This window comes from Gopherus evgoodei, chromosome 7 (genome assembly GCF_007399415.2).
Source record: "Gopherus evgoodei ecotype Sinaloan lineage chromosome 7, rGopEvg1_v1.p, whole genome shotgun sequence".
Taxonomy (NCBI): domain Eukaryota; kingdom Metazoa; phylum Chordata; order Testudines; family Testudinidae; genus Gopherus; species Gopherus evgoodei.
The window spans coordinates 104,348,511-105,404,205 of NC_044328.1; the positions used below are offsets into that span (position 1 = coordinate 104,348,511).

General features: G+C 39.9%; 3 protein-coding genes across 8 annotated transcripts; 1 reads left to right on the forward strand and 2 right to left on the reverse strand.

The window, feature by feature from the left end:
• Window positions 1–926: 926 nt before the first annotated feature.
• On the reverse strand, window positions 927–841,733 carry ERC2 (ELKS/RAB6-interacting/CAST family member 2). Of its 5 annotated transcripts, XM_030570314.1 has the most exons (21): window positions 841,540–841,733; window positions 813,085–813,876; window positions 713,166–713,582; window positions 637,805–637,879; window positions 617,603–617,758; window positions 608,506–608,673; window positions 526,121–526,288; window positions 479,688–479,825; window positions 466,692–466,832; window positions 464,320–464,460; window positions 460,376–460,411; window positions 453,972–454,001; window positions 453,000–453,193; window positions 443,093–443,104; window positions 414,112–414,247; window positions 357,105–357,265; window positions 226,971–227,118; window positions 199,336–199,470; window positions 180,548–180,613; window positions 73,426–73,612; window positions 927–3,777 (listed from the first exon to the last, which is right to left on the reverse strand). In XM_030570314.1, exons 2-19 carry the CDS (start codon window positions 813,739–813,741, stop codon window positions 180,587–180,589), a joined length of 2,940 nt encoding a protein of 979 aa, XP_030426174.1. In that variant the 5' UTR covers window positions 813,742–813,876; window positions 841,540–841,733; the 3' UTR covers window positions 927–3,777; window positions 73,426–73,612; window positions 180,548–180,586. The 5 variants fall into 5 exon arrangements, with proteins under 5 accessions (XP_030426174.1, XP_030426176.1, XP_030426175.1 ...); XM_030570316.1 differs by lacking the exon at window positions 453,972–454,001; XM_030570315.1 differs by lacking the exon at window positions 443,093–443,104.
• Window positions 841,734–913,311: 71,578 nt separating this feature from the next.
• On the forward strand, window positions 913,312–999,879 carry CCDC66 (coiled-coil domain containing 66). 2 transcript variants are annotated; one of them, XM_030568680.1, is made up of 24 exons: window positions 913,312–913,460; window positions 915,046–915,110; window positions 919,538–919,560; window positions 921,765–922,209; window positions 925,556–925,724; window positions 925,910–926,013; window positions 927,487–927,626; window positions 928,944–929,120; window positions 929,721–929,852; window positions 931,658–931,911; window positions 933,284–933,368; window positions 934,257–934,418; window positions 936,220–936,382; window positions 936,885–937,022; window positions 946,871–947,370; window positions 949,838–949,875; window positions 951,373–951,659; window positions 953,370–953,497; window positions 957,275–957,363; window positions 970,664–970,827; window positions 979,818–980,179; window positions 981,169–981,914; window positions 988,620–988,623; window positions 995,266–999,879. In XM_030568680.1, the coding sequence occupies exons 1-19, from the start codon at window positions 913,450–913,452 to the stop codon at window positions 957,356–957,358; spliced, it is 3,105 nt and encodes a 1,034-aa protein (XP_030424540.1). In that variant the 5' UTR covers window positions 913,312–913,449; the 3' UTR covers window positions 957,359–957,363; window positions 970,664–970,827; window positions 979,818–980,179; window positions 981,169–981,914; window positions 988,620–988,623; window positions 995,266–999,879. The 2 variants fall into 2 exon arrangements, with proteins under 2 accessions (XP_030424540.1, XP_030424539.1); XM_030568679.1 differs by lacking the exons at window positions 970,664–970,827; window positions 979,818–980,179; window positions 981,169–981,914; window positions 988,620–988,623; window positions 995,266–999,879 and adding an exon at window positions 971,015–971,035 and having other exon boundaries at window positions 936,220–936,384; window positions 936,884–937,022.
• Window positions 962,944–1,024,370, reverse strand: TASOR (transcription activation suppressor). The gene is given in 30 exon segments (XM_030568686.1): window positions 962,944–963,082; window positions 963,483–963,641; window positions 963,730–963,908; window positions 964,068–964,176; window positions 965,137–965,296; window positions 970,072–970,194; window positions 971,383–972,212; window positions 976,343–976,399; window positions 977,969–978,113; window positions 982,208–982,632; window positions 984,836–984,887; window positions 984,889–984,956; window positions 984,959–985,064; window positions 985,066–985,472; window positions 985,475–985,525; window positions 990,254–990,328; window positions 990,421–990,493; window positions 990,715–990,818; window positions 990,910–991,013; window positions 991,477–991,582; window positions 993,092–993,123; window positions 994,641–994,669; window positions 994,672–994,767; window positions 1,003,832–1,003,990; window positions 1,004,397–1,004,442; window positions 1,004,444–1,004,486; window positions 1,005,690–1,005,762; window positions 1,007,247–1,007,339; window positions 1,014,147–1,014,292; window positions 1,023,824–1,024,370. Coding segments are annotated over 30 exon segments (4,482 nt in total). The 5' UTR covers window positions 1,024,200–1,024,370; the 3' UTR covers window positions 962,944–963,026.
• Window positions 1,024,371–1,055,695: the final 31,325 nt, after the last annotated feature.

Sequence of the window (1,055,695 nt, forward strand, 5' to 3'; positions counted from 1 at the left end):
GGCTGAATTCTAATACACCATATGTGTTGTCCGAATAAAGAGCCAAGCAATCATGAATGATTACAGTTGGTTCAGAAAGAAAATGTTATGAGCAATCAATACTCAATTTATAGTGTTCCAACTCCAGGACAGATAGGCATAAGTAAAATATATAATAAATGTGCATTTAGATGTAGTTAATAGTGCAACTTAATATATCCCATATAAGTACAGTATTATATAGCCTTATATTGCTCTTACCATGAGGAATAATTTATAGGTAAAGAAACAGAGCTTAAAACTAAGAGACTGTTTTTAAATAACCTACCTGAAATGCATACTTACTTACCTTTTATTCTCCTGCTATGCGTCACTGAGTTGGTCCAGGGAGTTCGATGAGGTCAGAAATTCCTGTGCAACAAAAGTTCCTTTTCTAAAAAAATGAACATAATGGAAAAGGCGAACCACTTACCAGGCAGCTGAAAAAGGAGCTGACTGTGTAGAGAATTTCACACCTAATGGCTTTTGGTTAGTAAAGCATATAAACAAAATGTAATTTTCTATGCAATTATAAAGGGTCACACAAAATATTATGTTTTAGAAAACCATGCAAAGAGTATATTGCTCACTACATCCTTAAATCTGAAAATACTTCCTAGCATGAGTAACTTTACTTACCTTACATAAGTAAAGTTACTCTGGTGCGTAAGTATTTGTGGGATTGGGGCCTAAGAGACAGTTTCCTTCTTGAAACAGTTTGTGTAACAGTAACAAGAGGAAGATAAATTACTTTGAATGGCAGCAATTAGAGAAAAGAAGAGTGTGATGAATTTACCATGTGGAAAACATCTTATATTTGTTTATAGTCATTAAACTTAGCTTTAATGACACTATACTGATTTCAGAAAGAAACAGTTTATTTGATGAATAGAAACAAGCTGATCAACAGTAAGTACTTCCCATACACATGATAATAATGTTATGTTCTCTAAATACCTTGATACTTCACACTTTTACTAGACATTAAATTACAATGACTGTCTAATACATGCCCACTGGTAATTTCTAAGGATGCCTTAGTTTCATATCAATGTCCTTAACCACATATCAATATCACAATCCAGAACATGCCACTCACTTGAGGAAATTATTACATGAAGCACTATCAAATGAGGGGTTAAGGTAAATAGAGAATACTGACCCATTGTTGCAGAACATCACATTCAAACATCACTCTACACAAAAAAAAGAAAAAACAACCCTCCCCCCACACACATTGCAGATATAGTTTGTGCCAACACATCTGAGGTCTTTTCATAAACACTGTTGAAAAAGGAAATTTAAACCCACTTTCAAATGAAAGTCAATGTGCAGTTACGTGCATACTAGATACACAAAATTCATTAAATACAAAATTCATACTGTACATTTAAATGAAAGAAAGAATGTGCAGTACAAGCCTGATTCCACACTAAAATAATAATTATTTATCTTAAATGTTAGCCAAAAGTTGGTTTAATTTCTTACATTTAGAAGGAGGGGAGGAACTACCAAACATTGCTGAAATAAAATATTTTCCCAACATCACAGTGTTTATTGTAAACCCCGAGAGTCTATTTCAGTATATGAAAAGATTTTTCTCCAAACATCATAGATATCACATGAAATGAAAAAAACGAAATGTTAGACAATTTTTTTTCTTTAGGGGCTAACTCATAACCCCTGATAAAAGTTTAGATTAATACTCTTACAATACGAATGGAGCAAAAAGTGCTCCTAAAATAATGTCTGTGACAAAATTGGCACATACATATAAATATCTAACTATACAGTTTTGTTTTTATGACCCTATTTTCACCTAATGTATTTCCTACTTCAAGTATTCAGTTGCAGAGTTAAGGTAAAGACCTGATTGTAAGAGACACAGACAGTTGCCCCTTACTATGACAACAAGTTCACCACAAGAAACAAGTTCTGTTGTCTGAGTTTGCAAGTGCAACATTTGTCATATGTGCTAAATAAATTCCCAAGAGCTTTGCTGTTTTGAAAACAAAGATCTAAAATTCCATTGATAGTTAAAGGACAAACTTTTTAAACATGAATGAATTTGGATCACCTATGCTATACTAATTCTATACATTTTATTCTATTTACTGAGATGAAATATCAAGAAGGATTCCTGCTTGACTTAGTTGCTCTTTATTTGCACCAAAAATGATGGTACAATAAAATACGGTTTTCTACACAGCAATCATTTTAAAGGGGTTAATATAGGTATGGCTCACATAGGATGTTACTTTAGGGATAATTGCACCAATGATTTCAAAAAATAATATTTTTCTAAATTCAGTGCAAGACTTTCAGAATAACCATTTTAGAATACTTTTTTTTTTACAGCAGCAAAGAAAAATCACTAAGAAGGCCACTCATGCTTAAATTTATTGTTTGTCCTTTAATAATGCAAATATTCAATTGCCACTCACATCAGTAGAGAAGTACTTCTTCCACTGACAAAAAGAGAGATGCATCAGTAAAACAGCTGAACATTTGCACGTTTGCCAGACTGGCTGAAAATGGTTATGAAGTTGTAAGGATCCTCTCTTTGAGGAAGTGGTAGAAATTTAACTCTCATTTGTGTCTCATCACTACATTAGAATGATTTCAGATTTTTTCTTTTTCCTGGCATGTGCTTTAAATTATTCATCTTTATGTGAAATTCGTTGTTGATACAGACAGCTTTTATTTTCTCCTCATTCATTAATATTTTCTTGTTTAACATTGAAAATTCATTGGGATCCATGATGGAGGCTGTTTGTTCACTACAGACAACAGTGACAAATGGTCCATCATTTATAGGAGGCCTAATGCATATACTGTATTCACAGCATTCTTATCTTGATATATTTATGAGTCCCAGCTTTTATTAATACATACCTGTATGCATTCGGATGTTAAAAGGTTGATCCACTCCTGTATACGTGTGCATGTATACACATATGTACATATACATACCTCAAGCTTTTACCATCCGCTAATATATATATTTGGTATGTAAATTATTGATGATCAATTTAGATGTCCCATGCATTGTCAGAGACACACACCATATTTTCATAAGGCTAATCCTTGCCAACAGCAAGTAGTACCAAAAATTGATTTCATTTCCAACCTGGCCCAGAGCTTAATACTCGTCACGTTATCAAAATGTGATTATTTGAGTAACAGTAGATATAAGAAAACAGAGGAGGGTAAAGGCTTAGTTTTTACTTTTCTGAAAAGCCCACTTCTAACTGGGGGTAAGATTAATGCAGACTCCATTATATAATAGTGTACTAATACCTCTTTGACAATCTCGTCCACTTTAGAAGTGTTACTGTAGAATACGCTAGGCAGAATCAGCAGATGAAGATACTGCACCTAACACAACCTGAAATATACATTAAAAATCAATACCAATTTATCAAAATTGGTTAAAAGAATTCATTTAACTGAACGTCATTAAATAATAATATTCTGAACACAAGACCCATTAAAGGCGGAAATGAAGTTTTTGTAATTTCTGATTGAGTCCCCTTCATTATTTTCCAGAGCATCTGACTTCATAATGACTACAAGAAATAATGGAGTAGACACCAATTCATGCAGCATTTCATCTGGTAACAACCTCAGCATTCATCTTCTGTTTCTATGATCTGCTCCAGGATGTCATGGTTATGTTTGGAGATCGACTGCAATAGATTATCAGCTTAATTCTGCAGTGCTGCATTTTTCCTCCTCTTTCTCCAGCTCCTCTGACAACTGTAACAACACAATAAACCATTCCAATTATTAAAATGCTTGACAGGTACAAATAGTGCCAGTTCTTACCCAATCAAAGCTCTTATGGAAGTAAGAAGAAATTTTGCCTATGTAGGGGAAGAGTCAGAACTTAAAGATTTCCAGATTTGAACCTATTATATTTATAGAGTGCCAGTCATCCTAGTACCTAGGCCCATGTTTATTTCTTCTACAGTTTACTTGTACAGCAAGCTCTAAAAGAATAGGGCTGCTTTTAAATTCCAATGATGTTAGATACCACTAGATATTGTGATTTTTTTCCATGTTAAACATATTTGCGTGTCTTACGCAAATAGACAGGATCTTAGGAGTGGAAATGCTGCAGTTGCTGACAAACCTAAAGGTCTTTATTTTGAAAGAAGGCATCTCCTTTCATTTGTCTGCAAGTAAAAAAGCAATTACTATCTGAAATAAGAGCCTGCTGCTGCTGCCCCCTCCCAAGAGGTGCTGAGGGCTCTTAATTTCCAATTAATTCCATGGCAGGTGAGAGTATTCAGTACCTCTCAGGACCTTCCAGGATTGAAAGTACTGAAAACAACAAAACATTTTACTAGTATATTTTAAGGTAAGTCCATTTCAAATTTCTAGAAAGTAGATTGAGGTATTTTAGAAATGCAAATCTCCGATTTATAAAAGGTTAAAATATACAAATGTTCACGATGACTATTTTTGTCTGTAGCCACTTACGCACAAGCATTGTATTTACTAGTATGAGCAGTGTTATTGAAGTCAATGGGATTTCTCAAAATAGTAAGCACTATGGGCCAGAGTCACAATCCTAGGAAGTTAGTGGAAAGACTCCTACTGCCTTCAATGGGCTTTGGACCAGGCACAAAATCTGGTAGTAAGTATACTCAGGGTCAGACCCAACTCGCTATAATGGCAACAGAACTCAAGTAACAATAAAATGCCTAACAGCCTTGAATATAGTGCAGTCAAACAGTCTTATTCAATACATGTATATGTCAGATGGGGGGTGGGCGGATTAAACACTTCCCTTGCAATACATGTGCACATTAGTTTATTGAGTGTGTGAATAAAAAAGGACAAATGCATTTATCTGCTAGGATTCTCAGTTGTTGGTCTCACATTCATGTAACTGACAAGTTTCCAAAATGTTTGTTTAAAAATGGCATAAAATATATTATTGCATTAAACAAATCATCTTTGTGCTCTTGGTACTGTTAAAAGACTATGATGAAGTTATTTTGTAAATAGAATTATTTGGCTAAAATGGCTTTTTATTTTTAAAAGATAACACTTTCTCAGTGTGGTTATTCTGAAAGTGCAGCTCCACACTGTTTAAGAATTTGAAATCTGTATTTACAGGTACAAGTCTGTGTGGTGGCTGCATAGATTTATAGTCAGATGAACTATCAATCTTCCTACAAGAACTTGTTGCAATTCTTTTGCTTAAACACTTATGACCTGGTCCAAAATCCATCTAAGTCAGAGGAAAGATTCCCATTGACTTAGATGGGCTTTGGATCAGGCCATTGAATAGGACAAAAATGACTTCTGCAGAGCTGGAAAGCAAGGGAGTTCCTAAAGTAGATCATGTTACTACTTCTGGCACATAAAATCTTTGCAAACTTTTTATGAAAACTGTAAGTCAGAGCACGTGATACATTTTGTGAACTGTGCATAGTTTCCATTCTTTTGGGTACTGAGGATTTTTTAATCATCCAAAGAGATATATAGATACAGGAAAAACCCATGGAAATTAATGAGAAGTGTACATTCCTGCAAGTATTAGAACAAAAAATGTCTACACCATTTTTTTAACAGGTTGGGAAACGAATAAAACCATCAGAATGATTGTTTTATCACAATCTTCTATATATCTTGATATTTTACAAGCTAAAGCACCTTTGTAATTAACACTCATTTATGCTGTTAAAAGTAAAGAACTCAGATCAAACAATGCTAGTCTGAGGAAGAGCAATAACATGCAAAATACAATCTCTCTGAAGTCCATTTTCCTACTTTTCATTTAGGGTTTGATGTACAATAAGAGAACTCCTGGATAAAACTCCACCCACTTAATCAACCAATCCATTCTTCAGGAAATTATATTATTGGAAGTATATGAAAAACCTGTTCACCACAAGTGGGAAATGCACACTATTTTTCAAATAAATCAAATATGTATATATAAAAGGATGTTGCTGTCAAACAGCTACAAAGTCTGAGTAAATATAATATATATTTCTGTTTCTTCAGTGCAGTACACAGCCTTAGTCACTCAAAAAAATACAAATCCAAGAATTGGCTAGATATATTGGACCCAATATTCAGAAGCGCTGAGCACCCACAACTCCAAGTGATGTCAATGGAAGCTACAGGTGCTCAGCACCTCTGAATGTCAATTAGATATCACTGAATGAAAATTACACAGGGATCTGAAGATATAAAAAGTGTGATTGCTCATAATGTATTTTCAGATTATTTCTCTTTTGGATAAAGACACCTGCCTGATTACTAGTTTCTGCCTCCAGTCCTTTCCTTTCAGTGGTTATTTGCAGAAACAAGCTGGGGGAGAGAGAGGGCAAACACAAAGGGGTTAAAGGGGAAACTGTTTAATAACGGTAGTAAAATGCTGGCTATTTTTGACATCTGGGTTAATGTCCATTATGTTCCATATGCTTTCCAAATGTTTGCAACAAGCACCCACATACAAAACCAGATACTCATTCACATAGCCTTAAATTGCCCTCTTCTAACCTATTACACATTGTACCAGCATAAAAGGCCAACAACTGATATGGTCATTAGTGTGTGTGAGAGAGAGAGAGAAAATAGCCAGTTACTGTTAGGAAATTGGTATCTAACCAAATGTTGGTACTACAAAGCTATCATTAATGAAAAGCCAGTAGGGCCATTTCTGCTCCTTAACAATCTATTAGAAGACATCTGCATTATGACTTATCTTTAAAAGTGTTGTCAGAATGAATTTCTTTTATTCCTAGTGAAGATTTATTTATTATGATCAAAGTACTAACAAATTATGTTAAATAATTTAATTTGCTTGGTCTAAACAACTAGCCAAAACAGTAATAATTCAAAAATAGGATTAGAGACCATTGATACTAGCAGTTTTAAAACTGTGCTATGGAATGCCACATTATAATCTGAATGCAATTGCAATCCAAATGCATTCTTAAGTATTTGTGGTCAACCCTAATTATGAAATATTGAGATGCGTTATGAAAAGTGGCACGGAATTCTCTTCCTGATTCTGCCACTGACTCTGTCTGACCTTGGGGCTTTCTAGGCTTTCTATGCCTTAAATCAGAAGGTAAATAACACAGAACTACCTCACAAGGAGTTGTAAGGCTTAATATCTGAAATGTGCTTCGAGATTCTTGGATGGGTGTTAAATATTATTATTTTTCAGTCTCTGTATTTGATTAAAACTATACACCATAAAAAAGATTACTTTCATATATTGAATTACAAGTAAAAAGGGAGCATGTGGTTTGTTCAGATACTTGTAACTGTCAGTATTAGCATGTATTACAGAATAGGTGATTCCCAAAGTCTTCAGTGACAAGTACCATGTAGGCATAACAGAAAGACTGCAGTTGGATTCAGCTGCTGGATTCAGCTAAGAATCTGTTCATGACTTCAGTGCAATCTTGCAGCTTAGATCAATGAGAATCTTGTGGACTGTTTTTCCCCTTCCACTCAAGTGCAGATGCAAACATGCTCAAAATTTAGAAACTTGAAATTCAACACTAGGGACAACACTGAGTGCTTTTTAAATGCAAATCTAATAAAAATGTGTTCCACTATAATTTTTGTTATATTAATACATTATTGAACACAATAGGCAACCTACAATTTGAACTCCTCTGTCAATGCAACCTGAGGACTTGTATTGTTCATGTAACTTTTTGACTGCCAAATTCTTGGGAGGGGACAGATCCACAAAGAAGATTTTGAATGAATAAAGATCTGCCTGTTTCGAAATGAGTATAGCATTCTGTCAAACACTGCTATATGGATTTAAAAGTCTCTAGCAAAGAGGGCCAAACCCAGAGAAATAATTAAAATATAAATTTTTATCCAACCTGAAATAGAAAACTTGCAATACTGAGATGCCAAAGACACCTAAGACACTTGCTGAGTTAAATGAAAAGGTAAAATCTAGTTTGAATTTATAGCATTCCTTCAGTGTCCCTCTAGGAGTTTGGCTTTATGCCAGCGTTCCTTGTTAAAAATTTGTTAAACGTGTTTGGCATTAATGCAAACACAAAGTACTCATTTGTTACAAATTCTATTGGAATGCATTCATTTAAGGCAATGAAGTAGTTACCAGAAAAGAAAAAATGTTCATTAAGTACATTTTAAAAATACAATGATGTATGCAGTGCATAACTATGGCGCCCCAGCGGCTATATAAATATCTGACAGAATAACCACAAGTTGTGTTTGGTTTGAAATTGGACTCTTTTAAACACAACTGATAGAACAAAAACAGGTTTTGTTTGTTGTCAAAACTCATGTTAGTTTTTCTTGTTTAGAACTAGTTACAATAACCAAAGTTTTGGCATACAATTTCTTACATTTCAAATCAATAAAACATACAGGTTAAAATAATGCAGAAGGAAGTCTCTCGCATCAAATTGTAAACTGAGCACTGCATATTCTATCCAGAAAACACTGAATCCAGAAAACAAAACACTCTGCTTTTAGGAGAGCAAATTTTAGTCATTCTTAAAAATTCCACTTAGAGGAAATCACACCTGTTAGTTTTGCAATTGTCTGTCAACATTTGGGTACATGTAGGCAAAAAGTCACTGCTTAATCATAGTACAGCAAGAATAAAACAAACATCCCAAACCCTGTTTAAACAATTTAAATCTTAATAACTTATCCTCTTCTTCACGGTAACATGAAATATTCCTGAATAATGATAATTTCTTAGAAGAGACCATTTAGAAGTTTGTTTCCTAGGCGTTAGAGGACTATCATTAAATTGTTAAAACAGAATAATTCTTCCTCTTACTATACATTGCTTTACAGATTTTCACAGTACATCTTAAAATATTAAAAATATGAGATTAAACTATCCTTTTTTGAAGATTCCAAATAAAAGTAGATAGAGTGAAGTAAGACAATGCAGGTATAATTATTTTGTGACTCACAATAATCATCTATAAAACAAATATTTTAAAGAAAGGACTTTATTGATTTTCTGGAAGGGTAATTCAAAAATGATCACATTTTGTTATTTATGTTTTAAATTCTTTACACAATAAAGTTAATCTGCACACAAAGATCTAGAGGTGGTTGAATTCCTGCATGGATATGATGAATTTTCCAGATTTCTATAATGCCAGCATTGTCAAACTACCCTAATAGCTTTCTTTGACAGAGTTGTGGATGGAGAGAAGTGGTAGGTGTGGCATATCTTGACTTTAGTAAGGCTTTTGATACTGACCTTCTCACAAACAAACTAGGGACATACAACCTAGATGGAGCTACTATAAAGTGGTTGCATAACTGGTTGGAAAACAGTTTTGAGAAAATAGTTCTCAGTGGTTAACAGTCAAGCTTGAAGAGCATATCAAGTGAGGTCCTGCAGGGACCAGTTGTGCTCAATATCTTCATCAATGATTTAGATAATGGCATAGAGAGTACACTTAGAAAGTTTGTGGACAATACCAAGCTGGGTGGGGTTGCAAGTGCTTTGGTAGATAGGATTAAAATTTAAAATGATCTGCACAAACTGGAGAAATGGTCTGAAGTAAATATGATGAAATTCAATAAGGACAAATGCACAGTGCTCCACTTAGGAAGGAACAATCAGTTGCACACATACAAAATGGGAAATGACTGCCTAGGAAGGAGTACTGCAGAAAGGGATCTGGGCGTCATAGTGGATCACAAGCTAAATATGAGTCAAATATGTTTAGTTTGGAGAAGAGAAGACTAAGGGGAGACATAACTGTTTTCAAGTACATAAAAGGTTGTTACAAGGAGGATGGAGAAAAATTGTTCTCTTTAACCTCTGAGGGTAGGACAAGAGGCAATAGTCTTAAACTGCAGCAAGGGTGGTTTAGGTTGGACAATAAGAAAAACTCCCTGTCAAGGTAGTTAAGCACTGGAATAAATTGCCTAGGGAGGTTGCAGAATCTCCGTCATTGGAGATTTTTAAGAGAAGTTTAGACAAACACCTGTCATGGATGGTCTAGATAATACTTAGTCCTGCCTTGATGCAGGGGACTAGACTAGAATTTCTCTTGAGGTCCCTGCCAATTTTAAAATTCTATTCTATAAATTGCTAATCTGAGTTACGAATAACAGCAGATACTATAGGAATGAATAAAATCAAATTGTGCCAAATCATCTGGGCAATGACAGTCCTTGAAAACTACTGTACCATTATATGATAGAACTAGATGAAGTTTGTGAGCCTTGAGACTATTTAGACAAGGATGCTTTCTCTACTAGGAATGTTTATAAATCAAAGTTAGGACATCAAAGTTTCTTGATAGATTTTTTTAATAGATATTTTTTTATAAAAACAAGTCTAGTGCAAAAACAATGCTAATCAGAACTATGCCAAAATTTAAAACATATTCTTCAGTGTGCAATTTCTACACTGAAATAAAAAGGAGATCACAGAAGCTCCATTAAGAATCACTTCAAAATATTGTTCTCACAGGGCCTGAATCAAAGCCTAGTGAAGTCAGTGCACAAACTGCCTTTGATGTCAATGGGCTTTGGATCAGGATCAGAGAGGGCAGAAAGGAGCAGTCACTAGGGCACAAAGCTATTTGTTAGGATGCTAATGTTTCCCCCACGGTGCAGAGTTTGAAACAGGACATTTGCTAATATTTTAAATGAGCAGAAATATTGAATCATGAAGTGGCTCAAACAACAAAAGTTCCCAACATGATCCTAAAAACTGGCATTAGTAGAGATCACCTAATGAAATTGGAAGAAGCCTTTTTCATCCTTGCTGATGTGGAATGCCATTTATTCTCCTGCTAGGGACTAATTAGGGGCCTTGTCTGAAGATCAAGGTTTTGCAGTCTCTGCTTCTTAATAACATGGTCTGCCTGTCCGCCACCTGGGACAAGGCAAGGTACTCTCTTTTACTCCAAACAGCAGGCACTGCCTTAGGCCTGTGCAGGCAGGAAACTGTTCCGGCACTTTCAGTAATTTAACCACTTCCCTATTGGCCTCCTATAACCGTACTCAAAGTCCCGAATAAGCAGTGACCCGTCCACCAGGAGTGCACCTATTTAATATAAATTACTATGTGATTGGATATCAGATAGTAAGGGAAAACTTTATTATTATGATAATAAATGATATCAGAACTGTACGATCTGTTTATTTATAGATGAAGCGGAGGACACAAATCAACAAACCATTTGTTTTGTTTCAGAGTTAGAGACAATTCAAACTTTCGGTGGCTGACAAATGAAGTGGTTAAATAAAAGCTGTGTCAAGCCCCCAATCTAATAAGTCATCTTAATAGGAAGTTGTGATGCCCTGCTTGCCCTGGCTTGTCTGCTCTACTGAAAGATCTCCTGCTGGGACCTTTGTGGCATTACACGAGGTAGAGAGGCTGCTGCAATATATGAGCCTTGATTCTGTACAGCCAAAACAGCAGGAGAACTAAGCTGCAAAGAATTAAACATATAACAACTCTACAGCACAGACAGTGATTGAGGTTGGCCCTTTTGCTGTTGACACATTCTGGCCCCTGTAGGTTGTGGTCACTAAGCCCATTAGAGTTGCAGTGTGGCAACAGTTAGTTCAGCAAGTTCAATGTGTTTCTGTTTTATTTCTAAACGCAGGGCGAAAGCTCGCAGTGATAGCAGAAGGAAGTAAGGCAACAGAACCATGCTATAAACACAGTCATCATTGTCAGGGATGTGAAACTTGTTTTCAAAAACTGTTTATTTTTGGCAGATGGAGCTTGGATGGATTTTTGCATTTTGTTAACTTTATTTTAATTTCAACTTACTGCATGCTTAAAAAAAAAAAAGCCCAGAGTGATGTTGTTTCCTTTTAAAAGAGAAAATTGTCACTAGTTAGAGTGATCTCTTTGTTACTAGGAATTCATGGAAAAAATGAAAACAGATGGCATGAACCCACTAAAATCTCATTTGAGGTCAATCCCATTCGTTGGCACTCACTATAATTAAATCCATGCTCCTCAGAAGTTTGGTAAAAAGATATGCAAAATACCTCTCATTCAGAGAAAAACCCAGAGAATGTGAAATGAGCTCTAAATGCTGAATGCACTTAAACAAATGAGATATCTATATGATCAAGACAGATTTAGGGAAAGATTTAAAAGAAAAAAAATCCTAGGCAAGTAATTTAAGCTAAGCGGTATGTATAACATACTCATTTTAAAATGATGATTCCTCCCTCCACAGGATTAGGCTTTTCTGTGCACTCTGGGATTGGTGAAAGGTTGCCAGTTAGGGTGACCGTGCGTTCCTGAATACTGGGAGCGTTCTCAAAAATGACTGTTTGATCCCAGTTTTTCTAAACTCCTGCAGGCTTGTCACCTGAAGGAGCCATTGGTCAGCGCAGATGGTGCAAATGACAGCTGGCTGAGTGCATGTGTCCCTCAAAGACTTCCTTGCCCTCTAAACCTGTTGTAAATAGCCAGCCTGCTTTCGCCCCTACCGCAAGGCCTCTTGGAGACTGTCGACCCCCACTGCATGAGTCCTTGAGCCAAACACTCCCCATAGTTAGACTTAAATCCACAGGGCAGCGGGGAAGGAGGAGGAGAAGGGAGTTTCTTGGCTGAGCAGGAGTAGGCAATTTCTCTTGGTCTATGCATATTTCCCTGACACCCTCATCCCATCCCTGGACAGGTGAGGTGACAGGCTTTTCAGTTTAAAATATGGTCACTTAACTGCCAATACATCATTTAGCTGCTGGTGAATATGCAACCCCATGCCAGCTACCTTTTTCAGACAGACACAAAGCTGCTGGCAAAAGCAAAGCACATTATTTGTCAGCCATCACTGAAGAAGGAATAGCTTTCCCTCCCATCCCCCATTTTGTGTTCTTAGTAGTTGGCCTGATCTGGTTTAGGCAGTAGCTATGGAAATCCATTGGTTGATGGTCTCTGGAATCTCCAGTTTTGTGGGATTTACCTTTTCTGTCATGCCTAGATTTGCTGAGAGCAAGTTAGGGATTAGAAGGGAATACTACCATGTATATTGGCCTGGCACTGAGAAGTTTGTTTTAATTTCCCCCTGTCAGCTGATAGTTAACCGTGAAAACTGTCTGGAGTTGTGTTTAGCTAACTCAGGTTACTGTTTCATTGTGCCTTGCTCCTGGAAGCATATTAGTCACTATATTTTTGTTGTGCTTGAGTGCCTTTTGCTAGTGGTTGACACGGGTGGCAAGTTTGTAGAAATTTTGGTGGTGCCCAGAACCCACCCCCCAACTCCGCACCCACCTGCCTCAGGCTCTGGACGGGGTTTCGGGGGGGAGGACTGGGGTACAGGTCCTGGGCTGCGGATTAGGGTGCAGGAGGGGTGCAGGCTTTGGGATGGAGTTTGGGTGCTGGGTGCAGACTCCGGGCTGGGGCGGGGGGTGGGTGTGCAGGAGGGGATGAGAGGTGCAGGCTTTGGGATGGAGTTTGGGTGCAGGCTCTGGACTGGGGGTGAGGGTGTAGGAAGGGGGAGGTGGTGCACGCTCTGGGAGGAAGTTTGGGGATAGGAGGGAGTGCAGGGGTGAAGATTGGGGGGCTGAGGATGAGGGTTTCATGATGTGGGGGGGCTCAGGGCTAGGGAAGAGGGTTGGGTTGTGGGGTGAGGGCTGTGGGACTGAGGATGAGGGGTTCATGCTACAGAGGGGGGCTCAGAGCTGGGGAAGAGGATCAGGGTGCAGGGGAATGAGGGCTGGGGCTGAGGGGTTCATGCTGCGGGGGGGTCAAGGCTGGGGCAGAAGATTAGGGTGTGGAAGGATGAGGGCTGTGGCCAGGTTTGAGGAGTTCACGCTGCAGGGGGCTCAGAGCTGGGGCAGAGGATCAGAGTGCAGAGGGATGAGGACTGGGGCTGAGGATGAGGGGTTCATGCTGCGGGGGGCGGTCAGGGCTGGGGCAGAGGATTAGGGCTATGGCTGGGGATGAGGGGTTTGGAGCTTTGGAAGGGCTCAGGGCTAGGGCAGAAGGGCAGGGTAAGGGCAGCCTGCCCTGCCATTAGTAGATGGCAGGCACTAGGACCCTGGGGCAGCAGACAGCAGTTCTGCCGGCAGCACGAGGGACGCAGCGGGGGGCACACACAGGGGATGGTGGCAGGCGGAGGCTAGGACCCGCTCCAGGCAGAGACGCGGCAGCGCGGGGGGAGATCCGTAGGGCCGGGGCCCTATCCAGACAGGGCCGGAGGAGAGACCCAGCTCCAAATATTGCTGGAGCAGGGCACCCGGCCCTGAATATTCCTGGTGCCTGGGCACCGCAAATGTATATACCCAATGTAGACCCTGCTGGCATGCTCTGAAAGGTAACTAGTTCACATTAAGATACAGGGCCACGTTAATGCAAAATAGATACCTTTTAAAACACACCAGTAAGGTCTGTATAGAGCAATTAGAGAGCATCATATTAGTGCACTTTACAAATCACACCCCTCACAGTTTGCCACTCAGTGTAGACAAGACCTTGTTGGTTTTTTTTGTGATTTAAACAAATTATTAGCACACTGTTTTACTAGTGCATTGTGTCAGCTATTAATCATGTACTGCTTAAAGGGAAGTTATTAGAATCTGAAACCACCACCTGATTGTTGTAGTGTGTTGCAATTAGGGCTGTCTCGTGATTTAAAAAAATGGCAACTAATTGCATGATAAAAAAAATTGTGATTAATTGCACTGTTAAACAATAATAGAATACCATTTAAATATTTTAGATGTTTTCTACATTTTCCAATATAATGATTTCAACTACACAGAATACAAAGTGTACAGTGCTCACTTAATATTTATTTTTGATTACAAGTATTTGCACTGTAAAAAAAAGAAATTGTATTTTTCAATTCACCTAATAACAGTACTGTAGTGCAATCTCTATCATGAAAGTTGAACTTACAAATGTAGAATTATATACAAAAAAACTTGCATTAAAAAATAAAACAAAGTAAAATTTTAGAGCCTGCAAGTCACTCAGTCCTACTGCTTGTTCAGCCAATTGCTCAAACGAACAAGTTTGTTTACATTTGCAGGAGCTAATGCTACCTGCTTCTTGTTTACAATGTCACCTGAAAGTGAGAACCAGTATTCTCATAGCACTGTTGTAGCCGGCATCACAAGACATTTACGTGCCAGATGCCCTAAACATTCATATGTCCCTTCATGCTTCAGCCACCATTCCAGAAGACATGCGCCCATGCTGATGACGGGTTCTGCTCAATAACAATCCAAAGCAGTGAGGACCAACGCATGTTTATTTTCATTATCTGAGTCAGATGGCACCAGTAGAAGGTGCATTTTCTTTTTTGGTGGTTAGGTTCTGTAGTTTCCACACTGCAGTGTTGCCCTTTTAAGACTTCTGAAAGTAAGCTCTATATCTCGTCCCTCTCATATTTTGGAAGACACTTCAGATTCTTAAACCTTGGCTCAAGTGCTGTAGCTATCTTTAGAAATCTCACATTGGTACCTTCTTTGCATTTTGTGAAATCTCCAGTGAAAACGTTCTTAAAATGAACATGTGCTGGGTCATCATCCAAGACTGCTATAATAGGAAATATATGGCAGAATGCGGGTGATACAGAGCAGGGGACATACAATTTTCTCCCAAGGCATTCAGTCAGTAATTTAATTAATGCTTATTTTTTTAATGAGCATCATCAGCATGGAAGTATGTCCTCTGGAATGGTGGTCAAAGCATGAAGAAGCATGTGAATGTTTACCATATCTGGCACATAAATACCTTGCAATGCTGGCTACAAAAGTGCGATGCGAACCAACGCCTGTTCTCACTTTCAGGTGACATTGTAAATAAGAAGAGGGCAGCATTATCTCCCTTAAATGTAAACAAACCTGTTTGTCTTAGCAATTGGCTTACCAAGAAGTAGGACTGAGAGGACTTGTAGGCTCTAAAGTTTTACATTGTTTTGTTTCTGAGTGCAGTCATGTAACAAAAAAAATAAATCTACATTCGTAAGTTGCACTTTCATGACAAAGATTGCACTACAGTACCTGTATGAGGTGAATTGAAAAATACTATTTCTTTTGTTTATCATTTTTACAGTGCAAATATTTGTATGCAAAAATAATATACACTTTGATTTCAATTGCAATATAGAATACAATATACATGAAAATGCAGAAAAACATCCAAAATATTTAATAAATTTCTTCAAGTGGTATTCTATTGTTTAACAGTGTGATTAAAACTGCGATTAATCACGATTAATTTTTTTATTCGCGATTAATTTTTTTGAATTAATTGCGTGTGCTAACTGTGATTAATCAACAGCTCTAGTTTCAATATATGCTTATTTTATTGCAAGATAAATAATTCTAATTATGAAGCAAATGAAGACACCTTTGGAATAATTTAGAGATTATTACATATGGTAAGCCTGTTCTTGCTTTAACAAAATATAGTTTCACCTTCTTCTCCTTCAGACAATTCTTAAATAATATATTTTTTCACATGGCTCATCACAGGAACCTGTTCATATATGCCTAAAGCTTGATAGTTAAAGTTATATCTTATTTTAATTTCTAGAGGAAAGATGCAATTCTTTGAAATACCAACATGATTCATCTTTTTGAAGCTGGACCAGCTCGCTGTACTTGCTCTTAGAACTGATAGAACATTACCATGATGCCTGAACGTGACCTTGTAGACATAGCTACTTCTTATTTTTCAAATACCGATCCAAACAGCACTCAACAATTTGAAATCTAACCCTTCTTAACCCATGTGGGCCAATTATGCTCCACTCTTAGGGTCTGCCCATGCAGTTTTCCGTTCAGGATCAGGAAGACTTAAGGCCCAATTCAGGTGAACACTTATGAACATGCTTTAATGTTTTGACTTCAACAGGATTTAAACATGCACTTAAACAAAAAAATATGCTTACGTGCCCTTTCTGAATAGTGACGCTTTCCTGAATTAGGGCCATAGAGACTATCTTTCTATGATGGGGCACTTACAGAGCATGTGTAAAGCTACATCATCGAGTTACTGACAAGTCTTTACAATAAGTATCGATGCAATAAGGAAGGAAAAAATAAAAGAGACAACCAATTTTTTTAACAAGACCTTAGGCCACGATCCTGCAAAGATTTACATGTGTTCTTAACCTAAAGCATGTGAATAGTCCTACTGAGGTTTACAGGACTATTCATTTACCATGAATACTTAACGGTAAGCATCTGTGTAAGAGTATACAGGCTCAGAGCCTTAGACTATAAGTTCTCAAAGGCAGGTAACAAGGTTTGCTATGTGACTGCAAGCACCATGTAAATTTACAGCACTATATCCATGAATTTCAATGTTTAAATAGTAATAACAAAGTGTAACAAAGGGCACTATTAAAAAGCAAACCAGTTTTACTTGGCATGTTACTGCACATTTGGTATATTACAAATGAAACTAATCTAAAAACTGCACTTACTCTGTGGTTTTGACCTCACAAATAAAAAAAAAATAACCAGAACAACCCATCACACAATTGCACTGATTAGTATTTTTATCCCACAACCCCTTCTCTCCCCTCTTACTCATTTTCTTTGTCCCTGTTGTTCCCCCATTCCATCTGTGGCTGGAGCCTGGAGCTAACCACCCCTATTTTCCCTTTTGTTTCAGTTGTGCTCCTTTCCAAGCACCTTTCTTTTTTCCTCCCTTCCCCTTAGTAGTGCTTTTACTGCTGTATCCATCTTGGTTGCCAGCCTATGAAGAGCTCGTTTTCTGAGTGGTGGCATTGTGACATAAGTGGCAACTCAGAATTACCATTACCATCTACTTTACTTGCATACTACAGGCCTATTGATTGGAATGAGGAGAATCCCCATGGCATTTTTGAGATCGGCAGAGTGTTAGTTTAAATAAAAGAGTAAGAAGAGAGAGACCTTTATATTGCATCCACAGGACACTAAATTTTAAATGGCGAAACTTCAGTGGAAGTTAATTCCTGAAGACAAACTTGTGAAATGATAATAGAGATAATACAGTCCACACTTTGCTACTTCTTCTGTTAGCTTCACAGGGACTCCCAGGAAAGTCAATGGGACTTATGCTTCTATTTCCCTTGGCTGCTTTTGAATCTCTTTCCCACAGAGACTAATTCTGACACAGGTTGCATGAAAGGTTGGTTGACTCAACCAAAGTTCAATATCTTGTGCATGCTGGTCCCTTTGATTCGAAGAAGGCAACAAGATTTTATAATATTAGAATGTTTATCAGCCTTCTTCCCTTTCTCTGAACTGAGCCAGAAACTTAAATGCTGGGGACTACTGTAGGTAAAAAGCTCTAACCTCTACCAGCACCCAGCTCTGACCTTCCAAGACTGTTTTTTTTAATACCTAGATGACTGGCTTGTTTCCCCAGCTCTCATATGCAGCAGCCTATCTTCTACAGCAGGGAATAGCATAACTGAAAGAAAAGGGAGCAGGAATCAGAGAAATAGCTGGAGCATGCAATTAATTTCTGAGGTTATGTGGCGAGGTTATGTGGTCTAGAACATAAGGTGTGTGGAAGAAGGCTGCACTGCAGATGTAGATGGGAAGACATTTTTGGTGCAGATGCTTATCTGTTCCAAACCAAACCAACTCCAGTCTTGCTGAGGTTCCCCAAAGCTATTTGTGATTTTGGAACCAGTCACCATTTGTTCTTTACACACTTAGCCACAGCTTATCCATTGCTCAATAGGCAGAAGCATTTGACTGAATCAGAAGTAGTTTCTTAGCAGCTCAACAACCGAAGATAAGGCTGGTCTACACTATGGGGGAAAATCGATCTTAGATACGCAACTTCAGCTACGTGAATAACGTAGCTGAAGTCGAAGTATCTAAGATCGAATTACTCACTGTCCTCATGGCGCAGAATCGATGTCCGCGGCTCCCCCTGTCGATTCCGCAACTTCGTTCGAGTTGATGGAGTTACGGAATCGATATAAGCGCGTTCGGGGATCGATATATCGCGTCTAGATGAGACGCGATATATCGATCCCTGAGCAATCGATTGCTACCCGCCGATACAGCAGGTAGTGAAGACGTACCCATAGTGTAGGTAAGTAGCTGTATTTTAAACCCACAGAATCACAAAAATGAGAGATGGGAAAGAGGTAGCAATAGTCCAGCCCTCTCACTGCCTCTGCAGGATTGTTTCCCACAAAATGCTTTCTAATGGTTTGTTTGTACAGTTTTATTTTAAATACCTCAAGGGATGGATCTTACAGTGTTGCAAAGTGACACTATAATCAACATAAATTGTTTAATAGGGTCCATAGAAAATGTAACCAGTTAAAACAATTAAATTATTTTCCAGTTAAGAAAACCATTTAGCACCTGATCTCTCTCAGGACTGGAAGAGAGGAGAGGAGCAGCAACTCACAAGCCAATTGAAACCTCCCTCCTATCCTCCTGGGAAGCCACTCAAGACCGAATTTCCCCTTCTGGCTTCTTGGGGATCTGCCGTAGCCAGAGACCACAGCTGATTATGTGTTTATAGGAAAACTTCCCCAATTAGAGCCTTATTTAAATTATTTAACAAGATAAGGAATTGGAATTATTCACAAAGGAACATTTTTATGAAAATGAATTTAAATATACTGAAATGAAACAATAATTCTAACTAATATTAAAGCAGTTTGTGCATCATTATTTAGAATATTCAGTTATGCACCAGTGTCTGTGTTTGTGGAATGCAATTTCTAATGGTGGCTGACACGATCTACATTTGTTGATATTATGACCATATCAGCCTATGTTGGGATTTTGTAAATATACTGAATAAAACAGTGCACTTTTCCCAACTTTATTCCATCCTGCTATGAGCACTTCCTTTTGGCAGAAGTTAAACTGCTTTGCTTACTTTCAATGGACTTGCTTGGTGCTCCTGCTGTTAGATAAACTTTCAAGGATATTTTTGTGACAGGTACAAACCTAGACAGGAAAGCTTGTGAAGAAATCCTAAATTAATTATATGTCAACATTCAAGCCTCAAGAAGGAGCAATTGTCATAAATTTTTTTAAGGTTAGAATCCAATTTTAGTTGAAAATGTAAAAAAGTTCACTGACTCACTTGTAAGTCAGTGCCAATAAAATGATACATTTTACATTCTTTAATGGCTTGTTTTAGCTAAACATAGGGGAAAAGAAGCTATGATTTTATTTTCTTGAAAATTGAATTGTTAAATCATGTAAAATGATTACAGTTATGAGCCAATACCAAACAGTGTTGAATTTACAAATTGAAATTCAGCATTCCTTAATCCTCTCTGTTTTATTTGTTTTTCAAAAAGGTATATAAAGGGATAAAAAAAATTGTGCTAAATAAAAATATCTTCACCACTTGTAATGCAGTCATTCCATGCTCATACCAACAAAACCTTTATCCTATACCACACAGCATATATTCTATCCAACCACACACTGAGCCCGGCGGAAGAGTCTGTCCTATCTCGGGGACTCATTCTGCCCCGCCATCCCCACGAACATGATACAGTTTTATGGTGATCTGGAAGCCTACTTTCGTCATCTCCAACTCAAGGAATATTTTCAACACACTACTGAACAGTGCACTGACCTACAGGAACCCTCCTACCAACACTACAAGAAGAAGAATTCTGCGTGGACAACTCCTGACGGTCGAAATGACAGACTGGACTTCTACATAAAGTGCTTCCGCAGATGTGCACAGGCTGAAATTGTGAACAAACAGCATCACTTGCCCCATAACCTCAGCTGTACAGAACGCAATGCCACTCATAGCCTCAGTAAAAACTCTGACATTATAATCAAAGGGGCTGACAAAGGAGGTTCTGTAGTCATAATGAACAGGTTGGATTATGAATGGGATGCTGCCAGGCAACTCTCCAGCACCACATTCTACAGGCCACTATCCTCTGATCCCAAAAGAAACTACATCATCTGCTCAAGAAACTCCCTGCAATAGCACAGGAACAAATCTACATGGACACACCCCCCAGAGCCTCGACCAGGTGTATTCTATCTGCTACCCAACATCCATAAATCTGGAAACCCTAGATGCCTCCTCATCTCAGGCATTGGCACCCTTTACAGCAGGATTATCTGGCTATTTGGACTCTCTCCTCAGACTCTACAGTACCAGCTCTCCTAGCTATCTTCGAGACACCACTGACTTCCTGAGGAAACTACAATGTGTTGGTGATCTTCCTGAAAACACCATCCTGGCCACCATGGATGTAAAAGCTCTTTACACCAATATTCCACATGAGGATGGACTACAAGCTGTCAAGAACAGTATCCCTGAAGAGGCCATGGCACACCTGGTGGCTGAGCTTTGTGACTTTGTCCTCACCCACAAACATTTCAGATTTGGGCACAACTTATACCTTCAAATCAGTGGCACTACATGGACCCACAGTATGCCAACATTTTTATGGCTGACTTAGAACAACGCTTCCTCAGGTCTCATCCTGTAGTGCCCCTCCTCTGCTTGTGCTACACTGATGACATCTTCATCATATGGACCCACAGGAAGGAGGTCCTTGAAGAATTCCACTTCGATTTCAACAATTTCCATCCTACCATCAACCTCAGCCTGGATCAGTCCACACAAGAGATCCACTTCCTGGACACTACAATGCAAATAAGTGATGGTCACATAAACACCACCCTATACCGGAAACCTTCTAATGCTATACTTACCTACATGCCTCCAGCTTCCATCCAGGACACATCACATGATCCATTGTCTACAGCCAAGCCCTAAGATACAACAGAATTTGCTGCAATCCTTCAGACAGATACAAACACCTACAAGATCTTTATCAAGCATTCTTAAAACTACAATACCCACCTGGGGAAGTGAGGAAACAGACTGACAGAGCGAGAGGGGTACTCAGAAGCCACCTACTACAGGACAGGCCCAACAAGGAAAATAACAGAACACCACTGGTAATCACGTACAGCCCCCAGCTAAAACCTCTCCAGTACATCATCAGCAATCTACAACCTGTCCTGGAAAACGATCCCTCACTCTCACAGACCTTGGGAGGAAGGCCAGTCCTCGCTTACAGACAGTGCCACAACCTGAAGCAAATATTCACCAGCAAGTACACATCACACCACAGAAACACTAACCCAGGAACCAATCCCTGTAACAAACCTTGTTGCCTATTCTGTCCCCATATTTATTCTAACACCACCGTCAGAGAATCCAACCACATCAGCCACACCATCAGGGATTCATTCAGCTGTACATCTACTAATGTTATATATGCCATCATGTGTCAGCAATGCCCCTTTGCCATGTACATTGGCCAAACCAGACAATCTCCATGTAAAAAAATAAATGCATACAAATCGGACATCAGGAATGGTAACATACAAAAGCCAGTAAGCAAGCACTTCAATCTCCCTGGACATACTATAACAGATTTAAAAGTAGCCATACTTGAACAAAAAAAGTCAGAAACAGACTTCAAAGAGAAATTGCAGAACTAAAATTCATTTGCAAATTTAACACCATTAATTTGGGCTTGAATAGGGACTGGGGGTGGCTGGGTCATTTCAAAAGCAACTTTGCCTCTCCTGGAATTGACACCTCCTCATCAATAATTGAGAGCGGACTACATCTGCCCTGATTGAATTGGCCCTGCCAACACTAGTTCTCCCCTTGTGAGGTAACTCCCTTCTCTTCCTGTGTCAGTATAATAATGCCTGAATCTGTAATTCTCACTTCATACATCTGAAGAAGTGGGTTTTTTACCCATGAAAGCTTATACCCAAATAAATCCGTTAGTCTTTAAGGTGCCACCGGACTCCTTGTTCTTACATATTCCCTTTGTCTACATACACACAGTATATAATTGGTTTTATGCATGCTATTAATATTTGAGCACAAGAGGTGTTAGGAGAGAAAAGAGCGAGAGTATGAAAACAATACTGGTCCACTGAGAGTTGTTATGCTTAGAAATATTTGCTGTAGTTTTAGTGCTGCTACAGATTTCTTGAGAACTTTTCAGTTTACGCTTTTCAGTCAGTGACGTTGACATGTCTTGGAGAAAATTCTGAACACTGAAAACAAGAATGAATATGTTGTTAGAATGCTCTATGGACACTACTAGGAAAAACTATAAGGATGGTGGAGCTACACTCTAATCTACCTGTTCCCTTCCCTCTTTGGGGGGAGGGATAGTTCAGTGGTTTGAGCATTAGCCTGCTAAACTCAGGGTTCTGAGTTCAGTCCTTGAGGGGGTCATTTAGGGGTCTAGGTTAAAAATCTGTCAGGGAATTCATCCTGTTTTGAGCAGGGGGTTGGACTAGATGACCTCCTGAGGTCTCTTCCTATCCTAATCTTCTATGATTCCACCTCTAAATTCCTTTTAAAGGAACATGGCACAGTACTATAACTCTAGCTGTGCCATTACCTGGCAGTGTTTCCTCACTACAGCACAGACCACAGTTCCAGTCTTCATTCTGTGCCTCAGCTAGAAGTGGTATTGTCATCCATGCTAAAATGAGAACAGCTAAAAAAGCTGACCATGGTGTGTCAAGGAAGGTACTAGTACAATGTCTTTGTGCTTTATCCTGGTAGGGGAACACTTCAAACCAGTCTAGGGAGGAAAGACTCTAGGTTAATTGTAGCCTTAGCAGCAGGAGTGATTGGAATGGGGGAGGAGAAGAGAAGGGAAAGGATTTTGGGCCACATTTTGGATGAAGCTGTAGGCAGTATATAGGAGCCTGCTATGGCCCCCAATTCTGGGGGCAATTCTATGATGACCCTGGCATACATTAGACTAGCCAAGGGGCTGCTCTAAATCTGGAACACTGGAAATGGACCTCAGGGAGAGAGATAGTCAGGTGGGTATATACCTGTAGTAAAGTGTGCACTGGCCACAACCATTCCCTACTTTTATGCAGGGGACTGTAGTGAAGGTGGCTGGCTACACTGGCTCTGTACCTACCTGACATTCCTCACGTAGAAAAATACCAAGCAGGGAGATCCAGCAATTCTCATGGTGCAAAGGGAATGGAGAAGTTTAGAGGATGCAGCCCATAGCACTGAGCATGAGTAAGAGTGATGAAAAAGTAGCCTGGGCTGTTGAGTAGAGCAGAGGGTATGAAAGAGTCCTATTACTAACTTGGTGTAAGAACCTGACTCCACCCATTTTTCTCAGTATAACCATTTGTAAAACATGGATAATACCTACCTGGCTTTGCAAAGTGCTTTGACTGCTCTATAGATCTCAACCAAAGCTCACTGATGTCAAAGAAAGTCTTTCCAATGATTTCAGCAGGCTTTAGGCCAAGCGTTATACATATAAAGCATTACTGTTATAGTCTCAAAATGCCAACACTCAACACACACATGCAAACTGTTTTCACCAAATTCTGGCGTACATATGTATACACCAGAAATCCTGCAGGCAGCAGCATGAACACATTGCAGTTAGCTGGCCACCCTGACTGCTTCTTCTGAAAAGTTGTGGATAAATCACTCCACATGTCCTCCATGGGGAAGAGGAATAAGTGATATGGATATCTGGCCACCTGGATATTTTATATGAAAAAATGCTTACATTATTTGTCCTTATAAAAAGCCAGCCATGCAAATTATTCCTACTCTTCTCCGAAAAAAACAACAACCCAATTAAACAAAATCCATAGACCCCAAGGGACTGGGCATAGGGGCTAGTCTCAAGAAAACCAGAGTGTATATTCAGGCCAGTTTTGTGGTGTATACATGTGTCTATGTGTTGATATGGTGTTGGATGGGGTTTGTGTTGCTTTCTCCACAAGCCATTCTCACAAAAAATTGATTCTATAAGGTGGAAACCTAAAGAGACCACACAATCTTGCAAGATTTTAATTATTTTAGGCCAAAATCTGTTCTCAGGACTTTCTGGCTGCATCTGAATCAGAAACAGAAAGTAGACCCCTTATAAATTTGGATCTGACATGAAACCAGAACTAAAGAGCTGGAGATTTGAATTCGAATCCCTTGACATTTGAAGGGGATTGGTTCTGAAGTTTTTGCTTTGGTACATCTTTAACATGTCTACATTTGTATGTAAATCATGTCTGGATTATCTGTCAAACTAGTGCTAATTCTGTATATTTGATATGTGTAAAAATTAAAAATAAGCTGTATCGTTTTTTGCTGTAGTTGGATACTGACCATTTTACCTGTACAAGGAGACATATTAGCAGCATATCCTTCACTGTTAAACATCCCACATGGCTGATGGTTACATTTGGACATTAGCAATTTGTTTATTTATCAGAATAACTGTGGATAATAGAATGGCTTGAAGTAGTTTCACTTCCTCCAAAATGATAATAAATTGGCAGCGTGAGTGCTGACTTGCTGCAAAGCAGTTTCATTACTTCAGAGGTTAACGGAGCAACTTCTTTCTGTTGATCTTCCTGTCACCATAGGCTACAAAAGACTGTCTGACAGAGTCCAGTTTTCAGGAGAGGTGTAAGTATAACAGAGATTATCAACATTAAAAGGAAAACTGTCCTCCTCCATTACATTCTGCAGAACTAGCATGAAAATGATGAAAGGATTGCAAAACTCAGCAATATGATTTGACTGCCGCTAAAATAAAATTAGAACCTTACAAGGGTTATGATGCAACATTAATGAAAAAATGGCTTCCTGGCTTATAAATAAACAATGAAGAGATAAAACAAAATGGGAATGCTTTAATTGTGAGGTAAAACATCAGTGGCTACAGATCTTAAGCTACTTTTTACAGTGGGTCAATAGAACTCCCTTTTACTGGGAGTGTCTTTCAAGTAACCATCAATGATTTTTGTCAAGCTATGTCGACTCCACATTCTTTTGAATGCTGAATTTATATTTTTTGTAGGAGATGAAGAGTGACAGGGAAAAGGTGGCCTCTGAGAATCAGAGAATTAAATTTATTGCTGATTAAGTGAGTAACCTGCTTAATATGCCTCTCCTTGTTATGTGTTGCTGGGCTGAAATGCCTTTAAGCTTTGATAATTCTGCACAATTCAGGATTCCTGTTGATCACTAACAACACTTGGAAAGAAAGTATAACCCATGCTATTTGTGAGCAGACAGCATTGCCAAAACAAGCAGAATGCTTCAGACATCTTGTAAAAAAAGAATTGGGAGTAACTTCCAGGGAAAAGGAAAAGTATTCCTCCGACACAAAGCACATTAACGTGCTTGCACAAAGTATTCAGTCTATCTAGCATGTTAGTTTACTTGGTGTAGATATGTTAAAACTGCCATTCTATAGGGAGGAAATAAATTTTGCTTTTAGGGCCCAATTTTTCTCTGAAATATGTTTACATGGTTATATGTACCAAAATGTGAGTTTAATTTGTGTTTGCAGTTACCATAAATACCTGCACAAATCAAGTAATTGTACCTGCAAATGGCCAAATATGTTTCTGATCATTTGTGCACACAATTACCCAATTTGCACATGCAATTACTGTAATGTCATGTACAAACAAGGCAAAGAATTGCACATACGTTTTTGTGCATGAAGTTGGCCATTCATAGGTTAGAAAATTGGAACCTAAATGTCTTGAAATTAGGCCACTCTGGATAGAGCCATATTTGCAGTTGACAAGGACAATGAGGCTTTGAGGTTTTTGAGGCTTTGAGTTTAATTCACCACTAAAATTCATAGCTTTTCTTTTTAAATTTGTATCCTTTCAAAAAACTTCAAAAATGTGTCCGGGTTCCTATAGAATTTTACAACTTTTCTTTTATTTCCTTTGCTTTTTATAAAACCCTGCAAATAAATGTTCTTATTTATTATGTAGAATTACATTGTTCGACTGTGTAAACATTTTCTTTTGATCTCTGATGCATTAATATATTTTCAAGTAGTAAAACAATGAAGCTGAACTGCCCCCACTAATTTTTTTAAAAGACTATGACATTTCAAAGTCATTAATCCCTTAAGCAATAGGGTTGGGTGAACAGAATATGAAACAGAATTGGCCTCAACTTCAGGCTCTTTCATTACTCCCTTTTCCTTCCTGCAACAGGCCTTCTGATCCAGCACTTGACCTGAAAAAGACACTCCTTTCACTCTGTTTGATTTCAGGCAGTCCAATCACTTTCCCCTTCTCCTAATTTTGCTATGGAGTTCACTAGGTTTGACAGTGTATCTCCTGGGCACAAGCATGAGTTCTCTATTCAGATCGTATTTTGTGGATGCCATATTTAGAAGTGAGTGTTCCTGAGTGGGGAAAACCCCAACCTGAGTAAAAGTGCAGATCCTACCAACATAGTGCCAAGGCCTCTAGACTTTCCAGTAAAAGGGACCATCAAAAGTAAGAGGGGAGGAAGGAACTTTTGGAGATGATGAAGAGGGGGGAAGACAGAGAGCCTTTGCTGAAGAGGTGATGGAATGGAACAGGAGCATATTGACAGTCCAGAAAGGAGCAGGGCTCTGGGGAACATAGCAACCAAAACTCAATGCCCTTACACACATGTGGTCTAGTAGTTTGAAATGAGACAGGTAATCTGAGTTACTGGCTCATTCTACGATGCTGATCAAGTCACTTAACCGCTTGGTGCCTCAGTTTCCCCACCTGTAAAATGGGGATAACAATATGTACCAAACATGGTAAAGTGTTTTCAGATTTATAGAAGAAAGTGTGATGTAAGTGCAAAGTATTATTTTGTCTTATTGTATGTGGTAGTAATTTTAATGCTTTAATATATAAAATATATGCAATGTGATTAAGTTATGACTGATTTCAGAACTATGGCCTAAAGTTTTAAAAGTGAGTAGTGATTTTGAGTGCCTAACTTGAGACACATGAAAGGGTCCTGATTTTCACAGAGTAGGTGTTCAGCGCTTGTCAAGACTCAGGCCCCTTTAAGGTATCTCAGGTTGGGCATCCAAAAGTCAGTAGTCAGTTTTGAAAATTTAGGCCCATAGTTTTGAACTTCTTGACTGTTGTGCATTTAAATAACTACTATCATTTTGCCTTAATATCTAATTTTGTGCTTAATTTCCCTTAATAAATAAGAACAAAAATTAATAGGAAAATAAATGTGTATTAGAATGCTCATCTGCAATAGCAATCATGTGTTTTCTTGAAGCTTGGGATGAGCATTCTGAGGATCACTGAATTGCAGACAACTTGAAAAATTTTAAATTTCAAGTATTGGAATTCAGTGGGAAGAATGCTTGATCTGTTTGGCCCTTTTCGATGTCATGTCTACAGGCAGTTGGGGGAGATTTAGTAAATTAATATGGGGAGGGAATCATTTCTCAGCGTAGGTGATGTTCTCTATGCAAATAATTGGTGTTTATACTGGGCACATAGTGAAATCAGGAAAGTACAGTCTTGAGTGCATCAGCATTATGTTAATTCACACAGTATTTCTTAAATTTCCCCCTCGCCTTCTTTGTTTTAAATTAAGGAAACACACATCCATGCATGGAAGTCTACACACTGGACAAACCTGGAATAATCAGTTCAAATAATCAATAAATTATCTGAGGATGGGGAAGCACAGAACAGTGCCTGAGTTTACTTTTTTATTGTGAAAAAACACAATTTTTCCACTCACACAGATAATTCAGTACTTTAAAAAAATCAGCTTTCCATGCATGAGAAATTTCAGTGCCAAGAGTACATTTCTGAGACATTATAAACACCATAAAGTGGAGACTGATGACAAGAACAACTGTTTAACCACGGGAAAATTTCTGTCTCCCAAACTTAAATAATTGCAGAATGAATACAATGTATGTTCATCAAAGCAACATTCTTGTGAATCTCTATTTTGACCAGTAATAGCCACAGCCCTCTTAGTAAGACAATTTTTCCTTGAAGAAGGAATCAACTCCAAGGGGAGGCGGATGAGAGATGTAGTAATGGTTGTCAGGTAAAAAGATGTCTGAGCACAAAGACCATGCCTCCTGGCACCAGAATGCCTCTCTACGGCTCCTGTAATAAAACACCTATGAAGTGCCTTGTCCATAGGTTAAAGAGGGGAGCCAGAACTGAGGTGGAAAACTTCCATCCCACATTTTCCCCATGAGCTTTTTGGCATGCACCCATGGACAATCGGACTGCCAAAATCTGACTGTTTAGTAAAGTATTGCTACTACAATGCCAGAGCACTTTTCAGATGCATAATATTTATATAATCTAGTTAAGACTTGTATTATCATGAATACTATTAATAGATTAATTTATATTAGAATGCTTTGTTTCACAAAACATAGAGGAATTTTTTTTGAACTGTAGAGGTTATTCGATAATTAATTCTAACACAGTGTGTTTGATTATAGGTGGTCAGATCAGGCAATGGTTATAGTAAGTGAATATGAACAATGGGGAATCCCAAGATAGCAGAGTAAGTCTTTCACTCCCTGGTCTGGTTCTATACTCTTAGTCTGATATCAGGCACCTGATTTGTTTAATTTTTTTGGTATATATTTATTTATAGGTGCTTATCACTGTATAATCTTATCACAGCTACAAACTCTGAAAAACTGAGTCAACAGATCTCACCCACTGAGTTCAATTGAGTGAATCAAGCAATCTGATTATGATAAACAATGACTGAGCATAGATAGTTGCTTTTTAAATGCAACTATCTCAGTGCTAACACAAAGAATGTTTTTCACAAATGTATTTGTACCAGATAATGTGGAAAAACGTGGAAGATTAAAATCCATAAACATTCACAATAGAGAAGAAACACTTTGGAGTTTATTTCTTAATTGATTTTGGTCTTTACATACCTATCACTTTTTTATTTAAAAACTCATTAAATTTGATTATGCTGACTTCTTAGCTCTAAAATTGGGACAGAAAAAAACAAGAATACCTGTAAAAATCTGTATTTTGGATGAAGCATCAAGTATTGAAATGGGTTTTTAGTGTTGAATAGCTGATATTAAGAAGAGCACACTAAAGTTTATGTCTATACTTTTTTCATTTGCTTGGTAGAAGTAATTAACGGGATGAAGTATTACTGTCATGAATGACAGACTAGACTCTCCAGTGTAATAAACACAAAGATTATCCATCAGAAATAAAACAAAACAAAAGGCCTGGAAACATTCTGTAATCTCTCTTTTTCTTGAGATAAACTTTTATATTGGCTATAATGCTAGCAAAACAGAATTTTTCATTTCACCTTTTTCCCCCTATTGAAAAGTGACACTCTCTTTATGTAACCTTTTCAAAACCACCATTGAAAATTGTATTTTCTGATTCAAACAAAACATTGTTTTTCTTTCTGCCTCATACGGGTAATAATAAAGACTTGAGGTAAATCTCCCTACAGCTGCTTTCAGTTCATTTTAAGTCAATGAAACCTATATAATCCTGAAATACAGTCAATTGTTTCTTTTCCACTAGGCCTGAAGGGCTGCAAGCTCAGAATGGGAAGAATGACTGTTTTGCTTTTAAGCACCTATTAATATTTAGCCCCTCCAGTGGTTCTTTTTCCCCCCCTTTGAAGCCTTTCCCCTACTAAATTAATGTTTAACAATTAAGTCAAGCTGAAGGAGATTTTAAGAGATCTAGACAATTACTGATTGGATAGAAGAACAGGCTTTAATTTAAATGGGAAACATCTCTGAAATGAAGGTATGAGACCTCACAACTAATTACATAATTTTCTGCATCTGAAAAAACATAAGCTGAGAGAATGCAAATAGAGCCACACATGTAATATTAGGAAGAAAAGCTGGAACTATAACATCTACCTATTATCTTTGAAAATAGAGCAACTTGTAGAAAAACAAGCTTTGTGCTACTAGATCTACAGAGAGAAAATACAACTTTGCAAAGAATGAGAAAACCCAAGTGATGGTGTCTCTTTTCTGATATACCTGGAATGATATAACTAAACTTTCTATACAAACATTACAAGCAGGCCTCAGAGCTCTTTTGAAACAGTATATTCTTAGTATACATAATATGCTTTGCTATACTTGCAGGATACAAGTGTTCTAAGTTTATACTTTCTTCTAAAGTAATGAGTATTTTAACACAAGAAAATATGGGGCTGAATAACAGAATTATGGTGGCATTTTTGCCTTATGTAACTAGAGATTGTCTTGAACCAACCCCCACACCCAAACTTCGAAGCTGGTTTAGTGGATACCTCATCTGTCAGAGTGCCATGTCAAGCCATTGTCTACACCAGTCTCCTCTGACTTGGATGGCTCCTTTGATGCTGAGCCACTGTCAGATCCATGCCCCTTATTGTTTCTTTGGATCTGATTGGAACCTTGTTAAACACTCAGATCTACAGTACTACTACTTCTGCTTCCTAATCAAGGGAAACTCTATCTGTTTCAAGCTGATCAAAACAGTGGAGCAACACAAACAACCTGGGTTTCTTAACACATCTTAGATCCAGCTCTGTCTTGAATCCAAGACTGAGTGATCATTTGAGTTGTTGGAACACTTGGCATCCAGACCACAGAGCAATTCAATGACTTTGTCACAGTCTAACCAGACCCATATGTGGAATCAGCTGAGGGAACTCAGAGCATCTTCTAAGAAGAAGCGTTTCAAAAAGCACTCTTGAAATCAAAGACAAGGGGTGAAAACTGCAGAAATGGAACATGCTTCTGGAGATGGCTCTTTGCACAAGCACTTAGGGCCCAATTTTGAAAGGTATTTAGGCACCTAAAGCAGCAGATAGGCACCTAATGAAATTTATACAGGCACCTTAGTAGGTTAGGTGCCTAATTCCCATTGTGCATTTTCTAAGAAAATAAAAGGAACCTCAGAGGGTTTAGAGCATCTATTCTGTTGGGATAATCATGCCAACAGTTTGGATGCTTCCCCAAACCTTCTCTTTTCCTCTCGATATTTCAAAAACTCTCACAGCAACTCTCAAAGGGGTAAGATTTCTGGTACTTCCTGCCATTGGACAGGCCAGAAATTCCAAGACCCGTGGTACTTTGGCATTCATATTTCTGTCTGGAACAAGACAATGCAGAGGTAGATGAAAATAATAATAGTAATGATAAATAAAAATTTGAAAAGGACCATTAATAGACCTGAAAGGTCTGGTTTGAATTTTGAGTGTGGTTTCTTTTAATTCAAATAGGTTTAACACATTCCTAAATCAAATCAAAACATCTGAGCAAAAACATTAGCATTCAGATCTATGAGACATTGAGTCTTTTTGACACACTAAACAGCTAAGCCCACAATCTGTTATATAACCTCAACACAAGTAAAAATTACTACATTTTTAAAAAAAGATGAGAGACTACTATATAGGCAATATGCAGCAAACTAAAAATTGTCTGGCACTTCCAGGAATTAAGTCCCTTACTCTGATAACACCACTGACATAAGAAGGTCATGTCCTTTCCATGGTTTCAACAGTTTTTTCATCAAGTCTATCAATTTATCTGCACTTTCTCTGTATTATTCACAAAGTAAATTCAACCAGAACATTAAACAGTGAGGATAAATTTCTCTATACAGAAATGAAACTGATTTCATTTGCACATATGCATGGGATTGTATCCCTCTCCAGATTCCTTTTGTTTAACCCCAAAAGGGATGAATGGGTAATGATCCCATGTTTGTTTAATTTATCCAATAATCTGTACAAACAGTGGAGCTGGGCAGCCAATATATTTTGTGTATGAAACCTGGATATTTTATAGTAAAAGTGTATATATTTTCAAGAAGGCATTAGATATTTTTTAGGAAATATATTAACATAAGCTAGTGTATCAAAGTGCAATTCATCCTTGTGCAGAGGGCTAGCATTGGACTTATTCATCAGTTAAGATCCACTTGAACCTTGCTTTGAATATCATCTCTAACTTGGTAACCAATAAATAGCAAACAAAGGTACATACCCAGTGACAACAGTCAGCATTAAAAATAAATTGGGAAGCCTGGAACGTGTAAAAAGTACTTATGTTGCTAGGCACAGGCAGTGAAACAAATTCAAAAGTAGCATTGTGTGTCAAGCAGAATTCTGTGAAGAAGAATTTGAGAAAAGAGGAAACTGAATTGTTATTTAAATTTCTGGATTTGGATTCTTTCCATAACCTGACAATGAGAAATAATAGAAAATTCATGCCATCTGTGACAGGGAAAGAAGAGAGTGATACTCAGTTCTCAGATATCATTAGCTAACAGGCAAAGGGAGGTTTAAAACTATCACCATTCATAATGGTGATGATGAGTGAAAAGTGACATGGGGAACTTACTGACTGTTTTTAATCACCCTTGGGTAGCTGTAGACACACAATAAAATGGAAAACAGGACATTATAAAGAGAGCCAGCATGAGTGCCTTCTGTGACAAGGAGAATTGTTACAGGCTCCTTTACTCAGACAGGTTGGCTTAAGTATTCAATCTATCATCTTCCACAATTGGTTAAGGGCTTTGCCCAGTTTTAGAGATATCTAAACTTGTCCAAATTGGTTTGGTCCATCTCAGGTTCAATATAAAAGGAAGAGAGACTTACAGGCTAGTTAGTTAAAAAAATATTTAAAAGACTTTTTTACAAAAAAGTGTTTCACAATTTTTTACCAAAAGATAACAAAGTTGGTTTCAAAAACTTTTGATATATTTAAAAACATGTTTAAACAAACTGGGATACTTGGCAGGGAAGTACTTTTGCAGAAAAGGCATCAGTTACACTGGGTTAGGCAGTAGGTTGGGTTTGATTTTCTTGAGTGTTGAACTTCATGGACTTTTCTGGCTGTGTCAGAACTGAGTTTTGAACGTCTGTCTGCAAAACACTCAGCAAACAGCATTGCACAACACTGTGCTTTGGTCTGTTTTTCAGTGATGCTTTGTACCTGCAGCTCCCACTAAAGTCAACTACACACAACTAATGGAAAGGTACTTGAGCACCTCTGTCAATCGGAAGTATTGGTCCTCAGCACTTTTGAAAATCCATCTATTTATTCTCTGAATACAGCAGGCAGCATTTTAAATTCCAGACATCACTCACAAGTTACTGTGGTGTTTCCAGTAATCTGGTCATAAACCTAAAACAATGTAAACACAAATATCATTATTTCTGTTGCTTTTGGATAGTCGAGTTTGGAAACAAGGCAAGGACTTTATTTTATTGCAGCATGCAAGTTGTAATACTGACAGTAAAGTAAATAACCCTTTACAACAGGCAAAGAACAATTTTAACTCTGTTTTGGGCATATTTTATTTAGTTATTACATTAGAAGAGTGGGTGCATGCACATATTTATTTTGCTTTGGACTTCGAGCATGCAAGGCAAATACATTGGGTTTAAAACCAGTTCCTCTCTGTGAACTACATAAGGGTCTCTACTTCTGAACGCAGCCTAACAATATTTGTATTTTCTAAATATATTCATTCAATGGCATTTTATTCCACTGCGTTACAAGAAGTTACCTCAACATACAGAACACAACTCACATACAGGAACTTCAATGCCTAAGTCACTTTAAGTCCTTACTCATCTTCCTTTATCTATATATGTATTCCGTGTTTGGCTAAAATCACTTGTCAGTCTCAGAAATGTAAAATATAATGAAAAAAACTCTCCAGAGAGAAAGCTAACTTCCCACAAGGCTTACTGTCACGGAGGACTAAAGTATTCAGAGGGGAGAGTTTACATTTTCTGTAGTGCTCAAAAATGAACAGGTGTTCACAAGACCTGAGCTTTAGCACATTTTTACCCTTCCTTCTCTCCCCAAACAGAGCCGAATATCAGCACTTCTGATACAATGAAGTGTTCTGTATCTGTGTGTGTGTGCATGCGGGTGACCAGCCTGAATAAAAACGAAACAAAGACAGAAAGAACAAATTAGAATCTTGAAAGGAAACTGAATTGTAAAGAAATAAGAGACTAGATAATTCTACATTCTGATAAGACTTGTTCTGAAGTGTTCACTGCATACATGCTGTGTTCCTGGGCTCATAACTTGAAGCAGTATTACAGAGTTTTTCCTTCCCCCGAGCATCTAATTAATAGCATGGATGAGATATGTCTCTGTGCATGGTGAGATCTACAAAGTTTGTATAGAGAGAATACATAACCCTTTGTTATCACAGGTTATTTGCATGAGTTGGGGGGAAACAAGAAGTGCATCCACAAGTCAGTTACACTAAACCTTTAAAATGGTTTTCATTATATTGTTCTTGAGTGAAGTAAAATGGAAATGAACATGGAAGGAGTGGCAACATTTCAAAGCACCCGTGCAGAAACAATAAGGCATAAAAACAAATGGCCCCACAACAGAACAAAAAACAAACCTTTGAAACCAGTAGAATTGTAATCTCCATTGCTGAAGTCATGTTACTGACTTCAAGAAGTGACGTACATTTGTTATGGCATATTGAATGTGTGGCATACTCAGCATAACTTTGCCTTTTGAGTTGAGACTGTTTTTAAAGTCTTTTCTCTTACAAAATATATCATTATAATTGAGCTCATGCTGAAATAATTTAAGATTGCTCAATGTGAACCTAGAATGGAAATTTCATAACCCTGAGAAATATTGCCCCTCTCCCCCTTTCAGTCATAAGAATATTGCAACCATCAACTTAAAGATGTCATAGGCAAATGGAGGGAAACATCTGCAAGGTCTTTCTGTCATCAGTTCACCCCTTCTGTGCTCACATCACTTGAAAGTGGGTATGATCCATGCTCTGGCTCCATCTCAAGAACCCTGAGGGAAGAGAGAAAGGACCAAAAACTAAAAATGAAGATGAAAGTGGTAATAGTTGAAAGAGAATTGGATAATAGGAAGGGAAACATGGAGATAAAAATTAAAAGCTGAAGACAAGAAAAAGAAGTGGAGAAAGACCAAAACAGGACAGAACATGTTGAGGTAAATAAAGAGAGAAGGTTTTATGTGAAGGAAAAGCAGATTTAAAATTGGCTTCTTTTAATAATTTCAGGGATTAATACTAGCATAGAGGAAAATTGCACCACAAGACTTGTGCATGATGGAGCTGGTGTGTGTGCTTGTGTGTCACAGCCATATCCAGACCTGCAAAGACCTAAAATGAGGAGGGGGCAGGTAGTGACATGAGAGATACCCATCAACCCCACCAAACTCCATGGGAAATCAGCCAATAGGTTAATGCAGCTCAGCATTTAATTAAACTATGAGCAACTTACCATGGCACTGTGCCAATCTTTCCTTCCTCCCCACATGTAAGGAGCTGGGGGGAAGAGAAAATGGGGTACCAAGAGCTAGTGCAGAGGCACAGGACCTCCCTACAGATGGCTTGGTGCTGCTAGAGGATCCCCTGAGGCTCACGTAGGACTTGCTGCCCATTCCACAAAGGAAAATCACATTGCCCCCTTCTCACCCTCCACTACTGAGAAAATAATGTGTGGAAATCTACACATTTGCATTTGGAAAATAATGTGTGGAACCTTGTGGAGTTTTCCTCCTTTCCCTTCTTGAGGGTATGTCCATGGGAGTGGGCAATCTAGCGCTCAGATATAGACTTTTAAAAAAAAAGTCTGTGAATTTAACCTAACAGTATCCCCCTAAGGAAAGGGTTTTTTAATTGTTCTTTTAAAAGCGTATTTATGAAATCATTCCTTATCAATGGAACACATTTTCTTTCTTTGCTTGACAGTAGGTACACATATCAGTGTAAAACAATAGCTTGATTACTTGAGCATTTACATAGTTTTAATGAATAGTTACTAAAATGCTCCAGCAATTCCACACACAAATATTTAACCCCAGGCTGCAGTAATTTATGGACCTTCCATTTATGGAAAGTATTCTATTTTTTTTTCATAACCATATGTTGCTTTTGCATAGCACTTGGCCTGTTCCTTTTATTGCCAACTCCATATCCTCTTGTACTCTTACCCTATTTTCTGGAGCTGTAAACTACTGTTACACATAATGGAAAGGGAGCCAGGTAAACAAAGTATAAGGAATCATGGAAAAGTTCACTTTCTGTGGAAAAGTTGATTACATAATTTTTTGTTTTTCTATAAATACTGAGTGGAAAGGACCCCAAACTTAAAACTAGGGTCCTTAATTTAGATTCAGTGTGATGTCAAGCACATTTACCCCTAATTAAAAGTCAAAATCCTACCCTTCCAAAGATATGTCAATAACTACTGTAAATGTTAATGAGAGGAAAAAATTGAAATTCTCATTTAATTCAAACCATACTAGAAATGTGTTTGTAGTGTCTAAATGGGTATAGATACTATATCAACCATAACCAGAGCATATTAGAATTTTAATTAAAAATTATTATTCATTTATAAACAAAGTACTGGATGTTTCCTTATGAAGTTCAAATTAAGTAATATATTCCAGTGCTAAACATCCCATGACTGCAACATTAAAAAGGGACTGGGGAGGAAAGGAAGACACCCAAAAGTAACATCAATCCAATTAATAAATATTTTTCCAAATACCAGAAATGGCTATCAAAACATAATTTGGATGTGAAAGAAAAGCTTTGGGGCTGAATTACGTAACAGAGACAATGAACATTTTAAAGTAAAAAAACCAAAAGACTCAAGGACTTCTGTTGAGCTTTAATATTCACATCCCCTTCCCCAAAGAGAGCTTCACAACACACAGAGGATGTGAAACTGATAACAAAGAAAAGATGCCAAGAATGTACAAAATAGGAGGAATTTCTGCATTCCTGCTCTGAAGATGGAAATCCTCCCTCTGAAACAATTAATCTTGGCGGAGGGATAAGTGAAGTGGGGTGCCCAAGACAAACCTGTCAGACAAAGATATATTTGTTTGCTTTCTATTTATCTTAAAGTCAAAGTACAATACACAGCAGTGCTAATAGGAATGTTTCCAAAAAGATCTTCACTGTTCAGTGGGATATGGTGGGAGAGGAATATTTTGTTCTCAAGGGAGGATGGATCTGTTACAAACTGTTTTTATCATAATCAGTTTTGTAGCACCCGAGGCCCCAGTCTCAGTTGCAGCCTCATTGTGCTAGTCCCTGTATAAATTTATAGTCAGAGGCAGTCCCAGCCATGAAGAATTTACAGTCTAAATAGACAAGATTAAGGATAAGAAGAGAAACAAAGACAGAGTGTTGAAGTGATTTGCTCAAGGTCATACAGTAGATTATTAGCAGAGCTGTTTACAGAACCTAGGACTCCTGACTCAGTCCAGTGTTCTAGTCACTAGACTACACTGCCTGACCTATGCTAATCTCTCACATCCAGGAAAGAACATAGTTCCCAAAATTAACATAACAGTCATTTTAGGCTATCCTGTTGGTTCTAAGGAAGATAGAAGGTGACATGAAGATCCTTTTTTTACATTTTTCATTCCAGTTGGCACTGAACAGCTGCTTTTGAAGACAAGTTACTATATAATAAATAAAATATCTGCAGTAACATAATACAAGAAAATGTACTTAAAGGAATAATTCTGCAGTGGCAGAGAGATGGACTTGATGAACTGATAGGTCTTTTCTATTTCTAATGTCTACAATTTCCTAAATGGACAACAGCTGTATTTGAAAGCTAACCCCTGAGTAAGAGTCAGTCAGAGAGAATAAGCTTGGCACTTAGAAGAAATGGCCAGACAAACAAAGCTTTACTATAAAGAATTATAAGAAATTGTATTCTGATCATAAAAAGTCAGAATGTAATATCAGAGGATCTCTATTTATCCATTGTGCCATTTCTGCCAGGGCATCATTTCCTAGAGGCACAGAGGGAAGTTCTCCCTCCTGCAACTTTTCATAGGTCTATATCAGGGGTTCTCACACTTGGGGTCAGGACCCCTCAGGGACTCACAAGGTTATTACATGGGGGGTCATGAGCTGCCAGCCTCCATCCCAAACCCTGCTTTGCCTCCAGCATTTATAATGGTGTTAAATATATAAAATAGTGTTTTTAATTTATAAGGGGGGGTCACACTCAGAGGCTTGCTGTGTGAAAGGAGTCACCATTAAAAAATTTGAGAGCCACAGGTCTATATGCTCCATTATGCCTTCCACTTCCCAACTTTGCAGGATATAATATAATCACATATAATGTTCTATATGCTGACACAACTTTGTCCTCCCCCCAATTTTATGTAACGATGCCCCCACTTTTCAGGTGGCAATACAAGAATTCCATCATGAGGAATTTCTATAGATTAACGCAATGACTGGTCATTGGTGGAAATGATTGGTTCAACCAATTCATTTGACACTTAGGTTAATCAATCATACATTATATTATATCCCTTAGATAATTTTTCTTATCAATGTTAACAATAGTTTTTGAAAAAATGATGGGTGTAACATTTAAATAAATGAAGACTATTTTAAAGTTTCAGACTGTTAATGTATAGACTATTGAAAAAAGTCACAGAATGGTTAGAACATTAAAGTATAGAGGAAAAATTCTAGTATAGTTGGCTGTTACATGTTCCTTTGGGTCTTTGGTAACAAGAATAGAAAATGGCACAACTCTAACCTTTTTCTTGACTAAACTTGATCAATTCTTGTTAAAATCTTAAGAAGTATAATCTTATGAATCCTTTGGGCTTTCTGTGTTTGGGCAGTGCTAATTAAACTGTATTATTTTATGCAATGAAACCTGATGCAATCTGACATCATGCATGTACCATTCTGCTGCAAAACGGTGACAAAGCCCTGATTTTGCTGTTCTGAAAGGGTGAAAATCCTGGACTGATTTCAGTGGGAAAGGAGGGTTCTCAGCATCTTGAAGGATCAGAACTTATTAAAGGGATAATAATAAGCTGTTATCCAATACTTAGTAGTTGTATGGTGTACTAAAACACATGATGCAGCAAATACTCCTAACTTGAACTTGTCTTCATATTCCTAAAGCAACCTAAAACAATGTTATTTATTTACAAAATTGCTTTGAAAACAGAAGATATCTGTTGCAGTTCAATAGTTTCTGGTAAAGAACTATAGACTAGATTGTGTATAGTATAGTTATGTATTTCACACTACAAAGGGAAACGTAAATTAAGCAAAGCATCAAAATAAGGAGGGAAAAAACTGCAGAAAACAAATGAACAACAAATTTCAATTTTCATTTTTCCCCCCCTGTTGCACTCAAATCTATTCAACCTTATGCTGCAAATGGGGTGCATTTTATAATCTAAGCAGGATTGGGTTGGGTCACTGGATGAGAAATCTCCAAGGAAGATCTAAATGCTGCAAGGAAAGGTTATAGTGATTCAGTAGGTGTTACTCCTCCTAAGCCAGCGTGAGAGGTTGAGTCTGTGTTGGCATCTTAGTAGGGGGGCTTATGTGGCTGGAAATATTGCCTTTCTAAAGTCCAACTCCTGACCACTTATGGTCATTACAGATCCTAGGGAACCATTTCTAATAGGAGTGTCTTAGCCAAATTTCAAACTGACCAATTAAATATGTCTACTTAAATCATAAACACCCCCCCAGCCATTTCCTGTTTCAATTGGATGTAGTATCTTTTCTTTCTTTTACACAGAACCGCTGTTCCTTGATTAACAGATGCCATGATTGACCTCAAAGATGGCTGCATTTCAATGGTTGGGGAAAATGATCCCTATGTATAGTTCGACTATTAGCTTAAGTTCCCTTGGCATCTTTTGGGATGAATAATAGGGTATTACTACTAAATTACATCTGTATAGTTTGTTTTAGATTATTTAATATTTTCCTCAGTTGTGTGTTTCATAATAAGCTACCATATCAACAGAAACACCTTTGGTAATTATCAATTCAGAACAATCTCAGAAAGCAAACTTTAATCCTCTAATTGTTTCTTTCTGACACGCTACTAATCTCTGCCTTAAACAGGCTTTTCACCAGTTCTGGTTCACATGTCATTGCAACTTAAAGGGTTAAGCTACGCAAGATCACACAGGAGAAATCTCCATAGAACAGCAAAATGTGGAGTGGAACTTTCAGTATGTAACACATTCTCACTCATGGATCAACATCTGACATTTACTTTATAAACAGTCAGTGACTAAACTGCAAGAAACAAATGTCAATACCTAGCCAAACCTAGCAACAGCCTGCAATGTGTACACACTTGAGAAATCTGCCATCCTCAGTAAGAAACTGGGCCAACAATCTAAATCTTGAACAGAGTGGAGTGTAGCATGTTGTGTTTTCTACAGATTTTAGCTCTGAAGTACAGAAATCCTGGAAAATTATCCCCTTCCAAAAAAAGATTCATATAAAATGCAAACCATCTAAGCACATGAGCTTGAGCTCCTTGGAATACAGTGCTATAAGTGTAACAAGCTTTCAGTTTAAATGCTCTGCTGTTTGTCCCGTAGAACTGTGCCTCTTCAACTTTATACAGTTACAAATAGGATTCTTTTGTTCTAGTCTTCTGTATTCTCTTACTACTATAAACAGACTTGTTCATTCATTTTCTTTCAAGCATGTCTATTTCTTATAGTTTGTATTTATATAGGTATTCATGATGTGCAAACCTCACATGGTTTTGCCCCATAAAGTTTGGCAAGTAACTGAAGGTTACTTGACACCTTTGAGGTAATCTTTCCCTTTTCCCATTTCCCCATATTATATCTTTCAACTCTAACTAGAATCTTTCCCCTCCATCCTCTCAAATCCAAGATGATCCTTCTTCCTCTCTGTCACCACTTCCCCCTTCCAGATATGGGGCGGTGGTTAGCATCAGGTGCTATCTTGTGTTTTCTGTCCTCCACTCTGCAAACTTCTGCGTCCAGCTCCACTAAGTCTCTGATTACCAACAAGTCCTTTAACTTTTCTGATATATAGAACTATGTGAAAGGTTCCCATTGAACTAAGGACACACCTGAACTCAGGTGGATTTGAGTTCTGTTTCTTCTGTCATCCTCAGCCTAGGTTTAGGAAAGGGTCTCAAACCTGGATGGTTATGGTTTATATAGAACGTCTTCTGTCTGCCCGACAGTTACATAATTCCAATTAAATACTGCTGCTGAAAAATGAGAGAATGAATTTATACCACATTAATTTGGATTAGTGCTTACTGATACAGCTCTGGACCCTGCACTGTAAGATCAGTGTTAATGTTCTGTCTTCAGATATTTATATCTTCTGCTTCATGTACAGGCAAGATGGGATCATTTGTCCACGTCTCACTGAGGAAACTTCTCATTTGAAAATTTTCACTGACCAAGGCCCTGATTCTACAAGTGACAGACCTCTGTGCCCGTGCCCAGCCCATTTGACAGGAACAGGGATCTGTGTGGATTCAACACTACTCCCAAGCAGAGTAACTTGCAGGATCACGGCTCAAGGTGATTCTTTCCTCGAGTGGAGCTGTCAACTCAGTACAGGCCCTCAATTTAGGTTTTGTTGTTTAAAAAAATTACAAAAGCTAATAGGAACATGAATGTTTTGACATCTTTACAAGTAATTTAAATGAATAACTTTGTTTTGTACTGAAAGTCACCTACAGTGTTGTGAACCCAAATGCAACAGCACAGTGTATGCAAACAAGGAAGTGAAACTAACTATAAACAAAAGCGAAACTGACCAACCTTGTTTCAATTCTTTCATCTGAGTGAAATGAAAAAGTAGTCAAAGAGAATAAAAGTTACAAAACTAAATACTAGTTTTACATTTCCTTCATTATTTAAGAGGATGAGACTTACAGATTCAGTGCCAAACTCCTTTATTGGACCTTTACCTACACACATTACTCAGGTAACTGTCTAATGCGGGTCAAACGTAGTTTTGGAAGCATCATTGCTGTGATTAAATAAACTTTTTAAAGTTCTTTCTAGCTATATCTTCCTTACAGGTGCAGCTTTCTCCCCAAAAGGGATCATTAAGTATTGTTTGCCTTCTAAGATATGTTTACCTATTTTAGTACCTGCATTGTAAATTATTTAAAGTAAAACATGAGGGTGATATAATAGCAAATGAATGTTGGCAAAATGTCAGATGACAGGCATAAAATTTTATGAACATGCACATTCCAATGTAATGTGGACATAAACCATCCACTGTAGTCCATTTTGGCAGAAATATTACAAAAATATAAGTTTGGCATATATTATAATTCATTTAAGGATGCTTAAAAACACATCCATCAACCTCTCAGGGAAGGTCAAAGAAACACATGAATACACCACATTAAACAGTAACTGATGGAAAAGACAGCCTGAAACTCAGCCTTAGAAACTGGATTGAACAGATGTTTGAAGTCTGTTTTATTGGTTTCTTAATGCTGGTTGGGGCTAGATGTTAAATACAGAGCTAGAACCTGAGCTGGTGTAAATCAGTACAGCTACATTGACTTCAGTGGACCTACCTGATTTACTCCAACTGACAATTGGACCTATAATATAAAAAAAAATTAAAATCTTTTAGAATGAAGGTAAAATGTAAGGCGTTCACATTTTTTGCCTGTACATATTTTGGGCCAAATTTTTAGTCATCCGGAAGTTGGTTTCCAAGTGTTCATGCACAAACCTAATGGTGCAATTTACACATAAAAATGACTGGGTGCGCAAAGAAAATGCAATTAGTTGCAGGCACAAAACTGTAAAGACAGGCTGGAAATCTGGCCCTCTAAATCTTCCACATGTCACCACTTAACAGAATAGCATCTGAGATGGCTATTCTGATTACCAGCCAAATCCTTCACCATTCACCAATCTGTAGCAGCAAGCAGGGAGAATTGGGGATGGAGGCTGTGAATCTGCAACTATGAAAATCTAGAAGCCAAAAATCACCAACACATCAAAAGCCTATTGAAGTAAATTGGATTTTTTCCATTGACTTCAGTAGATTTTGGAAACAGGCCCAGCGTATGCAGTGATCATAGCTATTGGATTTAGTAGGGACCATGAGGTAGCTATGCTGATTGTGTGTGACCTGCCACCAGATTGGGTTGCAGTCTGTCACTTCCAAACCTCTGTGTGGGTCCAATGAATAAAGATTGTTTGTATATTGCTCAACCATGACTGGAAAAAAAGGTTTCTTTGTAAATCCATTTAAGCCTACTATGGATATATAGCCAACATTTGGTAGTAACTCACTTCATAGCAAAATGAGTATGAGTGAATTACAGTGTTGAAAACTTGGTTAAATCATTTGTCACTCCTAAGTTTTGCAAATAAAATATGTGTTTATACATATGAAATCGAGTAATTTAAATACTGACTCCTTGGGAATTAGAAGCTTTCAGGATGGATGCAAATAATTATATATATATATATATCTGTCTCTCTCTATATATATTTAAATAACCAATTCAGATTCATTAAGAAAAAAATGATAACATCTGCCTCTTTGGGCCTAATCCTGTGATGTACAGTCAGCGGTGGCTCCAGGCACTAGCACGCCAAGCGCGTGCTTGGGGCGGCAAGCCACAGGGGGCGCTCTGCTGGTCGCCGTGAGCGTGGCAGGAAGGCTGCCTTCAGCGGCTTGCCTGCGGAAGGTCCGTAGGTCCTGCGGCTTCGGCGGACCTCCTGCAGACATGCCGCTGAATCCCCAGGATTGGGGACCTCCCGCAGGCATGCTGCTGAAGGCAGCCTGCCTGCCATGCTTGGGGCAGCAAAATACCTAGAACTGCCCCTGAGTACAGTATACCCTTAACTTCTAGTGAGCTAATTCAGCCACTTGCAAGAGGGGGTCAGCACCTTGCAGAATTGGTCCCTTTAGATCTTTATCCACTGTTCCATTATTATTAGATTTATTTAAAAATAAAAGGGGCACCTATCCAAGTTCTAAAGACCCAATTATAAATTATTAAACTATATTAGATCTCCTATAGATTACCAAACTCCCCTCACCAGAAAACAGCTGATTTCCCTCAAAAGCCCACCTCCCGTGCAGCCTGTGTCTTGCAGACGGATAGACTTAGGCTATTTCAGACCAGTGGTGAACATCTCTTCCAGAGCTGAGCCTCACTAGCAATAGGTGATGAAGCAAGTAGGCAGAACCCTCTACCCCAATATAATGCTGTCCTCGGGAGCCAAAAAATCTTACTGCATTATAGGTGAAACTATGTTATATTGAACTTGCTTTGATCCACCGGAGTGCGCGCAGCCCCCACCCCCCGGAGCACTGCTTTACCGCCTTATATCTGAATTCGGGTTATATCGAGTGGCGTTATATCGTGGTAGAGGTGTAGTTCAAAAGAGATCTTTATGGAGCATGCACAGAGGCCAGTGTTGTATGCGGAGAGGCCTGCATTTGCCTGCTGACAGCGGAGCCCTGGCTTGCATTCCTGACCCACTCATGTCTTACCAAACCGGGTCCTTTCTGAAAACTGATCATATTTCTCCAGTTCCACTCATACTACACACACTAACAAATATTATTTCTTTTGGTATCACCCAGTGATACCAATTATGACTGGGGATCCACTGTGCTGGGCACTGTACAATCGGTGATAAAGAGGCAATCCCTACCATGGAGAGTTTATAGGCCAAAAGACACTAATTGGATGAAAGGTTTGGATGGACACATAGCATACAAGAAAATGAATATGGTGATGAACTGGCACAGTTTTCTTGGGTATGTAGCTTTTTTCATTGGATTTTATAAAAGGGCATAGAGGTAGGATGAAAGGAAATGCCAGAAATGAGGGAGTTAATAAGAATAGGGGAATAGAAATGGGTAGGGAAGGGGAAGAGGGACACAGTCACATCTAAATCACCTGCTATTTTTGTCATTCCTCAATCCTTAATTATTTTGATTTTTAGTGATACTACAGACATTTGGCTGGTGTCTATTTCCTGAGACATAAACACAGGCAACCTGAGAAGCCATTACTGCTCAATAAATAGACATACTGTATCTGAAGAACAAACTGACCAGAATGAGCTTCCCAACCTGTCTGATTAAACAAATAAAGGAGAAAGACAGACCTGGTAAAACTAAAGGATTTTAAAACCCTCCATGATTACCATTATCTGAGCAGGATCTAAAGAGCATATCTGAACACACTCTGCTAATGTGATAAAACTAAGTGGTTAAAGAAGATATTCACAGAACAAGAAGGGACCCTAAGCTAAGGAATAGGAAGCTTCAAGGAAGAAGAAACTTTAATGAGGGCATGATAAAGCCCAGACATGTGGAAATATTTCTCTTTGAGGATATTCTTTATACCCATTACCCTTCAAAGATACCATATTAACTTTTTTGGCATAAGATGACAATTAAATTAGATTAATAGTTTCCAATGTTTTTGCATCTGATGTGCTCAAAAATGTTCTTTTGCTAACATTTTTAGGCCATCACCCTCATCTTTTACTTTGGCAATTTCTATAAACACTGACTTCAATTAAGTCAAGAATTTAAAAACATTTCAGCCTATTCATCTTTTTTATGACATGACAAATAATGAACTGGCTTTCATTATTGTTTCTTGTTTTCCAAAGCGATTGCATAGGGAGAAAAATTGCCAATAATTTTCAATGTCTCTCTTACGTCTTCCAAATTGGCTTATTTTCCCATTTTTATTACAAACTTTTTCCTCTCAAGGATTAACAATGTCTTGAACTATCCAACCCTGTCCAATTTCATGCTAAAAAATTTCCTTTGTCTTGATGTGCTTCTGGTATTGGCACAGTACAGAAAAACAGTACAGTAATTCCCTGATTAAACTAAACACTGGGACACACAGAGGGAACCTTTTCTAAGTAGCAGGTACAAGACGAAGTGGCACATATACATCTGAGTATTTGCCAGTGGGATTTATATCTCTAACTTCCTCACACCCTTTTTAGAAAAAATTAACCCTGTATCTCAAAGACAATGTTTCAAACCTAGTCCTGGCAAACTGTAATAATAGCAATGGTCCACTTCCTTTTTTGTTATAAAAATCTCTTTTCTCTGAATACCTGCAGGAAGCTTATCCATTCTATATGAGTTTTGTGAGGCTCCTGCGCTCCTCATTCTTTGGCCATATTTTTCAAACTGTCTTTATATGATGACCATAGCCCACACTTCCTTGCTTCCTGAGACCCTTGGAAAGTTACCCTGAGCCCTACCTTTTCTTCCCATGACCATAGTGATTTCTTCTCTTTTTCTGCATCCCTCCAGTAGGTCTTTCACTCCTTTCCTGCATCAATCCAAAGGTCCTGGCTCCTTCCCAGGTTCCCCATAAGTCCCTTTTCTTCACAAAGCCCTGTCTTTGAAGATCCTTCTGCAGGGCTTTTCTAGCCTCTGTTACTGGATTCCCATTTCTCAAGTTCTGGGACTATACTTGTTCCAGATAAGTGACGACTGTGAAATGAACTAAGCAGAACAAGAACAACTGGGGCACATGTTATCTTTAAAGCATTGTGAGGAAGTCCATGGGAGTTGTGGCCAGTTGGGAGCGTATGGAGAGGAAGTTAGCCAGGGTTTACTGGAAAATAGCAGAAGAGAAGGAAGAAAATTGCTGATTGAATGGAGAGCCATTGGGAGGGAAATGTGCAAGGGAGCAAGGACTACTCTTTTGCTCTTTTGGAGATGGGTCAAGCAAATGTTTCCTAAACTAGTTCATCCATCCTTTATTTCCATACAGTTTAGCTCAACAAGTCATTAGTCACGCATTGGAATGCATATTGCCCTCTGCATCTTATCAGGACCTTGAGATAACAACCTTAGACAAGTGACACTAAATTGCTGTAACTTTTATAAATCAGGTTTGCAGTAAACTTAGATTGGCAATGCCTTTGACTTTTACATTTTCAAACAGGTGCAAAGCTCATCTCTTTAAGTTTTTATTTTTCAAAAAGAATAGAAAGCACAATAAATAAAAAATTAACACATATATTAAGAGGATGCCAATGTGGCAAAATGGGTACTGCAGGCATCAATGCCTTTCTGGATTTGTACCTCAGTGCATGTGTCCCAGTTCCTTTTGGATTATGGATCACAAAGTCAAATCTGGTTCTTATCTATTCATATTTTTCCCCTTTCACTACTTAATGCAGTATTTTAGGTTTTTTTATTAGATCAACTCTATTACAGTATACTATTTAATATCATATTCATTTTCATTAAAATGAAATCTTAGCATCCTCAGAGTTTCATGCCCATGTTTCATTCTGTTTTACACTTTAATTGATCAACATTTTAGGAGCTTTTGTATTAATGAAGACCAACAGGATCTAGGTGATGACAGACTATACATTCCCTACATTGCCTAATGCTATAGGGAACATTTCCAGGTGTGTTCAGGACTTTGTCAGTATTTTTTTTGTATGAAATAATAGCTCATGAGCATTAAAAACTCCTCAAATCATAAAAAGAAAGGAGATATTCTATGCCTGTTACTAATGAAAATAAATACAATTTTGTACCTCTAAGTCAAGAATATAACTATGTTTTTTTAAATTAGGAAAACAAGATGGATGTGAGAGGAAACTATGTAATTGTTGTACTCGTAGACAGAGTCATAAATCTGACCTGACTTAAGTGCTTTGCTCAAAATTAGTATATGAGGCAGGAAACATTTACCGTAGTTCTCCTAGTCTTCCTCTTTTTCCACAGCACAGTTTTCACACCAATGAACCAGCTAGCATTCATACTAGATCTTTATCCTCAGTCAAAATAGGTTGGTTTTGCACCAGACACACCTGGTATTTTGACATGGTTCATCTTCCTACCTATTAAATGAGCTGCTTCTTTCTGCAGGCAGCCAAGCAATGGCATGCACTATAAATGCTGGTGAAGGAAATATGAATGGAGACAGTATTTGTACAGCAAGGTGTTTTAGCTTGCAGACTATAATTATGGAACATTCCAGTCAGCATATGGAACAAAGCAGTCAGCAACTAGCATATAGCCTTTTATGGTGAGACACAGGTCTACCAGTAGTGACAGCAGTGAAAGATGACGACACAGAATACCTTTTATAACACAGTTAATTCACTACAGAACACATCAGCTGCAAGAGAGAAATGCTGCATATATTACAATCAACTCTTGCATAAAATATAGTCAAGTAATTTTAAAATGGGTACTTTGATAAAAGACACTGTAGACATTCCAGCCAACCACACTGGACAGTTAACTTGGAATTATAATGCTGTTAATTATGAAGAAAAGTCTGAAAAAAGTTATTGGGTGAAAAATATATAAACTTTCATTTATGGCAAATAAATTTTAGAGGTCTCTTCATCAATGTGTTTTTGCTTTATTTCTTTCCTGAATGCTGTGTATTTCTGGCTTCCTAGGATACTACTTTGGAACCCAGTGGTGTGCTTGTTCAGGATTAAAAATCCTCTTAAATGAAGTGTCCAAAATTTGTCCAACTGTAGGCTGAATCTAATCAGCATTAGGTCACTGATGACCTTATCTTTAACACAGAAGTTTCACCTGTGGAAACCACAGGAGTTCCAAATGTGTTTCTGGGACCTGTAGTCTCCAGAAGCCACAACTGTGTGAGCCACATTCGGTTCAGAGGTTCACTTTAATTGTTTTCCATAAGTGTGTGATTTGGCATTTTAGTCCTAACTTCTTTGGTGCCAAACCGAAAGTTTTCAAAATATGTAGGAGCTGATCAGTTGGACTGAATGAAGAACAATGTCCTCCCAGATATTATTGTATAAAACACTGTGTAAGAGTGTGACTCGGCAGGTAGCACACCCTCTTCTGGCTGGGTGCAGTGCACCAAGCTCTCCTCCTTTTGCTGACAGCTACTCCAACCCTGTGGTGTTGTGCTTCTTCTTGCGACTTGGCCCTCTGGCTGGGTCACATACTGTCCCAGCCATTCTGGTAGAAACTGATAGTCTATTGACCTAACATTGGTCCTTTGGTCTGTCTCCAGATTCACAAGTCCTTTCCCCTTATATCAGGGGGTTTCAATAGTCCAAACCCTTTGTGCCCAGAAGTTTTCGCCCCACCTTCCAATGGGAGAATTGAGGCCCTTCCTATTCTCTGGGTTCCAGCCCAGGGTCCCTTTAATAAGAAATCAAGGCCTGGAGAGATTTCTCAACTTCCGTGGCAGAAAAGCCTCTGTAGGAATCTTCGTGCTCCCTGCAAGCCTCTGCCAGCATGGAGAACCCTGGGAAAACACCCCTCCCCCAGTTATCCTTTACAACTACCTTACACATATTGTTGCAGGCCTACCTTTCTTCAGGGAGGCTCTGTCTGCCAGCAGTCCAACTCAGCTCTCTACCTCCAGCCAGGCTTCTCTCACTGCACATTTCTCTCACTGAGTGATAGCTGGCTTCTGCTCTCCTTCCAGTCAGGCCTCACCTGAGCCAGCTTCAGTCCTTTTAACTCCACTCAGCAGACAATTACTGCAGGTGTAGCAAAGTGGGGCTGATTGAGCCCACAGATCCTTCAGGTTCAGAGTTGGATTTTTACTGCTAATTTTTATCTTTCAAAATTATATTTTATTCTAAAAATGATTAAGAACATAATAAATCAGGTTAAATCTTCTCTGAAGTGGAAAATCCTTACTTTGCTGCATTCAGGCAAGGTTTTCACCAGCTCTTTGGAAATGCCTAGTCCTGCAAGATTTCTGTAGGATTGCACATAAGCCCCACAATCTGCCTGCACAGTTCTTCCTGAAGGACTGGGGTCTAAATGGCTGTAAACAAGGCTTTATCTGTGTTAGGTAAAAGATGTTGAACCCAGAAATGAAGCACTGAGGATGTTTTTTAAAAAAAAGTACACGGGGATTGGTTTTCAGGAAGACAGCCTGCTTTTTGCAGGGGTAATTTGTGATAGCAGTTGAATTGCAGGTACCATTTTCAATATTTACAATTCTACCTGACTGTGGGTTCAAATAAAAACATGTACCTGTCCATTCTCTACACTTCAAAAAGAGAAAAGGAAAATCTAGCCATTAGAATGACTGTATGTTTTCAGTTCTGAGAGTGCTTGGATGACACTATTATGGATAGAGAGACCTTTTGTCTGTTATAAGGTAATCTTTACAGAATTCACAGAACCATAGAGAAACTTTATAAGTTTTTCATTCAGATCCCATTGGTTCTCTGTGTGTGTTTCTTTTCGCAAAATCCCACAAATCTAACAAAAATGCCAAATTTCCTTTAGGGGAAAGAGAATTTTCCTCCACTATCATATTTCCTATTCTAGTAATATGTAAGTAAGAGAATGAGTGTGAAAATGTCAGATGTACAGATCATCTGTGACCCAGACTTGGGACCATGCTACATGAAGATTGTCTGGAAATACAGTTTTACATGTCCTGGTATTTGTCAATAAAATATATATGTCCTATCTCAATTTACACAACATAGACACTCTCTTCTGCCAGTTCTTTTCCCTATCCATCTGCTGAGTTTAGACTTCATATAAAGAAGAATAAGGAATACCTGTCAAAATAAAATGCTATAATAATGAAATATACAGCACATGCTGTGGGAAAGTACTCAGTTTACTTACATATGCTGCAGCTGGTGAGTGCTATTGAAAAATGATTAACTCCATCACACAGAAAAATAAGAATGTTTACAGAATATTTTAAACAGAATACATCTTCATCTTTTCACATGCTCAGTGTTCAGTTTTTGATTTAATATTAATGCTCTTCACTGCAAAATACCAGCTCTTATGCTGAAAAGATTAATTCCTATATTTCTTGACAGTCCAGTGCAATATATTCTTACACGGTGAAGAAATCAAAATGTCTTTTAAATCTTGTTTCAAGTACCCACACATTCCATGTTAAGCTGCTATGCTTAATTTAATATCTGTATGGCAGTGGTAAGGGTTTTAAACAATAGACTGTGTGTAGCCTAAGGGACATAGGAACAGAATTCAGAAGGTGATATAATAGGTTTGAAAGATGATTGTACATTTGAGATGAGGCAGAAAAACCAAAAGCAAGGAACACTTTACCACAATTGCCAGAAAATAATGCAGTCACTATGTGAGCACACCCCGAGGCACTCCTCTGTCAAAAAGGGAGAGAAGTCCACAGTACTGTCATGGTCCAAAGGCTACAAATGTTCCCAATGTAGTTGGGTATTCAAAGCTTTCTGACATAAAAGCTCAACAGCTGTGGTTCACTGGAAGTCTGGGGGCAATAATTCTGTATTTTAATGACATAAATGACAATAGTTTTTCAACAAGAGAAAGAACAGGAGAGGGAGAGAGAATGGAAAATAAAATTAGTCTTATTTCATTTCCTTTCTAAATTACTTCTTGGAATCAAGTGCAAAATATCATTCCAAATTCCCTCAAGTGCTTGAAATCTTTGTTCAAAATGAAAGGCGTTAATTACCTGCAGCAGTGGTGTTCATCAAAATTCAGTTCCAGATTTCATTTAGCCTGTCATCCTGTTCTCCTCATAGCCATTCTTGGTCTTTTCTTTGAGGTGGTGAGAAGAGTCTGTATTTGTTATTACAAGATTCAATCCCAAACTCTCCTCTAAAGATCTCCCCCAAAACTAAACAACCCACCCAAATCTCTCCTTAGATGCTTGCATTTGTAATCTTTTGAATACATAGTGGTACTATATGTATATTTGTATCATTAGTAAGATGCAAAACAAGTACTGTACATAGAACAATCTGTAACACTATGAAATGATGAAACAAAACAGATTGGGGGAAAATAATAAATGTCCTAGATCATGATAAACAGAGTATTTAGGATGAGCTAAACTATATTCTACTCAAGGCTGATTTCAACAGCTTGGATACACCAGTCACACAACATTTACTGGACTCAAATGTAAAGCATTTTTAAAAATACTGATAATCTTACTTTGCACATTGTGTGTAAAATTCTGACTATTTCATGATCTGCTTTTGATTTGTGATGGGGGAACCTTGCAAGATTCAGTCCAGATAAGATGCGCAATAGATTGGTCTTCAGCTCCGTTGGGTCTCCATAACCTGTCTTTAGTCTCCACAGTATGTCCTTCCTTCCATTGATCATATATGGCAGCTTCATCATCCTTCCTTCCTTCAATGACTTCCTAACAGCCCAGTTCCCAGACTCTCTCTTCTCTATCATCTCCATGGGCTAATCTTCAGGTCCTTAGTCAGTTTTTACTCTTTCCATACTCAGGCAAACTCACAATAAAGTTAATAGGTATTTGCCTAATAAGGAATGATTAAAAATTGAGGAAACAGTCTTAAAAAATGTACGCCTATAATTGTCTTTACACACGAGTAGTCCCATTGACTTCAAAAGGATGACACACGTGCATAAAGTTAAGCATGAGTGTAACTAATTGCAGGCTCATGACCTGGATGAGGACCTCTAGATCTGCCTCCAGCAGCACAGCCCCGAGTAGCATGTGCTGATAAGTCTTACTTTAATATTAATCAATTGGGTAAGGCACAAAATTCTGTAAGTTAAAAGGTTTAAAATACACATGTATTTTATTTAAATAATGTTGAATTTCTGGGCATTCTCCCCAAATTCCTTTAGTTTCCTTAACAATTAGAGTCAGCTTTGTCATATTTTTGTAACAATGCAGTGAAGGATTAAACAACAAACCATATGTATATGAAATGTATATAAATGAAGCATTCAGTGAAAGAGAAAAATAAAGGCAGGCACAAATGAGACAGTGGGTTTTATTCTCACTAAGGCTCAATTTTAAGGTAGAAAACTAGCAACTTTATTAAATAAATTTATCCTGTCTTGATTTCTACAGAGAACTGAAACAAAAGGTGTACAGCATGCCTCAGAGCACACAAACTCCCACTATGGGGCCACCCTATCACTGATGTACAGTACTTCTGAGGCATTTGAGGAAAAAGATAGGAAAGTAGCACACAGAAGATTATCACTGGTAGAAGTATGGACATGTTGCCCTGTGTGAGGGGACTCAGATAGAGATCATTTTTAAAAAGAGTAAGATTGTTTAAACCCAAATTGACAATATATCTCTCATCCTTTAAGAGAAAAGGGACAAGATTCTCATTTCTGCCTGCCTAGTTACTTTGCTATTGTTTGCAAGCTCCAGAACATGATGTAAAGATACAGAGGGGCGATTAGCTATCTAAGCCACACAAAATCAGGAGGTATTGCTAAGCTACAAATGACATAGCCATAGTTTCCTGTTTATCTTGTTTGCCAGAGGTTTACCTTTATATAAAGGATGTGTGATCCCGTCACTTGTGGTACGCTACAAGCATTCTAACACCTCAAGCATTCATGAAAGCCATTCCAAAGCAAGATTCAGAAGTACTTGAAAATGGAATGCTTTGCTTTCTACAATTTTAACGGTATTTTTTCTTAGTATATTTGTGGCTTCTTTGGCCTTTTTGAGTTGGTGTGATCACAATTGCCATGTAAATTCCCATGAGCAACGGGCTTCTTAAGAAAGCACTGATACTTAGGACACCCCGCATGGGTGCACAAGGGGGACATAGGGTTCAAAGAACTTTCATCATCTTCCCGTTGTTCCTCTGTGCAAAAGTCAGTTACAGTGGTGTTCCTGTTACCTTTGAACACAAGAACTTGGTGAGTCTAACACTGTTGGTGATGCTAAAGACACCTTGAAAGGAGTGCAGAGGATTGCCTCTCATAGAGCTGAGATACTGTGCAGTGAGTAAGTGGCAGCATGTGCTGCACCCAGTTAAGGACATAGCAATGGCCAATGGTCTCTGCACGGTGTTGTGCCCACCTCAAGTAAAAGGCCTTCAATGACTTTGTGCCTCAGAAACCTTGTCCACTGGAGGATGTGGGTTAAAAACCACATTAGAAACATTGGAGCAGGTAGCAGGCCATTCTTCCATATGGGTAAATGTTTTTAGAAATGAGAGATACCACTATACTTGCACTACCTCGTCTCTAAATCAACTTTTAAAATAAGCAAGTAATAAAAAATTCCATTGTCACCTAAAGTTGTTTTCAGTCATTTTGAATTAGAGAAGGCATTATAAGCAGAGCCAAAGTTAGAAAGTTAAAGTGCAATCTGAGAGATATCCCAGACAGAATCCAACACTCATTGCAGCTAAACAGATGAGTAGATTTTAGAAACCTTTTCCGTAACCTTCCACATATACAATAAATAGTGTCCAACAATTTAGATCAAACTTTCAATAGACTTTCTAGGCCACGGTCACAGTAGTTTGAGTGAGTTATTATAGATTGATCATGTACTAAAAGGAATTCTACCTCTTAAAATGCCAACAGTTCAAAAAACTGAAATCCAGAATAATAGGATGGTAAAAAACAAAAATGTTAAAATGAAGCCTGCCTCTCACCCATCTGATTTATAAACCAATTAAGAAAAGCAGTTGATGTGGTTCATGATCCAGCTATAAATACTTAACACAATAATGTTTTTATGTACATAATTACAGGAAGTTTACTAAAATTGTTGTTGCCATACAGTTTCAAGTTACCTTAACAATAGGAAGTCAAGTATTCTGTCTGACAACAGGTGGCCAGACATTAATGAAGACTGAACCTACTGATAAAGTCCATCCTGATGTTTGTGGACTGTTCTAATAAATGAGCCAAAGGAATCCTCCACGAGATTAGCAAGTAGGAACTAAAATAATCATATTGTCTCATATTGAATTTGCTCTTTCCATATCTTATATTTCCCCTCATCTTTTGAGAGCTGATCCAAGTCTCATTTCCAACTGTGATTCCCAACTGGTGGTCAAAAATGGAAGCAGACTTCTGAAATTAGCGAAGCTCCCTTTCAGGAAACTGGACTTGCTGTATGTGCATCTAACACATTAGACTTGACCTGGAGCCTTGTGTTCTGCAGGCAGCAATTCTTTTAGGTCAGCTGCCCTACACGGAAGCTCTCTCAGGTTGATTCACAAAGAGTTAATTAAGCTTGTCTCTTTGCACATACTGCATAAACAATTCCACCCCCACCCTCTGCCGCAAAAGATGTCTACTGGTATTATGTCTCCCTACCCCCATCATTCTCAGTTGTCTAGGGACCAGGACACACACACACTTCCCATTCTGGGTTGGGCACCATATCAGTTATGTACGCTGCTCTGGAGGCACGGGGAAAAAGATAGGAAAGGAGCACATAGAAAACAATCACAGGTATATTGTATTATACACAATATACTATATCAGTTGTAAACTGTGTATATGTAATATATATACAAATTATATATATAAAATACCTGACTTGGTCTCACCTTGAGACCCATTTACACTGTGAACTGATAATGCAAAACATTCCATTTAAATTAAAGGTGCACAATGCACCTGAAACAAACAAACAAACAAACAAACAAACAAACAAACAAACAAACAAACAAACAAACCAAAAACTTCTACTCCTATGTAAGCAATTGCATTAGGAATCAAATAACTTTTCCATGAGTGATTTTGTAACAGAATCAATATATAGAATCAATGCCATGGATTCACATGATTGCTCTAAAATTCTAATGAAGGCATCTGTTCATCACAGATATGCACCAGCATGCATACATCAGCCTGTTAGTGGCATCTGATACTTTCTATGCAGCTGTTTGTGTTATTAACTAGATATTCCATGGCAGTGCTGAGTTAAATGCTTTCAATGGTATGTTTAGCTAAACTACTGACTGTTCATTGGCTTGGATTTACAGTAGTATTATAAACATATTGCTACTATTGACATTTTGCACTTATAGAAAGTCATTAGTCACTGAGCTTTGATACTTATATACTGCAGTTTTACCCACAAATAAACAATGTAACACATGTACCAGTTAATTCCCTCTGTGATATAATTTAGATATATTGTTACTTGCTGGTTTTGCAGCATATACAATATTCATTATTATTGCTAATTGGTTTATGATGAGCTGAAAATAGTTTTTGCCAATTTCAGGGAATGAAATGAGACAAAAGTAAGGAAGGATTTGGATGACTATGATTGACTTTGTTTCAGAAATTCAATAATTCACTTCTTTTTTAGTACAGAATTTAAACTGCATTGTGACAGTTCACATGCTATTTTCTGTACTACAGGATATTTGGTGAATTTTGTAACTACTATATTTCTAAATCTTGGTCCCCTTGAATGGATTTAATCTACATGAATGGATTTAATATCTAAGGGTAAATCTAAATTATTTTGACAGCCTCTGAAAAATGTAATTAAATTATCTCTGGTCAAACAGAAACATTATTATCCTCTGAATTACTTCTGAATCTGAGAATTCAGAATTCACACTTCTGCAAATAAATTTAGACAAATTCAGCATGAATATGGCACAAATGTTTTGTATCATAGACATCTATACATCTTCATTAATACTTATTCTTCTGAAAGTAAGTTTTTTCACAGTTGATATAGTCTGTGGCAAATTGCCGGCACTATTATGATGGGTCCCAAGCTTTCTCCTCTGGTGGGGGGTTCAGGGTGCCTTTTCTCACCCCTGAACTGGGATATCAACTGTCCCACTAGTGTCCCAGAAAAGGGAATTGGAGAGGGAAGGACCTGGGCCCACCCTCTACTCCGGATCCCAGCCCAGGGGCCCTAGGGCTAGCAGCAAACCACTTAAACTAGCAATTCCTTCCCCTGGGGTACTTCCCTCTCTGGCCCTTCAGCTTGTGGGGCTTCCTGCCTTCTCTCCGCTTGGGCCAAGTTTCTCCCAACCCCTTGTGTCTGTAGAGTCCCTCTGCTCTGCACATGCCGGGTTTCCCTTTACCTAGTGTCTTGGTCTTCTGGACCGCCTCAGCACTTCTCCAAACTGCTCTCCTCCAAACTGTTCTTCTCTCCGACACCAAACCATTCTGCTTCAACTCCTTCAAACTGCTCTCATCCAAACTTCTCTCTGCTCCAACACCAATCCACTGTGCTTCAACTCCTCCAACTGTCTGATTGAAGCAGGGGGTGGGGTTATCAGGTGACTGGCTTCAGGTGCTCTAATTAATCTGTAGCAGCCTCTCTTCCCTCTACAGGGAATAAGGCTCTCATCATCCTGGGGCTTACATATCTCCCATCTATCACTCTCCTGCTGCCCTCTGGCCATGCTATATCACAGGTCCAATTGATTGATTGTAGAAGTTACAGTACAGCCTTTTAAAATTCCATTCATTCTGTTTCTAAGAAAAGATATGCAGTCCCTGGATCTCTGTTATAGGCATATCAACACCATTAGATGTAATGGAAGACACCAAAGCCTTGCAGCAAAAAAAGTTGTGAATATTCTTATCATTGGTCATTTTTGATTTACCTTTAAATAATGCAACTAAGCAGACTAAGGGTCTGGTTAACAAAATTCTTTGTGTGCTTCTTGTATTATTTATTAATTAATTATTATTATTATTGTTGAAATTATGTAGGAAAGATTGAGTTGTTGAAATAATAAGAGCACCCATCAACCGACACTGAGGGAAAATATTTAGTCACCCTTGCTGCTCTTACTTCCTTACCAACAGGATAGTCTTTCCCAAGATTATTAAACACATTAATAATAATAACACAGATACTGACTCCATAGGACTGTTGAAGCACATAACTCAGCTGCTCACATGCACCGAGATAGTATCATTCGTATAAATACCTTATAGCACTTTTCAGTTACTACACTCAAATCAAATAATGTTCAGCAATTTAAAGCTTGATTTCAAACTCAGGCTACAGTATGCCAAATAATTTTAAAGACATGCAAGCTTTCTTAAATGTGTGCAGAGAAGATCCCACATACTGGGGAATGATGAAAATTTACTTATGAAGGATTAGTAAATCTTTCGGTACAAGACTAAGGTCAGCAGACATTTTGGCAGCCAAGTTTTGAAAAAAGTAAAAACCACAATTTTTTTTAAAGGTAAGAGAAGTGGCACAAAAACCAAGAAAAAGAGAACTATACTAATCCTAACAAGAGATGAAAAGAAACATGCATATTAATCTGGATAGCCTTTACAAGGGCACATATATAGAGACAATGGCAAAGATCTAGATCATAGTTAGAGAGACTGCAATAAAAAGGAACAGTTGCCACACTGTTGTAGCTCAAATATTAAATCTGAGGGCTGGTCTACACTAGTGGGGGGGGGGATCGATCTAAGATATGCAACTTCAGCTATGTGAGTAGCGTAGCTGAAGTCGAAGTATCTTAGATCAAGTTACCTACCGTCCTCCCAGCACGGGATCGATGACCGCGGCTCCCCCTGTCGACTCCGCTACCGCCGTTTGCATTGGTGGAGTTCCGGAGTCGACAGGAGCGCGTTCGGGGATCGATATATCACGTCTAGATGAGACGCGATATATCAATCCCCGAGAAATTGATTGCTACCCGCCGATACGGCTGGGTAGTGAAGACGTACCCTGAGAGACCAGCATTATTTCCTATTCTAAGCATACTATGGCAGTAACTTCAGTATATCAGACAATACAGTGTGATAGGTGTTGTTAAATACTGATTTTCTAATGGAGACCAATATTTTTTACTATTTTATTGTTTGTATTATAGTAGTGCCCACAGGCCTCATTCAGGAATGGACTTATTGATCAGGCACCACTATATAAAAACATTTCTTGTGTTGCACTAATTACAATAGCTTAGTAAGCAAAGCTCTTCAGGGCAGAGACCATCTTTTTGTTATGTACAGTATTTGTATTGTATCAAGCACAACTGGACCCCGATCCATGACAGTGGCTCCTAGGAACTACTGCAATATAAATAATGAATGAATGAAAAAGAAAATATCATTTTACTCTGCTACAACAAGAGCAACTGGCATAGTTAATTTATTAAACATTATGGGTTGGAGTCACTCCTAGGGGAGGGCTGGTGCAGGGCCGCCCAGAGGATTCAGGGGGCCTGGGGCAAAGCATTTTTGGGGGCCCTTACATAAAAAAGTTGCAATACTGTAGAATACTATATTTTCATGGGGGCCCCTCTGTTTGCATCTGGGCTTTATAGGCGTCTCGATGGAGGAAGCTAAAGATCACTGCATCACCAGGCTACCTGGGTTTCTCTCTAGGCTGCCTGGGTTTCTCCCTAGCCAGCACTTGTTTTGAGTTGCACTGGCTCCCTACAGTTGCTCCAGTAAAGAAGACATCTGGCAGATTTACAGCTACTGGTGGCTGCAGATCTTGGTTTACACCAATAGAAGACAGCATGTACCAGGTTGGGGTGACTCTAGCCCATGTGTAATGTTCAATCTGCTGGCACATTCTTTTAAAAAACATATTCTAACACAAGACCATCTGAGATTTCATATTTGCAGTCAAAGTCCATTATAGCAACCAGAAATGTAAGTTACTCATGAAAATGTTTTAATACATATAGCATTTACTATTTTTTTCTTCTATCTCTCTCCCATTTAAGAAATTCATTAAACAGTAAAGAGAAAGGCACAGAGATAGTATCTATTTACTGAACATCTGACGTGTGTGCACTGATTGTGGGATGAGGTAGCTATCTTTTTTGCCATTTTCTCATCTTTGTGGAGTGCACTAAATTAGGGGCTGCTACTTGAGGATACTGGTATTAAATTGACCAGTCATCCAGTGAGTGGGATTTTTCCTATAAAAATCATATTACCTCAGTCACATGTGGCTTGCCTCGCAGCTCTGTTCAGCTTACAACAAGTGAGATTGCTATACATCCCTGCACAAAAGCTTCACACTAGACTAGCTGGGTATCGTAATACAGTCAAATGTAAAGAAGAAAGGCTGGTCTTGTGGCTAAATCATAGGAACAGCACTCAGAAATCCTGGGTCTAGTTCCAGATTGGGCATTTTGTCAGTGTCCACAGTCTGATTTTGAGGGGTGGAGGATATGTTGTAATTCAGCCTCCATTTTGAGTGTAGTCTTTCACTCTATATGCTTGTTATGTTGGCATCATCCCCCTTGTTTTTTGGGGTTTTTTTTGGGAGGTGGGGAGGAAGGTAGATGGGCTGGTTCCTAGGTGTCTGATCTTGAATGAAATCAACAATTAAATAGCCTTACGGTGGCAGGATAATGGGAGTTACCAACCCTTTGCCCAGCAGAGCACCCAAAGGGTTGGAAAATGGAAATACTCTAGGGCAAGGATAGAAGGAGAAAAGGTGTCAGACTGCTTTAAAAAAGACACACTCACTGTCAAGGGGGGTGGTGTCGTCACACTATTACCAGAATGAGAAGACTGGGCAGGAGGAGCCTGGACCAAGACCCAAAAGACTTTCACAAGTGGTGAGGGAAATGGAGGGAGGGAATTGTGTACAGGTGTTTGTTGTTTTCCACAGATCTGTAAAACTCTTGTGCTTTCTCCTGGCAAAGTCTGCATTTGTTTAACAAGCTTTTCTGCAAAGACTGAATGTTCCTTGCTGTAAATGTCATGTGGTCCCTGAAGGGTTAAACTGTAAATCAGAGCGCCCATGGGGGGCACCTCTGGGGACAACATGCATAAGCTACTGAGGAGACTTGCAGGGTTCAGAACTGGTCTTGAGGCTAGCACAGTTGGACCATGGAGTCCTATATCCCAAAGAAGGGGTACCAGAGAGGGAGTCTGCACCCCAGGAATCTGTCTGAGAGGCTGCACTTAGAGACAGCGTCTGGATGCTGCCCAGACCAGGCAGTTTGGAAGCTTGTGGAATCCAAAGGCTGGGTACAACACAGCAGCCTGATGATGGTCCACAAGGGGGAACTCAGCCAGGACTGTAACACAGTTCTACCACAGACTCCCTTTCAACTTTGGGCAAAACACAGACAAATATTCAAAAGGGGCCACTGATTTAGTGTGCCAACTCGAGACACATATGGTTGGATTTTCAGAGGTGCTGAGCATTGACCCCAAATGGAGTTTAAAGATTTCATCTTCATGCAGGAAGTGTAGGCTGTGATGGGGTTTTTGTTTCCATTTCCTGGTTGTACAAGAACCATGAAAAATAAACCTGTAACCACAGAGAGGTTTCTTTCTACCCTCTAAATCTGGCTCTTCTGCAAAGTTTCTCTCCAGCTGCCCTATACCCTGGTCCTGCCACACTTGCCCTTGTGCCAGCATATTAAACTTTCATATTAACCAGCCATGTTTATTTGTAAAACATACTTTGCAATATACTTAATGAAAACAATTAAAGCAGGGCCAAAACCAGAGACCCTTGCTAAGTTTTTAAATAGTCTTACTCATGAAAGCTCTCCCTAATTTCAACAAGAGCCTTTAAAAATAAACAGGACCTTATTCTTTTTTCTTATACAGAAAAATTTAAGACTGAGATGTAGGCACAGGCCAAAGTACAGTTTTGGTGTAAGTGGGAACAATTCCCATTAACTTCAATGGCAACTACATCTGCTTATATCAAGACTGAATTTGTTCTACAGGGTCTGCAGCATTTTCTTATAATTTTTAATTAAGATTATACTGTTGATAGTTCTGGTTATATCTGAAATGTACAGCCTTTTGATTATATTTCAATATTAAGTTATATTATCTTTTTCTCTTTCTATTCTATTATCTTTTGCTCCTCCATTATTCCATGCAGTACATATTTGGACTATTAGAACTGTGAATATGAATACTTTAAATAAGTTCACATAGTACTTTTTTATTTACTGAGAAAGAGCTAACAGGAGAAGGGGGTTAAAATGTTCTCTTGGTAAAGTATCTAAAAGGACATTTATCCAAATATCTAGATATCTGTTTAATGTAGACAGAAAGAAAGAGATCAAAAAGGGACAGATTTTAGTTGCTTATCTAGAACAGGATGCATTTAAACTAAATAGTTGTTTAATAGCATCTCTCCAATACGGGATCTCTTACTTAGGCCTTGGCTTATTTTACACTGAAGAGGAATTCTGTCCCACATCAAAGACCTCTGTTAAAGAAAAAAAAATAAATTCCTTTAAAAAAAATTTGGCTGAAGAAATAATTTTCAATTTAGGAGCAGGTGACAGTAAGATATCTCCCAAGGGCAGAGTATTTAGACTTTACATAGAACTAAACAACTCTGTTATGATGAAAGTCGGACATTCCTCAGCACTGGGATCTAATGAAAAGTCAACATTTTATGCAGTTTTGAAGCTGACAATTTAACAGTTTTACATGATCCTTTGAACATTTATCATCAGTTTCTTAAATCTAGACAAGAGGAATAGTTACATAAAGCTAACAATATTTGCATATACTAAAAAACTGCACAAGTTCTTTAAGAAAGCAAATGTGTATTTAACTATTTTGTATCTCTGTGGAAAAAAACTGTCAGTATTATGGATTCCCATACACAGGAAATCAAATGTTAAAAAAGAAGAATAAATGATTCTCGTGTTAGGCACTATATGCTCTCTCTCTTTCTCTGGAATATATGTTGATAACTGCCACCAATCCTAAAGTCTATTATGTACATGATTGACGTCTATGCAGACAAGGGAACCAAGGTCAGGATAACCAGTATAAATTATGGTGGCCCAATCTTTCAAAAACTTCTTAGTCACTCTGAGTAGGAGGGGAAGAGGTGGAGGTGGTAAGATTCAGCCCCAACCTGCAAGTGCAGAATTTCAGTTTTGGAAACAATGGATTTGAGGTGATGGCGACACATCAGTGAGGAAAGGTCTGTAAACACTTTGAGATAAGACAGATGAGAATGGGGAGAATGTGGAGGTACATTTGGGAATCATTTGTATAAAGTTAATAGTTGAAACTATGGGAGTGGCTTTGGTCACCAGCAACTGTACAGAGGGAGAAGAAGAAAAGACTGAGGATACAGCATTAAGATTAATGATGAAATAGGGCCAAAGAGGAGGATCAAGAGTCACTAGAGAACACAGTGAAGGAAATACTGCGAGACTGGATGAGAACGAAGAGAGAAAAGGAGTTGCAGAACCTAACAGAAGAGAGGAAGCGGACGCAGGCAAATAAAAAAAAATGAGGATTAAGTGTCACTTTAGATTACCTAGCCAGGGGTCATTACTAAGTAGAACTGTGCAAATAATGGAAAATTACTAACTGAATACATTATTCAAAAATGTAGAATTTGTCAAAAAATTATCCAATTAATATTATTTACCTGACTCTTATTAGTAACCTGGGGCAGGATGGCTTTGGTGGAATGTAGAATAGAAGCCAGATTGGAGGGAATTAAGATCAGAGTTTATGTTGGTAGAGAGCACACTTGAGGATTTTTTAGATAAAGTGGGACCCAAAGAGTCAAGGGGGTTGAGGGAAGGTTTTTTGAAGATGGAAGATACAATGCAAACAGACTATGGGCTTGTAACACATGAAACAAAGGAAGCCTTCATACTTCAGCACTGTGCTTTAAATATTGTACAGGTATACAATGGCATGGCACTTAGTTAAAACAGATAGAAAAATTACTTCAAGAGAGTTTTAGAAATATATGCTAATTCACCAACTGATATTCCTGCTGCTCCTCATGCATTTTGTTTTTAATACTCCTTTGATTGAGAACATTAATTTAATGTATGACTCATTGCATACAAGAAGCCAGCTTTCCACAAGCCTGTTTGCAAAACATTATTTCCAGAAGTGTAGCTTGCTGTCATTAAGCATATTTAAATGTTTGTGCCTAGATCATGAATTCATGAATGTGTAATTCACTTCCCTTTTCTAAGCATTCGTTATTTTAGAGTTCTGCTTCTGTGAGAAAAAACATATCTGTATAGAGATTTACCGGTATACCATTTAATTAGTATAGAAAAAAACTAAAACTTCTGGAAATACACAATGGTAGTTCAAGCTTGCCTGAATGTCAGCATGATGACCACACCTGGTACCTAGAAAGCCTACATCTAATGGGTAGTGAAATATAGATTACAGAAATGGATTCCTTATAGCAAAAGTAGAATGACAATACATATGTGAGATATAATTCCTTTACACTAAGTGTCCTATTTACTGTTTATTTCCCATCAAATAAATTTATTAGAGACTCTTTATGGAGTAACTGAGAAAGTATTTACATGCACCAGTCAACTGTGGAACAATTCTATCAGGTGAAGTATCTTTTCATGTGTACCCTGAACCATTTATTCATTGTTAGCTTTTTTTTTTGAAGGTTGCCCAATTTAAAAAAAAATATTTAAAAATATCACACATTTTAAATGTATTTATCTGCAATTAACATTTAGTTTACTTCTCCCTGTTCCCCTCCCCAAATAGCTGAATGCTATATAATTAATACTTCTGACCCAAGAATAAAGCAAATTATTGTTTTCTGGTAACTAAAGGGGTAAGATACAACTAAAAAGAAATAAAAGTAATGTTTCATTAGCACACACAAGAGTTAAGATGTATACATGCTGAAATGATGTTTTAGCTTCATATAAAAATCATAATTGGAGCTCAAAGTCCAAAATTTACCTAAGTACATTATTAAGTTCTCACAGCACCTTCAAGCCACCGTGGGTTAAGTAGGAATGCACTCAGTACTTAACTGAATTGAGTTGTTAATTCACTGCAACTTGAGGCCAGTTTCCAGTGCATTTAAAAGGATAAAATAAAGGGTTCCCAAAGTTAAAAGGCCTGCAGTTTGGTGATGGGCCTCAGGTTCATGAGATACGGTGAGGCCTTCGTGGGCCAGGGTCAAATCTTGTGGCCATTACAAGTCAAGGTCCCAACATTTCTGCATTCTCTGTCCCCCTCACAGGAGAGAGGGTGCTTGGACTCATAGAGAGCTGAGTCCAGTGGGGAAGGCTAAGAAGAACATACCCCGAGTTATGGGTTACATGGTAAGGAGCCCTGTAATCCCTGCACTGAAACCAATTAAATGCCTGGCACAGGAGAGTATGGGTAAGTAGTGCCCCTAAAGTTTAAAAAAAGTTACAGCCTGCCGCTTAATTCCATGCACGTGTCTGTCCTCAATTTGCTGCTGTGTCTGCATCAAATGGCTCCGGCTAGGAATGTCAAACTTTGTTTTGCAGATCTCATTGAAAAAGTCTGCTTGAAGAAAACTTTGAAGAAAATCAGTTCAGTCACTTTAAAGTTGAGTGTTACAAACTAAGATTTTGTGCATAACTTTTCTTGTAATTTTCTAGCTCTTTTAAAATACATGTATTAAGGATTCACTACCGCATTACCAAAACCAGCAGGCTGAAAGTGTATCTACAGACCAAGGAACTTATAAGAGCTTTAGGCCAAAAAGCTCTGTGTATTAAAGAATTTAAAGGATTAATTAAGGATTGGTCTATCTGCTGGGGTCAGGAACTGGGGAGCTCGATAGGCTTTGCAGAGGAGAGAGTTATTGGGCTATGGAGCCTTTAGTGTAGATATTTTACTAAAGTGTTTTAAACAGGTTGATTTACATAATATATTTCAGCATAGGGATAGTTCCAAAGTTTAGGTGTAAACTGAATAGTTCAGTTTCAAACAACTTTCAAACTCTACAAACTGATTGCACTGGATCATGGTATACACAAATTCTGTGAGCAAAGCATTTCTTTTTTTCATATTTCTTTTTCAAAAACAAGAAAGTTTAAAACCAAACCAAATAAATTAATCCAGTGTTAAGGTTCAGAAATCAAGTCCTCAAAAGTCAGGAAATTCCCAGCATGCTTAAAATTAATCTGATAGCAGTAACTTGACCACACTATCAGTATGTCACATTTTGCAGTTTTATTTTCCTTGTTAAGTGAAAACCCAAATTAACATTGTCTGTTACTAATGTATACCATAAAATAAGTAGGATGTGCTCTGTGTCTAAATTAATGTTGTCAAAGCAATCTTAGCTTTCAGAAATTCCCAGTTTTTGAGATTTAAACTTCACATGCCATTAGCATAAGTTCATTATTTTTAGTGATGTATGTTTTTATTTATATTGTACAACACATACATGTGGCTTTATGCATTTAGGCTATGGTCTTGAACTACTAAAGTCAATGGGAGTTTTGCCATTGACTTCCATGAGCATATAATCAAACATTTAAGGAGCTGAAAGTAATCACTGAACCTTGCTGAAGATATGCTGTTATTCTCTCATCCTCTGAAAAGGGTGGCTACCTCTAGCTGTGCATGTTTTCCCCCTTTTATGTTGCAGAACCCCACAAAGGAGCAGGTATGTCCAAATTCAGTAGAATTAACAGAGTATCCCATTAATTCCTATATTACCATGTGAAACAGAAATAGCTGAAAGAAAAATTTAGAGTTTAAGTTATAATTAACTTTGCTAAAGCAGCATGTATTTTGAGTCTCCTTAGGTATTCAGTCAATAGATATAACCATCATCAAAATAAAGGGTGGACACTGTAATGTAATGTAAATTACTTTTAATGTAAATTATTTGGTTTTGTAAAGTTACATGGAGGAGATTCACATTAATTAATTAATTGTGTAATGCACAGTAATGTTGTTTCTATACATTACATTTTTATTTTGTTTCTTGTATTGTATGATTTTGCCTTGTAAACAGTGGCCATATGTGCTATATTTATAATTGTCTTTGTTTTAAAAGACTCTTTTATAATTAAATGTATTCTATGTTTGATCATATTTAAAAGGCATATTACACACAAGAGGATCAAGAGATTACAGGGGCTGATCTAACCACATTAAGTGCGTATGCAGAGAATCATTTTAACCAGACTCCAAAACATAACAAAAACCTTGTCTCATTCCAAGACAAGCCTGGATGGACTGAACTACTGATTATAAACTAGATTGTCCCTCAGAATTTCAAATCATATATATCTTACAGATATGCTCTGAACAGACAAAGTATTGAGGCATCTGCGAGAGGGTGACAGCAACAAATGTCCATGTGACAAAATCATGCAAACTTTCATTCATAATTTTGCAATGCATAAAGGTCAGGTATATACCACCATTGGGCTATACATATAAATTTATATAAGTATAATTTTAATCAAAATTTTACAATATGCAACATGTTTGGTATATTTTTTGCAACTACTCATCACAGAACTATCTTTCACATTATGCATGTTTTGTTTTAGCACAGTCATAAACGTATGTCCAATTCATGCTATTACCAGTTAGGAATAAAACCATTGTGCTTTCAAGTAAGAAAATTACTACGAAGTCTGTTCTGTATTTGTAAGCAAAAATGAGGCACCTTGACTGAAGAAGGAGAATTAAACTAGCCTGAGATATGGCTGAACGCTGGCCATGTGTTTCTGAAGAGGGTATCCGCAAAACCCTCCTCACAGATTCTTTATAGCCAGATCTGTAGACATATAAATGTGAAAATCAATACATAATCTGGTCAAGAATTTGCTGCTATACAGCACATGGAAATCCATCCATTTTTTTAGCTTAATTATTTTTTTTTCTAAAGGGCAGCATTTGGTCTTTGAATAAAATATTTTAAAAGACACTCCCAGCCCCCAATTTATACTGAAAGCTTGTTCCATGTTTGAGATCTTGTATTTACTTTGTTCAAATATTTATGGGTGCGATGTATATACAGTATTGAACAAAACAGAAACCAGATTCATTCCTTAATGAGCGAGAAGGAATAGAGTTTGTATGGGAGTGGCTAAATATAGTGTTAAAAAATTGCCAGTTGTTCTTTAAACCAGCAACTCCAAGAAATTTTAAGTTTTCCCAGTTACTCAACAGAATAACAAAAACAAAAGAAAGTGGTATTAGTTTTTCTTCTATATTATTCAATTTTTAAGACAAAGGTTAGAATATTCAAAAATGTGTCTGAATTTATTCAGCTGTTCTCATAGTTTCATATTTCATGAGGGACTGCTACACTGTATACGTTCCTACATGAGTGGGTTAAAGCTGTCTCACAGGCTGGTTAAAGTATTAGTCCAGCATTTGAATGCTTGTTCAAATCCTCAATCATCATTTATTGACAAGCTGCTAAATTCAGATTGGCATCTCCATTTTTTTTAACACAAGCATGGCTGGTATTTTAAAGGCCAATACATGAACAGATTGAAAAGACTGAAAAGATATGGTGGATTCAATCTGTTTTCTAGTGGACAAATGACCACATCAAAACCACCATCACATCTGACACCCTCACTGGTCATCTCCGTAGAATGACTAAGTACTGAAAGGGCATAGAGATAAGCCTGACTACAGCAGCTTCATACATCACTTCAATCATCAGTGCCACATATTCAACTTAATTCTTTTGTAGAAGTTTGTCATCTTCAGGTGTATAAAGAACAGGTTAGAAAATAATATGGAAAATATTACAATATCATTAAATAAATTGATGATATACCTCAAGTGGAATATTGAGTTCAGTTCTGGTTACCTCACCTAAAAAAGATACAGCAGAAACAGAAGAGGTCCAGAGAGAGTCAACAAAAATGATCGGAAGCATGGAAAGACTTCCATATGAAAAGACTGTTTAGTTTACAGGAGATACGAATAAGAATGTCCTGGAAGAGGTATATAAAATGATGAATGTTATGAATTGTGGGTTCTTAACCTAGGGCTTGTGACCTCAAAGAACAGTTGCAAACAGGTTCCAGAGGGTTGTGAATATCCTCCTTTCCTTTATAGCTAAATTAAAGGAAATAAGGCAATGTGGGGGTCCTGAAACCTTTTTCTGTTATAACAAGGGGTCAAGGCATGGAAAATTTGAGAATCACTGGTTTAGAATGCTGTTATTTAATCTCTCTTTATAGAAGAACAAGGGCATATCCAATGAAATTGAAAGGCAACACATTTTGAACTGGTAAAAGGAAATACATGTAAACATCAGACTCTATATTAACATTCTTTCACAGTGCTATAACTGCAAGCCTGCCTAGCATTTCAACAACAGAGCCTCCCATTGGCTACGCACTCTGGTTGCTCATTCATCACATCATAGAAGAATTATAGAAGATTAGGGTTGGAAGAGACCTCAGGAGGTCATCTAGTCCAACCCCCTGCTCAAAGCAGGACCAACCCCACTAAATCATCCCAGCCAGGGCTTTGTCAAGCCAGGCCTTAAAAACCTCTAAGGATGGAGATTCCACCACCTCCCTAGGTAACCCATTCCAGTGCTTCACCACCCTCCTAGTGAATAGTTTTTCCTAATATCCAACCTAGACCTCCCCCACTGCATCTTGAAACCATTGCTCCTTGTTCTGTCATCTCCCACCACTGAGAGCAGCCGAGCTCCATCCTCTTTGGAACCCCCTTCAGGTAGTTAAAGGCTGCTATCAAATCCCCTTCTCTCGTCTCTTCTGCGGACTAAATAAGTGCAGTTCCCTCAGCCTGTCCTCACAAGTCATGTGCCCCAGCCCCCTAATCATTTTAGTTGATTACTGTACCTCCCTTCCTCTATGGTTTCCCAAAGTCATGCATATCCGACCACCAGTCTTTCTAGAACATTGTAATAAGCGTGATCACTCATAGGTTAAAACACAACCATAATACACCCATCCTAAAAGACTTCCATTGGCCATTGGCTTGCCAACTACAGAACCAGTTTCCCCTCTCTTGGTTTTCACACCTCAACTGCTAGAACAGGGCCTCATCCTCCCTGATTGAACTGACCTCGTTATCTCTAGCTTGCTTGCTAGCATATATATACCTGCCCCTGGATATTTCCACTACTGAGGAAGTGGGTATTCACCCACGAAAGCTCATGCTCCAAAACGTCTGTTAGTCTATAAGGTGCCACAGGATTCTTTGCTGCTTTTACAGATCCAGACTAACACGACTACCCCTCTGATAATTGGCCTCCAAATAATCCCTCATCCATTAAGAAATTGCTCTCATCTTCAAGAATTTTCATAGCTATGGTCCTACCAATTTCTCTCTAAACTCCCAATTACTCTGTCAGCTCAATCATCCTTTCAAACTCCCAATCTCTATCTTCCTGTTGGAAGTCAATTCTTTTCTACCACTGCACTAGCTGTCAGAAACAATGTATTCACTATCTAGCTATTTATATCATATTCATAACCTTGGTACCTCTCTCTACTTCATGGACATAATTGTTTTTGACATGCAGCTCAAAACCTACCTCTTCTTTGCAGTGTTCAACAATCATCCTGCTAGTTAGTTCCATGTACTGGCATGTGTTTCCATCAATTCATTACTCTTCCTATGTACTGCCCCTACTATGCAAACTAATTATAGTACTGACTTATATCACTTGTTGTTGTATCTGCTGTGCATTATGAAATACATTGTTTATGAAAGATATTTAGCAATATTACTCTATAGTTATTGTAAAAAGATAGTCCTTCCAATGAAGATTTAAGGCAGAGTGGCAGAAATGTGTGAGGAACCATGCACTGCTGTCAAATGTTCTGTATCTACCTTGTGGACAAATAAAGGACCTCAGTTTCAACAGTGATTACATTATCATCTATCCCAAGTATTATCTACTTTTGCACAGATTCTGCCACCCCTGCTCATACTGAGTGCTTCCTTACTCTGTGAATAACCTGGCTGCAATCAATAGGGATACTTGTGGAGTAAGTATGAGTGGAAGAAACTGACCCTTTTTAAAAAAAGGCTCTTTCTGTATATTTAATTTTCTATTTCTGTTTTGTATTTTACCAGTTTATGTGACATTTAAAGTGCCAATTCTCAATATAGCAATTTCAGATACCAAATTAAGTGGTATATCTACTGGATCCAAAGTAACAAAAATATTGCACATCACTTGTTTTCTTGAAGTACTTGGAGCAGACATACAAAAATAACAAAAGGACTGCCAAGCAAATCTACAATTCTAGTCTTATACCAGCTACAGCCCTCAAGAGACTTTAAAAGTATTTCTCAGCTGTCATTATGAAAACTAACATTTTAGTGCACCCAAAAAAAAGTAAAATAAAAATCTAGCCTGATATTGCAGACCGTTACTCACATGAGTGCACTCATGTAAGTCAGTAAGCTACTTGCCTACGTCAGAACTACATGTGTGATTAAGCATCTGCATAATGAAAACATATTATCTAATCAGAAATATTGATAAAAATTCAAATTAATTTGATAATGCTAGTGATCTAGTCAAGGGTTCTAGGTTCATACTTAATGCTTACTGATCTATGAAGTTGTATCAAAAACATTAACGTTTAAATAGATTGAACTGCCTTCAGAGCTGGGCACCCAGCCAGCAGACACCACTCTCTAGCTGCCCGGCTCTGAAGGCAGTGCTGTTGCCAGCAGCCATGCCTAAGTAAGGATGACAATACCACTACTTCCCTACAATAACCCTGTGACCCCCCTTTTGTGTCAGGACCTCAGTTTGAGAAATGCTGGTCTCTCCCATGAAATCTGTGGGCAAAAGTACACAAAAGACCAGATTTCACAGGGGAGACCAGATTTTCACGGTCCGTGAATTTGGTAGGGCCCTAGTAATAACCATGATTAATAACAACAGCAAATTAATGAGAATTATCTAAAATCTCATACACCTTTTATTTATTTTTTACTACTAAATTGGAAATGGAGAACATTAATAAAGTAGAAATAAGCCAGAAACCTTAAGGCTTCATCTAGGATAATTTTATCTTATATCTGAACAATACAAGAACATACAATAAAGAGATACTCTCAGGTTAAAAATAATATTAAAAAACAAACAAATTTATTTACCTGTGTTACTAATGTTGCCTTGGATTGTTATATTTGAAATAATTTTTAAATCTAACCTTTCAAGATTTATATTTGTTTAGTCTTTGCATTTCATTTAACAAACATAATAAAAATTGACTCAACATTTTCAGTACTGGTTCTTGGTTACAAGTATGTTTACTTTCAGGTTCTCATTCACTAGCACACCATTGCAATTTGTGGGTTGCAAATCTTGAAGGAAAATGTTTAAATCCAAACAAAAAATTGTTTACATTGAAATTTCCACTCTAACAATTTCATGAAAACATTCTGTTTTTGCTAAACCTTCTTGGTACAATATCTACACTCTGGGCCTAAACCTATATATCAGTGTCACTTTCAATAATATCTCATGAATGGAAATGTACTACAAAAACTGTTATATCAAGACAGTTCAGTTACACAACAGATCTAAAATGGCTTCAGCATATTTACTCTATCACATCATATGTGAGGCTGTGGTCTCTACAACAAAACCTTTACACACTGAAGTCATTATCTCTATGAAGTCTGCAACTGGCATTTAAAACTTATTGATGGCCTGGGTATTGGTGGCTCAGTAGGCAGCCCTCTTGCCTGAGGCCCACAAGGTCACAGGTTCACATTCTGCTTAGGAAAAAAGCTGGACATATTCCAGAATTGTGTGTGGGCTGTGCTAGACTCCTGGAGGGGCAGTCCTTAGGATAGTAAGTGAAACCCTGTCTGTTTTGCGCATATCAAGGTTCTCATGGTAATGCAGGAGGAAGAATGGGTAAGAAATGTAAGTTTAATATGCCTGGAGCAAATGAGTGTACTTGTTGAAGATCCTGCATTCAACTATGTAAGCACAGGATGGTAGAAGTATAACATAACCTCCACATTTTTGGACTTCTTAACAAATCATTTCTGACTTTGTATTAGGCATGTTTGCAAAAGACCTGTTCAAAGACACCATTAAACATGATCATCATTAACTGATTTCTTTATACTTTCTGGACTGACCTGAGTTTCAGTTTCACACTTTGGGTCTGTGAAAAATGTATGCATAATTTTGGTAAGTAGGAAGTTTAATCAAGAAATTTTTAAGATGGTAAAAACTTGTCACATGCTGCAATCTGTCTGATGACATTACAATATGCATCAAGGAAAAATCTTCATCAAATATTTAAATTAGTACTGGCAACTGATTTAGAAAACAATATGAAATTAAGATGCAACCTGCTCTGGTGTTAATCTTTGAAGTGTGGTTATCCCAGATGTCTCTCTCCTCCTCCTCTCTATGGACAGGTAAAGATGGAACTCTTGAAGGAACTGGGGATCACACTCTAGGCAAAGGTTGGACAGGTGATCAATGTACAGCGTGAGATTTGCCATGGCTATGTGCCTCCAACAGTGACTGGATCATCTAGTTTAAAAAGACAACACATTCAAAATTGTAATATAAGGGAAAAACAAGTATGAGGGAGAAATAGTGTATTTGAACAACCAGAAATATATTTGGATGACTAAATTTGTCATATTGTAATTAGCCCATTTCATTCAGTTGTTCTTGTCATCTTTAGTTTCCTGCTTGCATCTCTTCAACGACATCTGATGCAACTCTACAAAACTGGCATGCATCACCAGTACTATGAAAAATCAGGGCCTGATTCATTGAGTTAAATGGGCTTTGCATCAGGCCTTTAGTAAATAAAATGAGATTTCACTCAGCAATGCCCAAGAAGGCAACTCTAAATCCACTCTCATAAAAGTGCAAACATTGCTTCTGTCGGCTGACTACTCTAACTCTGGTATAGTAAATAACTGCCTTTTTTTTTTTTAACATGGAAAACCCAAATAACCATTAATAACCTGGATCCTTAGGTTTAGCTTTGGCCTATGTACATTTTCTAGATGGAAAAACTGACTATGATGTATTTAAGCAACAGTTCTTGCACAATTAAAAGGGATCATGAATGACCAGCATCACAAAATCTTTAGGTTATCACCAAATTCCTGTGTAAGTGATAAGATTCACAAAAAAAACCAAAAAAAAAACCAATAAAAAAACCCCTTAGTACTTATATTTTAGAAAAAAAGAACTTAATATAATCCTGCTGCAAATCAGCAAATGTTCTAAGGTAAAACAAATTCATTTTGTCTCTAATATATAACAAAAAGCTGTTTCATAGAGGAGCGAAGGATATCCTCTTAACCTGTGATAACAAATTTGTTTGTTTTTTTCTCTTCTTAGTAAGAAAGCAATTAGATTTTCCCAATAAAAATATCCTTGTGCATATATAAACACTACTGGTAATCACGTAATTACCTTACCCAATCAAATTAAATTGCTGTCAGTTGAGTTCCCACCGCTGATTAACTTTAGTATACTTTAAATCTAAATGAAGTCTTTGGTAAAGTGCACTTAGCCATTTACAAAGGTGTCTCTATGATTCTACAAGGCATAACAGCAATATATTATTTGCCATAATCATCCAATGTTCAATGTCAAGGATAGCTCATACTGAACCCCTTTTAGAAAACCTTAAAGAAACACAGAATTAAACTATGTTGCTTATTTTTGTGTTCTTTGCCATAACTTCTAAATGTAATAGTAACCTTCGACCCCCACACATTAAACACTGTAATTATGTAATTAAAACTAATTATGTAATTTATCTTGCATTTTTGTATCTTACAGGAGGCAGGTCAATTACTTCACTCATTGACCTTAGAGGATTTCACAATTTGAAGCATAACAACAAGGGTTTAAATTAATCTTAAAGTACAAGTGGAAAAGAACAGTAGATCTGCAAAACTTATAAAATAAATATTATGGAAGAAGCACTCACAAATCTTATTCTTTATATTTTGTAAAATAAATCTCTTGATGATTATTCCATTCCTTTATGTATCTTCTATAATTAGAAATATTAACATATTATTTATGGACAAATCTTACATACAGTACCTGTCAACTGTAATTGCCTAGGGCCAAACTATGTAAGTTTTTTTCCCCCATATTTCCCTTTCTTCTAATCTGTCCTGATTTCCTCTCTTCTCATACTCTCTTCTCTCCCTACCATTTACCTTTAGTCTGCTCTGCATTTCTTTCTCTTCTCTCTTTTCCACATATACTCTCATGCCTTTTTCTTTTCCTTTTTGTCTTCTTTCTTCTAACTTCTGTATCCCATCATCATCAGCAAAACCTGTTAGTACTTTAAATAGTCTCTCAGTTCAGTAGCTGTTGGTACTATTGGTCTGTTCTCATCCCCACCCCCAGTGCTGAATTGGCATTTCAGAAGATGGTGTTTCACATCAGCTAATGACCACTCTGCACCTTTAAGGGGCGGGGGGTGGGATTTGGCTGGATAGCTGAATGAAGGGAACTGTGCTTTATGGCTTGGGGGGGAGAAGATAAAAACTGCTGCAAAATGGTCAGTGTGGTTGCTGACTCATCCCCTGGGAATGAGGGGCTTAAAAGGGGCAGCCCTGTATCTTAACCCTCCCTTTTGCATGGAGCAGGCTGAGGCGGTACCCACCCTCCCTCCTGTTTAGGTGGTAAAATATCAGGTTTGATCTTGACCCCATGTGGGCATTATGCTAGCCGCTGCTCTGTTGAGGGGGGATGGGAAGGAATTTTTCCCTTGCTATCATATTGGCCTAGGTGGAGTTGGGTTTTTTTTTTGCCTTCCCCACAGTGGGTTCAGATGGGCTCTGTTCATGCATGGCATGATAGGAGGTAGGCAATATGTCACAACTCATTATTTGAGTGTAGGGCAGATGTCCAGTGCATGTACTCCATAGGAAAAGGCAACCAGTGACCGGATAAATGGCTTGGAAAAGGACTTAAAAGAGGTGTTTGGTAAAGGAGCAAATAGGGGGTGGCTGGGGACTCCTATGGCAGGGAGTCAACCCCCACTATTAGCGCCTACCTTAACTCTCCTATGAAGGTGGATGGTAAGGTCCCAGCAATGGATTTGCTGGAGGTACTTGGATGGAAAAAGAGAGGAAGCCGGTGGAAGATCCTGGGTATGATAAGGTCCCAGCAATGGATTTGTTGGAAGGACCTGGATGGAAAAACAGGGGGAGCTGGTAAAAGCCCCCCAGGTAATTATGGAGTAAACATTGGGGTCACCTGCACTGTACACTTTTATCTGACGGGTAGTCCCAGACATCTAATAATAAAGTTGCAGCCTGATTAAACCCATGTCAAATGTCTCCTGTCCCTCTTTTGGTATAGCCAGACAATGGTTGGAGTGGCTTCTGGCGGTAATGAGTCAGCAACAGGAAGGAGTAGTGGATTAGAGGCAATCACAGTGAAAGCAAGAAAACATGGTACAGTTTTAAAGTGGCCCTTGCAAATGTACCATATTTGGTACAACCAAAATACACACTACTAAATTATTCAGTGTGTCATTTCTTTAATACTATTTTTAACCTTTATTTGAGAAGTACACACAGGTAAAGTTAAACACACAGCATTATAAGTATTTAAAAAAAATACATTTAAGGCACATACAGTAGCTCTTGATGAGGAAATTCCCATTTTTGTGGTATGGTAAAATGATCATCATCATAAATCAACCATTTTTAACTTTTCAGTAAACTAATTCCTATGTAATTTTGGTCAAAACTGTCTCTCAACAGAGAAAGCCCAATTGACAAAGTGAGCAGGCATGTATGCCTGTGTGCTCTAGCTCATTAAGGGCCAGACTGTGATTCCCTTACTCGTGGAATAGTACCTTACACCACCAGTGGTCTCTCTGAATTCAATAGAGTTAATTGTAGAGCAAAGCACTAAACAATCTGTCCCTAAGTTTGCTCTGTCTACATTTTGCTAAGTATGGGGATCAATTTATACTTTTACAGAAACGTTACTGGCAAATTCAAGGTAGCTGTAAGTCTTCACCATACGCCAAAAAGTAAAGAAAAGATGGCTAAAACTGATTTCTTTACAGAAACATCTTTGGGCATGCATCAGCTATATCAGACACACCATCTTCCTGTGTATTCTCACCTTAGAAGAGGCTGACCACAGTGAAAGAACTAATGAAGGCTGCGTACAGACAGGTTGGACGGATATCAGTTAACCTTTGACATAATAGGAACCAGGGTCAGTGAACTCAGAATAGAGAGTTATAATAGGAAAAAACAACTTAAGAAGATGGCAAACCTGACTGCAGCAGGAAATCATGCACTGTAGCTGATTTATATAATATTAAAGTACAATAAAACTTCTGGACAACAGATCAAAGGAGAATACATTTATATAGATATATAGATATAGATATATAGATATAGATATAGATATTCTACCCAGGGGAATTGAGGAGACTCAACCATTTTGAAAAAGAACATTAAAACTCTGATATAAATATATGTTGTCCCAGCTTAGAGAACCTCACATGGAAGAAAAAGAATTTGCACAAGTCCAAATATGGTTCTATTTAAAAATACTAGATTAGAGGAATTGGGACAGAATCCTACAAATAGCCAAATAACAGCAGGAGATCAGCTTCTAAAACAGCAGGATTCAGTTCTTTCCAGATGTGAGTGACATAATACAGGCAAAACAAAGGCACTTTTAGCTGATAGATGTATGCTTTGGAAAAATAAACTGATCTAGAACTTAGGGATTTCTCTAAAGCCAATATACATTTTGGAAGATTATGTTTTATATGGATAACACGGCATTGCATTTTTAAGATAGGAACAAAGAAGAAGAATCTCAATGTGGGATACATATGACTATATTCTGAAACTGCTGCATCAGAGGGATAAAGCCAAACACATTTGTGATACCTTGGCTGCTGCAGAAGCATGTCATCAGTCTTTTGCTGGACAATTCCCTATATATTAATTTGAATATATATGCAAATATTAGCCCAAAATGACTGAGTTATCTGGAATGAATCAGTAACAGAGTGTCTATATAACTTTTACTGATTATTCATGGATTTTGTACTATAGTATTCATGGCAATGAACATTTACAGTTTCTGCAGGGAACAATTTTGCGTTTGCAGAAAGATGAACTGGATAATCTTACAGCTCTTAGATACCACAATAAAAGGTGTTATATGAAAAAAGAAGATCAATAGACAGATCTTCTCTATTTCCAACTTCTCTATGATTCTATAAAATGTTACTTTTCTTATAAACTCCTATTTTTACTCACTCAGAACATTCTCAGAATGTTCCATTTGGGGGCTGAGATTCCTCATGCTTTGTCTCATGCCAAATGTAATATTTTTGGGAAAAGCTTGAAGAAAATCCATTTAGATGTTTTTGAGCTTAGGTAAGTGAGAAAATTCTGCTTACAAGTTTCAAATGGCTACCCCCACTCACAAATAACTCAAAAGTGGCTATATTAAAGTATTTTACAACTTGAAATAAATGTCTCTAGTTCTCAAGTAATAGATACTTAGGTAAATTTGGAAAAATTATCATTCCCTCCATAGGCAGAAGGATCCCAGGGATCCCAGCACAGGCCACAGCCACTTCTGCATCATCATCCACCCCTTCTCTGGTTGTCTGGAACACTGCAGGATGCAAGATTTCAAGAATAAATAAATAAATTTGTTAATCTCTAAAGTGCCACAAGTACTCATTTCTTTTTGCAAGATGAGAGGGTTGGTGGAAAAGCTACAGAGATAGCATCACCTGTGGTTCTGTTTAATCCTTCTTAGCATTAATCTACCCAATTTTCTTCTCCACAGTTTGGAAACCACCCTTAAGTAGTTCCCATGGTAAATGGATCCAACATGAGCCACGCTAAAAGGGGGCAGGAGCCACGCAGAGAAGAACCAAATCCCAGTGCAAAGGCATAGGTTATCTATGTAAATTGCAGGTTTAGAGCGTTGGAACTCTGGGCAGAGCCAGGAATAACAGTCAAGTGCTTAGTCTCTTGCTCCCTCCACTAGTTAATATGGCTTTCCTGTCAACTACAGTATTGAGTAGTTGCATAAATAAGTAGCCATCTTGTTTTCATCATTACAGGGAGTGTGACTACTTAAGTATGTGAATGTATTGTACATTTATAACATGTACGGTTCAAAGCAATTCTGTAAAAGCTGATTAAGACATTATACTCTGCTAAAAATTGGATGTTCTGTGAATGTTTGCTTTTTGGCCTTTTCCCAACCCTTTTCCCTACCAAGTGATGGAGGACAGCTGGAACGGACTAACATTCTAGAGGCAAGAGATTTTTTCCCTTTTACCCTTTTGAAGGTATTACTTGCACGTTATTACATTTACATAAAGGATTCTAATTTTTCCCATATATAGTATTGTTCTACAGTATGTGAATGCTCTATGGCCACCCCCTCCCTCAAAATGCAAAACTGAATTATGCTCACTGTCATTCAATTTTTTTCTAAACAAACAGCTGATGCAAATCCATTTTTGTTTGGTCTGCTTTATGCTGACAGCAATTAATTCTGCATGTAGCCTAAAACATAAAGACATAAAAGTATCACACATGCTTTTAATCTGCAAGCAAGTTATCCAATTATTTTAGGTAAACTTTAAGATCACAGCCATTCTTACCAACTTTCATATGATAGGTTATTTTCTTCTTAATGGCTTAAGACTCATATACTTAGCCATGAGGAATCTACTCTGAGTGCTGCTCATGTTTTACTTCCTGATCTTGAAATAATATATTGAATGTGCACACTTTGTTTATACGTATTAGTAAAAAGATACTAAAAGCATGCTGAGAAATAATGTTCCATGCCTTAGGACTAAAATAAGTTCTCCTTATAAATACAGCTTGTGTAAATCATGGACAAAGTTGACAAATTTCATGGATTAGTCATGGTGAAAATATCAGATTTCATGGTTTAAAACAGTTTAATAGGAAAGTCATATTAGAACTCCTGATTAACAAAACTTCTGCATATTTCTGAAGAATAAAATGTCTGTTAACTTTTTTACACTCGTGCAATGTCAGTTTAGTATAAGACATTCTCATCTATCATATGCATTCTAAGGCTCAGAAATCTACACTCAGTTACATTACGCATGATACAGTAGAATTTCAAAATTTCTATAACTCAAATTATAAGAAACGTTACATTAATGTTATTATGGTCCATTCCTCTACTCAATCAGCTTTTGTTGCCATTTAATGAGAAAATACTTAGTCATACAGGAAAGACATATCCCTCAGCATCAACACAATTACAGTAGGAAACACAAACTTAAAATTAAAATAGTTGATCTTGCAAAGTAATAGGTTATATCTAGTGTATTTCATTAAAGAAAGAGCTAAGGGGGGGGGGAAATCTCCTCCAGAAGTGCCACTTTAACAGAACATCTTGTTACTATGCTAAAGAAATAAAATTCATATAAGTGAAGCATCACTTGGAGTAAAGAAAATCAATCATTTTTTCATGTAAAACTTTTAAGTCCTTCCTGATGATGTAACTTAAAATGAGGCCTTATTTAACAGAGACGTTACATGAGAGCATGTGATTCAAACAAATTTGTTGACTGTATCATTATTTGGCCTGAAGCCTGCATCTCCTCTTTCTGGTGAGCCAGACAGACCACTTGTCATGTTTGCATATAAAGACAGCCAATTTGTCAGACATTTGCTTTAATCCTCTTTCTTTGTCTTCTTAACAATAACCTCCATATACATCATGATCATCAATATCATATATCTGACTGGAGAATGGAAATTCATTTGTGTCTACGTCTTATTTCCTTTGCATGCAATCCTCTAGGGTCTTATAGGATGTACTTAATAAGAACCACATTATTCTGCTAGAGGAAGTCCTTGAGCAGACTCTGAGAAGCAGTATGGCAAATTACTTTCAGAACACGGAAGGCCAGGTTGGAAATAAAAGCTGCAGTTATCTATAGTACTTTTTGCGGTTGACTTTCTAATAGAAAGTAAGAAAGGGGGGTTAAACTTCCAAGAAAGGATTTGTTGTCTCTTTGTGAAGGCTATGCTTATTTACTCCAAATACAATAATGCCTTAAACGTTCACTGTAATAAATTCAAACTACATTTTTCAGTTAAACTGCATGTTTTGAACACACAAAATAGAACTATTTTTTCCAAACATGTTTAAATACCTTTGTTACCACAAACCTAGGAGATCCAGGCTACGTCTACCCTTGGACCTACAGGTGTAATTCTCAGCTCACACAGACATGCTTGCACTCACTCTCATCGAGCTAGCATGCTGAAAATATTGATGTGGTCATAGTAGCATGGGAAGCGGCAACAAAGGCTAGCTACTCCAAGGACAAACCTCCTTGAACTCCATGGGAACAGGGCCGTAGCAACAAAGAACGTGGCCCCCTCTGAACATATGTCCAGGGCCCCTTACAATGCAGAAACTGGAATGCAGTATTTATTTTATACAATATACAGGGTTCATATTATGTATACATAGGCCTACAGTGTACATGTATTCCGTATTTACGCAAAGCGCTTCTTTCGAGCCTTGTTCTCTGCAAATTGGTTAATCAATGCATCATATCCAGAGATCTGGCAATCTTGTTTTCGACTGAGATAACTGCAAGCGCAGAAAGCCTGTCATCTGTCATGGTTGAGCGCAGGATATTCTTGATCAGTTTCACTCTGCTGAAGCTCCTTTCAGCACCAGCGACAGTAACTGGTGTGGTCAGAAGAATTCTGATGCAAATGCAAAGATTCGGATATATCTCCTGAAGGCTGTTCTTGTATATGTACGTTAAAAAATTGTTTGCCGTGACAAGTCCTCTCTCTTTCTCGATGACATAAATAAAATGATTCAATTCCATTATGAGTTCGTTGGCATCAATGTCTCCCATTTTTCTTTCAAAATTTTTGCTGTGATTCTCCAGTTCATTTTCTCTGTGACACTGTTTCAGGCTGTTAGCGTTGTACAGAAATCCAAACAACTTATACCACTCCATGAGTTGGTCAAATCACGACGAAACAGAAGATATGGCCTGATCAGTGAGAACAAGAACGAACTGCGATTTGAATTTTTCTTCGGCAGAAAGACAACTCGAATCATCAGCACATTCGTAATCAAACATTCTCTTCTTATGTCGCACCCTGGTTTCTGGAAACACCTGCTCAGTACCCATATGCTCTGCTATTTCACGTGCATTTGTGACCACAGAGTTATATCCTGTATTTCGATAGTCTTCCAAAAACTTTATTGCAGCACCGACTTCTGCCTGCAGTACGTCAATTGACATATCTGGTGACTGAATTAATTTGCTGGTTTTATTGACGTGAAATAGTATATCGTACAACGTGTACACAGTCAGAACAAAAGGCCACGTAGTAACATGGTCTAAAGCGCACCAGCTTCTGTTGCTGTATTGCCATCTTTCTTTTCGAGCGCATATTCTCGCAAAGATGACAAAGCATTGCACAATTCTTCAAGGTGATAACGCAATGGCTTCACAGCATCAATTCTCGACTCCCAACAAGTGTCCGATAACCCTTTAACAGATATTGGCATATGTTCTTGAAGTATATCCCAACGTGAAGGTGAAGAAGAAAAGATAACGCATATTCCGTTAATCAGACCGAAAAAGTCAACGGCATATTTCGATGACTTTGCCGCATCTGAGTTCACAAGATTCCAAGTGTGAGCTCCACATGGTACATACAAGGCACGGTCATTTATTTCTAGCATGCGGGCTTGAACTCCTTTATTCTTTCCTCTCATCTTTGCGCCGTTATCATAAGCTTGGCCTCTCATGTCAGCAATATCTATTCCTAAGTTGTTTGCCTTTTCAAGAAACTCTTCCAATAAGTCCTCGCCAGTTGTATCATGAACATTAAGAAAACCAACAAACGCTTCACGAATATTGACACCATCTTCACCGCTGCATTCAACAAAGCGTAACACCACAGACATCTGTTCTTCATGTGACATGTCGGGAGTACAGTCCAAAATAACTGAATAATATTTTGCTTTTTTAAGCTGCACTATGTTGGCCTCTTGAATGTTACTGGCAACAAGTTGAATCAGCTCGTTTTGGATCTGTGGACTGAGGTACTGAACATGTGTCTCTGCCTTCTTAATCCTCTGTAAAAGTTCGCTGAGGACAGTATCATACTTTGCAAGCAATTCAAACAGTCCCAAAAAGTTGCCATTCGAAGGATCGCTGAGCTTTTCATTACTTCCTCGAAATGCCAAGTTTCTTTCGGACAAGAAAATAACGACATCAACCATGCGTTTGACAACATTTCTCCAGAAATCTCTTTCTTTCAGAAAAGCCTGCAATTCAAGTTGGTCAATAGATGTACGGTTTACTATGCTTGACAGAAGGTCAAACCATTTCACCATACAGTCTTGATGACCTTTGCCTGTTTCATGCTGCTGAAGTCTTTTTGACAGTGCTTTCCATGCAGATGTTCCACGACGTAGCGGTATGTCGCCAGTGCCAAATAATTTACAACAAAAACAAAAAATGGCATCTTTCTGAACTGAGTACATTAACCATGAACGTCTTATTTTCTCGCCATTTGCTATGGTTCGATAGAAATGAGTACTTGTGAACCTCCGTCTTTCCTCGTTAAATGGAAATTCGTAACTTTCATTCTGCTGCGGTGGGCCATGTGCAACAATGTCACACACTTGCCTGTCCGATATTGTAGACGGCCAGTCTCCTGGATCATCAGTCAGTGGTTCAGATTCAGATACTTTTTTCCCGGCAGCAGCTGGAATATCTGTCACAATTTGTTTGGTAGAACAACTGGCTTCACCTTCGACCTCACTTGAAGCACTTCTGGATACTTCTGGATATGATTCGTCGCTGCTAGCGCTGTCCGTTTCATGTGCCTGTACCTGTACGTTGGATTGCAGCGCAAAATACGTTGACAACTTTGGAATTTTCTCAAGTTCCTTCTCGGCATCTTTTGCTGCCTTTCGTTTACTAGCTCCACTCTTATACATTCTCTTAGACATCACGAAGCATGCTTCTGCATTGGAAATGAGAAAAAACTAAACAACTAAATTAATAACATTTATCCACCGACTGCCATTACGAACGCAAATACACATTCTTTGAGTGGGTCCAACTAAAATTCGAAACTGACTGACAGACAACTGATGTAGCCAATAGCATTATGATGTATCATAATGACTTCAAGGTTTTGTCAGTAAAACCGACATGGATTGTGCAATAGCGTCAATAAATGTCACTTACCTAGTTATACCTTACATTTTTTTTGCCACTTTTAGGGGCCCCCTTCCTTTGCGAGGCCCCCTCCGGTTGGAGGGTACAGAGGGCGCTCGCTACGCCTCTGCATGGGAATGTACTTGAGACAGCTAGCCTGTGCTGCCGCTCACTGCTGTCCATGCTACTGGGGCTACACTATGATTTTTAGCATTCTATCTCAATGAAAGGTAGCACGAATATATCTATGTGAGCTGGGAATTACACCCCTAGCTCCAAGTGGAGACATAGCCCCAGCATCACATACATTAAAAGCATGTTAAAAGAAAAATATTTAGGTTGCAAAGTCAAGCACTTGAAATTTATGCAATGCCGGGTTTAAGCTTGCCCGTGCAACCTTAATTCTGCTCCCTTGGGTATATGCATTCTGATAGTCCTTAACTATATGATAACATGCTATTATCTACACAGGATCCGTGACTCATTCAATGCACAGACTGGACAGTGCTAAGGGAATAGGGCATCTGTTCGATCTATCTATAAAATGTTTCTTATTAACCTATCCTTTTAATGTGTGTCCCTATACTTTATCTGCACACCATCCAAATCCAGCCTTTATTTATTATGAATTGCTTCACAGACTTTTCAGTGCTGCTTATCATCACAATATCTGAGCACCTCATGACCGTAAATGAACTGACCTGAATATTTCCCCTGTAATGTGGAGAACATGTTTATCCTCATTTCACAGTTGGAAAATAAAGATACAGGGCCAATAAGACCAAAATATGCAAAAGTGTCTACAAATTTAGGGTTCCTCAGTGACTGGCCCCCAACTTGAGATATCGCTGGCTTGATTTTTCAGAGTATGCCACATTTTTATAGAATTTCATATGTTCAAAGCAGTATAGACAGAATGACTGATTTATCCTGAAAACGTCGTGGTGAGAAAGGTATGTAAATATTATCTTAATTTTATAGGTGGGGAAACTTAGATAAAATGACAAAGTGATTTGCCCAAGGTCACACAATGAATCATTAGGAGAGAAAGGATGAGAATTCAAGACTTTCTGACTTGCAACACTGTGCTCATTCGTCCAAGCCACACTGTCTTACTGTCAGAATGGTTAAACATCCACATTTTCCGTTGACTTGATGTTCAGTCATCAGAGTTCAGGACTTCTAAAAATCAGGCTCAGGTGTCTCAAGTTGGGCACCGAGAAAATAAGGGTCACACAATGCAAACATTTTGGCTTAAGTGACTTGCTAATCGTCACATGAGAAATCCAGGGCAGAGACATGGATAGAACAAATTCTCATGTTTGGCATTCCCCTGCCTTAAACTCAAGACGATCCTCTCTCTCCTCTATCTTATTCACTATGCAATCCTGACTCATTCCCTTAGCACCATTCATGCTGTAAACTGAAACACAAAAGGGCTCAGTGGAAAAAAATAGTAAGAGATCATGTAATTGAAGACTATCACATTGCATATGTACAGGGTGAAAGAATAAAGGTTGCACAAGCAAGCTTAAATCAGGCATTTCTTGATTTTCACGTGCTTGATTTGCTCCCTAAATATTTATTTACATTTTCTGGCATGCAGTTTGCAAAGTATTTTTTTTAAAAGGCAAAAAATAATTCTATTATTTGCAACTATAACAATGACCCCTCATGAATCAACAGCAGGGTATAAGACCTTAACATGCAGTGTTGCAGCACAGATATCTACCACTTTAGATAAAGTCCCATTAATATTGTGCTTATGGCACTCACTTCCAATTGTAGCACTGCTAACTGAAAGAAAAGACTACTAGTTTGAAACTGGGTAACAATGTTGTTTTTGTTTACTTTGCTTCTTGTTAAAATAAACTAAACATTAAGCCTTACTTATTCTCTATGTGTAAACTTGGGAATCTGTCCTGAGAGGCTAATCTAACAAAAGTGGGGGATAAGACCTCTGAGTTCTCTGAACCCAAAGACTCTCCCGCTGACTCACTATGGTCTGCAGCAAAGGCTACTGAAGCCAATTTGAGTCTTTCCATTGACTTAAGTGGACATTGGTTTAGGCCTACATGACCTCAGGCAAGTTACTTAAATAGATGGTTGTTTAAAAATAATGGGCCTATTTCTGTCCTCTCTTGCATCTGTTTTTCACTGATGATAGTCCATTGACCTCAGTGGAGTTCCTCCTTGTTTACATTAGTGTCAATGAGATCAGAATCAGCTTCAAAGTTATAATCAAACACATTTGTTCACATAAGTAACTAATATATATTTAGTGGCCCGATTATGCTTCCATTGATGAAAATGGGAGTTCTGTTGTATACTTCATTGGGAGCATGGGATTATTAAACCTGAAATAGTTTTAAAACTCCACTTTATTTCTCACTATTTCTACTAGTACTTCTTCTCACTATTTATTTCTCTCTCTCTTCTTGGTTTACGAGTAACAATGGAGCTAGTTTCACTTTTAGGTTTTCAAGAACTGGGACTGTAAATACTTCAAAGGGAATGTTTATTTGTTTAAAAACAAATGTTAATATTGAAATTAAAAATAAATCTGAAAATATTTCCATTTGCCTTCTTATAAACAAAAATCAATACAAAATCTAAATTTCGGGACAAATTTTGAGTTAAGGGTGTCTTTTTCAAACTCTCGGCTTCAGTGTTGTTATATGGATCTAGCAATGCCTACCTTACTGGGACATTGAAAGGTTCAAGTAACCTATGTTTTAACGTACTCTGAAATCCTCAGATGAAAACTACAGCAATGTAAAATGTGATCATTGTTACTATGAAGAAAATGTCTAGTTCTGCCCACTACCCTCACTGCCTTAAGTAACACAGTGGGTACCCTGTTATTAGTAAAGGAATAAACTTTTCATCAAACACGCCTTATAAAAATATTTCCCTGGAAATGTAACACAGCATGTAGCAAGACTACTACAATTTTCCATCAACTATGAGTATATGGAGCACAGGTACTGTATTTAAATTATTTTACTCGAGATTTTTGGCAACAGTTCCTCTTAAGGAAACTTAAATTAACCTGAAATTTAGAGTCTGTTATCCCCAGGCTAGCTTTGCTGGAATTTTTAATATGGCACTGTCTATTCAACAGTTGTGTGTAAAATGCCAATAAACTGGCCAGAAAAGAGCTGAAGGGCTAATTGCCTTTTAACTCCACTGTGATGATAAAGTCACGTAGAAAGAAAGGAAAAACTCCCACTGCTTTAACAAGTTTATCTGACTGCCACTTTAACATTCTCTGTCTGCATGCACTTTAGTGCATTCACCAATAAAAGGATAAAAGCATTCAGAATCCTATACCCTCAATAACTAAGAAACCCCAGATTCAAAACGTATGCTCTGTTGGAACCAGCCCATTAGCTCAACTAACTTTTTGTATGGTATTTGACTTCAGCTATACAGTATCTGCACAGAGAAGCCACTAAGCAAATTTTTCAGAAAAATTCCAGTTTTCCTTTTGCTTTATAAATATTATAAATTTGTACAAAATGTAAGAAAAGAGTAGCATAAAAAAACATTTCAGCCTATTACCTACAAACCAAAGAAGAAATCTTGGCTCCACTCAAATCAATGGCAAAATTCCCATTGACATTAATGACGCCAGGATTTTACCCCAAAAGAACAGAATTTGTGCTAACTATAATTTAAGAAAATATAGTAACCTTTATTATAAAAGTTGAATGAAGACTTATGTGAAAGTAAATGTTTTCCAATCATTTTCATTCAATGAATCATATATTTACACCATTTTTCTCCAGTCACAGCTCTCTGTTTAAAAGTTCAGTTTTTCTGATTTTTCCTATATGCTAAAGTATCTTTTACCTTAATTGTCATTGTAGATAAATGAGGAATAGTAGGCATGTAAATGGAGAAGAGTAAAATCAAAATAATACATGAAATAAAAAATCAAAATTAAACCATATTCTAATTTTTTTTAAATAAAACATATTCTCCATTCCCATTTAAGTAGCAACATTTCTTCTTTTCCTAAATGAATATACAAATGACATGGATCTTAAATGACACTACACAAAATATTTTAAAAAAAGAGAGGTGATGGATCGCTCAAATTCTACAAGTTCTTTATTTTATTTTCACCAGGGAAGGAATATATCCAGCTCTTCTATTAAATTGACCTGTTCCACTTAATAAAATAAAAGCAGCACTGAAGGCATTGTGATTGTTAGCTGCAAAACTGAGCGTTGTTTTTGTATTAGAATCTCTTCCATGTTTTTCTCAATGTAACCTGGAAAGAGTACGAATTCTAAAATTCAAATGGATTTCTGTAGAAAAGAATACGGTTAACACCAACAGTTCTTCAAGTACTAAACAAAACAAATGCTATATCATATTACAATGAAATTTTAAAGCAGAAGTTCAAACTAAAAATAATGTGTCCTTCATAACAGACATCATATGCATCACAGCCTGTCCATTCATGTGCTTATTTCCATACATTTCTGCATTTTCCTGTTCCATAATTTCATAATTTGTTCCAGATTTTGTTATTTCTTCCACATTTGAGGACATACTGTTCCACATTTGGGTGATGAAAGGTTGAACTGGATGGAAGTAAAGTGAAAAGTAGGATAAAATGAAAACAAAAATGAAGTTTTGTTTTCAACTTACAAAGTAGTAACAAATCTAAAGAAAATATAATATTCAATGATTCCCTGACTGGCGTTATGGAAGGATAAAGACATATATGGTCACAATGCAAAATGAACTACTGTGCTAGCAGCCCTCCAACTTCTAAATGACCATAGCTAAGGGAAGTGATGAACTTGATCTAACAACATATTAGACTTAGCCTGGTTTTTCACTGCAGCATAGGGGTACTAGAAGTTTAGATCTTTGTTACTAGGTTACAAAACAGGGTAAACTAAATGATCAAGGTAATCTAGGATAAAGTTCTTCTCCATAGTTCAAAGACATTGGCCTTTCCCCAAGTTCAATTGCAAGTTTCTTTGAAGACTTGCCCTCATGTTCATTAAAGAAATTTTACTGACTTGAACAGATTTCAACATTAAAAAGATAATGTGAGCACTTCACCATCAGAAAAAAATGACAATCTGACTTTGAAGCTTTATTATGCAACATTAGATTATTTTTCTTTCTTACGCGCAAAGACATTTTATTCAAATGTACCTTCGTGTTTAAAATAAATCATTAAGTGATTACTCACTTGGTTAATTCTTTCTGAGGAATCTGAACTACTGATTTTTCTATTTACTTTATTTCTAATTTGACAATGTTTAAAGATGGCAGTAGCACATAATAAATTATTTATTGTTCCTGCAGCACTGTAGCTGTCCATGAGGCTTTGCAAAGAAATACAGAACGATCAAGAAGGTCCCTGCCCCCAACAATTTGTGATTTGACTAGATTTACACCAGGATGTATATTAAGGGTACACACTTGTCTCCCTAACAGTGGCCCAAAAATCTGCAATAGCCGTAATTTCAGGTAGGAAGTTCTGTTTAAAATCAATCCAACTTCCATTGACTTATTATCTGGGTATATCTCATTTAAACATTTCTCTGCCATTGCATTGGTGCACCTTCTATTTTCTGCCTGTGACACACAACAGTCTAGTCTTCTATGGGTGTCATTTCCATTCCTGGGTTTAGTGTGGGGGTGCTGGTGATATACGGGAGGTCAGACTAGATGATCCAGTGGTCCCTTCTGACTTAATGAGGGTTATATCTAGCCCTTCACATATAACTTTGATTTTCATGTTGGCCTCAAGGCTGAACTCCTTAACCAGTCAAGATTCCATTGTCTATATAGGATATTCAGGATGAACACTATTATTTGTACTGCAAATAAGAGGATACACAGAGAGAGAGATTCATAAAGTGTCATACTTTCCAAAGTTTTTGAGGAAATATTTGCAAAACATTCATGTAACAATGTTTTTAAAAGATTTCACTTTTCCTAAACCAACATCAAACATATTAGTGCCAGTCTATGGAAAAAACCTCCCCCCACCAACCCACCAATCTTCTAGCTATACAATCTGCAATTTAAAATGTTTTATTCTTTGCATCAGGACATGCGTATTCTACTTAGGGATTTTGGAAATTTAAATTTTTACAATGCAAATAATGCAAAAACTGTTTGCAAATTATAGGAGTTGTGAATTTGCAACAGAGTGACTCTTTGTTATTCTGGAACTCTGCCTCCAGTTCCTAACCAAAATCATGAAATTTAATTCTTAAATTTCATTCAGTTTTGCACATGTTATAAAGCACAAATTTGCTAACCAGTTCCCATCAAATAAAACTCCTACATGGAATCTGACAACTATCACTTTGTAAACAGGGCTGATGCATGGTATTTTGCTTTCTCAGGCCATAAATTCTATATATTTATACCTGGACTGTTGTCATTTAGATCAATTAAGATACTTTATTGGCTCAAAATAACTAGCTACAGGACATGTCAAATATTTTGACAGCACTTTATTACCCTTTTAACTATTTTATCTCATAAGGGCACAAGAAACTTCTGGACAGGAAAAGGCCATTTGTACCAACAAGCTTTCCCCTTTAAGTTTATTTGAACCCCACATCCCTGTCACCGTATCCTTCGATGCTCTCTCTCTTCATAAAAATGTCTAGCTGTCTTTTAAACCAATTTATTCTATTTACTTTGATTGCTTTTCTGCTTCAATGACCTTATAACAGCTAGAAGACAATGTTTACAAATTTAGTTCTTATAATAAATAAGAAATCTATAAATTGCTTGACCTTTAAGTGTATAGATAAAGTTCACTTAAGGAAGTTGTGTTTTATCAAAAGAATGAAACTGATCAAAAATTCTAATTATAATTATAAGTGAAATGACAGAAGAAAGGCTGCTATAAAACTATTTGTTTAAGATATAGCATTGAAATTTAAATTGCAGATTTAATCTTTTCACCAAATCTGTCATCATACATTCAACCTCACATACCTATCACAATTACAATTTGCTGATTACAAAGGCATCAGGAAACTGATCCCCCTTCCTGTCACCCAGATTTAATATATTTCACTATGATTAAAGGCCAACTGTCAGTAAAACACAGATTTTTTTCCTTTAAGTATACAATACTAATTTGTACCAGTATCCCACATAGTCTCCTGAACATGTTTATTACATACAAAAATTAACATTATTTTAAAATGCCAGAATTAAGGTTGCCTGTGTAACCTTAATGTAGCCCCTTTGTATGTATGTATGCTACTGTCTTCAATTACATGAACAAACTATTTCCCACAGGACCCATGCTTCATTCAGTGAACAAAACGGACAAAGTTCTACTGAATATTGTTTTCTCGTAGTTGTTCAGTTGTGGCTTCATGCTTTATTTACTATCCAATATTCCAACTCTGCTCTGAAGACAAAATTATTAATTTCCTCTTGAGTTTTCCTATGGTGCTCATCACTATTGTATGTGAATGCTACACAAATATTAATGCATTTATTTTCACAACACCTCTATGAGATAAGAGAGGTATTTCCCCCACTTTACAGTTGGGGAACTAGGCACTGAAAGATTAAGCTCAAAAGTATTTACTAATTTGGGGTGCTCAATCTGAAACACCTAGAACTGATTTTTCAGGAACTTTAGCATTACATAGCATTTCACATATTTAACACAGATGCCATTAACTTCAGCTGGAATTGTGAGCGCTTAGCACCTCTGCAAATCAAGCTCTAGAGTCTCAAGTTAGGCACCCAGAAATTGAGACTCACACAATGTGTGAACACGTACCGCATGAAAAGTTTGGTTTAAGTGACTTGACTAACATCACAAAGGAAAAAGAGTTATTTACAGTACTGTACAGTAACTGATGTTCTTTGAGATGTGTAGTCCATATACATATTCCAGTTGGTGAGTGTATGTCAAGCCCTACCCTCATCTCATGCACTTTGTGAGTGTATAAAGGGCAGAGCCACCCTACCATACCCATTTCCTTCACCTCCAACAAGAGCCCAGGGCATCAAGACTCTGAAGTAGTGAAGATGGGGAGTAGGACACAGAATATGTATATGGACTACACATCTTAGTTACTGTACAGTGACCTCTTCTTCTTCAGTACTAGTCTGTATACATACTCCACAGTTGGTGACTTCCTCCTTGGGGCCGAATATGAGGAGTCTCTGTAAATATGGTCTGAAACATGGATCTTTCAAATCTTGTATCGTCCCTGGTCACTTGCACCAATGTGTAGTGCTTTGTGAACGTGTGTACACATGTGAAAATATCCCAGATTGACAGGTTTGCCAGAGGGGCCACAGAGGTGGATTATGTCCTGATGGAGTCGGATCATATTCTGTTAGGTGGCTGCCAACCCTCTAACTGGTAGCATGTCCTGATGCACTGGGCAATCCAGTTCGATGTCCTGTGTGTAGATATAGCCTGTCCATTGATTCTCTCCATGAAAGCCAGGAATAGCCTGAAAGATTTCTGGAAGAGTTTTGTCCTGTCCAGGTAGAACTATATACCTCTGTGCACATCCAGCATCTGGAGCCTTTACTTCACTCTCCCACAGTAAGGCTTGGGGAAGAAAAGAGGTAGGTGGATGGCCTCATTGATGTGGAATTTTGACACCACCTGAAGTAGTAATCTGGGTTGAGATCCAATGGATATTTGGTGCTTGTGGATGACTATGTATGATGGTTCTACCATCAGAACCTGTAGCTTCCCAATTCTTCGGCCAGATGTGATTGCCCAGATAAAAGCCTCTTTCATGGATAGATAGGGTCATGACCATGTAGCTATAGGTTTAAAGGGAGCAGTTACCAGTTTTGAGAGGACCAGGCTAAGGTCCCATATTAGGGTCAGATCCCTGACAAGCATGTATAGATTCAATATATCCTTCAGGAACCTCTTTGCCACGAGCTGGGAGAAGACTTGGGTTTGGTCAATCAGTGGGTGAATCACTGAAATGGCCACCTGATGGACCCTCAGTGAGAGGCTGAAATGCTTCAGGTGCAACAGGTACTGAAGGGGATATCCAGTGTTGTTTTTCCCACCTTGTGAAACTTGTCTGTTTAGAGATGCAGTAGACCTAGTGGAGTCTTTCCTGTTACTAACAAGAATCTGACAGATGTCTCATGAATAAGCCCTCTCTGCTGGTGTTGGCCAGTGAGCATCCATGCTGCCAAGTGGAGGGAGCTCAGGCTCAGGTGCAAGGCTGAGCCTGTTCTGAACTAGAAGGTTGGAGATAAAGGATAGATTGATTGGCGGTGCTAAAGAGAGATCATGGGACTCTCTGAACCATGTTTGCCTTGGCTCTGCTGGGGACAATGAGGATTATTTTGGCTTTCCCCTGCCTGATTTTCTGTAGCACCAAAGCAGGGGAATGGGAGGGAACACATAGACTAGCCCATCTGTCCAGAGAAGGAGAAATGCTTTTGGAAGAGCCCAGACTGTGACCTTCTCCTACAAACAGAAGCGGTGAGACTTCTTGTCCTCCACTGTCACAAAAAAGTCAATATACGGAATCCCTCATCGTTGGAAGATGTCCTGGAGGACCTGCTGGATGCATCAACTGTTCATGATTGCTGATTACTCAGGCTGTCTGCCTTCACCTTGTCCACCCACAGGAGGTGGAACACTAATAGAATAATGTTGTGTCGTATGGTAAATTCCTATAGGCAGATGGCCTCCTGACACAAGGACTACACCCTGTCGGTTTAGGTAGCAGACTGCTGCCATACTGTCTGACATTGCCATGATTGTCCAGCCATAAATGTCTGGAAGGAAGGCCTTACTGAGTTGTAAGGCTCTCTGTGTCAGTAACCACAAATCCTGCACCCTGAGATCCCTCTATGTTAGCCCCTTTTCCATGAACTGGAACAGAACTGGAACTTCCTTGTGAACGGGGGTTGTATGGAACCCCCTTGTGAATGTTGCAGGGTCCTTTAATCAATCTAGTGACTGGAGAACTACTAGAGGGAGATGCACCACCCTGTCTAGGTGGTATTTTGTCAAATGGTAGACTGAAGTCACCAGAAAGAGAGTCTTTCACGTGACGTAACAAACACATGCACATCCTGCCATAAGACCCAGAAGCTGGACCTCAAAGTATAAGACCCAGAAGCCCATAAGAGGCAGGAACTAAATTGTGTCATCGGGTGGAATCTATTGAGTGGTAGGTAGGCAGTCGCCGCTTCTGTGTTGAGTACAGCCTCAATCAATGCTATCTTCCTCACAGGCATTAATGTGGATTTCTTCTTGTTCAGCAGCAGGCCCAGTGGAAAGTGGCTAGAGACCTGAGATTCTGAGGCATCCCCGACCAGCCATTCATCCAAGTATGGGAATACCTGGGTGCCCGTCCTTCTGAGGTAGGCCACCACCACCGCAAGGCACTTTAAAATAAGCGGGATGCCAAAGAGACCCCAAAGAGGAAAACCTGATACTAGTAGTGATTAGTAGTGATTGTTGTCTAATACAAACCTCAGGAAGCACATGTGCACTGAGTGTATCATGATGTGAAAGTATGCCGCCTATAATGTGAGGGCTGCATGCCAGTCTTTCTGGCCTATGGAGGGGATGATGGATGCAAGGAAGACTATCTTGAACTTGAGCTTGTTGACACAGATGATCAGCTTCTGAGATCTAGTATTGGCTAAAAGCCCCTGTCTTCTTGGGGATAATATGGGACCTCAAATGGAACCCCGTTTCTCTTTGCTGAGGGAAAACATCCTCGATAGTGCCCAGAGCATGAAGGAACTGAATTTCTTATCAAAGCACACACTCATGGGAAGAGTCCTTGAACAGAGATGGGGAGGGAGGTTGGTTGCAAGAGTAGAGAGAGGAACTGGATGGTGTAGACTCTCTGGACCATCTTCAATACCTCGCACTCTGAGATGATGTTCAGCCAGGCTTGTTGGAAGCGACCTAGACAGTTGTTGAAAAGGGGAAAGGAAGGACTGTAGAATGAATGGTATGTTGTCCGCAGGCACGGAGTCAAATCTGCTCCCTGACTGATGCTGAAGCAGAGTGGTGTGACTCAGAGGTAGATGACCTCCACCTCCCGCCATGAGCTTTTTTCTTGAGGATCTCTGCCCGTGGCCTGAGGATTCAGGCAGCCTGCACTGGAAGAACAGTTGCAGCTGCTGTGATAAGATGCTTCATCTTCTTGTCTTTGGAAGTAAACTTCTGGTGACCCTGATTTGTTTTCTCATTGGCCAACATCACCATGAGGGACCCTGGTACTGGATGTAAATAAAATAGTTCATATCCAGTAGCCAGGAGTTGGTACTGCCTCTATTTGTCCATTTTTACATATGTGCCAATGATGCCATTGTCTGCCAAAGGCTTTTGTGGGCTCCAACAGCTCTTGTTGATCAGGATTGCTGTGTCCTGGTACTCACAAGTGTAGGATACGGAGGAGTTAGTATTGTACATCCCACACCACATCAGTAAGTATCCTCAAGACCACAATTACCTACCTCCTGAGGTCTTTGAACATGTTATAGCCTTGTGGGATGTAAACTGACTAATCAAGTGCCAGGTTATTGTCCGGAGACGAGGAGGTTGTGGTTGGTAACATCTGATCATCGCCCCGGGCCTGTTGAACTGGACCTAAACACTCCTGCTTCTGATCCTGAGGATGCAGCAAGGATGGGTCCAGTGTCTGGCGCACAGGTGACAGTCTGTGCCTTAAGTATACTGGGATGCCATTTTCAGTCTCCTTTCCACCAGGCTCCTTGACCCAATCTACTCCTCTCCTGCAGATCTGACCCTTGTGCTCCCTGCATTCAGATCAGGCACCTTCCTCCTCCACCTTGCCTGGACCAAGCTGGGGTGTCACTGAAAGCACAGGAGAGATAATGTTCCTGCTCTCATTTCCTGTGCCTGGATCTGGCCTGCAGCAGCCCAGAGCTATCATTGCAAAGAAAGTCCTGCTCTCTCCTGGGCTGGACCATGCTCAGGGTAGAAGGACTCTGGAGGGAATGTAGCTGATAAAAATCTAAGTCTCTACTGAGTATATATAAATTAAAATTTTTCACAAGTTTATAATTTAGCCAAATAGCAGATTTTCACAGGAATGCCAAAAGAAATCTCTCTGATACTAAGACTATCCTGTTGCCAAATTTTAAACTTCTGTGCTAAAGGATAGAGGTGCTAAATATTTTTCAAATAAAAGCTCTCCAGAATATTTTATATTGGGCAAGACAATGTATTTTTCCTTAACCTTGTTCTTGGAAATGGCTATACTGTTTTGGCTGAAGTTTTCCAAAGTCAATCAGGCTGAGGCAGATACCTGGTAAGAAAAGCTTCAGCCAAAGTGTTTTAAAGATAAGTGGGAAAGATATAAGTAACTGAAATGGGGTCTGATAATGGGAAAGCGTCAGACAACCTTAATAATAGGCAGTTTTACCACAGCTGGCTATAATATTCATAATAATTAGAAAAGTTCATGGAGCATATGTCCATCAATGGCTATTAGCCAAGATGGTCAGGGATGCAAACCCATGCTCTGAATGTGTCTCAATCTCCAACTGCTAGAAGTTGGTACTGGATGACAGGGGGATGAATCGCTTGAAATTCTATTGTTCCATTTCCTCTGAAGCATCTGGTACTGACCACTGTCAGAAGACAGAATGCTAGGCCGGATGAACCCTAGATCTGACCCAGTTTATGGCTGTTCTTATGTAAAATACACATAGACACACACTTTATAGTAACATTCTCAAGTACCTTCAGTTGTTTCCCCTTTAATGTTAAAATCAGGAAGGGAAGTCTGTACTGCTGTATTTATAAAGTAAAAAATGAAGATGTGACAGCTGAAAATCTTCTACTTGGAAAAATGTGACAAACAATATTATACAAACTGTAATAACCCAATGTCAAAATGTCTTATTAACTTTTCTGATAGTCAAAATCTACAAATTCCAATTATTCTATCTGAGAAATCAATAATGACATCCAAACAACAAAACTGGTGCAACTAAAAATATTCCATAAAAATCTGAAAAATATATAATACACTTTCAAATGTCATTTTTATCAGGGAGAAAATTTAAGACACCTAGACTTGGCCAAATAATACATAAATTGAGTCACAATTATTTTGTGCATTAAACCAGAGATACTTCATGTCACTATTATCTGCAGACTCATATTATTAGCTTGTGAGTAATCACTTGGTCAATAGCCATATATGAAACTATTGGCAAATCTCAATAGTTTAATAGATTTTACATACATTAATACTGGTCTGAAAATTCATTTTAAATGTTTCAATCATCCAATCACAGAGAAGAGACAATAACATGACACTTAGGTTACCAATCAGACATTAGAAATAGCAAACAGTCCAAGTCAATATTTCAAAAGCAACTGAAGGTTTGCCAATGATTCGTGAACAAAAAAGGGCTCCTGATTTCATTGCTCCTTTCTAGTTTCTCTCTCTCATAAACACCATGGCAAGGCCTGCTGCTGGCAGGGCCAGATTAACTTTTTGTGGGCCCAGCGCCAAACATATTTGTGGGAACCCCTCGGGAATGATTGTAAAAGGGGCAGGGGGTAAAAGCACAGTGGGGTAGGAGCTAGAGTTGGTCTCTGGAGCAAAGGAGGGATCGGGGTAAACTGCAAGCGCAGCAGGGCTGGGAAGGAGGTAAACAGGATCCCCCCTGCCCACACAGAGCGGGTACCTACCTGGTTCTAGCCCGTTCTTTTTGTCTCTCCCTGCACTGAGCAGCCCCTCCTCCCACAGCAGCAGGACAGGTTCCCTTCCAGCCCTCTAGGGTGGATGTTGGGAGTGGGAGGAACACAGGTGAATGTGGTTACTCCTATAACCGGACTTTTAGTTTCCAGTCAGCACTGCTAACCAGACACTCAGGTCCTGTTTTCTACTGGAGTTTCCAGTCTAAAACCGGATACTTGGCAACATGGCTGCCAGAAAAGCCTGAGGGGGCGAGGGGCAAGCAATCATTTTTAAAAAGTGAGAGGGCTAAGCCTTAAGCAGAGGTGGAAGGGGGGAAGCAAGTGGTGGGTGAGCTAGGGAATGGAGAGGAGCTAGTGGGCAGGGCCATGACTGCTGTACTGCCCAGGTAGGTTGGAGACTGTGGGGATCAGCTGACACAGTACCCCCAGCCCAGGTGATGTGACAGCCAGTGGTGGATTTATAGTGGGCCCCCCTGGCTCTATGCTCAGCTTCATTTTGGGGCCCCTCCTTGGGACCCAGCCAAGAAAAAGAACATTCTCTCATCTCCCCCTACCACTGTTTTTCATTCTTTTTTTCTTCATCCTCCTCCTATAAGTAATAGCAAATAAATGAAAATAAAGTGAGGTACCTTGATTGTTCTTATTTTTCCACAGACCCACTTGAAAATCGCGGAGGGTCTCAACAGAACACTTGATGATCTTTCCAAATATTGTAAAAAAAATTGGTGTGCAGGGTCTGGACAGATGAGGGAGCAGGCTCAGGGATGGGGCAGCACTTACCTGGGGCAGTTCCTGTTTGGTGTGAGGAGTGCAGGTGGGAATAGGGTGGTGGTGCAGAAGCTCCCTTTGGTGCTCAGGATGGGGGTGGGGATGTGGGGGCGTTCAGGCGTCAGGGCACGGGGGGGCTGGATATGTGTCGGGGGTGCATGGGTCAGGACAGGGGACTGGGGAGGTGTGAGGGGGTGCAGGGGTCAGAGCAGGGGACTGGGGATGTGTGAGGGCGGTCCGGGGGCTGGGTGTGTGTGAGGGGGTGTAGGAGTCAGGGCAGGGGGCTACGGGTGTGTGAGGGGGGAATGCAGGAGTCAGGGCAGGGTATGTGTGTAGGGAGTGCAGGGGTCAGGACAGGGGGCTAGAGGTATGTGAGGAGATGCAGGGGTCAGGGCAGGCAGAGGGCTGGGGGTATGGGCTGGGGTCATGGGAGTGCTCATGCAGGGGGCTGTAGGGAGTATGCCCAATTCCAGCCCCCTTCCCAAGGCTCCACCCCCGCCTCTTCTCCTCCTCCTTTCCGAAGCAGCGAGCACGCTGAGGCTTCGCTCTTCCCCCTCCCTCCTGCTGGCAAACAGCTGATCAGCGGCAGGGAGAGGGGAAGGGGAAGGAAGTAGCACCCTCCAGGGAAGAGGCAGGGAAGGAGCTTGGCTGCCAGCAGAGCCTGTCCTGCTACAGCAGGAGCCCCAGGAGCCAGCAGCATCAAGCTTCTGCCCCCATGGGAGGGGAGGAGCAGAGAAGAGCGGGCAGGGGCCCCTTTGGACCACGGGCCAGGCGCCATGGTAAATCCAGTACTGGCTGCTGGATCCTTATAAGCTTTCCAGTAGTCCCAGCTTCCTGCTGCACCACCAAACTTTGGCACCCCAGAACAATCCTTGAAACCTGTTGATCCTTACTTGCTATTCCACCTCTGAAAACGCTCACATTACAATCTCAGTTAAACAGCTTTCTTTAGATGGTCTCATGGTGAAGGCATCAGAGTGGAACTCATAAGGTCTGAATCCTATTCCTTGATCTGCCACTACTTCCCACATGATCTGCGTAGGTTACTTAATCTCTTTTTACCTTAGTTCCCCAAAATGGGAATAAAACTTCCCTGCATCAAAGGGGTATAGTGAAGATAAAATTCCTTAATTTTTGAGGCACTCAAATACCACTTAAATGAGAATCATACAAAAGCTTATAAATAAAAAAGATAATGGTGCCTGAGCAACCCTCTAGTAGTATGGCAGTGAAGATATCTTAACTTTTAGGACTTGATCTAATACCTATTAAAGTTAATAGCAGATTTTCAATTGACTTCAGAGGGTACCATCTCAGATCCTTGTTCCTGATTGGATGAATTCTGATTTTCATAGATGTGATATTACAACCATGAATACTGTTGGTGGAGTCTAACTAACTATTCACCAGAGTGATATAACATTCAAAAAATATGTTATTATATTTATTTGTATATGGGCCACCATATGTTTAATACTGCAATCCATGTACTTGGAGGGCACTGAAAGCATTTCCTTTTATTTTTTTTTCCCTTTTGGGTAAGGTATTACCTCTATTAGATCTGTTTCTCATTCTAAGTATAAAAAATACCTGCTTATACCAATAACACCATACTTAATTGTAAAAGTTAAAAGGAAACCTTTTGGGGTGCCCATTCTACTATACTATATAAATGTATTGACTTTTTAAGCACATAAAAGTGAAAAACTGATAGTTAGATAGCTGTGCCGAGGACAGTGCTGCCAGTGCATTTTGGCTCCTTCTAAGTCACACCCACCACTGGTGTTTATTTGTATCCAAACTCTACAGAAGTGAGCAATGGGTGTATTTGCGCAGTGGACAATGTAGCTCCTCCTCCAGTAGATGGTGTCTGTAGCAACCAAATGAAATCATGATTCCATTGAAGTCAATGGCCGCCCACCATTGTTTAGTTTAATAAATGGGAGTGCTTATTGTGATGGGACACCTCCCCCCCAAAAAACCCCCCAAAATCTATTACAAGGGGAATGCTTGAGTTAGGATCACACTAATTTGGCATAAAAGTTATCCAGCACTATCTGATGACAAAGAAAATGCTGATTTTTTACAAATTGCCTCCATGCTGAGCTCAGCTATCAAGATGCTTAAACTTTAACCTAAAACTCATTTATAAGAATGCAAACACACTTCATCTTCCTCAGGCTCTCAGGAATGATGTTTTTGCTAATTTAAAGCTACTGTATTTTCCTTTGTAGGGAACCTTATTAAAACACAGCCTCATTAAATTAATACCTCATATACAATTCAAAATGGCTGGCTCCCAAGAATGATGCTATATGCAGAATAGATTTATTAGCTTATTGCATTTCCTTTTATCTTCAGCCAATCCACTTCCACAACAGAAACCAATTTTTTTCCAATAAAATTAGAGTGCAGAAAAATGTTGATTAACTCTATGGTTGAAGTGAAATTACTAAATCAACAAATGACAAGTCCTTTGTATTCTATTTCAAAAGGAAAAAAATATGACATTTTGAACCAGTGATTTACCTGCCCATTTAAGCCCTGTCAGCAACATAAAGGCTCAAACTGAGTTAAATCCAGAATACATTAACCCATTAACCAGCTACTGTATTGATTCAGCAGTTTGAAAGGTGCACCTGTATTTCTACAAGGAGTTACTTTTAAAGAACACCCCTATTGTTTAGTCCTATTTAGAGTTGTAAAGAACTTTCCTTTTGTCTCTTATTGGAATTTGTAGAACCATATACACATGAAAGCACTTTATTTATTGAAGAGTTGAGTCATCTCATGTTTGGTTGGTTTTCTTGTACAATATAAACACATAATATTAAATGTATTCATGTCTGAAAATGAAAGGCAATGAAGTATAAGCCAGAGTGAAATTCTTTATAGGCATTAATTCCACCCCTCTTTCCCTCACCATGCATTCTTGCCCCTTCTAAAATAGTCCTTGATGTTTAGCAGCTTGAAATCATATGTCTGTCTGTTAAGCTGCTAGGTATGTGGAAAAAAGTTTTTAGCAGACCCATAAAATCAAACAAGATCAGATTAAATTATCTGCTGCTGATCTGCACAGATACACTACAACTAGTCACTAAGCCAGTCAGTTTAGGTTCTAAGAGAAATCAAGGGTAGTGAACCATGATATGCAACTTCATTGAGAGCTAGTTAAGCACATTATCTGACAGAATAAGTAGTTCAGACCTTCATAGTCGTCAACCTGGAAAATAAAAAGACTGATAATTACTCTACATCTTTGGCACTAACAGAGACCAAAAGCAGTATTACAGTATGATTAATCTTATTACATCCTCTGATTTCCTTTTGATTAAGAATGTATGCAGTTAATGTTAATTTTGGGTGAAGAAATTATTGTGCAGGGAACTCTTTAAGAAAACCACCTCATCTCACAGCCTAATTAATTTTATGGCATAAAGACTACAACTTTGATCACTCTCTCCAGCTCCTGGCCCTTCCAGAGACCTGGATCACTTTAGCTGACACTGCCTCTGCAGTTACCCTCTCTTTCTCACTCCCCATCCCGAATCAGGTTGAAGCCAGAGTATTGGGCTTCACCTCTTCTATTTCTAACACTTCCAAATCCTCCCTCCTTTTTCCATTTCTTCTTCTCTTTTGTACACACCGCAGCAGACTTTTCTCCCTCTGTGTTGCTGTCCTCTTCATCCCCCTTCTCTCTGACTGGCTCCCATGTCTCTCTCTCTAATAGACTCACAGATTTTAAGGCAAAAAGAACCGTTGTGACAATCTAATCCAATGCTTCTAAACCTTTTCAAGCTGGTGACCCTTTATTCTAAATTAAAATGTGTTACAATCCCGCTACATTTACTATAAAAGTAAGAGTAAAAATGTACCAAATGAGAACAATGATAAGCTTATATAATTTATTTGCATGTGTATTTTGAGAGCGTGACAGAGAATACTTGACTTGGAAGGATAAGACTGGGAAGGGAGTGAGGAGCAAGATTTTCTTTGCTTTAGATTATAACAACATTTTCAGTGCCTCATAAGCCACCTGATTGCTTTGCATGACTCCCCTCGGAGTCAGGACCCACTAGACGAGAAATACTGATGTACTCTGATCTCCTGCATAATACATAGGCCACAGAATTTTCCTATGAGGATCCTGCATCAAGCTCATCATTTCTGATTTAGCTAGAGCATATCTTTCAGAAAGGGTCCATCTTGATTTAAAGACTTCAAGTAAAGGAGAATCCACCACATCCCTAGGCTAGTTATTCTAATAGTTAATTACCTACACTATTTAAAGTCTGCAACTTATTTCTACCATGAATTTGTCTAGCTTCAGCCACTGGATCTTGTTAAAATCCATTCCATCACAATCTCCCACACTGTCCTTGATGCCTTCAACTTCCCATCTGACTCCATAAGCTGTTTTACTCCATGCTCACATCTCCCCATTTGACCTGCCCTCTCACTCACCAAAACATGTACTAATTTGATCCTATCTTCACCAAGCACAGCTCTCGCTCTGATCTCTCCATCACTGAGTTTCCTCTACTTAGGCACTACCTGCCCATCAATCCTTTCCCCTGCCCTGCCAAGACATCAACGTTAATGTCTTCTCTTCTATCTCAGTTCTCTCCTTTCTGCTCTCTTTTTCTTTTCTTACATTGATATTGTTGTTGATTCTCTCCATTCTACACTCTCCTTCACCTCTCTCCCATTGCAGGATCTACCCAGCCAACCTCAGCTCATCCCCAGCTCCACTTTCTTCATTCTTGCTCTCATGCAGTGGACTGTTTCTGGTAGAAGTCCCGTGAACATGCTGATTTCCTCCACCACATATTTGTTTTCTTCTCCTCAATTCTACCATTTGCCTAGCAAAGCAATGCTGCTTTCCCACCTTGATTAATTCCAGCATCCACAATCCCAACTGCCTATTTGCTACCTTTGACTCCCTCCACAAACCATTCCATCTTTCTAACCTCTCTGTACGAGATCTTGCTGACTTTTTCGTACTATCTTAACTGATATCTGACAAATGCAGATATTAGAAATTAGATATGGAGAAGGCCTGTTTGACTGATAATTCTATTCATATGCAAATGAAGGATATAGGTCCTACATAGGGTATGAAATATTAAACTGATACAACAGGATAACAACCAAAAGACAGAGGATGATGACTTGGTAAGTGTATTTATCTAGGAATTTCTAGTGTTGGTTTGGTCTCACCAATATTTGTAATTGTTTCTTTGCTTCACAATTAATTTTGACTATTTACTTAATTTAGCTAGGATTAAATGCAAAAGAAACTCAAACCTCAACAATTCTGTTCTATTATGACAACTGATAGACTAAATGCAGCTTTTGGTAGCCATTTTAAATATAAGACATCAACTGAATACAAAGAGTCATTCATCAACAAGCAACAGTTACTGTATTTTAAACAGCTAATATGAAGTAGACAAAAATAAAACTAGCCTGAAGAATTCAAAACAACTCTAAAGTTAGAAATAATGTGGAAGTAATATGTATGAGTGACGTGATGCAACATAGTACAGATATGTAGGGTGTAGAGGGAATGATCAATGCTCATAAAGCAAAAACAAAGAACATTAAACAGTAGTTATCAGCTGACTATGTTCTGCCTTTCATTCTCAGTAGTACTTTGTTGTCTCCAGATTCTGCATTTTGCAACTAACCTGGTCACAGCTTCTTCTGAGTCAAAACACAAAGTCTGTTTTGCCTTTTGAAGTGACTAATTATATTTGTTACTTTAACCCTTATGTAATATATAATCAGTAGTTCCTTTTACTACACAAAAAAGAAATTCCTCCCTAAAAAGACAAGCAACCTCATAGCTAACGAGCCCCAAAATTTAAGCATGCAAAGATGTTGTTCCCCAGCACACAAACAGTAAACTGGCATACAGCAGACAATGATCGTTTGTCTTTCAGATGAGACATTAAAGCAAAGTACCTTCTGTCTCTAGTGAGAAGACAATGTATAAGTTTAATATTTAATGGAATTTTTTGATAACAGTAGGAAATTATCTTGGTATAGTAATCAACAATCCCTTTCTCAGTAAAATAAGACTGAATGAGTCCAAGTGTTTTTATATAACATTTAGACCTGGCTACAGTGCGAGATCTTTGGTTTGTTAGAAATTTTAATATTTCAAAATTTGATTTCATTCTAATCCAGAATGAAACCAAATTTTTCAAGATTTCTTGCAAAGCAGAACTCCTGAAAAAAAATTGTTTAGTAAAACTGACACATGGTGTTTCTAAAATGAAATATGCTGACTGAAACTGACTTCTTGCTGCTCAGCATAGTCAGCCCAGTCAGCAACTGCTAGGTCTCCCAAGGTCAGTGGACTCTGGAGGAGTCCACTGCTAGGGCTGCCCCGGAGTCATGGACCCTGGAATCCTGGGCTCCCTCTCGACCAGGGCACCAGGCAAGCTTTAATTGAACCTGGTTCACTTTTCCAAGACACTGATGAACCAGTATTTTTGAGAAATCTCTATTTTCTCAAAAAATTCCCAGCAAGCTCTACTAGTGTTGCTAACCCCGTACAAACTACATCAGGTTATTCCCAAATTCTGGGGCAAATATCCTTTGTCCCACATTGATCTTATGAAGAATGATCAAATGTTCCTAATTTATGGAAAGCTACTATTTTTGTCTTCTGGATATGCACACAACTCCTAATCTGTAAAGTGATTTGAGAAATCTTGAATATAAAGATCTCTATATGAAGTCACATCCTATGCTGTATTTATTATTATTTATTTCAATTACAGTAGCACTTAAATTCTCCAAATAAAAAACCAGGTCCCATTGTGCTGTACAAACAAGTAAAGAAGACATTCCTGTCCCAGAATACTCACAGACGAGGATAATGACAAAATTTTTACAAATAGAACAGAAAAAAGGGATGGGGAGGGGAATAACAATGACATAACAGTAAAATGAGCCTGTTTTTCATAGTAACCGATTGTCTGAGCTTAGCCATTGTCACATTGCCGTGGTTTTAGTAATCACGGAGGATGGATTTAAGGAGGAATTTAACAATATGCTTTATTACATACGACCACACCATTAACATCAAGATGGCCTAGTGCTTGGATGAGATCAGTTCATCGATGAAAAATAGGTGGTTGAAGCTGAACTGAACAAGATAGATATGACACTGGTGGGCAGAGGGAAGCACTGTGAAGCATTCACAACCGTGGTGCAGTTTCCTATGGCTGAAGATCAGGGGTGAAAGTAACATAAAAGTCTTACCAGTACAGTGGCCCAGCTCCAGGCCCCTGGAGGGGGTGGGGTCTCAGGCACAAGGGGTGAGGCTGAGAATCAGCCTCCCCCAACCAGTCCTTCAGCACTGCCTGGCCCACGTCACCTGGGGCTCTGGCAGTGATTTAAAGGGCCCGGGGCTCTGGCCACTGCTGCAGTAGTGGCAGCCAGGAGCCCCAGGCCCTTTTAAATTGCCAGCCTCTGGGGCAGCTGACCCTTTTGCCTCCCCCTCGGGTGGCCTTGGGGCTGGGGCAAGAGAGGCAGCGATGTTAAAGCACTGCCACGGCAGCGCCTTAATGTCAGCTTTGTACAGGCCCGTATCGGTGGCCACTTCTTACCAGTACAGCATACCTGCCCGTACCAGCCCACTTTCATGTCTGCTGAAGATACACACCCACAATTAGTCAATTCAGTCCATAATTTAGCTGCACTTTTGGATTCCTTGGTAATGATAAGCTCTCACATAACAGTGTCCAGTAGTAATGCTTTCTATGATTTCTGATTAGCAGGAGACTCCATCCGGGAGAATTATACTCATTTTTTTTTGTCTCTCTCTTAACTGGGTGACAATATGTCTGCACCTGAAACCTTATATACTTAAGAAATTCCAACTAGTACAAAACACTTCAGCATCTCTTCTCAGCAACATAACAATGTGACAAGCACATCAAACCCATCCTCTGCTCTCTTCACTGGCTTCCCAGAGAATTTCAAATCAAATTCAAGGTTTCAGTCCTTCTCCTCAAAGTGGCTTGGGCCAGGATCACTTATAAAGCTCTGGGATGAAGACTGTGGTAGACAACTACTTTATTCTAACAAAATGGACATCATAACACAATTTTCAGAATTCTTCTTGATCCATTGTTCAATTTGCAAACTAAGCAGCTGACCTCTCAGTGATCTACCGAACACTGTATATCCATCTCCTCCATCCAAGGCCAGTGCAAGGAAGTTTCGCGCCCTAGGTGAAACTTCCACCCCCCCACCCAGCTAACCCCACCCCCCCGGCAGCTAACTCAGCCCCCCACCTGGAGAGCCCCCCTGCAGCAGACACCCCCACACCGTGACAGCTAACCTCTCTCCCCCCTGCCCCCCACGGCAAATAACCCCACCCAGGGAGACTCCTCCTGTCCCACCACGGCAGCTAACCCCACCTGGGGAGACTCCTCTCCCCCCAGCCACGGCAGCTAACCCTGCCTGGGGAGATTTCCCCCCTCCCCTCCCCACCACAGCAGCTAACTCTGCCTGGGGAGACCTCCCTCTGCGGAAGCTAGCCCTGCCTGGGTAGCCCGCCCCAGCTCACCTCGGCTCTGCCTCCTCCACTGAGCACATTGGTGCTGCTCTAATTCTCCTCCCCGCCCAGGCTTGCGGCGCTGATTGGAGGAGACTTAGAGCTGGGCTATGTGCTCAGCGGAGGAGGCAGAGTGGAGGTGAGCTGGGGCGGGGAGCTGTTCCCCTGTGCGCCCTCCATGTTGCTGCGGGTAGCCCTCCCGCACCCCCCCCCACCCAGCTTACCTCCACTCCACCTCCTCGCCTGAGGGAACCTTTGGCGCCCCCAATCACTAGGCACCCTAGGGGGCCGCCTAGTTTGCCTAAATGGTTGCACTGGCCCTGCCTCCTTCCTCTATTAAAATGACCCACCACCATTCCTTCTATAATAACTTCATAGATTGTAGGGCTCGAAGGGACCTTGAGAGGTCATCGAGTCCAGTACCCTGCCCTCATGGCAGGACCAAATACTGTCTAGACCATCCCTGATAGACTTTTATCTAACCTATCCTTAAATATCTCCAGAGATGGAGATTCCGCAACCTCCCTAGGCAGTTTCTTCCAGTGTTTAACCACCCAGACAGTTAGGAACTTTTTCCTAATGTCCAACCTAAACCTCCCTTGCTCTAATTTAAGCCAATTGCTTCTCATTCTATCCTTAGATAGATGAACACATTTTCTTCTCCCTTCCCCTTATGACACCCTTTTAGATACCTGAAAACTGCTATCATGTCCCCTCTTAGTCTTCTCTTTTCCAAACTAAACAAACCCAATTCTTTCAGCTTTCCTTCATAGGTCATGTTCTCTAGACTTTTAATCATTCTTGTTGCTCTTCTCTGGACCCTCTCCAATTTCTCCACATCTTTCTTGAAATGCGGTGCCCAGAACTAGACACAATATTCCAGTTGAGGCCTAACCAACGCAGAGTAGAGTAGAAGAATAACTTCTCGTTTCTTGTTCACCACACACCTGTTAATGCATCCCAGAATCATGTTTGCTTTTTTTGCAACAGCATCACGCTGTTGACTCATTTTTAGCTTGTGATCCACTATAACCCGTAGATCCCTTTCTGCCGTACTCCTTCCTAGACAGTCTCTTCCCATTCTGTGTGTGTGAAACTGATTGTTCCTTCCTAAGTGGAGCACTTTGCATTTGTTTTTATTGAACTTCATCCTGTTTACCTCAGACCATTTCTCCAATTTGTCCAGATCATTTTGAATTATGACCCTGTCCTCCAAAGCAGTTGCAATCCCTCCCAGTTTAGTATCATCTGGAAACGTAACAAGTGTACTTTCTAGGCCAATATCTAAGTCGTTGATGAAGTGCTCCAGGTTATTTTCATCTCAATGCCTGATGTCACCAAAGTATGTGTTTGAATAGCAAAATGTACATGAATTTTAAAAACAAAACAACAATAACCCTCCTCACAAAATCCCACCAAAATAAGATACTACATTGCACATACTTCTCCTTTTGGGAGGGAATGAGAGAACAAACTCATGACAGTTTTTAGTCATGTTGCTTAATGAACTACTGGAAGTTGCTCAGATACTAAAGTGATGAGCACAGCATAAGAATCTGAATAGAACAGAACAGAATCAGGATAAGGTGATGGTTTTACAGATTTTGACCGGAAGTTTCCCCATGCCTAAGGGGTGGCCTGAGAGAAAGTGCAAAGTTGTTTGAGAAGAGGTGGACTACCTAGCAGTAAAGATTGGAGTTGTCGATGGAGCAAAGGCAGGAGTTGACACTCTGATAAAATAGTAGATACTAGAGTACGGGCTATTAGGAAGGGCAGAGCTAGATGATGAAAGGTCCAAAGGATAAATTTCTTATTAAAAACTAAAATAAAAATCCTAAAAGTCTCCAATTTATTGCATAAGCTTTCCTGAACAGCCAAAATGCCTTTCTTAATACTGACTGATTATCATCCTGATACCAGAGACCCTTCATCTTTCCTCCTACTCACACTCCACAGATCACAAGCTGATTCTTCCACAGGTGAATCAAGTAAGAAAAGAAGGAACCCTTGGAAAAAGTATATCTGATTGCATTTTTGAACCCACTAAATTACTAAAAGAGCTGCTTTTCCTAATAGTTCTATTATTTCCTGTATAGGAATCTAATTATTTGAACGGTAATGATAAAAGTTACAGTCTGCTTTAGACTGACTTTGCTAGGAGCTCGGTGCCAAAATTATTTATGCAACATCTATAACCTGTAGCTGCAGCCCATGTCCACGCTAACTTTTGTAAAGGGCTTTGAGATCTTCCTATGGAAATTGCTATACAAGTTTAAAATATTATTATAGAATTCAGCAGCACACAATATTCCTCACTTATCTGAGTGGAAGACTCATTGGAATAAATTAGAACATTACATGCCAAGAGTCTGTTTGTGTTACACTTCCATATTAAGGATGAGATAGGCCACTGACACTACCATGGAACTCTGTGTAGTATATCTGGGCAGCACTCTGAACTCTCCGCTTTATACAAAAAGGATTTTTTTTCTGAATTTCTTCACTTACTTAAACTTTTATATTAAGCCAGACACACTTGCTCCTATCAACAACTATTTAGAAAGTGACTGAGTGACCACATAACAAACATTTAAAAGTATAACAGTTGAAATTGTCCAGCACTCAGTTGTAACTGTGCAGCTTGTTTTTGGCATCTCTTTTAAATGCAAAACTTTCTCTCACATAGATGAAATTATGAGTTTTACACACCTGCATGCCAGTATATGGGAGGGATTTAGGATTTACATGTGGAAATCAACTGTGGAGGAGCAGAAACGTCACTTTCATGATATACAAAAGCTGGTGGTGTGGTCAAAAGATGGAATGTAGCCAGATGCTCATTACAGCAGTGCCATTTACACTGGTACAGTTAAGATAGAGTCAGTGTTTCCACTGTAAACTCCTATTTGCAAGAGCTTATAAATTGTCTTTAAAAATTCACTCCAGGCAAAACCTTAACACACAAGGTCCGAGGATCACAGTACATTATATATATATTATTATTGGTGTATAGTCAGGTTACTTAGTAGTGCTAAACAAGTTTCCTATTCTTGTTTTGGATAGTCTCTGCACTCCTTTCACTCAGAAAGACTAACTTTTAAGTAAGTAAAATAATGGAATTTTCCATTCTAAGTCTAATTTTCCATAGTGGATAGCAGTTTTATTTTTTATTTTATTATTTTTTAAAATACTCTAATTTATTAACCAGTTTTCAAATGTTATTATTAAAATATTATTTCAAAAGATAATGTGTAACAGATACATCATAGCCATTTAACACAAAAGTAAGTATAGCTCTACATAATGGATATCTTGGTTGAAAAACACTCACTATTACTTTTCAGCATATTAAAAATTACTAGCATAATAAAAGACAGGCTTCAGTTACCAAAGTGCCCAGTCCTCTATTCCTGAAATCAGTTAAAAAAAACTTCAATAGGAGCAGGATCAGACCCAAGTTTTCCAAATGAATGGGTATGCAGTACTATAATTAATTAATCATTTATTAATTCTCCTGCTTGCATGCACACTTCAAATTACCATGTCTAGGAAGTCCGGTCTCTTGTCAATGTTGCTCCTTACTCTACATTAAGGCTGAGGTCAGTGACGTCAGAAGCTGTGTTATCCTTCCAGCATGTAAGAGGTTGTCCATGAGGTCTTCTCTATCCAGCTTTTGTTGGATCAGCTGGTGGGCTGGTATGGTCTCTGATATACAGAAGAGATGGCCAAGCCACCTGAGCCAGTGTTGAGTCACTTGGGAGGACATTGGAGGCTGGTTGGTCTGACACCTGACATCCTCATTCATAATGTGATAAAACCACCATATGCCTTCAACATGTCATTGCTGTTTCATGTTGAAAGTGTCCAGCTGGTGCATTTGTGTTTCTGTGGTGGGATACATGGTGTTGATGTCAAAGAGACTTCCAAAAAGCATGTATAACACCCATTGCCTTGCTGATTTCATGTTTCATGCCAGCAAGTCAACCTCTCTCCTTGATGACAAAGGAGCCAAGACACTCAAATGAGCTGACAAATTCAATTTTTTGTCCATCAGTTATGATGGTTAGGGGTAGAAACCCATCAGCCACTTTCATGAGTTTGTCTTCTTCCAGCTGACTTGCAGACCAAGCTTCCTTACTTATTCCATAAATATATACAGAGCACTGATTAGATATATTTCACAAGGATGCGTATATAGCCATGTTCAAAATATGTTGTGCAGAAGTCATGAAGCACCACTGCCAGTATGTGGCTAGTGATGGCTTCCATTATTCTGTCAATAATAGTATTGAACAGATCAGGGGCAGCCACACATTCTTGAGGGACACGACTGTTGAACATAATCCAACTGGAGTTCCTACTACTTAAGCAAATACAGTTCTCACTTTGGTGGTGCATTTCTGTGAGAAGGTGGAGGAGCTCGCCAGTCACTCCAACAGCTTGCAGTCAGCGCCAGAGGGAGCAATGATTAACAGAGTCAAAGGCAGATTTTAAATCAGTAAAGGCTATAAGACACTTCATCTTTACTGTGCCGAACTCTTGGGCTTTCTCAATAATTTGCCTAAGGCACATACCCACTTTGCTGCAGATGGGTTGATTTATTATGGCAGGCTTAACATGCTTAAGAAGAACCAACGTGAACTATTTGCTTGGAATGGAAAGCAAAGTGATGCTCTGGTGACTGAAACACATCGGAGCATCACCTTTTCCTTTCCAAAATGGGAGAATAATCCCATGGTGCCAATCATCGAATAGTTTCTCATGAATCCATACTTTGTTGATGTTATGGATCAGCCACTCCAAGATGGAATCCCTACCACACTTGTTCAGCTGAGGAGCTATATACCACAGATGCCAGCAGCATGATCATTCTTGAGATTACAGACTGCATTTTGAATGTTTTTGACATTAACATCCTCTATATAACACAAAGGGGCAGTCATTGGACTCATCCACTTGGAGCTGTGGATCTGCAATACTGGTGGGGTAATTAAGAAGCCCCTGAAAGTGTTCTTTCCATCTATTCACACATTCGGTGTTCAGTATGTTAATACGTCCATCTTTGCCAAGTGAGGATTTGTTCTGTGGACTGGCTTTTAGGGTGCGCATTTCTCTATAGACAGCACCATAGCCATTTCTGGCCAGCGCCGCTTCCATCAATTGAGACTTTGTTGCCCAACACTTCTCACAGTCCTGGTTTAAAGCTGTGTTACCAGGCATTGAAGTGTGGTATCCTTGGTTGTTCCTGTTTAAGGAAGTCACATATCATTTGTCTATGGTATCCAAGGTCTGTTGACTGATCAATTGATGCTCAGGGTTGGGAGCGCCTTATAACAGAAGACTGGAAACAGTTCTGCAAATTGTTGATTTGTTTATGTTCAGGCCTTGCATCTGCAAGGGCTAGAGTGTCAAATCATTTTTGGAGGTCAGCCTGATATTCCATTTTGACAGAGTAAGTTTCTGTAAAGCTAAACGAGTAATGGATGGCTTGGTTTGAGTTGCCTTCAACTTCAATTTTACCATGAACATGAGCAACCTCTGGTTGATATTGCCAACTCCGGTACCCCTGAACACTTGATGTGATGTACACAGCTTTTCCACTGACTGGATATGAGAATATGATCTAGTGCAGGGGTGGCCAACATGAGCCTGAGAAGGAGCCAGAATTTACCAATGTACACTGCCAAAGAGCCACAGTAATATGCCAGCAGTCTCCCATCAGCTCCCCCACCCCCTAGCGCCTCCCACCCGCTGGCATCCCCACTGATTAGCACTTCTGATCAGCTGTTTCGTGGAGTGCAGGAGGCTCTTTAGAGGGAAGTGGAGGAGCGAGGGCATGGCAGGCTCAGGAGAGGGAGCGAGAAGGAGTGGAGTGGGGGAAAGGCCTGTGGCAGAACCAGAGGTTGAGCAGTGAGCACCCCCCTGCACACTGGAAAGTTGGCGACTGTAGGTCCACCACCGGAGTTGGTGCCTATACAAGGAGCCATATATTAACTTCTGAAGAGCCACATGTGGCTCTGGAGTGACAGGTTGTCCACCCCGATCTAATTTGCTTTGTGGATTCATCCATCATTCAAGTACCAAGTCTACATGTGTACATCTTTCCTCTGAAAATCAGTGTCAAAAACATGGAGTGTGGCTGTAGCACAAAGCTTGAACAGTTGCTCACTGTTATTCTTCATGGTCACATCCACAACAATGCTCTATACTTTCCAGTGAATGGATACTCTGCTGATGATATCATACATGGCTATATCATACTTAACTACTATCATTACTTAATATTCATTGAGAGTTGACAGTGGGCTCAGTGCTGGACAAACCATAGAAGACACAGTCCCTGCCCCTTGGAGTTTACAATCAAAAGACAATTGATACATAAAACACCAGGCAGTGGGTGTAGCACAGCAGTGCACTGACATGTTCTCTTGTAACTAAAGTAGAACTTCATTGGGGCAGATAGTCTTCACAGACATGTGTTTTAAGGAGAGTTTGAAAAAATAGGGATAGCATACTTCTAGCACTAAGGCCCTCACAGTCCCAGTCATAATGGACAGTGCAGCATTGAAGAAAAAAATAAACATCCATGGACTCAGTAGCCAATTGTTAGAGAAAAATGTGTAGCTATCACTTTCAAGAAGCTGAAGTTATATTTAGTACCTATATTGCTCAAGGGGTTTAAGGCACATGGTCTTTGGACATCCCAATACATGTACTCCCATGCATAAGAATACCTCATGTAATTGCATGCCTAGTTATGCATTAGTACTCTGACTGGTGAGGAGAGATATATTTAAAATATTTTTTTTAAGTGTAGGTGAAGTCTACACACCTTTGTGGTGGTGGTGGTGGTGGTGGTGGTGAAACAGATAGGTAAGCGTAAAGAAAGTTCTTGTCTTTTTAAGGGCCAAACATAAATATAACGGATGTCCCTCATTCAACTCAAAGAAAGGCTCTGAAGTGAGGCTTCAGCCAAGTTCTGGAGACAGGGAAACTGGCATGATTCTCGTTTGATCTTCCTAGAGATTTTTCTTGTTGGTTGGTTTGTTGTGGTCTCAAAGTAAGCTGAGTGTCTTTTTTTAAAAATAAGTTAGTTGAGTGCAATAATGATTGCTTTGTAAAAGAAATAGAAAAAAACTTCCAATGGGACTGATACATTATATATTGAGTGTGAAGAGAGACACTCAGATCCTGCATGGCACCCTAAAACCTTGCTGCATTGTTCCCCTTTGGAGATCCTAGAACAAGGCCCTGCCCAGCCAGACACTAGCCTGAGTTTTTGGGGGTTAACTGCCAATTCAGGTTCAGTGTCAGCTTAGGGAGGACTGAGCCTATCAGCTACTTAAAGATACTATGGATTGACTAGAACTAAAAGCAGGGTATTCTGAGGAAACATAACAGTCACTTTCTTTGTAGATTTGTTTTGGAGTTTATTGGCTGTAAAACTGCATGGAAGATATTTTGCCATAAACTTTCATCAAACTTTGTGTTATTTCAGTTTATGCTTAGATACAACTCTCAAGAGAGGATGATGGGGAAGTGCAACACCCTAGCAGGAACTCCTGGAGGCACCGTAACTTAAATAGGAACAATGGGCCAAAAGCTCATATTTTCCCCCCAGGCATTTGAAAATGGTGGGGAATTATAATTGTCAGGGTGGGCCATAGTGTGAAAAGAAAGGATTTTATGGTGAGCTATCTTAAGCATGCTATGCCAAAGTAGTCTAGTGAACTAGCATTTCTATAAACTGAAACCAGTAAACAGTGTAATTAATTGACTTCAGTTGACTTACACTAGTGATAAATTTAACCCAATGCCTGCAGGAGTACTGGGGTTGAGGAGGGACATTGGAGAATGTGAGGCAAAAGCAGTGATTTTTAACATCACTAAGGTGATGCAACAGACTCCCTTCAATCTACTTACTACTATGTAATGGAATTTAAGTTAGTGTTACTTCCAAACAAAGAGTTAGAAGGAAGTGCAAGTTAAAATAACCCCACATTTTTTATTTTAAAAAACATTTCTGTTATTTTTTCTTGCTACATTGCGCTCTTCTAGCCTCAATATATAGGTTAAACCAATTTACTCTATTAAAGACACCCTTACACTCTATTAAACTCAGTAGACAAAATTCAGAGGTTACGTGTAATTTACATGTTGGTAACTAGCTGTAAGTCAAAGAGAGGCTAGAGGACATAAAAGCCGGTATGTTGCGGATATGGAAGGAAATTCATGTTAAACCTCACTGGATTCCGTCCAGATTAACTGCTCACCTCTGAATTGAGTCTTGGACCACCAGCTCCCATGTAGGTGCTTGCAACTATTACACAGTTTATCTTTATCTTGCAACTATTACATAGTTCTCAAATAGTTTGAAGAGTGAAGCATAGATAGTGAACAAAGAAAGAATTGAAGTTAATAAATGAGTGAGTATGATGAGAGAGAGTCTTTTTTCAAATATCCCTGGTGTAATAGCTTAGAATTTCAAAACACTTTAAAGTTGGATGCAACCCTGATAAGATGTTTTTCCACCTATTAGTGTAATAGAATGTTGGATGTCAGGTCAGTGGATGCGGTTCTGCAGACAGCACAGAGACATTTATGTTTTCATTCACATCTCTAAAAGTCTCTGTATAGTTGTCCATAAAACTCTGTTAAAACATACCTCAGGTGGTATATTCTAATCTATTTATTGCAAAGCCTAAAGATCTCTGAGGATGGAATTTCATCACTTCTGAGAGATTAAATAAGGACTTTAAATGGGTTACCTTTGCATATTTTAAGGTCTATGGCAAGATTGCTTTAGTTAAAGGTGGGCGTCCATTTATATTACCATAACTATTTGTGCATGTATTCTAGTAAGGGCTGGTTGTGAAAATTTTTGACAAAACAATTTTTTTGTCAAAAATGTTGAAAGGTTTTTGTAGGTCAAGGATCGCATTTCTGGTCAAAATGAGAGAGAGAAAGCCCACCCCAGAATAGCCAATAATCTTACAGTCAGGACACTCATCTGGAAGATGAGGTTAAAGTCTCTGGTCAGCGTTATCAGGCAAAGGAGGAACTTGAATCTGAATATCTCATGTTCCAGGTAAGTGCCCTAACTACCAAGCACAAGCAATTGACTATTCTGGGCTGAGGGTTTCTCTTGTTTTTGGTCAAATGTTTGCAGTTTTATCCTGAGGTGGAACAGGAAACATTTTTTGGGACGGGAAATCAATTTTCCATCCAACTTTAGTTATAATCCCGTTATTCTGATTTGAATAAGACTGAAACTGGACATAGCCCAAATGAAAGTTTTAAATAAACCCTAATGCCATAAATAAATCTCTATATCCACTGTCTTAGAAACAGCATGATAAAAAAATGGTGGAATGTGGGAGGTAGGAATTCTATTTATCAATCATCTTCCCTAAGTAAAAAAGGCACTTTAAAAACTAAAATATCTAAAGGATCTGAAATAATGTATATTAAAGCTACTAATGAACTATATTTTTACTTTACAAAAATCTCAGGAGCACTAATGCAATGACAATACATAATATGTTATGCATTGAAGGAAAATATGTTCCATTTCTAGTGGACCAAATTCTGTCTGGTACTAGAAAAAAGAAAACAATGTAACAGAAAACAAAGAAGAGGTAGAAGTGATTTTCCTCCATTTTGGCTTCCACTGACAGGGCCCATTGAAGGTCTTCCACAGGTACACTGTCAGGGCAGATATATATGGGCATGAGAAAATAGTTTGTGCTTTTTTAAGCATATTCTCCCTGATGTGGTTGTGGTCTAACTTAACCCCATTCCACACTGATTGCTCCTGATCCTGACAGGAATCTTCTCCATAGTTCGGGGAAGGTGCGTATGCAGGTATTGGATTGAAGCCAATCAAAATACAAGCACACATGCAGAGCTGTCAGGAGACTCCCTTCAGACAATCTACCCTTCCTGCTGGTGGCTACTGACTTAATGCAGAGACTACTTTCCCCTTGCCATCGAATGATGTCTTTTACTTCCAGTTGACCCTTCCCACTGCAATTCACTCCTTGCAGACCTTGTCTCTGCTGCCCTTATTCTCTCAGCCTGGCCCTGTATCCAAAGTTTTGTTCTTTATTTAACTTGTTAACGATACATACAATTTTAATTTAATCATACACATGATGTTGGGATGTAGCATTACACAGGGCAGTGCCCTAATCAAGTGACTCCAGAAGGGCTCTGTATGGACTCAAACTGGCCCTGACTCCTGTGAGACTCCAGGGGTAAACTTCAGTGTGGTGTAATATGGTATAGTAGCCTTAAGTCTATGTCTTGTTACCAGTAACAATATAATTTAATTTTAAATGTTGCCATTTGTGTTTATTTAGCAGCTGAATGGAATAGCAGCTACCTTTTGCAGATCATCCATTACAGCAAAATTAAAGATACATACAAAAATTACATAAAATCAACAAAAAAGAAAAATATGCAAAACCTATTTTGGGTATTCCTTAATATTTATAGTCAAGCATGTTTTTAATAGAATAAAATTAAAATAATCATACCATGAAAACAAAACTCACCTACACAGGTTTAACAACTTTGAACACACTTTTACTTGAACACCTATTTCATTAATTGTGCAATCTTTAAAACTGCATGATACACTGAAATGTTTCTCAAGTTGCTGTCCCAGAAGAAGTGTTGCGCCAGTTGATGGTAGGTGACTGTCATGCTAAAGTATAGGTTTTTTCTTTTTTATTAAGCACCAGAGGAAATAGGCTTTAAAACCTGTCACCTCTTCACACATAAATTACAAGTTCCCCAAGGCTGTTACAGCTTCCACAGGTTGTGGGGTTTTTTTTTTTAAGTTTACAGTTCTTTTTTCTTATTTTTAGTATTGCCTATGTTAGAACTAATTATAGCTCCATCAACTGGCTACACCCATTCTGGAGCTCAGCTCTTATTCAGAAAGCTGTGCACATTTATGCCTATATAAATTTGAAAGAGGGAGAAGTCAAGGAAATTTCAGACACATATTTCTGATGTAATAAAAATAGTTTATATTTAAAAATAAATGAATTGCAATTAATTTATTTTAATTTTAGTTAATTAAAAATATTTATTCGTAGACAAAGAAGACAACCATTGGCTGTGAATATTTAGTAACTGAACCAATTATCTGATGAACCTTATATTAAAAAAAATCATCTTAACCACTAGAAACAGCATGTATATCTCCCCTACTTGGCGCATGGTGGGGTACACTGCAGGGAGGGGGAATAAGGAAATCTTATGTTTTCTTAAAAAAGGCTATTGCAGATATCCTTGGTGATAGCCAGGAAATATCACAGGGAAATGAATGGGTACGTTGTCACAGAAGTTCAACCTCTGGTTAGAAATTATTTTGTGAGTGAAACAGTATGGAAATGACATCTGAAATCTATCAAAAGAGAACATGCTTTATGATTTATGGTCTGCGATAATGGGAAAGTTCTCTTCCCATTGTGCTGAATCAGTAAAGATGTCACTGGGTGAATCTGTTTGAACTGTAAAAGAACTGCATAAGTAAGTGAAATGCAAAGAACTTAGGTCAGAGAACTACACTGGACCACAGGAAAAAGAAAAACTGTATTGGTTGAGTGAAACAGAATCAAAAACCCAGTATCATCTGGTTCTGTTTAAAATAACCTCTTGATGAAAGCTACAACCCATGAATATTAAAAATGTTAGTTTGCATACTCTAGACCACCAGTTCTCAAACCGTGGGTGGGGACTCCTACGTGAGTCACGGCCCTGTTTTAATGGGGTCACCAGGGGTGGCATTAGACTTGCGGGGATGGAAGCTGAAGCCTGAGTCTCACTGCCCAGGGCTGAAGCCAAAGCTCAAGGGTCACAGCCCTGAGTGATGGGGCTCAGATTAGAGCCCCCCACACACACCTGAGGCTGAAGCTCTTGGGCTTTAGCTTTGTCTCCCTGCCAGAATTGGTGGGGTGTGGGCTTTGGCGGGGCTCAGGCGGATTCTGGGTCTGGTCCCACCTCTTGGGGTCATCTAGTAATTTTTGTTGTCAGAGGGAGGTCACGGAGCAATGAAGTTTAAGAACCCCTGCTCTAGACTTCCTATATATATATTTTATTCTGCCTATTTTGTTCTTTTTAAATATTGCTGCTCTCTTCTGAGATGTACATTTTAGTGAATCACATTACATGAGTATAAAAATGACAGTGAATACGAGTTTACTAGAAGACTATGACATCTAATGAAGGTTAAACTAGACAATTAATAGAATGTTTATTTGATTTCTATTTCTCTCTCTAGAAAGCTGGGTTAATGGATGGCTCAGGGGATTAGTAGTACAAATTAAAACTTGTCATCTCTAGCCAGGTGTCCTCAAAGCTGATGGGCAATCACCTATCATTCTTTGGCAGACAAGGAGGCAGGAATAAACAGATCTGCATCTTAGCAAACAACAGCATGGAATCTCTTTCACCACAAGACTCCATGGCTCCAACCTCACAGCAGGAATGAACTTTATCTAGGGGTCACCTTCAGGAAAATTAATTTCAAAGGGGAATTGGACTATAAAGTTAGGCGCAAAAACACCCCAAGGTATCTCTTCCTATCCATCTCCTTCTTTCATCTAAGACGACAAAAGAAACAGCCTCTGGGAGCAGATCATGGCCTGAGAATTTGATCAGCAATGTTACTGGGGACATGTATTAAGGGATTTCACCTTGAATCAAGTATACTTTGTTAAGCTTTAGTCCTAGGAAGCCTTTTACCTTTATTTCTCTTGTAACCATTTCTGAATTGAATGCCTTATACGTCTACTCACTTAAAACCTCTCTCTTTGTAGTTAAATAATCTTGTTTTATTCTTTAATCAAAACTAATCCAGTGTTGTGTTTAAACTGAATTGTGTGGATAGCTCCATTTAAAGTAGCAAACTGTTGTATATTGATTCCCTTAGAGAGGCAACAGACCTAAAATATCTGTACTGTTCAAGAAAGCGCTGGACAGTGCAGGACAAAAGCTTCTTGGTGGAAAATTCAAGACTGGGAGTGTGTTGGGGTCACCCTGCAAATAGTAACCCAGGCTGCTGGAAGCCAGAGTATGGCTGGCATTTGCTGAGAGGCTGCTGGGGTCAGAGTTGCTGAACTAAGGCTGTGACTATACACAGACACAGGTGTGACCTGCATGCTGGCAGGTGGTTTGTGAATGGCCCAGGTGGAAGCTACAGCAGCAAAGCATTGTGAAGCATCCCAGGTTGCAGGGCAAGGGTGACACAGACTCTCACTGGTCTGGATTGCCCAGAATGTCCTAACATTCCTTCCTTTCTTCTTCTAGGACTTGTGTGTATTCCCATCAGTGGGAGATTAGTGAATAGTGCCCCTCCTCCTGACAACATATGGATGGTGGGCAAGGAGTTCTTAGGAAAATATGGACTGTAACACTGCTCTCCCAAATTGGATAACAGAGATCAAAGCTGAGTTCCAAAACAGTGCTTGGTGAAGATACACACTGAACAGCCTGGCATCTTTCCCCAGAGGCTACAGATAGCCTGTTTGACTTTCTCAAAGGTTCTGCTTTCTCTAGATTGAAATAACAGGGTTCTTTTAAAGTCTAAAGTATGTAGACATACTTCCCCAGGGTGTGAATGAGGTGAGGGAACAGCACAGGGAAGGAAATGCTCTGAGAAAGTGCAAGTCAGATACTATTTGGGTAATGAAGCTACGGTGTGGTCTCATGACTTCATATTTGTTGGTCAGTGTGTACTATTAATTGGATATCTGAAATTGCAGCTTAATCACTCTTCTTGCCAAGGTAATGGCAATGTAGAAGGCTTCAAGGAAAAGTGTTCTAGGGATCTCTCTCAAAGAGGATTGAGGCTAGTTAAGACTAAGTTATAACTGAGCTTTACTCCAAGGAAGGAGGAGCAGAGAAGGTATTAACAAACCCTTTTAAGAATCTGACAAATGCAGAGTGTGAGAAAACTGTTCTTACTTTAACTTGCTGATGATATGCTGATCTATCTGCTAGGTGGACTTTCGGGGAAGACAGAGATTTCTTGGGATTTTAGGTGGAGCAGATAGTTTAGAGTCACAGGTATCTCAACTTGTATGAGACCAACTGCTTGCTCAAAGGCCAAGAAGAGAATTTTTATTTTTAGCATAACATTTAAGTCTAGAAGATTTCCAGGACTGAAAGAATGTAGTTTTCACCCTCTCTGAACATGACCTGCCTGTGGTGGTCCACAAACAATTATCCACCCATTCTGCTGGTTGGAATATCTCTGAATAAGGATGGGGTACTAGTCTGGTTCCTCGATAAGAGGTCAGAAGTCAATGGCATAGAGAGAGATGGTTCTCTGAACAGACTAAAAGGTCTATGTACCAGTGTTGTCTTGGCCATACTGGGGCTACCAGAATGCCATGTCCTTTGTCTCTTTTGATCTTTCACAGTATTCTTGGACTAAAAGGAACAGGAAGAAAGGCATATAGAACATCTTTGCTCCAATCAGAAAGCCATCTGTAAGAGATGTAATAGACATTCATGTCTATTTGTTCTCATGCAGAATAGTGGACATTTGATGTTCTCCTGAGAGGCAACTAGGTCAAAATTTGGATGTCCCAGTTTCCTGAATAGCTGAGTAAATATTACCTTTAGGGACAATTCACTTTGGTCCTGAGTCCTTCTGCTGAGGTTCACATGCAAATGAAAAGCTATTTGAGATATCTAGTGCTTTATGTGCCATTTCCACAGCTTTATTGCCCATGTGCAATGGATCCCAGGACACTGTTCTTCCTCATTTGTTTATGTAGCACATGGCTGGGGCATTATCTGTCAGAACTTATACTATTTGATATTGCAAATACAGAAGAAAAGCCTTGAGGGCCCAAGTGTACTGCTCTGAGCTGTAGCATGTTAATGTGGTGCAGGAATTCCCATCTGTTCCAATGCCCCTGCACTTTGAGGTTTTAATAACCAATATCCAGGCATAGACTGGAGGCATATAAAGAGATTAAGTTGGTGGGAACAGGAGGAGTGAAAGAGACTCTGAAGAACATGTTCCCTGGACTCCAATCTGCTTAGTTGCTCCAATGCCAGTGCTGAGATAGCCTACAAAGGAGGATAGTTATCTACTTTTGGGGTATGCTTTTGAGATACCTAATGCTGTATAGATCTCATGTCACAGGCAGGCATGAGGAGAGATGATGCTGAGGATGCCATCAAGGCCCATGAATCTCAGAAAATAGTGAGTGGTGTGCTCTGGAAATGCTCTTAACTAGATGCTGAGAAACCTGTCCTCCAAAAATTGGTACTTTGAGCATGTGATTAATAGAGTTGGTAAAAAATGTTGATTAAAATTTTTTTTATTGAAAAATATAGATTCTGGTTGTCTAAAATACTTTGTGAATTTGTTATGAGTTAATTGAATTGTTTTGGATGAAACTCTCCCTCCCCACCCCAACCCCCAAAAATCAGAAAACAATGTGCTTGTTTCCTTTTAATGTATTCTAAATTAAACTGTTTGATTTTTTGATTTTACATGTCCAACAGGCATGAGTAGAATCCACGTAGATAGAACCCAGGGATAAAGATCAGTATTTTTAGAAAGGGATTAGATTTTCATCAAAAGTGGGAGAATTAATACAATATGGTGCAGAGATTAAAAACCACAACCAAATACTATACCTAAGAGAACTGGGTTTTGAAATGTTTCCACATTTTTTTTAAATGTAAGTCTGGAACTCTTGGGTCATCTACTTGCAGAATCTGAGTGACCGGCTAAAGCATAAATTTATTTAAAAGATTTTTCTTCTTTCAAATACTTCAAATTATCTTCTTTTTCTCCCTAGCAATTACAAGAGTTCCATAAGAAAGACAGGTCCAAGGAGGGGAGATCCCATATGGACACCAAACAATTTTTGCTTTGGTCAAAAAGCCACTTCATGTAAAAAAAAAGTTTGGATAAACAACTGCAATCAGTTCTAAGCTTAATCTAGGCTACCATATATTTGAACAAGTGGTCTAAAATGAAAGGCTTCTGATTACCAATCCCCTTGATAAAGAGTTTCTATAGACTAGGAATTACCAGTCAAAATTCAATATCAACATATGAGTTTAACACAATCATAAAAGCATAAGACTATAGATGATATATGGTATGATACTACCAGTTTACATGTTATTTTTACTTTTAATCATATTTATTAAAGAGATTGGGATAGATATATGTATTAAAAATAGACAATCTTTCTTTAGAAGGTTTCCTCCACAACTATTTGTACTTGTTGGTTTTAAATAAAATTTGTTATGTAAATTCCAGAAGTATTTGTACCTTTTATGTCATCACTCCAGCCTGTGCATCACAAGTTTCACCTTGACTGAATGTCTAGACTTAAAATGAAGCAGAAAGTTTAAACAACACTTGAGATCGTAAGCTTTGCTTTATATTAAGTTTAGATTCAAATCCAAAGAAACAGATACCTTAATGGAGTTATGTTAACTATGGTGAGTTTGTCAGCACTTATCAACCCTCACAGAATATTGTGCATTAGTCAGGTTTAACATGGAAAGCAGTGGTTCCCTTGTCCTCCAAAGAACATGATTTTACAACTGATCTGAGTGGCTGCTTGGAATTAAGGTCATTAAGTGCTACAGACATGAGGATGGCTTATATACATCTGCGTATTCTATATGTAATAACATAGCCATAAGTAATTTATTTTCTTTGGATATTACATTTTATGTGCACATGCATTCTTCAAGTACATTATTCACAAGATTGTCTTAAAGCTACTTGCTATATACGCATATATATATTAGCTTGTTCCATTTATTAGGACCAGCTTGTTCTCTTTCTGCAGTGCTGTCTGAACCATAGCTATTAAATATTGTCAGTCTTTTCAGTAACATAATCCCAACTGAAATTCACATGCAAGATGTAATCTCAACAAGCCATTTGGAATCATTTCTAAAAAATGTAAAAGCCAGCATTCTTCTAAAGGAATGAACCAGCACGATAAAAATGTCTAAGGTGGAAGTCTAATCTGTTCATATGAGAACCTGTCAGTATACCATTCACTTACACTGTAAGATTAACCCATCTTCATAAATCGTCATTATAAGGAAGAGTGAGTGATCCATTCGGTTAAGGTACTTCTCTCAAATTTCCAGTTAAAACCTTTGTTTCACATTTATAGTATGTTTACATTGAAAAAAGCATGCCTAGAGCAAAAATTAATATATTCAAAAAATCTAATGTTCCGAAATCCCGAATAATTTTATTCCTAAAAATAAAGGCACCCTCCACCCAAATTCTCCATCTTAAGTATATAAACATTGACTATTAAAACATTTCAAAGCAGCTCTCAGTTGTGAACATCTAGTAGTTCTTTTTAACATGTATTCATTTTTCAGTTAAACCTTCAAAGATATATTTAAAATGCCAATTAAATCAGTTGTATAGATTTTAATGTAGATCATGTGCCTAATTCATAATGATGAGAGAAAGACAGAAAATGAGTTCTATTTCTGAGTCAAGGTTTAAATAATGAGGAATCCAGATATCAACTTAATAAATTACTTTAAATGCAAGCAAATCTAAGATGCCACAGGAAACAGGATTTTACATAAAACAATCAAAAGACCAATGATGTCTTTAATCACTAAAAAACAAACCTTTCCAAGATAAATATGTATGGCATCTAATGACTGAAAACATTATTTGGTGATGTCTCTGTAATGGAAAAACTTATATTTTACTTTATAAAATAATTTCTGTTGACATTTTTCTCATTACAATTCTGCCTGGGTAAAAACTACAGGTCTGTCTCATCTTACTCGGGGGTTCCGTTCCGCGGTTAATGCGTGAAGTGAAAACCACATATAGTCAATATTACATTGAGTTGCATGGCGGGCAGAATCGCTCGCACTACAGAAACAGTATTTTAACTGTCATTTTTCTCTTTTTTTTTTTTGCCAATCGCAAAAAGCTGAAATCGCACATGTTAAATGCGCATAAGATGCGACAGACCTGTATACACACTTCAAAAACTACTCCTCCAGAAAGCTAACACCTCTACCACAGTCTGCACATTGATTCAGTAACAAGGGGCTGCAATGTTAGATTTAAAAACAGTCAGTGGTAGAAGAGGAAACATCTAGATTAGGAAACATAAGATGAGTAGGAAGCAAACTCTGACAAGCCTACCAATTACATGGCAAACTATCTCAATAGAGAATTGGGAATATAACGACGACTTACATTTTTATAATGCCTTTCATCCAGAATACTATCACATGGCTTATAAACTATATATACTGGAATCATTTCACACAGCACAGCCACCTTTGGGATGAAAGACAGCTACTAAACTATTAAAAAACGCAAAGCAACACAAGAGCATGCTTTAGAATGGAAATTGAAGAATATGAGTCTCCAACTAAAAATGCAAAAGAAATTTTTAAGGGACAGATGTTATCACAAAAATGATAACTTGATTAGCACTTCCTTACCTCATTAAAGATTAATGAGATGCTCAGGTATCATGGTAATAGAGGGTCAAATATGAACCTAAGCTAGATAGATGTCTACAATATACTGTCCCCTAAACTCACGCTGGGGCACTGGTTTAGCCATCACTCAGGAGAAGTGTGCTACCATGGCATACCAACTTGCAATTTATTTGGTGAAGTCTCATTCAAATTGTGACTAGGCCAGACTTTGTTTGGCTTGTGCAATCTCACAAGAACACAGCCCAAATTAGTGACATAATAAAAACTGATAATATAAAATATCAGCTCACAAACATAGATACTGGTGTAATTTTGATGACAGAGTTAATGGTTAATATTTATGCTGACATTTGTTTGCCTTTAATTTCTATGTATTCATATCTGGAATTAGCATTTACATTTACAATTTCACAAAATCAATTACAATAACAAGCTAGTAAATATTGTGCTATGGGATGTGAAAGTTGTATTGTTATTATAATTATCATTATTTACTAGGGCTATCAAGTGATTAAAGAAATCAATCATGCGATTAAAAAAAATAATCACGATTAATCATGCTGTTAATAATAGAATACCATTTAAAAAAATATTTTTGGATGTCTTCTACATTTTAAAATATATTGATTTCAATTCCACACAGAACACAAAGAGTACAGTGCTCACTTTATTTTTATTACAAATATTTGCACCTAATACAAGTACTGTAGTGCAATTCGTTTATCATGAAAGTTGAACTTACAAATGTAGTTTTATGAACAAAAAAAGTGATTTAAAAAAACCAATGTAAAACTTTAGCATCTACAAGTCTACCCAGTCCTATTTCTTGTTCAGCAAATCGCTCAGACGAACAAGTTTGGTTACAATTTGCTGGAGATAATGCTGCCCTCTTCTTGTTTACAATGTCACATGGAAGTGAGAACAGGAGTTTGCATGGCACTGTTGTAGCTGGTGTCGCAAGATATTTACGTGCCAGATACACTAAAGAGTCATATGTCCCTTCATGCTTCAACCACCATTCCAGAGGACATGAGTCCATGCTGATGACGGATTCTGCTTGATAACGATCCAAAGCAGAGCGAACTAATGCATGTTCATCATCATCATCTGAGTTAGATGCCACCAGCAGAAGGTTGATTTTCTTTTTTGGTGGTTTGGATTCTGTAATTTCTGCATCTGAGTATTGCTCTTTTAAGCCTTTGAAAGGGTAACAAGCCTTGTGGATGGGGGGAAGCAGTAGATGTAGTATATTTTGACTTTAGTAAAGCTTTTGATACCTGACCTTCTCATAAACAAACTAGGGAAATGCAACCTAGATGGAGCCACTCTAAGGTGGGTGCATAACTGGCTGGAAAACAGTTCCCGGAGAGTAGTTATCAGTGGTATAATGGCATATAAAGGACACTTATAAAGTTTCCAGACAATGCAAAACTGGGGGGGGGTTGCAAGTGCTTTGAGGATAGGATTAAAATTCAAAATGATTAGCACAAACTGGAGAAATGGTCTCAAGTATGAAATTAAACTAGAGCAAGGGAGGTTTAGGTAGGACATTAGGAAAAAGGATGAAATTCAATAAGAACAAATTCAAAGTACTTCACTTAGGAAGGAACAATCAGCTGCACACATAATAAATGGGAAAGTACTGCAGAAAAGGATCTGAGGGTCATAGTGGATCACAAGCTACATATGAGTCAACAGTGTAACATTGTTGCAAAAAAAGCAAACATCTTTCTGGGATGTATTAGTTGAAGTGTTTTAAGCAAGACACGAGAAGTAATTCTTCCGCTCTACTCCATGCTGATTAGGCCTCAACTGGAGTATTGCGTCCAGTTCTGGGCACCACATTTCAGGAAAGATGTGGACAAATTGGAGAAAGTCCAGAGAAAAGCAACAAAATGATTCAAGGTCTAGAAAACATGACCTATGAGGGAAGATTGAAAAAACTGGGTTTGTTTAGTCTGGAAAAGAGAAGACCGAGAGGGGACGTGATAACAGCTTTGAAGTACATAAAAGGTTGTTACAAGGAGGAGGGAGAGCAATTGTTCTTCTTAACCTCTGAGGATAGGGGAAGAAGCAATGGTCTTAAATTAGAGCAAGGGAGGTTTAGGTAGGACATTAGGAAAAACTTCCTAACTGTTAGGGTGGCTAAGCGCTGGAATAAATTGCCTAGGGAAGTTGTAGTATCTCCATCACTGGAGATTTTTAAGAGCAGGTTAAACAAATACCTGTCAGGAATGGTCTAGATCAGTGGTTCTCAAAGCCGGTCCACCACTTGTTCAGGGAAAGCCCCTAGCAGGCCAGGCCAGTTTGCACACCTACCATGTCTGCAGAATCAGCCGCTGGGGCTGCAGGAAGTGGCCCAGGCTGATGGATGTGTTGGCTGTTCTTCCCACAGCCCCCATTGGCCTGGAGCGGCAAACTGGGGCCAGTGGGAGCCGTGATTGGCCAAACCTGTGGACGCGGCAGATAAACAAACTGGCCCAGCCCGCCAGGGGCTTTCCCTGAAAAAGCAGCAGATTATCTTAGAGAACCACTGGTCTAGATAATACTTAGTCCTGCCATGAGTAGAGGGGACCGGACAAGATGAGCTCTCGAAGTCCCTTCCAGTCCTATGATTCTATGCTCCACACCTCATCCCTTTCAGATTTTAGACTGCATTTCAACTTCTTAAATATTTGATCAAGTGTCATAGTTATTTTTAGAAATCTCACATTGGTACCCTTCTTTGTGTTTTGTCAAATCTGCTGTGAAAGTGTTCTTAAAACAAATATGTGCTGGGTCATCATCCAAGACTGGTATAACATGAAATATATGGCAGAATGTGGCTAAAACAGAACAGGAGACATAATTCTCCCCCAAGAAGTTCAATCACAAATTTAATTAACATATTTTTTTAATGAGCATAATCAGCATGGAAGTATGTTCTCTGGAATGGTAGCCGAAGCATGAAGGGACATACGAATGTTTAGCATATCTAGCACATCCAGCACCTTGCAACGCCGGCTACAAAAGCCTGCTCTCACTTTCAGGTGACATTGTAAATAAGAAGCAGGCAGTAGTATCTCCCGTAAATGTAAACAAACTTGTTTGTCTTAGCAAATTGGCTGAACAAGAAGTAGTTCTGAATGGATTTGTAGGCTCCAAAGTTTTACATTGTTTTGTTTTTGAGTGCAGTTATGTAACAAAAAAATCTACATTTTTAACTTACACTTTCATGATAAAGAGATTGCTTTATGGTACTTCTATGAGGTGAATTGAAAGATACTATTTCTTTTGTTTATCATTTTTACAAATATTTGTAATATAAATAAAAATATAAAGTGAGCATTGTACATTTTGTATTCTGTCTTGTAACTTAAATCAATATATTTGAAAATGTAGAAAAACATCCAAAATATTTAATAAATTTCAATTGCTATTCTATTGTTTAACAGTGCGATGAATCCCAATTAATTTTTTTAATGCAATTAATTTTTGAGTTAATTGCGTGAGTTAACTGTGATTAATTGACAGCCCTATTAATTACTTTATACTAGTGTCTAGAATCAAGTTTAGGGTCCCATTATACTAGGCCACGTGCAAACACATATAAGAGACATTCCTTACCCCCAAAAAATTTATTAAATAGTCAATGGAACATCTATTTATATTCCATTAAGGCTGACCCTAATAGGATTGTCCATGACCTATAAGTACATATAAACACAGAGCCTGGTGATCAATGCAGAGTCCACCTGGGAAGTGAGCGGGTGTGTAATACCTAAATAAGTGCTACATATGCCTAAGAATAGGGACCAGCTCACAGAACCTGCATATGCCTGCAGCTATACAGGTTTATTTTGGTCAGATCAGGCCCTGGGAATATCATATACACCAGAATATGCTATTTCTAACCTTTAGAATCAACAGTATACCACCACAGTATATCTCAAAGGATTCCTGTTAATAGCTAATCCACAATATATAAGGCTACTTGTATTTTGACTCCTATATGCTTTTAAGTCCTCTACACACTGTGCACTCTATTAAACCATCAAAAATCCTTGACTCAGAATCAACTTTTCATAGCAAATTTAAAAATAATGTTACAACAAAAGGATTGCCTTTCAAAGGATAAATGCCACCCTACAAGAATATGTTTGAAGGAAATGTAAATAAACTTAAAATGTGATGGTTTTAATTCTTATATTGGAAATGGCTATTTTCATATTTAAAACTGCAATTTGCACACCTTTGCACTTGAGATAGAGGGGATCAAACATTTGTAAATTGCTGTATTTTAACATGAAATATGTACTTCTTGTATATTGTCTTGTGAATGGGTTTATAAATCTGTGGGAACATTATAGATGCCAGGGGTTTAAGGTTAGAACAGTGACAATAACAGGAAGGAAACAGCAGATTGATGGAATACTTTCTGAGAATAAAATAAATGTATTAACAGCCTTTAAGCACAGAGAGAGAGAGAGAGAGACAGACAGAGACAGAGAGAGAGAGAGAGCATGCATGCTGAGAAGGCAGTGGTGGAATCCGGATTAGAGTTATAGATGGGTTTCAGAATTGAATCTGTCTAAACATAGTGATTAGGATTTTGAAACTCAGCTTGAATCTTGTAAGCTATTCTCATGAAATTTAGGGTATATTTTCGCTGCCGCTGGGAGCGACCCTCCCAGACCGGGTAGACAGACTCATGTTAATGAGGCTTCATGTAGTGTGCTAAAAATAACAAGAAGGATGTTGCAACTTGGGCGGCAGCTTGGCTCTTAAGCCCACCCCACTCCTTGGTTTTGAGCTTGGATGGCTAGCCTGATCTGTATCAGAGCTGCAACATCCACACTGCTGTTTTTAGCATGCTAGTTTGAGCACTGCTAGCACAAGTCTGTCTACCCAGGCTGGGAGGGTACAGACATACCCCAAATTACAAGGACTTTGCAAGACAAATTTACTTACAAGAATTCCATGCTCAAATCTCATTAGGACAGTTATTGCTATGAAATTTAAACTGAATCCAAAACCAGGAATGGAAAACTGCCTCATTTTAGGTTTTAATCTGACATGAAACTGAATCAGTAGGGATGGGCCTGAATCTGGGAAATGGACTCAAAGCCCATCACTCACAACTCAAAGGGTTTTGACTTGGAGTTCTACTTTTGGGTCCACTCTAGTACTATTAATCAAAATATGAAAATATTGCACTTCTGCAATCAGAGACGGATACTGACAATTGAGAGTGATCTTTTATTTTTGTGCACCAAAAGGGTGGCCTATAATGTAAAAATAAAATATAAAGGTTCTTCCCTCCAGGAGATGAGTTATACAACTGACCATCATTAGACTTTTTTTTTTTTTACATTGCATCAAATTTAAGATACTGAAGTTAGTACTTCCCTTTTTAATGTTTTTATTATTATTATAATTTAATTCAATCAAAAGGTTGGTCAGGAATGACCTATCACTTCAGAAGAATTCCCTAAAGAGTCAGGCTAGAACAATTTTTTTGTGTTTTTTTTTAAAGAAACCTATAAAAACAAGCACTTGCTCCCCTGACCCCCCCAATAAATAAATACATTAATAAATAGATGTTATTAAAATATTTTTATGTTTGTGGCTCGTTGCCAAAGCTTCAATTGGCCTCCTTGAGAGGCTGATAAAGCTGTTTTAAGCACTACCACTTGGTTTGGAAAAAAATGAATGAAAACCAGGGAAGTTAAAAATGTCTTGGTTTACATTCACTAATATATATATACAAGAGGGCAGAGAGTGATAACGGATACAGTAAGTATAGCTGAGCCAATATTCTGCAAAGAAGAAAAGCAACAAAAGACATTTGAAAATATCTTTCTCTGGAAAGTTTATTGTTCTAATTGTTTTCTATTAGGGTCTGGCTAACTGGTTAGACCTGAAACTCAGCCCTTTTTCAGACCTGAAATCAAATCTTGTTAAAGCTGTACAGAATTTTAAGTAAAAATATTCATAATTTGCCTTCATCCTGGACATTCATTCTAATCCTCCTTTTCTGGGATGACCCCAAAGGCCAATTATTCCCTGCTCTTAACACTCTGACAAGATCCTTACTTCCTCCTAACAGCTCACCACCAGGAGGATTCTAGTCTGCTCCATCTTTTCCTCCACCCCCAAAGGTGCTTGATGTTATACACATTTCTTAAAGATAATAGGGCATGAGGAACCTGGTTCCTGTTTGGAGGATTGCAAAGAGATTAGCCTCAAAAGGTTTGAACAAGAAAAAGATAAGGTATTCTAGATGCAACCACTATAAACCTTCAATCTTTTCTAAAATTTACACATCAGAAGAGGTAAGAGGAAATTTCAGAAACAATTGTAAAACTCTGTTGACAATGTGGATATTTTCTCCAATTTTTCAGCTATTTATAGGAATTTACCAAATTTATGACAGCATTATTGTTACAGTTTTGCAATGCACTGTGATGATCAGTCACATATTTTCTCACAAGGAGTTGTAGCATGCATGTTCTTTTAAGATAGTATAATCAGGTATATTCCAGAAGAAAGTACTGTAACTAGGCAAACCAAAAAGTAGCTTGAAGTCAAAAATAATATTACACATAAGCTTCATAGATAAAACTTAACAGAAGATGAGCTTCTGCTATTCGATCTTTAAGACTCTCCCTTGAGTGTCTGCTTTCCTCCACAAATACAGGCAGAGCTTCTGAGGTTGAAGAGTCTTTGAGTTCTGCTATCTCCCTATTATGAAACAAACACTTAATCCTGCAAGGTGCTGGGTATCCTCAGCTCCCATTGACCTAAATGGGAGCTCAGGGCATTCAGCTGAGGCACTCAGCAGCTTATAGGATCAGGCCCAAAGTTTATAATTTGGTGTAAATTATTTTTTTAAAAAAGTGACCGATTGTTCCATTTTAACCAATGTCTGCTTGGGCAGAAATGTCTGAATCCTCCAGAACAGACAAAAAATTCCTGCAGGAAAGTTAACACTCATCATCTCTGTGTTATTATTTTTGCAACATCAGGAAAACCTAGAATTTTGTAAGCTTCCCTATCCCCCCAAGGTACCACATAGGCTAGGTGTGTAGGCAAGGCATGATGTACAGTCTAAGTCCTAGATACAAGTAGTGTCTTTCAGTTTTATCTCAATGACTTGCGCTTATGTGAATGTCAATCCTCCATGGTTTATAACTGAATTAGCGAAGTGCCAAACCAGACATTTTGTTATGATCTTTTCAATATCTAAATTTCCAAGTAGTAAAAAGTCTGTTTATGGGAAACAGTTGAGAGAAATTTCAAAATTTCAGCTGAATGCAGTTCAAACAACTAAAGCACACGTTTGCTTTTCAAATCAAGTAGAGGGTAAAGTTTACCAACTCCAAATTGGAATACTAAGAGCATTCCCCTGATGTTCCATTTGTCTTTTTTAGTTGGATAATCTTCCACCTAATGGTTTTCTCTGAGCTTGTAAAGTACTGAGCCTTTGTGAATTGCTCCCTTATTGCTTTTTTTCCCCAGTAAAAGAGAACAATCCTTTTGTTTCAGAGTGTGTCTGTGCTACAGCTGGAGGTGTGATTGCAGCTTGTCTAGATATATCCGAGCTAGCTTAAATCTAGATAGAGAAGTGGCTAAAAATAGCAATGGAGATGCGGTGGCCACATAGACCTGGTGCAGGCTAGGAACACGAGAACATACCTAGAGTCCCTAGTGGGCTTGTACAGCCCACAGTAAAACCTGTGCTACTGCATCTCCACTGCTATTTTTAACCATACTAGCTTGATTAAAGCTAGTGTGGGTATGCCAGCCGATGCTGCAATCATATCTCCACTTGCAATGTAGACATACCCTCAGTCTCTATCAGCTTAATTTTTTATTCTTCTCACCAAACCCTGAAACATCCAATATTATTCCATGATCTGAAGGGCTGAGTGTACTGAATTTATATTGCTTTCCAACTGTGGGCTTGTTACAGTAATGTGAAATTCCAATAATAAATCATGCCTGCAGAAGCCTGTGTGTTTCAGTATCTCCCACTGGTGAAATCTTTATTTCCAGGTATCCAAACAGCCCATGACTCCAAACACTTAACAGAAATCCTAAGATGTGTGGGTGCTATCTATGGTGGGAGTCTACTATTTGACAAGGTAATGAATCAAAAGAGCTACTTGAATTGCTCAACAAGCCAGAGAAACTTTATATGTCTCCCTCCATCTTTCAAAAGCATCTAGTAATCAGCTTAAAGTTCTTCTTCACTGCTTGTTATTGTGGTTGGTTGTTGTCCCACAGTTGTTGCCAGATGATCTTTTTATTCTACTGACCAGGAAATGTTTTTTTCACCACACATTCCAAATCCTACCCCACGGAGGTCAATGGAAGTTTTGTCACAGATTCCAATGGGAGCAGGATCAGGCCCCATATGAGCCAGAGATGCAGAGCAGTCCTCCATGAGGGTCCCTTGCTTCTGGAATTCACTTCCCCCTTGGTCCAAAATTGCCTGAATTTGTTGACTCTATTTAACAGGACCTTGGGAGAGAGCTGAGTGTAGAGTGGAATGGGGTTGCCGTGCTTTGTGTATTGACTGAAGTGTTAACTTTTCTTATTGTATTGGTCTGCTGTGTGTTACTTTTACTGACTGCAAGCTTAATTGCTGGCAGGGTGCCAAGACTTCATGTATATACATTTGTATATTTTTTAAATTAAAGAACAAATAAGGGAGACAATCAAAGACACAAACAACAGCTAGGCACATAATCCTCATACATTGCCTCTGAATGAGAATTTTGATTCAGTGCCATTGAAAATCTCCTCCGAAATAAAACAATATATATCCATTTGGAAAAAAGCCCCAGGGAGGAAAAAAAACATTCAAGCCCTTGTTGCCCAAAATTATGCACTGAGTGAATAATAGCATGAGAACTGTAGTACACCATGTCATCTAAACAGACGAGGTTACACAATGCCCGCATCCCAGTCTATGTAACAGCTTGCCTGTGTTGCTGCCACCACCACATTTATAGATCTGATTTTCCCTAGTGTAAACAAGGCCTGTGTTTAGCCATCCATTAACTTTTCATCAAATTGTTCTGTTTCTTCCACCTCCCATTGATTTTCTAAGAGCATATCATAGTGTTCTTTAATCTAAACTGTCATAACCCTTTTACACATTCCTTCCTGCATTGTTCTAGCCTATCATGTGCACCAATGAATCACTTGGTATTTAGCTTTTTTTCCCCTAAACCCATTCACGAATCAATGTTACCAATTAAAGAATTTTCCATACTATTATGTACTATTAATATTATCAGTTTGGACAATTCAGTCACATTGAGGTGAAATAAAATCTGCAGCATTTAAATGTTAATTCTACCTTAAAGTTAAATTGAAATAATCTGGAGCAATGTGAATATCTAAGAGCATGGGATTACCCAGAAGGTATTCTGGCTCCCCCACCTACATAAAAATATCCCAAACATCTTGTTTTTTCAGGAAAGAGTCCCAGAATTGGAGAGTAGTGTAGTGTACTGAAATCTTTCTTAGTAGTACTGTACCACCTTCTGGAAGAGGTAAAGAACTTTAGGTAATAATGCCAAAAGAGATGTCCTCTCCAATTTGAGCAGTTTCAGAAGGAAGGTGGGTGTATTCAATGGTAACCTAAAATACACACTTTTCAAGATCCTCTGCTGACTATATGCAAGTCACTTGGCCATTTCGTGTCTCAGTTTCCCCATCAATAAATTGGGGATTGTCATGAACAGATAGTCAAGGGTTAATAGAACAGAAGTATTTCATGTCTCTTTTGCCTGTAAAGGGTTAAGTTCAGTGAGTCTGGCTGTCACCTGACCAGAGGACCAATCAGGGGACAGGATACTTTCAAATCTTGAGGGAGGGAAGTTTTTGTGAGCGCTGTTAGTTTTTGGTGGTTGTTCACTCTGGGGGCTCAGAGGGACCAGATGTGCAACCAGGTTTCTCTCCAATCTCTCTGATACAGGCTCTTATAAGGTCAGAATAGTGAGTACTAGGTAGATAAAGCGAGTTAGGCTTATGGTTGTTTTCTTTATTTGCAAATGTGTATTTGGTTGGAAGGAGTTCAAATGTGTATTTGGCTGAAAGGAGTTCAAATTGGTATTTTGCTGAAAAGATTTTAATTTGTACTTGTATACTTAGGCTGGGAGGGTATTCCCAGTGTCTATAGCTGAAAGACCCTGTACCTATTCCATTTTAAATTTACAAAGATAATTTTTACTGTTTTTCTCTCTTTACTTAAAAGTTTCGTGTTTAAGAACCTGATTTTTTTTTATTCTGGTGAGACCTCAGGGAACTGGGTCTGGATCCACCAGGGAATTGGTGGGGAGAAAGGAGGGAAGGGGAAGAGAGAGGCTAATTTCTCTCTGTGTTAGGATTACTGTCTCTCTCAGGGAGAATCTGGGAGGGGAAGAGAGAAGGAGGGGGGAAAGTGCATTTTCCTCTCTGTTTAAGATTCAAGGAGTTTGAATCACAGTGACCTTCCAGGGTAACCCAGGGAGGGGAAGCCTGGGAAAAGCAACGGTGAGGGAAAGGGTTTACTTTCCTTGTGTTAAGATCCAGAGGGTCTGGGTCTTGGGGGTTCCCGGGCAAGGTTTTGGGGGGACCAGAATGTACCAGGCACTGGAATTCCTGGTTGGTGGCAGCGCTACAGGTTCTAAGCTGGTAATTGAGCTTAGAGGAATTCATGCTGCTACCCCATCTTTTGGATGCTAAGGTTCAGAGTGGGAAATTATACCATGACAGGGATAATTATATTTCAGTATCTCACAGAGATGTGAGAATCAAAATGCTTGTTCTCTGCTTTGAAGCTGTAAAGTGCTATATGTACTATGATATTCGGAATAATAATAAATGTAGCCTTAAGGTTAAAATTGTATACTACACTGTATAGCATTCCAAGGACCTTGATGAGAGGAAGTGCATGATGTATAAATAAAATCATTATTTAAAAAATCCACACTTAGATGTTTTCCCAAATGTATATAGTTTTGTGACTGAATTTTACTTTCGTGCTGAATCCTTAAGCTGTGAAAAGGGCCCAGAATACACCAGAGAATCTGGCCCAGTATTTCCAAAACAGTCTAACTGCTGCAAAATAAGACCCCACTTCTGAAGAGACTTATGCACATGCTTAACTCTATGCACTGTGAGGAGTTGTCCAGTGAAGTTGACAGGCCTGCTCACAGGCCGTGAACCAAAGCCCACTGAAAATAACTGGAGTCTTTTTACAGACTTCCAAGGGCTTTGGATTAGACCCATAGTGCATAAAGATAAGCACATGCATGTCTTTGCAAGATCAGGGCCTGTGAATTTGAACGGAAGTTTAGACATTTTTTTAAATAACATATCAAGAGGAAATACACATTGTTCCAACTACTTGCGTTGGTAATAATTTACTGCCAACTTCCGAATGTGTAATATTTAACAACCGTAAGTGCTTCTAAATATACCTGGTACATAGGGCAACACACATCGGGTGCTGCTAAATGTATAGCATTTGGAAGCAATGGAGTTTCAAGGGACCACAGAAGCTACAGTGAAATCCAGCAATAAAGGAGTTAATGAACATGCATAAGCCAAATAATCTGAATTTCAGAACATGTTTATTTGATTCTACTGGACATTTAGAACAGCAAAGTAATACAAATATAATTTAAGGGCCAAAGATGAACAAATATGTTAAATTCCTTTGTTAGTGTGACACTTCTCATACGATACCAGTGAGTTAAAAGATGGGAGACTAGAATCTCCTTCACCAGGCTTATTTGCTAATATATCATTATGATGGGATCCTGGCGTGCAACTTAGTACTGTGGGACTGCTGTGCCCCCTTAACCCTCCGACCTGGGCTGTCTCTCACAATGCTTTACTAATGACAAGCAGCAAGCCCCTCCAGGTGCTGTTATCACTCAGCACAACCACATGTGGAGCCCAACACCTGCTAGATTGCATGAATGCTCCCAGAGCCACTCATGAATTACACACAAAAAGACACCAGCCAAATCCAACCCAGCTCCCAGCTTTGTACCTCAGGAATATACCTTCTTGCAGTGCAAATTTATTAATAGGTTCACCACTTTGTCAATGGAAAGTGGATATCCAGCAGCCTTTGCTAACCTGAGCAGATTCACCAGACACTTCAGGCTGACTCACTGGTAAAGATAAACAGTTAAATAAGTTTATTGACTACAAAAGACAGATTTCAAGTGATTATAAGTGATAGACAAAAAATCAGAGTTAGTCACCAAAATAAAATATAAGCACACAGTCTAAACTCTCAACCCTATTAGACTGGGCAACATGATTAAGCAGTTTTTCTCACCCCACTGGATATTGCAGTCCTTAATATACAGGTTTGTTCCTTACACCTGGGCCAGTCTCCTCTGTTGGAGTCTTTAGTCTTCTGAGTGTTTTTGTTGCTTGCAGCATAGGTGGGGGAAGGAGAAAGGCCAAGCATGGGGCCCCATATTCTGTTTTATACCCTTAGTCCATTTGCTTGGAGAACACAAGTCCAAGCATGTGTGGTGGACAATGCTGAGTCCCCAGGCAAGATTGAGCGATTCCCCTGGTGTGGCCTTATGCAGGTGAGTCATTGAATTGTAACTCCCTTGCTGGACAATGGCTGTTTGATACCCGCCTGGGCGTTGGTTACTTTCCTTGCTGTTGTCTCTGGGGCGCTAATATCTGGCCCATTCCCCAACTTACAGCATGTTTTACTGACAACCATACAAAACAATCTCATAACTTAATATGCACTAACGATATATATATTTAGATAGAACAGTGATTTTCACCAGATCAGAACCTTGCCCCGATACTTTACATGGCATGCTTTATATGCAAGATCACAATTATAAATAAATGAGGATAAATGGGGGTTACAGAGTACTCCCCTAAGGTACAGAATGTCACAGTCATATCAGGCCAAGTTTATTCCTGTTTTAATTCTACTGACATCAACAGAGTTTCAGCAAAGGTAAAACTAGTGCACCATTTTATATAATATATTCATAGTTGTATGTTACCAACAATCAAACAAGAACAGAAGAAACTGAAGGTGACCATTTCTTTAGACCTACTTAGCTTCTGGCAACCCTCACTGTCTGCCAAAGCATTTGGGTTCATTTCCTAAATAGATTATTTCTCACCATTAAAAAAAATTCCTTATAAGTTCTCATGTTGATAATTCTCACTAGTATTTTGTGTCAATAAGGGCCCACATTTTATTCTGTGAAATGCAGAAAGAGCATTGCTATGGGTAATTGTTAATTATAACCGCCACAAAGTATAAAATGGCCTGTGAAAGAAGGCCTATTTGGCAGCAGCTGTGAAAGCTGAACCAAGCTATTTGGGGATTAATCTGCTGCTGAATGTAGTCTTACAAGTGCAGCTTTGGAAAAGAAGATAAAAGAAACTAATGCCGTTCAGCCACAAATCACTTCAGATAAAAAAAAAGTCTCATAAGCCATCAAAAAGGCAAATCATCATCATACAGGTTGACAAGGAGAAATCTTACAGAACTACTATCAAAGGTCAGCCAATGTCTTCCTGTTCTATGCTTTTTAGTTTACAGTGTTATACATGTATTTTTGACCCGAGAAGAACAGAAACAAAACCAAAATATCTTTAGGCAGATTTAAATATATCTTGCAAGATTATAATTCAAATCATGCACAATGCTCAATTTCAGCATTCCTTAACTGCTAGTAATATTACAAAGGCAAGCAAATTGGGAGGTAAAGCTGCTTTGGAAGTGATGCTTATCTGATTCCAACACATCTTTCTTCATGTTTCAATCAGAGAACAGCTGCTATCATCCTACTGAGAAATTAATGACAGCACAAAACATAACAAGCCTTAAAAACTACTGATACAGGAGCCCTATTATTGTGGGAATAACTCATCTGCAGTTAAACTGCCCTTACAGAAAATAATTTGTAGCTAAGGTGAAAGGATTTATTTTAGCTGCAACATTCTTTCGAAAATATCACTACTCCCTTTTAAGCAATGACTTAACCTCTACAGTGCCTGAGGATATACAGCATTTATTGTGAGAAAGATAATTTAGTTATAGCCCTGAGATTGTACTCTCCATGTCCAAAGTGGTCATTAGTCCTTGTGCCCTGCCACTGAGTAGGCATCAAGGCTGGGGTGCCATCCCAAATGAGTACTTGCTATGGGCAGGAGTTTCACAAGCTTTTTCTGCACTGTGCTTGCTTGGTTTAAATCAGCTTGATCACAGTTATTGGGGTAGTGGGAGGGACAATCATTATGGGCTCCTATGCTTGGAGAGCAGCTTGTGGATGGTTCCTAGTTCTGCCACAAAAGAAGTAACTCAGAGGTGGTAGGGATCCCCGGCATTAAGCAACACCAGGTAACCAATGGTTGAGGCAGCAGGTGTGGGCTGGGGTAAGTCTCTCTCCTGCAGGTGGTGTGCCCACATAACCATCCCTTCTGGAGGGTAGCAGAAGCATTTGTTCCACAGTTGGAGCGAGCCAGGCCCCAGTGGCATTTCCCATCCCTTTCCGCCTTGGAACAGCAGCAGAAACTAGCAGCAGGGCAATGACAGCCATCAGAGCAGCATTATTCTTCTTATCTCTGAGATCATTGTGCCACAGGGGTTATGTTAGGGTAGTGGAGATCAATAGGTCAATACAGGTTTACTGTTCCTACACACACACGCTTGCAGCCACAAATGGGATGAATACAACCCAGGGTACCACCAGCCTTTCAGCAACACCCAAGTGACAATGGTGAGTGAAACCAATGTGTTTGGATGAAAGAGCCTTCCTTTTTCACACTGACTACCTTGGTAACCATTGGGAATAAAGGCAACCAGTTTGTGTCAGCAGCTTCTGCTCCATCCCTGGCATCCAGTGCCTCTCTCTTCATCAGTGGCCATTGGTTTGGGATTTCCAGGCTGCCCCCACTTGGCACAAAGGCAGCACTAACCAACATCTTGGAAGGTATGAGGGCTGCCACCCTCTCTTCACCAAGAGGTAACAAACTATCTGGTTCTACTGGCTCAGAAGCAGAGTTGACTCATGTTTTGCCCTCAGATGTCCCTGACATCTCTGTTCCTACAATGATACATATGCCTAGATGATTTGGCACTTTGGGTGCCAACAGGCCTTCAAAGACTTACATGATAGAGAACTACAAGGACTGATAGCTGTCAGGTAACTGTTGGTTAATCAGAATGGTTATTAATTATCATTATTATTTAGTATTTCTATTGTTGTATCAACCAGAAACCTTAATCAACATCAGTCAGGGACCACAGGTCTTGAGTGCTCCTCCACAGGGCTCTTAGAAGCTAACAAGTTCCAATCTGTCACCCAGTGACCTGCTAACAGTTGCCAGAATAGAAGCTGAATCCTGACAGAGGACTCCAATCCTGGAATCTGATTGGTAGAATGCTGGGAGTCCTGATTGATTCACAGCTTCTATATAGACCAAGGACAGGAACAGAAGTTGTCCATGCTATTGGGTTCTCCCTGCTTAGGGCTGCTTCCCCTGCAATACCCACGCCTACTGCAGGTCTCTTGGTAACCCGATCTGCCTGTCTCCTGACACATGGCTTGCCCTCTGGCCTGCCTCGGACTCTGACCTTCTGGTCTCTGACCCAGCCTGACTCCTACTCTGACCATTAATGAGGGATTTGAAGACAGAGGGTTCCTGAAATTTTTGTATGGAGCGTGCTGCATGTAGGAGCTGGTATGGGATAAAGCAAGGAGGTACTTGCAGGAGAAGTGGACTAATGAATGGACTGTAAAGGCTGACAACAGTATTGGAGCAAAAGCAGCAGTCGACAGTATGTTGAGGTTTTATATAAGTAAATAATATAATACAGTTTCAGGCAGAGGTCTTAAACAAAACAAGGTGCCATGAATTTTAATGGCACCACTTGCAGGTGACTCCAGCAATGCATAGCATTTCACATGCAACAAGAAGTTATTTTAAAACTATTTAATTGTTGTGCTGTCTGGACTGTTATGTGGACAGTGCACAGCATTACAGTTTTTCATTTGTTTTTGGATTAGATTACAGTAGACTTCTCCAACAGGAATACTAAATATTCTTGACATATTCTTCATTACAGCTCAGGTGAAAATCATGTTCCAAAGGGATCGCAACAAGGACAAGGAATCAAGTGGTAAGGGTTAGTGTACTAGCCTGTAGAGAAATCATCCACAAGGGAAATGCCCCAATAACACTATAGTTTAAATACAAGTATTATCAGTGGTTCTTAACCAGGGGTACACATACTCCTGGGGTACGCATGCCCCTGGGAGTACGCACACGTCTTCCAGGGGGTACATCAACTCATCTAGCTATTTGCCTAGTTTTACAACAGGCTACATAAAAAAACTAGCAAAGTCAGTACAAACTAAAATTTCATATAGACAATGACTTGTTTACATGGCTCTATATACTATACACTGAAAAGTAAGTACAATATTTATATTCCAATTGATTTATGTTATAACTATATGGGAAAAATGAGAAAGGACGCCATTTTTCAGTAATAGTGTGCTGTGACACGTTTGTATTTTTATGTCTGATTTTGTAAGCAAGTAGCTTGTAAGTGAGGTAAAACTTGGGGGTACACAAGATAAATCAGACTACAGAAAGGGGTACAGTTGTCTTGAAAGGTTGAGAACCACTGATCTAATCTACAGGTGTGGAGCAGGGAGTCTAAGAGAACAGTGTGAAATTTTTGCAAACAAAATTCATGTTTTAATTGCTCTAACAGGATACTGGCATTATAGCAATAACCTCCATATAAAGATACATAAATAAATTTTAAAACAACCCTCATATATATTTAGCACTTACATATAACTTTAAATCTTCAAAAATCTATCTGAACATTAATCAATCGGTATTATCAAAGGACAGACTTTCTCACTTTGAGCTGGATAGGTGACTTCCTCTAAAAGGTAGAAAAAAACACTGTGGTGGTGTGGAACCACTTTTTGAAATTAGCATCATGGCTGTCACTTCCAGGGTACACACAATGTAGTTGTAGCTGTGTCAGTTCCAGGATATTAGAGAGACAAGGAGGGTGAGGTAATAACTTTTATTGGACCAACTTCTGTTGGTGAGAAAGACAAGCTTTTCGAGTTACACAGCGCTCTTCTTTGGGTTTGGGAAAGGAACTCCCAGGGTCACAGTGGTCCCCAGGTGGAACAGATTATTTAATGTAAGTAGTTAGCACATATTGTAGGGGACCTTCAAGGTAGAGTGGAATGTTAACTCTGCAGGCATAGGACAAAAAGGGTAGTCACTAACTTTTAAAATCTCAAAAGACTAAAGGTATGGCTACATTTGGAATTTCAAAGCGCTGCCCTGGCAGCGCTGCGGGAGCGTTGCCGTGGCAGCACTTTGAAGTGTGAGTGTAGTCAGAGCGGCAGCGCTGGGAGAGAGCTCTCCCAGCGCTGCATGTAAACCACATCCCTTACAGGTGTAGCGTGCAGCGCTCGGAGCCGCGCTCCCAGCACTGCTGCCCTGATTACACTGACGCTTTACAGTGCTGTATCTTGCAGCGCTCAGGGGGGTGTTTTTTCACACCCCAGTTGCAGCGCTGTAAAGTGTGAGTGTAGCCAAGGCCTAAAACAACAAACCACAAGCACCAACATATTGAAATTCTAATGGAAATAAGGTCTTTTACTGTTTTGACCTTGCAATTACAGTTGTTGTGCTGCCTTAATAAACAAAACAGCAGATTAGTAATGTGCTACAATCCCACAATTCCCTCGTTAACATAAGAAATTCCCATGTAGAAAAGTGTGTAAAGGATACTTTAGATCTGGATGTGCTCTCTTTGCCAGTTACTAACCACTCTGATAAGTAAAACTTCCTGCCAATATGAGCAACTAGATCCTTTGGGAAAGAAAACTGGCATGCTCCACCTCATCATGCTGGCTCTCTCACCACACAGCTAGTTAAAGAGACATTCACTAATTCACACAGAGATTCCAGCATGCATATGTACAGCTCAAACACTAAACTAGACATAGCAGACTGCAGATGAACAGCAGACTGTGTCATTCTTTCTAAGCATTTCTCATTACCCCTTTTCATGCAGAATCCTAGAGGACCACATTTTTCAGACACAATGGGCTAAGCTGCACTTACAAACAAATATATGCATTGTTTGATTGTCTCCACCTAAAAGTACTCACAAAACAGATAACTACATATGAAAATTACCCGAACGGGCAAATGCCCAGTGGATATGCATGAATTTTCTGTGGCTTCAGTTAAGGTGCCAATGTGGGAAATAACTGGCTCTGACAAATAAGGATTAATTATAAACCTTTGGTCCATCTAGTCCATTCACTTGACTGTTGGCAAAAAATCAAATGGGCAGATCAAAGGAATTTAGACTTTCATGACTGTGCTAGAATGATCAACTACTACTTAAAGGCCTTATTCACTAAACACAGATACACATTACTTATTCTCTCCGTCCAAATCATCGATATATTTATGTTTGTACAGTGTGTAAAATTTTCATACATTCAGGAGATTTCATAACGACAAAATCCTTAACCCAAACAGCACAATTGATTTATTCTGCTTTTAAGTCTTGCAGTGTGATGGCTAAGGTTAAAAGGAACGGACTAGATGTAGCAAATACAGCAAGGGGCAATTGGTGTGATTCACCTGCAGTGGATACTGACACATTGACTAGGTAATAGATCCCACAGACTAGGAAAATCATACCTGATAGTCCCTGTATTCATTATTGCACTCTTTTAAATAAGGAGTCGCTGGTTGGTGGACTAATCTACAATGATGGCACTGTAATGATCACAATTCTGCCTCTCCAGCAATACAGTAATTGATTGGGTGCTAGATAATTATGTGGTGTGATTCCTACCTGAGAACAGCATTGTCATAACTACCAAACCAAAAAAGACGGTTACTCATCTTTGCAACTGTTGTTCTTCAAGATGTGTTGCTCATATCCATTCCAGTTAGGTGTGCGCGCACCGTGTGCACATTCGTCAGAAGATTTTTACCCTAGCAACACTCGGTGGGTTGGCTGGGTGCCCCCTGGAGTGGCGCCGCCATGGCACTCGATATATACCCCTGCCGACCCAACCGCCCCATAGTTCCTTCTTGCCGACTACTCTGACAGTGGGGAAGGAGGGCAGGTTTGGAATGGATATGAGCAACACATCTCGAAGAACAACAGTTACCAAGGTGAGTTACCGTCTTTTCTTCTTTGAGTGCTTGCTCATATCGATTCCAATTAGGTGATTCCCAAGCCTTACCTAGACGGTGGGGTCGGAGTGAGATGTTGCAAAACGTAAAACTGCTGAGCCAAAGGCTGCATCATCTCTGGACTGGTGAACCAGAGCATAATGTGAAGCAAAGGTGTGGACCGAAGACCAGGTAGCTGCGTGACATATCTCCTGGATAGGTACACGAGCCAGGAAGGTGGCAGATGAAGTCTGAGCCCTGGTAGAATGCACAGTGATGTGGCATGGGGAAATATGAGCCAAATCATAACAAGTGCGGATGCATGCCGTCACCCAAGATGAGATCCTCTGAGAGGAAACAGGTAGGCTTTTCATTCGGTCTGTTATCGCAACAAAGAGTTGGGGCGTTTTCCAAAAGGGTTTTGTCCACTCAATATAAAATGCAAGTGCTCTACGGACGTCCAGGGAGTGCAATTGTTGCTCCCATCGAGTTGAGTGTGGCTTCGGGAAGAAGACCGGGAGAAAGATGTCCTGGTTAACATGAAAGGCCGATGCCACCGTAGGGAGGAATGCCGGGTGTGGTCGCAACTGCACCTTGTCCTTGTGGAACACAGTGTATGGCGGATCCACCGTAAGAGCCCTAAGCTCGGAGACTGGCTGATGTAATGGCTACGAGGAAAGCTGTCTTCCAAGACAGGTACAGTAGCGAGTAGGTTGCTAATGGCTCGAACGGGGGAGATATAGGTCTGGTTAAAACCAGGTTGAGGTCCCAGGTCGGGGCTGGGTGGCGTACTTGGGGGTATAAGTGCTCCAAGCCCTTGAGGAACCTCGAAACAATAGGGTGTGAGAACACGGAATGGCCAGCTTCTCCGGGGTGGAAGATAGAGATGGCTGCCAAGTGTATTCTCAGTGATGATACTGCTAGGCCCTGCTGTTTGAGAGACCATAAGTAGTCCAAAATAGAGGGGATCGAGACCTCAGTGGGAGTAAGATTATGCGTTTCGCACCAGCAGGAGAAACGCTTCCACTTGGCCAGATACGTTGATCGGGTGGAAGGTTTCCTGCTACCCAGGAGAACTTGTCATACTGATGCAGAGCAACGTAACTCTGACTGGCTTAGCCACACAGCAGCCATGACATGAGGTGAAGGGCCTGCAGGTCCAGGTGGCGAAGTCTGCCGTGGTCGTGAGTTATGAGGTCTGGGTGGAGTGGCAGGGTAATTGGGTTGGCTATCAACAGGTCGAGCAACGTGGTGTACCAGTGCTGCCTGGGCCATGCTGGAGCGTTCATGATGAGGTGTGCTCTGTTCCTGGGAGTTTTAGCAGGACCTTGTGAACCAGCGGGAATGGTGGGAAGGCATAAAGGAGCTGGCTCTTCCACGGCATCAGGAAACCATCCGAGATCGATCCCAGGGAGAGACCTTGGAAGGAGCAGAACATCTGGAATTTCCTGTTTGCACGGGAAGTGAACAGGTCTATGTGGGGAAATCCCCACTTCTGGAAAACAGAATGAATAATGCCCGGGTGGGTCGACCACTCGTGAGACAGAAAGGACCTGCTGAGTCGATCCGCCAGAGTGTTCCGAACCCCTGGGAGAAAGGACGCTACCAGATCTATCGAGTGGGCTATGCAAAAGTCCCAGAGCTGGATGGCCTCCTGACAAAGGGGGGAGGATCGTGTCCCTCCCTGTTTGTTTATGTAGTACATGGCCGTTGTGTTGTCTGTAAACACTGAGACACAATGGCCCTGTAACTGATGCTGGAACGCCTGGCACGCCAGGCGGACTGCTCTCAGTTCTCGGACATTTATGTGTAATGTCAGCTCCTGAGATGACCAGAGGCCTTGAGTACGAAGGTGTCCGAGGTGAGCACCCCAGCCGAGAGATGATGCGTCCGTCGTCAGGGACATTGAGGGCTGGGGCAGATGGAACGGTAGCCCTGTACACACCAGGGAGGGAGTTAGCCACCAGTCTAGGGAGCCTAGGGTGCTCGGGGGAATGGTGACTATCATGTCTATTGGGTCCCTGCCCAGGCGGTATACAGAGTTGAGCCAAACTTGGAGAGGACGGAGGTGGAGACTGGCGTATTTGGTTATGAACATGCAGGCAGCCATATGACCGATGAGACCGAGACAAGTGCGAGCCGAGGTCGTCGGGAAATTCTGTAGACCTCGGATAATTGTTGCCATCGCCTGAAATCGCAGCTGTGGTAAGCAGGCTCTGGCTAGATTGGAGTCCAGGATAGCTCCTATGAAGTCTAACCTCTGCGTGGGAACCAGAGCCGATTTTTCTATATTGATTATCAGGCCTAGGCATGTGAATAGGTCCTTGACGATGCCCACATGCTGAGTGACTTGTGTCTCGGAGGACCCTCGGATGAGCCAATCATCCAGATATGGAAAAACGTGTTTCCGACGTCGGCGGAGGTAGGCGGCGGCTATGGCCATACATTTTGTAAATACCCTTGTGGCTGCAGAAAGGCCAAACGGCAGGACCATAAACTGGAAGTGCTGACGGTTGGCTACAAAGCGGAGGAATCTCCTATGCGGAGGAAAAATGGAGATGTGAAAGTACGTGTCCTTCATATCGAGGGCGGCATACCAGTCTCCAGGATCCAAGGACGGGATAATGGTTCCCAGGGATACCTGTGGAACTTCAACTTTATCATAAACTGGTTGAGTCCTTGCAGGTCTAGGATAGGTCTGAGACTTCCCTTCGACTTGGGGATTAGGAAATAACGGGAGTAAAACCCCTTGTCTCTTTTGTCCATTGGTACCTCCTCTATAGCTCCCATGGCGAGGAGCGTCCGCACTTCTTGTAAGAGGAATTGCTCGTGAGAGGGGTCCCTGAAGAGGGACGGGGTTGGAGGGTGGGAGGGCGAGGTTGAAATAAATTGGAGATGGTACCCATACTCCACCGTGCGCAGGACCCAGCGATCTGAAGTTAATTGGGACCACGCCGGCAGGAAGTAGGAGAGACGGTTGGAGAAGGGAGGAGAGGGATCCTGGCCTGTAACTGGTACGCCGCTCTTGGGTGCACCTTCAAAAGTTCGTCTTTGGTCCCGGTGGTGGTTTCGAGGGACCTTGATTTTGGTCCCCTTGGGATCCTGCTGGTCGTCTGCAACCACCTCGGCCACACTGCCTGCCAAAGTCCTGTCTTTGTCTAGGCGCGGAGTATGGTCAGTGAGCTGGGGATGGAAAGGCCTGCGTTGGGTCACCGGCGTATGCATGCCTAGAGAGCGCATTATGACCCTGTTGTCCTTCAGGCTTTGCAGCCTGGGGTCAGTCTTTTCCGAAAAGAGGCCTTTACCATCAAATGGCAAGTCCTAGATGGTATACTGCAGCTCCGGTGGGAGGCTTGAAGCCTGAAGCCATGACAACACCCGAGGCCAGAATCCTGGCTGCTGAGTCGGCTGCATCCAATGAGGCCTGGAGGGAAGTTCTGGTCACCTTTTTCCCTTCTTCCATGAGGGCAGCAAACTCTTGGCGGGAGTCTTGAGGGAGAAGCTTCGTAAAATTACCCACCACAGCCCAGGTGTTATAATTATAGCAGCTATGCAGGGCTTGTTGATTTGCCACCCGGAGCTGTAGGGCACCTGCCGAGTACACTTTGTAGCCGAGTAAGTCCATTCGCCTAGCCTCCTTCGATTTTGGGGCTGGCGCCTGCTGGCCATGGCATTCCCTCTGATTAACAGACTGGACGACTAGTGAGCAGGGAGAAGGATGGTCATACAAGTACTCGTACCCTTTAGAGGGCACCATATATTTACGCTCAACTCCCCTGGCCACAGGAGGGACAGAGGCTGGAGACTGCCATATAGTATCGGCATTGGCCTGGATGGTCCGAATAAACGGTAGGGCCACTCTAGTGGGGACATTCGCCGACGGAATGTCCTCTACTGGGTCCTCTACCTCCGGGACCTCCTCCACCTGGAGGTTCATATTGAGTGCTACCCTCCTCAGGAGGTCCTGATGGGCTCTCAGGTCGATTGGAGGAGGGCCTGAGGAAGATGTTCCTGCCACCGCCTCATCTGGAGAAGAGGAAGAGGAGATGCCGGGGACGAGCGGGTCCTGTGTGGCCTCTTGCTCTTGGGTGACCCCTTGCTCCAGGGGAACCTGGGAGTCTGGTGGGTGAACTGGGGCTTCCTCCGTAGCAGCCGGAGGGGGATGGCTAACTGTCGCCTCTGGCACTCGGTGCTCTGATGGGACAGAGCAGGACGGAACTACTGGCATGCCTTGGGCCTGGTGGTATGCCCAAGGTGTCCAGAATGACCACTGATGGGGGCCTTGGTCCTGGGCCTGGGTCTCTTGGAAGACTCTGGTGGGCACATCAGAATCGCGGTCCTGTGCATAAGAGCTGTCCACATGGGAGGACACTGATGCGTGTCTGGATGGCCATGAAGGGGCTGAAAAGCCCTGCGCAGAGTCTTTGTCTCTAGTGGACCTTGCTCTACTCGGCATCGGGGACCGGTACCTGGAGGCATACTGGTACCAGGAACGAGATCTGGACCTGCGACCTGAGCGGTGCCAGGAGGTCAACTGAGATCTCAAGGCTCGACGTCGGGAGCGGCTACGGGAGTCACGGAGCCTGGAGCAGTGCTGGGAGCTGGAGTGGTGCTGAGAGTAGTGGGGCAGCGAACGGGATACTGAACAGTGCTGCGAGTGCGACCTACCGATGAGAACAGTGCCAGGACTGCAAGTGGCGTCGGGAGCGGGAGCGCCGACGGGACCTAGAATGTCTGCAGAACAGTGATCGTGAACGGTGCCGCTCTGCTGTGCCGATAGAGAATGGTCTTATCAAGGCAGGCTTGCCGATAGACTGAATTACCCGCACTGGCGGTGCCGGGGGATGAGGCAGCATCGACTCTGTCATGGCAATCAGATCCTTCGCCATTGAGAATGTCTCCGGCGTGGATGGGATAGTAAGCTCAACCACGGCTCGTGCCGAGGAGCTGACGGGCACCGGACTTGATGGCCCTTGTGGGACCGGAATCGATGGTGCCGACGTTGTCGGTGCCGCAGCAGGTGTCGGTGCTGGGTGATCCGACTTAGGTCGAGCTCTCTGGCTGCAGTGCAGGTGGCACGGAAGCAGCAGAAGTCTTAGGCTCTCTCAACCTCGGGGAGAGGGAGCGGTGCCGAGTCAACTTTGGTGCTGGCGACGGCGGGTGCCGAGAGGCCTTGGCAGTAGCGGCGTGGTCCGGTGCCAAGGAGGCGCTTCTGCCCGCCAATTCTTCAGTGTTCAGTGCCGAGGCTGAGGGGTAAGAGCCGCCTCCATGAGGAGCTGTTTTAGCCGGGAGTCCCATTCCTTTTTTGTTCTAGGCTTAAAGGCCTTGCAAATGAGACACTTATCTGCTAGGTGAGATTCCCCGAGGCACTTAAGACAGGAGTCGTGTGGATCTCCTGTCAGCATTGGCTTGCGACAGGCCGAGCACGGTTTGAAACCTGGTGAACCGGGCATGGGCCCTGGCACCGGATGCAGGGAAGGGGCTAATCCCCAAACCCCTCTTAACTATAACACTAACTATGAACGATGATAATTAACTATAACTATACACTTTGAACTATATACACAAAAATAACTAGAGAACTACGAGTAGCTAGGGAGGTGGAGGTCAGTAAAACCACACTCCACAGTTCCAACGACCGACACGGGCAGTAAGAAGGAACTGAGGGGCGGTTGGGTCGGTAGGGGTATATATCCGGTGCCATGGTGGCGCCACTCCAGGGGGTGCCCAGCCGACCCACCGAGTGTTGCTAGGGTAAAAATCTTCCGATGAACGTGCACGTGGCGCACGCACACCTAATTGGAATCGATATGAGCAAGCACTCGAAGAAGAACAGAGGAGTTTCAACTAAGGCTGTCGAGCAATTAAAAAAAATAATCGCGATTAATCATGCAATTAAAAAAAATCACGATTAATCGTACTGTTAAATAACAATAAAATACCATTTACTTACACATCTTTGGATGTTTTCTACATTTTCAAATATCTTGATTTCAGTTACAACATAGAATACAAAGTGTACAGTGCTCACTTTATATTTATTTTTTATTTCAAATATTTGTGCTGTAAAAAACAGAAGAAATAGTATTTTTCAATTCACCTCATACAAGTACTGTAATGCAATCTCTTTATCATGTAAAGTGAACTTACAAATGTAGAATTATGTACAAAAATGCATTAAAAATAAAATAATGTAAAACTTTAGAGTCTACAACTCCACTCCGTCCTACTTCTTGTTAAGCCAGTCACTCAGTCAATCACAAACACGTTTGTTTACATTTGCAGGCGATAATGCTGCCCACTTCTTGTTTACAAGTGAGAGTGAAAACAGGAGTTGGCATGGCACTTTTGAATCCGGTATCGCAAGATATTTATGTGATAGATGCGCTAAAGATTCATATGTTCTTTCTTCTTCAACCACCATTTCAGAGGACGTGCGTCCATGCTGATGATGGATTCTGCTCAATAACAGTCCAAAGCAGTGTGGACGGATGCATGTTTATTTTCATTATCTGAGTCAGATGCCACTAATGGAAGGTTAATTTTCTTTTTTGATGGTTTGGATTCTGTAGTTTCCGTATCAGAGTGTTGCTCTTTTAAGACTTCTGAAAGCATGCTCCACGCCTCGTCTCTATCAGATTTTGGAAGGCATTTCAGATTCTTAAACCTTGGGTCAAGTGCGGTAGCTAGCTTTAGAAATCTCACATTGGTACCTTCTTTGCGTTTTGTCAAATCTGCTGTGAAAGTGTTCTTAAAATTAACAACATGTGGTGGGTCATCATCCGAGACTGGTATAATATGAATACCTGGCAGAATGTGGTAAAACAGAGCAGGAAACATACTATACTCCCCCAAAGAGTTCAGTCAAAATTTAATTAACTCATTATTTTTTAAATGAGCATCATCAGCATGGAAGCATGTCCTCTGGAATGGTAGCCAAAGCATGAAGGGACATACAAATGTTTAGCATATCTAGCATGTAAATACTTCGCAATGCCAGCTACAAAAGTGCCATGTGAATGCCTGTTCTCACTTTCAGGTGACATTGCAAATAAGAAGTGGGCAACATTATCTCTCGTAAATGTAAACAAACTTGTTTGTCTCAGCGATTGGCTCAATAAGATGTAGGACTGAGTGGACTTGCAGGCTCTAAAGTTTTACATTGTTTTATTTTTGAGTAGTTATGTAACAAAAAAAATCTACATTTGTAACTTTCACTTTCATGATAAAGATATCGTATTATGGTACTTGTATGAGAAGAATTAAAAATACTTTCTCTTTTATCAATCTTACAGTTCAAATATTTGTAATAAATATAATAATATAAAGTGAGAACTGTACACTTTGTATTCTGTGTTGTAATTTAAATCAAGATATTTTGAAATGTAGAAAAACATCCAAAAATAGTTAAACAATAGAATACCAATTGAAATTTATTAACAGTGAGATCAAAATTGCAATTATTTTTTTGAGTTAATAGCGTGAGTTAACTGTGATTAATTTACAGCCCTAGTTTCAACTTTTAAGACTTCTGAATAACAAGCCTTAAGGGTCTCTATTAAGAATGGGGAAACAGTAAGGTCCTGATGTGGGATCTCTTAAGTTTGTTTTCGGGCAGTCCTCTCACACAAATCAGGCCTTCTCACATATTACCACAGCACTATTAAATTCTCTGGTGACGTAGTGGTTTTCTGGCCTGACACTGGAGCAGTGCAAAGGGTTTGTATTGGAAGGCATCGTCTATCCTAGAAAATGAAAACTTCCTTTGGCTAAAATGAAGAAATTGTAGCTATCCAAGAGGTATATTTTCTCTTCAGATATGTAAACAGCTGACTAATAATAGGGTTGAATTCTGGAGTTGGTGGAATTTCATTAGATGTAATGAATGTAAATACATTTAAGAAGTCATAGCAATTTCAGACAAACCACGATTTTCAAACCCATGTGCATGATTGACTTGTACTTGATGCAATACCCCAATTAGTATGTGCAAATTGGGATTTGTGTACACAAAAGGTGCACAGAAGGGTTTGAAAATCTGAGCCTTGGCATGTTATATCATATTGCATGCTAGTCTTATATTCTGAAATGTATTAGTTCTCCTATTTGTGAAAAGCCCTTGATCACTGACTGTGAAAGTGAGTAGATGTTCATATCATTAAGTTATTTAAAGTACGAACATGACCTGCAGATTAATATGTGCCAAATTCTCCCATTGTTTTCAAATGGTTGCCTTGCTTAGCTGTCCTAAACAATAGAAGACTACCTCTGCCAGCAACTCTGCTGAAGTGAGGACAAGTATTCAAGATTGCCTTCAGGAGTTGCCTTGGAAATTGGCACTGGGGAACCTAAATTCTTTCTCTGCCACCCAGCAGAGGTCTCTTCATCCATTCCTGATTTCCCTATACTCAACTTAAGGGGAACAAAATTTTACTGTGCATAATACACTATGTGCTTCTTAATACAATCTCTCCTTCAAATAATACAGCCAAACAATAGTAGGAGTTCTGATGATTTTGGGGGGGAGGGGAGTGGTATAACACAAGATTCCTGTTTAATTATCATTTGAAAGTTTAGACCTCAAAAACAGTTTAAGGACAAAGTTCTGGTGGGGACAGAGTGGATGGCAATGACCTCATAGTCAGGCAATTACTCTCCCTGCCTCTTAGGGCTAAATTAACCCTTTATACATTTCTAGATTATTGTGTGCATACAAATAAACCAGCAATAACTATATGCTGGAAAACACAGAACACTCCATTTTAAAGATTACTGATGGATGCAACTATTTCTAAAATTCAAAGCTTATTTCTTGTTAAAGCTGTAGTTACTTCAACCTGATGTCAAGATAAGTTATGAGGCAAATGGTACAGTCATAGTTTGAATGATTATTTCAAAACATTTGTCAATAAGATCTACTTAAAATAGATGCTATTCCTGCAACTTTACAAACGGGAATCACTGGCAATCCCATGTTGGACAAGTCAAATGAAAAATGTTGGCAGTCTAAATGTGCTCATTGATCCTGCTTGATCTAGACATTTTTGACAAGAAATATGTAATTTCTCATCCAATGTAAGTTCAATTTGTTTTGGAGGAGAACAACAACTCTGACCAAATGCTCTTCCTTTTACTCATGGCTATTTGAGAACTAGCTTAAAAAATGGGATAGAAAGAGAATCACATCTTTACTGTGCATAAGCCACTTCTTTATCCTCTGTGGCAAATAATAGTATCTGAAATAATTAAATGTACTTATAGTATTGGAGTCTTAAAATCCCACCTATCCATTAGATAGTGAGTGTCTGTTTTACAAGAATTCAGTGTTATTCAATAGAATTCATCCTGCAAAGCAGAAAATCCCTTGCAGGACATGAGGAATTATAAGGTTTAAAAGACTGTAATTGAAGAGCTAAACTGTTACATTATTCAACACCTGTGTAATTTCTGTATCAGTAGTCTATAATTTAGTCTGAGATCACTCCTCCCAAAGGGCCTGATTGTACATCCCTTTCTCACACTGATAAGTACTTGCTTACTTGAGTAGTTCACTGAAGTCAGTATGATTACTCAGGTGAATAAATGCTCACTAACATGAATAAGAGTGGTGCACTCTAACCCAAAGCACAGAGAGAAGAAAGAAGGCCTGACATGCTTGAATAGGTGGGGATTGAGGATAGTATCCCTAGACACCAGGAGTGGGATTTTCAAGAGTGCTGAAATGGCACAAGCGCACAAGTTGGAAGCTTTGAAGCTTGTCTAGATGGGGAAACTGACCAGCACAGCTAGAGTGGAATAATTATTCCACTATAGCTACACTGATCAATTTCCCCATGAAGACCAGCCCTTAGATGAGAGCAAATAAAACTTAATGGGCCAACTACGGCTATGCCTTCACTGCAGAAATGGTGGAATTTTTATGGCAGGATAACGATTATCTATCCTGCTGTATAATCCTAGTGGAGACAAGGCACCTGTAATTTTTAACCACAAAGGAGCTCATTGAGGTCAATACTGTACCCATGGTTGACCTGGCCTAGTTTACCTTGTGGTAAAACTACAGTGCCTTGTCTCCACTCAATTAGAATTGGAAAAGATATACTGGAATTGGACAAGAGAGAAGGGCAACAAAAATTATTAAGGATTATTAAGGATATGGAACAGCTTCCATATGAGGAGAGATTAAAAAGACAGGGATTTTTTCAGCTTGGAAAAGAGACTACTAAGGCGGGATATGATAAAGATCCATAAAATCATGAATGGTGTGGAGAAAGTGAATAAAGAAGCATTATTTACTCCACCTAACACAAGAACAAGGGGTCACCCAACGAAATTAATATGCAGCAGGTTTAAAACAAAGAAAAGGAAGTACTTTTTCACACAACACACAGTCAACCTATGACCATCATAGCCAGGTGGTGTTATGAAGGGTCAAACTATAAGAGTTAGATAATTTCAGGGGGAATAGGTCCAACAACAACTATTAGTCAAGATGGTCTGGGATGCAACCTCATGCTCAGGGTGTCCCTAGCCTCAGATTGCCAGAAGCTGGGAGTGGACAACAGGGGACAGATCACTTGCTGACTGCCTGTTCTGTTCATTCCCTCTGGATACTGGGCTAGATGGACCATTGCTCTGACCCAGTATGGCCATTCTAATGTTCTTACATTTATGTTCTTATGCAATAGCTAACCCACAGTAAAAACACTTTGGGGCGGGGGGTGAAGACAAAGCCAGTATCCTGATCTTTAAGGCTGAAACAAAGATCCTAAAGGGATTCCCACACCCATAGCCTGAAGCATGTGTTATAAAACGTGTCTTGGTCTAGCTAAACCCAAGGGAGGGAAGGGAAAAAATACTAATTTTAGCTCCACACCTCTTTCTCCCTCCCAACTCAATACCTGCTCTTTGGGGATGCTTATTGCCACTGAGGCTCACATACATTCCTTTGCCAGTCATCTGCAGACTGACTTAGTCTTGTTAGCATTGCATCTGGTTGGTGGGTTGCCTAGGCAATGGGTTGTAGTTTGTGGGTCCTTCACACCATCACAATAATTAATTTTTTTTCTTTTAACTGGCAGTTGCAGCGGCCCAAAATAAATGGTGGAGCAGCAGGGAGCAATCTCCCCGTTCCCTTGCTCCTAGTTGAGAAAGAGGAAGATAATAAGATAGCTATTGCAGACATTTTTCTGGGAGCTCCTGACAAGTGTGAGGGGCAGCATGGGAGAAAGCACAAAGATCCTTGTTTGAGAATTTAACAACTGGGCAATGAAAGCTGGCATGCTAGGTCAGTGGGAGGCAGCAGATGACATTTCATTAGCGAATGAGAGATGATCAATCGGAGCAGAGGGATAGACTGTTAAGGGCCTTTAAAGTGAAGACAAGCAATGGAGAGACACATGCGAAGACCAAAGTGTGATGGGTGAATGCAATCTGCTAGGAAAATGATCTTTGCAGCAGCATTCTGAACAAATATGAGCCGGGCAAGATTACAATTTTCCAAGGCTAGAGAGAAAGAGATGCAGTAATCAAGATGCAAAATGTTGAGAACCTGGATGAGAATTTTAGCTGTGTGGATGGGGTAGGAAAGACTGTATCTTACACTTTGCCTACACTTGTGATGGTGTAGTTATGCATCACAGTGAAAAGCAAATTGCATCCACAGTCACTGAAGTGTGTGGCTACATGGGACAGTGAAAGGTTCTGGCATGGGGAGGCAACTCGGAAAGGTTCCAGCAGTGGGAGCTGTCAGGGCCTTTCTCCACTGCCTCCCACTGCTCCAGCTTTTCCACACTCCCAGAGGCTTTCAATGGGGTGGGGGAAAGGCTCCAGCAGCAGGGAGGTAGCAGGACGATACACTGCTAAAAATAGCAGTGTGGATGAGGGAGGCACTTGGCAAGACAAGAGCCATGTGGTCTATATGCCCTAGGGTTCATGTGTGTTGGGCACTGTACTTGCCTAAGCAGTGCCTCATCATCTACACAGATATTGATACCTGTGCTATCTGGGTGTGCATTGTCTGTACTCTACAAGCTACCATAACCATAGACCTATACTTAGAGATCATATGCAGAAAAAATTGGAAAGATTTAGCCATAGCCTGGATGTGAGGACCTAGAGAGAGGTCCAACTCAAAGATAATGCCATGGGACAGAGTGACAGGCAGCATGGTGACGTCATTCACAGTGATTGAGAAAGGAGGTAGTATGGAGGGTTTGAGGAGTGAAGATCAAGAACTCTCTTTTACCCATGTTGAATATGAGCTGATGGCTAAACATCCATAAGGAAGTGTCAAGTGAGATGGGTTGAGATTTTAATTTGGACAGGAGGAGACAGGCCTCGAGTAGAGGTAGATCTATGAGTTGTTAGCATGGAGATGGTAGCTGAATGTGTGTCTGGGGATGAGATTACTCAGAAAAAAATTATAGAGGGAGAAGAGAAAGGGATCAAGGACAGAACCTTGTGGAACTCCTCCAGAAAGTTGAAGTGAGGATGAGGAGGGTTTTACAAAGGACACACTGACGGTGCGATTAAAGAATTAGGAGAAGAACCATACTTCTTCTCTCAATGCTTGAATGTCCTCTCCTAGTCCCAACCTCTCATCCTAGAGTCAATCCATACCATTTATCCCATCAGCATCACCACACACAACCATTTCATGCACTGACTGACTCCATTCCCTAGTTTGTTCATACCTACTGTCAAGGGTTTTCCCCCACTTTGAACTTTAGCATCCAAAAAGTGGGGACCTGCATGGACCCTTCTAAACTTAATTCCTAGCTTAGATCTGATAACGCTGCCACCAGCCAAAAATATAGCATTTGGCACACTTCCTCTTCCCCCAAAACCTTCCCTGGGGAACCCAAGACCCAAACCCCTTGGATCTGAACACAAGGAGAAATTAGCCTTCCCCCTCTTTTTCCTCCCAGACTTTCCCCTCCCTGGGTTACCCTGAGAGGCTACACTGATCCATACTCCTTGGGTCTTAAATCAAAGAGGAATTACCCTTGCCCCCCTTCTTTCCCCCCACCAATCCCTGGTGAGTTCAGATCCAATCCCCTTGGGTCTTAAAACAAGGGAAAAAATCAATCAGGTTCTTAAAAAAGAAAGCTTTTAATTAAAGAAAGAAAAAGTAAAAATTATCTCTGTAAAATCAGGATGGAAAATGCTTACAGGGTTCTCAGATTCATATAGCCTAGAGGGACTCCCCCCCACCCACCAGCCTGAGATTCAAAGTTACAGCAAACAGAGGTAAAAATCCTTCCAGCAAAAGGAAAAGCATTCACAAGTTGAAAGAAAACAAACATAAGACTAATCCGCCTTGCCTGGCTACTTACAAGTTTGAAACATGAAAGACCGATTCAGAAAGATTTGGAGAATCTGGTTGTACGTCTGGTCCCTCTTTTTCCCAAGAGCGAACAACCCCCAAAACAAAAAGCACAAACAAAGACTTCCCTCCACCGAGATTTGAAAGTATCTTGTCTCCTGATTGGTCCTCTGGTCAGGTGTCAGCCAGGTTTACCGAGCTTCTTAACCCTTTACAGGTAAAAGAGACATTAACCCTTAACTATCTGTTTATGACACCTACCCAAACCAAATCCTTTCCCTCTGGTGCCAAAACTCCCCACGTCCCTTCACCTCCTTCCATCTCTACCCCACCCACTTGGAAATACTGATACACACACCAGCCCAAGAACCCTTGCTATTTTTGTCTAGCTTCTCCACAGCTCAGAACCAAGCTAGTCAGCTCTGACCTCTCTCCTACTTGGCACTTTCAGGTTTGGAGTATCCCCTCCCACCCAGCTTTCCAGGCTCAGAAAACCAATCCCTCAGTTCAAAACTATTCCCATTCCTTACCAACATGCATCATCACTAGGTTTGTGACCATGATGGTAAAGAGAACCAAGAGGCATTCAACCCAGCTAGAAGCATTGAATCATTAGAAGATATGCAGCAAGTCAGATAATGAGGAACCTGTCTCTAGAGAAATGGAATGAAAAGCTATAGGGAATACAATTTATGGACTGCCTTGTGGTATGAAGCAAGTCACTAACAAAAGACGTTTTACAACTACCCTAAGATGGCAAGCAAATATTATCACAGTAACTTCATATTAAGATAAGTGAATAGAGAAGTTGGCAAGGGACACAAGGACAACAGGACAGTTTACTATCTCCCTGAAGTAAAAATACAAGATGTAATTGCAAAATTCGATGGGATTATGAAGTCATCTGGCAATTCTCCATTGGTGACCAATACACACTGGAACCAATTGAAAGGCATCATGTGGAATTACACAGTTTTTCCTTTACTTAACTCTCAAGATCCAATTTGAATGGTCGGTGTTTGGTCTACAATTGCTGGAGACACCACAACCATCACTCCCTGATGCCATCAACTGTAGTAGGAGAAACCCAGAATTCAAGAATAGATTCAATGAAAGATGGATTAATTGCCATTTTATTAATTATTGTTATTAGTAGTATTTATTTATTTATTTGCAGTGCAATAGAGCTAGAGACCCCAATCATAGATCAGGAATCCATTACACTGGGGCCTAGACAAATACATAACAAAGAGACAGTCCCTGCCTTAAGGACCATCTAAATATAAGACACAGAAAACAGGTGGATAAAACAGACAGAAAGGGGGGAACACAAGGAAATAATGAGACAGAACTAGTCAGTATTTAAAGCACAGTTGCCATTTCTTAAGTCTTCACATATGTTCTGCTCTTACAGTGGGATCTTAACACAATTTAAAATTGTTCTTTAAAAAGCTTTTCAGTTCACAGTAACAATGGAATATCTAACCCTAAGTAAGTCTTCTGGTTATCACTTTGTTATAAACATGCAAGAGTGAATTCTCCTTTTTTCCTTTCCCCACACCCCATTATATTACTGGGAAAGTCAAGTTCTGCTGGAATGATTTTGAATCAAGAGAGGCTCTAGGGTACAAACTATGATGCAGTTACAGCTGGTCAAATAGTATTAATTAAATAATTTGAAAGATTTCACATACTTTTTTAAATTTTTAATATTTTGTTATTAGATTAATATGTTTCCATTAACCACCCATCTCTAGCTGAAACAAAGGAAACAATTACTAAAATTTTGTGGATCCACAACCCACCACATAGTAGTCCATTTGTTTTGGTTACCCAGACAAACCATAAAGTACAGACAAAATGTAACTTAACATACTATTGATTTCAAAATGTACATTTAATATTCTATGTACTCAGCAGTACATGTTTTCATGTATCAGCTGTAGGAAGGCACCTGCCAATCAAATGGCTTTTCCATGTAACATTTCTCATGAGTTTCATGTTTGTGGTTTAAAGCTAACTTTTATGTTTGAATCCAGTATTTCAAAGCAGCATCTGGGCAAAATATGCCTTTAATAGACTCCAGTGATTTATTTGTTTATTGCTTGCGACACCGTATTTGGCAGCTGAGACATATATAACAACTCCATGCAAAACAGCTGCAATCAAACACATGCAGTAAAGAGGGCTGTATATACCTTAAAACAATTATTTTTATAAGGAAAAAAGCAATCAATCATATGCATTTTAACTGAATGATACATCCAAGTTTAAAAAGAAATTTCCAGAGGACATTTACATTTGTGAATCCCTTTGCTTGTTCTTTTTATTATTAATTAATTATTATTATTATTATGCTCTAGATGATAGGTGGTAGTGCATGACAAATGCATCTAATTTCAGTGGGCTTGATGTCAGTTTGTCTGTTTTTAAAAAAACTTGATTGTGCATTAGGTGAGAGGTCAGTGACACTGAACACTGGCAGGTGTAATAACAACTATAGGTTCTTTGTAAAGGAAATGCAAACAAGAATTTACCCTGAAGACAGTCATGACAGTGCCTGCCTCCTTATGGTACCAAATGATTGACAGTTGTGACACCACATCAAGGGCAAGAGTCAGGACACTTGGTTGTGCTTCACAAAGCCATATAATAAAAGAGGCTTTAGCAGTGTCTCAGTGGAACTGATCCTTGCAGTTGATGCCACAAAGCAACATAAACAATACATTGGATAGGAAAGAGGCTTTCCTATTAGCACAAAAACAACCTAAACTACACAGAATAAACCATTCTGACTGCATCTCAACACATGTTTTGTTAAGGTCCCCCCCCCTTCTTCTTATCTGTCATTACATAAAGCACCTTTATTGAAGCTACCTGATCATTAATCACTGAGACACCTGCTAAGATAATTTTAGATTGTTTGGAAATCTTTAAGCCCATATGTGGAGAAAATGTAGACAATGCAAAAACTTGCTTAAGGTATTCTTATTTAACCATATTTTCACAAACTTTGCATTAATTTCTCAAATATTTCCCTCTCTCAAATTTAGTGGTTTCATATTACAACTCTTATTTTTCTTATAGAAAGTGACTGACAAACAATATTTGTTTTTCTTAAGATTGCAATGGCCTAAGTTTGCAATATAATATCAAAAAAAAGACATGTACTGCAGAGAGATTGTGCTGCACGTTTGCTAATCTACATGCAAAAGATTAACTACGAAGGAAGTCTCCATTCGAATTTTAAAGCTCTGTGTGTGTGTGTGTGTGTGTGTGTGTGTGTGTGTACCATCCATATTCTATTCTTACTTTGTATGATTTTAGATTTTAGATTTTGACAATACAGCTTTGTTATATAGGCACCTAAATAAAAGAGGCCTGATTTTCAGATTTAAGAGGCAAATGCTCACTGCCACTGAAAATCAGGCCACTTTTATTTAGAATATAAATATGGATTTAGGTACTTAGCTATTGGCACCCACATTTAAAAATGTTGGCTTTTAACTTTTGCAGTCTATAAAGCTTCTGCAGTGTATACAAATAGTTTGCAAAGCACTTTAATGACTTTTGGTATAATATGATATTAATATAAATATGATATAAGATATTATTCATTAGTTCATCTTCTCTTGCAGTCATATGTACTTAATATATTTCAGTGTGCTATACATTGAAATAAATTGATTTAATATTATGTCCCCTGAGATATAATGCTACAACTGCTTCGGTAACTCAAAAAAATCTTTACTTTACTTACTGAAATTCTTCCCTGAAATTAAATATTCCAAATAGCGGTGTGTGACTGATTCGAAAATGAAAGTCTGAGATGGCATGATTATGTTTTGCACCTGGTTGAAAAGTGTTAGAGATCTTTAGCATTTATTAAGATTATTGTCTACAGAGATTGCAAATGATAAGATTTCTATCATGATCCCACTATCAAAACAATGAGAGGTTTATTGAATTTCTGAAGTCATATTCTGAAATGTACTGGAAGTCAATCCATAACAACAGAAGTAAGGACAATATTGCTCAAGACAGATCTTTTTTAGAGTCGTGGTGTGAAATTTTGTCCCCAGTGAAGTCAATGGCAAGACTCCCATGACTTCAATAGAACCAGTATTTCACCCATAGTGTTTCAAAAAGGGGAAAGGTAGAAGGAAAAATACTCATTAAAAAAGGTGCTAAGTGACAAATTATTAAGGTGGTAAATTTGCCTTTGAAATTTCCAAATACAGTAGAGCAAACATAGGCCTTTGGACACACTGCAGTCCTAAACTGAAAGGTGATAGTGAGAATTGTTTAAAGTATATTAGTCACTATAGAATTTTGCTTTTTATTTTCATTTTTGCTGAAATAGTTATTTTCAGACACAAAACCATTAATTTGTGTGTTTTCAATGTGCATCCTGCCCTGTTTGCGCAACTTGGCCAAAACTACATAGTTTATACTTAAAGGCAAACCACTTTGTAGAATGTAACTAATTTTTTACGTTATGATTATTTCATATATTATGCGGGAAGTCAGCTATGGATAAAGACAATGTAACAAAAAATAGTTTTAGCTACATTGTCACTTGAAGACCTATTGACTTAGGGTTTAGATGTATTTGACAATTTATAAAAATTGTTAGTTCCTTTTGGCAGTGACAGTGTTTTGCTCTTCCCCATCAGCAAGCACACATTTGGCACTTAATAAATAAAATATCCGTGGTGATTCCATGGGAAAACACAAAGCAGTACTTTATTTCCTGGAGAAACAAGGCAGAACGCCCTTTGTCATTAACTTTGAAGTAAAAACAATCTGTGGTTTACAAACCTTCCAGTTGGTTAAGTCTGTTTCTGAATTGCCGTTATATATAAAATTGAGGCCCACCACACCCTCTCTTATTGTTTTTACCATGCTTTTATGTTCCCAAAATTTTATCACCCCGATGGGTATTAATGAGTGTTTTGTCCAAATGCAGAAGGTATACATGACTGGAAAATATGCAGCATCTATTTGTGCAAATGGCTCATTTGCTGAAAGCAAAAACACAGCTTCAAGAATTAGTCAGCTGCTGGAGCCAACTGCCTGGTTTTCCTTCCTTTACAAACTTGCACATTCTCAGATAACTGAATAGACAAACTATATAGTGGCAAACTTACTTTCCTGACAATCGTTTTAGAACACATAATCTCATTTACAAACTTGAACTTGCAAAGAGTTTTAAAAATATTCCTGACACCAGTTTACCTAATGTTTGCTTTGGGGGCGCTAAGCAGATATTTAGTTTTGTCCAATCAATGCCACTTAGAAGAGAATGTACTTATGTGTTAATCACCTGCTGGGTGGTGGTGGGAATCTATCCTTTGATCAAAGGAAGAAATACTGGTTTTACTTTACATCCTGTCTCTCTCACTCTCAACTGGCCCATAGCTGGAGGGATACATTTCAGGTCTTTTCTTTATTCCTAGTATTTTGTTACTTATTGCAAACCACCACCAAAGACATCAGGACTAAAACCAAACACTCTTTGTGGTGCACCCGCATGACAGACTTCAAAATGGAAACAATATTTAAGTTAAACCTGCAAGATCAAGTTTGCTGAAATCTTCCAACACAGACAGCTTTTGAAAACTTCAACATCAGATCAAAGTTTAACAGACAGACTGAAGTAGCTATGAGGGAAATGGGTATTTTTAAAACCTATGAATCTCTAAGTAAATTGGAGTGTAGAAGTAAAAACATAGTATGGCATAGTGATTATTTTGCCTTGGTGCTTACAGCTGTTAAATTTCAGTACAGATTTCAGCTTTCTGTTTGAGTAGTATCTTTTTGTATATGAAAGAGTGGGCTCTCTCGCACCTTGGGTTAAAATGTATATTTGGAAGCTACAGCCCATCAATACAGGAAGGGGAGGGGCTTTTCTTCCAGCTTAATTATTCTGGGACACCATTTTTAGTGAAAACACCCGCAAACTCTTTTTTCTAATAAGTAAAACTGTGTCTGCTGAGGATTTACATACAACTTTAGGAGGAGGATTACTATTAGTGTTCAACCCCTCTTTCTTACCCTTTACCAAAAGTCAAGGTATTCCAAAACATTACGATCACTGAGCAAACAGGCTTCATCTCATCTGAAATCTTTTTCTTTTAATCACACTGAAGATGAGCCCTTCCCTCTCTTCATATTAGTTGCAATCTGATCAGCTGACAAATTCAGTTCTAAGAAAACCCATTACCATTGGAAGATTATTTATTTTGTGCTTAAAATAAATTGAAAAACTAAATTTCTTAAATATTTTTCTAACACACACACACCCTTAATGGATTATCAGTTGTATAGCAAACAGTTGGGCAACTTCCCAATGGTAGGACTGCTAGCCAGAAGTTGGTCCAATAAAATATATTACATCACCCATGTTGTGCCTCTAATATCTTGGGACCAACACAGCTACAACACCACTGAAAACAACCAATAGCAGACTGTCAGGCTGTTCAGTTTTTCCATCCTCTTTCCTTTTAACTAATATTGGTGCGCTTGCCAGAAAGTAGGACAATAGGATATCCATTATATTATAAGGCTTCTTCCAATGACTCTAGAAACATCTTAAACAAATCTCCAAACAACAAACCTAACACCAGAAAATGATAAACTGCAACCCTCAAGAAAGGTGGAAGAGAAACTGGGTCTGAACTGCTAATGAAATTAGGGAGGAAATAGTAAACAAACATTTAAAAATTTTCTAATGCTGAAAAAGGCCACATATTGCTGAGAAATGATAATTTCTGCCCCAATATCCCGCAGACTGAGTTTATGGGTGCTGAAGGAACACATCTTACCTACTAGACAATTTGGTCTGTCTAAAGAGAAGCAAACTAAAACTAAAGAAGGTGGAATGATGTCTAGATGAGGAATGAAGAGTGGTGTTGTCCAGCTATAGCCAAAGGAGGACAAGAGACACTGGATATGGTTTAATCAGGCTGCAACTTTATTATTAGAAGTCTGGGACTACTCGGCAGATAAAAGTGTACACCGCAGGTAAGTCCATGGTCATTTCAATAGCTACCTGGGGCTTATGCCAGCCCCCTCTTTTTTCCATCCTGCTCCCCAGCTAACCTATGCTGGGACTTTACCACCACCCCCATATGAGGGTTACGGTGGGAGTATAAAGGAAGGGGGTACAAAGATTGGCTCCCTGTTGTGCCAGTGCCTTCCTCCCTCTGCCACATTCTGTTCCTTTAAGTCCTTTCCAAGCCATTTATCTGGTCACTGTATTCCTTCCCTATGGAGTACCTGCACTGGACAGCCACCCCATACTTACATAATGAGCTGCGACATTATACCCTAACTACTTTCTCTATGCACCATAACAAAGCCCCTTCAACCTGCCGTGGGTGAGGTGAAATCACCTTGGCCAATCTGGTAGTGAGGGAAAAATTCCTACCCAGCCCTCCAAGAAAGGAGTGACTAGTACAATTCCCACGGCGGGTCCTGACCAAACTTGGTATTTTGCCACTTCCAAATTGTCTTGGTTCTGACACTCAGAGAAGAAAATGGTAACATAAATACAATTTGTATTTGGGTACTTGACTGTTAGACTCCAAAAAAAAATAAATCTTCAGAAATAAGTGTCTGTACCAACAGCTATGGACGAAGTTCTGCACATACTACGAAGTGAGAGTATTTTAATGATGTGGTAAATAAGAGCTATCATTTCTCTTTGGGAAAAGATGCAATAGAACAGAGGAAAGGGTGATATCTATTGAGAGGCATGCTATTCCTGTGTTGGACAACCAGAGGGCCACATGGGGACCAACCAAGATATTTTTGTGAGTCATCAATTTCTGAAGACTTTCTGCAGAATTTAAGCTTCCCCTGCAAAAAGATCGCCAAAGGTGAAGCAATGCATTGCTGTCATATTGAGTGTGCAGATTCAAGAGTCCAAAATATTAGCTGTAAGAGAGCTTCAATCTGTCACACTTTATCAAATGTTATGTTAACTCTGAAGTCTGATGATAATACTGCTGGTATTTACAATGTCAAATATTTTACTGATGATCATTTTAGCAGAAATATTCAATTAATGTTCTTTTCAAGTATGACTGAGTCTCAGAAAAATTAGATGCAGATCAGACCTTTCAGGCATATAGATCAGGTTATACCTGACTCCAATCTCTCTTTGTAGGAGGAGTACTGGCTAGAAATGGCATGGGGAAAAGAAAGGAGAACTCCAATGTACGTAAGACAGGTTGAGTAGGTCCAGGGCACAATTAATCTAGTACATTCGCATGTCTGAAACCACTTCTTGACCATCAATGATTGACCAAATATTATTTTCAAGTACCTACAATTATTAAACTTTGAAGTGGGGACTTCATTTGCAGGTGAGGGAGGGCCAAACGACTTTGCTGGCAACCGGCCGTACAGGAGAGGCCTCTGAGTGAGACTGAGGTAGAACACAAAGGATAGGGAGTCTGAGCTTTCTGTGTTACGGGAGAGTGAATTAATGGGAATAACAGGCTAGCTTAGGTAACCAGCAAATTGTCTGAGGGAGGGTTAGTAAAAATTGGTGTTTCTGCAGCAAGACCCATCTCCATCAACATAATATTGAAGTGGGGGACTGCAGAAGGAATTCTTCTAAAGTTGTTGGCATCGTAGCAGAGAGAGTACTTCATCAATAGTGTGAACAAAGTGGGACACAGTATCACTCATCACCCATCTGGATGATTTTGAAGAAAGATTAATTCGGTACATTATAAAATCTTCATAGGAAAGAGGCTTCAATGATGTCATGACTGTAGTGCTTACTATGTTGAACTTGACAAGATCACATGGCCTAAATTGGTCTATCCATCTATCCTACATTTCAATATTGTGCTTATCACTACAGTATTGTATGTAACTTATCATCAGTGTAAAGTTATCCTTGAAGAAATCAGTGATGAATAAGATGATCTGCTGCACAAGACTGTTGAGGAGAAGGAAGGTTTTTTTTTTTTTAAGAGATAAAGGCATTTTAACTGGCAGGGAGTAGTTGAATTTATTTATTTATTCCAATTTATAAAACTCTCTCTATACTTGCTTGCAAATTATAAATGGTCCTGGGATATTCCATTTCTGATAGAATTACTTACAGCAAGGTGAATAATTTGTCAAATTTCAACTTTATTCCGGTCACAAATTGTCCATAAATAGTTTGCAATTTACACAAATGTATCAGTTATTCAAAATATACTGAATAATTTTTGGTCTGTGTGTAGAATGTAGATTTTGAGCACTTTGTTGTGTTTTTTTAAGTGTTTGAAATTCAAGAAAGTGTTACTTTTGATGGAGATGTAGATCACACAGTTTGGTTTCTGTTCCCTAATTGGATTAATATAACCCTTAGACTCAAGCTTCCAGTATAAATATTTATGCTTCAAGTTCCAAATTCACTTGTATATATTCACTAACAGTTGCTTAAAATTCACTTTCCAGGAATGTTAATGCTATTGAACATGTTCACAAGTAGATCTGTGGAAAGAAATCACAAAAAGTGCAGAAATGCAACCACAACAAATATGTATTTGAACAAATATTCCACTATTTTGTTAAGATATTTGATCTGCTTTAGAGATGATATCGCATCTAAATGATTTGATTTTCTCAATTCAAGATAAAAATCAATTATTTTCTGATATTGTTTGTAAGCTTCCCAAACAAGGGTTTTTCATAGGTTAAATATAATGCCCTTTTCCACTTTCTGACCTAACAACAATTTATAAAAAATATTATTAATTTGCATTACATAGCATATACAGGTCTCAAACAGGGATTGGGGCCCACTGTGCTAGGCATTATGATTGTTGTTTCTATGCTGAATGGATTGAGAACCTTCAAGGTTTATTTCATCAAACAAATTTTCAGGTTGTTTGCAGACACATTTTCATCTACAGCAGAAGAAGCTGAGACCAAAGTTCAGACACAATTTACTGACTTACATTGCTATGATACAAGTTTCAAGAAAGAAACTTATTGAATTTATATAATAAAAATTCCACACCTAGATACTAGGGTGACTGCTGTAATATAAATACCAAAGATAAGATAAGGATTAGATAACATAAATGCCTGCCTAATGACAGCCAGAGTAAGGTTATAGACCTGCTATTTGTGCAAATCTCTTTGGAAATACTTATATTTGTGAACAGATCTTTTTTGTACTACGAACAAATCAAAAGACTGCAATTGCCTAACAGATGCTGGGTGAAATCCTGACCCCACTGAAGTCAATGGCAAAACTCCAATTTTACTGTCTGACCTTAATACTGTAATATATTTTGCCACATCAGAGCTAAAACCAAATATCAAGAAACTGGTTTCTTTCCAGTCTTCCTATTGATTCTCCTTCTTCTGGTGATCACATAGCATATATTTTGTGTTTGTAGGAAGTATTGTAAAGTGCTGCATTCACTTACAGCACAATACAATTTTTTTTTGGAATGTGCATTTAGCTAATTGAAGGGCTATGTACATTTAATGAAAATTAGCTCTGCCTTGTCCACTCCAGAGAAGAATTGACATAAAAATACTAGTGATGACATTCTACAGACAAGGATGAAAGTAACTTCACACTTACTTTGAAAATTGCACATTAAAACTATAGATATTTCTAATAAAAATAGAAATACTATCACAAAACAGAGAAAGAGTTCTCTTAAGTCCCTATCCAGCTTGCAAAGGAAAGTTCCAGGAAGGATTTTCCTTTTGTTCAGTAAAAACAAGTTCCAGGAAAATAGTCGAACAAGAAGCACACCTAAAAAGTCACAAATCCAAATGGCCCTTGGGCTCCAGACTACATAGCAACATCTGTCTAGCTAATTAAACATAGAGCTAGCATTCATACACTCAAGCTCCTTCTTTTTTTCCACTGCTTTTGCCTGATATGGGCACTCATTTCAAAGTGAACACGTTTTTCTAAAGCACCGCCTCAACAGAATATTCAAACACGAAACCATTTATTTACAAACCATTTGATATACTGAAATAAAAAGTAAACAATGGCTATTAGTTACTTTCCTCCAACATATCCTTATTTGCATAATTTTTGTGATACTTCAAAGTGCTCCTAGGAAAGAACTTTTAAAAAGGAGATTTAAATTAACATGAACATCTCTGTATATGCAGTCACATTAGATTCAATGTTGTATTGTATTTAATTTGAAAAACAGCCCTTTTCCTTCTCTTCCCTTGTAGGACGCATCAGAGACACTGAATAGCTACCAGGTACCAGTAAACAAACATTAAAACTATATTGCCTTAATCTTGTTAATAGCTTAGAAGCTGTAAAATTACACCCATACTGCAAATAATTCCTACCTTGAAGGATGGTTCCATTATATAACTCTAAGGTCTCTCTAGAGAAGATATTCCCTTACCACAGTTATTTCCTGGCCAAGATTTTAAAAATGAGTACCTGAAGTTGAGTCCTAAATCTATATTTAGAAGCTTAACTTTAGATTTCTGTTTTTGAAAGTGTTGGCCTTAGCTTGAAGTTGACACTACCTAATGGTGAAATTCGTCCCTGTGCATGATTTAAATCCTGTTTAGCCTTAGGGATGACTAAAATGGCACATGGGCCTTCTACTTGCCTTAATCCCAGGAGTGAATTTCACCCTGTTCTCAAGATAAAAAAAATTGTACAAACTATCCCTACACACCACCATGTTTGATTCATGTCACAGCTGCCAAAGAATAAAATCTACAGTACTGGCTGCCAATCTGTTTTGTGTCTATTTGGATTATAGACACACATGGATGAGTAGGTGGCAAAGTCCCAACTATCTTTCCATGTCTGCTGCACATTACTGGTAAACAATAGAAAAGGAAAAGTGAGCAGTTATATTATGACTGCATACCTCAGGTGTGTCATGAGTTATGCTCTTTGAAAGCCAGGTGGTTTCAGTCACCCATAATAGACGCTATATAGCCTAAATTCTTAAAACATGTTCTTGCCTTTATGGTTTAAAAAAAGAAAAGTAAAGATCTTGTTTCTAACAAGCCTCAACCAGTACAGTTGCATGTACTGTCAAATTTCTTGGCCAATCAGATTTTCTCATATAGCCAATCTGTTTCTTAATGAGTGATGAGCGCTCTGTGACCCTACCATACATTCCTATCCAGTCAGTCTTTTATTCCCCCATCTCTCTCTCTCTCTTTCACAGGTTGTCAGCACCAAAGCAGTAAAGTTAAAAATTACATTAGAGGACCATATTCTACCACTTCTACTCATGCAAAGAAGTACCTTACTAAGGAAGTAGGCCTGTTGATTTCAATGAGACTACTTGTGTGGAAAGGTTCAAATCAACACGAGTAAGGTTGGTACAATCTGATCCAAAAAAGGTAAATAATGAACATAAGGCAAAATTGGAATCTAGAACACAAACTCTCTCAAATTTCAGGGGCTTCTGGATTTAAACTCTCAGATCAGAACCTATTCCTACAGTTGTTATTGCAGTTAGATCCACAAATAGAATGTGTCTATTTGCCCATTTAGATGTAGCCAAATCTCAGCACAATCTCAGAAGACCTAACTCTCATGCAGTTTCAAACAAAAGCCATAGTCTAAACCTAATGTCAATTCAGTCCTTGAAAACGAGAATCATAGTTGCTACATAAAGCCCACAGATAGATACATCTAGATTCAAATACTGACTCCTGATTCCATCTTTTAAAAACACTGCTCCTAATTCCCTGCCACACACAACTACTAGTTTGACTTAAAATTAATAACCATTCATGCTAACATTTTGCTTAGTTATGCAAGGTACTGAGGGGGTACCCAAAAGAGGTGTTCAGCACCCCACAAAATCAGGCCCATTATTGACCAATTACATGAAATTATTCACAAATCAGTATTTCTTCCACTTCTAAATCTCACTCTATTTTCTGCAACAAAAAAATGAATAAGTGAACTCTGAACTAGATCTTCAGAGATTCTTCAGAGCATCACTTACTGTAGATTTGTGCCAAAAGCAAACAACATATGGCAAGAGGGAAACACCCTTTTTTAATCACAAAGGTTTTACATAGCAGGGATTTATACTGAAGTTTTTCTCAAACATGCAATTACATCAGAGTTGAAGGTGAATGAAAGAAGAAAAGCAGCAGTTAATTCCACCACATTCTGACTCAAGACATTCCCAGAGGCGTTTCAACACTGCTATTGCAGCTACCTCTGTATCAAAATAAGGAAATAGAATAGCACTAACAGAAAAATATAACATTTAAATTTGCAATTCTAATCCCTATTCTGTGAATAGAGAGAAAATCAGCAGCGTAATCTGCAACTTTGTTTAAAAACAGTTTTGTGCACAGAATAGCAAAGAATTTTGAAAGCTAGAAGAGTTCAAAAGACATGAACAGAAAAAAATTTATAAGGCAATGAGCATCAGAAAAAGTTTGATGGCAAATGAGTTAGCTGATTATAAAAATCCCCCATCCTTTGATTATTCATTCAATATACTAAGATGGATCAGTGAAAACAGAAAGTTATTACTTTTAACACTGAAGGCTGCAATTTCATTCTTTGAAGTAAAAAAGAACTATGTAAAAAAGAAAACTGTGTCTGTTGACCGTTCCAGTAGAGGAAAATGCACCACCAGAGCTCATGTGGAGGAAAGCTAGTCTATGGAAAAATTCGTCTTGTGGTTAAGGAACTGAACGTGGACTCTGAAGATGGGGGTTCAATTCCTATCTTCAGTACAAAGGTGCCCATGAGCTCCTGGGTAAATCAATTAACCTCTCTGTGCCTCAATTTCCAATTTGTAAAATCAGAGCTATTAATACTTCCTGCCAAACAGGGATGTAGTGAAGATAAGTTAGTCCATTTTTGTGAAGTGCTCAGACATTACAGTGATAGAGGTCAGAGAGAAAGATATCTGCAAGGGAGAGCAAACCATGGACACAAATGGAAGAATCTGGAGGAAAGTCTACAAGGAGAACTATACAGCTTTCCTCCTTACCACCTGGGAAATTTCACAGGATTTGGTCCAGTCAGAAGCACACATATCTTTCCCAACTCTGACAGTGCAATTATCTCGGATTTTTTTTTTGAAGTGGTGAATGCCTATTAACTGGCATTGCAGTCTTAGAAGAAGATGCCTTGCTTTGCCTTGCCATCTGTTTATGGAACATCCTATTTTCAGGGTATGTCTTCACTACCCGCCGTATCGGTGGGTAGCAATCGATTGCTCGGGGATTGATATATCGCCTCTCATCTAGACACGATATATCGATACCCGAACACACTTATATCGATTCTGTAACTCCACCAACCCGAACGGAGTTGCAGAATCGACAGGGGGAGCCGCGGACATCGATCCCGTGCCGTGAGGACGGTAATTCGATCTTAGATACTTCGACTTCAGCTACGTTATTCACGTAGCTGAAGTTGTGTATCTAAGATCCATTTTCCCCCGTAGTGTAAACCAGCCCTCACACTTGCTCAAAAATGAGTGTTCACTAACACTGTTTTTAAATTTGCCCACAAAAACAATCCAGGAGCAGTTTTTGTCCTTTCCATTTAAAGAATTTACTGAAACTACTTTTATATTACAGACTTATATAAAAACAGAACTTCATGTATTTTGGATATCTGCTAACTTTAAAAAAGGGTTTCTTAAATATAATTATTTGGCTTTTCAATCCAAAGTGTTTCCCCAGTTTTAGACTTGTCTTTTCAGCTGAAAAGAAATGAATGTTTCCACTGAGCTACATATTAAGGAAGATTCCATGAGAAGAAAATGTTGCCAGTGCCTCAGCTTCCAAGAATATAGACTTGGCTGCAACATTCAGTTATAAGCAGCTGGCACTGTGACCCTACTAAAAAGATGGAGAATTAAAACTGGAAACATTTTGAACAACGTTAAGAATTGAAATTTTGGAACATATTCTCTTGAGGTTTATTTCTCAGAGCTGTTGATTTTTTTTTTAACCTTTAATTTGAATTAAGAGTCCAACTGAAATAAGAGTACATATACAGCTTACATACCCTTTATAGGGACTCCACATTCAAAAAGTGTGGCATTGGCTTGTTCTAAGAACTGCAATTTTCAGTTCATGAAGTTCTAACACTTAATACTGCAATTGGTACATGTGCAAAAAACAACAAATAAGGGTGTATATTCAGAGAGACGCGATGGATTCACAGTTCAACTGAAATGAGTCTATTATTAGTGTTGAGCAAAATTTTTTGTCTGAAATTTTTTCAGCAAAATATATGGAAACACCAAAACATTTTGTGAATTCATGTCAGTTTTGCTGAATTGTTTAGTTTGGAATAAAAAAACCTACACAAATTTTGAAAGGGTAAAAACATTTCATTTTGATATTTTTGAAATCAGGCATTTTGATTTTTTTTAACCAAAATTACTTGTTGCTTCTAAATTTCCTTTAATTTTATTTTTAAAAATCCCAAACCTTTCAAAATGGTCAAAATTAAAAACAAATCATTTAGTTTCAGGTCAAATGAAACACTTAGTTCAACCTGATTTATTTATTTATTTTAGGGTTTTGGTTTGACAAAAATTCTGGGAGGCAGAAAAGAGACTTTTTTGGAGTTGACCCAAAATTATTCCCCCTTAGCCCTAATTTTCAAAATTGTCAGCTAACGGAAAAATCCACTATTTGCCCAGCTCTATTATAGTGCAGTAGGCCTCTTCTGTGCCTCTGTTTTGTTACAGCTTTTGATTTGCAGCAACATTTTGTTAAATTCTTTAAAAAAGGATGCAGTAAATTTGGGGGTCCTGATTCTCCAGCTGCAGAATCTGAGTAATTCCCATTGAATAAAAAGAGAGTTATGCATATACATTAGCCCTTCTATGAAAATCAAGCTAAACTAAGAATGGAGGAGTTGATGGCCACAATTGTCTGGCTATACTGAAAGAAAGACAGGAGACATTTGACATGGGTTTAATCAGGCCGCAACTTTATTATTAGATGTCTGGGACTACCCAGCAGATAAGTGTACAGTGCAGGTAACCCCCATGTTTATTCCATAATTACCCGGGGGGCTTTTACTAGCTCTCCCTCTTTTTCCATCAAAGTCCCTCTAGCAAATCCATTGACAGGACCTTACCATCCATCCCCACCTCACAGGAGTGTTAAGGTGGGCTATAAAATGGGGAGTTGGCTCCCTGCTGTACCAATCATAGGAGTCCCCAACTGACCCCCATTCGTTCCTTTAATGAACACCTCTTTTTAAGTCCTTTTCCAAGTCATTTATCCTGTCACTGTATACCTTTTCTATGAAGTACCTGCAGTGCACATCGGCCCTACACTTAAATAATGAGTAGTGACACATGGCCTACCGCCCGTCATACCATGCATGAACAGAGCCCTTCTGGAAACCTTCTGGGGGGAAGGCAAAAAACCCCCAACTGGACTGAAGCCAATATGGTGGTAAGGGAAAAATTCCTTCCCAGCCCCCCTAAAAAACGGATGACTAGCATAATACCCACAGCAGGTGTTGACCAAACCTGGTTTTACCACCTAAAAGGGAGGAAGGGTAGGCCCTGCCTCAGCATTGGTCTGCGTAAAAAGGAAGGCTCCCAGCACCATGCTGCTCCTTGTCAAATCCTGCATTCCCAGGGGAAAGTCAGTGACCACTCTGCCCCTTTTGCAGCAGTTTTCATCTCTGTCCCTCTGCCTCCCCCCAGCCATAAAGCACTGTTCCCTTTACTCGTCCAGACTAGCCAAAAAAACCCACAAACAATGTGCTTAAAGCTGCAGGGCGGTCGTTCTCCCAGTTAAATAAAGTTGGGGGAAGGCAGAGAGAGTTCCCTTTTACAAATATTGACCTTTCAAGCTGTTGATCCATGGACTAAACAGATTACCATTCCCATATTTGATTTTCATTTACAACTATTCAGTTACTGATACCTTGCCATTATACAGGTACATATTCATAATTTTTCATTTTGATTTGAGCATGGATCCTGCTGTAAAGGGGACCTGATCCTCAGCTAGTGTAAATCTGCATAGTTCAGCTGGAGTCAATGGAATTACACTGATTTATACCAGCTGAGGATATGGCCCAGGATCTCTGCCAAAACATATTAATGTCCACATCTGTATTTTTTTATGAATCGGATCCTAAAAATTGCATATGTTTCCAATTTTAAAAGATGTATTCTACTCTAGTGCTTTTAGAAAATAAAAATGTTCTTGTATTGCATGAAACCAATTCTGCCCACAGTTATGCTGGTGTAAATCTGGAATAAATCCATTGAGTCTGATTGAGTGACTCATATTTACACTTACATAATTTAGAGCAAATTTGGTCCCATGGCTTTAGTATTATGAAAATTCAGTGATTAAATCGTCACTGCAAATTGCCATTCTTGTGAAAAACTCAAATTTAATTCTGACTCCAACATGCATAACAATGTACTTGTAGCTCCTATTATGCCACATAAGCAACCTTTTAATTTTAGTAGGAAAAGAAATGCCTCTCATTTAACAAACATCCCTCTGAACTCAAAGGCTGTTTGTTTATTCTCTATTACAGCTATAAGAATTAAATTATGTCTTTAGGCTCCTGAGAAAAGAGTTTTCAACAGCAATATATACTTTGTATGTAAGTTTCTGAAATCAAAATTAATGTGACTCTAAAAGATCATTATTAAGATGTTGTTCATGCACAAAAATATGTAGTAGAATAGAGTTGTTACAACCATAACTTACAGTTTGAAATGTATAACTAAGTAGTATTGTGAAAAAAACAACAACCCTCATGAACTACCAGAACTAAGGTGAAAGATTTTTCCTAGAAATCTACATATTTGTGGTCCAAGTGTTTTCAAGTTAAACTGTTGCATGCTAACTTCAATTTTCCTCTGACATACTAATATCCCTCTCATTCATTCCTGCTAGTCTCGTGTTTCTCTCTTATGTTCACAATTAGCTTTTGATATAAGTTTGAAGCTAAAAAAAATGTCCTACAGGGAACATAAACTGAATTAAATTATACTGAATCTGAGGTTTAACATTACCTCAGCTGACTGAAAAAAATGGTATCTATGTATCATACTCTTTGCTTTGGAAAGGGGGAGTCTGTTTAAGATAAGTCTTGTCCCATGTATTGATGAGTCTCCCGGGAGCTCTTAAATTCTGGAGGCTGAAACCATCTGTTCACTCTAATACTGGGTACAGTGTAAACTTCCCTTCACTCTCAGTTATCATCAGCTTCATTGACCACTGACATAGTCACGTCTTCCCTAAGGGTTTATCACCACTGGCACTACTTCTGAGCAACATTTTAAAAACTGTAGTAAAATTCTTCACAGCAATTCTAAAAGATTAGATTTTTTTTTACAATTAGACAAGTATCTAATTCTGAATCTAAATAAATGTGAAGGGATAACTAATATTTTCTGCTTACCCCCAGTTCATTTTACTTATCTTTTGATCTACTTTATCTATATAATGAGATGCTATGGACCATACTCACTGGACCACTCTGCTCCAGAGTGCATAAAGATACAGCTGAAACCACCCATATCTTCTCATTTAGTTCTATATTACCACTACCCAGAGGAGGTGGCTGGACTGAAATGTGCCTTGGTTATGCTCAGTTGGTGGATAGTCCCTTGGGAATCATTGTTACCCAGCCTACGTTAGGATAGCTCCCAGGTTGCTCTCAAGTACACTGAGAAAGAGCTCAGTAGAGAATATTGGAGTGGAATAATGCTGCAACAGAGAATCTTTGCCTTATAACTTCAGAAGCCTGGACAGAAATATTAATTATTGCCACGAATGCTATTCCCATTACAGCCACTTAAAAATGCACCAATGAACCAACTTAGCAGACATCAAGACATCATCCTCACTTCGAGGGATTGCCAAAGAAGACCCGTTATAATATTGCTTTGTAACAAAACATATTTATTATTTCTATTTTTAATAGCAATAAGACATTCCACAGCGTTCATTTTCACTTGGATTATTACTCTTAATTATTAAATTCACTTAACCTTAGGCCTTATCCATCACACAAGGGCCAAGACACGCTCTTATTGCCCAGTGCTTTTGCCCAGTGTGATTCAAAATTTGAAAAGCTAAATCTTGGACAGTATTCATTCCAGTTTATCTCTATAACATCTTAAATGAATTCTAACAAGAATATTACTTTAAAATCTTGCAGTACAGCTCAACAATCGTGCTAAATGCCAATCTCTTTTTATGCAAAATAAATTTATACAAATTACTGGTTTTGCAAATACTATGCTTCCTGAATGGTACACTCAAGCTGGTCAGTAGTCTCGTAAAATATAGTTTCTTTCAGAAACTTATCACTGTCCAGGTATAACATCCAATATCCACAACTTCAATATCACGATTAATATAAAATCTATATCTAAATAGAAACCGAAGAGAAGCCATTTCTCATAAACTAGATCATCAGGGGCCTGATTCATCTACCTTACAGAATACAGGCTGCAGGCCACTTGGCAAAATGTTCCCTGCAGTCAAACCACTGTCAACTCCTGTTCTGCTAGTATATCAGGATCTATCTGGCACACCCTACACAGTGAGTGGAGCTAGTCAGGGAGACAGTGGGGCCAAGCTAAGCCATCTAGGGTAACACCGGCTAACAGAGCTCCTATGAAGAACCAGTGAGAATTTAAAACAGTCTTCCCCCATTCTAATCCCCAAGGGAGGAAGATGGCAATGCCTCCTACACTACCTGATGTGAACACCCCTGCAGGCAGAAAGCGGTCAAACTGCATACTCTTGTGATCATATGGGTGAATCAAGCTCTTTGCTTTCTTCTTTCCTATGGCCATGGTACATTATTATAATGTTTATTTATTTTTGTTTTGTTTGGACTCAGTTTGTGGATTAAATAAAACACGCACATTCTTACAAAATGAACATAAAATGCCTTATTATTACTCATATTTACTTTCAAAAGCCTATTATCAAATGAATACTCAATAAGTTATTTTTCCCTTAGGAAGTGGTCTATGTCATGAGGTTTTCACTTTATGATAACCTATCCCAAAGGTCCCACACTAAAACCATTATTCTTCTGCATCGGGAGGCCTGAATGGGATTAACTTTGTAATCACTTTGTATGTGAGACAGTCTTCCACCAGGGGTATGATTTGCTACATTTGCAGCACTCCCAGCCTATGCTGACTTGGAAGGAAAGATCATATATGATATTTATCACTGCTCTGGAATATAACAATATGATATAAATTACACTGGCAACCGAACAAAAAAATCCAAGACTAAAACTTTGTTAAAACTGGAAATACATGTGTGCCTGAAAAGTAAATAAAAATCTGCTTTACATATTAAGAACAGAAGAAAAGAATCTGACAAACAGTTGAGAACTGTGCTACTTGTAAATATCACACAAAAAACTTATTGAAATAACATGCAACTTTAGCTGAACAGCACTTGCTAATTACTCACAGCACAACATGAAAACATCAAAAACCCAGACCTCTACTAAATTTTCATGTGAAACAGAACTAAAGTTTTTTGGTTTTTTTTTAAAAAAGAACCCTTATTAGCAGAACAGAGGAAACTGGGACCAGAAGTAGTTAGAATATGTATGCTAGGTGCTGTTGCATTGTTACTATACTGTGTGTGTGTGTGTGCGCGTGTGTACACATTATACACACGTATATTATATAAACATATGATGTAACATTTTAAGTTGAATCAGAAAAAAAGTGATTTTAATTGTATTTTGATAAACAAGTTTGGTTTTGTTCAGCTGTTGACTGGTACCACACTCTTCAGAATAATCATTTTATTTTACTACTCGGGGGTGTTAAATTTCGCTATGTGACGTGGAGTTTTAACATTTTCTTTTTTAAAAAAACACAAACCATTAAATAGGAATATCACTAATTCAGTATCACCTTACAATCATTATGTACAATGAATACATACTTTCAATTAACAAGAAATTATGCTCATGAGGAAAATGTTTATTCTGGAGATGAGTGTCTCATCAAGTCAAGTCACTAAATCTTATACATCCATTTATAAAATTACAATTCATTCATGTATTTTTCCATTTTTTTGATGACAGATACCAGAAAAATAATGTAGGCAACTTCAACAAGGGCTTGATCCTGCAAATCATTACTCATGTGAGTAGTCCTTGCACCGATAAACACTCCCACTGAAGTTAACAGAACTGTTCCAGTGAGTAAAGCGTCACTTACATTATAAATGTTTTGTACAGTTAAACCCTGGGGCCTGATTTTCATGTACATTAATGCCGCTTTATACTACCAGAGTGGTGTAAAATGCCCTTAGTTTAAATGAGAATCAAGCCCTATCTCATAATCATAGGGCCACTGCCCTATTTTGTTAAATATAACTTACAAGGCAAGAACCTACAAGTGGCTATGCACTGAACACATAATTGACAAGTAATGACAATATAATACTCATAGCTGAAAATAGTTAGCATAATAAGCTATATTTTTCTATTCTTAAACTTCATGGACACAGCCTAGGACGTCGCCTGTCATATTATTTGAGTCAGAATGGAATTGGTGTATTAGAAGATTGCAACTTTCCTTACCAAGCATGTATTTCTCAATTTAAATTTTCACAAAAATATAATGTTTCATTTATTAGCATCACTTTTTCATGCACATGAACATATCAGATTCCTATGGGATGCAATATCTAAACTGTGCCAAGTATTTTAAACAATGGATATTCATTTTTAATCTGAAAAAAATTCTGAGTTCTTAGATTGGCTTTCCCAGCTGACGTAACATGGCAGGTTAACTCCAGTTTAAAGTTTACTGCTAGAGGACGTCATTCTTATCTACTAGTGACAGGAATCCATTATTCACAGGAAATCCACAAGAGTGGATGCAAATTACTTGGAAAAGAGCACTTTGGACCTAAAAAATTAAATTGCTAGAAATTGAAAAAAACAAAAACTTATATTGGGCGAATCATCATGATTTCAAAAAATTGCACATTATTCTAATCCCCTATGGCACGTAAGAAAACATCAGATTGTTACATAGGCAAATTTCAACACACGTCTCTGAATACAGTTTAAAATTAAAACATTAGACTACAACTTGAAATAGATATAAAAGATGGTTTCTCACCCCTCAGAATAAAACTGGAACTTTCGTTTATAGGAATGGCTATGCCCATATACCCTCCTCATCATCCTGCGTGCCAGATATTAGGAGATGCACAGAGTAGATGTTAGCATTGGAATGAAAGAAGAAAAGGTTAGTTACCTTGGAGCATGTCAAGGTACAGTGATCTTGGCTATTAAAAGCATGAGTTACAAAGAAAAAATTTTGCACTTTTAAGCAGCAAAAACAACTGAACAATAGTTTTCTGTATATCAGAGAATCTGCATCTATAGCAACCAGTAAGAACAATGAAGTAAAACATTCTTCCCACCCAGTTAGAACTTTGTGTCAAAAGTGGATTATAAGATTAAATATTAAAAGATTATATATTTTATAAGAGCTGATTGTTTCCACGCGATGTGAATCCACGCTTACTGCAGAAACAGTTTAAACCGTGTAAGCAAGCAAAGAAGTAATTACTATAATCAAACAGCTTCACATTCTGTAAGGTTAAAGGATACAATAAAAACTGCTGAGGAATCAAAAATTTCTTTTCAGTGAAGTATACTTTTCTAACATATAATCAATCAAATATATTATTTAACCAAGCCTTAAATACCATATATTGCTAAAATACTATAAGCCAGTTTCTTTGCTCTTTTACAGGTTATTATGGTAGGGTTTTTTGCTAGTCTCAGTAATAGTTGCTCATGAAATTTTCATAAACTCATATTTAAAAAAAATCATTATTTGGGATACTGCTCTAACAAAAAAGAGTGTTCTTTCCATTTATTATAGGCTTGAGGTAAAATGTGCACCAGAAGAATGAAATGTTCTTCCCCTGAGTATGTTTATTTGCAGATTACAGTTTTTAGTATGTTCCTTCATCTCTCTATTCAGAGATTCATGTATATGAACACAGGCTACACTTATTTCTGTGGACTTCTGTCCTGAATGCAGGAGTTAGATATGTATCAATACTAGGAGGAAGATAAAACAAAAAATAATATATAATTTTACCTGGCCTTTTTTCTTATATGATACTCAGATACCTAGATAGACAGATAAACATATACCATGTACATGTAATATGTGTTTCATTTAATTTAACATTTCAGAACAAATAAAATCTTATAAGTTCTTATATTTTAAATCCACCCATTTATATTTAAAAAAATATGAATTTTTTTAATTTTCTAACATTTAAAGCTAGCTGGTGTAATGTAAATTGCTGGCACTTGATTCAATCAAAAAATAAATGAAATGAGTGGCAATTAATTATGATTGAAACAGACAGGAACTTTAGCATGAAAATATACACTGCCAATATCACTACTGTTCCTAGTCCATTCTAGGAATTAAAAAAAGAGCTCCCAGATGTCAACTGTTATTAAAAACCAGATGTTAAGAAAGATGTCTTCCATGTTGCTGAATTAAGTAAAGAAATCTGACAGTCAAATATAAACTTAGCTATCATTTAACACAGAAGAAATGTGGGCAAATTCCTTTAAAGTTAACTTGGAATATTTCTCAGTTTTAAGGTTTGCACAGCTATAATAGGCAGTAAAGAAAGTGTAATGTCTGAATATTATTATTCTCAGTGAAGGGCCAAATCTTGCACAACTCCCATTTGGCTTGATTCTCCTAGGTGACAAGATATGAATAGCTCCCATTGAATTCTGTAGGAGTTACTCTTACTCAGGCCATTGACTTTCACTGAATAACTTAGAAGTCTTCAGGAGTTTTGCTAGATTAAGGGTTGAGGAAAGACTACATGATTTCACTCACATAGAGTAGTTTGATCCCATTTCATTCACCCAGGAAACACAAGTTATGTTAATCTTTGTTGGTATATTAAAAAAATAACTACACAACTCAACAAAAATAGGGAACTCCATGTTTACAAAGAACCTTCCCTAACCACATGCAGCTATTCTACTGTCTAATCCAGGGGTGGGCAACGCAGGCTGCACGTGGCCCGTCACGGTAATCTGCTGGTGGGCCGTGAAACACTTTGTTTACATTGACCGTCCGCAGGCATGGCCACCTGCCACTCCCAGTGGCCGCAGTTTGCCATTCCCAGCCACTGGGAGCAGCGGGCAGCCAGACCTGCAGATGGTAAATGTAGACAGACTGTGTCGCGGCCTGCCTTCAGATTACTCTCATGGGCTGTGTGCGGCCTGCGGCCCGCAGGTTGCCCACCGCTGGTCTAGCCCATTGTTAATTTTTCAATAGGCAAATATTAATTTCTTCTTTAACTATTACACCTCTCAAAATTAAGAATTATGGCCCAAATTCTGTTCTGAGAATGCTGATGGACTTCAAAGGGCAATGTACCCATGTAACTAAGAACAAAATTTGGGACTTTCAATAAAGAAAAGAAAAGGGATACAAACATGGAAAATGTTCACTCCTTACCTCCATAACATGGAATTAAACTCCCATATTCTGCTCTCTCTATATGTGTCTCTCTCTTTTTGAAGTAGAGAAAGCAAAATATCAAAATTTGGAGAATGACCTCACTCAGAGTCAGCGCTAGACATAAGCAGACTAAGTAATTGATTAGGGCCCTGAGCAGCTCCAGGGCCCACCTACTAATTAATAGTATAGGGGAGGGATATTCCTGTGGGGCTCCCAAATGGGCTAGTCCTGAAACACACCTCACTACACATTAAGCTGTGGGGGCCATTTTCTGGTTTGTTGGAAAATGTGTGCGCCCCTTTAAGGGCTAGAGAAATAAGCAGTGACTTTTTGCTGAAGCTGCAGACCAGCTGGGGGTCAGCATGGGGATGCTGAGCCATCCCTGCAGGTTCATTCTGGAGCAGAAAAAGCCCTCTTTTACCTCAACCAGGCATAGCAGCACGCACCCTCCCACCCCTGGGTTTTGTCAGAATTTGCTGTGGGCATTGTGCTAATCGCTCCTTTCTTGGGAGCCTGGGAAGGAACTTTTCTTTCACTGCCAGATTGGCCAAGACAAAGTGTGTATAGGGGGGTTGCCTTCCCCACAGCAGACTCATCTTAGATTGGAATGGAATGGAATGGAAGTTAGGCTATGATGTTGCAACTTATTATGTACATATGGGGCAGATGTCCAGTGCAGGTACTCCATAGGGAAGGGCTACAGTGATGAGATAAAATGGACTGGTAAAGGATCTAAAGGAAGTATTATTTAAAGAAGAGGAAATGGGGGAAAGGGAGTTTCAGAACTCCTATGACTGGTATGGCAGGGAGCCAACTCCTCATATTTATAGCCTCCCCTTAATCCACATTCAAGGGGAGAGATGGTGAGATTGCAGCAGGGCCGAATTAATCTTTTGTGGGCCTAAGCACCTGGACCATGGCCATGACCCCTGCTCTCCCCTAAGACTCCACCCCCATTCAGCCTCTTTCCCCAGAAGCCCCACTCATGCTCCACCCTGAGACCCCACTTCCGCTTGGCCTTCCCCTCCCCCCTAAGGCCTTGCCTGCCACTCACATAGGGGTCAGGGGATGGAGAGGAGTGAGCAACCTCAAAGGGAAGAGGCCAAGTGGAGATGGGGCCTCAGGGCAGAGCACAGGCAGACAATGACGGAGTTTGTGGTTTTATGAGACACTATAGTTGAACTATTTCTTCATATGAAAATTCCTTTCTCAGTGCTAAGGTAGCATTGCAAAACTAAAACTACTGTATTGAGCTATTGTACAAAGGTATCATGTATATTACACTTGCTCATTATGCATATTCCTTTCAACAGTATTGCATACACATGAATAGGAGAATAGGTCCAGGGTGTAAACTATGTAAGAAATACCTGCGGATTAAGAAACTCCACAAGATTCCACCTGTGTATTTTCCACTGCATAATATGATTGGTAAAATACATTTTTAGTGTGGTTATAGAATGATTTCTATGGGCCAAATTTTACTCTTGGATTTATTCACGACTATCACTGACTGCATTACAGAACCCTTTGTACATGGTCTTATGTTAATAAAACCATATGTAGTTAAATTGAAACAGAAGTTTATTGTTACTGTATTCATTTGCCTTTTATGATTGTTTTCAAAATTATGCTATTCAACTTTTCTATTGAATTCACCATTATGTTTGTATCTTCCCCTTTTTGAAAATTTTGGTTCTTTTCACAAGCTTTGTCTATCTGTTCAGTTTTAATATTAAAAAATATGGAAAAACTCAGATTATCAACTGATTATCATGATCCTTTTAAAGAGTAAATTTATCCAAATCGTTTGGGGGATTTCAATCTGGGAGACATTTGACGAAGGTCTCATGCTGCCATTAGTAAAGAAGTGACTTCAGAACTATTAAAAATCTTTTCCTTTTGTAGATACTTGTAGCGCATGATCATGTTTTTTAATCTAACAGAAAATGGCATAACAAGATCCAATGACTGGAAGTTGAAGCTAGACAAATTTATACTAAATATACGGCACCTTTTTTTAAAAACAGTGAGGACAATTAAACAGCAGAACAATTTACTATACCTAAGAATGTGGGTGGATTCTCCATCATTTGCAGTCTTTAGATCAGAACTGAGTATTTTTCTAAAAGATTGGCGTAAACTGAAACACAAATTATGGTCTTAATACACCTGGATGAGGTACATTGCTCTGCGTTATACTGGAGATCAGACCAGTTGATCACAATGGCCCCTTCTGGATTTCAAATCTATGAATCTAGCAATATTAATAAAATTCCTCTTTCATCTTTTTCTTTTTCCTGCATCTATTTTGTTGTGAGAACTCCTGTAAGAAGATCTTATTTTGTACATGTATTAATCATCTTGGGAAAGTTAATTTAGTTGACACTATAATCTATTATGATGCACAAATGAGTCAAAAACTTTAGCTGGATTTTTATTTTTCTACCATTAAAAACATCAGACAAGTGTCAATTTACCTTATCTAAAAATCTACAATGACATTATTGTGACTTGATTTACAGCTTCTCTAGAAAATAAATTGTATACTACATCTCTACTTCCTACCCCACACCCAGATTATGTATCGAAAACCACCAGTATTTAATGATCAAAGACATATGCCTACCATAATTGGGGCTCAAGGTCCCCAGTATCAACATCTCTGAAAAAACTATCTTCATTTATACATTATATTGATTTTTGTGTTAATACTCATATTAAATTATGGCTTCTATGGATAATAGTGATTGACTGACCTAAAAACATTTGGTGCTAGAATGTGGTTCAGACAAGAGCTGAAAATATTTGTCCATTATCTGTCTCAGTGGAGCCTCCTCCCTATGGTACCTTAATCTATCTCCAATATCCTGATGGTTTAAGATCTAAAATTTTTGCCTTTGCTCTTGTGCACTCTTTTTATCAGTTTCTTAGGATTACACTAAAGTGACAATCACATTGTTAAAATAATTGTAAATCTTGGCTGTGGTAAATTTAACACAACTACATAGAGGATAGGGCTCATTAAGGGATATTAAAAGGACCTATTCACCATTGTCCACACAAATTATATGCAAGATGTTATTTTTCACATCCTTGTAATACCTAATCACAATGGTTTGTGTTAAAAATGTGAGGACTGATTCTGTACTATATTACACCTTCTGTAATCATTTATGCTTGTGCAAAGTGGTGTAAAATGGTACCAAATCAAAACAGTAGCACTTTACACTCATCTTGTAATTCCTTTGCTTAGATATAAATGATTACCCAAAGTTCAAGATATTGAAGAATCAGGATGACAGTGTTCATTGATTTTGAAAAAAAAATATTCTACCATAAACTACAGTTTGATAATTCAATGAAGACAGATAAGTCAGTGCAAAAATGAGTCTGTGATTCTTTGAAGCACACTGAGGTATATTGCCAGTCAACACATTCTTGATGTATTATGTTGCAAATTGAAATTTTAAAATGCCCAACAGTCATTACTATCAGAGACTTGCACCAGAAAAAGTGTTAGTCTCTCTTGTCAGTGTGTACCATAGAGAGTCATTAATCTATGGGTCTTTCAAACAATAAACCATAATCAAACAATTTTTGACTAATGTATGTGTATACATTAGCTGCTTTTCAAACCTTGATATTTCAGTTGGTTTATACATTTTAAAATGCTGAAAATATACCAGCTCGTATTACAGATTAATGGCATCCAAATCCAACATATATCTTTATTTTTGAAGTGTTATTTACTAAAAATGGCTAATGATTGCATGCCAAGTATGTTTTGATAATCTATGTATAAATCATTTAACTTGGCTTTATCACAACACTGCTGGCCGTTGAGATCTGTCTAATGCTGTTATGATGGCCTAATGATTCTGATCTAGTACCTACTGAAATTAATGGCAAAACTTCAAAACTGACTTCAGTGTTCCCTGGTTAGGCCCTTAACTTGTTATGCTTGATGAGCTTGTACAAAATATATCTGTTATAATATTGAAGTGTATCTAAAAATAGATTTCACAACCATATCTCTCAGCTTCCAGATTTTTAAGGTCTATCTATCAACAGTAAAACTGTGGTAGTTGAATCTTAGATGAATGGAACTCTACTGAAAAAGGGATTAGAAAAGGGGTATCATGTTAGTCATGGCTAAAGTAATATGTATGTGAATTTTGTAACACATCAGGTGACTGAAAATTATGAGCCCAAATGACTGTTGCCGTGCACATTGGGTACTCCTGAACACAAGGGAGCGCACATTGAATGTAAAACATTCTCATTATGATATGGTAGCATTTTTCACTCGCTCCATAGTTCATTGGTATAAACAGCTACAAAAAAAAGGCAGAGCAAGAGTAAATCAGGCCTTAGGTGTCCCTTTCAAAAGAGAGCCAAGAAATCCCTTCATGAAGCTATAAAAGTGCAAACAAGGTTGTCAAAACCTAGTCCCAGATTTAGACCTTAGCATCCAAAATATGGGGGTTAGCATGAAAACCTCCAAGCTTAGTTACCAGCTTGGACCTGGTAAAGCTGCCACCACCCAAAAATTTAGAGTGTTTTGGGGCACTCTGGTCCCCCCAAACCTTCCCTGGGGACCCCAAGACCCAACTCCCTTGAGTCTCACAACAAAGGGAAATAAACCTTTTCCCTTCCCCCCTCGAGGTGCGCCTGGTGAGAGAGACAGAAGCAAGCTCCGTGAATCTAAACAGAGGGACTCCACCCTCCCCGTTCCCAGTCCTGGAGAACAAAATTACCCCGAGCTAATTTCTCTTTCCCCCTCACCCAGAGGGAATGCAAAGTCAGGCTAGTAAATCTAACACACACAGATTTTCCCCTGACTTCTTCCTCCCACCAATTCCCTGGTGAGTACAGACTCAATTCCCTGGGGTTTCCCACTAAAGAAAAACTCCAACAGGTCTTAAAAAGAAAGCTTTATATAAAAAGAAAGAAAAATACATAAAAATGGTCTCTCTGTATTAAGGTGACAAATACAGGGTCAATTGCTTAAAAGAAATATGAATAAACAGCCTTATTCAAAAAGAATACAATTTAAAGCACTCCAGCAACTATACCTATGTAAATACAAAAAAAATATATAGAAATCACTATCTGATCTTTGTACTCACAACTTGGAAACAGAAGATTAGAAAGCAGGAAATAGAAATCACTCCTATAGCTGAGAGAGCATACAGGCAGACAGAAGAACCAAGAACAAAGGACTCACACACAAACTTCCCTCCACCCAGAGTTGAAAAAATCCTGTTTCCTGATTGGTCCTCTGTTGCTGCTTCAGGTTACTTTTTTTTCAGGTGAAAGAGACATTAACCCTTAGCTATCTGTTTATGACAAAGGTATTTTTTTCATTAACAACATTCTAGTATCTTTACAAGATTCTTTATCTAAAATAAAACAATTCTAAAATACTAGCAGGGATAAAATCTCATTTTAGATAAATGCTTTCACAACACAGATAACAGAAGAACCCAGATGAGTTAAAGCAGCAAAGAGTCTTGTGGCACCTTATAGACTAACAGACGTTTTGGAGCATGAGCTTTCGTGGGTGAATACCCACTTCGTCAGATGCATGTAGTGGAAATTTCCAGGGGCAGGTATATATATGCAGGCAAGCTAGAGATAATGAGGTAGTTCAGTCAGGGAGGATGAGGCCCTGTTCTAGCAGTTGAGATGTGAAAACCAAGGGAGGAGAAACTGGTTTTGTAATTGGCAAGCCATTCACAGTCTTTGTTTAATCCTGAGCTGATGGTGTCAAATTTGCAGATGAACTGAAGCTCAGCAGATGAGTTAAGCTGTTCTGACTTTCTTACTACAACAGAAGATCCTACTTGCAAAGGCTCATCACAGCTCCCTTTCATGTTGCATGCATGCAAAGAATTAACGTTGTAATGTGAGATAAGTGAATGTGGTGATAACCCGCTCATCTCTCGAACTAGCTTTCTAAAGGCTGATTTACAGTCATATCTCCTTATTGTGTGTGGCTAGTGATGGTTCATTAAACATGTAACTACAAGCCTTGAGACATTGCAAACAACGATACTTACATATATTAATTCCCTCAAAGCTATTTCTATTTCCTTTGATGTACACATTTACTTGCTTTTTAATAAAAGGTCTTTAAATTACACCTTTTAAACTCAGGAAATCTTAAATATTTATAACAGCTCTGAGAATGTTTTATCTGTTAGTCACTTATAAGAAACTTGTAAGGTCAAATATATCTTAGAGCCCAATCCCACAAGCTTTCCGCATATAGAACGGCAGTTGATTTAAGTGAGAGTTCTGTGCACGAATGACATGCAGGACTGAGCCTGTAACTAGAAAATAGGAAGAGACTGGCTGTGAAGATTCATTTGCATCTCTGGTGAATAGAGCTTTGTGAGCTTCATATTATGGGGGTCTTTTTTATACTCAGAAAGTTGAATACATCTTAAAAATTCCTTTAGCTTTACCTACTGGACTCACAGATATATTTTCAAATCTGTTCATGACAAAAGTTGTCACAATTAATAATGAGTCAGCAAGTTATAAGGAGGACCTTAAAATAAGTCCCATAATTTGCCTATTTGTATATACTTAAGATGTACCTAAATACAATAAGTACAATGTGACCACTGACTTTATCACTCCCTTACTAACAATAATATGAATAAGATGTTTCACCATGTACTTATGTGTTTTAAAGCTTTGTCACTAGATGAAGCAGAAATCCAAAGCTTCCTAAAAGTGGTCCATGAAATCAGATTTGCAGTGCAAGAATATATGAACTCCTTTTTAATGAAAGCCTATGACATGCTATCTCATGTAAATAACCAACATTAAAAGTATCAGATATGCAATTTTTGTTATCAAGTTACTGTAAATTACAGAATGGAATTTTTTTTTGCCTCTTTCAGCTGCTTTAGGCTGTGATGGTGGCAGTTAATTCTTCTACTAAGCAATGTAAGATAAATGTAAACCTCTATATATAAGTACTGTATATCCTAATACACACACTCCTGGGAAGTGATGGGGAGAAGTTTCTACAGCTAAACATGATCTCAAGAAATTCTTCCATATGTGGAAAAGACTCCACAAAGTTGACATATAAATATAGATATATATAAATATACATGCAGGACATTATGTATACATTTATATCACATTCATTAAACCTCAAAACATAAAATAAATTTATTTTTCTAAGCAAAGGATGGGTATAACATTTCAATATACAGAATCCATCTTCTGGAGGTAACAGACAGTAAAACCTAACCTCTGCACTCCAATTTATCTGCCAGAAAAAGTGCAACTTTAATATGATTAAAAGGCATGTGAAAATTCATATTGCTGTAATGATTATAAATATAAGGCTAGGGATAACAACAGTAATACATATTTCCCATTTACATAGGGTTTTACTTGATTGAAGAGCTTACTAGACACTGTGATATGAATATAAATGCAGCATTGTCAAATTAGAATAAACAAGGGATGAGCCTGAGCTTCAAAACAGAGATCCAGATCAGAAAGTTCACGGCTTTTTGGATATAGGGTTTTCATCTGGGCTATTACAATATATAAAAGATGTACTGTGAAACTTCAGTATGAAACCAAATCCAAACTTCCTCAAAGTCCAAAGAAGTTTGGATGAACGGTCGGTCCAGTCCCCTTTTTGGAATTAAGTAGGTATTAGTGGCTATGTAAATATTAAAGGCAAGAATAGTTCTCTGCAGGTTCTCTGATCTGCAGTATGAAGTCATCATTAAGACCTTGAGTCAGGAAGGCATGTAAGCACATGTTTAATTTTAAGCACATGACTAATCTCATTGACTTCAGTTAGTTACTCAGTCAATGCTTAAGTTTTGACTTTTGACTGTATAAAGAAAATGAGAAATACAATGGCTGCCACCAAAAGGTCAGCATTAGCTAACAGCTGCCACATAGTGATTTTCCAGTTTTCCTCCATGCCTGGAACAAAAAATAACCATGACAACTGTGTACTACATGCTGCTGACCATGATAAAAGTTTTAATTGTATTTATCTTAATTAGGGTAAAATATATTTTAAAAATCATAATATTTTTAAAATAAAATATTTGTAAAATAGATAGGATTGACTGCTTCATCTGAGCAATGTTCTATTTTCCTCGCTACTATGACCACATGAACTGGAAGTTATTCACACCATAATGGCCCTAAAGTGCATGTGCCCAGCAACTTGTGAAAGTAAGGGGAAATACTGTAAAATCTGAAATTATTTTTACCATCACTTTGCACTTCACTCTAGCACCTTTCATCTTTGCATCTCAAAGTGCATTTCGGCATTAATTAATTAACACCAGCACTGTGTGGTATTAATTTATTATTACTATTATTATTATACAGAATCCATGTTAAAGTTGTATCAATGGTTTAGATGTACTGTAGTTTAATGTTTTCTCAAAGTCAAACAATGTGTCAGTGTCTGGAGCCCCTTGACACTGGCTCCCAAGGCTATGCACTAAACTGCTATACCACAGTAGCTCCTTCTTATATTAGAAGTTGAGTTGGTGCTTTCCTTATCAGCCCAATTTCTATTGTTTTTGTGATATGTAAAAAATTTAGTTTTACACACTGATGAGTTTAGAAAGTTTTGGTTTTGATTGTGGCAAACTCTCGATCATGTTTTTATTTTACAGTCACAAACCAAAACCAGACCTAATTTAATTTGGGTTTTTGATTCACAGCTTCTATTTTATACTTTTCAAATTACCATACTCACTTGATACATTAAAAAGCTAAAACAATGTCTAAAATAAGACTCTTGGCTAACCTCCTGTTTTTCCATAAATTTGCAATATTGAACCTGGTTTTTTTACATCTCCATCCATATACTTAGAAGAAGGGTAAGAGTTAGGTAAGAGAAAAGCACCTCTCACCATATTTGGTGGTTTGTTTTCTTTTTAAAGCCCTAGCTCCTCGAATCCTGTGATTATGAGAGGATCTCAGATTTCCTTTTAATAAGGTACATTTGTAATCCTCGTGGCTGCAGAGAAAATCATGAAAACATGGCCAATGTATATCCTAAAGGCCCTAAAACCAGAAGGCAAAGAAAAAACACCCAAAATATTACTTTTTTAAATCTCATGATTTTGTGTGGGTCAGAGTAATAATTTTTTAATGCTTGGTATTAGCAACACTAACAAAGAACAGATTTTTTAGGTTTTGTTCCTGGCTCTGGGAGCAGACTATCAGTAGAGAAAGAATATCACATTCCTTCTGAAAGGCAATGTGGCAGAGTGGATGAAAATTGGGTCTGTAATGATAGAAACCTGTGTTCTATTCCCAGTTTAGCTTGAAATGAGCTGGTACAGTCCCTCTATTACATTAACTGTAAAATTGATGAATGACAGTTGCCTCCCTCTAAGGCAGGGATGTGATGCCTTAGTTAATGAGGGTTGTGAAGCAGACAGAAATATTATCAGCACCCAATGGAAGATCTAGGACTAGACCTCGGTCTGCTGGTCTAAAGCACCTTCCTCTAGACTACCAAGTGTTGGGAGGAGGAGAGTCTCTCAAGAAAAAGCTTCCTGGAGGTCTGTAATGCACTGTACATGGGGCTACCTATGTTACAGCCACTTGGAAACTGAAGCTAGCTCTGAATGCTTATTAAGGAGAATTTCACTTTGGGAGCAGATTACGTCAATGCTCCAGGATCTGCACTGACTGCCAATAAGTTTCCAGGTGGAATTCAAGTAAGTTGCCAACTCTCAAGTACAAGCTGAAGGGAAAGAATCAAAGAATCTAAACACAAAGTTGCAGATTTAATTTGTTGGTTAACAGCCAATTCTGGATGAAAGACCTGAAAATTACAAATGTGGTTCTGAGGTGTATTTATTTTACTTTATTGAACTTACTCAATACCAATAAATATGAGAGAGTTTATATAAAAACCAGAGGTACAACAATCATGTATGTACATATTGTGTCTGACACACACACTCACACAGGGGAGTATGGGAGAGTAAGAATATCCCTATTCCCTATGCAGACATATGAGGCTAAACTGGGCTGTGTGCCTTTACTTCCTTCTCTCCCAAACAGATAGGCAGAAGGTGAGGGGAAGAGGGGCAGGGAGCAGGTAGAGTCTTAGCTATTCTCCCTTAACACCTCAGTCAGTGGATTTGATCAGGCTGAAGAGGAGGAGTATGCTACACCCAGTAAAGAAGTCATCTCCTTTTCCAGGAGTCACAATTCCTACCCGGAGTTACTTCTGGGGCAGCACACCCACATGCTGCTCCTTACTCAGGGTGAGCTGAAAAGTCTCAATCTTGCCCTGACATAGCATCTATAATGTAAATATAATATGTAAAGTATAGCCTTAGCAAACAGCATCATGTGAAAAATATGAGCGTGTTTATTCGTCTCCAAGGTGTGTATATATGTTATCTACATATAGATTGATAACACACCCTCTCTCTGTATAGTAAGTATATGCACACACAGACATACATAAAGGGTGGAGAGGGCCTTGCTCTCCCAAATCTATGCTGAGGGGTAGAAAATCTTACTCTCTCATGCAAGCGCAAGCACACACTTTTTCATATATGCCATATATAATAATATCAAAGTTTTCCAGAAAGATATGTCTATATATAAAAATACATGTATAAAACTAGCAACATTCAAAATCATCAATATCAACTCAATACAACATAGACAAACATATTTTTCAAAGTTAATGCTGTGTGTATTTCAAATATCTTTTTTTCTGTCTAGAAGTTATGCCTTATCTTTTGGAATTTCTGCTTAGTCTTCAAAATTGATAGACAACCTTGAAAGGGTAACTAGCAGTCCCCGTTAAGTGGCACATGTGATACATTGTGCACCATCTTTTTTTTCTCATAAAATTAAAAGTATCCCCTGACCATTTGCATGTTTATTTTTCCAGTTTATTCTGTGGTTTCACACCACTACCAGCATGTTGGATCATGGTCACCAAAAACCACATATCCTGAATTTTGTATGCAATATACTGTTGTGAATGGGAAATAAAGGTTTGCATAATAAAACCACATGACAATCAAACTGTAATAACAAAGAGTACTGCATGGAATGGCAAACAATAACAGATCACAGACAGAGAAAATGATTCATAATTCGAAAAATGTAAGCATGGGCTATGATTAGTTCTCTCACATTCATAGCTAGCATGATGTTCTGTTGGAGATTCTTTTGACAATGATTAGCTTATGTATCTATTCATTTGCTTGATGCATAATTAACCAACTGCCGTGGTTTAACTGATGTACCATCAGTTTGTTTTCTTACTGGTCTGTTGATATATTCACCCTCCATTTTATTGTTACCTCCTGTTCTTCTGCTCCTTGACTGCATAATCTTCTCTCATTAGAGTCCTACCATTCTCATCATACCTTTTTTCTGACTCAGTCCTCCCCCTTACTTCCTGTCATCTCTACCACACATCCCTTCTTCACTTCCCTTTTACTGCTCCAAGTTCACCCACTCTACCCTAATCTCTGTCCCCTGCTCACACACAACTGCAAGTCCATATCTCACTTCTGCATCCTCTGTCAATTCCCCTCCTTCCCTCTGACATAATTTGCCCGGACACCAGCTTCTCAAATCCCACAATCATCCCTGACACCATCTCTATTCCAGTGGCTGCCCCTTCAAACTTTATACCCATCTGCACCTTCATTACCTTCCTGTGCTCCTTCTCTTGCTCACTGTGATATACGTCTCACCCAAAGAGAGATGACTGCTATGCACAACCTCCTCATCTTGCCTTCCTTCCATCTCTTCCTATCCACAGAAACCAGAATTTCTATTTCTATGCCACAGTTCTGCCTCAGCAGCTGCTCTTTTTTGGCCTCTCCTTCTCGTACCTTTCATTCCAAATATCAGATAGTGGCATCAGGCTACTACTCTCCTGTTCCTGCTGTTTACAACTCCCTCCATTCTCACTCATTCTCTCCCTCTGCATGCAGCTGTCATCACCTACTCTCCATCCACCTGCTTTGATTTTGACCCTGGCTTTCCCTCTTCTTCATCTAACATCCCGCAACTTTCACCTTGGGTGATTTCACCTTCCACTCTGATGCTTCAGTCAATGAATTTTACTCTTACTGTTACTTCCTCTTGACATAGAACTCTGGATCAACTCTCCCATTCACTCAAATGGCCACTTCCTCAATCTTCTCTTCACCAAATATGGCTTATTTTTCTCACCTCTCACTGTCCAAGTTCTCTATGACCAACTCTTGATTTCCTTCATCATCACCTACCTGCCACCTATTTCTCCTTCTCAGTCCTTCTCCAGCCTCCACTATACCAACATAATGACTTTTTTTACTGCTCATACGCTCTCTTCTCTGTTCCTTCTTCCCGCTTCTCTAATGACTCATCTGTAAATCCTCTTCAGTTTCTCATTCTCTTTGGGTTCATTCCTCTCACAAACATGTTCTGCTCTATCCTCAAACACCTCAGCCCCACCTGGCTCTCCAATAAAGCCCAGTTTCCCTTCATATCCAAAGTCAATCAATGTGTCATCTACCATCACTGACCTAAGTTCCATTTGGACACCGCTCCATTCTGGTTTTCACTCTCTGAACTGAAATCTCTCACATTAAGGCTCCAAGTACTTTCTTCTCAGCCAAATCTTAAGGCTTCTACTCCAGGTTCATCCTCATGGACTTCTCTGCTTTCTTTACATTGCTGATCAATGTACTTCATGATATCTTATTCTCTTCCCCGGGCTTTCATTCTTCCAGTCTCTGCTAGTTCTCCTATCTCTCTCTGGCTGTTTCTTCAGCATCTCTCATCTCCATGGGAGGACCGTAGGGTTCCATCCTTGCCTTCTCCTCTTCTTCTTTTACATCCTTTCTTTGTGCAAACTCTTCTGCTCATATGGCTTCAATTACTGTCTCCATATATGTCTCACAAATCTACCTTTCTATATCTGATCAGAATCCCTCAGTCCAATACTGCATCTCAGCCTCTCTCTTCCGATATGTTTCACTATTGACTTAAGCTTAACATGGTCCAAACTGAACTCCTTACCTTTCCTCTCACCTCTTCCCCTTCATTGTCTGTCACTATTGACAATACTACCATCCACACTGACTGAAAATGCTCAATTTCTTAACATTTGTATATTTCATGGTTGTTTTTACAAACCACACAATTTTTTCATACAATTATTTAATTTGCCTGCCAAAACAAATGAACTACGAAATGTTCTTGGAATAGATTTTGCATTCTCATACACTAGTGTAAATCAGGCGTAACACCATATTGTCAATAAAATTGTGAGATCAGAATCAGGCTCTCTTCCTCCTCCTGCTATAGAGACCCTGTGCCCTTCTCCTATGAATTTTCTTCTGTGCTCTTCTGTCTAGCTGTTCCCAGACCCTTCCTCCTGTTGCTGATGACTTCATCATGCTCTTCAACTCCTACCCGCTTCTTCCTAGTCTGAACATACTATTGCTTTGCCCACCTCCTCCTCTGAGCAGCACCTGCGTCCTTCTTTCATACCAACTGAGCCATTACACACATTGAATCTATTTCCCCATGTTAAGTATCCTCACACCTTCTTGTCAAACTGTCTGAAATGGGCTGTCTTGATTATCACTACAAAAAGCTTTTTTTCTTAATTAATTAGCCTCTTAGAGTTGGTAGGGCAACTCCCACCTTTTCATGTTCTCTGTATATGTGTGTGTGTATATATATGGAACATATAGTAAGGAGATATATATATATATATATATATATATATTATATATATATATATATATATATATATATATATATATATATATATATATATATATATATATATATATATATATATATATATATATATATATATATATGTTCCATTCTATGCATCCGGTGAAGTGAGCTGTAGCCCACAAAAGCTTATGCTCAAATAAATTCTGTTAGTCTCTAAGGTGCCACATGAACTCCTGTTCTTTTTTTCTAATAAGTATGTCACTGTTTTGGTGTTCTGCAGAAGGGAATCAATGAAAGCGTTCAGGCTCTTATCAGACTCCCCAAAATGTAGCATTGAAATAACATTTTGGTAGGGACATGTTAATTCTTTAGCACCAGTGTGTCTGTAGAAAAATCTTACAAAATCTTTGTCTCCAATTTTAAATATTTATTTTTAAAGACCTCATATTTTTTACTGAATATAAAGTGTGTGAGACTTCTTTATAATGCAGCTTTTGACCTGCAGTCATATTGTGCAACCTACAAAATTGCAGCACTACCAGTGTGGGCTGTGCTCTTATCAAGTCTTATTGTGACTAAGCACTGTCCTGAGCAAAGGTTGGTGTCCTGTGTAAGCTGCCACCAACAGAGATGTAACCGGGTGGCACTGTGAGTCACAATTCCTCCCTCCCCTGCTTCCTTCTTGCTCCCTTGGAGGTAGCAATATTTATTTACTGCTTGGTAAATGGTTTGGAAAACTAGTCCCTGAGTATGTCACATAATCACTTAGGAGCAACTGTCTGGTGCAGGAGTAGTGAAATAACCATCCTACGAGCAGACAAGAGGGCACTATCATATGTGAAGATATTGCATCAAAAATATCCTAATCAATTCATCCTACTTCTAAGTATAGTCTCATCAGGGGAAGACAGAGGGCCATCAAGTGTCTAAAATATAATAGAACAAAGTGTTGTATTATTCTTTTCCAACATACTGAATATTTCACAAACCATCTCATCTAAAAACTGACATCCAGAAGCACAATAAGAGATGCTGCTGAGTTTTGCCGTGTTGGTTCTCTGGCTCTCATCAATCCCACCCCACTGAGGTAGCTTTTCTAATTAGAGGTGAGGAAAGGAGAAAAGGGGGGAGGAAGGGAACCAGAGGTAAAAGAAAATAAGAAAGAAAAGATTTTGCAGATAGCAAAAAAGAAAAAAAAATATTTCAATAACACAATATAAAGGGAAAGAAATAAAACTTGTAATCCTTATAGTTTCACATAGTTAGGGTAAAATATAATTTGGTAATAATACTGTAATATAAAAACAGGGGCTAAAATAGACAAGTGATTTTAAACCCAAGTATTCTGCAAACTGTTTAGAACTTTTCAATAAATTTCTCAGAAGTTCACTTCAAAGTCCCAAATCCTGCAAAGACTTTAGCATGTACATAACTTTATGCACATGCATAGTCCTATTAATTCCAATGGAAGTATTCATATACAGAAAGTGATACATTAGATTGAGTCTTTGCAGGATCAAGGCCTTAGCATTTCAGAAAACAAAAAGCTCTTAGTTTCTGTTTGAAAACACATCCATCTTAAACACAACAAAATCATAAAGTTTAATGTCATAGTATCCACTTTATGCAGATTGCTAAAATCCAAGATTACGGAGGCTGAACATTTGACACTTACCAATTATTTGCCTATTTATAGCAACATTAATTGCAGAAGCAGCATAAAAAAAACCCTCCTAAAGATAAATTTTTGCGGTGACAATAAAATCACATTATATTATGTATTAAAATTATAGGCAAGGTGAGGCACACTGTCCTAGAAATTGTGCTAATGTAAAATTAAAATGGAATCACATGTGAGTAATTTTGATTTACATTATTTTTTCACCTTTTGTAAAAATATTAACATTTTAATATCATTTTTAAATAAAAATATGCAAGTTTTGTTTATAATGAACAAGTTCTGATATTTGGAGAAGTGATTAGTGATTTAGGTGTTGGCTCAGTTTTGGGGTATGCAAACTGACACACACTAATGGGTCCCAATTGTCAGAGGATAGTTACTCTGAAACAAAGGTCTCTTGAAGATGTTTCAAGCTGGGCACTCAGTGATTGAGGCTCTCCGGAATCACTAGTCATTTTTGAAAATCACTCTAAAGTATATCCCAAAACATTTACATTTTGTTTACTAAAGACAACCAAAACTGAGTTAATGCAATATTTGCCAATGAATGGTTTAAATTCAAAGATATTTTCATGGCCAGTTTAGGAACAACTAAACACAAGCTCATAATGGAAATGTTGACCAAGTCTTTGAATAGCAGTTATTCCAAAAAGCAAGTACCTAATAGTGAAGTTACAGTAATTAAACAGCTCTTCAGCAACTTTCTATTTAAACAGTTGAATCGTGACTCTGCTTAAAAGCTTAAAGCAAAAGAAAAAGGAAGAGAGGGAAGAAAAATATTATAAGACAAACAGAAAGAGAAAGGAAAATATTTAGATTTCCTGAGTGATGAAAATAAATTCCAAAGCTATTAGTTTCAGTTCAAAAAGTGTATCACTTATATTGTTTATTATTTCTTTGGAAGATTTATTTTATCTTGAAATTTCAGAATGGTAAAAGGGTAAGTGTGAAGGTAAGAAAGGAGGTGACTGACCTGATCTGGAGACGGTCGGTGATTCGAGTGCTGGGTCCTCCCAGGAGACCGGTGATGGTGGTGGTGGTGGTGGTGGTGGAAGTGATGATGGTCATCATCATAGTTGTCTGCCATCAGTTTCATTCTGTTCTGTGTCTGAACAGAGAAAGGGAGACAATTCCATTGATTGCCTAGTCTGTTCATTCCCTTTGAAGCACCTGGCATTGGCTATTTCAAAAGACAAGATACTCGGCTAGATGGACCTTTGGTCTAACCCAGTATGGCCACTCTTATGTTGTTAAGTGCTGGAACATATCGATCAAATACAGTTGCGGCAGGATCTACAGTATGGAACCTACAGTTCTCCTTTCATTCCAAAATCTAAAAATGTAATCATAAGTCAAATTCTAAGCGCTCAAGCCAAGGGTCTGCCAGCAGAAGACAAATGCAGGACTGGGGCCTAATTAAGGAAAGAAAGAAAATACAGTGGGACAGTCTTTGTTTCTACTGATACCTCTCCAACCCCACTAAAGTCACTGAGCCAAATATGGTGCCAATTAATGCCCCATGCAATCACACTAATTTCTACACAAATGGGATCACAGAGTGCGGAATCTGGCCCAGTAAATTCATTGGGTTTTAGGAGTGTAACAGAGAGCAAAATTTTGCCCAATACTTTTGTGTTTACTATTGTAAAATATGAGTTCCTGGCTATTTCTTTTTCAATGTGTTAAGTTTTACTGAATAATTGCAAGATCAGATTAAAAGGAATATAAGTTTTCATGCATACTAGCAATTACATTAGCATTCACAGTAACAATGATGAGCGGTTATGGTGAAAGCCTATTTTCGCTTATTTTCAGGGTTTAATTGTGAAGTTGTTTCTGTTAAAACAATGAGGCATAAGAATCTGAAGATTGTATAATACACATACAGGCACAGCATGTTAATCAGTGAGAATAAGTTTTAACCAGATTCAGGTTAAGAAAACAACTGAAAAGATTTGACATTTCAGTTATTGACTTCTAGAGGTAATAAAATATAGTCGCCGCCAGGTGGTAATAAATAAGACGCTGCCTATGATCGCTATTACATTTTTTTCATATCATGTGACACTCAGAGCTCAGCAATCCAGACCTTGCTGGGTCACACTAAAATATTTGTATTATGTAATTTCCCAATCATGCAAACACTTATAACTGGACAGAATACATACTACTGTCAGTAGTCATTATTTAAAATAATTTCAGCGATGCTTGATACGTTGTAATCGAGAAAAAAACAACCAGGAGTCCTTGTGGCACCTTAGAGACTAACAAATTTTTTGGGCATAAGCTTTTGTGGGCTAGAACCAAAAGATTACCTACCTGCACCTGACAAACCCATGAACAAAATTCAGTTGTTTTCAAAGTCCTTACGCAGAGTTTGTTGGAGCAATTAGATGAGGTTGCAATTAATATAATTTAGATGTCAGAATAGTATAATAGGAATCTGCACCCATGTAGTTTTAGTATTAAACAATCCAATACAAACTTGAGTTGAAATACTGTTTGGAACCCTGACAGCAGGACTGTCTGGCTATGTAGACTCCCTCCTCAGGCCCTACACTACCAGCACTCCTAGCTGTCTTTGAGACACCACTGACTTCCTGAGGAAACTACAATCCATTGGTGATCTTCCTGAAAACACCATCCTAGCCACTATGGATGTAGAAGCTCTCTACACCAACATTCCACACAAAGATGGACTACAAGCCATCAGGAATAGTATCTCTAATAATGTCATGGCAAACCTGGTGGAAGAACTTTGTGACTTCGTCCTCACCCATAACTATTGCACATTTGGGGACAATATATACCTTCAAATCAGTGGCACTGCTATGGGACATGCATGGTCCCACAGTATGACAACATTTTTATGGCTGACTTAGAACAACATTTCCTCAGCTCTCATCCCCTAATGCCCCTGCTCTACTTGTGCTACACTGATGACATCTTCATCATCTGGACCCATGGAAAAGAATTCCTTGAGGAATTCCACTATGATTTCAACAATTTCCACCCCACCATCAACCTCAGCCTGGACAAATCCACAGAAGAGATCCACTTCTTGGACACTACAGCGCTAATAAGCAATGGTCACATAAACGCCACCTTATATAGGAAACTTACTGACCACTGTACTTACCCACATGCTTCCAGCTTTCATCCAGACCACACCACATCATCCGTTGTCTACAGCCAAGCTCTACAATACAATTGCATTTGCTCCAATCCCTCAGACAGAGACAAACGCCTACAAGGTCTCTATCAAGTGTTCTTACAACTACAATATTCACCTTCTGAAGTGAAGAAACAGATTGACAGAGCCAGAAGAGTACCCAGAAGTCACCTACTACAGGACAGACCCGACAAAGAAAATAACAGAATGCCACTAGCCGTTACCTTCAGCCTCCAACTAAAACCTCTCCAGTGCATCATCAAGGATCTACAACCTATCCTGAAGGAAGATCCATTACTCTCCCAGATCTTGGGAGACATACCAGTCCTTGCTTACAGACCTGAAGCAAATACTCACCAGACCACACAACAAAAACACTAACCCAAGAACCATCCTTGCAACAAAGCCCATTGCCAACTCTCTCCACATATCTATTCAGGGGACACCATCATAGGACCTAATCACATGAGCCACACTATCAGAGGCTCATTGACCTGCACATCTACCAATGTGATACATGCCATCATGTGCCAGCAATGTCCTTCTGCCATGTACATTGGCCAAACGGGACAGTCTCTATATAAAAGAACAAATGGACACAAATCAGACGTCAAGAATTATAACATTCAAAAAACAGTCAGAGAACACTTTAATCTCCCTGGTCATTCAATTACAGACCTAAAAGTCACAATATTATAACAAAAGAATTTTAAAAACAGACTCCAACGAGAGACTGTTGAATTGGAATTAAAATTTGCAAAATGAACACCATTAAATTAGGCTTGAATAAAGACTGGGAGTGGATGGGTCATTACACAAAGTAAAATTATTTCCCCATGTTTATTTCCCCCACACACACTGTTCCTCACAGTTTCTTGTCAACTGCTGCAAATGGACCATTTTGATTACCACTACAAAAAGTTTTTTTCTCTCCTGCTGGGAATAGCTCACCTTAATTGATCACTCTCATTAGAGTATGTATGGTAACACCCATTGTTTCATGTTCTCTGTGTGTGTGTATATATCTATATCTTCCAACTGTATTGCATCTGATGAAGTGACTGTAGCCCACAAAGCTTATGCTCAAATAAATTTGTTAGTCTCTAAGGTGCCACAAGTACTACTCTTCTTTTTGTTTGGAAACATTTCATTCTTAAATATGAAAATTAATGCCATTAAATTGACCAAATTTTGCAATTTTTTTAAGCTAGAAAAGCAAGAGGTTTGTAAAATAAATAATTATTTTGCTGTAGAAAGGCACAGTATGGGGACATTGTGAATTACAGGGATCATTGAAAAAAGAGATGTCATACCTGCACTTACTATAAAAACATATACTACAGCAGAGCTCCCCAGTAGGATTGTGTTCACTGGGTTGTGATAAGGGGGAGAGGAGATAGGTCCCCCTGTAGATGAACTCTGTTACCTCAAGTGAAATACCACAAAACATCCACAGGCAGCCAGGAGCAGCCAGAGGTAAGATGCATAATACCTATTGGAAAACACTTGGCAAATATTTAGCCACTATCAATATTTTTATAGTATTTCAGGAGCAACAAAATGTTCAAAAAAGGATCATCTCAGTGTTTCACATAATTAATTCCTCCAAAGGACAGGTGGAAGAGTAATTGGAACAATGCCCCATCCTTGTAATCAAATACATTGCTACATGCTAAGTCCCTGACAAAGCCGTATTTTCCATTTTGTTTCAAAAGAGATGATCTTCCATTTCCTTTTAAAACAATGGAAGAATGAACAGCAAAAATGACTGAATACCAGAGCTGGTTGGGAATCAAAGTTTCAATTTTGTGCGAAACTATGTGATTTCTAAATTGGTTTTGTACTTAATAGAACAAATGTCAAATGCAGAAATTCCCCATAAGAATTTTTTTATGCAAAATTTTGTTTTGGATCAATCAAAACATTTTGTTTTAATTTTGACTTTTAAAATGTTAATATTTTATTTTGTATTTTTATTTTATTTTATATTTTAAATTCATTTTATAAATATAAAAATTGTATAACATAAAAAAAATAATAAAAACCCCATAAAAAAAAATTTCAACATGAAATGTTGAAATCAACATGTTTTCACAGAATGGGTTTGTTTATTTTGGAAAAGAGAAGACTGAGAGGGGACATGATAGCAGTTTTCAGGTATCTAAAAGGGTGTCATCAGGAGGAGGGAGAAAACTTGTTCACCTTAGCCTCCACTGATAGAACAAGAAGCAATGGGCTTAAACTGCAGCAAGGGAGATTTAGGTTGGACATTAGGAAAAAGTTCCAAACTGTCAGGGTAGTTAAACACTGGAATAGATTGCCTAGGGAAGTTGTGGAATCTCCATCTCTGGAGCTATTTAAGAGTAGGTTAGATAAATGTCTATTAGGGATGGTCTAGACAGTATTTGGTCTTGCCATGAGGGCAGGGGACTGGACTCGATGACCTCTCGAGGTCCCTTCCAGTCCTAGAGTCTATGAGTCTATAATGTTTTGACTTCAACATATCAGTATTTTTAGATCAAAAACATTCCAATGGAAAATGTTTGATCAGCTATACTGAAAATCAGTATAAGTAATGCAAAGGGAGCAGGTGAGATGGAGGAAGAGTGAGGTGGCCTGTTGTTTAGGAGAAAATATGAAGTAATGGAGGGTGGCAAAAGGGAGCAACAGTTGAACATGCACCCATTGGCTTCACAAGAGCAGCCACTCAAGGCTACAAAGAACAGAGCACTTATGAAGGTGGAAAATGTGAAAGCTACTACCAGCAAACTTATCTCAAAGAAAAATCTATGGAGTGGCCCAGCGGTACCCAAAATTTAGACAGGTTTTGTGGTAAAGCTTCTGTGAATGTCAGAAATGGGAGTACAATTAATTTTCTGTCTTTTGCCCCTCCTTTTGTGCACTAAAATAAATACCTAAAAACTGAAATTGAACAAAATACTAATTAAAAACATATCCTTGATATTTGTTGCATCTTTAAGTTAATTACTGCAATAAATGAACCTACATCCAGACTCTTGTTTCAAGAGGAAGAGGTATAGGAAAGGAAACCTCTAAATACGACAGTGGTCTAAGGCCTGTAGAGGGTCTTCATTTACAACTGCTCTTGCATTTGGATTAGACTTCCTGCTAAATAATGGAAATGGGTTCCAGTCTTATCTTTGGGCCTTCTCTGTATCTGAAGCAATGGCAGCATGACTTGCACAGGTGCCATACTGATATTTGATGGTGCTCCATGCCTGATACTCACCCGAGCCACCTTGTAAGGTGTGTAAAGCTGCAGAGAGGATGTTATATCCTGTTATTCTACACTGACAAAAGCTTGTCTCTCTCACCAACAGATGTTAGTCCAATACAATATATTACCTCAACCATCTGCTTTCTCTAATATCCTGGGCTGCAACAACACTGTATACCTCGAAAAAAGACATTTAATAACTGAGTTACAACTTACTACTATGATGTATATTTGGAATAGGAAATAGTGTTGTTATCTCCAGTAGTGCAGTGTGGAAACTAGGAGTCAATTTTTGTGTGTGTGTGTGTGTCAGTCAACAAGGATAACAATGTAGGCACAAGACAACAGGTAGAGAAAGGAGAGTGAACAGCTGACATTTTAAACCAAGACAAGCAGCTCTAGATTATACCTGTGCTACAAGTGTTAGATGGTTCCCGCTATAAAGCATACACAATGGACATGTAAAACAAATTCACATACCAGAGACATATTGAGCAGGCTTTCTTGGATGATGAAGTTGAAAGTTCAGCACTGCTAAGACAGGTGGGTGAGATACATTTGTGACAGAACTTTTCCATCCTAAAACTATCTCCATCATTGGTGTCAGAAAATATTTTCATACCTGCTTATTCCATACTGGCACCTGACTCTTTTTAGACCTCTATTTTCCCTATCAACATTCTACTTCCAGTGCATCACAAAACATTCAATGTGAGTTGACACCTCTCAATCATTATCCTGTGCTAAGAAAGGATTTGCAGTAGTGTACCCACATTTTCTGCCTAACAAAAGTGTAATAGAACATTCCTAATACATGGAAGGAAAAGATTATATGTATTTTCATTAAATGTCCGGAATCATTTAATAACTTGGAATGGCTGCAGGTATCTTAAATCTGTGTGTTTACTAGAAACAGAATATAGAAAGATTTTGTGCTGACCTGTAGCTGTGCACTCATTTGTTTATGTTCTAAACTTAATAAGAAGAGGGGAAGAGATTGTGTGTCAGTATCTTTCTCATCAGCATAGCACTGAATGTTTTCTGTACAATTAGAGCCATTCCGCTTCCTCCACACTGGATAAGGGGAGAGAATAATATGACTGTGTGTACTTATGCAGGAGTTTCTTCTAATTTTACCAGAGGATCAACTCTCTCTGAATTATTGGTAGATTATTTGCATTTATACTCAAGAAGGCAGGCCTTTTTCATGAGGGTGAAAAAGTTGGAGAACAAACGGACAAATAATAACCCAGTTACTGTAAATACTGTAATATCTTTCCCCTTTGGGGAAGCTCCTAAGATTTTATTAGTTTATTTTCTTATCGATGAACAGCCTTAAATTTCCTACCTTTCAACTGTATCCCATAAAAGAATGCAAAAGCTAAACAAGATGATATATGCAATCCTAAAAGTGTCTCCTATAATGAGGTGCTGGGGATTAGAAGTGTCCTGGGATAAGAACTGTAAATGAATGATGTAATCTTTCTAATTTGGTGCTGAAATATAAATAAACCACTTCTAATGTTTCTTTTTTGTGAATGCCGTATTGCAGTAAAAATATGCACAAAGCAACTGTGAATGCTAAAGGAAGTTTCCTTTAATTTGTCTACACTGGGAGCAAAGTAGTAAGAAGTGTGAAACAGAGATGAAAAAATATCATGTTTTGATCAGACACCCTAAACCTTTTTTAAAAAACCTTGCTTTTAACTGGCCTCTTAAAAATGGCACCAAATTCTGGTAAAATATGTTTTGGTTGGTTAGTCCTCTGCAGTAATAAGTTAATATGAACACTTAAAGATTAAATTTTTGTTTCACTTGAGCTACCATTAAAAAATACAGTGCTTCTGTACTAAACTCTATTTTCCTTAGGATATTTCTTACAATTTAAGAATGAGATCTTTTTGGATCTTTAAAACATTTTATAAATAGAAGTCCTTTTTGGGAAAAAGTAAACAGTCAGGAAATATAGTAGAGGGATATAACAATCTTTTCCAGCCATTTCTAAAAAGCACAATACTCTGTACCCCTTGCATCTGACGAAGTGGGTATTCACCCATGAAAGCTTATGCTCCAATAATCTGTTAGTCTATAAGGTACCACAGAACTCTTTGTTGCTTAATACTCTGTATGTTACTGCTGGCTGTTTCACTTGCAAACTCTTTTAATGTTTGGTAAGCTTTGAAATGTCAGGTATATTTTTATTCCACAAAGAAATTCATTAATCAGATTGCAATTTATGCAGATACCTCAGGGCTTCATACCTACACTTGCAAAAAATACTACTGGATTTTTATTGACCACGTGTTTAGGGCCTAGGTTTAGCTGAAAGACAGCACCTCCAACAGCACAGTGTCCCAAGACAACATGCTGGAACATTGGTTAAGTACTGACTTAGAGGGAAGAGTGCCACCTACTGACTTGGCAGTACCATCACATCCTGCAGCATCTAAAATTTACTTGAAGATTTCCCATCCAAGCGATTGCTAAATGTTTTCTATTTAGCTTGTGACACTATAGTACATCAGAATCTGCAGTTTTAGTTTAAAAAATTGGAGTATCTTAATCTTAGAACCTGTATAGTTCAGTACATGTGGGTGTTTAAAATGTGTCAACTTCAAGTCTGCACCACTTGTGGCTTTGTAACTATTATTTCATAGCTATTAAAGGCCAGTTTTTGAATATGTAATATTTAAATTCTCCTCTCAAACTGTTTTAAATAGAGCAGGATAGGGTCTTAACACACAATTACAACTGCCAATTATTCCAGTAGCCAAAAGCTAGTATGTTTTGTGTCTAATATATCTTTACATACTTGCTCTATATATTTTGTAAATGATGCCACAGTATCAAATATTGTCCTATCTTCATTTTACTAACTCCCACTTTATTCTATAATTCCACAAATAAAAAACTAGTCCAACACATGCAGTCTTTAAGTCAAGACTGGATATCTTTTTAGAAGATAAACAATAGCTCAAACAGAAGTTATGGGTTTATTGCAAAAAATTACTGGGTGAGGTTCTTTGGTGTGTTCTATTCCATAGTTCAGACTAGATGAAGATAATGGTCCCTTCTGACCATTAAATCTATGACAACTCCAAGAGAGTGTTTTCTCAAATGCAAAATCCTGGATATCTAGGTATCATTTTAGTAATGTATATTATATCTTCAAATTCTAAAACAAAAAAGGATTGATCTAAATTTCTAAATGTGCAGCTTCATTTAAAATTATATGTGATATTATGGCAACAAAGAAAGGAACACAATAAGCCTTGCTTCTTAGACATAGTTAATAATAATAAAATAACAAATAAGCCAATACATCATTCCACCTCGGGCCTTATCCCACCCCACCTGTTATAATCGCAGCCTCTCCAGAAGACTAAGAAAATAGATGAGCCTTACAATTTTCCCTGAAGATCAATATATTTGCATTGTTTTCAATCAAGAGTGAGGGAATAAATTCCAAAGTTGAGAGGCGAGAATGTAGACTGCCCTTTTGACCACTACCTCTCTTTTATTCTGAAGTAGCTCCAGTATCAACATCTCCACTTACCACACCTGTAGCAGTGTGGCACAGGGAAAGAGAGAATCTTTCAAGTAGCCAGAACCCATGCCAATTAGGGCTTTACAGATGAAAAACACCACCATATATCCTATCTGGAAACCCAATGGTGCCTTTGGCTCCTAGTAAGACTCACAAAGTGGGCAGCAGCATCCGATGCTAGTTTCAGCTTCTCAGTGACTTGCACCCCAGAACAAGGTGCTATAGAAGTGCAAAACATAATTATTGTTACATTTTCATTGCATAGTGTATTGCTGATCCTATACTATCCACATCAAATCATTTACTTATATTAATTCTATTTTCTTATGTTAAAAGTGTTACCTACTGATATTACTCACACTAGCTTTATACAATTGAATATTTTCTTATTATGGTATTGTTTAGAGTATTTATATTTATAATGAAAATAGATGAAAAGCCTGAACATACAAAATGCAATATATTAATTAAATGTATCTCCTATAAAGATAACTAGTTTTAGCCTGAACAATATAAACTTGGCAAAATAGTTTACTCTTACGAAGTTAATTATTTATTGAGTAAATACAGTGGTGAGTGCATCCCTTCTGTGATATGGTTATGTAATAAATGAATGAAAGAGAAATTAAAAGCAGCTAACATCAAGATACATAAGTATAATAATCTTTAAGGCTTGAAGCAATTATCTTTGATCATTCAACATTGCTATTTGCTGAGTTTCCAAAGTCACATATGGTGGGGGTAACTGAAATTTCACCCATTTACTAAAGAATTTATGAGTAGCCTCTAAAGGAAAACTGACAGATATTTCATATCCTCCCAAGATTCAGTGCCATTTAAGCAAGGACCTACTGAAACGAAATGAAAGTCTTTGATTGACTGGTAATAGACTCAATAGCTTAACAGCAATCTGTAGCTGTAAAACTGTAATATTAAAACTGTCTTTAAAAAAATATTTTAGCAAAGTAGCAATAGGGAACTATGCTTTCATCAGTCATCTGGATCAAGTTAACAACAAAACTCTCACAAGTGTGGTTTAAATGAAGAAAAAATAGCAAGATTTGTTGCTAAGGGATATATAGAGATAATATAGTTCAATAGCTATTACTTACCTTTGGATTTTCTCCCCCATCTCTCCTCACCAAATGGAATTTGAAATATTTTCAGAATATTCCCCTACTATAGCTTATTTCCTTTATGTAAAGTGGTGAGGAGATAGATGTAAAGTCTACTGCTACATTGCAGGCTGACAATTAAAACAAGGAGTTGGAAATCTCAATACACGCATTCTAGTTCCGACGGACTTGTGTGACTTTGGGCAAGTTACAAAATCTTTGTTCTGTGGATGCTAATACAGACAGGGATCCTGATATTTTCATAAAGTACTTTGAGAACTTTACATGACAAGTGCTATAAAAGTGCACAGTATTATTCTTATTGATTTATTATTAGTAATTTAGTTCTTTTTATTTAAGAAATTAATTTTGGAAAACAAGTGACATCTCATTTAGCTTTGAAATCCCCTATATAAGAACTGAAACAAGATACTTAACAGTACATAGCTCAAATAAAGAATCAAAATATTTCCAGAATTTGTATAGATCAATGGGACCAGTTTAGACCTAGTGTATGTAAATGCAACACCAATTGCTTTTTCAGTAGTACTTGCACTGAGAACTCCAGGACTAAATTTGGTTGGATAACCATTAAAAAGTTTTCCTAAACAAGTCAATTAAATCCAACGCGTCATCTCCAAATAAAATCAAGTATTTTGTCTTAGAACAGCATTTTTACACATACACTGTAAACTGCTATCAACTGCAGACAACTGAAGAACCTCAAATGCTTTGTGCAAGACACAGAAAACCTTAACTGCCTATTGGAAGATACTGCTGTAACTGATTTGTAGCCTGACAAAGTTACATTTAATTAAATACTGGACAATACACACTTTACTTAGCTTTAAACACTTGTAAAGTCCACTAAATCAATTTATCTTACTTGTCAACTGACAACCTCTTCAAGGATTTTAACAGTTTGCATGAAATGAAGACGCCTATGTAAACAGTATGTATTTATAAGCTAAGGAATCCAGACTGTGCTCCAACATGTAGACTGAATATAAATGTCCATTACTCCTGAATTAAAACTATGAAAATACTTTGTGATATAGTTATAACTTTTTAAATGAACATTATGGTGACTTCTAAAGATTAGTGAAGTGACAATAGCAGGCATTTAAAATGGTTTCTGCAGAGACTGAGCTTCCAAACATTTGGCAAAACAGAAGTCCAAATTCTTATTTTTATTTTACTTTTTGGCAAGTTTATTTGTTTTTTATTTGTTTCACTTTGCTGCTTGCTCACCATTTAGTCTTGTGAGTTTCTGGAATTGGTAACTTCAAACTTCAGTTGATAGGCCCTGCAAACATGTTCAACCTAACTGCCATTTATCTTCAGATCCTGAACCATTTAATTTTGAATATATTATCACTGATTAGAGAGCTCCGTCTCCCCAGATAAGTGCTCTGTCACTGAGACGATCAAATACTAGGTTCAATTTACCAGCTAGATATGACACTTAAGCAGGATCCCTTCTGCATGAGTTAAGCTGAGTCTTGTGGCTTTGGTAATTTTTTTGTTTAACCTTCCAATTGTAGTTATGGATTCTTTGAGTGTAGATTCATTGGCTGTGAATGCACCTTGGCTAAAGCAACACAGATATCCTTGAAAAGCTATGAAAATTCTTTTGAGACATCTTTCAATTCTAAACTGTTGATTTTTTTCCTGTTTATAACAACATACTCCTTGGATCAACAGATGACTCAGAATAAAACCTTAATCCCTAAAAAGCCATCAGCAGTACCCCTTCAGAAAATAACTCAGCCAAAGGGACTTTCTTGAACTGAACATGGCAATTCCTCCCTTGTCAAGGGAAAGGATTACCTAATGGTATGGGCTATGAATTTTATGATATCCATGGAATCAAGCAACTGAATTCCACTAAGAAAATTTTTCACAGGAGCCAAAAATGAACACTAGCCCCAAAACACCAGGATTGAGATTTGCAAGGTTAGGAGATTTGGAAATAAAAAAAGGTGATGGAAATTAATGAGTGATACGTGTCCAAATCTTCTAGTTAGCTTTAAAAATCTCGACGCAGATCTATGAAAGGCATCATGAAATTCAAAAGGACGAAGAACTGACATTTAGGGGAGATAACCTATATAGTACCTTTACTGACATGGTAAACATCTTTACAGTTCCCTCATACTTTTATCTACTTATTACAGAAGTGCTAGTAATTAAATCAGGGATCCCAACCTCTTTTCTATATATGAACAATAAAGTGTGTCCTCCCCAAAGTTACAGCACCTACTCTTTGAGTATAAACTGAATTTTCTGAGAATTTACAAGCAAATCTAGTAACAGTTTATAACTTAAACATTTTTTAAAAGAGTCTTTTATGAAATGTAGCATCTGTCAGTCTTTCCTTTCTCCCGAATGACAGAGACCCTTCAAATCTCCATATAATTAACATTCATTCCAATCTTATGTATTAGCTTAATTCCAACTATATATTTAAAAACAGCCAACTTATTAATGTTTATTGTTAATTATTGTTCTATTTAACTGTCATACTTATACAGGCTACAGACCTCAGGTCACCTCACATAACTCAAGTGGTGCCATTGTAACAGAAGTAATTCAACCAATCACCCTCCTTCATCTGTAGCTAATTTACATGCAACAATTCTATAGGGTTGTAATGAGATGGACTGGTCACATGTCAAGACTTCTCACTGGTAGTTTATTTGGTCCATTTGTCACTGTTCTTTCAAGGTTCTGTAGCTGTATATTTACTTGGATATCAGTGCTTGAAAGGCCCTCAATGGCACACTGAGGCAGATGTGTCAGGAAAACTGAGACAATAATATAAAGGAAGCCACTATATTTCAGAGACATTGAGCTGCAGGGGCTACGATCCCCCACTCTCCTGTAGAGCTTGCTGGTCTCTATATAAGATGTAAGGCTCATACTACGTATCTTGATATAATTAGAAGTATTATTCTCTGGGTTTCTTATTTATTGCTCATGTATTATATTTTTAATATTTTTTTTAAAAGAAGAAAATTCCAAGATTAAAGCTATGTTAAGATGAAGATAACGTAGTGAATACAGCTCAACAGTAGAAGGACAAATAGAAGATGTCAGGGATGCTGTAATTATTATGGGAGGGAATATTTAAACATCTTTGAAAATCAGTTTTATTTAGTCTGGGATCACAAATGCTAAAATGCCTTAATCATGATCTTATGGTTAGTGGATGGCATCACAACAGGGCAGAGTTAAGTTTGTCTGGGTGACTTAACTGTGTATTTCCACACTTTAACATATCTGGATTTTTTTTAAATGCATCTGAATTTCCTGGGTTTGTAATTAATGGTTTGGGATAATTATAACATCTCTGTAATGTTTTCTTAGCTTTAAGTCACTGATATGTACCCTCAACCTTAACTGCATTTTAACATAGTTTTTAAATCTTGGAATATAGCATAAAGCACTGCAGGTATAAAAATTTGAGAGGTTTTTTTGTTTTCAGAGTTCTAATTCCAGACTGAATAATAAGGGTGCTGTTTCGCTCACTCAAACAATAGATGATTTCTGATGAGAAGTGTGCGGGTCAAGATAGATGCAGGTTTGGCTATCCTTCTACTTCCAATTCCTGTGTAGTGATTTGAGAAACAATTAACTTTGACTGCAGTTGGCAAAGTATTCTGAGCATGGATATAAAAATTAGAAATGCTCTTTTACCAAGGTAAAGTGTAGGAATCCATAGTACTTTTGGTCTATGGGAACAGACAAATTCTGTGTTCTTTTCCTTCCATCTATATCCCAGTCTATATTAAACAGAGCCTGCATGATATCTACTAACACGGACAATTGGTAGAAAACTTAGGAGAGTGTAAGGTGACCAGATATCCCAATTTTATAGGGGCAGTCCCGATATTTGGGACTTTTTCTTATATAGGTACCTATTACCCCACACCCCTATCCCGATTTTTCACACTTGCTATCTGGTCAGCCTAGTAGAGTCCAATCATTGGAGGATGTGTTCTTGAGCAGAAATTTCTGTCATCAAGGTCCAAAGTGCCTGACAATAGGAGTAAGGAGTAATTGTGAGGAATACCTTAGTTCTCTTAAAGGCCAACCTTCATCCAAGGTCTCACACAGCTGCAAATCAGATCCAAATTAGATCCCTGATTAACTGTGTAGTAATATTTTAGGAGAGAAAAATGTTGACAGATTATGTACCAGAAATGGAAGTACAATTTATCATGCAAGAAAAATTCTAGGAAATATAAGCAGAATGAGACCATAATAATTAGCTGTTTTAAAAGTGATGGAACAGTTCGCAGATTTTTTTTTAAAGTTAACTGCTAATTTGAAAGCTAAACCAAGACGTCATGGGGTAGAGATAAAAGAGTAAGTATGTGAAGCAGAAAGGATCCTAGGGGAAGTACATGGCATGAGCCAAAAGAGGCCTGGATGGCATAAATAAACCTTCCAGCAAAGCAGTCTGTCTGCCTAACCACCTGAAAGCAGGTTAGGCACAATCTTACCATTCAAGATCGCTAGAAATGATGATTGGAAAGTAGGTGAGACTGGTTTCCTCTCTTCCTCTGCCCTCTGTCAGAGACTTTGATTTGATCATTTAAATAGCTGAACAGTGGCAGATAAGCTTTGCATAAAATACTATTTAACTGATATTAACAGCTGTGACACCTGTCGCCATGCAATATGCCAAAATGTGACTGACTTATCCTGAGACAAGACAGAAAGCCTAATAAGTCTCTCTCTTTTAAATGCTGAAGGGTAATAGTCCTGTCACAAACACCAGCTGGGATATTAGAAACTTGGCAGACTGAGACAGACTGCGATTCCAAGTGCCAGGCAAATACTTATCTGAAGTACTGAGGCCAAATTTCAACTTTCATGACACTTGTGATTGAATAAAGTTATTCTGATCTGAATATGGGTCCATTTGATTTTTCTGTTGTGGTTCACTACATTTGAAGCTTGCATCTTCTAAACCTTCTCAAGTTCCGTGAATTAACAGCATGATTCAAAGCACAGGAAATATCTTGTAATAATACAGCATAGTCAGTAATGTATAGGTTAAAGTCATGCTAAAAGTATTTGTCTGAGTCCCACTACTAAACTTGGTAATTACAAAGAGGTATGTAAGAACACAGACACAAAGAAGTAGGTTAAAAAGCATAATTAAAGCTCTAGAATAGAAGCTGCCTGTGGACATTTCAGGCCAGGCCCTACTAAAAGCAGACTAGCAATATAAGACGGTAGGTCTCTTTTTGATATTTTACAATGACAGGAAATAGCTCATTAAAAGGATAATTCTCCACAATAATCATTTAAAAACAGACATGAATCGGAAGCTACAGTAGCAAACCAAGACCTTTAATGCATCTATATGGCTAACAGTACCAATTGTCTTTCCATGGCTTGTAAAATCTGTACGATACATTTGATTTTTGCTGTTTTGTTTTTGGGTTCAGCTCTCCTACTTGCACCATGTAAAGTATACAACTCAAGTGGAAAGTACTGGATTTTTTCCTTAGTAGGCAAGAAACAATTGAGAAAGGAAATGTCAATTTCAACCCATTGTGGGCTTATTAGAATAGAGATGGGTAGCAGAGAGAGAGCAAAGAGACATCACAACACTGTGCTTGGCTTTTTTTGTTAAGGCACTCTATCTATTACCAGTTTTTTTGGCAGATGTGATAGTTTGGTCCAATATCACGGGAACATTTAAAAACTAAATGTATAATAGGGGTAGCTAAATTTGAGACCCATTAATTTACAATGTACTTGGAATTACTAGTAATCAGTTCTGTGTATAAGATCAAATAGACACTACCTAAAGTACAGCCTGCCTTCATTAAGCTTTATCATAGTTGAAAACTTGATAATAGACCTGAATTAATTTCTCCATTTATACTTCATAAATGCCTTGTGGAGAAAAATATATTTTAATGGAGATTCATGATTTTTTTTAATATAATGCAAATGTTTTCCATTTTCAGGGCAAAAATGGTAAGACTTGGGACTTGGAACATCCTTTCCCAATCCTTCCAGCCAAACCAAAAGCTACATCTCCTCAGTTTCAGTCGACTGCCTAAACAGCAGCCTTTTGGCAAGCCCAGAGAACCATACGTTAAACCTCAATTTACTTTGAAATACTTGCTTGAACAAAGTTAATTGCGGCTTCTGTGGCTTTACAGAAGTTATAGCACAAGTTTGAACTCAGAAGATCATCAATGAAAGAGAGTCTCTTAGACATCTATATGGCTCATCAAGAATTTAGGACCCTCAGTAAGGACAATGCTGAGAAGTAGGTGGTGATCCGTTTTAAAGGAGAACTGCCTAGAAACAGTGTGTGTTGGCTTGCATACCAGGTCCACGTTTCCTACACGGCTCACCCATCACAGTTTATATGACAGGCAAGAAAAAAAGAGAAAAAAAAAGCTTTTCTTCATCTCAGTGGAACATTTGGTAAAAAGGCTCAGTTATGACTCCTGAGCCTACGTGGATCAGAAGAGGGAAAGAGGTACAACACCCAAGCAGGTGCATCAGGAGCTATTATGCCTTTTAAAACATAAAACTTCCAAAGGTGCTGGGGAGATTGTGAGGAGGGCTAGTCCTTGCTACATCTTTTGAGTAGATGTAGCATAATATTCTATCAACACAGCCCTGTCCCTAAAAACCTCTTCTGGAGTAACGAGCATTACCAGGAAACATGATCTAACCATGAACTGGTATTCTAGGATTGATTTACATGATGGACTAATATATTACAAAGATTTGCACATCATTTAAAACAAGCCTATAATAATAAAACAAAGTAAAATATAGTGCACACTGGAATGTGAATAACATTAGTGACAAGTAAACTTCATGACTGAGAAAAATAAAAAATATTAGAAAGTAAGTTTGTGGGAGTACTCATGTGCTTAAAGGCTTAAAGACTGCTGAATTAAGGCCATTATTATGAAAGATAGTAACAAACACAAGTGGAAGGGAGAATAAAGGTTACAACAATAACATCAAGTAGTTGCTTCACTTAGTAATACACATCTTGAGGTTTTCATAATATAAGATACTGCAACTATGACGAAGACTAGAGACGTTAGAGTAAATAATGCAAATACTGATTTCCACATTCAGTTCTTGTTTTCTAGCACAGTGAACAGATATGCCTGCAACTTGGGAGGCTGGCTGCAAATATGGACTTTGATCCTTAACTTTCAGCATTGGCATTACAAAGGTCTCAGATGTGTATGTAATTATGACCAAGAATACCAGTTCACTTGGAAACCCCTCCTGTCCCAACAGAATGGAGTCAGCAGCCAAACATCCACTGACTGTGGTGAGAGTAGAATTGGACAATATAACTCCCAGTGAAGTTATCGGTTGGTTAAATCCACACACCATACGCTGCTCTGAACATTCGCCCCAGGGTATTGCTAAATGTCTTTGATTTTGTTAGTTTGTGTCATAACTAATGTTATTTAAACGTTTTTGTGAGAAAAATACTGAAAAAAGAGTCAGTTTCTTTCAGGAAATATGTTTAGTTGAGGCAAGGAAAAGTTGGCCATCGTTCACAAAAATTTCAACCACTTTAAAATAAGAATTACATCACTTTCAAAAGAAATTAAAGATTATAGCCTATATATGCATTTCTTTACAAGCCCTTGATGAAAAATGATGGAGAATAGGGTCCAGCAGTCTGCCAAGTCCTTCTCTAATAAAGATCTGGGAGGATGATAATAATAGTAGTAATACTTTTCATTTCTAAAACATCTTCCACCTGAGGAACTTAAAGAACTTTACACACCTGAATTTAATTTATCAACAACTCTGTGGCATAATTAAATCTTGCTGTCTCCATTTGACTGTTGAGGAAACTGAGGCAAAAAGTCATTAAGAGCCAGATTTTAAAGCGAGTACACAAAAGTGCATTCTGCTTGAAAGTAATAAAGACAAGATTTCAGCTGGTGATCTCTGCAGAGGATGTAAGAAAGGAACACAAGATATTTTGTCCCCTCATTCCCTAAAAATTAGGAAAATTAAATCCAATAAAGTAGCATTAATTTACCATCAAAGTTGCAAAATGCAGAACCCAGTAGTCTGAAATTCCAAAAGTTTATGTTTTGAGCTGCAACACTAACTTGGTCACATCACACATATGTAGCAATTTCTATTCCTGTTTTCCTTGTTAAATATAAATATACTATTACTATTTATATTTCTAATACATATAATAAAATATACAGGATGTATGCAATATAGCTGAATGAATTGTGTAAGAAAAACCCTAATTTATGGAATTTCCTGACTTGAGTGCTTGATTTCACCCCCTTAACGTCACATTAACACTATTTTTATGTATTTAAGCTGTATAATGCAATATATTTCTTTCATTTTCATTTTTCTCTGGTGTTGCTGTAAGCGCTATTTGCACATATACCAGCTCTAGCTCATAGTAAGAAATACTTCCATGGATTGCTTGAAAGAGAAAACATTGCTAGCGGTTAATGTTGTTGCAATATTACAAGTTCCTTGATTGGTTCTCACATTGTTCCATCAGCAATATGTTCATGTGCTGAAATATGAAGCAATGAACTAATAGGTTAGAGAACACTGCCAAACACCAGTTTTGCCTCTGGCCAGAATATCCCGTACACCTGCAGTCTCAAAAATGTTGGAAAAGTTTCTAATTTCTTGTTTGGAGAAGAAGAATAAAACTCTAAAGGAGTTGGAAAACCTCTCAATTTGGCCAATTCCACTTATGCTTTTGACTGAACATCCCAAAAGTGTAAAGAGACAACTGGGAAATTTACTCTCAGCATCTGAGTTCAGGACAAACCAGGAACATTGAATATCTTCTGTTCTTAAAAAAAAAATCCCTTGAGATTTTTTTAATAATGGGCCTTAGGTTAATTATTTCACGAAGGATTGCATCATTGTACAAATGTCACTAACAATAACTATCTCTGAATACTCAAAAGGAATACTTGCTAGGATCATTAAACATATTATACAATCAGTCAACCACAGCCCTAGTGGTGGGTTAATACTTTATTTCTGTATGAGCTTTCGTGAGCTACAGCTCACTTCTTCGGATGCACAGAATGGAACACATAGACAGGAGATATTTATACATACAGAGAACATGAAAGGGTGGAAGTATGCATATCAACAGGAAGAGACTAATCAATTGAGATGAGCTATCATCAGCAGGAGAAAAAAAACTTTTGAAGTGATAATTAAGATGACCCAGAGAAGGTGTGAGGATAACTTAACATAGGGAAATAGATTTAATTAGTGTAATAACCCAACCATTCCCAGTCTCTGTTTAGGCCTGAGTTAATTGTATCTAATGTGCATATTAATTCGAGTTCAGCAGTCTCTCTTTGGAGTCTGTTTTTGAAGTTTTTTTGTTGCAAAATTGCCACCTTCAAGTCTGTCACTGAGTGGTTAGACTCCAAAGAGAGACTGCTGAACTCAAATTAATATGGAGTACTTTGACTAGTCAGAGAGACAGCCCACTATATGGCTCTAAGAGTCATAATTTAGCCCAATGAAGTCCTCTAAACATAAATATTCTATACCTTGTTTTATTTACTTTTAGTTTAGCCTGCACTTATGATTTGCTTTGTCAACTGCCAGACACTTTCATAGCAAATTAGTAAATTTGTCAATTAAAAAAAATATTATCCAACAGATAGAGATATTTAAAAAGACAACACACATCTTTCTTTTAAAATGTGACCTTTATTTTATCATTTGATTTTAAAGCATGGTTATCACCTAACAAGTGAGTGCGGAAAAATAGACTTTGCAAGTTCAGTGTCTATTGGCTTTCAACAGTTTCCAAAGCAAATTTACTCAATTTACGAACAATAATAGGTTTTTCTAATTGCAAAATAAAACTGGAATCTGAAAGTCAAACTGAGTTCTTTCTGACATAATTCAGGTATAATTCAGAAAGTGTACAGGAATCCATTTTAGCAAGGTTGCTTTATTTGTTTATTTAATGTAACTGTGCTAGAATTTTAATGGGTTTTAATCTCTTCCTACTAGCCAGGATGATGATAAATAATAATAATAATCCCACAAACTTAAATAAATCATTTTAAAATTAAATATTAGAACAGACATTAAAGAGGATGTTATGCACATAAGGCCCATCTATTTCACATACATAATTAGAGTGACAGTACATGTATGGGGAGGAGGTGAGCAGCCCTCAGTGGTGAAAGAACAGGTTAAGGACTATTTAGAAAAGTTGGCCATCCACATGTCCATGGGGCTGGATGCTCTGCATCTGAGGGTTCTGAGGGAGTTGGCTTTTGTGATTGCAGAGCCATTGGCCATTATCTTGAAAACTCATGGCAATCAGGGGAGGTCCCAGATGATTCAAAAGGGTCAAAAATAGTGCCCATCTTTAAAAAAGGGAAGGAGAAGCTGGAGAACTACAGACCAGTCAGCCTCAACTCAGTCCCTGGAAAAAATCATAGAGCAGGTCTTCAAGGAATCAATTTTTAAGCATTTGAAGGAGAGGAAGGTGATCAGGAACAGTCAGCATGGATTTACCAAGGGAAAGTCATGCCTGACCAAACTGATTGCCTTCTAGGATGAGTAACTGGCTCTGTGGATATGGGGAAAGCGGTGGCTGTGAAATATGTTGACGTTAGCAAAGTTTTTGATATCGTCTCCCTTAGTATTCTTGCTAGCAAGTTAAAAAAGTATGGATTGGATGAATGGACTATAGTGGATAGAAAGCTGTCTAGATTGTCTGGCTCAACGGGTACTGATCAATGGCTCGATGTTTAGTTGGCAGCTGGTGTCAAGGGGAGTGCCCCAGGGATCGGTTCAACATCTTCATTAATGATCTGGATGATGGGATGGATTGCACCCTCAGCAAGTTCGCAGATAACATTAAGTTGGAGGGAGATGTAGATACGCTGGAGTGTAGGGATAGGGTCCAGAGTGACCTAGACAAATTGGAGGATTAGGCCAAAAGAAATCTGATGAGGTTCAACAGGGACAAGTGCAGAGTCCTGCACTTAGCATGGAAGAATCCCATGCACTGCTACAGGCTGGGGACTGACTGGCTAAACAGCAGTTCTGCATAAAAGGACCTGGGGATTATAGTGGACGAGAAGCTGGATATGAGTTAACACTGTGCCCTTTTTGCCAAGAAGGCTAACGGAATATTGGGCTGCATTAGTAGGAGCATCGCCAGCAGATGGAGAAAAGTGATTATTCCCCTCTATTCGGCACTGGTGAGGCCACATCTGGACTATTGTGTCCAGTTTTGGACTCCTCACTACAGAAAGGATATGGACAAATTGGAGAGAGTCCAATGGAGGGCAACAAAAATGATTATGAGGTTGGGACACATGAATTATGAGAAGAGGCTAAGGGAACTGGGCTTATTTAGTCTTCAGAAGAGAATGAGAGGGGATTTGATAGTAGCCTTCAACTACCTGAAGGGGGGTTCCAAAGAGGATGGAGCTAGGCTGTTCTCAGTAGTGGGAGATGACAGAACAAGGAGCAATGGTCTCAAGCTGCAGCGGGAGAGTTCGGGTTGGATATTAGGAAAAACTCTTTCACCGGGAGGGTGGTGAAGAACTGGAATGGGTTACATAGGGAGGTGGTGGAATCTCTATCCATAGAGGTTTTTATGGCCCAGCTTGACAAAGCCCTGGCTGGGATGATCTAGTTGAGGTTGGTTCTTCTTTGAGAAGAGGGTTGGTCTAGATGACCTTCTGAGGTCTCTTCTAACCCTAATCTTCTATGATTCTTCTATGATTCTACAAGCAAATAGTGAAGTTGTACATGCAAATTACCATAATCAATCTGCTTGCACAATTATCTGTTGTTTTTTCTTGGTTTTGTTTTCTAATTATGTTTGCAAATAGTATGTAAAATTTTGAAAGCATATTTTGTGTGCAACTATATATCTTAAAAAAAAACTGGACCTAATTAGCAGTTATATAGAAATTTACTTTTCTAAAGTATTGCAAACAGACAAATACATGCACTGAAGACAACATAAGGATGAAACTTCAATAAAAGGAAAGGGTGCAGCTGGCTAACCTGTCATACATGGGAAGTAGATGTTTTTCTCCAATTTTTTTTTTTTTACTAAAAATTGACTTTGTTATAACACAATTCACATTGAAAATAAAAGCCATTAAATAACATTAAGGTTATGACACAGACTGACAAAAGGAAGGAAATTCATCGTTAAGGTGGAAGCATAACATATGGCCTCCTAGGCACAATGGAGCTGATTAAGAAAGCTGTTCAGGTGCTGCTCTGTTATGCCTAGCTATTGAAAAACATATGGTACTTTTCTCCGTCACATGGGAATTTCTGTGCTTTCATCAGTTTGTGGTACACCCTTAAGTTCTTTTGAAACTATCTTATGGAAGTGTTGTGGAGAGCCAATCTGCTTCCATCTGAAGTACAAAATACACCATGATGCTTTAGGACTCTATCAGAGCAATTAGAGCAGTTTATCACAGGGTAAGCCTGTGGTAAATCCAGACACATTTGCATTTAGGCAATTCAGTCTCAGTGTAAATCTGTGATGCATTACAGCACTGTGATAGAATCTGTATTTTGGCGTTAATCCAATCACAATAAAACTCTATGAGAATGCTCAATACATTGGGTTACTCCACTGAGTTTAATAGAGTTGACCTCTTGAACTGTTAAAACACAATAATAAAAATCTACTACATACAGTCCCATATCTCTTTAAATATGAAGCAGATCTTGGATGCCTATATGAATACACACTCTGGGAGTTACCGGATCCTGCTGTATAGTGTTTTCGGCAGCAGTATGTGAATTTGCAAATGGTTACATGTTCCTGCCAGATAAGCACCTAGACATTTTAAATAAATGTTAGGAGACCTTAAATATTTTGAGGTCTCCCCAACAAAGTTCTATGACCCTTCCCTTCATACCTTACCTCCACAGGCCTAACCCAGATCAGAACATATTGGGGAAACTCCTTGGCCCTCTCTCCTGCTGGCAGAGGTATTAGGAGGGAGGCTTCAGCATTTTCTCCTTATCGGAGAATCTAGGGATCTGATTCCCATTAACAGGACTGTCCCCTGTCCCCCCACCAAAAACTTGAGATTTCAGGAGGATATTCCAGGGCTCCTCATAACAATTATTAAGATTCCTTGGAAAGGCAGGGGGAATTACAGTCCTTCTTCCTATCACCCTCTATGGTTTTCTCCTCTCCTAGGGCAGATTTCTTTGATGGAAGTTTAGGATCTTTGTGGCCCATCAAAATCAGGAATTTCCTAAACGAGACACTTCAACTTCCCATCTCCATTAAAAGCAACAGGAGTTTCCAGAGAGATGTTACTGTGGCCTTCACTACCAGTAGCATCAGGACTTTCTGAGACACTGCAATCATTCTTCAGTAACAATATAGCAGACTGTCAGGCCAGGTTCCACATCTCCCAGTGCACAATGTTGTTCACTTTGGAGCTTCACACTTGAGTTTCTCTGGTGTGTTATGCATTCTGGGATGCCACCGGAGAAGACAACAGCAGGGCCAGTGAGACAGAAAGAAAGAGACCCCCCCAACCTTAGAATATGGCAATGAAAGCAAAAAACTAATGAAACAGGTTTGAGATATATAATGGTGCATCTTGAACTTTGAGTAAAATTTCAGGACAGTTTTTGTTTAGGCTGAGCTGATTTGCCTATATTTGATACTTTCAAAATAACAGCTGATTCAAACAGTATTTTCTTAATTCAGCCATAAAAAGGCCAAATACATTTCTATAGTTTTAAAAGATAAACCACCTCCTGACAGAGAACCAACATATCTAATTTCAAGCACGAAATTATTTGCTTACTAAAGTTACTAATCTTTGAAAACAGAGATGTAAATGGAAGTGCTAACACAACCTAACCCGAACTGTAATATCATTTTGGAATCATTACAAATCAGCTATTCTATTTAAACAGGAGATTGGTAATCATCCCCTGGTACCTGATTCATATCACATGTCTGTATCTAGAAGTGATATGGGAGGGATTCTGTTTTTATTACATGACTATTGTTTTCTCTTTTGGAGCAGTACTATTAAAATATGTCTAACAGGAAGGTAAAATGAGAGAAAAAGAAAAGAGTAAAAAGTTAGTGTTCATTAGACCAAAATCTGAAGAGCAGCACAAAGGTTCCTATCGGAAGGTATACAAAAGAAGAGAAAAAAGAAACGTTACTACTTATACTGGCGCACAGTAGAAAGTACCAGTATGGCATGAGTGTTATGAAGAAATCTCCTGCAAAAGAATTGATCTAACCAGAACATTATAGATCATGCAGCAATCCAAGTGGAGATAAATCTGTTTCATGCATATTCTTTGCTAACTGAGCTATGGCTGAATTCTTGTACAGGAATTGAACACAGTATCATAAAAGGCAGTAGCTGAAAATTCCCTATGAGCAAAGACAGTCTAGGCACTGGAACCAGTAAATTACCTATTTCTAACCTCATTTGCTATCACCTACTGATGTCGCTTTGTGATACAAAAAAAGTCTACTCTTTGTTCTGCTAAAGAGATTCTCAGCGACACCTCTTCAGTCCATTGATAGTAGGTCTCCATGCAAACCTGTCCCCCCATTACCACTCTCACTGCAGCCTCACTCATGAGGAGGCTTTCTCTGATCCAGTATTGGGGGGGGGGAAGTTGGCCACTTCAAGGACTTACCTCCTCTCTGTCCCCCATGGGCACCCAGCCTTCTTGTGGGCTTGAGAAGGTGTGCTCCTTGGCTGATTGGCTAGACAGAGGAGTATAGCGTAAGCCTATTCGCCTGCCTTACAGGCCTGTCCCCCTGCCTGAGATGCCATCCTGTGCCTTGGAGGAAATATCTCCCTCACTTGGAAATAGAATAAGACTGGGTTTTGTAGCCTTGCTATTTGGCCTAATCTAGTCACCTTTCTACACTGGAAAGGAGTATTTTCTCCTTCACTGCCAGATTGGTCTGGGCAGGATGTTTTGGTTTTATTTTTTGTTTGGCTGGGTTTTTTGTTTTGTTTTGTTTTGCCATCCTCTCTCCTCTCAGCCACCCAGGGACCTGACGGATAGGTTAGGTTACAAAATTAATGTTGTCATAACTTGGCAGATGCCCATCATAGTTAATTGTTCAACAGGGTCTGGTTCCCCTGATAAATCAGAAGCAGAAGCAGATTACGCATCTCCTAAAAAAGGTGGGGAACAAGGTCAGGGTTTCTAATGTCTGATATAGCAAGGAGACAAACTCTTTTCCCTATACCCTTAACTCTTGCATGAGGAGAGTGTAGTAGTGACCTGCAATGAGGACAGATATCAGCCCTCCCCCAGACTGCATAGATTACAGAAGGAAGGATGACCTACACAGAGGATTCCCAGATGTTTTACTTAATAAAGTTGCAGCCTAGTTAAACCATATTCACCGTGTTTTGTCTTTCTTCTTGAGATCTCCAGGACAATAAAACGAGGTAATTTTGGCATCAATTTAATGTGTATAAAAGCTATAAATAATGAAGTAGCATGTAATACTTGGTTTCTAATTTAAACTATCCAAAATAATCAGAGGGGTAGCAGTGTTAGTCTGGATCTGTAAAAGCAGCAAAGAGTTCTGTGGTACCTTATAGACTAACAGACGTATTGGAGCATGAGCTTTGTGGGTGAATGCATCCATGGATGCATCCGAAGAAGTGGGTATTCACCCATGAAAGCTCATGCTCCAATGCATCTGTTAGTCTGTAAGGTGCCACAGAACTCTTTGCTGCTTGTCCAAAATAATGATTATCTAGCTACTCTCTTCTCTTTCTTCTTGCTTCTATCTGTTTCTACACTGTGGCTGAAGGAAATTATGGATGTTTTGCAAGCTTTCACAGAAATCAGTTGAAGAGATATACACCAATATGTATATAGGTATCTAGAGTGTATTTCAAAAATATCGTTGACAGCCAGTGTAAAAGTAAGGTGCTCTATTCTTTCACTCCTCAGTCAGGAAAGATGAAGGAGAAGGAAAGAAGGGACTTATCTGAAGTGGTCACAGGAAACATCTGCTATCATCTAACAAAAAGAAAGAAAATAAAAAGAACCTATCATTGTTTGAATCCATGCTGCTTCACTGCAGCATGGAAAATCCTGGGATCAATAAGTAAAAAAAATGAAAAAGTACAAATGTTGATGTATCTACTGGGTATATAGTATTGGCTGAAATGTCTCCTAAATAGCTGACTGACCTGAGACATATGTGCATCATGGCTCGAACCCAGGTACTTGGCAGCAATGTCTGTGATGAAGTCAGCATCACAAATGGATGATATGTTCATGCTCAGGGGCTGTTTCCTATTTCTATAGACCTGTGGGAAAAAGCTATAATGATTAGGTAAATGAGTTCAGAGCTATAGGGAACTTAGCTAAGAAGCAAGGGTTTTCCTTAATTTTCTGTTGCTGAGTGAATGAAAACCTATAGTATGCAATGTATGGTTCAGAATAAAGAATCATAGCATTGTCTAACTACAGTAATAACATGGCATGCTCACCCGTGAAATGACCCATTGACTGATTACTTTGAGAGGCTGAAGGGACTAGCATGACTTTGCCTCATGATATTTTCCTGCTTCTCAGGTAACAATCGCAAAACTCAATGATGACACTACCAAACAAAGGAAAACACCAAATACAACACTATCTACCAGTCACGGTCTGAAAACAGCCTTCTCATCTCTTTGCTCAGCATTACTAAAGGAGAGAAGGCGTTTGACAACATGCTCATATGACACACGACATAGACCGTTACTATTTAGGTTATCTGAGCATCCTTCCCTCACTTGCTTGCTATTGAGCCTACGGTACCTACAAGTGCTATGATGAAATCAGAGAGTAGTCAGTGTACAATGTGTGTTCACATTATTGAAATTAACCAGTGGAGATGTCCATAGATACTGTATGCTGCTTACTATGGTAATTTTCCTCATTTGTAAGGTAGAAAATAAAATGACATTTACAGAGTTTTTCATGTAGCAAATTTTATTTCTAGAGCCTGTAACTAAGCACTCATCTGCTACAGTGTATTTATAATAACAAAGATAAAAATATTTTTATTAATTTTGGGGTTTGTTTTAATCACAGTGATGATTTCCAGATAACCTCTCAGAAAATACAGAACCTTCTGAACAAATAACTACTTACTACAAATGTACACATATCTAAACAGGTTCGAAGTGATGCAACTGCTCTTTGCTGTCTTTTGTGATGAAGAAGGTGGCAGCTTTTATGGAAGAGGGAAAACGGAAAGTGTGTTGGCTGCATATAACATGAGCCAAGCAAACATGCATCTAAATACTAAACAGCCATCAATTAAGTAATAGTACAGCAACATTTACACTGTTTTTACCCTACCTCGCACAGCTGCTGGTACAAGGTAGGCTTGGCGTGAAGGCTTTCAATATGAGGTTATAATAAAAAGTGAAAATGAAAATACCACCAAGCCGCAGCCCCCAATAGAAGAGTAAAATGAATGTTCTCCCACCTGCTGTTTTAACTGATGCACTAATCTGTCTTTCTCTCGTTTGAGAGCCATTACTTCCTCTTGAGTCTTCTTCTTCTTTGAAGCAGACAGTTCAAGCAAGGCAATGTTTGCATCTTTTTCACTGATTGCAGCAAGCAGTGCTTCCTGCCTGATAAAATAAAATACAAAAACACTATTGTTTCAAATAAATCAGAAAACACTTAGGAATATTTCTTGTAAGTGATATTTGAAAAATCATTTACACTTTGAACAGTCATCCAGTTGTAAATTGTGGCAGGTGTCATAAAATCATGAAAAGACTATGTGCCAACAAATTAACAGAACAGCCTCTCTCTTGATCCAAATATTTCATGACATTTAGCTGAATACATGTATTACATTATATAATGTAATTTTTAGCAATGTTTCTTCGAATTCTGTCATGTTAGAAACAGTCTTGGACATTTAGTTTTAAAACACGCTTTGCTTAATCCAAGTAAGCTTGTCACTAAAAAATTCATATTAGAAATACCTAACAAGAAAGACTTAAATGCTACAAATTAAATATATTTTCCAATCAGTTCTTTATCTCTGCCTCCTGGAGATTTAACCATACAAATGACAGATCTCTGGAACTTCCTCTCATTTACTCAACATTTTCCTATTATTTATAAGCACCACACAGGATCTGTTTTAAAATTATCAGTGAGTACCATAATACAAGAGTAATTTTCTGGCAGAAAGTGAAAATGATGAAACATGGACTTCACGGTTACTCCTTCTCTTTCTCTCTCTCTCTCCTCTTTCCTCTTAATCCATGCTTTGGAGCCATTTGCATGTGCCAACCATGGCATTAATTAAAATAATCCTGCAGTGGAGGGAGTCATGAAGGGATGTGGAAGGGTCTTACTCCCCCTTACATTCCTAAGCATCCTTGAAGTCAAGACAGCAATCTTTCCCTTAGTTTCTTAAATAAGAAGAAGAATTTTTTAGATTTGTGAGAGAGAAACAAAATATTCCAGTTCAGAAAAAACACATAGTATATAAAAGCTTTTAGAATAGAATATGTTATGGCCTATGCTTTCCTCCAGAAATACGTAAGCTCATGAGAAAAAATAAAGATGGATAATGAGTCATAAATTAACCCTAAGCTCCACCTGTTAATAGCTGTAAGAATATGGCTCATGAACTTCATACAAGGTAAGGTAAGAGGCTGGAAATTTTATAGCCTCCAAGCTTACCAGCAAAAATGTCAAGGAAGCTATATCACTTTTATTTCAAAGTTTCTAATGTATTAATGTAAATATTTAGAGAACAATATTTCTGATGGAGCCAAAGAAAAACAACCCATATATTCTGCTCTCAAAGTTATGAGATATGGATTAATTTTAGATAAACAATTTCATTTTATACATAGACTTAAAATTCTCATTTATTATTCTGCCTGTTCATTATAATCAAAGTTTCTTTGATTTTTAATTCTATTTTTTATAAATGGTGCATAGAAGGATGCCATATTTTCCAACAGTCTTTGTTTAAGTACAAAGTGACATTAGAAAAGCTAGTTTTAAAATTATTATTTTTTTAACACAAAGATATCATGCAAAAGCATTGTGTATCCAGATTTTTCAATAAGCTTTTAATGGGCTTATAATAATTATTATTATTTTACTGTGCTATTTGTACTTAAATAATGTAATTATTTTAATATGCTTAATTCCCTTAGATGATCCCAAACTTTAAGTGCATTGGAACAGAAAAAAACTGATTTGCAGCAGCTCATCTTCCCATCCTGGCCTAAATAGAGAATATACACACAAAAGTCCAAATTTTCCTCCTTCTTGGTGGTTGGTTTTATTGGTAACTCAAACAACATGAGAAAAAACAACCCACCCTACAGCCTCAGGTTTCTGCAAGACTTTCTTATTTCAGCTCCTACTTTCCTCAGAATGACACCAGGACTCCCTCAAGTAACTTTGCTGGAGATAACAAGAACCACCCAACATCAAGAGACAGCAATAAGCATTCTGCATCTTTAAAGGCACAGAAAAATTTATTCTATTATTGCAGAATATATTCCCCTTCTAAAGTTAAATTGGACAAAATATGTGATTACATGAAATCAGCTAAGCTTAATGATTTGATTGTTCAGTTGATAACAGACATTTTTATTACCATATATATAAAATGGTTACTCACCCTTTTTGTAACTGTTGTTCTTCGAGATGTGTTGCTCATATCTATTCCAGTTAGGTGTGTGCGCAAGCCATGTGCACGGCTGTTGGAAACTTTTCCCTAGCAGCTACTCAGGCCAGCTGTGGAGCCCCCTGGTTTGGCACAGGTATGGCACTCTATATATGACCCCGCTGGCCTGACACTCTTCAGTTCCTTCTTGCTGGCTACTCCGACAGAGGGGAAGGCGGTGGGGGGGAATGAAATAGATATGAGCAACACATCTCGAAGAACAACAGTTACAAAAAGGGCGAGTAACTGCTTTTTCTTCTTCGAGTGCTTGCTCATATCAATTCCAGTTAGGTGACTTCCAAGCTGTACCTCGGAAGTGGGGTCAGAGTCAAGGTATTGCAGATTGAAGAACCACTCTGCCGAAGGCCGCATCATTCCGAGATTGGTGGACGATGGCATAGTGCACCATAAAGGTGTACACTGAAGACCACGTGGCAGTCCTGCAGATCTCCCGAAGAGGTACGTGGGCCAGGAAGGCTGTCAACGAGATCTGCGCCTTCATGGAGTGAGACGTAATGACAGGTGGAGGAACCTTTGCCAAGTCATAACAAGCGTGAATACATGCTGTGATCCAGGATGAGATCAGCAGAAGGTCGAACACTTCCTGTTAGCCCGTGTGGTGAACAGGTCGATTCAGGGAAATCCCCAACTGTGGAAGATTGAGTGGATGATGTCCAGATGAATCGACCACTTGTGCATAAGGAACTGTCTGCTCAGGCTGTCCATCAGCATGTTCTGAATGCCCGGCAGGTATGAAGCTTGGAGAAGGATGGAGTGGGCTAGACAAAATTCCCACAGTAGGAGGGCTTCCTGACAGAGAGTTGACGATCAGGCTCCGGCTTGCCTGTTTATACAAAACATAGCCGGGGTATTGTCCATGAGCACCGCTACACAGTGACCCTGAAAGCGGGGCAGAAACACTTGGCACGCAAGGTGGACCGCCCTGAGCTCTTTTGATATGCAGAGCCAATTCCTCTAGTTGCCATAAGCTCTGAGTTGTCAGGCTTGCAAGATGCGCTCCCCAACCCAGTGCCGATGCGTCTATTACCAGAGTCAAGGTGGGCTGGGGAAGGTGGAAAGGGACCCTGGTGCTCACCATGCAGGGGTCGAGCCACCATCATAGGAAATTGAGGGTAGGCCTTTGAACGGTCAGCACCATGTCCAGACTGTCATGGCCCGGGTGATACATGGACGCGAGCCATGCTTGCAGAGGCCTGAGTTGCAATTCGGCATGCTGCACCACACTGGTGCAGGATGCAATGTGGCCCAGCAGTCTGAGGCACTGCCTCACATTGGTGATAGGAAAACTGCAAAGGCTGCTGATTATCTGTGAGAGGGCAAGATGCCATACCTCTGGGAGGAATGCTCTCGCTTGATTGGCATTGAGAACTGCCCGAAGAACTCTATTCTTTGAGTCGGAGTGAGGACGGATTTGCTGACATTGAGAATGATGCCTAAGTGTTTGAACGTGTCTCTGACCATTTGCATCTGTGATTCTAACTGCTAACGAGAGTGGCCTCAGAGGAGCCAGTCATCCAGGTAAAGGTAGACATGCACGTGATGGCCGTGAAGGAAGGCTGCCACGACTGCCGTGCTTTTGGTGAAGACAAGGGAGTCGTGTATAGACTGAATGGGAGAGCTGTGAATTGATAATGTACCTTACCACAAAGCAGAGGAACTGTCTGTGAGATGGGGTGATAGATATTTGAAAATAGGTATCCTTCAAATCGAGGGTGGCGTACCAGACTCCTGGATCCAGAGAAGGGATGACTGTGCTCAAAGAGACTATGCGGAACTTCAGGCTGACAATGAACTTGTTGAGTTCCCTCAGGTCCAGAATTGGCCTTAGGCCTCCCTTTGCTTTGGGGATGAGGAAGTAACGGGAGTAGAAACCCTTGCCTTTGAGCTCCTGGGGCAACTCTTCCACTGCTCCTAGAGCGAGGAGGGTTTGAACTTCCTGGATGAGAAATTGCTTGAGAGAGGGGTCCCTGAAGAGGGACGGGCAAGGGGGATGGGATGGTGGGAAGGAGCAGAAGTGGATAGAATATTCTGCCTCTACCATGCGGAGCACCCGCCGGTCCAATGTAATAAGGGACCATGCATGGTAGAAGCGGGATAGATGGTTCAGGAAGGGAGGATAACTGTCCGGGTTGTGGACTGGTAATCCGTCCTTGTGTGCACCTTCAAAAGTGGCGCTTAGGGCCTGGAAGCTGGCTTGGACTGACCCTGGTCCTGCCCAGGATGCGGTGCGATGGCCTATGCCGACTATATCCACTCCTCCTGCTGGAGAAGTCCTGCCTGATCCTTGCAGGGAAAGACCGCTGCTGGGTGGCCTGTGGTTTGAAAGATTTCCTTTGGGTCGCCGGGGTATGCATGCCAGGGACTTAATGGTGTTACGAGAGTCCTTCAGGCTATGAAGTCTAGAGTTTGTCTGTTCAGAAAACAGGCTCCGTCCATAGAACGGGAGGTCCTGAATTGTTTGTTGAACTTCCAGGGGGAGACCTGAGAACTGGAGCCAGGCATTGCGTCTCATTGCAATACCCGATGCCAGGATATGCACTGCAGAGTCCACAGCATCCAAAGAACCCTGGAGGGAAGTCTGTGCTACGATTCTTCCCTCCTCAGCGATGGCCCCCAGTTCAGCCCTTGATGCAGACAGGAGAAGCTCTTTGAACTTTTGAACTGCAGACCACGAGTTACAACTGTACCGGCTCAGGATCTCAAGCTGGTTAGCAATCCGTTGATTCTCCCAAACAAATCAAGGCATTTAGCATCTCTTGATTTGGGCATGGACTCCTGCTGACTCTGCCTCTTTTTGTTCACCGCCTCCACAACAAAGGAACATGAAGGAGGGTGAGTGAAAAGATATTCGTAACCTTTAGTAGGGACAAAGGACTTCCGTTCGGCCCCTTCAGCTGTAGAGGGAATTGAGGAAGGTGTTTGCCAAATAGTTTTGGCATTAGACTGGATAGTCATTAGCATGGGTAAGGACACCCTAGACGGACCCTCTGGTGCCAGGATGTCCACCACAGGGTCCTCGTCCTCTACCCCCTCCTCCACCTGGAGGTTCATATTTAGGGCCACCCTTCACAGGAGTTCCTGCAGGGCCCTGTAGTCCATGGGTGGTGGACCAGATGTGGAGGTACCCACCACTGCCTCGTCAGGAGGGGACGAGGAAGACGCCACTGGCAGGACTGGTTCCGTGGTGGCCTCTAGATCCTCTCAGATGGGTTCCTCCCGAGCGCCGGGTGTAGCTTCTAATGGGAGTGGGGTTGGATCTGGGTTTTGTGAGGGATCCTGAGGCAGGCAGCTGATGGTTGCCTCAGAGAGGCGAGACCCCAAACGGAATGGTGGGGGAGCACCGGGTGGGCAACCTGGGCCTGATGGTACACCCACGGGGTCTAGAATTGCTACTGAGGTTGCCAGTGGGGCACTGAAGCGTCCTGTCTAAGACTTCCCAGCCTGGATCTGGGCACTTCCAATGCCCCGATGCTCTGCCTGACCTGAAGAGGCTGACCTCGAGTGGGAAAGCCAAGGGGGGCAGTGTGGGACTTCTCCACAGAGGCCTCCTCCTTCTCAAATGGACGGGATGAGTGCCGTGGGGAATAATGAGGGCAGGATGATGACCAGCGGTATTGCTGTGGGGAACTGCGGTGAGGTGTGGAGCGGTGCCGGGAGGTCCATTGGTGCTGCGAGGTGGGGGTCCGCCTTGGTGGAGAGCAGTGCCATGATGTAGAGTGGTACTGCAATCGAGTCCCTTGCAAAAACAGGGGCTGTTGTCCAGAACAAGATCTGGAATGGTGCCAGGAACAGGACCGGTGCCGTCCTGGAGAGCGGTGCCGAGATGAGGTGTGGTGCCATGATGTCAAGCTGTATCGCCGTGTAGAGCAGTGCCGGTCGGTTGAGCAACAACTGGGAAGTACAGTCCAAGGTAGACGCGAGCGATGCCATTAGGTCACAGATTGGGATCTGGACCTCGAGCAGGACCATGACCTATCAGCCGACGACCACCTTGAGCGGGAATGGCTCAGAGGGTTGGGGCTGCGAGACCAGTGCTGTGAGTTGGACCGGTGCTGTGAGTCAGACCGGTGCGGGGCATATGTACGGTGCCAGGACTCAGAGCGGCACTGGGACTCAGAGTGGTGTCGAGACTCCGAGCGACGCAGAAATCCTAGTCATGGGGCAGATGGCCCGAACATAGCCAGTTTACCTCTTGAAGATGTCATGTCTCGGGGTAGTGGAGGCCTCTAGACTGGAGACTTGGGTGCTGTCATTTCGATAAGCCCCCTTGTGGCCTCAAAAGTGTCTAATGCGCAGGGTAACGTGACCTCCTTCACCTTCAGCTGCAGGGAGTCCAGGAGCATGGGGCTTCCTGGAAAGATGCAGAGGTTGAGCCTGACCGGAGGTTCGGTCAGCCATAGGCCCATGCTCTGCAGCATGCCCTGCTGAGGCTGTGGTTTCTGAATCAGGCTGTTGTGGAAGCTTGTCCTTGGCCTGCTTCTTACGAGCAGCTGGTGAATGGGAGCAGTGCTGAGAGGAATGCTTCTGAGCCCCGGTAGACTGCCGACCCCTGGGAGGGCATACCGAGTCTTTTTTCAGTGCCATGGATGGCACCATCAGAGGAGTGCTCCGCACCGAGGAGCTCGGGGCCGGGTCTTGCTGCAGACAGAGAGCAGACTCCATGAGGAGTTGTTTTAAATGAATGTCCCTCTCCTTTCTAGTGCGAGGCTTGAAGGCTTTGCAGATCTTGCACTTATCTGCTTGATGGGCTTCTCCCAGACACCGGAGACAGGAGTCATGGGGGGTCGCCCGTGGGCATAGGCTTGGTGCAGAAGCTACAGGGTTTGAAGCCCTAGGACGGCATGCCCTGAGCCCTGTGGGGCACTTGTTGAAGGGGAAAAAAACCCAACCACTAAAGACTACAATTAACAACTAGAGGAGAACAATTAACTAACAATGGGTAACTATATAGAAAGATAAGCAGAAGAGCTAGGGATTAGTGGTGCACTTGCAAGCAAGAGACCACTGTTCCAACAACCATCACTGAAGGTAAGAAGGAACTGAAGGGGAGTCGGGCCAGCAGGGTCATATATAGAGCGCCATACCGGTGCCAATCCAGCAGGCTCCACAGCCAGCCCGAAGGGGAGCTGCTAGGGAAAAGTTTCTGACAGTCATGCACGTGGCATGTGCACATACCTAACTGGAATTGATATGAGCAAGCATTCGAAGAAGAACTAAAATTACAAACGAAAATTGGTCATACGTTTCCATAACGTCCAATGGTTTATGTTAACTAAAAGAATATTTCTGAAATAGTCAGGTTTTTTTGTTAGCTTCCATTGAGCAACCAATTTTTATCAGTATCTTGAATAGTCCTTTAAGACTGTATTAGTCTTGCTTTCAGGATATCTAGAATAAAAATTTGCATTGTTTACTACATTAATGCTAATAGGCTCAAACCCTATTGTTTTATTATTTGTTGCTATTACAGTAGATACATCAGATGAATATCAAGGTATAAACTGAATTGTACTAAAACAAAAAAGAAATAATTTATAATTTCGGCTTGATGCCGAAAGATGAATTCTGCAATCACATATTTAGTTCAAATGGTTCCATGTTAGAATTATGAATCTGCTAATAATTGAGTTCCCATACCTAGAACTTCTAATAGAAAGCACAATATATAATCACTGTTGGGACATGCAATTGACAAAGTTGACAGAATGGTCAGAATAGAAACCTAATAAACTCAGGCTCACTATGGACTAGGTGGTAATATCTCAGATTTCCCAGTGGTTCTTAAATCTGGTTAAATTAGAAGTTAAGGTATGTAGATACAGTTACATATTCTCTAGTAGGCTTCACTTTAAATATTTGCCAGCCCGTGGGTTTCAAATTTTCAGTTGCTGCATTGTCATATTTTACTAAGTGTAATGCAGAGTTTACCCAGCTGTAAAAGAAGAGAATTCTCTCAAAGAATCATGTGGAGAATGAAAATGTTAGGTCAACATCAAGGGATAATTTTTTTGGTCAACTGCTAAGGAAACCAAATAAGCTGCTGTACTGAATCTTTATATTTCCTCCAGAATTTAACTGGCAGTGAGGCCCCAAATCTGGAAAGGGAGCAAGGGCAGTCACAGGTCTTGGTAAATTTGGTAGCATTCAGACAACTGACAGTTAGATTTACTCATATTTTTCTTTATTTTTTCACCTGCTAAAAATGTCATATGTACTTGCGACCAAAGAAGTGTGTGGGTTTGTAACACTATACATCCCCACTTTCAACAAGCAAATGGATATATACACACACACACACAGGAAAAGAAAAGAAAAGAAAATCTTCTGAATATCAAGGGAGCAATCCAACAAACATTGCCAAGTCTGCACTCTGGGTCCTCCAACTCAGTTGATGCCCAGACATGCAGACCTACAGCAGTGATTCATAACCAGTGGGTTCTGTCTACCCTCCGCCCCCACACGGGGGTATGAAAGGCAATCTAAGGGGGTTGCAAGGCATTGACAATTTTTTTACAATCTAAAAACCCCAAAATCTTGATTTCCCAATTTCCTTTGCTCTCAACGTCAACTATTTTCTGTCAATCTCTCAAAACACGCACAAAAAAAATAGGGTTAACACTGTTATCCTTGACACATTTTTACACTAAACATTAGAGGATCGTGAACATTTTTGACTTTGAATAAAAGGTCACCAACCTGAAAAGGCTGAAAGAGCATAAACTCTGCTGATGCCTTTTCACTGGGACTAAGAGACATAGATCATGCATGATTTGAATAGTGACACAGTAACGATCCCAAGGTGTAAAATCCAACTGCATTTGACCAGGAGTTTTGGCTAACCAGAGATTAGTTAATCAAATTGGACTATATATTCTACCAAAGATAACATTTGATTACTCTCTTGACTACTTAAATCAACAAGCAAGCAGTAGCTCAAAACAATATGCATTATCGTGACATATATCACTACAATCAGTGAGGTTAAAAAAAAACAAGACCCAGACCATGACAGACCTTTATACAGGCATATATAGGGACACTAGAAACTTTCCCCATCTTTGTGTGGCCCATGCCGTGAGGTCCTAATGCCACTGCAGTCCCTGCACTCAGACTCCATTAAATTCCAAGAAGAAACATCTTAAAAAAAAAGGATATTGGCTGTTTTACTCATTTATTTTAAGTGAAGTGAACTGAGTGTTCATGGGAGAGGCCAGATGGACAGCCTTGGAGCCTAAAGTTCTTTGTTGTTTCATAGAACACGTGAAGCTCCGACAGCAGCTGTGAAAAATTCACCACACCACCTTGCCAAAGAGCTGAAACCTCCTCTGAAGGGAACTCTGAGACTGAGAGGGCAGTTCAGCCTATTAAACCTGGCCTCTCTGCGAAAAAGTGTCAGTAAGGATGGTAACTACTGTCACTGTAGCTGGGGGATTTTAAAGCCATGAAACAAGGAATTAAGCTGCAATTCATTTTGTATTCACTATCAAAACAGCCATTAGATGGTAATGACTTCCTCATTAACCAACATGGACTAAATTTGATTCAGTGACCTAAAAAGATGGGAAGCTCCATATATAAATCTCCCAAGTCAGAGATGTACTGTACTAGAAATTGAAGCCTACAGTGTACGACCTCTGAACATATAATTTGAAAATTAGGGCTAGAATGGCACTGAGTACAACATACAGTCTGATACACTCTCCTGCTCACAAAGTTAAAAGCATCAGCATCATTTGTCATTCTTAATTACATCCCAAGTCAGCAAAAGTAGTAAATATCATAATATAGTTCTACAGAGATGTTATCACTTATTGCAGCTAAAATGTCTCCTTAGTGTTTAAATAAACAATAGTAATAAAAATACATTTTAAAATAATTTATTAGAGCAGTGCATTTAAAAACATTCTCCAGCATTAATATTTAAAGAGAGCAATCCTTTTTGCTAATAGTAGCTTGTCCCCGTGCCCCCAAACTAATCCATGACATAAATATTGGAGTAGTATTTCTAACATCAAGAAAAGTTAATCCAGCCTTACATGGTCAAATTAGAAAAATCTCTAAATTAACAAAATAGTCCCTAAATCCATCAACATTTTCTTCCAATTTTAATAATAATTCTTACTTATTAGTATTGCACTTTGAATCCCTTTTACCCATGTAAGGAATTCATTCTTGCCATTCCTTCAAAAAACAAAACAAAAAATAAAACAAAATAACCAAAATGCAGATGGCTACTAGAGAAAAATACTGCTGAAGATGCAGCTAAAATATCAAAATCTGGGTGTACATTACAGTTACATGATGGCGGTGAGGAGGGAGGGCATTGACATCCTGAGACTTCACACTCCCTTTGACAGGGTGACTGCAAAGTTCTATGGAGTCTTGCAGCTGATCAGCTCCCAAGCCAGCCAACTGGGTAAAAAGACAGTGAATGCAACGGTGTCTTCATTATTGCACTTGCCTGACGGATTCACTAAGCCTATCTGACAATGAGAATTATAGGACACTGGGGAGAGTTGTTTGTTGATTTGGGAAGTTTTGTGGAGGTTTGTCTACTTTAACTTATTTTTGTTTTCTATATTACAGTTTAGGGTCTAATTGTGCAACCTTTGCTCATGCTGAATAGTAATTATTCAAGCATGTAGTCGCACTGAAGTCAGTGTCTTCCGACACTACTTCTTTGAGTAAATATTACTCAGTGTAAGGGTTGCAGAATCAGGCCCCTAGAAGGAGGAGGTAGTTTATGTGTTTAAAACTAATTTCCTATCTGTGCATCTACAGTTCATTTTTTGTCACATATTCATGAGCTATTTGAAACATTTTGCCATTCAAGAACAAGGTAAGTTTTGAGGATATGCAAGTTTTTATGCAAATTATGGTCAGAGTAATTAGAGAGGGAAATGACTTAGAGCATAAAGTTCATTCCTCAGAAATGGCAGTATGCAGTGCTCCACTCAGAGAAATGTATCAGTTATTAAAATTATAATACAATGGATTTTACACAAAAGGCACAGTACTTTAAAAAGTTGTACAACCTGCCTTTTTTGTGTAACTGATCAAAAAACATTCTTAGCAATGGATGAACTGACTTAGATACTAAAATCAAGCTGAATTTTTACTGAAAGCCTAAACTAAAACTTTTGAGGGTCAAAAAGTTTACTTTTAATTTTGGGGCACCTCTGTGCTCTGGTTCCATCCTGGATCAGAAATGGAAGTACCCAAATACTATGAGCATTGCAAAGCTTGTTTTATTTCCAGCATGGTTGGCAGCAGATTCTGAAATCTCATGTATCAGTCTTGTTTCCACTCCTATTTTACAGATCAAAAAAATTTCATATCTATTCGGAACCTGCAAAGTTTCTGAGATGTGTTGACTCCCTACTGAAATTCAACAAAAGATATATGGTATCTAACCACTACTCTCTACTCAGTTTGAATATAGGTTACTATTGATAGAAAGATAATATATAACATGAATAATTCATCTTGACAGTTATCTAATATGCACAGAAGACTAGGATTGCTAACTCTCATGTCTGAAATCTACTTAAGTAAAAGTTTGTATAGCATTTGGCAATACATTCACTCCAGTCATATACTTCTGTATATAGTCACAAACTACATTCAGAGGACATGTATTTTGGGCTATGGAAAGAAATGATAAGCAGTACATGATTACTTAAATGTTACTTAAAGGTTTAACATCAACAATGAAGCACAGTATTTGTTAACCTTATTAATATTGATAATATCTTACATTAATATATCAGCTTACTTTCCAAATCATCCCAATGCGGTTTACAAATATTGGCCAAATTCAGAACTAGCATATGAGGTGCAACTCTAATAACTGGTTTGTAGGAATGCAACTGATTTCTGCTGTTCTCCAAGTACTGTTGCATCCCAAGGGTGCAACTTGTGGGAGTGTGTGTGTGTGATGACATTCTTCCACTTCAGTAAAATTATTAAAACATTAACACCCAATGCTAATTAGTACACTACAATTTTAAAAACAGCTTCAGACAGATGATATCGTTTAGATGAGGGACAGTTGGCTTAATCTCAACCTGTACAGAAACAATGTTGTGCTTCAGTATCAACAGTAACATGCAGAGGGTTTGTTGATAGTCCACTTGGACCCACAGTTTTGGTTAATACAGAGTATTTAGGCTCTCACGTGCCCTTTTTAAGTGACAGACCCTCAATAAATTATCTTAATAGCTAAATCAGGCAATGATTTTGGTGTTACCTAATGAAAACACCTGACTATGCCCAGTTTATTTAGGCCCAGATTCAGATACTCTTACTAATGTCTGACCTTACTCTGCAAGCGGTCCCACTGATTTCATTGGGACTTCTTGTTGAGTAAGTTACTACTCAATGTGAGTGAGGGTGGCAGAATCTAGCCCTTAATTTGATGTCTCCGGGAGCATGTTCGTGCACCGTTTCTAGAACTAATAAACAAGGATCCAGTTCAGCAACATATTTAATCCGAACTACTTGTGTGCTTAACGTTGTGCATGTGCTTAATTATTTTGCTCACAGGGACAATAAACTACTGAATAGCTCCACTACTCAAAGGGCTAAAACCTGTAGTCCTTATTCACGCAAAACTCCCACTGAAGGCACTGGGAGGAGCTTTAAAGAATATTAACCATTTTTATTTACCCAAAAATATTGGCTACGGGACTTCAGAAAGTACAAGATATGCAAAGCTGCACATATTTAAGTGTGAGCATAAAATTCAAAAAACACAATCCCTAGATGATCTTTAAGCAACAATATAGGCATATTCTCTATGTTTGTGAAACAGGCTGTCTTGGACTGGAAAAAAATTACTTAATATAAAAAGGAAGCCCAAGTATGCTAGAAAGGAAGATAAGATAATGCAAAGAGAAATAAATCCATGAAATAGTCTGCTGAATGCCAAACTGGAAAAGTATACTGTACATAGTATTTTATCAAACTGCAGCCTAAACAAATGTCAAAAGGAATAATTTCTTTAACAAATATGGGCAACAACTGAGAAAAAAGGGTTGTTCACTAACATATATTTGGTCAAGATTAACAATGGATAAAAGAATGTACTAAGAACAGATTTAATAACCCTAAGCTGTCATTCAGCTTGTAGGAGGTATTCAAGATACAGCTAATAAAACACAAAAAAATGGTTTTAACCACCAGGAAAAAAATTCTCAGGAGACTAAAACACTAAAGGATGACCACTAAGATAAATGCTCTCTTCTGAGTGCTGCCTTGTGGTTAACTTTCATAAAGAGTCTCACAGAAACCTACAACCGTAATACATTGCATTGCCACTTTTCACAGTCAATTTAAAAGGGAACTTCGTAAACACTTTTATTTTACTCCCCAACTGTGTTAGTCTATCAATAATTTTCTCAGCTCTAATAACAGAACCCATGACAATTTTTACGGGTGGTTGCTGGAGACAGTACAATTGCCACATAAAATAAAATGCCAACCTTAAGATTGATAGAAACAAGATTTTCTAACAAGAACCTTTAAAGTCTTGATTACTTGAGCCATTCTGCATAAAATACAAAAATGCAATTTAAAATGTAGCCATTAAAATAATTCAAGTCAGAAATGTTTGAACTAATAATATACACAGAGTACACAGCCCACTTCTAATGTGCTAATCATACCGAGAAAGAAAAGAAACCAGCTCAATCAACTTTTCCCCTTTAATTATTGTTTTCTTTCCCTCATGACCCTGAGTATTCAACCTTAAGTTCAGTAGGAGGTGGCTTGAGATAGACAGTGATGAGAGATCCTGTTTGAAACAGCTTCTCTCTGTCACCCTAAAAAAAAACCACTATATGTTAAAACATGCTGTTAATCCATTATAGATGCACATGCATCTTTAGAAAATAAACAATGGAACATTATCTGTATTTTTAAATAGAAAATATGTTGATTGCCTGCATCAATTTAAAATCTGAACATTTTACAACAGAGCCACTGGTCTAAATCTGCATTCAGTTACGGAGGTGTGAATCCAGAGTCTCTACTGACTTCAAAGGGATTATTCTGGAACTACCTTTCTGGAGCTAAAAGCAGAATATGCAGATTACATATTATCATATAATCTGTGAGGGCTCCGTTTATACACTATTCCACTTAAAAGCTAAACTATTTTAAAACTGTTTTCAAACAACAACTCTCTTTAGTGTAAGCTATTTTCAGAAAAAATAAACAATAATATGAAATAGCAATGCTGGGGAAACTGACTATCTCTGTGCCAAGCCATAAGCATATCAAGGGCTCTAAACAGCACAGAGTCACTGGGGAGCAAAGACAGCAATGTCAAAAAGGCTCTTGAAACACTAATGTCTTGGCATTAAGGCACTGGGTTCCTCTGGCTCCAACATATTCATATGCCCCCAGTTCCACCAATCTAATCACTCTCCTCCACATCATCCTCTTTCCTTCAGAGCTGGGGGACACCTGCACCCTCGGCACCACTCTGTTCATACCCTCTCACCCACCATGGGATTTGAGGGGAGGCTGAGTGCCCATGTAGACAGGGCACAAGGATAAGAAGGGAAGCAGAGTGAACTTGAGGTTGGGAGCAGGATGGCAGCGTTGTGTAGAGAAGCACAGAGAAGTTACACTTGATGTGGAAGTTCAGAGTGCAAGAAATGGAGGAGAGAGATTCATCAAAATGCAGTTCTCTTTCCATCCTCCCCTTGCCTCCTGCATTTATCTCAGAGCAATCTTTTCCTCCCTCATTTCTCACTATGTCTCCGCTCCCCATTTAATATCTGTTTTTTACATTGGCAGCATTGAATAATTCTTTTTTTCCCCAGCAGCCTAATATAATGATTTGCATATAAAAAATCATTAAGAAAAAAAATTTAGGTGCAATTTCAAAGGCACAAATGGGAGCAAGGTATCCAGTGAACTCCCACTGACTTTCCATTAGGGCTAGGCATACAATTCCCCTGTGTGCCTTTCAAAACCATCCCCTTAGTCCCTGTCATAATGCATTTTTTACTTATTAACTTGAATTTTGTTTCATTAATGACAGATAAGGAAAACAGATCCCTTGGAGAGGAGATATATCTATCCATGAAACTAGTTACATCACGGTCTCACAGACCATGTCTTTCCAATAACTGCCATATTATCATTTGGTACAAATTGATAGGAATGCCCACACAAGTAGGCAATACCCATGTTCAGACTGTGTAAGGAATATCTTAATGATGACCTTTGGTAAATCAGAATCGAGTACTAAATATACCCAATGCCAAAGCTATTTCAATGCATAATTAAAAACAATAGAACACATACATCTGTGAAAAAATGATGTTAAGATATTATCATTATTTCTGGTTATTACGATTCTTAATTACAATTTGTTATTTGTCCATTTTGCCCCAGTGCTCTGCAAACCAACACAAGCTTGCTTGTTTAAAATACCTCTGCTTGTAGTAAGATGTACAACCATACAACACAGAGGATTAAGAATGTTTAGGAATAATAAAACCAATGACATCTGAATACAGGGACACAGCACTGCACAAAGTCTATCTAAGTTAAACAGGAAAACAAAACCATAGGTAATCTGTCACTGTCAAACTACTCGTCTTTCAACATTGCTCCTGGTGTTTATAATGGACAAAGATAAAAGTAGTTTGCAGGATGAATGGTTTGATCCCAAGAGTATAATTTTCAGCCAATTTTTTAAACTACCAAAATGATAGTGTGCTTTTGAAAAAAACGTTACTATTGTTTTGTTTGCTTTACTGAAATTTTATAGCACTTGAAATATCTATTTTATAAAGATTTATCTCATAAGTTAGAAAACAACTTTTTGTTTATTTTTTTATTTTATTTTTATTATTATAGTTGACCAAATATTCCAAATTGCCAATGTTTAGTACAACCCAAAAGACAATTACTCTCATTAGTGGGTGGGGCCTACGTCAAATTTTTCATAGCATTTTGACAATGGAACTATGACTATGATCCTTTGAGCAGATAATTAACAACACATTTGATGACTTCTTGGGGTTTCTGTGCATAGGAAATTTAAATAGAAGTATGGAGAACATTTTTGATACAGTTACACGAGCGCTTCCTCCCTAATTTCCATACAGTTAAAGCAACAGAATTTTCAAGAGTAGGAATTTCAAATCTAATAAGCCTCAAAGACTGGCAGGCTAAACTTTTAAGAGGCCCATCAACAGAATAATTAGCTCCATTCTGAACGAATAAATAGAAACCCATATTTATTTGCGATAAAAAATGTGCTTCAAACTTTATGACACCTAGTAAGCACTGGGCAGAGAGAGGACTCTGTTTGAATAGATACGTTTACCAGAATGCACTTTTTCTGGGGGTACATGACTAATATCATGGCTGGGGTGGTTGAATCCCTTCCTCCTATGCAAGAGGAAGATTTACTCTATGCAAGGGAAATGGAACTGGGCAAGGTCATAAAGAACTCGGTCTGTACAGGGAACATGGGCTGCCTTTGAAAGGGATAAAGGGCAGGCTGGGAAATCCAGGTGGAAACTCCTTTCCCCGAGTAGCAGGGGTCACTTGGAAGCAAACCCTGCCAGGGCAGAACAACAAGCATTAAGGATTGAGGGGAGGCCAAAACTCAATTGAAATGATGCATGCTGTTGTAGAAAAAGTTATTTCAGCATCAATTCAAGAGTTACAGGGTGCTACAGGACAAGCAAAGTCAGACCAGTGGGATGAGCTACCTCTAAGACCCAAGAGGGAGAACACAAGAATGGCAAGAGACACAGACACTGATGGCAGGGGTGGAACAACACCAAGGAGGGGTTGAGGGGCAGGACATTTCAGGAGAGAGAAGTGTAATGGACACGGTTTGGGAGAGCACAGTGCTGCAGCCAAGGAGATCGTTGCATCAGTACAGGCACAGGATAGTTGATACACGGTTCTCTTAGACGTCAACAGCTTTTCACAACTGTTACAGGTTAACTTACAATTGTTTCAGAGGCTGGGTGCTTACCTCACCGGGGAGTCCTGGTCACCATGCATGGGTTCAGCTTTGGGATAAAGGAATAACTGGACACTGCAGTCCCTAGACAATGGGATCATTAATACAAGAAAGAAAAATGGGAGACAAAAATTCAGGGATAGGATTGCCTCGGTACTTTGAGGGATTCATGGAGATTAGTTAGGAATATGGTAATACAGAAGCATTGGACCAAACGGGAGTTTACCTTTTCTCCAATATTAAAGATGAGATATTGAGAGGTGAATACACAGACATTTATCGCTGCTTGACAAGGAAGCTATGAAAGACAATAAAAAGGGATAGGACAAGCAAACCATTCATAGAATCATAGGGTTAGAAGGGACAACAAAGGTCATCTAATATAGCCCCTTGCCAAGATGCAGGATTTTTTGTGTCTAAAACAAGCAAGACAGATGGCTATCCAGCCTCCTTTTGAAAACCTCCAGCAAGGGAACTTTCATGACCTCCATACTGTTTTTACGGTTAAGAAGTTTTTCCTGGGATTTAATCTAAATCTGCCAATGTCAAACAATCAAGGATAGCTGGAATCTGAGAAAACCGGGAAGCAGCTTTTTTGATCTACAATGTGTTATTTTGGAGCAATACCCCGAAATAAGCCCAGCATTATTCAAATATATGGACATTATATGGCAGGCATTTAATACATTTGCGGGCATGGCTTGGTTTAATTGCGTTGAGAAGTTTAGACTGAGGGCTGCAACACAGGCTGAAATTCAACAGGGCATCCCGCATCACATGTTCTGGTTGGGGTGGATGACACTATGGGGGACAAGTGTTCATACTGACAGCAGCCTATCTATTACTCAGCAAGCCCAACAGAGAGCCCATGCTCTGAATGACATTTGCTGGACTTTTAACAAGAGCAGGTGTTTGCTTTGGGGCCCATGCGTCCCACAACTGCTACAGCTTTTGGGGAAGGCCGAAATGTGGTAGAACACTGGGGTAAATCCACTCCCCTTCCTGCTTGCTCTGGAGTAAGGGGCAGAGGAGCTGACAGCCAGGATATTGGCAGAAGCTTCTAAATCGGATTAAGCGCAAAGTGTTGTGGTTATTCCTTTGGGATTACTCCCAGCAAGACAGATGGGTTGCACGTATGGGAAGGGTTTACAACAGGTTTTAGGATTCCCTATATGAGGGTAAGAAGTCATGTAATGTCCACAAATCTGAGGTCCATAGAAGGGTTGGAGCACATTGTAAAGAAAAAGATAGCACAGGAAATAAATGCTAACAGAGTTGCAGGGCCATTCAATCATTTCCTTATGAAGAACATCTGAGTTTCTCCCTCTAGTCTTGGTTCCTACGAAGGCAGCTGGAGCTTGATCCACCACTTGTCCTACCCACACAATAGTTCAGTTGATGATGCAACAGACCCTAAATTATGTTCAGAACATTATTCTTCCTTCAGTGAGCCTGTGTGCATGGTTAAGACCTGTGGCCTGGGGGCACTGCTGGCAAAATGTGACATCAGGTTGGCTTTTCTGTTATTGCCAGTGCATTCTTCCGATTTTAACCTTCAGGATTTCTGTTTCAAGGGTCAGATTGTCTGTCTCTGGCTCAGCAAAAATTCAGGACAATGCTGGAATGCGCAGTGGCATGGGCATCTGGTTTATACTATGAAGTACGCTATTTGGATACTTCTTGTTTGCAGACAGGGCAGATTCTGAGGAGTGTTCTAGATTACTGGCCACATTGCAAGGCCTGCCTGGTACTTCTGTGGAAAAAAGAGAAGAGCACTCTTTAAAGCCAACCTACCTGGGAATTGAGTGAGATATATAAGCTGTTATATCTAGAACCCCCCCTGGATAAACTGGGTGAACCTCTGGGATTGATCATCAAGACTAGAGCAGCAAAGAAGGTTACACTGTGGGAGCTACAATCTATTATTGGGCATCTATATTTTGAATGCCAAGTGGCATTTTGCATCAAACTGTCATCTGCCACACAGAAATAGCAACGTTCAACCATTTTATAAAGCCTAATAAAGAGATAAAGGAGGATTTAGGAGTTTGGGGACAGTTTCTGAATCAAGTTAATGGAGCATCTTTTTGGAGGGAGGAATGGATGATAGAAGCAGATTTTACAGTTCATTCAGCTGTCATAACTCTAGTCCCAGATTTGGACATTATCGTCCAAAATATGGGGGTTAGCATGAAAACCTCCAAGCTTAGTTACCAGCTTGGACCTGGTACTTGCTGCCACCACCCAAAAAATTAGAGTGTTTTGGGGAACTCTGGTCCCCCCGAAACCCTTCCCTGGGGACCCCAAGACCCAAACCCTTGAGTCTCACAACAAAGGGAAATAAATCTTTTCCCTTCCCCCCTCCAGGTGCTCCTGGAGAGATACACAGACACAAGCTCTGTGAATCTAAACAGAGGGAGTCCACCCTCTGTAATTCCAATCCTGGAAACAAAAGCACTTTCCTCTTCACCCAGAGGGAATGAAAAATCAGACTAGTAAATCTAACACACACAGACCTCCCCCTGACTTCTTCCTCCCACCAATTCCCTGGTGAGCTGCAGACCCAATTCCCTGAAGTTCCCCACTAAAGAAAAACTCCAACAGGTCTTAAAAGAAAGCTTTATATAAAAAGAAAGAAAATACATACAAATGGTCTCTCTGTATTAAGGTGACAAATACAGGGTCAATTGCTTAAAAGAAATATGAATAAACAGCCTTATTAAAAAAAAAATACAATTCAAAGCACTCCAGCAACTATAGACATGTAAATACCAAAGAAAAGAAATCATATAACTCACTATTTGATCTCTTTGTCCTTACAAGTTGGAAACAGAATATTAGAAAACAGAAATCACCTCTCAAAGCTGAGAGAAAAGCAGGCAGACAGACAAAGACTCAGACACAAACTTCCCTCCACCCAGAGTTGAAAAAAAATCCTGTTTCCTGATTGGTCCTCTGGTCAGGTGCTTCAGGTGAAAGAGACATTAACCCTTAGCTATCTGTTTATGACACAGCTGTATCGGGAAGAGTAGGTTTTGGAGTATTTTACCAAGGCGGGTGGTGTAGCCAGAAATAGCCCTGAGATTGTACAGTAAAGAATATCACATTCCAAGAATTCCTTCCAATTTTGGCAGCAGTAACTATTTGGAAAATGGATTTTTTAAACAAAAGTGTGTTTTTGAAATGACAGCATGCCAGTGGTACATGTTATGAATCACCAGTCCTTCAGATCACTCAGGATTATGAAGTTGGTAACAACATTTGTATTACAGTGTTTAAATCTTAACATGTTTCTCTGCCAAGCATATGCCCAGGACATATGAATTGCTGAGGCCACACCTGAAGCCCTCTGGCAGGGGCTCCAACTCATTGCCAAATATGCTGCAGAATGGACTGGTAAAGATTGCATTTCAAGGAAAGCATACCTGACGGGAGCTGAGTCAGGGAGTGTTGGGGCTCTTACATCTTGTACATCTGGAAGCTGATCCGCTCCTTTTTTCTAACCCCCTTTAGTGGAGCTGAGGAACGGGGGTTGGTGCTCCATCTGGAACAGCAGGACAGCAACCCCCTGATTTATTCATCTCCTTTCACCTTATATGAAGGGAGGATGGTGAGGTCCAGGTAGCAGGATAGCTGGGATGTGGTTGGGGATTATATGGAAATGTTCAAGGAAAAGATGAAGACCTGCACTGTACAATTTGTTGCCTGGCACTCCCAGATATTTTAAGTGGATAACGTTGCAGCCACATGAAATCATATCCATTGCCTTCTGTCTTTCTTCTGATGTGGCCAGACAACATGACTGCGAACTTATTAAGTACAGTGTCTCTCAGAAATTACGTAACACCAATGCTCCATAATTTCCACAATCTAACAATACATGTCCAAATGGAATTCTAGTTGCTGGTTTTCATCTACAAAACCCCTCATGATTTGGGACCAGTTTGCCTGACATGTTGCCACTCTCTGTGCCACAATAGAACAAGTGAGACCAATTAAGTCACTCATACAAGAGCTTCTAGATTTAAGATACTCAGGGCTGCTGGCAGAGTTTTCTCTGAGAGTCCTTAACTTTGGAATGTGCTCCCCATTATTGTCTGTCAGACTCTGAATTTACTAACCTCCTGGGCATGATGCAAAGTCCATCTTTTTTCTTGACTGTTTGGGTTGGTGAGAGAGATGCTGGCTTTGATCTGTTGTAGTCATTATTATAATCAAGTGGTGGTTTATTGTTTAGCATTGATATGTGTGTAAATTCTGTAAGAAAGTGAATATTAACTTTATTTTAAAACTATAAGCAATTTTACCAATAATTGCAACAATTTATTGCAATATACTAATTTTTGTTTTTTAAAATACAATGATCTTGTCAAATTTATTTATTTGATAGGGGACTGCCGTGTTAGAGGATGAACTATCTTTCACCTCCCACAGCATTTTGTCTCTGAGGATTTTCTTACATATAAAAAAAAATCTCTTTCCTCATTAACAAACCACAGCAAACTTGTTATCATAATAATATTCAAAGACATTTGTCATATGCCATTTATTTAATTTTATTTTTACTTTTTGCAATTAAGTATATTCTGAGTATGAATAAAGGGTAACCAAATATTTCAATCTTTATTTGCCTTCTATGGAATACAAATAAATTTTGATTTTGTGAAGCACCTAGAGAAGTACAGGGTTAGATTGTAAACCCTGTACTTCAACTGGTGTGCAGTTACTAAAATAAGCACTATAAAGTCTAAATAAACAAACAGACTCTTGTTCATTTTTCAGCAGTAAATGAACATCTTAACTTCTTGAGGCCAACTGTCCTGTCTAGATCAACCAATCTACTCCAGCCCTAACTATAGCATACAAAATGAATGCTTTCAAAATGCAACACATCAAGAGGGAGAGTAATGTTGGGAGGTGAAGAGAACATGGAACGGCTCCAAGTATTTCAGAAGGAAAAAGAGAGGACAACAGACAACAGTACACAAATATTTCCCTAATTAGTATCTTAAAAGACTAGTCATGAAAAAAGAGATAGGATTCTAGAGTCATGTTGACTAATTATGACTTCCTTGTTAAGGGAGTTACTGCAGGCAGTGCCAGAAGCATGCATATCATCATATGATTCAAATTTGTATATGACAGCTTACTCATTGATCTTCTTTGGTGGGTAAACGGTTTCAAAATTTGTTTTAGGCTAAAGAACCAATTTTAAAAAAGACAGATTTACAATTTTAGGGAAGAGGACATGCACTGATCAAGAACTGGAAGACAGATTATACTAGCTTTCTCAAACATAGTCAAAACAGACACAGCAAATATCACTGAACTGTAGCAAAAAGACATTTTGCCCAGTAAGATCTATGTCTGCATAGTAGTCAAGAGTCATTTGTTTGGGCCACACAATAGGAACCCGATAGTGAGACATTTATTTCAGGCACTTCCAAAGACAGGTGTTATAAAGGCAAGTTTTAAATAGGACATGCTAAAAAAACAAACCAAAAAAGGTGCTGAAGTAGGAAATAATAATTCAAAACATAAAACATCTACGAAAAGTAAAAATAATTGTCAGTCATCAAATGGAACAAAGGAGCTGATGTGACCATGAAAGAGAAAAGATTTAGAACTAAATTCTGCTGTCTGTCACAACAGTGCAACTCCAATTAAAGTTAATGAAATTCCATTGGTGTACATGAAAATAAAATTTCCTAATTTCTAAGTGACATTATCTTTCAGAAATACAGCATATAAAAGACTCATGTCACAGCTATAGTAAACTACGAGAATGTCTGGAGTACAGCATTTATAAAACATATTTCTATGTGAAAAAATTAAGTGCTTGTTGGACAGTTGGCAGATGGACAGTATGGAAACTGAAGTTCTCCACTGATCCACAGGACTGCAGACAGTATTCTAAGCAACTGCTTGTAAATGCACTCCAATATGAGGGGGCTTTTCTAGGAGTAAGGAAGCAGTTCAGTCTCCAATAACTATTTGTTCCTGGGCTTCCACATGAGACTGCCAACAGGGAGTGTGCATTACACTAGCAGTATTGATGACTGTTTCTATGATATGGGCACCTGACCTCACAAATCAGACTGGAACTACCAAATTCATTTCACATACAGCCAGCCACTAAAAAGTTGGTTGATGGTAATGACTTGGAGGTAAAATGCCTTATATACTACTAGCAATATCCTGAGTGTGATAACCATGCAGCCAGGCTTCTCCTCCATTATCTCAAAGCACAGTGTTTTAAATATCAAGGTTCTTGCCTATTTACATCTTGCTCTTTCTTAGATGTCAGCTAAGAGGCATTAACTTGCAGATACTTATGTCTGTAATCATTCAATCACATTTTAGGGAACCAAAGCATGCAAGATTCATCCATATGGCACACAGCTGGGGTGTGCTGGCAATGGATGTAATGCTATATTGTAATAACCTTCAAAGAGATGGTGAGGTGTAGGGCTATGTTTGGCAGCTAATATCTATATATGTTTTCAGATTTTTTTGCCCCAGTTTAGAATGCAAATATCCACCACCAAGGCCTTTCCTCTTTCTCCTGCTGTATAACATGAGGTAACCTCTGGAAGCTTGGAAATGTTCATCTCCTGGCCTGCACCTGAAAAAATATACAGGGCTCGAGAGCCTTGTGCCTCACTTATTGTAAATCATCAACTGGGATTAGGCAGATGGTATTTCTATTTGAATTACAATATGAATTTGTCCAATGAATACTCGTATGAGTGAAGCTGATAAACAACAGCATTTCTTTTTACAATTCCCTAATAATACACCATAGATAAATTTATAACACTTTCACACCAATAACTGAAAAATGCCAAACGGAAGTTATGTTACAAAAAATGATGTAAGTAGTGTGACTTTTGTTGAGGAACATAGTGTGAAAGTTACTGTTTAATTCTCTGTTTGAGTGTCAGAAGACAGATGGGTGGGTCTCAGAGAAAACCTTCTAAGGATAGCCCTCTGGATTATATGCTGAATAAATGGCCTTTACCCGGTGTTCAGAAAGGAATGCTAAAGAGGAAAGTTCTTGGTGTCTTTAAAATGTTTGTAAATAAATTCTGGTACAGTTAATTATGTCCCTTTTAAGGTAAGAATCTTTAAGCTGTGGATAGCTTTGGATCCAGAAGCAAGCCAGAAAGTATCTGTATTAATGCAAATTATCTAACTGATAAGGTAGAAGTCACTGAAACCTGGGCTGCCTAGGAAACAAATACAAGAAAATATGGGGTAATTCCTCTGTTTTGCCTGAAATCAACAAGGGTATTTGTATATTTTAAGTGATGATTGACTGCCCAAAAGGGGTAGATCTGTTTTTTTCGTCTTTCAGATAATCAGAGAAAACTGATGCCAGCTGAACAGCATTCAACTTATCATGCTTTTACTGGCACAACAGGAATTATGTTTTGTGTTCTATGTCCTGTCTTGTGGTATTCGTCTCATGGCCAGAATTGTTGTGTTTAATATTATCATAGAATAGTCTAGTTTAAAATCAAACAGAAGGGTTAAATTAAAATGCAGATACTTGTTTTATTCAACTTGGAATACAAAGTGTTTGAATAAATCAGGAAAATGTGATATACTAAAGTCCAATACATTTCCTTAAGTAAGAAAAGAAACTTCATTGGCCAAATCTTTTAATTGAAAAATGTTATTAAAATTTGCATACCAACAGTCTTTGGAAGCAAGGACATGAAAAGTTAACCCACTCCCCATATTGTACATGGGATCCTTCTGGCTACCGCAGATTTCTAGCCAGAGGGTTTGGGATGGTAGGAAGCTATGGGACACCAGAGGTTGTATTGAGTGAACTCCTCAAAGTGGGTGTCCTTATCCTGGCTTGTTGCTCCAAAGCTCTGTAATAAAGTTATTTAAGTGGAAGTTTCCTTTGTAGGTTAAAAGAAGCCAAGAAGGGAAGAAGGAAAAAGAACAGAATGAATTAACTGGAAAAAAAATAGCTAGCAAGCTCAGGCTAAAGATAAGACACTGGCCCCATTCAAGGACACTGCTTACAGCTAAGACTTGGCTGACAACTAAGAAAAGGGGGGGCTTGAATGTGCCCAAACAGCTATGAGATCTGCAAAGCACTGCCAGGCACTAATTAAATGTGTTAGGTTTCTTTTCTCACAGGTAAAGAAGCGCTACCCAAAGACCCTAGCAGCCCTGCCACTCCTTGGAACCAGGAGACTGGATCTATGTAAAGGTCCACCAACTGGACTGCTTTGGCTCCATGCTGGAAAGGTCCTTATTAAGTCCTGTTGACTACCAACACCACTGTGAAGTGCCAAAGATGGACTGCTTGGACCCATGATTCTCACTGCAAAAAGACCCCTCCACCTTGGGAGGATTCTCCCACTGATGACACTGGTCTATAATTTTTGAGAAGTCTTCTGCTTCAGAGATAAAATGTGATATTTATTATGTATTTTGATGTGCTGAATTCAAATATGACAGTTAAAACAACTGATTGGCTACTGTTTCTAAGATATTGAAGTTTTTACATGTTATGTCTATGTATATTGGGTAGATAGTAGAGTTTTAATCATAAATTGTAAACCTAGGTCTTTTCATGTGTTTATGGTTGCTTTACACGATAAGATTTCATCTGTCCTGTTTATGTAACACTTTAAAAATCAGCAAAAGAGTTATATAAATAAAATTTATTATGAAACAAAAGGCAAAAAACTATTATGTACATAGTTTAGTCCTATTCGGTGTCTATTCGGCGCTTCTTGGCTTGTGTCTTGTATTCATTAAATGGAGCATCTCTTGTCACGGTCCAGCAATAGTCTGCAAGCATTGATGGGCTCCATTTGCCCTGATAGCCTGCCAGGAGATTCCACTGCTGTAGTCTGGAGACCAACAGCTCTGCCTTACTCTTGGGTAGTTCCAAATCCCTGACAAAGTCATTCAGTTCACCTTGTGTTATGAGGTGTGGTTCAGAGGAGGAGGATGGGAGAAAATGTGGGTCCTGTGACATTGATGGTTCAGGACCAGAAGTTTCATCCTCTTCCTCTTCTGACTCAAGTGAGAATGATTCTGGTGCATCAGGAACCGGCAGTCGTTCTCTGTGGGGTACTGGGCGTATAGCTGATGGAGTGTTTGGATATTGCACAGTCCACTTTTTCTTCTTTGACACATCTTTCCCAACTGGAGGCACCATGCAGAAGTAACAATTGCTGGTATGATCTGTTGGCTCTCTCCGAAATCATTGGCACTGCAAAAGGCATAGATTTCCTTTTCCTGTTCAACCACTGGCGAAGATTTGTTGCACAAGTGTTGCAGCATATGTGTGGGGTCCACCTCTTGTCCTGATATCCAATTTTGCAGCCAAAAGAAAGGTGATAGGCTTTCTTAACCATAGTGGTTAGACTGCGCTTTTTTGATGCAAAAGTCACTTCACTACAAACATAGCAGCAGTTATCTGCACTGTTCATGCAAGTACGAGGCATCTCTGCTCACTTTGGCTAAACAGAAATGTGTCCCTTTGCAAAATCAAACACTCACAAATAAGAGAGCACGATATTGTATGATTTCTAGAGCTGATATAGGGCAATTTGTTCAGCAGAGTGACGTAAGCTTCGTTATGATTGCATCATCCATGACTTCTAGGAATAACATGATGCAATTCATATCACGTATGACGCAATACCAGCTTCAGATTGCATCATTCATTGTTTTGCCTAAAAAGCAAGTACTGTCCAAACCCAGTCATAGATTTATTCATAGATCCAGTCAAAAATGTATTTTAGTCATTTCTGGTTTAAATTGAGATCCCTTCCCTTTATAACTCACTTATCCTCCGCCATTCCCAAGTCAAGGGTCGTACATACTGACCCAATAGCATATCTTGAAAACTAGAGCCAATCAACAATTTTAAGCATCATTTTCGTTCTCAGTGACCCAGAATTAGTAAAGTTGGACTACATTTATTTCAGAAGCATTTTGGCTGTAGAGCAGTATGATTAGCCTATTTCTCCTTCTAGCTATGCTGTGCCTTCTGGACAGCAGGGAAAAAGGACTAGGTGGAGTGCTAGTAACCTCTCCCTTGTCCACTAACAGACCTACTGTGCCTTTGACTTTTTCTAGAAGAAGCAAAACCATTACAGGGTGATGTGCTGGTAACCTCTCCCCTGTAGGATGCTGAACCACGACTGTTTTGGGAAAGAAGAAGGAACACTCACTCCACTGAAATTGCCAAAGTCCAGGAATTCCTGGCTAGAAAGGACATTAAGAACTGACCCTGGTGAAGAAACAAAGAATTATACACTGGCAGGAAGAAATATGTGGGACCTAGGCTTGAGAATGTGGTATTGATTGGATTTTGGGGTTTATTCTACAGGCTGCACCCTGTGTTCTGGATAAATCCTTCAGTATGTATTGCTCTCCCTAATTGGATTTTAAATGACAAGTACCAAAGGCACCTTGTTGCCACTGCCCCTGCCATCTCCTCCATTACACTATTACCCCTGTAATACACTCGAATACAGGCTGGAGTTGGTGAGTTACATATTATTTCCACCCTTAGTTCTATGACCCAGAAGTTACTGACAGAGATGGTACTGAATATCACTGAGGCTGGGAAGGCATTGCAGTGGGGTCTAGTATGTTTAGAAATTCAGGATTTCCTGAATGATCAGCTGATGGCCATTCGGAGTGATCTTGAGCACCAGACTTGGCCCACTGCCCTTACAGACACATCAGGAGTACCATCTGATCTGTGGTCATGGACACATACTGGAGACTTTCTGGGTGGAAGTGTGGACATTCACGGTACTTCTTCCAAGCATATGGACCGGTTAGGGGGGTGTGGGCTCCCACATATCGAATCCTGATGGGTCCATGGGGAGGATGCATGTGGGACTGGATTATTCACCGAGACATCTGGGAAATTAGACCACTTGTTATACCTAACTAATTTATAGTCAGTGCCCCTAGAATAACACCTTACATTTTGGATAGGAATAGGGAGTCAATGGACATTTTGGCTGTTAGAACCTGTATAGCTTCAGTGTATCCATAAACTGAAGCCAGGGGAAGTTGTCACTGTTCATGATAAAGTTTACTGGGAGGGTAGAGGACAAGGAACTATCCTGACAGGACACCTACTTTTTCAAGCGAATGATAGCTGTGTGTATGTTAAAACCACCACACTGGAAGAGATATACCCTTTAATTGAACCCGCTTAGTACCTAAATGGTTTCAAAATTTGCTTTCATTGTTACCAGAGGTTCAAAGAATCTCAGAAATACAAAGGCAAATTCACATGCTTCAAAATATATATCAAGTTGAAAAGTATGCCTTTCATACAGCTTATACAATGTTCACTTTATGTACTAAGCATGATGTATTGTGCTTTGTGACTAAAACTGTACAACAACCTCATCATATTATTGTTATGGAAATGTTATTGCTTATATTGCTATTAGTTAGCTTAGGATTATGTTGTTGTTGTAGTAGTAGTAAAGGATGTACTAAAAGTAATAACTTTCATGTCCATGCTAATCATGCATTGTCATTACATCCAGTCAAAACCCCTAAGGTTGAAACATCTAATGTAAAATCTGAAATCCATGGCTTAATGCAAATAGAGATTTGAAAATATCTGTTGTACTAGAAGTACAAAAAGGGGAAGTGTGGAAGTACAGAAAGAACTGACAGGAATTTGTAGGGGATCTTAATGCATGACAGTCTCTGTTAGCCAGAGTTAGGCTAGCTGTAACCCTAATAATGCGAGATTTGTAGAAGCAAGGATTGTGTGAGGTGAGCAGAAAAAAATGTGTGAGAAGTTGTTTTGACCTTGTGTAGATAATGTGTAGATAGACTGACGTCTCTCAGAAGTGAGAAAAACAAGAGATCAGGATGACCTATGTATAAACAAAATGCAGCTGTTGTTTTCCACGCTGTATCTCTTGATCATACCCTTAATTCTGAGGAACTCCTCCCAGACCTTGGGTCATGGTTTACTGGCCTTTTCCATACAATTGTCAAATGGATTATTTTCCTTCTTTTCCTTTTATGTATTATTTGGGTAATGATTCAATGTGCAAAATGTTCGTGCAATGCTGTGATCAGAGGCTTTGCTGTCCAGGAAAAAACCCCCAGCATCTGTCCCTCCAGCTTGATCGCAAATTGCGTAACGGGCCTGACAATTTGGGTTTGTCAGGCCCAAAGGGGGGACTGTGAAAGTTACTAGCGACCCCCCTTAACAGCTAGCAGGCAACCATTAGAGGGAAGCAGAAGCCTTAATGTACACAGTAACCTGAACTTTTGAATTATTTTCTCTTCTCTGCCTTGAGGCAAAGGAATCGGCTCTAAACCAGTTTTCACTGACCAGATAGCAGAAGTACGGGGTCTGGCAACCACCAATCAAGTGTTAACACAGCAAGGGTCTTTGTCTGAATGTGTATAAAAGATTTGTGAAACTTGTATGAGACAGAGTCTTTGTACCAAGGTGCAAGGCTCTCCTTTTTTCTGCAGAATAAAGCATCTTTTCCTTATTCCTGTCAGGCTGTTATTAGCTCTCAGCTAGGCAGATCCGACATTTTGGTAACAATAGCAACAAGGAGACACTTGTGGACTCATTTTTTGATGTGTTTAATACTAGAGCCCCAGCAGCACCCAAGAAAGTCAGTAGGATTTGTGGGTGCTTAGTACCTCTGAAAATCAAGCCACTTAAACTTCATACACATCTTAGATTATATTATGGCATTGGATAATTCACAAGCAAATAATATTTTTGTTTAATGACAGAAACCAAATCAGAGGAAGATGCTAATAAATAGCTCTGAATCTTAACTGAAGGTTGATGATGCTTTTTTTTTTGCCAAACCCATGATATACAGTAGCACAGTTCACTATAAAAACATTAATTGCTGGAACAAACATTATAAGAGTAGTTGGTGAAAGTAGCAGATTGAAAAGATTAATAAAGAATTATAGGATGGAAAAATAAATAAATCCAGAACTTAAGAACATTAAACAAAGCAGCAAATCATTTAAACTTTAAATGCTCTGATTCAAAGCTGCAAGTCGAAAGAGTGATAACACAATTTAAAAAATAGTTTTTTTTTCAAACTGTAAGCTTGTTAGAATAAAGGAAGACAGTGCTGATGATGATGTAAAAACACTAATCTGTGCAATATAGTCACACTAAAGAGATGACCAAGTATGCATTGTAACAAGCAAAAAAGTGGCAGCTCTACTAGAGGTGAATGAATCATAACCTATAAATTACATGCAGTTGCAGAAGCATATTCAATAACCATAAATTACTTTCAGAGAACCTAAAATTCAGATCAAAGTCATAAATTTAAGGAAGAAATGCTGCCTGTGGTATATAATGGCCAAGCAAATGAAATAAAAGGAGAGTGTAGAGTGAACGTGACCACAAAAGGAAAAAGCACACTTCACTGTTAGTTGTAATACCAAACAGAAGATATTTTCAATTAGATGAATGGGCCTGTATATGTTTGAATTTATTAAAATAACGTACAAAATTACAGGTCATGATGACCTTAAACAAACTATAGACTCCAAAACATAGGAGAGAGAAAAGGTTTCTAAGAATCATTTCAAATACTACTTGAATCAACAACACATCTGGAAAGAATTGTGACAGAAACAGTAAGAATTAGCTACTACGGAAAACGCTCTCAAACTTAAAAGTATGGGTGGCCTAGTGGGTCACACAAGTGATGCTTTCCATTCTGGGATGAACTCCCACTAAAAAGGAGGAATACTATTTAAAGCAAATGGCATCATAATTACTATTTCTATGTGAAATGAAATCCTTGAGAGACTTTAGAGGCATCTATTTACTTGCCACACATGAAAAAACACATTGAACAGGTGATAGGAAATAGCCGTTTATGTCTTAAACATCAGTACTACTGTTCAAAGGATCCAGTGCTGATAGAAACAGTGCCTGCATATCCATGGGAAAAGGTAGGCTCTAGCTTTTCTCATTGTCATATAAAGGACTATATGTTAATTATTGTAGATGGCTGTCCTGTCAAGCATATCCAGTGTTGCAATTATTAAATCCACGCATCTACAATCCAAATCCAAATGCAAATGAAACTCATATTCTCTAGGCATATAATCCTTGTAACAATGGTCCACTATATTCTGGTAATGAATTTAAAACATTTGCCTCAAACTCTGAGTTACATTGCAAACAAGTCTACTTGTTCCCCAAAGAAAATGGCCATGCAGAAACTAGGGAAAGAGATATTGAAAAAAGAATCAGAAGGGAACACAAATAGATATTTCTATTTTTCTGGATTATGAGATGGACCCTCGCTCAGTGCTGTGCAAACTGGGGGTGCACAAGAGGTCCTCGGGGGAGGAAGGGGGGGGGGAAAGAAACTTCGGCCTTTCATTTTTAAAAAGCAAACATACAAATAAAAGCACAGGCTGACTTATTTTCAACAATTTGTTTAATTTCATAACTACAGTAGGCCTAGTATGCCTTTAAATTAATTTTAATTCTCATTAATTTTAATTCATTTAATGATTAATAATTGATATTATAATACATAAACCAGCAACATATATAATAATAGCTGAGAGCCCAGGACCTCTTGAATGAGTCATATGCTCTAACACTAAACCAAATGAATGAATAGTCTCATCTCTGTGTTTTCCCTCCACCTTCTGAAGTGAAAAAGAGTTTCAGATTACAAGTAATACAAAAAAAAGTTTCCGATTCAGTTTATTACATAAAAACTTCAGTCTAGCAATCAAAGAAATGGTTACTTACTGTAACTGTGGTTCTTCGAGATACGATGCAGACGTGTATTCTACTTAGGTGGCTCACAAGCAATACCCCGTCCAGGGGTGGGGGCTCAGAGTCTACTGAAATTTCAGCTCTTCTCTTCATTCAGCCATGCAGCAGTTGTGTTGCAAGGTGCAGAGAGCTGAGCATAAGACGGAAGGTGAGACCATGGATCCAAGTGAGCAGGTTGGGATGGAGAAGAAGCATATGGGAGGCTGAACTGACAGAGCCAGAAGATCTGAGAACTAGCACTGTCTCACTCACACCGGAGCAATGAGGATGAGCTTGGCCTGAGCTGCCTTGAGCTTCAGGATTACCTGAGGAATGATCAGAATGGGGGGAAAGGCATTTGGAAGAGTCAACTGCCAGCTGCAGTGGAAGGCATCACAGAGGGAACCCAAGTTGAGCCCCTCCACTCCCCTGAGAGCAGAATAGGCAACACTTTCTGTTTTCTTTCATCACAAACAGATTGATCATAAGGATGCCCCACGTTGTGAAGATGACCCAGAGGACACTCAGCATCAGGGACCACTCATGGCTCAGAAAGAAAACCCTGCTGAGATGATCCATGAGACAATTCTGCATCACCAGCAAGTAGACTGCTACTGGAGCAATGTCTTTTCTGATGGAGAATTGCCACAGGTTGATCGCCTCTAGGCAGAGTAACCTGAATGTGCTCCCCCTCGTTTGTTCACATAGTACATCACAATGTTATTGTCGGTGAGTATGTAAACCACCGAGTGTCTGATATGGTCTCAGAAAGCATGACATGCACTGTAGATGGCCTGAAGTTCCAGCATGTTGAGATGGAGTGAGGGTTCCTGTTCTGACCGCAGGCCCTACACTCAGTGAGCCCAGATGTACCCTCACAACCCAGAAAGGAAGCATCAGTAACCACTGACTTGGTTGGAAAGGGCTGAGTGAAGGGGATTTCCTGGCAAACATTGCATGGGGATGCTCACCAGCAGAAGAAGTATAGGTCTAGTGGAGGAAGGTCTATCCAGAGAACATAGAGCAGGGCAGTAGACCTGAAGCAGTCTAAGGTGCAATCTACCAAACTGGACCACCTGCGTACAAGTGGACATGTATCCCAACAGGCTAAGACGCATCTGAACTGTCACGAAGGGCTTGCAGACTGAGGCAGAGCTGATTGAAGACTGAGGCAAAGCTGTTGAATTCCCTGGAAGAGGTTGGTCAGCAGAAGTGCTCTTGACTTCGTGGAATCTAACAGGGCACCAATTAACTTGATTTTTTGCATGGGAGCCAAGAATGACTTTCTGATGGTTGAGCAAATGCAACGTGAAGTTGATGGAGAAAGAACCTCCTCTCTGGAAATGCCCCTCAGTAACCAGTCATCAAGGTCCAGGAAAATATGGATTTCTTTCCTCCTGACAAATGCCATAACCACAGCCATGCATTTGGTGCAAACTTGAGGGGCAGAAGACAGGCCAAATGGGAGAACTGCATCCTGAAATTGGCATCCTCCTACCACACAATGAAGACATTTTCTGGCTTGGCAGAACTGCATGGAAGCAGGTGTCCTGAATGTCCAGAACAGTGATTCAGTCATTCTGAGACAGCTCTGGGAGGATAACAATAAAGTGATCATGCAAAACTTCATGTATTTGATTGATTTGTTGAGCTCACGTAGGTCAAGAATGAATCTCATCCCTCCCTTGGGTATTGGTATCAGGAATTATTAGGGAGCAGAAGTTGTGGCCCCACGTTCCAGCAGAACTTCCTCCACTGCTTCCAAAATCAGCAGAGAGCTGACCTGACCTGCTTCATGAGCAGTGTCTTGTGAGAGGAGTCCCTGAAGAGGGACCATGAGGGGTGGGTAAGGAAAGGAACTGGATGACGTAACTCAATCTGACTAGGACCCAACTGTTGGAGGTGATCAAGCTCCAAGAATTGTAGAAACAGGCCACGCTGTCTCCAAAGGGAAAGGGGAATGAAGAGGGCAGCACAATGACTGGAACAGTGCTCTGGAGCAAGGTGTCAATGTGGATACTTAGCAGGCACTGGAGGAGGGCGTGAGTACTGATCAAAGCCCAAGCCCAACTGCTTCCTCTTGTGAGATCTAGCCCTCTTTCTGGATTAGTTCCAATGCTTCAGGAGGAAAGGCTCTGCAAAGGAGTGCTGTGAGCAGCATTCCTGCATGTACACTCCCATAGACCGCAAGGTAGCCCTTGAATCCTTAGCGTCAAAGTATCATCAGTCTTTTCCAAGAACAAGATCCACCCATCAAAGGGCAAGTCCTCAGTAGCTTGCTGGACATCCAAAGCAATCCCAGAGTTTTGCAGCCAGGAAGCCCTCCTCGTAGTAACCACAGGGGCCATGACTTTGGCTAAAGTGTCTGCAACATCAAGGGCAGATTGCAGGGATGTTCTGGATCAGCCTTCTGTGATAAATGCCCCAAGCTCCTCACGCAAGGCCTCAGGCAACTGGTTCAAGAAAAATCATATTTGGACAGCAAAACTTGTTGATTTGTGATCCTCATCTGTAGGGACGATGAAGTATAGATCCAGAAGGTCCAACTGCTTGGAGTCTCTGTCCGTGGGGGTGGACATGAACTTATCCTGCTGGGCCCTAACAATCACTGCCATTACAACCAGGGAATTCAGGACTGGATGGGAATGGAACCCTTCAAATCCATGCATAGGAATGAAGAAGCACTTCTCCATGTGCTTAGCCACCAGTAGTACCAAGGCCAGTATACTCCAGAGGGCTACAACGACTCAAGGAGTGCATTATTAATTGGGAGGAGCACTCTCCCAAGAACAAAGGGCTATAAAATGTCCACCAGTCACGGATGTTCTCCTGGAGAAATTCTATCAGGATGCCAACGGAAGTGACTATGTGGCATAAAAAGTTCTGGTACACCTTAAAGTCATTTGGTATAGAAGGGGAGAATGAAGCAGGCAATATGGCATCATCTGGAGATGAAGACAAGGCTCTTGGTTGAGCCAAAGCCAGCTCTTACTCCCAGGATGACATAGCCAGACAGGAGGACCATGCTCGCTCTGCAGGGAGGAAAACCGATGATGCCTGGGCTTGCGGCTGATCTATCATTGATTTGGTGGGTGATCTTGCCTTTGAACAAGAGATGAGGAGCGGGATCTCCATGAGCAAGGAGTGTCCCACTGAGTCCAAAGAGGCTACTAATATGGGTAGGGCATTGGTGGCCATTAGGGGCCAAGTCACAGGTCCTCCATTCCGGCTATGGGTTGCATGCCAACCCTGGGAGCCATGCTAGTCCATTGGCAACCCTCAGACCCTCAGAGCAGAGCAGGAGGATGACTACATTAACTTGGAAGCAGAAGAGCCTCAGGATCTTGGAGACATGGTGGGATTGACTCCCAAAGGAGCCAATAGGCAGTCTGATTCACCCATCACCCAGAACAAATCAGGAATTGGTGCCCCCAATGAGTTTGGTACTCAGTCAGTGCTGCAGGCAGGGTTAGTTCTGGCTCAAAAAGCCATAATGGAGCACCCAAGTGCATCAATGTTGAGGGTAGTGAAAGTCCCCATGGAAGCATCTGCAGCATTGACTGTAGTGGGGCCATCAAGGGTCTCAGTACCGAGATCCCACATACTGATTCCGGTACTGGTTCCATCTGAACCACTGGAAGGGGAGGATCTGGTTGTGGTACTGAGGGGCTTGACAATTCAGTGGCAGGCTCCATTGGAGGGGTTGTCAAAAGTGCAAAGTCCCAGAAAGTCCTGGATCGGTGATGAGGATGGAAAAGGCTGAGCAGGTCCACTGCAAGCTGGTACACTGACACCGTGGATACAATTGGTGCTGGCATCGTCCTTGTTGGTACTGGACTCAACAGATGCCTGGAGGCCAGAAGTGGAGTCAACAGTATGGGGTTTCTGACCTCCCTCCATCCCTCCTCATTTCCAGGGAAGGGTCAGAGGTTCCTGCTACATCCTACATGCCAGAGCAGACCCTGTTCAAGTCCACACTTTTCCCGGGGGAGGCAGAGGAGCCACCCTGAGACCTGGAGTGGTCTCAGTCTTATGAGACATTTTCCTCCGCACTAACAATGGAGAACAGTTCCTGTTTCTCTTCGGAGAGGTGCCTGCCTCAGAACGGGAGACAGCAGCGCTCTCCAAGTCCAAGGGTGATCTTTGGCCCATGGAAGAACATGATACTAGATTAGGCCGCATGGCCTGCTTAAACAAGTGCTACTTGAGGCAACAATCCCATGCCGCCTGAGTCCACTTCTTGAATGATCTACAGACTGAACAACGCTATTTAAGCTGCCCTGAGAGTAGTTTGACTACACTCCCATTGAGAACAATGTGACGCGGCAGCCATTTTGAAAGAAGGCATTTTGCTAATGACATCGTGGATTGTATAAACCAGGGGTTGGCAATCTTTCAGAATTGGCATGCCAAGTCTTCATTTATTCACTCTAATTTAAGGCTTCACGTGCCAGTAATAAATTTTAACGTTTTTAGAAGGTCTCTTTCTATAAGTCTATAATATATAACTAAACTATTGTTGTATGTAAAGTATATAAGGTTTTTAAAATGTTTAAGAAGTTTCATTTAAAATTAAACTAAAATGCAGAGCCCCCCAGACCAGTCGCCAGGACCTGGGCAATGTGAGTGCCACTGAAAATCAGCTTGCGTGCCACAGGTTGTCTACCCCTGGTATACACTATTATGCACTAATAACAACTCTATAGTTATTGTATAGTATCACTAATAGGTGGAATAAAGGGTGTTTGGATGTCTTAACTGAGCATTTTCATATCTTAACATGTCTGGATTAATTTTAAATTTTTACACTAATTATGAATTTTCTGGGTTTGTAATCCTTGTATTTGGGATGATTACATCCCTGTAATATTTCTACTCTTAAATTATTGATGTGTGCTTGACCTTAATGCTAGTTTAACATAATTTTCATCTGGGAATAAATAGACTCAGAGACTGAGATAGAAAATAGTATATTCCTGAGTAGAACAATAGTGGTTGATAAAAAATGCATTCAGTATAGGGAAAACATCAGCAGATTATAATACCATCTAAATATCTAAATATTTAATACTCTAAAAGGCCCAGGAGCCCTAGTTAGAAGTTTTCAGTAAGTTGGGAGGTTTTTTTCCATGTTTCTCTCTGCATATGGAAGTTGTGAGCAGATCCTGAGGGCCACACCATAAAAGATATGACAGACAAGGCTGTGGAATATCCTGGGTTGTGTACAGAAATCTGTATATGGAAACGGAAGCAGTCACAGGCAGGAAGATGATGGGGAAGAAAATGGCATTTCAAATGGGGAATGGAGGACTTAGCATCTGCTGAACTGGGAAACAGTGAAAGTTTGGAAGTATGCTCTTGCTAATAAACAGAGATATGGACACATAGAAAATGGAGAAAAAGTACAAACTACAATCAAAGTTAATTCCTTTCCAGGACTTACTGCTAGCCTACAAGTTGGCCCTCAAGTCCTCTCTGGTGCTTGAGCACAAGTTCTTCAAAATATAAGTGTAACTGTGTGACAGAATGCTGTTGACCTATTCTGTTATCATCTTGGAACCTTTCAGTGAAATACTGATTCTTGCTCATTCACTGTAATTGGGCAGCATACAAGTGTAGTGGGCATGGATCTGTGGGCATACGAAACAGCCATATTTAAGCTTACATTTTTGTTGAAGTTTACATTTTTAAATAAGATCACTCACTTTGTTGTCCAGTCTAATTTGGAGAGAAGCCAAACAGGAAAAGCAAATGGCCAGATTAATGGAAAAGTAAAAGAGGTAGTTCCATGTTAATGAATGTTTGTAGAAGTCACGCAGATAAACACAAATATCTCCAATTGTTTGGGCTGAATGGAATGTACTTGACTCTTATGAAGGGTAATATATTCAGTTCACATTTATAGGGTATTACTGAAGCTTCCATGAAGTCAGAGGAGATTAAGCAAACTTCAGAAAATCATGGAAGATTGAGTATCAGTGCTTACCCCCAAAGGAAAGTTGTAGTTGATAAACAGAAGCCTTTAGTGACTGGGAAAGGTACACTCAGGTTTGTTGACAGCTTACCTTGTTTTCTAAGAGGAGGTTGTCTGGTATGCCTGTATTTTAAAGGAGAAAGGTCTACCTTGCAATTACTGCAATGTCTGATAAATGCACATTTTATGGTGAAAGAAGATAAACTGCTAATTAATGTTTGTGCAGGACTTTTGATATGTAAATATGACATGTAATAGTTATGGCCAGATCCACTGTTATAGCAAAGGAGTCCTTAGTGCATCTAGTGGGATGGGAAAGGGAAACAGCTTTTAAATCCCTTTCATTCTGGGCCAACCAGTTGATGATCTAGTATTGCATAAATCAGAGCAGCTACAGGGCTGTTGTAATTTGTACTAGCTGCAAACAATGTCCACCAGCCATTATGGTAGCTGAAAATCAGCTCTACCTCCTGCCCACATGAAAGAGGGGTGGCATAAGAATCACTACAGTGGGTCTCTGTCCACAAAGAAGTCCTCTGTGCTGCAAGCAGCTCTAATGTATCAAAGGATTGAGGCCTATGTATTTATTAATTACTTTGATTGTATTGTGTGAGGCTTAGTTTTGCAAGTGAAACTTAATGCCACAGCTAAAAATGGCAGAGTAGAAAAACAGTCAGCAGCTATGATCCTTCCCTAGTCAGTAACAAAAGGATCCCTAGAAATCAGTGTTATGTTGCTGATGTGCTAAAACTGTTAATGATGAAACATTATTGCTATAAAGTTGTGCCCTTCATTTTCTGAAGATAGTTCTGTCACTGGTTGTCTTAAGGTAAGATCCCACTGATGGAATAAATTCTTAGTTTCTATAGTCAAGAAGGCACCACATGGATGCTAATTACCTAAACAACTAATGAGATTAAATTTACCATCTCCAGACACTACAATTCTAGCATTCTCCCTGATGGTGATTTGGACAAATTTTTTTTTCTGCATGAAAATAAAAAGTATTGAATTACAAATAAATTATCATTGTACATATGTTAATACCCTATTCCCGACTTTACTCTGTTTGTGATCACTTACAAGGAACAAAAATTATGTCAGTCTCAAAAGCACAACTATTTTACAGAAAGATTCCAAAGAGGTTCACCATTCTTTCATTGATCTTCTACAAATCTCTTTAGAAGGTTATATTCCATTTATTTACATGGCTATTAAGATTAAGCCTATCCATAGCTGGATGAACTGTTTCAATCACACTAAGTCTGAGCTTGTTTGTAGATTTGAATTTTGTGTGTGTGTGTTACCTTATATGCTAAAGAATTTGACATGAATCCTACAGTTCCTTCCAGAAACTAAACCCTTTTAGCTTCCTGGTAAAAGAAAGCTGAACTGTATGGTAAAGATTGTCCACACCATTGCAATATGGGAAAGGGACACTCTACATGCAGATATCCTCTTTCAACATGGTTCAGTTGCCTCTGTGGCACAACCATCTCTCAGTCTAGAGGATTCAGACTGGGCCAGCCATTTCTGGCCCTACTCTGGCTGTGAAGAACTTGGACAAAAAAACAACATAGCCCAATATGGGGTTGTATTTGCATGGAGCATGGGGGGTGGTTTTAGAGGCTACTGTGGCAAGTGGGAGCAGAATGGACACCGGAGGCCAGGGCTGGGGTGCTGATCAAAGTACGCCCTACAAGTGAACAATCAGGGAATAACATCAAGTGGGGATGATCCAGAAGATTACCTCCTTCCAGAGCCCCTCTATAGGGCTTTTTCTGCAGGATGGGATGATCTGATCACAGCTGCAATAGTACGATAATAGTCATAACTTCTATACTATATTCACAGGAAACAAGTGCGGTTTATACCAGAAGAGAGAAACTACAATTATTGCTAATATGAACTGCTAATAAAGTGTGTTAATATATACAGTGAAACGAGAATGTTTCAGTCCAGCTGATATTACCTTTACCTTATAAATACTACTACTAAGTAAATAAGTTGTCTGCTTTATATATTGATCAATTAAAATGGCAAAGATTAAGAGAAGCAACTTTCAAAATTGGTCCCTTTTCTTGTTGTGTAAGTCAGGTCTAATTTTCCTCCAGAGGCTTTGTTATTAATATCTTTCTTTACTTTTTAAAATTACTTTGTATATTTCTAGGCCTATGTTAAATAAAATCAGGATTTTTATTTATCAGTGATTATTGATTATCCAAATACTCAGAACAACACAGAAAAATAGAATCTATTAAACAATTGGGGTGGGTTCTATAACCATTATTGTAAGAGCACGAATTATATTCCAAATCAGAACTATGGCAGACCAAAAATTAACAGTGCTTTACTAACTAGAAATGATGTGACTGCCAAATGCAGTAGTTAAGATATTATTGCTTCTGTAAACTCTAAACTTAAGTATAAAGTAGACATGTAATCTTCAACTCCCTAAACACTCCAATTTGGCCACTAAAGATGCTGTTTTACATTTCCAAACATTTTCCCCTGTCACTACTTTTTATACTTCAGTTCTCAGGTTGTAAGTATTTGTTACTTGCAAAGCAACTCCTTTTGAACACAGAATCATGGGAGGCATTTGTTACTAACTGCTAATGCAGCCTGCCAAACAACAACTCCCTGCTGGTGACATGACCACCTAGTGACCTCTAAAAATGTTTTAACAATGTGAAAAATATCTCCCTCTTGTAGAAAACAGCAATTTTTTAAATTAAACGTACATTGAATGTTCGCTCACATACAGATAAATGGTATTCAGAGTCACCTTCTCTGTTTCCAATTTCATCTTTTGAAACCCAGCCCAAACCTAAATAAATAAACATTGATACTAAGAGGAAACTAAGAGCTCAAGAGTCTGGTGATTTCACAAACAGCTTTTTTCCATTTTCTAAAATCTAAACTTCAAGCCAGACATAGAACAGGTAATGAAAAGAAACAAGTTTGGCAGCCACTATATGGGTCTAAGCTGAAAGTATGTCAGGCAAAAGTAAGTGGCTATAATTTGGCAGACTTAACGTATTTAAAAGTTTGCAGCTTGCTAGAAAGATTTTTTTTTTTTTTAGCATATAAAATTTACAAATTGAAACACTATCACTGTGTTGAAAAGGCACCATGACGCAATGTCATCAATATTAATCTTTTAAACATAATTTTATCATTATGTGCTGTTTAAGTACTAGCACAGCACAATGAACAAATAAATTATATCTCTATTTGTGATGGTGAACATCTTATGTGAAAATAGATTATATTGTTTTAATATTGTTAGAGAATTTTGTTTGTCATTAATGAATGTTACCAGGCCATTAGCAGCCTTCAAGTCCAATGTAATATTGGCTAACTACAACAGATTTGATATAGACCTAATTTTCTTATGCAAACTGGATCCAGAAGAAACAACAACAACATTTATGTGAAAGCGTTACTTGTTTTTGTAAAATGTAGGAATTATTGTAATAATTCCTTTCTGGGCTATTATTAGTTATTTTTGAGATAGTATTCATAAAAAGCCTAAATTTACAATACTCATTCCATCAATATTTCATTATTTCACTGGCTACTAATGGTCAAAAGGATTTAATCCATGGTCTTAATGTTGACATACAAAGCTTTTAATAAGATAGGTCCTAAGTACCTTGAACAATTTCCTCTCATCCTATTTCCCTGCCCATTAGATACTGTTACTTAGGTGAGCTTAGATCTAGTTCCTAGCTGTAATCAGAAGAATTTTAGACCAAGGCTTTCTCAGTTCTAGGCCTCTCTCACTGAGGATGTCCAGCATAGTCCCTCACAGACACTAAGGTATATGTATCCAGGCATTTCATGGCATGGAGCAGACAGAGTGTCTAGGCTGATTACACATTTGAGAATACAACTGATGAAATAAGAAAAATATTAACATGGTTCCCATGTGTTACAACTGTTTTACACTCATATAGCTCCACTGACTTTAGTTAAGTTACTCCTGATTTACACTCATATAAAGTGAGAGGAGATTCTCACTTGCACACAGATCAGATTTTCACCCACAATCTGTGCATTTAGAACATCTTCATCTGATGTGAATTCCATTGAAACGAATGTATCAACACCAGTCAACATCAGCTAAAGATCTGGTCCAAGGAGACTTGCCATGGACCCAACTACCATACATTCAGAAGTGAAATTAGTTACCTCTGTTTGCAATGCCTTTTCTTAATGTAATCCAAAACAAATGTCAAAGTAAAAATAAGGCAATGTGCTTTATTACTCTCTCAGATATTTACTATTATATTATAGTTCTTTTCTATATCACAGGTAAAAATGCCAGGTTTCCAGTATGTCTGAAAACTAGAACTAGCAAATACACCTCTATCCCAATATAACACGAATTCTGATATAACAGGGTAAAGCAGCGCTCCGGGGGAGCGGGGCTGCGCACTCTGGTGGATCAAAGCAAGTTCAATATAATGCGGTTTCACCTACAACGCAGTTAGATTTTTTGGCTCCCGAGGACAGCATTATATCGGGGGAGAGGTGTATAACATATAACAATATTATGCATTTTGGGCTCTGCTATTAGGGTTTTACTCACTACTCAAAGATTTTTCTTTCTTTTTTTTTTTCTGTTCACAACAGCAGGAGACATGCCAGCTGGAATATTTTAACTCTCTTTCATTAAAAAAAAAAAAAAGGTTAAGGTCAAAATAAGTATGATAAACATGGTAGTTTCTATTCTGAATACTCAAGGATGAAAGACTAAACAGAAAAGAATTTCTAAACCTCACTAACTGTAAAATCAAGTTTTTCTGTGCAACACAATTAGAAGTAAAACTTGAGAAAACAACAAAGTTTTTACAATAAAATTCTTGTCTTTTAAATGTCCAGTTAATTTAGCAGCTGTACATTCCTTAAATTTATTATATGTTTTCAATTATCTCAATGATTGACACTTTCAAGTTTTATGGTAGATTATGAAGAGCAATGCACTTAAGAAGAGATGAAGTATATTTTCCCTCTGTAAAAAAAAGAATTCAATTTGTGTTTTGGTTAAATGAGCTCTTGTCTAAAAATTCCTCAGTGCTAGATCTTGGATTTTCTTGCCTGCAGGTTTAAAATACAGTAAATCCCATCACTTTGATTTTTTACAATAAAATACTTAGTTACAAGAACAATAAAATATGTTTCCAATAATTTGCCTAAAGGAAAAACAGTCTAAAGGTTATCACGCTAGTGGGAACAATAGATTAACTTGCAAAGAACTATAGTCTGTTTCTTCTAAAGGGAAAGTAAATTTACAACACAACAAACTTTTACTCCCAAGTGGTTAAAATAACTGGAATGCTGAGGTCTAAAACAAGTAACAAGTAGAGCTGTACAAAACATTTGTAATGAGACCTGAAACTTGGCAAAGTTACTCAGAGGGTAGGGGAGATAGGGTAGGAAGCTGGGAAGGTAGACCTGTTCTCTCTGAAATCCACAGCAAAAATCTTCTCAGTGGAGTAAAGCAGGCAGCAACCCCCAATTCTGTAGCAAAAGGTTCTGGGCAGGTCTTACTGTAATGTGCTGCTCTTACACTGCCACATCAGTCTACAACTAGCAGCCATTCCAGATGGTACCCTACAATATCTAGCAATAAAAGTACCCTGCAGTAAGGGAATCTCTCTAAGGCTTAGAGCTCTGTTATGTGGAATCTAGAGTGACCTGGTGGAACATATTAGGTCCCGTTGGCACAAACCAGGGAGGCAGATAGGCTGCTTTCACCCCGCTGATCTTTCCTGGAGATTTTGGTGAACGGAGAATAGTCCTAATTTTGCTATATACATCCATTCCTTCCTAAAGACTGAAAATGTTGGAGTGGGCCAGTCAGTTGTGCATAATTAGCTAGGGAGAGTCAAAAGGACCAATTAGCCTCAACCCCAAGGACATCAGAATTAAATATCAGTTTACCCCAGCAAATTAATGCTGAACCCTGTGCAAATAAACTATTGAGATCGCTAGTAATTACCTTTCAACAGAATGCATATACAGTACAGCATCCATATGTATGATGGCAGAAAGTGCCCCAGATATATATCTCATTGGAGGAGGAGAAACTTCCTAGTAAGTAAGAAAGTAAAAGCAGCTGGAAATGGAGCAGAGTGTTGACAGCTAACAGCCAAATTCTGTCTTGATTTAAGTACTGTGCAACCTCACTGGGATCAATGGAGTTGCATGGAGAGTAAATCCAGGCAGAATTTAACCTTACATGCCCTTCTTGGACCAATTATTGTGATGCTAGATTACTGCATTTAACTCAATATGAGGATACTTTTAATAGCTAGTGCAAAGAGAGAAGTTCAAGCTGATGCAGAGGGTAGCAATCCTAAGCAGTATATTTTAGCAAAATAACTTGACACCAGTGCTCCATGACCTGCACTGACTGCCAGTTTCTGGGTGAAATTTAAATTTTTGCTTTTGATCTACAAAATCCTACATGGCTTGGTACCTACTTGAATGACTCTCTCCTGTATGTGCCTTTGTGGTGGTCAACAGAGGCACTCAATATTGGAGCCACTTGATTTTAATAGAGAGGGCTATTGCTCTAGCTTCTTCCACTAGGGCCACTCAGCTGTGGAACAAGCTTCTTCTCTTGGTCTGACACAGCCAAGGATTATTGGCTTTCAGGGCATGCTACAAGGACCATCTTTTTGCTTGGATATTTGAAAAGCATAGAATGTCAGTGTTGGAAGGGACCTCAGGAGGTCATCTAGTCCAATCCCCTGCTTAAAGCAGGAGCAAACCCTAGACAGATTTTTGTCCCAGATCCCTAAATGGCCCCCTCAAGAATTGAACTCACAACCACCCTGGGTTTAGTAAGCCAATGTTCAAACCACTAAGCTATCCCTCCCCCCCACAAACAGTGACTATCTCTTCACTGTGTTAGTGATGAGGATTTTCTGAGTCTTTGCTGCTGATTTGTTAATGGTGTCCAAAATAAAAGATGGGTGTTACGTGTCATTATCAATCTCAAAAAATAAAATAATCATCCTTTAATTTAATTTAATCTTTCACATGATGCCCAGATACCATGGTGAAGGGTACTGTCTGTTAATCATCAACATTTTTATCAGTACTGTACATGATACAAAAGAGGAAACAGACACCAGCCTAAGTTGTTTGCAGTCCTTGTTTTCAATGGGGCTATTTTAAAATTACAGCAAGGTTTTTACTGAGGGCAGAATCTTGCCTTAAATATAAAGACAGATGTTGAGATCACTGGAAATAAAATTCTGTAGAAAAACTTTCCAGATAAATACCCTCTCCACAACAGTAATAAATAAGATTTAGAGATTTATAATTGAATCTTCTTGAATGATCGATGTAAAAGACATTGTTTCTATGACCATTTAAAGAACACTTTCACTACTCATTATACGCTGTCTTTTGTGTACACTTGGCAACACATTTTTACTTTAGCAGAGAAACAGTTAAAATGTGCTGAATCAGAGAATAAGAAAAAGAAGTCATAAAATCCAGTTGTTATTCAATATATTATTGCAGTATTTTTACATACGCCCTGGAGGAAATGATAGAAGAAACAGGCTGCACAGTTAATACATGGTTCAGCTATGAGACTACTGTATTCAAACAGTAGATAAAGTCTTGGAGATCTCCCATAGGATATCCCTATTAAATACTCATCTGTAATTAAATCTAGTTAACCACAGGGTGTCAACACTGGTCCACACAGAAACAGTTCATTGAACATGTATTTGCCAATTTAAAAACAATTCTGAAACAAAACTATCTAGAAATAACAGTTTGAATAATTTGACACATACAATAAACATATGGAATAACTTACTACGGAAGGGGATTGAGGCAATAGAGAAAAACTGAGTTCAAGAGAAATTTCTACTTTTTTCTGGAGAAGGAAGCGAAAGACAGACACTGAATCAAATCCTGTTCAATTAACACTGAAGCCAGTAGGATGGTAAATGTGACTAAGGCAAACAGAATTTAGGCATTAGTGAAAAAGCAGGAGGTTAAGATTAGGATAAACTGAAAAATGGCCAAGTATGTTGTTCTGCATGATATTTTCCTGTTCCCAAAATTTCTTTCTCAAAAGACAATCTCATTCCCATTTACTCTTCCAAAATTGATCATACTTTAGAAAATCTTTGTATAATCAGATAGCAAAATAATAGCATAGGATATACTATGTAAAATCCACTGGAAACAAACCCCATCCTACCAATATTGTCAATGCTAAATCAGTTTTTTCTCTTTCCAACACATTGCCAGATTTAAAAAAAATCAGTCTGATTAAATGAATTAAACCAGCAGGCCCAATCCAAAGCCAACTGAAATCAAAGCCAATTGAAAAAGCCTGAGGGTTTGTCTACACTGCACACTAAGCCAGGGCTCTGACTCAGGTTTGAGCCCAAAACCCCCTTTCTGACCACACACAAATCAGTCTGACTTGGTTCAGCAAGCACTCAGAGTGTGGGTCAAAGCCTGCGTCCTGCTAAGATGCAGGTTTACAAGGCAGTGTGAATACTCAAGCATGGGCTTGGAAACACCAAGTCCTACAGACATATCCTCACTGATTTTAACAGATTTTGGATAAGGTGCAGTATTTTTAAATCTCTGTACAAATCATAGGCCAATGGGGGCTGTGGGAAGTGGCACGGGCCAAGGGATGTGCTGGCTGCCCTTCCCGCAGCCCTTATTGGCCTGGAGCAGCAAACCATGGCCAGTGGGAGCCGCGATCACCCAAACCTGCAGACATGGCAGGTAAACAAACCGACCCGGCCCATCAGGGGCTTTCCCTGAACAAGCAGCGGATGGGCTTTGAGAACCACTGGTCTAGATAATACTCAGTCCTGCCATTAGTGCAGGGGACTGGACTACATGACCTCTCGAGGTCCCTTCCAGTCCTATGATGCTATGATCATTATCTCCAATTCACAGATGCTGAAGGGCATCTTGGGTTATCGACAGCTCCTACATACCACACACCACTCATGTCATTGTGTGCACCCTGAAGGGGTAATTTGCTACATCTCTCAGCACTCTCTTGTGACCTATGGAAGAATTCTGACTGGCCACTAAAATCATGCACACCACTGTTCATGCAGAGTTTGTGAGGGGGGGACGGCTCCATGGCAGAAACAGGGTCAGACTTTCATGTCTGTACAGATCTCATAAAAATATAAAGTGCTATGTACTTGCTAATTATCCTTATTAAAGAAGAGCAGTGGCATTCTTATTAAACTAAAATATTTTCAGAATTCTACAACTAGTGGAAGGAAGGATGCTAAAGGCACAGGACTATGACTTAGGGCTTTTCTGTGCTAGCCTATCATGTCTTATGTCATTGTTTGGACACTACCACACACTAAAGGTTCTGTAGTGAGCTGTGCACTTTGACCCACTATAAGTCTTCATACAGACAAGCCCTAAGAAAACTTAGGCTCACATTTTAAAAACATTTATGTGAGTAGTCCCTTTGACTTCCTGTGCCACCTTCTGTACACCACGGCCTTTCTATACCTCGGTCAATTCAACTATAAAATAACACTTAGATACCTTATGGTGTAGAAAACTAATTTTATTAATATCTGCAAAACATTTTGATGGCCTCAGATGGATGGCACTATAAACATGCAAATTATATTTATTACTATAAGAAAGAAAAGATAATTTAAAATGTAATACTATATAATCAATGTTGTGTCTTTTTAACAGAATTAAAATACTCCAATAATTGCAGTGCCATATTTTGCACTAATAAAACATATTCTGCAATAGTCTGCTAAGTAGGAAAATAAGCGAGACTAAAATGTACTGTACATTTTCTTACTGCTGAGAAAGTTGCATATACTGGCCTATCCAGCATTATTCTACTTTTTTGTTTTGTTTTGTTTTCAACAGCATACATCTCTCCATCAAAACCTGATGAGTGTGTGCTGTGAGCATTAAGATACATGCCAGCTGCTGATATTTTGCGTTGGTCATTTTTCACTATCGTGACCTATGGACTTTGAGCACAGCTGCCAAAACCTGCAAAGCTATTTTGCTTTGGCAAACCCTGAACATTTTTTAAAGTATTTCCTTATTCAAAATTTCTGAAAGCAAGTTGTATCATTATGTAATAAATTTTGGATATTTCAATTAATTCAGACTTTTCTCAAAGGAGGATCCTCCTCCCTCCCGCAAAGAAATACAAGCTTCTCACATGCAATGACAGCAGCTTCCTGAAAAATGCCTGGTTTTGCTCTACACCACTACTTTGTAACTATCAGTGAAATGAGGATCTTCATCTATGCTACTATTAATCAAATGTAATATTTTTTTAAAGTGAATGAATGAATTTTATGTTCATAAGTCAAGAACAATTAGCAGTACTAATATTAAGGTGCTGTAAATATGCACAGGTCATAACACAAATGCACATGTGACTCTTGCATGTTGGGGAGTCCAAGTGTGGAAAAAGAGCTCTGCAACCACCAAAACCTCACTTTGGTGTAAGAGACTATTTTCCAAGACAATGAAATCAACCTAGGATGACTTCCCTTGACTGATTCAAGGATTGATCCTGTAAAGTGCTGAGTACTCTGGCCTCAGTCCAGTAAAGCACTTAAGCATATGCTTGGTTGTAAGCACATAATAGTCCTATTGAAGCCAGTGAGATTGCTCATGTACTTACAGCTAAGCATGTGTTTAAACATGTCGCTGGATGGAGCCACAATGCTCAGCATCTTGCAGGATCCAGCCTTAAATCCCCATCCATCTGTGATTGTAGGGGCTGGTACAGAGTAGTGTATTAATTCTGGAACAGTTCACCTTGACATTCCCAGAATTTTATTTAATCTTTAGTTAAAGACAGCCATCAATCTTTTCAGCATTCAAATATTTTCAAGCCATCAAAAAAGCTGTCAAACACCAATCACTGCAGAGGACAGATTTCTGTCAGTTTGCTCTTTTAAAAATTATTTTAATGTTTCATTTTCAGAGAAAAACAAAATTATCAAACAATGTTATATTAGAACGATCTCCTAAAAGGAATATAAGGATAGGGACAAGTGAGTCCAACACAAGAAAAAGAGGATAGAAGGAAATGAGCTAGGCCATGTTTATGGAGAAATACAAAATATCTTTTGTAGTCCACAGTTATCAATTTCACAAGTTCAAGGACCTTTTATTATTTTGTATTGGGCCGGTGTTGGCACATGCTACTGCTCCACATCATTTTCTCAGATTAACAACCTCTAAAAGATTGTCTGTGACACTTTTGGTTTTAGCTCTTCAAGGGAGTCTGGACTCACTACATTAGCAACTTAATATCTTTAGGATACAGTGCCTTTAAAGAAAACAAAAGTACTTGCTGTTTTGAGCTGGTATACATGTGATCCTCTGGTCTCTCCTATTACACATCTCACATAAGAGAGGACATGATATATGGGTACTTCTGTATCCCCCATGACAGTTTGTTCATTTCTTTGTTATCTATCTCTTTTGGTTCGTGGTGGCTTCACTAGATAAAATAGTCACAACCAATTTTTCAAAAATGACCACTGATCTTGAGTGCATCACATCAGGCTAGTGTTTTAACTTAAACAGAGGTAATGAGTACCCAGAGTTGCCACTGATAGCATAGTTGTGGGTGCTCAGCACTTCTGAAAATCAGGCTCATGTGTTTAAAGATGAGTACTCAAAAATTGAAGTATTCAATTAATGGCCACAGTCAACGATTAAGCCACCATTTTATATCAATTATGTCATACGATTCCTCACCTGAACTTCCTTTTGAAGCTTCTAATTACCAATGTAAACTGTAATTCTAATAACTTCTCTAGGTTACAACTCATGATATCTCATGTTGATATAGCCATTTAATTTAATGAGCCATTATACAGTATAAACCATTATTTCTTGACTGGACTAATCCAGTTCATTACATGAGGGTGTCATCTTGTTATTTTCTTCAGGCAGCTGTAGTTTGTGCAAAGCTTTCATGCCAGAATTCTTTATCCAGTTCTAGACCTCAGAGATCATTACTTCTCTGCTGAGAGAATTTACAGAGAAGCAGTGAATCAATTTTAAGATTCTTTTGCTAACAGATAGTGCTCTGCATGACCTTGCACTTTGCTCTATCATGTTTACATTCCCTACTACAGTATGTCTCTAATCCCCAAAGTGTCCCCAAGGGAACTTGGCTGTTTCTTAAGTTAGAAGAGACTGCTGAACTTTGCAAAATATACCCAGTGCAAACAGAAGGCACTTGAGCTGTCCATGAATCCCTCTTCCTATCATCTTACTTTTCCATTAAGTATTAATGAGGAGTTTTTTGTCTTCATATTAGAAAGATCGTCTAGAGCTCTGGTGTTCCCACTCACCTTTTACTTTCCTCCTAGAGTGATTTGTATTATCTTAATGATTAATATTTACAAATATTTACAAATCATCCATTACCCTAATACCCAGAAACAATTTGCATGGGTAAAATGGGGTAATATTTTCAATTCAGAGGAGCAAAATCCAATGCTTTCCTGCAGCCCAGAGCTTTTAAAATAGAGAAAAGAAAAAGATCTGGCCAGCTGGCTATGTACTCAGGATTCCACTAACTATATTTAAGGGCAAACTGCTGTGGAGATATCTTCTCTCATTAAATTTCAGCTAGTCTGTCTGTTCTCCATTTTAAAAGTATGTAGTGTGGAGGGAGGTAAATAGCAATGTTATAGCTCTTCTCTTTAAAAAGATCCAGTATTATAGCTACTAAAAGCTTATGCATGGCTGTGTGTGCTTACTGCACATATAAAAACAGAGAAAGACAACAAAATCGTTGAACTGTGAAAACAAACAAACAAAAACTTTGGCCTTTTCTCAGCAGGAAGAGAGAAGGAAGGGGGAAAGAGAGAAAAATGCCTGTTTTCCATTGTAAAAACCTGTGATCATTTTTGAACAGCCAAAACAGGTGGCAGTTGAAAGCTGACATGAAAAGAACCCTCAATGAAGAACAGTGAACAACTCTGTGTGCGAATAGTAACTTAACTGTACAATGAATTGTGTATCCAAATAAACTGCTGCAAATTGGAAGGGAGGATTGAAGGAATCCAGTGGTTTTTGTACGGTGTTCATGGACTAAGACAAAGGGTTCTGAGGAAGTCCTTGCCTGAACCTCTGTAGAGAGGGGTTGAGGAAGGTATCCTCTGGACTTGGTAAGATGCAAAGGGACTGAGAAATAACACCTGTATGATGCTTTACTGATAGTATCATATTTCTACCTAGTTAGAACCTCTACTGGAGGGGCATTGGATTAAAAATAACAAATGGGAGAGATCATTCCAGTCAATTTTAAAAAACCTTAAAAATCTAGTTATGTACTGTGCTCAGCTAGTAGTTAATATTTTATCATCAAACTTTGGTTTTGGTAGAATGATAATTTGCAGAGGTTGAAGACCTTAAACATGTCACTGTGTAGTCAGTGGTTGCTGTGTACAAATTAAAATTCAAAACATCCTTCTGAAAAGAATGTACAAAGCCTATGGCTCCTCATCTCTTAAGTGCTGTGGACATATTAACATGAAGTTTGGACATTTTGTTGTCATTGTGAAGTTCTTGTAACAACAGGGAATCTTGATTGGCTTGTGAGGAACTTGTTTTCCTTAAAAGGAACACCTGTACAAATTATCCATATTAAATATATTGTATACCAAATCTGACAAAACATAAGTAAATTTATTTATTATTAATAAGTATCAATGGGCATAAACTCTTAAGACATGAGCAGGCCCTTCTGTTTCCCATACAGATGCCCGAACCACTCTGCTTTGTGGTTCTTCCACCCTTCCCACTCACAAAATGCCTTTTTCCATATACAATATACTAAAGACGCGATTTTATAATTTTACAAATAGTAGAATTTTATATAACCTAACATGATTAGAATTTCAGTGAAAACAGTTCAAATGTCATTTTAAACATTGTCTGCTTGTGCTGTAACCCAAAACAGAATACATTGTGCAGCTCTGCTGCATGAGAATCAGATAAGAAACAGACTAATAACTGAAGTAGGCATCATAAATAAAATTGAAAGTGACCAGGCTATTTTAATTGTCCAAACAAGAGAAATGCCAAATATAAACAAAAAACATAAATGGCAGTTTCAACATAAATATGAATTTCATTTAAATACGATTTTATCTTGATAGCTTCTTAGAACATATGGGACTGCACTTAAGAAAATATACCTCTACTACAGTTTAGAAGGCTAAAACACACATTCACCTAGATAGGGTAGAGCTTGATGTACTGAAGTAAGATTATAACAGTACTAGAATGATTCAGGAAAAAATTAATACACCTTTCCATAGAAGGGAGTTCATAGAAAATTCTTATCAATTTATGAGATAACACAAGATCCATAACTGGAAATGCTTACAGAGGGAAAACAGGGTTCAAAGTTCATTCTCTAGATGAAAAAATGAACTGTGACATATATTTGGACCAAATCCTGAAAGTATAAAAAGTAATGTTTTTACTTGTTAGGTTAGGAATGGTTTACATTTTCAAAAATATTGATTTATTTCATTCTCCTTAGGCACTTTTTTCCACTGATTAAGAAAAAATAGTAATATTTATTTTTTTCAGAAGGCTCAATATCTAAAGTTATACTGTAAGGTCATCATTTTATCAAACAAAGTTTCTCAAGGGGAACGTTATTTTCATTGCAGTTAGTCAGACTTTCCTTTTCAGTCATCAATATAAAGTCATTAACAAAGGATATATTGCCCAGCAGTGTAGTAAGGAACAATCATGTTACATAGAATCTGGAATATCACCCTCAGCTTGATCCTGAACTAACTTCATAGAAAGATAAATGATATTTCCATTGCAAAGTCTCCACAAACTGTTCAGTGTTTTAACAGCTTGTACTACAGACCTGTCTTTTTCTGCAGTCTTTCAGAAGCTGCATTACACAATATATTACAAATTAATATTATTACAGGAAAAATTAATTTTGTAAACCAGTAGCTATGTATTTTGCATTTTTAAGACAAGATTATAACTGATCCTACATAAACGAACAGGGGTACGGAGAAGGCACAAGATTGACAATGTAGCCATCTCCAATCAGGTTGGGGTCAGGGTATGCAGTCTCAATGCTAACCAAGCAGCTTCCCAAAAAAGGCTTCAAAGATCCTATAGCCCTGTTGGCTCTTTCACATCAGCCAGCAAAGCTGGGCCAACATGGGAAAGATCATGCTCTCCCATTGCAAAAAGTGGCACAGCTTCTGCTCCAGCTTGCACTCCCCAAAGCCCCTCAGGAGGAATTCTAGCTGACTTTGTGATTGCAACACTACTCATCTAAAAAGCAGCCAGTGGTTTAAAGATTTCAGAGTGGTAGCCATGTTGGTCTGTATCAGCACAAAGAGTGAGGAGTCCTTGTGGCACCTTAGAGACTAACAAGTTCATTTGGGCATAAGCTTTCATGGAGAAAGAAAAAAAAAAGCTTATGTCCAAATAAATTTATTAGTCTCTAAGGTGCCACAAGGACTCTTCGTTCATTTTGGTTTAAAGATGTAATCTGGCCAATAACAAGCGTGTGGACTTAGGGAAGAAAAAACAAACCATAGAATTTACTTGATATTTTCCAAATATTTGCTTACTGGCTGCGGAAAGAAGTTATTTAGTACACACATTACAGAAATCTCACAAAATTAAGCTATCTACAACTGTTTTCAGTAACTCAGTGCCACGATAAGGCATCTAGTAGTAGTGATGTAGCAGGTATTTTGTTACGGTTACCTACTACTCAAATATCACTACAATAAATATTGCATTGCAGATAGGGTGACCAGATAGCAAGCATGAAAAATCAGGACAAGGGATGGGGTGGGGGTAATAGGTGCCTATATAAGACAATGTCCCAAATATTGGGACTGTCCCTATAAAATCGGGACATTTGGTCACCCTAGTTGCAGAAGACAACATCCTGAAGACGTCCAATTCACTTGGAAATTTGCATTAACTTCTGGTAGTGTTTTTAGAACTGCTCAGCATTCACATAGGCACCATAGTAAGGCTCAGATTGTCCAGTTATACTGAAAGAAGGATAGGAGACACTTGATATGGATTTAATCAGGCTGCAACTTTATCATTAAATGGCTGGGACTATCCAGCAGATAAAAGTGTACAATGCAGGTAAACCCTGCTTTTTTTGTAATTACCCGGGTGGGCGGCTTCTACCAGCTCCCCCTTTATTTCCATCCAGCTCTCTCCAGCAAATCCATTGCTGGGACCTTACCATCCATCCCCCCTCATAGGAGGGTTAAGGTGGGCTATAAGAAAGGGGGTTGGCTCCCTGCCATTCCAGCCATAGGAGCCCCAAATCCCACACCGTTCCATTCCTTTAACCAGCACCTCCTGTTTAAGTCCTTTACCAGGCCATTTATCTGGTCATTGGATGCCTTCCCTATGGAGTACATGCACTGTGCATCCGCCACAAGCGGGCACCAGCAATTAGCTTGGTTGCCTCCACTCACACCTACTTGGGGTCCCAGACATCTTTCAATGGACTTTTGTGTAGCAGCCCAAAAACATGTTACCCCTCAAGTTTGATCAGTGAACTCCCCTCCCCGCCCCAGTGAACATGGTTATCCTTTGAACTACGCAAGGATCATCAAGGACTCCCACAGCTTGGTTGCCAATGCCATGTCCTGCAACACCCATCTCTTCCTGATAGGCCATACAGGTTACCAGCCTCCCAGACCCTCATATGCCACAGCTCCATAGCACCAGCAGCATCTACTTAAGTTAGTCGCTAGCTCCTGGTGCAGGCCCCACACTCTGCTGAACTGCAAACAAGACAGGGCATGCACTATGCCATCCTCCAACTGTGGACCCATGCTTGGAAGGAAAAGAGATGTTAAGGCTCAAACACTGTGACACAAATTCACTCACTAACATCATAACCCTGTGAGAGGTGGAAGTTTGGCCTGCCATGTTGTCATATAGGAAACACATACTTTTACTGCGAGGGAGCTGTAATATGCCTGCCTTCGTGTTCACTCGATACCCAGGTATGCTAATGTAGTGGAAGGGCCCTCTGTCTCGTCTTCTGCATGGGGTACCCCCAAATGTTTTGCCAGGCCACCTGGTTCATTGTTGTGTGACTGGAGCTGCCTTGTGGGTATGAAAGGTGATGTATTACTTGATATTCACTTGGAGTGCTTTTGGGGACCGAACCTGGGGTAGGGGAGAGAGCCTTAGGTTCCCTATAGGCAATTGATTAATTTTTTTTTTTTTTACTTTACATGGGTGCTACTCCCCGAAAATCCGAAATCCCAAAGTTACCCTAATAAAGCACATGTGGCATATTTGGGGGGGAGGGATAATATCATAAGAAACTCTGGACACCTTAAGCCTAACTGGCAATGGTGCCCGTGCCCATTGGACTGCCCCCAGCTTGCCTCCCTACCCCGTCTGTGTTCTGCACTTCATGACCTGTTTCAGCTGAGCCAAACCTGTAGTTGGCACTCCAACCACCCCTAATCCTATTTTGCCCTTGCGATCGCCCCCTTCCACTTCCGCAAAAAAGGGCCAAATGGATCCCAAAGCATATCTCGCACACATGCTTGAATCTACAGGGGCTGCAAAAACAACCATTGTTATTAAATGCCCAGCAAATATTATGTGACTCATGCCCCTCCTGAGCTTGCAGTGGAAGGAAGCTGTCCATGTGAACTCCTGGTCCCCATGGAGTCATCCGCTCTAACCACAGTATGTGATGAGGTATGTCCCACCGGATCCCAGTTTGTGTTGCTACCCTTAATCAAAACTGCTTGTCATAATTAAACCAAGACATGCCCCCAAACATATTGTATGCCCGCCTGATTATATCCATATACTTAAACAAGGCTGGGCTTCTCTCTGGGTAAGCCTATATTATAACACCTGCATAGATAAGGAAGGCAGTCTTCCAATTTTCCCAGTTGGAAGCAGGGGCGGCTCTAGGTATTTTGCTGCCCCAAGCACAGCAGGCAGGCTGCCTTCGGCGGCTTGCCTGCAGGAGGTCCCCAGGCCCACAGATTCAGCGGCACGTCTGTGGAAGGTCCTCCAAATCCGCGGGAACAGTGGACCCTCCGCAGGCATGCCACCAAAGGCAACCTGCCTGCCGCCCTCGCAGCGACTGGCAGAGTGCCCCCCGTGGCTTGCCGCCCCAGGCACGTGCTTGGTGTGCTGGTGCCTGGAGCCGCCCCTGATTGGAAGGCACCTGTGGCTGCTTGGGCAACTCCTCATTCTGTGTGATCTGTCCCAGCTTACTCTCTGTCAACATCCCCCTGTGCAAGAGGTATAATATGTCCATGTATTCCCCTCTCAGGATTTTATCTTTAGTTGTACTGAGCAGGTGAATTCCATCGGGTCACCCACCCCAGCATAATCGTACTTGGGACTGACTGATGGGACCTCCTCGGTGCCTTGTTCCCCCAAAGCTCCCCCCCTCCCCCAGGAAGGTCAATTCTATTCCAGAAGGCTCTCTGTCTTATCAAATAGTGAGTTGATATGTGCCCAGGGGTTTCAACCACAACACTGCACCCCAACCCGTGGCGGGGTCTGCTCACCTGCCTGTCTCTTGAGTCCCAAACTCCATGCTGGGCCTCCTCTGGAACCCAGGCCAGACCCATCACCCACAGATGCCTGAAGTTGTCGCAGCAACTGCAGACTAGCTTGCAGCAGCTGCCCAACAACATTAGTGTCCCCAGCAGGGGCACATCCTCCAGATGCATCTGATATGGATTCTGGGACTCCCATTCCTGTCCCTGGCCTATGTGTTACTCCGCAAAGCTCACAACCTGAAAACGCACTGAAGCATTAGCCAGTTCAATGTATCCTTGATCTGTATATAGTCCATTATTTTTCAGGGCTGCCCAGAGGATTCAGGGGCGCTGGGTCCTCGGCAGTGGGGGGCCCCCCGCTTTGGCGGCGGGGGTCTTTCTGCTCCGGGACCAGCCACCGAAGTGCCTGAAGACGCACAGCAAGGGGCCCCCACCGTCCAATTACCACTGAAGACCCAGCTCTTCGGCGGCAGGTCCTGGTGGGTCTTCGGGGCACTTCGGCGGTGGGTCCCAGAGCGGAAGGCTCTCCCGACGCCGAATTGCTGACGATGACCCGGAGCAGAAGCAGCTCTGGGGGCCCGGGCCCCGCGAGAATTTTCCGGAGCCCTCGGAGCAAGTGAAGGACCCCGCTCCAGGGGCCCTGAAAAACTCTCATGGGGGCCCCTGTGGGGTCCGGGATCTGGGGCAAACTGCCCTACTTGCCCCCCCCCGGGCAGCCCTGTTATTATTATATAAAAAGAGAGCAGAAGCATATCTGATTTCTTCAAGTTACTGATATTAATGCACATAAAATAGCTTACATCATGAATGAAAAAATATATCAGAAACACTTGCAAACTAATATATAGGGCTTAAGCCTAAACAGTGCAGGTGCAGAGTAGGTTTACATATAATTGTGTGGGAAAAATAGAGTAGAATAAGATGTCAGGGGGACCTAATACTGCATTAATGAGCACACTGCTGCAAGGCCATCAAGTTACTTGGCTTGTAGCATAAGGGCTATAGCTAAATACCCTGCTATAGCCTATGGATTACCTATAAACCCATATTTCCCCAAACATTATCTGTTCATGCTCAACCCCTTTATCATCTTGCACTTGAAAGTAAGGGAGTAGGTGTGCAAAGGGTTTAAGAATCTGCTTGATGCAGAGGACCATACACAAGCGCTCACAAATAGGGCCACATTTTCAGAAGAGCTCAGCTCTAATTTACAGTATTGATTATAAGTGGCCAGATTTTCAAATGCGCTGAACACTAAACATGCACAGAAACTGATGAGCTTTTTTGAAAATCTGGTTCTTCTAACGTAACTTCACTTGTACTTATGGGGAGCCTTTGTTAGCACATGAGCTAGCACAACCTTGTACTCCTTGGTGTGCACCGCACAAGGATTGCAGGATTAAGACCCTCGTTGTACATGACTACAAGTTGAGACTTAAGGAATTCCAAACACTTTCTATTCAGCCAGAAGTTTTGTTTGGTTGGTTTTGATTCTTGCTTTAATTTTCGTACGTTATTTGACAAGATTGCAGAGATTTCTCTTTCATTAAACTTAGACAATTTCATTTGACCTTATGTGAATCTGCAAGCAACTAAAGAGACCGATATGGCTCCACCAGGAGCTTTCTAATTACCTGAAAATGAAAAAGGAATCCTACAAAAAGTGGAATTGCTAATGAGAAGTAGAAAAGAATAGTGCAAGCATGTAGGGACAAAATCAGAAAAGCTAAGGAACATAATGAAATACACCTAGCAAGGGACATAAGAAGGAATAAGTAGAAGTTCTTTAAATACATTAGATGCAAAAGAAAGGCAAAGGAAAGTGTGAGTCCTCTACTTAGCAGGGAAGGAGAGCTAATAACTGATGGCATCAAGAAGGCTGAGCTGTTTAGTTCCTTTTTTGCTGCAGTCTTCACTAAAAAAGCTAATGGTGACCAGATACCAAAATGAATTAATATGAACAACAATCGGAAACCAAGCCAAAATAGGAAAAAAACAACAGTTAAAGAATATATAGATACATTAGATGTATTCAAGTCAGTACGGCCTGGTGAAATTCATCTTAGGGTACTTAAAAACCAGAAAAAGCTGAAGTAATCTTGTTATAGCAGATCACAAACTGAATAAGAGTCAACAATGTGATGCAGCTGCAAAAAAGGCTCATATCATTCTGTGGTGTACGAAGAGGAGTGTTGTATCTAAGATATGGGAGGTAACTGTCGCACTCTACTTGGAACTGGTAAGGCCTCAGCTTCAGTACTGTGTCCAATTCTGGGTGCCACACTTTAGGGAAGATGAGGACAAATTGGAGAGTATCCAGAGGCAAGCAACAAAAATTATAAAAGGTTTAGAAAATCTGATCTGTGAGGAAGGCTTTAAAAACTGAGCATGTTGAGAAAAGAAGACTAAGAGGGCACTCTTCAAATATGTTAAGGACGGTTATAAGGAGGACTGTGATCAGTTTGTCTCCATGTCCTCTGGAGGTAGGCCAAGAAGTAATGGGCTTAATCTGCAGCAAGGGAGATTTAGGCTAGCTATTAGGAAAAACTTTCTAACTAGAAGGGTAATAAAGCTCTGGAACAGGCTTCCAAAGGAAGTTGTAGAATCCCCATCATTGGAGGTTTCTAAGCACAAATTGGACAAATACCAGTCAGGGATGGTCTAGGTTTACTAAATCCTGCCACAGCACAGGGGGCTGTCCTTGATGACTTCTTGAGATCTCTTCCATCTCTACATTTCTATGATGCAATGAGCTTCAAAAGCGTATTGAGATGAGATGAAAATATAAAAGCATTAGTTTGCACTTGATTTTAGTTTTGCTATGAGCCAAAAAGAAAAAGGAAGCCAAATATGGAAAAACTGAAAACAAGGATACAAACTGGAAGCCAAAGAGAACTTACAGACACATTGGAGCAAATTAGCTTCAGTCCTTCATTACTGAATAACAAAGATCAAGCTACTCAAAGATTTCTGCAAAGGAAAGCCTACTAATTGTTTTAGCAGATGATCGATACATAGGATCATATGATACGAGTTCTTTCTCAAGCCTGTGCTTTGTTGTCTTGTTGAATTTGGTCCCTCTGAAAATGAGACTAAATTAAACCAGCTGGAGCCTAAAATGGCACAGCAAGCTGTCCTACAAAGCTCCATTGATGAGGCTTATTCTGTATGGCCACATTCATACTGACCAACTCCTGAGTTCTTTACAAAAAGAGATTACTACTGTAATTGTGTCACCTTGTTTCTCATGAAGAGGCTACTCACTCTGTGCAATAACTGGTTCTTCGAGATGTGTGTCCCTATGTGTGCTCCACTCTAGCTGCACTTGAAATCCATGCACCTCAGATGGGAGACTTTAGGTCGCCATTTCCATTCAGTCCATGCATGCGCCCTCTGCAGCCTCGTGCCCTGCATCATGGCTGTAAAGAGCTACTCACCTCTATTATATAGAATACCAAAGCAGAGGGTAGGAGGGCAGATAGCGAAGCTGTTGAGAATAAAGAAGTGAGTAATCTTCTCTTCAAGTAACGTCTCTACGGGTGCTCCACTCCAGGTGATTACCAAGCAGTACTTCTATGGAGGGGTGGGTCTTCAGAGTCAAGTCAAAGACTGAAGACAGTACAATAGAGTCAAACATGGCTTTACAAACTGAGGCAAGAGTGACCGCATGGTGTTCAGAAAATGTATGTACAGAGGTCCAAGTCATGGATCTACATATTTCTGGAACGTTCTTAAGAAAGGCTATTGAGGTAGAGAGTCTTTTCTTGGAAACTGGAGATCCCACAGTTCTGTCCGCAATGGAGAGAAACAATCTGGGAGATTTTCTCAAGGCCTTAGTCCTGTCTAGGTAAAAGGCTAATGCCCTCCTGACACTAAGTATATGTAATGCTGCATCTCCTTTATCCTGGTGTGATTTAGGGAAGAAAACTGGTTAGATGGGTAGATTGGTTTATGTGGAAGTCTGAAGATACCTTTGGTAAGAACTTGAGATGCTGTCATAATGTGACCTTATCGTTAAAAAATGACTGTGAAGGGGGTATGCCATTAAAGCCCCTAACTTTCCAACTCTTTGGGCAAACGTAATGGCTACTCGAAAGACTGTTTTCCTAGACAAGTGTAGAAGGAAGCAGATAGCCATAGGTTCAAAGAGGAGGCCTCGTAAGGCAACTGAGCACCAAGTTGAGGTCATAACAACTGCCAAGTGCACCCTAACAGAGTTTAGAGACAATCCTATCATTTTTAGCTCTAACAATGTAATCCAGTATAACTGATAATGAAGAGGATGTAGGTGAGAGATGTCTTAGGTAACAACAGTGACTGAACCTTATCCACTTTTGCACGTCGGTATCATGAGTGGATTGTTTCCTACTATGTAACAGCACTCTCTTTACATCCTCTAACCCTGTGAACCATCTATTAGCAATACTTTGAGACTAAGAACCTCGAGATTGGGGTGAATGATTTGACTGGCATCCTTAGAGAGAAGGTAGGAGATGGTCTGGAGAGAGATCAGTTGACAAACAACAAGGTGGATGTGGTAAGGGAACAATGTTTGTCTTGGGCCACATCAGAACTACTAGAATAATCCTGTCTGTATCTTTTTGTATCTTGAACAGTACCTTGGATATTAAGGGATTTGGAGGAATGCATACAGCAGGTCTGAACTCCAAAAAAGATTAAAGGAATCCCCCAAGGAGTGGTAACCTAGCTACTTCTTGAGCAGGGAGCGCTTCTTGCTCTTGGCTATGGTGAACAGGTTTATCTGCAGGAAACCCCAATACTGAAATATCCAGTGGCGTGTAATGGGATCCATCTCCCATTTGTGATCTTGAAAGAAGCACCCTGCTGTGATGTTTTGTATACGCAGAAGGTAAGCTACTGAGATATTGATTTGGTTTCATATGCACCAATTCCAGAGCCTCACTGCTTCAGTGCAGAGGGAAGGTGAACTCACTCTCCCTTGACAGTTGATATAAAACATGCATGACATGATTCCCATTATGATCTTCACGTATTTGCCCCTAATCAGGGGAAGGAAATGGAGACAGGCATTTCTGACTGCTCTGCGTTCTACTGCAGAGTGGACTCGAGAGGCGACCCCTTGTCTTGAACAGTGTGAGCATCTAGGTGGGCTCCCTATCCCAGTAGGGATGTATCTGTTATATCTGACACTGTTGAGGGCTGATCAAAGGGGAACCCTTCACAAACATTGTGAGTGTCCTTGCAGAAGTCGAGGGAGTTTTTTATGACCGAAGTCACTGAAACTAATTTGTTCAAACTGTGTTTGCTTGGCAAATAAACAGTTCTGAGCTACCTTGGAGGCAGCACATGTGAAGTCTTGAATGCTTCATTACAAAAGTGCCAGCCACCATACGTATCAACAGCTGGAGACCATTTCTGGCTCATGTCTGGGGGCTGATCTGAACTATACTGAGTAAATTGGTGAGGGTTATGAACCTATGCGAAGAAAAGTATGCTTTGACCATTATTGCACTGAGGTAAGCACCTATGAACTCCAAACTTTGCACTGGGGTTAAGGTGGATTTTAGAATGTTTAATTGTAGCCCCAGTCTGAGAAATAGGTTGCTGGCCCTTTTAGTGTCCACTGAGGCTTTGTTGTGGGAACATACCTTGAGAGGCAATCATTGAGTGATGGGAATTCCTAGTCTGCCAAGATGAGCAGTCATCACTGAAAGAACTATATAGCCATGGGTGTAGGGCACAAGGCTGCAGGGCATGCATACACAGGCCGAACAGACATTGCTACCAAAAATCTGTGATCTGATATGCATGGGGTGCAAGTGCACTTAGATGAGCATCCATAGGGACATTAGTAGAGTGGAGCACCATTAGGGACACTACTCAAAGAAAAAGTAGGAGTTTTATAATCTATACCACAACCACCAAATTCATAAGGCTTGTGATCTACAATAATCACCACCTGAACCCAGATCTCTGAATATAAAAGCCATTAATATATAGGGTCAATTTGTGCTCTAGTATCAGTTTGAATAATGGATGTCAATCAGCAGTAAGCTTAGCAAAAACATTTCTTTTGGAGTGAGGACAATAATTGCAAGTCAGCAGGAAAAGTAATGGATATATTTTCTTGTCAGTTTTGTGGACTGCCAAGAATTAAACTTTTAAATACAATAAAAGAATAATATGATTCTATTTCTTATGTACAGTTTTATGCAATTTAGTAACATCCCTAGACCAGTGAAGGAAAGATACAAGATAAAAGAAAAGAAACTATGTCCCATTTTTTGTCTTACAATTACTATTATTACTGCTTATAGTGCTGCACTTTCTCTCAAGACCCTCACCCACGATTGTGTATCTTATGTATCCATGCACATGGAAGACATAAAATACATGTCAAACAAAACAAAGAAAGTTATCAAGTAGAAATAGACCCTAAATCTCAATGGAAGTCAACAGATAAACATACTATAGCTCTCGTACACCCTAAGTACACAATGCATAATTCAGAGATGAACTAAGGTTATAACTTATTGCAATATTTCTTACACATACAGACGTCTGGTATATTGAAACTCGTAGTTACTAATTTAGCAAAACTACAGAATCTTCTCTTCTTTCTTCTACTGTAAAAAAGCGGGGGGGATGCCAGTATAATGGGTTTCTGCCATGATTGACAGGGCTGGGAAGAAATATCTTTGGTCTGAATTTGTGTCTAAAATTAAACACAGACAATGATCACTAACTTGCTTATACACAATGCTCTCATTGCCACATACACAGAATGCTGTATATATTTACAATTTTTTTTAAAGTCTTAGTCTACCACCATCAAAAGTCTAGACTCTGCCAAATAAATTCTGCTAGCCAATATTATGGGAATGAGTTAAAGTGGTAATGGGAAATACCATATGAATATCAATAAGAATTTGTATACAGAGGCATTTATCATGGTCACCATTAAAATCTTGGCAATTACCTTAGATAATGCTACTCTAACTACAGTTTAAGGAAGTATAGAAAATACTGCAGGTATTAAACAAGCATTAGCTAAAGCATGGTAGGCAAGTCTTTAGAGAATGACCACTCTACTGCAGGGAGGCACAGTGGAACACATTTTGTCCTGTCTGCATTCCACACAGCTCCAAAAGGTGCAAAAAACAAATATTTCAGCATGTTAGGGTAGATTCTGATCCACACCCTGCCCTGATGAAATCTACGCAGAGCCAGAGACTTTTGACTTCAGTGGATGTTACAGGTTTCTAACTGACAACAAATTCTGGTCCCTAAAATAAAGAGGCAACATATTACAGATCCATATAGAGTGTGTATATGTGTACTGAGTCTATTTAGTAACAGATCGAGATGGATGGTTTATAAACTAACGATCTATAGAACGGATACAATTTTTGGGCCAAAGCATGACTTTCCACAAGCCTCATGTATAGGGCACTATGCAATAGTGCTGACTGGCATACTGCAGGAAGGTGGCAATCTAGCAGCCTCCCAGTCCCCACCCCTCTCTGCCCATTCACTAGGTCACTCAAGGAAGGGGACAAGAAATTTATGAGTTAACAGATGCCACTCTCCCTCCCATTCTGTTACAGTATAATGTCACAGGTAGTTGGTGGATGATGCCCTCATACTATTCTATGCCCAATCTTGCCTTTTAAGTAGCTCTGTGTAAGACTTCAATATTTGACAATAATTCCCCCCAAGTTTTTTTCGTATCTCAGGGAACCATAAAAATATTCCTTCAGTAAATATCTTATTTATGGTAGAGGGGGCGTCACCTCAGTTCCTGGAAAAATCAAGGAGCAGGTCCTCAAGGAATCAATTCTAAAGCACTTAGAGGAGAGGAAAGTGATCAGGAACAGTCAGCATGGATTCACCTAGGGTAAGTCATGCCTGACTAACCTCACTGCCTTCTATGAGGAGATAACTGGGTCTGTGGATGTGGGGAAAGCAGTGGATGTGTTATTCCTTGACTTTAGCAAAGTTCTGATACGGTCTCCCACTGTATTCTTGCCAGCAAGTTAAAGAAATATGATCTGGATGAATGGACTATAAGGTGGATAAAAAAGCTGGCTAGATCATCGGGCTCAACGGGTAGTGATCAATGGCTCCATGTCTAGTTGGCAGCCAGTTTCAAGCAGGGTGCCCAAGGGTCGGTCCTGGGGCCAGTTTTGTTCAATACCTTCATTAATGATCTGGAGGATGGCATGGACTGCACTCTCAGCAAGTTTGCAGATGACACTAAACTGGGAGGAGTGGTAGATACGCTGGAGAGTAGGGATAGGATACAGAGGGACCTATACAAATTAGAGAATTGGACCAAAAGAAACCTGATGAGGTTCAACAAGGACAAGTGCAGAGTCCTGCACTTGGGACGGAAGAATCCCATTCACTCTTACAGACTAGGGACTGAATGGCTAGGAAGCAGTTCTGCAGAAAAGGACCTAGGGGTTACAATGGACGAGAAGCTGGATATGAGTCAACAGTGTGCCCTTGTTGCCAAGAAGGCTAACGGCATTTTGGACTGTATAAGTAGGGGCATTGCCAGCAGATCGAGGGACATAATCATTCCTCTCTATTTGACATTGGTGAGGCCTCATCTGGAGTACTGTGTCCAGTTTTGGGCCCCACACTACAAGAAGGATGTGGAAAAATTGGGAAGAGTCCAGCGGAGGGCAACAAAAATGATTAGGAGGCTGGAGCACATGACTTATGAGTTGAAGCTGAGAGAACTAGGATTGTTTAGTCTGCAGAAGAGAAGAATGAGGGGGGATTTGATAGCTGCTTTCAACTACCTGAAATGGGGTTCCAAAGAGGATGGATCTAGACTGTTCTCAGTGGTACCTGATGATAGAACAAAGAGTAATGGTCTCAAGTTGCAGTGGGGGAGGTTTAGGTTGGATATTAGGAAAAACTTTTTCACTAGAGAGTAGTGAAGCACTGGAATGGGTTACCTAGGGAGGGGAGTGGAATCTCCTTCCTTAGAGGTTTTTAAGGTCAGGCTTGACTAAGCCCTGGCTGGGATGATTTAGTTGGTGGTGGTCCTGCTTTGAGCAGGGGTTTGGACTAGATGACCTCCTGAGGTTCCTTCCAACCCTGATATTCTATGATTCTATAGCCAAAAGGGCCTAATATTTTTAAATTATTCGGCCAGAATTTTTTCCATGCCGGGTGTCTGCTGCAAGTTGATTTTTTTTTTTAATTTCAGCAAAAGTGGTTCGGCCATTTCTGAATACAAGGTTAGGGGAAAATGCATTGTTTTACCAGTGTTATAAAAATGTGTGTAACCATTCCATTGAGAAGCTCTAGTGCTTACATACTTTGGAGCAGGTTTGGCAGGGTGGTCAGCTTGAGGTTAGAGAGGTGCCTTGTGCTTCCCCATGAACATTCACCCATATTTGGCCCAAGTTATAAGCCTCTGAAAATCACGATTTGCACATAAGCAAAAGGCCTGTCAGAATAGATGGCTAAATTCTTGAAAGATTCTGTCTGCTCTGAGCATGCCAAAGCCCAGGCTGCAGGGGCTGAAGAAAACTTCTTTTGCGATTGCTGGGGCCCGCTGTTTGCACTGGGCACCAGAACTGACATCAGGGTAATAGTGTGTCCTGTGAGCTCAGTGCAGAGAGCGAGAAGAGGTGGCAGGGGCGTGCTGGGAATAGATGAGTACGTGCTGGAAATAATAAGAGTAGGGGAGACTGGGATAGAAGAGGGCAAGTTGGTTGGGATAGGAGTGGAGAGGTATGTACTCACTAGTCCAAACTCCCCTGCAGAACTGGGAAGAGAAGCCAGGCTTCTTGAGGCTCAACATTTCTCTGCTGCCTAGCAAAAAGTGGTGTGGCAAATTGCTGGCACTATTTTGATGGGTCTCGCGCTTTCTCTTCTTTGGGGAGGGTTCAGGGCACCATTTCTTGCCCCTGCAGTGGAATGTTAACTGCCCCACTATTGTCCTAGAGGAGGGGAGTGGAGAGGGAGGGACCTGGGCCCGCCCTCTACTCCAGTTCCCAGCCCAGGGGCTCTGAGGATAGTGGTAAACCACTTGAACTGACACTTCCTTCCCCTGGGATACTTCCCTCTCCTGCCCTCTCTCTGTACAAGCCAGGTGCCCCTTTACCTAGGGTCTTGGACTTCTTAGCTCACCACAGCACTTCTCCAAACTGTCCTCTGCTTCCCTTAAAACTGTTCTCTGCTCCAACTCCCACGCTGTCTGATTGAAGCAGGGGTTTTTATCATGTGACTGGCTTCAGGTGCTCTAATTAATCTATAGCAAACTTTCTTCCCCTTACAGGGAATAAGGCTCCCTTCTAACCCTCTCCTGCTGCCTTCTGGCCAAGCTGTATCACAGTGGTAAGACCCATCTTATCTCCTCTACTAATTGGTCAACAGAGAGCATAATGTCTAATATTGCTACCGGTTACCCTATTAACTAGGACTGTCAAGCAATTAAAAAAATTAATTGTGATTAATCGTGCTGTTAAACAATAATAGAATACCATTTATTTAAATATTTCAGATGTTTTCTACATTTTTAATGATATTGATTTGAATTACAACAGGGAATACAAAGTGTACAGCACTCACTTTATGATTACAATTACCGAAAGAAATAATATTTTTCAATTCACCTAATACAAGTATTGTAGTGCAATTCCTTTATCATGAAAGTTGAACTTACAAATGTAGAATTATGTACAAAAAACTGCATTCAAAAATAAAACAATGTAAAATTTTAGAGCCTGCAAATCCACTCAGTCCTATTTCTTATTCAGCCAATTGCCAAGACAAACAAGTTTGTTGCAGAGATAAGGCTGTCCACTTCCTATTTACAATGTCACCCACAAGTGAGAACAGGTGTTTTCTTTTTTGGTGGTTCAGGCTCTGTAGATTATGCATCAGAATGTTACTCCTTTAAGACTTCTGACAGCATGTTCCACACCTTGTCCCTCTCAGACTTTGGAAGGCACTTCAGATTCTTAAACTTTGGGTCGGTTAGAAATCTCACATTGGTACCTTCTTTAGGTTTTGTGAAATCTACAGTAAAAGTGTTCTTAAAATGAACATGAGCTGGGTCATCATCTGAGACTGTTACAACATGACGTATATGGCAGAATGCGGGTAAAACACAGAGTAGGAGACATACAATCCTCCCCTAAGGAGTTCAGTCATAAATTTAATTAATGCATTTTTTTTAAATGAGTGTCATCAGCATGGAAGCATGTCCTCTGGAATGGTGGCCCAAGCATGAAGGGATATATGATTGTTGAGCATATCTGGCACGTTAATACCTTACAATGCCATCTACAAAAGTGCCATGCAAATGTCTGTTCTCACTTTCTGGTGCCATTGTAAATAGGAAGAGGTCAGCATTATCTCCTGTAAATGTAAACAAACTTGTTTGTCTTAGCAATTGGCTAAACAAGAAGTAGGACTGAGTGGCCTTGTAGGCTCTAAAGTTTTACATTGTTTTGTTTTTGAGTGTAGTTATGTAACAAACAAAAAAAATCTACCTTTGTAAGTTGCACTTTCACAATAAAGAGACTGCACTACAGTACTTCTATGAGGTGAATTGAAAAATACTATTTCTTTCGTTTATCATTTTTACAGTGTGAATATTTGTAATAAAAATAATATACACTTTGATTTCAAATACAACACAGAATACAATGTATACGAAAATGTAGAAGAACTCCAAAATGTTTAATATATTTCAATTGGTATTCTATTGTTTAACAGTGCAATTAAAACTGCAATTAATAGCGATTAATTTTTTTGAGTTAATTGCCTGAGTTAACTGCAATTAATTGACAGCCCTACTATTAAGTCAAATTAGAGATCTGTACTGTAGAATGGAAGGATCCAATCCTGATGATGATCCTTGTCAAGGTTAATAGGGTTCCATATGATGTGATTTCTGTTTATTTCTGTTTGCTTTTTTAAGAACTTAAGATATTGCATACAAAAACTATGTTACAGGAATGTTAATGTTGTAAAGTCAAGCAATCAAAAGTTAGAAAATGACAGAATTAAGGTTGCCTGGGCTGACACAAATAGAAATATAACAAATGCATATGTGATTTATAAATAAATATTTTAAATATACAGATTTACTGGATGGCAGGATGCTTAAGATAATTGTCCTGGATAGAACTATATTATATGATATACTTCAGAATTAGCCCTAGGGCTCCATTATTTCGGAAAGTGCCCTTCTTGTCTTGGTTAGTTCTGGAAACTCTTAAAATCATATTGTAGTGCTGGTCTTGGCACTTGTCCAAGGACAGGAAATACCATCATTCTTTACTCCAAACTTCTACCTCTAGGAACCAATACAGAACTTTCAAAAGTCACAGGCCAAATGCCAACATTTAAAAGGATATCTGTGCTCTAATGTTTAGAGATTTTTTTATTCATTTCTAAAGATTCAGAATAGTAACAAGGACCTCCATCTCAATTCTTTATCGGTCAGATAAAGTTTACTGGCAGTATGTTAAGTGCCTGAGGTGAAACTATCCCAGTGAGTCCTTATCTAACTGATAAAAGGCCGCTTCATCAGTCCATATTGCTTATTATAAACCAGACGAGGTGTTGATTGGTGCAATAAAGGTCATTATCTCTCAGATAAAGTTTTGCCACTAAAAACAGAAGCTTGTTTTAAAATAATTGTGTTCAGAACAAACAAATGTAGAAAGTGCTGCTGCTCTTTAGTAGCAGGGTATATTTTAATAGTACTACACATTGGTATAGCCATAGAGATCTCACTGAAATCAATATCTGTCTCCATTTTTCACAGAACTTTTCAAGAATTTCCTCTTCCCACTGCTTGCTTTCTTCACTTTTCTAACAACACTAAAGATCTTCATTTTAACTTTTTTTCCATTTTTCTTAATAGCTATTACCTATTATTTGTCCTGACTTATTCCATCAACAAAACAGGAAGTTGATGGCATTCCAAATTATTTGTTGAAGGTTTTGCAAATTTTCCTTAATATTTTTCCAGTCTGCATTCTAGAACATCAGCCAGGTACACTACAGCATATTAGCATTACAACTAATATTAGCAACTGCTGCTAAAGCAAAATATTTTTTTTAGTCTAAGGGTATATGTGATGGGGCACACATCTCTCATGAGTGCCTCCTGTCAGCGGGGTGTGGTGCTGCAGTCTTTTTTCTCTTGGCTCCTCCTGTAGGTTGTTGACCTTGTTAGGCAGGTCTTCAGTGGCTCAACCATCCAGCCCAGTCACACAGTCCAAAATGGACAAACCCCTTCCAGAGTAACTAAAGTCCAGTTGAAAGTCTATACAAATATCCAAACAAATTACTCTTTTCTTTAAGCTAACTAAGTCCTTCCCTGCCTGTTACAGAGCACTGACTCCACGACTGCTTTCCCTGGAGTCCATTACTTGCTGAAGTTCCCTTTTCTTTGCCCCTACACCTTGGTTCCGCAGAGTTCTTCTTTGCTCCTTTATCTGAGTACTGTCCCAGGCATGGGCACCAACTCTGTGGGTCCTCTGGGGCTGGATCACCCACAGGGTAAATTAGCATGTGCTCTGCACCCACTGGCAGTCAAGCTCCCACTTCCACACTCCTTCTCCCCCCACCAAGCATGCTGCATCCCCACTCCTCCCCCTCCCTCCCAGTGCTTCCTGCCCCCTCTCCCCCGCCTAATAGCTGTTTGGTGGCACTTAGGACTTTCTGGGAGGGGGAGGGAGAGGGAGGAACGGGGATGCGACACGCTCAGGGGAGGAGGTGGTGAAGAGGCAGGGCAGAGGCAGGGGAAAGGTGGTGGAATGGGGGTGGAAAGGGGCTGGGCTGGGAAAAGGCAGGGTAGGGCAGAGACTTTGGGGAAGAGGTGGAATGGGGATGGGGTGAGGGCAATACAGAGGTGGGCAGGGGCAGGCAGGGAGGTTGAGCTCTCACTGGGCAGAGGGGAAGTCGAAGCCTCTGGCCCCAGGGTTTCCTTCCTGGAGACTATCTTCACAGGTTCTCACTATCCCAAAGCTCCAGTGAGATCACCTCTCAAGTTTAGTCCCCTTCCGCGATTGCAAACAGTTCAACAAACTCTGCCATCACCATCACTAGGATCTTCAGCCGTGCCTCTGGACCCTTTAAACTCCAGCTTTTTGCTTAGCTTTTAAAATAGCCACATCCCCCTTTCTCCAGGGCTTAGACCACTCCAGCCCTGGTTAGTGGGGGAGACCCAGGCCTGCCTACTACTCTGGGTCCCAACCCAGAGACCCTATACACAGCAGCCACGTATCTCTGCCTCCAATTTGCTGCAGCTATTCCCTGGGCTACATTTTCCTATGTAGCCCCTTTCCTTTCACCCATTACCTTAGGGTTGTCAGAACCTGTCATTGCCAGAGCCAGTAAACCAGCCCATCAAGCTCCTCTGGCCAGAGCAGAGCACCCTGTGATGTTGCACCCCATAATGCTTTGTAGAAATATACTTATGAGTGTAAATATGACATAATTAGAATATGTTTTATGCTAGATATGCCAGATAACATATCTTTGCAAAGGTTATGTTCTACTGCATATATTCATCCTATTCGTATGCATGCATCATTTTTATATCTGAAGTTATGAGCATTGGCTCTATGCTTGTATTTAAAGTATTTGCTGTAGGAAGCACCTAAGGCAGATTTGGTCAACATAGTGTGAAGGGGTTATTCAAGTAAATGGGAGTACTTGGCTAACGAAGGACCTTGATAGATGCCAATCCACAATTGAGCTTTTCTGAGAATGTTCAGGCTAACATATAGACAATGGCATCAGCCTGTAAAGAACTGAGTCATGCATGGACATGTGACTTGCCCACGTGACTCCAAAACGTCATCTTGTAGTCGTGATTCAACAGAGGGGGAGAGAAGGGGTTTCCACCCACAAGAGAGACTATATAAGACCCTGGGAAACCTCTCCATTTTGTCTTCAGCTGGCTCAAGAGGTAGACTCTCCACCCCAAAGGATGCCTGAAAGAAACTGGAACAAAGGACAGTAACTACAGGGGTGTGAGTGAATGCTGGACCCAGATTAGGAGGAAGTCTAGTCTGTAACAGAAGCTTATTGGAACATATCTGAGGGTGAGATTTACCTGAATTTAATTTCTTACTGTATTAGCCTTAGACTTGCCTGTTTTTGTTATATTTTGCTTGGTAATTTACTTTGTTCTGTCTGTTATTACTTGGAACCACTTAAATCTTACTTTTTATATTTAATAAAATCACTTTTTACTTATTAATTAACCCAGAGCAAGCAATTAATTCCTGGGGGAACAACAGCTGTGCATATCTCTCTATCAGTGTTATAGAGGACAAACAATTTATAAGTTTACCCTGTATAAGCTTTAAGATCCCATTAGGAACTGGGTATCTGGGTGTTGGAGACAGAAACACTTCTTAAGCTGTTTTCAGTTAAGCCTGAAGCTTTTAGGTGATGTGGTTGGATCTGAGTTAGCAGCAGGCAAGCGTGTCTTGCTCAAACAGGGCAAGGTACTGAAGTCCCAAACTGCCAAGGAAAACGGGCTCAGAGGCAGTCCCAGCACATCAGGTGGCAGTTCCCAAGGGGGTTTTTGTGACCCAACCCAGCACACTCCCTTCTTGGCCCCTCTGGTCCAGCCAGGAACTGACCTGCTTCAGCCGTTCAGCCCCTTTATCTGAGCCTCTCTTGGCAGGCCTGGAGGACCCATCTCAGCTGCTCCTTCCTGGGGGTGCAATGTGGTAGGACCATGTGGCTTCCAGTAGGGGCCCTCAAAGGGCCTGGTATGCCCCAACACAGTATATTTACACTGGAAACATTACAGGGACACTGATGCAGCACTGCAGCGGTGCCACTGTAATGCAGACACTTATTACAGCAACAGAAGGGTTTCCTTCCATTGCTGTAGTAAATCCACATCTCTGAGATGTGGTAGCGAGGTCGATGGAACAATTCTTCTGTCAACATAGTGGTGTCTACACCAGGGCTTAGCTCAGCTTAATTTTTCACAGCACCAAGTTATGCAACTAACTTTGTAGTGTAGACACTGGATTTATGTTAGATAGAATGGTTACATTTTGTTTTAATGTCATATAATTTTAAAGATTTGAAATTCTGTAATTATACTAGCAGCTGATAAACCATCTTTAAGGATTTCACTGAGGTTATGCTATCATTTTAAAAATTCCATTCTTTATAGTAATATTTCAGATACAAGGGTTAAAAAGAGGGATATTATAGATAGAAAGACAGAACTGAAAACATTAAATGATTCAAGAGCAGTACGAGTGCTAGTTTTCCTTTCCTTTGTTTAACCTCCAAGAGATTTCTTAATATAAAAAATCTATATCTAAACAAAGCTGGATATGTGTGACAGCCTCCAACACAAACCCTAAAAAGCCAGGATATTACAAATTATGGGACACCTCTTAACTGCACTCTAATGCCCAAATAGTGCATTTCCACTGGCAGTGACAGGAACTTCCTTCTGACATCAACTTATGAGGAAACATACCACAGACAAACACATTAATCTCGCTCACAGTACAATGTAAAACCTTAATTACAACCTCATGCCTCCCTCACAAACAGAGCACAACACATACTATGTAAGCATGTCAACTCTGAATATTTGCTAATGTTGCTTGCTGAGCATGTAATCGAGGTTTTGCATTGTGCCATGAGGGTTATTAATGTTGCATGCAGTGTGTTTCTGTACCAGTTATGACTATTTAGTCTGAAAATCTCCAGAAATTTCATTCGTTGCCTCGCAGATTTTGTTCTGTAAGTTCGGACAAATACACAGTTTCCTCATACAAAGAGGTCAAAGTCTCTGCCATAAGTGAAAAACTGAACCCAGTCTTAATCTGGAGATGCCACCACACCTGTATAATAAATACAGTTTAATGAAGGAGTTAATCATTTTATAATGTGCTGTAGTATGCTGATCAGACTCAACTCTCTAACAATTTTATCAGAACCGAGACATTGTGTTTCTTTGTTTTCCCAGTGCCTGGCTTCAGTAGAGGCCTGCTTGAAAACTGGCTGAGGCTCAAACCAGACAAAACTTATCCTGATAAGATAAAATGCTGTTTGAAAGGGGGAAGCAACTAGAGTATTGGAGGGGGTTGTGACAGCTCCATCAACTGGTGGAATACATTCAAATTTTTATTAAAAGGATCAGAAACATCAGGGTCCTTTTGGATTGCTGCCTGCTCCTGAATCCCAAGCGGCTTATGCTGTAGTACTTATTTGGCCTTCAATCTTTTTACCTCCATCTTGCATTACTGCAATGCCCATTACTTTGCTTTAACCATGACACCACTAAGAAGCTTCACTTACTGCAGCTCAGTGCCTAAAACTCTGGCATAAGGAATGAGAATGTTGATCTCTGAACTACAACTCTCACTGAGAAACACAGTCTATTCCAAACATATTTAGTAATGTTACAAAGGCTTTCAAAGAAAATCTGCAGATCACACTACAGGCGAAAATAATTTTTCATTACTTATTATCACTTTTATAGTGCCTAATAGATTTTACCACCAACCTTTTAAACGAAAAATAATTGCAAATATACAGCTTTAAACGAACTGAAAGCACACAATGTGACAATTTCTTTGTTTCTCTAAAATGTCATAAAAAAGTAAACACTGAAAAAAATGCCTTATCTGCAGAGGTATGCCTGAAAAAACATGGCTCATCAAATACTTCCAAAGAATGAACTTGTTCTCAAAGTCATTTTCAAAGAATTACATTCCAGCTCCAAGAACACAAATCCAAGAACTTCTTGTAAAAAATTCAAAACTGAAGACCCAATTCTATGAGGAGCTCAGAACTATAACTCTCAATAAAGTCAATGAGAGTTTAGTATGCTCAACATCTTTCAGGAAATGCTCAGTATCTGTCAGGATCAGACCCTAAAAGATGAGACTGTGCTATTAGGTTCTGGTCATTTTTACAAGGTTTTAGTAAAAACAAAGATCAAAAGAAATGTTTGTATCTGGTGTTCTGTTGATTTATATCAGTTTAACTGCCAATATTTCTTAATTCACAGTGAAACTGCACAGGCCACTGTTCATAAATATTTATGCAAAATGTTAGGCAACTGAATTTAAGTAGTGTGACAAGCTATAAACAAATTCACAGAATATTTGTTCCTTCAGAGAGCAGATGTCAACGTACCCAGCTTCTTTATTCATGCAGCCAATCTAGAGGCGCATCTCTTCCATGTTCTTTTAGTAGCTTAGTATTCAGCTGAATGGTGATTATTTAGACTACTAAATGTGTTTGAATTTAGATTGTGCGGTAGACCCACTATTTGTATTGCTACAGGATAGATCTGCAATCTATTCTTGAACATGAAAATTACATGTAATGAGTAATTTCCTGAGTGTAAGATTGCTTTATAGAGCTATTTATTCATTATAAGAAGTTATTTTTAGTGATTATCTTAAGTGAAATGTAATTCTAAAAGTAACAGGAACCATACATATGTTACAGTAGTTTATATACTTATTTATTATGTAAGCATCATGCATAAGGTAATTCTTAGATCTTATTACCATTCATCTCTTTTAAGTGTCACATGAAATAGCTGATCTTCTGCCTGTAGCTTAAACAAAGTTGAAAGGTTAGTACTTCCACCTTAAGAAAAATGTCACTAATAGATCCTGTGGATGTGTAAATGGTATTAAAAAAGGTCAGTGAGACCAAAGTCTGGTTCTCATGAGGTCTCACAGCTACAAGGTGTTTGGCTTTGTTGTTGGTGCTAGTTAAGACATGTCTGGGTTATTTGATCACACAGATTAATACAAATAATATATCGGAACTGTGAAGAAAAAAATACACAACAGGAAGCTTAAATGCAGCCACATGGCCCATCTGATTCTTTCAACCTCCTAATAGATGATGGGTTGAAATAACTGCCTTTACTTGTACGCTAATTAAATAGTCCTAGCAGAGTATAAAATGGCTATAATAAAATTGAATTTAACCATAACCTCCAGCTGTGTACCACTATGACTCACATTCCAGGGCATCTTACCATATAATATGTAACAATTTTGTTAGCTGAGGTGTAATAAAACCCCAAATATATTCACAGCTTAAAAAAGAAAAATTATTTCATTAACAAAAATAATGGCATTCATAGCTAATTATACAAAACACTAAGTTATCTATTAATATGCAGTACCAGGTACCTTCCCTACCTATGATAATTGAGACTATTTAGCAAGAACAAATGATTTCCTTTATGTTGATTAATTCAAGTACATTCATCCACACTGTTGTCACAATTATCACATTTTGTTAACAATTGCTCTACAACAGTAGCTAAGATGTCACAATTATTTTCTAGAGCTAATATAGAGAAATATTATGAAATCACTGTCATGATTTGGTAAGAGCTGCCTTCTTAATGGCAACTGCTATATGTAACACACACACACAAACACAGAGAGAGAGAGAGCCCTTCTATTTATTCTTTCTCAACAGTACCTGCTTTATTATTTGCTTTGCTATTTATTTTAAACTTAGAGCTCTTCTTTCCATAGGCTGCCAAGTTCAGCAGAATTTTCTAGTAACTTCTGCAGCTGGAGAAACTCCAGGAGCAGTGATTCTTCCCAGGGTGACTGAAAGATATTATATGTCCCTGATGTCTCTCAAAGACAGTTGTATCTGTAGATGTGTATTTATTTCTCCTGGACAGGAGTAGCCATCCAACATTTCCACCACATGACTTTCATGAGAAGACATGATGGATGTCCTTCTCAAGAGCCCATTCTTCCATAATGAACTAATGGGATTGCAATGAACATGTTCCCCAGATGTCACTATCAATTATCTATTTGACATTCATGGCAATTGTGCTAGGTGACACTACAATCTTTGAATAATATGGAAGTATGCCATCTAATTTTGTGGTCTTTTAGGATGGTAGTTCTTTCTGTTTATTGCTTAGGGTTGTATTAGTCTGTCTTTGCTAGAGAATTTGAATTAATTACAATTTACAAGGCAAATGGTGCCAAAAATTGTGATGCAGAGGGCTTTGCATTGGTCCTTCACACCAAGTGAGTTTTACTCCGTATGCATATTTGCCAGATCATTTTTCTTCTTCAGAGAACATATTTGGGTTTCATGGGCACTAAATACTGCAGTTTTTAAAAGGCACTGATTATAAAGTGGCAGGGTGAAATCCTGGCCCTGTTGAGATCAATGGGAGTTTTGCCAGATTTTCAAAGGTGCTCAGTATCTAAGTTCCCTCTAGGCTGTGCAGCTGCGCAGCTGCCTATTAAGCACCGTGCAGGTGCTCAGGGCTGTGGCAAGGAGAGATGCCTCTCCCCCAGCCCTGGACTTGCTGCAGTGGGGATAGGTAACCGTTCCCCAGCACCAACCCAGCCCAGCCCCAGACCTTCCACTGCCAGGGGGGAGAGGCATCCCACTGACTCTAGCCCAGCCCTGGACCTGTTGCAGCCAAGGAGAGAGGCACCCCACCGGCCCCCAACCAGCCCCAGCCCTGGATCTGCCACGGCTGAGGGGAGAGGCATCCCTTCCCCAGCCCCAACCCAGCCCAGGCCCAGATCTGCCATAGCCAGGGGAGAGGTTTCTATCCCCCACCAGCCCAGGTGCTGCTACAGGAAAAGAGACCTGGAGGGAAGTCCTCTCTCTCTGCTGTAGCCCTAGAGCAGCCTGCACCCCAAATCCTCATGCCCGGCCCCACCCCAGAGCCTGCACTGCCAGCCTGAGCATGAGGATTTGGGGTGCAGGCTGCTCCAGGAAGTTCCAGAGGACTGAACATTGGGGAAGTTCCAGAGGACTGAATGGAAGTGAATGTTGTGCCAATATTTAGAATGTGTATATGCCTTGACCCAGGTAGTCCTAGGCCAGGTGAAACAATGGAATGGCTGAGACAGGACTCAATCAATAAAGAATTAAAGAAGGACAATAATTAATGCCTATCAATATGGTTTATGGAAATTAGGTCTTGTCAAACTAGCTTAATATTTTTATAAGATTAAAGTTTGGTTGATAAAGGTGATAGTACTGATATAATATACTTAGACTTCCGTAAGGCATTTTATTTGGTACCACACAACATCCTGATTAATAATCTAAAATGACATAAAATCTACATGGCACACATTAAAATGAATTCAAAACCCGTTAAACAGAGAATCACCACTGAATGGCTGGGGTCTCACAGGTATCAGTTCTTGGCCCTATGCTATAGGGATAAAGAGTGATCTGGAACTCCTGGTAAACTGGGCACAGGCAAACAATACATGTTTCAATATGCCAAATGTAAGGTCATATATAAGAACAAAGGCCATACATACATAACAGGAGGCTCTATCCTGGGACTCAGTAACTCTGAAAAAGACTTGGAGGTCATGGTGGATTATCAGCGGAATATGAACTCCCAGAGAGATGCTGTGGTCAAGAGGGCTAATTCGATCCTTGGATGTATAAACCAGGGGATACTGAATAGGAATAGAGAGGTTCTAGCACCTTTGTGTTTAGCGCTGGTGTGTCTGCTACTAGAATACTGTGTCCAGTTCTGGTGTCTCACTTCAAGAAGGATGTTGAAAAATTAGAGGGAGTTCAGAGAAGAGCCATGAGAAAGATTAAAGAATTGAACCACCCTCACCACCACCATCATATATTGAAAGATGTATAGAGCTCAATCTATAGGATTATCTATAACTACCCAAATGGCGAACAGAAATTTGATAATAGAAATCTCTCCAATCTAGCAGACAAAACTACCATGAAACCCAATGGCTGAAAGTTGAAGCTAGATAGATTTAGACTAGAAAGAAGGCATAGATTTTTAACCACAAAGAACATTAACCATTGAAACAATTTACCAAAGGTTCCATTTTTTAGTTAAAATTGGATGCTGTTCCAAAAGATATGCTCTAGTTCAAGCACAGCCATGGAACTTAATGCAGGAATTAATACAGACATTCTATGGGCTGTGTTACACAGAAGGTGAGACTAGGCAATCCTGTCTGGACTTAAAATCTATGAATTATTAAATTACAAGAGTAACATGATGCATTCTGCTCCTTTACCCCCCTGAGCAAAGACGAAGGATAGGCCACAATCTGGTTCTTTGTGATTCAACTTACCTATTTTCAGTTTCTAACAATGCAACATCACACAACATTTAAAATCACACCAAAGAAATCACTTAGTGGGAATTGGTCATTCATTCATTTATAAAAGTAAATTAATGTCTCTTTTCCAGATGACGTTTGGATGGGGAGGGACAGAACTGTCTGTATCACTACCGTAAAAAACAACTTAAGTGATATCCTCGTCAGGGTTTATGCCTTCTCCAGCTGCATATTTCATCCACATATTTCATACCATAATTTTTGAAGGTAAAGGATAAGGATTAGGTATATTAAAATATAAATATATATATATATTTTTTTTTTCCATAAATGTTCTATAGGAAATAAACCACCAGCTATAATGTGGTGTTTGTATTAAGTAACACAAATAAATTTACTGCAGAGATTAACACTTGGGAATGTCATAAATGCCTGTTATCACTGACAAAATCCTCTTTGGACAGGCTAAAAGTAGTACAAGCTTGGTCTCAGATTATAGCTATCTCTGCATACAGCAACTGCTTGTATGAGACTGATAAACTTTAACATTTCACTTATGTGTTCTTTGATGCAGAACTATATTTGTTAGGAGAAATAATAGTCTTCTGAAAATAATATATTAAGTGCCATATAAATAACATTTGTTCATGTTATTTGGCAGATTTGAGTCATATTAATACTGCAATTTCCAAAGCTGCATAAGACATTTGGATGCCCAACCTTGCAGCCATTGTTCGCTACACTGTTCACCAGCATTTCAAACAAGCAAGATGCAAACTACTAATGTTCACTTTTGGAGGGAAAAAAAGTTTTACTAGATTGCTTATAATTTCCTTGATGCTTGAAGTTGCTGCTATTACATTTTGTATTTAGTAACATCCGAACCAAAATTACAAGTTTTGTTTTGTACAAAAATCTGTAAAAGGTTTCTTGGGTATTGATTGCTGTACTGTATGCACTGATCTGAATTTTTGCACTGGATAGGCTCTCGGATGCAACACTCTTCTTCCTCTTTATTCTGATCGTCTAATAAATTTTCATTTTGGATTGTAGATCATAGAAATTTCTTTTCTTCCTAGACTTTTTTGAGCCCCTCATAACAGACAGCTCATTTTCACCTGTTTAATAATCTGCATACTATTCGATAGCCAGTTAGTTCATCAAAAGGCTGCATTTAATACTGCTACTCTCACCTGGGAGAGTAGCAATAGAGATTAGGATATTGTGTATTGTCAAATTAATAATAATAAATGATGATAATGCAGTGTTTTTAACCATCCTGATGTTCACCACATTTCAACCTGCAGCAGTTATGCTTTCCAGTGTATCCTGATTACCAGTTAAACATGTTATTAAATGGTAATGATAGAAGTTCTTCAACATTTTGAACTAGAAGTTCAGTTTCATCCAATGGAACTATATTGCTTCATACCAGGTGAGAATCCTTTGTTTAACACAAAATCTATTTCGTTGCAGACAAGAGGGAAATTTGGCTCTCAATTACATCATTATGAACCTTGAAAAACTCCACTAGCTGCAATGAAGTGTTTTAGATTTACACCAGCATAATAGAGCAGAGTTTGGCTCTGGATGCAAAATTTACTTTTTTATTTTCAGATTTCAAATATTAATTTTAACTTGAGTAAGGGCATTGTCTATAAACAGTAAAATGACATATTTGCTGCTTCTCAGACGTCAGCAGCCTCAATACACAGTTTTTGAAGCTTAGGAAATAATTTTTTCAGGTCTTAAACCATATGTTAATAGCTTATAAAAAGTGTGTATTGACTGCTGCTATCTCTACTAACTTATTTAGTAATAATTGTTCAATAACAGCAATGTTCTTCTGTCTTACAGCTTTAAACTACTCATTCATGGTTTCACTGATGGCCTTTTTTTATTTAAGCACCTGAACCATCAAAACTTCTGTCCCTCTCCTGTTTCTGGGAATTTCCTGGCTCTCTTTTTGACCACAGGAACCACTTCTGCTATTTTCCTACTGTTTTTAATAGTCTAAATGTCCATGGATTTCTTTTGTCTCCCAACTCAACAATTTCCATTTGGCATTCTTTTCTTCTCCTTTGTCAGCTCTCTTCTCTGTCCTCTTTGCCTACATCTACATACATTGGCACTCTTTCATTGATATGGAGACCATCTTACCAAATTCTGATTTAGCTTCCCATCTGACAGCATTAGCAGGTGGGCAACACAGGGTGGATCAACCAGTGACTGGGGAAAAATATTTCATCAGTAGTCACTTTTCATAAATGCACTATATGTGTAGGGGGGGAGGGAGACATTAAATCTGGCAAATTCAAGGAATCTCACAGTCACTAAAATAGGTTACTTTAGAGCTTGCTGCAAGCAGGTTTTCACCACATTTAAAAACAGTTTATCTACAAAAAGGAAGCTGATGGCATATAATAATCATTTATGGGTGCAGTCAGTTACAAAGGAGAAAGAAAAAAATGAAAATTCCTAACATCAATAACTGCAAGAATAAGACAGTCAGGTAGGCCTTTTTTTAGGCTAAGGATAATGTCATTAATTATACACTTTAACCATTGTTGTGCCCTCCAACCAAAGACCACGGCATTCTTTAGAAGCATTATGTCTTTTACCTCTGAAAGAGAATTTTTTTATCTGCTTTGAGATCCAGAAAACCAAGGCATAGCTTGATTAAATTATTTGCTCAGAAAGTCAGTGGCAAAGCTCAGAAGAGAACCAACATCTCCTGATTGGTACTTTGGTCCTTTTTCCTCCTTATTAGAAGCCCATAGGTCTAAATAATTCATCAACAAAGCAGGCTAAAGGCTAGAATGTGGGGGATTCAGCATGAGGGGGCAGTAATATAAAAAAAATCATGGCAAAAATTGGGTAAAGTACAAGCTCCCATGGCATCTCTAGAAAAAATGAATTAACTGGACAAATGAGTAAATGGCCATGTACAAAGGCAGGAGTCAGTGAAAGAAAAGATACAGGAACATAAGAAAAACCCACAGTGGAACAAGAGATTCTTGTGAAAACAGTAGTCAAAACAAGATGATGGAGATTGGACCATGAGGTCCGGTCACACAACTTTAGAATTAATGATCTGTCTGTAAATAAAGATTTTCCTGACTCAGCAAAATTTGCAGACAGATATTTGGCTATTGTGGTTTAACTGAACATAAAAAAATTACCTAAATTTTGCTAAGAAGTGTTACACAATCTCTCCCAGAGCTTCCAACATGGTGCATGCTGATGGCAGCAAGACAACTGCTTCTGCGTTTCCCCAAAATAAATGCTTTTGTTGCCTGTATTCATTGTAAACCACATCATTTTGTAAATTGTCATCCCTCTAAAATGAAAGTTAACTGCTCCTTTAATATTTTCCAAAAAACTGAAGTTTTAAAACAATATTGAGCACATACTTATGTATATGATGTGACTGTCCCATAGCACGGAACCTTAAATGAAGAGTTAGAGGATAAAATTACTTTTCCTTTCTGTTTCTCTTGAAATAGTCATTTCTGGAAAAATAGAAAAAATTTACAATATCATAGATTGCTTGCAAATTAATGACTCTGATCAACACTGCCAGACACAAGTTTGTCTTTTTCTGGAAACCAACGATCAGTATCACAGTAATTGCAGACATTACAAAGATTTTGTAATGTATAAGTCTATTTGAAGCACTGGATTTCAGCCATACTAATATTGTGAAAGCATCAAATTAAACTTCAGCAAGAACTGAAAATGGAATTCCATGAGGCCAAGTCTGACCATCATCTGCCCTGTTGAACTTTTGACCTTTACGGTGCCCCTTTTTATACTTTGTATTTAGTATCCAGACTGAGATGCTTTGATTCCTGGAAAGGGCACAATGTTTAATCAAATTCTTATTTTAGTGTATTGTAGCAGTGTACATTGTACACAGTCAATAGCGTGTGTAGTGGGAATAGTCACACACAATCTTAAGGATAATCATGCTAAGGATACAAGTGCTGCCATAAAAATGTCATTCCTCTTGCTCACTACAAAATATAAACAAAATGTTGGAGATTAGAAAATTACTGTTACTCAGATATTTTGCGAATAATGATTTTTCTCAGACAAAAACTAAGCTGAAACATTCCTGGTTTTCTTTATTGGTATCCTCAAATACAGAACCAGGGTTCTCTCTTATGTAACACTAGGACTTAGAACAGACAAATAGTCTGCTGTCCTTATTCTGCAATATTTATGAATAAGCACCCTTCTATTGTCTGTTACCTTGCCTTCCAAAAATCTTTTAAGTCTGAAATTCTGTACACCACCATCTAATCTTCAGTGGTTCAAAATGAGACCATTTCTCTATCAGCACAACTATGGGAGTTTGCCCAGTCATTCCTACAAGCTGGTTTGCATTTAACAAAAACCTCTTGACAGCTACCAGCTGCAGTAACTGGCAGCCAAGTTCTTCTACCTCAAAAGTGCAGCCAAATATATATACATTAAACATTTAAAAGACATTTTCAGCACTGAATTGTAGATTATATTATAGGTACATTCAGGTAGCTTTGCTGGTATGTGGAAATGAATGTATTATACTTCATAACACCAATTATATCCACATGCTGTATTATGCCACACAAATGTCTATCTATGTTTGTGCACATTTAAGTGCATACATATTCATAAAAAGACAAATAAATTTAGTGACTAGGAGACTAAATAAGTGGATTAAAGAGATATAAATATGTTAAGGGATTCAGTGAGGCTATTATAGCATTTTGTCTTTGTGCACTGAGATTCATAATACAGAAGTGTAGTGTCTGAAGTGTGAATTAACTTTAACAATAATGAAAATATGGAAACATTTTAAAAAGCTGCCTTTGCAAATGGAGAGCACGTGTAGAGTATTTTTATCACCGAAGTATCTCAGTTCTATAGTCTTCTTAGTACAATGGTGTGCTGTCAAGGAGTTGGAATTCATCTTGGGGAAGTGATAAAAAGAAATATGCATAGAAAATTATAATATAGCCAAAGAGGATTCCCTTTATTGAAGTAAACTTTCAGGAAATCAATAGAGAAATTCTGGCCTATAATGACTTACTACAAAAGTACAATTACTACAAACTTTGTTATTTGAATATATTCAAGCCTCTGGGCTTCAAAGCTATATTTCATTAGCCATGGTATAGAAGAAAATAAAACAAGGAATATGGAAGTGTCAAACATTCAGTCAAGTAACTAGCTCATTGAGTTACTCTTTTCATTTCACCCAGGGTCCCATACACGCAGGGTAAACAAACATCATTCTCTCATGTACAGTTTACTGCCAAGCACATCAATTAGTGGCTTAAGCAGAGCTATTTGCAACACATTCCAAGGCAAACATCATCATTGTCAAAACTAACATATAGCATAGACGGTTATGTAAAACATTATATTAAACTAATACAAAGTCAATAAAGCCACAATTATGATACACAAACAATCACATGTAACATTCCCCATGGATATTTGACCAAAAGAAAGTAAATCAAAGCACTAGAAATGTGTATTACCAAAGATATAGAACATATTTTAGAAGTTTTTTTAAAATAGGACTATTACCAATCCACATTTCTTCCCCACACATATGTACCCTGTTAAAGCTATTTTGATCAACCTGCTGAGTGAGACCTTTGCTCAGCAAGGAGCATTTTGAATTGTTGATAAATGCTTCTCTCTTCTCAAGGGTGGATTGTTGCAGTTCTTTACTTGCAGGAGTTCCTGACCTTGCTATCTCTAAATGCTGCAGCTCACACCATCACAGACACTCCATTGTTTTAATACATCACTCCTATTTAAAAACCTTAAACTGCCTTTTCAGAAAAGTTCATATCTTTAAAATTCTGCTATGTACATGCAAGAAATCTAATATTTTGGTCCAGCATACTTGACAGATTTTTACATTTTTATTTAAAGTGTTTTCTATTGCACTTACTGAACTTTCAGAGCTTCTCGCTAACATTAGTGAGTTTATCTGACAATCTCTCTAAGGTAGGGAAGTATTATTGTGCCTATGTACGAAGGCATGCAGATCCAGAGAGGTTAGGGTCTATGTTTCCAAAAATATCCCCTCCTATTGAGAGCTTCGGTTTTTGGGTACACAGCACCTGTTAAAAATTTTGTCCTAGAAGCCTCCAGTGGAACCCCTAACATTACTGGGCACTTTTGAAAATTTGAGCCAAAGTTGGCTTACCCAAGCTCACACAGGAAATCTGTGGAAAACTAGGGAACAGAGCTCCTATCTCTTGATTTCTATTCCAATGCCTTAAATACCAGGCCGTCCTTTTTCTTACTATTTTTGCACTCAGCTAGGTCAGAATCATCTGGTTACTTAGGACTAGATTCTATACTCAATTATGCATATGCAAACTATCACTGACTTTAATAGTATCTAAAGAAAGATTTTTGACAGTAGCCCTAGTTATAACCTTTAGATGTTGGATGTTCGAGTACTCTACACTCCATGGCTATAGACTGACTTCCCAAAGCACCTAAAATGCCCTGTCTGTCCTGGCATTTAACATTTATCATATATTTGATGCTGTACTCAATCATTTCTATAAAACAAGAATTTCTATCAAGTATTGTATCATGAAACACCTTATAATTTTTATAAAGAATGCTGTATAAGCACATTCATAATATGGATACCGTATAACAATAGCTAACTATATATTATAAATCAAATCTATTGAATAAATATATAACATACTGTAGTGATGTATACAATGCAGTACATACAATTTTGGATCAAATGGGCTGATTTCATTGGTGTTAATTTAGATTTACACTAGCGTAACAGTACAGAATTGGCCCTAGTATACATATCATATACTCCCCACTAAATCACGTATAGCACATCTACTGATTGGCATTACATTTTAGCTAATTTTTATTTTATTTTAATTTTTTTTGGTCATTTATACTTTGTTTTCTATATTGACTTTGAGTATTTTTTTCTTTTGCTTTGTATATCGGTCCCTGGCTTGAAATAAATGCAAATAAACATTGTTCAGTGCCAGAATTGCCACAGGCAAATACTTCTCTTTCAATGGTCCTGGGAAGTGGTTTGTTAAGCTATTGTTCCCAATTAAAAACTCATGTGTTTGTTCAATATAATATGGGTCGCTGCTCTGAGTGAAAGATTCCCTTGACATGGCAAAACCTCTAATTGTAGCAAGTCCATGCCAAGTATTTTTTTTAATAAGATGCAGCCCCAGGTTTGATTAGCAGCCACTGGATTCCATGTACAATCAGATAATGATGGTTTTGCTCTTCTCTGCTGAGCAAACATCCTCAGCTTTTAACCAAGTATATATATTATAAAACCTCTATATAAATAACTATGTGCAGCATAACCGTCTTAAATCCGTGGTTCATCTCAACTTATTTGACCTTTAACTGTTGAATCTTAGGAGGACCTGTGTAATACCAACTAAAAATAAATGGAATAAAATATTTATTTTGGCAGATATCATACAGATATAGTTGAGGGACATGTGATGCATGGAAATTTTCTGCCGCACATGTAGAGTGCACAGAAAAGGCTCTGGAATACATTTTTGTTTTCCCACTTGTGGGATAGCATCTATTGGATAATGATGATATTAGGACTGCAAAGACGTGTCATTTTGGAACACAGTTCCAATACTCCTCCAGCTATGCCTGAGGGAAGGTGTTGAAGATTGGTGTTTATTCTGTTTAGGAAGGCATCTCAGCTGACGTTTGGACTTTTATAAAATGTTAATATATAATTTTCTGGATACATTTACATGGATGTTCATAATTAATAAATATGAAACCTAGACATTTTAATCTCCATACAAAGTATGCTATTACAACTGTTCTTAAGAGTAATTCGATCCTTTTATCTAGGAAATAAATACAGTACATATTATCCCTTAACAACTATTCAGAATATCTCAACATAATCTCTCATAGAAGGTGTTAAGTAACTGTCCTTCCTCCACACAGTGTTGTAGAAACAGATTTTTATACTCTATGTTTAGCTTGTTTTGGTCAGGCTTTATGTTCTATTGAAAAACATGGAATGAAATATAAAAGCATGAGGTTAAAAGGAATGGAAATTAAATTTGTTATGAAAGTTGATCGTTATACTGTAGGGGAAATGTAAAATGAACCTGAAATAACTAAATATCAAGATTAAACTGAGGACTGTTGGAGAGAAATACTAGTGTATTTCCAGATACTTATCTTTCATGAACATCAGGAGCAGGTGTTCTCCAGTATTGCCAAAAACATATTTCCCCCTCAGGAAGTATCAAAGGCGTAATGATTTATTTTCATATAAGCCACTGTTCTTTCAGTGAACAATGTTTGTGCATTTTTGCTTCAAAAAGTATGTCAAAGTGCTAGTCATTATAGAAATTCATCATAAACCTATATAAACAGCAAATACTATGAGATTCACTTTGATTTGCTTGCTACTAAAAGTAAAGCAACTCTTCATTTAACTACATCTTCAGGGACACAAGATGCAGGCAGCACTGGTGCTCACGTTCCTGTCAAATTTCCTTTCATGAATTTCTGAAAATGGTATGTAAAAGGTAATTGAGGGCACCTCAGTCATGCTCTTTGGAACAAAGCTGGGTAGCTTTCTTATTCCAAGCAGTTTTATACTGTAATATTTTGAGAAGAGGAGGAGAAAAAAGTTAGTATACTTACAGACTATAAAATTAGACTTAGAGGAACAGTTTCTGCCTTTTATAATAATGAACAGAAAACTCTTCACAGTTTTCAGTACTGATGACTTAGAGCATTTGCCATTTAATTTTTCTAATGAAAGTTGATACGGTGCAGCATTCTATAATGAAGTTACCTGCACAATTTTCTAGACATTTGAAAAGAATAGTAGCATCTGCCTATTATAAGCTGCAGCGTGAATTTTTACCAGAAAGGCAAGCAGTGACAGAAAGCACTGCAACTCAGGCACAGCCCTACTATCCTTACTCCAAACAAAAATATGTTTGGATTGTGCTGCTTTCTACCTAGCTATGTATGTTATACCTTTTTATGTCAGTCATGAAAATTCACATTACACCTAGCAAATAAACACCAGCAGACTTCTTAATCACACAGGAAACAACATATCAATGATTAGGGTAATATAGGCATATATAAAATAGATAAAGTAAACAGACAAAAAGCAAACAACAAATGTACCTGTATTAAATTAACACCAACAAACAGAGCAACATAGAATGTCTAGGACAGCCATATTATTATGAATAGAGCTCTTAAATCCATTATTCGAGGTTACATTCACTGTTACAAAAGCAACAAATTCCTAGAAAATAACTGAAACCTAAATTAAATAAAAATTTGGAGTATATCTGCATATACTCCATGCTATATGCTCTCCACATACACAAGTCTATTAGGGACCCTTACGGTATTTGCAGGCAAAAATGTTAACAGCTACAAAGTGGCGACAAAGACACACACATAAGGCATATTTTATAGGTCTCTTTGCGATATTTCCTGCTAAGGACCTCACACTAATTTTGCAGAGTCCTTTTGAGAACTTGAACTTTTCCCACTTTCAAAATAGGTGGAATCCCTTGCGATTTTTTTCCTATTGGAAGGTAAAAATTCTCCCAGTTTTCTCATGTCATCACACTAGCCTGGACCCCTATATGTATAGGGCCTCCCTTTGTAACTCTGCTTGCTGGAATAAAATAGCTCTGTCTAATATTCTTCTTTTCCTCTGAGTGCTTTTAACCTTTTAATATGCTGTAAATAAGAAACTTTAGTGTGTGTGAAATAATGCACAATTTGTTTGACTTGGTAAGTTGTACCACAAATAAGGTTTACCTTTGCCAAACATCTTTTGAGCGCACAGGTTGCAATATCTGCCTGCTTCTAAAGCAATTGGCAATTTGAGACAGAAGAAAATTAGCACGGGTAGACTATTTTGCCAAATAGCACCTTTTCCCCACTCCATAGACAGGTATGACATATGGCAATGCCCTGTGGAGATTTTTCCACAAAGAAAATCACAGGAATTCCAGCTGATCATGAGCTGCTCAGAGTAAAAGTGGCAGGTTGGGAGAACTAACGTTTGAGAATGATAGCAGAGAGAGAATCTGGGGGCTTAAGGTTTTGTGGCAGCTGGAGGAAAGGAGAGCAACAGGGGGCATGATAGGTTCAGCTGGTGATATGGCTGGTTGTGCAGTAAGAGGGCTGGCAGATCAGGGCAGAGGAGAGGTATATTTTCCAAATTCCTAATCGTCAAATTTGTGCAGATCTCTGTACCACCATGAGCCAGTGTTCCCTGAGGAATTCTCTCCCAGGAAAGAATGTTTCCACCACTGCTTTCCCTAAGGGACAATCTTTTGGGGAGAGGTGGTGGAGGGTACAAGGTAATAATCTGAATCAGCTCATCTTCTGGCCCCTGCTGTCACATTGCTCCTAGGCCGGTTCTCCGCATTTCTTACGCAGCACTGGCTGCCAGCTAAATTTTCTGCCTGGGAAAGGAAATGGGCCTTGCATTGTGCCCTGAACATAAAGAAACTCTGGCTTTGTCAGACCAGGGAGGAATGAATTCCATAGCCAATGACCTCCGCTGAGAATATCCTGCCACCAGATGTTTAAATCAAGGGATTGTTAGTGCACCAGCTGATCTCAATTGCTGTGGTGGTACAGGGGACGCTTTTGGCTCTATTGTTTGATTTGGGCTGTTAGCTTTCTAGGCTGGGGCTGTCATTTTAATAACGGACAGCACTGTACTTCCCAATAGGAGGCCCTGTCTTATGATCCAAAGTAGGATGGGAGAATTAAGCTCTTGTTAAGTATTTTGTTGTTATATCACATCTCACAAACCGCACTGTTTTATTCTAGAATTCATGGAACAATCTTGTGCATAAGATTTGTTTGGAAAAGACAGGATTTCCAGTTTGGCAGGTACTTGCTTGGTATTCAGCAACATTTGGGAACTGCTTCAAGTTCTGACACACATCATGAATTGTCCAAGCATCCAAGTGAATTTGGTAAGGTTACACTTCGGTCTGGCACATTCACCAATGAAACAAAACAAGGAGTCCATATATAACTTTCAAATACAGTGTACAAAATACATAGCTGCTGGACCTAAGGGTCCTGTGAGTGTGGCAGCAGCTCCTGGCTTGAAATGGTTTCTATTACATACAGGGTTTACAGTTTGCTTCAGTGGCTCTCAGAAGCCTTAGTATATACAAATTGTTCCAGCACCCCTGACAAAATATATGAGCTCTGCCAAAGATATGATGTACTATAAAAAGTAAGAGAGGGACAGAGAGATTTTGTGTGGTCTAGTGACAATGGCCTGGGCTTTCAGGGTCTGTAGCTCCTGGACAGCCCTTCCATGCAGACTGCTCCAGGATCAGGGATCCCAGGACTTCTAGGCTCCCAGCTCTGCCATAGGGATCCTGGAAGCCCTGAGAACCCTGGCTACCAAACTCTGAGGACCCTAGCTTAGCTGTGGTTCTCAGGGCTTCTAGGCTCTCTGCTGCCTGTCAGTCCTCACAGGGAGCCAGGAGACTAGATGCCCTAGGAGCCTCAGGGTTTGAGCTCCCAAGGCTCAGTTTCATCTCAACATTTTCTAAACAAACTCTTTTGATTATTTCTAAACAATTTTTCTTAGAATTTTCTTTTTAGCATATATGTCAAATGTCAATGGAATAAAATGAATGACTGTACTGTTTACAACACTTAGCAAACACTATTCAGGAATTAAATGAAAGTACAACCTGTCCAAAAGGGCTTAAACCATAAAAGACATAGGAAACCAGTTTAATTTGTCAAGATGGCAGCCATTAACTGTGAAAGGTTACGCAAATACAGCAGATGGATGATAAAGTGCAGGACACCTCTACTGTGTCAAACATAAATAAACTCTATATGAAACTGACAGGTAACAAATTTGTTGTGTAGGAAAGGCAGGTGAGGAAATACTTCAGTTCCACAACAGCCTGCTTTATCCCCTAGTTGAAATTGTTTTGGGGTAAAGGAACATGTACCATCATAATTTGTAAAATTGTTCCTCCTTCCTTTTCCTAAATAACTAAATTGTACATATCATACTACCTAGGGTTTTCAGAAAACAAAATTCTAAATCTCTTGAAATACTATATCTTTGTAAAATGGTGGAATATGTGAATTGATAATTACAGATCTCTAAGAAGCAGTTAAAGATAATTTAGGTATAAATTTAGATCTAGGAATGCTAATGGATAACATTCCTGACATGAAAAACCTTTGATTTTAAGACTACATGATGTTAACTTTATGGGAACATTCAAACATTCATTTTCTAAAAATATATATTTTCTGAATCTTTACGATGACATCAGCAGAGGGCAAAGGTATCGTTCAAGTTTTGAACCGCCCCTCCCCCACTCCCAGCCCTTTCCTATATAGGTATTTAAGTCCTATAATAAACATTTCTGAACCAGACAAACATAAAAAAACACAATGGGGCACGGATGAGCTTCAGAGCCCGAGCTGCAAATTCAAAGCACTATCTATACAGCTATTCTTAGAATGCTAGCATAAGCCGGCTAGCACAAGTCTGTTAACCTGGGCTCTGATCCAGCAAAGCATTTAGGCATATGATTTGTCCAATTGAAGTCAATGGGATTACTCATGCTTAAAATTAAGCCCATGCTTACATTCTTTGCTGAATCAAGGCCAGACTGCTAAGGACCTTGCAGGATTGAGTCCTTTATTTTCCTCCTACCTTGAGGAACAATGTTTTGGTATCTTTCTAGCCTTCCTTCTTCACCTATCTGTCAATGTCCACCCTGGGGTCCTCAATCCCCTGTTCTTCTCTCCAAACTCTCTACTGGCAACTTCATCAACTCCCACGGCTTCAACTATTAACACATCTGAAAGACTACTAATCTACCTCTCAACCACTGAACTCTTCTCTTTCTAGATTCTCCACTTCAAGTTTCTCTCTGACTTCTCCTGTTGGATACACCACCACCATCTGAAACATAACCTTTTTAATAATAAACTTTTTATCTTTCTTTATGATCCCTCTACTCTTCCTTTTCTAGTCTCTTAATACTAAAAACTCCCACTATCCTTCCCACTATGAGATTTACAACTTTGCTGTAATCTTCAATTCTCCAGTCCCAGTCTCCCACTAGGTGCTATAGCTTTTCCTGCTATAGCTTTTCCCACCTTTTGACCATGATTCCAATTGCTACAAAACCCTGTCCATCCCTTGGTCACTTCTTTCTTTAGTTAGGAACTCTCCTTTCTAGCCTTCCTTTTTCTCACATCTCTCAACTGCAATCTACCTAATGTGCCAAAATACTAAATTATTTTCCTTTCAGTCAGTCTGAACACATAACCTACCTCCTTTAATCCCTTCGTTCGCTTCCTGTTTTTAATCCTTAATACCTATTTACAAGGCCTTCCACAATCTTGTGCAAGAACCACTGTCTTTGGCAAAGTGGAGAACTTGAACTTTGTAAGCAGTTTATTCCAGGAGAAAAGCTGGGTTCCAGAACCCAACAGCACAAACAGGGAAAGTTATCACATTATCCCATTTGCAAAATACTGTATAGAATTCTCAAAACCTATTAATGCTGGTCTTCTTTATAGGCTACAGACTGGCCAAAAATGCCAGCGGCATGGGGCAATCCTTATACTTCATGAAAGCACTTCCTATACTTATCAATATGTTTTTTCACAATTAAAATGGTTAAAAATATCTTTTTGTCACGTTTATCCAGAATAGGCTCTCCCTTTACTCATTAATTCCACACAGATTTAGCTGGGTAGAGAGGTTTTCCTTTTCATCTTTGTCTCTAAGAACTTTCTTATATTATTTCCTGCAAAAGTGTCAGACAGGAGAATGCGCAAATGGCTCATTTTAATAGTAAGTGACTATTCACATAGCTGATTTTCAAATACCCCAGTGAACTCAGGAGCACAAATCTACATTTGTTTTCAAGAGTAGCTGACCAAGGTAGATCCCACTGCTACGGAATGAAGGAGTGGGTAAGGCAGTTGCCCCCAGCAGAGATGAAAAGGGGAATTTGGGTGGAATTAAGACCATCAGACCACCTACCTAAAGAAGTAATGGCTGTCTAGACAAACATTAAAAACATCATATGGAGATAGGGTGACCAGATTAAGTGTGAAAAATCAGGACGGGGGAGGGGGTAATAGGAGCCTATATAAGAAAAAGACCCCAAAATTGGGACTCTCTCTGTAAAATCGGGACATCGGGTCACCCTGTATGGAGATGGCAAACTTCCCCAATCCATCACTACAAGAAGACCTACTACAGCAGCAAATGTGAGGCAGGGTTGAGGAAGAATCCTCCCCCTCAACCCTGCCTCCACCCATCTAGTTTCCTCTGGGAGTGATATGAGGAAATTTTATCTGAATATTTTTACATCTTAAAATACATGCAATCTTGTCAGTCTTACACAGGTAAGTGAAAGTTTGGGGGCATGTGGCCAGGGAAAGTAGTTTCTATTTGTTTGAACATGTTTTCCCCTTCCTGCTAAGTTCTTTTTTTTTTTTTTAATATACGAAACTTGAAAAAGATATGGAGCCACAGGAAATGTGTCTCCAAAATTTCACTAATGAACAGGCAGATCTTAAGGCTCTTGCTGCTATTGAGCTCATTTATATTTTTTATGAGCTCATGCACTTGTGGGAAGAAAAGAGACAGACTCTCTATTGGCAAATTAATCAGCCCTTTAGGGGTGTCTGCTGTTAATTTTGACTATTCATCTGCACATCTGTCTCTGCCCAGCTGTGACATGAACATAGCTCTTTCCAGCTAACTCCATTTAATCAGAAGCTTTTCTCCACTGAAATCTGTCAGCTTGTTTTGACCTCCTAACAGATCTGAATCTAGCATTACAATCTAGTACAAAGTCAGATCTAGCACTTCCAAGAGCTTGGATAAAGAGAGATCTCTGGTATTTAGTTGTCTGGACCTGGTAGCTGTTGACCATGGCTACCACAGTCATGACCTCTGATAGTTTCCTTTAAAAAACACACTTTGGTGGTTTTTAACACCAACCCAGAGACTGATAGAGCTGCAATTCTTTGGGACAACTCACAATGCCAAAATCTGTGATTGGAATAAATACTAAATCCTCCCTCTCCTCAGAAGGTTTCATAGACAAATTCCACTTATCTTCTTATGTAAGAGTTGTGCCACTTTTCAGAAAACAGATTTTATTGTGCCTTCAACTAGAAAATTATATTTTATTCTATGTTCTGTCAGTCCTGCGTCATCTGAATTTCAAAGAAATAAGACTCTTGAGATATTTAAAAATGCATATGGTACATTATTGTGCATTTCACTGAAGCGCAGTGGATCCTGTCCTACTACTGAATCAACTCATTTTCGGTTAATATTGCAGATTTCTCTTGCATTTCCCAGAACTGGCAACTAAGAAATGGAATCCGTTGTTGCTTTCTTCCCCTCAGTATTCATAGCCCATTTAAACTCATGCTTATGAAAATAAAAATTATCTATACTCCATTATACTATCCACTGCACATACGTATGGGAACCCTGTGTGACTACCTGTGCTTCATCTGATTTAGTACCATGTGATGCAGCAGAATCAAGCTTTCATCATATCAGATATGTTCTGTTGCTTTTAAATATGCTTTTGGATTAACTTCTACATTAATAGACCCTAGGATAGACTGAGGATAGCTATTTTTCTCAGCTGAGGAACTTACTGTGAAACATTCACTAGTGGAAGACACTGGAGGACTATTAGCGCTGGAGTGATTTACCCTGCATCTTCACTGCAAAAGGGGTGAGTCACCAGCCTGAATGAAAGCAGAACCCAAGATGTAACCCAGAACTCCACCTGTGCCAGCTAGTCTGTTTTGAAATAATCACTTAACTTGAGTAAGAGGTTTTTGTGTGGAATGTGGGTAACTGGGAACACCCAAAAGAGAGCATGGGCTAACTCTGCAGTGAAGACATATCTTCAGTGTCTAGGCACTGACAAAGTACAGGGATAATGTTTCTAATTTAAGTGGGAAGGTCCTGTATTATGCATTTGTCCCCGGACTGGCTTAGAATAATTCTTAGAATCAGATTTCTGGCGCGAATGCTTACTTATGTGTTCAAAATTCTCTAATATTTACTGAAAAATTGTTGAATCCATAAGCAATTATGCCAGTAAATTCCCTTGCTAAAATATTTTCAGAAAGCAAACAGAAAAGAAGCACAAATGGAGCTGAAACAAATTGAATATTAATGGCAATGTTTCTGAAGTATTCACTGACTCTAGGGATAATGTATTTCAGAGAAGTGCATATTACTCAGAACCTTTTTCTTGAGTAGGTATGTTTTTCTACAGTGTATCTACTTTATTCAGTTGCCATTAGTATGTACTGATCAGATCTAAGTACTAATTCCCCAGAGAGGGAAAGACAAAAGACCTATTTGCTGATTGCTATTTGTAGCAGCATGCTAGTTAAATATTCAGGAGGACAGCCTTGGCTTCTGTGTTTTAGCAGGAATTTTCTGATGGAGAAGTTAGGTCAAGACTGCATAGCACTACTATCTGATCAGATGTTGTATTTGAACTGAGAGCTAGAATTACTGTAGATGTCCCAGAGAGCACTGTTTTGTTATCACAAGATTTCGTTAAAGCATAGTATAATTTTGCTACAAAGAGACAAGAGCCATTAAAACAGAGAGATAGGAGCTGAAGTTTATCTAAAGAATCTCTGAAGCAAGAGCCAAGCCAGAGGATCTTCTGGCCAGAACAAAGAAGCTCATATTTGTTGCCAGTTGTACTGAGTACTGGGAAACATCCATCAGGCTGTAATTGTCATATGTATTTACATATAGAAAAAATTCGGATTCCTTAGGAAGGTGAGACCAAATTATATGATATCCACTCCATAGATACCCAAGATGAATATATAGTAACCTACAAGCTCTGGACCCTTTGAAATATCAGAACATTCTTTATGAAAATTATAAGACACCTATCTAGCTGAATAGATGAAGATTTCATGTATGATACTACAAAACGTTGCACTCTAAGAGAGAGATTTCCTTGATTTCTTTAGACACAATTTTTTATAATACAGGTATTTTTTAAAGAGTTACTTCAGTAACTCAGAAAGCAGCTATTATCTCTGCATTAGAAGAAAAGGCAAATGCTTATTTTCTGGATATCTTGAGAAAAACACGTAGACCATTTTCATCTAACGTGTCAAGCGTTTACATGATGTTTTGGGAGTTAAAAACTGCCATTTCTGGGATCCCTTGCAGGAGGATTTAGGAAGCTCATTACATCCTCCTGGCAGCTCACCCTCTGTCCTTCTATCCCACACCAACAGGAATGATGGGCACAAGATTAGGAGATGTTATCCTTACTGCCCTACTGTTCAGCTTCAGGGTGAATACACCTGTATTCCCCCTCTGCCATCCACTTTTAGGCTTCTGGCTCCCAGCCGTCACCTCTCTTGGGGAGAGACCTGCATCTCTCTCCCTCCTGACCAGGAAATCTTCAAAGGCTGCACAGTTACTTGCCTGTGCTGTGATATTCCCTGCAAGCCAGAATGCCTAAACAGGCCATTTACACTTTGCTTCCTCTCCAGAGGCTGTGAACAGAGTAATTGTCAGCAGTTAGAAGCTGCTACTAAGTTTTTCTTAAGCAAACACATTTATTCTTAAGGCAAAACCATTAAGACATATTAAAGATAATAAAAGAACCTACATGCATGCTAAAAAGCTTACCAGCGGTCACCCCAACTCCAACTCTGGGCATAGGCGCCAACTTCTCCTGGTGCCAGTGGGTGCTTGACCACCCCTCATCCCTGCCCCGAATCCACCCCTGCCCTGCCCCCATTCCAACCCCTTTCCCAAAATCCCTGCCCCAACTCTGCCCTTTTTCTGCCCCTATTGGACTCCTTCCCCAAATCCCCTCCCTGGCCCCACCTCTTCCCCACCTCCTCCGCTAAGCGTGCCACGTTCCTGCTCCTCCCCCCTCCTTCCCACAGCTTTTAACACCACAAAACAGCTGTTTCATGGCGGTAAGTGCTGGGAGGAGAAGCAGGGACACAGCGCGCGCTCAGGAGGCAGAGGTGAGCTGGGGCAGGGCAAGAAGCTTGGCTGCTGGTGGGTGCTCAGCACCCACCAATTTTTCCCTGTGGGTGCTCCAGCCCCAGAGCACCCACGGAGTCAGCACCTCTGACTCTGGGCTCTAGAAGGTGTCAGTCTTTCAAAACCCACAAATGGGTTTTCCCTCTGGTTTCAAGTTCATGAATGTCTCAGATTCAAAACCAGAACCCAATGTGGAAAGGTCAGCCTGTTTTTATTAATATGACTTGGATCTTTGATCTCCAACCTCCAGGAACAGGTAATCAGCAGACAATCAACTTCTCAGGGTGCAGCTTCAAAAGGCTGGGTTTTTGCATAACCAGAGGAGGCGGGGGGAATTTGCATTCACCTCTCCCTAGGTATTTCCCATGAAACCTCCTTCACACTTATTGTCCTAGAAGTCTATTCTTTCTGGCACAATTTCAATATATTCCCTTGAATTCACAGGCCTCATATCACATCTCCATGGTAGCAGGTTACAAATAATCCTGGCCCACAATAATAAATAAACCTTGCATTTAATACAATAAGGTTTTTCAAGGATATTGCAGGAAATTGCCATATCTGTCACAACTGCTATCTAACAAGGTCTCAGTGACTCATTAAGGAGTAGCAGCAACTATTCAGGAAGAATTCATTTTCCTAGAACAAGGCTCATGCTGACATTCTCAGAGGAGACTGAAAGAGATCCAGGATCTGTTTGCCACTGGGGAGCAAAGAAAGCTTGATTAAACCATGAATTAACCCTGGATGCAACAAACTGATCAATCAGAGGCACCTTTTTTCACGTGCAGGGAAACATTGCTTTCTTACTCAAGATATTCTTCTGTCTAGTCAGCATAAACTCCAGGGATGAACCAGAGGAATAAGCATAATTGTGAGTTAATTTCCCTTGAAGGGGCACTTGAAATTCCTATCCCCTGTGGAGATTGCAGGCTTATGGGTTAGTGAAATTTCTTTCCACACTTCCACCAAACTATCTATTATCTATCTCTTAACATTCAATAACTCCCCAGACAGAAAATGTGCTCACTGCTAATGAATGTGATGACTCTTTGTCTGGGCAGCAGGAAAAGAGGCCGGGTTTCTACTGCATTTGGGTCATGAGGGAGGGGAAAGTGACATGCAGAGCCCGGTGGAGGGAAAGAGGAAATGGCCAAACCAGATAGTCGTGCTCACTCACCATGTGCATGAGGGTATTTATACTGTATCCCTGCATTCTGGAACTCTCTCTCTCTCACTGATCATCACTGTCTACCGTCCCACCCATGGGATCAGAGTAGAACTGAGATTTATAATCTGATTTGGGCTTGCAGTAGTTGCATTTTTTTTCTTTGGGACCGGAGAGGAATTTTACCCTCACAATCAGGGGAAGGATGAGGTTTTTTTCCCACTTTCCCCACAGCAGGTCAGGGACCCACCCAGTGAGGTAGGTAAGGATGTTAGGTTAATATGTCACATCTTAGTAGGTGGCAGGCCTTGCAGTACAGGTCTCATTGCAGAGGGAATATAGTTAAGAACATAAGAACAGCCATACTGGGTCAGATCAAAGGTCCATCAAGCCTAGTATCCTGTCCTCTTACAGTGGCCAATGGCAGGTGCCCCAAAGGGAATGAACAGACAGGTTATCATCAAGCGATCCATGCTCTGTCACCCAATCCCAGCTTCTGGCAAACAGAAGCTAGGGACACCATTCCTACCCATCCTAGCTAAAAGCCATCGATGGACCTATCTTCCAAGAATCTATCTAGCTTCCTTTTTAACCCTGTTAAAGTACTGGCCTTCAAAACACTCTCTGGCAAGGAGTTCCAGAGGTTTACAGCATGTTGCATGAAAAAATACTTTCTTGTGTTTGTTTTAAACCTGCTACCTATTAATTTCATTTGGTGGCCCCTTGTTCTTGTATTATGAGAAGGAGTAAATAACACTTCCTTATGTTCTTTCTCTGTACTACTCATGATTTTATAGACCTCTATCATATCCCCCCTTAGTCACTTCTTTTCCAAGCTGAAAAGTCCCAGTCTTATTAATCTCTCCTCATATTGAAGCTGTTCTATACCCCTAATCATTTTTGTTTCCCTTTTCTGAACCTTTTCCAATTCCGATATATCTTTTTTGAGATGAGGAGACCACATCTGCACGAAGTATTCAAGGTGTGGGTATACCATGGATTTATATAGAGGCAATATGATAATTTCTGTATGATAATTATCTGTTCTTTTCTTGATGATTTCCAACATTAGGTTTGCTTTTTTGACTGCCGTCGCATACTGAGTGGATGATTTCAGAGAACTATCCATAATGACTTAAAGATCGCTTTCTTGAGTGGTAACAGCTAATTTAGACCCCATCATTGTATATGTATAGGTAGGATTATGTTTTCCAATGTGCATTACTTTACATTTATCAACATTACATTTCATCTGCCATTTTGTTGCCCAGTCACCCAGTTTTGCGAGATCCTTTTGTAGCTCTTAGCAGTCTGCCTGGGACTTAACTATCTTGAGTAGTTTTGTATCATCTACAAATTTTGCCACTTCACTGTTTACCTATTTTTCCAGATCATTTATGAATATGTTAAATAGGACTGGGCCCAGTACAGATCCCTAGGGGACACCACTATTTACCTCTCTCCATTCTGAAAACTGACCATTTATTCCTATCCTTTGTTTCCTATCTTTTAACCAGTTACCAATCCATGAGAGAACCTTCCCTCTTATCCCATGACTGCTTACTTTGGTTAAGAGCCTTTGGTGAGAGACCTTGTCAAAGGCTTTCTGAAAATCTAAATACACTATATACACTGGACTCTTTTGTCTGCACACTTGTTGACCCCTTCAAAGAATTCTAGTAGACTGGTGAGGCATGATTTCCCTTTACAAAAATCATGTTGACTATTTCCCAGCAAATTATGTTCATCTATGTGTCTGATAATTTGGTTCTTTACAATAGTTTCAACCAATTTGCCTGGTACTGAAATGAGGCTTATTGGCCTGTAGTTACCAGGGTCACCTCTGGAGCCCTTTTTAAACATTGGTGTCACATTAGCTATCCTCCAGTATTTGGTACAGAAGCTGATTTAAGTGATAGGTTACAAATGACAATTAGTAGTCTTGCAATTTCACATTTGAGTTCCTTCAGAACTCTTGGGTGAATACCATCAGGTCCTGGAGACTTATTACAGTTTAGTTTATCAGTTTGGAACAGTTCCTCAGATCTGTCACTCAAAAAGAATGGCTCAGGTTTGGGAATCTCCCTCACATCCTCAACTGTGAAGACTGTTGCAAATAGTTCATTTAGTTTCTCCGCAATGGCCTTATAGTCTTTGAGTGTTCCTTTAGCATCTCTATCGTCCAGTGGCCCCACTGTTTGTTTAGCAGGCTTTCTGCTTCTGATGTATTTTAAAAAAATACACAGGCGTGGCTCCACTAATTAGGTGCCTAGACCCTGGAGAAGACACACATGTAAGGTGAGGTAGTGGCCTTGGGGGAATAGATGATAGGTGGGAGGGGGAAGATGAGTGGTAACAGAGGTTGGGAGAATTTGGAACGTGCAGGGTTATGGCGGCCAGAGAAAGAGGCAACTTTCCCCAGCTCCAGAGCTGTGGCTGCTGGGGAGAGACAGCCCTCCTTCCCATCCCCAGAATGGAGGCTGCTGCGGCGTGGGAGAGAGGGTACATCCATCGCATTAGAAAGGTAAGACTACTGATATTAAAATATGAATTGTGTGCTTTTCTTTGTAGAACTTTTTTTTATTATTATTGTTTTTATATAGTGTTTTTATCTAAAGTATTTTACGATATAATGGTACAAACAATGTTTGGAAAGATCATTAGTGGTCCACCAGGACCCTCAGCAATTTTTAAGAGGTTCATGAAAAAAAAAGTTTGAGAACCACTGATTTAGTGGAAAACATCTCCTAAGGAAGCAGAGAGTTGTGGCTCCTTACATCAGGTACAGCAGAAAGACACCTCCCTCTTTACAAGTCCTGCTTAAACCTCATATCAGGAGAGGACCCCCAGCAACGGGCTAGCTGGGAGCCAGTGGGAGGGGGTGGGCTGATGGCAGCCCTGCCAAATATGTGGAAACAATTAAGGAAAGAATGATGACCTGCACTGTATGATTTATTGCCAGATATTCCCAAGAGATTTGAATAAGCATCCAAATTTTAGAGCCCTTACCTACACCATACTTTTGATATATACCCATCATTTCATCTCAATGGAATAATGGCTTTGATCCTAGAGTTGTGTTTCAGCTTTTTTGCTCCATTCAACAATGCAAAGTGGTTCTAGATCTGGTGGATCAGATCCACAGATGACCACCTTGTGTAGGAGGACCATCACATTGCCACAGCAGCGCTTTGCCATTCTCCTAACTACGCAGCCAGCACAGAGGATGTGGAGGAGGCAAAGAGGGCTGGGCTCTGGCTTGACAGCATCTAAATGATCTGCAGTTGTTACAAATTCTCCTTGGGACTATTGACAGTGGGTGCAGGTTAGAGCAGCCTGATAGGTCTTGTAGCCTATTCTGAAGGACTGGTGTGGTGCCAGGAAACACAAAAGCACACAATTCCTCACCTGTGCCAAGCATTCCTCAAGATCAGCTGAGGATCTAGCCCAAGGTTAATAAATCAAAGGAATGAAAACTGATTTTTTTTAGTAATTTACCCTAATTCAATGAGAGCCACAGTGCAAAGTAGTGCTAACCAATAGGTCCTCATTCTGGAATTGTCACTGAAGTGTACTTTTGTTCTACATTTATGACAAATAAACTACAAACATGGAACTTAAAAGAAACAATAAATACCAATATCAGGTAATGGCATATGGAAAGGGATCTAGGGGTCATAGTGGACCCAAGCTAAATATGACTCAACTGTGTAATGCTGTTGTAAAAAAAAAAAGCAAACATCATTCTGGGAAGTATTAGCAGGAATGTTGTAAGCAAGACACAAGTAGTAATTCTTCCACCCTACTCTGCTCTGATTTTGTCTCAACTGGAGTATTGTGTCCAGTTCTGGGCACAGATGTAGACAAATTGGAGAGAGTCCAGAAAAGAGCAACAAAAAGTATTAATGGTCTAGAAAACGTGTTCTATGAGGGAAGATTGAAAAAATTGGGTTTATTTAGTCTGGAAAAGAGAAGACTGAGAGGAGATATGATAACAGTTTTCAAGTATGTAAAAGGTTGTTACAAGGAGGAGGAAGAAAAATTGTTTTTCTTAACCTCTGAGGATATGACAAGAAGCAATGGGCTTAAATTGAAGCAAGGGCGGTTTAGATTGGACATTAGGAAAACCTTCCTAACTGTCAGGGTGGTTAAGCACTGGAATAAGTTGTCTAGTGAGGTTGTGGAATCTCTATCACTGGAGATTTTTAAGAGCAGGTTAGACAGACACCCGTCAGGAATGATCTAGATAATTAGTCCTGTCACGAGTGCAGGAGACTGGGCTAGATGGCCTCTCGGGGTCCTTTCCAGTCCTATGATTCTATGACTGGCATTAAAAAGATATTCAGTTTGTAAAGAAATGTCATTCATACCATACCTGCTCAGGATTACTATTATGTGAACATCACAGAATACTTTCATGATAGTTGTTACCAAATACGCAGGCCTTAAAAATAAGTTGCTGAACTATGCCTCTCTAAGGGTTTCTGAGCTGATAAGACCCTCCAGCTCTCTCCCACCACTTGCATATGAAAAAATCTGAAGTGACCAAAGGCATATGTGTTTTTGTTTTGATCACACAAAATATCAAGAGAGCTCTTGGAGATACAGCTATCCCATATTTTTAATACATGCATGCCACTTTTTAAAAATTAGAACAATCCTACTAGTTTTCATTTCAAACAATTCTGTCTCAGAAATCAAGAACAACTATGTGAAAACGTTGTAATTTAAACCTCATCATAAAAGAGGATCATATTCTTCTGTTAGAGGGTTAAATAATAACACTAACATAACTGAACACTTCCAAACAAACAAGAAGAAACCTAATTTTATTCTAATAATTAAGTTAGTCACAATAATAATATCTTAATTTCTAAGTTCTCTTATAATGTCCCATTTGCTTTTATTCAAAACAGAAGTCAATATTGTTGTTTTTAAAATGTGATTTTAAATTTGCTATGCTCTAAAGGGACAAAAATCTGTTAACTTTAAAATATAAGCTGCTATTAAAATGTTATGTAAAAACACCTTTGATGTTAAAATACTAATTAGAATTTTTTGTCCAAATGCTAGTTGTCCGTTCCCATTAATTTGGACAAAACATACTGTAATAAAATAGTAAAACCACTATATCACTACCACAATTATATTATTTTTGGTATCTACAATGAAATACAGAAAGAATACTGCTGTGTGCTGAACAAGAAAAAAAAAAGGAGGGGAGGAGGAGGGAACCTGGGAGAAATAGCATAATTAGTATATTTAAGTTAGCATTCTCTTAATTCATTTTATTTGCAAGCAAAGTCGGAACCATGGTGTGTCACTAGTGTTCAAGGAGAAGTATCCATGAAAATGAATGCTAAGTTCTGCTTAAAAATCAGCAGCATGGTCTGTCTTTTAATAAAACAATTTCTGACCAAAACTCAAATCAGTATAATATGAACTAGGACAAACAAATCTACACAACAGTCTAAAAATAACGTGTAAAATAATCACACGATTAAGTTGGTTTAACAAATGCTATTTCCTTGTTTAGAATTATAGATCTTATTTCAATATACTGGATGTTTTCAGATTTTCTTGGTATATTTGAACTAAAGTTCACAGATTGTTTTATCTCAGCACATGTTCTATTTGCCTTTTTCTTTTTGACTTGCCACAGCACCATCATACGACAGTCAATGACAATCAATATTTATTTTGCTCTTGCAAACTTCTATGCTTCATCCAAAACTTCAGTTTATCTTAGGTTGTTTACCAGGGATGCCGACAGCAACATTTACTGGTTATGATGAACAGTGTTCGTATTTCCCCAAAGCAATCCCGAAATGCTGAACATTTTCCATCAGACTCCTGAGCAACTCAAAATAGTAAGGTTCCTCAAATCCCCCTCTTCAGATTTTCCCTTCCCCAAGGGAGCAAATCACTGAGAAAAACAACTGTATTTCTATTAAGGAATAGAAAGTTGCTGATCCCCAGGGATGTGCTTCTCTAGCAGTGGAAATCAGCTTGCATTACTTCATAGCAGTAGGCTTTGCATGCTTAGCTCTTTAGTATATAAAGTCACTTCATCAGTTCAATTCTTTGTTTCCTCTTTTTTTACCTCCAAAGTAACTCTAAACTACTTTAAACACCTTCATTACAGAAATGATTCAACTAGCACTGCTGCAAACTGTGGAAATGTAAAAGCTGTTAAAAATGTATTAAACGTTGTCCATGCCACAAGGGTACTAGTGTAAAATGACCTTAAGTTTAAAGGCTCCCTATGAAGGCAGAACAGTAATCTGCTCTGCTTCTCCTAATGAATAACAAATGGGCCTTCACAATTCATTTACTTCAGTACAAGCTGCCATTACAAGTCGTTTTGTTTTTTTAAAACTTTGCAGTAATGTATCATCTTGCCTGACTATATGTCATTTTTAAAAGGTCACCAAAGGTATGTAACTCCACTTCTTTCTTTCTTTTTTCTAAGAGATGACAAACTTTGACAAAGTGCTGACCAGCCTGTTCTGATATACTGTATCATACATCTTGAACTCATACAAAAATACTTCCTGTTTTGTATGAGTTGGGAAAATACTATATTCTTCAACATGACTTCGTGTTATCAAATAAATAACTAAAATATGACAAATGAAGGACTAAAATTAAGACTTTTATTTTTCTATGTATTTATTGTTATTTGTTGTACCCTAAAATTTAATTGCAAACTGCATGTTCAAAAGTCAATTAAAAGACCACTCCTATTTATCATTATTTCACAGGTATTTGGAAACACATATTACGTTGCTATGGACAATTAGCCTTTTATCCAATTTTACTTGATAGTTTAACTCTCCCACCCTAAGGTTTTAATTATCCCCTCCACCCGCGTGCTTAGCCCTCAATTCATGCAGCTGGAAATCTGCCTCAGTGATGTTATAACCTTGTTAATGTAACAAAAGAAGAGTTTACTTAAAACTGTACTGACTATGGACTTAAGCCAAATTTACTTGAAAGAGGAAAGAGACTGTCAAAAATCCTATAGTAAACACAGAAAAGCAGTTCTTTCATAACCTTCACCTTAATTCATATAGACAAGCAATTTACATGTAAGTGGATTCATATGGCCTGCAAGGGGCCTCTTCTCTTGAGCTGGACCATTCTTTGTACCCTGCCCCCACCTTAAAAAAAAAATGAAACAGCTCACTTTACTGAAATGACAGAGGATGTGCAATCTTTTTAATCACAATAAAACATGATTAAGATAAACATTTATAAAGCTAGTCAGCATCAATAAAGACAGCATGAATTTCACAAAGGCATTTTCAACTTCAGCTGGTCCTTTGTCAAATACATATTTTAAATTCAATAGAGGTTTTTATGTGAAGAGTGTAAAATTGCACTTCTAATGAGGTAATAGTTACATTAGCCTTAAGTGGAAGTTGCTTATCAAATACTGCTAACCCCCATTCATTTAGTTGCCAAATTACAGTAGGGATTTCCTAACTTCATCTGTTAATTAGATTCATTGTAGGTGATATCCTAACAAAAGCTTACGTTAGACCAAACAAAACATTATTATATGAAAGTGTTGAAGGGAAATCTTGCTAAGAGAGCAAAAAATATAAACCATATTTCTTAAGAGAACTGTGAAAATACTATAGGCATTTTTCAATCTGATTGGATCCCTAGTTTTTTATTTTTTGAGGTGGGAAGGGATTGGGTGGGGGGAACTGATCTCCCACAAAAACATAAAATTAGTCTTTTTGTTTCAGCAGGTTTGCATACTGAAAGTTTAAATATTTTTGTACAGGTAAAGAGTCTTTCTTTAAGCTCACAAATGTTAAGAGTATTTTCTGCTCTGTTAAGAGGGTGTTAGTTTGCTGGATGTCAAATGACAATCTACTACAGTGCATAGGCTTCTATTTTTTGGATGCTATTGTAATCCATGCCTACTTTTATCCTACTGATTCACACAGCATTTCTAACACCAACTCTGCTCTAAACTCCACAGACATGCACATAGCTCATTTGCAGACAGACCACACAGAAGACTAAAAAAGAAGACTGCATACTACCTGCTTGTTGGGTTATCCATAAAAGACCAGAATCAGGCTATTCAATTACTAAAAATATTTGTAATTGAAAAATACTTTATAAAACATGATAATACTCCAAAATGTTAGATAATCAAAAAAATTGCATCAATTGAAGCTATTTTTAGTATCTGCTGGGAGACTTCTGAGACCTCCACTCAGGGCTCAGAGCATTATTAATTATTATTATTATTGATCTGTATTATGGTAACACATAGGAGTCTTGCTTTGAGCAGGGGGTTGGACTAGATGACCTCCTGAGGTCCCTGCTAACCCTGATATTCTGTGATTCTAAGTCATGGACCAGAACCCTACTTGCCAGCAAGCAGCAGGAGGGACTAGCTGCCCCAGCACATACTTATAGTTTCAGACAGGATCGTACTTGGGGAAGCCAGCTCTTCCTAATTACAGGTCTATTTTTAGCACACTACCTCAATCAGAACTAGCACAGGTATGTCTCCTCAAGATAGAATTTACATATTCCAGCTCTAGTGTAGATATACACAGACATTACTACTACCAGAGCATTCAACGGTACTCATGGATTATCAAGAGGGATCGCTGTAGATTGATCTGGTAACATTCCTCTACCTATGGTTGAATGCCTTTTCTCTGAAGCATTCCCAGTCTGGTAGCTGTGAAAAACTAAATTTATGGACCACTTACACTGATGTAAATTCAGAGTAACTTCACTGAAAACCATGGAATTATTCTGGATCTATACCTATGTAATACAGTATAATTTGGCCCCATATCTCAAATCAAGTCCCACTTTAGTTTTGTACTGTCAGAAGACTCCCAAGCAAGCTAAGGTCCTTACTCTGTGAACACTTAAGCACCTGTATAATTTTATTCAAAAATCAGGGATTAAATTATACACACACACACACCCCTTTGTAAAAACATTGCATCAACAGGCATGCATTTTTGAAAGAAAAAAAAACAAGAAAAAATGTCTGTCAAATGGGAATACATTGATTAGCAAGACATTTTTTCATTTTAAGCTTAAATGTTTCAACGCTTTACTATATACTGTGAATGTGAATTCTTTCAGGAAAATATAAAATGGTAAGAGAAAAATACCTTATATGAAATGACTTTTAAATTAAAGAGCAATAATAAAACAATAGTAAAATATTACTTTTGTATAGGAACATAATGTTAACACTCCAGCAAGGTAGGAAATATTATTACTTCAGTTTTACAGTTGAGAAATTGAGACACAATTTAAGGCCTAAATTTTCAGAGGCACCCTCTAATTGTAAGTACTGCAATTTCTGGTTAGTCAAACTGAAACACACAGGACTTAAATTTTAGTGATGATGAGTACCAACAACCCTAAGTGGATCCAGTAAGAGGAAGGATGCCGAGCCCCATGAAAAATCATGCCTCAAGGTGACAACCCCAAAGTAGTGGACATGTGTGAAAATGTAGGCCTGAGTGACTTGCCATATGTCCCATTGGATGTCTGTGGTAAGGCCAGGAATAGAAGCAAAGTCTCCTGACCCCCAGTCTTGCATTTGTTACATACACAGCTTGGTGGCAGAGACACAAGGGAGCAAGGTTTAGAAGTGTCTTTTTCAGGTCTTTTCTTCTTAGGCCAGTGGAAGTCAATCAGGCAAGGCAGGACCAGATTTACTTGAATTCATAGATGTAGGAGAGATTTATGTTCTCTCAAACTGCCCAGTTGCTAGTGAGCACCTTGTTAGGTGTGTTTCTTCAAAGTGTTCAAGGCAACAGAGTTAAACTGAGTAAAATCTAATGCCTGGCCTGTTGCTAGTCTGGAGAAGCACATTTAAGCCTGCAATGACACAGATAAATTATTTATGAAACAGACAGTGAGGTGGGTATTGCAAGTTATCAAGACTAGCTTTGGTTCTATGATCCACAAGGTGGGGGTTGGGGTGAAATATTTTAGTGTTTACATAACACAGCACCTACCTATACTATCTCTTAGGGGCTTACATGTATTTCCTACCCATTAGAGCTGCCTGTGGGGCACTGAAGAACAAGGGGATAACAGATGATAAACTTCATGATTGCCTCCACTTGACTAATCACAAAGATTAGTCACCTGTCCTCTTGACTAGAAGATGAGCACCTGTCCTCTTGACTGCAAGAAAATGAAGTTAATTGAAAGGAGCATACTCTAGGAGTTCAGGGATAATAAGAATAAGCCCTAGAAATTAGAAGGACATGGGTATTTAGGTTGATCTTCAGGAGCTTGTGTGGACTGGTTTTGATCAGGGTCAAGCGCAACAAGGATAAACGTATGCATGTTTGAGGTGGGGGATTCTAATCACAAAAAGTCTTTTTAGATTTTTAATTTAGGCCAATGAGTCATAGCTGTCCTTAGTAGCTACGCATTTACAAAACCAAAACTTGGTGTACACTGAGAAAAAACAATATTTATTCTAATAAAGGAAGAGTGTCTTTCACTTTCTTGTTAACTTAAAATACTTTTAAAAGAACAGTAGTAAATATTAAGATGCAGCATAATAAAATTGAGTATCAATTAAGAAATAAGAATCATGCTAACTCTTATAAAATGCTAGAATATTCACCAGTAACAGTCCAAAATACACACCTCTACCTCGATATAACGCGACCTGATATAACACTAATTCAGATATAACACGGTAAAGCAGTACTCCGGGGGAGCGGTGCACTCTGGTGGATCAAAGCAAGTTCGATATAACATGGTTTCACCTATAATGCAGTAAGATTTATTGGCTCCCGCGGACAGCGTTATATTGAGGTAGAGGTGTACAGCAGCTTTCAACAGTGATTCTGCATGGTTCTGGACCATTACTAATATTATATTTTTAATAAGGGGAAAGAATATCTGTATAGGAATAGAACATGGTGATATTAAAAATTTGCTCCAAACTTGACTGTCACTTTGTAAAATGGTGAGTGTCAAGGTTAGTAATGTATCAGAGGGGTAGCCGTGTTAGTCTGGATCTGTAATAGCAGCAAAGAGTCCTGTGGCACCTTATAGACTAACAGACGTTTTGGAGCATGAGCTTTCGTGGGTGAATACCCACTTCGTCAGATGCATGTAGTGGAAATTTCCAGGGGCAGGTATATATATGCAGGCAAGCTAGAGATAATGAGGTAGTTCAATCAGGGAGGATAAGGCCCTGTTCTAGCAGTTGAGGTGTGAAAACCAAGGGAGGAAAAACTGTTTTTTTAGTTGGCAAGCCATTCACAGTCTCTGTTTAATCCTGAGCTGATGGTGTCAAATTTGCAGATGAACTGAAGCTCAGCAGTTTCTCTTTGAAGTCTAGTCCTGAAGTTTTTTTGCTGCAGGATGGCCACCTTAAGGTCTGCTATAGTGTGGCCAGGGAGGTTGAAGTGTTCTCCTACATGTTTTTGTATATTGCCATTCCTAATATCTGATTTGTGTCCATTTATCCTTTTCCGTAGCGACTGTCCAGTTTGGCCGATGTACATAGCAGAGGGGCATTGCTGGCATTTGATGGCATATATTACATTGGTGGACATGCAGGTGAATGAACCGGTGATGGTATGGCTGATCTGCTTAGGTCCTGTGATGGTGTCGCTGGTGTGGATATGTAGGCAGAGTTGGCATCGAGGTTTCTTGCATGGATTGGTTCCTGAGCTAGAGTTACTGTGGTGCGGTGTGCAGTTACTGGTGAGAATGTTTCAGGTTGGCAGGTTGCCTGTGGGCGAGGACTGGCCTGCCACCCAAGGCCTATGAAAGCGTGGAATCGTTGTCCAGGATGAGTTGTAGATCCCTGATGATGCGTTGGAGGGGTTTTAGCTGGGGACTGTATGTGATGGCCAGTGGAGTTCTGTTGGTTTCTTTCTTTGGTTTGTCTTGCACTAGGAGGCTTCTGGGTACACATCTGGCTCTGTTGATCTGTTTCCTCATTTCCTCGTGCGGGTATTGTAGTTTTGAGAATGCTTGGTGGAGATTTTGTAGGTGTTGGTCTCTATCTGAGGGGTTAGAGCAGATGCGATTGTACCTCAGTGCTTGGCTGTAGACAATGGATCATGTGATGTGCCCGGGATGGAAGCTGGAGGCATGAAGGTAGGCATAGCGGTCGGTAGGTTTTCGGTATAGGGTGGTGTTAATGTGACCATCACTTATTTGCACCATGGTATCTAGGAAGTGGACCTCCTGTGTAGATTGGTCCAGGCTGAGGCTGATGGTGGAGTGGAAGTTGTTGAAATTGTGGTGGAATTTTTCCAGAGTCTCCTTCCCATAGGTCCAGATGATGAAGATGTCATCAATGTAGCGTAGGTAGAGAAGGGGCGTGAGTGGAGGAGAGCCAAGGAAGCGTTGTTCCAGGCAGGCCATAAAAATATTGGCATATTGTGGGGCCATGCGGGTGCCCATAGCGGTGCCACTGATCTGGAGATATATATTGTCATCAAATTTGAAATAGTTGTGTGTGAGGATAAAGGCACAGAGCTCGGCAGCCAGTTGTGCTGTGGCATCATCGGGGAGACTGTTCCTGACAGCTTGTATTCCATCTGTGTGTGGGATGTTCCTGTAGAGAGCCTCTACGTCCATAGTGGCTAGGATGGTGTTTTCTGGAAGGTCAGCAATGCATTGTAGTTTCCTCAGGAAATCAGTGGTGTCACGGAGATATCTGGGAGTGCTGATGGCATAGGGTCTGAGTAGAAAGTCCACATATCTGGACAGTCCTTCAGTGAGAGTGCCAATGCCCGAGATGATGGGGCATCCAGGATTTCTGGGTTTGTGGATCTTGGGTAGTAGATAGAATAACCCTGGTCTGGGCTCTAAGGGTATGTTGATTTGTTCCGGTGTTAGTGTAGGGAGTGTCCTGAGTAGATGGTGCAGTTTCTTAGTGTATTCCTCAGTGGGATCCGAGGGAAGTGGCCTGTAGAATTTGGTGTTGGAGAGTTGTCTGGCAGCCTCCTTTTGGTAGTCAGACCTGTTCATGATGACAACAGCACCTCGTTTATCAGCCTCTTTGATGATAATGTCCGGGTGGTTTCTGAGGCTGTGGATGGCATTGCGTTCTGCACGACTTAAGATATGAGGCAAGCGATGTTGTTTTTCCACAATTTCTGCCTGTGCACGTCGGCGGAAGCATTCAGTGTATAGGTCCAGACTGTCATTTCGACCCTCAGGAGGAGTCCATGTGGAGTTCTTCTTCTTGTGCTGTTGGTGGGAGGGTACTTGTGTATCAGTGCTGTTGGTGGGAGGGTACCTGTGTATCTTGTGCTGTTGGTGGGAGGGTACCTGTGTTCCTGAAAGGTACCTGAGGGTACCTGAAAGTATTCTTTACCATTAATGAGTAATGGCTCATTATGGGTAGCATTTAAATAAGTCTCTTTAAATCCCCTTTCTCCTTCCTAGCCTTTCTGATTGGGAGATTTCTTGCCCCCTCCCTAACAGAGGGAAAGGTCCTTTGCCTTTGTATTCTATGTCACCTGGCTTCTCTTCTCTTCTAAACAGGATCATATGCCATGTCCATCACAGTGGCACCTGAGCATCATCCAGTAGTGCATTAAGTGATGTGAGTAGCAATGTTACATGCAATCCTTTCCTTTTTTCTCGCTCTCTTCTTCTACACAGGGAGAAAATTGTGTGTCTATTAATTTTATTACTGAGAGCAAGGTTGAGGAAGTGCACTCTACAGTTGAAACAGTAGTGCTGAGATTTGTGGTTGTTCTTGAATTAGTCTGTTCCAGGCTTGGGATGGCCCCAAAGAAATGCTGGCAGTCAAGGGTGGTTGTTTTTTTCTTGCTTTCCCATCTCCACAATTAAAGCAGGATTCTGTGGATGCCTCCTTCTGCCCCAAGACAGCCATCCAGAGCACTGTTAGGTTGCCCCTTGCTGCTGTCTGGATGGAGCCCTATGGGTCCTCTTCTCAGATGTCATAGCAAGAAGTGGGGCTGATTCCTGATTTGGGGTCCCTAAACATATATTAGAGGTGGCTGGTCAACTAAGGTCCTTAAAGCAGCCAGAGATGACCAATGGAGTATTCTCCTTCTGCAGAGAAACATTCCACTGGCTTAATCCTTCAGTGGTAGAAGTGGCTACGCCACCTCTTATGCCAGCTGTTCATAAATTAGGACTGGGCCCGTGCTATCCCTCCTAACTTGTGCTAGGCCCAGGCAGCTCTTGATCAGGATGCTATAAGTGGGATAAAATGGAAAACCAGGGCCTTACCAAAGTAGCATAAATATCCTTTAAAGATTAAGCGCCATTAAGGTCAAGGTGATGCAGTTGGGTTTTTTTAATGGACTTTTAATACTTTAGAGACATAAATTCAACATAAATCATACACTAATAGGATCTGAATGACTTCATCCTAGTTCCTACTACAAATGGCCATTACACAACTCACCATAATTTGGCAACTGCTGCTCAGATGGGGTATTTATCAGTTAAAAATGGTGTGCCTTAGCACAGTTGTGTGGGAGTAGTTTTTGTAATGACTACATATGCAACTTGAAGTTCACACCTCACACCACTATTTTGTATTACAAACCATATTACAGACAACTATTTAGCTTTTTCTTAAAAAAAAAAAAGACTGATGATCCGTTAGCAGTTTAAATTAATTAATCTTGAGAAATATACAGAAATATTCTAGGGCTGCTACTTTCTGCACTTACATTGTTTCCATTTTATTTTCTGATACGCTAAGTAAAGGAAATGCAAGTATTCAGGCAGATAAAAATAGTAGTTGATTGACCGATCTCATCTGACTTGTCAAGAATATTATTAAAATCTTTCCCTAGCATGCACACTATTTTTTGACATTGTGTAACATCATGTTATATGCTGCATTTATTTGAAAGAAATGTCTTATATAAAATTTTACAATATATAGTATAATATATATTTCTAATGTTTTTTTAATTCTGTTTACACAATACTAATTCATAAGCAGTCAATGTAGTTTATATGAGATGAACCCTTTAGCTTTTTTGGTTCTCTAACTTCAAAAATTCAAATTTTCACTAAGTCCAAAACCATACTGCTGGCGAGGCCATCATCTTTTAATTCCTCTTATTACATTGTTGTCTTCTACATCTCAAATATGCAAGGTATTTGTTGGAAGAAGAGAAAAACTGACTCACTCTATTCTGAAGGCCTAAAATACAGACACATCTGCTAGAATCATAACCAGTTTGTTGATTGAGGTTAGCAATATAGGAGCTTGCAGTTGATCAGTGCTGCCCTAGGTGTCACTGAGGCCTGTGAGAATTACACTAAGAGGGTTTCGGCAGACTAGGGTGTAATTCTGTCAGTTTACCAAAAAAAACCCACCTAAAAACAGAAGCTTAGCTTTTCTTTCAGTTTCCCACGCCCTCATTGCTGTCTTTGGAACCACTTGTATCAGAAATGGATGCCATCACATTCTCTCACTGGCTACAGTTCAGTCCAAATTTCATCATTTTGCTCCTTCCTATTTCCTCAGTTAATAAAATTATAAGAAAGCATATTTTAGATTATTTTAAAAACTAAGGCACAGTTTGGCTGATATCAGTCCTGGAGGAGTACAGCTTTCTTCCTGTGGAATTATTTTTTTGATAAAATGCTTGTATTTTTATTATTTTCATATTTTAAAACTAAGGTTATGCAATGGAAACTTTAAAAAAGTTGTTATTACAGTCTTCAATATAAAATATTTTAATTTTCATTTACAAAGTAAAACTAAGCCAAACTCCAAAATCACTTAACTTTAGTTTAAATTAAAACAGTTCCAAAGAAAATTAAGTAGTACTTCTAAACCTCAGTATCTCTTGAGATAATCCAGATCCAAATTTTCATGATTTAGATTTGTAAATCCATCTTCTTTTTATATGGACAATTTTTTAACAATATATACCAATTCATAATTAGCGTATAATACAAATTATTTTGTATAGCGTTATTTGTACTAAAGAATTATGGAACATTGAGCATGCAGATAGCCTGCACTAAAGAAGCACTTTAATTTGGCTTAGAATAGATATTTTGCCAAATTCTAGGCAAAAATTTGATATTTGGTCTTGGCTGAATCATTTTTCAAATACCTAGTCAAAGCTCAATAATTAGAAGGCAGCACTAGTCCCCCACCTACTGTACTGGCTGGATTGAAACCTTGCCTGTTTCTCCTTTCTTCCTTATGGATATTTCAAATATCAGCCCAACTGCTCAGGGAAAACAGGAGTGATTTTTAGGCAACTCTAGTCCTTTCCGATTCTGTACTGCCACCCACAGTACTAGCTACTTAGTGTCATACGTTTCCTGGAGTCAGCTAATGTAACACCCTCTCCATTTCCTTCCTGCCTCTATATCCCTAAGCGCCATTCCTTCTCACTGTTGTTCCTCTTCAACATCTTCCCCCGGTACCTAAACCCTGCACCTACACAGGAGTGAATTTGGGAACCTTGGAATACTGGAAATCTGAGGTGTGACAGTGCCACGGGCTAATCTGACAAATTAAAACCCATTCAAATAATGCAAGTTTCCAAATTCAAAAGAAAAGCTCCGGGTTTGCACGTCACTCCTGGGAGACTATAAGAAATAGAACAGAGACAATGGAAGAAACATAGGGTGAAAAGGGGATTAAAGAACAAGCAGAGTGATAAGCTCAAACAGGATGAAAATGCATAAAACAGGCTCCCCTTTGGGTATAACATTGTTTTTTAAAACTTGATGATTCTTGAAAATATAATGGTTTAAAATTACAAAAGAAGGGTTTGCAGACTTCAGTACCTTGTAAACTCAAAAAGTAGTTTATGCAGTTCTTAAAACTTGAAACTTTGTGAGTTTCACCAGTCCCTGGGGAGAGCACTTGTCTCAGTCCTCACTCTTGCAATCTGTACTTTAAAACTATCATTTTGCTACTTGTATCATCATGCAGACTCTCTTATTCCCTGTAGGTCAATAACACAAGCAAAATGGCATTTGGAGTTACGGCCTTTAACCTCTCCAGCGTGCATTAGTTGACTTCATGTAACGGGTTCATGAAAAGAGATTTGAAAAATCATCAGGTTATTAACTAGGTGCAGTCAACCTGTTCCAGCCCATGATGGTAGTGTGGGAGAGAGCTTTACTGCCCACTATGGAGAGAAAATAAATATTTTAGGAGCATAGAAAACCTGATGGAAAAATAAAGGTCAAAGAGACAAAGGGAATGTCTTTGGAAGCCCTGGAAGAGTAGGAGGGAGATTTTATATTGGAATCTGTACCAAAAAAGCCCTGTGAAGATTTCTGAGGGTGGGGGTGATTTGTGCCTATTTCAGAATAAACATAAGACAAGCTGCCATGTGATGGAAAAATTGTAGTTTCTACTGTTTGGACATAGTGAAGCTATGAAGAAGGGAATTACATGGCAGGGGTTTGTTTTGTTTTATTTTGTTTTACATTTTTACTGACAAGGAAATAGAGAAGGAACAAATGGGCAATATTCCGTACATAAAAACTAGAGAGGTGATCAGAGGAATGTGGAAAAATAAAGATGGGGGTGATAAAAGTGAAAGCAGCAGCTGCATCTCCTTCCTTACCAGATTCTGCAGAAGACCCCACACTCATCTGTTTCAGTGTGCAAGGTTGGGGTGGTATGTGGCTGGGCACATTCAGAGCTGGGGGTTTGTCACTTCATGCAGCAGCATCACCCCAAAACCCATAACAATTCTTTGTGGAATTTCCAATAGAAATCATCACTTAAACATGAAACCTCTTCGTTTTCAATATCCATATCTCCTACTCCCCAAAACTGACTGAGGTAGGGTATAAGTATGTCTGGAGACATGGCAACACGATCTCTAACAATAATATGCTGTGAGGAGGTAGGAACTCAGAAAATAACAGCCCATCCATACACATTCCCTTCCTGCCTTGCAGATGCCTTGAAAATACGCCTGGATCACTGGTCTGTCTCACAACTGGAGGGCCATGCCCACGGTGGAATAGAAAACCCTCTTGCTGGAAGGGATGGTACCTCAGGAACCTTGCAAGTTACAACTTTCTGTTTACAAGTAACATACCCTGTGCAAGGAACATGATGATGTAAAACAAGATAAGTTTAATCTAGTTACAACTACAGCCCTGTTACACAGCATCGTACAATGTAAAAATGATGAGCAATACAGTTCAGAAAAAAAAATCTGTTTTCCGCACCTGTTTGAAGGGGATCTTTCCCCTAGAATCCAAGCTTGTATATTTCATATTAGAGAGCTGAAATTTGGTCACTCCCCCAATTATGAATTGTCCGGATTCAGCAGCTGTTACTATTCTTTTTCTAATTGGCTGGGTATGACTGGTTGAATTCCATGTAGATCAAAAGGATTAGAACGCATCCTTTGTAATTGCACACTGTATGCAGTTGAACTATTGTCATTCGGTATATTGTGTGAAGGCCATATCATTAGTGAAAAAAGCACCACAACCATTCCCTGGTGAAAAGGAAAACTGTGTTTTTGGTCTGTACATTCCAAGCACTTCCTAAGTGCAAGGGCTGCTACTGTGCTCAGCTGCTGCAAAGGGAACACAAGACATGACAGCGGCTCCTTCAACCTTCTATGCCCTGGAAATGCTCAGGCAAAGACCAGGCACTGTATTGCTCCTTTTTTCATGTTCTGAAGATTGCCTGAATTAGTCTAATGACATTCCAATGCCAAGTTCCATCATGTTATGAAAATAAATTATAACTATAACCTACAGAACAAATTATAGGAAGAGATGGTATACTTTCTTCCTTGTGGGAATGAATAACCAAATGTCACAGATTTTGTCAAATAAAGCCATGGAGAAACCATAGCATTTTACCCTAAAAGCACTATTATTGGCCTCTCATCTAAACAGACATGTGATGATAGGCATGTGTCTTTAAATGACTGAAGCAGTTTGCCAAGTAAATAGTTCACTCACATTATTCTCACAGAGAGAAGCATTTTATTGCCCTGTGTCTCTTTAGAGTTTTTCTTTTTTAAACATCTTTTCGTTTTGGTCAAGCAAACTTCTGTTCCAGAGAACAAAGCCTTCATTTGGATTCCTCTAATCTTTATGGTGTTTGCAAGGTGGTGTCAAAAAAGTTAGTCAAGGCATGCTGAGCTACAGGTCTGTGGGGCAAAAAGCTGTCACAGGAGACTTTCCACCCACCTTAGAAGGAGACCACATTACCATTCTAACTACTTCCTATGGAAGTCACAGTTGTATCAACATCCTGCTGTTTTGTTTGTATTTAACTTGGGATATGACTCTCTATACTCTCAGCATGAATCCTACAATTAAATGGAAACAGTCCACAGGTTACAAAAAACAGCCTACTAGTCCACTTTTCAAAAGGTATATTTTTAAAGACAATCAATTTGTTGCCTGTTTATTGATCATTATAGTATATATAATTATAGCTCAAACAGAATAATGTAAAATGTTAAATTAGTTTATGAAAACACTTTTTCTCCACAACTATACATTAGCAAAGTATCTAAGGCATATTCAAATCAACAGCGGATGACTGCTTAAATAATTCACATCATAGGGAAACTTTGTGTTAGGACTGAGCAAACTATTTAGAGAAAACTGTTAACATTCATACTATTTTCAGAAGAGTAGACTAGAAAAATCTTATCTTGGTATTTTTGTGTAGATTTGGAGTTTATCCAAACAGTACAGGGAATCACATAGTATCATATACATCCAGTCCTATTTATTCTACAATTATCCTCAGGCACTGCTTGTTAGAACAACTGTCTTGAAACTAATTCAGTGATATGTCAATATTTTTACAGGAACATCCACAAATATCTTCCAGGTACCACGGGTACCTCTGCAGAGAGAGATGCAGGTAAGGGACTGTATTATCCACTTATTTGTTTTCCTCCTTGAACAAGCACAGTGTTGCAAACTATAACAAATGAAGGAAGCAGCATCACTTCACAAACACACTTAGGTCTGGTCTACACTGCAGGGTTAGGTAGAATTTAGCCACGTTAGGTTGATTTTAAAATGAATGCGTCCACACAACCAACCCCGTTCTGTCAACTTAAAGGGGCTTGTAGCAGGGTGGACCACTGCTTCGGCCATGAAAGGGTTAAAACAGCCCTGGATAAGGGCTGGGGCTGGAGAAAGCAGCCTTTTAGGCTGGGCTGATTGGTGGAAGTGGCAGCAGCTGGGGCCATGCCCCAAACTGAGCAACAGGCCCTTATATAAGGCGGAGAAACCAGGAGCACAATCAGTCTCTCTCTCTAGCTGTAGAGGGAGATGGACCTGGCTGTGGGGAGCTAGAGACTGGGTGCCTAAGTGGAGCAGGGCTGGGGAGCTCGTGCCTGGAGCCCAGGCTACAACCTAGCTTTAGGCCACGAGGTGCTGGGGGTTGCAGGAGGCAACCCAGGGGTAGGCCAGGGCAGCAGGTCCAAACCCTCCTTGTCAGTGATGACTTGGCTGATACTGCAGTCTGCCCTAGGGCGTGGGGCTAGACAATGACTGGCAGTAGCCATACACTGAGGCAAGGTGGGAATAGAGAGTGGGGGCAGCACCCTCTGTAAAAGGGCACTGGGTCCAGGGAGGGGCACGGGGCCAGTAGCTGGAAAGGCGGATCACCGGGCTGCAGAGGGCGCTCTGGACACTGGACTGAGCTAATTCCCGAGGGCGACCAGTAGGAGGTGCTGCGGGGGTGAGTCTGCCCGGTTACAGGGCTCTTAAAATCAACTTCTGTACTCCTGGGAGTAGCACTAAAATCTACCTTGCTGGGTTGAATTTGGGGTAGTGCAGCTGCAAATCAATGGTACTGACCTCCAGGAGCTATCCCAGAGTGCTCCAATGTGCCCGCTCTGGACAGCACTTTGAACTCCAATGCACTAGCCAGGTACACAGGAAAAGCTCTGAGAACTTTTTGAATTTAATTTCCTGTTTGGTCAGCGTGACAAACTCAGCAGCACAGGTGACTATGCAGTCCCCTCAGAATCGTAGAGTGTAGAATGTTTCTATGCTTCTCCTATCATCTCTGTCCCTGAGGTTATCGCAGATAGAAGGCAAAAAAACCCACACTCGCGATGACATGTTTTCCGAGCTCATGCAGTCCTCCCGCCCTGATAGGGCACAGCTTAATGCATGTAGGCATTCAGTGGCAGAGGCCAGAAAAGAATTAAGTGAGTATGAAGAGTGGAGGCAGGACGTGATGCTGAGGCTAATGGGGAAGCAAATGGACATGATGAAGTGTCTACGGGAGCTGCAGGAAAGCCAGCAAGAGCACAGAATCCAACTGCATCCACTATATAACTGCCTACCCTCCTCCCCATGTTCCATAGCCTCCTCACCCAGACGCCCAAGAACTCAGCGAGGAGGCTCTGGGCACCCAGCCACTCCACTCCATGACAGAAGGCTGTCATTCAAACAGTTTGATTTTCAGTGTGGCTACAATAAGCCATGTGGCCGTGTCCTTCTCTCCTCCTCCCCCACCTCCCCTGGGCTACTTTGTCCGTTATCTCATTTTTTAAAAATTAATAAAGAAAGAATGCATGGTTTCAAACAATAGTTACATTATTTTGAAGGGGGGAGGGTGCTTGGCTTACAGCGATTTAAAATCAACAAAGAAGGCTGGTTTGCATCAAGGAGAAACATACACAAAACTGTCACACCATAGCCTGGCCAATCATGAGACTGGTTTTCAAAGCCTCTCTGATGCGCAGTGCATCTTAATGTGCTCTTCTAATCGCCCTGGTGTCTGGCTGCTCAAAACTGGATGCCAGGCGATTTGTCTCAACCTCCTACTCTGCCATAAACGTTTCCTCTTACTCTCACGGATATTATGGAGCACACAGCAAGCAGCAATAACAATGGGAATGTTGGTTGCACTGAGGTCTGACCTAGTCAGCAAACAGCGCCAGCGAGCTTTTAAAGTTTGTGACGGTGAGCTGAGTGGGCTCCATGCTTGCCGTGGTATGGCGTCTGCATGGGTAACCCAGGAAAAGAGCCACAAAACAATTGATCGACGTTGCTTTCACGGAGGGAGGAGCAACTGATGACGTACCCAAAACTACCTGTGACAATGTTTTTGCCCCCTCAGGCATTGGGAGCTTAACCCAGAATTCCAGTGGGTGGCGGAGACTGCGGGAAATGTGGGATAGCTACTCACTGTGCATCGTTCCATAAGTCAATGCTAGCCACGGTAGTGAGGAAGCACTCCACTGACTTAATGCGCTTAGTGGGGACATACACAATCGACTGTATAAAATCGATTTCTAAAAATCGACTGCTATAAAATCAATTTAATTTCATAGTGTAGACATACCCTTATATTAACAAGACATCATTAGCTTGAATTGTGTCAGTTTTAAAAAATAAGGTAAAAGTACTTTCAGGGACTAAACCTACCTCTAATTCACCTTGCTATTCTTTTCTATTTTGTTCAAGTGCTTTTCTCTCTCCTATTGCTGCATGAAAGACCCACACAAACAACAGGGGATACTAAATAACTTGATGACTACTCACAATGACTTAACCAGCAAAGATAGGGAACGACAGATAACTTCACAATACTGAGAGTCCTCCTCCAATACAATCCCTCAAAGATGTCCCTATTGTCTGTTACAGCTATCCCCCTACTCCATTTTGTTTCTTACAGCTGTCCCCATAATCCATTTTGTTTTTGTTCTCCTCCTGTGGCCGCCCCTCCCTGGCTGTTAAGTTGTTTACCAGGGCCACTGCCCTTCTCAAAGGGAGGGTCCCTTAAGTTGTTTACCAAGAGCAATTGCCCTTCTCAAAGGGATGGCCACTTGTGCTGCGTCCTAAGTGGGACCACTGCCCTGTTCAAAGGGTTGGTCCTGTTATCACCTTGTTAAACCTGGGCTTTGTGTAGGGAAGGCAATGTCCAGAGCTGCAAGACCTAATGTGTTTTTAAGATCCTGGACATGATTCATAGGCCTCAAGTGCTTTTGAGTCCTGAGGTGTGAACTCACACCTATTGTTCAGGACTCTGCCCAGGTACATCTCTGTGCTCACCTGCAGTTTTTCCCTGTGTCTCCTCTCCTGTGACAGAGGGAGCCTATCAGGAAACTACCTGAGTCTGCCTTTAAAAACAGGCATTTTTAAAACAAACATTGGGAAAGGTTCCTGCATTGCTGCCTGGTCTGATCAGCCAGGGGTTCTGGGGGGCCTTTCTCCGCTCTCGTTTTATTTTTGAGCGTACCCCCGTTTAAAAAAAAAAACCATGAAGAACGAATTGCTGCCTGAGAGATCTCCTGATTATCGAGACCGTACCGAGCCCTCCTTGCTTCTTCTGATGTTGTTGCTGCTTCTGCCTCTGCTGCTATCTTGGGGACTGGTAAGAATCCCTCTGTGAAACTTTCCATACTTTTATTTTATTATTTTAGCTGCTGGCTCTGTTTCCCCAGCACACAGACTCAAGCTAAACCTTGGTCTGTGTCTTAAAACCTCTCTTAAACTCCATGGCGCTTTGCCGCTAAAAATAAGTTTGTGCCACCGCTAAGCTCTGCTCCTGTGGGCTTTGCTTCAGAGCTCACTGCTTTCAGCCATATCCACTGCTGCAGCCACCATCCCTTGGCTTCCTTGGGGGGCTGCCTTGGGAGCTGTATCCTGGGCACATACTACTCTGCCCTCTATGACTTCCCCATAGCATAAGGTGCACCATAGGTTTTGCTTTTTAGTTTAATAAGTCATAGTTTGCTAAGATTGTAGCGCTTGTAAGTTTCACCTGCCTTGCTATAGTTGCTGTTTTGTTGCTCCGTATAGTTGCTTGTTATAGTTTGCTTAGAATTGTGATATTTTTTGTTTTGCCTAGTCATTGGTTAAGATAGATTTAAAAAAGCCATTGCCTGGTCGTATTCTGTACCTGTTTTGTTACTTTGTATAAGCGGCTTGTCATTTTATATAAATTTGATTAAGTTAGACGATGGATAAGGTTTTTGCTGTTTGAATTAGTCTTCCCGCTGTCCCTATCTTTCCCTGAACTTTCCCGTGTCTGTTTTTCCCCACTCCAATTTCTCCCTCTGTGTACTTCCCCATGTCTCCCTGTTGTAACCCCTTGCTGCTTCTCCCCCTGTGTAACTTCCCAAACCCTTTGCCGCTTCTCTCCTTTTTTTTGGGGGGTGTCCCTCCAGCCCTTCCTTACACCTCTCTGCTGCCTCTCCCTGTATCCCCTGTGTTCGTGCTCCCGCTTCTCTGCTGCCCCTCCCCTACCGAAGATCACCATCACACTGCTCCGTTTGTCTTCACCCCGCTGCTCCGCAACTTCCCTGAAGTGCTCTCCGCTGCTGCAACCTGTTTCTTCCCTCAGCCATCTCCCCCATTCTCCACGTGCCTTCCCATCGCTTGCATGTTCAGCGCCCTCCCCTCTTGCTGCTCCCAGACTCCCCTTAAGTGCGCTCCAGCTGCTCTTGTCTCCCATACATCCAGCCCGCAGGCTCCTGTAGACTGCTCTGGGCTTCACCCTACAGGATTTCAGAGTCTCTCGCTGCTTGCAGCTGCACTCTCCTCTCATCAGTTGCCACTGATCATTCACTCCCCTCCCCACTCCTGTTTCTTGACTCAGCCTTTAGGTACACTCTTGCAGATTATCTGCTATTACAACCTCACAAATTAAGTCATTAATTTTCTTCTATGCTGTTACATTGCATAATTTCACTTATCACCCATATTGTATCATTGCACTGTGATTCACATTTTACTTGTGGTTATAACACCCCATTGGTCGCCTCCACTTTTCTGATAGGCTTTGTATTTGCATTGATGCCACTGTGTTACATTATATATATAGCTATTAACCATTTAATACATTCTGTCTGAGATTGTTGACCATTTCATATAGAAGCTACCATTTTACTTTGCATTTCTTTTTGGTACATTTTGCATTCCACACTGTATCTAGAGTTGTTCCTATATAAAATTGAGTTGCTTATTGACTGTACTGTATCCCATTGTGCTGAACCCCACTTACTGCACCCCACTGTTAGAACTCCCTACACTGTTCAATAAGAACCCCCCCATCACTGTCTATTGTAAACACCCTATACACCCCATCCCATCGTATTTCATTGTTAAATTCCCACCACTTCCTTCTTCCTTTAATAAAAAAATTAATTGGCACCCCACCTGTGTGGTAATTGCTCCCCAAGATCCCATATACCTGCGGGCAGGGATACCTATGAGTATATGCTGGCTCCTTCCCTCCTATATATTTGCCATCAACAAGGCCCTAGAAACATTTCCTTCCCCCCACCAAATTACCCAAATGAGACTGTCCCCCCCTCAGCTCCACCTGGAGCCAGCCAAGGTCTCCCCTACCAAAAAACAAAAACAACAAAAACCCTTTCCCTTTGAAGAGCAGGCAGGGAGAGAGCTGAGCAACTTCAGAGATCAGCCTCCTGCCTGAAACTGGCCTCTAGTAGCAATTGCAGCTGCCTCTTCCTTGCTTTGCAGATCAGCTCAGTCATTGATTAGTGGGAGAAAAGTGATCAGCTCTGCTGCAATATGCAGCGGCCTCAGATTTTCTTTCTCTCCCTTCCTTTCTTTTCAGGTGAGGCTGAAAGTTTGGTGGGAAATAAAACATGGGAGTGTTCCCCTTGTCCCCGTAAAATTGCAAACATGATATACACAGGTGCTGCCAAAAGCACAAAGAAAACATACCGAAAAACAGGGACAAGTAATGTTTTATTTCCTATTCTTTCAGTTATAATAACCACAAGTGTTCCTATGACAATGGAAGTGATTTTTAAGTTGATGGTATCAACCACTCATTGGAGACTCTTATGAAAAAATGAACAGATATTGTGGATAGCACATCACAGTGTTCTGCTTGTGCTATTCAACGTGGGGAAGGATCATTTGATTGGGGACCTCAAAGTATTGTCCCTTTATGGTACAATCTGGCCCATTCTAAAGGGCGAAATAGTTCTTCAAAAATATTTTTTCCTGAGTATCAGGATTAAGTCATCTCTGGCTGGACTGCCTTAGCAGTACCTATAGGATACCTACCTATACACTGCAGCTGGGAGCTGCTTCTCAGTGCATACAGACAGATGCAGGAGCTCTGCTCAAGCTAGCATGCTAAAAATAGTAGTGCAGTCAAGATCAAAGAGGTGGCATCTTGGGTGAATTGCCTGGGTAATCCCACCCAGACTCCCTAGGTACATACACAGCTAACCCAACCCATCACCTCTGTCATCCTGGTTAAACTGCTGTTTTTAGAACCATAGCTCAAATAGAGTTAGTGTGTGTCTGTCTACCTGCGCTGGGAAGCACACTCCCAGCTACAGTGTAGACATACCCATTGTGATGGTATGCACTATCAAAGGCAAGGAAGTTACCCAACTTTCTCTTCCAATTGCTGGCAGGAATTCTGTCTCAGGTTTACTAAGAGTCCCCTCCAATACATCACTGGACTGACCAGATGCTTAAAATAAAAATTCAATGTATAATATTAACGTCTCAAAAAGTATGGATGCACTAATCTTCAAGTCAAAACAGTGACGTTCAGTTTCTGTATAATGTGTGGAACTGAACCTGTGAACACTTATTACCAAGCGTAGTGCTTACCACCCGCATCAGTTTTTGAGATCCTAATTTTAATCACAGCATTTTGCAAGAAGTCAATTCACAGATTTGTTTTTAAAGCAAAAATATCATTCAGTTTCAGTTTAGCTGTTAAGGAATTTTGTTAATGTTTAATGGTTGCAGCTTGGAATTTTTTTATATAGAATTAAAAATGGAACAGAAAGTGTGCCAATTATCACTCTACCATCTTACTTTGTGTGATATATCCATTCCCCCGCTCTTCATCTGTATTCATCTTTATAGACTGTGAGCTCTTCCGGGCAAGAATAGTATCTTCCTCAGTGTAAGATAATACTGACACTGTTAGGAAGATAATAGTGACCCTATCCACACATTGAAACCCACTCCACATGAGGAAATAAATAAAGAATTAAAGGAAGGTAATATAATTAATGCCAATCAACAAGGATTTATGGAAAATAGTCTGTCAAACTAATTTGATTCTTTTCTGATGTGAATACAAGTTTGGCTGATAAAGGTAAAAGACTGGATGTAATATATTTAAATTTCTGCAAGACATGTGACTAGGATGACCAAATGTCCCGATTTTAGAGAGAGAGTGCTGATTTTTGGCTTTTTTTTTTATATATAGGCTCCTATTACCCCCCACCCCATCCCAATTTTTCACATTTGCTGTCTGGTCACCCTACATGTGACTTGGTACCACATGAATATTTGTTTAAAAAACTAGGAAGATACAAAATTTCCATGCCACACATTAAATGGATAAATGCAAATGTATACATCTAGGAATAAAGAATGTAGACCATAGTTACATGATGAGGGACTCTATCCTGGGAATCTGTGACTTTGAAAAAGATTTTGGGATTATAGTGGATAATCAGTTAAACGTGAGCTCCCTATGAGACACTGCAGCCAAAATAGATAATGTGATTCTTGAATGCACAAACAGGGGGATCTTGAATAGAAGTAGAGAAATTATTTTATTTCTATATTTGGCACCGGTGACACTTCTACTGGAACAGTGTGTTCAGTTTTGGAGTACACAATTCAAGAAGGATGTTAATAAATTAGAGAGGGTTCCGAAAAGAGCATGACAATGATTAAAAGATTAGAAATGCCTTATAGTGATAGACTTGAGATGCTCAATCTATTTAGTTGACATAGAGAAGGTTGAGGTGTTTGGATTACAGCCTACAAGTACCTACCTGGGGAATAAATATTTAATAATGGGGTCTTCAATCTAGGAGATAAAGGTATAATGTGATCCAATGACTGGAAGTTGAAGTTAGACAAATTCAGAATGAAAATAAAGTGTAAATTTCTAGCAGTGAGAATAATTAACCATTGGAACAACACACTAACAGTCATGGTGGATTCTCCATTACTGATAATTTTTAAATCAATATTGGATGTTTTTCTGAAAAAATTGTTCTAGGAATTATTCTGTGGAAGTTCTACAGCCTGTGTCTATAGGAGGTCAGATTCGTTGATCAGAATGATCCCTTCTGGCCTTGAAATCTATGAAGATGAAGGAAACCTTTCAAGGTAAGCATTGAGTTTCCATAAGATTTGTAGTTTTCCACTCATTAAGTACAAGGAAAGGACTCAGTCCTAGTATGTATTTTTAAATAGCAGAGTCTAATTTCAAGACATTTGAAACATTTTAAGAGACAGTAAATTTCTGAAATCTATATTAAATTATTGACATTATGCAATACAGAAACTTTTGAAAAAATAGTATATTTTACATAATAATTAGCTCAGTGATTTTATTATGCTTAGAAGGCACTGGTTATAAACCATGCAGAAAGCATTAGGACCAAATAGGCAAAATAATGGATTTGAACATATGGTATATTCTGATGTTAACATGTATGCATTACTCCCATTAATGCCAGTATGAATTATTTGTGCACATTGAGAAAAAAATATGCACCATAACAAAAATATTTTCTCCAGAAATTATATAACTATTTATTGTCAATAACATGCAATTCTTGCACCAAACTTTAATATTGCGGAATTCTTAAAAAAATAAATCTCATCTTTTCACATATTAACATCAAGCAAAGAATATAAGGACATGTTTATCTCATTCCATTGAACTTCCTCTTCTTTGAAGGGTACTTATCTAATGAGTGGAGCTCTCTCTCAGAGTCCAGATCAAAAAGCCCAATTAGATTATGGACTGGATCAGGGGTCGGCAACCTTTCAGAAGTGGTGTGCCGAGTCTTCATTTATTTACTCTAATTTAAGGTTTCGCGTGCCGGTAATATATTTTAACATTTTTAGAAGATCTCTTTCTATAGGTCTATAATATATAACTAAACTATTGTACGTAAAGTAAATAAGATTTTTTAAATTTTAAAGAAACTTCATTTAAAATTAAATTAAAATGCAGAGCCCCCCAGATCAGTGGTCAGGATGCAGGCAGTGTGAGTGCCACTGAAAATCAGCTCGCGTGCCGCAGGTTGCCTACCCCTGCACTAGATTAAGTTGCTACCTGGTTTTATTCTAAACTTCTTTAAATAACTTAGTATACATGGAGACTTGTAATGATAACTGAAAATTTGTCTACAACTGACAAATGATTATACCCAGTGAATGAAGATGGATCTTGGCAATGTCAACCAGATGGGTTTAGAATTGAGAGCTATGTTTGGAACTTTAACATAATATAAGCATAGGAAATCATCATGAAAGTTCTTAAGTACACACTTCATGCCTGTAAGCCAGCAGTCACAAATTGTACCTACTCAGCATTAAATAATAAAATGATAAATATCAGTTATAGAGCTATGGTCTGGTCTGCTAATTAAATTAATACATTATCAGAGAAAAAGCAGATGAATAAACACTATGCTAGAACTGTCAGTATTCTGTCATCAACCGTATGGATCTAATTTGATTCACGATTTGATTATGAGAATATAATGTATATTTATAAAAATAATTAAATGCCATGCAGTTTTGAAATGCTCTTTCATTATGTTCCTCTTTTGGTAAGCAAGTATATAAAATCAAACTCCTTTGACCCATGTTTGTGAATTATTCTTATTGGACTATTTAGTAAATATATTATACAATGTACTGCAGATTTTATCAAAATATTTTCCTTTATAATTATATATATAAAGATGTAAATTCACATTATAAATTATACATCTTATATGTTCTAAAACAATATTTAGCATTAATATAGCTCTTTTATCCACAGAACTCAAAGCACAATTTTTTACATGTATATATTTTCTATGTTTTCTAAACTTTTTATTAAGGCAAAGTTACAATAACATTTTTTTAAAAAGTAGCTTTAATGCAATAAAAAGACTGTTGTAACAAGCACTTAAAAAACAACAACATTAAGAAATTAAGTGCAGGTCTCCACTAAAAAGTGCCTTTGGAAAAATGTCTCCGTCAAGTTCCTCATTAATGTGTGCCTCATTGCTTTCCATGTCATATCAGCTCTATTTACTATCTCCTGGCTCTGCAAAATCATCCTGGATTCTGACAGTCATGATAAATTCTTTCCCTATCACACATCATCACAGGTGATAGAGGTTATGCTGACCAAGGCACAGATACACTTATGCAGACCTACTATATTAAAATTATATCATCAGATAATCCCATTCAAATTTAAGGATTTTCCCAAACATTAACTCCGCCTTATATCACATCTCACATAGTGGTATTTTATGGTATACTGCAAAACAATAATAAATTAACATCTGTTTTATTTACCAAGGAAAGTAGGCCCAATCCTATTCCTCCATAAATCATTAGCAAAATTCACATTGATTGCAATAGGACTGGATCCCTGTGATAGGCTCGAGGGAAGTCCCACATGTCTAGAGAGAAGAGACTTCACAAAAGGCTCAGGTTTAAACTCCAACCCTCTCTCAGGAGTTTTTAAAAATAGATGGAGTTACAACTGCTTAAAACTGGAGTAATGAAGTAGTGAATCAAGTGGCCAAACTGCAAGAGAAAATGACAGTTAGGAAACCCTCTGCTGCCTATGAATACAGCCCTACCAAATTCATGGTCCATTTTGGTCAATTTCACAGTCATAGGATTTTAAAAATTGTAAATTTCATAATTTCAGCTATTTAAATCTGAAATTTCACAGTGTTGCAACTGTAGGGGTCCTGACCCAAAAACGATTTTTGAGGGGGTCACAAGGTTATGGTGGCAGGGGTTTGCGGTATTGCTACCCTGACTTCTGCGCAGATTCTGGCGGCAGTTCTGTCTTCAGAGCTAGGCGGCTGAAGAGTGATGGCTGCTGGCCACGAGCCCAGTTCTGAAGGCAGAGCCACTGACAGCAACAGCACAGAAGTCCAGATGGCATGGTATGGTATTGCCACCCTTACCTCTGCACTGCTGCCTGGAGAGCTAGGCCCTCAGTCAGCAGCCGCCACTCTCTGGCTGCCCAGCTCTGAAAGCAGCAGCGCAGAAGTAAGGGTGGCATGGTATCGTAGATCCACCCTTAATTCTGCTCTCAACTTACATATTATTTGATATCTCTTTTTCAGTTTGACATATGCAGAATTAAACCATATGTATACATGTGTATGCATTGTATGGTGTATTTAGAGCAACAATATTAAATAATTTCTTTATCAAATGGACTTACCTTTTTTTTTTATAACTATATGGACATCTGCCCTGTACAGCAAGAAAACTAAGGAAAGCTAAAAGTTAGAAATGGCCTGTTTATTTTACTTTTAATTTTACAATATATTTCATGTTCTTTGAATTTCCTGTCCATAATCATCACTACATAATTACCAGACTGGTCAAGACACAACAAGGTCATTCTTCTCTAGCAAGCCACCAATTCAAAGAGTTTCACAGCCTTAATGCATTATAATTACACATATTTTCCTTTATTGTGGGAAGGAAGTTAAATTTAAATTATAGGCCTCTGCAACCTTTTTAGTTTCTTAAGCGTAAGATAGAGATAGTGTTATATGCTGATATTTTTATGTCATTTCAATTTAGTAAGCTTTACAACATCTATATAAAATTGACCTTCCCTTTCCCTCTCATTTGACACTCTAACAGGAAATCCAACATGGAGCTTTTCTCAGGATTCTTACTGAAAGATGTGACCACGTCCTAGTTTTAGCATAATTCAGTGGACAAATTTGCTTTGTGCCACAGGTGAACCCTTTTCACATCAGAATAAGGCAGAACATTATGGAAATTTAAAACACTGATAATGAATGGAGACAGATTCATATTAAAATATTTCAGAAGTCTCAACTTAAGTTAAACTGTGCTGATACTGTAATAGCATCTAACACTACAAGGCAAATGGAAGTTATAACAAAACACTTTTTCAAGAATTCTACCTGTGTGTGTTGCTGACTTCCCAATAAATACTACTTTCATAATCCAAGGATATTTTATTGTATTTCTTCATTTTAGAGGGAACCTAACTCACATACATTTCTTAAGAGGTCCTGAGTTTCAGACGGTTTAAATATGAATACAGTACATATACAGCAGGAAAAATATTGAAATTGCAATGCATCTAGTATCAAGAGGAGTAAATGTACTTACTTCATTTCTAATATTTCTTCCAGCTGTTTTCTCCGCTCTATTCTGAGGTTAGCCAGATGTGCTTCTTTCTCAGCCAGAGACTGCTGTGTTGAGGCAAGACGGGCTTTGGTAGCATCCAATTCTTGTCTGGTCTTTTCCAGTGCATTCATCAGTTCTTCTAACTAAAAAGCATAGATTGTTTAAGTTCCATACTCTTCATAGCAAATAATATTTTATAAACACAGAAAAATCATAGTAGGGCTGAATATAAGTGGAAGCATCCTTCAAATCCATTCCTATTTTTTACTGGTTAAAAAAAAAACCAGTTCTTAAATATCAGGAAATGATCGAGTTTCCAAGAATCCATCTAGTCACCAATAACATTTATACAAACCACTGAACTAACGTACATTACCAAAAGCCCTTTAACATGTGCTATTTCCATAAATACTTCCTACACCATTTAGTCTATGGAACTCATTATGGACCTGTGGTAGTAACTCTATAGTTCAGGCTCTAACAGCACTTCCATTATAAACTGATTTTGACACCACGCACAATTTTCACCAAAAACAGCTCCTTTCAGATTTACGTTTTATATGACAACTGGTGAGAACCTCTGATGAGTGTATGGAGCATGTGGAATAGGGGAAGAGCTAAGGTTCTTACATTTGAATATCTATTTTTTAATTAACGGAATATATTCTCAACCTCAGCTCCGTCTTACCAATTTTTGAGATTTCCCAATAAATATGAAATGCATTCATAGGGAATTGCTTACTGCAGGGATTAAAAAAAACCCACCCTACTTTAAAAAATAGCAATTTAGAAAAAAGTGTAGGCTGTGTTATAAAAGTGACACAATATTATTTAAAGAATAAAACTCAACCTCTGAAGAAAGGAAAATATATATTACACTTGCCTGGCAGCAGCAGGACCGTCTTGTGGGCGGATCATTACATTTACAGAACTGTTATGTCTATATGACATGGTCACTGTTAAAAAAGCACATTAACTCCAGCATGGCTTCCCCTTACCCATGGCATAGAAACTCAGCAAAGTTAATGAATGAGATAAGACTGGAGACGGCAGGTCAATCAGACTTGATGTCATCCACAGGTCCCAATTTTGCACGTGCGTGAACAGAGAATCAGGCTTCCAGTATATACAGGCTAAGTGCAATGGTCCTAACTTGGGGTTTTCTCTTTGAATATTTTGTCAAAGTAAAACCATTTTGTATTTGTTATATGCACTCTTATAAACACATGAGGAATAAAATACTTGAAAAGTAAGATTGGTCACTACAGTTATTTTGTTGCTCTTTTCTTTCTTTCTGCCTACTTGTAATCTGCTAAAAATATAGTAGCCACTGTAGTAATCACCACATCACTAACTACAGATTGTGGTATACTTTGGGGCATAATGTGAAGTTTTATAAAGAGTTTTATGTGAACAATAGGCAGTAGATTTCCCCAAGACCCTATGATTATATTTTTAGAGAAATTGTGACACGCTTCCTATTTTGTTTTCTTACCCACCCACTTCCCTCGCCAAAAAATTAAAATTATATACATTAACCAACAGCAGAGGAAAATATTAGATGCATTACTTCAGACTAGCCAGAAAGTGATAGGGGAGGGAGGCAACTGGAATATACCCAATCTGACTGCCTTTTTTTTTTTCTTCTGTGCTACCATGTTGTTGATACTATGGAAGTCATGCAAAAGTTTACTTTTGCTGGTGTACAGAAGAAGTCTGACAGAATTCAGCTATGGTCATATAATGAGCCTGTCTACAGAGAAAATAAGATGTTTTCCCCAAGTTCATTTTTAATTACTGCTTGTCTCTATGTTGTTATCTAAATCCAACTACTATGCAATCAGCACATATGAATCATACACTCTTTTTTTCAAGTTGAGCAGATATTGTGTTGCTTGTCTCCCACATAACAGCTTTGTGAAGCAGAATGAACACTATTATATGAATCAAACAATAGTAATCAGACTCAAACATTATTTGAAAACTTATATAGTACTTAACCCCTTTACCATAAGTACTGTGCAGCCATTCTCTATTGACATTCCATTGAAGTTGATGGAATATTAGAATGTGCCTGGTACATTCAACTAGGATATACCTAGAATTGTCCGGTTATACTGAAAGGACACTTGATACGGATTTAATCAGGATGCAACTTTATTATTAGATATCTGGGACTACCTGGCAGATAAAAGTGTACAGTACAGGCAACTTCATGTTCATTCAATCCACACTGCTACTCTTCCTCTGGCAAGACCAGAAACGTCCCTCCTGCTTAAGGTGCTGTGCGGTCATTAGCAACAACAATAAATTGGTTAATACCTTTCAATATCTTTCCACTCTGCATCTCAAAGAGTAAAACCGATGAAATATAGGTATAAATGAAACAACAAAGAGAAATTATATAAGTCCTGCGACTAGTTCTCTGTAGGCGCAGAGTTACACTGATGCAGAGCCCCTTGCATGGTGAGGACTTTACATTTCTTCGAAAATAGCTATTACTGCCTTTCCACAGTGACTATCTCCTAGAAAAGTTACACTTGGGAAAATACATATTGAAAAATAGAGAAGATCTGCACTGTGACCTACAGAAAAAAAGAAGTGAAAAAAAGGAAAACTAAGGATGAACACAAGCAAGTGGGGGGTACTTGCAATAATTTATATTTTTGATCATATGTCAATATGTTACCATAAAAATACAAATAGGGTTTAATTTTCTACATATTCATATACAAAGGAACATACTTTGTCCCACAAGAAGTCTAACTATATATAAAACTTAACTTAATATTTTCTTGTTTTAATAGGATTATTCCAAAATCTCATCCTTAAATTTCTTCAAGCCCTGAATGCAGTTTTAGGTACTCAATTCACATTACTAATAAGTGCCATATAATTAAGTCCCCAATCTATTACTTAAAGTCAGTTGCATCTGTTAACAGTAACATCTATAAGGATCCAGCCCTACAAACTGATTCAAATGCATGGACCCATATTTCACAACAGTGACATCTATGTCAATGGCACTCTGGAGGTGTGGACCTGTATGAAGTACAAGACCCTAAACTGGAACAACAGCATCACATCTAAAGTTTTAAAATTTACTTTTTCCTTCTTCTGAAGCATTAGCCAGATTTGTCCTACTGTGTATTGATAGACACCACAGCTCACATCAAGTTTCCCATCAATCAAATCATTTGAGAATATTTTTAAAGCATGTAAAGCAATCATTATCTTCCAACTATTAATGTGCTGACATTTTTATTTATTTTTTACTTTATTTTAGAGAATAAAAAAGTCAAGTATATTTGTAAAAATATCTACACATAGAAGTGATGAGATTTTAAAGGTAGAGAGAATTTTTTTTAAAAAGGTGAATAAAAACAACTGTTTAAGACCACAAATCATTAGCATGTGTAGACTCAAAAGCTATACATGCATTTACATTTTAACACAATATTTGCAAATCAGTTCCTCCTTCACTTTTCTGCCAAAACTTAAGTTCAGTGTTCTGTTTCCCCACCTACTTATCTCACTAATACATAAAGCAGCACCAGGATTTGATTGGCAGGCAGGCTAGTATCAGAGACGTGTTGGACTGGACGGGACCTTCAGAGGTCTTCTAGTCCAGACCTCCACAGGTCTTCTAGCCCTGCACTCAAGGCAGAACTAAGTATTATCTAAACCATCCCGGGCAAGTGTTTGTCTAACTTGCTCTTAAAAATCTCCAATGACATAGATTCCACAACCTTCCTAGACAATTTATTTCAGTGCTTAACTACCCTCATAGTTTGGAATTTTATTCCTAATGTTCAACCTAAATCTCCCTTGCTGCAATTTAATCGCATTGTTTCTTGTCCTATCCTCATAGGCTAAGGAGAACAATTTTTCTCCCTCCTCCTTGTAACAGCCATTTATGTATTTGAAAATTGTTATCACATCAGGTCACTGCCCCTACATATACATTGAATATACACATTCACATTATATTATAATGTACAGTATCAGACAACTTTAACTATAGGCAATGTTGCCAGCTATACCTGTAATATATTTACAGTTCTAGAAAGGGAGAAAGATCAACCATAAGCCCATATCCTAACAAGAGAACCTAGTCACATCCCTGACGGGTTAACATGGTAAAAGATTATGATATGGGAGAGAACTAATCTATCACCATTTAACCCTAGTATCAGGGCTGTGCAAAATCCACAGCATTTGGTTTTAAGCTGAATATCAGCTTTCTGAATTTTGCCAAATATCCCTTTCTTTTGCTGTTCCCATCCCCGCTGAGACGAAGAAAGGGAGCATTGGGGATTTTTTTTTCTTCTCTCTTCCCAGAAGGTAGAAAAGTGACAAAAGATTGCTGTACTCTAGTCCCAGTGGAGGAGAAGTGAGACCAGCAATAATACTATCCTGTCCCTCACAGGAGTTCTTCAGTTTCTCTATTGTCCATGGAAGGTAGCTGAGGGATCAGTTTATAGTTGGTCAAATAGTGGCTTTATGCGTTTTTCACATACCTCTACAAAGTATAAGAGAAAGTTTGCACTGAAGGACATATCAATATTCCTAACTTCCTTAATCCGGCCTTTAGAGTGGATCCACTTTCCTTCCATAGTGAAGTGTCTATTCTCATAGACTCATAGACTTTAAGGTCAGAAGGGACCATTATGATCATCTAGTCTGACCTCCTGTACAATGCAGGTCACAGAATCTCACCCACCCACTCCTGTAGCAAACCCCTAACCTATGCCTGAGTTATTGAAGTCCTCAAATTGTGGTTTGAAGACCTCAAGCTGCAGAGAATCCTCCAACAAGTGACCCGTACCCATGCTCCAGAGGAAGGCGAAAAACCTCCAGGGACTCTGCCAATCTGCCCTGGAGAAAAATTCCTTCTCAACCCCAAATATGGCCATCAGTTAAACCCTGATCATATGGGCAAGACTCACCAGCCAGCACCCAGGAAGTAGTAACTCAGATCCCACTCCATCTAACATCTCATCATAGAACATTGGGCATACTTACCTGCTAATAATCAAAGATCAATTGTCAAATTAATTGCCAAAATTAGGCTATCCCATCATATCATCTCCTCCATAAACTTATCAAGCTTAGTCTTGAAGTCAGATATGTCTTTTGCCCCCACTACTCCCCTTGGAAGGCTGTTCCAGAACTTCACTCCTCTAATGGTTAGAAACCATCTAATTTCAAGTCTAAACTTCCTAGTGTCCAGTTTATATCCATTTGTTCTTGTGTCCACATCGGTACTAAGCTTAAATAATTCCTCTCCCTCCCTAATATTTATCCCTCTGATATATTTATAAAGAGCAAGCATATTCCCCCTCAACCTCCTTTTGGTTAGGCTAAACAAGCCAAGCTCTTTCAGTCTCCTTTCAAAAGATAGGTTTTCCATTCCTCGGATCATCCTAGTAGCCCTTCTCTGTACCTGTTCCAGTCCTGCCAGTCCATCTATGTACAGTGATAGAATATTCTACATACAAAATCACAAGAAGAATTTCTCTCAAAGTCACTATTTCTCATCAGTAATCTAATCCAAAATTCAAGCAGTATTGTATTTTAATTATCTGCTGATGGCAAGTAATGATAATCTTATTCTTCTAATTACCCTTATTATGGGTTTTTTTTACCCTTATCTCTAGTCTACCTCACATCTCTTCATAATTACTGCCTTATAGTGACACCTATTGGAAAAGTTTGAACTAGTAACATCCAGAAGCTCTGTCATAGCTGTTGGCTAGATGTTGTAATTACTAAGCAAAGGTTTATTTAATCTCAACCACTGGAAGAATTTATTTTGGGGATCTCATAGAATTTTGGGCTCAGTTTCTTAAGATGAAAACCTGAACATCCCAAATCCATTACTAGCACCTTTTTAAAATTTCATCAGTTTCCTTAGTATAATAATATAATAAATGAGCTATTAAAAACAGTACATTTTTTCAACCCAACAAGCTTAACCAAATGTCAGCATTTTGAGGATCTCACTTCGACTAAATACGTTTATTCTCAATGTCTGAACTGAAGTTCATCATTTCTGGATGGCAGAAAAACAACAAGCCAAGCTACTGTGCACATAACTCTCATTCTTAGTTTTCAATATATTTTAAACAATCCTCTCTCCCTCCAAGTCCAGTTAACACAGTTTCACACCGAGACACGAAAAGAAAGAGAAGTGAATGTGCAAAAAATATACATCTAAGTAACAGATTCTGTTAAACTAAACAGGGTTAGAGTTCAAATGAATGACAGTTTGTTAAAAATGCCCTTGGGTATTCTTAATTCCAGATTGGATTTGGCTCAATGCAACTCATGCTAACATAATACAGCTCCAGTGAGTGGGAAAAAGGAGGGAGGAAAAGAGGAATCACATGTTTTTACAGTTCAAGTAGGACATATTTCTGCGAGATGACGAAGAACTGGCAATCTTCCAACAATCAGGACTAATATTATTAGTAATATTATCTTAAAAGGTTTGGCACTTCATTTTAACAACAATAGTGATAAATACATGAGTTTTGGATTTCCCTTACTGATTTTTTTTCACATACCAGTATGCACAGCGATCATACTAATTTAAAATGTAATATTTTGTTAGCCTATTTAGACCATTTATGAATTTTACATACTAAAATACATGTTGCAATATTGCACTACTGCTCATGTACAATTATCTTAGTTACTACTGTTATCTAAATACAACAATATTAGAACTAGCGAGAAGAGGTTATCAAGAAAGCTACAAAAAATAACAGATCTTCTGTTGTATTTGTTCAACTGAGAATCAACTAGTTTAGAATAACAGAATCATTGATTATTAGGGTTGGAAGGGACCTCAAGAGATCATCTTGTCCACCCCCTGTTCAAAGCAGGACCAATCCCCAAATCCCTAAATGGCCCCCTCAGGGATTGAACTCACAATGCTGGGTTTAGCAGGCCAATGCTCAATCCACTGAGCTATCCCTCCCCCCATGTTGTTTCAGGTTTCTTGGAAAGTTATTTTTCTTCACATCAACTGGGAGCAGTTCTCATTCTTTTGAGTTCAAACTATACGCTGTGTAGACATCAATAATTTGCAGTTCTGTGCATATGGAATTGATAGGAGCTAGACAGACCCTTCCAGTGTAAAAACATGGGACTGGCCAAGGGGAAAGATTCCATAAGGTTCTTGCATGTAGCAACTACCAAATGGTTCTAACTTTGGGTTGGGACGGCAAAGTCTGACCCCCTGCAGAGCCAGGCCCACAACAAATCACACAGCTGGGGGAGGAGTGGGAGGCCAGGGCTTTTCACACACAGAGGCCTCTCATAGTGTAGCCCTGATGGGAATTCCCTCTGACCACAGCTGTCCCCAGAGTCTCACTTAAATGAGGGTTTCCCTACCCCAGGGAGCAGATGCAGGCAAGATAATACAGACCCAGCCCTAAACTCTACAGGACCTATGAGGGAACACTGTTACCATTCAACTTCTTTCCACCCAACAGAGGACTGCATGCCCTTTGTCCACAGCCCATCTGGGTCCCTCCACCTTCCTCTTGAAAGGCTCCCAAACCAAGAAGAATCATTCCCAAGGTTTTGGGAAGGTGCTGGTGGATATGGTGCTGTGGAAGTGGCTGACCCTGACCCTTTCTGCATGGAGGGGTGTGATCCACATACAAACAGTCCCCCCTGACATCTGGAAATGGGGAAAAGATAAGTGGATGATCAGGCTCTAGAAATGTAATACATAGGCACTGGAATAAACTATGTGAACAATTTAACAAAAAATTAAAAATATGCTACTTAGATTCCAGGACTGTAGTTAATGTTCATTCTGGGTCATTCAATAATGGTATAACCAATATAAGGGACTAGGAAATTACACCCAAGAAATATAAACCAGCACAGTATTGTATCCATTTTTAGTAAACATATACTGTATAATTTAAATCTACTTTAATGTAAATTAGCAACAGCATTTAAAATGTCACCCCAATTTGGTTGGTTATCTTTTCAATAAGAAGGCAGTAATAATTGTCAAAGAGATGTCATACCACTGACAGCAAGTGCTGAAAAGAAGGTCCATTATTTCAACCATATAATTATTGCTTCATCATGAGTGAATTAGGCTTTTTAAAAAAGTGTTTTACTGCTTATGACATGTACTAGACTGACATCTCAAGTAGCTGAAGCCTATTTAACAACAAAAGAAAAGCAAGACAGGTACCAGCACAAGTTTTCCCACATGACCCTGCCAGGACCATTACTAAGGATGAGAGGTAGTTCAGTCTCCCTGATATTCACATATTGGTCTCTCAGTTGAGTTTATCAACAAAGATGCCAGTTACTGCCAGTTAGGCCTTTATGATGGGGATGCCTGTCATCCCTATGTAAAAGTCCTGTAGAATTTAATTAAAAAGTATGACTTTCTTTTAGGCATTTTAACAATTTGAAAGAAAATTATAGCCCTCCTAAAGAATCACATAGGATGATTAACAAAACAGAGATGATATAATTCTCCATTAAACTTTATAATAGACTAATTTCCATAGAACCTTATTCATTTACTATGCATTAAATTCTAGAGACTTGTCCATAAAGGTTCTGGAAACTGGACTTAGCCCAGTTCTGGAAAATGGACTGAGTTCACTTCATGTAGGCAACAGATCATTCATCAGATGAGAATTTTATTTTTAACCCCATTAGTGAATTAAAAAAACAGAAACACAATACTGTGTCCACAATACATTATCCACTGTTACACTGAATGTGATAATTTTGCCTAGAAATGATACTGATTTTCAGTGCTGTATTGTGTCCAAATATCCAAACTTAATGAATAGTTTTGGAAATAGTGGATTGAATTGGTTAAAAACAAAAAAATCACTCTAAACAGGCTCATTATTTAGGAGAAAATATTGGGTACAATGTATCATCTAAATGGAATTTAAAGCTATTCTCTCCCAGAATTAAATATTGTACAGTGTTCTTTAGCTCCCTCCGACAGCTCTCTGTCTCCCAAAACACATTCTGCATAGGTGCAGAAATCACTCCCACCCAAGTCACACAACTCAGAGGTTTCCCCAACTGCTGTCTCAGGGCTGGAGTATTCTGCACAGACCCTGCCTCCCATCTTGCGAGAGACATCTGGTTTATGGACCAATATAGTGGCAGATCCACCAGTTCAAACATCTCACCACTCTCAAGTCTCAACTGTGCAGAAGGGTGCAATGAGCCATTGTGGAGCTGGACTTTGTGATGCGAACTCCCAAAATTTTGCTCTTCTTGCAAAATTGAAATGCAGAGGAAGAGTGACAGAATCCTCTGCATGCAGAGTGGATTTGCTCCTAAAGAGAAATTACTACAACAGCAGTGGATTCCAGCTATGAAATTTGGTAGCCTAGACGAGAGCCTGATTCTGATCTTTCTGGCACCAGTAAAAACAAACAGGAAGAATAGTTTTGAATTCAGTAAAGTTATATTAGAATAAAACTTAATTTTAACATAGTTTTAAATATCAGAATCAAGCCCCAAATATTTCTTTATGGTTACAGCCTACCAGTTGAAGGCTGCTCACATTGATGTCACTGATTTCTTCAGGCTGGAGGAATATAAGCAATTTTTTTGTCAAACACTTTTAATAATTTGGAGAAGAATCTTTTTGTTGCTGCTGAAGAACACATGGCAAATTAAGATGTATTCTCATTATGCACTTCTGAGTTCAGATTCCTTTTGTTACTTTAAACATGAAACTGTTAAAAGCCCAGCATAAATAAGTATAACAGAAACATACTTTTATTGGTTTGCAAGTCATTCTGATTATACACTGTATTTTTAAAAACATAATTAGCTACAGCATCAGAACATTGTTTTCTAGATAGAAAAGAAACCTGATCTGAAAATATCATCATGTAATGTTAAAGACTGAGATAAAACCTGCCCTCATTGTACACATGCAACTCTATTCCCTGCTGAGGTTGCTGAGGTGTAACTGAGGACAGGGTTTTGCCAGGAATGCCTGCACTTTTACATTTAAGAGGTATATACATTTACCTCCTGAGGCAGTATGTTTAATGACAAGAGAACAGGATTAGAAGTCAAGAGATCTGTATTGTATTTCCAACCCTATAATTAAGGGCTTGCTACAAGGGAAAATTGAATAACTATAACACTGCAATTATAACACTATAGTTATAACAAGATAATTTCTCATCTGGATACTCGAGTGATTGGACATCTAACATGGTGAATGTCAGTGAAAATGAAATAGGAACAGAGGCTAAAATGGGGGGGGGAGTTAAAAATTACTTAGACAAGTCAGATGTCTTCATGTCACCAGGGCCTGATGAAATACATTCTACAATACTCAAGGAGCTGACTGAGAAGATATCTGTGCCATCAGTGATTCACTTTGAAAAGTCATGGAAGATAGGAGAGATTCCAGAAGACTGGAAAAGGGAAAATATAGTGCCAATATATAAAAAAGGAAACTGAGGACAACCTGGGGAATTACAGACCAGTCATCTTTATTTGAGTACCCAGAAAGATAATGGAGCAAATAATTAACCGATCAATTTGCAACCACCTAGAAGATAGTAAGGTGATAAGTAAACGGTCAGCATGAATTCATCAGGAACAAATTGTGTCAATCCAACCTAATAGATTTCTTTGATAGGGTAACAAGCCTTGTAGATAGGGCGGAAGCAGTAGATGTGGTATATCTTGACTTTAGTAAGGCTTTTGATACCATCTTGAATGACCTCATACATAAAAACTAGGGAAATACAACCTAGATGGATCTACTAAAAGGTGGGTGCATAACTGATTGGAAAACCATTCCAGAGAATAGTTATCAGTGGTTCATAGTCAAGCTGGAAGGGCATATCAAGTGGGGAGCTACAGAGATGAGTTCTGGGTCTGGTTCTGTTCAATATCTTCATTGATAATTTAGAAAATGGCATAGAAACTACACTTATAAAGTTTGCGGATTATACCAATTTGGGAGGGGTTGACAAGTGCTTTGGAGGATAGGATTAAAATTCAAAATGATCTGGACAAAGTGGAGAAATGGTCTGCAGTAAATTAGATAAAATTCAATAAGGACAAATGCAAAGTACTCCACTTAGGAAGGAACAATCAGCTGCACACATACAAAATGGGAAATGATTGCCTAAGAAGGAGTACTGCAGAAAAGAATCTGGCGGTCATAGTGGATCATAAACTAAATACCAGTAAACAGTGTAACACTGTTGCAAAAAAGCAAACATCATTCTGTGATTTATTAGCAGAAATGTTGTAAGCAAGGAATAAGAAATAATTCTTCCCCTCTACTTTTAAGCTGTTTAGACCTCAATTGGAGTAATGTGTCCAGTTCTGGGCGCCACATTTCAGGAAAGATGTGGACAAATTGCAGAAAGTCCAGAGAAGAGCAACAAAAATGATTGAAGATCTAGAAAACATGACTTTTGAGGGAAGATGGGGAAAAAATGGGTTTCTTTAGTCTGGCGAGGAGAAAAGAAGACTGAGGGAGGACACGATAACAATTTTCAAGTACATTAGAAGTTGTTACCAGGAGGAGGGAGTAAAGTTGTTTTCCTTAACCTATGAGGATAAGAGGAAGAGGATGAGGATGAGGATAAGAAGCAATGGGCTTAAACTGCAGGAATGACGGTTTAGGTGAACATTAGGAAAAACCTCCTAACCATCAGGGTAGTTGTGCACTGGAATAAATTGCTTAGGGACATTGTGGAATCTCCTTCATCGGAGACTTTAAGAGCAGATTAGACAGACAGCTGCCAAGGGTGGTCTAGGTAATATTTTGTCCTGCCATGAGTGCAGAGAACTGGACTAGACAACCTCTCAAGGACCCTTCCAGTCCTACATCTCTATAATTCTATGATTCCTATACACGAGTGTCTTTTTCTTTTTAAGTTTATATCACTTTGAAAATGATATAAGCCAAGGAACTCTTATTCTGGAATAAAAGTCTTCATATGGGGACAATTGTACCTCCATAGTTACGTTCATAATTTTCACGATGTCAACAAGTCCTAACTTACCGGAGGCCCAACCCAACACCCAACAAAGTTAATATGATCTGTCCACTCACTGTAATGGATGCAGATCAGCACCTTTGACAGGCTGTGGGTATCTCAAGTTGATTACCAAAAATCAGTGGACACTTTGGAAAACTTTGATCTTAACATTATTATGCCTCAATTTTAAATTTGCAAAATAGGTATTAACATTGTCCTTGCTCATATTTTTAAAGTGCATTAATATTCTCTAATGCTACTATAGGCCCTATTGCCCCAATTTAAAGATATACTTAAATGCTGTCCTGGTAAGGATGCTTTCCTGAATTGGGGCTCATGTATTTGCAACATATTATATTTACATAAAAGTATTTGCCTATAATGTCACTTCTCCTTTTTAAAAAAGTATGTTATATGAATTGTTTGAATTAATTTGAAAAGTAATTCTTTCCTTAATCAATCTTACTGCATTTTCTCTCATTTGAACATGTTCACGATAGCTGTAATGAGGTAGGAAAAAGATAATGGACCATATCCTGCTCTAAGTTACACTAGTTTGACATCATGTAACTCCAATTATACAAGCAGTATTAAATCTGATTTACACTGGTATAAGCGAGAGCAGAATTAGACCTGATATATGTATGTTCACAAATCATACAATCTAGCCTAATATTTCTGAAATTATTTAAAATATATATTATAGTAACTATATCTGCTATCAAATGTATGTATATTTCAATAGATACGGTATCCTGTAGGGTAACTGAATGTATCTAGATGAGAACTCTTTTAGACTGAAAACAATTAGGCTGTGTGATTTTTGTGCTGAGTCTCTTTGATAAACCGTGCAAGTAGAGCAGAGCAACTCTTTGGCTGGTGTTAAAGTACAGCGCTGTCAGTCTGGCCTCTCTGGTTAATGTCAATAGCACTGCATATAAAAGGTGACTAAAATGTGTACAAATGTTGATCTTTGGAGAAGGCATGCCTAGAATCATACACACATCTACTATTTCATCCACCAGGTCAACTTCAGGGAGAGGGGGCAAATTAAGAGTTTTCTTGCCAAAAGCTGATTCTTTGCACACTTGTTAGGTTATTCTACACAAAGCTACTTCCCCTGCTGCATTTAATCCACAATCCTAATATATTATTAAACTTAGAAATGCTTCTCTCATAGAATAGTTTCAAAAGCAGCAAGGAATGCATGTGTAATATGTTATTGCAAATGAGTGGTTTACGTAAATAAAGTAGTTTTGTACTTGCATTATGTGTTTAAACTTGTGCAATGTGAATACTTTGATGACATGAAAGTACCTGAATAGATTGACATAGGAAATTTTAAAGTAATGTAGCGTGACCCAAGAACCCCTTAATGCCAGATGCTAAGAGGGTTACAGGAATGTCCTGATTCTGGTATGTACATTCTGGCTCACCAGAAAATACCATGTGAGGTCATAACTTAAAGCTGAAGTCACATTGGTCATTAATATTGTTGTGAGATATAAGTATGGATACTATGTACAGAGTTAAATATATATATTGAAAATATGTTCTGAGAGTCTGTATCAAGGTATGAGTTACTAGAAGAAGTGAAGAAACAGGTCTTCTGTCAGACAAGAGATGTTTATTCACCTCTCTGTACAGATGCCCCCCAACTTATGCAATCGCTCTGTTCCGGAAAGCCTTGTGTAACTCCAATTTTGTGTAAGTCGGAAATGTTTACCCATACGTTATGCAAATATTTCCGCAACACGAAAATCCTATTTCTGACTTATGGAACTTTTTCTGTAAGTGCAAATTTGCATAAGTCGGGTCTTGTGTAACCTGGGGACCATCTGTACTGTAAGGTAACACTATGGATGTCCATTTACATACAAAGTTATGGCAGAGTTGTGAAGTCAATAGGCATGAGTACAAAGGGATAATAAGCTGTAGGTGATTAATACTGTGTCTAGGTACAGACAATGAATTTGGGGGAGTAAGTATACTCGCTATCATTTGAATCTTTGGTAATAAACTTATCCTTGTTTTCACTATAAATATATCTAAATGCTATGATATTAAGCAAGGTGCTAATCCGGAGCTGATTCATACAGGCTGGTGTGTATACTGTTCCTTTGGGGACAGCAGACGCAGTATTTTTGTGAGGGTTCAGTGGATACAGGTCTGGACACTAAAGCAGAACTCTTCAGAGGAACTTGGAGATTAGGGTGAACCTATTGTTAACCTGCAAGGCAAAGTAAGGGCTGGCATATCCCAGAGGAGAGTGGTTGAATGGCTAACAGGCTGGTGGAGTCAGGGAGCTGACATCCCACTGAGCACAAACAAGTTTCCCTCTCACTGGTGGCAAGGGGTAACAAAGTGACTTAGTCCTGAGTACCCTGAGGACCATCGTACATAAGTTTTACTTTGTAGTATTCTTACAGATTAAAGATACTATTATGGTAGCAAGAGATTAAAACAATCCATGCAATTGGTAATACAGTATAGCTTCTACAGAAAGGAAGTTTGATACCCCATTTAATAATGTGGCTTTTAAAGTAAAGGTCATCTGAATACTGAACACTCAGAGAAGTCTAGGTCTGCATTCTTTTTTAACGTAAATAATCTCTCTTCCTCAGTTTACTTTATTCTATAGCATTTTTGTGATATACATATTCATGTATTAGTTTGTAACTATGGCAGATCTACAAAAATTCCAATAAGTCACAAACATAATGCATGCTAAAAAAGCCCACATTGCTACTGTACATAATGCACATCTCCATAACAAATAATTTTAAATGTATTTATGCTTTTGTTATAGGTCAAAGAGTAAAGTTCTTATTTGGATACATCATTTGTAAACAGCCTTTATTAAAAAAAGAATTATTTGCTGCTATGCAAAGCAATTCATATTCTAAGTAGTGTTTTATGGAATTCCATTTACAGTCATATGTAAAGTACAGCAGAACACATGGGAGAGAACTGCAAACTGTTCCCCAAACTTAGGGCTGGTCTACACTAGGGGGGGAATCGATCTAAGATACGCAACTTCAGCTACGTAAATAGCGTAGCTGAAGTCGAAGTATCTTAAATCAATTTACCTCTCGTCCTCGCGGCGCAGGATCAACGTCTGCGGCTCCCCCTGTCAACTCCACTACCGCCGCTCGCGCTGCTGGAGTTCCGGTGTCGACGGGAGCGCCCTCGGGGATCGATATATCGTGTCTAGATGAGAAGCAATATATCAATCCCCGAGAAATTGATCGTTACCCGCCGATACAGCAGGTAGTCTAGACGTACCCTTTTTGTACGATACATGGCAACACACAGAGGGTGAAAATCATCCAGTGCAGAGGGTGACAAACATCCAGTGCAGAGGACCCATGCATCAGGCTTGTGTATGCAGCTCTGCAGTTTGGACTACAGGGGAATTGCATGCACTAGCAAGCTGTACTACAGCTATGAACTAAAAGTTACCTATTTTGTATTAACACAATCTTGTTTGAAAGAATACTACGTTAATATGAACGAGGTATCTTTTAGTTCGCTCTAGCATCCACGTGGGGCAGTTAGAGCATAGCATGCTAGTAAGCACAATTCACACCCACATAGTCCAAATTATGGGGGTGTGCAGACATAGCCTCAGACTCTTAAAAGATAGGTTTACATGTTTCCTTCTTTCTCTGATATTTTTCTTGCCAATCAGATCATGCTAAATAGTGAAAGGTCCTGTAGAGGATACTTTGTTTTTTTTTAATTATAATCATTTTAAAAATAGGACTGTGCAGCAGCTCAGGGTGGGCCACTGCTGGCAGAGACCATCCAGCAGTAGTCAACACTAGAGCTAGGCAAGAAATGGTTTTCTAATCCAACAAACATTTTTGAGATTTCACACATTTTTCCTGTTCTGCATCAGGAGAGAACTGAGGCCTTTTGGTGTTTTTTTTTCACAAAAACAAAGAGACTACCCCAGAATAGCCAATAACCCGGTGGTTAGAGCACTCACCTAAAATGTGAAAGACCCAGGTTAAAGTCCTTGCTCTATCTGATTCGTAACAGGGACTTGAACTTAGGTCTCTCACATTCTATCTGAGTGCCCTCACCACCTGGCTAGTGTGGGGTGATGCCCCTCAAGTTCTGCTGGTGGAGCTATTCGACTCTACATAAATAATTAAATAGGCATTGAGGCAGAAAAACTGTATAGACTGGCCACTGGAGCACTCACCTGGCATGTGGGAGACCCTAGGTTCGAGTCCCTCACTCTAATACCTGCTCTAGATCTGAGAAATCTTTCCAGTCAGAAGTTTTGTCCAACCTATCCCTAACCAACAAAAAAATCTGTTTCAGTGAATAGTCATTTTCTGACAAAAAAATTTTTTTTGAAATTTCCTGACCAGCTCTAGTCAAGACTGAGGAACTTGAGAGCCTTGCCAGTTTAAGTCAGAATAACAAAATATCTGCCAATAAACCTCTATCATCAGGACAGAAGATCCTGAGGAGTGAAGATCATGGAAGAGCACATGACTCAGCAAAATTATCATCCCCGGAATGTGACTTCAGGAATTCCACCATGAAAGTAACTTACAATCAATATGCAAAATTCTATGACTGCTGAGTAAAAATCTGGTTCACATATGAGCTCCCACTTAGTAAAATTATTCCCATATCTATATATGCAGTAATAACCCTGCTGGATGAAATGGTCAGGCTACATGCAGTGATGAACTCCCGAAATCCTAAGAACCGGTTCCCTACCGGGTTCTCGGTAGCACTTCAGCGGCGGGGGGGATCTTCACTCGCTCCGGGTTTTCGGTGGCAGGTCCTTCACCCAGAGCAAGTGAAGACACCACCACCACCCCGCGCCACTGAAGTGCCGCCAAAGACCCAGTAGGGAACTGCGCAGTGAGTACAGTACAAGCCCCACCTCCACCCATCCGACCCCAACCCACATCCTGCCCCCGACTGCTCCCCTCAGAACCTGCAAGTTTCTCCTTCCCCCTCCTCCCTACCAGGGTCCTTTAAATAGCCGCCGGAGCCCTGGAGTAGTAGCGGGGCTCTGATGGCTATTTAAAGGGCCAGGGCAGTAGAAGCAGGGGAGCCCCAGACTTTTTAAATAGCCCCCAAAGCCCTGCAGCCCTACCCCAGGGCTCCAGCAGTCGGACTCTGGAGGCAATTTAAAGGGCCTGGGGCTCCAGCCCCTGCTGGAAGCCCCAAGCACTTTAAATTGCACCCCCCCCAGGAAGTCGGGCCTCCCCACCCTTTTTGCAACCGGTTCTACACCAGCTTCTAAATTTAACAACTGGTTCGTGTGAACCGGCTCCAGCTCACTACTGGCTACATCCCTTCAATAAAATGGAAAACAGTTCCCTGAAGGGGAAAGAAATGGTGCTGAGGGAGCAGCATATCTGGAAGTGGGATTGAACTCAGCAGCAGTCAGGATACGAAAAGGTAGTCTCAGGAGTCAGGAAATACTCTATGTGCAAGACGGAACCAGATCTGAGTGAATGCATAGCCTATTCTCCCTGGAACTAAGGCAGCAGGCAGTTAGCAAGGACTGAGAGGGAAGTATGAGACATTGCTATGTTCCTGCATAAAGGAGACCCACAGACATAGTAACTCAGAGGGGAGCATTTTGGCAGAGACTGAGAACCTTGCACAGCCAAGGAACGCGCAGCTTTGCACAGATAGAAAGCATGTGCATAATGGCACATAGAGCATGCAACATTACAGAGCAACATTGCAGTGAAGAAGAGCGGGAGGGTGGGCAGAATTACACATACAAAACATGCAGAATTCAATGAACAAAGGGCAAAACTGCTGTCCCTCTTAGGTGTATCAGAGCCTCAGTTTCCTTTGCCTCTGCACCCCTTCTTCTGTACATACCACACAGCTGGTATTCCAAATTAAGATCTCCTCTCTAGGGTCTGATTTATGGATCATTTCAAGCAAACATTCTGTGTCACCCTTGCTTCTTGGCTCCCCCAGCTCCTTTCTGCCCCATCCTCAGGGCCTCATGGTCACCCCTAATATAAGGATTTGGACATTCTGCTAATCTTTTTGCTGGACTCCTGCCCGACCTCCTTGCAGCTCCTCACAGGATGTCATCTGACTCCCTAAACTACATTGCCCTTCACAGTGATGTGGTCCCTCCAGCCACGTGCTTTGCCGTCCCACCTGGGAGAATTACACAACCAACAAATCCATCGGATAAAGGAATGAGGGTTATAATAGGCATGCTGGAGTGGCATGCACATGCACAATAGAATGCACAACCTGTTATGTTTGTGGCGTAACAGAGAATTGCATCCAAGCAGTATCATTCTATAGGGGGAGGGGCTAAAACTATAGAAAATACATCATTCTTCATTAAATTCTGTAAGTTTTTATAGAATATTCATAGAACACTACTACATTTCTGTAGAATCCTTTTGGCTTCATTCTTATTTCATTCTATAGGACTCTCTCATAAGGGGTTATGATTAGCTTTTAGCTCTTAGTGGAACAATATTGAAAAACAACCACCATTTATACAGTGCTTTTCATCCTGAGGTTTCCGTACTGTATTTCAGATTTTGTATATAGAAATCACTCACCCACAACTGAAATGTAAAGTGTAAAAATGTAATAAGAAATGCCAAAAAGGAGTTTGAAGAACAGCTAGCCAAAAACTCAGAAGGTAATAACAAAATGTTTTTTAAGTACATCAGAAGCAGGAAGCCTGCTAAACAACCAGTAGGGCCCTTGGATGATCAAGATACAAAAGGAGCACTTAAAGACAATAAAGTGATTGTGGAGAAACTAAATGAATTATTTGCTTCAGTCTTCACAGATAAGGATGTTAGGGCGATTCCCAAACTTGAACTGTCCTTTGTAGGTGACAAATCTGAGGAATTGTCACAGATTGAAGTGTCACTAGAGGAGGTTTTGTAATTAATTGATAAACTTAACAATAACAAGTCACCGGGACCAGATGGCATTCACCCAAGAGTTCTGAAAGGAACATAGGAAAAAAATAACCCCAACTATACCTACAATATTATGGGGGCTAATTTAGCTACAACTAATCAGGAAAGAGATCTTAGAGTCATCATGGATGGTTCTCTCAAGACATCCATGCAGTGTGCAGCAGCAGTCAAAAAAGCAAACAGGATGTTAGGAATCATTAAGAAAGGGATAAAGAATAAGACAGAGAATATTTTATTGCCCTTATATAAATCCATGGTACGCCCACATCTTGAATACTGCATACAGATGTGGTCTCCTCATCTTAACAAAGATATACTGGCATTAGAAAAAGTTCAGAAAAAGGCAATTAAAATGATTAGGGGTTTGGAACAGGTCCCATATGAAGAGAGATTAAAGAGGCTAGGACTTCTCATCTTGGAAAAGAGGAGACTAAGGGGCGATACGATAAAGACATATAAAACAATGAGTGGTGTGGAGAAAGTGAATAAGGAAAAGTTATTTACTTGTTCCTGTAATATAAAAACTATGGGCCACCAAATGAAACTAATAGGCAGCAGGTTTAAAACAAATAAAAGGACATTCTTCTTCACACAGCGCACAGTCAACCTGTGGAACTCCTTGCCTGCTGAGGTTGTGAAGGCTAGGACTATAACAGGGTTTAAAAGAGAACTAGATAAATTCATGGAGGTTAAGTCCATATATGGCTATTTGCCAGGATGGGTAAGGAATGGTGTCCCTAGCCTCTGTTTGTCAGATGGTGGAGATGGATGGCAGAAGAGAGATCACTTGATCATTACCTGTTAGGTTCACTTCCTCTGGGGCACCTGGCATTGGCCACTGTCAATAGATAGGATATTGGGCTGATTGGACCTTTGGTCTGACCCAGTATGGCCATTCTCATGTTCATATGTTCTTAAATGGAACCTCTTTGGGTTGAACATGGTAAATATCTTCTTTAGCAATATTAAACAAGTTTTTATATGGGTAAGTGAAAAACAATTTCTACTATTGGAACTTAAAGGGAAATCAAAATATTAAGTCCTAGTCTGGACAAACTGAAATAAAATCCAGATACTCCATGAAATTCATGGAGACTTCATTAGGACAAGCATTTTCACATGGAAGGCATTCAGATACCATGGTGAGGGTGGCAGTCTGAAACCCTAAGATAGGCAGATTCATAACAGAAATTTTTAGATAGACGGAATACATTCAGCAAGGCAGAATTTGGTTAGGACACTGGCAATACCATTGCATATTGCTCAAAAAATCATGGAATCTTTAATCACCATGAATCAGCAGGATTGAAGTTTTACTACTCACTTGAGTTTTTCTTTCCTTTCCTTAAAGGGGGCACTGAAGCAGAAGGGCGTAAATAGGAAAAGTTTGAATCTACAAGATGAGATTATTTGGTCTGTTTCAAACAAAATATATAGACGTTTATTCAAACATGAGCAATTTAAAAGGACATCCGAATCTCACATAAGGATGCTTAAATTGGCACTGAAGTGTTTAAATACCCTTTTAGGTAATTAAATTCCAACTAGTTCACTCAATAGTGGATTTTGGACCTATTGTGCAAACAGTCCCAGCAGCAGCCTGAAAACAGCAGACCAAATCGCTATCCAAGCTTCCTCATCAGGCTCAGATGTATTTTCTTCTAATTGCTTATAAATATTATTTTTATCTCCCTTCCCCCAAACCCAAGAATTGATAGCAACCCTCAAAGATGACTATGTCCATGACAAGTTTCAGATTTTAAAACTTGAAAGTATAATTTCATATAAAGGGAAAAGTATATTTTCCATCATTCTCCCCCGTTACTCAAGCATAGCTGAAAAGATTTCATTCAAATCACACACACAAAAAAGAGAGTGTTAGCCTTTTGGAAGAAAAAAAGCACAGAAAATTTCATTTCAAAGGGTCAATGCTTTAAAAAAGTAGAAGCATGTGAAAATAGAGAGTCATATTATCAGTAATTGACTAGCAACCTTCAAGCCTTTGCTCCAGGAACAGAATGTCTCTGATGAACAGAGCACCAGCAATCTAGAAAATTCTTCACATCTTGGGATCTCCTACACAAGTTGGAGGTGCAGACCCAAGAGTGAGACTCTATTACATTTTCTTTTTGGAGGAACATTAATTCACCACAACAGAAAGTTCATGCACAAATATACATACTGGTCACCTTGTACATTAATACTTCCTTTGCTTTGTACTGTCATACAGGGTCCTTGCATGAACACCACACAGCCCAGTTCAGAAAACTCTATGCACAAGCTGGGACTGGACCTCAGGTGGAGCCAGTCAGTGAAAGAGGTTGAATTAGAACTCTTGGTGTCCTGGTTCCCAGGCAAGTGGCCTGTTCCATAAGCTAAGAGATGTTCTGGAAATAAAGTCTCTAGAGGTGGCTATACCTTTTGCTAGCTCCTATATCTTCCAGCACCCCAACTTCACTCCCTTTTCTCTTGAAACTGCTGAACAACAAATTATCCTGATTAAAAAAAACTGACCCTGGACTTAGATTCAATATCAATAAAGTTATAATAAGCTGAAAAATGACTATTACAATGGAAATGTTTATGTAACTTCAAAAATAGGCAACACTATTAGAAAACCCATATCATCTCATATGAACACAACTCTGGATATTTTTATTATTTATGACGATGATGATGACTACTACAAGAAGTAATGGCTAACTATTTTAAAGTATCAGCTCTCTCTACTTTTCAGGAAATATAGACAGAACATTTCTTAATGATGAAGCCTAAAAAATTCTTAGGCAGTGTCTACAATAAATAAAACACACATGTATTAACTGAACAATTTTAAAAATAAAAAAGAGTTTCCCATCCATCTCAAGGCAGTTGCTTCCTAAAAATGATTCTGTTAATGCTTAAATTATAAGTACTGTATCAGATGGGCTGTTTGGCCTGCAAATTAGCTCCAGTACATACTACATGCTACTTTAAATGAATTTTGTTGAGCAGCTGATATGCATTAGAAGCAAAATCTGCACAGCTATATTAACATGTTTTAAGGGATCTGACCTGCAAATGTTCAGTGGAGAACTGTAAAAACATATACTTTCATCCACAGAATGTAAATGAAAATAGAAACTATTAATCCTGGACCACAAGCTGAATGTACTTTCCCACCATTTAATGGCTTAGTTAGAAGAATGCCAAGGGTTGCTGAAATTAGGGATAGTGTGGGTATGTCTACATCTACAATTTTGCAAGGCTGGTTGTTACAGCTGTATTAGTACAGCTGTATAGGGCCAGCGCTGCAGAGTGGTCACACTTACAGCAACCAGCGCTGCAAGTGGTGTTAGATGTGGCCACACTGCAGCGCTGTTGGGCAGCTTCAAGGGGGGTTAGGGGAACGCGAGAGCAAACCGCGGGGAAGCAGGTCTCCTTCCCCGCGGTTTGTTCTCGCGTTCCCCGAACCCCCGTGAAAGCAGATCTCCTTCCCCGCGGTTTGCAGGGGGGTTCGGGGAACGCGACAGCACACCGCGGGGAAGGAGATCTGCTTGCACGGGGGTTCAAAAAACACCGAAGCAAACCGCTGGGAAGGAGACCTGCTTGCACGGGGGTTCGGGGAACACCGGAGCAAACCGCTGGGAAGGAGACCTGCTTGCACGGGGGTTCAGGGAACGCGAGAACAAACCGCGGGGAAGGAGACCTGCTTCCCCGCGGTTTGCTCTCGCGTTCCCCGAACCCCCCTGCAAACCGTGGGGAAGGAGACCTGCTTGATTACCAGAGAGGCTTCCTCTGGTTTGCTGGGATACCTGTTTATTCCACGGAGGTCAAGAAAAACGCTGGCGAGTGTTTACACCTGATGACCAGCGCTGGATCACCAGCGCTGGATCCTCTACACCCGAGTTTCAAAGGGTGTACTGCCAGTGCTGCAAACAGGGAGTTGCAGCGCTGGTGATGCCCTGCAGATGTGTACACCTCCTAAGCTGCAGCGCTATAACTCCCTCTCCAGCGCTGCAACTTTGTGGTGTAGACAAGGCCTGTGTTAACAACATGTAAATAAGGTGCAATGACCAGCAGGTTTTATAGATATTAAAATATTTTTTTCTTCTTTTATTTCCAGTAATGAGCACCATTTATATAAAATCCTTGGGTCTGAGGCTAGTCTAAATATAATATACTTGTAGGGGAAATAACATTTGCTTCATTTAGACCTCAGGCACTGCTGATGGCAGAACAAGACTGGAATGTGCAGATAATTATCTCTGAGGCTAGTCAACTGCTATAAGTCCTTCATAATATCATCTTTAAGATCAAGCCAAGACATTCCAGTCTGAACCAAGGTTTATTTATTAAAGGATTTAGCACTTTTAGATCCCAAATTGCCTGGAAGACCACCAATTTCTATTTCCAAATATCCAATTTCTCCAGTTTCTTGGTATATGCATAAGACACCTTCAAAACCACTTCATGCATACATCTACCCCCACCCCTAAATTCCTTTCCCTCAGTGAGGAGAATTCCATTGAAAACTCCTCCATAAAGTAAAATCTCCACAGAGACTTGTGGGAGATTTGACTTGTTCATAAAGTCTCAACCATTTAAACACTAACAGGGGGAAAAAATCACAGGAAACAAACAAAAAACATAGCTGGATGGTAGTAATTTAGAGAGACATGAACCACAGAGACTGCTTGCCTCCTTTACTGGTTCATGATAAGTACAATTCACCCAAATACAGAAGGCCTCTGCAAGGTCCTTTGGACCACTTAAACCACAGATGAAGGGGCAAATCCTATCTACTCTTCCATGAATATGGAAGATCCCTCATTCAGTGGAACTAACCAGTGCAGTAACACCACAGAAAGTGACAGGATTAGTAAAGGCTGTATAGGAGCTGCAGAATTCCTAATGGGACATCCAAGTTTAGCATGCAGAGCTGGGCAGTAAGTATCAAAATACACAACATTTTTTATACACATTAATAGGATACAGAAGTTTGGACATTTATTTCTTGGTTTGATCTCTTGCTGTTTGTCCAGCTGTATCTTTGTCTTGTACTGGATATAACTTGTTAGTGATTTGGTATTCATTCTATTTGTAAACATGTGGACCAATGGACTTCTAACATGATGATCAGGTAGTAGGGATACTGTGATATCTATTGATTATTTGTTGTGCTTTATATATTAAAATGTTACACTGGGACAGAACTGTGGATACTGAGGTATCTTATTTATCTTTGCATGTTTAACTCTTTTTAAAAAAATCTTGATTAAAATGTGGAAAGAGATACAATTGTTACCCATAATTAGAGCACCACACTCGTCCGATTGCAATAAGTTGACATTGTGTAGTGATTATCATTTTGGAGTTGGTACTACTATTTTTTAAAGTTCACTGTACAATAACAAAGGTAATGGCTTACAATATACCATCTGTTCTGTAAATGAAAGTGATAGTGCAATATTAAAGAAGCTTTATGTACAGGCACAGAAGATAAATACATGTCTTCCTACACATAATAGAGCTGGTTAACAGAAAAACTAAACATTCACACTATGAACCTAGTTATCCAAACATCCTTACTGTATCTAATGAACTGGTAACCTGTCTTCCTGTCTGACAATGACTCTTAATAATACAAACTCCCAATTATTCAGACAAATGTAGACAATCTGTTCGAATAACCAGCATCCTACTGTACTGCATTAAAAATATGCATAGTGTGACCCAAGGTATATCTTAACATTAGTGTAACATTATGTGATACTCCACCCTCAGGGAGGAATGAGATAAGCCACTTCAAAAGAGTAATTCTTGTTGGTATAAACCCACAGCGATACATGTCAATTATTAATTAGTTTATTATTTGGTATGGTTGTAATGGTGCAAAAGTATTTCATGGAAGTATATGATCTTAAATTACTCCTGACTACAGGAAAAATAAAATAAAAAGAGCAGTATCTACTTCTCCAGGATATCTGTCTTCATCAGAGTTGTCACATTCATTTCTCTCCTTTACTTTAGTTAGTAGACAAGCTGCCAACAAGAGGCCCAGGCAGATATAAGGTTTCCCAGTGTGAATCCTGGTAAGTTTTCTTGCATATAGGAAAGACAATTCAGCCCTTTATTCCACAAAGGTTTTTGGACAGCAACAAAATCTGTTAATCTAGGTCAGGAAAAAAAAGCAGTTTATACCCTTTGAACTCATGGGACACATTCTGCTATCTTTTATCTTTTTTGACTTTGGCAGGATTGAACCAGTGAAACTGAAAACAGAATTTGGCTTGCTATCGTTAATTTTGCAATCTGCATGTAAAATTCACTTGCCAAACAAAAATAACGATCAAGCTAATATTTCTTAACACAGACCTGACTAAAAATATCACAGGTGGGCCCATGCAAACGATAACAACTCGAATTTGAAAATTGTGAAGAAACAAAGCAAAGAGAGGATTACTGGTGTTCTTATCACAGAGAACTAAACATGCTTCTCCAGGAGAAAGATATCAAAAGCATTCAGTTTCTTAGTCACGTCCCGTTTTAGGTGTATAAATTATATGCACAAACACTCAATGCTGGCATAACCAGAATCACAGATATTGTGCAACCAAAAGTGGGGATGGAGGAAATGCAGATATGTGATACACTAGGCAGATAAATAAAACTAGAAAATTGATTTGAAACACTCAGTTTTGCACCTTTTTACAAAAGCAAAACCAAAAACAAATTATGTTGATTCAAGAATTAAAATGGGCAGGAATCTGTCATTAGGTCTTCTATAGTTTACTCTATTTTTCTCCTCCAGACGTTGTCAGTGGGAGGTTTTATAGGATAATGATATACTGAGAAACTTATGACAAGCATGTCTAAACAATGTAAAACATATTTTTCACAACACAGTAAACTCTGATAACTTTAAAGCCATGGAGCCAAGAGTAGTTTGATTAATAATTATAACAGAATTTTAACCTGAAAAACCTGTTTAAGGTATTTAAGTATTCTTGATTTTTTTTCCAGAAAATACTTTTACTGCAGAAAGTAACTTTTACAAAACAGAGTAGAATGAACTATTAAAAAGTGGTTGGTCATAAAAATATTGAAAAGAAATGTGTTTTATAGCTTGATAAAAGAATAATAGACAAATACCATAAATAGCATCAATTAGTAGCTTTTCTATCATGTTCAGTACAAGGACTGAGAGGGCATGGAGCTTGCTCTACCCTCTCACTCATAGAGGTTGTCCCTTCTAAGTCACACGTCATGTACACTGGTGGTGAAATATGTGAATGTACTTTAAGGCCGCTGATGCTCATGCGAAATCTATTGTACAGAATCATAGAATATCAGGGTTGGAAGGGACCTCAGGAGGTCATCTAGTCCAACCCCCTGCTCAAACCAGGAACAATCCCCATCAAAGCAGGACCAATCCTCAATAGATGGAGATCTCATCAGTCTTCAACTCTATCAATCCAGCATCTTTCTACTTTACAAACACCATATTTACTTGAGAAATAAAAAATCTCAAAAAGCCCATTTTAACTTAAAATAACCTAGCACATGCTTTAAAAAATAAAAGACCAATACAACAGAGCAGAACAGAGCTGCACAAAAAAAGTACTGTAAGTGTAAATAGTTGGGCTTTTTTACAGTTTATTAAAAACACAAAATAAGTCTAAGAATTTTCAGCCTCTCATAATTCAAATCCTGGCCCAATGAGCCCCTTCACCCTGGAGCTAGCCAGAGCTATACAAAGTAGGAGGGTTTTGTAGACTCAAAGGCCTAAACAAATCCTGAGATTCCTGTATTTTGGTGTGAAATACTTCTGAGGCTAATCAACTCTTCCACAAGCCCAGGGCAGAGTCTAAGTTTTAGCCACTACCTAAGCACTGGAAGATAATGTCAAGAGAATACTGAGCATGTACATTGTCTCCCAGAAATTCACTTGTAGAGGTGAGGAGGTTCCTCCCTGCCAGCCGTACCAGACAGACAGACCAAGACATGGATTGCCCAGCAGAGATATGTAATTGAGCTGTCAGCTGTCAACATGTAGCAAAATCCAAGAAACTGGCCTTCATGGTGGGACAGGATATGGTTTCCCCTCGTAGCAGCCTTACACTGGCTGCCTACCTACTATTTTTCTTTCTTTAAATTTGGAGACCCATCCATGTCTTTTGATTCCTATGCAGTAGTACCCTCACCAGGAGAAGAGTGACAAAGGTATGTGTTCAGAAGGCTACAGAGTGCAGAAAGCTCACCTGAAGAGCTTCATCCACTCCCAGACAGCTGCCTGGATTACAATCATAGAGCCATGTTGACCACTCTGCCTCATGATGCTCCATTGTCCTGGTTTTGCAGCAGGCTAACATACTGAGCATGTTGCTTTTAAAGTAAGGTCAGGACTTGGCCCCAGATGAGTAAATTAAGTATACTTTTAAGCTACTGTTTTCAGATACAGCACTGAGAGCATAACACAAATTCCTAATGCATCATTCATATTTTAATCTGTAAATTTCTCTAAAGTCATTTTTCTGTTGTTACTGAAGTACTACCTTAAATACATATTGACTAATCTATGGTTTCATACATCAAGTGGACTATTTTTCACATACAGACTTAAATCTGGCTTTAAAAATTGTAGGATGAATTGTAAAAACAGTTTAAAGTTATGATTGGCTGATAAAGTGAAACTGTACTCCAGTTCACTTGGATTACTGTACAGCTGCAAGATATAAATTCTGTGTGAGAAACAGTACTTTTTTTAATGCTTTTTGAATTATCATGTTTTTGTTAAATGAAGGACAACTAGTTTCATATGCAGGTAAAGAAATATTGGCATAAGGAGTGTTATTTGATTTTAACTGAGTCATGTTGCCAGAATGCATGAAACAGCTGCTTAAGTTGAGTATCTGCCTGAGGCTACAACTAAATTTCCTTCATCCTCATACCACCTGTCTGCTCTAAAGTTACTGGATGCTAGTAGGCAACAAAGCCCAGTGGGGTCTGTAACTACCATAATGATGAAGTGCATTCCACACTACCCTAAACAACACCTTGACACTTCCAATAGACATGTATTTTACAGTATGGGATAAGGCATTATCTCCCCACCTCCCCCTTTTTTTTTTTTGCTTGTTTTTAAAGAAATTTCACAAATAAAGAATATCACAGACATACAAAATGGCAATGGCTTAATTGGAGGTGGGTGACACTGAACTTTATTTATTTCACTTTCTTTGATACATCTATGCCATTTCATCTATGTGCTTTTATTATATTTAGCGACACAAAATATGCAACAAATTGTCCAGACAAAACCACCCAGACTAGAAAAATACTTGCCCCAAATAATTTCAGTAACAATAAACTTCTACTTCTAATAATGTCAAACTTCTCAACTCACTCCCATGAGAAAAGGTGAAATTTGCACTATGTCGCAATGATTAACAAATTCAGACTTTTTCAAACCAGAAGGGGGAAAAGGTTCGTAGGTTTAACACACACTAAATGGATTAGAAGCTAGCTAACTACTAGGTCTCAAAATGTAATTATAAACAGGGAATCATCCTCAGGCAGGTGTGTTTCTAGTGGGGTCCCAGTGGGATTTGTTCTTGGCCTTATGCAGTTTAATATTTTTATTAATGATCTGGAAGGGAAAAACAGATCACTGATCAAGTTTGCAGACAACACAAAAATTAGAGAAGCGGTAAATAATGAAGATGATAATCATTAATACAGAGTTATTTGGATTACTTGGTAAACTGGGCACAAGCAAATAATATTATTGTAAAGGATACCACCTAGGAAGAAAGAACGGAGACTATAATTACAGGTTAGGAGATGATCCTGGGAACAGTGAGTCTGAAAAAAGATGTGGGGCTCATGGTACATAATCAACTGAACAGAAGAACTAATGCAATCCTTAGATGCATAAACAGGGAAATCTCATGTAGAAGTAGAGAAGTTATTTTACCTTTATATTTGGCATTGGTGTGACCGCTGCTCGAATACTGTGTTCTGTTAATGGTGAGAGTAATTAACCACTGGAACAATTTACCAAGGGCCATGGTGGATATTCCATCCTGGACAGGTTTAAATCAAGGGTGTACGTTTTTCTAAAAGATTTGTTCTAGGAATTATTTTGGGGAAGTTCTATGGCCTGTGTTATACAAGAGATCACATTCAATTATCACAATGGCCGTCTCTGGCCTCAGAATCTAGGAATCATTCCTCATGGAAAATGCCCTGTCACCAACTCACTCTTCTGATAGCAGACGCTTAATCACCTAAGCACCCTCACCAAGTACAGCTACAATATATAGTATCTCTCACATCCTAGATCACAAACCACTTAGAGCTACAGAGCTCAATACCAACACCCAAAACTCTACTCAGATGGCCACTGTAGTTTATGCAGTCTGGTATAGTGTGCTCTCTTTGTAAAACATTACATAATATGCAGGCAGGCATATTCTGGACTAACTTCAGATTCAGAATGTTAGCCATATATTAGCATCATTTAGAACTGATTAATGAAGCCTAGTATCAGGTGACAAAGTTTTGGGCAACTGTGACAAGGTCCACATCTGGGAAGAAGATCATAATCATTTTGTCACATATTGATGAAATCACACCTGGCCAGAACTGCTACAGTACATGATCAGCAAAGGGTTTATAAGAGTAGAAGCAAAAGTTTACATGTCATTCCTCTGCTTCTACACTTCTGCATACAGTAAGAAAGAGTACATTACTTCCAATGGTTTATTATAGCAACTGAAAAAAGTGCAGCAAAGATGCTAGGCTGCTGCATGAAAATAAAATAAGTACTTAGGAAAGAACAAAATATACCATACATTGGAAAGGCTCACAATGGTTATGGAGGGCAAAATGTTTAACATTGAAAAATGAGATGCCCAAGCCTGACAGAAACCGGAAGCTTGTGAACTGTCCATTAAACTCAAAGAGAAGGTCACATATTTCTTACTCCCACGCTTTGGGAATCCTTCACTGTTCAATAGCCAGCTTTGCAAACATCTCAAGTTGTTTATAGGAATGTACTTTAGTTGCTTAAGTACAGCTGAATGTATAGATAGATAAAAGGAACAGATAGAAAGACTTAGCCTCCTGATGCAGTAAGGCAGCAGTTCTCAACCAGGGGTCTGGGACCCCCAGGGGGGCTGCGAGCAGGTTCCAAGTGGGTCGCCAAGCAAGGCTGCATTAGACTCACTGGGGCCCAGGGCAGAAAGCTGAAGCCCCACCTCACAGGGCTGAAGCTGAAGACTGAGCAACTTAGCTTTGTGGGGCCATCTGCGCTGTGGGACCCTGGGAAATTGCCTTGCTTGCTACCCGCTAACACCAGCCCTGGCTTTTATATGCAGAAAAACAATTGTGGCGGCACAGGTGGGCTGTGGAATTTTTATTGCATGTTGAGGAGGCCTCAGAAAGAAAAAGGTTAAGAACCCCTACAGTAAGGCACCCCATAGTACAGTCTTGTGTAAATCACAGTATGCAGCACTGCTACACACCATTCTTGCCATGACAAAACTGCATGTTAAAATGCACACACATTGTGTCATTACCTATATAGTAACTGTGGATAATTAAAGAAATGGTAAGTGTCATATATTGGATAGCCATATTAACACTGCAGCAAACCCACAGGTCTCAAAAATACCACATTACAATCCACATGGCCCATGAAACCTGACACACTATAGCTGCCCTTTTGAATTATTTCCTGAGACAACGATAGTCCCAATGGGTTGGATTAGGGGCCTTGATTTCTGAAGCTTATTCTGGGTTTTTACAAGCCAGTGGTGACTTACACACTGAAGTTGTTTACATATTCAGGATGTGCTGTTGTAGAATAGTGGAGAAGTCAAAGAAATCCCTATGACTCAGTGGAATTATTCTTCAGGTACAGCAGTTTAAGACTTTTGTTTAGATTTAAAAGTAAAATCATCTCTATAGAATAGATTTCCTTCACGGCCTCTTGCAGGGATCCAAACACAGTATTTCTAGCTTTTTCCCCCCAGTTCCAGAGATTGCAAAACCTTCCCTTATGTATTTCTTTAGCATGAAGTAACTGTAGAATTGGTTGATGGCTGGTATGCCAAAGTATATAATTCAAGATCTGAGTACTAGTCCATAAAGCCCTTTCAAATCAAGGACCTAAATAAATGATCAACCAACCCTGGCACTATGTCCCTGCTCAGCAGTTAGAGTAGCCCAGGCCTCATCTGTACAGTAATTGCTAGTCTGTAACTGTGCTCAGAGATTGCCCACAAACAATTCTAAAAATCAGGGCCCAAATGTTAAAAATGAATGCCCTCATTCCTGTGTTAAAACATTTTTCAACTACTATGTGACACTACAATTTCTGAGACACTAGGGTACCAGAAATTTTTGTGCTGTATATTTTACCCCATTACCACCCAGTAGTCTCTTTCATTACCAGTCCTGATTCTTCTTAGCAGCTCTTGCTTTTGTCTGACAATTACACTGTTTTTTTCCCACTGTCACTTAACTTTGTGGCATATTAACAAGACAAACCTTTCACCCCCGTGTGCAGCTTCACAAGACCTTAACTGTAGGGTCTGTACTCTACTGCACTTTCCAGGGGAGGATGCTGGAAAGGAGACAGGGTAAGTGATCCATGCCCACCTATTCAGCAGCCTGAATGGACACAATAGGGAGAACAATCTGCTCTGTCCTATTGATGAAGGAGACTGTGCAGCCTCCATGCAAATGGAGAAGCCTGGGAGATTGTGCCTGGGTGAGCTCTCTGGCGTTCTTCTGTGGGGCACCATGACCCCGCACCCTCCCTACCATCATGCAGTGCTGTGGCACAGATATCACAATTTAGCCCTTTGCCTTGACACCCTATGATATATTTTTACATAAAAGATACACAAACATCACTTCTGACACCACTGAAATGCAGTCACTTCTGGGGTGAATGCAAAGCACTAACATTACCTACTAATCCTGCACAGCTGTTTAGGCTAGGAAGCAAAAACTTACACGGTATCAAATTAAAACTAAAGAGGGAATTTAGAAAGGTAGTATGGACAATAACTACTGGAGTTTTATTAGACAAGTACACCAAGCTTAGCATTCCTGCCCTTCAGTAAAGTGGCAAGGGATCTTAAATGATGACATGTGGTCTTCATGCCACGTCTCAAAGATGGCCCCCTCAGCAACTCAGGGCCCACTAAAAAAAATTCTGGGACCCTGGCTGAATACTGACTTGGAGGGAGATGATCAGTGACTCAAAATCAACACTACCTCCTTCAGCTCACCTAGAAATCATGCGCAGATCTATAATGAAAGTACTGATCCAACCTGACCCTGCTTAGTTTATGAGATGTAACAGGGAAACAGCACAGGGAAATGAAACCAAGAGAAGAAAAGAGCTGGGGGCATATAAATAACAATTCTGCTGGAAATGTTAAAAAGGTTACCTGCATGCTCTGCTGCTTTCACAGTGCCAAATACAGTACATATCAACACATAATGAAAATAATAATAACTTTTAAACAAAACATATATTGATTCCAAGAGGAAGAATTGTCTGCAGTCACACATCAATCGAATTCCAACAAAAAATACTGCACCTCATATCTGCTAAATGTTCTTCACTCTAGCTCAGTCTTGCTCTTAAGAGTCTGAAGTTTAAACGAAGATTTTTAAAAATAACAGGTAGTAACCAAAAGCAAGTAGAACAATTAAAAGAACATTTCAGGAGCATCAATCCTGATATAAAACTGTAAAAGCAATGTAAGATACAGCTAATATTCTGTCTTTACTCAATACCTTTATGTTTGTGGAACTGTATGTGACAGGATTCACAGGTTGCATTCCTTATTTAGACTAATCTATTGTTCAAGACTAAAACAATGGTCCAAAGTATTGAAGTAACATGCTTGTAGTGTTTTGTACTACTATTGTAGGATACTGGAGTGGTTCTTTTATGCAAGGGGAAAGGTATATGCTAAAAAACTAAGGCACAAAAGGTAGAGTTAAGAGCAAATAATAGTGAACATTGCTTCCTTTTTTCAGTTTCAACCGCAGCTTTAACATTACTGAAACATCCATGTTTTTCACATTCAGATTGAACACAAAGGTATTTAAGTTCTGGGATCTAAACAAGTGGTCTGATTTTCAAAGGTGCTGAGTACTTACAGCTCCCATTGGCTTCAGAAGGATTCAGGACAGCTGAAATTACTTTTCATGGAAATAGGTTTCTTTTTGCATATAGACATGCATCTCTTGTTCCTAAAGTCACTTTTCATACTGTGCGGATTTCCTCCTTGCTGTAAATCTATATTAAATCCTTTCTTCATGTTTTGCTAGACAAAGTACCCTTGAGAGTTGTCCTCATTCTAAATTCTTTCATTGTCAGCCATAAAATAGTTCAGTACTTCAAAGTGAGCATAGAGGAGGCAGCAGGAGGCAGTCATTGCTACAAGAGACATAAGATTTTCAAATAAAACATCTGTAAGGTTGGGAGGGATGGCACAGTCAATCAGAAGAACTGGAGACAAGCGCCTTCTAAGTAGGGTTGCCAGGTGTCCGGTTTTCAACTGGAATGCCTGGTCGAAAAGGGACCCTGGTGGCTCCAGTCAGCATCGCTGACCAGGCTGTTAAAAGTTCAGTCTGTGGCGTAGCAGGGGTCCAGGGCTAAGGAAGACTCCCTGCCAGCTCTAGCTCCATGTGGCTTCCGGAAGCAGCCACCAGGTCCCTACAGCCCCTAGATGCATGAGTGGCCAGGGAGGCTCTGGTGTAGATCTGGCCTGAGAAACCTGTAGCTGATGAGAGATGAGTATGGGAGTCATAAGAAGTAATGTGCTACCTCATGACCCCACTAATCTGGCCCTCCACTGAGCTTTAATAGGCTCATCAGCCCAACATCTTCTATTCTTCATTCCCTGCAACTGTTAGGTTCCTCCGTAGGGCCTCCAATGTAATAGGCTTGTCAGCTCTGTCTAGTGAACCAAACCAGGCCCCTCATGAGCCTTTGATTGCCATTGCTCCATAAGAAGTCCATTGGTGATATTCTGGCCCCAGTTAAGTTGGCTACAAAACTCCCATTGACTTTAATGGGGTAATGATTTCACTCAAATGTAGAGTAAGGACTTTAGTATTTAGTCTTTTATTTGCAAATACATCTCTACCCCGATATAACGCGACCTTATATAACACGAATTCGGATATAACATGGTAAAGCAGTGCTCCAGGGGTACGGGGCTGCACTATGGCGGATCAAAGCAAGTTCAATATAACGTAGTTTCACCTATAAATGAATGGAGATATACCTATCTCATAGAACTGGAAGGCACCGTGAAAGGTCATCGAGTCCAGCCCCCTGCCTTCACTAGCAGGACCTAGTACTTATTTTGCCCCAGATCCCTAAGTGGCCCCCTCAACGATTTAACTCACAACCCTGGGCCAGGCCAATGCTCAAACCACTGAGGTATCCCTCCCCTAACCTATAACGCAGTAAGATTCTTTGGCTCCCGAGGACAGCATTATATCGGGGTAGAGGTGTACACAAAGAAAGTGATACTACTCAATATATTAATTCCAAACAAACACTTTATAGTTCATCTAAAGATACTATGAAATTCCCCTTTACAATGGCACTACTAAAAGAAATTTTTCATGAAAAGGTACTCAAAATAAAGTTGGGAAATTGTCAGTGAAGACTGTCTGGAAAATTACTTCTGTTACTGAGCATGCAACAATTCCCACGCTGGGGTCCTACTTCATTAAATCCAAATTAAACTTGAAATAAAGTCTTTCCCATTGGATTTAGGGGTTACAGAGCCCTCAGGCCTGTGTTTCTCTGGGAGCTCCTCTCAATTATGAAAACTCTTCACTCTGTGAGTACCTCCCTGCCACTGAGCCCCGATGGACTTTTATCAGGCTCAGGTGTTCTTTATTCAGGCATGAGATAGGCATGTTCCACTTAAATTAGCTTGTCACAGGTGGCCCTGGACTCCCTTAAAGGGGCCAGCAACCCTGTGACACCTTTCCACTTAACTTCTAGTTGATATATACATTCAAATACTACAAAATTAACTTTTCAAAATGAATCTTAAATTCAGTCCATCTGTGCTGCAATATTTGGCTAAGATTGCATGTTAAATTTTCACCACTCTAATTCAAAAATTGCTTGGCTGATCTGCTTCAGACCTTAAACAGTCTGACAGCATGAGCCTAACCAGAAGAATTTTTAGGCCAAAAGGAGGCTTAATGTATAATTACTTTTGCAACCTTAAAAATGGAGCCATGAACTTAGCTCTATAATACAGACAGTAGTAAGTTTTTTCACTTGAGCCTGTGATTCTAAAAAAAATAAAATGGGAGGAGAGGGCGAGGGGAGCTTGATGCACTAAGAGAACTTCCTAAATCCTGTAAGGTATGTGTACTATTTACCAGATGTAAAACAGTTGATGTGCATATCTGGATTGTGGATTTGATAGGCACTGTCAGGCCAGGAGCATCAACACATTCTGTCCCTCAGTTCCAGGAGTTCTAAATAACAAGTAGCTTGAATCCTTAACTATACAGCCATGACTATGTCTCAATAGAAAATACATTACCAGAATTCGAGAGACACTTATTAACAAGTGTTAGAAGTTCAAGCTAGCAGACTATTTCTATTTAGATGTCCCAGTTACATCATTTCATATTCTAAAGCTATACCATTAGGGTCATGTTTAACCTTGTGAGAGATACTAGAATAAAAAATATTGCAAAAGACAGGCACATCTTATGGCTTTTGTCTGAAATTCAGAAATACAGGTAGATATTTGATGTTTAAAAATGTGCTATGCAATTGAAATAATTAAGGTAAAAGTAAATACAGACAAAACACATGAGCTTTTACTTTTGTTGCCCTGTTACCCATGCAAAAAATGATTTCACTGAGTATATACACTCCTATACCCTAACAATCAGAAACACAGATCTCAGGCATGGAAAAAAAGTGAAAAGAAACAAAGAAAAAGGGAAACTATTATCATAATTAGAGCTGTGTAAGACTTGGATGTTATGGTTTGCAGGGGTTCATTCAAACCTTTTCTTGGCTTTGGCTCACCTCCCAAATACTGCTTTGACTTTGGGGCTCAATGGAAGCCAAAAGCTCTAAATGAAACTTGGCCAAAGTCAACATATTTTTACAGGTTTGGGGTCAAAACCGTGCAAACCCACCAAGTTCCTCCTACAACTATAAATCAGCTCAGGTTTGCCAAAAAGTTTGTAAGCTGTTTGGCATACCAAGCTTGAGCTTCATTATCATAGTTTGATAAAATGTTACTCAAATCCATCCTCTATTTCTATGTGCATTCTCCTCCCTTTCTCCAAAAACTAGTAAGGCCCAGTGGTGTAAAGTGCTGAGCATCCTCACCTTCCACTGGGTTCAGGGTCACTGAAGGCATTGAAGCATGAGGCACTCCATATCTTGTAGTACTGGGATTATAATGAATAGTTAGGCATTTGGAAGTGCAAAACAGAAACACACATTTCACTTTTATTCCTGGCAATAATGATTAAAGTTATATAAATGGCTATAGCAGATTATCAGAGAGACAAACTGTATCTGGAGGCGCCTTCAACCAACATGTTTGCAATGTGGCAATATAGTTTGAAATATCCATACAGTTTTGTAAGCAACATTTGAAAAAGCAAAGTCACACTTTCAGTCAAAAGGCATATACTGAGGGGGGGGAGGACAATGAGAAAAGAAGAAAAGAAAAAATATAGGTCCTTATGTAATTTTTCAGCCTTGTATGAATGTTCATCAACAGGTACTCCCATCCCACCCCAAAAAGCACCCCAAACCTGATGATTAAAGGATTAGAAAACATGCCTTATAGTGATGGACTTACAGGGCTCCATCTATTTAGTTTAACACAGGGAAAGTTAAGGGGTGACTTGCTTACAGTCTGTAAGTATGTACACAGGGAACCAACATTTAATGATGAGCTCTTCAATCTAACAGAAAAAAATATAAAACAATCTAATGGCTGAAAGTTGAAGCTAGACAAATTTAGACTAGAAATAAGATGTACATTTTAAACAGTGAGAGTGATCAAGCATTGAAACATTTTACCACGGGTTATGGTGATTCTCCATCACTGAATTTTTAAATCAAGATTGGATGTTTTCATAAAATATATGCTTTAGCAATAATTTTGGGGAAGTTCTATTGTCTGTGTGATACAGGAGATCAGATTTGATGATTATGGTGGTTCCTTCTGGCCTTGGTATCTGGACCTAAGAAAATGAGTGAACAATGCAATGCAGTTGTGAAAAAGGCTAACATCATTCTGGGGTGTATTAATAGGATGTTATATGTTTAATAGAGGAGTTCATTATTCCACTTTACTCAGCACTAGTGAGGCCTCAGCTACAGTACTGTGACCAATTCTGGGTGCCACCCTTCAGGGAATATGTAGAAAAATTGGAGAAAGTCCAATGATAAAAGGTTTAGAAAACCTAATCTATGAGAAAAGGTTAAAAAAACTGGCGATGTTTAGCCTTGAGAAAAGGCAATTGAAGGGGATCTAGTAACAGTCTTCAAATACGTTAAGGGAAGTTACAAAGAGGACCACAATCAATTATTCTTTGTGTCCACTGAAGGTAGGGCAAGTAGTAATGGGCTTCATCTGCAGGAGGGAGATTTAGGTTAGCTATTAGGAAAAACTTTCTAACTGTAAGGCTTCCAAAGCAGGTCTGAAATGCCCATCATTGGAGGTTTTTAAGAACAACTTGGACAAAAAAAGGTCAGGAATGGTTTAGGTTTACCTGGTCCTCCCTTTGTGGAGGGGTCTGACCTTGATGTCTTCTTGAGGACTCTTCCAGCCCTACATTTGTATGACTCTAGGATTCTTCAGCTTCTCTATTTGTTCATTCTTCAAATAACGAAACAGAAGGAGGGTATTCATTCCAGAGCAGGGTTTCTCAAACAGGGGTCACCACTTGTTTAGGGAAAGCCCCTGGCAGGCCGGGCCAGTGTGTTTACCTGCCCCATCCGCAGGTCCAGCCGATTTCAGCTCCCACTGGCCGCGGATCACTACTCTGGGCCAATGGGAGCTGCTGGAAGCGGAGGCCAGTAAGTCCCTTGGCCCGCGCCACTTCCAGCAGCTCCCATTGGCCCGGAGCAGTGATCCACGGCCAGTGGCAGCCGCGATCGGCCGGACCTGAAGATGGGGCAGGCAAACACAAGCGGAGACCCCTGTTTGAGAAACCCTGTTCCAGAGAAAATAACAAATCAACAATCCTTCCAAACCCTCAATTGTTTTTGTACTGAAAATACACATACATGATTCATACAAGAGGTAAATATTCACTGTGAGAAATTCACATTATTACCTAAAAGTGCACATATTCAGAATATAGGCACTAGACTGACTAAATTTCTTTCAAGTCCTCATACTCAAACTGCTGGTGATTTTCTTTTACCTATAAATGGGCACCCAATCGTAATCATCTCAACTTACAGTAAAAATAATAAAATGTATTGTGGCATTCTAATAATTGGAAAGAGACATTCAATCCTAATCCTTTTTAATATTGGTTCATTTAAAATGTATTTCACATTTACTAAGTTTTCCTTAAAAACACAAATGCTATTGTTACATTGTGCCTGTTATTCAAACGAAAGATTTGGCACAGTTGTTTTATTACTTAAAAACTAGTTTGGGGAATAATAAACGTAACAGAAGCCATCATCATAGAAGACATACAAAAAAACCCAGACCATTCAGAACATGACTAGAAGAGATGGATATGTTTTTGCTTGTAACAACAATATATTTGGGTTAGAAGACAGATGTTCACAGTGCACATGTGGTTTACCTGTGAAGGGAAATTTTATATATGTGCACAAAACCACAAGGTAGTTATAGTTTTAAAGCTATAATAAGAGCAAGAAAAAAATGCCTGTAAGATGAGTAAATGTGTAAACCCATCACTAAACCATATTAAGAGAAGAGCATTTCATTTAAAAATTGGGACCTTTATGATTAGATTCAGGTATTCAGCAAACATTTACGAATATTGTTCAACTGTGAGCATTTTAGAAACTGCGGTTTGCTAATTTCTCATAAGGTTCCTTTCACAACGAAGAAGTGCAACCAAAACAAAAACAAATCTGCTGTAATGATACAGGGAAGCTGTGTGCTTCATTTTCAACAAGTATAATTGACTTTGACAGCACACCAGTAATTTAATGCACTAAAATCAACACTATATACCTCAAGCATCTGGGCATAGAGAGGGCAAACCTGCACCTATATACAAATTTTGACAATGGAAGCATTTTCTAGAATCTAAGAAACCTCATTAAAGAGAGGCAGCAATTATGTCAATATCTTCTCCAAATCAACTTTCTGCATTCAAAATATAGAACAAGCATACATTTAAAGGGAGGCAGTTATACATCCAATATTCAGACCATTTCAATGAAAAAATTGATTGGCCTAAACTTACTAGAAAATACAGAGAAAATAATTCTATGTTTCAAAGAATATAAGTGGCTTTTTTTCCCCCATTTTAAGAACTTTCTGTTTAATTAACTTGTCGTATGGCTTTATTCTAAGGCACAATTACAAAAGTAAAGCAGAGCAGCTCACACCTCCTCCTTGGTCTTCAAGCTTCTTCCCATGTTTACTTGCCACTGCTCATTGGCATACTCTTCACTGGGAGAGGACATCTCTGTCTATGCCCCATTGCACCAAGAACGGGGTGTGGGAAATGGGTCTGAGAAGGGAGTCGCTGAGACTCCAGAAATGCCTTTCCCTTAAGTTCCCCTCCTGGGAAAAAGAGGAATTCCAGTCCCTTTGGGGCGGTCTGATACCTCCTACAAACAGTAGTTTACTTAAAATTTATTCAAGATTTATTCAAAAGAGAAAAGGGTTGTAACACAAAGCATTTAAAACCTGCAGACCCCAGTACTGTAGGCTCCCCTTAGCTTAATTTTAGAAAAAAGAAAAGAAAATTGTACATTTCTGGAAATCAAGTCCCTTTGGTAATCATCCTTGGATCGGTTTGACAATCTCTCCCTATCCCTCGCTCCAAACTACTCATTAAGTCCTATGCATTAAAGTTAATTATCTTATCACAGAAACATTACACCCACATTGCCACAAGGGAGTGTTTGATCAAGAATATTATCTGGAAGTAATACAAAATCTTTGTCCCTCCACACAATGAATATTGTCCCCTCATCACCTCTGGGATGTTACTCCACCAAGTCCAGTATTTCACAGGCTACTTCTCAATAGGCAGGGAGCCAACTATAAATTTGCTTCTCCATTGTTCTTGGCTATGGGAGGGGAGATCAATCATGCCCTCATGCTGGATGAATGCAGTTTCTATCTTAGCTACTTACAGAGGTAACAGATTTTCTCTTGTAAGTAAATATAAATTATTGGCAAACTTTAGGCCTTCTGTCACAATACTGTTGCCCCCCACCCTTGCCGAGCGGAAGCAAATTCATGGCTTGGTATGTCAGTTACTTACCTGGAACAAATCAGTGACATCGTCATATATTTTCTTAGTGTAATTTGTTCATTTACAAAATGTACACAGTCCTGTTTTCATGATCAGCAATGGTAACAAACTGCACACAGGAAACTCTCTTTTTTTGCAAAAAAAATCAGGTATTTTTTTCCCATATCATGGCCCTGACAGTGCTGTTTAAGAACTGTTCTGCACTGGGAAGGTGCAGATCTGCCCTTTTCTAGGGAAAGCCCTGGGAAGCAGTCTGCCTCAGACAGAAAGAAAGCTTCCCAGAGTTCCCGGCTGCACAACAGCGGTGTGCCTGCTACTACATGTTCTTCTGTTGTGTTGGTGTGTAGAAGAGGCTTAGCGCTGGCCCTGCCTTCACTCTGTTCCTTCTCACCCTCTGTGGGGTGCCTTTGCCCTGGGAATTGGACAAGCCCCTATGCTCATTAGAGTGCTGGGACTGTAATTCTCCTAGTCCTTATTGCTCATGGGAAGAGAAGGTGGTGGATCTTTATGACCTCCTCCACCCAGCATATTGCAGAAGGGTCTGTCACAAACTGTCCCTGTATGATCAATACTATGGTAATAATAAAACCATCACTAAAAATTTAGAGCTAAATTCTGTCAGGGGGACCCCACAGGCCAATCTCCTATTTCTCTGTTGAAATCTATGCAGACTCAAGTACAGCAGCAGAAACCAACTTGGAAACCTTCCCCATCTGCAATTTGGCTGTTATTGTAGTATATCGATCAGACTTTTGGAAGGTATACAGTGACCAGAAAAATGACTTAGAAAAGGACTTTAAAAGGAGGTACTGGTTAAAGGAACAGAACAGGGGGTGGGAAAGCTTGGAGCTCCTATGAATGATACCACAGGGAGCCAACCCCCCCTTTCTTATAGCCAATTTACGAGGGAAGGTGGATGCTAAGGTCCCAGCAATGGGTTGGCAGGGGACCTGGATTGAAAAAGAGGGGAAGCTGGTGGAAGCCCATGGGTAATTATTGAATGAACATCGGGTTACTGGCACTTTACACTTTTATCTGTCGGGTAATCCCAGACATCTAATTATAAAGTTCCAGCCTGATTAAAACCATATCAGGTGTCTCCTGTCCTTCGAGTATAGCCAGACAATGCATATACTTGCTTCTTATCTTTCATTTGCCACCACGCTTATGAAAAATTAGGGCTAGTTTTCATAGAATCATAGAACTGGAAGGGACCTCGAGAGGTCATCTAGTCCAGTCTCCTGCACTCAAGTATTATCTAGACTATCCCCAACAGGTGTTTGTTCAACTTGCTCTTAAAAATCCCCAATGATGGAGATTCCACAACCTCCCTAGGCAATTTATTCCAGTGCTTAACCACTCTGATGTCCAACCTAAACCACTCTTGCTGCAACATAAGCCCATTGCTTCTTGTTCTTTTCTCAGAGGTTAAGAAGAACAATTTTTCTCCCTCCTCCTTGTAACAACCTTTTATATACTTGAAAACTGTTACCATGCCCACCCTCAGTCTTCTCTTCTCCAGACTAAACAAACACATTTTTTTAAATCTTCCCACATAGGTCATATTTTCTAGATCTTTAATCATTATGGTTGCTCTTCTCTGGACTTTCTGCAATTTGTCCACATCTTTCCTGAAATGTGGCACCCAGAACTGGACTCAATACTCCAGTTGAGGTCTAATCAATGTGGAGTAGAGTGGGAGAATTACTTCTTGCGTCTTGCTTACAATACTCCTGTTAATACATCCCAGGATGATGTTTGCTTTTTTTGCAACAGCATTACACTGTTGACTCATATTTAGCTTGTGACCCACTATGACCCCCAAATTCCTTTTCCGCAGTATTCCTTCCTAGACAACCATTTCCCATTTTGTATGTGTGCAACTGATTGTTCCTTCCTCAGTGGAGTACTTTGCACTTGTCCTTATTGAATTTAATCTTATTTACTTCAGACCATTTTACCAGTTTGTCCAGATCATTTTGAATTTTAATCTTATCCTCCAAAGCACTTGCAACCTCTCCCAGCTTGGTATCATCCGCCAACTTTATAAGTGTACTCTCTATGCCATTATCTAAATAATTGATGATTATATTGAACAGGACTAGACCCAAAACTGATCCCTGCAGGACCCCACTCGTTATGCCCTTCCAACATGACTGTGAACCACTGACAACTACTCTCTGGGAATGATTTTCCAACCAGTATGACACCACTACATGGCTAAAAACAAGCATAAAATACCTCTTTCACTAAGTTGCTGCTATTCTGCAGTATTATTAAAAAATCTTAGCTAAACTAAAGAACAAATGTAATCTTTAAAATATTTCCAGTTAGTGCAGGCATGTCCCTAGAATACCCTCACAGACACAGAGGAAAAACTAAAAAAAATATTTCTTAGAATGAAGTACAATAAAACCTTTGACTAACCTTCAAAGAAAAAGGGAGACAAATTCATTCACAGTTTTAAACAGGACCATCTTGAGTAATTCAAAGTGTAAAATCCTATGCAAATCTATATCAGAGGAACATACCACATGAATGGAAAAATTCCAAGTGAAAAGTTTTATGTTTCTTTTATTTGATTTCAACTTGGGACAACATTTAATCTAACCAATGATACACTGAAATCTTTACATATTAATTAAGTAAACCTGTACCCCATCCAATGGTAATTCACAGCTAAAAATAATTATAATAGCAGGCTACTGTATATCAGTTCTTTGCCTCCCATGTACACATAAAACAGTAATTTTACAACTGCAAGTTGCTTTTTCAGTTATTACAATTCATTTTATTTCTCTGAGACTGGCTTTTGCATTCCGATGTTTAATTTAACACCAAAATAATTTTTTATTAAATTCATTGGAACTTGATAAGGGATCCCAAGTGGGCCCTTTCCTCTGTATGCTGGATTCCCACAAATGCCGTTTAATATGTAAATCCATTCAGCAATATTTTATATGGTTTAAGATTTTAAAAAAAGTTAACATTGCTACAGACCACAGCCTCCCCAGACCATCACACCTTCCCACTTTTTCAGAAATCAATGAACAGTACAAACAATTGGGATGGAGTGCAGATGGTGTGGATCTGTGCTACTGATAATCTACTCAAAGAATGCCCATTTCAGCTAAGTAACCTTTCCTTCTCCAAGCTAATGGACCAGATGCCTTAGCTTGGAGGCAGTACCAGACACATAAACCTCTATGCATGGTCTAGCCACTAGAAGGAAACAAATAGCCACACTGGGTTAGCATATGCTACACACATATGTACAAAAGGAAATTATGACATTAGGTATTTCACCCTCATATGGCCTGTTTTACTCAAAGTTTTTTCAAAGCCTTCTATTTTCTTCAGACGACCTATCAATCTATTTTCAGAAAGTAGAAAAACATTGTGATCTGAATGAAAGTGAAGCGAAGTATTTTTCCATGAAATTCTTGCAGTATATAGCTAATTAGTTATATTTATAGCACCTGAAAAATTATGTCAGCAAATATAAGAAAACGAGTTTACTTGCAAAAAAAATCAGCATAAGCATCATTTCTGATAAACCACTTAAATAGGATAATCTACATCATGAAGCTGTCTTTACATTACACAGTAAAACTTCCAAATTCATGTTAAATTAAGGACAACTGCATAAATAGGTTCAGACATTTTATTGCAGTTTTGTTTGCAGAATTTCAATCTAAATTATTGTTTTTGTCATTGATTATAATTTATATAATCTAAGGTGTTTCAATATGTAACAGTACGATTCTGGACAAGCTATAAGTCAAAATTAACATTAAAAAGCTAGCTATGTGTGTTTTGCTATATTGGACTGTGATGTGCTGAAATACTAACATATATTATAATGAGGTTATTGATGTAGAGTTGACATATGACTTGATTTGCAGATGCCCTACTGACTAACCTTTTGCAACTATATCTCACTGTAAACCTGTGGTAATTATTGCTGGTAGGGAGAGTTGGTTTAACTGAACTATTTCTTTTGATACACGTTGAATGTGATTGCCCCCTGGAGATTACAGGAGTCCCACATGTGTGAGTTATTACATGAATACTCAGAGGGGGGAAAAAGGTGTATCACATTAAATTTTCTCTGTTTCTTATTGTTTCAGGGTTTTTTTCCCCCAAGAACTATTTTTCTTAAAGTGTCCATTCATATACATATAACATACATCTTTCAAAACATTTATCAAAGCATGTGTTCTATAAACTGTATCCTTATTAGAAAGTCATTAGAAATGTTGTTTAATGAAACATGCAAATATTTTCAAATAATTTTTCATAGATTTTAAAGTAACTGTAACTGGAATATATGAGTAAAACCTCATTTATGATATCAAGATATCTTACTGTATTGCTTAATGGATTTAAGCCCTAAAAGTCAGGACATCCAAGTATTACTTTGGGCAATCCCAGCTAAAATCATAGTACATAAGAACATAAGAACGACCATTCTGGGTCAGACCAAAGGTCCACCTAGCTCAGTATCCTGTCCTCTGACATTGGCCAATATATTGGGTTGCTTGCCAAACAAATAAATAAATATGAAAAAATCATTATTTCAGATGCACTGCTAAGATAGGGAAATCTATGTTCAAACTTTTATAATAAAGATGCTCCAAATGTGCATATAATATTACCATTGTTGTTATAATGAAGTACTAGTAATGTTCTATAGTTCTCTTGGCTTAAATCACAAATCCTGAAGGAGATTAACATGTTTTTAAGAATTATATTCAAGTTATTGAATATGTATATGTAAATAATTGTTGGTGAAGAAAAAAAAGACATGAAATGAAAAAACAATTGTAGTTATAAGATTTTACATATTTTTGTAAATGGTCAGTTAAAAAATACACTGTACAGAACACTGTCATTTCTGTCAGTCTATCAATTACTACAAAGAAAGAAGGATTTTAAGAGACTGCAAGTCCACTAGAAACTGATCTTCAAATACGATTTTCATAGATTGTCTATAGGGACACTTTATAACAAAAGTAGTTTTGGCTTCTGGGAATTACACTGTGCAATGAAAACAAATGTCAAAGCAAATCCCAAAAGAAGAAAAACACTTCTGGTATTGATCCTCAGACCTACCAATCAACCTTTCTGCCCTCTGTAGACTCTCAAATAGTTTAGAACTTTTCTTCATCTGAAACCTTTTAGAAAAATTCTCTTCAGTATAATCTTAAAACACTGGCTGAAGTTCAACACACATTTCAGCAACACATATGGAATTTATCCAGAACTTATGGAACCTCCACCGGCCAAGAAAAAAAATGCCTGTGTGTTCATTCATGTTAACAATCTGAATTAATATTCAAATGTACATAAGGTATCTGTGTCTTTAAATGCATTTATTTTGATTATTCTGATTTTGTAAGTATGCTATTTTTTAAACTTATTGCAATAAATCATCAGAAGCAGATTCAACTTTTCTATGACTCCCATCATAAATCACAGTACAAAGTATAAACATCAAAATAAAAACAATACGTTGTAGTTGAGGCAATTTCCTCAATTTAAAGAACAAATAAAATATATATTATAAATATGTGCATATTATAGGTATGCTCTCAAAAATGCAACTGCTTCCCCCTCCCCCCAAATATTTGAAGGAAAAACTCCTCAGTGAACTGTGTGAAATTCATAATAAACTCTACCTTTCGCTGAGGCCTGGACATTTTTGAGGTTGAAGTTATTAGCTACACTTCCTATCCTGGCAAAATTCAACTATAATTAGAGAAGCAGAGAAATGGCAAAGGAAGTGCCCAGGAACAAATCACTGATGTGCACAATTGTGTAATCTACCATGCTAGGCTCTTTCCTTTCATACCTCTTGTTATATAAAGCGTAAAAATATTCAATACATATATGTTCCTTATTTTTTTTAAACTGATCACACTTCAGCTTAACCAGTGGAAAAGAAGAAACTTTACAATCCCTAAGGAACCTATAATTTGAAAACAGAAGCATATAAGAACATACTTCAGTTTTCAGGCAATAAATTGAAAAGAATTTTGCAGATGTATTACAGAAAACTGGCATAAAATATTGGCTTTTACATTTCTTCATATGTTAGTTCATTAACTCAATAGACAATATATGGAGAAAGCCAAAAATTACAGATTGCCCATTTGGACTTGAAATTGGCTTGTTTATCCAAAAGGAATTTGCCAAGACCTGACAAAATGTATCCAATTTAAGTAATGAAAATTTTGTATGAAAAACAGAAAAGAAGCTTGTGCTGAAAATACTCCTGTGTAGGATATGCTACTAAATTAGATCTCCAAAGCACCAAGTGTAGTAATGAGCCTCGGGATCTATAATCTTGTCTTAAACTGCAGCTTTCACCACAGATATGTTCATGTAGCACAGGTACTTGGTTCAGAGCAGGAAAACTGTCATTCATTTTAATAATAATAAATTAACTTATTACCTACATTTTTCCAAAACAGTTTTTCAGAAGTTTTGAATGAGGCCTCTTTTCTAACTCTAACGCTGATATATTTGAAACCTGACATACTCTCCAATTCTGCCTTCAGATCTTACCACGGCTCTCTAATTTTTGTATTAATTCATGAGTGAAGAAAGGAAAACAATCTTTTTATATGCATTGTGATCCACCTGAATTCTGCCATCTTCCAAAATGTGAGTAGCTTTTTAACCTGTCAGCAACTGTGTTAGACGCTCTCCAGACAAGAGGCCAGATTGTCCATGGCTTTTATGCCAAGGGGAAGGCACAAACAGCCTTTCTCCCACCACTGACACAACATGCATAGAGTCCAAGGCCTAGTGCATTTGTGTCCTCCCCGGGTATGCATCACTTAAAATTCAGTGGGGAAAGGAGAGAAGAATGTGGGCTAATTCTCTTCTCAATCCCTTCGCCTTCACCACCCCATCTTTGTGTAGCTAGCCAGCTGTAGAGAAGGACTGAAACAACCAAAGTATAACACTCTATGCATTTCCCCCCTGCACAATGAGGGAAGATCCGGGAGGAATTGTATCCTAAAAGGCAAAATCCTAACCTCAACTCCCTCTTCCCCCACAATGAAAGCCAATAATTAAAAGCAAAAAATTGTATTTACACAAAATAACCAGAATTATTAAAAACCTTCAAGATGCTACAACATCTTTCTGAGATGGATACAGACTCAATTTCAGATAAATGCGTAAGTTAAAAACTGTTGTTTGCAGTGTCATTGTAGCCATGTTGGTCCCAGGATATTTGACATACAAGGTGGGTGAGGTAATATATTTTTATTGAACCCTCTTCTGTTTGTGGAAGAGAGAAGCTTTCAAGCCTCACGGAGTTCTTTGTTAGGTCTGGAGGAGGTAACCAGAGTGCAAGGTGGTATGGATTGTTAAACATAAGGGGTTCACACATGTTGCAAGAGATCCGTTAGCATGAAGTGAGCAATTAAGAACTAGCAGGCAGTAGGGTATGTTACAAATTGTTGTGATAAGCCATAAAACCAGTGTCTCTGTTAAGTCCATGGTTTTTAATTCCCAGTAGAGGGTTGAATTATGCTAACCCTTAATTGCAGAGTTTATTCTAAGTGGTCTCCTACAGCATGTGTGAACCTCTTATTCATAACAACCTATCCCACCTTGTTTTAACTGTGACACACTGGTTTTCTCCAGACCTGAGGAAAAGGTCTGTGAAGCTAAAACGCTTGTCCCTTCCTCCAGCAGAGTTGGTCCAATAAAAGATTGCCTCACCTAGCTTGTCTGTAAGTTAAAACTGACTTTGAATACAATACCTTATGATTTTGAGAGTCCTGAAAATGAGAGCAGTATGTGTTTCAATACTAATCACTACAAAGCTGTAACTTCATGAACAGGATTTCATCCTGTCTTGTTTGAAAATTCAGAAATGCATACTGATATCTGTGTACTACAGTCACACTGCTTCTTTTCTCTGAATAGATCACACAGTTGTATTCATTTTTGTTTGTGATACTTCACTTCATCTTCAAATCTTCTCTTTTTATAAACATTTTAATATCACTGTTTTTGACATGTCAGAAAGAAAATTCCTTCTAGAGCATACCTGATGTACATTTATTATGGTATACCACTTGGTTAGGTTTTGGTTATATTTCAATTTAAGAAGACTAGAGAGCTGAGATGTGACAACACATTCTGTCTTCAATGTATCTTATATTTCTAGTGCTGTTCGGGTGGTAGAAATTATATCAGTGTGTCAACAAACTGGTAAATAAATACAGAATTCAAAACTTAAGGATTGTTGGGGTCCTAGAGGAAATGGAATTGTAGAGCACGAAACAGTTTTGTGCTGAATTAAATCACTTGGGACCCAATTTAACTGAATAGGTATCTACAGACCTTCACATGGTGAGAATCACACTTTTACAAACCTAGAACCAATTTACTTGCCTGAAAATAGCTGCAGAACAATTCACTTAAAGGAATCGTAGAGGGGATAAATTGAAATCCCAGATTATGATATTCCAGATTAATTTGGGCTGTATACCTCTTTGCTCTTAGAGAAAAGGAAATGTTTTGCTGCAAAGACAAATCTCTCTTCATGACATGGTCCTCTGCTCTCTTCTACTCAACCTGCTTTTAGGAAAATTATTATGAACTTACTTGTTTAAATTTACAGAAGAGGCAAAAAAAATTCAAAAGATAAATCTGAGGGAAAATGACAGAAACAGATTTTGAAGCTGAGCAGATCAGAACAAAATAGGCAATGAACATTTTTTACTTATCTCTTCCTGCTGGCCCAAAAGTCTACCTTGGGAGATGTATGTGTGTTGCTGTTTAGATAAATAGACACACACAATTGAGTTATTGTGCTCAGCATGAATGTAGTACGTCATGTTTTTGTTCAAATTTTCTAGTGGGAATTCTACATTTATAAAATGTATAATCAGGCCCAGGTAGAATTGTTTCCTATGAAAGTTAATCTGATGATTTACTTTGTATTTGACAAGAACAATTTGTGTAGTATTATGTGTAAATTTCCATTGTTTAATATTGTGGTTGGAGCACATGAGATACTCTTCAAATAACATTATAATCACTGTACAGTTTGTGAAGTCCACTGGATAAGTTAGAGTACTTTTCAAAGTATTTAGTTTCAGACTAAAGTATTTGGTTTACAGATACACTGCTGTGATTTGAGATTGTTGGTGGCACATGTTTCTAAGGGAGTGTGTAGGCCATGCTGCAGTGAGGTAATGGCTAATGTCCAGTCCCTTCATTAGCAGTATTCAAGCAATTATGGAACTGGTTGAAGTAAGACTTAACCTTAGATTTTCTTTATGTCTGAGATACCTTTATATTGTTTTAGTGTATACGTTTTTGTAAGCATATATGGTGATTGGAGTATTTTATTCTATATTCTTAGCCAGTTTTTTCCACTTCCCCAATTCCTGCCATTTACTTCTTCCTCTTTAGAGGGTGGAGAGAGGGAGAGACTGACATCTACAAAATCAGTCATCCGCTCATTGGAAAACAGTGCTATTTACTTGAACTGCAAGCTATCAATAAGAGGAAATTTTGGGATCGCACAGGGTGGGACATAATGTTTTGCTAACTTCCACTATGTAAGTCACATCAAGACATGCTAAGCCTACTTTTGCCAAGCAAAGGTATTTTCCTATTTTAAAAAATCAATCAACATATTTTTACAAAAATAAGTAATTAGTATATCAAAAGAAGAGATGGTCTCTAAGCATTCTTAACTGGATGTTGCCTTACAAACTTAATTTTATTCTTATTGAGAGGACTGGAAACTCAATATTTATTAACAAACAAATTAATTTGCTGAAAGTAACAAGTCATAACACATGTTGGTGAGTTATTCTGATATCTATACAATATAGCATGAAAGCTAGTCCTGTAATAAAAGAAAAAGGAGAACTACAGAAAGAGAGATAGTTGAGGTTTTTTCAAACTTTTTATAGACAGGTATACAGCTTGGAATCCACACAGAAAACATATATTTGAGAAGTTCTGTGGAAAGCTGCAAAAACCTAAAACTGAACCAAAGATTTTTGAGGGCCAGGGAGAAGCCTGAAATACTCAAATCAAACAAGCCTTTGGACTGCAAATTAGAAAAAAAATCATGAACAGATATAATGACCTCAGATATCTATATATGTTTCGATAATATTTTGTCTTCAAAATGTAAACAAATCTTTGGCTTTATAGTAAGAGAAGTAAAAATCTTTCTTCTTTGAATGCTTAATTTCACAATTGAAAAAACTGTGTATTGATAGCCACCTGTTGATCCCATAGCCACAATAAGCTCCATAATTTAGTCTAAAATAAAGTTTAAAATGTAGCAGGAATTACTGGTTTTTTAAAGAGAAAGAGAGGGTACTTACCAATAGTAGTAGCTGCAGTCCTCACACAGATTATATCCACTTTCAAGTTTTCTTAGGGGTCTATTTACTTTTGGCATTGATGTCATGATCCTCCAAAAAGCAATGGCCATGATCCCTCATGCAACCAAATGTTCAATAAAAAGAAAAATACAGAGCTACACCCCCAACTCCAGCACAATTATTTTCCCATTTATCAATATTATAATACCACTGGTAGAGGAAGGAATGTGTACAACTTCCTTTACAGTCAAAAAACTAGCATCCCTGTTATCCTGTAGACCAAAACAAGTATATTTCTTGTTCTAACTTGCTGTAAAGAGAAGTATTTAAGAAGTCCCTCATCCACGAAGGACTGGAGTCACCACGAAGTGTTTGAGAGACCATGCATGTTGATCACTATAATTTCTGCTCAAGTCATCTGCTTGCAAGATAGATGAAGAACCAGGGAAGAAAGGGGATGCCTGATACATCAGTCTCAAAGTCACACAGCTTCTTGACAAAATGGACAAGGGCAGCTCCTTCCTCTTTTCCTATTTCTGTAATATGTGTCAGTGTCTACCTGGTGTGTCTCAGGATTCGCACAGATCTGCCCTTGATTTGTGGAAGGAAAGCTCTGAAAACCATATAAGTAACCTTAATTTCCAAGACATTATTCTGAAGTCAGGCCTCCTCATATTTCTGAAGGCCCTTAAATTTTATAGCAATCCAAATATGACCCTAAAGTTATGCCTGAAGCATCAATCACAGTTTAAGCTGACAGCTAAGGGAGACTGAAGCGAATTCCCTCAGCAGACATCCTCGGGCACTGTCTACCACAATAGGGGTCTAGAATCTTCTGAGACATGATCACTAAAGTCTGGAGATTGTCAAGCCAAAGAAGATAACCAGCTTTGAAGGTGCCTCATCCTGAGCCAAGTGAAAAGTATTGTATGTGCACAGGATGCCATGAGACCTATAAGTTTCAGGAAGAAACTGATGTTGTTGTGAGGCTGAGATTTCACAGAAATTACTGACTTCTGAATTTCTTGAAACCTGTCACATAGCAAGTAAGCAGTTGCAGACTTAGGGACAGAACTTCTGTCCCTGCTCCAGCTGTGTAAACTAGATGGAAACCCAGCTAACTGATTTCCTTGGGTTTTCCCTAGGGCAGTGGCTCTCAACCTTTCCAAACTTCTGTATCCCTTTCAGGAGTCTGATTTGTCTTGCGTAACCCCAAGTTATACCTCACTTAAAAACTACTTGTTTACAAACAGGGGAGGGTCTAGACATTTCGCCACCCCAAGCATGGCAGCATGCCGCGGGGGGCGCTCTGCTGGTCGCCGGTCCCTCGGCTCCAGTGGACCTCCCGCAGGCGTGCCTGCGGAGGGTCCGCTGGTCCCGCAGCTTCGATGGAGCCGCGGGACCAGCAGACCCTCAGCAGGCACGCCTGCGGGAGGTCCACTGGAGCCGCGGGACCAGCGGACCCTCCGCAGGCATGCCGCCAAAGGCAGCTGGCCTGCCGCCCTCCCGGCAACCGGCAGAGCGCCCCCTGTGGCATGACACCCCAAGCACACGCTTGGTGTGCTGGGGCCTGGAGCCGCCCCTGCTTACAAAACCAGATATAAAAATACAAAAGTTTCACAAGAAACTATTACTGAAAAATTGCTTTATTTCTAATTTTTACCATATAATTATAAAATAAATCAATTGGAATACGAGCAGTATAAACAAGTCATTGTCTGTATGAAATTTTAGTTTGTATTGACTTCGCTAGTGGTTTTTATGCAGCCTGTTGTAAAACTAGGCAAATATCAAGATGAACTGATCTACGCTATGGAAGACCTCTGCAGACCTCCAGGGGTACATGTGCCACCGCTTGAGAACCACTGCCCTACGGAAATCTCCAAGTACCTTGAGCCAGCTCTATGGTCTCCCGCACCAACTCCTTCCCAGCTCCCAGTGTAGGAGCCCTACCTGGGGAGAAAGGGGATCTGGCCAGAGCTACACTGTGCTTCAGCACAGGCTATGTCCTGAACTGACATATTAGACCCTTGGAGCCACAGACAGCTGGCTATGGCCTCACATATTATCAAGAATCTATTATACTTGGTCAAAGAATTTTAGGTCACTCTTTACATTAAGGTTGCATTTATAAATGGTTTATAAAAGATTAATAAATTATTAACAGATGTTATAAGCATATAACAGACATGAGTAATATGTGTTATAAGCACATCCAGTAGAAGGTGTTACAGGTGGATATAAGCCACATGAATAAAACAACATATTGAGCTATTGGACTCTATAGTAATGTATAAGAATTGATTCGCCATGTATTAAAACATCCATTAATAATTTATTAACCATTTATATACTATTTATAAATGGAACCTTAATATAAAGATTGACTATGTTTTCCATTTTATCTGGTTGTTAGTTGGGACAACATTAAATCACATCAATAAATTCACTATAAAGGATTTAAGCAGAAGCCACACAGGTTGAAATTCTATCTACTGATATAAAGCATTATCATACCTTCCAAATGATAAATATCCATATTCCAGCAGTGGGCTAAATCCTCATTGGGAGAGAAAATGAGTGGGCACAAGTTACCTCATTATAATCTAATTAATTTACAAGATGTATCATTTAGAACAGAGATATTAGAAAGCAAAAGCTGAACACAGTAGAAATTCAGTATGCTCAGAAATGTAGTCAAAAGCTCAGAGACCTGCAGAAAGCAGCTGTGCTGCATCCCTCCAGCCAGATTCTTTGTAACTAAATTTGCAGGAGTATTTATATTATGCCAAATAAATTACATTATTTAATATGACCAGGTGCTAAAGTTTTAAGTCAAAATCACCATCAGTCAGATGCCTCAGATGTCAATCAAAATCACCTCTGAGCTACTGCCAGCACTCTGGGTCAGTCTAGTCTTTTCTATAAACATAGCCATTTGTATTTCCAAAAGATGTCCATTTCACAGATTTCTTTTACATCTGACATTGGTTTCTATGAACTCTCTATTCCTCATTTACCTGCTTTTGAATACTTGCCCTTTAATCCAACCTGCTTTGCACCCCCTAATCAATGGAATGAGAGCCAGTCTAATTCACTAAGGAAGCGGACAGCAGAGGGAGAATACATCCAGTCCAGTGAAAGCACAACAGACATCAACAGGCAGTGGACAGAAAGAAGTCAGAGCAAGGAGTGAGGAAAAGTTATCCAGATGGCCAGTCAGCAATGGGAACTAGTAAAACCAGGATAAAACTTGGATTTCATTGAAACAGAACACAACACTAGCACTGACCCTGATCACCTTACTTATGGATTAGATTGTGCCACCGTAAGGAGCAGTGTTGAGCGGCCTCTTCCCAGAGAAAGCACTGATAAGCATTCTGCAGCAGAGTCTGTCCCGGAGCTTCAGGCACACAGAGGCTGTGGACTAGCTTCTATGGCCTTTGTGGTGGTTCAGGATATCAGTAAGCCTTGCGCAGTCAGCTAGATCTGCTGGCTAGTGTTTTGTGGTGGGAAGGGGTAAAGCTGTGGCCCCACCTCTTTTTCACTTCTAAGGGAGTAAAGAAGGAACAATCCAGCACTCCTCCTGAAAGCAGGGACTGCAACTGCCCAAAGAGAGATGGAAGCTCATTGTATCCTGACCCTTTACATGTGCACTTAGGGCCATGCAGAGTCTAACTCTACATCATAGATACTACTCTGATCAAGATGCCCCATATTGTCAATTCCCAAGGTATAAATAAAGATTTGGTATCACTGACTTTTACTCACATTACATTATATCTTGCAAAGTGTTGAGTATCTCCTTCAAGATGCTCAGAACCTTCAACTTTCATTGAAGTCAGAAGGCACCTAGTGGTTCAGAAATAAGCTACCAATAGTGAGGTGACTTTCAAGAACCAGTGCCAAAGCCAGATCTAAGAGAGATTAACCTCTTCTTTTGTTCTGTCGGATCTTTTCATGCCTCTTTAACCTGTGGGTCACTGTCCCAGGTGAATGAGGCCCTCATGTTAGAGAAAGTTAAAGCACTTTCCATTTAGGAAGAAGTCATTCAGTTTTTCTGAACAATTGTATCAGACTTCCCCTCTTTTTACCTACAATATGCCAGATATACTATTACTGGGTATATTGCTATTTACAGAAATGAGCATCCAAAGGTTGTAAACACACCCAGGAGAGAAACAATATATCTTTTAATTTCCTGATAAAGATAATCATAGCTTGTGCATTCCTTCTCAAGGTAAGTTTGTTCTATTATACAGGAATTAACACATTATAGCTGACACATATTTCTGCTTCATGTAGATGTCTAAAATATAGATTTTAAATGAAAAATTAATGTAATGAATATAAAGAATGTTAATATTAAAATAATTGTTCTTAATTATTTAACATTTTCATAATTACTGGAAAATGTTTGATAGCAACTGAGTTGCAGAAGAGAGATATATCCAATGCAGAATTATTCTTTGAAAATTCAGCCAAGGTATCACTCTGGTACTATTTGATGGGCACATTATAATTATATATAAGAAGATAAAATGAGAGAGACATGAAAGCTCCACATGGTATTCTCTGAGGGTACCACATCAAAGACTCAGAAAGAGAGTTCTGAAACTATCGTTTAGTGGATGTTTCCACCACAACAGCCTTCTGAATTATCAATGGCAAAAATAAAGTGCTCTCAGGCTGTTAAATCAGATTCTGTTTACTGGGATAAATTAATTTCTAAAAACTAATTCAGTGTTCTAAATGGTAATTCTGCACTATAGAAATCTAATTTTATCCTTATAAATTACATGGTCCATGGTAAGCCTACATAAACATCAAGATTTCTTTTGTTAAAAACCCAGATAGTATAGTACAGTGCAGTGCAGTATACAACAATGCAATTTATAAAATATCCAAGAACCCGGATGATATATAATCTCCTATATCTGCTTCTTACATACCTAGCAGCTGTAGAACCAACACTGGATAGCAAATAGTGGTTTTAAATTCTCCATATTGCACACAGACACACTGGGAACACAATACAGTACAAAGCACATGCAGGCCAAATTTCATCTATTACAAACCATTCAGGGGGCCATGGGGGCCACCAGATGAAGCAAACAAGCACCTGGCATACTGTAACTTAAACGTTACCTATATATACCGATTCCAGGTACCCCCAGGTGGTTCACAGAATTTTGTAATATTAGATAGTTTTGATCAGAAGTTATTTTTAGTCAATTGTCAGAGAAAGCTAAATAATAACTGAATGCGGGTATCAAAATTATGTGTTAGTCTCTGCTGCAATATAACTTCTTCTGTACACATTGTACTACTGAATTGTATCAGCTGATTATCTTGCAGAGTCTTTATCTCTGAATTTTGATGATCCATTAATTGTACAAACTCTTCTGAAACCAACTTGTCTTTAAAAATGAGGAGCTGTTGGTTCATGACGGGTCTGCTTTTTCCTTGTGATACTTGTTTTTTAAATCTTTGAATGTTTATATGTATATGTAAGAAAAATATAATGCTTAACTTCCATAATTATTTTACAGAGAAAAACACATAAAACAAAAAATACGTTCACATTCCTTTCATTCTGAGATAAGTCAGGAAATGGAAATGGAATATCCTTTCATTTACACTAAGGGAAAATGATGTTACACTGAAGAGAAGACCAATACATTGCATTCAGCATTCCTCCAAATTACTTATACATAAGTCGGGTCACATAGGTATAATTGGGTGCAGAATTTGGTCCAAGGAGTGCAAGTGAAATGAATGGAAGAGAGAAATGTATGGCTATATTATACAGATTTAAAATTCTCAATTCAAATCAAGAAGTCAGCATTTCATATCTATGATTAATATTGAATGTATTAGCAAATTCTCATTCGGAGTCTTCTTATTCTGCATTACATGGAAGATCCCCTTCTAGCACATTTTGGACCTAATCTTGTGAGGTAATGAATGCCTCCTCTGATGGAAGTTAAGTGATCACTGTGTTCAGGTTTAGACACATTATGCATCTTTGAAACAACACACAAATTGGAAAATACTTTTACTGGCAGTTTTACAGTGTAATTAATAAACCAGCATACAATTATGAATTAATATATCAGCTTACCTGCAAGTGCTGAGAGTTGTCTGTCATATTGTCTTCTCGCCTACGAACTTCTTCCAGCAACTGAACATTCTTCTTTTTTTCCATTTGTTGATTGTGCTTCAGATTGGCCACTTTCTTGTTTTGATCTTTCACATGTCTAAGAATTGTATGCATATGCCCGTTAATGCTGATGGCTACAATCATGTATCTCTTGCTAGAATTTAAACTTGTGAATATGACTTATCACCATATGCCAGGTTTAAAATAACATTTTATCCTGTTCTTAAAATGATACATCAAAATGGTCTAGATGAAAAGAAATTTCCAATGATGAAACAAATATTCTGGTCCATAGATTATTTTCATCTTTGAAACCTTTTCACAATACATATTCCAAACGCTCTTTATGCTTAAAAAAAAGATGTATAATCTCATGATATTGCTGTCACACAACATAGTAGAGATAATTTTTTCAAAGAGTCTGTTGTATGTTTGGCTGAATGTGTTTGTTATGAAGCTGCCTGCTTCAAAAAGAATAGTTTCTGACAATGGGCCTGATCCTGCAGTCTTCACAAAGGCATTGGCTTCACAGACAGTTATGCCTTAATAAGGATTACAGGATTGGGCCTTGCAGTAATATTTAATTATTAATACACAGGGAAATAATAGGTCAAGAATACTGAATGTTCCAGCTGTGCTGTTTGCTGAAGTATGCGCACATTCATATTTTTACAGTTCATTTAAGGGTGGCTTTTGGGGGAAAAAGATGTAAACCAGAGGAGCCTTATGTTTTTAAACAACATAATTCTGATTTCTGCAAAGGAATTAAGTAAATAAATCAATTCCTGGCTAGCATTCATGAAATTAGAAATATTTTCTCAGAATTAAACATTTTATTTTGTTAAGACTGAGCTCAACTTAAGTTAAAAATTATAATAAATTGTTTCAAAGTTGACTCATATTTCACTATGAATCCTATTTATTAAAATATTAAGAATTCTCCTGCTTCTTGTACTAAGAATATTTCCCTGGATGAATGGGGTAAAACACCTTTTTTTGCCATTTATCCCACATCATCAGCAACTGTCATGTCAAGCTCTAACAAAATTCTTAGAGCAGCATTTTCTACCTGCTTAGGTTACTAGATATTATTTTCTTTGACTTTCTTTTGATTCTGAGGAATTTGCTTCTTTTTTTCTATATAATAATAAAGTCATGTGCAAATTCCTAATCAGATCTACAGGCTAATCCTTTTTTGCCAAATGAAGGGGATATTTTCCAGTGCCTATAAGGAAATTCCCCAGTTGCTTCTGAAGTGGACACTTTAAGAAAAGATCTAGTTACAATGTACATTTGCTGCACAGATATTAGGATGCTGCAACAATTGGGCCATGTTTTATAATTTTAATTGTTTTTTCTACTGACAGGGCCACCTACTTCCCATGATGGCTCCTGCCATTTATCATTTACACTACAAACTTTCATGTGAATCTCAAGGAAAACACATTAGAAAAGAATGGCATAGAACATATTTGTAAGTACAGCACCATTATACAGCAGATAGTCTATTATTATTACAGAAAAAATCACCAATAATTATGTAAGAGTAAGAATTTATAAAAGGAGTTAAATTAAAAATTAACAGTACTTGAAAATAGCCTACTGTATTTCTACTAGGAAAACCCTTAAAAAGTTTCAGGGAACAATGCTGTCTGATCAGAGATATAGAACTCTGCTTACTGCAAGTACTATAAAATTAAATGAATCTTCCCCCTATCTCAGTCCAGCCACAAAGGCTGAAGAAGGGCTTTGCTATTCTGAAAAGAAATTTGGTAGACAAAAGAGCTGAAACCTCTATTTTTCCACCGAGCAAAACTAAAAAGGGCCTGATTCTTTGTTGTTTTCAGCACCTTACTCAGTCATTTGCAACAGTGAAAAATGAGCATAAAAGGCTAACATCATGATTTGATAGCATTTTACTTTTACTTTTGTCAAGGTATGATTCCCCACTCTGAACCTTAGCGTCCAAAAGATGGGGTACCTGCATGAACCCCCCCAAGCTTAATTATTAGCTTAGAAATGATAGAGCTGCCACCACCCAAAAATATAGTGTTTTAGGGCACTTTCTGGCCCCCAAACCCTTCCCTGGGGACCCCAAGACCCAAACCCCTTGGATCTCAAAACAAAGGGAAATAAACCATTCCCCTCCTTTCTTCCTCCCAGATTCTCCTCTCCCTGGGTAACACTGGGAGATCCCTGTGATTCAACTCCTTGTATCTTAAAACAGAGAGGAAATTCACCTTTCCCCCCTTCTCTCCCCCTCCCAGACTCTCCCTGAGAGAGAGACAGTAATCCTAAAACAGAGAGAAATCAGGCTTTTCCTCCCCTCTTCTCTCTTTTCTCCCACCAATTCCCTGGTGAGTGCAGACTCCCTCCCCTTGGGTCTCACACAAGAATTAAAAAAAACCATTCAGGTTCTTAAAAAGAAAAAACTTTTAATAAAAGAAAGAAAAAAAGTAAAAAATTGTCTCTGTAAAATCAAGATGGAAAATGTTACAGGGTCTTTCAGTTTATAGACACTAGATTGAACCCTCCCCCCAGCACAGGTACATGTTGCAGCAACCAGAGATACAATCCTTCCAGCAAAAATACACATTTGCAAATAAAGAAAACAATCAAAAGACTAAACCGCCTTTCTAACTGGTACTTACTAAACTGAACAGGAGAGGCTGTTTCAGAAAATTGGAGAGTCTGTGTACATGTCTGGTCCCTCTCAGAACCCAGAGAGAACAAAAAAAAAAAAACCCAGAAAGCACAAACAAAGGCTTCCCTCCACCGAGATTTGAAAGTATCTTGTCTCCTGATTGGTCCTCTGGTCAGGTGTTCCAGGTTTACTGCTAGTTAACCCTTTACAGGAAAAAGAGACATTAACCCTTAACCATCTGTTTATGACAACTTTGCACTGGCGTAAAGGACTACACAAGGTGCAGGGCAATGGAAAATGAGGCCCAAGATCACTTTTGTTGGGCAATCTCATATATTCTGAGATCAAGAAGTAGCAACCAGATTACATGACTATCTCTTGAATATTGTTGAAGGCATGGGCACTGATGTCCAAGAAACTAACAGTGACTGAAACAGGACTCAGAGCATATTTATTTCCTTCCTTTTTGACATGTTCCATTTCTCCCTTCCAGCAGTGGGGAAGACCTCCTGCTAAATCCGTAGCAATGCAATGTTCTTTCACACAATGTAATTTCTATATAATACCAGAGTGCTTTATATTACATCAATTAGAAGTTAAGATGGCAGAGTAAGAAACTGGAAGATCATCCTTCACAGATCATTACTCAGGGTTTCTCCCTCTCTATATAATAATGGATGCCAACATATAATAGTTTGTTCCTTGGTGATTGGTTTTGGTTAGAGTGCAGAGTGGAATGACTGGTATCCAGTGCCAATAAAAGCCGAAAGGGACAGCTTCTAAAGATAATAGAGACTTGGGTTTCACTGGTAGACCTTGTGTCTGTGGAAAGAGAGAGCCTGAAGTCTTCACAGACTCCTTTTGTACCCTCCTTCTACCCCTTTGCAGGAGGGAGGGCGAGAGGATTCAGAAGTGAGCTGAATTCTAGAGGTGGGCTGAGAATGGTCTATCCTAAATTATGAGTCATGTGTTGGGAGTCCTGTAACCCCTGCACTGAAATCACTTCAATGCCTGGTACATGAGAGCTGTGGGACATACAGCACACCTCCCCATGTTAAGTTAATAAAGTTACAGCCTGCCACTTAAATCCATGCCTGTGTCTGTCTTCATTCTGTCCTGATCCTGTGAGAGATGGAGGGAAGATGGAAAGTTAGGTGGCAGTATTACATCATCACATGCTATTTCTCAGATTATACAGTAGAACATACAAATGTTTCTAGAATTTTAGACAATGTAGCACCTTCTGTTATTGACTATTACATAATATATGGCAGTAAGAGAACTGCTGAACTTCATACAAATGTAAGTACGCAAAGCTGATACACAGAGCTCTGCCTCATTCACTGTGTGAAAGAGGCACTTTACAAAGGCTGTAGAAAAATATGAATGAAAGTTATAATGTATTATTTAAGAAAGAGTTTTTGATCATGTGAGTATTATTATTCGTATTGCAGTAGTGCCTACATCCCCTAGTCAGGGATTAGGGCTCAACTGAGCTAGGCACCATACAAACAAATCAAAGACAAGCCATGCTCCGGACAGCTCACTGTATAGGGTTATGATAAGAGGCAACATATAACCAGACAAGTGGATGGTGGATGTTTAGCAGTAAAGGTCAGTATATTTGCATAGCATTAGTACGGTAATCTCAGAGCTCACAGTAAATATTGCATCCTAATATGCATACACAAAATAGAGTTAAGGTTGCAAGTGGAAACCCCACTGACATTCCTTGACTACTGGGTACTTAAAATGCACAACTAACTGTTTCTTGAGAAAGGTTTTGAGAGACTCTGCTAGATCGTGGGTATTTTGTATATTTAATTACTTTTTTAAAGAAAAAAGAAATATAATTTTAAACTATATTGTTAGAAGTCTCCGGAACGCTCTCTCTTATACACTCCCATCCCTATTCAACAAAGTGCTTAAGCAGGTGTGCAGCTTTAAGCACATTAGTAAGCCCAATGACATTAATCGGACTAATCACACTCTTTGCTGGATTGAGACCTCACTGGGCGTATTTACACCGCAGTTAAAATCCATTGCTGGCCTGTGTCAACTGACTCAGGCTTATAGGGCTTAGGCTAAGGGGGTGTTTAACTGTGATGCAGACGTTCAGGCTTCTGCCCTAGGACCCCAGAAAGTAGGAGGTTGCCAGAGCTCGGGCTGCAGCCTGAGCCCGAATGTCTCTACCACAATTAAACAGCCCCTTAGCCCGAGCCCCGCAAGCCTAAAACAGTTGGCATGGGCCAGCTGCATGTTTTTAATTGCCGTGTAGACTTACCCAGTAAGGACTAGCTTCTGTATAATCCTTTCTCACTGAGGGCCAGATTCTGCCACTCTACTTTCACTCAGTGGTGTTATATTAGCTGGACTGCTCACAAAGTGAGGTCACCCTCAGTGGGCAAGATTGACACAACCCTTACTCTGCGGTACAGATAAGGAATAGGGAATAAGGCCCCCCTCCTACCTCCCACTCATAACTTCTGAGACTGTGATTCCAGCTGCAGTGGGGAGAGAGAGAGAGAGAGAACAAGAGCTATTTGCCTGACACTCCTTCATGTGAGCAAATAGGTGAGGAAGGGGTGGAGAAGTAGGACCCTTCCCTCTCCTCTGCTCTCTCCCCGTCCTCCACTAGCCAGCCAGAGTAGTTAGCTGGGACACAATAGGGGAAGAAGCTGCTCTACAAAAAGAGCTAAAATAACTTCTCTCCAGAAGAAGGAGAGAGCAGGGGAGGATTGTGACTCTGATTCCCAATTAATTCTCCAGTATCCTTCTGGGGCACTGGACTATGCATCACCCTTTAGTGAGGTCAGATCGTAAGGTTACAATCTAGCTCACGATTTAGCTGAGCATGCACCCGACTTAATGAGACAAAGACTCATTCCCTGCCCCAGTAAGTGCATTTCAAATAAAGCTGCAATCCTACAGAAAGATCTGGTGCACAGGCCTTAGAATCTTTCAATTTAAAATGCAGATGTGCATGTACCAAAATATCACACACAGATATGCACATGTAAATTTGATTACTAACAACTGGATAATTGGCCTTTTAGAATACAGTATTTTCGTATGTTTTGTGACCATTTTTAACAAACTGAAATTCCCCTAAAGCTAAACACATGAGTTGGTATTTGAACTTTCAGTGATTTAAGTCCTTCTATATAATTATTTCCAACACAATCGCTTTTATCAAAGGGTTTTCATGATAATATCTGGAAGCAAAATAATAAAAACAAGAGAACTTTTATTTTTAGAGACTGACCCAGAAAGAAAGAACTCTGTGTTTGTGTTGTTAGTTTTCTTTATCTTTTTAGTGTATGGAGCAATGATCTGTGACGACCCTGCTTTCACCAATACTTGCAGGAGAACAAAACTTTATTTTTTGCACAAACTATTGCTGTTGCTGATGAAACTGTCTGTGGAGAAGCATTAATATATTTTATGACCATTCAGTCAGCTTTGCAATGTTTCCAGCCCTCCTTAATGTCTTTCTCTTTCTCAGTTGGAAGAGTAACTTATTGCATTAAATGGAAACGGAAGCTATCATGACCTAAATGCTGCTCAATTTAGACAGGCTATTGGGAAGCTCAATACCCTTCACTTTTATAGGATAGCCAACAAAATTGCTATCCAGGGTATCAGAGAACTGGATACAGATTAAGTAATGGTACAGGAATGTTAGGTTTTCACCAAGGGAGCTTCAGAATGGAAGGTGAGACCTTAACGGCTTCAAACTTAACAACAGTGATATTTACCAAAATGGGGAACAGAACTCTGAAATAAAACAAGGCACTCAGTGAACTAAAAGCAACAAGTGTGCTGTGCAATTTCCCTATTCATTTCCTTTTCTGAAACCCTCAGCTCCAATGTGACCACTTTTTTAATAAACTGGTAAATTTGATGTAGTTTGCTTCAGTACTATGACATGTATGTTTTCTCTATTTGTTTTATTTCTTATCTGAAATGTTTTAAGAATTAACTATGAATTTAGCTCATCTTCCTGTAATTTTCAAAACGTATTTAAGAAATCAAAGATATATGCATACAGGAAACAGTTCAAGACTAAGACAGGATGGTATCCATTAATGAAAAATATATAAAAATAAAACAGAATTATAAGAATAAAAACAGCAGACAAATTTAAAAAAAAGACAAAGATAAAGCCAAAAAATGAATACATTTGGAAAGACAGATGCACTGTACAGTAGTACTAAACCTGTGCTATACTGTTAGAGTTAGATGATTAACAGAGACACATGGATAAGGTAACCTGACTCGAGGCCCATTTACTACCAGTGTCTTTTATACTCAATTTCTAAGACCAGAAAATAGAATTTGCAAGAAAAGCGTATGCTTGCCAACATTCCATGTTGTATATATTAAAAAGCACAACCCTCTTCGCAGCAATTTATTTTCTCAGCTCAGTTACGCAACACAATCAAAAATTTTCCTGTTTAAATCACCCTTTGGTTAATTCAATCATGTTTTGAGTTACACAAAACAGTAACTGGAGTATGACAAACTGAACTCCCCCAGGCTGAGACAAATAATCAGGAGCTGAGATTTTTGGGGCACTGGAGAGTTGGAGGCTTTTGTTTGTATCTTCATTAAAGACTTAGAGGATATTCGAGAGCGGGGGAACGTTATCTCATACCCAGATGAGGAACACTCCTCTCTGACATGGTATAAACCAGGGGTTCTCAAACTGGGGGTTGGGCCCCTTCACGGGGTCATGAGCTGTCAGCCTCCACCCTAAACCCTGCTTTGCCTCCAGCATTATAATGGTGTTAAATATATAAAAGTGTTTTTAATTTATAAAGGGCGGGGGTCGCACTCAGAGGCTTGCTATCTGAATGGGGTCACCAGTGCAAAAGTTTGAGAACCACTAGTATAAACCCAGCTCCATAGGTGCTGGAACTAGGGGTGCTGGCTTGAAGTGGTTTAAAGTGTTTAAAGTTTGGTTCAATGTCTATCAGCACCCCCATATAGAAATTATTCAAGCACCTCTGACCAGCTCCCAGATGCATTATTATAGACACTCTCTCCTTTAGATATGTCCTTGCAAGTTGACAGGAGTAAAGGTTCTGAACAGAGAAATACTTTCTTCCCAGCCGCAAGAGGCCACCAATATCATGCCACAACAGCCTCCTGCCAGAGATGCAGCATCATCTTTAAATCAATTCAATTTGATTTGGGAGTGAGGAACAAGAAATACACCAGATGATGGTGAGAACCACTACCACTGGGTCATCAGGTCCACTACAACAAATTTAGGAATTTAGTTTAAACGCTGTCTTTTATCACACTGTAACGTGTAAGGAAATGTTAATGCTAGGAAATACACAACAGTATGTGTCAACAAAATAATCAGTAACAGTTAGTGCTAAGAAATAGCCGAGATATTTCCATCCGGGTTATACTGCCAGATTATTGGGGGGAGGAATAAAAACCTTGTGTATCAGTTTGAAGCTGATTCTTAGATATAAACAACAAAATGGGTTTAAACACACAGTTCTCTATTATTTACTAAAATACCTTCAGCAGCTGGGTGAAATCCTTTCTATTTTTATAATCATATGCCAATCCATATGTTAGAAGTATCGTGCAAATCCAAATGAAAATCAGCCCACTCACAAGGGTTAATATAGGGTAGATCGGAGGTGGTCAAACTACAGCCCACGGCCACATCCAGCTTGTGGGACCGTCCTGCCCGGCCCTTAAGCTCCTGGCCAGGGAGGCTAGCCCCCAGCCCCTCCCCTGCTGATCCTCCTCCCCCACAGCCATGCCGCCACACAGGCAGCGCTCTGGCCAACAGTGTGGCACGCTTCTGCCGGGTGGCGCACTTGCCAGACATGCTGCTCTGAGCAGCATGGTAAGGTATCCAGGGCTGGGGGGTTGGATAAGGGGTGAGGGGCTCTGGGGGGGGAGTCAGGGGACAGGAGGGATTGGATAAGGGGCAGGGAGCAGGGGGCTGGGGAGGATGGGGAAGAGGTTTTTGGGGGCAGTCAGGGGATGGGGAATGGGGGGGTTGGATAAGCCTGATAGTCCCGAGGGGCCTGTCAGGGGGTGGGGGTGTGGATAGGGATCGGGGAAGTCAGGGGACTGGGAGCTGGGGGGTTAGATAGGGGGTGAGGTCCCAGGGGATGGTTAGGGACAGGAGGTCCTGGAAGGGGGCGTTTAGGGGACAAGGAGCATGGGGGGTTAGATGGGCTGGGGATTCTGAGGGGGAGAGTCAGGGAGCAGGAAATGGGAGGGGGTGGCTAGGGGATGGGGCCAGACTGCTTGGGGAGGCACAGCCTTCCCTACCTGGCCCTCCACACAGTTTTGCACCCCCAATGTGGCCCTTGGGCCAAAATGTTTGCCCTCCCCTGGGATAGATCGTAAATATATAACCACTTCTGCATGGAAAAAGGGAACACACACTGTGAAATGTCTCTTTCTCGCCTAACAGTTTGATGTGGTGTTCAACTGAACTTAAGCAGGGCATTATTCAATTTAGTATGATTAGACGTTATGGTGCATCCTTCCAATGAAAAATGGTTTTCAAACATAATGTAGAGTCAATGATAAACTAATTTACATTTGGCCTCTATACAGGGGTTTGTATTTTCTGACTGAACTACCTGCTTCTTGTCATCACCCTTCCCATCCAGTACTTCCTATGCCGGCTTCTTTCCTGTAGTGTACAACACAGAACAGCAAATGATAACAAGCTCTAATCCTGTTTCAAAGAAGACTAGATTTAAGCACATTAACAAACTATTAATGAATGTCAGGAGGCAGCAGATGGAGCATGGCAGGCTCGTGCGGCGTAGATTCACAATTCAGCTTGCCATGAACTAAACGTTTGCAGAGACAAACCCTCAGTCCCCATTTATAGAGGAGGTCAGCACATCTGGCCTGTGTGGATGTGGTGCCATATCTGAGGAGTGTGCATGTGTTTCAAAGTGGAAGTGAAAAGCCATTTGGTTCTTTGGTTGGGTCCTTGTTGTGGTGTTTGTTGTGGACGTTAGCGTCCTTCCACCTTGCTCACCGCTTATCTTTGGCAGGAGCCCAAGTCTTTGAGCTCTTGCACTGCAAGCCAAAAGGATCTTTTGGATTGGAAATCTCAGTATATTATTAAGTATATATTTTAATGTACTGGAAGATCCTCATTCCCTCGAATACAATGGCACTCCCGAAGGATTCTCACGTCATAACAAATTTGGGATGGACACATGTGTGCCACAGGTGTAATGTTGATTTTACTGTGCACATAATGATCTGAATGACTGTGTTATGTTGAGAATTAACAAGTGATGTATGTGTTCAGATGGGGGGAGCAGTATTCTACAGTAGAGCAGTCAGGGGCCAGTGAAGAGGTCTCTGAAAGTTTTGCATGCTAGTATTCCTGCCAGTTTCTGGATGAGATTTATGTGCATCTTTATTCTGTCATGGATCATTTTCAGGTGCTGGTGGCATGTGAAGCTTCAGCCTAATGTCACACACCAAGACTCACTACAAAAGTCCCTGTGCAGTTCCCCTCTAGGCTTTCAATTTTTTAGATGAAATGCTGACATGTTAGTCTTCATAGGGTATGGTTTTAGTTTTAACTGCCAATAAATGAAATATTCTTCCATGGTTTTAAGGGTCTTGGTTAGAATTTGTTCTGTTGTAGGTAAATTCATTGCCTGTGTAGTCAGAGCAACATTATTAGCATAGACAAATTTCCATGATGATCTCTGGGGAAGGTCACTGGTGTATATAGTAAACAGGATTGGTGCTAGGACTGATCCCTGTGGTAGGCTATTGCTGAGAGTGCATGACCTGCTGACCTGGTCACCAAGGAGAATGCAAAACCTACAGTTGGTCAAAACTTCATGAAGAATTTTATTGATGCATTTCATAGGATAATTTTGCTGGCTTTTGCCGGCCATTCCTTCATACAGTTCTGTAGACAGCAGATAAGTCTATGAAAGTTGCCCCCATCTTGAGTTTTTGCTGGAATCCTGCTTCAGTATGTGATGTTAAAGCTAATACTTGATCATTACAGCAGCAGCCTCATCAGATACCTGCTTGTTCATTCAATAACATTAATTCTACAAGCAGCATAATCCTTGCCGGTAATTTTCTTTCTGTGAATTTGTATGATATGCAGAGGAGTGCTACAGGCCAGTACGATAAAGGATTACTGGTTGGCTTCCCAGGCTTGGCAATAGTCAGTGAATCCAGGCAGTCACTGTAGCTTCTAACAATGCAGTAGTATCATAGAGATATTAAGAAACTAAGGAACTAACTTTGTGGGAGAAAGTTAGTAGAGATTAATAGTAAGAACTTCTTCAACCATCAGTAGCAGATAAGTGGTACCCAGATAACACACTATATTATATGCATATTCCTTAAACTCCAAGTGATCTTAGTGTTAAAGTCACTTGAAGTTTAGCATATTACTTATATACAGCCCGCTATATATAAATTAGGAAGATTGAGACAATGTGGTCATAAGTTTCTTATTCAAACCTATTTCAATTCATTGTAATGAATAATAGTTTGCTTTTAATCTGCTGCACTGTATAATAATTCTGACTTTCTCACTGATCGCTAAGTTTTAGGTAAAGACGTTACAATAAAACCAACTGAACTTCCATAGGGTTTCACTTAAACAAACAAACAAAAAACAGCAGCAAACTCCCCCCACCCTCCCTCCAAAAACCCCTTTGCCTTCCTTTTACATTTAGAATTGGCACCAAAACATCCCTTAGAATTATAGCTCTTGCACACTACACTGGTACACCTGTCAGAAGCAGAAGAGGGATGGGTTCATTACTGGGGTAGGCAGCCTATGGCACGAGTGCCAAAGGCAGCACATGAGCTGATTTTCAATGGCACTCACACTGCCTGGGTCCTGGCCATCGGTCCGGGCGGCTCTGCATTTTAATTTAATTTTAAAGGAAGCTTCTTAAACATTTTATAAACATTATTTACTTTACATATAACAATAGTTTATTTATATATTATAGACTTATAGAAAGACACCTTCTAAAAATGTTAAAATGTATTGCTGGCACGCGAAACCTTGCATTAGAGTGAATAAATGAAGACTCAACACACCACTTCTGAAAGGTTGCCAACCCCTGGTTCATTTCATCAGGGTCCTGGTCAATTAGAATAAACTACAAAAAAGTTTAGACATTACAGAAATTTTCTATTTCAGCTAATGCATACCACAGTTAAGTTTTCAGGACATGATTTCTTAAATACTGTATTTTCCAGATCAAACTTTACAATTTTTGGGGAGCAGCATACTCAAGAACGCTCTATCTGTAGTTTAATGTTTCATTATATTATACTTCCTATAATTCTTTCAAACCATTTCACCATTGAAATTTATGTCAATTGTGGAGACATAATTTATAGCTGTCTTGGAGGATGCAGCACATTATGCAGCAACCCCCCTTCTCCACCCCCCAAAAAAGAAAAAGAACAACCTTAACTAAGTATTTTTCCCCATGAATACATGCATCACAAATAGGAATATTTGTTCCTTTTCATTTTTCACATTTTAAAATTGTACTCTGCTATGAAATGAATAAAACAGATGATCTGTTATATAGGTGCCAGAAGAAAGTAATCAATGAAGCATAAGAAATAGAAAATTTCTCTGGAAAGAGTTTAAATAAAATAATATTGTTTAAAACAAATGTTTTAAAAGCCTGAAATGTATTTTTTATGGGTATGGGAAGTTGAATGGATCTTATTGTCACCTGATCTTTCGTCTTACATGTTAAACTGCACAGAAGAAAGGACAAAGGCATGTTGGACTTTACAGGTGAGAACAATGCAACCTCACAGGTTTCATGCAACCAATTCTGCCATCCAGTAAAGAAATATGTCACATCCAAATAACAACCATACTACAACCAATATGAGATAAAGGTATAATACAAACTGTTGAGCATCATTTTAGTGTAGGAGGATTTCAAAGAAGCATAAAGGAGGAAAGATGAATAAACAGACACATTTGTCCACGTATTAGTTATTAATTTCTCCGACTGCGGGGCTTTTTAATACTAAACTTTTTTCAATTATATCCCCTCATTGGTATTTTAGGGCTAGACTGAACGTTTGCTCTGAGCCCTTAAAATATGGCAGAATATTGCTACGCTGCTCTAAGAGGAACTCACAGGAGCCCCAGAGTCTCAAAATTTCCTCTCTGTTGCCTCTTGCTCATGGAAGGAAAGGGAGAAGGAGAATAATTTTCTGCAACTTTTTACAAGGCATATCATGTGCCCCACCCACAGTCCAGCTCCTCTCTGCTGGCCAGTGCACAGGAGCAGGGAATGGAGCCTTGGCTCTGCCTGTTTTCCTCTTCACTCCTTCCATTTATCTGCTCAAGAAGGGTACATGCCAGGCACACACCTCCTACTCTGCCCCGCCCCATGCTTGGGCCCAAGATTGGGGGAGCCCTAAGGAGCAGTGTAGCAGGGGTCTTACTCCTGATTACTTCCCTGTGCAACCGCATTAGGGCTAGTAACAAGCTGGACCTTAAACAGAAAACTTTAGTAGGGAATGGCACTCATACACTACCATGATGGAGACCACATTAGCACCTAGATCAACAGAAAGAAAACAGAAACACCATATCGCTTTATGTTAAAATGGGTATTATTTTTAACTATGTTAAACGTTTTTCTTGTTCTTCTAAAAGAACATTACAAAAGCTGACATACTATCCAAGCAGCAGGACATTTCACTCCTTTAGTCCAGCATTTTAAAATTCCATTCAGCAGATAGATATAGCTAGGTCTCTTTCAGACTTCATCTTACAATAGTGTATAGCTATAGTTAACTCTCAAACGACTTGCCTTTTGATATTTACAATAAATCAACACACTGCTAAGTTCCTAATTTTAATTAGATGCCTGGGTACCTTGGCCAAAAACTAAGCAATGTCAGCCAGAACTAGGCAATGTCAGCCAAAAATAAAAAATGTTTCATGTTCATAATAGCCTTTATCTGATACCACAAAATATATTTTTTTGTTTTTAAAAAAAAAACTTCCAAAAATGCAAATATGCAAAATATTGCTACAAGAGGAAGAGCAGGATTTGTAATATTCCCCTAAGGAATACCTCATTTCAACAACTTTCATCACATTAAATATTATTAAAGTGGGACTACCAGTCAGAGCCAATTAAAAAACTTCACCATTGCACCAGAAACTCTTTCACTTCACTGCCAATTTCATAGCAAAAACATGCAATACTCCATGTCTGGAATAATATATAATAGGAAATAGGATTAACAAAGCTCTGTTTTATGTCCCTAGCACAGGAACAAAATATAAAAATACAAAATGAAACAGTCTTACCAAAAACATGATAGACCATGTTTTTAGTACAAAAGAAGTTAAATTTTAATTGTATAAATATAACAATTTAGTCTAAACAACTAAGCATTTTTAAAGTATTCATGGCCCCAAACTAGATGTGATGAAAAATCCTATAACTCTACACATTAATTTAGAAAGAAATCAAACAGCTAGAATAAAATTCTGTGGAAGATGTACTTTAGGAAGACTCTTGCTGAGGAAACTACTTAAAAATATATTTCTGAAGAAATATTTCTTGAAAAATAGAGTATGACAATTTATTATATTTACTGGGTTCAACTAATCAGCCTCATAGAAGATGCTGTAAAGATTTAAGACTGATCCTGCAAAAGCTATATATGTCAATAACTTTATGAATGTGAGTAATCCCATGGAGCTCAAATACTTCTATGGGATTCCACATGGACATATCTGCCTATCCAGATTTGACCTTATACCTTAAAAATAAAAAATATATACAGAAAACAGGAAATTTCTTCCTTTAATATAGGTTTGTTTAACAAAAAAGTCCATTTTGATTTTTGAATTGAATCAAACCTTAACAATAATGTATCTTATTTTAAAAAATATTTTAACTAGTTAAGCAAAAATACATTTGCTCCATAAAATTCTTAGGATTTAGTGTCCAGTCCTGCTCCCACCGAAGTCAATGGGCAAATGAGGAAACTCCTATTGACTTTAAGACGAACAAAATTAGGTTCATATTTTGGAATCTTACTGAAACATAAAAATCTGTTACTATGAATATACAGACCTGAAGAACAAATATGTTGTTTTGTAGTCACAGAATCATAGAATATTAGGGTTGGAAGAGACCTCAGGAGATCATCTAGTCCAATCCCCTGCTCAAAGCAGGACCACCACCAAATAAATCATCTCAGCCAGAGCTTTGTCAAGCCAGGTCTTAAAAACCTTTAAGGATAGAGATTCCGCCACCTCCCTAGGTAACCCATTACAGTGCTTCATCACTGGAAATAGTGTTTCCTAATATCCAACCTAGACCTCCCCCACTGCAACTTGAGACCATTGCTCCTTGTTCTGCCATCTCCCACTATTGATAACAACCTAGCTCCATCCTCTTTGGAACCCCCCTTCAGGTAGTTGAAGACTGCTATCAAATCCCACCTCACTCTTTTCTTCTGCAGACTGAATAAGTCCAATTCCCTCAGCCCCTCCTCATAAGTCTTGTGCCCCAGCCCCCTAATCATTTTCGTTGCCCTTTGCTGGACTCTCTCCAATTTGTCCACATTCCTTCTGTAGTGGGGGGACCAAAATAGGACACAATACTCCAGTGCCAAATAGAGGCGAATAATCACTTCCCTAGATCTGCTGGCAATGCTCCTACTAATACAGCCCAATATGCCGCTGGCCTTCTTGGCAACGAGGGCACAGTGTTAACTCATATGCAGCTTCTCATCCACTGTAATCCCCAGGTCCTTTTCTGCAGAACTGCTGCTTAGCCAGTCAGTCCCCAGCCTCTAGCAGTGCATGGGATTCTTGCACCCTAAGTGCAGGACTCTGCACTTGTCCTTGTTGAACCTCATCAGATTTCTTTTGGCCCAATCCTCCAATTTGTCTAGGTCACTCTGGACCCTATCCCTACCCTTCAGCACATCTACCTCTCTCCACATCTTAGTGTCATCTGCGAACTTGCTGAGGGTGCAATTCATCCCATCATCCAGATCATTAATAACGATATTGAACAAAACCAGTCCCAGGACTGACTCCTGGGGCACTCTGCTTGATACCGGATGCCAACTAGACATCGAGCCATTGATCACTACCCATTGAGCCCAATGGTCTAGCCAGTTTTCTATCCACCTTATCCACCTTATAGTCCATTCAGCCAATCCATACTTCTTTAACCTGCTGGCAAGAATACTGTGGGAGACCGTATCAAAAGCTTTGCTAAAGTCAAGATATGTCACGTTCACTGCTTTCCCCATATCCACAGAGCCAGTTATCTCATTACAGAAGACAATCAGGTTGGTCAGGCATGACTTTCCCTTGGTGAATCCATGTTGACTGTTCCTGATCACCTTCCTCTCCTCCAAGTGCTTCAAAATGGATTCCTTGAGGACCTGCTCCATGATTTTACCCAGGACTGAAGTGAGGCTGTCTGTAGTTCCCTGGGCTCTCTTTCATCCCTTTTTAAAATATGGGCACTATATTTGCCTTTTTCCAGTTGTCCAGGACTTCCCCTGATCACCAAGAATTTTCAAAGATAATGGACAATGACCATTATCACATCAGCCAACTCCCTCAGCACCCTTGGATGCATTAGATCTGGACCAATGAACTTGTGCATGTCCAGCTTTTCTAAATAGTCCTTAATCTGTTCTTTCACCACTGAGGGCTGCTCACCTCCTCCCCATTCTGTGTGGCCCAGTGCAGCAGCCTGGGAGCTGACCCTGTCTGTGAACACCAAGGCAAAAAAAGCATTGAGTACTTCAGCTTTTTCCACATCATCTCTCACTAGGTTGCCTCCCCATTCAGTCAGGGTCCCACATTTTCCCTGATTTTCTTCTTGTTGCTAACATACCTGTAGAAACCCTTCTTGTTACCCTTCATATCCCTTGCTAGCTGCAACTCCAATTGTGTCTTGGCCTTCCTGATTACACCCATGCATGCTCTAGCAATATTTCTATACTCCTGTCATCACAAATCTATGACTAGATTGTTAAGCCATCTAACTGCTGTTTCGTCCAGGGTAGCAAAGGATTGCAATCAGCCTTCCAACCTTCTCGTCGTGCACTCCACCACGTTTGACTGTCTGTATTGCTGCCCACCCATCACTCCCACCACAGTTACACTGCCAAGAATGGGCAAATTTTTGCATTGTGGCAGCCACTCTTGCCATTCCAGTTAGCAGCCTGTTAAGCGTAACCTGGGACATGCATCAAAGGTTGCAAACAGGTGGATGAAGGCTAGGGCTTCTGAAATTTGTCACCATGACTGTTTTTCTACCCCAGAGTTGCTGCCACTCTGCAAGGACAGAGCTGTCGAACCTGATAGGCCACTGTTCATCTGAGATTGGCACTAATTGGGCTGGTAGCTCTGGACATGAGTTCATGAACAGCTGCCGTAAAAGGATGTGACCAAATCAGTCACGGCAAGTCACCAGAGACTGGAGGTGTATGTGTTTTCTTCTGGACACAGAAAGTGTGCATTGCTTATTTGTAAATGTTGGAGGCACTGTCAGCCTTGCATATGTAGCTGGTTGTTTTCTTCTGTCATAGCCCTCCTTGCAGTTTTAAGGGTAATGGCATCTTGTTGAAGTTTTGAGGGCGCTATGATTTTAATGTGTGGCTACAGCAACCACTAATGACATAGGTGACTGTGTTCAGTGCTGAATCAATTAGATGCATATGCCAGCTGCTGCCTCATATTGTGCTGGAATGAAGATCAGCACCAGCACTGAGGTTCATTAAACAGTTGCCTCTGCTCCCCAAAAGGTTCCCCCTAGCTTCTGGATCAAAACAGCATGGGAGGTGATATTTTTATTTCAGTGCTCTAGATGGAACTGGAATGTTCAACTGCAGCAATTTGATTCCCAAATAAGTGACAATAGGCTGGGAAAAGAGTGGAGGATCCTCAAAACAGACTGTAAGGGCTTGATTGGCCAGGCGATTGTTCACATGGAATGTTGTGGTCACCATCTTAGACTCAATTTAAGTGTCCGCTGATGAAGTTAAGTGTGACACTTCAGTGTCTTGTAGATGGTTACTCACATCAGTGAGACAGATGTCATCCACACATACATACATATTCATCAGTATTAGTTGTTGGTACTTCGTAAGTATATATGTTGAAAAGGAGAGGAGCTAGAATGGATCCTTGTGGGAGTCTGTTACAGAGATGTCTAAGCCGGCTGAATTTCTACAATGAACCAACTTTCTAGTCCTTTTTGAAGGGATCTTCAAAGTTTGGATGCTTGGTGAATTACTTGATCTTCAGTACACTGTCCTTGTCTGAAGCCAGCCTGAACTAAGGGCAGTTGTGGTTCAATAACCTCATTGATGCACATGAGAATCAGTCTCATAAGCATACACATCCATGTGACACAAATGAGAGATGGATCAATAGCTCACGTGATCTCCCAGGAGTTTTCCTGATTTTGGAATGGCTACAACCTTTGCCCTGCACCAGATTTTTGGGATGCAACTGTCCTGGTAAGGGACCAGGGAGTAGACAGTTTGGCCTAATGCTCACAGCTGGACTAGGGTCCCCACAAAGGAACAGTATTTGATGAGCAGTGATCAGAGGAATCGTTAGAGTCAATAAGCAAGAGTCAGGGCCAAAGTCAGGCCAAGACTGCAGACTGGAGATCAGAGGTAGTACCAAGCTAAAGTCAGGAGACAAGAGTTAGAGTCAGGGTCAAGCCAGGATCAGAGAACAGGAGACAAGGTGAGGTCTGGGGGTCACAGCAGGCCAGAGGTCTGTGTTGTTGCCCAGATAACTTCGTGGGGCACCCTCCAGGGTTAAAAAGGATTGTTGGCCAATCAGAGGGCCACAGGGTATGTCACTCTGGGTCCCTTGGACAGCACTTCCTGTGGCGTTATTCTCTACAGTACTCCCTGGCTGGGGCTCTACATGGGCTCCTGGTAGCACTATGGGCACATCATCCATGCCAGACTCTGCAGACCCAGATTCCAGTCCCCTGACAGAAACATCGTTTGAGTAACGGCAACAACCTAGTGAAGTCGGAACTCCATATGGATATAATCCAGGCCTGGAGCCTTTCCTCTTTTCATAAACTTTATGCCTTGGTGAAGTGTTGAGAGGGTTATTGAATGCATTCATGGCTCAAACATGCAGGGAAATTATTTATTCACTTAAAATCCATAGATGGATTGGTCTAGGGAAATAGGTATCATCATAAGAAAACCCACACCCATTTTAGACTGAAATCTTTGAAATAAGAAAGAAAAAACAGTTGAAATAAGCAGCCCTATTTTCTTCAAGAAAACTCTAGTGCTCACATTGCTAAATTAATCAAGAATACCTAGACTATAAATTATTCAGATTTACAATAAAATAGGTTATTAAAGACAGATATTTTAATAGGCAAAAATATCTAGCTGTGCTATCATTTGAATTTTATATACTTTCAAGATTTAAAAAAAAAACTACACATTTGCAATCCAGAAAAAGGATTATGTTCTCCAACCTGAAGAATGCCTAATGTCCAAAACATCCTTGAGTACTTTAATCTGTTCCTTATGCCTAGCTCTTCTTGCTTTACTTTCTTTGTCTAACCCATTTGACATGATGACCAAAAATGAGAAAGAATATTTTAAATGCAAAAACAAGATGAATCATTAGAACCATGCAGAATTAATTACTTTGACACAGCCAACATTTCCAGTACAGTTGGGCTTGAAAAAAAACTTGTCCTCAGGGAAGTTCTGGTCTGGATAAGACCTCTGTTTAAAATGTTAGATACATCTCTAATTTTAAACAGACAAATAAGATTACTTATGGGAATGGCAGTTCAAACATTTCAATCAACTTTGTACTTCTATTTGGCAAATGTTTCTACTAGTAAAATGAAAAAATAAAAATACCAGCTCAAACAGCTGAAAGGGCCATCTTCAGCCCTAACATAAGTCCCAAAATAAAATGGGCAAGAGCAAGATAATGCTGTAAAAACAATGAGAAAAATCAGACTGCCTGGGAATACTTTCCTAAATATGGTACCTGACTTACCCACTATGTATGTTGGTTATAATGGGTCACATTTTAGCCCATGCTAAGATAATAATTATGGTGTTGCCCACACCTCCAGAAAAAGGATGCGCACACAGCATATGGTACTAAACCAATGTTAATATTCACCGATAGTCTACCCTAAAGAAAACACCTCCCCATTTCCACCCCATGCAACATATACCATGAAATATAGATTAAATTGTGCAAGGAGCTGTGCCTATGGGCCATGGCTTGATTAAATCAGCCACACACACAAAACACATAGATTATACAGCATGACTTTTTTGTCACACCCTGTTACTCCTGTCTTGAATTTCTGTCACGAGGTTTTCTCTAATTTTTCTAGAGAAATAAAAGGTGGGGGGAGGGGGGTCCATGGGCAGATTAGCATGGGGTAGAGACACAGACATACCTCTTCCAGCAGGCTTTGGAGTAATTTGTGGAGTAGTTCTGTCACTTCCACCCCTTAGTGTAAAAGTGCTATTGTGCCTGGCCCTTGTGCATGATAGGGGAAGGAGAGAACAAGGGCTCCTTGTGTTCTCCTCTCCCACCTGCACACCCATACTATACCCAGGCATAATCTGGCACAAAGTGATGATCATAAGCACACAGTGTACAATTTTAGATAACAGAGCTCTTACTATTTTATCTCAGGAATGTTTTGTAGTACAAACTGCACCTGGGCTGTAACCAACTGCAAATCCAGCTCAAAACTGGCACTGTTGCAGTAATTTTCATGGGAGGTCCTCACGTGGCAAATATGTTAAAAGGAAGCAATGCAGAGTGCAATTACCAGCTTCTGATTGCTCTTATATTTGCTATAAGTTAATAATCACAGAGTCAGCAGCTAAGTACCAAAACAAAAGGAAACAAGAGTGCTTTTCACTGGAGCAAAATCAGGAGGTTGAAAAGCAAAAAGTCAATGATGGAGATAGCATCAGTCCTGGAACAGCTATGATTCAATCCCCAAAGCCAAACAGGAATACAGCATTCTACACACTCTAGAGGGCTTTTCAGAAAAGGTGAACAAATTCACCTCTGCAGCATCTTTGGTGGGCATTTATCAGTACTGATCAACAATTCACACAACCCATGTGCCAGTTTACCATGGTCTCAATCTAATCTATCCTAAAAACAAGCAAAGCACAGGATGGAGCCTAAGAAAGCCCAAAAGCTAAATTTAGAAGGTTTATCATTTCTACATCCTTAAACCCCACAGAGTTGGGGTTTCTGCCTTTAGTTTGTTTATCAGATCTAGTTTTATATGACGGATGCTATGAATATTTCTTACTCTTTTAGCAACAAGACCAAACCCTATAATTAGCTCTCTGCATAGCTTCTTTTATTCCATTTTATAGCACTATATGCCCTGAGCATTTAAATAGCCAAATCATTTCTTTAAAGAGGAAGTGACTCATGCAGACGCACCAGTAACTAAAATATGCAAACAGATTTTTTTTAACTGTCAGTTTATATTTCAAAGGTATCACACAATTTTAAAAAATGACCTTTTTCCATTCCTTTTGAATTGAGGAATCTTTAATTTAATGTAAATTATTAATGTAATGTAGAGGGCAAATGTAAATAAGCACAGATAGATAGATACAACATCATAAAAATATGAGGGTAATGGAAGCCCCACAGTATATCAAATTGACCATCTGTTGTTGAATGGAGCCTTCTTGCACAAAGCATCCTTCCTTGCAAAGGGCTCCCTTGATTGAAAAGGGCTAAATGCTAAGGGTCCTTACTTGGTTTTCGTTAAGCAAATTCCCAGTGAAATCAGTGGGAGTTCTGTCTGGATGAAAAATGAGTAAAAACTGAGTAAATACCATAGAATTTGGTCCATTGTGACTGAGTTTAATGTGTTTTAATTTCTATGATCTCAAAGACCATACTTAGCCTAAGCTTTAGACACAGTGGGGCACAAAGGAGAAAAAAGTTTAGCAAAACAATGTAAAATCTGCGCTTCCTAATCCAATTCTTGATGGTGCTCAAGGATTTTCATTTACTTCGCTTGGGATTGCTGACCAGAAAAAATGTAGAAGTTTGATGCTCCCTTCAGAAGTCAGATAAAGGTAAGCAAGGAGTAGTTCAGGGCCTACTGTGGAGAGGGGTCATGTGGGAAGGATGCCCTCTAAGTTAACCATAGCCCAACCCACTATCTTTCTATAGCAGAGATCTTTCTCTATTCATCTCTAAGAGCCTTAGAGGAGGGTATCAAAAGGACAAATTTCTGCCTCATTTTTAGAGCCCAGAGAGGGAGAGAAGAAATTTTGGTGGTAGGTCATTCTTTTATCTCCCTTCTCCTAGAGACTCAAATTCTATCTACTGGCTAAGCTATGTGAGCATTACACCTACTTACTCTCTGCTGCTTTGAGAAGATGACTACAGGATGAGGCAAAGTAACTGAACAGCATAAAAAGTGGCTGAAAATACCTGGTTCAACAAATATGGCTAAAATTTTAGTTATCTGCACACGATCTAATTCACCCATCAGTAGCTCTCAAAGACAGAGTAGAATACAAGTATGTTACAGTACTCAATGTTGCCAACTCTCAAGATTAACATATCTCATTACTTGGTGTTCTACTTTAATGTCCAGCTCCTCCTGTCTCATTTACATGAGAAATTCAGCTTTCAGTTAAAACATAACTTTGTCACGATTGCAAACAAAAGTTTGAAAATGTAACCCAAGTATATCCTATACACGCAAAGAAAAATAACCCTAAATTTATTATTTTTTAAATTTCACCATTTTAAAATCTCACGAATATTTGAAGCCTGACTTATGAATGTGTGGGGTTACTGAGTGCTTCAGTAAGGCACTATCACTTTGTCACAACAAGCAGCTACAAGAAAATATTACTGCATTGTGCAAACCAATGTCTTGGCATTATGAGTCGGTACAGCCCAATGTTGTCACAGAATCTGTATCTCCCACCTTGAAAATAAACATCTGTGCTTAGGTATTTATTTAGCAGACGTATAATCTGGGAATTTTCCAGAGTCATTGTTTAAACAAAAATGGTACTTGATACAGTACTAGCTGCACGAAGTGGAGTCCTTTAGCCTGCAGCACTTCCACCTAAAGCACTGGAGACATGCTGTGTTTGCATACTGGAGAGAGAGGTGCACGGAGGAAAGCAGAGAACTGAGACTCACTAGCTTCCCATTGCTACCTTTTTCATAATGTCATTTGTAGCTCAGACCAGTTTCATCTCCACATACGTCGTGGATTGTGACCACTGAAAGCTCAGTACAATACAGTTTCTTATCTCATCCCACTCTTACTGAATAACACTTTAGATGGTTTCAATTACAATGAAAATGAATCAAATCTAAATCAGAGGGTTTGTCTATCACAGATCCATTAGACCATCAGGTGTGTGCACTAGGGAGAGGGCTGTAAAGAAGTAGTTTGCTTGTTCAGTCCTTATTTTCAGCAGCACCTTTAGCCGCAATCACAACCAAAACTAAAAATAATGTTTGTTTTCCGGAGGCCCAATACCTGGAAAATGAGCTAGTGTTACAATTGTGGATCCCAGTTAAATAGACCTTCCTCTGTTCTTAACTTAGGTTAACTAACTGAGGTTAAAACAAAAGGCAACTCATGTTTTAATTTTGTTTAGCAGCTCGAGGTTTTAACTCAAGCACCTAAACTGAGTTAAAATCTGAGTTGCCTTAATTTCACTGCTATTTTAACCTGAGTTAGCTAATTTAAGTTAACACCACACCTTTTTTTGCAGTGAAAATATACCCTCAGAAGAAAACCTACAGAAGGGTCAAACCTTGTGTATCTCAGTGGGCCATTGAGAGTAACTTTCTCCACTACTTCAATTGATAATCTATAATTAGGTTATTTTCTTCTATTCTAGTTAGTGCATCCTTTGTATCATTATCCCTCTTTGATCTCCACACTATTTTCTATGCTGCTTCTTTCCTTTACACAAAAAGAATGATTTTGTGACTTAGTGAACAAATGAAATAAATGTACATCTCCCAAATGAGAGACCATCTGACTGCTCCCCAAACGTAAATCTCTGATGCATGGGGAAGACATTGTGCCTCAACCAGGTGCAGTGTACCCTGGAAAGGAAGCATAGAATGGCTGCTACTCTTTTCACAGGGTGCAGGATATACTTCGCAGAATCCATGACTCTGCCCACTTTGGGGAGATTAGTGCCAATAGAGACACAAGGGAAGCAAAAAGGCTGTCTCTGTGCTGGAAAGCACGGAATGGAAAGGGAGAACAGTTTCTTGTGGCCCTGCTTCCATAGCATATCAGTGGAGAGCCAAGTGCATTCAAAACCAAAACATATACTTTTGTACTCAGAGAATTAGAGAACTCTCACCCCACCCAATTTATGTTGCCCTCCCACACTCAGTTTTGCCCCCTAAAATTTGCATGTCAAAATAATAAATTACTAGAAGATTATAAATTCTCCTTTCTTGTTCAAGGATCAATTTCTAATTATCTCCAAGTAATTTGTTATTTTGACCTTTGCATGCAGTTTAGCACATTATAGGAGGCAAAGTAAAATGTGGGTAGGGTCAAATGGGTGGGATAATGGTGAGCAATGAAGGATTATATTGCAGAGAAGAACAGATTGGATCTTTTAGCTGTTCATCTCCAGTTATTCTGTTTGTTGATTTTTGTTAAAGATTCAGAATGTTTGTAAAGAAAGTGTAATAGTGACTTTTATATCTTAATTGGACTCCACTGAAATATACTTTTGACTTTAATTCTTTTTTACCAAAATATTTTGATTGTGACTATACATATATATACACATATATATACACACACATATATATATATAAGAGATAAGAGTGAAGCATCTTTCATCAAATCTTTAAATATTTTTACAAGGCAGTCTTATTTAGTAACACACTACAACAGAAAAAGATGACAACACACTGTCAATTACCCAATAAATATTACAACTATGTTTCTCACCAAGACTAAGCAGTCTTTCTGAAAAGGACAGTATATCAAGGATTCTCTCAGTGCTCATTAGTATAACTATCTCATTTTCTCCAAGGAAATTATCTTTGAACAACATATCACACTGCCCTTGGAACCATCAAACTGACATTTGACAAAACTGCAGAAGGCTACTAAGTTAAATTTAAAATCCCCTTAGACCTTGCCTTGCTCATCTCATTGAGCTTTAACCTCCCATGGAAATGATTAGGCAGATCAACAGCTAAGGCTGGTGGGAAAATTTCTTGCATTTCTCAGTATATTAAAATCTGTTGGAACACATACAATCCTACAGTTTGTCTATATACAAAAATGGAGGTGGGGGTTGCAATGTATAGTAACCTAAATGAGAAATGTTAAGTTGGTTTATTAAAAGTTCAAAAATGCTGTTTCTTGTATTTAGGGCTACATTTTATTAAACTGATTGAAAATATGTAATTATTTATATAACGCATTGCATTCTCTATTCTGCCATCAGTATAGAAAAACATTATGTTATCATTTAGACAACACATTCTCTAACAACCATAAAGCAAAACAAATAATTAAAAAACACACTTAGTAATACATTGATTAATATAACTGAATAATTAAATACAGCCATTTCCTAAATCAAGATCCGACACTAATGATTATACAAGCCTGGAAACCTTAATGCAAACACTGGAATCCATCAATAAACCCACATTGTACTCTAGTAGCCTTAACCAAGACTCGAGGGACAAAATTTTGGCAGAGTTAGGACAACAGTTTTCTTTAATGAGGTCAACTACTCTTTTAGGTCAATATAACAAAACAGGAATCACACCCACAACCACAGGACAGATATTTCCACACACCAGTCATTAAATACCACAAAATTAAATACATGGCAATAATATTGCATGATATTCTTTCTTTAACTTTTATATTGCAGATGATCTTTTCAATATATGTTGAATATTTGCTGACACAAATGCTATAACACCAACATTAAAATATTAAATTCAGCAAAAGTTATCCCAAAGTAAGCATCTCAAATTCATTTCTGGATGGAATAAATAAGAAAACTACCATTTTTCAAGTGTAGCAGTCATAAGCAACCAATGATTTCCAAATAAATTGTTTCTTAATGATTATTTGAATCCTTGCATTTCATTACTATTCAGCCTAGCTTCTCTAGAAGCTGTCTATATTATGCATACAATAAAGAAGAAACTAAATCAGTGTTCACCCAGTTTACTAATTCAATTGACTGCAAACAGAATAAGATAATGATAAGATTCAAATTTCACAAAAAGGAAACTACACATGTAAAGAAATGCAATCAGCTTTAGTTGGAAAGCTTAAAAACTAAAAAAATGATATATGTGAAGTTTTAAGTAACAAGTATCTTCTCCAAAGATTTCAAAATTGCCAGTATTTATCCAGACTACCAAGGTAGAAGACTAACTTAGAGGCTGATGTGAAAAAGATAGAGATTTGTGACAAGCTCATCCTTGTAGGGCTAGGAATGTGCTGAACACTTTTCTGTCTGAGGTTACAACTTGGAATCTAAGAGGCCTGCAGCCTACATAATATTTGTCCTCCATAAAATTGAATCCACAGATTCCCCCCTCTTGGATGCTAATCTGCAGCAGCAACCTCCCCTTGGAAGTGGGCTGAGTGCTCAGTTGTGGAGCTAAGATATAGCATCTCTCCCAAAATGATCATCTGGCCCAGCCTCAATATACAAAGAATAATTTGGGGGTAAAAAGTGTAAATTCGCATAAATGTAGGCTTTCTGAAATTTTCAGATACAGACATGTTACAAAGGCAGACTGAAGATTCTGCCATAGCTCTATCTGAATGTGACATCAGGCCTTCCAATACCTGGAACCTGGACTGAAATGAAAAACCCGTATATCCCAAAATTATCTACCCGGGAAACCTCTGCATTGAGATGGACTCATCACTCTGGATGATTTGTGGGGGGTGGGAGGGAAGTTCTATCTCGATACTGTCTGAAAGCCTGCCCTAGTGAATGGAACAAAGCTGCCCAAATAAGTCATGTGGTATGGGGAAGAAAACCAGTAGATAAATGGACTAGTTTATGTGGAAGTCAAGAGACCACTTTTAGCAAAAACTTTGTATGAGCTTGAAGCATCACTTTTTCCTTAAGAAAAATTACAAATAAGACATGAATTTAAGAGCAAGAATGTAGTTTATACAACTGTCAGGGGACCATACAAAAAATTAAAAAAACACATCCCAGGACAACGATCAGTACAATGAAGGCTTGGAAAAAGGTTTAAAGGAAGGGATAATCAATCACCTAGGGAGGAAAAGCCCACAAAGCCACTGGATCCTTCAACTTGAAGTAGGCTTTTAAGAAGCCCTTCTTCATTCATTTCCAATGGCAAGAACCATTCCACAGGAATTAATAGGAAAATATAGCTGCCAGGTGTATTTCAGAAATGATAAGTGTGAGCTAAATTTCATTAGCAAAACCGTGTATTGCAAACTGGAGGATATTGAAAAAACTCAAGGCAACAATAGTTTACTGGAAGCCCAAATAGAAAACTTTTTTCCCCATTAAAACGTGTTATGCTTGGAGAGATTTATGAATTTCCTAGAACACTTCATGAGAAGCAGCAAAGTTTCTACAGCTAAGACCCCAGAATCTACATTGCTAAGTACAGAAGACAAGACCTGGGTGTGGTACCACTCTCTCTCTCTTTCAACTAGAAGGGGTTGAAAATTTTCTGAAAATGATGGTTTGACTAAATAAAATGTTTAGAAGAAATGTATCAATTTTCTCAAAATTGACAAAGAAAAATTATCAAAACCGTTCACTCTGAAAAGGTTAAAGTGCTTCATTTCGATAAGTGTTTTGTTTTATCATTTCAACTTTATATTAAGTTTAAAAATTGAAAGAAAACACTTTGACCTTATCAGAATGAAACATTTTTAAAAGGTAATTTTGATATTTCCCAAATTAATTTTTTTTGGAATTTCATTTCACAGGAAATTTTGAAATTATGATTTTTATTCCAATTCTAGACAAAGGGAAATTTCAAAATGTCAGCATTTCCCCTGGAACAGAAATTCTGAGTTTCAACCAGGTCTACTTTCAATAGCAAGCATAAAATTATAGACTAAAATATGAGAGGCAACTTAGTTGTATGTAAACGTGATATGGATACTGTACAGTAAGGTAATTGCAGAGCTACCTGAATTTACAAAGGATTTGATTTCAAAGCACCTCTAACTGAACTTTTGAGAAAGAAGCAATAGAATTCCTTTGAGAGGGTTATAAAAAACATCTGCAGTACAATCACCATGAACTCGTCTTAAACAGGCATCTGAAAGCAAGCTAAATCATCTGGAAAAGTACAGTAAAAATTCTTTCTGCATCTAAGCACCGTGACATATAAAGCTAGTTCCCAGCTAAGTATTTTCTTTGACTTCAGCTATGATAAGTAATAGAAAATCAATTTTAAAAAAATCAAGTTTTCTATTGTGTGCTGTTAATAATAAGGATCAAGCACATAATGCTTATTTCTAGAGTTCCTGTTATTTTGATTCAATGGCTGATATAAATATTATTTTCTTGGAGTATAGGAATGGGTGAAAAATGTCTATTACTTATTTTCTTATTACTGTTGACTAGAACTGGTTGGGAAATTTTTGATAAGAGGTTTTTCGTTGGAAAAATGTCCATTTGTTGAAATAAACTTTTCTCAGGAAAGGGTCTCATAGTTGTATCAGTTGTTCACATCGTTTGAACCAGTATATGACACTGTGTGTAAATGATGAATTCCTTAACAATAAAAACAAATTTAAAAAAGATCTTCACACAAAACAACATGTGGATTCAATATGAGGCTAAACCACTTTTTCTTAGAAAACTTTTTCAAAACATTGTGATTTTTTAAAATAAAATGGCTTAAGCTACAATGTTAACATAGCTGCTATACTACTGCCAGAATTTTTTTGTATGGGAAATGTATAACATTGTTTTAGCCCCATCATTTTACATCGTGCTTTAGAAAATGATGATTGAGCTTGAAACACAACTGGTAACCTTCCAATACTTCCTGACAACAAAATTATCATATGAAAAAACAAACTCTGAATGTATAATGAAAACAATGAAAAATAAATTGCAAGAGAAAAACCACTTAAGAAATGTATTATATCAATGAGAAGATCAAGCTTAGCTGAACAGCGAGTGATGTAAGAGAAGAGAGCAGAAGGTACTGACCTGGAAGTCAAACTTGTTGGAGCAGGGGTGAAAGCAGCAGTTTGGAGAACAAACAGAAAGGAGGGAGATAGCAAAGAGAATAAAGGGAGGATAAAGATTAGCTTTTTCCAACGAATAGTGAGATGTTATATCAACAGTCTTTATTTAAAAAAAGCAGTAAAATAAAACTTCTGCATACTATTTCCTTGATGAGTAAGGACCAAACAAAAACTTAAAAGCAAAAAAGTTACCTAGTCATTTATGGACTATAGAAAACTATATATGTTTAGGAACTCACAGTGCACATATACAAATTGTAGTTAATAAAATAGGTGGCAATTGTTAAGGCATTTGTTTGGCAGCCTGCAGTAATCGTCATGAAACCATTATTTGAACCAAGGGGGATGACCCACATTCAATATGTTGTCTTCATCCGTGACAACAAAAAATCTAAAAAAGCCGGCTACAGGTTCAAAGATTTTCATTTTAGAGGTTCAAAGTATTGCACCTAACAATTATCAAAGATATTGCTTCTGTGTGTCCCCCCAGGAAATACAGTCCCTTTCAAAGCTGAAAGCAATTTTTTTCACTCCTGAAAATGAGGTTAATACTTCATCATTGAAAATATCCAGATGCTTGATAACTTATTTGTAAAAAAAATAGCTAACGTGCCCTTTCAATTAGCCAACACAAAAAAAAATCCCTATCTTATGCCAAACTAGAATAATTCCTAGAGTTGTCACAGCTGCACATTGTTGCATTTATTTATGAAAGATAATTAAAAAAAACAGAAAAATAGCTTTTGACAGCTATTTGGCATGCTGGTTCCTTGTATTTCACATACTGAATTATGTCAGTGCTGCACGGTTTGAATGCTGGCAATTTTTATAGAGTAGCCATTACTTTGTTTCCATCTCAGTTCACTACAAAAAATCCAGTGAAATAAAGTTTTAGACTAAATCCCACAAAAGTCAGGATATTTGAAATTGAATATTCATAACTGTGCCTCTCTAAGGTGGTATGTGCAAAAACACAGTTGCAGGTGTGAAGTGGATAATTACATGCACAAAAGAACTGTAAATTGTGGACTAGGATAGATTGTGCCATTTAATCAAAGCCTGGAGTGAGAGGCATGCTGCACTATACCATTCCAGGTGATCACAAGGGCATTCTGCTCCAAAGAGGCAGAATTGCTCCCTGGAAGAACCCAATTGTGCTATGGAGAGTACAGTATGATCCTAGCTCTGCTGGGTGATGAGGAGGGGGTAGACTGCTTGTCTATCTTCCAGTGCAGGAGAACTAATGCCACTCCCAAAAGTGTATTCAGGAGTTTCCTTCAGGGCACAATTTTATTCTTCAAATACAAAACTCCTCTGAATAAAGCAAGCTGGAGGGACCCAGAGGCCTTTCCCCTTGAACCTCTCCTCCCTACTCTAGGACAAGCCACAGGAGCTAACTTTCCTGCAAACACTCCTCAACTGGGGTTGATATAGGAACAAACCTGACTGGCTGCAGGCCCTTAAAGAAGGTGGATCGATGGCTTTTGGGTGACTCGCTCCCAGAAAGACCGGCAGGGCAGCACAGAGGCTATAATTCTGTACTTGTATTAAGAGGATCCTATCTTCCCTACTGCATAGCCACCTAAGGACCAGCCCCAGTCCAGTTCACCACAAAGGATTTCTGATGCAAATGCTGCCAGACTCTTGCAATAGTACTGCACATATTTACTATACAGTTAAAGTCCCACAAAGAGAATATAATCAAATTGCAGCTAAGAAAATGCTTCAGCAGTGTCTTTGCTTCAAAATAATATGTCTGAAATCTTTGTAATTCCTAAGGGCTCTGCTAAGTGGCTTGATTCAATTTAACAAACTGATTAACCAGTCTACATTTTCCTCTCTGGCGTAACTCCAGGTTTTAGGGATCTGCATCACGATTTACTCTCTCATTCCCCCTCCATCAACCTGATGACACTTCACTCTTTATCCAACATCAAGCTGGAATGACTCAAGTATATACCTGCAGATTGCCAGATGGGTTAGTCTGGGGCTATCGCTCATAGAAGCAACACACATAAGTGGACAAAACTCTAGCTTAGACCTGTTTTATCTGTTAAAAATCAACATGTGCCTGATCTGTTTCTGCTTCCCTCAGGGGTGGTCCTCCAAACCTCTGTTGGAGCTTAAAGACCTACCATTTCCTAAACTGGTTTCTTCTGCATAGTAATTGAGCTGATTTTGGGCACACATTGCATAGGCTGCTTAAAGTGATTCATGGAAAGGGCTGTCCAAGCAGAAGCCCTCTCCAAAAAGAAATTTGTTATTAATCTAGTCCATTTCCTTTGTGGACTTTTCTTCAAATACCCTCCTCCATGGGATGGAATTTATCATCCTATGAAGCGTGCAGGGCTGTTTAAACAAATAGAGTCCAGACATTTGCAGGAAACTGTTTATAAATCCCAAATCCTGAGTTACAAATGAGCAGGGACAGCCTCCCTATGCTGCTTTTTAGCTACACATACTGTAGTGTGAAGACAAACATAAAAAGGCATGCTTTAAGTAGCAACTATAGAATTCCCTGAACTGGAAGTTCCCTCATTTATTAAGCTCCATGATGCAACATATACTGGTACTGATTGATATGTGTAGATGACCAGGAATTCTATAACTACAACACATCTTGCTTTCTTTATAATAAATTGAAACTTAAATCATAAATCAGTGTCTACACATACAATTCAAAAGAAACTTCCAGTTCCTCAAAACTATTTATACTACTATGTCCCTTTGCCAACCCCATTTACATAGTCCAGAGCAATAATCAAAAGATCAAGCCTTTGAGGGGGTCTGATCAATCTTCCAGACTATGGTCTCCCTTTTGCTGAATTTGTGTGTGCAGTTCTCTGGGGGAAGGAGGGCTCAATTCGTGACAGAGTACCCACAGGTCTCAGATTCGTTCCTTGTTGTGTTAGGAAATATTTAAGATGAACCAGATTCTTCCAGAGAAGTCCTTTTGGAGTCTCCACTAGGTAGCCTTTGGGAGTGTCTGCCTGGTTCTGAACCGTTCCAAATTTCTGGGAACTTTTAAGCCAACCATTGCTCCCTGGTCTCAGTTCAGGTAATCCTTTTGTTCTGTGCCAATCACTGAAGTTTGCTGCTTAATTTTAATTTCAGAATCCCATTTTCAAAATTCCTTCAGGTTGGGCTTTTTAGATTTAAGCATATTAGTACCATAGATACAACCATCCTTAGCTGTCTTAGCAACAAACGTTTTGCTGGGAATAGACCAGACACAAGTGATGTTGACTGCTAGGCCATAAATGCTTTATACTGGTCTACTGTTTTTATATAGGTCTTTTTAAAATCTGCACTGCTCTCTCCACCTCACCATTGCTCTGGAGGAAATGTGGACTACTAGTAAAACATTAAAAATCAAAGTCCTGTGTGAATGGTAGGCACATTTCAGGGATAAATTGACACCTATTATTTGATATGGAGACTTCAGGAACTCTGTGTCTTTCAAATATTCACTTCAGTCTCTGGCTGTCCTGCGCTGAGGAAGTCTAAGTAAGTATAGCCAAGTCAATATACCTGGAAAAGTAATCAACTACAATAATGTGTCCCCTTTCCAGAGAAGCAAATATGTTGCTACCCATTGTCAAGCTCTGTCAGGTAGTTTTGTAGAGAGTAATTGCTCTGGAGATTGCCCCCTCACCTCCTTGTTTCATACCCCACAGCACTCTACTAAAGTTTGAATTTGCCATTCAGACTGGGTCACCACCGGGACTGTTGTGGTCATGCTCTGCACTTGTTTATTCCTTGGTGTCCTGTATGCATTTTGGAGAGAATCTCTTTCTGTAGTACTGTAGGGACAAAATTGTTCCATCCTTTCAGAAGCAGGCCATCAGCCCCAATGAGGTCCGAACATTCCTGCCAATACAACAGTAGGCCTGTTGGAAGTTGACTCTGAGCCCACCCGCTCTGGCAGAGTTCAGTAAATTTCTGGCAAGTCTTATCCTTTAGTTGTTCATCTCTAATTAGCTAAAGTCAGCTGACAGATGCTGGATTTGTTGCCAGAACAAAGTCAATGTAGACTTTGACGTCTTTCTCTAAAGTCTTTTCCTTTTCACTTGGTGGCTGCTTAATTGGGGTTCTAGATAGACTGTCTACTGTTATGAGAGCTTTCCCTAGCACATGATCAATGTTTAAAGAAAATTGCATCAGCTGTAGTTGAAATTTTTGAATCTTAGGCGGAAGATCATCCAGTGGTTTTGAATCCACTAAGGGCTTATGGCTGTTCACAGACCCAAGTGTCTGCTAGAGCTTCCTTTTTCACTTGAGCATAGCACTGTTCAGTTTCTGAGAGGCTCCTTGATATAAATGCAACAAGTCTCTGGTCTCTTTCTGGCTGCTTTTGTTTGAGTTCTGCTCCTAAACCATATGACGATGCATCCACTGCTACTGTTGATGGGTAGTTTAGAGTATTGTGCCAAACAGTACTTTTTATTTATTTTATTAAATGCATTTTTTATGTGTTCACCCAGATCTGCAAATTGTGACCATTAAGGAAATCTCTTAAGGGTTTTGTTACATGAATAAATTTGGTAAGAATTTTCCCAAAATGGTTTGTCATGCCCAGAAACCTTTTTACATCAGAAAAGTTTTGTGATTTGGGTAAGGCAATTAATGCTTTCAGTTTGTCTGAATCTGGCTGAATTCCCTATTTGCTAATTATGTGTCCTACAAACGTAATCTGCTCCTTTCCGGATTCACATTTCTTATTCAGAGTGAGTCTGGCCTCTTGAAAGCATCTCAAAACTGTGTGTAGTCACTCATCATGTTCATTTTATCTCTGCCATATACCAACACCTCATCCGCATGGAAGAGGATGCCAGGAAAACCTGACAATCTGAGAGACTGTCTTTTTGAAATGTGCCAAATGGAAGATGAATGAAACAGTACCTTCCAACCCAGGTGATGAATGCAGTTAATGGTACAGATTTTTTAGCCAGGGGAATCTGCCAGAAGCCTGTCATAGTATCTAACTTTCAGAAGACTTTGGCCTCTGATACCACAGCTAATGCCTGATCAGCTGCAGGAAGTATGTGTCTTTCTCTGCGCACCCTTTTATAAGGTTGTGTAAAGTCCACACAAATGCAGAATTTGCCATTGAGCTTCAGTACTACACCCATTCTCGCACACTAGTCAGTGAGTTCTTCTATCTGGGAAATAACCCCACTCTCTTTAATTCTTCTTTGACTTTTCCTAGAAAAGGCATAAGGATGCACTATGAGGCTGAGAGAGCCAAGGGAGTTGGTGATGGCACTGATTTTATTTTGTATTCTCTTGACAATATTCCTAGCCCCGAGAAGATGTGTGGATACATGTCCTGTATAGTTTGCTTTCTGCCATTAATGCATTCCAGTTTCCTTAATAGGTGTTGTCCTTGAATGCTGGAAACTCTAGTAGAGGAGTTGTTAGTCCTGGTATGACACATATTACTTGTTAAAGAAAAGAACTTTCAGTTGTTTCCCAATTTCCCAAGGAACTTCCCACAAACATCCAACTATTGTTACTAGCCCCATGTAGAATCTTATTTGATCTTTGCTGATTTTCATCTGGGATTGATTACAAACTTTTTGGAACTACAGTGACTGCTGCTCCAGTAACAATTTTAAATTTAAGTTTTTGGTTGTTTAGGTTCATGCTTATGTACAAAGATATTGCCTGTTCTAGTGAGGATATAGTCCTTAGAAATATAGACTCATCATCATCTGATAACAATCCCTGCTGGATAGTTTCCACTATTATTGATGACCTGCACGCTATTGCCAAATATCCCATTTTGTGGCATCTCTTATATTCTGCCTCTTTAGCTGCACATTGTTGCAAGCTGTAGCTTGGTGTCTTGCCAGATCTTCCACAACTTTTCCAACCATCCTTTCTATTAAGGTTTAAACAAATGGAAACCAGACATTTGCAGAGAACTCTGTTTACAATTCCCAAATACCAAGTCATCCATGAACAGGGACAGCCTCCCTGTGCTGCTTTTCACCCACACACACTAGCGTGTGAGGATACACACAAAAAGTCATGCTTTAAGAAGCAGTAACTAAAGAACTTCCTGACCAGGAAGTTCCCATGTTTAGTAAGCTCCACACTACAACACATCCTGATCCTATTTGGTTACTGTGGAGAGCCAGGAACTCTATAACCACTTCACCCACCCATAATTTAGCTCTTGGTGCACATGTGGGTAACAGGATATCTGCACTTCTCGGGTTCTGGAAGCACAAGATCTCAGTTCTCATTCCTTTAACAAACCACTCAAGATGTGAACTCATAGAAAGTTAAACAACATAAGATTGCTCTGGGAAAAGCATATTACAGGCTATTAAGAGTATATATTGTTATTGTTAGTTATACTGATAGTTGCACAAGATCTTTTACACTTGACTTTATTGAAAATGAGTATTATACTGATACAGCTGAAAAAACATGACCAATGCAATAAGTTACCAAAGAGTGCTAGAAACCTTTTAGGTTTATCAGATTGTAACAATAACCAATTTGAAAAATCAAAGTATTTTATTGTATATAAAAAGTAATTAACATACAGACCAATCTACAGTATACATGATGTATTGTATACAGTATAGGCATTTGTTAAAAGTAAATGATTAAACTGTCAGAAACGCAGTGATTTCTGAAGTAGAAATATAAAGTTCAAGCCAAAGAGAATTACTATATGCATAAAAGCTCCTTCAGTTTTGTTAATAATTCCTGCCTGTCTGCTATTCAGCACGTACATTTCTTTGAGACTGTCCTAAATCAGATATCTCTTCTTTCAAACATTTGACGTTCTCTAATATATTGGTCAACTGCCCAGTTTAAAAAGTGGTTTCTGTGTGTTAAGTTTTATTTCAATCTATAAAACACAAACTTATTTCAATATTTTTTTAATTTCAGATAAAAGGATTTAATTATAAACACTCCTCCATAACTCTGAAATGGAGATGTGTTTTATTGGTAAAAACACTATAACTAATAATATTATGAAGTATGTCTTTTATAATTCAAGGAAAAAAAATTAGACACTGGACTCCTTAAAAAGACTACCTTGCAATGCAAGGAAGATGTTAGAATACGAATACACATGGTGCTCAGCAGATTATGTTCAAAATGAATACCTGGACATAGCACTCACTTTCCTAAGAAATCCCACACAAGCCTCTGTATCTGGAGCATGTGTTGTCACTATCACCGGACAGAAGACAATTTGCCCTTTGGAAGCTGCATAGGAGAGTAGGGAACAAGGCAGAGGAAGCAAGTTTGCAGAGCTGCACAGGAATGGGTGGAGAGTAGGTAAAGCCTTGGCTCTGCCTTCCCTCAGATAATCAGCCAACAGAGCTGAGCCATCACATGGGGGAAAAGTATGCAGCACCTTGTAAAGAACTGCAATAGTTTATTTCTCACTGGAATTATAAGGGTCTCAAACTTTGGGTCATATTAAAGGAGCCTGATTTGTTAAAAGAGGCTTAAGCACCAACACTCTGAAAATCAGGCTTCTTCATTGTGTGTCTATACCTAGAAAAGATTACTTTCCCTGGTGTGCTGGCCACCCATTTCCCACCCCTTAATACCCATACACATACAGGAAGGTGAATATACTTATGTCTCCTTATTCTCCCATGCTGCAGTCTAAAACAAGGGATAATTTAGCCCTTACATTCTAAGTAGATGAACTGACACACAATTTCTAAACATTTGTGTTTTATTTTGGAATAATTAATCTGCTTCTTCATGGAATACTTTCTTATGTACATTGAATCTCTAGGGCTCAATCCTGAGAAACGCTGAGTATTCTAGCTCGGATGCATGATACATGTGCTTAAATTTAATTATGTGAGTAGTCTCATTGAAATTAACTGGATTCCACATAGGGGCCAGGGGCATTCTAGCAAATCTCAATGCAAGTTGGGGGCTAAAATTTATAACATTTTATAGCTACCATCTGGTCATACTCAGCTATTCAAATATACTGTACGCGTTTCTCAGAAATACGTCACCAATTTTGTCACACTCAATACACGTGTGATTCATTTCTTTGTGTGAAATTGAAGGAAAACATGTAAAATATCCACTACTCATTAGAATCCTGGCCATTTGCTCTATAATCAATTGTAAGTAAATGATTCAAACTGCTTTATGTTCAGACTACGGTTCACATAAATCAAATAAAAATATCATGCAGGAAATCACATTCATATGCATGAAGAAAACCATACGTTCTATTCTTATATTTATGTCTCTGTATTTGATTATATCCTTTGTATTAACTATGCTGGAAGTAAACTATTAAACACATTATTTACAGCGTGGGAATTTAAATCTTTATTTTGCCGAATTTCCCAAAACAAGAAGGGTTAAAAGAAAATTCGGGGCCCAATCCTACAAGGTCCTCAAGCACCAGTAACTTCCACTAACTTGTGCAGATGTCAGTGCTTCTTAGCACATTAAGGTCCACAGTTACTATAATTCCTGTTTTGGGCAACAATAATTTTCTATATATATATATATATATATATATATATATAAAAAAAATTCACAGTTACTTGTGGGCATTGTGTACATCAAATAGATGTATTTATTATGCATTTACCTACAAAATTCATCTATCATCCATCCCACATCTCCTGGGCACATGCACATTACTCATATAATTATAATATTGCAATAGTAGTAAATATATTGTCTAGTAAAATAATAATTATTGCTAACCAGATCTTTGTCAAGTACCTGCAAAAAGTAAATAAAGTAAATATTTAGCAACAGCTAAATTGTAAAAAGCTGATAAATAACCACATCAACTTTTGGAAGTTCACCTGAAGTTTCAAACTATGTAAGGAGGACGTTTTACCTCTAATCCACACAAGCCTCCACCCATAAAAAACAGATCTTGGGCTTCTCCCTCCAATAACAATTGACATTATTAGTAGGTCTATTTTGTAGCAGGATCTTTCTTCTGTGACAGTGTGCCACTTTGCCCAGTAGTAGCTGATAGATGGGCAGGATCTAGAAACATTTACAGTGGGACCCACTGATCTTCCTTTTGATTTATGTGGCCCCTTGAGACTCTCCTCTCACAACACAACCCCTGAAATATACACTTTTGAAACACCCGAAAACACAAGATTGCTTCCTTCTTTCCTTCCCATAAAAATGGCTATGCTGGGATAGGAACGGAGAAATCTCACACATTCAAGAACTTCACATATATAGTACAACCTGGGGCACAATCTTCAGAAGAAGCTTTACAGTACTTTTCAATTTGAAAGGAACAAGATTAGTGGTTCCAACTCCCTCTCTCCCTCCACTAGGGAAAGGCTAAACAACTTCCCCGCATGTAAGAAGGAAGAGGAAGAGCCATCTTCAAAGGATACTTGCCAACAGAAGAGTGTGAGGTACCCCAGAAAAATACCCAAAGCTAGAGTTAAGGAACAGATTAAGAAGATTTACCACATCTTTCCAGAATTTCTCAGATATATACTGTACATGCTGTTCCAGGCAAGGACAAATGTCTGGAATGGTTCTTATTTGGGTTCACTAATACTAATACAGTATCAGTAAAAAAGCATAATTGCTCCCATAATGCGATATTTCACCCAGGTTCTGCATACAGGGATATTACTATGTGAACTGGGTAGAAGTTTCCCTATATATACTCTTTGATATGTAGAATACCAAGCCTTTTCTAGCCAAAAGGAGGAGATTCCAAATCAGCTTCAAAGCCAGCACATACACTTGTTTCTTAGGTACAACTCGTGAAGTAATGTGAATTGACTTTTTTGTTATTTTAGGTCCTTCCAGAATGGAGATCTCTTAATAAAAAGGCCATTCAATATAAAGCAAATAATACAAAAAAATACCTTTCTAGCTCAGCAATTTTCTTATCTTTGTCATTCTTCTCATTCTCAACTTCCTTGAGGATTTCTAGAAGTCTGTCAACCTCAGCTTGAGCTTTGCCACATTCTTCTCTGTAGTAAGATGCCTCTTTGTCAAGCTGTTTCATTCTGTCTGCAAATTCTGGGTTCAGCCGAGCTTCTTCTTCAGCTTCATGAGCCTTCAGTGTTAAATTAAAAAACAACAACAGTCATTTAGATAGTTTGGTGGTGCTACTTCTGCAGCCTCAGCATTCAAATCTGCATGAAAAAAGGATTATGGGTATTTTTGTCAGTTGGAAACATATTCCCATAGAGGCACAGAAAAGAAAAATGAAAATCTGTCTGCATTCTTCCTATAATCATCAGGGGTTTATATTCCCAAAACTGCATCATGAAGAAAAAATATTTTCCCCAATTTAGCGTTTTTCATACATGAACGTAACCATGAAAATCTTAACTTTTGTTTCACTATAAAGTTTCTTATTACAGTCAAACAAGCAGGAATTTAAAAAAAATGCCACATTCGGTACCCTAGTCCACAGATTAAATCACTGGATATCTTTTAAAATCTCATTGGATACTAACAATTTAAAGGAAGAATCAGAGTTGTTTTTAAAGGTAAAACTAGAAGAATGCTTTCAGCTGACAGTTTTAACCCAAAGCCTTTTTTTCTAATACTTAACCTGAAACATCAGAGGAACAAGCCTGTTGGTGAACACGGCACAAATAAATATACCTGGCAAACACATGCATGGGTGGGTGGTAATTTCACAGACAAGAAAGAACACAATGAAAACAACAACAACAGGGCAGAGTCCTGTCCTACTCCCACCAAAACTAATGGGAAAGTCCCATTAACTTCAATGAGAGCAGGATTGGGCATAAAGGGTTTTAAACTCTTGGCTGAAATAATCACAGACAGATGGAAACAACAATGCACTGCAATGCTTAGCCTACCCCTTGTTTCCCATTATTCCTAATTGGCATCTTCAAAGAGCAGGCAGGGAAAAAACAAGTAGTTTAACTGCAGTGCACATCAAACATAAAAAATTCAGAGAACATTTTTTTAAAATGTACAAATATTTTACAAAAATTAATTAGAACAGTAGATCTTCCTGCTATCTTACTAAACAGGGCAGATGTTGATTTATTTTTATTTTCAGGGAATAAACAAGGCAAGCAAGCAATGAAACAACTGCTGGTCAAAATGAAACATGCATGTTTTGAAAAAAAAAATCAGTACCACAAACTACTACGGTTAGAAGGTTGACATTCTTTGCAATGATTTAGTAGAAATTTTTCTATATATGTGTGTATATATATATATATATTTTAAAGTCTTGTGTTTAAAGGAGGAAAAATAATTACATTACTGAAGAACAAAAATATTTTGTTTCTGCATGTAACATAATTTAAGCATGAGGATAATAAGGAAAATAATGTTGCTTTCAAATTCTATTTTTCTACTTTGGGATTTCTATTCACGCAGGAGATCTAATTGTGAAAAGAACAAGGAAGTGACATAAGAAGCTCACTATATTTGTTTTTCTTGTTACTCCAATCCTCCCCTCTAGACAATATTACATTCTTAGGCTACAGGCTTCACGCAGATGCCGGGATCTCCCTACACTGAGCTCATTGCAGGGTCTGGTACTTAAGAGTATTTCAACTATAATGTTCTGGTGCCACATTTACTAATAAATTATTTTTTATCTTTTAGAAATCCAGAAAGTTGATAAATATCACACCGAAGGTGGTGGTGCTGGTGGTGGGAATTAGCTACAGTCAAACTTCTTTTTTTTGCCAGCATTATATTTTTTAAGTAAGTAAAATAATGGCTCAAAATCCAGTTGTGCAAGAAGTTGAGGTCCTTCTTTAAGGTGCTAAGCGCTCTCAATTCCCACTGACTTCAACAGAAAATGAGAGTGTATAGCACTTTGCACAATTGGGCCATACGTGTTCCTCTCTCATTGAAAATAGAGCAGGAGCTTGCAAGTATTCCTATATTTCTGTAGAGGCCAAAAATCCACAGGAAAAATCAGGGTCCCTCTTTTAAGATCCCAGGTAATCTATGGGTAGAGCCATCACTCCACATCACTCCTCAGATTTCCTTCTTCCACCTGGGATCATGGTTCACTTAAGAAGTCCTGAAATAGACTCACCCACTCTGTCCCTATTTCTCATTTGCCTCTTATATTCTATCCCATCACCATTAGCGCACATCTGTCTATCCACATGCCCACTGCAGTGTAAACACACTCAACGATTCAATCGGAGAGCTGGGAAGAGAACCCAAATTCCCTGAAGCCCAGTCACACACTATATGCACTTGACCACACCGCTTTACAGAAATAGTCTTTTTAATCATTATGGATGCTTTAATTAACAATAGTTTGCATGATAACTTTACATTAGAATTTTACGTTTGATGCTGCTTTTTATTATTGTAACCATGAAGAGCGTTATACACATGTACTAGATATTGAAGACGAAACAGTAATATTTTCAAAAGTTAAAATTAGTTGTGTAAAATGAAATCATTTGGAGGTCTTTTCATGTTAACAATAATAATTCCTGGCAGCTCCAGGAAGCACAAGGGATGTAAATGGCACCAGGAGACTCCCTAGTCCCCTTTGCACTCTTGTTCAGTAGCCAGGCACAATAGAAGCCTATTACTCCAACAAAAGAACTATTCCTAACATGCCCTGTACTCAAGACACTTCAAAAGGGAAAGGGTGAAAGCAGAGCCAGGGTTCCACACAGCAGAGGCACCAGAGCTAGCTGGGCATGCATGCAGGAATACGCTGCACTCACAAAACGGTGTAGCTGAAGGTATATTCCCCTACATACCGGCAAATACCATGAGGAATTCCGCCTTCCAGAGGCACAATTCCTCCTGGATAGGTTCCCCTTGGAGCAATGCATCTCAACACCTCTCCAAGCATGAGACAGTGCCTATGAAACTCGAGTATGCCCAGAACTGATAAATTACCTACTCCACCCTCCCAAGGCTCTAGAGATGCTTCACAGAAATGCATAATGTAAAATAACGTAAAAGCATAATGCAAATACCAGGATAAAAACATTCTAATCTAAAAACATTAGGAAATTAAATATGGAGCCCAGTATTTAAAACCATTATTAGGTTGTCCCTACTTGCATGGGATTACCCATTCAGTAGATTGGGACTAATTGGGAGAATAAGGATTGTTTTGCAGAAGGGATGCAGGATCAAACCCATGCACACTACTAAATGGACGGAAAAAAGGAAAGGTTCCACATATATAGAGGGCTGATGGAGTAATATCATAAAACATCTTTGAAACAGAAAAGTTTTCTGGTGTTATTCAAAATTTGCCAAGGACAGACTAATTGGCTGTAAATAGAGAGTGAGGCTATGTCTACACTACAGCCTATGTCAGCAAAATTTATGTCGCTCAGGAGTGTGAATATTCCACACACACACACCCCCGAGCGACTAAATTACACCGACATAAGCACTCATGTGCACAGTGCTATGTCGATGGAAGACTTTCTCCCACCAACATAGCTTAATGCACTTGCGGAGGTGAGGTTTTTTTATTCCAACGGGATAACTCTCTCCTGTCGGCATAGAGCATCTTCACCGGATGTGCTTCACGGACACAGCTGTACCATTACAGCTGCGCTGCTGCAGTGTAGTACGTATAGACATGGACTAAGTTCACAACTAAGTTATTCAATTCTCTCACATTAGGGACAAATAGAGAGAGAAAGTGGATGAGGTAATATCTTCTATTGGACCAACTTCTGTTGGTGAGAGAGACAAGCTTTCGAGCCATGCAGAGCTCTTCTTCAGGTCTGAGAAAGACACGTTCAGTTTCACAGTTAAATGTGCTAACTCAGGGGTGGCCAAACTGTGGCTCGTGAGCCATATGTGGCTCTTTTACCATTAAAGTGCGGCTCATGGAGCCCCCCATACACACACCCATTCTTCACCTACCAGACTGGGCGGGGGATGCTCAGGACCTTTGCCTTGCATCAGGGTGGTGCAGTAGGGGCTTCTGCCCAGCAGTAAGGGAGTCTTGGGGCTTCAGCCCTGCAGGGCGCAACTGCCAGGGCTCAGGGCTTCAGCAGAGCAGCGCTGAAGCCCCAACCTCTGGCTCTTGAACTTCTGAAGATTGTCGTATGTGGCTCGGAGGGCCAGAAAGTTTGGCCACCCCTGTTCTAGCTACTTATGCTAATAAATCTATTCCATCTGAACAGTTCTTTACATGACAAAATTTTCTTATTAATATACACCACTTACATATTCAATATAAATGCCAATAGCGTGTTTGTAAATTCTTTTAGGGGCTTGATACTATTTTTAATTTGCATAGTACTGTAACCATCTAACAACAGTTTCTCAGTAATAAAAGTTAAATATAAATACACACTTTTTTTCCAATTATTAATTGGGATGTTGCATTTTAAAGAAAATATACTACTTGCATACAATTACTGACTTGATACTCTGCTGTATTTCAGTATTGGAAAAGACATTATTATTTTTTGCAATCCCCAAAAATCCAACTATTTGAACTTCTCTGATTCTAAAAAGCACTTCATATTATCAACCCTGTTTTTTATTTTGCATGCCACAAGTAGAGGCAAAATAATTTTTCTATATAAATACCAAATTGTCTACAGAAATATTAATGTGTGATAAAGACATATAAAATTAATGAATATATTTTAAATTATGCCCACAATCCTGCATTAATTTTTCTGTATCAGATGCATGCATTGGAATAGTATACCTTAATCTAAATTAGCCAAAAGATCAAATTAGTGCTTGACCAAAAATAATAATTAAATGAAACAACAGAAATGTACATGCAAGAAAATACTTTCTAAGATCCTTCACATTTTTTCTGGTTCAATAATAAATTAAATAATCTGTTCTCCTCTTAAATTTTAAAATTTCTTTAAATTTAAGTTATTTTTTAAACTAATTCCTGGGACTGAGCTAAGCAATTTAGAGCTGATGTTTGCTTTGGTTTTTGATCTTCCATTGCTTCTGCTCAGTATTTGCAGAATCAGGTCCTCAATATTCAGAAGCAGCTTGAAGGACTAGAAACAATCAAATAAATTGTAATACCTTATTACAGAAAAATAACAATAAGGTAACTTGTTTCTAACCATTATTTATTAGCACAGGACATGACTGCATAATTTAAATGGTGTTCACATCTACACACAAAAGAAAACAAGGTCCAAATTCTGTTAATATTATTCAGACAAGTAGTCCCTTTAAATTCATTTTGAATATTCTCATGAACAAGGTGAGTGGGATTTGGGTCCCTTTTATAATTTTCCACTTTGCTACCAAAAAGCCTACAAGTGTAAAACAGATTCATCTGTTTGTTACGTGCATTTTTAAAATGTAGCTTCAGTGATAAGAGTGAATGCCCCAGAGTTGACAGTACTCTATGGACTAACAAAGATTTATCATTCTACTGAAAAAACAACAGGAAGTATGAGGGAACAAAGGCATACTTAAAAATTGATTGTTAAATGCCAGAAAGGTTTAAAATGAAGATTGGAGTTCAACAGGACTGTATTTTGCCATCCACCTTATATTTATTGCATATTTGGAAACACAAATTTGGCTCAATTTCTGTTAATGGTAATCATGTAGCCTAAAGAACAAGTCTTTAGATCAGTCTGAAAAAAATATTATTCTCACATTGTCAAAAATAAACACAGAGGGAAAAATAACTAAAGAAAATATGCACTGAGGATAAGATGTAACTATCTGCTACATGAATTTAATATAAAAGATTTTCCATTCAGTGGTTTTGAACCACTGAGAGATGGTATTTGTGAAAAAGAAGTATAAAAAAGTAAAAATTGATACGATTTGAGATACTATATGCAAAAAGGTTAATGGTCAACAAATAGCAATCACTGTAGCAGTGTGATTAAAACTGAAATAATAAAGGGAGTGGTCTACATAGAGCAAGAGAAAAGGTAACCAAGGGGTCAAAAATAAGCAAAAGGTGTGCACTATAAGAGTGCAGATGATATTCATGAAAGTATGTCATCTGCCTACTAAATCATCATGTTGATGACCCAAACTAATATAAGGAGTGCAAAGTGCACAAGAGTGCAAACTATCTGATCACCACAGTATGTTGGATGAGAAAGTGGGTATATAATTAAGTTTTATGTTCTCTATGAACAAATCATGACCGAGTTCCAAATGTAATTACATGATTTTCAAGAAGTAAATATGGTAGATTCTATGGGATCTATTCTCCCATTAATACACATGAAATTTCCACTACATCAGCGGAAATACTCAGCATCAACAACCGACCCTACGAATGAAATCCTGGCCCACTGAAGTTAATGATAAAACTCCCATTGACTTCAGTGGGACCAGTGTCATCCCAAGTGAATAATACCATATTTTTAGAACCCTATAAAATCAAGTTCTCTCACACCTTCTGATTGGAATTACCCGGTAATTATATTTAGAATTATTTATGTAATCTGTCGGTCATAAATTGCTATGTTATCACAATCCAATTACATCATTATTTCTGCCCTGTGATGCTCACAGCATATTTTTAGTGTTAGTTTGTAACAGCCAGAAAATCTTCTACACATAAGAATGTGTTTTTGTTCTTCCTCAAATTGAAAAATGCAAACAACGGAGTCAAAAGGAAATTGCTTAAGAAACTATATTAAAGAAGGCATCAAAGAATAATCCCAAACGAACAAAAGTATTATTACATTTTCTTGTTTAAACTTTGGACAACATTGCCATTTGTTTTCATCATTCTATATTTTCAGCCTTTTCTTGGTCAAAATATGTTTTTTAAATGTATAAATACTGAATATGCACATTCGTTTACTGAAGAACTGATCTTTTGCCTTCTGAACTAATGTGATCATACTGCAACTTTACAAAAATATGCTGAACAGACATTTACTAGGTATTATTACTGATATTATCAGGTGATACACATCACCATATATTATTTTGAATTTGAAGGATCCAGTAAAGTATTACATGAGCATAGCATTAAAATAAAATAAAATAAAATAAAACATGCTTGTAAAAAAAATTAATAGAGAAGTTGAGGACCTGAAGGCAATGACCTTTGAACTTCAGAGGATGTTATATTAATCCAATTCCCAGTTAATACATATCATATTAAAAAAAATGGCCTTGAAGTCCACAAAGCTCATTTATTTTGACATAACTAAAACAGGTGATCATCAAAAAAAATTTTTGCGAAGCTCCATAGAGGAAGAACACAACACAGTGTCAGGTCAATGGATCCTCATGCTTTCATATGTTACAGCGGGCACTTTCAGAAAGGACTTACTGGATTGTACATCTGATTGAACAACTGTTCAGCTTGCTACATTGCAAAGTTGGGAAGGAGTGAAGCATGTACAGGAAAAGAAGGAAAGATCCAGGAAAACAGCATTAGCTCAACAAATCCAGTGCGTTTGCACAGAAGAACTTGTCATAAAAAAGTAGAAATTTAAGTTTCTAAACATTCCTCGGTGAAAGCGAGAGGCACTGGGGAAACATAAATGTTGACTTTGGCTTCTAAAAAAGAATAGCTGGAGTAAAAAATTTAAGGTTTGCGTTACTTTCCCTCTCTCAAGTTAAATAACCCATGAAATAAAGAAAGGTGTCCACTTTTGATGATACATTAAGTGCTAGTCTCAAGCAATGAATCACTAGAAGCGCTTTTAGCCAAGGCTGCAATTTATCACAAAAGTTTCAAAGACAGTAATAATAAAAGATTAATTAAACTTTATCATTAAATGTATGGTTTTTCTTTTGTATTAACACAAGCCTGAATTTTTGATTCAATATCACTTTTGAACAGTACAGCTTGGCAAACAGTAATTTAGCAACAGCAAGTATGTCAGTAAGCATGGAAATATAAAATCCATGATAAACAACAAAAGGAGGAAATTCTAAAGTGGATAATAAGATTCAGGAAAGCAACATAAAAAATAATTAACTACCTCTGAGGTAATTCCTGCTGTTCCATCATAATTAGCAAAGGAAAATAAGTAAAAAAAAAAGCTTGTAGAGTTTTGGCACAGAAGTGTTGGGAGCTCTCCACTAATTTTGTTCCCATCAATTCCAAATCATAATCCTTGTAACAAAAGGCTTAACAAGCATGCTCATGGTTTTAAACAATTTTGGTGTACAGTAAAACACAGTATGAACACAGGAGCAATTATTCTTTTTGAATGCTCTCCTATCTATTGGTTTTCAAACCCATATGCTATTTCAATTAATAATGGGGCTGCAGTTCAGTTTGTTGTAATCAAATAATTCAGGAGTCTGCCTATGGATTTTTGTTTTACTTTTGAATATATTCTTTCCGAGTCTGCATATTTTCTCCCACAGAAATGCTGGTATTGCACAGTGTCAAGTATATAATACTGAGAAATAGTTGTAGTCAAGGCAAAACTGTTCCTCAACTCAAGTTTGGTTAGGCCTTGTATCCCATAACACTTCTTCTGGGCATAGTGCTTAGGAATATGAGTTCTCAGAACTATTCACTGTTGCAAATATGTCCTGGATTAAATCGATATTTAGGAATAAAAATGGATACAACTAAAGAATCATAGTTAATGCTGAGCAAGTTAACTAACAGTACCACCACTCTGATTTATTTTTTAAGAATGATAAATAATATGCAAGTTGTTAATATTTTTTAAAAAGAATGGATACATATTTAGAGTTACTTTTCAAATTATGTCCAATGAAGTGCCACATCTCTCATGTCTGCAGTGTTGAGTGTTCATTGATACAGTGAGCATCCATATGGGACATGCAGATTTGTATATTGTGTATAAGAATGAAGAAAGGTATATGCTCCCTCCTATCTCCACTCAACAAAATTCTAAAATCTTCCCAAAACTGATTTCTGTTTCAGTTAGTTTGTTAGGGGATAAAGACAGTGACTGAGGTAGATTTCAATTTCTGGAGAGCAAGTTACTTTTATCACATGATATTTTCAGGTTTAGCTGAAATTCAAGCTTTTACTAAAGTAAATGTAAATTAAAAATTACTGTTTGCAGTCCATTGTCATTAACAGCCAGTGTTTCTATTCTCCTAAACACATCCAACAATGTTGATCTGCATGTTATTGTGGAAATACCAAGCCTCCTACAAATCTTGGACCACTTCCCATTGGGAATTCATGTTGTATTTATGGTATAATCAAACTATTATGTTTTCAACTTTCATTTGGTAACTCTTTGTATTTTATTCATAAGGGACATACTTCCCTTTTATTTAAAAGGAGGCCCAGACACTTTTATAACTTTTATAACTGCTTATTTTTCCATTACTAAATGATGTGTTGATATATACATTCATAGATGTTCACTTAGAATTTCAACTATTTCAAGCAGATTTCCATTTTTTTTAAGATGACAGGTACTTGAGCATTCTAAAGAACTATTTATTACAAAAAATCTCCCAAAAATAAGGCCACTGGGAAAAATATTTTGAACATGTGAATTCATTTGAATGAATACCATTAAAAGCAACAAAATTAAATATAAAAGTTAACCATAGAGGTAATAATATTTAAATTATAATTATCTTACTGTGCTCATCACTTGATCTGAACTATAATGCAAATAAAGATTCTTCACACCTTCAGTAAATAATATTTATATTTCTTTTAATAAAATAAAAGTCACTTATGCCTACATGCTTTATTTAGGTATTTTAAGTCTGGTGCAAATTGCATTGATAATTTCTTGTAAATATTTGATAGGTTAAGATTTTGTTAAAAGCTCTTAGTATGCAAATTTATTTGAAACGATGCCTTCCTCTCATCCAAATAAGAAAGGCCATAATGGGTTAGACCAAATGTCCATCTAGCTCAATATCCCGTCCTCCAACAGTGGCCAATGCCAGGTGTTTCAGAGGAATGAACAGAACAGGTAATCATCAAGTTATCCATCCCATTACCCATTCCCAGCTTCTGGCAAACATAGACTAGGGACACCATCCCTGCCCATTCCAGTTAATATCCATTGATGGACCTATCCTCCAGAAATTTATCTAGCTCTTTTTTGAACCCTGTTATAGTCTTGGCCTTCACAACATTCTCTGGCAAAGAATTCCACAGGCAGACTGTGCATTGTGTGAAGAAATACTTCCTTTTGTTTTAAACTTCCTTTCACTTAATTTCATTTGGTGACCGCTATACGTTCACCCCAACAATTGTATACATAGTGTGTTTTATACATATAAAATGTATATTAGATCATAATATTTTGAGTGTGCTCTTCTAAAGTATACATTACAGCACATACACCTACTCTAGAAGTAAGTAATAAAAATCAAAATGATAGGTAAAAATATAATTGAAAGTCTGAAACCCTTGCTCACCCTTGAGCAATACCTTACTCCACAGGGAGTCCAACTGAAATCAATGAGGCTAACTATTCAACATGAGGAACGGGATCATAATCTGGACCTAAAAATGTCAATATTCAAGCTAAAATAATTAACCTCTTTTAGAGCACATAAGCATATAAATTCATGTCCAAGGTATTTTGGGGGCTTAAAGTTTTATCTACACTTCTGACTGGCTTATTTAACACTTGCAGAAGGAAAATATGATTCTTAAACCCACTGAGAATATCAAGACTTTGGTGTTCAAACAATGAGTGCAGACTCTACCAAATGACGAAGCAAAAAGTCAAAGAAACACATGAAAAAAAAATGTGTCAACAAAATGTGGAGATCAATTAGTATTGTAATAAAGTAATCTACATAAAATTATTGGGTAAGTATTATACCTCTAAAACATTTTTCTTTAAATGTTTGCTTCTGCTTCTTGGTGGATATAAATAATGACAACTGTGATATATTCAATACTATTTTCTTTAATTACCTCAAATATTAAATAAATAATAAATAAATAAAATTAAGGAGAATTTCAGTATAAAACTGAGACATTTTTCACTAGAAAGAGTAATTTAGATTCGTACATATAGAAACAGCTGATTTCTATATCTGCTCCCCTTGCCCCCAGTATTTTCACCAGTTTTTCCAAATACCCCTTAGACAGGAAACTTAAGACAATTTTTCAGGCTCACAGACAGCTTTTATGCATGCTTCTTAAGAAAATGTCAACATTGTTTGATGCTAGGATCAGCAGACAGCAGAAGATTGCTAGATTTTAAAATGGACCTCTTGCTTCATTGCCAGTTATATACTAGAGAAGTGAAGAGATTAGTCCATTTCACAAGAAGAATTTTCTTAGAAGGCACTTACCTTTTTCAGCTGTGCTTCCAACTTACTACATTCCTCTTTCTTTTGTTCTATGGCTATTTCTAAAGACTTTAATTTGGAGTCTCTTTTCAGTCCTGTTGATGCCAGTGATGATGCATGTTCTTTGAGGTCAATTAAATTAGACTGAAAAATTATCCAAAAAAAGAAGAAAGATGGTGTTAGAAATTGCATTGATCCTAGCCGCTAGGATTGTAAATTATCGTATCAGCTATGTTTTCAGTCAAAAACTTTGTTTACATAGTACATGTGTGCAGACATGGGGATGGGTATTTACAGCATAATAAAATATTATTAGATAATTTTTAGAAGGTTAACAAAAAGTTGAATGTCTATGAAAAGATTACGTGTTCTTGAATATATCACGTTCCCTCTGCTGAAAAGATAGAGGGTAATTTCCTTGGGAAAATGGATGAGTCATCTGTATTTTAAATGAAATCCTTGAGAATTAGAAAATAGTCGATTCTATATTTTACACTGATTAGTGTTCTCCTTTATATTGAGTTTACTATCAGATTTTACTTTTGCCAGTTACCCTATGATAGAAGGGTGGATGTAGCTACACACATCAGTATTCTATATATTCATCTGCACTTAAAATACTATTATTAACTTCTATTGTTAATTTTGTCTATTTTACTTATAATAGCCTATAGAAGCTTTAAAATAAATTAGAATCATAGAGGTTAAGCCCCAGAAGGGACCACTGGATCATCTATTTGGACCTCCTGTATATCACAGGCAACTAACACCTGTCCAGCACCCACACAGTAAACTCAAACACTGAAATTAGACTAGTATTACACAGGGTCGCCCAGAGGATTCAGGGGGCCTGTGGCAAAGCGGGGGAACTGAGGCACTCGTATTCACCCAGTGGCGGTCCAGGTCTTCGGCGGTGGGGGTCCCTTCAGTCGCTAAGCATCTTCAGCAGCACTGAAGGGCCCCCTCCCGCTGCCGAAATGCCAGCCGAAGACCCGGACTACCACCGGGCCAGGGCTCGCTGGGGCCCTGTAGGGCCAGGACAAATTGCCCCACTTGCCCCCTCTCCCACGGGCAGCCCTGGTATTACAGCTCTCAGGAGACTGGCACAGAATCAGAGGGACTGAGATTCACCAAGACCTGAGACCCCCGCCCTTCCCCAATATCAGGGAATTGATTAAGTAAGATAAATACAGATCATCCTGCAAATGAGCCCCAACCCATGGAATTCTCACCATCATTTCTTTTAGCCCCTGCAAAAATGGCAACAGGCTTTTATTAAAAATATCCTCCTCATCATCATGCTGGTGATAGATTTAAAAAAAAACAACACCAAAGACAGACTTGATGAATAGAGAAAATATTTTCCATTAAATCATCATAACTTTAATTACTTATAAATTCTCACCCAATATCTTTACTTTAAAGGGTACTCAAACCCTACAGTAGAAGTATGCAAGAGAAGAAAAAACAAGAAGTATCTTGCAGCATGACATGAATAGGATTTAATCTTATCACATAGTTCATAAGTATCTAATGAAGTGAGCACAGAACAGTGGTATGCAATGGCACAACAAAACTTTAGTAAAGAATCAACCAGACCAGGGAGTCACCAAGTAAAACCCCTTATCAATAATCAGTCTGACTGAATCAAATACTTGTGGACCTTACTCTCAGAAGGGCTTGCTCCTGCTAACCCCATTAGTTCAAATAAAAACTGAAAATAGGACCAGCAATGGAATACTAAAGCCTTGTCAAACATATGTAAAAGAAAGGAAAGGAATATACACAAAGAAGAAATAAAGGAAAGAAATATTTTATGGAAAGTAATCAAGAGTTTGAAAGTGAGGAATGCTCAAAAATATATTGCTTTAGGAGTTAGTTTCTAAAAATAGTTGAAAACCAATAGCTTAAACCAGGTTTCTCAAACTTCTTATTCCCGCGACCCTCATCTGACAACAAAAATTACTACACAACCTCAGGAAGGGGGACCAAAGCTTGAGCCCTGCTGCCTCAGGTGGGTGGGCCAAAGCAAAAGCCCAAGCCCCACTGCCCTGAAGCAGGCCCAAAACTGAAGCTTGAGGGCTTCAGCTCTGACCTGAGCCCCGCCACCTAAGCCTGAAGCCCTTGAGCTTCAGCTTCAGCTCTGAGCAGTGGGACTCTGACTTTGGCTTCAGCCTCAGGCCCCAGCAAGTCTAACACCAGCCCTGGCGACCCCATTAAAACAGGGTCATGACCCACTCTGGGGTCCGACCCACAGTTTGAGAACTGCTGGCTTAAGCAACTGGACAATGTCTCTAATTAACTTGTTTATAACAGTGAAACTTGTTAGGAAGATCAGAACCATAAAGATTTTTAATTTTACTGCAAAGGCTGACCTCCTTCTCTGTTAGTTCAGCTTGTAAAGCATTAACTTTCTCCTTCAAGTCTTTGTTTTCCTTTTTAAAGGATTCTATTTCTTCCAGTCTTTCTCGGTCATCCCGTTCCCTCTGCTCCTTCAAGCGCTCTATTATTCTCTCCTAACAATAAGAAAGAGTAATAAAAATGTAAAGCTTGGTACAGCAATTCAGAAAAAAAAAGCCCGTTTGCATTAAGTTGCACTGTGAAAATTGATCTTTGGAAGCACATATATCACCTTAATTTTCGAGATAAGGGAAATAAGAGGACACTCCATCCACATTTACTGAAGACAACAGAACTACTTCCACTGGCTTCAGTGGGCATTGGATCAGCCCTAAATGCTGAATTATGGTACCATCCCAACAAAATGTTATATTAATGTAAAATACATAGACATTTAAAAATATTTAGAGAACACTACATATTTGGACAATGCACCTCCTTTGTTGTTAATCCATAAATGAATGAATGTTCAAAATGACAAAGCCACATTTTCTACTGTACTCAGTTTTAATTTTCTTATTACAGTCTAGCTTCCCAGCAAGCTCTATGAGGGTACAATAGAGTCTTCATGAAAGTTCTAAAGTTTAGTTAACAATTGTTTGATAATTTAGAATGCAAGCAACAATCTGCCAGCTATTGGTAATGCTATATTCACAGGTATGACATTTTGAGGCACCCAAGAAAAATATTGAACAAGACAGAGAAAAAGGTACCTTCATTTTGACTGCAAAACCCAAAAGAAGAACATTTTCTATCCGAATAGCAATGATTACACACACGCTTAAAGTTGTTCATATTCTTTAATGGTGTGCTGAATTGGGAGCTAAGCAGGAGAAGGAAAATTATACTTTTTCTTCGTGGCTTTGAAGGGATTACCTCTAGAACGTTTATTCGGTTCTGGGCTCATCAACAGAAACACTGACAAATTAGAATGTAGTCACTGCAGACGAACATGTTTCGTGGGCTAAAGAATTGATTTAAAAAATATGTAAAACACAAGTATATAGTGTATAGTTTAGCGAAGCAATGACTAAATTGGGGAACATTGCTGTCTACAAGTATTTGAAATGTTTAAACAAATCAATAGGAGAAAATATTTAGTGTGAAATAAAATTAAATTAAGAATAGGATAATTTAAGTAGAATGTCAGGAAAAACCTTTTGACAGAGAAATTTATTAGACTATGGAATAAGTCTCCCAAGGAATGTGATGGAAGCCATATCACTCGGGAAAGTTAAACCTGGACTAGACAAAACATTTCGTACAACAACACTGGCAGGAAAATGGATGAGATGGCATAATCCATCTTTTCCCCCTCTGATTCCTTTGGTGTGCCATTTTAGAGCTGTTGATTGTTTCTTTTCAAGTTTTTTTTATACTTATGCATGAAATCTATATTATAAAAGCAGCACCAACTCTTAAAATACTGCTGCATACCAACATATGATCATGGTTAGTGGAAGTCTAATATTGTCAGAATAACATAGATTCTCTTTCTCTCATGTTAATTTGCTCTATGCATAGCTTGCTATACTGCAATACATGCAATGTTTCATTTTTGCTAGCTTTAATATGATTTATTCTCAGTTGAATTTTTTATTACACCTCAAAATGTCAATGAAATATTGAAACAAAGACAGCACCACGTCAGCGGCTTCTCATAAGCTTATTTTATTTGTAAAAAGCTTAGCTACCGTGTAAGGGGGGTGGGAGGAAGCATTCACTCATTCATTCATTCACAGAACTTATACTGAAATTTATTATTAAGAATATTTAGTTATTTAACTGTCCTCTGTAGACATTCAGTATAATCCTTCTCAAAGGCTTAGAGGCCCTTCAAAACTGTTCCCTTCCCACCCCCACCTCCCCCAGGAAAAACAGATATCTGTAAAAGGCATAACCTCAACCTTTAAGACACAAAGGATGAGAATCAAGTGCAGAGTGTGAGCCTAACAAGTACAGCTCCCACCCCTGCAGCAGTCCTTCCTTCTTCCTCTCCCTCTTCCTCTTTATTCTCCTTCCTCCAGTGAAGACATTCCCCTTCCTTGGTCCAGTATCACGATTTATCACTTTCCTGCACTATAAGGGCACATTATATGTATTTACTGGATTTTTTAAATAATATTAAATTAATGGGATCTTTGGAATTGAAATAAATATTTTCATTATTTTAACTGTGTGAAGAATATTGTTGTGATTAAGGGGAAGGTCTGGAAGTCAGGAGGAGATGGCTCTCCAGAAGATCCCTCATGCTCATGAGCCCACCTGGCAGTGGAACTTGCAGATCTCAAATGTGGGAAGAAAAATTTATCCGTTCACCTAGATCAGAAGACACCCTGACTCTCAATTGTCTCCCTTTCCCAAATCAAACTGACTAAAAAGCTTTTCAGACACGAATGTCCAAGGGGAAGACAATCTTCATGCTGCAGTGGACCTAGATGGAGCAGGAGGTTAGGTAAACCTGTAATGGTTAAACAGGAGAAAGGAAGGCAGATGATGGAGACCAGGAAAAAGATTTATTTTTTCTTTTTAAAAAAACTCAGGAAATTAAACTGAAAAATCTAAATTAATAGGATGTCCAGTGCAGGTACTCTATAGAAATGTATACAGTGACCTGATAAATCGCTCGGTAAAGTACTTAAAAAGGAAGGTTTGTTAAAGGAGCATAACTGAGGGCAGGGGAAGGAAAGTTGCAGCCTGATTAAACCATATCAAGCGTCTCCTGTCCTTCTTTCGGTATAGCCAGACAATGCTAAATGTGTGCCTTACAGTATGTACGTGAGCATAGCTGCATGACAGCGAGAATCATAGCTTTTGCATTTCCTAACTTTTGTGCATTATTACCACTGTATTTACCCACTTTTAGCATTAATTTGTATAACAATATTGCAATTGAAAAGATAAGGATGTTATCAGCTGTTAGTGTCAGGTATCAAAATTGGATGTTTTATAATAGATAAACTGAGAACTCAGTCATGTCGCCTGCTGGATCTGTACATGAGATGTAAATGTAAAATATGTGCTGTGTTTCAGTAGTGATCATTATAGACCTGTTTTATTAGTACTGTAAATATTTGGGCTTCTCCAATAAGTTTAACTGTTTCCTTCTGTTATACAATATACAATATAGTACATCAGGCTATAGCACTTTCTATTTCATCAGTCCTTCAAAGCAAAAACATACATTATATTGAATGCTCTGTAATTTAACTGTATATATTAGCACAAAACTAATGTTTAATAAGGTTGTGAGTTTTTAACAGTCAAGTGAAAGCTTTTTTAACTATATAATAAGGCTTCAGTTGAGGGACTTTTAGTACATACATTTAGGAACTTTTTGACATAGGAAAATAATCAGCACTAAGTTTGATGTTCCTGTAATAAGAACATTGATATAGAACAGATATTTGCTACTGCGCTTCTGAAGAGCAATTTTTTAAAGAGCCTGAAATTGAGTCCTGCTCTCCTTTTACATCCTGCATTTACTTGACAGAGAAAATCACCTTTATTCCCCTGGATAAGCATACATCTATATTATAGAGTTAACACTACTATGAGAACCTTTGGCTGAAGACAATGTTGAACAATTACATAGTTCTCTTTCTAACATAAACAGGCTACATAGTGATGACATTCCTGTATGTACTTAGATGTGTTCCATCTTGCATACAGCAAAAACAAATTGCCAAAGGACAACTAGCAAAACCCTTTCCAAGACATTATAATTTTTACAGTGGTAGGCTGCCCAGCTCTGTACACCATATTCAAGAGAGAGTGAAATCCTGGCTTCATACAGTCAATAACAAAACTCCCACTGAGTTCAGTGGGGTCAGGATTTCATCCAGAGTCTCACAATTTCCTTTAGCCATTTCAATATGACTTTGTGTAGGCAGAGAGGCTCACCCATGTGGATGAAGCTGCAGGAGCACAGCCTTAAATAGAAACACCATCACTTTTTTTATTTGAGCAGTATGACAGAACTGTTCTAAGTTTACTTTTTAATGTGCCACATATTGTGAGCTACACAAGACATGGATGATGTATGTTATTAAAAGCCCAAACTTACTCCTAATAATAGATAAATTCCCAGACTGTTATGGGGAATCATAGATTCTATAATATTTAAACTGTAAATTCAAAAATTATCCTTCTGCATTGAATGTAGATTAAGAAATGTTAAAGTATGTACATTGCTGTATGCATAATTACTTTAGGGTGTTTCTGTTTTCTTTTTCATACCAATGCCACCTTGAAGATTTAGTTACTTAAAGTAATATTCCCTATATAATAAACTATATTACATGTATACATAATAGTCACTCTGGCATTTTTTTAATGGTTAAATAGTATAAAATTATTCTCAGTCAATCACAAAAGAAGGCTAATTTAACTGTCAGCTGCAGGGAGCTAGATGTCAAAAATGTGTTAAAAGGGCCTAATATACCATGTTTTACTTGATTAACAGCTAACTTGAAGAAATCCCAACAATATGTTCTTGTTTTAGTCTTATTTGCACTGGCAAGCTTTCCTTGTGCACTAATCTAGTACCTCACAGGTCTAATCTACTTGCACTTTATCACAGAAGCAGGAACTGAATTGTAGCAGCATGCTGCTTTATTATCAGACATACTCAATTGCTTATCTACTGTGTGGGGCTACAGCAGTTGTATGGCAAGACCAAATTCATAAATATCTGCTTCATGAAAGTAACCTCTTGAGCTGCTGGGCCAGTCCTAAAGCTAAGATATTTGAAAAGTTTAACGTTAACATCAAGGAAGTCGACAGTGTTTTTACCTATTCTTATTTTTTAAAAATTACCTGGGCAGGAATAAAATTATTTTTGGCTTAATACGAAGTGCACCTTTAGTCTCTTTTAAAGAGCTTTCATTGCCTAGAAGAAATTTCCAGTTTAGAGAATGATTAAAAAATGCCCACAAACTCTAAATATATCAATTAATTATTCCTGCACAGTCCTAATTACTTTCTTAGAATCTTGCACATTATTGCAAGTTATTTGACACCACAAACTGAATCAATCCCAATTATATTCAACACCAGAAAAGCTATAAAAATGTGGTATTTTGGATAAAGGACTGCTGTCCTAAAAAGCACATTTTAAAGACTGATGAAATACAGTAGTACTTGAAAACCATAGTCTAATGATTATATAGCTCATGATGAAGATTGTGTTTCCCATATGCAAAACTTGGCATTGTTCACAACAGTTTTACTTTTGCGTGTATGCATCCCATCAAATTTAATTCCACTAGTCTTTAAGAGGCAGAATACTTCAGCAAAAAGGACGATCTATAAAGAGTTTCTGTCTAGGTTTATCAAGATAATCATTTGGAAAGGTACTAAAGACTGAAAGATGTATATTAGGATCCTGGAAATATTTTCTACATTAAATGAATACATGCTACAGGTATACTGTAAAATTGTTTGTTCTATGGTAGGTACATAGTGATTTCAGGATTCCATCAGTCTCTGTTTTTCATTTAGTTGGACACAGTGACAAAGCCACCCTGCCATTAAACATAAAAGAAAAGCCAAAATGGAATACTCATACTCTTGCAAATTCTACTTCTAGGATTTTTGGTAAAATACTAGTGGCGATGTTTTCTAATTCAAAATCTAATTATTTATGTGCAATTCTCAATGCACTACAATTAGTGCAAATAAATTATAAATTTTTCAAACAATAAGCACACAAAGTTTGCACAGTTGCCCTTTGCATGTACAAATCTAATGCAAGTGACAGTGTGTCTAGAATCATACACACAAAACTAAAAGCCAGTTTTAGACCCCTTTTATGGTAAAACATTTTAAAGGAGAAAAACAGTTAAACCATCTGCTTGTGGGGCATCAACTGAGATTTTTTTGTTATTTGGTTTGCTAATTTTTATGTTTTAATATTCTCTGGATAAAAGCCTTCTGTGGGGTGTTTTCAAATCAAGTGTGTACCTTTTTCTAAAAGATATGATCTAGTTCAACTACACCTATTGGTCTTAAATCATATGGCCTGTGTTATGCAGGATGTCAGACAAGATGACCACAATGGTCCCTTCTGGTCTTAAAATCTACGAATCTCCGAATAAAGCCTTGTCCACACTAACAAAAATAAACTGACTTTGAATTCAGTTCAACAACATGCTTAAGTCTTTTGCTGACTGAATTTTCAAAACATTCAGTATTAATACTCGGAACTGTTTTAGCGCATATAACAGGAGTGAATTAGTGAGCTAAACTTCAGGTCTAATTTTCAAAAGTGTGTGAATTAGAAACATAAGTCTCAATAGGACTTACCTTTAAAAATCAGGCCCTAAGTGACATAGGCTTTTTAGGTGCCCAAACTTGAAGAGAGACTCCTAGTGGGATTTTCAAAAGTGCCTAGATACCTAATTCTCATTTATTTCAATGGGAGTTTTTTACTGTGTTAAGTAGACCTAGGTTAAAGCACATTCAGTGAAGTAGCACTATTTTATATAGTATAGACAGGGCTCAAAAAGTCTACCTGCAATTTAACTTGTGGAGATCAAGTGAGGACTCCTGCTCATTAAGACTATAGTTTGCATAGCTGTGAGAATTTATAGAAACCTTTAGCACTACATAATAGTAGATCAGGGTTTAAATTTCTACTGGGAAAATCATAACTTTTCCTTGTGTGTATAATTTTTCTTTTAATGTGTAGGATGATCTGTGTTAGTCATAAGTGTTTAAGAGGGAGCCTTTTGGGGGGGCAGGGAAGACAGAGGAGATTTACAAATACTTTTTTAAAATTAACCTACAAGTAATCACTTTAGGGAAGTGAAAAAATCACTTTTATGGTGATTGTCTAAATGGCAAAACTGTTCAGCTGATGTCTTCTGTTGAGAACTGTAAGGACTGTTCTGAACAGCAAGAGGCATCATGATCATGAACTTCCTTCTGCAGCATTGGATAGTGCAGAGAGGGATGTCTCACAGATAGTTGCAGAAACAACAGGAAACCAAAAAATGATATAAGTCCTTTATTAGATGGTGTGGTGATTTGGGGGAGTTGCCTGTACAATTTATTAATTCTGTGTGAAATTATGAATTCTCTGTATGTCTACCAGACTGCAAAGCCCATTTGGAATGTAGGGGCTAGTTGTCTTCTCTGTTGTCTCTTAGTCTCCATGTTGGACTGAAATTCCAAGGCTTAGTGACATAGTGCTGACAAGAAAGCAGTGATAACTCAGGGTGGTCTTCTATTCAAATACAAACACCAGAGACTATATGCTGGCTCCCACCCAAAAGAACTGGCTTTTCAGGGGACAGGTTGCCTGGCAATGAAGCCACATGATAGGAGTTTGGGATCACCTGACGAGGCTGATCTGGGAGTCATCTAACAGAGGCACTGGAACATTATAAAATGGGCTGAAGCTGATCTATTCAGGGTCTTCACCATCTTCAGCTACTCAAGAAGAGAGAAACTGCCGTAGGAGCCTAATGATGCATGAGTCAAAAGGAGAAGCACTGCATTCAGCAGGTTTAATGTTTTTATATGATCTTTACTCTCTGTGACTAATCTCTTAGCGAAGAGCAATGGTGGTTTAGGGTCTTGTGCAAAGTGTCTGTGTGCTACGCATTGCACCTATCACATGACCCACTGAAGAGGCTGCTGTTCATCCTTCGAGTTGAAGATGACCATGACATCACTGATTGGTTTGGTTTCCGTGAACACGTGAGGTTGATCAGGCCAATTTGAGCTTTGAATTGTCTGTGGCACACTGAACAAGAGATGCCACTATGGCTTACTTCATTAATGGCGCACATGCTACTGTTGCAAGATTTACACTGCTGGCGCTTCTGCTCTGCCTCAGCAATTCTCCTCTATTCATAGACTGTAGCTCAAATATGGATGAAGCTTCACCAGGTAGATTTATCATGAGCAAGATCTTCCCAAAAACTCTCAGTCAATGTTGAAATGCCCCAAGGATAGCTTGAGGGCCACCTTGAAACATTTCTTCTGGCCTCCCTAGGAGCAATTTCCCTCCTTTAGCTTGCCATAAAAGATCTTCTTTGGCAGTCACCTATCTGACATTCTGGTGACATGACATGCCCATCTTATCTGTATTTCAGAGTATGGATGCTTGGAATGCCTGCCTGTATGAGAACCTCAGTATCTGGAACCTTGTCTTGCCATCTTATCCTCATTAGTTTCCTTAGACAGCCCATGTGAAAGTGATTCAGCTTCATCACATGATGTCTGTACACCATCCAGGTTTCATAAGCATACATCAGAGTTGGCAACACAATGGCTTTGTAGACCTTCAGCTTTGTTGATTAATGCCTCTACGCTCCCACACATTAGTCTGTCAAAGACCACATTTGCTTTGCCAGTCTGGCATTGGTTTAATCAATGATGTGAACTACATATGAAAGTGTACTGCCAAGGTAGGTGAACTTGTCCACTGCATACAGGGTTTGGCCATTCATTGTGATAGTAGGCTCTGCATGAGGTTTTCCTGGTGCAGGCTGGTATATCACTTCTGTCTTCTTGATGTCAATTCTGAGACCAAAGTGTCACAAGCTGAAGAGAAATAGTCCATACTTCACTGCATGTCAGACTCAGATTTGAAATTCAGGGAACAGTCATTAGCAAACAGAAGATTGCAAACAGTCACTTCCTGTATCTTCATCTTCACCCGCAGTCTCCTCAAATTGAAGAGCTTGCCAGCAGTCCAGTATATGATACCAATCCTAGTGTCACAATCACAAAAGACATCTGTAAGCACGGCAGAGAACATCATACTGAAGAGGGTTGGGGCCAGTACACAGCTCTGCTTGACTCCATTGATGACTGGAAATGGTTCAGATGATTCATGGTCCTCCACAACACAACCAAGCATGCCATCATGGAATTGCCGAACCACTGTGATGAATTTCTCCAGGCAACTGAATTCTCCTATGATCTTCCAAAGGCCTTCCTAACTGTATCAAATGCATTTGTCAGGTCAACGAAAGTCATGTACAGGTTGCAGTCCTCTCCTTAGACCATTGCCTTGTTGTGATGGAGAGTCTTGTGTGTCCCAATGACCCTCAGAACTATGCCAGCTGGAGACTTGTGCTCCTGGTAGGGCCACTCTTTGTGAACTGAAGAGGTAAACTGTAAGGCTCACACATTTGGTTGGAGTTCTGGGAGAGGGGGAGTTTAAGGTATCGGGATAATTTGAGGGATCAACACTAGTTCTAGAGGCTGGGCAGGGGATTGTAGCATTGTGGCTCTCAGGAGAGGATGCCAGATAGATCTGAACCCCAAGAGTTTGCCCAGGGGCTCTAAGACAGCAGCAATACCTGGACTCCACTCAGACTCTGTGGTCTTAAAACACTGAGGGATTCAGCAGCTGGATCCTCTTACAACAGTCTGGTAAGTGGCACACTAAACTGGAACTGTGATAGCTGGCGATCATAAAATTATCAATAATGATGCAGAAAAAGCAGAAATGTTCAACAAACACTTATGTTCTGTATTTAAAAGAAGCTGGGTGATATATTCATATCACTAAGTGATGATCAAATACTTTCTATTCCAACAGCAACTAAGGAAGATAACCAGAATCTACTAAAATTAAAAACAAAAACAAAAAACCAACTGGCCTGGATAATTTGCAAGCAATAGTTTTAAAAGTTGTGCAAGGAGCTTTTTGGAGCATTTATGTTTATTTTTAATAAATCTTGGAAAAGTGGGAAAGGTCCAAAGAACTGAAATAAAGCCAATATTGTGGCAATACTTTAAAAGGGTAAACAAAATGACAGAGATAATTATTGGCCAGTTAGCCTGACATCAGTTCCAGATAAAATAACATAATGGCTGATATGAGACTTAAAGAATAAAAGGTGAATGATCTAATTAATGCCAATCAATGTGTCTCCCAGGAAAACAGGTTTTATTGGATTAACTCACAATCATTTTTTGTCAAGACTGTAAGTTTGGTAGATAAAGGTAACTGTTGATGTAATACTTTTAGAATTCTGTCAAGCACTTGACTCAGTACTTCCTGACATTCTGAATAAAAGTTAGCACTATGCAAAAATCCATACGGCACACATCAGATAGATTAAAAACTGGCTAACTGATTATAAAGACTGTAGATGTCACCAAGATTTGTGGTCAGGTAAATAGGGATAAGGCAAAGTCACTAAATAGAGAGCCATCAGAATCACTTGGAAAGCTGGGCACAATTGAACATTTATTTCAATACATTCAAGGACAACTGGAGTTAGGTGGCTAAGTGCTTTGAAAATCCCACTAGACACCTATCTGTATCTTTAAGCCATATTTACAGGATTAGGGCAGCCTGTACACTAGAAAAGAAAGGACTCTGAAAAAGTTACAACAGATAATGAATTGAACATGAGCTCCCACTGTGATACTGTGGCAAAAGGGGCTAGCACCAATAACTTGCAGTCTCCAAATCAAACAGACCAGAGTACTGTTTTCACCCCAAGGCAATTTTTCTTTTTTGTGTGTGTGTACAATTCCCCAGAACCAAGCATCCTGTTATTTGCACTGTTCACACCACATTAACCTTATCTCCCTGATCTGGTCTTGCAGTGATTTTTTGTTCTGGTGTCTGGTATACCAGTAATTCACTTTCCACCCAGTACAAAAAGATTTCCAATCAAAGACAGTTATCTCCTAACATGAGAGATAAACGTTATTTGTGCTGTAGCATTCCACACGTATGATGATTCTGATGAACTTCTCTTATTTGAACTGCAGTGTTGCAGTCTTCCAACTTGACAGTCTACAAAAATAACAGATAAAACTGAAAGACAAAGGACAAAGCCCATAATTCAAAGCCTTTTAAAACTTATGATATACTAGATTTTAGAACTTTGTATTATTCATGTTGGATCAGATCTTCAGCGGGTGTAAAACGGCATACTGATTTACATCAGCTGATAATCTGGTCCATATTAGATGGGAGAAAGAAATTTCTTTAGAAATACAAAAGTTTTTGAAAAATCACTTAAGTCTTCTGATTCCAAGTTCCCTATTTAAGCCACTACACCACATTGCCTCCCAGGCAAGTCATTTTATGAGCATTAGTGTTAAAATTTCTAAAATGGTTTAATGATATATAAGATAAGAAAAATCCAAAAATAGACATGAGGAAAATTTATATGCAGCCATATATCATTAGCTAAATATTATTAATCATTTTACAGATAACAAAACAAGGGAGAAAGGATAAATAACTGATCTGGACTACTGAATTAGATGTGAATATTGAAGCTGGGGCCCCTGGTACTGACGCTAATTTACTGTGTGATTTTGGCAAGTCACAAAACATCTGACAGACTCGATTTCCCCTTCTGTAAAATAGGGGTGATATTTACTAATTCCATATTTACAGGATGAGAGCAGCCTGTACCCTGGAAAAGCAGTGCTGTAGAATAACATTAAACACACCATGCTGCATTTATACCTGCAGCGGTCTCCCTTAAACACGTGCCAATTTATTCAGATGATTAAATAATACTACCTCATTATATGATGAAAATTCTCATTAGACACTAGAACATGATTTAACTTTGCACACAGGCCCAAACATATTTTCTTACAATAGATAACACTAATTCCATCTCCAATCACAGGGTTTTAATTGCATCTGTAGACTCCAGAAAACCCTCATAACAGAGGGCGGCATTTCGTAGTATTCAGACTAGTGTCTAAGAGCAGGTCCCACTTGCCACTAGGCAGGCTTTATACTCATTCAAGTTTATTTAAACATTTACCAGTTGTTCCACATAAAACAAAACATGTGCTGAACTTTAAGCACAAGAATAGTCCCACCGAGTTCAAGTATGTGAGTTCAATAGCACTACTTATGTATTTAAAGTTCATGGGTGAAATTCTGGTCCCACTGAAGCCAATGGGAATTTCTAGGTATTTAAGTATTGTCCAGCCAAGCGAGAAGAGGGACAGAAACAATGGGCATAGTATAATTAAGCCACAACTTTATTTCCAAATGTCAGAGAGTACTCAGCAGATAAAATTGTACAGTGCAGATAATTCCATAACCATTTATATTACCCGGAGCACTGCTGTCAGTCCTCCCCCTTCCTACCCTGCTCCCCAGTCCATCAGCTGCTGGGATCTCACCACTCATCCTGTCAAATGAGGGCTAATAGGGGTTATAAAGAAGGGGGGGTTGACTCCCTGTCATAGCAGTTGTAGGAGCCCTGAACCCCTCATTTTCACTCCTATAAAAATATCTCCTTTAAATACTTTCCAGATCTATTTTATCTGATCACTGCATCTATTCCCTAGAGAGTACCTGGCCTGGATATCTGCCCCAAGCTTACATAATGAGCTGCAACATCATAGCCTAACCTCTGTTATGTTTTTTGCCCCCACTAAGCCCCAAACTCCCGTGGGGAAGGTGAAAACCCCACCTAGCCTTGGTCAATCTGGTGGTGAGGGAAAAATTCCTTCCCAGACCCCAATCCCACCCCACCCCACCAGACAGGAGCAACTAGCTTAATGCCCACAGCGGATCATGATGAAACCTGGGAGGCTTCTCAGACTGGTCCAGGTGAAAACAAAACCAGGTTATTTACTGCACAGACTTGGGTACCAATAGTCCCTTACCCTCTTCTGGTCACCTGACCAACCCCACACTGACCTGGCATGGTGCTGCCTGCACCTCAGCTCTGTACCAGGTAACTTTCTTGGCTCTCTAATCCTTGAAGGTGGAACACACCTTCTCCAACAAACCCACCACTTAATGTGGGATGAAGTCATTTGCAGGTTAAAGGCATAAAAGTCCAAATAAAAATACAGAGAAGATTATCTTGGGGGTTAATTCTGTAATTTTACATAAACTTTCTTTCATTTCTTTCTTGGTTCTAGACCACTTTTTAAAAGCATCTTTTTTTCTGGACACACTTCACCCCTTCATTGAAAGAGCACCATATACACTGTTACATGCTAAACATTACCTTCTCGGACAGAGCTTCTTCTAATGTTGCGAGAGCTGTGTCCGTGTTACTGGAATCCGTTTGCAATGATTTCACTCTGTCTTTTAAATTGCTTAGCTGTTTATCTTTGTCCCTAAGTTGCTCCTGTAAATTTTCAATCTAGAAATAAAAATAGATCACAATATTAATCAATATTTTCTTATCGTTCAAGCAGGGAGTTGAGCCATAATAATCTGCATTACTAAAACAGCTACGTGTACATGTACTGTGCTATATTCCTCAGGTTACTGCAGATCTTCTATACCACACATGATGAGCAACAGAGCAACCTCTTCTTTTACTCAATTCTTTCAATATTCATGGCTACATATTAGCAAGTTTTGGGGCAGAAGGGGTGGATTTGGACGGTGTTGTAGAAGAAGAAAGGAAGCCTCAAAACCTATGGATAAGCATCTTAACTTCTGAATATTTATTTAAACCAAACTCTTGGAGATGCACCCAGCATTTGTTAGTCTTTTGAAGGTGCAACCACCAGTACTGAACATGTAAACTGCAGCTGGACAGGGGTAGCTCTAATTTATATGTCTAGATTATTTTTGATGATATATATTTTGACATGATTCTCTCATTCTCTAGCCAACTACAAAAGCAGTTTCTCCTCCCTTAGTGTTCACACCTCAACTGCTAGAAGAGGGCTTCATCCTCCCTGATTGAACTAACCTTATTATCTCTAGCCTGATTCTTGCTTGCATATTTATACCTGCCTCTGGAAATTTCTACTACATGCATCCAATGAAGTGGGTATTCACCCACGAAAGCTCACGCTCCAATATGTTTGTTAGTCTATAAGGTGCCACGGGACTCTTTGCTGCTTTTACAGATCCAGACTAACGCGGCTACCCCTCTGATATTTCTCATTCTTCTGAGTGCTCCATTGTATAACCTGAATATGGCCCAACAGGCATAATTCGCAGACAACTAGTGGGGCTTGGTTCATCTTAAATATTTTGTGGAATGCACAATCTGGGCAGCCAGTCTCCACCAACACTTTTGCTCTTAGCCACAGTTTTGCTGGCAAGAATATATGAACATTGAGTAGTAAAAGTTGATCCTTAACTTTTAAAGGGAAATACATAGTAACAAGGCAGGAATGGTCAACTGTGATATAAAATAGGGAAAACCTGTTAAGGTATCAGTTTATAATATATTCAAAATATCTCTATTTTCACACAGTTAGAACCAAACATATTCTCCTTGTGCACTGAAAGCTCCTACTTACTTCAATGTGAATCATGCTCACACAAAGATTTTGGGACTGCAGCTGAAAAAATGTGCCAAATCTGTTGAGCAAAGTCTGTACCATAAAATATTTTTGTGGGTAACTGATTTAAAGTAACTGCATGTAAAGCAGGCTCTTAATAGGAAGAACCTGTGATATGGATCAAGTTGAACAAGTATGAAACAGCATATTTGGCAAATAAACCATGTACTGGCAGCAAACCAGGCACTTTTATCCACTATCTATAGCCTGAGAACAAACAAGCTAAACTGCAGATTATAACTCTTGCACATGATTGGTAGCCTGGATCTTCTCCTGAGGACTACATTAGTTACCATTGACTATATGTTTTTATTTCTCTTACTTCATATCATGCACTCTTATCTAAAAAACACCAGCATATGCAAAATATTCCTTTTTACAACCTTAAAATGTCAAGGAGGAAAAATAATACAATTTAAAAAGAAATACATTTAAAATATTTATTTTGCATTGCATACTGGTAAGGAACTTTTTTTAAAGGAATCATGTATAAATTATGCCTCAAGGAAAAACAAAAATTACAAAGAACATGCTAGAATACACACAGGATATCATCAAACAATTACAACCCATACTTGATGAGGACCACATCATGGAAGATATCTTTCCTGAACCCTCTCCCCCTTCTGGCCTTCAAACAACCCCCCCATTCTTGGCAAGCTCATTAGCAGAAGCAAGCTTCCCACAGGGATAGGACACAGCAACTCAAAGTGGCACCAGGCCCTACCAGACCAACAGGCGCAAAACATGCAGATATATTTCCCCTGCTACAATGATCAATACCCCCAAAACACATCTTTCAAGATGCATAGGTCCAACACATGCCTCTCACAACACGTGGTGTACCTCATCCAGTGCATCAAATGCCCCTACAACTGCCATGTGGGTGAAACCAGACAATCATTACACTCTCAGATTAACTCTCACAGAAAAATGATAAAAGACCAAAAAACACCCTATCATTTGCAGGCGAACACTTTTCACAAAGTGATCACTCCATATCTGACCTCTCAGTCCTTGTCCTCAACGGAAACATGCACAACACCTTCAAAAGACAAGCCTGGGAACTTAAAGCCTGGACACTAAAAAACAAGGACTTAACAGAGACACTGGTTTTATGATCCATTACAACAACTTGTACACACCCTGCTGCCTACTAACCCTCCATTGTCCTATGACTGCAGAGATGCCCACTTCTGACCACTTAAGTGACCTCCTACAATTCACAGATTCATAGATTCTAGGGTTAGAAGGGACCCATGTGATCATCTAGTCCGACCCCCTGCACAAAGCAAGCCACAGAACCCTACCCATCCACTTCTATAACAAACCCCTAACCTATGCCTGAGTTACTGAAGTCTTCAAATTGTGGTTTGAAGATCTCAGGCTGCAGAGAATCCACCAGCAAGTGACCCATGCCCCACGCTGCAGGGGAAGGCGGAAAACATCCAGGGCCTCTGCCAATCTGCCCTGGAGGAAAATTCCCTCCCGACCCCAAATACGGCGATCAGCTAAACCCTGAGCATGTGGGCAAGACTCACCAGCCAGCACTCAGAAAAGAACTCTCTGCAGTAACTCAGATCCCATCCCATCCAACATCCCATCACCAACCACTGGGCATACTTATCAGGCAATAATCAAAGATCAATTGCCAAAATTAGGCTCTCCCATTATACCATCCCTTCCATAAATTTATCAAGCTTAATCTTAAAGCCAGATATGTCTTTTGCCCCCACTACTCCCCTTGGAAGGCTGTTCCAGAACTTCACTCCTCTAATGGTTAGAAACCTTCGTCTAATTTCAAGTCTAAACATCCTAGTGTCCAGTTTATACCCATTCATTCTTGTATCTACATTGGTACTAAGCTTAAATAATTCCTCTGCCTCCCTAATATTAATCCCTCTGATATATTTATAAAGAGCAAGCATATCTCCCCTCAGCCTTCTTTTGGCTAGACTAAACAAGCCAAGCTCTTTGAGTCTCCTTTCATATGACAGGTTTTCCATTCCTCGGATCATCCTAGTAGCCCATCTCTGAACCTGTTCCAGTTTGAATACACCCTTCTTAAACATGGGAGACCAGAACTGCACACAGTATTCCAGGTGGGGTCTCACCAGCGCCTTATATAACGGTACTAACACTTCCTTATCTTTGCTGGAAATACCTCGCCTGATGCATCCTAAAACCGCATTAGCTTTTTTAACGGCCAGATCACATTGGCGGCTCATAGTCATCCTGTGATCTACCAATACCCCAAGGTCCTTCTCCTCCTCTGTTGCTTCCAACTGATGCATCCGCAATCTATATCTAAAGTTCTTATTATTAATCCCTAAGTGCATGACCTTGCACTTTTCACTATTAAATTTCATCCTATTACTATTACTCCAGTTTACAAGGTCATCCAGATCTTCCTGTATGATATCCCGGTCCTTCTCCGTGTTAGCAATACCCCCCAGCTTTGTGTCATCCGTGAACTTTATTAGCACATTCCCACTTTTTGTGCCAAGGTTGGTAATAAAAAGGTTAAATAAGATTGGTCCCAGAACCGATCCTTGAGGAACTCCACTAGTAACCTCCTTCCAGCCTGACAGTTCACCCTTCAGTACAACCCGTTGTAGTCTCCCCTTTAACCAGTTCCTTATCCACCTTTCAATTCTCATATTGATCCCCATCTTTTCCAATTTGACTAATAATTCCGCATGTGGAACCATGTCAAATGCCTTACTGAAATCGAGGTAAATTAGGTCTACCGCATTTCCTTTGTCTAAATAGTCTGTCACCTTCTCAAAGAAGGAGATCAGTTTGGTTTGGCACGATCTACCTTTAGTAAAACCATGTTGTACTTTGTCCCAATTACCATTGACCTCAATGTCCTTAACTACTTTCTCCTTCAAAAATTTTTCCAAGACCTTACATACTACAGATGTCAAACTAACAGGCCTATAATTACTCGGATCACTCTTTCTCCCTTTCTTAAAGATAGGAACTACGTTAGCAATTCTCCAGTCGTACGGTACAACCCCTGAGTTTACTGATTCATTAAAAATTCTCGCTAACGGGCTTGCAATTTCATGCACCAGTTCCTTTAATATTCTCGGATGAAGATTGTCCAGGCTCTCCGATTTTATCTCATTAAGCTGTTTAAGTATGGCTTCTACATCAGATGTGGTAATATCCACCTCCATATCCTCATTCCCATGTGAACCCATTATGCTTAATGATTTGTTCCACCTTATTAGCCTGGCCACTCTAGCTTTCCTTCTCCAAACCTGAAGAGAAACTCTGTGAAGCTTGAAAGTTTGTCCCCTTCCACCAACAGAAGACAGTCCAGTAAAAGATATTACCTCACCCACCTTCTCTCTCATATTCTGTGACCAAGAGTGGCTCATAGCCTGGCTGCAACAACATTGCAAACAACGTAACATTTCTTAAAAGAAAGAAGGCAAACATGAGCAAAATTTAAAAATATACAAGAGGGAAGACAGACCAAATCAGAGCTGACAATATGGCTATAGCTATAACATATATAAAGCCATATTTATGTAAGTTTACAACTTTTCAATATCCTCAAACCAAAAGAAAACAGCAGTCTAGAAAATCAGTGCCACTTCCATCACTTGAGCTTTCCCCTACACTCCTTATGTTGTTCCCCCCTCATTATGACACTTCATTTTGATTTATCTTATTGAATGCTTTAGGGGTTGTCATAACTCTAGTCCCAGATTTGGACCTTAGCGTCCAAAATATGGGAGTTAGCATGAAAACCTCCAAGCTTAGTTACCAGCTTGGACCTGGTACTTGCTGCCACCACCCAAAAAATTAGAGTGTTTTGGGGCACTCTGGTCCCCCTGAAAAACCTTCCCTGGGGACCCCAAGACCCAAATCCCTTGAGTCTCACAACAAAGGGAAATAAACCTTTTTCCCTTCCCCCCTCCAGGTGCTCCTGGAGAGATACACAGACACAAGCTCTGTGAATCCAAACAGAGTGACTCCCCCTCTCCGTTCTCAGTCCTGGAAACAAAAGCACTTTCCTCTTCACCCAGAGGGAATGCAAAATCAGGCTAGCAAATCCAACACACACAGATCTCCCCCTGATTTCTTCCTCCCACCAATTCCCTGGTGAGTACAGACTCAATTTCCCTGAAATTTCCCAGTAAAGAAAACTTTAACAGGTTTTAAAAAGAAAGCTTTATATAAAAAAGAAAGAAAAATACATACAAATGGTCTCTCTGTATTAAGGTGACAAATACAGGGTTAATTGCTTAAAAGAAATATGAGTAAACAGCCTTATTCAAAAAGAATACAAATCAAAGCACTCCGGCACTTATATTCATGCAAATACCAAATAAAAGAAACCATATAACTTACTATCTGATCTCTTTGTCCTTACACTTAGAAACAGAAGATTAGAAAGCAGAAACTACTTCTCCAAAGCTCAGAGAAAGCAGGCAGACAGACAAAGACCTCAGACACAAAATTCCCTCCACCCAAAGTTGAAAAAATCCGGTTTCCTGATTGGTCCTCTGGTCAGGTGCTTCAGGTGAAAGAGACATTAACCTTTAGCTATCTGTTTATGACAGGGGTGTTACAAGGGGAATCCAGGGTTCTATTCCCAGCTCTGCAAATGACCATCTCTAAGACTTAGCAAATTGCTTAACCTGTCTACTTCGGTATGTAAAATGGGGTATAAAAAGAGGATAACCTTATCTTTCTGAAGTTTTCCAAGTGATATGAAATCTTCAAAAAAAGCATGCCTTTGGATAAGTGTGATAGTAATGCCGCTCCAAATAGCCAGAAAATGTCATCACAGAGTAAGACAACTTTCATTAATCGTTCTTGAAGCTGACTTTCTTCAATTACATGGAGTTTGGTTAAATTTTAAAAAATGTTGATATATTACCTAAGGTGCTCAATTCCAATGGACAGACAATGTACAGTAAGAACCTATTGCATATGTATACCTATACACACACAAATGCAGAACTATCACAGCAGTTTTACTTTTCTGGCTGTTGTCCACTTCATATCTTCAGACATGGATTAGAATAAGGAGAATGATATACCCACATATGTCAAAAATAGATTAATGGAGCTACCATACACAATGTTCCCATTTGTGCAACTGATCCTGCAACAACAGAGCCTTTGGCCAGGTTGCTCTACTGTCATTTTATTTCTGTTGACAGTAGTCCCTCAAGTACATATCCAAAGGTGAAAATAAACACATTTTAGGGCAAAAGTCACGTAACAAATTAAGAATATGTTAACCTGGCCATTATTCAGCTAAGCAGCAGCCCATGGATAGCACCAGGTATTATATTCACTAGAGAGCTTAATAAAGAAACAGTCAAGAATGTTATCCTCTTTGTCTCCCAGACGAAGCACAAAACTATTTGGCAGTTGGAGGGTTAAACACACAGTAGTGTAAAGGCTCAACAACTACATTTTTATACTCACAGATACTGTAGCTTGGGCTTACAAGATATATGAAGTAAGATCCACTGGTTGAATCACTTTGATTTTCCACTACTTAAAAATAAACATTGTAGCTATTATGCTCACTTTCACACAAAAGTGTCTCCAGGAATTTTATCATATATATTTTTAGGCAGTTTTATAAAACACTTATTCTTCCTTAATATATTATAGATGTGACTGGCCAAGCAACTGCCACAGACTTCCTGTCACTGACTTACTACTGTACATATATAAAACCTGAAGTTTGTAGATTATTTTATGACTGTGAAAATCTTTACAACTAGAGCCTTATATGGTAGAAGACAACTGCATAATGCTGAATAAATATACAAATTTAGCATTGTGGTTGGTTTATAAGAGTCTTCTTGAATATTGATGCAGAACAAAAATAGACCAATCTTTTCAATTGTGTTCTGTTCCTGCCTTTTATGGCTGATGTAGGTTATATAAAATCCCATAATATATTAATGCATAGTAATAGTAAAGGAAGAAAAATAATAGGAAAGCTACATTGGGAGGTTGTCAATTTATAATAGAAAAAATCAATCATAGAAAGCTGGTGTGACATTTTATAAAACAAATTCTGAGATGCTTAATTAAACATTGGTTTGAAGCACTAATGTATTGATTAAATTATCTTTATCCTATCATTTTTAATAGGAAGCAGTTTTCTAAACTTCCCATATGCGATTTACATAGGTCTTGGCAACCTGGCAAAAAAAACGCTGAATATGATTGAAACTGCAATCCTAATGGTTCAGTGCGGCCTTTATTGAGGAAATGCTCTTCTCAAATCATTGCACACCAACCTCACGGGTGATCAACATGTTCCACATTAATCACAAAGGTTTAGTGTACAAATTAATCCAGCTGCTCTAACGTTATCTCTCATTAGTTTAACATTAATCTGGAAAAACTGAATAAATACTGTGTTCAAAATCTAATTCCAGTGAAAGCCATTAAATGGATCAGTGCTCCAGTCTTTATATGAAAAATATTACCTCTTCAGAGCTTTACGTGTAACTTCATACAGGCAAAAACTCCGATTCATTTCATTAAGTCTTCCTACTTAAGGTCTTCACATTAAAGCTCCAATTCAGGAAAGCATCCCTCGTCAGTACAGCAGTTAAGAACATGCTTAAAATTAAGCAAGCAATTAATTGCTATTTTGAATCAGGGCCTGAATCTTTACTTTGATAGCCTCCAGCAGAGCACACATTAGACCAGATCCAGCATGTGCTGAAATCAACAGAAAATTTGCTATTGACTTCATATAATAATGCAATACTTGGCACATGCAAAGCAACTTTCATCCAAAAGAGCTCAAAGACTTCAGTGGAAGCAGGATCAGACCCACTACTACTGTTATAGCTGAACTCGATTATTTAGAGTATTTATTACAAACCTGAAGCCAAATTCTCTGCTCATTTAAACCCACTGAATTCAGCTGAGTTATGCCAGCAGAAATTTGGCCCCTAATGAGCAAAAATTTATAACCACCACAAAAAAGGGATGCACATTGGCATAAAAAAAATCTGAGATAAACTGTTTACCTTAAAATGTGTGAATTCAATTGAAGATATTTTGACAATTTATAATTAGCAATTAGGGTTTGCGTGTAATACACAAACACACAAACACACACAGTGCGAGTATTTGCACACATTCTACTGGTAATTTCTTTATTAAAATGTGTTGCAAACTGAAGAGCGGTTAGGTCGATTTGTCAGATAGTAGTATGCCAATACTGTATCCTAATTTAAACTTTTTACAGTACGATGATGTGATTACATGACATTATTACTATGGGTAAGAAATCCCTACTTGCTCTGTGACACAGTAAAATACTAACTTTAGAGAAGGCACACTAAGTATACTCCATACATTTTCATCATTGCTATCAGTGGAATTGAGGACACTATTTTAATTCTGACATTTAAATATATAAATATGCATCAAAGCAATTGGACAAATTCTGTCCTGCATGACACTCCACATCTGGAATTTGGCTCTGTATAAAGAGTTAACGCTCAAGAGACACTACATGCTCCATCTCTCTGAGTATTCCTGGACATCTATCTTCCTTGAAGAAACATAAAGAGGGGGGGGTGGACAAGAAGCTGGGAAGATATTATGTAGATTAGCTCATTACTATAAATTATCTCTATTTCATACATAGTAATATTTTTGTTCATGTGTATATTTTTGTTCAGACATAGAAATAGAAGATAAAAGTTCCTAACTCATTAACACCTATTTTATGGCATTGTAATAGTCACATCCAAAATTACATTAAGTGGTACTCAGAAACTTGCACACCTTGCTTCTTTACTTTCATCCAAGTATTAATGATTCTAACAACTACTTCATGACCCCCTGTGGAATATTTAAGCCATTGCATGTTTCAGCTTCATCAAAATATATTTTTTAATGGAGGGGGAAAATACCAGGAGAGCGTTTCCAAAAACATGTAATCAATATTCAAAGTTGGATCTGCTCTTTTATTATTATCAGCTTGACCTATTCATTGTAGGCACTCCAAATTAAAGTACTTATTTCCTATGTGTCGTGCTTATCTGAATTCCAAAGTATTTATATGATTTCCTTCCCCTTCTAACTAATTTTAAAATATGATCCAAGCCTTAACCAAGAAAACATGTTCTAAAATATTACAGCATTTAACAAAATTCTCCCCTCAGAGGTAAAGAGAACAGGCAGCAAATTAAAAACATCCCCACTGAATTACAACTGTTTTAATGTAGATCATTCAATTCATGGCCCACAGATAAAGCAATACACAAATGGTCTCCTACTTACACAGGTACTGGTGAAAATCTGGAGTAGCTCCATGATGTTATTTACATTATACTGGCGGAGAATGAAAGGAAAAACAATCTTTTCTTTTCTAAGAGCGGCTGGACAGAAGTTTAATGATAATTTGGTAGCACAGACAAGATCTCATGGTTAGCTAAACTTGGACAGAACTCTCAATAGGGTTAGCGAATACAATGGGAGTTCGTACTCTTAAACACTAAAATCTTGTAACACATCAAATTAACTAGCTCTTCATGGGCTTTTTAAACGGAGAATTATACAGGTTATGACAGATTATTGCTGTCTCTCTAACATACATGTATATATATTAATTTTATTTCTCACACTCATGCTTCTGGCAAGGTAGGATATGCAACCATCAAGTTGTCAACATGCAATCCCCTTCTACCTTTGCTGCACTGACATTGCGCTATTCTCTTTACAAAAATAAATTCATCTCATCTTTCAGTATTTTAATAAATGTGTATATTCTCATCATTTAAATTTGACACTATTTATACATTTTTAAAAGCATTACACATTCTGATAATAGTCTGGTCTATTAGGCATCCTGTCAATAAACTCCAAGTGCTAATTCTGTCATTTTTTGGCGACTGTCTCAGGAATGCTTCTTGAGTACTCAACGGATTAAATTATATCTCACCTGCTGACATTCTTGGTAATTCTACAGAAAGCTGCATTCTCAAAAAAATTATTTTCATTATCCATGTTAAAGCTAAGATATCGTACTCAAAATAGTGCCTTTAACGATCTATAATAAGGTGTAACAGAATTTTTCAGAGAAATTTTTCTGTGGCCTTTTTATGAAACCTTAAACATTTGCTAATACAATTAATTTAGCTCAACAAATTTTCTGCTCCGTTTTGGATTTATATGGGTTGTAATGACTTAAACAGCAAATATTTTGTAATACTGGCTCCTAGAATCCTAAAACTAATTTTGTTTGATCCCTTTTAGTTTCTTTAGACCTAATTCATTTTCTGAAATTTGTATCACATTACAGAAGGAATCACCATATTCCAATAAAGTGAATCAAAAAAGATAAGATTAGTTCCATTTCTATCTAAAAGGAAAACCCAAGAAAAACAGAACTTGTGATTATAATTTTTTTTATTCTTTATTTAGTAAAAAAGAAACTTATGTATTTTAAGAAACCAAATTCCAAACAATATTTTGCAAATTATTATAACATTTTAATGAGAAAGATTTAATAGAAAAAACATTTATGCAATGGAAAAGATATCCCTATGAACAGACAGAATTTCAAGCTTCCTTTCTACCGCAGCAGATATGTTTTTTTCTTCAGAAAGTGTTTTCAGGGTTGGATTTTAAGACAAAGAACTTTGAACCCTAGCATCCATTCTCACATGTTAACCCCCTACCAGAGACACAAATATAATAAAGGGTGCAAACATGAACTACTCAACTGAAAAAGACAATATTAAGGGTAGCTCAAATGCAAATACCACACATGGCTATTTACACACAATTTATTTTTTATTGGTTAGTATGACTCATGGTAAATGTTCTGACCCATAGTGCAAATGGTCCATTTCAGACACATCTCAACATACTCCAGAATCTAGTATCACTAAAGAAATAACTGTCATAGTGACCTAATACAATAAAAGAATTAAAAATATAGAGAGTTATACGAATGTCTGTGCACTCTACTACATTGTTAAAATGCTATGATAAAATACATTCTTAGTTAAAATCAGTTAGAACAAAACCAGTTTTTTTTAAAGATTCAGATTAAACTTTTTTGCCTACTGTAACATATTGGGGAAAAAATACCGCTACACGATAGACAGATAGCACAGGGAATGGTTTTTGGAAAGACGCATTGATTTGTAGTCAGAAACGTTTCACAGAGTGAAGTGCAGTCATCAGGTGTCGGCAGTTGGAAAGTAACTTTTAATACTACTTTAACAGATTTTACAGTAACTACTTAAGGTCCTGATCCAGTAAGAACAATATACAATCTGCCTCCACAGCCCTACATCAGCTTCCATGGCATGGAAGCTGCACTCTTATTTTATTTAATCAGGGTTTTGAGTAACAAAATGTTTTTCACTGTGCACTTCTTTTGCTTCAATAGCTTGACATTTCAGAACATTGAAATGATCAAGTCAGAGGATAGTCCTTGTAAGTGCTTGCAGATTCAGCACATGAACAGTAAACTTTTGTTCTTCTTTGGGGAAAAAAATTATACAACCTACACTTACATAAATTAAAAAAAAATCAAAATATAAGGTTATAAGGCATTCAGATATACAAATTATAATAAATACAAATAAAAAAATATGTTAAAATATACAGCATTTCTTGGGAAAATGCAAGATTTTGTTTATGAAGTAGAGTTAAAGGAGGATGTTTTACTGCTTCCAATTATATATATTATGGTAATTTATTTGTTAATACTATTCTCTTGTCTTTATCAGAGTAGTGAGTAAATGGTCTATAAATCTTTTCAAAGTATGTCAGAGATTTTCTTCATTTTTGTATGTCATTTCAATACTTATCATAGTTCTGAATCATTCATCTACAGAGGAAAGATTCCAGTCTTTGAAATGCCTGCAAATTATCCACTTTACTACCAAGAGAGAAAGTTTTTTCCTATTTCTACATACTTCTGGAGTGCTTACTATAGAGCTGACATCCCCTAGCAAAAATAGCACAAGGCATAACAAGATATTTTCACCTTGTATTTCCTCTAATATTTTGCATTGCAGGCTCTCTCTCCAAAATATCAGGGTATTAGGACATTCCCAAATCACATGATAGTTATCACTTCTAAAATGCCAACATACATGTGAATTACTAAAATCAAATCAGTTCAGCTTATTGGTGTTCACTGTAACTTATTAAAATACTTTGGCCTTGATCATCCCATCAAACTCATGGAGGCAAGAGGTATCCACATAAAGGACTGGCCACTCTGCACTGTTTCACTATCTCCAACTTCCTTTGGTGCTACAGTTTCTTCAGGTTGAGTCCTACAGCAATATTTAGCCAGGAGCCCAGAACTAGTTAATGCTGCTTCAAGCAACAACCCACAACCTCATGACAAGAGCAGCAGAAGAACAAACATGTGTTTTTGCACTGTTTAAGCACTACAACATTTTAGGGTTGGAATAGCAGCATTTGTGACATGACACACTTTTTAATTAAGTGAAAACATATCAATCTGGCTTTCCGTCTGTGATGTGACTTTGCTTACTCTTGTCTACAACAGTACTTCAAAACAATTTCGAATAAAGCTGGATTCAAAATTTTTATGTGCACTGTGTTAACCATAAGAACGGCCATACTGTATCAGACCTTCAAATCACAATTTGAGGACTTCAATAACTCAGACATAGGTTAGGAGTTTGTTACTGGAGTGGGTGGATGAGATTCTGTGGCCTGCATTGTGCAGGAGGTCAGACTAGATGATCATAATGGTCCCTTCAGACCTTAAAGTCTATGAGTCCTGTCTTCTGACTGCGGCCAATGCCAGGTGCTTCAGAGGGAATGAACAGAACAGGTAATCACCAAGTGATCCATCCACTGTCGCCCATTCCAGCTTTGGGCAAACAGAGGCTAGGGACTCCATCCCTTCCAGTCCTGGCTAATAGCCATAGATGGACTTATCCTCCATGAATTTATCTAGTTCTTTTTTGAACCCTGTTACATAAAATGCATGCAATACAGTAATGCTACCAAGTTACTTATATACTGCTTTGATATTTTAGAGAAAAAATATAAAAAGACCAACATAGAGAAACATATATTTCAGGAAAAATATGATGCTGCTGGCTTTTACCAAGTTTATAAGTGTAATATTAGCTCTATAAAACCACTATAACATTTAACTTAAAAAAATAGTCTCAGAGAACTAGATAATACAGGAATGCATACCACCTTCAGATTTGGGGGGGGGGAGGAAAGATATAAAAGATAAACTTTGGGGAAAATTCTCTCACACTCACTCCATTGGTACAACAAGATAAAGAGAAATAGGACTTCTTTCTTGTCACCAGTCTGGGATTTCCAATGCCTGGAGTCCATTTTCTATGGGAACATTACAAAGAGACTTTCAGCTCCTGAATCACACTCCACTGTCACAAAAGCATATCAAGGCTCATTGGCCGAAACTGCAGACCTCAAACTTTCTGCTGAATAGACCTAATAGTTATCTCTATTAAACTTGTTAAGATATCCATGGAAAAATCAATTTAAGTTTGTCTGCTCTGTAGTAGGAAACAGCAAATTTAGGAATTCAGAAACTTTCTGATGCCCATATTATATTTTGGCTAGAAAAAGACAGCTATTAAATTCTGTAGTAACATGGATTTACTGTATCTTTAACTTTGTTATTTCACAGTCCATTCAATTTTAACTAACCAGCCACAGAATAGCTCTAAAGTTACTACCAAAGAACACAAAGGATATGCTCAATGGAAGGAACTTGGTACAACAAATAAAACCAGTGATTTTGACCTGAATAATCTGGAAATGCCAGAGACCGAGTAAATAATATATCATAGAAGAAATTAAAACGGTTATTACTATTAATCTGCTCAATAAATAAGTTTTAGTAAACTAGACTTGGGAAGAGTAGTCTAGTGGTTAAATACACAGGACTAGAAATCAAGAGATCTGGCTTCTATTCAGGCATTAGCAACAGACTTCATGTGTGATTAAGCATCAAACGCTCTTTGTGCCTCATTTTGCCAATCTGTAAAATAGAGATAATATCCATCAATACTAGTACAAAGCTTAAACTACTCAAAAGAAACAACTCTTCAGAAATGTAAAGTATTATTCTATTATAAGAAAACAGAAATACTGTTTGGTTGGAAATTAACTGGGGGAATATTCCCCTCGGTTTCAAAATATGTACAGAAAAGAATTAACAGCTCTAAATATAGTCACTAAAAGATAAAAGAAGTATACAGTCATGCTGGGAACATGCACTTTTACACATACAATAGCATCTGTAATAGGGGGGTCTCTAACATACAAAAATATACAGAAAGTTTTTTCTGATTACTCTGTACAAAAAATACCTCCAATTTGTTAATAACTCCTGTATACTTAGACACTGTGATAGTATCATGCCTAAAGGTACGATTTGGTCACGGAGGTCTTGGATTCCATGACTTTAACACATCTCTATTACTTCCTTGGCTTCAGCTTCAGCCCCACCCCATGGCAGGGCTCAGATTTCGGCTTCAGCCCTGCCATGACTCTATCATGATTTTGTACATTTTCACCATGACTGCTCCATGAATTTTGCCTACTTTTACCATAACAAAACCATGTCCATAATCATGCCCTATCAATGAATGAGTGAAAGGAGTAATGAGAAATGATCTGTACTAGTTGAAGTGATCAAAAATGGGGGGGGGGCATTTTTACTATTTTTCCCGCTACAAAAATATTCTCTCTCCCCTCTCTCAAGATAGATAGATAGATAGATAGATAGATAGATAGATAGATAGATTCAGTCTGTTTTCCATGAATAAACTGGTGGAAATTTACTAACTAGCTCTAAATACTATGAGAGGATTCCATCTTTCCCCCATAGTATATAGGATGCAAATTTACCTGTTCAGGATACTGAGGCAGCCACATGGCCTTCAGAGGGAAGGAACTGGCTGCTGAGTTACCACAGAGTAACTAGGAAAAAGAGGAGGAGAAAGCCAAAATGAGCCTTGGGGAGGGAGATGCTCTCGAGCGTGCTAACACTTCTACAGAACTATAAAAGCTGCTTAGTGAGCAGACTAAGCCAAGAGAACGGAAGGCTGTCAAAGGAAAAGGAGCTCCTAGACTGAGGGCTTGGCTTCTACTGCCAGACTCCAGTTGACAGCAAACTGGACCCTAATGCTAAAATTAAACTCTAACAAGAAGTGGGCCAAAATAAACCTGGGCTGATAATATCCACTTGTGTATCAGGAAATATTCATTTTGTGTCCCCTTCTCCTTAGGGCATCAGTAAACTCTGAACAAAACAACTTTGCTCTTGAACTCTTAAGCAAGACTCACACTCCACACATCCAAAATAAATTAGGTGCTTTCTAAACACAACGGAAGACCCGCTCAAAGATCTTGTCCTTTTAAAAACCCTGTTACAGTCTTAGCCCTCACAGCATCCTCTGGCAAGGAGTTCCACAGGTTGACTGAACATTGTGTGAAAAAATACTTCCTTTTGTTTGTTTTAAATCTGCTGCCTATTAATTCCATTTGGTGACCCCTTGTTCTTGTGTTATGAGAAGTAGTAAATAACACTTCATTATTTACTTTCTCCACAGCAGTCATGATTTTATAGATGTCTATCTTATCCCCCCCTTAGCAGTCTCTCTTTCAAGCTGAAAAGTCACAGTCTTTTTAATCGCTCCTCATATGGAAGCCGTTCCATACCACTAATAATTTTTGTTGCCATTTTCTGAACCTTTTCCAATTCCAATATATCTTTTTTGAGATGGGGAAACCACATCTGCACACAGTATTCAAGGAAGTCAACATGTGTGTGCTTGTGGACAGTGAGTATTTATAAATTGTCTCATTTGTAAATAAATTAGCATAACAACTTGAAAAACTAAAGAGCAATCTGCTCTGGAAACAGGTTCTATATTTTGGTTCCTGAAGTGTCACAAGGAAGGAAACTAAGAAGCACATTATTGGAAACTAGGGTTGCCAACATTCTAGTCATACAAAACCGAACACTCTTGCTCTGTCTCTGCCCTGCCCCTCCATTGAGTCTCCACTCCTGCTCCACTTCTTCTCCAAGGCTCTGCCCCCGCTCATTTTATCCCCCCTCCCTCTGTTGCTCGCTCTCCCCCATCCTCACTCACTTGCTCATTTTCACCAGGCTGGCTCTGGGGGCTGGGGTGAGGGCTCCAGCTGAGGATGCGGGATCCATTGTGGGGCCAGGGATGAGGGATTTGGGGTGTTGGAGGGGGCTCCAGGCTGCAGCTGAGGGGTTCAGAGTGCGGGATGGGGCTCTGGGATGGGGCAGGGGGTGGGGTGTGTGTGGGGGGGTGAGAGTTCTGGCTAGGGGTGTGAGCTCTGGTGTGTGGTTGGGGATGAGGGATTTGGGGTGTGAGAGGGGGCACCAGCCTGGGGCCGAGGGATTCGGAGGGCAGGAGGAGGATCAGGGCTGGGGCAGAACGTTGAGGCATGGGAGGGGGTGGGGGTGTAGGCTCCTGGTGGCACTTACCTCAGGTGACTCCTGGAAGTAGCGGCATGTCCTCTCTCCGGCTTCTATGCAGAGGCGTGGCCAGGAGGCTCTGTGCACTGCCCCATTTGCAGACACCACCCCACAGTTCCATTGGCCATGGTTCCTGGCCAACGGGAGCTGCGGAGATGGCACTTTGGGCGGGGCCTTACCCAGGCCCCCTGGCTTCCCTAACACCTAGGAGCCAGAGCAGTGACATGCAGATGCTTCTGGGAGCTGTGCGGAGCCACGGCAGCCAGGGAGCCTGCCTCAACCCAGCTGTGCCACCGACTGGATTTTTAATGGCCCGGTCAGTGACCGGAGCCACCAGGGTCTCTTTCTGACCAGGCATTCTGGTCGAAAACCAAGACACCTGGCAACCCTACTGGAAAAAACAGTTTAAAATGTTTATAGAGACGGATATTAAAGTGAAAGAGCCAAATCTTGCCATGTGGCTTCAGGTGCATTAGGAAGAACTGACGGATTTGGCAGCATATTTTCCCCCTCCCTACCAAAGAAATTAATGGCAATGACAGGGCAGAATAACTCCTAGTACTCTCCTGAGCATCAGATAGAGAATCTGATTTATGCAGTTACCAATGCTTTATGGTCCTATGGGCTCATGGGCATAGAATCATTGATGTTAGAATTGAAAAGGGCCTATTTGGTTTATAGTTCATCTCTCTGCCAGTGTAGGACTGATCCCTATTGTATATTTACTCATATTTTGTCCAGTCTAGTTTTAAAAATCCCCAGCAACGGAACTTCCTTTGCTCCCATTTGGCTACTGTCCCACAACCTAACATATAACTGTCAGTCTAATTTAGGGCTATTCATCTTGGCCCCCCTTATGAAGTGGTAAATAATGCTTCTTCCTCCATGGCATTAACACCCCTCAAAGACTTAAAAGGGGCATACTCTCCTAGTTTTCATTGAGCCAGAAACTGTATCTTTCTCAAAAGTAAATCCCATCGGTCCTCTAATTATTTTTATTCTCTGAACTCCCTCCCATTTGTCCTTATCTTTCTAGCAATGAGATGTCCAAAATTCAATATAATTCTCCAGACGCAGTCACACCAGAGTCACCTAGACAGGGATTATTAACCCTCCACTCTGTAACATGATGCTTCTGCATCTGCAATTCAAAATTGCATCTGCACTTTTTGGAGCCATATAAAGTTGCAAACTCTTGCCTAATTTGCTGTCCATTATCACTCCTATGGCCCTCTCAGCATTAGTACTTTCCAGGTTTCCCCTTCACAGTGAGTAAGAGTCACTTAGCTGTATTAAGATGCAATTTTCTTATTTGAAGCTGCCCATATTTTTAATCTTTTTAGTGTCCTTTGTACTATTTCAGCTGATGTCTGCAATTACACCACAATGTAGTATTACCTGTGAATTTCATTAACATGCTATTTATTCATTTTGTTCACTATATTAATGAAAGTATGAAAATGCTACAGAAAACCACACCTACTATATATTGCTGCTGCACTCCACTCTAGATTGGTCTCCCCTACACTCACAATGTTATACTTGACCATTTATCCTTTATGCCTGCAGTCAGTTTTCAAGCTATGTGACAATATACATGTCTAAGATGATCTGATGCTTCCTTTATTTTTATTCCTTCTCTTATTCTTCACTCTTTGTATCCTTATTGAAAGAACTTCATTTCATAATGCAGGTATTATAAATATTTGACATATAAAGCTACTGCTTTACTAATTCGTCCCTTTCCAACTCTCCTATTTAGAGATTATGTACATCTATATTGACATTCCAATTACAACAATTGTCAAGGACGATTCCCCACTCTGTCACTCTGTGGATTCTAATAATTAATACTGGCCACTCCAGGTTTGTATTAAACTCCCAAAGTAACTGTTTCTCTCTGACCATGGACGGGTAGATGCTGCTACCACCTGAATGTAAACAATCCCTTTGAAACCAGAAAGGCACCTGTGGGAATTCCTTCCTGTGGGGTACCCTCAAGCCCTTTCACACACCCGCACCCTCCGGGGAACTGCTGAGAAAGAAAAACAAAGGAAATCAGCTGCCACCAGCAGCTAATTAAACAATTTATGCACAAACCTCTTAGGACACCAAAAATCCAATCCTGTTCTTTAAAAAGGTAAATTTTATTAAAAACGAATAGAAGGAAAATACATCTGGAACTTGGGCTATTGCTAGATTTAAAAAACCCACTTACAAAATTTAAACATCAAGAATAATCTTCCTGAGGTCCAGGTTAAAGGTTACAAGCAAAACAAAAAGCATTTGAGGTTAGCACAGAGGAGTCCACAAGCCAAGAAATAAACAGAAATAAACCTAATTGCATCTTTCTAAACATTCCTGATCTACTTACACATTTGGGAGTTCCAAATAAATAGTTCTAGGTATGATTTATGATCATACCTGGCTTAAAGCTTCTCATAGCATAAATGCTCCCTGTTTCACTCTTTCCTGGAGAACACAAAGGTGAAGGTTTTTTTCCCCATTTTAAAAAGTTCTAGCCTTCTCATTGGCTCTTTTGATCAGGTGCCCACTCCCTTTCCTTTACCTGGAGACATTTTTAACTCTTCACAGGTAAAGCAAGCAGAGAACAGCCACCAAGAGGTTCTTTATAAGTAACTGGCTGGCTGGGTGTCTATAAAAGGGAGCTACCCTCGCCCTTCATTTATCACAAGAATCAATACCAGGCTTAATCTAAACATCATACTTTAGTAATATTGCTATTTTTTCTTGATTTTCCATACTCCTTGCATTTTCATGGAAACACTTTCGTACGGGGGTCAGCAACCTTTCACAAGTGGCGAGTCTTCATTTATTCACTCTAATTTAAAGTTTCACATGCCAGTAATAAATTTTAACATTTTTAGAATGTCTCTTTCTATAATTTTATAATGCATAACTATAAACTATTGTTGTATGTAAAGTAAACAAGGTTTTAAAATGTTTACAATGCTTCATTTAAAACTAAATTAAAATGCAGAGCTCCTCGGACCGGTGGCCAGGACCCGGGTAGTGAAAGTGCCACTGAAAATCAGCTTGAGTGCCCCCTTTGGCATGCGTGCCATAGGTTGCCTACCCCTGCTTCAGTACATCAACCGCTTTCTCATTCTTCATATTTTGCTTCAAAACTTCGCCTAAATTTCCTCTTTACTTTAACTATACATTTTGCTTTCTACTGGTGACACACTTTACCATTATTTAAGGTACAAGACTATTTGTGTTAATCAAAAGCTCCCCTTTGCTCCCTTTCCTATATAGTTTAAAACACATTTAACAAACCCTGCCAGTTTTGAATTTTGGAATTCGATGCATCTTCTATTTAAGTACAGACCATACTATAGCCCTGATCTGAATCTAATGGAAAGAAGATAAAGGAATTAAGGAGGAAAAAGGGAAATTCACATTTAAACATTAGGCTGTGCCACAAACCCACTTAAGGAAGAGAATACACAGTTATAGTAGAAACGTAACAAGTTTCTGACGTATATTTTCTAGGGTTTATTGTGACTAAGTTGGCCACAAATTAAATTTTGACTTCAACTATACTTTTACTTGTATATGCGGGTCTGTAGCACAACTTTACATTATTTATGCAGTCTTCCATGAAAATGATAGTTGGAGTAATGGCATTTAAAAATACACATTGATAATTACCTCTGGAAAATATGTAAATTCGTATCCTATTGTTATCATACATGACGGAATACAGAGAACATTCAATACTTGCTCTCATTATTTACAGTATCAGTTAAATAGAGAACTCGTAAGTCATAAAATGTTCATACAGTACTGTATAAATCGCTGACTTCACACTTCAAAGGGAAAATGGCTGCGAGACAAATTCTTCAAAGATTATCTGTGATCTGAAATGTATATTTGTCCCCACAGTCCAAGAAACACCTCAAGAAACTTTCAAGTCCTCTAAATTCTAGTTGTTCTATACTATTCTTGATAATAGACCAGTATTTCCACTAAAACTAACAGATGAAAGAATTCAATTTTGTTTACTGATCCACAGGCCTACTACTTGGATTTGGCGGAGAGAGGATTTTGAACAGAATAAGAATGATCAATGGTAGACATATTTTTTTTAAATGTAATGTAAGAGAATTATATTTATAGGTCCAGATCCTTAGTAAATAAGCATAGCTTCACAAATTCAGTGGAGCTATGCTGCTTTATGCTATCTGAGAATCCATCCCCAAAAAATATATACAGAAGCTTGTTACAGCTAATCTGATTTTACCTGGAAAAAGTTTTATAGAAGTTTTTTCAAAGCCCTTATTAGAAAATATACATTCAAAAAAATCACAAGCATCTTAAGTGATCATATACTATTAATGAAAAGAAATACTTCATTGTCTGAGATACCTTTCAGTTTGCACTGATGAGAGAGAGCATCTATTTTTATATTGGAACAACAAGATTTTGTTTACCTAAAAGAAAAGTGTAGTAGGAGGCATCTACAACATTGGTCTTCTGTTTTCAAAGATGCCCTTTTTTAAGTCATTTGAAATTAATATATGGTCAGTGTATGTAGCTGAAATTAAGAGTTGAAGTGTTCCAAATGTTCTTCATTGGAGACGTAAGGATTCTCATTGCTATGTATGTAATTTAATATTTGCAATAGAGCGGTACAAAAGACAATCCACATATTGAGTTGCACCATTACTTACTTCAAGCCAGACACAGACTTTTTGTGTGTGTAAACTATCAAAGCACCACTAAACTTAAACAGAAATTTTAAACGCAGCAACTTGGGCCTCTTTAATCAACATCTGTTTAACAGTTTGTACCTTTCAAAAGTAGCAAAGATACCATGGCAATGCCTTAATACTATAAATGTCTGAACAGGAAGTAGAAATAATCTGAAATAGTGCTGCGTTCAGGATAGTTGTTTTCAGCGTGAAGAGACATCCACACTTTGTCTTTTGCTACATTCATTTTGTTCTGTCTCTTCCTGTGACATAGCAAATTTGTATAAAAGGTTCTGCGGTGTCATTAACATGTCTGAGATTTATTATCTTAAACAGCCAAACATGTATTTACCCAGTTTTCTTAAATCCTATTTATTGTGGAAATTAAGAGATTAAAAGAATTATTAGACCAGCCTTTCTGGCAAATGAAGAATGGTTCCTTACACTTTAATGAAGTTTGGAGGTGCTTTTAGATCTCATCCGGTGCTGAAAACTTAGTTGACATTGGTGGCCAAAATCTTCATTTCTCATCTACATCTGGTAAAGTATTTGCAATACTTCTCAGTTCTGGATCTCATTGTAATTTTCTACATTTCTGAGACTTCTGGGTTGGATTATTTTAATGGATGGGAGGAGGGCTAACTTTGAAGGTTAGAAGATTCAGCTAGAGTGAGATGCAACTGCTTGCCTTGTGATATTAGATATAGGAAGCACATTATACCAGTTCTCTGGTTCCTTACAGACTTCTGGGTGTAATTCAAGTACTTCCTTTGATATACAAAGCCAAACATGGCTACCTATGAAATTACATTTTTCATAGCACACAAGTTAACATACCATAGATTTAAACTTCAGGAAACTGGTGGCAAGGAGTTTTCAGCTGCGGTACCTCTGAGTTTGGATGATGATGATGTATTTATTAAAAATACATTACCTTCCTTATTTAACTTTCCTAAGACTGGAATTATGACAAAACAATGTCTTTTCAGGCTTTTTCTGAGGATTGAGTGGATGTATGTAATATTGTCTGGGGAGTTGGGGAAGGACAAGACTACCCCCCCTTTATTTTGTCTTTTAAATGAATCTGTTATGTTAAATGTTGCTTAGGCAACTTAAGTTTTTACAAGTGAGGACATTTAATACATTAACAATTTCATTTGTTTTGTGATAAGTCTTTATAATGGCACAGAGCAGACTGGAGTTGCAGCAAATGGTTTTGCTTCTCCAAAGCCCCTGCTCCTTCAACCTTGTTTCAGATTCTAGGGAGAGAAGCTAGAAAAAAAAAACAAGATTTTTGTTCTTTTTGTGGATGGGAGGAAGGTTGTTTTGTTTTGATGAGTTTATATTTTCACGTTTACTTTAGTCCTAAAAGGGATAAGATAAAGATAAAAGTTGTATGTAATTTGATTTTCACTAGTAATTTTCTTGACCTCTGTAAAAGTCTTTTAAAGTTTTTATCCAAAATTCTTGGTGTCATTTATTTCTGTGAAGTTTCCAGGAAAAATGTCTGACAAAGAGCTCATTATATAATAAAGAATTCTTATAAAAATATTTATCATGTTTCAGTAAAAAAAAATATATTTTACATGCCACTACAAGTCATAAATGTAAGTCTGTGCTCCAGGATTCATTCTATGAGGTGTTTTACAACCAAAGGTCTGATGTGCTTGAATTTGCAAATAAGTATCTACTGTCATGTTCCATAAGATGACAGATACCAGTAATTGCCTAGACTTTTAAAGTTACTAGCAGATGTCTAGTTTAATGCTTATTGACTTACTGCAGTAAGATCATTACCTAAAAAACAAAACAAATACAAGAAAAATTAAATGTACACAAATATTAATTTCCATTGCACTATCCAAGACAAGCATTAGTTTTGGTTTTACCATCAATAGAGAGGTATCATAGTATTTATAGATAGTATGTTAAACCTTACCAAAAGCAGGTCAGATCTCTCTTGATTTTCATTCTAGTTTCTGCAATGTTTTTCAGCAAAACATTTAGGACTACATTTTGCCTGGTCCTTATATGGCTGCACAGCCCATGTAAGAGCCAAGAAGACTGCAGCTACTACATCAGAGAACACAAGGCCTGTTCTGTTTCTACCCTACTAAGAGTGCATGGTGCCTCAGAGGTAGGGTGACCATACGTCCCGTTTTGGGTAGGACAATCCCCCTTTTCAGCTCTGTTCTGGCCGTCCCTTCTTTTTCACTAAAACTGGGCATTTGTCTTGATTTGTGCAGGCAGCGCTACCTTCAGAGCTGTCCCCCTGGGCAGCAGCTGAAGAGAGGGTGCGGCAAGGCAGAGCGGAGAGCAGAAGCTGCTGCCGAGGTGTGGGGTTCAGTTCTGAAGGCAGTGCTGTCCACCAGCAGCATGATGGGAGAAATTTGCTGCTGGCAGGCAGCGCTGCTTTCAAATCTTTCCCCCCAGGGCAGCAGCCCCCACTCCCTGAGTGGACACTACAGGTAGTTCTTATGTCTGGGTCAAGCTGGGACAACTGTCCATTGCTTGAATCACAGCACAATGAAGAGTTTACTTAAAGGATTGTGCCTCAGAGATGTATAATCCCTTCCCAAGTAGCCTGGTATTCTGGTAAAAGGAGTATATTACACACATCAGAATGGTGCACTCCTTCCTGAGTTCAGTGACTACAGTCACTGGTCTTTGAGCAGGACGCATGAAGAGTAGGGTGACAGAGTGGAGAGCTGCAGCTGCTGTCCGGGGAGGGGTCAACTCTGAAGGCAGCGATGCCTGCTAGCAACAGCAGAGAAATTTGCTGCTGGCAAGTATTGCTGCTTTCAGAGCTGACCCTCTGGGCAGCAGCCCCACTTGCTGGCTGCAAGACAGAGCACAGAAGTAAGGGTGACATGGTATCGCCACCCTTACTTCTATGCTGCCTCAGAGTCTGAGCCTTCCTTACTGTGAGGCTTGATATAGAATGCTTTGAGCACCTTGACCAGGAGGCTGCACAGAAGCACTAAATTAATTTTCCTATCAGTTCAGTGCAAGGTCAGCAATGAGAAGGTAGGAACCCCATTCATTGATAGGCACAAAACATGGCTAAATGAATTGTCAGCATCAGTAGGGTTGAAGGATGCCACATGCAGGTTATCCAATGGGGGGGGTCAGTGACAGTGCTCTAATTTGTAAACGCTGATTTTTGTTGGTTAGCTGAGTTGCAGCTGCAGGCTCAAAGCAGTGTGACAGTCTCCTCACAGCTCCAATATTTGCCTATCTTGGGAGCCTGAATGATGAGACAGTTTGAAATAGGAAGAGTTTTTAATTGCACATTTTGCGGTAGCTAAGTCTCCCTTAGCCAAACAGGCTGCCTGCCATAGAGACAGAGGGCTATGTTCAGATGCTGGACTGAGCCAGTGTTCAGAGAATGTCTTGTGAAGAAACACTTGCAAATCAATTCTACCCTGGTGTTTCAGTAGCAGATTTACCAGGCCATAGAGATCTCTGATATAAACCCTTCAACTTGGAGATCAAGTTGGCCCATAGCAAGGAATTGGTTCAGCAAAACAGGGGCTGTCCGGAGCAGGGTCCCAGCCAGAGGCAGGCTGACATCACGTATCCAAAAATAATCCCTACAAGGAGCATAGACAGTTCATTCACACATATGTTCTCCTTTGTCAAGGGCTGGTTGTGTTAGAAGTAAGGGTGGCAATACTACCATAGTACCCTTACTTCTGTGCTGCTGCTGGTGGGGGCGCTGTCTTTAGAGCTAGGCACCCCAACAAGCAGCTGATGCTCTCCATTGCCCAGTTGTGAAGGCAGTGCTGCCACCATGATGCTGCCTGGTGATGCTTTTGTTCTTTTTGTGTGGGGAGGGAAGTTGAGGGAGGAGGGCTTGTGCATACCTGTGTCCTTAGAAGTATCAGGAGTTTGTGTGGTCATTTTTTGCTATAAAAATGGTCTAGGAAACATCTGTGTAATTGTAATGAAGACATCCAAAAGCAGTTCAAGTTTTTAAAAAAGGACACTTCAACATTGAACAGCAGCAAAGTTGTATGCAAGACATGTGGAGCGCATTTCTTTGTTGCCCACGGCGGTCAAAATGACATTACCCAGCACCTTAAAAGCAAGAAACACAGAGATGCTAATAAAAGTAAGTGTTTAACACCAAGTGTTTCAGGATTTTTTCTGAGGCAAGATACAGAAGTTGGAAAAAGCACTGGAGACCTGCCTTTGAGTGCACCAAAAAGTTTGAGTGGACACTGCTGAGGAACATGCTGCTGTGGGAGCAAATGCAAGACAGCCTCGCTGCAAGCCACACCAGAATTCCCACCTGAAATATGTTGGATGAGAATTGTCTCTTTGAGAAGTGATTTAGTGCAAAATCAATTGTCTCCAGTTGTCTTTGAGACTGAAATCAGCAAAGAACGCTCATCACCGAAAAGTGGCAGATTTTTCGAGAGATGGACCGTAGTGGAATACAGTACAAAGATATAGCCCAGGCTTTGGAATTTGTGCTATTTCTGCCTTTTACTACAGTGCCCGTTGAACGTGTCTTTTCAATTATGAATGATGTATGATCTCCTGAAAATAATCACACCTAAATGTCTCCACGAAGGCTGTCTTGTATGTGTGAGTAAACTTTTCTCTAGACTGTATTGCGTTCTACGACAAGTTGCTGAAAGACAAGCAAACTCTCACAAAAATAGCATCATCAGAGAAATGCAACTGGTATCAAGCAGCTTCACATCCTGAAAAATGGCAAGACAAGGAACAGTGCCAGTAACTACAGAGTTTTAGGTAAAATATATGAAACCAAGAAATATATGAACATATATATAAAATATATGAAACTGCCTTATCTTTTTTGTGTAATGTAAGTAAGCTCCCCTGAGCACTGACCATCTCTTACCCTGTGTCTCATTTTCTGTTTAGGGAAATATGGTCACCCTATTTGGAGGGCAAGGAGGAAGTAAAGACAAAAAATCTAGGCCAGATGCTAGATGAGGCAAATAAGCTGCACCCACAAAAGGATGTGGTAGCAGGAATGCAGCCTTTGCACACTCAGGAATTTTTAGGCAGAATGTGTTTTCCTGGGGTAGGGCAGTTCCATATTTCCCCAAACGCCTCTCAGGGAAGAACAACAATCTAGCCCAGAGGTGGGCAAACTATGGCCCACGGGCCACATCCAGCCCGCGGGACCGTTCTATCTGGCCCCTGAGCTCCTGGCCCGGAAGGCTAGTCCCTGGCCCCTCCCCTGCTGTTCCCCCTCCCCCGCAGCTTCAGCTCACTGCGCCAGGGGCGCAATGCTCTGGGCAAAGAGTTCCTGGGGTAGCGCAGCTGCAGAGCCCGGCCTTACCCGGTGCTCTGTGCTGCGTGGCTGACTCCAGCCAGGTGGCATAGCTGTAGTGCCACCAGCCATTGGTGCTCCAGGCAGCACAGTAAGGGGGCAGGGAGTGGGGGAGGGATATTGGATAGAGGGCAGGGGAGTTCGGGGGGTGGTCAAGGGCCAGGAGTGTGGGTAGGGGTCGGGACGGTCAGAGGACAGGGAACAGGGGGGTTGAAAGGGGGTGTGGGTTTTGGGGGCGGTCAGAGAGAAGGGGTGGATTGGCACAGATTGCTGCCAGCTCTGCAGCCTGCCAGGTGTATGAGATGCAACGAGGAAGGTGGAGAAGCCCTATTCCTGCCCTCCTTTGAGTGCTTTGTGGCCTTGCGCTCAGGGAGGAGGTTCTGATTATCCCATGCCCATAAGGAGGGAGAGGTTTCTTGGGCGCATACACCACATCCCACTACACACGCATAAGGGCAGGGACAATCTGGCTCAAAAGTTTTTAGTCAGGGAATTAAACTTGTGCTTCTAAAACTTTTGCTAGGGCTGTGATGTTAAGGCAAAATATTACTAATTTATGAATTTCAGAAGGCAGGCTGAAAGTAACCTTTTTTATTCTGTTTTAATGAAAAATAGTAAGAACAGTGCAAGTGCAGTGATAACAGTGAGGAACACAAGTTGCCATACCAGAGGGATTACCCTTCGTAAACCCAACCAAGCTTTATTGGTAATTTGTTATCTTGATCAGAGGGGTATCTCATGACCCCATGGAGGGGACTGAAGCCCTCTGTGATAGTTTACTGGCCTGATCTCTTATATAACTAATTTGATAAATGCCTGCTTTCTATTATTTTACCACGCAGTCCAGGTTTTAAGCTTTGCAGCTCTCAAAGTTTGTTCAACTGTTTACCATCGTATCCACCCACTGACATGCAAAAATCCTAAACTCTCAAAAGTCATGGATTGTTTTAAACAAACATTAAAATCATGTTATTTATTGCTCCCTTGACAGCCATGACAAAAATCCAGACTTAACTATGGATGAATATTTTAGGATAGCTCACAGCAGGTATTTCACTCCAGGTTAAAATATATCTGTACATACTCTCAATCCTCTTTATCAACAAGCAGCTGCTTTTAAGACTAATTCTTTAAAAATTCATGTGGCACTTTAGCAATTTCTCACTCTGAGTCAGGAACAGTAATGGGCAAATAGGCAGCTGCGTCCAAAAGCTCTCTTATTCTGATCAGCAGTATGATCAATCCTGCATGGTGCTGCGTAGATAGTAATAACAGCAGGGCCGGCTTTAGGCCGATTCGACTGATTCCGGGGAATCGGGCCCCGCGCCTTAGGCACCTTTTTAATATATTTTTTTTAAACTTACCCCGGTCCCCGGCTGCGGTCTGCTCCGGGGTCTTCCATGGTCCCGCTCCTTTGAGTGAAGTGCCGGCGGAAGAGTGGCGCGGCCCCGCTCTCCCAGCTAGCGCTCCAGCTGGGGTGGTGGGGCTTGCCGCGCTCCAGCCGGGAGAGCAGGGCGGCGGGGCTTGCCGCGCTCCAGCCAGGGCTCCAGCCGGGAGAGCAGGGCAGCGGGGCTTGCCGCGCTCCAGCCGGAGCTTCAGCCGGGAGAGCAGGGCGGCGGGGCTTTGCCGCTCTCCGGCCGGGAGAGCGGGGCGGCGGGGCTTTGCCGCTCTCCGGCCGGGAGAGCGGGGCGGCGGGGCTTTGCCGCTCTCCGGTCGGAGTGCGGCAAGCCTGCCGGCTCCGGCTGGAGTGCGGCAAGCCCCGCGACCCCAGCTGGCACTCTGGGCCTTTTAAACAGCCTCCAGAGCCCTGGGGCAGTGAGGAGCTCCGGGGGCTATTTAAAGGGCCTGGGGCTCCAGCTGCCTTTGCCACCCCAGTCCTTTAAATAGCCGCCGGAGCCCCGCCTCCCCCATGCATTCCCCAGCGCTCCTGCGGCTATTTAAAAGGTCTGGGGCGGGCTAGAAGGGGGTTTGGGGGCTACTTAAAGGGCTGGGGTTCCAGTTGCCTCTGCTGCACCCCCTGACCTGCCCACACCAGTCCGGCCCCTCCGCCTGCAGCCAGCTCTGCACCCCATGCCCACAGCCAACCCCTGCCAAACCCCCTGTCCTGTCTCCAGCCAACCCCTGCCACACACCCCTGCAGCCCTGCCCAAAGCCAGCCAGCCCCACACACACTGCTGCCCGCACCAGCCCTGCACGCCCTGCCCAGCCCGCACCCTCTGCCCTGTCTCCAGTCAACCCCTGCTGCACCCCACTGCCTGAAGCCAGCCAGTTCCACACTCCGCTGTCTCCAGACCTGCAAACCCCTGCTGCACCCCGCTGCGGCCCTGCCTGAAGCCAGCCCGCCCCACACCCCATCTCCAACCAGCCCCACACCCCTTGCCCTGCCTGCAGCCAGACTCTACCTCCAGCCAGCCCCATGTCCACTGCTGCCCTGCAGTTTCCAGGGCAGTAACCCTGCACACCTGCTTCAATGAGGGGGGCAGGGAGCAGCTGGGACCAACACATGTGCACACCCCCAGGGAGTGGCGGGGACCCACACATGTGAAATGGCGGTCATTAATAGCCAATCAACAGCATATATGATGCAATGTATATAATATATAATTTTATTATTCATATGGTTATGGAAAGTAAATAATACATGAAAGAAATGAAAGGCTTTTATTTCCACTTTTTTTTTAAGTCATCCCTGCCAGGGCCCCCCCCGAAAATGTTCGAATTGGGCCCCGCACTTCCTGAAGCCGGCCCTGAATAACAGGACTAAGGCAGATTCATATGATCCCCACGTTCCCTCCAAGACTAGAAACAGATTTGTGCCTTCAATTCATGACATTTCTTATGCAATAAAAACAGTGGGGATGATCTTCCTCTCACTTACCCAAGGTCTTACACTGTCATAATTGACTTTAGTGGATTCACTCCAGATTTATAGCTAAGTGAGAAGAAAGTCGGGCTTAGCATCTCTTTCACATTTCAAGATCAGACAATGTTATGCCATTTTCCTATTGCCAGTCCAAGTAACTCTTCACCCCCATGCACTTTATTTCACTTTGATCTTAGCACTGTATCTGGTTAGATGTTAAAATTAAATTCAGGTGTATGAGAAGTAAGTGAATTACCTTCAGATTCTGTTCTGAAGTTGGGTTATATCTACACTTATTCAAAAATACCACCATTGAGTCTACCTCCAAGAAGTACATACTACTTGGCAACAAGAAAATTATCAAAACAATTGACCAAACTGGCAGAGTTAACTCTGACTGCATCTGGTAACCATAATATGAAGGGGGAAGCATAAGGATAACAAAGAATTCTCATTTATCATTACTGTTAAACTTAACTACAATACGAAGTCTTCAATTCTTTGAACTTCATGCTTTCATTACACCAATAATAGCTTCACTCAAAGATGAAGGTGATGCTTTTCCATGACCGATAAAAGGTCAAAAGCATTAACTCAGTGGAAACTCTAGTGAAAGTATACACATTAACATGGACAGCAATGACCAGAAAAGCCTGATTGCTACCATCAAGGAATTTCAGAAATGCAAAAGTTACGGTGTTTTGGTTCTGTGCCAACGAGAGAACACAAATGTAAAACTATATGTAAAATAAATTCTAAATAAACAAGTCTATTTTTCATATTTATTAGCAAATTTCCAAAGTAGATTAAGATAATTCAGCACAAGGCACTCTTATCCTGGAATAAGTGCATTCACACAGGGAGTTAATCAGGAATAGCTATTCTGGAATAATTCCCTGTGTAGTATGAGAGTGCACAGGGTGAACATAAGTGCCTGCACGCTGATCACTTAGATGCCAATTAGTTTCCCCAGAGAAAGCTGATTGAGGTAATTAGATAACCAGGTTGGGCGGGGGGGGGGGGGGGGTGGCTGCATGTGATAGAGCCAATTAACCCATCAACCCAAATCTGGTGATGAGGCACAGAAAGGAAGTGCCAGGGATGGGGAAGAGAGGGGAACTAGCTGAGCCCAGTCACACAGAGTTCTCAGGGAAGGGAGACTTTTTTCCCTCTGGTCCTAATGAGAGGGCCAAAGGCAAACAGGATACCATAAACAGACTGTTACATGGGAACAGCAGTGGTTTTGGTGGAGGAAACTCAAAATAAACAACACTGTGAATGCACAACTAGTAGAGCTTGCACAATTTCTGCAGGACAAGATGAGAGGAGCAGAGCTGCATCCTGTTATAGTAGACAAGCCCTAAGAAGAAAACATTCTGAACCACTCCCAGAAAAGCAGTTAATGGAAATATATGGAAAAAAGGTTCCAAAGAGCAGCTCTCTCAGTAATCATAATTGTAGCCTTCTTTGATATCAGTAGATGAAAATTCTACAGGTTTTCAGGATGTGAATATATCTCACTAGAGAAAAGGGAAAATGATTGCTGGTTAATCTATCCTTGTAATTTTTAACAAAAAAAAATTGTGTAAAGGGATAAAAAAAACATGACTGGAGCCATCCTGTATTTTATTGTTTCTAATTGCTTCTAATTTCTACAAAAATCAAATGTCTTCACGCTAAGTTCAGAAAGCTATAGGCAATGAGACATAGGACATCTCTTAACAACAAGTTGATATAAACATTCTATAAGTCAATATAGTTGTGAATTATAAATTGCAACTTCATATTTTATATTTTGAGAAAGCAATGTTTCCATCTAACTTCTACAGACTGTATGCATAGGGAGGAGTTCCCTGTTTGCTCAGGTTTTCTGCAACCTTTACTCACAAAAAAAGGTACAGAATACAGCAAAACAAGTGAAGGCCTCATCTACTCTGAGCAAATGACTAACTGCTAATTGCACTGCTGAAGGCTGTTCAAGTAAAAAATTGGGCAGAGTCTTCAAAGAAGTATACCTTGTTCAAAAGCGTGAACTATTTACAGTATTACATATAATATATATCATTTGAGTATCAGAGGGGTAGCCGTGTTAGTCTGGATCCGTAAAAGCAGCAAGGAGTCCTGTGGCACCTTATAGACTAACAGACGTTTTGGAGCATGAGCTTTCGTGGGTGAATACCCACTTCGCCAGATGCATGTAGTGGAAATTTCCAGGGGCAGGTATATATATGCAGGCAAGCTAGAGATAATGAGGTAGTTCAATCAGGGAGGATGAGGCCCTGTTCTAGCAGTTGAGGTGTGAAAACCAAGGGAGGAGAAACTGGTTCTGTCTGGTCGCCTGATCCTTTTTTTCTGGAGGTCCAGCTGCTTGGGTGGCTTCCTGCCAGTGATATCATTTGAAATTGCCATAAAGGCTGTTATATGGCAAACTGTCCAGGGGATGTTCTAACTTGAGATCTAGATAGTCACCTGAAAACCTACATAAATGCTTCTGCATGTTTAATGTTAATTAAATATGGGTACTTGCCATAGCAAATCCATCACAGAATTCATCCTTTTACAAATTTACATACACACAAAGTACCGCATACTTTAAAATGTACACTCACTTTATTTTCTGTGTGCACAACATATAGCATTTGTTGCCCAATTTACATTTATCATATGGCTGTGACAACAAAAATAGTAGTAGTAGTAGTAATTAGTAATAATACACAAAGATGCTTTGGGATGAAATTGCCTGCTTTCATTCTTATAAAATAAGTCTAATTTGCATTAAGAAGAAAATGCATTTTGTTTACAAAAATGTCCGTTAATTACATTTACTTCTGATCTGAAGACCAGTCAGTCTGTCAATGCTATAAATCAACAGCACACAGATGCAGATTCAGCCCAGCCATTTACCATTTTGCCAGGGAAGATATTGTTATAATTAGGGATCTTTTGGGCTTTTCAGACACTTGCAACAATCTTTTTTGGACTATAAGATGAAATCGTGACCTCGATGAAATCACAGGAAAACTTCCACTGATTTCAGTGAGTCCAGGATTTGACTGACTGTGTTCAGAAAGCAGGCTTAGCACATGAGGAAATGACAGAAGTTAGACCATCCAGAACATCTTTCTGCCAATGCAAAAATTATTCTCTTAAGTACATTTTGCACTGCTCTCTCCTGTTTTATTTTTAAATTCCCAAGCATTAGGGCTTGTACCACATCCTATGGGAGACTATTCCATAGCCTAATATGTTTTCGTGTGATTCAATCAGTTTTTGTTTTCTTATTCGCGTTCCATATTTCTCAGTTATCCCTCCATGTGCCACACTAAATAATTCCTTTCCATTCCTTAGCATTATCCAAATATGTACTCTTTTCTGTCATTACTTAGCCATATTACATATAGCGTAGTTCTCTTACACTGTCTCCAGAAGAAATTTCCCCAAGTCTATTGAAAATAAAACACCACTATTTCCCTTTGCTTAGCTTAGTAGTCAGTTCACATGTTGGGAGTCACTTCTCAGTGTGAATAAATGTAGTATCTTATTTAAGGATCATTATTACTAACTTAATAAAGATAATTGTTAATTACTATTGACATTTCAGAGCTCAGCAGCAGCTATCTTGCCAGCAAGTGACATTGGTAGCATGAGATCCTTATGTACAGGTCTCATTAATTGCACATTACAAATGTCATACAAATCATTAAAGGTACTTCAGTATATTCTATCTAAACAATTCTGAACTTTTAAACAGTCACATTTTTGTATGAACTATGTTTGAAAATAACTTTGTCACAGCTTGCTACCATAAGCTTACAATGGGCACAGCTCGTTTACTTATCCTGTTAAAAATTCCCTATCAAATCAAACCTCCCTGTGCTTCCTTCACATGTGCACTCCACCCAAAAAAATGTGAACCCTGCTCATATTTTAATATTTTATTATACTTTATATTACTTTTATTTATCCTACAAGTTTATCTCCGTTCTATATAGATTTTCCCCAACTACTTGTCTACCTACCGTCATTATTGCAGTAGCACTGCAGTATTGCAGTAGCACCTAACAGCCCCATCCTGGACCAGGGCCCCATTGTGGTAGGCACTGTACAAACATATTACATATTACAGTAGCTCCTCTCTCAAAGAGCTTTCATTCTTCACTCACACACCCGCCCACACCTTCAGAATGACCTCAGATAACATGTCCCTCCCGACCCTCATCCCAGGATGTGTTCTCCACATAGGGCTGGGAGGAGTAGGTAGGCCTCTGCAGGTGTGAGATGCAAGAAAACAAAGTCCATCAATCACTACTGAAGCATAATCTCTGATGTGTCTATGGCCGTAAACCACCAAGTGCCTAACTTCCTACTTGGTTACCGTCACCCCCTTCTGACTCTTCCCACACCTGCTAGTCTCCAAAGCCCCATAAAAAAGCTCATGGAGTCTATAAATGATGACATCATTGGAGTTCCTGAGATGTAAAAGAGCCATTACTTGGTGCTACTAAGGGTGGGTATGTGCTGACTGCTGAGACACCATGTTCTTACAAAGTCCTAGATCTGCTTGTGAGATGAGGAAGACCTATGCCAGCCCTCACCTCTTGGGGCTGCTGGCTCAGCCTTTGTTAAGTCTCTCTTTTCTAAGGACGTTGGGATCTTCTTCAAGACCTGTTCCCTCAGGGGAGGGTCTCATATGCTTAAGGGGAATGAGGTGCTGCTGATGGGCTCCTGTTATTTGATTATGGTAATAATAGGTGTTTTTCTAGATTAATCGAACAATCTAGAGCAGTGGTTCCCAATCTTTTCTGTTCTGGAATACTCTTCCATCAGGACCCCCATTCATCTAGCCAAGACACCCCTCACATTTACCAGTATAGGAAGGGTGGAGTGGTCACAGTCCTTGACACTTGTTTGAAACCCTCAGGATGAGATCCCATGTCATAATCTGCCGTAAAAGAAGCATTCTGAGCAAGTTTATCTGGTCAGTGCAATATTCAGCAAGGACAGAGGCTCATTTAGCCAGGAAACTCTTTATCTTCTCTGAGCTCGAACAAGTTATGAAAACTTTGACATGTGAAAGCCAGTGAACTTCAGTTTTGGAAGAGTTACCTATATAAGGTGCTCATTTGCTCACAAAAAATAGTGAAGAGGGCATTTGTGGGTTTATCTTTATGAAGTTCACAACCTCATTAGATACCCTTTTTAATAGTTCCAGTGGCATCTTCTTTGATGTCTATGCTCTGTGGTGAACTGAACATGGCTCAAGGTGCAATGGATTCTAGTCCATGGGCCAGATTTTTCAAAATATTTTTAAAAGTATAAATATGTAGTTAGGGACCTGATAGGATTTTCAAAAGCTCCTAAGCAGCAAACTCCCAATAGCACCACCATTTCAAATACCAACATAGTGATGTCAATCACAACATAACTATCATGAGACACAGGGCACAACGTTTCCCCAATTATAAGGGGCTCATTAGCTTACACTATTTGCAGTGACACCAACTCTGATGCTCAGAGAACTTTCCTCTTTTCAGGACTTCTACTTAATAAAACACCCTTCTGATTTTGTGAACTCATCAGCTCTCACTTGAGGAATTTAGTAGATTTCTTTTGCCAAGACGGATGCTTGCTTTCTGCTCACTGCTCCATCCTTCTCATGCTAGAATCCTTCACCAGCTACTGAGAACTGACAGCAATCTGGTATGTGATTTGGTCCAGGCGTGCTGTAGAGAGAACTCAAGGCTGTAACCAGCAAATCCATAGAGGAGGGGCAAATGGTAAGAAATTTTGAATGGTCATGAGCGTCCTGTTGCCAAACTCCTTAGACCAGTGTAGGGAGAATTTGCTGTAATACAATTAACTTCTTCTTGAAGGGAAAACTAGAGAGCAAGCAGCAGCACAGGCAGGTCCAAGTACAGCAAGGATACAAAGCCAAGTATTGGGTGCTTAGCCACAGCAAAATGGCAAATTCCACAGCAAAAATGGTAGATTCAGCATCACAGTGGAAAAAATCCATGACTGTAGAATCACAAAGTCCACAGAGTCTTGTATGAGATAAACACTTTGAGCTATTGTTTCTGGCTGGCTGTAGATACAGGCCAGTATAACTGCATTAGTTTATGCTCAATTTGTTTTTTAGGTTTTCTCCATAACCATAAGGGCTAGAACCAAATTTTTGTTTAAAAGTGTAAAGCAGAGAGTTGAGGGGGGAAGACAGTGGTCATAACCACACTTAAAACTTTTCATGAGCCCCAACAGATTAAGAACAGTCCTGATTTAGATGGACTGATTGGGTCTGTGCTAGAGCTGGTCGGGGATTGCTGACAAAATATTTTGTCAGAAAATACAAATTCGTTTAAACCAATTTTTTTCCCCCAAGAACATATCAGTTTTGACTAACCATTTGTCAGAAAGGTTTCTCAGGATCAGAATGGAATTGCTAATGATAGACAGCAAGAAATAGCACTCCCAAATGCAAAAAGCCCAGTTCTTAGGGCACTCACCCAGAATGTGGGAGATCCAAGTTAAAGCCTCTGCTCTGAGTCAGTCTCTCTCTAACCCAATGAACGTTTAAATTAGTCATACAAAATGGAACAGCTCCAATTGAGAAGACTGACCCAGTGGTTATTGCACTCACTTTGGATGTGAGAGACACGGGAACTTGAACCTAAGCCTGCCACATCCCAGGTGAGTGCCCTAACCACTGGACCAGTAGCAATTCTGTGGCAGGTAGTTCTCTCTCATTTTTCATGACAAACTTTGCAAGGTCTCGGTTTCATCCCGGTGGAAAATAAGACAAATTTTTGAAGTCTCAAAAAATTTTACAGACCAGGAAAATCATTTCCTCCCTAGTTCTAATATTTGCTTTCTTGTTTTCTTTTATTTACTCAGCCAGCCTGAATTTGTTTCACAAGCATTATTTAAATGCTCTAAAGTTGAGCTCCATTACAAAACCAACAGAGATTGCTCTGACATCAATTCTACAATGATATGTTCTTGGATTAATATTGATAGTCTAAAATAGAGTCTTTTTTCATTGGTGTATCTCCTTTTTATCCTGGAGTGTCCAAGGAAACATTATCTTGTGTTGCACAGCTTCACTCATCAGCAGATAGTGACAACATTTTGTGGCATTCAGTACTTTGAAGACAGTATTCTTATCTGGGGCATCTACTTCTACAGGTGCTATTTCTTCATATGATACACAAGCCAACAGTCACCTTAGCAGCTTTGATGTCATCATTAAAAAAATTACCATTACTTGCAAGGTAAACAACATATACAATCTGCTGTCAGAGCCCGGGTCTGTTTTAAGAAACAATTACGTAGTGCAGCATCTGTTGTCTCATTCTAGCACTAATGTGGAAGACTCTGATTTGGTTATTTCCAAACTCAATTCATGTTGCACCTTATTTAAGAGCTCTCTGACAGCACCTGTCATAGTCTGTAGTAACATCCAATGCTCTACCACCAATGCTAAGGTCCATATTTTTGAAAAGGTACTTAGACATTGTTGCGTTCAGCATTGCAATTGTTAACTGAACCCAACTCTCATTTTCAAAAGAGATTTAGGGCATTTAGGAGTCTAACCCCATCAATTGGATATAGGTTCCCAAGTGCCTAAATCCCTTTAAAAATGAGATTAGGCTCCTAAATCAGATAGATGTGGCAATACTGAGCATAGCAATGCCTGAACCCCTGTAAAAATCTGGGCATGGGTATTTTCAGTTCATTTCCTCTGTTCCCTAACAATTGTAACAGTTGCCATTAAATATTCTAAAGCCTGCAATGGGATTTTGAGACCATACACATTTATAAATCTATAAAATCTGATGCAAACTATATTAGCGATGTGCTTAGGCTTTACATGCCAAGCCTGGTCCAAAGGAACGGCCAATCTTCCTGTTTCGAGACATGGATGTTCTGAATTCAGAATGTGCAGCTGTTTTGTGCTTCTCAGTCAAAATCCCTTGCCTATGTAAATTGATAATACTAATATAGTTTCAAACTTTTTTAATTCAACATTAAGACATATTTGTTTGTTTCATTATGGCCTTAATCAGACAAGATGTAAATTTATTGTTTTTAGAAGACACTAAACTGCAGGGCCTGCAACATACTGTATAGTAAGTACATTACAATTTAATCTCAGAAGCACAATACCACCAAGTGTGCAGCATCCATCTGCTATGCATGCACATTCTAATTATTAAATTACAGTTAAGACTTTAGAGTTTGTAGGAAATATCATAATTAGCTGGTAGTTTAGGGCCTTAAGTCACGTAGCACTCATCAACCATGAAACTTAAACTAGTGGAGATGGAAATGATAATTTGACATGAAAAGTGTGTGTGTTGTAGAGGAAAGCAAACAGTCTCTTAACCCACTTGTATTATCTCATTTTAATTCCCTACAGAAAATCTCCCTAAAAGAACTTCCACAAAGCTTCTGCCCTAGGAAAACCTAACAGTGACTCCTCTACTTTCTTCTCTTTCTACAAAGCTCCTGTTTTCAACACCAAAGAGTCATATATCAGGGTGCTACGTAACTGGCTTTCAAACACTTATGAATTCCAAGGACTAAATGTATCTGGATTAGCCATCGTATACAGGAGGAAATTGGGAACACGGAAAGACATAAAAGACTTGTCATCCACTTCAGCACTTACTGCCTTCTGCAACACTGCATATCCCGTGGCCTTTCAATCTACACTGTGGCTGCAGTCATAGAACATGTAAATATTGGGAAGAAATACACAAAGATTTCTGAGGTCTGCCCCTCTGCATGCTAAACTGACAGATATGAGGTGTAAGACTAGCTTTGCCAGGCTAAACATGGTTATTAAAGCAGCATACCCAGTTTTACTGGCACTAAAATGAAATGCTGGTGCCAAAATTTCTAAAAGAAAGAAATATTAAGTAACACTGCACCTCTGACATTGACATAAGTTTATTATTATTTCGTGCCAATGCACCTTGATCCAAACCATCCAAGTGCATGCTGTTCCAATCCTGGGCCTCCACTGACAATTATACTGAATAGTGTAGTGGTTTTCCAGTTTGGTCAAAACTACCCACTCTCTCTCATGTGCATATGACATCTACAGAGCAGCATTCTATGGATGCAGTTGTAGAAGTTCATAAGCCATTTCAAGGCCTTCTCTGTGAAATTATTTGGATATCATTCACAACTACACTGAAATTACTGAGTAAAAGGAAAGTGCATTAATCACTAAGTATCTATCCCTCTACTTTTCTCTACTATATTTTGGCTACATGTGCTCAGATGCCTACCTGCAGAACTCACCACATCAATTCTGTAAGGATTTTTCAATTGTTTGAATTTTCATATGCATCAGAAAGACTCATGGCTATCAAAAGAAGTCCCAATGCTTTTCTTTCTTTTCCATCTTTATTAGTAAGTACTCAATAGAATCATTTTTATGCTTCTACACCAGCAATATAAAACAATAAGTTAGGGCCAGATTCTGACACTCTGCCTAAGTAGGACCTTATTCAGAGCAGTCCTACTGAAAAAATAAGACTACTCATAGAGCCAGGTGTTATTCCATATGGGAAAAAAACATCAAAATCTGGCCCCACATAGAAGAAAATGAAGCCTTCCTAATTAGGCTTGTAATACTTTCAGAAGAGGTTAATGACTAGTGTGAATGTTTTTAAAATGGCAGTTCCATCATATTCAATGTTTTCAAGAGAATAACTTGGCAACCATGCATTTATCTGCATCCAAGCAGTGGTGCTGAAACAATTATCACAGTGTGGGTACTGAAAGCCATTGAACAAAACTGTAAACTCTGTATATTATGGAAACCGCTTCAAGCCAGAGGGTGCTGCCACATCCCCAGCTCCCCTAGTTCCAGCACCTATGTCAACTTGTTCACTGCAAGAGACAGGATATTTCACCAGAAGGACTAATAATCTGTTTCTGCGGAGGCTCTTATGTTCCATCTGAAAGAGTTTATATTCCATTTCACATAGTATATTTGGAATATACACAGTTCTTGCTAGAGATAGATGAACCTCAAATGTTAAGCGCCAAAATGTCTGGCTACCAACTTTTGGAGTAAAGGCTCCACAGGGAAAGAAATTTCCCAGGGACCAAAAAAGGAAAGTGGGGCAGTGACTGGACACCAGTGGAGCATGAGAGAAGGATGGCAGGGTTGTATATACTAGGGGAGAAAAGCAGAAAGGAACTCAGCAGCAGCAAAGCACAAATAGAAGAAGGAGGCTAGATTTAAAAAAAGGAACAGAACCGGTGTAAGGGAGAAGACAAAATGAATGTCCAGGGAGACTGAAGTGTTCTCCTACTGACTTTTGTATGTTACTATTCCTGATGTCGGATTTGTGTCCATTTATTCTTTATTCAGACTCTACGTAAAAGAATACATGGACACAAATCAAACATCAGGAATAACAACATACAAAAGCCAGGAGGAGAACACTTCAATCTCCCTGGACATTTATAACAGATTTAAAAGTAGCCATACTTGAACAAAAAAAGTCAGAAACAGACTTCAAAAAGAAACTGTAGAACTAAAATTCATATGCAAATTTAACATAATTAATTTGGGCTTAAATAGGGACTGGGAGTGACTGGCTCATTACAAAAGCAACTTTCCCTCTCCTGGCATTGACACCTCCTCATCTATTATTGGGAGTGGACTATATCCACCCTGATTGAATTGGCCCTGTCAACACTGCTTCTTCACTTGTGAGGTAACTCCCTTCTCTTCATGTGTCAGTATAATAATGCCTGCAGCTGTAACTTTCACTCCATGCATCTGAAGAAGTTGGTTTTTTACCCACGAAAGCTTATGCCCAAATAAATTGGTTAGCCTTTAAGGTGTCACCAGACTCCTTGTTGTTTCTGTGGATACAGATTAACACAGCTACCCCCTGATACTTGACACTCTACATCTCTAGTGGATAAAGGATAAAATAATTTACTAGGTCCTGGAAATGGGGTGAGACATTCCTTTGGATCACACAGGATAAAAAGGGGGGATGGCTTTTGGGTTTTTATTTAAGGAAGACATTCTGAATAATCAGTTTAAATACAGGTGGGCTCGATAAAAAGATTCACTTTTTAGCTTTGTGTAGAAAAGTCTGTATTTTTGATGGAAACCTACAGAATTTCTACTCTGGGATTGTACATTAGACATAAGTAAAATAAACAGAAAACATTTCCTTTGTAATATTATGATGTGAATTTATTTAAACAATTGGGGAGAAAGGGTGATAATGTTTCAGTTTAAACTTTCTTCAGATAAATCATCTGTGAATGAATGTAACCCTAAACATGTTCGTACACTACTGAAAGCCTCATACTAAGTTGTAAATGTGACCCAAAGATAATTCTAAGAGAATTTTCCATGCATTATATCCCTACCATACGAATAAAATTATGATATTCACACAATAATTATGTCTGGGCATGTCAGGGTAAATCAGCACCTAGACATTATGGCAATGGGCTCATTACAAATACCCCATATAGTCTAAATCTACACATACATTTAACTCTATGATCCCAAAGAATGATTTAGTGCCAAATCTTCATGTATGTAATCCCCTGATCATTTCTTCGGTAAGTAAAACAAGAATTCGATCCTTAGCATACAACATGAACATCAGACATATCCTGATGCAGTACATTATTCAAGTAAAATAAAGTCAGGCACTAATTCCAATATTAGAGAACCAATTTGGTACATTTTGCAATTAGTTCTTACCAGAGTTTATTTCTTGCACTGTATATAATGCACATTCCAGGGGGACGCACTTACTAGATCGTAATAAGAGTTTACTCTGGGATTCAGTTGGGAATGGTAGTGCAACTCTAGAATTGTTATTTTCAATAAAAAGTCAGATATTTTGAAAGGCTACAGGTCTATTTGTATATGTATGGATATAAAAGAACAGACACTGAATTTTAGTTAATTTTATATGAAAGTGTACAACTTTGGGATCAAATGGTATGAAGATTCTCTTCGATTCTTCCTGTTCTCTTCGATTCTTCCTGTTGCAGGTAGGGGTCCAGGCAGAAACAGATGCATCGTGGAGGTGAATGCCTGGCTGCGAAGATGGTGTCGCCAGGAGGGCTTTGGCTTCCTCGACCACGGGATGCTATTTGAGGAAGGACTGCTAGGAACAGATGGCGTTCACCTTTCGAAGCGGGGAAAGGCCTTATTTGCGCACAGACTGGCTAACCTAGTAAGGAGGGCTTTAAACTAGGTTCGACGGGGACAGGTGAGCAAAGCCCACAGGTAAGTGGGGAACAAGACCTGGGAGATGGGTTGGAAACAGGAGGGAGCACGGGCTATAATGGCAGAGAGGAAGGAGGGTCAGGGCGAAGCTGGGAGGCAAGATCAAACCAGTATCTTAGATGCCTTTATACAAATGCAAGAAGTATGGGTAATAAGCAGGAAGAACTGGAAGTGCTAATAAATAAATACAACTATGACATTATTGGCATTACTGAAACTTGGTGGGATAATACACACGACTGGAATGTTGGTGTGGATGGGTATAGTTTGCTCAGGAAGCATAGACAGGGGAAAAAGGGAGGAGGTGTTGCCTTATATATTAAAAATGTACACACTTGGACTGAGGTGGAGATGGACATAGGAGACGGAAGGGTGGAGAGTCTCTGGGTTAGGCTAAAAGGGGTAAAAAACACAGGTGATGTCGTGCTGGGAGTCTACTACAGGCCACCTAATCAGGCGGAAGAGGTGGATGAGGCTTTTTTCAAACAACTAACAAAATCATCCAAAGCCCAAGATTTGGTGGTGATGGGGGACTTCAACTATCCAGATATATGTTGGGAAAATAACACCGCGGGGCACAGACTATCCAATAAGTTCCTGGACTGCATTGCAGACAACTTTTTATTTCAGAAAATTGATAAAGCTACTAGGGGGGAAGCTGTTCTAGACTTGATTTTAACCAACAGGGAGGAACTTGTTGAGAATTTAAAAGTAGAAGGAAGCTTGGGTGAAAGTGATCATGAAATCATAGAATTTGCAATTCTAAGGAAGGGTAGAAAGGAGTACAGCAGAATAGAGACAATGGATTTCAGGAAGGCGGATTTTGGTAAGCTCAGAGAGCTGATAGGCAAGGTCCCATGGGAATTAAAACTGAGGGGAAAAACAACTGAGGAAAGTTGGCAGTTTTTCAAAGGGACGCTATTAAGGGCCCAGAAGCAAGTTATTCCGATGGTTAGGAAAGATAGAAAATGTGGCAAAAGACCACCTTGGCTTACCCTTGAGATCTTGCGTGACCTACAAAATAAAAAGGCGGCATATAAAAAATGGAAACTAGGTCAGATCACGAAGGATGAATATAGGCAAATAACACAGGAATGCAGAGGCAAGATTAGAAAAGCAAAGGCACAAAATGAACTCAAACTAGCTATGGGAATAAAGGGAAACAAGAAGACTTTTTATCAATACATTAGAAGCAAGAGGAAGACTAAGGACAGGGTAGGCCCACTGCTCAATGAGGAGGGGGTAACAGTAACGGGAGACTCGGAAATGGCAGAGATGCTTAATGACTTCTTTGTTTCGGTCTTCACTGAGAAGTCTGAAGGAATGTCTAGTATAGTGAATGCTTACGGGAAGAGGGTAGGTTTAGAGGAGAAAATAAGGAAAGAGCAAGTAAAAAAGCACTTAGAAAAGTTAGATGCCTGCAAGTCACCAGGGCCTGATGAAATGCATCCTAGAATACTCAAGGAGTTAATAGAGGAGGTATCTGAGCCTCTAGCTATTATCTTTGGGAAATCATGGGAGACGGGGGAGATTCCAGAAGACTGGAAGGGGGCAAATATAGTGCCCATCTATAAAAAGGGAAACAAAAACAACCCAGGAAACTACAGACCAGTTAGTTTAACTTCTGTGCCAGGGAAGATAATGGAGCAGGTAATCAAAGAAATCATCTGCAAACACTTGGAAGGTGGTAAGGTGATAGGGAATAGCCAGCATGGATTTGTAAAGAACAAATCGTGTCAAACTAATCTGATAACGTTCTTTGATAGGATAACGAGCCTTGTGGATAAGGGAGAAGCGGTGGATGTGATATACCTAGACTTTAGTAAGGCATTTGATACAGTTTCGCATGATATTCTTATAGATAAGCTAGGAAAGTACAATTTAGATGGGGCTACTATAAGGTGGGTGCATAACTGGCTGGATAACCGTACTCAGAGAGTAGTTGTTAATGGCTCCCAATCCTGCTGGAAAGGTATAACAAGTGGGGTTCCGCAGGGTTCTGTTTTGGGACCGGTTTTGTTCAATATCTTCATCAACGATTTAGATGTTGGCATAGAAAGTACGCTTATTAAGTTTGCGGACGATACCAAACTGGGAGGGATTGCAACTGCTCTGGAGGACAGGGTCAAAATTCAAAATGATCTGGACAAATTGGAGAAATGGTCTGAGGTAAACAGGATGAAGTTCAATAAAGATAAATGCAAAGTGCTCCATTTAGGAAGGAACAATCAGTTTCACACATACAGAATGGGAAGAGACTGTCTAGGAAGGAGTATGGCAGAAAGAGATCTAGGGGTCATAGTGGACCACAAGCTTAATATGAGTGAACAGTGTGATACTGTTGCAAAAAAAGCAAACATGATTCTGGGATGCATTAACAGGTGTGTTGTAAACAAGACACGAGAAGTCATTCTTCCGCTTTACTCTGCGCTGGTTAGGCCTCAACTGGAGTATTGTGTCCAGTTCTGGGCACCGCATTTCAAGAAAGATGTGGAGAAATTGGAGAGGGATCAGAGAAGAGCAACAAGAATGATTAAAGGTCTTGAGAACATGACCTATGAAGGAAGGCTGAAGGAATTGGGTTTGTTTAGTTTGGAAAAGAGAAGACTGAGAGGGGACCTGATATCAGTTTTCAGGTATCTAAAAGGGTGTCATCAGGAGGAGGGAGAAAACTTGTTCACCTTAGCCTCCAATGATAGAACAAGAAGCAATGGGCTTAAACTGCAGCAAGGGAGATTTAGGTTGGACATTAGGAAAAAGTTCCTAACTGTCAGGGTAGTTAAACACTGGAATAGATTGCCTAGGGAAGTTGTGGAATCTCCATCGCTGGAGATATTTAAGAGTAGGTTAGATAAATGTCTATTAGGGATGGTTTAGACAGTATTTGGTCCTGCCATGAGGGCAGGGGACTGGACTCGATGACCTCTCAAGGTCCCTTCCAGTCCTAGAGTCTATGAGTCTATGAGTCTAAGATCTCTTTGGCAGAATTATCAGGTAGCCCAGGGTTTTATACAGAATGTATGGTAGGGAGAGAATTTACTGTACCTCTTTCATACACCAATGGAATAATCTTAAACCATAAAAACAAAAATAATGCAATACAGTATATATTCAAAAGCTTACAGTCACTACATATTAGAATTATAGAAAAGTTAGGCTGGAGGGAAACTCAAGAGGTCATCTAATCTAGCTCCATGCACTAATATACTTAGACCATCCCTAACAGAGGGCAGGGAGCCAATTTCTGGTCTTTAACTCAGTTCCTTACTTCCTGGGCCTACAGGGACAATGTTTTCAATTCCTGAGAATGCACCTTGCATTGCTCAGGCATCCACATGTAGCCAACATCTGATAGACCCACATGCAGCCCATAGGAATGCCTTCAATGCTGAAGATGGAGGAATCTTGGCAAAGAATACATTTGGTTTGCTTTTAATTTTGTTCTTATAATTAGCAACAGTCTGTTTTAAGAAGTGTATCATTGAGACATACTATACATATATATATCACAAAACATGGAATGGGGGCCTGTTGATAGGCTACAAATTGAAAGTGAATTTATTTTTATTTTTAAAAATATACATTAAAACATACTTGATTCCAGATACTAGTGGACCTTGTGTTTTCTTCTCTTTCTTCTTTCATTTTACATAGAGAGAGACTGTACATAGAACAGATGCAGTGTTATGCATTCCAAAAAGGTTTCTTTCCCTAGAGTGGACAGTATTAAGGTAAGGCCAACTTCCCAAATAAAGTAAAATGAGTTAGCTGAATCTGTGGAAAATTTGCTATTTGTTTTAAAAAAAAAATGGGGGGGAAATAAATTGTTTCCTGGTGGCATTTGTTCCCCTTTTTGGGGAGTGTCTTTGGTTTCTTGGATTTTTGCACACACAAAGCATAGGACATAAGAGCTCAAAGAATTTATGTTCTCTAATTCGTTTTTTGGGTTTTTTTTCAAATCTTTAAAATGTGTAATATAAAAAGTGAAAGAGTTTAAGCCACATTGTGTCACCCTTTCATTGAATAGTACCTTATTCCTTAAGCAGTCCCATTCATTTCAGTGACACTACTCAATGTGAGTAAGGCTAACAGAATCTGGCTTTTTTGAAAGTCAAAAAATTTTATCTGAATTTATTAAAGAGTTTTTTTCCTTAACTTCACAAATTTTGTACACACTACATCATATGGTGTTCTCTATACTGAATGTAATAATTGCAGATAGTGGGCCCAATCTCAAAACCTTCACTTACGTAAATAATCCATACAGAAATAGTCCCACTGAAGTCAATAGGACAAATCATGTCAGTAGGAACTATGAGTAAGGATGCAGTCTTAGCCCCTGCATTTTATATCACATTAAAGGCAGTATACTGTAATAAATGAATACATGCTCTTGCTGGGTTCTCTCAAATTTTACAACATATTCTTTTGTTAGAAGTCTTACCTTTTTCTGAAGGACATTGATTTTTCTTTCCTTTACTTCTAACATATCTTTCATATCTCGAATCTCTCCAGCCAAGGTTCCCTTCTCTTCCGTGAGGTCTTGCAGTTGTTTTGTTTTTTTATTAAGAAAAGTTTCTTTTTCTTCCAGTCGTAATCTCAAGGCATCAACCTGTAGTCAATAAATGAAACACAAAGACTGTAAGGAAGGAACTGTAGTAAATAATAGTTAAGGTTACATAAGCTTTTCCATTTTAACCCTCTATTTTCTGTTGCATCTGAAACCTTTACTTTTTGGACTAAGATTTTCCCTGCCCAGAGTTGATTTTTTTTTTATTTTTTTTTTTAGAAAATGAAATAAATATACTCTCTTATTCAAACATTATCCTTTAGAGTTGTGGTGTTGTTTTGTTTGTTTAACAACTCTAAAACAGTAAAGGTTGGAATTTGACATTACAACAGCCTTCATTAAGTTGAGGGGTTTATAAATGATCTAGGAAAGTTCTTTTTGATTTGATAAACATATAGTCCACTGAAAATAGTACTCTGAACATGCAGTGCATTTTACTTTGAGATTTCTTGCTGAAGTCATGAAGTACCCAGCTAGGGAGGGTACCCTCAGTAGTTTATCTGTAGAGTGAAATAGTGAACGTGCCACTGAACAAAGGGAAGGTTTCAACAGGAGCCTTTACCTCCTTCAAGGTCCGTCATCTTCTAAGGCTCTCAATAAATGAAGTACAAGAGTACTTCCTGTATTCACTGCAAATCTTGTAAGATAAAAATTGAACATCTCTGAAGGAGAACGGTCCTTTCTTCTAGTTCTTGTGAGGTGTAGCTAACCAAGTTGTTCTAGATTATGGATTTTCTTTTGTATTTCTTTGTTAAAAAAAAACAAACTAAGGAATTCCATCAAAATTATTAATAAAGTGTTAAACTTAAACCGGGAAGCACCTCAAGAGTCAGGAAAATACATATTCAACTTTAACTGTGTCAATGTCTACTTTTTTAATACAAACATGCAACTTTGCTGTTCTTTTAACAGTTGTTGGACTGTATTAGTAAGATAAAACTACATATTGAAACAGTTGTCAAAATATGGTCAGCAGAGCACTTGTTGGTGATCTGGAAATAATTGGTAGGTCATGTGATACTGGTTCCTACTTGTGTGTACAGCTGTTTCTACAGGCAGCTAGATTTTTCATAGCAGTTAGGAGTCTGGATATCTGTAAAAGCATTTGAAAGAAAGCCCACCTGTCTACATCAAAAAGAAGAGAGGAAAAATGAAGCCCTCTTCAGGGACTACAAGCACAAATTGGATCGAAGTTGACAGGCATTATTTAGAATAATCAACAGGAAAGAAATGACCATTAGAGAAGGGAGCAAAGTAACCAGGGTAAGCATGGGAGAGGATGACCAGGTGGCTAGGCACCATGTCCCAGGAAGTAGAGAACCAGGCACTGGGCAGTACATACACTCTACACTAAGTCCAAGCAGCCAGGAAGTACATACAACTGTAAAGAAGAAAGAGGACCAGGGTGGCAGACAAGCCAATGCCAGGGGAAGAGAGGGGACAGAAAAGAGGGATGATTGAAGAGCAAACAGACAGTGTGATTTTTTCAAAAAGGACTAAATAATTATTGCACTACACAGTTAAAAATATGTTAATACTTTTCTCATATGACATTTCTATGTATACAACTGCTATGAGTAGTTTCCATAGGGATAATGCATACTTTCAAGTGGAATAGGAGTTGGGCTACTCCATTGTGAACTGGAAGGGAAGAGGTCCACAGGACGATCTTTGTATGAGCGCACAGTCTGCACTAAGATGTAATATGCAAACTTGACATTGTTGATGGTATGGATAGTAACTATCAGGCTTTAGTGTGTTTGAAATTTCCTTATTGGGCTATGATTTATGATAATCAAAGGCATTTGATGTAAGAGAGTTAGTCACAACTTCTTTAAAATAATAACAACTGCCCAGTTTCAGCAAAATACTTAAGCATGCGCTTAAAACCTGTGAGAAATTCCATTCCAACCAAGCAAATTAATCAGGGCCACAATAACTAATACAGATTCTTAATTATGATAGATAGATATATAACAGACTGCAGATTATGATGATGTGGAAGGGAAGGGGAAGTGAAGTCAGACTGAAGAGTAAAAACACAACTGGAAAATGTAATAATATAAACAAGCTGCATTGTACATAGAACAAAAGAATAGGAACAATATGAAAATTAAATGATCCAACACTGGAATAATTTAAGATTGAAAAGATCCAAGCTTGGAATGATTGTAGAGTATAAGAATCCAAAATACACCGTGTAAGCTGTGCTGAGCTTGACATTCATATACAAGTTCTTTCCATTTCTGCAGAAATGGAATGAGCAAAAACAACATCTCTGCTGAAAAATGCAGTAAAATATAGTGCTTAGGTAGCATAGACAGTGTGGTAAATAAAGCAAACTGGAAAAGAGAAACAACAGAAAATAAATGGAATTGGAAAGTATACCCATTAAATACATCTCATTTTTTCTCTACCCTAAGCATTGCTGTTATGGAAAGGGCAACTTATTGGACTGAAGCAAAAGCCAAAGGGGGCAGGGGTAGGGGGTATTAAGCCCAGGTTTTTAACTTTTTTTCTTTTATCAATCATATTGTTAAAATGAAACATAAACAATTAAATCCTCATCAAAGCCCCAACTCAGCAAAGCAGTTTAATACTCACTTAACTGTAACCATTATTATTTAAATGGGAGTTACAATTCATGTTTGGTTCCTTGAATGATCACCTAAGACACCTCTCCCTCTATAAACATACTGCTGCACTGAAATGCAACTAGCTATGCTGCAGTGAGAAGAAACCAAGTAGTACAGATGGGAGGGGGATTTTTGGCCTGGAGAATGGAGTAAAGGCATTATGAATTTATGACAAATTATTTTCTTCCCTACTCTGTTATTTTCAGATCAAAATATTAAACATTAGGTTTTTTGTAGTCTTGTGATTAAGTTTAATTTTTTAAAAATAATACACGTATTCGATCATGAAATAGACAGCTCCCAGGAAAATCTATAGCAGCAAAATATTACAATAGACTAGCTATACGTAAAATTTGATCCTCTAACATAAATCCATTCAAAAGTTCCTCTTCAGAAATTCCTCCTTTTTAAATGCCATTGGAGATCAATAAAACCAAACCACTGTTAGAGCTAAGCTTTATGGATTCAATTCTACATTCCTTGCACACCCCAAACCCCCATCAAAGTCAAGCATGGGTTACAGAAATAAAAACAATTTACTCTTAACTGAACTATTTCTGTTTGTTTTTCCAGAAAACCAGTTACTAGGCCCAAATTTTTAGCTGGGGCCCTTCTGGAATGGGAAAGGAGATGCCAAAAACAGTATTACATGCCTACTTTCAGGGTCTGCTTTTTCTCTTCTGGAGAGGGAGGACAGTCTCCATCTACAGTCTGGAAAGCATGCAGAGGCGATTCTGGGGTGGAGAGAGCCTGCAGGTAGTCCACCAATACATTGGCATTATCACTACTTGTAAGTTAGAGAATTCAAATTAAAACACCAAGATACAAAGAATAAAGCCAATGGCACACGCAATACTCCTTAAATGAAGGTAGAATTTTTCTGACCCTTTCTTCTCTATGGCTGATCCCTGAAATCACCCAGTGTCTGTGTTAAATGGATCTCACCAGGCTTAGGGTATGTCTACACTACGGGATTATTCCAATTTTACATAAACCGGTTTTGTAAAACAGATTGTATAAAGCCAAGTGCATGCAGCCACACTAAGCACATTAATTTGGTGGTGTGCGTCCATGTATTTTTCTGGAGCGTTGCACTGTGGGTAGCTATCCCGTAGCTATCCCATAGTTCCCGCAGTCTCCCTCGCCCATTGGAATTTTGGGTTGAGATCCCAATGCATGATGGTGTAAAAACAGTGTCGCGGGTGATTCTGGGTAAATGTCGTCACTCAATCCTTCCTCCGTGAAAGCAACAGCAGACAATCATTTCGCGCCCTTTTTCCCTGGATTGCCCTGGCAGACGCCATAGCATGGCAACCATGGAGCCTCTTTTGCCTTTTGTCACTGTCACCATATGTGTACTGGATGCTGCTGACAGAGGCGGTACTGCAGCGCTACACAGCAGCATTCATTTGCCTTTGCAAGTAGCAGAGATGGTTACAATCCCTATTGCACTGTCTGCCATGGTAAACTGGCAATGAGATTCTCATAGACTCATAGGTCAGAAGGGACCAATTTGATCATCTAGTCTGACCTCCTGCACAAGGCAGGCCACAGAACCCCACCCATCCAATTTTATAACAACCCCTATCCCAGGACCGAGTTATTGAAATCCTCAAAATTGGTTTGAAGACCTCAAGCTGCAGAGAAACCACCAGCAAGCGACCTGTGCCCCACGCTGCAGGGGAAGGTGAAAAACCTCCAGGGCCCCTGCCAATTCGCCCTGGAGGAAAATTCCTTCCCGACCCCAAATATGGCGATCAGTTAAACCCTGAGCATGTGGGCAAGACTCACCAGCCAGCACCCAAGAAGGAATTCTCTGCAGTAACTCAGTTCCCATCCCATCCAACATCTCCCCGCAGACCACTGAGCAGACCTATCTGGTGGTAATCCAAGATCAATTGCCCAAATTAACAATCCTATCATAACATCCCCTCCATATACTTATCAAGCTTTGTCTTAAAGCCAGGAAAGTCTTTTGCCCCTACTACTTCCCTCGGAAGGCTGTTCCAGAACTTCACTCCCCTAATGGTTAGAAACCTTCGTCTAATTTCAAGTCTAAACTTCCTAATATCCAGTTTATACCCATTCGTCCTCGTGCCTACATTAGTACTAAACTTAAATAATTCCTCTCCCTCCCTAACGTTAACCCCCCTGATATATTTATATAGAGCAAGCATATCCCCCCGCAGCCTTCTTTTGGCCAGGCTAAACAAGCCAAGCTCTTTGAGTCTCCTTTCATAAGGCAGTTTTTCCATTCCTCGGATCATCCTTGTAGCCTGTCTCTGAACCTGTTCCAGTTTGAATTCATCCTTCTTGAACATGGAACACCAGAACTGCACACAGTATTCCAGATGGGGTCTCACCAACGCCTTATATAATGGTACTAACACCTCCTTATCCTTGCAGGAAATACCCCGCCTGATGCATCCCAAAATCGCATTTGCTTTTTTAACAGCCGTATCACATTGGCGACTCATAGTCATCCTGCTATCAACCAGTCCAAGGTCCTTCTCCTCCTCCGTCGCTTCCAACTGATGCGCCCCCAACGTATATCCAAAATTCTTATTATTAATTCCTAAATGCATTACCTTGCACTTTTCACTATTGTATTTCATCCTATTTCTATTACTCCAGTTTACAAGGTGGTTCAGATCTTCCTGAATAGTATCCCTGGTTTTCAATCATTTTGTACCGTTTGCAATTGGAAATTGGTGATAATGTTTATCAAGCATTTTGTACAGTCTGCTGCTGTCATGGGTGCTCCTGGCTGGCCTCGCTGAGGTCGGCCGGGGGCACATGGACAAAAATGGGAATGACTCCCCGGGTCATTCCCTTCTTTATGTTTTGTCTAAAAATAGAGTCAGTCCTGCCTGGAATATGGGGCAAGTCTACTAGAGAGCCAGAGAGCACAGCCGCTCCGGGTCAGAGCCCCAGAGATCCTGCAGAAATGATGAGCTGCATGCCATTCTAGGGGGTACCCCTGCAACAACCCCACCCGTTGCTTTCCTCCTCCCACACACCTCCTGGGCTACCATGGCAGTGTCCCCCCATTTGTGTGATGAAGTAATAAAGAATGCAGGAATAAGAAACACTGACTTTTTAGGGAGATAAGGGGAGGGGGAGGCAGCCTCCCGCTGCTATGATAGTCCAGGGAGTACAGAATCTTTTCTTTAGATACGAAAGCGGGGTGGGGGAGGCTGATGGAGCTCAGGCTCCAGCTGCTATGATGAGGACGGTTACCCAGCATTTTGTACCGTCTGCCAGGAATCACAGGGAGTCATCCCCATTTTTACCCAGGCACCCCCGGTTGACCTCACTGACGCCAGCCAAGAGCACTCTCAGGATGATGACAAGGACAGATACCAGTCATTTTGTACTGTACCATCTGCCACCAGGGAAGGGAGGGGAGAGGAGAGGATGCTGCTGTTTAACGATGCAGCACCCCGTCTACCAGCAGCATCCAGTAGACATACAGTGACATTGAAAAGTGGCGAGAAACAATTTTTTTCCCTTTTCTTTGGGGGGGTGGGGTAAATTGACGACATATTTCCTGAACTACTGGCAACAGTGTTTTTGACCCTTCAGGCATTGGGAGCTCAGCCAACAATGCAAATGCTTTTCGGAGACTGCAGGAACTGTGGGATAGCTCGAGTCCTCAGTCCCCCCTCCCTCCCTCCATGAGTGTCCATTTGATTCTTTGGCTTTCCGTTACGGTTGTCACACAGCACTGTGTTGAGTCCCTGCTGTGGCCTCTGTCTATCATAGCCTGGAGATTTTTTCAAATGCTTTGTCATTTCGTCTTCTGTAATGGAGCTCTGACAGAACAGATTTGTCTCCTCATACAGCGATCAGATCCAGTATCTCCCGTACGGTCCAGCTCTTTTTGGATTTGGGACTACATCACCATCCGTGCTGATCAGAGCTCCATGCTGGGCAAACAGGAAACGAAATTCAAAAGTTCATGGGGCTTTTCCTGTCTACCTGGCCAGTGCATCCGAGTTCAGATTGCTTTCCAGAGCGGTCACAATGGTGCACTGTGGGATACCGCCCTGAGTCTAATACCATCAATTTGCGGCCACACTACCCCTAATCTGACATGGCAATACTGATTACAGTGCTACTCCTCTTGTCGGGGAAGAGTACAAAAACCGGTTTAAAGAGCCCTTTATATTGATCAAGTATCAGAGGGGTAGCCGTGTTAGTCTGGATCTGTAAAAGCAGCAAAGAATTCTGTGGCACCTTACAGACTAACAGATTTCCACTACATGCATCTGACGAAGTGGGTATTCACCCACGAAAGCTCATGCTCCAAAACATCTGTTAGTCTATAAGGTGCCACAGGATTCTTTGCTGCTTTATATTGATATAAAGGGCCTCGCTGTGTGGACGGGTGCAGGGTTAAATTGGTTTAATGCTGCTAAATTCGGTTTAAACGCGTAGTGTAGACCAGGCCTAAGTTAAGCAGTAAGTTCCACTCAAAGAAGGCATTATTATATGTTTATAGTACATGGCAGTATAGTCCTAGAACACTTTTCCCTCCAACAGGGAGTTTGCAGGAACTCAAACAAGTGAGAAATTTTACATTTACAAATCCAAAATTTCAAATATAAAATCTGTAACACCAGAAAGTGATGGATTTGGAGTTAAATCAACATTTTACTGAAATATAAGAAATTTAATTCACAATAAAAAAGCTAGCATTAAGTAACAATGAAAAATGTTATTTTGGCATTTTTAGGCAGTGCAATAAGCCTAGTCAGAAAGGGTCATGTATATAAATCAATCAACCTTTTTTTCTAGTGGTTAAACTGCACATTGTTAGAGTACAAAATAATCTGCAAAGAAATCTGATTTATTTTGATTTATTGTGAGTTTTGTAATGCTAAATTTGTTCTGAACAAAAGTCTTTGCAAAGCCATTTTTAAAATTCAGTTTGGGACCAATTTAGATGATCTATTGAATCTCAGGATGCGTGTTCTTCCTGCTCTTAAAATGGCTCATTGCTTTTCTATACACTGGGAAAAAGATTTAAACTATACTTTATTGGATTTTTTTCTCTTTTCTTTTTATGAAAATTTTGAATAAGAACATAATAATAATAGGTCTTATAGTCCACAAGCATAAAATGCAAGCCTCAAAGTGACTTTTAAAACAAAACAAAAACCAGGAGACCTGCTATGTTGCCCTGAGCAAATCTATTGTGCCTTTAAGGCACTAGCCTGCAATTGAGTGGATGGGAGGCATCACTGCAGCAGGAGCTCTAAAAGTGTTGCTCCTCAGAAAGGCATTATGAGGCTGATTCTCAGAAGTGCTGAACATCAGCAGTTTCACACTTAAAGTCAACAGGAGCCAATGCTGCTCAGCACCTCTGAAAATCAGAATTGGTACCTCTCAGATTCCTACTTGTGCAGGGGAAGTATGGCTGCGTCAAGGGGTGCAACACACACTTCCCTCTGCAGACAGCCTGCTCTCTTGGCTAGATTTAAAGGGGGTAAACCCATGGCCTCCTTCCTCTCATCTCTCTTTTGGTGGTTAACTGCTAGGCAGTCCAACAAATCCCTACATTTAGATTAGCACATATACTATGACACTGCAAATTGCCCTTCCACATGTGATATAGTACAGGGGTAAGCCACCTATGGCACATGTGCCGATTTTCAGTGGCACTCACACTGCCTGAGTCCTGGCCACCGGTCCGAGAGGCTCTCCATTTTAATTTAATTTTAAATGAAGCTTCTTAAACATTTTAAAAACCTTATTTACTTTACATACAATAGTTTAGTTACATATTATAGACTTATAGAAAGAGACCATCTAAAAACATTAAAATGTATTACTGGCACGAAAAACCTTAAATTAGAATGAATAAATAAAGACTCAGCACACCACTTCTGAAAGGTTGCTGACCTCTGATATAGTCAGTAACACTTTATGGCTTTCTACACTTGTCATAAACAGATAGTTAAGGGTTAATGTCTCTTTCACCTGTAAAGGGTTAACAAACAGTGAACCTGGAACACCTGACCAGAGGACCAATTGGGAGACAAGATACTTTCAAATCTCAGTGGAAGGAAGTCTTTGTTTGTGTGTTCTTTCTTTGTCCATGTTCTCTCTGAGTTCTGAGAGGGACCAGACGTAAGCAGATTCCTCCAATCTTTCTGAAAAAATCTCTTCTGTTCTAATTTTAGTAAGTACCAGGAAAAAGGCGAGTTTAGTCTTTTGATTGTTTTCTGTATTTGCAAATGTGTATCTTGCTGAAAGTACTTTAAATTGTATTTTTGCTGGGGGGAGGCTTCTCTCTAGCGTCTATAAGCTGAAAGACCTTGTAATATACCATCTTGAATTTACAGAGATGATCTTTACTCTTTCGTTCTTTTATATACCATGACAATACTACTAAGGTAGAACCCAAACCTCAGAAAATATTATTTTTGTTGTTAAAAACTAATGGCTAAATTCTTGCTCCATGCTCAAGTCCATCAGAATATTTGCATCTTATCACAGTGATGTTATCACTTAGCACTAAGGTTGCCAACACTGTATTTAAAATACAAGGGACTGTTTTCTTAGCACCCCATCCCACCCTTCCTCCCAATATTACTAATTATCATTAATAAATAATAAAAGAATAATAATACATTCACCAGGAGTATTTCTTGCTTCTTTTTGCAGCACTCAGTAACTCCCGATCTTGTTGTACAGAGATAAAAAAATCACGGGACGTCCCTTGTAATAAGGGACTATTGGCAACCCTACTTGGCACATAGAGGGACAGAGTCACAGTTCCGTCCATTCCTCCCCTTGTTCTGTCCCCTCCTGTGCCAGCTCTGCAGAGCCTGCTCCACTTCTGTGCTGCCACTCATTACATGGGTAGTTGGTGCAGCAGCCTTAAGGGGTGCCAGAGCTGATAAACTAAGAAACAGGCCCCCATCAGAAATTTGTGCGTGCTCATCCCCTTGTAAACACACAGACCTGAGCAATATATGAACAGCAAGTGTTTTTCATGCTCTTTTAAAATTCTGCCCCATATTTTGCATGAAATTTAACTATAAAATAAAAATAATTCCACCATATTTGCCAGTCATATTTTTATACATTGAAATGTTACAAAACAGAACTTATCAAATACAAACTTAAATTGTGGACTTGAATGCACATCCATTTCTCAAAAGAAAAGGCAGGAATACAATGCACCCATTTAAAAGAAGAATTTTTCCCTACTGCATAATCGCAGATATTTGAATCCTGTGCAATTGAATATTATACTTTTACTATATGGAACCATGTGAAAATGTAGAATGGATACATTTATTACTACTCATGCAGTTTTCAGATGATGAATTCTTGACTGGCTGGTGAATTGGTTAACCATCTCCCAGATGGATCATTGCCGGAAAATAGGTTCATAAAATGTTTTAAAGTGAAGATTTCCTCTTCACAAAAAAATTGTGCACTATGCCTGCTAAAATGGCCCCATTCTGCACAGCAGTTCCCTAATCCATGTTACCCATGACATGATCCTTATGACAGGTAAACGCCAGAGATCTGTATCACAATGTATCATATACTCTTTTATAATATATGGCTCTAGTCCTGTAAATTCCTGCATGTGAGTGAATTCCTACCCTATATAGACACCCCCCACCCCACTGCCTTCCCTATGACTCTACAGGAGCACAGCAATCTGCCTCACCCAAGAAGATGCAGGATCAGGATCTGTTGTAAACACTAGCATTTTATCATTTTTTAAAAAATCTATATTCAATACTCATATTTGCATTAAACTTTTAATTTATTTACAAGAAGTTAAAAGTTCTTCCTACTGAGATATTTTGATATGCTTTATAGGATTCATCAGCACTCCCTTAATTGTCATAGCATATATAGGTATTTCTAGAAGTGTATCACAACAGATTCCTCCTAATTTAAGTGACACAGGCTGACTCACCTCTTTTGCTGTAAGCCAGCGTCCCTGAAGTATGAAAATCAGAAGCACTCATTTTACTTTTCTAGTGCTAAGTTTAAATTCTGTAGTTGCAGACCTCGCTGAACTTTTAATTTAGCAAATCTTTTTAATCTGTTTATTCATTAGAGAGGTCATTTGATTTAGTATCCTCCTTTTAATACTTAAGCAGTAAATACTTAAGGAATATTGGCAAAAGGAGGAGAGATTTATGGCAGTTAACTAAGTTTTTGCCTAGGGAGGGAGGGCAGCCTGAGATATAGGCTAGAACACAGTTTGTAAACACATGACCATACTGTCCCCTGTATATACATGGAAAAGGAAATTCCACAAAGTTCTCTTCATGGAATCCCACCAGATGAACGGGTACCCAAAAGTCACCTACTACAGAACAGGCCCAACAAGGAAAATAACAGAACACCACTGGTGTTCACGTACAGCCCCCAGCTAAAACCTCTCCAGTGCATCATCAACGATCTACAACCTATCCTGGAAAACAATCCCCCACTCTTACAGGCCTTGGGAGGCTGACCAACCAACCCTTGCTTACAAACAGCCCCCCAACCTGAAGCAAATACTCACCAGCAACTACACACTACACCACAGAAACACTAACCCAGGAACCAATCCCTGTAACAAACCCCATTGCCTTCTCCGTCTCCATATCTACTCTAGATATGCCATCATAGAACACCAGCCACATCATCAGAGGCTTATCCATCTGCACATCTACTAATGTGATATATGCCATCATGTGTCAGCAATGCCCCTCTGCCATGTACACTGGCCAAACCAGACAGTCTCTATGTAAAAGGATAAATGGACACAAATCAGACATCAGGAACGGTAACATACAAAAGCCAGGAGGAGAACATTTCAGTCCCCCTGGACACTCAATAACAGATTTAAAAGTAGCCATTCTTTAACAAAAAAAAAACTTCAAAAACAGACTTCAAAGAGAAACTGCAGAGTTACAATTCATTTGCAATCTTAACACCATCAGTCTGGGCTTGTATAGGGACTGAGAGTGGCTGGCTCACTACAAAAAGCAATTTTCCCTCTCTTGGTATTGACACCTCCTCATCAATTGTTGGGAGTGGACCACATCCATCCTGACTGAATTGGCCTTCTACATTGGCTCTCACTCCCTTCTCTTCATCTGCCAATATATATTTATGCCTGTATCTGTAATTTCCACTCCATGCATCTGAAGAAGTGGGTTTTTTACCCACAAAAGCTTATGCTCAAATAAATCTGTTAGTCTTTAAAGTGCCACCAGAATCCTCATTGTTTTTCCACCAAATGAATTCCATCCTGTTGGGCAAGGGAGGGGAAATCCCCTTTCAGTGTAATAGGCAGGATGTATTCACTTTTCCAGTGATTCCTTGCTTGTTTCTCAGGAGGGCAATGATTGGACACTGCATGAATCACTCCCATTCTGCCACTGCAGACTCTAGACAGAGCCCTTCTCTAGTGAAGTTCCCCAACTTGGCAGCAGACTTTCATGCTGCAGGAGGCTGACCCTCCCTTCATTCTCCTCTCCTCTAGGCCAAAATTTGCTTCGTTATCATGCCCTCCCCATGGAAGTAATGTTGGGTGGCCAAATAATATTAGAAAATGGCTTAAATGGAAGAGAGTTTAAATCGAGTATAAAAATCATTCCTTCAGTCAGTTTGAAACACAGTGTAGATTGGATTTACATCATCTGCAGCATGGAATTCTGATCACATGTGGATTAACAATGCAGCCAACTGTATAAAAGAAGCTGTTTTATTAATATTTACATTTTTGGCTACTTCTAGCACTAAAATTAGGTGGTTTCAAGTGACTTGTCCAAAGTTCAGAATTTAATGTTCAGTTCTGTTCCAGCAAATTTCAGAAAACACATGGGAATTGTAACTCATGTGTTAATACTTAAAGATTTTGTTAATAAAACTTCCAACACAAACCTTACCTCATTGAACTTACCTCACTGATTTTTATGCTCACTATAAAACTATAGCTGTCATAATATTTTCTGAATTATGGCAAAAGGAAGTAAGTCATTCCAAAATCAATGTTATTTTGCTACATAATGATAGTTGTAAATTCAAAATACTTAAAACCAATTTACAAAACTATCAATCCTGGTAACTTAACTTTTGAAAATTCTGTCCTCAATAACCTTCCAATTTTATTTTTAAACAAATAGAAATTAAATTCAACACACCACATTGCTCTTCCATAAAGTTGTGTCAATACACTCAACTGCTTCATGCCAAAATAGCATATAATTTACTAATAACACTGGTCTACAATTTTTGAGAAGTCGTCTGCTTCAGAGATAAAATGTGATATTTATTATGTATTTTGATGTGCTGAATTCAAATATGACAGTTAAAACAACTGATTGGCTACTGTTTCTAAGATATTGAAGTTTTTACATTTTATGTCTATGTATATTGTGTAGATAGTAGAGTTTTAATCATAAATTGTAAACCTAGGTCTTTTCATGTGTTTATGGTTGCTTTACGTGATAAGATTTCACCTGTCCTGTTTATGTAACACTTTAAAAATCAGCAAAAGGCTTATATAAATAAAATTTATTATGAAACAAAAAGCAAAAAACTATTATGTACATAATTTAGTCCTATTCAGTGTCTACTCGGCGCTTCTTGGCTTTTCTCTTGTATTCATTAAATGGTGCATCTCTTGTCACTGTCCAGCAATAGTCTGCAAGCACTGATGGGCTCCATTTGCCCTAATAGCCTGCCAGGAGATTCCACTGCTGTAGTCTGGAGCCCAACAGCTCTGCCTTACTCTTGGGTAGTTCCAAATCCCTGACAAGGTCATTCAGTTCACCTTGTGTTATGAGGTGTGGTTCAGAGGAGGAGGATGAGAGAAAATGTGGGTCCTCTGACATTGATGGTTCAGGACCAGAAGTTTCATCCTTTTCCTCTTCCTCGTCTGACTCAAGTGAGAATGATTCTGGTGCATCAGGAACCGGCAGTCGTTCTCCGTGGGGTACTGGGCGTATAGCTGACGGAATGTTTGGATAATGCACAGTCCACTTTTTCTTCTTGACACACCTTTCCCAACTGGAGGCACCATGCAGAAGTAACAATTGCTGGTATGATCTGTTGGCTCTCTCCAAATCATTAGCACTGCAAAAGGCATAGATTTCCTTTTCCTGTTCAACCACTGGCGAAGATTTGTTGCACAAGTGTTGCAGCATATGTGTGGGGCCCACCTCTTGTCCTGATCTCCAATTTTGCAGCCAAAATAAAGGTGATAGGCTTTCTTAACCATAGTGGTTAGACTGCGCTTTTGTGAAGCAAAAGTCACTTCACTACAAACATAGCAGAAGTTATCTGCACTGTTCACACAAGTACGAGGCATCTCTGCTCACTTTGGCTAAACAGAAATGTGTCCCTTTGCAAAATCAAACACTGACAAATAAGAGAGTGTGACACTGTAAGATTTCTAGAGCTGATATAGGGCAATTTGTTCCGCAGAGTGATGTAAGCTTCGTTATGATTGCATCATCCATGACTTCTAGGAACAACATGATGCAATTCATATCATGTATGACGCAATCCCAGCTTCAGATTGCATCATTCATTGTTTTGCCTAAAAAGCAAGTACTGTCCAAACCCAGTCACAGATTTATTCATAGATCCAGTCAAAGATGTATTTTAGTCATTTCTGGTTTAAATTGAGATCCCTTCCCTTTATAACTCACTTATCCTCCGCCATTCCCAAGTCAAGGGTTGTATATACTGAGCCAATAGCATATCTTGGAAACTAGAGCCAATCAACAATTTTAAGCATCATTTTCATTCTCAGTGACCCAGAATTAGTAAAGTTGGACTACATTTATTTCAGAAGTATTTTGGCTGGAGAGCAGTGTAATGTAAAAGGTACCAGTGGATATCCACTACATTTAAATATAACAAGTAGTAAGAAAAAATGGCATCAGTTCTGCTTTTTAAGATTGTTTTACTATAAATAGCTGAGGTCAATGATTATAAATAGTTGGGATACCAATCCTTTACTGAAAACTGTTATTAGGTTGCTAATTTAGTCACAACATCAACAGCAAAATGTATCTAAACGAAAGACTTGGAAATAGATAAAATCTCTGTACTATAAAGGCAATGGGCTTGTGTGCTGGTTCTGGGGGTAAGCTGTATCTTTGACTTCTCATTCTCTCCAGGAGCACCTCTTTCAAATGACAGGCTTACACTTCCTCAGAATTGAATATCATGATCCCGCTTTGAGACTGGATTACTATACTACAGCACCCCCTGTCATAAACAGATAGCTAAGGCTCTCTTTCACTTGGAAAGGAGTAACCTGAAACACCTGACCAGAGGACCAATCAGGAAACAAGACTTTTTCAAATCTGGGTGGAGGGAAGTTTTGGGTGTGAGTTCTTTGTTTTTTGTCTTGGGTCTGTGCCCTGTCGGCTATGAGAGTGATTTTTCTATCTCCTGGCTTTCTAATCTTCTGTTTCCAAGTTGTAAGTACAAAGATAGTAATACAATAAGGTTTATATTGTTTTCTTTTGTATTTACATGTGTGTAGTTGCTGGAATGTGTTAAATTGTAGTCTTTTTGGATAAGGCTGCTTATTCATTTTTTTCTTTTAAGCAAGTGACCCTGTATTTGTCACCTTAATACAGAGAGACCATTTGTATGTCCTTTTTCTTTCTTTTTATATGAAACTTTCTTTTTAAGACCTGTTGAAGTTTTTCTTTAGTGGGAACTCCAGGGAATTGAGTCTGCAGCTCACCAGGGAACTGGTGGGAGGAAGAAGTTAGGGGGAAAATCTCTTTGTGTTAGATTTACTAGCCTGACTTTGCATACCCTCTGGGTGAAGAGGGGGGAAGAGAGATTAGCCCTCTCGGTACTTGTGTTTTCCAGGACTGGAAACAGGGAGGGTGGAGTCCCTCTTTTTAGATTCACGAAGCTTGCTTCTGTATATCTCTCCAGGAACCCAGGGAGAGAACACCTGGAGGGGAGGAGGGGGAAGGGAAATGGTTTATTCCCCTTTGTTGTGAGACTCAAGGAATCTGATTCTTGGGGTCCCCCAGGGAAGGTTTTGGGGAGACCACAGTGAGCTAGGCACTGTATAAATCCCTGGCTGGTGGCAGCATTATCAGGTCCAAGCTGGTAACTAAGCATGGAGGTTTTCATGCTAACACCCATATTTTGGACACTAAGGTCCAGATCTGGGAAAAAATGTTATGACACCCCCCTATTTACCAGCTGTGTTTTCCTCAGCAGATCCAACTGTGTTTGGTCCCTGCTATAGAGTTCTCACTGGGAGCTGTGACCAGTTGATAAATACAGTGACACAAGACAGTTTGTTCAAGCCAATTATTACTTGTTTATCTAGAGTTACATGACCAACAGAGTAAAAGTGTTAAACAACAAGAGCTGAAATGCATATGGTCTTACCTAAGCTTCATATTTCTCTCAAGCAGTTTGATAGGCCCAACTTAGTCTTGATACAGCCTGCTTCTTTGCAGACCCTCAAGGGTCTCCCAGTCTCCTCAAAAGTTCAGCTTTTAACCACTTTCAAATTCTTTATTTCACAATTCCTACCTGAATACCCCTGAGGACACAAGCTGGGACCTTCCTCCCCTTTGGGAAGCCAGATTCTAGATTCCATATTAGTGGAGGTAAACTTCAAAAGAATTCACATTTACATTTTCTGAGTACCAGTAATTGGGGAACTCCCACTCCTGAATACTCACCAGGCTGCAGTACCAGGCCCAAACCTTGGGTTCCACATGCTCTTGGCTTGCTGAGTCTGGGCAGAGTTTAAGCTTTGTCTCTCTGGCTCTTGGCCTCTAGGCATAGGTTTCAGGTGCAGACCTCATGTTTGACACCTCTCTTGGCAGAGGGGACCTCACTGTCTAATAACTTAGGCCCTGAAATTAGTGGCAGCTCTCCCAAGCCTCTCCAGTAGCTGCTGCATGCTCCCAGTATTCCACCAAACTTGCGGACTCTCTGGTTTACTATTTTCCTCTTTGGGGGTGACATGACAGCGTAAGCAAGCAATACGCTCACTGCAAAGGAATTTCTAAACACACGCTCATTTTACTCTCAGAGAAAGCACCAGAGATATATGGACCTATAGAAAAATAAACACTTGTACATAAGACCCTGCTTCAGCTTCCTCACCCCCCATGTCCTTTCCATTTTAGCCAGTGTTTTCCAGGAAGTTCAGGATTCTTCTGTGCCCCAGTCTTGTCTTCTGGTCTCTCTCTGCCTGAGCACACACAGAAGCCCTCCTGTTTATAAGCACAGTTTTGGTCATGAGTCCCAGTATGGGACCTCATGTCCCAGCCATGCTGCACTCACATCCACAACCCTCTTTGTCTCATAAGGGATAGTGGGGAAGAGGCATTAGCAAATACATAACCTTTCCAGGGAGTCTCCATTGTCCTGCTGGGGCATGTTTATTCAATTGTCCAAATATACTCAAATGAAGTCCACTGTATGTACATATCCAGGGATCTGCACAAGTATACAAGTATGTGCATGAGAGTTTGCTTGCATGAAACTCAGGAGCACACACTTTGGAAAATATGGTTCAACCCTCTGTGCTTCAGTTTACTCATCTTTAAAATAGAAATATTACTTCTCTTGTGTGAGGCTTAATTCATTAATTTTTGTGAAGACTGTAATAGGCATTCTTCAACACGTGTCTAAGTAAATATGAAACTGACACACTGATGTGGGGGAGACACTATATGAGTGCAACATACAAAACTATCAAGTTAAATATATTTCTCTCTCTGAGAACAGCACAAGTTACTCCAAAGAGAAATGCTTGAGTCAGAAATGCTGCTTGATTCCCCACAGAATTAATTTGAACAAGGAACAGAATAACTATAGAAAAGTATGTCTTCAGTATATATACAATTGCATATTAACAAGAGAAATGGGAAACAGCAATTAAATGCCAGGAAACTATTTTCATATAATGTAATGTTAATTAATTAATTTTGCAAAAGTTCATTTAAATACTTATCTTTTAAAAGATTATTAATTAATAGCTGTTAATTGGTGCCCTTTACAACCATATCTTCAGTCAATATTTCTCTGATTGACAGTATGTAATTTTACATTGCAAACTAGACAATGATTGTAAATGTGGTGTGCAGTGAGATACTTTCTCTAAAAGGTATAATATAAGGAGCTGTTTTGTCTATATTTGATAGGATATTTATAGTGACATTTACAAGATGGAGAAAAAATCATAATAAAAATTAATGGGCCAAATTAGAGCTGCCACAAGGAACCCCTTGCCCTCCTTCCCAAGAGTCAGGCTTAATGAGATGGCCTGCACTTTGTGAACAAGAGTGGGGAGAGGATGCTGCAGAAGCCACTGATGAGAGTGTACCTTTCTGGGTGCCTTAAAGCATTGTGCTAAATCTCATATGGTGTAAATCCATTGACTTCAATGGAGTTCTGCCAACAATTTGACTCATTCTCACTCTTCCTGGATTATGCATGGACAATCACCACTCAAGTACAACAATAGCTCTGTGACATCCACATTACCATAATTTGGTCCAAAACACCCACATTAAACATGATTGACGAAGCTCCCCACAATGCAACTACAGTGCCTTACTGCCTGGATGTGCTCCATCTTCTCCAAAAGAACTCAAACAGCAAGTCCCTTATTTCTTTCTCCTGCTTTTCAGTCACACTCTTTATGACCACGCAGATCATTGGTTATACATTTTCCCAGGGCCGCCCAGAGAATTCAGGGGGCCTGGGGTCTTCGGCGGAAAGGGGCCCCCACTTCGGCGGTAATTCGGCAGCGGGAGGGTCCTTCCGCTCCGGGACCTGCTGCCGAAGTGCCCCAAAGACCCGTGGGGGTGCCCCCCGCCACTGAATTACCACAGAAGACCCAGCACTTTGGCGGTAATTCGGCTGCAGGGAGTCCTTCCGCTCTGGAGCACAAGGACCCTTCGCCGCCGAAAACCCAGAGCAGAAGAAGCTCCCAGGGCCCAGGCCCCGTGAGAGTTTTCCGGGGGCCCCAGAGCAAGTGAAGGACCCCGCTCCAGGGGCCCAGAAAAATTCTTGTGGGGGCCTGAGGCAAATTGCCCCACTTGCCCCCCCCGGGCACCCCTGCATTTTCCTGTGGTGCAAAGTTATAAACATCATGGTATACCATTATTTTCTTAACTCCTTTTCCCTTCACATCTCACAGTCCACAGTGCAGAGTAAATATGATGACTACTCAATAGGCAATAGATAAATTAACAATCATTACTAATGCACTGTAACGCTCCTTCCCTGAGGGGCTTAAAACAGCCCTAGGAAAGGGCTGTGGCAGGAGAAAGCAGTCACTGGGCTGATTGGGGGAAGCAGGCAGAGTTGCGGCTACACCCCAAACAGAGCTCAGCTGGCCCCTATAAAAGACTTGAGCCAGGAGTATAGGCACACAGTCTCTCTCCAGGCTGGGAGAGAGCAGGGCCTGTCTGCTGGGAAGCTCAGGGTACACAGAGTAAGGCAGGGTGGGGGAAGGCCAGAGGGGCTGGGGAGCTCCAGGCTGGCAACTCCCCAGGCTGCAGGGCCTGGTCCAAGGCCCCATAGAGATACTGGGTTGCAGAGAAAGGCAGCAGGCCCAACCCCCCCCTGCCATGGATGAGTGACATACACTGCAGTCTGCCCCGGGGAATGGGGGCTAGTTGGTGACTGGCAGTAGCCTTACACTGAGGCGAGATGGGGATTCCCTGGGGAGGGGAGACCCTGAGAGTGAGGGGTGTACTGCTAGAGGGCAGCACCCCAGATAATGGGGAACTGGGTGTGGGAGGGACATGGGGGCCAAGCGTCAGTGGGACACGGGCCTGTAAAGAGCGCTCCAAGGCTGGCAGCGCTAATTCCCAGAGATGACCAGCAGGAGGTGCCGCAGGGGTGAGTCCTGCATCACTACATGCACGAAAAGCAAAGAGAGTATCTGGGATATTTTACCCAACCTATACGAACAAAAAACAAAAAAAGATACAAAGCAAGAAATCTTTGTTGGAGTACAAAACAACTCTCCATTTTCACCCCCTACCACTCCGATTGAACCATGCAAGCATAGCAGAACTTTGCAAACCTCAGCTCAGAGACTCTCTGTTCCGTCTTTTACCTTTATTCCCACTGAAGTCAACTTCATGGACAGTTGTGGCCTTGTATAATAAAGTGGCCCATAGTTATACCAAAATGCCCTAGTTTGGGAAAAAGCCTGATGACTCATGCTGTCTCAACCCAGTGTACATATGCTGCAGTCTAAACAGAGGCTCTGGCATAATCCCCATCTACACATGTAGGATAATGTCAAAATGTAGTCCCTTAGGTTAGACATTGATAGGAAACATGACCCCCCCCCCGTCTCATTAGATAAACTTTACCATTGTTTTATAGTTAGAGGAGCTTTGCAATTATTTTATAGGCCCCTATATGCAGGCCTCATGCTTTAGCTAAACCAATGCTATTTAAGAACAATTTGTTTATCAGCACACTAAGCACTGGGTATGAAAAAATGGGGTATGACACCCTGACAAAAGAGGAACTGGGAGGAGGACAGGAGGTCTCTTGGGGGCCAGTTCAGCTTTAGGCAAGTATAGGGTAGCAAATATTGCCTGCTTACAGTAACTGCAAGGTGGAGTTACAGAATGACCAGCTCACCCACTGCCAACATGCATGATAAGTGTGGAAATAGCTTGCTCAATTATAATCTTTTATGCTAGAACATTATGCAATGATGCATGATAAGTGTTAAAATAGCTTGCTGATTTACAATATTAATTTACCAGAAAGGGGCAAATAACTTGTGTAATCAATATGACGTTTTGCGGTTTTAACCTTTATAAGCTTGGTGAAAATTGTAAGGGGGAGAGTGGCCTATCTCTTGCATGAGGTTACGCAGTCTCTCCCTGTATGCATACTTGTAATCTTGTAGTCTTGTTTTATAGCAATAAAGGTTGCCTCAGGCTGTCTGATTCAAATCAACCGGGTGGTGGTCTTTTCCACAGCAACGTCCAACTTTCACAGTGCGGCACTTGCTAGTTTTGAGGCCATCCGTAACTTGTAAATATATTTATCATTCCACACAAACTATTATATTTATCTGTTAACAGAAAGGGCTGTTTATTCTTCTGTATTCCAGGGTCCCATGCAGCAGGAAGCAATTTAATATAATAGTCATTCCCCGGATTCTTGCAAAGTCCCCCAAAACATATTTATATTATTACTGCCTCTTCGGATGAGGAAGTGACAGACACCACAGCTGATCTCAGAATTTTTGGATGTGCCCACCAAACTAATTATTGGTGGTGCTCCCTCCCACCCTGATCCCCAAATCTACTCCACAAATATCACAATTCTATGCAGATGGCCAGTTTAACTATTTCAGAGAGGATTAGCTAGATGATAATTTAACTGTGTCATGTTGCATCAGATGTATGTGTGGAGAGACCATTCAAGTACCCCTAGCCAAATACTGCAAAAGTAGAGCCCAGCTGCTCATTTCTTTCAGCTATAGAGACTGATCTATATTTTCAAATTTTAATTTACAAGGGGGACGAGCTACAGAATTATTTTGAAAAATACAATAAAAGCTGAGATTCTCTTTTATGTTTCTAGTTCCACCAAATGAGTGGAAACCATGATTGCAGCCTTAACTCTGCTAAATGTGATTTTATATATATATACACACAAAGGTTGGATTCTTAAATTACTTCCCTGGTCTTGAAATAGGACTAGAAATTATGTAACAACAGAATCTGTTGTATGATATGCAGTACTTCCTTGTTCCTTAGGTTGTGAGCTCCTCAGAGCAGGGACCATTTTTTCTTGAATGTATGGAAAGTAACTACCGGTACTTTGTTATAGGTGCTACTATGGGGAAATAGTATTTTTATTATTTCAGAGCGGAACTTCTCAGTGATTCATCCTTGACTCTGGAATTTACTTCTCCCCTTCTACTAATAAAGCTCATTTTGAGGACTGTCAAGGTATGTTGCGCCATAAAAGCCTTGGGAGAACAGATGCATCCTGCATGAGGTGGAAGTCGAGAGGGGTTAATTTGGAGGGGAAGTTGATGGCTGAGGGAGTCGTTTCTTGTCATTATGCCATTTCATAAATGTTCTTGGTGTGTTTTTAAAAGTACATGTTCTAAGAGAGTGTTGATTAGTGCATTTTAAAAGATGTAAATCAATAACTACTAGAAAGTGAAACAATTAATCTTCTCTCTCTTTGACATTACTGAATAATTAGGGTAGCACAACAGTTTTCTGTTATATATTCCTGATGTTGGGGAATTTTAGAAAATTGTAAGCCTTTGCCTTTTTGGGTCACACAGATTTTGCCCAAGGCATTATTCCTACTAAAACTAGGCTTCTGTAAGATTTGCTGGCTGAGTATAGAGTTTAAATTTAATTTTCTCTCATCACCTTCCTACAAAGTAATTGCATGTGTGGAACTAGCTGTGAGGGGTGCAGTCAGATCCTTTTCTGACTCATTTAATTTCCGCTGTGCCAAAGTAACTCTCTCCCCCTGCTGCGTCAACTAGTGTCCCTTTCCATGTAAAAATACATCACTTCCGTTGCAGATACTTATGCATACATTCATGAAAGTAAACGCAATCACTGAAACATTGGTGGTAAGTGAACACAAAAGGAGTATAAGCACAGATTAAATGAATTCATTTTTAAATGCAAGAGGTAAATTTGCCTCAATCACCAAGCTGTAATTGAATGAGTTCATTCTCTTAACAACACTATTGCTAGCTATGCTGAGTTATTCAGAAAAGGGGAAAATATGAGCTTCTAATTGCTCTTTAAACAGTAGAGCTTGGATAACATCCTCTTGAAAATAAAGAGTACCCAGTAATCTCTCATAATGGGTCTCAGAAGACTGTGCCTCAAACACAAGCTAGATGCTTTAGATGTCAGTCGAGGGAGTCAGATGCTTCCTGAAAATGTTCTTTTGTACTTCTCCAGATTGATTAAGGGATTCCCAGAAAGGATGATTCCTGCAGATCAGAGAAGAGCAAAAACCTCTGCTACTTCAACAATTTTAGGAGGCTAATATATTTTGAAGTCAGAGGCTTCGTTGAGAATTAACTAGAGTGAGTGGTTCTCACAGCCCCTAAATATACAGCTCTAAATCCAACTAGGGATTACAACACTATCTTTTCTGCTGAACCTTGGCAATGTGCCCTTTAATTCCATGCAGAAAAAAGGATTCCAGGTCTCTCTTTTGCCTTTGAGTGTTACAAAGGGCATATCTACACTGCGATGTAAGCCCAGGGTTAGTAGCACTCAAGTTATCAGATCCTGGGTTTGTTAAACTAAGATGTGAGCATCTGCACTCATTTGTAACCCTGGGTTAGAAATTGTTGGACAAAGGCTCCCAACACAGCGCTCCAGTATCTACACTACATTATGTAGGCCCAAGTCCAAACATCCATATTGTAGACTTCCTAGCGCCCTCCCGAAATGCGGTCACTCTAGCCCCTTGTTCACGGTGCAATGTGGAAAAATTTACCTATCCACCAAATTTGACTGTCCAATGGAGTAAAAGTCAGCCAGTGGGGGGAGAGATACCTCAGTGGTTTGAGCATTGACCTGCTAATCCCAGGATTGTGAGTTCAATCCTTGAGAGGACCACTTAGGGATCTGGGAAAAATCACTATTTGGTCCTGCTAGTGAAGGCAGGGGCTGGACTCAATGACCTTTCAAGATCCATTCCAGTTCTAGGAGATCGGATAGCTCCTTTATTAAATAACAATGGAATTGTGGAGTACTTTTGGTAGACTCCCAGAGAACAAGTCCAGTGGGATTGCATCTGTATTGAAAAGCAACAGGGCTTGAATCCTAGGTCCTGGCTTGACTCAGGCTTGGACCCTCCACTACATCCTGGACTCTGGGTTCGAGCTCTGGATTAGCGCAATTTGTGCATAGACAGAAAGGGGTGAGGCTTGAGCCTGAGCTCAAACCTTGGGCTTACCCTGCAGTGCAGACACACTCAAAGAGATCCCGAAAACAACAGGCAGTCCTTTCTGGAGCATCAGATGGATCTTGTGACACTGAACCCTGTTTCTGCTCCAGAGGCTACATAACAAAAGAAATCTTCACACCCACGAACCTCAGAATTGATAGAACAGAGATGGATATAGTACCCTTACATTTAAAGAGAGCCTTTGATCCCATCATCAGTTCTTGGCCTTTCAGATTCTCAACAGCTTGATTCTTGTTAAACCTGGCCTTAGGAAGCTTAATTAGTCCTTAGGTATGGTCAGGGAGCCCAAAAGAACTTTAACTGTTCCTACCCAGAACCAATGGAACTGACAATTCTGGAGCCAAGTAAATTGGCATCTACAATTTCTGACAATAAGAGCCTAAGAAAAGATCCATCTGTGTCTTTTTGCCTACAGGGGGAGGGTCTGATAGATGGAGCATCAGAAAGGGAAAACCTCCTCCCAAGCAAACAAGGCATCAAGTGTGTGCATCTGAAAATGGCCAAATAAGAAGCACAACATGAAAACATGATCCTATAGAAGAGATCCAACAATCTGATCAGCAGCTTATAAAATATCGCCCCCTGTGCAGGGTTGTGAGGGCCTCCATACTGAGATGTTGCTCACATCATCACTAAGCTGGGCACAGAATCAGTAAGGCAAGTAGTTCAGCAAAGATCATGGTGTCAGAAATGGACTCCACTGATCTGGGCAGGTCAGAGGCCTTAGTGATACAGAGCCACTAGACAAGTGACAACAGTAAAGGTGTCAGACCCTCTGAGCACAGATCTAGTACCTTCCTGATAACTGTGCTTGGCAGTTCTTGATCTGGACTGATGAATCTGGATTCAGTCTTTGACACTGGATACAAAGACATACTTATCAGCCACAGTACATAGGTGTGTGTACTTTTTAAGCTCTGGATGTGTGTTCTGATGTGGATCAGAACTTTGCAGCTCCCAGATCCATGCCTAGCTGCCAGATCTGGGTTTTGCAAATCCAGATCTGTTGGAAATTGAATCTAACTGTGAAATAGCCTCTTTAGGCAAACATCTACATCTCCTAAGTTAACCTATACAGACTCAGAGACCTTGACAGTCAGATACTCCCTTGTGCAGGGGTGTGAGAAGCAGCCCAACCTCCTCCAGCAGGACAATCTTCAAAGCTGACACTAGATATATTCAAGTGCCAACTTAGCAGACTGGGCCTCAAGAGTTTCTCCCCATCAACAGTAGGCTGCCCAGCCCTCTCTTGCAAATCCAGACAAAGCCCAGGCTGGACAGGCATCTCCTCTCACCTTTTAAAAAGAAAAACCCAGATAACTATAAACTTAATTTGCCTCAGACGGACAGAAAAAGAGAAAAGAAAAAAATACAAGTAAAGTATTGAGTACGCTATGTGCTATCTGAGCTTGCTGAACATTAGCTGATTAGAAAGGAACTAAGGGGTGACTAGCTCCATGCCTTCTTTCACACCCACAGAATCCTCCAGGATGCAGAGAAGGTGGGAGGGGCAAGGGGCCCCAATGAACACTACTTTCCAGAAGGTTGTGGAAGCATGCCGCAGAAGTGCCTGGATTCTGCAAGAAAAACTGCAAATACCATAATTTCTGCTAGAAATTTTGGCATCAGAGAGGAAACTGACTGCCGACATCACTGATTTCTTCCAGATTGATGTAAAAAGAACTGTAATCCTTTTTGTTTCCAAGTCCATGATAGTACTGATGTTATAAATCATCTAAAAGGAAATTTCTAACCCAGGCGCTGATAATGATTCATATGAGTAGTGTGACAACCTGAGTTTTGAATATTAACTTTAATATTGAACTCTCACTTCCCTCCAGGGGAATAAAGAGGTGCTTAACACATGCAGCTCACACAAAATCTACTTCTCTACAGGAGGAGCAACAAGACAAGATTTTGCTTGCAGAGGAAGTAAAACTTACTATGTCAGTTTGCAAAGAAAACTTTAGAGTCCCAAATGATTGTAAGGGAGAAATTTAATGCTCAAATCAAAGGATGCCAAAGAAGCCTCTTGCTCCAAGCTTACTAGGAAAGGGGGAAGTGAATTGGATGAGGCCCCTTACCATGCAGTCATTGAGGTGCGCCAGAGTGTCTGAAAGACCTCAGCCAAGTATTCCTTATGCACAGATATCTCTTCTATTTCAAAACACTATATTACTGAATGTGTCCATATTCTTCCACAAAAAAAGCAGAAGGATAACCATACCTAAGGAGGACTCTCTGATGCTGTAAAAGTTCAGTGCTCTGATTCTGCAACCACAGGGTATAACAGTATGACAGGAAAGTTCCTTTCTAACTGACCTTTGTTGTAGTTTAACAAATTTATGAAAAACCCTACTGATGCCGGATTTTAAGACTAAGAAAGGCCTTGTTAAGAAGCATAATTAACTGAGTTCAGAGTGATGTGTAGAGATGAGGTAAGGCAAAAACAGAGGACCATGCATGTGTTTATCTTCCTAGTGTTGGCCTCATTCAGATCATCATAAGTCATGCCTGGTTCACTTTCCAATACTATCAGAGAAGAATGTCTGAAATTTCAAAACCCTGCAGCATAGTTATGTGTTAGTCGAGAGTAAGGAGTCTGCCAAATAAAGGGCCAGATCACAGCTATCCTGAGCACCTGTGCAAGGGAGTAGAGGTGGTATGAAGTGCCTCGACTCCACGACATCATACCAGGCACCCTGGATAATGGACATTGTGACAGAGTCATGTCGCAGTTTAGTTCTTCCCCAGAGCAGTGCGGAGGTCAGGAGAGAGGGACTGTGACTCAAAGTCACAATCTCCTTCCCACACTGCTCCAGGGGGAATGCAACAATGGTTAGATCATCTAGTCTGACCTCCCATACAACACTGGTATTTCACAGTTGCCCAATTACTTGTGTTTGGCTCAAGCATCTTCCAGAAATACATCAGTCTTGACTTGAAGACTTCAAGAGATGGAGAATCCACCACTTCCCTTGGTAATTTGTTCCAATTCATTCCTACTGTTATAGATATGTGACATTTCTAATTTGATTTTTTTGGCTTTAACTCATAGCCATTGCTTCCTGTTATGCCTTTCTCCACTAGACTGAAGATCCTTTAGTACCTGGTATTTTCTCCCCATGAAGGTACTTCTATACTATAATCAAATCACCTCTAATCTTCTTTTTGATAAACTAAACAGACTGAACTCATCCAGTTTATTACTATAAGGCATTTTCTCTAGTTCGTGAATCTTATTTTATAGTTCTTTTCTGTGGCCTTTCCTTTTTAAAATGTGGATTCCAGAACTGGGCACAGTTTTCCGGTATCATTCTCACCAAAGCCACATACAGAGGAAAAAGTCATCTCCCTACTCCTACTCACTACCCCCATTTGTTTAACAATGATCCCTAAATCCTTTCAGAGTGATTGTTTCCTAGGATACAGTCATGCCCCCTTCCCCCCCCAATCTGTAGAGATGACTAACATTTGGTGTTAAAACTACTTAGGAGACTTTACTCCAACATTAATTTGTTCATCCACCTTTACGAACTCAAGTATTACTAATTGAAAAATGGGAACACTTACATGAAAGTCTCCAAGAATTTTTTTTCTAATTATTTCACTACATTTTTCTTTGTATTATTCCAGCCCACTTTGTTTTCTTTGGTTTCTTTGTGAGGAAAAACTTTGACACACACTAGTATTAAAATAAAGTAGCATAAATGTGTCTGTCTGCATAATTTCAGTCTTTGTTTGGTGCCCAAGCCTAAACAAATTGCTGTTTTGTCTCCAGATCTTATGGAAAATAAGTTTTAATGAGGATATTCTTATCCTCCAAGTCTAATAAGATCTTCCCAATGAAAAAAGGTCTTATCCTACTGAGTCTCCTCAGGCAGGTACTCTTTCCTGTTATTCTGGGCATCCTTGTTTGGGCACTCCCCTTTCAGGTCTGGGCAGTTCATTGAGGGCTTAGTTAAGGTCTGGGGCCCTAAAATATTGCTTGATCAATGAACCCAGGTCATCAGAACTTAAGTACAGGGTACATGCAGAGCAACTGAGGATGGAATCATCTACAACATCAGATGTAAAGCAGCTGTGGAGCCACTCTGTCGCTTTTACTACAAGCAAGAGGTTTGCAATGCCACTGCAACACTAACCTATATTGAAATGGATCCTCTAGCCTCATCGTCAACCTGTCTCCCACTCAATGCATGCGGGCAAGCAGTAAGCTGATCTACATGGCTTTAGGGAGTGCACACCTTAGCCATTGCACTGCCCCCAAATTAACAGTCCCACCCCACCCTTGCTTCTGTAGAAAAGGAGTTCTGCTAACAGGGGGGGAACGCTGCACCTGCAAAGGAAGGGGCAGAATTTGTCCCTAAGAGCAGTAAAGTATATTCATTAGATGAGCCAAGACCTCCATTTTTCTCAGAGGTAGACACCGGTGACATTTACTAAAAGAAGAGGCTGAAAAAACTAAAGCAAGAAAAAAGCATCAAAAAAAACTGTACATATTAGAAAACAATCATCCAAATTCAATTTTATAGTTGGGTAAATGAAGCAGTGGAGGAAACATCTGCCTTACTTTTTCCACTGCAGCAGTGAAAAAAGACCACTTTAAATGTCAATATTGTAGACCCATAACTGTTGGCTAATTGGTTTTCTGTATCACGCCATCCTAGTTCATTGACAGCAATGGTACTGCATAATAACATGTTCATGTAGCACAAATGTAGAAGCCTAAAATGCAGTCATGACATGTAAGCAATGAACACTAAAGCCTTTTTGAAGCTTTAAAACAGTGTTAGTATTTGCTAATTAAAGGCCTAGCCTACATTCCTCACTTAGGTTAGCACTCCCAATAAAGGGGTACTATCTCTTGATTAAATTATCCCCTGAAGTCAATGGAAGTTCCACTTTGAGCAAGGCATACCCCACCAGGCCTAATAAGTGAGGAGTGTAATGCATCAGAAAGTCTTCCGTTAATTTACCATGAGATTTAAATAATTAAAGCTACTGGAAGTGAATTGTTCATCTTGTCGTCTCACAATTCAAGTGTTCTGAAATCAGATTGTTAAATAAGTAATCACTTTTCCCCATCTTACTTGCACAGGAATAAAACTTCCTCAAAAACTGTTTTGGCTATAATCAGACTAGTTTTTAAAATACATAAATAGATTAGAAGACTGAACACAAATTATAGCCATCAAAATGTAGGTCAAACCTAAATGTAGAAATATGTCCTTGAATAATAAGAAAAACATAAAAGTATTAAAAAAACAACAACTGTACAATGTTGAATTGAACAAGGTCAAAACCAAGTGCAAGGACAAAAACATGCATTTCCAAGAGAATTTTGTAGTAACGTCTCTTATTTACATTTTTGTCTGGTGCAAAACTGTTTCTTCTTATAGCTATATTAAGTTCCTTCTGCAGCCTAGAGTGTATCCAAATATGTATTCTTTTAACTGTTGGCACACATTAGAATACAGATTATTTGTTACAGAAGTCTCTGGAAGCTAAAAGCTAAAACCTTAGAAGTTTAAATGTGTGTGTGTGTATTCATTCAAATACAGTATATAATTTATAAGAGTCTAGGAAAAAAGCTTTCATGACTATCAGACTTCAAGAATAAAAAGCCACTGAGATTGCACTATTTGTGCCCTTTTCTTAATTAAAATACAGAGGATACTGTCAAGACAAAAACAATGGGCTAAATCCTCAGAGTGGAGGTGCACCAAAGCTGTGTGTGGCATGCTTTGTGGTAGTGGGAGAAATAAAGGTGGTTTTCTGTCCCCTGATCCCAGGAGTAGCCAAGCAGAGTAGCTTCAGGGATTCTTTATGTTGTGCAGACTTGTTGTGTTATCATTCATTGGCTGACTGGAACAGAGTGCACTTGAGACATACCCATCACATGTGTTACACAAATAGGCAACAAAGGGGTGGTGTAAAGCAAACAGGCATATAAAACTAGGTATTATGCCAGCTACTGTTTCCACACACAGGGGAATCTCAGTGGCCCGGATGGGAAAGCTTTAAGTGCTACCAACAAAAAGAGGGAACTTTCTGTAAATTGGGATCTGCTCAATATTTCTGAAATAATATGAAAATTCCTAGTCTGCGGTTCCATATATTCCTGGGATTATGAACAGCGAAAGTATTTTAAAAATCTAGACGCCAACTGTCACGTCTAAGAAGACCCAGCTAATCAGCACCTCACCTTAGGGATGAGGAAGAGCCCAGAACTATTTACACATCATCTCCATCTTTTAGAGCACATGGAACTAAAACTAGTCAGTACAAGATTTGATTTTCCCTGTGAAAAAATTTACAGATTTTTTTTAATTTTTAGTAAAGAGTTTTTATCGATGAAAACCCAAAAATATTTAATTAAAATACTCTCTCATGAAAAAAAATTTGTTTTTTTGAAAAAGCCATTTTTAACAGAAAAAAATTCAGTGACCAAATTTCAACCAGCTTTAATGGAATTAATTCTGTAGGAGCCAGATGGGGCTTTTTTTGGTGTGGCTGAGGAGAGGGTGTATTTGCTGCCTACAGAATTCTCCTGTTTCTATATGTAAGATCTAGCAGATAATCATGCTGTGGTGGTGCTCACTCACCCTTAGAATGCCCCCTTGCATCTGTGTGGGATGTTGCCACTACATTTGACTTCGGTGCCTCATGCTTGCTGCCTGCCTCTGATTGTAGATCTTCTCTGGCTCAGCATTCAAGCCAAGTCACAAAGTTTGAATCCCTTCCAGGGTATCACAAACAAGTCCAAATGAATCTGGAGAATTCTTATATCCCCTTCGGTTACTTAAGTCCTTTCTTGCACTGGCACAAACCTGATCTCTGGAGCCTGCACTACTCCCATTATTGCTGTCTTTTATCAGAACCTTGGGCCTCTCTCAACCAGAAAGACCTATCTTAAAGTCTCTCCCTCATCTGAGCTCCACCCACTGTTGCCAGAAGCCAATTAACTATTCACCTCCCTACTTTTATCCCTCCCACTACCACAAATTTTGCCATGCACAGCTTTGGTGCTCCTCCACTCTCGCTCCTCCACTCTGAGGAGTTAGTTCATTGTTTTTGTTTTGACAGTATCCTCTATATTTTAATTAAGAAAAGGGCACAAATAGTGCACCTCCCCACATTCATTCGCAGGTGATGAGGTTGGGTTAAAGCCCATCACACATGCCTAATTTACTGCTTGAAGCAACCTGAATTTTGGTTTTGGTCTTGCATCACTCCAAGAAAAGAGGGAGTGATGAGGTAGTTGCCTAATAGTAGCTTGGGGACCATAACAACAATACGGAAGACAGCCCTGGTTGAGGGTTTGTGGTTTCCCTGTTTTACAGATCTTGGGAATATATGACTGAAAGACCACATTGCCTGTTCCCAGCTAGCTGTTCTTCACACCAAAAATGCGTTTTGGGGAACATGCAATATCATATGGGGAGCAGCTACAATGGTGCTCTTGCATTTGGCTCATCAGAGAGCATATGGGGAGTTTTGTGCTACTAGCACAATCAGAGTACTATGTGATAATAGGCAAAGTTTTAGAAACACTCAAATTATGGGCTTAAACTATTTGACAATGTCCCTTTAATTCAACAGCAGCAAAAATTATTACCTCTGATATGGATGGTGGTATCCATCTGTCCAAAAGAGAGCTGAGCCAGAAAAAGAAAAGATACTACTGCTAGGGCTTATTGTCAAGTTCTCATACAAGGAAACAGCTGCTTGTAGAGGAATAAGTAATTAGAGAAGACCTGACCCACATGACCTAAGACTGAAAAACTATTGCTGTAATACAAAACTCCTATTCAACATGACGCCTCATCTTATACAAAACCAACTTAACACAGAACATAAAATAGTCACTTCTATCATAGTTACCTTTAACATGAAGCTTTGACAAGACATGGAAACTAGCCACAGTGGGCTAGTCTATTGTGTCACCTCACTCATGCTAGAAGGCTCTGAATGGTTTAATCAAAGGTTGTTTGCCCAGTGGCAGTTGCCAGAGGTTAATTAAGGCCACAGGTGTATACGATTTCCTCAATGACTTTTCCTTTGAGGGCCTTATCCAAAAAGTTAAACAAGCACCTAGTAGTAGTAATAGCATTATATTTGCACCCCGCTCTGTGGATCACTCGTGGTCCCCAAGAATCATAGAGTCCACTTGTTTGGTCCTCTTCATAAGTGCCTCTGTGCAATTAGAAAGTTGGTAAGCTCAACAGGTTGACTATGCATTGAGAAGAGACTCGGGTGTCAATTTAATGTGTGTGTGTGGGGGGGGTGCATTTACTTCTGCTGCTAGTTTGTGTGAAGGATTTGAGCCTTGTGCTGATGATTCTGGACTGGAAGGTTGTCCTTAAATTGGAAGCCTTCATGCCTGACTAGTTATTACCTTCCCACAGCAGGGCTCAGCAGGTGAAGCATACTGTGATCACAGAAGGATCAACAGTTGGGATCTAAAAGAACTATGTGGCTGTGCATTTCACTGTATTCTTCTGATAAGTTCACCCCATACACTAATATTGTAATTTGTTGATCTTCCAGCTACTACATTACCTATATCTCCTTTGCAGCTTGATGGCAAGAAGTTCAACGGTTTAATATTAAATTTGATAGACATTAATCTAATGTGTATGGTGGATGTTTTCCAACAGCATTTACAGTAAAAAACAGAAGTCTATATAGCATATAACTCCAAGGAAAGGACAGAAAAATCTAACAAGATTTACTCCGTAATATGAAGATATGGTGAATATTGTACTCCTTGCAAAGTGTAGGTAATTATTGCCTTTGCAGAAAAAAAAATGATGTTGACAACTTTCTATCTAGCTGAACCATATGAAATATCCACTAACTACAGCAGTAATCTCAAAGGAAGTGCCATCTGAGCTGAGGGGGCAGGAGGAACTGACTAGTAACTACATCTCTCTGATGACTGAAGAATCAAATACCCTGAACTGTGTTGGATAAGGAAATCTCAATGAATAAGCTTACATAGATAAAATAACCATAGATTCAGGCACAGCTCCCCCATTCAGCTTACAGAAGTTATAACACAGAAAAAAGTGAGCAGGCCTTAATAAGAATTGTCAGACAGAATATTAACGTTGCTTCATAGGAATTACATTTTCTTCCAGTTCATATTGGGCTGATGAAATTCCTAATTGTTTACAAATTCAAACTGTAACATTCAGTGTTAAGTAGTGTAAAAGCTATTTCACACAGATATTATAGATTAGTTTTAATGGTTAGAGCACAGGATTGGCAAAAAGGAGACTGATCTAACTCCGACAGTAGTTCACTGTGTGTCCCTCGATAGATTCCCTCTAAATCTCCGTTTCCCTAATATATTAAATGGAAATACTAAGACAGGAGTTCTCAAACTGGGGGTCAGGACCCCACAGAGGGTCATGAGGTTATGTGGTGGGGTGTCACAAGCTGTCAGCCTCCACCCCAAACAGCACTTCACCTCCAGCATTTATAATAGTGTTAAATATAAAAAAAAATTTAACACTATTATAAAAATTTATAAGGGGGGGGGTCATACTCAGAGACTTGTTGTGTGAAAAGGGTCACCAGTACAAAAGTTTGAAAAGCACTGTACTAAGATCTCTCTCACACAGGGCTATTATGAGGCTTAAACAGTCTGAGACAGATGACTGGTACCTTACACAGATATGTAGGGAGTGCATAAGGAATATGCATATTGCCCCAAATACAGTAGAAAGGAGGAGGGGTATTGAAAGAATATGACATGATTGCACCAGGGGTAGAAGCCACAGAACTCTATGTGGCTCCCTGAGATGCAATACACCACAACACCCAAACAAGTCGTGATTCACTGCTCTTGTTTGCCCCTTATAGTTTGAAGGCCTCTGTTGGAAGAAACAATATAATAAATGTTAACAATTTCTATTATTACTGGGCAAAGAGAGACAAATATGTAGCGAAAAATAATTAGATGAAATATTCAATGTTATGTGCAGAGCATTATTTTGCAATCCAATTACTGTTAACATTATTATAATTAGTGTGAAATGCTGAACATTACCCCTAAAACAGTGAAATGCACCCTTGCCCAGATGGCCTATAAAACTCCGCACCATTTGAAGCACATAGAGTTGCCAACTTTGGTTGGCCGTATTCCTGGAGGTTTCACATGACATTAATCTTTAATTAAAGATTAATCTTTAATTCCTGGAGACTCCAGGACAATCCTGGAGGCTTGGCAACACTAAACCTACATTAAGACTTAAAAATAGGGCCAAGGGCATGGTATAAGTCCCAGAAATCTAGGGTAAGTTTCACTTGAAAGGTAAAATTCTAGCCAACATCAGTGGGGCTAGGATTTCACCCCTAATGTGGTGTTGAACATGTGGCCCAAATCCTCAGCTACCATAAATTGCCAACTGTGTATTTAGGTGAGAAAATAGGAAAAGGGTGTACAAATAGGAAATTAAGGGATAAAACCTCTGCTATGTGTATTTGAATTTCCTGGTTTGGGCTTTTTTGTTTGTTTGTTTGTTTTTTGATGAAGTACCTTCTGGTTAGTATAAAATACATAAATAGATCACCATGTAAAGCATCTTGTTAGTATCTATCAAAATGTAACATTGCAGAAAGAGGATCAATGTGGAGTGTACTTCATGAAAATCAGCCTCTTCACTAATTATTATATAACAATATAATTATGGCAATGTGTGTGTCTTACAGATTGAAAGGGAGAAGTATGGTATATTACTTCCTGGTAAATTATGGTAACACTGCTATCTTGCTTAAATTTGACACTGCAGGTGAAAGATAGTAACATTCTATAATGACCTGCTGCAAATGTGTATTTTATGATCATTTCCAGGGCCTACAAAATATTAATGGAAAAACAAAGGTCCTAGCACCTCCTGACAAAGTGTCCTGCATGATCTGGTCTATAGATTATAGTTTAATCTGCAAAGCAGTTCCAATGATTCACCAATCACTGGTGATTTTCACATACTCATGCATTTCTGCAAAAATCCCCTTCTGATCTGAAATTTTTCATTCTATCTGTCTTCTAATTTTATTACCCATCACCATAGCTAAGTGCCTTTTCCTGGTTCATGGTCTGCCCAAAGGTGACTTTTGGAGGAAAGTCTGAACAAAATCTTAAGAACCATTTTTGACCTCTGTGAAAGTAAAAAAAATTTTTTTTCCACTTTATGGAGAAAAGAACCTGACACATTTTCACACAAATAACTCCAAAATGTCTGAATTCTGAAATGTGGCATGTAAATGGTCCTCAGGGAATACAGCCTCAGTGATTAAATAATGAGTAAACTATGATAAGCTGAGTATACATTAATGCATGCATGCCATAGAAAAATTAGTTAAATCTGTGTTAGAGAAAAACATATATGTGTATACATCCTTTCATAAGTGTGATGTTAAAATGGATTAAGCACTTATATAGCCCTGAATACTTAAGACAGTAAAATGTTATGTCATCTTAGGTGTTTATGCCACTACAATGCTGCTTTAACTGTTAATGGTGTCTTAAGGGTTAACTCATCTTTAAAACTATGCCACTGCAAGATTTTAAAGTAATTTAAATACTTAGACCAGCCTAAATATTTAAGGCAGTTTAAAAGCTTACCTCTTTCAACATTTAGATTATGTCTACAACACTGCACTTCTGCCCGTAAAACTTTAGTCCATCGGGATGCCAAAAAAAAAAACACACCCCGACCAACAAAAGTTTTACCAACAAAAAGCACCCTGTAGACAACGCTTTGTTGGAGGGATACACTCTCCCATCGACAAAGCTACCACCCCTTGATGAGGGTGAGTTATTTCCTGCCGACAAAGAGCAGCCACACCATGCCGCTGTAAGGTACGTGGTATAGACATAGCCTTACTCTGGTTCAATTGTTTATACCATTTCAAAGTATCTCTCCCCTTCTGTCATAAATAGATAGCTAAGGGTTAATATCTCTTCCACCTGAAGCACCTGACCAGAGGACCAATCAGGAAACCGGATTTTTTCAACTCTGGGTGGAGGGAAGTTTGCGTCTGAGTCTTTGTTTTCTGTCTGCCTGCTTTCTCTGAGCTTTGGAGAAGTAGTTCTGTTTTCTAATCTTCTGTTTCTAAGTGTAAGGACAAAGAGATCAGATAGTAAGTTATATGGTTTCTTTTCTTTGGTATTTGCATGAATATAAGTGCTGGAGTGCTTTGATTTGTATTCTTTTTGAATAAGGCTGTTTATTCAATATTCTTTTAAGCAATTAACCCTGTATTGTGTCACCTTAATACAGAGAGACCATTTGTATGTATTTTTCTTTCTTTTTATATAAAGCTTTCTTTTAAGACCTGTTGAAGTTTTCTTTACTGGGAAATTTCAGGAAAATTGAGTCTGTACTCACCAGGGAATTGGTGGGAGGAAGAAATCAGGGGGGAGATCTGTGTGTGTTGAATTTGCTAGCCTGATTTTGCATTCCCTCTGGGTGAAGAGGAAAGTGCTTTTGTTTCCAGGACTGGAAACGGAGAGGGGGAGTCACTCTGTTTGGATTCACAGAGCTTGTGTCTGTGTATCTCTCCAGGAGCACCTGGAGGGGGGAAGGGAAAAAGGATTATTTCCCTTTGTTGTGAGACTCAAGGGATTTGGGTCTTGGGGTCCCCAGGGAAGGTTTTTCAGGGGGACCAGAGTGCCCCAAAACACTCTAATTTTTTGGGTGGTGGCAGCAAGTACCAGGTCCAAGCTGGTAGCTAAGCTTGGAGGTTTTCATGCTAACCCCCATATTTTGGACGCTAAGGTCCAAATCTGGGACTAAGGTTATGACCTCTCATTTTGTGTACAGATGTGGTCTCCTCATCTCAAAAAAGATATACTGGCACTAGAAAAGGTTCAGAAAAGGGCAACTAAAATGATTAGGGGTTTGGAGAGGGTCCCATATGAGGAAAGATTAAAGAGGCTAGGACTCTTCAGCTTGGAAAAGAGGAGACTAAGGGGGGATATGAGATAGAGGTATATAAAATCACGAGTGGTGTGGAGAAAGTGAATAAGGAAAAGTTATTCACATATTCCCATAATACAAGAACTAGGGGTCACCAAATAAAATTAATAGGCAGCAGGTTTAAAACAAATAAAAGGAAGTTTTTCTTCACGCAGCTCACAGAAAACTTGTGGAACTCCTTACCTGAGGAGGTTGTGAAGGCTAGGACTATAACAGCGTTTAAAAGGGAACTGGATAAATTCATGGTGGTTAAGTCCATATATGGCTTTTAGCCAGATGGGTAAGGAATGGTGTCCCTAGCTTCTGTTTGTCAGAGAATGCAGATGGATGGCAGGAGAGAGAGATCACTTGATCGTTGCCTGTTAGGTTCACTCCCTCTGGGGCACCTGGTATTGGCCACTGTCGGTAGACAAGATACTGGGCTAGATGGACCTTTGGTCTGACCCAGTATGGCCGTTCTTATGTTCTTATTTTTCCTTTTCTAATAAAAACCTGGAAATAAAATAAAATAAATAACACCTGTGCTAATACTACATTAAGATCCCAATCCTGCAAATACTTATACACGCGCTTGACTTTACAAACATGAATATTCCTGTTGAAGTCAGATTACTAACGAGTGTAATCACGATCTGGGCCTAAGGTTGTATAGTTAAAGCTACCAAAAGTCAGAAAATTGAAAGTTCCTACACCAATGTTAGCTTACCATTAACTACTAAATGTTGTAATAAAACCATTTTTCACATTTAATTTTTAATTGCAACAGAAATAATATTTTTATTATTTAGAATGAAACATTGTGTAGTGATCTCATATTCCAACAGTTGGAGGCCTGACTTCTGCATCTTCTTTATTGTCAGATGAAGGTGCTGCTGCTTCTGGAGATCCTAAATTAATTTCCCATGAATGCTGTTTTGAGAAGACCAGCATTATAAAAAGATGCAATGTCTAATTCAGCTGATTCTATTTTTATGCATCTTGAAGTGTAGTGGTTCTCTGAAAAGTGGCTAAATAAAAATGGCTCCTTCTTACTAAAGTGATCTGCTCCTATTGTGAATTCAAAACATATTCTTAATTTAGTGACAAATGAGTTTTTAATACTTCTTTTAAACTCTTGCTGGGCAATGCAACTATGGGAGAGGCAGCTAGATTCTATTCTGGTTCTTACATTATCAATAGAATTGTGAACTCTTAGTCACTATTTTGTTCACTTATAAGAGACTCAAGTGCTCCCTGCATTTCTACTTTTTATTTAACCAGGATATCCCCAAAAGACTCATCTTTCCATGACTTTAGCTCCTGAAACTAAAAACAGGTTCCTTAAGCAATCTACTTGTGATAATAAATCTTTTTGGACTAGTGCAAAAGTTGTTTCCTAGGCACTGTGGATGCCTTTAAAAGAAAACAAACACTATAATGTGGTATGGACTTTTCCACTGCATTTCCTACATTTGGAATATATAGTATAGCAAAGTATTTGTACTGCTTTACAATAACTGTTCACTTTTTTAAAGGTGCCACCTATGCATGTACATTTATTGCTTAATTGTTCTTAATATTCTTTAGTTGGAATTTATGTATTTGGATTACTGTTTATATTACTGCTAAAATGATAAGGGAGTAAACTGTTTACCACAAAATAAGATGTGATGTGAAAGCAGATTTACCAGAGAGGTGGAAACAAAACCTTAGTAACAAAACTCATTCTCCAACCTCTGGCAGTTGACAATAACATGGGAGCCTTATAAATCTGCCATTTAAGAATATTCTAAAATAAAAACATATCATTTCTCATCTGTTTTTTTTCCTTGAAATATTCTGAAAATAATCTTTTTTCCAGACATAGTTTATTCTGCACAAGTGAAATTCTGCTCCTTTTTCTAATCTCTTCAAAAGATTGTGAAAATACAGATACATTTCACAGGACAGGAAAATGCCAGCATACAGAAGCAGTTTAATATAAAGTCTACCAAAGATTAACTGCAGAGGGCCCCGCACTATGCAAATTTAATTACATTTATTGGCACATATGTAACAGTATCACAATATCATCTCAGACAAACAGAAAAGCTGCTTTCTGACCTTAATGAGGTTAAAGATGATATGTTGAAGAGCTGCTAACATTTCTGTCTGTAGCTGTCCTAGGCAGTCTCCAATGGCTTTCACTAACCAAGAATGGAATGGGGCCAACTCATATGTAGTGGCACACATTTCGTACATTTCAGTTAAATGGAAAAGCACAAGAGATCATTTAAGCATAAATAGTATCCCTCCAAGAGTAAAAATACAGTCAAAATAATGTCTATAGCCAGGACAAAGACTGTGGTTGGTAACATTTAAAGTGGAACTTAGAAACACAAGGGAAATTTGAAGAGTAAGTAGTTAAAGACAAAAACCAACAGTTACCAAATCTATGTAGTTTACTATGAACAGTTGTACTGTAAAAATAGTTTTCAGGGAATTCAGGTTTATCAATCCCTATGATTTCCATCTCAAATGTGCTCCATTCACATTTTTTAAAATGTTTTTTAATCCTGCCAGTCCGGAAAGTTTAAACTAGGATCTGAAAGTCAAGCCTGGTTCTTCTCTTCAAGTATATGTGCCCTCACTGGCTCCTATGCAGTCCCTTTACCTTCAGTAAGTTTCCACAGGTGTAACAAATTGCTCCTGTAATATAAAGTTAAAACTTTATTATTGATGCACAAAAAGAAATATAATCTAGCTCACACACTCCTAGCTCTAGCAGCAAAGAGTCCTGTGGCATCTTACAAACTAACAGACTTATTGGAGCATGAGCTTTCATGGGTGAATACCCACTTCATCGGAAGGTAGTGCTTCCTAGTAAACTGGTACAGGTTTTTGGTGAGTGACTAAAAATGACACCTTTCTTACTCCTCCAGTTTCTTCCTTGTGTGTATTCAAAATCATGTGTATTCTGAGGTTAGTGTCTAAAAATAAGTTCTGTCGGTCTTACTCCTGTGAGTCCAACAGAACTAATAGAGCTAGGAGTCAAGTATCAGAGGGGTAGCCATGATAGTCTGGATCTGTAAAAGCAGCAAAGAGTCCTGTGGCACCCTATAGACTAACAGACGTATTGGAGCATGAGCTTTCGTGGGTGAATACCCACTTCATCGGATGGTATTCACCCACGAAAGCTCATGCTCCAATACGTCTGTTAGTCTATAGGGTGCCACAGGACTCTTTGCTGCTTTTACAGATCCAGACTATCATGGCTACCCCTCTGATACTTGACTCCTAGCTCTATTAGTTCTGTTGGACTCACAGGAGTAAGACCGACAGAACTTATTTTTAGACACTAACCTCAGAATACACATGATTTTGAATACACACAAGGAAGAAACTGGAGGAGTAAGAAAGGTGTCATTTTTAGTCACTCACCAAAAACCTGTACCAGTTTACTAGGAAGCACTACCTTCTGGGGATGATAAAAGAGTAGAGGCCAACTCCATTATGAAGCACTTATTCGTAAATTTGGTTAAGGAAATTGAATATCCATATGTATTGGATCTTCTATTTTTAACTATCTTAAGTCAAAATGGCTGTCTAAAGATTTAAACTGGGATCATCATCCTAGAAACAAAATCAGTTATTAACTATCCATAACTGTTCGAGACGTATTGCTCAATACAGGTGTGTATTAGCCCAAGCACCACCGCCGGAAGGTTTTTCCTGCAATGGTATCCATCAGGTTGGCTCTGGTGCCCAGTAGCATTGCACACTCATAGTACTAGTAGAAACAGTCCCATCAACCTGCTATCTCCTCAGTTCCTCCTTACTGACTAACTTCAAAAGAGAGATGAGGATGGGATGGAATGGACATGAACACCACATTGCAAAGAACAATTATGTAAAGTTAATAACCATTTTTTTCTTCTTAAAGTGCTTGCTCGTGTCCACTCAAATGTAGGTGACTCCCAAGCAGTAATGCAGGTGGAGGATTTGGAGTTTAGTGGCATGCTAAGTTGTAACGCTTGGCCAAATCCAGCATCGTCTCAAGCCATTGGGTAATGGTGTAGTGAGATGCAAAAGTGTGAACTGAAGACCACATCGCTGCTCTCCAAATGTCCTGGATAGGAATTTGTGCCATTTCTGTTGAAGATGCCTGGGCCCTTGTGGAAGGTGCCATCAGAGCAGGAGGTCAGGTCATAGCATGTACAGATACAGGAGGTGATCCATAATAAAATTCTCTGGGCTGAGACTGGAAGACCTTTCATCCTGTCTGCAGTGGCTATGAATAGCTGAGTGAATTTCCAAAAGATTTAGTTATTTCTACTTAAAAGGCTAGTGTGCATATAACATCCAGCAAGTGGAGCCTCTGTTCCTCAGTTGGCATGTGATTTCAGGTAGAAGATCGATAGGAAGATATCCTGGTTACTATGGAATTGTACTTTAGAAGGAAGGCCGAGTGCGAATGCAATTGGACCTTGTCCTTGAAGAATATCATATGAGATGGTTCTGAAGTGAGGACCTGGATCTCTGAGACTCTTCCAGCTGAAGAAATGGTCACCAGGAAGGCTACCTTCCATGACAGATGGCGAAACAAGCATGTTGCCAGAGGTTTGAAAGGAGGTCCTGTCCGTCTTGCCAATACTAAGTTGAGGTCCCAGGGAGGGACTGGTTGCCATACCTGAGGGTACAGTCTCTTAAGCCCCTTAAGAAACTGACTGCAGATAGAGTTTGAGAAAACAAAATGACCGTTCAATCAGGAGTGGAAGGCTGAGATTGTGGCCAGAGGGACTTTAATAGATCATGCAGTTAGCCCTTGGTGTTTCAGATGGACTAAGTAGTCTAAAATGAATGACAATGTTGACTATGTAGCTGAAATGCCTTTTTGTGTAGACCAGATCAAGAACCGTTTCCATTTTGCTAGGTAGGTGGCTCTGGTGGATGGTTTCCTGCTCCCTTAAAGCACTTCACGAACAGGCGCCGAGCAGGGTAGCTCCACAGGGTTCAGTCATAGAGCTTCCAGGCCATGAAATGAAGGGACTCCAAGTGCAGGTGACGAAGGCAGCCATGGTCCTGAAACATCAGGTCAGGAAACAGAGGTAGACAGACTGGTGTTTCCACTGAGAGGTTTAGGAGCTTCGTGAACCAGTGCTGATGTGGCCAGGCCAAGGCATCAGGATGACTTGTGCCTTGTCCCTTCTGATCAAGGCCTTGCATATGAGAGCGATGGGAGGATATGCATAGAAAAGATGACCAGTCCAAGAGAGGAGGAAGGCATTTGCAAGTGACCCCAGGCTGCAACCCAGGAAGGAGCAGAACTGGAAACACTTCCTGTTTTGCTTTGTCATTAACAGATCTATCTGGGGTGTCCCCCACTTCTGGAAGATGATTTTCACAATGTCTGAATGGACAGACCACTTGTGGTGGTTGAAGAAGGATCTGCTGAGGTGATCCGCTAGCTCAATCTGTGATCCCAGCAGATAGAAGGCCTCAACGTGGATCGAATGGGCTATGCAAAATTTCTACAAGCAGAGTGCTTCTTGGCAGAGATGAGAGGAGTACGCTCCAACCGCCTGTTGATATAGAACATCACTGTTGTATTGTCTAAGGACTGACATGCACTTGCCCACTACATGGGGTTGGACAACCATCTGGCAAACCACCCTGAACTGTCTGACATTGATGTGTAGTGAGAGCTTTTCCGGAGACCAGAGGCCCTGAGTTCTGAGGGACCCCAAGTGAGCATCCCAGCCCATCTCTAAAGCATCCATGACGAGAGATGCTGAAGGTTGGGGTCCTGAAAACGGGACCCCTTCACACACTGTCCATGGGTTTAGCCACCAATTCAGCGAGGTGATCACCAATGTGGGGGACTGTGATGACTGTCCAGATGGTGTTGGCTTGGTGAGTATATGGATGCCATCCACACCTAAAGAGGTCTGAGCTGAAGTTTCACATGCTGTACCACATAGGTCAGGGTGAGCACACATCTACATTGGAATGGGCATGAGCAAGCACTCAAAGAAGAACTAAGGATACACTAATCCAAAGAATAATAAAAGGTTTTGATCTTGATGTGGGAATCTTGGATCAAAACCACAGTTCAAAGAGCACAATTTGAGATAACAGCATATCAAAGAATAGCTGAATTCTGGTTATTTGACATAAAAACAAGAATAATTTTAACATGATTTCTGTAGCAATTCTTGACAAAGCATGTGTTTCTGTGTGCGCACAGGCACATACCCTTCTGTGCACAGGCATATCTTTCCTCCAAATTAGCTAATATTGAGCATCTAAGGAATGCATAGGACCATTTACCTGGAATTACAGTCATATACTAATATGCCACTGATGAAAAACAGGTCCTTGTATAAAATGACACAAATTTGAGTTTGCATGTGGTACAGCCCCCAAAACATGATACTTAAGAAATCCAGAAAGGAGAGCAATACACACACAAACTCACTGTACAGAACATAACCATCAAACAACAATAGCAGCCTTACTCAGGTCAGTTTTCAAAGTTGGGTTGCAATCAACAATACTGGTCTAAAATTCTCTCCTCTGATTTTGACAGAAATTTTGTTTTACATGACTTCTGGATTTTTCTTTCAACCATGTCACTGTTCAGCCAAGTGAAACTAATTGCACATTACATTAAAAATTCTGGAGTCTTTCTTTTAGTACTTAACAACAGATGCTTGATTATGCCACTACAACAAATATCTCTGAACTGTTTAACTTAGTAACAGTTAAAAGCTAAAATACCCAAATCCTAAATATGCAATTCATAAAGCAGAATATTTTCCTTAATTAATTTTCTCAAAGTTTACAATATCTAGACTAATGCTCTGTAACTAGATATGTTCTGAATCCATTCTAAGAGAATCTGTGTAGAATAAACATTTGAAGTATCTTAAAACTAACCAAAAACATCTTTCTACTGTGCTGCAAGGCAAATGATTTTTAGATGTTTTGCATTTTTATGCTAAACAGTGCAGCTGCAATGGATAAAAGGCAATCAAGCTAATTTAAGTCAATCATGTCCAGGAGGTTCTCATCACTTGTATAAAAATGCTCTCACACTCATTTTTAAAGCTTTACCACAGCAAATAGAGTTTTCTTGTTTTCAGTTTCCTATGACACAAACAGCACCTTATGTAACTAAGAAAAGGACGGTTGTAGATTTTCTGATAGTAGTTTACAATATAAATCAAATGTCTAAGTCTTATTCAGGTAAGAAATTAGGTAGACAATAACAATAACTCATAGTAGGATTATCATTAAGTTATAAATAATGGTACACCTTAAATGTTTTGTGAAGCATCAAGTCAAAGACAGAGTAACCTTTTAGCACTTGAGATGTATCATTATTATCCCATAAAGCACAATCTGGAATGTATTATTGGGGTCATAAAATGTGTTTTGAATTTATATTTTCTTGAATGATCAGTTTGCCACATCACAGCTCCTCATCCTGGATTCCCTCTCATCTGCTACATTTAAACTTTAAAATATTATTTGTTTTAATTTTAAACATTTTAATTCTATTTTAAAACCAAATAATCCAGTTTTTTAAACTGTGGAGGAATTCCTTCTTTAGACATGGGGGATCAGTGCAGCAGCTAGAGAAGCCTGCAGAGATTGGAAGAGAGCAGCATTGGAGTGGGGGTGAAGAATCTGCCAGACTTGTGTCCCCCTTACTTTATAGCTCAGAGTCTGAAGCCAGACAGAGTAGCCAGTAGCAAGCAACTTTTAAACCACGTGTCTGGTTTCTTCTCATGTTCTCTTTGAGCAACTGCCCATCCAGATTGCTTGTCCTCTGCTACAACAGGAAAGTTACAAAAACATCACCCACCAGGCAGATTCTTCTGATTAGCATGGAGAGGAGCAAAGAGTTACTAATATGCCTGCCATTCATCCTAGTCTGACCAGGACCACATTCTGAAAAACACTCTGGGAAACTGCTGGTCTAGCCAATGATCCAGGACTGTGAGGTAAACCACTATTAAGCAGAGTGGGCCCTCAATCTCAGCTAGCCCCCTGGCTCCAAGTTTCAGCTTCCTAGAATTGCTTCTAGAGGTGTGTTCAACTCAGCAAGGGGGAAAATGTGGGGTGGAGAGAGGTACCCAGCAGACAGTAAGGCAGAGGGCCAATGAGCTGCACTCTTGGTGTTTTTCTGACCACATAATATCAAGGGGGAGAGAGGGAAAGATATTAATCATTGAAATAATTTTCCTGCTTGCTCTTGGTCCAAGATCTGTTTGAATTAAACAGGAATGATTCCCTCTTTATTTGTAGATTACTACACAGTTTTTATAAAAGTAAAAGTAACACATTGTAAATTGCAGTCTGTTCACCATGGGATTTGAGCTTAATTAATAGATAATGGCTCACTATTAATGAGTAATCTCATTTGTCAAGGGGTTCATTCTGTCCCCTGACCTCCATTTTAGCCATTACTGTTTGTGTGTTGTATTAATTGGCAGGATTCATTTGCTCCTGTTATTGTTTGCTGATGTGTTTTATTTGTATCTGACTTTAAAAAAGGAAGAAGAGGAGGTGGGAAACCTATGGCACACATGCCGAAGGCAGCACATGAGCTGATTTTCAGTGGCATTCATGCTGCCCGGGCCCTGGCCACCGGTCCGGAGGGCTCTGCATTTTAATTTAATTTTAAATTATAAGCTTTTTAAACATTTTTAAAACCTTATTTACTTTACATACAACAATAGTTTAGTTATATATTATAGACTTGCAGAAGGAGATCTTCTAAAAATGTTAAAATGTATTACTGGCACGCGAAACCTTAAATTAGAGTAAATAAATGAAGACTCTGCACACCACTTCTGAAAGGTTGCCGATCCCTGAGGTAAGTAATAGTATCACTGGATTAAGAGGATACTCACCAGGACATGTGATCCTTTGCAACTGTGATCCACATCATGTTACTGTGCTCAGGAAATAAAAAAGTATCACACCTTTACTACAAAGTGGGAATGAGGATATTAAAATAAAGATCATCATGAAAACAGCTACTAAACACTGAAATCAAGAGAAGCTAAAGGCTAGATTTATTTGAGAGGCTACGTTGGCATAAATGAGTATGTCCTGGTGTATGGCCTTAGTGGCAGAAAATCCACAAAGGAAACATGTAGGGGACAAGAACATGCCAAAAAACAGGTGGCACTTTCTAGAAGGAGCTATTCAGCTGGGGGGCAACATTAAGCTAGAGGGTCCCTCAGCAGCCTCTGCTTTGGATGTTTCTATGTAACCCATGCAAGAACATAATGCTGCTCTCCCCTGGCATATTCTGCAAAGTAAGGCAAAGATAGAATCACTGCCTGCTTGCTTCAAGAGTGAATCTCCCCTCATACTGGCCAGGATGACACTGGAAGCATTAGCAGCACATTCCTCCACTACAAGAATGAACATCGCCCTATATAAAAACTGAAATGGATACCAACGTATAGTAAATATAGAAAGGACAACAAACAAAGAAGATGGTGTGATGAATGACATCCTTGTCAGGTTCTATTTGATTATTACATTTGACCCATGCTGTGATAACAGGTACAGGACAACAACATTTTGTTTACTTTACATACAGCAGAAGTGGCAAAAATGCATCACTTGTGAAAGAAGATGGGTCTAGTGGTCATGCTGCAGTTTGAAAAATCAGGTCAGGTTCTGGTCCCAGCTCCACTGCAGACTTCCTGTGTGACTCTTAGGCAAGTCACAAACACTTTGTGTTTCAGTTTTCTCAGTTTTAAAATTGAAATGATAATACAGCACAAGGATAGCATGAGGTTAAAATTAACCAGAGATCCTCTGGTCAAAGGTGCCGAAATAGTATTTGTTAATTATTATTATAATAAACAAAAACTCTGGAGATAGTAGACTTTGATGCATGCCATCCTTACAGCTCAACATTTGCTATACTAAATTTTCATTTGTGCTGCAGATATTTACCCAAACCTTTCTCACACAATTTTAGTTCACCCTGGCCACACCTAAAACACTACTTAGTCTCATAAATTAGGGGAGGAGGAAAAAGGGGAGATTTCAGTTATGGAAAAGCTGTCATTTAAAAATTTGTGATAAACACAATACTCTTGGATATTTTAACCAATCTGTGAATGCCCTACTCTTCTCCCTGGAAGCATCTGAACCACATGGCCATCCTCTCACTATTTGTGTGAGGACCTGTGTTACTATTTGTAACAGAAGAGGCACTTAGAATACCACTCTGGGCCATTACCAAGTGTGATGGGGCATGCTCATTTCTCATGAGCACCTCCTGTTGGCTCTTGGCCTCATCAGGTGGGTCTTAAGTGGCTCAGCCCTCCAGCCAAGTCTCATACAGTCGAATGCATGGATCCCCTTCCAGGGTAACACAGTCCAACAAATGGTTGGGCCTCTCCAGGGTCTTCAGCCCCGAATCTAGGCTGTTTAAATTCTAGCCCCTTTCTCAGGCTTTTAGTAATGAATCTTATTCCCTTCTTAGGGCTTAGGCCACTTCCTCAGACCCACCCCAGGAACCCTACAAGTAGTAGCCACTTGCTGCTTTAACAGTTGTTGTTGCATCCCTGGGGCTACTTCCCACTCTATCCCATCACTTTCTTGGATTCCCAGTCTGTTCCCAACAAGGTGTCTCCTAGGCCTCCTTGCCTGGAGCGTTTCTCCATCTGTCCTGATTTCTCAAGCTCTTCCCTCTGGCCTCTTGGCTTGGACAGCTTGTAACAGTCTCTGCCTCCTTTTTAATCAGGGTTCTCTCTCCCAGGCTTTTGTGCCTGGAAAGCTCTCCAGTACTATCCATGGTTGAGCAGGGTTTCTTCCCAGTCTCTTTACCTGTGAAATTTTATAGCCTTTTACTCCTTCTTCAACTTTCTGGTTCCAGTAGGATGACCACACGTCCCGATAAAATCGGGACTGTCTCGATTTAAAGGCGTTTGTTCCGTGTCCTGATCGACGTTTGGTCGCAATTTGTCCCAATATTTCGCACTCCTGGTTTTTTTTTTCATTTTGTTCTGCCGGCTGGACTCCGCTTTTCCCCCACCCCTCTACCCCGCCACTGGTGGGACTCCATTTTTTTTTTCTTTCTTCCCCTTCCATCCCCGCTGACGGGACTCCGGGCTTTTTTTTTTTTTCCCTGTGCCAGCAGCACTCCCCACCCCGCCCCATGTGTCCCAATCTTTTCTTCATCCCATCCGGTCACCCTAGGTCCCAGCCAGCAACTGAACAGCTCAGGCCCTACAGCTCCTTTTAACTGAGCCTGCTGAGCTCTAACTGGCTACTTCCCTCTAGCCTTTCTGATCCTTTCCTGGGATAAGGCGTAGTAAGACCACAAGGCCTCCAGCATGGGGCCTCAAAGGGCCTGGTACATCTAAGTCATAGGTCACCAACCCAAGTGGGACCATCAACAGTTGATGTGGGCCTTGGCAGATCAGTGCACTGTGACTTGGCATGAGTCACAGGCTTTGCCCGTTTAGGCAACGGTGTACGTTACCAATGTATATGAATCTGCATCAAGTCTGGCAAAGATTTCCTGCCTGATTTAAGGTTAGTTTATTTGGTTCAGTTGGTTACTTAATAAAAGCTGAGGCCAGATTGACCACACATCTGTCTTTATTTGCGGCCTGGCACTTGGCAACATAAGCTTAGCTATGCTTACAGTTATGATTAGGAAAACTGCTGTGAATTGTTTCCCTCCAGTTGCAAGCATAAACTAACAAGCAGTATTAAATACATACTATTTTATTTACCACAGCTTTATAAAATTTTCAAAACATCCTAATAAGATATAAAAGTAAAAGTGAACTCTCAATATTTTTGCCAATTCCTGGCAACTTCGCAATAACATGCATGCATTCAAGGATCAAACCATGTCTTCAGTTTATATGTAGTTTCACAGAAGTTGAGCTTATTTTGAGCCAGCTTATTCAGTTGTGATTTATTTGATACATTGAAAAATTAGATCAAAACTGGTTTGTGGCTCTTCTGTAATAGGTTGGACATTAGAAACATGGGATGGACTCGCAGTAACTTTTTTACTACATATCAGCATCCATATATACTGGAGAGTGAAGTTTTCTCAATAATCCACCATTCTGGACCCAAGTAGCCTGGAGGAGAATGGTGCCTGATTTGAACACAGAAGGCACAAGAGCCTGATCTGTGATGTGGGCAGGGGGAACAGACTGGAAGAGGTAGTTATGGGGAACGAAACTGGGACTTGCTGGGGAAAGAAATTGGACTGAGAATCAGTGGCTTGAGGCCCCCTCTACACACACACACTTTTTTGATGTTCGGGGTGGTGGTGGCTTGGAACAGAGCTTCTTTTGGAACTGCTACCTCATCTAGCAGCCCAGGCTCCTGCTGTTGCTTCATACAGTCCCCACTCCCCCACAGACAGCCATTGCCCACTCATTGGCCAAGCTGCCTGTCTCTCTTACTCTCACTCACTCACTCTCTCTCTCTCTCTCTCTCTCTCTCTCACACACACACACACACACACACACACACACACACACACACACACACACACACACACACACACACACACACGGGGCCTGTGTCCATGAGGGAGTGGAGCAGAGGCAGCAGCTTGCAGGTGGGGGTGGTGCAACCTAGAAGCTGGGGAGAGCCAGAAGAAGCTGCGGGGAGCATGGACTTTCCTCATCAGCTGCCCAGTAGCTTATAGGGAGAAACTTTCAGAGCAAGGCCAAAAGGGAAGGACAGGAGCACCTGACTCAGAGCCAGGCCCCGGGGCCTAACAGAGACTTTCCATCCTGACTGTCATTTCACCCCCAGCCTAATACCCTCCAAACTTCACTGCACCCTCAGCACTTTATCCCCAGAGAGAGACAATCCCAGAATGACCCAAATCTCCACTGAATCTCACTGCATTTCCAGACCCTTATCCGCAGAGAGATCTCCAACCCCAGTGAATCTCACCGCAGCCCTCATCCCTTGAGAACCCCTCAAATCCCAGAGAACCTAAACCCAAGATCCCAAACCACACTGAATGTTGCTGAACCCCAGTCCCCAGAGTCACCCCCAATTCTGCTGAACATCACTGTGCACCCCATACACTAGCCTCAGAGAGACCCCTGACCACACTGAAACTTTCTTACCCCCAAGCCCTAATCTCCTGAGAGACCCTCCAACTCCACTGAATCTGACTGTATCACTATCCCCAGTGAGAGCCTGCAAATTCCAGAGAACCCCCACTCCAATCCCAGTGACTCTTTGCATTGCCAGACCAATAGCAATCAACCCCACTGAATCTCACAGCATCCTCAGCCCCCTATTCCTAGAGACACCTCCCAAATCAGAGACCTCCAATCCCACTGCATCTCACTGCACCCCACATCCCCAGAGAGAACCCTACTCCAATGACTCACTACATCACAACCCCTGCATCATCAGAGACCCACTGAATACCACTGCACCCAGACGCCTAACCACCAAACTCCCTGGCTGTATTGTAATAATTTGTATGAAACCTGCTGCCTTATTTAAAAACAAGTATAAATAGCTTCATGAGCTAAACAGTGAATGTTTATGTAAAATATAAAATAATGGGAATTGTCTGTATCAAGTGCATGAGAATTTACTGCGGCTGGGCTTATGATAGACCCCACACACACACACTTTTTTCAGACCACTTAAAGCACTGGCTAGGGAAAAAAAGGAGGTGAGAGAAGCCTGGATACATATTTGAGGAGGAGCTGGTTTGTAGGGAGAAAACTGGAACTGGCTGGGCAAGCAGACTTGGACAAAGAGATGAGGGGTTGAGGCAGGATATAACACAGATTGGATGAGGAGCCTGAGGAGGGAAATTGGAACTGGGAGACAATGGGGACAGAGAATGTAGGCAGAGGATAAAGACAAATCAGATGAGGAGCTGGGACTGAGGAACTAGATTTGACTGAGCAAGGAGACTGGGGATAAGGAGCTGTAGCCTGGTGGGTGATGGAACCAGTAACGGCTGAGCTGAGACTGGAATTTGGGGAGAAAACTGGGAATCCAGGAGTGAGAGTAGGATTTGCTGGGGAAGGAGACTGGGACTGACTTGGTGAAGAGAACAGTACTGGAACGAGGAACCAGTGTGAGGAATAGAGAAGATGTGGACAGAAAAGGAGGGGAATGGGCAGAAGTGTATGTGCCCAGTACAGCATACTCCTTGCCAGAACCTGGAATGTAGATTCTTGAATCTCACCATTCCTCAGCGGTCAGAAAATATCTGTGAATCCCCCTTGCCAAAGTGACCATTCTTAACATACATAGAGAATGAGAATCCAGCTACTACTGCTGCTATCAATTACTCCATTAGCTCAAGTGGCAAAGATCTGTGCAGTAGCAAAGTTCCAACTCCGCTGATGAAACATGTGGGTGGCAATATGATGAAATTTGTTTTTTCAGTTAGCTTTTGGAAAATCTAGGAAATTACACAAACTACATTACTAGAATATTAAAGTTGCAAAATTAAAAACTCAAAAGTTAGGGCATTTTGTGCTTTTTAGACTAAAGAAGCCATAATCTGAAAATCTGCCTCTACAAATTCTAAAGTATTCAGCATCCAAAACTGTGCTAGATTTGCTACTGGGTGGACAGCACTTTTGCAAATCTGGCCTCTTCACCATCAGACCCTGTTTTCTGTTTATAACTCTATCAAATTTTAACTATTCAGGCTTAGAACTTCCTTGCCAGGTGTCTACTACAAACTGAGTGTTTTTGGAAAGTGTCAGCAAAAATTTAGCTGGGCTAAATCTGATTGGTGCTGCAATCTCATGCACCAGATCACAATGCCACCGTAACAGAGTGGTCAGTCCGCCCCAGCCCTGAAGGGGTTAAAACAGCCCTGGGAAAGGGCTGCTCCCAGGGAACCAATAGGGTAGGTTGATTGGGAAGCCAGCCACAACTGGGGCCACACCCAATTAGGAGACAGCTGGCCCTATAAAAGGGCTGTGAGCCAGGCACTGGGGAGTCTCTCTAGCAGCGGAGAGAGAAGGACCTAGCTGCCTGGGGGCAGAGTACCAGAGGTAGAGCAGTGCTGGGGAAAGGCAAGAAGAGCTGGGGAGCTCCAGCCAGGTAACTCCCCAGGCTGCAGGTCTTGTGCAAGGTCTAAAGAAGGTACTAGGGCTGCAGAGACTGCAGCCTGGGGATAAGGAAAGGCAGCAGGTTCTAACCCCCTTGCCGATGATGAGTGGTCATGACAGACTGAGGTTTGCCCCAGTGAGTGGGAGCTAGATGATGACTGGCAGTAGCCACTGAGGCAAGGTGGGTGAGAGGGTTGGGGGTTCCCCTGGGTGGGGAGACCCAGAGCACGGTGGGGTACTGCTGGGGCAGCACCCCAAGGTAAAGGGCACCAAGGTCTGGGACAGACACGGGGGCCAGAGGCAGGTGAGACACCGGCCGGTAGGAGGCACTCTGAGTCTTGGAGAGCTAATTCCAAAGACACTCAGCAGGAGGTGCCATGCCAGTGAGTCTCGCTTCGCTAAAACCACTGACTTGGATTTGCCCAGCACAAAACCTGGAGCAGAGTGCCAGGGCCAGACCCATGTACAGAAGTTGCCAGTGAGGGATGAGTGAGGAGTGGGCTTGCTCTCCCAACCCTGACCCTCAGAGCCTCCCTGGTGCACCCGGCTAAAATTAGGGTTGTAGTGCTGGGTTGGAGAGTGCTGTTGAGAATGGCTGGTGTCCCCTTGGCGAGGAGGATGACATAGGCCTGTGATTTTGCCCCTTTCCCATACAAATTTGGACCTTGGGTCGGTCACAGAAAAAAGATTAAATGCAGTCTGTGGGTCACCTTACTAAAAAGTTTTGGAAACCGCTGTACTAGGGGACAAAAGCAGAAGGAGATAAGCTTCAGAGAGTCTGAGGCATAAGGCTCTCTGTCCAATAGAGAATGCTCGCCTCCAGAACCTGTAACAGAATCCCCAGGATCTGAGTGTCCCAACATTACACAGCTGTTAAACCCATTGGCAAAGTGTGTTTCTCATCCTCCACTAGTGGTTGGTCCACACAGAAGTTAACAGCATATTATTCGTATCACTTATTCCATTTGTTAAAATAGGAGAAATATGTGTTGTAAACTTAAAGGTTCCAACAATACTGATGGCCAATGTCAGGATCAATATGGTTCCACATGATGGAATTTCTGTTTTTTCAGTTAGCTTTTTTTTAAAGCTAGGAAATTATATATTTTAAGAAATATGTTGAAAGAAGATTAAGGTTGTAAACTCAAACCCTAAAAAAGTCAGGAAATGCCAATACTGAAATAACATGAAATACTCTCAGAATTCAAAATGCCTTTTTAACCCACTATGACAACATTGTGATAATCTAATATCACCTCTTGAATAACAGGCCATAAGACTTTAACAAATGAATTCCTGCTTGAACTAGAGCATATCTTGTAGAAAAACATTTAACCTTGACTTTTAATTTTTCATTGATGGAGAATTCACTGCAACCCTTAGGTAAATTATCCCAATGGTTATCCTCACCATTAAAAATGTGTACCTTATTTGTAATGTGAATTTGTCTAGCCTCAAAATACAGCCATTGGATCTTGTTATAGCTGTATCTGCAAGGTTCAAGAGTCCTCTATCATTTTTCTGTTCCTCACACAATACTTGTAGATTAAGGAGTAACTTGATCACAATCTTCTCTTTGTTAAGATAAATATATTGAGCTCCTTCAGTCCTTCACTATACGCAAGGGTATAGTGCTGCTGGAACTGACTGGAGCATCATTATGGCACCTGAAAGACAAGATGGAGCAACATTTTGGCTCTTCAGAATTTCCCCCTCTTCCCGTCCCTCTCCCATTGGCTCCCTGCAAGGCTTGTGCTCTTCCTCAAAGCATCCAATGATCAGCTGCCCTGGGAAATGTTGTGGCTGTGAGATGTCCGAGGAGTGGGTAGAATGGAGTATGTACGGAAGGAGTGAAGAGAGGCTAGGGGCAGGTGTGGAGGAGCAGGTCTCTGGCCCTATAAAATTCAGCACTACATCACTGACTATAAGGCATGTTTTCCAGTCCTCTTATGATTCTTGTGGCTCTTCTCTGACCCCTTTACAATTTAACATCCTTCTTGAACTGTGAACACCAGTGCCAAATGAAGAGGTAATATAACCTCTCTACTGCTACTCAATATTTCCCTGTTTATAAACCCAAGGGACACATTAGCCTTTTAGGCCACAGCACTGCACTGCGAGCTTATATTCAGCTGATTATCCATTATGATGCAATAGTCTTTTTCATAGTCACTGCTTCCCAGGATAGAGTCACCCATCCCTGTAAGTATGGCCTACATTCTTTGTTCTCCAGATCTATGACTTTACATTTGGCTGCACTAGAACACGTATTGTAATAAAACATTACTTATTAATTTTTCATATTTGTTCTGTTGCTACCATAAAAACAAATGTAGCCAGAAAAAATGAACTTGTCCTTATAAAGCTCTTTCATGGATCTATATTGACATTGCTGATTCCAGCTCATTAACAAGGAAATGAAGCAGAGATCCACGTCAGCTGAAATCTTTCTTTTTTTCAAATCATATCCTATCATGCTTTTTGCATTTTTTACTCTTTTGAGATGCTTTTAAATTCACATTCTTCAAATTTTAGGGGAATCTAAAGTGTTCTCTTTCCCAAGAAAGAAAAAAACAAAATACTTTTGTCCTTTTTACTCTCATGGACTTCCTATCAACTTCCAGATCCAAAATTAAAATAGGGTCTTGAAAATATAGAGGCCAATGTATTCAATTCTTAGTTCATTAATCTTTATCTAAGAAGGGCCCATTCAGCGAGGTCTTTTAACACATCTAACATGAGACTATTCATGCATAAAAGCTGGCACATGCCTACATAGCTCAAGTGGGACTTTATTCCCCTACTCACCAAGCCCATACTCCTCCAGTCTTGGCTTTCTCTACCATCCTGCTCTGTAACTCTAGAGTTCAGGATTCCTTTTTCACTAGTTCTGCTCTGACTGACTAGAACACTTGGTCTTCCTTCCTTCAACAAGCCTGTAGCTTTAGATCACTGAACACAGCTTCCCTTCCTCTTCTCCCATTACTGCATTAATTATTCTCTCATCAAATATCCAGGCTTCAAGAACACTTAACTTGCATCTTTACAACTATTGACTTTATTCTCTTTTTTAAATACTTTACCTTTTGTAGTTTGTATTACATAACATTTAATAATGAAAAGAGGCACATACTGGAAATCTAAATATGTCCATGATTATTTTTTAATGTTTAGGTGCAACAGATCTCCCCAAACACAAAGATACAGTTCTGCCTTGAAGAATACACCATGTCAATTCGACATGACAAGTTCAGTCCCTCAGTAAACAAAAGGAATGGATAAGGTAACAAAAAAAAATCAGCTGAAAACAAGGATAACAAAGATAAAATCAAATATCAGTGAAGACATGGAGAATTTTATTCCAAAGGTCTTGAAGACTCCATTAACTTTTCCCTCCCTTCTTGTCTCCCCTACCTCATGTCTCATAAGTACAATGATTAAGTGGGTGTTTGGGAAGTTTTTTAATTAGGTGAGGGAAATGGTCTGGTGAACAGGTATGGGAAGGTGTTTCACAGAGGAAGAGGGATTCAAAGACTTCTCTTTTTTTTTAATCTTATTTTCCACATGACTGACAGGAACTCTGGCAATTACGCAAATTTATATTAAATAATGCTGCATAGCAAGTACCATTTCTTTAGCAATTACATTTTAAAAAAACATATATACCAAAATAGAAATAATTTGACTGACAGCAAATAATAATATGCATTTCAAAATGAGAGAATACCAGTATATAAAGAATGTGTACATGACATTGTACAAGAACCGTTCCTTTCAACTGATTTGTTTCAAGGACTAAGATTTAAATTATATTACAATAAATTAAAGATCATAGAAAAAGAAGGAAAAAGGACTCACATACTGGGGAGGAAGCAATATCCATGATGGCTAACAGACACAACATTGATTCGGCTGAACAAACAGTTTCCTAGTATCTCAACTGCTTCAATGACTAACAGTATAAATAGACCATTTATCCAAGAAGATTAAATAATTCTGAAACTATCATAATACATTATTTTTCTTCTAGAAAATCAAATCCAGCAAACTCAGAAGTTTTGTATTTTGCATTTTTAATTTAAAGGTATTCATTCAATTCAGAAATTTCTCATTCATTCTGTCTCTTAAAAACGCTGCTTTAACAAAGCTATTTTTTAATCTAGGTGTTATGATACACAGTAGTAATTTAGCTCAGTTTCTTGTCAAGTATAAGACCACAACTTTCATGGCTCAATGTGCATCACAATTGTAATTCCTCCCTGCAGCAACTGAAACCTAAGAAAATTGTTGCCACATGTCAATGCCAGCCAATCCACACAGGCTTTTATTTACTAAAGCCTTCAGGCTACACAACTCAGCTACCATTGCTTACCATGGTAAAACTGTGAAGTAGCAAATCTACTTCAGAAAGACAGCCTTTGCTCCACATGTATTATTCCTTGCCTGAATAGATGAAAGAGCACTGTTCTGTCTGGTGGTATGGCTACACTCGAAACTTCAAAGCGCTGCCGCGGAAGCGCTGCTGCAGCAGCGCTTTGAAGTGCAAGTGTGGTTGCAGCGCCAGCGCTGGGAGAGAGCTCTCCCAGCGCTGCACGTACTCCACCTCCTCATGGGGATTAGCTTGCAGCGCTGGGAACCGTGCTCCCAGCGCTGCGGCACTGTTTACACTGGGGCTTTATAGCGCTGTATCTTGCAGAGCTCAGGGGGGTGTTTTTTTCACATCCCTTAGCGAGAAAGTTGCAGCCCTGTAAAACACCAGTGTAGCCATGGCCTGGGTCTTTATATTACTCAGCTTACACAGATAGAAGAGTATTTATTGTTTTAAACTGCAAAAAATGTCCACAATAAAATTAGGCTCCCATTAAGTTGACAATACAATGCAAAATCAAAAAAAAGCCTTTTACATTTCTGGTTAACACATACCAACTGAAAATATAAAAAATAATGATAGAATCAAATTATTTAAGAGAAATATAATCTCTATGTGTTCTATTAGGAAATAATAGTATATGGTAAAACAGAACTAATCTATAAAGAGAGGTTACAGAAGTTATGTAAGGCTAAATCATGTGGGACTAAGGGTACATCTACATCACGAAATTAATTCAAACATTCTATTCGAATTTTCGGAAGCGATTTTATATATTCGGTGTTGTGTGTCCCCACTAAAGCACGTGAATTCAGTGGAGTGCATCCAGAGTACTGAGCCTAGCATTGAATGTCAGAGCGGTGCACTGTGGGAATTTATCCCACAGTTCCCACCACCCATTGGAATACTGGGTTAAGCTCCCAGTGCATGATGGGGCAAAAACATTCTCACGCGTTTCGGGGTGTGTGCCATCACTCGATCCTCCCTCCGTGAAAGTTTCGGCAGATGCCATGCTGCCAGCAGACAGTGCAGTACAGTGCACTGCCTGTCTCCTAGTACTATGAATCCACCTCTCGTGTCCTCTCATCTTTCTATCTACTCTTTTATCTAATCTTTTCCCGCCGTTTTCTGGCTACCATGAACCAAACAGCATAGCATCCACCACAAACTCTGCTCTCCCGCTCTTGCATCGCTAGCTAAATTTTTCCATGTTGTCTGTCCTGGGCTCGCATGCAAGCTACAGAAGGCAACAACTTCCCACCATTATTTGGCCATCGTGAACTGAGCCGCACAGCTTCCGCTGCAAACTCTGCTCTCCCGCTCTTGCAGCTCGAGCAGGCTTCCCAGCTCCATGAAAGCTATAGAAGACAACCATTTATCACCCTTTATCAGTCATCTTGAACTGAACAGGCCTCCTATGTTTCACGCCTTTCTTCCAGGATTACCCATGCAGGCGCCATAGTGCAACAATCATGGAGCCCGCTCAGATCTCCGCTGCAGTTTTGACCATTGTAAATACCTCACGCATTATCCAGCAGTATGTGCAGTACCTGCAAAACTGGGCAAGGAAGCGATGACAGTGCGATTACTATCCTGATGAGGACATGGACACAGACGTTCTTAGAAGCACGGCATGTGGCAATTGAGAAATCATGATGGCACCGTGGAACGCCGATTATGGGCCCAGGAAACAAGCACAGACTGGTGGGACCGCATAGTGTTGCAGCTCTGGCATGAGTCCCAGTGGCTGCAAAACTTTCGTATGTGTAGGGTCACTTTCATGGAACTTTGTGACTTGCTGTCCCCTGCCCTTACGCACAAAGACACCAAAATGAGAGCAGCCCTCATAGTTGAGAAGCGAGTAGCCATAGCACTGTGGAAGCTTGCAACGCCTGGAGGGGGGTATTGGGTAGGGAGGTGGAGGAGGAGGGAAGGACAAGTCCAGAAACCAAATCAAAAGTTCACATATGCCAGCTTTCTGCTGCTTGGGCGATCCTCTGGGGTTGAGTGTGTGGGTCCCTGTAGCCTCCCTCATCGTGTTCTTGGGCATCTGAGTGAGGAGACTATGGAACTTGGGGAGGAGGTAGGGTGGTTATACAGGGACTGCAGCGGCAGTCCGTGGTCTTGCTGCCTTTCCTGCATTAGATCCACTATACAGCGGACCATGTCAGTTTGCTCCCCCATGATCTTGACCATAGCGTCCTGCCTGCTCTCATCGCGCGCGTCCCTCCTTTCTTTGTGTTCCTGTAATGCTTCCACATATTCAGGTGGGCCTCATCAGTGCGGGAGGACTGCATGAGCTCAGCGAACATGTCATCCTGAGTTTGTTTTTTCTGCCTTCTAATCTGGACAGACAGCCTCTGGGACAAAGTAGTTAGGGGCCGTGTTGAAACATTTGCACTTGCAGGAGGACAAAAAGGGAGGGTAGTATTTTAAAAGAGACATTTCAGAGAACAAAGGGGACACTTTGATGTGAGTAAGCCATCACACACGGCCGGGCAACAGAATTCAGTTTGCAGACAGCCTAGGGGCACACGGGGTTCTGCATCTTCTACATTCATTTCAATATTTTCAAACTGCTGGGTCCCCTTTCCCATAGCAAGCAATGCCTGGTGGGTTTGCCATATAAAAGGAGGGACTGCAGGCTCTCTGGGATGATTGCTTCACACAACAACCCCCCCCCCCCCCCGACGTGGCTCCAATGAGGCTCTGAGCAGGGATGAGCCCTTTCAACTAAATGCGAACAGCCCAGCACAGCTGGGTTTCCCCTCCCCACCCCCCACTGTGTGGCTCCAATCAGGCTCTCACTCACCAGAAGTGCCTTCTCCAGGGTCATGGTCCAGGAGCCTGCCTTGGGAGTGGGGGGAGGCTATTGGCTCCAGCATTAAGAATAGTCCTGGCTTGAGGGGAAAACGGATTCCCCACTTGCCACCTGTGCACTGTCCTCCTCCTCCTCCTCCTCTTCATCCTCCAATGACTCTTACTCATCGCTCCATGCAACTCCCCCCTTGCAGATGTCCACGGACAGTGGTGGGGTAGTAATGGTGTCACCCCCCATAATTGCATGCAGCTCACAGTAGAAGCAGAATGTATGGGGCTGTGACCCAGAGCACGCATTGACCTCCTTGGCTTTTTGGTATGCTTGCCTGAGCTCCTTGATTTTTGTATGACACTGCTCTGTGTCCCTGGAATAGCCTCTTTCTGTCATGGCCCTGGAAACTTTAACATATGTATTTGCGTTCCTGTTTCTGGAACGTAGTTCTGCCATAACAGACTCATTTCCCCAACATGTGATGAGATCCAGTACCTCCCGTTCAGACCATGCTGGAGCTCATCTGCGAATCTGGGACTGCGCGATCTCCTGTGATGGTAGACTGTGCTGATGGTCACCTGTGCTGATGGTGACCAAACAGGAAATGAAATTCAAATATTCCCAGGCTTTTCCTGCCCACCTGGCTAGTGCATCGGAGTTGAGAGTGTTGTCCAGAACGTTCACAAGGGAGCATTCTTGGATAGCTCCCAGAGGCCAATAATGACAAATTGCATCCACAATACCTTTAACCCGGGATTGTGATCTCAATTTATAGACTAACAAATATATAGACTAACAAATATAGTCTATATTTATAGACTAACAAATATATTGGAGCAGGTCCAGACTAACACGGCTACCCCTCTGCTACCTACAGGAGAGACACTGTGACTGGAATCCTCTGACTGATACTCACCGATGGATGAAATTCATCCCCTATGCAGAGGTCCAGCAATAGGCCTAGACACCATGTGCATTCTAAGTAAAACTATTACTATTGATGGAACACTGAAGGGAAAAAGGTCATCTGGTTGGAATAATCATGAGTTTAATTATATCAGCAAGCTGCTTGCTTTCAATGGCTATTTTTATAATAATAATTAATAGTAAAATGTTCATCTCAGCTTCCTTTTTTAAAACTGTCAGGACCTGAAAAGGGAAACCAAACTGCATATTATTATTTATATGTTGGTCCAATTCATACTCCACATATAATTATCTACTTTGTCACACTTCATTTTCAGATTATAAAAACTGTAACATGCATTTTAAACATGGACTTACTATAAAATGTGGCTTGACAAATTATTTCTACATTATATTTCCTGTTGAAATAAAATAGAGTGAGATGATGTTGGATAAAGATAAAAATCTACAATTGTTTCCTTCAAAAGAGCTAATTTTCCAGCCACTATAGTATGCTTGAAACCGCTGCACAATTGTATCACATGACAACTCAGCTATAAAATTTAATATGTTATTGTCATCAATACCAGACCAACATGGTCTGCCTAGGGATCTGCTCAAAGCAATGCAGGCTTGTTTCCTAACTGGTTAAAAGAAAGAGGGTGCATCTTTTTGTTAAAACAATTCTTTCTGAACAGCTATAACTGTTCCATGATTTTTATTTATTTTTAAGATTAACAGTGGTTTTCAGTATTACAGTCACCAGCATTTATAATTCTTTCTGTTCACTAGATAACAGAAGTACTAGATCATAGATACAATGTCCAATGTGGATGGATATCCAGTGAGCTAATGCACTACTATTTGAGGGTCCATCTTGTATGCTCACACAGAAAAGGTGCCCCCTTATTGCCCTACACCAACTATAGCATAGTTGGCAGCATGGAAAGAGCAGATTCTGCAGGGCTCTAAATATTCCCAGTGCATGTGAATGGAGAGTGGGTAGAACATTGCCTCTGGCTCCTCAACTTGCTAGTCAGTGCTGCTGTATTGCAGACACATATTGCACCAGATACGCAGTCAAGACACATTACACCCTCAAAGTTCAAGGAAACAGGAAGACAGTTTGTGATTCTCCAGGTCAAATTCTGCTTCTTGATCTGGTCCTGGGACAGTACAGCTACACACGCTCCCATAAATAAGATTGTAGCACAGCTACAATTGACTAGGCTTTAGATTTCAAAATGTATTTTAAGTATAGTGTGTTAAGATATAGAATCAAACACACTTATTAAGTTCTCTCACTCACATAACATGGCTTTTTAATAAAACAATTGAGTTGTTAATACACAGTCAATAAACATGACTTCTTGATATATATGATTCACTGGACCTGAATTAAAATTGTTTCATAAAAGTAAAATTATTTAACCATAATTTTCATAAAATCATAGGACAATCTCTTCTACTGTTAACATTCCAGAAAACATTCCAAATAAAAATGAAAAGGAATTTAACTTTCTTAATACAAATGACTTCAAGAAGAGAAAAAAAAAAAGTCAGACTTCAACATACACTCATTTTTTACAGATTATTGTGGATGGAGATAAAATTTGAGAGTTACGAACTTGAGCCTAATGAACATTCAAACACAACTCAGAATGATCTTAAACCTCTCAATGATAACTGGTGCTATAATACATCATAAGCTGTACTGCTTCTCATCCCAATCACATCCCTTAACGTTTTTTGAATAGTTCTGTGACTGCACTTATTTAAATTGGAGAGGTAACACACTATCATTACAAACAAGTGCCCCGGGAACTTTAACAACCACTAGTTTTGGGACCTTGTTTTTTAAGTTTTATCCAGAAGACTGCTGCTAAAACTTGTAGATTAGTAAGGATTCAGTGGGAAAGGGAAGAATGTCACCTACTGAATCACCAATGTTACACCCAGCATCCCTCACATTTTTCCATGGTGTTCTCCAACCCAAGAACTGACCCAAACCAATTCTCTTGCACTTGTGATAACTAATTGGAATGCACCAGGTAATCCAAATAGAACTGTATCCATCTGGCATCTTTCAAAACCATTAAATTCACCTTAGAAAGGTATATTTAAAGAAAATGAATGAAAATGTATCATCTGAGACATATATTTAGGCCACAGTGCAGGCAAAACTAGAATACTGTTAAAAACTTAAAGCTTATCAGGCGCGCTTTCTTTACATTTAATGAAATCACAATTAGAATGTGACAAAAATGACTTCTAAACAAAAAAACACTTGTAAATGTAACCCGGCAACATAGAAACTGATCATTTTCTTTGTATCTTTAATGAGACAAAACCTGAGTATGTGAGGAAACTCTACAAGAAGCTTTAATTGCAAAACAGCCACAAGGAGCAGTACCTGAGATTCATTTACAGACCAAAGGACCAAGCAGCAAAATATCTCAGGAACAGAAGCACAGGAGAATTCTGCCTTAGGGCTGGTCTACACTGGAGGGGGTATCGATCTAAGATACGCAACTTCGGCTACGTGAATAGCGTAGCTGAAGTCGAAGTATATTAAATCAATTTACCTGGGGTCCTCACGGCGCGGGATTGACGTCCGCAGCTCCCCGTGTCAACTCCACTACCGCCGCTTGCTCCGGTGGAGTTCCAGAGTCAATGGGAGCATGTTCAGGGATCGATTTATCGTGTCTAGATGAGATGCGATATATCGATCCCTGAAAAAATAGATCGCTACCAGCCAATATGGCGGGTAGTCTGGACGTACCCTTAGAGATCTCAATACATTACCCTAGTTAGTTAGAAAATATAGTGAGATGAGGCTTCATATGGGTGAGGATTAGGAGACAAGACATCTGACACAAAGACCCAACACCTGGACAATCTTTTGGGAAGGGTCTCCTCCTTAACCTGACTACTTCGCTAGAAAAAAATGAGCAAGCTAAGACCCACCGGCAAAACCTGGAGATCCTTTTCCACATCCTGCTGACCTCATAAGGTGTAAAGAGAATGAGACAAGAGGTCTATATGAATCCTTTCCACCTTCCCTGTTGATCTGATAGGATGAACAAAGGCTAAAGGAAGGAGGGCTCTACTTTATTCTCTCCTGTTAACTTAAGTAGAATCCCAAGTGGGAGAATATCTTTGCCCTGGTCTCAGCATATGTACATCTTACAAAGCCTGATGGGGTTAGAAAAGGACTTTTATACACTTTACAAAATATGTAGGAAATAACTTCGTTCTGAGGCACCTCTAATATGCCTTAGCAAAGATTTCCAAATAGGACCAGGAGGAGATAAAGTTAAGTTCCCACCTCAACTATTCACTGGCTTGTAGAGCAGTAGCCATGAACCACAGGGAGTAAGCTTAACCATATATACACAAAAAGTCTTCCAGTGCTCTTCCTGAAGCAGTACATCTCTGCATAATCAGGATTATGAGCTGTGCCTTAAATACAGCTGTGCGAGAAATGGTTTTCCCATCCTGCAAAATCTTCAAAGATTTCAAAAATTTTCCACAGTTTTACACAGGGGCAAAACTGAGACCTTCTGAATTCTTTTTGCGAAAAACTAAAGCAAGAGAGAAACCCTAGGAAACCCAAAAGCCGAGTGATTATGTCACTCACCTGAGATAAGGAACACCCAGGTTCAAGTCCCTGCCCTGCCTGATTTAGAGCAGATCATGATCATCTAGTCTGATCTCCTGCACCTTGCAAGCCATAGAACCTTACACACGCGCTCCTATAATAAACCTCTAATCTCTGGCTGAGTTACTGAAGCCCTCAAATCATGACTTAAAGTTACAAAGAATCCACCATTTACACTACTTTAAATCATCAAGTGACCAATGGCTCATGCTGCTGAGGAAAATGAAAAAACCCCAGGGACTCAGAGTCTGACCAGGAGAAAATTCTTTCTCCCCAAAATCTCTCTTATTTTAGTACATATCCAGACTGTCATGTTTCATAAATTTCTTAACTGCAAAAGTAATATCTGCTGCTTACTCATTGAGGTGATTCATTATATTTATATATATTCCTGCCTGCTGAAGTTAAGACATTACTTGCAAAATCAATGGACTCTGTGTTAACGGTCACTATATCTTTCCGAACACATTTAGTAAGCTTGTATTTTTCCCATTTTAGCATGGCTATAGACAGTTATGTGAATCTGGTTCATGAGCAAAGTATTAGCCTTTAAAAGTCTGGTTCATAGATGAACAACCTTAACAATTAGGTTATCACCAGAAATACAATAATGAAGACTGTGTAAATCAGAGATAAAGTAAAAATATTAATTCACTATAAGACCATAGAACCACCTGCCACCTTTTATTTTTTAAGCACTGGTTAAGAGGCAGATGATTTGGATTCTACTCCTAGGGTTGCCAGGTGTCCGGTCTAAAAGGGAACCTGGCAGTATCTGGTCAGCACTGTAGCCCAAACACTAAAAGTCCAGTTACCTGCAGTAACTGGCCTCCAACACTGGGGAGAAAAAAGAGCAGCAGCTGCTGCACGCACCTGGAGCCACTCTAACAAGAAACTGCCTGTGTGACACTAGTGCAACACAAACTCTGTCTTAGCTTGCCTAACATGAGTATTGTGAGGCTTAGTTTAGTCAAGCTTGTTAACTGTTTAACATGCACATATGGAGGGTACTATATTAGAGTATTAATATAGGGCGGTCAAGCGATTAAAAAAATTAATTGGGATTAACCACATGATTAAAAAGATTAATTGCACTGTTAAACAATAACAGAATACCATTTATTTAAATATTTTTGATGTTTTCTATATTTTCAAATATATTGATTTAAATTACAACACAGAATACATCTACAGTGTTCACTTTATATTTATTTTTATTACAAATATTTACACTGTAAAAAACAAATAAATAGTATATTTCAATTCACCTAATAAAAGTACCTTAGTGCAATCTCTTTATAATGAAAGTTGAACTTACAAATGTAGAATTATGTACAAAAAATAACTGCATTCAAAAATAAAACAGTGTACAACTTCAGACCCTGCAAGTCCACTCAGTCCTACTTCATCCAATCGCTCAGACAAACAAGTCTGGTTACAATTTGCAGGAGATAATGCTGCCCACGTCTTGTTTACAATGTCACCTGAAAATGAGAACAGGTGTTCGCATGGCACTGTTGTAGCCAGCATCACAAGATATTTACGTGCCAGATGCGCTAAAGATTCATATGTCCCTTCATGCTTCAACCACCATTCCAAAATATATGCATTCATGCTGATGACGGCTTCTGCTCGATAACGATCCAAAGCAGAGTGGACTGACGCATGTTCATTTTCATCATCTGAGTCAGATGCCACCAGAAGAAGATTGATTTTCTTTTTTGGTGTTTGGGTTCTCTAGTTTCAGCATGGGAGTGTTGCTCTTTTAATACGTCTGTTAGTCTATAAGGTGCCACAGGACTCTTTGTCGCTTTTTACAGATCCAGACTAACACGGACGGCTACCCCTCTGAAACTCGCTCTTTTAAGACATCTGAAAGGTTCTCCAAACCTCGTTCCTCTCAGATTTTGGAAGGCACTTCAGATTCTTAAACCTTGGGTCAAGTGCTGTATCTATCCTTAGAAATCTCACATTGCATCAATCTTCTTTGCATTTTGTCAAATCTGCTGTGAAAGTGTTCTTAAAACAAACATGTGCTGGGTCATCATCTGAAACTGCTATAACATGAAATATATGGCAGAATGCGTGCAAAACAGAACAGGAAACATACAATCCTCCCTCAAGGAGTTCAATCACAAATTTAATTAACACATTTTTTTTAACACGCATCATCAGTGTGGAAACATGCCTTCTGGAATGGTGGTCGAAGCATGAAGGGGCATATGAATGTTTAGCACATCTGACATGTAAATACATTGCAACATCAGCCACAAAAGTGCCATGCAAATGCCTGTTCTCACTTTCAGGTGACTTATAAATCAGAAACAGTCAGCAGTATCTCCTGTAAATGTAAACAAACTTGTTTGTCTTAGCAATTGTCTGAACAAGAAGTAGGACTAAGTGGACTTGTAGGCTCTAAAGTTTTGCACTGTTTTGATTTTTAGTGCAGTTATGTAACAAAAAAAATCTACATTTGTAAATTACACTTTCACAATAAAGAGATTGCACTACAGTACTTGTATGAAGTGAACTGAAAAATACTATTTCTTTTATTTTTTACAGTGCAAATATTTGTAATAAAAATAATATAAAATGAACACTGTACACTTTGTATTCTGTGTTGCATTAGAAATCAATATATTTGAAAATGTAGAAAAACATCCAAAAATATTTAATAAATTTCAATTGGTATTCTATTGTTTAACAGTGCAATTATTGTGATTAATTTTTTTAATCACAGTTAATTTTTTTGAGTCAATCGTGTGAGCTGTGATTAATTGACAACCTTAATTAATACTAATGCAGAATTATCTATATAGTGCTATCAGTAATTATTATTGATTCTCTAGAAGGGTAGTTCTACATCGTCTAGCTTTTGCACTACTATAGCTATGAACAACTTTATACAATTCTAAATGTGCAATGTAATAAAAAAGATTGATGAAAAATTAAGAATACCTTTGTATAAAATTGACAACAGAAATGATATCCGTATGTGAGCATTAACATGGCATGTTATGTGCCAAAATGAGTTGAGAATCTGATGAAAAATTGTTGATTATTATTATGCACCTAATACACCTAGTCCTCTAGAAATTCACTGGGTACAGGAAGTATACTTCATTTCTAGTTAACAGATAAAAAGTCTGGTTTTACAGTACAAAATTAAATATGACTGGTTTTAGCACATCTGGGACTCAGTGTAATTCAAAAAGAATGCAACAGCCCTGCCAGTAAAGTCAAATACATATCCACAATAAAGCATGGGAAACTATAAAGCAGTCAGAATATTTCAAAGGAACTGAAAATGGAATTTCTGTAATATTACCTAATCTATAAACATGAGTTAAGGGTATACAATCAATGGATATAGTATAAATGAATAAAAATTTTAACATAAGTTATTTAAAAATTCTGTTAGAAAGGTGGAATGGTATTTTTAAATATATACACTATAATTGTATGCATCCCAGAGAAACACAGACATTACAGAGTCAACTAAAAGTATTCCCCATTCTAAATTGCCAGGTAAATTAAAATTATTTGGTAAGCAAATTTCAAGGAATTTCATTTACAATCTTCTTGATGTACATTGCATATATTTGTTTTGAATTGGAACTCATTTTCTTTTTATGGCTTTTACTGTATGATGAAAGGTATATCACTGCATTAAGACTAAAACTCTTATTAACCTATTACATACAAAGAGGCTCTCGTTTCTATCTGATCTCCCAGGGAAAAATAAGTCACTTTAATGTGTTCAACCCTGCAGCCAAAAATCTCTTGCACATGAACAATTACAGCTAATTTAAACCCAAATTGCTTCCTGTAAGAGGTGGATATCATTAAGCAACTTTCCCCATTTCCTTTCACAAAGAAATCTTAAAGAGAAAAAAGAACTAAAGAAAATTCCTTGTGATGCCGTATGATAAAACCATTAGGCCCACACTACTTACTTCAAAGAAGTAGTAAGCTTTTCTATGGGGCAGATAAAGTAGCTTGCTGTGCTTCAAAGCCTCATCAATTTATTAGGTCATTTAATTATTAAAGTGTGACAAAAACTGTTCAAAATGTCAACAAATTTCTTTGTGCAAGACTAGATCACTCTGTTTCAGGTTAGTTATAATAATTTATTAGTTAATTAAAGTTCGCATATTATACACACACACACACACACACACACATAATGTATACATATATATGAAAAAAACAATTTCTAGTGATTAAGTCATTGACAAGTTCAAGTCGACTCTGCATGGATTTAGCCAGTCCCTACAGCAGTCAGAGAAAATGTTTAAAAAGTGCAAGATCTCCACAAATACACAACAAACTTAAAGCCTTGCTTCATTCATAAACTGATTGAGTCTTGTCTTCTGCCACAGAGATGAATTAGATCCAGATAGCACTGTGAAGTGATGATATTCAGCAGGAATTATATAGCACCCATTTTTCAGTAGTCCACAAAATCTACTGCTATATGGATCCTTTTCCCATTTAAAATTAATAGTATCTCACACTATTGGATCAAAATCTCATTACTGCTTATATAGTACCACAAATATACATGGCCAATAATAGAAGTCAGGTATATTGTCTGCCCTGAAGAGCTCACACCATGCCATTCCACAGGGCTGCCCAGAGGATTCAGGGGGTCTGGGGTCTTCGGAGGCGGGGGGCCCCCACTTCAGCGGTAATTCGGTGGCAGGGGGTCCTTCCACTCCGGGACCCACCGCCAAAGTGCCCAGAAGACCCGCGGCGGGGGCCCCCCGCCACCGAATTACCGCCGAAGTGGGACCCGGCACTTTGGTGAAGTGGCAGGTCCTGCTTCGGCGGTAATTCGGCAGTGGGGGGGTCCTTCCTCTCCAGGGCGGAAGGACCCCCTGCCACCAAAGACCTGGAGCAGAACAAGTTCAGGGGGCCCGGGCCCCATGAGAGTTTTCAGGGGCCCCAGGAGCAAGTGTAGGACCGCGCTCCAGGGGCCCCGAAAAACTCTCGTGGGGGCCCCTGCGGGGACTGGGCCAAATTGCCCCACTTGCCCCCCCCGGGTGGCCCTGCCATTCCACCTATCCAATCATTCTAATATTCATCTTTCCTTTGGTTTTCCTGAGGGGCTAACAATAAAGGGATGTGTAACAATTAGTTCACATCCTTTGCACATCAGACAATTACAGCTAATTTTAACTCAAACTGCTTGCTGCAAAATGTTCAAGCTTGAGCCCATTGTCATGTAGCAAATGAGACCAAAGGGACTGTAAGCATGCGTCATACACAGATGGTTAAGGGTTAATGTCTCTTTTCCTGTAAAGGGTTAAGAAGATCAGTAAACCTGGCTGACACCTGATCAGATGACCAATAGGGGGACAAGATACCTTCAAATCTTGGTGGAGGGAAGTCTTTGTTTGTGCTTTTTGTGTTCTTCGTTGTTCGCTCTTGAGGCTAAGAAGGACAAGACGTACACCCAGGTTTTCCCTATCTTTCTGAATCAGTCTTTCAGGTTTCAAAATTGTAACTAATAGCCAGGCAAGGCGGATTAGTCTTATGTTTGTTTTCTTAACTTGTAAATGTGTCTTTTTGCTGGAAGGATTTTCACCTCTGTTTGCTGTAACTTTGATTCTAAGGCTAGGGGGGGAGTCCCTCTGGTCCATGTGAATCTGAATACCCTGTAAAGCATTTTCCATCCTGATTTTACAGAGATAATTTTTACCTTTTCTTTCTTTAATTAAAATCTTTCTTTTTAATAACCTGATTGATTTTTCCTTGTTTTAAAATCCAAGGGGTTGAATCTGAACTCACCAGGGATTGGTGGGGGGGAAAGGAGGCGGGATGGTTAATTCCCCCTTGTTTTAAGATCCAAGGGGTTTGGGTCTGGGTCCCCCAGGGAAGGTTTTTGGGGAACAGAAAGAGTGTCAGACACTAAATTCTGGCTGGTGGCAGCGTACCAGATTTAAGCTAGTAATTAAGCTTAAAAGTGTTCATGCAGGTCCCCAGTTTTTGTACCCTAAAGTTCAAAGTAGGGAAAAAACCTTGACAGCATGGGGAAAAGAAACTTCTTCTCTGTCGTAATGCCGGATGCTAGCAACGCATCGCAAAGTAGCACTGAAGTTTCAGAGGAAAGTGTCAGCCCTTTTTTGCCACAGTCCACATGATAAAAATAAATGCTGGACTTCACTTAATGTGTATTGGCTGATGAAGAATTAGGTAATCAAATCAGTGGAGAACTAACTGGAAGACATCACCATTAGTATGACAGGGAAATTGGGGGGGGGAGATCTGCTCAGCATCTTAGATGTCTATACACAAACACAAGGAGTATGAGTACTCGTGGCATCTTAGAAACTAAAATTTATTTGAGCATAAGCTTTCGTGGACTACAGCCCACTTCTTTGGATGCATGGAATGGAACATATATTGATATATATATACACATATACAGAGAGCATGAAAGGTGGGAGTTCCCCTACCAACTCTAAGAGGCCAATTGGTAGGGCAACTCCCACCTTTTCATGCTCTCTGTATGCGTATATATATCTCCTCAATATACGTTCCATTCCATGCATTCGAAAAAGTGGGCTGTAGCCCATGAAAGCTTATGCTCAAATCAATTTGTTAGTCTCTAAGGTGCCACAAGTACTCCTGTTCTTTTCGCGGATACTGACTAACACGGCTACTACTCTGAAACAAGGAGTATGGTGAATAAACAGGAAAAACTGGAGTATTTGTCCAGAAGCTAATTTATGAATTAACTGGCATCACAGAGATGTGGTAGGCTAAGTCTTATGACGGGAATATTGGTATAGAGGAGTACAATTTGTTCAGGAAGGATAGGCAGTATTAAAAAGGAAGGAGATGTTGCATTATCCATCAAGAAGACTATACTTGTTCCGAGATCCAGAGGAGGTGAGAGGCAGACCAGTTGAAAGTCTCTGGGTCAAGATAAAAGGGGTAAAATGATAGAGTAGACTACCAGAGACCTCCAAATCAGGAAGAGGAGGTAGATGAGGCATATCTACAACAAACAGAAATATTCAAAATTCAAGACTGGATAGTAATGAGGCACTTTAATTACCCAAGTAGCTGCTGGAACAGTAATATGGCAAAATACAAAATTTCCAATAAGTTCTTGGAATGTATTAGGAACAACTTTTTGTTTCAGAAAGTGGAAAAATTAACTAGGGGAACTGCCAATTTAGGACATGATCCTGACCACCACGGAGGAATATGCAATTTGGGTGAAAGTGATCATGAAATAATAGATTTCAGGATTCCAAGGAAATGAAGACATGAGAGCAGCAGAATAAGGACAATGGACAAAAAATCAGACTTTAACAAACTCAGAGAACTGGTAGTTAATGTCCCATTGGAAGAAAAATCTAAGAAAAAAAGAAGTCAGGAGCGCTAGCAATTGCTCAAGGAGATCATATTAAAAAGGCACACTGCAAACTATGCGATTTGAAAGAAATATAGGAAGAACAGTAAGAGGCCAATACAGTTCCATCAGGAGCTCTTTTATGACCTGAAAATCAAAAAGAAATTCTACAAAAAGTGGAAACATGGACAAATTGCTAAGGAGGAGTACAGAAGAACAGCATAAGCATGTACGGACAAAATCAGAAAGGATAAGGCTCAATCTGAGTTATAAAAAGGTTTATGATGACAAGATACTCAATACAATTAATATTAACAACAAAGGAGAAGAAAAACAAGCCAAAACAGGGAAAGATCAGGTTAGAGAATGTTTAGGCAAGTTAGATGTATTCAAGTAAACAAGGCCTGATGAAATTCTTCCCAGGGTATTTAAGGAACTAGCTGAAGCAATCTTGGAACTGTTAGCAATTATCTTTGAGAACTCATGGAGGATGGGCGAGGTCCCACAGGACTGGAGAAGGGCAAATATAATACATATCTGTTAAAGGGGGAAACAAAGGATGCTGTGAATTACAGACCAGTCGGCCTAACTTTGATATCTGGAAGTATACTGGAACAAATCATTAAACAATCAATTTGTATGCACCTAGAAGATAATAGGATTATAAGGAATAGCTAGCATGGATTTGTCAAGAACAAATCATATCAAACCAACATAATTTCCTTCTTTGGCAGAGATACTCGCCTAGTGGATAGAGGGAAGCAGTATATACGATATATCTTGCTTTTAAAAAGGCTTTTGTCATAGTCCCACATGACATTGTCAGAAGCAAACTAGGGAAATGCAGTCTAGTTTCATTTAATATAAGGTGGGTGCACAACTAGTTGAAAGAGTAGTTATCAATGGCCAATGTCAAAATAGGAGGGCGTATCTAGTACTGCAGGTGTCATTCCTGGTGTGATACTATTTAGTATTTTCATTAATGATTTGGATAATGGAATGGAGAGTGTACCTATAAAATCTGCAGATTACACCAAACTGTGAGGGATTACAAGCACCTTGGAGGACAGGATTAAAATGCAAAAGAATCCTGACAAATTGCAGAACTGGTCTGAAATCAACAAGATGAATTTAAATAAAGACAAGTGCAAAGTACTTCACTTAAAGAAAAATCAAATGAATACCCACAAAATGGATGATAATACTGCTCAAAAGGATCTGGAATTTATAGTGGATCACAAAGTGAATATAAGTCAATGTGATACAATTGCAAAAGAAGAAAAAAAAGCTAATATTCTGGGGTGTATTAACATGAGTATTGTAGGAAAGCCATTGGAGGCAACTGCCCCACTCTACACAGTACTGGTGAGGCCTCAGCTAGATTATTGTGTCCAGTTCTGGGCATCATACTTTAGGAAAGATGTGCTCAAATTGAAGAGAATTCAGAGGAGAACAATAAAAATGATAGAAGGATTAGAAACCTGAGGAAACCTTAAAAAATGGGCATGTTTAGTCCTGAGAAAAGATCAGATAACAGTCTTCGTATATGTTAAGAACATGTAATAAAGAAGATAGTGATAAAACGGTTAACTACCTATAACTGTTGTTCTTTGAGATGTGATGCAGATGCGTGTTCTAAAGAGGGGGTGGGGAGAGTGCCCCGTGCAGTGGAGCCAGATAACTTTGCCTAGCAGTATCTGTAGAGGTAGCGCTGATGCCCTGCAGGCATAGCCCCTCCTCTGGTTATATAAAGGTGGCTCCACCCTGACCCTCTCAGCTCCTTCACACCAAATGTTGTAAGTGCAGACTCCGAGGCAGAGTAGATGGGGGGGCGGCAGAAGTAGGTAACATTTTTCTTTGAGTAAATGCAGCTGTATATTCTATGTGGGTGACTTGCAAGCAGTACTCACAGAACATAGGGCTCAGAGACTATTTAAAGAAGGATTACAGAACTGCTTTCCCAAAGTTGGTATCTGATCTGCATGCAGCCTTAATTGCACAGTGGTTTGTAGAGATATGCACAGAGGACCACATGGTCGCCCTGCAAATGTTCAATATAGGAATGTCATTTAGAAATGTCGCTAATGTCGCCTGAGCTCTGTGAAATGAGCTCATACCCCTTGAGGAGGTGTAGCCTGGGCTATGCTGTCATGATACAGGGAGTTATTCACCTGGAGACCCTCTGTGAAGGCCTGTCATTCGGTCTGCGTAGGAAACAAACAGGCGTGGTGAGGAACGGAAAGGTTCCATTCTGTCAAGATAAAATCAAGACATCATCTAACATCCAGAGTGTGGAGCCACTGCTCCTCTGGGATTGAATGTGGCTTAGGAAAGAACATTGGTATATCTATAATGTGGTTCAAATGAAACTGGGATCCCACATAAGAGAAAAATTTGGAGTGCGGACACATGGTTTCTTTGTCTTTGGAAAATTGCATGTAAGGAAGCTCTGCCATCAAAGCATACAACCCGCACACTCTCCTTGCAGATGTTATCACCACAGATGAGGCAGTTTTCTGACACAGACGGGAATAAGAAGTTGCCAGAGGCTTAAACAAAGGTACTGTAACAGCTGCTAAAATAATATTAAAGCAACTGGCTCTTTAACCGGATAGGAGGAGATGAATGACATCTTTCAAGAATCTCACAGCCATAGGGTTTGAAAACACAAACTTCCCATGGCTAGGTGGATGAAATGCTGAAATTGCCATAGATGGATCTTCAGTGAACTAATCACAAGGACAGAAAACTGAAGGTGTAATAGGTACTCCAAGAGGTCCTGGATACAAGCCCATGTTGGTTGAACTCCCCAGGTTAATGACCATACTCAGAACCACTTCCACCCTCGTGGAGGGCTTCCCGCTGTTAAGCAAGACCTGTTGGCCTGCGTCCAAGCATCACTCCTCCTCATGTAACCATGCAGCATCCATTCTATGAAATGCAGGGAACTGATTGCTGGGTGAAAATCCTGACTATGCTACTGAGTCAGGAGGTCAGGATGAAGAGAAAGGAATCTGGAAGGTTGAACCAACAATGTGGGGGGTTGGAAAACCAATATTGTCTCGACTGCACTGGAGAATGAGCCTCAAGATGATCGAAATTGGAGGAATGGCATATAAGAGTGCCAATTCCCAGCTCAAGTGGACTTCCTGCTGTTTAAGAGGAGACATAGATGACTGAGTAGGCATAGTGTGAAATAGACAGGACACAGGACATCCTCTCTTGACTTGCCTCTCCGTAACCAATCATCTAGATATCAGAAGATATGAATTCCCCTCTTCCTGAGGTATGCTGTTACTGTGACCATCCATTTCATAAAGACCCCAGCGGTGGAAGACAGGCCAAAGGGCTAGTGTTGGTCCACCACAACAAACCAGAGAAACCTCCGGTAGTTTGAGAGAATTGCTACATGAAAATAAGCATCCTGAAGGTACAGGGCAGCAAACCAGTCATTGTGGTTTAAGGCAGGAAAAGACGGTTACTCACCTTTGTAACTGTTGTTCTTTGAGATGTTTTGCTCATATCCATTCCAGTTAGGTTAGGTGTGTGCGCGCCGCGTGCACGTTCGTCGGAGAAACTTTTACCCTAGCAACCCAGGTGGGTCGGCTGGGCGCCCCCTGGAGTGGCACCGCTATGGCGCCCAATATATATCCCAGCCGACCCGGCCACCCTTCAGTTCCTTCTTGCCAGCTACTCTGACAGTGGGGAAGGAGGGTGGGTTTGGAATGGATATGAGCAACACATCTCGAAGAACAACAGTTACAAAGGTGAGTAACCGTCTTTTCTTCTTCGAGTGATTGCTCATATCCATTCCAGTTAGGTGATTCCCAAGCCTTACCTATGTGGTGGGGTCGGAGTGAGATGTGGCAGTATTTAGAACTGCTACCCCAAAGGCCGCATCATCTCTTGATTGTCGGACTAGTGCATAGTGTGCGGTGAATGTGTGGACCGATGACCAGGTCGCTGCACGGCATATCTCCTGGATGCGCACGTGCGCCAGGAAGGTTGCCGACGACGCCTGAGCTCTCGTGGAATGTGCCATGAGGTGGCCAGAGGGGACACGAGCTAGATCGTAGCATGCGCGAATGCATGCAGTCACCCAGGAGGAAATCCTCTGAGAGGAGATTGGTAGACCCCTCATCCGTTTTGCGACCGCCACAAACAGCTGAGGAGACTTTCGGAAAGGCTTTGTTCGCTCAATGTAGAAAGCGAGCGCTCTGCGTACATCTAAGGAGTGTAGCTGCTGGTCCCTCCGAGAAGAGTGGGGCTTCGGGAAGAAGACCAGGGGGAAGATGTCCTGGTTGGTATGGAAGGCAGACACAACCTTAGGGAGGAACGCCGGGTGGGGTCGCAGGTGTACTTTGTCCTTATGGAAGACAGTGTAGGGTGGGTCCACTGTGAGAGCTCTCAGCTCGGAGACCCGTCTGGCCAATGTAATGGCCACCAAGAAGGCCGTCTTCCATGACAGGTACGTGAGTGAGCAAGTCGCCAGTGGCTCAAATGGTGGGAGCGTGAGCCTGTTTAGGACCAAGTTAAGGTCCCAGGTAGGAGCAGGGCGGCATGCGGGGGGATAGAGACGCTCTAGGCCTTTAACAAATCTAGCGACTAGGGGGTGGGAGAATACGGAGCGGCCACCCTCTCCTGGTCGAAAGGCGGATATGGCCGCTAAGTGCACCTTTAAGGAGGATGTCGCCAGGCCCTGCTGCTTAAGGTATCAAAGGTAGTCTAGGACGTGGGAATCGGGGCCTGCGTAGGGTTCACCCCCTGAGTAGCACACCAGCAAGAGAAGCGCTTCCACTTGGCCTTGTACGTTGAGCGAGTGGAAGGCTTCCTGCTGTTAAGGAGGATATGCTGGACCGGTGCGGAGCAGCTGAGCTCCGCCGCGTTCAGCCATGCAAGAGCCATGCCGTGAGGTGTAGGGCTCGTAGGTCCGGTTGACGGAGCCTGCCGTGATCCTGTGTGATCAGGTCTGGGTGGAGAGGGAGAGGGATTGGAGGGTCCACAGACAGGTCCAGCAAGGCGGTGAACCAGTGCTGTCCGGGCCACGCAGGTGCGATCAGGATTAGATGCGCTTTGTCCCTGCATAGCTTCAATAGGACTTTGTGCACCAGAGGGAACGGAGGGAAGGCATACAATAGGTGGTGGGTCCATGGCAGGAGGAATGCATCCGTGATCGACCCAGGAGAGAGACCCTGAAAGGAGCAAAACTCCTGGCACTTCCTGTTGGACTTGGTCGCGAAGAGGTCTATGCGGCGAAATCCCCACCTCTGGAAGATGGAATGAATGACATCCGGTCTGATCGACCATTCGTGGCATAGGAAGGATCGGCTGAGTCTGTCCGCCAGTGTGTTCCTGGCCCCTGGGAGGAAGGATGCCACCAGATCTATCGACTGGGCTATGCAGAAGTCCCAGAGTCGAATGGCTTCCTGACATAGGGGAGACGAACGGGTTCCCCCCTGTTTGTTGATGTAGTACATGGCCGTTGTGTTGTCCGTGAGTACGGAAACACAACGGCCATGCAGAAGTCGTTGAAACGCCTGGCAGGCGATGCGGACTGCCCTCAACTCCCGGACATTTATGTGGAGTGACAGCTCTTGGGACGACCAGAGGCCCTGGGTACGTAGGTGCTCTAGTGGGCCCCCCACCCCAGGGATGATGCATCGGTTGTTAGAGTCATCGACAGTGGCTGTGGACGGAACGGCATCCCCGTGCATACTAGGGATGGGGTCAGCCACCAGTCGAGGGAGCGGAGAGGGTCGGAGGGGACCGTCACCAATAAATCTAGGTGGTCCCTGCCCGGGCAGAATACCGAATGAAGCCACGTTTGGAAGGGCCTCATTCGGAGCCTGGCATACTTCGTCACGTAAGTACATGCGGCCATATGCCCCAGTAGCGTGAGGCAGGTGCGAGCTGAGGTGATTGTGGAGGCCTGCAAGCTCCATATGAGCAAGACGATAGTCTGGAAGCGGGGCTGAGGTAAGTAAGCCCTGGCTTGAGCAGAGTCTAGGGTCGCGCCTATGAAGTCCAACCTCTGTGTGGGGACCAGGCTGGATTTCTCGGCATTGAGAAGCAGGCCTAGCTGGGAGAAGAGGTCTGTAACCACCTCGACATGTTGCCACACCTGCGACTGCGAGGACCCCTTTAGGAGCCAGTCGTCGAGGTACGGAAACACGTGGATTTTCCGCCAACGGAGTTGGGCGGCCACAACGGCCATGCACTTGGTAAACACCCTCGGGGCCGTGGAGAGGCCGAAGGGTAGGACTGCGAATTGGAAGTGCTGATGTCTGACCGTGAAGCGAAGGTACTTCCTGTGCAGTGGAAAGATGGCAATATGGAAGTACGCGTCCTTCATGTCGAGGGCGGCATACCAGTCTCCAGGATCCAGGGATGGGATAATGGTTCCCAGGGAGATCGTGCGGAACTTCAACTTGAGCATCCATTTGTTGAGGCCCCACAGGTCTAGGATGGGTCTGAGACCTCCCTTGGACTTGGGGATCAGAAAATATCGGGAGTAGAACCCCTTGCCTCTCTCGTCTAGAGTTACCTCCTCTATAGCTCCTGCTGCAAGGAGAGAACGAACCTCCTGCAGAAGGGTTTGCTCGTGAGAGGGGTCCCTGAAGAGGGACTGGGAAGGGGGGCAGGAAGGGGGTGAGGAAGCAAATTGTAGGTGGTATCCTTGCTTCACCATGCGTAGCACCCAATGGTCTGAAGTTAACTGGGACCACGCCGGGAGGAAGTGGGAGAGGCAGTTGGAGAAGGTAGGGGAAGGATCCTGTCTTGAGGCTGGTATGCCATCCCCGTGCGCACCTTCAAAAGCCGGACTTGGAGCCTGGTGGTGCCTTGGAGGGCCCTTGGTTTTGGCCTCCCTGGGAGCTGGATTGGTGTCTGCGGCCCCCCCAGCCACGCCGTCTATTGAAGTCCTGCCTCTGGCGGAGTGGGAAGTATGGGCGTCGTGCTTGGGGCCTGAAGGGTCTACGCTGGGTGGAAGGTGTATGCATCCCCAGCGAGCGTATGATGACTCGATTGTCCTTCAAGTTTTGCAATTTGGAGTCCGTTTTGTCTGAGAACAAACCCTTGCCGTCAAAGGGTAAGTCCTGGATGGTATTTTGTAGTTCCGGGGGTAGGGTGGAGGCCTGAAGCCAGGAAATGCGCCTCATGGTGATTCCCGAGGCCAAGGTTCTGGCTGCTGAGTTGGCCACGTCGAGGGAAGCCTGTAGAGAGGTCCTGGCCACCTTCTTACCCTCCTCCAGGAACACATTAAATTCCGGGCGTGAGTCCTGGGGTAGAAGCTCGGAGAACTTACCCACCTCCGCCCATATATTATAGTTATAACGGCCCAGTAGGGCCTGTTGGTTGGCCACACGGAGTTGCAAGACCCCAGCTGAGTACACCTTGCGACCCATGAGGTCCATTCGCCTAGCTTCCTTGGCTTTGCAGGCCGGTGCCTGTTGGCCATGCCGTTCCCTGTCGTTGACAGACTGGACAACTAGGGAGGAGGGTGGACGTATAGGTACTCGTACCCCGAGAGGGTACCATGTACTTCCTTTCCACTCCCTTAGCTGTCGGCGGGATGGAGGCTGGCGATTGCCAAAGGTTATCGGCGGTGGACTGGATAGTCTTGATGAATGGGAGGGCTACTCGGGTAGGTGCGTCCGCAGAGAGGATGCTCACTACCGGGTCCTCAACCTCTGGGATCTCCTCCACAGGTAGGTTGATGTTAAGGGCCACTCTACGGAGGAGGTCCTGGTGGGCCCTGAGGTCTATCGGTGGGGGCCCTGATGCTGAAGACCCAGCCACAGCCTCATCTGGCGAGGAGGAGGAGGAGGATACTCCAGGGATGAGGGCATCCTGTGCGGTCTCCTGCTCCTGGACTGGTTCCTGCTCCAGTTGACCCGGGGAGTCTGGTGGCGGCTGTTTATCCGACTCAACCACGGGGGGGCGGGAAACAGTGGCCTCTGGTACCTGATGTTCTGAGGTGGCAGAACAGGTCTGGGGCACGGGGCCACCCTGGGTCTGATGATATGCCCAGGGTGTCCAAAAACCCCACTGTTGGGAACCCACATCCTGCGGGCGGGGGTCCTGGAACTCTCCCAGCGGTACTTCGGGATCCTGGTCCCGTTCGTAGTAGCTACCCGCCTAGGAGGATGCCGACGTGCCTCTAGACGGCCATGGTGGAGCAGCGAAAGTTGGAGCTGAGGTTCCGACAGACCTTACACCTCTGGGTTGTGGTGACCGGTGTCGATATTGGTGACGATGCCGAGAGTGAGACCGGGACCTGCAACCGGCTCGGTGCCGGGAGGTCGACCGAGATCTTGAGTCCCTCTGTCTCGATCTGCTCCTGGAGGTGCGGCACCCACCGCGGTGCCGTGAGCTGGAGCGGTACCGCGAGTACCGGGTTGACGCTCGAGACGTCGACCGGTGCCGGGGGCCTGACCGGTGCCGGGAGCGTGAGCGGTACCGAGCCTATCGGGGCCAAGGTGATTGGTGCCGGGAGTCTGACCGGTGCCGAGACCGAGATCGCCGTCTAGAGTATGAGCGACGCCTCAATGCAGAGCGTCCGAGGGACCGCGATCTGGAGTGGTGCCGGTCTGGTACGCTGACCGAAGCTGGTCTGGTCAGGGTCAGTTTGCCCATTGAGTGTAGTACCCGCACCGGCGGTGCCGGGGGTAAGGGCGGTGGCGCATCGGTGATCGCGATCAGATCCCTCGCTGCGGCAAACGTCTCCGGGGTAGATGGCGAAGCAGGCTCTACCGCGGTGGGCACCGGGGAGCCGCCAGGTGCCGGACTCGACGGCCCTCGTGGGGTCGGAGTCAACGGTACCGGCTTACACAGTGCCGCGGCAGGTATCGGTGCCGGGCGGTCCGTCTTTGGCGCAGGCTCTGACTGTGAGGCAGCTGCTGGTGGGACACCTTTGCCGTCTTCGACCTTGGGGAGAGGGAGCGGCTCGGAGCCGGTTTCGGCGCTGGTGGAGGCCGGTGCCGTGAGTCCTTGGTGGCAGCGCTCGGTGCCGTGGCGGTGCCCTTGCTTACCGGCTGACTTGTGCTCGGTGCCAAGGGTGGAAGTGTCAGGGCCGCTTCCATAAGGAGCTGTCTTAATCTAATGTCTCGCTCCTTCTTGGTTCTCGGCTTGAAAGACTTGCAGATTGAGCACTTAGCCGATAAGTGCGACTCCCCGAGGCACTTCAAGCAGGAGTCATGGGGGTCTCCAACTGGCATAGGCTTATGACAAGCCGAGCACTGCTTGAAACCCAATGAGCCGGGCATGAGCTCCGGCTCCCGGTGCGGGGAAGGGAGGGGGGTCCCCGATCCCCTCAAACTATAACTATAACTATTAACACTAACTAACTAACTGACTAAATAATTATATATATATATATATATATATATATATATATATATATATATATATACACAACCATTAACTATAACTACTATATACAACGATAGCGAAATGAGCTGCTAGGGAGTGTGGAGGTCAGCGAAGCCGCGCTCCACAGTTCCAACGACCGACAAGGGCGGTAAGAAGGAACTGAAGGGTGGCCGGGTCGGCTGGGATATATATTGGGCGCCATAGCGGCGCCACTCCAGGGGGCGCCCAGCCGACCCGCCTGGGTTGCTAGGGTAAAAGTTTCTCCAACGAACGTGAACGCGGCGCGCGCACACCTAACCTAACTGGAATGGATATGAGCAATCACTCGAAGAAGAAGTATTGTTACCAGGGTGACCATCTGGTATCTCACATATTAGATGTATTTGTTAAGATCACAGAGGCTAAAGATAGGTCTCCCAAGGGTTTGGGAACCAGGAAATACTGAGAATATAATCCCTGTTCCCAATGCTTCAGGAGGACCTCTCTCTACAGCCCCAGAAGCCAGTAGAGACTGAACCTGCTCAAAGAGCAGTGAAAGGGGACCCTGAAAAGCAACGTGGGAAGGGGGGATAGAGAGGAACTGTATGGCATAATCCTCTTGGATGGTGCTTAGGACCCAATTGTCTGTTGTAATAGAGTCTCAAACATTGTAAAAGCAGATCAGCCAGTCCCCAAACCAGGGGAATGGGGAAGGAGGATGTACTCCCGGATCACTGTCCTGAGCACATGAGTCAGAGCAGGCAGTTGCTAGACGTTGTGGGGATGGTGAGTGGGAAGCAGAAGAAGTGTAGGTGGCTACACCCAAAACCAGAAGACTGCCTCAGTCTCCTTTAGGATCTGTGGCTCTTTCCGAAGTACTGATAGGCAGAAGGATGTTTTTTCTCTTATTCTATCATCATGATTTTATATTTATGTTTCCTTCTATTTTATTTGACCGATGAGGGCAGATTTGCAATTTCAAATTTTTATTTGTACATTATTAACATGTAAGAGGATGAATCCTGGGACATGCAGTTCAAAGAGAGATAAATGTCAGCTAACTTTTCCCCATGAAGATGATGAACTAAAGTGAACTTCTGCCCCTGGAATTCCATTACCTAGGATTAAACCTTGAACTATCATGAAAGAAACCAATTCATTTAAATTAGTATACTTTTCTGAATGTAAAGAGTTTATTTTCCTTTTATAAATGCAGTGTCTAACTGTTCGTGTTCTTTTAAAAGGCATATCAATTCAAAACTTAAAAAATAAAACGGTTAAAATATAAATTTCATTCTTATTTTGTGTTTCATACCTTCACAGTAAAAAACAGCCATGGAAAAGGAACTAGTGGAGAAGGCCATTTTTAATACTGAAATGGTTTATTTAATCACATTTGAAAAACATCTCAACTGCGTAAACCATATTTAAATACGTAAATTTTCAAGCTATGTACTTTAGACATTACACACAAAAAAAACCCTAATATACTGGCCTATATTAAGGACTAACAATCTATTCACATTTGAAAATGAAAGCTAATTAGGTAAGAAAAAAAGACTTCACACCAATAACCTACACCCCCACCTATATTTAAGCACCCTTCGAAACTTATAAACAGCCTCTCTCTTTAGATTTGAAATGTACAATAGAAGGACACAAAAATGAGCATTAGGTCTGAGGAAACAGGTTTGAGGTCCCAAACGATCTCAAGACAATTTGAAATTATTAGTGAAAATATTAAGAAGAAAGGAGAACTGCCATATATAGACTAAAGACAAGGGAAATCTCAGGTACAGCTACACACCCTTGATGTTGCGGATTCCATACATGGGTCCAATCTTTCTATACTAACACATGCAAGACCATTATTGAAGTCAGTAGGTTCTTTTCAAAAACTGCAGGATCAGTGCTAACATACTGTAATAAGGAAAATATGCCAAATGTATTAGCACATGGCAGGGTTTAAACTGTTACACTATTTTTAACAAATTGAAAAAAAAGCCCTGGATATATCTTCTGCAAAGATTTGTAACTAATACATCATTTGAACCCTGACACACTCTGTTAACTAAACATTTATATTGTATTGTATGATGAAAAAATAGCTTACCTCTGTCTGAAGTATGGCAGCTCTCTGTTCTTTGGCAGTAAGCGACTCTTTAAGCACTTCAATGTGTTGCTTGCAATCTGAATTCTGATTGCTAAGGGTTTCAAGTTTAGTTTGTAAGGCGAGAAGTTCTGATTCTTTCTTTGAAAGTTCCTGTTTCAATTGGTCAATCTGCAAAATTAAAAAACATTGTTTTACATCATTAATCTCCAATTTATACTCTCACGAGTTTGGAGAGATAAGAATAAATGTCATGTGATGCAACCTAGATACCTTCTGGAGAGTCAGGAGAAGCATTAAGGTTCTGACTCTGAGATGCTCGGCACCCACAATTTCTATTAAGTTCATGTTTGCAGTGTTGTTATAGTCATGCTGGTCCCAGGATATAAGAGACAAGAAGTGAGTGAGGCAATGTCTTTTATTGGACCAACTTCTGTGGTGAAAGTGACATGCTTATGAGCTCCACAGAGCTCCTTTTTTATGTCTGGGAAAGGTAATCAGAGCATAACAATGAAGTGAGCAATTAATATCTTTGCAGTTAGAGGACAAAGGAGGGTAAGTGAGTTATAGATTGTTGTAATGAGACATAAATCCAGTGTCTCTACTGAGTTCATGATTTTTGATGTCTAGCAGTTTTGAATTTAAGCTCCCAGGATTAACTTTTGAAGGTGTTGTGCAGGTCTCCTTTGAGGATGAGGTCAGATATGGAGTGATCATTTTGTGAAAAGTGTTCATTCACGGTTGATAAGATGATTTTGTCTTTTATCATTTTTCTGTCTGAGTTCATTTGAGCGTGGAGTGATTTTCTTATTTTACCCACATAGCAGTCGTTGGTGTATTTGATGCACTGGAGGAAGTACACCACATGTTATAATGGGCATGTTAATTGTCCATTTCATTTTGGATGGTTTCTATGCAAAGGGAAAAGTGAAGATTTCATGCATGTGTAGATTGAATGCAACACCATACTCCCTCCAAGACCACAGATATCATTACCATTGGCTGGAGTGAGCCCAGGTTATGAGCATGGCAGTAAGAACTAGTGATAGATGAGGAACAGGAATTTAACCGAGGGGTGGGGAACAGAGTGATGGAAATCTAACCATCTTCCACTTGCTACACAGTTAATGCCCTTCACCCTCCATTTTCCTTCTCTGACAGCTCATGTGGAGCTCTCCAGTAACAGTAAAGCCAAAGGAAAAAGTCATAATTAAGAAAAGGCTGGAGGGCAAAGAGGGAGGAGAGAATTGGGGGGGAAAATTCCAAATGGCGAGTCTATTAGACTGTAAAAGTTGTGGAAACCCCATCACTTAGGACAGGGGTTCTCAACCTGATGCTCATGAACAGGTGTCAGGAGGATCACAGCTACCTTGCCCTTCTCATACTGCTAAATGGGAGAAGTGTCCTGAGATGGAAAAGAATGAGTATTTTCAACATTTAAAACTGGTCAAAGCACTGGAGAATATATTATAAAGAACAATCCTAAATATTCAATGACATAACAGATATTCTTCTCAAACTTCTATGTGACAACAGTGGACAAGCAAATTAGCTACTCAAATGATCCATTGTGAGATACTTAATATTAGCTATTTAAATTACCAAATGACTTCAGCCCACATGGGGCGGAATGGGCAGTAACTTTTCAGAGATATTATTTCAGGCTGTCCCTCTGCTAACTGTGGCAGACACTTGGTTTTCATTTAAACATTTTTCCTCACAAACAAAACGGCCAGAAATTTTTATTTTAAATCAAAGTTTAAATGCTATGAAGGTGACCAAAGAAGAGCTGGAATTGCCCTATCCATTCTGTCCTTTCAATTTAATCCCAAAGGCCACTTGGGAAATCTAGAGTTGAAGGGAATGGTAGCCCAGAAAAAAAAAAGTTTGTCATGTTTAGCCATATCCTCAAAATCAAAACACAGTAATATGTCACAGCTGTAATTCTGAATTACATATTTAGGGTTATTCTTTTTTTCTCTCCACAAGTTTCAAAATCTTTTGTATCCACTACATTGGAGAATTTGGATGGTCACCCTTTGTCTATTGCAATAAATCCTAATCTATACGGGAAGCTAAAGCAACAGCCTTTATAGTCTTAATTTATCAAAAGAAAGAAAAGGGAGTGTAGAAACACAAAAAAAAATACAACATGTATCGCAAAAATACTCGAGAAAAAATTTTCAGCTTGGAAATAAACCTTCTTTCCTCCCCATCATTTATTTACTTTGCCAGCACATGTAAGCAAGGGCAGAAACTAAAACAAAAAAGGTACACAAAATATAGAGTGGGAAAGTCTGAGTATATAATATAAAGGAGGAACCCTATATCTGAGGCCAATCTAATTATATTACATGTTTTATACTAGACCCTTGTGGACATTACACACACCTAATCTCTATTGGAAGCTTTTCATAGTTTTGTTCATGACCCTACCAACACTATGAGAAATCAACAAGCAAGGAAAATGGCTTCATTTTCATCACAGATATGCTCCCCATTGCTCTGAAACTATCTGCTCATCAGCATGCAGTTTCGGTTTGAAGGAGGTCAAGAAAATGTGATACAGTTCCCAAACATAAAAGAACAGATCCGAGTTAGGATAACTGTGTCTTTGGAAAACTCTTCAATAAAAAATAAAAATAAAACAAAAAATGAAAATGAAAAAGAACGCAAGAACTGGGACCTCTCCCTTTAAAAGAAATATCCAGGACAGAACAAAACCTCACAACTTTTATCTGATACACTCAGTTGTTAAAAGGTTCTTGTATAATATGGTTCTCTGTAAAATGTTAAGCACTTTGTTAAACAAAGTCTTTGTCCTTGCTGAAGTGCACATATCAAGGTGAATGTAAGAAGAATGTTGACATGATCCAGTGAGGACCCACGCCTCTCTATTGGAGTCAAAATAAAACAATGACTACAACTTCCATGTGAGTTAGAAATAAAGACTACAATTAAGATTAAGCCAGATGTCTGGATATAGATTCTAGATCCAAAGTCAGAAGGGACCCATTGTGATCATCTAGTCTAACCTCCTCTATAACACACCACAAGCCACAGAACTTCCTCAAAATAATTTCTATAGCATATTTTTAGAAAGCCAGTCAATCTTGATTTAAAATGGCCAGTGATGGAGAATCCACCATGAACCTTGGAAAACTGTTCCAGTGGTTAATTACCCTCACTGTTAATGAAATACACCATTATTATCAGTCTGAATTTGTCTAGCTTCAACTTCCAGCTATTGGATAGTATTTTACCCTTCTCTGCGAGATACCATATATGGTATCCTAGAACCACTAATTGTCTCTATTCCTGACTGTCTCATTCTCTGGAGAAGTTTGAAGGTGTGTGTTTATTATTAGTGTATTAGAATTTACAAAGAAAATACTTTGATACTGTACAAATGCAATGTTTACTAATGGTCTGCATGCAGCTGATACACCTTCCTTTCTAGATTTAAATTAAGAAGAGATGTAAACTAAATACATATTCTGTTAATATAACAGTATAAAGAGAATTCTAGCACCTAACCATGAAAAGAGCCTTTTTCTATTGTTTGGCATCAATCAGGACTTGTATTTATCAAAACTTCTTATCAGCAATCTCAGGTTCGACAGATCAGATATAATAAGATCTGCTTGCTGACAGCCATATAAATACTTTTTCCACCTTGAAAGGTTCTCTGATGAATGGCAGAACTAGTATCTTTTGCTGCAAATCTCAGTTGTAAGAGGAAGGACAGGGCTGGTGAAAGAAGTTGTACAGTGTTTCATCAGAATGTGACATACTTATCAAAGTACTGATCTGAAGGTTGTGATGAAACAGTGGTATGTATAACAGTCTTCTTCTCATTCATCTGCTCTTTAGAGAAAAGAACTATATTGAACCTCTTCCTCTCAAAAACACTGGAACTTCCCCTTTATATACAAGATTTTGGACATTATTTATACCTTAAAAGCGTCAATATCTTTTCTGAGATATTGTAGTAATTACATTGTAAGTCACAGGGAACTGCATACTTGTAGGTTAACCACATTTGAAAGCGTACTGCAATCTCACTAATGGTAACTCCACTTACGAGTTTTAAAAGACTGCACGGAACATAAGAAGTGCTAAAAAAAAACAAAAACCTTTTATATTTAAAGTAAGCTGCCAAAAGGGCCATAAGCTTTCATTTATCCAGTGGGAAGAATCTAAGACAATAGCTAAAACATAGCAGCTGTCACGGGATACTGAAGATACAGGAGACCCCACACTTTCTAAAATTAATGTAATGTACCTTTTCTGAGATGGCAAATCCTAATACCTTTAATATCATACAATAATTTTTCTCATTGTCTCCATTTTACGCTTGGGATACCCAGGGCCGGCTCTAGGTTTTTTGCTGCCCCAAGCAAAAAAAATGTTGACTGTCCCCCATCCCATCTCCCTCCCCCACATCCTCCTACTGCCCCAGCCCTGGGCTCTCCCCCCACACACAAACACTCTGCTGCCCCAGCGCTGGGCTTCCCCCCTTTTCCCCTCACCAGTGCCCCCCCACACACACCTGCGGCTGCTCCAGCCCTGGGCTCTCCTCCTCCCACCTGCACTCTCCTTCTGCCACAGCCCTGGGTCACTGGTAACTCGCTCCCAGGGCAGGTCATTCAGCAGGAATTTTGGATGTGCACAAAACAAAGACAGGATTGGTTCCCATATGGTTACAGAGCTGCAGTAAAGTGGAACAATTTTCAGCTTGTGTGACTGGAGGATATCTGGATGCATATTGTAAGACTGTCGTACATAAATGAGGAAAAGTTGAGGTGCCTTTATTATTCTTTTGTTCCACTCTTTCTTTCTATGGGGAATTTGCCAATACAATATCACGGTCTTCCTTTTAAACAAACAAACAAAAAAAAGGCAATGGCTGTTGAAAATAGCAATTCCAGTCCTAATAACCACTGGAAAGCATTTCTTGCTCAATTTTATCCTACTTTTTCTACAGCAAGTTATAGTGGATCAGTATATTTGATTTGGCAGAAATGAAGTAACAGCTGCCCAAATTGACCTTGAGCACTCCTGAATTTTGAGGTGTTCAAATCTGGAAGGCAGGTGCTGGGTGTGTTTGTGGGGGGGCTGTGGGCTCCGCGGGGGAGCAAGGCTGCATGTTTGCAGCAGCGTGTCTGGCGCTGCGCGGAGCCAGACATTCTGGTCTGAGTGGCACGGTAAGGGGGCTGGGGTGTTGGAGAAGGGGTAGGGGGTTCTGGGGGCGCAGTCAAGGGACAGGGAGCGGGGGGGTTGGATGGGGTGGAGGTTCGGGGAGGCAGTCTGGGGGAGGAAGAAGGGGAGGTTAGATGGGTCAGGGGTTTGGGGGGGCAGTCAGGGGACAAGCAGCAGTTGAATAGGCATGGGAGTCCCAGGGGTTTGTCAGGGGACAGGTAGGGGGTGAGGTCCTGGGGGGGGAAGTTGGGGGGGATCTCAGGAGGGGGCAGTTGGGGACAAGGAGAAGGGAGGCTTAGATAGGGGGTGGGGTCCCAAGGGGCAGTTAGGGGCAGGGTTCCCAGGAGGGGCAATCAAAGGACAAGGACAGCGGAGCTTAGATAGCAGGTGGGGTCCTGGGGGCAGCTAGGGGCAGGAGTCCTGGGAGGGGGTGATCAGGGGACAGGGGGGGTTGGATGGGTTGGGGTTTCTGTGGGGGACAGTCGGAGGGAGTGGATGGTGGCAGGGTGGGGCTACCCTCCCTCCCCGTGGAGTGTCCTGTTTTTTGAATGTTAAAATAGGGTATCCCTACCATTCACAGTGCAACTCTCCACTCACAGCAGGCTGCTGCATGAGGTCCCCCTCCTTCCTTTCCAGTTGGTAGTGGCCAAGGGAATGCTGGGAAATGTATTTCTTTTCTTGCTCCAGGGCTGACTTTATAGGCAGGGAACTAAACAAGGAACTACAGCTCCTAGAGCCCCCTGTTGGTTCTCAGCTCCCATGCTGGATCCCTGCCGCCCCTGCAAATGGGCTGCTGCAAGCAGGTGCCAGCTTTGCTGGTGCCTAAAGCCGCCCCGCGGGATAACTAAGACTCAAGAGAGTAAAATGATTTGCCTAGAAGCCAATGGGAGCTGCGAAGGCAGTGCTTGGGGAGGAACGGGGGCAGTGTGCAGAGCTGCCTGCTATTCCTCTGCCTAGGAGCATCCAGAACAGGTTGCCGCCTGCAGGGAATCACCCAAGGTAAGCACCCCCTGGATCCGGCAACCTGCACCCCCTCCCAGGCCCCCTCCTGCACCCAAACTCCCTCCCAGAGCCCCATCTCCCATCCGGCACCCCAACCCAGCCCCGCACCCAAACTCCCTCCATCTTTGTTAACCAGCATTTTTTACTTAGTGGTACCCCTCCATCCCCTCAACATGCTAGATAAAAGTTTTTACTACATCTTGACTTCAATAAGGCTTCTGACACTGTCTCAGGAATTTCTCATAAACAAACTAGAGAAATATAGCCTAGATGAACCTACTATAAAGTGAGTATACAACTGGTTGAAAAAGCAAACAGAAAGTAGTTATCAATGATTCATAATCAAACTGGAAGGGCCTATTGAATGGGGTCCCACAGGGATATGTCCTGGGACTGATTCTATTCAATATCTTCATAAATTATTTGGATAATGGCATAGAGAGCACACTTATAAAGTTTGTGGACAATATCATGCTGGGAGGGGTTGCAAGTGCTTTGGAGGACAGGATTAGAATTCAAAATGATCTTGACAAACTGAAGAAATGGTCTGAAATAAATAGGATGAAATATAATAAGGACAAATGCAAAGTACTGTACACAGGATGGAATAATCAATTGCACAAATACAAAATGGGAAAGGCCTAGGAAGGAGCATTTCAGAAAAGGATCTGGGGATCATAGTGGATAACAGACTAAATGAGAGTCAACAATTTTAAAACGTTGCAAAAAAACCAAACCACCCATAATTCTGGGTATATATTAGCAGGAATATTGTAGTAAGCATGACATGAGAATTAATTCTTCCACTCTAATCAGCACTAATAAGGCCTCCACTTGAATACTGCGTCCAGTTCTGAGCACTATGATTTGGGAGAGATGTGGGCAAATTGAAGAAAGTCCAGAAGAGAGCAACAAAAATTATTAAAGATCCAGAAAATATGACTTATAAGGAAAGATCGAAAAAAACTGGGTTGGTTTAAGCTGGAGAAAAGAAGTCTGAGAAGGGAGATAAGTCTTTAAATACATAAAAGGGTGTTATAAAGAGGAGGATGATAAATAGTTCTCCTTAATCAGTGAGGACAGGACAAGAAGCAATGGACTTAAGTTGCAGCAAGGGAGATTTAGGTTAGACATTAGGAAAAACTTCCTAACTGTCAAGGCAGTTAAAAACTGAAACAAATTACCTAGGGAGGTTATGGATCTCCATCCCTGGAGGTTTTAAGAACAGGTTAAATACCTTTCAGGAATGGTCTATATAATAGTTAGGCCTGCCACAGTGCAGGGGACTGGACTAGATGACCTATCAAGGTCATTTCCAGTCCAACATTTCTATGATTCTCCTCCACGCCATATGGGCTCCACAGAAGCAGATAGCATCAACCCCTCAAGCAGCTTTTTCAAAATCCCTAGCTACAAATTTTAGCACACAAGGGGCTTTTCCAATTTTCACTTCAAAAATAATCAGCTCCACAAAATTTTACATAAAAATAGATGTTGGATGCAGAGGAATGAATGCAAAAAAAAATCAAGAAAAAAATGTAGTTTCACAATCAAAATTGCTACAGTGATTTTGACCAGCTTCACTCTGTTTATTATGGCCAGTCTCAACTTCATTATAGTCAGCTGACTGTCCCTCCTCTCCCACATTCCCCTCCCCACTCACTGCTCCTTTTCATCTTAAAGGAACATATAGGTAAAATGCCTCCTTTTCCCACTTCCCAAGATTCATCTATGTGAATGTTTCATTTCCCCCTCCTCTATCACTGCTGTCCTAGTTTTTCCACTTTAAAAATCTGATCACCATACACCTGTATTGTAGAAGGTAGCTCCAGATCAGGACATTGTTACTTTATAAACAAACAAGAATATAATCAGGAACACAAATTTTGGAATAAACTTATCATAGTTTGTATTTTTTCAAAAAACTATTTAAAAAAATTAAATTGGTTGAGAAAAGAGAATCAGAAAAAGTAATCCAAAAGTACAAAAAATAAAACGTTGGAACTGCTCTTTAATTACATGGCAGCTAAACAAATGTAAATTAAGTGTGGTAAAAATGTGCAGCTGGGATCACAAGTTAGGTGCCAAGTTTAAGTCTGATTATTTTAAAATAACTGAGTGGCAGTATTGTTTAGTGAGTCTGGGAGTTAGGTCCTTGGGGTTCTATTCCAAACTTTGCTACTAACAGGTGTGTGACCTTAGCCAATTCACCTAGTCTCTCTCTCTCCTCCTATCTGTAAATTGAGGATAATAATATGCATCAACCTTTGTAGAATGTTTTGAGAGTCTTAAGTTAAAGGCACTGTGTAAGTGCAAACTATCAGAATTATAAAATTAATTTTTTAAACTATTAGAATTTTAAAATACTGTACATGTAACACACATTTACAATGGAAACAACAACTCAGCATCATTTATGGCATAGTAGTACTAACCATAATACCATTATCAAGGTAATGAGAAAATTAACAATTAAAATGGTATGAAAATACTGTAGGTCAGAATGGAAATCAATAAAGTCACAAAGCAGCTTTGGGTAGTGAAAGCAGGAGTTATAAAGCTGAAAAAAGAGAAAATGAAGAAACCATATATAAGATGTGGAGGAAAAAAAAAGAAACATAAGAAAGTGTAAAACATGAGAAATGTAGTAAATTAATTAATGCTTTTACTGCTGAAGTGTGATGGATTAGCCTCCTCTCTACTTCTCCTGAATCAATACTTACAAATGCCTTTTTTTAAATCCAAAAAAGGTTCCTGCAGCAACTCCTTTCAGTGCCAAGTACCGCAGAGCTACCATCAGCAAATTCACAGAGGACTGCTTAAACTGAAAAGTCCAATTAAAGCTTCTGTTCACATTATTTTAATACCATTAAACTATTTTATCAGTAGACTGTACCTTATTTTTCATGAACTTTGAGTGACTCTTGTAAACTTCTATTTGTTTGATCTCTTCTTCTCGGTCCTCTATATTCAGAACTCCGTTTGTCTTTAACATCTGTATTTCATCTTCGAGATCCCTTATATTGCGTTCAAGTGAAGCTATTTTTGTGTCCTGGATTAAAAATTTAAAAAATAAAGAGAGAGAGAGAGAGAATCTGTAATTATATGAAACCTGGATGTTAAAAATGCAGTATTTGTAGCAACGTGGTACAATAATAATACACTAGCACAAGAAACTGGAACAAATTCTGCTTTCATTTATACTAATGCAGGGGTGATGGAACAGTTTGTATAGTGGGGTGCTGAGAGCCATTGAACCAAACTGTCAACTCTGTATATAATGAAATCACTTCAAGCCAGGGGGTGTAGCAGCACCCTCAGCATCCCTAGTTCCAGCACTTATGACGTGTACTGATGTAAATCCCAGGTAATTCCACTGATACTGGCTTAAGGGAAAACAGGATTTGGACCTCTGCTCTCAAACAAAAGACAGCACGATGCTTGATTTTATTTTAGCATCAATTAAGAATGAGCATTTTGATGCTCATGCACAATCTGGGCAAAATCCTGCCCTACATCCTAGAAGTCACACAAAAGAAGGACAACAGATGGGGACAGCAGGGCTAGACATATATGGAAATAACTTATAGGCCTTGCCAACTACTTAGGGCTATCAGGAGCTAGCTGGCCTCTCAATCTAGTGGTCTCTTGAAAACAAGGTTACACTCCAGTCCTGCTCTTTTGAGAAATAAGAGGAGTCTCCTTATGGCCATTTCCTCCACTGGTATACCCTCATATAGCCAAGGGCAGGATATATACTTTTCCTCCTACAATCTCAAAGAGCTTTTCCAACAGTATGTAACCAAGTTAATTTGCAACAACAGAAATGCCACCTCATATACCACGGATCAAATGCCACCTCATATACTGGTTATCAGCTTGTGCCAGCACAGCACTAAAAAAATCCAATGATTCAGCTCTCATTTTCATTTGTTGTCTGTAAACTAAAAAAATCTATCCACTTGGGGATGGACAGCAATCATCAGGGCTTGTAGTACTTTCTCACACAACTTTCACTTTGACAGAATATAGCAACATGACTCTATTACATCTATTAGGGAACAAATTCTCCATGGCTCAAGTGCAGAGAACTACAAAGAAATACGAAGTCCAAGAATGCAAAGGAGCCAAGACATATTAGAAACTGGGATAAAATCCTTGCCCTACCGAAGTCAATGGCAGAAGGCCTATTGGCTATAATGGAGTCAGGATTTTACCCCTTCTCTCCCACAAAAAATAAAAGCTCAACCAAGACAAACTAAATTTGAATCTCTATAGTAAAATAAAACTTTGTTTCTGTTTTCACTTGACTGTACTGCCTGTCTTTAGCCAGACACTGAAGTTCTGAGATATTAAAAAAAGATTATTCCTATACTACCTACAGACTGTCCTGAAGTAGTCAGCACCAAAACTTTTGCATGATAGTTAAGCCTATTTTCAGGATACCACCAGGCCAAATTTGCAATTTCAGAGGTTAGATAGCCTGGATACAGCTCTGATAAGCATCTGAACTTTTGACTACTAACCCAAAATGAAATTTTGAACCTTTCGAATTTCACCAACTATTGTTACATATCCAAGAGGAACCAAAGCTACATAGGGATATACATTAATTTCTTTTCTGCAAGACATTGTGTTGAGTTATAGTATTGTTAACCTTTATTCTTGTAACCAATAATGATTTGCAGAACCAAGGAATTAATGGAATGCACTTATTTCCTTTATTAGTAATAAAGAATTGTGAAATGGTTGGATGGGAGAGATTCGGTCTCTAGAATAATATCTTCTTCGGCTTGCTATGTGATAATTAACCATAATTTGGCTACTTTAATTCAGAGTGTTGATAGATTGGTGGAAAAGTAGTAAGAGAATGAGAATTACAAGACTTAATTCGTCTATGAGATGCCTATTTTTTCAGTCCCCACTCTCAGGCCTAATCCCTTATTACCAAGTATTTACTTCAAAATGCTGAGGTCTAGATTGTACCTAGGCCTCCATGGATGCACAAAAGAAAGGAAAACCCACAAAAGAGCCACCTTGTGCTTCTACAGGAACAGATAAAACATTTGCTTTTGAGAAAAGACCAGGAGACCCTCGCAGCAACAGCAACCCTCGCAGTGAATTAGAAACCTCAAAGGAGGTGGAGATGTGCAAGTTTAAAGTACCACCCCCAAACCTATTCCCCCACTGCACCAGCCAAAGGAGCTAAGCCAGCACAGGGGAAGCACCTAGTGGAACCTATTAAAAAGTATAGTAGAGACCACTGTTATATTCACTCTTTGTACTCCCATAGGCATGCATACACACACACACACCACTGGAAGATTTTCCTAGTACACAGAAGCCTGTTCTCACAAGTGATCCATCCCCTTTCTCCCAGCTTCTGGCAAAAAGAGGCTAGAGATACTACAGAGCATGTTTTTGCACCCCTGACCATCCTGGCTAATAGCCATTGATGGACCTATCCTCCATGAACTAATCTAGTTCTTTTTTGAACCCTGTTATAGTGTTGGCCAGGTTGACTGTGCACTGTGTGAAAAAATACTTCCTTTTATTTGTTTTAAACTTGCTGTCTAATAATGTCATTTGGTGACCACTACTTCTTGTGTTATGAGAAGGAATAAATAACAATTCCTTATTTACTTTCTCCACGTTTCATGATTTATAGACCTCTATCATATCCCCCCTTAATGGTGTCTTTCCCAAGCTGATAATTCCCAGTCTTTTTAATCTCTCATTGTGTGGAAACTATTCCATCCCCCTAATCATTTTTGTTACACTTTGTACCCTTTCCAAGGCTAAAATTCCCTTTTTGAGATGGGGTGATCAGAGCTGCACACAGTATTCAAGGTGTGGGTGTACATGGATTTATATAGTGGAATTATGATATTTTCTGTCTTGTTGTCTATCCCTTCATGGTTCCTAATATTATGTTAGCTTTTTTTACTGCCCTTGCACATTGAGCAGATATTTTGAGAGAACTATCCATGTCTCCAAAATCTCTTTAAGTGGTAACAGCTAATTTAGATCCTATCATTTTGTATGTATAGTTGGGATTTTATTTTCAACACTGAATTTCATCTGCCATTTTGTTGTCCAGTCACACAGTTCAGTGAGCTTCCTTTGTAACTCTTCACAATCAGCTTTGCATTTACCTATCTTGAGTAATTTTGTACCATTTGCTAACTTTGCCACCTCATGGTTAACCCATTTTTCCAGATCATTTATGAATATGTTGAACAACTCAGGTCCCAACACAGACCCTTAGGGGACACAGCTGTTCCCCTCTCTCCATTCTGAAAACTTCCCATTTATTCCTACTCATTTATTCTCTCCTGTCTTTTCACCAGTTCTTCCTCCTATCCCATGACTGCTTAGTTTACTTAAGAATGGACAGACTCAACAGCCTTCCTCCCTGATTTATGTGGAAATGGTCATCACCTTAGGTATGACGCCTCAAAACGTTCAGAGTACAATGTTATTATGGAAACTTTAAAAGGGAGCTCTACATCAGACTATGGATAGCTCCTCAGCCCTTTTAGCTGATGTAATATTTATGAGGAAATTGCTGTCTATGTATAAACAAATGCACGAACGTACAACCAAGGAACTTAAAAGAGGGACCATGGTGTCCTCTTAGCAGTACATGTAGCTAAACAAGAGACTGCCTTGTGAAATATTACCTTTAATGTATAGACCCCAACTATCAACAGCCTCCACTTCCATTTTGGGAGAGAAGATTATTTCCTCCTTGATCACCTGCCTCATAATTCCCACAGAAACCTTTTCATTCAGGCTTTGCTGCTCTGACATGCAGTGTTTTAGGAGGCTAATCTTCAAGAATAATAAGGTAACAATAAGAATATTTTCTATTTTTAATACTATGACTTTAAGATTGAATATCTGGTTCTCCCTCCCATGGGAGGAATATTTCTACATTCTACTTGTAGATTATAACAGGTTTTGCCCCCTTTGGTGATGACACTCACACTCACAAATGGTTATGTAACAGAATTAATTATAAAAACAACTGTGCGGACATTCCCATCTTAGTATTGAAGGTAGTGGGTGGTTTGGGTTTTCTTTGCACCTTTTCTTCCTTTTGTTTAAAATAAGATGTTTTGTTAAAGACCAAAGTCACACAAAATGTTACATCCTGGAAAATTTGTGATTTTATCTAATTAATTCCCTTTGCCCCTGTAAGACTTCCCTTTGCCCCTGTAAGTTTTCTGTCAACCGTATTCTGTCTAAAACACAAGAACAGCAAGTCATCTACAGTGCGAAACAAAGGATTCAATAACATGTTAATGATTTAACACAAACAATTTATAAAAGTTACTAACCAGAGTAACACCATGCATCGTGCTTTGTGAAATACTGTGTACATTTATTAAATAGTTATATTAAGTCACAGAATCAAAAACACAGCACACTAAACAATTAAAAGGGTCACCTTGATAGATATTTTTAAGAAATTTCAGTATACAACAAAATAATTATTTTAAATTCAAAAGCAAAGCAGCGCTGGTTCTGCTACACAGAGAGGGCAGGCAGTTGCCTAGGGCCTCATAAAAATGTCCAGTAAATATTTGCTTGTCTTACTACAGTCTCATAGGGATGCCTATCCCAGTGGAATCCCTACACCCACCCATGCAGCAGTGAGTGTACAATGTGGTTCAAGATCAGATAAGGGAGGCCAGGGGAAAAGAAAGGTGGCTTGTTGGTCACAGGCAGATTCTGCTTGCTACTAGAACTGTAACAACAGGCACAAACAAACTACACTGGGAAAAAGCTGGGTAACTTATTTCCATGACAATGGAATAACAGATTGCAATAGCAAAGATATTTTGGGGTATAGAACTAGGCAAATATTTCCCTATACATTATGAAGTCTTACCTAACATACTAAATTTTTAAAACATTTTTTCCACTGTATTTTTATGCAAATATAACCACCTGTCTTTTTTAAGTGCAATGCTGCAGCATGATGGGGAATATGATTCCTAGATGCATAAACCAGAGAAATATTGAGTAGAAGTAGGGAGGAAATATGCTGGCAAATGAAGTTTCATGTCAATAAATTCCAAGTAATGCACTTTGGAGAGAAATTTTACACTATTCATACATCTTACATGATTCCATATTAACTGTAGCAATTCAGGAAAAGAACCTGTACATCACTGTAAACTGCTCAGTGTGCACCCATGATCAAAAAAGCAAACAAGATGTTAGGATGCATAAGGAATTGGACAGAGAATAATACTGAAAATATAACATTATTCCACATCTTTCTCTTGTATTGCTGTTTCTAGTTTCCTGGCTCCCCATCAGTCTGCCAGGTGCATGATGCAAAGGAGCCAGGCATGTAAGCTAGTAGGAAACCAAGCGGGTTTTGAAGCCAACCTAGCAGGCAGCTTTAAGCAGAATCCTGCCTGGTTTTCATCAGAACAGTTTGATTTTGACAAATTGACCATTTCCAATAGAAAAGCATTCCATCTAAAAATTTCCAACCAGCTGTGAGGAAAAAAAAAATTTTTTTAAGTGGCATTTGTTTGTAACAGGATTTTCAGATTTGTATTTAATCATGTAGGTAAAATGCCATCTAAACTACCTACTGTATATACTGGTTCATAAGCCAATTTTTTTTAGTAAAAAAGGGAAGCACCAGAGAAGGGGGTTGGCTTATGAATGGGTATAGAGAGGGAGAGGTGGGACACAGATCCTCCCCCCAACAGAGGGAGCAAGGAGAGGCAGCACAGCCAGAAAGGAAGAGGCAGGGCCAGAGTCTCTCTGCTTCAGGCCACACTGCTTTCCCTGCAGCCTCCGAAGCACCTGCAGCTCCGGGGCTGGCAGGCTGCAGCTATGCTGGCTGGCCCCGCCTCCCAGAGCAGGCTCTGGCCACGCCTCCAGAGAACGCTGCTCACCTGGCCCAGCCCACTGGAACATGCTGTGGCCACACCGCCCAGTCTGACCTGCCAGAACAGGCAGCGGCCACGCTTCCCAGCCTGCAGGAGCAGCTCCAGCCAGGTCAGAGACATCCTCCTGTGGTCCTTCCCAGATAAGGTGGGAAGGGATGGGATGGGGAGAATGTGGAGGTCCTGGGCTAGGGGTGGGGTCATGTGGGAAGTGGTCACAGGGGTTACTCTCCTGACTCCCAGCTTCGCCCCCCAAAAAAATTTCCTTACCAGTTGCTGTCCCGGCCCATCAAGATAAGCAGCTGGCGCATCGGGACACTTTGTTTACTTAGGTTTATCTCCGTGCCTGAGGATGCTTGAGGTAAACAAACCATCTCGACCCACCAGCGGCTTATCCTGATGGCCCAGAAGCCAAAGCTTGATGACCCCTGAATTATAGGATCGGCTTATGAACAGGTTATAAAAATTTTCCATTTTTACATATCCATCTTGCGGGGGGGTCAGCTTATAAATGAACCGGCTTATAATCAAGTATATGCAGTAATTTATTAGGTGAAACTCTCTAATCTGACATGCTTCCATGGACAGAATCATAGCTTATCACTATGGTATCTAAATCTTGATGAGGAGATGAGCATTATTCATACTCATAATGAGAAGACCTTGGAGAATTAAGATACTGAAAGAAACAAATAGAAAAATCTCTTTGCTATTACATTACCCACTCAGAGAAAACTCATCTATTATTAGACATTTATTGTGCCCTCTGAAAAAGCATTTTTCTGAAAGATTTTTGTGACAAAGGAGACAGAAGTGTGTGTGGTGGAGTGTAAGACCAAGAAAAAAGGAGGTGCCTGTTTATAGAAATCTTGTTTTGGCGAAATCATCCAAAAAAGTGGGGAGGGGCACAAAAGAACAATAAATTATCATGGTTATGATCAGCCTTAAGAAGGGACAAGAGTGAATAAACAAACAAACAAACAACTACTGTAGTACCTATAACATAGAAAATTCCGTAAAGGAGCAAACCAGCTTGCTCCAGCCAACCCCATATCCTATTTCTAGTACCTTCTTTTCCCAGTTACTCCAGAGTATGACAAAAATCAAAAAAAACCCTTTAACTGTGTTTTACTAATGCTGCAATTTTATCATGAGTGGGGTGGGGGTTACATCTCCCTACTTTTACTGTAATTGATCAGTTTATGCCCTGTGGCATAAAATTTAAGTAGCTATTTATGTATCTGTTCACATAATCTCTAAGTGCTGAAATCAAACATTTCTTTTTAGTCTCTACTTGAACAGTGTGTTGTGGCTAATGTGGGAAAATTTCACATTACTGATTTTTTTCATTCAGAATCAGAACATAAACCTCAGAAATGCAAAATTTTCTGCGGAACACAAATTTTTGAAAAATTCCTTTTTGGAAGAACTGAAATGAAATTTTTCAAGAATTTCCATTATGGCAAGCTGGCTCACCAGCTGGGCAGCCAGGCAGCCTAAGATTCCCATCAGGCAAGCTCTAGAGGAACAGAGCAGGCTGGGAAGCCTACTAGGCAGGTAGATGGGGAATCAGGATAGCTGGGCTGCTAGGGAACTGGGAAGACTGGCAGAAATCCGTTCTGTCAGAAAACTTAAACAAGTGTTAGTTGTGGCTAAATTTACGGACACTTGGTCTGACAATATAAAAACCCGAAAGAAGAGCAGATGCAGCAACATTTTATTTGTGCAAGGGCTTGCCAGGGCTGAGCCCCAGCACCTCTAGGTGTGGCAGTTCACAGCCCCGGCACCTCTGGGCTTGTTGCATCAGTAATGAATGTAAAAAAAATTGCTTGAGCCCCAGCACCCCTTTCATTACAAATTAAACACTGATGCAGTATCTCTTTCAAGCCTCAAGCTCTGTGGTTTATCTATACTAGCAGCATTCCAGATCTGGGATTGTTGGAATGCTGCTGGTATAGATAAACCACAGAGCTTGGGGCTTGAATCACAAAGACAGAAAGTTTGTTGGCTACAGTAAGATTAAGGAAGAAGTATAATATTACTAGGACTAATAACTCCTCTGAGTTCTCCAAAAATATGGATTCAGTGATTGAAGTTAGGCCCTCCAAACCCTGTTAACAGACACAGGAGTATATAGCAGGATTTTCTATACTGGATCAGACTATAATCGGAATTAGTATACTACTTCCAACAGTTGCCAATACCTAATGCTTCAGAGGAAGGGGCATCTCTCCTCCCCCATTAATGACCCTACCTAACAGTACAGTCCTATATTTGGCCTGGGAGAAGAATTGGATTCCTTCTTTACTGGTCCCAGCAGTGTTAAGTTTTTGCCTTGAAGTATAAATTAAGAGCATTAATTAATACAGGATTGTCCTGATTGTGCTGAGGAAAGTTGACATAAGAAGCTGACTCTGCAGATTAGTTTCCAGTGATAATGACTCATATATCCCCGAACATTATGACAAAACTGCTGGTTGCATATTGCCTGACACACATACACTGTAATATATAGAGCTGGACAACTAATCTGCAAGAAATAATTTATTCAAGGCATTTTGCCTCTTTCTGTTCATGAAATGTCATCAAGCAAATCACTATTTCCAAATGTATTTGTTACTTAAAAGTATTCATCAAATTATTTCCGTGAATAATTCTGTAAAGTGTTCACAAGAAGCTCAATGTCAGTATTTGATATTTGAAATTTCAAATTCAATCTGTCTTGATCAGTTTTAATTGAACACACACATCACATAGTATGTTACTATTCCTTCAATTGAGAAATAGAGCCTTTAGTTTCATGGGGTTTTTATGTCAATACTTGACCATTTGATCATTGCCTTTTTTCTGAAAAGATTTATTTTCTAAGGCGATACTGTTACCTTAAGGTTAGGCCCAAAATATAAGTTCTATAAAAGAAGGATATTACCAAACCTATTATGAAGAGACATGGTTTCATTATTAATTTCACAGAGAAGAGGTTTTGGGGATAAACATTCACTGATTATAAGCCCAGCATGACAGCTATTGCAAGAGATCCAACAAGAAAAAATCCTTAGGAAAAAAGTGAAATACAAATAACGATAATTAAATAGACAGTGTCTGTATACATATTAAATGTAGAGTGTAGAAAATATTCAGGTTCACCTTTAAAACAAGAGAAAGGGAAGACTCGTGCAATTGGAACAAGAAGAGTACTTAGCACTACACACACAAGCAGTTTTCTAGTAACATACCTGAAATATCAAAGCTGGATCAATATATAAAGATGGTTGTTTCTGCAAGTAAGGTAAAATCACAAATTTTCATTCACTTAAGAACTTGCCATTTTAAATACTTTTTGCTCTTCTCTCTGTGCTATTCAGACTTCAGCATGTTTATCACTAGTTTACAATGAAGATGAGCGTTATGCCAAATTGGTAGGCAGATTCTGCGTAATTTACTCACACAGGTAGTCTTGCTAGTTTAAGTGGGACTTTGCATGAACAAGATTTGGCCCTGGTGTTGCTAAGTACACAGTATTAGTTCTTAATACAAAGAATGAATGCAATCATGCCAAATATATTCAACCTCCTTTGCTTTTAATGTTTTAGGTTATTTTCACCAATAGTAACTAATCTTACATGCTTATATGCCAAAGGGCATATAAAATTATTACAACACATATTCCAAACTCAGAGTGTAAGTGGGTGCAATTCTACTGAAGACAATGGATTTCAATATACCTGCCTCACTCACTATGTGTCCCTGCCTCATTTATGTACATCATTCAACTGGTACATTGAATGAGGTAGGGAAAATAATAGTATAATCATGTAATGAAAGTCTATCATAATGCATATGCACATAGAGACAGAGTTAAGGCTGCATTACACATTTCTGGACTTTTTAGTTTTTAGTGTGGTACTATTATATATTCTCAGCTTCAGTTTTTAGTATGGAATATATATGATATAACAAAGTATACTGCAGTAAAAAACCTAGCATTAACATATCTTCTAACATTTAGAAAAACAAAAATATAGTACTACTACTCATGGCTTTGTCAATCAAATAAAACTCATTTCTGGTTTGCATACATAATTGTTGGTAAGACTTCACAGTAAAACAGTTTTCATGTCATGTCTTTCTGCAAAAATAGAAGATTTGAGATGGGTGGTAGCTAGAGAAACTGTGCACACCAAAACATGGTTTCTTAAGCAAGAGTATAACAACTGCTTCTTTAAGAGAAATTGACACTTTGCCCTTGTTAAACAAGGCACTGACATTCCATTCCAACTAGGTCCTCAACACCTCATTGCTGCTTTTCACAAGAAAGAGGAAACATGGATTTAACATACCAGTTTTGTCCTGTACATCCTCAGTTCCTCCCACATGCACCACATAATAAAAGGCAAACATAGAAGATGCTGGATTTATTCCCCAAAAACAGATTTAGCCACCATGGATACAGAGAACTCTGTCCAAATATGAGTAATTGTATATTACAAGTAATTTGACAACTCCTTGCAGAAAGAAACACACATGTCATCAGATGCAAAATGATCCAGTTTAACTAGATTAACCACCAGGAATAGTCCACTGACTGGATCTTTGCAGAAAGCTACAAAGGAAGTGAAGAATATTTTCTTCAACTCCTGCACAGCCACAACACAAGATCCCAGAAACTCTACGTCACCAGCACTCTAGCTTTCTTCCCTTCCACTTCATTACTCATGTACCATCTACATTAGCAGCGCAAGGACAGAGCTGAGGAAGAGGATATAACAGATCATGTCTATCACTGGTTATGGAAACAGATCATTGTAATATCTTAGCAAACAATCAAAGTCGTTTATTGTCAAATCCAATCTGCATTTAATGCAGGATATACACAAAACAACTATGCCACTTTTTCAACCCTCTCAAATCATGCTGAACTACATAGCTAGCTGGACGATCTGTACTAATAACAGGCCTGTGGTATCATCCAATAACTGATGCCTATTATATTATTAACCAATGACCTTTCATTCAACAGAATAATCAGAGTAGGTTTACCATCCACTCACATCACAGACTCCTGTGAACATGCCCTTAGCAAGGCAGGTGACACCAATATTACATGTTTTGGGCTTACATCTCATTCAGGCCTGGTCTACACTACGCGTTTAAACCGATTTTAGCAGCATTAAACCGATTTAACGCCACACCTGTCCACACTACGAGGCTCTTTATATCGATGTAAAGGGCTCTTTACATTGGTTTCTGTACTCCTCCCCGACGAGAGGAGTAGCACTAAAATCGATATTACCATATCGGATTAGGGTTAGTGTGGTCGCAAATTGATGGTATTGGCCTCCGAGCGGTATCCCACAGTGCACCACTGTGACCGCTCTGGACAGCAGTCTGAACTCGGAAGCACTGGCCAGGTATACAGGAAAAGCCCCGCGAACTTTTGAATTTCATTTCCTGTTTGGCCAGCATGGATCTGTGATCAGCACAGGTGACCACACAGAGCTCATCAGCACAGGTAGCAATGCAGTCTCCTGAGAATCGAAAAAGAGCTCCAGCATGGACCGCAAAGGAAGTACTGGATCTGATCGCTATATGGGGAGAGGATTCAGTGCTAACAGAGCTCCGTTCCAAAAAACGAAATGAAAAAATATTTGAAAACATTTCCAAGGCTATGATGGACAAAGGCCACACCAGGGACTCAGTGCAGTGCAGAGTGAAAGTTAAGGAGCTCAGACAAGCCTACCAGAAAACCAAAGCAGCAAACGGAAGGTCCGGGTCAGGGCCGAAAACATGCCGCTTCTACACTGAGCTGCATGCAATTTTAGGGGGCTGCGCCACCACTACCCCACCCCTGTCCGTGGATTCCGAGGTGAGGGTTGTAATCTCAACCATGGCTGAGGATTCTGTGGAGAGGGAAGATGAAGAGGAGGAGGAGGAAGAGGACGACGACCTTGCAGCGAGCACACAGCACTCCGTTAGCCCCAACAGCCAGGAGCTTTTTGTGACTCAGACAGAATTACCCTCCCAGCCCTCCCAAGCCACTAGCCCAGACAGTGAAGCCATGGAAGTGACCTCTGGTGAGTGTACCTTTGTAAATATAAAACATGGTTTAAAAGCAAGCGTTTTTTAATGATTGATTTGCCATGAGGGCTTGGGATGCATTCGCGGCCAGTAAAGTTACTGGAAAAGTTTGTTAACATGTCTGGGGACGGAGCGGAAATCCTCCAGGGACATCTCCATGAATTTCTCCTGGAGGTACTCCAAAAGCCTTTGCAGAAGGTTTCTGGGCAAGCCAGCTTTGTTCCGTCCACCATGGTACGACACTTTACAACGCCATGCATGTAGCAAGTAATCGGGTATCATTGCATGACAAAGCATAGCTGCGTATGGTCCCGGTGATTGCTGGCATTCAAGAAACATCCGTTCTTTATCTCGCTCTGTTATCCTCAGCAGAGTGATATCGTTCATGGTAACCTGGTTGAAATTCAGGTATTTAATTAAGGTGACAGAGATGGCCATTTTCCTACTGGGCTGTTGCTTAAAAGAAATCCTTCCTTGCACGTAGCCAAGCAGGGGGAGGGGAGGAAGGATAGCGCTAAGCTTTTTTGTGTTTGGCTAGCAGGAATCGTCCCAGCTACCAGCCACGCGGTGGGGGGGCGGAAAGGGAGGTGATTAGCAGTGATCTTCCATGATACCAGCCATGCGGTGGGGGGAGGGGTAAAGCAATCATCCTAGAGAATTGGATGGGAGGGTTGGCTTCTGCTGCTGCATGTTAACAGGAAAGAAGCATCAGAGGGCACTGTGTATATGAAGGCTGGAGAAGCCGAAAGACAATGGCTTACCATGGCCGCATGCAAGCTGAATTCTGATGCCCGGACCTGCGTCTGTGAGATCTGTAACACCAGAGCCGCAGGCACTCAATATTAAGATGCAAAATGCGACCTTGTAGTGAAATCACATGTGCTATGTAAGGTGAATAGTGTTGTTCACTGTGAAAGAGTTTAACCATTGTTCTGTAAAATGTATCTTCTTAAATACTTCTCTCCCTTTTTTCCCTCCCTCATGCAGCTGCACATTTTTCAAGCCTCCCTACTCCATCCCGAAGGCTCTCTCAGATAAGGCAGAGGAAAAAGAAGACGGAAGATGAAATGTTCTCGGAAATCATGGAAGTGACCCGCAATGAAAGAGCTCATCTGAATGAGTGGAAGGACGTGGTAGCAAAGTACAGGAAAGATGCCAGTGAACGTGAGGACAGGAGGGACCAACGTGAGGATAGGAGAGACAAACATGAGGATAGGAGAGACGCTCAAGATGAGAGGTGGCAGCAGGAAGATCAGAGGTGTAGGCAGGAAGATCAGCGGTGGCGAGATGCAACGCTGGAGCTGCTGCGTGATCAAACTGATATCCTCTGACATCTGGTGGATCTTCAGGAAAAGCAGCGGGGTCACAGAGTGCCGCTGCAGCCCCTGTGTAACCACCCTCACCACTCACCATGTTCCATATCTTCCTCACTCAGACGTGTAAGAACGCGTGGGGGAAGGCTTCGTGCACCCGCCCACTCCACCCCTGTGGCCAGTCCAACCAAAAGGCTGTCATTACACTGAAATGTATTTAATGGCCTTTTCCATCCCTCCTATCCTCCTCCTACACCGCACCCGGGATACCTTGTCAGTTCTCTGCCTCTTTTTATAATTACTTTTTAATAATAAATACATGATTTTTAAACGATAGAGACTTTATTTCCTTAAGCAAGCTGTAATCGAAGGGGGAGGGTGGGTTGCTTACAGGGAAGGAGTCAATAAAGTGGGGGGGCGTTCATGAAGGGGAAACAAACACAGCCGTCACACCGTACCCTAGCCCGTGATGAAACTCGTTTTCAAAGCTTCTCTGATGCGCACCGCTTCCTGGTGTGCTCTTCTAATCGCCCTGGTGTCTGGCTGAGCATAATCAGTGGCCAGGTGATTTGCCTCAGCCTCCCACCCCACCATGAAGGTCTCCCCCTTACTCTCACAGAGATTGTGGAGCACACCGCAAGCAGCAATAACAAAGGGGACATTGGTTTGGCTGAGGTCTGAGCGAGTCAGTAATGTGCGCCAGCACACCTTTAAACGGCCAAATGCACATTCTACCACCATCCTGCACTTGCTCAGCCTGTAGTTGAACAGCTCCTGACCACTGTCCAGGCTGCCTGTGTATGGCTTCATAAGTCATGGCATCCAGGGGTAGGCTGGGTCCCCCAAGATAACTATAGGCATTTCAACATCCCCAACTGTTATTTTCTGGTCTGGGAAGGAATTCCCTTGCTGCAGCAGTTTAAACAGAGCAGTGCTTTTGAAGACATGAGCATCATGAACCCTTCCTAGCCATCCCACGTGGATGTTGGTGGAACGTCCCTTGTGATCCACCAGTGCTTGCAGCACCATTGAAAAGTATCCCTTGCGGTTTATGTACTGGGTGCCCTGGTGCTCCGGTGCCAAGACAGGGATATGGGTTCCATCTGTCGCCCCCCCCACAGTTAGGGAATCCCATTGCAGCAAAGCCATCCACTATGACCAGCACGTTTCCCAGAGTCACAACCTTTCGTAGCAGCAGCTTAATTGCTTTGGCTACTTGCATCACAGCAGCCCCCGCAGTAGATTTGCCCACTCCAAATTGATTCCCGACTGACCGGTAGCTGTCTGACGTTGCAAGCTTCCAGGGCTATTGCCACTCGCTTCTCCACTGTGAGGGCTGCTCTCATCTTGGTATTATGGTGTTTCAGGGCAGGGGAAAGCAAGTCACAAAGTTCCATGAAAGTGCCCTTACGCATGCAAAAGTTTCGCAGCCACTGCGAATCGTCCCACACCTGCAAAACTATGCGGTCCCACCAGTCTGTGCTTGTTTCCCGGGCCCAAAATCGGTGTTCAATGGCTAGAACCTGCCCCATTACTAGCAGGATCTCCAAAGTGCAGGGGCCCGCGGTTTGAGATAATTCTGTGTCCATGTCCTCATCACTCTCGTCGCCGCGCTGCTGTAGCCGCCACCTCCTCCTCGCCTGGCTTTGCAGGTCCCGGTTCAGCATAGACTGCACGAGAATGCGCGAGGTGTTTACAACGTCCACTATTGCAGTATTGATCTGAGTAGGGTCCATGCTTGCTGTGCTATGGCGTTTGCACAGTTCACCCAGGAAAAAAGGCGCGAAATGGTTGTCTGCTGCTTTCAGGGATGGAGGGGTGAGGCTGTACCCAGAACCACCCGCGACAATGATTTCTGCCCCATCAGGCACTGGGCTCTCAACCCAGAATTCCAAGGGGCGGGGGAGACTGCGGGAACTATGGGATAGCTACGGGATAGCTACCCACAGTGCAACGCTCCAGAAATCGATGCTAGCCTCGGACCATGGACGCACACCGTCAAATTAATGTGCTTAGTGTGGCCACGTGCACTCGACTTTATACAATCTGTTTTATAAAACCGGTTTATGTAAAATCAGAATAATCCCGTAGTGTAGACGTACCCTCAGATAAACTATAACCTGTATTAATTCAGTTATTCACTTAACATTTTGCTAGCATTTCAAAATACCTCAGGTTTTCAGACTATTTTTCAATGACCTTCCTCCTAAAACAAGTCTTTTATGCCTGGGCATTATTTTAAGGAGGGAGAAGAAAAAGGCAGACTGTCAACCCTGCAAATTTCAGCCTGAAAAAACTAACCAAAAAACCCTAACACCATTTGTCTCCACCAACTTTCAGCCAGCTATTGCAGAGTGAGGGGAAACAGCTAAGGGGAGTCTGAAACTGCTGCTTTAGGTACCAATGCTCAGGAAATCTGCCCTGCTTTCCATTTCTAGGTGAGGATCAGCTAGCTGTTTATTTGATTTGCTCAGCTAACAGGAGGCAGCTGCAGATACTGCAGTGAAGTCTCCCACCAATAGCTGTTGCTGCGCTCCTTGTTGGGCAGGCAGGAGGCTACAGTTAGGATTCCTTTTAAGAGGTGAACTCTCTCCTAGCCGTCTAGCTTCCAGCTTGGAGTGGCTGAGGTCAGCAGAATGAGAAGGCTGTTAGCCTGCTGAAGAGACGTCCAAGCTACTGGCTTTCTGCCTGCCCAACAGCTTCTGCTTTTCCTCCTCTGTGCCTGAGGGGACAGATAAGAGGATGGAAGAACAAAGGTGAAGAAAGGACAGAGGAACCTTGAGGAAAAGGGGGGCTGAGATATAACAGGACAGATGGGAACCCCAACCAGCACTGCCAACTCTCTGAATTGCAGTATTTGTTTTCCTCAGTGAACCAACTGATGGAATCAGGAAACAACATGAGGATCTCAGCATCCATTTAAAAAAAAGTAACATTCTAGTCTTCCTGGTTGCAAATTACAGCCTGAAAATGTGAAGCGAAGCAAAGCACACTAAGGCTCAACAACCAGAAGGCAAATAAAAATAACTCAAAATGTATTACTTAATAAACCTCTTGATTTGAACCCTGACTCATGATCTTTGAACATTTTGGGTTGGCAGTACTAGAACCCTGGAAACAATAGCCTATGGAGTCAGGGAATACTGATTTCTATCATGTGACAGAAACATCTTGTACTTTGTCCCATGTAGTGTGATTGATGCCAGGAAATAAAGAGCATGTCTATGTGCCACCCTTATTACAGACAGGAAACTTGGGGAGAAGAGACCCTTTAACACCAAGGAGTAAATCTGGATAAAGAATTTGGGAGAACAATAAAATCTTGAAGGAATGAGGGATAGGGTGGGACAGGGAGCTGCAGTTTCCTGGCTCTAGGCGATCACTCTATTGTCTTACCCATCTCCGCAGAACTGAGCATTTGTGGAGAGGGAGGGGCAAGGGAGGTGACAGGTACGGAGGAAACTGAGGAGGAGCTAGGCACTTTGGAGAAAAAGGAAGAGAGTGGAAATTAGGAGGGGGGCTGTGTTTGAGGAAGCAGGCAGGGAAAATTAGGGGTCTGAAGAAGTCTGGAAATTTGGAAGGAAAAGTGAGTAAGAAATTTTGAGACAGAGGGGGGTTGGTATCTGGAAAGACAGGGCTAGGAAGAGAGAACATGGCAGTTTTAGCAAGCAATTCTGGGGGAAAGGAGAGATGGAGAAGGAAGAGAATTCAGGTGCAGAAGAGAAGAGACATGGGGAGTGTAGGGATCTGATGAAAAGAGGACAGATTAAAAGGTTCTGGGGAAAGGTAAAAGTGTCAGGTGAGGGAATTACAGACTCAGCAATGACCAGTGAGAGTGCTCATTATAAAGATCTTGAAGGTAAAAAGTATTGCTCTCAATCCTTTTTCAATGGAAACAATATATTTCCTAACATCCTGAGGAGCCAAAAGATAGGACTTTCTGACTTCAATGGCAGAAAAATCATCAGAATAGCTGTGACTCTGGGTACTCCCTCCTACCAAATGGAGAATGGGTTTGCGCATTTGCAGAAGAATCAAAATTTATTTTACAGCTTAACCTTTAGGGCCCTCTTTTTGTTGTTACTATCCTCACAGGTGCAACACGTCAGTTTGACTTTTTTTAATTGATCTTATTCAACATTAAGTGTTCAAAATGATCATCCCAACAAAACACAGTCTCCTACCTTCTAATATGCTGTAGTTGATAAATTACTGCAAAAATGCTGGACAATGTTCTTGTATCAGCTAATACATGGATTCCCAGCCTGGAATCAACAGCAAGTTCTGCATAAAATATATAGCAGTATATGGGATACTGCCATGGGTATAACTTTTTTTCATTAGACATATAGGATAATCCAAGCTAATAATTATCCATTAAAAAGGCAACTCCTGTATTTACTTCAGCATTCAGACATGCTGTAGTCATGCACTTAGAAGTCAGTGGCAAAACTAAGGCCCTTAATTTGCACTTCTTTTAAGACATAAGTGAAAGGCCATCATTATTGTATTCAGGATGGTTTGCCAACTCTCACAACTTTATCATGAGTCTAATAATATTTGGGTTATTTCTTAAAGACCCAACTTGTGCATTTACATAGCTTTGGGAAAATCTCAGCATTGATTAAAATATTCTAGCCCGTATGGTTGTGGAGAAATGTTACAAATTGTTGCCCCTAAAGAGTCAAAACCCAGAAGGCAAATTAAAAGATCTCAACATAACTCCGGTTTAAAATTATGAGATTTTTAAAAAAATCTAAGGGTCATTTTTGAATGCCTGAATTGTAATTTTTGAACGCGTGATGTTGGCAGTGCTATATATCATACAAAGCAATCAAGCTTTGTCACAGCACTCTTCCCCCTTAGACAAATTTCTGAGCTGTCTCCAGTGTGAAAAAGAAACAGGTAGGCAATATAGGCAAGTGATCTTTGACAGAAAAATGATCTTTAAAAGGTTCGAATGAGAGGCAGATGAGAGGCAGATTTCAATTATTTGGTCAGAGACAGGATATTATTTTTTCCTCTATGCCTTATCATTCTCTTTGGGCTTAGCACACGTAGAACTATGGACTGAATATTTATATTCCTTAATATTCAGCAATAGAATATTTGGTTTTACTAAGTCTCAAGCAAAAAAAAAAACCCCAAACCATTTTGTTGCCCCCATTGTACCTGAGTTTCTTTGTGCTTCCAGCAGGTTGCAAGGAGCCCAGCAATTGACAGACTGAGAAAAAGTGGCTTAGACACAATAATTAAATATAATAATCAAAAGAACAGTGAATTATACAGAAACAGATAATGGCATAAATACCTAGAATCCCTGTTAAAAAAAGCGGATATAAAAATATACCTTTAATTAATATTCATTTATCCACTCAGCTTTGACAGCAGTTAGTGCAGTCAAATTTGGCAAATCACACACATAGTTTTGGGAAAGAAAGAAATAGCTTTGTAATGCAAGAATTTCACATCCAAAAAATGAGTAATATGCAGCTCAGTGCTGAAGAGTCATTTATCTTTTAAGGTAGATGATAAGGTTGTTTTCAGGTTTTTGCCATTTATAATATTGTATCATATGGCAAGTGTGCAGCATAAAAACACAGGGTTTCTTCAGACTTCCTTTACACCAGATTTACAGCACTGTAACTTCATAGACCTTAATGGAGCTAGTCCAGATTTACATCAACATCCAACCAAAAGCAAGCCATTAGCATGTATTCTTATTATCTATGACAAAAGCTGATGTGTGTGTCTTCTGCACTAATTCTTTATTAATAAATATATGAGCCAATCCTACTAACTCTTGCTCATGTGAGTAGCCTCACCAAAGACTATACACAGGAGTAAGGGTTTGCAGGACCAGTCCTCTGGAGTTTTCTAATTAATAAAGCTAACAAAGTCTTCCTGAAATATACCCCAAGCTGTTCTGATAACTAAAATACTACAGTGCATTGATTGTCCAACTTTTTTCTGTATGTTATTTAATTGACATGCCCTAGAATGTAGCTAAATTATCCTTGCAAAACTTCACTGAGCAGAACTTCTGCTTTTTGAAGGGGACAACTAAGAACAGTGACATGAGTGTGAGGAAGAGAACCACTAAAATAGAGGTTAGTAAAAGAAAAAAAATGTTTACTATGCTTTATAGAATATGAAATTCTACTTTATGATTATGGGAAAAAGGCCACTACTTTCTGTATGATCAAGTTTCTGCGATCAGCAAAACCAGTTTATCAGCTTGCTCACTGCAAATCAGTCATCTTTCTAATATGGGGATGATTTATTGAGAAAACAGGTGGAAGGGGAAATTATTTAATTTATCAATAATGGGTTTGAAAAAGATGAATTATTTGTTCTTTCTGGAGACAAAGAATATTTTTATAGCTTTCCCGGAATGCTATTCTCATGTTTGTGAAATTGCAGGCCTTAGCTTTTCACCAACGAGAGGTATTAGTCAAAATGCAAAAAATGTATGTACAGTTACTATGAATAAGATGTTTACAAGAGCAAATAGTAGCTACGTTTATTTTGGGGAAGTTCTATGGCCTGAGTTATACAGGAGGCCAGACTAACTGATCACAATGATCCCTTCTGGCCTTGGAATCAAGGAATCTAAAAAAACTTTTTCAGATCTATGAAATTTAGAAATTGTTGGGGGGGGAGAATACTGATTATTCCCTTGCTTTGCACAAAAATACATTCGATAATAAAAGCTACAGCTCATTTCTTGTTTTTATATTAACTGAGTTCAAACTAAAAGGTTGCGTATTGGCAAGCATGCAAAGTCCATACCTTCATCTCTATAACTGTCTGAAGAGCTTTTGTCTTTGCTGGTTCAGGCTGAAGTTGGGTTCTTCTGTGTAGTTCCTGTGGAGGGACACGATAAAAATAAGCTTGGCGACTCATCTTTCCATTATTTTGTCTCTCATATAAATATAGCACAGTCCACAGCAAATTAAAAGTCTGATGTTCAGAACTGCACTAGTCCAAATGCTACAGGTGCATCTTTCTTATGATCCCTCTAGCATCACTGCAGTCTCTATCTTATATTACAGTCAACGCTGTCGGCACATGCGCTATTTCTGAAACCTCTATCAATAATTAACGTCAACAGTGACAAAGCCAGCAAGTAATTTCTTAGTACAAATACAACACTGCTGTTTTTGCCCAGATATCAAATCATAATTCATTCAATTATAGTACACTGTATTGCTAATTCAAAAACTAAGAAAAATAAATGTCATTTTAAATCTTTTACTGAAGCTCTCTGCTTAGAGTTTTTCTACCAATATTTGAAGCAAGCAATTTAAAACCATTAAATTCAAATTTTGACATTTTAAGAACAGTAATTATATAATGGTTGATGCAGCACCATCTACAGTAGCTTTTGCATTCCAGTTTTCATGTATCACAGTATTATTTTTTCATAGTTTAATCTACAGGTAATAAAAATATAGGGGTTGCAGTTGCTACACAAAGATGTACAATAAACAAAAGCAAACATCAGCCACTCCTCAAAACTGAAGACTGGGGTAGACATTGACAACACTGAGAATTGTGTACAAACCGTTAATTGAAAAATATTTTAATATCTATTCAAAGTACTGCTTCTGATGCCGATGTGAATGTTTCTCAGATACTGTAGGTGACTGTAAATTCCATGGTATTCCATATGTGGTTATTTTAAAATCTCTGTTCATGTCTCCTTCACACGCATGTGCACAGTTAGAACAAAAGGAGTTTCAGATGAGGTACTCTAGGGTTCTCATAGGATCTGCTGGAATTCAGAATTATCTGTGTAAAGGCTATTGTTTTCTGGCCCTCAGCCCCACTGAACTACATGAAAAGTACAATGCCATAGGACATTGCCACCAAACCTTCCCACAACAAGTTTCGGAGCTATGAAGCGGGAGGTGACTAAAATAATGCGGATGGGTTCAGAATTATCTTACTTGATGATTCCTTGCAGGATTAGTGGGAACTATACTATGGACAGTCGCTGTCTCCTGCAAGTCCTAACTTGTCCATTCCCAACCTTATTCCCATCCATAAAGCTCAATTCCTGCAGAGATACCTCTTCAAGGATGGAGAGCAAATGATGCTGTGGATGTGACATCTTCCCTCCTGCTCCCTTCCTTCACCCAGATCAAGCAATTTATCAACCCTATCTCATTGGGTCTCCATTCTTTCTGGTGAGATTTCAAGGGGCCAAATTTTGGATTTTAATTAAGTAATCCTGTATTCATGTTTCTTCTTTATAAGCCCAAATAAAGATGCCTAAGATACCCTCAAACTATATCTCTAAGCAATTGCTCTTGATGTTGTAACTAGTACCTTTAAAACCAAACACTAGAAATAGAGGGAACACATTCCTTAGGGCATGTGTACACTACAAAATTAGGTCGATTTTATAGAAGTCAATTTTTAGAAATTGATTTTATACAGTCATTTGTGTATGTCCCCACTAAGCACATTAAGTCAGCGGAATGCCTCCTCACTACCGTAAGTAGCATCAACTAACGGAGTGGTGCACTGTGGGAAGCTATCCCACAGTTCCCGCAATCTCCACTGCCCATTGGAATTATTAAGCTTCCAATGCCTGATGGGGCAAAAACATTGTCGCAGGTGGTTTTGGGTATATGTTGTTACTCTCCCCTGCCTCGCTCCCTCTGTGAAAGCAACTGCAGACAATCATTTCGCAACTTTTTGCCTGGATTACCCGTGCAGATGCCATAGCACGGCAAGCATGGAGCCCACTCAGCTCACCACTGCTGTTGCGAGCATTGTAAACTCCTCACACATTATACTGCAGTATGTGGCAGAACCTGGTTAAGATACATAAGCACGAGGACGATTGTAAGGAGGACATGCACACAGACATTTCTGAAAGCACGGGCTGTGGCAATTGGGACATTATGGTGGCAGTGGGGCTGGCTGATACAGTGGAATACCAATTCCAGCAAACAATCACAGACTGGTGGGACTGCATAGTGCTGCAGGTATGGGATGTGAAACTTTTGCATGCGTAAGGCCACTTTCCTGGAACTCTGTGAGTTGCTTTCCCCCACCCCTGAAGCACAGGAATACCAAGATGAGAGCTGCCTTGACTGTTGAGAAGCGAGTGGCAATAGCACTGTGGAAGCTTGAAATGCCTGACTGCTACCGGTCAGTCGAGAATCAATTTGGAGTGGGCAAATCTACTGTGGGGACAGCTATTATTCAAGTAGACAAAGCAATCACTGATATTCTGCTATCAAGGGTAGCGACTCTGGGAAACGTGCAGGTCATAGGGGATGGCTTTGCTGCATGGGGTTCCCTAACTGTTGTGGGTCGATAGACGGAACACATATCACTATATTGGCACCAGACCACCTTGTCAACCAGTACATAAAGTGCAAGGGGTACTTCTCAATGGTGCTGCAAGCACTGGTGAATCACAAGGGATATTTTACCAATATCAACATTGGATGGCTGGGAAATGTGCATAATGCTCACATCTTTAGAAATTCCAGACAGTTTGAGCAGCTGCAAGAAGGGATTTACTTCCCAGACCAGAAAATTACTGTTTGGGATGTTGAAATGCCAATAGTTATCTTTGGGGACCCAGACTGCCCCTTGCTCCCATGGCTCATGAAGCCATATCCAGGCGCCTGCACAGTAGTAAGGAGCAGTTCAACTATAGGCTGAGCAAGTGCAGAATGGTGGTAGACTGTGTCTTTGGAAGTTTAAAAGCTCGCTGGCACTGTTTGCTGACTAAGTTAAACCTTCTATTGCTTGGGCCATCCTCTGGAGTGGAGTGGCTGGGTGCCCAGAGCCTCTCCCCACACACACACGTTCTTGGGCATCTCGGTGAGGAGGACATGGAACTTGGGGAGGAGGGTAGGCAGTTGTACGGTGGATGCAGTGGCAGTCTGTGCTCTTGTTGGCTTTCCTGCAGTCCACCAGACGCCTGAGCATGTCCGTTTGCTCCTGCATTAGCCTCAGCATTGCATCCTGCCTCTTCTCATTGCAGTCACTTAATACTTTCCTGGACTCTGCCTCTGAATGCCTCCATGCATTCAGCTGTGCCCTATCAGTGAGGGAGGACTGCATGAGCTTGGAAAACACGTCATTGCAAATGTGTTTTTTTCACCTTCTAATCTACGATAACTTCAGGGATGGAGATGATAGGGGGAGCAGAGAAACATTTGCACCTGCGGGGACATAAAAAGTGAGAGTAAAATTTAAGATGATACATTTCTGAGAACAAAAGGGAGACTCTTTCACAGTGAATCAAGCAATTCACAGCAGACAGAACATGTGCTTTAGGTACAAGGTCGCATTTTGCCTTTTATATTGAGCACCTGCCAGTATGGTGACACATCACACACAGCTGGGCAACAGAATTCGGTTTCCAGGAAGCCATGGTAAGCCAAAGGCTACGCAGGTTTCGCTTGTAATGCCTTGATAACATGTGGGAATGTTTTCAAACTGCAGCACCCTCCTTTCCCATGCAAGCAATGCCGGCTGGGTTTGCTATTTAAAAGGAGGGGCTGTGGTTTTTGGGTGGATGTGCAGCACAAACCTCCTCCCACCCCTCCGCGTGGCTATTTTGGATGATCCCTTCACTCCTCCCCCTACCACATGGCTATTATAGACTTTAAGGTCAGAAGGGACCATTATGATCATCTAGTCTGACCTTCTGCACAATGCATGCTATTCTCAGGGATGATCCCTTTTAGCCAAGCGCAAACAGCCCAGCATGAATGGGGTCCTTTTACTGTTCCCTTACAAAAATTCTCCTACCTCAACCAGGTGACCATCAATGATATCACTCTCCTGAGGCTAACACAGAAAAATATAGACCAAATGTTACTTGAATGCGACCAAACCCAGGACCATTCGCTGCTATGCTTTGTGCTGCAATATTTCCAGACTACTTGCTTGGCGTGGTAAAGTGTCCTATCATGGAGGATAAAATAAGGCAGCCCTCCCCAGAAACCTTCTGCAAAGGCTTTCAGAGTATCTCTAGGAGAGCTTCATGGAGATGTACCTGGAGGATTCCCGCTCTGTCCCCAGACACGTTAACAGACTTTTCCAGTAGCTGTACTGGCCGCGAATGTATCCCAAGTCTTCAGGGCAAATCAAACATTAAAGACTATTGCTTTTAAACCTTGTACTGTAGTTACAAATGTGCACTCACCAGAGGTGCCTCCTCCACCTTTAGAGTTGGGGATCCCGCCTTGGAAGGGTATTGGCTTCACAGTGATGAAAAGGTCCTGGCTTCCGGGGAGAATGGATTCACTGCTTTCCAGTTGTGTATTCTCCTCTTCCTCCGTGTTGCGTGAGACTCCTCCCTTGCAGATGTCTATGGACAGTGGTGCGGTAGTGGTAGGGTCCCGTCCCCCCAGAATGCCATGCAGCTGATCAGAGAAGCAGCATGTATGGGGTTCTGACCCAGAGAGACCATTTCCCTCCTTTGTCTTTTGGTAGGCTTGCCTGAGCTTCTTGACTTTCATGCAGCACTGCTGTGTGTCCTTGTTGTAGCCTCTGTACATCATGCCCTATGCAATTTTGGCATATATATTAGCATTTCTTCTTTTAGATTGGAGTTCTGCCTGCACAGATTCTTCTCCTCATACAGCAATCAGATCCAGTGTCTCCCATTCACTCCATGCTGAAGCTCATTTGCAATTCTGGGGGGACTGCATGGTCACCTGTGCTACTGAGCTTGCCACGCTGACCAAACAGGAAATGAAATTCAAAAGTTCCCGGGGCTTTTCCTGTGTGCATAGTTAGTGCATTGGAGTTGAAAGTGCTGTCCAGAGTGGTCACATTGGAGCACTCTGAGATAACTCCCGGAGCCCAATAATGTCAATTTGCGTCCGCAATACCCCAAAATCAACCCAGCAAGATTGATTTTAGCACTACTCCCCTTGCCGGGGAGGAGTACAGAAATCGATTTTAAGAGCCCTTTAGGTCGATGGAATGAGGTTGCTTGTGTAGACGCATTCATTATAAAATCGACCTAACGTGGCTAAATTCGACCTAACGCTGTAGTGTAGACCAGGGCTTTGAATGCCTTAAACATAGCCTACTTCTTGGAGAGCTAATGAAGTACATTTTCAGGGGGGAAAAGCTTTTCTGTAACTGTCAATGGGATTTCAAATGACTTGGAGACTGTTTCATAACCTGGACAGTATAAGATCAACATCCATGTCTTTAATAAAATTTGACACCAAATGCTGCTCTCAGTTATATCACTGCAACTCCATTTTGTGTTGTCTTCCATATTGCTCCTTATGAATGGGCAAAGCTCCCTCTCAAAACCCATAAAGCCATCTCCTTGTCATCATTCAGTTTCCTCCTCAAAACTCATCTCTTTCCATAATGCATATAGCAAAGACAACCTGATATGGGCTAAGCAGATGGAGAGCTGTGATTATTACTACTAACCAGCTAAATATTGGGCACATCCCACTGTCTCAGACAAACAGGAAGAAATAAATGATGCAACTGATGTGTTTTAATTAGGCCACAACTTTATTCACTTAACCTATCTGGCAGTAAATAATACAGTGCAGGTCATCACTCTTTCCTTAATCTTTTTTTTACCTATTTAGGAGGGCTGCCAACAGCAATCCGGCTTCCCAACCTAGTCCCACCTCACTGCTTGACCCCACTCATAATGGGAGGGGTGGGGTATCTGGGATAAAAACGAAGTTCTCTCTCCATTGTATCAGACATTAGGAACCCCAACACCCTCTTTTCCAGCTTCCTTAGGGCTTACCTTCCCTTAAATCCACTTCCAACTCCTGTTCATCAGTGAACTATATATCCTCTCTAATGAGTACCTACACCGGACACCTGCCATATCTGCTACCTACTAAGTTGCGACATCTTAAACTCCTTACCTACCTCATCAGTTCCAGACCTGCTATGGGAAAGATGAAAAAAAAAACACCCTGCCCCAGCTAATCTGACAGAGATGGAAAAATTCCTTCCCAGCCCACACCCTCACAAAAAAAGAAAAGATAAAAAGCAACTATCACAATTCCAATGACAGATCATTAAAAAAAAGTCTTACTTTCACCCCATGGGTGAGCTGGTGGGTGCTGCTGATTGTGACTAATGAGAAAGTTCTTCCTGAATATACAAATACCTTCCCTTTCTCCCACCTGGTCCAGCCACTTACTGTTCCCCCTTTGGCTCCACTCAGGTAAATCCCTTTCCCCTCCCTGTAATCCAAATGCAGTAGGATTCCTATCCCATTTTTTTGCTGCTGCTGCCCAGACAATGACTAACAGCATTCAATTGCAGCGAGCGTATTAGATTTATCTAATCTTTCCCATCCCACTCCGGTACATATGTTAGTCTCATCCAACTGTTACACACCCTTCTCTTTTAGAGTACATCTGCACTGCAATTAAAGACCCACATCACGGCCGCAACTGGCCCAGGTCATCTGACTTAGGCTTGTGGGCTATAAAATTGAAGTGTAGACATTTGGGATCAGATTGGCACCCGGGCTCAGACTCCAGACTCAGTGCCACAGAGTTTTTTATTATACTGTAGACCTACCCTTACAGGTTAAGCTTTTGTGATCAAGGGCTGTTATTTATTATATCTTTACGCACAATGGAATCCAACCTGGTTGCAATTTTAGTTGATATCACAATATAACTGTTAAATAAAAAAATAACTAGTTTGGCTCATGATATTAAACTATTTACTACAGTATTTTTAAACATCTCTAAAAAACACATCTGGAAGAATTCAGGATTTAATATTTTAAATATCTATACAAAACTAAAAAAAAGGGAAGCCAATTAGTTATGAGTTTTCCATGTAAGTGAGCAAAGATTCTTTAAACTACAGTAACTAAATGATTGCATACAAAGGAAGATGCCAATAATTAATACAATAAGAGCTCTTCTTACACAAAAGAAAAAAAATATTTAGCAAAAAGGACCTTTTCCAGCAAAAGGTTTACAAGAAATGTACTCTCCCTCAGCTTCCTGGCTAATTGTATTTCCTAACTCTGCTATGCCTGTATGTGATGTTATATCTCTACAAGACAATAACTCAGCAATCTACACATATATAGCATGTGAATGAATCAATCAATACAATTTTCCAAAAATCTTAATTTTTACAGTCAAAGAATCATTTTATACTTAAAACATTCAGGAAAAGTAGTATGTGGCAGGACTGACTTTCATCAGATTTATCCAGAAGCATTCATCTTTGACAGTCCATACATCTTTGGCTAAAGGGAAAGAAATGATGGCTGTTTCCATAGATAATACATGCAGTTTTATTCACGCTTATGATCAGTTTGTATGACCTTTGGAACAGTTTAGTATTAAAGTTACAGTTAGGACATTGGTATGCTGAGAACTGCCTATCACACTGACTAATATTGTCTCATTGTTTCCTTTAAATCTCCCTATCTGTATCCATCAGTTGTCTCTTGTTGTATACTTTGTGACAGAAACGGTTTTTTTGTTGTGGCGTATGTAATGTGCCTAGTACAATTGGGTCCTAGTCACTGACTAGGATTTCTAAGTGCCAGGTTCAATACAAATAATAAATATTAATAAAATAATACATACTTCTTGATAATCACATAGGAGTTGGATTTAGTCTGACTGGGTTGTCTTCTTCCAACACTTCTCCCAAGCCCCATGGTTTCCATAGAAGGAAGGCATGATGGAAGTCCAAACATGCCATTCAAAAATTCTTACTTCTGGCCTGCAGAATCCCACTGACCAATGTCATACAATGCATCATGCTGCAATGCCACCACTACCAGAAATTGCACTGGCCATAAGGGCTCTGGATAGCATGTAGTGCCGCAAACATTTGGATGTTTTAAATTTGTTTATTAAAAGATATACAGTTTTGTGGTTTTTAGAAGTTTAAAACTGCAAATTTTGGGCCCACTATGGTGCACAGCACCAGTGAATTTCTAGTACCTGCCCTAAAAATATTTTTTTAAATGTGCATTCAGAATAAAGCAATTAGTGAACGCTCCTTTACCCTTTCTGTTCTGAGCATTTAGCACATAGTTAATTTTTCAAAAGAAAGAAAAAAAAACCTTTATAAGTCACCTTCATTGATGAAATCTCTCAATCACTAACTGATTGTTTCAGCAGACAGTTGAAAATGAAAAATTAATTAAATGTCAACCTCACAGTGGATTTAAACACTAAGTGAATGTCCTAGATTTGTCATCTTCTTCTTCTGTGGAAATTCTGGGGGGAAAAAGCTGGCCAATCAACTCCCTATCTGATCAACAAAAATTACAGCTAATTTTAAGACTTGATACTGTTCCCAAAGGGCATATAAAGTGAGTTGGAGTATGAACTGAATTCCATACATTACCCAGGGAAACAAATCAGAGTTTCACCCCTTTAGCCAAAGATGAATAGACTGCCAACGATGAGTATTCCTAGATGTCTATCATAGCATAAAGCCCTGCCTCATAATACTTCTCCTGTTAGCTTTATGAATCAATCTGACGCAGGCCAACTTAAAAGCTTTTATTCTCTAGCCCTGCTGGTAAAATGCAGCAGACTTTGGGATTCTGGAGAAGATCAGAAAATGACTCCCCGTTTATTATTTTGTGTGGGTTTTCTTCCAATAAGGTTCAAACATTTGGGGATATCACAAGGCTCAGTTCTTGAATTTATGTTGTTCTGTGTACAATTTTTTCTACAGAGAAATTGATTCAGAGACATGTTGATATCACTTTATGTGCATAATATATTGTTTTTCTAACTGAGATCATCTAAGGTGCTTTATAATTTGATTAAACAGTTACCTAAGATACATTCTGAATATGCAGTTACTATAATATAAGGAAACCACATTTTTCCACATTATGTCTTTTTTTAAATTGATGCTGTTTTTGTCTTTTGAAATTGCTTTTATTAAAAGGACCAGGGAGCCTTCTAGAACTTTTTAAAATAAGGTAGTTTTTGATCCTGAAATTTTTGCCTGAAGCTCCTTTTGCTTACATTACAAAATCTTTAAACCACCCCCTGTAACTAGCAAGGCTTCTACAAATAACCTTGGGGGCATGTTCAGTTATTAATTTATGCATTCATTATACCCCATCTGAAGTCTGGTTTGTATGTTCAATTTAATTCAGTCTGCAGACTGAAAAATGATTCTCTCAAGAGCTACACAGAATACTGCATACTAGTACAGAGATATCATGATGGTGCCTTGTCATTATGGTGATAAGCACACCAAAAATAGATCTTTTCTTTGGCATCCATGGAGGTTTTAGATTTACTATAACTTCTTATGGTATATAAGGCCTAAAACAGAACTAACTGGTTGCCCACTTCTTCTTCCACATGTATTTTTGGGGTCTTGGATTTGAATACTGGAATGAAACCCAAACCCAAAGTACTAGTTTCTTGGTTACCTTATTCCTTACAGTGGTGTCTCCCACACTAGAAATGTCTTTTGTACAAAGCATAGGAGAACCTGTAAGATCTGCTGTATAGTACTTACATGGACTCCATTACTGTAGTGGTGGAGCACCTCACAATTTATCATCCCAACCCATCAGAGATAGGAAAGCGCTATTATTATTTTTCGGATGGGGAACTGAGACACAGAAATTAAGAGTCCTGCCAAAGGCAACACAACAAGTTTATGACTAGTCTTGTGAGGATTCGATTTTTATCAGTTAAATGCCAGTAAATATTGATTTCACATACACACACAAGAACAGACGAAAAATATTTACATCCATAATAATGGAAATTTACAGATAGGCAAAGTAAGAAAAATGCTGCTTGAGTTTGAGTTAAGATATTTACTTTGTATATTTTGATGTGATGTTGACAATTTGCTTAATAATTATAAAGCTTTGATCTTTTGAATCTCAAAATCTACTGTCTTTATTGTCTGCTCCCCACTATTTTCTGACATACCTTATAATTTCCCACACTAGTGAAAAAATGAAAAATATATGCTTAAATATAAACATCTATATTATTCCTCAGAATTAAAAATCAAATTCTGCAAAGCCTATTTATGGCAGAGTTGGGGCAGGCTAACATCCTCACCACTGGACCATCCTTCCTCTCTGTCTATCCCTATGACAAAGGTACATCTGTGGCTGTGGGTAAAGCAATGGGTGATTCCTTGAAAGCCAACCAGTTTCAATCCTTGATCCCACTGATGTCCCAGGAGGCTGAAGGCTAAGGCAGCAGCTACTCAGGCCTGGTCTACGCTACACGTTTAAATCAATTTTAGCAGCGTTAAACCGATTTAACGCTGCACCCGTCCACACGAGGCCCTTTATATCGATATAAAGGGCTCTTTAAACCGGTTTCTGTACTCCTCCCCGACGAGAGGAGTAGTTCTGAAATCGGTATTACCATATCGGATTAGGGTTAGTGTGGCCGAAAATCGACGGTATTGGCCTCCGGGCGGTATCTCACAGTGCACCATTGTGACTACTCTGGACAGCAATCCGAACTCGGATGCACTGGCCAGGTAAACAGGAAAAGCCCCGCAAACTTTTGAATTTCATTTCCTGTTTGCCCAGCGTGGAGCTCTGATCAGCACGGGTGGCCGTGCAGTCCCAAATCCAAAAAGAGCTCTAGCATGGGCCGTACGGGAGATACTGGATCTGATCGCTGTATGGGGAGACAAATCTGTTCTATCACAGCTCCGTTACAGAAGACGAAATGAGAAAGCATTTGAAAAAATCTCCAGGCTATGACAGACAGAGGCCACAGCACAGTGCTGTGTGACAAGCGTAATGGAAAGCCAAAGAATCAAATGGACACTTATGGAGGGAGGGAGGGGGTACTGAGGACTCCAGCTATCCCACAGTCCCCGCAGTCTCCAAAAAGCATTTGCATTCTTGTCTGAGCTCCCAATGCCAGTAGGGTCAAACACATTGTCCAGGGTGTTTCAGGTTATATGTCGTCAATTTACCTCCCCCTCCCCGCCGTGAAAGAAAAGGGAAAAAAATCGTTTCTTGACTTTTTTATACGTCACTCTATGTCTACTGCATGCTGCTGGAAGACGCGGTGCTGCGGCAATGAATAGCAGCATCCTCTCCCCTCACCTCCCTGGTAGCAGACTGTACAATATGACTGCTATCCATCGTCGTTATCAGCCCGTGAGTGCTCCTGGCTGGCCTCAGGTGAGGTCGGCCGGGGGCGCCTGGGTAAAATTAGGAATGACTCCCGGTCATTCCCGGTAGATAGTACAGAACGGCTGGTAACCGTCCTCATCATAGCAACTGGGGGCTGAGTTCCATGTCTAAAGAAAAATTTCACGTCTAAAGAAAAGATTCTGTACTGCCTGGACTATCATAGCAGCGGGATGCTGGGCTCCTCTCCCCCCCCACTGTTTAATGTCCTGCCTGGACTATCACAGCAGCTGGAGGCTGCCTCCCCCTCATTTTATCTCACTAAAAAGTCAGTGTTTCTTATTCCTGCATTCTTTATTACTTCATCATACAAATGGGGGACACTGCCAGGGTAGCCCAGAAAGGTTGGGGGAGAAGGGAATCAAAGGGTGTTGTTGTTGCAGGGGTACCCCCAGTGAATGGCATACAGCTCATCATTTCTGCGGGATCTGACACGGAGCGGCTGTGCTCTCCAGTTCTCTGATACACTGGTTCTCTAGTACACTTGCCCCATATTCTAGGCAGGACTGACTCTATTTTTAGACAAAACATAAAGGGAATGACCCGGGGAGTCATTCCCATTTTTGTCCATGCGCCCCCGGCCAACCTCAGCGAGGCCAGCCAGGAGCACCTATGACAGCAGCAGACGGTACAAAATGCTTAATAAACGTCATCGCCACTTTCCAATTGCAAACGGTACAAAATGATTGAAAACCATCATCTCATCGCCAATTTACAATGGCAGACAGTGCAATAGGGATGGTAACCAACTCTGCTACCTTGCAAAGGCAAATGAATGCTGCTGTGTAGCGCTGCAGTACCGCCTCTGTCAGCAGCATCCAGTACACATACGGTGACAGTGACAAAAGGCAAAACAGGCTCCATGGTTGTCATGCTATGGCGTCTGCCAGGGCAATCCAGGGAAAAGGGCACGAAATGATTGTCTGCCATTGCTTTCACAGAGGAAGGATTGAGTGACGACATTTACCCAGAATCACCCGCGACACTGTTTTTGCACCATCATGCATTGGGATCTCAACCCAGAATTCCAATGGGCGGGGGAGACTGCAGGAACTATGGGATAGCTACGGGACAGATACCCACAGTGCAACACTCCGGAAATCGATGCTAGCCTCGGTAAATGGACGCACACCACCGAATTAATATGCTTAGTGTGGCCGCTTGCACTCGACTTTATACAATCTGTTTTACAAAACCAGTTTATGTAAAATCAGAATAATCCCGTAGTGTAGACATACCCTCAGAGGCCCAAACTTTTCTCCTCTGATCCAACGATAAGCTAAAAGAGTATGTGATCCAGCCCCAGGATGCTAACAGGGGCTGCCCCCTCTCCAAGCAGCACATAACCTTCTGCAGAGTAGGAAACATGCAGGAAGAGTCACAAGACAAGAGCAAAAAAAAAATTGTAAAATACAGAAAAAATAGAGATTGTTAAGAAGGAACCAAGGCAGGAAACCAGAGGAAAATTAAAATGGACAGACAAAAGATGGCAATGAGTAGGCTAAATTAGACACAGGAGAGGGCCTCACAGTAAACATAGTTTCTGATATTCCCAGGTAAAACAGGCAAATCTGCAAGTCACAGCAAGTTGACAAGCATAAGAACAACTAGTTCTTTCCAACACTTTCACAAAGCAGATGGTTTCCACTCTTCTGGTGAACAAGAGCATTGTACTGCCCCTACACGATCAGCCTGTCTGAACTTTAAAATTTGAGATCAGCAGTATTTTAACATTCTGATCAATTATTTCATTTAAATAAAAGCATAGGCACTTAACTAAATTGTCAACTTAACTGTAGTGTCCTCCAGCCAAAAACACCATTATAAAGATAGATCAAATTCCATTAAACCAGAATCCTAAAAAAATTCTGTAACATAAGAAAGTTACATTATTCTTAATTTATCAGCAACCCTACCCCTCTCATCTCTCCTCTTTTTCCCTCCACTAAAAAACAAAATGAAACACTTGACCTGGCATCTCAGTAAAAAAAATATGATCAAACACATTTTATCTTTCTGACACAACTATGAATTGACAACACTGACATGGTTCCATGCCAGCCTACAGCGGCTAGGAAATAAAAAAGCATTTTTTTAGGTGGGATTCCACATTATCTTGCCACTAACCTTCTGCTAGAGGCCCTCCATCACATGGAGGAAATAGCTGAAGGACATTTTGTTGTGTCAATTGTATATTAATTCAGTTATTTAGTGTAATAAGACATCAGATGACTGGTACTGGAATTGGGAGCATAGCAATTACACAAATTCGCATTCTATAATGTTCGTTAGGGGTATTCCAGACAGGGGTTTAGGTCAGAGGGCAACATCCATTTTTGCATATTTTTCACCCTTCTCTCCTCCATATGCACCTTTATGCTTCTTTCATTTGTACTCTGTGTGCCCAGTTTCAATTTGGACAGAAGATGGGCAAAAAATAATTTTGCCTTTGTCCCTCAAAGGGGGGCAAAATGGTGCTAGAAAAACAAAGAGGGAACTGAACATGAATCAGAGCTCCAATTATCATATGTCCCTTACCCGACACATATGGCATCCAGACCTTTTAAGCTTGTTGAAAAATATGCTAGCATTGTTAACATTTTTAATTGGTTTAACAGATAATATGCACTAAACTTTAAGGGTACTGTATATCTTTTTGCATCGTTCACTGTTGCAAACTACACACATCAAATAGAAGATTTTTAGTAGAATTGACATTGCAGATAGCCTGCACAGAGCCACAAGAAAATGCTGGCTACAGCAGTATAGAAGCCAGAAATCTGTACATTTCTAATAAACTGTGACTACTAGCAATGCTTTTATTCTTTTCTTTTTTTCTAAAAAGGAATTTTATCTTAATTTCACAATATTGCAGGTTTATAGTTTAGAATTTGCCAATATCAATGTTTGCATTTAATTTTTGTCATTGTTTTCCTATCATTGTGCTGGCATAAAATCTGGTGTACCTTGTGTATCCTTGTCTGTATTCACTTTTGGTTAATTAAGTATATACCCTAGAATAATTTGATTTTCTGGTTTCTTATTCTTTTTTTTTTTTCTAATCAAGGGCACGTGTTACCTATATTTGTTTAAAACATCATTAGTTCAGGCTATATAGGATTTATCCAGCAGGGCTCCTTCAGAAAATGATGCCAAACTTAGATCCCAAAAAGGGGCCATTAAAGAAGCTAGTGAACTATTTACAATTTAACTCCAGTGCTGGATGATGTGGAGAATTGACTGATTTGTGAAGAAAAAGTTCTGTGGTGACAATAATTGGACACTTCTAGAAACATGGGATCTTTCAGCCTCTGTCATGACCACAACTAGGGTACATCAAGTTTCACCCATTCTCCCCTTTGACAGGAAAACTGAAGACACTATTCCTCTAACATTATCCCCCTCCCCATGAATCACATCCCTTAGTTTTAGACCACTGACCTATTCTATTCTTCTCCTATCCAGATAGCATAATATAGGGATTTTATAGTATAAGAGTTTGGGATGGGGTTTGCGGGGGGGAGGAGGAATCACACACTGAATCTTGGGTGTTTCAATTGGAGAAGGATCCAATTAAATATCTTTGCACAGACTTGGTCCTAGAGTTGTTTGAACTAGATTTGTTCATAAGTATGAAGTGCTAGGTAGTTGGATATGGCTTCTCCATTTGTATTTTGAAAGTTGATGTCTCTCCTGTTAAGGATCTGCTTTTCAGCCATTCTTTTTGCTTGGTTTTCAGTTATGTCAACCATATGGGCTAAACAGAATGCTTAGACATATTTCTCTGTATTTATTATCTTCAACTTAATATATAGACAGTATCGTGTTTTATTTCATTTCTACTTATTAGATTAAATGATTAAAAATAATTTACCAAGTGTTGTTATAGTAGAACATCTGAGGCATTGCAGAATTTTCCCTATTCTTAGAATACTAAGTAATACAGTATCTCATATACTTTGATTTGGTAAACATTAACTTTTTAAGGAGGATCACTGTATGTGATTACAATTTTTTAAGATTAGTCATGTTTGTCAGTAACATGCTCTTTAGACAGAAAGTAGATGCATTTATAGGGAACAAGACTTGGGACAGTATATCCTGTGGAAGTTTCAAACCAAATAAACACTGCTGAACGCTACATCCTAAGAATAAATATTCCTGTTCTAAGCCTAATTAAATATTATGCTATAACAAAGGAAGAGAAACTAAGGACTCTGCAAATATTTCAAAATGCATATACCAAAATCCTGAAGCTGTGGTAGTAGCTGCTTGACAAATGTTTTGTATTCTCCCAATTCCAGAGGGAGTTGCAGGCTGCAATGTTTTGCCCATTTAATGTGGCCAATGTCAGCAGGAAATTCCAGTCAGCAAAGAGAGGGCCTATAGCCTGATGTCACTTAGTATCTTTTACTACATTCTGATACCTACAATGTGGCTGTATTAGTTTCTATTCAACAATAATGTAAATAGAAATCTTCAATTAAGAATTAAAAGAAAGTACTGGACTGCAGTGTACATTTGATCAATGTTAGTCAATTAAACTGCTTCCCCTTATTTTTTGCCAAGTGTGCAATAAAGCATATGTACTTAGTATCTTGTTGTTCCTTCATTTCTTTCTGGAGAAATAAAAGGTACACTTCTTTTTTCCTCACTTGCAATTTTGGGATCTCATATTTTGCTTAGACATCAATTGGATGACAAGAGTCTATTGCCAGATATCTATGGACATTTTATAAAAGGTATTTCAAACAAATTTACCTTTAATGAGACTTTAAGTTAAGTTTGTTTCTTCAGAGTTCTATTGCTTAGATGAGCCCAGCTCTTCCAAACATAATAACCGCCCTCCACCAACACCACCACATACAAGATAAAGCAAATTTTAGAACATATGGTTGCCATTTTTGGGCTGTGAACAAAATATACAGACAAGAAGATGCTAACCAAACACAAATGTGTCTTATTAAAGGAACAAATATAGGTTATGAATAAATTATGTTAGTACTTGTATGGAAAGTTTATATGTTAATAGTGATAAAATAAAAAATAAAAACATTGAATGGTTATCCTTCCTGAAACTGTCACAGAACTTACAATTTAGTGGAGAAGACTATTTTTTTAAAGTATCTCCAGCTTAATGATAATGGCTCGTGTTCTCTTTTAGCTAAACTGCTCAGAAGGATGCCAACTTATTGCAGAAGCACCTCAGCCAAAATTAACTTTCTGCTGTATTGCAGTCTGTTGCAATGACAGATCTTTTGTAGGGACATTTGATGACTCATATGAAGCCTTAATTGAATATCAAGAATCACACTGATGAACAGAGAGAAATTATTAATAGTATGACTTCCAGGAGGGAACAGTATCAAATGGAATTCGCAGCAGTTATAGTGTTTGATATTTTACTCTCGCTAAATACTTATATTGCCCCCATCACTGTAGTATTACAGAGCCTGGTTTAAGTATACTAGAGCACGACAAATTAGAATAAGGCATAAATGAAACTATGATCAGGCATTCCAGTACTACAAAAATAAATTTAAAATTAAATCCGATGTATATCAATCATGCATAATGACAGACAAATTGTTGGATCACTTGAAGAGATTTGGAAGAGCAAACCACAGTGGAGCAAGATGAAATTTAGTACAAATAAATCTGAAATCCTACATCAGGAATCAGCAACTTTTGGCATACGGCCCGCCACGGTAAACAGCCTGGCGGGCTGAGCCTGTTTGTTTGCCTGTTGCATCTGCAGGTTCAGCCGATCGCACCTCCAACTGGCCGCGGTTTGCTGCTCCAGGCAAATGGTGGCTGTGGGAAGCGGCGGCCAGCACATTCCTCAGCCCGCGCCACTTCCCGCAGCCCCCATTGGCCTGAAACAGCAAACCATGGCCAGAGAGAGCTGCGATCAGCCAAACCTGTGGATGCAGCAGGTAAACAAACCAGCCCGGACTGCCAGGGTGCTTACCCTGGCAGGCCACGTGCCAAAGGTTGCCGATCCTTGTCTTTCATAGTATTTTGAGATGAAAAACAGACACACATTTGGGGACAGCTACTGTACTTTATTTAGAAAGCAATAAATTCACTGGAAACCTAAACTCATAGCTGAACAAAATACAAAACAAATTTGCAACACATGTAGGTGGCGAAGAAACCCACTGCTGTACTAAAATGCATATACACAGTCATGGTGTCAACACAATTCCAGTTCCAGAAGGATCATTCAAAGAATAGACAAAATATAAAGGAAAAAAATAATGATTAGATACAAAATTGATGAATAAGTCACACAGAGGGAATTGAGGAAGCTAAATGTACATAGTTTAGTACAGAAGACTTAAGATCAGTCTATTGACATCCATCAGTTAATACTACATATTATGGAAATACATAAATAATTCAGATAATAATTACAGAAGTTGATTAAGAGCACAAAGATCTAAAACTATAGTGAAGAATGAAAAATTAACACTACATCCTCAAAATTTTAAGAAAACAGGACAGGTGAAAATGCAATCAAAGATTGGGGGTTAAGACATCATCATTGTAAGTGATTTTTTTAAAGGAAAAAAGGTTAGGGAATTAGTTGGTAAATAACTAAATAGTCTCTGTGGACCATAATCTATGATTATTCAAACAACTTATTATTCATCAACATATCTACATTAGTTTTTGTTTTGATCTTGATAATGGATGAAGATGAATTGTGGTTTGTGCAGAATAGCTGAGAACATGGACTAAGCTTTGTTGTATTTTCAAGTATTCTGTGATCCAATGTGTGTTATCTCTCCATACTATCTTTTATTTTAAAATACTTTCCATGACTTAGAGCCTATGAATACATAGATACTTACAGTTTATGGCACAGAATGCTAAGTTACCTTAGCCACATTGATTATTAAAGTATGTTTTCATTCTTCGGCACCAAGAAATCTGTTTTTATCAAGAACATGAAAATATTGGGTACTTTTAGGGAAAGACTAAAACCTTGTTTGAACTACTGTAGCATTTTAAGCTAATTTATGGAGTTGGCTATGGCTGGTTTTCTAATGTAAAACACCTGGAAACGTTTGAGGGGGAAAAGAGCTCTGTTTAGTTGTTATGATATGGGATTTCATTCAAATGCTAAAGACAATTGTCATCTGTAATGAAGAGATGTTTTGCGTCTTCAACTCAAAACAGCAAACTGAAACAGCAAATAAATGGCATCAGCTATTCTAGAGAAAAAAATGATACAGAAGTATTTGAAATTATTGGAAACACTGATTTAGCTCTTAAATCTTTTTATTTAGAATGTGTGTTTGGCAAAAAGAAAAGTTAATAGTCTTTAGATTGCTATTTCAAGAAAGACAAAGCAAAAGCCCCTTTGTCCTGATGAAATCTAACCTTCTGCTGGAAAATATTTCTGTCCATTAACAGCTTATCAAGGACCATCAAGAACAGGATCGCCCAATGTCTGTCTCCTTATTTACTTAATTAAGCTGTCACAATGTGCTTGAGAGATACTAGATAGCATTACCAATTTCACCCTTAAAATAGCTCTGAATATTTTAACAGTTGAAACAGACAAGACTGCTCTGACTAGTTTTGTAGTTACAGAACTTCAGCTTGACCACTGAAGAGGATTCTTAAAGATATGAACAAAATGCTTCAAGCATGAGGTCTTTCAGCTTTGTGATACACACGACAGAGTGTTTTTCAGCGAGTGCACACCAATCATCTAAACCACAGTAGAATGATTTCATTAATATTTTAGCATCATTCCTTTTATTTTCCAAGAACTATTTATACACAAGGTGCGGACTGAGTAGGTTGTATATTTAATACATATGATTAATTGTATTCTATTTTATTACAAGCCAGGCATTGTTTGGGAAATGTTAGTCAAACAGCCAGGACACGCTTATTAAAGGTCTAAAATATAGTGACCCATGTTCCTGAGCAGCAGCAGAAGAGTGCTCAGGAAAGGAAGCTGGGGAGGGAAATGCAGTGAAGGTTTATGTTAGGCTGCTCTTACTCTCCATTGATCGGGGGACATACTGCTGGTGGGCTGAGAGTGTAAATTAAAGCGGCTCTTAATTGTGACAGCTGTTGATGGCCCCAAGTGTCCATTCCAACAGCAAGGGATCAGTGGGGCATCAGGATGCCCAAGCCACCCTTCCCTTTCTCCCAGCTAAACATTGTGTAGAAGTGAAAATGATATAATTATATCAATTACAGACTACTTTTTATCTCTTTGATGTTACAAGAAACCATGACCAAAAAACAGACAAATTTCTACCTCTACACCTTCTTTGTGGGTGATACCTATTGAGACATCAGTGCCTTCCTCTGCTCTGCTAGTAGTGCCTGTCTTGATTGTCCATTTACCAAATTTTTTTGATAATCATCTTTCTGTTTGCTCACAAGAATCTCCCTGTAAACACCCACAGAGCCACCATGTGTCCTTAAAATTCTCCCTCACCCTGAAACTCTCTTCTGCTATCTATGTTGGGGCTTCTAGAGCCCCTAAAACCATAGTCTCTGAGTGCCTCCCAATGTTTAATGCATTTATCTTGGAGGTACAATAACCCTCATTTTACACATAGGAATCTGAGGCACAGAGGCCCAAATCCACCAAGAGACTTAGGGGTTACAACACCTAACTTTTAAGTGCCTAGCCACCCAGTAGAATCCACAAACCCTGGATCAGGCACCTAGGCTCCATATGCAATGCATAGGGAGAGAGGGGTACCTAAAAATGGGATCCATAAAAGCCAGCATACTAGATCAGGAGCCACTTATGCTAGCCAATAGCAGTTAAGGGGACAGAAGGCTAAGCCCTACCCCTCTCAGGTAGTTAAGTGCTTAATTCTAGGCTGGAAGGAAATACCTATCTCCACATGGGATCCACAGCCATGAACCCTCTCCTGGAGTCAGGTGACAAAGTCATTTCTTACAAGAAAGACAATAGCACATGCCTAACTCCACACAAAAAAGTAGGAGGTGGCAGCAGTGATGGCAGCTTTCCTTGCAACTTTTAGTCCAGTGGTGAACACACTCACCAAGGATGTGGGAGACCACAGTTTGAGTCCCTTATATGATGAGACGGGATTAGAAGAGGGTATCCCATCTCCCAGGTGAGCACACGAACCACTGGACTATAAAGTAACACTCTCCCAATGGCCCAATTCATATTTAATTATTTACACACAGTGAACACCTTCAAGAAGAAAAACTGAGGCATGCATCTCAGAATATCCCATAGTCCAGTCGGTAGGGTGCTCTCCTGAGAGGTGAGACACCCACATTCAAATGCCTTCTCCTCATTAGGCTGAGACAGGAATTGAATCAGGGTCTCCCACACCCTGGGTAAGTGTACACGCCTAGAGGCAGAAACTTAGGTGCCTCAGGGATTTTAACAGCGGAAATCTAGGTGCTGAGGGACTGAGCATTAGGCAACATCTTAGCAGGGGTTTTAAGGATCTCAGTGGCACCTAAATTTGGAACTTCAGTGCCTAAAGTGGGAGTTAGGTGCCTAGGTCCTTTTGTGGATCTGGGCTAGAGAGACTCAGTGGCTTGCCTATGGTCACACAGTGTCTGTGGAGGAGAAGGGAAACCCAGGTGTCCCAAGAGCCCTTACTACTGGACCATCTTTCCTCTATGTGATGCTTACAAAAATTTGACATTAGTTAAGCATCTGGTGTTCTATGACCACTACTTATCATGCTGCTCATAAACAATTCAGTTATCTTTTCCTGCCCCATCTGTTTTTTTTCTGGTATCCACCTATTTTTTCTCCTTATACTTAGGCTATGTCTACCCTATTAGCTAGGAGTGTGATTCCCCTGCATGTGTGCATGCACTCATTGAGTTAGCACATATATAAATAGCAGCGTAGCCATGGTAGCATGGGTAGCAGCAGAGACAGCAAGGTTAAGCTGTGCTGAGTACAAAACCATCCTAACCTATGAGTATGTAATTGGCATGGGTCAGCCATGCTTCCACTGGTGCTACTTGTGCTACACAGCTACACAACTATTCATCCTGGCACTAGCTCTCATTGAGCTAGCACAAGCACTTATATATGAGGAGGGGAAGTTACACCCATAGGACAGAAGTAATCTTAGATTGTAAAATCTCTCAGCTCAGAACATCTGTTTGATAATTGCCTGCACGGTGCATAGCACAATGAGGTCTTGATGCCTGACTGAGGGTTCTACCATGACCACCACAATGTAACCCTTCTGCCAGGTGGAGTTGGCAGCAACAATTCAATATCTAGGGACTTCCTCTTAACAAAAAAAAAAAACAGAACAGAACAGACTAGGCTCAGCCCCCACCCAGTAAGCTGGGAAAACTTGCCACCACCTCTGGATGCTTCTAAGAGGCAATACTTCTGCTCTCACAAGGACTGAGACTGTGTGTAACAAAAGAGAAATTTTATTAAAAGAGAAAGGGAACCTAGCATTAATTTTGGAAAACACCACAACCACATTCAAAAATATGTGACCATAAGCAAACCCAACCTCACAGTGCATCGGGCATTAGACTGATTTGTAAAACAAAACCAGCCAAAACTTAATCTACTGCACCTATCTAATATTTAGATCCATTCCACCCCTCTGCTTTACTTCCAAGTAGTTGAAAATAATTGTAAGTGAGTTAGGCCAAATCAACACACAGGAACCTATATTATCTGAAGACAATCCTTATACATACTGAATTTATTTTAATGATACAAACTAACCAAAGAATATTAACATGTATGATGTATTAATTTCATTAGGGATATAATTTTGATTTAGAGGTGTACCTGAAAATGATTTTAAGATACAACATTTAATCCTTGTATAGATTGTATGTCAGTAAAAAGGTTACTTTAGGATAAAAAGCACTATTTACCTGTAAGGTCATGACAAAATACCTACTATGGGAGAAAACAACTATCATACCAGAGATACCTAGAATCTCTAACCTCTTTACTTGGGATGTCACAACCTCCCCAGATATCACAGGTGAGGTACAACTCTCTTTCTTTCAAGGGTTTATTTTCCAAAAGATTTCAATATCAAACATGTACTTCACTCCTTTCTAAGTATCTTTTCCCTGAAATAGCATTAATGCATTATAAAAGTACAGTTTAAACCCATAATACTCTAAAATAGTTTTGAAATTGCAGAAAAGAACTACAAAATCAACCAGTTCCTCAGGTTTAACCCTACCTGAATCACAATAGCCAACCCACACATACTATTTAATATTCAACTGAATATTTTATCCTACGATTAAGTCTATCAATGTTTTATTTAGAGTGAAGTTCATACATCAGCTCACTAAAAGAAAAAATGTGTTTTAAAATTAAAAGAAACAAATCCACTTAGCAGTTGCTATCTGTCTCCACTGCCTGGGAAACAGAACAGGATGTTGCTGTGGTAACCTGAATTCAGCTGACCAGCAATTTTCCTCTCTAAGTCTTCTGTTTTCATTGTTACCAGCCCATGAAACAGAGTATCTGACTATAGCAGATTGTCCTCGTGATACATAAATGGCACTATGTCCTCATCCATATTACAGCGTTGACAATGGTAAAAAATATTTGAGATAAGCTCTTGAAATCATTTTCATAATGCTTCCAATCAACATTTTTGTTTAAAATATTTGCCCTTATCCATGAATCACATTAGTATACCAAGTATGTGGTTGTAAATGCAGCCTAGACATTATTATACCATATATTGTTATTCACCACACATGGCGACTACTTAAAATCAGCAATGGTGTCTAAATGCCTAAATTTTCTCTCACTATTGTAAATGAAAATGAATTGAAATCAATGAGGTCACACCTGTGTAACGCCTCTGAGAGACCAGAATCAGACCATAGAGACTGCCAACATTTGTGGCTCAAGAATTCATATCACAATGTAGTTATTGTTGTACTGGTGGTTTAATTATGTCGATGGGAGAGCTCTCTCCCGTCTGTACAGAGTGGCTACACAAGCGATCTTACAGCAAGCGGCACAGCTGCATTGGTATAGCTGTGTCGCTGTAAGGTCATTAGTGTACACATTGCGTAAGTCCTCTGTAAAATTATTAAAATCATTTTAGAAATTATTTCAGGAGCACAATTTACATACATAAATTAACTGTATTGTTTCTATTACATTTTAAGATGCATAAAGTTTTCTAACTTCCAAGTATTCAAAATATTTGGCAACAAAGTAAAGAAGATTTACAGCAATATGGTATGTGAAATGTGTGATTAACTTTATCAGATCCAGACAACGTAGGAATAAACTGTTGGTTCTGTAGGCAGACTTTTCAATAACTTTTACAGTACATCATCTTAAATAGGATAAAATTTCAATGATTCTAGCCATCAAATATCAAATCATAAAGATGTCAAGATGACTGAAACTGGCGGGGACACAATTTACGGCAAAGAATTGCAAGCCAGTAACTTCTTACAGTAACTTAGTGACATAATATTTAATGTAGAACTTTTTTTTTTTTTTTTTTTTTAGAAGTGGAGTCAGTGATATACAATCAGAAAGTCTGATAAACTTAGATTTTGATCCTTTGTTATAGATTAAATCCAAACTACAAAATAATGGTAAGGTTGAAATTACAAATTTGCAGAAGTCAAGTCAGTCAAAGTTACAGCATCTGTAGCAATGCTAATGCAGCTCCCCCAACCCCTTCTTATCCTATGCCAGCCCTTCCGTGCTATTGTTTGGGGAATGAGGTCACAGACAGCCATATATCCATGCCAAGGCACTTCCATATCATAGTGATGAGCACAGTAAATGCATGGATATATCAATGTGACAATTTGGGGAATCTGTATTTGCCATTTTCTAACTCTTTTTGCTATTGAAGACTTTGTCAGACCACAAACTACATTTGAATGTGAGAATTGTTACCTTCTCTATTATCCTTTTACCTCCATGTTGGCCCAAAATCCCAAGAGATGGTAACATAGGGGCATGGAGCCTACAAACCTATCTTAGAAACAGTTGTTTAGGGCTGTTAACTAATGAATAGAACTGGCCCCCGACACAACAGTAAGATGGCCGAAGGTGGTGGGGAGCCAGTTTGCTCTAACTTCTCTGCAGGAGATTGGAATTTGAAGAGTGAACTTTCATCAGCAGCTGTACAAAGAAACCAGGTTTTAGTGGTAGGACTTATAAACTTAAGAGACTCACAAAGTAAGAGAAAAAGAGAACAGGAGGGGGAACAGAGCGGCTTTTGTAGTAAATGGGTCCCGTTTAACAGCAGGACCAGCCCAGGTTAAAGAAAGCAAAGAGACAGACACTCCATGTTTCAGAGAAGAAGCCATGAGTTGCAGGAAGAGCACCCTGAACTAAGCCCAAGAATGCTCCAGAGTGGTGAGGAAACTGATCCAGGGAAATTAGTATAGGTGTATTTCTTATTTTTGTCTAGATCTGTAAATCATCTGTGCTATGTAATTAAGGAGTAAATTGTGTTTATAACCCCTTTTAAAACCTATCTGTGAGTCTGTCTGCCTCATCTATCAAGTATCCTGGGAGAGGGAAACTGTGGACTTCAGCTATTAAGGACTAGGGGGCCAGCACTGATTCTAGAGCCTCTGGACCATGCAGTCCCACTTCTGTGAAGGGGTAACGGAGTGCTGGTGCCCATGAAATGTGCCAGAGAGACCAAGGAGAAAGACAGTACAGCAGCCTTCTCAGATCCACGGAAACGTCAAGCACACAGCTCCAGCAGATTGAGAACCAACACAGCAGCCTCATGCGTGTCCAGCAGAGGGAACTTTACCTGGACTGTGCATTACAGTCACATACAAAATTAAAGCCATTTTCCACCCCGACTACCTCCCTGAGGTCAGAGTTCAGTTCCTCTTCAAGGTGCCCCGCAAAAACTGTCCTTAACAGCTCTGAAATCAAATTCTTACTAATGTCACAAAGTTTTACATAAATAGAAAACAAAATAAAAGCCAAAATAATGTATGTTGCCAAATACTAAGGTTGACACTAAGCTTCATTTAATGACAATATTGACATTTTACCTGTGTCTTGATGAAAACAAAAGGTGTCTTTCTTTCTCAGATTTCTCTTTCTGCCTGTCAGTTCAGTCTTGGCATATCCAAGAGCACAGATGGGTTTTGTATATGGGTTTTGGCAGTTCAGTCTCATGTTTCAATTTGTATCATACATTAGATCACCCTTCCAACCCAGATTAAGATGATAATCTCCCTTTCCAGGTAATACACATCAGTAAATCAAGACAGATTGCTTTGGGAATGACAAATTTTGACACAATATTGGTTAGCCTATCTCCAAATATGTGAATATCACTCAGTAGTCTTGCCACATTGCCTTGCCCCCTCTAAGATTTGCATACTTGGGCCCCAATGCTGCAAACACATATGGAAAAAACTCATGGGTCCCAGAATCCAGGCTCCTGTCTGAGCCCAGATGTTTACACTGCAATTTTATAGTCTTGCTGTCTGAACTCCCACAAGCCCAAGTCAGCTGACACAGGTCAGTCACAGGTGTTTTACTATAGTGTGGACATATCCTAAGTGATTATATTCTGTCCAGCCATTTGTGAGCAGGTAATTTTTGCTAGTTACATGTAGATAGGAGATTCACATAATCTGTGCACTGATGGGATAATGTACTCTTCCACCTCTGAAATATAGGTAGCAATCATAATACGTGATCAACAATGTTTCTAGAATGTCCAATCCACACACAGCTTTTCAAGCCTATGTCTCTTACTGACTCCTGTGTTACATGCTACAAACATTAATTTAAAAAATGTCTTTAAAGTACTTTTTGTTATCAACCAGACGCATTTAATATCTACCATGCAAAAAAGATGTAAACACATACAACACATGCCACCATAAGTGAACTGCAAACACCATTCCAGATCTTATTTCTTCCTTCTCATTACAAGACAAAGACTCCGTTTTTATACATCAGTGAAACTACCTGTGGGCTGATAAGTCTGACTTACAAAAGCAGATCTTGGCACACGAAACTATATGTTACCATGGAGACTGGCGTTTGATTTAATAAGAGCCAGTATCTGTGGAAAACACAATCTGCCGAAGACTTCCTAGCTGTAACAAGAAAAAAAAATCTCAAAAAAATGGCAGGCCAGTTTTCAAAGCACTTAATAAATTAGCAGCACTCAAAAATTCTATGTAGTCAATAAAACTTTGGCATAACAGGATTTCTAAAGTAGTATAGGGTTTATTCATTTTTTCCAATGTGGTATAGAAATCAGAAGAGGGGATTGGGTATCACAGTTCCTAAGTTTTTTTCCTCTGCTCTGCCACTGTGACTTGTTGTGACTTTGACCTCAAGCTCATTATGTAACTTCTCTCTGCCTTGATTTACACATCTGTATCATATAGATATCCATACATACCACTCTCACGTATTAATAAATTATATCTGATAGATTCCACAGTTTGGAAAGTGCTTTCCAAAAGGCACAATCCCTGCTCTGAAAAGTTTACAATCTAGAAACATTGCAGCATTTAGTTATCTGTAAAGCTTTTTGAAATCATTAAATGAAATACCGGTACTAATATTACTGGTGTGGAATTCACTCTACATTGGCATTGAACTGCTTGATACCAAGCCTGAGGGCCGGCGCTTCCATTAGGCGACCCTAGGCAGTCGCCTAGGATGCCAGGATTCGGGTGGCGGCATTTTGTGTGCTCCCCACAGGGCGCACGGGAGCTTCTGGTTCCGCTCCCATCGCGCCGCCGAAGAAGGACCTTCTGCCGACATGCCGCGGAAAACAGCAGCAGGCAATTGAGCAGCTCAATGACTGTCACTGTCGCCTGCTGCATTTCGGCGGAGGGTCCTTCTTCAGTGGTGCGATAGGAGTGAAACCGGAAGCTCCCACATGCCCTGTGGGGAGCGCACAAAATGCCGCCCCCGAATTCTGCCTAGGGCACCAGAAACCCTGGCGCCACTCCTGTCAAGTCTCCAGAGATTAATTAATCCACTGTCTCCAACAAGTTGAACTATCCCCGTTAACTCTTCGGCCTAGTTATGAGAAAATAGACGTGACATTATTAACTACTTCAATGCCTATCTTTGCCAAAACATTTATCTACTTTGAAATTATGAGAAGACCTAGAGTAGGGTAACACCCATTTTCCCACATTTACCCACATATTCAATTTGAACCCCACGTACATCAACATATAACTGGTATCATATTCTGATCCATCCTTTATCTTCAGGGGTATTCAAACTTTTCAAAGCTCTTTCACCCATCTTTAATTATCAGTTTTTCTTTATACTTCATCTCATTGTTTTTAGATTTCCCTAAACATTTGTTGAAGTCTGACACTTTTCTTTTTAGCACTTCACAATTCACAACAGGTATTCTATTTTTTTCTTGTAACTACCATACTGTACATAAAAAGACTTATCAATCTGATTTAGTCAATTTTCTTAGTCTCTGTAGCCCAGTACATACTGTCCTTTGTCTGATGACTGCCTGGAATGTTTTATTCTGCACATACTTCACATCTGCTACTCAGCTTTTTATAGTCTTGGACAAGATTAGTCATAATCATCTTCAACACATTGGTATACTTTGTGCAACTTACAGCATCTGCCTTGGAGCCAGTTGACCTGTGACCCTCATATTTGCACCTAAATTCAGCTCATGAGCCTGTATCCTATCTCCTTCACTGGTCTCTAAAATACACACCACCAACTCTTGCAGGCCAGATCCTCTATCTGTGTAAACACAGAAGTTTACACAAGCTAAGGGTATAATCCTTTTTTTTTGCTTGAAATTGATTACTACTGTATATTTGAAAAGCCTCAGATTTTATGTACTATATGACATCATTATTGACAAAAAACAGCCACTTGTTTAGTAGCACTTATAAAAAAAATAAGTAGTTGTGTTGCCCTTGGCTCTGAAATAGCAGTTAACTAATAATATTTATTCCCAGAGGTGTGCTGACACCAATTAGTAAAGCTAATGCACAAAGATGTTTTGGCACAAGGCTCCATATAAGATGAAACTAAACACACATGAGCTCCATATGTTAAATCCAGTTCAATTTAAAACATTAGTGTAAGGGAGGGAAAAATCAATATTTCTCCAATAGAAAAAACCCAAACAGTGGAGAAAAATAAATTTAAAACTTTATTCTAAATGCTAGGCTTTGTACTATAACTTTAGGGTACTCGCATTTTAAAAAAAATCAGTAAGAGTTCTAAGTATCACTTTATTGCAAAAATCAAGTTCCAATATTATTAGGAAGGTAAAATATTACAAACTCTTTAAAGAAAGAACCAAAAGTTAGATGCAATAAAAAGTTACCTGGTGGAAGCTTTCCAACTCTCTAACCCTGCTAACATAATATCGTAACAATTTGCCTCTTATTCTACTCATTCCATTGCTTCTTGGTTAAATGCTTTCTAGTTATTTATAGCTCTCTATAGACTCCACAGAATCCAACAGATTTTCGGGGCCCACATACTTTACTACATGACCTCCATTCTTAAAGAGCTAGTCTTTTACCTGGACTTGCAAACTGACCAATATTGCATGAACATCTACAATTCTTGGTTTCCTTTGAACTAAAACTCTGTTCAGAAATAGGTACATAATCCAACATCTCAGTGTGTTAAACTCCCTTCAAAATACATTTCATATATCCTATTAGTTTACATCACAATATGCTATTATTCAGGAGGTTGCATTTCAGTGGTAGGTGAAGTGATCTCCATAGATCTAAGGGCTTGATTCTCATCATACTTCCATCAATGTAAAACAGGAGTAACCATTAATTAATGGAATTACATTGATGTAAAACCAACATAAATAAGGTCAAAATTAAGTCTATGGTCTCTCAAGGACCTTGGAATTGAAAACCATATACAAATTTATATCTGTATATTTTAGCTTTACCATTGTAAAATTGTATTGCCAGTAATGTTTGCTACCAGAAGTTAGCTCTAGCTTATGCACATCTCTTACACAGTGTAGCTCCTCCACATTATTAATTACAATCTGACTTTTTGAAGGGAAATCATTGCAGAGGGCATTTGTGATATTTACATCAATATACAAGAGCTTTTTACACTTGCAGTAAAAATGTATATTTAAAGAACACTGTGTGGGTCAAATACATTTATTTTAACAAACTTTTTGTAATTTTGGATGTTACTATATACTTTAGATCAGTTTACAATGTAAGGAAGTATTTATAGAAGGAAAACAAAGTGTAATTTAATCCTTGTGTAGCCAGACTCTACAGTCTCCCATCTTCCTGTGTTTTCTGGGAGGAAACTGGCAAGTAAAACTGGGTGACATCATCATATACAAGATCTATAGGAGAGAAAAAAAAAAGATACAATATTACTTTAATACTTTTACCTTTCATACTCACAATCCCATTATCTAATTATGATCTGTATTATTTATCTGTATGATCAATACTCTGCCTCATACATATATGCCCACACAACATTCTTACAATACAGCTAGTGCACAATCCTCACATCAAATGTAAAAGAAATAAAAGTCAAGGAATTGCACTCTTACCTGCCTCAGTTTATAATCTTTCAGGCCCAGTTGGGGTAAGGAAGAGGAGAGAAGGGAAATCATTAAGTCCTTCTTCTTACTCTTCTCTTATAGCAATGCAATTCCTAGAAAATGATACAGTATCTGCAAGAGAAACAAAACTAAACTTAAATTTATCATATCTTTTGCCAAGCCCCTGTCTCCTCCCCTCCCCTCCCGCCCCACCAATAAAGATGATGAATGCAGGGGAACTGAAAAATAATGTTAAAGTAAATTCAGAAGAAAACAGAAAAATGAGTTCAATGATGACAAATGTAAACAATGTGACTATAGCTGCAAAATAAATTCACTCACTATAAACTTACCACAGAAGGGCTCCTCCTAATGACTTCCGAGTGGTTCACTGGGAGAAGTGGACCTCTGCTTAGGCACCTCCTTTGTTTTTCTTCTGCAGCACCCTTCTGCTCTCCATATCTGCAGCTGATGTATGCACATGGAATGACCCCATTTACAAGAGTAAATGCCTAATTGTGGTTTTGGCTGTTAAATGATCATCTGCAGTTTTGCAGAAAGAAACTGTCCGGCCATTAGGAATCTTTGCTAAGAAAGCAGTACAGTATCAGGCTCCAAGTTTCACTTTCCTATTGTACATTCCTATTGTTACATATGCTAGTAAGTGCAAACAAACCCCTCTATCTAAACATCTCCAAACTTTAAACTTAAGCAAGCCCATGTTACAAAGTCTCTTGTAACCCCTAAACAGTTTCAAGATCAATTATTGGGAATTGTTCCACGTTACACAGCTGGCCTAGTGCTGAAATTATTTGTTAAACCATTGTCAAACTATTGAGTTAAGGCTGTAAGTATGGGTTAAAAAAATACAGGGATGTCATAATTGTGCCCAAAATAAGCAATACAAACCCAGGATATTCAGAGTTAACCTTCAGTTTAACATGTCAGGTTTTAGTTTTAAGATATGGAAACATCTACCCAACCATAACTCTGCCATGTCGTGGGAAGGGGGGGGGGGGGCAGGGGTTAAAAATATATCAAACGTATACTCTGAATGAATCAGTTTACTCTGATCTGGGTCTACAACATGTGTATTATTAATGGTGCAGTTATTGCATGATGTTGTTACAGGGCAAAAAGTTACAGTTGTTTTAACTGTGCATTTCCATACCTTAATATGTTACGTTTAAACTTAAAAGCAATCTAAACTCTGACCTTCATGGTTTTACAGGGTTTGTTTTGGGAATAATTACAACATCCATACATTATTTTTTTTTACTCTAAATTACTCATATGTACTCTCAATCTCAGACCATCTTAATTTAGTTTTTCTCTGAGAATTACTTATTCTGACAGTTTCCTACATGAGCTGTGCAGAAAAAAAAAAAAATCACTCAACACATCTTCCTCAGCATGTCCATACACTGAAGCCATCATTTTCATACCTGGGAAGCTAATATTAAGAACTTATATCCACATTTGGTTGTTTATCGTTAATTGCCTAAATAAGGATAAAATCAGCCTAATTTTCAGCTGTCAGTAGGAGCTGTGGAGGCCTAGTACTGTACCTCTTTTAAAAAAAAAATCAGCCTACTTCTTTAGGTGACTAACAGATTAAAATTTTAAAATGTGATTGGTTAAAGGGATTTATTACAAAAAAAAAAAGAATAGCAACTCAGACTGCAGGATACATGACAACAACTGGAATTAGGCAAAGACAATAGGTACATTAGTCTACAATTGTCCGACTATTACAAAAGATTCCACATGTTTTTTGAGTGCAGTTATGTAACAAAACAAAATCTACATATGTAAGTTGTGCTTTCATAATAAAGAGATTGTACTATGGTACTTGCATGAGGTGAACCGAAAAATACTATTTCTTTTGTTTATCATTTTTTTAGTGCAAATATTTGTAATAAAAATACTATAGAGTGAGTACTGTACACTTTGTAGTCTGTGTTGCAATTTAAATCAATATATTTGAATATTTAGAAAAACATCCAAAATATTTAATAAATTTCAATTGGTAGTCTATTGTTTAACAATGTAATTAAAATAGTGATTAATTGTGATTAATTTTTTTGAGTTAATCATGCAAGTTAACTGCAAGTAATCGACAGCCCTAGTATTTTGGTTGCTGAGTTACAGTGCACATAATAGCAAAAGTATCAAAATGTAAAATTATTTATTAGGATGGGACAGCCAATTCAACACAATTTAAAAGTGGAGAGAAAGGAGACTCTAGATTATACTAGGAAGCATTCAGAGATTTTCTTTTAATCTGAAGTTCTTAACAGAGTTGTCCAACACAGTACCATAATTTTACACTAGTCTCAGTCTTTAGGTAGCAATTATACAGGCTATATGGAAACAGAAGGGAATGCAATAGGAGAATATAAATTGTAAAATAAATTACAATTTTGACTTGATAATGTTATGAAGTGAGAATGGCCAATCACATTTACACTTGCTGGGTGACCTTGGGCAAGTCATTTCCCTTCTCTGGGCCTCAATCACTCCCATTTTAATATACAGACAACAGAATTTACCCACCCATGTGAAACATGTGAAAAGCACTATAAGGGCCAAGTATTATGATGAAAGTCAAATTTTCAAGTGGGGAGACGTGTGCATTGGATGCGTTCATAAAAGTGTTTCTGTACCTAAACAATTCATATTGCACATGCAAGTGGATAACTGTATCCAACTAAGAGTTAGCAAGAACAAATAGTGGATTTGCATGCTTTAAAAATGTGGGTTTAAATACGTCTTTTGATGTCTAGATTTTCTATTTAGATACACTGCAAGCCCCTTGGCTCGCCACACCTCTTTCGGTACTTCAGGCTTGAGCTCAAAGAAATCAAGAATTTGATCCTGTGAGATTGCCAAAACCCAGAACTCCAACTGAGTTTGCTCAACTGGAGCAAGAGCAGGGCCCAAGTTGATATCAATGTCAGGAACAAGAACATAAATCTCTTATCTCTCAAGTGTTATCTAAAGACTAAACACGTCTTAAACACTCAAACTTATGGCATCTTAAATTTCCCAAAACACTGGTGAGAAGATAGCATCATAATGACACTAATACAATTCACAAGAGTTTCCCTTAGTAAAAAAAAAACACAACCACTGCAATATTGTTAATGCCAGTAATTTCTAACAGAAAACATTTGACAGAAAACATTCTGAGTTCTGCTCAAGTTACAATGAATTGTGTTATTTTTTAGCCTTTGCATTACCATAACACTGCATTATCTCATCTAATTTAATTTTTCCAAAACCTGTGGAAAATGAACTTTTTGCATGCCCTGGAAGTTTGTTTATTGACTAAGTGTACAGGAACTAAACTATCTATTACAGTAATGGAGGATATTAAAGAACAATGCTACAGTCTAATGGTCTACAGAAAGATTTCTGTAGTACCAGCCTGCGGTTATTGTTTTCGTCCCAACACATGTCTAAAACATATTGTAAGACAATAATATTTATTGTTCTTGATTTATATAGGTTTTTCTCTTCTTCCAAAAAGAACATTAAAAATAGCAGATGTTCACTAAAAATAACAGCACTATTTGATTAAATTGGGTATATTTTATTGTGGAAAACTAGTCAGGCAAAATCCATTATTGTTCGTGATTGTTTCCACAGAACACTCTTATAAGAATTCTTCACATATGATACTTAAAGGTCCTGACCTCCACGTCCTGACTCAGGCAAAATTCCCACTCATGCACTGCCCAAATGTATCCCAGCATATTAAAATTAAACAAATGTTAATTTTAACCAGGGGAAAAGAGTCAAAAGGCCAAGGACATTTTCACCAAGCATTCTCTATTCCCCATCATACCAGATGGCCCTTAGATGACACAGAGCAGTTTGTCTCCTTTCTTGGCCTCAGTGGTGGTAGTGATGAGGGAGAAGCATGTGGGCTCTAGAAAATCCCACAGGCTCAATAGACTAAGCAGAGGAGGAGATGATCATCACGACTATAGTTTCATACAAAGGTCCCCATTCAACATATCCATAACCCCACTGAAGTCAACTAAACTACTCTCCTACTTAAAATAAGGGATGTGCTTAAGTTCCTTGCTGAATGCAGAACAGAATGAACTGTTTTGCAACTTCTCCCGGGAGTACTTTTTTTGGTCTTGCAGATCAGGCCACTTTTTCCCTGGATAGGTGGGCAGCAAGCATCCACAGCCTTTTGATTATTTCTAGCTGCCTCCAACCCTAAGTTAAACTGAAGTAAAATGCAGTTCATCACATGTTTCACTATTCAAATCTTGAGCCTTTAATTCAGTTCAAATCAAATTCAAATTTTACTAACTTCTCCTTTGTAAAAATGGTTTCATCAAGCCTATAACGTACAAATAACCAGGGCTTTACTTTGCTAAAAAAAAGAAAAAAGAAAAAAAGAAAAAAAAAAGGATGGATCTCAAATAATCCAACACCATTTTCCACAATTCCTTTCCCTAGTTAAAAAATTTAAATGTTTCAGACCAAAGTGAAATATGACTTTTTACTATAAAATATACAACTGTGCATTGTTTTTCTGTGTTCATTACTTTGAAGGGGAAATTGAATACTATAGGGCAGAACAATATATAAATATCCCTTTCTTGGGTTGAGTTGATTTAATCTGGTGTGTAGCAAATACCAGCAAAACAAAATAAAAAGCATCAGATCTGTGATCCTCCCATTTACAGGTTGCAATCAAGTTTAAGCCCAACCCAAGACAAAAGCAGAATTTAAGTAAAACTTATATTCACACACACCATCTTTGAGAGATAACCAACCAGGGAAAGTTGTTATTCTTTGTTCCCCTTCTAAGGGAAACAGACTTTTATTATAATTATATACAAAGCACTATGCTAGAAGAACATTGTTAAAGCTTCAGATTCAATTAACAAAAATTAGAAAATGTCAGTGCCGCCAGGGTTTTAAACTTTTCCCTGTGCATAATTCATTACGATATCACATATTGTTTCTATCTGCAAGTTCCTTCAGGCTCTGATTCAACAAGGTACTTAGATCCATTTAAGCTTGATACAGACAGAACTGCTCACACGGTTAGTTATGCATACACTCAGCTATCTTGCTGAATTGGCGAGTCACTGTATAGGATGGACAGGTTTTAGTGAATGAAGTAGCTGTTCAATATTTTCTCTCTCAAAGTGACAGGTTTCAGAGGGGTAGCCGTGTTAATCTATATCAGCAAAAACAATGAGGAGTCCTTATTAATCTCTCAAAGTGGTGACCTATGCTTTATTTACTGCACTAAACAAAGCATAGGCCACACACTGAATGAGAAATTTAGTATTTAGTTTAGAGATGAATGGATGGATGGATGGGCAGGCACTTCTGCAAGTTTTGGCCTTAATGCTTCTGTGTCTCAATTCCCCATCTGTAAAATGGGGATAATACCACCTCCCTACTTCTGAGGAGTCTTGTGAAGATAAATTCATTAATATTTGTGAGAAACTTGATATGGTGACTGGTGCCATAGAAAAAGCTCATCAGGAATTTAAATATAGGTTTTTTCCTATGGTACTTGTCACCATGCTGATGTCTGACAAATATGAATTAATTTGCCTTCACAGCACCTCTATGGAGCAGGGAAGTATTATCCCCATTTTAGAGATGGAAAATTGAGGTACAGAGACATTAATTTGAAAATCTGCAGAAGCGTCGACTAATTTTAGATGCCTCTGAAATTGGATGCCCAACTTGGGACACCCAGAAGCTGACTTTCACAAGTGCTGAGCATCTTCAACTCACATTAACTTCAGCTGCACTTTGAGTACTCTGTATTTCTAAAGATCAAGCCCTAAGTAAGTTGAGCACCCAAATAATGAGGAACAGACAACTAGTGGACACCTGTGAAAAGTTTGTCAGATATGACATTAGATAGGTAATGTGTGGCAGTACTACCAACTGAACCCACTTCCTCTGGGTCACAGTCAGCTGCCTTAACCCACCACACTACTTGTCTTTCTTCCTACATGCTTTCTTATTCACTACATACTTTCCAACTACAGCAAATGAGGCTAGGGTATTATGAACAGCCTCATTCACTACACAATACTGATTCAATAACTGAGCACTGTCTATCTTGTTCATTAAATGAGGCACTGGTCTGGTGGAAAAAATAGCATATAATCATGTAACTAAAGACCATATCATAACACACATACACAACAGGGCCAAAGTAAGGTTACAATGGCAACATTAATTCTGCCCTTTCCTTAATCTGAGTGCTTGATTTTGCAACCTCAGTAAAATTAACAACAAATGCATGGCATGTTTATATTTAAACTGTTTCTTTAAAAGTTGCATACAATATGACTGAGTGGTGGGGAAAGTTTCAGACCAACTCTACCTCAGTATTTTCAGGCCAGTTCTTCTTAAATGCATTAGCACACTTTATCCTTCCCAGTCATTGCTCAACTGTGTTTCACACATATAAATTTCAGCACCCTCCACAAACTAGGCATTTAAATAAGCAGAACAGTGACTTTTTGCTTCTTAGGAAAAATGGTCACAGTTCCATGGTAATCATCAGGTCAGACATATCATTTGCAATTTTAATATGCCACTGTATTCATCCAGTAGGGGAATTCCTTAGTTAGCTTCAGATATTGTTCCCTTAGCCACATTTCCATCCTTTGCATTGCAAAAGCAGTAGCAGGAATGGATGATCTACCAAAAAGAGTCTATGGCCTCATCTACACTAAAGGGAAAAGTCGATCCAAGTTCTGCAATTTCAGTTAAATGAATAGCACAACTCAAATCGACGTAGCTTAGATCTACATACCGCAGGATCCAAACGATGTGATGTTGACAGGAGACGCTCTCCCATCTACTCTTACGCTTCCTGATCAGGTGGAATATAGGAGTTGACAGCAGAGTGATCAGCAGTCGATTTAGCGGGTCTTCACTAGACCTGCTAAATCGACCACCAACGATCCTCCGGTAAGTGTAGACAAGCCCATAGTCTTATACTGTTACTCAATTTTATAATGTTCTTCAGTTCACAGGCACTGACTTTTGTTTTTGCCAGAAGGTTCTTCTCCCTGCCCCCTCCACCCGTGCATGTGACAGGTTGGGCCTTGGGGCAAAGAGGCTGAGCAGGGATGGGATCTCAGGGCAGAGTGGTGGTCCAGGCATTGGGGCCCACAAAAGATTCATCCAGCCCTGGGGGTGCTGGGCACTGCTTATTTTTTTTGGTGAGTGGTTGTCCGGAGCACCCACAGAGTTTGCACCTATGCTTAGTTCTTTTCTACTTCATACCACATACATATACCTGACAGACTTCCTTAAGTTAAAAAGTCAGTAAGCATTGCTACTGTTAAAATTTTTCAGTAAGAAGCATCAACTTCTCAGTGTTTTAAGACTGCCAAGATGAAGTAATCAAAAAACAGCTTAACTAATCTTCTGTATGCTATTAAAGCAATCTGAGGACCCTTACCACAGTGTTTGGTGGGAGTGAGAGATAGACAACATATTACTTCCCCCTGTCACCTGCAAAGACTGGACAGTGATGAAAGAACATTGACTTCCTTTTCCTTTTTCTTTCATTACTATTCCCTCTCCTAAGGTCAATAGTTATCCTGTTCTCTTCTAGGGATCAAAAACCACAGTGAGCTTTGTCCTTTGCTGCTCTGTTTCCATCTTCATTATCTTGATGTTTTCCAGGTAGGTGTGAATTTGCCTCTGTGGATGATGAGAGTTCACATTCCTGTGTCCTACCGATATTTATTACTACAGAAATATGCAAAATATCTCCTACCTTCTACTTTAATTTGTCACTGCTAATATTCACTTGCAATTTCCATTATCAGTTAAGCAACCTAATTAAAGATTTTTATTTTTCTGGCACCACTGTGTATCAGTCCAATCCTGGGAATAATATGTATTTGATCTGGCTCAGAATATATTGAGTATTTTAAAAGTATAGATTTCCTTTTCCTGGCAAAGTTTTGACAGGTCATTCATTGGAAAATGGTTGGAAAAATCTTTTCTTACGAATACCATCCACATCTGCAAGACGTTCTATTTAAGAATGTGCAGAACTCCATCTGAGAATACTGGTTGGTGCATGAGAGCAATTCTTGCTACAAAATGTCAGCTTTTTATTTAGGGCTGAGGATACAGTAATGCAGATTTTTGCTCTGTACCTTGAAGAGTGAAAGGAATGATTCATGCACTTACATTTCCAAATATGTTGGAAGATGCAAACTTAGCAAGGCTAGTAAGGACAATCTGTTTTTATTCTTTTTGAATCACAAATATGTACTGCATATGGAAAGCATTCCAATTTATTTTAAAAAATCTTTTCTGTCACTCATCCAATTTTTACTTCGTCATAAGAGAAAAGTTACTTGTACATTTGTGTATATATATGGGAATACACTTTTTTGCCCAGGTGAGGCAATTATAGCTTGCACAGCATTAACAGTGGGGATCTTTATGGAAAGAGTAAGTGGCATTTTGAACTTGCTGTGTTTAAATAGAATATGTTTCGTTGGACACTTGTCTAAATTATCTTAGGAAAGAACTCTTGGCTGAATTAGAGTTCTACTTTATTATACTGAATTTCACATAATATTCATGACATGCAAAAGAATGTCATTAAGAAAATAACTCAGAACATTTTTACAGACTGCCAAAGAATACCAGAAATTCCATGTTAACTAAAATGCTGCATATCGTATGAATTATTTAAGTTCTTAAACTATTAGTTGGTAATTGATGTTAGCTACCATCTCACATACAAATCTCTTCTGAGACACTGTATACATTGCATTGTGTGAATGAAATCTGACTATTTAAAAATCAAATCTCCAAGCACAGAAACAATGCATATTGTTTACTGATAATAACTTTCACTTTTAACTTGTACAAAGGTGTGTTTTGTGACCTCAGTGTGTTTTCTAGTTTCTCAATTTTTTTACACCGGTTAACTAAAAAGAGATGGATGTATTTTATATGTACACTAATTGCACACCAAATGTGATATTAGGAACGCTGCAGTTCTGGAGTATTAAGTATAATAAGGAAAAACAAAGTACTATAGAATCATTATACTGGTTTGAAACCTATCCACAATTAAATCAATAAACACACACATTGCAGTAAAACCTAAAAAGTTACACAAAGCAGCACCCTATGGCTAAAGTGTTTTCCATGTTCACATTTACTTGATCTATATAGACAGAAAGGGAGCAGAATATAAAACATTTTTAGACTTAGATCATGCTCTTACTTTGAGAAAGGTAGAAATAACTTTACAGGTCAAACAAAGGCCAAAAGCTAACAATACATAAGAATTTGGGCTAATTTTCTTTTATCAACACTTCTGAACCTAAAGTAGTAAAATGAAGATATCCAGACACCTGTGCCCATGTCAGTATATCAAGTGAGCAAAAATCTATAGTTAATGGATGTGTTGGCTGCAATGACCAAACTACCAGACATCCTACTGCACTACTGAGTGACATTTCTGAAGTTTCAATCAAGATTCTGCCTTTATGAATGAAATCTATGAAGTGAGCCAAAAACATCAAGGTCTCCATGAAAACCAGTCCTCCACATCTTGAGAAGTTTAATTTAACAGAACATTAACTGACACTCATAAGTAGCTAATCTGTGTCAAGATTTAAGGCATTAGTAAAAATGTTTCCAATTCTTAACCTAAAAGTTGCCAAGACCTTTATTCTGCTAAACTTTTGTTGACTTTAAATTTGCAATAAAATCTATAGTTCTAAATAAAATTATGGAGTGTCAACAAATTATGAATATTAGGCAAAGTAACATACATGTTCACACATAGCATACAGTATGTTAGGGGTCTGGTCCTGTAGCTAGCAAACCAGCTGAACTCCTATAGAATTTGATGGGTAGTGTCTGTTTTTATCTAAATCTATGATGCAGAGAGAAAGATCAATATATAGGAATATCATGTGACAATGGGAAGGGAAACATTTATTCTCATGAGTTAAAAGTAATGTCATCATAATTCAAAATAACACCAGAAGTATGTCACTCATGAACTCCCACATTAAGTGTAAATGACGCTTATTATACCACCTACCATCTTGTATTCTATTTGTACCTTATCATACTGCAGGTATCATTTCATATTGTATTTCATTGTTTTTATGCACTTCAGATGTATCACAAGTTGTCTGTAACTGATCTTGCTTTGATCTGCCTGCAGAGTAAGTGTACTAAGAAAGTATCAGAGGGGTAGCCGTGTTAGTCTGGATCTGTAAAAGCAGCAAAGAATCCTGTGGCACCTTATAGACTAACAGACGTTTTGGAGCATGAGCTTTCATGGGTGAATACCCACTTTGTCAGATGCACGCATTCACCCACGAAAGCTCATGCTCCAAAGATGTATTCACCCACGAAAGCTCATGCTCCAAAACGTCTATTAGTCTATAAGGTGCCACAGGATTCTTTGCTGCTTGTACTAAGAAACATTAATTTATTTTATTAATTGTCAATGTGACAAAAACAAACAGTCACCTGCAGCAGCAGAAATAAGGACCTTTATTTCCAAAAGCATAAATTGTCCTACCTGAACTAAAGAAGAATGCCTATGGGTTAACTCCATAGATAGTCAAGTAAAAATCCTATTCAAGTCAGGCAGCATAGCAGTAGAGTCTATCTCCTGCCATTACAATTGCACTTACAGGAAGATTACCTCTGCCCTTCAGATTCATTATTTTAATTTTTGTATTGTCAAAGGGAATGGAATAGTGAGGTATACAATTGCTTTGAAAAACCTGCACTCCTCAGGTCACACTATCCTTTCTCTTTCCACACATTTAACTATATAGGACAGTTGATCCAATCCCTTTTCTGTTGCAGCCTCTGCTTGGTGAATTTGTGCACTGCTTCCCCCATACCAGGCACATACTGATACATTTGCCACCATCTATCCTTTTTCCTGTTCATTTCTCTCTTGCTTCTCTGTTCTTTCTTTATAGTCCTTTCTATTTTGTGAGTCTTGCTCTTTTCCCCCCTTCTAACTTTTTTTCCCTTTTCTCCCCACACTTATTCCCTTATCCTCTCTAATCCTCTTCCCCATTAGACTACAGACTGAGAGGGAGAGGAGAGGGTGTTCATTGATATCATATTTGAGTGACGGAGGAGCAGGGAAGTTTGCACAGTTAGTTGTGGCATGAGACAGTAGCCCTGGGTATGAGCTGATCCCCACAGCTATAATACTGAAATCCATACTAGGAGCAGGAAGGAAAGCTGGGATGCTTTCAAGGAGCCATCTGCAGATTTGGCAGCATTGTTACAGAATGAGAGAGAGGTAGGGAGGGTGGAAAGGGATTCAGGCCATACAACTTTCTCCACCCTCAATAATCCCTCCTCACCCCAGGTCTCTATCCCAACCAAGACTGGGAAACACTGGGGTAGGAGAATTTCAGACAAAATTTTTAAAAAATCCCACAACCTGTTGTTTTGCTTTTCACTGTTACCACTGTTGTACAGCTTGCTCTGCACCAACTGGTTGCTGCCTGCATCCCTAGAGACGGAAGCATTTCAGTGATGAGTTAAGCAATTCCCAGTGTATTTATGCCCACTTCTATTCCTGTTGCAATCAGTGGTAGAGCTTCTATTGACTTCAATAGAGCCATGACAAGTTACAGCAGTTAAAGATCCATCCAAAACGTAGAAGCTTTAACAAATTATTAAACGTCTTTCTTCTCTCCTGCATATTAATTGATTGATTGCAAGATTCTACCACCTCCCTCACTCCCCTGCCAAAAAAGAAGGATTTAATATAGGAAAAAATAATTCCAGATTTATTTCAGAACAGATATGGTACTGCTATGGTATGACAAGACAGTCATCACCAATGACTCAATCAATAAACCTAATTACTTTAGTTTATATGCATTCTGCAGTTCTATTTGATGTCATAATTCATGGTGATTACATCAGAAAACCAGGAGGTCACAGCTGTGAAATGTGGTTTTGATCATGTAAAATAAGAAATATCTAATCAATCAATCAATACATGTATTTTATTGTATTGCTTATACATTATCACTATAACTCTATGATCTCATCTAATTTGATTGTTCAATTTTCTTGAAAATGAATTTTGTGTCCCCTGAAAGTTTGTATCCATATTTCCATGTAGTATATAGAACAAGGAACATTCAGAGTTAAATGTGAAACTCAGTCTTTCATTTACAGTGCTGGCCCTGATCATTTTCTTATTCAGTAAAACCTGTGGGATGCAGCTCTTGGAGAATAAATTTCTCCCTGATCATTCCACTTATAGGGTGGGGGTTGCCTACCTATCCCATGGAACAAATCGCAGGAGCAGCCCACAAGCCTGATGGATTCCTGGGAATCTGCACAGCCCTAGGAATGCTGCACCCATCCAAGCATAGGCCCTATTTGTCTGCACAATTTTTTTCCCCTGGCAGCAAAGCTCCATTGGATCCACAATACAGGGACTACACCTGCCCACAACAGCTCTGGAAACAGCAAAGGAGGACTCATTACAAGAAATTAAACATTCCCAGGCTCTATTATTGCTTCCTCATAAGCTCTACAGGGCAAATGTGCATCCCTTAGCCCACCTGCTCATTCCTCTCCCTGGTCTGACTAGTCTCTGTCCACTCCTCTATGTGGTACATGGGCCCTCATATTCATGAGGGGTGTGGAGGAAGTGGGGGAAGACCCTCCTTCCACACAAAAAGGGACAGATCCATGCATGGAGGAACCTCTCTCTATGTATGAATTCATTTTATAATAGAAGTGCAGATAGGCCCTTAACCACAGTGATGGTAGCAAGTGTAAGTGCATGTGCATATACATACACAAACAGTACATTTAAAATGTTAACATACAAAACAGGGTTCTCAAGTATCAGGGGGTAGCTATGTTAGTCTGTATCCACAAAAACAACAAGGAGTCCGGTGGCACCTTAAAGAGTAACAGATTTATTTGGGCTTAAGCTTTCATGGGTAAAAAACCCTCACTTCTTCAGAGATTCCTTGTTAAAACAGGGTTCTGTTACTTGACTCATTTATTCAGAACAGTTTTGTGTTATTTATTTCATGAGTTTTAGACAAGATTTATTTAAGCACATTATAGAACCCCATAGGAGCTTCCTGTATTAAAGACAAAGTAAAGTATTATTAATGCTAAGTATAGGAAAGCACTGTCTTTAGAAATACCAGCCAAACATATTTGAATATGTAGAAATCAGACCAAAAAAACCCTCAAAACTTGATGTTGCAAGCTAGAGAGTAACATGAGCAGTTTGGTTTTCATCTGTTTCATTTGCATGCAACTTTTTTGCTGACCTGTTCTGACTCTGCATCACAAAATCCTGTACCCAAATTCCATGACATTATTGTTATTTGGCAACCTTTGTTTTCTGACAATGCTATTGATTTTTAAGCTTAAAGCAGTGATACCCAGACTAAGGCTCAGGAGCCACAAGTGGCTCTTTAACGTGTCTCCTGCAGCTCTTTGCAACACATGACAGTAAAACTCTGTGTGATTTAATTATTAACCAGTCTAAGTTAATAATCAACCAGGATGCTTTTACTATGTTATTAACCAATTGTAGTTGATAAATAATAATACTTGGTCAGTCATTTTGCTGAGATTAGATTAGAAAAGATATCGATATAGATTAGATGTTGAGTTAATGCTGCTTTAAGTGTCTCTTGAGGTGAAGATGGCATATTAATATGCAATACAGATGTTTCCTGGTTCCCTCATATGACATTCTTCCCACCACCTCAAATTCCCAGGGTCCAAGCCAACTTATAGGCACATAGAGCCACTTCTGCCTGCTTGGAGTCAAGCAGGAGTATGCCACATACCCATGTAACCAACTAGTTAGAAAAGTCCCAAAACATTTTTAAGTCCTTTGCTCCTACCTGCACTGTACAGCAAAGAGGAATATTTAGTATTTAACCCCCCTAGCCATTGAATGTCATTCAGAAGCTGCAACAGTTCCTCAACATAACTGCTCATTTGAAAGGGAAGAATTATTAATGCCCACTATCCATGTTCTGCACTGGTTTCAGCACTGAAGTTGTTTAATTCAAGGTTTCTTTATGATATATAAAGTCTTAAGTGTCTGCCTCTCTCCTATATACCCCAAAGCAGCGGAGTTTGCCAAAGCTCTCTGCTCTCCATCACAAGTTTAATTCTAAATCAGGCTGCTGGCAAAGCCTTTTTAGAGTCCAGGAACCCTTTCTGTATAGTTCCTTCCTCAAGAATATCTATCAGAGTCCCACTTAGGAGCCACAAAAGCTTCAATGTTGGGCAGAAGGTAAGTTCTATAGATGCAATACCTAACTGGATGGTTACATCCTAGGATCAACTTGCACTCCCCTCTTTTTTCAGCTCTCCTCTTTTCAATATTTTGCCCTCCAGGTTTGTTTGATAAAATAGCTTTTTTTTTTCTGGCCCACTAGATCCAGTTTTGGTTTATTCACTGTTTGCATTTTGTTCTGCATCTCAGCTAGATGGATATGGGCAATACAGAATATATTAAAATGACTACATGTACATCACTCATTGAGTTACAAATACACATCCACATTACTCGCTTTTGAAATGCAGTTATTTATAGGGTCCAACCCTATGACTGTTTAACAATCCAGAGCAATGCTAATCAGTTTAGTCTGTGAAGAATACTGAAAATATCACATCCAACTAAAACTGCAGAAAAGTACCTAAGTGAAATTATCATCCATTCCAAAAAAAAGATATATATTTTTCTTTACACTCAGAACATTAAAACTTTAAAAGTTGACGCTTGGTTAATTTGTTAGGACTGAACTTGTATGTTATGTAAAGAAAGCTTCACTATTCTCTGTGTTATCTTTGCGTCAGTTATTACTTGCAATTGTTCCACACTGCATTTAGTTTAAATGCTCTTATGAAGGTCCAATAAGTGTCCCTGATATCAGTTTAAAATCAAAGTTTCCACCTTCTCTTTATTTCACTAGAACATAATAAAAGAAGTGATTAAAATAAAAAACAGAGAGATTGTTTGTGAATGAAATGCCAGCCCAGGAATAAATCACAAGCCTCATTCAAGAGTGCCATCTAGTGACAAAAAATATTTTAGTTGCACACACTATATTATTTACGCAGACAGAACAAGTTATATGGTGAATTATTTACACTTGGCCAAATTGCCCCTCCTGCCTCTGTGGATGGAGGGGTTGACCAGGGTGCAGCTGGGGATCTTTGGGGTTACCAACCAGAAAGTAGATTTATTTTTGGTAGTTATGGGGCATTTCCCCAATAACCTGGCCATGCTGCTTCATTTAGTAGCTAGCGCTGTAGCCACAATCTGGGGCTTGTACAGGAAAGATATTTTGTAAAGGCTGAGAAATAGAAGTCTGAATATCTATAGCTCCAATCCTGTGTGCATATGTATATACATATACATTTCAGCCTGATGATTGTGTGCACATAAATTTATCTGTCTATAGGATCAGACTGACATTCTTAGAGAGTGACACAAGTGATTTGATATGAAGATTTTGTTTGGGGGTTGCTGTTTTTTCCAACTTATACATGGATTACTTGTAAAGTAATAAATGACGTCCATTTTTGGCCTAGCAGAATAAATTGCTAGGCTAACTTCTCTCAGTTACACTAGTAAAACTATATTATGGCAATGGGTTTGCAGTGTAAATAAGAGAGTAGTGTGGATCTTTAGCTGATGACTACAGTCCCAGTACTAAACACTTAAGTACTGTATAACTTTACTCACATCAAATTACGTAAGTAAAATTGTGCATGTGCATAACTCTAGACAGGATCAGGCTTAAAGGTCATATCTTGTTCCCACTGTAGTTCATGGAAAACTCCTGTTGATGTCAACTAAGGTATAGGAAAGTCTTAAAATAAGATCATTTTCCACAAGTTATACAAGTGTCGGGAACTCGTAGGGTGATTTTTTTTTTAAACAGAAGTTGTAATTTTTTTTTAAAGTACAATATTTAGCTAGGCCATATTAAACCCCAATCCTACAAAGATTTACACAGATCCCTAGCTTTAGGGACAGACATCTCATTGAATACACAGACTCTAAAATTAGGCAGTTGAGTGAGTCTTTATAGGATCAGGGCCTCTGTGACTAAATGACTGCAAAATATACACTATATATAAAGTTAGGGAGTTATTTGGTGGCAGGTTAAAAAGCTCAACCCGTATTCTTTCATTTTACTAATCAAAGGGTAAAACTCTTAAATCCAAATTAAACATGCCTTTCTCCTGGACTACTGCCTAGTTTTTCTTTGTTCTATTAAAATGTCACTCCTCCACAGTTTCTCAGAGGATATATGAAAAAAGTATACCACATCAAGTTTTTTCTTGACTTCAGTTTTTACAGGTGAGTTATAATGTGAAACCCTGAAGAATGGGACACAACCTTCCCTTTGACATTATGAATACAACAGAATAATACAAGACTCCCACATTTTCTGAAACTCCATTTGGTTTGAAATTTCTCTACTATATATGTTCACATAAAATAACATCCTCCATTTTGTCCATTTAGCATAGTAATTAGACTAACAGCACATCAAAACCACACAGTATAGTCTATCAACTTTAAAAAATTCTTGAACCATATTTTAAAAATCACATGTTCACATCAAAAGCATTATGTCTTTTCTTTCCTGTTTCATGGGGGCTCTTCAATACATTACCCATTAGCAAGATATTTTGCCAGAAGACCAGCTAAGAACCAACAACTACCATACTTCAAAGGAAGTCATATTTGAACAACAGTCTGAGCCATTCTGTAGCTATGCCTGTATTATATATATATATATATATATATATATATATATATATATATATATATATATATATATATATATATATATATATATATATATATAAAGCATACACCCAAAACGTTAGCAGCATAATCAACTTGGTTACCAAACAGCTGTTTCTGATCAAAAGTTATCATGAAGAACAGGTGTTAACCCTCATTCTTTTCCTGACATTTGCAATTAAGCAATTTCACACAAAGAGGAGAAAGTTGGTCACAGGATGATCTTAAATCAAGCATTGAAACAATCTTGTGTATTACTAATAATCACAAGGGCTTATGTGATAAATGCCAGCACAAATTAACTCACTATTCTTGAATGCCTTCACTGGCATCTAATCAATAAGATGTTATTACTTGTTCAATGCACAGAAACCATTACTGTAGTCAGGAAATCTTTTGGAAGTCTACCTGAATAGGAAAGGGTAAATATAAATCCAAACAAACTTACCATCACTTTTTAAGAACAGATTCATATCAGTTCATCTTCTGTCTTCCTCCTTAACAAAAATAGCTTGTGTTGATTTAGCAAACTTCATATTAGTGACAATCTCTTGTCTGGGAAAATATTCTTCTAGAGTAAGGTATTTATATAAAAGGTATTTGTAGTAATAATTTAAAATTCATGAGGCATTCTGCATCTGAACTTAACTCAGACTCTTTGGTTTGCATGCATATCATATCTTATCCAAATGAAGGAAGCTAAGTTTCCTTACTGCTCCTAATAGTTTTAGTTAAAATCTAATGAGGATTTGCTTGAAGTTTAAGAAAAAAAGTGAAAGCACCTTGAAAAAAGAGAGAGGCAGCAGTTCATAAATTAGTCAGCTGTTCCCTGTGTCAGTAGGATCATATCTATTTCCATAAGTAAAATTATATAGAAAGGAATTTGCAAATTTTTGCCATTATCAGAAAAAGTAGCCATGTGATTTAATTTTTAAAATTTATCTACAAAAGTAAAATTAAGGTCCACATGTTCATCCCCATACATGTATTTCCACAAACACATGAGGTACCTGAGTTAGTACCTCAGGTACTGTGGGAGAAAGAACATATAATGCTATCAACAGCAGTCAGAGGTAATAGAAAGGGCATGTTGCAAATGGTAGGTTATGAAGGAGAGGAAAAAAAGTGTGTTCAGAAGCATGGTCCCTTTAATGAGGTGTACATTTTCTTCTGCGGGGCTATCCCCTTTCAGGAAGCTTTTGAAAGCAATGCTTGCTTGAAGTGAGTTAGGAAAGCGATCACTTGCATAGCAGAGCAATAATAGTATAAAGATTCAGTTAAGTGGAAAAACAAAAGTAGCCAGAATCTGTTTGCAATTATCAAGTCCAGAAGCAGCAATATGGGTAAGCAGTCTTTTCAATTTTAATTATTTATATTACCACTTTTCTTCTACTAGATTACAACAGTTTGGACTACGTACAGAATCTACCGACCTCTTAAATGTATAGTACAGAATATGAACTATATGTGGCAAATTTAAAAACTTAAAGTAAAATTTTCTGTGTTTGTGTTCTGTTGGTTAGACTATAGCTTCTTTGCACCCTACACTCAACTAGGACTACACTTGAAAGACTAGGACTCCCAGTTGCATAGCTGAATATCTTTTATTCTGCAGCTAAACTAGACAGTGTAGGAAAGATTAAAAAAAACCCTCACACACTAAACTAGGAGCTCAGCAGGACACAGAGAAAGAAATGAATGAATGGACATTAGTAAGTCATGGCACATTTATCATATACTTGAATCCAGTTTACTGTGATGACATGTACTATATCTGAATGGGAACTTACAGAAACTAAAAAATATAAAGAAGTGCACTTAGGATGTAATTTATTTGGAATTTTATATAACTAATGTTCATTTTCTTTAGCAATTTTATTTTGCATAGCAGTGCAAACCCAAAGGCCAGATTTTTTCTTAAGCAGAAGAAAAGTCTTTTATAAATGTGGCTGTTATGCTTCCATACCCTTGCACAATGTTGATCTTCTAGGATATGCACACGCTGTATATGTATGTATCTGATATCTTAATCTATACCCTAAAATGTATTACACCAATAACTTAACTAAGCTCTCAACACAAGACTGAGAAGCAGAACCAGACTCTACTCCTAGCTCCTCTCTGGAGCACTGAGGAGGTAAAGATATGGAAAAGTAGAAGCCATGTGCAGGTATTTTGAGGTATCCTGCCTATCCAAGGCAGACACAAGCAGAATGCCAAGGAGAAGATGCAGCGTAGAACTCCTTACAACTTCTGCAGTGAGTGCTTCCCCTGCTGTCTAGAGCCAGTTCTCCGTATCTCTCACTTATGGCCATACTAGGCATGCTAACAGTCTTGTCTTAGAGTACAAACTGTATGGGGCAGGGACTGTCTTTTTGTTACGTTTCTACAGGGGAGTCTAGCAGGGGATCCTGGTCCATGGCTAGAGCACCTCAGTGCAAGAGTGAGATAAATAATCACAACCCTGTGCTCAGGAAATAGTATTAACAGTATTCTACCAAGGTCTTGCACTGGGCATCGGAAGAAGAGTGTCCCTACCCCCTTTGCTGGGCAATGCATTTTTGTAAAACAAGCCAGAATTTAGCCCCTAATAATTAACAGATACAAAAGTTTTAAATGTATAAGATTATATCTAAGCAGAGCAGACCTTTTAAAATAAAATAATATTGTTTTGCACATATAGAGTTCCTTTCAATGAGGGATCCTAAATTGCTTCACACAGGGGAGTAGGTATCACCTAGGCTAGATATTTAGGCAGAGACTTACCCAAGGCCAAACAGTGAGACTGGCAGACAGGAGTAAAAACCCAGCCAGGATGACACAATGTAGTAAGAGAGCTTCTATTATTATTTTATTGGGGTGGGCTCTTTTAAAGGATCCAGTGTCATCTGAGCAAAAATGGGATTTATAAAAGATAGGAATTAGCACAGTATTCAAATAAATGGAAATAAACCAGCTTGTGTTAAATTCTTTTGGTCAGCCAACTATATGTCTATCTTTTGAATAAAGGTTTTCCAGAAATGAGCTTCAGTTGAAATAGTCTTCATTTTTTAAATACATTTTTACCTTAAAATAATTTTAGATGTTACTATTCTGTCCATCAGTTCATACTATGTATGAGCTATACCTTGCATGTGTATGACCTGAGGGTTTTCTTGTTAAATACGTTCTGTTGGGATGTCAGAGCTCATAGGACTAAATAAAAAAATTTCTGGGATACTAACCTCTCTGTGACTGATGGATACTATAATATTTAGGCTTGGAAAGATTATATATTTGTCAATAAAAGTTATTTTCATCCTACACATATAAACAAAAAAAATTCCTTCAATAATAAAATGTACAGATAGACAAAGAAAAAGTGATGCTAGAGAACTTATTAGAATTTGATTTAAAGGTGTTTACTTAGTATATTTTGACATGTGATGTTGACCATTTGTGTATTAAACAGTTATAAAGCTTTAACTTTTTGGATCTCAACATCTGTCATTAAATAACTGTCTGATACCCACTGTGTGATTCTTCCCCCATAGCCTCCTACAACTGTGAAATTTTAAATTGATAAAAATATAATTTAAATGGTTAAAAGCCATTATTCTGTGCAACTATGAAAATTTCAATCAATAAAAATAGGAAAATAATTAAAAACAAACATTGATATTATCCATCAATCATAAAAAAAAAAATCAAATTCTGCCAAGCCTACTGATAGTCATTAAAAATCTCTCTCTGAAAGGAAATGACTACTGAATGTAAAATACCATGTAAAGTTACAAAGTTAGATATTTAAAGGAAATGGGACCACTAGTGTTGTTTCTTCAGTTGTACAGCCAAAAGGATCTATAATATACAGTGGGGCGGGGGGGGATATTTTATTTTAAATTTGGAAGTTTACATTGGTTCAGATTCTAAGCTGGCTATGAGAAAATCAGCAAGAGATGGTTCAGTCTTGAAGGAGTCTCCATTATTTTAAAACTTCATGTTCTTCATGTGCATAAGCTGACTCTTATCAACGTCAATGGTAAAGGTGCCATGGATTTCAGTGGCAGCAGGATTAGGTCAAATATATCTTTCCAGGGCCGCCTAGAGTGGGGGGGGAAAGTGGGGCAATTTGCCCCAGGCCCTGGGCCCCACAGGGGCCCCCACAAGAGTTTTTCAGGGCTCCTGGAGTGGGGTCCTACACTCGCTTCTGGGGCCCCAGAAAACCCTTGCATGGCCCGGGCCCCCGGAGCTACTTCTGCTCCGGGTCTTTGGCAGCAATTCAGCGGTGGGGGGGCCTTCCGCCCCAGGACTCGCTGCCAAAGTGCCGGGTCCACCGCCGAAGACCCCAGGCCCCCTGAATCCTCTGGGCAGCCCTGTATCTTTCACTTAAGACTTGGTTAAGCATCCAGGGCTGCTGGGTCATCTACGTTGTGAAAGAGCGCCAGTGCTTCTCCAATGCTTCTAGCTCTGCATCTCCCTTGCAAACTTTATCAAGGCCAAACGTGCACTTGTCACCTCCAGGTTCAACTGTAATGTTGCTCCTTCTCTATCCAAAACTGCTTGCTTGAACCATAATATAGGTGCATGGGAATCAATCACCTCTGTTCACCAAGAACTGCACTGGCTGCAAGTAAGTCTATCAGATACTTCAAAGTCTTACTGCTATGTAGAGCCCATATATTTAGGGCCAAGGGACCTGAAAGACCATCTTTTGTCTCCTAATACCTCCTATTGTACCTCTCTCAATAGTATAGTCTTGTCAATGGAACTCCTTCCCTGTGGGCATCCCTTGGACTCCCAGGGTGCTTCTAAAATTAGCAGGTCCTTCCTGTTTGAAGTCATTTCATCTATTCTTCTGTACATGTGAAGAAGTGGGTCCTGAGGGTTCCCTAGCCAGTCCTCTGGCCACAGACAATTTTTATTTAGATGAATTATTCTATTTACTACATTTCCACCAGGAGCTTTACTGGACATGGATGCTCAAATTTACAAAAAATACTACAGAAGAAGTTAATACAACAAATCAGCTTCTGAATGCTGCTTTTTGCCACTTTTGAATAGTGTACAATTCCAGATAGTCACACCCATGCACACTGTATCTTAAGTGTTCCTCTCCAGTGACTGAAACCTTCTATTGCATGTGAACACAGTAGAGATTTTTCAGTGGCCATAACATAGGTACAAATGAAAAAAAAAAAAGTAAGCCAAGTAGTGGCACAACTCTTCAATGAGGACTATGCCCAGGACAAGTTTCCACCATTTTGATCTACAGTAACAATGTACAAATGAGAAGTGTAGTCAAAAAAACACAATAAGGTTTTTTCAGCCTAACTAAATTCAAAACTTCTACAATGTTTTTGCTTAAATTAAAATGTCAATAATTTATCTTCTGACAGAAACCAAATATTTCAGCCCAAAAGGTATATGTTCAGAATGTTTTAAAACCTGCTGAATTTGTGACAGACTGATTCTGCTGTCATTAGAGTTAATGGGTGTTGTGCCATTGACTTCTGTAGAAATAGATCAGGGTCCCAAAACTTTTTTTTGACAACAAACAAGTAAAATAAGGCCCTAAATCTGCAACAGGATTACCATTATAATAATTACAATTTTGCCTAATTAATGTTATTGTTGTATTCTAACCGGCAATGTTCACCTTTTACAGCAGTTTACATCCTTGTATCTCAAAAATGTGCATATAAATAAATGAAAGGCAGCTTTTTCTAAAAGTAAAAACCAATGCCTCCTTCCATTTTTCTCTTTTTCCCTTTGTCCTTTGCACGTATTAGGAAAGAACTATCTTGGCTAGGCAGACAGTGAGTGTCAGCACACTGCTATGTGCTGGAAGCCTAAATGGGGGCTCTGTCCCTCATCATTGCTCAAGACTCCATCTCCATGGTCTAGATAAAGGCTGCAGTATTCTCACATGTATAAGAAAGCACCTGATACTTGCCAATTAATCATTCTGTCTCTTCCTTGTCAGCAGTCTCAGTCTAATTAGCGTGTGTCCTGCACTAGCAACAGCAGTTTCAGTCCAGGGTTCAGAAAATACATAAAGGAAATATCAGCCCTAACAATGACAAAATGGACTTTGCTAATACTCGCCTACTTTGGTTGGGCCTACAAGGCAAAAGAACTTTAGAAAAATAGGTCTGTTACAAATGAAATTGTACTTTACTTATCTTTTTCTTTTACAAAACTTGCATTTCTGTTTCGCTCTAAAATAACGTCCTGTTCTGCTTAGTTTATGTCTATAGCTAAAAACTGTCAATTTGGGGGCACTGCTGCAATAAATATGGTAGTATTTCTTCAACATTTGTACGGTAGAGGAGCATCATAAAAAAATCATAAAAAAATTAACAACTTTGACATAAATGAATGTATAGAATTATTTTTTAGGCAGGTTCTCTTTCTGGATATTGAAGGATTATACATCTGGAATAAAATATGTTCATTTAGGTTTGTGATCTAACTGACTATCAAATTTCAAGTATCTTATGCTCTCTGGTTGAAGGTCAGTTGGGTTAAATTACTGCAAATTCTTGTATTCAGACATGGTTGTTATTCTGACGCCTGCTAAGTACGATTGTAGCATTTTTAACTTTCTTTTTATTGGGTTTTATATAGGAGACAGGTTTAGCCATATTAGACCAGGCCATTAACCAGTCTAGTCTGGTATCTAGCCTCTGGCCAATAGCTCATGCCTTAGAGAAAACTCAAAAAGTTTCCTAATGCAGTGGCTCTCAATCTTTCCAGACTACTGTACCTCTTTCAGGAGTCTGATTGGTGTTGCCTACCCCAAATTTCACCTCATTTAAAAACTGCTTGCTTACAAAATCAGACACAAAACTAAAAAAAGTGACAGCACACTATCACTGAAAAATTGCATACAGTCTCATTTTTACCATATAATTAAAAAATAAATCAATTGGAATATAAATATTGTACTTACATTTCAGTGTATAGTATATACAGCAGTATAAACAAGTCATTGTGTGTGTGAAAGTTTAGTTTGTACTGACTTTGCTAGTGCTTTTTATGTAGCCTGTTGTAAAACTAGGCAAATGTCTAGATGAGTAGATGTATCCCTTGGAAGACATCTGCATACCCCAGGGGTACACGAACCCCTGGTTGAGAACCACTGGCCTAATGTATTTAGCCAATTGTGCAATGATTTTGGGGCAGGAGGAGAGAGAGAGAGAAAATGAGGATGGAACATATGGTCTAAAGCGAAAGAGGTTTTCAAACTGGCAGGGGGGGCACAGAACGTATTTGGGGGGAGCATGAGAAGCTTCAGAGGAAAAAACAAACTTATTGCACACATTCAGAGCTGGGTGACCAGAGAGCAGCAGCTGCTGGCCGGGTGCCCAGAGAAGGAAGGCATAAACTACTACAGATACAAAGAAAGGGGCGTGATCAAATAAGTTTGTAAAACACTGGTTTGAAGTGTGAGATTTTATTAGTTTAAAGTTGTTAGCAGTCACGAAATTGTCCAGTCCAGTCCTCTTTCTGAACCACCTGTAATAATGAATTCCAGGAGTAAAATATACTCAGGCATATCTGATCCAAATTTGCCATTTTTAAAATTTAATCACATAATACCTGGCACTAATATTATGGAACAAGGTAAAAGTTGCAACTGAACAATTTTCATTACATTCTTCATTCTGAATACCTCAGTCGCTTTTCTTTTCCAGTCTAAATAATCCTAGTTTGTGGAATCTATCTTCTTATGCAAGACTTAGTGTATGTCTAGCCATCTTTACTGCTCTTTTCTAAGTCTTTTCATTCTCAACAATATCCTTCTGATTGTGAGATGACCAAAGTAATATACAGTATTTCCTAGAAGGACAGACAACCCTTCAATATGTCAAAATATCTTCTGTATTATCTTCTATGCTGTCTTTGGACCCAACCATTCTACTCCTATTTTTAACGTTTGCAGGTCCACTTGCATTCTGGACTGAGAAGAATAATAGTCCAGTGGGAAAGGAAGGATGGTCCAGTGGTTATAGGGCACTGGCCTGGGTCTTGGGAGACCTGCGTTCAATTCCTTGCTCTTCTATAAACTTCCTGTATGACTTTGGGCAGGTTGCTTATTCTCTCTGTTCCCCCTTAATAAAAGATTGTAAGGTGCTCAGATGCTGCGGTGATGAGTACCACATAAGTACCTTACACTTTTTCCATATTGAGTTTCCCAAGTTTCCCAGCTATTGTACTGAGACCAAAGATATAAACAGGGTACCTCTTGTGTTTATGAAAAATAAGCAATCGTTCACTAAAATTATCAGTGAGGTTTTCAATCCATAACAATGCTTTCCCCCGTTTCCAGGCTTATTTATTTTCCTTAAAGATTCTCTAATAGCATTACCATCATCATCTATGTTAACTTTTTAAAAAAGCTCCAACAGATTAGAAATAATGATTTTCTGTTACAGGATCAAGTAAACATTACTTTTGTCAGGTACTTTCCAAGTGTTGTATTATGTACTGCAATTAGACATTCTCTCAGTCAATCCAGTTTGCTTGCAACCTTGAGAAAGCAGAATTACAAAAACACACAAGCAACTAGCAGAAGAATTATTATAAGAAGTCTTAATTGTTAACTGATTGGAACAGGATCACTAGATTAAAATGTTTAGGGGAGAAAAACAAACATTCTGAAAGTAGCAAAATACCACAAAAGGAAATTTTCAAAGGCATCATTTCTAAGTATAAAATGAAAAAAAAAATCTATTAAATAAATACTGTAAGCCACTGCATTTCAAAACTGAAGAATATGCTAGCTCAAATTCAGATTTTATTACTAACAGGTAAACATTTTGCATTCCATAAACTATTGTTTAAGACACGAATTGGGGAATTTATGGTGGCTACGAGTTCATTTCTAAATTATACTGAGACTTAGTAAAAGACTTCAACAGATCAGAATTTTATAAAGGAACTTAGAGAACGGGTTTTAGGAATTCAGGGTCCACCTGAAGAACTGCTCTGAGGTCTATCTAGATTCCCTCCAAGTATTACCTGATTGCTCCCAGAAAGACCTGTCCCCTTACTAAAACTCAGTGGTGGTGTTCTGGTTGGCTAGCTCCCAGTACCAAAAGAAAGGGGAAGAATCGATTGGAAATCAAGATCTTGAAACTGACAGTCCTCAGGAACAATGGGGAAAGGCCAATGCACCCGGTCAGCCTGATTGACAGGTCGGCCAGGCTAATCAGAAAGTCAGGAGGCAGGGGGGTCCCATCCTCCATGTGAGCCGGAATTTATTGGGTCGGGCAGAGTGGGGCCAAGCTAAGGAGAAAGCAGGGACCCAAGCTGAGCTGGGGAGCAGAGCTGTGCCAGATCCAGAGGGGCCAGAAAAGCAGCCCAGGAAGCAGGTCAGTGCTGGGAGCAGAGTCACAGCAGAAGCCCAGGGAGTAGACCTACCCTGGGAGGAGAGCAGCAACAAGGAGAGTCAGAGGGGCCAGAGAGGCAGCCCAGGGAGCTGGAGGCAGAGCAGCAGCAATACTGAAGCAGAGTGGGGCTGGAATAGTCCGGAGTCGAGTGTGGTGAGCAGCTGGGGAAAGTGAGGGGGACCCTGGACAGTTGGCCCAGCGCAGGGAGACACCCCCAGCCAAGAGGCCTTGCAGGCCAGACTTAGAGGGGGATTGTAACTCTGATGGGGCGGTGACGATGCTGGGAAGAAGGGTCCTGCCACCTAGAGCCTGAAGGGCGTGTGGCCACCGCCAGAGCAAGTGTCTGATCCACAGCATCCCTGCAGCACAGCCAGGGCCTGGGAAGAAGGCCTGGGACTTGTAAGGAACAGACTGTGAACTGCCCTGACATTCCAGAGATGCTAGTTGTGATGTCCCTGTGCCACAGAGTAGGGCTATGTGTTTTCCTTCAACCTTTCCCATTTTTTCCTTATTTTTTAAAATTGATTGTTGTATAAGAAATTGTATTTGCTTTGAACTGTATGTAATGATCAGTGGGTCAGGGAAACATCCAGTGCAGAGAGAGCACCCCGGAGTGGGGACACTTTAGCCCATGCCCTAAGTGACCACAACAAGGTTGGGAGTCGAGCCCCCCAGGAACCTGGGCCCAGCCATGTTGGGGTCATGATGACTCTGCCACACAGGAGAGTGGAAGGGAAGTCCTCTAAGTCAGGCAGGGCTCTGCGTAAAGGAAGTGGTAACAAGGACTCAGATCCTTTCACTAGCCCACTTCACTGGGGTAGTGTATAAGCCAGGAAAGTTCCCCACAATAGCAGGACCATTCCCCCGCTTACATATAGGTATTCCCTTTTACAAGTATAATTTAGTTCATCTAGCAAACAGCTGGAAAAGGTGGGAAAAGTTGGGGTTACCATTCATCATGCATGTGCGGGATACTTGGTGGAGCAGTGGAGCCCAGATCAGGCTGGTGAAAGCAGAAGGCAGGAAGTGGGTAACCTACAAACTTCCCCAGACCAGCAAGCCACGGCCAGAGAGGGCTCAAGACTGAGAGCAGCGGAGTATATGCCTGCTGGCTCTGAACTGGACAGCTAGGAACAGCTGGAGAATGATGGAAGGGCTAAGCCCACTGATGTCTCCAGGCAAGAGCTGAAACTCTACCTGGGGAGGAAACACAGTGGTGAAACACTCCAGTTACAAAGGGTGGGGTGAGGTGTGGTGAGACACCGGAACCATATTTGGTGTTGGACTGTTGGGACAAATGTATTATTTGGACTGTGCTCCAGGGTATTCTGGTTTATGGCAGTGGGATTTTTGGTATTAAATTAACTGTGCAAAAAGGATTAACTCTGAAGACCGTACTGAGTTTGAGGAATCAAGAGGGAAATTGAGACCACGCATTTACAGTGACCCAGATGCTCCATGCAACAAGGCAGATTATTGGCCTTATACTGGAAGAACCAATGAAGTGATGAACAGATAACTACAAAAAGCACCTATCATGAAGCGCATACATGGAAGAAAAGGCTGGAAATTGGACAGTGAATGAGACAACTGAAAGACATAGCAGTCCTGGAAAAGTGACTAAACTTCAAAGAAAACATGGAGTATAAAATGATCTGGACACCATTCCAGGACAACCAGTATCTTAAAAACTAAGCAATGATTGACCTCTATCAGACTCATCTGTAGACTGGGAGAAGTCTGCTATTTCATTGACTTCTAAGGTTTCCAAATTTAAATGCAGACTGATGTTATTGTTACCAGCACCTCATTCAGGTAAGGGCTTGTGCTGACATGTTTATGACTATACAAAATTGTTTTCACCTATACTAAAATAAAAAGTCCAACAACAAAATTAAAAATATAACAATAGCCAGAAGGAGGGAAAAAGGATTCATGTGTCAGTCTTTTTTGTTATCAGATTCAGCTGTGATGCACTGTGTGAAAATGAACCAGTTACACCAAAACTGACTAATTTTGATATCTGTTCCCAACTATCATATATTGTCTCTCCCCCTCCCGCACCCCCATCTTGATATTAACTAAAGTTATGCCAGGAAGGGTACTGAAGAAATACTTTTCATTAGTGAAAGCAACTCTATGGCCCTCCTTTCTGGCTTTGGTTACCAGCCTCAAACCTGTGAATATGAATATTTAACCAATGCATTTAAAGTCCTTCATTTGTCCTACTACCGTAAGGACTGCTTTCTCCATCCCACTGATCACAATTATGTTACAATTATGTTTGCCCTGTTCTTGTGAGTGAGGCTCCTGTAATGTGTAAATGGGACTTTCTGCCTCATGTATATTTATTAACTTTAAATGTAGTTTTTCAAAAAAGGCCATTTAATTCAGAACCTTCTTTCCACTGGGTACATTCACAGTATATGTTTGGCCACCTAAATTGCCTGCATGTCCTGATCCAGTAAGCACTCAGAGACCACCTAACTCCACATAAAACAGCCAAGGAGGAGAAGGGATAAAGAAGGACCACTTCCCTCATAACCTTTAGCCCAGTGTTTGGATACTCAACCAACATGTGAGAGCCCCTGATTCAAGTCACCCCACTCAGGTGAGTGCCCTAACCCTCATATTCTAATGAGGATCTCCCTCAATTTCTCCTGCGAATGTTGTTTCACATTAAATAATTCAGTGTTTAATCTGGCCGGAGAAAGAGTGACTCTATAGCCCAATGGTTAGAGCACTCACCTCAGAAGTGGCAGATTCCCATTCAAAACCCCCTCTACTTGATGAGAAGGTGATTTGAAATGGAGGGTGAGAACCTTAACCACTAGGCTAAAAGTTATAAAGGAATTCATCATCAACCTGCCCCTCCCCTGGGCCCCGCCCACTGCACACAGAATTAAGCAGCCTCTGATCAAGCCCAACATACAATTTAGGCAGATGAATAGCTATCTTCCCCTGGCTTGTGAATCACAGGCTGTCAGGATCTAAGGTCTGCAGAGCTACCAGCCAACCAACATCCCCTGGTGGCAACTATAACCTGGCCACTTCCTGCAACCTACAATTCCCACAGGTTGAACCTCATAGGAAGGTCCTCCTTGAGTGATCTGATTGACAGCAGTCTTAGCGATCCTTGATTGGCTCCCTGACCAGCTCTCTGATGCTGTATTAGCCCATAGGACATACCAACAAGTGTCCAGGCAATAATGCAGATCCCTAGCTAGTTGCCACAACTGTCCTGCTTCTGAACTCCCAGTACTGATCTTGGCTCTGACTTAGATTCCGACACCTGATTGGCCCCTTGGAACCTCAACACAGACCCAATACCTAGTACTGACCCTGGGTCTGATTCCTGACTCGATTCTCAGCTTGACTCTTGACCTTGAAACTGGCTTTAACCCCTGGCTTCAGTTCTGGAATCCCAAACTCCTGCCACTAATCCTGCCCACCTTCACCCAGATGCAAGCAGAGATAGGCACCTCCCTGTAACCCAAACTTAGGCAGAGAACTTTGAGGTGAGAGGTGAGAAATTAGCATACATGTCTCTCATCAGCACCTCCCCATTGGCTAGCTTAGGCAGTTCCCTGCCTAGCATGCTGGCTTTATGAAACACATTGTAAGGCACCTATCTCTCCCCACTGATTGCATAAGAGCCTCGATGTCTAACTCAGACTTTGTGGATCACCATGTTGTTTCTGTGATTTTCTAGGTACTAAGAGTTAGGCATTGTGACCCTGAGCATCACAACACTTCAGTCCTTTTTTGGAGCCTTTTGTGGAAAATATGGTGGAAACAAAAGGAATGTCAGAACTTCTCCGTTTAGTTGTTAGTCTCCTCAGATGCTTACATCAAACCTGCAACCCTCAAAAACGTGTGTGAATTGGACATGCAGCCCTGCCATGATACTATTTATATACTTGGGTCTGATGTTACAGTTTTACAATTCGAGATAGTTCCTAGAAAATTACCTTTTGAAAATTGCACCTTCCAGGAATGCTGTCAAGATGCCTTTATCATCCTCCATGTATTGGAAGGTATAAAAACTAATTTATCCATAAATTCTGGATTCCTGCAATACCTTTGTTACCTCCACTTATGATTATTTCTTCACATCTGAAACACTGCAAACTACTACTTCACTTGTTACTTCTAAGTATCCACTGCAGTTTTAAACTGACAGATTTAAACTGACACATTTTCTAAACTTGTTGTAAAATCTTCACTGAGAGTGGTTCTGTTTTTTAAAAAAACTGAATCTTTAGTCTGTAACCTTCCTAATTCTTCACATGCACTGTTCAATGTGTTGTAACTGAGCACCCTCACAAGAATAATATGGTGCATAATGAAAATTTGGCTGACTAGGTGACAGCAAGAGTAGTTACTGTCCTCCAGGGCATAATCATGTTTCTATTTTTTCATATCTGGAGCAGCTACTATGATTGCAAAGTTCTCTTTCAAACCTAAGAGGTCACCTTAAAATGTACATATTACTATTTACATTTTGATATAACATAATTGCCTTAATGAGGATCTTTTGTATAAGGATGTATTTATAACCAACATATTAAGAGTCATACATAAAAAAAGGTTTAGGGAAGCCAAATTTACATTTTTGACTTAACTTTTTTAAAATAGAAGGCATTCTTCTAGTAACTGATTAGATTAGTGTTTTGAGCCTGGTCAGTAGAAATAAAAGGGAAAGAGGCACTAATGAGCCTAATAAAGAGGTTTAGTCTAGAGTGGCTGTTAATCTATATAACTAACTTTGGGAGGAGAAAGGTTTGGTGTTGATAAAGTATTTCCTTAGTCAATTACTACTGGCTCCAATGCAAGGCATTTACAGTAAACATTGGAAGTCTGCAAGGCATCTGTTCTATTCACAGTGGAAGAAGGAACTTTGTTCCATTAATATCTTTTAAAACATGCAATAACTAATTCATGCTGGCAGTTCAAGTCCTATCATCAACCTTCATTATTTGACCAACTGAGTTCAAAGACAGAAGTAGAATTTTAAGAAATACTGAAAGTTTGAAGTACACAAATTATAATCAAAAAGTTTCTACAAAGTATAAAAACTGTAGCTATAAACTACATATTTTATCATTATTTTAAGAGTACATACAAGATAAAGGTTAAATTGCATGTATGAAACTAAATATGATGTCAGATTCAGTTTTAGTGAAATTACACATTATATAGGATATGCTGTGTGTTATATATAATAATATGTACTGGAATTTTAACATTTGACTTTACTAGAAATTTAGTGGGACTTTGCCTAAGGCAAGTTTTTAATAGCAATAATAAAAAAATACTTAATGGTACTTAGGGTAAATCATGTGTGGTCATCATGTTTAAAAAAAGTAATACCAAACATCTGTGCTAGATTTCCACATGATAAAACTACTATATTACCTAAAGTTCTCCCAAACTTGTGGAGAAAAATGTTTATTTAAAAACCTGGAAAAGATACATGATAACCAATTTACAAAATATAAGACAGGCCTCTCACATTTTGTGATAGGAATGTATGTTTAGTGATTTTCATAATATTTAATTCTGAATGCCAACCAAACCATAATAAGACTTCATATGACTTCAAACACATTTTAAACTTTTAAAATGCTTAATTTAAAAGGGACACTGCAATGACTAACAAGATCTTTTTTCTTATGTGTGTATATTTGCAAGGACCATGTAGTTCATTATACTGTATGTGATTTTCCTCTTCAAGCAAATGCTTCAGTGCTCTCACCTCTTAAAAATATCAGTACAATCCACATAACACTGAAAAACCCTAACAAAATGAACATGTGTGTACAATTAGGGCAAACAGTTACAGACAAGGGTTCAGTTTTAAGCTGTTGAAATATGATCATGAGTAAAGAAGTTCTAAAAATCACAGAAAATAACTGTGTCCTTTCAAAAAGCTGCTCTTTAAAACTAGATTCAAAATTCAATATAATGCTTTGGGTTATTTATGTAAACTTTTTTGTTCAAAGAATGACACTAGACTGTGAAATAGCATTTCATTCAATGTATGTTATAGAATAGATGCAGACACCTCAGGAGTATATAAATCTGTTTTTTCCTTTCTCAGAAAGAAATATATTAAATATATTTAAGTTTCTTAAAAGATGGAATATAAATGAAACCCCTCTTTAAAAAAATCATATCAGACACATACAACTATTAAAAAATGAGCTAACTACATCAACGTTTTTCCATTTCTGTGATAGGATAGCAGGATTTCAAGTTCAGTCTAGCTAGCTTTTTTCACCTTCTACAAACCTCAGTAGGCCTCACTCCACTTTTATTTACCTCTCTATAAATCTTCCATTCCTAGGGGTAAGTCTTCCTAACATGATCCAGAATAACCCTCTCCATTTAGCCTTGAGTCCTGTTACTTGTGATCTAAAAGTTGCAATTTTCATGTATTCCAACACTGAGGCTTTTCCAATCTCATTCCAGGGAATACATCACCGGAGTAAACATGATATTACTGCAAGGTTACTTCTTCGCTGCTATACTAGTTAGTGCAACTGTAACAGCAAACACAATAGAGAGAGTGAAATGGGTCCAGGATTGTGAAGCACCAAGAGTTAAATATCTCACAAGACTGATTCCAATCAATTAATAATAGGAAAAGAAGAAAAGAAGAATTTTTACTTGTTAGTGTTATTCCTGCTTGTTGGACGTACTGTTTGTATGTCTCTCTCCTACATTCTCATCTCCACAAAGGTCATTGAAATGGAAAGAAGGGAGTGCATAGGACATATACTTTCATAATACCAATGACAGCAGGAGCAGAAGCACACAAACAGGAGGCTTCTATCATTACTTTAATTGCTGCTTAATCTCTGAGCCTGTCCTTTCTAAAGGAAGAATTTGACCTTTTAGCTGTACTCAGGGATAAAGACCTATCACTAGTCTCCTCAGATTGCCTCTACTAATGATGGTGTCAGCAAAATGCAAGAGCACTAAAATAGCTAAAAGCAACTTTTCATAAGAGGAACACTTCTTGCCTTCTCTTTGTTATGCTTTTCAATTGAAAATAAAACTGCTCATCTTCAACAGAAAACAAAAACAGGAGACTTAAAGGACATAGGCGAAAAAGTGAGAGAGAGATTCAAACCTTGGCACCAAGAATTCAGTGAAGCTTATCATTTGCATTTATAAAGACTCTTAAATAGGTTCTCAATGCACTTGAGAAACATGAATAATAGAAGATTCACAACAGACTTAGAAGGTAGGGAAATATCGTCATTTTACAGATGGTGAAACGCCTTCCTAACATGGCCCACAATGACTTTCTCCACTTGGCCTTAACTTCTGCTACTGGTGATCTAAAAGCTGCAGTTTTCATGTGTAAGGGAAAATTGAGCAGGCCCAAACTTTGACCAAAGTAACTTTGATTAAAATAACTGTGTACGAGGGGCACGAGGAGAGAGAGAATGAAAAATGCCAGTCTTGCAAAATGTAATTTTAATTGCTAGAAGCCTTAACTGCAAAAGTACAACCTGATAACAAGCAGGAAAGCTTGTTGCTTTTGTATTTCTAAAAAGGAGCTGTTTTTCTGTTTAAAAGGATATTACGAATGAAAAGTGTGTTTGACTAAATGTGGTTTTAAGCTATATAAGCTTCTGTGTCCCTTTGTTAGACAGACCAGCTAGGCTAGCTGTGTCTTCCTGTAATAAAGTGGGCCTCAGGCTGTTCCGATCCAGCCATAACATGTGGTTAATTTTCCACCACTACTCTTGGTGCCATGACTCGGATCCACAGCACATCACCAGACTGCGGACTGTTCCCCACTGAACCCAGGGCCCATCTGAAAGGTAGACTTTTTAATTCTCCTTTTTGGGTTTTCGGTGGAGGACTGTCGTTAGACTCTGCAGCTGGGTAAGTTGCATGCTGGATCCAGATCCTTTGCTGCCAGACAAACCTCATGCCCTTCTTGTTCTGGTTGCCCCGGGAAGAGCCACACGTGGGGGTGGGTTCAAGTCCCATCCGGATCACCACATATATGGCTGGGTAGAACTCTGGTTGTGTGTGCCACAGTGTGAGTAAGGGTCACAGGAAGACACCCAGAGCTCTTTGCAAAGTCCACAAGCTCGTGACTAGAGATGTCTCTAATGCAAGCCCTGTGACTACAACTAGTAGGTTCAAAAAGAGGGCCCTGACTGAGGTAGACTCCTCTGGATTGCTTCACCAGCAAGGGGTCTGCCTGGGTCTAGGATTGTGTTATCCTATCCTTTACCATCTTTGGACGATCTGTTTCAGCACCCTCTTTCCTCCCCCCATCTCTGGTCCCAACCTGAAGGTAGTTCATGAGCCACTGACTGGTCTGATGATCACCTCGCCTGAAGCAACAGAGTAAGCGGCGCTATTCTCTCTGAGAACGCTCAGCTGACACTCTTTGCTGAAGGGGACTGTAGGAAAGTCATGGACATCCTAAACAAACCTTCCCTGTGTGAAAGGCCCAAGGGTGAGCGGCCAGGCTCTAGGGGTCGGAGGAGGCAAGTGGTCTTCGCTTCACCAGGAAACCCAGATACGTACTGGGGGACAAAGATTCCAAGGTGATTCCCGCTTCGCCAGGTGCTGGGAAAAATGAGGGCCGGTGGATCAAAAGGGATCACCGTTCTGCCAAAAGGCACACCCAGTTTCTATATGTAGAGGAATTATAGTCTTCTCACTTGCAAGTTTCTGTAGAAATGGAATTGGTATACCAGAGATGATCCAAAATTACAATTTCCCCCAGAAAGACGTTTCAATCTTGACAAGATTGTGCACCCCAGGGGCGCACTTCTTGCCAACAAAGTAGGGCAAGGTCAGTTTGATGCATATTTTAATTGGTATGAAGAAACAGAAAAACAGCGCCATGAATCTCAAAGGAGAAGTCTCAAGGACTCTCAGAAGAAACTTAAAACACCATTAAAGGAGACAAAAGAGAAATTGGGTTTTCCAAGCCCCTGCTGGCCAACAGATATCTCTCTACCCTTCAAGGCCTTTTTGGGGTACCCCCTCAGCTCCATCTGAAGATCCTATAAACTTGTATTTAAACTGCAGTAGGGATGGGCAATATTCCTAATCCCCACCTCATCTCTTCACTTCTGACCATTTCTATCAGTCCTCTGTTTGACCATCATGCTTTCCTCCTCAGTCCTTGTTCGCCAGTTAACTTTTGGGGAAGAGACTTGCTGTGTAAGTTAAATTGTACAATCTATTGTACCCCAGACAGTGTGTATTTGGGCATGCCTGGTCCCAGTCCCAATAAGGCCCTGGCAATGTTACAGGCAGACGCTCCAAAGAGGGAGACCGACCCCAGTCCTTCCTCGTTGAAACAGGTTCCCCCCCACACTTGTGGGCTGATCATGCCAACCAGGTTGGGTACATTGGGTCTGCCCAACCAGGTGAAGTTCACCTGAACCCCAGCAAGACCCCTGCCCAAGGTGCTGCAGTATCCTCTATCAAAACAGGCCAAGAAAGGAATTTAACCAGTAATCACCTCCTTAATTCAGCAAGGAGTCATTATTCCTACGGTCAGTGAGTGTAACTTCCCCATTTTACCATGCTGTTAATGCTGCTGAGCAGACAGAGTGCCCTCCCCAGAGAGTGAGACACCTTTCTTTAGCTTATGAGCTGCTAGCAGGCAGGCTGCCCACCGCCCCCCCAGCATATGTGATTGGAAGATCGGTGGGCAGTGGGCAGTCTAAGAGTTCCCCCCTCACAACGGGAGGACGCCCCTGCATATAATATGTGCATTCTGTCCAGGTGGCAAGCCTCAAAGGGAATGATTTGGGTGACCCTTGTGAGTGATATTGTTAAGAAAAGGGACCAGGAGGGGTGGGAGTTGGTTGAAAAGCCCACTCTCCTTGCTAAATTGGTAGTGAAACAATGCTGTGCCCATGGAAAGGAATAATGCAGCGAGGAAAAAAGGATCAGGCCCAGACAAGCAAGCAACAACAGTTAAAGGACATTGAAAGAAACAGAGTGAAAGTTAACTCTGTAGTTACTGGAGGGAATTAAGCAGTGAAACTTTTTACAAATGTTAAAAGAAGGTGTTATGAAAAGAAACATTCTTGGGTTTTTTTGCAGCCATCCTTTGGGAAAAGGGCCCATTTCTCCGGAGGAATGTCTGTAAATAATCCAGGCAAGAGGTTATTTAAGTGGAATCATTTAACTATGAACAAGTTAGTCAAATTTGCTAAAAAATACTCCTGATGTGTACAATCTTTGTTTTATAAGTTTGAAATGAATTGGTGTTGTTCTGAGGTTGTAAAACTGAGAAATACTTTTGCCAGACAAATGAAACTAGTGTTGTTTAATTTTGGTATTTAGCATTTAATCCTTAAGGTGACTTAATGCTTTACAAGATTTACATTGTTTTAAATAAAGACCAAAAGTTGTGGCTGCAGCAGGGCAGTCAAAGCAAAGAGAACGGGAAAAGATTTTAAATCTGTTTTGGTAACAAATAGCAGGTAAAAGCTGTAGTCAGTGCCCTACACTAAGCTTTAAGGTGGTTCTGTGTAATCAATGGTCACTTTGCCAAAGGGGAGCCAAAATGGGTTGTTGTTTTCCTTTTCAAATCAATGTGTGTTTGAAAGCAGGAGTTAAAAGTTAGAAGTTAATTGTGTCCTTTTGAGACAGAGTCTCTAAGTAGCTGATAACTCTGAATCCAAAAGCAAGCCAAGAATGTCTGTGGGTACGTCTACACTACGGGATTATTCCGATTTTACATAAACCGGTTTTATAAAACAGATTGTATAAAGTCGAGTGCATGCGGCCACACTAAGCACATTAATTCGGCGGTGTGCGTCCATGATCCGAGGCTAGCGTCAATTTCTGGAGCATTGCACTGTGGGTAGCTATTCCATAGCTATCCCATAGTTCCCGCAGTCTCCCCCTCCCCTTAAGAGTTCTGGGTTGAGAGCCCAATGGCTGATGGGGCAAAAATCATTGTCGTGGGTGGCTCTGGATAAATGTCGTCAGTCATTCCTTCCTCCGGGAAAGCAACGGCAGACAATCATTTCGCACCCTTTTTCCCTGGATTGCCCTGGCAGACGCCATAGCACGGCAATCATGGAGCCAGTTCAGCCTTTTTTCTTTTTATTATTATTATTTTTTTTTTACAGTCACAGTATGTGTACTGGATGCCGCGGACAGAGGCGATAGTCCAGCGCTACACAGCAGCATTCATTTGCTTTTGCATGATAGCAGAGACGGTTACCAGTCATTCTGTACCCTCTGCTGCCAGTGTAAATTGGCAATGAGATGATGGTTATCTGTCTTTCTGTACTGTCCACTGCTATCATGGATGCCCCTGGCTGAGATCAGCCGGGGGCACAAAAGCAAAACTGGGAATGACTCCCTGAGTCAATCCCTCCTTTATGGTTTCTAAAAATAGAGTCAGTCCTGCCTAGAATATGGGGCAAGTGTACTAGAGAACCAGTGTATCAGAGAGCACAGCTGCTCCGTGTCAGATCCCGCAGAAATGATGAGCTACATGCCATTCACGGGGGCGTGCACTTTCAACAACCCCACCTGTTGCTTCCCTTCTCCCCCAACCTTCCTGGGCTACCGTGGCAGTGTCCCCCCCATTTGTGTCATGAAGTTATAAAGAAGGCAGGAATAAGAAACAGTGACTTGTTAGTGAGATAAAATGAGGAGGAGGCAGTCTCCAGGTGCTATGACAGTCCAGGCAGGGCATTAAGCGGTGCGGAGGAGAGGAGCCCAGCATCCCGCTGCTATGATAGTCCAGGCAGTACAGAATCTTTTCTTTACACAGGAAAAGGGGGAGGCTGATGGAGCTCAGCCCCCAGTTGCTATGATGAGGACGGTTACCAGCCATTCTGTCCCATCTACTGGGAATGACCAGGAATCATTCCTATTTTTACCCAGGCGCCCCCGGCCGACTTCACCTGAGGCAAGCCAGGAGCACTCACGGGCTGATGGTGACAACGGATATCAGTCATATTGTACCGTTTGCCACCAGGGAGGGGAGGGGAGGGGAGCGGATACTGCTCTTCACTCCTGCAGCATCGCATCTACCAGCAGCATTCAGTAGACATAGGGTGACATTGAAAGAAGTCAAGAAACGCTTTCTTTCCTTTTTCTTTCATGTGGGGGGGAGTAAATTGACGAACTATTCCCTGAACCACCCCGGACAATGTGTTTGAACCTACAGGCATTGGGAGCTCAGCCAAGAATGCAAATACTTTTCGGAGACTGCTGGGGACTGTGGGATAGCTGGAGTCCTCAAGTACCCCCTATCTCCCTCCATGAGCGTCCATTTGAGTCTCTGGCTTCCCGTTACGCTTGTCACGCAGCACTGTGTAGCCTGTAGATTTTTTTTTCAAACACTTTGGCATTTCATCTTCTGTAATGGAGCTCTGATAGAACAGATTTGTCTCCCCATACAGCAATCAGATCCAGTATCTCCCGTACAGTCCATGCTGGAGCTCTTTTTGGATTTGGGACTGCATGGCCACCCATGCTGATCAGAGCTCCACGCTGGGCAAACAGGAAATGAAAATCAACATTTCGCGGGGCTTTTCCTGTTTACCTGGCCACTGCATCCGAGTTCAGATTGCTGTCCAGAGCGGTTACAGTGGTGCACTGTGAGATACCACCCGGAGGCCAATACCGTCGAATTGCGGCCACACTAACCCTAATCCGATATGGTAATACCGATTTTAGCGCTACTCCTCTCGTTGGGGAGGAGTACAGAAACCGATTTAAAGAGCCCTTTATATTGATATAAAGAGCCTCGTAGTGTGGACGGGTACAGCGTTAAATCGGTTTAACGCTGCTAAAATTGGTTTAAACGCGTAGTGTAGACCAGGCCTGTGTTAATGTAAATCACCTAAATGATAAAGATAGAAGCCATTGAAACCTGACCTACCTATAAAAAAATACAGGAAAATATGGGAAGTAATTCCTCAGTTTTGTCTGCAATCAACAAGGGTATTTGTTAAAAAAAAAAAAATTAAGCAATAATCTGCCAACCCCAAGGGGGTAAAAAAATATGCTTTTTTTTTTTTTTTTTGGAAAAGCAAACAGGAAAAGCTAATACCAACCAAAACGCTGAAAAATGTTCCTGAAGTGTTCCTGAATACACTTTGCATCCTGATTGCCTTTGGCGCGTCCCAGGCGGCCGCTTGGTTGCGCTCAAGGTGCTCTGGCGCTGCTTTGCTCGGGTGCAACATGGAGCGGAGTGCATGGGCAAAGGGCAAATGATTGCTGTAGTTAGATGAGACTAGTTTGTACCAGATTTTTTCTCCTGTGGCCCAGCAATACTGCCAACAGTGTGTAATCTGTGAGCAACATAATATTGGTGAAGCTGTCAAGGTAAGGCAGACAGTACATCCCCCCTTCCCGGGGACCTTTTGTAAATATTCAGATTGATTTTATTTAAATGTCTAAATGTTGTAAATATAAGTGTGTTAGTTTTAGTTAATGTATTTTCCAACTGGGTTAAGGCCTTTCCCTGTAAAAAGGCAGATGCCAAGACTGTTGTAAAACTTTTGACTTAAGGATTTTGTACCACGATTTAGCAAACCTTTGAGTAGGAACAGTGATTGTGGACCTAATTTTACTGTATAAATTATAACAAGTTATGTGCAGCTTTACAGATCCAACACAACCTCCACTGCCCCCACCACCTGCAGTCTGCCGGGACAGTGAAACGCCAAAATGGGATTTTTTTAAAATAAACTGGCCAAGATCTGTACTGAGACAAAATTTAAAGTGGCCAAATACCCTCCCATTAGTATTAATGACTATGAGGGCCACTCCCAGTTAAAAGACTGGACTCAGCCCTCATGAGATTCTAACAGGGCACCTGATACAACTACCGGCTGCACCCCACTGACCCTAGCTCAGATGGACAGTCATTTAATAAATAACACAATGCTTAATTATTGCCAGGCACTGGCAATGAAATGTGTTAGATCTTTTATACACAGATTCTTACCCATATATATAGCTTCAGGTCCTTTCAATACAATGACCAAGAGAGCTCCTGCTTCTTCCAAATCTCTTAGCCTTGTGTGGGAAGCAAATTATCTACCTATCCTGCTACTTATAGTCCTACTGTGCCTTGCTATAGAGACCTACAATTTAATAAATCCCAAAAATCTCAGCTTCCAGCATTCTTTTGGTCTGAACTGGGATCAAGTCAGAGCTACACCTGAACTTTATTTTAAGAGGCAGCACACAGATTATAAAAAGGGAGAATTATCTGGTTGAGTTAAGAGAAGAGAATTTCAAAAGGTTCAAGAAAGTATGTATATTTTTAGGATTTTACAGAGACAACCGGTTTTTATCCTTTATTTTACTGGCGCTCAGTGAACCTTAAAATATAAGCAGGCTAGATTCAGATAAGATCTCAAAGGTTTGGGTGTTTATGCCTAATTAAATTTTGGGGACATAAAACACCCAACTGAAAATTGTTTGTATTTTAAGAACCAACAATGGAGTGTATCAGAAGAAAAAAAGAGAACTGAAAATTAATTCTCATCAGTTACAAATGTAATACTGAGGCTGATAAGGTCTTGGATTTCACTTATTTTGTCCAAGTTTTTCCCACACCCAAATTAAGTAAGTTGGTCACCTTGACTTAATGATATTTTTCAACACTAACATTTTAGTGGCAATTACAGTGTCAAGATATGAAAGGGATTCAAAATGGAAAACTGCATAAAACAGATATTGTATTTACCAGTATCATTGTAAGACATCGACTGAATGATTTTTACATATCTGGGTCCAAAGTCCTCCTTCAGCTATCTACAAAGTTGGACAGGAGAGATCTGTATCAGCAGTCAATGTCTAAAACTGTAATGAGTATGATTTTATCTTCTTTTTAAAGAAGATACCAGTTTTAATTATTGTTATGCTGGAGTCTGGATAGCTCTCAGAGAGTGTTTTTTTGATTAATGGGTAGTTTCATGATAGCCATCCATTCAGCCTAGAGAGTACAACACAGATGCTTCACTCTAGCAGACTATGAGACAAATTCACTGCTGATGCAAGCAGGTGCAATTCCTTTAATATCCCATTGACTTCAGATCCTACTAATGGATAACTTTTCTTTTTAGTGGGAGTTTTGCCTGAGAAAGGTCTTCAGGGTACAGGCTTTATGACCCACAATGCCTAGAGAACAAAACTTTACTGTTCCTCCCTGAAAAGGCAGGGTATTGTAAAGAAAGAAATAAAAATGGACTAGAAAAAAAAGAACAAGTGTTGTGAGATTTCCAGTACTTCTCAAATGGGTCAAATACCACCAGAATAGAGATGTCCTTAATATTTCATCTAAGACTAGTAACTTCAGAGTCATACAAAGATTTACAAATTAACACACTTCTTTGAACTGCAGAATTGAGTTCAGCTTGGTTTCAGGGCTGGTGAAAACTAGAGTCATTTCTTTTTACAAACAAACTGATTTGTCCATATCTCCTTGTGACAGGAAAGCTGCTAGGCTGTAGAAGTTAGAAAGAAAAAAGAAAATGTAAGGAATGCTTTAAAAATATTTTTTCCTGCTGTTCTCTCCCAGTACTGAAGAAACTGTAAACATAAACAATTACTCCATGACAAGGACAAATAAGTACTTCTGATCAGAAACTATGTGTACTCCTTAATGAATTTAGATGAGTGGCTCCAACCTTTCTGGATAAATGTACCATTTTGCCACTCTAAGGCCAGGTCTACACTATGCATTTATACCAAATTTAGCAGCGTTAAACTGATTAAACCCTGCACCCATCCACACGAGGCCCTTTATATCAATATAAAGGGCTCTTTAAACCAGTTTCTGTACTCCTCCCCGACTAGAGGAGTAGCACTGAAATCGGTATTGCCATGTTGGATTAGGGTTAGTGTGGCCGCAAATCGACGGTATTGGCCTCCGGGCGGTATCCCACAGTGTACCATTGTGACCACTCTGGAAAGCAATCAGTACTCGGATGCACTGGCCAAGCAGACAGGAAAAGCCTCACGAACTTTTGAATTTCATTTCTTGTTTGCCCAGCGTGGAGCTATGATCAGCACGGGTGACCATGCAGTCCCAAATCCAAAAAGAGCTCCAGCATGGACCGTACGGGAGATACTGGATCTGATCGCTGTACAGGGAGACAAATCTGTTCTATCAGAGCTCCGTTACAGAAGACGAAATGACAAAGCATTTGAAAAAATCTCCAAGGCTATGATAGACAGAGGCCACAGCAGTAACTCAGCACAGTGCTGCATGACAAGCGTAACAGAAAGCCAAAGAATCAAATGGAGGCTCATGGAGGGAGGGAGTGGGGATTGAGGACTCCAGCTATCCCACAGTCCCCGAAAAGCATTTTCATTCTTGGCTGAGCTCCGAAAGCCTGTAGAGTCAAAAACATTGTCCCAGGTGGTTCAGGGTATATCTCGTCAATTTACCACCCCTCCCCCCGCCGTGAAAGAAAAGGCAAAAAAAATCTTTTCTTGCCATTTTTCAATGTCACCATATGTCTACTGCATGCTGCTGGTAGACGTGGTGCTGCAGCACTCAACAGCAGCATCCCCTCCCCTTCCTTTCCTGATGGCAGACGGTACAAAATGGTGGAAAACCGTCATCATCCCGTGAGTGCTCCTGGCTGGCCTCGGTGAGATCGGCCGGGGCGCCTGGGTAAAAATGGGAATGACTCCCTGTCATTCCTGGCAGATGGTGCAAAATGCTGGGTAACCGTCCTCATCATAGCAGCTGGAGCCTGAGCTCCATCAGCCCCCCTCCCCCACCTTTCGTGTCTAAAGAAAAGATTCTGTACTCCCTGGACTATCATAGCAGCTAGAGGCTGCCTCCCCCTCATTTTATCTTGCTAAAAAATCAGTGTTTCTTATTCCTGCATTCTTTATTACTTCATCACACAAATGGAGGGACATTGCCACGGTAGCCCAGGAGGGGTGTGGGAGGAGGGAAGCAACAGGTGGGGTTGTTGCAGGAGCACCCCCTAGAATGGAATGCAGCTCATCATTTCTGTGGGATCTCTGGGGCTCTACCCGGAGCGGCTGTGCTCTCTGGCTCTCTAGTAGACTTGCCCCATATTCTAGGCAGGACTGACTCTATTTTTAGACAAAACATAAAGAAGGGAATGACCCAGGGAGTCATTCCCATTTTTGTCCATGCGCCCCCGGCTGACCTCAGCGAGGCCAGCCAGGAGCACCCATGACAGCAGCAGACGGTACAAAATGATTGATAACCGTCAATAGGGATGGTAACCATCTCTGGTACCTTGCAAAGGCAAATGAATGCAGCTGTGTAGCACTGCAGTACCGCATCTGTCAGCAGCATCCAGTACATATACGATGATAGTGACAAAAGGCAACACAGGCTCCAAGGTTGCCATGCTATGGCATCTGCCAGGGCAATCCAGGGAAAAAGGGTGTGAAATGATTGTCTGCCGTTGCTTTCACGGAGGAAGGATTGAGTGATGACATTTACCCAGAATCACCCGCGACACTGTTTTTGCACTGTTTTTTCTGGGATCTCAACCCAGAATTTCAATGGGCGGGGGAGACTGCAGGAACTATGGGATAGCTATGGAATAACTACCCACAGTGCAATGCTCCAGAAATCGACACTGGCCTCGGTACATGGACGCACACCACCAAATTAATGTGCTTAGTGTGGCCGCGTGCACTTGACTTTATACAATCTGTTTTACAAAACCAGTTTATGTAAAATTGGAATAATCCCATAGCGTAGACATACCCTAAGTGTATGTCTACATCTACAATTTTGCAGCGCTGGTTGTTACAGCTGTATTAGTACAGCTGTATAGGGCCAGCGCTGCAGAGTGGTCACACTTACAGCAACCAGCGCTGCAAGTGGTGTTAGATGTGGCCACACTGCAGCGCTGTTGGGCGGCTTCAAGGGGGGTTAGGGGAACGCGAGAGCAAACCGCGGGGAAGCAGGTCTCCTTCCCCGCGGTTTGCTCCAGTGTTCCCCGAACACCCCCCCCAAGCAGGTCTCCTTACCCACGGTGTGCTGTCGCATTCCCTGAACCCCCGTGCAAGCAGGTCTCCTTCCCCACGGTTTGCTCCAGTGTTCCCCGAACACACACCCCCCAGCAGGTCTCCTTCCCCGCGGTGTGCTGTCGCGTTCCCCGAACCCCCGTGCAAGCAGGTCTCCTTCCCAGCGGTTTGCTCCGGTGTTTTTTGAACCCCCCTGCAAGCAGATCTCCTTCCCCGCGGTGTGCTGTCGCGTTCCCCGAACCCCCCTGCAAACCGCGGGGAAGGAGATCTGCTTGCACGGGGGTTAGGGGAACGAGAGAGCAAACCGCGGGAAGGAGACCTGCTTCCCCGCGGTTTGCTCTCGCGTTCCCCGAACCCCGCTGCAAACCGCGGGGAAGGAGACCTGCTTGATTACCAGAGAGGCTTCCTCTGCTATGCTGGGATACCTGTTTATTCCACGGAGGTCAAGAAAAACGCTGGTGAGTGTTTACACCTGATGACCAGCGCTGGATCCTCTACACCCGAGTTTCAACGGGTGTACGGCCAGCGCTGCAAACAGGGAGTTGCAGCGCTGGTGATGCCCTGCAGATGTGTACACCTCCTAAGTTGCAGCGCTATAACTCCCTCATCAGCGCTGCAACTTTGTGGTGTAGACAAGGCCTAAGACATTTGCTGTACCAGCCAGTTCCCACCACCTCGCATTCAACATGCAATGCTATGATCTGCCACAGATCTTTGGCTGATTCAACCCCCAGTCTTACATCAGAAGCAGAAACCTGCATGTGTCAATGCCAAGAACAAGACAGTCAAAGAGAAAAAAAAATGCTTGCACCATTTTACTCCATTTTTGTCAACTCTTCCTAATTTAATTTTCAATATCAGTAGCTATTCATTCTCTCCTCAATAGCTGCATAAGTTTGACTTTTCAAAGGAAATTTATCTTGGTGGTTAAAGGGACACTATCAAAGTGGGAAAACCCAAAATGTGATCTAATTTATTTTCTTATACCTGTTTCCAGAGTCCACGTAATTCCTTATGTTTATGTGTTTGTGGATTGGAAGAATTTGAAATTAAATGTTTCAATATCTCTTTTGAGTTAAGAAAGTCAAAAAGAAAATAGATTCCAGTTTCAAGTTTCAAAGTAGTATAAAATATATTTTCAAAATTAGGAAAATGTACTTATATCTGAAAAGATTTAAGAGGAAGGTGCTTTTCTTACCTCTCTAAGATGTATGTTTTCCTTCTCCTTCTGGTCTAAAATCACTTCTAAATGATTAACCTGCGATTCAGCCTCAGCCATCCTTCGAGCTCTTTCGTTGTCATCTTCCATTCCTTTGGATGGCAAACCTTTACTTTGCAACATTTCTAGAAGCTTTTTTATTGATTCATCTCTGGCATTTAGTGTTTGCTTTTGTGTTTCAATTCTCAACTCCATTTCTTCTAGAGTTTTTCTCAAGAGAAAGAGCTCTTTAGCCTGTCTATCATGTTCTGCCTGAAGTCTTCGAAAATTCTCCTCTGTAAGCTCAATAGTAAAATGCTCAGTTCCTCGGTTTCCACTTTCTTGTTGAAGAAGATGATTAAGGTCTCTCTGAGTTCGAAGCTCATCTTGAAGTGCCTGGATGGTCAGCTGCAAATGCTATAATACAAAAAAAAAAAGTTAAATGAAGGATCTAAATGTAGTTTTTCTTCTGTTAAACTATTGGTAGGTAAAGGTACAAAAGTTAATAGACTCAGTGATGATTCTACCAAGTGGCCATATAAAAATGTCAAATGCATCTATGACAAAATACTTGTAATGAAGGTTTTCAACTGCTACTGGAAAAATATAAAACATAGATGGAAACACAAACACAAAATAGTGTCAGTTACAGGTAAAATTAATGCTTAATAAACCTAGGCAGTGAAGAGAAAGTGAACTGTTGCAAAAATCTCAAAGTGACACAATCACTAGCACACTTTGTGCCTATAAAGCTTGAAGACACAGTATTCCTTGTTTTCTAAGTTGTTTCATACACTAGAAGTAATTCTGCCTTCCACTTTTTTCCAATGGTACAGCTCATTCTATAATGCAAATCATTGTCATCACAATAAAAATTAATAGCTTTATTCTCAAAAATAAATAAATAAACAAACAACTTTAGTAAACAGGATTACTGCATCTCAAACAAACAAAAATAGAACAAATGATAAGCAATACTGAATTCTGCAAAACAAACTGACTGCAAAAAGAGGACAAACCTTTGTTCTCCTGGCATCCAAAAACTGAACAGCATGGTAAATGAAAAAATGAAGCAAAATCAACATAAAGAAAGGTCAAATGCAAGCAAAGAATATTCAACAGAAAGAACTGAATTCAACATAAAGTACTTTCAACAGAAAAAAATCATTTTATTGTGTTATACAGTATAGCACTGACAACTTTATAAGAATTTAAACATATCATTCTAAATCTATGACATACTCTAGCCACGGGATATATTACAAATGGATTTATTCATGTTCTAAAAGTTGTAATTCCATCACTGAATAAAGACAACTTGTTTCCTTCTAGATTACCATATATTTCTACACTGTAGATTGTCCTTAAATATTTTGTACCTCCCATACTCTGCCTGAATAAAGTGGTTTTCTATTCACTGATAGCCAAACCTTGCAGTCCTTACTGAAGGCAGTAGGAGATTTGCCTAAATGAAGACTAGATTTGGCCACAAATAATTGTCCCAAATTATTATAGTTTATGGTATAACTTCAGATTATATTGTTATTTGCAGTTTTCACAGCAGTTAATAATTCCCTTATATTCATGAAATTGTCTAAACAATGTACTAAACTTCATAAACATATAAACTTTCAGATAGTCATATTGTCCAAAACAAAAGCTTTTCAATCTCAGCAAGCATATCAGTGAGATTCTGATAATTTGGAAACATGGCACCATATATTTTAATCCTAATGCACTTTCTGAAGCTCCTTAACTTCTCTTATAAAATCACTGATAAGTAGGGCTGTCGATTAATCGCAGTTAACTCACATGATAAACTCAAAAAAAATCGTGATTAATTGCAGTTTTAATCACACTGTTAAACAACATAATACCAATTGAAATTTATTAAAAATATTGTGGATGTTTTTCAACATTTTAAATTATATTGATTTCAATTATAACACAGAATACAAAGTGCACAGTGCTCGCTTTATATTATTTTTACTACAAATATTTGCACTGTAAATGATAAAATAAATAGTATTTTTCAATTTACCTTGTACAAGCACTGTAGTGCAATCCCTTTATCATGAAAGCGCAACTTACAAATGTAGATTTTTTTTTGTTACATAACTGCACTCAAAACCAAAACAATGTAAAACTTTACAGCCTACAAGTCCACTCAGTCCTACTTCTTGGTCAGCCAAGCAATAAGACAAACAAATTTGTTTACATTTACGGGAGAAAATGATGGCCACTTCTTATTTAGTATGTCACCTGAAAGTGAAAGCAGCAAAGAGTCCTGTGGCACCTTATAGACTAACAGACGTATTGGAGCATGAGCTTTCGTGGATGAATACCCACTTTGTCAGATGCATGTAGTGGAAATTTCCAGAGGCAGGTATGAATATGCAAGCAAGAATCAGGCTAGAGATAAGGAGGTTAGTTCAATCAGGGAGGATGAGGCCCTCTTCTAGCAGTTGAGGGGGTAGGGAAGGTGGACTCCAGCTCCGGGCTCTGGTGTGGGGCTGGGAAGGAGGGATTTCGGGTACAGGAGGGTGCTCTGGGCTGGGACCAAGGGCTTTGGAGGGGATCAGAGCTAGGGCAGGGAGGTGGGGCACTCGAGGGGTTCAGGGATGCTGGCTCTGGGTGGCACTTAGCTCAAGCAGCTCCTGGAAGCAGTGGCATGCCCCCTCCCCCCCCGGCTCCTACACAGAGGCGAGACCAGACAGCTCTGCGTGCTGTCCTGTCTGCAGGCACTACCCCACAGCTCCCATTGGCTATGGTTCCTGGCCAATGGGAGCTGCAGAACTGGCGCTTGGGGTGGGGGCAGAGTGCAGAGCCCCCCCGCAGCTGCCCCTACATGTAGGAGCCGGAGAGGGGGCATGTCACTGCTTCTGGGAGCTACGTGGAGCCATGGCAGGCAAGAAGCCTGCCTGAGCCCTGCTGTGCCGCCACCCGGAATTTTAACAGCCCAATCAGCAGTGCTGACCGGAGCTGCCAGGTTCCCTTTTCGATTGGGAGGTCCAGTCAAAAGCCAGACACCTGGCAACCCTCTCACATGGCACTTTTGTTGCCGGCATTGCAAGGTATTTAAACCCTGTATAAGCCAAACATTTGTTTGCCCCATCACACTTTGGCCACCATTACAGAGGACATGCTTCCATGCTGATGATGCTCATTTAAAAAAACATTGCATTAATTAAATTTATGACTGAACTCCGTGGGGGAGAATTGTATGCCTCCTGCTCTGTTTTACCCTCATTCTGCCATATATGTCATGTTTAGCAGTCTCAGATGATGACCCAGCACATGTTGTTCCTTTTAAGAACACTTTCACTGCAGATTTGACAAAAAACAAAGGTACCAATGTGAGATTTCTAAAAATAGCTACAGCACAAGACCCAAGATTTAAGAATCAGAAGTGCCTTCTAAAATCTGAGAGGGATGAAGTGTGGCACACGATTTCAGAAGTTTTTAAAAAACTACACTATGATGCAGAAATTCAGAACACCAAAAAAAAAATCAGCCTTCTGCTGGTGGCATCTGATTCAGATGATGAAAATGAACATGCGTTGATCCACACTACTTTGGATAGCTATCGAGCAGAACTTGTCATCAGCATGGACACATGTCCTTTGGAATGGTGGTTGAAGTATGAAGGGACATATGAATCTTCAGCACATCTGGCATGTAAATATCTTATGATGCCAGCTATAACAATGCCATGCAAATGCCTTTTCTCACTTGTCATGGTGGTCTCACTGAAGGGGAAACCCTGCTTTGTCTCTGTAGCCCTGATGGATGCATGAGAAAGATATCACAAATCAGGTCCAGCTAAAGCCTAACACAGCTCATTGACTTTTCTTATTGTACATAAAAGTGACAGGAGTTTTTATCATTTTGTTTGGGTAGGCCGCACCTGTAGGGTGAAGCCCCCAACTCTGAAAATGCCTGACCTAGAATGTAGGATTTTTGTGTGTTTCTACATTCACACGCACACACACACACCCCTCTAAAAAACACCATCTGCAGCTAATATTTTGATGTTATGGGACACCTCAAAGGCCATCTTGCACTATCATATTATCTCTTTGCAGTGTGAAAGGAAATGGAATAAAGTTGCCCTATATATAATGTCCTGTGTTTTAGGGCACAGAAATATAAAATTTGCCAGTTGGTATCAAACCATTGGTCCATCAAGTCCAGTATCCCGTCTCCAGCAGTGATACTTCAAAGAAAGGTGAAAAAATCCTATTACACAGCTGACTAAGTGCACAATGCTGCTCATAGTGGAAAAATTATCTTCTGACCCCTTAGGTGACCAGCTTGCATCCTGAATCATGGCATTTGGCTTCTTTCTTACTTTAGGGGCATAATAGCAAATCTTTTTATTGTTAAGAAAATTATTCAGTCCTTTTATAAATCCAGCCATAGTTGAACTGTATTACTTCCTAATGCACTGAACCCAATCTCATTATACACTGTCTAGAGTAGTGATTGTTCTTTTTCCAAAACTTTACTATAGTCTCTTGCTGTCAGATTGGTTTTGGCCCCTTTCCATACATTATATTGTTTGTAATAGATATCTAGGGTATTGTAGTCAATCCCTAAAGCATGGGAGAATATTAATCAATTTGGAGCATTCTTTGCATATAAAATCCATTGATACAAGTCTGAAATATCCCTCCAGGTTTCTTACGTGGAATTTCTCCAGCATGATCTACTTCTTTCGTGGTCAGTGAAGTAATTTTAGTACTTTTGAATTCACCCTGCTCCTAAACATGATCTTGTTCTGGACAGATCTGATTGAATACTTTATTCAATGAATAATTGCTGTTATTTGTCAAATAATATTATTAGGTTTTCAAACAGCTCTGATTTGGAGCATCTCCTGTGAAGTAATATGCTCCTTCAATTCCCATTTTATCAATAGGAACTCAGGGCATGCAGCATCATGCAAGAAGTCATCAGCATATCACAGGACCTTGTAGAATCCTCTTAGTAAAATCTTTTTTATCCATATTGTCTCAGAATTGGTTAATCAATATTTTTCCTCTTACTGGTAGAATCAGTCCAATACTCATGGACTAAATCCTGTGGTCCTTACTCAGGCAATATAAATTATTCTGAAACCAGCCAGTTGCTGTAAGAGGAATGTTTGCTGAGAACGACTACTTTTGGATGTTATAAAATACACTGGGAGAAAAGGACATTTATAAAATTGAAATATCAAACAAAATGTCAACAGCAAGTACACATACATGCACCAAAATATACACAAATGGCCAGCAGCCAGGCAGTTCCTCAGATCGCAGAATAGCTTTGCACAAAGAATGTGTGTCATTAAAACGACCATCACCACCACCACCAACATATTATAACAAAATACTGGTGCCATAGATGCCTTCATACTGCAACAAGGTGTGGTTTCTAGGGGGTATGTTTTTAAACAATTAGTCTTCCTTCTTTCTTGTACCTTTGGAAAAATACAGCATGATTTCAAAGGCATTTCTAGGATACGCATTTTTTTCAAGAACCAAAATTCTCCAACCTTAACTCACTGAATAGTACTTTACTCTCCTGAAGACTATATGAAGAGCACTGTGAGTAAGGATGGGAGAATGTGGCCCTAACTGACTACAGTTAGTAAATTATATAAATAGGTAGAAACAAAAAAATTATAAAGAACAGAGTCCAAGAGTCAGAATTAGATTAATATAGGCACACTAATTAAAATTTTTGAATTTTGCTGTCTAACATTAAGTATATAACAAAAAGGAGCTTGAGTTTTAGAAGTGCTGAGCACCTGCAGTCTAATGTTAGGTATCCATGTTTTAAATTTTTTCCTTCAGCAATTAAAGTAACAACATCCAGGGCAGGGATCATATTTTTATTCTTTGTTTATATGGTGCCTATCAAGTGGGGTCCTGGTCTACTAGGACCCCTACCAGGCACTGCAGTAATACAAATAAATAATACCACTATATGGTGGTTGGATGGGTGGAAGGGAAACAAACAAACAAAAAAAAAAAACTTACCCTTTTTTTTTTTTTTTTTTTTTATCTACAAAGATGCCTCTCTCATTTTACTTCTTTGCCATGCTTAACCTTATCTGTTCTCCTTCAGAACAGAAGTGCTTAACACTGCTTTAGGGATGCTTTCTAGGATATTTGTCTCTCTTAACTAAACCTTAATCCTGACATGATTTCTCGCAACCTTAAAGTCAACATAATCAATTCCATTTGGATTCAGATTCCAAATGCCTGTTGTCTACAAAAAGATGCTCAGAATCTGAATCTTGCAGTTACTCCCGGCAACCTTCTGAAGTCAGAGAGCAGGATCCCCAGGAGTTATTTTATCACAGCAGTCAATGTTTGACCAGAATATTAAGGACACTCAAGCTTCTTCAAAGAAAAAGGAAAAACCACATGACAAAAAGCATTGGCCTTCAAGAAAGCAAGTTTCCAATCTGCTCCCCAATTCTGTATCTGACGAAGAGAATCAATCTGCAGTTCCACTGAGATGCTGGAGGAGACTCCTGGAAAAGCCTTGCTAAAAGTCTCCCTGCTTCTAATGGGTTTCACCTCCCTATCTGGGTCCTGCTAAAGCAGTCCTGCAAAAGATTACTGAAACCTGGATATTGTAAATATACTTCTGAAATAAAAAATGTTTGCTTTTACAATGTGCCAAGTATTTTCAATATTATTTCTGCAGAAGAGATACCCACACACATTCCTAAATTTCAAATTATACAAGTTGAACGTTGTTCTGTACTAGCAATATACTCAGTACAGTTTTCTTAGAGCTGATTGGAAATTTTTGAACATTGCTTTTCAAAAGGAATACTCAAATATTTTCAGGTTTTTATTTTCCCATTTTCTAACCAGCTCTGTTTTTTATGAACAAAGTGCAAACACTTCCAGGGATGTGCAGCTTAGTTTAAGTTTAATTTGCCAAATAGCACTGACCCCTTCCTTAGCTATACTTATGATTAATACTCTAGATATGGTTTATTTCATGCCTGGATACCACAGTGGTTGATTGATAGATGGATTAGGCTGATTAAATAAAGCATTTTTGTTTAGATTTTACAACCTCTCGTTCCAGCTCTGGGGCTTATCAAAAGCTAAACAGGTAAAATTTTATGGGATCCCTTGCTGAACTATTCACAACAACATTTTCCCCATATGTGGAACAAGGCATGATACAATGAGCAGAGTTAAGGTTGCTTTGGACCAGTGCTTAATTTGCACCAGTGCTCACCTCTAGACTTGACAGTTCATAGCGCCAGCACCGCTGGGCTTGCTGCATCAATTATGAACGTAAAAAAATTGCTTGAGCCCTGGCACCACTTTCATTACAAATTAAACATTGCTTTGGACATTCTAACAGGGAATTTCATGATTTCTGTTTGTTGCTTGTCAGCTTGAAGTAGTTCTATTCCTATTGACTTCACTGGAATTACTCCTGCAGTTTTCACCTTAACGAACCAAGAAAAGTCCCATTCAAATAACAAAAGTCTTTATTTTTACTTTTATATTGCCTTGTCCAATCCCCTTCAAACCTCTCAAAAATTTCTTCTGTGGGCTGAGGTAGTCCAGGGCAAATGGAGCTTTTCTGTTAAATTGAGAGGAGAAGATAAAATAGGGTTTTAATGGAAAACCTCCTCCACCTGAAGAAACTGCTGTTGAACAACTCAATTAAATCAAAGAGCACCAATTAAAAGAATAATAGGGAAAACAAGAAAATTATTATTCAGAGCGGGGGCTCCATCTTAACCTTTTATGGACTTCATAACCTGCTGAAGCACTTTTGCTGGATATGTGATAAAAAATGACATTTAGAGATCAATGAAATCTTTCAAAAATACATATTTACTATTTAAAATGTGGGCAGTCTTCAAAAGACCGAATTTATATTTTTTCAGCAATTTGTTAATCTATTAAAAGAATTCATTTTAACTTTACAGTATATTCAGATATATCTTAATATGAATCTGTTATATTATATTTGTCAAACAACATTATGTTTGGCCCTGTATATAAAACAGATTTTAAAATAGCCTTTGCTTCAGAGAGCTTAAAATCTAGAGAGTACACAAAGCCAGACAAGACAAACTGGGAAGTTCAGATGAAAGAGTCAATTATATAATTTAAAAAAAATTGAAATGGGCTCTGAATGGACTAAGATTCAGAGGCAGATCCCCTTTTAGGATCAAGGCCACAAAATGGCAGTACAACATATTTAGTATTAAGTAAAGAAAAAAATCAAGCAATACCTTTCAATGTACATAGCAGGGTTGTCTTTTTGTCTGTTTGTTTCCAACAGCCATTATAATAAATTGACTGTTTAATAAATACTAATAGTAATAGCAACTTATTTTACACACCACCATACTGCCTGAAGATTCCCCAAATGTTCTGAAAACGATATATAGGAAACACATTATCCATGCTGCCACTGTACAGTCATCTATACACACTATATAATGGTTTAGGACAGGTCATGAAAGATACCTTATCCAATGTAATTTTAGTTAACCACATTGGAATTTAGCCAGAACATTAATGTTTAACACCCCTATTATTGTGAAAAGTGCATCTATGGCTCAATAATTCTAAGTGATCAGCACCTCTGCTTTATGTCTCATCTAAAAGACAAAAACGGTCAGTTTTTCTACAAGCAATATCAAACAAATGTTGTCTTAATATTTTTAATTGGATATGGTCTAACTCTTATCTCATGTTAACCAAAGCCATTATTAAAAATTATTTCCATCATTTTCTGTAAGTAGGTTCTGTTCTAGTGTTACCAGTCTAACATTTCCAACTAAGAAAAAAAGGCATTATATTTCTGGGGATTTTTTTGCTCTTTTCTGGTGTTAGCTGTTAATCAGGTTTCATCTTCATGCCTTAGAACAAGTCTGTGGGCATGTAATCACTCTCAAAAAAGCACTTCCTTGCCTTGGCCTATTGCTTAAATACAAGTTTGTTTTAAGTCAACACTTGGAAGTTTTCAAGACATGGACATGTAATATTAAATACTTTGGAGTACCAGCTACAACTCCTTCCATTAAACCATCCTCTGAAGTCAAATTGTCATCATCTTATTAGAAATCACTTGACAGACATGATGCAAGTCTCAAAAAATAACTTTTTTGCTAGCAATAAATAGGCTGACTCCATGTTAAACCACAGACAGACAGAAAGATTGCCTACTGCATTACTATTCCTTTAAGAAAATATGATGTACAACAGATTTACAATGAACAACAATCCAGCGTGGTATTGCATTAAGGTCATATATTAGAAGTGCTAATGGGAAAAGGCAGATTAAACTCGGGGTGGAATTAGCATCTCAGAAATCTCAAATGGGAGGAGGTAAATACTGGTTCTGTGTGAGCAAATGTTCACAGAATTTTCAAGGACTGTTTATAATTCTGATAATCCTTTTTAACAACCAAAGAATTAAAATTTCTTATAAAGTGAGCTGAAATTTTCAAAAAGTCATTGCCACTTTTTAAAAAAACAACAATAAACTGGCTAAAGCCATTACCCACCTAAAGGGATAAGAATACGATTTCACATGTAGAAATAAATGGACTATAACTTTCCCAGAAAGCTTATAATTACAGCAGATGGTATCATATGATCCTCATCCTCCTAAAAATGAATTATGCTAGGAGTTTCTGATCTAGTTCGCACTGCGGTCAATACTGACATTCCCAATGATTTCAATAGCCTGAAAGCTGTTTCACAGTCAACTTCGGTAATGTCTTATAACATGAGGGCAATAAATTACATTCTCTAAACTATTATATTCCATAGTCTTATTTACACCATTTAAAGCAGTACATATTTTAATATATTATTGCTATAATATTATATTTATAATGTGAGTCCAGGAACAGAATAGGCCCACTGGTCGTCCTGCATGTCAGATGAGTTGACTAAAAGCAGGCTGCCTGGAGAGGAATGGGCTCTGCCAGGTTAGAAATTTGCCAAAGATACACCATATCCATTCTGGACTGGTTGCAGCCTGGGTTAATAATGACCATGCCATTCGGGCGGATGCGAGAAGTATACTACTGGTGTAACCCCATTAAAGAGAATTCGTGGAAGAGATATCATCATAGCCATATGGAACATAAGGACACTGAGACAAATAGGGAGGTTGAAAGAACTCTCATACGAAATGGAGGAATACACCTGGCACCTCCTAGGAATCTCTAAGGTCAGATAGAAGAACTTTGGAGAGGCCACTCTATTACAGTGGAAAGGACAAACATGTCAATGGAGTAGAATTTCTTGTGCATAAAGATATCAAGAATTCAGTATTAGGATGCCACCCAACATCCAGCAGGGTTATTTCCATACGTCTAAAGGCAGTACTGTTTAATATCACAGTGGTACAAGTCTACGCCCCTACAACAGACTATGAAGATGAGCAAATTGAAGATTTTTACATTCAGCTCCAAGACATCATCATAAGGTACACAAGAAAGATATCCTGATTGTACAGTGAGATTGAAAGCTAAAGTGGGTCCTGATGCACAGGCAGATTGGCGAGTGTATTGTGGCCCATTCTGTAATGCGGTAACCAATGAGAGAGGATTGAGACTTTTGGAGTTTGCCAGCTATAATAATCTGGTTCTTGCACACACATTAGAAGCACATAAAGCATCTAGACAATGTGGCACACACCTAATGGTCTACATCACAGCCAGATTGACTACATCATGTGCAAAATTGATTTCATCCTGGGATTAAATAGAGTTAAAACAAGGAGCATCCCCGGTGCTGATACTGGAAGTGATCATGACCTTGTGATGCTAAATTTTTGGCTTCAGCTAAGGAAAACCATCAGGCCAAAGTTCACAAGAACCAAGTTTGATTTAGAAAGACTCAGAGATCGAAACATTGCAGAGTCATTCCAAGCAATGATCGGCAGAAAATTTGCCCCGCTGCTTGCTCTAGAGGAAGACAGAGAAACAGTGACCAACAATTTCTGTAATGAATGAGGCTGCAATTGACATCCTGAGGAAACATCATAAAAAGACAAAACCAAGGGTCACAAATGAAATACTACAAATGTGTGACATTACAAGCGAATTTAAGAGAGACAAGAACAGCACTGAGGGAGCTGATAAATACTGAGCAATTGGCAGAAATATCAAGAAAGAAATGAAGGTGGCCAAGGAGATACAGACTGAAAAACAATGCTCTAAAATTGAAGAGTGTATCAATAATAAAAATAGCAAATGAGCCTTCCAGGTTGCAAAAGATCTGATGAATGAAAGATGGACCAAAGCTAACTCAATTCAAGACAAAGAAGGGAACAGTCTTACCAAAGAAAGGGACATCATCAATAGGTGGGCAAATTACAGCTCTGATCTATACAACTACCAGACAAATAGAGATCCTAGTGTCCTAGACAGCCCAGATTCAACAGAGGAGGATGATTTTCCAATACTGCGTGAAAGTGGAGAAGCTATGAAATCACTCAAGAACAGAAAGGCTACAGGTATTGAAAACATCCCAGCTGAACTGATTAAATTCAGAATAGAAATAGTAATAGATGTACTCACCAAGATCTGCAGCAAGATCTGGCCCTCCACGTGGACACAGTCACTAATCATCACTCTGCCAAAGAAAGGCAACCTGCAATTGTGTCAAAATTAACAGACTATCCCAGCAAAGTGATGTTGAAAGTCATGTTGAACAGATTGAAGCCACAAGTGGATAATATCATTGCTGAAGAACAGGCTGGCTTTCATGCTGGAAGAAGTACTACATAACAGATTTTCAACCTTCGTGTTCTATGTGAAAAGTACTTACAACAACAGCAGGATATCGACCAAGTCTTCATTGACTTCAAGAACGCATTTGAGTATGACACAAAGCTCTCTGGGCAACCATGAAGTAGTACAATGTTCGTCGTAATCTTATTCTTACCATTGAACAACTGTATGCCAATGCCAGCAGTGCAGTTCTTGTCAATGGCATAACAGGAGAGTGGTTTCACACCACTACTGGAGTCCAGCAAGGCTGCCTTCTTTCACCCACACTGTTCAACATCTACTTGGAGCGCATAATGACTTATGCCCTAGAAGATCACATATGCACAATCAGCATTAGGAGGGGAAACAATCTCAAATCTTTGGTTCGCTGATGACATTGATAGTCTGGCAGGCAGCGAAGATGAACTTGCCAACCTTGTGAAACAACTGGATGAAACCTCCACAAAATACGGCATGGAAATCAGTGCAGAGAAAACCAAGTGAATGACAGACAAACAACGGATCAGCTCACATATTACTGTCAGTGGACAAGAGCTGGAGACAGTAAAACAGTTCAAGTATTTGGGGCAATCATCACTGATGAAGGATCAAAGATAGAAATTCTGGAAAGAACTGCGCAAAAGCAGTGGCAAAGCTAAAGCCAATTTGGAGGGATAAAAACATTTCCCTGGAATCCAAACTGAAACTGCTGCACACATCAGACATCTCCATTTTTCTGTATGCACACAAGACATGGACCATTATGACAGAACTTGAACAGAAAATACAGGTAGTAGAGATATTTCCATAAAATCCCGGGGATCTCCTACTTCGACCACTAATGAAGAGGTCCGCAACATCATCACCCAGTGTGGTGGGTCATATGAAGACCTCTTGATGACCTTGAAGAAGTGCAAGCTGAAGTGATATGGCCATGTAACAGATCATCTGGCCTATCCAAGATCACCCTCCAAGGAACAGTACAGAGCAAGAGAAGAAGAGCTAGACAGAAGAGGAGAATGGACAGGAATGGACCTCTCAGAGGCTCAAGCACTGACACACAATCATCAGGGGTGGAGACAATTGGTTGATTGGGGCACCATCACTGATGAGCAATAACCAATGCGGTTATGGGAGTGATGATGATGATGACCATGACAAATTATCTATATTGACTGCTGAAAATGTTCTTTTTGATGGTGTCCACTGTACCTTTATTAATATACAATAAAAGCCATTAAAGTCAACATTTTCTAAACCTTATCACAGAGTTCCTTTGTTTATCTCCTCTTCTAAGTACAGCATAGGCTGAAATGTGGTAACTGCTGGGAAATTCTATATGATTGTACTGTACTTACTATTCAAAAACAATTAGCAATGAACAGACGGAATCCACCAGACTTCACAAATGATAGTATATGAAGGGTATATGGTCTTATTCTTCCCTGATGTTATTCCTGCCAAACACGCTAGCCAGGGAGAACTGGTGGAAATTAAAAATTCCTTCACTGATGATGAGACAGACTTCTTCTGCCCATTCTTCTCAGCCTTCAAACCTGCCAATATGTGGCAACTGAAACGTGACAAATTTCCAAAATCTGAGAATATTTTTGTTCTATTTTTCACCATAACTATAAAATCCACTTTTAAATATGCCTTTTCTCCATGGGAACTAAGTAAGCCAACTGTTTGAAAAGAAAACAGGAAAATCAGAAATTTTATAATATGCAACCATAAAGACCCCCTGCCATAGGCCAGCAGCAGGATGAACCCAGGACTATCAGATCCCCAACACAGACTGGTACTCATTGAGTTAAGAGTACTGTTCTCCAAGTGGCCAGTCATTAGAAGGAAAGTACATACTTTGCACAATCATCTGAAGAAATTTGGGGATCAAAAATCCTAGATTCTATCCTTGGGTTTGGGGGGATTGTTCTCTAGTGGTTAGAGCAGTGTTTATAGACAGAAGAGAAAAAAAAGCAGTGAGATTCATGAATAAGACCTGTGTCTGTCATAGTAGAGACCAGAGTTCTATTCACAGTTCTGTTTGAAGTGAGCATGTGCAATTTTTCAGTTAACCTATTTGTAAAATCTAAGGAATTATACTTGCCTTACTCCTAAGGTAAGGTATATGAGGTCATGCTCAAAAATAAGTGAAGAGAAGTATAGATACAAGTTAATGGAAGAGGGGAATTTTAGGACTTGTGGCCTCCTGGCTACCAGCCTAATGTATGGTTGCCACCAGTCCAGGCTTTACCCAGATAATCCAGTTTTTGGTTTCTGTGGTCGGGTGTCATTTAGGGTTGCCGGGTGCCCGGGACCTGGCAACCCTAAATGGCATCTGAACCACAAGTCCGGTTACTGCAGGTCAGGTGGGGAGGCACTGGTTCATTAACCCAAGCCAGCCCCTGCTCAGCCAGAGCCACCTCCTACCTGCCAGCAGGCTCCTTGAGACAATCCAGCAAGCAACAGGGGGAGGGGCCTAAAGGGGAACAAGCAGAGAAGGGGCGGGGCCTCCAGGGTCCAGTTACCAGCAATTAGAAAGGTGGCAATCCTAGCCTAAGGCAACCACCTCTAAATAGAGTTGCCAATCCTCCAGGATTGTCCTTGAGTCTGCAGGGGTTACAGATTAATTTTTAATGAAAGATTATGTCCTGTGATGTAACCTCCAGGAATACATCCAACCAGAATTGGCAACCCTACCTCTAAGCCAAAGGGGTTTTTGGAAGTCTCTCTCCTCTGCACTTGATATATCATCCAGTTTAGTGGTGGCTGCAGACAGGGAGGCTACTTCACTCTAAATGTGGAATGTGCTTGAGAAGTCTGCTTCTCATAAAACTGAAGATTACGCATGTAAAAAGAATTATTTTTCAGTCACTGACTCAGCAAACCACTTACTAAAAGAGATTAATGACAGCAATCAAGGTCTGATTTCAAACACTGAAGAACCTGTGGAGACATAATTTTCAATCCTCTCTTATTTGACTGGTTTTCTTACTTAAGAAGATTTGAGGACTCTCTGATAGGATGTTTGTTAAGATCCTAGAAAAAAAATTAAAAGTTGAAACTTTTTCTTGAATAGCATTCTATGAACTAGGCTTCGTTCCACTGCCTTGTAGAGATTTTGTCCAAGGAGAAAGATTTAGTTTCTTCCACCATAGACCGAACAAGGAGCAAAAACTCCACAGTCAAAAAAAGTCAGAGATTACTGCCCTACCAAGGGAAAAAACCTAGCATAGAGGAGAATATAGCCCTTAAAAACTGAAGCCAATAGTAAACTGAATTCTATATTTTGCCTTTATTCATACTGCTTCAATAAGGAGAATGTTTCAAAGAGGAATCAGCATCTGAATATAAGTTCAAACACATACAGATTGTTGCCATTGTCCAAATATACTAATACAAGATGAAAAATTAATAAATCATATTATAATAAAAAGTATTGTAGAATAGACTGGATAAACTAAATTCTGGGAAGAAATGCAGGTTGATTTGAAAAACTGACCAGACATTTCAATAAAACTGAAATCATTGACTATCACTAGCATCTAGGCACCAAATGCAAAACATTATGTGTCCCCGAGAAATGATGATGGTCTGTTCTTGGCCTTCATTATTCCATGAAAGCTTTGCAGAAATGTGAGGTTTGTATTTTGCTTTGAAGTCATTCTGACGTCTTGCTTTAATGAGCTCCACAGTAAAGGGGCCTCTACAGAGAGCTCTGTGTCTGATGCTCCTGAGATTTTGACTCTGGACTGGATCAGCCTCAGTATTCCCATTGAGGCAATAGACCATTCAGAATCATGAAGATTAAGACAAGGACCTTGAAGTGCATCCACAATCACAAGAGGAACCAGTAAAGAGACTGATGTGATGTACTTTTCACAGCTTTTCGTGTATTAAAAGGCTGGCTACTGCAAGCAGTGGTTTCTATTCAGCCTTCAACTTCACATTCAGTAGACAGAGTTGAAATTATCTAAATTGGAGATGACAAGACTATGGACCGCAGGGACTAAGTCCTCAGCCAAGAGAAATATGCATGCATTTCCTCAAGGATAAAGAGGGTCAATTCAGTCTGTATAGACTAAAGTGGCAAAATAAAGAAATAAGCCTAAGTGACATTTACAATTCAAGAAGTTAGCTCAGTCATTGATGTCTTGTAAGTGCACCAACGCAGTAGATTACATTAAATTACATTGTGAATGGTACTCAGGCACCAAAACTGTCTAAAAATGTAATGAAAGACCTTTTATATACCTAATGAGAAGGATTTGTTGCTTTCTCAGGGCTTGTCTAAATTGAGCTAACTGCTGCAATGAAGTAGACTCAGGATACTGCACTTGAGCTAGCCTAATCTGAGTCACTGACAACAGCCATATTTTAAGAGTGATTTGATTAGCAGCACAAGTGATTGAATTAGCTGATGAGTTGCTGTAACCTGAGCTGTTGCATTTCTACTTGAATTGCTAGCTCAAGCATCAGCATCACTCAAACTTGAACCCTCACCATCCACACTCACCAGGGTACATTGCAGCTGGGAGATACGATTTCCAGCACAGTAAACAGACTCGCGCCAACTTGAGTTGAGTGCTAAAAATAGCGTAGATGTTGTGGCACTGGCAGCAGGTTGGGCTAGCCACATGAGTCCAAGGCCACCCAACCCATTGAGTCCAAGCTCAGGCAGTGACACCTCTGAAGAAGTTTAAAACCAGGTACAAAATCTCAACATTGCACTATTAATCTCAAGGTTCTCTAAATGACAAGCAAAAGCATCCAAGAAGTCACTATGAAGGAGATTTTCAAAGGTAGGTGTCTAACTCACATTGACTTTCTGTGAAGTTGGGCACCTAACTCTGTGCTTTTGAAAACTTCCCTCTGTATCTTTCTGTTACTGGTTATTAGACAACACATGAATTGATGTTACTGAAGAAGACAACATCACAATTTTAAAAACGGCATCTGGTAATCCAGAAATAAAACAAGTGACAGTGCAAGCCCCAATACCAGCACATTCCTGATATATTTTATCAGACAAAATAACAAAGGAGAATATTCTCCAGGCTCAATCTCTTATTCTCTGCTAAAACTAGCAATAGTTGTGAGAGCTAAATAATACATAATCAGTTTCTATTCAAATCGTTTGAAAAGGAGTTCTATCACTCTGTGCTCTGTTAGAGATGGGAAATTAAAAAAAAAAAGACAGTGGTTTTAGCAGCTCCAATCACAACAGCCTTCAGTCAAAGCCAACAGAGAAAAATGTGATGTATCAAAACCTGGAATGACCATCTGGAGATGATGTCGCATCCCAAGTTACAGCACAAAAGAGAAATTATTAGAGAGACTCTCTTTGACTTGTCAAATCCACAAAGTAGACCATAACATATTTCTGGAGGCCGTAATGCTCAGATTTCACAGTACACTTTATTAAACTTATAATTTTCCCCTCTCAGATTCACCTAGTATCTACTTTGAGGCTTGAATGCCTCCTGTATCCTGAATAAGAAAATAAGAAAGCTGCAATTGTGACACTTCCCCACAAGATGGCACCAAATATATATCCTACAAATAAGGATCAAAGGGAAAGGAGCAGTGAAAAAATTATGGTCAGATTCCTAAGCAACAGAACACCTTATAATGTTTGATATAAAATTTTACTAAAATAACCTTTTTCTTTCATGTATGAGGTATTAAATACTGTAGAACTCCAAAGTTATAGTCTAAACCAGATTCTGCCTTCCTAAAGTCAATGGCTACTTTCCCCATTTTTGAAAGGACTTTAATAGTATATGAACCGTTTCTAAAATCTAAAACATTTATTCTCCAATTTATTCAAAAATGATCATAAAATATTTTAGATATTAAGAGAAGCCACACAACCCTGATTATTCAACACTACCAGACGAGAATTAATAGTCTTGCATAGTTTTATCTATTTGTGAAAATTAGAGATGGGACTAAACCCAAAATCCAAGAGGAATATACCTTAAATTTCGCAAAACTTCAAATGAGGAGTCAAGTTTCACAGCTGGCCCCATCTTTAAAGTAAGATGAAGCAATATCAATGGGTTACCTAAACTTCGAGATGGCTCAAATATAGATTAGAATTTTGTGGGTCTGGACTATCTCTTGTTGTCAAATGAATTCAGATAAAGACATAAACCATAATTCACACGAAGGGCTAACATTATCACTAATCGAAAACATACATATCGTCTTTTCTCCAAACTAAGCATAATGTTACCGCATAAAAACTTTTTACAAAATTTATAAAATTGTTATTAAAGTACCAAACTGGTAGCACTGGAGGCTAAAGTTTACCCACAAATCAAGTGAAGCAGCTTAACAAGCTTACATCTCTGTCTCAACAATGACTGGAAGTACCATCGTGGAGGGTTTGAAGATAGTTTTAGCAGCTTGGCACGCTGATACTAATACACACTAATACTAATACACACTAATGCCAGTTAATGCTGAATATTATCATATTTTATGTGCTCTGAATATTTGTCCATTAAGAACTGGATTGAGACATCAACTCATTTTACACAGACTACCAAAGAGATGCTGGCAAATGTAGGTCATTACCACATTGGTGTGGATTTGAAACAGTAGCCTATACGTGCTCTATCTTGTTACCACTTCCCAGAGCTTCTCTATTGTTTAGCAAATGTGTGCAACAAAGACTGACAAAAATCTGTTTGCTTTTCTGACATTACTTCTTTTTTTAAGGAATTCAGAAAAAAAAAGTTTTTTCTCCCCTTTTAATATTTTATATATACTGCTACATCAGTCTTTCAGGCACTGCAAAAAATACTTTGCACAGTAGTTTTCAGTTAGTTGGTTCACATATACAGATAAGCATTTTGTTATTAAAAAACGCTGTGCAGTATGACATTTATTTGAAAGACATACCTCAGAGAGAGAAGCAAAAAGAATCTAGAGTGCTCACTACTTTAACAATCTATTAGTAGTCCTCCCATTTTACCGTCAATCAGGTAGTCAGGGAGAACTGCAAGCGGTTCCACCTTAGCTATTTCTGCAAAACTGGATCCAATGATTTTTAAAAGCAGCTTCAGCAATGACAGAACACAAATGTTTCAGAACAATGCAGGCAGCTGGCACAAAGATGAAGGGCATTTACAGCACATCATCATATACCTACAACATACAACAGCCATTACTCCTACACGCACTCTCAGAACCACCAAATAACTGGTTTAGTTACAACTGAATGTCTATATCACCCGATAGGAAGTACCTGCACAATTCTTATTGCTAGTAAGAGAAGATCTGCATCATGCTAAAAATACCTTTCTGAATTTTTTTTAAAAACAATGTGGACATTTTGCATTTGATCATGGGACAAGACTTGCCCAGATAAACAAAGTGAGGGGACATACATCATCCCACACATGGCCCCACAGAGATTAGGCAGAAAAAGTAACGCAGAGTTGTCTGTGATACCTTTGCCATGGGATAGGAAATATGTCCTAGTAGACAGGGCATTGGGCTGTGATTCAGGAGACCTGGCTTCAATTTCAAGTTCACTCACAGATCTCCTGCATCACTTCGGCAAGTATAATCTGTGCCACAATTTCATCTCTAAAATAATTCGGAATATTAGTCCTCTACCTCACAGGGATGTGATGAAAAAAAATCCATAATAACTTTGACGTGCACAGACAGTATGGTGATGAGGGCCAGATAAGTAACTAGCTAGAAATATAGACTCTAAGGCAGCATGGTTCCATTGTAAGGACTGCCTGGCCTCTTCCAAAGCTTTAAACAACCCTCTTTAGAGGGTCAACAGAAGATGTTGAGCAGTGGGTAAAGCCTGCAGTCTCTAACTCAAACAGCCAGATTTAATAGTATTGTTCTTGCATGTTCTAATACAGATTGACACACATCTTTGATAAAGATTAACACCAAATCAATACAGTACATCCTTATCCACCACATGGTTGATAAATCACCATAAATGTTTCACTAATCACTGTTCAGCACACAGTGCTGCACAATAACTGTCTAATTAAATCTCAATTATAGGAGTATAGTACTTGGGAATATGAATTTTAAGCACTGACAAATTGTTAAACATGGCTGTAAAACCTGTTCTGTATTTTTCACCCAACAAAAATATATCAAAATAGAGATGTAAGAAAAATTCACAATTAACAAGAAAATTCACCATTAAGGACTAACTCTCCAATATTAAATCACAGCAGGAGGTTCTTAATGTCGTATTGTTGTGTTTTATTGCACTGGAGGGTGGTGGTTGTTTTTTTAAATAATGAAAATGTTCCTGCTTTTGGGAGTTTTTAATCAGATCCATGGCAGTCTTATTACAATATGAAAATACTAGTGAGCCCATATGCATATTATGAAGTGCTGGGTGCCTTCTGGGAGCTGCTGAGTGCTTACTGCAATGAAGTAAGTGAATATTGAAGGTGCTCAGATGCTCCCAGCATGAGGTCTTTTCTGGCTGATTGCACTCCCCAGTGCTGAATATTAAACCGTTGGTATTCTATTCCCTCTTTTTCTGTCAGTACACAGTCTAAGGTATTGTCTATTTTCCCTCTTTTAAAAATCTGTTTCAGAAAAGTAAACATGCAACACAGGCATTTTATTTATAAAATGTTCATAAAACATGTTTTATGTTTTAAAATTTGTGATAGTTTATTAATTGGACACAACATAGAAAAGTGTCTGTGATTAAGGGTACACATGCATTCCCAGCTATAAATGGTTTCACAAACCACTTCAGCTTCATCAAGTGCTTTGCTCTCAAAAGAAGTTTATATTGCTTGGGATGAGACGCTGGTCTGGCATACCATACCCATGGGACTAGCAGGACAGCAGCTGTGCAAAGCAGAACTGTTTACATAGGAGTTTTAGCCCAAGATCCACAGCAATAGATAAGGAATATCCACAGACCTCAAGCTGTAGATGTGATCCCCGCTTTGCCTCCACATCCCTCCAAGCCCCACTTTCATTAAAAGCAGTCAAGAAAATTCTGCAACTGGCTCCTCTGCAAATCTCCCTTCCCACTAGTCCATGGTCACACTCCCCCTCTTCAGTTTGTGACAGCTCTATATGGAAATTTAACATTACTCTGGGCAGCTGAAATTTAATGCCTTGACCACTCTGCTTACACTGCCCAAAAAGAACCACATTCAGTGCCACTCCAACTCTTTCCCATATATTATAGCCATAGATACAGCTATGCAATGGCAGGCAACGTACTGCATATTTGCCTTTCCCATACACATGTCCTCCCCTTGCTCCCAACTCTCCTGTGTTATATTAGAGCTCACCCTGTTCCCCTCGACACTGTGCAAGTGGAGGAGAACTTATGGCCCCTGGTATTCATGTTTCCTTCCAGACACCGTAGATGTTATCAAAGAATGCTTGTCTCAACAACATATGGACTTTACAATTAAAGTCATCATATTATAATTGAAGGCTTATTTCTGAAGCTGGCTGAAACTTGGAATTGCTGGTTCACAGAAGATTTTGCTATTTCATAATTTCCTGTGAATTGGAAACTCCCCTAAAAAATTGTTTTGGGAACACAATCACATGGTGTTTCGAAAACAAAATATGCTCCTGGGACCAGCAGCAACTGACTGAAATTGACATGATTCTTGTCAGTTTTACCACACTATTCACTAAGCTCCCAGGATCTTCCAGAGTCTGAGGCTCCCAGGTAGCCTATGGGGAGTCCTGATGGTAGACTCCAGGGCTTCCAGACTCCTGGGCCAGCTGGTTACCATGGCTAACCACTTCAGAGGGCCCCCGCAAGTCAGTTTCCAGGAGCCTGGCTACACAGCAAGGAGTATGGAAGCCCTGATTCAAGATGATGTTCTGAGGGCTTCCAGACTCTCTGCTGCAGGTCCAAGGAGGAGCCAAGCCCCAGCTAGAGCTGGGGGTCTCAGGATTTTTACACCCCAGCACCACAGCACAGAGCCTGGAGACCCTGGCACGGCAGGGCTGTCCCAGAGCCCAGGCTCTCCAGCAGCCTGCCAGAGAACCAGGCAGGATTCCATCAGAACTCTGCATGTGAGTCAAAGAAAATTTGTTGAACACAATAGGTTTCCACAAAACATTTTGGGTTCAAAGAAACAGCATTTTCCACCCCCAAAAAAAATATTTTATCAGAAAAATCAGTTCAGTTTGTCATCATAATCTAAATTACAATATACAGATCATTTTTCCCCTGTGGGAGAACAAAATAAATAATATAACAAAAATGATGTCAGTCAAGAGTCAATATTCCTTCACATTCTGATGCCTTCATTGCACTGGAAATCACTTTGCAGTGGTTTGAAAGACAAGAAGAAAGCAAGGCTGAACACCATCCTGCAACTTATGCACTATGCCTACAGTAATTCTTCAATGTTCAATTATATGAATGTTTCGATTTTATGAACTCATTCTCCAGTTAGATTATTAAGAGGCTCTACTGTACCTCAAGTTATTCTGAAGTCAGAAATTTATCATTCTGACTCCACAGCAGAATCTTAGGGAAGGTGTGAAGGAGAACCCTTTGCTCAAACAGAAATGGCTTACATAATTAGCGAAAATGAGAAGATTTATTAATATGAAAAGTAAATGGATTTTTGTTTAAAGATTAAACAGATTCTGTCTCTGCTCTGGCTGCTTTGTGCTGCCCCATCAATGAAAACCAGTTGGCAACCTGGCTTAAATAGCTGGACTGCTTGGATGGCATAAGACTGGACAATCTGCTCCTCTGCCATGCCACCTTCTACATAGTGGTGTAGGGGGGCACTGATGGAGAAAAAGGAGTATAGCCAGATATATCAGTTTGATTCCCCAGCTGCTATAATGTTCCCTTTGAGTCCATTACCCAGTCAGTGCAATACAGAACAGTCTTGAGCTATCTTCACACCGCACGAGACCCTAAAATATGAACTCTCATCAGCTCCTCTCCTGTAATCTTTTGATTCCTTGGGGAAGGAACCTATCTCCCTCTATCCTTGCACAGTGCTAAATACTGTAAATATACACAATAGACATAATATTGAGGTCATCTGGGCTAGTGCCAAAAACAGTAACTATCCCCCAAGTATTTAATGCCCTGATCCTGCTGCCACTGAAGTCAAAGCCCTTAATTCTCCACTGCACTTGATTCTCATGACAGCTGCACTCAAATAGAGCAGAGGGGGCCAGTCACTGGGAGCTTGTTGTAGTTTCCTGATTTAGGGCCACCTGGCCCCAGCGTAATTTAGAGAAGGAGGGGTCACTCCTGGTGCTGCTGGTCATAGAAGAGCTCAGTTCCACCCACTTCACATTATGAGACCATCTCACCCCAGATATGCATCCTCCTCCCACTTACACTGGGGTTAGTAGAGGTGTCTATGCCATCCTCTTGCAGCTGTACACCAGTGGAAACACCCCATAAATGGAGAGAATTCTACACTAGGAATCTCTGACCAGTTTAAAGCAACTTTGTCTTGCTTTGGGGACCAGAGAGTATGGCCCAAAGCAGATCTGCTCCTAAATGAGAACTAGTGTCAATCTGTGTGAATCAAAAGAATGAAGTCTGCATCCCCAGAAGGACTATATTTTGGTTTAAGGATACTACCAGAAGACTATATTTCTGAAGAAACATGTGCAGCCTTTTTTTCTTCACATAAGAACAAACACAGAAACAAGAGAAGAATGAAATTGGCAATGATTTCTACATATAGAAGATTCTATAGGCTGACATGCCTATAATCATAAGCCAAATTTCCTTAGATTCAGTCTATTAGTCTAAGAGGGAAAGTTTGCATAAATTCTGCTTTTAAAGTGTCTTAAACAATATGAGAGTTGGTTAATTAAGCAATAATATTCTATTCAGTGCATTTTGTTGTACTTTAATAGCACAGTAAAACCAATATTCAGCTTAACATTGTCCCTTAATGCCTCAGAGCAGAGATTCCTAAACTGGCATTTGCAGACCTATGGTCACCTGTGGAGTACTTGCTGGGGGCCAGTGGAGAGCTAGCTGTTCACATGGTACAGAGTCTATTTCTTTTTTCCAACTTCTCTGTAGGTGGCAGTCTAGCTACCGCTGTTAAAAGCTGCTGTTAAAGAGCAGAAGAGGAAATATGCATTTTGTTTTTTGTTTTTTTTTTAGCAAAGCAGCTAGCATGAATGGACCTGCTGGTCACTAGTGGGAGAGATGATCAGGACACAAGGAAATGAGGCAGCCAGAGAAAACAGGGGAGAAGGGTCCGGGCAGCTGGAAAAGCAAACAGAACAGATGGGAGGAGAAATGAAACAGAGCAAAAGAAGGCAGTATGACTAGATTTTTTCAAATAAGACAAAATACTTCTCAATTAAACACAGGTACAAATTCATTAAATACTTTGTATCACAAACCATCTGCCTTCCCTTTTGTGATCATATAATGTCTATGTAGAAATTACCGGAATTGCTCACATGGAGAAGTAATAGCAATCTCTCAATGCCATATCATAAATAAATACTTCAACTAACAAAAAACCCACTAGCACACTACTTTTCATCTTTGCCCTGCTTCTTAGTAGTGTGCTGTATTTACCTTATTTGGGCCAAAGAACACTGTTTAATAACTACAATTTTATTCAATATGGCCACAGAACTTTCAAATACAGAAGACCCTTATCTGCCATATAACGTCTCCAGTAGACCAAAGTACTACAGTGCTAAAGACAGTTTCTAGAACTAACTCTGTACTTCTATTCATAACTCAGTGAAATACTAAACCATTCATTGCCCTCTCTCCCCTGATACACTTCAACATCATTATCCCAACACAATATCAAAAATAGCTCCCTGTAGGACAACGGTGGGCAAACTACGGCCCGGGGGCCACATCTTGCCCTCCAGACATTTTAATCAAGCCCTTGAGCTCCCACTGGGGAGAGGGGTCCAGGGCTGGCCCTGCTCCGGCGCTCCAGCCAGGGAGCACGGTCGGGGTCTTGCCCCATTCCGGGCGGCTCCTGAAAGCAGCAGCACGCCCCCCCCCCTCTGGCTCCTATGTATAGGGGCAGCCAGGGAGCTCCACACGCTGCTCCCGCCCCAAGCTCCGCCCCTCCACAGGTCCCATTGGCCGGGAACCACAGCCAATGAGAGTTGCAGGGCCGGTGCCTGCGAACGGGACAGCACACAGAGCTGCCTGGCCGCACCTCCACGTAGGAACCAGAGGGAGGATATGCTGCTGATTCTGGGAGCTGCTTGAGGTAAACGCCACCTGGAGCCTGCACCCCTTACCCCCTCCCACATCCCACCTCCTGCCCCAGCCCTGATTACCCTCCCGCCCTCTGAAACCCTCAGTCCCAGCCCAGAGCACCTTCCTGCAATCCCACCCCTCATGCCCAGCCCCACCCCAGAGCCCACACCCCAACCCTCAATTTCATGAGCATTCGTGGCTCACCATACAATTTCCATACCCAGATGTGGCCCTCGGGCCAAAAAGTTTTCCCATCCCTGTTATAGGGCCTCTATCCCTCACCAACCACCATCTTATCTCCAGTCACATTTCATAATGCTCTTCATGAAAATTTTGTTTCTGGGCCTTCCAATTTCTTTCTTCAAAGTAGATCTTTCTTCCCTACTGATATCACCATCTTAAGCAGCTTTCTTGACCATGACACCTTGCTGATTTTCTACTCTCTCTAAAATTCAAATCCTATTCTGCAAGCTTCCCAGCTTCCATTTTCAGTGCATGACACAGATTTTTCACCAATTATAAAAAAAGTTTAAAACTGGAACACTTCTAGTGATATTCTTTAGGTCAAGAAATAGTCTCATAGAAGATGAGAGTGCACTTAAAAAAAGAAAGGAACATCTCTGCCATCTTTACTGCCAACTTCTGATTCAACATGACACATGCATATTTCTCAAAGGTGGTGATTTTTTCCAGTATCTTGATGGTATAAAATAGTTTACCAAAAATCATTAAACAAGTGTCATTAACACAGAGTGAAAGAACAGGAAAAGCTATGATAGTGTCTATATTCATTCAGCTTTTCCCTTCACTCCAAACTGTTCCATCACTTTATTCCAATGAACAGGTCAAATTCTCAGTATGGCAATAATTTGTTTTGACTGTAAAATAAAAACAGATATTTCAGGTGCTCCAGAAGAAGTTCTTTGGACACCAGAACACTATATGAAAAGCAGTAATTGTCCCAGTAAAACCTGGACATGTGTTGTTTTTTTTTAACTCATACTCCTCTTCACCCCCCACCCTATGACATTTATAAATGGTACGTGTACTCTATATTGTACTATATATAGATTACTTGCATTTCTATGCATGGGGCCAGACTTTGGCTCAGTGGCCCTATCCCCTTGTGGCCTCCTGCAGACAGTGTCTGAGGAATCCAGCCCTTACTCCCTGCTTCCAGAGCAAGTGCCAGCAGCAGCATCAAGCAAGTAAACACATTTCTTGCAAAAGCAGTATTGTTCTGTGTTTATATTCAGGCCGGCAGCAGCTCCATGCACAGCCCTTTCCTTTCTCCCAAATTATTCCTACCAGGAACACAAACAATGTATGTGGGAGATACACAGGGACTTATGCTAGAGTGGACAGAGGTGAGTACAAGCGTAAGGAGGTTCACAATGTCTCTTTAGCCCTTTCCTCTAAAATACATATGAAGATCCTACAGAGAGGCTTTTATACAATCAGGATTAGTGTAAACAATTTCTATATAGATATGCCCTACACCTGCTGGAATTTAGCCTATAAACTGTGGTCTGGTTTGAAGCAGCTTGCGATACTTTACTATGTGCAGTGCCATACAAAAATAATCAATGACTAACAATCATACATTTCCCTGCACCATGCCAAAGCATAAATAGTGGACATCCACTCCTAGAAGAGCACCTAATGGGAATACAGGTTTGTAAAATAAAATATTTAAGTATATGGAAAGAAAAAAGTTATCCCAATAAAAGAATAAATCCATCAAATGATTTTTGTTTTTTTTTATTTGTTTAGAAAACCAGTTATACTATAGATAACAGCAGGTGGCTGAACCACGCGCCTTTTAAAGGCAAAACTCTCAGTCACACACTCACAAAGGGCCCTAACTACAGCAAAAGCACCATGTTTTGTTGCTCAGCAGGAACTGGCTGCACAGAGGGACTGCACCCCACTGCATGTTTTGGAGCACTGCTCTGCAGCAGATCTCGCCACAGCAAAGTGGAAGAAGTTTCAGGGGCAGGGCAGAAGAAAGAACAGTAAATTGGTCTACAGCTACATGAGTCCGCTGGTCAAAACTTTCACAGAAGAGGAGTACAGGGGCTACAGATACTACTACAGACCTGGAAGTACAGGAAAATAATCTCCCTGATCCCCATTTATTTGCACTTTGTGCACAATTCAGAGACTTGGTACTGTTAGAAGAACAAAGCTTCCACGTAACAAGATGTATCACAAAACCTCCACTGTACTACTCTCTAAAACCTATGTCTGACATTTGTTATACTAGTATTCCTCTTTTCATAAGGCAGGGGAAATTGCAGCAGCATTAGACAATGTGTTTGTCTTTCCTAGCAGCTAGTCTGCTGGTTGGTTGGTCTCTGCGCTATTTTTACTGAAAGAAGAGTGCTGGAAAAAATAGGCTAAAAATGTATCTACACCCCATATTCTCTCTAACTGGCCTGTGCCATTCTTCAGGCTTCCCAACACCTTTGTTTCATCTTTCCTCCACTACTGCAGGAGGCTCTATAAAGCAGAGACTGGGAAGGATTCATTTCAAGAATGAATGCAAGATACCCTGAGCTCCTTGGAGGATAAAACTGAGGGCTTACCTGCCAAGTGAAAAGTCTTCAGCCAGCTGGCTGATTTGTTTTTAACTATTGCAGGACAGAAATAAAGGAGACAATTCAGTCAGACATTTCAAAAAACGAAGACAAATTAGACATTTAATGAATTTCGTTTTCTCTTTGCTGGTGGGTCAGTCAGAGACATGGTGTGCACATGCGTTTCTTTTCCTATGGATGGACTTTGAGTAATACTTTGAGTATTATATTCTGTGGAATCTTATCTTTTTCCTCATGACATCTATAAAGCAACATTAGTTATACTCTCTGGAACACTAGCTGGTAATTTCTCTTTTTGGTTCTTTATTGCTTTAACCTTAAGGTTTCCATTTAGACAGTTTTATTAAGAACACTCCAGAATTGTAAGCATGGACTAATTTTATTTATATTTATTATATAATTTCACAGATGTGTTCTTCCTGACTAATGCCATTTAAAACAGAAATTTTAAAAGAAATTGGGCTGAAAGTTACCATGGTGAAATGAGTTTCAAAAACTGCATAGTTACCGCTAAATAAGGTGTCTGTTGAGACAAATAGCCTTTCTGTATAATAAAAACTAAAGAGTGCACAGAGTGCAAGGATGCCGTATAATTATTAATGTAAGCATGACCCTGAATCATCTAGTCACTATCCAATTATTTTGCAGTAAACATACTGTGAAAATGCAGAATGGTTCAGAATTTTCATGCTGTTTGCCAGCAATAAAGATAGTACTTCAGCGTCTTACTCTTCATTGGGAAACAGAAAAATTCTAAAGTTTGTATGAAAAAGAAAAATATACATATATAATATACACACACACCCCATAACAGACAAATTGTTGACATGTAACAAAAGTTACTGAAGAAAGGGAAGTGTTCTGTAAAATAACTTTAAAAGCTCCTTTGACAATCTTTCTCCCATTAAACAGAGTTTTATTTTTCGATTCAGCCTCAGAGTTTGAGTTGAGGACTCAACAACTCCACCTTCAATAATAACCATAACTTGTTAATACCATCGTAATCCCACTAAAAGCATTAGTAATACACAGTAACCTAAGTTAAGATTGTTCTCATTAATCATGCAATTAACTTGTGTCACCAATGCATACCTTGGTCTCTATTATTTGGTGTTGTAGACACAGTAACTAGTGCTATACAGGTTTTTGTTTATCTCTACAAGGCTGTGAATATTCTATGAGAACTACTAAATACTTTCTACAAGTCAAATGTGACCAGCAGGGATTTGGAGCAATCAAATTTTTGAATTGCTCCGCTCTGGCTCCGGGCAAAAACCTACTGGTCTGCACTCCAACTCCGGGCTCTGCTCCAAAGCCCTGGTAACCGGGGGACAAGGGAATCACTGTATTCTGCTTCTTGCATCTTCCAAGCCCACAGAGAACACTTCGCAGTGTCTCTCTTCACAGCTCTGTGGAGTATTAGAGGAGGTGCAGAGATGATCCCACTGGTGGTGGTACATGAGGGGAGGAGAGGGGGAGGGAAGATAAGCGCTCTGGAAAAGGTGATATCCCAACAAACTAGCATTTTCTAATGCCAGAAATTCCCATGGAAGTTAATGCTTTTCTGTATTACACTCACAGTTTCTAACAATTGTGCTCCTCTCCTCCATGAAGGTAGGAGCATGCAACCACAAGTAAGGAACTGGCAGAACATCCAACAAATCAACTGTGATATCAAGGCACAGAGGAGACAGCGCATAACAAGAGAACTGTATTTGGATGTCATATGTTCTACAGATTTCGGTCCAGTATTCTTTATAGATCCAGGGTTCCAAGAGACTCCAAGGCTATGCTCACTCAAGGACATGATGCCATTAGCCCTTTCCCCTGAGAAAGGATGGGTAGATAAATATATTCCAAGGAAGGGGTCTGTGGGGCTCTTAGTTATTTAAAGCAGATCCCTTGCAGCTACTGATATAACAAACTACGAGAAATGGTATTTGCTTCAGTGTGCCTCTGAATAAAGAATCTATAGAACAAGGTAATGTGACTTTTGGAGAAACAGAGGCTCTTAGAATTTTGGTATAGCCTCTTCTGTGATTGGTGGAATGGGTTTCAGTTTTATAATACAATATGCAACTGTCCATAAAGTCTCCTAAAAGTACCATTTTTTAAAGAGAGATAAATCTGAGTATTGACTGGAACGTATCTATTGCCTTGGATTTTAAGTGCTTTCCAACACACTTAAGTGCTTTCCTTCAAGTGACGACTTGAAGGAAACTTTGTCGCAGAAGGTCAAATTGATCCCAACCAACAGGATGCATCCAAATGTGATGTCCCTGAATAAAATGCATAGATTATTAAACCCAAATGCATGTCCTTTAAAATATTCCAAAAAGGTTATTACTTCACAGTTTGGATACTGAGTAGCCATTTGACTGTATCAAAAGGTAATTCTTGTTTAGGGACTACAAGCCTTTGGTGTTCAAGGAAGTATTGTCAAGAGAGTTAACACAATCAGTCAAAGAGTATCAGTTATAAATTTGTTGATGGCTAATTTAGTTTTGTTGTCAATGTGGCACTAGACAGAGCTGTCCTCCCAGCACCTTTTCATTTGTTTTGGAGACAGAATCACTGGCTGAGGCAATGAGAATGAATGAGAGAATGTCTGGAGCAGAGACTGATAAATATGCTCACAAGATATCATATCACGCATTGATGACCTTATGTTATTTATTACTTACTATGATTGCTCTGTTCTTAAAATGTATTAATATCATTGACAGGTTTCGAACAGAGTCCATCTAGGTGATTCATTTTTGTAAGTAACAGATTCAGGGGTGGGTGTAATTGAAGGATCAAATATTGCTCAAAGACACCTCAGAAGTGTATTCATCCAATGCTCAGAGATAAATCATTAGCATCAGTGCATCTCATGTGTAGCTAGAGAAAAGACTATAGATTATATTTCCTTCTCTAGGCAAATGGAATTTAACTCTACCCACAGAACAATCTACTCTACTAAATGACCTCTCTTTTTACAAACACTTTATTAAAAAACTTGTATAACCCACCAACTACAAAACAACATACCTTTCATCTCAATAGAACTGGAGTCAGTACTTACCATAATTGATTTGCCCTAGATCCTGTATTGGGACAGTTAGTTTAGAGAACTGGACCCAATGAGGAACCCCATTGACTTAATTTGGTCTTTACAGGAGTTCAGGGGATGTCACAGTAGAGCAAAACACAAAAAGGCCTAAATTTAGTGACTATATTACATTTTGGTTGACAAAAACAACCAAATGACATAGGAAAAACTGAAAAGAATGTATCAGTTTGTTTAGGCAGGCTAAAATACTGCTCTAAATTTTAAAGCTGTACCCTTTAGTTTGAAAACAACTTACTTGATTATTACAATACTGAAATGGGAAGTAACAAATATATTTCTGTATCGCCTTTTTAAACAGAGTAGCAGATAATCAGATTCAACCTATACCTGAAATACTGCAAGGTCCTGGAAGCTGTTGCACTGTGTGAACTATTTCTTAAAAGACACACTGAAAAAGTTTATTACATTTTTAAATTAAGGAAAGGTAGCTGCTTGGGACAGCTAATCAAAGTAACACCCAGCAGCGTTTAATCATAGTAGGTCCTGTGTTTCTCTCCTCCTTTCCTCATGAAACTGTTGATTCAGAAACATTTAATAAACTTTTCTCAAATAATGACTAAAGTGCCTCCCAAGGAAGAGGAGATGCCAGACTGGAATAGCTAATATGAATGGGAAAACCAGAAACAAGTGGACGTGGCAATTTTCTAACAAATATAATATGACAAAGGTGAATGTCATGCTGGTATGCTGCCACACCTCATATGACTGCAACACTCTGCCTTGAGACTTGTGATTAACTGTATAGTCATCCATAAATTTTATGAGAATTTGTTCAAAGTCCAACATACTGGACTTCAATAACCCTTAGCATGAGGGAAAGAATGACAGCTGGAAAGGGTGAGGGGCTCTTTTCACAAGAGATGTGAACGTCTGGGCAATTTGCAAAAGATTAGTGCATTTATTGCATGCGGAGGAGGAGGGCAAAGGCTCCAGAGCTGCATTTTCTCAGAGATCGTGGTACTCAAGTTTAGATGTATCCTGGAGCTCCCAGCTCCAGAAAATTTTAAAATTAAGTAAATAGAAAGGTCTACTCCTGCAAACACAGGCTACTGAAAGCAGCATCACTACTGTGAGCAGACTAGATAAAGTCCACACCTCAAAATCAATGCAGTGAATCACAGCAGTAAAACAGTACCCTGCTAATAAATGTTTTCAGGACCCAAAACATTCCAATTATGAGGCAAAACCATTCAACATGGCTACATTAATTTTATTCTCAGAATTCCACTAGTCTTTCTTATTACTATTTTTAGACACCTGACAGACACTATCAGGTTACAATAATGTACTCCTGTCTCCCCATCATTGCTAACTGCCAAGATATGTGTATAAACATAAGCTCTCTCCTTCATAATCTGCCTTCGCTCGTCTTAATTTTTACAATCAAGTTTGTGACATTGCAGTTTACTGGTGATGACAGAAACCCAGATCATAATGTAACCAACATAATGGGATACATGAACAAACTGATTAATTGCCCAATTATGTGAGACTCTGAGCGCCTCGTAGTGTACAGCCCTAAAATATAAAGGGGGAGGGAGAATTTTACATAGCTTGGTAATGAGGAAACATGGAAAAGAAATACTTTTTTCTGCCTCACTATTAAAGATAGTTTTGGTTTATTACACAAACTCTCTCTCTGTTTAGGTAAGATACACTGGAAACAATGAATGATAAGGGTATCCACTGCATGCAAGAACTGTCCATCAGCTCATCTGAAAGTCATGCACAAGTTCTGTGGAATATTCACAGACTGCATAGGCTGACCTGTATTCATGTAATGCTTATTTTTAAAAAAAAAGTATGAATTATTTGAAGATTTATATTAAGGGTTGAAAAGATAAATTTTTGCAAAACACTACACCTACATTTGAATGTAAAAAGGATACTGAGCTATGCAACTAGCCTCTGGAATCCACACAAATGAAGTCAGTAGAATTTCTCATATTGTGTGGTACGCTTTTGTTTTGCAAAACTAAAACAAACATTTACTATCTTTGATGGGAGATTCATTTTCTCCTAAACAATTTTATCAAAATGAAATAAAGGGGTCAAGTTAAAAAGATAATAAATGACAACAATTGTGATTGCAGTCCCACACATAACAATTTTGATGAAACAATAGATATGAAATAATGATATTCACTAGTAGGGGGACCCAGCATCCTCAACTCCCACTGAATTCAGCCTAACAAATTGTAGTGGCTTAGTACTGACTAAACATTTTCAATAAGTCTGTGAAGCAGCCACAAGACAAGAAAAGGAATTATTAACAAGATGAGCAAACAGGTTAATACATTAAAAAAATGTACAGTCTTGTAGTTTTACAAAGCCAGAGCATTCTCTCTGAATAACCTCTAATCTAAGAACTAATTTTTTTTAATGTATGCCATCTTTTACCTTTATCTTGTTTGTTACCATTCCTGTATGGATGACAGGAGAGATTCCACTTACGGATCAGGAAGTTTTGCATCTACAAGATGGTGAGAGCATAAATGTCATGGCAGAAAGACATGGGAAGTTATCAAACAGGAACATTTTAGGGGGAAAGGGCAAAGTCATGGCAGAAAGACATGGGAAGTTACCAAACAGGAACATTTTAGAGGGAAAGGGCAAAGTAATTTTACAAATATATAAAATAAATTTCTAAGCCAGCTGTTCTCAGAATGGGGCCCGCAGATTGCCCGTGGTCTATGAGCCCTTGCCACTACAGTGACTACCCAGCCCTAATTTGGTAGGGCAGTCCCAAAATCTACATTTCATGTCCCAGTCCCAGGCTGAATGACTCCAGGACAGCATTTGTCCTGGATTCTCTGTGACCCACTCCACACCTGCCCAAGGTTCAGGGGCGGTGCTAGACTCTTCCCAGTGGGGGGAGGGGGAGCTGAGGTGAGTCTTATCCCCCCTCACCGCAAGGCCTCTCCCCCTGCTCTTCCTCTTCCCTCCAAGGCCCTGCCCATGGCCAGCCCAGAAGCCAGAGCTGGGCAGCAGGAAGAGCTGCCTAGGGAGCCCGGACCACTGTAGGGAGCCTTGGACCCTCCACTTGCCCTGCTCGATGCACCCTGCTCAGAGCAGATGGAGAGTCCAGGGCTCCCCATAGCAGCCCAGACTCCCTAGGTGGCTCTTATCTCAGCCCACCTCCAGCGTCAGCCTGCCCAGGGGGCATATCCTCAGGAGGTACTGGAGAAGGAGGGACAGGCTCCTGAATGTGTCCTGTTTTCACATTTTGAAAAAGTGGTCACACTATTTGCCTGTAGTCTGCAAAGTGTTGGCAGACCACATGATACTGACTCTCCTCTTCCTTATCTCCAGCTTATCCTACAGGGATCCAGGCTCTTAAACATATTAAAGACAGTTTAAATGAATGAATGAATGAATGAATGAATGTTTCCTATGATTAGGCTTCCTCCAAAGCCATTGATGTAGCTGTCATAGGTGTGTTGTGAAATTATGAATGACACGGGAGGTATTCTGCCTGAATGCAAACAAGTATCAGAGGGTTAGCCATGTTAGTCTGTATTCACAAAAACAATGAGGAGTCCGGTGGCACCCTAAAGACTAACAGATTTATTTGGGCATAAGCTTTCATGGGTAAAAAACCCACTTCAGATGCATGGAGTGAAAATTACAGATACAGGCATAAATATGTATTGGCACATAAAGAGAAGGGAGTTACTTTACAAGTGGAGAACCAATGTAGAAGGACAATTCAGTCAGAGTGAATGTGGTCCATTCCCAATAATTTATGAGGAGGTGTCAATACCAAGAGAAGGAAAATTGTTTTTCTAGTGAGTCAGCCACTCCCAGTCCTATTCAAGCCCAAACTGATGGTGTTAAATTTGCAAATGAATTGTAGCTCTGCAGTTTCTCTTTGAAGTCTGTTTTTGAACTTTTTTTGTTGAAGAATGGCTACTTTTAAATCTGTTATTGAATGTCCAGGAAGATTGAAGTGTTCTCCTACTGGCTTTTGTATGTTACCATTCCTGATGTCTGATTTGTGTCCATTTATCCTTTTACGTAGAGAATGTTCTGTTTGGCCAATGTACATGACAGAGGGTCATTGCTCGCACACAATGGCATATATCACATTAGTAGATGTGCAGGTGAATGAGCCCTTGATGGTGTGGCTGGGTCCTATGATGGTGTTGCTAGAGTAGATATGGGGACAGAGAAGGAAACAGGGTTTGTTACAGGAATTGGTTTCTGGGTTAGTGTTTCTGTGGTGTGGTGTGTAACTGCTGGTGAGCATTTGCTTCCGGTTTGGGGGCTGTCTGTAAGCAAGGATTGGCCTACTTTCCAAGGCCTGTGAAAGTGAGGAATCATTTTCCAGGATAGGTTGTAGATCGTTGAGGATGCACTTGAGAGGTTTCAGCAGGGGGCTGTACGTGATGGCCAGTGGTATTCTGTTATTTTTCATGTTGGGCCTGTCCTATAATAGATGACTTTTGGGTACCCGTCCCACTCTGTCAATCTGTTTCCTCACTTCCTCAGGTGGGTATTGTAGTTTTAAGAATGCTTGACAGAGATCTTCTAAGTGTTTGTCTCTGTCTGTGGGACTGGGCTTAGCTGTAGACAATGGATTGTGTGATGTGTCCTGGATGGAAGCTGGAAGCATATAGGTAAGTATAGTGATCAGTAAGTTTCTGGTATAGGGTGGTGTTTATGTGACCATCACTTATTTGCACTGTAGTGTCCAGGAAGTGGATCTCTTGTGTGGACTGGTCCAGGAATAATGATCCAGTCAACAGTAATAGAGGTGGTCATAAAATACTCTCTGTTAAAATGTGGTCCACTTTACGCATGAATCTGAGAAGCAAAGTTTTAAACTTCAGATCAGAATTACTCCAAAATGTAACATCAGCCAGGCTGATCTCACTGTTTCCATATTGGATAGTCTGATCATTTGTCATTATATTTGATCAAGAGATGCTCCTCACTATTCTTTTGTGAATCAAGTATTTTGCAGTCTTTACCTACTGCTTTAAATTTGCTCTGGCTGTATCTGTAACCTCACCTACTTGTTGTAAATGATGTAGGATTTTTGACTTTTTTATTTACTGTATATAATAAATTCTATTCCATGATAGATTGGAATAATGATTTTTACTGAAACAGAAACTCAACTGCATCCTTAATTATGGAATGAATACTGACTGTCCATATTGCTCTTCGGGATCTACCTTCACACATTCCATAGAGTGCGGAAGTTATTCTGAAATAATGTTGCTGAGGTTATCATTAAGGCTTTGTGCTAGAGTGAAAGTTTGATGAAGCTGGAGGTATGTATTCCTCTTCAATATCTGTTGGAGGTGAAAGAGAAAGCCCTATGGAATGCCAGTGTGTTATAGTATTGTCATCAACCTGCAAGGAATGCAGGAGTTCTTCTACTTAGGAGGAGTTCTGGTCTACACGGGGGGCATCAATCTAAGATACACAACTTCAGCTACGAGAATAGCATAGCTGAAGTCAACGTATCTTAGATCAACTTAGACTGACTTACTTCACATCCCCGCGGTGAGGGATCGACAGCCACCCCTCCCTCGTTAACTCCGCTTCCACCCCTCACCCTGGTGGAGTTCCGGAGTTGATGGGGAGCGCGTTCAGGGATCAATGTATTGCATCTAAATGAGACGCGATACAACAATCTCTGATAGAGCGATCACTACCTGTCATCCAGCGGGTAGTCTAGACATACCCTTAGTTATCTCTATGCTTTTCAGGCTTTAAATTGGTGGGGTGTGTCTTGAGGCATCCTTGACTGTCATGGAACTAAACTTCTGTGCATGGACTCGGTGTTTTGTGGTTTGTTTTTTTTAAAAACAGCAAGCATTAAACTTTCAATACAGAAAAATCTCCATACAGTTAATTCATACCAAAAATAAATCATCAAAATGTGTGGCTTAGTGGAGTTCAAAAAAGAAAAATGCATGGCTCAGTTATTCCACATTGTACCGGTGCTTATTGGGCCTTTAGGATTCTGTCTGAAACAAAACTGCACCCTATCATGACTGCAGTTGGATTTTTTTCATAAGAAATATAAATGCAGTATTTCCTTTATGTCAAGACTAAACAATATTAGAAACATTATACAATTAAAAAACTAAGTTTATTAGCCAATAATTCACTGGTGAATATTTTCATAACCAAATTCATAAATAATATCTAAAACCTTGAAACACATTCATACAAATATATCACCTGAAAAAATATCTTCTCTACAATTACAATTGATTTTGCTTAAAAACACAAAACCAAAAACAACAAGAAGTTTAAGAATAATTTTAATGAAAGCTTTCAGTGCGTCAAGACACTCAGCATGCAGTCAGCTAAAGAATCACATGGCCCTGCAGATTCATTCTGTGTGTCATGCCCTCCCTTTGATGATAGTCAGAAAGTTAATGCTGACAGTTAATCCCAGGGATTCATTTTTAGAGAGGATAACTTCAGTGGTGAAATTATTCCTTTCTGATATAGTTTCCTGTAAGGGACAAGAGGGAATCAGGTGACATGCCAACAATCCTACCTTAAGTCAACTGTACTTGTTTACACCAAACCCATTCAAATATTAAGTTTTCAGATTTTGGAAGTGGCTGTCCAGAAGAGCACTACTAGTTACTTATTTAAGCTGCCTATTTAAGTATGGTTCAGAAGGATGAAGACTGCTCCTTAGTAATTCCTACTTCCCAATATCATATCAGCAACAGGCTAGTAGTTCTCCCTTCCTCCTAGGCAGCACTATAAGGTTAAATGATGACTCATCAATGAAATGGAAAACCTTTCTTGTCATTACAGACTGGGAAAAACAGGTTTAGATGAAAAGCCTAGCAGTGTTTGCAATTGCATTGCCAATCTTATAATATTACTGTACTATCAATTTTCTTATAGAGATATTTTAATGTGCTTATCACCATAGTACCTAGGCAACACAGTTGATAAATAAAATTAACTTTGCCAACTGCTTTTGATCAAATTCAACCTGTTTAGAGCAATACTTCATCCCATAATGACCTTATTTTTATACATCAAGGTACAAATAGTCAAACCCTCAAATCTTAGTCTTGTCAATGCAGAAGCTTTGTCTATCCTTTGCTGTAAATACTCTTAATAGAGAAACACTTTTCACTTTTCTGCTCACATAACATGAAAAATAACATCCAATCCTATGTCCAGGAAGTTCCAAGACACCTAGAGTGAAGAAAGTAAGTACATTCACTGACAGTTCTAGACTCTTATCAAGAAAAGGCATTAGTCAATGGCTACCTGAGAAAGAACATCTAGTACTGCTGAAAGTTTAAACAAAAGAAAGGAGGTGAGTATGATCACGAGACTTCCTGCTACGATCACCACTCTGGTTGTTTATACAGACTATTGTGCATGTCCACACCAGTACAGCTTTTTGAAACACTGGATCTTTTAAATATAAATATAGCTTATTTTTTAAAAACCTTCTGATTTAATTTGGAAGACAATGAACTCATTTGACAGTGAAGTCATTTTGTCTCTTTTCAAGCACACAAACATCATGAGTTCAAAAGTCTATTCAATTCATGTTTTGATTAACAGGGAATCAGAGACAGTACAGAAAGAAATTCTAGCAACAATAGCCTAGGTACAGAACATATACAGTATAAGGCACTACTTTTGCCAACCTAGATGTATTGGGAGGTTCTTCTATCCTTATTAAAGAGCACAAGAATCCTAATAAATAGAAAAACATTGGTAAACCAAACTGGGCTTGACATGACTTTAAATTACAGGAAAAAAAGGTTGCAGGGTAGATTCTGTCCCTGTAACTAGAGTCTACTCAACACTGAGTGCCCACTCATGGCCAGGAATAGCATTGCTGCTCTCTCCCAGCGCTAGCAACCACTACCGATGATCACTCTGGCACTGTGGTTGTTTCTCTGCCAGTAATCCATCCATTGACTCAGCCCTCCATAGTCTTTAGTTAACCCCTTCCAGGGTCGCAGTTGTCCCAACTGAAAATCCCAAAAAGATCTTTAACACACAAGAAATCCTTCTGCCTTCTCCGAGCCCCTCCGCAATCAGTCCTTGTTTCAGCCTGCTGCCTTCTTGCTGGGCTCAACAGCCATTGTGGAGGGATTGTACACCTACTCCTTGGGGTTGTTAGGTGAACCCACTCCCACCCTCTACTCTGGATACCTCGGGGCTTCCTGTACAAACCCTGGCTATTCACTCAGGTGCAAAAGATGACAAAGCCACCTCTGCATATCACCATCAAGGGCTGTGCGTCACAGAAGGCACAGCACAGAATCTGGCCCTGTGAACTCAAATTAATTTTTCAAAACCCAAATATCCTAAAAGTTAGTCTACACAGTTAATCAAGTCTCATACACAACAAGATTTGCTTATCCTTAATGCAGAATGATATTTCTTCTTGAAGCACGTATCTTGAATAATCTTGTTTAAACATTGTATCACTCAGATTATCTTCTCTTCTTAGCAATGTTGCCTTGGTCAATGTTTGCAGAACAGAAATATACCATAAAACAACTCAACCACTACCCACACCTGACCACTGGTAAATTCTGGAGATTACAGTGGTATCAATTATGTAATCACCTTGCTATCCTAAATTCATCAATAATATTGAAAAGAACAGCTGCTCAGAGGTGATTCTTCCATCCTAAGTGCTGTTCACTTAGTGGTCAAGCTAACTGCAAGACTGATCCCACTGTAATCTCCAGTATGTATTAAGTGGGCAGGTGTATGTGCTGGATGAATTATTTTGTTCACGCTTTGATACACAGAAGGAATAATGTAACTATTGGAAAGGAGTACTATGTGCGATGTAAAACTGAAGACAATAAGAAATATTACTTCAGTGACATTGCACATGACTGTAAATTTATAATCTGATAGTTCAATATCCAAGTACCCTCTAATCACAGAAGACTAAATCCTATAGCCCTTACTAAGGACTAAATAATCATTTTCATGGGTTAAGTGGGTTTCCCTGGAATTATCATATCAACAGGTGGACAAGGAATGGTATAGATTGCCTCCTTGCAGAATGGGCAACCCTGCAGGAAGTATGGTCCTCCAACCCTGTGGATGTTCCAAGATCCATGGGAAGATACTATGTTTTTTCACACATCGGCAAGAGTCTTGGAAATTTGTGCAGAGAACCAGAGTGCCTCCATTCTTTTCTCTATGGCAAAATGGCTCCCTTAGGAGCCATGCTCCCACAAATTCCCAGACAGCTGCCCCAAATGCATTCTCTGGGGTCAAAGAGTTCACTGAGCAGAGTGGAAATCCATATATAATAATACTTTTTCTGACAGCTCGACCACCTATGGTCTTATGCATCAGAGTCAAAAAATCATGGAGATTGTGTGAAGGGGCTTTTTTAGAATCACTGAGGTGTGGCAGAAATCTATTCATTTTTGCAGTTTTTAAATTTTTTCTGTGTGGAAAAAGAGAGGGCTATCAGACCCTCAATCTTTTACTCAAGGGAAATACCCATGGACTTCAATTAGCATTTGACTAAGTAACAACCACAGGTTATGGCCACAATAACAAATCCCATTTTTATATTGCAATAATCCATATCTGAGATGTAGCTGTATGAGTACAATTATTAAAGTATAAATAACAAAATGTCAGTACTCAAAAAAATCTAAATTAACTTGCTAGATATGCAATTAAATTCAGTCAAAGTTATATAAATATAATTGTTCTCTATTAGTCTAAAAGTCATGAAAGATTTTTTTAAGACGTACTTATGTTTAGAGAGACCAATAGAGGAATGAGTCTTTACTAATCTTTCAATTTGCTCCTGAACCCTTGCAAAAATAAAAAAATGAATCTGAAACAGAATTTAATTATTGCCATCTATATGCAAAAATTGTGGGTGATCTGCCTTGTTAAACAACTCAAAATTATTTAAATAGATAATTGAATATCAGACAGGATTAATTTACACCTACAATCCCACTGAATCCAGCAGAAACTAGGACATCTGCGGGAGGGGAAAAAAAGGCAAAAAAAGCCTGATTCTTCTCTCACTTGCTAAATTGGAAGTATCTCTATTAAAGTCAAATGAGCTGTGCCAGTGAAAAAATAGTGTAAGTCAGAAGGGAATCAGGCCTTTATGCATCAAATCCTTTTCAAATATAAACTGTCAATACTCAAGCTCCAAATAGCTAAACCAAGAGAGTTTTAAACAAACACATCACACAGCTGATTATTCTTTGCTTGCTTTGAAAACTGTGGGACAACTTTATATGGTTTTGATGGGGAAAAAAAGTTTCATGCAACCCTCAACTTTACCTTTAAAGGCAAAAGGCAAATTTCATATTCAGCCTGTCTTTTTTTTTTAAATAGTGTATTGTAGTATGCATGGACTGCTAAAATATACTTCTTTATTTAGTTGCAAGGTAAGAAGATTTTTGTAAAAATTAATTACATTCTATAACTTGGATAATTCCTTCTAGAAAAATAAATGCAAATTATTGCACAGATATTTTTTTTTTCCTTTCTCTCAGACCCCACTCCACAAGTAAATGTACACTGTGTCAAGCACTACATGGAGGACTTAGGGGGAAAGACTCCACCTCCCAGCAGGTGGCAGCTACCTAGTCCTTGCATGGCCATTACTCCAACTCCTTAGGCTACCACCCCCGTGCATTCTGTTGTTCATGGTCACTGGACCACACAATCACACCCAGAAGCATGCCCTTCATGCTTGCTCCACAATCCCTACAAACTCCTTCCCCCCCCACCCCAAAAAAGCTAATCACTATTAATTTACTAAAAACAAATTTTAAAAAAATAAACAGTTCCTGGTCTCAACAATCTTTTCCACTCCTTTACTCCCAATAGCAAGTTTTGTAAATACTAGTCAAAAGCCAACAGGGAAGCAGCCAGTGATGTAGCTGGAGGGGAGATTTGACACCCACAGAAAAATAGATGATTATTTATTTAAACTAACGCTGATAGTTTATTCAAAACTATACGGAGAAGGATGCTTCCACCACCCAAAGAGCTAACAATCTACCTAGACAAACAGTTTACACACATACATACTGGGAGATCTATAGGAAGTGCTAACCTGGAGCATCATTTTTATTCTTAAAGCAGAGGCATAGTTTTATTTCAGTAATGAGATGCTGAGCACATCATAGTGGCATCAGCATTCATGGACCTTGCAAAAGTAGCAAATTTTATGGATATATTTGAAAGATGAGAAGGTGGGTGTCATCAGACATTCTGGGATGAGGAAAGCATTCCATGTGTACAGGTAGCACGGAAGATGCCATCAAGGCAAGAGCTATGTTAATGAAACAAAGGAAGTTTCTTTGGCAGATAAATGAAGGCATGAGATGGGAGTGGTATGGAAGGACAGAAAAGACTACAACTCCACCCCTGCCTACAATGAAGAGCTCTGAAAGGGAAGAGAAGAAGCTAGAACTATATTGAAAACAAGAGGAAATAATCCAGTGGAGAGATACAGAGAAAAGAATAATATGGTCTGAGGGGAAGGGAAGAAAGAACATTCCACCTAGAAAGCAGCAGGAGAAGCTAAAACTGAGGGAAGCAGGATGGAAATGGGGGAGGTCAGTGAGGATAAGGGTATAGTAGTTAGGTAGATGATAACCAGTGTTGTAACCGTAATAGCAGAAAGGAGAAGTCTGATTTTCTTCATATGCTGTAAGGATCAGACTGGGTAACAGGGAGAGCAGGAGGAGGAAACAAAAAGACTTTTGGTGAACCTCATTAACAAATAAGTTGATGGTGTTGTAAACATATCAGGAATGCTACAATAAATGCCTGTCATAAACTATAAAGGGAAGAGTAACAACTCTCCTGTGTACAATACTATAAAATCCCTCCTGACCAGACACACCAAAATCCTTTTACCTGTAAAGGGTTAAGAAGCTCAGGTAACCTGGCTGACACCTGACCCAAAGGACCAATAAGGGGACAAGATATTTTCAAATCTTGGGGGCGGGGGTTGACGCTTTTGTTTGTGCTCTTTGTTTTGGTGGGTGTTCGCTCTTGGGACTAAGAGGGACCAGACATCAATCCATGCTCTCCAAATCTTTCTGAACAAATCTCTCATATTTCAAACTTGTAAGTAATAGCCAGGCAAGGTATATTAGTTTATCTTTGTTTTTCTCAACTTGTGAATGTTCCTTTTGATAGAGGGAAATTTATCCCTGTTTTGCTGTAACTTTGAAACTAAGGCTAGAGCGGGTTCCTCTGGGCTCTTTGAATCTGATTACCCTGTAAAGTTATTTTTCATCCTGATTTTACAGAGATGATTTTTACCTTTTCTTTTTAATAAAATCCTTCTTTTAAAGAACCTGACTGATTTTTCTCTTGTCCAAAGACCCAGGGGGTTGAGTCTTTGATCACTTAGTAACCAATTGGTTAGGATATTATTCTCAAGGCTCCCCAGGAAAGGAGGTGTAAAGGCTTGGGGGGGGGATATTTTTGGGGAAGAAGAACTCCAAGTAGTCCTTTCCCTATTTCTTGTTAAATCACTTGGTGGTGGCAGCGTACCAGGTTTTAACCTAAGCTGGCAGAAATAAGCTTATGGGGCTTTCATACGGGTCCCCATATCTGTACCCTAGAGTTCAGAGTGGGGAAGGAACGCTGAAAATGCCAAAAAAAATTACATTTGCCAAAATAAACCCCTCCTCCAAGTTTTCCAAGAAAAACTGAACACTTCTCAGGGCAGCACCTGCCTCTTATGATGTGTTTGATATCACTTGATACAATCCTGATGGAGTATCAGGGCCCTACTACAGTAGTTTTCAATGTGTCAGCTCCTCCAGCCCTTACTCATTCCACATTCAGGCAAAAAACTTCAATTGACATCAAAGGGCATTTTGCCAGAATAAGGACTGAGGACAGCTAGAGTTGGAGCACTAAAAATTTTGAAATGGAAGCAGACAACTTTCCATTTTAGATTTTGACACAGACACAGATGATTAAAGGAGCACTTAACTCTATGGCTCCTGCAACTCACAGTATCTAAACAGGTTCCACTCAGGCCTATATATTATTAAACATATTTTACAACATACTGTAAATTCCAACCATAAATTAATAATAAGCTCCGATCTCTAACTTCTCGGAGAGATTGGAACCTTACTGTTTTGTCTCTCTTCTCACTATATATTCATTAAACATAATTACATTTTTCTTATTCAGAAGAGAACAGTATCCCTATTACGAAAGATAATAGGAAACACCAATTGAGACAATACAATATTTAGCTGGCAAAGCAAAAGAATTTTTTTTTCAAAATAGAAATATCCCTTGAACTGACATCCATTTGAAAGGATTCTATCATGCTATCACATACTATACTTTGTTATGATGGAATCTCAAGATATATTTTTCAAAAGGTTTCTTCTAGCATCTAGTCTCTATTTTCTGAATTGTACTGTGGATAACCAGTAAGCTGTTTAGACATCCTGAACTGACTTGTTAAATCAATTATTTATCCATGAGAATACAGAAATATCAAAATGCGTGAACTTTCCCTTATGCAGAAGTCCAATATAATTTAATAGAAAATTAAATGTTTTATAGATATTTTAACCATCCTAAAATGATTTAATATAAAATATTCTGCTGCAGAAATATACAGAATGGTTCAAAATATCTATAGAAAAATATTGGTTATTAAAGCCTTTTAGAGAGTTATACAAAGATCATCATTACATTTCCATATAGCTTCCATAGAATTTCCCATAAGGGTGCAATCTTTACTAACAACTGAATTCTTAGATAATTCTTAGTTACAGTTTTTCCCACAGTGCACAACCAGTTGGCATCCTTTCCTCCAGGTTATTACACACAGCAAGAGACTGTTAAAAGTAAGTGCACTCAAGTTGTGTGACACTTTCTTAAGTGTAACATGATTATAATTGTGTGACACTTCCTTAAAACTGGTGTATTATTTTAGGAGGGAATTTCCAAAAGCGCCTTAAGGATTTTGCAGAACAAGTCCCATTGAAATCAATATGACGCTTGCTCCAAATCCATTGGGCATTGTTCAAAATCTTCCCCTTAAATCACTGAAACACTGAGTAAAAAAGTTTATACTATTCATGCACAGTGATATTTTATGTAACTCAGAAGAACATATTCTCTGTACTATATGTTATTCCTTGCTATTTTAACTACTCTTTTCTTTATGGGAGTACAATAAGCAGTCACATAAAATATATGGTAATCGCCTGACTTAACTCACTTTTCCATCTGAAAAAGTTTTCAGGTTGTTTTGTTTTTTAATAAAAGTGCTCCCACCCACCAAACACAAAGCAACAGGGTAAGCATTTTTTTTACTCCTACCACATGCATATGCTTGCTACTATTCCTCCAATGCATAATAATGATGATGCACAAGAAATCCGGATTAAGTTAATTCATCAATTAAATAAGCGCTTGCCAATATACCATGCTGCAGATCATCCCATCTGCTCTCGGTGCCAAATATCTTCAAGGGGGTCAGAAGAGCAGACGTACCAACACCCTGGTATCTTCTCCTCTATCTCCTTTGGACCATAGAAAGGTCCCTTTATAGGTGCTTGACAGTCTTCTTTCACTAAGCTTTTGTAGACAAGGCTAAACATGGGACACCATCCCCTGTTCATCCCCCAGAAAGAGCAGCATTAACGCCAGTGGAGCTTCCTCTGTGACTGCTATGTACTAATAGAGAGACAAGGTGGGTAAGGTAATATCTTTTTAATGGACCAACTTCTGTTGGTGAGAGAGAGAGAGAGAGAGAGAGAGAGAGAGATGTATTAATAGAGTGAGACTCAGCCAATGGAAATTAGGGTTTAAGATTATAGTGTGGGTTTCTTCCCTGACTAGAATTATAATAATTACCCAATTTACTTTACATCAGGAATACATATTGCTTTAATTGTTTGGGTAAATAAACAACCAAACTTTCAGGTTTTCCAAAGTAAAAATGTTGCTTTAAAAATACACGATTAGATGCCTCATAAACTGATGATGCTAAAAGGGTGGGAGCATAAGATCAAAAGACATTAGTAATACCATAAAAGCAGCAGAGAGTCCTGTGGCACCTTATAGACTAACAGACGTATTGGAGCATGAGCTTTCGTGGGCGAATACCCACTTCGTCACATGCATCTGACAAAGTGCGTATTCGCCCACGAAAGCTCATGCTCCAATACATCTGTTAGTCTATAAGGTGCCACAGGACTCTTTACTGCTTTTACAGATCCAGACTATCACATGGTATAACTAATCTGAGGGGTAGCCGTGTTAAAGCTCAAGTGACAGAATCCTAAACTTTCCAGTAAATAAAAGATCTTTTGCAGAGGTTACATACAAAATATTAACTTTCATAAATCTTCAGGAAAAAGAGTCTAAGATACTTTACAACAAATTGTTTAGTACAAATTAATAAGTACTATGACAAAGTTCCTCCTCTACCTTGGTGGGTCCTGTGCTTATTGGCAGATTTGCTCACCTCAGTGATCTTTCCCTCTTGTGGAACCCACAGTCAGGGTCAGTTCCTCCTGTGTCTGATCAGGAGTTGGTAGGTTTAGGGGGGAACCCGGGCCCGCCCTCTACTCCAGGTTCCAGCCCAGGGCCCTGTGGGTCACAGCTGTCTATAGTTCCTCCTGTAACAGCTGCATGACAGCTACAACTCCCTGGGCTACTTCCCTATGGACTCCTCCAAACACCTTCTTTATCTTCACCCCAGGACCTTCCTCCTGGTGTCTGATAATGCTTGTCCTCCTCAATCCTCCAGCAGTATACTCTCTCACTCTCAGCTCCTTGCCCTCTTGCTCCCAGCTCCTCGCACATGCTCCTTCTCCTCTGGCTCCTCCCTGCCTGACTGGAGTGAGCTCCTTTTTAAACCCAGGTGCCTGCCTTGATTGGCTGCAGGTGTTCTAATTAAAGTAGCTATCTCCACTGCCTTCTAGAAAGATCTTAATTGGCCCCAGGTGCTTGATTAACCTGGAGCAACTGCCATTTGGTTACCAGGGTCCTAGGGATTTGTTTAGCCTGGGGCTAACATACCTGTTTCTCAGTACTTTACTGTAGCCATCTGGCCTTGCCCCATCACAGTACATTGAACTTCAAGGTTCAGGATACCACACAGTATACTTTCATAGAAATGTACACAATTACACATATATCACATACAGGAAAATAATATTCCATCCTATCTTTTTGTCAAAATCTATTAATATTTTTCTTTTCTGTCAGTTTCTCTCCCTGTGCAAATATTTTTCTCTTCTTTCAAAGAAAAAGGATTACAGTATTACAGCATTCTGGTTGTACAGAGCAAGACACTCTTTTGTCGCATTGCCTGCCAGACTCAAATGTGGAGGGCAACTAGGGTGACCAGATCACAACACTAAAATATCGGGACACACTGGGGTGCCGTCAGCCCCACCCACAGTCCACCCCCACTCCTCCCAGGCTCCGCCCCCACTCTCCCCCAAGTCCGCCCCCTCCCCACTCTGCCCCCCACCACCACACCCTTCCTCATCCCCTGCCCCCCTGCTGGCTTGCTGCGTCTCTCCTCAGTCCCCCACCAACCACTCACCCCCACCGCCCGCCCACCTGCAACTCACCTCTTCATCCTCTCCACCCACCACTCCCCCCTATGGCACCAACTTCCCCTCTGCCAGGTGTGTGCTCGCCCATGCCCTGCTTCTTCCTGTCCAAGCATCCGCCCTTCCTCCACCCCCTTCTCCCAAGTCCCTGCTCCTGCCTTGCCTTTTCTCCACCTCCTCCCGAGTGCGCCACATCCCCGCTCCTCTCTCCTCCCTCATGGAAAGCATTAAGTGCCGCCAAACAGCTGTTAGGTGGGGGGAAGCGCTGGGGGGGGAGGAGTGGGGATGCGGTTCTATGGGGGAAGGGGGAGAGAAGGAGGTGAGGAGGGGGGAGCTTGGCTGCAATTTTTCCCTGTGGGTGCTCCAACCCTGGAGCACCCACGGAGTTGGTGCCTCCCTCCTGCTCACCTCCTTACCTGAATATCAGGACAAATGGCGTCCCAATTGTACATTGATCAGGATGCGGGACAAAGAGTTAAATATCAGGACAGCCCCAATTTTATGGGGACATCTGGTCACCCTAAGGGCAACAGTATTCCTCACCCTTAGGCAATCTTCAATTTAAGTGTTACCCTCCCTTTTCTTTTCTTCTTGGGGGGGCGGGGATGGTGAGAAGGAGATGAGATGGAATGTTACAGAATACTGAAAGTACTACAAGTAAACAAACATATATATCCATATATTTAATACTTTGAAATTTGTCTCAAATTATTAAGTGACAAGTCTGGTACTGCAATGAAAATATGACACTATTTCTTATAAAAGCAAATAGATTTAATTAGGCAAATATTAATGGAACAAAAGGAAAGTTTGTGTTTATGGAAATTAGAATGAAAATAACTGCTGTTCTATACGACCACCTCGTGTTTTTGGTATTTGAGCCAACAAAAACTTGCAGGGATAGTGGAATTTACATCTTCACGTACACACACCCTGTCAGATCTACTCTAAAAGTAAATCTATGAGTGTGAATGTACTTGATTACATAAAGTATTACTTTAGTAGACCACTAGAAGTCTATCAAGTACATAAAAAAGATTCACAATGTACAATACCTTGAAAACAAAAGCAGAAGAAAGTTAAATTGATACTTGATACAGAATCTCCAGAGGCAATTTTAATTGTAAGACTTGCTAGCTTGATATGCAAGGCACATAAAGAAAAAAACTACTCTAGAGATTCATTTCTGTGCATATTCATAACCCTTTTTCTGTTGTAGTCTTTAACCACTGTTTTATGGATCACTATGCTCTCACACAGCCTGCAACAATTAAAGTTACAACACACTTTATGCTAGTGCTGATTAATGCTAGCCTCAGGTATGTAGCCAGGTGTCGCCATATGTGTTTTGAGCACACCTGAGGTATGCATTAATCAGAACAATTACGCATAGTCTGAAGTCTTGCTGTGATTAGAAATGGGACTTCATGACCAACTTTCCTCCTGTTTGTCTGTGCACATCCCATTGACTTCCACTGTTAAAAGTACTGAGGGCCAGAATTTGGGGTAACTTTGTTTAGATATATCCTGGATTTTAGAACCAACACCTTGTCCTCTAGGCTATAGCTCCTCTCAACTAAGTCAGAATATCAGAAAAAGAGAGTGAATAATAAATAAATAAATAAATAAATAAATGCCTTGCACCATCTTTTCATCTGTAGAACTCAAAGTACTTTGCAAATGTATAGCAGCATTATCATCACTGTTTTACATTTGCTCTAAGTACATAGATTTGTATGAGATACACTGTAGACTACACTGTACAATACCCACCTGGGGAAGTGAAGAAACAGATTGACAGAGCTAGAAGGGTACCCAGAAGTCACCTATTACAGGACAGGTCCAACAAAGAAAGTAACAGAACACCACTAGCCATCACCCACCTAAAACCTCCCCAGCGCATCATCAAGGATCTACAACCTATCCTGAAGGACGATCCTTCACTCTCACAGCGCTCCTCCCAGGTCTAAATCCCTGAGCCCTGGTGCTTCCACGGGCAGAAGCCCTGAGCCCCCTGCCCAGAGACCAGGAGCGCCGAGGCTCAGAACCCCTAACCCCCCATCACCACCCCTGCGGCTGCAGCCCATAATGTCTTGTTCCGAGTTACAAACAACGTCCATTCCTGACGTGCCTGTAACTCTTGAGGTTCTACCGTATGAGATTAGAGAAAACAAACATTAACGAAGAATTGGCCCAACAGGAGATGCTATAGTGAGTGTCCAAGACATTTCTGTGTGGCAGATATTACTGTTCCACAATGTAGGGTCTCAGGATTGCCATGGGGCCACCAAACCTCTAAAGGAAGCAAACCACACCATAGATAACTATATATCACACACATTTTATTGGCGTATTCCACTAATTATACACAGCTCTGTCTATAATCAATTATACTACAGATGATGTGAAAGGGTTGAGAAGACAGATCCAACTGGTTAAAGAAGGGGTTCCCAAACTGTGGAACCCCCCAGGGTATGCAACACATCTTTCAGGCATACACAGGAGAAATTGTTTAATCATAGGATTTTATTTGTTCATTATTTTATGTATTGCATTTTCATAATAGGCTACTTCAGTGGCTGCATCGCGGTGCCCGCATGAGCCATGGTGCCCGCCAGGACATTTATGTGGTCCCGCCTACTGACAAGGGAACGCCCCGCTGACAAGGAGCTCGGCTGCTGGACAAGCTGCCACCGAAATGCCGTTGAGAAGCGGCAAAGTCAAGAAGCATCACTGCCGAAATGCTGCTGCTTCTTGGCGGCATTTCAGCAGCGACACTTCTTGATGACGCTGCTTCTCCGCAGCATTTTGGCAGCGATGCTTCTTGGCGTTGCCACTTCTCAGCGGCATTTTGATGGCTGCTTGTGTGGCGACCGCACTCCTTGGCGGCATTTCAGCTGCTGGTCATCCAGCACTCGCCACACTGAAAGGTTGGGGATCACTGGGCTACTCAGACAAAACTTCAAAACTCTGTCCTCACCTTCAATCACTATACAGCATGGGTTAATTTGCCCAGCAATTGTCCAGTCTAACTACGCTCAGAACTTAATCAGGGTTGTTGGTTTTTTTTCGGTTGTGTAGTCACATTATAACTATATCTGTACATACCAGTGAAATATGGATAGATAGCTAAAGACAGGTAGTGTTAATCAGAACACACAAAATATCAGTGATGATAAGGGTAGAGGTACGTGGTCAGCTGGTAGATCTAGAAGAGGATACACAATAAGAAAAGTTTGGGAACCTCTTGGCTAACACAAAACACTATGGTTATTTTAGACCATTCATGTCGTGTTTAATTACCACCATAAAAAGGAGTTTCTATTGTTAAGATAGAAAACACAAAAAACCACAAGTGTAACTAAAAGGGTGGGCAAGCAAGTGATAAAAGCCTCTTATCTGATAGCAATAACAAAATCCAAGTAAAATGCTCCCTTTTTATCAGCATGTCAAGGTTTCAGACAGAAGCCCTGTCCACACCACTATTTTTAAAACTGCTAACAGTTAAAAAGCGAGGAGCATGATCTGTAAGCCTCATTATACTATTTTAGAACAATGTTTTGACAGTATTAAACGTCTGTGTTAGATCCCTGCTGAAACAGAAGAGAGGTTCAAGTTATTCTTGAACACTATTCAGTCCACCGTAATTCATGGCTGGATCATGCAAAGTGCTGGATCAAGGCCAAAGTGCTCAACAAAGTATCAAAGGGCCTATTCACACAGAGCGCCATTTAAGTGTTCACTGGATGTAGGCCAGAGTACTCAGCACCTTGTAGGATCAAAGCTTTGCTGTAGTTGTGACCTTGTTCCTGGTGACCTGACATGGACACTCAAACCACTTAATAAAATGTTTACAGTGCAACCAATTTCAAAACAGTTTAGTTTTGTTCTCATGTGAATATGGATAGAGATATGCTAGGGGTTGGGTGAAAACCTTGTTGAATCTTGGTGGTATAAGAGCCACCCTTCATGCAGGATAAATGTAAAAAGCACTTAAGCTCATTTATGGAATAGATGGCTCCTATCGTTTCAGCTACCACCCAAAACACCGGCCCCATGCAAGAGTGGCAAGGAATCTGAGCTATGTGGGAGGAGGGGTTAGACTGGGAGCTCAATGCAAATACAGGGGAACCAAAGAGAGCAGAAATATCAACGAAGTACACACAGAAGGCAGAAAGGAAGCCCCAGAACCAGCTAAATAGACATTTGTAGCGTGACCCTGAGAAAAAGCCAAGACAGGGAGCTTTTGTTCACAAAAAAAGGAGACTTGGAACGGAGAGCAAAGAAACTTTCTCCCATTTGGGGAAACAAGACTTTGTGTATATTCTTTGTAAATAAAACAGGATCACATCACATAAATTTCTCCTAACAGAAACAACCCGCAATATCCCAAATATTGGCTAACCAGATAGGTCAAAAGGGGAAACAAAGTGTAGTTTTAAATTATGTGTCTTACAAATGTGAACTGCTTAATGGTTTACATGTCATGTTTTGACACTGCTTGCCAAATATACTACTTACAATTCTTGGGCCAATTTATGTGGTGCTATGGAGTACATGCAGATACATCAGATGGATATGCACCAGGCCAATTTGGATTTAGAATAACTAGATCTAGTAAACAAGTGATGGGAGAGGAACTTGACCTTTCCCATAAGTGGGCATTATGAAGCTGCTTGGGAACGGTAGGGGAACTTACGCAAAAGTAAATACTGTGCAACAACCTCAGGAGAGGAGAAGGACAGAGGGTCTTTCTTCCTTCAGGTTCATGTTAGCTTCCACAGCTGTGGAGCCCAAGTAAGTCACCAGAGTCCTGAGGGCTCTGTACTGCATACATGGTCAGGATTTGGCTCACTGTACGCAACAAAATAGCTTCTAAAATAGTCACTGTAATATAGCACAATAGGATATTCCACACTGAAGCTTGGGGTGGAAGTTGCATACTGTAACATATTGCTATCTAAGGGACTGATCCAGCACTTGAGGTACTGGAAGGATTTCCCCTGACTTCATTGGGAGTTGGATCAGGCCTTCACTTCATGTTTTATTTTATTCATAAATTTAATTTATTTAGTTTACACAAATCCACTGAAATCCCCATGTATATATAACCCAGATGTAGTTAAGATGATAGTCATGTGTCTTGTCCTATAGTCATACAGGATAACCTTCCCAAATATACCCCATAATTATACTTTGTAACTTACCGTAAATTATTTATAGTCACTTACCATACCTCTTGCAGTTTGTTTTTAAAAGGTTAAAAAAGTTAGCTTGAGTGTTTTCTCTGCAATTTTACCTGAAGAGGCCTTTACCTCTTATCAATATAAAAAGCACAGGAACAAATTCTACTCTCCATTATACTTGTGGAAAGCAGCAGTAATTCTATTGAATGTGGCAGATTTTTTTTTAATACACACATACCCATGATGCTCTTGCAGGCTGAATTTCAAAAGCTGAACATTTAACGCTTCAAAACATGGACTCTGTCCTTAAGCACAGGACCCTTTATTAGGTCAGTCAGTATTATCATACAGCACACACTTATAACATAGAGAAGAGTCAGGGTTTGGTAAGAAAACAGAGTTCCAAAACCAAAATGTTCGCCTACCCCATAGCCCAGCAACTCCAGCCAACAAGAGCACAGGAAGGGAGTGACTAAAAATCACCACCTCCAGGAAGTACAGTGGAAGGCTGTCCAAAAAGTTCAACTGTGCACTCCCTTTTGTGTTTGTGAAGTCTGTTATAAACACAAGTTTATACTGTATACTGCACTGTAGCTTTAGATACCAGCTGACAGAATTTGGAGGCATAAGCAACAAAAACGTTAGCATAAAAAAAATCTTTAAAATAGGGACTTTGTTAAGCCAAAACAGTAAGCTAAAAGCTGAATTTTAAACAGCAGGCTATCACAGGCAATTAAATGTATTTTCTGAAATATTTCTTTTAATATTTACTAACTGTAGTAATTAATATGCAGCTGACTGTCTGAAAGGCAACCTAAAATGGGCCTGAATATTTTAACAATGCTAAATCATCTCTTTTCACAACTCCTTTTACTGTTCTATCAGAAGATAAATCAGCTAATGCTCACCAAAATAAAATGAACTACCAAAGAGAACACTGTGATGAATTAATGTGCAGTTACGAAGCAGCCTCTATTTTCATCACAGTCCATCATTTAAGTATATGCTATTTTTCATAACCTCTTGTTAATTACCCATCAATCGTGTGTTCTGTTAAATACAGAACTAACTAGCACTAGCATTTTTGTTCTTAGAAATCTTAAGAACATAAGAATGGCCATTCTGGGTCAAACCAAAGGTCCATCTAGTCTATTGTCCTGTCTTCCAACAGCGGCCAATGCCAGTTGCACCAGAGGGAATGAACAGAACAGGCAATCATCAACTGATCGACCTCCTGTCACCCATTCCCAGTTTCTGGCAAACAGGCTAGGGACACCATTCCTGCCCATCCTGGCTAATAGCCATTGATGGACCTATCCCCCAGGAACTTATCTAGTTCTTTTTTAACACTGTTATAGTCTTGGCCTTCACAACATACTCTGTCTAGGAGTTCCAAAGGCTGATCGTGTGTTGTGTGAAAAAATACTTCCTTTTGTTTGTTTTAAATCTGCTGCCTATTATTTTCATTTGGTGACCCCCTAGTTCTTGTGTTATGAGGAGTAAGTAACACTTCCTTATTTACTTTCTCCACATCAGTTATGATTTTGTAGACGTCTATCCCTCCTTAGTTGTCTCTTTTCCAAGCTGAAAAGTCCCAGTCTTACTAATCACTTCTCATGTGAAAGACATTCCATACCCTTAATCATTTTTGTTGCCATTTCTGAACCTTTTCCAATGCCAATATATCTTTTTTGAGATGGGGTGACCACATCTGCACACAGTATTCAAGAGGTGGGCATACCATAGATTTATATAGAGGTAATATGATATTTTCTGTCGTATTATCTATCCCTTTCTTAATGATTCCCTACATTCTGTTCGCTTTTTTGACTGCTGCTGCACATTGAGTGGATGTTTTCAGAGAACTATCCACAATGATTCCAAGATCTCTTTTTTGAGTGGTACCAGCTAATTTAGACCTCATCATTTTATATGTATAGTTGGTACTACTTTCTCCAATGTGCATTACTTTGCATTTATCGACATTGAATTTCATCTGCCATTTTGTTGCCTAGTTACCCAATTTTGTGAGATCCTTTTGTAGCTCTTCACAGTCTTCTTGAGACTTAACTATCTTGAGTAGTTTTGTATCATCTGCAAATTTTGCCAGGCACTGGTACTGGCACTGACAACAGAAGCATCGTCAGTTCTGGCTGACCTGATGTTAGAGGAAGCTGTGACATCTCCAACACCAACCTTGGCTTCAATGGCATTACACTCAGCACCAGTACACATCTCATACCTCTTGGTACTGATGTCACCTCAAAGACCAGCACTGGAGAAAGTGTACTCCTCTTCTTGCTCATTGGAACCCACCTTCTCTACACTTTCCAGTAGGGAACCTTTCAAATGTTAGGAGAGGCTCTCACCAAACCAATGACACTCACTTCAGTGTTCCAATTCGCCCACTTCATGCACGGCAATAGCCTAATCAACCTTATCCCTACAATGCTCCACCTTGGTCCTATTTGACATACTGGAGACTTCCATCTAGGTTCTGGTCTACCTCCAACCAGTCAAGAAGATTCAAGAGTCATGCTCTATTTCATCAATTGCCAAACCCCTGACTGTAGACAGGAAGGAGCAAGAACAGTTTGCAGATGAACAGGAAGGGATTGAGCTACTTGACCAATGTCCTTCATCTTCTTCCAGAGATCTGTCATTACCCTTCTTGACTCCAAATCGGCAAAAGGATTTCTTCCTAAGGATAGATTTCACTCTATCCAGGTGATTTATCACCAGCATCAAAATGAATCCATCAATCATGGTAAGAACCTACTTCAAACTTCTAGGCCACATGTCAGTGTACACATGTGTAACACTGCTAGTAGCCAGGCTTCACTTATGTCCTTTACAAAGCTGGCTATGATCCAGGTATAACCCCATCAGACATCAAATACACATGTTGCATGTCCAAGCTCACATTCTGTTTTCACTGAAGAATGTCCAAAAGGGAGTACCCTTCTCCACACCACCTCCTACAAAGACACTGATCACTGAGGCATCAGAAATAAGGTAGAACCTTGAACCATTTTCAGATAAAAATAACTTTGCTTCCAAAAGAACACAACTCTACAGTTGAGCATACCATCCCCACGGAACCCACCTGTGAGCCCCTCTAAAAGCAGTTTACACTACCTTACCTCAAGATTTCTTTTTTTGGTCTCCATTACATCAGTCTAAAGGGTCAGCAAATTCTGCAACAAAAGGAACTGTGTAAAGATCCCCAACACTGTCAGTTGTAGGCAGCAAGTGTCTTCTGTCTGTTCAGGTCTGAGCCAGATGTTGAGCCAGCATTGCTTGGACCTGCTGTATGAGTGGGCTTAGTGCTCTATACCATGGAAGAGTGTGAAGGTTTAAGCTTCACCCTGGGGAGAATAGAGGGGGATCAGCATCAGGAATCATGTTTAGTCCAGTTTTCCAATCTCTCTTTTCTTGATGAGGAGGTAGAATCAGTCTTTGGTGATTTTCACTAGTCTTGGTTCCTTGTCTAATGGTGCTGCAGATCCTTGGCCAGTACTGACCTTAGGTGTTGTGTGCCACCTAACAGGGACACTGGCTAAGTGGGACTTAGAAGTGACTAGTCTCATCTTGAAGGTCAATGCCCATTCTTCAGGGTCTGAAGTTCCTCTCATCAATTGCTTGGGAAGGTACAACTTCAAATGAGTGCTGCTGAGAATTTCCTTGTTCTTTTTTGAAGTTCAAGGGCTTTGAAGATGCCACTACAGGTTAAGATAGTGCTAAGTGCCAAGGATAACATTAAAATTTAATTTCAATTTAAAAAAAATCAAAGAAACAAAGTAGGAATTTCACTGATAAAGTTATCCTTGTCTAATTAGTCAATTGGGGCTGTCCTATTTGTTAAACCCGATTGTGCTCTATGTTATCTGCTGGTAATTTTGGTTTTTCAGGTTGTTTTCAGGTGCAACACAATTTACAGTGGGGATATCTAGTTTACACTACAGTTCTGAACCACAGTGCGTATCATAACACAAACTATAGTGGGTGCATAATAATGTGTAAGAAGCACAGAGACCGCACTTTTCTTTTCAGTGTTAGCTATCTAGCTAATGGTCTTCAGCTGAAAACCCCATCCGAAATGGCAACAGTTCATTCAGCAACGGAGAATGACAAATTATTTGGCTCCAAAGTTGAAAATGCATTAACTGAGATACTGCCTGTCACTGCTGAATGTTTCCAAAAAGACTTCATGAAATTTTACGATGTCCTATATCTGGAAAAATGGTTTCGTTTTTTGACAACTGGCTACTTGTTCAATACCCAGTGCTTAAACATCAAAGTTGATAGGTAATTCGAATACAGGGATCTGTCTGCAGTCATGACCGCTGTAAACCTACAAAAAACTGGATCTTGATCAGCTCTATGATGAATACATCAATTCCAAGTTGGAGCCTGGCAAACACTCAGTTGTGGAACTCTGGTCTCTGAGAAACAAGGACAGAAGCACTGAATTTCTAAACATGACAAAGCTGGTGTCATACATGCTCAGCATACCAGTAAGCATTACATAGACAGAACATGTATTTTCAATTATGAAAAGTGCATGGAGTGACATCCGGAATCCAAGCAGCACAGACTTGGTGTGGTATGAAACCCTTGTCAAAACGAATTTCCGGATGAATTGCAAGGACTTCAACAGCTTTGTGATTGCCCAGAAGCAAGTCATGACTATGCAAAGTCATCCAAGAAGTACTAGACTTCTGGCATGTCTGAGAGGTATGCAAATTGTGAAGTTGATTTATTGACTGAATAAGAAACCCTGCCCTTTACCCCTGTTTGTTCAGTGTACAAAAAAATCTGTATGTTTAAATATGGATTACAACTAAGTCTACGATTTAGTCAAGGAGGGCACGGCAGTCACTGATTCCGGACCTCTCTGACTTAGTTTGCTTCAGCTGCTGAAGCCAGGGCCGAAGGCAGGGCTGTAGGCTCCCCTCCATGACTGTAGCTGGGGCTGGAGCCAGGGCTAGAACCAGGACCCTTCGCTCCCCTACCCTGCAACTGGGGCAGCAACCAGAATCCTGCTTTCCTGTCCCACGGCTTGTGGTAGGAATTGGAACTGGGATTGTGTGCCCCTCCCCCATGGCTTGTGGTGGGGGCTGCAGCTGGGGCCATACACCCCCCCTTTGCAGATTCTTAAGGCTGTGTGTCCTCCACCCCCATGGTCGGGGCTGTGCGCCTGGGGTTGCTCCGCCCCCAATGTGTCCTGATATTTTACTCTTGTGATCTGGTCATCCTATGTACTGTTTCTTTGGAAACAACAGGTCTGGTAATTCTGTGACTGTCCAGTGAATAAAGGGCTTGACACCGCAAGGAGACTCTCAGAGGACTTGGAAGTTGGAGAATGCACATCGCAAACCTGCATGAGGGACAGCAGATGCTATGTGGACTGAGAGAGGAGTGCCTCTGGTTGGGAGATTCAGGGAGCTGACCCTTGGCAACTTCATGCTAAGGCTTCTTCATGCTAAGGGCAGAAGGTTGGGAGGTGTCTCGCAACTCTGAAGTTTCACACTGGTACACAGGTGTGTACAGCTATGTTGCATTATTTAATTAATTGCTATCTCCAGCTGATGATTGGTCAATCAAATGAAACAGATTACTTTATATTGCTGCATGCTGAGCTACTAAAAAAGGACAGAACCACCCAGGTGTGTGAAGAGCCACTACAGAAAGACTGTTCTAAACATCAAAAGGGACATTTCTGTAGACAGCTAAGAGTGCTGATGTAAAGAGGATGGCATTGTGCAAAGTTGGTCAATTGATCATACAGCAAAGGGACTTGCAGAAACAGATTGTTGACCAGAGTTAAGCCAGAAGTTGTTGGGTCATATGTTGAACATGTCTTACACAAACTGGTCTCACACAAGATATTTTGCACAAAGGATATTGGAATTTTCCAGACAAAGTTGCAAGCAGCAGAAAGGAGAAGGCTGTTTCCTCACTGCATGATGGAAAGGGACACCTCCTGGTTTGATATTTCAAATCTCAGACAAATTGAAAGTCACTTTCTGATTGGCCCACATCAGTGTTGCTAAAAAGAGAAACCAGGACATGCCACCCAGCAGAAAATATATTAAATGTCCTGTGTTGTTCAACACACTGTTCCCTGAAGCCTAAATATTGGCAAAGAGGCCGAGAGGGACAGCAGGAGCACTCCTTGCGCGGTTCAATTAAGCACCCGGTTAGTTGTCTTTTAAAGTCCTATCTAAGGAGACTGTTGTGAAATCCAGAAAGAGAATAAGAGTACAGCTGTCATAACATCTTGAGTGAATTGCCTGAATGAGCTCCCCACCTATCTTGAGAAACCAGTCATTGCAACTGTGAAGCTGAGGTAGTGCAGGCACAATTTGACGGTATTGGCCTCCGGGAGCTATCCCAGAGTGCTCCAGTGTGACCCTCTGGACAACACTTTGAACTCCGATGCACTAGCCAGGTACACAGGAAAAGCCCCAGGAAATTTTGAATTTCATTTCCTGTTTGGTCAGCGTGGCGAGCTCAGAAGCACAGGTGACCATGCAGTCCCCCCAGAATCGCAAACAAGCTCCAACATAGACCAAAAGGGAAACACTGGATCTGATTGCTGTATGGGGAGAAGAATCTGTGCAGGCTGAACTCTGATCAAAAAGAAGAAATGCTAATATAAAATTGCACAGGGCATGATGGACAGAGGCTACAACAGGGACACACAGCAGTGCTGCATGAAAGTTAAGGAGCTCAGGCAAGCCTACCAAAAGACAAAGGAGGCAAACGGTCACTCTGGGTCAGAGCCACATACATGCCGCTTCTATGATCAGTTGCATGGCATTCTAAGGAGGGACCCTATCACTGCCCCGCCACTGTCCGTGGACACCTGCAAGGGGGGGGAGTCTCACGCAACACGGAGGAGGATTTTGTGGATGAAGAAGAGGTGGATGAGGAGAATGCACAGCAGGCAAGCGGTGAATCCACTCTCCTTGGCAGGCCAGGAACTTTTCATCCCTCTGGAGCCAATACCCTCCCAAGACAGGATCCCCGACCCTGAAGGCAGAGAAGGCACCTCTGGTGAGTGCACATTTATAACTACAGCGCAGGGTTAAAAGCAATAATGTTTAATGTTTGATTTGCCCTGAAGATTTGGGATGCATTCGCAGCCAGTACAGCTACTGGAAAAGTCTGTTAATGCGTCTGGGGATGGTGCGGGAATCCTCCAGGGACATCTCCATGAAGCTCTCCTGGAGGTACTCTGAAAGCCTCTACAGACTGTTTCTGGGGAGGGCTGCCTTATTTCATCCTCCATGGTAGACACTTTACCACACCAAGCCAGTAGCAAGTAGTCTGGAATCATTGCAGCACAAAGCATGGCAGCAAACGATCCTGGGTTTTGGTCACATTCAAGCAACATTCGGTCTATATTTTTCCGTGTTAGCCTCAAGAGAGTGATATCATTCATGGTCACCTGGTTGAAATAGGGGAATTTTGTAATGGAACAGTAAAAGGACCCCGTTCATGCTAGGCTGTTTGCGCTTGGCTAAAAGGGATCATCCCGGAGAATAGCCATGTGGTGGGGGGAGGGGTGAAGGGATCATCCCAGAGAATAGCCACACGGTGGGGTGGGGGAGGTGTGTGCTGCACATCCACCCAAAAACAGTAGCCCCTCTTTTTAAATGTGAAACTCAACCAGCATTGCTTGCTATGGGAAAGGAGGGCACTGTAGCTTGAAACCATTCCCACGTGTTTTGAAGGTGTAAGAAGCCAACTCTGCTTACCCTTTGGCTTACAATGGCTGCCTGGAAATCGAATTCTGTTGCCCAGCCATGTGTGGTTTGTCACCATACTGGCAGGTGCTCAATATAAAAGGGAAAATGCGACCTTGTACCTAAAGCACATGTTCTGTCTGCTGTGAATTGCTTGATTCACTGTGAAAGAGTCTCCCTTTTGTTCTCAGAAATGTATCATCTTAAATTTTACTCTCACTTTTTATCTCCTCGCAGGTGCAAATGTTTCTGTGCTCCCCCTATTATTTCCATCCCTGAGGTTATCGCAGATTAGAAGACCAAAAAAAAAAAACCACACTCACGATGACATGTTTTCTGAGCTCATGCAGTCCATGCACACTGAAAGGGCACAGCTGAATGCATGGAGGCGTTCAGTGGCAGAGTCCAGGAAAGCATTAAATGAGGGCGATAAGCAGAGGCAGGAGGCAATGCTGAGGCTAATGGGGGAGCAAATTGACATAATGAGGCATCTGCTGGAGCTGCAGGAAAGCCAACAAGAGCACAGACCCCAGTTGCATCTATTGTGTAACTGCCTGCCCTCCTCCCAAAGTTCCATATCCTCCTCACCCAGATGCCCAAGAACACAGGGACAGGGGCAGAGGCTCTGGGCACCCAGCCACTCCACTCCAGAGGATGGCCCAAGCAACAGAAGACTATCATTCAAACAGTTTTGACTTGTAGTGTGGCTACAATAAGCAATGTGGTTTTGTCCTTCCCTTCGCCCCCACCACACCCCACCTGGGCTACCTTGTCAGTTATCTCACTTTTTTTTTAATTAATAAGAAAGAATGCATGGTTTCAAAACAATAGTTACTTTATTTCCTTTGCCAGCTGGGGGCAGCCACGCTCCTGGGTGGATCTCTGGGTGTCTGATCAGCTGTCCCATTATTGGTGGGGATCAACTGGCAGGGAGCAGGGGGTTGAGAAACATGGTGCAGTTGCCCTGCTCCCAGCAGGGAGCAAGAAGCAAGGCTGTAGTATGTACACTGACCTAACTAGGTTGACATACGCTGTCAACCTAGCGCTGTAGCGTAGACCAGACCTCAGTCACTTAGGCCTTTGCAGTGATGAGCAGAGCAAGGCCTACATATCTTTAAAAATCTGAGCCCCTAGAACTGAAAGACTCCATATCACACTACCAATCCCCTGTGTCATCCAGTTCCCCACAACTGAAACCAAACTAAAATTGAATTAACATATATTAGAAGACCTTACATAAATTCATCACTGTTTTAACTGCGCTGCAACTAATGATGTTTAATTAGATATGAATATACCCCATTGAATGGATATCGCTCAGTTTGAAATATGGATTGCAGAAGCATAAAGAAAAGAACATTAGGCAACATATCAGTAATTGCAAAGAAAGAAAACAAGGCATTTCAGCAACAACAGATAAGTAAAGTGATCTGGAGAATTGCTCCAGATGTAAGAATTACACTGGTCTACAATTTTTGAGAAGTCGTCTGCTTCAGAGATAAAATGTGATATTTATTATGTATTTTGATGTGCTGAATTCAAATATGACAATTAAAACAACTGATTGGCTACTGTTTCTAAGATATTTAAGTTTTTACATTTTTTGTCTATGTATATTGTGTAGATGGTAGAGTTTTAATCATAAATTGTAAACCTAGGTCTTTTCATGTTTATGGTTGCTTTACATGATAAGATTTCACCTGTCCTATTTATGTAACCCTTTAAAAAAATCAGCAAAAGGGTTATATAAATAAAATTTATTATGAAACAAAAGGCAAAAAACTATTATTATGTACATAGTTTAGTCCTATTCAGTGTCTACTCGGTGCTTCTTGGCTTGTCTCTTGTATTCATTAAATGGAGCATCTCTTGTCATTGTCCAGCAATAGTCTGCAAGCATTGATGGGCTCCATTTGCCCTGATAGCCTGCCAGGAGATTCCACTGCTGTAGTCTGGAGCCCAACAGCTCTGCCTTACTCTTGGGTAGTTCCAAATCCCTGACAAGGTCATTCAGTTCACCTTGTGTTATGAGGTGTGGTTCAGAGGAGGAGGATGGGAGAAAATGTAGGTCCTGTGACATTGATGGTTCAGGAACAGAAGTCTCATCCTCTTCCTCGTCTGACTCAAGTGAGAATGATTCTGGTGCATCAGGAACCGGTAGTCCTTCTCCGTGGGGTACTGGGCGTATAGCTGATGGAATGTTTGGATAATGCACAGTCCACTTTTTCTTCTTTGACACACCTTTCCCAACTGGAGGCACCATGCAGAAGTAACAATTGCTGCTATGATCTGTTGGCTCTCTCCAAATCATTGGCACTGCAAAAGGCATAGATTTCCTTTTCCTGTTCAACCACTGGCGAAGATTTGTTGCACAACTGTTGCAGCATATGTGTGGGGTCCACCTCTTGTCCTGATCTCCAATTTTGCAGCCAAAAGAAAGGTGATAGGCTTTCTTAACCATAGTGGTTATACTGTGCTTTTGTGATGCAAAAGTCACTTCACCACAAACACAGCAGAAGTTATCTGCACTGTTCACACAAGTATGAGGCATCTCTGCTCACTTTGGCTAAACAGAAATGTGTCCCTTTGCAAAATCAAACACTCACAAATAAGAGAACGTGACACTGTATGATTTCTAGAGCTGATATAGGGCAATTTGTTCAGCAGAGTGATGTAAGCTTCGTTATGATTGCATCATCCATGACTTCTAGGAATAACATGATACAATTCATATAATGTATGATGCAATACCAGCTTCAGATTGCATCATTCATTGTTTTGCCTAAAAAGCAAGTACTGTCCAAATCTAGTCATAGATTTATTCATAGATCCAGTCAAAGAAGTATTTTAGTCATTTCTGGTTTAAATTGAGATCCCTTCCCTTTATAACTCACTTATCCTCCGCCATTCCCAAGTCAAGGGTCGTATATACTGACCCAATAGCATACCTTGAAAACTAGAACCAATCAATAATTTTAAATATCATTTTTGTTCTCAGTGACCCAGAATTAGTAAAGTTGGACTACATTTATTTCAGAAGCATTTTGGCTGTAGAGCAGTGTTATCAAGCTGAATAGAAATTTCGTAAGAAAAAGGCTAAGGTCTCAATTCAACAAAGTACGTAAAATCATTGTGTGCTTAAAGCAAGTGAGTAGTCGTAGTGAAGTCATATGCTTAAGTGTCTTGTTGATTCAGGGCCTTGATTCTAAGGATTTTTTTAAAAAAATCTCAGTGATAGAAACAGCCCATAGATCTTTATGTCTGAAACCTGAGCAAAGCCTACCAGTACATCTAGAGTGTTTATTTTGTTCCTTATCAGAGGGGTAGTCATGTTAGTCTGGATCTATAAAAGCAGCAAAGAGTCCTGTGGCACCTTATAGACTAACAGACGTTTTGGAGCATGAGCTTTCGTGGGTGAATACCCACATGTATCCGACGAAGGGTGTATTCACCCACAAAAGCTCATGCTCCAAAATGTCTGTTAGTCTATAAGGTGCCATAGGACTCTCTGCTGCTATTTTGTTCCTCGTGGTATTTACAACAAACTGATCTATTATAAGACAATTTGGACAGTGGAATAAGGAAAACTGCAGGAATGTGTTCAATTACTTACATTTGCTTGCTATTCTGAGGGATACTGGGAGAGTTGAGGTGTTTATCTAGCCTTATTACATTATTATGCATTGTGCTCAAAGGCCCTGCTGGTTCTCATTAACGCCCATCTTTTCCTTATTCCACTTCTTTTACTTTAATTCGCTGCAGTATAAATAAGTTTTTCAGTGTAATTTCTTGGAATGCAAGACAGCTACATAGCCTTTAGAAAATGTTTGGGCTTTATTAAAAAGCTTCATCCACATATAGTATTTCCAAAGGAAATCCTCTCCTTCTCTGAAAGAACAAACAGAATTAAGAATCAGTGGGAGGCTCAAGCCTTTTCATAATTTCCTTACATGGTAGGGGAACTGTGATATTTATTTGTGAAAAAAAAAAACATTTTCTTCCAACTGCTGTATGAAAATCTAAAAGATGAGCAACATAGCAACATGGCTTAATAAAGAGACAAAGTGTTTCTATAAAATGACCTGTTCGCTAATTTATACACCCTTAGCTGTGATGATCTCTCCTTAATAAATGTTACCATTGAGTTAGAAAGTGATAATACAAAACTTCTCAGGAGCATGTGAGAGTGTAACTAGAACGTAATGTTCAGTACCATGCTAAACAGACCTTCTAAAAACCTGTTTTGTGTAGACAGAGTGAGTCCTGTCATTGATCCCAATAGGAGAGCCTCATAAAGCATCAATCACAGGGTGACGGGGGGTTGAGGATAGCCTGTCAGGGAGTCAAATCTAGAGCATCCCTGTCATCTACCTTTAAACCCAGCTGGTGAGGATCTGAGCCTAGAACAATTGCTGAGTCTATACTTCAACCCCTCCTCCAAAAGCTAAGCCACCCCCCTTTCCTTTTTATTTTAATTTTATTTTTTGCAGGAGAGGGAGAAGTGTCACGTGCACAACTGAACTAAATCTCTGGGCTAACAAGAGAATATTAAAGACAAAAACACGTAATCCATGACGACAAAATCCTTACATCACTCAAATAACTTGAAGAAAGCTGCACCAGAGAGATACAACAATGGGTGAGCTTCCAAAAATCAGACTAAGTCACACGGACCAGTGATGACTAGAGGATACTGATGTGTATGAGAGGGGTCACTGAATAAAGGAAATAATGGAAAGTGGCTTTCTGACCTGAGCTCCTGCTGCTCAGAGCTGCATGGTAAGGGGGCAGGGCTGCGAACTACGGCGGGCTGAGCAGCAGCAGCTCAGGTCCCGCCGAAGCCACGCTGCTGCAGCGCTGTCCAGAGCCGCTTCTGGATGCAGCATGCTGAGATCCGGGAGAGGGGGGAGGCACCATGGTAAGGGGGCTGTGGGGTTAGATAAGGGGCAGGACATCCTGGGGGGCAGTCGGGGACAGGGAGCAGGGAGGAAGGGGAGTTGGATGGGGCAGAGGTTCTGGGACAAGGGGGCAGTCAGAAGACGGGGAATGGGGGGTTGGATCGTGGGAGTTCCAGGAGTCTGTCAGGAGGCGGGGGGTGGATAGGGGCTTTCTGAAAGTCACTTCAATAACAAAAAACAGTTATGGTGAAAACTGCAGACCAATTTCAGCCCTGATATAGCTCCAATAAGCTGAATGTCACCCAATATCTTTTATAAGGATAAGCTAAGCTAAAATTCTATATTAAAATTATACATCTGAAGAGAAGGATAATTTTCCTATGTGAGATATTTTTTAAAAATCGAATGGAAAAATAAAAAGGGAGAAATAGTGAAAAGAGAAAGAAAGGGCTGACAATTGAATAGGGGAGAGCAAAACAAGGAGGAAAAGAAAGTCATCAGAACACAGAGAAGAGAGACAACAGAGGGTACAACTTGCAATAACGGAGTCTGCACTGTCAGAAAACTAGAATTTTTAATCTGACAGGAAGAAAAGCTTCCTTTAGGTTAAGAGTAATTTAAGTCTCCCCAAAGAGATCATCAATTTCAAGGTCTCCATAAAAAAAATTGGTAGTTGATAGAATGATTGACCCTTCAGAGATTCAAAAATACATTTATCAAACCCTGCATTTGAGAGCCCATATTATCGGTTAATAGTGAGAGAGGAAACGGATGTGGAAAAGATACAAAGATACACAAAAAAGTGCTCTGGGATCACATCCAAGGACATCAGGAAGCCTGTTACAGTCATCATCTGATCCATCATGGGGGAACAAAGTGTATCTGTTGGCTTATGTATAAGGAGACAACCATAGGCGTGCCCAGGCACATCCTAATGTAGGGGTGGGCAAGCTCATCCTGCCCGGCCTGCCTGAGCTCCCAGCCAGGAAGGCTCCCCCCCACCCCCATCTTCCCCCATCTCCCGGCGCCCTGGACAGCACTGCAGCAGCGTAGCTCCGGCAGGACCTGAGCTCCAGCTGCTCAGAGCCGTGTGGTAAAGTGGCAGGGCTGCGAGCTCCAGCGGGCCGAGCAGCAGGAGCTCAGGTCCTGCCAAAGCCACGCCGCTGCAGTGCTGTCCAGGGCTGCTCTTGGACACACGCGCTGAGGCTATGGGAGAGGAGGGAGGTGGCATGGTAAGTGGGCCAGGGGTTGGATAAGGGGCAGGAAGTCCTGGGGGGCAGTCAGGGGACAGGGAGAGGGGGGAGGGAGAGCTGGATGGGGCAGAGGTTTGGGAGGGGCAGTCAGGGGATGGGGAACAGGGAGTTGGATTGTGGGAGTTCCAGGGGTCTGTCAGGAGGGGTGGATAGGGGTCAGGGCAGTTAGGCGACAGGGAGCAGGGGGGATTAGTGGCAGGTGGGTCTTGGTAGGTGGTCAGGGAACAAGGAGCAGGATGGGTTGGGGATTCTGAGGGGCGCAGTTGGGGGGCAGGAAGTGGGTGGGGGGCAGATAGGGGGCAGGGCCAAGCTCTTTGGGGAGGCACAGCCTTCTCTACCTGGCCTTTCATACAATTTTGGAACCTCAATGTGGCCCTCGGGCCAAAAAGTTTGCCCACGCCTGCCCTAATGTCTCCAAAAAAAAAAAAGTGGCTTTGAGTTTTAGTTTAATCACATGATATGCTCTATATAGAAAGCTCGCGTTCATTCACAGCATGCGTCCCCACTACTGCAGCACTGCATTACATCGGTCCTCCACTCCCCTCCGACTACTATTCTAGAAAATTCTTTGACCTGTATAAGCAGCCGCGTCAGGTGTGCCCAGCGCAATATCTGCAGTGTTTGTAATCTCTGTCGTATGTACTCTACTGAAATAGCATAACAAGTCCGTGGCTTTATGTTTTAATTCAATCGTATGATATACCCTTTTAAATTTTAAAATATGGATCGGTTCGTTGTTAAGATAAGAAAAGAAGCAGACAAGCTGTTCATTTGAAAGAGCCTTTTCGAAACTAGCACATGTAAAAAACAAACTAAGAAGTACAAAGTCCCAACAGCGCCTTGACTCACTCATGATTTTGTACACTGAACGAGAATTGGCTTCGTCAGTTAATTACAGTGATGTGATTGAGGAATTTAAGTCCATAACACCTGATGAGGGACGTCTCATTCTCTAAGACAGGAAGATGAAGAAACCTTAATATGTTTTTGTCAATTTGGATTAGCTCATTATCTGTTTAAAGATAAAGATCATGAAAATTGACTGTATTTTTGTATATGCCTGGTTATCACTACAGCAAAAATTTAGTATTTTTTGTCTCATTTTTAAGTAAAGTTTAATTGTTAATTTAAAAAATATTTAGTTACGTTTTAGTTTCTTTAGTTTGTTTGATGAATAAAAATGTCCTTTATGATTGAGTATTCAATAACTGTTCGCCTTTAAAAAACAAAATTTCCTGGGTGCACACCTTAATGAAATGTGCTGCGCACAACTATGGAGACGATGATGCCCACTTTCTCTGGTACAATCCATGCACTTTCTTATAGCACTGGTTCTCAAACTAGGGCTGCCGCTTGTTCAGGGAAAGCCCCTGCGGACCAGGCCTGTTCGTTTACCTGCCGCATCCACAGATTTGGCGGATTGCAGCTTCCCCAGTGGCCACGGTTCACCACTCCAGGCCAATGGGGGCTGCGGGAAGCAGCGGCCAGTATGTCCCTTGGCCTGCGCCATGCTAGAGAAGTGCAGGAGGCCCACTGCATGAGCAACAGTGCTGGAGGTAGAAGCCCTTTGCAAAGCATGAACCCACTACTAGAGAACTTGGAGATACAGGAGCAGGCGGAATGCAGTGAGCAGGAAGACTTGATGCATTCCTTAGAACAGTGGTTCTTAACCTTTCAAGACTACTGTACCTCTTTCAGGTGACCGATTAATCTTGTGTACCCCAAGTTTCACCTCACTTAAAAACTCAGGCTTACGCTTCAACTTTCTGCCGTAGGCCCCAGCTAGTCTAACACCTGCTTTAGCAACTGTTGATATAGTATATATAGCATATTGATATAGATGTATAAGCAAGTCATATGAAATTTTAGTTTGTACTGACTTCACAAGTGCTTTTTTTATGTAGCTTGTTGTAAAACTAGGCAAATATCTAGGTGAGTTCATGTATCCCTTGGAAGACCTCTGCGTACCCCTAGGGGTACACGTACCCCTGGCTGGGAATCACTGCCTTAGAATGAGTAGCCAGCCAATGCCCCTATCGAATCCCAATTTAATGTGAGTTTTCCCTCAGTATGGTTTTCAGAATAAGGAAGTATGTTATACCACAGTCGAGATAGTTGATTTATTTTAATAATGATGTATGCAGGTTCTTCACGTGTTGTTTTTGTTATTTTTAAATAATACCCTCTAGTCATAGAAAAATAAAAAATGTGTCCCAAAACCTCCATTGTGTTTATTTGTGGCTAAATAATAATAGTTGAGACATGGCTGATACCTGTATTAGGACTGAACGGAAAGGCACTCATATTCCATTCTGCCCTGACCCCATCTTGCCTTTGGAATTTACAATCCTTGAATTTCCTGCAGAGAGTTCAGCATACATTTGTATCTAAAAAGTGACACTAAAAATGATTTGATCATCCTAAAACAAGAATCCACTCATTCATATCAAGTTAACTTCATGATTTAGGATGCATTTAGATAAAGCAACTACTTTCATATTAAACAATATTAGCATTGCATTACATCAAAATCATTAGAGTGGGCTGTTTGCTAGATAAAACAAGAGATATCTTCAGCTCTATTACCAAAGGGCAATGTTTTCCCCAAGGCCTGTATGGTTTTTATTATGAATGGGTAAGAAGCTAATTTAAAAAAGGAAGTGGGGGGGTTAAATTCTTGGTTGCAGTTTTATCCAAATACAGTTTTCTTTTAAGTATGTTTATGTATTTACTCTCTACCTTTTATAATTAAAAAAATCATTTTTCTATTACTTCACTGATGAGAATTTTCAGAAGTTAAAAAAATTAAGAAAAATGCCAAAAAACAACCCAACCCTAAAACTGATGTAATAATGGTATTCTGTGGCACTAGAAAATGATCGGGAGTATATAAGGCACACATAGAACATAGACGTGGTTTGGCAGAGACATTCATTTTCAAAGTGGAATACTATTATCCTGTCACTCCACTCTATTCCAGTGATTATCTTTTTGACCAAACTATTTTTTAAAACAATAAGAAATAAAACACAACATTGGTTAATTCTCCAAAACAGAAACTTTTGATACTGCACTGCACCAGTGTATCACATTTTTATTGTAACATAAGAATCTACATCCTGACTGATGCAAAGAAAATATATATTCTGTCTTTATCCTGTAAGCAATGCATTCATGACATTACAGTTTATTATACATCTGTGAATGAGCTAGTTTCTGATTAAGTGGAGTTTGTTTCCAAACTCTGAGTGAACATACATCTGTATGCTATTCATACTTCCCAAAATCGCAATCCACTTTTCTGATGTTCCCTAACCTAACTCTAAATTTCAAGAGACTAGATTCTATAATCCAAGAACAGCTTGGTTCAGCACAGAAGGCACAGCCCAGGAGAAGTGGAAAGGCAGCTTTATTTTTCCCTAATCCTGAGTTGCTCTGGAGGCTGGCATGGCCCTGAGTACTGTTCTACTTTACAGGAGCAGCTCATAGGTAGCCAAGTAAAGCTTCGCACCCCAGAGTAGTCAAACACATTGTGGTCTGCCCACAGCTCCTGCATTCTCATAACCTGAAATGTGCACAGGAGGGCAATGTAAGTCTCCCTATTTCAGCCCTACACCTTCCCCCAGCACTGGAGTTCTCCAAGGGGCTCTTTCAGGCTTCTTTTTGGCTGTCTCATGCCAGTGGAACATGCAATGGGGCCACAGCAGGGTCTAGAATATGGCCCCAAAACAGTATCTGCTATCCCTTTATATCTAACTTCAAATCCAATTTAAAACTGCTCTCTTGGTTTTCCAAAGCCTACACCTACTTTTGACTTTGTAAACCAGCCACACTCCTGACTTCTCACTTCATCCCTCCAATCTATCACCTCCTTCACAAATCTCCACAGCTGGGGGCTGCTTTTTTAAAAAGAATGTTGTAGATTAACCACTTACGTTTGATTATCTTTTACCTTAGAAATATAAGGCCTGCACTTTCGTCTCTTTTGTGAAGCACTTTACCATTTCCTCTGACGGGCCAGGTCTACAGCAGAAACTTTTTCCACTACAGTATTGTTGTTCGGAGTGAGATTTTTTATGACATTTCTATACCAGCAGAAGCCCCAGTGCAGACACAGCTTAGGTCTGCATAAAAGTGCTTTTCCGGGTATAGTTTATTTTGCTTGGGGAACCAATATAAGCTATACAAGCAAAGCACTTTTTTGACAGTATATGCTATGTCTGCACTAGGAGGGTTTGTCAGTATAGCAATACCGGCAAACCTTTTCTAGTACTCCTGGTTAAGGACTTTAATAGGGATTTCATGTAAGGCTGTAATTTAAACTGCAGCTCTCCTTTCCATCTCCCAAATGAGGGAGAGGGAATACTAGTTCTTAGATCATCTAAACAGGAGGGAGAGCAACAGTTTACATTATACCCTTGTCATAAACAGATAGCTAAGGGTTAATGTCTCTTTCACCTGAAACACCTGACCAGAGAACCAATCAGGAAACCGGATTTTTTCAACTTTGGGTGGAGGGAATTATGTGTCTGGGGTCTTTGTTTTCTCTCTGCCTGCTGTCTCTGAGCTTTGGAGAAGTAGTTCTGCTTTCTAATCTTTTGTTTCTAAGTGTAAGGACAAAGAGATCAGATAGTAAGTTCTATGGTTTTCTTTTCTTTGGTATTTGCATGAATATAAGTGCTGGAGTGCTTTGATTTGTCTTCTTTTTGAATAAGGCTGTTTATTCAATATTCTTTTAAGCAATTGACCCTGTGTTGTATCATCTTAATACAGAGAGCACATTTGTATGTATTTTTCTTTCTTTTTATATAAAACTTTCTTTTAAGACCTGTTGGAGTTTTTCTTTACTTCAGGGAAATTGAGTCTGTACTCACCAGGGAATTGGTGGGAGGAAGAGATCGGGGAGATCTGTGTGTGTGTTGAATTGGCTAGCCTGATTTTGCATTCCCTCTGGGTGAAGAGGAAAGTACTTTTTGTTCCAGAACTGGGAACAGAGAGGGGAAGTCACTCTGTGTAGTTTCACAGAGCTTGTGTCTGGGTATCTCTCCAGGAGTACCTGGAGGGGGGAAGGGAAAAAGGATTATTTCCCTTTGTTGTGAGACTCAAGGGATTTGGGTCTTGGGGTCCCCAGGGAAGGTTCTTCAGGGGGACCAGAGTGCCCCAAAACACTCTAATTTTTTGGGTGGTGGCAGCAAGTACCAGGTCCAAGCTGGTAACTAAGCTTGGAGGTTTTCATGCTAACCCCCATATTTTGGACACTAAGGTCCAGATCTGGGAATAAGGTTATGATAACCCTCATGTTACAGTATTATTCAGATTCTCCAAAGACCTTGTGAAAATCCTCCAGCAAAGAGAGAGGGAAGTGAAGACCTGATATTCCAAATGCAAAAAGTAGGGAAATACTTTTTAAAATGTTTGTGAGGCCACATTTTCACATCAAAAAGGAACAGTAAAGAGCACAACAAAAATATTTGCTTTTACTAAAAAAAAAGATAGCTGGATTAGATAGAATAAAAAACTGTCCTCTACATTTAAGACCACAACTAATCCTTTTTGTTAATTGGGTAACTCCTCCCTCCTGTCCAGTTCAACTCTCTGAAACCTGACAACAGTTGCTAGGTAATACCAGTATTTCTTACTAACAGTTTAAATAATGGCCATTATTTAGGGGCCTGATTTTCAGATGTGGTAAGTATCTTCAGCTAGAGCTGTGAGTTCTCAGCACCTTTGAAAATCAGCTCTACTGTGCAGTTTTCCAGCAGATGTTTTCCTTGAATTATTTAAATAGCAATTTTTCTGAAGTCCAAAGAGCAGGGCATTTATAGTAGTGAACTTTGTGTCAGAGTAAATGCAACTAAACCGAGAAATTTCACCAGAAGAAACATTAGAAACTTCACACACTACAGTTGGAAGTTTTGCCACAGAAAATCTTTAGGGCTCACTGTTCATGTCAAGTAGGGTTAATGTGCCTATAAAAGTATCCAACAGACAACATATCAGTAGCACTAGCAGATGACAAAACAAACAGTAAGAAAGTGACTGCCAAAAAGGGTTCCATTCACAATGAATAACCTGACAAATATTGGGCTCATTTTCCGCTCAGAGACTGTCCATGGGCAGATCATGATCTTTTACTTACTGTGAATTTTTTTCTGATGCTCTGTGAATCATTTATCGGGTGTTAGATATTCAGTATTCCACTTATTCATGGATGGGTAACAATATTGATTTAGAAGGATGGAAAAAAGACTTCCATATTAGGAGACACTGAAATGACTGGGACTGTTCAAGAAAAAATGAATAAGACCAGGGGGTAACTGAGGTATACAAAATAATGAATGATATAGAAGGGGTAAAATGAGCTCTGGCATAATAAAAGAACAAGAGGACAATAAATGAAACTGACATGCAACAATTTTAAAAGAGGAAATACTTTTAACACAATGAAAAATTAACCTGTGGAATGCAGTGCCAGAAGTTATCACTGAGATAAAGAGCACAGCAGGATTTATAAAAAGGATTAGACATATATAGGGATAATAAGAACATCCACAGATATAAACGGGATATAAACACATTTCAGAGCATATGCAAGCCACTAAGCAATAAGAGGTAAGAAGGAACTTCCCCTTTCATAACCATCTACAATGAGCTTTCTTGCACCTTCTTGGTAAAAGTCTGATGCTGCCCATTGTCACAAACAGGATACTGGGCTAGATGGACCACTGGATTGTACCAGTATGGTCATTCCTATGTTCTTAGGGTAACCAGATGTCCCGATTTTATAGGGGCAATCCCGATATTTGGGGCTGTCTTATATAGCCTCCTATTACCCCCCAGTCCCGATTTTTCACACTTGCTATTTGGTCACCCTATATATTCTTAACTTTTGATATGTGTTAATTAGTTGAGATTAGCCAAGAGTCACAAGGTACTGTTTTTGTTCATTACTTGGATGATCATAACTCTTATAACCAAAGAGAGAACTGGGGGTGGAGGGAATCACTGTGATTTTGAATCCCTTGGGATGTAGCACTTCAGAGAAAGTGAACAGATACTGTCCTAATCTTGTTTATAGAACTATTTTAAAAGCTTTTATTTTCTGGGCCACACAGAGGCATCAATTCTAACAAGTAAAACAAAATAGGCTATTGTCAGATTTATTGGCTGGGTGCAGAGTTTTAATTTAAAATTTTTCTTTATCGCATTGTCTGGCTGTTTGAATTGTTTCTATGCCAGGAGAGAGTCTGATGAGGAATTCTGGGAAGCTTGTCCCCCTTCTGTGTTAAAAAGTTTCCCATCCTGTATAAAATATACCCAATGTATTATATTTATCAGTATGTAGGTTTTTGTCATGATCACAGTTTGTGTTAAATTTAAAATGCACACACACACACAAAATGCAAAGGCTGTGTTCAGATATTCATTCACCTCCTTTCTTTGTTTGCTTAAAATACATTTTATGTTAATATTCCTGAAGTAAATTTGAAATCAGTTTGCTGCAAACATAACCTTATTCATTCAAATGTTTGTGAAAAGTAACACAAAAGAAGTGAGCATGGCCACAGCAAGTAGATTTTTCTCATTCAAGCAATTCACAGAACATTTTTGTACCCACCGCTACTACCAAACATACTCACCTGTTGTTGCTGAAAATGCACCCATCTTCCCCATTGATATCATCTTCATTGGAGAGAGAGATTCTGACAACATAAAATGATCTAATGCTGAAAGAGGGCTAATTTGCCAACTTTCCTCTTCTGTTCCATGATTTACTTTCTCCATATCAGATTTTCTTGCTGAAATATTTTTGCTGACATAGAGAAATGATCTTTGTTCACTTTCCTAGGGAGCTTTGTTGAGGGTACAGCATGCTTTTCTTTTTCTTCATGATCAGCTACAGCCTTTTCAAATATTTTCCCAAATAATCTCACTCTACAAAATTTTGCTGGATTTTAGCAGCTGCTTATCATGGCCATCTATTGTCCATGGGTATAGTCACATGTGTATTTTTACTCTGCATTTTCATACATAACCTTAGCCGATAATTTTAGTGCATCCTTTCAAGCACCTAACATAAAAGATGGGGCTAGATGCTGCATTTCACTCAATACAGATCTAAACAATTCATCTTCTGCAGAGTTTTTCAAATTTATTGCACCAAGCTACTATAGCCCTTTTAAAAATGATGTGGCAGATATAGCAAGTCTGCCAAATTGCATGTGAAGCAACAAAATTCTCTCTCAAAGATTATATTTTTTTATTCCTCTGGACCTTAAGAGAAATCTCCTTCTGATTGGATGACTATACTTTTGACCAAAGATACAACAGCAGCAGCCACTTTAGAAATCTGGACTTAACGTAATATACCTTTCTGAAGTTTATACAAATTCACTGTTTGTCTATTTGGATTACATTTACTAGGGTATTCTCCTTTCCTATTCTCTAATTACCTAAGCTAATGCAGAATTCATGGGAATAATAGATATCTATCTTAAGGTATGTCTACACTACGGGATTATTCCGATTTTACATAAACCGGTTTTGTAAAACAGATTGTATAAAGTCGAGTACACGCGGCCACAGTAAGCACATTAATTCAGCGGTGTGCGTCCATGTACCGAGGCTAGCATCGATTTCCGGAGCGTTGCACTGTGGATAGCTATCCTGTAGCTATCCCATAGTTCCCGCAGTCTCCCCTGCCCATTGGAATTCTGGGTTGAGATCCCAATGCAAAAATAGTGTCGCGGGAGAGTCTGGGTAAATATTGTCACTCAATCCTTCCTCCTTGAAAGCAACGCCAGACAATCATTTTGCGCTCTTTTTCCCTGGATTGCCCTGGCAGACGCCATAGCGTGGCAACCACGGACTCCGTTTTGCCTTTTGTCACTGTCACCGTATGTGTACTGCATGCTGCTGACAGACGCGGTACTGCAGTGCTACACAGCAGCATTCATTTGCCTTTGCAAGGTAGCAGAGATGGTTACCATCCCTATTGCGCCGTCTGCCATGCCATTGTAAATTGGCAATGAGATGACAGTTATCAGTCATTCTGTACCGTCTGCTGCTGTCATGGGTGCTCCTGGCTGGCCTCGCTGAGGTCGGCCAGGGGCGCATGGACAAAAATGGGAATGACTCCCCGGGTCATTCCCTTCTTTATGTTTTGTCTAAAAATAGAGTCAGTCCTGCCTAGAATACGGGGTAAGTGTACTAGAGAACCAGAGAGCCCAGCCGCTCCGTGTCAGAGCCCCAGAGATCCCGCAGAAATGATGAGCTGCATGCCATTCTAGGGGGTGCCCCTGCAACAACCCCACCCGTTGCTTCCCTTCTCCCACACCCCTCCTGGGTTACCATGGCAGTGTCCCCCCATTTGTGTGATGAAGTAATAAAAGAATGCAGGAATAAGTAACACTGACTTTTTAGTGAGATAAAATGAGGGGGAGGAAGTCTCCAGTTGCTATGATAGTCCAGGCAGTACAGAATCTTTTCTTTAGACATGAAAGGGGGGGGGCTGATAGAGTTCAGCCCCAGTTGCTATGATGAAAACGGTTACTAGTCGTTCTGTACCATCTGCCAGGGATGACCGGGAGTCATTCCCATTTTTACCCAGGCACCCCCGGCCAACCTCACCAAGGCCAGCCAGGAGCACTCACGGGCTGATCATGAAGACGGATTATCAGTCATATTGTACCGTCTGCCATCGGGAAGGGGATGCTGGTGTTCAGCGCTGCAGCACCCCGTCTACCGGCAGCATCCAGTAGACATAGGGTGACACTGAAAAAAGGCAAGAAACTTTTTTTTCTCCCTTTTCTTTCAGGGCGGGGGGGAAGGGTGTAAATTGACGACATATACCCTGAAACATCCGGGAAAATGTTTTTGATCCTTCAGGCATTGGAGCTCAGCCAAGAACGCAAATGCTTTTCGGAGACTGTGGGGACTGTGGGATAGCTGAAGTCCTCAGTCCCCCCTCCCTCCCTACCTCCCTCCCTCCCTGAGCGTCCATTTCATTCTTTGGCTTTCCGTTACGCTTGTCACACAGCACTGTGCTGTGGACTCTGTCTATCATAGCCTGGAGATTTTTTCAAATGCTTTGTCATTTCGTCTTCTGTAAAGGAGCTCTGATAGAACAGATTTGTCTCCTCATACAGCAATCAGATCCAGTATCTCCCGTATGGTCCAGGCTGGAGCTCTTTTTGGATTTGGAACTGCATCGCCACCCGTGCTGATCAGAGCTCCATGCTGGGCAAACAGTAAATGAAATTCAAAAGTTTGCGGGGCTTTTCTTGTCTACCTGGCTGGTGCATTCGAATTCAGAGCAATCACTGTGGGATACCGCCTGGAGGCCAATACCATTGATTTGCGGCCACACTAACCCTAATCCGACATGGCAATACCAATTTCAGCGCTGCTCCTCTCATCGGGGAGGAGTACAGAAACCGGTTTAAAGAGCCCTTTACATTGCTATAAAGGGCCTCATTGTGTGGACGGGTGCAGGGTTAAATTGGTTTAACGCTGCTAAATTTGGTTTAAGCGCGTAGTGTAGACCAGGCCTTAGACCCAGAAGAGAAATAATTCACTGCTTGTTTTAGTTGGTCTTTTCATCATAATTTCAAAAAAATTCACCTTTTTCTAAGGGAAAAAGTTAATCTGCAGCATACTGTTAGAAGTCCAAACTAAACAATTGTTCCTGTTAGCACTCAAAATAGTATTAGTAGAATCTCATAACAGTTATTTTAGTTACTTTTCTATTGTTGATCTTCTTTCTTTTTTTACCGCTCTAAATAATAATATTACTCCAGCTTTTCCTGAATGTATACCAACATTATAGCTTACTGCATTGCACTTTTTTTAAAAAAAACATAAAAACTAATCACCAGTGCTTTCAATATCTTAGCAATTGGTGTACAGTGGAGTCGCATCTTACACGGGGGTTAGGTTCTAAAGTCAGGCGAAAATCGCGTAGTCAAAATTACCCTTGAAAATCCCTTAAATCGCCCATAACATACAGTATACTGTAAAGAGTTGTGTGTATGTATATATATATAGAGAGAGAGAGTATATATACACACAACCCTGTACAGTAATATGTATAATGTGTACAGTAATGTACAGTATATAATAAAGAATACATATGCAAAATATAATTTTACAGTACTGTATTTTTAATTACGGGGGTAATTTGAGGGGCTAATTACAGGGGGTCATCAGGGCTTGATGTCGATCCAGGAGACGGAGGTGACAGAGAGCTTCGGTGACAGAGAGAGAGTCGTAGACAAAGTGGTTGGCTCTGGTTCAGCTTGAGAAGTTGATTGCGTAGGCTAATCTGCTGCTAGTTGTTTTTCCTTGAAAAACATGGTGATTGGCAACTGTCACTGTTGTCTCTTGAGCTGCTCAAACATTTCTTGATACAGTCGCAAATTGTCCGTAATAGTACGTGTGATTTTGAGGCTTCGTTCCATAGAGGGATCGTATTCAGAAATTATATCATTCAAGTGTTTTGCTGCTTGGAACACTTCAGCAAATGTATGATGATTCCAACTTGCTGGTTCTTCCTGTTCGTTGTCATCATCTTAGTCTTCTGTTTTTTATCAGTTCCTCTAACTCTTCGTTAGTCAATGTTTCTCAATGGCTCTCAATTAATTCTTCAATTTCTTCCTCAAGGATGTCGACAAAGCCATCACTACCCACTTGCCTGACCACCTGAACAATGCATTTCACTTCTTTGTCAATGGTCGGGAAACCCTTAAAATCATTTACACACACTTTCTATAGGTTTTGCTAACATGCATTGACTCTTTCAGGCTTGAATGCATCCATTGCCTGTTTAATTTCAGTGATGCAATCGGCAACGTTGAAGGACTTCCAACACTGCATCACATTGAGTTTGGGATCAGCATCCATAGCACTACATATCCGTGAGAACGTAAGCCTCATGTATGTGACCTTGAAACAACAAATCACGCCTTGGTCGAGAGGTTGGAGGATGGAGAGAAAGACGACTTCAATGTTGTTGTGTGCAAACCAGAGTGATCAGGAGCATTGTCTATGATCAGCAACACTTTAAAGTCAAGTCCTTTCTCTTCGAGGTATCACTCAATCTTCAGAATGTAACACTTGTGGAACCAATCCAGAAATAATGCTGCCATCACCCAAGCCTTTTTATTTGATTGCCAGAACACAGGAAGGAGATTTTTGTTCTTGCCTTTTAGGGCACAGGGATTTGTAGCCTGGCTTTATTAAATGCCCAGCCTCATTGCCACAAAACAACACAGTCACACAGTCTTTAGCTGCTTTGAAGCCAGGGGCTTGTCTTTCTGATTTTGAAATGTAAGTGCGGTTGGGCATTTTTTTCCAGAAGAGCCCAGTCTCGTCAGCATTAAACACTTGTTCTGGAAGATAGCCCTTTTCTTCTATGATTTTCTTTAATTGTTCGAGGTAGACTTTTGCTGCCTCTTCATTGGTAGATGCAGCTTCACCAGTAGTCTGCACATTTTTGAGGTTGAAGCAGTTTCTAAAACTGTTAAGCCAATCGTGGCTGGCTTTGAATTCCTTCTCATCGAAGGCTGTCCCTCTTCAGCAGGAGGTTGAACAGCGCGTAGAGCTAACAGCCTTTTCTGCAACGTGTTGTCATTGATAGGCACACGCTTCGATTCATGTCTTCCAGCTATAAGGTTAATGCCTTTCAGTCTTCACTAAAGTCTTATCATGCACCTGGCTCGTCATCTTAGCAGTAATTGGAGTACTTGATGCCACGGCTTGACGAATTTCTCTCTCTTAAATCTTGATGGCACGGATGCTAGATTCATTGCAAGCCATATTTACCGCACCATGTTGGAGTACCGACCATACCGTCTCTCAATAAGTCCAACACAGGCAGTTTTCCTCCAGCGTTGGAACAGACCGCTGTTACTTCGGGTGAGCACCAGATGAAGTAGTTTGGCTTCGCTTTTAGATGCCATGTTGTAGCAAAAATACGTATCTGTAAATACTAGAATCAACACTCAGTGCGGCGAGATGCTCACACTACGAGAGGCAAGCGGGAACTGAGACCGACTGATGGAACAGCAGATTCACATCTCCCATCTCATGCTCATTCCAGGGCATATGCTCATTGGGTGGAATCACCTGCACTATTTACAAGTATCTTGTGTTTTTCTTTTTTTTTCCGAGCGCATATAGTTGAATTTGCCTAAGTTAAATGCATGTATGATACGACTCGCCTATATAGCTAATAATTAATGTAATAGGCAGCAAGCTTAAGTAAGTTGGATTGATATCACCAGCGTCAGGTTTCACATATTCATTTCTCACAGAAGTGTAAAAATTCTTTCTGACTGAGCAGGAACCAGTTTGGCTCCAACTCAACTGTATGAGTGCTTCTGCATGAGTTGCAAAGAATGTAGTGCAGGAACCTTCTGACCTGTTAGTGGAATTTTGGAATGGAAACAAGATACCTTTCCTTCAATACCACTGTTTTTTTGCCTGGCAAGAATTATTTTTAAATTGCTGAAATAAACTCCATGTAATTCTCTCTAGCAGTGAAATGAGAGTAAACCTTATTTCAAATGGTGATACAATTCAGTGCTCCAACACATATCATGCTCCTCTCCTAACTCCTTGGAGAACCACATTAAATTATTGTGTTTGTGTATCTTGGGCTGTGTCTACACTAGGAAAAATAGGTGTGTAGTCATGTTATTGTAGAGCCCAAATTTACTGTCTTAAGATACTTGAATCTTCAAGAATTTTGAAATGAAAGAAAAAGATTCATAGTCATAGATTCCAAGGCCAAAGGGACCATTGGGATCATCTAGTCTGACCTCCTGTATAACACAAGCGATATAACTTCCCCAAAATAATCTTGATTTTAAAATGGTCAGTGATGGAGAATCCATCATCACCTTGATAAATTGTTACAACAGTTAATTATTCTCAGAGTTAAACATTTATTTCCTGTCTGAATTTGCCGACCTTCAGCTTTCAGCCATATGACTGTTATAACTTTTCTCTGCTAAATATTTGTTCCCATGTAGATGCTTATAAGCTGTAATCAAGTTACCCCAACTCTTCTCTTTGTCAAGCTAACTAGATGAGCTCCTTAAGTCTATAACTATAGACATGTTTTCTAATCTTTTAATCATTCTTGTAGCTCTTCTTTGAACCCTCTCCATTTCTTCTTGAATTGTGCGCACCAGAACCAGACACAACATTCCTGCAGCGATCGCATCAATGCCAAATATAGAGGTAAAATACCTCTCTACACCTACTCGAGATTCCCATTTATGCATCCCAGGATCACATTAGATCTCTGGGGCACAGCGTCACAGTGGGAGCTCATGTTCAGCTGATTATCTACATGATCTCACAAACGTCATGGAACAAAGAACGTAGGCCATACTTACAGCATAGAGTCCTCCATCCTGTAAGTATGGCCTACATTCTTTGTTCCTAGATGTATACATTTACTCTTAGCAGTTTTAAAATGCACAGTGTTTGTCTACTTCAGTTTATAAAGCTATGCAGATCACTCTGAATCAGTACCTGTCCTCTTCAATCATTTACCCTCACCCAATTTGTGTGTCATCTGTAAACTTATCCGTGTTTATTTTATGTTGTTTTCTTCCAGGTCTCTATAAAAATGAGTAGGGCCAAGAACTGAATCCCTGCAGGAACCCCACTGGAAATATACTCAAGTGATGATGGCTCTCCATTTACAATCAATCAATCACATTTTGAGACCTACCAATTAGCCAGTCTTTAATGCACTTAATGTGTGCCATGTTAATTTTATATCATTTCTATTTTTTTTAAAGTGTCCTGTGGTACCAAGTCCAACACCTTTCAGAAATCTAAGCATATTAGTCAACACTATTATCTTTCTCTACCAAACTTGTAATCTCGTCAAAAATACAATATTTAAAAAAAAAAAAAGGAACCCAATATACGGCGCTACTGACCTACAAATAAAATCCAGAGATGAATTATTCTGTCTATTGTCTTACAGGAATGTTAGTATACACTTTCAACCAATTTTACAGGTACTGAATTTTGATTGTGATGCACATATTTGACTACAGAATATTTCAGATGGTCTGAATGTTGTACTCTGAAATCAAGTATCTGGGGCTACTAAAAACAGGCCAGATTTAAAAACAAACAAAACAAACAAACAAACCAACTTTATTACAGTTCTCTTTCCAGACACACAATTCCATGTCACACTCACACCTATGATACACTTATGGAAACTTTTAACGACTACATATGCTTAGAACAATCGATGCGGGCACTAGTTTTGAAAACTCGCCTTATCCTAACTACCGCAGAGCAAAGAGAACTACCATCATAGATATGCTTTGAAAGTGCATCTTCAAGGAGCATCCCTATTCTGTTATACAGCAGATGATCTGGGGTAAGTACTAGGGGAAAAGATCCAGGAGGGCATAAGAGGGCAGAGATACTGGGAAGAAGGCAGGGGAATGGGACATAGGCCCAGTTTTCTGTTCTTAATTATACTGCTGTAAATAAGGAACTCCACAGGAGACCAGAATTTGGCCCAGAGATCTGGGAGACAAGGCCTAGTAGGGGGACAAAGTGACCCTCAGGAGAACAAGGATAAGAGTGAGATAGACAGGAACAGAGCCCTTGCATGCAACAGAGCCACAGGAGTCAGAGGATACTGTGATGCTGTATGGAATTTGGGGGGCACTTTAGGATATTATTAATACCAATATTATAAAATTGCAATGAGTTATGCCAGATATGCCGTGTAAGGTATCTGCAAAAATGTTATAATTTGCAAGGTATGATAATCTTGTTTGTGTGTTTGTACCACTTTTGTATTGTAAGTTATATGTATGGTATGTCTGTAGTTCCAAACTTGTGCTGTGCATCTAGATGACACCCCCAGACAGATTGGCACTAGCATTGCCTAGCCTGCTTGACTGCCCATCAAGGAACATCAGCTATACAACTGACCCATTGACAGAAGACAAGAGATACACCTTATGACTCAGCAAGGCAGGCAGAGGCATGCCTATGGACAGAACTCTAAGGCTTCCAGGCCATATCCTGGGCAGCTTGTGTTTGGAACAAAGGAAGAACAAGCCATATGGCAAGACAATAAAAGGCAGCTGCATCTTCTCCATTTGTCTTCAGTCCTGCTTTTGGTTTTCAGCCCTACTTCTTACCTCGGAATAACTTTTCTACAAACTAAGCTCTGAACAAAGGACAGAATGATCCATCCAAGCTGTGGATGTGTTATAGAGGGACTTTCGAGCCAGCAAACTCACCAATACTGCTAGGAACTGATGGACTTTGAAATCTTTGTATGTATGTGACTGTTTACCATTTAACATCTCTCTTCTTGTTCGTTCTTCTTTATAATAAACCTTTAGTTTTAGATACTAAAGGATTGACTGGCATTGTGGTATTTGGGGTAAGATTCAAAATTATATTGACCTGGTAACGTGGCGGACCCTTTGGGGTCAGAAGAATATTTGTATTTGTGACCAGAATTTAAATAAATTCTCACTGTACTGGACCTAGGTGCTGATCGGGAGCCAGAGAACTGGAATGCAATAAAGGGGCTGCGTGATTTCTCTCTCGATAACCAATGTGGGGATCAGAAGCACAGTTTGTGACAGGTTGGGGAGATTAACTTCAGTGTTACCCACCAGTCTTGAGTGTATCTGATCTCCCTTTCGCATTTTCTTGGCATTTCCAGTGAGGGCTTTCCTAGGCACACTGGGTCACAGATACTACCTCTCATCATGGGTCATAACAGACATGCTTCTAAGAGAGCTTATAAAAACCATGTTGCTGCAACCTGCAGGAGTTGGAAGATGAAATAAATGTGACTCAAATACTATCCATTTCCAAAAAAAATTTTTAAAAATTGACAAATGAAAAGCAAACACAAAGTGGCCCAACCTTTACAATAAGTTAAGAGAGTAATTCTAGCTGAATGACCAACAGGTAAAGCCCATACTCTTCAGGTATAAAATCTTAATGGAACTATAGAGATGAAGTTGATGCACATGATGAAATTCTATACAAACATCATGGAATAACACTACACAGCAGGAGGTCACAAATGCTAACCATAATCTACAGTGCCCATCCAAATATTGAGAAATGCAACAACAGCACTTGAGATGATCTGTTTTAAGTGAAGCATGAGCGCAGTTATTGAAGATAAAATTGTCGAGAGTGAAACCAGCAATAAATACAGGGACAGAATTCAAAAGAACTACTGAACCACATATGATTAAGGGTAATCTTGGTCCAAAGTTGGCACAGCTTTATTTGATTTAAATATTTCTCTTAATAGTGCACTACTAAAATATTTTTTGAAATTGAGACGTTGAACAATACATCAAGTAGCAACATAACGATACATTGTAAATCAGTTTGTCCTGGGATTCACACTGAATTAGTAACAAATAATTGCCTACAATTCACTAGTGGCTCATTTCAGGAATTTTGATACATCAGATCAAGCAGACCACATCAAGCTCTTACCATCTACAGTCAAACACGTAGCAGAAAAAATCACTACAAAACAGTGAACGAGGAAAACAAAGGGAATATCAGGGAGAGACCAAATTTGGGGTCAGAACTCCTGAGAGGGAACATGGAGAATAAGATGGAGCAGGAACAGAAGTAGAGTAGGGAAACTAGAATATCTGAAGGGGAGACAAGAAGGAATGAGTGTGTTAATGGGGGAGGAGAGAGGGCTGGAGGAACAGAACATCTAGAAGAGAGAGACCATGCATGCTAAAAGGGAAATGTGAGACAAGGAAATGTAGAGAAATGGACTGCTCAAAAGGGGACACAAGTTGAGGAATATACAGAGATCTTGGAGGGAAATAAGAACTATTGCACTATATACTGGTATGATCTCATGCCATGTGTCCTTTTTCATGGAAACAGAGGAAATATACACACTTATAAACAGTCGTAAGTGTAAATTACTGGTTGCAAGTTTCAGTCAAGGTGTTGCTGTCCAGCCTTGAAGGGAGGACAGAGGGACTTCCATAAATCCTAGTGAGTCCATGGATGTGCAAGGTTATCTGCCAACTTCATGTTTCCTCCCCTCCTTACAGCCTTTGGATCAAAATGACCCTTCTTGATGCATCTTACAAAATATACTGCTAAGGAAGTTTTGAATGGCAGATTTCAAGATACTATCTTCAGCTGATGCTGTAATTTTTTCCAAGGCCATTGTAACAAGTACATGAAAAGGAGAGGATACTTGCATAGCTACAGCTGATGCATCAAATGTCTTCAGGGAGATTTTATTTTCCCATAACTTGAATCTTTTGAGGAAAATTTCTCCTTCTGATGAGGTGGTAGCATGCTTGTCTAGGAATGACACCCCTTTGTCTACTTAGGTGACACCTTGTATAGTGAAAAATCCTTTACGAGTGTGTAAATGTAATGGTCTGCCTGTTCAACCTGCAACCTTTATTGCTGAAGTGCTCCTATACCCATTCCAGCTTCGTAACAGGGAACAACAGACTACTTTCTGGAACTAGCTTTGGAAATATACCCGTTTAAGCTTTATGGGACTAGCTCTGCCTGCTCACTTTGCAGGTTCTAAAGTCTTAATAATAAATTCAAAGTGTTCAGGTGGAAAAAGTCTATAGTGGGTATTCTTGTCTAATTGTTCAGGATTCTCATTCTGACAGCTTTCCCTCTTCAGGGGATAAGCTGCCTGACTGAGATGAAGACTGCCTGCCTTTGCTTTCTTAGATAAATTTTGTACTCCAACTGTGGTTTCTTTACCTCTCCTGCTCTTATTGGCTCAGGAGAATTGAGGGCAAAACATTACTTTGCCTACTTTTAGTTATAAAGTAATACATTCCATCTATATTGAAATCCTCTAGAGCCTTGCACAGACGAACGCTTACGATGGATACCTTTGTTTCACAAATGGGGGAACTACCTTCTAAAACAGAACAAACAAAATACAGGCTGAAAATTACAATTGCAGAATGCTAGGTACTGGTCTCTCTCTCTGAACTGAGCCAGGAATCTCTGGTAAAACCTATGTTGGCACACACCAATATGTCGTATGCTCAGAAATAAAACACATTATTATAAGTGATGTGTACTCTTCACTCTAAATTCTGCAGCAAGAACCTTACATTTCTGAAACAAAGCAATGCTATTTCACTGAGACAATGCCATTTCTGAAGCAAGATCTGTAACAGTTTCAGGGTAACTGCGTCTGTATTCCCCCACCGTGGTCCCTCAAAAGCACCCACTGAATATTTCTGGCTCCTAGCCATCACCTCTCTTGGGCAGAGACCCATCTCTCTCCATTCTGACCAAGAGTTGCAAGGCTGTAAAGCTCCCTGCCTTACACTGTGGTATCACCAGCAAACCAGTCTGCCAAAGACCTGCCCCTGTGCTTTGCTTTCTCTCTCTCAGAGCTACAGAGTTTTGTCAGCAATAAGTTACCATACCGCTCTTTCCTTTATTCTTAAGGTAAAAGCATAACAGTGAAAACATGTAGAAAACAAAAAACAGGTTGAAAAAACACACTAGCCATATCAGAATTCACACACCATTCTTATGAGGCCCTAGCAGGCCAAAGACTTTCCAACCCTTCTCCAAGGGTTGGGGCCGCATTGGACAGGAGGTCCTGTCCATGTGATGGATCAGAAAGACGGCAGTGTGTGAGTTCAATATGACTTTTATTCCAAAGCTCTTTCTTTGTCTCCTAGTCTCTGTAAAACCTATTTTGAACCAGTATATGCAAACCACTCCCAGGGGTAGTAACCCCTAGAGTTCTTAGTCTCAATGACTGCCTTAATTATCCCCCGCCATTTTCAGTTCCTGTAGAAGGTATGGTGACCCTTTCTCCAGGGAGCAGAACACAATCATACATAAACCATTCATAGATTTAATAAGTGTGGTCCCCAAAGATAGGAAACAGCTAGATTCAGAAACAGGTTATTTATTGGATTAACATGAAAACCAATACAGTTAGCACAATATTCTTCATATGTTTATTTTGATACTAAATTCAATACAGAACTCTATTTTGGAATGTTTCGACCTTTTTAAACAGACAAATTTTCAATCTTCCACAGAATTTTGTGCTGACAACAGTTAAGTGCATTGTAGGACTTGTGTGCAGGAACCTAGAGCTCTTGGCAGCTGGTGAAAGGGTAATTTGAGTTTTTTGGCATCCATCAGCAAGAGATGGGAAGTAGTTTAGGTCTCTGGTGCTTGAAGAACAGTGGAGATTTTTGGCTTTTGGGAGCCTTGAAAAAATGTGGAGGAAATGCACGAACTCCTAGTTTCCTACTCCAGTAAGTTATGTCCCAAAGCAGTGAAGTGTGTTTGTAAACCTAAGCATGTGAATAGCACAACTGATTTAAACAGAACTATTCACATACTTAAATTTACATCAGTGATTATACACTTTGCTGGATCAGAGCCTCACAGCAACCAGCTCACTCACTATTCTTCCTCCTGCTGCCCTCACATGCACCCAGTATCTCACCACTGCATCTAGCAGCAATAGATAAAAACATTAGCTAGATGTTTCTCCAGTGAAATAGTTAATAATCTTGACACTAAATTGTCATGATTAGATTTTGACATGAACATCACACTAAAGCTGAATGGGGACTTTTCACCCCTCTGGAAGTCATGGTTTCAAGCTGTCATCTACAGATTCAAGGAGACAACTCTGTGTCCATTTACACTTGGCTCATACGAAGAAGCTTGGGTTCTTCACAACTATAAAAGCCATTGAAAATGCAATTTTTCAATGGAAACTTGGATTCTGCAGTAAGAGGTGGATTCTGTAGCCAATACACAGTTACGGAATCATGGAAAACATGGGTCTCTGGAAGAAGCAGATGATGACTTAGAATTTACTGTGCCTCTATAGCTGAATCTCACTGTGTTATGCTTCCATCTCCAGTTTACACTGACCTTTGTTTTTCCTCTATAGAAATGTGAGGTGGAGACCCCACATTCTCACTCCATTATAAAGGGGCCTGGAATAGAGATCACATTACAAGACCTTGCTGCTCTCTGACCCTTTAATTAAAAAATCTTTACATTTATTTGCCTCACGATTTTGCTGTTGGCAAAGAAACATTTGTTCCCTTCATTTCAAGGTTGGAAGAGCCTTGATTTACATGTGTTTTTCAGTGTTGTCTATCATCTCAAAATGCTGGAAGTCAGGGAATAATTGCATCGTGGGAGATGCCTTGGGAAATTTGAAAAGTAAATAAACTTCCAGCCCCATGAGCCAAATATTCTAGTACTAAAAATCAAACATTTATTGCCTGTAGCATCAGGAAATAAGTTATTACTATATAACATATATCAAGAACTCTTCTGAATTCTACCACAGCTGACCCAATAGACACAGACCTAATAAGTTAAAGTGTCAGGTCAGAGCTCATGATAAACAGCTCTCCTGAGGGCCCTCTGGCACCTGGGCAGTTCACAATCGTATAGCCAGGAATACTGGATGTTTTGTATAGAGAAAGTGTCTGACAAAGAGCCCGATTCTGAGAGGCGCTAAGGACCCATAACTACTTATGTTGCGGGCACTTCACACCTCTCACGATTAGCCACCATCTTAAAGTTCTCTTTTTCTGATATAGCATTACAAACATCTGAATGTGTCTTTGAATACAATTTGAAACATTTCCTATGAGTTTAGAAATAAAGCAAGAAAGGAGGAAAGCCAGGAGGTGGCAGGCAAGTGTGTGTGTGTGTGGTGTGGTGTGTGGTGTTGTGTGTGTGTGTGTGTGTGTGTGTGTGTGTGTGTTGTGTGTGTGTAAAAAACGTTCTGCAGGATACCTAAAAGGGTTTGCTATCAGAGATAGCCTACAGGGAGGAATTCTCTGCTGTAGACTAATTGAGGATGACACTGTCAACTATCTGACAGAGAAATTAGGGGCAACACTGAGAAAATTAAGATGAAAGGACTTAAGTGAGGGCAGTGTCTGAACAAGTAAAGACTAAACAGTGTAACAGGAAAGAAATGAATCTCATCTCTCACTGTCCCGATTTGCCACCCCACCCGCCGCCACCTCAGATGATGAAAATATAGTCCACTCTCTGAAAATTAGTCCTTCAAACTAACCCTAGGGCCTCTGGGTTAAAGGTGAGAAGGAAAATATTTTAGAGAGACTAATAGTTAAAGAGAAAATGGAAGATTTCCTCAAGGATTCATCATGATCACAGAGGATTCCCCAGGGGGAAAGAACAAAAGAGAAAAAAACATAAATTTTTAACCCAAGACATAAATTATGTTTGATGCAGGGGCGGCTCTAAGCGTTTTGCCACCCCAAGCACGGGCAGGCACGCTGCCTTTGGCGGCTTGCCTGTGGAGGTCCGATGGTCCCTGCGGGAGCTCACCAAAGCCGTGGACCAGCAGACCCACGTGCTTGGCGTGCTGGTGCCTGGAGCCACCCCTGGTTTGACGTACAATCTACAATACTTGTGAAGAACTGTACTAATTCGTGAAGAACAATCTTTACTTAGGGTATGTCTACACTACAGGATAATTGCGAATTAACTTAAACCGGTTTTTATTAAACAGATATTATAAAGTCGATTGCAAGCGTCCACACTAGGCACGTTAATTCGGCGGTGTGCGTCCATGGTCCGAGGCTAGCATCGATTTCCGGAGCGTTGCACTGTGGGTAGCTATCACTACAACTATCCGGCCAATAACTTCGATGTGTGACCACACTAACCCTAAATCGATGTTAATATCGATTTTAGCGTTACTCCTCTCGTTGGGGAGGAGTACAGAAATCGATTTTAAGAGCCCTTTAAATCGATTTAAAGTGCATTGTAGTGTGGACAGGTACAGTGTTAAATCGATTTAACGCTGTTAAAATCGGTTTAACAGCGTAGTGTGGACCAGGCCTTAATCTTTTCACCTGACTTGACTTGCTCATTCGAAAACTTTTTTTTTATTTTTAAAACACGGGATTTCAGTTAGACGGATAACTAGTTATATGTGTGCTGTATCCAACGTTTTTTATTCCAGTAGAACCCCCACACAGTTCCCAATTTTCTCCTCACAATGTTCCTCTTACATCACTCTGGTAGTGTAGAACTGCTCCCTGTGGAACACTGCTGCCCTCCAACCTCTTGCTCAGAGTGGCCCATAAGTAGCCGCGGGAAGCTGCAGAAGAGGCTCCTTCAAATTGTACTGGGAGCCCAGAATCCAGGAAGTACAAAAATGATAAAGCCAGCTGTCCCATCCATCCGTCCCCCACACTGCCTGGTGGGACTGCACCTCCTGAGCTGTGCATGATTGCATCTGGGAGGCTCAGCTCAGAATCGGGCCTCTTTATACAAAAATTATTTCACCCCCCCACAGAAAACGTATGAGACAGCAACTACCGAACAGCACATAGCACGAATTCAAAACAAATCAGGACAGGAAATGAATATCGTACCCAAAATGAAATGGCAAAGGAAATATAGTTCTAGTGAACAAAATGTAATTATCTAATTTGGAACTTGTCTAGATACTGATAATCTAGCAGTATAGTGCACTCAGAGGAAAGAAAGCCACCTGCTGAATCACCAACACTTCTTGTAGCACTCTCAGATCTACTGTCCAAATATTAACCAAGCATGCCTATGTTTAATCTGAAAGCTGATGAGCTCACAGCCCTTGTCATATGGCAACAGGTAAAGTTCTACTGGTCTGTTCAGCTATACAGCATGCATCTTTCCTCAGAAGTTGACTTGACTTGGTTTTAGTTCTTTCTGATGTATAAAAAAGGCTGGAAACATTCTGTGGAAAAAAATTGACCTGTTTTTTACATCAGAAATTCAGCTCCTGCCTAGACTAGAAGACTATGATTATTGCAGAATACAATGACATCACCAAAAGAGTTGTTCAATTGAGAAAGTAATATTTTTGTCAGCTTTATTAAAACTCTTTTAAAAGTTGTTTTTTCTAACACCGATTTAACTTCAATGTCTAATTAGCACTTTGAAGAAAGGAAGTCTGTTTTAAATTCAACACCAGTTCCCCTTCAACTACGGGGACGTCTACACTACAGCAACACAGCTACTTCACCGCAACTGTAGCACAGATGCTTCCCACATCAACAGAAGGTTTCCTCTCCCCTACTGATATAGGCAATCCATCTTTCCAAAAGGTGATAGCTAGGTCAATGGAAGAATTCTTCCATCAACCTTGTTGCACGCACAGTGGGGATTAGGTCAACCTACCTATGCCATACAGGGTGTGATTTTAAAAATAAAAAATTAAAACATCCCTGAGCAACGTAGGTAGGTAGATCTAATTTATTGGTGAAGACCAGGCATAAGATGTGAGAACATATTACATATAGCCTCTAAAAACCCAACCACATCCCAGAGCAAAACCAAGATCAACACGGACATTCCGGATATACCTCTACCCCAATATAACAAGACCCGATAGAAAACGAATTCAGATATAACGCGGTAAAGCAGTGCTCCAGGGGGGGTGGGACTGCACACTACGGCAGATCAAAGCAAGTTCGATATAACACGGTTTCACCAAATGCTGTAAGATATTTTGGCTCCCAAGGACAGCGTTATATTAAGGTAGAGGTGTATTTTAAGGTAAACCATTAACAGAAAAACCCACACATCTTTCATACCTTCTTTATAGCTCATAAAAATGCAAGAAAGTACTTTGCCTTTATCAGGTCATTTTTGACACACCTGGTTGTTGCACAGCTGGAATAGATTAGCTAGTTTCTGATAAATAATAATATAGATGTGAATGTTGTGTAATATTTATATCATAATAGCTCCCAGCCCCTCTCCCTGCCCAGTAAAGATCAATTAAGAACAACACAAAGATATTTGAAGACCTTTTCCATCCAGCACACCTCCATTTGATGGAGGCTCCATGTTTGTGGTCCTATTTATGACAAAATACTGATGGCCAGTCTTTTATTCCGCATGTGTTTTTAGCTTACATCATTTTGTTCTTAAATTAATATTTAATGCACTCCACATACTTACTCAGGTTACAAGCACTTTAGGTTATAGTTATAATCACAATAAAACTTCTTCTAAGAAGGTTTAATATAAATTACTTAAGAATGCTTAAATATATATGTATAAAAAGACAACTATGAAATGAAATACCAGACTGACAGTCAAAAGGTTCCAACTATATCTGGCACAACCACATTGTCAGACTATTCAATGACAGTTTTATTAATAGGCCTGTATTTTTTCATCATTTTTCCACATCTTAAACAGTTAAAGCAGAAGATAAACTGGAAATGTGTCTCATGTACTTAAAATGTCATCAATTTCAATGAAAGTGAAGAATTACTGAAAATACCATCCAAAATAAAGTTAAAACCAGCAAGTAAACATGCAGCTGTTAACAGAGAAGAGATTTTTAAAAGAAAAGTTGAAGAAAATAGAACAGCAGAATACTGAGAAACAGAAAATAGGGAGTATGAGCATGCTGAACTACAAGCTCAAAGTGAGACCTTAAAATAGACTTTAATAATGTCTCAAATACTGAGTTATGAAGCGGAGGTGAAAACAATTTAAATGGCTTGCTTTATTTTGGTGAAAGAAATGTTCAATAAAAATATTTCAGGTAACATGTTTTCTTGGGATTTTGTAACTCATTTGTAAAAGTGATAACACACCTCATGAAAACCAGTAAAACAAGCATAGAGCACTTGCACTTCTCAGGTTATTCAAATCATCATTGTGCCTTCTACTTTATGATGAGTATGTACAACAACTTCATAAATTTTGATATTGTTTATGTATATGTGTGAATACATACAGAGAGAGAGAGAGAGAGAGAGAGCGCTATATTGATATACAATACTGTATAGCAGATAAAGAGCAAATTAGGGCCCAGCCCTAAAATCAGCTCCAATGAGGCCCATGCAGAGCCACTTCACCTGCATGAAGCTCATTGCAGCAGTGGGGGCCTTAGTTTGAAAGTAGACATTATACAGGGATTAGATCATACAGCCAAACAAAATGATGAACAAAAAAGTATAGCTTGGGTGATGTGTAATGTCATCCAAACTGCAAGAAGAGTAAAGCCTGTAATTCTGTAAACAGATGTGAATTAATTAATATTAGGAAGCAAAACTACCTTCCTGCATGTTTGTTAATTTATTTTTGACTGTTCTGGACACTTGTCTTGAAATCATAAGTTAACATTTGAGGAGCCAGTTGCAATTCAAGTTATTTTACTACTTTGCATGTGCTGATCCTATTGGTTAAATCCTACTTTTAATCAACTTTATCCTTGTAATTGCAGTATGCACAATTCATTAGTATTTCGGTAGATGTGCACAACCTATTTTAAGAAACAGTTTTACTTGCAAACCTATCAAACTTTCAGAGGATTTGCTATTATCCTTCTTATCATTTATCTTTTTCTCATTAATCAGAAGCAAACTCTTATCATAACAGAGAAGAAAATTCAACATAAAAGATCAGACAATTTATAATACGTTTTCAAAGAGCAAACAACCACCACCTTCGCAGGAAGTTCACTTTATGAAAAATCAACGGACCAAATAAACCCTTGGTGTAACTCCAGTGAAATCAACAACAGAAATTAATTTGGCCCATGATGTCCAATAGTGGATTATTTGTTTTGATAATCAACTATTAAATAACAACATTTACACGCAGATCGGAGTGTGATATATATAAACTATTGCAACATCACAAAAGTAGAATTATATATGGTGGTTTTTCATGTTGGAATCATCAGTTCAAATGGATGATGCTAGTTTTCTCTCCTTTTTTGACAGGCAGCAGTGCAGAGGGCGAATAGCATTGAAGGATTTTGGTGCACTCCCTGCTCTCAGCCTCCTGAGCCCCACACAAAGCTTCTATAATATCCCTTCTGAATAATAAACTAAAATTAAAAGATTGGTATTCTTACTAATCAGGAAAAAGTATTTGGTTGGGACATTATGGACTGGTGATTTTAAGATGTAGAAACACCATGTACAGATTAAAAATCTTAGACAACTTGCTGCCCCTTTATCACCAATGCACGTTCTGGGCAATCCCAGTCAGGGCTGGCTTCAGGTTTTTTGCAGCCCCAAGCAAAAAAATTTTTGGCTGCCTCCACCCCAGCCTGGGCTCTCACCCCCCCCCCCCACACACACACCCTACCCACCCTGGCCCTGGGCTCCCCTCCACCAGTGCTGACTCCGCCCTTGCCTCCAGCCAGTCCGGCGCTGGCAGGGTCAGGGTAAGCAGCGGGGCTCCTGGGCCGCACCTCAGCCAGGGTCCCTCCAGCCAGGTCTCCAGCCTCCAGTACTGGCTGGGATCCAGAAGGGCAGAGCCAGGGGACTGCCCCAACAGGTGGCTGAGGAGCTGGGGCAGGGTAACCCAAAGGGAGCGGAGCCCTGGAGAGCGAGGACGTCAGCCCCACTACTGCTGCTTTTGGCCACCCTGATGCAGTCCCTGGGCGGCTCAGGCCACTTCGCCCAGTCCCATCTGCAGCACCTGCAGGCGGTTCCTTGTGGCACCTGCAAGGTGGTTCCTTGTGCCCTACTCCCCCATGACGCAAACCGCAGTGGCCCCAGGGTGCCCCCTACGCATGACGCGCTGCTGCTACCAGGGCCAACTCTAAGCTTTAGCCGCCTGAAGCAAAAAAAAATAAAAATAAAAAAATAAAAAAATAAAAGGCCAGAATAGTGCCCCTGAAAATGTGCCGCCCCAAACATGTGCTTGGTTTGCTGGTGCCTAGAGCAAGCCCTGATCCCAATGACCCCGATTAAAAACAAAATTAAAAAAAAAAACTTTACACAAGCACAGAAGAGATAGGGAGACAAAACAGTACCTCTACCCTATGGACATGAAACCTAAAGGGCACAGCTGCAGAGGGAAAAGTATTTTTAAAAGGGATGCAAGACTGATCAGGTTTCTGTCCTTACAGACCTCCACTGCACAGGATCCTTGTCTCTCCCCTGTCCCCTTCTCTCTCTCTCTCTCTCTCTCTCTAACAAAAGAGGGCCCTAATTTACAAAAGAGGGAATCATCCTTTCAGCTTTGTAAGCCTCAGAGATAATAGCAATGAATTGGTTGGGCTATGGAAAATCCTGGCATCCGCTTTTGGGGCCCAGAAAAAAGGGGAACAGCCTCTCAATGAATGTAAGTTCTTTGACTATGGTAATCGAAATTTTAAGGTCCTACTTTAAATATCCAAGCAACATCAAAGATATCCATTCTTGCAAAGATCCAGACCCAAAAAAAACCAGAAAGGAAGATCTCCTGATAAAAATGGAAGGAACTCAAAACTAATTATTAATTTACTTACACTCCCACTTGAAGAAATAGCCTCTAGAGAATACCTTAATGTAATAATAGAGGTAGAGTTTGCAGTCACTTAAGAACCAGACTTAGACTACGCAGGAATAATATCTCTGGACTGAAGGCACTAAAACGACACTGCACTAAGAAAACCCACCACAATACAGTGTGATTGTATAAGTTCTAACAGCAAAAATGCTGACTGAGCTTAAAGATGTGAAATTGTATAGAACAAGAGATCAGACACTCAAACAACTAATAAACCTGTAAACAAATTCCAAACTATGAGGTAAACAACAATTTCTTTATTGTGGTCTGCCACAGGAATCCACTCACTCACCATGAGTGGTGTCTCTCTTCCAGGTCCCACACCTCCCGCTGCAGCCTCTCCCACTGCCCTCTCTCTCATTCTGCAGCCTCTCTCTCACTCCAGGAGCTGCAGCTTCCTCTTAGTAATTCAGTCCTCTGGCCAAGTCACTAAGTGGTTTCCCCTTCTGGGGCAGATTCTCACTGGACCCGCTGTCCAGGCGATGCCATTTAGTCAGTGACTGGTAGGGGAACTCAGGCTCACCCATTATTCCAAGTTCCTGGGGACCCTACAACAGACATCCAAAGTCTGTTGAGTCCCCAACCCTGCTGGCTTTTCCCCTGGGTTGCTTCCTACTTCACTTCCCACTGGCTTTCTTCTGCACCATTCTCTCTTCCGGATATGTCCTTCCCTCAGAGCCAGGCACCCCGGGGTCCTGCTCTTTCCCTTAGTGCCATCCTTCCCTCTCTAATGCACAGTGGCTGCAGACTTCCTCACTGAAACCCTCTCTGGTGCCAGCTTCCAGGCTTTATGCTAGTCCAGCCTCAGCTCAGCTCCATCTTCCAGTCAGGTCTTGTTTCTCCAGCCTAAATCCCTCATGTGTGGCCTAACTCACTAATTGGCCGCTTTCTTAACCCTTTTGGGGATGGTGAACACCCCTCACATGGTCCTATGAAACTGAAGGGAGAAGATTATAAATAGCACATGGAAGACCTAGACTGTAAAAGAGTATCAGACATTATATTGGATAGCTCCAATCTCTCCAAATTTAAATTTTCACAAGCAAAATCATTATGGGAAGAGCTGCCATGTCAGAATTCAGAAAGGAACCCTTTGGCATGCAAAACAGAAGGAGATGGTCAGCAGCTGATAGCTGCAGCAGATCTGTAAACCAAGCCCATCCAAAGAGTTTTGTGCTGGATCTTGTTGTGACTAGTTCATCGCTAGACAACCCCACCATTGAATCTTAAGATTGAATGCAGAAGGTAGGGGTGCAGGGTCTATTGCTTTTGATGAGGACCAGAACTAAGGGTTATGTGTAAATAAGCACTGCTGTGATTTAAAGAGCACTGAAAAAACTGAAGTGCCAGTTTACTAACCTGAGCTACACACTGTTTATGTGGAGTTCTCTTTTGGACTATGTTCAGTTTGCTTGAGTCCTGTGACTCCAGATGAGCTCCCCATCCTTTGAGAGGGAGACTGACATTCAGAGTTAGGATTAAACTAGTCCAGCTCATTGAAAAGTACTACCTCCATTAAGTTTGTTTCCTGGAGAAGATTGGTTATGGAAAAAAAGATACTTTTGCTTTTAGATATAGAAGAGATTAGGAGTGAGTGAAAATCATTACCATATTAAGGCCGTTGGTTGTCTCAGTCCATATCACAATAAACATCACCAAGACTGGCACGCTCAAGGACGTTCTAAAACTAGACGAAGGACTGAATAGGTACAGAGAGTGAAGCACTAATGAGAGTAGTGATACTTAGCATTTATACAGCACTTGGAATCTTCAAATTCTGTACAAACATATGTCAGCTAATCCACCTTCATATATTGGAAGTGGTCCCCCTCCAGAGTAAAACTGAGGTACCTAGGTAGAACCTACAGTACATATACAAGACACATTTATAAATTCATTTCAGTTTTAGCGATATTATAGGTTCTAGAATTTGAAGAACACAGAATATAACAGCAACTAGAATGAAATTTTCAGTGCATTCACTATAAACCGAGGTCTTCAGCCTCCATGGCTGTCAGTTTGGTACTGAACAACACAAGAACTACATTCATGCACTACTGGCTTGCTGTCTAGAACAGAAAATTGAGAAATGATTTTACTGTGAGTCAAAAGAAACATTTGATTCAACCCAAAATAAAAAAAATTTGGACTTGAATTTTATTAAAAAAAATATTAAGAAAAATTAAAGTAAATTTTGAAAAAAAGAATCATTTAGAAAATGTCAAAACAAGGAGTTTTTCTGTTTTGGGAATTTTTTTTGTTTTTTTTATCACCCAGAGTAAAACAATTCAGCAAATTCAACACAAATGTTTGACATGTTTCAGTTGACCCAAATCTGCATTTTGTAGTAGTCTGGATTATAGGAGACAATGAGGACATCAAGCTCCCAAACCACAACTCCCATGAGGCAATGTACCAAAATGGGAGCATGCAGTTTAATGTTGAACTGACTGGAAATGAAGCATTTAGGGTCATTTCAACAAACCAGACCAAAACGTTTTGACTTTGGGAATGTTGAAATGTTTAATTTTGAACAAAAATATGTTAAAACAATTGATCAAAACAGAAATGTGACACTTCTGAATTGAAAATCTTTTTGAATGTCTGTTCCATGTGTAAGCAGAGTCAGGATAAGCTCTACCCTGACATCTGGTGAAAAGAATGTCAGAGAGTGTATTTGCATAGGCACGCCTACCCTATCCCAGACTGCTGAGCTGTGGGACTGCTTGGTGACAAATGACTCACCCTCAGTTGGGTGGTACTTGCAAGACAAGGGACATGGGTTCCAAAACCCAGTGAATTGAGAGAGGCTGGGGGCAGGTATCTGTGCCTGGTGGTGCAGTCTCCTTGTGGAGCCAGAAGCACCAGTTCCACCCCCTCCTCTCTCCACTATGGAATGTCAGAGTTGATTTTTTTATTCCCTCAAGAATCTAAATACAGGTTACTGAGCTGAACTCACTTTGGGCTAATGGTGCACTAGCACTGGGGCTCCCCTACTAAGAGCTGAGATCACAAATCACTAAAGAGCTGAAATTACTGAGCTGAGAGCACTGAGTACTGTGCTAACTAGTGGGGGAGCCTGAAGCTATACTGTGGAACAGAGCGGCTGGCAGAGTGGAGCAGTCGTGGGGATGACTGGAGCGGATCATGGGACAGCTGGTGGCAGCAGAGCGGCTGGCAGAGCGGAGTAGCTGTGGGACGGGTGGAATGGCCCACAGAGCGAGCGGAGCTGAGCAGTTTGCAGAGAGAACTGGAGCAGCTCATGGAGCAGAGCAGCTGGTGGAGCGGAGCAGTTTCTGAGGACGGCTGAAGCAGCAGAGTGGAGCAGCTGGTAAAGCGGAGCAGTTCGTGGAGAAGGCGGAAGCAGAACCCATGGAGAGGCAGGGCAGTTGGCCCCGGACCACGTAAGGTGCCCCTTTCTACCCAGGCTGGGGGGAGGGACCTCTACAGATAAACTCTCAAACTCTGGGGTGGCATTGACCAGAGACTTTTGGGTTGTTGGACTTTGGGGTGATTGGACTTAAAACCCTAAGGGGAAAAAGGACAGTGCCAAACGTACTTGGAGGTGGGTTTTTATTTATGGTTTGTGTTATAACCCTGTTTGTGGTGTTTCTCCAATGGGATGCCGCATTAATTCCTTCCTTTATTAAAAAGATTTTGCTACACTCAGACTCCGTGCTTGTGGGGGGGGGGGAAGTATTGCTTCCTAGAGGCACCCAGGGGGGTGTGGTATGTGAGTGTCCCAGGTCACTGGGTGGGGGCTCGAGCTGGTTATGCATTGTGTTATTGAAACGGAACCCCTGAATACTGAACCCGGCCCTTGTTGCTGCCAACTCAGAGGGGCAGAAGGGTTACACATGAAAAATATCAAAACACTTTTCATTCTGATTTAGAATGAAAAACAAAAACGTTGAAATGTCAGAATTTTCCACAGTATGAAAATTCTGCTTTTTGCTCAATACTTTATTTTCTGAACTGAAGGAAATCTTGAGATATATCTTGAAAGATCCCTTTTTAGCTCGAGAAAGTCTCGAGACATATCTTGAAAGATGAAGTCTGAAAAGCTGACATAGCGCTTTCACCCAGTCACACATGGTACACTACTTAAATATTTGTGGAGAGAGAAATAGTATATACTGAAACATCTAAATTCACTGGGAAGTTCAGAGAGGCACACTACTAGTAGTGCTTTTGCAGAAGGAAAGCAGTACTGGTGATTAGAAACCTGTGAAAAAGAAGGCATCAAAAACCCTGATTGTATCTGCTTGCCTGTCAATAGAGGAGCAAAGATTGGAGATCTCTAAGCGGGAAGAACATATTATGTATTATTTTTTTATAAGAGAATCAATACATGTTTTAAAAAGGGGCAGCTTTAAATATACAAGACCATCAGTGAAAATGTGTGTAGGAAACTTGTGCAAAATAGGAACTTGCAATCTCACCTTTGCCATTGATCTATATAGCTTCTTGGAAACAGTACAGAATAGCTACTTTTCTGATGATGGTATTGTATTTAATCATAAATAATCTGAATCATTAATGACTATATCCTTCCATCATTTTATAACAGAGAATGGAAACATTAGTAATTACACTTCCGATATAACTAAACATTTTCAAAATTGTTCATTTCCTAAGGTTAGGCCTGTTTAAGTAAAGTAGCAGACAGAGCACAATTCCAATTTACTTCATTGTTGGAATAATACAGAATATTATAAAATTTAATCGATGGGATTTAATATCATGTCTCCTTTTAGCTCTCATGGAAACTAGGCCACTAAATCCCTATTCACCTCATACAAAATGTGTCCCCACATACTTATTCATACTTTTCCAGCTATGTGTAGAAGTGGTGCAATTCCCTCTTCAGTAAAGGCTGCAGACTGTATTCAGACTGCTGTTGAAAAAAATACTACAGAATGTCTCACAAATAAGAAAACAGGTAGTGGCAAACAATCAATCATTCTCCTCAGCACTAATGTAAAGGAATGCTGCATCAAGGAAATTATAAGCTACATCCAGCTTCTTATTAGTATGCTTTCCTATTGCTTAGCAGACAGAGGCAGATACAGCAAGACACAGAATTCCTGTTGATGATGCCAAACTAGCTCCAATACAGGTCACAGTATTATAAGCAAAATATTAAGTGCTTAGTTGATAAACTTTCAGGATTACTTACCTGGTTTTCTTCATGAGAAACCCTCATCTGCTCTTTAAGAACTGACATTCTGGCAGCTTCTTCTTTCCTCAAGACTCTTTCCTTTTTCAGCTCAGGACTCCAGAAAGTCTTGATGCTATTCATGGAAGATCCCAGCTTACTGTCCTTGATATCCAGTTCTTTTCTCAGAAGATCATTTTCTCTTTGTAGTTCCTTGAGCTGAGCCTGTAGATCTAGCATGGTACTATCCCTTACCTGTCTCAGCATAGAGGGAACTTGATGATGATGATGATGTGAAGATGTGGTCAGACCTCCATGCTGATCAGTATAAGAAAGGACATCTGTGTGAGAAAGTCCAGCTGAAGCAATATTTGGACTACTCCCCATAGCCGTGACTCGACCACCATACACAGCTCGATTTGTAGCCCTTCCAAGAGTCATTGTGCCCTTTGGGAAAGTAGTAGATGCTACACCTTCATGGTCACTAAGATACATCGGTCCAGATGTTGCATAGGCTGCATTAAGGGACTGGATGTTCTCCATTGATAGTGTCTTACCTGTTCCTCCACCTCCCCCGCTGCTTGTTCTCCTGTGGCCCAGACGAGGAGATCTTGGCAAACGAGGAGACCTGGAAGGACTGCCTTCCAAATTACTGATTGTTCTTGCACTTCCATACATTTTTCTACTACTGTGAGGTACTATTTAATAAGAAATTAGTAACACTGATGTTGGATATTAAACCTATAATTCCAGATAATAATGCTGGCAAACGGTTTCACTGTATTCTTCAAGTAAGCAAAAAATGATGAAGATCTGGAAAAAAAAATTGAAGTTGAATAAAGTAACAAATACAATATAAAGTAATATTACAATGATGAAAGTGGATCAGAAAACACAGCATACATCAACTGGTCTTGGAATAATTATTTTCAAACTAAGACTAATACTGTTTTTACTTTTAGGATTATGACCTGTGAATTTCCATATTTAATAGAATTTCAAATGGAGAAACAATTGTTCACTTTTTTCTTTCCAGAAACTATTTTTGGCGTTTTGACTTAGTAACACTGTGGACCAAACATATCCTTAATGTAACTCCAGTCATTTAAGTCAATTCATTTAAATCAATTATCACAATGAAATTACACCAGGGATGAAACTGTCTGGTGTCTACCCAAAAACAAATTGAAACCAGAGGTCAAGAATATATTTTCAAAACACAACATATCTGTTTTCCTTTAATAATATTAGCTGAATAAATACCACAATGGTGGGGACATGATGGAGGCCAAGAGAGGGGAGGTTAAATTTAATCGAATATCAGGGTTGGAAGGGACCTCAGGAGGTCACCTAGTCCAACCCCCTGCTCAAAGCAGGACCAATCCCCAACTAATTTTTTTGCCCCAGATCCCTAAATGGCCCTGTCAAGGACTGAACTCACAACCATGGGTTTAGCAGGCTAATGCTCAAACCAAAACACAGTACTTCTGATAGCCACTTTAGCGGTAGAAACAGATACTGTTAAGCTAAATTTTAAGGTTTACAATAAGATGGTTAATTTCAGAGAATAGTTGTCTTCAGAACAATTAGAAATTATTAGAAAGATGACTGGTACTATAAATCACAGGCTTGTTGGTATTTGTTGTTTGCCTACTTCAAGGAAAAAAATATATTATAAACAGTTAATTCTTTCCTCAAGTAAAGGAGGGACTGTCAAATCTCCTTTTCTGCATTTGGTGTCATAATGGTATTTCTGTAGCAAGCTTACTTTTGTAATTAATTTAAATAATCAGAACAGTTAAAGTTACTGAGAATTTCATAACCAGTAAAAATAAAAATAATAATAAAGAATCTGATAATACCAGGAACATCTGATCCACATTTATCACCCATAACTATGAGCCTTCATTGATTTTTTTAAACAACAAACAAGCAATCCAAGCAATCTGAAATTAAGTAACTTGGCTGCGATAACAAACCAGATCTAAAATAATTTCTTAAAGAGATGATTAGTTCAGAGCAGCAGCAGCAGCAAGTCTAAGTCACTTATATCCAGCAATTTTTAAGCATTTCCCCAGGACATTACCACTACATACAGGTATCCTACTCCAATTCTATAATGTCCATTCTACATTTGTGTTGGTGGGTTTTTTTGTTTTGGTTTTGTGGGTTTTTTTGGTGGGGGTGCGAAGAGAGGGAGGGAATGTAAATATTCTTAAACCAAGAATAACAGCAAGTATATTAAGTCATTGCCACGGTGTTTGAACCATTTTAGAAAAAGCAATTACGGACATTAGTGCAAACAAAGGCAAAAACAAGTCCCCACTATGCCAGAGAAATGTACCACTGCAAACCATTCTAATCTTCAAGATTTATAAACCATCCATGACCTCATACAAGTGTATTCCAAAACTGTGGAAGTAGACTAGGTTTTCAATAGGTCTAAGAATCAGTATAGTGTAAACCACTTCAGTCTGAGCTGTTTCATTGCAAGCATGGATTTGGATGTGCTAAAATGTTTCTTCTTGGTCCCCTCAGTACTATTCTGCAGTGCATCAGTGCCCTTTCAAAATATTCCAGAATCCACTTTTTATGCGAGTTGGCCCACTATTACAGGACTAGTACCTGGAGGGCATTGCAATGGAAATGGTTTAAAATAGTGATTGTGGATATGAGCAAAATACAGGGTTCTGATGTCCTTCAATGCGGCTAAAATGGACACACCAAACTGTTTGTGCTGTAACTATTTCTATCCAAGCAGTCCAATTTCAAATAGTTCCCTTCTCTAGTGCAAATACAGCCCTAGGCAAACTAGATCAACCAGTGCTAACAAAACATTGTTTTGTATTAACCAGCTCAACGACAGTCACTGTTTGCTGTTGGTTTGTATTTGCTCCAGCAGGTGAGAGGCAGTTCTGTTGTCCCAAAATACAGATGTTCTTCCATGTAGAAATATGCCTCAATTTTGTAGGATGCCACACAGGCACATCCATTCTGAGAAGTACTGGAATTTTGACTATTTAAGCAGAAATAGTGGATGTGAAATTAGACTCTAGCAACGCTCTCCTGCTGAAGTATACAAGTAAATTCCAATGAAGTCAATGGGAACTACTCAGCCTGTAGAGTAATGCTGAAACATTTAAATTATATAGGCCAAAGCCTTGCCCAAGGAATTGAGCCCTGAAGCCGTCTGGAGTCTTACTGGACTCTACTGCAACGGAGGCAAACTCAAATCCTAGAAGAACTAGCTGCAGTTTCCCTAAGTTCTTACGACAGTGTCTATTATCCTAGTATTTGGGTGCCCAAAACATACTCCCAGTAAAGAGACAAAATCTATGTCTCGCCAGCTCCAGCTGCCACATGGTATATAGCAATTGATTCACTAGGGAGCACAATATTTCTGACATCTCAGCTCCAAAACAGTGAGTGAAGTTAAGGTCACTGAAGCAGAGAACACACAACACCTCATGACTGTTAGGATCAAATCATCCCGACTTCTTCTCATAATTCCCCAATCACCCTCTCACCAATAGGTATAGAGTGAGAATCCATATATAGCACCTCAAAGATCACACAGCTAATTTGTATGTGCTTCCCACCACTAAGAGCAACTCCTTTCCACACTGATAAACAGTTGGCATAGTGATAAGCAAGGAGATGCAGTGGTAATGAATTACCAAAATCCTTTGTATTGTTTAAACTGAGCTCACTTAAATGCTTCAGATGTGGAAGGCTGAGGCATTGGTGAGGTTGTGTCTCAGAGAAACAGTATATCAGGACCATGTCTGGTATTCTAATGCCACCATTTCTACCACAATTTGGTATGGGTATTATTTACATTGGCTCCTTTAATTCATTTATTAAGTTACTGAGTCCTCCTTTTTTAGCTGTAGTCTGTTCAATACTTCCCTCTCCAGCATGTGTGAAATCTGTAAGATTAATGACTGTAAGAGAGCAATAATTTGGGTCTTGTTCAACACTGATTTTTTTCATCAATCTCTATTGCTGAGCTTGTAGAAAGAGGTTTAGCTTTTCCCAGACTTCTCCTTTACTGTGTGCTTTTGTGATACGTTCACATTCCTGTTTTAATAATGTAACCTAGATGTGAAAGTTCTGAAAATAAGAAAAAAAAAGTGAGGAAACAGCAACTGAAAAATTGCTTAAGAAACCTCTGCTGTTCATGTGTATTTTAATTTGCAATCCATTGCACATCTTATTTTGAATTATACAGATCTGCATGCAAAATGTAGCCAGTGTGAAATACAGCAAACAAAAGTGTTTCCTTATGTGGGAGTAAATCAATTAATTGTGAGCTAATCTTGTCCCTTTCTGTATGGCTGTGAAAAAGCGCCAGATGCAGTAGAAGCAGTTTAGAATTGCTGCAAGGACGAGACGAGAAAGGTTTTGAGGGCACCTACACAGAGGTTCCCCCTTCCTGAGATCCATACAAGCTAGCTCCACAGGGATTTCCTGCATCCCCCAGGTATCAGAATTCAGGGGCCAGCATGGAGCCCAGGAGCAGCAGGGGACACTTCCCTCAGGGCCACAGTAGCAGCCACCTGTCACCACTTATAGAATGTACTGGCACTAACCCCAGTTAGTGAGCTTGGGCTGAAGAGGAGGCACATGGAGAAGATTTAAACCCTGGAAATTAAATGCCATTTACAATGTTTCTCTTGAATAAACACTATCAGCACAAAATGTAATTCATTTAGAAGCAAATATTGCTGCCCCCATCCCTCAAGCATGGAGTGTCCTAAACCAGAGCAAAACCAGGGTGGTCCCAGGGCATGGAGGCTGGAGAGTAAATCAAAGAGAGATCATGCCAATGATAAGCATCTCCTGCATATCACCCTAGAAGGGGCTTTAGGAACAAAGTTAGGGGATCCACAACCACATGCATCCATACCCACTGAAACTACAGAGGTTGCAGTAGCACGCGTCGAGCAGCTCCAATACAGCTATGTGGACTGGCTCAGGAGGACTGCATTCTTCCCCACCCCACCCAAACGTTTCTGTGGCCCCGCGTCCTCCCAAGCTCATTTACGTCAGGCCTGGGACAGAGTATAGGATTGTCCATATTAGATATGGATCAGGGTCATATTTTCTTTAAACAGTTATTTTCCATTTTTTAAAAATCCAAATCATTCAATATAGTGGCACTAGAAATATTTAAAACTGCACATATATTGTCTCAACAATTTCTTGTAATAGCTTTTAAATGTGTATTTTATATTAATTTCTAAAGCTACCTGTTATTATTTTAATATCAAATATTGTTTAAGGTATAAAAGATTGGGCTTCTTAAGTACACATGCTCAGAAGAAATTATTGGTATTTTATTCTAGGGTCTCACCTGAAGATCTCAGAATAAGGAATAGTCTATTTAGGAGAAAGTACTTCTTGATGGCTGTTCTAAATTAGGTTTCATTTATGTTCAAAATTTCTCATCTCATCACCAGTACTCTGCTGACAATAAGATCATGGACTCACATATCTACATAAATCTCGACACTGGATTTTATTTGAATTTTACTGTCTTTATTTAGCCTAAAAACTCAGGCTTTTAATTCTAGTACTGTCTTACTACTATATTTCCAAGTGCAACTAATACTCTTGTGGGACGCATTATACAGTTTTCTTGCAAGATATAATCTTCACTAAACTCTGAGGATTTGTTTTACATTCATTATTATATTTTCAGCCTGTGTACATATTTCTACACAGAACCACTAATTTTGTTAAGTCCTGTTTGGATTTGCTAACGCTAAATCACTTCCACTGAATTAAAAGCTTGTAGAATTTTTCTACGTTGTACCTGTCTATATTTTTATCTCCTAATGAATCACAAGCGCATTGCATGTATAAGATTAGCTCTATTTATAACATATCCCTCATTGTAGCATCTGAGCACCTGTAAAGTTGGACAATCAGTTTACATGTAAAATGTTGATGATTGTGTTATATTCCATAGATTCTCTGTTCTGTGACTTTTAGACCTTAAAGAAACAAAACAGAACAGAAACACATGAAGCTGGTACAGATCCCCAGTACATAGGGTTACCAAGCATTCCGGTTTTCGACCGGAACGTCTGATGAAAAGGGACCCTGGCGGCTCCAATCAGCACTGCCAACCAGGCTGTTAACAGTCAGGGTTGGAGGTGCAGCGCTGCCATGGCTCCCAGAAGCAGCTGCCAGGTCCCTGCAGCCCCTAGGCACAAGGAGGCTCCCATTGGCTGGACCGTGACAAAGGGAGCTGCAGAGATGTTGCCTGCAGGCACAAGAGCAGTGCGCAGTGCCTCCCTGGCCACCCGTGCAATTAGGGGTCATAGGGACCCGGTGGTCACTTCCTGGAAGCTGCAGTAAGTGCTGCCCAGACCACATGTCCTAAACCCCCTCCACACCCCAACCCCCTGCCCCATCCCAGAGTCCCCTCCTGCAGTCCAAACTCACTCCTGAGCTCACACCTGCAACACCCTCACACCCAAACTCCCTGCCCCAGCCCTGAGCCGTCTCCTGTACCCCAAATCACTCATCCCCGACCCACCCCAGAGCCTGTACCCCCAGCCGGAGCCCACACACACACACACACACACACACCCCTGGTGAAAGTGAGTGAGGGTGAGGGCAGGGCCGCATAGAGATTCCGGGGCCTGGGGTCTTTGGCAGTGGGTGCCCCCGCTTTGGCGGTAATTTGGCTGTGGGGGGGACCCTCTGCCGAAGTGCCCTGAAGACCCGCGGCGGGGACCTCCGCTGCCAAATTACGGCCAAAGCGGAACCCCCCGCTGGCAAAGACCGGGAGCGGAAGAAGCTCTGGGGGCCCAGGCCCTGCGAGAGTTTTCCCGGGAGTGAAGGACTCCGCTCTAGGGGCCCAAAAAAAACTCTCGTGGGGGCCCCTATGGGGCCTGGGACAAACTGCCCCACTTTCCCCCCCCCCGGGTGGCCCTGGGTGGTGGACAACGAACAACGGAGGGAGGGAATGGAGCGAGAGGGGGTGGGCCCTCAGAGAAGGGCCATTCAGTTTTGTGTGATTAAAAAACTGACAACCCTACCAGTACATCCACTTCCACAGAAGACACAACAATTGCACTGAACTACCATCAAATCATTGTATACTAAAAATCCAAGAGAAACTTATCAATATCTGAATTAATGTCTAACTCATGCAGGCAACAAAATGTAACAGGTTACATGACAAGAGCAATAATTATGTCACAGAAGTCACCATATGGACAAAAACAAACCATCATTAGGAACACAACAGATAGAGACAATTTTCACCTGTATCACATCAGTAGTTTAATCTCTAGCTCTGAGCAAAACCAACAACACAACTCCTAGAAACTTTTGAAAAATGGCAATTTTTCAGAGTTTATATCTCCTGCAATTCCTAGCTCAAATGACCCTAAATTTAGGTCACTAACCCTATCCTGCACTCTTATAAGGCACATCAAATTTCAAAGGGCATCCTACTAAACATGTCAGTTTTAGAGAACTTAGAAAGGTCAATCTTGAAACAGAAGTTGTGACGCAACCTTAACTATAGTGGTATTGCTGCACCACTATAACCCTGGCAACTCCACTTGGGAACCTCAAACAACTTTTACAGTTTCTTTCTCCTCCCGTGTCCAGCATCTTGTAGCTGTCACCACCAAACTCTGGAAACAAGCTACTCCTGAAATAGTGAAACACCTGAAGACTTGCTAATGTTCTCATTACCGAGAGCTCCAACATCTGTAACTTCATTGAAAGCTTACCAAAAACCACAAAATAATACGTATTGCCAAGTAAGTGTAGACATTATCAACCTGATTTTTAACATGCTCAGAAAGCCTTCCAAACTGTCTGGACATAGTCCAGTACTTCTAAAGTTCCCTGGGGGTGAAAGGAAAACAAAATAAATATAAAAAGGACTGAGAGATGAGAGAAAGAAAGAAGACACAGTGTCTTTATACTCTCCCTTATAACTTACCTTTCAAACATTTTTAAACATCTCAGTTGACAAAAGGTTTCTGGAAAGATGCATGCCTATTTTCACAAATAAAAGTGTCTTGGCACTCTTTATGAATTCTGTAAAATATACTCTCACCATAGAATGGTAAGCAGGACTTATCCAAGTTTTGAGGGATGCACACTTTTATAACCAGTAGCCCAGAACTGGAGGGTATTTATATTTATTGTTATCTTTATCTGGGATTTTTCTTGTTTAATTGTGGCTCAACACATCACCAAGCAAAGCAGGATAATTTTCTTTGAATATTCCTTTTTCTTTACATTTATTACTGCATTAAAAACAAAAAGTGAGGAAAAATTGGAAAAATGGAGAAGTGAAACACATTGTATAGAAGAGTGTTTTCATTAGCTAATCTGAGTTCTACAGCACTTTTGTCATTTTACAATATCTATACTAAAAAGATAATGAACAAAAAGCCTGTTCATATATGCACTAGATATTGTGTTTATCAAAATTAAAAAGTCCTTTCTTGGTTTACTGCATGGAGGTATGAGCAATGATCAAATGAAAAGGGGGAGGGTTGTAAACCAGTCACAACCACACATATGATTCTTTATATTTTAAAATATCTGTTAAGAGTTTGAAAAACTAAATTTAAAAAACTGGAGGGATAAAAATACATATTGGTATGTTCAGATTTTTTAAATGTTGCTAACATACACCATTACAATATACCGAATGGCAACATTCAAATTTAGATTATTTTTAAATCATGCTCTGAAACTGGATTGCTGGTATTATAATCTTTTTACTAATATTGTAAATTTCAGCTAACATATAATTTCAGAAATTTTCAGAATACTCACTGCTGTAGTGTGTTACAACAAATGTATATATCTATGTATGAGAATTTAACTGATTACTCTACCACCTGATCGTGCACATTGCTGAGCACCCTCAACTCCCACTGATGTTAATGGAAGTTGAGGGCATTCATCACCTCACAGGAGGTGGTGCTCTTTCCCAGATTGCATTCTAGCTAATGAAAATGGAATGGCGAATGAAGGAGAGAAAAGGAACGGTTGTAGAATATGCATCTTAGAATGTATAAGATTGTAAAATAAAGCTGTCAGGCATTCTGCTGCTGTCAGGCACAGTGACAGCAATTAGTACTTATTGTGTGTTCACAAAATTCCAACAATGAAAACCGTTTGCCCCAAAAGCAATATTAAGTATGTTGGATAGCAGGCATGCTGAATGAATGAGCAATTATACTATTACCAAATGTAGGTGCGTAGAAACTCAGTACTGCCTTAGTAATTTTTTTTCGGAGGTTTAGGTTTTTTGCTAACTCTAATATTCAAAATAAAAAAGAGGAAAAAAAGCAGTATTCTTTTTTAAAATGTCCCGGCTCTGCACTGTGTTTAAACCATCACTTTTTTTTTTTACTGCAATGTTTTGAACAACTAACTTTTAAGAACAACTTTAAAGCTACCCCCGTTCTAATTAAGTCAGTTTTCAGCCTTTATGTTAGATAGTACCTAAACAGTGTAAAGAAATAATCTTTTAAATCTAATCTGAATTTCTCTCATTAGCAGTATACCAAACATATCATCGTCTGCCTGAGTCAGGATAACCTGAACTGGCCTTGGGGGAGGAGGGTTATTTTGGTACATCAAAAGGCCTGAAAGGGAATGTGTTTTGTTTTAAAAAAAAACATTTTATAGCTTTTCCAAGAGTCTGTCTACACTTAAAAATGCTACAATGGCACAGCTGTGCCGCAGCGCTTCAGCATAGGCACTACCTACACCGACTCTGCCATTAATGTAAGTAATCCACCTCCCTGAGGTGGATTCTTCCATTAACATAGGTAATCCAGCTCCATGAGAAGTGGTAGCTAGGTAGATGGAAGAATTTTTCTGTCATCCTAGCACTGTCTATGTGGGGATGTAGGTCAGTTTAATTACGCCATCAGGGATGTGAAATATCCACACCCCTGAGCAACATAGTTATGATGACCTAATTTTCTGGTGTAGACCAGGCCTGAGGAATAGCAGAATTATCAAATCTGATCTCCCCTAATTTTTGCTGTAGAACATATTGTATGTCTTTAGAAACACCACCACCCGCATCAAAGGGTGAGGGAACTGATGGTGCCAGCAGTAAAAAAAGAGACAGTCCCCAGTACTAAGGGAGGGAGGCACCTGCCAAAGGACCATAGGTAACTCCTCCCAGTGGAATCTCTGGCACCCATTGGCTAGTTGGGGGAGAGGGGCGCTGATTGGCCAGCATTCCCCAACTCCCAGGATTCAGACCAGCGCAGTGGCCAAGTGGAACCTCTTTCAGCTCCGTTCCAGCAGCACAGTACAGCATACCTACCAATACTTGGCAATCAAAAATAAGCACACTTTATACAGCAAACTGTCTTCCAAAGAAGGTTGGATGTTTTCGTGCATATTTATTTTGACTGATTGCTCCTTAATTGAAAGAGCCAAGGATGTTTAATAATAAAATCCTTTTTCAAAAATGTTGGTAATTGAATTTAACTAAGCAAACTAACAAAAAGCAAAGTTCTAAGAATTAGGTTAGAAGTCCTTTCCCCTCTCAGCTGCTCAATTCTCCCACTTCTGGGCTCTTGTCATGTCATCATTTCACTAATTCTTCAGTCACTAGGGACTTAAAAATACAAATCCTGTCTGCTTTTAACGTAAAAAAAAAAAATCTGAAATTCACCAAAACAAACACACACAACTTTAAAACTTTCATAGATTTTACAGCCAGAAGGGCCCATTGTGATCATCCTGTCTTATCTCCTGTATAGCACAGGCCACAGAACTTCACCAAAATAATTCCTACAGCATATCTTTTAGAAAACGATTCAATCTAGTTTTAAAATTTTTTAGTGATGGAGAATATATCACGACACTTGGTAAAGTATTCCAGTGATTAATTACTCTTACCGTTAAAAAAAACCATATATTTGTGCCTTAATTCTAGTCTGAATTTGTCTAGCTTCAACTTCTACCCATTGGATTGTGTTATACCTTTCTCTCCTAGACCGAAGAGCCCATTATTAAATATATGTTCCCTACGTTAGTGTTCAGACTGTAATCAAATCACCACTCAGCCTTCTCTTTGTTAAACTAAATAGTTTTAGCTCCTTGAGTATATCACTATAAGGCATGTTTTCTAATCCTTTAATCATTCTTGGTGTAGAAATTCATTTCAAGTGTGCCTCTTTGGGCCTTCTTGGCCCATGCAGGTCCTCTCAGCAGGCAGCAGATGGCCCTAGAGCAGTGATGGGCAACCTGTGGCCCATGCTGCTTCCTGCAGCTCCCATTGGCTGGGAACAGCGAACCACGGCCACTGGGAGCTACAGGCACCCATGCCTGTGGACGGTCAATGTTAACAAAACTGTCTCGCAGCCCACCAGTGGATTATCCTGACAGGCAGCATGCAGACTGTGGGCCACATATTGCCCATCACTGTCCAAGAGATTAAAGATGATTTTGTTATGTTTACCAAATGCTCCTGCAAATTCTAGGAGGTGCTTTTAAATAATTCTAATTCCACCTAGAAGGAACATCTCACTTCTGACCCTTTCTACACAGAAGTTAGTTCTTCCTAACGCACATTTTCTATATAGTGCTATTGTCTCTAAGGGAGTTCACAAGGTTGGCAAGTGCTGTACTGTTTTAACTTTGACATTTCATTGATAAAATGCTCCGGTTTTTCAGCTGAAAACTAAAACAGGAAAAAACCTGTTACTGCAGCAATCATAAAGACACTGTTTTTACTATAAAATCTGATTTTTCCCTCATCAGATTCAACTTCCAGATTTAAGATGACATAACAAAATAGCCATTATTGTAACCCTCCCAATTTTCAAGTTGATGTAGTTTACATTGCAGACTGAATTTAAGCCTAGTTTTTTAAAAAACATATTAAATTCTTGGTTTACCCAATTAATTAACGTATACAGAATCAAAGCAGCCTTTCAGACACACCTTCCCCCACACATAAAAACATTACGGAAAATATTCATTACAACTTTTGTTTGTAAAAGCATCCTGAAGCAATCATTAACATGATGGAACAGATCCTCGTTTATGTTAGGGGCAGTTTTGTGCTGGTCCACCAGCAAAAAGCACCCTTGAAGGTACCTTATCCAGCAGCTGGAGGATTGGGACTACAGCCAGCACAATGTAAGACTGCCACCAGGCAGATTTAAATTGTGCCAGAGGGTTGCAAATTTGTAGGGGTGGGATTCAGCCCAAAATAAAAGGAGAGCAAAGATGGCCACTTTTTGACACACATCCCTCCTAAGGTACTTCCTCCACCACCCAAACTTGTCAGCATATAAAATGGGCAGTGGTTATAATGTATGATAGTTACACAGTCAGACCTTTAGCTGGTTTAAATGAGCGTTGCTCACTGAAGCCAATGCAAGTATGCAAATGTATGCCATCAGAAGATTTGATCTATAGTCTTCATTTAGAATGACGGATCCAGTTTACAATGTTTGGATGAGACTTTTAACTACCCCGAAGATGAGAGATTGTGATCTAGAGGGGTTTTTTTAAACGTGCTTAAAAAATACGTAATTATGGAAGAGCTGCAGTTACATCCTAGTTAGGGTTGGGTTCAACTTTACATTTAAGCCAGGATTCATCCTCTTTGTACTGTATGAAAAATACAATTAATCTTCCCCAAATTTATAGCACAGTCTCTGAGTAAAGACTGACCACACAGATTCTTTTAAGTAAATTTGTTAATTTATGAGTGCTAATCAATTAAAAAAGGGTCTTTAAAAAATTCATATTTTACATCACAATTTTTGGGGCTTTCAAGCTTAAAAACTACAGGCTAAACAGTATGACATTTGTACACAGTGATATTTAGGATCGCTTTCTGGGGACAGAATTGTTTTAATTAATATTGGGAAAACTATTTATCATAAACATGAAAAATATGCACAATGGGTAGCATATAATGTGGGGATTTTTTGTTAACATCTATTTAACTTCAGTTATTAATTAAAATTTTAGAATAAAAGGATGTCTTGGTTAAAGATTCATCAACATTTCCTCTTTCAATTAAGGTGTTAGAGCTTGCAAAAAATATGATTGGAGAAGGTCCACCAGAAAACTTAAGAAAGACCAATCTTCCAATTCCTGGTATTTCTAGTATAAATGCATTAAAAAAAACCACTTTTCTAACAATCTTTCAGGCCTTGTTTTTAAGTCTTAAAGAAGAAAAAATAGCACAAGCCCAATTTTAAAAAATTCTTTTGCAGATCATTTTTAAAATCAAATGGAGTATGGAGGGGGTTCCAGACATATTAAAGAAAAGCAACTGTTTCCATAAATGGTATGTAACTCCAAATACAATACATAGTATAAATCAATGATTCATCATATTAGGCCAGACTTTCAGCAGGAAGGAAAGTGTCCAGTTTACGTACTGTTAGAATGCTAGCAGATTGGCCGAAAATAAGAAATATTTAAAAAAAATAGAAAACAAAAATGGATAAGACAAACTGGAAGTATTATGCTTATATTACAGTTAAAATATTCACACCACTTTGCCCCAGTTGGAGACTATAATTTGCATTTGAGTGTCCAACTGTATTTTAAGCAGTCAGGTACGATTCATACATGCAGCATGGTACAACTAATTCAGCATCTCACCAAAACAGAGAGAATGTGTTTAAGTGCATAAAGAGCTGCGAATCTTGGCAAACAAATTAAGACTCTGGTTCCTGCAATTGGATTTGTTAGTTCAGACCCCTTCATTATTAGATCCAATTGCATGATTAAGGCTTAAATCTTATTTATAAATAAAGGCTATTATATTAAGGCCTGGTTTTTATATATGCCTATTTTCTCATAGGGAATATATTTGTGTATATTATTTCATTCAGGCCCTTTAGATAAAGGAAGCCCATCAGAAGAAGAAATTAAGTTTTTTATAATCTTGAACAATTCCTTTAATCACTCATATTAGTTTCTATACTGTGTTGTAAGAATATGGATTGGGAAAAAGACCCATACAAAATTTAGGGAGTAAAAGACTATGGATACAGCAGCTATTATATTTTAGACTTTGCAGAAATTTGTGATGTAGGTAAGGCCATATTTTATTTTTAAAAGGGGAATAGACAGGAGAGCCATTTATATTGTTTCATGCAACAGGCTCATTTAACACAATATCAACTCATTATGGAGGATCGCTCTCTGTATTTGTTTTCCCTTTGATATCCAATAAGTGACGCATGATTTTCATAAAACACTATTATAATTCATCAGCTCTACAAACTATAAAATGAACTCATACAGATAACTGGTTCAATCAAAAAGTGATAAACATGTCATGATATGAAAATAATTTATTTCCTTATAAATTAAAATAACATATGATTGGAAAAGTCATACTTGGACTGCATGATAGAGGTGACAGTAATCAAAAATAAATTTTATTATTTGCATAATGTAGGAGCTACTGGTAGAATAGTAACCAGAAGGCACGTAAAACATGCCTATAATACCTCAAATATCTATGATTATGTCTATGTATATATAGACATAAGGATTATAAATTAAATAACGTTTTGAAGCACAAAGTGTCAAAACACTAAGCATACAGTGTGACCTATTTATTACAGGAAGGGAGTTTAAAGATAGGCTATTTATTTTCATATAATTCACAGATAGGAGTTGAAAGTAATGATAAAACTGTCTCAAGATTCTCTAAAATAAATTATATACATCTACAAATAGACAAAGTACTCAAATGAATCTATAACTAGTTGAGCAAATTTGTGTACAATTCTATATCCAATTACTAACACTGTTATTTAACAAATAAAACTTCATCCTTTCATCTCATAGTTCCTAAAGTGCCTTTAAAAATTATGCAAAGACTTACACACACACACCCCAAACATCCCAGACCTTTATGCATAGGAGTAGTTTCCACTGAATTCTTTAGGACTTACTCCTATTAGTAAAATTATACACACTCAACTATTTGCAGGCTAAAACCATATATCAATTTTTCCTTTTAGTAATAAGAACATTATTTTAGTTTAGGAAAACAATAGAATAGCATCCTGTTCAAAGAATACTTTCAAGACAACACTGAACACCACGCTGATGCACAGATGCTCTCCCATCAACAGCACAACAAGAAGAACTCCATATGGACTCCTCCTGAGAGTCGAAATGACAGTCTGGACCTACACATAGAATACTTCCACCGACGCACACAGGCAGAAATTGTGGAAAAACAACATCACTTGCCTCATAACCTAAGTCGTGCAGAACGCAATGCCATCCACAGCGTCAGAAACAACCCTAACAGTATAATCAAAGAGGCTGATAAAGGAGGTGCTGTTATCATCATGAACAGGTCTGACTACCAAAAGGAGGCTGCCAGACAACTCTCCAATACCAAATTCTAGAGGCCACTCTCCTCAGATCCCACTGAGGAATACATTAAGAAACTGCACCATCTACTCAGGACACTCCCTACACTAACACAGGAACATATCAACATACTCTTAGAGCCCCAACCGGGGTTACTCTATCTACTACCCAAGATCCACAAACCTGGAAATCCTGGACGCCCCATCATCTCTGGAATTGGCACTCTCACTGAAGGACTGTCCAGATATGCGGACTCCCTACTCAGACCCTATGCCACCAGCACTCCCAGCTATCTCTGTGACACCACTGATTTCCTGAGAAAACTACAGTGCATTGGTGATCTTCCAGAAAACACCATCCTAGTCACTATGGATGTGGAGGCTCTCAACACAAACATCCCACACACAGATGGAATATGAGCTGTCAGGAACAATATCCCTGACGATGCCACAGCACAATGGTTGCTGAGCTCTGTGACTTTATCCTCACGCACAATTATTTCAAATTAGATGACAATATATACCTCCAGACCAGTGGCACCACTATGGGCACCTGCATGGCCCCACAAATGCCAACATTTTTATGGCTGACCTGGAACAACTCTTCCTCAGCTCTCATCCACTCATGCCTCTTCTCTACCTACACTACATTGATGACATCTTCATCATCTGGACCCATGGAAAGGAGACTCTGGAAGAATTCAACCACAATTTCAACAGCTTCCACCCCACCATCAACTTCAGCCTGGACCAATCTACACAGGAGGTCCACTTCCTAGACACCACAGTACAAATAAGTGATGGTCATGTTAACACCACTCTATACCAAAAATCCACCGACCGCTATGCCTACCTTCATGCCTCCAGCTTCCATCCCGGACACATCACATGATCCATCGTCTATAGCCAACTGCTGAGGTACAACCACATTTGCTCCAAGCCCTCAGACAGAAACCAACACCTATAAGATCTTCACCAAGCATTCTCAAAACTATGATACCCACACGAGGAAATAAGGAAACAAATCAAGAGAGCCAGAAGTGTACCCAGAAGCCTCCTGCTGCAAGACAAGCCAAAGAAAGAAACCAACAGAACTCCACTGGCTATCACCTACAGTCCTCAGCTAAAACCTCTCCAACGCATCTGTGATCTACAACGCATCCTGGACAAAAATCCCTCACTTTCACAGGACTTGGGGGGCAGGCCAGTCATCACCCACAGACAACCTGCCAACCTTAAGCATATTCTCACCAGCAACCACACAACGCAACATAGTAACTAACTCAGGAACCAATCCATGCAACAAACTTCAATGCCAACTCTGCCCACATATCTACACCAGTGACACCATCACAGGACCTAACCAGATCAGCCACAGCATCACTGGTTCATTCACCTGCACATCCACCAACGTAATATACGCCATCATGTGCCAGCAATGCCCCTCTGCTATGTACATCAGCCAAACTGGACAGTCCCAGCGTAAAAGGATAAATGGACACAAGTCAGATATTAGGAATGGCAATATACAAAAACCTGTAGGAGAACACTTCAATCTCCCTGGACACACAATAGCAGATTTAAATGTAGCCATCCTGCAGCAAAAAAACTTCAGGACCAGACTTCAAAGAGAAACTGCTGAGCTTCAGTTCATTTGCAAATTTGACACCATCAGTTTAGGATTAAACAAAGACCGTAAATGACTAGCCAACTACAAAAGCAGTTTCTCCTCCCTTGGTGTTCACACCTCAACTGCTAGAAGAGGGCCTCATCCTCCCTGACTGAACTAACCTCGTTATCTCTAGACTGATTCTTGCCTGCATATTTATACCCGCCTCTGGAAATTTCCACTAAATGCATCTTACGAAGTGAGTATTCACCCACGAAAGCTTATGCTCCAATACGTCTGTTAGTCTGTTAGGTGCCACAGTACTCTTCGTTGCTTTTTATAGATCCAGACTAACACGGCTACCCCTCTGATACTTGACATCTTGTTTTAGCGTCAGATGTTCACACTGTGTTTATAATAATGTTTCACTTTCCCTTTTAAACTGGAGAAATTCTATGCAAAAAAACTTGTTTTAACATTTACATTCTGGATTATTTAAAAATCTATCAAAGACCACAAAGAAATCCATACTGTAATCTACATTTTTAATTCCGCAGCCATACTTATTTTTACAGTCATAAAATATAAAGCAAAATTATGTGGATGAGCCATTTGAGCCAGTAAGGATATGTATGCCTGCGCCATAACATTTTAGGCTGTGTTCTCATCAAAATTCATAAGGAACCCAATCCTGTGAGATGTGAAGCATCCTTCAGTTCCATTGTCTTCAGCATGAGATGAGGGTATACATCACTTCTCAGGATTGTGCCCAAAATGAACTGGGCTGGACCTCATCCAGCCTTATATTGTAGCCCTCCAAGGAACATGCAGGTGCTGTAGGAAATGGTTTTGGTGATTCCCTCTGAGTGAGTACAGAACCAGTTCCCTAGAATACTGCTAGAAAGCACTCTGCTACTGGAGTTGCCATTTTTCTGAGGAGACAGAACTGAATTCCCAACAACTGGCGTTATTAAATATTTCGTAGTACTTTTCTGCTGTGCTACACCCTCTTTTCCTGCTTTAGTACAAAAGTTGAGCCTAACACGTTCAAGCATTATCCATGCCAATTCATATGAAATTGTGAGCCATCATTGTAGACATCAAATATGAACATCTAACATCTGTTTTCAGTGTTATTCTACTTAGCAAAAAAAGTTGTCTGAGCAGATGTACCATTTTAAAAAAAAAAAAAAAAAAAAAAGATATATGTGTAAAAGCCACAGTACAGCATACCTGCCAATATGTGGCAATCAAAAGTAAATATGCCTTTCACAGCAAACTGTTTCTTCCAAAGAAGGAGGCCAAAAGAAGCATTTTGGAGCACCTGTATCTTCCTGCAGTAGCAGCAGGAAAAGAACCAAGACTGAATGCAGTTATGCTTTACCATGTTCTACTACTCTGATAATCTTGTCTCAGTGTTCAAAGAATGATGTGACAAGAAGCTGTATTTCAAAAAAATTATGTTTCTTTTTGGAAGAGGGGAGATGGGAGAAAATTGTAAAGACATAGTTCATGAGGTCACAGAAAAATTTAGACCCTAGATCGTCTTTTTTTAGAAAACAAAAGATTCATACAATGTATAACATACACACAATGAAATACTACGTTGGTCATGTATCTCTTGGCAAATTAATTTTTAAATTAATTTTATTGCCTGTGAAAGGTGCTGGGTTAACAGCATTGAAGACTAAAGGAACAGCAGCAATGCAATCTCCCTCAAAATTTGACATGAAGGGACCATTTCCAGGAATGAGATAGTACAATCTCCAGGTCAATTCAGTTAATGGCCTCTGAGAATCAAAAGGCTCTTATTGGTTCCATTTGTGAGGTTGGACTTTGTAAACTTCATTTGCAACTGGACCGAGACCATCAATGTATCACTGAGCAGTCATTCTATTTTACTAACCTTACATCAGCTGCACTGGATCTGAACTAGTTACCTGGAGGTAAAATGCTCTGTATCCTACTAACAATACCCTTATTGCACGAGTGGCAGCACTGTACTTCTACTTCTCTCACTTCCTCTGAAACAAGTCTGTTTCTCTTGCATTCACACTGATAACCAGACTGGCAGCTGACAACCTGTCCTACCAGTTCCCCTTTTCCAGCAACACCTTTCCCAACTGCATACAGTTATCTGAATGACAACAACACAAGTTTTCACAGTTAAAGCTACCATTTATCTTACTCTCTTCTCAGATCTTTTGCCTTCCTTTAAATTTTTAGATTTTTTTAATTTAATTATTTTAAACTCTAAAGCATAATCTTTCCAGTCATTTTACTTAATAAAATATTTATTCTCCATTTCTCCAAACACCAGCCACTAGATTCTATTGCAGCATTGGGCCAAGAGTAGTCAGAGCAGTACCATAAAATGTGTTAGCATGGCATGCAAACAGCTTAAAATTGTTAAATATGCAAATAGACATATTAGAAATGGAACGGCACTTGGAAAAAAAAGGTAATTTGGTCATTAAAGAAAGAAGGCAGGCTAGCCAGAGAGTAGTTGTTCCAAATTCTCACTCAAAATAAGTGCTATACTGTAAAAGCAGGTTTCTTGGAGAATGGTCTGTGTTAGCCCAGAAAATTCATCTGCTCCTTATTTCCAGAACATGACTTCAGAAGTGAGAAATTTCTCAAGGCAACTGAAGGGCAAATCCACTTAGGCATTCAAGGATACCTTGCAACCCTATGGTGGAACCAAGTTCTTATCCTCAGATGTACCCTATCCACTGCCATAAAAAAAAGGAAGGGGGAAGGGAGAGGCAGAATATGCTCCTACTGGAACTAAAGGCAGGTTATATGCTACTAAAGACTGCTGCCTGGACTTTAAGACAATCAATATTTCACTACCATCCAGACTCCCCTGGAAAGAGACTGGATATTTTTAGACTAAAAATGACAGGAAACTAAAGCCATTTTCACCAGCACCAGCTCCAAAAGATCTCTCATGTGTGGTAGTATGCTGTCATGCAAGTGTATTAACATAGTGATTCTCTGCTACAAAAAACACTATCACTGCAGGAAAACCTTTTCAAGAGCAACATCAACAGACATAGATGAATGAGGTTCTACAGACATATTGAATGCACGATAGGAGATGGTTCCAGAGAGGAAGACAGCAACCTCTCTCTAAATTCTGGACACCATGGCTGACAAGGCCTAACCTGCACTATCAGAAGCACCATAATCCTTGCTGGACCAGTTTCTTCATGGAAAAAGAAAAGAACCAATTATCACTTTAAGAAGTGGGGATTAGAAATCGCAGGCAAATAAACCAAGTAAATTGCTAGACTTCCCTGAAAAGAGCCAAAACTGTTACACTACTTTTAAATATCTTCTGAAGCTCTTACCTCTGCCCTTAGCACTGGAATTTATCAAAAAGACAAAAAAGCACCAGTTGTCTGGTATAAATAATAACACAGCATGAAAGCTGAAGCTCAGCAAACAATAGTTAGTAGAATGAAGATGCATGCCCAAATTTTTTCTGTACAAAGGCACATTTGATATCTAAGTTTATAGCCTTGCCTAGACCCCAAATATACCCTATAACCATTCTGAGGCAGAACAGAAAAAAAAACCAACCAGTTTACTTCACACCTTAGATATTGACAGCGATAGCCTACCATAAATTCAATTCACTTTACTTCAAAAGGATCATTTTTTAAAAGAGTCATTAACACACACAAACAAAAAGGGAACCCAATTAAAGGCAAAAATGCTCTGAAACAATTTTAATTGATTTTTCTGCTGATCTATATTTTCTATTTCTTCTTTTTAGCATTGCCCAGAAGAATCACCATTGCTGGTACAAACCACGGAGGGACAAAAAGGGGGTGATGGTTTTGCTTGCAATTATGTAAAGTCTCAGTCACTGGGTTTTAATTTTGCAAGCCTGAAGCCAAAGTTACTCTGTACCCATGGTCTTTGGTGCAGTTTCTAAGAATATGACATATTTTACATTTCCCAAGTTTCCCCTGCTGACCTGTGATTCTCAAAATGAAGCTACCTATTTTTCCATTTAAGTAACACTTGTCTTGCTTCAAGGACTATGAAGAAAATAAAAGTAAAAAAGTATGAAAATACAGCATTAACATTGCAAACTAAAAATCAAAGCATCTGGTAAGCCACACTCAACATTGCCAAATACACATAAAAGCATCCAAAAGACTATCATTTATATTGAAAAAAATACATTGAGGATACACACTAAAGAATCTTGAAGACTGGAAAAGATATACATAAGAGCACACAGCACATCAGCCTCAACACTGCAAAAATTCATGCAAGAATATTACAAAATTGCACTTGGTATTTTTAAAGTGAATAAAAAATTACTGACTCGGCCCCTCACAGTCTATTTTAGATCAAAAACACAACATGTTAGGATGGATAGAAGTACTATAAATACTGGGAGAGAAGTTGTCTCTGAAGAAGACACACAGGCCTTAGTGGACTTAGATCTCTGTTTCCTTTTCACCTTGGGGGAATGCTCCTCTGAAATGCTTCCAGCTCCACACACTGGGTCATTTAGACAGGCAGAATTGTAGGATTTAAATAAGTGGATAAGATGGTGGAGTTGGGAGGAAGGATCTAGGTTTATTAGGAACTGAGGAATCTTATGGAAAAGAAGGAACCTATACAGGAAAGATGGGCTCCACCTAAACCAAAACAGAACCAGACTTATGGCATGTAAAATAAAAAAGGTTCTAGAGGAGTTTTTAAATTAAAGACTGAGGGAAAGCCAACAAGTGTAGAGAAGCACACAGTTCAGACAGAAAATCTCTTAGGGAAGGATTTATTAAAGGAGATACTCTATAACCTAATAAAGAAGAAAGAATAGAAGCTGAAGTAGTCTAGGTGGGAACAGAAGATAAACAATCAAACAAAAAACAATCCCATCCAAATACATCACATGAAAGCAGACAACTAAATATAGACAGATTTGATAAGGGTTGTCTTCAAATGCTAGAAGTCTAAATCTAAGATGGGTGAATTTGAGTGCCTGGTATTAAATGAAGATAGTGATATAACAGGCATCACAGAAACTTGATGGAACGATAGTAATCAATGGTGGTATATCAGGGTACAAAATATATAGGAATAACAGAGCAGGTTGTACATGTGTGTGTCATAAACAGATAGCTAAGGGTTAATGTCTCTTTCACCTGGAAAGAAGTAATCTGAACCACCTGACCAGAGGACCAATCAGGAAACAGGATTTTTTTCAACTCTGGGTGGAGGGAATTTTGTGTCTGAGTTCTTTGTCTTCTGCCTGTATGCTCTCTCGGATGAGAAGTTTTTCTTTTTCCTGCTTTCTAATCTTCTGTTTCCCAGTTGTGAGTACCAAAGATCAGATAGGGATTTATATGTTCTTTTGTATTTACATGTCTATAATTGCTGAAGTGCTTTGAATTGTATTCTTTTTGAATAAGGCTGTTTATTCATATTTCTTTTAAGCAATTGACCCTGTATTTGTCACCTTAATACAGAGAGACCATTTGTATGTATTTTTCTTTCTTTTTCTATAAAGCTTTCTTTTAAGACCTGTTGGAATTTTTCTTTAGTGGGGAACTTCAGGGAATTGGGTCTGCAGCTCACCAGGGAATTGGTGGGAGGAAGAAGTCAGGGGGAGGTCTGTGTGTGTTAGATTTACTAGCCTGATTTTGCATTCCCTCTGGGTGAAGAGGACAGTGCTTTTGTTTCCAGGACTGGAATTACAGAGGGTGGACTCCCTCTGCTTAGATTCACGGAGGTTGCTTCTGTGTATCTCTCCAGGAGCACCTGGAGGGGGGAAGGGAAAAGATTTATTTCCCTTTGTTGGGAGACTCAAGGGTTTGGGTCTTGGGGTCCCCAGGGAAGGGTTTCGGGGGGACCAGAGTGCCCCAAAACACTCTAATTTTTTGGGTGGTGGCAGCAGTACCAGGTCCAAGCTGGTAACTAAGCTTGGAGGTTTTTCATGCTAACCCCCCATATTTTGGACGCTAAGGTCCAAATCTGGGACTATGTTATGACAGTGTGGGAGTAGCACTATCCGTGAAAAAGCATATAGACTCAAATATAGTAAAAACCTTAAATGAAAAATCAAACACTACAATAAAATCTCTATGGACAGAAATTCCATGCTTGAAAAATAAGAGTATAGCAGAAGGAACATACTACCAATCATCTGATTGGGATGGTGACAGTGATTGTGAAATGCTCAGGGAGATTAGAGAGGTTACAAAAACAGAAAACCCAATAACAGAGAGGAATTTCAACTATTCCCATATTGACTGGGTAAATATCACCTCAGGGTGGGATTCAGAGATAAAATTTCTAGACACCACTGCTTCTTGGAGTAGCTAGTCCTAGAACCCACAAGGGGAGAGGCGATTCTTGATTTAGTCCTAAGTGCAGAACAGTATTTGGCCCAAGAGCAGAACTGCTCAGTAATAGCAATCATAATGTAATTAAAGTTTATATTCTTTAAGGAGGAGGGGAAATACCAAAGAAATCCACCACAGAAGCATTTAACTTCAAAAAGGGGAACTACACAAAAATTAGGAAGCTATTTAAACAGAAATTAAAAGAACAGTCACAACAGTGAAATGCCTGCAAGCTGCATAGTAACTACAGTAAAACCTGCCTTAGGGACCACCTCTGAAGAGAGACCACCTGATATGAGTGACTGCTTGCAGAGGCCTTGAAACATCACCGCTCTCTGGTGTTCAAACCTTTGAAGAGAGACCATCTCTTACAAGCCACCACTTTTGCTAACTCCCATGGGTTGTCACTCTTGGCAGCTTTTACTGCATTTGAAAACAAATAGAGGTTCAAACTAAATATATACTCCCCACTCAAAAAAGAAAAAAGAAAACAGTAAGTGGACTAAAAAATGTCACCATGACTAAACCACAGAGTGGTCAGAAGCAAAAAAGTATCCTTTAAAAATTGGAAATCCAATCCTACTGAGGAAGTCTGACAGGAGTATAAGCTCTGGCAAGTCAAATGTAAAAATATAATTAGGCAGGCTGGTGGTTTCTCTGCAGCTTGAGGTCTTCAAACCAAATTTTGAAGATTTCAAATAACTTGGTCCTGGGATAGGGGTTGTTATAAAATTGGATGGGTGGGGTTCTGTGGACTGCCTTGTGCAGGAGGTCAGACTAGATGATCAGATTGGTCCCTTCTGACCTATGAGTCTATGAGTCTAACTAGTAAAAGATACAAAGATCAACAGCAAAAAATAAGAAAAAAGGTTAAAGTACATCAAAAGCAGAAAGCCTGCCAAACAAACAATCAGTGGGGCAACTGGATGATCAAGGGGCTAAGAAGCACTCAAAAAAGACAGAGCTGTTGCAGAAAAGTTTAATGAATTATCTGCATTGGTTTTCACTGCAGAGGATGTGAGAGAAATTTTCACATCTAAGCCATTCTTTTTAGGTGACAAATCTGAGGAACTGTCCCAGATTGAAGTGTCTATAGATGAGGCTGTGGAACAAATTGATAAATTAAACAATAATAAGTCGCTGGACTAGATGGATTTCACCCAAGAATTCTGTAGGAACTCAAATATGAAATTGTAGAACTACTAGTTGTGGTATGTAACCTATCAGTTAAATCAGCCTCTGTACCAGATGACTGGAGGATAGCTAATGCAATGCCAATTATTTTAAAAGGCTCCAGAGGTGATCCTGGCAATTACAGCCTAACATCAGTATCAGGCAAGTTGGTTGCACCTATAGTAATGAACAGAATTATCAGACATAGATAAACACAGTATGTTGGGGGAAGAGTCAACTTTTGGTGAGGCATGATTTCCCTTTTAAATCTATTAAAATTTTTTGAGGGAGTCAACAAGTATGTGGACAAGGGTAATCCAGTCAGTATAGTTTACTTAGTCTTTCAGAAAGCCTTTGACAAGGTCCCTCACTAAAGGCTTTTAAGCAAACCAGGCAATCATGGAATAAGAGGAAAGGTCCTCTTGTGGATTAGTAACTGGTTAAAAGACAGGAAGCGAAGGGTAGGAACAAATGATCAGTTTTCAGAATGGAGACAGGTAAATAGCACGGTTCCCCAAAGATCTGTACTGGGACCCATGCTGTTCAACATATTCATAAATGATACAAAATAATTCAAGATAGTTAAGTCCAAAGCTGGCTGTGAAGAGTTACAAGAGGATCTCACTAAACTGGGTGACTAGGTAACAAAATAGCAACATTGAATTTCATCTGCTAAGTGCAAAGTAATACACACTAGAAAACATAATCCCAACTATATAGACAAAATGATGGGGTCTAAATTTGCTCAAGAAAGAGATGTTGGAGTCATTGTGGATAGTTCTCTGAACTTGTCTGCTCAACGTGTAGCAGCAGTCAAAAATTCCAACCATTAGAAAAAGAGACAGATGATAAGCCAGTAAATATCACAACGCCACCATATAAATCCATGGTACACTCACATCTTGCATACTGCATGCAGTTCTGGTCATCCCATCTCAAAAAAGGTATTAGAAAAGGTACAGAAAAGGGCAAAAAAGTTAATAGTGGCATGGAACAGTTTCCATATGAGGAGAGATTAAAAAGACTGAAACTGCTCATTTTAGAAAAGAGACGAATAAGGGGGAATAGGATAGATGGCTATAAAATCATGAACAGTCTGGAGAAAGTGAATAAGGAATTATTATTTACCTCTTCACATACCACAAGAACCAGGGGGTCATTGTCACCCAACAAAATTAATAGGCAGCAAGTTTAAAACAAACATAAGAAAGTACTTCACACAACTTCTGGAACTCGTTGCCAAGGGATGTTGTGAAGGCCAAAAGTATAACTGGGTTCAAAAAAGAATTAGATAAGTTCATAGACGACAAGTCCATCAATGGCTATTAGCCAAGGTGGTCAGGGCAACCCAGTGCCCTGGTGTCAACAAGCCTCTGATTGCCAGAAACTGGGACTGGATAACGAGGCTCAATAATTGTCCTGTTCTGTTAATTCCCTCTGAAGCATCTGGCACTGGCCACTATCAGAAGACAAGATACTGGACTAGTAGGAACATTGATCTTACCCTGTGTGGCCATTCTTATGTTATGGGGCCAGTAGAATAGTTTAGGTGGGCAGAACCTTTTCTCCCACATAGGGCAGTTAGAACTACTGAGGGAGGGTCTCCAAACACACAAATATTGGGAGTGTCCCTCTAAACCCTTCTACTTCCATGGGGCAGTGAGAAGACCTGGAGAGAGTCAATTTCCTATACCAGCATAGGGGAGTCATGGAATTGGGTCTCCATATCAATATCCTAGCAGCAAGGACTTGGTTCCAGCACCAGCTGGGCAGCCTCTGGAGCTCAAATGAATCTCTTCCCTCCTCCAGACCATAAAACACTGAAAGGATCTGGGGAGACTGTCTCACTGCTACCACGTAAGGCAATAATAGGGCCTGGAGAGACTCTTTCTCCCCTCCATGTATAGGGAAGTAAGGGAACCGGGAAAGTCTCTCCTCTCCCCCAGGAGGCACTTCAGGGGACCCAGAACATATGTTTTTCCTCACCCATCCATAGGCAGTGAGGAGAGGTGGGGCAAGTCCTTCCCTTGCTACCATAGCAGCCAGAGGAACCTGAGAAGGAGTTTTACCCCTCTGTCACAGAGCAGGGAGAAGTGTCTCACTAACATACCCCATTGAAGAGCGGAGTCTCTTTTCCTCTTCCCAGGGAGACGATAGTGAGGAAGAGAAGGGGTGCACTCACTCTCTCCTCTCCTTCTCGGGGGCAGCTAAAGGAGATGGCAAACCACCTCTTCCGTTCATGGGGAGATGTCTCTCCTCCTTCCCCCAGCGGGCAGAGAAGGGAACCGAACTGAGCCCATTTCCTCCCTAGCTGTCCGGGAACCTGGGTGAGAGTCTCACCCCCATGAGCTAGCGGGTGGTGCTGTGGAGCGGAGGGACACTCGCCCCTGGAGCGGTGAGAGGCAGGTGGGAGCTTCTTGCCTACACAGAAGCAGGAGGAAATTTCCCGCTCCACCTGGGCAGCGTGATGAGCTGCAGCCTTCTCGCTCCTGGAGCAGGCACCTCCCCGGCCTCTGGGCGTAGGGGTCCGTTCACACACGTGCAATGCAAGGGGGTGAGGGTGAAAGCTGCAAGAGTCTTGGGGGCTGGTGGTCTTCACACCCCAGCATGCGAGGTGAGCCTGGGGGCGCAGAGACAATCCTCACGGTGCACTGAGGGTGGGGAGGGAGCCTAGGAGGTGTCTCTGCCTGAGCGCGGGGGGAGCGGCTGGGGAAGCACTAGAGGAGTTGTGTGTCCCTGTGAGGGCAGGGCGGGGGAGTTGGCGCGTAGCACGTCCTCCCCTCCCGCGGGGCGGCGCGGAAAGGGGGCCGAGCCAGGTGCTGAGTCTCTCTCTACCCCCAGCGCCCTAGGGAAAGGAAGGAGCAGCGCAGAAGCCACTTAGGGGGAGAAAGCTGCCCACCCGTGAGGGGAAAGGGGGCTACAGAAGGCTTCCTCCCCCCTTCGGTGGAGCTGTGGGGAAGGGGCACTGAAGGCGAGGGGGAACCGGGCCCGCAGCTGATTGGGAAAATAACAAATGGTTAAGTGAAGCCCTTGGTTTAAAAAGCCAGAGCAGGAAACTATCCCTGACAAGTGGGATTTGCCCTCCTCTTGGTTGCACGCATTGGCCGTGCTCATTGCAACGAGCCAGTTTCTGCCAGTGCAAGTGGCCTGTTGGATTGTCCATCAAAAGGGAAATATCAATTCGCCGCTAAGGGAGTAGATTCCCTTCCATCCATCACAAGGCTTAGCAGGTAGCCGCCTAGAAATCAATCACACACTAATACAAGAGACACCACCCTTCTCCCCATCACATTATTACTCCAGCTCTTTAAGAAAAAAATTGTTTGTTTGTATGATAAATATATTCCTGGGTTTATCATCTGCATCATAATCTTGGGCCACCTAAAATGATCCTTAAACCCACACAGCATTGTAAATGTGCAACCCAACTAAGTATTCATTCATTACATAACTGCAAAATAATATCCTGTTAGTCTTACTCCTGATTTCCTTTTCCCAGCCACAAAAAGAAAAAATAGATCAGAATTTTTTTCTGACACCGTTTGTCTTTAAACCCCCCCCACCAAGCTTTACAAATTATATGGGCTACAAAGCTAGGAATTTTAAATTCTCATCAATTTCATGCTAGACTTTAATACAGTAATAATGACAATATTTGTATATTGTTCACAAACATGACAATTATATGGCTGATTTTAGGAGAAATTGCAAGAAAGGTATGTAGACGATTCTGTAGGGAGAGGCACTCATTGCTACTAGAATAAGATGTGCACTTGGTCACATTTATTGCAATGTATTAAAGGGCTGGGGGGAAAACCCTTTGTTGCCATTTCTTTCTTCATTTTCAGCCACTAAATAATTTTAGACAGCAATATATAACAATTTTGTTAATCAAAATTAATACACAAAAATCTATTATGGCCATATTCTTGCTTAAGCTTCTCACCTTTCAAATCATTGCATCTGTCTTTCCTCCTCACATGGATTTTACAACATCAAGTCTAGCTGACAGCTGATTACACTGAGGAAAGAGGCAGCGTGGAGAGCTGGAACAGACGAACATTTAAGAGGCAAGGGAGAGAGGGAGTCTGCTGCAGTCAGGAGAGGTTTGTGTATTTCTATCCCTCGTCTCTCTGTCCCTCAGCGAGTCTCCCTCAGTAAACTGCGAGCCTGGCTCTCTGGCTTGCTAGTCCCTGACTCAACATTCCCAGCATTCCCGAGGAGCTGAGTTTTCATTAGGGCTGAGCAACCTGCCACAAGGGGCAGCAGCAAACTCCCTAATAACAGAGCAAAAAGAGCTCTAGCAGCACAACCACAGGCGCTGCAAGCCCATGGATTCCCACCCAAGTATCTGTCTCTGTCCACTCATTGCAGACCCACTATCCCTATCTAATATGTGTGGGTCTGAAAGGAAGAAGGGCTGATGGTTTTAAAACAGCCCAAAATTAAATAGTCTGCATGCAGAGCCAGTTGTGATTAAACTATTCTCTTGCCTCTATTCAAAAGGCTAACATTTTCAAAGCCACATGCCTACATTATATATACATATATAGGCCGAATTAAGACTATGGAGGGGGAGAACAAATAGGAAATTAGTTATTGCAACTCCCAAATTAAAAGTTCAAGTACACAGAGTCTAATTTATTTCACAAGAAAGGTATTATGTTGCAAAATGCATTAAGAAACTGACTACTTTTATTTATTAATTTATTTTGTATAGAGGTGAACCAGGAAAATCTCCCTTAAACAAACAAAACAAACATTCTGTTTCCTATCTCTAATCACTGACTTTTCATGTTGGGGAATGTACTTTCTCCTTTCTGCTTCTTCCCCCCCTTTGCTCACTATCTTATTTTTTTCTGGTCAGAATTATCATTTGTATCATTGTATTATGACAGATTTACCTCACACTACAGCTTCAAGACTTCTCCTCCACTCCAGGGAATTTCACAAATAAATTACTGTCTGCCTCTTTTTAACCGTGTTGTTGTAGGGTAATGTCTTCACAGAGTTCTTCAAATCTGTATTGTACTTTATTCCTGGCTCACCCATATATATATATATATATATATATATATATATATAGACACTGTTGAACAGCCTTGCTTCAGACAGATTTTGTGGCATTTCTATAATAAAATATTATGCCCAATGAAGCTGATTTCAGCCAGTCTGAATGATTTAATCCCTTCAGTGGTATGGTATTTGCATTATCTAAAGCCAGCTGAAATCATTTTCTGTCATGAATATTCATTCAGAGATGTTACTATTCAAGACAATACTGGAATCCAAACAAACAGGACAGGGTGCATAATAAAAGTGTGTCTTCCTTTAGAAAATATGCCCCTCCTTATGCTTCTATGTCTTTTAGGTAAAAATACAATATGAAATCCCCTCCCCCAAGCTCAGGACATAATGCTTGCTGTCTTTATTCTAGTTATCACAACCTGATAGAGTCCAAATTTTACTATTCAAAGTCTGCATACCTACATGAACAGATCTTTGCTGTAAGTAGTTACCAAAAGTATGACTTGGTATAGAATAATGAATGTTCACATGGTCAAAAAAACCAACTGAGAAGTGATTCTCCTTTCTAGATTTGAGGCTCTATCAGGCCTGTTATCTATGAGGATATACTAACACCGGAAAATATGATTCACCTTCATGAGTGGCATTTTATAGTAACTTTGCCTTATTTTCAAAAGTTAAATCTTATCCTGTCTACACTAGGGAAATTTCACAAACAATTTTCACTATTGTTAAAACCAATTTTGCTCCACCATATTAACAGTGAGAGTTTTATTGTAGATGTGTCACCAACTGCTGACAGTATTTTAAGCACTGTGGCTATGCTATAGCCCTGTGCCAGTGTAGGAAAAAAGCAGCTTCTGCTCTCTGATCAACGGGGTTGCAAGAGGCCAGTTTGGCAACCACGAATTAGACAGTCATCTAACCCAGCTCAGAACAGAACTAATCAGCCAACAACCCATCTGCACTAGGGCTTCCAATGTTGCTAACACCAAAGGTCAAAATTTCCATAGTATATATAGGGCTATTTGGTAGAGAACTTCTGGAGACCCCCTATACCCCTATACTGTCAACTACGGGGGGAGGGAGGGAGAGAAATTGTTAGGAGGGGAAATGTAGAATTCAAACAAAGAGAGCTGCCAGGATTCTGCAGACACCCAATAGATGGGTTGTTAGTAGAGACAACATGGGCCAGAACCAAAACAGCAGATCCAAACCTTCCCAATCATTCAGCTAATTCTGACATGAATCTGAACTTCTTAAATCAGGCCCATTTCTAGTTATTACTCTTTGGTGTTGAGATGTTAATATTAAGTAGGAAGGGGAGAAAGCCTGACCAGATAAGGGATCAGCAACTACTTTTTCATATGGAGAAGTTCCTGCTATATGACCAATGAACAAGACTGTTTAGACAGCTCTTTGAGGGAAGCAGATTTTTATGTTATGTTGTTTAAACATAGCATAGCCCCTTTACAACCTGAGCAGCTAGTCAAAGTTCAGTGCCCTAGGAATGTTTCATTAGAAGCAGAAATTGATGGAGTCTGGTATTTTCCTTGATGCAGTGTTGTTTATATACAAGGAACATACAAAGTCCTGTTTCTCTGAACACAGGAAGAACCAAAACAAGAGGAGTAGTTTCTTAGCTTACAGCCCCAACCTTCTTTAGTCAACAGACCCAAAAGCTCTCACTCTAGTTTTTCTAGGGTCACACTGTGCTCACTGGCTACTACTTGGCTATCTTGTTCTTTTGCCTCTCCTCTTCAAACTTTTAGGGGAGTTCACAACACACCATGACATTTTAATTAAAGGGTGCAGTCACACTCACTCTCAAAGAGGTTTAAACTCAAACTTATAACAATGTTTCATCCAACTCATATAAATATATTTATTAACATATCTACATAATGTAATATGCAATGTCATATTTTTATTTTACATAATTTTGATTTTAATATATTTTATACATTTTAGATAAGCTCTGGCATATTTTCTGGTTGGTTTATAAATGACTTTTTCCTGGAGCCCTTTCTGTGTTGAAAATATAGCAATACCTTATAGCTACAATTCTTCATTTACCTACCATGTATCAGAGGTTTTCAAATAGTGGGGCACACCCCAGTAGGGGGGCATGGATGAATGTAACGTCAGGCAGCTTGTGCCAGCCCCACCTCCACCCTGACCCACCTCAGCAGGCCACCCAGCCTGTGAGTCAGTATCAATATCCACCGTGGCCATGCCGATTTTCACTCCTGACAACCTCTGCACCCAGCACTGGCTCCGCCCCCAGAGACCATCACCTTCCCCCACCCTAAAAACAAGAGAGGGGAGGAGCAGGTGTTGGCCCTCCTCTAGCAATGGAGTATGACTGCAAGGTAGAAGCAGCCCACTGCTGAGGAATCCTTGGCTGTGCCCTTAGTAAGTCTCTGTGTATTTGAAACTTACAAATATAGGTAATTTAATTAAAGTTGTGTGGAGATCTCTGTTAGGTTTATAAATAGGCTATCAAGCATCCTTTTGCATGTGTCTACTTTTGTCTGTGCGAGGGGTGTGCAACCAAAAAAAAAAAGTTTGCAAACCATTGATGTATCAGAATCTGTGATAGGCCTATTGAAATCAATGGCAAAACTCCTGTTGACTTAAATGGGAGCAAACTTAGGCACCAAAAATAAAATACACAAAAGGAAAAAAGATAAGAAAATCCAGTTTTATATTTTCCTCCTCCATCTCTGCTGCAACTCTGGTTTTAGGAATATGTATAACCTAAAACATGTAAGGTTTGTTTTATGTTATTTTTCTGTTCAGTTTTTTTTATTTAAAAAATTCAAAAACAAACATTATAAAAAGTATAATTTTATTGCTTTTCTTCATCTACAACACTTTATTTTATTCTCACCAGCTCAGTCCCCTCTGCCCTTATCTGTGCCAACAACACTTCAGTAGCAGTTGGCTCCTTTTCATATTTTAGATTATATAAAAATGGTGAAGACAGGAGCTGTTTAGCAGATCTGTTTTTAAATAGGAATTCAAGTGTGAATGGAACATAGGCACTGCTGCTGCATAATTGAAAGCAGCAACAACAGGTGCATGCTTTAAAAAGAAGAGAAAAAACTGCATTAAAAATTTTATTCCCATGAACCTTGTCCCTGCCACTTTCATCTGTGACTCCCTAGTGGCTGGGCTGCTTTCAGCTTTCACCATCTACTACAGCAGTTAAATCAGAAGCATTAAATAGCAGCCCATTGTACTTTTTAAAATACAAATTAGAAGTTGGAAATGGCTTGGAAAAGTAAAGTAATGCTCCTATTATATAAATGTATAGTGCACAAAAGTTTTTGGTCACTTTATCACAAAGAACAGAGCAAGATTAGAAATAAGGCAGCAAAAGGCATGGAGATGGTTAGCAGCGCTGGCTCTGGCTTTTTTGCTGACCCAAGCAAAAAAAACAAAAAACCCACCAAACCTGCAGGGCAGCTGGAGTGGCGAAGCAAAAAAATAAAAAATAAAGTAAAAAACAAACCTGCGAGGCGGGGTGCAAACTTTCAGCTAGCGGGACTCCCTGTGCTGCAGATGTGCCCCAGGCAGTGGAGTGCATGTCCCAGCTAGCAGAGGGGAGGGAGAGCAAGCGGAGGGGAGGGGAGAGAGCGAAGGGGAGTGGCCAGGGTTTCCTTCAGCCAGGGCGCTCACCACTCAGCTCCTCCCGCCGTGCTGCCTGCCGGGAGGGCTCCACGCTGCTCCAGTCGGTGGGGAGGAAAGGAGGCAGGTTGCCGTGCTTGCTGCAGACCTAGCACCGGCTGGGACAGATGAAGCACGCAGCCGGCTTTGAGCAGGTGCTCCCCTCCTCCAGGCCACCACTCCTGATGGGGCGGCCAGAGCAGCAAACAAAAAGAAAAAAAGAGAAAAAAAAGGGCGGCCATGCCGTCCTCGGACTGGACGGAATGCCGCCCCTTAGAATCTGCCGCCCCAAGCACGAGCTTGCTTGGCTGGTGGCTGGTGCCTGGAGCCGGCCCTGATGGTTAGACACACACAGTAAGCTTCCTAAAGAGACAAAAATATAAAAAGCTAGTGGCAGGACTGATAGTCTGCCTCAAGGTGTATATTATTTGACAAGGAGCAGAGTAAAAGAATACAAGTACAGAAGTTGGTACTAGTATAGTCTACACTACAGTAGTATAATGAAGGACAAACCAGTGCTCCTACTTATCCTATCCCATAATTTAAAAATAACAAACAAAAATATCAAGGTGACACACTTGATAAGTTCAATTTAAATAATGCTTATAATTAATCTTTGGAACTCACTGGCACAAGGTATTATTGAGGCAAATACTTTCATGAATATTCAAAGGAATACACATTTTTATTGGAAAAATAGAGTCTGCAATTACATTCATTAGGAAAGAAGTTATGATTCATAGTATCAGCTGATTTCCAGCTATGATAAGGAAGGAATTTTGCCTTCATGGTACAGTACTGCACAATTGGTTAGGTGTGAAGAGGGAAAGAGAAGGAGAATGTATGTGTGTATACCCATCTTTTCATCAGATATTAGGCCACTATTGGAGGCAGGATAATGAACTAGATGGACCATTAATGTGGTCTAGTCTGCCAGTGCTTGTTTCTAAAAAACAATATTTAATTTTTTTTTATTGTTTAAACAGGAAGAATGCACAGTGAAGTAAAAACAAAAACTATGTAAAATGTGCTAACAGATAACAAACTTGGATTAAACTCTTAAAAAGAAAAAATGACCAGAGGAGTTCTCCCCATTGCATAAAGCCTACTTTGTGCCATTTATGACAGACCATGCATCCTGTTAATAATGCATTTTATGTACTTTTAATTGTGTGAAAGAAACCAAATTAGAGAGAGAGGAGAATTACTATCACATAAATATGCTCATATTCCTGGAATTAAAAATAGAAGAAGATCAGCACAACTTTAACTGGACATGTACAGAATAGATTTGTATATCTAACTAAGAAATTATTTACCAGGAGGTGGTGACCATATATTCAATAAGAGCCTGATCCAAAGCCCTGGGAGTTTTTCTCATTAATTTAAATGGATTTTGAATCATGTTCTAGTGGCCTAATCCTGAAGAGGTGCTGACTGCTGCAATTCTCACTAACATAAATTACAGTTGCACTGGAATGCGACAAGATGCTCAGGTGGCTCTGAAGAGTTAGAGATAGGAGGAAGAAAAAAAAAAAAAAAGAAGCCAGAATAGTGAGACCAGTGTAGCCAATAGTAATCATATGGAATCACATGTGGACTGGAAATGCTATGAATTTTGATGAAAATAAGGCTTATTTAAAAGAGTTTAAGTATGAACTGTGGCTGTGGTTTTGCTGGATAAAGGAGCTCTTCTGCTTCCCCTTAATCAAAACAGAGGCCTAGAAATGGCAGTTAATTCTGATTGTTGGAGACAATTTTTTACCCTATACACAAGAGATATTTCACACTTTGCTATCCTTAGGCGAGAGCTAATCCAACGCTGTCGCCTTGGTTTCCAAAATTATTAGCTTTTTTTTTTTTTTTTTTTAACTGCCGGTGTGGCACTTAGGGACCATTTTAGCTCATGTTTAAAGAGCATGAGGAAAAGATGTTGCTCAGGATGTATGTGAAAAGGAGTTATTGTGGAATTCACTGCAAAATGTATTGTAGAATTGTTTAACTTCCTTGTTTTTGTGCTTTTATTTATAACTGCATAATCAAATAGGTTTATTTTGCACCACATCTTACTTAAATTAGAAATAAAACTACTCTAGCATGTGCTCCTGGTTTTACTGTGAAGAGCAAAACCATTTCATAGTGAAAATAGTGTTTTAGAGCTCTCTTGAGTACCATGTCTCAAAATGGAGTTACTAATTGGCACTCCCATAACATATTCCATAAATCTGAACATCTCCTACTCTAGTTCAAGTTCAGGAGGCCTTCAAGGATATCCAGTATATTTGGTGAAAAATCTTGAATTGGATTGATTTCTCACAGAGATCTAATAATTTAATCAATGACACTTTATAAAACTGACTGCATCTCTTTTCATGGGAGTGCTAGAATACCAATATTGACTATGGACAGTATCTCATGCTCAGCGACTGAATGCTGCTGCTAGCCCTGACAGCTTGTGCACTCCCAGACTCTGGGTAAAAGTGGATCCATGGACAGGTATGGAAGCTAGAAACATATAGGCTGGCCTGGCTAGCAACTGTGCTAGGTATCCTGCCCAGTCACTGACCTTACATGGGAGAAAGAGTACTCTTGCTAATATCTCAGAGCTTCCACATTTATAGTAATTGGACCTGTTACCTTGCATCTTGAGTAGTCATTGACAACAGTTAAACATAGGTGTTAAGTGTTACTATTCTAACTTGGTAGCATTTTACATCCATTTTGCACTGGTTTAAGTGACTATAAAAGTCAAGGATAATGGAGAAGCAGGCCAATTTTATCTAAAATATTACTCCAGCCAACTTGTGCTAAAAGTTCACTTGTGTTTTTACACCCAATCCACCACCCTAATATTCCCAGTGAATACATTGTCATCAAAACATCACAAGTTCTACATGGTTTTGATACAAAATTATCTGACATTTAGGCTCAGGTTCTGTCAAAATATTTAAAAGACATGTCAACCTGAAACAGGGGGCACTCACCGCTTGAGCACTTCTTGCTGCTGCATACAGCACTTTAGTCGTTTTCCCACTCTTGGTGCCCCCTGTAGGTTGTCAGCCTCGCTTGGTGGGTCTTCAGGAGCTCAGCACTCTGGACAAGTCACACAGTGAAGAACAATCACTTCCAGGCTGATAAAGAGTGCAGCAAATTGTTTGCTCTCACCAGGGTTTTCTGCCCCATCTCTGGGCCCTTTAATTCCAGCCTTTCACTTGTGCTTCTCAAGAAGCTTTGTCCCCTTCTCAGGCTTAGGCTACTTTGCCAGTGGGGGAACCCAGGACTACCCACTACACCAGTTTCCAATCCAGGGACCCCATAAACAGCAGCCACATACTGATTCCTTTAATTAGCTGCTGCATTTCCTGGCCCTCTTCCCACCTGGTCCCTTTATCTCCACCCATTACCTTAGGGTTAAAGTTCCCAGGTCCTCTTCCCCCATCCCGGCTCCAGTAAATATACCCACTCAATCTCCCTTTGGCCACAGAGAAGCACCCTTGCTCACCCCTGTAGCTCCTTTTAGCTGAGCCTGCTGGGCTTTGATTGGCTGTTCCCATCCAGCTTGTCTAGGCAAACCTGGTGGACCCTTTTTGGTTGCTCTTTTCCTGAGGAGGGGTATAGTAGGACTGCAGACCCTCCAACAGAGGACCATGAAGGGCCAGATACACCCCATCAAAGAAGCCTAGCAAACTTTTTACTAAACCTGAGGTGAGTTTAGAGTTTGTTAAAAAACTGTTGAGTTTCCCCTAGTTTCTGGGTTACACCGCTCTAGTTAGAATGGCATAAAACATTTCTTATCCTTTTTTTTAAATTTTGTTATGTTACTTATTCAGATGTACAGCGTGCAATAGAATCTACAAACCCACACAGGTACGCTAGATATTTCTATCTGAGTTAATACATTTTTGTTTTTTGGTTTTTTTTTTCCATTTTAATAGGCTGGACAGTTATACTCATTTAATGTTCATATTTTCTGCAATGTTAATACAATATCTCCAAGCTTTTAATTTTGCATATAGCTTAAAGCATTTCCCAGGGGATCTGTTAACTTTTGATTGCATTGTATTCCCCTCTTATCAGTTCTGAAAAATAAAAGAGCTACTTAATGCTAAGGGCACATGCCATGTTAAATAAGCGGTCGTACATACTCTGCACCATCAAAATGTAAACAAAATTAAAATCTAAGTTTAGCAGAATCCATTTATGCTGCTATGGTTAAATATCTATAAATATTTCTGCCATCATTCTCTATTTCCATGAGTTTATAAATATACTATGGAATTTTTTTCTTTGCTTAAAACTTGGCCAACACAATTTAACACAACAAAAATTCATACCTGGTATAAATGGGTGCAACTCCATTCAAGTAAATAGTCCAGATTCAATGGTCCAGCTGAGTTACACTCACCACAGGACCTAAGGGTGTGGGAGGATTTGGATTTATGCTGCCTTTACTGCTCTCTCCTCCTGAGGCCTGTTACAGGCAGCTCAGGCTTCAGTGCAACTTACGGCTGCTCTAACTTATGCCCAGCTGCTGATTGCTTCAACCAGCCATTTTGGCAGATGTAGACTGTGCAGTGGTGCTTCAATCATGCTGCTTTTCCCAGCCCTATGCCATGTGTGAGGGGAAACCCTAAGTAGTCATTTTAAACTGGCTTTCAGCCAGATCATAAGGGTGAACTGAGGCCAGACTATTTAAACAGTCATGTAAACTGTGTCTGTCACTCTAATGTTTGAGTACCTTATAAAAATATCACAGCCAGAATTTCCTCCCTCCTTTTCCCAATAGAGTTGCATGCTTTATATCAATGTTGAATTGAGTCCTAAGATCAGAAGACTGATTTGTACCATATGTAGTCATTTAAATCTGTGCAAAGTGAGTGTAACGTGCTATTAATGAACTATTTACTTAAATTAGGTTAAAATGGATAAAGCAAAATACTATATATCAAATTTTTGAAATAAATTAGAAAGTCTTTGTTTCTATATATATCAGTTCCAATTAATTTCTGAAGCCCTTACAAGTGTAAAATTTCCATTGACTTAAGTTAACTGTGTGTAAGTGCTACAAGACCAGGTCCTCAGTGATTATATAGTCAAGTTCTAAGTCAAGCAGTTTTACTGTGTGCTATACAGCTGAGAAGCAGTGAATAAATTGTTTAATTCTTCTAACTCCCTTCAAAAAGTTATTTAAGTAATCACCTGACCTTACTGTCTAAACCAGGGGTAGGCAACCTATGGCACGTGTGCCGAAGGTGGCACACAAGCTGATTTTCAGTGGCACTCACGCTGCCTGGGTCCTGGCCACTAGTCTGGGGGGCTCTGCATTTTAATTTTAATTTTCAATTAAGCTTCTTAAACATTTTTAAAACCTTATTTACTTACATACAACAATAGTTTAGTTATATATTATAGACTTCTAGAAAGAGACCTTCTAAAAACATTAAAATGTATTACTGGCACTCGAAACCTTAAATTAGAGTGAATAAATGAAGACTCGGCACACCACTTCTGAAAGGTTGCCGACCTCTGGTCTAAAGAGAGATTAATATTTCTACCCAGTAAGATGTTTTTAAATATTTTTAAATGAGTTTCCAGACTGTAGATTCCCAGTTAACAATGGTCATATTGGTGCCATGTAGCACAGAAGACCTGCTTCAAAGTCCATTGAACTGCATTCAATAATAGTAACAGTGTGGCATTTCTATGACTTAACATTTAGGATGGTAGATGGGATGACAAAATGTTTTCCTATGGGACAAAAAAATGCCACAATCACTCCTTTGCTTTCAGTGGTAATATTTAAAATACTGTAGATTAAATGATCTGATCCATTTCAAAGTGGTAATTATCAGTTTATTACTGTCTGAATTAATTTAAATGTTAATAATAAATAAATACATTATAAATATCTTCCAGAGAACACAGGGTCTAATGGTTAAAGCATAGAATAAAGACAGGAGATCTAGGTTCTGTTCCCGTCTGTGCCCCAAACTTGTTACATAACCTTGGGCAAGATATTTAAACTCTATACCTAACTTTCCACATATATAAAATGGGATTAACAATGAAGTTATGATGTTTAATTCACTAGTGCTTTTACTAGTGTTTGGGAAGGCATTATAGAACAACAAATCTATGACTACCCTGCCTGAGCTCTCGTATTGTAAAACACAGACCATATCTGATAACCTATAGCTATATCTGTTAAACTAACTAAAGTCCTACTAATGATTGCTGAAATGGAAGATATGTCTGAGAGGAAAGGATTTGCCAGTTGTGGAAGGACTCATTGTCAAAAAGAACAGACATGGTCTCTTTCCCTCCCTCATTTCATTCATCCTCTTAATTCTCTTACTCCATTTTCCATATCTCCTCCTATATCTTTATCTGTGCATCAGCCATCTAGAACCAAACTCTTAATTGAAAGGTTCCCTTCCCATGCTGTCAGCCTGGGCTGCTTCTGTACCTCGATCTAGGCACTCACTGAAAGTCCCCATCAGTACCTATGTTGTGGCTTAAGGAAGCCTACTTACAGGATGTGTAGTGGTTGACAACGTTTCTCCCCTGTCTGAGGTGTGTTTAGGCCTGCTGCTCAAGAATCAGCTCAGTGCTACCAATAAGATGTCATCTTCACATCCTTCTCCTCCAGGTTCTACCTTCTGACCCACTGCCCTCCCCATTATTTGATCCAGTGGCACCAAGAAATCTTGCTTCTCTCATCTTCTTACTAGCCAGGCACTCCCTTCTCCCACTGAGAATTTGACATCCGGCTTCAACCCCATATTATTTCAGCCAGTGTCGCTAGCAAAACTTCCAACCTCTTGCCATCACCCCAACTCATTTGCCTGGGGGAAGGGAAAAGAAGTAGTGTCAAAAAAATGCACTTATGCCATCCCAGCTCAATACAAGTCTGATAATTTCTAGCAGATTCAAATCTAAGCACATATATTTCTTATGCACAAATGTACCTGGTGTGAGGACATGTGTGTGTGGAGAAGGTAGTTCTCATGAAAGAATTCTTCCAAATTCAGGCACTAATCTTGCTGAGATACCACTTAATAAAGTGCTGTTTCGGACAGTAAAATTATGACAGTAGTTGGTCTTTTTTAATTTTGTGGGCTGCCTCCTCTTTGAATTGTTTTTTCTCAAGGTTCTTGGGGAAAGTAAGGTATAGCCAACATCGCTGCCTTCACTGTGCAAGCTACAGACCAACTCTGATTTATATATAAAATATGCTGCTGTAATTTTAGCTCCTTGAAGAGCTCCCTCATAATTTACCTTCCCTTCCACACACACTTATTTTTAGGAAGAAACCCCACCCCCTTCTGACAACATGGGCAGGAATTTCAGAATGAGAAGAAGGCACGTGTACAGTCTGCCATTGCCCTGCCCTGCCCTGCCTCCCTGCCAAGAAGTTTGCCATCTAAAGACGAAGCTGGAGAGAAGCATCCAAGATCTTGTCAATCTGATGGTTAAGGAGTGGCAAAGAGACACACCAGTGCCCCTCAATCTGGCAGATGGGAAGGAAGGCAGAAAAAAAGCATCTTTATTCCCTTTTCAGTACATCAGATGGGATGAAGGAAGTAGGGGAAAAGTATCTAGGTGCACAGTCAGATCAGCCTGCCAAATCAGAAACCAGGAGAAGTACCCAGGAGAACCCTCTAATAAGTCTGCCAGCCAGGGGGAGAAGTAAGGAGAAACACAAACATAAATGTAATAAATCTGCCAACCATTGGAGATGGGGGAAAGGTGAGGAGATGCCTCCCTAGTAAACCTTCATTCCTCTATATTGAAAACATTCTGGGATCCTCAACGATGAAAAGCACTTCATGGTGGGGCAGGGAGTGGAATGGTTTGACATGCTGTTCTGGATTCATTCTGAAATCTTCAGACTAATTGGAAAGCAAATATGTATCTGTCATGGTAGAATTCCCCACTCTGAACCTTAGCATCCAAAAGATGGGGTACCAGCATGAATTCCTCTAAGCTTAATTATCAGGTTAGAACCTGTAACGCTGCCACCAACCAGAAATTCCAGTGCCTGGTATACTCTGGTCCCCCCAAAACCTGGCCCGGGGACCCCCAAGACCCAGACTCTCTGGATCTTAACACAAGGAAAGTAAACCCTTTCCCTCACCGCTGCCTCTCCCAGACTTCCCCTCCCTGGGTTATCCTGGAAGATCACTGTGATTGAAACTCCTTGAATCTTAAAACAGAGAGGAAAATGCACCTTCCCCCCTCCTTCTCTCTTCCTCTCCCAGATTCTCCCTGAGAGAGACAGTAATCCTAGCACAGAGAGAAATTAACCTTTCTCTCCCTCTTCCCTCCTTTCTCCCCACCAATTCCCTGGTGGACCCCCTGGGGTCTCACCAGAATAAAAAAAACGATCAGGTTCTTAAACAAGAAACTTTTAATTAAAGAAAGAAAAAAACAGTAAAAGTTATCTTTGTAAATTTTTTAAAAATGGAATAGGTACAGGGTCTTTCAGTTATAGACACTGGGAACCCCCTCCCAGCCTAAGTATACAAGTACAAATTAAAATCTTTTCAGCAAAATACCAATTTGAACTCCTTTCAGCCAAATACACATTTGAACTTCTTCCAACCAAATACACATTTGCAAATAAAGCAAACAACCATAAGCCTAACTCGCTTTATCTACCTAGTACTCACTAGTCTGAACTTATAAGAGCCTGTACTGGAGAGAAACCTGGTTGCATGTCTGATCCCTCTGAGCCCCCAGAGTGAACAACAACCAAAACTAACAGCACAGCACAAAAACTTCCCTCCCTCAAGATTTGAAAGTATCCTGTCCTCTGATTGGTCCTCTGGTCAGGTGACAGCCAGGCTTACTGAACTTGTTAACCCTTTACAGTCAAAAAGATATAAAGTACTTCTGTGCTATTAACTTTTCTTATCTGTTTATGACAGTATCGCAAGAAGCAGACTGGCAAAGCATATGTTACAGCATTGGTAGCTACTGTGAAGGGGAGAATAAATGCATTATTCACTGAAGTATAGCTCAATTAAAGCTTTTTATAAGCCACAAAAGATCAGGCTACAATATGGAGAATCATTTCCTGAACCCTGGAGCAGACTGTGTTACAGTATCAGTGTTGCAATGAGCACTATTTGCATTTATCTTTAATATGAATGATAAGATAAGACAGGTGGCAATAATTATAATAGCAATATTTTTAGTAAGTCATTGTCTACTTCTTGTCTAACTGTGTTGATTTTTCCAAGATGTTCCATGATTTTCCAATATTCTTTATTTCCATTCTATTTCTTTTTTTTAATACCATGAAAAAGTGTCCAGGGAGATGTGTAAAAACCCAATATGAATGTAAATATTTTGCAATTAATTGCTTTGTTTTTGAAAGTCCTTTGCAGGGTTAAAAGCCAAAACAGACTTATTGCCTGAACTTGACAGACATGGGGGGAAAAATGACTAAAAATAATTGAAGCTATTTTTATTGTCTACGCTGAGAAAAAGACAAGACAGAAAGAGTATAAATGGGGAAAGCTAGATATTTGGGATTTTTACAATTCTTTCAGTTGTAATTGTCATAAACAGATAGCTAAGGGTTAATGTTCTTTTACCTGTAAAGGGTTAACACAGGGAACCAAACACCTGACCAGAGGACCAATCAGGAAACAAGACTTTTTCAAATCTTGGTGGAGGAAAGTTTTGGGGGTGAGTTCTTTGTTCTTTGTCTTGGGTCTGTGCCCTCTCGGCTCTGAGAGTGATTTTTCTATCTCCAGGTTTTCTAATTTTCTGTTTCCAAGTTGTAAGTATAAGGATAGTAAGACAATAGGTTTATATTGTTTTCTTTTGTATTTACATGTGTGTAGTTGCTGGAATGTTTTAAATTGTATTCTTTTTGGATAAGGCTGTTTATTCATTTTTTTCCTTTAAGCAATTGACCCTGTATATTGTCACCTTGATACATAGATATTTTATGTCCTTTTTCATTCTTTTTATATAAAGCTTTCTTTTTAAGACCTGTTGGAGTTTTTCTTTAGTGGGGACTCCAGGGAATTGAGTCTGCAGCTCACCAGGGAACTGGTAGGAGGAAGAAGTCAGGGGAAAAATCTCTTTGTGTTAGATTTACTAAGCCTGACTTTGCATACCCTCTGGGGTGAGGGGGAAGAGAGATTAGATCTCTCGGTACTTGTGTTTCCAGGACTGGAAGCAGGGAATCTCCTAGGGTCGTCCAGGGAGGGGAGCCTGGGAGGAAGTAACAAGGAAACAAGGGGTGGGGGTTATTTCCCTTTGTTGTAAGACTCAAGGCATCTGAGTCTGGGGGTCCCCCAGGGAAGGTTTTGGGGAGACCACAGTGAGCTAGGCAGTGTATAATTCCTAGCTGGTGGCAGCAATTACCATGTCCAAGCTGGTAACTAAGCTTGGAGGTTTTCATGCTAACATCCATATTTTGGACGCTAAGGTCCAGATCTGGGAAGAAATGTTATGACAGTAATAATCTAAGGTGCTATTAGTCCGAGGTAATTTCCCCCCATAACATAGGCATTTCATGCATTGTAAGTGAAGAATGATACAGCAACAGAAATATTTTAAACTAGAGATTTTCTTAATGCTATTTTCTCATACTGCTCATCTCTTTACATAGAACTGTTTTAATAGGGACACACAAATCAGTTTAACATCAGTTTTGCTCAGGAAAGCATGTGTGGTCCATTTGTTTTCTGCTGCCAAAATGTGCTAAAAAACTATTCATTTTATTTATATTATCTATGAACCAAATCCTGCAATCTTTCCTCAGTCTTTGCTTAGGAAAAGAACTTACATTGAAGTCACTGAGTCAAACTGCAGATAGTTTCACTCAGCATAGCTTTACTGAAGTGAATGGTGTTCTGTCAATTTACACCAGCTGGGTATTTGACCCAATGAGTTTTGCTTGAATAAGGAGCTTAGGTGTGGGCCCTATGCTATTTATATAGCTTTCTAGATGGACAGAGTATTTTTATAGCTGCTAAAATATATTGTTAGTAGGGCTGTCAAATGCTTTAAAAAAATGGTATCATGATTAATTGCACAATTAAAAAATGAATGGCGATTAATCATGCTGTTAAATAATAGAATACCATTTAAATATTTTTGGATGTTTTCTACATTTTCAAATATATTGATTTCAATTACATCACAGAATACAAAGTGTACAGTGCTCACTTTATATTTATATTTGATTACAAATATTTACACTGTAAAAAAAATAGTATTTTTCAATTCACCTAATACAAGTACTATAGTGCAATCTCCTTATCATGAAAGTTGAATTTACAAAGGTAGAATTATGTAAAAAAAATAAACTGCATTCAAAAATAAACCAATGTAAAACTTTAGGGCCTACAAATCCACTCAGTCCTACTTCGTGTTCAGCCAGTCGGTCAGACAAACAAGTTTGTTTACATTTGCAGGAGACAATGCTGCTTACTTCTTGTTTACAATGTCACCTGAAAGTGAGAACAGGCATTTGCGTGGCACTGTTGTAGCTGGCATTGCAAGATATTTATGTGCCAGATGAGCTAAAGATCCATATGTCTCTTCATGCTTCAACCGCCATTCCAGTGGACATGCGTTCATACTGATGACAAGTTTTGCTCAATAACAATCCAAAGCAGTGTGGCCTGCCGCCTGTTCATTTTCATCATCTGAGTCAGATGCCACCAGCAAAAGGTTGATTTTCTCTTTTGGTGGTTCAGGTTCTGTAGTTTCCACTTCGGAGTATTGCTCCCTTGTCCCTCTCAGATTTTGGAAGGAACTTCAGATTCTTAAACTTTGGGTCAAGTGCTGTAGCTATCTTTAGAAATCTCACATTGGTACTTTCTTTGTGTTTTGTCAAATCTGTTGTGAAAGAGGTCTTAAAATGAACAATGTGCTGAATCATCATCTGAGACAGCTATAACATGAAATATATGGCAAAATGTGGGTAAAACAGAACAGGAAACATACAATTGTCCCCCAAGGAGTTCAGTCACAAATTATTTAACACATTTTTTTAACAAGTGTCATCAGCATGGAAGCATGTGCTCTCGAATGGTGGCCAAAGCATGAAGGGTCATACAAATGTTTAGCATATCTAGCATGCAAATACCTTGCAATGCGGGCTACAAAAGTACCATGTGAACGCCTGTTCTCACTTTCAGGTGACATTGTAAATAAGAAACACACTTGTTTTAGCGATTGGCTGAACAATAAGTAGGACTGAGTGGACGTGTTGGCTCTAAAGGTTTACATTGTTTTGTTTTTGAGTGCAGTTATGTAACAAAAATCTACATGTGTAAATTGCACTTTCACGATAAAGAGATTGCACTACATACTTTTATGAGGTAAATTGAAAAATACTATTTTTGTTTATCATTTTATAGTACAAATATTTGTAATAAAAATAATATAAAGTGAGCAATGTACACTTTGTATTCTGTGTTGTAATTGAAATCAATATATTTGAAAATGTAGAAAACATCCAAAAATATTTAATTTCAATTGGTATTCTATTGTTTAACAGTGCGATTAAAACTGCATTGCGCAAAACGTAAACGTAAATGATAGGATTTACTCTATGGGCAATCCTGTTATGAAAGAAAGAGGTTGTATGCATATTGTTTTATTTTAATTTAAGTGATAAAGTGAAGAAGTGAGGTTAATGTTTGCAATCAAGCATGTTTATGCTATCAAGTTAGTAAAATACACCTGTGTTGAAAGAAGCAGTAAATAAAAAGAAATGAAACCAAATAGTATGTTTATAAGAACACTTGACCACAGAGTGGAATAATCCGAAATGTAATCTTTTGGTTAATAATGCACAGACTTAGCTCAGCCATATATACTAAGGTCCTACCATTGTTGTTAAGCAAAAATGAATAGAAATGGAAGATTGATACAGCCCTTCTGGCTTGCTGGAGAACAACAGTTCCAGAAATGACTGCATTGTATAATGGACAGTTTAAAAAAAAGTTTAAAGAACATAACAGAATATAGATGAACTTTGTATAAATTATATGAATTTTAAAATAAACACTTCAGCAGCTAGCAGAGTATTGATGGAGAAACTGCAACCTGAGCAAGCCTAATTGCAAAAGCTGCAAGGAATGCACCACAGAATGAGTCCCAGAAAGCAACTTGCAGAGATAAGTTGCTGATCAGAGCAAATCAGCTGGTATTCAAGGTTTATCCCAAGAGGGTTGTACCAACTTTTATGGCCTATTTTTTCTTACACAAGCTGGTGTGGCAAGATATGTTGCATAGAGTCTAAGAAAAAAAATCCAGTTCCAGTTGCAAGAACTCAAAAGTTAATGTCTCTTCCCTTATTGAATGGTGAGAGAGGATAACTTTTGGCTGGACATTTCAAATCTCTGAAAGAAATGTGAGTCACTAACTGATTGGTTCATGCTACCACTTTCAAGAAGAGAAGCAAAGTTGGACCACAAAGCAGAAATAGGATAAAATGACCTGTCTCCTTCGGTATATTTCTTTCTGAAATCCAAAGACACTTGGAAGGGAGAAGACTAAGGTCCTGGGCTGCCCACCTCTGAGTTCTCCTGGTGACATTAAGGACCTATCTTGGATAGACCTTTAAGTATCTTTCTACTTTCCTACAATTCAGGTTGCCCATGCAATGACTACAGTCTTGTCTGTCCTTTGCTCAACCTGTTTGTTCAAGGCAGGAGCTGATACTGCAATAATTGAGCTAAAAGCTGACTGCTGAGTAAAGATCTGGTGATAAACAACACACAGACTTTCTCTTGCGTGATAACCCATATCAATCGACCACTTCCTGAAGCTGACTACCTAACTGGTAAGAAAATGCGCATGTTTATGTATCTTAAATATTGTTTGGGTTTTTCTTGTCTGTCTTTTGTAGCAGGTTCCAATTAAGATTGCTGTAAACTAGCTTTAAAATTGAAAAAGTTACCCTTAACTAATATAACTGTACATGTGAAGACTATAGTTAATAGTTTCACACTGTCTTTCAAGTTCTAGGTGTACATAGACATTAAAAAAACTAAAGTGTTTATAGGGTTTGCAGTACTTCTACCGTGTATTTGTAACATTTCTATCCAGGGTTGTTCAATTATAGAATATATTTTTCTGGTTCAAAATAAATCTACTATCTGTGTCAAGCATAATCATCCTATCCACCACCCCACTCCTTACATATTTCCAAAATGAAGCCAGCATAATTGGGGCCTTCTGTGTGGTCTGTGTAACATAGTGTTTTCTCCTTAGAATTTCTCTCTATTTGTATTTCACTCTGACCTCTCTCTGCCATGTTTTTCTCCCTTTTTTCCTATGCAGTTTTCCTCCTTCAGCAGTTACTAAGGAGAATATGAGCCCAATTACAGGAGAAGAATTTCAAATACACAACATTTCAGTGGGTTAGAAATTAGGCAAAACCAGTTAGTCTATATCCCTCATAACCCTGGGTTAAATTCTCATGCTAGCACCCAACTTGAATAGCTGGACTGAACAGCGGGAAAGAGAAATCTTTCTCTCCACTCCCTCCTACACAGCAACTACAAAAACTACTTCACCCTGTTGTCTGAAGCAGCTGTTTACTGCCCTTATGTGTCCCTGACCCTGAGGAAGCAAAAATCCACACTTTATTATGATGAGTAGAACTGGGGAAAGAGGGTCAAGTCTCCAGCAGAATTTAGAGTGGCTTGAGGGTCTCAGGAATGCAAGCTGGGCCCAGGTTGCTTACACATAAATCTCTAAAGCCGCAGCTCGTAACACTGGCCACTTAGTATACTTAATAAAGATCTCTTTCCCACAACTCTGCCTACTTGCCACATCACTTTTTCCTAACACAACACACAAAGTGGTAGATATTCAGGTCATACCCTACCCCTTTTTCCAGGGCTAACACCTGAGCAATGTCTTGCAGAAAGTCCATTACTACACAGTCTACACAAGCACAGAGGTTGTATACCTTATAACTGTCCCTTCTCAAATCCCACTCCTACCCCTTTGTGCAGCTGAACTGCACTGGTTCCACTGAAGTGCAATTTTCCATTTTGTTCTCACGTAGGCTGAGATTCTCATTGCCAGGCAGACATTTAGTTTTTCTTCTTGCTGAGATGCTGCAGGTTGTTATTTGTTAAATAAAAAAAAAAAGAAGACAGCAGACAGACACCATGGAATTGAATGATGCTCTTTATCAGTTATCTCCTGTTGTTACAAAGCTAGTAGAAGTATAAAAGCATAAAAGAAGGCTTTAGAAGAGAAGTAATTTTCTTAATGTTAAGACAAGATTCTCTTAAGAAAATACTTGCAATCAGCATCCAAGTGTGTGCAACAGCAGTATTTTGGAAGGCAAAATTGGCTGCTTCACAATGTTCAGCATGAAGAAGATTGTTGAGGTACTATAGTTCTCCCACACTGTTATTAGATGACAAATTCTGTCCACTGCTGAAGACCATAGGAAGTGATCTGTCTATGAAGACTCATCTAGTCCCTTATTGATCAAAATAGGGAAAATCCATGTATCCACATTTGCAATGTAAGCTCCTGCATGTGGTGATTCAAACCCTGCCCACTCACTAATTTCCTTGTATTTTAGAGGTTCGGATCAATTTGAAGGCAAAAGGAAATGATACTTGTGTGCAAAGTAGAAAAAAATTAAGGAAAGGAAAGAAAAAAATTACAAAGTCGTCTAGGGTAAATACAACAAGAATTAAATTCTTATTTTTAGGCAACTAGAGAAGAAGAAAACTACTGCAGCTGAGTGACAGTAAGACTTATGAAAGAAGCATTAGCAGAGGGGAAATGTATTGTATTTTAGCCTAGATTCCATTAAAATAAACAAGTTATAATACAGAATCAATAGGGCTAAAGTGCATCTTTGTATTCATAGTGCTGACCATTGCTTGGTTTGCACTAGTATTGACTAATCTCTCATTTCCTCAATGCTGGGTTTACTAGGACTTCTCTAAATCTTACAAGACTGCATATTTTCGGTGATCCTATACTAGTTTCTCCCATACAGCTATTTCTAGTTACCTCATTAAATGTTGCTTTAGTGCTGTTTATACAGGCACAAACTGATGACTCAGTAATTTTGTTTTCTGAATCTTGTTCTATTTTTTTTCCTTTTTCACAAAACACATTCATTAAGCCTCTGATTTTTAAGGGAAGCTGTCCAACAGTTTAAAACGGTCTAATGGAAATGTTATTTCCATTTTTATATACTGTTGTATATTACATAATGTAAACTAAGTGAACCACTTAACATAAACTTATCTGAATGTATTTTTTTCAGTGGAACTGATTTTATGTGCTAAATGCAGAATGTTACAGAAAAAAAAGAATCTGTTTCACATACAATCCATATGAATGGTATGTGAATTTAATTTCCTCTTAGATGAATAGCTTGGCTGGAGATTGTTCATTTTGTCATGAGAAAAATGAATACAGATTTTTAAAAAATAAAGATTATACCCTAGAGTTCATTTGACAGTTTTATGACTAATCAAATGAAGCGATAGGTACATTGACACTTAGTTTATGAAGCAAAAAATGCAATATAACAAAGTAGTTTTTTTAAAAATAACAAACTTTATAACAGCAGTGAACAGGAACAAATTCATTTATTTCCAGAGAAATACTTATTTTTCTAATGTTACAATCTCCTCATCCCAGCTGACTGTGCTCTTCTCCCATCTGACAGGGAAGAAGGATCAGAAAAGTCAACCAGCTATTTCGCCTGAGTTGCTTCCAGCTATAAGCTTCAACCTTGCTGCAGAACAGGAGTTTTATTCTGGACTCTCCTTGCTTAGCCAGCTCTAGTGTTAGACCAGGCAAAACAAGGACAGCCTGTATCATAACTCCTATTTTACACTGGGCTTGCAGCATGTGGCTGTCACCGAGCAAAATATCTTGTTTTTCTTCCATCATGACGATGGAGATGGGAAAGATACACTTTCTGGGAGTTCCCATTCTTCTGGCCTTCAGCATGGAGACAATTCCTTCCTCTGTTTGTACAGAAAAGCTTCCCATGCCTGAGTCAATCCCAGAGTTCTTCTCCTTCCCTTCCGTAGAATAGCATTTGAATGGAAGTTGATGATTACAGGATCTTGAGGGAAACCCAGTTGTATAGCACTGTACTGTTAAGCAGATACCACCATTCCTTACACAGGTGGATGAAATGATCACTCTATTGCAGCTCAGGCTCTAAAAGTACTTTGGGGTCCTTCTGGGTGAAAAGTGCTACATAAATGTAGCTGCTATATAAATGTTCTTCAGGAAGCCTTGGAGGTCTTCCTGAAGAACAACCCAGACAGAGACTGGACAGAAGAAGTAGTAACAGAGGTCCACCTCTCAGCAATATGGAGGTTCTGGGGGTAAGGAGTAAGGTGAAGAACTGAAAGAGAGCACATTCTACTTCAAACAACCAAAGTGGGTCAGAATCTTCAAATTTATCCAACTTCTATCAGCCAGAGATTATATAAAAAGAGAAAGCCCTAACAGGGTCCAGGGATAGCAACATAGTAATAATCTGTAACTCCCCACATTCACAGCTGGAAGAGAGTGATAGTTTGCTCACCATGCTGCTGTCCCTGGATCCCTTGTTCCAGCCCTGCACTGCCTTGATAACTTTTCTATCTATTTCTAGCCTAGCAGGTGTCCTGTACATTTTTCAAGCTCCAGTTTATGCAACATTTTACTATGCAGGAGTTAATTTTCCACTTGGCTTTTTCCTCGTGTTAGTGATTCCACAATTCTAATAAAGGTTTCTAGTTAGCTGACTGTTATGAGTTTTGTGATCAGCTTTACATGGTTCCTAGAAGTGCAGCATGAACCTAGACATTTCATGTGTTGGAGATATCGGCAGGACCGGCGCTAGGGGTTTGAGTGCCCTAGGCGGACGGCAATTTCGCCGCCCTGCGCACTGGTCCCACAGCTCTGCTGGAGCTGCCGCAGTGGTGCCTGCGGAGGGTCCGGTGCTCCGTGGCTCCGGTGGAGCTGCCGCAGTCATGCCTGCGGGAGGTCCACCGGAGCCGAGCGAGCAGCTGACTGTCCGCAGGCACGACTGCGGCAGCTCCACCGGAGCTGCAGAGCACCGGACCCTCTGCAGGCACCACTGCGGCAGCTCCACTGTAGCCGCCTGCCACTCCCTCCAGCAAAAGGTGCCCACCATTTATTCTGGCGCCCTAGGCGATTGCCTAGGCTGCCTAAATGGTAGCGCCAGCCCTGGATATCGGACAAATATTTCCAAGCTGGCATGTGCAAGCAAATGGACAAGGCTTATCTTTTAACTAATTTATCTGGCTGGTTGCCCTCTACATGGTAGAGATAAAAATATTATGGTTTCTGGAGTGGCATGAAGGTAGATAAAGGGATGTCATGGACCTTACGTTGTATTGTGTTTTTTCTCCACCAGCTGAAAAAGTGATGCATAACCCAGCAATATCAGATGGTATATTGGAATATTGAGATTAAATAAAGATACTTAAATTATTCATTAGACTAGTTTGCCAGATTTTATCAGCATCATTTTTTTTCTTTTGAGATGTTTTATCTGTAAAGGGAATGTGTGTTAGGACCTGATTGGACAGGTCTCTTGGGCTTTTGAACCTTGCTCTTTGATGTTACTGTGACAACTTATACAACTGCTTTTATTTCCTCGTTTATTCATTTTTATTTCCTCTCTGTATTGATTCCTTTGGTACTTGGGACATGTTCATTATTACTGAAACTGCAACTTGATATTTAGAGGCCCAACTTGTGCATGAATAAATTCATATGCCAAGTCAGTGATTTGACGTTACTTTTCAGCAAGTGACTTATTTCACAGTTGTTCCCTGATATACCAATATGTAGAATATCAATACCTTCTTGAGATGCAGTAATACAATTTAAAAAATACTTAAAGGTCTATTAAACATGCATAAAAGGGAGATCAGACCATTTATTGCATAGCAGAAGGAATGTCTGGATTTTGTGGAAATATTACTGTTAGGAAAGACTCTGGTTAATCAAGTTTAACTACAGTTCAATGTTCAGTTTGTGCTATTTTAATAAATTAAAGTATTTAAATTGTCACTTTTCTAGTAGCAGGCAAATAATAATTCAAGAAACTTGCCTCATGCTTAAGAGTTCATGCTGATAGTAAGGTTGTTTTGTACCTAAACCTAAAGCCTTTTAGGGTACCCAATCAAAAATATCCATAGCTTTCTATGGTTTCTGGTTAGGTGGCAAATTGATTTTCCTAGAGATGTCTCCCCCCATCCCACTCCTGCACACCAGAGAACAATGGTCTGTGGAAGCAACGTGCAGGGATGTGGAGAATGGGATAAGGCCCTGGCTAATGTCATACAATCAGAGTTTAAGGCCAGAATGGACCACCAGATCATGTAGTCTGACCTCCTGTATATCACAGGCCATCAACTTATTCCAGCACCCATACACTACTCCCAACAACCAAAGTTAGACCAAAGTATTACAGCCTACAGGAGGCTAAACTATCGTATGCATCAAATAAAGAATAGAAGGAACCAAAGTGTACCAAAGCCCCTGCAATGGCAAGGAATTGATTAAGGGAGATATACCCAGATGATTCCAGCAAGGGACCTGTGCCCTATGTTTCAGAGGTAGGCCCAAAAAATAAAAGTCACTGCCAATCTGGCCTGGGGGGAAATTCCCTCCCAACCCCACATATGGAGATCAGTTAGACTCTGAACATGTGAGCACAAACCAGCTAGCAAAGCAACTGAGAGTGAGTTTGTGACTATGAAAAACCACTAGCTAAAGCCATTTCTTAGGGATGTAGTGGGCTGATAGATCCTATAGCAGGGCCTGTTGATGTAGGGGTGTTGCAAGTCCTGCCATTGACTAGAAGGGTAAGAGTTTCTTCAACCTCCCAAAAGTTGTTCAGGAGTGGATAGAAACTCATGTAAATTCTCATCTTGCTTTCCAAACTCTAGGGCCTTCTCTTTTAGCCCTGCCTATCAACCATGCTGGGTTCACATAGCTAGCAGAAATTACCTAGAAATGAACTCAAGCTGAGTGTACCATGAGGGGAGACAGGGCACTCCCTCCCTGGTCTAAGGGGCAGGAATGTTTAAAATAAAAATCCTCACCTCAAAAAGAGGGTGTGGAGATATCAAGCTGTGGCTGGAGGACCTCTCCACCCCCCTCCCACCTCAATGTCATTATACAGAGTTTGCCCAAATTAGAGTGGCAGACTCCCACTCTTCTTCCAATAGCTTACCTGTTTTAGTAGGCACAGGGTGGGAAGTAAATTTTCAGTCCAGTTAGTCTCTCTCCCCCCTCCTCCTGGACTAGAAGAGTTTTTAAAAGACCTGAATTTTAACCCATCTGTTAGCCTGAAATAGTTAAGATTATGTTTTATTTCACAGAAAGATGGGCTATCTGCAGTATTCTACCCCTCCTCCACAGCTATCAATAGTGTTTTAATGTAGTTAAGAAACAGGCAGGTTAAGGTTGCAAACAACAAAATGGTGTTTATTGAGATACACAAAAACAAACTAGGACTCCCTGCAACTAAGAGAACACAAAGAATAACTGGTCAGTTGTTAACACAGATGGCATTATGGGGAGTTAATCCGAGAGCCCAAACCCTTGCACACTGGAGTTTACAAAAATAATAGAAGGACTATACCATGTCTTGCAGACAGTGGACAGGAGAACAGGAACACAGACAGAAACCAGGACCTCAGGAAAGGATCAGGAACACAACAGAAATCGGAGTTCAGGAACCTGTGACAGGTAAGATCTTTGGCAGGATGTCTTCTGACTTCTATTTTTGACCTCTGTGTCCTGTGTGCTGAATGCAGACACTACAATGTGTGGTGGCTTAATAGACAAGTGAGGGTAAGTCCTAAGGAACCTTATGAGGCATTACTGGTCCACCTTATGTCTTATTCCCTCAGGACTCTAGCTACCAGCAAGGCCAGTGGTGTGGCAGGGATTCTGTGCCTCACTGGGATGACCTGCTTTCACAGCATCCAGAGACACAGAAAGAATCCCCCTCAGGGATTGAACACATCCTTATATGTGTTCCCTGTTGTGAGGCAGATTTCACTATCACGTGACACTATCTTTCCCGCCTTTCCCTCTGCTTTCGTGCCAAACTTGAAAAAGAGCATACGAGCTAAAGAAGGGGTGCCAAGATGGATTACCAGCTGTCCTTTTACCGATCCAAAATGGCAGCTATGTACACTTAATGAATTGAAAGTTTTCTATCCAACACATCCACAGGTACCATGGTGAAAGGCAACCTTATACAAAGCTAGATAGAGCAAAGTATAAAGGTTATGAAAGTCAATGGGACTCTTACATTCAATCACACCTTTGCTTAGTTTTTCTAGGAAAATCCCATTAGTATTAATTGTGTTGGTATCTTGGGGACTTATACGAACTTACAAATGCCACTCTTACGGACATATAGTCTGATGGTAAATATCCTCAAGTTCTTTGTAATATTTGCAGCACTGTAGATGCCATATAACACAATATACGGTGTGGCACTATACACGGGAACACTCACCATCAGTGCCAACTAGTGATCAGGCAGGATCATGGGAGGTTGTCTTCCTTCCAGGCATGACACTTTCTTACTACCGTCTTTCACTTGAAGGACAGACCATTGCAGGGCATCAGCCCTTTGGCCAGATGACTTTTTCAAGTCCTCCCCTTGCAGGGCATATATACAGAGTTCAATGTTGGGAATTCTTCAGGATTAAGCAGGGGAATTAGGGTTTCTTCCTTGGGTGAGGGTGTCGTGGTTCACACCCTTGTACTTTCAGGATCTTCCCCTAACCAAGTCCCACTTCAAAGGATAGGCTTCCATATTTGTACCTCTTTAGGGGTTAGTAGAAAAGCCTGGGTCCACCCTCTCCACCAGACTCCAATCCAGGGCGCAATGGTAGGCATCTAAACCCTGCACCCTCAGGTGCTATATGGCTGCCTCCATGGATCACTTCCTTCTAGTCTTCTCTCTACCTCAGGGGAAAAAGAAAGAACTAAACACAAAAATAAATCTCTGAAATTTACAGAATCACAGGTTCCTTTTTTGTAGGCTTGGTCAGGTCAAAATAGTGAGGCCTCGGGCAGCAGGAGCTCAGAGTGTAGGTCAGCTCTCCTCCACTATGCTCCCCTTTTTGAGTTCCTCCAGCCTGTGCAGGTACAGTGGGGCATGTCTACCTGGGCCCAGAGTAGCTCTTTAACCCATTAATTTCCAGTGTGGGGTTTCTGCACTCCTTCAGTCACTTATTAGGTTAATAAGAGTTGCATGATTGAATTTTACTGCAGCTAGTTGAGAATATATGTGGTAGCTGAATGCACTGAAGTGACAATACATTCCTTAGCGACTGATTCTTTGAAGAATTTCTGTGGTGATGGCTTCCCATTCATTTAAGATGTTTTCAAGTGACCTCTCTTTCTAAGGTTTTATGGCTTCTAAAATAGAAAAAAGTGAAAGAGACTCATTAGTAAGAAAGAGTATAGACATGCACAATTGTACGCTTTCCACAAATGCAGCATGTGTGTTACTAGGGATATTTTGAGAATTCCTGTTATTTGAATTTAACATCCACATTCACAATCTGTTCTCGATTCATAACTTGCTTAAGCAGGTATATTTGCAAATTAATGAATACAATATGTTTATATTATTATGTCTCTTTAGGGAAAAGTAACAATTTTAGTCTAAAGTGCTGCCACATTTGGCACACTTTCGCAGAGCTAATTAAACAGCTTACTGTGAAGTAAACTGTTCCAGACTTACGACTTTTTAAATCTAAAATACATTTGGGTGTAACATTTGAGAGAACTCCTTGGGTCTTCAGGAAAAAAATCTTTCCCAGAAAGGCAAAAGCCTTGGTCTTAACTGACCTTTTTTCTATCAAACAAGACTGAGGGGAAAAAAACTGAGGAGAGTTGGCAGTTTTTTAAAGGAACACTACTAAGGGCCCAAAAGCAAGCTATTCCGATGGGTAGGAAAGATAGAAAATATGGCAAAAGACCAACTTGGCTTAACCACGAGATCTTGCATGACCTACAAAATAAAAAGGAGTCATATAAAAAATGGAAACTAGGTCAGATTACAAAGGATGAATATAGGCAAACAACACAGGAATGCAGGGGCAAGATAGAAACGCAAAGGCACAAAATGAGCTCAAACTAGCTATGGGAATAAAGGGAAACAAGAAGACTTTTTATCAATACATTAGAAGCAAGAGGAAGACCAAGGACAGGGCAGGCCCATTGCTCAGTGAGGAGGGAGAAACAGTAACAGGAAACTTGGAAATGGCAGAGATGCTTAATGACATCTTTGTTTCAGTCTTCACTGAGAAATCTGAAGGAATGTCTAACATAATGAATGCTTATGGGAAGGGGGTAGGTTTAGAAGATAAAATAAAAAAAGAGCAAGTTAAAAATCACTTAGAAAAGTTAGATGCCTGCAAGTGACTAGGGCCTGATGAAATGCATCCTAGAATACTCAAGGAGTTAATAGAGGAGGTATCTGAGCCTCTTGCTATTATCTTTGGAAAGTCATGGGAGACGGGAGAGATTCCAGAAGACTGGAAAAGGGCAAATATAGTGCCCATCTATAAAAAGGGAAATAAAAACAACCCAGGAAACTACAGACCAGTTAGTTTAACTTCTGTGCCAGGGAAGATAATGGAGCAAGTAATTAAAGAAATCATCTGCAAACACTTGGAAGGTGGTAAGGTGATAGGGAATAGCCAGCATGGATTTGTAAAGAACAAATCATGTCAAACCAATCTGATAGCTTTCTTTGATAGGATAACGAGTCTTATGGATAAGGGAGAAGCGGTGGATGTGGTATACCTAGACTTTAGTAAGGCATTTGATACAGTCTCACATGATATCCTTATCAATAAACTAGGCAAATACAATTTAGATGGGGCTACTATAAGGTGGGTGCATAACTGGCTGGATAACCGTACTCAGAGAATAGTTATTAATGGCTCCCAATCCCGCTGGAAAGGTATAACAAGTGGGGTTCCGCAGGGGTCTGTTTTGGGACCGGCTCTGTTCAATATCTTCATCAACGACTTAGACGTTGGCATAGAAAGTATGCTTATTAAGTTTGCAGACGATACCAAACTGGGAGGGATTGCAACTGCTTTGGAGGACAGGGTCAAAATTCAAAATGATCTGGACAAATTGGAGAAATGGTCTGAGGTAAACCGGATGAAGTTCAATAAAGACAAATGCAAAGTGCTCCACTTAGGAAGGAACAATCAGTTTCACACATACAGAATGGGAAGAGACTGTCTAGGAAGGAGTATGGCAGAAAGACATCTAGGGGTCATAGTGGACCACAAGCTAAATATGGGTCAACAGTGTGATACTGTTGCAAAAAAAGCAAACGTGATTCTGGGATGCATTAACAGGTGTGTTGTAAACAAGACATGAGAAGTCATTCTTCCGCTCTACTCTGCGCTGGTTAGGCCTTAACTGGAATATTGTGTCCAGTTCTGGGCACCGCATTTCAAGAAAGATGTGGAGAAATTGGAGAGGGTCCAGAGAAGAGCAACAAGAATGATTAAAGGTCTTGAGAATATGACCTATGAAGGAAGGCTGAAATAATTGGGTTTCTTTAGTTTGGAAAAGAGAAGACTGAGAGGGGACATGATAGCAGTTTTCAGGTATCGAAAAGCGTGTCATCAGGAGGAGGGAGAAAACGTGTTCACCTTAGCCTCTAATGATAGAACAAGAAGCAATGGGCTTAAACTGCAGCAAGGGAGATTTAGGTTGGACATTAGGAAAAAGTTCCTAACTGTCAGGGTAGTTAAACACTGGAATAAATTGCCTAGGGAGGTTGTGGAATCTCCATCTCTGGAGATATTTAAGAGTAGGTTAGATAAATGTCTATCAGGGATGGTCTAGACAGTATTTTGTCCTGCCATGAGGGCAGGGGACTGGACTCAGTGACCTCTCGAGGTCCCTTCCAGTCCTAGAGTCTATGAATCTATGAATCTTTGATAGAAAAATAGAGGTGGGAGTTGTTGAATAATTTTCATTTTCTTGTCAGACATCGCAGAAATGATATGCGGAAACTGAAGTCTCCTCAAAACATCTGAGGCATGTAGAATACATCAGAGGCTCTCAAACAGGGAGGCGCAGAATGTATTAAGGAAGGAAGGGCTTGAGAAGATTTGGTGGGGGGAACAACAACCAAAAACTTACTGCCCACATTTTATTCTCAGCAGTGAATAACTTGCAAAACTGATTCCTCCAGACAAATCAGGTCGTCAGATGGTGCTGTGCATTTTGATGGATTTCTGTTAAGCTTGCATAGCATTATACAAAGTCATTGCCATCTGTACATTAATCCGTTTGCTATGACACTGTGTGCACATTCAATTGAAGGCAGAAGGGGATCTCTGGATATCTGTCTCAGGGATCTCCGGATAGCTGTCTCAAGCAGCCAACCCAGAATAGAATTGCTGTGCTCCAAAAAAACAAAGAACAACAACAACAACAAAACCCAGGCACACCCATCCCACTATTAACAACATGGTGCAATTAAGCAGTAGCTCACTTAAAATTTATATTACTATATACATAAATTGGCTCTGTTTGAATCAATGTCTTACTGGTTTTAATATTTAGTGAACTGCATGTTTTAAAATCAGTATATGTACTTGTTTATACCCCTTCTCCCACCACACTACTCAAACACAAACAAAGGGGGCACGATCAAGCAAGTTTGAGAACCACTGGAATACACAGACCTTCCAGCAATTTAATAACAATGCTTGAACAAATAATGACTAGATATGGTTTCCTCATTTCACAAAACCTTAGAAAATATTATGCCATTTAGTGATTAGCATGATTCTATTTCATGTCTCATATTATCAAAACTATTTGGGGCTTTTTGTTCCCCAGATCTTTGTTCAGCCAGCTGGACTTCAGCACAGGAACATTTATTACCAGAAAGAAAGTGTATGTCATTCTGCTCACCCATATGTCAAGCCTTGCAAACAAATCTTTCTGAATGATCTGTCATTATCCTCAAAGCAAGGTGAATCTTTAGGACAGCAAAGTATAGGTAAGGAGACAATACTATTGAAACAACTGGTACTAAGCAGCAGAGACCAAAATTGAAAGGCCAAGATGATGGAACTGGCTTCTCACGTTTATAGCTGGTTCTGTTGTTGAGTTGAGATGTTATTATTTCAGTAGTGCTCAGCAGCCCCAATCAGAATCAAGACCTCAATTGGCTGGATGCTGTGTAAACATAAGACAGGCCCAAACTCTAACTAGGGACAAAATGTGACAGGTGGATGTAGAACACAGCAAAGGGTGGGGAGGGAGTGTGAAAGCTTTAATTGCCACAAACCATGCCATACTTGCTATGAAAATAAAATACTTCAATCTCCATTGCTGTTAACCCAGCATTTCTCATACTGGGGTTCTCTGCTGATTTTTTTTTTTTTTAGGAGGGGGGGAGTACCATGACCTGTACCCGGTCCCTGATTTTGCATTCTTTGTCCATGGGTATCTGAGTTCTAAGCTCTGTGGTCCCTCCCTCATCTGAGGGGTCAGGCCTTTTGTAGTTCTGGACGGTTCTGCCAGTCAGCCAGGAGTCAAATAGGTCAGTATCTCTTGTGAACTCTCTCTCTTTTTTATTAAAAAAAAAAGTGTCAGAGTAATTTAATTTGACATAGTTCAGCCCAAGTCTCTGTTAGATTAATATGGTATGTTATTCATTTTACAGTATTGTTATTTTATTTCAAATACAGCTTTTGCAGTAGCCTAAAAAAAAAAAGCGCACAAACATGATAGTGAGAATCATAAAGTAAGATACATCAACATTTTATCTCTTAAGGTCATGTCAGACGTGAATATAACAATAAGAGTCAACTTTTTGTTGCCATACAGAGATGCAAATTTGAATCCAATCTCAGCCCTAATGCTCAACCACATGATGGTAGGGGCCTGGGAGCATTGTTAAAGTAGGACACCGAGTCTGAGGTAAGAGAGCCATACCCTACAGGCTCCTTGATGGTTGACTGTAATTATAGTTTCAAAAGAAGCAGCTTACTCTGGAAGTCTCAGTACAGTGATACAGCTGACATGTGGGAAGAATGGCCACGAAGAATGAGGGACTGAGTGAAAATTTGTGCTTTAAATCATACTAAACTGCTACCCAAGTCTCTTTCCCAGGGATCCGAGTGCCTTGGGCAATATTCCCTTATCACATTCTCCCAGAAGGGAATAAACCCACTCTCTATAAAAAGACACTTAAAAAAATTGTAATGGCAAACAGTATTATGGAAAGTTCATTTCCTCATCTTCAGTGAAAGCACTAACATTAATTCACTTAGACTGTAGTCATTGGTTCTATCCTTGTATGCTAATTTATTTTGATTGACATCAGTTATTACCTAGAAAAGTAAGAGAGGAGAAAAATCCCTTTCCAAATAGCTTTTGTGCAAAGCTTCAGTGCCTCGGCTGCTTGAGTTCCTTACTTCATTTTTGAAAAAAATTATACTGGCCCAGTCAGGCAAGCAGCTAACCTTTCCTATGTACATTTATTTTAATTCCATTGCTTTTTCCTAGGAAAAATTACTTCTTTATCTTGATATAATAAATGAGGCCGTGGTTTTATCAGGATCATTTTCAGAGTCATGCAGGACATATAAAGTCAAGCTACATTCCTATATCATAAAAGTAACCTGTATTTTTCTGTTTTTAGTAGAAACAAGAACGGTATACAGGGGGTTCCCGGTATACGTCTCCCCCTGATCTGTCGTTTTGCATATCCGTCACTCATCAACAAGAATATGTGTTCAGATTCATGTCAGTTCTGATCCGCGTCTCAGTCATTGGCAGCAGTGCCCTCCCTTCCCACCCAGCACCTTCCGTCCGCCAGCAGCCCCATAGGTAACCAATCAACTCCTCCTCCTCCCTCCCAGTGCCTCTTGCATGCTGCGATCAGCTGTTCAGCAGAGTGCTGGAGGTGCTAGGAGGGAGGAGGAGAAGCGGGGAGAGGGTGCGCTCGGAGAAGGGGGTGGAACTAAATGGGAAGAGGTGGAGCAGAGGTGGAGAGTATCTGTCCTCAGTATCTGTTGTTTCGTTATCAGCTGATCATTTCAAGAACGTAACCCCCAACATATACCAGGAACCCCCGGTATATGCTATATTCTGAGAGAGCCAGGAACAATTTTTGAACATATTCTATACCCCCTCTTCACCTGCACTACTCATTTAAAAAAAATCAAGGGCCATAAATGCAAAACAGCTTTTCCATAACCATTCCCTCTCCCTATTTCAGAAATTCTGCTTGAAATAATACTAGACAGACCTGAGCAATGGCATTGCTACTTAATACCTACAAAATCACTTAGAATATGTTTTATGTTTTCATGTGTGTCTCCGTAAATGGACTCTATTGTAGCTTGTGATTGGCAGATATAGTATTTAAATACTACCCCTGAACAGAAGAACTGCCACTTATATTATCTAGGTATTTTAGGTACTTACATGGCCCCTATTACTGTAATACCTGAGCACTTCACAATCTTTAATGAATTTACCCTCACAACATCCTTGTGAGGTAAGACAGTACTATTAACCCATTTTGCAGATGGGGAACTTAGACAAAGAGTTTAAGGCCCAGATTCTCAGAGCTGCTGCAATGGGAGTTGGGTACCTAAATATCTTTGAGGATCTAGGGCCAAGTGACGTGGTCATATTTTGCCATAGCCTTGAATAGGCTTCCCCACAGAATAGGCACAGCGAAAGCTTTTCTGCTCAACCTTCACAATGTACCTCAGCTTTCCACTACAGAAAATCCATCTATAGGTGTGTGAGACCTCTTTCAATCTTTGACCTCCCCTGTTAAGACTAAAACCAAAATTTCCCTTAAATGTCAAAACAGATCCTTTTTTGTTATGGGGTGATTGTCTACTAGGGACTCAAGTGAGACTACCAAATTCATTCCACAGATATCAAACAGTCTGCAAATGGTAGCATCATGATTAACCTTGGACTGGATTTGAACCTACTACAACCTAGATGCTAAAAGCACTTGATACTAATTAACCTGAGCTATCTAGTCCAAACAGAAAGTTTCTTTTCTGCTACAGCAATTGATCTGGAAGCATGTCCAGCTAATTCTAGATGCAGCCTGACAGTATGTTGGCCATGCGCTTAAAGGCAACCTTTATCCTATAATTATTTTGATTTGGGTTCTGACTCTTTCAGCCTCTGAGAAAAAGATATTTTTCAAATAATATATCCTAAGTATATTTCTCTGAGATGATATATTGCACTAAGGCATCATTCAACATAATTTCAGTCTGATCATGTGTTATTTAAAAGATGTCAGCGTTGTGGAGAGGAAAAAATTTGGAGATTAACTCAGTTTATGTATGGGACAAATATGTCATCCTGACACTCCTTGGCAGAAGTTTCAGCACCATAGAAATATAAAATACTTGTCCCTTGTTTCTTGTGACATATCTGTGTTTAAATGTATGGCTCAATTATAATTGCAAGTTGCTGGAGCTCTGACCAACTAAGACATTGATTAAATTGATGTCTATCCAATATGCAAACTATTATTATAGTTATTGCATACATGGCATTGGTCCAGTAGGAAAAAAAGTCAGCACTTTCAGCATTCTGAAAATGATTGACTTTGCAGATGAGTCTAAGAGATTGCTATGGAAATTCTACCCTGCAATCCTCACTCAGCTCTTACCCAAAACATATAAATGGCAGCCACAAGATCTTTATCCACCATTTGCAGGGTGATATGGGATTGTGGGAGTGAGGAGCTTTATCCCTTGCTCTGTATAATTGACTCTAGAAGACAAACACCAGGCATCGGAATAAAATAATATTCCACTCTTCCTAATTGTTTTACTGCCAGAATTTGCCAGATAGTCTAAACTCTTCTGCTATTCGACTCCACTCCCAGCTTTTCATTTGCCTAACATCTACATTCTTACCATTCCCACTTTAAAAGGAATCTAGTCCCTTGAAGAGGACCAGCAAAGATGCTATCTGCCTCTAGTAGTTGCCCAAACTCCCAATGAGATACCTGATAAACTGGAGAGATTTAGAAATTAGTCAGTCAACCTCTACACAGTAAACATGATATGCACCTTAAGTTCCTCATATGTCAAATATACATAGAGAATTTATTAAATAAGTAAAGTCTAGCTTGTCACAGACCTTAAACCCCTGCACAGCTGAGTAAGGGGAAATAAGAAAACTTCCTTCTTAGTCCCCTGCTCAGATCTGTTCAGGCTGTGATTTCAGGCATAGGCATGAGCTGGTTGCACAGTACTGCCTCTTGTGAGCAATGGGCAAGGAGTAGAAGAAGGCCTAGCTCTTCTGTCCACAGCTTTTCCCCGTCCCTGCCTCTGTAAACCCACTTGCTCAGAGGGAAAGTATTGGGCAAGTGGTTACAAAAAAAGGAATTACTCCCCATAAAAAGGAAGGAAGCGATGGGCCCTAACAATTCATTCTCTGGTTTGCTCATGCAGTGGTGAAACTGCATGTTGCCTCTTAGTCAAGGCAGACTGTAAATCTTCAATCTAGTCCTAAAAAGTTAGGGACACCAGAACAGTAAATATGTGCTTTGTGGGCTGATACATAAAACAAGTCTGGAAAATTTTTAATAAACCACCAAAGTTATATTATATGAAGAAAAATAATGTTAAAACAATTTTTTAAGAGGAAAAAGAATTTTTTTCTAAGTCCTATGACTAAAAACAACTTGTTAACCTAGGATCAGTCAGTGAGCCCACATACATTCTCTAGTCTAAGAGTAAGCATGTCAAATTCTGAGTAAGGTACTATTCAACATGAGTAAGACTATTAGTAACTGGCTCGTACTCACTATCATAGCACCATAATATGCTGATATAATAATTTATTGTAAAATCAGGCTTCTTTAAAATAAGATCTAGTGTGAAATATAAAGTTCTAGAAAACCTTTTCAGAAACTCCACTGGTTTTGGACAATCTACAAAGATTTGCGTAGTTACAGAGGTGATTCCCTGCAGATATTTGTATAATTGCTTGCAAAATTCAGTTGCCCCAGAGTATAAAAAACAACACTATTAGACAGACGCAGGGCATTGAGATAGTATGGGAAATCATCACAGGAGAAAAAGTTGACTGCCTGGCTTGCGCCACAGCAGGCAACATGATGATTTGTTGTCACGCTTGTCATTACAAGTTCAGTCTCATCTTGTAGTCAGCCAGATAAATGTATTTTTCTTGGAGACCTACAACAACATTTCTGAAAGCTATGGCACAACATTTTTATCTCCTTTCCTTAATAAAGCTGCTTTGCCTGTTCAAAAAGAATATCCTAACTTACTAGTGTCCCAGTATGTTTCTATTCAAGCTTATCTAATTCAACAGCACCAAGCTTTCAGAACAAACAGGAGAAAAAAAATAACTTTCATTGTAGAAACAAAACAGATGAAGCTTTTTCATTCAGCGGGAGTGACTCTTAACCCACACAGAGATTTAGGCTAATTTCCTAATTTTCTGCAAAACAATTATCACCAGATATAATGAATCCCCCTTCCATAGAGACAGTTTGATAAGGATTATTTCTTAAATGAATTTTCATCTTTGAAAATTCTAAAGTACAGATAAAAAACAGTTACATGCAGCATAGAGCATTTGCTGAGCTCTTCTCGTTAAGATTATTTTTGAGATAAATTTAAGTCCAAAACCAAACTGGATTAAAAAGCAAGTTACAGCTAAAGAGCTTTGCTCATAAAACTTGACAAAAGCAGAGATTTATGTGAAAGAGTGGAGAAAGCATTACATTTACATAGGCCATCATTTTCCTGTTTGCTAAATCTCCATCTGTTATGCTGAAATTTCTTTGCATCAACTATGCTCCAGAGCTGGACAGGTTAAAAAGGTGGCAGATAAGGATAAAAGCAGAAATTTTCCAGTTGCAATAGCCTGGTTTTGGAAAGAAGATTTCAATCTATTAGATGGACCTCTACCCATATTAATTTCTGGCAAATATCTTTATTCAATCAAGAGCTAAACACTGATGCTGCTGCTTTAGGGCTTTAATCCTGCACCACTGAAGTCAGCAGAAGGGTTTGCCAAAGATTGCAACAGGGATTAAGCTCAGACACGTACTGAGCTGCACATAAGTGACAAACTCTAGAACCTTCTGGAACATGAAACTGCAAGGACAGCATCAGGTACACCTCTGCAGTCAATGGAATATCACATGCCTACTAGGCTAAATTCAGGCCTCAGTTACACCGGTGCAACCCTACTGAAGACTGTAATTGATGGCAAATTAGGGCCAATATATAAACAAACTTTTTAGTGGTCACTTACTTGTGAGGTTTAAGGAGTTAGGGTCTGATTCTTCATTACCATGAACCTTGCATTGTAATTTATATTTTGCAAAGTGGGTGCAAAATGCTACTATTCTGATCTGCTTCCTTTGCACAGGTGTAAGTGACCACAAACATAGCAAGGCAGTGGAGAATCACACCTACTTTTGTAAAGGACCCTGTGCTTGATGGCAGCAGGACTCTGTGAGGCATGTGTTGGGTCCATCTATGGTTGGTTGTTCTCTGTGTACAGACTGCATATCTGGGCTATTTGCTTGAGTAAGCAGCTGAGACGGGTCTGTTAGGTGCCTTGGTGAAGGTCCCAAAGCTCTGATCCTTGGAGCTTTGATCAGCCCTGCTGTTTGAAGTCTCTGAGTGGTTATTCATTCCCTGGTGGTGAGGGGCAGAGCGAAGCATGTCATGCCTGACCAACCTGATTGCATTCTGTGATGAGATAACTGGCTCTGTGGCTATGGGGAAAATGATGGATGTGATGTACCTTGACTTTAAAAAGCTTTAGATACAGTCTCCCACAGTATTCTTGCCATCAAGTTAGAGAAGTATGGATTGGATGAATGAACTATAAAGTGGATAGAAAGCTGGCTAGATCGTCAGGCTCAACAGGTAGTGATCAACAGCTCGATGTTTAGTTAGTAGCCAGTATCAAGCAGAGTGCCGCAGGGGTCGGTCCTGGGGCCGCTTTTAATCAACATCTTTATTAATGATCTGGATGATGGGATGGATTGCACCTTCAGCAAGTTCATGGATGACACTAAGCTGTGGGGAGAGGTAGATATACTCAAGGGTAGGGACAGGGTCCAGAGTGACCTAGACAAATTGGAGGATTGGGCCAAAAGAAATCTGATGAGGTTCAATAAGGACAAGTACAGAGTCCGGCACTTAGGATGGAAGAAACCCATGCACTGCTACAGACTCAGGACTGACAGGCTAAGCGGCAGTTCTGTAGAAAAGGACCTGGGGATTACAGTGGATGAGAAGTTGGATATGAGTCAACAGTGTGCACTTGTTGCCAAGAAGGCTAATGGCATATTGGGCTGCATTAGTAGGAGTGTTGCCAGCACATCGAGGGAAGTGATTATTCCCCTCTATTCGGCACTGGTGAGGCCACATCTGGAGTACTGCATCCAGTTTTGGGCCCCCCACTACAGAAAGGATGTGGACAAATTGGAGAGAGGCCAGCGGAGGGCAGCAAAAATGATTAGAGGGATGGGGCACATTACTTATGAGGAGAGGCTGAGGGAACTGGGCTTAGTCTGCAGAAGAGAAGAGTGAGGTGGGATTTAATAGCAGCCTTCAACTACCTGAAAGGGGGTTCCAGTGAGGATGGAGCTCAGCGATTCTCAGTGGTGGCAAATGACAGAACAAGGATCAATACTCTCAAATTGCAGTGGGGGAGGTCTAGATTGGATATTAGGAAACACTATTTCACTAGGAGGATGGTGAAGCACAGGAATTGGTTACCTAGGAAGGTGGTGGAATCTCCATCCTTAGAGGTTTTTAAGGCCTGGCCTGACAAAGCTCTGGCTGGAATGATTTAGTTGGGGTTGGTCCTGCTTTGAGCAGGGGGTTGGACTAGGTGACCTACTGAGGTCTCTTTCAACCTTAATCTTCTATGATAAGCAGGGAGACTTGGTTTAAAAAGTCATTTGCTAGGCAAATTCGAGCTGAGAGCAGAGGCAGCTAATGGGAGAGTTTCTGAGGGAATTGAGAGAGGGAGTGTCAAAGCTGACCCTGGAAGAAAAGCCTCTAAGCAGGCTTTCATGAAGGCCACCAATAGAACAGTGTTAGTGACCTGCAATGGATGTGCCATGTCGTCTTTCCTGCCTAAAGTCAGAACGGAATTCCTGTGCATGAAGTGCAAGTTGGTGGCTGCGCTGGAGGAGAAGATTCTTGGATTGGAAGGACAAGTTGAGATGTTACAGAGAATCTGAGGAGTTTCTAGACAGCCAAGTTCAGAAAACATCAGTACCCTAGGTTCAAGGAAGAAAGAACTAGCCACCAAGCAGTCAGAAAGGAGTCCTGAGAGTTTGTAACCACCAGAGGCAAGAGTTCATCTCAGCATTCTTCACAGCTGAAATAAGATGAGGATGGGCAGGCCATGGCCACCACGGAGAAGAGGACCACAAGGAATTCTATATAGACACAAGTTTCCAATCAATGCCAAGTCTTCAGTGTGGAAACTGGAAGATACCTCTCAAGATCCAACTGGTCCAAGAGAAGAGAGTGATGTGTGGGATACACCCACGGATAGCAGCTTGGCCTAAGTAGGAGTAGTTAAGAAAAAATATGAGCTTGCCCACAAAGAGTTCACCAACCATCTAAGGAAGACAGACCATCCTTGCTGAGGATTCAATACTCAGAAGAATTGAAAAATGTTCTGCAAGGGACAACCAGACAACAGGATGGTATGTTGTCTTTCTGGAGCCAAGATACGAGTGTCACTCAAAGACTGGATAGGATTCTAAAGTCAATGGCCAAGGATCCATTGATGATGATTCATATCAGCACTAATGAAACTGCATCACAGGAAACTTCAGGAAACTCAGACTTGTGCTGAAGACGAACGTCCAAATAACCTTCTCTGAAATCCTTCCTATCTCACAAGCAATAGAAGACAGAAGGTATAAAAGTCTGGAAATGAACCACTGACTGGGTAAGTGGTGTAGGATGAAGGGTTTGGGTTTTGTGGAACATTGGTCCACTTCTACATGGAGAGGGAGTTTGGATGGCCTCTACCTCGGTAGAAGGGGAACCAGTCTCCTCAGGGACAGGCTGACTAGAGTACTCAGGGGGACATTAAACTAATAAAAAAGGAGAGTTGAAAGGAGGGAAGGTGTAGCACAAAATCAAGATGTTGAGAACAAATTTAATCAAGGAACCAAAGGACATAAAGGGAATAAATTCTTTAATTGCCTAGATATCAGTGCTCTAGGAGCCTGGGCAACAAGAGATCCTTGTCAGCGTCATTACTGTCAATATGAACCATTTATGAGAATAATTTCAATCTAGTTGACATCACTGGAACATGCAAACATGCACAGGAAACTTAAAATGATTAACAGATTTTAAGGCCAGAAAGGACTATTATGATTATCTACACTGGTAAATTGCAGGGTCCCCCAAGGATTTGTACTGGGACGTATGCTGTTCAATATACTCATAAATGATCTGGAAAAGGGCGTGAACAGTGAGGTGGCAAAGTTTCTAGATGATACAGAATTACTCAAAATAGTTAAGTCAAAAATTTGACTGCAAAGAGTTACAAAGGGATCTCAAAGTGGGTGAGTGGGCAACACAGTGGCAGATTTAATTCAAAGTTGGTAAATGCAAAGTAACGCACATTAAAAAACATAATCCCAGCTATACATACAAAATGTTGGTGTCTGAATTAGCTGTTGCCCTCAAGAAAGAGATCTTGGTGTCACTGTGGATAGTTCTCTAAAAACATCTGTTCAATGTGCGGCAGCAGTCAAAAAAGGCTAATGGAATGTTAGGGACCATTAGAAAAGAGATAGATATAAGACAGCAAATATAATGCCACTCTATAATTCCACACATTGAACACTGCATACAGTCATGGTTGCCCCATCTTAAAAAAGATATATTAGCATTACAAAAGATTCAGAGAACGGCAACAAAATGATTAGAAGTATGGAATAGCTTCCATATAAGGGGATTTTAAAAGACTGAGACTGTTCATTTTAGAAAAGAGATGACTAAGGGAGGATATGATAGAGGTCTATAAAAATCATGACCAGCGTGGAGAAAGTGAATAGGGAAATGTTATTTATGCCTTCACATAGCACAAAAACCAAAGATCAGCTGATTAATAGGTAGCAAGTTTGATTAATAGGTAGCAGGTTTAAAATAAGCATACAGAAGTACTTCTTCACACAACGCACACTGACCCTTTGGAATTCATTGCCATGGGATGTTGGGAAGGCCAAAAGTACAACTGGGTTCAAAAAAGAATTAGTAAGTTCATGGAGGATAAGTCCATCAATGAGTATTAGCCAAGATGGTCAGACACATAACCCATGCTCTGGATGTCCCTAAACCTCTAACTGCCCGAAGCTGGGACAGGATGACAAGGAACAGATCACTTGATAATTTATCCTGTTCTGTTCATTCCCTTTGAAGCATCTGGCACTATCTACTATCAGAAGACTGGATACTGGACTAGATGAACCATTGGTCTGACCCAGTATAGCTATTCATATAACCTTCTGCATAACACAGGGCAAAATCCCTCACCCAGTAATTTCTGCATCAAGCCCATAAATTCCATTTGAACTAATGATATGGAATTCATTCATTAAGAATAAACAACCCTTTCCATAGATTCATACTTATCTTTAATGTAAATAATTTTCAACAATAAAAGTGAAGGGTCACCAGATTCATGCAGATAACTGTGGGACTAAAATGAGTGGTGTTCCTCAAAATGTGGGATATATATGAGGTATGATTGTAGCATCTCTAAGGACACCTTTGCACTGCAAATTTTGAAGTTAAATGTTGAGGGAAAAGATAAGAGAGAGATTCAGCATAAATATTATCTAAAAGTTTCTATAGCTTTCTTTTAATCTTAAGCACTAGAGCGAGAGGCTCCAGAAACAGAAAAATGCCTTTTACCTTTCAGGTATCCTTAGTTTTGCTTTTCCACATGGATTTTTAAACATAGTCCATCAGCATGAGACCTAGAAGCTTATGTAATTCAGATGCTGAATAAGTTCAGTTTTATCCCAAGAAGCTAAAACACAATATACCAGGGAGTGCTGGAAATATAATTACTAGCATTCATTTGCTAAAGCTATCATTTTCTATTATATCTATGCAGCTGGTTTAAATCGGATTACTTTCTCCTAGCACATCGTCTGCATTATAATTTCTCAGAGGTTTACTGAACATAGGTGGTTGCCTGCTGCTTTTATTGGGAAAAAATAGTAAAAGGAAAAATATTAATATCTATGTAGTTTTACAGCAATCTTTGAAAAAATCTCTCCTTAAGAGAAGTTACACTTAGGGTATGTCTACACTACGGGATTATTCCAATTTTACAGAAACTGTTTTTTAAAACAGATTGTATGAAGTCAAGTGAACGTGGCCACATTAAGCACATTAAATCGGCAGTGTGCATCCACGTACTGAGGCTAGTGTTGATTTCCAGAGCGTTGCACTGTGGGTAGCTATCCCATAGTTCCTGCAATCTCCCCCGCCCATTGGAATTCTGGGTTGAGATCCCAGTGCCTGATGGGGCAAAAAACATTGTCGCGGGTGGTTCTGGGTACAGCCTCACCCCTCCCTCCGTGCAGGTAGAAGACAACTGTTTTGCACCTTTTTTCCTGGGTGAACTGTGCAAATGCCATAGCACAGCAAGCATGGACCCTGCTCAGCTCAAGAAGCAATCATAGACATTGTAAACACCTCATGCATTCTTGTGCAGTCAGTGCTGAACCAGGACCTGCAAAACCAGTCAAGGAGATGGTGGCTGCGAGAATTAGAATTCTCTCAAACCGTGGGCCCCTGCGCTTTGCAGATCATGCTGGTAATGGGGCAGGTTTTAGCCATGGAACACTGACTTTGGGCCTGGGAAACAAGCACAGACTGGTGGGACTGCATAGTGTTGCGGGTGTGGGATGATTCGCAGTGGCTGTTAAACTTTTGTATGTGTAAGGGTACTTTCATGGAACTTTGTGACTTGCTTTCCCCTACCCTGAAACGCCAGAATACCAAGATGAGAGCAGCCCTCACAGTTGAGAAGCGAGTGGCAATAGCCCTCTGGAAGCTTGAAATGCCAGACAGCTACCGGTCAGTCGGGAATCAATTTGGAGTGGGCAAATCTACTGTGGGGGCTGCTGTGATCCAAGTAGCCAAAGCAATCATTAAGCTGCTGCTATGAAAGGTTGTGACTCTGGGAAATGTGCAGGTCATAATGGATGGCTTTGCTGCAATGGGATTCCCTAACTGTGGTGGGGCGATAGATGGAACACATATCCCTATCTTGGCACCGGAGCACCAGGGCACCCAGTACATAAACCGCAAGGGGTACTTTTCCATGTGCTGCAAGCACTGGTGGATCACAAGGGACATTTCACCAACATCCATGTAGGATGGCCGGTAAGGATTCATGATGCTCGCGTCTTCAGGAACACTATTCTGTTTAAATGGCTGCAGCAAGGTAATTACTTCCCAGACCAGAAAATAACAGTTGGGGATGTTGAAATGCCTGTAGTTATCCTGGGGAACCCAGCCAACCCCTTGATGCCATGGCTTATGAAGCCATACACAGGCAGCCTGGACAGTGGTCAGGAGTTGTTCAATTACAGGCTGAGCAAGTGCAGAATGGTGGTAGAATGTGCATTTGGCCATTTAAAGGCACGCTGGTGCACATTACTGACTCACTCAGACCTCAGTCAAACCAATGTCCCCATTGTTATTGCAGCTTGCTCCACAATATCTGTGAGAGTAAGGGGGAGACCTTTATGGCGGGGGAGGCTGAGGCAAATCACCAGGCCGCTGATTACGCACAGCCAGACACCAGGGCGATTAGAAGTGCACACCAGGAAGCGGTGTGCATCAGAGAAGCTTTGAAAATCAGTTTCATCACAGGCCAGGGTACAATGTGACTGTTGTGTTTGTTTCTCCTTGATGACCCCACCCCCTTGATTGATTCATTCCCTGTAAGCCACCCACCCTCCCCCTTCAATTATCGCTTGTTTCCTAAGGAAATAAAGTCACTCTCGTTTAAAAATCATGTATTCTTTATTAATTAATTATAAAAAGAGGGAGAGAACTGACAAGGTAGCCCGGGTGGGGTTTGGGAGGAGGATAGGAGGGAAGGAAAAGGCTACTAAAAAAATTTCAAAATAATGACAGCCTTTAGGTTGGGCTGTCCACGGGGGTGGAATGGGCAGGAGCATGGAGCCTCCCCCTCACGCGTTTTTAGTTATCTGGTGGGTGAGGAGGCTAAGGAACATGGTGAGGGGGGAGGGTGGTTATACAGGGGCTGCAGTGGCACTCTGTGATCCTGCTGCTGTTCCTGAAGCTCCACCAGACACCAGAGCATGTCCATTTGATCACGCAGCAGCCCCAGCGTTGCATCATGCCTCCTCTGATCTTCCTGCCGCCACATCTCATCTCGAGCGTCTCTCCTCTCCTCATGTTCACTGGCATCGTTCCTGTACTTTGATACCTCGTCCTTCCATTCGTTCAGATGAGCTCTTTCACTGTGGGTCACTTCCATGATTTTGGAGAACATTTTGTCTCGCGTCTTTTTTTTCCCTGCCACCTTATCTCTGATAGCCTTCGGGACGGAGGAGGGAGACTTGAAAAATTTGCAGCTGCAGGAGGGAGGGAAAAAAGGGAGAGAAGATACATTTTACAGAACAATGGTTATACTCTTTCACAGTGAACAACACTATTCACCTTACATAGCACATGTGATCTCACTACAAGGTCGCATTTTGCATCTTAATATTGAGTGCCTGCAGCTTTGGTGTTAGAGATCACAGACACAAGTCCAGGCATCAGAATTCGGCTTGCATGCGGCCATGGTAAGCCATTGTCTTTCGGCTTCTGCAGCCTTCATATATCCAGCGCCCTTCCTTTCCCAAATAGCAAGCAAAGCCCGTTCAGTGCTGCTTCTTTTCTGTTAACGTGCAGCACCAGAACTGCCCCCATCCAATTCTCTGAGATGATCTCTTTACCCCTCCCCACACCACATGGCTGATATCATGGAAGATCGCTGCTAGCCACCCTCCCCGCAACCACGTGGCTGGTAGCAGGGAAGATTCCAGCTCGCCAAACGTGAAAAAGCTCAGCACCAATCATCCCCTCCCCCCCCAACCTGCTTGGCTAAATGCAGGGAAGGATTTCTTTTAAGCCCCGGGCAAACAGCCCAACCATCTCTGTCCCCTTAATTAAATTCCCGTATTTCAACCAGGTTACCACGAACGATATCACTCTCCGGAGGATAACATAGCGAGATGAAGAACAGATGTTGCTTGAATGCCTGCAATCACCGGGACCATACGCAGCTAGGCTTTGTCATGCAATGATACCAGATTACTTGCTACATGCATGGCGTGGTCAAGTGTCCTACCATGAAGGACAGAATAAGGCTGCCCTGCCCAGAAACCTTCTGCAAAGGCTTTTGGAGTACCTCCAGGAGAGCTTCATGGATATGTCCCTGGAGGATTTCCGTTCCATCCCAAGACATGTTAACAGACTTTGCCAGTAACTTTGCTGGCAGCAAATGCATCTCAAGTCCTCAGGGCAAATTAATCATTAAAAAACGCTTGCTTTTAAACCATGTTTTATATTTACAAAGGTACACTCACCAGAGGTCTCTTCCATGGCTTCGCTGTGTGGGACAGTGGCTTGGGAGGGTACTTCTGTCAGGCTGAGAAAAAGCTCCTGGCTGTTGGGGAGAATGGAGTACTGTGTGCTCTCTGCAAGCTAGTCCCTCTCAGGGAAGGCTAAGATTACCCCCACCTCAGAATCCACAGACAGGATTGAAGTAGTGGTGGCGGACCCCCCTAGAATTGCATGCAGCTCAGCATAGAAGCGGCATGTTTGCGGCCCTGCCCCGGACCTTCCGTTTGCTTTTCTGGTTTTCTGGTACGCTTGTCTGAGCTCCTTAACTTTCACACGGCACTGTACTGAGTCCCTGCTGTGGCCTCTCTACATCATGGCCTTGGAAATTTTTTCAAATGTTTGTTCATTTCGTCTTTTGGAACGGAGTTCTGTTAGCACAGAATCCTCTCTCCATATAGCGATCAGATCCAGTACCTCCTGTGCGGTCCATGCTGGAGTTCTTTTTTGATTCTCAGACTGCAGTTACCTGTGCTGATGAGTTCTACGTGGTCACCTGTGCTGATCAGCTCTCCATGCTGGGCAAACAGGAAATGAAATTCAAAAGTTCGCGGGGCTTTTCCTGTCTACCTGGCCAGTGCATCTGACTCCAGATTGCTGTCCAGAGCCGTCACAATGGTGCACTGTGGGATAGCTCCTGGAGGCTAATACCATCGAATTGTGGCCACACTAACCCTAATCCGACATGGCAATACCAATTTCAGCGCTACTGCCCTCGTCGGGAAGGAGTATAGAAATCGGTTTTAAGAGCGCTTTATATCGACATAAAGGACTTCATTGCGTGGACAGGTGCAGGGTTAAATCGGTTTAACGCTAAATTTGGTATAAACGCATAGTGTAGACCAGGCATTAGTGTAGGAGTGGTGGGGGGGGAAGGAGAGGTGTTACAGCATTCCCCTCTACACTAATGAGCCAGTAGCACTCCAGAGGAATCTAACATTGGCCTTTACCTGATAAGGGTGATTTCAGGGAGCAAAGAGGGTAGTATTGACTTCCTTCTATGTATTGCTTGACCAGCTGCCACTCTACTGATAAACTTAAAAAAAAAAAAAAAAAAAAAAATAGTAAGAACTTTGGAGTGAGCCTTTGGCTATAGTGGAATTTTCAAAAGACTTTGTATCTGTATTTTACTTAATTAATATCCAATCTTTGCCAATTGGCCTTCACATTTAGGTGGGAGTTCAACAAATACCATGAATGGTTCTAATATTTGGTTAATATATTCAGTACACAGTACAGGCGGGTCAGTTTTTCCCCGCCCCATGTTTAAGATATGTGGTACCAAATAATATATCGCTTATTTCTGAGTTTCTGTGGGGACACTTTCTGCTTTTTCCGCTATTAGCTTGTCTCCTATATCATGCAGAAGTATAATGGTGAAACATCAGAAGACATTATTTAAATTATAATAAATACTCTTGTAACACAAAGGCGCCTGGAATGATTTTCTCTTTCCTCGCAGTCCTCATCATGCTCACCTTTGTCAGTTACTGTATATGAAGCTGTTGAATTAGCTAATGAGGTCCCCAGTGCCAATTTTATGACATCTACATCCACTTCTAAAACAAAAAAGGAAGAAGAAAATAATCACCTTCATGATTTTTAGTCCCAGAGGGAGCATATAAGTCTGATTTGACTCCTCAGCAAAAATATTACATGCATTGTCTGAAAAGGTGTTACATCTAAAGAGAAAATTCTTAAATAGGTCAAGGGGGAGCGGAAATCAGATATTCAAGAAATATTTAAAGCTGCAGGAACTAAGCAGGCCAGTCCTAACACACCTGTCAATATAGGTTTTTCAATAAAGGCAATATGGACATACACGATGCATATGGTCTCCACAAGCCCTCTACACTGAAGTGAATTTCTTCTTAGGAATACAGAAGTGTTTGGAATTCTCTGCAGCTTGCAAATCATACTGAAGAGTTGTCAGATTTGTGCATAATGCATTTTAGTCAAGCCTTGAGGAGTAAGAGACTCATTTGTAACTATTTTGCAGAAGATGAGATGCTTTCCTGACAAGAATGGAGTGCTAAATGGAAATCTTTGCTTTTATGGTGTTATATTAAAATTCATATCATAACACACGTGTCTTTTCTGAAAGACATGATGTATCCTTCAGAAAAGTGTTGGCTAATCTAAAGACTTTGATGTTACTGATCATTCATTCTTAGCAATTTCATTCTACAAATATCCAAACAAACTTGACCCTACATTATATAGCTGATATTGAAACTTCAGCACCACTCAATGCTTAAATTTTACTCAAGTGTGAAGTCTTACCCCCTCACCCCCGAACATATGGTGGAAACATACACTATATAGCAGCAGTTCTCAAACTTTTGTTCTGGTAACCCCTTTCACATAGCAGGCCTCGGAGTGCAACCCCCCCTTATAAATTAAAAACATGTTTTTATATATAAACACCATTATAAATGCTGGAGGCAAAGTGAGGTTTGGGGTGGAGGCATGTAATAAGCTTGCAACCCTCTGCGGGGTCCCGACCCCCAGTTTGAGAACCCCTGCTTATATAGGTAACAAGCACTACAATTTCACCCGAGTTGCTATTTCTGTTCCAGACAACCATTGTGTTTTATAATGTAGTACAAGACACTGCATTTGTATTTCTTTTCTAATGTGACTATAGAAAGAAATGTAATAAATGTGGATATAAACTGATATTTACCTTTGACCACAATCCATTCTGCTCTTGATAACATTCTCAATCTCTCTATTGCCTTTCCTCATTTACTACAAAATATTTCCATCTTCACCCCATTTAGCCTTGATGATCCTGATGAAAGGATTTGTGTAGTTACTGTTATTATTTTGAATGTTCAAATTCACAACAAACTGGGATTTTTAATTGGCAACACTTCCACGAAGAGATGGCAAAATAAGTTAGAATGGGTAAATAATATGGGAGAAAGACTGTCTGGAACTTTAAAGCACCAAGTACATGTACAGACAAATATGCAGGGAGTACACTCTTCTTTTTGAAGCAAAAAAACTCACTCCAACCGGGGTCAGATTTCCAATTAGGCACAGTAGGCACATGCCTAGGGGTGCCAGCATTCTAGAGGCGCCTAAAAGTTAAGTGGATTAAAAGTTTCATTTTTTATGGAAGACACGAATGGAGTTTTGACAGCTTTTGCTATCTGTGAATATGGCCCCAAGATGATTAAATTGATCTTAAAGAAAAAAAATAGAAAGAGAAATAGGAGTGGGAGGAAATGGTCCCCCTTTCCATACTTGCTAATAAAGATTCTATATTTATATAAATTCAGGTAAAACACACTTTAAGGGTATTCTCATTTTAAAGTTGTACTGTAATGAACCTCAATGTGTGAGGACAACTGCATGCTTTTGTGTGATTAGAGTTTTTACTGGATGCCATATTTATTCATGTCTGAATTCTGGTGACATTATAGCACAAATTTTTGGAAGCCTTCTTGATCCATTGCTAACTTCACACACTCAGCAGTTGACATCCCAATGATCTGCCACATACCATCTTCTTGCTGGCCATCTTCTACTATGATAACCTGCCACCATTAATTCTACAATAATTTTCTCAATTATTCCCATCTCTTCACTTGCCATGACCAAAGTACATATGTTTGTGCCTGCTGATTTCTAGAACAGAAATTTGCTTCTCTCCAATAATATTTCTAAGCATTCATCTCCTTTTCTATCCAAGAGATATGCAAGATGCTTCACTAGCACTATATCTCAAAGACTTCAATTGCCGTATGCTGTATGTAATTAAAGAAATACAAGTTTTCCATGCCATGAATGCTTTTGTGGTGACAAGCTGTAACAGGATGGAGTAGGGAGGAGAGCCTGTTAATACAACCTCTATCTTAACTATCACTTAGCCCCAAAAATATCAGTGGAAAATGCCAGAAGTCATATACTGAGATTAAAAGGATGATGAGTGCACGTTTTGGCAACAGAACTACCATTCAAATTTCAAGAAACATGCATCACTCCACAAAAGAATATGGGGAGTATTTTAGTGTGTAGCTATAGTAGTCTCAAGCTGACTACTGTGCCATGAACTCTCATGCTGTCGAATCAGAATGTGAAGTCCTTTACCCAACTATACTGCCAATCAATATCACTGCTTTTCTTGAAAGAGATTTTTTTGCTTGATTTCAGCAACAAATTTAGTTGGCATACAGCTCATATGTTCACTTCATTAATTGTCAGATGTGCTAGTTAAAGATTAATACACTCATGCTTGCATTTGATTGCAGAAAGTTGATGATTACTTTCTAATATTTTTAGTGGAAAGCAATTAAGTAAACAAGTATAAAAATTTACATTTACATTCCCCAAGGTATAATGCATGCTAGTATCAAAAAATGCTTTATAATTTCACAGTTAAGTTATGAAGAGCTAAAAACTGAATAAGAATTTGAGCCTGCCCAATGACACATAAGGCATTATGTTGCCTTAAGAAAGGTCCTGGGTTTACAACAGCCTATAGCTGTAGTCTTAAACTGGGGTCTGTAGTCCACTGGCAGTCTGTGATGCACTTGCTGCTGGTTTGCTGGTTACATGGAGAAGATACCATTTCCTTGTTTCCAACTTCTAAACTCCGCTAACGAGACAGGGTGGGTGACTTAATATCTTTTATTGGACCAACTTCTGTTGGTGGAAAAGACAAGCTTTCGTGCGACACAGAGCTCTTCTTCATATAAAAGATACTACCTCACCCACCTCATCCCACTAATATCCTGGGACCAACACAGCTGGACCAACACTGCAAACGCCATTAAAAGACACTAAAAATACATTAAAAGACCTCCTCATTTTACTTTTCCATGGCAGCCTGTTGTCATCCCCAGAGGATGTTATGTAATTACAAGTAGAAGGAGATGAAATCTGTGTGATCCTGAGTGAGAGATGTCCACGACACACTTTCTGTAAAAGTCACGGCCCACACTATGCAAAGTTTGAGAAACTCTTGACTATGGACACCTATTTCCCAGGCTAATAGAACCCAACAGGATTTATACAGTGCTCAATTCAGCTTTAAAAAAAAGTATCCAGCCAGATTCTACTCCCACAGAAGTTTATTCTTGGAGCACTCCTTAGCTTTATGTGGCACAAAGCCAGCTGGGATTTTCTCTGTGCCCCTCCAACATGAGGCCCTTAGTCATCACTGGGGGAAGAGTGCAAATCAGTTTGTTTTCCCAACACTTCCTGCCAGTTGAGACACACTAACCACCTGGAAGGGATGAGCATTGAACCCTTCTAGCAGGAGAAAGGGTTCTCGCATAATAAAGGAAAAGGAGCACAATACCAGGGATTTTTAAAAAAAGTGATAGTTCTCACATTTAGACCACTGTCTTCCATATTCCACATCCTTTGTTAGAATAGATGTCATGGCCAGTTTCAGCTGCACTTCTTTGCAAACAATCAATCAATCTTTGGCTTTTAAGAAGTATTTTGTAAGATATACCTTAAAATTGGGATGAGTGGTGTGAATGGAGCTATTGGTGTAGTTTTAAAATTCCGATTCTGTCATTTTCTACTAGTTTGCACACTAAAATATTAGACAAAGCAATTACAGAAAGTTACCATTCCAGGATGGAAAGGTAATTCCTCTTTCTTACCTTACAAAAGTGGTGCCTGATCGCAGATCATATTTATCATTGCATGTCATTCCATAGATCTACTTTTTGAGTGTGGCACTGTAGGCATTCCCTGCCTCAATTTCCCTCCCCAAGGTGGATTTCCTTGGCTTTCCACACACAGATCCATGCTGCAGACATAGCTTGAGCCTCCAACCAAGTTGCAAACAAAACTTTCGAGCCCAACAAACAAGGGTTTTCTGTCCTTTGGGGACTTCTCTTCAGCCTAATCGCTGAGCCCTGCTCCCACATCCATTTTAGACTATTTTTGATAAAGCATACAGCCCTCAGACTCATTCCCCTGGAGTACTGATCTCAGCACCTGATGGGATCCATTCTTTGCATCCTTTCCTGTTCCAGTACAGAGCACTGGGCCTCAAGGCTGGTTCCCCCGGAGTACTTGGCCTCCAGCAGTTGCTGCCTCAAAGGCTTCTACAGGCATTTGCCCACTTCCTGTGATTTCATTACTGCTCTTTCAAAGCCTAGTTTAGAGCCTTTTACAGAAGCCTACCCACTCCCAGACTGATCTCTCAGCCTTTTTATGAGGTCCAGCTGTCTATTTAAACTATCTCATGACCTACCCACTGAGGATCACAAGAAGCTAATTAATTATGGCACAGGTGTGCCTAGCCACTGTATATCCTTAAAGGAGCCAAACACTCTGACATCGTGCACCCCACTTGACTTACATATTTGTTCACTTGTTGTACAAATTAGGGCCTAAAGTCCTTAGTTCCAAAAAAAAACTTAGAAAGATGTTCTTATGGACTGCACTTTGCTTTGATTAATGAAAATTAGAGATAGAAATATTTTAATATAGACTGTCTAGGACAACTACTGTGGGTAATTGCAGTGGTAGCAGACATTATAGTTATCAGCTAGCCTGTACACACATACCATCAGTGTTAAAACAAACTCTAGATACAGAAGCAGCCCTCTACCACCTGATACATTAGCTGTAGTAGCACTGGTGTGGATATCTTTCCAGGCCAGTCAAAAAAGGCTAGCAAAAATCACAAATGCCTGCACAACTGACATCACATCCACCATGACTCCTTTCCTGCCATATGGTGCAATCTGGATCCTATTCCAGTGGTCCCCAAACTTTTTACCCCACCCCCATCCCCGGATCCAGGAGATTTCAAGATCGCCAGAAAAGAGAAGAGAGACATATAATTTGAAAATACTATCAGTCACTAATTTTTTTTTTTTCACATTTTGCAAATCCTCCTGCATACAAAGTTCAAGAGTGTTGGTGATTAATGTCATGAAATGAGGTAGGGCCTCGTACTCTTTTCCTGCAAGCATTCCAATAATCCTTACATTATCGGAGCAAATATTAGCTGCTCTACTCTACCTTCCAGAAGTCCATTTACTTTAAATCAATTTTTTTGGGCAAGCAGTAGTTTGAGGTATCATGTTTAGATTTTTGCAAATATATTTTTCTCATCCCTCCAGTCAGGGTCAGTTCTTTGGATTCTACTATCCACATTAAATTCTGCAGTTGAAAAATCTGTAACTAAGCAGAAGATTTGCTAATAATACATAAGAAAACTAATACTGAAGAAGGGAACCCAGCTAGAATGTAGAACACAAAATGAGAAAAAAAAAATCCATGAATGGGTATACAACACATGCAGAGAAGAGAGGATCTCTAGTCCGCAATATAGGAATGTCTAATCCCTACAGCAGAGGTTCTCAAACTGTGGTCTGCGGACCATCAGTGGTCCGCAGGCTCCATTCAGGTGGTCCGCAGATAGTTCCCTCTAAGGTGTGTTCCTGGGTGGCCACACACAAAAGAATGAAGGGCCACATCCCTAATTAGTGGAGCTGCGCAAGAATGGCTCCACTAATTAGGTGCCTGGCCCCTGAGAAGATGCACATGTAAGGTGAGGTGGTGGCCTTGGGGGAAAAACAGGAAGTAGGTGGGAGGGGGCAGTGGGGTGAGAAGACGGGGTGGGGGAGAATTTGAGATGTGCAGGACTGCGGCAGCCAGAGAAAGAGGCGACTTTCCCCAGCTCCGGAGCTGCAGCTGCCGGGGAGAGACCTCCCTCCCTCCCAGCCCCTGCTCAGGGGCTCCCGTGGCAGGGGAGAGAGGGAGACACCCCTCTCCTTCCCAGCTCCAGCTCGGGGGCTGCTGTGGCAGGGGAAAGAGGGCACATCCATTGCATTAGAAAGGTAAGACTACTGATATTAAAATATGAGTTGTGTGCTTTTATTTGTAAGACAAAAAAAGTTTATTATTAAGGGTGTTTTTAATCCAAAATTTTCAAGTGGTCCGTGAAAAAAAAAGTTTGAGAACCACTGCCCTACAGTGTTCTCTTTATTCATCTCTTTGATACTAAATGCAGGCTCTCCACTCCATAAAAGTACATTAACTGGGGTTAATGGTTTTTATATTAGATGAAGAGACTGTTGATAATAAGCTAAGCAAACTGTAATTCAAACTCCACGACTGCACTGTCTATTGCAATCCATGTTAAAGATCATTGACTAAAACGATACGATTAACTGTGTTGACCTCCATCCCCAAAATTTAAGAAAGTACATACTAGAGAAATTTGAGTTAAGCAGATCTTGTTTGAAACATTTTCTATAGCAGGGTTTATTCTTTAAAGGGGTCTGTATCGTGACAAGAAAGCAGTAATTCAGATGAGTCGCATCATATGCGCATTTAACTTACGCAAATTCAGCTATACGTGCTCGGGAAAAAAAAAGAGAAAAACAACAACAACAACAACAACAACAACAACAACAAGATACCTGTAAATAGTGCGGATGATTCCACCCACTATTCCACTCAATGAGTGTATGCCCCAAAATGAGCATGAGATGGGAGACGTGAATCTGCTGTTCCCTCAGTCGGTCTCAGTTCCCGCGTGCCTCTCACAGTGTGAGCATCTCGCCATGCTGAGTGTGATTCTAGTGTTTAAAGATACGTATTTTTTGTACAACATGGCCCCTAAATGCAAGCCAACTACTTCATCTGGTGCTCAACCAAAGAATCAGCGGTCTGTTCCAACACTGGAGGAAAAACTGCCTGTGTTGGACTTATTGAGAAATGGCATGTCGGTCTCCAATGTGGCACGTAAATATGGCTGCAACAAATCTAGCATCCGTGCCATCAAAATTCGAGAGAAATTCGTCAAGCTGTGGCATCAAGTGCTCCAATAACTGCTAAGGTGATGAGCCAGGTGCATGATAAGACTTTAATGAAGATTGAAAAGGCATTAAACTTATGGCTGGAAGACATGAATCGTAAACATGTGCCAAACATTGATGGCAACACATTAAGACTCTTAGCCTCTATGCGCTGTTCAAACCTCCTGCCAAAAAGAGGGACAGCCTTCTGATGAGAAGGAATTCAAAGCCAGTCAAGGTTGGCTTAACAGTTTTAGGAACCAATTCAACCTCAAAAACGTTCAGACCACTGAAGAAGCTGCATCTGCCAATGAAAAGGCAGCAAAACCCTGCCCCAAACAATTAAAGAAAATCATAGAAGGGCTATCTTCCAGAACAAGTTTTTAATGTTGACAAGACTGGGCTCTTCTGGAAAAAAATGCCCAACCACACTTACATTTTGAAATCAGAAAGACAAGCTCCTGGCTTTAAAGCAGCTAAAGACCGTGCGACTGTGTTGTTTTGTGGCTATGCGGCTAGGAATTTAATAAAGCCAGGCTTGCTCTACAGAGCTGCAAATTCCCATGCCCTAAAAGGCGAGAACAAAAATCTCCTGCCTGTGTCCTGGCAATCAAATAAAAAGGCTTGGGTGATGGCAGCATTATTTCTGGATTGGTTCCACAAGTGTTTCATTCCAGAGGTCAAGTGGTACCTCGAAGAGAAAGGACTTAACTTTAAAGTATTGCTGATCTTAGACAATGCTCCTGGCCACTCCGCAGCACTCCGGTTTGCACATAATGACATTGAAGTCGTCCTTCTCCCACCTAATACCACCTCCATCCTGTTGACCAAGGCGTGATTTGCTGTTTCAAGGCCACGTACACAAGGCTTACGTTCTCACGGATATGTAGCGCTATGGATGCTGATCCCAATCTTAATGTGATGGAGAGTTGGAAGTCCTTCAACACTGCCAATTGCATCACTTATATTAAAACAGGCAATGGACGCAATCAAGCCTGAAACAGTCAATGCATGTTGGCAAAACCTATGGAAAGAGCATGTGAATGATTTTAAGGGTTTCCCGACCATTGACAAAGAAGTTAAATGCATTGTTCAGGTGGCCAGGCAAGTGGGTGGTGATGGCTTCGTCGACATCCTTGAGGAAGAAATTGAAGAATTAATTGAGAGCCATAGAGAAACATTGACTAATGAAGAGTTAGAGGAACTGATAAAATCGTCTACAGAAGACTAAGATGACGACAACGAACAGGAAGAGCCAGCAAGTTGGAATCTTCACAAATTTGCTGAAGTGTTCCAAGGAGCAAAACACTTGAATGATTTAATTTCTGAATATGATCCTTCTATGGAATGAAGCCTCAAAATCACATGTAGGATTACGAACGATTTGTGACCATATCAAGAAATGTTTGAGCAGCTCAAGAGACAGTGACAGTTCTGATCACGTTTTTCAAGGAAAAAAAAATCCAGCAGCAGATGAGCCTACGCAATCAACTTTTCGAGCTGAACCAGTGCCAACTACTTCATCTACGACTCGCTCTCCATCACCTCCGTTTCCTGGATCGGCATCAAACCCTGACAACCCCCTGTAATTACCCCAGTAATAAAAAAATACAGTACTATAAAATCATATTTTGCATATGTACTCCATTATACTGTACATTACTGTACACATTATACATATTACTGTACAGGGTTGTAGACAAAACCATGTACAGCATACTGTACTTTATGGGCAATTTAAGGGATTTTCAAACGTAATTTTGACTATCCGCGATTTTCACCTTACGTGCTGATTTAGAACCTAACCCGTGTAAGATGCAACTCCACTGTAGTTAAATTACAGCATGCATATAAGATACAGTTAAATTTCCAAATTTGTTTGAGACAGCATCTCAGTTTAAAGGCTGGACACAATTAAATGCCTTAGAATTCCTATTATCAGCACGGATGCACAATGCATCTCTCTCAGCTCTAGTTAGATAATTGCACTGCCATAATAGCTGGCTAGAATGCTTCTTGTTCTCCACTTTGATAGATGAATATTTTGGGAACATCTTTCTTGCAAGAGAGAATCACTACATACCATCTCCTATGAAACAGTTGTTCAGTTAAGAAAACTGGATACTTTGATATTACCAAGGAAATAATTCATGATATTTCAGTAGGACTTTTCCAAGGTATTTTAAAAAGTGGCCTGGCCTTCATACTAATATCAAAAAATGTTTGTATTAAGGGAAGTGTTAACCTTTTTTTTTAAATGTAGAAAGTCCATTTTTATAAGTTATATTCTGTATATTTAGAATAGACACTTTTTAAAATGTCATTTAAAAGTATGAGTTTATTTAATAGTATCTTTACAGTAATTAGAAGACAAAGCAAAATATGATCCATGAAAAGTGTATATGGCAAATTTTTATATTGGTTGTTAAAGCAATGTACAAAATTAAACTCATTGGGCCAAATTCATCCTTGATGTAACTATTGAAGTTAATAGATGTGTCTTGTATATGAAACACTATGGACCATTCAAACCACTTCAGATGCAGATTTAAAAAATGTGTATGTTTAAAAGTTTAATTTACAACTTTGGTTGGTAATGCAAACCTTGAAGACAACAATATTTCTCTGTTGTGATGAATAATTCTATTATGAAGGTCTTACATTTGTTTTGTACTCTGTATTTTGCTTGTGAAACTCTGAACCCTATGTGAGATTTTTCTCTTAAAAAAACCTCACATGTAGACATGTATGAGAACATAGTTTTTTTATGTAGTTTATCTCATCATTTCCCATGTTGGGAAAATAACACCGCGGGGCACAGACTATCCAATAAGTTCCTGGACTGCATTGCAGACAACTTTTTATTTCAGAAAGTTGAAAAAGCTACTAGGGGGGAAGCTGTTCTAGACTTGATTTTAACCAATAGGGAGGAACTTGTTGAGAATTTAAAAGTAGAAGGAAGCTTGGGTGAAAGTGATCATGAAATCATAGAATTTGCAATTCTAAGGAAGGGTAGAAAGGAGTACAGCAGAATAGAGACAATGGATTTCAGGAAGGCGGATTTTGGTAAGCTCAGAGAGCTGATAGGCAAGGTCCCATGGGAATCAAGACTGAGGGGAAAAACAACTGAGGAAAGTTGGCAGTTTTTCAAAAGGACGCTATTAAGGGCCCAAAAGCAAGTTATTCCGATGGTTAGGAAAGATAGAAAATGTGGCAAAAGACCACCTTGGCTTACCCTTGAGATCTTGCGTGACCTACAAAATAAAAAGGCGTCATATAAAAAATGGAAACTAGGTCAGATCACGAAGGATGAATATAGGCAAATAACACAGGAATGCAGAGGCAAGATTAGAAAAGCAAAGGCACAAAATGAACTCAAACTAGCTATGGGAATAAAGGGAAACAAGAAGACTTTTTATCAATACATTAGAAGCAAGAGGAAGACCAAGGACAGGGTAGGCCCACTGCTCAATGAGGAGGGGGTAACAGTAACGGGAGACTTGGAAATGGCAGAGATGCTTAATGACTTCTTTGTTTCGGTCTTCACTGAGAAGTCCGAAGGAATGTCTAGTATAGTGAATGCTTACAGGAAGAGGGTAGGTTTAGAAGAGAAAATAAAAAAAGAGCAAGTAAAAAATCACTTAGAAAAGTTAGATGCCTGCAAGTCACCAGGGCCTGATGGAATGCATCCTAGAATACTCAAGGAGTTAATAGAGGAGGTATCTGAGCCTCTAGCTATTATCTTTGGGAAATCATGGGAGACGGGGGAGATTCCAGAAGACTGGAAGGGGGCAAATATAGTGCCCATCTATAAAAAGGGAAATAAAAACAACCCAGGAAACTACAGACCAGTTAGTTTAACTTCTGTGCCAGGGAAGATAATGGAGCAGGTAATCAAAGAAATCATCTGCAAACACTTGGAAGGTGGTAAGGTGATAGGGAACAGCCAGCATGGATTTGTAAAGAACAAATCATGTCAAACTAATCTGATAGCGTTCTTTGATAGGATAACGAGCCTTGTGGATAAGGGAGAAGCGGTGGATGTGGTATACCTAGACTTTAGTAAGGCATTTGATACAGTTTCGCATGATATTCTTATAGATAAGCTAGTAAAGTACAAGTTAGATGGGGCTACTATAAGGTGGGTGCATAACTGGCTGGATAACCGTACTCAGAGAGTAGTTGTTAATGGCTCCCAATCCTGCTGGAAAGGTATAACAAGTGGGGTTCCGCAGGGGTCTGTTTTGGGACCGGTTCTGTTCAATATCTTCATCAACGATTTAGATGTTGGCATAGAAAGTACGCTTATTAAGTTTGCAGACGATACCAAACTGGGAGGGATTGCAACTGCTTTGGAGGACAGGGTCAAAATTCAAAATGATCTGGACAAATTGGAGAAATGGTCTGAGGTAAACAGGATGAAGTTCAATAAAGATAAATGCAAAGTGCTCCACTTAGGAAGGAACAATCAGTTTCACACATACAGAATGGGAAGAGACTGTCTAGGAAGGAGTATGGCAGAAAGAGATCTAGGGGTCATAGTGGACCACAAGCTTAATATGAGTGAACAGTGTGATACTGTTGCAAAAAAAGCAAACATGATTCTGGGATGCATTAACAGGTGTGTTGTAAACAAGACACGAGAAGTCATTCTTCCGCTTTACTCTGCGCTGGTTAGGCCTCAACTGGAGTATTGTGTCCAGTTCTGGGCACCGCATTTCAAGAAAGATGTGGAGAAATTGGAGAGGGTCCAGAGAAGAGCAACCAGAATGATTAAAGGTCTTGAGAACATGACCTATGAAGGAAGGCTGAAGGAATTGGGTTTGTTTAGTTTGGAAAAGAGAAGACTGAGAGGGGACCTGATAGCAGTTTTCAGGTATCTAAAAGGGTGTCTTCAGGAGGAGGGAGAAAACTTGTTCACCTTCGCCTCCAATGGTAGAACAAGAAGCAATGGACTTAAACTGCAGCAAGGGAGATTTAGGTTGGACATTAGGAAAAAGTTCCTAACTGTCAGGGTAGTTAAACACTGGAATAGGTTGCCTAGGGAAGTTGTGGAATCTCCATCTCTGGAGATATTTAAGAGTAGGTTAGATAAATGTCTATCAGGGATGGTCTAGACAGTATTTGGTCCTGCCATGATGGCAGGGGACTGGACTCGATGACCTCTCGAGGTCCCTTCCAGTCCTAGAGTCTATCTATCTGTTGGCACATTACAGCAAATTGTGAAGATTAACCTATACTCTGGTAAAATGCAAATGGGGACTTTTTAATTTTGTAATATACTTTATTAAATCTCTTGGAATGTGCATGCTGAAAGATCCCGAATTAAACAGATGCCACTTTTCAAAGAAGGAAATCATATGCCTTGAACAACCCATATTTTAATTTTCTTCCATTAACCACATTTAATTGATAACTCACAGATAAGTCATCCAAGGGAATTATATTTAGGTCAAGATGCCAAGCATTAGAATTTTGAAACTGAAACTTCATTTCCCATCATAATGCAACATTTGATCACACCTTTTCCCTACAGAATTCCAGGGTTTTTTAAAATACATATATTATATTAAAAACCATTAAAAATACTTACAGTTAGACAAATTATAAATATTATCTTTTGATGAGCAACCGCCAAGGACTACAGCCTATGTTTATGAAAAAAACCCAAAACAATTATTGGTCTTCTTTCTGCTCTCTAGAGAAGGCAAGAAAACTAATGACTCCATGAAGTCTACTGGGAACCTTATTATGACAGTTTGATTTTCCTTGGAGGGGCTCGTATATCATAGTGATGGGTAGCAGTACAGACCTTAAGATAGATAAATCTTCTCAGGAGAGGTCAGGCATATATTATTTTCCATGATACGGGATAGGAAAGTCCATCAAATACAAAACTCTGAACCTCTCCTACAGGTGGAGATACAGTCCCGAGGCATTTTACTAAGTTAGCCATAAATGTCCATCAGGAAGAGAATCACTTGTCTGTGTTATTTTCAAAACATGCATTTAAATCCATATTTTTGTGTCCAGTGATCTACAGTGGTATGTAAGGCCAGGTGCACTTCATAGCACATCTAACCTATGCAAATCAAAACATTTTAAAAAACCTTAATATAAGATTTCCAAATGGCAGCCTTGATTACCTCCTGGCACCCATTTCTTAACTGGATTCTAAATCTAATTGGGAAGAGATGTAAATGCATAATCCTTCCCCTCTTGAAGTCCTCTGAGAAGAATGGTAAGAGGAAGGGAATGCAAGCTTACTGGCGTTTTTCTGGGTAGAGAAGCTGGAGAGAAACCAGTGACACAGCAGGAATAGTCTGGGTCTTTCAGTTTGGGAAATATCAGTACATGGGTGCCAGGAGGATAAGAGAGTCTGTTATGGACAGAAGTTGTAAAGGCAGTTGGAGCCATTTCAGGCTGATATGGAGGCTGATGAAACATCATCTTCTCTCCTCTCAACATACAAAGATTAAATCTCAACCTCTGATAACAGTGTAGCTCAGCTTCTTTTCCCCTGGCCCCCTCATTCATGATATGAAAACACACAATAATTTGAACTGCTCCAGAGTTTTATAACTTTGCAGTAGTTAAGGGCAGAAACAACTGGGCATATGTAAAGCAAGTATGAAGGGGAAAATTCTTGATTTTATCTACATAGTTCCTGGCGTTTACTTACGATAAATATTGCCCACTGCACCTCAACAGCAATAACTCACATTTTAGTCCCTTGGGGGGAGGGGGAGAAGTACAGCCAATAGCAAAAGGAGAACAAAAAAAAAAAAAAAAAAAAAAAAGGTGCTTAAGGGCCTTCAGGGATGAATACATTATGAGACCACAAATCAAATTCAGAGCTGGGGTAAATAAGTGAAACTATTGACTTTGACTATACCAACTTACTCCAGTTCTCAAATCTTCCATTAGAATCTCAGGTGAGAGAGTATGGGTTTGAGTTCTGTATAGCGAGAGAGGAAATGGGGACAAATTCTTCTTTTGGATGTGAGCACATAACTCCCGTTTATTTTAGTCAGAGATGTGTGCACCCCAGGCAGAATTTAGATATAAGGGAATAAATGTCCAGTGAAAGATATATACTTTTATGCTGTTTTCTTACAGATAAGTATATTGCTAGAAAGTCAAATGAAGGAATTGTACAGCTCAGGGGTGGGCAAACTATGGCCCACAGGCCAGAACCTGCCCACCAGCCATTTTAATCTGGCCCTCAAGCTCCCGCTGGGGAGCAGGGTCTGGGGCTTGCCGCACTTTGGCACTCCAGCAGGGTTGGGGGCCGCTCCACACAGCTCCTTGAAGCAGCAGTCTGGCCCCCACTCCAGCTCCTACGCATAGGGGCATCCAGGCAGCTCTGCTCCGAAAGCTGCCCCCACCCTAAGTGCCACCCCCGCAGCTCCCATTGGCAAGGAACCACAGCCAATAGGAGCTGCAGGGGCGGTGCCTACAGATGGCGCAGCACACAGACGCTTGACCGCACCTCACATAGGACCGGGGGGGGGCTATGCCGCTGCTTCTGGGAGCCGCTTGAGGTAAGCGCTGCCCAGACAGTGCACCTCTGACCCCCTCCCCGCACCCCACTCCCAGCCCTGATCCCCCTTCCACCCTCCAAACCCCTTGGTCCCAGCCCAGAGCCCCTTCCTACACCCCAAACTCCTCATCCCCAGCCCCACCCCAGAGCCTTCACCCCCACCCCACCCCAAAGCCCCCTCCCACACTCCTAATTTCTGCCCCCAAACAGAGCTCTCACCCTCTTCTGCACTCCAACCCCAATTTTGGGAGCATTCATGGCCTGCCATACAATTCCTATTCCCAGATGCGGCCCTTGGGCCAAAAAGTTTACCCACCCCTGGTTTAGGTAGTCACTATTACAGAATAACCCCCCCCCCAATCTTATTGTTATCCTTATTCAGATATTTTAATCTTAAAGACAGCATGAAACAATTCCTTCATTTGACTCCCTAAGGGATGGCTTAAAGTTTTAAAGAAGTTTGGTGACTCTGAACCCGTTGTTCAGATATAGTAGAGCAAGTATTTTTCCTCTTATCTCAGAGCTGGTGGTCATTCTTGATAGCACCCCGTGCTGATAAGAGACAAGCATTGTGGGAGCAATGAATGGGATCATGACAGTCCTGGAGCAGCTTGTCATGACAGAAGTTAAAATGGATATTTGGGACATGGGATAGGTTCAGAGAGAGGAGACAGGTAACTTAGTTTTGGCTTCTCTGATTCTCACAACCACTTTTTCAGTCTCTTGGGTAAATATGTAATCAGACAGTTTTGCCAAAAGAATAATTAAGGGGAGAAAACATGTGCAGGATCAGGGTTTATTATGAAAGTGATGACATGCTCCAATGATGTAATCATTACATTTCTCTACAACTATAAAATTTGCAGTCTTCTCGCAAGGGCTGAAAACATTTTAAAACATTCTTGCAACATAAAACATCAGACAATATAACATTATAGCCTACCCGTACTATGTATTTTCTGACTGTTTCATGGGTATGTGCAGCAGCACTCTCAGACAGTGGCAGATTATAGCTTGATCAATAAGAACCCTTCATCCATGGCTTCATATGTAAAGGTTTCGAATATTCTTTTCTATTTACCAACCACAGGCTACAATGAAGAAAGTGATTTTAGAAAACAATTGTTCTACAGCAGGAATTTTAGGATTCTTTTCAGATTCGTTATGAAGGAACTGTTAAGTTAATGTATTCTGCCTTTGACATTTACCCCATTCTGGGACCTTCAGTTCCCCTCTGTACAGTATACATTTCCTAGATTGTCTCAGGATTATTTTTTTAAAATCCCAAAACCAAAGCCATGTATATTAGAAGGCTACTTGATCTTTTGTGACAAAGCCCTGCTCTGTAGCAGGGCTGCTCCAAATTGTATGGCAGACTGGGAACTATGCAACAAAAATAATGAGGCATCTTTTCCTGTCAGAGCTGCCCGTCCTCTATTTCTCAGACAAGATCTGCTGGGGCAGTTTGCTCATCTTTGGTGTCCTGAAATACAAAGCATCTACCTCTTGCTGCCTCCTGCTCTGTCCTGTTGTCAGCAGCAGTCATTGAGACCCACTGAACTCACTCTGGTGGGGAAACATAAGTAGTAGAAATGGAGTATGAGCACAAAATGGCAGATGGACAAACTAAAAAGCCAGAAGATCTAGCTATAACTTTTATACTGACACTCACCACCAGAGCAGTTGGCAGGGAAAAAACAAACAAACAATGGTTACTCACCTTCTCGTAACTGTTGTTCTTCGAGATATGTTGTTCATGTCCATTCCAATCAGGTGTGCATGCGCACACATGCAAAGTAGCTGGAGAATTTTTCCCTTAGTAGCATCTGTGGGTCAGCCTGGGCACCCCCTGAAGTTGCACCTTCCTAGTGCTCAATATAGAGCCCTGCCAACCCACCACCCCTTCAGTTCCTTCTTGCCAGCTACTCCGACAGAGGCATAGGAGGATGGGTATTAGAATGGACATGCACAACACATCTTGAAGTACTGCTCTACCAAAGGCCACATCATCTCCAGCCTGCTGAGTAACTGCATAGTGCGTGGTGAAAGTGTGGACGGAGGACCATGTCGCTGCTCTGCAGATTTTCTGAGAAGGGACCTGCACCAGGAATGCTGTTGATGAAGCCTGCGCCCTGGTAGTGTGTGCAGTGATTGGGGGTGCAGGAACCCCCACCTGGTTGTAGTACACATGAATGCAGGAAGTGTCCCATGATGAAATGTGTTGTGACGACACAGGCAGGCCTTTCATTCTGTCCACCACTGCCATGAATAACTGGGCTGATTTTCTGAACCGCTTCATTTTCTTGAATGTCCACAGGGCACTGGCCTTTTACATCAAGAGAGTGTAGCCTCTGCCACTGGAATGACGCTTAGGGTAGAATACCAGGAGAAAGATGTCCTGGTTGATGTGAAACTGTGACACACTTTGGGAGGCAAACAGGGTGAGGCCTGAGCTGAATCTTGTCTTTTATAGAACACAGTATAAGAAGGCTCTGATATTAGAGCCTTAAGCTCAGACACTCTCCTGGCCAAGGTTATCGCTACCAGGAACGCCACCTTGTAAGAGAGGTAGAGCAGGGATAGGGTGACCAGACATCCCGATATCGGAACAGTCCTGATTTTAGGGAACTTGTCCCACGTCCTGACCTTATATTGGTCAGGATGCCCTTTGTCCCAATATCAGGGACTGTCCAGACCACAGCCGTGGCACTGCAGCTATGGTGCCTCCACTCACCACTTCCTGGGGCACCTCCTGGCGCCTGCCCGCTGGCAGGAGCGCCGCGTGCTGCAGGGGCAGGGCTTGCAAGCAGTGGGAGCAGGCAGAGAGCCCTCCCCCACCTGACCCGCAACCCTTTTCTCGGCCAGCGAGAGCCGCGCTTATGGCAGGTGCAGCATGTGGAGAGTCTGAAGACTCCCCTCGCTGCTCTCACCCTAGAAGCCTGAGACCTCCCAGCAAGGCTGGTGAGTGCAGCCAGGGAAGGGGGCAGGGCGTGATGGAGTGAGTGTCTGGGAGGTGTGTGGGGGGTACTGGGCTGTGAGGGTGTGGAGGGTGTTGGGCTGTGACAGTGTGTAGGGCGCTGGGCACTGGGCAGTGCGGGTCTGTGTGGGGCATTGTGTAGTTGTGGTAGTGGGGATGTGGGTAAGGGCACTGGAGAAAGGAAGGGAATGAGGGGAAATCTGTGTGTATTGGGAAACTAGTGAGTGGGGGGTTGTGGGGGGGGTGCTGGGCAGCTGCAGTGGGGTTATGGGCATGGGGGTGCTGGGTGGAGTGTGTGTGCACAGCACTGTGCATTTGGAGTGGAAGGGTTGTAGCAGGCTCTGGGCCTAGTGGATCCAGGGGGCGATGGGCAGGGGAGTTGTGTGGTGCAGCATGGGCCCACCCTCAACAGGAAGGGGCATGCTGGTAGCACAGGGCCAGGCAGACCAGTATGCCTCTGGCTCCAGTCGGGGCTGTGCATCTGTATCTGTCTCCTCCACCTCCTGCTTGACCAATGTGTCCTGGTATTTTACTCTTGCCATCTGGTCACCCTAAGCAGGGAGCACGTCGCTAAGAGTTCAAAGGGCAGTCCCATGAGTTGATACAGGACCAGGTTGAGGTCCCAGGCTGACGGACATGAGGGTATAGCCTGTCGAGCCCTTTTAAAAACTGGCTAACCATGGGGTTAGCAAACACCAAGTGGCCCTCCTGACTTGGGTGGAAGGCCGAGATGGCGGCTAAATGTACCCTTACTGACAACATAGAAAGTCCCTGCTGTTTCAGGTGGAGGGGATAGTCCAGAATGAGCGGTATGGAGGCAAGCGTCGGGTACGAATGGCACTGCCTCAACCAGACTGAAAGTCTCTTCCACTTGGCAAGGCAGGTAGCTCTCGTAGAGGGTTTTCTGCTGCCGAGGACCTGCCTAACCTGGTTTAAAAGGAAAGCTCCATCAGGTTCAACCATGGAGCTTCCATGCTGTGAAGTGAAGCAACGCAAGGTTTGGATGTTGAAGAGGACTGATCTTGCACCAGAAGATTCGGGAAGAGCGGCAGGGTGACTGGGGCTTCCATGGACATGTCTAGGAGAAATGTGTACTAGTGCTGGCGGGGCCAGGCTGGAGCTATCAATATGACCTGAGCTCATTCCCTCCTGATCCTGAGGAGCACCTTGTGAGTGAGCAGCATGGGAGGAAATGCATATAGGAGACCACCTCCCCAATAGGAGGAGGAACCCATCAGCTCTGAAACCCGGGCTGTGATTTTGTAAGGAGAAGAACTGCTGGCACTTCCTTTTGTGTTGAGTGTCAAATAGGTCTATCTGGGGAAGACCTCACTTCTGGAAGATTACGTTTGCGACGTCTGGGCGAAGGGACGACCTGTGGCTGTGAACCGTACCGGGAAGGTACGACACTTGCAAGTGTACTGAATATTCTACACAGAAGTCCCAGAGAATGAGGGCTGCCTGGCACAGGGGAGAGGAATGTGCACCCCCGTTTGTTGATATAGAACATTGCTGTTGTATTGTCTGTCAGGACTGATACACACTGTCCCATTAAGTATGCTCGGAAGGTCTGGCATGCTAGGCACACTGCTCTCAACTCTGATGTTGATGTGGAGAGCCATGTCCCCCTGGGACCAGAGACCTTGAGTCCTGCAGTCTCCTAGGTGTGCTCCCCAACCCATGTCTTATGTATCCATCACTAGTGAAAGAGACAGTTGTGGACTGTCGAAGGGGACCCCTGAGCACACCTCCTGAGGGTTGAGCCACCACAGGAAGGAGTCGAGGACCAGGTGAGGCAGGGTCATTATCCTGTCCAAGCTGTCTCGGGCTGGGCAATACACTGACGTGAGCCACGACTGAAGAGGTCAAAGCCTGAGTCTGGTGGGCTGTACCACATAGGTACAGGCAGCCATGTGTCCCAGAAGCTTCATGCAGTTTCTTGCTGTGGTAGTGGGAAACTGTCTGAGGCCTCGAATGATGTCAGCGAGAGCCTGAAGCCTCGCTTCTGGCAGATATGCCCTGGCTTGGGTTGTGTCCAGTACTGCCCCTATAAACTTTATCCTCTGGACAGAGGACAATCAATTTTGCTTTGTTTAGAAGGAGAACCAGGCTGTTGAAGGTGGCTCTAATGAATTTGACATGAGTTCCACTTGGGTCCTGGAGTGGCAACTGATCAGCAAGTCATCATGGTAAGGAAACACCAGTACCTGGTGCCTGTGCAGGAATGCGGCAACGACTGCCATGCACTTGGTGAAGACTTGAGGTGCTGCTGACAGGCCGAACAGAAGGACAGTGAATTGGTAGCAGGTATTGTTCACCACAAACCTGAGGTACTTTCTGTGGGGCTGAGTGATTGCAATATGAAAATAGGCATCCTTCAAGTCAAAGCCAGCACATCACTCTGCTGGATCCAGTAATGGGATGATGGAGGCCATGTGGAACTTGAGTTTCTTCACAAATTTGTTAAGTTTTCGCAGGTCGAACATGGGCCTGAGGCCACCTTTAGCTTTCGGAATTAGGAAATCCAAGAAATAGAAGTCCTTGTCCTTCTAGAAGAACTACTATACTAACTAACTAACCTGGAAACTAATTATGTACAGCGTAAGTAAAGAACTGCTAAGTTGCTTGCCAAAGCAAGAGCAAGGGGGAAATTCCAGCTACTGTCACTAGCGGTAAGAAGGAACTGAGGGGGTGGTGGCTCAGTAGGGCTCTATTCTGAGCAACTTCAGGGGGCACCAAAGCTGACCCACGGATGCTGCTAAAGGAAAATTTATCCTGCTACTGTGCGCGCGCGCGCACACACTCTGACAGGAATGTCCATGAACAAGCACTTGAAGAACTGACACTACCGTGACAAAGAGTCCTGTGGCACCTTATAGACTAACAGACGTATTGGAGCATAAGCTTTCATGGGTGAATACCCACTTCGTCAGATGCTGCGCAGAGCCAGACTAACATGGCTACCCCTCTGATACTTGACGTTACTGTGGAACCAAAGGAAAAAAAATACAATAAAGAGTGGCATCATGGCAAAAGGGTAGCAATTTGTCCCTTCCAGTTCTATGATTTAGATGGCAACCTCTTTTTAGATTGTAAGACCTTTGAAGCAGAAACTTTATCTTCAAACTTGTCTGAAAAAAAAAAGTCTAGCACACTGCTGGTGCTTTCTAAAAAAAAATTGATAAAATAGCCTGGAGATAACGAAAAATCATTGTTTTAAAAGGAAAATTAAAAACTGGTTTTGCAGACTGCCTAAAATAAATTTTTCTCCATGAGAAAGTCAAGCTTTTGCCTGATATGCTTGAAACTATACTGCCACCTGCTGGCTTAAATGGAGACTGGAAATGATACTACATTCTATTTTGTTTAAAAAAATGAAACTTTGCTGTTGGAACACTATATTTGAAGTTGTGAAGAAAGAATATAGTTGGAAAACATACTGACAGATTTAGGACCATATCTCCTTCCCACACCGCCCCCTGAAGACTTCTCCTCCCGTGGCCACGCAAGAATCAAAGAGAGGACAGCGGAAGAGGGAAGAAAAGAAGATAGCTCTCAAAAGACAGCCTGGAGGATCTCCACACTCCTGCCACCATAGAGCAATGGTCTGTGGTGCAGTGTAAAGGCATGTTGGGGATGGGATGTGGCCAGGTTAGGGGGTCCATTACTATATAAAACCACTAGGTAAAGTAATCTCCTAGAGATGTAGTAGGTTGAAAGACACTGTAGTAGAGGCTGTGGATGTAATAGCTTTGCAAACCCTGCCATTGGCTAAAAGGGGAAAGTCTCTTCAGCCTCATATCCCCTCTGATCAAACCTAATTTGTTTGGATTTTGTGCAACAAATCAATATTTGGTCACCATATACAGTAATGATACACCTCAATGCATTGAGCTAGAGGGATGCGTCCCATGAGGTGCTGAGATTGAGGATAGGGCCAGTCTTACTTAGGGTACGTCTATAGTACGCGCTGGATCGGCGGGTAGTGTTCAATGTATTGGGGATCGATTTATCATGTCTCATCTGGACGCGATAAATCGATCTGCAAATTGACACCCATACTCCACCTTGACAGGAGGAGTAAGCGGAGTTGACGCGTGAGGACGGCCAGGTAAGTAGAACTAAGATACTTTGACTTCATCTACACTATTTGCATAGAAATCCCCCCACCACCACTAGTGTAGCCCAGGCCTTAGTCATCTGAAAGATATGCAAATTAAATTTACATTCTGTTCACCTATAATGGAAATCGGTTATGAACACCAGTGAGGGCGGGACGGGGGGGGGGGTACAAAATGTACCTATGAAGGTTAGAAATATGAGCAGGAACTAACACAAAAACAGCCAACCTGCACAAAAAACTAATCTGAAACACAGCTATTTGATTGAAAGAAGGTGGAAGTTTTAAAGTAGCAATTCTGACACAGACTTGCTAATAACAGTGGAAAGGAAAATATTATGTAGAAAGTTGAAAGAGTCTTTTGCACTCGGCAAAACATGGAGAAAAACATGTCTTTGTCCCAAATATTTTACAATCTAAATTAGACAGACAATACAGTTTACAAATACAATATATTCTCTGAACAGATGGTCAAGCCTCAAAACGGCACAGAATTTTGTTTTAAATATTTTGGTATATTATCATCTTTGAAATGAAGTCTAATTTTCCCCAGTATTTTGTTTTCAGATATTCTTCAGATATTCAGATACCGTGATGATCATGAAAATACATCAGCTAGATAAATAAAATAAATTCAGCCAGCCTACAGCTGGTGTCTCTGGCATATTTGAGTGAAATGAAGAGCTGAAGAAATGAAGAGGCTGGAACAGAGGAGCCAGCAAAAAAGTTAAATTGTATCCTGTAATAAAATACAGCATTTCATCTATTCACAGAACTTAAATTCAATTTTAGCAGCTTATGAGAAAAGTTTCCTTTGTTGATTCTCTTTTCCTTCCTTATTCTGGTCCTTAAATGGAGGTCTCAGATCAAAGGAGTTAAGAACCTAAATACCTTTGAGGATCTGTGTCTAAGATTGGCTGTTTGGCTTTTTTAGTCACCAGATCAACAATAGCATGCACCTTCCCATGTAGTTGTATTTGGATGGAAACAGGTGAAAGTCTGTTAAATATGAGGTGAGTTAGTATGGCACAGTAATTATCCAAAGTAATTCCAAATAGCATCACCTAAATTAGGTTTTTTGTACACATCAAATCCAGCCTGATTATCCATCATTATCTGACTTCCACTTACTTATATCAGGACAAATCTTGTGCTCCTTATTCAGGCAAAATTCCTATTGATTTCAGCAGGAGTTTTAAGTAAGAACTCCAGTATATGATCCATTATATTCAGGCTGGGGCGAAATACTTACTTTGCATTGCTATTCAGGACACTAGTAGAATATGTGCTTGCTTCCTTTGAAATCAAGAGGATATAAGCACATTTCATTTTAAGTATGAGTTTAAATATTGCCTTGAATAGGGATGGACACAAGTAGATGCTTAAATGCTTTCCTGAATCAGAGCCTAATCCCCCCCCATGAAGTCATAAGTAATTCTCTCTGAAAAAGTAGTAAAAACTTCAGGATTCCGATTAAAAAATTATTAAGTTTCCAATTAAAAATAATAGTATTTTTCATATGCCCTGTTATTAAAGAAACTATGTCAAGGAAGCAATAGGTTACAGGGTGCTCAATATCCTCCTCCTGAAACATTTCCCATAAAGCATCATTGATGGCAATACAAAGGTAGGGAGCTGCAATTCTAGCTGTTCAATAGCAGACAAGGGAAGAGATGTCAAAGGAGGACAAAGTCAGCTGAAAACTACAGACTAAGGAACTGATCCTGAAGGTGTTAAAAGGCCATTTTCAAAACACTGACCCTTATCTGACCACTTTTAAACACTTAACCCAACATTTTCAAACTTGACTGACTAGAGCTCATCACCCAACCAATACGTGACATGTAAATGAGTAGCCTGATTTTCAACAATAGCAAGCAACCATAGCTCCCTATCTATTCCTCTAGCAAAAAAAAATAATACTTTTGTAACAAGAAAACCCCATATTAAGTAAACTGTTGAGTCTAATGAAACTCACTCACATGGGTAACTGCACAACTGGGCCCTTAGTTGATTTTTAATAATAATTTGGTCTAGAGCTCCCCAATTTTTAGTAAGTTGAGGAGTGACAGATTCCCAACCAGTTCGAATACACTTGTATCCCCAATGAACTATTGTATGCTTTTACACCACCTCCCAAATATTCTTAAATACTTTTGTACCTACTGCATTTTTCTCCCCAAGCAAAATTAATAATAAAGACCATAATAATGATAATCATGATTTGGGCCTCAAGTCAGCACTGAAATCCACACCAGGCTTTGTCCATGTAAACCCAGGGCTGCCCAGAGGCTTCAGGGGGCCTGGGGCAAAGCCATTTCTGGGGCTGATCCATTAAAATAAAAAGTTACAATACTATAGAATACTATATTCTCAGGGGGGCCCTGCTGGGCCTGGGGTCTGGGGCAAATTGCCCCACTTGCCCCCCCGGGCCCTGTGCAAACCTCACTGCAGAATTAGGGTTTCTGTATGTCCCCTCCCCCAGTTAATATTTCACACGGGCTACAAAACTAAAGGAGAGTCTGCATCGACCCTTCCCCACTCCAAAACATCTTCACACTGTTATGTCCGACTCCCACCCCCGCCGCCAACCCCCCTACTAGCAGTTCCGTATCTAGGGCAGCGCCATGGGCGCGCGGTACCACCAACGCCGCGCCCGGCGGCTGCTGTCGGAACGGCCCTGCGAGGCCCCTCCGCCACCCGCTCAGCAGCGGGCGGCCGGGCCGGGGCGAAGCTCCGGACTCCAGCCCCCACAATGCCTCGCAGGCAGGCGAAGCCAGCCCCGCAGTGTAAGGGGCGCTCATTGGCGGGAGGGCCCTTGCCTTGGGGAAGCCTATCACCTCTCGTCTCATTGTGCGGTGGCAGCAACCAACGTACACAGACTGGGGCTCCAGGCAGGGGCGTCCGTCTCGCTCCAGCCGCGCTGCCGCCTCTAAGAGAGTTGTCGCCGCATCCCGCGGGTGTAGCAGGGGAAGGGCCATGAACCTGGGGTAAGTAGCGCAGTGCCCGGCTTTTGGCTCCTCTGCGCCGGGCGTGTCTGTCCACGTGATCTGGCTCTTCCAAATGACCCGCTCCCCAAAGCCGGGCAGGGCTGTGCCTCGCCCCGCCTGCGGCTAACGGGCTGCTACAGTCAGGGCTAGGGCCTGCCCGACGTTGCCATGTAAAATGTGCGACGTGACGTATCGGCACCTGGGTTTGTTCTTTCAGGTGATGCCCGGCAACGTCTGATGAGCCCTCCTCCCCCTCATCCCCACCGGCAAGTCCATGTTTTGTTTGCTCCTTGTCCAGGGTATTTAGTGGGTTACTCTGGGTACGTTATTCTGTGCCTCAGGACTCGGTGTAAAGTCCCTCCCTGGGACTGCGGCTATCATAAGCCTGTAGCGTGTTATAAGAGGTAGTGGCTATTGGAAGTAAAAAATCCGCGAGGTAAGGGAAGGATTCTGACCTTTAGCTGTCAGCCTTTACTCCCAGTTCTTCCAACTCGGATTTTCACGTGTGGTTTTTTTCCCCCCCAGTAAACACTACTTTAGGTGGCCCATTAGTGATGCTCTCAGTGGTCAATTTATGTATATTCTACTAATTTCACTTCAGTTTGTCTCAGTATCAGTGGCCCCAAGAATTCAGAAATCATGATTCAGGCCTAAAACATCGTGATCTTAGCACAAAAACAATGAATTTTTTTTTAAAAGTGTTCTTTTTATTTACCTTGTAGTATTCAAGCATTTAGGGTTCATGTTTTCTGGCTTTTCTATGCAACTATGAGGCGTAGAAAGCTACTTTTTTTTTTAATGAAAGCTAAGATTCACAGATTATCGGATTCTGACAGCCAGGGTTCCAAGAAAAATACCATGAATCAAAAGAGCTGACAACACTTCTGCCTTAATATTAGGATTAATATCTCAAACTATTTTTGTTTTCAGTAAGAACTGGGATTTTAGTAAAATAGAGTTAAGATGTTTAAATGTAAGATTTAAAGAAAAAATTGTAAATCTTTAACATTAATTTTCATACCCTGGAGGGCTCCCCTCTGTTTTTCTTTTATTTTTGAAGAATCCTCTCTCTCAATGGTATGGAGTATATTAGAATATGAAGACAATTTAAATTTTTATTTAAATGACAGCTAAGTACTGTTTTTAAAATGTTGTCTTTCACCTAGTTGTTGCCATCACTCAGGCTTCTTCGGTGCTGAAATTAACATGGTTTATATTGTTTAACATACTGTTCTTTAATTCACCACTTTATCAATTATCCCATTACCCATGTCTTGGATCAGGTCAGAAATCAGACATGACAAGGTATGAATATATTGAAATTTGTCAGCCTAATTTAGATATATATTGACATGTACAGGCTTAAAAGCACCGGCACTTGAGTAGAATGACTATCTCCCAATATTTGCATATTTATAAGAAGGAACTGCTTAAGTTTGTATTTAATATAAACATAGAATATGAAATGGTGATATGAGCTAAGTGTCTTGAGAGCACCTCTCTCCTTGTGCCATAATCTCACATACTTTGCTGATGATGATTTCAGGTACAGAAGAGGTTAGCTGTTTTTGTTGTTGTTTTACAGAGATGGATTAGAGCTTGAAACTGAAATTTTCGATGGAAAACCTCGGCTAATTTTGGCTTCATATGGTATGATTTTTATTATGTATAATCGTTAAGTTCAATTGTCTCTAATACATTTAAAATCTCCTTGAAGATCAACAAAATTGATCATATCTTGTCATAAAGGTTAAGTATTAATGTTTTGTATAGTGATGTGAAAGAAATATTCAAGGTTTTGATGAAATATTCTGTACATTGTTATTTATGGGTCCTAATAGTCACCAAAATGTTACTGGCATGGGTTCGTATTTGACTTTCCATAAAGCATGCATCCCAGCCATATGTACTGTCTGACAGTAATGGTTTTGATCATCACAAATATTGATCAACTGGCAAAGTCTAAGATAGTCTCAGCTCAGCTCTCAGCAGTCTTTTGGCTCTTCTTGTGCATCCAGAGATAGATTGACCTGATTTGAGGAATACTTCCAAATCGTTACAATGCTGTATTTAAACAGAGGGAGCATGTTAAAAATTTTTTTTTTGTATACATGGTTCCTTCTAAGTTGCAAGGCACTGCAGCTTTCTCTGAGGTTTGGAATGAGTCACTAACCACAGGAAAAAACTTTGTGAACATTTTGGCTTTTAAAAACCAAAATATTTAGGCCACTTCTCATTCTTGCTGATGAGATGCAAAAATCTCTTTTCCAGTATTTGTTCATTATTAAATGGCTTGAATGGAAAGCATTGCTTTTACAGTAATAACCGAGCATCAAAGTATATGATCATATTCTGTTAAGAAGGCAACTGGGAACAATTTTGATTTCTTGAAGAGTCAGCTATCCATATTGCTGACTAGCATAGGTATTAGTCAAAAAAATATAAACACAGGATGTCATAAGTGGAATGGACAGTAGCACAGGTAAACTCAATAAGTTGTGCAAGTCATTCATAAAAAAACTTAAATCTGATGTTCAGAATAAAGCACTGCTAATTTATATCTAAGTATAAATCCCCTTTCCCAAAATCTCCCAGGGTTCACTACATAGCTGCCAGAAATCTGAAGATCTCTGCCTTTTCCCCTCTCTTTAAAGCCATCTTCCAGGTTCTGCATTTACCATATTTTTGTCCAGGGAAGACTTTATGGGATTACTTTCTGAGCTTATCAATGCCAGTCAGTCTGCTACAGACATTGTTAACCATGCTTCCCTCCTCTTCTCTTTTCTTCAGTTTCCTGTACAATATTAAAATTTCCAGACAGCAGTGGGACTTTAATGAGGAACATCTTATGGCGGCTTAAGGCACCCAGTTTCAAATAAATTATTGTGTGTGTCATTTACACAGTAACAGTGGAGAGAATAAGCCATTTAAATGAAAAAGAAAATGAGATTGTAGAGTCAGAAATAGAGGCAGGGAGATTCAAAGTCAGGCATACTGGCTAAAGCTACTTTGAATTCATTATTTTTAAATTGACTAGATTTCAGGATAATGGTGCCCCTAAACAAAGGATCTTTACTTGTCCCTCATATAGATGCAAACTGTGCTGCAGTTTTTCTGGCTGAGTAATCCTCTAGCCAGTTGTTCTCAAACTTTTGTATTGGTGACCCCTTTCACGTAGCCTCTGAGCGCTACCCCCCTTATAAATAAAAAACACACTTTTTAACATTTAACACCATTATAAATGCTGGAGGCAAAACGGGGTTTGGGGTGAAGACTGACAGCTTCCAACCCCCTATGTCATAACCTCACGACCCCCCGCGGGGTCCCGACCCCCAGTTTGAGAACCCCTGTTCTAGAAAAACCCTAAAGTCCACCCTTTCACAGTAAAAGGAAGTCCACAATAAAACAAATACTTACCAAAGGGGTCTTTCAAGGGGATGTTTCTGCTCCTCACTGGAGAGATGCTGTTAGCAGCCCTGTTCTCTGCAGGTCTCCCTCTTACAAAGCAGAACAGCATCACAAAAAATCTTAACTCCCTCCAGTTTCTCAGTGTTATGAGGGCAGGCACTGTATACTAATGCCTCCTGTCCCAGCATTCCTTGCTATATAGCCTATTATTCCCATGGGCTTTCTGAGAACTGCAGTTCCTGCTTATTTGGTTTTGGGTTGGTGAGCAGAGCCCACCAGGACAACAAACTCCTTCTTCTCTCCTCCTCAAGTAAGGCAAGAGGCCACAGAGCCTACTGGGAACTGTGATTCCAAAATACCTTCATTTCAGGCTGAAACTGAAAACAGAGCAGTGCTGGACTTGAGGCCTGTCCTTAAGGGACAGCATGCCTGGTTGCAGGGCCTTAGGAGCATAAAAATTAATGTAAATACGAATGTAAGGATATTCATCTAAAATGGAAAATCATTATCAATGAGGTTGTTTCCACTGGGGTCCTACAAAGAACTCTCCTTGACCTAGTGCTGTAAACAGTCTTTATCAAGGATCTGGAAGAAAATATAAAGTCATTGCTGGTCATATTTACATGAGTAGGGCCCTACCAAATTCGCAGCCATGAAAAATGCACCACGGACCGTGAAACCTTGTCTTTTGTGTGCTTTTACCCTTAACAGATTTCACAGGGGAGACCAGTGTTTCTCAGATTGGGGGTCCTGACCCAAAAGGGAGTTGCAGGGTGGTCACAAGGTTATTTTAGGGTGGTTGCAGTATTGCCACCCATACTTCTGTACTGCCTTCAGAGATGGGTAGCCGGAGAGTGGCGGCTCTTGGCTGGGTGCCCATCTCTGAAGGCAGCTCCCTGCCAGCAGCAGTGGAGAAGTAAGGGTGGCAATACCATACCATGCTATCCTTACTTCTGCACTGGTGCTGGCAGTGGCTCTGCCTTCAGAGCAGGGCTCCCTACCAGCAGCCACCACTCTCCAGCAGCAGTGCACAAGTAAGCAGTACCGCAGCCCCCCCTATAATAACCTTGTAACCCCCTCCCAACTCCTTTTTAGGTCAGGACCCCTACAATTAAACACCATAAATTTCATGATTTTAGCTATTTAAAATCTGAAATTTCATGATTTTTAAATTGCTATGGCTGTGAAATTGATCAAAATGGACCATGAATTTGGTAGGGCACTACACGTGAGACAAAAATTACAGGAGCGGTAAATAGTGAAGGGGACAGGTCAGTTATACACAGTCCTGAGTGCTTGACAAGATGGACTCATTTGAACATATTTTTTAAAGACTTACAAATGCAAGGTCATACGTCTAAGAACAAAGAATGTATGTCTCACATACAAGATAGAGGCCTGTATCCTGGAATGCCGTGACACCAAGAAGAACTGTAGGGGTAATAGTAGATAATCAGTTGAACATAGGATGCTGTAGCTAAGAGGATGAACACCATCCTTGGATATATAATCAAGGGAATATCAAGTAGGAATGGGGACATGATATTACATCTGTATACAGCATTAGTGAAACTATTATGGGAATGTTGTATTCATTTCTGGTGTCAGCACTTCAAAAAGTATGTTGAAAAATTTGGAAGGGGTCCAGGAAAGAGCTACCAGAATAATTCAAGGTCTGGAAAACATGCTTTATAGTAAGAGACTAAAGAAAATCAATCTATTTAGTTTATCCAAAAGAAGGTTAAGAGATTACTTGATTACAGTGTACAAGTATTTACATAGAAAAGAGATTTCTAATAGTAGGTTCTTCTTTAAATCAATCAGTAAAAGGGCAGCTTAGTACGTGGCAAGCCAGGGGTGTGGACTATACAACACACTAGTCTACCACATACTAAAGGCTTGTCGACATGGTGCGGAAAAAGTGCTCTAGAGGAATGCAGTTTGTAGAATGCTCTAATGCGTTGCGTTCTAACTGCCCTCAGTAGATCCTGCACAGAACTATATTATCGCAAACTAGGTACCTTTTAGAATGGGCCAGCAGGGTCTATCCAGGGCAGTTAGCGTGCTCTACATATCCCTCTAGAGCGCTTTACCATGCTGGATAGGCAAGCCCTAAGTGGACTCTGCTGCTGCACACTAAGGACAAAGTGTACTTTGGAACTTTTAGTGTGCAGTAGTAGGGTCCACACAGCGAGTCACTGTACAGCAAGCTAGTGGGCCGTACATTCATGCCATGGCTTGTTGCTCACCAAGTCTTTGTGTGGACAAGCCCAGAGATTTAATAAAATCCTGTGGTTAGAAGCTGAAGCTAAATAATTCAGACTAGAAATAACATACACATTTTTTTTTTAAGAAAGAGGGTTATTAACCATTAGAACAACTTACCTAGGTTTGTAATGAATTTTACCTCAGTTGAAGTCTTTAAATAAAAAGACTGGATATCTTTCTAAAAGTTTACTGCACCTAACAAGTTTTTGATGCAGAAATTACAGGTAAGGTTCTTTGGACTGCATTAGGCAGGAGATGAAACTAGGTAACTGTAATAGAATAATAGATGTTAAGACTAGGTGGGACCATGAATTTCTCAGGATGTGGTTTTCAAGGAAATAATCGTTGATTATTGAATACTTTTCTCATGTCTATATTTTGTTTTATTTGTTTTACAATAGGTAAATCAAAATCCACAGTTAAGGTAAGTGGAGTAATGGTTCCTTGATTTTTAGATAAGATCCAAAAATACAATCTATCTTTTCAAAATGTGTTTCAATAGCGATTTTTGATGTGTCTAAATATCTGTTGTCAATGTTAACTATGAAAGAATGAAGTTCCATTGATAAAACTCATTGTAGCTGACAAAATAGGTAGGATTAATATGACTTGAACCCCTCTATCTCTGGAAAATAGTCTGCATGCAATATGCCTAAAACATAAATTCTTAGAAGAGAGATTGAAAAAAAGACAGTAGTACAATGAACCACATTGGATAACGTTCTGATAACCACATTGGATAATGTTACTTTTTGTATGAACTAGGAGCAAGATTTTAGATGGAGAGGCCAAAGGAGAGGATGTTTCAGTAGTTAAGGCAAGAGAGAACCAAAGCATAGACAAATATTTCAGCTGAAGGGACAATGAGTGTGTGAGAGAGAGAGAGATTTATATAGTACAGAACAAAATAAGGTTTGGCAACATACTGATGTGTGAAGAGAAGAGGGGGAAAATATGCATGGTTCCAGCAGCCAAGCTTTGGAAATTTCATTTTTAGCCATGTTTAATTTGAAGAAAAGCAACATGACTTTCAGGAAGAGATGATAAAGAGTTGTGAGCCTGAATAGAGGGGGAGAGGATAGTAGTTTATCTTGGGTAAGTGTGTTTTTAAAGAATACTTACCTGAAAACTGTCTTTTTCCCCAGCACCCACATCTGCCTGAGCCCTTCACACCTGATCAGATAAATGTGACTTGTAACTAGTCTAGTGCCCTTGTATTTATGATGCTTACCCAGCCAGAAGACATGAATACACTCTGTCCCATGACATAATATTGAAATCATTGGGCCCATTATTTGAAAGGAGACTAGATTAGGCCTGGCATGCAAGAGGTTAAAGAAAAATTATCCTGTTTTGTTCACCAAAGAGTTTGAAAGCTGACAGTTGAATGCAAATACATCCTAAATTGGTACTTCTGATCAGAATCGGATTGTTAAAATTTTATTCTGATTTTTTGCTAGCAGCAACCATAATGCAGAAGAGGCATTATTATCTCTAATACCAGCAGTATGGGACAAGTAACCATACTGTAAAACTAATTTCCATATTGTTGCTTTAGACATTCATATTCAGATTAAAAAAATAACAGTAATGCACATTTGGAGCCAAATCCTCCTTTCATTTACATTAGTATTCACCTGGAGTCATTCCGTTTAGTGAACTGAGCTTCTACTAATGTAACAGAACAGAATTGGCTTTTAATATTTAGATATGTGTGAGGGTTCCCTCCCCACTCTGAACTTTTGGGTACAGACGTGGGGACCCACATGAAAGACCCCCTAACCTTATTTCTACCAGCTTTGGTTAAAATTCCCCAAGGCCCAATTTCCCTCTTATACCTTGGATTCCACCACCAAGTGATTTAAACAAACATTTAGGGAGGGCCACTTGGAGCCCTACCTTCCCCAAATATCCCCCCAACCCCCTACACCGCCTTTCCTGGGAAGACTTGAGAATAATATCCTCACCAATTGGTACAGGTGAACACAGACCCAAACCCTTGGATCTTAAAACAATGAAAAATCAATCCAGTTCTTAGAAGAATTTTAATTAAAGAAAAGGTAAAAGAATTACCTCTATAAAATCGGGATGGTAAGTACTCTACAGAATAACAAAAGACTCAAGAACACAGAGTATCTCCCCTCTAGGCAAAACCTTAAAGTTATGAAACCAGGCATAAACCTCCCTCTTACACAAAGAAAAACACAAGCCAAAATAAAAGTAAACTAAAGCATTTCCTTGCTAAATACTTACTAATTCTTTATGAGTTGGATTACTTGCTTCCTTGATCTGACTCTGGCAAGCACACAGAACAGACAGACAAAGCTTTCTCCCCCTCCTCCACCAAGATTTGAAGGTTCCTTGTCTCCTTATTGGTCCTTTTGGTCAAGTGCCAGCCAGGTTACTTGAGCTTCTTAACCCTTTACAGGTAAGAGGATTTTGCGCCTCTGGCCAGGAGAGACCCCATAGCACTGTTACAGCAAGGTGGTTACCCTTCCCTTTATATTCATGACATATGACAGATAGAAAAAGTGTGCTTTTACTACCTGAAGGAAGGAAAAGACTAAGGGCACATAGTTTATTTACTTTAATATCCTAGGAAAGATAAAACTGTTATTGTTTTAACAGATGGGTAATAAAGCTAAAGTCCTCAAACATCCATTGGGAACAAAACAGTCTGGACATGTTCTGAAATCAACACAAAATTCCTGTGTCAAGCATGAACATATTTTAGCAAAACCCAGAAGTGGATCAAGATGGTCAGCAATAAAAGGTGAAAAAAACTGTGTGACTTTGTCATCATCTAAAGATTCATCAAAGGAATCCTTAAATAAAAACCATGCTTTGATTATCCAAAAAGACAACACAACCGGAATGTCGGATTTAAAGAACCCTAATAAAATTGCTGTTAAAAAGCCCAAACAGAAGTTTCAGAAACCTCATATCTCAGGTGAAGATCTAAAGAACAATTTGGTGTGTTTAACTCAAGAGCAACTTGAACAGATTCTGATGACTGTAAAACAAGGAACCAAAATTGAGTCCCAGGCCCAGGAGGAAAAGCAAGAAGAAACAAGTAAGATATATATCCTGCAGCAAAAATGAAATTTTCTCTTACTGGTAGCTTTTAGAAGGTTTGTATTATGAAAATTAATAGCAGATTTTTGAAATAAAAATGAAATGATTTAACTTTGGATTTAAATTTCAGGGAGTCTGTTCAAACATTAAATGCACAATTTAAAAAAAAGTTATTTTGTATATTTTAAATGTCAAAGGCACTTTTTGAGTAAAAAGAAAATATTTTAATTTATTTTTAAAAGGAACATTTTCCATTATAAATTAAAAACTACAAAGCCATCTTTAAGTTATTACTGTGAATTTACACACTTGTTAAAATTATCTTCTGATATATATTGTCTTCAGTTATGTAAAGACTCAGTCAGATACTTGTGTTTTGTTGGGAAACTAATTTCTCTCAGGTCTGTTTTATCTAAATGTATAAAGATTTACAAGTTGTTCCTCTAAACAAGAGGCTATCTCTAGACGTGGAATACAGTATTTAGACATGATCCTAAAATACATAATTGAAAATCCTCTCTCAGGAACGTTACTCAAAGAAAGTAAACAGGAAAAGATCACAAGTGAGTAGGGATTAAATCCTCCCTCCCAGAGGATCCAACATAGAACTGTTTTGGAACAGACTTGTTTGGGAGGGTAAGTGCTGCATTTGCCCCTGATCTTGCAAACGTACATCCATTTAACCTTTTGCACAAGGAGCTGATCTGATCCACTACAGAATTCATTAAGATGCATCACTAAGTGAGTGTTTGTGGGATCTGGGCCTTTGACAGTTGCATACATTTGGAGATTTTCTTTTTCATGTGTGTGAGTGAGAGAGCAAAAGAGAGAGAAATATTTGGAAGTCTGTGTGCCCAGTTAAAAAGACCTGACTTATTCCACTCCAAAGCCAGTTTCATGCTCCAGTGGATTGTGTGATGGGTGTAATATCATAGTACATACTGGAACGTATAATGAAGTTACAGCTCTGTTGGCTTCACTAGAGCAACACCAGTTTATGCCAGAATTTGGCTCTAAGTGTGTCTGTTGAAAGTCTTAACTAACATGCCTAATATGACTATGTTCAGTGATGAGGCCACTAGTTCATTAGAAACTAAACTGAGGCCACCAGCTCATTTCAGTTGCTATGAATCTGTTCCTGGTTCCAGCTAGTGACATAGGTGAGCTGAATTATTTTAAAATAAAGCTAGATTTGACCCTGACAGTCTTCCCACAAGGAAGTAATACCGTCACTTTAGGATCTATGCTTATTTTACTAAGAGAAAAGGTTCATATAGCCTATCCATGTGTGAGACTGACACAGAATCTATGACTGAAACGATCATATTGATAAAACCAAATTAGCCAGAACAAACTGATAGTCCCTTAGCCCTGTAGAAAACATTAGATAATATTAAGACTATTGGTAAAAATTGATTACATATCACCAAGAGGAAGAGGAAATCAATTTTCTTGTTTCATTCAGACATTTCCTGAGTACCTGCTACATTAATCAGAATTATACTTGGAAGTCAGAAGTCCAGTTTGACCACACAGGATATGAATAACTCCCATTAATGCCAATGAAAGTTATTCTTAGCTTGCATGTAGGGGATGGGTGAGTGTGCGCGCACATGCGCATGCAAGATGATCTCATCTCTCAAATTTAGGTCCTGATCCTAAAAGCCCTATAACTCCCCCTAAAGTTCCAGCTATGGATTGATGCAGGATCAGCTCCTTAGTTTTGTAGCCATAGTTGCTTTTACAAAATGTATGTTAAGATTGAGATTATGAAAAAATTGGTCTAATGGTTTATCAGAGGAAATATAAAAGCCAAGGTTTTTTTATTGCTTTTTGGAATGAACACAGTATCTATATTTTACACTGAATTGTTACATATGGGATTGTAGTTTAGCTATCAATACTATCATAACTATAGGTCTAATTGAAATCAATCTCAGATCTGGGTCAATATTTTCAAATATGTCATTAGGAACTCTTGATTATGTGAAGCAATGGTATGTAAATAATTCTAGGTTTGATTTAGCTGTGAAATGGAGCAGCTGGCAAATCAGTTCAAACTAACTGTTATTGCATACTGCTTTATTTTCTATTTTAAATATTGTCTTCGATATTTTTGTATTTAAGGTATTTTTTTAATCTGAATATTCTTGCCTATATTTCTGGGGGGAAAAAGCACCCAACCACTTTATGTATTCTATGTTTTCAAAAATGATTATTTTTTAGAGGTCTACTTTTGTGGTTAGAGCAAGGAAGAGTGATGGAGATAACTGCTTTTAAAGCTATTGGAAGTTGTTTAATCCCCTGTGTGCACCTGCAAGAACAGACATCTTACATCTGTTTTCCCTAAAAACAGCATCTACCATTGATTTTAGTTTCTCTACTTATTACATTATGAAATCGGTAAAACTGGGCCTAAATAAATAGGTTGAAAGGAGTTACTGTTCCATGTCTGAAGAGTGTACCCTCTTGAGACACTTTTTAAAAAAAGTTTGTTTTTGAAAGAGGTACAACTTAAAGATTTTGACCCTCTTTTGAGACACGAGTTTAGAGTCTCCTAGCATGTTAAGAGTAGTTTTCAGATCATTTTAATGACACCTTGTTATTAGTATTATGCATATCACAGTAGCACTGTGAGGTCCCAGCCAAGATCAGGGATATTGTAATAGATGCTGTTCCTATACATATTAATAAACAGTTCCTATCCCAAATAAGCTTACAGTTTCAGAAAGGAAAAAAAAGGGTTTGGGAGAAAGGAAGCAATATTTATCCTTGCTTTACAGTTGCAGAACAGTCACAGAAGGATTAAGGGACTTGCCCAAAGTCACAAAGTAATTTGTAGGACGACTGAACCAAGATCTCCTCAGTTCTAGTCCAATTCCTTAACCATAGTGCCATCCTTCCTATCACATTCCCTGATGCACAAGATAACATCTTACTGCAAACACATTTACCAGAGTTTGTGCCCTTAAAATAATTAGGTTACTTAAGAATATTCTAAGTAGACTCTTGGAAAGCAAAATTGCAAACAACTCCATCAACATTTAGTGCAGAATTGAATCATTTTAGGCACTGCACTGTGTTAAAGTTATGTGGCATTGCACCAGGCCAGCAGGAGGTCTGGAAATCATTATACCTCAAGGAGACAGAGCTCGGGAAGTTCTTCCATTGCTTAATGTCACTCCCCTATATGTGCACTCCTTCTGAGGTGTGGTACTTAGTAGTATTCACATTAGCTTCCACTAATTTGAATTAGCCAGGTTCTACTGTTCATATAAACTATTGTATACAATGTGGAGTGACAGTCGAGTGCAATATTTATTAACGTACATTTTACTTTGTAGGCCAAAACAAAAACTCTGATAGTAGCACTGCTGCTAATCAGGCCCCACAAGAGGAAAACATTATGGGATTACTCCAAAAAGCTGATGAAATTTCATCTGTTCCAAATGAAAATAATTATGCCTCAAGCAGCAAACAAACAGCATCTGAGCAGACTGAACAGAAAGTTATGTATGTAGATCTGTTAATTAATCAACCAAAATATTTTTTTAATTCTTGTATCCTATATTAAACTTTTAATATGAGTACATTAGTAATTAAATGGAACATGAGTACTTCCAATGCAAATTAATAGCTAATTTAAAATTAGCTATTAATGACTTCTAAAAATAAATTAATTTTGTTTTTTTCTTCAGTAAAAATTCATGGAAACCCGCTGACATGTTTAGTACCCTAGGTGAAAGAGAAGAGGATAAAATTTTGTTAGATGCAAAGAAGTCCCAGTGGAAGAAGGAGCTAGGTATGGATTAAAATATAATTTGCCATATTTCTATTAAGCAATGTATTATGTTGTAGCGCTGGTCACTTAATATAGACAAAACTTCAATTTTTTTCTAGTTATTAAGGTTTAAATCTATTGATATGACTAAAGTTTAAAAGCATTTTAAATATTCTCTATCAGTTTGTGTTTTCTCTGTTTGTAAAAAAAAATTTGCTTGAGTTTCTAATTAGACTTGGCTAAAATAGCTTTTTATTTTTTAAAATCTGTCTGAAACAAAACAAGGAAAGAATTTACATGCATGTAGATAAAGATATATTCATCCTTGCACTGGTGGCTACACCAGGGCAGGAACTGACAGGAGTCAGCGTATGACTTGTCTTCCCTATGCATTATATACATGGCTAGTGGAGCCCTTAGAGCAGGCTAAGGCATTCTACATAACTTTCACTCCTTTTGCAGTAGCTTTTGTGGGCCTTGGCATGGTCACAGAATGATCAGGGCACTGGTCCATCCCAGTCATTCCCCCTCCTTGTTCTTAACACACCTCCTTCCTCCTCTGGTCTGGTCCTATCTGGAGAATGCTTCTTGGATGTGGACCTCCAGCAATAACAGCACTGAGGCTCTCTGTGCTGCAGATATTCTCCTGAGGCCTGCCCTTTGGTTCTTTTGCTGCACCCTAGCTGGCTCAAAGGGGTGTAGCATAGCACTGATCCACAGGTTTTCAACTACTACTGCAGAGTCGTCAGGTAAAAAGCAAACACTGTTTTGGTAAGGAGAGGGAAAGCTGTAGAAAGGGATATGAATTTGGTACCTTCCCCCATTTTAAATAGTCTTGTAGGAGTTTATACTCAGTCATGGCATCCAAATTCTGAACACCATTGTGGTGTAAGCTTTTTTTTTTAAACATAACTATTGATATTTGTCTTTGAATCAATGTTTTCAGGAGAATAAGATCATCTAAGATTACTGGAAATTCCTAATGGAATAACAAAGCCATTAATTCCTATAGAGCAGATTTTGTTTAACCTGGATGTAAACTGTCTGAACAAAAACCCCTCCAAAATCTCCCACCATATTTCTGGGTTTGATCCTGCACGGTGATACACCAGTTCTAAAGTGGTGTAACTTACTGGGTTTCAGTATAGTCATACTGGCACAAAACTAACAATGAAATGAGGAGAATTCAGGACCTGTGCTATTTCTTAAGCAACAGACACAAGATTTTTGATAAATATAATATATATATATATATATATATATATATATAGTCCTTTGTTGCCTACTGTTTCCACATCCTCTGCAGCCATATTTCTCATAGGCAGAGCCTTTCAACACTTAGAACAAACATCTGGTTAGAAAGACTAATCAGGCAAAGCCCAATTACCGTCTTAAGTGGCTTACACTATGTTTTTATATTACCACATCACATATTACTCTTTTTTGAAATTGCAATTATTTATATTTACTTATTCTAAAAAAATTGTTTTAAAGATGAACAGATAGCTTTAAAGAAGAAATTAAAAGAAAGTTTGGAGCGACAGATGAAGTACTACCATTGGGAGAAAACGGATGGTGATGGTGATGGTGATAAAACCCATTTGGAAAAACTGAAGCCAGTTAATCAAGCTAACGTAAGGCTAGCAAGGAACCATTCAATAAAAGCAATGTGTGTCTTAGAGAACAAATTGATTTTAGTTTTTTTATAGTGCTATATTTTGTTCATACTTCAAAATTGCTCTATAAGAGCTTGTTTTCAATGTGTATCCACTGATTACTTGTAAAATCTGCATTTAGGGATAAATCCCAACATACAAGTCATGTTACTAGGCTGTGGACATGTAGATTCCCTTCCCTCTCCCTAGTAGAAAAACGGTAACAGAGATCTTTGTATGTCTTAACAGAGCCCTGAAGGACCCTAATATGAAGCCCTTACTGTGTGGGTGGAGGTGGGGTCGGGGGAAATGGCTTCAGTGATCCCATGTCCACTCTCTCTGGGCTGTCTTGCATTAGACACCCTCAAAGTTCCCACGGAAACCCTATGTAGAGCTTCTTGTCGAGTGAAATTGGCCTCTTAGCCTCATACTTTGCCTATTGCCTATAATTTGTGACTTTGTTCATACTGTAACTATCATTTAATTTCTACCTCTATACTTTGTTCATTCTGGTGTTTCTTATTAACCTTTATTCTTAATTTGTTGACTTTTTCCTCTTTCATTGTTCTGTGGTTTGAGAAAACTAAAACAGTATAGTTATGATCAGTCAATAAATACTTAGGTTGTTCATTAATTTTGGTGTTTAACACATTTACCCTTCTGCGCAAGTACAGTATGTAGAACCAATTAGATTAAAGACAAATTCAACTATAAGAATCTATCAATCTAAATCAATATTTAGTTTGAGAGTCTGAGTGGGATGGATTCTCTACTAATAGAAAGGAAAACAAATTCAGTCGCTCTATCTTAATCTTATCCAAGGATGTGGTACCTAATATGTCTTGACTTAGGAAACATGACTTTTTCGGAGGTTTAAACCTGATAAGTAAGTGATAATGGCATCCTTTTGGGAACATAACCGGGGTGGACTGGGTTTCATGCTATCCATTTCATTGGACCCTGCCAGGCAGAATTCTCCAGGCTGTAGCATCTATCAGCATTATGGCATAAGTAGGCTATTGCTTTCCTATGTAGCATTCAGAATCCTTTGAAAGTTGTCCATCTTGGACCCCAAGAATTGGGATTTATTTGACTTTTTTTTTCCTGACGTGTTGGAGAGTGGTAATTGCATGTACATTATATATTTTTGGTAGAAGTTTCTATGAACTACAGCTTGAACAAACCTAAAATACAATGTATTTAAAAATACTTTTAAAAATGTGTTTTATATTGAAACAATCATCCCAAAAAAGTTAAATTGAGTATTTTAAATCACCAAGACACTATTATTTGCAGATGACATTTCCAGCTGATATGAGCATTGCTACTGAGGAAAACCACATTTTTAGAACCACTTTGGTCACAGAGGCTAGGGAAGTAGCACCCAGTGTTTCGAGTGGACCAACTGCTCAGTCGTCTAGTTTCAGTTCTCCTGACTTGCCAGCTGCCATTCGTACAGCATTTGTTTTAGGGGTAAGACTAAGTTACATGTAATATGTTGTGTCTAAGAAGAATTTACTATTGTGGGTGTGTATCTGCATTAAGCAAGCCTGTTCCAAACTTTATTCCCTCTATCATTTTTATTGCTTCATTTGAATACACTGTTTACAAGGATATTGATGTTATAAGGTGTTTCTGTGAAATCGTGCATTTTTAGTAGATTTTTAGAGCTGATGTTAATAGGATTGACATCAAGGAAAGTACTTGATTTGTGAGCCAATCCCTGTATGTAGCTCATAATACAAAAATGAAGGAAAATTAGGAGGTTAAATAAATCTAGCAAACATGTAGAAATTAACTAGTGCTGAGGATATCAATAGAAACAAAGATGAACAGAGAGTTTATCAGCTGCACTTTATAGTGAACATTCTGAAGACCTTGATGGGAAAATTAATTTGGGCCAGATTGTATTGAAAATGAAGTCTATTATTTTACGCCAGATAGAATAGCAGTATGTGAAGTAATGCAGGTATTCGTGAATGGCAGTACTACTTAAAAATGAGAAATGGGGGCTGAAGAGAAGCAGGCAGTTTCTCTGCTGCAGGTAAAAGACCAGTATCTGTGTCATTTCAGGAAGCTACACCAGTGGAGCACCCCTTTAGTGCCATGAAACGAGAACAACAGAAGAAGTGGCTTCTAGATCTGGACAAACAAAAGGAAGAGGCTAAACTACGAAAAATAGAGGAAAAACATAAGTTATCAAAGGTAGCTGTAGTTTAGAGGGATGATTTGGAATAAGAAAAGGTCTGTTTTTTAAACTCTCTCTTTCAGTTCTGCTTAAGTGGAAGTCTATCAACAAATTGTAGATCACACCAACGCTGAATGCCTGATAATAAGCATCCACAACTCCTATTGATTTTGGTGGGAGTTGTGGGCACCAGATACCTCTGAAAAATCAAAGGTGAAATCCTTGCCCATTTGAATTCAGTGGTAAAATTCCCATTTACTTCACAAGGACCAGGAATTTACACCAAGTCTTTATGACATAGCTAAACAACCAGCCAGTAACGGCAGAAGTAGCATTCTAGTACTTTGACAGCAAAGGGAACAAAGAGTCCATTCTAAGTCAGCTCATATGTGTATTTCTGTAGTCCTTCTGTACATTACACCGAAAGACTTAAAGAAAAATTCTTTCCCCAAATACCGTGCTGTAGCTCTTCATCTGAGTCAGACAGCTTACCTCCGTTAGGGGATAAGAAACTCAAGGAAGAGTGGGAGGAGGATTGACAAAAATTTTTCAAATTTCCTTTTTTTCCCTGGACTTCTTGCTTATCTTGGCTCTCTAATATAAGACTAAAACTTTCTGCCAGAGAAGAGGATTTATGCTTCTGGGAACCGACCCTGTGCAAGATTTTATATGAGATGTGCTAGTTTCTTTTCTTTAGAAGGCAAATACTAAGGGAACATTCCCCCCCAATCCTTCCAAAAAGGCAATTCCTTCTGGAAGTTAGGAGAGTCAAATGCAAAAACTGTATATATACACACCCATAATAGAGAGAACCCACAGGGGAAACCTTGGTTCCTTTGGCTTGTGTGAGTGTCATGTCAGAATGCCCACTTGACAGACTAGGGCCAAACAAAAAAAAATCTCTAGGTGGTTGTGTGGGAGGGAAACAAGATACCTCTTCCTCAAAAACCTCAGACAGCACAATGAACAATGTACCAGTGCCTGTGGCCAGGATCTTTGTGATTCGTTAAAGTGCATGTTTGTGGAGGAGACTGAAAGACTCTCCCTGCAAGGACTTCATACATGGAACACCTCTTGTTGTTGATGCAGTGTTTCTGAGCTGGCTCTACTGCCTGGGTGAGAAATTAGGGGGAAGGAAGAGAATTCATAGTAGCGAAGATCCCTGCACCTAGCATGCCAACTGCTGTCCCAGAGTGAAAGTGCAGGGGGATGGATGTGGGCTGGAGAGAGAGGATACGAACACTTGCTCTGATATGTGCCCACAAAAAATGTTTAAGAAAAACTTTGTCACCCAAAAGAACTTGCTCCTGCTACTCATTCATGCTGCTAGAGAATATCTGGGGAGCAAGACAAAGTTGCATGGATGAGTAACTAGAGTGGTAACCAATAAACTGAGCAGCTTGTAGGACTAATGGACAGCATAAAAAATAATATACATCAAGATAAGGTTGCAGAGAAAGCTGTATGGAAAACCCTGTACTAGTATTAACTTATTTTATACAAGACTGAAAGATTCTTGACAAATTTAACTTTTTCACTTGCTAGTTTTTGAGTCTTGCCATTGCAAGTTTCAATGCATTGTAAGTGATTTTTCACCAAAAAGATTTGGTTTTAATTTGGTCTGCTTCAGGTCAGGTCACTTTCATATGAACCCAGTTTTCCTATTTCTAGAATTAACTACTTTATGTGGCACAGCACCATAATAGAGCTTTAAAAACGCAAATCCTGCTGTTTAGCTTTTATCAAAATATTTAGTTAAAGTACTTTTATGTGATAGTCTGAGTGTATTTCCATATTTTTTAATTGCTTCATATCTGTTTAGGCTGAGGAGCATGAGAGATGGGCAATGCATTTTGATTCTTTAAAGAACTATCCTCGTGCTAATCCACAACACCCCATAAATGGAACATACACCAAGCAGCCTGAAATTCTTTGCCTGTCTCCCGAATGTCAGGCCCTGACTGCTGCTGTTCATCCTTTTACACCTGCAGCTTTAGGCCATCTCATGCAGTCAAAGGTGGAGAATGTAGAAAAAACTGTTGAGAACACTACTTCGGAACAAAGTCAAAAAGCCAGGTGAGTGAACGTCTCAATTACAGTAGTCTTCCCAATCAATCCATTTCTGGAATATCTTTAGAAGTTAGTAAGTCTTTGAAGTAGTATTAAATTTGGTATTTACTCCTCTCTTCAGGAATTTGTATGGTTCCCTACTGAAAAAGAAATTTCAATTATTCACTAGTAAAATTTACCGGAAATAACATTATGTTCAATTTCATTACAGTAACTCCTTGTTTATTGTTGTAGAGATGTTCCTGAAAAATGCTACTTTAAGTGAAACAATGTTAAGCAAATCCAATTTTCCCATAAGAATTAATGTAAACGGAGGGGTTAGGTTCCAGGGAATTTTTTTCCCACCAAACAAGACTTACACACAGTATAAGTTTTAAACAAACAGTTTAATTCTGTACACAGCAATGATGATTGTGAAGCTTGGTGAAGTGGTGGAGTCAGAGGGTGGAAGAGAGTGGGATATTTCCCAGGGAATGCCTTGCTGCTAAATGATGAACTAGCACTCAGCTAAGCCCTGAATATTGTTAATGTAGCCTCACACTCTACAAGGCAGCATGAATGGAAGGAGGAGACACAATTGATGCATGGCAGTGGCTGCAAACATTCCCTGTGGACCCTGAATGTGATGATGAACCCACGCCATCCCAGTGGCGTGCACCACTCTCTCCGCTTTCCAAAGTGCCGTGTGTGTGTGTGACATTGCCCCTTTAAGTAAGCTCACCCCACTCTAAGTAAGCCTTAAGTAGATCAGCAAGTTGAGACAGTGGCTGCTGCCAGCAAGCTCCTTCCATCCTGAGCCCTGTGGTGTCCCCCCTTGCTCTGTGGAGATGGGGTGCAGGGCGAGGGTGACACCCTGACATCAGCACCCCTGTTCCCACCCCCACCACAGCAAGCAGGAGGCTCTCAGGAGCAGCTCTAAGGCAGAGGGCAGGAGCAGCACATGGCAGTGTGGGGAGGGACACCTGAACTGACCGGCATTGGATAGCCTGCTGGGCAGCTGGTGCACAGGGAGCTGATAGGGGGGCTGCCGGCCCACTCTGGTTCCAAGCCCCCACCAGCTAGCTCCAAAAGGCTGCTCTTCCTGCAAGCAGTGGACATAGCAGGCAGCTTCCAAAGGATGTTATAAGGGAGCATTGTGCAAGTTTAAATGAGCATGTTCTCTAATAGATCAGCAATGTAACAACAAAACAGCATTAATCGGGATGATGTTAAGTGAGGAGTTATTGTATTTACTGTAGTGCAAACCTATGACAGTGAATGAAAGGTACATATTTTGACACAAATGTCTTACATTTAAATCTTGCTGATATTTCAGATTAAATAAAACTCTTGAATTTATTTTTTTAATGGAAAAACATTTAAATGATTCTCTTCATAGTTTTCTCCGGTCAATGACAGCTCTCTTGGATCCTGCACAAATTGAGGAAAGAGACAGGAGGCGGCAGAAACAGTTAGAACATCAGGTACAATCATGTTTTAATCTGACACAGTCTACGTGGGAAGAATGAATGAGGGTACATGTGGTGATGTGACTAGGGAAGGTGCCAGTACACATTGCTCAAGGGAATAGAAACTGACTTTTCCTTCACCAGATTACCCTGGTTAACCAGATGTGTGTCACTTACAGCAGTAATGTGTAAGGCATAATTCATGTTTGTCAAGTGCTTTAAGAACGTCTATTATTAAACTGATGCCTCAGAAAAATAGGACTCATCCTTAAGCATCTAATAGGACGTGTGCTCCTTCCCTCTAACCCATGGCATAGCTTAGCTGGACTGATATTATAGTTCCTAGTTAGCAGCTGTTTAAAACAGTATGGTCCTTATTCTCATTTACACAAAGCCCCCTCATTATATTTACATCCACTGCCAAAGCTGTATGGTTTATTGTATCTGACTGGAGTATATATACTGTACAATACCATTATAACACCTTCCAGGGCAAACACATGGATCAAAGTATGTCAGATGCCTTATTATCCCCCCAGGAAAATTGAAGTCTATAAAAAGTAATCAATGTGATACGATTCAGGCTCATGTATGTACATCCTCCTGTGAGACTTTTTAAAAATTGTATTTTTCTTTGCCATACTTTCTGCTGAATAGGTTTACCTGCCAGAGAGCTAAGTTTCATTTATTTTGTGTGGCACAGAAAATAATATCTATCTTATTGAACTGGATTTTTATGGAATCAGAATACAAATTACATATTTTTATATTTATTATATATATATATATATATATATATATATAAGATAGATAGAATGAGACATGAAATTATGTAATACATTTTATATTATGCATACTAAGTGTTAATTTTACTAAATTTTATTATGATTTTGAAATCACTAGAAAGCTATAATGGCTCAAGTAGAGGAAAAGCGAAGAAAGAAGCAGCTGGAGGAAGAGCAAAGAAAATGGGAAGAACAAGAAGAAGAACACCGCTTAGCACGAGAACGAGAACTGATGCAAAAACAGTTTGAAGAGGATATGCTCAAACAAAAACAAAAGGAAGTGGGTGTTAAGCCTTTACTTTGTACAAGTAAATGACATTGTTCAATAGAACTGCCAATGCCTAATAGACTCAGAAATAAGTAGTAAATAATACTATTATCTAATGCATGAGGCAAGAGTAGTGTTGAAATTCTATTTGTTACTACAGTTAAGGTAAAAAATCTTGAGATTTTTTGAAGCAGTGTAGGGGATTTTGCCACACTTCTGTTAACATAAATTAATAGTTTTTAATATTTGAATGGAAGAAGTGACAGAACCCATGGGATTGATTTAGAAATATTACCCATCGTTTTTGATTAAACTAGAAAGCCTAGAAAATTAAGTCAGCACTAATACCACCCTATTGTGACGGGAAAGTATTGCCTTACTCCCCCCAACACAACCTCAAGCTTTTTTCACTTTAGAAAGGACATTGTCCACCTATTTTTCCATAATTAAAAAATATGAACTTATTAACTTCACACGCATTAAACTGAAATCTCTCTCCTCACCAATAAAATTCATTTTGAGTACTCACTAGTTTGAGGGGTTGGTTGTGGGGGGGGGTTTTTTGGTGGGTGGTTTGAGGTCCAGGCAATTTTCACGAAAAGACACCAAGATGGACAAAAACCTCAAATAGTTTTAAATAAAGCTTGGGAAGATAAAGTCTTAGGCAATGTTTTGTACCCAAAATAGGATTTTTAAATTTTTTTAGTTAAAACAGTAAAAACTGCTTTGAGCTCCAGTACCATCTGAGAATACCTAACTGGATTATTGGTCTGTAGCTTGATGCTTCTGAGAGACCCCAGAAATGTTATATAATGCACTTGACTAAATGGATCATGTCAGGGCTGAAGTCTCCCCCACCCCCGAATAAATTTTAGTAATGTCATGTCAAAAAATCAGTGACACATTCTGGAGGTACTAGAATACTTTGAGACTACCACACAAAACACTCCATATACATTTTATTTCAATCTTTCGGGGGCAGAAGCCTTCTCACCCATGGTGGATTCAAATTTAGTATTCTAGGGGCCCCATCCATACCCCCTATGGACAAATGTGTGGAAGGAATAAAATTAAGAAAATGATTTAGCTGATGTTTTGAGCCACATAACTTGAGTTATTCTCCTCTTTTGGAGGAGATGTTGTGGGGTTCAAGGAAGGCATTGTGCAGGTATATCTCAAGCCACATAGGGCTCCAGATTCTGCAAGGAAATCAGAGGCATTCCTATAGATCTTAAGGAGTGAGATCCTGTACAGATGACCTGCGTTACTGGACTTGCCTCCCTCAAGCAGCACAGCTCCTTCAGGAAACCTATTGCCATCAGATGCCCTCCATTCCCCCCTTATCAACATGCACTAAGAGCCACAGAGGAGACCAGAACTCCAACATTTCTTTCCGCTCTGAAATCTGTAATGTGCTGAGAGGAGCTGTTACCTGGCTCTAATTCCTGCACCTTAAACCCACAGAGCCTTAAAAGTGTGAAGAAGCATCTCTGCTTGGGGATGACTTGCTGTTTCTCTTCCATAAGTATAGAGTGCACAGTTTTCTAATACATGCTGCTTTGGTTCCCTTCAAGGAACATGATACACAGGATCACAACATAGTCTAGCTCTTTATGCTGCTACAGTGCTGGCACTAAGCTATCAGCCTCACATAAAGATCTTTGCATCTCTGTTATTTCTTTTGCTCACTTAAAAAAATACCCAAATATAAAAAATTATGAATAGATGTAAATTTATAAGGAGATGATGCAGTCCTGTGTATTTTATTCTCAGACTAAATGATCTCATGCATTTCTCTCCCTTTTTATGATAGGAAATCATGACTCTTAAAACAAATGAGCTCTATCAGACAATGCAGAGAGCACAAGAACAGGCTCAGAGATTAAAACAGGAACAACGTATTCGAGAGTTGGCTCAAAAAGGACATGACATTTCAAAACTGCAGAAGAATCTTGAGGGTAGTGGTGGTGGCGGTGGCAAGTACCAAACTTGAATATATTTCATTTTATTTTGGGGCGGGGGGGTTTCATGCGCTGTGGATCCTATTTTTGAGAAAAAACATCCTGTCAGTCTAGACATTGCTCCTTGGCTTCAGAAACTGAACAAAACTTTTATCCTTTTAAACTCCTTTCAGTCAAGGCTGAAACATAGCTCAAAAAGCTTAACATATATAATGTTAATCAAGCCTCAAACGCCAAGCAGCATTATCCATCTTTTATAATGGAAGAAAGACATCGGTGAAGATTTTCAGGAGCACAAGTACAACTGTTTTGGCTTTCAGAGGGACTTGCACCCCTTCATTTCTTTTGAAGATCTTCCCCAGAAAGGCTAAGAGATGTGAGCCAATTGCAGGGTCAGGACTAGAACCTAGAAGCACTAATTATTAAACTACAGGGATCAGGTTAACCTGATAATGTGATTTATAAAGACCATTAATAGAAAATTGCTAATTTAAGTCACTTGTTTCTTCCTTTATAGTTGATAAAATATGTGAGAGTTATCATACTGGCCTTTCAAATGTAAGTCATGATCATTGTTCTGATGAAGTGAGCAGTAAGATGCATCAAGATGTAAAAACCGTAACCTCTCCTCGGAAAGATACTGCTGTGCAGACAGGTATAAATTCCAAAAAATAATATGTTTTAGTAGGATATCATGTTCTATAAGGCTATCGGTAGAGGCAAATCTTGTTTATACAGCACAGAGTAAAACTAGAAGTTACTGCTTAGACAGATTAGAGTATCAAGAGTAAATAAAATAGCAATAGGGAAACTAAGGTCTTGTCTAGATTAGAGAGTTTTGTCAGTGCAAGTTATGACGATGTACAGCTGCTGCTGTAATTAAACCGCTGTTGTATGTCCACATTATGGTCCTTGTTTCAGTGAAGCATATCCACAACAGCAGCTTTTGCATCGACAAAGAGAGCAGTGCACTGTGGGTAGCTATCCCACTGTGCAACTAGCTGCAGGGTGCTTTGGGAAAGGTTTGCAATGCCTCATGGGAAGGACGCTACCAAATTCACAGCCATGAAAAATGTGTCACAAACCATGAAATCTGATCTCCCTCCCTGAATTCTGGTCTTATGTGTGCTTTTACCCTATACTATACAGATTTCACTGGGAAAGACCAGCATTTCTCAAATTCAGGGTCCTGATCCAAAAGGGAGTTGTGGAGTCGGGGGAGAGTCACAAGGTTATTTTAAGGGGGTTGCTGTATTGCCACTCTTACTTCTGCACTGCCTTCAGAGCTGAGCAGCTGGAGAGCAGCAACTGTTAGCTGGGCACCCAGCTCTGAAGGCAGCATCCCGCCAGCAGCAATTCAGAAGTAAGGGTGGCAATACCATACCATGCTATCCTTACTTCTGCACTGCTGCGGGCAGTGGGTCTGCCTTCAGAGCTGTGCTCCTAGCCAACAGCTACCATTCTCCAGCTGCCCAGCTCTGAAGGCAGTGCTGTCACTAGCAGCAGCACAAAAGTAAGGGTACTGCAACCTCTCTTATAATAGCCATGCGACTCCCCCCAAGTCCTTTTTGGGTCAGAATCCCTACAATTAGACCACTTTCAGATTTAAATAGCTGAAGTCATGCAATTTATGATTTTAAAAATTCTATAACCGTGAAATTGACCAAAATGGACCGTGAATTTGGTAGGACCCTACTCATGGGGGCAGGTACAGCATCACATGATGAAGGTTTCTCAGTCCCATTGTTCCATGAGCATCCTACGAGATTGCCAGCTGCTTTTCAGGGTGGATTTGATTTAAATCACTAGTCAGGAAGACTCGATTTAATTATGGATTTCTTCATAAAAGTGCATTCTTGTTGGTTGTTATAACCTTAATACATATTCTTCACAACTCAGAGATAGATGTAGGTTTCATTTTTAGAAGGTACACACTATACATTTTTAAGGGGATTTATTTTGGAAACTTTTCAGATTAGTCAGCTATATCACAAAGTGAATGATTGTTTGGTTATTTCATTTACCAAACGTAATTGAAGCAGATGCTTATGAAGTCACTGGAAGGTCAACTATCTCCAATTCAACAGGTTAATCATTAATATTTGGAGGATTTTCTTGCCATGCTGTATTAGGAGGAGAACATCAGCAGACAGACATTTAAATTGTTTTATTTAACTAAAATAATGTTACGTATTCTGGATTTTTTTCTTCAACAACATATTTTAACAAAATAAGCATATTAATTTTTGAATTTAGTTAAACATTCAAGTTTTTTAAAATTAGGTTTGTTTTTGGTAAAATTGTTTAACTAAAATAGTTAGACTTAATTTTTGTTTTTCAAAAAACAATTTCATTTATGTCAGCCAGGTCAACATGAGAAATTTAAAATATTGGCTTTTGCAGCTAACTCAGTTGTCTTCACCTTCATTTTCCTGTTTGTTCATAATCTGGATAAGAAAAACAAGCTTTCCTGCTTTTTCTGGTCCCAAACGATTTCTCAGTTTGGAATGAATTAGTCCAAAGAAAGAAAATATTCTTTCTACATTGGCAGAAGAAGCTACTACTGTTAAAAGTGAGATCATCACTTCAACAGTGTCTGAATCCAAGTGCTTAAGTGACTTCCACCAGTTGACTGGTGTGATTTTCTTTAAAACATCAGCAGCAACCATATATTTCTTGAATGGTTTACCCTTCGCTCTGAAGTTTTATAGTTGGCATTATGGAGAGATGATTGCTGGATGTCCATGTCATAGCCTCCTACTCTTCTTCAGCAGTTAAGGTTTGACCCTGGTACTGAGTATTGAGAATATCTGCAAGAAAATGAGCTAGAGATAGTGCTTGTCCCATTCATTTTTTTAATGCTTGTAATTTAACTCTGTCATTGCATATTTCTCTTTAAGATCTCACTTAGTTCCTTCCAAATTTCAACAGTGTCAGCAATAAAACAGCTATTTCCTTGCATTTTGTTCAAGGCTACAGAAATAGGCTTCAGGATATTCAGCATGTGTTCAACGTTTCTCTTAAGCCCAATGTTGAGAATTTTGGCTGTGATAGTGCCATCTATTTCTTCACGATTTTGTTCACAAACTGTCATCACATTTGGCCAGTTCTTGATATAGTGGGGGTAGAGTGTTGTTCCGCCCCCCACAATCTTCTATTCATTGAACTTTTTGAAACTTTGCACTTTTAGAGAGATAAGGGATTGACTCTATGTATACACAATTACAGAGGGACAATAGGGTTGAGGTCTTTTATTTCTCACTTCTATATATTATTTATTTATTTAAAAACATTTTTGCTGTTAACAAGCATGTTCTCTCTGGAAACACAAATCCACAGTTTGAGAACTGCAGAACATCCGTAATCCTAAACATCTGATGGTATCTTCTAGACTGAGCACTGAGTACCAATGAGTAGATAGAAAAATAACCAAAATAATCTGTACAGAAGCCCCTGGAACCCCATAAGATTGGGTCCCTAATCCATGAACTATTGGAACTCATTTACAAAACTTTTCTTAAGCATTACATGAATATATTGTCTCATACTATAGAATTAGAATGTATAATCCCTATTCCATGATGGGATATCTTTGAGCTATAATGTATCTTAATTAAAACTGTCTTTAGGTATCAGAGGGGTAGCCGTGTTAGTCTGAATCTGTAAAAAGCAACAGAGTCCTGTGGCACCTTATAGACTAACAGATGTATTGGAGCATAAGCTTTTGTGGGTGAATACCCACTTTGTCAGATGCATCTGACGCAGTGGGTATTCACCCACAGAAGCTTATGCTCCAATACGTCTGTTAGTCTGTAAGGTGCCACTGGACTCTTTGTTGCTTTAGGTAGATTTTTTCCCCTCCAAAAGCATTTTATCAAAAAAATCATTGATTTTTATCCACCCTTCTGCTTTTCAACTGCCTTCATAACTGGCAACCCAGCCACCTCTATGAGAAAGTATGGATCTGCTCTTCAGTATTGTGCTGTGCATTAAGATCACAAGACTATAACAGAAGCCCAACACGGGGCTATTCGGCTGAGGGGATTCCTTGAAGGAGCATATTAACATTGAGCCACAGTAATGTGTGTTACTGTAGTGCGCTGAGCCTAGCCTTGTTTGTTTGTACTGTGCTCTGAACCTTGTAATGGTAACTGTGTGTGCATGAAAAGTAACACATTTAAAATCACTTTTTAAAGTGGCACTCTGTAATATAACCAAACTGACATTGCTGAATGCTTACAAAAAGAAACCCACCGAAGCAACCGCTCCTGAGGCAAAAGCTGGTGCACGGACAGGTGGTGTCTCCCCATCTCAGCTCAGCAGAGATTGGTACACCAGCAGGGCGAAGGGGATACTCCAACATCAGCCCCCACCTCCCTCTCTTGTACAGTAGTCTCTTCCCTCCTTGCCCCTTCCCTCCCCCACAGCAGTAGCCTGCTTGCTGCTGCAGACCCAGTGCAAGCAGGATTCCAAGTTAATGTTTTGATTCTATGATTTCCTAAGAGTTCTCCCATAGCCTTCTCTCCCCACAGACCTAGGAGAACCACCTCTTCCCCAGCAGTCCAGGCAGGAGTGTTTGCTGCTGGAGCTGGCATGCTCAGCTGGGCAGTAGCTATGTGAGCTCTCCACACTGAGCAGTTTCAAAACTTCTTGGGCTTAGAGGGATACGGCGATACAGGGCTGTGTAGCTGGATACAGGGCTCTGGAATTTAAAACAGTGAGCAGCAACGTAACGAATACAGTGTCTATATTGATGTTTTGTCAATCTAACTTTGCCGCAAAAAGCTCTACACTTCTCATTGAGGTGGTTTTATTTTGTTGACACAGCAGGAGTTTGCTGGCAGGAGGAGCATTGTCGTGCTTGCACCTCCACTGTTTTGTCGACAGAAGCCACCTTTTGCTGACAAAACTGTAGCATAGACAAGGCCTAAAACTGGACGAGATGTGATACTCCTAAGAAAGGAAAGCATGCCTAGACTTATGTGCTTTCATGGTTCACAAGTACTGCATAGGAGCCTTAACTGTATTACTGGGTTTGATTACATAGGGTGCTTGCCATAGTCTGTTACGTATCTTATAACAAATTAATATGGATCTGACTACAGTGTGTGGCTCTCGGTCATATGAGTAAACAAAATAGGACCCAGTTCAGCAAGGTACTTAAACATATACCTCACTTTAAACACATGAGTATTCCCATTAACTTCAGTGGAATGTGATGCTGTTGCAAAAAAAGCAAACATGATTCTGGGATGCATTAACAGGTGTGTTGTGAGCAAGACACAAGAAGTCATTCTTCCACTCTACTCTGCACTGGTTAGGCCTCAACTGGAGTATTGTATCCAGTTCTGGGCACCATATTTCAAGAAAGATGTGGAGAAATTGGAGAGGATCCAGAGAAGAGCAACAAGAATGATTAAAGGTCTAGAGAACATGACCTATGAAGGAAGGCTGAAAGAATTGGGTTTGTTTAGTTTGGAAAAGAGAAGACTAAGAGGGGACAAGTTTTCAGGTATCTAAAAGGGTGTCATAAGGAGGAGGGAGAAAACTTGTTCATCTTAGCCTCTAAGGATAGAACAAGAAGCAATGGGCTTAAACTGCAGCAAGGGAGGTTTAGGTTGGACATCTGGAAAAAGTTCCTAACTGTCAGGGTGGTTACACGCTGGAATAAATTGCCTAGGGAGGTTGTGGAATCTTCCTCTCTGGAGATATTTAAGAGTAGGTTAGATAAATGTCTATCAGGGATGGTCTAGACAGTATTTGGTCCTGCCATGAGGGCAGGAGACTGGACTTGATGACCTCTCCAGGTCCCTTCCAGTCCTAGAATCTATGAATTACTCTCATGCTTAAGTACACGCTTAATATCTTATGAATTGAGGCCCTAAAAAGGTAGCGAAGATACTAGAAAATTGCTGCTAGTGATTTTGGAGTTAGGGAACAAAAGCGTTTTGTTTAATAATTGGCAAAACCTTCCACAATTCTTTCTTGCAAAACATGCATAAAAGTAGTTGTATATCCAGATCTCACACTGTTAGGGTAGTCAGGTACCTCATCACTACATGCCCTTAGGGTGGAGTAGTCTTGTCTGTCCCTGCTATGTTTTAGCTCCCTCAAACACCCACCCTCTAATTTTGCTCCATAAGCACTTACTTCCAGGTCTCTGCAGACCTCCCCTCTCTGTGCAAGTTAGTGCTAAGTATACACCAACCCCTTAGTCCTCAAAATGTTCCCTATAGTGTCCAGCCCCTGTCACTGGACATACAGCATAATTACTAGGTTCACCATCCCCAGAGGAGCCAAATACACCCAGCTTGACCGATACAACTCAAAATCAGGTCATTTATAACACCACAGAAGTGAAATGTATAGTGAAAAGTCAAACATGATCAAACAGAGAGAGAGAGATACTGAATACAGCTAGTGGGTAGAAACAGAACTAGTAACACTTATTAATCTACTTTATAAAATAGGAAATATAACCATTTTCTCCCAGGGATTCTAAGACAGAGCTGCTGGTTTTCAGACAAAAAAAACAGGATCCAAATTTTCATGAATACACCTCACCCCCTTCAAGGTGTTTCCTCAGCCAATGGATAATTAAATGGCTTTTTGCTTCTCTTTATATAGACTCATAGACTCATAGGTCAGAAGGGACCAATATGATCATCTAGTCTGACCTCCTGCACAAGGCAGGCCACAGAACCCTACCCATCCACTTTTATACCAGCCCCTAACCCAGGACTGAGTTATTGAAATCCTCAAAACTGGTTTGAAGACCTCATATGAACCAATACTCATTGTGTTGACCCCAGAGTCAAGATGTCTTGAAATGCAATTGTAGCTCCCATTGTGTTTTGCTTACAGTGCTTAAACTACATATGAACCTATGTAGCCATGTGACTATACATCCCTTTGTCTGGCAAAACTGGTTTTTCACCTGTGCTGGCGAGTAACATTGTGAAACAAACTATAGGGACATATATTTAAAGTTATGTATATTAAAAGTAAGTCAGTACATACATTTCACGATATTAAGGACTAGCATGATCCTGGCTTTCATTTAAGAACTCACATGGTATTTTAATAGATAAATACTATAACAGCAAAGTGTTAGGTGTAGTGAGTTTGTCAGGCCTGACAGGAACCTTTGCCAATTGAAATTGAGAGGTCCTTAGGCTAACACCTACCAAGACATTCCAGTTTGTTCCCAGATGTCAAACATTACTACTAGAAATGAACATCAAGGACACTATACATTTCTTAGCACTATAGTTACGGCAAAATTTATTATATTTAGTAAAAATATGCAGCCATAGTGTGCCTTTTAGTTTAAATAGATAAGTTTCATTATTGCAACAAATACCTAGAGTAGGTGCACAGTCACTAACCTCCAGCAGGTTGGGAAATTCCATTGAAATTTTTTGTTTCTTTAACTAGAAATTTATATTTTGGGCTTGGCAACAAGATTAATGGAGATTTGCAAATTCTAGGGAATTAATAAGTATTTGGGGTGTGCCTAATATAATGTATGAAGGGGACTGGTAGGGTGGGAAGGTGGTTTATTTGTTTTAAACAAAGTTTTCCCTTTTAGAAGACGAGGATTTAATGGGGCGGTTCCCTGTGAGTCTCTCTTTTCTTCCATACAGACCACACTCACTCAGGCCACCTTCACCACCACTGTACTTAATTATGGTGTTTATCAGGCCATCACCTCTAGTACTATTTACATATATATGCATCCCAGTCAGCTCCCCTCTTCTGGGGAAAAAGAGATCAGCTCTGCCTTCCTTCAGGTTCTGCATTCCCAGGGTTTCCTTCCTCTCAATTTACCTCCTCCCAGCTGCTAGGGTTGCTTCTCTCCTCTGATAAGCCTTTCAGCTGTGGCCCTACTTGGTAATGGGTCTTCCACTTAGATCCCAATTGACCTGCATTGGCGGGGATTTGAGTGACAGGTTACTGAGTCAGCTCCTGACTCAGAACCTGTCACACACTTCCCCATCTTCTTCCAAATGCTCTCTTCTTTTGGGCTGAGCTCTGCCTTTATCACCATTCTTTGATTTTTGTGGGACTCCATCTTTAGGTTTATTCACAGTTCCTCAATGACTGTCTTCTGTGTTCCACCCACCCAAAAAAACCCACCCCAACTGTGGGTGGGGATTTCCCCACAATTCAGTCTCTGCCTGTCTTGGCATGAAGACAATCTGACCTTCCCTCTAATTTGTTGCTTCTCTACCTCTAATTCTAGGTTCTCTTCACTCTCCATGACACTTTTTTCTGTCCCTGACATCTCATTCTTGCTCTGGTCCATTCTTGGGACTCCTCAGGAAACCCTTGTTTTATCAGCTATATCCCTGGAAGTCTCAGTCATCAGCCCCTGTTATACCTTTGTTTTCCTTCCTCCTCTACCAGACTCCCTTCTTTCTTGTTGACCTTCCTGATTTCTCTCCCCCTGTCTGGTTTTTTTTTTTATTTCTGTCTGACAGCCCCCTTCTTCTAGCTCCTTTTTCACATTCCATAACTGACCCTGTGATCTCCTTGGAGTTTCCTCTCTCTCACTGGGAAGGGTTTCTAGTTCAGACTCAACACAACTGTATGGGGTAAAGCCTTCACCACTCCAACCTTCCATATAAGCACTCTCTTGACATCCAAGAGGAATGTCTCCTTTCCCCATGTATACATTCTAACCTTACTATCCTCCCAGGTAATATCTACTGGAGTTTCATCATGTCCCACAGAACAAAAACCCACCAATTTGCAGTCTATACACAAATGCTTTCTATGGGTCGTGGCCACTGACATTTGGTACCACACCATCCCTCTTCTGGCAGAGTATGAAGGCCCTTTGGACTTCTCTCTCCTTTTCTCAGTCCCTTTTCCTGGCTGAGCATCTACCAATTTCTTTCTCATCTCCTGTCCCAGCAAAAGATGGACTCTCTTTCTCGGTAGGTCAGCCTCTAAGAATTTTTCAGTCAGCTTCCCCACACTGTCCAGTGTGGAGGATTGATGCCTGTTCACCCATATACTCCCCACCACAGAATAGTTTCTGCAGGGTCATCTTATGATCAGACATCCATCACTTCCTCCACCCCCTGGCTCTCTAGGGGTAACAACCGGCTAGTAGCCCAGTCTTGACAGCCTCTCTGTTTTTCGCCATCCTAAATTTCTGTTGGGATCTTTCTGACAACAGAACCATTCTATCTGCGATGGCATGTTCTTCACTTAGGGATGCTTCGCCTGTCAGATAAGGAGCTACTTGCAAAGCCCACGATGCCTTATCCTAACCAGAACTTAAAGCCACCCTCTCAAAAGTTTGGTGAAAGGCCTGAAGGTCATTTTTTGGAGCCACTTTACAATATCCAGTTCCCTGGGCTCTATTGTTAACCCCGGTCACGGGACTCACCAGATTCTGCAGTATCCCATGCTGTATGGCCATCTGTTCCTTGATAAAGTCCTGGAGAACATTCTGTTGGTCTGCCTGCCACACTGGGCCTGCTGCTCTGGTTGGTAGGACTGTTGAAAAAACTGTATGGAGTACTCCATTTCAGAATTTCTTCCACTTCCCAGATCATTGACCCTTGCGCTGGCTCTCTCTTTGGCTTCCAGCACAGATGAGGGACACAGGTCCAGAAGAAGCCCCCAAGTATGTTGCAGGGTGGTCCCCTGGGAGTCTCTCTTGCCTTAGGTACAGACCTACACACTCCAGCCACCTTCCCCACCACTATTCTTTATTATAGTGTTCTATTAGGCCACTCCCTATAGTACTATTTATATATGTACAAGTCCTAGTCAGCTCCCCTCTTACTAAGGGAAAAGGAAGCAGTACTAAGAACAACCAGGTCTGTCTTCCTTCATGTTCTGCACCTCCACCCTTTCCAAGGTTTCCTTCCTCTCTATGTATCTGCTCCCAGCTGCTAGGATTGCTTTTCCCTCTAACTAGCCCTTCAACTGTGACCCTGTTTGTTAATTGGTCTTCCACTTAGATCCCAATTAACCTATATTGGTGGGGATCCAAGTGACAGGTTACTGAGTCAGCTCCTAACTCAGAACCCCTGTCAGAGAAGAGAAAAAAGAAACCAGATTGGGAATGCCTGTTACACTCAGTAGCACTTAAAATGGTGAATATGATCTGACAAACTATAAACAAGATGCACCTTAGACATTCTTATAAAAGCTTCATGTTGTTTTTCATCATTATCACAATACAAGATGAACTCTATATATCAGGACAATATAGTTTCATTTCATTTATATTTTAAGTTTTCTTACATTTTGTTCCCCATGCTTTTAAACATAGATTGAGTTTATCTGATAACTATGTTGGTTCTCCCCTGTGCTGTTTACTTTGAAACATCAAAAAGAATAAAAGAGTATGCCAATATTGTAGCAACCAGTGTTTTGAATGAAGTGAGCAGTAATGCATTTATAGTCTAAATACTGAAATATAAATCAAAGAAGTCATGTGGCTTGCTTAGAAAAATATAAAAGAGATACTTTTCTTTTTAGATGACTTTGACACCAGAGCATACATCCGAACTGAAACATGTACTGAGCCAGTTGTAGAAAGCAGAACTGTGGACTGTACATCTCCAGATATTTCCATAGAATATAAAGAGAAATTTAACATCAAAAAATGCAAGAAAGAAATGCAGTATCCAGATAAAAATAAAATTTCCGAAAAAGAGAATAACGACAGTTACACTGATTTGTATAACCAATTTGCAAGAAAAGAGAAACAAACAAAACCTATGGAAAAATATGGAAAGAGACCCGACTGGAACATAAACAAACCTGGGAAAAGGTATATTCCAGCATCAGAAAGATACCCTAGACGGCTACAAAAGCAAAGGGAGGAAAAGAAAGTAAGACGACAGATAGAGCTGCTTCAGTTGGTAGAAAGAAATGCTCCTGGCAAACTCTGCCAAAAGAAAGAAGTCTCTCCAGAAAGGTCTCCTTCACCTCACCAGGAAACTAATACAAAGAGTAAGGGACATGCAGTCACAAAGGTAATGGTTTGGTGTTTAACAGCAAAAATTTTTCATCATAACCTTGGCTCACTTAATAGCTCATTTGTATCTGGACTAGATCATTGGTGCAACTCCACCACTTAGTTCAGTAAGTGGATATTCTAGTGACATAATACGTTCAGATTTCACTCACCTGGATTTTGATGTCCCCATAACCCTCCTCTGTATTTATTCCCTGTTATTTAGTTGTCACTTACTCTTTGTGTAAAGAGGGAATCTGATTGGCAGCAAAATACAAGTCTGGTTATCATTGTGCCCTTGGAGATTGAAATTATGAAACTGACTTTACCCTCTGTGTCCATCAAAGGCAGGAAAACATACAGGAGAACAATGTTAATTTTCACAAACAACCAAAAAAGCCATTGTTGACTTGTGAGAGAATTTGACAGCAAAGTACATATTTCATAATTGCACTTTGTCTTCCTTCTCCCATTCCACTAAACACACATCATCAGTAACCCATGGCTGGAAAAAAATCCTATCTTCCCATACTTTAAAGAAAATATTCCTGATACTGCTCACCTCCCAGTATTGACATTGTGCCTCATTCCGTCCCTTCACACCAGGTCTCCCTTCCAGTGAAACGTGTCTGGGAGATAAAGTGACCTCTGTAATTCTGTATAGCCAGCCAAGAAGCCATTTATTTGTTTGGCTGAAAAGGAATGCTACAAATGCACTACTTCAAAGGCTGTGGGCACAATAAGTAATCTGTGAGATTCCACAGGTATTCATGTATATATCTTAAATGAATGTGCAAGATAAATTGCAAAACTGAAGACGTTAGTCAACAACGATGGCAGTTATTACAACTGAGTTCTGCAGTTGATTTTCAGGAAAGTTGGCCTTTAAGTGAAAATACAAGATAAATTGAAGTAGAGTATAAATTGCTTGTTCAAAATTTTAATAAACCATATATAAATTAATTTTCATTTATAAGAAAAAAACTTCCCTGGTGTCTGAAAAAAGGGACCTACATTTAATAATAGTGCTCAGCCTGAAGCTTTGGGTAGTATGGATACAGCCATAAAAGGTACTGCATCAGGTCCTATATCCTGGTGTGTCTGATTGTTCCAACCACCTGTAGGTACACTGCTACCTCAATATAACGCTGTCCTCAGGAGCCAAAAAATCTTCCTGCTTTATAGGTGAAACCGCATTATATTGAACTTGCTTTGATCCACTGGAGTGCGCAGCCCTGCCCCGCCTCCCCCCCGGAGCTCTGCTTTACCACGTTATATCTGAATTCATGTTATATCAGGTCGTATTATATTGAGGTGGAGGTGTACCTTTCCACCTATAGAGTGTGTTTGTGTGTGTGTTTCCATACTCCTGCTTTACACCATGGAGAATCTTTCACTCTTACACCTTTTTCCTCTCACAGACATTCCAATTTTGTGTTTCCCTGATAGGATGCCAGCCCTTTTTCTGAGTTGCTGATTAGGTGTTATGTCTCATCTGCTTTGATGCAACAGCGTTAGCAGAGATCTCAGCTGCTTCCTTGGCTTCACAAGAGTTGAGGAAGGAATTCTTGCCTAATCACTCTTCCAGGGTACCACTCCTATGGACACCCCACTAGACAAACTGATTCTGAGGCTTGAAATTTTAACCCTTAATTTCTCTAGGAGTAGCAGTTAGTGGTACCTGTAATGCAGTGGTGGGCAATCTGTGGGCTGCATGCAGCCCATCAGGCTAATCTGATTGTGGGCCTCAAAACATTTTGCTGACATTGACCGTCCGTTGCCACGGCCGTCCGCAGCTCCCACTGGCTACGTTTTTCCGTTCCTGACCAATGGGAGCTGTGGGAAGCAGTGGCCAACACATCCCTGCAGCCAGCCCCTTCCTACAGATCCCATTAGCCAGGAACGGTAAACCATGGCCACTGGGAGCTGCGGGAGACAGAGGGTGGCTGTGCCCGTGGATGGTCAATGTCAGCAAAACGTCTCACATCCCACAGTCAGATTACCCTGTTGGACTGCAGGTTGCCCACCACTGCTCTAGTGGCCAGAACTTGTCCTTCTCTGGGTTAGTGAGGTTCCCTCTAATGGCAAGACTTGGTCGAGGAATGTCATGATCTCAGCAGTGCCCCCTTGAGTCACAAACAACCTGTACACACCCTACTTCCAATCATTACTAGCATTACAGACCTTAATGTCCCTGGTTCTTCATAGCTTTTGCATCAACTCTGGAAATCCCAAACTTACTCTGCACATTTAACTTCATAGAAGTGTAAGTTGTCTTCAGAGAATTACATCAGCAATGAATTTGGTCTGCAGTGTTTATAAAATAGCATCTCTTTGATTAAAGCTTAGATATGTATATTTCCCCTGAATTCAGGTTTAACACTACTTTAGGAACTTTAGAAGGAAAAAAACCATTTTGTCTTACAAAATAAAATATATATTATAAAAAATTTGAATTTTATTTTCTTCTTTTGATCTTATTCTAGGAAGAACAATCTCAGAAGAGTCATTTGAATGAAGAAAGGTAGGTCTGCATTCTGTATCAGTTATTACAAGGAAATTAAGAATGAGAAATTAGGTATGTTTTAGTGCCATTTTTACTTTTTATTAAAAATATACCATTTTTAAAATAAAAGTTTATATATATATATATCAAGTAAAAAACATTTCAGAGAGTACTATACTTGGGTAAACTATGCTGATCACATGTGGAGTCTTTCAAAATTTCTTTAGATTTGCTTTAGATTTGGAGTGTTCTGATCACCCTTAATCTCTTCATAACTGGAATTTCAGATGGCAAAGATACTGTACTTGTAATGAAAGAAAAATACACAAATAATTCCCTCATGGTTGTGGAGAAAAGCTTTAAACATGAACTTGACTGGTTTTCAGTGCTACTAGGCAAATTCAATTAATTTAACATTTATTACTAAAATACTGGATGATTTTTAAGTTAATTATAATTTTGGGGGGCCTTACTCATGATTTTTGAATGGTTGAGATTGGCAATACAGGAAGTACACATTTTTGTAAACTCTCCTCCTGCTGTCACTGACTAACTTCCCTCATAGACTGCTTTAAGCACCCAAGTGCCAAATGAATTGGATTCCTTATTGAAGGACCCATTCTGCAACCTCTCTGTGTAAGGAGAAGATATTGGATCAGATCAAAATGGCCTTTTGATGTGCTTCATTGTGAGCTAAAGGCATATATTAGACAGCAGAACCTGTCCCAAAATGAGGGCAAGTTTAGTTATTTAAGAACAGGACCTACTCTTCCTTTCTGTAACTTGGGCAGGGGACATGACCTTTTGCAGTATATATTTTTTGCCTAGCATGTTTATTTGCATTTGCCTTCATAAAAGAGTGTTTAGAATGCATTTTATCCTTAAAAGAACTAGCACAGATTTAAACAATATGAATTACTTTTATAAATTTCATAGAGCTTGTTTTAGGGAAAGAGAGAATGATGAACAAATGGCTAATTCTAGAAAACAGATATTTCTGTTAAATGTTTAAAATAAAAGTGTCAAATACTATAGAAGGAAAATTGTAGGATGCCACTCAGTCTAGGAAATAAGAGCCCACAATTGTCTGCAGGCTAACAGAAATAGAATATTCATGGCCTGATTCTCAGGTCTGGCCAAGCCTTCAGACGGCTCTTTGGTCCCAAATGACCATTTTGGCAGGTGGGAATAACCAGATCTGTGTGGGTTCTCCCTTTCATCAACCCATGCAGCCTATCCTGTAGTGACAAGAGAAGTAGCACAGAGTCATCATTCTGATTCTTTGTCATCTGGAAATTCCCAATTAGCAAGATCCTTGAGTTCTGGCCACTTTGCGCTAAAAGTGTGAACAGCGTAAATGTTTATAGTGCATATAAAGCACATAGGGGAGGAAAGACATCATTTTAGATTTTGTTTAAAGATCTATTAAACAATATTTCATTAGTTTTGAGGCGTATTAATAAAATGAAGCATATTGCTTGAAAATTTTGGTCTAACTAAAATTGTTTTGCACAGATCTGAATCACCACCTGTTCCAGCAGTTAAAAACAGATTATACCAAGTACAACAAAGGCAGATAAATACTTCTAATTTCCCAGTTCAGAATGGCAATATTGGGAGAGAGAGAAATACCAACACAGACATGCAACAGAGGAAATCGTCTTCTCCAGTTATTGAACCTGAACGGCCACCTTCTTCTCATTTTATTCCCTATGTGCGAACAAATGAAATTTATTACCTTGATCCAGATGCACCAATGACTAGACCTTCAACACATGATCCACAATATCGACAGTTTAATGGTACTGAAACATATTGTAAACCGATATTAAGATGGGGGGAGGAATTATAGTGATTTAGTTTTAAGAGTTGTGTGAATACCTAATGTAAATAGTGCACTGAAGTGTCTGACATTTATCCTTATAAATGCCTTTGACTAATCAGTTGTGGCGCGGTATTATACAGAGAGCCTGTACTTGGTAGACCACTAATGGATAGTGTTAAAAGAAAATAAAGTTAACAAAGCTAAACATTCATATGCCCCTTCAGGCTTCAGCCATCATTCCGGAGGACATGATTCCATGCTGATGATGTAGTGTGTTAATAAAATTTGTGACTGAACTCCATGGGGGAGAGTTGTATGTCCCCTGTTCTGTTTTACCCACATTCTGCCATATATTTCATGTTATAGCAGTCTCGGATGATGACCCAGCGCATGTTGTTTGATTTACAAACACTGTCACTGCAGATTTGACAGAAGACAAAGAAGGTACCAATGTGAGATTTCTAAAAATAGCTACAGCACTCGACCCAAGATTTAAGAATATGAAGTGCAGTCCAAAATCTGAGAGGGATAAGGTGTGAAGCATGCTTTCGGGACGTTTAAAAGAGCAACACTCAGATGCGGAAACTACAGAACCCAAACCACCAAAACAGAAAATCAACCTTCTGCTGGTGGCATCTGACTTAGATGGTGAAAATGAATATGCATTGGTCCACTCTGCTTTGGATCATTATTGAACAGAACCCGTCATCAGCATGGATGCATATCCTCTGGAATGGTGATGGAAGCATGAAGGGACATATGAATCTTTAGTGCATCTGGCACATAAATATCTTGCGACGCTGGCTACAGCAGTGGCATGTGAACGCCTGTTCTCACCTTCAGGTGACATTATAAACAAGAAGCAGGCAGCTTTATCTCCTGCAAATGTAATCAAACTTGTTTATCTGAGTGATTGGCTGAAATAGGACTGAGTGGACTTGTAGGCACTAAAGTTTTACATTGTTTTATTTTTGAATGAAGTTATTTTTTGTGCATAATTCTACATTTGTAAGTTCAGCTTTCATGATAAAGAGATTGTACTACAGTACTTCTATCAGGTGAACTGAAAATACTATTTCTTTCGTTTTTTACAGTGCAAATATTTGTAATGAAAAATAAATATAAAGTGAGCACTGTATACTTTGTATTCTATGTTGTAATTGAAATCAATATATTTGAAAATGTAGAAAATATCCAAAAATATTTAAATAAATGGTATTCTGATTTTGTTAACATTGCAGTTAATTGCCATTAATTTTTTTAATCACTCGACAGCCCTAATACTAACCAAAATTTACAAGATAGGCAAAGTAAAAAAAAAAAAAAAAAAAAAAGCTGCTTAAGCTCTTTGTTTTAAGGATATTTACTTTGTATATTTTGACATGTAATATTGACAATTTGTGTTTTAATGGTTATGCAGCTTTAACTTTTTGAATCTCAGCATCTACTGGCATTAACAATTATTGTCCAACCCCTAGTTGTCTGATCTCCTCATACTTTGTTGCAGCTGTGAAAAGTTAAATCTATAGAAATAGAAAAAATGCTTAAAAATAAACATTGATATTTTCTGTTAATTATAAAAAAAAATCAAATTCTGCAAAGCCTATAAAAAGATTACTTGGAAGAAATTAAAGTAAAATTGAAACAATTACTTTGTATAATTAATTTGATTTATACTTATCTTTAGATTCTTGCCATACACCACGGCAGATTTTTAGTTCTGATCATGTGAGAGATCCACTTCTTAATCCTAATGTGGTGAAAAACAGAGACCGACAACAGGCAATCCTCAAAGGACTATCAGAATTACGCCAGGTACAGTATCAGCTAAATCTGTAATGAACATTGTAAAGTTTTGTATTTTCATAATCATTTCCCATCCTATTCTTGATTCTATCCCTGTCTTTCATCCTATTTTTTTGCCCTGGTGATTCTTACATTACTCTCATCTTTAGCCTCTTTCTTTTCCTAGCTTTGAGACAGTTGAGCACCTAAGAAAGTGGTCTTCCTGGGGAGAGGGTGATTCAACTCTGGGATAAAAGTGGAATAATTTTTTCACAGCACATCAGGACCCTAACTTAAGGGTGTCAAGTATCAGAGGGGTAGCCATGTTAGTCTGGATCTGTAAAAGCAGCAAAGAGTCCTGTGGCACCTTATAGACTAACAGACATTTTGGAGCATGAGCTTTCGTGGGTGAATACCCACTCCGTTGGATGCATCCGACGAAGTGGGTATTCAGCCACGAAAGCTCATGCTCCAAAATGTCTGTTAGTCTATAAGGTGCCACAGGACTCTTTGCTGCTATCTTAAGGGGATGACATTCCCACAACTGGTGGTTGAGTCTGTCAAGGTGTAGCTGTCCACTCACAGCAAAAGACTTAACAGGGCTGGCAATCATATAGCAACTATGAAAAATATTTTACTTTGTTAATTTGAAGTATGAATTGTTACAAAACACCTTCCCTAAATTAGGTTTTTTGTCAATACTGAAATCTGGTTTTGGATTCCAAGTATATCTATAAAAATAAGAAGTGTCTTAAAATATATAACTGAATTTGTTCAAAAGAAAAGCTTGTGCACATTTGCATAAGCTACGTAGTGTTTGCTTCATTACCTCTAGTAAATTAATGGTAATGACATAACTCCACAAGATTTAGTGAAAACAATTTGAATGAGATGTTTCTTTTTAGTGAAAAGTTTAAAATATTTAAGAGTACGGACACTGCACATAAAACATAAAACATAGTTTTTTGGATGGGGTCAAGATACTATTGAGATGATGTTGCTATGCATCTACTTAGTAAAACAGGAGTGATTTAGTGGTTCAAAGCAAATATGCTCACTGCAGCTGGATGCAGTGAGTCTTTCTCTGGCTACAGAAAGAAAGACGTTTTGGGGTTCTTTAAGAAACCGTCAAAGGAATTGTGAGGAAAGGGGAACTCATGTGAACAGAGACAAGCAGGGAAGGGAAGCAGCAAGACCAGGTATGGGGAACACTTGCACAACCTGTGCTCAAGAGGTGGGGGTATTTATGCATCTCAGTGAGAACACTCTCTCTACTTAAGGCCCGTCTTTCTGCATGGCCAGGCCAATTGAGATAGTAGACTTGGATGACCAGCACAAATGCTTCATGGTTTTCCTCTGCTAAATGACCTGGTATGGGTGGGTGGGAGTGCAAAGCGCATACTATAACAAAACTCCTAAAATAGCTCATATTTTAATAACCTACAAATTTGCATATCTTTCACACAGCACATTTTTTGTGTAAGTGACAGTAAGGAGCCATTCATAGGCATAACATTAATGCCTTTCATTCTGAACATTAAACCTCAGTTTGAACTACTAAAACTAGCCTTTGCAAATAGTGTTTGTGTCACTTTATTTCATTCAGTATCAGGTTCTTTTCAGGTTGCACTCCCATTCTGCCATTAAAAATTAATTAATAAAAGCAGGAACACTTACTAGTGGAACTTCAGCTCTCTGACCTGCTTTGCATTATTTTCCTAATGAGAATATGTCCTAATGTAGTGTCATATTCTTTGGTGCAGCAGTGGTCTAATCAAAAGATAAGCAGGTTCTCCTAGTAATTTATTGGCAGAAGTAATTAATTTGCAGTTTTGACTAGTGCCACTTCTTTCACCAAAGCATTACAGCTATAGAAGCACGACAGATATGTTGGGTAAAGCAGCTAGAGGGAGAAAATCTAAAAGCGTTCCAGCAGAACGATAAACAGTTACAATATATTATAATAATTACTGTGCTTCTAGGGAGACATGCTTCTGCCCCTGCACATTTGGTACAGCAGTAGCAGATAGACTCCCTTCCCCACACAATGCCCCTGCAAAATATGAGGAAGACAAGCTGGCAATCATCCTTATTGTCCAATTCTGAATGAGCTAGCTGGGATTCCAAAATTGCCAGATCTTAGCTGGCATGTAAACGTGGGAGATTGGAAATAGAAACTGTCTATGTAGCTGGATCCATTACATTGTCCAATTCCATTTGGCTGGGTTTCTCTGAGCTCATGGAAATGCTTGCCAAAGACCCACCACTTTTGAATATTCCTCTAGCTACACTGTATTTGCAAAATGGTGTTCAATTATGGGGACTGAAGCTAGCACGTTGCTGAGCATTCCTGCAGTTTGTTTTAGGTGAGCTTAGCAAAGAAGTTTGGTGTTTGTTAGTGCTTTACGGTGTTAATATCAGTGATTTTAGGTTTAGCATAGAGGGGTGAAATAGGGATGTTTTCCTATCTTCAGGAATACAGGAGCAGTGGTATCCTTAGCTGTCATCACTCCCTGGCCTAGGGAAGGCAGGGATTTCAAAAAAAAAAAAAAGTGGGGGGTGTGGCGTACGGGGATGAACAGGGCGATGAGCACAGCCTCCTCCCAAAAAGCAGAGAGATCTTTCTTTCCTCTTTCAACTGTGATGGAGCAGTGCTCCATTTTTTCCATCACAAGTGTAGCAACATCTGCCACTCACCTGTCACTCAAATTTAGTCATCAGGGAAAGGTGTGATAGGAAGTAAAACAAAAAAACCCAGTGAGTTCTAGTCACCTCCTTTCCAGGACTGACTAAATCTGTACGTTAGCCCCTATTTGTGAGCAAGATCTCATAAATGTTCTTTAGGAAGACAGCAAGTATCTTTCTCTCCCTCTCACTGAGAGGTTGCACAGGGTCATTTCTGGCAGATATAAGAATAGAACTGAGGGACCAGCTATTGTTCTGTCTCTCAGTGGTCACCGCATGCAAGGTGCAGCCCTGGTGTAGTTATTGAGGGGCAAAAGAGCCTTTAGGCCACCTTTCCACTTTCTGAGCTCCTTCCAGGGTCTGTACAGGCACCAGTGTAAGTTCAGGTAACCTTGAGGCTACTGTAACACACAATGTTTATTATTAATCCTTTCTAATCTACTTAAATTTCCACAATGGTGCAAATTTGTGGGTTTTTAAACTTTTTTTTTAAATCACAGTTGTGGGATATTGGGGGGGGATGGCCTAGTACACTTAATGATAGACAGTGAGCGTCAAAAAGTTAAAGCTTTTTAACTTAACACAAATTGTCAACACTATACATCAAAACATGCAAAATAAACATCCTTAAATCAAACTAAGTCCTTAAGCAGCATTTTTTTTTACTTTGTAAATGTCAGTTACTACTGATAGAAATATTTTTTCATCAGTTTGTGTTTATATGGCAAAAAAAATTTTACCAATAAAAATCTAATCTTTCTACACCACAAGTGCAGCTGGAGCAGCATAAAGGAGGTGTAGCAAAGGCTAGAATCTCCACATTTTTAGTGTTATTGCCGCAGCTCATGTTGCTTTACCCAAACCACTCTTCAGAATCAGTGTTTCAACACTTTAACTTTGCTCACTCTAGCTACTAGAGCTCACATACCCCTCCAGAGGCAGGAATAGATCCCAACAGTCTTGATTTCCAGTTCTTCGTTGCCTTGCACATCCACCCAGGTAAGCAAAGGCTAAACTGGTTAAAGAGCCTTAAAAGTGTGAATAAGAAATAAAGTAGAAGCTTGCCATTGGCTCCTATTTTGTGGAGAAGGAAGAGCATTTACTTTGTACTCATCATTTCAGGGTCTCCTCCAGAAGCAGAAGGAGTTGGAGACTGGTCTAATTCCAACCATGAATCAAGAAGAAAACTTTATTTCACCATTTTAAAAAAGGTACACACGTATGCAAAAAAAATCTGCTTTAAAAATCTCAGGCACAGCACTTTATATTTGCTACTGTAATTTACTAACTTCATCTAAATCTCTTTTAACCAAGGTCCTATTCTCCTACATGAACTGTGACAGGTTATGGGGTTTTGTTCCCTTTCCTCCTCCCCCCATGTGGTTGTTTGAAGATGCTTGAATCTAATATATAATGCATTTGCTGTTTAGAACAATCTTCTGCTTTGAAGATTTAAGATTATGTAGTAGAAAAACAGCAGTATAGAAAGTTATTTACATTAACTTTTTGTAGAATTTAAAATGTATTTTTTGTATAAATAAATGTATTAAATATTTAATGACATACCAATTTTTACTTCACACTAAAAAAAAATTAGAAGTGCCAAATCTCTTCCCCTTTCAGTGTTGCCTTGTCCAAAAAGCTGTCTGATCACTTAGATAAATAATGTGTGTGCTAGTGAGCAACCCAGCGTACGTATTGAATAAGCTAGCTAAAACTGAATGGCAGTGCTTATTGTCCAGCTATGCCAGAAAGACGACAAGAGACATGTAGCATAGTTTAGTTAGGCCACAACTTCCTTCTTAGAAGTCTGGAAGTACCTGGCCGATAAACGTGTACAGTGCAGATAATTCCATAATCAATATATAGCTGGGGGCTTCTGACATCTCTCCCCCTTATCTACCCTGGTCCCCAGCCAACCCACAGCAGGGACCTCGACCTCCCCCCCCCCTCAAATAAGGGTTAAGGGGGACTATAAAGAAGGGGGAAGAATGGGTTCCCTGGTATACCAGCCATAGGAGTCCCAAACCCTCTCCACCCCCACCCATTTCTTCTCTTTTAAATCCTTTACCAGTGCATTTTTATCTGATCACTGTAGCCCTTCCCCATGGAATACCTGCAATGGGCATCTTCCAAAAGAGGCACCAGCAATTAGCTTGGCCACCCCCCTCCTTAGTTAACCAGGTGCCCAGACATCTCCTAATGCCCCCTTTAATATCAGCCAAAAACTTCTCAGTTCCCATGTCTGACAGGTGGACCCCATCCTCCCTGAATAATTCTGATGCCTCATATACTATGCCTGGATGTGAACAGACTGACACTCCTATGGCATCCATGAATTTAGCCAGCTGCCTATTCACATACCTCCTGGCCTTGTTGACCTTTCAGGGGCTTCACAGCTCCCTGCCATCCCCTGCATTGCAGCTTATCCAATCATACAATTTTTACTCCTGAGAGAAGTTCCAGGATCAGCCCCAAGTCCTTCTTAACTCTGAGCATTAAGGCTATCCCTTTACACAGTCCCACATTATCTTCCTCAAGATGAGCCATAATTATATTTGATGCCTGCTCACAGGACCCTGCAGTGTATGGAGGAGGCATCAGTTGGTCCCATAACATGCCCCTCCTCCCATGCCAGCTGAGGACTGCTTCACCACTGAGGCCCAGCTGCAAACCTGGAAGCCACCTGTGCACCCAGTAATGAAAATACAAAGGAAGATTAACACACATATCCGCACTCTCTCTTTGCACATTTCAGAATAGCAATGCCCAATTGCCTGAATTGTTCTAACCCCCATACCCAGCTGGGCTGGTGCTGTTGCAACCTAGATCCTGAATGAATAGGAACCAAAATTCATATGCTGGGCATCCCAACCTTGTCAGTCCCTATCTTGAAACTGTAGCAAACTGGTATGATGTAAGGGAACTCCCGTAACAGTGAATAAAGAGTGACCCACCCCTCCCTGGTCTTATCATCTTGTTTGTATTTGAAGATAACTGCCTTAAATCAACATCAAAGAGCATTTGTTTAATTTACAGCTGCTAAACATTTGGCAGGCAACAGTTTGGATAAATTCTCTCATTAGATACATGAGAAACACCAAACACATCTGAATGTGCGCTTTGTAATACAGTTGTTTCTGTATGACAACCTGTCTAAAGTTTCATGAAGAAAGGAAATTGAGAGTATTTTTCTTCATGAGAAGAATTGCCCTTGCATGATGACTTCACATGTGCCATACAGTGGCTTAGTTCCTAATACAGTTTATTCTGTAATGCAGAATACAGTTTGATATTCTGGAAGGAATAGCTTTTTGTATCTATACTCAATACAGTAAAATAAAGTGAAGCTGTTCTATTTTTAGAAGTCATCTTTTTATAGAAGTGTTTTACTTAAAATGCATTAAATGAGTATTTAAAAAAATTAATGCTAGCTTGAAATTAGCAAGAAGAACGAGGAGTACTTGTGGCACCTTAGAGACTAACAGGTTTATTTAGCATGAGCTTATGCCCAAATAAATTAGTTAGGAGTACTTGTGGCACTTCAGAGACTGATTCTTTTTGCTGATACAGACTAACACGACTACCACTCTGAAGCTTGAAATGAGTTAGCTTTAAAAAAAATAGTTTTAGCTATTTTAAGTAGTGAGTGCACTTGTCATTGGTGGCTTAATAATCACATTTTGCCTTTAAAACATTTGTCCCTTGGCTGTACTAAAACCTGAACTGACTGCAACAAAAATAAACTAGCAATTACTCCATTCCTTTTCCAAGCCATTTATCTGTTCTTCTGTGCCTTAATTTATGGAGTACCTACACTGAACATCCACCACAAGGAGGCGCCAGCCATTAGCTTGGCTGCCTCCTCCCCCACACCCAGCTGTGTTCCCAGACATCTCCCAATACCCTTTTACATCAGCCAAAAATATGGCAGCACCCAACTCTGACAAGTGCACCCCATCCTCCTAAAGTAACTCCAGTGCCCCATAGACTATGCCAGGATGTGAAATTACTGTCCCCCACCAAGGGCAACAAGAATTTGGCCACCTCCCTGTTCACATACTTCCCAGTTTTGTCCACCCTGGCAGGGTTCATGGCTTGGAAAAGGAATGGAATAATTGCTAGTTTGTTTGTTGCATATTAGACCAATGTTAACCCCCAGAAAAATTCCCAGGATCTGCGTCATGTCGCTCCTAGTTCAAAGCATTAACTCTACCCCTTTAAGTGTTCCAAGATCATTTTCTCCCAGGTGTATCACCAATATATCCGGTGGCTACTGATGCACTCGCACAGCATACAACAGCGGTATCAGTTGATCGCATAACATGCCCCTTCCTGCGTGCCAACTGAATATGCTTCGCCACCGAATCCTAGCTGCGAGCCTTAGGGCAACCTGGATTTGTGCTTATGCACCCAAATCACAATACTTTGCCCACAGATCCACACCATTGTGTGTATAGCTGGTTGTCCTGTATCTGAAATGAGAACACAACTGATTAATGTTGATTTTCCACCTGTGGTTTTACATATGTTCAGTTTGCATTAGACTGCCAGCACCCGATTGCCTGAATAGCCTCTGCTTCCATACCTATCTGTGCTGTTGCCACCTATGTTCTGAATGAGTGGGAGCTTCTCTTTTATTTTTAGAAGAAGTCATCTTTTTATAGAAGTGTTTTACTTAAGATGCATTAAATGGGTATTTTAAAAATGAATACCAGCTTGAAATTAGTTAGCTTTAAAAAAATAGTTCTAGCTACTATAAGTAGTGAGTGCACCTGTCATTTGTGGCTTAATAATCACATTTTGCCTTTAAAACAACATTTGTCCCCTAGCTGTACTAAAACCTAAACTGCCTGCAACAAAAATAAAAACTGTCTTGACAGAAAAAACACAAAACCCAAGAACCTAGTAATATAAAAAAAACCTCTTAGGTAGTAGTGGACTTTAAACACTAAATTAAAAAAAAAAATAAAGCCGAACACATGGTAGTATGCCAGAGTTTGTTTTACCATCCACATAGTATTTTCTGGAAATCTTCTCTATAGTATTTACAAGACTGTGCACAAGGAAAGTTGATACATTTGTGCTTCAGTAATTGAGTTACTACAGAAAAATGTTCGGGGATGGGGAAGGAGACAAAATCTAGCACAATAGATATAATTTTAAAGAACGGGTGAGAACAGTAATTAAACTCTTAAGATATTCAGTTTTAGTGGCAATGCCACATTTAGCAGAACATTAAGTTCAGAGCCTAAAAAGTACCGATAGTGTCTGTTACACTATATAGTAATTCAAGTTAAGACAGAACAAATCAGCTGTCTGCCATCTGTACATTTATAAGAAGATACAGAACTTTAAAACTGTAGGGCTATTTCCATGCAGTTGTGGTAAGCAGAAGGTACTAAACAGATTAATTAGATGCACACAAAAATGGTATTGAAATAAATTTTGCAGCATCAGTTTTCTGTATTCTAGAAACAGGATATAAAACAAAGCAAGTTGCTACTAAGTCCCATGTGCATGAAGAGTTTATTTTTTTTTTAAATGGAACTGCACCATTGGTTACTCTAATTGAGGTATTTAGCCAAAATCCAGTATTATATATATATTTTTTCATTAAAATAACTACACTGCCTTATCGCTATGTAAAAACATTTTGTACAAAAATGTGTGTCCAATGTCAAATAAATACATAACAGTTTTTATATTCATTTAAAGACAAGTGGCTTGGATACTCTATTACAGTTTACTTAAAAAATGAAGCTTTGCTATTTCACATGCTTTAGGCAAACATTCAGTTTTACATTAAAACAGACTTCAAACTGAAGCCCAAGTACAGGTAAAATACAAATGTAAAAACTTAAAAGTGCCAACAAAACAAGATAATTCAAATACAATAAATGTTAAAAAATATATATTTATTTCAATTTTCAGATGCTTCAACTGGTACAGGCCATCATGATTTAAATAAGACGGAAATATTTGAGTTAAATGACAAACATTTTGTTCAGAGAATAAAATAGAAACTGTTAATTCACTTTTTTAGAAACAAAAAGAAGTCCACAACAAACCTATAAAAAGTTTTAGTTTTGTGTTTATTTCTATTTTGAATATGGCCTGGAAGATTCACAATTTACATCCCAATTACTAGGAGATGATGACTTGCCTGTATCCATGCTCTGACTGTAAGCAGACAGAAAATAATTCCCACCTTCTTGGTTTTGACTTGTGGAAATTGGGTATGTTGTTCCCAGAAAAGTCTGATGAGTGAGAACATTAAAATGACTGAACTGATGGGACATACTTAATTGTCTACTGTAAACCTGAAAGTTGTTGAAAGGAACTTGCTCTACTGAATTGTTTTTGTCTCCTTCAGCAGAGCATGCTGTAGAAACAGGAGTTATTGGCTGTATCTCCTCCAAATCAAGTTTAGAAGTTTTTTCCATCAATCCAGTTTGTCCTTCAGAAGACAGCTGCATATCAGTTTGAGTTTTTTCTTTTGAATCTGTTCCATGTGAGCCTTTGGTCTCTGTCTGCAAAGCTTCTGAATGAGAATCATACTTTGAGGCATCACTGCAGATTTCTATTTGTGATGTTTCATCCCCTGAATCCAAAGACATATCTTCCTCATCCTTTTCATCGCTCTCTACAAGAACTATATTAAAAAAGAGAAGTCCTACTCTATTGAAATATATGATTTTTAAAAAAGCTACACACTACTCACAGAGTGTTATGCTTCGGGTAGGTAAATCCAATATCACTTAAGGCTTGGTCTTCTGCCACTCTTGTTCACTTACTCAACACACACACTTAACCCTCTGTGTGAATGTCCAGATATTCCGATGCTAAAAGCTTCTGCGCATTGTGTTCATGTTTAGTGTTGGGAAATCCCAACTCCCAGCTCCAAAGGGGTTAATGTCAAAACAGCATCTAAAGTTATACAGTAGGTCAGTATTTGATCAGACAATTACAGAATACAATTACTGACATCCAAGTTCATTTTGTTACCATTTGTAAATCTGTCATTAAGCTTATCCTTCCCTCAGAACAGAAGGGAATGTCATTTGGCTTACATATTACCTTACCCTCTTAATCAATCATTGTCATCATCATCATCAGGCTTTCTTGGATACTGACTTAGTCAGTAATTGTGTATTGAAGATACCTTAAAGTATTCCATCCCAGCATCCCTTTCCCACTTCTTAAAATACAGAGTACTTGAGAGTTGGGATTTCCTCACAAATCTACAGAGTTTGTTTTGTAAGAGTAAAGACACTACACCCCACTCCTCTGGTTAGCTGAAAAGAGTATAAAATATGCTGAATATTACCTGATTGTCTTTCAGGAACACCAGGTGAAGGAAGGTTGTTTTCTTCAGTAATTGAATTATGGTAGCCAACGAGATTTTTGAAGTTTTGCATAAAGTCATCAACTGTAGCAACTACTATTCCATTATCAGCATAATTTGAAAATGTTTTGACATTCTTTTCTAAATTTATAAAGAGAGAAAGAGGAGTGACTTAGTAAGACAATATCATCAAACTTAAGAAAAAGAGCTGCAAGTTCTGGTTTTTTACCTGTTAAGAAGACAACATGTCTTTGTTGTATATTCTGAGCCTGAAGTCGGATAAGACAGTCTAATTCTGGAGCATTTCGTGTTTGAGAGTCACAGTTATGATATGACAGAATCTCAACCATGTGTTTCTTCTGATAGGTATTCAGAAGTGTCAGCAGACTCAAGGCTTTAGCATTCATTCTATTTAAAAGAGGATTTAGATCAATATTCAAACTACATAATATATCACAATGAAAATTCCCTTCAAAAATATTTTCTTGATTTAAGATTTTATATCTTTGAAAGCACTTTTTCTAACATGTCATTTCAATACCTTGGTATATAGAGTACACTGCTTACCTCCCAAGCTCCTTGAGTTTTTTTTGTATTTTACAGTGGACTTTCCACTGCCATTTCCCATCAGGTGTATTGAGGTCCTCAAGAAACTTTAGGAAATTTTTAAGTTTATCTATTTTGGAGACAAAATAATGTGTTATATTGTTTTTTAAAAAAACATTTAAAAATCTAAGCCAAAACACAAAAACTATTGTCTTCCATTTTACATATCTTTAATTAACAGCTGAAAACATCACTCCAGTACTGACCTTTGCAAGAACTGTTTTTTTTTTTGTTAAAGATTCAGTTTCTAATAGATTACAGTTTGCTGTCAGTGGCCCAGGTCCACTACAGTTGTGTAAGTTTACACTAAATTTGACTCAAAGTGACTTATTGCCATTAAGAGAGATCCATTAAAAACAAATTAACTTATGGGGAAGGGATAGCTCAGTGGTTTGAGCATTGGCCTGCTAAACCCAGGGTTGAGAGCTCAATCCTTGAGAGGGCCACCTACGCATCTGGGGCAAAAATCAGTACTTGGTCCTGCTAGTGAAGGCAGGGGGCTGGACTTGATGACCTCTCAGGGTCCCTTCCCATTTTATGAGATAATATAGAGATATACCTATAAGTTTTGTTTCTGGGGGGTTTTTTGGGGTGGGGGGGAAGAGAGAATGGAGAGAACTATGCGGTTTTAAATAAAGGCTACAGTTATAAAAAGCTGTGTATAATTCTTTTGAGGACTGGAATATTAATGGTTTGGTAACATCATACAAAAAGCTTTTCATGTTGAGGTAGCTATTCAGACTGACACAGGCTGAGAGACTAGACTGACTTCTACCTCAGCAGCCTATGAAGTTTTAATTGGTGGCCCCAATCCAGTTGGTTATAGACAGCTATCTCCAGAAAGGCGAATAATAAAGTGCATATGAGAACGAACTGATTTAACCCTCTTCGAGGTGGTCCATTACAACAAGCTTGATACATATGACTGCAAGAAGTTTTCATTGCCTCTCTTCTGTAGTTAAATGGACGATTTAATTCTCAAGTGCTTTCTCTGTACTAAAAATTCATGATTTTTAACAAAAATTCTTACCAACTGTGACAGACTCTGGATTAAGAACAGATTCATCAGACACAACAAAACCACCAGACACAAACAATTCATTATATGTGTGGTTTTTCACATCATCCAAGCTATCAACACCAGCAAAGCTGACACATGAAAGCCTCTTCAGAGTTACTAAACCAGGTATCTGTTTAAAAAAAAGAGAAATATATGGTTAGAAATAGAGGTGTACAAGTATGATGCAAGCAGACAATGGAAGAGTGGTTGATTTGAAATGCCTATGAAAAAAAAGAAAACCAAGGATTACAAATTTTCCACCCCTATCACAATGCTAGCTTTTGGATTCTCAGACAAACTTTTCCAGAAGTGACTAGTGTAGTTATTTCTGTGGGACTTGATCCCACAATGAAGTCATTACAGAAATGTAGGCAGAATGAAGGTGAGGGGGTTGGAAGTGATGACAATACAAAAAGATGAATATGCCACAAAATACCTCTCATCGCTGCCCCGTCCCAATTAAGTTGTTATACATAGCCATAAACATAATATCCAAATGCACATAGTGAACAGACAAATTTCCCTTTACTCTTCCTTAGTGCATCATGAAAATACACAGAATAGCATTAAACCTCCATGGAGTTGAATACATATTAAGAATGATGGGCATGGACAAAGCTGTATGGGGAAATTTGCAGTCTGTTCACAGCATGTCCAGGACTAAAGACCAAGAGGTACTTACACATCTGTATTTCCAAACAGAAATTACATTAAGATGGAACTAAGATTGATGGACTTCCAAACAACCTTACTTCTGCCCTGTAGTGATACCATGACACGTGATTAAAGCATTTAGCATTTGTGTTCCCAGATCAGAAGAAATTACAAAAAAATTACATTTCTCTTCTGCCCCCTCACTGTGTCAATACAGTGAGGATGTGTCTTACCTTTGTATTTCCTTATCTTAACATTTTGGATTTCTTTTACACTTAGCCTAACTTGGAATATCTTGCCTTTATAATGCTTTTTTCTGGGATAAGGTAAAACACAAGGATGTTTCAGCTAAGTTACTAATACACACTCTCAACCTTAACCCCATTTTAACAGTTTTTGTCAAGGAACTCTTTAAAAATTAAAATATTCATACAAGAACAAAAGAAAGTCAAGAAACCAAAAGAGAATGTTATCTTAAGTTAGAAATATCACATGATATGAAGCATCAGACTTAAATCACTAGAAGTTCTATTTCATCATCACTGCCAGATTCACTGGTATGTTCTGGCAACTGTAATTCTGACACTGCCCAAAGCAGGAAGACTGTACTACCACACTCCTTCTCCTTCCTGTGCTCCAAAAGTCCCCCTACCTCTTGCATCTCCCTCCCATGCATGCACACATTTTTCTCCTCCTTCCCCTACATGCGCTCAGCTTCCCTTTCCTAATCTTTTTGTTGAATAGATATAATGCAATAGGTAGCCTGTGAACAGAAAAATGTAGGATTAATGGTAATTTTTCCATAATAGAACATAACAGCTGCCACACTGGGTCACACCAACAGTCCATCTAGGTCAGTATCCGGTTTCCAACAGTGACCAATACCAGAGCTTCAGGGGGAGTGTCCAAAAACAAGGCAATTTTAGAGTGAGCCACACCTGTCTTCCCTGCCAGCTTCAGGCAGTCAGGTTGCATCCCCAACTATCATGGCTAATAGCCATCAAAGGAGCTAAACTCCATGAATTTATGTAATTCTTTTTTGAACTTGGTTATACTTTTGGCTATCACAATATCCCATGGCAGTGAGTTCCACAGGCTGACACTGCATTGTGTTAAAAGTATTTCCTCTTGTTTGCATTAAACCTACTGCCTAGTAATTTCATAGGGTAACCCCCTAGTTTTTATATTGGAGGAAAGGACAAACACCACTTCCTTATTCACTTTTTTCACACCAATCATTATTTTTAGACTTCTATCATATTGCCTCTTAGTCTCCTCTTTTCTAAAGCCTGGGCTACACTAGCGGCGGGGGGGGGCGAGGGGAGGGAAGAGAGTTGGGTTTGAACGAAGATACTTTGTAGCTGAAGTTGCGTATCTTCTCCTGCTGAGGTGGAGTACGGGCGTTGATTAGCGGATTGATTAACTGTGTCCAGACCAGACGCGATAAATCGATCCCCAATATATTGAACACTACCCGCCGATCCTGCGAGTAGTATAGATGTAGCCTAAGAAACGTTCCTAGTCTTTTTAATCTATCCTCTTATGGAGACCACTCCATACTCTGTCATCTTGGTTGCCCTTCTCTGAACCTTTTCTAGTTCCACTATAGCCTTTGAGATAGGGTAACCAGAAATGCATGCAGTATGCAAGGTGTGGGCACACCATGTGTTTATATAGCAGCATTATGATTTTTTGTTGTTGTATTACTTTTCCCTTTTCTAACAGTTCCTAAGATGGTGTTAGTCTTTTTGACCACTGCTGTGCATTGAGCTGAAGTTTTCAGAGAACTGTCCTCAGTTACTCTAAGATTTCTTTCTTGAATGGTAACAGTTAATTTAGACCCCATCATTACATAGGTGGGGGGATTACTTTTTCCAAATTGCATAACTTTGCACTTATTAACATTCAATTTCATCTGCCATTTCATTACCCAGTCACCCTGTTTATGAGATCTCTGTAAATCTTTGTGGTCAGCTTTTGACTAAAAACTATTTTGTTTCCTATCTTTCAACCAGTTACTGATCCAGGAGAGGACCTTCACTGTTCTCCCATGACTACTTAGTTTACCTTAAGAGCCTTTGGTGAGGTTACCTTGTTACAAACTTTCTGAAAATCCAAGTACTCTGTCAACTGAATCAGCATTATCCACATGCTTGTTGACACACACAAAGAATTCAAATATATTGGTGAGGTACAACTTCCCTTTATAAAAGCTGTGTTGACTCTTCCCCAACATACTGTTTCTCTACAGGTCTGATAATTCTGTTCTTTATTGTAGTTTCAACCTCTGAGCATGGTACTGAAGTAAAAGCACACCACCCTGTAACGTACAGGATCATCTCTGGAGCCCTTTTCAAAAATTGGTGTTACATTAGCTACCTTCTGACATCAGTGTGGGACAGTATTTCAAATTTGTTTCCCAAAAATATCTACATCAGCACTATCTCCCACACATCCCTCTGCAATGAAGACTGAGCAAAGAATTCATTTAGCTTCTCTGCAATGGCCTTATCTTCCCTGACTGCTCCTTTCTTGGTCACCGGGTGGTCCCAAAGCATATTTGGCAGGCTTGCTGCATCTGATATACTTACATTCCTTACTGTTAGTTTCTGTGTCTTTATCAAGTTGCTTCTTAGGATTCTGTCTTGGCCAACTTTATTATGCTTTTACACCTGACCTGCCAGAGTTTGTGCTCCTTCCTATTAGCCTCACTAAAACAGGACTTACACATTGTAAATGATGCCTTTTTTGCCTCCAACTGCCTTCATTACTCTGCTGTTTAGCCATGGTGGTATTCTTTGTCCTCTAAATATCTTTTCTGATATGAGGTATACATTTAGTCTCAGCCTCTATTATAGCTTATCTGTCAGCAGAGGCTGGTGCATAACATTCTTCATCAATCTCTCTGAATAAATGCCTCTTTCAAAATAGCTGCCATCTCCCTCCCCCTACATGGGACAGAGGCCACAGCTGCTCTCAGTTAGGTGGCCCTTTTCAATATAGCTATTGACTGACATTGTTTCCAATGAAAGTGAAGCCAGCAGCCCTGTGTTAAGAGTGCCCTGGGTGGCCTCAGTTTCCTTGACAATAGGAGATAAGTGGCCATTTTGGAGAAAGGCCTCTAAACATTAGGTAAGTTGACCTTCGTTCCATTTTGAAAGACATGTTTATATGTGGAATTCTCTATAGAACAGCAGTTAGTCCCTGCTGAAAGAGGAACGTTCACTGTTGAAAAATAATGGAAAACAAGCTGTAAAAATAAAAATTAAAATTAAAATCTTTATGTATACAGTGCCCAAGACAGGGCTGCCCAGAGGGGGAGGCAAGAGGGACAATTTGCCCCAGGCCCCGTAGGGGCCCTCACAAGAGTTTTTTGGGGCCCCGGGAGCGGGGTCCTTCACTTGCTGGGGGGGGGGACGGCCCAGAGCTTCTTCCGCTCCCGGTCTTCGCCGGCAGGGGGTCCTTCCGCTCTGGGGCAGAAGGACCCCCCGCCGGCGAATTACTGCCGCTGAAGTGCAGCCGGGTCTTTGACAGTAATTCGGCAGCGGGGAGCCCTTCTGTTCCAGGACCCGCCGCCGAAGTGCCCCGAAGACCACCAAATTACCACCGAAGACCCAGCTGCACTTCGGCAGCAGGTCCCGCTTTGGCGGCAATTCAGCGGTGGGAGTCCCCGCTGCGGGTCTTTGGGGCACTTCAGTGGCAGGTCCCGGAATGGAAGGGCCCCGCGTCACCAAATTACCACTGAAGCATGGGCCCCCCGCCGCGAAAGACCCCAGGCCCCTGGAATCCTCTGGGAGGTCCTGGCCCAAGATGAGTTTTAAAGACTTTTTGTTCAGAATAATCTTAACTGAGCAAATTGCTTCAAAATTCCTTAATGCTTGGTGTTATTTTTCTTAATTTTAACTTAGACTAACCAACCGAATTTACTTCCAAGATCTGAATATTACTCAACAAATACTACAACAACATTGTTAAATCCCTGGTTTAGGTGCAAACTCAACTTTGGCTATTAAATTATAAGCAGTGCTTCCATTTTATCTAATATACATTAAAAGGAAAAAAGTTGTGGTCATAAGTAGTGGTGCAAGAGTTACAAAACTGGATAAATCAAAAAACAAGTTTAATCCCTTCTACTCAAGATGCATTTAAAATGTTTCATTGTAATGTGCAAGTGACTGATTTAAGTTTTGAGTCAACTTTCTATATTTCACAGTTTAATTAAACTAGTACTATTAAATGTATTTAATGTACCTTATGGATGAGGCTGGCAATGTCTTCATTTTGAATAATTATCAATAGTTTGTCTAAAGTAGCTCTTCTTTTCAAGAACTGTTCTGGGTGGCATTCTGTATTACCTAATTTTGTAAGGTATTCCTACATCAAAGAAAAAAAAATTAGTTAAACCAATGCAATTCAAAAGCTCACCATGTAGAGTTTTTACAATTCAAGCAAGCACGCAGGCATTTTAAAATAAAAAAATCCTACACATTCTTTTTTTTAACCTGTACCCAAGTGCACTAGCTAAAAAGGTATAGAAACACAGCTACTAGATTCATTTTGTAAAGCTATTTCTGTAATTATTTTTACAGAACTCCATCTAAGTGGCTGACCACTTTCGTCTCAGCTGAAAATTGCACTTTTCACTAAAAGCCAAACATATTTTACTTTCAAACTCCACGATATTTAATATTAAAAACACAAAAGTGCAGTTTCTCAACATGATCTGGAATTCCAAGAAGCAAAAATTATAGGAATTTTTCATTCCCTGACCATTCATTAATAAATTTTCAAGTAGAACAGAGAACAACATGCTTTTGATCATATTTCTCTTTTATTCCTGAAGCCTCACAGAAGCTGTCCTACAGCGCTACTTTCAAAAAAAGAACAAAACAAGGGCTTTTCTACAGCCAATCCCACTGTCCAGCGGGAAAGAGGTTTATACCTTGCCTAGACAAGAGGAAGTCTTAAAAATTGAGTGCAGATACCACAGGAGCGCCTTACTTTTTCGTGAGTTAACAAACACCAAATTTCAAAGCTCAAACGCACCAGTAAAGGTATAGATGTGTTTGCAAGTCAGGTTTATTCACCCCAGACTGAATGGCTCCATTAACACCATTTTTAAAATGCAGAAATATTTGGACATGCTTTCAAGGCCTTACACTCAACTTAATGGCATTTCTCTGTTTGGATGTAGTGCAATTTTTGAACATCACTATTTCAGAGAATGAGCAGAATCCTACTGATTTTGGGGAATAACTGAAAGACAGGAAGGAGGAAAATGGGGGACACAGCCGCTGCCAGCTGATTAACAGAGCCACAGCTTTGAGCACCTCTGCAACTGTTTATAGATCAAAAGGACTGGTTGACGGAAGTTTCTGAAACAAAAGGAGAGTGGAGCATGGCATAAAATGAGCTTCTGCTGTCTTGGAGTGGGGGAAAAAGGGAAATGAAGAAATGCAAGAAGCCCCTCTTGCGTACAATTTGCTCAGCCTACAGAAGCTATGAAGTGTGAGACATCCTAGCTCTATGTTAAGGATAGGACCCAAAGGAAAACTTATTTACCTGTATTTCTTTGCAGAGGGTACTTTCCTCCTCTTCGTGAATGTAAAATTTCACAGTGTTTTTCTGTACATCTTTAATTATTTTGACCAAGCTGTTGAATACTTCAGGTTTTAACTGGCTTATAAAATCCGAGAGTGCTGGTTGGGTTGAAATGTTTAAGTTATCTGGCGATTTCTGAGTCTTTTCTGGTGGCTCCAGTGGATCATCACTGGAAGTGTTCTTATCAGATGTCAGTAAAGCCTCTGTGGTGGCACTAACATGGTCCATTTCCTCTTTCACTATGGTTAAGTTTGTTGATGAATGCTGCTCATTACAGTTTGGCTCCTCCACAATACTGTTACTCGGTGGTTCTGGTAACAGTACATTGTCAAAGTCACTTGAAACAGATACATCCTGTTCTGGCAGAGGATTCAATTCAGCCTCAGTTACAGCATCTCTTGCTGGATCGGGACTAGAATTAAGAGGTGGAGTATGCCTACCACATGAAGATGACAGAGCAACATTATTCAGCTTTTCACTCAGCCTCTCTATATACTCTTGGACAGAGACATCTAAGGCCTGTAAACATATGTATTTAGAAAGTCTCATTACCCTCTCTTGGGCTGAAAAGACAGGAGTGGACATTCCACTCACATATGCAATATTCTTCTGCTGCAAAATCTCCTGAACCTTTCTTACAAAGAGATTGTATTCTTCCAATAACGTAGACTCTATTATTCCACTTATGGAGTGCTTAGATGCAAGAGGGTGATCTGTTAGTGCACACTGATCTTCATTTTTCTCCATCTGACTTGTATACAGTCCATCTTCTTTTGTCCCCTTTTGTATGTCTGAAAATGGAGAGTATGGAAACTGGTAATCAGAACTTCTTTGTCTATTTATTACCCGGGGGTCATTAGGAAGGGCATCCTTTGGTGGTAAATACACCAGTTGTTCTTTTGGTGATTTCAAACCTATACAGGAAGAGTTAATTATTATAAATCTAATCTCTGAAAAAAGTCAACAAAAAACACACACTTGAAGTTTGTAATCATTTTAAAACAGCATCAACTTCTGCCTAACAACTTAACTCTGCATTTGAGGCATTAATGCCAAGTGCTAGTACAGAAGCACTCAGTTTAATCTCTCTTAGGTTGTGTGTTTGGTTTTTTTGGGGGAGGGGGACAGGGGGAAGAGAGTGGAGGAGCGGGGAGAAAAACAGAATATTTTAGGATTTTTCATCACTCTTGCTTATGATTTTCATTCCTAAGCAAGTCATTTTGCCCGACAATATCTGATAACCACTATTGCAAAATGCGAAGCAACATAACCTAACCTTCAAGAGATTTAAGCAGACTGAAGTGGACAGATTAAATCACTGGACAGGTATTTTCTTCCTATCTAGCTTCTAAGGGCTTGGCTACACTCGAAACTCCAAAGCGCTGCCACGGGAGCACTCTCACAGCAGCGCTTTGAAGTGCGAGTGTGGTCGCGGCGCCAGCGCTCTCTCTCCCCCAGCGCTGCAGGTACTCCACCTCCCCGTGGGGATTAGCTCCCAGCGCTGGGGCACTGTTTACACTGGCGCTTTGCAGCGCTGTAACTTGTTGCGCTTAGAGGTGTGTTTTTTCATACCCCTGAGCGAGAAAGTTGCAGCGCTGTAAACCACCAGTGTAGCCAAGGCCTGATTAGAAGTCACATACTATGGTGTAGAGTTTAAATTGTGCACATGTAAAATGATCAGTTGGATGGCTAGCCATTTTTGAAGCATTGTTGGCATGCAGTTATGAAAATCTGAGTTCAACTAGTGATTCCCACATAACAGTAAGATTGTAGGGAGACCTGAGATTAAGCAAGTTTCTTTCAATGCTCATAAAATACAAGATTAACAGCAGTAACAGAAGCACTCAATTTACAGATCAGATAACACTAAACAGATATGGAAAAGTTTCACTGTATTATTATTCCAAGCTTCACACAGATCATTTCCAGATATGGTTAGTTCCGTCCCCAAGCACATTCAATCCATTGCCTCTTTGCCAAATCTGCAAAGGTTTTTACTTTGTGCTTTTGACACCACTTTGTGTAGTAGTACCTGGGGAAACTGAAATTACTATCAGTTTCCCCTTTGGTTTGTGTGGATCTTTCTAACAGCACCATGAGAGAGAAAAATCATTAAAAAAAGGGAGGGGGGGCGAAATTGTAAAACCACTAAATCTGGCTGAGGAAGAGGAATGTCATCTCTGAAGTAGAAATGGTATCCAAAATTATGTAAGAATATCTTAAATTCATGTACCTTTGAAGTGTAATTATACTTTTACTAGTAAGTACAGAACAATCAAAACACAAACTGACCTGTTTGTGTGCTTAACAGGATATCAATCTATTTAATTTAGTGACAAAAATAAGATTTGTTTTAGGATTTTAAAATCCTGTTGTCTCTGCAAAGCCAGTCAGAAGTGAACAGATTCTATTCCTTTGTGCCAGGCTTCACCCACTCCCCTTTTCAAATTAAATTCCAAGCAGTTACAACTGAAGGCAACTGGGTTGCCTAGGTATAACAGAGGGTTGAAAATGACTTGCAGAATCTTTATTTTGGGGATTATGCAAAAAGAAGAGAACACAGCTTGACTCTCAGAACCAATGATGTGTTTTGCAGGGCTCAACATTGGGATATATATTTGAATCTAGATGTCACCACTACACAGATATTTTTAAGAATCATTTAAAAACAAAAACAAAAAACCAAAACAAACAAACAAAAAACATACTCCCTTCCCCATCTCCCCCTGAAGATATTTCCAGCAGTGAAAAATTACCAGAATGTAGCAGCACCTACAGCCACGTTCCCTACACAACGTTAGCATTTTAAACCTACTTTGCACTAGTGTGAAATGCAGGCAATGTTATTAGTTGTGCATTTCATTTGTGTCAAGCTGCTTGTCAAAAATGGCACTTTCACAAAACTTCTATTTTATCTTTGTACCCAGAAATATATGGTACTATAATCTTTTCATATACTTCTAAAGCACACTAAATTAACAATACTATAAATTTTCACCACTTAAAATTTCCAAAAGGACATATTACTATTCAATTACAACCTTAAATACAGATTATTAGGGAAGAAGTTCCATGCTTCACTATATAGAACACAGCTAAATTCTAAATCCAAAATATGAAACTGAATCATAAAGAGATATGAGATACAAGATTTAACACTAATTTGAGATATCACAAACACCTGAACGATCAATTTAGTTGTTTTGCAAGAAAAGTTCAGTGCATTTAAAAAAAAACAACAAAACCCACAGGTCAGATTCTGCCTTTCAACATAAGGTTATCTGAGCACATAGAACTTTCTATTCAAGTCTGTTGACAAGAGAAATATCCTATTTACTACCCAAACCTGACAGTATTCTTATGTAACAAAGAAAGCCTCATTGCTTGAAAAGGCTCGTTAACAGCTATAGCAGAAATGCAAACTACAATGCAAAGGTATGCTTTGGGGTCAGAATTTTAAACTGAAAGCATTTTCAGCCACCTTAAGGGGAGTGGGGGAGGCATTACTTTTAATGAGCACTCTCATCCTTCACATATCTACACCCTTGGGTCACAAGTACTCAGGAGAAACTAAATGTGTAGGCATGAGCACAAATTCTCAAACAGGTACATTGAGCAAACAACATCGAGCATTTGTTCCTGTTCAAATATCTGACTTCCTGCTTTACTTTGGTCTGTCCAGTTAGTTTGTAGAAAAGAAAAAGGGCTGCCTGAACAATACCAGCTTTTTTCTAAAAAGATCTAGCTATCCTTGTTGATTTACAGCAAGATCCTGCAATGCTGTAGAAAGATGTCATTCTAGAATGACAAAAGGAAGAGAGAGTATATTTTGATGAGTTTATTTCAAAAATCAGCAGTTCAAGTATTGCATGCCAAAGGAAAAAATTCCAGAATATTTAATAGCTTAGAGTGCAAGATGAATAGCATTAAAAGCTATCATTTTTAAGATCTACTATCCGATTCGCCTTCTTGTACAAGGCATCAGGGGAAAAAAAGCAAGCAAGAACCAAGTTGGATTGAATTTCTGGAGTCAGAGACCAGCCTCTGATTCAAGATGAACTTTTAATTTAAGGAATAAAACTAGGTTCTGGTTAGGACAAATGATCATAAGCAAGAAAGCTGATAGCTAAAACAAACCCAGGTTTATTTCCAGCCTATTGTGGAGTTTGGCTTATGTAGTAATTGAGACATGAAAGATTACCCAGTGCTCAGCAACACAAGATATCCATATAAGTTAGGTAACTAAAGGCAAGTTTTCCCTCAATAGTTAAGTTTTTTCAGTGATAAGGACTGGAAAGCATCATGTAACAAAAAGGAAAAGAATTTACTACTTTAAAAAAGTTCTGTCGTTCCTCACAACCATGACAGGAGGATTGAAAATGTAAAAATAAATAAAATAAAAATGGCAAATTACTATTTTTCCATACTATTTATAAACTGATAGGAGATAAATTAGTGATTCATCTCTTGCTTACAACTGAGAAAAAAGTGAAAAACTGAAGTTGCTTTCCCTGGGGCCTATGCTTTCCTTGCACAACCATCTCTCCACCACAAAAATAAAGAAACCCACAAACCATCAGATGCAGTCTATTATTTAGAGGCAGAAAAGCTTATTGTAAATGATGATATTTAAAAGGAAATTCAAAGGCTCCTTGACACTATTACATTTTCAGGAAGGTATGTTTGATGGAATCAAACAACTGACGGAAAAGCCTGAAATCTTAAGACTGTTCTAATTCTCCTTAAACATTCTTGGGTCACTTCAGCGAATCAATTCCATTAATTGAATTGCAGACTAATGCTCCACTCCCCAATTTCCTGATGAAAATTCAATACCAGAAGAAACTATAAATTGGGAAGTAGTGGCATATGCAAAAAAAAAGAAAAAAAAGAAAAAAAAGCAAGCAGCCGTCCTTCTCACCTGTTTGGTTATCTCCATGTTTTTCCAGTTGATCCTCTGGATCTCTTCCTGCCCCTCCTGAGGGAGAGCAGCAGTTAGCATTTGTAGAGTTTCTCATAGATACTTATCTATTACTTCTCAAACTAATTGTGTTATTGTATGTTATACTGAGTAGTTCCATAATAGAGTTAACTTGAAAGTTAACCCTATAGAGTTTTTAACAATGGTGATGTCTATTAATTTAAACACACCACCTCCTTCATCTGTGGTGATCAGAGATGTTCCTTCTCTTTTTATCCAAAAGAATACTTCAGAGAGAATTCATGGTTCAGATAAAAACTGGCCATAATATTGAAACTTAATAGTTGACTATACACTGTGTAACAGCCAACTGACAAATCCTCATAACTCCCACATCCAGCATTTATGACAAACTATAGTTTGAGCTGCCTAATCATGTTCCTTGCCATTGCTGCTTCCACAACCATGTGGTGTCAGCACACATAGCAATTGTTTCCATCCCAGAATGCAAAAAATACACATTGTCCACCATAACACTTGACAGTGTCTCAATATTTCGCCATTCGGCAAAGCACTGAATTGGTATTGATGTCCTTTGGGGCTTAAACTGCAAAAGGTCAGATATCCAAGCTATCCTATCTCATTGAAAACCTTATGAAGAAGTTTGTGGAAATAAAAAACAAGAAGATGGGTATTAAAATAGTCTCAGTGCCCTTTGATAAATCCAATCCAGCTCCACCTGCAGCCACCACTCTAGATTTTAGAAGATGAGCAGAAACCAATAGCTTTTACTCGTGGGGTATGACAGTTAATACATCCTATTCAGGCCAGTCACAAGGGAAAGGGAGGTGGGGGGAGAAAGACTCAGTGCCCAGCCTCAGATGCATTTATTGCTCTTGACTTCTCACCTCTTCTATCCCATCATCCATACTCCTCAAGCCAACACTCAGAGTTTCTCGGGGACTTAATACTGTCGACTCAGTCATCAAGAGATAGGATGAGAAGGTTCTTTAAAGAAGATTCTCTAAGAAAAATGGGTTTCATTCTTATGGTCAAAGATGAAAGACTGAAGTACCTCTAGTAGGATAGCTTGATTTGGTGAAAAGGAACACTTCTTCCAGTAAGGTCAACTGTAACCTTAAATGATTTTTATGTTGAACCCCACTGTAGTATCAGCCTGTTTAATCTTGTAACTAAAAAAGTGTGCCATCATTACCAAAGTGACAACTGCAACTTTTTTTGGTCTGATGCATCTTGTGAGATACAAATTCAAGCAAACGACTGAATATGAAGACCCACAATTCTAGACAGCTACACTGTATCTCAGTAAATTGCCAAAGCTATTCCTATTTATTCATCACATCCAAGAGGTTAAAATCTGGTCTCTGTTACAGCTAAGAATGCCCCAATAAAGAGGCATGGGATGTTTTTGAGTATAAACACAGCAGAATCTGATCCCTGGGTCTTATAGTTCAGCCTATTTCTGTAATAATCAAATATTAAAACCAAAAACGCTACATACAATGTGACCCAAGAGTGGGATCTATGAAAGATGAGACCTTTAGAAAACTGGTTCTTTACCATTTTATATTTTAAGGCAGCATAAAAGTTAGTAGTATGTCTTACCTGTAATTGGAATCAGCTTCCAGTGTATTCCAACCTCTCCTATATTATTTGAACTAGAATGTTGCCTGCGATACGCATGTTCAATAGGAGTGCTAGGACATGGGCTGTAGTCATCAAAGCTACTAATACTTCCAGTACTTGGTTCCTAAAAAGAAAAAAAAACCCACCTCAGCTCAAGAGTATGATGCATCCTTAACTTAATCCGTAAGTATTAACCTTTGCCATCTCAACAACAGTAGGAATGTAGATAAGATCACCAATCTAATGGAATTTTTGCCTTTAAGTTAATCAGATCTGAACACAGGCAGAAATAGTTCACCATTAACTATTTCTATCCTTGATGACAGAACATCAGCAAAGCTTCTGAAGTTACAAAAACAGTGTCTTTCCCATAGTAATTCAGAATGCCATTTTAGGCACATTTGCTAAATGGTCTCTCCCACCTCCCCCAAACATTTCAAGCATTGTGAACCATCTATAAGTGGATTGCTCTCTCTCTTTCCTTAAGGAGGTACCTTCAGTCAGCTGACAACCAAAGCAGAAGAAACACCTCTCTCAACCAGTTGAGAGCTTTCAGAATTTAACTCCAATTTATAGAATCAATAGGATTCCTAGCTAGATTCCAGATTGGGACAAACTGGATGAATTCATTCAAGTGTGTAGTGATTATCTGGTCTGACCAACACAGTTGTCATTGGAGCATTTGATGTACTGAATGTACACACCACATGTTGCGATAGGCATACGTGTAGGACAAATTAATCTGGAAAGGCATGTTGTGTGGAGTTCTCTTAATAAGCCCTACACTGAAAAATGATTAAAACAAGAAAGTATCAGAGGGGCAGCCTTGTTAGTCTGGATCTGTAAAAGCAGCAAAGAGTCCTGTGGCACCTTATAGCCTAACAGACGTTTTGGAGCATGAGCTTTCATGGGTGAATACCACTTTGTCAGATGCATGTAGTGGAAATTTCCAGGGGCAGGTATATATATGCAGGCAAGCTAGAGATAATGAGGTAGTTCAATCAGGGAGGTAGTTCAATCATCCTCCCCGACTGAACTCTCTCATTATCTCTAGCTTGCCTGCAAATATATACCTGCCCCTGGAAATGTCCACTACATGCATCTGACGAAGTGGGTATTCACCCACGAAAGCTCATGCTCCAAAACGTCTGTTAGTCTATAAGGTGCCACAGGACTCTTTGCTGCTTTAAAAAAAACAACAAACCACACAATTTATTGCCTGTGACCAACATTTTTCACAAAGCTATCCACCCTATCAATACACATCCTCAAAAGAAATCGGCACAACACCTTCAAACGACAAGCCTGCAAACTTAAATTCATAACTCTGCTAGACATGAAAACTATGTCTACGAGATGCTGCTTTTAGTGACACAGCTGTGTTGCTACAGCCGTGCTGCTAAAAGGCGCGTCGTGTAGCTGCTGTTTGTCGGCTCTCCTGCCAATAAAAAACCTCCACCCCCAATGAGCAGTGTTAGCTGTGCAAAACGTTGTTCTGGTGTTTGTCGTCTGCAAAACTTTGGTCTTTCGGGGGGTGGGGGTGGAGGGAGGTAAGAAGGGGGGGTTAAATACTTCAAAGACAAAAAAAAAAAGTTTTGTCGTTCATAATTTTTAGGAGATATATGTCTACACTAGCAACTGGTCTCCACAGAGATTATTTTTTGGGCTCATTATAGAATTTGTAACCCATTAACCTTCCTTGTCCTACAGCTTCAGAGGTGCTAACTGCCCTCTTCATTTTAAGTAGTTTCTTGCACAGCTTTAACCCCTTATGCTTAACAATGCTTCCCACCTTGCATTTAACTGACACTCTGGTTTCCTTTTGCAGACTGAAGATGAGCTCTATGAAGCTAGAAAGCTTGTCGTCTCTTCTACCAACTGAAGTTGGTCTAGAAGAACATATTACCTCACCCCCATGTCTCTTATATCCTGGGATGCACACAGCTACACCACCACTGCAAACAGATTCCAGATGGTCAGAACTACTTACAAAAGTGTTATTTACAACTAGGACCAAAATTCCTTTTTCTGCTCAGGGAGCTCCAAAAACCTACGAGCTGGGTGATACCTGATGAGAATTTATCTGGGAAATTTAACTAGAAGATCCTTGGACTGGAACTCTCAGGACCCTACAATCACAAGCTGTACTGAGAGGAAACTCCAATTTTCGTACAATAATGGTGTAGGGAAGTACGTATTGGCTGCTTACAGGCTGCTCAGATTCTCCGTAGGCCCCAGGTGCTCATATTTTGGGAGGGAGTTCTAGGGTGAGATTTTCAAGAGCTTAGTACTGGCCTAACTGCCCCACTGAAAATCAATGGCAGTTTTTCCCACACTGACTTCAATGGGGGCAGAGTCACGTCAACGCTGAACCATTTTGAAAAATGTCATGCTTAATCCAATAAGACATGGAAGTCCATCCACTATACATGCTTCCTTAATATATACTTGAATCCCTCTAGCACAGTGGTTCTCAAAACATTTGTACTGGTGACCTCTTTCACATGGCAAGCCTTTTAAATATACATATTTAACACCATTATACATGCAGGAGGCAAACAGGATTTGGGGTGGAGGCTGACAGCTTGCAACCCCCCATGTAATAACCTCATGACTCCCTGAGGGTCCCAACCCCCAGTTTGAGAACCCATGCTTTAGCATAACTGAATAGGAAGTGGACTCCATTTCCAGGGGTTAGAATTTAGACAGATGAGGAGTCTGAGGGAAGGTACCCTTGAAGTGGTGCAGCACTGCTGCTGCATTTTAGAGAAGATGCCACTGTGCCAACAGGAGAGCTTCTCCCATCAGCATAGTTAATTCACCTCCATGAGATGGTGGCAACTACATTGACAGGAAAAGTCCTCCCACTGACACAATGCTATCTGTACCAGGGTCCTGGTCGGTATAATTGTGTTGCTAACACCCCTGATGCAGTTGCTCCGATGTACATTTATAGTATATATTTGGCCTCAGATCCTGAATTTCTCACGTGTGGAGATGCAAATAAGACTTCAGGGAATCTTATTTCCAGTTTGAATGTGTCCAACTTTAACTTCCAGCCATTGGCTAGTGTTATACCTGTCTCTGCTAGACTGAAGAGTCCATTATCAAATATTATTCCCATGTAGGTACTTGAACTGTAATTAAGTCAACCTTTCATGTTCTCTTTGTTAAAATAGATTGAGCTCCTTGAGTCTGTCATTATAAGGCGTGGTTCTAATCCGTTAATCATTCTCATGGCTCTTCTCTGAACCCTCTTCCATTTATGAACCTTCTTATTGAACTGTGGACACTAGAACTGGACACACCTGACTGGGGAGCACATTAACCTGCCCACAGAAAACTGACTGCAGGAGTAAACAGGGAGAAGAAAGATTCTTTGTGCCTTAGGATTTTGGAAGGCAGCATTTAAGGACTGCACAATACCCTTTGCCGCTGGATCTAGGAACTTGGGCTCCCAGCCTATCCTTACTGTTCTTCCAAATGTGCAGGCCTCATCCCAGCAGGATCCAATGCCCCTCCCAAGGGGATGGTAATAGAGGGTTGACCGCAGTGGATCTCTCCATTCTCTGGAGAGAAAATAAGTGACTAAGCAGGAGGGGCACACAGGGCCCATTATATAATCATTACTATGCCTGCTCCCATAAAGTATAACCCCTGATAGTCCACAGAGAAGCCACACACCATGAATCATCTAAGAGGCTGAATAAAAATGTCTGATTCCTGCAGGAGGTAGAAAGATGGACTGTTCGTGATGGCAGGTTCCTACCTGGGTTGAAAAAGATACTTTATAGACTGGTGTCTTTTGGTGACAGGCAGCTACCTGCTTAAGCAAAGGAACAGCAACCATTACACTACATATTATTGGAGCTCCCCCACAAGCAAGTTGAAAAACTGGGACAGAACAGATTCTGATTAGAGGTACGTCTCATCTTCAAGGTTCTCTTTAGTTATTTTTTGAAAGGAAAGGAATGGGCCTAACAGCTGAGAGCACATATCCAAAACAAACAAGTTGGTGTACAGAAAACTTGACTTTTCAGTATGGTTCCTGGGAAAATATAAAAGCTCCAAGATGTGGAGAAACAAATACCTAAGAACAAAAAAAAGTCTTGCATACACTTTATAGGAACTAAATCATTAAGAAATTCTCACAGCTGTAAATACTGTATACTTAATCAGCACCTAGCAATACTGGATTTTTCCCCTGAAGATACTTACTTTTAAACGCAATGTGTGGTCAATGCCTACTTCACTAGCAGAAAGCCTTAGGTCAACATCAGTAGGATAGGCTAAGCATGTTGCTTTAGTTTCCAACATCACTGGGCTATGTGGATCCTTAAAGTTTACATTTTCAGCTTGTGCAATATTAGGAAGCACATGTTCTTCCTTATCCTGTGCTGGAATGGATTCATATTCATGTTTTAGCCTTAAATCCTCTATTTCATCAGTGTCCAATCCTAAAGCTTGGTTTACAGACCGTGCCAATGATGAATCCAAGTGTCCTGCACTAGCTAGTGTTTCTAAGAGCAACTTAATGAGACCATGCGTGTCTGTAACTGCAGGGTCGGATACATCTTGTTGTCTCAAGTCAGTATCACGTCCCCCAAGACCGGTAATTATTGAGAAAACAGACTGTGGCGATTCTGAGGTTCTTCCTCCTTTAGAGGGAAAGGGAATGGGAGGGGGGGGAAAAAAAAAAAGCCATTCAATACCAAGTCATCTTACTAAACCATCCTCCCAGGCTCCAGAGTAGATTCCCACAGTTCACATGCAGAGAAAATCTGGACGAATAAGGGAAGAGAGGAGGCAGCAATATCCTAGGGCTGTGAGTCTACTCCCAGATCTGATCAGCCCTATTTCAGGCCACTTTGGACAATGCCATTTTATTTTAAACAGAGAAAAGGATTAAATTTTGCATTAATTAATATCTGCTTAATGTAAGAGTACTGTAATAACATCAGAAAATAAAGAAGTTACAGTTCTCTTAAGATTAACTTGGCAATATTGCATATCCTATGTATTTTATGGCAACCTTGCAAAATGCTCACTTGCTGGGAGGGAAAGAGTGAGCAAAGAAATTAGTTCTCCTTCCCTAACCCCATTATTACATTAAAAGAAGATGAGTAGATCATCATAACTTAATAGCCCAGGCACAATTTTACAAGTTTATTTAACGGTATAAAATTACTGTCCCTATTGACACAGGGAAAAAAAAGGAATAGTAATCTTATTCCATTTGTTCCTTGCCCAGCTCCCATACCCCCCAAATTATAGGTGTTAGTTGACTTTGATTTATTCATTTATTTTAAAATAAAGAAGTAAACCAAAAAATGTTAAACTACTTCAAATATCTGACACTTTAGCTGTTTTACCAGTGCTGCACTTGCAGAGATTAGAAAATGTTTTTTCTGAGTTCATAAACTAAGGCATGTCTATGCCGATTAGACACAGTTTGGCACCAATAACCAAACTTCTCTGGTCTTTAGAGCTCAAACTAATCTGTACAAAACTTAGTTTAAATATTTTTAAATCAAAAGGTTTTCAAAACAAAAACCTCACTTTTGGGCCTATAGAAAGCATAGAAAATGCAACCCAAGTAGGAGAGTTTCCAACAAAACCAAAACCAAAACCGTTAGGATTTAGCCAAAAGGATGTTGTGGGATTTTGTTTTATTTGCATTTCTATTTGGATCTAATCCTATATTTTACACTGATCTCAAAGAGAAGGAGAGGCTCCATAAACCCCATTAGCAGCACTGCAAGAGTCCAACTCCTGTGGCTTCTGATTTACATCCTTATAATTCTCATGGCAAGCCAGGAGGCAGACTATCCATGGATCAGGGACTGAAGGGAAGTAATGCCATCTTTGTCCTCTCCAAGGAGTGGAGAGAAAAATAGGAGGGAGGGGGTGGGGGGGAGAAAAAATGGTGAGCTACTGCTGGCAACACCAGGAACTTCAATTGCTGTAGAAAGTGCATGTGCACACAGCAGGCCAAGAGGTGCTTAAAAAAAGGGGGAATAAGACATTGCAGCACTCTCCAGGAATCAAAGGCTTTTTAGCAAAACTGTGATCTATTATCTTGTGCCAATGTGGTAAAGGTGCAGAGAAAGTGCCTTATGCTCATTTGGGACAACAATAAAAACAGAACCCATGAGTGTGATAATTAATTGCAAGCTTATTTCTGGTTAACATTCTTTCAAGGAATGCAACATTCAGCAACACTGGAAAAGTGCATTAGTTAGTTAAGCTTCTGCCAAGATAAATTAAATAGCTAACAATGCTGGTGTCAGTTATATTGAATTTCACTGTTTTAAACATCGAGAGGAAAGAAGGCTTGTCTCTCCAAGTTACTGTTTCAGTTTGTCTGCACATGCAGGGAGACTACTACACCATACTAGAACCATAAAGGGATAGAAAATTAAAATTCTATAGAAAAATATTAGGATATCAAAAATCTGTATAAATACCCTACATGCACAAAACGTATGGGTATCCACAGCCTCCAAAATATATCCTTTATAAGCAAGCTCTCTAAGAGGTCACTGATCTTATTTTTAGAGCTGCAGATCAGCAGCAGCATCTGTGGAAGTCAATGGGAGTTACTTTCTCTAGCAGCCAGAGCACAAGCAAGGTCATATATATTTATAAAAAGGTGTCCCATGACAATCATCCCTTTATTTATGAATCTTTCACACTAATCATTATGAATGAACGAACAGCAGTAAGCAACAATGAAGTTATTCCAATGGTCTTAAGCACTAAAGGCCTAAAGCACTTCCATTTCAAGTTTTCAAAATAAATTTTACTATTTGAAAAGTGAGTTCTAGATTAAATTACTTTTCTTACCTTCATAATGGCAATTCTTTTCTGAAGATTCACTCATTTTTAAGTGCTTCCGCCAGATTTTCAGAGTGACTGTGTAGTCTTCGCTTCAGTCCACTTTTGTTTCTAGTGTCTTCTGTATCAGATCTCCACCTACATTTTTTTTCTTGCACTGAATTAAGTTAATCAACTCTTTGAGTTTATCAGGATCATAGTCCCCAGTATGAAGGGGTTTTTGCTTGGCAGCAGCACCATCACATTTTAGAACCATTCTTTCCCAGTTTTTGCATTTGCGAAGTCAGTGTCTTCTTCTGGGGGTTCATATCTGAAACAGGACTGAACTGCTGAACCTTCTGATTTCCCTCCATTAATTCTTTTGCTTTAGAAACATGCAGTTGATAGGCTTCAGCACCAAAGATGTAATTACGCAAGCAGCTGTCAATATGGGATTTGTTTTTTGGAGCAGGATATAGAAATTTTCTGTCATCTAGCCGTGATTCATAAGGGTATAATACAAATTCCCTATATTTGCTAGACCCACTAATGCTTCGCTTCAAATATTCGTTTATATGCTTTTCCACAACAGTATTGAAGTCTGCAGTAGTGTTTTACGAGACCTGAATTAAAGCGAAGTGTAGTGACTGAATGAACTTCATGAGCTTGGCATAATCTCATGGTTTTCCTGCAGTACTGATGTAGCTGAACTTTTCTGTGCTGTGAAGGGAACAGTTTTTGTGCTGCGATGGAAGGAGAGTGAGAGAGAGCGCCCCTGATTAAAACAAAGCTGTGACAAAATATATGGCTGCTAAACTATTACACTTTCAATTTTTCTGGCGACTATCTGTGACAACTATAGCTATGGCAATATTATCTAAATCCAGTCTTTAGCTTGATTTTTCCTAAGGTAATGTACTTACAAAAAAAGCTAGAGACATTTATCAAACATGAATAGATCATCCAGTTTGCTATCTTTCTGTAGTGAAGACTCCTCCCCCCCATCTTATTTTTCACTCCTGAAAATAAAAAAGACAGTCTGATTAACATGATCAAACTAAAGGCCTTCATCACCACTTGTCGCCTTTCTATGTACACCTTTTATACTGCTCTCATCACCGTGGCAATGAAGGCCTTCCTCCATTCTCCAACTATTCAAGCAATGCCCCAACCCTTTGGAAGTTAAAATCCATGAGGTCAATGAGCCGTTAGTTTGTGGTTTGGTTTGTTCTCAAAGCAAGTCTTAGAAAATGTTCGAAGAAGCCAGGACACAATGGGGGGGAAGGAGTTTTCAACAGTACATGGCACACAGTTCGGATACCAGCAGCTGCTATACTAACTTCTTTCATCCTGTCTGCCAACAGATTAATCACTTCACCCAAGACTGAGGAGTACCTCATACTCTTACAGCTTCCAAGTTCCTTTTGAGAAGAAAAGTGCCATATCAGTTAAGACCAGTCCTAATTAAGATTTCTCAATTAGAAACAGAAATTGGAGACCTCACCTATCTGATCAAACTCTTTGACAAGTCAAAAGACAACAAAAATCAAGGCATGAGAGTAGAGATACAGGGTACAAAATCTAAACCTGGATTCAAACATTCCCTAGCTCAGTTTGAAATCCAGCCCTTTCTAAGATTTAGTCCATCATCATGGAATTGATGAAGTCACTCACAGGGTGAAGCTCTTCATTGTCAGTTTAAATTTCCAACCCCCTCCTAACTTCTGTAAAAAGATTTGATTTTCCTTAGGGTTTCTGGACAGAGTCCTGACAGGTACATTTTCCCCACTGGAAAGAAATGAAAAATTCCAAGTTTGAAGAGCAACAAAGAGTCCTGTGGCACCTTAAAGACTAACAATGTATTGGAGCATAAGCTTTCGTGGGTGAATACCCACTTTGTCAAACACATGCAGAAAAAAAAGCTTATGCTCCAATACACTGTTAGTCTTTAAGATGCCACAGGACTCTGTTGCTTTTTACAGATCCAGACTAACACAGCTACCCCTCTGAAGTTTTAAAGAGCTATATTATTCTGAAAAATTGTCTGCAATTCACTTATTGAAAAATATTCTAATGCTTTTTGGAGCAAATCCATCTCTAATATAGCTTTGTCTGTTGTGTGGTGTGCAGCAATCATTGCTTATTACTTTAATTACAGTAGGCTCAGTGTTACAAAAAAAGGTAGAAGGGAGGACAATATCTACCTGTTGTGTCTCAACATTTATTGTATTTATACTCTCTTTGAGGAAGGGACTGTCTTAGTCATACACATGCACAGTGCCTAGCCCAGGGGTCAGCAACCTTTCAGAAGTGGCGTGCTGAGTGTCTTTTATTCACTCTAAATTAAGGATTACGTGTGCCAATAATGCATTTTAACGTTTTTAGGTGTTCTCTTTCTGTAAGTCTATAATATATAACTAAACTATTGTTGTATGTAAAGTAAATCAGGTTTTTAAACTGTTTAAGAAGCTTCACTTAAAATTAAATTAAAATGCAGAGCCCCCCGGAATGGTGGCCAGGACCCGGGCAGTGTGAGTGCCACTGAAAATCAACTCACGTGCCACCTTCAGCGCACGTGCCATAGGTTGCCTAGCCCTGGCCTAGCCCAACAGAGCTTTGTCCCAGCTGGTAAATTATGGGCTAGTACAATATAAATATTAATAGGTGATGGGTGCTGCGGAGGGAGGAAAAAGTCAGAGGGATTAAAAAAGTTTCAATGTGGATAAATTTTTCCCCTTTATTAAAGAGTAATAAATCACTAGGACCAGATGGTATTTACTCAAGAGTTCTGAAGGAATTCAGACATGAAATTGCAGAACTACTAGCTGTGGTATGTAATTTATCATTTAAAGTCAGCTGTACCAGATGAGTGGAGGATAGCTAATGTGACACTTTTTTTAAAAAAGCCTCCAGCAGTGACACTGACATTATAGACTGCTAAGTGTAATTTCAGTACTAGGCAAATTGTTTGAAACTATAGTAAAGAACAGAATTAGACACAAAGATGAACACAATTTATTGGGGAACAGTCAACACTGCTTTTCTGAAGGGAAAAATCTGCTTCACCAATTTATTAGAATTCTTTGAGGGGAATCAACAAACCTGTGGACAAGGGTAATCCAGTGGATATAGTGTACTTAAAATTTCAAAATACTTTGAGAATGTCCCTCACCAAGTTAAACAGTCATGGGATAAGAGAAAGATACTCTCATGGATCAGTAACTGGTTAAAAGACAGGAAACAAAAGGAAGAAAAAAAATGGTCCATTTTCAGAATGGAGAGAGGGTAAACAGTGAGGTTCCCCAAAGATCTGTACAGGGATCTGTGCTGTTTAACATATTCATAAATGATCTGGAAAAAGGCGGAACAGTGAGGTGGTAAAGTTTGCAAAGGATGCAAAATTTCTCAAGATGTGCAAATTCAAAGCAGACTGTTAAAAAGTTACAAAGGGAACTCACTAAACTGAGTGGCTGGGCAACAAAATGACAGATTAAATTGAATGTTGAGAAATGCAAAGTAATGCATATCAGAAAACATAATCCCAGCTACACATGCAAAACGATGAGGCCTAAATTAGCTTTACAACTCAAGAAAGATCTTGGAGTAACTGGATAGTTCCTTGAAAACATCAACTCAACAAGTAAGCGGCAGTCAAAAGAGCTAACAGAATGTTGGGAACCATTAGGAAAGGGATAGGTAAAATAGTAAATAACATAATGCCACTATAGAAATCCATGGTCACACACCTGGAATACGGCATGCAGTTCTGGCTACCCCATCTCAAAAAAAGGTATCAGAAATGGAAAAGGTATAGAAAGGTATAAAGATGGGCACCAAAATTATTGAGGATATAGAACTGCTTCCATACAATGAGAGGTTAAAAACACTGGGACTGTTCAGCTGGGGTAGGGGAGGGGGAAAGTCGACTAAGGGGGGGGGATATGATAGGAGTCTATAAAAATCATGAATAGTGTGGAGAACGTGAATAAAAGTGTTATTTACCCATTCACACAATACAAGACGTAGGGGTCATTAATAAGCAACTGGTTTAAAAAAAAGGAAAAGAAAAGCGGGGGGAGGAGGAAGGAAGTACTTCTTCACACAACATATAGGTTGACTATGGAACTCGCTGCAAAGGGATGTTGTGAAGGCCAAAAACTGTAATTGGGTTCAAAAAATAAATTATACAAGTTCACAGAGGATAGGTCCATCAATGGCTATTTACCACCATGGTCAGGGATGCAATCCCATGACATGGGTGTCCCTGAGCCTCTTGACTGCCAGATGCAGGACTGAACAATAGGGGATGGATCACTAGGTAATTGTGCTGTTCTGTTCATTCCCTCTGAAGTACCTGGCATTGGCCAGGTTGGAAGAGAGGATACGGGGCTAGATGGAACACTGGTCTGACCCAGTATGGCCATTCTTATGTTGCGTTATGAAATATCACTTATTAAATAGGTCCATTTCTAGTAGTTACTTTGACCTACATATATGTTTTTGGAGGCAATATAAAATGAATTGGAATAACAATGAAAAAGTTTATATGGTAGTGGGGAACTAACTAGACCCCTTAGTGCAGCAGGCTGGCAGTGTATGTCTGTGAACCCACTGTGTTTTGCTATATTATTTTCCTGACTGAAAGACATAAGTAAGTCATTCATCTCCCTGATACTTACATGGCTACTCTAGAATGTGAAGGGATCTGAGGTGTAGGGTGAGGTAGGAACCCTGGCTTGAGCTGAACCATGATATTTCATTATTAATTCCTTTGTTAAAGTAAAAAGCAAAGGAAAGGCTGGATTTTACTACATTAGTGTGTGTACTGTTTCAAAGCAAGTTGTGAAGAGTACATGCTCAATAAGGAATACTAGAAGCAGAAAAGCTGCAACTCTGAATGGTGGATTTTTTAAGTTACGTTCCAGATGTATCTATTAAAGTTCTACTAAGTTCAGTTCCTTTTAGTGGTGTTAGTGATAACTGATTATCTTATGCTTCTTTCACTGCACATTTTCTTTGCTCAATTATTGAATCGAGAACATGATTTGTGTCCCAGAGCATAACTTCAAGCAACCAAATTAATGGCTTTATTTTGTCCTTTTATGTTTTATGGTCAAAAACTAATAGATTATTTAAGTGTGTAGCTGTAATGGTACATCTTAATAAAAGGTAGTCTTCAAGGACAGATGGATAGCTAGTTCTACTGGAACTTAGTGGAAATAAATATTGCTCCCTTTCATAAAAGTAAACAAAAAACTGAACTATTGTACTAAGGCTTTTTTTAGTGCTAGCCCTGCAATCACCAATATCTAAATCAATCCATGTTCTTTCATGCTCATGCATTATGAACACCAACCCTGACCTAAAACTAAACTATGTAGATGAGCACCTCAACTGCATATTAACTGCCTTCTTTGGTTAGATATAATCAGAAGTCAATGGACTTACTTGAAGTCACTATACCTCTAGGTTCCTGAAATAGAAACAATGCCTGCAGAATGCGGGGACCTTCCAGTTGGTGCTCTACAAAAAAAGTGTAATAGAATATGTAAATTTATTAAGAGAAACCCACTTATATTTCAAAAGACCATGACATATTTTAAAAAATTACATACCATATGGGGATGTCATTTGCCAAGGAGAAAGAAGGAAGAGATATCCTCTGTCCCCAAGTGGTTTAACAAGAACCTGTGTTTTCAAGCAAAAAAGTATATCTAGTATGAAGTATGCACAAAAGATTAGGAGATTCATTTGATAACGGTAACAAGTTCCAATGCATCACTGGCGCTGAAAAACAATCCTCTTACATCTGTGATGTGTTGCCAGCAAGAAGAGATGCTCTCCATTTTCTTGGAATATTACAGATTTTTTTTTTTTTTTAAACAAAGAGTCAAACATGTTCTACTTACTAATTTCTCTCTCTCTAGTTTTTGCAGTAAGCCTTCCAAGTTACTTCCAGACCTTGTCTTTTCCACAACCTCATAAAGGCTACAGTACATTCCACTCTTGCACACTAATTAAGAGGGGAAGGAAAAGAAAAAAAAAGTCAAAAATTCAGGTTTCTACCCAAATGTTATTTTTAGTTCAAAAAGACAAGTGTTTACCTTCTTTTGCCCCTTGATAAGTTTCTTTATAGAACAATGCTGGTGCAATTTTCTTCTTTAGTGAATCAATGCTCATAACAGTTTCAACATTAAGCTTCTCAGGACTGAAATCAAAGAAAAAATGAAAAATCAGCTTCTCTTTACCCCATGATCTTAGTCTCATCGATGAAATAAAAATTGAAGAGTGTTTGGTTTTGTTTTAAATACTCATTTGAAAAACTAATTCCTTGAAACTAAAAGGATTCAGGGAAGTTTTCTACCAGTGGAACGGGAATTGCAGAGAAAAGCCTGTTGTGTCATTAAAAAAAAAACAAAAAAAACAGAACAAAAAAACCCAAACACATTTGTCTAAACCAAATGCATGTTGTCAATTGACAGTATTTTCCAGAGTGCCTAAGTAACTTAGAAACAAGTTGGACTTGTGTTCCTAAGTAACTTGAAAATGTTACCTAATAAATTTAGACTAAATTTTAAAGTTAACAAACTGTCCCAGAATTCACCAGATTCTGCTAGAGAAAGTTTTTAAACACCAATATTCTTCAACTTTGTTTTCAAATCTATACTTACAGTTTACATGGAAGGAAAGGGCGTGTTGCAGATTTCAAAGCAGCATGGCATAAAAGCTTCCCTTTATTCAAAAGCTGACCTCTCCATAAGGTGTAGTTAGTCTTATCTAAGAGAAGAGTGGGGGAAGGGAAGAAAAAAAAAAGTAAAGCAGTTGTCTCAAGTGAAGATAAGCTAGTAAGAGACTGAAGCGAGAGGGGGACAAGAGAGAAAGTGTAGAGGCAGCCTGCCTAAATTTTGGTAAGTTTTCTACTGCTGGTGGCAATGAAAAGAGCACAAGCAATTTTTACTACTATGTTGTCTTACTTTCTTAGACTAGATCTAGACAATATGATGGAAAATGTTAGCTTTGTCCTGTCTACACAGTGCTTCCACTAGTGGAGCTGCAGCCACAAAAAAAACATCAGTGTGGACAAGACTGAAGAGAAAAAAGGCAAAAGATAGAAGAGCATGAAGTATCTGCACAGAAGTAGCAGAGCAATAAAAAGTTGTCATCACTCAGGCTGAATGGCAAGGAGAAATCCCTGGATAATTGTTCCAGTTGCTCCCTAGTGAAAGAGAAGATACAGTCTTCTACAATACCCAGAAAATACATAACTACTGGGGTTTAGGGAGGCATTGCCCTCATTCCTAGGTGGAAAAGGATATTAAGCCACATAGACCTGACTCCAATCAACAGTTAGCTTTAACCAAGTCAGAGTTTATCTATTGCATTGAGGATAGAGGGATGGGAGTGCCAAGGGATACACACAGTACCTCACAAACCTACTAGATCTTCTCCACCCTTCTCCATTTTAACTTCTAGATATAGTTTTGCTGAAATGGATAGCAGAGATGCTACTAGCTACAAACACACATACTTTATTATTAGGCATCAGAGCTGACTCCCCATGGAAATAGAGACTGTTCAGACTTCAAAGCTCTTTCCTGTTCGCTACAAACTCCAGAAAGCAGCACTGCTCCAAATCGCATACCAAAAAAATCTCTAAAATCATAAAGGGCTACATTTTAAACAAATGAGAACTGGAATTCTGCTGTAATTGAGGTGCCAAATGGATAGTCACTGCAGTATTAGAATATTGTAGCTCTTAACTGTCTATTTACATATACTGTAAAACAAATGTGCTTTGGTCAAGTGGCATAGAAAAATCAATTGCTTGTTATGGTAGTCAGGAGACTGTATTTCATCAGTATGACAGAAAAGAACTTTTTGTATCAATTGTCAAAGAACTTCAGCTAATAAAAGCAGGAAAGTTGCCTCAGACAGACAACACAATCGCACTGCAGCTATGGTTAGTGATTTTTTCAGTTTTTCTTGCAGGAAGACAGCATGTTTTCTTGTATTGCTATTTTGAGCCTCAAGTGTAATATGAAAGAGGAAAAACTACCCCTTGGGTTCCAACTGCTTCCCAAAACACTTTAACTGGCCACACCATAATGTTATCAACACCGATCAATTACACCCAACAGTAATATCTACTCTTTATTCTCTCTAACTACAATGACCCAAAAACAGGTTATCCAAATAAAGCACAGGTAAAGCTAATAGGGCAAGTGACTAAAAAGTATTCTATGCATTTATTATAAATGCAAGATTTATAGTACAACTGATACTTACCTGTGCTTCTGTCTGTACTAAAGCTGTTTGACCTAACAAAACATAAAACAAGACAAAAATTAAACAGAAGCTTCTCTCAATATACAATTAACCCCCCACACACACAAACCACCCTTCAGATTTAGGATGTTTTATTAGTTGGCAAGTCTAACAGGACAACACAACTGCAATCATGTATCCTCTGATCCTATATTATCAGTTTTTCTGAGGCACCATACATATCCATTGCGGGAGTGGGGGTGGGGCGGGAAGAAGAGAGCAAACAAGCAAGGGTTTTGCTTACAAACAGGGTTTGTACTGCTTTATCTGTATCAATTTCTATGTCAATATTGTTAAAACAGTACAAACAATCCCCTAGAAAGTGTATGCCGTTATACCGGTATAGTTTCAGTGTGTAACTTATAGGAATAAGCTATCCCAATTAAGCACCTTTTATAACAGTATAACTGCATCCACACTAGGGAGTTGTACTGTTTTAACCATATCTGTCAGAGCAGTTTCACAGATACAGTTAAAAGCAATATAGAAATTGCAGTTAGACTAGTCCAAAGAGAATATTTTAGTAGCCATTATATTTCAGGAGCAGCAGAGAAGCTGAATCCTCTTCACAACAATTCTAACTCAAAAGGAAGACCACTGTACTTCTGATAGAGGTTTGGAGGAGCATACAACAAAGTGAGAAGGTGGACATTCCCTAACAGAGGTGGATCTGACAACCCTTTCTCCGTACCAAGTTGGGGAAACCAGATTGAAAACCACGTCCTATGTGAATCCTTTAAGTTGTGGGTGGCAATTTCAAACTTTGGCAGATCAAGTCCAGAAATGCCTTTGCTGGAAATGACAAGTCAATCTTTCTGCCTTCTGTCTCCACAGAATTACCAAATTTCTTAAGTAATTTGCACAAAAATACACACAGTACTTTAAAAGGGACACCACTACTGAAGCTGGTCAGATATTTTAAGCCTACTTCTGTTACAAAAGCCACAAAAGGTTACTATAATTGAAAGGGATCCATTTTTCAGTTTACTTTGTACTAATTTGTCCTATAGTCTGTTTCCTCTGTATAATAGGAGGTTCTCTGTTTGTGTTGCTCTTTCAGACATTTTTCATTATTATGAAAGTGGAAGAACATATTATTGTAAGACCACACACATTGGTGCAGGGCTTGCTGTCGGACAGAGTACGTAAAACTACTTTTAAAATTCTTTTATATGAAGACTAGATTTCAAATTCATTTTAATATTTTGTAAAATTTTAAAAGTTTTACAGAAAATAAACACCCCTTTGGTTGGGCAGCATGGTTTTGAAGAGGGGGAAGAAAAGCAACAAAACTATGTTCTGCACAGGTCACTGTGCTGCACAAAACACATCACAACCTCTCATAGTGGGTTTGAAGTATCTGAAAAGCGAGCCCTCAATTTCCCGAGTATTAATATGCACACATCACTACTGTTCGGAGGATAGTAATGCTAAACTGAGTATGTTAGAGATTAAAAAGTCTCTTCACGTCAACACTGACATTTTTAATAAACCTGCAATCCTACCTTACCTTGATGGGGGCAAAAACTTTGTACTTGTACCATTTCATCCTTATAAGCAATGAAACAACAGCACTATGGACACACGTGTCTTGGTCTTCGTCTTATTTCATCAAAGCCATATTCATAAAAGTAGTACTAATAAAAGAAGCAAAAAAGTTAACTAAATTAGAAATCTGTTCAATTTGTATTTCATGAGTTTATCAAGAGCTGATGGTTTCCAGTTTTTAGAAAATGTGCCACTAGTTTCACAGCCATCCCTCATAAATCCTGTATTTTTATTAGCCAAATCAGTTTTAAATAATCCAGAATTAAGTGCTTTTGAAGTTTTAAATTATGCCAGAAATGAACAGCACAGCAGATTAGATTTAAAAAAGCATAAGCTAATTTTACTAACTTGAAGAAATATTTTCTATGAAGCTTAGTGTATAGAGGACAGACAAAAATGCAAATTCATACACATTTTGCAATCCAAATTATATTATACATTAAAAACACCTATATTAAACAGAATATTAAGGTTTCAAAGTCAAGCACTCAAACATTTCCTATACAACCTTAATTCAGCCACGTTAGGCATATCTATTATGTCACTCTTTAATTATATCATTATATACTATTTTCCTACAGCACAAGCTTTAGGTCAGTGCACCAGGATGAACCTGCTGTAGAGATCAACCGAAGTTGGTGTACTACTGGAGAGACTTATCTGCAGGACCCCAGATTCCTTTTGCTGCAGAAGTTTGAAGGTGTGTACTGGATGAAGCAAGGCACTACAAGAAGAGAGAGTATTGTGTTTAAGGGTATGTCTACACTACCCACTGGATCAGCAGGTAGCGAATGATCTATCAGGGATGGATATCACATCTAGACAAGACTCGTACGTCGATCCACAGAGCGCGCTTCCCATCAACCTCCGGAACTTCACCAGGGCAAGAGGCGGAAGCGGAGTTGACAGGGGAGCAGTGGCTGTCAATCCACACTACAAGGAAGCAAAGCAGTGATTCTAAGTCGATTTAAGATACGCAACTTCAGTTACAAGAATAGGGTAGCCGAAGTAGACGTATCTTAGATTCAATCCACCCCCTTAGCATAGACCAGGCCTAAGAGCATTGACTACTGGCCAAAGAATTGGATTCTATCCCTTCTTCTGTCACAGAGTTCCTACGTAAAGCTACACAACTCACTTACAGGGAAGTGCCGTAACTGTAGTTCAAGATGTGTCCCCCTATGGATGCTCAATGCTCATGTGCCTTCAATTAGCAATTTCAGTAGTAGTGCTTGTTTCATCTATGGATCTGCCTTACGCATCCCCCGTGCCCCACACCTAGGCTACACAGGGCTGTGTGGGTAAACCATACCCTTAGTTTCTTCTCTACTGCAAAGTCCCATGAAGAAAACGCCAAAGCAGAGAGTAAGGAGGACAGGTAGTGGAACACCTATTGGGGCACCACACATTGAAGAATTATAGTCACTGCAAAGGGTAAAATTTCCTTCTTTGAGTAGCATCCTAATGGTGTTCCAATTCAGGTAACTTTGAGCAGTATCCCCAGGATGTGCGCTTCGGATAAGAGTCTAGTAAAGAAGACAGAACTACACTGCCCACTGCCACAACAGTTCTAGACGCATAGAGCAAGAGGCACAGTGTTTGGAGAAAGCATGTATTGTAGACCACATACCAGTCCTACAGATTTCAAGTACTAGAACATCTTTAAGGAAAGCCATAGATGTTGACTGAGACCTAAGGGAGTGGGACAGAGTCCTAGCAGGAGGGCTGACATTAGCAACCTCATAGGACATGATGGTAGATCCTAAATCCACCTGAGTAGTCTCTGGGTAGAAACAGTAGAGCTTTTATATCTGTTGGCAATGGAGGCAAATGTTCGAGAAGACTTCTGAAACGTTTGGTCCTACTGAGATTAAAAAAAGGCCAGTGCTCTTCTAGACATCAAAGTATGGAAAAAAAGCTTCCTGACCAAAGTTATGGGGGGCAAGGGGTGTGTGGAAAAATGTATAGTTTGGTTCAGATGAACTCCCCAAACTTCTTCCCTAAGGTATTATCGATATTGGAAGTAGGGAAACTTTGTCCTTGAAAATACTGTAAAGGAGGATCCACTATGAAAGCATCAAATTTCCCCAGTTCAAGCCAACATAATAGCTATTAAAAAAAGCTGTCTTTAGAATAGGTATAATAATGAACAGGTCACTATAGGTTCAAGAAGGTCCTAGGAGACCCGATAAATAGATTAAGATCCTAGAATGGAGCAAGGTCTTTACTTGAGGGAAGAGGTTCCCCAGTCCTTTAATACAGTGGTTCTCAAACAAGGGCTGCCGCTTGTTCAGGGCAAGCCCCTAGCAGGCTGGGCCAGTTCGTTTATCTGCCGCGTCCACAGGTTCGGCCAACTGCATCTCCCATTGGGCACAGCTCACTGCTCCTGGCCAACGTGGGCCGAGGGACATGCTGACTGCCCTTCCTACAGTCCCCTTTGACTCTGAGGGCCAGTGGGAGCTGCGATCGGCCGAACTGCGCACGTGCAGGTAAACAAACCTGCCTGGCCCGCCAGAGGCTTTCCCTGAACAGCAGCAGCCCTAGTTTGAGAACCACTTCTTTAATAAGCCTTACAGTTGTGGGGCAAGAGACTACTGAGAACCCTTATACTGGAGAATGGAAAGCTGATATTGTAGCCAGATGAACCTTAACTGGGATACCTTATAAATCTGTTTTCTTCAGCTGTAGCAGGTAATTCAAGATAAATACAAGTAAGGAAAATTCAAGTGCAATTTGCAGATAGTCACACCAACTGCAAAAATCTTTTTCACTTCTGAAGGTAAGAATCATGCTTAAATTTCTTCCTGCTGTTTAACAACACTTGCTATACCTCTGCCAAACAAGTGGACAGTCTACCAGCAAACCATTGAAGAACCAGGCCTTGAGCTGGAGAATTTTTAGGTTGGGATGCAATTCATATCTTAAGATAAGCAAAGCATGGAAGTTTACCTGTTTTTAATAGATTGTGTCCCTGTTCAGTAATGTTTTATACCATGCTTATTTTGGCACATAAAGACTATCATTTGTCCTGCCTGATTTTGTTCTTCACCTTTAGAATCCAAAGTGTTGAGAAAAATATGTAATTACAGGCCCCTTTGTCTAAAGAAGCAGAAAGGCATCTGCCGAAGGCTGAAGGCCACCTCCCCCAAACAGAACAGACAACACTTCCTATTTGTGGAAGAGGCAAAGAAAGCCAATTCCAGACAGCGCCACATTTGGAATACAGCGTCTAGGATTGGTGACCTAGCTATTTTTCAGAGTCCTGGAAGAGGCCTCTGCTGAGAATGTTTTGTATTCCAGAAAGGTGCACTATTGAAATGTGACTACAATAGGCTACACACCAATTCCATAACTTTATTACTTCAGTACACAGAGATATATCTCGCTCTGCTCCACAGGTTAATATGAAACACTCAAGCCTCATTGTCCATCAAGATTTTGATGGACTTCCCTCAGAGGTAGAAAGTGGATACAGGCATTTCTGACTGCCTGTCGTTCCACCAGGTTGATGTGGAGACTGGTCTCCTGAGGTGACTATGTCCCCAGCACTATATGGACACAGATGCACTCCAATGGAGTAGCAACACATCCCATAGTATGGTGACCAATGGAACTGGGTGAAGAAACATCGGTCCCGAAATTGTGGGGATTCTTCCATCAGTCATGGCAAACAGATTTTTTTTTTTTTAAACAAAATCAAAGCTGCGTCTCCTGATTAGTCTATCCCTGAGCCACCTTGAAATCTGCAAAGATGTAACATTGCATGATAAAGGTGCAAGCCACTAGGTGACCGGAAGCTGCAAACAGAATCCTGCTGAGGTTTCAAGGTTCACTTGATTGCTCTTGACAACGTTTAATAAAGTTATGAATCTGTGCATAGGCAGATAGGTCCTGGCAGTCAGCAATCTAAAGATGTCCCTTACGTACATATTTTCCACATAGGGGTCACTGTAGACTGACATGAGCTGAAGGCCTAACTGCAGGAATAGCGATAGTGCCCTGTGGGTTGCTGACAGCACTTCCCCATAAAACCAACCCTTGAACAACCAGCTTTTTAGGTATGGGAAATACCACACCTGCCACTAGACAAGGTGAGCAGCCACCACCACTAGAACCTGAGAGACAACTCTTGGAAATGAGACTGAAAAGAATCACATAGTCTTGAAAGTGCTTCTGGCTTTTCACAAAATGTAAGTATGTTCTGTGAACCTGGTGTAACACAAATTGAAGTGTGTCTCTTGTAGGCTGAGGGCTGAAAACCAGTCCCCTGAATCTAAGAATCACCACTGCCAGAGTCCCAGTCTGAATTTTGGGACTTCACAAATTTGTTTAGGAATCTTAGACCTAAAATACCAGTCTCCATCCTCCATTTCTCTTTGGTGCGAGTAATTAACTCACATGGAAACCATTCCTCATGTAGAGCCAGGACAGACAACTGCTCCTAGCAAAGGAGGGGTTTTATCTCCTTTCTTAGTAGGAGCTCATGAAAGGAGTCCCTGAAGAGGAATGGGGATGTGAAATGGATGGCGCAGCCGAACGTAACCATCTCCAAAACCCATTTGTCTGTGGTAATCTAGTCTCATGCATGTTAGAAATGAAGAGCTGGCTTCCAAATGGCGGGAGGGAGGCAGGCAAACTGTTTTAGCTGGCAGGCTAGAGTGAGAAGGCTTCACACCCTCAACCAGCCAATCAAAACTGGTGCTTTGATTAAGCTAGTTGTGTACTTGAACCAGATAGTTTATGGTTCTCTTCCTCTGGAACTCAAGCTTCTTTCTTTGTGGTTCTGTGGGTCTCCAGAACCTGGAGAAAGGTATCTGGTGGGATCTCTATGCAGTGTGTGATCTATTACTAAGCTTTTTTTTTTTTTTTTTTTTTTTAAATTGCAGGGGTATAATTTCCCAGCAACTGCAGACTGGCTCTGGAGTCTTTCAGAGTATGGAAGGACTTATCTGTTCTTTGAAAACAACTTAAGCCCACCTAAGGGAAAAAAGTTCTTCACCATGCTTTTGGCCTCCCTTGGGAAACCAAACTGCTGAAGCCCACGATGACTGCTATCAGAAAGATGGAATGGGCCACAGTGTCTACAGCATCTACTTGGAGAGATGTCTGGGCTAATAATTGTCCTTCTGCACTGACAGTTTAAAATTACTCTTTGTTCCAGAGGGCGGTTCTCAATAAATGCTTACACTTTGTATAGTTCACATGATTGGCCTGGTAATTAATAATCTGAAGTCAGAGCGTCACCAATACATAAGACTTCCACTCAAAAAAGATAAACACATTTCTGGTTCTTGTCACATGGGGTCACCTTGGCATCATGCGGTTTTTCCCAGTCATTTACTGCCTCCACTACCAGTGAATTAAGAGAGGGATGAAAAACAAAAAATGTTGAGTCCTTTATCGGATCTTCTGCAAGTTGTTGGTTCTGTTGCTGGAGTCTGCCAAACCACCCTCATGGGATCCAATATCGCCTCACTGATTGGAAGGTCAGTGTTGTCAGTTGGAAGATACCCAGTAACTTTTGTTGTGACTCCTTTACCTCTGCGAATGGCATCTGAAAAAATGAGTCTGCCATGTACCTTATGATGTCTTGGAATGGCTTAAAGTCATCAGCCATAGGTGGTGAAGGGGCATTATAGCTTCATCAGCTAAAGACAAGGAGATAACAGATGAGGAGGCTACTCCTCAAACCACTCTAGCTTCTTGTTCCTCAAAATGTCTCCCTCACTGAGGAAATGCTCTGAGGTAGTAGAGAGATTGTCTCCCCCTCATCCCAGCACCCTAGGCTCAGAGCCCTAGAAACTGCTGTCTGTAAGCAGCCCAGGGATCCCAGCATGACCATGGGAAGTGGGAGATTAGAAGGTGTTCCATATGGGAAAACAGGGTGGCATCCAGTGTTTCTTCCACTGCTTGTCATGTCTTGTCCTAGATTCCTCCCTATTTCTGTGGCCTGCAGAGAAAAAAAGAGTTCTGGTGAGGGTGGGTAGGAGACCCAGTACTAAGACTAAAGAGGCTGCCTAGATGAAGTCCCCTTCATCCTCTTCCTTATAAAAAACAGTGGATGAGCCACAAATGAAAATGGTGATGAATCATGTAGGTGATAAATGGGCATTCAGTTAGAGACTGACCCAGTCTCAGTACTAAGGGACCCACTGTGCCCATGATTAAACAGAGACTGTAGTTTCTCCACTACAATTAAGTCCTTCTAATACCAAAATTCTTGCAGTAACCAAATAGGATGTCAGTACAACAGGATGGTCCTCCCCTGGAAGTAGACTGTAGTGAGGGTTTAGAATGTCCCGATGGGGTGCCAAGTAGTACACCTTCAATCTATATGGTACTAATGGATCATCGAGGGCAGTACAGTGGTTGAGGAATGCTTCGCCTTGCTGTCCCTGTTATGCCTGGGTCAGTACTGTGGCTTTCAGAATAGTGTTTGCTTTTGGAGGAGCTTCTTGTTTTTCCAGCCCTGAGTATTACTGTAGGAACCTGCAGCCTCCATGGAACCGGACCAAGAAGTCAATGATTCGGAGACAGCTGACTTAGAGAGAGACTTGAGGTCATTCTGGAACAGAGTCCTTATGAGACAATCCGTTTTCTTCTTGGGGCCTTTAGAAGTCTCAGAGGCCATCCCCTTCGACAGAGATTCAAGGGGCATTAGATCTGCCTGGAGACTGATGCAGAGGCAGGTTCTCCTGACCTGGCTACAACACAGGGCAAAGGGAGCGTTCCATCATAGAATGCTATGGAGAGTCCAAAAGATAGAACCTTGTGTGTCATAATGGTTAAGCCCCACAGTGAATCTCAGGCACTTCTATGGGCCAGGTGGGTGGCTAAGTTGTACACAGCATGGGCCAAGGAGGTGTCTTGCAATATGAAAACAGAGGGTAAATCCCCAGAAAAACTAACGAGAGCTTTTTAATACTTCAGTGGGTGCAGAGCACTGTCTCACTAAACAGCTCTGAGACTTCAAAAAGGATAAGTCCTCAATTGTGGCCTGCACCTCTCTTAGCATGGCTGATGCCTGGAGCCATGACTCTCTGCACATGGTCACTGTGGATGTAGCCACAGTGTCAGAGGCCTCCATCACCACCTGAAAGATGATCTTGGCCACAGCTGGTTTTCCCCCACTTAAGTCCTTAAGCTCCTCTCTGCTTTCACGAGGGAGCTTCACAAATGAGGGCGTCACCCTATCCACACTTGACCAGTAGGGGCTGGCAAACTACCAGATACAGCTGCAGCTAAGATGAAGGATATGACTTTGGGGGGGAGAGGGGGAGGAGGAGCATAGAGGGTGATTTGGGGTCTTTCCTTTTTCCTCTTGGAAAATCAACATGAGTAAGGAGTCTGAATTGGCTGAGTACAGAATTATTTAAATCCCATAGGCGGTGGGAGGTAATCTGATGTGTCTTGATCCTGTTTCACAGTTGGCATTTCTGTGGCTGGCGTCTGCCACAGTGCTTTGGCTAGGTCAAGCAGTCCATCACTAATGGGAGAGTTTTCCTGGCTGGACCAGCTGACAGGATGTCAAACAGCCTGTGGGATTCACCGATATGACAGAAATCTCAGGTCTCCAGAGTCCCCAGTATCCTCACAAGTAACTCCTAGAACACTTTAAAGTCATCAGGGTGCCAGTATTGACGCCAAGGCTATCACTTCAACACATGAAGATGAGAGATCCTTTGGCAGTGACATGGTGCAGGAGTTGCTCTGCTTCTGGATATGGCCCTGCCTGATATTCAGGGACTGGTGGTCTGGCCAGGGATGCTGGTGCAGAGAGAGATCTCTTCCTCAATGCAAAACCAGTCTCTGATGCCAATGTCCAAATGACAGGCCACAGCACCTGCAATAGGGCCAGAGCAGCATGCTATAGAAGTACAGCTGAGGTTGCTGGGTGTTGTCAGACTGGCACTGAATGAGTCAAGCCAGCAGGGGATGAACCCTGCAGGGGAAAAGCCAGTATGGCTCTTAATAGCAGTAATCACAGAACTCAGAGGAGATGGTTCTCTGCTCAAAGACAGGAGGCATATATGCTCCAGTGATAGTGAAGAGTAAACTTCTTTTAGGGGTGACACAGACACACAAGGCACACCAAGTATTAAGTCTGTACCAGTGCTAGTAAGAGGCTGGGCACCAACAATGGTGCACACCTAGGAGTGCATTGTCAAAACCCAGACTAGCAGAGTCCACAGTGTCACAGGCTTCTCCATTTTTTATGGAAGGATGCTGAGCTTCAGTGCAAGGGCATCAGAGCTATGTTAATGCCAGGTCTTTTCTTGGTGCAGTCTTCTCCACAATGGTCTTTGTCATCATTTGTCTGTTCAATGTGGCACTGACTTATCAAGCAAGACTCTGGAGTTTGCCTCTTAGCAGTCTGAGGAGACCTTTGTGGGCTGTTCAAGAAAACGCAAATCAAGAAGCTGAAGTTCACGCTAGCAGAGAATGACAAGCATCTGAGATGTGAGATCCTTGCCCCACCCCTCCTAAAAAAGAAGCGGGGGACTCCTATGTCCATTGTTCAGGGAATTAATCCATCACAGGATGGATAAGACTTGAAGTCAGGGGGTGGACTGATCTCACCAGTAGAGAGTTTGAATCAGTCCTTGGAGGTCAAAATATAGGAAAATGAGAAGTAGAAGACTTTGAAAAGTTTTAGCCTGAGCTAACAAGCAGCAGTGGGGTCAGACACTCATCAAATTCCATCTCACTGCCATGAGTGGTAAGAGAAAACTGAGGGAGGGGGCGGGCATGCCTTCGTACAGGAGTATGAGGAGACAGAGTATGTACACTGATCCAGACACCTTTAAAAAAGAGCCACTCTGTTCTCATACATGTGAGGTGTATGCTCACCTGCAGTCGGATCCACAGTGACATATACGCAAAAATAATATTTTAGAGAGGGAGAAACTTACTGTGAGCTTAGCAAAGGGATAAAGGACCACTTACAACGTTTTCATTACAACAGAATGAAAAAGCTATGTTGAAATATATGTAAGATTTTAGAACAGGCAAAATATCTTACTTGTACAGTAAGGTATCAGGTAATCCACATCTGACTCCCTGTCTGAAGTGTTAAAATCTGTAACACTACTGCACCATGCTCTCTTTTCATAGATACAAATATACAATATATAAATGAAGCTGCTCTCCTACCTGAGTAAGCTCATAAGCTCTATAAGCCAACAAGGAATTTACTTTATTAGCATTCTTTGAAACATGGCACTCATGCTTTGGTGTTGGATCTAATGCACTTTTAACTGTTGATTCCATTGTTTTCACACCCATATGGTCATATACGCTTTTCATTTTTCCCTATAGAGCAAAAAAGAAGAATTGCAGGGTTAATTTCTTAACTATGTCAATCATTAGAGCAGCTACAGATAAAGTACAACAACACTGTAAGAATGAGGTAACTGAAAATTTAGTTACAAGTATTTATAAAAGTCATTCTCGTTCCATCTTTGAAGAAAAAGCACAAAATTATAGGAACAACAAAAACAAACCAATTAAATCTGCAGAGAAAGAGCTAACTTGTAGTTTAAAGTTAATATACGCTTTTAATAAAATGATTACATTTTCTTCCTACTACAGAGCCTTGTATACGTTCAGATTCTCTCCAAAAATCAGTAGCAGAATTCTATAACAAGCCCTCAAAAGCAAGAAAGCTTCAGTAATATGAAACACAGCCTTAAAGATAAAAGCTACGAGTAGAAGTTACCTTTATTATTTTAAAAATAATCACGTCACCAGTTGCTCCACTTCCAGGGATTGGCCTGTAATAAGTCAGCATATCTGGAGAGATACACACCTGATGAGGAAGAGAGAGTACAAAGTTAAGAAACAAAGATTCTGAACATTAAAATGTTACAGTTAGGAGATTAATCAGCATGACAAGAGTATCAGCCATTCTATAATAAGACAAATATCAGTTCAGTAAAATTGTAGCAATATTGTAGCTACATGGAAGAGCAAACATCAAAAATTGCTTGATGAGAAGCATAACGTGACCAGCCACATTTCATGCTACTACATTAAACTGTGGGCAACACTCCACAGTTAAGCTTGGCAGAACTTGATTTTTTTCTTTGAATCAATTTTTATTTTTTACAGTTGTAGGGCTGGGAATAGGCAGAGCTGACAGCACAGGAAGCCCCCTGCAACAGCACTGCCAAGAAGCCCAGAACATCAGGGCACAAGATGTGCAGGTGGCTGCAGTCATCCTGGCCCAACGGAGCAGAGTCCCGATGATGGCAAGGACGATGACAAGCCTCAGCTGTGACCACCATACTGCTAAAATAGTTCCTGCGCAGGGATGGCTCCTACACTCTGGCTGGTAAATGACTGAGCAAGGCCATGACAGTGGAACCATAGAGAGAGCCCTGCATGGCCATGGTGCTGGGACACCCAATCTCTGAAGGCACAAGATATAAGAAATGCCCCACTAGGATTCCAGCCTATCACAGACTCCTGGCCAGACTTGTGTCTGTCAGCCCTTCCCCTATTGTTTGCCTCTGTGCAGAGTTTCACCTGAGTTGGGGGTATAGTTATGCTGGAAGGCCTTAAATGGGTGCCCTCAACCAGTTCTTTGATGACAGACAACTGCAGGAGTGCAGAACTACAGCTTCAAGCTAAACAGATCACAGGGGCTCCATGTGCTCTCTCCCCCTAATCTGGTTTTCCAATTGTCCCCAAAAATGAATAGGATTCTGCCTATGGATGCCTAGAACATTCCCTGAAATGTTGTAATTGGGTAATTCATTTTTCCTTCTGTGAAATCCATTTTTAAGACAAGCTTAATTTTGTGTAATTCGTGTATTTGTGAATTGTATTGCTCCTGAATAAAAAATCATTACCTGAAATCAGCTGGGTGGGATTTTTCTGAAGGGTAAGTGCAAATTCTGGGAAATGCTATGGCAAGGACAATAGGTTTAAAGTAATATCACATTCATATCGTAAAAATCATACTGTATGATGTAAATATACAGAAAGAAAAGTGAAAAAAGATAGTTACCCATGGAAGGGCTGCCAAGAATTGTTATTTTGGAATGGCCCACCTGTAGCCCTTTTTCACATATATTTTGCACCTGAATTGAACAAATATATCTAATTTTAGATGCATACATATTTGCAAAGTAAAGTTAGACTATGAGTGGAACAGGCAACAGTTTAATAAACCTCTCCTTTTTATGAGTACATACTCTAAGTTATATTTCTATGCAAAATACTTAATACACAATTAGCGTAATCTCAATTATAACTGTACCTTATGTTACTGTACAACTCTTAGGGAAGTAGTTCTCAAATTTTGTACTGGTGACCTTTTTCACATAGCAAGCCTCTGAGTATGACCAGTCCCCCCCACCCCCCCCAATTTAAAAAAAACACTTTTATATATTTAACACCATTATAAATGCTGGATGCAAAGCAGGATTTGGTGGTGTCGAGGCTGACAGCTCGTGACCACCCCATGTAATAACCTCATGACCCCCGCCCCCGTTTGAGAACCTGTCTTAGGGAATAAACTTAAATGCATGCCAAATATGGACAGTTTTGTTCGCTGCGGAGGCAATGTGTTTATTGTTATAGCTCTATACAGCTTAACCATAGCCATCTAAAAAATTATAGAAAATAAGATGTTCTTGATCAACAGCCACACACTTGAAGATGTAACTACATTTTGATGATCTCTGTATCATAAAAAGGTAAAGAGAATACAGAATCTTTTCTTCCTCCACCCTACATCCATCATAACGTAGCAGCAGAAGGGCCCCATCCAATATGATGCCTTTCCTATAAGATCCTGATTGCCAATATGGCAGATTATGTAGGGCTGTTGGGGATATACAGCCTCATTGAGGAGGACATTTTTTATATATAAATTTATTTTCATACAGAGAGTCTGATCACAGAGGACTACATCCCAGAAATCAGCATGAAGATAAGATTTTTTTAAACTCTCCCTGATTTTACATCAGAAGGAAGGGACTCACTGCAATAGTTCCAACATGTCACGCAACAATTTTCGGGGGGGGGGGGGGGGGGGGAGAGGGGTGGTCTCACTTGTGTTCATGTCAAGAGAAAGGCAGTACAAGTTACCCAAAGATCCCCCCCCCCCAAAAAAAAGTCTCAAAATCAAGCAGGCAATATCCCTTTTTGAGGTGTTAGAGCATGCATATTTTAAAAAGCCAAATGTTTAAACACACAATAAGTAAAACTTAGAATGCTTTTTTTGGGGGGGGTGGGGGGGGGTGCGGGGGTGGGGTGCGGGAATAAGCATAAGCCTAAGCCGTATGATCCCAAAAGGTAAAGAAAATAAAACATTTGTAACTGAAACCCTAATTCCACAGCATAACAGATCAGTTCTGTGACAACATTCCACTCTTCCATAATTACTATGACTGCCTTGTGCTGAATTCTGCAGATGTAGAACACATATTGGTAGTTAGTGGAAACTAAAGTCATCAATAATTCTATTTGAAAGACCATCCCAAAGCAGAACATGAACTTAAAATAGCTTCTCTTTTTTTTTCTTTTTTTTTTTAATAAAGCTTGCCTCTACTCTACTCACCTGAGGTCGATCAACCATCAGAAACGCATAGGATTCAACAAGCTCTTTTTCTAGGCGACCATCACATTTCAGTTCTCTGCGTTTTTCTGTGAACTATTATCAAACAAATCTTAATAATGCAATGAAGAAATCAGTATTGGCACAATCAAGTGCCACCTCGCTTCCAAGAAGTCTAATTTGGCTAAGTTACAGTCTACACTGTTAGCTCTAGGTGCAAATAATCAAGAGGCCAATTTGAATGAAGTTAATGTTTCAGCACAGTTTCCAATAAACAATTTCAGAAGAGAGCGTGTATCCTTTCACCGTGGAAATGGGAGGAGGAAGCATTCAGCTTAAGTTCTCATATATCATTTTGGACTTGCATTCTAGATCAACTTCTGAACCATAGGACTTGCATCATCACTTCTGACCACTGATTTCTGTGGCACAAAAACCAAGTCCGAATTTCATATTTTGTTAGTCTTGCCTCAATGCTATCAGTTTGTCTTCAGTTACAAAAATTGATACAGTTACAAGCAAGCCTGTACTGGACCCATGTGTTATTTTAAACAGAATAAAAAGGAAAAAAAAGTTGCCCTTTAACTAGTGCTTTCATTTTCAAGAAAGCAGAAGCACATTAACAAGGCTAGATTCTTCTCCCCATGCTTGAGAACTTTGTAGTATTCAGCCAAACTACGTAGTCACAAAAACACTCAGGAAATCACCAACAGTTTGTGAATTGTCTGAAAACAAGACAATACACAAGCCAGTAAAATCTGATGTTATAGTTCTAGAATGCAGTGATATTTTTTGGTGTGGCACTGAGGAGACAAACAAGTTTTTTCTTCAAGAGGGTTCAGCACAGTATTTTCATGACTGCTTGTTAGTTTTAAAGCCACACTGCTTGATTTGCTAATTCAGCTATTGAACTTGTTTTGCCACTGCTTCTGAGAGAACTATAAGTCTAGAAGAGATATGATTTAATGCAAGAGAAATATTTAAAAGTTAAATAGACCACTAGTTTATGTAGGAGGCATTAAACCTGTATTGGAAGATACCACCGTTAATTTACAATAATTAATTTACACCTCAAAATTGAAAGACAAACAGGAAGCACAAAGAAGCTCAGATCTCAAACAGCGGCACTGGCACTAGCTCCCCCTCACATTTCCCCCCCCCAGTTCAGGGTGCTAGAGTTTCATCCACCATAAAACTCTTAGATATTCCTGACATCAAGCCAGCAGTATGAGACTTCGAAGCATAGTCAGTAGTAAAATTGCTGGAACAGTAGTAGTCTGGACATTTTGGGCCAGATTCTGCAATTGGATACCAGACCTCTGAAGAAGCAGAGTCTTGGTTACTGGCTCGGCTATGACCAAAAAGAGATTTAAATGTTGCAGCCTGTTTTCTGCACTACAATCTTCTGATATCTCATAAATTTCCATTAACACCGGGCTTAGACTTGGGGGAGGGATGGGGAGGGCACACAGTGGCAGAAGAGTCACAGTAGCTCTCCTATCAGTAACTTCATGTAGTGTTAAATTTTATCTTTACCTCAGTTCAAAATGATATTCACAGCAACCAGTCTGTTTTATTCAGAAGAATAACGAGGCCAGGCAGGCAGGAGAAACCTAAAGGCCTCCGTAATAGAAATAGTAGGGTACATAGCGGCTAACAGGGGAGTTTCAGTGGGAGTTTCCAGGGGGAGGTTACAGGGGAGACCAAGGCAGAGGAACCAGGAAGGCAGACCAGGGAAGAGGCAGGGGTCTGCCAGCAGCCCAACGCTCGTTGGTGGCCTGCGGTGTGGTGTGAGGCGTGGATTGCCAGGCACAGAGTTGGAGCGCTATTATGGAGGCGGAGGTAGCAGGTACAGACACACTGAGGATGACCGGATGCGGTAGCTGTGGCATGTACATGGTCCTAGAGGGAGCACCTGCCAGGAGTTTCATCTGCATGAAGTGCCGCCTGATAGAGCTGCTGGAGGAAAAGGTAAGGGGACTGGAGATGCAAGTGGAGACTCTGGCTGAGTTTAGAAGGGGATTTGAGCAGATGATGGAACACAGACATGATGAGGCACAGGGGACAAGCTCAGACGAGCGGATAGAAGCAGGACCAAAGGACTCTGAGGAGGGGCTGCTGGGTGAGGAAAGTGGACGGTGGAAGCATGTGACTAGGAGAACCAGGCAGAGGAAAAGACGGGCCAGCGATGGAGAAATAGAACTCAGGAACAGGTTGCTGAGTTGGGAAATGAAGATGGAGCACAGCAGGCTGCTGAAGGACAAAGGGCGAGGAAGAAGAGGCGAGCAGCTAGTCCTGCAGAAGGAGGGGAGGAGTCGATGGAGGCGACACCAAGTTTGAGCCCTAGGAGGACTGTAAGGGCGAATACAAATCAAAAGGAATTGCGACCACCTGCTGTGGGGGATAGACCGCAGAATCGCACTGTCGCCAGGAAAAGGCAAGTCTACGTGATTGGAGACTCTTTACTGAGAAGAGTAGACAGGCCTGTAACTAGACCTGATCGGGAGAACAGAAGGGTGTGCTGTCTGCCAGGGGCTAAGATACAGGATGTGGACCTGAGGCTGAATACGATCTTAGCGGGAGCGGGAAAGAATCCGTTGATTATCCTTCATGTGGGAACGAATGATACGGCTAGTTACTCGCTGGACTGTGAGGACTATGCCAGACTGGGGAAGAGGCTCAAAGACATCGAGGCTCAGGTGCTCTTCAGTGGGATTCTGCCGGTTCCTAGAGCGGGGCGACGAAGGAGTGACAAGATTATGGCGATCAACAGATAGCTTAGGGAGTGGTGTTATAAGGAGGGCTTTGGGATGTACGGTCACTGGGAAGTGTTTACGGATAGACGACTGTTCGCTCAGGATGGACTCCATCTAAGCAAGGAGGGAAATAGAATTCTAGGATGGAGGCTCGCCGACCTCATCAAGAGAGCTTTAAACTAGGAAGTTGGGGGAGATGGTTGGGAGATGCTCGGGAGATCTCCACGCCGGAATATAACCTGGAGAGGAAAGTAAACAAAGCGAGAGGGGATACCCTTGCGGTCCCAAGATTTGATCCAAGGAGGAACAGTGGAGTAGAAACCAGAGTAACGGGTGATGCTGGTGGTAAAAAGGTCTCTGCACGACGGGGGAAAGAATGTCACTGATGCCAAACGCCGAAAATTAAAAGGTCTGTACACTAATGCGAGGAGTCTAGGTAACAAGATGGAGGAACTGGAGTTACTGGTGCAGGAAGTGAAACCGGATATTATAGGGATAACTGAAACCTGGTGGAATAGTACTCATGACTGGAGCACGGGTATTGAAGGCTATGTGCTGTTTAGAAAAGACAGGAAGAAAGGCAAAGGTGGTGGAGTAGCCTTGTACATCAATGATGAAATTAACTGTAGCGAAATAAGAAGCGATGGAATGGATAAGACAGAGTCTGTCTGGGCGAAAATCACACTGGGTAAAAAGCAACTAGAGCTTCCCCTGAGATAGTGCTTGGCGTGTGCTACAGACCGCCGGGATCTGATTGGGATATGGATAGAGACCTCTTTAATGTCTTTAATGAAGTAAACACAAAGGGGAAATGTGTGATTATGGGCGACTTCAACTTCCCGGATATAGACTGGAGGACGAGTACTTGCAAGAATAATAGGGGTCAGATTTTTCTGGATGTGATAGCGGATGGATTTCTTCATCAAGTAGTTGAAGTACCAACGAGAGGGGATGCCATTTTAGATTTGGTGTTGGTTAGCAGTGAGGACCTCGTAGAAGAAATGGTGGTAGGGGACAACCTTGGTTCGAGTGATCATGAGCTGATTCAGTTCAAACTAGATGGAAGGATAAACAAATGTAGATCTGGGATTAGGGTTTTTGACTTCTCGAGGGCTAATTTTAAAGAGTTAAGGAAATTAGTTAGGGAAGTGGATTGGACTGAGGAATTAGTGGATTTAAATGCGGAGGAGGCCTGGAATTACTTTAAGTCGCAGCTGCGGAGACTGTCGGAAGCCTGCATCCCGAGAAAGGGGAAAAAAACCATGGGCAGGAGTTGTAGGCCAAACTGGATGAGCAAGCAACTCAGAGAGGGGATTAGACAAAAGCAGAAAGCTTACAGGGAGTGGAAGAAAGGCGGGATCAGTAAGGAAAGCTACCTTGGTGAGGTCAGAACATGTAGGGATAAAGTGAGGAAGGCTAAAAGCCGCATTGAACTGGACCTTGCAAAGGGAATCAAAACCAATAGTAAAAGGTTCTACAGCCACATAAATAAGAAGAAAACAAAGAAAGAAGAAGTGGGGCCGCTATACACTGAGGATGGAATGGAGGTTAAGGATAACCTAGGCATGGCCCAACATCTAAACAAGTACTTTGCTTCAGTTTTTAATAAGATTAGTGAGGAACCTTGCGATGATGGAGGGATGATAAACGGGAATGTGGATATGGAAGTGGATATTACCGCAACTGAGGTAGAGGCCGTTCTTGAACAGCTCGATGGGACGAAGTCGGAGGGCCCGGACAATCTCCATCCGAGGATATTAAAGGAACTGGCGCGTGAAATTGCGAGCCCATTAGCGAGAATTTTTAAGCAATCGATAAACTCGGGGGTTGTGCCGTATGACTGGAGGATTGCTAATGTAGTTCCTATTTTTAAGAAAGGGAATAAAAGTGATCCGGGTAATTATAGGCCTGTTAGCTTGACATCTGTAGTATGCAAGGTCTTGGAAAAAATTTTAAGGGAGAAAGTAGTTAAGGACATAGAGGTCAATGGTAATTGGGACGAATTGCAACACGGATTTAGTAAAGGTAGATCGTGTCAAACCAATCTGATCTCCTTCTTTGAGAAGGTGACGGATTACTTAGATAAAGGAAATGCGGTGGATATAATTTACCTAGATTTCAGTAAGGCGTTCGACACGGTTCCACACGGGGAACTGTTAGTCAAATTGGAAAAGATGGGAATGAATATGAAAGTTGTAAGGTGGATAAGGAACTGGTTAAAGGGGAGACTCCAGAGGGTCGTATTGAAAGGTGAATTGTCAGGCTGGAAGGAGGTCACTAGTGGAGTCCCTCAAGGATCGGTTTTGGGACTGATCTTATTTAACCTTTTTATTACTGACCTTGGCACAAAGAGCGGGAATGTGCTAATAAAGTTTGCGGATGACACGAAGCTGGGGGGTATTGCTAACACGGAGAAGGACAGGGATACTATTCAGGAAGATCTGAACCACCTTGTAAACTGGAGTAATAGAAATAGGATGAAATACAATAGTGAAAAGTGCAAGGTTATGCACTTAGGAATTAATAAGAATTTTGGATATACGTTGGGGGCGCATCAGTTAGAAGCGACGGAGGAGGAGAAGAAGGACCTTGGGGTACTGGTTGATAGCAGGATGACTATGAGTCGCCAATGTGATACGGCTGTTAAAAAAGCAAATGCGATTTTGGGATGCATCAGGCGGGGTATTTCCTGCAAGGATAAGGAGGTGTTAGTACCGTTATACAAGGCGTTGGTGAGACCACATCTGGAATACTGTGTGCAGTTCTGGTGTCCCATGTTCAAGAAGGATGAATTCAAACTGGAACAGGTTCAGAGACGGGCTACAAGGATGATCCGAGGAATGGAAAAACTGCCTTATGAAAGGAGACTCAAAGAGCTTGGCTTGTTTAGCCTGGCCAAAAGAAGGCTGCGGGGGGATATGCTTGCTCTATATAAATATATCAGGGGGGTTAACGTTAGGGAGGGAGAGGAATTATTTAAGTTTAGTACTAATGTAGGCACGAGGACGAATGGGTATAAACTGGATATTAGGAAGTTTAGACTTGAAATTAGACGAAGATTTCTAACCATTAGAGGAGTGAAGTTCTGGAACAGCCGTCCGAGGGAAGTAGTGGGGGCAAAAGACTTTCTGGCTTTAAGACAAAGCTTGATAAGTATATGGAGGGGATGTTATGATAGGATCGTTAATTTGGGCAATTGATCTTGGATTACCACCAGATAGGTCTGCTCAATGGTCTGTGGGGAGATGTTGGATGGAATGGGAACTGAGTTACTGCAGAGAATTCCTTCTTGGGTGCTGGCTGTTGACTCTTGCCCACATGCTCAGGGTTTAGCTGATCGCCATATTTGGGGTCGGGAAGGAATTTTCCTCCAGGGCGGATTGGCTGGGACCCTGGAGGTTTTTCGCCTTCCCCTGCAGCGTGGGGCACGGGTCGCTTGCTGGTGATTTCTCTGCAGCTTGAGGTCTTCAAACCAATTTTGAGGATTTCAATAACTCGGTCCTGGGATAGGGGTTGTTATAAAATTGGATGGGTGGGGTTCTGTGGCCTGCCTTGTGCAGGAGGTCAGACTAGATGATCAGATTGGTCCCTTCTGACCTATGAGTCTATGAGAAGCGTGAAACTCCACCCATTTCCCTAATCTTGGAGGCAGCAAGATCAATTCAGCAAGCCCTCCCCCACCCCTCACTTTTTGGAGGGTAGGGACCAAAGAAGAAGGCTCCAGTACCCCCTCCTGAAAGGTCTCTGCTGTATACACCATCTATTGCAAATCTGGTTAGCTCTGCTAGTAATGGGAACTTCCAAGAGGAAAGACTAATAATATGGTTTGTAAACAGTATTTCTTTATATTTCACATGGTGTATTAGTAAGAGTCATGTTCTGTTTTGAAATAGCCATAATTTAGTTATCTTGAATTTAAAAGCTTATTGGATTATTTCTGTAGTGCTATCCATTTAAGTACAGCAACCTAATTCAAATACAGGCAGTCACATACAGTGTCCTCAAGCACCCAGCATGAAGCAACACTACAAGGATCCAACACTTAAGCATATTAAACCATTTGGCTTCAAGTAAATGGAGTTGGGCAAAACCACTAAAGTTTATAGCTTATACGCTGTTTCATAAACAGCAAACTGTGGGTACTCACCTCCTTTTCCAACAGCTCACTATGGATTAAGCTGGCTCTTTTGTAATTGAAATTGGCCATCGAACCTGACTCCAAATAAGATGAATGCAAAATTTTCACAACATCTTCAAACTCTCGAGATCCCATAGCTACTGGCTGAAAGAGTGCTATACAGAGAGAAGAAAGTTAGTATTAATACATATTTGAAAGCTTCCCAGTACATTTTCATTTCACTAATAGGATTTTTATCTTGATCTTATAAAGCTATTTAATGGCTTGATTCATTTTAGATTTTTGTATTAAAAACTGTCTCACAAAAGGTGGAATTTAGGCTTGTTGGGATCACAGCCAGGCACATCATTCTCATTTCTCCATCCCATACCAGTATTTACTTTTGAGCAAGCTGTCAACTTGGTTTACAAGAGCTTTCCAAGGGAAGTATACTAATGTAATTTCCACATACTCCCAAGAAAGTAGTAGATATACATTGCAAAAAGCTGTAACGTGCAGTTACACCAAATAATGTGTTGTTATAAGAATGCAGTAGTTTCAGATTGTAGCCTGTTTTCTCAAAAAAATTGACGTTACAGTGCCTGGTGAATATGTAGGCTACCTACTCTGACAATAAATGGCTATTATAGAGAGGACACTATAGGTTCAGCTATGGTTGCTCACACTCTAGTTTAAGAAATTCTCCAAGACAACATGGGTCTTCTGTACAACATAATTATCATTCACAAAGATGGCCACTTCAAATTTACTTTTTTGCTAAGCTATTGCCTAAATCTGGATAGCAGTTTCCTTGGTTTGGGTTTATCTTTCAGCCCCTCATCTCCATCCCCACAGACCATTTTAGCTGCACACCATGAGGGCCAAAAGACCAGCAGGGGACTGTAGAGCATGGAGTAGCAAAGAACTGAAGCACAGACTTGGAGAGAGAAGACCCAAAGAAATGGAGCTGTACTCCTAAGATGACATGTACCAGGTATTTTCTCTACACAGCTTTTTTAAGGTGTACAGAAATAGAGCTTTATCCTGACAGTACAGGAGTTCTGGTTTGTACACAGTTCTGCTATATACCTTCCAAATAGTGATTTTGCCCTTCTATTACTGCCTGCCTCCCGCTCTAAAAAGCATAGGATGCACAGAAGTTCTAGAAGAAGTTACAAAAATAAATGTGGATAGAAGTGTACAGAATATTTACCAAAATAGCAGTAAGTGATTTAGAGCGTGCGTCAAGGATTACACAAAACTGGGCCACGGTGTGTGCATCTGCATGGTTTTTAAAAGGGGCGGGAGAGGTGCACAAAATTAAACAGGGTCATTATAGAGGCTCCAAGTCACAAGAACAGCTTGACTAACAGCTGGTAAAAGCTTGTCAGTTACTGCCAATTAGAAGACAAGGACAGCATCTATTGCTATATTTATGGTCACGCAATTGGGTCCATCTTAATGGAAAGTGAAAATAGTGAGTGCTGCATGTTTTACTTATCTTGCAAGAATGAGACTTAAAGGTATATAGTGGAAAAAGACTAATGAGCAAGCAGTTTGCTTTCCAGTGCCATCTAGTCCGTCATCAGACCCTTCTAGGAAGAAATTGTTAGACATAGGAGTTATGATTTGGTTTTTTATGCAGTATTAAGTCACTGCCATGGTTAAGGCACCTGAGCCGTACATTTGTCTCTACAAGGTGGCTAAATTTAGCATGAACATTAAAAAAAAAAAAATTGATCCTCTTTTTACTGATTTTTTTTTTAATTTGTTACTGAAACAAGTCATCTTTCAACAGAGGCAGAAGGCTTAGTTCTTACAGCTGTATATAGCATACAGTTGTACTTTTAAAGATTTAATGCCATGGTAAGCATTAAACACAAAACCTATTTGTTATACATACACAGTTAATTATGCATGTGAACCCTATTAATGACAAAGATTGGCTAGAGAGTGTGCATTATATGTATTACAGTAGAGTCTGAAGGCAACTACCAACTCATGGCTCCATTTTACCAGGTATCATACTGACATACAATACATGGTCCCTAACCCAAACACAATCATAGTTCAAGACATTGGGGGTGGGGGAAGACACCCAAACAAGCATAGGGGGGAAGGAACAGAGAGGAAAGTCAGAATAAAAGTTTTTTCCTCCATTAACTAAGATGGATTACAGCGGCAGTTTTAGCACGCGCACACACAAGAAAGAAAACCAACACACACAGATTATCTTGGCTACATCTTGATTTCTTCAGATCTAAAAAACATGTGCTTTGTTGTTCACTATATTAGAGCTCTTCTTATAGGATTAAGAAAGGTTACATCGAAGTATTGGGAAATTTCCACACTACCTACAAATAAATCTGTGTGTCAAAGTTTTTAAGAAGTCACTTGAGTAATAAATCTGATTTAAGACTGCAGTAATTCTGCATTTATACTGTATCGACATGCACTCCATTCAATAAATTATGCTGGAAACAGTTTCACTATAGATTGCATCGAACTTTGATCACCATGGGGATTGCTGTTTAGAGCAACTAAAAATAAATTTTCTTCAAATGTCTTGTAGTAAAAATAACGGGGTTTGAAGTGGTTGTCCAGTTATGTTACTATGGCTGTTGTTGAATTCCTGTAATCTTGATGAACAAAGTTGCCCTAGCTGCTCAATGTTATGTATACAGTTTACAAGACTTGCAATATTATATACAAGAGTGGCCACATATTACACAGCATATTGTCTACTTCCTCAATGCAAGTCTGTAAAAAGTCAGGTTACTGCCTATGGAGAGGTCCTGCCTGCTGTTAAAACTCTGTTGGGACATTAATAATGACGTTACACATTTGTGTTTTCTTAGACTTCGCACTCTGATGAATGATTTTTATGGAGATCAGCAGTCCTCCAAAATGTAGTTTCTTCACAAGCCTGATCTTCATTTTCTTCTACGATGAATAATGTGTTATTGACTAGACATCAAACAGTTTTGCATATGGCAAGTCACATGGACTGCTGCGGTATTACCACCTAATCCCTTCAACAAGAGGAGTATATGTAGTCCACAGCTCTGGTAATAACAAAAGGTTTAATTTCTTGGGAATAAAATTTTGTATGCAGAAAAAGACATGCATAGCTGTTGTTCAAGAATAGGTTTTGAAAGCGTATTATGTAATTTTTTTACATTAAATGAAATATTATTAACTTATGTCTATCACAAGAACTACAGTTAGGCTGAGAATTGATGCCATTTCTGAACTAAATATAGATCCATGGGCAATATAGCAATTTGAGACCCCTTAAAGCACCTTGGATTTTCAGAAAGTGTTGAACATTCAACCACTGGAAAAGTCAGGCCCCTTTAAAAAGTCAAACTAGGCACTCTTAATTTTTTAATATCTTGACCCTAAGGTTCTGAATTGAAGGTGCTTTAAACCCGAAATATGCATTTCACCTGAGGGAAAAAAAGAGTTTAATGAAGGATCTCATTCTGTGTATGATTTGTTTTCATCAAATCAAGCAAGAAGCAAGGCTTTAGGATGTGTCTTTTGATGTCAAAAAAAAAAATCCACAAATTTCATTATAGAGCAAGTTCTTTCTGTTCACATGTAAAACACAAAAAAGTAAAACTTGTGTAGCTTTGTTACTGTAAAAGATTTAAACGTTATCTTAATGATCAACAGCCTTTTGCTTTGATCTTAAAAAAAAACAACTATTTTCTGTTACAGTTGGTTTACTGAGGCTTACGGAAAAGCAATCTTCTCAAAGCATACAGCAGGGCTCTTACATCCCTACTGCCTCAGCTGCTGAAATAGTTCAACTGAGTTGCTTAGATGAAAAAAAAAAATGGGGGGGAATTTGGGGGGCGGGGGGGAACACAAAACCAAAAAGCTAATTTTATTAGGGGGTGGATGGGGAAGTCATTCAATCCTGACTTCAGCCAGCAAAAACTCAGTCAACAATGTTAACACAACCTGAGTTTCGGGAGGTTTGTTTTGTTTGTTTGTTTGTTTAAAAAGGAAGGGAGCATTTGGGGGTAGGTCAGAGAACATTTTTCTATACATATCACCTGTTGCTTAGGACTTAAATCTAAGCCAGAGAAGGTATTTTAATACAGTTCAGGAGGCACATAGCCCCAGAACCACCAGTTGAATGTATTGTTCCTATACAGACTATGCCATGTCAAGTTTTTCGTTGCAACCAAGTACTAATTATAACTATAGAAGTGCAGTTCCAGACCATATTGTCTATATTACTATGCCTAAAAGATAAAAACACACGTATTAGTTCTTTATAACCATCACCACATCCTGTAATATATGCACACCGTTTAGAATTTAATGGCATTCATTAAGCTTATTTCTGGTCTCTCTCTTCAGGGAGCTCAGGAAGGAAAGTACAATTACTAGGTCCCTACCAAATTCACAGCCATGAAAAAAAAACAAACACACCACACACCATGAAATCTGGTCTTCTGTGTACTTTTACCCTATACCATATAGATTCCATGAGGGAGACCAGTGTTTCTCAAACTGGGGGGGCATCCTGACCCAAAACGGGGTTGTGGGGATCACAAAGTTATGGGGGGGGGGTGAGGGATCATGGTATTGCCACCCTTACTTCTGCACTGCCTTCAGAGCTGGGTGGCCAGAGTGTGGCGGTGGCTGGCAAAGGGCCCAGCTCTGATAGTAGTGCAGACAGGTGGCAATATCGCAACTCCCTGCCCCCCCATTAACCTTGTGACCCCACACAATCCCCTTTTGGTCAGGACTCCTACAGTTATAGCACTATGAAATTTCAGATTTAAATATGTGAAATCATGAAATTTTTTATTTTTAAAATCCTATGACCATGACATTGACCAAAATGGACTTTGATTTTGGTAGGGCCCTAACAATAACCTGGATTAGAAAAATACTTGGACCTGTTTATACTGGCCGTTTTCCAGTTTTTGTAATGTTAACTGCATAGTTATGGAAAACTAATTTATAGCATCCTTATGCCATATAGGAACTATGCTCAATGGTTTGTGATATTTTGTTTGAAATACAAAAAAGATTTCACTACACTTACATAGAAGCTAGACCAGTATTATAAGAATTTTTTTTATATATTAAAAAAAAAAAGAGACTTTAATGTTTGAAATCAGATATTGGTGTCTAGACTGGTGCTATGCCTTGTTTTCAATGCCAAGATACCATTAGTCAATTTCCATATATGACTCTCAGTAAGCAATATATCAATTCATTCAAATTATCAGATTAAGTTTGCAGTTCCCTCCCCCCCTTTTTTTTTTTTAAAAAAAGACTGTTTGAACTTGCAACTACATCAGAAAAATAATCTTGCTTTCTTGAGGAATACTGACTATCTTCACCTAACACTTCAGGTTTCCAGGAATACAAAGCATTTTCCTTCTTATCCAATCAGTAAAAATAGCATGATGATATTGCTCTTTAGGAATGAATTGTTTCTGCCACCAAGATATGAAAAGTACCATTTTCTTGAAGTCAGATTTCCTGCTGCAAGATCATCAAGACAGACATGCACTGATAAAATGGGACATCACAATGGTTAATATAAGCCTTGAGATTGTATTATTGTAGCGTCTTTGCTCCAGAAAGTCCGTAAACAGTTTACAAATTCAGGGAATCACTTAATCCCCAAGGGTGAAAACGGTCATTGGTGAACAGCATGCAACCACCCTTCCCAAAAGTTTAGGAAGAATAATGGAAAAATACATATCTAATGAACTGTCAGACAATACAAATCAGTGACAAACCATCCTCACGTGAACTAGAGTTTGGCTAACAACCCAGCACTTACAAGTGCCATGGAGTCTTTAAATGACAAGCAAGCAAGACCTAGATCTTCCATCTAGATAGAGAAGGAAGAAGTGGCACCCTAACAAGTGCTTTAGTACCTTCCTGAACTGGCATGTGCCTATATTTAAGCATAGGAGCAGCAGTGGGACTACTCAAGCACATATTTAACTGCCTTTCTGAAGTCGGAGGCATAACGCTGATGAGTTAGTCCAACAGGGAGTCCAAAGGAAGACTGGTACCAGCGCTACTGTGCACTTGCCCTTCCTTGTCACAATTGGGTGAAAGGCATCTCCAAGCAATGGCCAGGCTCAAGCTGGCCAGCTTGCAAGATTTGGCTTTAAAAAAAAAAACCACACAACAACACACCACACACACGAGATGGTAGTAGGGCAGTAAGCTACATGATTCATAACAAAACAGGAAACTGTACTATTATAATTAGTGCCATGTGACTAGATACCATAAAATAGACCAAATCCTCAAGCCAAAATAAATGTAATGTTTCCTACTTATAAGGTCATATTCCCTGAATTGTCCCTATAGAAAAGGTTGAGTAAATAAATTTAAAAAAAAAAATTAAAAAATCCTGCCATTTAATGAAAGTTTAGACATTCCCCCCAGGAGTTAGAGTCTAATAAAGAATTAATAGAAAGAGCCTCATTATATAATCCCTCAGTTAGCTCCATCTGCTTTGTTCAGTTCATGTTAAAGCATTTTCTGTAACTCTCTAGATGGTAGGCTTAGCCTTGATATCATGCTTTCATTTGTTTCTAGTCATCATTCAAGGAACACCTATTCCTGCTTCAGAAACCGAAGAAGCTGGAAGACTGAGGATTCACCTGTTTTCTGATTTTGCAAATTCCATGTAGTTTTAAAATTGTCTCTTTTTTTTTTTAAATAACTGAGTCCAAAGTATAGGTTTTAGTGTCCTTTTTAAAATATAATGGAAAAGAAAATGTAGTTTTGACGTGTCCTGATATAGTGCTATCATCATGGAGGAGCACACAGAACTGTTATAGGTCATATTATAGGGATCAGTTGCCCACAACTAAAAAAGTCACCTTGTGGGTGGAATACAGCAGCCATTCTGCACCAGCAATGCTACAACATAATTTTAGACAACAGGCCAAGAATAACTTAGAAGAATTGGTGGGGAGGGGAGAAGCGATGTTACCTAGTGTTACCAAGTTTGGAATTTGGGCAGGGCAGCAATCTCAACATCCCTACCTTTCCAAGGAGAATCATGTTATCTTTATCAGCCATTAAGTGCTTAGTGAAAGAATGGGGTGATCTTGGTTTCAGAATACATCCAGAAGACCAAAGTGCCAGCAGTGCATTGTCACTCTGGCATTAAACTGGGCTACTGGTGTAGTTCTGATTTAATACCACAACTTCCCAATTCATCATTAACACTTCCTCCAACACTCAAGTTCTCTCTGGAAGCCTTCCATCAAATTACTGATCTGGCCCAATTTTGTTATGGCTTCTGATGTGCCATTATATCATCATGGCTTATTATACTATGGTATTGTTATGGCAACAGCCAAACACCCATAACAATAAACCAGCATATGTATATGATGGAATGGAAAGAAATGTTTCAAGTGTCCAAAAGTTTAACTAGCAAGTATTATTAAAAACAGACCTCTTTAGACAATATTTTAAAGAAGAAATTATGATACACCAAAAGATGAAATCCGTAAGAACATGCCAAATAAAAGCTTGATGTTAGCAAGTCAACTGGAACCAATAAGATCAAACTACTCTCCCCCTCCATCCCAAAGAAAGTGATAGAAGTCAAACTCAAGCTATCTAAAATGCTTGACTGGTCAGAAACATATACTGCAGGAAACAATCCTGCACAGCCAGGTGAAGTACTAGATGACTTAGAAGGTGTTTTCCAGACCTAGTTTATATATTTCAGGTTTCTCCAAATTCACAATGGAACCAAGTGCTAGACAGGTACTTAAAAAAAAAATAAATTAAAAAAAAGGAAAAAAAAAAATCAATGTGATGCACTGAATGCCTCAGATTTGGTTCTATAACTTTGTGATTAAAACAATCACACTTGGTCTTGGGACATCTGAAACAAGAGGAGCCATTTTTTAAACCCAGGCATTTTTCTAATCAGATGACCATCAAGGAGGACAAGACGTTACTTTAAGTCAGTGGTTCCCAAACTGGGATGTGTGAGCCCCCGGGGGTTCGTGAAATATTACAGGGAGTCCTTGGGAAAAAGATTCCCTAATGGCGGACAGCGCTGTCCCTAGAGACTCCCAGCAGCACAGGGCCAACAGCCCAGAGCCCCTGGACTTCCAAGAGCTAAACAGATCAAAGTAAGCGTATCTACCACACTGAAGAGATTTAAACTTCAAGACTCCTTACAATAAATGGGAAGGGAGATTAATTTTAAAAACGGGGAAAAAAAAATCAAATAGGCAGCTAGAATTGTTTTTAAAAATTATGAACAAGCTTAAACTTTGTTAGAACGCGTTGTTTGCCCAGACTGCTCAAGACCTGAACGCTTGTATAGGAGGAACTCGAGTTGGCTTCTTAAATACCTTCAAGCTGTTTCACATCTGATGCTTGATGGGGAACTATAGAAGCCTTGTTTTATAACAGGCTTATTCAAAGTGATACAAGCTACGAAACCAAGATCCTGGAAGTGTGTTTCCATTTTCATAATGTAATAAAATACAGTAATGATAAATAGTAAATAGTGTGTAATAAGCATGTCAAAAACAAATTTTGTATTTCCAAGATCACTGCTTTTATAAATTATACTCAGGTAAAGAAGAAAATCCCTGGATGTTCATTTTAGGTGGGGATTTATAAGACTTGACATTTTAGTGAAAGGGGGTCACAGGTTGTTAAAGTTTGAGAACCACAGCTTTAAGCCAATCACCTCCTTTTACATTAGCCTCTGCTAGCTTCATATCCACTTTTGTATTTCTGAGAGAATCACTGCCATCTTTAAAATGGGAAAGAGAAATGGGATAATCAAACAAACCTACCTTCACTTCCTCCTTACAGAACAAAATTTTAAAGTTACAAAAGTTAAACAACCTCTTTGAAAGATGAAAACCCTGTATCTAAATGTTTTGCAATAGTAACTGTGGTGTTATCAAGCCCTGTTCCACTACCAGGGAAGGGCAAGAAAGGGGCAACTCGGGGTGGGGGCACCAAAGTAAGTAAATCTTCTTGGCAAATTAACAAAATAAAAGCAACCAGAAATAAACAGTCTCCCCCAGAAAATGAGAGACAGCCCTGGTTTCAGAAGTTCCATTAAAAAAATAGGAGCCTCAAAAAAGTAGCATTTCCAGTGTGAGGCACATGAATGTGGGATGCACACTTCTCTTCTGCAAAGAGATGGAGACACACGCAAGCTTTCAATGGGTAAGGAAAGAAGGGCCATCTTCTCTGCATGTGTTTCTGAAGCAGAAATGTATAAAGTATTTACCAGCTCAATCTAAATATGGACGCATGTCTCCTTCAGAGAGGGAAGAAGGGGGAAGATAGAAAAAGAATCATCTTCTCTCTATGTCCGTGTGCATGTCCCACAGAGAACCATCTTCTGTGTGTGTCTGAGCATCTCAGAAGAGGGGCTGTGATAAACCGTTTCCAAGCCCACCCTGATCAAATCCAGCCTTTTCCATTTTTAAGCTACCATCTCAAATTCAAGCTTTTCTTCCTTACACAAAAAGGAGAATTTAAAATGCCTAACACTAAAAATCTCATCCCCAGAAGCCTCTCTAATCGGAGCCATGCCACAGCCTCCTCCACACCCGCAGGATTTTGCATGCAGCTGTGAGAAGTGTATAAAGAGCCTCCCTATTGAATAAGATGAAGAGGGGGTGAGGGAGAGAAGAAGGGAGGAGGAAGGGAACAACCTTTCTTTTCTCTGCTCTTCCTGGGGATCTGAAAATTCCTCCTAATAGGCAGATCTTCAGGGGGCTTGGGGAGAGGGGGAGGACCCCCCAACACGTCGCTGGTTTGTTGTGGCTGCTGCTGCTGCTGCTCATGTGCCGTGGAGACGCTGTTCTTCCGCTGGCTGCTGCTGAGATTTGGGGGGGCCTGGTCTTCTGTAGCAGCCACCAGCAGCGCCTCCTCAGCGGTAGCATCAGAGCGGCCGCCATTTTGTGTGCCGTCCTCAGCTGCTGCTGCGCTGCTGCTCTCCACAGCGAGGAGGCCCCTGTCGTTCTTCTCCGTCCGCTGAAGCTGCTCCAGCTCTATCTCGCCACCGCCAGTAACCCCATCATCCGCCATTGAACTCTATGGCGGGGAAACAACCGAGCGCTAACAAGTGTTTTCTCTCCTCTTCTCCCACGGAGCCACCCTTTCCCAAGCGCCATGCACCACCCGCCCGTACCCTCTGCCACACTCCGCCGCCCTATCACTCCAGGCGCTCACTTTATGGCAACAACTCCGCCCCGCCTTCCCCCCAACATGGCGGCGGCGGAGCCGCAGCTGGGAAAGGGGCGTGGCCAGCGTCGACCAATCAATGGGTAGGGCAGGTTATAAATAAGGGGGGAGGGCGGTGCCGTGGAAGTGGCGCAGCAAAGGGAGAACAGCAAATCGGGAAGAATGGCACGGCATCTCGTTTGGCGCGCCTCCTCCTCAAGTCCGTCCCTCCCACTCCTAGACGCCTTGTGGTGGCTGGTTCCCATCTCTCTATTACATCTTCTCGCTATTTGGACCTGGTAGCAAGATAAGGGAGAGTTCATGCAGATCTTGGTGGTTTTTTCTTTCAGGCAGCACAGCAGCCACAAAAGGGTGGCTTAGCACCATTGACCATTGTTGCACTGCCCAGGCAGTTGAAGCACCCACCATGGGTCGCACTCAAGTTGTGAGAGGGAGTGTTTGTACCACGTAGTGTCAGCAAGCCTTTATACCAGTTCTTGATGCTATGCTGCCCCCGTGGAAGCGGGGAATCTGTAGAACCAACTGCTGCCTGTCCTACATCTCCTCCAAGCATTCTTGATCCCTAAAGATACCACTCAGACTTTGGTAATCGCCAGAACCAGAGCAGAAGGCCAGGGAGCAGTTTCCTGCCCTCTTTAGCATTTTGGACAAAAAAGAAAGTGGCAACGTAAGCCATCCATCTTCCAGGAGTGGGAATGGAGAAGATGACAGAGGTGTAATAGCCTGCTCCCTTGTGAAACAGGAACAGAGAAGAAGGTATCAGTCTGATCCCCATCCATTTTCATGATTGGGAACAGAGATGAAAGTGTGGGCCTAGTTTTCAACCTTATTTCTGCAGAATAGGAGAAAAAGACGGAGGTCTAGTTCCCCACTCTGCCTCTCGAAGTGGCATCGAGAATTCATAGGTCCTTATCCCTGCTTCAGTGTCTATAAGGTAAAGATGGGATTTGTGATTTTAAGGTCTCATCCAAAGATCTCCTACACCATAACACTGAATTCCATTCAGTGTATCTTTTTCAGAACAATAAGGACTGATTCGGTACTGTCGGGGTTTTAAATGTGTGGTTCCTGTGTAGCTTGGTAATTTGGGCATCCCATCTAGCTATGTGCTTGTGTCTGAACATTTATAACAAAAACTGAAAATAAGAGCTACTGTGAGGAGTTTGTCACCAATTTTATGCTGACTACTTGATATTTCACTTAAGGAGTGTATTCTTTAATAGTGACATTCATTATTGCATCATTTAGAAATGTCACTCATTTCGTCCCAGTATTTAGATTCCACACAAATTTGGTCTGCTCAGTTCTGTTTAAATAACTTGCATCAGAAATAATTAATCATGAAACTGAGATTATAGATTTTTACACCAAGAGAATTAATCCTACATCATCAGCATCTGCAAACAATGTGTTCTACCACCTACAGTTTATTGAGATTTTCCTGGTGGACGGTGACCTAGGCTTGGTAATAACACTTCTGTGTTCTCCTGACAACACTACAGCAATGCAGTCTACCTGTGCACCCTCATCAATCTTCTGGAAACTCCCAAGTACAGAATGCAGCAGCACATCTCAGCAACAAGGTCTGCAATGAGTATATCAAACCTGTCCACTCTTCACTATACTTATTTCCCATAGAATATCATGTCAGATTCAAGGTCTCAATCCTTACTTTCAAGATATTGAACACTGTTACCCTAAAGGTCACTTAAAGTTTTAGGATGACTGTTTCAACAGCTTCAGATCTCTGCCACAGTGGAATTGTTTACCACAAGAACAAAGCATGTTTATCCAGGAGGCAGCTTTCTCACATACCTATCCCAGAAAGGAATAAACTCAGAATCTAAAACCCCTACTCCCATTGAACTTACTGTCTTCTGATCCAAGTGCAAAACCCACTTTGGTCTTACCTTGTAATATACACAGCACAGTATACTGAGTACAAATAATTTAAAACAGAATAGTTCATAATGGTTTCCCTCTGGGAAGAAGATGAGAGAAAGAAAGAACCGTACATGGTAGATATTTGTTACTTAATGCACTTTTGTAAGTTGCATAGGTAGTGCAATACTGAAGGCAGTGTAATGTCTTGAATAGAAATAGAATAATCATTTAAAATTTTCTGCATGAATAATTTTCTGTCTCCTTCATATTGGGTCCCATAGTTGTGCCTTGGAAAGTTGAAAAGTATGCTGTGTGGCATTTTCAGAACCTGCCCTCTCTTCAGAATGTGCGCCCTTGCTCCAGGAATAGTTCTAAGAAGGCAGCTCTGGCTATGGTAAACAGCATTAGACATGAAAGAAGTACATTGTAGGAACTGGAAGATATTTCTTTGCCTGAATCCATTAAATACTTTAAAAAGTGGGACAAAATTATTTTCTGCATAACATTTATGAACTGAGAAGCATTTCAGCATGGTAGCATGGTCTGAGTTCTTTGTTGCTGCTTTACTTTTGTTTGTTCTTCATAAAATTTCTTCAACTGTGCTAGCTGCTTCAGTGGAGAATGTGGGGTAAGTACATTTATTTTTGTTGTATTTCTCTTGTTCTGAACAGTTTGATATCCAGCCTTCAGAGAAAAAGATGCCAGAAAAATTTATGCAGTTACCGCAGAGAGGACTAGCTCATTTTCTATGGTCTGCTACTAGTGTTTTTGGGTGAGGAAGTTTAGAGTTAGCAGTTCACAAATGTGGTTGGTTGCGCCACCTCAAGCTCTGTTGTGGAATTGGAAACTGCACAGGAAACACCTAATCATGCAAAGACTTGCACAGTTACTTAACTTTACATATTTTGAAGTCAATGGAACTGTTCACAAATATGTGAAGTTAAGCGTGTGTGTAACTTTGTAAGATCAGAGCTAAAAGGAGTTATTTTTACATAAAGAATATTGAAGTGATTATTGATACCTCTGCTCCATTACTTATACTAGAAACTTCAAGTGAGGTTTATCAAGAAATACTGTGAATTGAGTAGCCAACATTTTAAAAAAAACAAAACAAAACAGAATAGGAAATAAAGTCATCCATTTCTGTCTACATCTAACATATACTTCAGGAAATACTCCAGCCCACTGTTAGAATTCTTTCAGCTGGATCTAGAAAAAGGTTCAGTTTAAACGTAAGAGTTTTAAAATTTAGGTTTATGGCAAAACTAAGCTAGTTGCTGGACATTTTTTTTTCCTATGACAAAACCGTTGCTATAACTATTCTTTCCTCCTTTAAAAATATTTTAAGCATTTGTTTCCTGTTATAAACCAGAGAAGATAGAAGATGAAAGAATATAAAAATACTATAAGATGACTCAATATTAAAAAAAAAATACATCAGGTTGTTCCTTCAACAGTGTTGGTCATATGATTGTGAAGAAGTTTTAGAATTCCTCCATAGAAAATCTGAGCATCTTCAGCCTACGCCATGGAATTTTTAGAAGTAGTAGTTTGGAAATGTTGTTACAAAGATTAATGATTTTATGCCCCTGTGGCTAAGCAAATACACCACATGTAGACTAGTTAGGGAGACAGTAAAAAAGGTCACTAAAATGTCTCATACAGAAACTCTTAATGAACAAAACATCATATATGACCAGGAGGACAAAGACAAAGTGTTCAAGGCAAGAAAATCCACATCATCTATGTACCAGGGAGTACTGGTGTTTGGAAGAATTATTTAGTACTACTGAGGCTAAATAAATACAAGAGAGAAACTGGTTTGCATGGAAATGTGCAATCAAAGGAATAAGGTGCTGCAGCATGGAGTGTGGTAATACCTATAATTGATATTTTGTCTGATTATAGAGATAAAAGAATTTTAAGCAATTATAAAAAAGGATAGTTAGAGTTACTCTACAAAGTTAGGTTGACATTAGTCCACTTGTGTTGACTTAGTTATGCATGTGTCTACACTTATATTTGTCTTCTGCCGACTTATGTGGCCCGTTACAGAGATACAGTAACAGCATCTCCCTGAGTGGCACAAAGCCATAGCCAACCTAGTGAGGTCAATGTAGTGCAAATATACACCCTGCATTAGTTGTGTCAACCTTAACAGTGCTCCATACCTGTCTGACAATGCCTCTGTCCTTGTGACAGTGACTGTTCTGGTCACAGTTTTGAATTCCCCAGCCCAATGGTCACAGAGATTGGAATCCCCCCAACACCTTTTAAACCCCTCCATGTTTTTGAAATGCCTTTTCCTGATTGCCCACCTTGGTGAGCACACCTAGTAGCACACCTTTTTTGTGTGTATTCAACCGACCATGCTGGCTCCACACACAGAGAAAGCTACTAGATGCGGTCCTGCCTGAGGTAGGGAAGTAGTATTGGATCTCCTTGGCCTGAAGAGAGACGACTATGCAAGCACGGATATGGATCACCCATAGAAACTTGGACATCTATGGGCAGACTGCACAAGGGATGCTGGCAAAGGGGCATGACAGAGATCAGCAGCAATGTCGTATGAAAGTGAAGGCACTACCCCGGGCATATCACAAAGCAGGGAGGGCAAAAAACACATTTTGTGCTGCCCACAGACCTGCCACTTTTACAACAAATTGCATGCCACATTTGGTAGTGACCCAACCTGAACCCTGCAGTCAACTGGGCACCTCAGAGAGGCCTGAGATGGAGATCCCGGCCATGAACTATGAGGAGGAAACAGGAGCAGGAGAGATCCAACAGGGCACTCAAACTATGCCATGACCTAGGAACTGTTTGAAACTCTGCAGCAGTCTAGCCGGATGAGCCACCGATGAAGGGGAAGAGAGCTTGGGCAACTGCATATATGCATTATTTCTTTCAATTTTTTTCCTTTTCCTTTCCCTCATACCTCATCTCCCTCATCCCACCTCACTGTCCTTATTCTCCATTGAAAAATGGCTCCAGCCCATTAACAAATTAAGGCACAGGGATCGAATTTTCATTGCTGTACTGGTATAATGTTAGAAAACAAAAAGTTAGGGAATTCATTCTAAAAAAGGTGGTAAGGCAGTCTGGTTACACAGTACAGTTACACAGTCCATGTCACATCCATGTCTTGTGCTCGGGTAGAGGTAGATCAAATAGAGTTAGGATTGGCATCTGCTTTTAATATTTTTGGCTTATTGGGCTAGGTGATGGGGCGTACTCTGTTTATCAGAATAGGGATGTGTCTCATTGTCTTGAGAGATCTCAGTGAAACTTAAGAGATACACTTTCAATCTTCTCCCAAAGATTTCTAGTTACAGCAGCCTTGTTTCTTCTATTGCAATAGGACATGATTGTGCTGAGCTCTGCAGCTCCATGCTTCTGTTAGAGTGAAGATGTGTGCCAAGAAGTGCCACACAGGACTGTGATAGTTTTGAAAAAGACATAAAAATTATGAGTTGTGAAAAGTATTATGAGATGTAGAGAGTGGCATAGTAGGAACTTGACCCCTATCTCCCAGAACTTCCTGGATGATTTGTTATGATCCCACAAAGTTCTGTGAAAATGTCTCAAAAACATTGCACTGGATGACAGAGCAGGCGTACCTACCTGGGATGCACTGCACTTTACATTGGTGATATGATGATAGAAGCTGTCCTGGTTAGTACACACAGTACCGATGCAAGCAGCCAAATGTTCAAATACCGACTGATGTACAGATTTCAGCAGATGTATGCAACGTAACTTGTGTCAACCAAACTTTGTAGTGTAGACGTGGATGTTGTTGTCTACAAAGAAAATAAAATTGGATACGGCAACTATTTCCAGTCTTAATCCTAGCAATTCATCTATATTGGAAAGTGCTAATAGAATTTTTTTTACAAATGATAGAAAAGGAGAAAAAGTCTAATCTTAGTGCTCATGGAGGTGAGCTCATGACTTCCAAGAAAAATCAAAGCTTTGAATGTAATTCTGATGACTGATATTTCAAAGTGTTACATCTGAAGAAATGAGTGTGTGAACTTATACAATTTTAATATGCTTATTAATATTTGTTGGCTATTCCACAGTAAATCTTGACTTTGGCAATTATAACATCCTTGCTGTGTAGGTAAAATGCATTTTTTATTGAGGCCTCTTCATGCTTTCTTAGGGAGAAGCTGCAGAGTGGGGTGTGCACACAAGTCCACTCTTGAGCCAACTTTAATGATAAGCAGGAAAATTGGTATACAATAATTTTGTTTAACTTTTTGTATGTATAGAAATATCATTAGGGGGATCTTTAGTAATCGTTCCAGTGAATGATAATTGAACAAGCAGTTTTTTCTTTCTGTTCTTGTAAGATGCATCAAACATTAAATCATGAGAAAAGGTTTTGGCCTTCTACCATTATGATATAGTCTATAAATTATTTCTGAGCAATGAAGAATATCAGTCAGATTTGGAATTGTTTCCCACTTTCTCAAATGTTTCTATTCTAGGCTGAGCTTTAAGGAAAAATAGTGATTTAGCTAGCTTAGCTAATTGTTTATTAAATAAGAAAGATATAATAAATTAATTTTTGGAACAGTTTTGGAAATGCTTGTTATGTTTGAATATTTTTATAATGAATGGTATCTGTCGGAGATGCCACTTTACTTATACTTTTTAGTGGGAAGTACAGGTGGATGATGAAATTGTTTGAAATACAATGCACCTTAGCTTCTGAAAGCAAGAAAGAAATGGGAGTTTTTCAAACTTGTAAAATAAGCTTTGATACGCATTTGAAACTAAGGGTTAATTTAGCAGCAGTATAATATACATCAAACCTGAATGCTCTAAGTCAGTTTATTGGATCTGTGGGTATGTCTTCACTATGAAATTGTCGATTTAATTGAAGTCAATTTTTTGGAAATCGATTTGATATTGTCGTTTCTGTGTGTCCCCATTAAGCACATTAAGTCGGCAGTGTGCATACACAGTGTTGACTTTTGGAGCGTTGCACTATGGTAGCTATCGCACAGTTCCCTCAGTCTCTGCCTCCTATTGGAATTCGGGGTTGCGCTCCCAGTGCCTGATAGGGCAAAAACATTGTCGCGAGTGGTTCTGGGTACGTCATCAGCCCCCCCACCCCCTTGCAAGCAACAACAAAAAATCGTTTCTCGTCTTTTTTCCTGGGTTACCCGTGCAGACAACATACCATGGCAAGTATGGAGCTCGCTCAGCTCACTGTCACTATGTGTCTCCTGGGTGCTGCTGACAGATGCAATACTGCAGTGCTACACAGCAGCAGCTCCTTGCCTTTGCAAGTTGGCAAAGATGGTTACCAGTCATACTGTCCCGTCTGCTGCTGTCTCCTGGTTGCTCCTGGCCAGCCTCGGTGAGGTCTGTCGGGGGCGCCTGGACAAAAGTGGGAGTGACTCTAGGTCATTCTCTTCTTTAAGTTTTGTCTAATGAAGATTCAGTCCTGCCTGGAATATCAGGCAAGCCTACTAAAGAACCAGAGAGGCAAAGGGCCGCTCCAGGTCAGAGCCCCAGACATCCGACAGAAATGATGAGCTCCATGTCATTCTAAGGGGTGCCCGTACAACCACCCCACCCGTTGCTTCCCTCCTCCACCCCCCCCGGGCTACCTTGGCAGTTATCCCCCGATTTTTGTGATTAATTAGTAAAGAATGCATGAATTTTAAACAACAACTTTATTGCCTCTGCAAGCAGAGATCAAAAGGGGGCAGGAAGGGTGGTTGGCTTACAGGGAAGTAGAGTGAACCACCATTCTGCACTTGCTCAACCTATAGTTGGACTGCTCCTTACTACTGTCCAGGCTTCATTAACCATGGGAGCAAAAGGTAGGCTGGGGTAGGTGCGACCGTGCGGTGCTGCTGAGTGGGAGAGCAGCCTGAGGCAGAAGCCTCCAGCTGGCATGATATTCCAGGCAGGACTGAATCTCCATTACACAAAATTTAAAGAAGAGAATGACCTGAAGTCATTCCCATTTTTGTCCAGGCACCCCCAACCGAGCCAGGAGCACTCACGGGACGATGATGGCTACCAGTCATACTGCACCATCTGCTGTCTGCAAGACCAGGCAAGGGGATGCTGCTCTGTAGCACTGCAGTACTGCATCTGTCAGCAGCAGCCAGGAGAAATACGGTGACACAAAAGAGATGAGAAACGATTTTTTTGCTGTTGCTTTCACTGGGGAGGGGGCTGACTACCTGTACCCAGAACCACCAATGACAATGTTTTTGACCCATCAGGCATTGGGAGCTCAACCTAGAATTCAAATGGTTGGCGGAGACTGCGGGAACTGTAGGCTAGCTACAGTCATCAGTTGCCTCTCCCTCACTGAGAGCAACGGCTGAGAATCGTTTCGTGCCTTTTTTCCTCGCAGATGCCATAGCAGGCAAGCAGGGAGCCTGCTTGGATCACCACGTCAGTTATGAGCACTGTAAACAGCATGCACATTATATTGCAATGTACGCAACACCAGAACCTGCAAAGGCAGGCGAGGAGGCGACGGCAGGGTGGTCACAAAAATGATGAAGACATGGACACAGACTTCTCTAAAAGTACGAGCCAGGCAATTTGTCCATCCTGGTGACAATGGGGCAGGCTCATGCCATGGAGCACCGATTTTGGGCCTGGGAAACAAGCACAGACTGGTGGGACCGCATAGTGTTGCAGGTCTGGGATGATTCACAGTGGCCGCAAAACTTTTGCATACGTAAGGGAACTTTCATGGAACTTTGTGACTTGCTTTCCCCTGCCCTGAAGCACAAGAATACTAAGATCAGGGCAGCCCTCACAGTTCACAAGCGAGTGGCAATAGCCTTCTGGAAGCTTGCAACGCCAGACAGCTACCGGTCAGTCAGGAATCAGTTTGGAGTGGGCAAATCTACTGTGAGGGCTGCTGTGATTCAAGTAGCCAAAGTGATTTTTGACCTGCTGCTGTCAAGGGTAGTGACTCTGGGAAATGTGCAGGTCATAATGGATGGCACTGCTGCAATGGGATTCCCTAACTGTGCTGGGGCGGTAGATGGAATGCATATCCCTATCTTGGGACCAGAACACCAAAGCGGCGAGTACATAAACCGAAAGGGGTACTTTTCAATGGTGCTGCAAGCCCTGGTGGATCACAAGGGACGTTTCACCAACATCAATGTGGGATGACCGGGAAAGGTATATGACGCTCGCATCTTTAGGAACTCTGGTCTGTCAACAGCTGGAGCAAGGGAATTACTTTCAAGACCAGAAAATAACAGTTGAGGATGTTAAAATGCCTATAGTTATCCTTGGGGATCCAGCCTACCCCTTAATGCCATGGCTCATGAAGCCATACACAGGCACCCTGGACAGTAGTCAGGAGCTGTTCAACTATAGGCTGAGCAAGTGCAGAATGGTGGTAGAATGTGCCTTTGGTCATTTAAAATCTCTCTGGTGCAGTTTACTGACTCGGTTAGACCTCAGCGAAACCAATATTCCCATCGTTATTACTGCTTGCTGTGTGCTGCACAACATCTGTGAGAGTAAGGGGGAGATGTTTATGGCAGGTGGGAGGTTGAGGCAAATCATCTGGCCGCTGATTACACGCAGCCAGACACCAGGGCAATTAGAAGAGCACAGTTGTGCATCAGAGAAGCTTTGAAAACCAGTTTCATGACTCACCAGGGGGCTATGGTGTGGAAGTTCTGTTTGTTACTCCTTGATTAAAACGCACCCCCTTGGTTCATTCTACTTCCCTGTAAGCCAACCAGCCTCCCCTCCCCCATCTCATCACCACTTGCAGAGGCAATAAAGTCATTTAAAATTAATGCATTCTTTATTACTTTGTCACACAAATGGGGGGATAACTGACAAGGTAGCCTGGGAGGAGTGGTGGAGGAGGGAAGGACAAGGCCACGTTGCACTTCAAAACTTATTGAATGCCGGCTTTCTGTTGCTTGGACAGTCCCCTGGGGTGGAGTGATTGGGTACTTGGAGGCCCCCCCGACCATGTTCTTGGGTGTCTGGGTGAGGGGGCTGTGGAACTTGGGGAGGAAGGCAGTTGGTCACACAGGCGCTGCAGCGGTGGTCTGTGTTCCTCCTGCCACCAGTCCTGCTCAACAATGCATCGGAGAATCTGAGTTTGATCCTTGAGTATTCTGAGCATTGCTTCATGCCACCTTTCATCACACTGACGCCACATCTCCTGTCCTCGCCTTCATTTTGTGGTTTCCTGCACTCTAACATTGTCTGCCTCTATGCATTCTGCTGGGCTCTTTCAGTGTGGGAAGACTGTATGTGCTCAGAGAACGTGTCATCACAAGTGTTTCTTTTCGCCTTCTAATCTTTGCTAGCCTCTGGGATAGAGATAATACAGCGAGTATTGAAACATTTGCAGTTGCGGGAGGAAAAAAAAGGGAGAGTAGTATTTAAAAAGATACATTTTAGAGAACAATGGGTACACTCTTCCACGGTGAACCACGCTGTTAACATTACATAGCACGTGTGCTTTCTTTACAAGGTCTCTTTTTGACTCTTATATTGAGGGCTTGCCGGTTGGAATTCCATGTTAGAATGGTTTCAAACAGCAGTGCCCTCATGTCTCATAACAAGCACCCGTTGGGTTGGCCATTTAAAATGGGTTTACCATTTAAAAAGGAGGCTCTGTGGTTTTCGGGTTAACATGCAGCACAAACCCAACTAAAGTCCTCCACCGCACCCAGGGATGATCGCTTCACCCCTCCTCCCCACCCTGTGGCGCAAAGCGGGGATGATTTCTATTCAGCCACAGGCAAACAGCCCAGCAGGAACGGCCGCCTCTGAAGGTCCCCTTAATAAAATTCCCTTATTTCAACCAAGTGACCATGAATGATATCACTCTCCTGAGGATAACACAAAGAGATAAAGAACGGATGTTGCTTGAATGCCAGCAAACACTGGGACCATATGCTGCCATGCTTTGTTATGCAACGATTCCAGACTACATGCTACTGGCCTGGCATGGTAGAGTGTCCTTTCACCGTGGACAGAATAAGGCTGCCCTCCCTAGAAACCTTTTGCAAAGGTTTTGGGAGTACATCCAGGAGAGCTTCATTGAGATATCCCTGGAGGATTTCCACTCCATCCCCATACACGTTAACAGCCTTTTCCAGTAGCTGTATTGGCCGTGAATGCATCCTAAGTCTTCAGGGCAAATTAATCATTAAACATGCTTGCTTTTAAACCATGTACAATATTTACAAAGGTACACTCACCAGAGGTGCCTTCGCTGCCTTCAAGGTCCATGAGCCCGCCTTGGGTGGGTTGGAAAGGTACTGGGTCCAGGGTGATAAACAGTTCCTGGCGTCGGGGAAAATGTTTTCTCCGCTTCTTTGCTGTGCGCTGACTTCAACGTTGTCCTCCTCTTCTTTGTCCCATAAATCCGCATCCCTGTTGCATTAGAGTCCATTGATGGAGTCAAAACATAGGGGTGGGGTAGCTGTAGAGGCACCCCTAGAATGGCATGCAGCTCATCACAGAAGCAGCATGTCTGGGGTTCTGCCCTGGAGCGGCCATTTGCCTCTCTGGTTTTTTGGTCGGCTTGCCACAGCTCCTTAAGTTTCATGAAGCACTGCTGCAGGTCCCTGTTATAACCTGTGTCCTTCATGCCCTTTGAGATTTTTTTCAAATATTCCAGCATTTCGTCTTTTGGAACGGAGTTCTGATAGCACGGATTCATCTCCCCATACAGCGATGAGATCCAGTGCCTCCCATTAGGTCCCTGTTGGAGCTCTTTTGTGATTCCGGGACTGCATGGTCACCTCTACTGATGAGCTCTGCATGGTCAGCTGTGCTGATCAGCTCGCAATGCTGGGAAAACAGGAAACGAAATTCAAAAGTTTGCGGGGCTTTTCCTGTCTACCTGGCCATCGCATTGGAGTTGAGAGTGCTGTCCAGAGCGGTCACAATGGAGCGATCTGGGATAGCTCCCGGGGGCCAATACCATCCAATTGCCCCAAATTCGACCCAGCAAGGTTGATTTCAGTGCTAATTCCCTCGTCAGGCAGGCATATTGAAATCGATTTTAAGAGCCCGTTAAGTCGACAAAAATGGCTTCATCATGTGGACAAGTGCAGGGTTAAATCGATCTAACATTGCTAAATTTGACCTAAACTCGTAATGTAGACCAGGGCTATGTTAAAGTCCTCCTGGAACTTTCAAGTACAGCCGGCATTTAAAAACCAACTCTTCAAAATGTGTTAGTTTACATATTAGTAATTATGCTTACTTATTTTTTTCATGAAAGTGAAGCTTTCAGGTATGTAAGTCCACTTCCCTCTCTCCAACACAAATATATGTACTTCTGTCTGATTGCAAAGTTATGTTGCATTGTATTTTGTTCTTATTTTTTCTTGATTATTACTTGCTCTTAGGCCATGTCTAGACTCATAGACTCTAGGACTGGAAGGGACCTCGAGAGGTCATCGAGTCCAGTCCCCTGCCCTCATGGCAGGACCAAATACTGTCTAGACCATCCCTAATAGACATTTATCTAACCTACTCTTAAATGTCTCCAGAGATGGAGGTTCCACAACTCCCCTAGGCAATCTATTCCAGTGTTTAACTACCTTGACTTTTTCCTAATGTCCAACCTAAATCTCCCTTGCTGCAGTTTAAGCCCATTGCTTCTTGTTCTATCATTGGAGTGGTGCCCAGAACTGGACACAATACTCCAGTTGAGGCCTAACCAGCGCAGAGTAGAGCGGAAGAATGACTTCTCGGGTCTTGTTTACAACACATCTGTTAATGCATCCCAGAATCACGTTTGGATAGTTTGTGAAGGTAGCAACTGGGTGCCCCATATGTGACCCAGAGACCTCTTGGTGGCAACTAGCAGCACACACAGGGCATAAAGGTTACAGAGATCCTCTAAGTCTGGTATCTATATATTAATTCACCAAATAATGTCATATAAGGTCTCCAACAAAAGCCTGTGTCACATGGGTTCCCACAATCATTGCAAAGTGTATATACAGATAATATGTAAGGAGTTGTATATGTATTCTGAAAATTATGTTCTTGTGCTCTGTGACTTGGGGCTGGTCACCAGAAAAGGTGAAAAATGGGTTTCTTTCAGGCAAAAGATGTTTATGTATCTGTCTGTCTACATGTAAATAGAGTAGTATATGGTTCACAATGAGCACCCATTTACAGTCTAAGCAAAATCCTAATCAAGTGATTGAAAAGTCTCCGTAAGCAGTCTGATTTGTACGGAGTTACTTATTTAATTCAAGGACTGTGCAACTGTATTTGTCAAACTGATTGCTGGTCAACTATTTTCTGTACATATTGCTTTCAGAATTGATATTTTTGCTGCGTGATCACTTAAGTTGTACGGTATTTTTTTTCTCCATGACTGCATGGCTCCCAAATATACAAAAGGCTTTTCAATGGCTGTGCAAATGCTCTCAAAATGAATGCGCTTTTGAATAAATATTCCCTAACTTTAAGTCCAATATTCCAATAACTGTATCCATTGGTCAAGCATCAAAATGTTCTTTGGACCTGAGCTGTGGAAAAAATACTTTTGTTTGCAGCAATGAGCAGCGCATTCTTTTCAGACACACACACATTCATTAACTTATGGTTGGATCTATATCTACATTTGGCATCTGTAGTGACATCTATGCACCATGAAATACATATCCAGTAGCGTGCCAGACCAGCCAGAATGGCAACCTAAAGCTAAAGCTGCCATGTGCATCTGTGGATGTCCTCTTCTGTAGGCAACAGCATTTCATAACGAAGTTTCTCTTTTTACTTCATTCTATTTTACTTCATTCATTGATTCAATTATTGGCCCCATTCCTCAGGTGCAACTAAGATTTACTGGACACAGCATGTTCTTATAGAAACCCATAATGGACAAAACGCCAGTGGCATTAACATCCTACATAGCCTATTCCAGAATTTATGGAAATTTCCAGACAAAACTGAGTTAGGATGGGATTAAGGTTTTTTTCTGGAAATAAATTACTACATACTGGCCAGGTCTTTCTTATCTTATGACATCTGCTGAGATAACAACTCAGGCTAATTCAGTTGTTTTGAAAATGCAAACAGATTTGACTATTAGATTTCCTTTTAATTATTAACATACCAGAATGGTTGTTAGTGACCTTAAAAACTTAGGCTAAAGGTAGCAATGCTCTACTTAGCTCTGTTTTAGGATTTCATATAGTGCCTATCACCAGGGCATTTTTTCTGCGTTCAACATTTACATCAGAACATTTGATGAAACTGTGACATGGTATAGGCTCCAGTGCCATCAATCTGCCAGTGATACACAGCTCTACATATTTTTCTCTGCAGACCCAAACAGCTCTGTAATTGAGAAGTTGCAAAAGAGATGGTAAAGGTGAAAATCTTAAAAGCATTAGCAGTAGAATCAAGACATTGAGTAGTTTTTTCTAGACAAAGTACCAACCATATTTTTATCCACTTGATTTGTAATTTCTTTTGAAAAATAACTGGTAATATGTTCAGAAAATGTCAAGAAAATAAATTATATAAATGTTTACTTCAACAGCATTTTTGTCTCATCAACCAAATCATTATAGGATCTCTCTTATCTTTACTTCCTTCCTTGCTGCACATTGCTTCCTGATCTCAATTGAAATGCCAGAATCTTTTCCCAACCCTCTGGAAAGTAATAGTATCTGTATCTGTACATCAGCTTCTCAGACGTAGGTTTCTCACTCCCCCAACTGAACTCAAATCCTTCAACGACCTCTTCTGAATTTCCTCCAAATTATCTATACAAAATATAATGAATGTTGAAAGGCACTAAAAATTTTGGATCCACATGAGTGAGGAAACAATGACACATAAGATAGATGCCAACCATTACAGTGGTTCTACAAAAAACATTCATATCAGCATTTTTTCCAACCTCAGATTCTGACAGAGATTTACCACCAAGGCATACATACATGTCTTCAGTCCCATTATCCATGTGGTCTTTTCTTTCTTCCATCATTCAAGATTGATGCAGGAACCAATGATAAGTACGGTATCAGAGGTGTAGCCATGTTAGTCTGGATCTGTAAAAGCAGCAAAGAGTCCTGTGGCACCTTATAGACTAACAGACATATTGGAGCATGAGCTTTCATGGGTGAATGCATCTGACAAAGTGGGTATTCACCCACAAAAGCTCATGCTCCAATACGTCTGTTAGTCTATAAGGTGAAACAGGGCTCTTTGCTGCTTGACAAGTAAGGGCTTATCTACATGGAGACACTCAGGAAAGTTAAGGTGAATCAATGAAATGTGTGAAGTTAATGCACGTAAATTAAAGCCCACTAAACCCCAGTGTGGATGCTCTCATTCAGGAGTAAACATCCTCAGAGGAGGATTAAGCTACAACAAACTAAGGCTACTTTACTCCTGAATTAGACATGCAGGTCTAACATGCTATAACTTATGTGCTTTAACTTTCGTGTTCCTGCCTCGACCACAGGATGCTATTCGAGGAAGGACTGCTAGGCAGAGATGGCGTTCACCTTTCGAGGAGGGGAAAGGCCTTATTTGCGCACAGACTGGTTAACCTAGTAAGGAGGGCTTTAAACTAGGTTCGACGGGGACAGATGAGCAAACCCCACAGGTAAGTGGGGAACAAGACCTGGGAGATGGGTCGGAAACAGGAGGGAGCATGGGATATAATGGCAGAGAGAAAGGAGGGTCAGGGCAAAGCTGGGAGACAAGATCAAACCAGTATCTTAGATGCCTATATACAAATGCAAGAAGTATGAGTAATAAGCAGGAAGAACTGGAAGTGCTAATAAATAAATACAACTATGATATTGTTGGCATTACTGAAACTTGGTGGGATAATACACACGACTGGAATGTTGGTGTGGATAGGTATAGTTTGCTCAGGAAGGATAGACGGGAAAAAGGGATGAGGTGTTGCCTTATATATTAAAAATGTACACACTTGGACTGAGGTGGAGATGGACATAGGAGATGGAAGTGTTGAGAGTCTCTGGGTTAGGCTAAAAGGGATAAAAAACACGGGTGATGTCGTGCTGGGAGTCTACTACAGGCCACCTAATCAGGTGGAAGAGGTGGATGAGGCTTTTTTCAAACAACTAACAAAATCATCCAAAGCCCAAGATTTGGTAGTGATGGGGGACTTCAACTATCCAGATATATGTTGGGAAAATAACACCGCGGGGCACAGACTATCCAATAAGTTCCTGGACTGCATTGCAGACAACTTTTTATTTCAGAAAGTTGAAAAAGCTACTGGGGGGAAGCTGTTCTAGACTTGATTTTAACAAATAGGGAGGAACTCGTTGAGAATTTGAAAGTAGAATGAAGCTTGGGTGAAAGGGATCATGAAATCATAGAGTTTGCAATTCTAAGGAAGGGTAGAAGGGAGTACAGCAAAACAGAGACAATGGATTTTGGTAAGCTCAGAGAGCTGATAGGTAAGGTCCCATGGGAATCAAGACTGAGGGGAAAAACAACTGAGGAGAGTTGGCAGTTTTTCAAAGGGACACTATTAAGGGCCCAAAAGCAAGCTATTCCGATGGTTAGGAAAGATAGAAAATGTGGCAAAAGACCACCTTGGCTTAACCACGAGATCTTGCGTGACGTACAAAATAAAAAGGCGTCATATAAAAAATGGAAACTAGGTCAGATTACGAAGGACGAATATAGGCAAATAACACAGGAATGCAGAGGCAAGATTAGAAAGGCAAAGGCACAAAATGAGCTCAAACTAGCTATGGGAATAAAGGGAAACAAGAAGACTTTTTATCAATACATTAGAAGCAAGAGGAAGACCAAGGACAAGGTAGGCCCACTGCTTAGTGAGGAGGGGGAAACAGTAACGGGAGACTTGGAAATGGCAGAGATGCTTAATGACTTTTTTGTTTCGGTCTTCACTGAGAAGTCTGAAGGAATGTCTAATATAGTGAATGCTTACAGGAAGAGGGTAGGTTTAGAAGATAAAATAAAAAAAGAGCAAGTAAAAAATCACTTAGAAAAGTTAGATGCCTGCAAGTCACCAGGGCCTGATGAAATGCATCCTAGAATACTCAAGGAGTTAATAGAAGAGGTATCTGAGCCTCTAGCTATTATCTTTGGGAAATCATGGGAGATGGGGGAGATTCCAGAAGACTGGAAAAGGGCAAATATAGTGCCCATCTATAAAAAGGGAAATAAAAACAACCCAGGAAACTACAGACCAGTTAGTTTAACTTCTGTGCCAGGGAAGATAATGGAGCAAGTAATTAAAGAAATCATCTGCAAACACTTGGAAGGTGGTAAGGTGATAGGGAATAGCCAGCATGGATTTGTAAAGAACAAATCGTGTCAAACTAATCTGATAGCATTCTTTGATAGGATAACGAGCCTTGTGGATAAGGGAGAAGCGGTGGATGTGATATACTTAGACTTTAGTAAGGCATTTGATACAGTCTTTCATGATATTCTTATAGATAAACTAGGAAAGTACAATTTAGATGGAGCTACTAGAAGGTGGGTGCATAACTGGCTGGATAACCGTACTCAGAGAGTAGTTATTAACGGCTCCCAATCCTGCTGAAAAGGTATAACAAGTGGGGTTCCGCAGGGGTCTGTTTTGGGACGGGCTCTGTTCAATATCTTCATCAACGATTTAGATGTTGGCATAGAAAGTACGCTTATTAAGTTTGCAGACGATACCAAACTGGGAGGGATTGCAACTGCTTTGGAGGACAGGGTCAAAATTCAAAATGATCTGGAGAAATGGTCTGAGGTAAACAGGATGAAGTTCAATAAAGATAAATGCAAAGTGCTCCACTTAGGAAGGAACAATCAGTTTCACACATACAGAATGGGAAGAGACTGTCTAGGAAGGAGTATGGCAGAAAGAGATCTAGGGGTCATAGTAGACCACAAGCTTAATATGAGTCAACAGTGTGATACTGTTGCAAAAAAAGCAAACGTGATTCTGGGATGCATTAACAGGTGTGTTGTGAACAAGACACGAGAAGTCATTCTTCCACTTTACTCTGCGCTGGTTAGGCCTCAACTGGAGTATTGTGTCCAGTTCTGGGCACCGCTTTTCAAGAAAGATGTGGAGAACTTGGAGAGGGTCCAGAGAAGAGCAACCACAATGATTAAAGGTCTTGAGAACATGACCTATGAAGGAAGGCTGAAAGAATTGGGTTTGTTTAGTTTGGAAAAGAGAAGACTGAGAGGGGACATGATAGCAGTTTTCAGGTATCTAAAAGGGTGTCATCAGGAGGAGGGAGAAAACTTGTTCACCTTAGCCTCTAATGATAGAACAAGAAGCAATGGGCTTAAACTGCAGCAAGGGAGATTTAGGTTGGACATTAGGAAAAAGTTCCTAACTGTCAGGATAGTTAAACACCGGAATAAATTGCCTAGGGAGGTTGTGGAATCTCCATCTCTGGAGATATTTAAGAGTAGGTTAGATAAATGTCTATCAGGGATGGTCTAGACAGTATTTTGTCCTGCCATGAGGGCAGGGGACTGGACTCGATGACCTCTCGAGGTCCCTTCCAGTCCTAGAGTCTATGAATCTATGAATAGAAGTTCACAGTTGATGGTTTCTGAGAGAAAGAAATGCTAGTTTAGGAATGATTATGGGACACGTATTTATTTCTGTTTTGGATATTTAAGCCAAAAATCTTATCTTGGAAAGGTTAGGGGTTGTTTTTTTAAAATTGTAGTTGCATACGTTACAAGGCTTAAAATGTGGCAGTCTCTAGATGCAAGTTAAAAACTGTGTCCTAATCCCTGGTTGGTGGTTTTTGCTTCTTTCTTTAGGTCACCTATTTAAAATTCTTTCCAACAAAAATGATCTGGTCTTGTGGTACCCTCCAGTGGTTTACAAAAAGAGAGGGTATTAATAATTATTTTCTTCTTAGAAGTCTTTGGGGAGGTAGCCAAGTTTAAATAGGGTAATTAGTTTCTCTGGCTGTAATTTACATAAATTATGGAAACATAACATAACATATATTTATCTAATTGCAGAAGTATGTTGTTTAATTATCCAGATAAACTTTATACTGCATTTGTGGTTTTCATCCCTGTGGTTAATTAGACTGTCTCCCTGAGAATTTGACTCACTTTCCTTGGAGATTTAAATGGGAGCAAGGAAGATTTTAGAAAGGAATCAATATTTTATAAAAGACTCATTTTACTAGATATCAATATGAAAATGGAAATTCTATATACGAAGATGAGAACTTGGATATCCAAATTGCTAAAGTAGTACTACTTGGGATTTAAGTCTGTGATAATCAATTCTTATTTCTCAGATCATGCATCTTTGTGTAACTAGATTCTGAATGCTTCTAAAAGCACAGTTGCAGGAGAGCAGTTAAAATGCTTCTCTTCTAGGGTGTGTTTTCACTGCAGAGAAAGCGTCAGGGCAGAGTTATATTGTGATTGACACCCAGGTCTGAGCACACATGGGTTACCCTAGCCCAGGTGTGAGAAAACACTTGAAAAGTCCTACCCAAATTACTGTGTCCTCACTGGAGGTGTAGTCATTCATGTGTGTTGCTAGGACTTCTGGGGGTATATCCCATGATTTTTTTGTGTTGCAATATTTGAGCCACTCTGACTCTTTCCCACTCAATTGTGGGAAAACGTGTCTGTCTGTCTGGACACCCACTGAGAATTGTGGGAAGGCATTGGAGAACTATCAGCCTGAATCCTCACTGCAAAATGGGTGGATTACCAGCCCAAGTGAAAGCGGAACTAGGCTCTAACCTGGTCATGCCAGTTAGCCCACATTGGAAAATCCCCTTATCTTGGGTGAGAAGATTTTGTGTTTGGATAGAAGTGGGGTATGGAGCAACACGTGAGTAAGAGCCTGGGCTAACTCTCCAGTGAAGACATAAACCCAGATGCAACATTTACCTGCTAGGGAAATGTAACTGTCTCTTCCATTATAGTTTTTTTCTTCCACGCAGAAGTGAAGTCTACAACTACATTTCATTGGATCTTCCCCTTCAGGACATTTGGGTTGTTTTTAAAGAGTACTCTGATTTCACTCCTTCCACTGACTCCTGTAACTGTACATTTAAAAACAAAACAAAGTACTTTGGACCAAGGGAAAATTTTTCCTTCATAGATTTCCTATCTTCAGTTAATTTCTTTTAGAGTAGAGGAGGGAAGGTGAACAGGTGGGAGTTCTTGTTTTTGCATTGTGGATAGCTAACATTTTCAGAAATGTTGATACTGCATATTGTTTTTCTTTTCAGAATGTTGACAATGGAGAAGTATCCCCTTAGTGGAGTCAAATGTTTCTCTGTTGTAAAATGTCCATCACCAACAGACTGATAGTCTATGGGCCAAATACTCTGCTGACATAACTTCATTGATGTCAGTGGAATTACTCCAGCAGAGAATTTGTCCCCAAGACAATAGATACAGGAGCTGCTAAGTTCATTTTAAGCTATTTAAGTCCTGGCAGGACCAAATATTGTCTAGACCATCCCTAATAGACATTTATCTAACCTACTCTTAAATATCTCCAGAGATGGAGATTCCACAACTTCCCTAGGCAATCTATTCCAGTGTTTAACTACCCTGACAGTTAGGAACTTTTTCCTAATGTCCAACCTAAATCTCTCTTGCTGCAGTTTAAGCCCATTGCTTCTTGTTCTATCATTGGAGGCTAAGGTGAACAAGTTTTCTCCCTCCTCCTGATGACACCCTTTTAGATACCTGAAAACTGCTATCATGTCCCCTCTCAGTCTTCTCTTTTCCAAACTAAACAAACCCAATTCCTTCAGCCTTCCTTCATAGGTCATGTTCTCAAGACCTTTAATCATCTACCAGTACCTCATTCTTAGGACCAGCAGATGTAAGAAAAGTTTAAAACTTCCTATTCACAATGGCCAGTAATCTTCTCAGCTACATGATTGCTCTAACATTATTCAGCATTACAAAATAAGATTGGAGAAATCTTCAAAATTGTGTTTGTGTGAAGTGCTCTTGAATTTAGAAACATCAAGGGAATCTGTTTCTGGAAGTCCACTCTGTTCAGGCAGAGACTGTTGAAACAGATAGATCATACATTTCCATGGAGAATGCATATATTTAATTAAAAACTAAATGAAAAAAAAAACAACAATTTGTATGTCAGTAGTGTGGCAGACAGTCTCATACTTTGCTGAAACTTTCGCTCTTCTTCCTTTACAACTAATGTAGCAGACAGGAAATTAAATGACCCAAAACAAAACAAAACAAACAAGTTTCCTTTATGTTGAAAGCCTCAGTATCAATAAAAAGGAAATTAAGATGAGACTAATTAGCATACCATATGCCTTGAAATTCCTATGCATAGATGTTTAATCACCTTAAGTCTTCCCTTTGAAATTATGCATTGAAGGCATTTAAGTGGGCAATTTAAGTTGCAACATTGAATTCTCTTTTTGTGGATGTAATTGAGGCCAGGGTTTCTCCACATTGGGGTAAAAAATGTGTCCTGTTTTGTTTGTTTTTGCTGTTGAAGCATAGGTTCTTCTTCAAGTGGGTGCTCCCTGTGGGTGCTCCACTTCAAGTGTTGGTGCATCCCTGCGCTGCTGATTGGATATTTTCGGTAGTAGTGCCTGGTCGGGATATGCATGTGCAGTAGCTGTCTCCCGGTGCCATTGGCGATTGAACTAGCACCTGGGCATCCCAACCCCCTCAGTTTCTTCTCAACCATCCTCAGCTGTAGATGGCACTCCAATGGCAGTATCACTTCCAGTACAGAGTACTACCATTCGGACTGTTGACAGCTCCATGAGTCTTTACCAAAACCCTTGCAGTAATAGATGCTCATCTGTGCAGACAAGGAATATTGATATTTCCATACTTAGACAATTGCCTACTAAAGGGCTCTACCAGAACAAACATGACACATCACTCGACAAACTCTCTCTCTGTTTCAGTCCCTAGGGCTACAAATCAACTAAAAGAAATCTACCCTAACTCCAGTACAACTGGATTTCATTGGAACACAGCTGGACTCTGTAGCGACCAAAAGTTCACTACTGATGCCCTCATTCACAGTGACGACCTCCCTCATATTGGTGATCTCAGCCCTGGGTGTCTGCACGAATCTGCGAACAACTCTTTGGACACAGTGTGGCCTCCACTTTTGTTGTAAAACACACCAGACTACACTTGCGCTGCTTTCAAGGCTAAATTCGGTGTACATTCCACAAAAGCACAGCCTACACATAAGACTCATGCTGACCACAGAGGTCCTACATTCACTACGATGGTGGACAAACCCAACAAACGTGTGCTCAGGCATCCAGTTTCAACCAGATCCACCATCCTTACCAATCACAACAGATGCCTCGCTTATCGGATGGGGAACTCACCTTAACCAACATACAAACCAAGGCAAGTGATCCTCCACGGAAACCCACTTACACATCAACCTGCTCAAATTACACGTGGTCCGCAACGCGTGCCTACATTTCCTCCCTATTATATGAGGCAAAACTATAAGGATCCTGACAGACAACATCACGTGTATGTTCAATGTAAACCGTCAGGATGGGGCACATTCCCACTCCTTGTGCAAAGAGGCCTTAAAACTATGAAACTGGTGTAAAAAACACAACATCTCTGTTACAGCAGCATATCTCCTAGGCCGAGTAAACAGGATGGCAGACACTTTAAGCACTTTAAAGTGCCACAAGTACTCCTGTTCTTTTTGCGGATACAGACACACTGCTGCTACTCTGAAACCTGTCTTTAAGCAGACAGTTTTCCCAGGAGCATGAATGCAAACTGAATGACAAAGTAACACAACACGTATTTCACATGTGGGGATCACCACACACAGATTTGTTCACAACATTGGTAAACAAGAAATGCCCAAAGTTTTGCTCATGAGCAGGATTCAGTGCACGATCCATGGGGAACGCTTTTCTCATCAAATGGAATGCTCCTCTCTTATACGCATTCCCACCAATACCTCTGATCTCCAGAGTGATACCCAGAATACGAACTGACAGAGCCAAAATAATACTCTTAGTACCGACATGGCCCAGACAGACTTGGTTTCCTTACCTGACACGCATGGCAATCCGCATACTGTTCACTCTCCCTCCCCAATGGAAATTTGTCTCTCAGGATGATAGTCGGGTCCTCCACCCAGACCCAGAGAGACTTCACCTGAATGCATGGCTCCACCATGACAAATTACCCTGCTCAGAACAGGTAAAACAAGTGTTAATAAACTGTAGGAAGCACAACATACATACCTACCTCCAAAAATGGAAAAGATTCAATTTTTTTTTTTCGGGAGAGGGAAAATAGCCCAATGGTTTGAGCACTGGCCTGCTCAACCCAGGGTTGTGAGTTCAATCCTTGAGGGGACCATTTAGGGATCTGGGGCAAAAATCTATCTGGGGCTTGGTCCTGCTTTGAGCAGGGGGTTGGACTATATGACCTCCTGAGGTCCCTTCCAACCCTGATATTCTATGATTTCTATAGTGCCAAAATAAGCAAATATCTGTAGGCTGGGCACTTCCACTAATCATGGATTATTTATTATCCCTAAAGAACTCAGGACCTGCTATGATTTCGCTTAGAGTTCACCTTGTGGCCATCATGGCCTTTCATCAACAGGTAGACGGGACATCGGTATTCGCCCACCTGATTACCAAGTGATTCCTAATAGGCATACAGAATATATACCCAGACATCTGAGAACCCACACTTGCATGGGACTTAAATCTGTTTCTTAAAAGTCTAACCAGAGCCCCTTTTAAACCCTTAGCCGCATGCTCATTACGTCACTTATCTATGAAAGCAGCATTCCTGGTCGCTATTACATTGGCATGAAGAGTCAATGAGGTAAGGGCTCTCATGGTTCACCCCCCATACACAATATTCTTTGACACTTAGAACACATCCTAAGTGTATGCCCAAACTCTCATCATTCCACTTCAACCAACCAATTCACTTACCTACCTTCCACCCAAAACCACACACTAAGGTTCAAGTGGCAATGCTGCACACATTGGATGTGCACTGTGCCTTTGTTGGACCAATTATATCAGACCAGTAAAAACCAGCAGGATCTTATTAAAGGGGACAAGACAAAGATGCCACATTTATTATGATAACAATTTATGAATTCTTATACACACACATTATACCTATTACCTATACACACACACACACACTCACATTATACCTAATACCTATACATACACACATACACACACACACCCACATTCATCAGGTGTTCTGCAGCTGCTGCATAGTTACCAGTCCTGAAGATAGCTTAAGTTCATGGCTTGATTTTGCAGCTTGGGTTCGTAGCTTGTGGCGGCTAACTGGCCAGGAAAGCTGGGCACAAGGCTGAGCTGGATCTCTGTTGGGCAGGCACCGATGTTCTTCCATGTTGGCAGCAGAATGTTACCCAGAGTCTCTCATCTCACCCTTCTTTTTTATAGGCTTTTAGTTTGGATTCAAGGTCTATAGGTCTTGCTGTGTCACGCTGCCTCTGGGTTTAGATTGATCACCCATCAATTGCAGGCGTGACTTTCAGCCTTGGACCTGGCTTTGATCTTCCTTCTGTTGTCCTTTTCTTTTTAGGGTGGATGCTTCTTACTTTGTTTAGGGCTGTTGTCTAGGTCTTCAGCCGTTGGTATTTGAACTTTATCTCATCAGGATAGGCTGGGGCTGGAGGTTGATTCCATCATTCATACATACCTCATTCACACATCTAAACTAAACTAATAAGATTACAGCAGGGGTTGCAAAAATGAAGGTTGGAACAGAAGTTACAGTATAAGCAAGTGTAGTGAACAGAAGTTACATTAATAAAGTGAACAATTGAAAACAATTTCATTTATCAGTTCTACACCTTAGCCTTTTACCTAGATAGAACAAAGCCCTTCCATAAATCACCTAGACTCTTTGTATCAACAACTGAACGATCATAGGGCTCTGCCATATCAACGCAAAGATTATCCAAATGGATACCCAGCTGTATCCATACATGCTATTCACTGTTCAATATTAAAACCCCTCCGGGCATCAGAACCCAAGAGCTTTAGCTACCTCCATAGCATTCCTGCACAATGTTCCCATTCTAGACATCTGCTGGGCAGCCACATGGGCCTCTGAACATACATTCACGAACCGCTATGCAATTACTCTCAGTTCAAGCTCAGACACAAGATGTGGCCTCATGGTACTAGCCTCAGCTACTAACTCCACTCTGAAGTCCCTTCCATCATGAGGGCACTGCTCTACATTCACCTGAAGTGGAGCACCCACAAGGACAGCACTCGAAGAAGAGAAGGTTACTTTGTGCAGTAACTGAAGTTCTTCGAGATGTGTGTCACCGTGGGGTGCTCCTGTACCCATCCTCCTCCCCTCTACTATGGAATTTGCAATAAAGACTCTATAGTAGAGAAGGAACTGAAGGGGTTGGGACACACAGGCATCAACTGAATCGCCAATGGCACCACAAAATGGCTACTGCGCACATGCATCGCGACTAGGCACTGCTACTGAAAATCTCCAATCAGCAGCGCCAGGACACACCAACACCTGAAGTGGAGCACCCACAGGGACACACATCTCAAAGAACCTCAGTTACTGGACAAAGTGAGTAACCTTCTCATGATAGTATGGAAAAGGTTGAGAACTGCAGAGTTTAGGTGAGATTTTCAAAAGTGCTCAGTAGTGGCCTAAAGTCATAGTCATTTTAGTATGTGATCATATAAAGACAGTACCATAATACATATAAACAAGGCGGAGGCACTTGCTAACTTATTGAATGCTTAATTTTTCAACCTTTGCATCCTTATGACATTTGTTTGTGTATATTAATACACAAAGATGATACACACACTTTTCATTTCTGTGTTTTTGTGTGAAATATATCACTTAACGGTAAATATCTTCCAGTCCCAGGCACACTCTTAACTACATCACAGTCTCTTATTCTGCCTCCCTCAGCATTCCCTTCTGCATATGCCCTTTCACCATACTACGCTCTCCCAAAAGTAACAGTTATGAATATTTAATGTAGTTGAGAAGGGGGTGGTATAGTAAAGGGAATAATAGAAGACTAGTCTTCCTAGAAGAGCAAAGTAAAATATGGTAGTTGTGGAAAAGATAAGTGTCTGTGTGGGGAGAAATAGACAGTATACTCCACTTCAGGTGTTGGTGTGTCCTGGCGCTGCTGATTGGAGATTTTCGGTAGCATACAAAATAGACTGTCATATGACAGAGATTTCTAAGACTTTCCAGACTAAATGTAGTGATTATGGATACCATATTTTCATTCTCTCTTTATATGGACCAATTCTGCAAATATGAATAAAATAAAATAAGCTTGACAAGTAACACACTAACCACAGCAAGAAAAGATAGAGTGAGGAAACCAGTAACTACAGACCTCTTTCTGCCACTATCTAAAGTGTACTTTATCACCTGCCTCCTGAACAGGGAATACTAAATAGTATTACTGGCATACTCAGTAACGGTAGAAATATACACAATACTATACATGTGTATCACAGCAAAGCTTAAACAAAAAAACTTGCAGAGATGATTTCAGGCTACCATACATTTAAAAAAGGATATTCTCACTACTTCTCTTTGATCAGAATCAATTTACATATAAACTAGCAAAAGACAACATGCCAGATTTTGCATTTGTGAGAACTGCACAGCAAAATACTAAGGGGTTGTCTACATTACTGCTTAAGTCGATGAAGTTACATTGACTTAAAGGGGTGTCTACATTGTGCTATGTTCATGGGAGATGGTCTGCTGACATAACTTCCGCTTCTCATTGAGGGGGAGTAATTATGCCAACCAGAGTGCACTCTCCCATTGGCATAGCACATCTTCACCAGACATGCTCCAGTAGTGCAGCTGCACCAATGTAGTGCGGTAGTGTAGACTAGCCCTAAGAAGTGTTGAGAAAAAGGATACAACGGATCTAGATCACTTTTCTAGTATGAATTACACATCCTGAGACTGGTTGACAAGACAATAAAACTTTATTCCACCAAAAAATTGCTCTGACAAGAGAAGAGCAGTCTAACACTAACTGAAGTAAAAACAACTGAAAATACATATCACTCACAGTATAGCAAGTTCAGGTCAGAGTAATAACACCAAATATATGACACACAGATCACGTACAAGTGAAAAACTACAAAAGACTTCATACCCAAGGAACAAAGGTGAACCAAAAAAGCAAATAGTGTTATTGATATATAGAGAGAAAGTCCTATATTGTTGCTTTGACATATAAAAGCTGTTATAAAACAAGTTTCTAAATGAAATTTTTTTTCTATTTGGTTTTTCTAGGCATATTGGGTCCTCGTTGCATAAACTGCTTCGGTATTCTCTGATGAAAGCAACTACAAAAATGGAAAGTGTTGTTTACTCAGTAAGTATAGATATATTATGACAATCTAAATGCAATATCTAAAAATAATTGATTCTTCATAGCACTGAATTCTTGGTAGTGCACACTAGATCTACAGCAGTGATTTCTTATTGGAAAACAGTAAAAGATTCAGTGTTGTGTTGTAATTTATGTAATTCTATAAAGGAATTAAGTAATTGTAAAACTCACTTCTCTCTTATCTAGTACTTGCAATTGTCAAACTTTTTAAAATTTCCTTTTATCAAAACTTTGAGTTTAAGCAACTTTATAGTAGTGGTACATTTCAGATAAGTATAATAATTTACTGTAATACACAGACTGACAGAACAAAAGGAAGAGTAGGCAAAAATAACACTTAATACAGAGATATCTATTCATACCACCAGTCAACAAAAGAATACCATTATCTAAACAAGCTATAAGTCCATGTGAGCCATTCAAGAATTATTGTTGATGTTACTGATGCTGAGGATATGAGTCTTATGAACTTCTGTACCTTTACCAATGTTACACGGACTCTCCTTTCCTTTTGATCTTCTAAAGTGACTAAGTAATCTTTCTTTTTAAATAAAATTAAAAACCCTTAATTTCACTAAAAAAAACAACAAACCACCACCACCACAAAAAACCAAACTAAACAAACAGACAAAAAAAACCCACACCACGTATGCACAGCCTAGGATTTTTCCCTAATAGATTTGTGGCATCAAAGGCTAAAACTTGAAGAAATTGCTTCTATTGAAATATTTTGCGTTTGTTTTCTTCAAAATTGTGTATAAAATGTTTTAAATCAAACCAGCTCTAAAAAAAAAAAAAAATTCCCAGCAGATGGCAGCAACATACTGTTCAAGAATTCAAAATATATTCATTTGTAATATATTTTACTTTGATTATGCATTAAACAGACTGCACTAGATTTGTTACAGATTGCATTTGTAGAGAATAATAATCATGTATTTAGATAGCACTGTTCATGTTAGAGGATCCCAAAGTGCTTTACAAACCATATACAGACAAAATTACATCTTATGCTGAAATGAGCTTTGCTTTGGGATCAAATGTAGTGACTGCTTTAGGATTGGAAGTAGGGCTGATAAGCCATTAAAAAAAATCAATTGGGATTAATCACACAATTAAAAATATGATTTGTGATTAATAGCACTGTTAAACAATAGAATGCCATTTATTTAAATATTTTGGATGTTTACATTTTCAGTTACAATACAAAGTGTACAGTGCTCACTTTATTTTTGATTACAAATATTTGCTTCAATTCACCTAATACAAATACTGTAGTGCATTCTCTCTATCATGGAAGTTGAACTTACAAATGTAGAATTATGTACAAAAAAAATAACTACACTCAAAAACAAAACAAGGTAAAACTTTAAGGCCTACAAGTCCACTCAGTCCTACTTCTTGTTCAGCTAATTGCTCAGACGAACATTTTTTTATTTTTTTTTTACATTTGCAGGAGATAATGCTGCCCGCTTCTTGTTTACAATGTCACCTGAAAGTGAGAAAAGGCATTTGCATGGCATTGTAACCAGTGTCTCAAGATGTGATGTACTAAAGATTCATATGTCCTTTCATATTTCAATCACCATTCCAGAGAACATGCGTCCATGCCGATGACAGATTCTGCTCAATAACAATCCAAAGCAGTGCAGCCCAATGCATATTCATTTTCATTTGAGTTAGATGCCACCAACAGAAGGTTGATTTTCTTTTATGGTGGTTCTGGTGCTGTAGTTTCTGCATCAGTGTTTTGCTCTTTTAAGACTTCTGAAAGCATGCTCCACACCTCGTCTCTCTCAGATTTTGGAAAGCACTTCAGATTATTAAACCTTGGGTCAAGTGCTGTAGCTATCTTTAGAAATCTGATACTGGAAACTTCTTTGTGTTTTGTCAAATCTGCAGTGAAGTGTTCTTAAATCAAACACCATATGGGACTATCATAAACACACAATATATGGCAGAATGAAGGTAAAACCATGGAGCAGGAGACATACAAGTCTCCTCCAAGGAATTCAGTCACAAATTTAATTAACTCATTGTTTTAAACATGCATCATCAGCATGGAAGCATGTCCTCTGGAATGGTGGTCAAAGCATGAAGCAGCATGTGAATGTTTAGCATATCTGGCATGTAAATACCTTGCAACGCTGGCTACAAACGTGCCATCTGAATGCCTGTTCTCAATTTCAGGTGATATTGTAAATAAGAAATGGGCAGCATTATCTCCTGTAAATATAAACAAATTTGTTTGTCTTAGCAATTGGCTGACCAAGGAGTAGGACTGAGTGGACTTGTAGGCCTTAAAGTTTTACCTTGTTTTGTTATGGAGTGCAGTTATGTAATAATAAAAATTACATTTGTGAGTTGCACTTTTATGATAGAGATTGCATTACAGTACTTGTAAGAGGTGAATTGAAAAATACTATTTCTTTTGTCTTTTAGTGCAAATATTTGTAATCAAAAGTAATATAAAGTGAGCACTGCACACTTTGTAATGTGTGTTGTAATTGAAATAAATATATTTGAAAATGTAGAAAAACAACCAAAGAATTTAATAAATTTCTATTGGTATTCTATTGTTTAACAGTGCAATTAAAACTGCGATTAATCATGAATAATTTTGAGTTAATTAGATGAGTTAACTGCAATTAATTGACAGCCCTAATTGGAAGCGAAGAATAGTTTGATTGAAAATGCAGAGTAAATTTAGATAGGCGTAAAACACTTAACTAAGTTAAAATTTTAACTCAGGTGTTGTGGTTGACCCTTTTAGATGTAAGAGCTAGATGGTAGCATAAAAACAACCACTCTCTCCATTGTCCTCTTAATAGCAGAAGTTGCTGCACTCCACAGGGTAGCAGCATAGTGGAAGCCCATGTTTGCCCTGTGATGTGCTTCCGGGTACTAGGAATCCTAATTAACCAAGCTATCAGTAGTTAATCACCTCCCAAGAGGCAATCTAAGTTGAGGGGAAAATTCTTCTGTCAACCTAGTGCTGTCTAGTGTGGGGGCTAGGTTGAAGTATGTGTCTCTGGATGTGGATTTTTCACACTGAGTGATGTAGCGATGCCTATATAAAGTTTTCATTGTAGACCAGGCCTTTGTCACCTGATTGAAGTCCTAGCTATTATCCACCTTCTTTTGTGGTAAGAGGTGGTAGTGACAATGTTTGGGAGTCTTGAATTCCTATTGTGGTGGCACCTCAGAGTTGCAACCTAACCAGTCAACCGTGCACTTCATTTGGAACTGGAAGTACACAATCAAGCTATAGCAGAGACTAGACCCCCCCCCCCCAAAAGGGGGGGCAAATACACAGTACTGCACTGTGTTAAACACTACTAAAAATAAAGAGAAAGTTAAAAAAATTGACAAGGTAAGGAAACTTTCTGTGCTCATTTCATTTAAATTAAGATGGTTAAAAGCAGCATTTTTCTTCTGTATAGTAAAGTTTCAAAGCTATGTACTAATTAAGTCAATGTTCAGTTGTAACCTTTTGAAAGTACCATAACATTTTGTTCAGAGTTACAGACATTTCAGCATTTCAAACATCCTTCATCCCAAGGTGTTCATAACTCTCAGGTTCTTCTGTACTTGAACTGGGACAGTATCTACTTATCTCTGCTATTGTTTCAGGCTGCCTGCAGATTCAGGAAGAGAACTTTATATACTCTTCATGTTTGAAAGATTGCCCTCACAGAACAGTTCCCTGGCCATAGTGAACAGTGGCTTGCTGTGCTATAAACAGTTTTCTAAATGATGCAACAAATCCTATCTACATAAAGCTTTCCCATGTTTTGAAGAAGAGTATATAGACATCAATTATGGCTGAAGTTTGTTAGAATATGGTTTGGTGGCCAAAGCATAGAGTTGACTCTGAAATTAGATGCACTAGTGTGTATTCCAGTGGAGCTCTATGCCACTGCATGGATTTATGCTAGTGTATGCAACGGCAGGGTTGTGGCTCATATTACTTTATACAAATCTGTTGTACGCTGGGTCTCTACAGGAATTGAAACTCTTGTTT

Coding starts and splice junctions, on each gene's coding strand:
- ERC2 (XM_030570314.1), bottom strand. CDS start 813,741: ATGTATGGAAGTGCAAGAACAATCAGTAATTTGGAAGGCAGTCCTTCC. Junction 713,583..813,084: donor TTTCTCATGAAGAAAACCAG/GTAAGTAATCCT, acceptor TTTGTATTATAG/CATTTGCAGCTGACCATCCA. Junction 453,194..453,971: donor GGAATAATGGGAAACAAGGG/GTAGGCTAAGCA, acceptor TTAACACTGAAG/GCTCATGAAGCTGAAGAAGA.
- CCDC66 (XM_030568679.1), top strand. Junction 929,121..929,720: donor GTACAGCATTTGTTTTAGGG/GTAAGACTAAGT, acceptor GTGTCATTTCAG/GAAGCTACACCAGTGGAGCA. Junction 934,419..936,219: donor TCAAACAAAAACAAAAGGAA/GTGGGTGTTAAG, acceptor TTTTTATGATAG/GAAATCATGACTCTTAAAAC.